The sequence below is a fragment of the Pinus tabuliformis genome, chromosome 5_1, assembly GCF_031772625.1.
Source record: "Pinus tabuliformis cultivar Carrire ecotype Pingquan chromosome 5_1, CPIR1, whole genome shotgun sequence".
Lineage (NCBI taxonomy): Eukaryota > Viridiplantae > Streptophyta > Pinopsida > Pinales > Pinaceae > Pinus > Pinus tabuliformis.
Window position 1 is genome coordinate 687,679,770 of NC_142305.1, and position 1,153,433 is coordinate 688,833,202.

Genomic DNA, 1,153,433 nt, shown 5'->3' on the forward strand with positions numbered 1-1,153,433 from the left:
TTTAACTGATGGATAAATTCCTCAATCAATGGAGAAACTGTTTCATGTCCCCACATAGACTTCATGTTTGATTTTCTACAACTAATTAACTCAAGATGAATTAATTAATTATTTTACAAACAGTTGCTAAGATCAAATTGGAATTTTACTTCTTAATTTTAGTTCAGGGACTAACTAAAATTGGAATCTAACCCGAAATGCTATTTATAGCATTTCTTGTTGCCATTTTCAACACTCCCTCTCAACAAGAAAGGCATTCAACTCAAACTCGATCCTGAACCTTTGGAATGTTCTGCATGCAACACTTCTCCCAAGTGTTATTGCTCCAGCAATTCTAGAAACAAAAAATCTCCCAACTGACCTCCCTGTTGGGCTAGAAAAATTCTTTGATGCTGAAGCTCCCTCTACATCTGACAAGTGCTCCCTCTGTGACCTGTGAGCTGCTGCAACACTCCATGCATCTCGCATCGTTGCACACCTCTCTGTGCCATCCTGCACTGTTGCAACACTCCTGTGCCTCTCGCATTGTTGCAGCCTTCTAGCTCTGCACTGTCTTGGGATTCCTGCACTGTAGATCACTGTAGGATCCATCCTCTGACCAAAAAATCCCAATAGAATCTTCCGCATCCAAATGGCCTCACATGCAGCCTAACTAGCAGCCATGTATTTAGGCTCTGCTAAGCTAAGTGAAATTGATCTTTGTTTCCTGCTGTACCAGGAAACTTCAGCTGAACCAAGGTTGAAGATTCCTCCAGAAGTGCTCTTCCTATTTGATGGACTCCTTGCCCAATCCACATCTGTGAAGCCTTGAAGCTTCACTCCCTCTTTCTGTCTGTACCATAATCCAAATTGAGATGTGCCTCTGAGGTATCTCAGCACATGCTTCGCTGCCTTCCAAAACAGCTTGGTAGGCTGAACCATAGCTTGACTTAGCTGGTTCACTGCAAAGCATAAGCTGGGTCGTGTGTTCACCAGATACATAAGTGAACCCACCAGCCGCCGATAAACAGTAGCAGTTACAATATCACCTGAAGTAGCATCCTCCTTGTTGTGGAGGTAAATCCTCTCTGCGGACAGAGATGATCCCTACTAGCCCAGACCGGGTCTAGCAACAATCAAACAATGCTATCATGCAAGTTCCTAATTGCAAATCAAAAGTGGATGATGAGAACCTACTTGGATTCCAACGCTAATATTCATAGAAGAGACGTCGCCCTCGTTCCTTTGCCTCGGCCGGTCACGATCCCCACGATCTCCGTGATTAGACACCTGCACATGCAAAGAACAACACAAATACAAGCATAAAATCCAATAGATGCAATTATATATCAGTCAGAAAAGATATAACTCAACATCAATCATAAGACAATGAGAGTGGAACCATAATGATAGTCATCTATTATTGATAAATAACAAAGAAGAATACAACCATTGTTCTGACGTCAAATCCTCCTTTGGCTGGGTAGTCAGCTACACAAGTCTTGCAAAGCTTGTTGGGATGAGGAACAAACCTCTCTCTCTTGGGTGACAAGAATCTCCTCACTTAGATTTGGCCTTATGGGTGCAAAGAAGGCTCTCGCAGCTTCAAACTCTTGAATTCCTGGTATTCTCTATCACTATGCTGGAACTGGAACTAGCTTTCTCAAGGCATAGAGACAAGCTTTTATAGATAGAGAGTAAAGAGATAGGATCAACCACATTATTCATGGGATTGGCTTTATCACCTAGAAACTTCCATGAAGGGTGGCAAACCACTTCCCTTCTATGGAGATTCGAAGCCAAACCATCCTAGCTCAACATAGGTTCAGTTGGTGAATGGGTTAAGGAGAACCTTCGGAAGCTTGTTGGTTAAAAACTTTACTCAATTCGGTTGGCGCGAGTGCGACTCTGAGACAGAGCGCCAATGGCGCGCCCTCTTTAGAGGATTTCCCCCATTGGCGCGGGCAGTAAACTGTGGACCCACGCTAATGCAAAAAGAGCTGTTTTCATGGGTATTCTGCAGGAGATGTCTTCAGGGCATATGAAGCTCAAACTTAGAGGAATAACAGGAATGAGTCCTCCAGTGTGCGGGTGAGGGGTAACAGGGATGGTGACAAACGGTGACAAATTGTTGTGTAACACTCCTTCCTCCAGTTCCCAGCTAGAGGAGTCTGCATGGGCTTGCACTTCTCCATGTGAAAGTGCCTGAGTATCTCATTGGCATACTTTCCTTGAGACACAAATACTTCCCCATCTCTCTGCCACACCTCCATTCCTAGAAAGTAGTGCATAAGGCCCATGTACTTCATCTCGAACTCTCTTGCAAGGTCCTCCTTACAAGACTATATCAGCTGATCATCACCTGTCAAAATCAGATCATCGACATAAAGTACAATGATCAATGGTTTACCTTCTACCATGATGTGGTAAAGGTTTGCATTTGCTTCACTCTTGGTGAAGCCCAAACTGGTGAAATAGCTGTCAATCCTGGTGTACCAAGCATGGGGTGCTTGCTTCAGCCCATATAGAGCCCTCTTGAGTCTGCACACATGCAACTCACTATTGAAGGTTTTGAAACCTTCTGGCTGCTCAATGTACACCTCCTCCTCAATCGTCCCATTGATGAATGCTATCTGCACATCCATCTGGTGGATCTTCCACCCCATTTGAGCTGATAGTGCCAATATAGATCTAATCGATGAGTACCTTGCTACAGGAGCAAAAGTCTCATCGTAGTCGATCCCCTTGACTTGTGAGAAACCTTAGGCAACAAACCTTGCCTTGTGTTTCTCAACACTGCCATCGGCTGCCTACTTTACCTTGTAAAGCCATCTGGAACTCACTACTGACTTGTCCTGAGGTATTGGGACAACATCCCAAACACAGTTTTGCATGATGGAGTCATACTCCTCCACCATTGCATCAACTCACACGGGATGTTGCATTGCCTCCTTGAATGAAGAAGGCTCATAATCTACACACTCCCAAACTAGGGCCATGTAACCAGTGTACTGCTCGGGTGACCTCCTCTGTCTATGCTGCGAAGATGGCTATCCCACATTCTCCCGCGCATCCAGCATCAACCTGTCAACTTCCCTTGAGCGTTTCTGCCCATCTATAGAAGTATTAGCATGAGTGGATGTCTCCACTCCTGGATCCTCTGCATGTGGCTGCTCCGCATCAATCTAAGGCTCCTCCTCCTTAGGAACTGAAAGTTCCTCATTTGCATGCAACTCAAGCTCCCTCTCAAGTGATAAGCGCATGGATTTTTTCTCGTCGAACTTCAGATCCCTACATACCACAATCCTCTGAGTGGAATGAAGGTACACCCGATAGTTGTGAGGTGTATCCGCGTACCCCACAAGTATTGCCAACTCAGCTGTTGGGTCTAGCTTCTTCCTGGCATCTTTGGCCACATGAAAGTAAACTGATGATCCAAAGATTTGGAAGTGAGTTACATCAGGTCGCTTCCCAGAATAGCTCTCCATAGGTGTCTTCATCCCCAGTATATGGTCCGGGCTTCTCTTCTGCAAGTATACTGCTGTATGGCATGCCTCAGCCCACAAATGTAGTGGTAGGCTTTGGTCATGCAACATCACTCGAGCTGCTCCCACAATTGATCTATTCTTCCTTTCGGCCACCCCATTCTGCTGTGGGTTATGGGGTGCCATCAATTCCCGTTTAATTCCTTCTACAACACAGAAGTCCTTAAACTGCTGGGAGACATACTCTCCACCATTGTCGCTACGCAAGGATTTTATTTTCTTTCCTGATTCTTTCTCTGCCAAGGCTTTAAACTCACAAAACCTCAAGAAGGTCTGATCCTTATTTTGCATAAATTAGATCTAGCATCTATGAGAAAAATCATCAATAAAAATAACATAGTACCTTTGTTTAGCGGTGGAGGCTGTAGAGAAAGGTCCACAAACATCTGAGTGAACTCGCTCCAGGATTTCTCCAGCTCTATTGTCTCGATCCGGAAAGGAATATTTCACATACTTACCTAAGGTACAACCTTTGCATGTACTCGTCTGCTCAAATTTTCCCCTGGGTAATCCGATAGAAATCTGCTGTATGATCTTCAGGGCTCCATGGTGCAAGTCGCCCAGTCTTCTATGCCATAGCTCGCCAACACCTTGGCTCTGCACCATCTCTGCTTTGGAACTCAAAGTAGCACAGTCATCTACCTCTAGCTTGTAGAGATTCTTGACTCGAATCCCTATTCGCTTTGTCTGTCCAGTGCCAATATGCCTCAGGAATACCTTTCCTTTGCTAAAGACTACATCATAACCTTTATCTTCTAGAACAACAATGGACACAAGATTCTTCTTCAGAGTTGGTACATACTTTATATCAGTCAGGGTGAGGGGAGCTCCATGCTCCCTTTGAAACACAATTGTACCTTCACCTGAGACACAATACTTTCCATCATTGCCCATCTCGATCTGCATCTGGAGATCCTTCTCCTCCAAGGTACTGAAAAGATTCTTGTCACCTGACATGTGGAAAGAGGCTCCACTGTCCAGGTACCAAACACATCCCACCATGGATGAAACCATGCATGTGATAAGAGAGAAATCCAGCTCAAACTGTGAGGCGAGTGCATCACCATCAGATTCCTTTGAGGAACCCTTCTTGGATTTCTTCTGTGGAAAATTTGTAGAATAATGGCCCACTTTAGGAAAATGAAAGCATCTTACCTTCTATTTGTCAAACTTCTTCCCACCATGGGAAGAATCGGATTTGGATTGGGATGCCTTCCCTTTCCCCTTCCTTGCCTTACTCGCTAAGGCTAGATTTTCCTCATCATCTTGCTTCGATGAGGATCCATCTCTGGTGCTTCTTCTTATCTCCTCCTACATCAGATCTGACCAAAGTCGTTCCCAATCAGGCAGTTTCTCTCTTCCATTAATTGAGTCTTGGTAGCTATGCCAGCTCTTAGGAAGACCGAGGAGTGCAAGACTCACCATGTCATCATCCGCTGTTGTGATCCCTACACTTCCAAGCTCATCCCTGCAGGTGGTGAGCTTGTTCAGATATGTAGAGATCGTGTCACCCTTTTCACACTTGATCTTACGAAGCTTGTCTTTCAGCGCCAACTTCCTCTGATTGCTGCTATTCTGATAAAGCTCTTTCAATGTTTTCCACATCAAAAACAGAGTCTCCTTCCCATGGAGGCTTGAGACAATGTGGTCTCGAACTCCCTCCAAGAGGATTCTCCTTGCTCTAGCCACACACTTTTTCCATTCCACCAATTGAGTAGCATCAATTGGCTTGGGGACTTCTTGATCAATATCCTCTAATACTGCTTCCATGTGATCCTTCCAGGCTATATAATTCGAGCTGCCATCAAGGGCATACTCGAGTCTTAAACCACCGAACGCCATAGGTGAAATAGAGATGTGATAAGAACTCAATTTCAATATTCAGAAACCAAACTTCGAACTTCTCCTTCTTGTATATTGTTCTTCCTTGATCACTTGTGCTCTGATACCATGTAGAAATTCCCACCTGTAGATCACCTGATAATGAAATATACTAAAGCAAAATACTTGATCTACTTCTACAAACAATTTAGCGGAAGCTTAATCAAATTGAGCAACATCAATAAGAACACATATAACTGATAAGAAGAATTCAATCACACATAACGCAGAAGATATAACCAGGGGAAAGCCAAAGCATAAAACCCCAACTCTGTATTATCATACAAGTGGAAATCCTTTCCAAGTTACGAAAAGAATCATCTCAAAAGCTTTCTTGCTCTCTCTGTAATCAGATAATGAAGCTCATGGACTACATAGACAAGTTTATATCCTCATCAGGTCCTCCAAGCCCCTATTTTTCTTAGGGTCCAGTGAAGCCACATGTGTGATTTGGCCTCATCACACTCATTGTACAAGAAATAAAAACACAATTCTCTTGGAAAGAAAATCCTTCTCCATGCAAGGAATATTCATCTAGAAATATCCTAGCAACTGATAGTACACTGTCCCACTATCTGAACTCAATTGGGTCTCTGTTTGAACTGACATGCATGAGTTATCCATGAGAGAATATTCAGTTATCTGAAGAAAAACAGTTATATGCAAGCTTGCATTAACTAATTGAACTTACTTAATTTAAACAAACAATTTAAATCAAATATAACTGGACTTGACTCAGTTAACTGAGCCAACTAATTACTACTCAATGTAGAACTCATCCTTATCTTTTTAACTGATGGATAAATTCCTCAATTAACAGAGAAACTGTTGCATGTCCTCACATAGACTTCATGTTTGAATTTTCTTAACTAATTAACTCATGGTGAATTAATTAATTTATTTTCAAACAACTGTTAAATTCAAATTCGAATTTTACTTCCAATGTTTAGTCCAGGGACTGACTAAAACATGAATCCATCTGAAATGCTATTTTTAGAAAAGCTATTTTTAGCACTTTCACTTTTCATCCAATATAGCTAAGTTCAACACTGGATGAAACTGCTATTTATAGTAGTGCTATTTTTAACATTTTCTATTTTTAGCATTTCTTGTTGCTATCTTCAACAGAACCATCTCCGGTGCTTCTTCTTATCTCCTACTGCATCAGATCCGACCAAATTCATTCCCAATCTGGTAGTTTTTCTCTTCCATTTACCGAGTCTTGGTAGCTATGCCAGCTCTTAGGAAGACCGAGGAGAGCTAGACTCACCATGTCATCATCGGCTGTCGTGATTCCTACACTTCCAAGCTCATCCTTGTAGGTGGTGAGCTTGTTCAGATATGTAGAGATCGTGTCACCCTTTTCACACTTGATTTTCCGAAGCTTGTCTTTCAGCTCTAGCTTCCTCTGATCAGTGCTATTCTGATATAGATCTTTCAATGTTTTCCACATCGAAAACGGTGTCTCCTTCCCATGGAGGTTCCCTCTAGGAGGATTCTCCTTGCTCTAGCCACACATTTCTTCCATTCTGCCATTTCTGTAGCATTATCCACTACCGGCTTGGGGACTTCTTGATCAATGAAGTCCTTTAGACCGTTATCCTCTAATACTGCTTCCATGCAATCCTTCCAGGCTATATAATTTGAGCTGCCATCAAGGGCATACTCGAGTCTTAAACCATTGAACGCCATTGATGAAATTGAGATGTGATAAGAACTCGATTTCTATATTCAGGAACCTCAAAATTCAAACTTCTCCCTTCTTTTATACTTTTCTTCACTTTGATCACCTTTGCTCTGATACCATGTAGAAATTCCCACTGTAGATCAACAGATTATGCAATATACTAAAGAAAAATACAAGATCTACTTCTATAACAAACTTGCAGAAGCTTAATCGAATATGAGCAAGATCAAATAGAACACATATAACTGAGAATGAGAAATCAATCACACATGAACACAGAAGAATACTCTAGGAAAGCCTCAGCCTAAAACCTGAATCTCTGTATTATCATACAAGTGGAAATATGTTCAGTATTACAAAAAGAATCAGTTCTCAAGCTATCCTGCTTTCTCTGCAATCAAACAATACAACTCATAGACTGAGTAGACACAAGATATGCCTTTCCTTAGCCCTCCAAGCCTCCTATTTCCTTGTGCAATTTTTCCTGGGGTCTAGTGCTTCCACTTGTGTGAATTCCCACCTCACACTGCTCACTTGGCTCAGAAATAACTGCACAAACCTGAAGGAGATAATTCCTTCTGCATGGATGAGTTTCCTATATAGGAAAAATCCTCCAACTGATAGTACATTGTCCCTTCCTCTGATCTCAACTGGGTCTCTGACTGAACTGACATGCATGAGTTATTTATGAGAGAATATTCAGTTATCTGGAGAGCAACAGTTACATGCATGCAAGCATTAACTAATTGAACTCACAATTAATTCCACAAACTGTTGGAACTAATCTAACTGGACTTAACTTAGTTAACTGAGCCAACTAATTACAACTCAATATTACAACTCATCCTTATCTCTTTAACTAATGGATAAATTCCTCAATCAATGGAGAAACTGTTGCATGTCCCCACATAGACTTCATGTTTGATTTTCTACAACTAATTAACTCAAGATGAATTAATTAATTATTTTACAAACAACTGCTAAGAACAAATTTGAATTTTACTTCTCAATTTTAGTTCAGGGACTAACTAAAATTGGAATCTAACCTGAAATTATATTTATAACATTTCTTGTTGCCATTTTCAACACATCATAGTTTGAAGTATTTCTTGGAGCAATGCTTATCCTCTTAGCAACAAAATAAATGGCTTACCAAAATGTTGGGCTATGACTATGAGATAGTCTATAAGAAGGGTCAAGCTAATGTTGTGGCTGATGCCTTTTCTAAACAATTTGAGGAGGATGATGCCCTCTTACCCCTATCATTGTCCATACCATATTGGATTGAAGAGGCACACAACGAATGGTTTACTCATCCATCTCTTTCCTAAATAATCAAAAGGTTACAAGGGGATCCTAACCCCCCAACATGTTATACTTGGTAGGAAGATATTCTTTAATATAAGCATCATGTGGTTCTCTCCCCTCACTCCACAATCAAACCCCGCATCTTAGCAAAGCTGCACTCCTCACCCATTGTAGTGCATTCTAGCTTTTAGAGAGTTTTTTCTCGTACATGCCGCTCCTTTTTTTGGGTCGGCATGAAGCAGCACATTTTTACATTTGTAGTTGAATGTGACATTTTCCAGTGCAACAAGGGGGAAACAATGAATACACTAAGAACCTTACAACCCTTTCCACTACCTACTTCTATATGGATGAATGTCTCCTTAGAATTTATTACAGGTCTCCATAACTCAGGAAATAAGCCCGTTATCATGGTGGTAGTTGATCTCCTCTCCAAATATGCCCATTTTTGTGCCCTATCGCACCCATTCACTCCAACCTTGGTGGCTCAAGTCTTCATGGATTAAATTTTCAAATTGCATGGCATACCTACTTCTATTGTGTCTAATAGGGATCCCACCTTCACTAACTAATTTTGGCAGGAGTTGTTCAAGCTAATGGCATGCAGCTCCAAATGAGTACAACATATCACCCCCATACGGATGGTTAAACTGAAGCAGTAAACAAATGTTTGGAGACCTACATGAGGTGCTTTGCTTTGGACAAATAACATCAATGGGTGTTGTTAGGTTCCTATACCAATAGGTTTCATTTTTCATGATTGACCAGGGAAGTGCCAAATATGTCCATCTTTTCATGCTGCAAAGGTTCCATATTTTGTATAAAGATAGGGAGAATTAAAAAATGTAAAGAGGGTATGCCCTAAAAGAATAATCAAATGGAAAAAAGAGTAAATTGGTCAGAAAGAATAAAGGAAAATGAACCCCAAACCAAAAGACCAGGAAAGTGGCCAGTCAAAATGCCACTTCTATCTTATTTGCAAGCTCACAATGTGCAAATACTGTTGTTTATCACACTTGATGGATGACCCAACAGTTCAATCTGGACCATGCCATGTTTGAATTTCCTGCTGCAGAATAGAGAATGAATATCTGTCCAAATAGTTTAACCTTGGTAGATGAGTAGATAGGTAGAGAAATTAATGAGCCCAACTGCTTAATCTGGGCCCTTAGAAGAGATAAGGGTAGATTTAGATAGGAGAGCAGTCAAAAGAAGAGAGGACAATCAGGGTTTGCTAGTTCAAGTGCACCCAATCAAAAGGAGGAAAAAATGTTAGGTGTATTAGGCTGGGTAGGTAGTTTGAGGTTGCAGAAGCAGGTGGGTGCTCACTTTTGTCTTGTCAAGAAAGACTCATATCATCAGTGACATAAGTACTAAGGCAGTTGTTGGACTGTAGAACAATGGAAGCATGACTAATTTCCCCTTCATTCCCCATAAATCTTTTACTAACATCCCCTCAAGGAGCTTGGGATCTGCCCAAGGGTCCTGTTTCACTTCATTTCATGATAAATGCTGAGTTGAATCTTGACTCCACTTAGTGAAAAGAAGCCACATTTCTTGTGTAAAATCATTACTCCATACTCCTTTCATCTTCCTATGTCTAAATTTTCACTCCACCTACTTAGCATTCACCCATACAATTTCAGTTCATAAGGTCATATTAACCTCTAATTTTATTATTTAGCTCCCTTAAATCATTTCCCTATCCCTATAATACAAAAAACTATATAAAAACCCCAAAAAAAGTATAAATATCCCCACCCCTTGGCACTATAGCCATATAACCCTAGTTTGGGGAATACTAAGTCCATTTGGGACTTGTATTAACCCTTCCGCGTCCAAAATACTTCGGAATTAATTTGACATCCGGTTAAATTAATAACCATGCTGCAAACCCCCTCTCACGTAAGCTATACCTTAACCCCTCCGCGCTTGTGTAAAAAGCAATTTTGTTTAAACGTTTTGTTAAACAAATGGCCACCCGCACAACCGCATAAACCCATATAAACCAAAGTTTAAACCTTGGCGCACATATTATAACATTAAATAATAGGCGGGTCCCGCTCCAAAGTTGCTCGCCGTCCATCGTCGCCTGACCGCCGTTCGATCTCGCACCCAGCATCCAACGGTGGGCAACCATATCACGCGCCCCGATCTGCCGGAGATTAGCGTCCGGGGGATTGGTGGTATTGCTGCCGTACCCCCGCCACGCATCAATCGCCCGGCGTGATCGGAGGCCCTCTCTGAAAAACTGCTCAGGGCCATAAGTGGTGCGGGGAAAACTGGAAACCGCCCGCCTGCCCCCTGACGTCAGCTCCCCGTCACCTATGACGTCACGTCCGCGTCGGCCCGCCGCTGCCCTGTACCGTTGCCACATCACCCGCTCACGTCACCACCCCACCAACGTGTCATCCGCCACGTCACTATCCTCGTCAGCTTCCACGTCACCGTCTCGTACCTGTGACGCGCAAAAAATACATCATGCTGATGTCATCCCTGAAAAGCGCCAAAAGCGCCAAAATGTCCCAAATTCAATAAAAAGTCGCGAAAACGACCATTTTGTTTGTTTTTTATTATTGCACCCGCGGACAACGTGCATGCAATTTTACGACGACATTGCCGCCACCACTCCAGATTGTTCAACCAAGCAAGTTCCGCCTACAAATCCGGCCCCTCAGCTTGCCATTGAACCTGCTAATTGCCCTCTGCACCATACAAAACAGGTATTTACCTGCAGCTGACCTATGAACCCTATTTTTTAGAAATTTCACCATTAAAGTTGGTTGAATACCTGCAAATTCAAACCAGAAAGGCACTTGAGCACCTAAAATTCCATCAGTCAACTCACTTGCTAACCCCCTGTTTAAGGGCAACCCGACAAATTTGCCCTCTCTGCGAATTTCGCCATTAAAACACATTTTAAGTTTGTTTCTGCCGGCAGATGCTCTAAACTACCCATGCATTGAAATCCCTTTGTCAAAATCCTCTATAAAATTTCACCCCTTTGGCTAGAAATCAACCCCATTCCCTCTGCAGTTTACCCACAGAACCTATCAATCCAGTGAATTCATTCAAAGACCTGTCCAAATTCTGCAAAATTTACTGTTTCACCATAAATTATACACAGTGAAGGCCAGTGCTATAGCCAGGCTTACTCTACAGCTCCCCAGCAAAGCCTCAGGGGCAATTTTTCACCACTCTGTTGTTGCACAAATCCTAATTTCAAGTACAAAAATAGAAAAATTTGAAGATGACCACCCCAGCAGCCTTGAACATTGCTCCTCTAAATGCACCTCACAAGGAACTTGAAGCATTACCCCTAGCTGATAGAGACCACCTTATTCAAGATTTGGTTGGGGACATAAACCACTTGCAGACCTTCTGCCAACTGAGAAATAGTTTTTTGAACAACTGTGATATGTATGGGATATGGGAATCTAACCTGCCCATTTACTTCCTCCCTTCTGTCAACATTTTCCCTGAGATAATTCATCTCTGTGCTGAAAACTATGAGCCAAATCAAAGAGCAGTCAAGTCTCCATCTGGGAGCATTCTTTTCCAAATAACTCCTGATTCAATCAACCAAATGCTTAACTTCAAGCAAACTCAGCTTCTGATGCCTCTTTCAATGAAATACCTGCTTGATGAAGGTCCCAAACTCTCCACCTCAGAGATAGCCAGAGTTGCCAAAATATTCATGAGAGCGGATCGCCAGCCTACAGAGCCACCTCCTTTTCTCTATGTCAATTTCAATGAAGTAGGGAAACTACTGGTAGACATGATATCCTATGTTCTAGGTTTCAAAACAAGTGAGCACATTGATGAAACCATTCTGGTCTTATTGTCTGCATATAGCCCAGGACAACCTCCTGCTATCAAGTACAACTATGCTAAATTTATCTCCAACAAGATACATGACCAACTACTGAAACTGGATAGGGAGGGAGTCTTTAAATACTCATCATACATTTATCATTTGTTCATGTATTATCAGCCAGACTGCTTCCAGTGCCCCATCAAAAGATTGGACTCTAAAGGGGAAAAGAGGTCTGTAATTTTCTGGACCTCAGTCTTTCATGAAGTCTAGAACTCCCCCTACTCTTACTGTGAGTTTATTGACCTGTTTGTCTATCCAGTCTCTTGTCTTCTAAAGAGAACTCCTCCTGCTAGACTATCCTATGACATGCAGAAAATATTGCAGCTTTCAAAGAACTACAAAATAGGTGACTGGTACTTTTACCAGAATCACACTGTCATTAGGATCTATGGCTGTGAGCTCTGTCCCTACAGGCTCCCAAGGTATGTGCCAATGAGACTCTTTGCCTTGGAGTATTACAGGCAACTCATCAATTCAGACTTAACTCATTTTCATAGTGCCAAGAAGAAGGCTCGCCTGAAATTCAGAGACCAACTAGGCCCCTTTGTCATGAACAAGAAAGAAGGTTGGCAAGATGCTGATCAAATATTGGGGCAGAAACTCAAGTTGAAAAGGAGTTTCTGGTGGGTTCCTTATGACCCAGATGGCTTTATCAGTGCCAGAAAAGTAAAATATAGGCTGACAGCCTATGAGCATTGTAAAATCCCACAAATTGAACAATATGCCAACCAAGATGAGTGGGTGGCAGGGACACTAGTTGAGGAATTTACCCAAGAAGAAATTATGGAGCAAAATGTCAAAGATTTAGAAAAAACTCTTGACTTGGATTCTTTTGACCAGGTAACATTCAAACTGCCACAACAAGTTGGAGAAGGCCCATCTACCGCTGCAGCTTCACAAGCTGCCCAAGAAATATCTACATCAGCAACAGGTACAACAAAAGGCAAGGAGGTAATGGATGCAACAGTGACAGAACAGCCTACTACCTCAAAGGAGCAGGGTCAAGGACAAGCCCCTCCACAACAAACTGAGGCACTACAAGTGCCAGCTTTACAGACTCCCGTTAATGAGGAAAGAGGTAAGAAGCGGGACCGAGAGGAGACTACACCTGCTAGTGGGTCAACACAGCAACCGGAAGCCAAAAGACAAAGAGTTGATCCTCAAGTTGAGGAAGAAATTACTGAAGAAGTGATAGAGAGCCCGAGGAGTGGAAGAGAAACAAGCCAGCAGACACCTACTAGCTCATTCCAGCAAGAGCAAGAGAGGCAGCATGGTATGGAGGTGTCTTCCTCAAGACAGCAAAGCAAGCAACCGCCTGGCATCAAAGCAACTTTCATGGAAATCAAAGCTCAGAATGAACTGTTAAGAGTATAACTATATGATCAGTTTCTCAAGGCAACACCCTCCAAATAGCAAAGATTAATGGCAACCTATGACTTTAAAGAGGAGAAAATGATACTAAGTCATTTCAAGCCAAAGATCCCACAGCCCCAGACAGCTGCAGATTACATAAAGACAAGCTTAGAGGTCCTCTCCAAGGACATACACCCGATGGACCAAATAGAGCTGCACAAGCAAACGGGTGAGATGGTCTATGCCACCCTAGCAGACAAGGCCACACTGGCTCATCAACTGAAGGAATCATTGAAAAACACAAACACTCAATTAGATTTGGAAAGAATGTCCTCCTCGGCCAAAGATAACAGAATAAAGACATTGGAGGAAATTATTGTGGATCTAGGGCATGATCCTAAGAAGGATGCCAAAGCCATCCAAGCCCTCATAAGGAAAAAAGAGGATGATATTGCTGCACTCAAAAAACAATTGAGGCTGCCTTCAACAATGCACCCTCAAACTGCAGAACTTGTACAAGAAAAGGAAGGAGAGGATACCATGGATCTGCTAATGAGGATGAACCAAAGAATAATTCAGATGGAAGAAGAGTTGGAGAGAGCACTGCAAGGCAAGCAGGGAGAGTCGACCTCCCAGCCACCTCAAACAGCTCCAACTGTGGTCACTGTTCCTCCCACACAAGCAGCAGCAATCCCTCCTATTATCCCAGCATCCACAACAACTACAACAACCACAGATGCTACAGCAGCAACAACAACAGCACCTGAATCTAGCATGAGCATGGAAGAAATGATGAAAGCTGTCAAAGAGCTAGAAGGTCAGGTGACAGAGGTGAAAGAGGCCAAAGAAAAGCTGGCCAAGCTGGAGGCAAGCTATGATAAGTCCAAGATGACAGTGGCTGAGAAACAAAGAGAAATAAAAGCCTTGGACAACAAGATAAAGGCCTTAGAGAAGGAGCTGACTTTGGACAAAACTCTGACTGAAATCAAGAAGATTTTGTGGGCCAAAATTGGCCAATCAATCACTGACCAATGGAAATCGATTCAAACCATACATGAACAGGTAGAATTGATAGGCCTAGCTCAATTTGAGACTCAAAGGGCTAGAGCAGCATTAGGAACCATGCCTGAGCAAGCAAACAAAATGATTCATTTCCTGAACACTCATACCAAAGAGGAGTTGGCAGCATTAGACATCAGTAGCAGGACAGATACTATTCTGACAACAAAAAAGGTGCTGACCCTAAGAAGTTTTGTCCAAACTCTAGAAAGAAAGTGTCAGGAAATGCAGGCAGAAGTAGATGATTTCAAGCTAAAACTTACAGCATTGCAGAGCAGAGGATTGCCCAGCCTATTAACCAGCGCTGGAAGACTGCTGACCCATGAGCAGTATACTACCAGGATGAATAACTATGTTTCAAATCAAATTACAGCATCCTCAAGTACCTCAGAGGAAACAGGGCCTCCCTCTGGACAGACTCTGTATGACAAATTAGAAAACCTGTTTTACATTGAACATGAAATAAATCATCTTTTTGAGGTTCCACCAAATTTTTACAGATATACTGAAGCAGATGAGACATTAATAAAGATACAAAGGCATCAATTGCCTACAGAAGATTGGTGGCAGTCAATGCTGGAGATTCTGCCAAGGTAACTTTGTCTCTGTTTTTCCTTTTGGTTAGCTACGGGTCCGCAGCTCCACACATACGGGTCACCTGCCAAAGTGTCAAGGTGGTGGAAGGAGAAAGTCAAATAGGATGGCAGCTCATCAAAGCAAAGCAATCACAGGTGGCAAGAGACAGCATATCAGCAACGCAAACCAAAGCTACAGCCACCAGTCGAAAAAGAAGCCGGAAAGTCAACAAAAGCCAGACACCTAAGGCGGCCAAGTACAACATATTTACTCACTCGGCTTGCGCTGGCTTCCACATCAGTTATTGCTATTCAACAAAGTAGATGGATAAATTTATGACTAGATATTTTCCTACGGGATATTTTTGTAACAAACTCTCTTATATATAGACCGAACTCATATGTTTTGTGGGTTGGTGATTTTCTTTCTAAAGTTGCGCTGTAATTTCTGAGACTCTCTAATACAAATGGTTGTTGAAGTTCATGGTTTCTGCGTTGTCTGGATGTGCAAATGATGTTCTGGGACCTGCTACTGAATTCCTGAGTCATTCAATGGAACAATAAGTTATTCTAAACTGTGTTTTATGTTTTCTGTGTTTACAAATTTCACATATGTTTCATAATCTTGATAACAGGGAGAAAGAATAGCCCAGGATTTGTTTAATTACACCCTGTGCTCAATTTCTACTATTACTTGTGTTTTCCTCAGAATTAGTCATAGATATGAATTCTTAACTGCTCATGTTTGCACTAATTCCTTCATTTTGAATACTGTTTAGGAATTCTTAATTGCTCCTGGACAATACTCATACACTTTCCCTCTGCCAGCATAATGAAAGATTCTTGATTGCCTTTCATTCCCTGACTTCATTCCATCATTTCCAGATTTGAAAATTGTTCCAAAACTGCCTATCTTGCTCTGTAGCATTACCATTTATCCAAGAGACACTTTCAGCTGTACACCATCATCGACTCCATAGCCCAATGGAACAGACTGTCTTGGACTTGCATCCCAGCTCTGCCTGAAATCACCATCCAACAAACTTAAAACAAAAACTTGTGCATCATAACTAGCCTAAAATATTACAAAACAAAGCTAAATTACAAAGAGAGAGCCCTCTCTGGTTGCAGGTAGGCTAGGACCTGCAGCTAAAAGATTGGTTAGTGGTTACCTCGCTGTATTCCCTCCAGGAGGCAGGGAACAACTTGAGTGATAACAGGTGTAGTGATTACCTTCAGTAGAATGGTGGTATAATACTAATTATCATAAAGCAACCAAGATGAATTCGTATAAGGTGGTGTATGGCCAACTCCCACCTTCACCAACTTCTTGTCTCCTAGGATATTCCAAAGTGTAGGCATTTGATCAACTACTTCAGAACCGTGCTGCCACGCTTGCTATTCTAAAGGATAATCTCCACCAAGCTCAAAACCAGATGAAGCAATAGGCCGACCAACATTGCTCTGAAAGGTATTTGCAAGTGGGTGATCAAGTGTTTCTTTGACTCCGACCCTATAATAAAACATATCTCAAAGAAAAGGGCTTCCAAAAATTGGCTCCAAAATTTTATGGGCCTTATCCAATGATTCAACATATTGGCTCTATCACCTACAAATTAGCCTTGCTAGCCACTTCAAAAATCCACCCAGTCTTCCATGTCTCTTGCCTCAAGAAAGTAGTGGGACACAATTTCAAGGTTCAGACCATATTTCCTGAATTGGACGAGGAAGGTTCTCTTTGGCTTCGACCAGAACTGGTACTGGATTCATAGGAATGAAATCTTGTCAGAAGATGCGACATGGGAATCAACCACTATTCTCTAGAAATTTCCACAGCTCCAAGCTTGAGGAAAATCCCACTTTTAAAGGGGGAGGGCATGTTAGGGTACGAACCTAACCCATTTATTAATGTAATAGGCCCAAGGGGCATCGTAAGTGTCATGATTAGTTAGTTTAGTAAATAAATCTTTTAAGCAATTAATTTCATTAATGATGATTGTAAGTGGTTGACTCACATTATAAAAAGGGGACCACAATTAGTTAGTTTAGTTAAGGGTGATGAATAAGTGAGTCATAGATAATAAATAAAGTGGTTAACCCACATTATTCAAGGGATCACGAGTAGTTAGGGTTTTGGATCTCATGAAACTATATATAGTCCAAGATAGCAAGGGAAGCTTCATCAAGTATTTTTTAATTAATATTTGCTCTGCTGGAGGTTTCCCCCTCGAAGAGGCAAGTGAACATTATTTTATGCTGCTCATAATAAAATATTTCCATCTTGTCTCGCTTTTGGCATTATTTATCGGGTGTTTTATGGCATTCTAATGTTATCTATAGGTTAAGAGTATTATAGTTGATAGGAAGAGAAAAAAAGAATTAGAAGACTTGAGATGTGAATCAAATGAAGAAGAAGAAAAGTTCATTAAAAGATTGAAGAGAGGATATGGAAAGTACAAAGGTAATTTACCCTTTAAATACTTTAATTTTGGAGAAGTAGGTAATTGTGCATCTATGTGTCCTTACAAGAATGAAAAAAATGAATAAGACCATAAGAGAAAAATAAATACAGGAAGGTAAATAAAACAATTTCAAGAAGAAGAGTTTTTATACTCAAGAAGACAACAACTCATCATAAGATGAAGATGAACAATCCCCTGATGAAAAATAACTAAACAAATAATGAAGGATTTTATGCTTAAGGCTTTAGAAACTTTAGATGAAAGACGAAATGAATTTGATAGAGGCTAAGTAGACCTGGAGAGTGAATTGATCAGTGCCTTAACAAATATTCATAGGCTCGAGAAAAAGAATTAGAAGTAGAAGGAGATGTTGGAAAAGTTGAAGAGGAAAAGGATAAATTTGAGATTCAAAACTTATTCTTTTGAAAGATGACTTGGAAGAAGCTAAGAAAATTGAAGATACATTATTATAACATGTAAAAGAGAAGAATAAGGAGTGCGAAAAATGAGAAGAAGACATTGTCTTCCTCATAAAGGCATTAGAAAATCCAAGGGTTAACTAAACCAAAAATTAAAGTTCATTATAGGATCTGACAAGATGGATGATATTTTGAGTATTCAAAGATAACATCTCATGAAAACTTGTTTAGGTTATGTAGAAGAATCGAGCATCAATAAAGCTGAAGATTAAATACAAATCAACTATGCTAACACAACCAAAGGATCATCCAACAATTCATCTAAAGGAAATCAACAACAACAAGGGAAAGCTTGTTACAAACACTCAAACAATCACATAGATAAGACAAATAATTAACAACAACAAAGAAAGGTAAAAGAAAATGATTCGTCTCAACAAAAATGATTTAAAATTTATAGCAGTAGCTTGAATAACCACAAAGAATGACTGAGAAACTAGCAAAGATATCATTTCTCTCCCTGAGAAAGTCATCCAAGGATTAGAAAATAACACCCAAATATAGAGATTTATACTCGATTGGACAAACAAGAAACCCTCTCAGGTTCTCCAGAAACCTAAGGAAGATAGGGTAAGGCAAATATTGTTCTAAGGCTCAACACTTTCAGGAATGCAAGGGATAGAGTTAGATTGACATATAAAGGATAAAGAAGAACCCGCTTAAATTTCCATGTATATTAGTTGGATTCAAAAATGTAGTTGAGAAGCGCTCCCAACTAGATCCAGAGGTTAATCCTACACATAAATGAAAACAAAGTGACCTTCACAACATAATAATATGATCAATCAAAACTATAATAAATGAATACCTAAACATCATTGGATAAATAATGAAAATACATACTTCCAAATGATCATTAGTTAGACCTAAGAGATGAACAATGAACAACAGTTAGGAAGAAAGAACTATCAATCTATCTTTATTAATCAAATAGGAAGGAATTACAACCAATAGATGTAGTTGCAACAACACCTCCTCCAACTCCTAGCTCCAAAACCTCTCTCTCTCAAGTTAGATCTCAACAACATAACAATACATGAACTTTGATGCCTTTCTCAATAACCAAGTCTCCAATATATAGGCAAGTGGAGGTTATTAATATTACCAAATTCTTCCTCAATTCGAGTTGGGGAAAAGCTTTAGGGTGGGTGAAGTTTCCTCCTTTTAATGCTTTATCCCACTTTATGGTGATTTAAAGATTTTAACTGCTTTTAATTGCTTTATTTCTTTAGGAAAAAGCTTCCTCATACTTTATGGATCTTTCCCACTTTTGTATATTTTGTTTGTTTAGGAAATATCTATAGATGAGGACAAACCAATCACATTCCACCATATGAGAGTTTTGTTAAGTGAACTGTAACACCCTCCTCCCACATCCACCCAAGTAACCATGCCAACCGGGGTAAACATGAGACGAGAGGCTACTATGATTAGATTCAACCTCCTATGTGACCTTAAGGAAGTGGAATCCATGGAAACATCACATACAGTCATCCAACATAATCAACATAACCCTTAGGAGACAAGTAAGCCACTCAGAGAGATTGTCCCTGGGTCCCACTATTGTTCGAGATCTCTTAGGCCATAGTCGCTCTCATGTTATGGGAAAGGGAGTGACAAGCAACCTAAATTCACTCTCATAGGCTTGGATACTAGCAACCAGAGACCAAAATTTCTAGTTCCGTGCCAACAACCCTGAGATTTAAGCCACGTTTTCAGGCCCAGAGCCCAGAATGGAGTGATATCTTGAAATCAGTAAAAGTATAGGGAAACAATGATGCAAAAGAAATAAGTTGAACAAGTCCATAATTAGACCCCTACTATCCATAACAGGAATTTTGTCAAACAAGTCATCAAGATGTAACCTACAGGTGTAAACAACAAAATTAAGTGTAGGGATCTCATACTTATCTGAGAATCGATATGAACCATTGTTCCCTCATGTCATTTGCTGCATTATCATCTATTAGGCCATAGATGCATTGTCCATTCATTTACAAGTAAAAACATGATGAGATCCATACATAGTTGTTGTCATAAAATATACATATAACCAACATAATAGGAACAAAATTACCATAAACAAATCGACCATCAAAATCCACATATACATCGATACATTTACACATGGAAATCAAGGGAACGAATTTATCATTTATGAATGCAATAAACCAACTGGAGATGTGACTACCATGTTCCACCTGACCATAGAATGGCTGAGCCAAATCTCTCTTCAGCTATTCACCCCCATGCCATATTCCAAGCATGAATGTCGGACTCAAACCAAAAGAACCAACCAGGGCATACTGAGGTTAAACCACCTCACCCCCATCAATAGAAATTAGGCTTTATCGTAATCCATCCTAGATCACTAGGCCAACATAATGAAAACATCATAACAAGCTTTATCGTGATCTCCACCAGATTACTAGGCCAAACAAGCATGGATGCTAGTGGATTTCTCCACCTACACTGTGAGGAATTTTCCTGTCTCCTAGTCTCTCGGGATTTACTGCAATCCAAACCCAGATCACGAGGCCCCAAACCGAGATCCACTCTCCAGGATTTAGCACATATCCCAAACTTGCGATTACTAGGCCCAATGGAGAGAAAACCACCTCTTGGATTTATCGTATATCTTTCCACTCACCGACAAGGATTTCGAGGCCATTCGAGGCAACAAAAAATCCCGCTTTACCGCATCCCATAGTGCAGCTCAGGGGTTACTAGGTCATGTGTTCTATTATTTCAGAGATCCACCTCACTCAACTTCGAATCCATTTGGCAATCCAACTCAACAAAAACATGAGAACCCCATCACACCATGGCTATCCAAAAATGGCAAGGCTAGGCTGAAAACACTGTCACACCTGGAAAAACCCATGCCATGATAGAAAAGAACCACATGCAATACCATGCATGCCAAATATAGCAAGGAAAATACACATGCAAGTTGATACCTGCAATGAAGCTTATTGTAGTTGCTTGATCCTGCCTTTCCCTGCTTGATCTTTGCTTCCTCTTGCCTTATTTTCCTTTCTTGCTCTAAAGCCAAAAGTACTCCAAGAAAGCTCTAAGTGTCCAAGAGTATGAGAGAGAGAGAAAATAATGGGAGAGCTCCAAAACTCAACTGACAAATGGTTACCAACTGATCCTCAAAAGCATTTTTATGAATGAGGCCTCTATTTCCTTAATTTTCCATTATTTTCCTTCATTTTCCTCCTCACTTTCAACCTGTGACCTTTCACCTCCCTTTTCTCCTAATTTCCATTATTTTCATAAATAATTGTGCCAAAAATGCCATTTTTCCTTTTGAAAGCCTTAGCCTTAGCATTTTCCAATTTACTTAGCCATAAACAACCAAATGAACACCCCCTAGGATGTCCTACCGATCATTCATCTTGGAATAAGCGTCCCATCAATCGTGGTTATTGTTTTTAACTTTTATTACATGGAATTTTCACTAGTGCTGTTACATGAACACGAGTGTTAAAGTGAGTTAACTCCAACTTTTTTCTTTGTGATTGAATGAGAATTTGAGAACACAAGTTAGATGAAGAAACATAGTGTTATAGACTAGGTTAACATTGTTCTCATGGTACATAAATTGCGTTATAGTCTTAAATATGATAGAAAAAGGGGGTGTAAAGGGGTGTATTTCAACCAAAAGCATAGTAATCTCCTCTGAGATGATGATGATGTGTTTTCATGGATAAAATATGCCCCCCTAAAGTGTGATGTTAGAGAAGAAGGAATGACCAAAAATACTTTATAAAACAACCGAGGAGAGAGAGTTTCAGAGCGTCGTAATAGAAAGAGGCCTGCAAACAACAAACATATGTTAGAGATAAATCACATCCCGAGTCGGGCATTCCCATGCTCAATAGAAATAATGATACATTGTGGATCCATGTAGAAGATGAGAGATCATGTGCACCAGTAAGTACAATGTGGAATTATGTCGCAGTGTAATTAGACTGAGATAAGCTGTCTCTAGAAACAATATTCGCAACTTGGGAGAGGAAAAAAGGATAAGTAGTGTAAGCCTCTACCCAAGGTCTTTGTCACCATCACAAAATATCATAAGTCTTCACATGTGAATAAATGAGCTGAAGTCGAACATCTAAGAAATCATTTGATTACCCATCAATAATGAAAACCATTAATAGACGCAAGGATGACCACCATTAAGGATGATGGTCTCCAAGAAGCACAATACAATCCAGCGAGTGTGAATAAAGGAGTTGATGTAGAACACTTGTAGAATCATTAAATTGGGAGACAATAATGAAAGCTCCCCATCAAATGCACGAAAATTTCCACTGAGGATTGCAAGCTCCAAGGTATTGTGATTTTTCTCAATCTTCATCCTAGATAATGCATTGAAGTTGATAGGAAGGGGCATGTCAAAGGTAGGCAATAAGGAGTTCTACATCAGTTGATGTGAAACAAGAAAAAAATTAATTGATTTTGAGATAGTATAGAATAATAGGATGAACTAACTCAAGGAAATAGTGCATATGAGAAAATGATTGATAAGGTCAACATAGTAAACTATCCCTTGAACAATAGAAGTCATGACACCAAGTAGACCCGGAAGCTTAGACACAAGAACACAAAAAAGAGTAGGATGTAAGGATGTAGGGACATCAAGGTATTAAGGAAAAACTCATAAGATGGTAGGGTTCAAAGAGAAGTTAACAAAAGAGGAATATGTTGGATAAGTTCCATGTTCAAGGGATGGATAGTAGACTGTTTCCATAAAACTTCTGGCTGATATAGATAATAATGATTGTTCTTTCTTCCATTTTTTTTCCCAATATGATTAGGTTTAACGAGTCCCAAAAGGGTAAAATCTATGGTCTTTTCACATTAGAGAGTCTGAAAAGAGCTTAAATAAGAATCCAAGAGGTATCTTTGTCATGGTTGGTGATTGGGTGTGACAAAGATTTAATAGTGTATATGACACAATTCCTTTTCTTTAGTTAGTCTTGTTATCACTCAAATTTTCCTTAGAAGTTATGGGAAGAAGGAAAGGGGTTTGAGGTAACCACAAACCAATCTTTTAAGTACAGAATCTAGCCAATCTGTACTCAGAGAGGGCTCTCTCTTTATAATTTAGCTTTGTTTTGGTGTGATATTAGGCTAGTTATTAATGTTCAAGGTTGTTTTGTTTGAGAGTGGTGGAATTCTGAAACAAATGGGCAAACTAGGTTTCAGGCCATTGGGCTATGGAGTCAATCAGGGATAATTCACTGGATTAAGTCAAATTGTTGAGGTATGAGTCCAACAGGCAGGATAACAGAGTAAAAACAAATTCAGGGCTTGAATGGATGATATTTCTATTCAAAACAAGAGGGCAATTAAGAATCCTCAAGTTAGGATTAGAAAGAAGAAAGGAAGATAGGTCAACCAGCATAAGGCAATTAAGAATCCTATACCAGGGACTTATTAAAGAAAACTACAGGGATAGAGGAGCAATTAAGAATTCCTTTACCGAAATAGTTTAGAAGAAAACATGTAAATGGCATACTGTTGATAGCAGAGAGCAATGAAGCTAATTCTGATATACTTTGACTATTTTACCATTTAGTTTTAAGATGCATGAAACATTAAAACATGTAGAAAACACATAAATCACAAGGATAGAATACTTATTTGCTATTAGACTGCACATGAATCTGATGAAATGTCCTCAACTTTTATTCCTTTTCCAGCAAAAATCCAGACTTGAGTACAAAAGCTTTCTTCGCTTGATAGTGTAGAGTTACAGAAATGTTATAGAATCCACCCTCAACACTTCGGATGGAGAAGTATTTATACAAAAATTATATCAAAATATCTCATAACTAAATGAGATTTATTCTAGGAAATACAAATATCTTTTACAACAATATAGAGACAGATGGTAAATAGATTGTTGCTATCCCTTGATTTATTGAAGGAGCTGGAGGATTTTATACAGATTTGTTTCTTGTTGTTGCTTCAGTAAATCTGTGTTGGACTTTGATTTACTTTCTTTCTACTGATACTCTTTCACCTGTTTCTGATACACTTTACCTGTCCACCAACTTTCATCCTTTTTACCAAACTTTATTGTGGTAAATATTTCTATTTACTTTGTTGTTACCATAGTAATTTAAAGGATGTATGTCATGTTAGTCCACCATTCTTCCTTTGGTATATTCATCCTTGTCAATTTCCTGTAAATTTCATCAGCTTCAGTATATTTCACAAAATTAGGCTGGACTGTGAATAAGTGCTTTACTTCATGTTCAATGAAGAAGAGGTTCTCTAAACCATCGTAAAACACTTTTCCCATGGGTAGTGCCTTTGCTGAGGATGAACTAGCTTGACTTTCAGCTTGCTGATGTATTTTGTTGATGTAGTCTATTTGAACCATTAGCCTATCATTGATGACTAAAGGGCTTGGGAGTCATTTACTCCTTAAGATGTCAAACTTTCTCATGAACTCATCTATGTCTTCCTACATACTTTGACATCTTCGCTCTAGGCCTTGCATTAAGTTCCTTTTTGTCAGAACTTTCTTCAGTTAGAGGATAGTAGCAATCCTATCCTCAATGCCCAGTTGCTCCAACTATTTCTTGTTTTCACTGTTTAGAAAATTTATTAACTGGACTGCCTCTTCAGGCTTTCCAACCAGTTCTTCTCTGGTCTTCTGAATTGCCTTAAGAGCAAGCTTAACCAAATCAATTTGTTCAAAAATAATTTGAATGGATGACCAAATATCATTTATGGAATCAATGATATTGGTCCACAATATTTTCCTGATCTCTGTTAAAGGCCTGTCAAATGTCAGGTCCTTCTCTAATGCTTTGATTTGTTCAACCATGCCTTTGTTTTTTCTTTTTTCCTCTGCATAATTGATCTTTGAAAGATCATACTTTTGCTCCAAGGTAGTAAATTTTTCTTTTACCTTCTGTAGCTCTGTTACTTGGAGTTTCATTTCTTCCATTGACTTAATTAAGTTCTCTGTGCTCTGTGTTGATTTACTTGCCTGTGTTGTACCTGTTGCTTCCACTGGTGTGGCTGTTGCTAAAGGACTGCTTGGTGCTAAAATAGTTTCCATAGTGGAAGGGACTGCTATGGAAACTATTTGCACTACAGTTTGAGGCTGGGAGGTTGATTCACTTTGCCCTGACTGTAACGCTTTCTCTAATTCCTGCTCATTTTCCTTTAATTGCTCATTTAACTTAAGGACCAAGTCCATAAATTCCTCATCATTCTCTTTCTCAATAACCTCAGCAGTTTGAGGGTGTATGAGGGGTGGCAATTTCAGTTTTTTTCTAAGTGCAGCTATATCTTCATTTTTCTTCTTGATTAAGCTTTCTGCTGCCTTAACATCCTTTGGGTCATGACCCAACTCAATTACTAATTCTTCCAATGATTTTATTCTATTATCTTTAGCTTGTGATAAGGCTTTTTCCAGCTGCAATTGAGCTGTAGTGTTGCTCAATGAATTTTGCAACCTATGAGCCATCATTGCTTTGCTGGTTAGTGTTGAGTAGACCATCTCACCTGTTTTCTTATGAAGCTCAATCTGGTCGATTGGGTGGATGTCCTTAGCTAAAAATTCAAAATTAGTTTTAAGATAATCAACCAAGGATTTTGGCTGCTGCACTGTGGGCTTCAGGAAACTCATCTACATTTTACCCTCTTTGATGTCAAAATCTGACATCAGTCTGGTTTGGTTTGTGAGGGCCATTTTTAAGTATTGAGCATAGGCTTGGGCCTTCAGTTGCTCATTCTTTGTTTTGATCTCCTTGTATTTCCACTTTACATCTATGATCTTCTCTGAAGAAGACCTGAAAGATGATACTTCTATGCTGGGTTGCCTTTCCAGTTCCTGCCTGTGTGAACTAGAGGGTGTCCCACCTGTTGGGAAAGTCTGTAAGCTGTCTGTTGCTTCCTTCCTTATGCTCTCTGTAGTCTCTCCAATGAATTCTTCCTCCGAATAAGGATTCAACCTTTGCCTCTTAGCAAAGGGTTGATCTGTGGGTCTGCTAGAAGGGGTAGCTACTTCCCTTTCTTTTTTCAAGTTTCTTTCCTCATTTAGAGGAGTCTGTAGTACTGGAGGATCACCCATGTTTGTTTGAGCTGGTAGTGGCTATGGTGGAGTCAATTCTTCCAAGATTTCAGGTTGCTCTGATTCCTCTGGCTGTTCTGTTGTTTCTGGTTGTTCTGATGTAGGGGCACTTGTTTCCTGAGTTTGCCTCTGTGAAGGCTCTGCTGTGGGAGCACTATGTTCCGGTGTTGGCCTTTGGGAAGACTCTGCAGGTACCTGTACAAAGGAGTCCAGGTCAAGTCTCTTCTCCAAATATTTCATCACATTTTCAACTTCCACCTCATCACTATCTTGTTCTATCAATGTCCCTTCCCTCCATTCATTTAAATTGGCATATTGTTCTATTTCAGGAATTTTGTGATGGAGGTAGGGTGACAACTTATGTTTCATCCTTCTATCACAGATGAAACTGTGAGGATCATATGGCCAGATAAAACTCTTTTTCAACCTCATTCTCTCAAGGATTTCTTCTGCTTCTTGCCCTGCTTTTCTGTTGTTGCACACAAATGGGCCTAAGTGGTCTTTGATCCTCAGCTGGGCTTTCTTTTTTTCTTTCATGAAGTGGATTTGATCAGAGTTGATTATTTGTCTATAGTACTCCAGGGAAAATAATCTCATGGGGACATATTTGGGAAATTTGAATGGAGGTAGTTCACACCCATAAACTCTAATCTCAGTATGGTTCTTGTATAAGTACCAGTCACCTATCCTATACTGCTTTGACAACTGAAGGATTCTTTTGATGTCATCACTGATTCTAGGAGGGGGACATCCTATCAGCATGGTAGTTACAGGATGGACAAATTGATCAATGAAATCTATATATGAATAAGGGGAAGAGGGTGAGTAGTGAAAAATAGAGGTCCAAAAATGACTGACCTAGGGTTCCCTTTGGTATCAAGCTTATGCACAGAGAAGGGGAATTTGTCAGTTTGGTAGTAAAGGAAGAGGTGATACAAAACTGTGGAATATTTGAACACTCTCTCATTCTCTAGCCTCATGAATTGGTCATGCATCTTGTTAGCTATGAATGTAGCATAGTCATATTTGGCAGCAGGAGGCTGACCAGGGGTGAAGATAGTCATGTATGCAAAGGTTAGTTCATCTACATACTCATCAGTTATAAAACTTAGAATGCAAGAAATCATGGAGATAATGTCCCTACCCAGGCCAGTAAAAGTACATGTCATGTAAGGAGGGGGGTACTTTGTTATGTATCTCTCTTCCATGAAGGTTTGACAGACTCGAGTGATCTCTAAGCTGGATAGTTTTGAGGATTTCTCAAGTAAATCAGCAATGGATAGGGGGACAAGGTCTTGGCTAGGCTGCAGTTGCAACATGTTATTGATAGATTCTGCTGTAATGGTGAAAAGGATTTGCTGGTTGGGGGACATCACAACTCTCAGATTGGGATTATAGTTCACATGGCATTGATGGACAATATCTGGGAAGATATGGACAATGGGAAATTGGTATTTAGGGAGGTTTGATTCCCAAAGACCAATTTTATCAGCATTATTTAGATAATTGTCCCGGTATTTGCAGTATAGCTTCAGGGGGGAGTCACTAAATGTAAGGTATTTAATTTGGAAATCCTTATTAGCTAAGGGAAGGTGGTCCAAATCTTTATGGGGAGCATTGACTGGAGCAATGTTTAGGGCAACTGGGGATTCCATCCCTGGTTCTTGTGTTTTCAGGGAGAAAGTTGGGGGTTTCTAAGGTTTTTCAGGTAAACCAGGTACTTGGGATAGTCTCAAAGTCAAGGAACAGTTCAATTGAACCAATTTACTTAAATTAAGAGCAATTAAATGGAGGTTTTAGTTTGAAACAGGGATTTTGAGACTGGAATTTGGTAAATACCTTTTTCAGATGGTCAAAGGGATGATTGGCTATGGTGACAGCTCTGTGGGTGGGCACAGTAGACTGGAGCAGTTTTGGAGTTCAGCAACTGTTGGCGGTTAACGGTTAAAAGTCAGTTTCTAGACTGGGACGTACTCTGTGCGTGCATGGGAGGCAGAGGTCATTTTCTTGGACAAAAAGGGAAAACAATGAACATTTTTGTTTTTATGCATAAGAAAATATGTTGGCGGGTTAACGACAATGACAGTTGGTATCAATTGAATGATGGGACATTTTGTCGTTTATGGGAGGCAGTAAGTGGGTTTCATTACACCGCTTCTGGGAGGCGAGTGGTTTTGGAGGAGGGTCGCGCGATTCCATTGATCGATTGACACGTTGCATCGACAAGTTTTGGAAAACCGCCCATATTGCGTGCTTAACGTTTGACCGAAGGGCCCGTGCGATATGAGCGATGGCGTCGAATCTGGGAGATCTGATCGGATGGTGGACGACGTTGGAAAGTGGCGGGGAGTTAAATGGAGGGGCCCGACCATAATTAAATGCCTTAATCATATCGGGGGTGATGTGATTGGATGATAAGTTATTAATTAATCTGGATGATTAATTAATCCTTTGTTAGGATGGTGGGGGTTTTGGCTCTTAATTAATCGCGCGTTGATTATTTAATCCCATTTATCAAACTTTATTATGGTTATTTTGCAAACCAATGGGGTGAGATACATATTTTTGGGATTTTTAACAGTAATACGGGAAAGGGGTGATTTATTTTCTTAGAAGTTAAATAATAATACGAGTTAAAGTTAATATGACCTTATAGGATATGAAATGTGCTAAGTTAAATGTTTCTGAAAGAATTTTCATCATACAACATTCATGACTTAGGCTAATAGAACATGAGGGTTTTTATATAGAGAATATTTTAATTTTCCTAAGTAAAATAGGGATTTTACTTAGGAAAAACATTATGAAGGTGATGAATGAATTTATGAAGGGGAAATATTGATGAAGGGGGCTTAAGTACTTTAGGCATTTCAAATTATTGGGCCGAGGGTCGTGTCCCTCTAAACGTCAGAGAAATGCTCTGAGCCCCTCTAACTTGTTGTAGGTGCCTTTAGTACTTAGGGGAAATTAGTAAAAAATTAGGGGAAAATGAGTGCGGAAGTTAATTAATTTGACTTTGAATTATTGATATGCTATCTTTACTGTGCTCCATGCTTTGTCTAAGTGATGAAAGAAAAAAGATTAAAACATTAAATTTAACCATTCATCACACCTTTGTTCTGCATCTAATCATCCACTTACCCTACCTACTTAACATAGCATTTTTACTTCTTTATTTGGGTGCACTTAATCTGGCAAACCCTTATCACACTTTCTTTTCTTTTACATATAGATATGTATCTAAGTCTACAATTATTAGATCCAAGGACTCAGATTAAACTGTTGAGCTCCTTTTATTCACTCTACCTATCTAATTATCTGCCAAGATAAAACAATTTGGTCAGATTTTTATTCTTTATCTCTATAAACATGAAATTGAAAGCATGGAATAACCAAGTTTAAACTATTTGGCTACCATGGACTGTGGCATAGGTAACAAGCTGCACACAACCTTTATTACACAAAAGTAAAGCAGTGGCATTTGGACTTGCACACTTTCATGGTCTTTTATTTTTGTCGGGGGTCATTTTCTTTCATTTTTTGACCTTTTCTTTATTCTTTTTGCCCTTTGATTTTTCTTTTAGGGCATACCCTCTTTACATTTTTTAATTTTTTGTTTTTCACAAATATGGAAAACATTTGCAACAAGCAAAGGTATGAACATATTTCAGAGTTAAACCAAGTCAATCATGATATATGACACCTATTGGTATAGGGGCATAACAAGTCCATTCAGTCTAGATAAAGTGATAAACCTATGCTCAACAAATGTTCACCTCATTTTGTTATGAGTATAAGGGAGAGAAAGTAAAATCAATATTATTCATAAAGTTTGAAACGAGTCAGGCAAACTCGTGGTATATTTTTTTGTTTAGGGGGCTAGAGAAATATAGAAAAAGAATGGCTCAAATCTTCTTTGTAGGAGTTTTACAAGTGAGAAAAAGTCCCTAAAAAGGAAGCTTGTTCTTCTTCATGGGAGTTTAATGAGCCCAAAGAAGTAAATCCAAGGTTTTTTTCGGATTAATGAGTGAAAAAATACCATAAAAAGAATGCTCATGTAAAAATGTTTGGCTTTTGAAAATTATGTAATTTTTTTGGTCAGATGCAATGAACCAAACATCCAAATTTTTGGATTTTCGATGTACTAAAAACTTGAGAAAAACATGAAAAAGGGAAGCACCACACTAAAAGAAACAAAAATTTATACATAAATTTACAAAGCACATGCTAGCTAGGTGTTAGGCGTAGTAACTTTTTTAGTGGGTCCCCATCATAGTACGTGGGTTCTGTTAGTGTCAGTCTTTCCAACCTTCCTCCAGTGATTAAATATGCTCTTACAAAGTGGTCTCAGAGTGTCAAGGTCAAATTTTGTCATTTCAGTGAGTCTTCAAGCAAAATTTGGTCACTAGGCATTAGGTCTAGGGTTTGCTTTCACTCCTTCTAAAATTGCCCAAATGCCAATCTATGTCACTATTCAGTTGAGTCTATCATCATTCATAGGGTTTTCATTATCATGTTAGTGTCTAATGAGTCATTTTACACCTTGTTCATGCTTCAGTTGCGCCCAGGCAAGGTCATTTCCCTCTACTAGGGTTTTGAAGGCAATATCTCTTGGATGGTCAAATCATTAGCGAAACTGGTATCCTAATGTTCATACACCTTCCCCTATCCTTAAAGTACCTTATCAAATGCTTCCCATCACTGAGATTCCCCCAATTCCTCATTTTCGCACAAACCCTAGTTTCTAGCTACAACTTGGCAATTTTCTAGGTTGGGCCTATGTTTTGCCCTTTTGGACCCCTTCCCCTCACTCAATCTCCATGATTCCACTTTCCTCTGCTCCCTAACATCCCTCCCTACTTCCAAAATTTCCCCAAGAATTTAGAAGCCTCTTATCCCCTTCATTTCGCTTCATTTCGACAAAATTCCTTGTTTCACACATCGGGATAAGTTTCACTCAAAAGATGTTTCAGAGCAATCAAAGATGAATTTTGGAAAACTGAGAGAGGTTTTTGTCCACAACATGCCAAAGAAGAAAAACCTCCTTCACTTTTTACACAGGTGTCATGGTTTTAGAGAAATGTCAAAAATACAATCGCCAGATCCAAGGAGGTTGAGCAAAGCACTAAAACGGAGAAAAAGGCCCGATCCACTCCAAATTTTGGCCAAAGCCTCTTTGAATGAGCATGGTACTTGATTGGGGACTCCCAGCCCAAATTTCAAGAAATTTGGAGAAAATTTTGTCAATTGTGAATTTTTTGTGCCAAAAACAGGTTTTCTCCACCAACACGTCGCGCGCCGCGCGCGACCCTTTCGATGGGCAACTCCTTTTCAGGAAAACTCAGCATTTTTGGATTTTTCATGCAAAGATACACCTGCTCAGAAATTACCAAGAGATTTCATCAAATTTTGAGCCTCCAGAAGGTCAAAAAACAAGCAAAAAATGACTTTCTGCCACCTTTTTGACACACAGGAAGCAGTCTTGGGAGATTGCAATTTTGGAGGGGCAAATGGCCACCAAATTCAGAAATTCCACTTGGGTTGGAAAGTATACATACAGACCTTTCCAACAAGACCACTTTTGCCTCGTTTGGACACCTAGAAGTGCCTCAAAAGCAGCTCCAAAGGCGCGCGACGTGTTCAGGATCAGGGCGCGACGTGTTGGGCAATTTTCACAGAAATTCACCTACAGCTCAGCAAAACGCAGTTTTGACTGGATTTGACTTTTTGGAGTAGATTTTGATCCTCCTTGTTGTAAATGATGTAATTTTATGATATTTTGACACTTATTTATCTCTTCTAGAAGATTCATTCATGAGATAGGCAAAAATTTAATGAATGAATTGGTTTCCTAGCTTATAGAGTGAAGTTGTTTTGACTGCCTAGTTTTCAGTGCTCAGTTTAGAATTGGTTGAAACAGCTCCTAGGATAGTGAGCTCGACCCCTAGAGGCAAGGAAAGATGTTATATTTCCTATATTATGTACCTTCTTGGTCATTTTCATGGTTGGACTCTTGAGGGAGAAAACTCTATTGTATTACTCATTGTATCTCTGCAATTTTGGCAAAGGAAGAAAGACCAGGGTTTTGCAGTCCTTTTTGGGATTCCTGTGGTTACATGTATTGATGGTGTGTTTCTCTTTGTACTTGTAAGTTTGTTATGTGAATCATCTCCTTACTTTTCCTTCTGCAAATTAGGAAAATGAAGTGTTAAAGTAGAATTCATGATTGCCATGCTCTGCTTTTAAGTTTGCTTAATATTTATGTTTTCATCTGTCTAAAGAGAAATCTTGAAGGTTCCTTGCTCTCTTTATCCCCTCACCGATCATTCCTATCCATTCACTTAATTCAAAGGCATCAATACATTTTCCTACCTTGCCCCAAAGAACCCCCTGCAAAAACTGTGTCCAATCCCCGCACCCAAAATTGCCTTTCCCCGATTTTCCACCAAAATCCTAAAACTTCCCAATTCAAACCTTTTTATCAGTTTACTAGCCTAAAATCAGTGTTTCCTTATTGGTTATCTCGCCCGTTGAAGATCTTTACCGAGATAGACCGGAGAGAGCCCTCTCCTGCCCCATAGGGCTAGCTACGAGGCTAAGTGGTTTGATGTTGCCTTGGAGTTTACCTTTTTTAGCCTGAGGTGAAATTTCAAGCGCTAACAGGTTCATAGACCCATTTAGAAAGGACCTGAGTAACAATGTAAGGACTAAGGCAGATGGGTGGAAAGGTTCTTTCCCCCAAGAGATTGCCTACGTTTCCTTCCAAGTATAACTCTTGAACATGTGTCAAAGAGGAAGGAACAAGGTCAGATTGATTAAGGGACAAGATTTTCAAATGATTCGTGTTCAGTGCAAATGGAGAAGAGACTGAGACATGAGAGTAGAACTCATCCCAAGGCCACTCATACGTGATCTCCTTAATCACCTCATCAGAGGGGATAAGAGTGGTGAGAAGATCAGTTGAGGGAGTTTTAGTGGGAGAGTTCATAGGATCATGGGTCCCAACCAAATAAGAAGGAGACTTAGATGTAGATGGAATAACTTGATAAGCTAGTTCCACCTATGACAGTGGCATCGGTTCTCCAATAAAGGCAATAGTGGAAGGGGTTGAGATGATCCATGGATGCATAGATATAGTGGGTATAACAAAGACCATAGAAATAAACAAAGGGGCCTTAGGTGGTGGAAGATGGAAACAGCCTAACAGTGAGGAGTCCTTCAACAAGTCGATACCAAAACTAAGGAAAGTGTAAGAAGAACCACCTACCAAAGTAATGTTGCCAGTAGGTAACGGTTGAAACTTAGGGGTGCAAAAGACAAGTGATCCAAAGTTACACTATTTTCTTGATGAGGGAAAGCGATAAATTGGAAGATTGAAAAAACAATGGATCACATTTTGTAAGTCCAACTATGTCCAAGAATAAGATTGTATAGGAGTGAAGGCGTGGTTTTCAAAATATTTCAAGGAATTTTATAATGGGATAAAATGGGAGAACTGAGGGTGAGCCAACAGGAAGTAGTCATCACACAAGTAAATGCAACTTCATCAATGATGGTGCGGTGAATAGCTTTACCTTTCGCATGAACCTATAATTAGAATGCAAGTTGGTAGGAAAGGAACAATGTACTTTTATCCATGTCAAATACAACTAGGTTGGAATCATGAGGGTCAACTTCGCCTATAGTTGAAAGAAAAGATTTCCATTGCATAGGACAACATTTTAATAATTTAAGGGTAGACATGGCACAAGGCGCTTGTGAGAATATTCTATAATACTGTAGTTCTGGGAAGCATGGGTAGACAAATTGTTCATAGTATGGTGAAGTGTCCCTTGGGGGGAATGACTCACGAGGTCTACAATGGGCCTCTTGATATGAAAATCATTAGGTGGAGGTGGAGTAGAAGATGATGGGGTATCTAGAGTGTTTAGGACAAGATTCCCATAATTCTTGGCATGAGTTTGTAAATCAAATGCCTTAAAAACATAAATAGTTGATGATCCTTCTCCATGAGGAGGGGAATTAGAACCACCATTTCCCCCTCGCAGGGGTTGGGGTGGGTTAGCAACATGGTTTTGATACTACTACTCCTGTTGGGTAGGGAAAGGGCTATTAAGGACATTGGGGGTCCTTGAATCCTTTTGGGCAAGGGGATCATTGCACTCTTGTACACGAAGAAATTTATAGGTTGAATGATCCTCAACACACATATTGCAAGGAAATTTCACTGCTTTCTCTTTTACTTTATCAGGTTTAGCAATGACAAGTGCTTTGGCTTGAGTGTTATGAACAAACATTTGCTCCTTAGAAGGAGATGTATTCTTTTAGTTCTTCTTTTTATTTCTCCTGGATTTATGTGTAGACTGCACAAATTTAATCACAATGGAGGGAGGAGAAATAGTGTGATAAGATGTAGTTGAGGCGGGGTAGCGATGCTGGATAATTGGGAAATTTTCCCGCTCAACTGTGTGACAATAGTCTTAGAGGCAACATCGATGAGGTTGTTGGTGTGAGGACTAGGTTGTTGTGTAACAAGAGTATTTGATGTTCGACAAGCATTAGGGATCAATTCATAAAGTGTGCTAGATTGCGATAGATAAGATCTAGATGCTAGGCACGCTGAATGGACTGGTCTTCAGTAACTGCTCTGGACATGGCAATGTCCTTTGTGATGGGGGGTAGAAGTGATTTGCAAAACCAATCAACTAATAGGTAATCCAGAATGGGGGCCTTTACTAACCTCTGCTTATGTCTCCATTCATGGATATGATCAAAGATGTAGATGGAAGTGTTCTGGTGCAAAGTAGTCAAACGTTTCATTCTAGTTTTGTAATAGATTGGTAGATGGAAGTTATTCAAGAGTTCCATAGCGAGGGTATTAAAGTTATTAATAGAGGCACGTGGTAATTTAATTTATGACTTGGCAGTGTTTCCAGTTAGCATGAGCAGGAAGAGTTTGAGCCAGATACCATTATCAATCATGGAATTGGAAACACACCAAACATGGTATGTAGTGACGTGAGTCGCCAGGTCATCTCCCTATTTTCCCTTAAAATTTGGAATGTCGGTAGGATATTTTTTTGGGGTTAGAGGCCATAACAAGTTATGGTTGATGGGGTAATTAGTCAAATTTTACAGATCTAAGATGTCAAGAGTAGCTAAAAATGGAAATGGAGTAGGTGCTGTCGAATCTGAATAGGGAAGAGTAGGATGACCAGAGAGACTAGGAGGTCCTCCCATCAACAAGTTTCTGACAGGGTACATAGGTTGCAAATGATAATAATTTCCTTGAGTTGGCAGTGGGGTCGTGTAAAGTGACATGCCATAAGGCATGCCCCTAGCCTGAGGAAGGCTTCCAACGAACTGATTTCCCTCAGGATAGAGGTTGCCCCAAACAAGTGCAGACGATTGAGTTGGGAGGCCCCAAGGAGATGTAGCAGGTCCACGGATTAGAACACCATTGGCCATATAAGACAGATTAGGTTCGGGACCACCACCAATTGGATAACCACTGATAGGAAAAGAGTAAACCAAAGATGGAACATGTTGTGCCATAGGTTGCATGGGTGCAGGAATGTCCCTGACAGGTAGATAAGTACCAAAAACATTGCCCCAACTTTGTAGAGGATGAGGAGATAAACCAAGTAATGGATTCCAATAAAAAAGGTTATTGAAGGTTGTGACACTAAGAACACCAAGATCAAACATGAAAGGAGTAGGGGATAGTAGAGGCAACATATGGTCTAGCACCACCCCAAGTGGGTGTAGCTAAGTTTCCTGGATTGACCATAGGTTTTATATTAGGGTAACCAAAAACAGGTGTAGAACTTGATGTGGGTGGGTTATATGCTGGTAGAGAAAAAGTTTCCATAAAATACCTCGACTCACCAGCGATCACTAGGATGTTCATAGGGGAAACTGGAAAAGAAACTATAGGTAAAGGAGTCATTTGAATCAAAACAGGCCCAAGAGGATCTGTAACTGGAGGATTATAAGGAGGTACTAGACCTTTAATTAAAGGGTCCTCAGGTAGAATAGAATATGGGTCACTATGTAATGATTCAGAATTATAAACTGGAGATTGACTCTCCTGAGTAGAAGGAGAATCTGATTCACACAAAAATTCCTCCACAGAAAGTGGAGGAAGACCCTGAAGTTGTCGATATTGATGATGAAGTCCTGTGGAAGCCACAGTGACTGATATAGATTTTACAAAAATATTGATAAGTGATGTATATATATCATCTCAATAAAAAAAATAGAACACACCTAAAAAAGAAAAAACTCTATGAGCTCAACTTGAAATTAAACTTTTTCCAATAGTCACAACTAGTTGGAGATGGAACCTAGTATCGAAGGATTATAAGAGAAAACCAATTTAGAAAGAGACAATTATGATTACTCTTGAGAATCACCCAAACGTCGATAAGGAGGGGCCAAACACTCTCATGAAGACAAGTATCCTCCCAAAAAACCAAAAATGGAGTATGTTCGTCTATCTCAGGTACTGGGGCAACCCACCCCAGTCACCTTATGTATGTTTCCCTAGGAATATGGCCACTACTCTTTACCTCAAATCACATACTCTGTCGATGGGGTCACGGTCGTGGGAAGTACGTTGTGTGGGAAGGATATCTGAGTCCCCGAATCAGCTACAAAATCCTCAAAGGAATCACTGATACAAAAAATACCCATCGAAATGCAATCGAAGGTGGGCTACCTTCTCTCACACTTCGATGTTGCCTCATGCTTAACTCATGTATAAGAGGAGCAGTCCCAGTCGATGTGAGTGCAACAATATTTTCACTCTTTAATGACACTAATTTAGTTTTGTAGCCTTGGGGAGTTGACTTACATAGCCTAACCCAAGATCCTAGCCTAAACTAAGATGTCTTTTCCTGTGAAAAAGAGTTTCTAATTGAATTTATTACGTGGTTGCTTTTAAAGGTACTTTATTAATATCTTTGGAAGGGTGTTGACATATGAAGTTTATGAGACTCTTGAATCAAACCATGTAGATATATTATTTTCAAATTGCTTTCGATGAGAAAGTAATTATAAAAGGAGAGAGTAATCAACTTCATTTCCAAAACAAACAATCCTAATGTAGATTCTAACACCTAAAAGCAGATGGAGACACTCAAACTCCACTTACATGCACACTAATGAACTAAACATCAAGCAGATAAGCAAAAAATGATTTTTTCCTTTTTCTTTTTTCTTTTTAGGATGCAAGCAGTACAAGATAAACTCACCTTCAAAAGAAAACATGAATGCAACTATAGTGATCATAGCCAAAGAAAGCAAAGACCTTAAGACAAAAACAAGCAGAAAGCACATAGAGGAAATCATAGAAAAAGTGACAAATAAAGGCTTTAAGGCAGTAATGTAGGTAAGCAGGCCAACACAATGCATTATAGGAAGAGGTAACGTGTGTCTATAAGGGATAACCTGAGTTATAATGCTCTGTGTCCACAGAAGACCAACATTATACAAATTTTACTTAAAAAAAGAGGGTATGGGTCCAAGAAAAGTGGTCAGATCAGTTAGATTACTATGCATGTAAAAAAATGAAAGGAATTCAAGCAAAGACAAGATCAAACATAGGGAATTTAGGAGAAGGAAAAATAATCCAAGAAGTAGAATGCTCCCCAGTGGAGTCACCAATTTTGCTATATGGATTTATGCTTGGTTGGAAAGACAAGAAACCCTCTCAGGTCCTCCTAGAAACCTAGGGTAGACAAGGTAAGGGAAAGATTATTCTAAGGCTCGAAACTTTCAGTAATGCAAAGCATAGAGTTAGATTGACGTAGAAAGGCTAGAGAAGAACCCACTTGACTTTTTGTGTAGAGAAATTAGAGTCGACAATGTAGTTGAGAAGCTGTCCCAACTAGCTCCAAAGGATAATCATGCACATAAAGGAAAACAAAGCAACCTTCACAACATAATAATAATATCAATCAAAACTATAATAAATGAACACCTAAACATTACTGAATAAATCATGACAAACCATACTTCCAAATGATCATTATTTAGACATAATAAATGAACAATGAACAACAATTAGGAAGCAAGAACAATCAATCTATCTTTATTAATAAAATAGGAAGGAGATTACAACCAATAGATGTAGTTGCAGTAGCACCTCCTCCAACTCTTAGCTTGAAAACCTCTCTCTTTCAAGTTAGATCTTGACATCATAACAATACATGAAATTAGATCCTTTTCTCAATGGCCAAGCCTCCAATATATAGGCAAGTGGTGGATATGAAGATTAACAAATTCTTTGTTAGTGCAAATTGGGAAAAAGCTTTAGGGTGGGTGATGTTTCCTCCTTTCAATGCTTTATCCCCCTTTTTGTTGCTTTAAATCTTTTAACTACTTTTAATTGCTTTATTTCTTTAGGAAAGAGCTTCCTCATACTTTATGGCTCTTTCCCACTTTTGTATCCTTTGTTTGATTAAGAAAAGTCTATAGATGAGGATAAAGCGATCATGTTCCACCATATGAGAGTTTCCTTAAGTGAACAAGAGTGTCAAAGTGAGTTAACTCCAAATTTTTACTTTGTGACTAAATGAAAATTTATGTTGGGAAAGAGATCCCCCAAAGGGCAGTTTTGGGGCTAGAATCCCATGTTTGTGTCAATTTTTTGTAATAAAATTGTAAAGACTCCGCATTTTATGGTCGCGGAGCGCGAAGATGTCATAAGTCATAAAGGGTTGTCTGCCCTTAGTTTTGTAAAGTAAAGTCAGCTGTAAGAGATCTACCCATGGTCCACAGACCATGGGATTGTATAAAAAGAGCTAAGCTCTAAGTAGTTGGAGAGACACATAAGATAAGAGAGTCATAGCTCTGAAGTAAGAAGTCTAAGTTTCGGGTCATAGCGTAGGTAGAGGCTCTGCAGCTGAGTGCGTAGAGGCCTAGGGTAGAAGTCCGCAGCTGAGTGCACGGACCCCTGTAGCTGTGTGCGCAGGGTGGATAGAGTCTATAATCACTTGGAATAGATTAATAAAGAGAAGCATTCTGCAATTTCTGTGTCTTTGTTCTGATTAATGCATCTTGTCATTTTGTGCATGAATTTCCTTTATAATGCTTATATGGTGCGCGAACGTGTATAATTATGTAGGATAATTGAACGCATATAAGAATATCTATTTACGTGGTGATAACTGTGAGTATATAATGAGACAAGTAAGATTCTTAAGATAACTTGATAATCTGTGCAATATGCTGCCACAACAACGCAAAAGAGTCTAGATCGAGGGTTAGGGCTGTGTGAAGGAAGGAATAGAGGGAATAAACCAACATCATGACCATCTCAGGGTGCATAAACTTGGTTCCAACATCCCCCCATACTGCTTCGGGTGAGACTTCGGTCCGCGCTCCGAGGGTTGATGCCGAAAGGGCCAGTAGTGTAGGGATTTGTTTGGCTAATTAACTCTGAACTTGAGTCAGGCCCCCTGAAGCCAACAAATGGTTCCATTGCCAGGACCAGAATTTGCATAAGAGATGTACGATGTCGTATCACTGGAATCCAATTAAGAAAGAGATTAGAGACTAGTTGGATAGGAAGATCCACAAATTCGCGGCATGGGAGAACAAAAACCCGCGACTGACAAAGGAACAGTGGCTGGACAGGTACCTGTATACAAAGATCCACGAGATCTTTTTCTGCTCCTTTCCAATTGAGCTATACGAGTGGATTGCGAAGCTATAAGATAGCCAAGGAAGGTGGAAACTTGACAATCCTACTGTGTGGACCCCAGAGCTAGTGTGAAGGTTGGAAGCATCGGAGGATAAGATCACCCACGCTGTTGATCATTGGCTCGATCACGTCATAAGAGGATTTGTAACTGAATTTGCGGTCGACACCTTAGTCAGCTACAGTGAGGCGGAGCAACGCTTTTTCAAAGGACCACGAGGTAAGTACGTGAAATCTTTAAATACCTGGATTAAAATTCCATTGTGTGAAAAACGGGTTATGTAGCTACGTTGATGTTTGGAGCTACGCGAAGCGGAAAAACTTATAGAAACGAAGGAAAAAGGGTCCTGAATATAGTCCGTTGATTTCACCTCCATGAGGTGATGAAGAGGGAATAACGCAGGTTTCTCCGTGAAGTGCTATTTAGTTAATAAGGAAAGGATTCCTGTGAATACCACCTCGACCCACACCACGTCCAACTTCACCACCATCACCTGTGACTTCACTCGTACCACCTCCGCCTCCACCGCAATTCAGTATGGTGAATTCAGTGAAGCTGCCTTTGTTCAAAGGCTTGGGGAATGAGGACCCAGACCAATTCTGGTTCATTGTAAAAGTTGTATGGGAAGCTCAAGGCATTACAGATGACAACATGAAGAAGTCGACATTGGTTAGTGCTCTATAGGATCGCGCGCTAACTTGGTATATCAAGTACACTAATGATAACCCGAATGCTAGAGTGCCAGACATCCAGACAACATTGAATAGAGAATTTTAGTAGTCCTAAATATGAAGCACAGTCTATTGTAGGGTTCAAAGAAATTGTGATGCAACCAAGTGAGACACCTCGGGAACTTGATCAGAGGTTGAAGTGTACAATCCATGAATCTAACATGAACCTAAAAGACGAACAACATCGCAAGTGGTTTGTGGCTTCGCTCTTGCCACACTTAAGGGTTGCGCTGTCACAACAGAAGATAACAACTCAAGCAGAGGCCTTGGAGATAACAATGAGGCTGCATGAAACACCGATGCAGGATCCAAATCTGGGGGTTCAACAGATCCATGTGCAGTTGAAAAATCTTTGCCTTGAGATGCAAAGCTTGAAGTAGGACAAAACAGTTCGACTAGAGGTGTGCGAAGAGGTATGGTGTCTGAAATGCAAGGGTTAGGGCCATGACAAAGACCATTGCTCGGTCTTTTCAAACTACTTGGCAGGAGGAGGGCTAATGCCCTTAAGTCTAGAAGCTCAGGCAAGACCGAGCACGGGGCCTGCACTATGGTGCGCTATCTGTCAGGTAGCAGGAAAACATGCCATAGATAATTGTCATCTATTGCAAAAGTTTGTAGAGACACCGCAACAACTATTCTGCAACTTTTGTAGGTCGGTAGGGCATGATGAGCGTAATTGCAGGAGTTATGAATTGATGATGGATAAAACTCTTGCCTATATGGTTCAGGCCGAAACACGGTCCCCTGACCAGAGCACAGGGATGGTGCGGACAGGATTTCAGGGGCGCGGACGAGGCTGAGGTGGAGGAGGACCCGATAGAGGTCAGGGACAATTGATCTGCTACAATTGCAGAGGGCCAGGACACTATGCCCACGATTGCACTAACCCAACACATCCGTCGTGCAAGTATTGCACTCTGTTTGATCATGAAATGGAAGATTGTCCTACGCTGATAGCTAGGATACGTGACAAAGGGGCGCTACCACCTCCGCCGACTCAGAACCTGCAGATGATGAGATCTGAGCCATGCGAAGAGGATCCAAACGTGAATATAGTGCTCCGAAGTGGAATCACAATAGGAGATGACAAGGGAAAACAACCCAAAGACAGTACATGGGTGTGCAAAGCTCTGGCGAAGGAGGTTGAGTTTGATTTGGAGCGCGCATGAGAAACCTTCATGGAAGCGAAGAAGAGCTTCGCTGAGGCCTCCACCTCAGGAAGCAAAGATAAGCCTGATCAGGAGATGGACCCTTCTATGCTTACAACCTTCTTGGAGACCTGCATGAAGCTACTGCGCGATAGCAAGGCTGTGAAGGGGCTGTAGGAGCTCATAAATAGATGCGCCGAAAACACTCCTGCTGAGCCATGCATAGTACAAAAGCTTGGTATGCATAAAACAAGGGCAAGACGAGAGATGACACTGACCGCACAGATAGGACAATATGAAATGGATCAGGTTAATTTAGACCTGGGGTCAGATGTGAACGTCCTACCGAAACATACTTGGGAGCAGATGGGAAGACCTGTGCTACAATGGTCTACGATTCAGCTAAGGATGGAAAATCAGAAGAAGATCATCCCCATGGGGTGGCTGTAGGGGGTGACTGTAGATATTGAGGGTGCGAGCACGCTAGTTGACTTTGAAGTGATGGAGATAGTGGATGACAACAACCCCTACCCTGCACTCCTTGGAACTGATTGGGCTACTGATATGAACATGGTAATCAACCTAAAGAAGAAAAAGATGATATTTGAGAAGAAATCGCTACGCGTCATTGTACCCCTAGATCCTGCTGAAGGATTGTGTTATACTGAACCAGTCTGTGATTATGAGAGCGATGATGATCGGGACTGTATCTATAATATAACAACGCAAGACCAAGATTAGGTGAATCCAACAATGGATGGACAGATTACATGGGATCGCAAGAGTTCACACACCTCAGACTTTGATGAAGAACTAGAGCGCTGGTAGAATCGGTTACATGAAGTAACTATGCTGAGTTGTAACATGATGACCCTGTCACTGCAGTGTGTGTCATCATAGTTAAGAAATATGCCTACTTATGATGTCCTAAATGATGTAGATATTTTTCTGGATGCATTTGAGAGGGAGGTACCAGAAAAGCAACACTTCTAGGCGTTGGACTAGGCATTGCGCGCTATGCCTGCAAGGTTGTGGGGTATGCACAAGGGAAGCTTTGATGATTGGCGGGAATGTAAGAGAATGATGAGAAATATCTTTGGGAAGCCGAAGATGCGAATGATAGACAAGTATGATGGGCAGGATGATCCATGTGCGCACTTGGCCAAATGGGCTCAGGCTTATGGAGAAAAGCCCCAACTTGAATGGGTGCACTTGTTCTGTCATAGCTTGGATATTGTCCTAATGAGTTGGTATGTAGAAACAAAGCTCCACCATGGAACAAGTGAATGGGATATTCTACATGAAGGATTCATAATGGCATTCAGTTTTGAAGATGGGTTTGACAGTATTGATGAAGCATTACAAGAGGTGAAAGCAGTAATGTTTAGGATATTGCATGATCCTTTGGACCTGATTCAGCCTGAATGGGCTACTCAACTGAGCCACACGTTAGAATGTTATAATGTAACTAGTGAAGAAGAGGACGAGGATCTGTGAAAGATTAACATCTGTGAAACAAAAGGTCACCGCAAGGTTGAAGGACCGCAAGTTGAGAATCTGGATATAACTACGCCGCTGAAAACAAAACAAGTAAACATTGGTACGAAGGCAGAGCCCAAATTCGCGAATATTGGAGATTACTCAGAAGACGCGATGGTGGATAAGGTCTCTGAATTGCTCTGCAAATACCAGGATTTATTCCCTACCAAGTTTACGGATCTGAAGGGGATAATCAGGGACCTAGGTATGGTGAAGATCACATTGAAACCCGCTGCGAATCTGGTTAAGCAAAGGCCTTACCATCTCAAACCGAAGTACAAGGAAAAGTTCCACTTAGAGTTAGATAAGGTGCTCATGACAGACATTATTGAGCCTATGGAAGAATCTAACTGGGTAAGCCTAATGGTGGTATAGGAGAAGAAGCAGAAGGATGAAATAAGGATATGTGTGGATCTCAGAAAGCTGAATGACGCTTGCGTACATGATCCTTTCCCGACTTCATTCACTGATGAAGTGTTGGAAAATGTAGGTGGCCAGGAAGCATATTCCTTCACTGATGGGTTCTCGAGGTACCATCAGATAGAAATCGCGCCGGAAGATAGGAGCAAGACAACCTTTGCGACTGAGTGGGGTTGTTTTCAGTACACTGTAATGCCGTTTGGATTGAAGAATGCGCCTGGGATCTTCTCACGCGTAGTTGTTGCTGCATTCAAATAGTTTATTCATAAGTTCCTGGAAGTATACTTTGATGATTGGACTATGTTTGGGTTGGTGAAACCCCATGTAGCAAGCTTGGGCCTGATGTTGAATACTTGTCTAACATATCAGATCACGCTTAATATGAAGAAGTGCTTGTTTTGTGTTCCTTTTGGGACCCTGCTGGGTCATGTGGTTTGTAGACAGGGACTGATGGTAGACCCCACGAAGATCGCGGTGATACTGAACTTGGAAGCGCCAAGGAGTGTGAAACAGTTGCGCGCTACCCTGGGACATACGGGATATTACAGAAAGTTTATCAAAGGCTATGCCCAAATCACCGCGCCTATGGAGAAATTGTTGAAGAAGGATGTCACGTTTTGCTGGAACAAAGACTGTAAGAAGAGCCTGGATGTATTGAAAGAAAATATGGTCACTGCACCGATCCTAGTCTTCTCGGATTGGAAAAAGGAGTTTCATTCACATGTCAACGCATCATGTATAGTGCTGGGAGAAGTACTGACACAGGATGGTGGAGAAGACCTGGACCGCCCTATCACGTTTGCAAGCAGAAGGTTATTCAAGGTAGAGAAGAACTATTCGACTACCTAGCGCGAAGGGTTAGCCATGGTATATGCGCTCCAGAAGTTTAAACATGATTCGTTGGGAGGTCATTTTAAGATGTACACATATCGTTCCGTGCTGAAATACTTGGTCAATAAGCCTTTGTTGGGGGGGAGAATCTACAGATGGCTGTTATTGTTCCAAGAATATGATTTTGATGTTATTGTGAACCTAGGATGACTGAACGTAGGACCAGGCTATCTGCCGTGCATCGAAACAGGGGAAGAGCCCACTAATTTGGAGGAAGGATTGCTTGACGCGCAGCTATTTGTAGTGCGTATCGCGGATGGTCACTTTGAGGACATAATACACTTCCTGATGACAGGAACTACCCCGCAAGGATAAACCGTCTAGCAGAAGAAGGAATTAGTGGTGCGTGCAACAGATTTCTCTATCATAGCTAGGCATCTATACAAAATGGGGTCTGATGAGGTATTGCGACTATATGTACCTGAGTTTGAGAGAAGTAGCATCCTCGTAGATGCTCATGGGGACACCGCGGGAGGACATTATGCAAGGAGAGCAACTGCGCAGAAGATTCTACATGCAGGGTTGTGGTGGCCAACCATCCATTAGGACTCAAAAGCGTATTGCAAAGCATGTGATGTGTGTCAAAGGACTGGAAGGCCATTGCGAAGGGATGAGATGCCTTTGAATCCACAGATGACGTTACAACCCTTTGAGAAATGGGCGATAGATTTTGTGGGACCCATTAAGCCCAAAGGAAAGACGAGAGCGAGGTACATTATCACCGCGATGGAATATTTGATTTGTTGGGCGGAGGCACAACCTGTGAAGGATTGCACAGGTGCGACTTTTGCGAAGTTCCTCTTTGAGCATGTTCTAATGCGATTTGGAAAACCAAATATCTTGATGAGTGATTGCGGTACGCACTTTTTGAATGAGACGATCATCGCGCTAATGGAGGAATTTCAGGTATATCACCAGAAGAGCACGCCTTACCACCCGTAGGCTAACGGGATGGTGGAAGCATTCAATAAAGTGCTAGAGAATGCGCTAACCAAGGTTTGCAATGGTTAGCGAAGTGATTGGGACCTACGCATACTTGCAGTACTATGGGCTTATCAAATGACATGCAAGAAGTTGACTGGACAAACCCCCTTTAGGCTTTTCTATGGTGTTGCAGTTGTAATGCCTATGGAATATATTGTGCCTAGTCTGTGCATAGTGATGCTCACAGGCATGACGAATCACGGAGCCCTGGAGGAGAGGCTCGAACAGCTAGATGATCTTGAGGAAGAGAGATTTCTAGTTGGATTTCACCAACAGGTCTAGAAGCAATGCAAAAAGGCATGGCATGATCGACATATTAAGCTACACACCTTTAAGGTAAATGACCTGATTTTGTTATATGATAGTAAGTTTGATAAATTTCCAGGGAAGTTCAGGATGCGCTGGTTAGGGCCTTATGTCATTAAGGAGATTACTAATGGAGGAGCGATACAACTGGTCAAGCTGAATGTAGATCCCTTCCCAAGAAAGGTGAATGGAAGTCAGTTGAAGCCATACACTGGTGTTCCGACCATGTGATTAGATGAAGGCAGCACAGTCTTAGCACTCCACACAGCTGAAAGGAGGCGCACGACTATAAACTACACTACTTGGGTTGGGGAGCTGCGCGATTGGAGGATTGTACGAAGCAAGGAAGTGTCACAGGGTCTACGAAAATGCGAAGGTAGCTGCGCTACCCAGGGAGAAATTGCACAGGTCGGTCAGAAAGTGATCGTTAAAGTCATTGCTCATGATTTGATGATTGAAATGCAGCCAAATGGAGTGGGTGATTGGCATTCAAGAAGAAATTTATGGCTTAGATCCTTGAAAATATGTCGCCAATCTGGAATTAATGACGCAGATAGGTGGGACAGAGCGGGGCTCTAACAAAGGCGCGAGGTCGCCTTCACGTAAGACCAAGGAGGAAACAGATGAACAACATGGCGCGGACCCTCAGGGGATGTCTGCCCACATCAAGTGCCCAAGAGAGCTGGAGAAAGGAGGGCTCAGGAAGAAATCAAAGGAGACCAAGACCTCACTGGATCCCATCACATTAACAGAGGGCGACTTGCATGATATCAATGAAACATTGAGGGATGTCACCACGGAGGCCTTGCAACAGTTTGAACAACAACAAAAGATCATCTTAGGGGCCATCTAGACAGGGTTGTAGGTGTTGCAAATTCGCGCATTGCAGGCTGGCACGGTGTCTACCAGCCTGGTTATCGGTGCTTCAGAGGTTGCCGATATGCTGCACACAAAGGCCTCCAGTGTAATAGTGCTGCCTGATGGAGCAATGACCACAGAGAATGAGGCTGACAGGCCCACTGTTAGCACCTTAAAGGGAGTCGGGTTGAACCTGGCAGCACTCCTGCGTGAAGCACTCCACCTCTTGCAAGATGGAGTAATTGCAGTACTGAGGGCCCATGAGCACCGCACCCTCCAAGTGATCATTGAACATCAGATCAATAACGAGCAGATGACCCTACAGAGAAATTCTACCATTGTTGCTGAGACAAAGGCGACCAATCAGAGAAAACACATTTTGTGGGTCGTTGAGGAGGCATGTAGAATTGTCCCAGAGTTGGCCATTCTAGAGGAGGAGCGATTTGAGGTACGCATCCGCAAGTTGGCCATATGGGTGCGTGACACTCGGACTGAGATGGCATGGGTTCAGTTGGAGTTGAACTTGCAAATTACAGAGTTACAATTGAGGGCCCAACCTTCAACTCTGCCAGAAGTGAAGGAACAACGAGCGACCGCTGTCACAAAAGCAGTAGCGGTGGTGGATAGTGTAGTAGCAGACTGCATGTAACTATTTGAGCAGTCATTTGAGGTCCTGAAAAGCTTGTAGTAGGACCCCAATGTACATAGGCTAGAGATAGAAGCACGCGAGCTACAACAATGCTACAATGAGGTTAAGGGCACATCGTGAACCATCGCGCCGACATAGAGACTAGCCAAGCTACAGGAGGCCAAGCAGCTGAAGGAACAGGTGGATGCAACATTGCACAAGGAAGCAGTGCTCAAGGTGAGACTAAAACCTTGGCTGGATGAGGCTTACGCAGTGTGTTAGTTCCAATCTTCGCAGCCTGTCACCAGGGATCAACATCAGCTCTTACTATGTCTAGTTTTGTTAGATATTTTGCACATGATGTTTAGAACAAATCATGTCACAAGTGTGTCCATCAGAAGAAGCTCGGAAATATATTTCCAATGGTATATCACACTCCCGTAACCGGCTCTTGGATTAGAAGATACGATCGAAATGAATGAGTGATTCTTGGTTATGCATGTTTTGAGGCCAGTTGCTGCACACAATGACAAGTTTAGTACAAAATCAGTTTCTAAAATAATGGTAAGGAATTTTTCAAACATGAAAGAGGTTTTTGTTCATAACATACAAAATAACAAAAACCACATTCATTTTATGCACAGGTGCTACTATGTGGGAGATATACAGTGATATTTGGAGCCTACATTAAAACAAAGCAAATTTTTCATATTTTTTATTGTTTTAGTCATTTTAGTGCGGTGCCATTTTACAATAGATGGAAGGTAATTTTACAAAAACCAAGGACGTTTTTGTTAATCACGAGACATATAACAAAAAACTCTTTCAGTTTATTCACAGGTGTCATGAATTGGGATATGTGACTAGATCTTTACAGCTCATTTTCATAGATTTAATTTTTTAATGATTTTTTGTTTTAGAGATGATTTTGTGGCACAGATTACGAGCAACTAGAAATGAATTTCCAAAATTTGAGAGAGGTTTTTCTCCAACATGACCTTATATACAAAAATATCTTTCATTTTTGTAACAGGTGCTATGGTTTAGGAGATACGAGTTCATATTCAACACCTATTTTCAGAAATTCGGTCCAAGTTTAATGTAACTGATTCTATTTTGAAGAAAATGGTTGAGCTCAATTCCCTTAGTACAAGGATGAGAAAATGTATATATTTTATGAATTTCATAGTGTAGGGGTTGGACTTTGGTAGAAGGTTGGACTCTTGTGAATGATTTTATCATTATTGTACATTCATATCTGCAGTTTGGCAAAGGAATAGACCAGGGTTTGCAGCACTTTGTGGGATTCTTGTGGTAATTTGATTTGGTATTGTTTTTCCTTCTGTAATACAAGTTTACATGTGTTTATGTATGCCATCATCTCTCTCTGTTCATCTTAACTAAATGAAACAAGGATAAAGGTAGAATTCATCGAAGTTGTAGTGCTCTACCTAGGGTTTGTTTAGTTATTTATGTTTTCAACTATTTGAAGAGGATCCCTGAGACTTTCATGCCCTCTCCAACTCCTCACCAGTCTAAAAGCTCTCCATCTCACTCAATTTGAAGTACTAAACAATTTGCCTACTTCGCCCCATAGAGATCTCTGCAAGACTGTGTCCATTCTCCGAACCCAAATCTGCCTTTCACATTTGTGCCAACAAAACAAAATTAAATTCAATCAAACTCCTCAGAGCGCATACCGAGCCTAAAATCAGTCTTTACATTAGTCATCTCAAGCTCTATTGACCATATTCTTCAGAGATTAACAAGGAGAGAGCCCTCTCGCAACTTGGTAGGGCTAGCTACCAGGTTAAGCGTGGTTTGATGTTACCCTAGATCCTGCCTTTCTCAGCCTGAGGTAGATTTAGGCCCTAACATATTGGCGACTCTACTGGGGATGAAAAGTTTGTTGGTTTGTTATTGTTGTTTGCTTTATAAACTACAGACAGAGCCTGAAGTTAGCCAGGTAGCCTTCGAACTGCTCTTGCTCTGCAAGTGCATAGTAGATGAATGCTGCTTCAGTCAATCTCCGGTTTAGTTTATGAACTGAACTCAACTGGGGAAGAGGTGACAGATCTTCTCCAGGAAAGATCATTCAAGTTGCAGATCTGATTGTTGATGGTGGACAACAGTCAGACACATATGAAGGCTGAAATCATCTACCTGGTGACTCCACTGTTCGAAGTCCCGAGTTTCAAAGTATTGATGGTGGCTCCACTGGCTAAATGAAGGACTCAGATGTTGCTTCTATTTGTTCAAGGTATTCATGTATCAATTTTTCTAATCTTCCTGGTTTTCCTAATCAATTACCAAAGGATGCATACATTTTGAGTAATGGCCCTAAATTCAATGGGGAAGATCTGACTTTGACTCTAGAACATATAGAAAATTTTAAAACATTTGTGGAAATTCTTAGAGTTAAAAAGGAAGATGTCTTCATTAGATTGTTCTTTGATTCATTTCAAGGAAAATGTAGAAAATGGATTGAAGATTTTCCTATCAGATCTATTAAGTCCTTCGCAGATTTTTGGCATGTCTTTCTTGAAACATGGATGGAGAAAGACGATGAATTCAAAATAGAGGTGCCCTCTATTTAAGGTTTTAGATAATGGGAAGATATGTGCACAGATGATGAGGTAGATGAGAAATTTGCTTCATCTCTTTCTTCTTATCTGAAATCCTGTCGATGCAGCCATGAACTTAAGCTCAATTTTTTGCAAGAGTTTTCCATAAAAATTGAAGGAGATCTAATTGAATTGGAGACCCAAATACAGTCCCAGGATATGGACTATCGAGACCCATTCTTTGGAGACCTTTTTCAGCAGAAGGAACAGAAAGTAAGGCTGCCGTGGATATTTGCATTGATAATTTGCAGCTGGAAACATGTATTGAGGAGTTGGGGCAGCAAACCGAGATTGATTTTTTCGATCCTATTGCATTGATAATTTGCAGCTGGAAGCATATATTGAGGAGTTGGGGCAGCAAACAGAGTCTGGTTTTTTCAATCCTATTGCAATGTACATTTTTTATTTATTTCTTTTTAATTTTAATTAATTATATATATATATATATATATATATATATATATATATATATATATATATATATATATATATATATATATATATATATATATATATATATATATATTATTTATTCTTTTTTTTCTTCTTCCTTTTTCTTTTTTTTTGAATGATAGATCAAATTGCCTTTTGCACAACCAGATTCGTTATGTGCATGTATGGCTGTCAGCATTTACATTTGTATCCTAGTTGAAACACTTTCAAGCAGCATCCTTGTCACAATTACTTGATTGGTTGATATGGCATTACAACATTACTTGATCTATCAATTTTGCAGCAAAGTGGGTTAGATTTGTACATAAATAAGTTGTCTGTGGCAGCATTTCAGTTTTCGGTATTTGTTTATGTACATGTTGCAGTATGTATATGTTCTTGGATTGGTATGAGTTGTTTTGGGTTTGCAGTTGTTTGACCGTATTTCCCAATGGATGAGGCATTTGGTCTATGGTGTTCTTGACACCTCCAAGGAGCTTCCATCCCCAATAGAGCTGATGTTAGTTCCAGTCTTCGCAGCCTGTCACCAGGGATCAACATGAGCTCTTACTATGTCTGTTTTTGTTAGATGTTTTGCACATGATGTTCAGCACAAAACATGTCACAAGTGTGTCCATCAGAAGAAGCTTAGAAAAATATTTCCAACGGTATATCACACTTCCGTAACCGGCTCCCGGATTAGAAGATATGATCGAAATGAATGAGTGATTCTTGGTTATGCATTTTTTGAGGTCAGTTGTTGCACACAATGACAAGTTTAGTACAAAATAAGTTTATGAAATAATGGTAAGGACTTTTTCAAATGTGAAAGAGGTTTTTGTTCATCACATACCAAATAACAAAAAACTCCTTCAGTTTATGCACAAATGCTACTATGTGGGAGATATACAATGATATTTTGAGCCTACATTAAGACAGAGCAAATTTTTTATATTTTTTTTACTGTTTTAGTCATTTTAGTGCGATGCCATTTTACAACAGATGGAAAGTAATTTTGTAAAACCCAAGGAGGTTTTTGTTAATAACAAGCCATATAACAAAAAATTATTTCATTTTATTCACAGGCATCATGAATTGGGATATGTGACTAGATCTTTACAGTTCATTTTCACAGATTTAAATTTTTAATGATTTTCTGTTTTAGAGATGATTTTGTGGCACAGATTATGAGCAATTGGAAACAAATTTCCAAAATTTGAGAGAGGTTTTTCTCCAAGATGACCTTATCTACAAAAATATCTTTCAGTGTTGTAACAGGTGCTATGGTTTAGGAGATACGAGTTCATCTTCAACACCTATTTTCATAAATTCGGTCCAAGTTTAATGTAACTGATTCTATTTTGAAGAAAATGGTTGAGCTCAATTCCCTTAGTACAAGGATGAGAAAATGTATATATTTTATGATTTTCATAGTGTAGGGGTTGGAATTTTGTAGAAGGTTGGACTCTTGTGAATGCTTTGAGCATTATTGTACATTCATATCTGCAGTTTGGAAAAGGAATAGACCAGGGTTTGCAGCACTTTGTGGGATTCTTGTGGTAATTTGATTTGGTATTGTTTTTCCTTCTGTAATGCAAGTTTACATGTTTATGTATGCCATCATCTCTCTCTGTTCATCGTAACTAAATGAAACAAGGATAAAGGTAGAATTCATTGAAGTTGCAGTGCTCTACCTAGGGTTTATTTAGTTATTTATGTTTTCAGCTATTTGAAGAGGATCCCTGAGACTTTAATGCCCTCTCCAATTCCTCACCAGTCTAAAAGCTCTCCATCTCACTCAATTTGAAGTACTAAACCATTTTCCTACCTCACCACATAGAGATATCTGCAAGACTGTGCCCATTCCCTAGATCCAAATCTGCCTTTCACATTTGAGCTAGCAAAACAAAATTAAATTCAATCAAACTCCTCAGAGCGCATACCTAGCCTAAAATCAGTCTTTACATTAGTCATCTCAAGCTCTATTGACCATATTCTTCATATATTGACAAGGAGAGAGCCCTCTCCCGACTTGGTAGGGCTAGCTACCAGGTTAAGCATGGTTTGATGTTACCCTAGATCCTACCTTTCTCAGCCTGAGGTAGATTTAGGCCCTAACACAGTGACAGTGAAAATTGAAGGTGTTAACACCCAGGTTGTTCCCTTTGACTCCTGAGGGAATACGGCCGGGGTAACCACTAACCAAGCTTTGGATTACAGGTTCTAGCCAACCTGTAATCAGAGAGGGCTCTCTCTTTAAAAAATTTTAACTTTATTCTTGAGGATCTTAGGCTAGTTATTTGGTGAGGGTTTGGTTTGAAATTTTGGTTGAGTGATGTCTTTCAATACCTAAGATGAGGTCTTTAGACAGTTTAGTCCATTGGGCAATGGAGTCTGTGGTTGTAGGTTGTTTGAAATGTTGAGTGGGATTGTTTAAACTGCAGGGCCATTTAGATATTCCATGAAACAAACTTGAAATTGTGATGATGAAATATGATTAGCCAGTGGAAGGCAATTAAGAGTTTTCCACTAAACTGGTGGTGTGAGAATGAGATATATTGCCCAGGAGCAGGCTTGAATTCCTGAACAATAATCAATGTGAAAATTATAGTCTGAAGGTGCAGCAATTAAGAATTACACTATCATAACTATAACTGAGGAAAACATTCATAACAACATAGATTGAGTTCAGGGTATTCCATGAATAAATCCTGAAGCTATTCTTTTTCTTTGCTATCAAACTGTGAAACATAGAACATGAATGGATTATGAAAGAATGAAATACATAACGAAGAGGTTAAAGAAACTTTTTGTGTCATGACATATGCAGGAATCCTGTAGCATTCAGCAAACACACCACAAAACATAAAACAACACCGAACTTTCGAAATTCCATCAGCTCTTTGTATTAAACTCTGAACATTTACAGCATAGGATGTCTTGAAGAGAAAATCAACAACCCCTGCTAGCTTATGCGAGGGGGAATATATACAATCAGTTTTACAAAAATATCTGAACCGCTGAGTCATTTGATTAATAAATACGTTCACCAACTTTCAGGATAGCAGATAAAGAAGTTATTGCTGCTCTAAATACAAAATAAATACTCTTTAGTTCTGTCAAAAGTCTTTTCGACCTTTGGAGGCCACTGAGTCGGTTGAGCGTTTCTGCATTAATGCTGAATGATATGTCTTTATGGCTTTGTCGTGCTGTAGCTTTCTCGGCCCTGTCATCTGTAGCTGTCAGTGTTGCTTTAGTGGCCGAATTGGTTTGCTGAGTTGGCTCAGTCCATTCTTCTCCAGTCATACTGAATGCATCAAATTTTCTGAACATGATGACTTATATTTTGATGAAAAAACTTGATGAAAGCCTCTTGTTTACAGTAATAACTGTATCATGCTGGTCCACCACTCCTGTGTAGGCAACTGATGCCTCAAAATTGTGCCTAATGTCTCATCTGCCTCAGTGTATTTGAAGTAAGTAGGAGGCACTTCAAACAGATGCCTGATTTCATTCATAATAAAGAACAAATTTTCTATTTTCTCATAGAGGCTCTGCCCAGATGCAGGCCCTGCTTCCTCTGGAGTACTTGATCCTGCAGTGATCTGATTAGTGGCAAATGTATTTACCCTTTTTGCATAATTCTCATGTGATAGTAGCCTTCCTGCGCTGTTCAGTAAGCTGGGAAGGCCTTAGCTGTGCAATGCTGTGAATTTATCAGTGAACTTATTTACTTCTGTTTGCATCTCCTGGCACCTTCTATCCAAGGTCTGCACCAGATTTCTCAATGTGAGGACCCTCTTTATCATCAGGATGGTTTCAGTTCTATTGGGGATTCCTATTGCTGCTAGCTGAGGACCTGTGCGGTTATTAAGAACATTGATCATTCTATTGGCTATATCAGGCATAGTGCCTAGAGATGCCCTTGCTCTTTGGCTTTCTTTGTGTGCCCTGCCTATGAGCTCCATGTGCTCATGAATAGTCTTTATGTACTGCCATTGATCGGTTATTGATTGGCCAATATTGGCCCATAGAACTTTCTTGATCTCAACCACCACTTTGTCAAGGGTGAGCTCTTTCTCCAACTCCTTTATCTTCTCCTTGAGAGCATTCACTTCTCTTCCTTTTTCAGCTACACTTTGCTTAGATTTGTCATATTTTTCATTAAAGGTAGCTAATTTCTCCTTGGCTTGATTCAGCTCTGCCATCTAGGCTTCTAGGACTTGAATCTCATTCATCAACTTTTGCATATCAAGGCTTGGAGCCTGCTCTGATGTTGGTGCTGGTGCTGATGTTGATGGAGCTGTCTCAACTGTCTGCACTATGGGAGGAGTGACAATTTGAGGGGGTTCCTCAAGGTTGATCACTTGTTGAGGGGGCTGAGATGTTTGGCCCCCTTCTTTCTGCTGTAGGGCTGCCTGTAATGCAGCCTCTGTCTCTACCAATTTTCCCTCTGTCTGTACCAGTTGCTTATGCAGTGTTAGCATCATGGCTGCTACATCCTAGTCCTTTCTTTGCTGGGCAACCTCTTCCGTTTGAGGGTGAAGCGTTGCTGGGAGCTTCACCATCTTTTTTAAAGCTGCAATATCTGCATCTCTTTCCTTTAGCAGCGCTTGTATAGCTTTGGGATCCTTGGGGTCATGCCCAAGCTCTATGATAATATCCTCCAAAGACCTGATCCTGTTGTCTTTGGCCTGAGAGGATGCCTTCTCCAACTCAAGTTGAGCAGTTGTATTATGCAGACTGTTTTGCAATTTATGTGCCGGGAAGGTTTTGTCTGCCAGGGTTGAATAGACCATCTCACCCGTTTGCTTGTGAAGCTCTATCTGGTCCATAGGGTGGATGTCTTTTGCAAGGACCTCAAGGTTGGTACTTATATAGTCTGCAGCTGACTGTGGCTACAGCATAGTGGGCATGAAATGACTCATTGTCATTTTCCCCTCTGTTATGTCATATGCTGACATAAGCCTCTGCTGGTTTGTAGGGGCCATCTTAAGCAAGTGATTATAGAGCTGGAGCCTGACTGGCTCATTTCTCTTCTTGATGTCAATGAATTGTTGCTTAATGCCTGATTCAGCTCTCCTTTGCTGACTTGAGGAGCTGACCTCTCCTCCAAGGGTTCTTTCTTTTTCCTGTTGAAAGGAACTGGCAGATGCCTCCATGCTTGGTGGACCCATACCCAATGATTGCCCAATAGGCATTTCTTCTTCAGAGAGGGGATTTAATCTCTGCCTTTTCTCCCCTTGATTTGTGGATGCGGTGAGGGGAGTCTCTTGCTCTCTGTCCCTCTTCTTGCCTCTTTCTTCATTTACTGGTGTTTGGAGCACTGAGGTCTCCACTACTGTTTCCTGCCTTGGAGGCACACTTTGTTGAGCCTGCTGCTCAGTAGAAATGGGAGCTTTAGCCACTTGTTCTTGCTGCTTTGGCTGCTCTTTTTGCAGTTCTGCTGTAGGGGGTGGTTGTTCCTGCTCCATCTCCTTTTCTTTACCCTTTCTTGATACCTGATGAACGGTTTTAGCTGCTTGCTGGTGGGCTGTAGAGGACGAGGCAGCTGCTCCAAGTTGCCTTTGATACGAAGTGGAAACCTGCCCACAAGTTTCCAAGTCAGCTTCTTTCTCAAGTTTCTTTGCCTCTCTTTGTAGTATTTCCTCTCTAGTACTTGCCTCTTCTAGAGTGCCCTCTTTCCATCTTAACAGGTTTGCATATTTTTCAATATGAGGCAACCTGACATGATCATAACTAGCCATCTTATATTTGACCCTTCTAAGACTAATGAAGTGATTGGGGTCATAGGGTGACCAGAGGAAATTGGTTTGCAATTGGAGACCCTCTAGGATGCTATCTGCTTCTTTCCATCCTTCTTCCCTTTTGCTATACAGAAAAGGCCCTAGCTGGTTTTTTATTTTAAGCTGTACCTTCTTGTTTTTGCTGTGGAAATGGACTTGGTCTGCATTTCCAAACTGCCTGAAATACTCTAAGGCAAAGAGTCTCATAGGGACATATCTTGGCAGCCTATATGGGGCCAAATCACAACCATATATTCTGATCACTATATGGTTTTGGTAAAAGTACCAATCCCCAATGCTGTAGGCCTTTGAGAGCTGGAGAATCCTCTGCATCTCATCTGTCAATATTGGAGGGGGGGTGCCCAATAACAATGTCATAGCTGGATCGATGAAGAGGTCTATGAACTCACAGTAGCTGTATGGTGAGTAAGAGGTGTGGTGAAAGACTGAAGTCCAAAATACCATAGACCTTGGGTTTCCCCGAGCATCAAACTTCTTGAGAGGAATAGGGAAGCCATCAGGTTGATAGAATAGAAACAAATGATAGATGTATGAGGTGTATCTGAACACCTTTTCCCTCTCTAGATTCATCAATTGTTCATGAATCTTATTAGCAATGTATGCAGCATAATCATAGTGCACAACAGGAGGCATTCCAGGGGAGAAGATAGACATCATTGCCAGAATGGTTTCATCAGCATCCTCAACTGATCTGTAACCCAGGACATAACTGATCAAATCCACAAGCAACCTGCCCAACTCATTGAAATATACATTTCCTATAGGAGGGGTCCTCAGAGTTTCAGAGCCTGATTCAATGAATAACTGATTTATCTTTAAGATTTGGGCACTAGACAGCTTGCCTCCTTTCTTTAGTAAGTCCATCATGGAGAGAGGAGTCAATGGCTTTGTAGAGTGAAAGTTCAGCATCTGATTTATAGCCTCAGGGGTAATATGGAACAAAACTGCACCTGAGGTATTGAGGACAGCTCTTTGACATGGGTCATAGCTGGAACAGCATCGATGGATCAAGTCTGGGAGGACATTGACTTGAGGGAGGTTATAAATGGGCAAATTGGAGTCCCAAATCCCTAGAATATCAGTTCCACTGAGGTGCTGGGCCTTCAGCTCATTGAGTACATGGATATTATATTTGGTGTTCATTGAGAGTGTCTCTGTCATCTGGTAATCCCTATCACCCAGGGCCTGCCATTCCAGCTCCCTGTGCGGGGCATTTAAAGGGGCAACATTCAAAGCCACCGGTGTTTCCATGGCTAATTAGGACTCTGGTTTGTACTAGAACTTGTGTTACTAGGCAGAGCAACGCAAAGGGGTATTTTTGCAAAAGTAAGGCAAATTTCAGGGGAAAACAGGGTAAATTGTGGTGAGAACAATTGAAATGCTCCCCAAGGGAGTTGAAAGAGCAAATGCCGGGACTAATAAGACTGTTTTCACGATGAATTAGTGCAGCAAGGTTTAAGTCCACGAATGCACGAACTAACTGTTAATTGATGGAAACTTGGCTCAATGCGGGTTTCTGTAGGTGAATTTCGCCCTTATAACTGAAGATGAATGCTGGTCACTGGAGAATTGCTGGTAATTACCATGATTTTCACTCTTTTTATGCTTGATTGGTAAATTATATTCAAAACCATGCGCGGAGGGGAAACTCAGATAAATACCTGGTAAAACTTTGGCAATGGTGACCAATGCAGGTGAATTTGCAGGCACCCACGGTTTTTAAGTCGAATTCTGCAGGTTGGCGGCGAAATGGTCGTAATATGCATGCAGGAGAGCAAAAATAGTTCTTATGGTAAAAGTGACAAAAATCGTGAATTTTGGCGAAAATATGGACTTTTTGGGTTATTGATGCTTTTTTGGATGACGTCAGCATGACATCATCGGGTGGGGTCGGGTACGAAAGGGTGACGTGGCGGCCTGTGAGTGGTCCACGAAGACTGGTGAGGTGGCGGACAGGTCGGAGCAGTGGCGGGCCTGGCGCTGACGCGGCGCTGAGTTGACATGACGCGGGCGTGACGTAACGGTGACGTGGGCAGGCGGTATAGGAAGGGCGGTAAGCGGTTCCATCGGACCGCTTATGGTACGGTGGTGGTATTGGCAGGCGGCCTCCCGATAAGATTTGGGAGCGACGTGTGGCAGAGGCCTGACGTCACCCTCTGACATTTTTTGGGAGGTAACGTCCGGTCATCGGGGGCCGCCCGATATTGATATGGGCCGTCGGATGGGAAAGCCCAGATCCGACGGTCGACGGGTCGATAAGATGGAAGTACGATACGGCAGCGGGCGGGGAATATTTTATTGTATTCCTTGAAATGCGCGCCCAGGCGGAACTTTAAGCTTTGGCGGTTTTGCGGGTTTTTTCAATGTTTTTTGTAAAAAATGCGCATTGCAAATAAACTTTGGACAAAGCGGAAAAATGGGTTTTTAGTGCTTATTGCAAATAGCGCGGGTTAGGGGTAATAGTGGGTTTTTACAAGGCTTTATGTAAGTAAAGTGGGTAAATCATTTCAAAGGTTTGTAAAGGGAAGAAGGGGTAGGGCTTAGGTTATTAAACCAACGTGGGGTCAGTTTAATCCCTGATTTTGCACAAAGCATCTTGAACCAGACTTTGAATTTTGCATGATCTGTCCAATATTTGGACATATGGCTATAATGCCAAGGGGGAGGGAATATACATATTGTTGGGGTTTTATACACCATGGTGTTATAGTAATAGGGAAAGGGAAACATAGGGAATTAAGTGTAGATAGAGTTAGTAGTTAATATTGGAGGGGAGTAGGAATGGGAAGTGATAGATACTAAGTTTTTAAGGAAACAAACTTAGTTAGGAAGTAGATCAAAATGAAAAGAATTTTACACAAGAAATGTGGCTCTTAATGCAACAAGAATTAACAAAAGAGTTTGACTTCTTTCATGAACATAGGTGGTCTTGGGATGTTAGCAAGGAGGGTGATGGGGGATGATTAGGAAGTTAGACATGCTTCATTGTATTGCTGCAAAACTGTTGACTAAGAGATCTACACTGGCACCATGTATTTCCTTTGCATGGGTCAATGATATGAAAGAAATCATGCTTCTGCAACCCCATCTGCCTACCCACTTTATTGCCTAGCATTCTTTGTTACTTCAAAGAGGGTGCACTTAGACTTGCAAACCCTTATGTGACTTTTCTTTTCCTTTGGCTTTTTCTTTTGATTTTCTATCTAAGGCTATCCTTATTGCTTCCAAGGCCCCAGATTAAACAGTTGGGAACCTTCTTTCTCTACCTAACTACTTTATCTGCCAAGATTGAACTGTTTGGACAGATTTCTTTCTCTAATCTACAACAAAAAATTGAAACATGGCATGACCCAGCTTAGACTGTTGGATCACCCATTCAGAAGTAGGACAACAGCAACCAACTGTAGATATGTGTCTTCCACAAAAATATGAGATCTTTGCATCACCAAAGTAGATCATATTGGCACTTCCCCTACCAATCATCAAAAATGAAACCTATTGGTATAGGTAGCTAACAGAAGGAAAGATTGTGACTCTCTAGACAACGCAACAAAAGCTTCAGGCTGACAGTGCAGGAGTAGTGACCGAGCAGATAGTGAAAGACGCGAAGTAGGCGGTAGTTCAGTCCATGACCGAAGTTGTAGTCATACAGGTTGAGCTGGAAGGGATTCATGCAAAGATCTTCATGGCTACCAAGTGACTCGAGGACTAGTCACGATGCTTGTGTTGGGGGCCTGTTGGGAACGGGATCCCCCAAAGGGCAGTTTTGGGGTTAAAAGCCCAAGTTTGCGTCAAATTTTTGTAATAAAATTGTAAGGACTCCGCATTTTGTGGTTGCGGAGTGCGAAGGTGTCATAAGTCATAAAGGGTTGTCCTCCCTTAGTTTTGTAAAGTAAAGTCGGCTGTAAGAGATCTACCCATGGTTTGTGGACCATGGGATTGTATAAAAAGAGTTAAGCTCTAAGTAGTTGGAGAGACACACAAGATAAGAGAGTCATAGCTCCAAAGTAAGAAGTCTAAGTTTTGGGTCATAGCATAGGTAGAGGCTCTGCAACTGAGTGCGCAGAGGCCTAGCGTAGAAGTCCGCAACTGAGTGCGCGGACCCCTACAACTGTGTGTGTAGGGTGGATAGAGTCTGTAATCACTTGGAAGAAATTAATAAAGAGAAGTATTCTGTAATTTCTGTGTCTTTTTTCCGATTAATGCATCTTGTCATTTTATCTATGAATTTCCTTTATAATGCTTATATGGTGCGTGAACGTGTATAATTATGTTGGATAACTGAACGCATATAAGAATATCTATTTACGCGGTGCTAACTATGAGTATCTGATGAGCCCCATAAATAGGTAATTATGTGAGCTCATTTGGCCTCCTAACTTAGCTTAATCCACCATTCTCATTAGTTTATTGCATGTTTTTGATTCTATTTATGCTAATAGAGTGAATTGGGTTAGTCATTATGCCAAGAAGTCTAATGTGTGCTTTATGCAGATTTTTGGTCAGTTTTGAGACAAAATCAAAGGTTTAATGAGCATTTGGCAACCAATATTCGAGGAAAACAAGGGAGAGTATTTGTAGGAGAGTGTCCCCCTCATTTATAACTCCCTACCTCAAATCATCCTTCAGAAAACTCGGAGCACAAGCAGCCACATCAATGCATCCAAGGGGCAACCGAGCAAGTGAAGAAGAATTGTTGTCTATCTATAGTCTTGGAAGCCAAGCCTCCTTGATTTTAGGAGAGCTGTTAGAGGCTCTAGTTGTATAAATAGGAGGGCTTAGGTGCTCAGTTTTTTTAGTTGGATGTTAGCCATTTCTTAGTCTATTTTTGCACTTTTGTGCAACATTGTAGTCAGCTCATTTTCGAGCTCTTTTTGAGACAGTTTTTATGTGATGTAACTGCTATTTTTTGATAAATGAAGATGAACCAAGATTTGAACTAGCACTGATCTTTTCCAGAGGGCTGAAGCTGTTGGGTTAGGGCCAAACACAAGTTTCCCAACACCTCTTTTGTGTATTTATATGTTTTTCTTCCATTTACGAGTTAATTTCTATTGCATAGATTCATTTTGCTTTGTTAGAATAGGTTGCTTTTGATGGTTAAAATAGTTGTTTTTTTTTTCCAGTTGCTTAAGTAAGTTGTTGTAGTGACAGAAAAAGATCCAAAAAGGCTACCAGCAGGTCTTGATCTCCTTTCTCCCTCCTTGGGACCATGATCTGAGATCAAGGCACTATTGCTGCCACCAAAAACATAGTTTTTGCTTTTTCATGCAACTGCTAGTGTTATACTTTGATTTGGAAGAGTAGATATTTGTTCAGATTCAATTGTTTAGATCATTTCATGTCCTTTTATCATAGTTCTCTTGCATGATTTTCTGTTCATAAAGTATTGTTCAACATTTTTCTAGTTTAGGTCAGAATTTAGGGTAAAATAGACAAAACTCTGTTTTTCGGTTCTTTCTTTGGTCAGTTTTGAGAAGTAAGCGTGCAGCTTTCCTGTAGAATAATCTAGCTCACCATCCCTCCATCAAAAAACCAGTACCAACTCACTTCTCCTAGATTTCCCCACTCCTTCGCCACATTTCGCCAATCTGCCCTAATTTCTGCGTTTTTTCACAAAGTTGCTTTCTTGACCTTTGAACAAATCCAACCATCTCATTCATCCCTGATCTTCCTTGACAAGTTCTAGACCCATAAAAACCTTCATTCAACCTTCATTTCCCTTTTTCCATCAATTTTCCACCTTCAAACCTCCAAAAACCACTTTCGGCCTCCTCTTGTAGATCCCCTGCAACCTCCTGTAGAATTTCCTGTGAGTGATTTTTCAAAGTTTGATTGCAATGGAAGTCTTCAGAAGGGTACTAGGGGCTTCTTAGGACCCCTCCACACCTTCTTCACCTTCTGCAAAAGCCAAAATCCATCTCCCTTTGCCACCAAACCTCTGCACAACCACAACTAGTCAAAACACAAGCATAATAATTCCTCATAAAAATGCTCAAAAGTACAAAAGGATGATTTGTTCTCATTTCTCTTCAGAAGTAGCTTGAATAAATGAAATATTCCTTTTCAGTAGTCAATGGCACCCATTTCAGTGGTTTCCATCTCTTTTCTTGCAAAAGTATGGTTAGTGGGTAAACTAGGGTTTGCTAGGGTTTGCATTTCATTTCAGTTTTCCTCCTCTTTCTACAAGTAGAACAACCCCTGTAGAGTTAGCTTTCTTCCATCATAGTTAAGAGCTTCTTCTGAGAACTCATAGAAGTTGGCTTAAGCTCCTAGCAAACTTGTGCCATCTGATCAAGTGACAGCCTGCAGTAAGAACTAGTACTTGTGCATACAACACCGTTGCTTCCAAGTTTGTTACGAACTACCGGGTTGATAAAAGTAAAGTAGGGAGCCCCAGGAGTTGTAACATTATTGCTGCAATATCGGAGCTCACCATATTTTTGGCGCCGTTGTCGGGGAAGCGTCAGAGTACTTTGTGATTACTACTTTCTTCTATTTTTTACTGCAACATTCTACTAAGTAGTTTATTTCATTTCAAATTCTGCAATTTTCCTTTCAGCAAGCGTAGATTAGACATTTCTTGCTTTCATTTTAATTCTGCAATTTCCATTTCAGCAAGCGTAGATTAGGCATTTCCTGCTTTCATTTTAATTCTGCAATTTCCATTTCAGCAAGCGTAGATTAGGCATTTCCTGCTTTCATTTCAATTCTGCAATTTCCATTTCAGCAAACGTAGATTAGTCATTTCCTGCTTTCATTTCTATTCCAGCAAAGTAGATTAGTCATTTCCTTGCTTTCATTTCAATTCTGCAATTTCATTTCAACAAGTTCATTTCAGCTAGTTGCAATTTGTTTTTCAATCAATTTCAGTTTTGCATGTACAAGTAGAAAAAAAAAACAAAAATCAACCAAAAAGATTTCCTTTCATGCCTCGTAGGAATAGAGATAATTCAGGAAAATTTTTGCCCAACACCCCCACTGCTTCACACAGCCAACCTTCTCTCTTCTTCGATGGCTGTGATCAAGAAGAACCCTTAGGTGGACAACAAGACATATTTGAAGAACCTATAGGGGAGAAGAAGAAGAAAACATTCCTCTGGAGCCCATGGTTGAAAACAGAAATGTTGGGAGCAGTACCTTTTCTTCCAACTCATCCCTTAGAGGTGAATTTGAAAATCTGCTGGAAGATTTCAAGAGCGAGATGAGGCAGATGCTTGCCATGCATATCAAAAGAAAACAAGAGGAAGCAGAGAGGGCTTTGGCCATCTTTTGTCCCAGGTGCACTAGAAAGCATCCTAGGAACGAATGTCCATTGCACTCTATAGAAGTGTGTTTAGTCTGTGAAGAAGACCATCCTACGAATCAGTGCCCTTCCTTGCTCGGAATTAAAGCTGCATATCAGGGGGTCGAAGGTGCCACTGAACCACTCTATTTCATGAACCAAAGGAGGCCACATGGACCCAGACCATACCAGCAGGGGATGCAAGGGACATCTCAGGCATACTACAACCCCAACCAAGTCACATTCATACCTTCTTGGGGTCCCCCTGCTCATCCTTCCTGGTCCACACCCCCTCCTTGGTCATATCCTCCTCAATATCATGCTCAACCAGCTACTCATTCATTTCACTCCTATGCTCAGCCACAACCTCAGTGGAATACACCTCATCAAGGGTGGAGGCCCCAGTACAACACTCCTCCCGCTCTTTTTCCTCCACCACCTGCTCAACTGCAACCATCGTCTCCTGCTCCACCAAGGCAGCCCCAAATGCTTGCTCAACCGAACTCAAACCCGAATAACAGAAAGGTTCAACAAGTATATAGTGGGGAACCACCATTTCCAAACCTGCACATTGGAGTAGCTCAACCCAATTACAATGCTGAGGCACAACATTTCCAAACAACTCCTCTTGAGCTCAATGATATTCACCATAGCTCAGGAAGAGTATTGCAAAATAGAGATTATATTGATATCATTGAAGGACCACATCCAGCAGAAGAAGATGCAAAAGAGAAGGTCAAAGAACCATTGGCTACACTTGATGAAGAGAGGACATCAAAATCAGAGATCGAGAGAGCTCCCTCATGGTTACCATCAAATCCTCCATGTATTCAAGAGAAGAATCAACAAAAAGAGGAAGATATGAAGGTCATGGTAGAAGAAGACATGAAGAATGATCTAGATCAGTAGAAAGGCCAAGGAAATCACAGCTATATTGAGATATGGTTCCAGACGGTCACTAAGGTGCAGCATCACTCTCTTCCTCAACTATGCTTGATCCCTTCAAAGTCAAATCATTTGGTCTCTGAAATCCGGATATATGTCAAAGCATACATTTCAAGCCTCCACATCAATTTGTCTATCATCTCGCTGTGCACATGGCTCCATTGGAAGTATTCTTATACTTGAAAATGATTTTGTTTTTCAAGTAGGGTAGGGTAGAGAAAAAAAAAAGAAAAAAGAGAAAAAGGAAAAAATGAAAAATAAGAGGAAAAAATAAAAATCTAAGGTGAAAACCTCCTCGGAGGCGCCTCAGATTGGCTCATTGATTGAAAACCTCCATGAGGCGGTCAATGGGTTAGAAAGAAGAGAAAAGAAAAAGGGAATAAGATCCCTAGGTGAAAACCTCCCTTGGAGGCGCCCAGGGTAGGCAATTAGGGTGAAAACCTCCTTGAGGCGCCCTAGTTGTTTTCAAAAAAAAGAAAAATGAATTTCCAGTTGTATTTCAGGTTTGCAGGAAGACTTCAGGAAACAACAACAGGTGCCAAGAAAGCTCTGAAACCAATAACAACACCTATCCTACCTTCCCTCACCCTTCTCCATCATTCTTGACATTCTTTCCACCTCACTGTGCTTCTTTTCTGAAAACTGTGTTTTCTACAGGAGGCTCCTGTAGAAATTACAGAGAGCTAGAAATGGATTTTAAAAGTAGTTTAGAGAATAGGGAAGATTCATAAAGGGTTTAAAAATCCTCATGTAGTCTTCAAACATCTCTTCCAATCATTTCCAATCTTGCATCACACCCCAAGCTCATTTTTCTTACTGTCCAAAAACTGCAGGATGCTCTGATACAAAAACACAGAGAGCAGAAATTTGTTTTTTCTCTAACTTGAAAACCGCGAATCCATTTGAAAAAATATTTCATGGGGAGTTGTATATGGATGATGGCAACATGCTCAAGCAATTTCAGCCAATTCCAATGCACGGTTTCCAAGAAATTGACCTCCATAACCTTCAACCATTTTCGATTTTTCTCGAAATCCGTGCATCCATTGACCGCAATTTTTCTAGAAGAGGTGCATAATGATGATGGAAACATGCTCAGAAAATTTTAGGTCAATCCAGTCTACCGTTTGGGAGATCTGGACAAAACAAGTCACTGTCCCATTAAAATCTAGCATCAGCAGCATGAGCATGCAAATCTGAAGGTTGAAGCAAACTCTTGAAGATCGAATCCAGCCAGAAAGGAACCTGCACAAAGCACAACCACATATCAGCAATCAGACAAGCATGCATCCACTGAAACAAAGGCATGCAGTAGAAGGAAAGGCCACACCACCTCACGGCAAACACATTTGACTTCCAGGTAGGTGTCTAAACCCATTCCTCTTTTGCATCGTATGATTTGAAAACCGCATGGACAAATGAGATGGTTACAATTAAGCAAATTGGCGGCCAGCTAACTGGCCACCTTCGGCCAGTTCAAACAATGCTCAGTGGGTGCACTCGGCACGTGTGTTCATTCAACTCGCAGAAATCTCAGAGCAGGTAGTGGTGGCAACGTATAACGGGAATGACGGAAGTGATGGTGGGCAGGCGACATGAAAAACCATAATGGCACTAGAGTAGGGACCAACGGTCCGGATGGGGATAACGTACCCCTCTTGCCACCTCACCTTGTCACCACATATCATGCCATCAGTTTAAGTACATTGCTATAGAAGCCTCCACCACCTTTTGTTTTCATTGGCATCGACGAGTTCTCGGCTGCAACAACTCACCTACCACCTTCAGAACATTGAAATAGTCGCTCTCTGCCAGTTTTCAAAACCCTCCTGCTTATCGGGCTCTACAGGAGCATTATCACATTCTACAGGAGCAGAAACACAGTCTACAGGAGCCTTTCTATAGGAAGCCCAGAGAGCAGCTCTGCAGAGGGAAAATTTGAAATTTTTGCCAAATTCGAGCTCGAAACAAGGTAGGCTCAGAAACCCACTCTGCATGTGATATATCTACAAAAGGTGGTGGGATTTGAAGCAAAGTACTGGGTTGAAAAAGGAAGGGAAAGTGAAAACAAAAGTCTGCCTGTGTTTTTCTGAATTACATACAGTCTCTCCATTTTACTCTCTGCACTAAAAGTCTATCTTTTTCTTCCCCGTATTCTCCTATATGGAAAAGTGATGCAACCATAGGAAATTAAGCCTGTAAAGCACTGAATTTGAATTGGGTGGTATGGAAAAGAAACACATTGTCTTGATCATTGTGTTGTGTTTAAAAAAAAAAAAAAAACTATTGATTTCTTTCAACAACCTGAGAAGTAAAGTAAGGTTGAGAACATAGTTTGAAGGGCAGGAAAATTAAAATTTATTTTTGTTAAAAAGAAGAAACATGAAAAACTCTCTCAGTTGTTCCTCTTTTTTCGGGTTTGAAAATTTGCTACCTTCCTCCTCACCTGAGAATTTCCAGCAGTTTCTAAAACATCATGACAGGAGGTTTTATGAGAAAGGAGCCTCTGAATTCCACCAAACTGCATGAACACCCGGAAGTGGTAGCCCTCTTTACTAGGGCAAATTGGATGCCTTTCTTTGAGAAATTTCATGGGTTTGATGACGAAGTTACAGAGGAATTTTTGTTGTCATTAAAACCCCACTCAAAAACCCATGCTACAGTTAGTTTCAGGGGTCTAACCATAGAACTTACACTAGAATTCATCAACAGAATTACAAGTCTTCCACTTGGGCTCCCCTGGAGCAAAGAAGAAAAACCACTAGGACAGGTTGCTAAAAAGACCTTTTTCCAGCCTGATGAACATCCTGTGGAGGATAAGAATGGGATCAGAAGGAAAAGTATACCTTATCCATGGGGTGAGATCAGCTACCAGATCATGAAATATATCTCCTATGAAGGAAGATACAGTATAGTCTATGGTTATCATTTCAGATTATTGCATGAACTAAGATATGGAATGGACCTACCTGCATCTAGAAAACTCAGTCTTCCATATTTCCTCCTCCAATCCTTGATAGAGTGTGGCACCAAATTGAATGCAGGGGTTCCAGACCAACTGGCTCACCATGGGCTCATTAAATTGCTGGTAGAGGATGCCCTCCACACATACACAATCCTTATAGCTTGGGAAATTTTCAGGAACATGACTAGAGAAGATGACATAAAAACTCTCACTGATGACCTCAGTCCTTTTGACAGTGAGGAAGAAGAGCAGAAAAGGGGAGAAGATGAAGCAACTGATGACTCAGCAAGACAAGAAAAGGAGAAGGAAGAAACTAAAATAGAAGAGGAGAAGGATGAAGAGACAGAATAGGAAGAAATAGAACAAACAAAGAAAGAAAAAGAGACAGAAGGAGGAGAAAAAGAGGAAGCAGAGGCAAAACAAAGAAAAGGGTCCCCTGAGACTCTAGAAAGAGAGGCAACAACTGGCCTCACTACCCTGAGCACACCAATTAAGCCAAAAGAAAAGAGAAAAAGGCAGGCCTCCATGTATTTCAAGGCCAGGAAAAGCACAAGAATTCAAACAAGCAGAATAGGAGGAGCAGTGGAAGGACATGGACAAGAAGGTAGAATTTTATGGCACACATGAGCAGACCACATCAGAAGCTTGGGATGATAGGGAGGCCACCAGGGCCATCAAAGATGAGGAGATAGACTAGTTGCTCAGAGGATGAGAAACACATTCAGTAGGGGGTGATGATGAGCCCCATAAATGGGTAATTATATGGGCTCATTTGGCCTCCTAACTTAGCTTAATCCACCATTCTCATTAGTTTATTGCATGTTTTTGATTATATTTATGCTAATAGAGTGAATTGGGTTAGTCATTATGCCAAGAAGTCTAATGTGTGCTTTATGCAGATTTTTGGTCAATTTTGAGACAAAATCAAAGGTTTAATGAGCATTTGGCAGCCAATATTCGAGGAAAAAAAGGGAGAGGATTTGTAGGAGGGTGTCCCCCTCATTTATGACTCCCTACCTCAAATCCTCCTTCAGAAAACTTGGAGCACAAGCAACCACATCAATGCATCCAAGGGGCAACCGAGCAAGTGAAGAAGAACTGTTGTCTATCTCTAGTCTTGGGAGCCAAGCCTCCTTGATTTTAGGAGAGCTGTTAGAGGCTCCAGTTGTATAAATAGGAGGGCTTAGGTGCTCAGTTTTTTTAGTTGGATGTTAGCCATTTCTTAGTCTATTTTCTCACTTTTGTGCAACATTGTAGTCAGCTCATTTTCGAGCTCTTTTTGAGATAGTTTTTATGAGATGTAACTGCTATTTTTTTGATAAATGAAGATGAACCAAGTTTTGAACTAGCACTGATATTTTCCAGAGGGTTGAAGCTCTTGGGTTAGGGCCCAACCCAAGTTTCCCAGCACCTCCTTTGTGTATTTATATGTTTTTCTTCCATTCATGAGTTAATTTATGTTGCATAGATTCATTTTGCTTTGTTAGAATAGGTTGCTTTTGATGGTTAAAATAGTTGTTTTTGTTTCCAGTTGCTTAAGTAAGTTGTTGCAGTGATAGAAAAAGATCCAAAAAGGCTACCAGTAGATCTTGATCTCCTTTCTCCCTCCTAGGGACCATGATCTGAGGTCAAGGCACTACTGCTGCCACCAAAAACATAGTTTTTGCTTTTTCATGCAACTGCTAGTGTGATACTTTGATTTGGAAGAGTTGATATTTGTTTAGATTCACTTGTTTAGATCATTTCATGTTGTTTTATCATAGTTCTCTTGCATGTTTTTCTGTTCATAAAGTATTGTTCAACATTTTTCTAGTTTAGGTCAGAATTTAGGGTAAAATAGACAAAACTCTGTTTTTCGGTTCTTGCTTTGGTTAGTTTTGAGAAGTAAGCGTGTAGCTCTCTTGTATAAAATTCCAGCTCACCATCCCTCCATCAAACAACCAGCACCAACTCACTTCTCCTAGATTTCCCCACTCCTTCGCCACATTTCGCCAATCTGCCCTAATTTCTGCGTTTTTTCACAAAGTTGCTTTCTTGACCTTTGAACAAATCCAACCATCTCATTCATCCCTGATCTTCCTTGACAAGTTCTAGACCCCTCAACACCTTCATCCAGCCTTCATTTCCCTTTTTCCATCAATTTTCCACCTTCAAACCTCCAAAAACCACTTTCGGCCTCCTCCTGTAGATCCCCTGCAGCCTCCTGTAGAATTTCCTATGAGTGATTTTTCGAAGTCTAATCGCAATAGAAGTCTTCGGAAGGGTACTAGGGGCTGCTTAGGACCCCTCCACACCTTCCTTACCTTCTACAAAAGCCAAACTCCATCTCCCTTTGCCACAAAACCTCTGCACAGCCACAACCAGTCAAAACACAAGCATAATAATTCCACATAAAAATGCTCAAAAGTACAAAAAGATGATTTCTTCTCATTTCTCTTCAGAAGTAGCTTGAATAAATGCAAACTACCTTTTCAATAGTCAATGGCACCTATTTCAATAGTTTCCATCTCTTTTCTTACAAAAGTAGGGTTAGTGGGTAAACTAGGGTTTGCTAGGGTTTGCATTTCATTTCAGTTTTCCTCCTCTTTCCGCAAGTAGAACAGCCCCTGTAGAGTTAGCTTTCTTCCATCATAGTTAAAAGATTCTTCTGAGAACTCATAGAAGTTGGCTTAAGCTCCTAGCGAACTTGTGCCAGCTGATCAAGTGACAGCCTGCAGTAAGAGCTAGTACTTGTGCATACAACACCGTCGCTTCCAAGTTTGTTACGAACTATTGGGTTGATAAAAGTAAAGTAGGGAGCCCCAGGAGTTGCAACATTATTGTTGTAATACCAGAGCTCACCAGTATCTAATAAGACAAGTAATATTCTTAAGATAACTTGAAAATCTGCGCAATATGTTGCTGCAGCAACGCGAAAGAGTCTTGATCGAGGGTTAGGGCTACGCGAAGGTTAGCCATACCCTTTCATGGAGGTATCGAAGGGAGGAATAAGGGGTCAGGTAGACAGAGCCCTAGGACTAAGTGACCTGCGTGAAGGTAAGAATAGAGGGAATAAACAGACATCACGACCATCTCAGGGTGCAGAAACTTGGTTCCAGCATCCCCCCATACTGCTTCGGGTGAGACTTTAGTCCGCGCTCTGCGGGCTGATGCTAAAAGAGCCAATAGTGCAGGGATTTGTTTGTCTAATTAACACTGAACCTGGGTCAGGCCCCTTCAAGCTAACAATTTGGTAACACAATTTAGATGAAGAAACATAATGTTATAGACTAGGATAACATTATTCTCATGGTATATAACTTGCAATATAGTCTTAAATATGCTAGAAAAGGGGGGTGTAAAGGGGTGTATTTCAACCAAAAGCATAATAATCTCCTCTAATTTGATGATGAGGTATTATCATGGATAATACACCCATAAAGGAAATTTTCTACTAGGTTCCAGAATATTTTCAATGCTTATTGTTTTTCTTGTACAAATTTTGGACATAAAGTTGTAGAATGTATAGAATATTTTTGAAGCAATATAATAAGAAATAGAAGAAACGAATCTTATCGGTTAAATAGTGACAACATATTTGAAAATTCATGTAAGGATAATTAAAATAACAACAATCCTTTTTCTCCACTATTTTATTATGTAATGTTATAATTGTCATAATTTTGGACATAGAGTAGTTGAGTGTAGAGCTAACAAACTCAAATAAGTTCCTCAGGTTAAACAAACACATCAGGAATCCAAGATCTGGAGGAAGGAAAAGTAAGAAAGGAAGGAAGAATGTGGCATTGTTTTATATACCCAAAATCAAGGGAGCCACTGGTATGTGGAAAATGGTTGCTTTAATCATATGTCAGGTGACATAAGTAAATTATTGTCACTAAATGAAAGCAAGGCATGAAGTGTCATTTTTGGCAATGATGCACCATGCAACATCTGGGGAAAAGGAACAATGAGCCTGGACAATGGAAGAGGTAAATCCAAAACATTCTCTTTATAGAAGCACTCAAGCACAAAGGGTATGATGTTACATTTTGATCCAAAGACTTTGAGATAAATCTAGAAAACATAGGGAAGGTAATAGAAGAATGTGAAAGGACCTCAAACAATATGTACATACTCAAAGAAGAAAATGAAAGTTAATATATTGGGAAGCTTGATGAGAGTTGGTTGTGGCAAAAGTGACTTGGTCACTTGAATTTTAACCATCTTGTGAAGTTCGAAAAAAAGGCAGTTGTAAGAGATTTGCCAAAAATTACTAAGCCAAGCAACACCATATGTAAATAATGTCAAATTAGAAAGAAAATCCAAGTGCCTTTCAATACCAAATAAAATTCATCCATGGGGACACTACAACTAGTTCATACAAACTTATGGTCTCGTTAAGACCAAGACTCCAAGTGGTGAGATATACTTCATGCTGATTATTGATGATTATACCATAGTTACATGGGTTTCCTTTTTGAAAATTTCAAAAATTTCAAAGCCATGGTTGAGAATCAAATTGATTACAAAATAAAATGTGTAAGGTCAGCCAGGGGTGGGGATTTCACTATTGTGAACACCCACAACAAAACGATGTCACTGAAAGACAAAAAAATCTATGTAGCAATTGGGAAGGGCAATAATGGATGAAATAAATCTACCATTTATTTTTGGTTGAATTTGTCCTTACAATAGTCCACATTTTAAATAAATCTTGCCTTTGGCCAAAAAATGATAAAACCCCATACAAGTTGTGGTATGGAAAACCAACCATAATCAAACATTTCAAAGTCTTTAGTAGGAAGTGCTACATCAAGAATAACAACGATAATTCTGGAAAGTTTGATGCAAGGGTTGATGAAGGAATAATTTTAGGATATTCTAATAAGATCAAGGGCTATAGATGCTATAATAAAAGGCATGCAAAATAGTCAATTGCATTGATGTCGAGGTGGATGAGGAGTTACCTCCCAAAAGCTAGTAACACAAATTTATTTGTCCATCTAACCATATTAATAGTGAAGATGAAGCAGAACAAATTGAAGAATCAAAAGAAGAGGAAGAAAATAAGGCATAATTCTCTCATGTAAAAACTCCCTCAAGGTATGTACAAAAACATCACCCTACAAAGTATATTGTTGGTTATAAGGAAGTTTGTGTTCAAACTTGAAGAACATTAATGAATAGTTCCAGTCAAGTAGATATCACATTGTTTTCTATGATTGAACCAAAATACTTTTCTTAAGATAGCCAAGATTATTATTGTCTAAAAGCCATGAATGAGGAGATGGATCAATTTGAGAAAAACCAGACTTGGGAATTGGTTCCAAGACTAGAAAATAAAAATGTTATTGGCACCAAATGGGTCTTTAGGAACAAATTGGATGAGAATGGACAAGTTGTAGAAATAAGGCTAGATTGGTATGAAAATACTATGATCAAGTTGAGGGAATATATTTGAAAGAGACTTTTCCCCCAGTAACTTGATTGGAGGCAATATGAATATTCCTTGCATTTGCATGTTACAAAATTTTTAAGCTATATCCGATGGATGTAAAATTGGCTTTCTTGAATGGAAAGCTTTAAGAAGAGGTTTATATCAAACAACTTGAAGGTTTTCAGTTATCAAAAAACACTGGGGAAGTGTATAGGTTGAAAAAGGCATTGTATGGACTTAAACAAGCACCCGAGGCATGGTACTCTAGATTATATAAATACCTACAACAATAAGGATTCAAAAGAGGAGCAACTGATAGTAACGTGTATATCAAATCTAAGAATGATAGTATTTTAATTATTGTTGTTTAAGTTGATGACATCATTTTTGGTAGTGTTGAGGATCTACTCAGTAAAGAATTTGCCATAGATATGCAAGTTGAATTTGAGATGTCCATGCTTGGGGAACTCTAATTTTTCCCTAGACTACATATCACTTATTCAGAGAAAGGTATATTTATCTCTTAGAGAAAATATCTCAAACAAATTCTAAAGAAATTTGTGATGGAAGAGTGTTCTCTTGTTAGTACTCATATGGTCACTAGATGTAAGCTCAACAAAGAGGATGAGTCACCCAAGGTAAATCGAACAATTCATAGATCTATAATTGGTAGTCTATTGTATATAATAAACTCACAACGAGACAATATGAAAGTTGTTGGTGTAGTTGCAAGGTACCAATCAAATCCTAAAAAAAGTCTTCTCTTAGTTGTTGAGAGAATTTTCAGATATTTAAGAGCCATAATGGACTATGGCCTGTGGTATCGGAAGGGTAAAAGTTCTTCATTAACTACATACACAAATGTTGATTAGGTCAAAAATATAAATGATAGGAAAAACAAAAGTGGAGGTGCCTTATTTCTTGGAAATTTCCTAGTAGCATGGTTCAACAAAAATCAAATGTCTATTCTCTTTCTACTACTAAAGTTGAGTATGTAGCAGCTACAACACGTTGCACTCAGATTATTTGTATGAAACAAACATTGCAGGACATGAAGGTAATATATGATAATCATATTATCATTATCTACAACAATACAAGTGCTATCAACATATCCAAGAATCTTGTTCTTCATTCAAAGACCATTAATATCCCAATTAAGTATCGTTTTATTAGAGAGCAAGTAGTTGATCAAATTGTGAATTTGGAATATATTTCAACCAAGGACCAAGTTGTTAATATCTTTACCAAGCCTCTTGCCAAAGAACATTTTGAGTGGAGTGATATATCACTCTTATCGTCATTAATTTTATTCACAGGAAAAGAGGGAAGCTGCCCAAATGGATGTAATGGTTCAAGACAAGAAAGAAAATCACATTCAGGGGGATTTTCTAGATCAACTAAATAGTTCCACGTAGATAAGATATAATATAAAGAATTAAGAAGTTTAGTCATGAAAATGGGCACCAATTAGTTCATTATAATGTTGATTGACACAAAGGAATGGTTGACAACACATTTTCTCTGCTGGAAATTTCTACAAGTTATCACGAGAAAATAAGTATCTATGGCAGAGTCACCAACAACATTCTATTCCAACCTGAAAATTTGGCACTTATGAATTTGTCCAACTCAGGACAATATCGAAGAACAAAATTCAAGTCATTGCATATGCACTTGAGCTCAACATAATTATTAATGGTGTTTGCTAAAAGAAATTGGTCACAATCTTGTTAGGGGGAGCTTAGTGATCCGTCACGTTGATCTATCAGATAGGTCCACATGAATATCAAATTGGCCAAAGACAAATCACCAACCCCTTATATCGGTTCAGGGGGAGCATGGTCAAAGGGGGAGAATGTATAAACATTTCAAAATGAAGAGTGCTTAGTCATAAATGACATAGAGGGAGAGCGAGAAAAACAACAAGAAATTTTTGAGCATGATAGTGGTGAGTGTTTAGTAGTGGTGTTGCGATCAATGAACTAGCAATGTTTGGTGGTGTTTCTATTAATTCCAAAGGGGATATTTTCAAGTAGTTGTTTCCATTGATGGCAAATCTCAGTCATTTATGTCAAGTGTCAAGCTTAGGGGGAGATTGGTAAGTGTGTTATCATGGTTGTGTTAATGTGTGTTGTTGCCCAACTTGACGTCAATGATAAAGGTAGTATCTTTGAATGCATTTCTTCTTTAGTTAATTAGCTCCAATTATAACACTAAATGCTTAGTTGGATAGTCCTCTTAAATAAATTTCCAACGATATATGACACTTGATCTAACTCCAAAAGAGTGAAGAGAAAAATCATATTGAAGTTTGATAGTTCAATTAGACTTCTAGTTGCTCTTGGTTCTAGCACACACAAATGCCAAATATCATACCCCCACCCCCCCCATTTGTTAATACTCAGAAAATTTAGTGGGGCCTAAAGTATTTTTATGGCCATTTGATCTGACAAGTCGATGGATGTCAATTGGTGTGCTTGGGAGACAACACCGCAAGGTAGTCGCATAAGTGACAAATATTGGACCCCTCCCTTTGTTAAACATCATCCAAATGGGGGGTCCAGGAATAGATTTTGACCGTTGATAGAACTCAAAAATGTTGGCATGCCTTTTAAGGAATCTGCACATTAATACAAAACAACAAGTGGTGGAAGAACCGACTCCTAGTCACAACTTTTGGTCGTAAAGGGCTAGTAAAAGTGCCAAAGAGCTTATATGTGTAACGAGCAAGGGGCGGCAAGCATGTGCATGATTCTTAAGTTGCTACGTGGCATGAAAAGTATTAGTCTAATTAGTAGGATGATGTGGTAGTGGACACATGGTAGTATGAAAGGGTGACATGTGTCACTCATATTTGGTGTTATTGGGTGATCAAGTGGGCTAATTCTCAGTGATACGTGGCACCACCCAAAGGATACCATATGGAAATATGACATCATCGTGATGATAATATGACATCAACATGATGTGGAAACATGTGAGGGTGACACGTGGCAGGTGAAAATGGCATTTATTTTGTTAACCAAGTGAGCGTTTAATATGTGGTAGGTAGCAAGCTTTGATTGGCCACAACAGTTGATGTGGAAAGCACATAGAAGATGATGTGGACATGATGGGTCTTGTCTTGGGCTATCAAGACCTTAAGGAAACATGACTACAAAAAACATTGTTTTTGCTGATGGTTGAGATCCAAAAATAAGAGTCATTAGTCAACGGGCCCAAGAAACAAATAATTGTTTGTCTATTCTTTTGTCATCTATCAACCTATCGAGACGACAGGCGAAGTTTTAAAGGTATAAGCAAAGGTTGATGAGCGAAAAAATGGAGGGGCTGATAGAGAAAGAGCTATTAGTCATGGCCGTCAGTTATGTGGGTTTAGGAGCATGGACCTATGGGGCTTATCAGTTATTGGGCCATCGAGCTACAAGAGAAATGAATAGAATGTAAAACAATTGAATTATCATAGTTATTGATACAACCAATCATTTGGGGGCTACAATTGAGGATCAAATATCAAATACCTTGAATTCTCATGGTTGCTGACACAATAATTTTTGGGTTATTGATACAGTCAAATAGCTTGGGCTGTTGATACATTCAAATGGAGTTCCCATGGGTAAATTCAATTGATTTATACCCATAGGAATTGAAGGGTTGATGCTATAAAAGAAAAAGAATAACAACATGAGAAGGTTGGTTGTTTAGTAGCACAATTAAGGTTGAGCGAAGAAGAGAGTTGATAGTGCAAAATTTATGCTATGAGATAGTTGATTATAAAATATGAAGCCATTCTGTGAGAAGAAGGAATATGTGTATGAACTTTGCAAGTACAACAATGTGAGACTATGCATGAGAAGTGGTAATAACTGGTTGAGCATAAAATATTTTAATGAGGAGAACATATTTGATTTGTTGATTTGTCCATGTTTGTAATGCAAAAGAATATCCTACTGTTTGAGAGAAGAAGTGACAAAAATTTAAAGACTAAATCGAGTAGAGTTTGCCTAAAGGTATGAGTTTTGAAATGAATGAAAGAGGTATCTACCAAGAAAAGCAAGTTGGTGCTTGCATATCAGGGAGTAGGTGCTTCCTTTAGGTTGGTGCCTGTAAACAACAGGGAGTGGGTGCTTCCTTCAAGTAGGTTGTAACGGCCCCAGGTTAAAAACTAATCTAGAATTATGCAGGAACACAAAAAATACAAATATACACATAAACATAGAGATACAATACAAATAAAACTTCATTCATTAATATCAAAGACTGAAGTATGCTTACATACATAAATGGAAATAAACTAGCTCGGGCGATGGTAGCTTATCTTCGAGAAGAGATGTGGCGACTAAATTCCTCTAAACTATGTTTTTTTTTTTTCCCCTGGGAACAAGTCGTAATTTCTATTAGTATTGAGAAATTACATTTTGTAGATGCCGAAGCATATTCATATGGAGGCAGCAGTGCCTGTCAAGTTCATAGTCTGTGAATCTAGGAAGAGGAACCAAGTTGTCTCCACGCAGGGAGCATTATCAAAACAGTAAAAATAGCAGTGATCAAAATTGTGTCCATGCTTTGCGCAGAGAGCTATATATATGCTGATAATATCAAAAAAGTAGAGTTGTACTCAGGACTAGACAGTAGAAATATATACATGCTATAAACAAAAATGGTACTGAAAGTTTGTGGGCTTTATAGCCCATCTCCCATATGATCATCAAAAGGTCTGTGGTAGTGCTGATAGTAAGTTCCGTCGATTTCCTCCTGGATCAACCAGTCATCTCCTTGTCTGTGCGCTGCCTCTTTGGAGAGCTGGTCGGCGACGGTGTTCTGTTCCCTGTAAACGTGTCGACAGACAAATGATTCAAAGGAAGCAGTCAGTCTTTTAGCTTCATCTAGAATGTGTCTCAATGAAAATGCATGACAATGAGATGCATCATTCAGCCAATTGTAAACAATTTTAGAATCTCCAAACAGCTGAAGGTGTGTGCATTGTTTATGGATAGCAAAGTGTATGATGTGTTTAGCCGTGCATAGTTCAGCAAAGTTATTGGTGCCTCTGCCTAGTTTTATTTGTATCTTGTAGCAGTGCATTTCATTGAGATAGAGTATTGCTCCTCCCCCACAGCCCGCATCTTGTGCCGAGCCATCAAAGAATGCCCATGGCTTTGATTTGTCGATGTTCACAGGTCTAATGATACGAGGTGGGGCAGTGGATTCCTCTTCAGGTATCATGTTAAAGTCAGCAATCGTATGGTGTAATATAGTGGGCCAGTGTGGGGCTTTGAGATTAAAGATAGCCTGATTGCGCGCGATCCAAACAGCCCAGCAGGCCAGCAGAGGAATGTTGATAGATTTCCCAGTGTGATTTTGGCACCAGTTATTCCATGCTTCCATGAGGTTGTTACCTTGCCAATTTTTCAAATGCGGATAGTGTGAGGTGAGGGATTGCCAAAACAGTAGAGTATTGCTGCAATTTAAGAACAAATGATCTGTGCTTTCTTCCTCCCCTTGGCATAAGTGGCAATGAAAAGGTCCATAAAAATATCTCTTCATGAGATTGGTGCATGTAGGGATTTTGTCAAATACAATGTTCAACATTAATAATCGCGTGCGAGGAGCCAACTTAAGTTTCCAGAGCGCTTTCCAGGTGGGATGAATATCCGGGGGCCTATAAGGTTCCATGAGCCTTAAATATCCTAGCTTCAGGGCGTATGCTCCATGCTTGGCAAAGGCCCAGATGATCTCATCAGGTCCTTCTGTGAGCCTGATGTGAGCTTGTGTGAGTGCATCCGTATACTCCAACCATTCGTTCTGCCACTGTTCAGGAATTTCTAACACTTGAGCAGTAGTCCATGCTTGCTGGAGGAAATCCTCTAAACTATGTTACAATGAGGCTCAAGTGAATTTTTATTATTGAACAAAATGGGAAAACCCTAAACAACCAAAACCCTAACCCCAAGAGATGGAATGCCAAGAGTTTGTGGGCCCCATTGGGGTTAGTTGGGCACCCAACTTCCAGGGGTCGTAACTTGGTCATATTATCTTTGTTTGGCATATACAATACCTTGTTGGAAATATCTCATTGAGTACTACAAGATTTGCTGCAGGCCCTTGCCTATGACTATGGGCCTGTTGCAGACCTCAAAAAAGCACTGTTTAGGGGGTCAAAACTGCCCCGAAAGTTCAGGACCTGAAAAAATACTAAAAATACTAAATGTTACTATAAACAAGGAAAATGATGAAACCAAATGTAGGTATAGGTTGAATAGGCAGGTGGGCACCAATATCCACCTGGATCAATCCTCCCTCCTTAGGAAGGAATGGTCCCCATTGGGTGCAAAGCCTCCACGAGGTGAGGAAATTTTTGTTGAACCTGGTCCTTGGTGAACCACTTGCCCTGGTGAAGGAGTTGGCCCACTTTGACAACTTAATATATATGGATCCTCTATTGGCGAGTGTTATTGATATACGTGTCCATGATCCAATTGGTTGTGGCATGTTCCATGCAGTCTGGGTTAACTCCATTGGTGTGGCTTGTTCTGCAATGTCAGATGTGTCCAACGATGGTGGAAAGTATGGCAAAAGGCGGTCCACATTGAATATTGGGTGCAGGCCAAAGAATGGTGGAATGATGAGATTAAAGGCATTATCCCATACAACCTTGGTCATGGTGTATGGCCCATATAAAATTAGGCGAAGCTTGCAATGGTGCCCAACGAGGTATTCCTTCTGCAGATGTAGCCAAAATTTGTAGCCCACCTGGAATTTGTGTGGCACCCAATGTTGATCATGTCGTTGCTTGTACTTAGCATTGGATTTGTCTAATATGTCATGGACCTACTGGTGGATGTGATGAATGCACTCAATGAAGTTGTTAGCCCTATCAACTTCAGAATGGACATGAGCCGAATTTGCTTGAGTAGTTGCAAATGGTATGGCCACACCAATGTGACATAATGGTTGGAATCCCAATCCCACCTAAAATGGGTTGTGGCCAGTTGAGCTAGGGAGAGTTATGTTGTAGTTGTGCTGGGCATAGGGGAGTATTTTATCCCATGTGCGTGGATGCTTCGAGTTGTACATGCACTAAATGCGTACGATCATCCTGTTGACAACCTCTATTTGGGCATCATTTTGGGGGTGGAAAGCCGTGGACTTAGTGAGCTTGGTATACAACATCGACCAGAGACTTGACCAAAATGTACTTAGGAACTTATTGTCTCGATCTAAGATGATGGAATATGGGATCCAAAAGTGCACCCACACTCGTTCAAAGAAGATCTTAGCAGTGGCTCCTATTGTGATACTCTTCTTGCAGGCCGCCATAATAACCATCTTAGAGAATCTGTCGATGACCACGAAAATGCAGTCATTGCCATGCTTAGTAGAAGGAAGGCCTGACATTTAATCCATGAAGATGGATTTCCAAGGTCGATAAGGAGTAGGAAAAGGAGTATATAGGCCTTGCTTCTTGAAGGTCGGTTTGGAAAATGGCGTAGGAAGTGCAGGATCTGATGTACATCCCAACATCCTATCAAAGATTTGGCCAATAAAAATACTTTTGTAGCACAACCACTATTTTCTCTACCCTGAAATGTCCAACGACCCGATTGTAGTGCACCTCCCAAATCATCTTGGCACGCTTGCTTGAAGGAACACAAATGTGTCCTAGGTGGCATAAAAATGCATCATGGAGGTGAAAATTTGGAACTTGCTTGCATTCTAGGAACATCTGGTATGTGTTGTCAAATTCTGGATCACTCTTGTAAAGATGCAACCACCTTGCAGTCTTGTTCCCACAAGAGTCGACCACAATGGTTAATGCCATGACCAGTGGTTGGATGAGGCAGTCTGCAACATTATTGGCGCTGCCCTTATTGTGCTTACTTTTCAAATGGAACTGTTGTAGGTATGTGGATCATTTTTTATTGTGATCGTTCTACAACTTCGCTCGTGTCTGTATGAATTGTAGGTGTCGGTGCTCTATGTGGATGACCATTTCCTTCCCCAGAATGTAATGCTTCCATTGTCAACAGGGATTCACAATGGAATACATCTCTTTTTCATATGTGGGATAATTTTGAACTATTTCGAAAAGTGTCTCATTGTGATATGCCACTGGATGCCCCTGCTGAGTAAGAACCGCACTGATAGCATAGTCAGAGACACTTGTCTTGATCTCAAATGGTTATTGCATTTTTGGTAATGTGAGCACTGGTGCAGAGAAAAGGTGATGCTTCAACTCAGAAAATGCCTTCTATTGGGATTCAGACCAGAAGACTTTTGCTTTCAATCCTCCCTTAGTGACTTGACTTAAGGGCCAAGTGATATGGGAGAACCCTAAAATGAACTTGCGGTAGAAGTTGGCAAGACCTAGAAAGCTGCAGAGATTGTTTAGAGTGGTTGGGGTTGGCCAATCCCAAATGACTTGTATCTTGGTTGGGTCCACATGCACACCCCGCTCATCAATGATGCACCCCAAATATTGAACTTGGGTCATACAAAAAGTGCATTTATCCAAATTGGCACACAACTTGTTTTGTTGCAGGGTTTGGAGCATGTGTCGAATATGGTGGAGGTGCTCTTCCCAACTCTAGCTAAAGATCAGAATGCCATTCAAATACACCACCACGAATGAGTTAGTGAAGGGTCTCAAGATGTTTTCCATCAGTCTCATGAAGGTTGTGGGGGCATTCGTCAACCCGAAAGGCTTGACCAACCATTAGAAAAGGTCCTCCTTGGATTTGAAGATAGTCTTCCACACATCAAAGGGTTCGATCAGTATCTAGTTATAACCGAACTTTAAGTCATTCTTGCTAAAAAAAATTAGCCCCTTGAGCTAGTCCAGAAGGTCATCAATCTGCGGGATCGGATACCTATTTTGGACAGTGATCTCATTCAGCACCCGACAATTAATATAGAGTCTCCAGGTTCCGTCCTTCTTCTGTACCAACACAATTAGGCTCCAATAGGGTGATGAAATTGGACTGATGTTCCCTTTCTGCAACAACTCATGAATTTTCCTCTTGATTTCATCGTTCTCCAGAATAGAACGCCGATATATTGGTCCATTGGGTAGCGGTGTGCCTAGGGTCAGATCGATGGAGTGCTTGACTTGACAGTGTAGAGGTACCCCTATGGGTGAGGTGAAGATGTTCCTATACTCCTCCACAACCTTGTCCATCTACTGTTGTTGTGTGTAGGAGCCCTGTCTAGAGGTCGCGGCCATAATCATCTTCTTTCCTTGAGGGAAAATCATAAGGAAAACAAATTTCCCAGTCTGGGAAATGATCTTACTACATTTCTTCAGAGTGATAAAAGAAATGGTTGTAGGCAGTGCTAACTATGGTATCCTATACAAATTATTACCCAAAGTAATAATAACGGTGCGAGGCCTAAAATCATACACAACATGTCGCTTCCACAAGTATGGTTGTCCTAATAATACATCACAAACTTCAAGAGGAGAAACATCACACAATACCTCATCTATGAAGGGCTTGATGCTGTAGGGAAGGTGAAATTGTTGGATGACACAGAGATCTCACCATTGGTGAAGCCACCTGATGGTGCATGGCTACAGGTGTGGTGTGTCCAGTAGGCCCAACTGCTTCACAACCTCTACTGAAATGAGGTTCTTTTGGCTCTTGTTGTCGACAATGAATTGCAGTGGAGAACCCTTCACCCACATCTATGAGAGGAAGAGCCGTTCCCCCTCCTCTGGATCTCGGGCTCATCCTTTTGGATCTTGGTTGTGGCAACGATGGCACTAGGCTCCACACCAATAATATGGTTCCCTTTATCATTCCCATTGTCATTTTCTAACTCAGAGTCGGAACATGCATCTAATTCGAAAGCCTTCAGCTCGACCACCAGTGACTGCTTGGCTCGACACTCACTTGTGTTGTGGGTGGGGATCATATGGAACTCACACCATTTCCTTGTGTTCTTATTTATCTTCATGGTGTTGTTCTTTGCTTGCAGATTCGGTAGGTTGTATTGGGTCGCCCCTCCTTGGATTTGTCCTTTGTTTTGTGGTTTGGGAGAACCTTTCCCTTGCTTCAAATTCGTAGATCCAAAGTCTCACTTCTTCTGTTTAAATTTTTGCTCGATCTTGACAGCGTATCGATAGGCGACGCAAAATGAGGAGATTTCTAGGAACTCCATCTCATCCTATAAGTACTTGTGTAGACAACAACATTACCTGAGTACCAAATACCACTCAGGATCCTTGATACCCAGCTTCGTGCGAAGGGTATGGAAAAAATTTGTGAACGCCGACACATCTTGGTGCCTTCCCTGCCGCAACATTGTCCACTTTATGTATTTATCTTCTTAGCTCTCGACAGGGTAATATTGTTCCTTGGTGGTGTCTTAGAAAGAATTCCAAGTGGGTGTGGCTAAAAATAGTGAGGATTCCCTCTCATCCTTTTGTTCACAATATGTTTCCCACCAGTCCTTGACATGTGGGGCGACTTTGAGGAGTGAAAAAGTAATATTTTCTTGATTGGAAAAGTCATGAATTGAAAAATATCCTTCCAATATATTTAACCATCTATCTATGACATCTGCATCTATTTGGCTTTCAAATATGGGAATGTCAAAGTTAAATTGTACCTTAAAAGGAGTGGCGTCTCCAGAGTGGCTGCTGGATGAAGATGCGTCCCTGTGGGTAGTAGTTGAAGGATATGGGCAAAGTTATCCATCATCGTGTTCCTTTGTCTCTCGAGGGCTTCGTCGAGAAATATTTTGAAAGGATCTCCTATCCTCTCATCTTTGTTTTCTTCTGCCATGGGAGGCCATTAAGGTTTTCGAGGTTGGTCTTGCAAAGGTTCAACTAGTTCAAGCCCTAACTCCTTATACACTGACCTCATAGGGGACATGCAAAGAAAAACAAAGAAAGAGAAGACGGATCTGATACCACTGATCCAGGCTTATGCAGGAATGCAATGAAATATAGATATACACATAAAAACAGAGATACAACAAAAATAAAACTTCATTTCGTTAATATCAAAGAACTGAAATATGCTTACATACAGAAATGGAAATAAACTAGCTCGGGCGATGGTAGCTTATCTCTGAGAAAAGATGTGGTGGCTACATGCCTCTGAACTATGTTACAATGAGGCTAAAAGGCCCTTTTATTATTGAACAACAAGGGAAAACCCTAAACAACCAAAACACTAACCCCAGGTGATGGAACGTCAAGAGTTTGCAGGCCCTGTTGGGGTTAGTTGGGCATCCAACTTCCCTGGGTCGTAACTTGGTCATATTATCTTCGTTTGGTGTGTATGATACCTCGTTGGAAAGATCTCTCCGATTAATATAGGATTTTCTACAGGGAAATATGGGCCTATTGCGGACCTCAAAAAATCGCCATTTAAGGGGTCAAAATTGCTCTGAAAGTTTAGGACCCGAAAAACTACTAAAAATAGTAAATGCTACTATAAACAAGGAAACTGATGAAACTGACTAGAGGTCTAGGTGGAATAGGTGGGTGGCCACTGATATCCACCTGGATAAAAAAATCCATGTAATAAAGTTAATAAAGGAAAAATAAGACCAAGGTCATGGGACACTTATTCCAAACTGAATGTTGGGTAGAAACATCCTAATGTGGGTGTTCATTTGGTTTATTATAGCTAAGAAAATTGCAAAAGGCAATGGAAAATTCTTTGGAAAGGAAATAGGCATTAATTGGAATTTTATTTATGAAAATAAAGGAAATTAAGAGAAAAGTAAGGTGAAAGGTCACAGGTTGCATGTGAGGAGGAAATTGAAGAAAATAGAGGCATTATTAATAAAAAGGCTTCTAAGGATCAGTTCACAACTTTTTTCAATTTAACCTTTTGTCAGTTCAGTTTTGGAGCTCTCTCTCTTCTCTCTACTCTCTCATACTATCACACACTTAGAGTATTCTTGGAGCACTTTAGCTTTGGAGGAAGGCATTGAAAATGACAATAAGAAAATCCTGATTTAACTTTCCATTGAATTAAATTAGGAGAAAATTACAATTCCACAACACAAGACAATAAGAATAAGTTAACTAAGTTAATTTCACTTAGTTGGCTCAATTAATTCGAGGGCCTGAATTGAGTCGTGTAGAGTGGTTCCTAAATTTTAGGAGCCTAGGTTGAGTTTAATTTGAGTTGTAATAATTTAATTCAGTTAAACTGAGTTAATGTCAGTTAAGCTAGTTCTTACTGTTGGAGGAACTAGTAGGAGGTCTATTAATGGGGTGAAACTTCAGTGTTCAACCTGTTAACTGATAAATCAACAATAATTAACTCATACATGCATGAAATTCAAGTTACCTAGTTGAGATTGGAGTTCAAGGGCAATGTACTATCAGTTGTATAATTTTCTGAGTTGTACAACTGGTGCATGTAGTCAGAGAAGGGCCTACAGGGTTTGCACAGTTCTAATTGAGAGTTTCCCTAGTTAATATGGGGCTAATTCCCAAGGAGATAGGGCAAGGAAATAGGAGCTTAGCAGGCAACATAATTGGCTACGTATTGGCAACAATCAACTTGTGAGGTAGTGAGATAGATTACACTTGTGCAAAGACTGTTCAGGCTTGAACAAACATTGTATTTATTCTCTATTTTCTCATTAATGCAATATAGATAGGAAGGAGTTTTGAGTAGTTGCTTTCCCCTTAGATAAATATTTGAGAATATGTGATTGAATCTTGTCATGTTTATGCGGTGATTTCTCGATCAATTGATTGTTTCCGCTAATGAGTAGAGTAGATTCAAGTCTTTTGTTTTAGCATATTACATATGAACTTTGAACGTACAAGGAATTTCTACATGGTATCAGAGCAGGAATCACAATAGAAGAGAAGATAATTCAAAGTTTGTGTAGGAGGTTCGAATTATAAGATCAATGTTGCAAGTTTCTCCAGTATTGAGAACATGACTTCCACTGAACTCAGGCTCGAGTATGATCTAGAAGGAACCACAAATTTTTTGGCATGGAAGATCCGTATGGAGGTGATCTTAGATGATAATAGGCTAATAGATTACATCAACACCGATGTAGGTAAACTCCCAGTAGTTGATTACCAAGATCTCGCTCAGTGGAAGAAGGATGTAGCTAAAGCGAGGAGGAGCATCTTGGAGGGAGTTCAAGATCATATTGTCATTCATTTCGATGGGAAATAAACTCCATTCACGATGTGGAAAACAATGACCGACTTATTCGAGAACAATAGTGACCAAAGGAAGCTATCATTGAAGGAAAATCTTCGTAGCATCAAAATGCAGAAGTCTGAATCAATTCCACAGTACCTGAGAAAATTCATACAGTGTTGTGATGAACTTGGCGGGGTCGGTATTACTGTTCTAGAAGAAGATATGGCAGCTCTAGCACTGTTGGGTTTTCCCAAGAGCTGGCACAGTTATCAAGACTCTATTAATGGTAGAGATAAACAACTAAGCTAGGAGCAGTTATGGCCAATCTCATGCAGGAAGATATCTGGCGGAGAAACAAAGGTGGAACTTCATTCAAGGTTGAGGATGAGGAGAACTTTTCCTTGGCTAGAAAGACAAAGAAAGGGAAAGGGAAGAAATCCCAATCCAAAGGAGATTTTGGTCAGGTGGGCAAGAAGAAAGACTTGTCGAATATTAATTTTTTTCACTGTCATGAGTTGCGACATTATACCATGAAGTGTCCACATAAGAAGGCTGGCAAGAAGCCCCCACAAGGAGCGACAGGTGAAGCTCTAGCTTCACAATTAGAGTTGGATTTCACACTCATTGCATGCATGGGGACATTGATGATGGGTAGTGTGTGGCATTTGGATAATGTAGACTCGTTCCATATGACGGGTGACAAATAATTTTTCAGTTACTTGGAGGAGAAGGAACTCTATATGCACATTGAGATTGGAGATGATGGAAGGTATAGAGCGATCGATATCAGTACAATTACTTTTCAGAGGGAGTTTGTTTCTCCTCTTACATTAAATGATGTCATGTATGTTCTGGGTTTGAAGAAGAATTTAGGTTTTGTTTCTATGTTGGATGACTGTGGCTACGATGCGATATTTATAAAAGGAAGAGATTTCCTTAGACATATCACCATGAGACAAGTGAAGAATATTGAGGTTTGGGTGAAGAACCTCTACAAATTGGATGTAAAAGACTGTGCTACTTTGAGCATAAAAGCAGAGAAGGTGCAGAGTTGATACATCACTGAATTATGGCATAGAAGACTTGGCCATTTGCACTATGGAGCTTTGAAGATCATGCAACAAATTTCTATAGGACTTCCCAAGGGTGCACTAGAGCAGCGAGATACATGTAAAGGGTGTACACTGGGGAAGTACACCAAAGCCAACTTTCATGATAAGGATAGTAGAGCACAAGCAGTCCTTGAAAGAGTTCACTTAGATGTTTGTGGACCTTTCTCGATAGCCTCCATGACCAAGCACAGGTATTAAGTTATATTTGTAAATGATTTCTCACGTAAGTGTTGGATTTTGTTCATGTAGAAGAAAGGCCAGACATTCTCCAAATTTTGTGAATTTAAATCACTTGTTGAGAAAGACACTGGCATGAAAGTGAAGGATATCAGGAGTGATAACAATGGTGAATATGTGTCAAATGAGTTCAAGAAATTCTGTGCAAGAAAAGGCATTCGACGAGATTTAATAACACCCCATAACCCACAACATAATGGGGTGGCTGAGAGGAAGAACATAAGTATTGTGGGAGATGCATGGGCGATGTTGCATGATCATGGCCTATTGTTGCACTTGTGTGATGAAGCATGCAAAACAACTGTATATGTGAAGAACAAGAGTCCTCATTAGATTCTCTGGATGAGAACACTAGAAGAATATTTTTCAGGGAAGAAACTAGATGTGTCAGACTTTGTGATATATGGTTCATCAATTTACTATCATGTTTCCAAGGATGCAAGGAAAAATCTAGAGCCGACAACTGATTTGGGAATATTTGTGGGGTATACTGATACACCTCACAACTATCAGGTGGACCTTCCATCTGACAGGATGATAGTTGTTCGTGGAGATGCGAAGTTAGATGACGATAAGGCCATGATATGTTACCTTGAGAGGGAGCTTCAGTTGCATGTAGATGAGGAGGTTTTTGATCCAAAGGAATAACCTTAGGATGTTATGGAGCAACCACAAGTAGAGGAGCAGAGAGTGGAAGCACCCACTCATGCAGAGACATCTAAAGATGGAAGAAAGTCTACCAAGAAAGCTGACATATTATTCCATGATGCTAGAGAGAATGTGGGAGCACCCACATCACAATGTAGGAAGAGGAGGCCACTAGATCAGTACATTGGGTACATGGCTCTAATGAGTGAGCTAGTTGAGACAAAACCATCCTTATTCAAGGAAGCAATGTAGAAGCCAATATGGGCTGATGTCATGGTAGAGGAATATGATTCCATAGTCAGAAACAATGTTTGGGAATTTTTCCCATGTCCAAAGAACAAGTCAGTGGTAGGTTCGAGGTGGATCTACAATGTGAAGCAAGCAACATACAAATGCATCAAGAAACACAAGGCCATATTTGTGGCCAAGGGGTTCTCTCAGGTGGAGGGAATTGATTACGAAGAGACCTTTGCTCCAGTAGCAAGGTACTTTTCTATAGGATCCATTCTAGCACTTGCAGTGCAGATGAGATGGAAGATCCATCATATGGATGTGAAGACAACATTCCTCAATGGAGTGATTAAGGAGGAGGTGTACATTGAGTAGCCAAAAGGAGTTGAGACCTTCGACAGAGAGTCACATGTGTGCAGAATCAAGCGAGTGTTGTATGGATTGAAACAACCACCTCGTGCTTGGTACACTAGGATCGAAAATTATTTCACGAGGTTGGGATTCACCAAAAGTGAAGCAAATGCAAACCTTTACCATATTGTTGTTGAAGGTAAATTATTGTTTATAGTATATATGTCGATTATTTAATTTTAACCGGTGATGAGAAGATGATGAAGTCTTGCAAAGAGGATATTGAAAGAGAATTCAAGATAAAGGACATGGTACTCATGCGTTATTTCCTCAGTTTGGAAGTATGGCAAGGAGATGGGGAACTATTTGTCTCTCAGGGAAAGTATGCCAACAAGATACTGAAGAAGTTCCGCATGGAGAATAGAAAACCAATGGGAACTCCTCTAGTAGGTAGTTGGAGGAAAGATAATGAAAATTCATGTGAGAAGGTGGAGGCCACTATTTACAGGCAACTTGTGGGTTCACTCATGTATTTGGTGAAAACACGACCAAACATGTGTTATGAAATTAACCAACTTAGTCAAGCAATGGTTAAGCCAACCAAACTGTATTGGAAGGAAACCAAACATGTGTTGAGATACCTCAGAGGCACTACTCAGTATGGTCTTTGGTACAAACAGACAGAGGGAGTGAAGATTCAAGGCTTCACATATGCAGATTGGGAAGGTAGTCCATTAGATCAGAAGAGAAATTCAGGAGGAGTCTTTAGTATTGGGTCAACAACAGTTTCTTGGTATAGTAGGAAGCAGAGATCAGTTGCACTCAGTTCAACAGAAGCAAAGTACATGACTGCTAGTCAAGCAACTTGTGAAGTTATCTGGATGAGGAAGATTCTTGTTGGGTTATTTGGTCAGATGATGGATCCCACTGTGATTTACTGTGACAATTAGAGTTGTATCAAACTCTTTGAAAATCTAGTTTTTCATGATCGATCCAAGAATATCGACATATGGTATCACCATCTACGAGATTATGTGCAGAGGTGAATCATGTTGTTGGAATACATTCCTACAGAGGAACAAGATGCAAATATTTTTACAAAGGCATTATCAAGAGGGAAATTCTAGTTCCATAGAGATAGGATTGGGGTATCTGATAATCCCTTTCTTGTTGAGAGGGAGTGTTGAAAATGGCAACAAGAAAATTCTGATTTAATTTTCCCTTAAATTAGGAGAAAATCTTAATTCCACATCACAAGGCAACAAGAATGAGTTAACTAAGTTAATTTCACTTAGTTGGCTCAATTTATTCGAGTTGAGGGCCTCACTTGAGTCATGTAGAGTGGCTCTTAAAATTTTAGGAGCCTAGGTTGAGTTTATTTTGAGGGCCTCACTTGAGTCATGTAGAGTAGTTCCTACATTTTAGGAACCTAGGTTGAGTTTAATTTGATTTGTAATAATTTAATTCAGTTAAACTGAGTTAATGTAAGTTAAACTTGTTCCAATTGTTGGAGGAACTAGTAAGAGGTCTAGCAGTGGGGCGCAACTTCAGTGTTCAACCAGTTAATTGATAAGTCAACCATAATGAACTCATGCATGCAAGAAATTCGAGTTACCTAGTTGAGATTGGATTTAAATGGAAATGTACCATCAGTTGTATAATTTTCCAAGTTGTACAGATGGTGCATGCAGTTAGAGAAAGGTCTACAGGGATTGCCTAATTCTAATTGTGAATTTCCCTAATTAATAGGGGCCTGATTACCAAGGAAAAAAATAAGGAAATAGGAGCATGGTAGGCAGCAAAATTGGCTAAGTATTGGCCAGAGTCAACTTGTGAGGCAATGAGATAGATTATACTTGTGCAAAGATTGTTTAGGCTTGAAAAAGCATTGTATTTCTTCTCTATTTTATGACTAATGCAATACAAATAGGAAGGGGTTTTGAGCAGCTTCTTTCCCCTTAGATAAATCTCTGAGAATATGTGATTGAATCTAATCTCATGTTTATGTTGTTATTTCTTGATCGATTAATTGTTTTCATTGGTGAGTAGAGTAGATTCAAGTCTTATGTTTTAGCATATTACATAAGAAATTTGAATCTACAAGGAATTTCTATAGAAGGAAGGCAAATGAAGGATAAGAAACAAAGGGAAGAAAATATCAAGTAAGGAAGAGCAGGATCAGGTGGCTACTGGGGGATTACTTGCAGGTATCAAGTTGCATGTATGATTTCCTTGCTAGTTTTGGCATTCATGGTACATGCATGTGTGTTTTTTGTTCTCTTGTTATCATTGGCATGGATTTTGTGAGGTGTGACATTGGTTTTCATCCTTGCATTTCCATTTCTAGATAGGCATGGTGTGATGGGGTTTCTCTTACTTGATTGAGCTGGATTGTTGGATGGTTTCGAAACTAAGTGGGGTGGTCTCAGGAGGAAACACAAGGCCTAGGAATCCCTAGACCGGTGAAGGTGGGATTGCAGTAAAGACTAATTGTGTATGCCCTCGTTGGGCCTAGAAATCCTCAATTGGTGAATGGCAGGATATACGATAAATCCCAGATGGTGGATACAAAGAAATTCCTCACAGTTTAGGTGGAGAGATTCGGAGGCATCCATGCTTGTATAGGCCTAGTGATCCCTAGACCGATATGTGGTGGGATTGCAGTAAATCCTGGTAATGTATGCTTCTTGTTTGGGCCTAGGAATCCCTTGGAAGTATTGCGGTAAAACCTGGTTTTATAGATGAGGGCTTGGGCCTAGGAATCGCTTGGTGGATTGTGGTAAATCCTGAGGAAGCCCTGGTTGTTTTGTTGTAAGTCCACATTCATGCTTGGGATATGGCACGGGGGTGATTGGTTGAAATAAAGATTTGGTTTAGCCCAATATATGTTCGGGTGGTACATGGAAGTCCCTGACTTGGTTGGCTTTTGCATATGTTAATAAGAGCTAATTTCCTCTTGTGTACTATGTGAATATGTTTGTTATTATGTGGTTATAATCATTGTTCTATCATTGTTGATATGTTATTTATATGCTGCACTACAACAAAAAAGGTTATTAGTGAGGGTAGAAAAATGTCACCATAAGCTCATTGGTGACTGTCAAAAGAGCTTTTGTCACAAAAAACTAAACGTCACCAAATGTGGAGTCGCCAAAAGTATAAGTGTTATGGTGACATTCAAGGTACGTCACCAATAATGATTTATAATGACGGATAATGACTGTCACCATTTCATATGAGCAATGGTGACGAACCTTAGCCTCCGTCACCAAAAAGTTGAACATCACCAGTGGTGGTGTTGCCAAAAGTATAGGTGTTGCGGTAACATTCAAAGTCCGTCATGAATAATGATTATAATAACGGATAGTGACTGTCACCATTTCATATGAATAACAAAGATTTATTGTGATGGACCTTTCATGATCGTCACTATTAATGCATATATATATGGTGATGTTCATTGACTGTCGCCATTTCATATGAGCATTCATGATTTATGGTGATGGACCTTTCATGGCCGTCACTATTGATGCATATATATGGTGGCGTTCATTGACCGTCACCATTTAATATTTTGGTCAGGGTCGAAAAATGTCACCATAAACTCATTGGTGATAGTCAAAAGAGCCCCTGTCACCAAAAACTAATCATCTTTATTCCATCTGAATATTAAGGCACGATTGAATAGAACCACCAACCTCCTGCTTCTAAAGCAGGTTCTCTTCCTTTGAGCTAGTACACTTTAAAGAATTAGACTTTCAAGAATAGATCTAGGATAATAACAAAAATATCCATAGAGAATAGGATTAGAGTGGGAAAAATAAAGATGATAAGAAAAATAATAACCAACGATCAAATCTACCAATTTGAACATGTTTAAAGTACATTAAACATAGATGGCATCCATAGTACATTAAAGTGGCATTGGTCAATGTTGGGATTGGTTAATTGCTGACTATCTGTAGTGCCACCAATCTAATGAAATATGACAAGAGATGTTTCCATTAATGGAGAAGTATGTTTAAAGCTCATTGTTTCTTGATAACCATTGTCTCTAACTAACAACCATGAATAGTTCTAGCCATTGCAAAACATGGACCCCAAAAGTGAGCATAAAGACCAAAATCATAGTACCACCAATCTAATGAACTGTGACAGGAGATGTCCCATTAATGGAGCAACATGTTTAAAGCTCACACTATTTCTTGATAAGCATTGGCTCCAACTAATAACCATGCATAGTTCTAGAACATCACTACAAAACATGGACACAAAGTGAGCATAAAGACCAAAAGCCCAATCTATCTTAATGGAAAAAAATAAGAAATCAAAACAAACTTACAATTTACCAACCATTGAAAGGATAAAAACATGAAAGAAAACGTCTTGATACTTCTTATCAAGGAAAAAAAAATCATATCACCTTCAATTATGAATTTAGAAACCTTTTGAGTTCATAAAATGGTGTTAATACACTTAACTTTAGTTGGTTGGCAAAAATAAGTCAAGGGAGCATTTTAAAATCAACCAAAATTATTTATTCATGGCATAAAACAAGTTCAATATTAGAGCATTTTGATAATTGGACTAGCAAATGAAAGACAATATTCAACCAGAAGATATTATCAGAAGAATTAAAAAGGAAAAGAAAAAGAATATGGGCACATTTTACTTCATCTGATAGCTAGATCCACATGAGGAACTTAAAATGAGCTTCTCCAAACCCTTCAAATCAAGGAACCCACGACCTATTCACATAAATGACAGTCACGAAGAATGAAATATTTGACTGCCAATACTTGTTGCTTGGTCCTACCATAAAAGTGAAATATCAAGAGCATATTTCTTAGTTTGTCAATTGTAATACCATCACAATCATTAGGCTATCATCATTGGGAACCTTCGTTGCATAAAAAACATCATACCAAATATTGTTGGCTTTATCACCAATGTAAACTAAACTTCATGTATTGAAATTTGAAACGAAGAAAAAAAAGTTAGTGTTAGTGTATTAATCTATGAAATGTTGATAAATACATGCTCTAACCCAAGCAACTGAAATTATTGATAATGTTACCTATAATGGAAAATCAAATATGAAAAAATATATTTCAAACAAATGTATGAGTCTATTTTACCAAAATTGAGCATTTTATGAGTATATTATTACCTAAAACCATATCACAATTCTCTTCATCAACTCCAACAAGTAATGAATAATACATGACACCAATTTACTGCAAACACACATTGCACACAATCATGATAATTGACTAGCTCAACAAAAATTTGAAACTAAGATTACAATTAATGTTGACTAAGAAAAATGAAAACTATATTTACCATGAGAAATGAAGTATCATTCTAGACTGCTCTCTCCAAAAGGCGCTTGGATTTATTCCCAAGAAATATTGGAGCAGTTGGCATGGTCTCTAAGAGATTCTGGTCCAGAAGAACTTTGTTGTTGCCTAATGAATCTGCATTGTAATGGAAGAAACTGGAACCTTTGAGGTCATAAACCCGTGTTACATTTATTCCAAACAACAAATTTTCCATTACCATCAATTCATCCTGATCTCTTTGCCACCTTTTTCATTCTTTATAGTGACCTGAAAGATAAGCACATTATGTAGCATGCACACACACAATGAAGGAAACAAAGCCTAGTAAACTCTCTAGGAGTCTGCAAAAGGTAATTTTCAAATATAGAATAAACAATAATATGAGTATCCAACCTAATAAATACCAAGGATCTTTGCCAAACATGTGGAACTTCCAAAACATAATGAGTCAGACAAATATTTGAAATATTTTGAGGAAAACTTCATAAAAGACTCCAATTCTATCCTGGTGACTCTCTTAATAATAAATATTTCATCCAAGGATTTTGAAAAAAACACATTTCTCTTTCTTCCTTGAGGTCCCCATTTCTTGTAGTGATTTAGTGACAATCTAAAGTCCATCTTTGTTGGAAAGCACTTTTCCTAAGGGCATCAAACTATTTTGCATAATAATGGGTTACCAAGCACTTAATTTTTTTAGGAGGAACCTCATCACGAAAGGATATTTTTGCATGTGTCTTTTCATATAGTGATGAATCTGAACCCCCATTCCCTTTGGATCCATATGTGTAAATATCCTCATATCCTGAACTTCTCTCTTTGGAAAGAACTTTACTCAAGTCTAAGGAACCATCTGACGACTAAAGTGGATTTGAAACAACTCCACCCATACCAAATAAATATGCACATTCCTTTTCTTTATCCATGTCTATTTCATTTTGCTTCTCACTATCAGATACCTTGTCATATAGGCAAGCTTGATATTCTTGCGAGCTTAGTGCACAAGTTATTATGCTTGTTGGCTCATCATCATAAAAAAAAACCATATCGTTGACACTAGTTGGTAAAAGCAACTTACCCAATCCATTACCACCCAGATGAGTGACTGATGAGACAAACATAGGACTATAGCTTATCTGAGAGTCAACTCTAATAGACCCCAATAAATTTTCTTGTAAACTCTTGTTGTAACATTTTGGTAAGTTTGACATAGGAGCCCTAATTTAGCTTCCAAACTCTTCTGATGGATTTAATGATTTTACTGGTGAGGGAGGGATGATTTTCTCAGGCACCTCTATTCCACCTTTATCATGCATGTTTTAGGTAGATTTAGACATCATCCTGTCTCCTATTGCAATTTGTTGAACTGGATTAAAATATTTTATGTCTGCAGATTCACTGCCACTGGCAACAATAGCCAAAGTGGAAGAACCAACTTCCTGCCCTTGTGATGTCACATATACAACCTGAGATTTTACTAATTGGCCTTGACCTATCCATGCTGCATCTAATGTATTTGACAGATCAGCCAGGATAGGAGAATCATGCTCTGACAGTTTCTGACAGGTTGCCATATCTTCATCCAAACCATTTGTATTGTCCCTACTATCAACTGTTTCAAAAGGAATTGTCTCAGAAACATGGATGATGGTATCACATTCACCATTCTCCATGTCAAAAGTATGAAACATGGTACCATTAGTTATATTGGATGAATCTCTAATGTTTGGATCTCCTTCCATGTCATCTAGATATTGTGGGTTGTTTTACCTTCTAACAATTTAATAATTTCCATGCCTTAATTTAATTTTCCATTCATAGTCCCAATTTCCTCTAAATGGTCACAGAAGTAGGAATTTCCCACATTACTAATCATGGAAAGATACCTAGATCCATTATTTAAAACATGCTTTTCGCCAGCTTGGATATCTTTGAACTGAAGATTCCCAAAACAGATAGCTTTGTCCAAACAATTTCCATCAACCATGGAGCTTGTGTCCTCTATCATCAGAATGCCAAAAGAAACACTAGCATAGTTACTATCTTTAACTGTACCCTAACAGTCTCCAACTTTTTCATTTATGCTAGAATCATATTCCTTATGTGGAGTCTTAAAATACTCTAGTGGACTAGATTCCAATTTTACGAGAGAGTTTTTCACTCTAAGATATGAATCTAAATGGAAAAGACGACGATCCTATTCATAGGCTTCATAAAGAAGAAGACACCTTACACTATTTAGCTTTGAAATATCAACAATAGGTCTTCCAAGTTCCAACATGCCCAACACTAATGATGGCCTCTTGCAACAAATCCTATTTGAATTTGATAGATTGCATCAAAAGAATGAACCCTATGAATAAATGATTTCCAACTAAGCAATTTCTATAAACAAATATGGAAATATTCATTAAGTGGAAAGATTATTCTAGCATACTATCATGTTAGACAACCTAAAGTACACTAAAAAAACTTTATATACATCTATAATATCACCTCAAATTCAACTCTCTCTTTATGCAACATTCCTTCAAGCTCTGCAATTTGTCTCCTTGGTTCAAGAACCTTAGTACCAGAATAAAAGGATCCAGATGTGGCAATTTTCTGTCCAAGCAAACTAAAAACCTCTCTAAACAACATTTCCACTTTATCTGCAACTTGTTCATTTACATCAAAATTCACATTAGTTTGGATCTCGGGGGTCCTACACCATAGGTCTGATAGGCATATATTAATTAGAAAACATATACCCATATGTACAATTTGTATCATAAAGTATCTCTGCAACTTCCTTTTTGAGCCAATATTGTTGATGTCGATCATGGAACCCTAATTTTGAAGGTGGCAAATGCACAACTAGAACATTGATGGAGGAATATCGGAAACATGCAATCACCTTGCCAAACCTGTTACATTGAATTTGGGAACAATGTAGGTCCAATAGATTAGTATGGAATAGCCATTAATTATCATACACAATTATGGGTACTCTGGAAAAATCAAGAGCTACATAAATTATGTAAGATATCACAAGGTCAAAATAAAAAATTAACATGAAAAATGCTTGCAAAATATAAAGCAACCGAATTCAATGGCATACCCATAAAAGAAAATGCAGTCTCAATGTAATGAATGACCACATCTTGCAACTCTACTTGCTGCAACATGATTAGAGAAACTAAGCTCTAGGAATTTTCCAAAGGATAAACCCCATGCAACATCAGAGATGACTACTCGTTGAGTTGCTTCTGGAACTCCATATTTCTGTGCACATTTTAAGCACCTATGCCACATCCATATTTTTCCTTCATGTTCACCAGGTAATGTCAACAATAAAGGTAACTATCTTACCGATATTGTGAGGCTACCCTGATGGTGTGTATAACAAAGAACATGTGCTTTTGAGGGTTCATTACAGAAACAACGGGAATTCTGCATGTTTTTGGTATGTGTTACATCAAAATTTTCCAATTATTACTGTGTAAATGCAAAGTCTACAAGATAGCAAGAGAAAGCTATGGAAGAAGAAAAATACATGAATAAAAAACCTACTTGGTCAAACAAATAATCCTGAAGGTACCTTCCTAGTGACTTGTCAAAACTGCCATAATACTTGATGTGAAAGAGTTGTGAATGCTCACAGAATGTCCCCTTCAACACACAATGACTTGATAACAAAACCAATATACTTTGATGATCAGGAGGAGAAGGTGGAAAGTCTTCTTTAGAGAAAACCCATTCTTGGTTTCTGTGCCCTAAAAGTTTCTCATCTGGAAAAACCTTGGACTTCATTTCCTTTTCTGCTATTCCTTGATTCTCCCATGCCACCTTCCCAAATAGATCCTCTGTTGTTATTTGATAATTAATATTAACCTTGGATGAAACAGAAACAATGAAACCATTTTCCAAATCTGAATATTTTCATTCCTTATCTTGAAGTTCCAAATATGATGTGACTACGCCATATGAACCTGGACCCACAGGAGATATAATTTCATTTGGATATTCCTTTATTGAAGCTGACAATCCAGATAAATTGACTGAAGGAGTAGTTGGCAAGGAAGGTATCTGTCCAGATGGATATATATCCTGCTACAACCCTGTAACTTGAGCACATGTATCTCCTAGGGAGGATTTCTTAAAAACAATTTTTGCTTAAACAAGACTAGTTCCATCAACACTATATTTACTACTAACATGTGATATAGGTGGCCCCATCCCTCCACTAGTAAGAGGTGGTTTGGACTCTCCCTTATTGTTACCAATCAGAGGGTCATTTGTTAAGGCCGAGACAATTGACATTGTCTTATACATTTTCAGGTTTTTCATTTCTCGTGACTGGTTTTGTTTTAGAATAGGAACAATGAAACAGGGTATCATAGAAATTGATCTATCTAAACTTAATTGTTTGTCTAGAAATGCAATAGTTATTGGTGATTTCAAGGGAAGTTCGGGCAAGGTGGCACCTTAATTTGCAAGGAAACAAGTCTCAAGGGCTAAATGGTAAGCTGCAAACCTTGCATATTGAACAACATTTTTAACTTTCTTCAAATGATCACGACTTGCACCCATAAGCAGAACCTATAAACACAAGAGTAGAGTGAGTCCCATAAATTTTGATCTCAAGAAAAGAGCATATAACTTAAGATCAAGATGTCACCTAATTTGGAGATAGTCAATCATATGAAATACTTTCAAGAATGCAATTTTAAGAACCTCTTTACTTTGTTGGAAATATTTTAGAGAAAATATTAGATTGATCTCCGGGCTCTAGCCTCCACCTGTGAATTAGATTATCATAGAATACATAATAAAAGTACCATTTCTACTAGACATCTTAGAATTTAAAGGCGTATTAAACATAAATATAATACTTATTTTAATGACAATAAAATATTAAAAATACACAATGAATCCTAGATAGTTTGCCACCCTTGGAATCACCACCCTAGACTTGAAAACAGGTTTCCAGTTTGTATTCGAAATGCAAATTTATTGATTCACATCAGAATTTGTAGGACAAAGCACTGATCAACATGAGAAACATTTCCTGCATAAAATAAAAAATAAAGTTGTAAAATACATTTCTGATTGTGGAGGGAATAAGTAGAGTGGATCCACATGGCCTCCCCACACCAACTAGCATTTGAGGAGGGATGGGCCCCTTATTGATAAAAATTTTATCCCCTGGCTTTCTACAAAAGTACTTGAAACCCCAATTCATCTCATTTTTTAGTTTCATACTTTGGAGAGCAGATTTGGACAGAAGAAATGAGAACAACTTAGGGTGGACAAGTTTGGTAGAACAACACTGAAAAACAACTTTGGCAAGCAGATTTGAAGGGAGGAACATAGTTTTTTCTAATAGAACAACACTCGAAACTCACTCTTGTTCTTCTCTTTCTTACTCTCATATATTCTTTTGATGGATTCTCATTCATCATCTCGAGGAGGGTATGATCATAGAAATCATGGTGGAAGAAGTGGCAAAGGGAGAGGAGATGGTGAAAAAAAATAACAAAATTTTCCCATTGATTCCCCTCTATGGAAGTGTGTCATAGAAAGATAGAGAAAAAGGAGAAAAATAAGGTGGACAGTTGAAACTACTTATGGAATTGCATAGGTGAAAGGAAAATTTTGGATTCATACTCAAGGGTAAAGCCCTTTTGCTTTGGATTCCTAACAATGCGGTTGAGTTTTGTAATCTATCACCCTAAAGATTGAGGCACAATTTCAAAGGGACCATGACGATGCACAGTTAGCTAGGGAAGAAAGGAGGGGCAACAAGCATGTTCTCGTACGTTAAAAAAATGGGCAGCAAGTTTCCTCAACAATTGAGGAAGCCTGGAAGAGATTGAACACCAAACTCTTGGAACTTATCACTGTTAATTCTACAATATAGGTTAACTAGGGCTTGTACTTCTGTCTGTCTCTGTTCTTAACACAAGGTTTCCAAAGGATTAGAGGCACTTGACATAATTACCCAAATTCTTGGAGCATACCTCTCTAGATCATGATAAAATAAAACTGAATTATCTCCACTAGTACGATACAATGGGAGTCTTAATTTTCCAATCAGAGGCGCAAGACGATTTTTCTGACAAACACCATGTAGCCTACATAAAATCATACCATCGATGATAATAGATACTTGTTTGGGTGGGAAGGGATACACATAAGTGTTACATAGGTTTCAGAAATCAGAATTCATTGAAGCACAGGAATGAACTGAGAATAATCCTCTATTTCAATCAAAACCAATTTTTTCTTTGTTTGAAAAAAGAAAATATTTCAGAAATTTAGTTACTCATTAAGGATGATTACATAGAAGCACAAGCATGATTTTAGGCTCCATATCACTTGGCTTAACATAAGGCACCCATGTCAACTGGGAATCCAAAGGAGTAATCTATACAAACACGTCCACCTATCCTATTCCTTGACTCTAATATTATGACCTGGACATTAAAACAATAAACATTTAGCAAAGCACCCTAATACTATGACCTGTACATTAAAACAATAAGCATTTAGCATAGGTTTTATGCCTATAGTAATAACTACGTTCCATAGCACTTCCATAACTCTATTAAATCCAACCATTCATGCATAAAGCAACATCAAGAGACTAAATAGTAAAACAAATCTAGCAAATGCTCCATCTCAAAATATAGAATTATAAGAGGGGTTAAACATTGATATATCAGAAGTATGTTCCTCCCTTAAAAGAGTATTTTTGAAGGGCATGAGCAACATCTAGCCTTGTTATACCACCTATAACAATCACTCAAGGAGATGAAGAGGTGAAAGAACAAACACCTGAACAAAAGAAAGCACCACAAAATGAATTATAGTAGCTTGAGGATGTAGTAGATATAAATTAGGCAAATAACATGTGAACAATGACCAAAGCTATTGAACCTATTTTTCCACTAACTCTTACCGTGCTCTTACCACTAGCCCAAACCCAACAAAAATTAGGTCCCATATTCACCTAGGTTGAGAAGCTTGAGGTTGCATATCTTGAGTTCCAATATATGTTATGGCCATTTTTCTGAACTCATATCAGATGTGGATCATATTAGGATAACTTTGTAGCAAAAACTTTCTTTCTCATCACAATCTAATAAGGATTCAAAAGAAATTTCAGGAATGATCAGAATTCCAATATGATCCATGGTCCATGTATGATGAAACACTGCCCCTAGGATTTTAGACCAATTATGAATTAACCCAGATCATTGAATATTTGGAAATTTGATTTCTTGTATCATTAGATTCTAACAATTGTAAGGAAGTTTGCTACAACATTGGATGTCTCCACCTCAAGTCTGATATGCACCTAGGTTGCACTTCCAACATTCAAGGTTACATATATGGAGTTCCAACTACCAATATTTGATATGTAGGCAATTTTTCCAAAGTGATGGTATGCATCAGGCATGGTTAGATGAGTTTATGCTAGTGTCCATATTCAATACACCCAATGCACCTAGTTGATGGATCCCACTTACTGCAGGCTGTAGAATGAAACCCTTATTTGTGCAACTGCAGTTAATGTATATAAGGTTCCTTGCAATATTTTATAATAACTGTCAAACACTTTACTAAAGTGTTTTTTGTGACATCCTAGATTAAATTCATGAGTGTTCATGGGAAGAAAAACATCAAGAAATGAACCCATGTGGAAATGTACTAGTCTAGACAACTGAAGCTTTGACAACCTATAGATCTTGGCATATCATAATTATCAGCCTTCTTGGATATGGCTCCAATCCAAGTCAAATTTACTTGGAAGTCTTATTTGCTAGGTGTTTTGTCTATGCAAGACAAAAAGAGAAAAGGAGCAATTATTTTTTCTTGTTTTTTCTAAGCTTTTATTGCAGCAGACAACCAACAGACATGTCAACCATCCAGAATCCAGGGCCTTTTGCAGAATATAGTATTATCTTTCTATTTTGAAAAGAGATATTATTGAAAATATGCATTATCTAATATTTGCAAGCCTGGCTATGAATGAAAAAAATCTTTTGTCATGAAATTTAGTGTTTTATTTAAATGAGCCAACTCGTGTGTTTTTCTGGATCACTAGCCAATTGTTACCCTTTGGAAAGTTGAGTTTGGTAACTTTAATCTCGACAATGGCACTATATTTTTGAACCCATGCCTTCTATGTCATCTTGCACTGGCACACACACTTGTACCAACACCCTGTCCAGATGTCTACAAAGGATTTTGATTCTGGGATTCTGTGAAAATAATGAATGTTCATTTAGCTGTGGCAGAAATGTGGCAGAAATTATTATATAGAGAATTTTTTACTCCCAAAGAAACACAACGAATTTATGAATCTATATAATTAACAATCCTTGTTAGCATATGACGATGTAAGACTTTAGTTATGCTTCTTGCCTATATTTAGTATATTCATAACATATTTGGCTCTTGTTGACTACTTGTATAATTACAAATAGAAAGTTGCCTTTAAAACATTTTATTACATTTGTTTGGGGTTTGTTACAATTTTTTAGATCTTGTCACAAAGTCAACAAAAAATTATACTTACAAGGAAGAAGTACTAGTCAATGTTGAAATATTTTATCCCATGCTTCGATTGAAATTTTACTTCTACTTTCTAATTGGTTTGTTGGTTTAAGATATCATACTAGCCAATTTATATCCCCTTTCCTACTTTGAGGTGAATGGAGCATAACTATATCACATATGAATTAGTTCATTAAATGAACTTCTATGGAACCATCTTTGCTTACCTAAGCACTGCTTCAATTAGTATAAGTTATGTTCCATGCCAATAAAGTTGATGTTACACTAATATTTTATAAAGAGAAGGCCTTACTTATCGTTCCCATTTTCCAACTGATTCCTATAGAATTCTATAGCATCTACTCCCTTATTCTTCACTATATTATGACCTATGAAATGCTAATTTTAGTTCCAAAATAAAATTTCCAAGTTTTGTACAAATGGTAATTGATCTGAATATGATGGACAAATTAACTCAGGCTTATGTCAAACTAGGCTTTTCCCTTGGCATGACTAGTGCCCAACATTGCAGAGCAATATGGAAATTAGATTGTTGCCACAATTATGGACTTGACTTTCCATGCTACTTCTTGGAATACACATGTATGATTGTTAATGGAGAAACATAAATTATCTCATCTCAGTTACCAGAATTCGGCCTAATTTGGTTCCTTTGAGCAGTTGCAACAATAATGTCCTTTTCATATGAACAAGAAGGATTTCGTTTAGGAAATTGAAAAGCAGTTGGTATCAATTCTATTCAACTGATTTTGATTTTGATTTTGAGCTGGTGAAGCTTGGGGTTAAATATCACTCTGTTTCAACATTTTATATTTTTGCATTATTTCATCGACTTACAACATATATGATCAAGCTAAGGATGTTCAAAATATATGTGTAGTGTAGGCAGGTCTAATTGTACATTATACAAATATTACATATTGATTTAACTCGACTACCAAGCCTTTGAAGAATAACATTTTTTTGGAAAAGGACATAAAATGAACAATTTTATGTGTTAGAAAACATAACTATGTTCAGTATTCAATAATGTACTTGAGTCATTATGTAATGTACTTGTCAAAAGAATAAAGAAAAGAATTTTTATTATTGTAACAATGACTTATTAAAGCACGAGTTTCATACTTGGGTCATAATTATATTAGTCAAAGTCCCCTTGTGGACTCATAGGATTAATATTGAGTTTATAGAGTCATTGTACATTCAAAGAGACCCTTCTTAGGCTTTTGAAGCATGTAAAAAGGTTTTGTATCAAGTTAAGATTATATACCCTCCACATCAAGTCGGTGTAAGGACCTTTATTCGATCCACAAGAAGCCTATATATACAAGGAGGTCGAATTCATTTTTTGAAGCATCAAATATCAAGCTAGTTCAATATCTCAAGAAGAGCTAGAGAAGTGTGAAGTCTATTGCCGGGAGGTCGAAAGAAGTGCGAGTTTGGGGAAGTCTATAGAGAGGAAGAAAATTGAGATTTTGGTGCCTCTCTCTCTCTCTGTTTCATTTCCTGGATTGGGATATCGAAGTCTCCTAAGGTTTTGTTGTTGTTAGAAGCTACTGCCTAATAGAAATTGCTGAAGGGGTTGAAGATCTGGGAGGCTAATTTGGTGTGGAGGGAAAGTCTGGTCTTGGTCTAGGGTGAAGAGTCTCAAATAATACTCTTTAAAGGAAGAATTATCTTGACTGGGTTTTCCCCTCGAAGGGGGTTTTTCCCTAGCATGTGTCTATATCTCGTGTCTCTTGTTTTGTGATCTTCATACACACATAATATGGTAATTTCTTGATGAAAGATAAGATAATAAAGAAGTAAAAGAAGCCAATACACTCACAAGTAATTATCAATAAAGGAGAATCAAACCTTAATATAATTACTTTGATTTTCCAACGTGGTGTTGAACTTCCCTCGGGAATCAACTAGCATTGTCACATAGCAAGGCATTGTCACATAGAATAGGTGAAAGCTCACGAAGATCTTAGTGTAGGTGTGATTTAGTGTAGGATTGATTCTTCAATGATTGAGTTTTTGGGTGAGATTTCCCAGTGAATGGAAAAAATTGAAGCCCTACCACCTGTAGATTAAGTAAAGTATGAACAAATGTTTCCTAAGATTCAAAGAGTTTCTCCATATTTTGTCCATGAGATCCATGGTAGTTATGTTCAAGTGTCGATAAATTGTGTTAAACTATCATCTTAATTGATTCATGGCACACATACTTTTTCAACTAGTGGTGGAGATTCCAACCAATGAGTAGGAAAGGTTGTTCATTTACAAGGTTACCATCAATCAAGTATTGTCCCTCTTTTCCCAACTCTAAGACAAGGAGTGTGCATAATGGAATTATTATTGTAAACAATTGTAAATATTGGATTATCTTGAAGTTCAAGGGATTGAAGTGGTTGCCTCAACCTGCAAATATTTAAAGGAACTATGTGTTTTTCAATTATACCTTTGTCATCAAGGAGTCTCTATTTTTGCTTGATCATGATAGAGTCCAATGATGGCTCTGATTTCCTACTTCTTATAAGCCCATCCAAGCCTAGTTTTGAAATTGGATGCTTTGATACCACTCTATAACATACTCGACCCCTCAGGTTACCATTAGAGGAATGTGGTAATTTCTTTGTTGTCCAATCTATGAACAAATTTGAGCTACTCCTCTTATCATCCTTCTAACAATTTGTATATTACTGAACTAGGGTCACAAATCAACCACTAATAGTCCATTGTCTAATTGTTTATAGGATACTTTAGATCTCTGTCCAAAACTCTATGAATAGTCCACCAAAATCAACTCTTCATGTCAATCCATTCTTCATATAGCACATTTCCTCTGCTCAATCTTTTGCTTAGGTTCCACCTTCTCTTGGATCTACTATCTCCACACATACTTCTGCAAACTATCTTCCATATCTGCGATCTATATTGTAGAGATAAACCCCGCTCTAAGGGCCACAACCCCTCTTATTCTACGCATATTTGTCACAGTATTAAGGGCATACCTTATGGACTAAACATGTTAGGAAACTACCCTAACTAGGGCATTATACTTCTATTCTAATTTCTTTAGAAAAAACAACTCTTGCCTCCATAAGAGACTCAACCTAACTCATATGGATCCATAGATTTTGAGTATTTCTTTGACTGAATCTTGACATGAACTTCATATCTCGACCCTCAAACTAGGGTTACCTCAGTCAATATTACACCTGCAACTACTTCTGTTCTGGACCTAAATTCCATTGCAATCCATCCTCCATTTGTGTTGGTATTTATCATAGACCTTACGACCTACTAACCACCACAAGATAGGGTATCAACCCTCTCTGCAATTTTAGAATTTGATGAGGCCTTCACACAAAGACACCACTAAAATCACATGCCGATATTCTCATGAGAAAACTCTCTTGAGCTCGATTTGCCAAAAGAGAACCAACAATAAGTCATCTTACTTCCTATATTGAACCCATTAAGGTATGTGGAATTATTTTGAACCCTCACATGATGATATTTCTCTTGGTGGATGATCATGACCTCCATTTAGCAACCCTTACTCGGCCCTCTAACTCGGCCTACTTTAGGACTACATCTCTCCTGACCTCCTTGATCAAATGAGTTCCTTCTAGAACTTACAGATTTTATCCACTTACACCTTAGGAAATATTAATTTTCCTTTTTAATTTTCTTTTAGATTTAAAACCCCATCTTGGGTCCAAAACCCCTTCGTTTGGGTTCTTTTCCCATAAATCCTTTTGTGACCAAAATCACACAAACCCATCTCATTAGGCTTGTGGAGTACCTCCCAAGCTACACAATTCAACAACATAGTCTCGTTGTAGTAACCGTGACTTGGTCAAGCTCTTGTAGTCAAGCGAGGACTTGGTTGGGTTCCCAAGTTGCAAATTAAGGGTAGTTGAGAGGGCATGATACCTAGGTAGGGTGAAGGTATTAAAAGGAATGAAAAGGTGTGCTAACACATTCTGGACAATGTTAATTCATGTTGAGGAGTTTTAAGGAGTCTCAGGGCATCACAAGGGAGAACTAGGTCAAAATACATGGGAAGGAACGAATAAGAGTGTGTGTTAGGGAATGTTAGTAAATTCAAGTGTGCCAAGGATGAAGAGTGTTAGGAGAAGTTTAGAATAGGATTTGCAGGAGGGAAGCCTACAGTTGTGATAAGGGGCTCACCATAGAAGCTTTAGATAAAGGGAGACTTTGTGTTGGGCACAACACTGTTTTTCCTTTAGCTATTATTTTTATATGAGATGTGGCACACTTTGGTTGCATACTCATGTTTTAAAATATTCTAGATAATTTCATATTGTACACTGTTGTGTATAAGTTTTGGGGCACTCGGCTTGTGTTAGCTTATATCTTGTGTGTCTTGTGCATCTTATGGTTATTACAAACTCTCAGTTAATGCTCTACTGTTTATATGAACTGGACATACATGTGAAATATTGTCTGTGTAAGCTATGTTACTTAGTTGTCTTATGGACATGGATATATGTGATCCTTGTCTTAATAATTAGTTAAGTGGGACAAGTTGATCTTGTGTAGAAATCTAATGTGTAGATTCAAAACTGCTCATGAAATTTACTAAATCACAAGACTTGAAGCTTCTCTACTTATATGCAGAAATAAAATCAAGATCGAGAACACAAATCATTAACATGCATCAAGATTCAACACACATACACATAGATTTATCTAGGGAAAATAAAATTCTCAAAACCCCTTACTCTCTGTATTTCATTAATCAAAGAATAAATAAGAAATACAATGCTTGCTCAAGCTTGAGCAAACTCTACACTAGTATAATCTATCTCGTTGCCTCACAGACTGAATCAAGCCAACACTTAGCCAATTTTTAAGCCTGCCAAGCTCTTATTTCCTTGCATTTCTCCCTTGGGAATTAGGCCCCTATTAATTAGGAAATTCACCAATTTGGATTGTGCAATTCCTTTAGACCCTTCTTTGGTTGCATGCACCACCTGTACGACTTGGAATAGTTTACAACTGATAGTACGCTACCATTGGAATCTAATATCAACTTGGTAACTCAAATAATTCTCTGCATGCATGATTTAATTTTGGTTGACTGATCAGTTTAACTGGATGACCGCTCAGTGTGAAAAAAGTTACACACCCTTGACTGAAACTCCACTAGTTCTACTAATAGTGAAAACTAGTTACACTGAAAATAACTCAAATTAACTGAAATAGATTGCTACAAATTAGAAATCAATCATGCAGAACTGAACTCAAGTGTCTCCAAATCAAATTTACTGATTTAACTGAGTGACAAGACCCATGTCACCTCAGTTAACTACCTCCAAGTATTTTACTGAAATTGAAATTTGATTTTCTCCTAATTTAATCAAGGCAAAATTAAATTAGGAATTTCTTGTTGCATTTTCAACAATCCCTCTCAACAAGAAAGGGATTATCAGATACCCCAATCCTTCTTCTATGGAACTTGAATTTGCCTCTTGACAAATCCTTTGTCAAAATATTTGCATCCCGTTCCTCTTTCGGAATGTATTGTAACAACATAATACACCTCTACACACAATCTCGTAGATGGTGATACTGAATGTCGATATGCTTGGATCAATCATGAAATAATGGATTATCAGAGAGTTTGATACAACTCTGATTGTCATAGTAAATCAATGTAGGATCCATCTACTAACCAAATATCCCAACAATAATCTTTCCCATTCAGATAGCCTCACAGGCTACTTGACTTGCAACCATGTATTTTTTTGTTTGTTTTTGTTTTTGTTTTTTTTCGTTGATCTAAGTACCACATATATTTGCTTTCTGTTGTGCCAAGAAACTGCTACTGACCCAACACTGAAAATTCCTCCTGAAATGCTCTTCCTGTATGATGGACTCCCCACCCAATTTGCATCTGTGAAGCCTTGCATCTTCACTCCCTTTGTTTGTATGTACCAAAGACCAAACTGAGTAGTGCCTACGAGGTATCTCAATTCCAATACAGTTTGGTTAGATTAACCTTGGCTTGACTAAGATGGTTAACTACATAACACATGTCCAGTCATGTGTTCACCAAATACATAAGTGAACCCACAAGCTGTCTATAAATGGTAGCTTCCACTTCCTCACCTGAAGTGGCATCCTCTTTCCTCCAGTTACCTGCTAGAGGAGTGTCCATGGGTTTTCTACTCTCCATGCAGAACTTCTTTGGTATCTCATTGGCATACTTCCCTAAGATACAAACAATTCCCCATCTCCTTGCCATACTTCCAAACTGAGGAAATAATGCATGAGTCCCATGTCCTTCATCTTGAACTCTCTTGCAAGGTCCTCCTTGCAAGATATGATCAACTTCTCATCACCAGTAAGGATCAAGTCATCAACATACAAAAAAAAATTAATATTTCCTTCTACCACAATGTGATAAAGGTTTGAATTTACTTCACTTTTGGTGAAGCCCAAATTGGTGAGATAACTATCAATCCTGGTATACTAAGCACGGGGTGATTGCTTGAGTCCATATAATTCTTACTTAAGTTTGCACACATGCGACTCTCTGTCAAAGGTCTCAAACCCATGTGGATGCTCAATATACACCTACTCCTCAATAACTGCATTGCGGAATATTGTCTTCACATCCATTTGGTGGATCTTCCACCCCATCTGTGTTAACAGTGATAGAATTGACCTGATGGATGAGTACCTTGCTACTGGAGCAAAGGTCTCCTCATAGTCAATTCCCTCCACCTGAGAGAACCCTTTGGCCACAAATCTATCCTTGTGTTTCTCTATGCTCCCGTCTACTACGTGTTTTATCTTGTAAATCCATCTTGAACCATCAACTAATTTGTCTGCTAGTCTTAGGGCCACTTCACAAATACTGTTTCTGACAATGTAATCATATTCCTCTACCATAACATCAACCCATAATAGTTTCTGCACTGCTTCCTCGAATGAGGCTGGTTATGTCTCGAATAGTTCACTCATCTGAGCTGTGTACCCAGTGTATCGATTTGGTGACCTCCTCTGTCTACATTGTGATGTGGGTGCTCCCACATTCTCTCCAGCATCCTACAATAATCTATCAACTTCCCTGGTCTACTTCCTTCCTTATTTATGTGTATCTGCTTGAGTGGATTTCTCCACTCTCTCCTCCTCTGCTTGTGGATACTCCATAATTTCCTGAGGTTCTTCCTTTGGAGAAAAAATATGTTGATAAGGCTACAACTAAATCTCCCTCTCAAGAGAACACTTCATTGCCTTATCCTCATCAAAATTCACATCCCGCCTGACCATTGTCATCTTGAGGGATGGAAAGTACACCTGATAGTTTTGAGGTGTATCAGTGTACCCCACAAATATGCCCAACTCTGATGTTGGCTCTAGATTTTTTCTTGCTTCCTTGGAAACATGACAGTAAACTAATGATCCAAAGATCCTGAAGTGTGACACATCTAGTTTCTTCCTTGAAAAATCTTCCTCTGGTGTACTCATGCCAAGAATCCTGTGAGGACTCCTGTTCTACAAATAAACAATTACGTTGCATGCTTCAACCCAAAAGTGTAGAGGTAGGATTTGGTCATGCAACATCACCTGTGCTTATCCAACAATACTTTTGTTCTTCCTCTCATCCACCCCATTCTGTTGTGGGTTATAAGGTGTTGTGAACTCTCATCGAATTCCTTCCCTTTCACATTTTTTTTAAACACATTCGAAATGTAATCACCATTTTTATTTCTACTGAGAGCCTTCACTTTCCTACCAGTCTCTTTCTCAACAAATGCTTTAAAATCAACAAATTTATAGAATGTATGGTCTTTCTTTTGCATGAAGTAGATCCAACTCTTGTGTGAGAAATCATCCACAAATATAACATAATACTTTTGCTTGGCGGTGGAGGCTGTCAAGAAAGGTCCATATACATCAAAGTGGATCCTTTCAAGGATTTCATGCACCATACTATCTCGATCATTGAAGGTATCTTTTGTGTACTTCCCCAATGTACACCCTTTGCATGTATCCCACTGCTCCAGTGCTCATTTGGGAAGGATTGTAGAAATCTTTTGCATGATCTTCAAAGCACCATGATGCAAATCGCCAAGTATTCTATGCCATAATTCATCGAAATATCATCTCTGCACCTTCTCTACTTTTGTGCTCATTGTTGCACATTCTTCCACATCTAATTTGTAGAGATTCTTCAATCGAACCCCGATTTTCTTCACTTGTCCTGTGGCGATGTGTCTCAAGGAATTCTTTCTTTTGTTGAATATCACATCATATCCATGGTCTTCCAACATCGCGACATAAACTAGATTCTTCTTCAAACCTGGTACGTACATCACATCCTTGAGCCTAAGAGGGGAGCCAGATTCCCTCTAAAAAGTAGCAGTACCAATGTCGGTCGCACTATACCTTCCATCATCTCCCATCTTGATGTGCATATGGAGATCCTTCTCTTGCAAGTCACTAAAAAATTCTTTGTTGCCCATCATGTAGAATAAGGCACCGCTGTTGAGATACCACACACTACCCATCATTGTGCTTGTCATGCATGCAATGAGGATAAAATCAAGTTTGAACTGTGAAGCCAAGGCTTCACCCGCTTCTCTTCCTACCATTTTCTTGCTTGATTTCTTGTGTGGACATTTCATATCATAATGTCCCAGTTCATGATAATCAAAGCACTTGATTTTGGACAAGTATTTCTTCTTTCCCCCTTGACCGGATTATGATTTGGATTGGGATTTATTCCCATTCCCTTTATTTTCATTTCTTTCTAAGGAACAATTCTTCTCATCATCACCCTTGGATGCAGTTTTATCTCTAGTATTCCACCTTATCTTCTCCTGTACCAAATCGGACCAAAGTCACTCCCAATTTGGTATCTTCTCCCTCCCATTTACCTAAGCCTAGTAGTTGTGCTAGCTCTTGGGAAGGCCTAGAAGTGCTAGGCTTACCAAATCATCCTCTGCTATAATAACACCAACTTGACAAAGTTCATCACGACATTGTGTGAACTTGCTAAGGTACTGTTGAATTATGTCTCCCTTTTTCATCTTGATATTTCGAAGCTTGTCCTTCAGTGCCAACTTCCTGTCATCACTACTGTTTTGGAACAAATCTATCAAGGCCTACCACATTGCATATGGAGTCTCTTTCCCATGGATATTTGAGACAATATGGTCTTGAAATCCCTCCAATATGGTCCTCCTCACCTTTGCTACACACTTCTTCCATTCTGCTAGATCTTGAGCATTAGATGTTGGAGGCTTTGAGATATCATTATCTATGAATTCCTTCAGTCCATTATCTTCCAACACTGCCTCCATATTGTCCTTCCAAGCAACATAATTTGAGCCCTCAAGGGCATACTTGAGTTTTAGTCAAAAGAAATCCATCCTTCTAGCTCTAAATAATTGATCCTGCAAATTCGATCCACCTGCAAAGACAACTTCAAATTCTCTTCTCTATTGTGATTCCTGCTCTGATACCATGTAGAAATTTAATGTGTAGATTCAAAATTGCTCATGAAATTTACTAGATCACAAGACTTGAAGCTACTCTACTCATCTGCGGAAAGAAAATCATGATTGAGAACACAAATCATTAACATGCATCAAGATTCAACACACATACACAGATATTTATCTAGGGGAAAGAAACTGCTCAAAACCCCTTACTATTTGTATTGCATTAATCAAAGAATAGAGAAGAAATACAATTCTTGCTCAAGAATAAGTAACCTCTGCACTAGTATAATCTATCTCACTGCCTCACAGACTGACTCAAGCCAACACTTAGCCAATTTCTCATCCTACCAAGCTCTTATTTCCTTGTGTTGTTCCCTTGGGAATTAGGCCCCTATTAATTAGGAAATTCACCAATTTGGATTGCGCAATTCCTTTAGGCCCTTATTTGACTGCATGCACCACCTGTACAACTTGGAATAGTTTACAACTGATAGTATACTTCTCTTGAAATCCAATCTCAACTGGGTAACTTGAATTATCTGCATGCATGAGTTAATTTAGGTTGATTGATCAGTTTAACTAGATGATCACTCAATGTGAAAAAAGTTACACACCCTTGGTTGAACCTCCACTAGTTCTACTAACATTGAGAACTAGTTACACTAACAATAACTCAAATTAACTGAAATATATTGCTATAAATTAGCAATCAATCATGTAGAACTGAACTCAAGTGTCTCCAACTTGAATTTACTGAGTTAATTGAGTGACAAGATCCATGTCACCTTAGTTAACTACCTCCAAGTATTTTACTAAAATTGAAATTTGAATTTATCCTAATTTAATCAAGGAAAAATTAAATTAGGAATTTCTTGCTGCATTTTCAACAGCTTGGACATGAGTGACCTAAGATGAGTTATAGGTAGTTCTTAGGTGAACGGGGTACAACCTACTTGTAGTAGGTGCAATTGGTCAAGTTGTTGTGGCTGAAGCAAGCCAATGTCACATGAACTGTAGTAGCCAAGGACTTGATTGGGTTCCCAAGTCGTGAAAAAATGTAAGGCTAGCTGTGAAGGCGTAAGTGCCAACACGTGTTAGGGAATGATAGGGCATGCTAACATGTGCCCTAATATGTGCCAAGTGCTAAGGCATGCCAAGATGTGCAAGGGTGTGACAATGTGTGCCAAGAACTGTCAAGAAAACAAAAGGGAGAAACAAGTTAAACTACAAGGAAATGAACACATAAAAGGGTTAATAAGTCACCAATTTACCTTTTCTAAGAGGGGCATGCTAGGCACACCAACACTAGATGCCAATAGGTGCCAAGTTCCAAGTCTTAGTGAATTCTGTTTCCCAATAATTGGTCTCAAATCAATTTAATATTAAACCATGCCAAAGAATACCAAGGCATCTCAACACATGCCAGACATGCTAAGACATGCCAAGCGCCAACACATGCCAAGTGCTAAACTGTGTCAGGGAGTGTTATGCATGCTATGAAGTGGCAAGGCATGTTGAAGAGTGCTAAGGTGTGATAGAGAGTTCCAATGCATGTTGAGGAGTGTTAATGAATACTTGGAGAACACAAGGGAGCACTAGGTCAAAATGCATGGAAGTGAATGAATATGACGGTGTGCTAGGGAGTGTTAATGAGTGCTAGTTGTCATGCCAAGGTATGCTAAGCACTAGTAAGGCACGTTAGGGAATGTCAGGGCATGCCAAGAAGTTCCAAAGTGTGCTAGGAAGTTCCAAGGTGTGTTGACATGTGAAAAATAGTGCCAAGGCATGCCAAGACATGCCAAGTGCCAAGGCATGCTAAGATGTGCAGGGTATGAGAATATTCCAATATGTGTCAAGGAGTGCCAAGGAAAAAAAGGAAGAACCAAGCTAAAATGCAACGAAATGAACACATAAGAGGGTTAATAAGTTGGGACTTTATCTTTTTCAAAAGGGGAATGCTATACCAACTAATAATAGGTTCCAATACATCCAAAATTCCAATGTGTGCCAAGTGCTAATGTATGTCAGTACATTTCAAGGTGTTCTAGGGCATGCTAGGGACTACAAGGCATGCCAACACATGGTAGGAGAGTGTTGTGATGTTCTAGGGAACGCCAACATGTGCTTGGTTGTCCTAGTCATGACAAGATGTTCTAGGTACAAAAATGTTCCAAGACGTGCCAGATGCCAAGGAATGTTAGTGTGTGCCAAATCATGTTAAGGCATGTCAGGAGTGTTGAGGAGTGCTAGGTATCTCTCATTAATAGAATTGACAGAGCTTGATTATGTATTAAATAATATAGTTCCTAGACACACTAGTGGAACTTTATATAAAGGGAATTTTCTAGATAATAAACCTAATAGAGATGAATCATGTGTTGACTCGTAGGAAAACCATATTCTCATTACTTGAGGGAAATGATACACTCTAATTACTTCTTAACAAATTGACTAACTCTAACCACTATGGTCTTGGACACATAATGAAAAAGACTCCACAACAATGGTCTTAAATCATTATCTTTTGACAAAAATATAGTAATAAGCACAAAATGTCATCAAAAACTCATTGGAATGATCAATGATGACAAAAAAAATTTGATCGTCACCAAAAGTAACCAAAAATAACATTGGTGAGGGTCGATAAAATATCGTCACTACAAGGGTCACCAAAGAGAGAATTAGCAATGGGCCTTTAACGACCCTCACCAAAAGTGTCATTGAAAATGGCTTTGGTGACAATTCTTAAAGGACCATCACTATATACACTTACAACAATGCTTTTTTGTGGACCATCACCATATGTGACATTGGTGATGAACCTTAATGGTCCATCATAGACATGACCCTCACCAATGACCTTTTTTGTTGTAGTGCTGGTTATGCACATGGTTTACTACACACTCTAGTTATGGATCTCATCATGCTTTCATTAAGTAAATGAATGACTAATGAATGATTGACCTAATAGATGATAATGCAGTTATTATGAGAGGGAACTAGTCTTTCTTGGCGAATCTTAGATAAGTATGAGACCCATATGTTCAGATATGTTTTTATGACCTGTAGATTACATGTTCATGAAGTGTTTGACGGAATGTTTGTCATAGCTAGGCCTTGTCCAGTCAGGTCCTTGTTCAATTTTTGCATTAGAGGCCCTCTCATATTGTTATTTATCATTTATGGAAGTTTCATGAAGTTTTAGTAAGGGGCTTGAGTCCAGGCTTTGAAAAAGTGGCTCAGATTCCGAGTTCGCTGGCACAGAACTGTCTGAAAAAGGCTACAGTCGCATGGCGGCCTTGTTGTGGGAGTGACTAGATGGTCTCAGTCACATGGAGGGCTTGTCATGGGAGATACTGGGGGTCTAGTTCATTCAAGAAGCAATTTCTCTATGGGGTTTGGCACCTAGAGGGGTTGGTTGGCCCCTGAAGGTTTTGTAGCTCCTGAGGAAGGTCAGATTGGTCTTGTCTTGTCAGTTCCACTTCCTTAACTATACATGGGGAGTTGAATCATTTCATAGTAACTCTTCATCATATTTTTGCCTCTGTGGTCTAGTTAACTTGGGTAAATGTGGGAGGAGGGTGTTATAGAGTGGTATCAGAGCATGGTTCACCCCTTGGACTGGATGGGAAGAATGTGTTTTTCATGCATGCATGCTAGTTGCATATGTGTTCCTTATGCTTGTGGTCTATGTGCTTGTTGTGTATGCATGGAAGTGGTCATTGTTGCAGTTGTGTCGCCATGTGGAAGATGATGGTGATTTTTGTTGGATGTGGTTGTCATGAGTGCATGTCGGTTATGCATTTGTTATGCATGTCAGTGTCTATATGTCATTATGCATGCATTGTCATGGTTATGGTATAGTCATGCATGGTAACTAGATAATGGTTGAGATGATGTTTATATATTGATATAATTGTGTTTATAGATGTATTGCACTAATCTGGTTGATCTTACAGACAAACATCCTCCCCTAAATTATACTAAGGTATGTTAATTATGTTTATATTTGGTTTAAATGACATGGTATACTTGCAGGAAGAAGATCAAAGATGACAAGAAATATGGTAGACTACAGTTCACGATATTCTCCTTATAGATTAGATGATCAACATGGTGATGGGCACTCTCCTGACATAGCAAATACATTGAGACATTTGAAGGAAAAAATAAGAAGTTGCAAAGAAGATAATGATAGAATAATTCAGGCACAGGAGAAACAAGTAGAGGTTAATGCAGTTATACTTCATAGTTTGTTAGAGTTGTAGAGACAGTGGCCTCTTAGGATTAGTAATGGGCAGGAGGATGGGATAAAGGGGGAATATGGTAACGGGTCTTATGGTGGTCACAAGTTAGATAGGGATGAAACAATCAGAGATGTCAGGTTCTTGGACACACCGAATAGGAAAGGTGATGGACGCAGGTTCTATTATAGTTATGGTTCTGAAAGGTATCATGGTCATCATCGTTATCATCCTTACAAGAGGAATGACAGGGGATATTTTCCAGAGGAGTTCAAGAAATCTAAGTCACCTACCTTTGATGGAGATTTGAAGAAGCGGGAAGAAACAAAGGCATGGTTACTTGGGATGAAGAAATTATTTGAGTTGCATGCACGCAGAATATGAAGGCAAGAATAATTATCTTTAGCCTCAAAGGGAAATCAAAGATCTAATGGGAAGATGTGAAGCAAGTTAGAGACATCAAGACAAAAAGAGTTGAGTTGGCATGAATTCAAGAACCTTTTAAGGAAGAAATATTTGTCAGAGAGGTACTATGACAATAGGTCCAAGGAGTTCTATGAGATAAATATGGGATTGATGACAGATGACGAGTATACTACCAAGTTCCTAGAATTGTTGAGGTATGTACCATATCTTAAGGATGAGAAGGCCAAAGTTTATAGATTTGTCAATGGATTACCATTAGCATTTAGAGGTCAAATTGAATATGATGAGCCCCAGTCATTTGAAGAAGTCATGGTAAGTTGAAACATTGTTATGAGTAATCAAAGCACAAGACAAAGTCTCAACAAGGTTGGAAAGTTAAAGACAAGGCTAAAGGTAAATGGAAACCGAAAATAACAAGACCCCAAGATACAACTGAGAAAGAGAATGTTGTGCCTTACAAGAAGTTTAATGGACCTCAGCCTGGAGAATAATAGAACAAAGGTGATGGTAGGAGACAGTTACAATGTTGGACATGTGGTAAGGATAATCTCAATAGAGCTTGCCAATAGAATCAGGGTGGTAGACCTTAGATCTACAGTGCATAGGAAGCACAAACAATTGGGTATGTTGGGCATAGAATTTCACGTATCTATGAAACATTAGATAACATGCAGGTAAATCACCAGGCATCTATTATTGAGATGGACGATAAGATTTGTGATCAAGTTATTTCTATTTTGATTGACCCTGGATATAATTATAGTTATGTTAATCCTGACCTGGTGGATAAGTGTGGTTTGAATAAAGAAGTGCATGCAAAATCTTGGTTAGTGCAGTTGGCTATAGGTACAAAGAAAATAGTTCATCATTGGGTAAGATCTTGTGCATTTGAGTTGAATGATATGCATACATTAGTGCATTTGAATGTGCTTCTTTTGGGATCATATAATATGATTTTGGGTATGGACTGGTTGTATCTTCATAGGATCAAGGTGGATTGTTACGACAAGGCCATTGAATGCTTGGATGACAATGTTGAATAGAGGGTCTTGTAGGGTAAGAAGAAAGCTACATTAGTTAGAATGGTTACAACTTTGTAGGCAAAGCATGGTTGTAGAAAAGGGTGTGTGTTATTTGTAGTGCATATTTCTAATGATAGAGGTAAGGATGTTGAGGATGCAAAGGTAAAGAGTAGGTACCTAGTTTTACAGCAGTTTTAGGATATGTTTCTCGTAGAGATTTCAAAGTTGTCACCTCATAGAGAAGTAACATAGTTACCGATCAAACGAGAAAGTGAACTGGTACCCATTTTTTTGAGGTAGCAAAAAATCACCCGATTTTGAAAAGTGGTGATGCCAGAATACACTTTTTCTTTTGAGCATATTTTTGGCACTTTAAATTTTGTTATGTATCAAGTATGAACATTTTTTTTGATGTTAGTGATTTTCATGCTGATTTTGAAAAGTGTTGATGCAACATCAACACATTTTTTTAAATGTTAGTGATTTTCATGCTGATTTTGAAAAGTGTTGATGCAACATCAACACATTTTTTTAGAGGGCTTATTTTTGACACTTATAAATTTTTTTATGTAACAAGTGCGAACACATTTTTTTGTTAGTGATTTTCATCTTGATTTTGAAAAGGGTTGATGAGCATCAACCCTTTTTGTTTAGAGGGCTTAGTTTTTACACTTTAAATTTTCTAATGAATTAAGTGTGGATAATTTTTTTTAAATGTTGGTGATTTTCATGTTAGTAATAAACAATAAAAAAAAATGACAAAAAAAATCAAATACAAAAAATATATAAAAAAACAAAAACCTATAAAATGTAAAAAAAACATAAAACATAAAAATAAAACATAAAGCATGACAAAAATAAAAATAATAAAAACATGTTAGTAATAAAACATAAAAATATATAAATATAAAAATAAAAATAAAAAACATAACAAAAATAAGAAACATAAAAATAAAAATAAAAATAAAAAAGCATGACCAAAAAAAAAAACAAACAAAGAAATAAACATGTTAGTAATAAAACATAAAAATTAAAATTAAAAAACATGACAAAAAATATATATAAAAATGGAAAAAATAAACAAAAAACCTATAAAAATGTAAAAAGAAAACCAAAATTAACTCGTAAAAATAAAAAAATTGAATAAAAAATTTAATGAAAAAAAAAAGAAGAAAATATAAAAAATAAAATAAAAAAATGAGTTTTTTTTTTCAAAAAAATATAGAATTTAAAGAAAACCAAATTGATCCACAAAAAATAACTCTAAAAACAATTTTATTTTATTTTATTTTATTTTATTTTATTTAAATAATAATAATAAACTCATTAAAAAAAATCTTAAAATAATTAAAAAAAATTAAAGTAAAAAAAATATTTAAATTAAATCATTTAGATAAACAAAATAAAAAATAAAAATTTAAGAATAATTTTTTTAAAATCAAAATTATAAAAATAAAGAAATAACATTAAAAATAGACAAATAAACAAATAAAATTAAAAAAAAAAAAAAAAAAACATTAAAAAAAATTCAAAATAATTAAAAAAATAATTTAAACAAAAAAAATAAAAAAAACAATTTAAAAAAGAACATTTGAAAAAAAACAATATAAAAAAAAAAACAATTAAAAAGAAAATTAAAAAAACACAAATTAAAAAATAAAAACAATTAAAAAGAAAATTAAAAAAAATGAAAAAAAAAATACAATTAAAAAAAAAAACAATTAAACAAAAACAATATAAAAAAATATTAAAAAAAAAACAATGAAAAAAAAATTAGAACATAACCCCCCTCACCCCCGTCCTCTCCCTCACCCTCGTCCCACATCGCACCCCTCTCCCTCACCCCCCCTCCCCCCTTTACCCCTCGTCCCCTCTCCGTCCCTCCCGCACACGACCCCCAGCCCACCCTACCCCCGTCCCCTCCCTCACCCTCGTCACTCCGCCCCCCCTCCCCTCCCCCACTCGACCCACACTCCACCCCACTTGACCGCCCCCCCCAGCCCCCCCACCCCCTCCCCAACCCGCCCGGGCCCCCAACAAGCGGCCAAGAGGCCGCAGGCCAATTTCGGGAATCGGCCTGCAACCTCTTGGCCGCTGGCTGGGGGCTCGGGCGGGGAGTGGAGGGGGGTAAGGTGGGGAAGGGGGGGAAGGAGTGGGTCGACGGGGGTGAGGGAGGGGGGTGGGGTGTGGGTCGGGTGGGGGAGGGCAGAGGGGAGGGGGAGGGACGAGGATGAGGGAGGGTACGAGGGTGTGTTGGGGGATGGGCGGAGAGGGGATGGGGGGCATGGGGATGAGGGAGGGGGGTTGGGTGCGGGTCGGGTGGGGGAGAGGAGAGGGGAGAGACGAGGGTGAGGGAGAGCATGGGGGTGAGGGTGGAATTTTAAGGGTTTTCAAAGACGTGATATTTTATCGTTAATGTCATGCTTGAAAATCATTAGAAATTTAAAGTTTTTCAGAGTCACGATATTTTGTTTTTAACGTCATTACTAAAAAATGTTGAAAATGTACCCTGCAAAAAAAAAAAAAAAACGTTATTCTAGCATCAACACTTTTCAATTTCAAGCATCACCCCACCCTTTGCTATAAATAGTCCCTCATAACTCATTGTAGAGGATTTGGGTTAGCCAAGATTCTGATAGGAATATCTTAGAGAGAGCTTGGAGAGTATTATAACGAGCCTTGGCTTCTCCACTCTGCAGAGCTAGTATATCTCTTTGGAGGAACAGGCAATTGTGACTGTAACGTTCCGCTATCGGAAATATTGGTTGGACATGGATGTATTGTATGACTGGAACTTACACTTCTTAATATAACAAAGCCAACACGTTTCATGCATATGTTGTATTGTATTCCAGCTATCTTGTTTACTCTAAAAGATATATGTGTTTTTTTTCTTACACATGCATGTATGGACTATTCTGTATAAGTATGTATGAATCTTACTGAAATGCACTATTTTTTTAACCATCACTTTGGATTGTTAGCTAACTTGATTTCCAGTATGTGATGCATCTTCGCTTGTGTGTTCCCTTCTAAGTCACGTGCTATCACAGGTTTCCAAGGGGCGCACTGACCCCACTTTCCATGTGTTAGAACCGTTCATGCACCTTCCTTGACTTGCTGCAAAGGTCACACCCTTGCTACCAACATGGACATCTTACTTGCTTTTTTGTGAAACCGCGGTCAAGGCGATACCATGCGACCCATTGTTGGGACTTCTACACCAAACGACCTGAGGTCTAATTGGGACTTCTTACCGGGGAGATCCCCTTACATGTTACTGGGTCTAGCACCGTCAACATTTTTGGCACTAGAAGGAGGGCCAGATGACAAGTTGAGTCCTCATCATCTGTTTTGAGTCTTCACACATCTATCATGGAGTTTGTTATAGTTTGCCCTCTGAAATGTCTATCCAAAGGACATATCTTTCACGTCGAGAGGGAGTTCTGGGATCACTTGTCATAAATCATGTATGATGGTGATAGAAAAGTGGCCTAGCTTGAGCACTTAGATGACTTCCATGCACTCATGGAGGGCGTGGAAGATTTTAATGAAACAGAGGTATGTTCGTTGCTCGCACACACACTTTGTGACCACCCATTGCAATGGTGTGGCACACTACCTCATAACTCCGTGCACTCATTCAAGCAGTTCAACGATCTAATCGAATCTGTTTTCCACCATTTTGATCCTAAAGTACTTGATAAAAAAATATTTAAACAATGGAAGGCCCCGCACGAATCACCTATGGAGTTTTCAGAGTACTTCCGTCTATTCATGTTTGAAGCCTCGAAAAGTGAGATGAAATTTCAGTATCTCATGGAAAAATTTGAATACTGCCTTATCCAATCTCTCAATCCCAAGAATAAGTTCAAGCTTAAACCCTGCTCAGCATACTTCGGTGATGGAGCTGCGCAATCATGGATGGACACAGTCTCTATCACAAGTGACTGTCCGCCATCCCCTCATCAAACAACTCCACCACCGCAGAGTGGTGTAGGACAACATGCACACACATTTGTTGAACCATCACATCCCCCCAACATCGCTCCTTCCAATTTTTGCGTAGACTTGGTTGTGAATCCCATACGTCGTCACATGTATTTTATACCTCAACCTCCATCTTCGAACTGGGATGATCCTTCGGATGACATTATCTTGTGTTCTTCCATTTCAGACTCTACACTTTTTGTGAATGAAGATCGAGCCATCGATGGAGTTGGTGTCACACAACCAACATGCGCTGTCATTCATGAAGAGTATGGCTGGGAGCTTGAACATCCATAGACAGCAGAGAACCGTCCCTGTCTTTCTATACCTCCTCTGTATTTTCCTGACATCCTCGATGATCCTACCATCCCTAATTTTTCATGTGTATCTTCGTCGATGGATGCACCTATTGTTGATTATTCGCAGGACACACCGTATGTTAGCCCATTATTTGACAACAGAGAGGACCATTCATTCATTGAACATTCACTTGATTTTTCATCTTCTTTTTCCAGAAACATAGAGGATGAACATTCTTTCTTCTCATCTACCCCTCTGTATGATTCATCAAATCATGAGGATGCCGACCAACACCCTAAGTTTTCTGATCTTGGTTGTCGTGACCTCTTTACCTCATCATCTAATCAAGATGTTGATTCACTCGTTGTTAATCCATCTAAGCCACTGGTCTATGATGATCCATTTGTCAACGAAGTCGAAACCCCGCAGATTGTCGAGGCACTTCAGCCTGAGCTGAGAGTTATGTCAGGCCCTCATTGTCCTGAGGTTGGTTTCACTTCTGATCAGGAAATTTTTCAAACATGAAAGGCTCCTTATCACTCATATGTATGCATTGAAGATCAATCTAACACTCAGATTTCACTTCCTCCACTCGAACTACATGATCCCATCGCTCATGCATTGGAGGAATCTTACTCAGCAAGCACACTTGCACAACATAAGTGGTCTACCTTCCTCACGTGTGTTTGCATGTCACAGTCAAGAGTATCCATGTGCTTAACATCTGCATGTAGTGTCACACAACATCATGGTATGTCCACGTGCTACATTTCATGCACTTTCACTCATTTTTGTTCTGTGGACACTTGTAAGCTCGAAGTGTGTTTGTCTTCATTGTTGTATCTTTCACATCTACTGGTTCGCACAACTATGTTGTTCGCGAACCATGCCTTCACCGACATGGGTCAACCAATGCACCGGTGGATGCATTGGAAATATCACTTCATGTGAGACGACCCATGCACTATTAGCTTAGGAGTAGGAGTAGTGTTTGCTTTTTGAGTTGCTTGCTTACATGCATGTTTGCTTATTTCTTTGTGTGTTTGTTTGTTTTCTTACTCGATTTGCTTTCACATTCTTCTGCTTCTTGATTTGCTTTTTGGTTTGTTTGCTTTTTCATGTTTGTAGGTTAGTTTCACATGGACCGTGTATGACTCTTGAAACAAGCTGGGTAAAGTACAGGAGGACTTGTAAAACCATCAAACTTTGGTTAATTTTTGTCTGTTATCTTATGTAAGAACTTGTTGTATTCAGTCCATGATACATCAATGGAAAATACGTACTATTCGAAGTGAACCTTGGTGAAAACACAATGCTTGTATGCTAACTAGTATCACCTACTCTAGTCGGTTGTTTTTGGGTTAATCCTTGTCAGCTCAGTCAAGTAGAGTAAGGTGAGGGGGAAAACCTTAACAAGCATGCCAGAGGTATATATAAACTACTTTTCTAAAGGAACAACCTCTTATTCTCTCAATAATTTGGGATCCCTCTTCTGCCTCTGAAATGAATAAGTGCTATGCACAGTTATGAAAATAAAAAATGAAAAAGTTAAAAATTTTGAAAAAATGAAAAATGAATAAGGCAAAAGAAGAGAAAGGATTCCTGCACAGAGAGGCGATGCAAGTAACTTCGTCGGGGTACTGACCAGGCTCGCTGGTAGTGGAGTGATGCTTGTGTTCCTGTGTGACTCCACCGGGGTACTGTCCAGGCCTGCTGGCAGCGGAGCAACACCAGAGATGAAACTAAAACTCTGACGACTATACTGCTTGTGCACCAATATACCCCTCATCCCCAATCGAAACAATTATGTTGGATTGGCTTGGAATGTGTGTCGACCGACCAAGGGCTTGGCAGATGCTACATCTTACAATCAAGCAAGTGTGAAAACCAAGATGACCAGAGAATTGAACAATACTTCCGAAGGTGTTAGACTTTCTTTTCATGAATAAGGTCCATTCAGAGAGCTAGAGTTCTACCTGTGTGTTGCCAAGTGTTGTAGCAGCTACAACCACCCTCCAAAATTTTTCCTTAGCTTTGTTTTGGAGCCTCCCTACCGACCATCCTCAATAGCATGTCTTGCACTGTCAAGCAAATCAACTTCAGCTATTTCGTAGAGTCTTGTCAGCCTGTGCATGCAAGTTTGTTCCACCCCCTTCACAGGCTACTTTCTGGACTTAGTGTCAGTTGCTGGTTGAGCAACTCCCCCTGGGAATTGCTTAATTTTGGAGGGGAATCATCCTTCCCTCTAGAAACTGCCCCTACCCAGTTGGACACCTAGTTGGGCTCCAAGATTGCGCAGTTCTTTCTGACAGTCTTCCTCTCAAAAATTGTGCAATTCATACCAGGACAGCTGCTCAGCCTAGAAATTGCACTATTTGGGTAGCAGTCACCTACTTCTCCCAGAAATTGCGCAATCCCTCTGGGACAGCTAGCCCAATAGCTAGCAGAAATTGCGCAAATTGAGCTAGGTAGCCTGCTGGGCTCAGAAATTGCATAATACAGTAAGACAAGTTTCCTTGAAAAAATTGCGAGGTTTGACCCAGGAAAGCTACTCAACTTAGAAATTGCGAGATACAGTCAGACATGCTTCCTTGAGAAAAATCCAATGTTTGACCCAGGATAGCTGCTCAGCTCAGAAATTGCGAGATACAGTTAGATAGGCTTCCTTGAGAAAATTGCGAGGTCTGACCTAGGACAACTGCTCAGCCCAGAAATTGCGTAATCCTAGGAGACAGTCACCTATTCCTCTCAGAAATTGTGCAATCCCTTTGGGACAACCATCTCTACTCAGCCTATAAATTGTGCAAATTTTTATCCATGGCTCGCAGACCGATGCATGTGCCTTCAGGTTGACCGATTCCCTCCCGGACCGAGAAAAATTGATTTGCATGCATGGACTGCTTCTCCTAAGGCAACATGCAAAGGCATCTCTTGATTCAGGGATCTGTTTTTATCAGCTGGAGGTTACATGCAAGGATCATTTCAGAAACCTCTCGCCAAGTGTCACTTTTCCTAGATTTGTGGCATGTGTGTCACAACCTTGATTTTAACAAAACTCATCAACCGGACACTGCAAATCTCATTCCCCACATTGACCTTGCAGATCTGACATCCCACATTGCATCTAGGAGTCGTTGACACATTCAGCTCAGTTGTTTCAGGGTAAGCCCACTTTTCATGTCTTGCGTGACGTTTTTGTCACTTTTTTTGTTTCTCTTTGTGTGTTGATGTCTACTTGATTTCAGTGAGTGCTTGTTGTCGTTTTGATGTATGTTAGCTTGTAGAAGCACCATTTTAGTTTTTGTTCACATCTCACTATTGTGGCATGCATGACACTGTTTTTGCACCGACAGTTGCCGTTGCGGCGAATCGCTTCACACACATGCATGCTTTCCCATTTTCTGAATCCTACACTTATTGTTTATATGCATGATCATTCATTGTTTTTTACACTTAGTATCACCATGCATTTAGACTTCTCATGTTTTTAGTCACCCGTCGGCTGGTCTGGGCTGCCTTGGCTCGAACCATGCCTTGCGCGGCTAGTATTGCACATTTCCGAAAGCGAAGGTCCAACCTTCCATCTAGAAATTGTGCAATTCTGGTCTAGCACTGACCTCCAGGCTTGCATTGCGCAATTCTTGAAGGCAGTGTGCTGCTGGCCCCAGAAACTGCACAATGTAGTTTGCTGGTTACATGTCACTGCTGACTGAAATTGTGCATTACACAGTTTCAGTCCTCAAAAAGCCATGTTCGACAGTGAATTGCATAATTCTAGTAGTCAGTCATCCTCCTGGTAGCCTGGACTATGCCTTGCGCAGTTTTGGCAATCAGTCTCTCGACCTCCCGGCGAAAATTGCGCAACCTTCACGATCAGTCACACAGGTATGTTGCAAGTCAGTCCTCAAGTTTGTTTTGGTTTTCGACTGACATATTGCTTGCCATGAGTGTTGTTATGTCTCCAGGCATGAGAGGTTATCGTTTGTCTCTTAGAAACACAACTACAATGGCCTTTAGGAGAGCAGAGTCAAAGGACACTGTTGAGAGCACAACGGGGTTTGTAGCCAAGCAAGTGTCTATGAGCTTTCCTACCTATGAAGACATCAAGTTTTTTGTAGACAAGGACATCAAGATAATATGGCGACAACATCACAACGAGCAACATAATCAGCAATAGCAAAAGGTAGCACACTCTCATGTGGTGAGTGCAAGAGGAAGGCTCTTGACAACACAGAGGCGAAGAAAAGCTGCAAGTTCAAAGTAGATCCACTCATGATCAAAGTGACTTTGGAGATTGAGGCTATGATGCGACGACACAACAAGACAATCATGCAAAGCCAGAGAAAGGAACAAAGAAGGAGTTGCATGTGCTGAAGTAACAACTCAAGGAAGAACAAGAGCTGCATAGATGAGAGAATGAGTTGCAGTAGGAACAGGTACAACAGGGGGCGCAACATGCACAAATAGATGAAACTACACCCATACAAGTTATAGATCCATCCCAACAGCTGGCACAGAGTAGACAAGGTGAGTAGTGTTGTTGATCGCATGCAAGGGAATTCAACAGCATGCATGTCATTGTGCGCACGCATGCAATCCCACCCATTTGGCACACTCATCGAGGCAAAGACAAGAAGCAAGTCTGACTGGAGCTGAACATGTATTCCGACAAGTTGATGTGCACGACCACCAACACATGCTTGGAGATCAGCGCAGACACTATGCAACAACATGCTGCCAGTTTGGTTGCACCCAAGACGACCATGTGCATGCTATCAGACAAGTTGGACGAAGGAGCCATATTAGTGTACCTGGATGCAACAGAGGCAAGAGTTCTCTTTCAGCAGGATGTCACCATTGAGCGTATAGAAACCATCACAGACGACCAAACCTGGTAGCAGTTTGCCACCATCGACCATCACAAGGATGTTAAAGAGTTGGTCTCACCACAATAGTCTGAGTGTCGGTGATGTCTTGCATGACTTGCTCAAACCATTTTGTCTCACATGGGTACATGTGCAAATTGTATGTAACATCTTGTCAAGTGGAAGTTCAAGTGTTGATTGTTGAATGTAACAGTCATAGAGTAGTTGAAGAGTCATGAGCATAGATGAACGGTCACAAAAGGGGAATGTCAAGGGTCACCCCACCCTTTGCTATAAATAGTCCCTCATAACTCATTGTAGGGGCTTTTGGTTAGCCAAGCTTCCGATAGGAGTGTCTTAGAGAGAGCTTGGACAATATTGTAACAAGCCTTTGCTTCTCCATTGTGCAGAGCTAGTATACCTCTTTGGAGGAGCAAGCAGTTGTGACTATAATGTTTCGCTATCGGAACTAGTGGTTGGACATGGATGTATTGTATGACTGGAACTTACACTTCTTAATATAACAGAGCCAACATGTTTCATGCATATGTCATATTGTATTCTAGCTATCTTGTTTACTCTAAATGATATATGTATATGTTTGCTTACGCATGCATGTATGGAATATTTTGTATAAGTATGTATGAATCTTACTGAAATGTGTTGTTGGTTTAACCATCACTTTGGATTGTTAGCTAACTTGCTTTCCAGTTTGTGATGCATCTTCGCTCGTGTGTTCCCTTCCAAGCCGCGTGCTATCACAGGTTTCCAAGGGGCGCACTCACCCCACTTTCCATGTGTTAGAACCATTCATGCACCTTCCTTGACTTGCCACAAAGGTCACACCCTTTCTACCAACAGGGACATCTTACTTTCTTCTATGTGAAACCGTGGTCAAGGCAATATTGTATGACCCACTGCTAGGACTCCTACACCAAACGAGCTGAGGTTTAATTGGGACTTCTTACTGAGGAGATCCCTTGACATGTTGATGGGTCCAACACCATCAAAACAACTCAATCACTAATATGAAGCTCATTCATGGCCCTAGTGGTCTCTCTGACATCCCAAGGCACTTTAGATGGTGTTCCTTCTTGTGGATAGAAACTTGCATTTGCCTCTATATCTGTCCATTCTTTTTGTTCCTCTACTTGGTTTCTTCCTTCTTGTAGGCCCAATAGTAAGGGAGGACTGAGTTTGAGCCATATCCAATTGATCTTTATCATTTTCATGATCCTTTTGTATAGTGGTGTTTTCTCCAAGGCATTCCTTAGTCTTTCTGGGGAGTGATATTCTCTAATTTGTAAACTGTGAGGTAAGGAATGCCATCTTCTTTTGCAAGCCTACAATTTTTTTTCCCCACTATCCTAAAAGTATGCTCAAAATGTAGGATGGATTTCTCTTGGGATGCTATGTACCTAGGTGCCAATTTAGGATTAGAGGAGATGAGATTGTGGTTGCTGATGATAGCCTTGGGGCTCACTAATTTTTCTCTGATATATAAGGGATCCTTTTCTTCTTTTGTCATCACCCTTTTCACTTCTTTAGCTCTTGTCTCCTCATGTTTCAACCAAGATGCTAATTCCATGAGTTTCATGTCTCCCAATCTTGAATTGGGGTCCCAGAAATTCATATTTGTTAGGATCAGATTGTGCATATAAAACTCAACTAGTTTTTCCCTATCCTCAATACTTACCTTTTTGCAAAACTCAATAAATTTCCTGTAGTCTTGGAAAGGTAAAGACCCATACTATGCCAGTGTCTTTATCTAGAATTGCAGCCACTTCTCCTTGAGGAAAATAGCATAGGATTTGGATGGCTTCTTGCATTGTATGGCTTCCATAGATAAACTTGCCATAGTAGCAAGTTGTGTTTCCTTTTCTTGCAGCTGTTCTTTTAGCCTCGTGTTCTCTTCTTGTAGTTTTTCTCTCATGGTTGACTCCCTCAGTTTCAAGTCACTTAATTCCTTTCCCATTTCATTTATTTTCTCCTACATGAGGCCCACATCTTCTACACTTTTGGATTTTACAATTTGCATCCATGTATGTGCTCTGCCTCTTACCTTCTCTAACTAAAAGAAGAGTGGGATGACATCTCGGGTATAATCCTACCTCCCTCAACAAATTTGTAGTAAGATTCTAGGTTGGGTTGTGGATCAGGATCTTGAAGCTCTTTGAGGCCTTTTTCATCTTCTTTTAAGGTGGTTTCTCCTTCTCGTAGCACCTCTTGCTACTCCTGTGGCAGTCCTTTTTTCTCCCATAGCTGCTATGTTTCCTCCTGTAGCTCTTCTTTCTCTTCTTGTAACATGGAAGTTTGTGTCTTGAGTCTCTTAAAGGTGACTTCCCTAGTGGTGGGTCTTCCCATAGGTATCATAGGTTTCTTGGTTTTGGACTTCAGAGAGGTATCCTCCTCAATGTTTCCTTCACTAGGTCCCATTTCTTCCTTCTCAGTTGCTGACTCGTCTATGGTGATAGGGACCTTTGTAGGAGGTTGAGGCTTTCCTTGCCTTATCCTAGTGCTTTTCCTTGTTTTGAAGTACAAAGGACCTTGCCTTGGCTGCCTTCTTTTGGGCTTGATAGATGTGGCCAATGTTTCAACCACGTCTTGCTCGGTGTTCCTTGGAGACAGACTTGTTTTTTTCCTTGCATTTTTGTCTCTTGGGTATTAGATGTCTCCTCAAGGTTTTTTTTTTCTACTACTTGTTTATCTCCTTCTTCTTCCTTAATTTCTACTTCTTCTTACTCTATTTTTGTTGCCTCTTCTTCCTCTATCTTTCCTCCCCTACCTCCAATGCTAGAGGCTAGTGTTTCTTCATGTGTGATGGCTTGGGTTCCAATGAAAATTTCCCTGTCCATGTCTAAAAAATTAGTCCATAGCACAAGGATCCTTAGGTGACTGATAACATCCATAAAAATTAGTTTAATGAGGCCATGGTGGGTAATGTGTTGGTGCTTCCCTTCCCTCACTTTCTGGATCATTTCAATGATAGATTGCAGGAGGAAATGAGGAACATTGAGCCTCTATGGGATAGGTAATTTTTCTTTGAATCTTAGCTCATGGAGAAACCTAAAATGGTAGGCATATACAATGCTCAACCTCCCCTCATAGGATATGTATTTTAGAATGTGATAGGCCACTTCATCCCAGGGGTAAGGCAGTCTCTCCCTTCTCACTCCATTCTTATCTTCTACAGGCTTTTCTTTCAGAATGAAGAAGTTCTTCCTAGTTGTGACACTCACTGCTTTGTCCTCCTTGCTCCATCGAATTCCTAAGGGTAAGGTAGTCACTCTGCTTATGAGCTCAACATTTAGAGAGATGGAAAGGCCTCTAACAACAGTAGTGGCACTATATTCTCCCTAAGGATTTAGTGCCATGGAAAATTCTTGGGTTATATCATCATCATACCCCTTCAACTGTTCAAAGAAGCCCATCCACTGATGCCTTAGAAAAATATTTACCACAGGTGGATGTTGATGAATTATCTTTGTGCCCCATTGGAAAGTTTGGGGTGGATTTGGCTGAAAAGGAGGGTTGATAGGTTGAGGAGGATATTGGGAAGTATAAGACCAAGGAGGAGGTGTGTAAGGATACCAAGGATAGAAAGGTGCATTTTGATTTGGATTGTAGTGAGGATAATGTGCACCGTGCGTGACTTGTTGATATGGCGGAGGACTTGGGGGTCTCCTTTGGTTAATTATGCACAACTGCTCAGACCCACCTTCTACCTCTCCTTGGTATATAGTGTTTAGGCCTGGAAGAGAGGGACATTTATCTGGTGCCTGATTCTCTTCACATATTAAGCAGTATTCTATGACATTCAATGGACATTCATTCCTAGGATGTAGTTTAGTACACCTAGGGAAAAGTATATCTAGCGCCCTCTCTACTTCCTCTTTCTTTATTTTGATTTGCATAGTATCCATCTGCAAGGAAAAGGTATGCAATATTTCACTCCTAAAATCTTCCAACATAATTCCTATCTCATGCTTGATGGTTGTTGTGGAGGGAGAGGAACTGACCAAGCTTTGGCTAGACCTACCCTTCTTCCTAGTAGCCCTAGAGTGATTCTTTAATATAGTTTTGATGTCATCATAAGGAAATTGGTAGATATATCCTCCAAATAGCATGTTGAGTGTTTCCATTACCTCCTCTTTGATCCCTCGGAGAAGAACTAGCTTCAATGACTCAGGATCAAGGGTACAATTGGCCCTCCTATAATTTAGTTGAAACCTTTCCTCATAGTCCTCCAAAGATTCATCAGGTCCAAGGGTCATCCTAAATATTTCCTCCTTTGTTTCTTTGGACCTACAGTAATCCCGATATTTTTCATTGAATGCTTGTTGCATTTGGGCTAGGTAGTGATGCTGCCTCCATGTAGACTCATAAACCAGCGCAAGGCTGCATATTTGAGGGTAGAAGGAAACAACTTCAGCTTCTGCTCATCAAAGGCATAGTCATAGGTCCTACAAACAACAAAAAACTCAAACATGAAGGTGTCAAGATCCTCAGAGGTTAGGCCATGGAAATGTGGAAGGGAAACATGGCTTATATTTTTCATTCTAGCCTCTCCATAGGTGAGATAGGTTCTTCTTCTCCTATAGGTTCTTCAAAAATTTCAGTTGGCTCTCCTAAAGGGTTTTCCAACTCCCCTACAGTTAGAGGGGGAAGTTCAGAGTCACTGAAGAAGAATGAAGGTTGATTATTTGATGAGGTGGGGGGTTTTGGAAGGAACTTCCCTTGGTTATCTATACTCATATGAGGCATGAAATAACAAGTTTTATTTTTGAAATTTTCACTTTTTGTTTAAAGCAATAAGACTGATGCAAAACATAAAAAAATACAAGAAATTATTAATCAGAAACAACACCTACTTACACACCTCCCCAACAACATCGTCAAAAATTGATGAGCCCTGGTATTGTACCAAGGATGTTGCAACTCCCAAGGGCTTCTCAACTCAAATTATTGACCCAGGGTTCGTACACACTTAGAGGTGACGGTGCTATATGCACAACATATTAGGTTCTACTCATGGAACTCTTATTCATGAAATCAGATCAAGGTGTCCAGAGACCACTCCAACTAATTACAATGAGAACTTCTTATGAAAGCATAAATTAACATGATTCTAGCTACGAAGGGGAAAATTCCATTCATTAAATGTAAATGCTAATTGAACTTACATGAAAGGATAAAGCTAATATTTCTGCAGAAGTAAACCATGTTATTCTACTTACACTCTTAATAAAACCAACAACTTATATGTCTACTCACACTTGCTTGAAAATGAGAAATCCAATCTTTAACATCTTCATGGAAAAAAATATTAATTCTAACTCTATTTTTCTATCTGATGGTTGCAGTGAGGAGGGAATGGTGTTGGAGTGGTCCTAGAGTCTTCCCTAATCATCAAATCACATTGTGGGGGCCATTATTAAACTTCATTATGCCAGATTCAAGGTATGAAGCAAAACTAGTTGGAGAAGACAATGCTACATGGATGCTATAAGAGGTGCTACAGGAGTTCCTGTAATGCTGCAAGAGGCCCTGTTTTGCTATAGGAGGGGGGGTGAGAATTTTTTAAGGATGGAAGTGGTGTCTTAGAGGTGGATAAAGGTGGATGAAGGTAGAAGGTGATGAATGAAGGGTGTGGGATCCCCTTAGCCAAGCCTAGTACCCCTCGGAGGTCTATCTTGCACCAGAGTTGATGACCACAATGTCCTTCATTTGCCTTAATAGAGCGAATCTAGAGACAGAAGTTGGAAAAAATGTGATGTGCATAGGAGGAGGATGTAAAATTATAGGTGAGTGTGGAAAGGTATGCCCACCCCTACAGATTAGCACAGTCCCTGCAGCTAGCCAAATACATGCATCAAATGACCAATAATGTAGTGAGACAAATTAACATGGAAAAGATGAGTTGAATTTGATTAATATCTATTCTGTCCCACAACACTACTCTAATCATTTAAGATAATGACACTAACACCTAAGTTGCAGAGAATAAAAATGTAAAATGATCACAAAATAACATCTATCAATTTCCAAGAAATCATAAACACATATTTTTGGATTGTGATTATAGATCTTTCCAATCACTCTTCCCACAAGAGAGGTGATAGGCAAGCCTGTAATTACAAGTTTTTATGATATAACATCTATTGAAACAAGAGAAGGATTGCAATTATTTGAAAGGAGAACAAGAAGGAAATACAAGAGAGTGACTAAAGGCTATGGGTTGGGCCCAAACCCAAGGGTTTCATCCCTCCAAAATTAACTCAGATGTAGACCAATAATAAACTTCTCATTAACAGAAAACGATAGTTAGATACATCATGAAAAATAAGAATGACAATGTCATATACTTAGGCTCTCAATAGCTACTCCTAGATGCAACAAAAATTTGAATTCTAATGAGCCTTTTAGCTGGTTTACTTATACAAAAACAATTGAGGGGTAGCTTCCTTGAAAGGGGGAATGCTCCCCTCCAAAATCTAGATATTTTTGGATCTAGCTCCCTTTGTCCTTATCATGCACTTGGGTTCCTATGTTGTTATTGAATTCAAGCCGTTGGAGAGGATTCTATGATCTCAAGCCAGGTTAGAGAGTTAATTAGGTGGGAAAGATCCCTATATTCTCTTTAGGTGTCTCCATCAAGCCCCTGCATGGTATATATCTCCAAAAATGCTTCTTTGACCTGCATGGTAATCACATTAGGCCATACAATATGAAAAACACCTTTTAATCTTCTTACTAAGCATATTATGGCTAAAAATGTGAATTAATGTGAGAAAATGAGAGTTTTAAGGGCTAGAGGATAGAACAATGAACTCCAAAAGGTACCTATTGATGGGACCCATCAGTAGGTTTTTTATTTAATTACTAAGAATAAAGTAAGAGTTCAGTTTGAAAAATGATGAAAAACAACTCACATTTATTGTATCGAGGTATATGGCCCATAGTTTGAAAATAGATGAAATTAGGCCCATGTGGAATTCAAGGTTGGGGCTTTCAGTGTTGCAGGTAGAGGCTTGCATGTGAGTGGTGGATTACCAAGGGAGTAGTGGCTTCCTTCCAGTAGATTCTGGGGAACTTTCTTAGGGAGTAGAGGCTTACTTCCAATATATTCTGGGGAAATTTCTCAGGGAGTAGAGGCTTACTTCCAGTGGTGGCTGGAAAAATAGTGAAGGTAGTGGCCTTCAACAGGTGGTGGTCTGCGTGGTTTATGGCAGCGGTGGGTTCTAAGTGAGTGGTGGATCACATTGCTTTGTGAGTGAAATATTTCACATTGGAGGTGGCAAGTGATTCAAATGTAAAATAATATTTGATATTAATAGAAATACTAAGATGAAGACTATCTTCCGATGATGGTTTTTACCCTTTGGGTTTCCACCTTATATATTTTGTCTCATGTGTTAATGATTTGTGTGGTTGTGCTTTGATGATTACATGTTGCTTAATACTTGTGCATGTTTCTCATATGATTTATATGCTTATGTGTTCACATGCAAATGTACATTGTGCTACTGTTTAAATGATGCATATTCAATAATTGTTTAAAATGGGATTTTTTTTTTAATAATTGGTATTCATTACACTATTGATTCACCCCCCTAGTAGTGTTAAAGGTTTATAACACTATAATACCAACTCCTAAGTACCCGTTATGCTTGGATTCCAATAACCTATTAATCCCTAATGTGTTAAACCCTAATCCCTCAACTCTAAACCCCTTATAAATTAAACCATGGTATCGAATTATTTGGGTCGGGCAAAGTTTCCATCGTCACCAAACTTGCAATCTCCAAGTGAAATCAAGAAAGAATATGACATAATTATGAATGAGAAATAAGAATAGGTTGTTTTTGTTGGTTGTGGGTATATATCTCACAAAGTGTATCTCTTTCTAAATTTCAAGAAAACTAACAATTTTCCTATTTTTTTTCAACATATTGATAAATTGCACAAGCTTCATCACTGATTTGTTGTATTTGTTTCTCATTCTCAACTAAGTTGTCTTTGTCATTATCTTTGTTGAAATTTTTTTCCTATATTGTATTTTTAAAAGTTTGAATCGTTTAAATATTTTTTATATACACTAATATTACTTTATTGCTTGTAATTATAAACAAACAATGCCATAGTGCACTAGCCATGGATCATACTAACGTGGTTGTTATATAAGCACTCATTCAAGAACATGGATCAAATATTGAAGATCAAGTTAATGATCCTATGGAAGAAGATGATGATACTAATAACATAGTTGAAGAAGAAGGGACACATATATTGATCCATAAGACATTTAATAATGTTGGAATGGATGAAGATGACAACCAAGTAGATGGTGTTTTTAATAGACCCCTAATTTAGAAGGAAACAAAACCTCTTTATGAAGGCTACAAAACAAGTATTATCCCATTAAAATTTGGATGAAATATGTATGATTACTATTATTTATATTGAAGTATTGATTGTTTAATTATGTTATAGATTGTTGAGTGACTTTCAGTTACCATGTTCGAATGTTTTACCTCGCACATATAGATTTTTACATGCCATTATGAAAGATATTGGAATGGAGTATCAAGCTATTCATGCATGTACTAATGATCATATTTTGTGTCATAGAGAACATGCATTGAAATAAGAATTCCCAAAATGTCAAACTAGTAGATATCAAATCAATCAAGCAACAAAAAATGTGCCTCGCAAGGTGTAAATTATGCTTTAAATACTGACCCCACACAGAGGAGTCTATGAATGGGGCCAACATTGAAATTTTTTCAGTTTGTGATTGCATACACTAAAATTTGACATGGTTATTGTTGTAGTTTTTTGTAGCAATGGTGTACCAAAAGACACCTTCTTAGTAGTAGGTTGTTACTTGCAAATAAAATTAAGCAGTTTGGTTGTCAGTGAAGAAGCATGAAGAAACAAAGTATTGCAAATGATGAAGACAATACATACATAAACACAAACTAAAACAAAGAGATGAACACATGAACAATGCTTAATGAAGCAAAAAAGTCAACACAATTATGGAAAATGGCTCCCTTTATTTACTGTTGGTGGTAGGAAATGAATACAAATAGTAGAATGCTTATTGACAGATGGAAGAGAATTCTTTGAGAAATGGTGCTTATGTTGGAAATTGGATAAACCAACGCTCCCCGTGTGTTTCGCGACATGGAATAACCACCTCTCATGGATCCTTATCTCTGGTGATGCGATCGTTAACTAACACCTGCGGGTTTTGGTCTAACGACAATTGTGATTCCCAACAAGTGGTATCAGAGTGTAGGTCATGAGTTCAATACACACCCGACTCGCATTGGGGGGATATTGTTGCACATTGGATAAACCAACGCTCCCTGTGTGTTTCGCGACATGGACTAACTACCTCTCGTGGATCCTTATCTTTGGCGATATGATCAATGACTAACACCTGCGGGTTTTGGTCTAACGGAAGTCGTGATTCCCAACAGCTTAAAAATCCTCATAAAGGAGGTTATTTTCTTCACTCTCTTTGCTAGCTTCTCTTCTCTATCCAAGAAGTATCAAGACTCTCTCTATGGTGGAATCTTTTCTACACCAAGGTGATGGATTGCTAAGAAACAATTCTTCCACCACAATAGTGCTCTACTTCTTCTTCTTCAACAATGAAATGGAGGTTTTCTCTAATAGCAATTTGGCTAGCATAACATTGTCTCATGTTTTGGTTCTCCCATGGCCTGTTTATATATAATTTTTTGAATCCATCTTCCCTCTCTTGGTTCATGAATGATAATGACTTTTGAGTAGGACAAGATGATTCAAATGAGGGTTGCATATATTTAGGGTGGCTTGAATTCGTTTTTCCTTGGCTGAGATCATGTCGTGCGTAGCGTGGCTATCAAAGAAAAGTTCATGTTGACATCAATTTTTAAATACCATATACTTTGGAACTTATGAGAAATTAATTTTTTTGATATTTATAATGTCTTTAGCTGGAAAATATTCACTTGTGCATTTTGCTAGATGATTTTGGGTGTCTTTTGGATTGTACAAATATGTGTATGATTTTATGGTGTTAACAGTTTCCCCCTGATGTGTGAGGTTAGGAGCAAGCATATAGCCAAAATACATCATGTTTTATTTTCTGACTGAGAGTCTAATCAACTTATGGATAGAGAGAATAACTTTTTTTGGAGGTGAGCAAAGAAACAACCTTAACTGAGGATAAAAGATAACCATGCTCTGAAAAAAGTGCTTATACGAGGCGGGCATGTCCCATGCTCGTTATGATGACTAGTGACAGTTTATTACAATCAGACATGAAATATTTATGTCAAGACAACATTGAAATGGTTGACATGCTGATAGTTGATGATGATAATTGTTGACGCCCTCAAATGTGCTTTTGGCACATAGAAAGAGTCAGGTCTTCCATGCATCAAGAAAATGTGAAGCATTGCTAGAGTGGGGTTCTCATGAATGGATGGGTCTTCGACTATGGGTACCTCCCACACATGTAAGCACTATTGAATGAGGTGCTAAGTGATACGTGGGTCTTCGACTAAGTGAGAGAACTGCGATGGTCATGAAGTATGATACCACCCTAACATGAGAGATTATGTTGGTGTCAAATCTCAGGGAGATCGATGAAATCAATGGGCCATAATTATTCCCATTGTGCCACCTGAAGATGTCCCTGGAAAAAGGGGGGAAGCATCCAATGTACTGCCTCGATCCTAGAAGAATGTTGTTGAAGTTGACAGGAAAGAGGCATCAACCGCCCGAAATGTTGACTTGGGAAATCAAGATGTGTAGTAAAATAGATTGTTATAGGGTGTGTCAATGAGGCATGATAATGAAAGTTGATGATATGGATGGATATGGACAAATTTCCCAAGGTAAGAGATATAATGCGAGTGGCGGCAGCCAAAAAATTCTTCTGAGGCTAATGGCCCTGGAGTCGATAGGACATTTGGGGTAGGTGTGAGTATGTTCTCGTTGGTGTGAAGAGGATGAATGAATGTGGATCATGTACGAAATTTGACCAAGGGCGACGAGGGACTTTCGTTGGGTACAAGGGATGAAAATATGGGTGGGAACCATTTTCCTAAAAAAAATTGTACACTTGCCAAAAGAATGTAAAGGTGGTTTCAGATGTACACAAATGGAGACGAGTGCCACATGAAAACAATGACCTACATGATGATGGAGATAAAATGTAGCTACGGAGGGCAGGGGCCCCATTGGCTGGTCTTAGTGTTGGATTGATGAGGCAGATCAAGTGACGTAAAAGAGCCTATTATGTATGGAGGAATGATGGGCCTAATGTCGAATGTGAAAGAGCGTTCGCCTTTATCCATCGCAAACGAGTAAGGTGTCCCAGGAGTAGGGTGGGTTAGTAGTAAGTGAAGTAAAGGTGAATGAGGCTAATCTTCAAGATATGCAAGTGATGTGGCTCTTGGGCCTGAATATATGGTCATGGATTCCCAATAAGATGTGGGGGTTTATAACATAAGGTAGTCCATGAGTGGGGAGGCTCTATTGAATGACATAAAATTTTACCAAGTACAAGGGGAGGTGTTGGTAAACATAGCCGAGATTATGGACTCTATGGTGAATTTCAGAGAAATTATGTCAGGATATGCATAGCTTGGTACAAATCCTATCATGTAGAGTGATGAATGATACCTGCCCTGTTGACGACCACCAAGGTATTGATTCTGGCGAGAACTTGTTGATGTACCTGCAACTTCAATGAGCAATACCCCAAGTGAAAACATCCTAATAAAAACATTTGTAAGTTAAAAAATGGGCTAAGCAAGATGAATCAAAAAACAAGAGAAGGCACGCTTGAAGTAAAGTTTTGAGTGTTCAACGGACCTAAAAAATGAATTTGGGATTGAAATGGAATGGAGGGTACCATGATGAAGATGATGTGGTCTTGATCCTTGTGTCTCTCATGGTTCTAAAAATGGGGGTCATGAGTTCTTGTATTGGGCTCTGGAAAATGTCAAAAAGGGCGATATATAGGGCAAAGTGGGCCCTATGCCACCTTATTTGTACTTGCTATTTTGGTAGGCCAAAGATATTTCTTTCCATTGTGGTCAGCCTAAGCACCTAGGAAGTGCGCAAGGACTCAGGAGAAACAAGTTAGATCTCATAACCTGACCTTTTTCCTTTTGGTAGATTAGGCTAGGTAGGTCGTACAAGGGTGCTCTATACAACCTTTTTTAGGGTGAAAAATATTGGCCACGTAGGCGACCGAGCACTAGTCACGTGGTAGTTGCATGTATTTCACGGAAACATGTAGCTAAGTTGTGGGAAAAGGGCTCACAGCCACATTGGTACTACAGCTGGACGACCAAACGTCGCAACATTCTTATTTTTGCAATGTCATGGCTCGACATCCCTACACCATGACGTTTGCACATTTGTATTGAGTACAAGCGTGTGACAACGTGTCTACTTAAATACCATATGTGCGGCCACTGAAACGGAGTAGCCACATTTTGTGGGCTCATAAACATGTGCCACGCATGTGATAGCTAAAGATGCACAGTTTTAGAAATTGTTAATTTTGGCAGCCTAGGAGGATGATTTTTTGAATTATGACACCCTTTATGGCATAATGTTGTGGCAAGAGTGGGATTGGGAGCTACTCCATGAGGCTATCACTGCAGATGTTGTTGTGAGAAGGACCTTGGCCCGTTGGGGGTTGCTAGAGTTCCTTCAGAACCCCATTTTGAGGTCACAGGATTCCTTCCTACATTTTCTGATTCAATGTTGGGATGTAGATCGTTAGATCTTCATCATTAGGCGAACCGATCTACCAATTAATGCTTTGGTAGATATTTATTTCGTGATTGAATTGGTGCCTCATGGGGAGGTATTTTTGTATCCCTTGTCAGCGAGGCATGTGGATATTCATAGCTAGGTAGAGGCAGTGGACCACTGTGGGCCCAACCCCTATGATGAGGGGTGCATTTGTGTTCCGCTATCAGGGATCTCATCAAGTCAGCAGCACTGGCGATGATTGTACGTCTAGTAGGGTCATTGTCCCCTCACCGGGTATCGGGGCCCCAGATTGCAGTATTGCAGAGGCTATAGATGGGGCACTTCTTCGACTAGGTCAAGTTTGTATATCAGGGGACATTGTCCTAGTTGACATAGGTTTGACAGGTAGGGTCTCAAAGCTTCTTCTTTGCCAAAAAACTATGTAGTATTTTGTATGAGTAGGTCATGATGCTACAAATTTTTTTAGTAGTGCCACCAATCATGCTAGGGACCCATGGATGCAACAATGGGCACCAGTGATGCCACGGGTTGGTAGTGGTGCTATGGGTCATTATTGGAACGACAAGATGGAGAGTTGGTTCATGTCTAAACCTCAGATGATACTTGAGTACCCATATCCTAAAGTGGACTTCAAGGGTGATCCATATATGGGGCTTCCTCCTTGTGACGCCTGGGGGCTAGCTGTCAGGCGGAAAGAGTCGATAGTGCGGACACAACCAACCTCCCTAGGAGCCTAAGACTCTCTAGTGACAAACAAGACAAACAAGAGCAATCCTTCTCTAAACATGCATTTACTATATAAGAAATCAAGTGTTTAGATCCTACCTGTAGTCCAACGTTGTTGTAGTAGTCCAGCCTCGTTGATCCGGATGAGCTCCTCCTTCACTTCGAAACCTGCATTCACTAACAATCAAACGATTAAATAGCACTTGATAATCTCATAAAATAAAACATATTTAACACATAGACCAAGGAGTACATGAAATAACTCATAAATAACAAGTTATTGAGAAGAATGGACTCATTTGCATTAATAGGAAACAAAAGGAACAATTACAACCTGAGCCTTGGTGTTGTGCAAGTCCCTCCCAGGGTCCATTAAGAGTCCTCCTTTACTTTGACAAAGCTCACCCACTTCCAAATAGAACAAGCAAAGATGGTAATCTCTCCTCACAAGCCTCTAAATGGGAGTCCTAATTCCAGCAGCATCTACCCTTAGAAATGTTTAGCTTCCAACCTCTCCTCCTTCTGACCCTATGCCTGTATTTATAGTGCTCAAGAGGAAGTTAATCAGGTCCACCATCAATGGGATAATCCCCTCTTTGGATGGGATAGCTCCCTTATTGATGGGATAAGTTCCTCTTTGGTAGGGGTACATGAACCATCTGGAGGCGCTTCATACACGTCAAACATACTTCTAGAAGCCTCTAGAAATGACCACAAGTAACTTTTTTGGAGTGAAACTTGCGCCTTTTGACCTTTACAGGGGTACGCACCTGCCCCTTTACATACAGAGCGTACAAGTACGCAGTTTTTGTGAACATTAGGTGCGTATACGCAGGTAAGGCCGAGAGAATCTGCGTACCCAGAGATAAACACATTTACAAAGACTTTCTCTCTTTTTGGAGTTTTGACATGGAGAGCAGAGGCATAAGACTTGCCCAGGAGGATAGCATGACTATTGATAGAGCCATACTAACTGTAAATAGCCATGGTGACATTTTTTAGTGTAACAGATTGCCCCCTAAAGTGCGAAGCCTGTAGTAGATTAGGGTTTTGTATTATCTAGGAAGGGTGAAGCGTTATCATTTCAAGGATTATCTCGTGGAGAGCCTGGTCAGAACCTGCAATTTTCAACACAAAATACATGTATAAGATTATATCATCGCTGAGGTAGGCATTCCTATACTCAGATCAAAACTTTAACTAATAGACTAACTACTCTGATACAGGAATGATCTTGCAGTACATCATAATCATAGACTTTTGTAGACACAGTATGGGCGCAACCATCTGTTTATGATTAGTCTACTAGATAATGAATACAAAACTCCTCGCAGCCTGGATGGTGGAAACTAGATCCAGGGTCTTCATTTCTACTTCCCGAATTGGTACGATTCTAGCCATGCGAATAAATGAGTTGATGTCGAACATGGTAGAAACCACTTGATTACCAGTCGATGATGTAAACTGTTAACAAGTGTGAGAGAAACCACCAGTAATGTCAATGGTTCTCAAAGTACCCAGTACAATCCATGAGATGTGAATGAATGAGTTGATGTCGAACATTTCACGGAATCCTTCGATCGAAAGTTAATGATGTAAACTGACGTCAAAGGCGAGAAACCTGCCATTGATGCATGCAGACTTCAAGGTACTGACGATTTCTAAGTCATCTCTCTAGATAATGTGCTTATGTCGATAGAAAGTGACCCGTTGCAGGCAAGCCCACAACACGAAACCATTGTTCAAGTTGAAGAAATGTTGCTGTAAGGACTGACTCAGGGATGGTCAAATGGATGACAAGTATTTTGCAGATGAAAGTTTAGTTGCAGAGACCTCTTGAACACATAACGACACGACAAATGGTTTGGTTACGATTTGACCCAAAGTTAATACCCGGAAACGGTTGAAGACTTTCAAAGTGGTTTGATCAACTTTTAAGGCAAAGGATTTCCCAACCCAGGTGAACGGAAAGTGTCGTGTTCAAGAGCGGTGATAAGGTCCTTCTGTAACAAAGGATAACAAATAGGTTCATTCTTCTCTCTTTTCCCCCACCATTTCTGGCAAGTACCTCTTTATTTTTAACAAGCTTGAGGAGGATAACATATGCTTGATTATAAGCTCATCCTTCGGATGAGTCCAACCTAGTTTTCATTCGAACCCTAGGAAGGAGTGGTTCGTTCTTGTTTGTAATTGAACAGGTCCTTTACTGTGAAATTTTAACGAGCCCATTATAGGAGAAACTCGGCGTTTTTCAATTTTAGAGAGTCTGAAAAACTTAAGAAGACTCCAGATTGAACTTTTTCGTAAATTTGTGTCCCCCAAGCCCGAAAAAGTATAAAATAATACCTGGGAGAACCGCTTGATCTTGCGACCAAGGAGTACTTTCATGATTAATGTCTCTGACCTGAAAAGTAAAAAGCGATCAAGGACACGTCATTTTATTTCCGTATCGAGTTTGAAACGACAAAAGCCCGGCGATCTTTTCCTGATTTTACGGTCAGAAAAGAGCTATAAGGGGACCGTCTTTTAATTCTGTTTAAACGAGTGTAAAAGAAATGCTCGGCAATCTTTTCATGTTTTAGGAGTCAGAAAAGAGCTCTGATATTTTGGTTCATGAAAAATGATGATTTTACTCTAAAGTCCTTTTGTCCTGCACAAAAACGACACATTACTCATACCTGTTTAAGATGGGTAAAAATACATTGAAAAATGTCCTTTCATGGTGAAAAATAAACAAACTTAGCATTCATTCATCCAAAAAACCTATAAAAAGACTTTTTACCATGTCATTTTACCATTTTACTGTTGAGGTTGAGAAAAGGGCTTTTGACAAGAAAACTTCCTGTGGTCATTGCGGAGAATCCGACCGTCAGAATCGAACGCCGTCTCATCAGGTATTCTACAACATCCTTCTCTTGCTTTCCATCCGTTTAAAATTCATTTTTAAGTTTTTATTTGATTTTTTGGGGGTCTTGGGGTTTCAAGATGCGCCCTTCGGGGTACGCAGGTCATGCACTGCTGACCTGCGTACCCCGATATTTTCTCAATGGGGAAAATACCAGGTGTACGCACCCGGCCTTAAGGGAAGCTGCGTCCAGACGCTCTGTCCCTAAAAGCCGGGGTGCGTACCCCGCAAAACGCATTTTGAAACCCTCATTTCTCCAAAATGAACCAAAATTTTAAAATTTTATGGATTCTAACAGATGTTTTATGATGTGCAGGGAGCACACCATGCTTGATTGGCGTGAAAGAGAGCACGAGGACGTTGATTTGGCCGCGATAGGTCATCAACCTTCCATTGATGCATTAAAAGTATGCGGACTGTACAAATACTGGGCCATACCTGGCATGAGGGGCCAGGTGCCATTCCTTGAGTGGCTGGTTGAAAGGTGGAACATTCAGGAGCAATGTTTCTACATCGGAGAGCACCAGCTCGAGATAGAGCCCTCCGACATATATTTTCTCACTGCCTTGCCTAACAGGGGCGAGCAACTCTCTCTATTCGGGACTAGGCCGGGTGGCCAATCCCTTGCTAGTCTCCGGCTAGAGTGGTGCAACAATCAAAACTAGGAGAAGGGGATAGAAATTAAGTACATATCCCGACCTGAACTTATGGTGATAGCCTTTACTATTACCAGAATTTGCGGCGCAGCCGCTTTGCACCATGCCACCGGGTCCCAAATGCGGATGGCTATAGATTGCTTCCAAGGCACCATTTTCAACTGGTGCGATGTTGTGTTGGCTAATTTGAAGGGCCAACTAACCAGGGCAAAGAGAGGACAACTGAAGACCTTTGGATATGGGCCTTTAGTCGTGAGCTTTGCCCTAGAGAGAGTTCCAATGCTGGTCCCCCAGCATCTTACAGTTCCAGTTGGGGCTCCTCGGGAGCCTAAGTTGACGAGATGGGTTGCGGTAATGGCCCGGCATCCTGACGAGGGAGCAGCAGTTGTTCGATTTCCTGATGGTTACTTTCACTGGCTAGAGAGCCAGGTCTTTGCTATTCAGGACTTCCCTTATGCCGGAATGGATTTTCGGAATGATCCGGACATGGTTCTTCCACAGGGAGAACAGTGGGACGACAGAGGTATTTCATTTTTCACGAGTTTTCAAATTATGTATATATATTTTTTTGTTTTTATATATCGCCTCAAAACTGACAGCACAAATTTTCAAAATGCAGATGTAGGTCCACGGCGTCTAGCCAACCTCCGGGCTTTTGAGAGGAGAGTACCAGCTGTACCAGCACCAGCCCCACAGGATGCAGCCGCAGAGACCCTAGCCAAGCTGGAACAGGATCTAGAGCGTCTGACGGCGGATATACCAGAGACCACCATAGATGACATTCCCATTCGACTTCAGCGCTATGTGGTCGCAGTCCCAGGACCTTTTAGGAGGTTCTTGTGTAGGGTAGCGCGGGCAGTGGTCTCGTATAGAGAGCACCACCAGTGATTGGCTAGTCACTTTTGTAGACACATATGACATTTTTGGTTTTTTGTACTTATCATTTTTGCCGATCATAAGGTGTTTTTCAACCTATGATCGAAGACGATGTATATTTTTGACACACTCCTATCTATATATATATATCATCATTGTCGGCTCATCTTGTTTAACATATGTGATGAAATGTTTTTAAATTTACTTGCATGATTATCGTAAATGTCTGTCCAACATTCGAGAAGCAATTGCATCTGCTAATGTATTTAAAGACCTTGGAATATGCTGATATTCAATGTAATCAAATTCACGTTCCAAGAGGCGCACTCTCAAAAACAACCTTAATAACACAGGATTTCTAATGGCATATACTCTATTAAGCTGTAATACAACGAGTTCAGAATCTAACCTCACTATCAAACGTCGAATTCCAAATGAAATAGATTCAGACAATAATTCAACCACTGCACTGTATTCTGCAATGTTGTTCGTCGTTTGACCGAGGCTCACCCCATGCATAGAAACTAACTCGTCAGAGGGCGAATAGATAACCCAAGCTGCGGAAGAGATATTTCGTGTACTACGACAAGCACCATCGGCAAATCCAATGTACGTTTGGAGAGGCGTCGACATCTGCAATATCAAGAGTAAAACCAAGATAAGCCAGAATAACGACGAAAAACACACTTTCTAAGCTAAGCACACTATCTAAACTAACCAACATACTAGCTAGAAAGAAAACCTAACCTAACTAAAATTCTCCATACCCACCATTTAAGCATAATACCTCTTTAGGTAAAGTCCATTTCTGGGTTTACCCAAAGAGTCCCCATCAAAATCTACCAGCTCATAGGCCCCTTTTGCTAGTTTTCGCTTTACAATGTAGGGTCCATGCCACATAGGAACGAATTTTCCAGCACCTAGCTTATCGTTAGCTTGATCATATAATAGCACTAGGTCTCCCTCCGAAAAACTCCGAGGGGTCACATTTCTATCATACTGAGCTTTCATTCGCTTCGCGTGAGTCTCGATTGCCAATGCAGCGTCACGTCGAGTCTCATCTAACTGAGCTAAGTATAATAAACGTTTCTCCTCTTCGGAAGTAGCTGGGAGTAATTCGACAGCCATTTGAAGTGATGGGATTTCGCATTCAATGGGTAACACAGCTTCCAAGCCATAAACTAGCTGGAAAGGAGTGAACCCTGTTGAAGTTTTCACTAAAGTTCGGTATGCCCATAGCGCTGAAAATAACATGTTGTGCCAATTCGACCGATGAATACCAATGATTCGTCGGATCATGATAACCAGAACTTTGTTGATAGACTCAACCAAACCGTTGGCTTGCGGATAATAAGGAGTAGAGCTATCGTGGCGCAAACCAAGCTGGCTTGTAAGCTCAGTCATCATGATGTTTTGAAAATGGCTCCCATGGTCAGTGATGATTGCTTGTGGGACACCAAACCTAGTTATAATGTGATTGAATACGAAAACTGCAGTTGTTTTGCCGCTTGCGTCGAATGTAGGCATCGCCTCGGCCCATTTAGTAAAATAATCAACCGCGAGGATGATATACGCATGCCCCCCGGCCGAGTGAGGGTTACAAGTAATAAAATCGATACCCCATTTGGCGAAAGGACCAACGGAAATTATAGGATGGAGAGGAGCAGGTGGTGCGCGCATCTTGCGATCAAACACTTGACAGTTGTGGCACTTTCGGACCGCAATGATACAATCTTTAAACATGGACGGCCAGAAATAGCCAGCGCGCAACACCTTCTGAGCTGTGGCATACCCAGACATATGACCGCCACATGCTCCAGAGTGACAATCATTTAAAACCCTCTCAGCCTCTTCATGAGTTAAACAACGTCGAAAAACTAAGTCTGCCCCCCGGCGATAAAGTGTATTTCCAATAATTCTGTATTGCTGGGATTGAAACCAAATTTTTCGACGTTCCGACTTTGAAGCTTCATGCCGAAAGGTTTGGGTTTGGAGATAGATGATTATATCCCCGTACCACGGATCTAAAGTACTGATAAGAAACAAAGATTCGTCCGCAATGGACTCCTCTGCCACAGTTTCTGTGTCAGCATGCGGGAAATCACACATCAATTCCGCAAAAACTAAGGATTTCTTAGACTTGGACTTCTCGAACTCCAAGTCGAACTCTTGCAGGATAACGATCCATTTAGAGTACTTGCCCCCTAGCAATTGTTTAGTCAAAATATAAATCATAGGGTTGCAATCCGAAATAACTGTAGTTTTACGGAGAAGAATGTAGTGACGAAAACACTGGACAGCTTGAACGGCTGCCAGGGCCAATTTCTCCACATGCGAATATTTTAGCTCAGTGGGGTTTAATGTCCTACTAAGATAATATATCACATGTTCCGCTCCGAATTCATCTTCTTGGACTAACACCATTCCAATAGTGGAATGCGAAGCTGCGAGGTATAAGAAGTAGTCCTGGTTGTAGTTGGGAGGATGCAACAACGGTGCATGGGTCAACGCGTGCTTAAGTGCATCAAAAGATTGTTGAGCAATCTCATCCCAAAAGAATTGAGCGTTTTGTTTCAACAACCGTGTAAAACCTTTAGTGACCTCGGCGTAGTTGGGAATGAATCGGCGTAAAAAGTTTGCTTTCCCTTGCAAACTTTGGAGTTGGCGCAAACTCGAAGGAGGAGGCAATTTGATGATAGCTTCGACCTTCGAGGGATCGACGCGAATGCCGGCTTTTGAAACAACAAATCCCAGCAATCGACCCGTTTCTATACAGAATACACACTTGTGGGGATTCAACCGAATACGATAATGCCTACACCTCATAAAGATTGCTCGTAAGTGGACAAGGTGATCAGCTCGATGTAAAGAATGAGCAGGCAAATCATCGAGGTACGGTTGCACAATGTGCTTGATGTCATGAAATGCGTAAGACATCGCCCGTTGAAAAGTGGCTCCGGCATTCTTAAGCCTGAAAGGTAATTTGCAGTAAGCAAATGTCCCCCATGGACAAATGAATGCCGTTTTTGGTTGATCGGTAGGTAGAATATTGATTTGATTATAGCCTGAAAAACCATCCATAAAGGAAAACATTTCACTTCCGGCACAATCATCAATAATTTGATCGATATAAGGCGTAGGATAGTTGTCTTTTGGACAAGCTCGATTTATATCCCTATAGTCGATACAGATTCTTATTGTTCCTTGTTTCTTGTTAACCGGAACAATATTCGATACCCAATCCGTTAACGGGATTGGATAAATGAAACCTGCTTTCAACAGCTTCTCGACTTCTGCTTTAATCACAGCCGCTTTCCGAGGGTGAATCTGACGCAACCGTTGCCGGACGGGTTTAGCGTCTGGGTAGGTCTTTATTTCATGAACAACAATGGCAGGATCGATTCCTGGCATTTCCTCGTAAGACCAGGCAAACACATCGCGGAATTCTTGGAATAGGGCCTTGTAAGTTTGAATTTCATCTTCTGTACATGAGGCACCTATATGAATGTTTTCCTCAATTCCGAGCTTCACTGAAATGTCAATGGGAATAGTGCGAGAAATATTCCCTAAATTCAACTCCGGATCAGAATGTTTCGTTGGATTCTGAGCGTCTTTGACATATTCAGCGGTAAAGATAGATGAAAAATCATTTTCAAAAGCATCATCCTCAGGTAAAAACGAAGATCTATGATGGAGATCTTCCCATGGTAGATCGTCTACACTTAGGATTTCGCGAAGTTGTTCGTCAGATGACACGACTTCGGGAAACGCTATCCGTTCTGAGGTTGATGTGAAAAGTGATTCCTCACTGACCACATTCATTTGGTCGATTTGGGTTGAACGCGAGTCGGTAAAAGACATGACGGCTTCATAAGCAATTTCATATGGACTCAAAGGCATAGCATCACCGAATGAGTCTATCTCAGATTCAGATGGGACAATCCAAGGATCGTCGTAAATAATGGTGTCTGATGTAATCATATGAATTGATGCAAATGAAGGGTCTGCGTTGATTGGAGGGAAAGGAAAAGTTCCCAGTAAACCGGAATCTTTAACTAAACCTACGCCAACGTCCCTATAAGGGATTGTCGTCTTACCGACATGCTGGATACTCTCTGAAGAGGCTGGGTCGGATGAAAAGTATGTCAGCTGATCAATTGTCACGATCTTGTCGTTATGTGGAAACTTTATTACTCTGAAGACCGATGAAACGACCGCTGTCATAGCATATGACCAACTTCGACCCAAAAGAAGGTTGTAGTCTAGAGGGGCATCAACCACCTCCACATCCAGACTAACGGTTTTACCTTCTACCCCTATAGGCAATTCCTGTAGAATACCAAACGGACGGAACCCACGGCCATCAAAGGCCTTAAGGATGGTCGGGGATTGGTTCAGCGAAGGAGAACCAAGCGATCTCCAACACTGAATCGACATAATACACGTGGAAGCTCCCTCATCAATTACAGTCCGATGAATAGGCCTGTTTTTTACTATCACTGGAATTTGGAAAGCCATTTGATGGGGAAGGCGCGGTGTACTATTTTCTAGATCGAAGATTATCAGATTCGGGTCCTGAACATCAACAGCTCCGATAGCCGACAAAAGTAATTTTCGTTGTGCTGGGCATGATTGCAGCACTTCTAAAGCCGACATTGCTGAGGGTGAAACAGCTAAGTCCTCAACAATGTTGTAATTCTGGGCCGCTCTCGCATGTGGATTGAAAGCAGACCTTCGAAGTACACCCTTGGCGGGCGGTTTGATTACTAAGTCCGGGTTAGGTTTTTCGATCTGTAGTGGATCGGAACCAGGAGCTGAGGTTGATGGATTAGAATGAGAAGATTCTGCTTCCTTACCATCAACAGGATTCTTACTACCATAATCTTGCGACCGAGTCGCAATCCTCACATGAGACATCATCAAAATGGGTTCTTCACTGGCAGTCGAGGAAGAACCTATCATCTTACTTTCCTGCTTTGGAAATGGATCTTTTAACACAGCAGGAGTGGGAGAACCTTTGACTATTTTCACAACCTCGGCCCGATGAGGGCAATCTCTTGTAAAATGATCCTCTTCACAAATAAGACAAGGATATCGAGGTTTGCGCTTTTCGTCATTGGTTTCCGACTTTTCTGTTTTCTCCTTCGGAGCCTTGTCTGCTTTAGCCTTCTTCTTTCCTTTCTTCTTTCCACCGTTTTTTGATTTGGCCGTAGATGACTCTACAGCGTGAATATCGGCGGAAAGTTCAGGAGAAGACTCTCCTGTCGGGGAATCAGGCAAGGTGATTATAGGAGTAGTAGAATTCTTTGAAGATTTCTTCTTGCTCTTTGTGTTCACCGTACCAATCATACCATCAGCGGCATGAGATCCCGAAGGAGCAGCAGCGATTTGATTTGATTTTGGAAGATCTGGGATCTTTTCGTGTAACGTACCTGACTGAGTATAAACTAAGTCAAGGTACTGCGCCTGAGCAATGACTTGCTCCTCAGTAACTACTCCGGCCTTAGCTACATCTTCAGTAATCTTCGGTAATAATGATTTAACAAACCATTCAGCTAAGATTTGGTCCGGAATAAAAACTTTCACTAACCTTCTTCGACGTCTCCACTCATGAATGTGATCAGAAATATACGTGGACGTCGATTGTTTTAGTGAAGTTAATAACTCCGTGCCGTTATCGTATCTGACCGGCAACTGAAAGTGAGTTAAGAACGAGGTAGCTAACTGGCTAAAATTGTAAAAAGAGGCCCGTGGCAACTCAATGTACCACTTGGCCGCGAGACCAATGAGTGTACGCTGGAAAAGACGTAAGCGGATCGAATCATCCGAGATAGAATTTGAAGCACACCAGAGGTGGTAAGTCATCACATGATTGGACGGATCCTCTCCAGACTTACCTTCGAACTTGGGTATATCACTGGGCAACTTATTTGGCATTGGCGGCCAGAACGGAAGATATTGAATTGGATCGTTCGTTAGGCGCGTCAAGTCTGGTAAATCCAAAGTTGCGATAAACGGTAATTGCCGGTTAGGATCTCTAAAACTCTGGGTCACAAGACCAGTCCCAGGAGGAGGATATCCAGGATAACTAGGAACAGGAATCGCATTAGGGATATTATATCCTCCTGGAAAACCAGGATTAACCGGACCGTACTGGGGTTGTTGAGGTTGTTGATAAGTGTACCCAGGATACGGTTGATACTGGTAAACCGGCTGCTGGACAGCTTGCCCATATTGGTACTGTCCCTGGTACGGTTGATGAACAAATTGAGGTTGAGTAGTGACAACCGTACTTATACCAGGCTGACCTACAGGCATCTGGACCGTGGTTTGAATCGTAGATCCAGACAACGGTAAAGATGTCTGAGGAGTGGTTGCAGAGACAGTAGAAACCGGAGCTGTCGATACTCCAGAAGTAAGTGCGGCAGATGTTGCGGTAGTTGCAGCAGCCGTTTGAGATGGAGTACTAGGTGCAATTGGCGGCTGAGTAACTACCGAAGTTACAGAAGTTTGAACATTTGACTGGACAGGTTGCGGTTGCTGGGGTGGACCAGAAACTACGGGTTGTCCAGCTTGAGGTACCAACTGTATACTTGGCTGCAACACCTGTTGACCCTGTGATGGATCCCACACTATCATTCCGGGGTATTGACCCGTAACAGGTTGAGAATACTGAGATCCATAACCGGATTGAGGATAGGATTGATAATTGAAAGGTACAGTTCCCATACCTTGAACATATGACTGACCTTGAGGTGGTTGATAACCTTGACTCGAGTATTGACCTTGAGGTTGATAACCTTGGGGTAAATACTGATACTGGGGTTGACCTTGACCTTGAGGTTGATACCCTTGAGGTTGATACCCTTGGGGTTGATACCCTTGAGGTAAATATTGATACTGAGGTTGACCTTGGGGTACATATTGAGGCTGGGGTTGACCTTGAGGCATGTATTGCACCATAGGTACATACTGACCTTGAGGCTGCCCCCCAGACACAATTTGTGTACCTTGAGGTTGCCCCCCAGGCGTTAATTGAGGCTGCCCCCCAGGCGGTAATTGGCCACCTTGAGGTTGAGAAACGGGAACTGAACCTGACATCATGTAAATGTCCCCTACACCCAACGGTTTATTACCATTGTTTCCAGCTAATAACCCATGATCGACGGGTTGAGGAGATGCCCCCGCAAAGGTACCAGAAAGTGACTGATACCCGGTGGGAACAGAAGGACCGCCGTGTAAGAAAGATTCAGGAGTTTGAGTAAACACGGACGACTGACCAGACATATTTACAGGAGTATAAATACCTCCAGGTGGAAAAGGAGTACGAGGTGTAGAAAAACCTATCCCTGAGTTGTCTAAATAATTGGTTAACGAAAGGTACCAAGTAGTACTTCTAGGAGGACTGTAAAAGATAGATTCACGCTCTCTGAGCTCAATAGTAAGTTGATCTTCAAGGTTAGAGACGCCTATTTCTTCCTCTGGAGCAAGTTCTTCAATAGCAATCAAACCAGTAGGAAGATTTTCGGTGATAACTCGTTCTACTCTTGGTGAATCTGGAACACTAGAAGTTGGAGTAACAGGTTCAGATATTTCAGGTTCTTCGCCTATATCACTAGTAGATGAAAAACTACCAGCAAGCTCAGAAACTGTAACAGCTTCGGGATTATAACCTGTCTCTAGACTTTGGTAATCTGGATGGACTACCAAGGAAGATTCTCCTTCTTCAGGTGAACCTACTCTACTGCCACTAGGAGGAGTTACAAGGACCTTCAATCCTTCGTACTGACCCGGGACGTCTTCAGGAGATCCACCCCATGATCTACGGAGTTTCCTCAACAAATAAGTTCCGGTAACAATCTCAGGTGACTTGCCCCGAAGTCTACGGGACTGTCTCGGTAATTCCGCCACAGCTAAAAACTTTTAACTACTACACACGAAAACAAAGTAAAATCTCAAATCAAACCACCTAAAGTTGCTAAAGAACCAAACAAATTTGAATCACACACCTAAAGAATCTAGGGCGTCAAACCAAGCACAAACAGTAGCCTTCCAGACCGAAAACGCTAGTTGGAGATGAAACCCAACATCGCCGGATTCAGTACAGAAGTGGCGGGTGGAACAGTTACCCCGGCAACCTGCTTAATGAATAGACAGGCACAAGTTCCTCCACTTTAACCGTCTCGAGTGAAGTGAAACCCCCGGAAAATCCAAGTGAGTCTAGCCGACGTCTGCTCCAGGTACAGTGGGATCTTCCCTCCACCGTCACCTCGGTAGAATCCTAAAGATAATGGTCACTAAGGTTACCAACCGCAACAAATGCACCTGGGGGAACAGTCTACACTCCGACAGCACGCAAGGGCAGAGTATCAAGCTCAATCCCCTTGCCGGTTCCTTGACAATAATCCAAGGTTTACCGACAAGTGACCCCTGGCTCCTCGACAATGGTTAATCCGAGGTTTACCATTTGTAATACGTGCGTGTCTGGCGTCGTTCCCAACGAGGGAGGATTGATCCCCTCACTGGTTCGGACACGAGCTCGTGCTTCTCCTTTAAGAGGAGCTTTCCCAGAGTACAAATGAGACAATTGGATTTATTCTATCACAAGATAAGCTACTTGTTTGGTTTTGTTGTCTTGGAGAGTTAATTACTCTCCTACTCCAAGACACTAGCCTGATCTAAATTGGTGTTTCAGAGCCCTAGTAAATAAAAGTTACTACGTTGATTTTACTTTAAGCGTTAATTTTATGGTTTTTCTTAAAGACAAAAGGTAGCGGAAATGAAACCAATGGTGTGTAGACTCGACTCAAACCACTACAAAGATGCACCTAAGATGATTTACGCTACTTTTCTCTTTCAATGAAACTCCTAACTAAGAGAGTTGGAAAATGCAAATTTTATAGAAAACAACTTTCTTAGTAAAGACAATCAAAGAAACAATTCTCTTTATCTTTCCAAGCATACAAACATGACCACTCCTTACGTGCATGAAAATTTCTTTTTCTTTCAAAATACCTCAAAGCTACTTGAAACAAAACTTTTCAAAGGAGATGTTTTTGTATTTTCTCTTATTTAATAAAGCATATAAATCTATTTTAACGAAAATCAATCTCAAAATCTATAAAATCTATGAAAAATTGACTCACAAGCAAATCAAAAAGAAATTTACTCTAAATCAAACCTAACGAGGCAAAAGCCTACAAAGATGATTCTAGGTTGTTTTACTTGACCACAATCAAGCCAAGGACCAGCTAATGCAGAATCAAAAAACCAGTCAAAACAAAACTCAAATCTTTTTGTTCTTTTTGTAAAATGGAATTCAATACTCAATCAACAAGCACTTCGAAATTTGCCAAAGAGACAACTCAAAGGTAGGTTGCTCTCACAGGTAGACTTTATGACAGGTCCGACTCCTAAGAAAGTTGACAAAACCAGAGAGATCTAAGGCTTGACAACTTCTACCGCCAAAGTCACTACAGGACCTATTCAAAAATCAAACCCTAGGGCTTAAACTTCTATGAAATCCACTAAAACACTCAATGCTATCGAAACAAGTTCAGGTGAAGATCTTTGACAAGAGACTAATGGATATGGGCAGTAAAAACTAAGAAAAAGCAAAATCTAAGAGGAAAAATGTAAAAAATGAAAATTTCTTAATTTTTAGCAGGGTACGCAGGCAACCTGTTAAGACAGGTGCGGGCCCGCTCTGTGCACACAGCAACAGTGCGTACAGGTACGCACTGTGCAATACTCAGAGGGTGCGTACTACTGAAAAAACCAAGAAAAACTAAATTCAATCTAACCCTAAGCTAACCCACCCAAATACAAAGTCACAGAGCCAAAAGCCAGAAAATAAATGATTTTTCTCAGATCAAAGTTGCATACAAAGGAAAAGACTTTCACTCAATGGAGTCCCCAGCGGAGTCGCCATTTTGTCAGGCGGAAAGAGTCGATAGTGTGGACACAACCAACCTCCCTAGGAGCCTAAGACTCTCTAGTGACAAACAAGACAAACAAGAGCAATCCTTCTCTAAACATGCATTTACTATATAAGAAATCAAGTGTTTAGATCCTACCTGTAGTCCAACGCTGTTGTAGTAGTCCAGCCTCGTCGATCCGGATGAGCTCCTCCTTCACTTCGAAACCTGCATTCACTAACAATCAAACGATTAAATAGCACTTGATAATCTCATAAAATAAAACATATTTAACACATAGACCAAGGAGTACATGAAATAACTCATAAATAACAAGTTATTGAGAAGAATGGACTCATTTGCATTAATAGGAAACAAAAGGAACAATTACAACCTGAGCCTTGGTGTTGTGCAAGTCCCTCCCAGGGTCCATTAAGAGTCCTCCTTTACTTTGACAAAGCTCACCCACTTCCAAATAGAACAAGCAAAGATGGTAATCTCTCCTCACAAGCCTCTAAATGGGAGTCCTAATTCCAGCAGCATCTACCCTTAGAAATGTTTAGCTTCCAACCTCTCCTCCTTCTGACCCTATGCCTGTATTTATAGTGCTCAAGAGGAAGTTAATCAGGTCCACCATCAATGGGATAATCCCCTCTTTGGATGGGATAGCTCCCTTATTGATGGGATAAGTTCCTCTTTGGTAGGGGTACATGAACCATCTGGAGGCGCTTCATACACGTCAAACATACTTCTAGAAGCCTCTAGAAATGACCACAAGTAACTTTTTTGGAGTGAAACTTGCGCCTTTTGACCTTTACAGGGGTACGCACCTGCCCCTTTACATACAGAGCATACAAGTACGCAGTTTTTGTGAACATTAGGTGCGTATACGCAGGTAAGGCCGAGAGAATCTGCGTACCCAGAGATAAACACATTTACAAAGACTTTCTCTCTTTTTGGAGTTTTGACATGGAGAGCAGAGGCATAAGACTTGCCCAGGAGGATAGCATGATTGTTGATAGAGCCATACTAACTGTAAATAGCCATGGTGACATTTTTTAGTGTAACACTAGCAAGTATGTGATTTATGATTTGTACATGTTTTTGCTTTTTTAAATGTATATTTATGATGCATATTTTTGTAGGATGTTGATATCATGTATGTTTTCTTGCAAATGTGGGGCCCAGAGGACGACCATTGGCCTACCTAGTAGAAAATGATCTGTAATTTATGGGTCTGGTCAGCGCGGATGTTATACCGCAGTAGTGGAGGGATGTTGAGGAGCGGGCAAGATTTGAGAGGCTAGCACAACACCACATGTTAAAGATTGGTGGTCCTTCTAGAGAGGGGTCCAACTCCTCCACCTCTAATGATATGACGAGATTGTGAGAGTATGGCAAGGGAGATGAGGCACGATCAGTGGCATTAGAGGCGCAGTTGAGGGACTATGTGGATGTTTGTGATCACGTAACCACTTTGGCAAGGGGGATGCCTAAGGAGGGGTGGGCTGGACTAGGATAAGTGGTGATGGAGATAGTGATGGCATGTGACAGAGCACTACAACTGACTCTACGGTGCCTTGTGATGGTAGTGGCTACGACGCATCCCATTCTAGCTCCAGATGAGGCAGTGGGTCCTCAGGCGGGAGGTGGAGGGGAATATCCCTAGATAGAACTTTTATGCATGTACTAAGGAAAGCACCCATTATGAGGATGCTCCCATTTTTGATCACCTATATTTCCTGGCCTTGAGCTAGCGAATGTATATTCATTTTTTGTACTCACACACACACACAAACACATATATATATGAGATGTTATTTTTTGCGGCTTATGATGATGTTTCTTTGATGATATGATTCTATACATGTGATGCATTTCTGCATTTATGTGATGGATATTTTATTCATGCTTTATGTTTATTGATGCCGATATATATGTGATGCATGCCAATCTATGATTTGATTAGCTATGTGATCAGCTATATGATTTTGATTTCTTAATATATGTGTAAATGTGATATGATCAAAACTTCGGGCTAACTTTTGTGCATGCAAATGTTTTTGAAATAGGCATGGATCGTGAACTTTGAAGGCTCTATTCAACTGTGATACGACAAGTTGGGAATCAAGGAATACATGTAGGTTACTAGTACCTAGATGGGAGGCATTGGCCAAGAGGCCTATGATGGCGTCATACTCAGCTTGATTGTTGGTTTCCGACCCTATACATAGTCCATTGGTGAGACATGGTGTGTGGTCGGGAAATTATATGGCCCACCCTGCTGTAGCAAGGTTTTTCGACCTTCGAGAAGCACCATCATCGAACCTATGGTGATAGGTTGGTGGATGATCCATCTATGCCACATGATGAAAAGAGGATTTCAGAGTGAATCCATGATGAATTGGTAATCATAAAAATAAGTCATGGTATACACATTATCATATTAGGGCTAATTGAAATGTTATGGATGAAATATTTTAAGATAGAGCTGGTTGACGAGACCTTTGAGGCAAGTCCCATTGAGATCTGCTAAAATGCATGCCCCCTTGAGGAGGAAATGTTTGAAAATGTAAGGGACTTTCCATAATGTCTCAAATTTCCATGGTCATAAGGCTTCTTTAGTGACATCATAATGAAGGACTAAATCCCCTTTCGTAAAGGACCGAGGGTGACACTATGGTCAAAGCTGACTTTCGTCCATTTTTTGTGTTCATTACGCTGGAGAGATTTTTGTTGAATCTCATAAACATGTTCCAGCTGAGAAAACCTTTACTCTAAAGGTGACGTGTTGGTGAGAAGTTCAATGGCTGAGTGCAAGGTAGGGATCTCACACTCGATGGGGAGGACTGCTTCAACCCCTTAAACTAAATGGAAAGGTGTGAAACCTGTGGATGATTTGACCATTGTGTGGTACACCCACAAGGCTGAAAACACCATGTGGTGCCATTTTGTTTTGTGGTTTTTCACCATGTGCATCAACATCATTTGAGGACTTTGTTGAAAACTTCTACTTGACCATTGGACTAGGGATAGTATATGGAAGAGAACTCATGAGAGAAACCAAGGTGTTGGGATAACTCCTGAAATATTTTGTTTTTGAAATGTTTGTCATGATCGGATACCAATTCCTTGGGAATACCGAACCATGTTATGACATGGTTAAAGAAAAATTGTGCATTAGTTTCTGCGGTATTATTGTATGTGGGCATGACCTCTGCCCATTTGGTGAAATAGTCTACGACAACCACAATGTACTTGTGGTTGCCGAATGATGGCGGGTTGTAGGTCATGAAGTATATGCCCCATTTGCAAAAGGGGTTGGCAACGACGAATAGGTGTAGGGGAGCTGGTGGGGATCACACCTTATGAGCATATATTTGGCACTGCTCACATCTCTTGACTGCTTGAATACAATCATGAAAAAGAGTGGGCCAGAAATATCCAACATGAAGGACTTTTTGAGCAGTGGCCATCCCCGAGAGGTGGCCACCACAAGCCCCACTATGGAAATCATTTAATACCTGCTCATATTGTTCGTGAGTAAGGCATCGATGAAGTATGGTTTTGACACCTCTTCGATAGAGGACATCCCCCGAAAGAAGGTATTGGGGGGCCTAGTGGCATATGCGCCTCTGGTCATCGTGAGTAAGTTGAGGCTTGAAATTATGAGTTCATAAGAAGAGGAGGATATCGTCATATCATAGGTCATCTACTGATAATAAGAACAGATGTTCATCAGGGAATGCATCATTAATGGGGGATCCTTGGGTCTTTGTGGGGAGATTAGTGATGAACTCGGTGAGGATAAGTTCCTTCTTGCTCTTGGGGGAGGAAAACTGAAGATCAAATTATTGAATAATAATGACCCATCGAGCGTATTTGTGGTTCATCATACAATGAGCTAGCAAGTATCGAATAGGGTCGATATTTTCTATTACGGTGGTGGTTCGTAAGATTATGTAATATTGCAGCTTCTATATTGAGTCGATGAGGGCTAAGTTTGTTTTTTTAGCTAGCTCATACTTCAATGCAGACCCGAAGAGGTTCTTGTTTACGTAGTATATTACATGCTCTCTATTATTAGGTCCTTCTTGGACTAACACCCCAACAATGGATACTTCAGATGCTGAGAGATAAAGGGTATATCCCTTGTTATGGTTAGGAGGGCTAATCAAAGGTTCCTTGGATAATGCATCTATTAGGGCTTCAAATGAGTCATGTGCCTCTTGGTCCAAGTGGAAAGGGATATCTTGATGAAGAAAGCACAAGACGCCTTGTGCACAGATGGCATAGTCCTTACCCTCTAAGCTTTGGAGTTTCTTTAAAGCTTTTGGAGGTGCTATTTCCTTAATGGCTTGTACTTTGAGAGCACCGACTCTAATACCTTGATGGGACACTATGAATCCTTGTAGTCATCCTATATTAACATAGAAGGCACACTTGAGAGGGTTAAAGCATAAGTTATATTTTCGACATCGTTGAAATACCAAGCGCAGGTCCTCCAAATGGTCATCTCTCTTCTTGGATCATACAGTAAGGTTATACAAATAAGAGAGAGTGAGATGAGTCATATGATGGGAGATATAATTCATGGCTCGCTGGAAGGTGTCCCCCACATTTTTAAGTCCAAAAGGCCTTACTCGATAGGAAAATGTCCCCCATGGGGTTATGTTGTAGCAGCTGCAACATCCTCCAATTTTTTTTCCTACACTTAAATTCTAGAGCCTACTGTCGATCTTGTGATCATTTGTTCCTTAGTCACTTACTGGTCAGCTGATGATTTCAAGCTCCCTTCTTGGATCTCAAGTGTTGTTCACACTTATATCTTTATATAGAAAGTGTCATCTCCAGACATGGGATTTATCTCTTATCATGAAAAGTGAAGTTTTGGTTTGCTTCAAGGGGAAATATTTATGAAAATAAGTTTTTCTCATCATATATACATGTTTCTCACTCATTAACAAAGTTTCACGCACTATCACACAAGTGTCGACATTGTCATCACAAAGTCTATCTTCGGTGTCGCACTTGTCGGAAGTTGCCAAAAATGTTCTGCACTAAGGGAAATGTGTTTTCATATGTCTAGATGATCTACGTTGTGTCACCAAGTGTCCAAGTGTGTGTTCACAGTAAATTTCTATCATTTTTCACATCAGTTCCACTAATCCCACACTTAGCCAAATTCTGGAGGATTCCTAGCAACCTAAATTCATCCAGCCTTATCGAACTATGCATTGCATAGTACCAACCCTAAATAATCAATATTGCTCCTTGGAACTATGAAATGCTCAGACTCTACCTCCCAGAACTATGCATTCCTCAACCTCAGTGCTCAATCCCAAGCCCTGACTCCCAGAACTACACAATCCTTCTCCCACCCCAGACAGAACTGCACAGTTGCACAATCACTCAACCTCATATGTCCTCCATAACTGTGCAGTTAGCTGAACCAGTGCCTCAAATCTCAGCTCAACTCAATCAATGCCAAAACTACATAATATTATCCCTCAGTCTAGCCCAGTCACTGATCCTCCCCCCTTTACCTACTATCGGTTTCAACTCAGTCAATGGATTATCATTCAACATCTTAGAATAGGGGTTTATCATATTGATGTCATCTTGTCGTGAGTGGATTGCAAATATAAGAATTCTACCATGATATAGCAAGATGATGAAGAAGGAAATAAAGAAGGACATGATAAATGACAATTAATGAGCTTAGTAGAAAAGATAATCATCAGATAATAAGACCAAGGAAAATTGGGATATGTGTTGGCTTGTTGGGGCCTGACCCAGGTTTAGAAGTGATTTAGCCAAACAAATCTCGAAACTACCAGACCTTTCGACAACAGTCTACGGTGCACGGACTGAGGTCTCACCCGAGGTAGTATGGGAGTGTGTTGGAACTAAGTTTCCGCACCCTAGGGATGTCTTGATGAGGTCTAGGAAGTTCTCGAGCCCAACCTGCGTGCTTGCGCTGCTTCGCGCAGCCGTCTGACCTTCGTAACTTGTGCAACTACTTCCGCGCAACTCTGTAAAGAGCACGAAGAGGTGCTATCTAGATCCTTTATCTTTACTATGCTATTACTCTAGATCTTGACTTAATTGTGTGTACCAAATCTTCTTATTAACCATTCAACATTCATAACAAGTGCGTGCAATCATAAAACTATAAAGAGATGCATAAATACAATAGACGCATAAACACACAGATCTACAAGCAGATGCACAATATTTCAGAATCAACTTATCTTTTATTAATCCTCTGTTCAGATACAATCCCAACTCCACCCTGCACACTCAGCTGCAGGGGTCCGTGTACACAGCTGCGGACTCTACCTGGCCTCTGCGCACTCAGCTGCAGAGCCTCTTACTACTACTACGACCCAAGACTCAGACTTATATACTCAAAGCATATTCTTCATTCAAAACCCATATTCTTTCTCAAATCTAAAAAAATTACCTTCTACACTTAGAGCCTCGCTCTATTTATATAATCCCATGGTCCGCGGACCATGGGTAGGCCGACGCGTTCTATATTAAATTACATTATTTTAAGGTGGACAACCCTAGACTCTCGCGCTTTGTGCCCGCATTTTGCGGGGTCTTTACATTACATCGACCAACTTTAAGGCTTTAAGCCCCAAAACTTGCTATGGGGGGATCCGCTGCCCAATAGGCTCTCAACACAATCGTCGTGAATCCTCCCAAGTCACTCGGCTGGTGAAGTGTTCTTCGCGTGGAGTCCATCCAAAAACTTCTGTGCTTCGCTTACATCTGCCACACACTCTTCCACTGTCCTCTATATCAGTTGTGTGCGAATCTCCGATGCCTCGTTGTCAGGTGCATTTCCTTGCCTGAGTGCATACATGCCATGCATCTGTGCCAGCTTTCCCTCGATATTGGTGGTGACCTTGAATGCTTCCTCGAGCCAAGGCTGGATGCATGCTTTAAGCATTATTTCTTTCTAACGCACGGCATCCACCTGTTCCTTTAGAGCCTGGGCCTCCCTCATATTGGCCAGTTGCTAAGTAAGGGCAACCATCTGTGCGGTCCCTCAGACATTGTCATAGGTCTGTTGCAACTCCCGCGCTTTTGTCTCTACACGTTGTAGTGTTGGGTCTTCCTATAGTGAAGTGAGGGTGAAGAGTGAATGATCTAACAAGCCCGTGCAATCCTGTATGGCTCGCTCTATTGCTTCCAACCCCGATTAAATGACCTGGTGGCACTGCTCTTTGACTTCCGAGGGTGCAGAGGGCTACGCCTTCAGCCGCAGTTCTGTGATCTGCAGGTTGAGGTCTAGTTGGATCCTCATTGCTTCTTCCTTTGCCTTGCGGAATCCACTAGCCAATTTGTGGATACACATACCTACTGATAAGTCTGTTGCAATCTCTAGCTCGGGGATGCAGCGACATGCTTCCTCGACGATTTTCTCCAACTGTTGAGTCTGCGCTATTGATTCATCGTGTTGAAGGCTTAGTTGCTTGATGTTGATTCACTATTCACTAAGCATATGTATTGCACATCCTTCTCTAGCACGGAGCTCTGTCGTCGCTCCATCCTGCAGCTGGTATAATATCTCTCGCGGAAGGGTAGCCAAGTTTAGCCCAAGTCCCTTGAGCTGGCCTACGTCGGCTCGATCCTCCATGTTGTCCGTTGTCAGTGCTCCTTCTGGCAGTGCAACGGTATTAGCCATTTTGGCCTGCAACAACTACTCTATCGCTGATGTACCCATAGCCTTGTAACCGGCTACTGTTCCCTGTTGTGGGGGTTGCACTTGAAGTTCCTGGAGTTGCGCCCTGAGCGCCCCCAACACATTATGTTGCTCCGTTATTGCTTCCTGGAGAGCCTCCTTGGTGACCTTGTGAATTGTGTCACTAATGTCGTATAGGTCACCCTCGATCAGTGTAATAGATACCCCATCTAGTTTGGAAGCCTTGGTCTTTTTTTGGGGCCTTGTCCGTTCTGTACTGTGCGGCCGCTTTAGCTGTGTTAATGTTGTGTGTGGGTCCGCCCCTACCACCGTGTCATTTATCCCTTGTCCTATGGTCGGATTCAAGCCTCTTCCTTCCTACGTCATGGTTGCCTCAGATGTTGGTGGTGCTGCTTCTTTTTCCGCTACGGCCTTCGCTGCCTCACGGGAAGCCCGTACTTCTGCAACTAGCTGCTCGTTCCACTTCTGTTGTGCTAGCAGCTTGGCGACATCCTTCTGTTTTTGAATCGTCGTCTCATCATGCGCTGCCAGATCTGGTGTGCACCATTCCAGTGGCCATGAGTCAAGCACTACGAAAACAACGTCATCAATTTTGATGAAGGGTAGTGTGGTCCATTTCTGCTCTGGATCCTTCCGCGCCCTAATATATACATTGTGCATATCGACTTTAAAGTCTGCAAAGCTCTGCAAACTGTCGTATATTATGGGGGATAGGTGCAGCTTTTTATTGATCCTCATCTGTATTCTCGCCTCCATGAATATCCATAAGATCTTGATCTCGTGGATGTGCGTGGCGTGCCTTGTCGCCCAGAGCGAAGCGTATTTTGCTGCTTCTAGAAAGTCCTAGTAAAGGGGAGGAAACTAACTATCCTCAGGCAATTCTCCTGCCACCAATAGGATGGATAAGAGCAACCACATGTACTGGAAGGTCTTACCCTACTCCTGGGCCTCCTTGCAGTTCATCAGGAACTCCTCGCAGAGGAACTGCGCCCAGTTGAACCATACCCATTCTGCACATTGCTTCACCAACACGATGACCGTTGCTGGTACCTCATTGCCATGACATTTTCTCATCACTTTTCCTGCCAACAACTGGGTAGCGACTCAGACTCCTTTGTTTTGAATGCTAGTAATAACGTAACCCCTCTGCTTTTTCTCCAACTTATATTTCTTTTTCATGGCCTCTGCAATCGCCAAGTCTCCACTTGTGCCAACTATTTCCGTGGGGTCCCTTCCCGTACAGGGAAGCCGAGAAATCCTATGAATAAGCTCCGTCGTGATGGGAATGGGCTCCTCTAGCCACAAGTACCCATCGTGCACTAGGCAAAGCAGTTGCCTGATGACAAATATCATGATTGGTGCCTGATGAAAGTGTGGAATCCATAGGAGGTGGAGTAGCTCGGCCTCCTCCACCCCGCGCAGCCATTTCCGTGGCTAGTTTCCAAATGAGGGAACTTTTCACTATTAGCGAGGTCCTAGTCTTCAAACTTCATTGTGGGTATGCGGCCCACAGCTGAACCTTCAAATAGAATTCCCTCGGGGAGGAATGGGGTTTTGAGTGCACTTTTAACAACATCCAAATCTTTAGGTACCTTTACCCTCCCTTTCCGCGGAGGGACATACTTGGGCAGCTTTGCTGCGGTGTGTACTGGCAGGATGTCTTCCTCCATTTCTACCTCTGGTTCAATCTCTTCTACGAATTCCTGGAAATCCTCCTCCTCCTCATCGCTCTCAATATTAACTGTTTTTCCCTTCTCCTCCATAGACAGCTTACCAAACCGCGGGTTGCGCAGAGACATATGGACCGGTCCTACTCCCTGTGGGTCCTTTTTAGTCCTTGGCGTTCGAGGCGATTTTGGGATTTCCGGTGCATCCCCCACCGGTGACATAGGGCTCGGTGCGGCTTCCTTGGTGGTCGACATTGCTCTGCTTAGAAGGTCATGCGTCTCTTTCGGCAATGCTTCAAATGCTGAACTTGCTTTCAAAGCCTCTAAAGCTGTAAAGTCCATACTCAATAACTGAATTCTCAAGATGCCAAGGGTTGTTCGGTGGAGGACCATCTAGGATTTATAGGCCTGCCGGAATTCAAATTCGACCATTCCCCCCTCCTTTGGCTCATTAATGCCATATTGGCGGCAGATCGTTTCAAATTGAGTTCTAACGCCGTGTCTTAATTGCCTGTTGCCCACTCCTTGTTGTATTAAATGAGATATCTTGTCATGAACAGTGATTCCAATGGTCACTTCCCAGTCCACTTGTGTGACAACGTGGCCTCCCATGCGCGCGCAACCGTTGGGAGAGACTGGCCCTGCGCATAGTCCTTCTATCGCGCCGCTTCCATACTGACTCTTTTATAGTCCTGCGCTCTCTTCCAACTTCTTGGAGTGCTGAGACTGTGCTTTCTATAGATAGTTAGGTGGTTACTCCACCTGCGCGAGGCTTCCTTGCACCTTCCATCCTAGTTCGCGGGTACCCCGCAATTACCCTGATGTCAGTCAGTGCTTCACATTCTTCTTTACATGGTGCGCTCCCCCAATTCCTCTGTCTAGTGAGGTGCGGCCACAGCCATGGTAGCAAAACCCCAAATCCTTCCAATGCGGTAGTGTGGCTGCCTACCTTTTGTTTTGTCGGGCTTAGTTTCTCGGCACGGCCTGCCTGTGTAATTTTGGTTTCTAGTTTGTTGATTTCTTTGTCCAAGATCCTGCTTTTCTTCCTCATTTGTACTCGATCTTCTTCGAGTTCGCGAATTTTCAAGTGCCCTTGCCGAATGGCTTCCTGAATCTGCATATGTTTGGCCCCGTGTGGCGGCAAAATTCCTTCGTCCTAGTCCTTACGACTCATTCCACTTACGTGAGGATTCCTTCCTCCCAAACATATGGCCTCGACTCTGCCCGTCATCTTTAAGATCATTTCCATGCTCAGAGTCCTATACATGGCCCTAGAGGCCCATCAAATCGCTGGTACGTGCTGGTCCCAATCAGTCGTCTGGCCTGGTGAACCTTATTCAAGATCCCGCGTATCCTCTTGAATGCTTCTATGTGGAAATTTTTTGGTGCGCGCCGCGTTTCCTGCTACTGTAGCTGGTTTTGAGTGTCGATCCTTAGTCTGGGATGTGTTTTCACAGCACACATCTACACCCATTGACACAGGTGGGTGCGCAAACTGCGTCGTCCTGGCTGCCCAGCTCTTGTTCGATGTTGGGGGCTTTCAAACTGTAAGTGCATCCATCTTCTACATTCGCTCTAGTTTCCAATAGTCTTCTGATGTGTACTCCACCACCGTGCGGGTGTCGCACGCAACGCCCATTCCAGCACACCGTACTACTGTTGTTTTGGTACCGCACTTTAAAATTTGTCTAATAATTCATCCACCATTGTTACCCCATCATATGTTGGTAGTTCCCTTGCTTATGTTGTCACACACCACAGTGATCTAATCATCATGTTGCAATTCAGCGTTGTCACTTCGTGCAACCACTTCTGCCAGCGTTATACTTCTTCATCTAAATCCGAAGTACATGAATTGTCACATTCCCACGAGATTCTCCCATCTGCAGTCGGGTTCACCCGATCCTGGTCTTGTACCATTATCTGGTAAATGCAATCTAGCTCATCGTCATGCACAGGTTCAGTGTATCGCACTCCTTCGGCTGGATCTAACGGAACTACTACGCGTAGGGACTTTTTCTCGAATATCATCTTCCGCTTCTTTAGGTTGATGACTCCATTAATATCAGTGGCCCAATCTATTCCTGGCAACACGGGATAAGGATTACTGTCATCAACAATCTCTCACTTCAAAGTCCGTATGCATGCTTGCGCCTTTGATATCAACTGTTACCCCTTGCAACCTCCCCATGGGCAAAATCTTCTGTTGGTTCGCCATTCGTAATTGAATAGGGGACCACTGTAACATGGGCCTGCCCATGTATTCCAAAGATTACCTGATCCATTTCATATTCACCAATCTGTGCCGTCAACCTCATCTCCCTTCCAATGCGCAATGTATGCTTTCCCAGTTTCCGGACTATGCGTGGTTCACCCGACCCTGTGCACTGAGTGATCAGCTCTTGTAGTCCTTTAACTGCCCTATTATCACGTAGTAGCTTCATGCATGTCTCTAAAAAGGTAGTAAGCATAGAAGGATCCATTCTTGGCTCTGGTTGATCCTTACTACCTAAAGTAGAGGCCTCCGCGAAGCTCTTCTTAGCTTCCATAAACGTCTCCTTTGCGTGTTCCAAGTCAAACTCCGGTTCCTTTGTAGGAGCCTTACGAACCCATGTATCTTCCTTGAGATGCTTCCCCTTATCTTCCCCTATGGTCGCGCTACTTCTGAGCACCATATTCACATTTGGGTCTTCTTTGCGTGGTTCAAACCTCATCATTTGAATATTTTGAGTCGGAGTAGGCTGAAGTACTCCTTTCTCACACATCTGTGCGATCAACGTAGGACAATCTACTACTTCATGATCGAACTGAGCATAGTATGAACAAGATATTCTCATTGGGTTAGTACAATCACGGGTGTAGTGCCTTGGTCCTCCACAATTGTAACAAATTAATTGTCTGCGGCCCCTTCCTGAGCCCATCCCTCCTCGTCCTCGACCTTGGACCTGAAATTCAGCATGCGCCATCCCCGCGGCTGGGACGAGGCCTCGTGTTTCTATCTGCATTCTATAGGCTGGGGTTCGCTCCATCATCAATTCATAGCTGTGACAAGTACGCTCTTCGTGGCCCAGCAACCTACAAAATTACAAAACAACTACTATGGAGTCTGTATATACTTCTGCAACAAGTGACAATTATCCGTCGTGTGTTTTCCTCCAATCTGACATATCGTGCACCATAGCACGAGTTTCGCACTCGGCCCTACTTGCGCCTCTGGTCTCATTGGCATTGGCCCCCCTCCTATAAAGTAGTTCGTGAATACTGGACAATGATCCTTGTCGTGGCCCTGGCCTTTGCATTTTATGCACTAGACTTCCTCGCGCAACTCCGACCGCGGTGCCCTATCATGCTTCAAGCTCTGCATTTCCAGGCAGAGATTCTGTAGCTGTGCGCGGATTTGTTGAACTCCTAGCCCTAGATCCTGCATCGGTGTTTCATGCAATCTCATCGCCATTTCCAACGCTTCAGCCTGGGTTGAAAGCTTCTGCTGCAACAGCGCCATCCTTAGGTGGGGTGTCAAAGACACCACAAACCACGCGATGTGTTACACATCCGTTAGCGTCATATTAGGCTCACAGATCATACTCTTCAGCCACTGATCCAGATCCCATGGGTTTTGCCTGGCAGCATCGTGATCTCCTTAAATTTGATGATTGACTGCGTTTCTGATTTCGGCCGGCTAAATTCTTTGTTCAGCGCATTCGGGATCTCTACTATTCCTGCATTTGGGTGATCATTGGAATGCTTGATATACCATGTCAATGCACGATATTGTAGCACACTCACCAATGTGGCCTTCTTAATGTTGTCATCCGTGACCCCTTGTGCTTCCCACACTGCTCTTACCACGAACCAGAACTGATCTGAATCCTCATTCCCTACTCCTCTGAATACGGGTAGCTTAATCGCGCTCGCCATACTGAAATGTTGGTTTGGTGGAGGTGGTGTGGGCGAAGATGGAGGTGAAGGAGGTGAAGCAAGTGGTGGCGTAAGTGGAGATGGTAACTATGGAATGCGCTGCCTTATCAAACTGACCGCACTTCTCGGAGAGATCCGAGCGAGCTCTTCCTCGCTCTCTCGCAAAGGTGAAATTAAGAGATTGTTTCCTAATTCCCCGCTACCTCTATAGATCTTTCCGCTCTGCGTCGTTCCAAACATTAATGTATTCACATCACCCATTTTTCACATAACAACATCTTAATCCAGGTATTCAAAGATTTAATGTACTTACCTTGTGGTCCCTTGAGGAAGCGTCTTTCTGCTTCGCTGTAGCTCACGGTCATGTCTATCGCAAATTTAGTGATAAACCCCCTATTATCCGATCAAACCAACAGTCTATACCTCGCGTGATCTTATCTTCTGATGTCTCTAGTCTGTGGACTAATTCTGGAGTCCACACTATCAGTTGATTGAGCTTATACCTTCCCTGGCTATCGGCTAACCTCATGATCCACTCATATAGTTCTGAAGGGAAGGACACGAAGAAGATCTCATGGATTTTTGTATATACGTATCGATCAGCCACCTCTTCTTGGATATCTGTAGAGTTCTGTTTTCCTGTGTCACGAACTCGTGAAGCTTTTTGTCCAACCAGTCTTCAATTTATTCCTTCGTAAGGTTCCAATGGCACGACATCAGACATCCCTTAGGTAGATCCCGGTCCCAACAATGGAACCATTTGTTGGCTTTTTGGGGCCTGACCCAGGTTTAGAAGTGATTTAGCCAAACAAATCCCGAAACTACCAGCCCTTTCGGCAACAGTCTACGGTGCGCGAACTGAGGTGTCACTCAAGGTAGTATGGGAGGGTGCTAGAACTAGTTTTCTGCACCCTAGGGATGTCTTGATAAGGTCTAGGAAGTTCTCGAGCCCAACCTGCGCGCTTGCACTGCTCCGCGTAACCGTTTGACCTTCACAACTTGTGCGACTGCTTTTGCGCAACTCTGTAAAAAGCGCGAAGAGGTGCTATCTAGATCCATTATCTTTACTATGCTATTACTCTAGATCTTGACTTAATTGTGTGTACCAAATCTTCTTATTAACCATTCAACATTCATAACAAGTGTGCGCAATGATGAATTAACCATTAACCATTCTACCATGTTATGGAAAGATGATGAATAAGGAGATAAAGAAGGAGGACATGTTATATGACACTTAAGGAGCTTAGTAGAAAAGGTAATCATCAGATAAGAAGACCAAGGAACACTGGGGTATGATAGAAGATCAGAGATCAAGATCGTATGAAGACTCCATATGATTAACAACCCTTTGAAGGGTAGGTACGAAGAAAAAAGCCTATCTTTCATGAAGTTCAAATGCACCTCTTACTGTAGTATGAAGGATAACTTATCACTATTATATCATTATGTCCTCAATGAAATGTATGGTCACAAACACTAAAAGTCATTCCATGTGTTTCTCTAAGTGTTTTTCTCCCTTTCGCAAGATGGGTAAGATGTCGTATTTTCGCATGTTGGATGTTGCACTTTATTCCTCAGCTCATTTTGGTGGTTTTAAGGGCCCATATTTGTTCTTATGAGTTTTCCTAACCATATAAACACCTGCCTCACTCATTCACAAAGTTTTGAGCACTGTCGCATAAATGTCATCATGATCGTCATGAACCATATCTTAGATGTCACACTTGTCGTAACTAGTGATGGAGTGGTCACACACAAAATTTTTTATTGTTTATATGTCATGGGTAACCTATGTTGTTGAGTCATCAAGTACTCTAAGTGTTAGATAATTGTCGAAACCTTATCACTTCACACATCAGTCCCACTAGGCAAATACTTAATCATTTCCAAAGAGGCTTCCTGACCTTTCAACTTGACTTCACTCAGCCTATCTGGACTATGAACTGCATATTTCCAGTCCTCTAGCACTACCCTTGGCCCTTAAATATGCACAATGTGCAGTTTCTTCCTCCCAGGGTTGTTGCACTGCGCAATTCCTAAGCCCGCAATCCAACCTTCACCTCCAGAATTGTGCAATCTTCTCAAACAGCCTGGCCTAAACTCCACATTGCACAAGCACAAAGTTTCCTCCCTATCCTCCTGGACTTCATAATCCCATCGAAGACTAGCCTCCCTTCATCTCCATAACTGCATAGAAGCTTCTCCCAGGGCTCATTCTTCTCATCCTGACCCACTGTCTCTCAAAACTATGTAGACATTGTCCCTAATCCTAGCTTGAACTGCACATTGCATAGTTCTAGGCGTCAAGCCTCAATCCTAGCTATTGGGACTATGTAATGCATAGTCAATGAGTCTCCCTTCCCAACTTGTAACTCAATGCTAGCTCAGTCCCCAGACCAAAATGCACCATCTTAGGTTAGGAGATTTTCGAGTTTATGTCCTCTCGTCATGAGTGAATTGCAAATACAAGAACTTGGTGGGATGATGAAGAAGTTTATGAAGGAGGTAGACATGAAAATGACACTCTTGTAGTTGAGAATGAAAGTTGATCTATCAAGGTAAAGCAAAGGGACACCAACTCGCGACCACAACCCAAGACTTGAGATCATTGAAGATTCCTATCACCAATCCATGAGGAGGTGGAAGACAAGGGTATTCTCAAGAAGAAATCATTCACAATAGCAACAATGGCTTGACATTTCCATATCACTCAATCTGTTCATATCAGCAGTGCCATGCCATGTCTTGTCACAAGCTATCATATGCCATATAATCATTGCAGACCATGTATATTGTATTCATTGTAAATTGGAAATCCAAAGGACACATATGTAATACGGAGAGTCATGTAAGTTGAAAAGTCATAGGAAGTCAAACAGTCATGAGGGTAGTCAAAGATTCACAAGGAGTTGGGAGCATCACCCCTTGGTTATATATACTCCCTCATTGTATAAACAAAGGACATTTTCACCTTGGCTCCTCCCACAAGGCATTAGAGAGATCAACTAGTTCTTTGAGAAGAAAGGAGTGGCTCCAATGTCCCACTATTGGGGCTAGTGATGTACATTGTAAACATATGTCTTGGAACTTTTTCTTAATAATAGAATCCTTTTAAGGCTGACACATTCTTCATGCATGAACTACGAATGTTTGTAAAACTATTATGTGGACGTTTTTATTTTATGTTTGCTTTCACATGTATTAAGATAGTTGAACTATTTCAGTTATTTTAGTGCTTATCTTATTAAGAATGTGTTGTAATGGTTGTTATTGATGTCCCATCCTTGTGGACTATTTCGTGGGATACTAGACAAATATCTCCTTGTTTGTTGGTTGTAACGACTGTCGCACCCATTGTCGACTATCCTGTTGGATGTTAGATGGATCCTTTTGGTTCATGTGTGCCTCTTCCTGGGTGGTACTATTACCTCTCACTTAGAGGCTCACTTTTCTCCCCCTTTTGCAGGAGAAGAACCTTGACATAGTCACAACTTCACACTCTCGAGGCATAACTCCCTTGCTTTTCGAAGACACCATTCCATCCCTCTCCCATGCTGATAGTTAGAGCTAAGGCATATCTTTGAGACATATGGCAACCAGGCCGATATATCAGATGGGGCTCATACACCAAATAGTGTGAGGTCTAATTGGGACTTCACATCATGGATACCCCCTTGGTTGACGAATTTCCACCATCATCAATAGATTTTGGAGGTTGTTTTATACTGATCAATGTGGAAAATTTGAATCTGATTATACCTAGAGAACCCATCCATGAAGGATAGGGCCTCATGTCCTACACAAGCATCGATAACTTGATCGATGAAAGACGTAGGTAATTGTCTTTAGGAAATGCTTTGTTCAGATCTCGAAAATAAGTACAAACTTGTATGGTGCCCTGTTTTTTCATGACGGGTGCATGGTTAGAAAACCAAGTCGTGTAAGCGATAAGATAAATGAAACCAACTTTGTTGAGTTTCTCAATTTCTTGCTTGATCGATTCTTGCTTAGAGGGATGTAATTGATATTGTTTCTGCCTAATGAGATGGGTGTCAGGCCAGGTGTCAATATGATGTTCCATAATGGTGGGACCGATGCCTGGAGTTTCAGAGTAAGCCCATGCAAAGATATACCTATATTCTTGGAATAGGGCAATGTATGAGGCCACCTTTTTCTCGGAGAAAGCTGCCCCTAGTGAGATCTCTTCAACTATGCCAGGTTTTTTTGCAATTTTGACCTTAATGGTAGGTGAAATATTTTCCATTCTCCATTCCTCAAAATCATCTGGTACCGGGATGGGATTTTTAAACCAATCCATTTGTCCTGGAGGCAGGAAGTCTTTTGATGCTACAATGCAAATATTAAGGCTAGGTGCGTCAGTGGGTACAAATTATTTTTCAAGTAGAAATTATGAGTGATGGTGGATGGCATCCCATACACATTCAGGTTTTGTCATGGCTTCTAGAATATATTTGTCTGAATGAAAAATATTATCTTTCATTGAATTAGGTTGTGTCATGACTTGAGGTTGGCGTTTAGACCTAGTTGTGTTGGTAGACAAGAAATAATAAGATCCAGTGGTTGATGTTGTAGAACCTAGCGAATTTGAGATTGTGCAGATAGGATGGGATGCACCGTCGATCAAGGTGCCACCGATGTGGTGGGTTTAGTAGTCTCGGAACCAAAAAATTATGAGCAGAGAACTTGAATCATGGTTACTATGAACAAGGAAATAATTATATGTGATGTTGTGTGTCATCATCATTAGGTGGTGATATAATTTCCATAATGGCGAGTTGAAAATGAGTGGAAGTTCTTTTACCCTGGGTGGTGTCCGAGGGGAAAATTTTTCTTCCTCCTGAGGAGTTTGATGTTGAATCCTAAGTTTTCAAAATGTTTGTAACATATGACATGTCTCGAAACTATGAGAGGTACTGGTGCAAATACTACACACAGGACTAGTACTAACACTAAAAATGGTGTGAGCGTAAATATCGTCCATAGTGTGAGATGATGACGCTTGATTGGGGTCTTGAGGTGGGGCAATCTTGGGTGCTGACAACCTCTGGATATTAATATCAACATGAGGTGACTTCCTAGTGTGGGAGGATCTCAATGCTACTCTTGATGCTCTAAAACGTGGAAGGCAATGACAATTCCACATATGATGTGTTTGAGAGAAGATGTGACAATAGAAATGTGTGAGTCTCTCTTGGTTTGAGAGATGGATTTTTGAGGTGTGCACTACTAAGTGAAAGACGTCTCTTATCTTTCCAAACTCCTAACATTGATTTACCAAGTGGTTTTTTCTATCACACAGGGAAAATGTGAGGGGTGATCCTTTTGTCCAGACGGCTTAAGATCTTTTGGTCTTTTTGTCTGATCTAGACCGATTATGGTGAGAGGAGATTTTCTTATGGAGGCTTGGCTGAACTTCTAGCGGCCTTTTTTTCGTTAAACACACATAAGATGGACCTATATGCTTCATTCCCTTGTGGTGTGATGCGATTCGATGGTTTGGTATATGATCCAACTAAATCAAAATTCTTAGTGATGAATCGCCGCATGAATCCTAGCATAGAGAAGAATCGGGGAAGATGGGAGTAGTGTTGCATGTGATGATTTCTTGCACAAATATGGAAAGTGCGATGTTTTGGTGCCTAGGTCTTCTAGTTTTGGTAATGCGGGTGACTGGATACAATCGGTTGAATGCTTATAATTTGGGACATTGGTTTATCAAATGATATGGTTCATTACATAAAGCGCACGTGGAGGTATGTTGGGGTGTCACTGATCATGGTTTCCTTCGAACATGGCAAGATTTTGAGGGAATAGAAGAGGGATAGGAGCAAGAAGATTCTTCCCTCATGACATAAAAAATGGTTTTAGACCCATCCTCCACTGGTAGTAATGGGGTATTGGTTTGGGTGAGTGCACCTAATGCATCTCGATATCGAGGGATTTTGGGGCAATGATGAGTGTAATGCCCATATTTTGTGCATATGGTGCATGCATGGTTGGTGCACAATGCCTTATAATGTGTGGGTGTGCTCTTTTCTCCATTGGGGGAGGAGGGTTCACTAGTGCTTTTGGGGCATGCAGAAGAGATTTGAGCTCGTCTAACTCAGGGCACATATTGGTGGGGTGCCCAACTACTTCACACAAAGCACAGGGTGGAGGAACCCTAGAGGAGGGAGTGTTTGAAGCTTCTACCTTCTTTCCTTTTTTCTTATCCCTTTTTCTAGCACTGGTTGGTGTCGATGCAGGCAATACCTGTCGCAGTGTATTATCCCAAGGAGTAATAGGACTGATGCTTGTTGCATTGATACCTGACCTTGTTGACATGACCTGATGGGACGTATACGAGATTGGTATCACCAGAGGCATATTGGGCAACGAGAGTGTTACAATGACTTGGTGTGAGACAAAACCAGGTGTGGGAATAAGAATGGTTTTTGGGTGATACCATATGGTAAGAAAGCATGATCAGTAACAACATTTTTTTTGGTCTTTGAAACTGGTTCTTGATCTTGAGGGTTGTTTGATGAACTCATAATGCACATCGGTGCTCCTGTGGCTAGAGAAATATCCTCTATCAAATGTGGGTCTCCTAGGAATGCCCCTAGGGGTGTTGATGGCTTAAATTGGCATGGGCTGAATTCAGTGTAAGTGGTGATCAATTTGGGAGAAGATGTGACGAAAGGTAGCACACCCTCAGGTGCAGTTAATTTATTATTCTAATAATATGTGAGTTGATATATTGTAATAATTCTCATGTCACGGGGGAACATCATTATCCCAAATACGGAAGATGCTATTGCTGACATTTTATACATGTAAATTCGGCCCAACAGGATATTTTTATCCAACTATGCATCTAATACTTTGATATCTATTAGCACGATTTTTACGGCTAGTTGTACTAGAACACCTTGTTATAAGCCTACGGGAACTGAAGGGAGCCTATTGTATGCTCTAAGAGTGATGTCAAAAGGTTTGAGTTAAGGGGATCCAAGTTTCTACCAAATAGTTTTGGACATTATATATGTGGATGCCCCTTCATTGACTATGCAACGATGGGTGGTGATATTCTAGACTGAGACTGGGATTTGAAAAGCGGTGGTTGATGGTAGACATGGGGTACATTTATCTAAGTCAAATATCATTAGGTGAGAATTGGAAGGATAAATTTCTCCTAATGTGGAAAGTAAGGCTTTCCGTTGGGTTGGGAATGTTTGCAAAACTTCCAATGCTGACGTAGTTGAAGGTGTTTGGGATAAGGCATCAACCGTACTGTAGTTATGAGTAGCCTTTGAGTTATGTCCTACTCGTCGTAAAGGACCTTTAACCATATTTTGGATGGGCTCTATGGTGTATCGAGGGATTTTTAAAGTTGTTGTAGGGGCTGCAGTAGTCGAGGTGGAAGGATTGGTTTCTGGTGGAGTTCCGTACTCTCGGTTGCGCATTTGCAAGAGAACATCTTCTCCTTCCATGTAAATGTTGCGGTTTGAGGAAGTTTGGGAACTTCCTCCATAAGGGTTTTGAGAGTGGTCCTACTGGATATTTACCACTCCCTAGTGGGGGAACGGATGCTGCATTATTGCATTTTATTGGTTTTTCCCCCCTTGCCCCCCACTTTCTTTCATTATTTTCAACTCAGGGAGTTGAGGAGAGTGATGGGTAGAATGATTGGCATATGAGTTCTAGGAAGGAGGAATTGGTATCAGGTTCCTTGGGGGGTATGGGCCACCTTGCATGGGAAGGTATTACCCACCCTGTGCAGGTTGGTATTGGTTAACTTGCATAGCAAGATCCTGCATAGGCATAGGTTGTTTAGGGTAATATGATGTGTGGTGAGGTGATGCTGTGGCACCATATGGTTGGACATTGTAGTTGAATCGAGGGTACTGGAAATTGTTGTTGGGGTGGTTTTTGCCTATGGTTCCAATTAACCCATCAGCAACATTGGATGTTCTTGGTGTCTCTTTATAAGTCTACAGGCGTGGGGCGTCTGGAAGCACATGATAGGAATATCTAGACTAGGTGTATATAAGCTCTAATTGTTGAGCTTTGTTGATGGCCTCTTCCTAGTTATACGAGGATGAATTCTCCATGTATTTTAAAATTTCCGATGTGAGGGATCTCAAAAACAGTTTGAGAAGGAATTTGTCTTCAAATTGTGCTTTACTTAAGCTACGACATTTCCACCATTCATGGATATGATATGATATGTGTGTAGCAGGTGTTTGTTTGAAGTGAGGAGTTCCAGGCCTGAGTCATGACGAACCGGAAGCTGGAAGAATGTGAGGAATGTTTTGGCTAGGGAACTAAATTTTCCATGTGACGCAGAAGGTTTTTCAATATACCATTTCATTGTTGGCCCAATAAGGGTGTGTTGAAACATTCGTAATCGAATAGTATCATCTGTGATACTATTAGATGAACACCACAGGTGAAAATTGATGACATGGTTTCCTGGGTCTTCTCCATGTTTCCCTTCAAATTTTGGAATGTCAGAAGGGAGCTTGGTGGGCATGGCTGGTTAATTCTCATCATGCACAATCAGTTCATTGGTTAGCTTACTCAAATCTGGAAGGTTTAAAGAAGCTAAGAACGAGACTTGTGAGTTGTTTGCCATTGCGAAACGATTTTGGACAACAATATGAATGGGGGTTCCCTGATGAGGGTGGTTACCCTGGTGAGTTCTACGTGGACTCCCTGGAGGGGAGTTATGGGAGCTTGCCTCAGGGGTAGTGTATGGGGTACTTTGACGAGGAGGAGTTCCAAGAAAATTTGCATCAATAAAGGAAGATCCTATAATGGTAGTTGATTGGTGTCTTCTATGCCTAAATGGTGAGAGACCTGGCACTCCTCCTGGTAATGGAGGAAGGTTTAGAAAATGTCTATATCAAAGGATATCTGTGGGGTCCCATATGTTGTCGAGTAGAGTGTTTTGTACTTTATGTGATTGAGGGAAGGAGACGATTCTTAAAGAAAATAAATCACATACATAAAACAAAGTGAAAATAAAATGATTACTTTCTCTTTAACTTTAGCCTATATGATCAATCAAACAAAAAATGGTTTTCATTTGTTTTTGTGTATGATAAAAGATCCTATGAAGACTTATTCGTCCTTTCCACTCTCAAAGTAATTGAGCCTTGCGAAGATATCTTTTGATGGGTATAGGGGCAACATCTCAAAAGAACTAGCGACTCCTTCTAGCAGCCGAAGGATTGACCAAGGTAATGGATGAGGCTTTGGTGTTTCCCGCACCTCCACCTATAGGGATGGATTCCCTAGATTTTGGCCACTAAAGTATCTTCATCCCACGTGAACATTCAAGTCTTTAGCTTCTTGATATTCTGTTATGAGTACCGAGAACTAACCGGGTCGGGTATCCCCAAATAGTACCACACACACTAGACCTAAACCTAACCCCCTATGAATCGGGTCTCTGCCATGATCGGGTATTATTTTCTATGGGATGATTAAATGATTTTAAGCTCCCTAAAAATTCAACTGCTATGTCTCAAATATGTAACATGACCATGGCAGCTTATGGGATGCCTACGCCCTAATGTTCCTAACTTGAACTATAAATTCTTTGGTGGCCCCTGTGGGGAATTTAGTTGTTTCAAGTTATGGTTTCTTTTAAGGGTCTTACTTTCCTTTAGGGTGTGAGATGTAAGCTAAAATAAACTAAGTATCAAAATATCTGGAAACTGGATGCCTTCTAATACGAAGTTTATAGAAGCTTAGTGTGTGATATATAATTGTGTGCTAGTGATCAAGTGGGCATGGAAAGAGTGATAGGATGTGGATATTATGTGATCCGTTTTTAATATCCTCCTGATTAAACTAGATTTCAATTGTTCCTTAAATGAAAAAGAAATTATATGTGGATAATGGGCCGCTTACTCTTTATCCTATAACAATATGTATGACTAAAGGGAGATGGAAAACACAAGTGTGTTAAGAAGGCTTTCATATGCTAGCCCAGGTTCAACTAAAAGATGCAAGGGAAGAAAATATTACTTGATTTTTGTAATGACACTTGGTCCTAGTCCCAAAATTGATGAAGTGAAAAATTTCTTTGATTAGTGACAAGATTTTTGGACGATAGGCCACTTACTCCACTAATTAAGCTATGTGATTTGCAAAAACTAGCAAAATAGATTGAAAAATATGTGTGGAATTTGGCCACTTACTTTCCCCCTAATTAAGCTATATGAGAATTGCAAAAAAAAAGTAAAGATAATCTAATTACCCAACTAATTGTGATTAGTAGAGAAATTAAGTAATCTAAACTGATTGGAAACAATTTGCAGAGGTGAAGGAAATTCACTAAAGGCCGCCAATCACCTGAAAATGAGAAATTGCAAGGATTTTTTAGCTTTTTGGAAACCACACGGGATTTGTTATGCACAGATGTGTGACCACGTCTGTTTGAGAAAAATTCACACGGTTGATAGAAAACTTTTGCATTAACAAGCTTCTCGATCAACATCAGGTCCAACAGGTCCTATAAAAATTCTAGAGAGATGTTGAACACCTTGTAAGTTGATTATGCAGAGAGAAGGTCGTACAAACACAACCAATTAGATTAAAGAAAAGAAAATAGGGGAGCCTCCATTCCCGTTGTAGTGTTTTTGTAGCAATGGTGTACTAAAATACACCTTCTTAGTAGTAGCTTGTTACCTACAAAGAAAAACAAGCAGTTTGGTTGTTGTCAGTGGACAAACATGAAGAAACAAAGTATTGCAAATGATGAAGACAATACATACATAAACATAAAATAAAACAAAGAGAATAACACATAAACAATTCTTAATGAAGCAAACAAGTCAACACAATTATGGAAAATGGCTCCCTTTATTGACTGTTGGTGGTAGGAAATGAATACAAATAGTAGAATTCTAAGCACTTGAAGAGAATTCTTTGAGAAATGGTGCTAAAAAATCCTTAGCAAGGAGTTTCTTTTCTTCACTCTCTTTGCAAGCTTCTCCTCTCTATCCAAGAAGTATCAAGGCTCTCTATATGGTGGAATCCTATCTACAACAATGTGATGGATTTCTAAGAAGAAATTATGCCACAACAATAGTGCTCTACTTCTTATACATAAGCAATGAAATGGAGTTTTTCTCTAATAACAATTTGGCCAGCATAACGATGTATCATGTTTTGGTTCTCCCATGGCCTGTTTATATAGAATTTTTTAATCCATCTTCCCTCTCTTGGTTCATGAATGATAATGACTTGTGATTAGGACAAGATGATTCCATGAAGGATTGCATATCTTCAGGGTGCCTCGAATGTGATTGTCCTTGGCTGAGATCCTGTCAAGGAATCATCTTCCAAGCATGGGAAGTGGTCCTGAATTGTTGATCGTTCATTCCTTCGACTACGTGACTATCGAAGAAAGTACCATTCATAGCGCAACTATCAAAGAAAAAGTCATGCTGACATCAAATTTTAAATACCATATGCTTTGGACCTTAGGAGAAATTAATTTTTTTGATCTTTATAATGTCTTCAGCTAGAAAATATTCACTTGTGCATTCTGTTGGACTATCTTGGGCGCCTTTTGGATTGTACAAATATGTGTACCATTTTTTGTTGTTAACAGTCATAGTAGCTAGATGTGTTGATAGTATGGGAGGGTTCTAAGACTCAAATATGACTCACACAAAGAATTCAAAAAAATTATAACATAAATGTTGAGGAGATGAAATTATGTGGGTAGCAAGATGTGATCATAGAAGCAACAATCCTAGCAACTACTAGAAGAAACAACATACCAATCATCATCACATGGCTACCTTGAATCCTAAATTTCTCCATTCTCATAATAACAAAACACCAACACAATATTGAAGTGGAATTAAAGACTAGTGTCTATGACGAGATTTAACAACAAGAATTTTGTTAGCCCTCTTATCCTAATATTGTCTCCTCCTAATTGAAAAGATGCCTTGGGTTTATGGTTTAATTGATCAACCTAAATTTTGGGGGATAATCCTTAAACCTAATATCCACTCCCTCTTGTAATTTGTAATCCCTACTTCCCCTTGAACCCTTTAACCCTATAACATTAGTAACATATGGTCTCTAACACTTAATAATTCCCCACACCCCTAACTCACATAATCCATATAACCCTGATAACTCCTGAACCCATAAGTCCCAAACCCTTTATAACCTAATATAAATCTACAACCCTCAATATTGAAATTTTAACCCTTGAAGCCTTTATCTCATAATATAACATTTAATGCACCTATTACTTGATACTTATAATCACTCGTCACAATAAAAACTAACCCTTAAAACAAGTAACCTATGTCACATATAAAACTTAACTCCTAATCCTTAAAATATAAGTACAATACAAATATATCTCTTTATTAGTAACCCATAATGCTAATAATCCAAAAAATGTATAACCTTTATCCCTATATAAATCCATAACCATAACCAAAAACGTCTATATTGTATTATAATTGTAATCCATACTGCATATAATGCTTGAGATCAATAACACTTGTTAGGAAAAATAATGTTGGGTTGGGGGGGGGAAGTGGGGATGAATGAGTATTTTTAACTCACTTTAACTTTTCATTTCATATTCTGAATTTTGTATGCTATTGTTCTTTATGAAACAAGTGTATCAACGCGACTATGGTAAATAAAAATCGTGTATATCCAGATTACTAATTTTATATGTTTCATGAGATGTTCATCTTTCACCGGTACTTTATTATTTCATTATCCATTAATTAATTGGTAACCATGAGCAGTGAGAGAAGAATAAACCATCACACATAAGAAACACAATAACACATGAGAACACCAATATTTTTAAGTGGAAACCTAATGTGGGATAAAACCACCGTTACCATAGTCTTTGTCTTGTTTCTTATTATATAAAGAAAATATTCTTACAACATTGTACTGGCATAGAATCTTACCAACACATAGGCACTCACCTGCAGGAGCCTACAACCTCCACTCATTCCCCAACACCCACTGGAAGGGAGCTCCAACCCCCTGATCTCATTTACCGACTCCTACCAGAAGGGAGAACCTACCCCCTGAAAAAATTTACTAGCTACCACTGGAAGGAAGCTCTGACTCCCTCACTGAAGGCTCCAACCCTCAACACCTCTTGTGGACCACATTTTATAATATTTCATACTAGATCCACCTGACTCAAAACATCAAAACATATAGGCCACCTTTCATCATATTTTCAAATTGAACCCACACCTAACATTATGCTCAATACCAAACTAAATATTGAAACTAAACTACAATCATAGAACCAACTGAATCATTGTTTCATTAGAAAACCAATCACCAAACTAAATTTCAATCAACCCTTGCAACTAGATCAAACCAATCCATATCATCATAATCAAATCATACCAACCGCTCATAAATAATCCATACACTATTAAACCATCACAGAAATAAAGTGTTGTGACTGCAAACCCTAATCAGATTTACTTTAGAATGTATACGCAATTGTTCTGAAGCATACCTGCGTATATACATGCTTCCTCTGCATAACACCCGCATACAGATCTCAAATCATTGACTACTACATCATGAATCACTGTAACACTGAATTAACCACTATACCATACATATATCATTGAACTAATCATAGATTACTAAACTAATCATAGAACACCACACCCAATCAACACTGTCAGACAAAGATCAGTGTGATCAAGACTTCATCGATAGACAACAACAAACAATACAACTCATTAAATGTCATCATTTATCAACACTACAAACCCTAGAACATATACGCGACATTCATGAAACATATCAGTGTATGTACGTGACTACCATACATAACGCCCGTGTACAGATCTCAAAATAAATAGTAAATTCATAGAAGTTATACATGATTATACAAAACCAGATTCATGTATGTACGTGACTATATAGCATAAAAATAGCATACATAATTGAAATTACTGAAACATACTTTCGCTGCAACCACAACACATACTACGCAAAATTCACAGTGACACATTCATACAAGGGTATCATTATCACCAAAAATCTATGATTGTTATATACAATCATAAACAGATCAAGCAAGTATATTCATTAGTCTTCACTACACTTTCAGATCTATCAGATCTAAGCCATCTCCTTTCTCTCTAGTGCATCCTTGTTTTAGATCAAATTACACATGAATAACCCATAACTTGCACATATAACACATTGATCTCAATCTCCTTATATAGTTTTAGCCTTATCCAATACCTTAGGTAAATCCCTTGGTAATGTCGTGATTATTCTTTGACGGGATCAAATAACCATTGCTGCTCCAATTACTATGGGCCAATACCATGGTAATAACCCCTGGTATCCAGAATTTCATGGTTCATATTTTGTACATGACTTTTAATCACAAGACCTGCATATGTATTTGACCCTTCTTCAATGGATCTGTGTATACTTTCTAAAACTTCACCTTTAACATCCATTTATCACTGAATTGCCTTTTCTTTGTTCATGTCCTTTTTAGTATCTATACCAAACTGCATGAGATCATATTATCACAATGTTGACTTCAATTACATCTTTATCAATCAGGTTTCCATAAAGGACAAAACATTATCCATAATGATAATAACCTCCCCCTTTGGACTTGATGGAAACCACTTTGGTGTTTGAACACTACCTACAAATACATCGACAAACACCAAGTCTTCTCTTAAACACACCAAGGACATGTTGACGGTGCTGGACTGCCAACATGTCAGGGGATCTCCCTGATAAGAAGTCCCAATTAGACCTTAGATCGTTTGGTGTAGGAGTGCTAACAGTGGGTCATACGGTAATGCCTTCACCACGGTTTCTCACAGAGGCAAGTAAGATGTCCCTGTTGGTAGAAAGGGTGTGACAGCTGCACTAAGTCAAGGAAGGTGCATGAGAGGTTATAACACATTGAGGGTGAGGTGAGTGCACCCCTTGGAAACCTGCAATAGTACACGGCTTGGAAGGGAACTGTTGGCTTTGTAGGGCCTGACCCAGGTTCAGCGGTAGTTAGCCAAACAAATCCCTACACTACTGGCCCTTTCAGCATCAGCCCATGGAGTGTGGATGGAAGTCTCACCCAAAGCAGTATAGGGGGATGCTGGAACCAAGTTTCTACACCTTGAGATGGTCATGATGTCGGTTTATACCCTTTGTTCCTACTTTCGCACATGTCACTAAGCTCTAGGGATCTGTCAGTCTTCCCCTTTATTCCGCCCTTTAGTACCTCCGTAAAGGTGCACGATTGATCTTCGTACAACCTTAACTCGTGATCTAGGTACTTTCGTGCTGCTATGAGAACATATTGTATAGGGTCCCAAGTTATCTTAAGTGTTTTATTTATCTTAGTAAACAATCCCAGTTAGTGTCGCGTAAACTGATATTCTTACTTGCGTTCAATTAACCAATATAATCACATATATTCATGCATCACATAAACATTGTAAATTAAACCCAAAATGCAACATAACCAGATGCATTAACAGGAAATAAATACACATAATTTGCAGAATACTTCTCTTTATTGATATCTTCAGTTTAATACAGACTCTATCAACCCTACACACACAACTGCAGCGGTTCGCGCACTCAGCTGCGCACTTCCACCCTAGGCCTCTGCACACACAACTATAGGGGTCCACGCACTCAGCTGCGAACTTCCACCCTAGGCCTTTGCGCACTCAGCTGCAGAGCCTCTACCTACGTTAAGACCTGAAACACTTATACTTCTATACCAAGACAAAAAAACTTGTCTTCTAACTAACTCACTACTCAGAGCTTACTTTCTTAGCGCCTTTTTATACAATCCCATGGTCTGTGGACCATGGGTGGATCTTTATAGCCGACTTTACATTTTACAAAATAAGGGCGGACAACCCTTTATGACTCTTGACACCTTTGTGCTCCATGACCACAAAATGCGGAGACTTTACAACTTTATTACAAAATTTGTCCCAAAACATGGGCTTTTAGCCCCAAAATTGTCCTTGGGGGAACCCATTCCCAACAGGCCCCCAACACAAACATGGTGACTCACCCTCGAGTCACTCTGTGGGCGCAGAGCTCTTGGTGCGAAGACCTCCCAGCTCGACCTGTATGCCGGTAACCTCAACAGTGCACTCTGTGGCCACTTTCTTTGCTTCTGCAACCAACTTCTTGGTCACAGGTCTTGAACTGTCAGCCTGAAGCTTCTGCTGAGTTGCTTGCAGATGAGAAAGCTTGCCTTCAATAGAGGTTGTGACTGAATAAGCCTCATCCAACTAGGGCTTCAAGCGCGCCTTCAGCACTACCTCCTTGTGTTGCGCTGCATCTACCTGTTCTTTCAATTGTTTGTCCTCCTACAACTTCGCTATTCTCTGTGTGAGAGCAACAGTTTACGCTGTACCTTTTACTTCATCATAGCGCTGCTGCAATTCCCGTGCTTTTTTCTCCAGCCGATGTACATTAGGGTCCTCCTACAGGCTCGTTAGGACCTCGAACGACTGTTCAAAAAGTTGTGTGCAGTCTACTACTGCACTGTCTACCGCCGTTATCGCCTCTGTGATAGCGGTTGCACGCTGCTCCTTTACTTCTGGCGGAGTTGAAGGCTAGGCCTTTAATTATAAATCTGCAATCTATAGGTTCAGCTCCAGGTGAACCCTATCCAACTCTGTGCAAGCGTCACACACCCATGTAGCAAGCTTGTGGACACGCACTTCAATCGGTTCTTCTGCAGGAATGGCCAACTCTGGGACCATTCTACATGCGTCCTCCATGACCTGAACTATGCACTTGTTTTGGTCAATTACCTTAGTCATGATGGCGAATGTAGAGTCTCACTGTAGGGCCATCTGTTCATTATTAATCCTCTGTTCACTAATCACTTGCAAAGCGCGGTGTTCGTGGGCCCTTAACTCCCCGATCACTCCATCCTGCAATAGGTGGAGTGCCTCACTAGGGAGCGCTGCCAAGTTCAACCCTACACCCTTGAGGGCACTGATAGTGGACCTGTCAGCCTAATTCTCTGTGGTCAGTGCTCCATCTAGCAGCACTATCGCTCAGGAGACCGTCGGTCATAGCATCTCAGCAGCTCCTGAAGTACCAATAGCGAGGATGGCGGACACCATGCCAGCCTGTAATGAGCATTTCTGCAGCTCCTATAGACCTGTCTAGATGGCCCCCAATAGCAGATGCTGCTGCTGCTCGAACTGTTGTAGTGCCTCCATGGTGACATCCTGCACCGTGTCTCCAATGTCATGCAAATCGCCCTCTGTGAGGGAGATTGGGTCGAGCAACACCTTAGTGGCCTTGGATTTCTTCCTCGACCCCACTTTCTCTTATTCCCTTGGATGATTGATGTGGTATGATGTCATCTACGGGTCTACGCCATGCTGCTCTGTTTGCTCGTATGTTTCTTCCTCTATCTCAAGCGAAGGCGACCTCACGCCTTTGTCAAAGCCACGCTCTGTTCCGCTTGTCTGATTTTCCGTTTTCTAGGTGGCATCGCTCTCCGCCTGGGCCTTGTCAGCAGCCTCCTTCTTCCTCTTCTCAGCCAGCTACACCATCTTGAGCTTGGCCTCCTCCTTTTTGCGTTGTGTGGTGGACTTGCTCGCCCCCACCACCAAGTCTGAGGTAGTGCACCACTCTACCAACCAATGATCAAGTACTGCATCAATTGCGTCATCCGTTGCCAAGTAAGGCAAGTCATACCATGTCTGCGCAGGGTCCTTTCGTGCCCTGCTCAACACATGGTGAAAGTCTGCCTTCAACTCCACGTACCCCTACAGGTTAGCAAACACAATAGGTGACAATCGCGGTTTGCGACTGATAGCCATGTGGATGTTCATTTCCATCAAGATCCAGAAGATCTTGATATCTTTGATGCACTGAGCATCCTTCGTCGCCCACCGTACTTCGCTACTTTTGGCAGGTCTGGCACGACCGAGGGGAATGGACTATCTTCCAGTAGCTCCCAGGCTACCAGCAAAATAGAAAGCAAGAGCCATGCATAGTGGAAGGTCTTACTGAGCTCTTATGCCTCGCGACATTTCACAAGGAACTCACCGCAAAGATAACGTGTCCAATTAAACTAGACTCCTTTGGTGCACTGGGCTGCAAGAGCAACGACTGGTGTCAGCACTTCATCTGCGCGACACTTCCTCATAACCTTTCCTTCCAAAATCTGTGTGGCCACCTTGACCACAAGGCCACAGATACTCGAGGTGGCATAGCCTCGCGACTTCTTCACGAGCTTGAATTTCTCCTTCATCACCTCTGCGAGGGCCTGCTCGCCACCTTTTTTTGAAGTAGGAAAGTGTTCCCTCTGAGGACAGAGGCAACCCATCTAGCCCTAGAGTGGGTCTAGTCATAGCAAGGACAAAACAATAATTAATTCCCTTAAATAGTCATCATTGGAGGCCTACCTCAAACCAGTGGTTGATGAAGTTCCGTTGCACTTATCCAGCTTCCATTTCCTTCTCCTTAATGAGCAATCAACCTGAAACACCACAAGAAAACAACAGAGCACATAACCGAGAACAACAATGATCTATTTACTCATAAAGTCAAGAAATCATGAGCTATCAAGTAAATTACATACAAGACATAGGAAATCGTCATTGATTGTATTAATTATAAATCAAGAACAAAGCTTACAACCAATTCTTGACGTCGCAAGCCTTCTCGGAGGGTCCAACCAGCATGTTTCTTCAAGCATTCACTCTCAAAGATGGGTATCCTAAACAAAAATATCTCTCTCTCTCACTCACAAGCTTTGATACAAGGTTAAGGGCATTCCAAAACCTCTTGCAAACTATTTAGCAATCCCACACTTGTCACACTCACACCAAAGCTATCTATCAAACTAAAATGCACTAGCAGCACTCTACAACCAAAAGAACTAAAAACCTAGTAGATCATAGCAATGGTGAGTGATTTTATAGGAGGAGTCTCCATGAAATGAGGGAGAGGGAGCTTATCATCAAGGAAGGTAGCACAAAAGACGGAACTACCATCCCAGAGGGGGAAAGGCGACCCAAACTGACCCAACAACCAGGTCTAGAGACATCCAGAAAGCCAACTGTTGGAACAAATTTGCCCAATATGGATCGTCGCGAATCATGAACTGGGGACTAGCGATGAAGTCATAATGATATAGTGCATGACAGAGAACTGTCGCAAATTTTAAAGGTTTACTAGCGACGATGCAAAAAACTTTAGGAAAAAAGGTTCAGTTCTTCAGCATCAGAGAGCATTGTTTAATATTTTTGCATAAGTGGGAAGATATGAACATGTTTATTTGACACATGACACAACAAAGGGACTGAGATGAGGACAGTGACAAATTACTGTGTAACAGATGCCCCCTAAAGTATGAAGCCCGAGAGAGTGGGAGGGGTGAAATGCTTTATGAAACTGTCTAAACTGGAACACCACTTTTGAAAGACTTACAGGCGCAAGGACAACTGATATCTCTGATAGTGAAGTACATGTAGTCTAGGCATGGGCGCAACCATCCAAAAGACATATGAAACTTGGTCTGTGGTATGGACGCAGCCACCCAGTTGACAAGACCATGATAATGATAAAGGTATGGTTGCAGCCATCCATGAAGACTCAGGTATGGTCGCAGCCATCCAATCAAAGAGTCATGTATGTAATCATGAACCAATCCACGCAGCCCGAACATATGTAATCTTAGTTCGGGGTCTTGAAACCAAACCAATTATAGTACAAATTCTAGCATGCGAACAGATGTGCTGAAGTCGAGCATGATAGAAAGTCGCTTGATTACCAGTCAATAATGAAAACCATTAACAAGCACGAGAGAAACCACCAATGATTCCAATGGCTCTCAAGGTATTGTCCACCACAATCCACTGAGTGAAAAAAAAGAACTGAAGTTGAACACTTGTGGAATCACCCAATCGAAGACCAATGATGAAAGTCTATCGTCAGGTGCGAAGAACTTGCCATTGAGGCATGCAAGTTCCTAGGTACTGAAGGAGATCTCTAGACCAATCTCCTAGATAATGAGTTGGTGTCGACAGGAGATGATCCGTCACAGGAGGGCCATAATGTTTCCCCCATCAATGACATGACATAAGGAACAAGTGGTAGATGGTAAAATGGAGTATCAAAGGAGGAGTTAAGGGTGTGAACTGCAAAAGGATTATACTCTTGAACATATCGGCGACACGACTCCGGAATGTGGCAGCATTTTGGTACCAAGGGATTGGAGGTCTGACGGAGACAACATGGATCAGATGGAATGAGGCAAAATGACAACCCACCCCAGAAGGCCAATGACGATGTGAGGATATCCTGACCTGACGAGAAGCAAAAGTGTCGATGTTCAAGAGTGACTAGCTGCCGTAGATAACCAGTGATGACTTCCAAATTTTCCCCCACCATTGCTGGCGAGTACCCCAATTATTTTTGGAAACAAGCTTGAATGGGATAGCATATGCTTGTAATATAAGTTCGGCCTTCGGACGAATCAAACCTAGTGATAGTTTAACAAGCCCTAGGGAGGAGAAGCTCGAGTCTCGTCATGGCGACGAGTCTAATGTCGTCAAGGTTTAACAAGTCCGACATAGGGAAAACTCGAAGTCTGTTTCATGTTTAGAGAGTTTGAAAAAGACACAAAAAAGAAAACTCCAGGGGGGTCCTTTTTCGTAAATTTGTGTCCCTCGAGCCCGAAAAAGTATAAAATAATACTCGAGAGAACCGCTTGACCGTTACAATCAAGGAGTATTTTTCGTAATTAGTGGCTTCGCTCTAAAAAAGTAAAGAAGCGATCAGAGACACGATGTTTCATAACAAAAATCGAACTTGAAACGACAAAAGCCTGGCCAGATTTTCGCATTTATACGGTCATAAAAGAGTTGAAAGTGGACCGCCTTTTTATTCCGTTTAACGAGTCAAAAAGGAAATCTCGGCAATCTTTTCGTCTTTAAATGGTCGGAAAAGAGCTGAAAGCAGACTTCCATTTTTATTTTCTTTAACGAGTCAAAAAGGGAAAAATACTTGGCAATCTTTTCATCTTTTACGAGTCAAAAAATAGCTTAAAGGAGACTCATCCTAGAGGAATGAGTGGTATAAAGGGTAGCAACTGGTTTCGACAATGGTGGAACTGCTCAAAACATGTAATGGTCAAGAGGCTGGCTAATAAAACCACTCATCGCTGCAGTCCCTCAGGAAAGGAAATACAACTAAGTGAAAGCATATGATCAGCCAAAGAGATGGCGATGATGAAATGAAAACAACCAACACTCATCTAACAAAATTAGTAGATAAAAACGGCAATCATGAGATGTAAATCGGGTATGGGTTCATGTTTACACAAGCTTGAACCATGGAGAACTTTGCTTGGATTCAGTTTCATTTTTACAAGCTTGAAACGAAAAACTATGCTTGTTATACATTTACATGCCCCCAGCATAATAACGTAAATCGAGGTACATGCCCCAGAAGCTTCATTGCATTCAACGAGCTGGATGGAATGAAGGTTCACTTTCAAGATCTTGGAAAGACTCGACTTGGATTTTACGAGATCTTAAGCAAAGACTCGATTTGGAAAGGGAGTGGTTTCATTTTTTAATGAGGTTGACATGGTAAAAGAACTATCCTCATAACCCTTGTTTCATTTTTTAACGAGGTTGACATAAGATCAAGAACTTTCCTCAACACTCCTTATTTCATTTTTTAACGAGCTTGACACAAGACAAGGAACTATGCTCCACACCCATTGTTTCATTTTTTAACAAGGTTGACATAGGGACAAACTATCCTCATACATTTGTTTCATTTTTTAACGAGGTTGACACAGGAACAAACTATCCTTGGGCCCTTGTTCACAGGCCATATGAGAACATGGCTCCCAAGAGGTCTTCGCGGGATGGAAGAAACATGCTCTGGGAGAAACACATGTCATTAGACACCAACGACAGATCAGGTTCAAATGCCCCCAATACATGATGTATGAGACCATCTGCATGATCATTAGCAGAGGTGGAGACAGAATGGGTAGCCACATAATGGACGTGTGGCTAGGAAGGCACTGCTTGGGAGCAAGAACCAAGAGAGGATGACAACTGCGTAGGAGGCATCGGGGGACTAAAGAATGATAATTGATCTATGGTCACCATTCTTCCGTCATGCGGAAAACAAACCACACGAAAAAGTGAAGATATGAGGGCCCCCATGGCATAAACATAGTCACGACCAAGGAGAAGACTAAAATCTAAATCACCTTGGACAACCATTACATCTATATAGAAAGTTTTGCCCCCCAAAGTAACAAGAAGCTTCGGGAGGATCCCTAAAGGTTGACTGGTTCCTCCGTCAAATGCCAACAGATTCTGCGTGACTGGCACAAGCTGTGGGGAACCCAAAGCTTGCCAAGTAGTAGAAGGCCTGAGGCTAATCGACGCACCCTCATCCAAGACAGTGCCAGGTATTGTCTTATCATAGGCATGTACTATAATCTGGAAAGGCACATAGGATGGAAGGCAGAAAGTAGTCAAGTGACTCTAGTCGAAGGAAACGACGGATCTACTTGGTGGGGGTAGCATATGATTTCCCCCATGCTCAACAGGAAATGAAGAAGGATCCTCTGAATCAGCTGGGATAGGAGGGTCGTTCTTGGACTCAGGAGAATCTGATGAGATGAGAAGAACATGAGCATGACACTCTTCCGAAACAGAGTGATTAACAGGTGGTGAACCCAAGTCAACACTTTCTCGGACCAATGGTTGGTCTGGAACAGGCTTAGCACAGCTAGGCTCGGGAAGAGAAGGGCGGACAAGAGAAGAATCTAAGTTAATCTCATTGTCAACTGGGAGAGGGTCTGAAGAGAGCCTCTGATAACCAACTGGAAGTGGAGGCGAAGAAGCTGTAAGACTTTTCAAAACAATGGAGGCTTTATCCATGAGTGGACAAAGGTGAAGGGGATGGTGGCCTTCACATAGCCTACAGGGGAATCGAATCTTCCCTTTATTCTTATCGCGTCTAGTTGAGGATTGAACATTGACATGAGCTTCAAAGGACGATGAGGGATAAGCCAGATCATGATACCATACTTCTAAGATCCTAGGAATACTAGGACAATCACGAGGAAGATGGTCACCCTTGCACAATTTACAAGGAAACTTAACCTTCCGGGGAGGAGCAGGAGGTAGTCCGACCTAAGATGTACTCAGAATAATAGCGGCATAGGTGGCCTCGCATTTTACAGACCCCTTCTTCTTCTTCTTCTTAGTCTCCTGGTTACTAGATGTGAAACTCTCACCAGGCGAAGGAGGAGATGAAGGTGAAGAAATAGGAGAAGAAGGCAAAGGCTCAACCTTGGAATCATTGTGTCGCGATTCAGACGAAGGAGATGGTGGAATAGGAGTCATGACGCTCGGGACCACCGAGGTTGAAAATAACCAAACGGGAAAACCGATGGTTAACCCAGGCAAAGACAATGTTGCCATATATGGAGTCCCAACATTTCCAAAAGAAGGAAACGGACCAGGATTTCCATCTGGGGTGTTGCACAAAATATTGTCACCATGACATTCTACAATAAGTGTGAGTCTATGCAAGTCTTAAACCTCAGCTCTTCATGTCAAGCCTTAAAAATGAGAGAGAGTCCTTGAAAATCTCTAAAACTCTGGTTCTGCACTTTCTCCTAGCATTACTCACGGTCCTACACCCCTTGGTCGTGTCCCCTGTAGACCTGCCTGCTCTGTCTCTAAAGGAAAGGGTGCAGACCCCTGTAAAGATCAAAAAGGCGCAAGTTTATTATTAAAAACTCACTTTGGGTTAATTCTGGACGCTTCTAGAAGGAATCTTGAGGTGGCAAGTTCGCTCCTAGGTGGTTCATGCATCCCATAACTAAAGGAGCTAACCCCTTGATGTGAGGAGCTTATCCCTTTGAAGGAGGACTCTACCCATTTGAAGGTGGACCTGGTAACTTCCTTCCTCTGCACTATAAAATGAGGCATTGGGATGGTTGCTAGGGAGGTTAAAAGCTAAATATTTTTGAGGGTAAATGATGTTGGAATTTAGACTTCCTAATTGAGCTTAAGAGGAGAGATTACATACCTTTTGATCTCTTTAGGAAGAGTGTGAAGCTTGTCAAAGTAGAGGAGATTCTTGTTGGACCCTGGGAGGAGCTTGTACAGCATCAAGGCACCAAGGTTGTAAAGTTCTTCTTTGTTTAAAGTTAATACAATCAAGTTCATTTTTCTCAATAAGTTGTCTTCTATGGTTTATTTCATGAATTCCTTGATCATCATGATAAATATGGTTTATTATATTGGCTATGCAGGTGTTATTTGATGTGTGCTTGTTTGTGTTTGCAGGTTCTTTAAAAGGAAGCTCATTTGGACGGTCGAAGCGTGGCTGCCACAAACTAGCGTTGGACTTGAGGTAGGGTCTAAAACATCTCTTGGCTTTTATTTATAAATCGCAATATTTAGAGAAAGATAGAATTTGCTTGTCTTGCTTGTTGCTAGATATCAGTAGATACTAGGGAGATCGGTCTTGTCCGCAAGAATGATTTATCCGGCCGACAAAATGGCGACTCCGCTGGGGACTTGAATTTTGGTTTTTTGCCTTTACTTTTACTTTGACTTGAGAAACTTTTTCTCTGTTTCTGGTTTTTGCTTGATGTGTGTGGGATTGGGTAGTTTCTTTAGATTTTGAATTGTTTTTGTTTTTCACGCTTTTGAAAGAGGACCGCACGTTCTGTTTGTAACACAGTGCGGACATCCCCGCACTGTTGCTTTACTACACAGAGCGGTACCGCACCTGGTTATACTGGGAGCCTGCGGACCCTGTCAAATTTTTGAAAAACTTAAAATATTCTCATTCAGTTAAGCTTAGGATTTGTTTATGTGTTTTAGCCTCTGCCCAGATCTGCATGTGTCTTGTCAGAAACTTCTTATAGGCGAATTCCATTAGCATTTAGGTTTTAGGTGATTTTCTAGAAGTTTTGTCTGCCTGGCTTGATTTTCGTTTGGTCTTTGTAGTAACTCAGAGTTTAGAAGCCTAAGAAACCTCAGATTACCTTGGTTTTTGCTGGTCTTCTTTGTGAGTCTGACCGATTTGTAAAATCTTCCTTTGGTGAGGAATACATCTCATTTTTCTCTTTGCGAAGCTTCGAAAGAACTGGTTTTGAAAGTTTTGGATTTCATTTTTAAAAAAGAAAACATAAGCTGATTGTTTTTTGATTAATTTGTTATTCTGAACAAATTAGTCCTTAGTTTGCTGATAATTAAGTAAAACATCCTCAAAAACAAATTTTGTAAGCTTTTACTTCAATTAGGTTTTTAGAAATTATAGATCTCAAGGTTAGATTTTTCATAGTTTTGAGTGTTTTCTAGAAATTTTAAAAATCGCTTTTGAAAAGAATTTGTTTTTGTAGTGTTTGAGTGTTGAAAAGAAAGGGATATTTTTCGTGAGCATAATTAGTAGTTTCGTTTTTGAGTTTATTGAAAAAGACAAAAAAGTTTTTCTTTTCATTTGTTTGTTAAGGAAAGATTTGTTTTTCAGGCAATTGCATTCTCAACTCTTTCTTTAGCTAGAAATTCATTGAAGAAAAAGTATTGTTTATCATCTTAGGTGCATTTTTAGTGTTTTGGAGTCGAGTCTTCACACCATAAAGTTTCATCTCCACACCTTTTGACTTAAGAAACAACCATAAAAATAACGCTTAAAGTAAAATTTATCTAGCAACCTTTTTATTTCTAGGGCTCTTTATCACCAACATAGCTTAGGCTAGTATCTTGGAGTAGGGAGTAATTAACTCTCCAAGATAGTAAAAACAAACAAGTAGCTATATCTTGCAGTAGGAGATAAATTCCAATTGTTACATCTATGCTCTGGGAAGCTCCTCTTATAGGAGTCAAGCACGAGATCATATCCGAACCAGTGGGGTAATCAATCCTTCCTCATTGGGAACGATAGAAGATATACACGTATTAAAAACGGTAAACCTTGGATTAACCATTGTCGAGGAGCCTGGGGTCACTTGTTGGTAAACCTTGGATTATGTCAAGGAGCCTTCAAGGGGATTGAGCTTTTCTACTCTGCCCTTGCATGTGTATCGGATCACAGACTGTTCCCCCAAGTATATTTGTTTCTGTTAGTAACCATAGTGACCACAATCTATAGGATTCTTTCCTAAGGTGACGGTGGAGGGAAGATCCCAATGTACCTGGAGCAGATGTCGACTAGACTCACTTGGACTCTCTGGGGGGTTCTCTTCACTCAAGACGGTTTAGTGGAGAAACTTGTGCCAATCTGTTTCATTAAGCAGGTTGTTGGGGTAACTATTCCAACCGCCATTTCTTTATTGAATTCTGCGACGTTGGATTTCATCACCAACTAGTGTTTTCGGTACGGAAAGTTACTGTTTGTGTGTGGTTTGACCTCCTAGATTCTTTAGGCGTGTGATTCAAATTGTTTGGTTCTTTAGAGACTTTAGGTGGTTTTCATTGAGATTTTTCTTTGTTTGCGTGTGAAGTAATTAAAATATTTAATCGTGGCTGAATTACCGAGACAGTCCCATAGACTTCGGGGCCAACCTCCTGAGTTTTCACCAAGCCAGCTTGAAGGGCTACGAGCTCTTGTAACTCCTAGTGACAGTAGAGTTGGGTCACCCGAAGAAGGAGAATCTTCTTTAGTTGTGCATCCTGATTATCAAGTTCAAGCACCAGAGTATATTATTGAACCAATTTCATTTTCCGAAGTTACTGGTAGTGTTTCCTCTACTAGTGAATTAGCCGAGGAACCTGAAATTTCTGAACCTGAAACTGAACCTGCTGCTACTCCATCGTCAGGATTTTCTTCTCCAACTTCCAGTGGTCCTGGTTCACCCAGGGTAGGAAGAATCATTACCCAAAATCTTCCTTCTGGACTTATTGCTATTGAAGAACTTGTCACTCCGGAAGAAGGTATATCTATCCATGAAAATTAACCAACTATAGAACTTAGGGAGCGTGAATCGATCTTTTACATTCCACCTAGGAGGGACGCTTGGTATCTTTCATTGACCAATTTTCTAGAAAATCCGGGACTAAGTTTTTCACCACCTCGCATTCCTTTTCATCCAACACCTAGAGGTTATTATCCTCCTTTGAATATGTCGAGACAATCATCCATGTTTTCTCAATCTCCAGAAACATTTTTATATGGCGGTCCTTCTATTACTTCTGGGTATCAGTCACTTACTGGTACTTTTTCAGGAGCATCTCCTCAACCTGTTGAACAAGGGTTATTAACAAGTAATAACGGAACTAAGCCATTGAGTGTAGAAGATGTTCTTATGATGTCAAGTACCATTCCAAATCCGCAGCCTCAAGGTAGTCAGTTACCGCCTGGGGGGCAACCTCAAGGTCCTCAATTATCGCCTAGGGGTAAACCTCAAGGTACCCAATTACCACCTGGGGGGCAGCCTCAAGGACAGTACATACCTTCGGGACAGTACATTCCTCAAGGTCAACCTCAGACTTAGTACATACCTCAAGGTCAACCCCAGTATCAGTATGTACCTCAAGGTCAACCCCAGTTTCAGTACGTGCCTCAAGGTTATCAACCTCAAGTTCAGTACCCAACCCAAGGTTTCCAACCACCTTCAAGTCAATCATTTGTCCAAGGAGCTGGAAATGTACCTTTGAATTATCAACCCTACCCTCATCCCGGTTATGGTCCTCAATATGCTCAACCTTCTATGGGTCCATACCTCGGAATGAACGTAGTGTGGGATCCATCTCAATCTCAACAGATCTTGCAACTGAATGTGCAGTTGTCATCTCAATCTAGACAACCCTTGGTTTCTGGTTCAACCCAGCAACCTATCCAGCCTACTATTCAAACTTCTGCACCTAGTGTAGTTTCTTAGTCTGGGCCTAGTTCAACTCAAACTCCACCTCAAACAACTGCTGCAAAATCTGTTCAATCTACCCCACCTACTTCTGGAGTATCGGCAGCTCCAGTTTCTACTGTTCCTGCATCAACTTCTCAAGCATCTTTACCTCAGTCTGGACCTACAATTCAAACTTCGGTTAAGATGCCTGCAGGACAACCCGGTCCAAGTACGGTTGTCACAAGTCAACCTCAGTTTACTTATCAACCGTACCAAGGACAGTACCAATTCGGTCCTGCTGTGCAAAACCCAGTCTATCAGTATCAACTATACCCTGGATATACTTATCAGCAACCTCAACAACCCCAATACAGTCCGGTTAATCCTGGTTTTCCGGTAGGATATAATATCCCAAATGCGATTCCAATTCCAAGTTATCCTGGATATCCTCCTCCTGGGGCTGGTCTTATGACCCAGGGTTTTCGAGACCCTAATCGTCAGTTACCATTCATTGCAACTTTGGACTTGCCTGATTTGTCGTGCCTTACGAACGATCTGATTAATTATCTTCTATTTTGGCTGCCAATGCCAAATAAGTTGCCCAGTGATATCCCAAAGTTTGAAGGTAAATCAGGAGAGGATCTGTCAAACCATGTGATGACTTATCACCTCTGGTGTGCATCTAACTCCATTACAGATGATTCAATTCGTTTACGTCTTTTTCAACGCACTCTGATTGGTCTTGCGGCCAAGTGGTACATTGAGTTACCGCGAGCCACTTTTTATAATTTTAGTCAGCTAGCTACTTCATTCTTAACTCATTTTCAGTTGCCTGTCAGATATGACAATGGCACGGAATTATTAACTTCATTAAAATAGTCAACGTCCACTTATATTTCAGATCACATTCATGAATGGAGACGTTGACGGTGTTTAGTGAAAGTTTTTATTCCGGATCAAATCTTAGCAGAATGGTTTGTTAAATCATTATTACCTAAAATCATTCAGGATGTAGCTAAGGCAGGAGTTGTTACTGAAGAGCAAGTAATTGCTCAAGCTCAGTACCTTCACCTCGTTTATACGCAGTCGAGTACTTTACACGAGAAAATCCCTGACTTTCCTAAACAAAATCAAATAACTGCAGCTCCTTCAGGGTCTCATGCCGTTGATGGTATGATTCGTTCAGTTAACACCAAAAGTAAGAAGAAATGTTCAAAGAATTCTTCTCCTATCATAACTTTACCAGATTCCCCGATAGGAGACTCTTCCGCAGAAATTCCTGCCGATATTCATGTCGTAGAATCATCTATGGCCAAATCAAAAACCGGCAGTAAAAAGAAGGGGAAGAAGAAAAATAAGCAAAATTCGAAAGAGAAATCAGATAAAACGGAACCTACTGATGAGAAACGTAAACCTCGTTATCCTTGTCTCATTTGTGACGAAGAGCATTTTACAAGAGACTGCCCTCATCGCGCTGAGGTTGCGAAAATTGTCAAAGGTTCTCAAACGCCTACTGTCTTGAAGGATCCTTTTCCTAGTCAAGACAGTAAGATGATAGGTTCTTCCTCAAATGCCTCGGAAGAACCCATAATGATGATGTCCCATGTTAGGATTGTGACACAATCACAAGATTATGGAAGTAAAAGTCCTGTTGATGGTAAGGAAGCAGAATCTTCTAATTCGAACCCATCAACTTCAACTCCTGGTTCTGATCCGCTACAGATCGAGAAACCTAACCCAGACTTAGTAATCAAACTGCCTGCTAAAGGTATACTTCAAAAATCAACTTTCAATCCACATGCGAGAGCTACTCAGAACTATAACATTGTTGAAGATTTAGCTATTTCACCTTCAGTAATGTCGGCTTTGGAGGTGCTGCAATCATGTCCAGCACAACGTAAATTGATATTGTCGGCTGTAGGAGTTATTGATATTCAGGACTCGAACCTTATAATATTCGATTTAGAAAATAGTACGCCTCGCTTACCTCATCAAATGGCTTTCCAGATTCCAGTGAGTCAAAAACAGACCTTGCTATAGGACTGTAATTGATGAGGGAGCTTCAATGTGTATTATGTCGATCCAATGTTGGAGATCACTTGGTTCTCCTACACTCAATCAATCTCCAACGATTCTAAAGGCTTTCGATGGCCGTGGGTTCCATCCTTTTGGCATTCTACAGGATTTACCTATAGGGGTTGAAGGTAAAACTGTTAATCTAGATGTGGAAGTGGTTGATGCCCCTCTAGATTACAACCTTCTCTTGGGTTGTAGTTGGTCTTACACTATGGCTGTTGTTGTTTCATCGGTCTTTCGGCTTATAAAGTTTCCTCATAATGGAAAGATTGTAACTATAGACTAGCTAGCTTACTTTTCATCCGACCCAGCCTCTTCTGAAAGTATCCAACATGTCAGCAAAACAAATATCCCTTATAAGGATGTTGGGGTAGGATTGGTTAAAGATTCTGGTTTACTAGGAACTTTTTCCTTTCCTCCTCCTAACGTATCGCCTTCTACTACAACCATTCATATGATTTCATCAGACACTATTGTTTATGATGATCCTTGGATCGTACCTTCCGAATCTGAGATAGATTCATTTGGCGATGATATGCCTTTGAGTCCTTATGAAATTGCATATCAAGTTGTACAGTCGTTTTCCGACCCTTATTCAACCGAAATTGGCCTAATGAATGTGGTCTATGAAGAATCACTTTCAACATCAAACTCAGATTCAACAACTTTTTCTGAACTTGCTCATACTGATGAGCAAATTCGTGAAATTTTGTCTGTTGATGACTTACCATGGGAAGATCTTCATCATAGATCTTCGTTCTTACCTGAGATTGATCATTTTTAAAATGATTTTTCATCTATTTTTACGACTGATTCTATCAAGGAACCACAGAATCCATTGCAAAATCCTGATTCTGAGTTAAATTTGGGAAATATTTATCGAACAGTTCCTATTGACATTTCAGTTAAACCTGGAATTGTTGAAAACATTCATATAGGTGCCTCCTGTACGGAAGATGAATTTAAAACATATAAGGCCCTATTTCAAGAATTCCACGACGTGTTTGCCTGGTCATATGAAGAAATGCCAGGAATTGATCCAGCAATTGTTGTTTATGAAATCAAAACTTATCCGGATGCTAAACCCGTCCGGCAATGTTTGCGTCAGATCCACTCGCGAAAAGTTGCTGCTACTAAAGCAGAAGTTGAAAAATTACTTAAAGCAGGTTTCATTTATCCAATTCCCTTAACAGATTGGGTATCGAATATTGCTCTTGTTAATAAAAAGCAAGGAACAATAAGAATATGTATCGATTGTAGGGACATTAATCAAGCCTGTCCCAAAGACAACTATCCAAATCCCTATATCTATCAAATCATTGATGATTTTGCCGACAGTGAAATATTCTCTTTTATGGATGGTTTTTCGGGTTACAATCAAATCAACATTCTACCTGCTGATCAACCAAAAACGGCGTTTATTTGTCCATGGGGGACATTTGCTTACTGCAAATTACCTTTTGGGTTGAAAAATGTTGGAGCAACTTTTCAAAGAGCTATGTCTTACTCGTTTCATGACATCAAGCATATTGTGCAACCTTATCTCAATGATTTACCTGCTCATTCATTACGTAAAGTCGATCATCTCATTCATTTACGAGCAATATTTATGAGATGTAGGCATTATCGAATTAGGTTGAACCCACACGAATGTGTTTTCTGTATAGAAATGGGTCGTTTACTAGGATTTGTTGTTTCAAAAGCCGGCATTTGTGTCGATCCCTCGAAGGTTGAAGCTATTGTCAAATTGCCTCCTCCTTCGACTCTTCGCCAACTCCAAAGTTTGCAAGGGAAAGCAAACTTTTTACGTCGATTCATTCCTAACTATGCCGAGATAACAAAGGGTTTTACCAGGTTGTTGAAACAGAATACTCCATTCTTTTGGGATGAGATAGTTGACAAATATTTTGATGCACTTAAACACGCATTGACCCATGCACCGTTATTGCATCCTCCCAACTACAACCAGGACTACTTATTATATCTCGTCGCCTCTCATTCCACCATCGGGATGGTGTTAGTTCAGGAAGATGAATTCGGTAGTGAACATGTGATTTATTACATTAGTCAAACTTTAAATCCGATTGAGTTAAAATATTCACATGTGGAGAAATTGGCCTTGGCAGTTGTTCAAGCTGTCCAACGATTTCGCCATTACGTCTTACTACACAAAACTACTGTAATTTCTGATTGTAACCGTATGATCTATATTTTGACCAAACAATTGCTAGGGGGTAAGTATTCCAAATGGATTGTTATCCTGCAGGAATTTGACTTGGAATTTGAAAAATCTAAGTCAAAGAAATCTTTAGTTTTTGCGGAGTTGATGTGTGACTTCCCATGTGCTGATACTGAAACTGTGGTGGAAGAGCCCATTGCGGACGAATCCTTGTTTCTTATCAGCACTCTTGATCCATGGTATGGAGATATCATAGTTTATCTCCAAACCCAATCCTTTCGGCCTGAAATTTCAAGATCTCAGCGTCAGAAAATACGATTCTCGTCCCAACAATACAAAATTATTGGAGATACACTCTATCGTCGTGGGGCGGAATCTGTTTTCCGACGTTGTTTAACTCATGAGGAAGCTGAAAGGGTTCTAAATGACTGTCACTCTGGAGCGTGTGGCGGTCATATGTCTGGGTTTGCCACAGCCCAAAAGATATTGCGTGCTGGCTATTTCTGGCCGTATTTGTTTAAAGATTGTATTGACGCGGTCCGAAAATGCCACAATTGCCAAATTTTTGATCGAAAGATGCGTGCTCCACCTGCTCCTCTCCACCCTATAATTGCCATCGGTCCTTTTGCGAAATGGGGTATCGGTTTTATTACATGTAACCATCACTCGGCCGGGGGGCATGCGTATATCATCCTTGCGGTAGATTATTTTACCAAGTGGGCCGAGGCGATGCCTACATTTTCGGCAGATGGCAAAACTGCTGCGATTTTCGTTTTCAATCATATAATTATTAGATTCGGTGTTCCACAAGCAATTATCACTGATCATGGGCATCATTTTTGAAACATCATGATAACTGAATTAACAGATCAACTTGGCCTGCGTCACAATAGTTCTACTCCATATTACCCACAGGCTAATGGTCTTGTTGAAGCCATCAACAAAGTTCTAGTCATTATGATCCGACGAATCATTGGGATTCATAGGTCAAATTGGCATAACATGTTATTTTCAGCGCTTTGGGCGTATCGAACCTCAGTAAAAACATTAACTGGTTTCACTCCTTTCCAACTAGTTTACGGTTTGGAAGCTCTGTTACCCATTGAATGCAAAATCCCGTCATTGCAAATAGCCATAGAATTACTTCCAGCCACTTCCAAAGAGGAGAAACGTCTGTTGTACTTGGCTCAACTAGATGAGAATCGACGTGATGCTGCACTAGCAATCGAAACTCATGCCAAACGTATTAAAGCTCAGTATGAAAGAAATGTTACACCTCGTAATTTTTCGGAAGGAGACCTAGTCTTACTATACGATCAAGCAAACGATAAGCTAGGGGCCGGAAAATTCGTACCTATGTGGCATGGTCCTTACGTTTTTAAGTGAAAGCTGGCAAAAGGGACCTATGAATTGGTAGATTTTGATGGTGTCTCTTTAGGTAAGCCCAGAAATGGTCTTTATCTGAAGAGATATTATGCTTAAATCTGGGTGTGGAGATTTTAGTTAGATTAGTTTTCTTTCTAGCTGGTGTGTTTTAGATTAGAAAAGTGTGCTTAGTTTAGAGAGTGTTTTTGTCATTATTCCTACTTATCTTGATTTTACTCTTGATATTGCAGATGTCGACGTCTCTTCAAACATACATTGGTTTCACTGATGGTGCTTGTCGTAATACACGGAACATTTCTTCCGCAGCTTGGGTTATCTATTCACCCTCTGATGAGTTGGTATCTATGCATGGGGTAAGCCTCGGTCAAACAACGAACAACATTGCAGAGTATAGTGCAGTGATTGAGTTATTATCTGAATCCATCTCATTTGGGATTTGGAGTTTGATTGTGAGGTTAGATTCTGAACTCGTTGTATTACAGCTTAATAGAGTTTATGCCATTAGAAATCCAGTGTTATTAAGATTAATTTGAGAGTTCGTCTCTTGGAACTTGAATTTGACTATATTGAATATCAGCATATTTCAAGATATTTAAATACATTAGCAGATGCAATTGCTTCTTGAATGTTAAGTAGACATTTGCAATAATCAAATAGTAAATTTAAAAACATTTCATAACATGTTTTACAAGATAGCCAGTAATAGTGATATAGCATAGCATAGAAGTGTGTCATATATACATCGTCTTCGATCATAGGTTGAAAAAACACCTTATGATCAGAAAAAATGATAGTACCAAAATCAAAAATGTCATATGAGTCTACAACAAGCGATCATCCTATCACTGGTGATGATCACGATAAGAAACCACTACTCGGGCCACCCTACAAGGAACCTCCTTAAAGGTCCTGGGACCCCAATCACATAGTGCTATAACCTAAGAGGAATGTCATCTATGCTAGTCTCTGGAATGTCTACTGTCAAACGCTCTAGATGGTTTTCCAATTCGGCCAGGGTCTCTGTAGATTCGTCCCGTGGGGCTAGTACTGCTGCAACTAGGTGTTTCCTCTCATAAGGCCGGAGAGTGGCTGGTCGTCGTGGACCTACATCTGCATTTGAAATTTTTTAATATCAATTTTGGGACAATTTAAAAACAAAAAATAAAAAATAAATTAGAAAATGTTGAAAATGATTTTACCTGAGTCATCCCATTGCTCTCCTGGTGGAAGAGCCATGTCTGGGTCACCACGATAATCCATCCCAGCATAAGGAAAATCCTGAATCACAAAAACTTTGTTCTCTAACCAAAAAAAATACTCAGGAGGAAATCGAACAACCTCTGAACCCTCCTCAGGATGACGGGCCATAACTGCAACCCAACGCATCAGCTTGGGCTCTCGGGGAAGTCCAACTTCAACAGAAAGATGTTGTGGGACCAACATTGGGACCCTCTCTAGACCAAAGCTCACAACTAAGAAACCATATCCAAAGTTTTTCAGTTGTCCGTTCTTTGCTCTAGTCAGTTGGCCTTTTACATTAGCCAACACAGCTTCGCACCAGTTGAAGACGGTGCCTCGATAATCGTCTACTGCCATCCGCATTTGGGATCTGGTGGCAATATGCAGTTCTGTGCTTCCACAGAGTCTGGTGACAGTAAATGCAATCACTTTGAGTTCAGGACAGGAGATGGTTTTGATATCAATCCCCTTGTCCTTGGTTTGGTCGTTACAAAACTCTAGCCGAAGACTATTGGCAGACTAGCCACCTGGCCTAGTCCCGAATAGAGTCAATTGTTCACCTCTCTTGGGCAAACCAGTCAAAAAGTAAATGTCCTCTGGCTCCATTTCGAGCTAGTGGCCACCAATAATGAAACACTGGTCCTGTACATTCCATCTGTCCACCAGCCACTGCAAAAAGTCTACTTGGGTCCTTATGCCAGGTATGGCCCAGAATTTAAATAACTCGCATGCCTTCAATGCATCTATCGAAGTTTGATGATTAATTGCGGCGAGTTCCACATCTTCGTGCTCCCGTTCTTGCCAACTAAGCATGGTGTGTATCCTTCTTTGAAAGAAAAGGCAGATTAAAACATTTTAAATCAAATTTTTTGGGCGGAAATTGAAGAATTTGAAATTGTAAAACCTATGCCGTGGGGACCGCACTCTCTAGTTAGAGACAGTGCGTAGGTCCGCACTCTGCCCGAACAGCAGGTGTGGGCCCCTGGCTCTTTCCTGTGTAGGAAAAAGTCGGGGTCCACAGGTTTCGCATGCTGCACCTGTGGACCCCCGCGAGTGGACTTTTAAACAAAATTCTTCCTAAAAATCAAAATAGAAACCTAAAAACAAAATTCAAACGGTTGAAATGAAAGATTAAAGTGATGTGGATTACCTGGAGGTGACGGTTTTCGATTCCAACGAACGGATTTTCTGCAATCTTCACGGGAAGTTTCTTACCCAAAAGCTCTCTTTTCTCACTCTGAAGTCAAACGGTAAAAATGAATTTACAAAAGCCCTTTTTATAAGCTTTTTTGAATAAATGAATTTTTAATTTGTTTATTTTTCACTTTAAAGAGGTAACTTTTTGATGCATTTTTATTTATTTTAAACAGGTATGAGTAATGTTTGAGTTTTTGTGCAGAATATTGGAGTTTTCAGGCAAAATTGATCATTTTCAACAAAAAACATTAGAGTCATTTTTAAGCTCTTTCCTAACTCCTAAAATATGAAAAGATTGCTGAGTTTTTCTTTTTAAGCTCGTTAAAACGGAATTAAAAGGACGGTCCACTTACAGCACTTTTCTGACCGTATAAACATGAAAAGATTGCCAATTTTTTGTCGTTTCAAATTCGATATTGGTTATAAAACGACGTGCCGTTGATCGCTTTTTTTACTTTTTTGGATCAGAGACACTAATTATGAAAAGTACTCCTTGATCGTAATGGTCAAGCGGTTCTCTCAAGTATTATTTTATACTTTTTTCGGGCTTGGGAGACACAAATTTACGAAAAAGAACAACCAAGGAGTTTTCTTAAGATTTTCTTCTGACTCCCTAAAATTGAAAAACACCAAGTTTCTCCTATACTGGACTCGTTAAAATTTAACAGTAAAGGACCTGTTCAATTACAAACAGGAATGGACCACTCCTTCTTAGGGTTCGAATTTAAACTAAGTTGGACTCATCTGAAGGATGAGCTTATAACCAAGCAAATGTTATCCTCCTCAAGCTTGTTAAAAAATAAAGAGGTACTTTCCAGAAATGGTGGGGGAAAAGAGAGGAAAATGAACCTGTTGGTTATACTTTATGTCTCAGAAAATCATTCAACCACTCTTGAACATGACACTTTTTGTTCACCTGGGTTGGGAAATCCTTTTCCTAACAGTTAATCGAACCATATTGAAAGTCTTCAGCCGGTTTCTGGGTATTAGCTTTGGGTCAATTGTCACCAAACCATCTACAGTGTCGTTATGTGTTCAAGAGGTCAGTGCAAATAAACCATTCATCTACAAAATATTTGTCATCCATCTTGACCATCCCTGAGTCAATCCTTGCAACTATATTTCTTCAAACTTGATCTATGATTTCGTGTTGTGGGCTTGCCTACGACGGATCACTTTCTATCGACTTCAGCTCATTATCTAGAAATTGTAAGTACCTTGGAATCTGCACGCCTCAATGGCAGGTTTCTCGCCTTCGACGACAAGTTGCATCATTGACCTTCAATCGAAGGATTCCGTGACATGTTTGACATCAACACATCTATTCACATTTCATGGATTGTACAGGGTACTTTGAGAGCCATTGACATTACTGGTGGTTTCTCTCACACTTGTTAACAGTTTACATCATTGACTGGTAATAAAGTGGTTTCTACCATGTTCGACTTCGACACATTCATTCACATGGATAGAATCGTACTATTTCGGGAAGTAGAAATCAAGACCTTGGATCTAGTTTCCACCATCTAGGCTGCGAGGAATTTTGTTATTCATTATACAGTGAACTATTCATAAACAGATGGCTGCACCCATACTGTGTCTACATATGTCTATACTTATTATGTATTACAAGATCATTCCTATATCATAGTAGTTTAATTAGTTTTCTAGTCAGTTTTGATCTGAGTTTGGGAATGCTTACCTCAGGGATGATATGATCTCATATATATATTTTGTATTGAATGTTTTTATAGGTTCCAACCAGGCTCTCCACAAGACGATCCTCAAAATGATAAAGTACTTCACTCTTCTCAGATGAAAAATACAGTTACACTAAAATTTGTCACCATGACTATTTGCAGTTAGTATGGCTCCATCAACTGTCATACTATCCCTCCTTGGCAAGTCTTATACCTCTGCTCCTCATGTCAAAACCCAAGAAAGAGAGAAAGTCCTTAAAAAGTCAATTAACTCTGGTTACGCAGTTTCTCTTACCCTTACCTGCGTGTACGCACCTCAAGTTCACAATACCTGCGTACTTGTATGCTCTGTCTGTAAAGGGGTGGGTGTGTACTCCTGTAAAGGTCAAAAGGCGCGAGTTTTACTTCAAAAAAGTTACTTGTGGTCGATTCTAGAGCATTCTAGAAGATGGTTTGATGTGTATTGAGCGCCTCCAGATGGTTCATGCATCCCAAAGAAAGAGGAACTTATCCCATCAAGAGGGGATCTATCCCATTGAAAGGGGGGCTTATCCCATTGATGGTGGACCTGATTAACTTCCTCCAAAGCATTATAAATACAGGCATTGGGCCAGAGGGAGGAGAGGTTGAAAGTTGAACATTCCTAAGGGTAGATGTTGCTGAAATTAGGACTCCCTTATAGTGCTTGAGAGGAGAGATTCCCATCCTTTCTTAGCTTCATTTGGAAGTGGGTGAGTTGATCAAAGTAAAGGAGAACTCTTGCTGGACCCTGGGAGGGACCTGCACAACACCAAGGCACTGGTTGTAATGGTTTCTTTTGTTTCCAATTAATACAATTAAGTTCATTTTTCTCAACAAGTTGTTATATATAATTTGTTTCATATACTCCTTGGTCTTTATGATGAATATGTTTTATTATATGAGTTATTCAGGTGCTATGTAATCGTTTTCTTGTTAGTGAATGCAAGTTTCAAAGAGAAGGAGGAGCTCATCTGGATCGGAGAGGCTTGGCTGCTACAAACAGCGTTGGACTAAAGGTATGCTTTAAACACCTGGTTGCTTGTATTTTAAATGCATATTTAGGGAAATATAGTGTTTGATTGTCTTGTTTGTCACTAGAAAGCCTTAGCTTCTAGGGAGGTCGGTTTTGTCCGCAAAATTGACTCTTTTGGCATGACAAAATGGCGACTCCGCTGGGGAATCCATGGATTTGATTGATTTCTCTTTTGATTGATACTTTGATTTGAGAAAAGTCGATTTCTTTCTGGTTTTTGACTGATTGACTGTGAATTTGGGTGGAATAGCTTAGGGTTAAGTTAGTTTTTATTTTTCTTGGTTTTGTTAGCAGTACGCACCCTCTGTGTTAAGCACAGTGCGTACCTGTACGCATTGCAGCTTTGTACACAGAGCGTGGCCGCACCTGTGCAAACAGGCTGCCTGCGTACCCTGTCAAAAGTTGAGAAAATTCCATTTTTTCCTTTTTGCCTCTTAGATTTTGTTTATAATTTGTTTTTTTCTGCCCAGATCCACTGGTTACCTGTCAAAAGTTTTCATCTAAGCTCGTTTCATTAGCATCAAGGGTTTTAGTGAAGTTCATAGAAGTTCTAGCCCTAGGTTTGATTTTTGCATCGGTCTTGTAGTGACTTTGGCTTTAGAAGTTGTAAAAACCTTGGATATCCCTGGTCTTTTCAGTCTTCTTAGGAGTCGGACCTTTCATAAAATCCACCTTTGTGAGAAACCTACCTTTGTGTTGTCTCTTTGCGGAATTTCGAGAAGGCTTGTTTGTTAAGCTATGAATTTCATTCTTAAGAAAAAGAACAAAAGATTTTTGTTTTTGTTTTTGACTGGTTTATGATTTTGCATGAACTAGTCCTTGGTTGAATTGTAACTGAGTAAAACATCCTGGAATTATATTTTGTAGGCTTTTACCTCATTAGATTTGCTTTTAGGTAAATTTCTCATTAGATTTGCTTTTAGGTAAAATTGATTTGATTTTCATAGATTTGTTAAAGTTGATTTTTGTTAAGTAGTTTTACATGCTTTGTTAATATAGGAAAAAATACAAAAATCTCTTTTGAGGAAAGTTTGTTTTAGTAGCGTTTGAAGTCTTTGAAAAGAGAAAGGAAGTTTTCGTGAAATAATTAGTGGTCATGTGTTGTATGCTTTGGAAAAGATAAAGAGATTGTTTCTTTGATTTTCATTGCCAAGAAAGTTGTCTTTATAAATTTTGCATTCTCCAACTCTCTTAGCTAGGGAATTCATTGAAAAGGAAAGATAGTTTAAATCATCTTAGGTGCATCTTTTTAGTGGATTTGAGTCAAGTCTACACACCATCAGTTTCATCTCCACTACCTTTTGTCCTAAAGAAAAGCCATAAAAATTAACGCTTAAAGTAAAATTTACTTAGTAACTTTTTATTTACTAGGGCTCTAAAACACCAATATAGATCAGGCTAGTGTCTTGGAGTAGGAGAGTAATTAACTCTCCAAGACAGCAAAACCAAACAAGTAGCTCATCTTGTGGTAGGATAAATCCAACTATTACATTTATGCTCTGGGAAAGCTCCTCTTAAAGGAGAAGCACGAGATCGTGTCCGAACCAGTGAGGGGATCAATCCTCCTTCATTGGGAACGACGCCAGATACGCACGTACTACAAACGGTAAACCTCGGATTGACCATTGTCGAGGAGCCTGGGGTCACTTGTCGGTAAACCTTGGATTATTGTCAAGGAGCCGGCAAGGGGATTGAGCTTGTTACTCTGCCCTTGCGTGCTATCGGATCGTAGACTGTTCCCCCAGGTATATTTGTTGTTGTTGGTGACCTTAGTGACCATTATCTTTACGATTCTACCCAAGGTGACGGTGGAGGGAAGATCCCACTGTACCTGGAGCAGACGTCGGCTAGACTCACTTGGATTTTCTAGGGGGTTCACTTCACTCGCGATAGTTAAAGTGGAGGAACTTGTGCCAGTCTATTCATTAAGCAGGTTGTCGGGGTAACTGTTCCACCCACCACTTCTGTACTGAATTCTGCGATGTTGGATTTCATCACCAACTAGTGTTTTCGGTCCGGAAGGTTACTGTTTGTGTATGGTTTGACGCCCTAGATTCTTTAGGCGTCTGATTCGAATTTGTTTGGTTCTTTAGAGACTTTAGGCGGTTTGCTTTGAGATTTTACTTTGTTTGCGTGTGCAGTAGTTAAAACTTTTTAACTGTGGCTGAATTACCGAGACAGTCTCGTAGACTTCGGGGCCAGTCTCCTGAGATTGTAACCGTGGCTGATTTGTTGAGGAAGTCCCGTAGACTTCGGGGCCAACCTCCTGAAGACGTCTCGGGTCATTATGAGGGTTTGAAAGTCCTTGTAACTCCTAGTGGCAGTAAAGTAGGTTCACCTGAAGAAGGAGAGTCTTCGTTGGTAGTTCATCCTGATTACCAAACTCTAGAAACAGGTTATAATCCGGAAGCTATTGTAGTTTCCGAGCTTGCTGGTAGTTTTTCATCTACTAGTGATATAGGCGAAGAACCTGAGATATCTGAACCTGTTACTCCAACTTCTAGTGCTCCTGATTCACCTAGGGTAGAAAGAGTCATCACCGAAAATCTTCCTTCTGGTTTGATAGCTATTGAAGAACTTGCTCCAGAAGAAGAAATAGCATCCCTATCCTTGAAAATCAACCTACTATTGATCTAAGGGAGCGTGAATCCATTTTTTACAGTCCACCTAGAAGTACTACTTGGTATCTTTCTTTAACTAATTATTTGGACAACTCAGGGTTAAGTTTTTCTCCACCTCGTGCTCCTTATCCACCTGGAGGTATTTATACTCCTGTAAATATGTCTGGTCAGTCGTCCATGTTTACTCAATCGCCTGAATCCTTTTTGTACGGCGGTCCTTCTGTTCCCTCTAGGTATCAGTCACTTTCTGGTACTTTTGCGGGAGCATCTCCTCAACCCATTGAACATGGGTTATTAACTGGAAACAATGGTAATAAACCGTTGAGCGTAGGAGACATTTATATGATGTCAGGTTCAATTCCCAGTTCTCAACCTCAAGGTGGCCAGTTACCGCCTGGGGGGCAGCCTCAATTAACGCCTGGGGGGAACCTCAAGGTACACAAATTGCGTCTGGGGGGCAACCTCAAGGACAGTATGTACCCGTGGTGCAGTACATTCCTCAAGGTCAACCCCAGCCTCAATATGTACCCCAAGGTCAACCTCAGTATCAATTTATACCTCAAGGTCAACCCCAGTATCAGTACCTACCTCAAGGGTATCTACCCCAAGGTCAGTACTCGAGTCAAGGTTACCAACCACCCCAAGGTCAATCTTATGTTCAAGGTACGAGAAATGTACCTTTCAATTATCAATCCTACCCTCAATCCAGTTATGGATCTCAATATCCTCAACCTGTTATGGGTCAATACCCCGGAATGAACATAGTGTGGGATCCATCGCAAATTCAACAGGTATTGCAGCCAAGTGTACAGTTGTCATCTCAAACTGGACAACCCTTAGTTTCTGGTTCACCCCAGCAACCAGTCCAGTCTAATGTTCAAACTTCTGTACCTTCGGTAGTTTCTCAGTCTGGGCCTATTGCACCTAGTACTCCATCAAAAACGATTGCTGCAACTACCGCAACATCTGTTCAATCTACCCCACTTACTTCTGGAGTATTGACAGCTCCGGTTTCTACTGTCTCTGTAACTACTCCTCAGACATCTTTACCATCGTCTGGATCCACAATTCAAACTACGGTTCAGATGCCTGTAGGACAACCTGGTTTAAGTACGGTTGTCACTAGTCAACCACAATTCACTTATCAACCGTACTAGGGACAGTACCAATACGGTCCTGTTGTCCAGTAGCCAGTTTACCAGTATCAACCGTATCCTGGGTACACTTATCAACAATCACAACAACCCTAGTACGGTCCGGTTAATCCTGGTTTTCCAGGAGGATACAATATCCCGAACGCGATTCCTATTCCTAGTTATCCTAGATATCCTCCTCCTGGGACTGGTCTCGTGACCCAGAGTTTTAGGGATCCTAATCGGCAGTTACCGTTTATCGCAACTTTGGATTTACCAGACTTGTCGCACCTAACGAACGATCCAATAAATTATCTTCCGTTTTGGCCGCCAATGCCAAATAAGTTTCCCAGTGACATACCCAAGTTCGAAGGTAAGTCTGGAGAGGACCCGTCGAATCATGTGATGACTTACCACCTCTGGTGTGCCTCTAATTCCATCTCGGATGATTCGATCCGCTTACGTCTTTTCCAGCGTACTCTCATTGGTCTCGCGGCCAAGTGGTACATTGAGTTACCACGGGCCTCTTTTTATAATTTTAGCCAGTTAGCTACCTCGTTTTTAACTCATTTTCAGTTGCCGGTCAGATATGATAATGGCACGGAGTTACTAACTTCATTAAAACAATCGACGTCCACTTATATTTCCGATCATATTCATGAATGGAGACGTCGAAGGCGGTTAGTGAAAGTTTTTATCCCGGACCAAATCTTAGCTGAATGGTTTGTTAAATCATTGTTACCGAAGATTACTGAAGACGTAGCTAAGGCCGGAGTAGTTACTGAGGAGCAAGTGATTGCTCAAGCGCAGTACCTTGACTTAGTTTATACTCAGTCAGGTACGTTACACGAAAAGATCCCAGATCTTCCTAAGTCAAATCAAATCGTTGTTGCTCCTTCGGGGTCTCATGCTGCTGATGGTATGATTGGTACGGTGAACACTAAAAGTAAGAAGAAGTCTTCCAAGAATTCTTCTCCTATTATAACCTTACCTGATTCCCCGACAGGAGATTCTTCTACTGAAGTTTCCGTCGATATTCACGCTGTAGAGTCATCTACGGCTAAATCAAAATCCGGTGGGAAAAAGAAAGGTAAGAAGAAGAATAAAGCAGACAAAACTCCAAAGGAGAAAACTGAAAAGTCAGAAACCAATGACGAAAAACGCAAACCTCGATATCCTTGTCTTATTTGTGAAGAGGATCATTTTACAAGAGATTGCCCTCATCGGGCAGAGGTTGTGAAAATCGTCAAAGGTTCCCCAACTCCTGCTGTTTTGAAAGATCCATTTCCAAAGCAGGAGAGTAAGATGATAGGTTCTTCCTCGAGTGCCAGTGAAGAACCCATATTGATGATGTCTCATGTAAGGATTGCGACTCGATCGCAAGATTATGGTAGTAAAAGTCATGTTGATGGCAAAGAAGCAGAATCTTCTCATTCTAATCCATCAACCTCAGCTCCCAGTTCCGATCCACTACAGATCGAGAAACCTAACCCAGACTTAGTAATCAAACCGCCCGCCAAGGGTATACTTCGAAAGTCTGCTTTCAATCCACATGCGAGAGCGGCCCAGAATTATAACATTGTTGAGGACTTAGCTGTTTCACCCTCAGCAATGTCGGCTTTGGAAGTGCTGCAATCATGCCCAGCACAACGCAAATTACTTTTGTCGGCTATAGGAGCTGTTGATGTTCAGGACCCGAACCTAATAATCTTTGATCTAGAAAATAGTACACCGCGTTTACCTCATCAAATGGCTTTCCAGATCCCAGTGATAGTCAAAAACAGGCCTATTCATCGGACTGTAATTGATGAGGGAGCTTCCACATGTATTATGTCGATACAGTGTTGGAGATCGCTTGGTTCTCCTTCACTAAATCAATCCCCGACAATTCTTAAGGCCTTTGATGGCTGTGGGTTTCATCCTTTTGGCATTCTTCAGGATTTGCCTATAGGGGTTGAAGGAAAAACCGTTAGTCTAGATGTGGAGGTGGTTGATGCCCCTCTAGACTACAACCTTCTCTTGGGTCGAAGTTGGTCTTACGCTATGACAGCGGTCGTTTCATCGGTCTTCCGAGTAATAAAGTTTCCACATAATGGCAAGATCGTAACAATAGACCAACTGGCTTACTTTTCATCTGACCCATCCTCTTCAGAGAGTATTCAGCATGTCGGTAAAACGACTATCCCTTATAAGGATGTTGGAGTAGGATTAGTTAAAGATGTCAGTTTATCCTTTTCCTCCAATCAACGCCTTGTCTTCGTTTGCATCCATTCATATGATTACATCAGATACCATTGTTTATGACGATCCTTGGATCATTCCTTCTGAATCTGAGATAGACTCATTTGGTGATGCTATGCCTTTGAGTCCATATGAAATTGCCTATGAAGCCGTGCAGTCTTTTACCGACCCGCGTTCAACCAAAATCGACCAAATGAATGTGGTCCATGAGGAATCACTTTTCACATCAACCTCGGAGTTAATAGTGTTTCCTGAAGTTGTGTCATCTGACGAGCAACTTCGTGAAGTCCTGTGTGTAGATGATTTACCATGGGAAGATCTCCATCACAGATCTTCGTTTTTACCTGAGGATGATCGTTTTGAAAATGATTTCTCATCAATCTTTACAGCTGAATATGTCAAAGAAGCTCAGAATCCAATAAAACATCCTGATTCAGAGCTGAATTTGGGAAACATTTCTCGAACTATTCCCATTGACATTTCAGTCAAGCCTGAAATTGTTGAGCACATTCATATAGGTGCCTCGTGTTCAGATGACGAAATTCAGACATACAAGGCCCTATTTCAAGAATTCCGCGACGTGTTTGCCTGGTCCTATGAGGAAATGCCAGGAATTGATCCCGCGATTGTTGTTCATGAGATCAAGACTTACCCGGACGCTAAACCCGTCCGGCAACGTTTGCGTCAGATTCACCCACGAAAAGCGGCTGCAATTAAAGCAGAAGTTGAGAAGCTGTTGAAAGCAGGTTTCATTTATCCGATCCCGTTAACGGATTGGGTATCGAATATTGTTCCGGTTAACAAAAAACAGGGAACAATAAGAATATGCATCGACTATAGGGACATTAATCGAGCTTGTCCAAAGGACAACTACCCAACACCCTATATCGATCAAATAATTGATGATTGTGCCGGCAGTGAAATATTTTCCTTTATGGACGGTTTTTCTGGTTACAATCAAATCAATATTCTACTTGCCGATCAACCAAAAACGGCTTTCATTTGTCCATGGGGGACATTTGCTTATTGCAAATTACCTTTTGGGCTTAAGAATGCCGGAGCAACTTTTCAAAGGGCGATGTCTTATGCGTTTCATGACATCAAACACATTGTGCAACCGTATCTCGATGATTTGCCTGCTCATTCATTACATCGAGCTGATCACCTTGTCCATTTACGAGCAATCTTTATGAGGTGTAGGCATTATCGTATTCGGTTGAACCCACACAAATGTGTCTTCTGTATAGAAGTGGGACGATTGCTGGGATTTGTAGTTTCAAAAGCCGGCATTCGCGTCGATCCCTCGAAGGTCGAAGCTATCATCAAATTGCCTCCTCCTTCGAGTCTTCGCCAACTCCAAAGTTTGCAGGGGAAAGCAAACTTTTTACGACGATTCATTCCTAACTACGTCGAGGTTACAAAGGGTTTTACCCGGTTGTTGAAACAGAACGCTCAATTCTCTTGGGATGAGATAGCTCAGAAATATTTTGATGCACTCAAGCACGCGTTGACCCATGCACCGTTGCTGCATCCTCCCAACTACAACCAGGATTACTTTTTGTACCTCGCCGCTTCCCATTCCACCATTGGGATGGTCTTAGTTCAGGAAGATGAATTCGGAATGGAACATGTGATATATTACCTTAGTCGGACGTTAAACCCAACTGAGCTCAAATATTCACATGTGGAGAAATTGGCATTGGCAGCCGTTCAAGCTGTCCAACGTTTTCGTCACTACATTTTACTTCGTAAAACTACAGTCATTTCGGATTGCAACCCTATGATCTACATTTTGACTAAACAATTGCTAGGGGGCAAGTACTCTAAATGGATTGTTATCCTGCAGGAGTTCGACTTGGAGTTTGAAAAATCTGTCTAAGAAATCTTTAGTTTTTGCAGAGTTAATGTGTGACTTCCCGCATGCTGACACGGAAACTGTGGCAGAGGAGCCCATTGCGGACGAATCTTTGTTTCTAATCAGCACTTTAGATCCGTGGTATGGGGATATCATCGTCTATCTCCAGACCCAATCCTTTCGGCCCGAAGTTTCAAAGTCGAACGTCGGAAAATTCGATTCCAGTCCCAACAGTACAAAATTATTGGAGATACTCTTTATCGCCGTGGGGCGGACTTGGTTTTTCGACGTTGCTTAACTCACGAGGAAGCTGAAAGGGTTCTGAATGACTGTCACTCTGGAGCGTGTGGCGGTCATATGTCTGGGTATGCCACAGCCCAAAAGATATTGCGCGCTGGCTACTTCTGGCCGTCCTTGTTTAAAGATTGTATTACTGCGGTCCGAAAATGCCACAACTGTCAAGTGTTTGATCGAAAGATGCGCGCTCCACCTGCTCCTCTCCACCCTATAATTGTCGTTGGTCCTTTTTCCAAATGGGGTATCGATTTTATTACATGTAACCCTCACTCGGCCGGGGGCATGCGTATATCATCCTTGCGGTAGATTATTTTACTAAGTGGGCCGAGGCGATGCCTACATTCGAGGCAGACGGCAAGACAGCTGCAATTTTCATATTCAATCACATTATTGCTAGGTTTGGTGTCCCACAAGCGATAATCACTGACCATGGGCGCCATTTTCGAAACGTTATGATGACAGAACTTACAGGCCAGCTTGGTTTGCGTCACGATAGCTCAACTCCTTATTATCCACAAGCAAATGGTCTGGTTGAGTCCATCAACAAAGTTTTAGTTATCATGATCCGACGAATCATTGGTATTCATCGGTCGAATTGGCACAACATGTTATTTTCAGCGCTTTGGGCATACCGAACCTCAGTGAAAACATCAACAGGGTTCACTCCTTTCCAACTAGTTTATGGTTTGGAAGCTGTGCTACCCATTGAATGCGAAATCCCGTCACTTCAAATGGCCATCGAATTACTTCCAGCTACTTCCGAAGAGGAGAAGCGTTTATTATACTTAGCTCAATTAGATGAGACTCGACGTGATGCTGCATTGGCGATCGAGACTCACGCAAAACGTATGAAAGCTCAGTATGATCGAAATGTGACCCCTCGAAATTTTTCGGAAGGAGACCTAGTGCTATTATATGATCAAGCTAATGATAAATTAGGTGCTGGAAAATTCGTTCCTATGTGGCATGGGCCCTATATTGTCAAGCGAAAGCTAGCAAAAGGGGCCTATGAGCTGGTAGACTTTGACGGGGACTCTTTGGGTAAACCCAGAAATGGACTTTACCTAAAGAGGTATTATGCTTAAATGATGGGTATGGAGATTTTTAGTTAGGTTAGTTTTTCTTTCTAGCTGGTGTGTTTGTTAGTTTAGACAGTGTGCTTAGCTTAGAGAGTGTGTTTTTCGTCGTTATTCTTCTTATCTTGGTTTTACCTTGATGTTTGCAGATGTCGATGCCTCTCCAAACATACATTGGATTTGCTGATGGTGCTTGTCGTAGTACACGGAATATCTCTTCCGCAGCTTGGGTTATCTATTCGCCCTCTGACGAGTTAGTTTCTATGCATGGGGTGAGCCTCGGTCAAACAACAAACAACATTGCCGAGTACAGTGCAGTGATTGAGTTATTGTCTGAATCTATTTCATTTGGGATTCGGAGTTTGATAGTGAGGTTAGATTCTGAACTCGTTGTATTACAGCTTAATAGAGTGTATGCCATTAGAAATCCAGTGTTATTAAGGTTATTTTTGAGAGTGCGTCTCTTGGAACGTGAATTTGATTACATTGAATATCAGCATATTCCAAGGTCTTTAAATACATTAGCAGATGCAATTGCTTCTCGAATGTTAAATAGACATTTGCAATAATCATACATGTAAATTTAAAAACATTTCATCACACATGTTTAACAAGATAAGCCGGTAATAATGATATATATATATAGATAGGAGTGTGTCAAAAAATACATCGTCTTCGATCATAGGTTGAAAAACACCTTATGATCGGCAAAAATGATAAGTACAAAAAACCAAAATGTCACATGTGTCTACAAAAACGACCATCCAATCACTGGTGATGCTCTCTATATGACACCACTGCATAGGCTACCCTACACAAGAACCTTCTAAAAGGTCCTGGGACTGCGACTACATAGCGCTGAAGCCTGATAGGAATATCATCTATAGTAGTCTCTGGTATATCTGCCGTTAGACGCTCTAGGTCTTGTTCCAACTCAGCTAAGGTCTCTGTGGCCTCGTCCCGTGGGGCTGGTGCCACTGCAACTGGTAGTCTCCTCTCGAAAGGCCGGAGATTGGCTGGACGACGTGGGCCTACATCTGCATTTTGAAAATTATTACTGTCAGTTTTGAGACGATATAAAAAACAAAAAAAAATAGATAATTTAAAAACTTGTGAAAAATGAATTACCTGTGTCATCCCATTGTTCTCCCGGTGGAAGAACCATGTCTGGATCTCCACGAAAATCAACTCCGGCATAAGGAAAATCCTATATAGAAAAGACCTGGTCCTCTAACCAGTGAAAGTACTCCAGAGTAAATCGGACAACCTCCGTGCCCTCATCAGGATGACGGGCCATAACCGCAACCCATCGCATCAATTTGGGCTCTCGGGGAAGCCCAGCCTCAACAGTGAGCTGCTGTGGGATCAGCATCGGAACCCTCTCTAAGCCAAAACTCACAACTAAAGGCCCATAACCAAAAGTCTTTAGCTGTCCGTTTTTGGCTCTAGTCAGTTGGCCCTTTAAATTGGCCAACACAGCATCACACCAGTTGAAAATGGTACCTCGATAGCAATCAATCGCCATCCGCATCTGGGATCCAGTGGCAATGTGTAAAGCGGCAGCCCCGCAAAGTCTGGTAACTGTAAAAGCAATCACCATAAGTTCAGGGCGGGATATAGTTTTGATCTCTATCCCCTTCTCCTGAGTCTGAGTGTTACACCACTCTAGTCGGAGACTAGCGATGGACTGGCCACCCGGCCTAGTCCCGAACAGAGTCAAGTGTTCGCCTCTCTTGGGCAAACCAGTGAGAAAGTAGATATCTGAGGGCTCTATCTCGAGCTGGTGCCCTCCAATGTAAAAACACTGGTCCTGAACGTTCCATCTCTCTACCAGCCACTCTAGAAAGCGCACCTGGGCCCTCATGCCAGGTATGGCCCAGTATTTGTAAAGGCCGCATGCCTTCAAAGCATCAATGGACGGTTGATGATTAATGGCGGCCAAATCAACATCTTCGTGCTCTCTCTCGCGCCAATCAAGCATGGTGGGCAATCTACACACCAGAAAACATCCATTAGAATCCATGAAATCAAAAATTGTTGGTCCAATTTGGAGAATTTGGGGTTTGTAAACCCTTTGCGCGGAGTACGCACCCCGCCTTTAGGAACAGAGCGTGGGTACGCAGGTTCCCTTAAGGCAAGGTGCGTACGCCCGACATTTTCCCAACTGAGAAAATGTCGGGGTACGCGGGTCCCTAGTGTGGCACCTGCGTACCCCGAAAGGTGGATCTTGAAACCCCAAAGCCTCCAAAAAATGAAATCTAGGGCCTAAAAACAAATTCTAAACGGATGAAAATGAAGAGGAGGATGTTGTAGAATACCTGAAAGAGACGGCGTTCGATTTCGACGGTCGGATTCTCCGCAATGTCCACGGGAAGTTTCTTGCCAAAAGCCCTTTTTCTCTCCTCAACAGTAAAATGGTAAAAATGAATTGGTAAAAGCCCTTTTTATAGGTTTTTTGGGTAAATAAATGGTAAATTTGTTTATTTTTCACCATGAAAAGGTATTTTTCAAAGTATTTTTATCTATCTTTAAACAGGTATGAGTAATGTGTTGGTTTTTGTGCAGGATAAAAGGATTTTCAGGGAAAATTGTCATTTTTTACAAAAAAAAACATCAGAGTCATCTTTAAGCCCTTTTCTGACTCCTAAAACATGAAAAGATTGTCGAGCGTTTCTTTTACACTCGTTAAAACGGAATTAAAAGACGGTCCTCTTATAGCCCTTTTCTGACCGTAAAAACATGAAAAGATTGCCGGATTTTTGTCGTTTCAAATTCGATATTGGAAATAAAACGACGTGTCCTTGATCGCTTTTTACTTTTCAGGTCAAAGACACTAATTATGAAAGTACTCCTTGGTCGTAAAGATCAAGCGGTTCTCTCAAGTATTATTTTATACTTTTTCGGGCTTGGGAGACACAAATTTACGAAAAAGGTCAACCCTGGAGTCTTCTTAAGTTTTTTCAGACTCTCTAAAATTGAAAAACGCTAAGTTTCTCCTATACTGGACTCGTTAAAATTTCACAGTAAAGGACCTGTTCGATTACAAACAGGAACGGACCACTCCTTCTTAGGGTTCGAATCTAAACTAAGTTGGACTCATCCGAAGGATGAGCTTATAATCAAGCATATGTTATCCTCCTCAAGCTTGTAAAAAATAAAGAGGTACTTGCCAGAAATGGTGGGGGAAAAGAGAGAAAAATGAGCCTATTTGTTATCCTTTGTCTCAGAAAAACCTTATCACCACTCTTGAACACGACACTTTTCATTCACCTGGGTTGGGAAATCCTTTGCCTAACAGTTGATCAAACCACATTGAAAATCTTCAGCCGGTTCCGGTATTAACTTTGGGTCAATTGTCACCAAGCCATCTGTCGTGTCGTTATGTGTTCAAGAGGTCACTGCAAATAAACCATTCATCTGCAAAATACCTGTCATCCATTTTGACCATCCCTGAGTCAGTCCTTACAGCTACATTTCTTCAACTTGATCTATGATTTCGTGTTGTGGGCTTGCCTGCAATGGGTCGCTTTCTATCGACATCAGCACATTATCTAGAAAGATGACCTAGAAATCGTCAGTACCTTGAAATCTGCATGCATCAATGGCAGGTTTCTCGCCTTTGACGACGGTTTACATCATTGACTTTCGATCGAAGGATTCTGTGATATGTTCGACATCAACACATTCATTCACATCTCATGGATTGTACTGGGTACTTTGAGAACCATTGACATCACTGGTGGTCTCTCTCACACTTGTTAACAGTTTACATCATCGACTGGTAATCAAGTGGTTTCTACCATGTTCGACATCAACTCATTTATTCGCATGGATAGAATCGTACTATTTCGGGAAGTAGAAATGAAGACCCTGGATCTAGTTTCCACCATCCAGGCTGCGAGGAGTTTTGTATTCATTATATAGTAGACTAATCATAAACAGATGGTTGCGTCCATACTGTGTCTACATGAGTCTATGATTATGATGTACTACGAAATCATTCCTATATCAGAGCAGTAGTTAATTTGTTAGTTAAAGTTTTCAATCTGAGTATGGGAATGCCTACCTCAGCGATGATATGATCTCATATATGTATTTTGTGTTGAATATTTGCAGGTTCCGACTAGGCTTTCCACAAGATAATCCTTGAAATGATAAAGTACTTCACCCTTCCTAGATGATATGAAACCCTAATCTACTACAGGCTTCGCACTTTAGGGGGCAATCTGTTACACTAAAATTTGTCACCATGACTATTTGCAGTTAGTATGGCTCCATCAACTGTCATACTATCCTCCTTGGCAAGTCTTATACCTCTGCTCCTCATGTCAAACCCCAAGAAAGAGAGAAAGTCCTTAAAAAGTCAATTAACTCTGGTTACGCAGTTTCTCTTACCCTTACCTGCGTGTACGCACCTCAAGTTCACAATACCTGCGTACTTGTACGCTCTATCTGTAAAGGGGTGGGTGCGTACTCCTGTAAAGGTCAAAAGGCGCGAGTTTTATTTCAAAAAAGTTACTTGTGGTCGATTCTAGAGCATTCTAGAAGATGGTTTGACGTGTATTGAGTGCCTCCAGATGGTTCATGCATCCCAAAGAAAGAGGAACTTATCCCATTGGAGGTGGACCTGATTTAACTTCCTCCAAAGCATTATAAATACAGGCATTGGGCCAGAGGGAGGAGAGGTTGAAAGCTGAACATTCCTAAGGGTAGATGTTGCTGAAATTAGGACTCCCTTATAGAGCTTGAGAGGAGAGATTCCCATCCTTTCTTAGCTTCATTTGGAAGTGGGTGAGCTGATCAAAGTAAAGGAGAACTCTTGCTGGACCCTGGGAGGGACCTGCACAACACCAAGGCACTGGTTGTAATGGTTTCTTTTGTTTCCAATTAATACAATTAAGTTCATTTTTCTCAACAAGTTGTTATATATAATTTGTTTCATATACTCCTTGGTCTTTATGATGAATATGTTTTATTATGAGTTATTCAGGTGCTATGTAATCGTTTGCTTGTTAGTGAATGCAGGTTTCAAAGAGAAGGAGGAGCTCATCTGGATCAGAGAGGCTTGGCTGCTACAAACAGCGTTGGACTAAAGGTATGCTTTAAACACCTGGTTGCTTGTATTTTAAATGCATATTTAGGGAAAAATAGTGCTTGATTGTCTTGTTTGTCACTAGAAAGCCTTAGCTTCTAGGGAGGTCGGTTTTGTCCGCAAAATTAACTCTTTCCGCATAACAAAAACTATCTATAACAGACTTCGTACTTTAGGGGGCAATCTGTTGCACAAATATGTCACCATGACATTCTGCAGTCAGTGTGAGTCCTATCACCACTCATACTTCTCCTATGCAAGTCTTAAACCTCAGCTCTTCATGCAAGCCTAAAAAGAGAGAAAGTCCTTGAAATCTCTAAAACATCTGTTTCCGCACTTTTCTCCTAGCATTACCTGCGGTCCCACACCCCTTGGTCGTGTCCCCTGCGGACCTGCCCGCTCTGTCTCTAAAGGAAAGGGTGCAGACCCCTGTAAAGATCAAAAGGGCGCAAGTTTATTATTAAAAACTCACTTTGGGTTAATTTTGGACGCTTCTAGAAGGAATCTTGAGGTGGCAAGTTCGCTCCTAGGTGGTTCATGCATCCCATAACTAAAGGAGCTAACCCCTTGATGTGAGGAGCTTATCCCTTTGAAGGAGGACTCTATCCCTTTGAAGGTGGACCTGGTAACTTCCTTCCTCTGCACTATAAAATGAGGCATTGGGCTGGTTGCTAGGGAGGTTAAAAGCTGAATATTTTTTAGGGTAAATGCTGTTGGAATTTAGACTTCCTAATTGAGCTTGAGAGGAGAGATTACATACCTTTTGATCTCTTTGGGAAGAGTGTGAAGCTTGTCAAAGTAGAGGAGATTCTTGCTGGACCCTAGGAGGAGCTTGTACAGCATCAAGGCACCAAGGTTGTAAAGTTCTTCTTTGTTTAAAGTTAATACAATCAAGTTCATTTTTCTCAATAAGCTGTCTTCTATGGTTTATTTCATGAATTCCTTGATCATCATGATAAATATGGTTTATTATATTGGCTATGCAGGTGTTATTTGATGTGTGCTTGTTTGTGTTTGCAGGTTCTTTAAAAGGAAGCTCATTTGGACGGTCGAAGTGTGGCTGCCACAAACTAGCATTGGACTTGAGGTAGGGTCTAAAACATCTCTTGGCTCTTATTTATAAATCGCAATATTTAGAGAAAGATAGGATTTGCTTGTCTTTCTTGTTGCTAGATATCAGTATATACTAGGGAGATCGGTCTTATCCGCAAGAAAAATTTATCCAGCCAACATGGGGGAAGACCATGACCGGTAAACTCGGGGACTGTTGCCATCGGGAACGAGCTTGAAAAACACTCGAACTCTAACTGTTACCAGGAATATTTCGTGGGCAGTAAATTTTATGACACAGGAACAAAACTTGACCTTTTCATGTTTCAAGAGTCGAGAAAAGGACGAAAAGGTGACTCTATCTCTTTCGAGGTTTAGTGAGCCTGAAAGGACAACTCAAATGGACCTTTTCTTTTAAGGAGTCCGAAAAGGAACGAAAGTGACTACTCTGGAGAACTAGGCAAGAGGTTTACCAAACAACCCGTAAAACTGCATATACACCTTAGCGATCATATGAAAACCAAGGATTTCCCGTATGACACTCAATCTTCCCGAATGCTGTGTTCGGTGCATTACGGTTTGCAAGGCAGCTTACATGGCTTCCTAAGGATATAGGATGATAACCTAGTGGGGTCTCCCAACATATACTTGACGATACTGGGAGCACAAGTCCGTACTAGGCAACTATTGAGTCACAGAAGGAGGAATCACCCAACCTTAAGTGAAAGCAATAGTGACTAGGTTTAATGATGCCAGAGCATGTCTCTAGCCTAGACCTCTAAATAATGTGCATTATGTTCCAATGCATTGTTAAGTTCATTCAGTTCATTTTAGAGTTGATCTTGAATTATGTTTTAGTTTCCAGGCCTTACCATATGTATATCAAAAACCTAGGATGCAGCTAGAATGAGTAAAGCATCTTTTATTTCAATGAACACCTACTTACAGGAGGGTAGAGAGATCATTCCCAAACCAAGACAAAAACAAGATCAGCTAAGGGACACAATGCATAAACACATCAATCCTACAGTGCATGGATACTACTGATGATAGATTTTTAATTTGCTTTCCAATTCCTCAAACAAGAAAACTCAAAATGCAAATATACTTTCACTTTCGTATACTAAATGAATGTAGTCTTTTGATTTTGATTGTTTTGAATTTAAAGAGACAAACAAGCAAGTGTGAACCGATCGATCCAAACAATTGTGATCTATGTTTGGTAGTGAAAATAAATAGAATCAACATCAAAAATTGGTTCAATAATTGTCACTAAAAATCAACCAACAAGAAACAAGCAATGAAGAAGCCTCAAATAGATCAACAAGAAGGTTGCATATGAACCTTGGGCAAACAAGCAACCAAGTCAAGTAATTCAAAAAATTGAAAAAACTAGGTCACAAAGCCAAAAATGCAAGATCCACTCACTGAAACCGAAGAGAGAGTATCTTAACTAGAAGCAATTAAAAACAAACTAATGGGCAAGAAAAAGATCACAGGGGATCAACAAGACTGGTGAATTCAGGAAGTAGAATTGAAAAAACAACTCTAGAGGAGTTGTTGCGAGCATAACACTAGCAACTAGGGACAATCAGCCACTAGCCATAGCAATAGAGCGATGTTGTCGTAAGAGTAGACGTATCTTCTGCGACAGGACGATTTCAGGAATCGTCACGACTGTACGACAGGATTCAACGATGCACAGAATTTTAAAACAGAGTTAGGGCGACGTCGGCGTGAATGTTAAGCTTTTTTCAGCGACGATCTTAAAAAAAATAAAAGATGAACAAAAATTCCCAAACAAAGACTAGTCTATCCTTACAGATAATAAAGGGACTTCCCAGATTGACCCAGGTAACCCAAAAGACTGACAGTTTAACCCCAAAATTCAAGAGACACTAAAGCAAAACCAAACAAGAGCAAACGAGAGAAAAACATACGAAGGACTTCCCTAGCGGAGTCACTAACTTGTGAAGTAGGAAAGTGTTCCCTCTGCAGACAAAGGCAACCCCTCTAGCCCTAAAGTGGATCTAGTCACAGCAAGGACAAAACAACATTTAATTCCCTTAAATAGTCATCATTGGAGGCCTACCTCAAACCGGTGGTTAATGAAGTTCTGTTGCGCTGCTCCAGCTTCCATTTCCTTCTCCTTAATGAGCAATCAACTTGAAACACCACAAGAAAACAACAGAGCACGTAACCGAGAACAACAATGATCTATTTACTCATAAAGTCAAGAAATCATGAGCTATCAAGTAAATTACATACAAGACATAGGAAATCATCATTGATTGTATTAATAATAAATCAAGAGCAAAGCTTACAACCAAGTCTTGACGTCGCAAGCCTTCTCGGAGGGTCCAGCCAGCATGTTTCTTCAAGCATTCACTCTCAAAGATGGGTCTCCCAAACAACAATATCTCTCTCTCTCACTCACAAGCTTTAATACAAGGTTAAGGGCACTCCACAACCTCTTGCAAACTATTTAGCAATCCCACACTTGTCATACTCACACCAAAGCTATCTATCAAACTCAAATGCACTAGCACCACTCTACAACCAAAAGAACTAAAAAACTAGCAGATCATAGAAATGGTGAGTGATTTTATAGGAGAAGGAGTCTCCATGAAATGAGAGAGAGGGAGCTTATCCTCAAGGAAGGTAGCACAAAAGACAGAACTACTATCCCATAGGGGGAAAGGTGACCCAAACTGACCCAACAACCAGGTCTAAAGACATCCAGAAGGCCGACTGTTGGAACAAATTTGCCCAATCTGGATCGTCGCGGGTCATGAACCGGGAACTAACGACGAAGTCACAATGATACAGTGCATGAAAGAGAACCGTCGCGGATTTTAAGGGTTTACTAGCGACGATGCAAAAAAAATAGGAAAAAAGGGTCAGTTCTTTAGCATCAGAGAGCATTGTTTAATTTTTTTACATAAGTGGGAAGATATGAATATGTTTATTGGACACACGATACAGCATGAGGACAGTGAAAAATTATTGTGTAACACTTTTCCGCCAAACATCATGGCTAGATTTTCCCCTATGTAGGGCAGTCACATGATCCTATGGATCAATCTGTCGGTGATGGGTATTGGCTCCTCCAGCCACAGACACCCATCGTGCACCAAGCATAGCAGCTGCTTGATGACCAATACTGTAATGGGGGTGCGATTGTAGTGCGGCACCCATAGTAGGTTGAGCAAACTTGCCTTGTCTACTCCCCTGAGCCACTTTCGTAGTTCCAATGCAGTCATCCCGGTGGTTGTGTCAATAATGTGGCACATTAGTTGCTCTATCGCTAAGTGCGGGAACTTCTCATGGTCATCTAAGTCCCAATCTTCCAGTTTTAATAGAGGAACCCACCCCAAGCGCGGTCCTTCAAAGGAAATATCATCCGACAACAGAGGGGTTTGCAAGGGGACCTTGCTCTCATCAATGTCCTTTGGCACCTTGGTCTTGCCCTTGCGCAGAGGGACGTACTCAGGCAACTTAGTGATAGGGTCAACACCCTGGACTTCAACTTCCTCCACGTCTACCCCCAAGTCCTCATCATCCATCGGGATGTCCTCAATTTCTTCCTCCTCTAGCTCCAGGTTGATGGCTTTTCCCTTTTCCTGTGCGATGGGCTTGTCCTTCGGCAAGTTTCTTCTCGGTGACGCGTGCACCAATATTGAAGCCTGCTTGCCCTTCTTATCCTTCGCACTCTCCTTGGTTGGGGTCGGCTTCGGTCTAGGAATCTGTGGTGATTTGGGAACTTTAGCTAATACTTCTGCAACCTCTAGAGCAGCTCCCTCTGCTTCCCTAACAACTTCTGACACAACCCCCTCCGCTATCACTGCTTCGGTATCCATAGCTTTTGTTGGTGTCGACATGATGGTATGAAAAAACTCCAGTGTCTCCTTTGGAAATGTGTCAAATACTGAACTAGCTAGCAAAGCTTCGAAGTTTTCACCGTTCATGTGCGCTTGAGAGCTCAACAACTCAATTCTCAAAATGCCAAGTGTTTTTCGCTGGGTAGCCACCTATAATTTATAAGGCATTTTGAATTCAAATCTGACCATTCCCCCCACATTCGGTTCATTAATGCCGGATTGGTGGCAGATTTCCAAGGATCTTACCCATAAAGTTTGTCTTAAATGTCGGTTTCCCGCTCCATTTGGTCACATTTCTACCATCAAATCATGAACAGTGACTTTAATGGTCACTTTCCGGCTGACCTGCACGATTTCTCCCTGGGTAGCGCAGCTCCCTTCACGTTGTCGTGAACCCTGTGACATTTCCTCATTCCACACAATCCTCCAATCGCGTAGTTCCCCAACCCGGGTAGTGTAGTTTATAGTCCCGTGCCTCCTTTCAGCTGCCTGGAGCGCTAAGACTATGCTACCCTCATATAGTCACCTGGCTAGATCACCAGTGTATGGCTTCAATCGGCTGCCATTCACCTTTCCTGGGAAGGGATCTCCATTCAATTTAACCAACTGAACTGCTTCACCGTCGGTAATCTCCTTAATGACATAGGGCCCTAACCAGTGCATTCTAAATTTCCCTAGAAATTTATCAAACTTGCTGTCATATAACAAAACTAGATCATTTACCTTAAAGTTGTGCAACTTAATGTGCCAATCATGCCATGCTTTTTCACTCTGCTTTTGGACCTATTGGTGAAATCCAGCTAGAAATCTCTCCTCCTCAAGCTTAGCGAGCTGTGCAAGCCTCTCTTCTAGGGCTCCGCGATCCGTCATACCTGTGAATGCTGCTATGCGTAGACTAGGCATGATGTATTCCATGGGCATCACCACTTCAACACCATATACAAGCCTAAAGGGTGTCTGTCCAGTCAACTTTTTGCATGTCGTCCAATAGGCCCATAGTACTGCGGGTATGCGTAGGTCCCAATCACTTTACTGAGCATTGCAAACCTTGGTCAGCACATTCTCCAGCACCTTATTGAATGCTTCCACCATCCCATTAGCCTGTGGGTGATAAGGTGTTCTTTTCTGGTGATATACCTAAAATTCCTCCATCAGCGTGCTAATTGTTTCGTTCAGAAAGTGTGTACCATGATCACTCATCAAAATATTTGGACACCCAAATCACGTTAGTACATACTCAAAGAGGAACTTCATAGCAGTTGTGCCTGTGTAGTCCTTCACAGGCTATGCCTCTGCCCATCGAGTCAAATACTCAGTCACGGTGATAATGTACCGCACTCCTGTCTTCTTTCCTTGGGGCTGAATGGGTCCCACAAAATCTATCGCCCATTTCTCAAAAGGTTGTAATGTCATATGCAGTTTCAAAGGCAGCTCATCTTTCCACGATGGCCTTCCAGTCCTTTGACACACATCACACGCCTTGTAGTAAGCTTTTGAATCCTGATGGAGGGTTGGCCACCACAACCCTGCGCGTAGAATCTTCTATGTGGTCGCTCTTCCTGCATAATGGTCTCCCGCGGCGCCCCCATGAGCATCCATGGGATACTACTCCTTTCAAAGTATGGTACATATCGTTGTAATACTTCATCACACCCTATTTTGTACAAATGCTCGGCAATGACAACAAAGTCTATCGCGCGCACCACTAACTCCTTCTTCTGCTAGACAGTGTAGCCTTCTGGGGTGGTTCCTGTCATTAGGAAGAGTATGATGTCTTCAAAGTGACCATCTGCGACGCACACTGCAAATAGCTACACTTCGAGAAATCCCTCCTCCAAATTAGTGGGCTCTTCCCTTGTTTCGATGCGTGATAGATGGTCTAGTCCCGCGTTTAGTCATCCAGGCTTCACAATAACCTCAAAATCATACTCCTGGCAACAGAACCATTTGTTTGCTTTGTGGGACCTAACACAGGTTCAATGTTAGTTAGCCAAACAAATCCCTACACCACTGGCCCTTTTGGCGTCAGCTCGTGGAGCGCGGACTGAAGTCTCACCCGAAGTAGTATGGGAGGATGCTAGAACCAAGTTTCCGCACCCTGAGATGGTAGTGATGTCAGTTTATACCCTCTATTCCTACTTTCACGCAGGTCACTAAGCTCTAGGGCTCTGTCACTCTTCCCCTTTATTCTGCCCTTTAGTACCTCTGTGAAGGTGCACGATTGATCTTCGCACAACCTTAACCCGCGATCCAGGTAGTTTCACACTGTTATGACAATGTATTGTATAGGTTCCCTAGTTATCTTAAGTTTTTTACTTATCTTACTAAACAATCCCAGTTAGCGCCATGTAAACTGATATTCTTACTTGCTTTCAATTAACCAATATAATCACATATATTCGCGCATCACATAAAAATTGTAAATTAAACCCAAAACGCAATATAACCAGATGCATTAATAGGAGATAAATACACAGAATTTGCAGAATACTTCTCTTTATTGATATCTTCAGTTTAATATAGACTCTATCTGCTTTACGCTCATAGCTAGAGGGGTTTGCGCACTCAGCTGCAAACTTCCACCCTAGGCTTCTGTGCACTCAGTTGCAGAGCCTCTACCTACATTAAGACCCAAAACACTTAGACTTCTCTACCAAGACTCCAAAACTTGCCTTCTAACTAACTCACTACTTAGAGCTTACTTGCTTAGCTCCTTTTTATACAATCCCATGGTCCGCGGACCATGGGTGGATCTTTACAGCCGACTTTACATTTTACAAAATAAGGGCAGACAACCCTTTATGAATCTTGACACCTTCGCGCTCCGCGACCACAAAATGCGGAGACTTTACAACTTTATTACAAAATTTGTCCCAAAACATGGGCTTTTAGCCCCAAAATTGTCCTTGGGGGAACCCGTTCCCAACAGGAACACATGAGCGAAGATGCATCACAAGCTGGAAAGCAAGTTAGCAAGCAATCCAAAGTGATGGTTAAACCAACAACACATTTTAGAAAGATTCATACATGCTTATACAAAATAGTCCATACATGCATGTGTAAGCAAACAAATACATATATCATTTAGAGTAAACAAGATAGTTGGAATACAATACAACATATGCATGAAACATGTTGGCTCTATTATATTAAGAAGTGTAAGTTCCAGTCATACAATACATCCATGTCCAACCACTAGTTCTGATGGCGGTATGTTACAGCCACAATCGCCTACTCCTCCAAAGAGATATACTAGCTCTGTGCAGTGGAGAAGCCAAGGCGCATTACAATATTGTCTAAGCTTTCTCTATGATACTCCTATCAAAGCTTGGCTGACCAAAACCTTGTACAATTATTTATGAGGGACTACTTATAGCAAAGGGTGGGGTGGCCCTTGAAATTCCCCTTTGTGATAGTTCATCTACCCTCATGACTCTTCATCTACTCTATGATTGTTAAATCCAACTATTGACACTTGAACTTACACTTGACAAGACGTTACATTACAATGCACATGTACTCATGTGAGACAAAATGGCTTGAGAAAGCCATGTAAGAAATCACTATGACTTGGGAAATTGTTGGAAGACCAACTCTTCGACATCCTCATGGTGGTCGACAGTAGCAAACTGATGCCAAGATCAGTAGCCTGTAATGGTGTCCATGTACTCTAAGGTGACATATTTCTAGAACCTAACTCTTGCCTCCATAACATCTGGGTACACTACTCGGGCTCCTCTTTCCAACTCGTATGATAGCATGCACATCTTTTTCTTCATCATGGTCAGACCAACAACATACTTGTGCATGGTGTCTGCACTGATGGACAAGTCTAGGAAGGTGGCTATGCACATCAACACATCAAAGTACGAGTCAAGCTCTAGTCAGACTTGTGCCTTTGTCTTTGCCTGGGTGAGAGTCCCAATAGATGGGATCGCACGTGCGAGCACAACAACATCCATACTCTTGAATACATGTGCATGGGAAGCCTATAGACTAGTGATGAGCTGCAGGAGCTCTTCATAATTCCATATCTGACTCTGGATGCGTGCTTTTAGCTCGACCACTCTAGGCTTCATCATCTTAGGCAAGTGAAGAGGGGCTCCCTTGTATCTCATTGTCCATGTTTACATGTAATCAACAACAGCATGCACATTTGACAAGATACGATTTCTTCTAGCACATCGCTATGGCCATCCATTAAGATGGACGACTGCCTTATGCACAGTACCAAACTTGGAATACAATTCCCACATGACTGTGTCAAGGGACAATACTTCATCCAGTATTTTCTTCTTCAATTCTGCTCTGGTAGACACTGTAACCAATTCTCCTCCTTGCTTGGCCATCTGTAGCTCCTTAGCCATTCACTCATTCTCAACTATCAAAAAATGAACACTCGATCTAGTGACTTCGACATATGCTCTGGTAGCATCGGCCAATGCTATTGGATGTTTATGTACATCATACATGATCACTCTTTCCTCATACTGCATAGGGGATGTATGAACTTCCAGATTTGACACTCTGCGAGATTGCACAACTCTATGTTGAGACTCGTCAAATGAGACGTTGTGCATCTCTCCTTTCGGTTGATCTCCAAGGATCTCAGTGTCTCCTTGGTCGCTTGTGACTTTCTTGTCTTCTGGATGCGGTGAATCTAGTGGGTTGACCTTTTGGTGGTGAGGCATGAGTTCGATGTCTTGCTCTAACTCCTGCTGCTCCATATCCGTATCCATTTTTTCAAGTGCTCGCTCTATCTCTTGAGTGAAGTCATGCTCTTGTGATGGTTCACCTTGTTTTCCTGATGTCAGCTGTTCTGATGAGTCCACTACCTATACGGGTGTTGTTTAATCTGTCTGCACAAGTCACGCCCCCTGTTGTACCTATTCTTATTACGCTTCCTTCTCCTATCTGTGTAGCTCCTATTCCTTCCGGAGTTGCTCCTTTAAATCATGCAACTCCTTCTATGTTTCCTCCATTATCCATTTATCTCTCTTCCTTTACGCATTTCTCTTATCATGCTATTGCCTCTTTGCCTCTATAGCCATAGCTTCTTTCTCCACAAGTGGATTTGCTCGAAACTTGCATCTTTTCTCTTCCTCCATGTGATCGACAATCTTCCTGTTGCCCTTGTCGTGCACTGGTATGTTCATCTCTACTGCTTATGGTGCTTTCTAGGATGCTGCTTCACGTTGCTTCGCTAACCATTCCACAGCGAAGCTGACCGGTTCATTGAGTCTGGAGGAGTTGTAACAATATCTCCATGGTTCCTCCTCCGCCCAATGACATGCCCCGTGGATCTAGTTGAACTTTACTCTCACGCAGTGATCTTTCACAAGACAATGCAGGTCATACGGATTATAACTTCGAAGGTTGAAAGGATACTTCTTCATCTATTCTTCTTCGACATCCACATGCTTTAAACTCTGAATCTCATATAACCCAATGCGTAGCGGAAGAGCGGGCCAAGGTTCCTTCTTCTTCTGGTGCAGCTTAGCTATCAATCCTATTGAGATGTGATATGCTACTTGCTTCATGACGAGTATGTCCAAGGATAACTTTGGTAGAACATGCAGAGGATTCTCTGCGTTGTACATACATATGAAGGTGCCGGACGGTGAGGCATACCAATCAGCTATGTCTATCAGTGCCTCCATTGCTGCCTTCAACATGCAGGGTGGATCATGTTTGAATATCATCTTGCAAACTGGGGTTCCAAAATGATCGGATAGTCGTGTGATAACTCCTTTGAAGCTGCATTCAGACAACATCTTACAATAAGTGTTCACAACAGTCTCTGCTGGTTTCCATGCCCACTTTAAGCCTGGGAACTTCTGTTGGGCACAGATTGCATCCAAGATGTAGGCAGACATGTAGATATCTTCTTGCATACCTATGGGTGGCTGTCGAGCTCTTGTTACCTGTTCCTTCAGCTGATGAGCCAACATGTCGAACCAATTGCATACTTTTACTTCTCTGCAGTTGGTCCAACGTGACCACCCAATTCCGTGGGAAGGTTTCCATGCTTTCTTGGCCATACAATCGACATGCAAAGATGACCAAGTATTGATATGCATTTTGCATTATCTTTTTCTTGTAGATTTGGTTGGGTGTCATCCTGAATTTAGCTAGCTCCTTTACCCAGTTCTTCAAAATGTCTCTGGAGTTGGCATTGCTGCTAGGTAAGATGAAGGGTGTCTCCATGATGATCATGGGCTCCGACATCTGATACATCTCATCATAATCCTGTGCCCTAAAGGTAGCAATCTCCGTCCCGCTGACACTGCTCAATGTCATTGTCTCAGGATCAGTGTGCGAGATGATCCAATGTATCATGTCTATACATGGGAACGCGAGGTATCCACATGAAATCTAGTACAAGACAGAATTGTGAATACTTGACGGTCTTCGAGGTCTTCCCCAAATGTGCCTGCAAATGCATCATTGACCTCTTGCCATTTTAGCTTGATGTCCTTGTCTACAATCATCTTTGTATCCTCATAGATTGGTAGACTTTCGGACACTCGCTCAACTGCTACTCTAGTTGCACTTCCGTCAGTGTCCTTTGATCTCGCTCTCTTGGCGGCAATTGATCCTGAACTACTAAGAGGTGAATGAACACTTTCTAGATCTAGAGACAAAGCGACATGCATGGCAAGAAATCTATTAGTGAAAACCAAATCAAACTTGAGGAACAACATGCAACATACCTGGGGATTGACTGGCAAGGATTGCACAATTTATTCTGGGAGGCTGGCTGACTGGCTAGAACTATGCAAAAGGTGGTCTGGGTTGTCTGGGGAGGCTGGATGGTTACTGGATTTGCACAATGCGCAATCTAAGTTGGCCTACTGGCTGCTGGAATTTCACAATGTGCAATTTCAACTGGCATTGGTTGCAAGCCTAGTGATTGCATTGCGCACTTTTTGGGCCAGTAGTCAATATCCCTCAAAATTGCGTAATGCAAGACTCAATGGCAGTTACTGGGTAGAAATGCACATTTCCTGAGGGGAATACAGAGCCTTCCTTCTCAGGATTACGTAATGTTGTCTTGGTGAGGCAGAGTCTGGGCCAAGGCTATGCAGACCCGCCAACGAGCAACTGAAATCAAATGTGATTGTGAATGCATGGAGATACTCAGTGTAAGCAAGAGTGAATGATCGTGCATGGAAACAATGAATGAAAGATTCAAAAAACATAACAACATGCATGTGGGTGAAGCGAGTAGTCGCATCAGTGACCATTTGTGCAAAACAATTCCATGCATGTGACAACAGTAAGATGCTAACAAAAACTGAAACGGTGCTAGTACAAGCTAGTATGCATGTAAATGACAGCAAGCGTTCACAGAAATCAAGCAAACAACACTCACACAAGAGAAAACACAAAAAGTGACATAAATGCTGCAAAAGACAAGTTAAGACCACTTACCCGTGAATAGCTGAGCTGGATGTGTCAAAGAGTCCTGGATGTGTTGTGGGATGTTAGAGCTCCAAGATCGATGTGAAGAAATGAGCTTTGAAGCATCGAATAAATAAGTTTGAAGCTCATGACGTGTATGCCACAAATCTAGGAAAAAGTAACACTTGGAGGAAAGATTCTAAAATGATCTTTGCATGTAACCTCCAACTGCTAAAAATAGCTCCCTAAAATCTAGGGATGATTTTTGCATGTTGCTTTTTCTATTCCAGAAAAAGCAAGCCATGCATGCAAGTCAAGTTTTCTTGTCCTGGGTGGAATCGGTCAACTGCACATGCAACAATCTACTTAGCTGGGAGGAAAAATGCGCACTTTTGGGAGGCAGTTGGGTTGGCTACCTAGAAGATTTGTGCAATTTCTGGGCAGAGTAGCTGACTGCTACCCATGATTGCGCAATTCTTGGGTTGAGCAGCCGTGCTGGGAGGAATTGCACAATTTTCTCTGTGAGGCTTGACTGGCAGATTTGCGCAATTCTGGAGCCCAGCAGGATGCCAAGTAGAATTGCACAATTTCTAGAGGGAAGGTTGGTTCCCCTCCATAATTGCGCAATTTCTTGAGGGAGCTACCCAACCTGTAGCTGGACCAAGTATGAAGAATCAGCTTGTGAGAGGGTGGAACAAGCTTTGATGGATAGACTATCATTTTGCAAGAAAATCATTGAAGCTTGCATACTTGATGAAGCAAGACATGCTGTCGTGAAAGGTTGGTAGGGAGGCTCCAAAACGAAGCTAAGGAAAAATTTTGGAGGGTGGTTGTAGCCGCTACAACAGGACACAACCTGAAAATACACGAGAATAAACCAAGTCTTCTCTCAAACACACCAAGCCTTTCTCAAATCATTCTTCTCCAAACACTAAGCTTATCTGCCCCTTTGACATCAGGGGAAAAGGTCTCATCTAGGATGAATGAAGTGTTTCCCTTGTAGTCCTGATTATTGTAGGTCCGATCAGCTAAAAAGTTGCATATTGACCATGCTCCCCTTGAACGTATGTTGGACCTTCTAAAGATATACAATAAAAGTACAAGGCTTTATGACTCAACCAAATATGACCTTTCCTATCACCAATGACCAATGACTCTATGTTCCCATGATTACATCAATCACCCAACATAGTGGGTTTACATATTTGACCAAAATTTACATCAATTACCCAAAATAATGTGATTACATACATGACATGACTTTATCCCAATAGCCCATATATGACTGAATTTTACAATGATTAGAACATGGGTATTTTCATGACCTTTAGATAAAGAGACATATATGACCCTTATAACCAAAGATAGGAACCTCCACCATGAGGTAGCAAGACCGTAATAGTCATCAACAACCATCATTCACCATATAGGAATCTGTAATATAAACATATAAACCAAATGATTTAATTAAGAAATACATAAATAGAACCTACTCTCCTGTAAATGAAATTTAACAAGAACACATTAAAAATAAAATAAAATAAAAATTGGTTAACATACAAAGTCAAAACTAATCCTTAAAATTATATATATTCTAATCAAACAACTAACATATAGCTAAGGATCTAAAACAGGTAATAATAATTATTATTATTATTATAATAATAGTATATATATACACATATATAGAGACACAGGTATGTAAATAAATAAACAATAATAAAATAAGAATATATCTAAATAAATAAATAATAAATAAAATAAATACATATTTAAATAAATAAATAAAATTATTATTAATTAAATTAATTATTTGTAAGCCGACTACAGAAGAAGACATCAAAAATATTTCTCAATAACTATTAATAAGCTCTGTAATTCGCTCTCTCTTCTCAAATATAAATCTCATTGCCCTGATGATGGACTCACTAAGCTAGTCCGAAACGTTGGTTTCAAAATTGCTCACAGGTTTTTCCACAAAATTATAAAAAAAAGCAACAAGATAGACAACATCCTCATCATCAATATGTAAGATAAGACAATGTAGTATCAATCTCTCCAATATCATCAACATGTGACCAAATGTGTAGTGCTTCCAAGCATCACCAAGCAAATATAACAAAATCATAAGATAGTGCAATAAATCTTTGTCAGCAACTCATCCTCTTGACCTCATATCATCAAGGTCAACATGCTCTTTCCATTTGTAGGAAGAGCCACAATCCTCAAGTACCAAAGACATATCAATCTCTTGTATCACAACACCATAAGTAGCATATACATATTCTTTCCATGCATCAACAACATATGTGAGAACCAAGAGTACCTCCAGCATCACAAGACATAGAACTGATCAACAACATCATCAACCAACATAAAAAATGACCATAACATACATATCCTCTTCATCAAGTGTATCAAGTAGGATTAACACACTATTGACAACTTCACTAAGTGCAACTCACACAACATATAGGCATCATCTATGACTTCACCTCATGCAATCTATGCATCATTGATAACTCATGACATAATGACAACAACATATATATCTTTAGTAGTAACAACAACAACAATCATACATTAGCAATGGTATGTACTTATCATAAATAATCACGCAACAAGGAATTCTTAAGAACCATAATGCCAACAATGCACTATTAGAATCATAGCATATGTTCCCCCTAAACTTGTGCCAACTATTCACTGTCAAATTTGATAATATCTATCTCATCAATCAATAAATCCATCAAAGAACCACAACAACTATAACATTTTGCAACAACTCATGAACCATCATCAACCAAAATAATTTTAAGCAACATATGAGCATCATCAACAGACTGTAACAAATTAATGCCAGAACTAGAAAGCCAAAAATAATCGATGGAATCATATAAGATGCTCCCCCTAAATCTATGCCACTCATTTTTCATTACTTATAGGCATACATGAATGTCTAGACCAAAAATAACGTATACACATGAATGTCCTTTAAAATATCTACGTACAAAAAACAAAATGTCGATGTTTTCAGTCACAACTCCCCCTGAACATGTCATGTTTGTTTCTTGTTCACATTATCTTCATCAATGCAATGGAATTAGTATAAGAATCACCAAATGAATATCAAAACAACATACTAGGGAATCATCATCAAGATATGCATATGCATAGCTCCCCCTGAGATCATACATCATTGATCCTATGGACCTGATAATCATCACATACTCTTCATTAGGTTGTGTAACTCTCATTCACTTTTGCAGTCATTGTTTAAGAAAAATAGACTGTAGTGGGTACCATATTATTTTACGTTGAATATGAAGAAGAGGAACTATACCTCTTATTTCTGCTTGAATTATTCTTTACTATCACATATAATTTGTCTGGATTTATGTATCCTCTTTCTATAACCTTTCCTGTTTCTTCATCTATAACTTTTCATTTAGTTGATGTAAATACAATTATACATCCTTTGTTAGCCATTTTATCTACACCTAAAATATTCTTCTTTATCCCTTGAACTAATAATTCATCTGTCAAAATTAGGTTGTATATTTGGAACTTCTCATGAAGTTTTAATCAAAATCATTAGACATAAACCTACTCTACCACTCCATGGACATTAATTCACAATTTAGAATAAAAATCTCAGGCATGCAATAAGAAATCAGACACATGCAAATAGTATTTTTCTCAAGGAAATAAAACTAATAAAAACCCCAATGCTTGCTTGAATTAATCTGATGAATAGAAATGTATTACAATTGCTTTGCTCAACTGAGCACAACCTGCAAGTGCATAACCTATATCTCTACTAACTGAAGGCCTCTAACCTAGATATAGTCAAACTTTTCCTCTTCTTGAGCTCCTATTTCCTTGCATTTTTCCTTGAGGAATTAGGCCCCTATTATTTGGGAAATTCCTCAAATTGAATTGTGCAATTCCTTAGGTTGAATATCTGATTGCATGCGACACCTATACACTCAAGAATAGTCTAGAATTGATGTTACATTGCCTTGGAATCTCCACCAAGCCCAGGGAACTCAAATTCTCTACATGCACTAGCTATTTTGGGTTGATTGATTAGTTAACTAGAATGTCATTGAGTTTGACTAAAATCCCACTGCACAACTTGACCCTCCACTAGTTCCTCCAATAGATGGAACTAGTTTAACTGAAAACAACCTTAGATAATTGATCTTGGTTGCTACAAATTAGAAATCACACATGCTTAACTGAACTCTAACTCCTCCAACTCAATTTACTGAGTAAACTAGGTGACACAAGCCATGTCACACAAGTTAACATCATCCAAGTTGTCTTCTGATGTGGAAATTCAAATTTTCTTGATTTAATCAAGGAAAAAACAAATTGAGAATTTCTTGTTGCATTTCAACAACATCAACTACATACTTATCAAGTTTGGATCTACCTTTTCCTAGAACTTTTGTTGGAGCACTATTTCCAAGAATAACCTTACCATATTTGTTTTTCTTAAGAGACTCAAACTTGTTCTTATCTCTAGTCATGTTATGAGAGCATTCATTGTCTATGTACCATTCATCTTTGTCTTAATATGATAAAAGAGAAAGGCCACACCTTATTTGTTATTCTTCCTTTTTCTCAATACGAGAAGTGTTGGTGGATCCATCTTTCTCAAGTCTTTTTGTAACAATATTCTTGTCTAGTTGTTTGCCTTGTTGTCTATGAAAACCTATTGACTTGTTCCTGCATTATTTTTCTACATGCCCAGACATGTTACAAGTATAAAATCTTACATGACCATAAAAGGAACCATAGGAATCATAATACTTCAGTTTCATATTCCTATTATTGCAATCAATAGCTTTGTGACCAAATATGATGCAAGAAAAACAATATCCCTTAAAGAAACCTAAGTACATTGGAGTTGATGATATTCTTGTGAATATGCTTCTGCAATTGCCTACTTAGTGTCCAAAGTTATGACAGATAAAACATTCAAAATCATTGTTCAGATGAGAAAATCGGTTGATGCCTCTCTAGTTAGGAGCAAATGATTTCATTTGAAGATTTTCTTTCTTCAGTTGCTGGTTTGATTCACTTCTTATCTCTCTATCAAGAATTTCATATTTTGCATTGTTATTCTTTAAGTTCCTTACACAATATTGTGATCTTGATTCTCCTTTTACAATTTCATGAAATCCAAGAACATATTTAATGGTAGGAGAACCTTGACTACTAAGAATCTTATCCAAAAGCTTAGTACTATATTGAAATCTCAATTGCTTATCCTTTTCTGCTAGCTTACCTTCTATAATACTTACCTGAACCTATTTTTCACTTCTAATCTTTTCCAATTGTGTTCTCAACTCAATGATCTCCTTATTAATCTCATTTTCTTGTTCTTCAAATACTTGAATATTCTCCTCATGTCATTTGTTAGACTTTTCAAGATCAGATTTGAGAGAGATGATTTCTAATTCTAGTCCTACACAATAATTGGTTCTTTCTCTAAAGTATTTAATCATTGCATATTCTTCATTTCTTGTTTCCTCCCACAAATTTTTTATTTTATTTCTTAATGAAGTTACTTCATCCTCCAACCTTTGACACTCATATTCCCTTTTCGTATATTGCTTTCTCATTCCTTCTTAAATTTTGTTTCCTTCTTTCAACATGGTTTTTGATGTAATATATTCTTTGTAGGCACACTCCTTTACATCAAATTGTTTCAATACCTTTTGTTGCTCTCTATTTTCATCAGTAAGCCTTTTAATTTTTGCTTCTAGGGCCATTAGTTTTGAATCTAATTTTTCTGCAGAATGATTACTTTCACTTCTACCCATAAGAGAAATTTCATTATTATCATCATCACTGCACAAGAAAGGGAATGGAAAATTACTTGTATAATGGTCATCACGTATACAATTAAAACAAAATCCAATACCTGGTAGTTCTTCATCACTATCTTCACTAGCTTATTCATTCTTGATCACCAGAAAACGGGGTATTCATGTAGATCAATATTTGCTGACATCAATAATTGTCACTTAATTTGATATATCGATTTTACTGCCACAATTTTATTTAACCAACTTTTTTCTTTAAGTTGCCTTCTTCTTTTGCTTCTTTCCCATTTTTCGTTGATCCACTCTCAAGTGGTTAAGCTTCTGCTATAGCGACCTGCTCTCATACCAATTGTTAGGAAAAATTCTAAGAGGGGGCATGGTGAACCAATATTTTTAACTCACTTTAACTTTTTATTTAATATTCTAAATTTTGTACATTATTGTTCTTTATGCAACAAGTGTATGTACGCTACTATGGTAAATTAAAGTTGTGTATATCCAGATTACTAATTTTATATGTTTCATCAGATGTTCATCTTTAACTAGTACTTCATTATTTTGTTATCTATTAATTAAACAGTAACCATGAGTAGTGAGAGCATAATAAACCATCACACATAAAAAACACAATAACGCATGAGAACACCAATATTTTTAGGTGGAAACCCAATGTGGGATAAAACCATCACTGTCATTGTCTCTGTCTTCTTTCTTAATATATAAAGAAAATATTCTTACAATCGTGTACTAGCGTAAACTATTACTAACATGTAGGAACCCACTTACAGGAGGCTACAACATCCACTCATTCTCTAGCACCCACTAGAAGGGAGATCCATCCCCCTGATCTCATTTACCGACTGCTACCAAAAAGGAGCACCAACCCCCTGAACAAATTTACCAGCTACCACTAGAAGAAATCTTTAACTCCCTCACTGAAGGATCCAACCCTCAGCACCTCTTGAGGGCCACTTTTCATAATATTTCATACTAGATCCACCTGACTCAAAAAATCAAAACTCGTAGGCCACCCTTCATCATATTTTCAAAGTGGACCCACACCCAACATTATGCTCAATACCAAACTAAATAATAAAACTGAACTACAATCATAGAACGAAGTGAATCGTTGTATCATTAGAAAATCAATCAGTGGACTAAATCTCAATCAACCATTGAAACAAGATAAAACAAATCCATATCATCATAATCATATCATATCAATCACTCATAAATAAGCCATACAATGTTAAATCATTACAGAAAGAAAGTGATCTCATTGCAAACCCTAATCAGATTTACTTCAGAATGTATACGAAATGGTTCTGAAGCATAACCACGTATATACGTGCTTCCTTTGTATTACACCTGTGTACAAATCTCAAATCACTTATTACTGCATCATGAATCAATACAACACTGAATTAACCACTGAACCATACATAGATCATTGAACCAATCACAGATCACCACACCCAATCAACATTGTTAGACAGAGATAAATGTGATCAAGACTTCTGTTATAGGCCATTTTGTCACATCTAGTCAATAGGCCTACAAACCAGATCAATTCACATTTGTGAACATATTGTCAACATCCCTACACAAAGCCCTAAACATGACCTTTCCAAATGTCTAATGTTATTGCTATAATTACTGAAAATCAATGATTTTAAGCCCTAGCACACCCTGCCCTTTTAGCCACCTATGTTCACCGCTAGTTTCTCTTTTCTGCACCAATGTTGATCAACACTAGTTTATCCTTGTTGGGGGTGTGTTGATTCTAGAAATTTGGAAAAATTTTAAAATGTTTCCAAAGCTTCTTCTTCCAAAATATTTTAGGGGTCATTTTAACCATTTTCTATGGATAAGAATCTTGAGTCCTATCTGATCCTACCTTGGATACTTCACTTCTTATCCATTGAACTCATCTTCCCAAGATATGTGGATCTCAAGCTCATTATGGTAAATTGAAAATTGCCATCGCTCTCTTATAAATTTACTTCCATCCATAGCATCAAGGTTGGCTTTTACAAATTGATCATGCCCTCATGTTGTTGCCTTGAATCTAAGAGAGACATCATCTTCATGCATTAGGATGATATTGAGGCGTGCTTTAAGACAAGGAAGCACAAGTCAACTTGGGGAGATCTCTACAATACCAACTATTGTTATTGTTTGTAAACTCTCTCCTATTTCTATTAATAAACAGAGTATCATGTTTTCTTCTATGTGTTGTGTTACATTTACATTCATGTATTTCAATACCTTGCTAATTCATTGAATAGAGTAATTAAATTATTCTACGTATATGTTGTAGATCCTTGGATTATTTTGGTTGTATGTGCAAGTTCCAATTATATATGTTGGAGCTATAATATGAGCTTACAAGTTAGGACGAAAGTAAATCTTGCGGCGAATTCCAATTAAGCCTCTTTCCCTTTCTTCAATTTCTCTAAAGGAAACTCTATATTATTTTCTTTTTGTTGTTCTAGACCATTCCACTAGGTCTAGGGAAGATATTTTTCTTCATAATCATAAATTCTGTATAACAAATTGGTGACTCTATTGGGGATCATTTCTTTCCTTTAGTGGTTTCCTTGACCTTAGGACTTGTTTCACCTCTTGAACTGACCTTAATTTCCTCACTTAGACCTTGATTGACCCCAGGAAAACCCTTCTCTGAGCTTGATTTTATTTTTTGTGTCATAATTTGTTTGGATTTGCATCAACAATCCCCCTTGTTTGGAGACAAAGCGCCCTAGCACACCTTCTCCTTCTCTACACCTGCACTGCATAGCACGATTGCATGTTCTACACCTACATCGATCCCTGTAAGATGCAAAGATTTACTCTTATGCCTTTCTCTCTCATCTGATTTATCCAGCTAGTTTTCCTTCTGTCCCTTAGTGTGTCTTAGTCTCTAAAAAGCCTTCACATTGTCTGCTTTTGGTTTTAGTAGCCTTTCACAAGAATTTGTTTGGATTTTTCTTTTTTATTGTCAATTAAGTCATTAGAAAACTTTTTATTAATAATTGATTGCTTGAAAGAATTGATATTACGGTCACCATTATGTATAGTTTCTTTTATCAGTGATTTAGCAAGCATCTTAATTTTCTTTTCATTTGGAAATTAAGTAGATTGAAAAGAAAAATCTCATCATTTTTCATTGCATTTAGCGTTTTGTGTGTGAAATTGGAAATTGGAACAATGGTATTAGGGGAGTTGACTTAACAATTTTTGTTTGCTGCATTTTATATGTTGCATTACTCTTTGTTGTCTTCCCTCCCATACATATATTTTAATTTAAAAGAAGATTTCATTTTGTCATGATAGATTGCATCTTTAGGATATTCAAGTGAAATTCAGAGTGAGCCCTGAAAATTGAAACTTAATTCAAGATCAAATCTAAAATTTATTAAATCAATCTTAAGGAGCATTTGAAACATTAATGCAAACATCTAGAGGTCTAGGCTAGAGACATATTTCATTGTCTATAAACATTATCAGACTGTTCTCCATATACCTTCGAGTATATTGGATGGCGCTTCATGCATGAAAAGTATATGGGAACGCTCTCATCATACAGTTACACATTAGATAGCACTAACATAGTTGTGTTTCCATGTATCATCAAGTATATTTTGGAATTCCACACTAGGTTGTTATCCTCACCTTAGGTAACGGATTCGACTACCTTGTATACTGTGATACACTGAACACAACATTCAGGGAGATTGTCTTCCCGTACATAAATCCTTGGTTCTCAAAGGTGGTATATTTCAGTCCACAGTTGCTTGGTAAACCCTTTGATTAGATTACCCGTTTTTATTTATTTTTGTTGTTAATTTTTAAAATTTAATAAACCAACATGGAAGAACAACCCCCTCAACCTCGTCCTTCACGTAGGATGAAAATATTGCCTCCTCTTCCAACTGAGGAAACTCTTGGACATCGTCAATAGAACAAAAAGAAACTGACTACTGAATCTAGTACATTGGGAGCTATTAATTCTAGTCCCCCACCTGAAATAGATCCACTAGAATCATCCCTTCCTGTGAGTATTGAACCGAGATAACTTCTTCATTTGTTGGGGAGTCTGAAAAAGTCGAAAAAGACGCACCTGAGATTTCATTACCTCAGGTTATTGAACCTTACTATATTGAATCAGAAACAATACAACTTGAGGTTATATAGCTTGAGGCACCTCAATTGTCTACACCTATTACTTTAAAACCTTCTTTCCTCTTCCTCTGTCCCAGACTCAACCATAAAACATATATATTGGACCTGACAGTGAACCACTTCCACTTGGTCTTGCGAGCATTGAAGATATTCCTTAGGAAGAAACTCAACCCTCCTCTTCTATCCATTTGAAAGGGACCCGTCTTTACCAAGCCCATCCTTTTCCTTCTCTTCCTACTCCATCACAAACTCCTTTGTCTAGTTCATTTCCTTTCAACTCACCCTTGAGTTTCCCTCGATAATCCTCTTTGGGATAATTAACCATGATTGAATCTAATATGGTTTTTGAGCCTATATCTACTACTATGACTTACACAACCCATGTTGCAACTTCATCCATGTTTGTAACATCACCAGAGACATGTTTGTATGGTGGCCCATCTATCCCGCCTAGTTACCAATCAATGTCTGGTACCTTTTCTAGAGTAGCATCCAATCCATAGAATTCTCTAATGTTGTCCTCTTCTGTAATCCTATCCAACAATTATTTGGTGAACTCTACACATTTTTCTCTTTCTCCTCCATATACACCTAAAATTGAGCAGTAGATTGGTCCTTATCTCAACGGGTATGGACACCTACAACAACTTATTACGTGTGGAGCCTGATTATCTTCCTTATTCAGAGGTATCGCCACATTAGACCCCATTTCGTAATGTGGCGGCAACGCCGCCCGTAAAATGTACGCTGCTAGGGGGGTCCTGAGGGGGCAGCGCCCCTGAAGCTAAAATTAGATGTAAATTTTCCTTGTAAAATGTTGTAATTTCGTAGTCAATCTGGGCCGTTCATTAGGCAGAGATATGATGGTAGAAGTTATGCTTAATTTAGTTTTTTTTTTCCCTAGAAGGCAACCCCTCGCTATATATGAGGGAATTATATTGCGTCTACATATATCTATATTCTAAGTGAGAAAGAGAGAGGAGATTGTGTGAGAGCGAAGAGGGAATTACAGTGGATCTGTTGTAGGTTGTATCTCTTCATTTTGTTGGATAATATAAAAGGAAGGACCGGTTGTTTCTTCATGGATGTAGCCAAATTGGGTGAACCACGTATATCTGTGTCTCTCTTGTTTTATGTGTTTTATGTGTTTATATTTCTGCAATCTCTGTAATATATAATTTTCTAACACAACTCAATACACTTCATATTGGGAGCCATCCTCTTGGGGGGAAGTTGCCTCTATATCCCCTTCATCTTTTAGTAGGGGGACAACCTGTTATCAGAATATTTCCATCTCCTCATAAAATATCACAAGTTAGGAATGGTTGTCAATTTTTGGCAACCTACATTTCTCATACGACCTATTTCGGTTGTGGATCCATCTCTAATCTCTCAACCTGTTCCATCTACATCTCAGATTCCTACTTATCAGCCTATACCCCAACCTGTTCAAGCTCAAGTTAATGTAAGCCAACCTTTACAGGTTGCATCTTTGACTCAACCTATTCTACCAGTATCTGGCACCTCCCAAGCCCCATTTACCCAGCCTCTTCAAGGTATCTTACAACCTTCATCGCTTGGTCAGGCTATTCCTCAAATTCAAGTGGGTCAAAATGTATATGGTATGGCGCAGGCACAACCTAACCAACCTTATGTTGGGATGATGCAAAATCCCACAGGGAAACCATATCAACTGTATCAAGGTATACCTCAGATGCCTTACCAAGGTTAGAAAATCCAAACCCAACCATTTCAACCTTTACAAGGTTATTCTAGAGCTGGGCAACAAGGTTTTGTGCATCCTAATTATGAGAATCCTCCCTATCCTGAAGCGAAGATATTTTTTTCTTAAGTCATCCGATCTTACATAGGGTATCCTCCACCGGATTTCAATGCACAGTTGCCATTTGTAGCAACCCTTTAATTTCCAGATCTGATCCAGCTTACCAATTATCTCATTTCCCATTCTACTTGGTGGTCAATTATTCCCAAAAAATTGCCTAGTGATATCACTAAATTCAATGGGAATCTTGGAGAAGACCCATATATACACGTTATGACTTATCATTTGTGGTGTTGTTCGAACTCTCTCAATGTTGTCACTATCCATTTACATATTTTCTAGTGCACACTTACTGGTATGATAGAAAAATGGTATATTGAATTACCACAATCTTCATTCAATAATTTCACCTCCTTGACTACCACATTGATAATGAATTTTCAGTTACCCATTCAATATGAGACTGGAACTGAACTTTTAACCAATTTCAAAAAAACTGATTCCACTCATATTTTTTATCACATTCATGAGTGGTGACCTCATCGTTGTTTGGTTAAAATTTGTGTTCCTGATTAGTTATTAGCTGAATGTTTTATTAATTCTTTGTTACCATCCATAATAGAATATGTCGCTAAAGGCAGAGTTGTGACCGAAGAGCAAGTAATTTCTCGTGCCCAATATATTGATCTTATTTATACCCAATACGACATGCTCTGTGATAAAATACCAAATGCTCCATGACCTCCCAATACTATTCCTCAGCCTCCCAGTAAAGAATCACATGTTGTTGATGATGTGATAGGTTCTGCTAGCCAGTAGTTGGTGAGTAAACCATTTGGTTCGACTCTTATTATGGCTACCCAAAACCCCCCTTCCACTACTCTTGTGGCTTCTACTTCCAAAATCAATGTAGTTCAATCCACCAAAGGCAAATATCAGCAACTAGGAAGTAAGAAGAAAGGAAAAGGTAAAAAGAAGAAAGATAATCCTCCACAGGATAAACAAAATAATCAGTCTTCTAAAGAAAAATGCAAACCTCGTTATCCATGCTTAATTTTTAATGAGGAGCATTTCACTCATGAATTTCCACATTGAATGGAAGTAAATAAATTCCTTAAGTCATCTGTTGCACCCACTATGTTGACATATCCGTTTCTGAATCAGGAGATTAATATGGTTGCTCGAGATCCTGCTTCCTCTAACTCAATTATGATGCTTTCATCCACCAAGCTGAAAAATGATGTTATGGTGGCCACCAAAAATAAATACTATGGTAATTTGAATCCCACAACTGGTCAAGATACTAATCGACCTGCTAGTTCTACCACAGCTCCATCGGATCCTACTCCAAATGTGTTTCCAATCGAATTGACAATTAATCCTCCCAAAGGTGTTATCCATAAATCCGCATTCAACCCTCATGTGAGAGATACTCAGAATTATAACATAGTTGAGGATCTGGCTCAAGCTCCTTTAGCTATGTAAACTCTCGAGGTGTTGCAAAATTGTCCCGCCTAGAAGAAGGCTTTACTTTCTGTTATTGGATGTATTGATACCTCAGATTCTAACCTTGTAGTTTTTAATTACATGGCTTGGCTTTCAGCCCAATTAGCTTTCATGATTTAGGTTTTTGTTCAAAGTAAGACCATCCATCACTCCATTGTGGACAAAGGAGCTTCAACCTATATCATGTCACTTTCTTGTTGGAAGGCCATTGGTTCTCCCTAATTAAATAAGTCACCAACTACTCTAAAGGCTTTTGATGGAAGAGGCTTCAAGCCTTGTGGAATTTTGAATTCATTACAAGTAGAATTAAGCAGCAAGATGGTGTCGATAGATGTCAAATTTATCGATGGATCATTATATTATAACCTTTTACTGGGTCATACATGGGTTTATGCTATGGGTGTTGTTGTTTCGGCATATTTCAGAATGATCGCTTTCCTTCGTAAGGAATGTATAGTACCAATTGATAAAATCACTTTATTTGCCAACAATTCACAAGCTACTGGAAGCATCCCTTTTGTGGGAGAAACCCCACATCCCTATCAGCATGTCAGGGTGGGATTGCTTAAGGATTCTTCCCTCATGGAAACCTTTTCTCCTCCTCCTCCTTATCCTCATTCCCTTCCCAACAACTCTAATCTGGTCACCTATATCAACATCCTATCATCTTGCATTACTCCATATGATCCTTGGATATTTTGTTATGAATCTAATATTGAAACTTTTGGTTATCGCATGTCGCTCAGTCCCATTTAGCTCAACTATGAAGCCATCTATTTAGCTTGTGTGGGGTGTTCTACTCTCTCCTCTTCAATCAATTGGATTGATCATTCCTTAGATTACGAAACATCCTTTGATCCCTTCTCTCATACATTTTCAACTGATGAGAGAATTATGGAGATCATGATGCCATATTATGCATCGTGGGATGACCATCACCATCATTCCTCTTTGTTAGATTCCTCTGAGGATAATCTCAGTGGATTCTATTGTCTTAATGTCATTGAGATGTCTGTGAATTTTGTATCCATCCATGATATAGATTATGAGAATAATTTGTCAAATATTGAAGAGACTATCCCTGTTGATATTTCAATCAAACCCAAAATTGTTGAGAATGTACATATTGGTGCATCTTTCTCTCCCGATGAGATCAAGACTTATAAATCCCTTTTCTAGGAATTTAGAGACATTTTCGTCTGGTCTTATGAAGAGATGCCAGGTATTGATCCAAACATTGTTGTACATGAAATCAAGACATATCCTAATGTTAAGCAAGTTTGGAAGTGCCTCCATTAGTTCTGTCCCAAGAAGGATGTTGTTATTAAGGCCGAAGTTGAAAAACTTCTATGCACTGGTTTCATCTACCTAGTACCTCTAACTAATTGGGTATCCAACATTGTTCTTATCATGAAGAAAGATGGAACAATTTGTGTGTGTATCGATTATCGAGACATTAATCATGCTTTTCCTAAGGACAATTATCATATCCCATCCATTGACTAGATTTTTGACGATTGTGCTGGTTGTGAAATATTTTCGTTTATGGATGGATTTTTCGGCTACAATCATATCAACATTCTCCCATTGGACCAACATAAAACTACATTTATTTGTCTATGGGGCACATTTTCATATTAAAATCTCCCTTTCATATTGAAAAATGTTGGGGCAACGTTTCATAGGGCAATGAATTATGCCTTCCATGACATTAAACACATCGTACAACCATATTTGGATGACCTACCTTCTCACTCAAAACATCATGTTGATCATCTGATGCATCTTAGGGATATATTTTTACGTTGTCAGTAATATAATATTAGATTCAATCCACACAAGTGTTTGTTTTGTGTTAGTTTGGGTCAACATCTCTACTTCTTTGTGTCGAAGCAATGAATTTGTATTGACACATTGAAAGTCTAGGAAATCCTAGATCTTCCTGCTCCTTCCTCTCTTCTTCAACTTCAACGACTCCAAGGGAAGGCTAACTTTATACGGAGATTCATTCCCAACAATGTCGAATTGACCAAAGTATTTACTCACCTATTAAAGAAATGGGTTCGCTTCCACTGGGACGACACTGCCCAAAAGGTGTTTGTTTCTTTGAAATATGTTCTAATTCGGGCATCCTTGTTGTACCCCGCAAATTACCAATGTGATTACTTCTTGTACCTTGTTGTTACAGTTACTACCATCATTATGGTATTGGTCCAAGAAGATGATGTAGGGACTGAACATCCTATTTATTATCTAAGTCAGAACTTAGATGATACCGAGATCAAATATACTCACGTCGAAAAGTTAGCTTTGGTGGTTGTCCAAAATTTTCGTCACTATATCATGCTTCGCAAGACAATGGTTGTTTCCAATTGAAACCCCATTACATACATATTTTCATGATAATTGTTTGGAAACAAGTACTCTACATGGATTTTCATCGTTTATGAGTTTTATTTGGAGTTTATCAAATCCAAGTCGAAGAAATTCTTAGTCTTTGTTGAGCTAATCTGCGACCTTCCCACTACCAACACTGAAACAACGTTTAATAATTTTGTTCTAGACGATTCATTGTTCTTGATCATGTCATTTGACCCGTGGTATGGAGACATTATCATATATCTCCAAACCCATACTTTCTAGTCCAATACCTCTTGCTCTGACCAGCAATGTATCAGATATCAAACTAGAAATTATATCATAATCAGTGACACCCTTTATCGTCGTGGTATCGATACAATTTTTTGGTGGCTAAGAAAGCCCTGAATGAATTCTATGTTGGGGTATGAGGTGGAAATATGTCTGGTTATGCCGCAGCACATAATATTTTTCACGTAGGCTACTTTTTGCCTACTATGTTTTGTAGTTGCATCCTCGTGGTCTAAAAGTGTCATGCCTGCTAGATATACAATCGTATAACTCATACTCCACCTGCTCCTTTGCACCATGTTATCATCATTTGACCTTTTGTGAAATGGGGCATTGATTTTATGGCATGTAACCCTCACTCGGTTAGGGGGCATGGCTACATCATTGTGGTGGTAGACTATTTTACTAAGTGGGCTAAGGCGATGCCTACATATAATAACATCGTTGAAATAACTGATATTTTCCTTTTCAATCATGTCATTGCAAGGTTTGGTGTGCCATAGGGTATAGTTACAAACCATGGGAAATATTTATGTAACCACATGATGTCTAAACTTACTACCAAGTTGGACCTCTCCCATGAGAGTTCAACTCCCTACTACCCTCAAGAAAATGGGCAAGTTGAGGCCATCAATTTTTTTTTTAAACAATTCTTCAATGTATGATAGGGATCCACAAATTGGATTGGAATATTATCCTTTATGCAACCTTGTGAGCATATAAAACCTCTATTCATACCTATACTAGTTTCACACCATTCCAATTGGTATACATTTTGGAAGCAATCCTTCCTATTGAGTGTGAAATTCCATCTCTAAAACATGTTTTCGAGCTCATCCCTGCCACTTTAGTAGAAGAAGAGTATCTCTTACATATGATGCGCTTATATGAAACCCAGTGTGATGTCACGATGGCTAATGAGGCCCATAAGAAACGCGTTAAGGCGCAATATGACACGTATTTCAAGCCTCATGTCTTCTTGGAAGGTGACCTTGTTTTTCTGTATGATCAAGAGTCTAATAAGTTAGGATCAGGAAATTTCGAGCCAATGTGGCTAGGCCCATACATTGTTAAACGTGTTCTTGCTAAAGGGGCCTACGAGCTTGTTGATTTCGATGGAGTTCCATTGGTGCAACCTAGAAATGGGTTGTACCTTAAAAAATACTATGCTTAAGTTATTTTTGCGTAGTTCACTGTGTACATGTTATATATAGGTGTGTTGAGTGTGTTTATAGTGTCATCCCTTCGGAGTTACCTATGGTTTCTGGTAATCATGTTTACATTTGGTTTGCATATGTCAACATCCCTTCAACCATATGTTGGTTATGTTGATGGCACTAGTTGTAGGATTCAGAACCCTTCTTCCATGTCATGGGCTATATATGCTCCAAGTGGCGAGTTAGTGAGTTTACAAGGTATTTTTATCAACCGCTCTACAAATAATACCATTGAGTATAGTGCGGTTATGAAGCTATTGTATGATGTTGTTTCTCATGGTATCTACCGTATAGTTATTAGACTTGACTCACAACTTGTAGTACTACAGTTGACTAATGTCTATTCAGTTAGAAGTCCAACTATGCTTCATATGTTCTTAAGGGTTCACCTTCTGGAAAGACATTTTTATTATATCCAATATCAACACATTTCTAGAAGTCTAAACACATTGACAGATGCATTAGAAAATCATGTTTTAGATGGACATTTTCGACATATGTAAATTAAATTCACATCACATACATTGAACGAGAAAATGGAATGCATAAGAAACACTGATAGGTAGATAACTCTCTCTCTCTCTCTCTCTCTCTCTCTCTCTCTCTCTCTCTCTCTCTCTCTCTCTATATATATATATATATATATATATATATATATATATATATATATATATATATATATATATATATATATATATATATATATATATATATATATATGTATGTATGTATATATATATATCTATGTATGTATATATATATATATATGTATGTATATATATATATATATGTATGTATATATATATATATATATGTATGTACATACATATATATATATATATATATACATACATATATATATATATATACATACATATATATACATACATATATATATATATATACATATATATATATATATATATATATATATATATATATATATATATATATATATATATCAAAGTTTGGTTTTCCAAAACTTGTGCCTGAGACACATATGGCCACATGGCCTATCATATAAAAAAAATACATGCAGTCAAAATACTGCTATATAGCCTCCTAGTAGACTAATCCTAATGATGCTCATGATAGCAAGCAAAAACACAAGCCATCTTGCACAATAGTCGATCGATATGGCCAGGCACGCCAATAGTATGGCATTGCAGTTTCATAGGGATCTGATCAACCCTAGTCTCAACTATGCCCAGGGTCAATACATCCATGTGTCGCTCGACCTCTGCAAGAGTCTTGACCACATTAAGATCATGCAATACCTCTTGACACCCTGCAACAATCTGTACTCCAATTGGTTCCTGTTGTGGGTCTCCAACATGTTGAAGATAGGATGAACCCACTGGTCAAATAGGTCCAAATTTTGCATGTGAAAATTGCTAGTTAGTCTCAAATACATAGAAAATATAAAAAAAAAAAAAGGTAAAAATTAAAACTCAAAAAAGGATAAAAATATTTTTGTTTTACCTATGGAACCCCATTTATCACCATTAGGAAGCATGGAAATCCATCCTAGCATATGGATAGTCTTTAATCATAATGAGATGAATGTACAACCATCAAAAGAAAACTGGTGTGAAGCTCATAGACGATGGACCCACATGTCTAGACATGAGATCTACCCTTCTCCTCATCCGTGGGACTCTCAAATATGAGAGCTCGAGCAAGATATGTTGTGGTCAGAGTAATGGTGATCCAGGTGGATCTTCAGACACAATGCAATGGAAAAGCTCAAAATTTAAAGTGGCAGAAAGGAAAGTATCTTGACATCAAATCGAAGTGCTCATCGCCCTGATTCCAACGGTGTGAATGGCACTCCAATCTGAGTCTGGATGATGAAGTTATCGCGAAAAGAGTTTTCCTTAGTTCCTTTGAAAAAGGAGGCATTTCTTATAAAAATGGGTTTTAAGCCTTATAAAGCCAAATCTCAATCGGAGGAGTCCAAAGGGTAGATTAAAGGCTGGGCAGAAGGAACCCCCAATCAGCAATCTCTGATATATCGTGTCAGAGGAAGGTAGGGTATGTGTGATATAAGGATTTAAGGCAGGCGAGACGCAATCAGCATCGGCAATCGGCGTCGGTAATCGACACCAGTGATCGGCGTCAGTGTATGCCATATGGAAGAACCCTGGGCGGTAGCGATTGCGATATGCCAATAGCGACATGCAATCTCAGCCGTCAGATTGGAAAATAGATAAACAGTCAGGATCATATCGGTGATCGGCATATCGGCGATCGACGATCAGCATATCGACATATCGGCGATCGACATATCGGCGATCAACATATCGGTGATCAACATATCAGCAATCGGCAGATCAACATATCGACGATCGGCAGATCGACATATCGGCGATCGACATATCAGCTTCTCGGGGATCGGCAGATCCCCACGACAAAGGCCATTGAACAGCGAGATATGTGACTTGCGATGAAAGGGCCAGACCTGATGGGTTTATAGACCAATTTAATATATTTTGAGATCTGGCATAAAGGCTTTGTGGTTGGATTTTCTTATGTTTCTGTGTATTATAGCTTGGAACGGAAAAAGACTATTTTCAGGGTTTGTTGCGCCTGCCGATCAATTCGATAGAACGACTTCTATTCTAAACAACAGACCCCCGATTTTTAAGTGGCATTGTGTTATAAAACCTGATGAGCATGGAAAAGTGCAGGGGGAGAGGATTTTGGCATGCAGTTCGAGGCAGGAGCAGCGCAGGAGGGCCGATAGTTCATTTTGTCTGAATTGGGAAAATTTTATATGGTTTCTGCCCCTCTCGATGCCACGGACACAGTGGTGCTATCCATTTCTCCATCTGAGTTCTCCATTTCTCAGCCATTTTCCAGAATGGAGGTATAAGACTCCTTTTATGTAACTGATGATTGTATTCTCTTCTTTTCATGCCATTTAATGAATGAAGGCCTCCCCATTGATCGAGCAAGGCCCGGAGACATAGTCCAAGTTGGACGAACTCCGTTATCAAGTCTTGTTGTCTTCTTTTCATGCCTTATGTGTTTCTTCTTCTTCTCTCATGTGCACATTAAATTTTTGTGTTAAGCTGCAATTTTCACATGTGATTCTTTTCATACATCTATAAGAAAAAGATCCCTGGATCAAGTGGTATTAGAGCAGGTCTTTTTAGATGTGAATTGCATGTTTGTATGCTAACAAGAAACAGGCTCCAAAGAGGTGAAGGGGAACTAGAGCCTTTCGATCCCAAAGTAGGGCGTGCACATCGAAGGAGAAACATGGCAGATGAAGAGGCTCGTATTGAAGAGGAGCACAATTTCCGCAAGACCTTCTATTCAATGGCAGAGAATGTCAGTCAGTTGCTTTCTAGTATGGAGAAAGCAAAAGAGAGAAACCCAGAAGAACAAGGTTCAACACATGGAAATGGTGGAGAAGAACCCCCTCCTTCTCCTTCCATGAGTGAAAGTTCTTCTTCCTCTCACCACCATAATCGTAGAAATTCAAGGGATGCATCTAAGAAACCTTTCTTTAAATTAGATGTTAAATTTGATCTTCCCATGTTTAATGGTGAAAGTAACGCAGAGAAGCTTAATAATTGGATTAGGCAGATTGAGGTCTACTGCAGGATTCAACAAATCATGGAGGATGAGGCAAAGATTCAGTTGGCCTCTCTATGGCTGAGCAACACTACTCTCATTTGGTGGGAGAGCAAATTGCAGAGCAGTAAGAATGTGGGTAACCTCTTTTCCTCATGGCCTAATTTTATTTCTGCGTTAAAGGAACAATTTTATCCCTTGGGTTACAAGCAAAAAGCATTAATGAATTGGCAGTATTTAAGGCAAGGCAAAGGTCAGGATGTTCAAAGTTTTACAGAGGAGTTTAGAAAGCAAGCACTTAATTTGGGTATTGCACTTGATACACCTGAAGTAGTAACTAAGTACATTGGCTCATTACATAGTTACATTAGGCATTCATTATTGTTGTTTGAACCAACCACTATTGACTCAGCCAGCGTAAAGGCAATTCATATTGAGAACAGGGGCAAAAATGAAAGAGATTATCATTCCAGAAAACCACCGTTTGAACCTCCCAATGGCAAATCTAAAGAGAAATGGAAAGGAAAGGAGAAGAAAATGGCAGCAGGCAAAGAAGGAGAAAGGTCGTATTGCAATCACTGGAAAAAGGAAGGTCACCATGATGAGCACTGTTGGAAACAACACCTAGAAAAGATACCAAAGAAGTATGGAGGAAAAGGCAAGCAGAAGATAGTGGCAACTGCATAACAAGACCTTGGATCTGATTCGGGAGATGAAGTGTTGATCACAACAGCAGGAACAAAAGGTACTCTTACACCTCATGTTAATTCTGAATCGCATGAAGGCACTAGTTCTGTAAATGAGTCCCTTCCTAATGATCGAAAGAGAATTGAGCTATTTCATATCAGAGTTGTCATAAATCATACTAAAGTAGAAACTTTGTTTGATACCGGATCCCAAGCAAACTTAATTGCAGAATCCTTGGTAAAGAAACTCGGCTTAGAAAAAAAACCACATCCGAAACCTTACCCGCTTGGATGGATACATGATAAAGAAAAACTGAATGTAACCAAGCAGTGTAAAGTAAAATTTGTAATCGCTTCTAAGCTAGTGGATGAAGTAGAACTAGATGTGATCCCATTGGATATCTGTGGCATGGTGTTAGGGAGTCCGTATCTATATGATAGAAAGGCAGTCTTTTTTCGTCATGAAAACAAATACCAAATCACAAAAGATGGGGTAGAATATATAGTAAGGGCTCATCAAACTAAAATCAATGCCAGCCTTGTAAGTGCAGGACAAATGAAAAGGCTGGTGAATTCCAGTAAGGGTTGCATGCTTATGGTTGTAAGGGAAAAAGAGGCAGAATTAGCTAATGCTTTCCAGGGTTATGATCAGGAACATAAACAGGAATTATGTGAATTAATTTCTAATTATGATGAGTTGTTTCAGGAACCGAAGGGATTACCTCCGAAGAGGGAAATCCAACATGAGATCCAATTGCAACATGACACTCCTTTAGCAAATATTGGCATGTACGGGATGTCGACCATTGAGACGGTCCGAATTGCAGAGTAGGATGTGTGGAAAACCGCCTTCAAGACCAAACAGGGGTTGTTTGAATGGATGGTGATGACATTCGGACTTTGCAACACTCCAGCCACTTTCATGAGGGTCATGAATGATCTCTTTAGGCCTTTCATTGATGAATTTGTTCTTGTATATTTAGATGATATACTTGTCTTTAGTAAAAGTTGGAATGAACATGTGTGTCATGTGAAGAAAGTGCTTGATGTATTGAAAAAAGAAAAACTCTATGTAAAATTGTCAAAGTGTGAGTTCGGGAAAACCTCTTTGGGTTACCTAGGTCATATTGTTGGTCATGGTCAGTTAAAAATTGATCCTTCTAAAGTTGAAGCAATTGTAAATTGGCCTAAGCCTACTAGTGTAACCGAGGTCCACAGCTTTTTAGGTGTAGTCCAGTATTAGAGGAGATTTATTCCCAATTTCTCTGTTATTGCAGCACCTTTGCACACATTGACAAGTGTGAAACAGGTCTTCCAATGGGGAGGAAGACAACAGAAGTCCTTTGAAACATTGAAGGAAAAAAGTTAGCACAGTGCCAGTCTTAGCCTTACCAGATCTCAAACAGCCATTCGAGATCGAAACATATGCCAGCGGTTATGCCATGGGATTTGTACTGATGTAGCAAAAGAAGCCGATATGTTACCATTCCGAGAAATTTTCTCAAGCTGTGATAAACTATCCCACTTATGACAAGGAGCTTTATGCCTTGGTGCAGAGTGTGAAAAAGTGGAAACACTACCTGATCAGCAAGGAGACCATCATCCATATGGATCATCAGCCCTTATAGTACCTTCAGTCACAAACCAAGTTTCAGAAAGCTCGTCATTTTAGGTGGATGGGGTTTCTTCAACAATTTCATCTGGTAATAAAGTATAAGAAGGGCACTAGCAATAAAGTGGCCGATATGCTATCTCACCCTACTATTTCTGCTTCTATTATTTTGCATAATGCTTCGTTGTCTTTTGAGAGTTATGCTCAACAATATGCTGACGATGATGACTTTAAGGAGATTTATGCAAAACTAACCCATGGTTCACAGGTGGACAACTATCACTTGCAGGGGAAACTATTGTATCACCTTGGAAAATTATGCATTCCCATAGGGGAACGAGTACATGTAATTCGAGAGGCCCACACCTCTCTTGTGTCTGGACACTTTGGTGTCGAAAAGACTTTATGTCATGTACAAAGATTTTGTTTTTGGCCTCATATGAAGAACATTTGTGACTTGCTATGTAAAGGGTTGTGTGATGTGTTATGTTTCAAAGAACTCTAATATAAAACTCGGGCTTTACACACCACTCCCTATTCCGAGTTGTCCATGGGAATACCTTCGAGTTGGTTTCAAGGGGATGCACCCTAGCAAGGAAAAATGGCTAGAGAAGGAAAGAGCGAGGGAACAATTCCCTCACTTGCCAATTGACTAATGAAAGCTTTTGGCGGTCCAAAAGCTCCTCAATGGGGAGGAATGATCTAGGTGGATCTTCAGACACAATGGCATGGAAAAGCTCAAAATTTAAAGTGGCAGAAAGGCAAGTATCTTGACATCAAATCGAAGTGCTCGTTGCCCTTATTCCAACGGTGTAAACGACACTCCAATTTGAGTCCGGATGATGAAGTTATCACGAAAAGAGTTTGCCTTAGTTCCTTTGAAAAAGGAGGCATTTCTTATAAAAAAGGGTTTTAAGCCTTATAAAGGCAAATCAAAATCGGAGGAGTCCAAAGGGTAGATTAAAGGTCGAGTGGAAGGAACCCCCGATCAGCAATCTCTGATATATCAGGTCGGAGGAAGGCAGGCTATGTGCGATATTGGGATTTAAGGCAGGCGAGATGCAATCGGCATCAGCAATCGGTGTCGGTGATCAGCATCGGCAATCGACATCAGCATATGCCATATGGAATAACCTTGGGCCGTAGCAATTGTGATATGCCGATAGCGACGTGAAATCTCAGCTGTCAGATCGGAAAACAGATCAACGGTCAGGATGATATTGGCGATCGGCATATCGACGATCGGTGATCGACATATTGGCATATCAGTGATCGGCATAACGGTGATCGGCATATCAACGATCGACATATCAGAGATCAGCGAATCGGCATATCAGTGATCGATGGATAAGCATATCGGCGATCGGCGGATCGGTATATCGGCGGTCGGCGATCGACGGATCCCTGTGACAAAGGCCATTGAACAACGCGATATGCAACATGTGATGAAAGGGCCGGACCTGATGGGTTTATAGACCTGACTTAATACATTTTGAGATCTGGCATAAAGGATTTGTGGTCGGATTTTCTTATGTTTCTATGTATTATCGCTTGGAACAGAAAAAGACTATTTTCAGGGTTTGTTGCGCCCGCCGATCCATTCGATAGAACGACTTCTATTCTAAACAAAAAACCCCCGATTTTTAAGTGGCATTGTGTTATCAAAACTGATGAGCATGGAAAAGTGCAAGGGGAGAGGATTTTGGCATGCAGTTCGAGGCAGGAGCAGCGCAGGAGGGCCGATAGTTCATTTTGTCTGAATTGGGAAAATTTTATATGGTTTTTGCCCCTCTCGACGCCATGGACGTAGTGGTGCTATCCATTTCTCCATCTGAGTTCTCCATTTCTCAACCATTTTCTAGAATGGAGGTATAAGACTCCTTTTATGTAACTGATGATTGTATTCTCTTCTTTTCATGCCATTTAATGAATGAAGGCCTCCCCATTGATCGAGCAGGGCCCAGAGATGTAGTCCAAGTTGGAAGAACTCCGTTATCAAGTCTTGTTGTCTTCTTTTCATGCCTTATGTGTTTCTTTTTCTTCTCTCATGTGCACATTAAATTTCTGTGTTGAGCTGCAATTTTCACATGTGATTCTTTTCATACATCTATAAGAAAAAGAACCCTGGATCAAATGGAATCTGCTCCAAGGAAAATGAAATCAAAATCAAACCATACCCAAAGTTTTTCAACCATCCATCCTTCACCTTGGTAAGTTTTTCTTTCATGTTTCTAGCACTCGCTCACTCCAATTAAATATTGTTGCCTCTATGCACTCTAAATCATACTGCATTTGGGACCTGTTAGCCAAATGTAAGGTAGTGTTGTTGACCAATCTAGCAATGATAAATAGGATTGTCCTCAAAGGAAAACAAACCACATCCTTTATCTCAATTTTCCCATCTTTGGTTGGTTGGGATCGAGGTCTATAGTGTGTACTGATATAGTCCTTGACAGTCTCTCCACCCTTTCTTGAACCAGATAATGAGACAGGGGGCACCTCTCCTCGATAAACCTATTAAGAAATAGATGTATTCCACCTATATACTGAGCATATGTGCTCCAAGCCTGAAATCATGTGCCTGAACATCCCATGCTAGAACAAGATACTCTAATAACTCCATTTGTTGCCTCATCCCAGGAAGCCAAAAGAATTTCAAAATCCCATAGTTTCTCAATGCCTAGATGATGGTCAGATCATTAGCAGCATTCATGTCTTGTTATTTGTATTCTCTTTCTTACCATATCAAAGCCATTTTATTCTGATAGAAACCTGAAACATGACAAGAAGAATCATTAGAGTGAATCTCATGCAAAAAATTGAGAGAATTTTGAGTGAAACAAGAAAAACAAATTTTTGAAATGCACCCAATGCACCCTACTAAAGGGATACAATGCACTACAGTGCCCTCCATAGTACAATTTTTTCTTGCCCAACGCACCTTTCAACATTGTTGTGGTGTGATGGGGCTAGGGCGAAAAATTAAAACCCTAGGTCACCAAAAATTAGAAAAAATATGCATGAAATGGAAAATCAGAATAGTTGAAAGAAAAAGAAAGGTGAGATTTCCTACCTGGAAGTGACGATACTCGAAATGATCCACCGAATTGGCCACAATCAACTGCAGAAAATCAGGGGAAAAAAGCACTTAGAGCTCACTCACCATGAGGTAAAATGTAAAATGGTAAAAATGGAATTATTTTTTTCCTATTTATGGTCATTTTCATGATTATTTTATTCATATTTTATTATTTTGACCTAAATATGACCTAATTTTACCATGTATAAGATATTTTTAATTTTTTTGTGATGTTCTGAGTAGGTTAACATTTTTTTGACGGATTTTAATGATGTTTGAATTGAAACAGATCATTTTGACCAAAGATCATACTTTTAATGTTTTTTCAAGCTCTGTAAACTTACGAAAAATGAACCCCCTGGTGTCATCTTTTAGCTCTTTTCAGACGCCCAAAACATGAAAAGATTTCTGAACACTTGTCTTTCCAAACTTATTAAAATAAATGAAAATACGCCTACTTAGTATAAGTTTAACCCTTTTCTAGACTGAGATAGACTATTTACGAAAAAGGAATACCTTAGTTGAACATGGCTAAGAGGTTCTCCTAAGTATCATTTTCTGCCTTTTCAGACTCAAGAGATAACTTTACAAAAAAGAACCTTTGGATTTTACTTTTTCACCTCTTTTTCAAACTCTCTAAAAATGAAAAAGGAATCGAGTTTCAATGTTATGGAGGATAAATCCCTCTTTCTGACAAGAGTGATCTCCATATATCCTAAAGGAAACTAGAAACAAAGAGATAATTGAATGACTCTTTCCCTAGGCTTATTCTGTTCGAACTGTAAATACAAGAGTAGGAGAATAATCCTCTTACCTATTTTTGAAATGCTTGATGAAGATCCTTGTTTTGTCTCAATGAAGCTTCGAAATGCTCAAAAATACCTACAAGCATAGACATAAAAGATATCAAAGGCATATGAAATTATGACAATTCAAACAAGCGCTTAATATAATGATCAAGGAGAGTGGAAATTGAGATTATCTTACTGAATATCAAAAGAATCATAAACTATTCATCATTTCAATAAGACAATACAATGGGAAAAAATATTCATTTGTATTAATTCAAGAATAAAAGAAAAGCCTTACAACCTTTGCCTTGATGTCATGAGGTTCCTCCCAAATTCCTCTAAACCTCTCCTTAGCTGATAAGCCCTCCAATCTAAATCCAACAGCATAAGTCTATATTTTTTGAACCTCCTAATTCCTCTATCCTCTATTCAATTTATAGGCCAAGATGAAAAAGTTTCAGATCCAAAAGAGAAGGATTAGATCCTCTATTTGGGGGATTAGGGTTCCTTGATAAAAAGGGAATTAGCTCCATGATCTGAGGGGTATGGCTCGAATAAATATGACCAAGAATCTTTCACTTGGGATATATTTGACCAACAATGCTTCTGGTATTCATTTTTTTTTACTTTTCTTTGATTTACCTGTGTGGTCTATAGTGGAAGACAGAGCACAGTTATGCACAGTTATCAGGGATAGAAACTGCAAATGCATGGAAACTTACTAGGAAAAGTGTGCATGTCACACTTAACAATTCATAAATCCATTTTACCCAAAATTCACATCTTCTTCAAGGGTTTTTTATTATTTGACTTCTAAGGGAGTGTAATGGAACATGTTTATAGATGGTAAGAGATCCATTTTAATGGTAAAGTGTCATAGTGATAAAATGACATGTAACAGATTGCCCCCTAAAGTGCGAAGTCTGAAAAATAAGTTTTAAAGATTGAAGTGCTTTATCATGCCAAAGATTGGATCAGAGACAATGGTTGGAAACCTGCAAGAAACATTCAAGGATTACAATGCAATATATAATCATCATTGAGGTAGGCATTCCCATACTCAAAGTAAAAATAACTCAATGAATAAGTACGTAAAAGACAAGAATCATATCCATAGTAGACACAGTATGGACGCAGTCATCAACTATGAATTTTTCTACATAATCATGAATATATAACTCCTCGCAACTTGGATTTATGAAACTAGATCTAGGGTCTTGATCTCCATATCTCGATCCATAGTACAAATCTAGCCATGCGAGTGAATGTCTTGAAGTCAAACATGGTAGAAACCACTTGATTACCGGTCAATGATGTGAATTGTTAACAAGTGTGAGAGAAACCACCAATAATGGAAATGGCTCTCAAGGTAATCTTAGTACAATCTATAAAGTGTGAAAAGATGATCTAAAGTCGAACACTCATAGAATCGTTCGATCGAAGGCCAATGATGAGAACCTATCGTCGAAAGCGAGAAACCTACCATTAAGGCATGCAGGCTTCAAGGTACTAAAGGTTTCTATATCAACTTCTTAGATAATGAGCTGAAGTTGATAGGAATCGACATGTCCGAGAAAAGTCTATGACACAAAACGCAATGTCAAGTTTTGAAGAATAGTGGCAAGGACTGACTCAGGGATGGCCGATGCGTCTGAAGGCTAAAATTTGCAAAGGAATATGAACTGCATTTGAACTTCTCTTGAACACATAATGACATGACAATTGAGTTGGCAGCATTTGACTCAATGATAATACTCAAAACCAGCTAAAGACTTTCAATGGGGTTCGATTAACTGTATGACAAATGGATTTACTAACTTGGACACAGGTGTGATGGAGTGTCATGTTCAAGAGCGACATATTTCCCTTATAATGAATGTAAAATGAATACCTTTTCCTAATTTCTCCCCACCAATACTGGAAAGTACCTCTTTATTTTTTACAAGCTTGAGGAGGATAACATATGCATGTCTTGTAAGCTCATCCTTCAGATGAGACCTTCAAAGTATTTTTAACGAACCCTAAGAAGGTGTGATTTGGTCTCTCATGTTTAATGAGTCCTATACTGTTTAATTTTTATGAGTCTAGTAAAGGGGTAACTCAATGTTGTATTCATGTTTAAAGAGTTTGAAAAGACATGAAAAGAAAACTCATTCATCTCTTTTACCGTAAAATTTTAAAGATCCTGGAGAAAGTAAAGCTCGATGGTTTTGAGTTTTAGGGAATCAGGAGAAAAACATAAGTAAACTCCACAGTGTTCTTTTTTGTAAATTTAGTCCCTCAAGTCCGAAAAAGGATAAATTTATGCAGGAGAGAACTCTATCTACCATAATAAGTCAACGTATACCTTTTTCGTAAGTAGTCTACTTTAGTCCGTAAAAGGGGTAAACTTATACTAAGTGGACAATTCTTCATTTACTTTTACGAGTTTGAACAATCAAGTGCTCAACAATATTTTCATGTTTTGAGAGTCTAAAAGGGCTTAGAAGAGGACTCTAGATTTTTTCGTTTTCGTGATTTTTAAGAGCATGAAAAGTGATAAAAGTCTGCTCACAATCAAAATGATCCATTTTTAAACATTGTAGCTTTTTCTACACATTAAACTCAATAAATTATCATAATTGCTCGACATTAGGTTAAAAAACACTAGAAATTTTGACTTTTAAAAGGTCCCAGACATAAAAATAATAGTTTAATCACCCAAAAGCTTTAAAAAGTTCAAAAAGTAACTTTATTTTTACCAACTGTTTTTTAACCAGTTTGAGAGCAAAAGGAGGGATTTTTACCACCAAATTTTTGGGGCCGATTTCGAGCGAACCGGTGGACAAAATCATGAACCGTTTCCTCCAAGTAAGAGATCTCGTCAATATCTATCTTTTCATCCATTTACATTTCGTTTTTAGGCTTCTATTTAATTTTTGGGGGGGTTTCCATGTTTAAAAATATGCCCTCGGGCCTGCACGAGAACTCTTCATCGGGTCCATGGAGGCCGATAATTTTTTGTGTATTGAGGAACGCGAACTATGCGGAAAATCTCCTGAGTATCCAAGTAGTTGTGCCTTGTTTACCAAAAAGCGATTGTGCAAACAACGAGGGTTTTAAAAATGAGAAAATGTTGCCCCAAAAAATCCCAAACTTGTTTTAAATATTTTCTAAGTAAATGTCATTTTCAGGATAATTGACCATTCAAAAATGGAATGGAGGGAGAGAGAAGATGAAGCCCAATATTCAACAAATTTGGATGATCCAGCCACTTTCCAGGCTTTGAAAAATTGTGGCCTCTGTAAATATTGGATTATTCCAAGGATGAAAGCTCAGGTAGAGCTCATGACATGGTTGGTGAGAACCTGGGATGTCCAGGATCAGTGCTTCGTGATCGGGGATCATTGTGTCACCATTGATGTCGATGATATATACTTTTTGACTGGGCTCTCTGGTAGAGGGGTTGATATTTCTTTATATGGGCAATGGTTGGGTGGAGATACTACTTTTCGATATCTACGATGATAATGTGGGGATGCAAAGCTCAATGACGACAGGATTGATATTCAAACTATTAAGAAGCTGGCCTTGAGGACCATAGATTTCACTGTTAGCAAGTTGTGTGGTAGTGAAAATCTTCACTTGGCCACAAAGTCCCAGATGCAGACTGCCGTGGAATGTTGGGAGTCCATAGTTTTTAACTGGTGTGATATAGTGGTTGTCTATATGAAAGGACAACTAACCAAAGATAAGAATGGTAGACTGAATAATTTTGGTTATGGTGCCATTCTTATTTCTTTCTCTCTAGAAAGGATTCCACTCCTCAAGCCACATTAGATGTTGGTGGTTGTAGGAGGGCCTCGAGATCCATGGATATTGAGGTGGGTTTCCCTTATGGATCGTCATGGAGGTGATGGTCCAGTGGTGAGATATGATCCTAAGATTTTTGTATGGCTAGGTCAACAGGTCGTCTCGATTGAGGATTTCCCATATGTAGGGATGGATTACAGGGGCGACCTAGATATCCCACTTCCAGTATAGACACAATGGGGTGACCTAGGTAAAAATTCCTCACTTTGATGTTTCTTTTAAAAAATAATAATTTTTATGTGTTTTTTTTCTTTCAAGGCTAATTATTTCAAATACTTATGCATATGTGGACGTAGTTTGACCAGTAGGGCTATGGTTTTTTGATAGCCAGGCTAACCAGCCTATAATAGTTGCAGCATCCAACTCAAAGATAGCATAGGTATTAGCTGAGCTTGAACACAACCTAGAGAGGTTGACTATAGATATCCTAGAGACTGGGACTGATGATTTACCTCTCTGGGACTGCTCAAGCGATTGTTACGTCGGGTTGCTCATGCTATAGTCTTCTATCATGATCATCATCATGCTTAGCTACTTAGTCTTTTAGGGCTACATTTTGATTTTTGTATCAACATATTTGGATAATAAAGGCCATGGGGCCTTATGTCCTTGGATGACATATTTTTGTATAACACTCTCTACAAACTTTATCTAATGAAAAACTACTACTTTTGATTTCAGTTTATCTTGTTCAATATATGGATGATATTGTTTTTGCTTATAAATGTTGAAAATTTCTATTTAACACATGGTTGGCTAATGCATCGGTTAATGTGTTTAAATTTCTTGGAATGTGTTGATATAAAATATAATCACACCGCCTTTCCAAAAGACGGACCCGTAAAAACATTCTTTGCATTGATGAAGTTCTTACTATGTAGACATTGTTTAAATGTAATACTATGAGTTGTGAATCTAACCTAACAATCAAACGTTGAATGCCAAATGAGATGGCATCAAATAATAGTTCAATGATTACACAATATTCTATTATGTTGTTCGTTGTTTGACCAAGGCATATCCCATGAATAGAAACTAACTCATCACTGGGTGAATAGATGACCCAAGTTGCGGAAGACAAATTTTGAGTACTATGACTAGCACCATCAGCAAAGCCAATGTAAGATGGAGGGAACATTGACATCTGCAAATCAAGTGTAAAACAAGATAAGTAGGATAAGTAGTAGTGGATCATGAAAAATGCTAAAACTACCACACACACTTATAAAATTATAATACAAGTAATTTATAAATCTCCACGAAATATTTTATGCATAATATCTCTTCAGGTAAAGGCCATTTTTTGGCTTTCCAAAGAGACACCATCATAATCAACCAACTCATAGGCTCCTTTAGCTAATACATGTTTTACAATGTAAGGGCCATGCCACATAGGCTCGAATTTACCTACGCCTAATTTGTCATGTGCTTGATCATAGACCAAGACTAGGTCACCTTCTGCATAAGAATGAGAATTTATGTTTTGATCAAATTGAGCTTTGACTTGTTTTTTATGAGACTCGCTAGCCAATGCGGCCTCACGGTGAGTTTCATCCAAATGTGCTAAATGAAAAAAACGCTCTTCCTTTGCAGAGGTAGTTGGTAATAACTCAATGGCTAGTTTCAAAGATGGAATTTCACATTCAATCGATAAAACTTCCTTCATACCATAAACAATTTGGAAGGGAGTGAAACCCATAGATGTTTTTGTAGTAGTACGGTATGCCCACAAGGCTGAAAAAAGAACAGTATGCTAGTTTCCTTTATGAATGCCAACTATCCATTTAATAATGTTTGTTAAAATTTTGTTAACAGCTTCGACTTGACCATTTGCTTGCGGATAGTAAGGGGTAGACATATCATGGCATAGGTCGAGCTATATAGATAGTTCAGTCATCATAAAGTTGTGAAAATGTATACCATGGTATGTAACAATGGCCTATGGGACATCGAACCGGGCAATCACATGATTGAAAATGAAAAATGTTGTAGTTGTGTCATCGTCCTTGTATGTAGGCATCGACCTTGGTCCATTTTGTAAAGTAATCAACTGCAAGGATAATATAACCATGCCCCTCGATTGAGTGAGGGTTACAAGTGATGAAATCTATGCCCCATTTTGAAAAAGGACCGATAGCTATAATAGGGTGAAGAGGAGCTGGAGGCACTCACATCTTGCGATCATAAACCTGGAAATTATGGCATTTTTTTATTGCAATAATGCAATCTTTAAACATGGAAGGCCAAAAATAGCCAACGTGCAATATCTTTTGGGCAGTGGCATACCCAAACATATGACCACCACATGCTCCAGAATGGAAATCATTTAGTTCTTTTTCAGCCTCTTGAAGAGTTAAGCATCGTCGAAAGATAGAGTCAATACTGCGATGATAAAGAGTGTCACCAACAATGTTATATTGTTGGGATTGGTAGCGGATGCAACGACGATCAATTCGAGATAACTCAGGCCTAAAATTTTGGGTTTGAAGATATGTGATGATATCTCCATACCAAGGATCAGGTGTACTGATCAGAAAGAGAGATTCATCTGCCAGAGAATATTCTACCATTGTTTATGTGCCAATATAGGGAAAGTCACACAATAATTTAGCGAAAACTAATGATTACTTTGATTTAAATCTTTCGAATTCCAAATCAAATTCCTGTAAAATGACTATCCATTTGGAGTATTTTCCCCCTAGAAATTGTTTTGTAAGAATATACATCATAGAGTTGCAATCTGAAATGACTATTGTTTTTCGCAAAAGTATGTAGTGTTGAAAACGTTGAACAACTTGTACAACTGCTAATGCTAATTTCTCCACATGCACATATTTTATCTCAGTTTTAGTGATATTTTGACTTAGTTAATAGATCACATGTTCATTGTTAGATTCACCTTCCTACATCAATACCATGCCAATGGTGGCATCTAATGCAACTAGATATAGAAAGTAATCTCGATGATAATTAGGCGAATGCAATAACGGTGCATGGGTCAATGTGTATTTCAATGCATCAAAAGATTTCTCAACAAGCTCATCCCAAGTGAAAGGAATGCCCTTTTTCAAAAGTCAAGTAAAACCTTTGGTCAGCTCGACATAGTTCGGTATGAATCTACGTAAAAAAATTGCTTTCCCCTGCAAACTTTGGAGTTGATGAAGAGTAGAAGGAGCATGAAATTTTAGAATTTCCTCTACCTTGAGAGGATTGACACAAATGCCTTCTTTTGAAACAACAAATCCTATAAGTCGACCGAATTGTACACAAAAAATGAATTTGTGTGGATTCAAATGAATAATGTAGTGCTTACATCTAATGAAAATTTCTTTCAAATGTGATGGATGATCTTGTCATTTCTGCGAGTGAGCCGGTAGGTCATCTAGGTAGGGTTGGACAATATGTTTGATATTGTGTAATGTCTAAGACGTCGCTCTTTGAAAAGTTGTGCCAACATTCTTCAAACCAAATGGGAGTTTATGATATACAAAATTCCCCCATGGACAAATGAATGCAATCTTATCATGATTAAAAGGGAGTATGTTTATTTGATTGTAAACGGAAAATCCATCCATGGAAGAGAAAATCTCATTTCTAGCACAATCATCAACAATTTGATCAATGCATGGGGTTGGGTAATTGGCTTTTATACAAGCCTTGTTAATGTCCCTATAATCAACACATACTCAGATAGTTCCTTATTTTTTATTAACAGGTACAATATTTGATACCCAAACAGTGAAAGGAATGGGGTAAATAAATCCTGCTTTTAATAGTTTTTCAACTTCATCTTTTATAGCAGCGGCTTTTCGCAGATGCACTTGATGCAATCTTTGTCTAATAGGTTTGGCATCTAGATAAGTCTTAATTTTATGCACTACAATACTAGGACCAATACCTGGTATTTCTACGTAGGACCAGGAAAAAATGTCGTGGAATTCCTGGAATAGGGCTTTATATGTTTGAATTTCTTCAAAAGAACAAGAAGCTCCTATATGAATATTTTCAGTAATTCCTAGTTTCACTAAGATGTTTATTGACACAGTTGCTGATATGTTTTCTAAATTCTTTTTAGATTCGGAATGAAGAATAGACATCAGTCATTTGGGATTATTCACAAACTCAGGTGAAAACATAGACGAAAAATTATTCTCGAATTTGTTAATGTAGTGTAAGAAATATGAGTGACGACGGTAATTATCCCAAGGCATTTCATATAAATTCATTACCTCCATAACGCTTTCATCAGTTATAAAATCTCCACAAAAAGGATCAGGTATTGATATTGGTTCTAAACGTGACAAATGAGAATAATCATCATTGATCATATTCATTCATTCATTTTCGGATGGTGATGGGTTGGAAAAGGATTGAACTACATCATAAGCCAATTCAAAAGGACTAAGAGGCATCTGATCGCCATACAAGGCTAATTCTGACTCTGAAGGCACTTTCCAAGGATCTAAAGATTCAAAAGTTCTTGATGTAATCATATTGACCTGGGCAACATTATGAGGAATATTTGGTGGAGGGAATGTGAAAGTTCCCATAAGAGATGAGTCTTTAAGAAGACCAACACCAACATCCTCATATGCAGTAATCGATTTTCCAACAAAGGGAATGCTACCAGTAGAGTTAGGGTCTGAAGTGTAATAGGATAGTTGGTCAACCTTTGTAATTTTCCCTTTATGAGGTAACATAATAATTCGAAAAAATGATGAGACCGCGGAAGACATGGCATAAGTCCAACATCGGCCTAGTAATAGGTTATAATCAAGTTGAACGTCAACAACTTCAACTTCTATTACAACTGTTTTACCTTCTAATTCTACAGGTAGGTCATTCAAAATTCCATATGGTCGAAAAACTCTTCCATCAAAGGCTTTCAAAGTCGTGGGAGACTGATTGATAGTTGGAGAACCCAAATCTCTCCAACAACCAATAGACATAATACATGTAGATGCTCCTTCGTCAATTACCGTTTGAAAAACTCATTTTGTCTTGACAAAAACTAGTATCTGGAAGGCTAGTTGATGTGGGAGTTTGAGTACATAATTTTTGAGATGAAAAACGATTAGATTAGATTCCTGGGGATCAACTACTCCTATAGCTAATAATAGTAATTTCCTTTGTGTTGGACAAGTCTGTAGCACTTCGAGAGCCGACGTTGCTGAAGGTGACATTGCCAAATCTTCAACAATATTATAATTGTGAACAACTCTGGCATGAGGATTAAAAGTTGACTTTTGAAGAACACCCTTAAGAGGTGGTCGAATTACCATATCAGGATTAGGTTTTTCAATTTTCAAAGTTTTAGAAAGAGGAGGAGCTAATGTAGAAGAATGATTAGGTGAACCAAAATCATTTCCATCTACACTAGGACTTTGAGATCCACAGTCTTTGGACCTCATAGCTACCATAACTTGTGAAGACATCACCATGATGTTCACCAATGTGGAAGAGGAAGATGGATTATGGGAAACCATCTTACTATCTTGAGAAGGAAATGGATCCTTCAGAACAGTGGGAGCAGGTGAACCCTTAACAAATTTAGAAACTTCAGCACGATGAGGGCATTCCTTGGTTTAATGATCATCATCATAGATTAAACAAGGATAGCAAGGTTTCTTATTTTCGTGAGATGGTTCATTATTGTTTGATTTATCTTTGGGAGAAATGTCTTGTTTGGCTTTTCGTTTTCCTTTGTTTTTACTTCCAGATTGCTTTTTTTTACTAGTAGATGAATGTATGACATTTATTTCAGAAGTAATTTTAGGAGAAGGATCTTCTTCGCATGAATCTGATAAGGCCAAAATCTGAGTCCTTTTAGAATTTTTCTTTTTAGTCTTAAACTTTTGGCTAACAGAACTAATCGCACCATCAATGACGTGTGATCATGTAAGAGCTAGGTTGGTTTGATCTGGACGAGGAAAATCTGGAATTTTCTCATACAAAGTGCTAGAATGAGTATAAACAAGGTCTAAGTACTGGGAATGAGTGATAAATTTATCTTCAGTTACAATGCCACATTTGGTAACATCTTCAGTAATTACCATCATAATTCATTTTATGAACCATTCAGCTAAGATCTAATCGAGGATATAAACTTTAACTAATCAATGTCTTCACCTCCATTCAAGAATATGATCTAAAATATAAGTAGACGTTGACTATTTCAGAGAAGTTAAAATTTCAGTACCATTATTGTATCAGATGGGTAGTTGAAAATGTGTCAAGAAAGCAATGGCTATGGCATTGAAAGTACTGAAAGAAACTCGTGGTAATTCAACATACCAATTGGCTACTGAACTAGTTAAGGTTCATTGGAAAAGTCGTAATCTAATGGAACCATCAACAAATGAGTTCAAGGTGCACCAAAAGTGATAATTCATGACCTGATTAGATGGATCCTCTCCTAGTTTACCTTCAAATTTCTGAATGTCACTAGGAAACTTTGTAGGGATTTCCAGCCAAAACGGTAGATAGAAAATGGGATCATTTGTTAACCGAGATAGATCTGATAAATCCAAAGTTGCAATAAATGGTAACTAATGATTAGGGTCCTATTGCGGGTATTGATAACCCTGCGGGATGGGTCTTGTTCCTAGAGGAGGATACCTAGCATATCCTAGAATAGCCTAAGTAGTTGGAATTTGCATACCTCCCAGATATCCAGGATGAGCCATACCAAATTGTGGTTGAATGGGCACTTGAAAAGTATGACTGAGGTACTATTGATTCTGGAAATGAGGACCCTGACCCATTTGACCTTGGATAAATTGTCCCTGAAAGGGTTGACTCTGCAAATTTTAACCTTGGAAGAATTGATTTTGAAAAGGTTGGCCTTGAAAAAGTTGACTTTGGGATTGTGTTGGCTTAGCGGGTCCTGAACCAGGTTCAAAGTTAATTGCACCAAAAAAAACCCTACACTACTGGCCCTTTCGGCATCAACCCATGTAGCACAAGCTGAAGTCTCACCCAAACCAATATGGGGGGATGTTGGAACCAAATTTCCACATCCAGAGATCAGTGTGATGCCTTTTATTTCCCTAGAATAGCCTTCGTGCAGATCTATAAGCCCCTAGGGCTCAGTACTGCAAATTCATCTAAATGGCCCCTAGACCTTCGCATAGGTCTACGATAGGTCTTTGCGAACCCTTAACAGATGAATTAGCCACTTACATGCACCATAAAATAACCCTAGGTTTAAGTTCACGCAGATCTACTTAAGTGCTTAATAAACGTAACATAATGTATTATAATCTTCACGAAAGTACTTAACATGCATTGCGTACATTTAATAAGACTTATCCAATAGGGTCGTGCATTAATAGATAAATATTTTATAAGACATTATTCCATCACATCATATATCACAACATAAATAACAGAAGTAAACAAGTAAACACATGAATTTCTTCAACAATGTTCTTTATTGATCTTCAATATGAGGTTACAGACTCAAACTGCCCTGCGCACTTAGTTGCAGGGTTCCGCGCACTCAGTTGTGGACTCTACTCTAGGCCTTTTCTCACTCAGATGTAGAGCCCTTTCCCTTCTATCTACATGCTACTTACTTTCCCTTTTTCCCTCTCTTGGACATATACATAGATCTATATATTAGATTCTCTAAGACACCCTATTTATAGATTTTTACATACAATCCCATGGTCCGCGGATCATGGGTGGATCTCAAAACCGACTCGACTTTCCATAGACAAGGGGCTAAAACCCCTTTTGACTCCTAACTGTCTACACACTCCACATCCACAAATTTCAGAGACTTTACATCTTTTTACCAAAATTTACATCAAATATTGGGTTTTTAACCCCAAAATTGACCTAGGGGATCCCATCCCAAAAGGACCACAACACAAAGGTCATGACTTTCCCTCAAGTCACTCAGCTGGTGTGGTGATCTTTATACAAAAATCCCCCAGCTCCACCTGCACAACTGCAGCCTCGGCAGCGCTCTGCATAGATACCTGCTTGACCTCATCTACAAGCTGCTCTCTAGTTGGTCCTTCTGTGGCCAACTTCATTGTTTTTTGTTTTTGCTGCAGTCCTGTCAGCTTCTATTGAATGTTGGTTGATACTTGGTAATCGTCTTCTAACCAAGGTCCCAACCTGGCCTTAAGCATGGCCTCCTTCTTTTGAGCTTCTTCTACCTGTGCGAGGAGTTGCTTCCCCTCCTACAACTTGGCGAGGCGTTGCGCTGTAGCAATTGAGTGCGCCGTCGCCCTGACCTCGTCATACTGCTTCTAGAGCTCGCAAATCTCTGTATTCAATATCTACAGGTTTGGGTCTTCCTGTAAAGTCATGACCAACTCCATCACCTGTTCAAACAAGGTCATTCAGTCAGTGATTGCGGCATCCAAAGTGGTCATCCCTTCCTTGATGGTGGCTCTACGCTACTCCCTGACCTCGGGCAGAGTTGTAGGCTATAATTTGAGCTACAACTCCATGATCCTCATATTGAGTTCGAATTGAACTCGCCCAAATTTCGCCTTCGCCTCGTGTACTCCTACAGCTAATTTCTAGATCTTAGCTTCTGGTTGTGCGTCCTCTGGGATGTGCAACTCTGGCACTGTTCTACATGCCTCTGCTATCGCGGCCTCCAGCCTGGAACTCTATGCCTGGATTGTTTCTTTTTCCTTTAATGCCTGCATTTTCTTGGAAAACATCTGTTTGTTTTTCACCCTGTATTCGCTGATCAAATTGAGAGCGCACTACTCCCAAGCTCTCAATTCCTCCGTCACCCCTTCCTGCAACGCATGAATAAATTCATTGGGGGGTTCTACAATGTTCAACGCGATGTCCTTGAGGGTACTTAAGATGATTCAGTTATCGGCTAATTTTGTGCATAGGGACCCTTTTGGTAAAGCAACTGTGCAAAGGTCCAATGTCCTTACCAATTCTACAGCCTGACTTGTCCCTTATGCCAAGCTCACTTATGATGTGCTCGCTTGATTGTGCCCACCTGTATCCTACTAGTTTGGATCTACAAGTTGCGTAGATCCTTTTGGATGCTCCCCAGTGTCTGCATGTACTATTGCTCAAACTATTGTAGTAGTTCAGTTGTGGTGTCTTGGAATTTTTCACCGATCTCATCGAGATCACCCTCTGTCAAGATCATGGGATCAACCTGCGTTTTGTCCAAATTTTGCTTCTTGCGAGGACCCACCTACTGCTCCTGTCTACGCTTCCTTAGCTGAAATGGGGTGTTCTACCCTTCATCTCCTCCACCGCCCTGTTCAGATTGTTCTTCCTCCTCTGTCGTGGGTGAAGGGGATTTGCAACTTCTTTGTGATTCACACTACTCTTGCTCGGTCTGTTCCTTAGTAGTGCATTCCTTCTCCATCCGAGCCTTCTATGAGGCTTCCTTCTTCCACTGGGCAACCAACTTTTGCGCAGCCTACTTTGCTGCATCCTTCCTTTTCTTTTCAGCCGAGCTGCCTGCGCCTTTACTGGTTTTGGCATCCAAATTTGATGGGGCGTGCCATTCTGCTAGCCATTGAAGTGTCTTCCCATTAGGTAGGGTCGCCATTTCTTAAGTGCATGGAGTATTGCCAACATTTCCTTCTCATAAATAGCTTTGCTTAAAAAATTTCCCTTGATTGGACGACTTTCAAAAGCAATGGGTCTTTCATCTTGCATTAGAACAGCACCAATTCCATTTCCTGAAGCATCACATTCCACAATAAAGGTTTTTGTGAAGTCCGGTGTAGCTAAGACCGGTGCTTGGCACGTTGCCTCTTTAAGATGTTCAAAGGCCTTTGTTGCTTTCGGAGTCCATGAAAATGCATCTTTCTTCAATAATGTTGTTAGAGGTGCTGCTATTCTCCCATAATTCTTAACAAACTTGTGATAATACCCTGTCAACCCAAGAAATCCTCGCAGATGCTTTATGGATGTGGGGATTTTCCATTCCTTAATGGCTTTAATTTTGCTAGGGTCTACCTTAACTCCTTCATGAGATACAATATGACCCAAATATTCCACCTCCTGAACTCCAAAGAAACATTTGGATCTTTTTGCATATAATTGTTTCTCCTCCAATAGTTGTAGCACCCTGTCAACATGTTCAACATGATCCTTCTAAGACTTGCTGTAGATTAGTATATCATCAAAAAATACTAACACAAATTTTCTAAGGAATGGTTTGAAAATTGAATTCATCAAACCTTGAAATGTTGAAGGTGCATTAGTAAGGCCAAAAGGCATGACCAAAAATTCATAATGACCCTCATGAGTTCTAAATGCCGTTTTCGGAATGTCTTCAATCTTCATTTTGATTTGATGATATCCCGAACGAAGATCCAACTTGGTGAAGTAAATTGATCCATGCAATTCATCCAGTAATTCATCAATGATAGGAATGGGGAACTTATCTTTAATAGTGAGCTTGTTGAGCTCCCTATAATCTGGACACATGATCCATCCTTCTTGTGCACCAATACTACTGGAGCAGAGAAAGAACTTTGACTTGGTTGAATTATACCAGCCTCTAGCATTTCTGCAACCATACGTTCAATTTCACTTTTTTGGACATAAGGATATCTGTACGGCCTGATGTTTGGAGGAACACTTCCTGGAATCAGATGAATAGCATGATCATGATCACACATAGGTGGGAGACCTTTGGGAGTCTCAAATACCTTGGAATGATTGTCTAGGACTTTTTGGAGATCTGGAGAAATAGATGATTCCGATGTGGAAACATCTAGCGAACATAATTGTGCAATTACACCTCTTTGCTCCTTTTTTAGAAGCTTTGTCATCCCATTAGAGCTAATTATCTTTCCTGGTTTCCCTGCAATACCCCTTAATTCAACTTCCTTTCCTTCTGAAGAAAATTTGATGAAAAGTTCTTGAAAATTAAAAGCTATTGTTCCCAAGGATTGTAGCCATTTGACTCCTAGTACAACATCAGCACCTCCCATTGGAATGGAAAGCATTGGGCTAGTCAATACATATTCTCCCATGGATAGCTTGATATTATGGCACCTTCCAGAGCAATTTATTGTTCCTCCATTTGCAATCATCACTTGACACTCTGGTGCTGGATATAGGAAGCAATTCAATTCTTTTGCTACCCTACAATGAATAAAATTGTGGGTGCTTCCTGAATCAATCAACACTATTACCTTTTTCTTCTTGATTTGTCCTTCTATCTTGATGGTTTGAGGAGTGGTAATTCCCGCCAATGCATTACAAGATATGGTCGGATTTATTTGTTCTTCATCTAGGCTTTGTTCCTGGAGTATATCTTCTTCTTTTTACCTTTCTTGCTCCTTTTCTTCTTCCTCTTCACAATCTATGTAGAAAAATTTCTTCTCAGCACACTTATGACCTTTAGTGTATTTGCTATCACAACTGTAACAAAACCATTTTGCTCTTTTTTCTTCCAATTGTTGTGGTGTCAACCTTATAGGTTGTGGAAGACTAGGGGCAACAACACTTCCGTCTTTATAGTTGTGAGTGGTATGCTTCCTGGTTGCCATAATTTTGCTTTCCATTTTTCTTGCTAACTTGAATGCCTTCTCTAATGAATCAGGTTCCCAAAGGCGAACATCATGTTGGATATTATCCTTTAAAGACCCTATGAACACATCAATCCTATGCTCCTCTGGAATATCTTTTACCCTTATGTTCAATTTTTGGAACTCCTCAATGTGCTCCATTACTGAACCCTTTTGTTTGAGACTTATCAATTGGCTAAAAAAAGTGTTGCTTTTTGTATCTTCATAATGTGCTATCAATTCTTCCGTAAAAATTGCCCAAGTGATAAATTGTTTACGAGAGCAAAGCCATTGATACCATACAAACTGATTTGGTTCCAAATATACAGTTGCCATACGTACCTTTTGTGTGTTTTGCACATTATTGAGATAGAAGAACTGCTCCATCTGTAATATCCATGTGGCGGGATCCTTGCCATCAAACTTCCTCATATCGATTTTTGGAATATGGTGGGTCTTCGATCCAACATTAACATCTATGGAATCATGATTAACATTACTTTTGTTCACATCATGAGTTTCCTTTACAACCTTTTCACCATTAGTAAGTATTTCTTGTAGAAAATTTGTCAAATCTGTCTTCAAATCTGCCATGTCTGTCTTCAAATTTGTCTTCAAATCTGCCATGTCTCTCTTCAAATCTGTCTTCGAATCATCCATCTTAGCTTCCATGCCCTTGATCTTAGATTCCATGACATTTATCTTAGATTCCACGCCATTTATCTTAGCTTCTGTTAGCTTTTGTGAGCATGACATTTGTTGCACTTGTTCTTGTAATTTTGATATATCATGTAGCATTTCTTCCTCTTCTTCATGAGTCATGCTAGAGCTTTCAAGCTCCTTACTAGGTGTTTGCATTTTCTTTCCTCGGGGCATCAATTACCGATAATAATGCTTTACTATGCCCTTTGAATTCCGTTAAACCAAGCTTACACAAAAATTTAAAAAAAACTACACACCTTTTTTCACTTTATAGAAGCCTGATATTGAATCTGATGTATCTCTGTAATTTCGGATCATCCAGTTCTAAAATTGCGACCTATAGTAGCCTTCTGCGTCCTCTTTCCAATGCCACAATTCTGACCCAAATTGGATTCTCCAAGGAAGAGTTATGTGAAATCTCCCATAGTGACTTGCTTTTAGACTAGTTTAGTAGAGCGAACTTGTACGACGTGCCATGAGTCACTGTTTCAACCTTTGAATCTGAAACACGCATACAGGAAACTATAGCCCGTCCTCTTTCTGTACCTTCTTACGAAATTTCAATCTGATCCCCAGAGAGAAAGTTATGATGATTTTCCCCAGGTCACCTGTTTTGAATGTAATTCAGGAGTCTGCAAAAAGACCAACTTCCTCAGATCATATCTCTGGAAATATCGCATGAAAAGCTCTAAAATTCGGACCCAAGGTTCAGTGCGATTTCTTCTCAAATTGGTTTTTTTTGCGACTTCTGAAACGTCACAGAAAAAAAGTTATAGCGAAAATGCCACGATGACTTGTTTGGAGTAGCGAAACCCTATAACCCAAAGCTCTGATACCAAATGTTATGAAACCAGCTCAAGAAAAGATAGATCAACGCCTTAGAATTCAGTTCTTCGAGGGGACAACCTCCTTTACATTACATAAATGAACAATTATTAGATGATACAAATGACAAAACCTCCTTTCTATATATAGGAGTCTAAGGAGTCACAATATAATCCAGCCGACCTAACAATAATAATATAAAGCCACAAAAAAAACAATAGAGGGATTCTATGGGGCACAAAAATAAAAACATGGGGGTAATAGGGGCACAACGATATAAATAAGGGGTATAACTACAATAGTAATGGGGTAATCACTAGTATTATAGGGACCCAACAGAGAGCTTCTCATTAAAATTACTTTGATGAATATTATTTTTATATTTCTAAATAGAGGGATTCTATGGGGCACAGAAATAACAACATGGGGGTAATAGGGGCACAACAATATAAATAAGGGGTATAACTACAATAGTAATGGGGTAATCACTAGTATTATAGGGACCCAACAGAGAGCTTCTCATTAAAATTACTTTGATGAATATTATTTTTATATTTCTAAATTATGGTTATGGTAATCTTTATTTAGTGGGTCCTTTTATGGAGCAAATCGATTGAACTCATTCTTTGCATTTATTGATTATTTTATTATTCATGCAGAGCAACCCATGAGACTAGAGACTAAGTTCCCAAAACATTTTAATTATAACATAAACATAATAATTATTATATTTATATAATAATATTTGGTGTAATATTACAACACGGGACTTTATTAGGACTGCTTTATCAGACTCTTGCAAGTTGAAGACTCCTCCATTTTGCTTTATTAGACTCCCTCAACCTGAGGCACTATTCCATTTTCTCCCAATGGCCTATGTTGCATGTTGTATTACTATAATATAACATTGCAAATAATTTTAGGATTGCTTTATTGAACTCTTGCAAGATGAAGCTTCTTCCATTTTTCTTTATTAGACTCCCTTAACTTGTGGGACTATTCCATTTTCTCCCCATGGACTAAGCCCATATGTTATATTTCTATAATATAAAATCTCAAAGAATTTTCATCAGAGCATCCTTGTCGAGTAGCATTATAGAGAATTTTGGTTGGAGCATCCTTATTAGGCCTTTTTAGTTTGCAACTCGTTCATTTTCCATGCACACTTCCCCTTTGTAAGGGACCTTTTAAAATAATGAATATCCCCTTTACATTATAAAAAGAGCTTTTATGACATTTTGATTTTTGGCATGCTCTTGAGAAGGCATTGGGCTACCTTATATCAATTTTTTTGCAGATTTGGTAGAGCCTTTGGGCTGTTGATAAACAAGAGGAAGTCCTTACTATTATTCACGGGGGAGCGGTGGGGGGGGGAGCAGGAGGACATTGAATATATAACAAATCTTTTTGGTGTTGATTCACTGCACATCAGTAATGGTTTAAAATACCTGGGTTACAACATTAAGCCCAATAATTACAGAGTCAACGACTGGTGGTGGATTGTTGACAGATTCCATAAGAATATCTTGGGTTGGGAACACCAATGTTTAACTCTTGGAGGTAGAGTCACTCTCACACAATCGGTCCTTCTCAACTGGCGGTATATTGGGCTCATCTTTACTGCCTCCCTACCAAGATTATACAAAAGATAAACAATATTATGGCAAGATTTATATGGGCTGGCTCAGGGAAAACATTTAAGTACCACCTCACAAAACTTGATAATATCACTATTCCTAAAAGGCTGGGTGGATGGGGATTATTGAATTTAAAACATTTTGGATGGGCCTTACTGATCAATTCCCTATGGCGCGGAATTTTTGGGAGTTGTATATGGGGAGACATCATAAGATCGAAATATCTAAGAGGCATCAAGGTTGGACAGTGGATGAGAGATGGGCTCATTGGGAGTACACAGGGATCCACCATATGGATTAGTTTCAACAAGGTAAAAATCTGGTTATTAAAGAGACAATGTTGGACATTTGGTTCAGGAGAGGAAATCATATTGGGAAGATATCACATACTGGGCTCTGATATTGAGAAGCACTACAATGTATCATTGATCCATAGTCTCAACATGAGGGGGTACTTCTACCTGGCCCAGACCATAAAAACATGGCATGGTATCACTCCTATCTGGATGAGGGCGGAGGAGATGGGACTATCTGGAGAAAATGTTGAGAGATGGGAATGCTTGACCAATGAACTACGCAAAGCGGGTATCTACAAACACAAGGTGGGGGACCAAATTGGATGGGATGGGAAGATACACAAAGGTGCGATATCTGTAGCAGATACATATTTATACATCTGCTGCACCACACACAACATACAAAACACTACCTGGTTTGCCAAATTATGGAAAGTACAGGTCCCATACAAGATGATCCTATTTACTTGGCTAACATGGAGGAACAAAAATTTAACTTGGGAAAACTTGAGGAAGAAGGGCATCCATGGACCTAGCATATGTGCTTTTTGCAAAATGCAGGAGGAGAATAACACACATATTTTTCTGCATTGCCCATGGGTTGTACAGGTATGGAACATGACCCTTGGTATCTTAACTTACAAGCACAATGCACATGACACTATTGAAGCATGCTTAATATGGTGGAGCCAGAGGTCTCGCAGGATAAGGGTTGTTCCCATTGTAATTCTCTGGGAATTGTGGAGAGTCAGGAACTCCATCATTTTCAATGGCAAAATCCTTAATCACAATAATGTCATCAATAACATCATTTCTTGGTTGGGACCTCTTTTTCATACTAATCCAGTTCATAAGAATGTATTACATAAAAAAGTGCCCCAAATCTATCTTTCCCTGCAGGTTTCTTCGACGGAGCAGCACAGGATGGGAGATGTGGATGTGGAGCTTGGATCTGCATGGACTACAATCAACACTACAAAATTCACTGGTCTAGAGGCCCTAGAACAAATACGAGAGCAAAAGTGATTGCTTTATGGGGCTTAATGTGGTTTTCTAGCTTCCTTAACATTCCCATAATGCAAGTATACGAGAATCTTTGGCCATAATCAACCATGTATAGGGCTTCGATTTGATAACACACCCACACCTACAGGGATGGCTTCAGAATATTGATTTTCTCAAGGGCTCCTTTCAGTAGATTCATTTCCATCACATCCATCGTGAGTTCAACACAACTGTAGACAATATGTCCAAACTGGGCATCCTCGACCCCCCTGGAAGCATGTACATCACTCTTAGGATTGGCAGTTCTCACATGGACGTTGGTTCCATGCCCCTACTTGGTTAACCATTTATGGAATACGAATCCTCTGACCTTTTGATCCATGGTTGTCACTATTAATTTTTGTGGTTTTTTACTTCTCCATGTTTAGACATTGTATATGAATTACGTTTTTTTTTCTACTGCTACAGTGGAAGTGCTCTCCTCTGTCTGGCACTTCCTGCATTATATTAACTGAGACACATGATCTCACCCTGGTTACTATGGAATTTTCCACTATCTTTGTCATATGATGGACTAGAATGATGAATATCTATGAACAATATGTACTAGAATGATGAATATCTATGAACAATATGTACTAGAATGATGAATATCTATGAACAATATGTATTGGTTTTCGTTTCCTATTAATAGAAACAAGCATCTTTTTCTGACTGAAAAAAAAAAAAAAGAAGAAGAAGAAGAAGAAGAAGGTCTTTTAAACATACATAATACCTTATATTTCGTGCCCTTTATTTAATATAATTTTATAGTATCGTTTGAGGGACGGAACTTTTACATAAAACCATTCTTCATGGTTGTTTATGTTAAAGAGAGAAAAAAAAATGACTCTCAAGCCATTGTTTTGACTTCGAGCTCCAAACATTCGTGCTGCCAAATAGGTCTTTCAAACGAATATGTGACTACGGATTTGTACCTTTTTGCGCTTGTGCTTTGTGAAAGTCTTTGACAAAACATATAATTTGCACCCTTTAAACAATTTTGAACAGAGGAAGGCTCACTTGATTAGCTGCACAGGCATAGACGAAATCCCCAGCTACTTTGACTCTCGATCGTACTTTTCTTCACATAGGTGTGTGTTCCATCATTCTCCTTTCTTTAAAAAAAATAGCTCCCCTTTAAAAAAAAACTAGGTTGCACGAGTCAGTGGAAATAGTGTGAAAGACTACACACACAACTTTAGTTGGGAGGTACGACATAGTGCAACAGTTCCCAAAATTTTGAAGTTTCGTAAGTTCGCAGTCTTTTGTCGCACTTTCTTTTCTTTAAATGTGCGCAAGTTTAGTTGTTGTCGCACTTTCTCTTGGCTTCTCATCCTTGAGCTCCTCATGACCTCTGTTATTTCTCCGTGAGCACAAAAAATTCAAATGTTACTCTCCTTGGAGTCTTATGCAACCTGGTGCTCTAATACCATATTAGAGAATGAAAAATGTGGAGCAAATATACTCTTCTCAATATTATCAACAGTTAAATAAGATTACATAAGGGACATCAACAATAAATTACTAGAGTGAGACTCAATTGTGGATGGACAATTGTGACACCTAGCAGGTGGTTGGAATCATATTCTCCAACACACGTCCCTTCATTTCACTTACCACCAAGGCCCTGCACACTTGCCAAGTGTCACGAGGATGGGTTGTACCCATCATCATCCACTTTGAGTGCTCAAAATTTGCAAGGGTTACACACACATACAACACACACTCATCTCCATTCATGGCATCATTTAATTCCTTAACTATGGAAACTTACAAAGCTCTTGTCCATATGTAAATTTTATGCTTGACTTTTACAGAGGTAAAATTTTTAAATTCCTCTTAATCTCCATAATTTCCATTCTTATTCATAACAAATCCAGCTTAATTATTTTCCCAAATATACAAGTTATTACGACTGAAGTAAAACCAACCTAGATCCATCTTAACTCTGGATCTATCAAGCGCCGAGAGGGATCAAATCTCTTGAGGCGAAAACCTCATTTTTGAATGAAAAACTTGAGGAAAGGTTTGCACCTCGAGAAATTTGATACCTCTCGGCACTTGATAGATCCAGAGTTAAGATGGATCTAGGCTGGTTTCAGTCGTGTGCGGCCAAAGAAAATATAACGAACATATGATTAATTTGATCAAAATATGTAAATTCATCTAATATTAATATAATGATTTTAAATATGCTAAATATGTCTCAGATTAATCTGATCATTTTAATTTTAAATTTACTTAGTTACCTCAGTTTGTTGAGATGATAAATATTGTTGATAACTTTAATGATGAAAAATGATGAAATAATTTTTTTGAATGTAATAGTGTTGAATGATAGAAAATGTGAATAATAAGAATATAGTCAATTACAAATAGTATTCATTGTGATTAATCTCAAATTATTTTCTTCTACTATTCTATTGTCATCCTTGTTACTTTTGTCATCTTTTCATATCGATTATATGAAAATAACAGGTTAAATCGTAAATCATTTAAATCTCTAGCTCGATCTATTGTACTAAACAACATACCTTGTCTCTCTTTCTCTCCAATATTAATAGTTTGAATGAATATAACACAAAAATCAATGTACATTGTCAATAATTTTTTGTGCTTACATTGAAATCAATGCACAATGTTAACCCAATCACTTTAAAATTAATGTACCATCATACATCTAATTACATCAAATCATAAATCAACATCTACACTAAAATCAATGCATCTAATGCAAGCAATAAAATAAGATTATAAAATAACATTTACACTAAAATCAATGCATCTAATGCAAGCAACCAAATAGGATTATAAATCAACGTTTACACTCAAATCAATGCATCTAGTGCATGTAAGCAAATAGGATTATAAACCAACATCTACACTGAAATCAATGCATCTAGTGCAAGTAAGCAAAGAGGATTATAAACCAACATCTACACTGAAATCAATGCACCTAATGCAAGCAATCAAATAGGATTAGAAATCACCATCTACACTAAAATCAATGCATTTAGTGCAAGCAATCAAATAGGATTAGAAATCATCTACATTGAAATCAATGCAACCAGTGCAAACAATAAAATATTATAAGAAATCAACATCTACATTGAAATCAATGCATCTAGTGCAAGTAATCAAATAGGATAGAAATCACCATCTACACTAAAATCAATGCATTTAGTGCAAGCAATCAAATAGGATTAGAAATCATCTATATTGAAATCAATGCGTCTAGGCAAGTAATCAAATATTATTAGAAATCAACATCTACATTAAAATCAATGCATCTTGTGCAAGCAATCAAATAGGATTATAAATGACCATCTACATTGAAATCAATGCATCTAGTACAAAAAATCTTCTTCCCTCTCCGCCTCCATTTATATCTATATATCCCTCCATCTCTCCTTCTTTGTCTCTCTATCTCAACCCCCCAAACACACATGCTCTCTCACTCCATATCTATCAATCTCTCTGTCCCTCCCTCCCTCTCTCCATCTCTCTCTTCTTCCCTCTCTTCACTTTCCATCTATATCTCTATCTCCCTTTGTCTCTCTATATCACCCCCAAAAAATACACTCTCTTTCTTCAATCGATCTATCTATCTCTCCCTCCTCCTCTTTATCTCTCTCTATCTCTCTCTCTCTCTCTTCCCCTTCTATCCCTCTCCCCTGCTTCTATCTCTCTTCCCTCCCGTTGTCCTCTCTCCCTCTCTCTCCATCTTCCTTATCACTCCCCCCCTCTCTCTATTTCTTTCTTCTTACCTCCCTCCAACTCCATCTCTCTTTCCCTCCCTCTATTCACTCTCTCTTCCTTTCTCTCTGCCCCTTTCTCTCCCACCTCTCTCTCTCTCTTCACCCTCCAACTTTGTTACTATATCCCTCCCTCTCTCATCTCTCCTTATCTTCTCCATTCTCTCCATCTCTCCTTCTTTGTCTCTTTATCTCACCCCCAAACATACACACTCTCTCTCCATTTCTCCCTTGTCACTCCCTCTCTCTCTCCACTTCTCACTCTTTATGTATTTATTCTTCCCTCATTCTCTCCCCCTCCAACTCCATCTCCCTATCCCTCCTTCTCTCCTCCTCTCTCCCTCCCTCTCTCCTCCTCTCTCTCAAGTCCGCTCTCTCATACTTCCTCTCTCTCCCTTTCTCTCCTACCTCTCTCTCTGCCCTCCAATCTTCTCTCTTCCCCCATCACTCTCCTCTTCTCTCTCAAGTATCGTCTCTCGTTCTTCCTCTCTCTCCCTTTCTCTCCTACCTCCCTCTCTCCCCCCCTTCACTCTCTCTCTCTCTCTCTATCTCTCTGCCCTCCAATCCTCTCTCTTCCCCCATCACTCTCCTCCTCTCTCTCAATTATCGTCTCTCGTTCCTCCCCTCTCTCATTTTCTCTCCTACCCCTCTCTCTCTCTCTCTCACTCTCTCTCTTTGCCATCCAATCCTCTCTCTCTCTCTCTCTCTTCCCTCAAATCCCCCCTCTCTCTCTCTCTCTTCCATCAAATCCTCTCTCTCTCTCTCTCTCCCCCCAAATATGTTACTATATCCCCCCCTTTCTCCTTCTCTCCCCCCTTCTCTCTATCTCTCCTTCTTTGTCTCTTTATCTCAACCCTATACATACACTCTCTCTCTCCATCTCTCCCCTGTCACTCCCTCTCTATCTCCATTTCTGACTCTCTATGTCTTTCTTCTTCCCTCCCTCTCTCCCCATCCAACTCCATCTCTCTATCCCTCCCTCCCTCCTCCTCTCTCGCAAGTCCTCTCTCTCATCCTTCCTCTCTATTCCCCCATCTCTCTCTCTCTCTTCCCTCTGATCCTCTCACTATCTTCCTCCCTTTCTCCTTCACTCTCTCCCCCCTCCATCTTTGTGTCTCCGTCTTCCTCTCTTACCCTTCTCTACCTCTCTCACTCCTCTCCCTCTCTCTCTCTCTTCATTCCTCCTCTCCCCTCTCCTTCAACACTTCCCCTATCTCTCCACCTCTATCACTCTATGTCTTTGTTCTTCCCTCCCATATATATATATAGAGTTAATATATATAATGATATATTAATATATATTATAATATAACAAATTTGATATTGTATTAATCCAAAGTTATTAAATTCAATAATAATATTAGATTTAACAACAATAATAATATTAATATTATGGTTAATAATATTTTTTTGCAAGGTATTAATAATAATTTTGCCCATGGTAATTGGCCCATAGGCTTCACCTAAATAAAACCTCTATTTTGAGTGTTAGTAAGTATAAAGAGGTTTATGGACTAAATATAAAAAGAGCTTTTATATATGTACCATACCTCTAGTTTATATATATTTTTATTTATTTATCATATCTCTTTGATTTACCATGGTATTTGGCTCATAGGCTTGGTATATAATTAGATGTTTATTTCTAATCATATTTGATATATTTTTATTTATTTACCATACCTCTTTATACCTATTTTATATTTATTTATTTACCATAACTCTTTTTATAAATATGGTATTTGACCCATGGTATTAGTAATTATTTGTCCCATGGTATTTGGCCCACAGGTTCCTAAATAAAACATCTTTTTTGAGTTTTCGTAAATATAAAGAGGTTTATGGATTAAATATTAAAAGAGGTTTTATTTATTTAACATACCTCTAGTTTATTTATATTTTTGTTTATTTACCATATCTCTGGAGTAAGTTTTATTTATTTACCATACCTCTGGTTTATTTATATTTTTATTTATTTACCATACCTCTCTTTTGAGTGTTCGTAAACCTCTTTATATTTTAAATTTATATTGTGTTTATACATAATAATAATTATATTGTATTTTTAAATAGGGTCGACATTAGATTAAAAATGTTATTACATAATAAAAAATGGTATAGCCTAACTTATAGATAAAATGACTTTTTTCACGATATCTTTTTTTGGTTAATTTGAATCAAAATAGAGTACAGTTTTTAAAAACTTGAGTTTAAATTGTTTAATTTGTAGAAATCGAGTGCCCTAGGAGGTTTTTAAGGGTGTTGAATCTATTTATGCATTCAAATTTGCATTTTAAACAATAAAAAAAAACACATTTTTTCTTGACCAGATTTCGGTGAAAAAGTTTATTTCGTCTATAAGTTAGACTACGCCATAAAATGAGTGCTAAGTGGACTATCAAAAATCATGAGAAATTAGTGAGTTACGACTACCTCTCATGGAAATGGTCATAGATGGATGACTTACTTAATGCAGTTGAATCCCAAAAAATAATATCTTATATAATACACTGCGAAAACCCCTCAATACTTAAAAACAAACAATCATATATTTTTTTAACACAAAAATGAGTATTTTATTATTAAGTCTACGCCCAGTCGGAACAAATATACGAGGGTTACATCAACATTTTCAGAACTAACCAGAGATCTAAAAGATCACAAACCCATTACATAGTAAGACCCTAAAGGATTGATTATAGACCCAATTACATTTTATTACACAAAAGGACCAAAGGAACATGTAGCAACAAACATGCAATTTAATCATTCTCTGTTGTTGGTCTATTGAGATCAATATCCTGCTTGCTTGACTCCTCTTGGTGTTGCCCTGGACCTGTAGAAACTTCACTGCTCAATTTGAGATCCATGATTATATTCTAGAGTGCATCAACTTCATCTGTTAGGCAAGAAATCTAAGACTGGAGCGTTAATAACTTATCAATATGTTCCACTTGAACGTGATACCTTTGACAAAATTTCATCTGTGGATCATGGTCTACCCTGTGGAGGGCTTCATGGGCTGACAAATAGTGACAATAAGGGTTAACTATTGAGGAGTCATCTTAATTAAAATCTGAATTCATGAGAGAACATTGATCAAGGTTTCACCATAAACAAATAGCAAAAGGGAGAGACCCGAGATTCCCCACAGAGACTTCAAGGCCAGTGCGAAGAACTTGAGAGCATGTGGATTCCAATTCTACCTTTCAAGATTGAGAATTTTCTAACGTCTTTGTAGAGGAGACTGGGTTTAATTAAGGAGTAGAGAACATAAAATTGCAACGCCACCCTTAAACTGAGGACATGCTGTAGTATACCTAGGGGGGATAATATGGGGTACAAAGGGAGGTAATCAAGGGAATAATGTAATAATAAGATAGAAACAGATAGAAATGTTTCTTTATTGATCAAACCCTTAAGGTAGGGCAACACCATACATTCACTCCTTAAGGAAGGAGAACACTCCACAAGCCATATGCTTGTCCATACAATAATCCTTGACATCTCTTAATGGGGAGTCTCTAGCCTCTATATAGGCCTCATATATACAATACCATGGGTCATTATCATGGTTCCCTCAATACCATCTATCTAATACCATGGGCTTATTACATTATTGCTAACTACTTGTGGTCCCTTACATGATACGGGTTAACCACCTTATTTATTACTATGGCCCATCCCATTATTACATTATTCTCTTGGGTACCTCCCTCTGTACCCCATATTGTAGTATACCTAGGGGGGATAATATGGGGTACAGAGGAAGGTACCCAAGGGAATAATGTAATAATGGGATGGGCCATAGTAATAAATAAGGTGGTTAACCCGTATCATGTAAGGGACCACAAGTAGTTAGCAATAATGTAATAAGCCCATGGTATTAGATAGATGGTATTGAGGGAACCATGGTAATGACCCATGATATTGTATGTATGAGGCCTATATAGAGGCTAGAGACTCCCCATTGAGAGATGTCAAGGATTATTGTATGGACAGGCATATGGCTTGTGGAGTGTTCTCCTTCCTTAAGGAGTGAATGTATGGTGTTGCCCTACCTTAAGGGTTTGATTAATAAAGAAGCATTTCTATCTATATTCAAATCTTTCTTTTTTAGGTTTAATTCTATTATCTTATATTTTCATATCAGATCTATAACAAGGGGTATCAGAGCTATAAAACATATTATCCCCCCTAGGTATACTACACATGCACAAAGCTCCAAAGGGGTAAGGCCATTGATCTGCTAGATTGACGACTAGAAAAGCATTAATTTTTCTTAATTGATTCAAATTGCAACCCAGAACCCCAGGAGGCAAGGCCAAGATTCTGGAATTACCATCCAATCTAAGCTGATTTCTGAGAATCAAATTGGAAATAAGAAATAAAGGAGTACCTTCCTGAATTAGAGCCCGAAGCAAATTGATGATAACAAGGAAAGGGAACTCAAGCAGTGCTAGGGTAGCTTTCGAGGCATAAAGCCCCGACCTCTAGAGTTCCCACGCACTGAAGTGACGAACCCACGAAATCACCCTGCAGAGAGGGCCCAACTGAAATTTGAAGCGTAGCTCTTTGTAGAGCCGCCGAAAAATTAACCACCTTAATGCCACAATTGAAACCAGAGACCGAACTGGAACCAAATTCATAAACCCTTGAGGATATGGAGCAAACATAAATGTGCATACATGCATGAATGCAACTGGAGCAAGGCGTAACCCAAATTTAATATTAATTCCCCTGTCAATCCACACGATTCCCATCATATTGTCATTAAATTTCTCAGTACTTCCTTCAAGGAGAACCATCATTATCTTGAGAGGAGGGCGATTCCAACTTTGGGGCAGAGAAATACAGTTAATCCGAGCATGCGAGGGAAAGAACATTGCCTCTACATGGTGACAATTCACAATATTTGACATGTCATGGGAGAAGAATATGATAACATAAGGCCAAACCATAAAGCAATTCACATGATCACGAGGATGATATGGTACAAGGTGACGAAGGGAGGAGGGATTATGAGGGAGGGAGTAAGGATTAATATTGATTTTAGGGGAAACCACATTCAAAAAATGGAAGGGCCTAGGGGATAACCAATCACTTGGGACCATATAATGATCAGGGGATTGGACAAAGTCTATTTAAGTCATTAATTTCTAACATGGCCTCTTCGAAGGAGCATGCCTTATTAGCTTGCAGATCAACTTCCTCATTATTAATTATGAGAATATGATAAAACCTCTTGAGTGAAAAAAGGCACCCAATCTTCTAATCCTTTAGAGCACCAAGGCAAAGGAGTTATCTGTCGGACTGTTCTAACTGTTGAGATATTTAATTGCAATTAATGAATATCCACACTTTTGTCTTTAGTAATGCTTAGTCCTTGTAGGTCTCCATACATCTCTGCTTGGTTGTTGTATTTCCTTCCTAGACCCCATGAAATTTTTATTTATGTTATTCCCTCGAGATTAAGTAAAATCCCTCCCCCTCCTGCCACCCTAACAAACAATCATATTAACCTACAAGTCACAGGGGTTTCATTGGGGGAACAATACCATACCATGTGCATTCATATTGGGGGATATATTTTGAGGAAAAAATGACATAATATATTAAGCATATAATAGAGGGTAAAATATTTTTATATGTTGTGTATAAAAAATGAAGCTCAAAGTTAATAAAAAAATATAAAGAAGTATAAAAAATATTAATAAAAAAATGGATACCTATAATATCTAGTAAAAGTAAGGACTTTTTAAATTGCCAAGACTCATTGATAAGAGGAAGTTAAATAAATCAATTTTTAAAGGTATTTCTAATCTGTAGTCAAATTAAAAGTATTATTTAATATACGGCAAACAAATAAATATACTACGTTAGAAGTTCATTGAATAAAACCCCAAATATAACTTTTAAATTTTTATAATATGAAAACTAAGACTTTATACCATATAATTTAAAAATACATTAAATTATTAACTAATTTAATCTTTTAATTTATAGGTAAGCGAATCTATTATATATGAAATTTAATGGAGTATAAACGCTTTAAAAGTTCATGTTTAATCCTATATGGAATTTGAAAACTGAAATGTGATAAAAGTAAAACGTCATACAAGCCAATTGAGTTACAATTCCATAAAGATCAAGGTCACTATTATTAAAATCCCACCAATTTAATAAAATTCCATGTGTTCCTATCCTTCTAGCATTACAAACCCCACGTCTCCTGCATGTGAATCTAAGGTGTTGCTACGATTTGCATAATAGAAGTCTGTTCCACAAGCACCCATTTGATAAATACGAAGTGGAAAACCACATTAGGCACTTAAAGCGGATGGCTGAAAATCTGGAGGTTTAGCAATGGCAGCGATTTACAGTGTGTATGGCCATTCGAAGCCAATTACAATTCCGAGCTTGAACAAATTACCAGTAAGTCCAAATGGGTGGAGCAAAAATATGCGAAACAGCTACTGGGTCGTTTCAATGGACAGTTCAGTTACGAATGCGCCCCACAGGAAGAAGAAAGAGTGGGAGGAGAGCCTAAAGGTGGTGGTGGTGGACTACGATGAAGGCAAGCACGAGGTCAAGACTGAGGTGAGAGGCCTCGGCAAAGAGCAGGTCACCAAACGTTACAGGAAGAGGTTGAAGGAAGGACTTGGGCAGAATGACTGGACTATCAGCGAAGTTGTTGCAGAGATTTTGAAGCTACAACCTCGGGATGATATTGATAACATGCTTAATCACTGGGCTGGTCGATTTCATAGAAAGAATTTTCCTATTCTTGTCCAGGTAAACATTGCTCATTGTATCACCTGTTTTAATCCCACATATATGAAATATTTTCTAAGCCAGTGTTCGAATTGTAAAATATGCTGTCAGTCATTGTTAACAAAACCTTCATTGCACGAAAATGGATTTACGTGGCATATCTTATTAGCATAGCTCACGCATGGTGAAGGTAAGATATAATCCAAAGCAAAGCTACAGTAAGACCTTTCAAGAGCAACCCTTATATCTTAGCTCAGAGGTGGCGCCCTTATAGTTAGGGCATGCCTTTTCCTGGGCAGAACAGAGTGAAATAATAGGTTTTTACCTATGTTGCATGGATTTTTGGAATGCCGCAGTTGTGGAGACGCGAGAATGCAGTCTGGAACAGCTAAAATTTCCTTCTCAATTTCCAGGGAATGACATGTCTGAAATGGATCATGACAAAAATCTCTTACGAAATTACTCGGTTCTGCTCCTGTCCTCTGAAACAAGTTTGAACACTTGGCAGGATTGTTCACTTGAACAATGACCCATCTTAACTGCACACCCATATAATTTCAAACCCTAGGTGAATAAACAAGTAGACTGCTGAATTTAATTAACACTCCGCGCTGAGAGCATAACTTCAATCACAGATACCGAGAAATTAAACCGTGGAAGTATAAAAATCAATTTCTCACGCACATCGGTAATCACTCCTTCACATCAACTTTTCATTTCTTTGGAAAAACTTACAAGGAAATCTCCACATCCTGCCGCTGAGAGCATAACGTCAATCACAGATACTGAGAAATTAAACCGTGGAAGTATAAAATTCAATTTTTCACGTGCATCGGTAATCACTCCTCCACATCAGCTTTTCATTCCTTCGGAAAAACTTACAAAGAAACCTCCACATCCTGCCCCCTAAAAAGCACGCATATATACCAAAACAACACCTTGAATTTGAGATTCTACAAGCGAATGTCTCTTGCTTGGCTGCCTGCTCTCTTTTTCTTTCTCACTCAACTGCTCAATGTGAGAAAACCTCTAACTTGCCCTGTCTTTGTACCTTTAGTGAAGAATCTATTTTAAGATTGCTCCTAGTCTAAGTCATGCATGAGATAGAATTTTAAACTCAATTGTTAAATATAAGACTTTCACTTTTTAGTTAAAGCCAATTACAAAATAAAAATAATTTTCCAAAGATAGAATTACTTTTGGATTTATTTTTTTGAAAATATCTCAAACTACTTTGACATGGTCTTATTGAACATGCATGGAAGTTCTTGTTTGGGCTATACTTCTCAACTGTTCCTCTTAGTGAGGAAGGGATCTTGCACCAATCCATTTTGGTCTTTTAATGCTTCAAACATCCCTTTTACCAAGGGATTGGTCAGAATATCAACTACCCAATGATTTGTGGGAATATGCTATAGCTTCATTGCTCCCTTCCGAACCTTGTCTTGTATGAGGTATATTTGATCTCAATATGCCTGGACCTATCATCAAAGATTGGAATCTTAGAGACTTTACTCTGTTATCATAGTAAACGATTGTGGGTTTCAACAATTGATTAAGCAATATTCCAAGTAATTTGCAAAGCTAGATGGCCTCATAACTAGCAATACTCGCTCCCATGTATTCTACTTCTGTCAAGCTAACTGCCATGGAAGTCTAAACTTGTATTTGAAACCTCTTCAAGATTTGAACTGCATACTTACTCCACCCAAGGAAAATCTTCTTGAGAAATCTAGGGTATGAGTAGTTAAAATATTTCTATGCTTGATGATTGCTTGTGATATACTTTTACTTTGTAGCTTATAGTCTTTTCTTCGCTATGTTATTATTGTGTCTTTTCATCAAGACAATTACCAATATGCACAATAAAAGACAAGTGACATAGTATGTAGGCTTGTCAGCTAGGGCCAAAACCTCTCACCTCTTGAGAGGAAAATCCGATCAAAATTATTCTTCTAGATTTTCAACTGATGAGTACCAAGACCATGACAAAGACCCTTGACTCTAGTATCCTCCCAAGAACCTCGTCACTAACCTTGATGCTCTGCCTCTTCCCTTCCTCAACTTTCTTCTTGATCTTGAACTGCTCTCCTTGGCTTCCTCTAGAGAAACTCGACCTCTATCCTTCACACTGCTTCTTCTCGGCTTCCCCTAGAGAATCTTGGTCTCTATTCTCTAGATCGGTCACCCAGAACAAGTACCCTAGAAGAACCTTCGTTATCTCCAAAAGAAACTTCTTCTTCACTGACCCTAGAAGAAAGTCTCTGTTTCTAACCCAGAAGAATCTCTTCTTCGCTGACCTAGAAGAAACTCTCCCTCGTTGACCCTAAAGAAACTCTCCTTTGTTATGCCCAGAAGAATCCTTCCTTTGTTATCCCTTCTTCGCACTTTTGCTTGGAGCCTCTTCTTCGCACTTTTACTTGACCTCTTCTTCGTACTTCTGCTTGACCGAATGCTTGTCGATTTGCTTGCCTCTAAGTGAGGTTGAGTGTGGCTATATATACACCTCAACACATGTCCTTTAGGCCGACATGATCACTAGTGGTTAGGTCGACTTCTTCTAGCAAGTTTTTCGATCGTTGTAGGTCGAGTTAAAGAGGATAAGTGTCAAGGGCTTGGAGGATACTTTACATAGACAAGTTTGACCTTTTACGAAGTGTAACATGACTTCATTACATGACAATGACTCTATCATTTTATGACTAGATGACAAGTATATCCTAAAGACTTTCAATGGGAGTCTTGACTCAAATACAAAATCTCTTGCTCATGAAACCCATGAAGCAAATCAATACAATAATTTTTTCTTTACATCTCATTACATAAAATCATAATTACATGTCATTATGAAGAATAAACCTAGTTACTAGGGAGCTATTCATAATGGTACTTGGTCATTCTCAATCTGAAGAATTTATCATAAGAAGAATTTCGGATTGGTAACTCATTTGTATAGCATCATATCAACCAGCATTGTTACATAGCAAGGCCTTGACTAACAACTCCATCTCTCCACAAGATCTGAGCTCAATGCTGGTGAGACCAATGATTTATAGACACTCTCATCATTGTCTCTCTCGGAACATCCCCTACTCGGGTACTCAGGGTGTGTTCCATGAGGACTATTCTTATCTTGGACTCCCCAACCCTCAAAGAATATCGGTCCTCCATGACTACTCTTCTATTGGATGCCCTATCTCATCCTCAAAGAGTATTGGATGCCAAATAATTACCCAATCCTCCATTCTGTCTTCCCAGGTGAAGACCAGAATGATGTGTCTATCTCTCCCTCTCAGATAGGGAGGACATATTCCAATAAAGGAATGTACTCATTCCTACAAAAAGAATGTACCTAAGCTCCCTCTTGGCTTAGGAATTTCCAAGTTTCTTCCAAGTAAGAAACTTCTTTTCACGCTCCCTCTTAACTAGGGACCTACAACAGCTCCTTATGTGGAGATAATGGAACGAGCTTCTTGAAGAGCTCCTTCCTTTGATGTCATGAATTTATTCTTCGTTATGGAGTCTTCATCTTTTGGGACTTCTTCATAGGGCACAGACTATCCATCACTTTCGTTCATGAGTCAGTCATGTCTTCATTCCCTTCATCATAAAGTGATTCATCAGTTTTTCCATCTGGCTTTGTTAAAATTGGCAACTAGGTCCAAACTCCATGTGGGTCATCTTATTTATGGCAGCTGATATTTTCCCTAGAGTCCTCTTGTCGAGAGGTATAGGATTGATCTAAAGATCATCCGATTCCGACAAGTATTTATGGAGATATGAATTTATTTGTATTAACTTGACAAATTGTCAAGGTTGGCCAACAGCTAAATGTGTGGCACACATGCCCAACAAATCATATAAGTACAAGTGAGGTTGATTCATTATCAACTCATCTCATCTCTACTCATCTTCTCTCTCCTCATCTTATTGGGCCAACAAAGGAGCAGCTTCTCTCACTCGTGCAAGAAGAAGGACGAATTAGGGCAGTGTTCACTGATTTAGGCATCGTTGACTTTTTGGGCAGCGTTGACTTTTCTAGGGCTGCGTTGACCAAGTGCTGGGCTATTTTATGGCGCATTGACCAAGGGCTGACCTACGTTGACTTTTTGGGTGCTGCGTTGACTAGCGTTGACCTGAAAGTTGATTGGTTAGGGCTGACCGCAGATGGCTGAACTTTGACTACTGTTTGACTGAGTATTGTGGATTGTTTTGGGCTGCTAAAGATAGCTGTTGAAGACCGAGTTCTTCAAGTTGACTAGAAGTCAATTCGGTGCTGTTTTGACCAAGTTTGACTTTGCTCATTTAGGGTTTGATGCTGCTGTTATAAAATTACAGATTTCTGAATTGTACTATTTCTCTCTGCTGAACTATTGAAGATTAAAGAAGAATTGATCAAAGGGTTTCCCCGCATTGGGGTTTGTCCCTGGCTAGCTGCCACATCTTTTGTCTCTTGTCTTGGCTTGTTTTCCGTTTAATGTTCTATCTGCACTTTATGTTTATGTGATTGCTAAATTGTGGCTAATAAGAAGATTTAAAGTAAACTGCTCTAAGCATAGAACATACCATAATTTAACATGGTATCAGAGATGAGGTGAAGACAAAGCCCAAGCAAGAGCAAGAGCAATCACCGAAGGCTGTTGAAGCAATCTTAAAGAAGTCATGGGGTCCTCAGCACACTTCCCCACTGAAGACAAACTCCGTGAGAAGTCTGACTATCACGGATGGAAGATGTCTCTCGATTTAACATTGGAAGAGCAAGAAGTGTTGGACCATGTGAGAGGCAATATTGTTGCACCTCCATCAAATGCATCTGCTGTTGTTAAAAGCAAGTGGACCAAGGGAGAAGTCAAAGCACCTGGTGGCCTATGTTTTCAAGCTGACCACCTCCAAGGAAATCTACGATAGACTGGTGATTTTATTTAAAGTTAATGATGCAAATCAAGTTTTGTTCCTTAGAAATACGCTGAAGGAAATTAAGAAGGGCAAAGATGAGAGTATGCAAGCATATTTCTTAAGGATCACCGAGATTAAGAATGATCTCTTATCTATTGGGGAAGTAGTTCCTGACAGGGAAATGACTATCACAACTCCCGGAGGGCTGCCACCTGAATGGTATATATTCAGGACTACTCTTCTCAACAATAATGTAATTCCTGGATTTGAGGAATTGATGGCCAGATGCATTTAAGAAGAAACAAGGATGGAAGAACAAGAAATGCTCGCACTTAGAGGTAATCCCTCTACCTTTTCTTCTCATGCTAAAAGAAGAAACTATTCCGGGGCTAAATCCAAAGGAAAGGTCGGACCGAAGGGTGGAAGAAAAGGACAATGTTACAATTGCAACAAAATGGGCCACTATGTGAGGGAGTGCCCTGATAAAAGGGACTCACATCATGATGATGATCAAAATCACTTTCAAGGCAATCAAAGGAATGGCAGGTCCAATGGTAGAGGTAAAAGGAATGCCAGAAATCAAGGAAGAGGTCAACCCTTCAAGAAGGCAAGAAACTCTAGGTATGAATCTAACATTGTTAACAATAAGCAAGATGAATATTATCTACCAACGACCCTCTCTACTACTGCTCCCCCGGACTCACTGGGAAATTGGCTTATTGATAGTGGTGCCTCAAGGCACTTCATTGGTTACAAAGAAGTTCTCTTCCTAATCTAATAGAGAAGGAGACAAACTTGGAAATTGTTCTTGGGGACAACTCAAAATATCCCATGAAAGGCATAGGGAATGTCACTCTTCAATTGAATCAGGGAAATATAATTCATTTACAAGAAGTCCTATATGTACCAGATCTCAGAAAGAACCTGGTGTCCATTTCGGTAATGGAAGACAAAGGCTATAAGGTGGCCTTCATCGATGGCAAGGTACGTGTATGGAAAAAGAACTTTAAAGATGCTTTCACTCTTGGGTTTCGAGTTGATTCATTATATCAGGTTGGAGGAAGTCCGCTAGGTGTCATGTCTTGTGACACATCTTTTCAGTCTGAAATATGGCATCAAAGGTTTGCTCACCTTCATTATAAAGCTTTACCCGATGTGAGAAAAATGGTGATCGGGATGCCTGAGTTCAGACTGGAGCAAGAAGGTGTATGTTTGGGATGTGCCGAAGGAAAGCTCAAAGGGGACCATTCCCCTCAAGCCAAAGCAAGACCTCCAATATATCGCAGTTGGTTCACTAAGACATATCTGGTATGATGCCTGTGAACTCCTTGGGAGGATATTTATATTACCTCACCTGTACAGATGATTATTCTTGCAAGACTTGGATATACTTCTTGAAAAAGAAGGATGAAGTGTTCTCTTGGTTTCGTCACTTCAAAGCCTTGATCGAGAATCAAACCGAAAAAAAGATCAAGATCTTAAGGACTGATAATGGGACTGAGTATGAATCCAATGAGTTCCATGACTTTTGCAAAGAGGTTGGCATTAAGAGGGAGACTACAACACCATATACTCCTGAGCAGAATGGTGTGGCGGAAAAGGAAGAATCGTACGATTGTGGAAGCTGTCCATGCTATGCTCCATGATCAAAGACTTCCAAAGTTTCTATGGGCCGAAGTTGCGAATACCGCCGTATATGTGCAAAACCGATGCCCTCATCAAGCATTGGGTTCCAAGACTCCCAAAGAGATGTTCACTGGTAAGAAACCTGGGGTATCTCATTTTAGAATTTTTGGAAGTCGTGTATATTTTCATGTGCCGAAAGAGAAAATGAATAAATTGGGTGCATCTGGAAAGAAAGGCATTTTCGTGGGTTATAGCGAAAATACTAAGGGCTATAGAATCTATGTGGCTTGTCAAAGGGAAGTCGAGTCATGATGTCACCTTTGACGAAGATATGGCTCTTAGAAAAGTTGACAATCTTCCTACTCTAAGGGAATCTAAAGACACTGACACCAGGGAACTGAAGGAAAATGAAGATTAGACGATGCCCGATGTGGAAGAACCTTTGGATCCTATTGATCCCCCTCCACAAGAGCCTTCCTCTTCTAGGAAGAGGCCTTCATGGCTTAGGGGGACACTTGATGATTCCGAAAGACACATTGCACCTAGAGTGACTTTCCGTGAAAGTAAGAAGCCAACCAAGTATCAGAGATACTTGACCGTCATGAGCACGATCATCCAAAATGAGCCTTCATCATTTGCAGAAGTTGTCAAGCATCAAGTCTAGAAGGATGCTATGACTGAGGAATATGAGTCCATCATGAAAAACGATGTCTGGGATGTGGTCCCCAGACCCCAGGACAAAGTCGTTGTCACTTCGAAATGGCTTTACAAGATAAAGCATGGAGCTGATGGAAGTGCTGAAAAGTATAAGGCTTGTTTTGTCGCTCGTGGCTTCTCTTAGAAGGAAGGTATAGACTATGACAAGATATTTGCACCTGTTGCCCGATATACCACCATTCGCTCGATCATAGCCCTTGCTGCTTCGCAAGGATGGAACCTACATTAGATGGATGTTAAGACCACATTCTTGCATGGTTCAATCAAAGAGGAAGTCTATGTGGAGCAACCCGAAGGATTTGAGATTCATGATTGGGAATCTCATGTGTGTAAGTTGAAGAAAGCCCTCTATGGGCTGAAGCAAGCACCCCGAGTGTGGTATGAGAGGATCGATAGCTACTTGATGAAGCTAGGATTCACTAGGAGTGAAGCCGACCCTAACCTTTACTTTAAGGTTGAAGATGACAAACCTCTCATACTGGTGCTATACGTGGACGACCTCTTTTTGACAGGTGCAGACCCCCTCATTCTCAAATGCAAGAGGGAGTTGGCTTCTGAGTTCGAGATGAAGGACCTAGGACTGATGCACTATTTCCTAGGACTAGAAGTCTGGCAGAAGCTAGGGGAGATTTTCCTATCTCAAGGAAAATATGTGGTGAAGATATTGGAGAGATTCGGTATGGTGGACTGCAAGCTCGTGACTACCCCAATGGAGCTTGACTTCAAGAAGTTAAGCGGTAGTGCTGCCGGACCTGTTTTACAAAATGCTACCGAGTATTGTCAACTCATTGGAGCATTGATGTTCTTGGTGAACTCCCGTCTGGATATATGTTTTGCAGTCAACATATGGTTGAGCCTCACCACACACATTGGATTGGTGCCAAGAACCTGTTGAGATATCTTCAAGGTACAATCACTTAGGGGTTGAGATACACTGCCGGAGATGTGAGACTACATGGATATACCAATGTTGATTGGGCAGGCAGTGTGGTGGACCGAAAGAGCACTTCCGGGTGTTGTCTCTTTGGGATCTACCTCGATATCTTGGATGGGCAGGAGCAGAAGTCGGTGGCTTTGAGCACCGTCGAGGCAGAATACATTGCTACTAGTATGGCCTCTTGTGAGGCTGTCTGGTTGCGGAAGCTCTTCAGTGAGCTGTTTGGATTTACATTGGATACTACCGTGATCCTGTGTGACAACTAGAGCGGGATTCGTTTATCAGAGAATCCCGTATTTCATGATCGCTCCAAGCATATTGATATCAGGTACCACTATATCTGGGCTATGGTGCAGCAGGGAGCAATAAGGCTCCAACATATCGGTACAGATGAGCAGGTCGCCGACATTTTGACGAAGCCCCTAGGAAAGGTCAAATTCTTGACTTTCCGAGAACGACTTGGTGTTGTTCAGAGACCCACTTATGAGGGTCGAGTATGATGCATACATTGAGCTCTGGGAGCTCCAAGGGGGGCGCGGGGTACTTCTTGGAGCGACATGCGACCATAGGGCGACTCACCTTCCCCTGGTGGTGCGCTATGTACAGGGTGAATGGTTCAACCTTCCCCTGTGACACTGCATGGCGACTGTGGGACAGGATGATTAGTTCTCCTGTTGAGGCATCCTACCCATGTAGTCAGGGACTCATGGGAAGTGTCTCTCATCTGATCAATGAGTAGGGAAATGGGGTTAGGGACCATTAGTAGTACTAGCAATGGACACATCGTTGTATCTACCGTACTCCCTATGCTAGGATGACCTCCATTGATCTGGGATCAATGATACTAATCTGGGATTAGTGAGAGTGGTATGACACACTCTGAGACTGACTTCGGGTCAGTGGAGGATGGTATGATACATCCTCGATCATTTCTTCTTCTTCATAGTTTAGCAGAGCAGAGCTGAGCAGTGCAGGGCAGTGCATTTGATGGCAAAGCGAGTACCGACAGTCTGACAAATTAGCAGATGGAGTTTTCCCTAGTTGAGAGGGAGTGTTAAAATTGGAAACAAGGGCCAAACTCCACGTGGGTCACCTTATTTATGGCAGCTGATATTTTTCCTAGATTCCTCTTGTCGAGAGGTATAGGATTGATCTAAAGATCATCTGATTCCGACAAGTATTTATGGAGATATGAATTTATTTGTATTTACTTGACAAATTGTCAAGGTCGGCCGGCAACTAAATGTGTGGCACACATGCCCAACAAATCATATAAGTACAAGTGAGGTTGATTCATTATCAACTCATCTCATCTCAACTCATCTTCTCTCTCCTCATCTCATTGGGCCAACAAAGGAGCAATTTCTCTCACACGTGCAAGAAGGATGAATTAGGGCAGCGTTGACTTTTCTAGGGCTGCGTTGACCAAGTGTTGGGTTGTTTTATGGTGCGTTGACCAAGGGCTGACTTGCGCTGACTTTTTGGGTGCTGCGTTGACTAGCGTTGACCTGAAAGTTGACCAATGTTGACTGGTTAGGGCTGACCGCAGATTGCTGAACTTTGAGTGTTGTTTGACTGAGTATTGTGTACTATTTTGGGCTGCTGAAGATGGCTGTTGAAGACCGAGTTCTTCAAATTGACTGGAAGTCAATCCGGGGCTGTTTTGACCAAGTTTGGCTTTGCTAATTTAGGGTTTGATGTTGCTGTTATAAAATTATAGATTTCTGAATTGTACTATTTCTCTCTGTTGAACTATTGAAGATTAAAGAAGAATTGAACAAAGGGTTTCCCCGCATTAGGGTTTGTCCTTGGCTAGCCGCCACATCTTGTGTCTCTTGTCTTGGTTTGTCTTCTGTCTATCGTTTAATGTTCTATCTGCACTTTACTTTATGTTTATGTGATTGTTAAGCTGTGGCTAATAAGAAGATTTGAAGTAAACTGCTCTAAGCATAGAACATACCATAATTTAACAGGCTTTGCTTCATGTCATGCTACTTTCTTCATGCCTAAGTTGCATGACACGGGGAAACAAGTATGAGTTTTCGAAACGGGCACAGTTACGAAACGTGACTCCCCAAATTTTGAAAACATGGAAACGCGATATATATATATATATATATAGATATATATTAGAATTTATGACATTTAATAAATGTTATGTGCAATCATAAAGCATACATGATACATTATAATTTATTACATTTAAAGTTTAAACATTATGATTAAATTTACATCACATTTACTCATGAATGATCACATAATGAAAATAGCAATATATGAATATCCAAAATCAACCTTTATTATATATCCAAATCTCAAAATCAGCCTTTATTATATATATGAGGTTGCAAGAACTATAAAGACAAAAGACCATTGCTCTCTTCCCCCTTTTTCCTTTGCTAAAATCATTTGTCTGCAAGAGAAACGACTTGCCCAATTGTGTGATGAGGGAATGCGGTGAGAGTTTTTTTATAACTTGAGAGAGGCATCTAGAAGCATCCACAAGATATTTTATTCGTCCAATAAAAAATTAGAACCGAAAAAAATAAAAATAAAAGAAAAATCGCAATATGAAGTGGAAACTCTGTCGTACGACCTGGAAACTCGTTTTTGGCTGTACTGGCTACGTTTCCCCAGCGTGAAATGTGCCAGTACGACCGGAAACTCGTTTCCAGGCCGTGCGGTACGCGTTTCCGTTTCATTTCCTGTCTAAAACAGACCTGGGGGCAACGTTTCCTGCAACATAGCTTCATGCCATATTTTTCGAAGGATCTTACATCCTTCTATATGGTCTTCCTGGAAGTCATCCACAAATCTTCCATTTGGTAGTCCTACATTAGTTCAAAAATACAAAATGAACACTTAAATCAAAATTACCTTTGTGATGGTCTCTTATCATGTTGTAATCCAAATTTTGCAACCCTTTGGGATGTTGTAAAAATGATTCTAGTATGATGAATATGAAGCCATGTAACACATTTAGGTAGTTTAAGATTTTTGCTAGAGAGTTTTCACTCTAGGGATTTTTTTTCCTTAGCTAATTATTTGTGTTTCTCAACACTAAATAATTGGTTAAGTTTTTCTCCCAAATGTACCCCAAGCTAGAGTGAGGCTTGATGGTAAAATCTTAGGTGAGTCCTGTTGTATAGAGTCAATGTAAATTACCATGCTAGATCATGTCTAAAGTTTCGCAGAATTTGGTTGTTATGCAACTAGATCATAAAAGAGAAGAAAATATAGATCAACGACTTGAAAATTAGCTTCTTCGAGGGGGCAACCTCCTTTACATCACATAAATGAACAATTCTTGGATGATACAAATGACAAGACATCTTTGGTATATACAGGAGTCTAAGGGGTCACAATATAATGAGAGCCTACATAACAATAATAATGTAAGTGCACAACAATAATAATAAGGGGGCTACACTAACAATAACAATAAGGGAGCTACACTAACAATAACAATATGGGGGCTACACTAGTATTATAGGGACCTAACATGCCCCTCTCCTTAAAAAAAGGTGTTGTCCTCAACGCTTGAGTAGATCTAGATGCTTCTTTCTAAAATTGTCATCCTTCCATTTGGAATCTTCAAATAATGTAAGGGCACGACAATAACAGTAGTGGGATTCTATGGGGCACAACAATAATAACAAGGGAACTACACTAACAATAACAATAAGGGAGTTGCACTAACAATAACAATAAGGGGGCTACACTAGTATTATAGGGACCTAACATGCCCCTCTCCTTAAAAAAAAGTGTTGTCCTCAACGCTTGAGTAGTTCTGGATGCTTTTGTATAAAATACTCATCCTTTCATTTGGAATCTTCAGATAATGTAAGGGCACAACAATAACAATAGTGGGCTTCTATGGGGCACAACAATAATAATAAGGGGCCTGCACTAACAATAACAATAAGGGAGCTACACTAACAATAACAATAAGGGGGCTACACTAGTATTATATGGACCTAACATGCCCCTCTCCTTCAAAAAATGTGTTTTCCTCAACGCTTGAGTAGTTTTGGATGCTTCTGTATAAATTTTTCATCCTTCCATTCGGAATCTTTAGCGGGTAAGTTCTTCCACTTAATGAGATACTATGAAATTGATTGATTCCGTAGTTGTCGGGTTCTTGTTTCCGTGACTGCTTTAGGCTCCAATATAATTTTCGCTTCTTCGTCAAGTTCTGGCAATATTGTTTGAATTGGGAGCTTGTTAGCGATAACCTTCTTTAAGCTTGAAACATGGAAAACTAGGTGTACTCGGGAAGACGCAGGCAGTTTCAATTTGTATGCCATAGTACCAATCTTTTGCAACACTTTGTAAGGACCATAGTACTTGGGTGATAATCTATTATCCTTCTTAGCTTGTTTGAGGGACATTTGTTTGTATGGTTGTAGCCATAAAAATACCTAGTTACCTACGTCAAAACTTCTTTCACTGCGATGCTGATCTACTTGTTTCATTCGATTCTGTGCTGGAGTGAGGTTACCCTTTAAGCGTTGGAGAACTTGTTGCTGAGCTCGATGTGATCTTCCACTGCTTGAACCCTAGAATTTTCTCTTAAAGATGATGTGATGGACGATGGATGATATCCATAAAGGGCCATAAATGGGGTCATTTTTGCTGCAGTATGGAAGTGTTATACCACCATTCAGCCAGAGATAACCACTTGACCCATTGTGTTTGTTTATTAGATACAAAGCAACAAAGATATCCTTCCAAACATTTGTTCACTATCTCAGTTTGCCTGTCAGATTGAGGATGATAAGATGAGATATGAGTTAATTGAGTACCAAGACAAGAAAATATTTCCGTCCAAAAATTTCCAGTGAAAATGGGATCTCTGTCACTTACAATAATCTTTGGGTTTCCATCTAGCTTTTGAATTGTTTCCATAAATGCAGTAGCAACTATACTAGCTTTAAAAGGATGAGATAATGCACAAAAGTGTGCATACTTGCTAAGTATATCAACTACCACCATGATGACACTCTTTCCTTCGGACTTGGGTAAACCTATGATAAAATCCATTGAGACCTCCTCCCAACACTGACTTGGAATGACTAAAGGTTGTAACAGACCTGGGGTCTTAATTGTCTCAACTTTATTTTGTTGGCAAACCAAACATTCTGCCACAAACTTCTGAATATCATATTTAAGACCATCCCAAAAAATTCCTTCTTGACCCTTTGGTAAGTTTTTAAAAATCCTGAGTGCCCTCTTAAGGGGGAGGTGTGCAATTCAAAAAGAATATTTTGTTTGATTTGGGAATTCTTACATAGATATAAATGATCTTTGTACCAGAATGAATCATTTTTCCAGATAAATGTTTCAGATGTATTGGGATCTTGTTGCAAGTTTTGAATGAGTGTCCACACCTCTTCATCATTCTTCCATTCCTCCCATGCTTCAGTTATCTAATCTGGTTGTATAATAGAAATGACATAGAGAAATTCTTCCACATCGTTATCCTTTCTTGAGAGTGTATCTGCAACAACATTTTGCTTTCCTTTTTTGTAGATGATTTCAAAGTCATAACCCAACATCTTTATGACCTATTTTTGTTGCTCTTTTGAAGATAATCTTTGTTCCAAAAAGTATTTAAGACTATCATGATCAATTTTTACCTTGAAGTGTCTTCCCATTAGGTAAGATCGCCATTGGTTTAATGCATGTAGTATTGCCAACATATCCTTCTCATAAATAGGTTTGTGTAAATACTTTTTCTTGATTGGACGACTTCTAAAAGCAATGGGTCTACCTTCTTGCATTAAAACAACACCAATTCCATTTCCTGAGACATCACATTCCACAATAAAAGTTTTTGTGAAGTTTAGTGTAGCTAAGACTGGTGCTTGGCACATTGCCCCTTTAAGATGTTCAAAGGCCTTAGTTGCTTCTGGAGCCCAAGAAAATGCATCTTTCTTTACTAATGTTGTTAGAGGTGCTGCTATTCTCCCATAATCCTCAACAAACTTGCGATAATACCTTGTCAACCTGAAAATCCTCGAAGATGCTTTAGGGTTGTGGGGATTTTCCATTCCTAAATAGCTTTAATTTTGTTAAGGTCTACCTTAACACTCTCATGAGATACAATATGACCCAAATACTCCACCTCCTGTACTCCAAAGAAACATTTGGAGGTTTTTGCTTATAATTGTTTCTCCTCCAATAGTTTGAGCGCCCTGTCAACATGTTGAACATGATCCTTCCAAGACTTGCTATAGATTAGTATATCATCAAAAAATATTAACACAAATTTTCACCATTAGTAAGTATTTCTTGTAGAAAATTTGTCAAATCTGTCTTCAAATCTACCATGTCTGTCTTCAAATCTGTCTTCAAATCTATCTTCAAATCATCCATCTTAGCTTCCACGCCCTTTATCTTAGATTCCACGCCATTTATCTTAGCTTCTGTTAGCTTTTGTGAGAGTGACATTTGTTGCACTTGGTCTTGTAATTTTGATATATCATGTAGCATTTCTTCCTCTTCTTCGTGAGTCATGCTAGAGCTTTCAGGTTGATTACTAGGTGTTTGCATTTTCTTTCCTCGGGGTATCAGTTACCGATAATAATGCTCTACTATGTCCTTTGAATTCCTTCAAAATAATTTTTCAAACCAAGCTTAAGCAAAAATTTAAAAAAATCTACACACCTTTTTTCACTTTATAGGAGCTCGATATTGTCTCTGATGTATCTCTGTAATTTCGAATCATCCAGTTCTGAAATTGAGACTTGCAGTAGCCCTTTGTGTCCTCTTTTCAATGCCACCAGTCTGATCCAAATTGGATTCTCCAAGGAAGAGTTATGCCAAATCTCCCACAGTGACCTAATTATAGACTAGTTCAGTAGAGCGAACTTGTACGATGTGCCACGTGTCCTTGTTTCGACCTTTGGCTTTAAAAAATATATACAAGAAACTACACTTCGTCCTCTTTCTGTATCTTCGTACGAAATTTCAATCTGATGCTCAGAGAGAAAGTTATGACGATTTTCCCCAGGTCACCTATTTGGAATGTAATTCAGGAGTCTGCAAAAAGACTAACTTCCTTAGATCATATCTCCGCAAATATAGCGCGAAAAACTCTGAAATTCGGACCCGAGGTTTAGTGCGATTTCGTCTCAAATGGGTTTTTTTTTTCCGCTTCTGAAACATCGCAGAAAAAAGTTATAGTGAAAATGCCACGATGACTTATTTGGAGTAGCGAAACCCTAGAATCCAAAGCTCTGATACCAAATGTTATGAAACTAGCTCACAAAAAGATAGAAAAGATAGATCAACGCCTTAAAATTCAGCCTCTTCGAGGGGGCAACCTCCTTTACATTACACAAATGAATGATTCTTTGATGATTCAAATGACAAAACCTCCTTTTTATATATAGGAGTCTAAGGAGTCACAATATAACCCAGACGACCTAACAATAATAATATAAAGGCACAAAAATAACAATAGAGGGATTCTATGGGGCACAGTAATAACAATATGGGGACAATAGGGACACAACAATATTAATAAGGGATACAACTACAATAGTAATGGGGTAATCACTATTATTATAGGGACCTAATAGTTCTTCTGGTTTGATTTTCCCTTATCATGTTAGTGGTTGTTTCTTGATTTCCTTTAGGCGCTGTTGTTATTGAGTTGGCTACCGAATCATCATTTGGAATGTCCATCGTTTGAATTGCAACTTCTGCATGTGTCTTCACTTTAATAGGTTTATGCTCTGCCTGAGTTACAATTTTGACTGGATCGGTATTTGTTTCTTTATCTTCAACTTGGATTGAAACCACTGGAGACTTCGATACTACTTCTTGAAGTTTCTCTAACTTGTCATTTAGTGATTTCTTGTCACTTTTAAGCTTCTTTATTTGCGTAAGTAAGGTTTGATTATGATTCCTTAGATGCGAAAGTTCGCCATTTTCTGAATCGTTGACTTTGTCCTTCGTATTTTTCTCTCTCTTATAAATGTTTGATTTGCTCTAATAAATTTTGATTAAGGGTTTTTAGGCACAAATTTTCTTTTTCTTTTTTTCTGATAGATTCTTCTTTAGTTCCCTATCAGAACTTTCCTTTTCTTGTTTTAGTCTTTGTTTCTTAACCTTGGACTTTTTTATCTGTGAAAGTAATTTCTCATTGTGGTCCCTTAGACACCAAATTTCTTTGTTGCTTTCTGTTGATTTTTCATGAAACCGATCTTCGAGATCTTTATATTTCTTCTCTGATGCTTCGTTCTTTTGTTGAAGTTTTGCGATTTCTTCCTTTAATCGTTTTATTTGCATCTGCTCATTGTCTTGATGTTCTTCTGTACTAAATAATCTTCCACACCTTGGACAACGTAAATTGCACTTTTTTTGAATATATGTATATCCAATTTCGTCTAGACAACTTGGACATTTAGTCCAAAATAGTGATTGTTGTGTGGGACTCATCTTGACTACTTCCTTCATTATTTTTGAATTAGGCTCCATTTTTTTTGACTTGATAACCTTCCTTGGTAATTTAATTTTAATTTTAATTTTTTAATTTTATATATATATATATATATATTTTATATTCTCAACAATTGTTTTTTTCTTTCTTAAACTCTTTTTTTTTTTTAACTTTATTTTGTTTTTTTTTAATAAACTTTTTTTTCCTCTATATTTATATATATTTTTTCTTTTTGAAAAGTTACAACCCTAGTGAAACGTGGCTTTGGGGTATAATATAAAATATATGTCCACTTATGTGTCTTTGACTTGGTTAATTTTCTCCACGTAAATGTTAGTCAAGGTTGTCATTGATGTCAATATGGCATTGGTCGAGATGGCAAATATTCTTGCCCTTCCAACATTTTTTTAGTTAAGGTTGTCATTGATGTCAATATGGCATTGGCCGAGATGGCAAATATTCTTGCCCTTCCAACATTTTTGTAGTCAAGGTTGTCATTGATGTCAATATGGCACTGGCCGAGATGGCAAATATTCTTGAGATGCCTAATAAATATCATGAAACCCTAGAATGAGATGATAAGGTTGAAGACAATAGATACCTGGTTCCAGATGATGATGTCATAGTTCTTGTTTGATAAGAATGCCATCAATTAATATGTCAAGCCACCAAGGAAGAAGTCTTAAGAAGTGCCAAGTGCCAAGTCTCAATCATATGCTTTGATTGATGATCTAGAAGCCCTTGATGACATATAAAGGACTACACTTGATGATGTCATACACTTGATGATGGTCTTGATGATATGATTGGAAGACTGCCTTGGAGCTCTCCTAATGGGAAATTTATGGTGCACTATGACTTATCACTGCACAAGTATATGATGACATTGTTGGATAGTTGGATACAAGATGATACACTGATGATGACATTATTGGATACATTCATGATGTAACTCATAATAATATTGTTGAGGCAAACAATGAAGAAGCCATGCTGTCCCAAACAATAGAAAAGCCTTGTTGTCCTAATCACCTTTTGACATAAAAAATTCAAGGGCAGTTACAAAGAAAAATAAATTTTGGCATCTTGGAGGCAGCCTATCAACATGGATCCTATACCATCTTGTAGAGTATATTTTTTCCTTTCTAATGAGCTCTTATTTGTCATGAAACTCCCAGTAGTTTGTGAGATAATGATTTTTTAAGCTATGAAAAATATAATTATTTATGAGCTGACCTACCTTGGCCTACTCATGTCGGCTTACTTGAAGAAACATGTCTATTCACCTTGCCTAGCAAAGAAACACTATAAATACAGAATTACGACCTCATTTCTAGATCATCCTTCTCGGTTAGAATCACAAGAATAATAGGAACTCATGAAAAAAGGAGAAGGAGCAAAGGAGTTGAAGAAAAGGGCAACGATTCTTTGTTTTGGGTCTGAATCTACAGGATAGCGTGGACAGTTGAATACTTTGAGTGTGGTTGGTGTAACAACCTTCTTTCAGCAACTCAGTTTGGTGCAACATGCTTTTTTCAGTGACTCGGATTGTACAATGTTGACACAACAAGTTCCTTCAGTGTTGCAGATGCATTGCTGATGTGTCATCAGATTACTTGCTCTAGACAGTGCTGAAACAATATAGCTCGGATTCCTTTGTAGTAGACCTTTCTCCTCCGACTGTGGTGGATTTTCTTCTTTGATCAAACAATGACATACCTTGACTGTAATCAGTGCAACAACCTCTCTCTAATGATCCGGAGTGGTACAGTGCCTCAAACTGTGTATTGGATAGTGAAGATCTTAGTGTGATCAATAATTGGGACAATGGCTTGAATTGTTCATTGATCAAAGCAACAATGAAGTCTAGTGGCTCAAGTGAAGTCAAGCACAAGTCAAGCACAAATCATTGTTAGAACATAAGAAGTTGAACAATGCTTTGGGTTTGAAGACATTCCTTGAAGATCGTGAAGATTAGGTTCTGGAGTAGACCTGGTGCAACATAGTAAAGAATCTTGAAGACATTTTGGAGTACCTTGAAGACATCTTGAAGATTGTGGAGAAATACCTTGTTGGGCCCTTGTGAGAAGATCTTGAAAAAGCCCTTGAAGAGGCTTAGAGCAAGTGCAAAACTAGGGTTGCTCATTGAAGTCACATTGAAGATTTGTGGAGATCATTGGAGACCATGATATCATCATGAGGTGATTTGGAGATTCTTGTTTTGGGTACCATGAAGAACAACGGAGACACCTTCATGTGAAGAACAAGGTTGTCATTGATGACGCGACGTGGAGACTAAGGGAAGGCATAACTGAAGATTGACAGGGCTTGTTGAAGAAGACATTGGGAGCCGTGAGGTATAACCAAACATATCTTGATGAAGTTAAGCTAAGGGTTGGAGTCCAAGAGGTTGGAGCCTCGTAGAGACAAGGTTGGTGCCTTGGAAGATAGGGTTGGAGCCCTAGAGGATAGGAATCCTCTGAAACCAGGTTGGAGCTTGAACCAGAAATAGGGTTGGAGCCCTAAAGGTTGGTGCCTTGGGAAGTCCAAGTCGGTGCTTGGCATACTACAGGTTGGAGCCTGGGAGATTGATGATTGGTGTCTTCATCTAGGGTTGGAGCCCTACATATATTGTACTTGATTTATTGAAAGAAGAAATTAATAAAAGTATTAATTCTATCATTGTTCATTTTGTGTTCTAAATATGAGTGATCTTAACTAGTAAAAATAACAATTGAAAAGAAATATTGATTCACCCCCCCAGTATTTCCAACAATTGGTACCGGAGTCAACACCTTCACTCAAAGCCTAACAACTTGAAGGTTGATCCTTAGAACACAAATGGGGAAGCCAAGGAAGAAAACCTCCAATCTTTCTAAAGATGTCTCTTCCTCAACTGTGAAAACTGAAGACAATCAAATTGGGAAAGTTCCATTGTTCAATGGAAATTTAGATGTATGGAAGATAAGAATGAGAAATTTCTTAATGGCTCAAGGCGTTGAAGTATGGGAATCCGTGATCACTGATAGCATGATGAATGAAGAATCCAAGGAGTACAATGCAAGAGCGATGAAGGAAATTTTGAATGGGCTACTAGATTCTATAAAGGCCAATTTGGAGAAATGTTTGTCAGCAAAAGATATATGGGACAAACTTCATGACCTTCACTTAAAAGTAGCGTTGACCATGACCTCTAGTAAAAAAGATGATGGAAAGCAAGAAGGAAATCCAAAACCCATCAAGGAAGCTGTAAGGCCATAGAAGACCTAGAAGAAGAAGAAAGTAGAGAAGAAGATCTCCTGACTAAACTTATAGCTGCCATGGAAGAGATTAACAATTTGAAAAAGGAAAATGAGGAACTTAAGAAGAAAGTGCAAGATGGTGACCAGGACAAGACAAGGAAGGAAGTTGACCTTTTCAAGCTTCAAGTACAAGAAAGAGATGAGGAGCTCACCAAGCTTAAGGAGGAATTTCATCAAAACAAAAGAAAGCATCATGAAGAAGTCATATCCATGACAAATCAATTGGATAAGGCAAAGAAAAGGGAAGAAACTTTGTCAAGCCACCTTGAACAAAGACTCAAGAGTTTAAACAAACTTGAAGCAGAGATTGGTCAATACAAGGAAGAGGTCTCCTCCCTTAGATCTCAACTAGAAGAAGCAAGGAAACAAGCACAAGGAGCTGAGAAGGTGATGGAAGCTTTGACATTCATAGAAGGACAAGTTGATGAAGCAGAAAAGGAGAGAAACAACATGACATGCAAACTAGAAGAAAAGAATGATGACATCACCAAGTTAAGATCATAAATCACTTCTCTTAAGGCCCAATCATGTGAAGCAACCAAGATGAAGGAAGAAATGGAGATCATACTATCAAAGAAGGATGAAGAATGCAAGAAAATGAAGGAAGAAATTGTCTTTCTTAAAAAGGAAGTTGACTTGCTGAATAAGAACTTGAAAAGTTCTCAAACCCTAGATGACATCCTAAGTCATCAAAGGTCCCCCCTTGATAAATCAGGTCTTGGCTATGCAGGTGAATCCTCAAGCAAGAATGATAATGCTTCAAACAACAAGGATGTGAGGAAGCCAAAAAGAAATGTTGATGCTCTCAGTTCTAGCAAAGGCAAGGAGAAGAGTCAAGACAACTATGGAAGAAATCCTACTCCAAGGAGACTTGCAGATGGTGTCAAGAATATAAAAGGCAATGAATATCATCAAAGAATCCCAAGGCAAAAAGACTTCAGAAGTACATCAAGGAAATCTTCATCTCCCAGGTACCAAAGTATATTTCTTGGTTATTGCTATTCTTGTACAAACTTTGGGCACATGGCAAAAGATTGTAGGGCATATCACAAAGACAAATATAATGGTCCCCGTCAATCTCCTAGAAGCAATTTTGCAAGAAGAAGTCATGATTACTCATTCATAAACAAGATGGAGTGCTTCAATTGCCATAACCTTGCACATATGGCATGCAATTGTAACTTGACTTGGGTCCCTACACAAGCTAGAATCATGACAACCAAGCCAGAAAAGAAAGTTACACAAATATGGAGAAAGAAGCAAATTGGATCTGAAAGTCTCTTGGACACTCTAGCCAACAACACATGTTGTTGATTTGATGAAGACATCCTTGACAAATATGATATTCCAAGTGTTTGATGATGAAACTCTTCCAAAAAGGAGAGCATACAATTAGGGGGAGCTTGGGATCATTCTTGCAGAAGCTATCTGTGAAAAGGCCCTATGAAATCCTTGATGAGTCACTCATGGACAATCATCCTTTGATAGATCATCTCTCAGGAGCAACTCCATTGAAGAACATGATCCCTTACTCATCCGATGGACTATTGTTGAATATTTCTTCCATTTGATCACAAAGCAAGCAATCTTTCTTGAGCTAAAGGAGTTTATAAACGCAGGGTGGTTGGTTCATCACATGTAGAAATGTAAACACATCTATCATGGACCACATTGCTAGAAGGAAGAGCACCATAATAGGGGGAGCAACATACCTATGAAGAACTATTAGTGATGAAGAAAATATGATGAAGAGACACAGCTTAATAGGGGGAGTACTTGGGCACCCCATTTGCCATTGATGTCAAAGGGGGACAAAATGTTGGAAGGGAAAGAATATTGCCATCAATGACAAAGGGGGAGATTGTTAGTCAAGGTTGTCATTGATGTCAATATGGCATTGGTCGAGATGGAAAATATTCTTGAGATGCCTAATGAATATCATGAAACCCTAGAATGAGATGATAAGGTTGAAGACAATAGATCCCTGTTTCCAGATGATGATGTCCTAACTCTAGTTTGATAAGAATGCCATCAATTAATACGTCAAGCCACTAATGAAGAAGTCTTAAGAAGTGCCAAGTGTCAATCATATGCCTTGATTGATGATCTAGAAGCCCTTGATGACATATGAAGGACTACACTTGATGATGTCATACACTTGATGAATGACCACACTTGATGATGGTTTGGAAGACTGCCTTGGAGCTCTCCTAATGGGAAATTTATGCTGCACTATGACTTATCATTGCACAAGTATATGATGACATTGTTGGATAGTTGGATACAAGATGATACACTCATGCTGGATACACTCATGATGACATTATTGGATACACTCATGATGTCACTCATAATAATATTGTTGAGCCAAACAATGACGAAGCCATGCTGTCCCAAACAATAGAAAAGCCTTGCTGTCCTAATCACCTTTTGCACATAAAAAATTCAAGGGCAGTTACAAAGAAAAGTAAATTTTGGCATCTTGGAGGCAACCTATCAACATGGGTCCTATACCATCTTGTAGAGTATATATTTTCCTTTCTAATGAGCCCTTATTTGTCCCGAAACTCCTAGTAGTTTGTGAGATAATGATTTTTAAGCTATGAAAAATATAATTATTTATGAGCCGACCTACACCTTGGTCTACTCATGTCGGCTTACTTGAAGAAACATGTCTATTCACCTTGCCTAGCAAAGAAGCACTATAAGTACAAAATTACGACCTCATTTCTAGATCATCCTTCTCGACCATAATCACAGGAATAATAGGAACTTGTGAAAAAAGGAGAAGAAGCACAGAAGTTGAAGAAAAGGGCAATGATTCTCTGTTTTGGCTCTGAATCTACAGGATAGCATGGACAGTGGAATACTTTGATTGTGCTTGGTGCAACAACCTTCTTTTAGCAGCTCAGTTTGGTGCAAGATGCTTTTTTTAGTGACTCGGATTGTAGAACGTTGACACAACAAGCTCCTTCAGTGTTTCAGATGCATTGCTGATGTGTCATTAAATTACTTGCTCCAGACAACGCTGAAACAATATAGCTCGGATTCCTGTGTAGTAGACCTTTCTCCTCAGACTGTGGTGGATTCTCTTCTTTGATCAAACAGTGACATACCTTGACTGTAATTGGTGCAACAACCTCTATGTAGTGATCTGGAGTGGTATAGTACCTCAGACAGTGTATTGGATAGTGAAGATCTCAGTGTGATGAATAATTGGGACAGTGGCTTGAATTGTTCATTGATCAAAGCAACAGTGAAGTCTAGTGGCTCAAGTGAAGTCAAGCACAAGTCAAGCACAAATCGTTGTTAGAACATAAGAAGAAGTTGAACAGTGCTTTGGGTTTGAAGACATTCCTTGAAGATCGTGAAGATTAGGTTTTGGAGCAAACCTGGTGCAACATAGTAAAGAATCTTGAAGACATTTTGGAGTACCTTGAAGACATATTGAAGATTGTGGAGAAATACCTTGTTGGGCCCTTGTGAGAAGATCTTGAAAAAGCCCTTGAAGAGGCTTAGAGCAGGGGCAAAAGTAGGGTTGCTCATTGAAGTCACATTGAAGATTTATGGAGATCATTGGAGACCATGATTTCATCATGAGGTGATTTGGAGATTCTTGTTTTGGGTACCATGAAGAACATTGAAGACACCTTCATGTGAAGAACAAGGTTGTCATTGATGACATGACGTGGAGACTAAGGGAAGGCATAGCTGGAGATTGACAGGGCTCGTTGAAGAAGACAATGGGAGCCGTGAAGTATAACCAAACATATCCTGACGAAGTTAAGCTAAGGGTTGGAGCCCAAGAGGTTGGAGCATCGTAGAGACAAGGTTGGTGCCTTGGAAGATAGGGTTGCGGCCCTAGAGGATGGGAGTCCTTTGAAACCAGGTCTGAGCTTGAACCCGAAATAGGGTTGGAGCCCTAGAGGTTGGTGCCTCAAAATTGACAAGATTGGTGCCTTGGGAAGTCCAAGTCAGTGCTTGGCATATTACAGGTTGGAGCTTGGGAGATTGATGATTGGTGTCTTCATCTAGGGTTGGAGCCCTACATATATTGTACTTGATTTATTGAAAGAAGAAATTAATAAAAGTATATATTCTATCATTGTTCATTTTGTGTTCTAAATATAAGCGATCTTAACTGGTTAAAATAACAATTGAAAAGAAATACTAATTCATCCCCCCTCTCAGTATTTCCAACAGTAAAAAGTAAAACTTACCATTCACATAAAGAGATTTTGTATTTATTTTTTTTCTTCTTTTACATGTAGTTTTAAAGATATTTGGAAAGATTCCCTTTTGACTTTATCGTGCACTTTTTATCAATAATGTAGAACCTTTTTATATATATGAATGTTCTTCAAAATTTACATCGGACTATTTTTTTTTGCTAGAATCATTGAAATGTCAATGGCCGAAGGCCTTATATATATATATATATATATATATATATAATTTTTTTTTAACTCTTTTCTTTTATAACTTTTTTTCCAATTTTTTTTTTGAACTCCTTTTTTTAAGTGGCCAAGGGCCTGACTTAAAATGGAGAAACTCCAACTCGTGTAGTGAAACGCTTTAGTTGCGACGACAAATTGATGGCCAAGGTCGAGATCTGCCAACGTGGCTCTGACGTCCTCTGATACCAATGTAACAAACAAAGTTCGTAAATGCTCTGATACCAATGTAACGACCAAAAGTCGTATACGCAGCGAAAATATTTAAAATACTTCAAAGACATAAATGTCCATTGTAAGACATGTAACTGTATATTGATTATTGTATATTGAATTGATGTAAGATATGTGATGATTACAAATGAAAATGAGGGCCTGCTTATATACCCTAGGCAGGTGCTGTTTCATGAATGGTCATGTCTCTAAGACATGCCTCTTCATTACTAACTAATTAACCATTAGTTAATTAATTATTATTCATTATTATTATATGTATATTTATATTTATTATTTTTATATGAATTGTTATTTATGCCGAGGAGTTTGTTGGAGCTCCTAGGACGAACAAGAGAGAGCGCAGACAACTTGACAGATATCAAGCATTGGTAGCTCAGGTTGCAGAACCTTCCAGCTTTCAGGAAGCCACACAACATCAGGTGTGGGTAGATGCCATGGTAGAAGAATACAACTCTATCATGACGAATGATGTTTGGGAGGTGGTGCTAAGGCCTGAGGACAGGTCAGTTGTAGGTTCTTGATGGATCTACAAGATCAAGTATGTTGCAGATGGCAGCGTGGAGAAGTACAAGGCTAGGTTCGTGGAAAAGGGGTAAGCACAGAAAGAAGGGATAGATTATGAGGAGACCTTCGCTCCAGTTGCCAGATACACCTTTATTCGGTCAGTTATATCCCTAATAGCTTAAATGGGATGGAAAATTCACCAAATGGACATCAAGACAACATTATTGAACGGGGGTGATAAAGGAAGAGGTGTACATTGAACAACCAGAGGGCTTCGAGACTCATGAGAGGCGCACTCATGTGTGTAGATTGAAGAAAGTTCTATACGGGCTCAAGCAGGCTCCCAGGGCATGGTATGGTCGGATTGACAACTACTTGTAGCAGATGGGATTCGTTAAGAGTGACGCAAATCCCAACCTTTATTATTTGATGGCAGAAGGTGAGCCACTCATCCTAGTATTGTATGTGGATGATCTCTTCTTGACAGGATCATCAGGGCTCATAAAGGACTGCAAGAGGAACCTAGCAACAAAGTTTGATATGAAGGATTTGGGGTTGATACACTATTTCCTAAGATTGGAAGTGTGGCAAAAGGACAGGGAGATCTTCCTTAGGAAGGGAAGATATGCTACAAATATGCTAAAGAGGTTCAAAATGCATGATTATAGACCCATGTCTACATCCATGATCACCAACTAGAAGAAGATAGATGCATTAGATGACAAGGATGTTGACCCCTCCTTGTATATACAATTTATTGGTTCTCTCATGTATCTGGTCAACACTAGGATAGATATTTGCTTTGCAGTCAACTCTCAGTCAATTTATGGTAGAACCGAAGAGGGTACATTGGGTAGTAGTAAGTCATATTTTGAGGTATGTGCGCGACACAATCGAATATGGGTTGAGATATATCCGAGGGGATGACGTTGAACTATGTGGGTTCACAGATGCAGATTGGGTAGGGAGTTCAGTGGACAGGAAAAGTACCTCTGGGTACTGCTTCAGCATTGGATTAGGAATGGTTTCTTGGTGTCGCAGGAAGTAGAAGTCAGTAGCACTGAGCTCTGCAGATGCAAAGTATATGGCAACAAGCACAACTACGTGTGAAGCTATATGGCTTTGGAAGCTGCTAGTAAGCTTGTTCAAGAAGAGGATGGAGGCGACCAGTGTGTACTGTGATAATCAAAGTTGCATTAAGCTCTTTGAGAATCTAGTGTTTTATGAAATGTCGAAACACATAGATATTCGATGTCATTTCATCAAAGATTGTGTAAAGCGTGGAGCAGTCTAGCTACACTATGTTCCCACAGAAGAGCAAGTTGCATATATACTCATGAAAGCTCTAGGGAGAGATAAGTCCGTCTATTTCAGAGAACAAATGGTTATGATGGAGAACCTGTTTCAGTAGCAGGGACAAATTTTTTTGGATGCTTCTCAGTTGCAGTAGTTGCAGTTGCAGTAGCAACAAATGAGAAGGAGTTGTAGTGCAGATGCAGTGTTGGCAACAATATAGAAGGGTCAGGAGCAACACAGATGCAACACTAGAGTTGCATAGTGATTGGTGAGTAGTATGGCCAGACATCAACTACATGACAGAGGATGATACAGAGATAGAGTGTGGTAGCAGGGTGTGCAGCACTAGAACACTGTCCTTGCTAAGAGGGAGTGTTAGTTTCGGTAGCATTGGATGTGTTCTAGTCACGAAAATTGGTGGAGAGGCTAGAATACATGAGATCTCCATAACCCAAAATTCATTTCTGGAAATTCCACCTGGAGATGGCTTAATTAGATTATTAACCTATTTTTTAATGTTTCTTAAGTCTAAACTTAAGAAAACTGGTTAATTAATCAGAATTAATTAAGTCAAGGTGAGAATTCTCTAAAAACTCACACGGATCGACAGGGAATTAATTTGGGCCCATGATTAAGTTCTAATCTTGGTCGTTGGTGCTCCAACAGAGGATTATAAGAAGAAGTCAATAGGTAGATGGAGAACACTCTAGTGCAGACCTATGAAATCGGATTCGTCCCCCAGGCTCTACGTGTCCCGAATCCGATGAATCAGACACGATTTGGGTGGATTCGTGTCCGAAAATTGGGACACGTCGTGTCCGATCGGGACACTTCGAATCTGGAACATGTCCCGATCAGGACACTTCGAATCCGGAACGTGTCTTGATCAAGACACTTTGAATCCGAAACATGTCCTGATTTTCGGACAAGAATCCAGAAATCAAGAACCCGCACGAGGTTATAAAGTCGTATTTCCCCATTCTATTTGCACATTCACTTGTTTAGTTTGTTGTGGGTGTTTGGGAGCAAGGAGTAAAGGGTGTGGGAGCATTTTCAAGGAGATTCAAGCAACAAGTAAGTGCTAGATCCTGTCAGATTTGATGATGGTGATACTATAGAGGGGTCATCCTCTACACCAGCAGATGCAGTGATGACTTTGGATACAAAGGAGGAGGATACAACAGAGGAGAGCAGTGGTGACCATGACGATGAGGACAATGATGCTGATTTTGATGATGACTATGAGGATTGATGACTCATGAGTCATGAGCTACCTACTGCCTTGAGGCTTGTATACTTGTAGACTTGTAGTTGTAGTTGTTTTGTATTTGGTATTTCTATTTGCCATTGGCATTGCACTGCCTATGTAAACAGTGACACATTTTGATTTTGATGACTTAATGAGAATACTACAATATCTTTATCTTACTATCTTGTCTTTCTCCTATTGGATCATTGATGAATTGAATATGTATTATAAATTTATAATTTATCATTTATCATTTATGTCACAATTGTATTTGTAATTTTGTATGCATAATGTTACTTTGTAAAACTTACATCTAAATGAAGATCTATGTTTGAATCAATGAATTTGTATCATGAATGAGAATTTGTGTAAGAAATATATACTTTTAAATATATATATATATCTATATATATATATATATATATATATATATATATATATATATATATATATATATAACGTATCCGAACGTGTCTTGTTCCGGGGGGTCAACGTGTCCGTATTCAACACTCGAATCCCCGTATTCGTCGAATCCCGAATCCCCGTGTCAGGTGACTTAGGTGTAGACAGTTCGATTTTCTAGTGCAGGTGATTTAGCAGGAGAAATCGAGTCAGAGGTCGAGTTGTAGGTGGTAGAGGGGTAGAGTAGCAGATTTTCGGAGGAGTCTCTAGTTCCGGAAGAGTCAGAAGAGAAGGCTGAAGATATTCATCAAGAGGCAGCGCTGGGATTGCACAGAGCCTCAATATAGGTAGTTCGATTCAGCGAGAAGGAGGGTCGATTCAACTACCAGAGGTTGGGAAAATTTCGGGGAGGCTGGAAAAATCACTTCCAGTGGCAACAACAGCTAGGCGTCACATCAGAGGCAGTTTCTGCGCAGTGTGAGTAGGGCCTGCACAGAAGCAGTGTAGAAGGCCGACGCTGAGGGTTCCAGAGCCAGTTTTGAGGCTCAGTTTGTTGCGAGATTGCTTGAGGAGGAGGGTAAATTCCCTCAGATATTTTTGCCAGTATTTTTCTCAGATAGAAACGCCAGTTTGGCGTCATTTTATTGTACTCAGAATTTCTGCTGTTGCATAAATAATAAAACCTTCAACTGCTGCACCAGTTTTCCCACATTGGGTTTTTTCGGGGACAATTGTAAAAAAAAATGGTGTCACAAGTCTATTGTGTGTGTGCTAGAATTTCTCAATTTTCAATATTTTATTTTCCACATTATTTTTATGGTGAAAATTGCAGTTGCGATTCTATTTATTATTTGCTGTAGCAAATAAACAACATAATTAAATTTACAATTAGGAGAATAATTTCCAGTTACTGCAATAGATGAAATTTTCACATTCTGAATACTGTTTTCAGAATGTCTTTAGTCTTCATTCTAATTTGATGATATCCTGAACGAAGATCTAGCTTGGTGAAATAAATTGCTCCATGTAATTCATCCAACAATTCATTAATGACAAGAATGAGAAATTTATCTTTAATAGTAAGCTTATTGAGCTCTCTATAATCCGGACACATATGCCATGATCCATCCTTCTTGTGCATCAATACTATTGGAGTAGAGAAAGAACATTCGCTAGGTTGAATTATACTGGCTTCTTGTATTTCTGCAACCATACGTTCAATTTCACTCTTTTGGGCATAGGGATATCTATAAGGCATGATGTTTGGAGGAACACTTCCCGAAATCAAGTGAATAGCATTATCATAATCACGAATAGGTGGGAGGCCTTTTAGAGTCTCAAATACCTTGGAATGATTGTCTAAGAACTTTTGGAGATTTGGAGAAATGGATGATTTCGATGTTTGAACCTCTAGTGAGCATAATTGTGCAATTACGCCCCGTTGTTCTTTCTTCAAAAGCTTTGTCATGCCATTAGAGTTGATTATATTCCCTGGTTTCCCTGTGATACCTCTTAATTCAATTTCCTTTCCTTCCTAGAAAAAATTCAAGAAAAGTTTTTTGAAATTCAAAAGTTATTGTCCCCAAAGATTGTAACCATTGGACTCCTAGTACAACATCAACACCACCCATTGGAATGGAAAGCATCAGACTATTCAATACATATTCCCCCATGGTTAGCTTGATATTATGGCACTTTCCAGAGCAATTTATAGTTCCTCCATTTGCAACCATCACTTGACACTCTAGTGGTGGATATAGAAAACAATTCAATTCCTTGGCTATCTTACAATGAACGAGCTTATGTTTGGCTTTTTCCCATGTGCTAAATTTGTATGTCCTGACCATCTTTTGCATTTTGTGGTACGTTTCTTGTTGAGAGTGGCCAAATTATGCTTTTGTTTTCTTTTTAGATGCATCAACCTTCGGGACATCGTTCTAGGCCTGACCCAAGGTGTGGGCAAGGGGAGGGGGAGGCTAACTCTATGTGGATCCAGTGGGCACATGTGGACCCAGATGGGAAAAATGATGAATGGGGTCAAAATGAGCGGAAGGGGGCAATGTATATGGTGTCGGGAAGTGGGACCACACAACCAAAATTAGGATTTCTCATGTAGTTCCAACCCTAAAGCTAGTGACTAGTAAAGGAGATCCCACAGGATTAGGATACAAGGCTAAGCACCAAGTCGAGAAGAGGAGACAAGAGCACAGACCTGGACCACTCTTTCCACCGAATACCCCCACTAATCCATGCCCAAAAGTGTCCATGAAAAGTAAACAAAATTACTCAATTAAACCAATGAAGAGTCATACCTTTGGGGTCGGGAGGCCCACCTTCAAACATACAATCATAACAGATGAGCGAGGGACCACGTAGCTGGCTCAGGTGGCGGAGAAAACTACACATTGAGCTATTTGGTGGCTGCAAGGGGCTGTTGGCTGCTGACTGAGGACCATCTAGTAGAAATTTTTTCTCCTATATACACTACCCATAGGTGGTGGGTAACAAGCTTAACAATTTCTGCATAGTTTGTAATGAATCTCCTAAGGAAATTGACTTTCCCTAGGAAGGACTGTATGGATTTAACATTGTGCGGTAAGGGAATCTGCGAATAGCCTCAACCCTTTTAGGGTCAATTTTGATACCATATTTGGAGATAACATGACCCAATAATTTTCCTTCAGTTACCCCAAATACAAATTTGGCGGGGTTTAATGGTATGCCAAACTCTCGACATCTGTCAAAAACTTGTCTAAGATGGCTTATATGGGCCTTACCATCCTTGGAGAAAACAATGAGATCATCTTGATATATCTCAATAATTTTACCAATTAGTTCCTTGAAAGTTGAAAGCATAGTCCATAGCCCTCTAAAAAGTAGCTCCTGCATTTGTTAATCCAAAAGACATTTGGAGATATTCAAATGTGCCCCTAGGCACGGTCAAGGTTGTTTTATATCAGTCTTCCTCTTTAACCCAGACTTGATTGTAGCCAGAGAACCCATCCGTTAATAAAATCATACCAGAACCAGTTATTCTTTGAAGCATATTTTCCATGTTGGGCAAAGGATAATTGTCTTTTTTGCAAGCTAGGTTAAGATTTCTTAAATCAACACATAGCCTAATGGTACCATTCTTCTTTCTCACAATCACCAGATTTGAACACTAGGATGAGTGCTAAGTTTGTGTGACGATACCGACAACAAGCATTTTTTGCAGCTCTTTCTGAGCGAGGGGCTAACTTAGGATTGATTTGCCTAAGCTTTTGCTTGAATGGTTTACATCTTTATCTTTCAAGGGAATAATATGCTCAATAACATCCTTCCTATAACGCTTGAGTTCATCATAAGAAAAGGCCAAGACATCATGATATTCAATGAGCAAGTCAATCAGATTCTCCTTTTCCTCTTCAAAAGTCCCTTCACCAATTTTGACAATTTTTGGATCTTCGGGGAAACTGATATTTACCTCAATAAATTCACCAGGGTCTATCTTCTTTTCATCACTTTTCTTGGTAGCATCATTTCTATCAAAGAGTTGTTCCATAGCCACAATATTTCCAGGAGTAGGGTTTGTCAGATCTTTACTATTAGAGTCAGACCCCTCCTCCCTAGAGCATGCCTAAAAATTTTCAAACTCATCCAAGTGATTAAGAAAGCGAACAATTTGTTTCTCATCATCAAACACTTGCCAATATTCTTTTTCTCATCATCTTTTTTGTTTCTCATCATCAAACACTTGAGAATATGTAACTAGGTTCGGTCTTCATATATGTAATTTTGATATTTGTACTTAATCAAGAAAAGAGAATTTATTTTGATATTATTTGTCAATGAGTTTCTTGCTCATTGAAAATAGGTCAAGCACATTTTGAAGTGCTTCTAGGGAGTCAAAGTCAAAATGTAATTATGATGAGACCCTTTGAGGGCATGTTACATCATGTATGATGTCATACAAGGTCATGGGAACACCTCCAAGGCAAGTCAAATCCTCTCCTAGCAGCAACGAAGACTACAAGTAGCAAAAATAATGAAGAAAAGTTGAATTTTGGCACAAACTGCAAGTCGGCTTTAGGGACAGTCATGTCGGCTTCAAGGAGGAGGGACAAACCTCTATAAATAGAGGTTGTCCACTCCTCATTTGAACACACTAACTCATCTCTAAAATCCGCAAGCAAGGAGGACGAAGTAAGACGAAGAAAAGAGGAGAAAAAGGGTCTGTTAGGGCAGCAAAGCAAGGAGAAGTTGCAGCCGCAGTCAAAGGACTGTCTCTAAGGTGAAAACCAGTCACACGTGCGAAGAACAGGGCCATCTCTGCGGTCACAACAACAACCATATATCAGTCTCAAGTTTATCATTGTTTGGGCTAGTAATTAGGCCTACAAAGACCCTCCACTCTAGCGTTGAAGAGAGCCTCACAAACGAAGTGAAGGAAGACTTTTCTGAAGCTAACACAACCACACGTGCGAAGTAAGAAGGCCACTCTGCAGCCCTAACCGCAGTCATACTTCAGGTCAAGTATAATCATTGGTTGGGGTGAAATTTAAGGTCTATAAGACCTCCCTCTAGAGCGAAGGAGAAACACTCACAAACGAAGGAAGCCAAGAAAGAAAGGGACTGTTTCTAGGGCTAGAAACAGTCACATGTGCGAGGTACAATTGCAGATTGACAGCAGTCTAAAGGCAACATATTGAGGGACATCATTTGGATGTAGGAAAAGGTCTACAAGGTCCCCAAGATCAGCAAGAAGGTCCTCCTTATAGCGAAGTAGAAGAAGCCCTAATATTCTAGGGTTTCCTAACCTAGAGGACAAAGTGCTGGAAGACAAAGTGCTAGAAGAAGTGTCGGAAGTGACAGTGCAGAAAGAGGAAGGATTTGACTCATGCTTGGAGGAGATCTTAGTCAAGGGTCTAGGGTTTGGCAGTTGTTCAAATAAGAAGCTTCAATAAGAGAAAACTTACAAAGGGTTTCCCTCTCAAGAGTGGAGAGGGTTTGTCCCTGGCAGAGAGCCAAATTTTTGTGTTCTTGTTATTTTGTTTAGGTAGCAGTTTGATGAAGCACACACATATGCACTCATAAGAAGAAGAAGAAGTATAGGCTAACTAAGAAAAAGTAAAAAGACTTCACAAATTGTTATAAAGTATTAGAGAATCATCTCAACACTACTTTGCCCTAGATTATCTAACACCTAGAGCATGCCTAAATTTTTTCAAACTTGTCCAAGTGATTAAGAAAGCGAACAATTTGTTTCTCATCATCAAACACTTGCCAATGTTCTTTTCTTTTCCCATAGGAAAATCTGGGCAGATCAACCTTGAAGAGGATATTTTAATGCCCGTCGGCTAGACTAGCAGGGCCTAACCCCAAGGGTGTCGAGGAGAATTGACCTTGTGACCTCTCGATCGGTGCGGTACTTAACAACGAGGACTCGACCAATTGAGCTAACCCTTGGGGCTACTTGCCAATGTTCTACATTGTTTGGGACTGATGGTCTGAAAATTAATTCCATTTTGGCCTTATCCTTTATCAAATTATCAACAAGTTCGTTGGTCGACTATTTTCTTCTCTAGGAATGATTTGGAGACCAAAGGCATCAAATAATTCAATAGCATCCCATACCACGTTCTGATACTTTTTAAGCCTATGACTCTTACATGAGAATATACCTTTGACCTGCTTAATGATAAGATCAAAGTCCCCTTTTACATTTAGCAATTTTATCTTGAGGTCCCTGGCTATTTCAAGTCCCATCAGTAAGGCCTCATACTCAGCTACATTATTAGTAGCTTCAAACTCTAATCGGAAAGCGAACTTAAACATATGACCCAAAGGGGATACCAAAACAATCCCAACCCCTTTACCTTGCTTAGAGCGAGCACCATCAAAGTTCATGTGCCAAATTTGATCCTTAGATTCGTCCCTATGTTCTGGTAAGATTATAGGATCAGAAAGGACAACATAATTTCCCATGCTGGATTGTTTCATAATGAGCTCATCTTGAGGGTCCTTAGGAGGAGAGACTTTTTCTGGAACTTTCTCAATTTCAATAAAACCACTGCATGGCAAACAAGGTGAAAGAGCTTGGTGTTCATTTCTAGGATCTTCTATTTGAGGAGCTTTGACAGTTTCCATGACTATAGCCTTTTGAGACGGACTCTTGATCATTTCATTGATAGGCAGAAATATTTTTGCATTGCTAATCCATTCTCCTAAGTCAATATTCAAATGAAAATCTGGAACATCAAAAGCAACTTCTTTTGTGTTTTTCTCTTGCACAAACTGATCCTCAAGCAAAATTTCACTTTCATCCTCGACATTGTTTATGCGAGGAGGGATGAGAGTCTTAACACTATGGCTATTTTCAATAACTTCCATCCAATCTTCCAAAGGCAAGGAAAACTCCTTTCCAAACATGTTGATTTGGTCTCCTGTTGTCATAAACCCATCATTTAAGATATTCTTTGCAATAGCACAAGATTCTTCATCATGGAAACTTTGACAAGGTCTACAAAAGGATAAAGGTTGAGAAATCATATTTGTAGATTCAAACGGATCAGGAGGTCTTTGCTCAGTAGGAGGATTCCTTTTCGGCCATGGATTATTATTATTTCCAGGTTTAACATTCTAAGCTTGATTTCGTTTCATTTGAATCAACCTAGACTGCATGGCACTTATTTCTCTAGCATGTTCAATTCTCATTTATTTAATCATCTGACTTAATTCCTTGATTGGGTTAATTCCTTATCTCTTTCCCTTTAGATTTGATTGGACCTCTTTCAAAACCAGGAATTTCTGATTTACCAGATGCTTTCTTATCCTTTTCTAACTCTTCGACTATAGCTTGAGTAGAAGCTAAGTTGGTTGGTTTAACAAGTCTTATTTCATAAGATGTATCAACAACAAATGCTTCAAGATACTGTTCTAATAAGGATATGTTAGGAGGCTTATAAGCCCGAGTCATCTCTTTGACAATGCCATTGAACTTTTGATTAAAATCTTCAACTGTTTCATTTTCATTCTTCTTAATACTGTTGATGGATTTGAACAAATATCTTCCTTCTTTCTTATCCCCATATTTACCCTTAAATGCATTGATGATAACCTGCAAAGCATCAAAAGAGTTATTAGGCTTTTTTAAGTACCATTGCAATGCATCATCTTCTAAAAAAAGGACAAAGAGCTTCATCTTAACATCTTCATGATTATAGGTAGTTGCATGAGCGTGTCTTTGTAGGAAGGATGTGAACTTCTTGGGATGAGCGTCAATAGTGATTGCGTTGCTTCCTTGAAAATAGGAATCTTATCCAAACCAACATTTGGAAGAGTATGAGGATATCCTTGGATATTGGCAAAGCTGCAAGGTCTGTAAAATTCCATGATGTCCTGATTGACAGGATCAAGGAAAAGCAAGTGGATATCAGGGAGGGCTTCTTGTTTGAGAAAGATTAAATGCTTACTAGAATGTAATTTGTTTAACCGAGCTCTTAGAGCCTTTTCAGGATTGGGAGAGGGTTTAACCAAGCTACTGGGATTTCTTCTAATATAAGCTCTTGTGAATGGATGAATAAGTGGAGTCGCCACCCAAATAGGAAACTAACCCAAACCTCCATGTGCTAAAGGTGCAAATTGAAAGGTGAACAAGGTGATGAGAATATTGGTGGGAAGATGAAAAATGAAAAACTAAAAAGATGAAGAGATGGAGAGAATGTCATGAAATCTAGGAACTAAAAAATTCTATCCCCGACAACGGCGCCAAAAAATGTTGTGTTGCCGGCAAAGATGAAAGGATGAAGGATGAAGGATGAAGATAAAAGGTTGGAAAACTGTTGTTGAAGCATCGAGAACAAAATAAACTTATCCTCGACAACGACGCCAAAAAATGTTGTCGCCAAAATTATACAGGCAGGATGCGACAACGCTCAGGGTGGGGGCTTTCACTCTGATACTCACCCTCTCCGTTCTAGCTGTCTCCCTACAACAGACTATGGGGGTAGTCCCTATGAAATGTGAAGATGAGAGACTCGTTGGCAACCAACAAGTCCGGGAGACACAACTAAATGGCCTAACAACTTGGTTGAATTAGCAAGTTTAAAGATTAAATTAAATTATCGTGAAAGATTAGTGCCTTAATGGAGTCAAATACTTGCTTTATACAAATTATTACCAAGTAACGAGATGAACAGTCGTTGCCTTGGGATGCTTCACTACTCTAAATGAGATGCAAATCGTAAGATCCAAGTGAAATGCAAAATCTTGGTTTATTTTAAATTATATGCCTACCTAGGTGAATCTTTCCTCTCAATTGTTTTGAAGCTAGTTTTTAGAGTAGGTTGTGAGAGAGAAACCAGGGGGAAGCAAGCTATGGCTTGAATAACGATCCCTCCCCTTGAGTTCTAACCACCTGATGCCTTCGGTGTTGCAGAGACTGTGGCTCTGACGAAACTAGGCCTAAGATGCAAGTGCAAAACTATGAGTGAATGCTCTTAAGGTGACATTGTTGAATTTCTTAAGTACTTACAGACAAGTTACAATGATATTCAATTTAGGACAATGAAGTACTTAAACAATGAATTAATGACAATCTTCACCACAAGAGGGAGTGCTCAAATTAAACGGCAGCAGAAAATGTTTCCATGACTACAAATAGACAATTTCTTATGAGATAGACAAGATCAATGCCCTTAGATACAATTCTTTATGCACAATTAGCAAATCTTTAAGATAATAACAATGGAAGACCAATATGCCAATCAGATACAAGAAAGAGTTCCTTATGGACACAATTAGATCTTTTATCACAATTATGATTAGTGCTTTAAGAGTGACTTAAATTGCAAATCACAAGAGCTATTTATTCAACAATGTCAATGAAAGCAATGTATCCACTTATCCAATAACAATGATAGCAATGAGAAACAAGAGCATTAATCACAATGTATTCTTAGAGCCAATCTCATCAAATGATTATCAATCCAATTAGAGCACTTGTGTTTATTAATGCAATTAGAAATATGCTTATGCAAGAGTGCAAAATGGATGCCAATGATGCAAGAGATGCAAAAATGCAATGGAATGCAAAATGGGGCAGCCAAGAAACAAATGATTGCAACAATAAGAAAAGCACCCAATTCCACTAGAAAACAATTATTCAATATGCACAAGATGCAAGGAACAAGAGCCAAGTGAAATTAGATGACTTTCAATACTTTTTACCACCACTGTAAATTTTATGTCAGACCTTTATGCAGTGTATATCAGACCTCAAATTATTATTACAACCTTCAAGAAATGATAAAATATGCCAAGTAATGCAAGCCCAATGAGTGCAAATGACAATACAATGATGAAATATGACTGCTAGCTTGCCTTTATGCCACATTAAGCTATTTTATCACTGCTGTAGGTGAATTTATGTGGCTGTAGCAAACATATCAGATCTGGAAATTACCCAACAGTCCACAAAATTTACTTATATGCACTCAATTTGACTTTAGATTAATTCTCAATGTCCCAGGTGAGTTATTAGTGAATTTAGGCTTATTTAAAATGTGTTTAGGCCCTGAATATGTTGCTGTCATAAAATGCTTCAAAATTCAAAATGAGAACAATGATAAGAATGAAGGGTTAGAGAGCAAACCAAGAGGCCTAGTGGCCTTGTAGATGGCTAGAGAGGCTCCCAATGAACTTGACTACCTGCAACCACCAAGTTAGCTCTAAAAATCACTGCAAAACCAAGTGTTAGAGATGAAATACTAATGCAAACTAAATCAATGACTGAAAAATGGCCAAATGAGGGCTAGAAGAGGAGGCTAGGGCTAGGAAAAGGCCAACGATAGGCCTAAGAGGCTGAGAAGGGGCAGAGATGAAGGGGAAATGCCTAATAAGGCCTCGACACACCAAGGAAAGCCTCCTAGAGGTAGCGACAAGGCCCTAGAGGTCTGCAACTAAAGGAAAAAGAGCATAGGACAGGGGCCACGGGGGTTTGAGGCCCCTCTAGGGCTGCGACGAGGTAAGGGAGGCTCCAGACTCTAAGGCTCACGGCTGGCCCTAAAAGGGCTGCCGTCTAGGTGAAAGGCCCTAAAAAGGGCTACTGCTAAGCCTAGAAGGCTAGTGGCCTAGGGAAAGGCCCCTTAGGGGGTTGCGGCCAAGCAAAGGAGGGGGGCCTCGGGCCTCAGAAGGCCTCTATGCCTAACGGCTAGAGGGCAAAGGAGGAGGACGGCTAGGCCTAAGGGCCTAATTTTTTTTTTGAAACCCATGCAAACACAAAATCTTGCCACAAATGCCAAAAATCATTGCCTTATGCTGGACGTCTTCCCTTCTTTAGCTGGACGTTGAGCTTGGAGGGTGATTGAAGGCTAGATCTTGCCTTCCTAGGCCTAGATCTGCCTCAAAACCCCAACAAATTCTCTTGAGCAATTTGAAAATCCACCTGCACAAATGAATAAAAGAATTCCAAACCCCAAATATATATACAAAATATAAAACCCCAAATACCCAAGTGCTGCAAAATAACAAGGGTTAGAGAAATAATTTACAAATTGTTTACAAATGTACAATATTTACAAAATTAAATTACAAGCTCTCATTAGCATATAATTTCTTTTAGCCCAAGATCAAATAAAAATTTTGAAAATATTTTTTTAAATAAATGACAATGGATGAGTAATTTCGAAAGATAGATTGGCCAAAAGTCTTCTACAAAATTAATTACTACAACGAAATCTTAGAACCCAAACATAGTCGGCTCTTCCCCATAGTCTTTGAACTTGGAGCCCAAGGGCTAGCGTACCTGTAAATCTCTATAGTTTTATTAAAATAAAATTGTTAGATCATATGGTGAATTAGATCACCTAAGATAACATGTACCAATAGAATGTTCTTATCACCGACAAATGAAATAACAATCTATTAAAAATATTCAGCGCAATATAGGATCACACATAGTTAACACGTATCAAAAATCAACAGAAGAAGAACACCATGAACTGAACCCCAAAGTCTTTCTATTATGATAAAAATGTTCATAGCAAAGCAACAACTCAATACGAACGTTACAAATTTTTTTAATCTAGAGGTCATTTAAAGATATCCTATAGAAGCTCAATAACTTCTGTATGTAGAGAAACTTCTCAAAGTGGTGTTGAAGAATGTAACTAGGTTCGGTCTTCATAAATGTATTTGAGTCATTATGTAATGTACTTATCAAAATAATGAAAAAGACAATTTTTATTATTGCGATAATGACTTTTTAAAGCATGGGTTTCATTCTTGGGTCATCTTTTATTAGTCAAAGTTCCCATTGTGGACTTCTAGGATTTTTGAGTCATTAGAGTCATTGTACATTTTATGAGACCGTTCTTGGGCTTTTGAATAATGTAAAAATATTTATTTAAAAATTATTGAGTCAAATAAGGTAGTTGACACCTCCACACCAAGTTGGCCTCAAAGAGATCAAATCGGCCTCAAACTGGGCAATTCAACCTCACCTAAAGCCTATACATACAGGCAGTTCGAATTCATTTTGATGCATCTCTCTCTCAAGTTTGATATCCAAGTGAGGAGGCAGAAAAAGTGCGAAATTCCAAGAAGAGAAGAAGAAGTGCTGGAAGGATGAAGGTCGAAGGTTTTGGGCTATCTCTTTCTCTCTCTTATGCAAAGTTACTGGGCTAGTTGCTGGATCAAAGTTTTATTGCTGGAAGGGTTGAAGTTTTGAAAGTGCTGGGTCGAAGATTATGCTGATGGAATGTCGAAATTCTGGTTTTGCTGGGTCAAAGTGCTGCTATTGCAAGGTTGAAGATCTAGGTTGAAGTTGCTGGAAGGAGAGGCTGACTTGGTGGTTGGAGGAGGTCTGTGTCTAGGTTGAAGAATTTTGGATTATCTCAAGAAAACTATTGAAGGAAGAGATTTTGACTGGGTTTTCCCTTAGATAGGGGTTTTGCCCTGGCAGAGTGCCTACATCTTGTGTCTCGTGTTTTTTGTTATCTTCATACACACATAATTTGGTAATTGCTTGATGAATGATAATACAACAAAGAAGTAAAAGAAGCCAACTTAATTCACAAGTAACTATCATGAAAGAGAAATCTAACCCTAACTCTACTAGCATTGATTTCTCAACAAGTTGAAAATAACAACTAGCTGGCTTGATCATTGTCAAAATAATCTCGACCATTGAAAATAACTTGATCATCTTTTAATCTCCATCATCAAATTTTTTATTTTGAGGAAAAATTCGAATTTTTCTTAAAACCCACTTTTAATTAATCCAAAAATTAATATTTTGGATTAATTTCCTCAAAAATTTGACTTTGACTTAACCACCAAGGTCCAAGGGCTCAAATTTTCTTAAAATATCCATTTTTCCCTTGGTGGGGGGATCTCCAAAATATGACTTTTATTTGATCCACGAATTTTTGATTATTTTCCACTTGGAGAGATTAATTTCTCTATAATTATTTTTGACTCAAAATTAATTAATTTTCTGGCTTAGGATTTTAATTTAATTTAGCCAGAAAAATTAATTAATTGACACTAGAGGGGATTTAATGATTTTTCCACCCTCAAATATTTTTAGCCATGGTTTCTGATTGCGAGGGACCATGCACTAAAATATTTTTACATCAAATAATTACAAATTCAACCCTTAGAAAGGGGAAATACACATTTAGACTTAGACCCTCAATGACTTACCCAATTTTGTGACACAATATGATCTAGTATGAAACCAAGTGTGCTTGTAATAAAATAATTTAGCCAATGTGCTAAAATTATTCCCAAACACACTTTTACAATAGACTCGATATAACACTAGGACTCACCTAAGACCTTGTCAATGAATTCCACCCTAGCTTTGGGGTTTAAGTTGGAAGAAAAACTTTGTTGATTATCCGTGTTTAGAAACACACATAATTTGGCGAGGTTAAAAAACTTCCTAGGATGAAATCCTTTGCCAAAATCAGAGGCTTACCTAGTTGTTGTTACATAATTAAATGGTCATACTAGCATCATTTACAATATAACATGAAAAAATTGGGTTACGATGATATAATTGTGTTGACTGATGCTTTTGATCTTCGAAAAATTTTCTTCACTATTTTGTGTTGAAATATGTAACTAGGTTCGGTCTTCATAATGACACATGTAATCATGATTTTATGTATTTAATGAAAAAGAGAAAAATAAATTTATTATTGTTATTTTTGAGGCATGGGTTACATGCTCAAGATAAATTTATGTTTAGGTCAAGCACCCATTGAGTGCTTCTAGGTTTGTCATAAAGTCAATTAAGTCATTGTCATAAAGTCATGTCATGTCATTGTCATTTGGGCATGTGACATATTGTAAAGAAAATTTATTTGAGTCAAAATTGAGTAAAAAATTGTTGAGAAATCTATGGCAGAGAGATGAAATGATTTCCCTAGCAATGATAACTGCTTGTGAAGGATTTTTAGTTTTCTTAATTAGGTTCTTCTTTACTTTATTATTATTAGGTATTCTTCTTCATCAAACAACTACCAAACCGTAAAGTACAATGAGACAAATGACACAAGATGTAGGTTATCAGCCAGGGCCAAAACCTCTTCCAGCTTGAGAGGAAAATGTTGGAATTTCTAAGTCTAACCCGTTAGAAACCCTTCATGTACTTTTTGATTTATTCCTACCTACTTGTTTAGTTAATTAACAAGTTATTTACCATGTAAAGACTGGAAATAAATACAAGTACATGCTCAACACATTATAGATCATCAACTGAAGGAAACAAAACAAGCACACAAGTGATACCGTTGTTTCTGGACCAATGTCCCCGGAAAAACCTAATGCGGGAAAACCGGTGCAACTATCCGAGGGTTTTATTATTATGCAGTTTTTGAATACAATCTGGGTGCCAAAACCGGCTCACCCAACAAAGAATAATCTCGGCAATAGTACCTCTCCTTCGGAGACAAATGCTCCGGCTGAAACCCCGAATAAACACTCCAGCAGCTCCTCATCTCCAATTTGCCCCACAAAAAACCCCAGCGTCAGCCTCTTCTGACCTCTGCGTCAGCTTTCCTGGCAGTTCTCGGCTATTCCGGCTGTTCGGGCTTCTGCCCTTTGCGTCAGCTTTCCTGACAGTTCCGACAGTTCCCGACTGTTCCGGCTGTTTCGACAGTTTTGGCTTCTGCCCTCTGCATTAGCTTTCTCGGCTGTTCCGGCAGTTCCCGACAGTTCTGACTATTCCCGACAGTTTCGGCTTCTGCCCTCTGCGTCAGCTTTCCCGGCTATTGCGCTGATCCTCCTGGCACTATCTCTGCCTCTTTGCTTCTGTATTCACTGCCCCTCAGCTGCAACTCTGATCACTCTCTCGACTTCCTCAACAAACCCTGCCCCAAAAAGTCGAAATCTTGATCAACTTGGTGTGTTCTCCAAGTGACCCTCAAGCCTCCTCTTATACTTTTCTCGTTGACAAATCAACGGCCGAGATTAAGTCCCTAATCAACGACTAAGATTAGATCTGGCTTGATCCATGATTTTTGGACCATTCTAACACAATTTTATATTAATTCACATTAATATTTTATTTTGGACTCCATTAAAAATATTAATTATTTTAATATCTCCCAAACTGTTTAGAATTTGCCTAAACCCTTTCTGGGTATTGGAGATCTCATGTGCCTTAGCCTCTCCACCAATTTTCGTGGCTAGAGCACATTCGATGCTACCCCAAATCAACACTCCCTCTTAGTGAGGACTGTGCTCTAGTAATACTCTTCACTGAGTATCACTCTGATCATCCGGCATTAGTCCCTGTGCTGATGCTAGCTTGCTGCCCATCATCTGCAGTGCTGCATCCTGTACTGCTACCCATGGCCCTGCCACTGCGACTGCTGCATCCTACTACGACTCCCTCTGCATCTGTGCTACTGCCCATGGCCCTGCCACTACCACCGCTGCATCTGCACTACAACCCCTCTCATCATGCTGCATCTTGCTGCCCATAGCACTACCACTGCTAACTGCTGCACTACAACTCAGTTACTGAGAAGTAAGTAACTGATCTCCCGACTCTGACATCTCCGTCAGGCTAGAAACACTCCTGATGCTGAAGCTCGCTGTGTCACTGACAAGTGCTCCCTCTTTGACCTTTGCACTGCTGCAATAACTCCATGCATCTCGCACCATTGCACACCTCTCGGTACCATCCTGCACTGGTGCAACACTCTCGTACCTCTCGCACTGTTGCAGCCTGCTAGCCTTGCGCTGTCCTGGGAATCCTGCCCTGTAGCTCCCTATATCGCTCCATCCGCATCTGTCTCTACTGACATCGCTAGTACTGCTACTCCTCTTTGGGGCTCTCGTAGCAAGGTCTAATCCAAGAGGTTGGGTACCTCAAGGATCCTGCCCCTCATCGCCTGTAGTCCGCCTGGCTACAGCTCGATGTCTCCCCACTTCTTCTGAAGTGGCACATGAGCACTCATGGCACAATCGTCATCCCTCAAGGCGAAGGCATTGATACGACGTTTATCTAGAATGGATAGGATCCTGGCCTTCTAGACCACAAAGTTGGACACTCCGTCTAGCCTATCCTGATCCCTCATCCCATTCACGACCATCTCTTTATTCTTCTCTCTCGATTCCTCTGAGTCTATCTACTTCCCGCCTGGAAGTTCTCGGTTCGACTCTTGCTGAGTCTCTCTACTTCCCATCTGGAAGTTCTCGGTTCGACTCCTCCAAGTCTCTCTACTTCCCATCTGGAAGTTCTCTTCTGGACTCCCTCTGAGTCCGATTTCCCTCCTGGAAATCCTTTTGCCAACCGTCAAGTTGCCCCTCTCCGATCGTCTGTGCAACTGCACCACTGATCTGGATTCCTTGGCTAGAAATCCGCCTCGGCAACAACTCCCTACCCTTGGTCTTGCCCTGTTAGGTACTGTTCTGACTACAGTACCCCACTAGCTTCACTTTGCAACTTACCCATAGCCTCTTAAGTCCCACCAAACTGAAGGTTAGAGCTTTTAGGCTCTGCGCAATCCCGACACTACCAAAATTCGCACCTCCTGGCCATGGGCGTCAATCCTTCCTGACTGAGAAAGATGACCGGGCACTGTGTAGATCGAGCCTTCCCCCTCTGCCACTACGCTGATCCTCTTCCCGGCTCAAACTTGATGATGCAGGGACTGTGTCACCCCTTCCTTGCTGCTTCTCTGCTAGGAACAACTTCTGTCACTTGGGATAGTTGTTTTCTGCTATTGCTGCTTTGCTCGGCTGATGTCCTCAGTTCTCCTGTGATCTGCAACCACGCTCTGATACCATGTTGGAATTTCTAAGTCTAACCTGTTAGAAACCCTTCATGTACTTTCTGATTTATTTCTACCTACTTGTTCTGTTATCTAACAAGTTATTTACCATGTAAATACTGGAAATAAATACAAGTACATGATCAACACATTACAAATCATCAACTGAAGGAAACAAAACAAGCACACAAGTGACACCGTTGTTTTTGGACCAATGTCCCCGGAAAAACCCAATGCGGGAAAACCGGTGCAACTATTTGAGGGTTTTATTATTATGCAGTTCTTGAATACAATCTGGGTGCCAAAACTAGCTCACCCAACAGAGAATAATCTTGGCAATAGTACCTCTCCTTCGGAGATAGATGCTCAGGCTGAAACCCCGGATAAACACTCGGTAGCTCCTTAGCTCCAATCTGCCCCATGAAAAACCCCAGCGTTAGCCTCTAGGGATTGCGTCAGCCTCTTCTGCCCTCTACGTCAGCTTTCCCGGCAGTTTCTATTGTTCCCGACAATTTCGGCTTCTGCCCTCTGTGTCAGCGTTCCCGGCAGTTCCGACTTTTGCCCTCTGCGTCAGCTTTCTCGGCAGCTTCGGCAGTTCCTGACAATTCTGGTTGTTCCCGGCAGTTCTGGCAGTTCCTGACAGTTCCGGTTGTTCCCGACAGTTCTGGCTTCTGCCCTCTGCGTCAACTTTCGCTGCTACTGTGCTGATCCTCTCTGCTTCTGTATTCACTGCCCCTCAGCTGCAACTCTAATCACTCTCTCGACTTCCTCAGCGAACCCTGCGCCAGAAAGTCGAAATCTTGATCAACTCGGTGTGTTCTCCAAGTGACCCTCAAGCCTCCTCTTATACTTTTCTCGTTGACAATTCAACGACCGAGATTAAGTCCCTAATCAACAGCTAAGACTAGATCTAGCTTGATCCATGACTTTTGGACCACTCTAACTTAGTTTTATATTAATTCACATTAATATTTTATTTTCCCTAAGTTTAGACTTAGGGACTCCATTAAAAATATTAATTATTTTAATATCTCCCAAACTGTTTAGAATCTGCCCAAACCCTTTCTGGGTATTGGAGATCTCATGTGCCTTAGCCTCTCCACCAATTTTCATGGCTAGAGCACATCCGATGCTACCCGAAATCAATAGAAAACCCATCGAATTCTTCTTCTTATAGGACTTTCAATTGACAGATTCCAAGACCTAGACCCTTGACCAACAACCCCTCTAAGACCAAGTCAACCCGTGCTTAAAGGCGCTGCAACTTCCCCTTCTTTCTTCACCTTCGGTCCTGCAACTCAAGTCTGAAGTTTTCGGTCTCCCTTTCTGCAACTTTCGGCTACCTGTAAATGACTGCAATTTCCCACGTGTGACCGAATTAGGGCTACTTAAGCCTTCCTTCTTCACTTGACAAGGGTTGGCTTCTTTGTGACTTCAGCCTTCGATATACCTATCCTTCTTGCCTTGTTTCAGCCCTCTTGAGCTGACTGTAATTTGAATTTGCAGTAGCTAGGAAACCCTAGTTTTCCTCACACGTGTGAACATAATTGCCTAAAACAGACCTGCAATTATTTCATTCTCCCTACGACCTTGATCCTCTCTTCTTCGACCTTGTACACAAACTTCTTGTGTGTGAGATGACATGTCTTGAATGAGGTCGAGTGCCCTATATATAGGCTCCTCCCCATGTTTGTAGGCTGACTTGACTTGATCCTAGGCCGACATGTCATCTTGGTGTAGGCTTATTGCTTCATTTGAAGGTCGACTTGCTAGAAGTGCTTGGACTTGGTCTTGGAGGGTCTTTTGACTCTTACAATGACTCAAATACATATGTAACATGCCCAAGGAGGGTCTCTCATATATGACAAAGATTCAATTGACTTTATGACTTAATGACCAATCCTAATAGCTCAGAATGGGAACTAGATCTATAAAAATAAAATTCCCTGAGCATGAAATCCATGTCTCAAGCATAAAATAATTTTATTTTTCTTCTTTACATTAATTACATAAAATCACGATTACACGTCATTATGAAGACCAAACCTAGTTACATATTTCAACAAAAAGACCCTCCAGGACCTCATCATGGTGCAAAGATCAAGTCGGCCTACATGAAGTGACAAGTCGACCTAAAGATAGTAATTCGTACCCCTCACAAGCCTATAAATAAGAATGAACTCGACCTCATTTACACACTCACTCAAGCAAGTTTGATCTCCTCAAGATAGAAGTTGGAAAAGGACGAAAAGGAAGAAGAAAAGAAAGATCGAAGTTTTGGGCCTCTCTCTCTCTCGTGTTAGGGTTTCTATTGTTGATGGGCAAATCGAAGTCTTGGAAAGTTGCTGGACAAGTCGAAGTGTTGGAAAGTCGCTGGGCAAGTCGAAGTTGCTGAAGAAACTGCTGGATCGAAGTTGCAAAAGAAAATACTGGGTCGAAGTTGCAAAAGAAACTATTGGGTCGAAGTTGCAGAAGAAAATGGTGGGTCGAAGTTGCAGAAGAATTTGTTGGGGGGCGAAATTGCAGAATAATTTGCTTGGAGGTCGAAATTGCAGAAGTTGATGCAAGGAAAGATCAAAAGGTTTGACTTGGTCTTGGAGGGTCTTGGTCAAGGGTCATAGGTCTTGGAATTCATCAATTGAAGTTCTATAAGAAGAGAAGAATTCTTGTGGGTTTTCCTCTCAAGTGGAGAGGTTTTGGCCCTGGCTGATCGCCTACATCTTGTGTCCTCTTGTCTCATTGTTCTTTATGATTTGGTAGTTGTTTGATGATAAGAACACTAAATATAATCAAGAGAAAGAAGAAGCTAATTAAGTTAAGTAAAAATACATCACAAGCAATTATCAAAGTAAGAGAAATCACCTAATCTAGCTACCCTAGATTTCTCAACATGGTATCAAAGCTAAGGTGACTACATCAAGGAAAGGCAACTTAAAGAAGGATACTCAAGGGTCGAAGCATCAAGAAGTTCTATCAAGCAAGAAGGAGTCTAATACCTAGAGAAGACAAGGAAAGATAAAGGAAGGAAGAGCGAAGTGCTTTTGGGTCTATTTTCTGGGCTATATTCTCCACACATGCGAAGTATTAGGGCATCTTTCTGCAACAACAAGTATCTAATTGCTGCCACCATCAAAGGTCAAGTTTGCAAGTTGAAATAACAAGAAAAAGAAGTCAAGTCAAGCGAAGTAGAAAGGAGGCAAATTTGTCCATCTTCTAGCCACACGTGTGATCTAGGGTTACTATAGAAAAGCCGAAATTGCAGACTTGCTATATTAAGCCGAAGTTCTAAAGAAGGGTCGAAATTTGAGGTTGTGAAACAAGTTTGACTAGCATTGACCTGAAGGAAGAGAAGTAGGAAAAAGTGTTGTCATTATCATCAAGGAATCAATGTGATCTCTCTTTGAGTCAAGGATCACTTTTGAAGGAGGACATCTTCTATTATCTACATCATCATTATAATCAAGACGGCATCAAGTTGAAGATTTCATCATCTAGGAGTATCTTCACTTGTCAAGTAAGTATCTTTATATCTATATTTGAATCTGTCGAAATGACTACATTTTGCAAAGAAAACAATAAATTGGTTGGGTCGTCAAACTTTCTTGCATGGAAGAAGAGGACAGATTTGATCCTCATAGAAAATGAAGTCGTTGAGCATGTTAAGGGTTCTGTCACTAAACCTCCAAAGGAAGAAGCTCAAGCTATAGTTGAATACATGAAAAGGGAAATAAGGGCTCAAAGGATTCTTATAGAATCCATCAAGGATCCCCTCATTTCGTATGTAGCAAAGTTAGAGACATCAAAAGAAATCTACAAGCACCGCTGGAGAAGTCATATCTTTAAGAACCGAGCTGTATAAAATGAAGATATCAAAGGAAGAAGGAATAACCTCATACTTCATGAGGGTGTCAGAAATTCGAGACCAACTGCAAGAGTTGGGGGAAATCATGTCAGATAGAAAAATGACCACCGTGGTGCTCAATGCACTACTTGATGAATGGGGCAACTTCGTATCAAGCATTTTCGGAAAGAAGGAAACCACCCCATTTAGTGAACTTTGGTCATTATGTAAGATTGAAGAAACCAGGTTAAAAGCTAAAAGTGATGTGGGACCAAGCGAACAAGTTCAAGCATTTGCTACCATGGCTAAAAGAAAAGGAAAGTTTGGAAAATTTGGTCCTCAGAAAAAGAAGAAGAAGGATATGTCGAAGATCCAATGCTATGGTTGTTAGGAATATGGGCATTTCAAGAGAGATTGTCCGAAACTCAAGAAGGGAAACAAGAGGAAAGAAAGAAATGAAGTTCATATCATCGAAGAAGTGGAAGAACCTAATGAGAAGAAATCCAAAGGGATAGATCTTCACTATTAAGGTTTCTTCTATGCATAACAAGGAGAAGTAGGAGGTGAAAATACCTCTACCATGGCAATCAAGATGAGAAGCATTATGACTAGATGCATCTTAGTAGAAGATGGCATCATATTAGAAGCATATCGTTAAAGCAAGAGCTCATGACATTATTAGAGAAGCTTGAAAGGATAACTGAAGTAGATGTCTATATGGTTATAACACTCATCATAGAAAGGAAATAATTCTTGGTAACCTCATTGAAAGCATAAGTTGTATTTATGGGAAAAGAAAAGCAATCTAGCATGATAAAGGATAGAAAGAGTTCATCATGTATCATCATCATCTAGAAGGAGCATTTGCGAGATGAGGATAATCAAGATCCTCCGTTGAATCTTCATTAGAAGGTTAACCTCTATTAGAAGCAAGTGTCTCGCTGAGAGTTCCAACTTGTATGGGATTCATGATTTAAAAATAATGATGGTATGATGACAAAGGAGTGCAGCAGGTCAAGGTGGTTGAAGTTCTTTCAATCAAGGAAGCTGCCGAAGGAAGCCTAGATGACCAAAAGGAAGAAATGAGGTATGTATGCATGTATTTGATAGATTGAGTCATGTCATCATATAGTTGCAGATAACATGGATAAATGCTCTATCTCATGAGCATGATCAAAGAAAAGGGGATCTCTTCCTTGAAAAGATACATGAAGGCATGGTTCACATATTGACTAGATGAAATCAACATAATATGTCCTCATATGGAATATGAGGTGGTTGACAAAGATGAAGGAACTATGGATGAAAGTTCCAGGGGAACAATATGTGAAGAAAGAAAGAAGAGATCGTGAAAGATGCAACTATGAGCACGTAGAAAAGGAAATCAACATTCGATGACTAGGAGAATTGACCATGACATCTCCATGGAAAAGGTATGAAGACTCTAATGAAGTCTGGAAAGAATGGAGACCCTTGACATTGAATATCTTGGAGATGTGTCAATATGTATGAAGGATGTTGATGTTGCTACAAGCAGATGTCATGATGAACGACCATCACAAAAGGTAACTTTGATTTGATGTTCATTTTTTATTTTTGAACAACATTTGGATGGGTTGATACAGGGCTACCGAAAGAGAGTTGTAGATGTCACCTACAACTAGAACTCATGTGGTTGGATGAAAAATCCTAAAGGAAACATGACTTGGAAGAGGTACTTATATGAAAAAAAGCCAGATGTGGATTAAAAGACCACTTTCCGATGAAGAAAACGATGACATGACTGACATAGTTCATGAAGGAAAGTGATGGATGGCCGATGTGTTGAGAAATCTAGGACATTAGCATTAGGGGATTTCTCTTCCATTAGTGACTACTTGTGAATGCTTTTTACTTGTATAGATTAGGATCTTCTTTACGTTAGATTCTTAGTGTTCTTCTTCATCAAACTGTAACTAATGCATCAACATAAATAAACAAGAGACATAACATGTAGGCTATGAATTAGGGCCAAAACCTCTCACTCTTTGAGAGGAAAACCCACACAAATTCTTCTTCTAGAGATTCCAATTGATGAATACCAAGACCAAGACCCTTGACCTATTTGCCACTCTAAGACCAAGACACACATTCTCTTTGACAATCAACCTTCTTCTTCTTGACTCCTCTTCCTCTTCGACCTTCTTACCATCGAGACATTGTCACCATCGAGATATTATCACTGTCTTCACATCGTGATCTCCTTTTGTGAGACCTCCTCGCTGTCATATAACCGAGACCTTACTTCTGTGATGGCACCGAGTCCTTCTTGAGATAGCACTGATATCCTTCCTTTAAGGTAGCACCGAAACTCAGTCTTCAGATCACCGAACTGTAGTTTCCTTTTAGCACCGAACTGTAATATATATATATATATATATATATATATATATATATATATATGTATATATACACTTGTCCAAACTGTGTAGCACAGAGACCTTCTTTTTGAGATCCGAAATTCTGTTTCTTTGAGTAGCCCAGAAAAGATTCTTGTTGTCACCATGATTCGAATTACAGAGGGTTCCGAATTTCCTTGACTCCACCGAACTGTAGTATCTTCATCGAATTGTGATTCCTTGTTAGGACACCGAAACTTCATCTCTGAGACAATCATCTTCTTCGTTGCTCCTATTAACTCGAAATCATAGAGACATCCAAATTCCTGATTGTGGAAATGTGAAGTGCCTTCACCCATATATATAGTGGTTTGTCATATATATAAGCTGACATGTCATATAGCGAAGGGATGTGTCTTATTAGGTGAGCTGACATGTGCTACTTAATTCATCTGGAGGCTAACTTGAATAGGAGAACCATGTGCTTGTTGTTGGAGGGCTTCTAGACACTTTAATGGACTCATATACATGCTCAAGAAGAGCTCTTCATACATGACATTAATTCTTTTGACTTTAATGGGCTTCTAGACACTTTAATGGACTCATATACATGCTCAAGAAGAGCTCTTCATACATGACATTAATTCTTTTGACTTTAATGACAAATCCTAAGGCTCTCAATGGGAGCATCTAAAATAAAATCACTTACTCATGAAACCCATGAGGCAAGGCTTACAATAATAATTTTATTTTCTTCTTTTCATCATTTACAAAAATCACAATTACATGTCATTATGAAGACCGGACCTAGTTACACTTTTTCAACACTCCCTCTTAACTAGGGAGGTATTCATAATGGTACTTGTTCATTCTCGATCCGAGGAATTTCTTATAAGAAGAATTCGGATTTGTAACTCATTTGTATAGCATCGTATCAACCAACATTGTTATATAGCAAGGCCTAGACTAGCAACTCCATCTCTCCACAAGATATTGAACCCAATGCTGGCGAGACCAATGATTTATAGACACTCATCATTGTCTCTCTAGGAACATACCCCACCCGAGTTCACTCAGGATATGCTCCATGAGAACTATTCTTATCTTGGACTCCCTAGTCCTCAAAGAATATCGGTTATCCACAACTACTCTTATTGTTGGATGCCCTATCTCATCCTCAAAGAGCATCAGATGCCAAATGATTACACAATCCTCCATTCTGTCTTCCCAGGTGAAGACTAGAATGACATGTCTATCTCTCCTTTTTCAAACCAGGAGGATTTATTCCATTAAAGGAATGTACTCATTCCTATCACAAAGGAATGTACCTAAGCTTCTTGCTTAGGAATTTTCCCAAGTTTCTTCCAAGTAAGAAACTTCCTTTTCCGGCTCCCTCTTAACCAGGGACCTATCGTAGCTCCTCATGTGGAGATCCTCGAACAATCAGCTGCTTGAAGATCTCCTTTCTTCGATGTCATGAATTTCTTCTTTGTCAAGGAGTCTTCATTTCTGGGGAACTTCTACATAGGGCACATATCATCCATCACTTTTGTCCATGAGTCAGTCATGTATTCAACTCATCAGAAAGTGATCATCAGATTTTCCATTTGGCTTTGCTTCATGTTATTATGCTCCCATGCCATATATTTAAGAAGGATATTACATCCTTCTATATGGTTCACTTGGAAGTCATTCACAGATCTTCCCTTTGACAGTTCTACATAAGCCCAACCAGATGTTAGTTCAAAAATAATCGATGAACACTTCAAATCAAATTACCTTTGTGATGATCTTTCACCATGACATCTTACTGTAAGTATCGGCATCCTGCATGCAAATTGACACATCTCCCACATATATTCAGTGTCAAGGGTCTATCTTTTTTTTCGACTTCCATCAGAGTCTTCACATTTTTCCGGGAGATATTCTAGTCACATCTTCTTGGACTTTGGATGTTGAATGCCTTCTACCATCATTGCATATTATCATGATCTCTTCCTGTCTCTTCACACACTTCATTCTCAGGGGTTTTCTTATCAGAGTTCCTCAATCGTAGTCAACCACCTCGTACTTCATATTGTTGAAGAAAAGTGTAACTAGTTTTGATATTTGTGAATGTAATTTTAATCTTTGTTCTTGTATAGAAAAATAAATGTTATTTTTTGTAAATTATTCGAATGAGTTTCTTGCTCATTCCATAGGTCTAGGAAAGTCAAAGAATCAAAGTCATGTTAAAGAGCTCTTCTTGAGCATGAATATGGGTCAACCTAGTGTCAAGTAGTCCTCCAAGACAAGCACCATCCTCCAAAGAAGAAGACTGCCAACAAACGATGAATAAAAGTCATATAACTGTCAAGTCGGCTCATAAAAGATGACACACCGGTTCAGTGGTCATGTCGGCTTATTTATGGAGACTAACTACTATATATAGGCATGGAAAGTATCCGCATTACAGGCAGAGAAATCTTGGGTGTCTCTGAAGTTTCGGTGGTGATTACAGTGAGTAATCACAGTCTCAAAGATCTCGCATACCTCTCAGAAATCTCGGTCAAGTTCAGTGTTACAGGAATCTCGAATGAAGGAATATTACAGTGTCTCGGTTGGAGAAAGATACCATGGCTTTCGGATGGGTATGACCGGGGATACACTCTCTCACAGTGTTGGCATAACTGTGATCTCGGTGGAAGAAGAAAATGGTTACAATCTCGGTGAAGACATCAGTAAGAGAGACACAGTCACATTCTTGACATAACTATTATGATAAGAACTTCGGTGATCCTACAGTAATGTTCTCTGTCTCGACATACATTCTAAGTAACAACTATACTCTCATAGAAGTAATCATGTAAACATTGTCATGATCTCGATGAAGACAAGGCCAGTATAAAGATCTAGTTGACATGGTGATGATCTCAGTAAAAGTGCAACAATCATCTAGATGAAGGTGCAACAATGGTACTACTGTAATGATGACCTTAGTGAAGCAACAATGATGAAGATGATTTCAACAGTGACAAAGAAGAGGATTGGTGTCTTGGTCTTGGAGTGGCATAGTAAGTCAAGGGTCATGGTCTTGGTGTTCGTCAATTGGAATCTCTATAAGAAGAATTATGTGTGGGTTTTCCTCTCCAAGAGGGAGAGGTTTTGGCCCTGGCAAAATGCCAACATCTTGTGTTCTTGTCTCTTTGTTTTTGATAGCTATTTGATGAAATAAGAAACACACACTCTAATAATGTCAAAGAGAAGATTGTGCTAATAAGAAAATTAAAAGGCCTCACAAATAGTTATCAAGTCAAGAAGAATCTCATTAACTACATGTGCCCTAGATTCTTCAACATGGTATCAGATGTATGGTTGTAATCTAAGAAAGGGCAGAAAAGAGACATACAAGGATCTGTCTTCAAGGACATCAAAGCAAGTTGAAAGGTTTAAAGGAGCAAGTCTACAGCAGTACATGGAGTATCAACTTCAGTGATTACAGTCATGCACTCAACTCATGTTCAGTTTGATGGAGTATTAGTACCATTCTTGGGATCCTCATTTCTTGATCACTAAACCTTCTCTATGAAATAAAAGACAATCTTGGCATAAATTACAGACTCAAGTATATATGGCAGAATTGATCCAAGGAGTGCCTCTCACAATCAATATTATACTACTGTCTCAATCTAGTTACTGCAAGAAGGCAATTTCAGTGATAAGACAGTCTCTCTATACAGTGTCTCTCTATACAAAGACATCACTGTCTCGGTACAACGTCATAACAAAATACTTGTCACAATCTCGGATCTTGAACAACATGATGCTCAGATCAGAACATAAGTCTCCTTATATCACTATCATAGTTTGGATAATGCTCAATGTAGGTGTTTGCTGATGCACTCTGAGGAATACTGAGTGTGATAAAGTCCACTTGTGGGATAGCAATATCACTAACATGTCAACAATGTGCTCAAATACCTTAAAAGATGAATTGGGAGTCAAGATGATCTCAAGGTCACAACGCAGTTTCGGTGATGTCAAAATCACAAATGTCATGGAGCTAGAAGGCCTCCAAGGAAGTCTTGACAAAAGGATACTAGTGATGGGCAGCTCAAGCAAAGGAAGTACCAAGGTGAAGATCTCCTCTTCACATGCCAAGTAAGTATCTTTCATGTTCAATCAATTTTTGGTTTAATAACTTTCTTTTGCAAGGAAATAGAAATACTGGAGGATAGTCATAGTCCTCATGAAAAAGGTCCTTGCATAGAATAAGGAGGATTGTCATAATCCTCATAGAAAAGAGAAGTCATTGATGTCTATGGAAAGGTCTCTGAAGGTCAAGCAGTGCTTGAATGCATCAAGAGACTCATAGGAATCGTATGAAATCACTCAAAGGTCCTCACATGCCAAAAGAGGAGACATAAAGAGAGATATATGAAATACTAGAAGATATATTCTCTGAAATTGTAGTAAAGAAGGTCACATCACTTAGACCTACACAAAAGATTGGTCCTCAAGCAAAGCAAGACAAAATAAGTATAGCTAAGATTCAATGCTATAGAAAGATTTTGGAAGCTCATATCACTGAAAGATGGAGGAAGCTGAAGAAAAGGGCCAAGGAAAGAGGGATTAACAAATCTCTCCTACGAGTAAGATAATATCGCTCACAAAAAGGGTCCTATTATAAGCTCCTAAATCTTATGCTATAGGATATGACAAAGATATTAAGATGCATCATGGCATCGTGGAAGCATTAGAAACAAGAGCTCGTGACAACACCATGGGAATCATGAAGGACAAAATCCATGGCAGACAAACATGTAGGATATAGCTCTTGGGAACCTCAGTGGACATTGAAGGAAATGAAGAAGTCATCTAAGACAAGGCTCATCATACATCAAGTCAAAAAGGAAACCTCTGCTAGTTGGTGATATACAAGATCCTCAAAATTTTCTGATGGAATCCTCATCATAGGGTTCACTAATCTAGAGAGGAAGCAAGTGTTTCAACAAGAACTCCAACTTTTGGAATCCATGAGATGATGATATGATGACATGAAGCAGATCAAGGAATTGAAAATCTTTTCAATCAAGAAAGCTACTGGAAGAAGCCTCGATGACCTGAAGGTAAAATAAGGTATGTATGCTTGTGTTTAATATTATAATGTCATGTCATATGGTTGCAGGTAACATGGATCATTGCTTCTATCTTAAGAAGCATGATCAAGAGAAAATTGATCTCCTCCTCTGAAAGGATGCAGGAAGGCATAAGTCACACTAGATGAAATCAACATAATATGTCCCCATATGAAGTATGAGGTGATTGACTACAATGAAGAAACTCTAATTGAAAGCTGTTGGGAATGGAATCTGTGAGGAAGGAAGAGATTGATAGGCAACCCAAACGAAGGCAATCAACATCCAAAAGACCAAGAAGACTTGACTAGGAAATCTCCCGGAAAGATATGAAGACTCTGATGATGAAGACCCTTGACAATGGATATCTTTGGGAGATGTGTCAACATGTATGCAGGATGCTGATACCTACAGGAAAATGTCATGATGAAGAGCCATCTTGTAAGGTATGATTTGATTTTTTGAATAATATTTGGACGAGTTCATGCAGGGCTACTCGAACAAGAGTTGTAAGTACGAGTACAACTAGCATTCATGTGGTGGATGGAAGAAGCATGATGAGAAAGAAGTAGTCTTATGAAGAAGGTTCCAGATATGTATCAAGAAGGCCACTTTCCATGAAGAAAGGAATGACATGATAAACCAAGAAGGAAAGTGATCGATGGCTGATGCCCTACAAGGAAGAAGCTCAACTGAATTTCATGACATCAAGGAAAGAAGTTGATCAAGCCACTGAAGGACCCACGAAGAAGAAGCTGCTGATGAAAAAGGAGAGTCTCTTGTTAAAAGGGAGCTCTGACAGGTCCTTTATCAAGAAGCTCAACTGAATTTCATGACATCAAGGAAAGAAGTTGATCAAGCCACTGAAGGACCCACGAAGAAGAAGCTGATGATGAAAAAGGAGAGTCTCTTGTTAAAAGGGAGCTCTGACAGGTCCTTTATCAAGAGGGAGATTGGATTGGGTCACCCCTGATTAAAAGGGAGTGACAATTGTGTTTTTCTATTTCATGTGTCGTGCACTAGACTAGGACTAACAACCGTAAGCCTTAGTGAAGGGCATGAAGAGAAATGTAGACACATGATGGATGGATCTTCCCTAGTTGAGAGGGAGAGATAAACACAACATTCTTGTCTTCATTTGGGAAGAAAGAATGGAGGATTGGGTAATCATCTGGCATCCGATGCTCTTTGAGAATGTGTAGGGCATCCAAGATAAGAGTAGACAAGAGGGCCAATATTCTTTGAAGGCTGGGAACCCAAGATAAGAATAGTCCTTGAAGGTCATACTCAGTGAACACTCGGGTGGGTATGTACCTTGAGAGACAATGATGAGGGTGTCTATAATCATTGGTTCTCGCCAGCATTGTAGCTCATGGTCTCGTGGAGAGATGGACCTGTTAGTCAAGGCCTTGCACTGTGACAACAGTGGTTGATATGATGCCATACAGATGGGATTACCAATCCGATTCTACTTATGAGAAATTCTTCAGATTGAGAATAACTAAGTACCATTGTAAATACCTCTCTAGTTAAGAGGGAGTGTTGAAGAAAAGTGTAACTAGGTTCAGTATTTGTAAATGTAATTTTGATCTTTGTACTTGTCAAGAAAAAGAAATATTATTTTTTGCAAATTATTCGAATGAGTTTCTTACTCATTCCATAGGTCTAGGAAAGTCAAAGAATCAAAGTCATGTTAAAGAGCTCTTCTTGAGCATGAATATGGGTCAACCTAGTGTCAAGTAGTTCTCCAAGACAAACACCATCCTCCAAAGAAGAAGACTGCCAACAAACGATGAAGAAAAGTCATATAATTGTCAAGTCAACTCATAAAAGATGACACACCAGTTCAGTGGTCACGTCTGCTTATTTTTGGAGACTAACTACTATATATATGCGTGGAAAGTATCCACATTAAAGGCAAAGAAATCTCAGATGTCTCTGAAGTTTCGGTGGTGATTATAGGGAGTAATCACAATCTCAAAGATCTCACATACCTCTCAGAAATATCGGTCAAGTTCAATATTACAGGAATCTCGAATGAAGGAATATTACAGTGTCTTGGTTGGAGAAAGATACCATGGCTTTCGGATGGGTATGACCGGGGATACACTCTCTCACAATCTCGGCATAACTGTGATCTCGGTGCAAGAAGAATATAGTTACAATCTCGGTGAAGACATTAATAAGAGAGACACAGTCATGTTCTTGACATAACTATAATGATAAGAACTCCAGTGATCCTACAGTAATGTTCTCTGTCTCGGCATACATTCTAAGTAACAACTATACTCTCATAGAAGTAATCATGTAAACATTGTCATGATCTCGATGAAGACAAGGCTAGTATAAAGATCTAGTTGACATGGTGATGATCTCAGTAAAAGTGCAACAATCATCTAGATGAAGGTGCAACAATGGTACTACTGTAATGATGACCTCAGTGAAGTAGCAACGATGAAGATGATTTCAACAGTGAGAAAGAAGAGGATTGGTGTCTTGGTCTTGGAGTGGCATAGTAAGTCAAGGGTCATGGTCTTGGTGTTCGTCAATTGGAATCTCTTTGAGAAGAATTATGTGCGGGTTTTCCTCTCTAAGAGGGAGAGGTTTTGGCCCTAGAAGAATGCGAACATCTCGTGTTCTTGTCTCTTTGTTTTTGATAGCTATTTGATGAAATAAGAAACACACTCTAATAATGTCAAAGAGAAGTTTGTGCTAATAAGAAAGTTAAAAGGCCTCACAAATAGTTATCAAGTTAAGAAGAATCTCATTAACTACACGTGTCCTAGATTTTTCAACACATATGAAGACATATTATGTTGATTTCATCTAGTGTGACTCATGCCTTTCCGACATTCTTTCATAGGAGGAGATTCCTTTCCTTTGATCATGCTTCTCAAAATAGAAGTAGTGATCCTTGTTACCTGCAACCATACGACATGACTTTATAATATTAAATACAAGCATACATACCTTATTTACCTTTAGGTCATCTAGGCTTCTTTCAACAACTTCCTTGATTGAAAAGATCTTCAACCCCTTGATTTGCTTCATCTCTCATGTCATCATACCATCATCCCATGAACTCCACAAGTTGGAGTTCTTGATGAAACACTTGCTTCCTCTCTAGATTGGTGAATCCTCCAATGAGGATTCCATCTCGCATATCCTTATTCAACAGATGTTTCCCTTTTTAACTGATGTATGATGAGACTTGTCCTGGATGACTTCTTCCGTTGATCTTTAAATGAGGTCACCAAGAGCTATATCCTTCAAAGTTGACTATCAAACATCCTTCATGTTTCCTCTGGTGATGTCACGAGCTCTTGTTCCTAATGCTTCCATGATGCCACGATGCATCTTATTATTTATTATAGCCATATCCTATAACATAAGATTTAGAAGCTATGTCAAGAGCCTTTCAACTTCCTCCACTTCTTCGGTGATATGGTCTTCTTTTCTTCTTTTGATATTGTCCCTTTAGGACAATCTTTCCTGTAAAGTCCATAGTTTTTACTTCCATAGCATTGAATCTCAGCTTTGCTCTTTTTTCTTTTCTGAGGACCAGAATTTTCCAAATTTCCCTTTCTTTCTTGCAAATGTTTGAGTCCTTTAACCTTCAACACTTTTGCCCTCAACTTGTCTTCTTCTATCTTGCATAGAAACCACAAGTTGTCAAATGAGGTAACTTTCTTATCCCCATGGACATTTGTTACCTTGTTCATAAGTTAGTGCATTTAGAACAACGATGATTATCTTCTTATCATCTCTCCCATATCTCGTAGTTGAGATCTTATGAAGATATCCCTTCATTCTTTGATACCTTCGATTTGTGTAAATCAGATCTAAGTCACGTGACCTTCTTTATCGCACCTTCAGAGAATATTCTTACGAGTTTATCATATACATCTCTTTGATGTCTCCAATATTGCTATATGAGGGGATCTTTCATAAGAATCCCTTTTCATGAATTCAGAGGAGACCTTTTGATATGTTCAATGACTTCACCTTCTTAGAGGACTATGTCTATCCTCCTTTTTCATGCAAAGAAATTTCGATGACCCAACCAACTTATAGATCTCCTTGCAAATACGAACTCATTTTACCAAAGTGATTGAAGAATGAAAGATACTTACTTGACAAGTGAAGATGAAATCTTCTACTTGATCACTTTGATGATGGTTGAAGAAGATGTATTTGCTGCTTCCTTGGATGATCTTCTTCAAGGGCAAGGAGAGGAACCTTGCTTGAATGAGAGGGAACTTGCCTCAAAGCTTTGAAGATGATAATGTGTCATGTCCCTTCTCAAATGAATTAGTCACGGGATGCAGCAACACAATTTTGGTTTAGGAGGAGGACCCCACACGCAGAAACTTAGGAACTATAGGCAGTTCGAATTATTTTTGGCAGCTAGTGGAATGTGGGGGCCACCACATGCATAATTCGAATTTGGCCAAGGAGGACGTTGGAGGGAATTCGAGCTAGTGGAAGGAGGGGCCCACAAGAGGCTAAGGGGGCCCAAGGTGATAAAAGAGGATGGAGCTCTCATTTTCCAGCATTTTGAATATTTGACAAACAAACTCACTCTTGTACGCTCTGCTGCTTAGTGAGTCTACCAGTTGTTTAGCCACGAGTCTTCCATAGGGAAGATTCAACCTCTACTTCGGGGGACCATCTGTGCCCGCCCTAGGGAGGCCGTTCCATAGAGATTGCAGGAGTTTCCAGCAGCAATTCACAGCTCAGCCAACCACGCAAAGGAAGGGACTGCGTGTTTTCTGGGCAGCCAAAAATACGCAAAGGTTGATTTAGCCAGCCAAGAGGCCCCTCACTTGCTGGGAGTTTTCGGGAGCAAGGAAGGTGGAGGATTGAGGGTATTTTATCAGTGTTTTGCAGCTAGCTAGTACATGCAACAGTGACATTTCTGGGCAGAGAGACTGCGCAGTGGCCTCCAACAGCAAATTCGTGGGGCTTGATTGAGCAGCCATTAGGGCCAAGGACCATCCAGGAAGCAAGGGATCAGATAGTACAGGGGAAAACAACATTTGAGGGGTGAGGATTTGCACACTGTTTCCAGGTGGATTTGCACGCTGTTTCCTGCAAATCGAATTTGGTAGCAGTAGCCGGAGAGCAGCTCCCAAGAGGCCGAAAATCCAAAGTCAAAATCAAAGAAATTCCCTTCTAGGTTTTTCTGAGTTTTGTCCAAGGAGTTTAAGGCTAAAAGGGCAGAATTTTCTGGGCAATTTTTGGGCACTTTCCAGCAGGCCGAAAGTCAGCAGATGTAGCCGGAGAGCAGCTCCCAAGAGGCCGAAAATCCAAAGTCAAAATCAGAGAAATTCCGTTCTGGGTTTTGTCCAAGGAGTCTAAGGCTAAAAGGGTAGAATTTTCTAGGCAGTTTTTGGGCACTTTCCAGTAGGCTGAAGTTAGCAGATTAGTAGTTTACTTGGACAACACAGAGCATAGTAGAGAAGTAGATGTACAACCATCTTTCCAGCTATTCCACCACCTGGGTTTGGTCCAACTTGTCCTTGAGACAAGCCCAGGTGCACTACTCCATTTATATATTGTACTCATGCTCTCATTTTTCTTAATATATGGCTTAGCAGTTCCAGTATTATAGTGTTTCATGGGTGTTTGCTAAATGTTTTTAATTTTCCACTGTTGCACTGCTTGTTTAATTGGTTTACCACTTAAATTCTTGTTTAGGAACATTATAGTGGTATCAGAGCCTAATTCTTGGGTCAACTGTGGGGTTGGTTTCCTATGAGAGGAGAAGACCGGGCGAACATCACTTACTGGGGGCAGAGGTACAGGAGTAGAGAAAGGGAGCTGGAAATTACACCAAATAAGGAGGAAAGAGGGAAAACAGTGGCCGGAGGGGAGGAAATGGCAGAACCCAAGAGCAGGGAGGAGATGGCTTTCGATAGCCTCTTGAGGGCTCTGAGTGACTTGGCCAAGGGGTAGAAAGACATGCTGGAGGAGATCAAATCACAAAGCCGAGACAGAGCCACACCTAGAGGGTTTTTGTGTGGAGAGACTTCCGGGGCTTCTCAGCCCTTCGATCATCCCTCACCAGCAGTGCAACGCTCTTCAGTGAGTGTGCCCACTAGGGCCACACTACCCTCCTTCGTGCCAATAGCATAGATCGAACCAGCAAGGGAGGAAGACACTCCCCAGATGGGGGATTACTTTAGAGAGTGGCAGACGATGGACAAAGATTTCAAAGAAGCCCTCTCCTTCAGAGATTACTGCAAGCTCAAGCAAAGTGAGAGGAACAAGGGGTACGGAGGACAGGGGACCCAAAACTATGAGCTGCAGAGAACTATAGGGAGGATGTACTTCCCTACATTTGATGGCACTGCCAAGTGCACAACCAAGGCATGGGTTGAAAAGATGGACACATACTTTCAACTCAACTAGATGACGGAACAGGAGGCCATTAAGATGGCAACGCTGCACATGGAGGGGGAAGCCCATGATTGCTGGTTTCACGGCCTAACTACTTTGGGGCATGCCTAGATAGTTTTGTATGAGGACTTCACCAGGAGGTTGGTGGAGCGATTTGATCAGAGGGATCCGAAGGCATCCTTCAAGGAGCTGACACAACTACACCAAAAAGGCGACCCAAAGTAGTATTTTTCTAATTTTTTGCGTGTGTCAGTGATGGTTCCGGATCTATCCGAGGCCAGGAGGGTATACATCTTCATTGAGGGTTTGCTTGAGCCTTTGCGTGGATTGGTGAAGTCACGCAGACCCTCTACGCTGCAGGAGGCGGTGGTGTGCGCCAGAGATTTGCAGGGGGCCATCCCCAAGACCAGAGCGCCATTCCCTGCACGAACCCCTTTCCCACAAAAGGGGCATGAGACTAGACCCCCACCATCGAGGATCACACAGGGAAGGGTGCAGCTAGATGAGGAGACACAAAAGGACCTTCGGAGGAGGAAGCTATGCTTCACATGCAGAGAGCCCTGGGCACCAGGCCATAGGTGCACAGCAGGTAGAGCACATTACATTGAGGTCTTTTCTGACAGTGACCAGGAGGACGAGGTGGAGCAGGATTGTGGTGGGGCAGATGGAGAGAGTTCGGGGGACAGAGGGCCACCACCACCACCACCTCCACAGGGAGGGGCATCTCTTGCCTCATTAGGGGGAGTCCTTGCTTCTCTATGCGGGATTCCTAAGTTTTTGACACTCCAGATTAGAGGTACGGTACAAGGGCAGAGGGTGTCGGTACTAGTGGACAATGGGGCTACCCACAACTTCATAGATGCACAGTTGGTCCAGAGGAGGGGCCTCACCACGACAGAGTTTGAGGGATTCTCTGTCCTAGTGCTAGGTGACCGTACCATCCAGTGTACCAAATACGTGCCCTCCTTGACAATAGTTATGGGAAACTACTCGATGACAGACCACTTCTTTGTGGTCAATGTGCCAGACACCAATGTGGAAATGGGTGTCCAGTGGCTGTATTCCCTTGGGAGAGTTACGACTGACTGGAGGAAACCTGAGATGGAGTTCATGGGGCCAGACGACAAACTGGTGGTTTTGAGAGGCATGCAGTCTTATCTGCCTCAAACAGTTTTGGCCCACAGGATGGAGGCAGATCTTCGACATGGGGACATCGCATGGGCAGTCGAGTTGAGGATCTCAGAGGCTGGGGGTCAGGCACAGTCACCACCAGCAGACATACAGGCTCTTCTAGACAGGTACGCAGTGGTGTTCGGGGACATTCCACCAGGGCAGCCACCGGATAGAGGGTTTGAGTACACCATTGAGCTAGAGCCAGGTATACAGGTAGTCATCACTACTCCTTACAAGCACCCCAAAGCCTATAAGGACGAGATAGAGAAAGCTATTCAGGAGCTGCTTGCTTTGGGTCACATCAGGCCTAGTTCCAGTCCTTTTGCTTCTTCCGTAGTGCTGGTGAAGAAGAAGGATGGGACCCTCAGGATGTGCATAGACTACAAAGCCCTTAACAGGAAGACCCTCAAGAACTGGGACCCCATTCCCCACATTGATGAGCTTAGAGGAGCCAAGTACTTCTCTAAGATCGATTTGCGTTCGGGGTACCACCAGATCAGAGTTCGGGATTAGGACATCCCAAAGACAACATTCCGATGCCACTATGGGCACTTAGAGTTTCTGGTCATGCCATTTGGGCTGACCAATGCTCCCACCACATTTCAGTCTTGCATGAACCACATTTTTAGGGGGTAGCTGAGGAGGTTCGTGCTAGTGTTTTTTGACGACATTCTGATGTATAGCCGAACATGGGAGGAAGACCTCCAATACTTGGAGGAGGTACTGCGCATTCTGGAGGAGCAACAGTTCTATGCCAAGCTCTCCAAATGCGAGTTTGGGTTGACAGAGATTCTTTATCTCGAACATATCATTGGAGCAGACGGGGTGAAGGTTCATGAGGAGAAGATCATGGCCATCCGGGATTGGCCAGTACATCGAGACGTGACTACGCTGAGAGGCTTTCTGGGCATTTGCACTTACTACAGGAAGTTTGTCAAAGGGTTCTCGCAGCTGGCAGCACCTTTGACCGACTTCACCAAGAAAGGGGCCTTCGCATGGTCTGAGGGAGCACAAGCTGCTTTCGATCGCCTCAAGGAGGTGATGAGCAATTGCCCTGTTTTGGCACTCAGATTTTTCCTAGCCATTCACGGTGGAGTGTGATGCATAAGGGGTGGGAGTTGGGGTTGTTTTGTCACAGGAGGGGTACCCCATAGCTTTCGAGAGTTAGAAGCTCCTACTACACGAGCTGTCATATTCCATATATGACAAGGAGATGATGGCCATTATGCATGCATTGGCCAAGTTCCGCCAGTACCTGGTGGGCAACCGATTCGGAGTGAAGACTGATCACAACAGTCTTTGACATTTCATGGGGCAGCAAGGCCTTAACGACAGGCAACAGAGATGGGTCAGCAAGGTGCAGGCCTACGAATTTGATATTGAGTATGTGGGGGGCAAGCACAACATGGTGGTTGATGCTCTATCCAGGAGACCGGTTGGGTTATCTCTTATGAGCATCTGCCAGGATTGGAAGGCTCAGCTGTTGGTTGAGTACTCCAAGGATAGGAAGGCCTGCGAGGTGCTAGAGGGGACACATGCAGATGAGCGTTACCGTGTGATGGATGAGGTCATCTATTACAAGGGGTGCATTTACTTAGTACCCAGCTCGCAGTTGAGGGAGAGGGTACTCCAGGCAGCTCACGATTCACCACTGTCCAGACACCAGGGGTTCTGGAAGACTTACATGGTTGTTCGGGAGAGGTTCACGTGGAAAGGCCTCAAGGAGGACGTGCTGCAACACATAAGGGAGTGTGAGGCCTGCCAGTAGAACAAGGGGGAGTTGACTCACCCTGCAGGGCTATTACAACCACTTCCCATTCCAGAGGGGAAATGGGAAAGTATCTCGATGGATTTCATCACTGGGCTCCCCACAGTACAGGGGAAAGATTGCATATATGTGGTGGTCGATAGGCTGACCAAATTTGCCCATTTCTTTGCCATCCCCACTAGATTCACGACTGCCTAGGTTGCTGATTTGTTCTTCCAAGAGGTTTTCCGACTACATGGACTCCCCAAGAACATTGTTAGCGACAAAGACAACAGATTCATGGGTGGCTTTTGGCAGGAGCTCTTCAGGTTGGTTGGACGGAGTTTACTCTTAGCACTAGTTACCACCCTCAGACAGACGACCAAATAGAGAGGGTCAATCAGTGGTTGGAGGGGTACTTGAGGAACTATGTGACGGGTCAGCAGAGGACGTGGATTCAGTGGTTGCACTTGGGCGAGTTCTGCTACAACACCACGTGCCACATGTCTATTGGTATGACTCTATGTTGCCAGGAAACGTGGGTGCGGGGACGGGGACGGGGACGGCATTTTTGGAACAAGGTGTGTGGGTTCGTCGGGTAATATAATAATATTAAATTTTAATAATTAAATTTTATAAATTATAAATTTATAATTAATAATATATATGAAATTTGAATTTGTATATTTTTTCAACTTTAAACAAGAAAACTTTAATGATAATCATTTAAACATGCACATCATTGAACATTCAACATTGACATTGAAATTTCAAAATTTATCACCAAAAAACTGTTCTTTTGAATCTTTTCCGTGTAACCATGACACTGTGACAGCTATGTGAGAGAGCTCAAGGCTACTACCAAAACTGAAAATTCAAAATACATACTAGGATAAATGCTAGACTCAGCTATTTTGGTGAAACTTGGGACGGATTTTGTCACACACAGGCTTTAAAATAACTATGCAGCTTAGGTTCATTTGCAAGGATGCCTATCAAGGAATCAGGCTGTGGTCGTACAGACCCTTCCTCCTACACAACCAAGGAGTGTTAGCATTTCTGCCTCCTGCTCTAATTTCAAGACAGCTTCTCTCCTTATTGAAATTGCTCATTCTGGCTGGAGCTTGAGCTTGTAACTTTGCTTGGAATGGTTAGTCTCTCCCATATAAAAACACAATTTTTTCATAGGAGATTCTTCTCAACCTGATAGTGGTCTAGAATTTTCTTGATGTCTAATCATCCACCTGCCCCATGCATGGTGTGCTCTGTGGTAAAGCAATCCCAAAAATAGTGGGAGCCTTACCCTTCCACAAAAGACGCTTATCAGTCTTTGTTTCCCAATAAAATGCACAGCAGCCATCTGATGGCTTGAGGGATAGTTTGTCTTTGAGTGCGAAGCTCTGCCTGAATATCAATTATCTAAACATAAAACATCTTCGCAATTTTTAGAGATTACTTGGTGTACAAGTCTGTAGAGACCATATATGATTTAGGCATATTTTCCTAGTTTTAATCTTAACATGATGTTATCAGAATGCTGTAAGAAATTGGCAGATTTTGATACTTAATTTAGCCATTGTCCAAAATAGCCCTTCGCCATTTAACAACATCAGCGGATTACAGCTTATGGCTGGTCTCAATCCTACTTTCTATTTGACCGAAAATGTTTGAACCTGTATGTGTGCATTTCCAGTTTATAATTTGATGGTTATTTGGCTCGGGAATGAATGTTTCATTCCAAATTGATTTACAAGAATTCTTAAAAAACAAGACTTGTAAAATACTTAAAAAACCGGGTGCGGGTACCCATGCAACACAGGTTTTGATGGTGAGGACCGTGGAAGAATGTTTCATTCCAAATTGATTTACAAGAATTGATTTAGGGTTTTTTAGGTTTTGTTATAAGTTTTACCTTTGTTATAAGTTATTTTTTAAATTTCAATAAATAAAAAAATTATTTGAAAATTAAATTTTTAATATAGTTTTTTTTTATGAAGAACCCAAAGAACCCAACCCGAAGAACCCGAAGAACCCAAGCACCCGAAGAACCCAAGAACCCGAAGAACCCAAGAACCCAAGAACCCAAGAACCCGTTAAAGGAAAAGAACCCAATTTTTTTTTTGAAGAACCCGGTTCTTCTAGGTTCGTCTGGGAAGACCCGTACCCGAATCCGGTACTTGGGTGCGGGAACCCGGGACGGGTTCGAGAACCCCACCCTCGGGTGCGGGTACCCATGCAACATAGGTATGACTCCTTTCCACGCCCTTTGTGGTTATGATTCTCTAAATTTTGTTGATATTATTTTCGGAGATAGCCAAACCCCAAAGGCCAAAGACTGGGTCCAAGAGAGCCAAGATATCCTCAAAGGTCTCAAGGGTAATCTAGCGACAACCCAGAATTGGCAAAAATTGTATGCAAATTGTTGAAGTTTCTAAGTCTAACAGTGAGAAACCCTCCATGTACTTTCTAATTTATTCCTTCCTACTTGTTCTGAATAATTAACAAGTTATTTACCATATAAATACTAAAAATAAACACAATTACATGCTCAACACATTACAAATCATCAACTGAAGGAAACAGAAACAAGCACACAAATGACACCGTTATTTTTGGACTAATGTCCCCGGAAAAACCCAATGCGGGAAAACTGGTGTAGCTATTTGAGGGTTTGATTTATTAAGCAGTTTCAGAATACAATCTGGGTGCCAAATTTGGCTCACCCAACAGAGAAAAATCTCGGCAGTAGTACCTCTCCTTCGGAGATAGATGCTCCGGCTGAAACCCCGGATAAACACTCCGGTAGCTCCTCAGCTCCAATCTGCCCCACAAAAAACCCCAGCGTCAGCCTGTAGGGACAGTGTCAGCGTCTTCTGCCCTTTGCGTCAGCGTCCTCGGCAGTTCCTGGCAGTTTCGGTTGTTCCCAACAGTTCCGACTTCTGCCCTCTGCGTTAGCTTTCCTGGCAGTTCTGGTAGTTCCCTGCAGTTCCGGCTGTTCCCGATAGTTTCGACTTCTGCCCTCTGCGTCAGCTTTCCCAGTAGTATCCGGCAGTTCCCGACAGTTCTGACTTCTGCCCTCTGCGTCAGCTTTCCCAGCAGTTCTGGCAGTTTCAGTAGTTCCCGACAGTTTCGGCTGTTCCCGACAGTTCCGGCTTCTGCCCTCTGCATCAGCTTTCCCTGCAATTCCGGAATTTTTGACAGTTCTCGGTAGTTCCGGCTGTTCCCGGTAGTTCTAGCTTCTGCCCTTTGCGTCACCTTTCCCGGCTGCTGCATTGATCCTCTTGACACTATCTTTGCCTCTCTGCTTCTGTATTCACTGCCCCTCAGCTGCAACTCCAGATCACTCTCTCAACTTTCTCAGCAAACCCAGCCCCAGAAAGTCGAAATCTTTATCTCTTGGTGTGTTCTCCAGGTGATCCTTAAGCCTCCTCTTATACTTTTCTGATTGACAAATCAACGGCCGAGATTACGTCCCTAATCAACGGCTAAGATTAGATCTGGCTTGATCCATGACTTTTGGACCCTTCTAACACAGTTTATATTAATTCACATTAATATTTTATTTTCCTTAAGTAGAGACTCAGGGACTCCATTTAAAATATTAATTATTTTAATATCTCCCAAATTCTTTAGAATCTGCCCAAACCCTTTCTGGGTATTGGAGATCTCACGTGTCTTAGCCTCTCCACCAATTTTTGTGGCTAGAGTACATCCGATGCTACCCCAAATCAACACAAATCGACACAGGATAGAGAGGCACTTTGAGGAGGGGGACCTAGTGTACCTCTGGTTGCAGCCTTACAGATAGTCCACACTGAAACAGAAGGGGGCTGAGAAGCTACAACCATTCTTCTATGGGCCCTACCAGGTGACCAGGCGGATTGGGGAGGTGGTCTATGAGCTAGCACTGCCTTCGGGGAGCAGGATCCGCAACGTGCTTCATGTCTCGTGCCTGAAGAAGGTGCTGGGACAGCAGGTGATCGCAACAGCTGATCTACCCCCATTGGATGATGAGGGCCATTTGGTGCTGGAACCAGAGGTCATATTGGAGAGCATGGAGAGAAGATTGAGGAGCAAAACCATTAGAGAGTTCTTGGTACGCTGGAAGAACTTATCGGATGAGGATGCCACCTGGAAGGGTGAGCACGTACTAGAGCACCCAGCTTTGACGTTGCTTGAGGGCAAGCAACATTTGGGAGGGGAGGATTGTCATGTCCCTTCTCAAATGAATTAGTCATGGGATGCAACAACACAATTTTGGCAACAATTTTGGTTTAGGAGGAGGACCCCACACGCAGAAACTTAGGAACTATAGGCAGTTTGAATTATTTTTGGCAGCTAGTGGAATGTGGGGGCCACCACATGCATAATTCGAATTTGGCCAAGGAGGACGTTGGAGGGAACTCGAGCTAATGAAAGCAAGGGCCCACAAGAGGCTAAGGGGGCCTAAGGTGATAAAAGAGGATGGAGCTCTCATTTTCCAGCATTCTGAATATTTGACAAACAAACTCACTCTTGTACGCTCTGCTGCTTAGCGAGTCTACCGGCTGTTTAGCCACGAGTCTTCCACAGGGAAGATTCAACCTCTACTTCGGGGGACCATCCGTGCCCACCCTAGGGAGGCTATTCCACAGAGATTGCAGGAGTTTCCAGCAGCGATTCACAGCTCAGCCAGCCATGCAGAGGAAGGGACTGTGTGTTTTCTGGGCAGCCAGAAATACGCAGAGGTTGATTTAGCCAGGGAAGAGGCCCCCCACTTGCTGGGAGTTTTTGGGAGCAAGGAAAGTGGAGGACTAAGGGTATTTTATCAGTGTTTTGCAGCCAGCCAGTACATGCAACAATATACATTTCTGGGCAGAGAGACTGCGCAGTGGCCTCTAGCAGCAAATTCGTGGGGCTTGATTGAGCAGCCATCAGGGCCAAGGACCATCCGGGAAGCAAGGGATCAGATAGTATAGGGGAAAGCAACATTTGAGGGGTGTTTCCAGGTGGATTTGTAGGCTGTTTCCTGCAAATCGAATTTGGCAGCAGTAGCCGGAGAGCAGCTCCCAAGAGGCCGAAAATCCAAAGTCAAAATTAGAGAAATTCCCTTTTGGGTTTTTCTGGGTTTTGTCCAAGGAGTCTAAGGCTAAAAGGGCAGAATTTTCTGGGCAGTTTTTGGGCACTTTCCAGTAGGCCGAAAGTCAGCAGATGTAGTTGGAGAGCAACTCCCAAGAGGCTAAAAATCCAAAGTCAAAATTAGAGAAATTACCTTCTTGGTTTTTCTTGGTTTTGTCCAAGGAGTCTAATGCGAAAAGGGAAGAATTTTCTGGGCAGTTTTTGGGCACTTTCCAGCAAGCCGAAGTCAGCAGATCAACAATTTACTGGGACAACGCAGAGCATAGTAGAGCAGCAGCTGAACAACCATCTTTCCAACTATTCTACCACCTGGGTTTGGTCCAGCTTGTCCTTAAGACAAGCCCAGGTGCACTACATTTATATATTGTACTCATGCTCTCATATTTCATAATATATGGCTCAGTAGTTCCAGTATTACAGTGTTTCATGGGTGTTTGGTAAATGTTTTTAATTTTCTACTGTTTCACTGCTTGTTTAATTGGTTTATCACTTAAATTCATGTTTAGGAAACATTACATAATGCCTTCTTGCTTTCAAGATACTTCAACTACTTTGGTAGTGAATGAGTGCAGATCAGAATTGCTACTAGGGTTTCGACTTTCTTCAAGATGATGTGATCTTCATCTTTAAAGTCCTTCGAGCTACCTTGCTTTGTAGATAACTTGATGAGGGTTTTTGTGGTCTTTTGATGATGATTAGAGGATCCAAAACTTTTGTTGTTATAGATTGCTTCTTTGATTTAGGGTTTAATCCTTTAATGTAGATCTTGATCTTTTGCTTTGATAATCTTTGACTTGCTTTGATGCCTTTCTTGAAACTCGATCCTTGAGTGTCTCTTTGATTAGATGCCCTTCCTTTGACTTCAACACCTTAGCTCTGATACCATGTTGAGAAATCTAGGGCATTAGCATTAGGGGATTTCTCTTCTATTAGTGACTGCTTGTGAATGCTTTTTACTTGTATAGATTAGGATCTTCTTTATGTTAGATTCATAGTGTTCTTCTTCATCAAACAGTAACCAATGCATGAACATAAATAGACAAGAGACACAACATGTAGGCTATGAGCCAAGGCGAAAACCTCTCACTCTTTGAGAGGAGAAGCCGCACAAATTCTTCTTTTAGAGATTCCAATTGACAAATACCAAGACCAAGACCCTTGACCTATTTGCCACTCCAAGACCAAGACACACGTTCTCTTTGACAGTCAACCTTCTTCTTCTTGACTCCTCTTCCTCTTCGACCTTCTTACCATCGAGACATTGTCACCACCGAGATCTTATCACTGTCTTCACATCGTGATCTCCTTTTTGTGAGACCTCCTTGCTGTCATATAACCGAGACCTTACTTCTGTGATGGCACTGAGACCTTCTTGAGATAGCACTTGTTAGCGCTTGAAATTTCACCTCAGGCTGAGAAAGGTAAACCTCAAGGCAACATCAAACCATTTAGCCTCGTAGCTAGCCCTACGGGGCAGGAGAAGGCTCTCTCCGGTCTATCTCGTAAAATCTTCAATAGATGAGATGACCAATAAGGTAACACTGATATTAGGCTAGTACATTGATAAAAGAGTTTGATTTGGGGTTTTTCTGAGCTGCATGGGCAAAGGAACAGCTTGAACAGAGAAATATAATAAAAAACACAGATTATCGACTGAGGCAAGGTAGGCAAGAAATTTAACACCAAATTTAGTTTAAATGAGATGGCAAGACTGGTGAGGAGCTGACAAGGGCATAGGAGATGAATCCTTGTCAAACAGAAGAAAACATTAAATATGAACAAACTTATAGGCAGAGCATATAATACTATGAATTCTACCTAAACACTTCATTTGTTCATTTAGAAATGGTCATGAAGTGAAATGAAACATAACAGTTTACATATGAAACAAAAGGAAAACTTATGCTAACTTTCATACCACAGGAATCTCAGAAGTCAGAGCTGTGTAATTTCATTAAAAATCTCTGTCAAAAACTGTACAATGAAAGCTCTGTTCTCCACCAGCTCTCAGCACTCAGAACTCTTTCCCTCTCTTACCAAAAAATTATTTTTATACATTAAATCAACTAAAAAAAAAAAAAAAAAACAACAGATCGACCCCCAAAACAGGGGCGCTGTTTCAACTAAAGCCATGAAAATAGAATAGAATCCTCCATCTGCTCTTAAAGATAGATGAGCCTTCCATTATTCCAGCGTGAAGACAAAAATAGGCAAACGAACCTATGAATTCCACTTTGCAACTGCAGTCAAAGAATAGATCATCGGTTCCTGTTTCTCTGCTATGACAGGTGTCTTTGTTTATTTTTGGCTGAAGTGAAGGGCCAGGTGTCAAGGACGTGCGCCAAAGATGATGTTTCTCAGCAGGATAATCTATTGGGAAGATCCGACTGAAGACAATTTTGCAACCTTCAAGAACTTTCAAACGCACAGCTTTTATAACCTGTCTTACATCTCTGCTATTGAAGCCCGATCGAGCAATATCTTTATCATTATTCTCATCAAAAAAAATATCTGATGCACAGAACGCAGTGCACGTAGCATGCTGGCAAGAGCGCCCTCCATCTCTGCTTCATCCCTCATTGCCTGTGTAAATGATTGACCTTGGATATTATATTATCGACAACTTGAGCTAAAGAAATGGTATCTTTCCATCACCATCAGATTTGATCTGTGCCTTGGCCATACATTCTCTGTATCATCAAGAATCACAACTGCTGACTCTGCTCCCAGTACCACATCCAGGTTTTTTTTTTATGTCTGTGGGTACTGTTCCCTTGTGAAATGACTCTAGTGCCAAAATATTTTCCTGTGGGATCAAGAAGTTTTGCCATTTTCAAAGCATAAGCACGCTCCCCCATTGTATAGACATACATCTCATACATCTCATTTGCCTCCTCAAAAACTTGTGCGTGAAAGGTCTAAGTTTCGTCCATATTTGCAAGGACATTAATCTGTACAAGCTACTGCTGGTGTCCCCAACTTCTGAACCAGGATTCAATACTCTTGTTAGGTATGTTGACGTGATGTACGCCTCCTCTTCAGGAAGAATATCAACAAATCGAGCAGAATTCAGCAACGTGTGATCCAAATCCAGTACTAAATATAATTTCTGCCTTGGTAACAATTTCTTCAGATCACTTTCACGTAACCGTTCGATTTCTGTATCTGCAAGTTCGAAATCCTTGTGAATATATTTGAGGGCAACACCAGTTTGATCATTAGACTCAGAATTTTACTCCACCATGCCGCAGCGAATGCAAACTTCCCACATAAATCTAAAAGAAAAAACTAAGCCACAAGCGGAATCCCTGGTTTCGGTACAGTGTTTGGTGTATCAACTCAAGTGTATCTCCTGCTTTGTTGATAGTGCATCTTCCAAGCAGAAAACCTTGTTAGGCAGTGAGGATGGTTGACCAACATTATTTTTAGGCTTCAGGCAAAACTTCAGGCAAAAATGACTTTCTGAAACGATTGTATGTTATCTTTGCCCAGTTATTCTTCAAGCTCTATTATCTTCACAACTGATGAGTCACCAATTTTTTTGAAATACAACTATACGATCATGAGGCTTAATTAGCCTGTGGCTTCTCCATAATTCAACGCTATCTTCAGTATAGACTCATTTGTAGCACTTGTGGTCTCAGCCGCGTGTTTAGGGTCTGCTAACATAGGAAAAATTCCTCTGACAGCAAGACACTGCCTTGCCTGAAATGCACCAGTAAAACTCCATTTTAACCAATTAGTTGTCAACCGTGGAATGACAACAGCTAAAACTGGCATAGTTGGCCTATATTTTGCTATCAACCTTGCAGCACGTCCAGATGATGTGAAAACAACTATAACAGAGGCCTTGACTTTGATTGCTGCACATACCGCTGATGATGCAATGGATTCCAAATGTGTCATTGGTTCGCCCACATATTTCACAGTTTTCTTGAAATAAGCAGCTTGGTTATGAACCTTCTCTGCTTCTGCAAAATCTCATCGAAGTGTTTTAAACCCTCTAGGGTCTCAATCTTAGCAAATATCTGTGTCTGGTGAAGCTCACCAAGCTTAGAAATATAAGCACGAGTTTGTCTGACATCTTCTGCATGGCGAGTATATGACAATGAAATAAAGTCAATGTTGTTCTTTACTCCCCAGGTTGAAATGACATGCTTGTCTGAATCACTCAGTGTAGGTAGATCAATGCGAACTTGCGAGGCATGCATCGTAAACAAGGAATCAGCAAGTGTAGCTGTGTTTTTCACAAGACAAACCACATCTTGACTTTTCACTTCTGCAACCTCCAGCCACACAGAAGTACTCTCACTTCCAGTGAAAAGGTATTGACCAACGAATATCGTGTCACCTTGCTTTACCGCCTGGGGAAGTCCTGAACAGTTTGTTGGTAAAAGTTCTGATGAGGCTTCTCTGCTAGAATCTGCCAATTTGACTCTGACAGAGAACTTTGAGAAGACGGAGTCTAACAGCACTGATACCCTTCCTTTAAGGTAGCACCGAAACTCAGTCTTCAGATCACCAAAATGTAGTTTCCTTTTACCGAACTGTAATATATATATATATATATATATATATACATATACTTTTCCAAACTGTGTAGCACAAAGACCTTCTTTCTGATATTCGAAATTCTGTTTCTATGAGTAGCCAATAAAAGACTCTTGCTGTCATTGTGATCGAAATTACAGAGGGTTCCGAATTTATTTGACTCCACCAAACTATTGTTTCTTCATCGAACTGTGATTCCTTGTTAGGACACCGAAACTTCATCCGTGAGACAATCATCTTCTTCGCTGCTCTTGTTCACTCGAAATCACAAAGACATCTGAATTCTTGATTGTGGAAATGCGAAGTGCCTTCACCCATATATGTAGTGATCTGTCATATATATAAGCCGACATGTCATGTAGCGAAGGGATGTGTCTTATGAGGTGAGCCGACATGTGCAACTTAATTCATTTGGAGGCTGACTTGGATAGGAGAACCATGTGCTTGTCATTGGAGGGCTTCTAGACACTTTAATGGACTCATATACATGCTCAAGGAGAGCTCTTCATACATGCCATTAATTCTTTTGACTTTAATGACTAATCCTAAGGCTTTCAATGGGAGCATCTAAAATAAAATCACTTGCTCATGAAACCCATGAGGCAAGGCTTGCAATAATAATTTTATTTTCTTCTTTTCATCATTTACAAAAATCACAATTACATGTCATTATGAAGACTGAACCTAGTTACACTTTTTCAACACGATGCCCTACGAAGAAGTCCCAAACGATGAAGGCTCCATAATGATAAAGATGAAATTCATGACATTGAAAGGAGGAGCTCTTCAAGCAGCTGAAGGCACCATGATCTCCATTGAAGAGAAAGTAAGCTGCTGAAAACAAGTCCCTAGTTAAGAGGGAGCTTGGACAAGTCCCTGGTTAAGAGGGAGCTTGGGTACATTACTTTTATAGGAATGGGTTGGTCATCCCTGGTTAAGAGGGAGTGACAAATATGGTTCTCTACTTCATGTGTCATGCATTAGACTAGGACTAACAACTGTAAGTCTTAGTGAAGGCCATGAGGAGAGATAGACACATCATTCTTGTCTTCACTTTGGAAGAAAGAATGGAGGATTGGGTAAACATTTGGCATCCTATACTCTTTGAGGATGAGGTAGGGCATCCAAGATAAGGGTAGTTGTAGAGGATCGATATTCTTTGAGGACTGGGAATCCAAGATAAGAATAGTCCTAAGAGGATATACCTTGTGAACACCCAGTTGGGGTATGTGCCTTGAGAGACAATGATGATGGTGTCTATCAATGATTAGTCTTGCTAGCATTGTGCTCTTATCTTGTGGATAGATAGAGTTGTTAGTCAAGGCCTTGCTACTCGGATTCTTATTATGAGAATTCTTCAGATTGAGAATGTCCAAGTACCTTGTATGGATTATGAATACCTCGCCAGTTAAGAGGGAGTGTTCAAATATGTAACTAGGTTTGGTCTTCATAATGACATATGTAATCATGATTTTATGTATTTAATGAAAAGAGAAAAATAAATTTATTATTGTTATTCTTGAGGCATGGGTTGCATGCTCAAGAGAAATTTATTTTTAGGTCAGGCACCCATTGAGTGCTTCCGGTTGAGAAATCAATGCTAGTAGAATTAGGGTTTGATTTCTCTTTCTTGATAATTACTTGTGAATTATGTTGGCTTCTTTTACTTCTTTATTATATTATCTTTCATCAAGAAATTACCAAATTATGTGTGTATATAGATCACAAGAACAAGAGACACAAGATGTAGGCACTCTGCCAGGGAAAAACCCCTATCTAGGGGAAAACCCAGTCAAACTTTTTCCTTCAGTAATTAAGACGAGATAATCCAAGACTCTTCAACCTAGACACAAACTTCCCCCAACCACCAAGTCAACCATTCCTTCCAGCGACTTCAATCTAGATCTTTAACCCTGTAGTAGCAGCATTTCGACCCAACAAATCCAGAATTTCGACCTTCCCAACAATAGAACTTAGTCCCAGCGAAATCCAGAACTTCGATCTTCCAGTAGCAGAACTTTGATCCAACAAATAGCCCAGTAACTTCGCATAAAAGAGAGAGAGAGATAGCCTAGAAACTTCGACTTGCAATTCTTCCTTCTCCTTGAACTTCACACTTTTTCTGTACTTCCTTGATGTGTATTGAACTGCTCTTGTATATATAGCCTCTTCTGTTGGTCGAATTGTCCTCTTGTAGGCCAACTTCATCAGGCAAGGGCCGACTTGGTGTGGAGGTGATAACTTACATTTTTGACTCAATAATCATTTTTTTACATGATTCGAAAGCCCAAGAAGGCTCTTATTAAATGGAAAATGACTCTAATGTCTCAATATAAAATCGAGAAGTCTTCAATGGGGACTTCGACATGTAAAATGATGACCCAAGCATGAAACCCATGCTTTGATAAGTCATTGTAATAATTATAAAAATTTCCTTTTCATTCTTTGACTCAAATATAAATATGAAGACCAAACCTAGTTACATTCTTCAACACTTCTAGGTTTGTCATAAAGTCAATTAAGTCATTGTCATGTATTGAAGACCCATTTGGGCATGTTACATATCGTAAATTTGTAAATAATTTTGTTTGAGTCAAAAGACCCTCCAAGACCTCGTCATGATGCAAAGATCAAGTTGGCCTACATGAAGGGACAAGTTGGCCTAAAGATAGCAATTCGTACCCCTCACAGACCTATAAATAAGAAGGAACTCAACCTCATTTGCACACTCACTCAAGCAAGTTCGATCTCCTCAAGATAGAAGCTAGAAAAGGACGAAAAGGAAGAAGAAAAGAAAAATCGAAGTTTTGGCCCTCTCTCTCTCTCTCTCGTGTTATGGTTTCTATAGTTGTTGGGCAAGTCAAAGTGCTGGAAAGTTGCTTGACAAGTTGAAGTGCTGGAAAGTTGCTAGGCAAGTCGAAGTTGCAGAAGAAAACGCTGGATCGAAGTTGTAGAAGAAACTGCTGGGTCGAAGTTGTAGAAGAAACTGGTGGGTTGATCTTGCAGTAGAATTTGCTGGGAGTTGACATTTCAAAAGAATTTGCTGGAGGTTGAAATTGCAGAAGTTGCTGCAAGGAAAGATGAAAAGGTTTGACTTGGTCTTGGAGGTTCTTGGTCAAAGGTCATAGGTCTTGGAATTCATCAATTGAAGCTCTATAAGAAGAGAATAATTCTTGTGGGGTTTCCTCTCAAGTGGAGAGGTTTTGGCCCTGGTTGATTGCCTACATCTTGTGTCCTCTTGTCTCATTTTCTTTATGATTTGGTAGCTGTTTGATGATAAGAACACTAAATATAATCAAGAGAAAGAAGAAGCTAACTAAGTTAAGTAAAAATACATCACAAGCAGTTATCAAAGTAAGAGAAAAAACCTAATCTAGCTGCCCTAGATTTCTCAACACTTTGTACCTTGCTTCCTTGGGCTGTTGACAAAGTGTGGTCAACACTCGTCATCATTCCTTCCATGATCTTCTCTTCTACTCTGTCCAGGCAATGGTATAAGGCACTGTCTGAATTTTCAGAGGCCTGTTGCTTCTATTACAGGATTTCTTTTCGTGCTGCTTCCAAGGAAAATTCTTCTATTCTCCTCGTGCTGCCTCCCTGGTGTTTCCTTAATATCACCCTGTGTTCTCTATGGTGCAATGCCCTCCTCGAATTCCTGAGAACGCTGTCTCCTGTCCTCCCATGCTGTGTCTGCGTTCTTCTTCTTTCTCTAGTGCTGAGTCTTCTAACTCTTTCCCTGTTCCTTCTCGCTTGTGCTGCCCCTTTTCTTTTTTCTCACGTGTTTTTGCAAATGTTTTTCTCCTCGCCCAGCCATGTCGTGGCATCATTCTGGGGAGTTTTTGCACTGCCATTCCCATGATGGTCGTTCTAACTGTACTGATGGTGGTGTGCTGTTGTGGCCTTCTCCACCAATGGCGAGGCTCCTGGGTAGTAATTTTTTGGCCCCCACAACTCAGCCAGTTCTGTGTCTTCTTTCAGTTATTTGATTTGCAATCTATCATCATCATTATAACAGCTGGGTTACGCTGCCACATGACTCAGCGATTGTAATTTCCCAAGAACTTCCTGCCCCAAAGTTCTGAGTCCATGTCCCAATTCCCAGTCATTTTAATTACAGCAAAAATGAATTAAAATATTTACAATAAGGGGATTAGCCAGTGGCTGTCACAAAGTTCTTCTCTAGTGCCAATGGGGTGTTGGTTCATTGGTGAGGTCCATGGAGTGTCAAGTCATCTACAAGGGTTCCATTTCTGTGTTTTGCCTCATTGCAATGGCATGAGATCAAAAAAATATAAGGTCTCGTTAAGAAAAACTTCTGCACTGTAAGTAGATTGAAACAACTTCAGAAATCAGCAGCAGAAATTAATGAAACATTTAAGAAAATCTGCTCGTGTCACATGCAAATTTCCCTCTCCTTTCAGGCTGGTGCTTGCCAACCACGGGGGGATGTCCCTAGTTGCGCATGCACTGTTTCCACCTATAAATCTGCAAAATAACACAGAAAAACAAGCATGCAATGGTTGTTTTTGACCAGCATATCTGTGGCCAATGAGGTCTTAAAATAATTAGTATATGATTGGTGGAATTATTTCCAATGTTTGCTTTAAAATGGGAAAAATAAAATAGACAGAGTGTGTTAAGTGGCTGATTTTAAACCAAAGAAAAGGCTCATAATTGATATAATTTGCACCGTTGGAATATTGACAAACCGAAAGTCATTGAATAGATCAAAACCAAGCTTTATTCTTCAAAAGCTAGGAGGCTGGTTGGCCTATGAAAACTGTTATAGAACCGAAACTAGTGATGTTTCTGCACTGTAGAATAGAAAGTAGAACAGAGGAGAAGAAATAAATTCTTAGAGAAAGGAGTTATGACTGTATGAGCTGTTGCGAAAGACGATCCAACCTGTTCAAGAGCAACCTATTCCTTTTAATGATCAAGGAGGTTGAATTACCCATGCAAGACTCTCCCTAAACCAATTTGAGAAGAGAGGTGAACTATCCATGCACTTGGATGATGTGGAGATTTGCTTGAGTGACTAACAGTGTAAGTTAAGAAAGCTTAGTTAACTGGACAGAAAAGTGGAGTAGATAATCCTTGCTCCTTGTTGACAAGAGGAAAGGTGGAGTGAAGTGAGGACAAAGTGGATAGAAAGAAACATATGTGCATTAGTCGACTAAGGATAGAGGGGAGTGAAGTAATAATGCACTAGAGTTAAACTGGTGAAGAACTAGGGTGAGGTGGAGATGGACTGGCCATGTGCTTGGGAGAAAAGGAGATGATTCTAGTCTAACTGAAATCAAACTAGAGATAGAGAGAGAGTTAGACTAAAGTGAAGTGGAGAAAAGAGAATGCATGGATTGAGTTAACTCAAGAGAACACCTCGTTGACTCCCCCCATGCATGCATGTGACTTAGTCAACTCCAGAAGATGCCAAGTCATTCCTAGATTCACTCACACATCTCAATAGTCTGCAATTGACTCAGTCAAGCAACCCAGTTAACTCACCAACATATCCAGTCCACCTCAGATTACTCACCACTTTACTCAAGCTTATGTATGCATCCATATCTTGACATTATCACCCTTGCATGACTATTGCTAAAAACAGAAAAGTGTCCACATGTCCTCAAGACCATACTCATTGGACTCGGTTTTTTGTGAGATGTCGTAATATGACATCATAATCACCATGCAAAATCTGCTAAAAATAGAAATATCTCACATGTTGATGAAACCACCCTCATTGGACTTGGTTTTCGGTCGGCAGTCCGAATCAATGTTGCATGAAGCGGGGACCTTTTTTGGAAACGAATCCGTGGAAGGGTCATTTCCCAAAATCTAGGAAGCAAAGCATCTCAGAAGCGTCTACTATATATATATATTTTATATTTTATTTTATTTTTTGCATTTATATTAAAAAAGCATCCAAAATACCAAATTAGTTTTAGAAGATATGGAAACATGCATATTTGTACAGAAATCAAGATAGGTATGGCATCCATTGTACATTAATGATTAATTATTCGAGCATCAACCATCTAGAATCTAGATTCTTCTCCTCTTGTCTAGCCTTTTACTCTACCTCGATTGTCTAGGGATATTAGTCAACATTGCCCAATTTTGATCAAACTACCTAATCCAAGCCTTAAAATATGGTAGAAAAAGCTTAGCATGCTTGATCGATGATTTTGACTTGATTGAAAGGCAATTTTCTGCCAAGGGCATGACAAAGGAGTTCAACAATTAACACCACCAACACTAAGGTACATATAGGGCTTGGTGCTCTTGATTAAATGCCAATCACATACCCTGATACATGATATAATCTAATGAAATGCCACAATCCCATTGATCCTGAATTCCTGAAAATTGTTAAGTCTGTTGAATTTTGAATAGGATATGAAATTCTATTTTCTCCATATTAAGTTCGATGAGACTCGAACCACTCTCAAACATCCTGAGTCACTTTTACTTTAAGAATTTAACATTACCATGAGGGAGCATCTAGCAAGCATCTAAGGAGCATTAAGGGAGCACCTTGGGAGTGTCCAAAAAGCCCCAACCCAAATTAAGTCAAAGAAAAAACTAAAAAAAAAATAAAGAACCCTGCGGAACCGCTTGTCTCCCTTCGGATCCGCTTGGGATTTGTACCGCGGATGGGGCCGACAAAGATGATTCCTGGAAATTCGGAACCGTGTCGGCCTGTTTTGTGGTTCTAGATTTCTGAACCACGGATCCGCTCGGGATCTGTATGGATTTGTGCCCGATCCGGTGCGGAACCGTGGTTCAGAAATCTAGAACCACAGATCGGGCCGACACGGTTCCGAATTTCCAAGAATTGTCTTTTCCAGCCCGATCTGCGGTTCCGGATTTCCAAACCACGAATCTGATGGCGGATCCCCCACGGATTTGTACGGGACTCGGTTCCCGGTTTGGATCCTTGGGGGGGAGCGTTTCATGCAACATTGGTCCGAATATGTGATCAGATCTGATGTGCAAAACCCGCTAAAATTAGATCCATCTCACATATTGCCCAAAAGTAGCTCATTGACATCACAAGCTTTGCAAGGATCTCAAATTTATCATCGCAATTGACATGGGAGACTCTGAACTGAAGCTGTCATTGCAAGTGTCATGCATGTAATCTGGAAAGGGCTCACTAGAATCCTGAGATCACAAGGACTCTGAATATGTAATCAATACTGCCATGTGAGCCTTTGAACTCTGTCTCCTAAAATGTAGAACTGCTAAAAATAACAACTCTCTACAATCTGATGAAAATTTGGGCAAAAACCATGTCTGGATAACCATAACACCGCTGAATCCATATTCCAACAAATCTCCATTGAGGCAACCCCTGGCCTAAGCAAAGCTGTATTTGAATATGTCTCTGAACCTCCAGCCTGATGAAATGTGCTGGTCATTAACCCTTTAAATTTGCAAAGAGGCAAATTTAGGGATTAACAAGTCTGGTGCAATTCCCAGGCAACGCAACTTGGTGCAGCTTGTTGGGGTGTCTTTGTTGAAGGCTTGAAGCTTCGAATGAAAAAAAGTACTCGTCTAGCAAGCTGCAAGATAGCTTCCTACATAAAGTAACAGTGGAGACCACCAATCAGAATTGTTTTTTGGTATGTTTCTTTTCAGCTGATATAAGGGGAATGGGGGAAATTAGTTTGCAAATGTTTGACAATCCTCAAATATTCTCATCATTTTCTTTGTAACTATCTTCGTGAAGCTACAATGAAGAAATTTTGTATTCTGCTTGCTTATGCTTCAGGAAATCATGCAAGAAATTTTGATGGATCGTGTTCTCCCCCTTCCCAGCTTTTATGAGTTATATTTTTTGCCTCTGTAAACTTGTACTCTTCAGACCTTAACAACTGATGCTCAAGCTCCATAACATCTTCTTGGAGAAAATTATTTTGAACATTTGTGTTCAAGAGACTCTTTTTGATGCTTAGCTGTGGCCTATGTTCCTATTACGTTGCACTATATTGTCTACCTGTCATTTTGCTCCAACCTCTTACAAACTGGAAGCAATGTGTTCATCTTGAAGATTAGTTTTGCTGTATGAACACTGAAATAGAGTTGTAAACATAATTCGTTAGCCTTACCCAGATTTTGTTGTTTTGATGTTCTTTGATGGAGGATCTAAACCTAATACAGGAATCTAGTGATGCAGTGACTAAGCGATCTTTATAGACACAGAGACCAGTGTTAAGTTGTTATTAACTTTACTATTATATGGTCATAATAGATCCATGGTGGTCTCAAATTCCCAGACATTTCCATTACTTTTTCAACTAGTTGGGCTGTTTTGATATTTACTGGTGCAGCCATGGTTCTGAAAATTGGCAGTATTCTATGCCATTATATTGCTAGGTGCTTTAGCATTGCAGACAGTGATACCATGCTTAGTTCAATTTGAACAAATTTCATCCTTCGTTACATATTTCTAGGGAGAACAGCTGTTACTTGTCTTGAACCTGGGATACTAAACTTTACAAAAGATGACTTTGTGATTTGTCTCTTCTAGGCAAAATAATGTGAATTGACTATTATTTGGACGTTGCATTTACAATTGTCAAATGATTATATCAAGAGAAAAATTTCTTTTGGTGTTGAGTATGTTTGGTTAGCTCTTCATTCATGTTAGAAATGAATGCTTGGTTTTATATTGATATATGTCTTTGTTTGAGTTCTCAGGGTATGGTTTCTCATACAATTCTGTGTCTTGAACACAATATAGGAAATCTGTAAGGTGGGGGCACTGAGACATGCTGTTCGGGTTTTCAATTGGATGAAGAACCAGCGTAACTATAGAGCTCGAAATGACATATATAATATGATGATTAGGTTGTATGCAAGACATAATATTACTGATCAAGCACGTGGTCTGTTTTTTGAAATGCAAAAATGGAGGTATGATTTGTTTTTGTTATAACTGATCATATTGATTAATATATGTTGTAAGCAACACATTTCGTTTTCTATGTTAAGTATTATGGCATTGAAATGAAGTTCTGGAGTTGTGAAAATTAATCTTTGTCTTTTATTTTTTCAATTTGAAATTAGAGGTAGACTCTGGAACATGAGTCGATGAAAGAGCTGATATAAATAGGTTGGTGAAGTTACTTAGAGGATCTGAAGTACCCATTAGAGACTTTTGTTTAAAACATTTTGAAGATCGTAAGAGCATTATCAGAGCCATATACAAATGCGACATCAGAATATTAGTCATATACTAATTAACTGTGTGTAATGCACCATAAATAAATCTATAAATTAAAGGAGAAAAAATGGTTACTATTTGGTTTTTCACTTTTGTGATGACATTTTCAATCTTTGAACTGTTAACGAAATTAGGAAATGAAATTCCTGCTCCTGTATATGGTAAAATGTTTCTGAGGTGCATCACATATCTGTAGGGAGCAATGCTGTAAATGCTATTAAGGGAAAATATTTCTAAGCAAATACAAGTTGATTGCTATTAGACTTGAGCATACAATGGCCAGTAGTAATGGCTGGAAATTGTAATGATAATTACTTCTACAAGTTTTCTTGATTTTACAAGCTCATTCAAATTTCATACAATGACAGGGATCTAAATATCAAATATAGCTATTTCCTTCTGCTGTATGAGATGTTTTTGGTTATAGATTTTCTCACTTTGCTTCCATTGGTAGGTGCAAACCAGATGTGGAAACATATAATGCTTTAATCAATGTCCATGGCAGAGCAGGACAATGGCGGTGGGCTATGAACATATTTGATGATATGCTTCGTGCGGGTGTATGTATGGATAAAGTCTCCTCCATAGCTATTTTTTTAATTTATTGGCTTCTGTGGAAATCCATATAGCTTCTGGGGCTTACATTAGATGATATTCCAAATGGTTTATATTTTACACCAAAACTTTTGGAGAAGAGTTTGAGTATAGATTCTCTGCATATGTGGATAACATAAGATTAGGTTCATCAGTCAATTACATTCAACTTTCAGTGTTTGGGGATTGTTTAAGCCCACCAGTTAGTTGAGGATGGCAGTGAACCTTAGGGTTTGATTTGTGTTAATTGTCCTTGTGGGTTATGTTAACACTCAAAACATCTGTTCCAAATATAGACTCTGGAAGAGTTAACACTTGAAACTGGAAAAGTTAAAAGGTAACTAGGGAAGTTGATATCACCTCACACAACCCCCCTGCACTTCAGGTTAGTGCATGTCATCCTTGGGGGGAATCTCTATGCAATCCTGAGATAAAATATAGACCTGGGGAATAGAGTACTCTTCCTAACTGGGAGCATTTGTTATGTTAAATTCAAACCTCAAATCTGTGTGAAATAAATCCACAGAGCAAGCTGTGATGCAAATTTACACCTAATAATTTAATTCCACATTTAGAACCATGCATAACTGCTGTTAGAACATAAAACACCTCAAATCTGCATATAAAAATATAAAAAGCAACAATCTTTAAATCTGGAAATGAATAACTATGACAGTGCCTAGAATTCCATGGGTAATGGACTGGAAAATCAACTAATTAGGAGTAATTCCCAAGGTTGCTTCAGAAAATTCAGGTAAAGTAAGGAAACACATCCAACAAATGAGATCTAACTGCCAAATAAGATGACACATTTATTCCAAAGCTGCACGTACTTGAAAGTTTGGAGATATTGGCATTAATTTCATAGCACCTCTAGGAGATGTCAAATCACTTCAAAAGCACCTTCTCTCACCAAGGCCAGGGATAAATTCATGTGAACATGACGAGAATTACATTTAACTCTCAATGAATAATATGCTCTTTCACACTTATTCAAATTGAATGGTAGGATAAGAAGACGAGAACTCAAGCCATGAATCCAAGAACCAAAGAAGAACCTATAATCCTCTCTAGCCATCATGTTTTTATAAAATTTGCTTGAAGCTGTACAAAGGACATGAATATGAATAGAATAGATAAAGATAGTCATATGTCAAAAAAACAAACTTCAACTAGAATGCATGAGCAAAAGAAGGAAAATACACTGTAATAGTCAAAATCCCAGTAACAATAGGCCTCCACAAGTGCCCTTTGCTGCAGGAATAGTAAAGTGCATGGTACTCTAATATCCAGGAATAGCTTCAACAACTCCTTCCCATGCCGTCAAGGGTGTGTAAGTGCTCTTCAAAAGACAGACAAGATATGCTTTTCTTGGAAAATAGAAGATATAAAAACCATGACGAATCTCCTCAAGAAGTGTGCTCTGGGTAGCTCTAAACAACAATCTCCTCCTCAAAAAATAGCAGTAAAATGACGCCTAAGTCAAACTCCAAGAATAGACCTCTAAAAATTGTAGTTTCCTTTCAAGTGGGGTACACTAAGTTCCTCCTATAATGCTCCAGAGTCCATACTGATCCAGACCTTGAAAAGTTGACCAAAAACCAAATTTCTTGGGATGGTGTAAAGCCTGATCCAATTCCTCTATTACTCCTGATATTGTATGAGGCCTTACACTTGTGACTTTCATCACACATGTCAGAGGCTTGCAGGATGATATTGATGGAGCATTGGATAAACTAGGGGTACATTGTTGGTGCCTAAGTTACCAGAAACGCGGATCCCCATTTCCAAAATGGAAACTGGTATGATCCTTGTCAGAAACACTGTGAAAACTTTCTTGTGCCGTTTAAAAAATCGGAAACTTCAGATTTGGAATTGGATACATTTCCAAGGGTTTTGACGAAAATCGTGATCGAAATCCACCCATAAAATGTTAAAAAGCGTGGAAAATTTGTATAGCCATAAATAAATAATAAAAATGAAGAAATCAGTTTTGCAAATAAACTCACCATAAAGTTATAAACGCAGTCTCATAATGTCTCTTCTAAATCTTTAGAAACAACAGCGCTCCATATATTTATCTAGGATTCTTACTACTCAGAAAAAGATATCTGTTCAAAAATACAAACAGAAGGGATTGATGAATGTCTTCGTAAAGAGATTTATTTGAGCAATTAATTTTCAGTTTGGTTAAGACATTGTCAATTGTTATTGATTTTTCTCTTGATTTCATAAATCCCTCTAATATAACAAATCTTCTCTAGCCAATCTTTTGCCTGCATATAGTCAAGAGACCAAGCTAACGTTGAGAAGATTGAAATGTTCAAATCGGTCTTGACGGAATATCCTAGTGATCCCATGGGCTTTTCAATTGTCATGCAAGGAAGATAGATACCACCTGCCTTGCATGACACATTCTTTGTAAGAGTTGGACCCGAAAGCACAAAGGTTGTAGCATTTTTGTGTTGGAATTTCTAAATCTATCTGTTAGAAATCCTTTCTATACTTTTTGATTTATTTCTTCCTACTTGTTCTGTTAATTAACAAGTTATTTACCATGTAAATACTGAAAATAAATACATACAGTCTCAACACATACAGATCATCAACTGAATGAAAAACAAGCACACAAGTGACACCGTTATTTTTGGACTAATGTCCCCTAAAAAACCCAATGCGGGAAAACCGGTGCAACTATCTGAGGGTTTTATTATTAAGCAGTTTTAGAATACAATCTGGGTGCCAGAAATGGCTCACCCAACAAAGAATGCCCTCGGCAGTAGCACCTCCCAGTCGGAGACAGATATCAGCCCCAATCTGCCCCACGAAATTTCCTAGCGTCAACCTTTAGGGTCTGTGTCAGCCTCTCTGGCCCTGCGTTAGCCTAGCATTAGCCTCTTCGGCCCAACGTTAGCCTCTTGGGGCTTTACGCCAGCGTCTGGAGCCTCTACGTCTCCCACGTTGGCCCTCCTCAGGCTCTGCGTAGCTCCTAGCTGCCTCTGCGTGGCCTCTGGCTGCTTCTGCGTGGCCTCTAGCTGGCTTTACATCAACCCTCTCTCGGCTTCTGCACCGATGCTCCCGGTACCCTCTTTGCCTCTATGCTTCTGCATTCACTATCCCTCAACTGCAACTCTGATCACTCCTTCGATTTCCTCAGCAAGCCCTGCCCCAGAAAATCGAATTCTTGATCAACTCGGTGTGTTCTCCAAGTGACCTCGTCAAGGATGATGCTCTTGGCCCTCGCCATTGCCTCCTCGTACTTTTCGTTCTCAGCTGGGTCAACTGGGATCGCTATCATGTTCAAGGCGAAGTGCTTGAGACGATTCCTGTCTAGAACGGACAAGATCTTGGCCTTCCAGACTACGAAGTTTGAGGCTCTGTCCAGTCTGTCCTGATCTCTTACCCCATTCACTGCCATTTCGCTGCTCCTCTTTCGACTCTTCTGAGTCTCTCTACTTCCCTCCTGGAAGTTCTTGGTGTGACTCTCTTTGAGCCTCGATTTCCCTCTTGGAAACCCCTCTGCCAATGTCGAGATGCTCCCACTCCGATCGTTAGTGCAGCTGCACCACTGATCCAGATTTCTTGGCTAGAAATCCTCGGCAGCAACTCCCTCCTCCTTGGTCTTGCCTTGTTAGGTATTGTTCTGACCACAGTACCCCACCAGCTTCACTCTGCAACTTACTCACAGCCTCTTATGCCCTAGCGAACTGAAGGTTAGAGCCTCTAGGCTCTGCGCAATCCCGACACTAGCAAAATCCACACCTCCTGGCCACGAGCGTCAATCCTTCCTCACTGAGAAAGATGATCGGGCACTGCGTAGGTTAGGTCTGCTCCTCTCTGCCACTGCGCTGATCCTCTTCCCGGCTCGAACTGATGACGCAGGCACTGCGTCACCCCTTCCTTGCTGCTTTTACGCTAGGAACAACTTCTGTCACTCGGGACAGCTGTTGCTGCTCTGCTCGGCTTATGCCCTCAGTTATCTTGTGATCTGTAACCACGCTTCGATACCATGTGGGAATTTCTAAATCTATCTGTTAGAAATCCTTCCTGTACTTTTTGATTTATTTCTTCCTACTTGTTCTGTTAATTAACAAGTTATTTACCATGTAAATATTGAAAATAAATACAAGTACAGTCTCAAGTTTCAACACATACAAATCATCAACTGAAGGAAAAACAAGCACACAAGTGACACCGTTATTTTTGGACTAATGTCCCCAGAAAAATCCAAAGCGGGAAAACCGGTGCAACTATCTGAGGGTTTTATTATTAAGCAGTTTCAGAATACAATATGGGTGCCAGAAATGACTCACCCAATAGAGAAGGCCCTCGGCAGTAGTACCTCTCAGTCGGAGACAGATATCAGCCCCAATCTGCCCCACGAAATCTCCCAGCTTCAGCCTCTAGGATCTGCGTCAACCTCTCTGGCCTTGCGTCAACCCAACGTTAACCTCTTTGGCCCAGCGTCAGCCTCTCGGGGCTCTGCGTCAGCCTCTGGAGCCTCTGCGTCTCCCACGTTGGCCCTCCTCAGGCTCTGCGTGGGCTCTGTCTGCCTCTGCGTGGCCTCTAGCTGGCTCTGCGTCAACCCTCTCTCGGCTTCTGCACTGATGCTCCTGGTACCCTCTCTGCCTCTCTGCTTCTGCATTCACTGCCCATTAACTACAACTTTGATCACTCCCTTGATTTCCTAAGCAAACCCTGCCCCAGAAATCAAATTCTTGATCAACTCGGTGTGTTCTCCAAGTGACCCTCAAGCCTCCTCTTATTCTTTTCTCGTTGACAATTCAACGACCGAGATTAAGTCCCTAATCAATGGCTAAGATTAGATCTAGCTTGATCCATGACTATTGGACCATTCTAACTCAGTTTTATATTAATTCACATTAATATTTTATTTTCCCTAAGTTTAGAATTAGGGACTTCATTAAAAATATTAATTATTTTAATATCTCTCAAACTGGTTAGATTCTGCCCAAACCATTTCTGGGTATTGGAGATCTCATGTGCTTTAGCCTCTCCACCAATTTTCGTGGCTAGAGCACATCCAATGCTACCCCAAATCAACATTCCCTCTTAGCGAGGACTGTGCTCTAGTAATACTCCTCGCTGAGCATCACCCTGATCATCCAGCATCGGTCCCTGTACTGATGCTAGGCCTGCTGCCCAACATCCTCTGCATTGCTGCATCATGTACTGCTACCCATGGCTCTGCCACTGCCACTGCTGCATCTGCACTTCAACCCTTCTCATCATGCTGCATCGTGTTGCTCATAGCATTGCCACTGCTAATTGTTGCACTGCAACTCAGTTACTGAGAAGTAAGTAACTGATCTCTCAACTCTGACATCTCCGTCAGGCTAGAAACACTCCTGATGCTGAAGCTCCCTTTGTCGCTCCATCCACATTTGTCTCTACCGACATCTGCCAGTCCTACAACTCCTCTTCGAGGCTCTCGTAGCAAGGTATAATCCAAGAGGTTGGGTACCTCGAGGATATTGCCCCTCATCGCCTGTAATCTGTTTGATTACAGCTTGATGTCTCCCCACTTCCTCTCAAGTGGCGCATGAGCACTCATGGCACAATCATCATCTGTCTCCACTTCTTTCTTCGCCCTTGCAGGTGCAACCTTGGTCTGAGAAGCCTCTCCCTTGCTCTTGTTCCTCGGACACTGGCTCGCATAGTGACCCAGTTCATTTGACCTTGGAGAGGTCCTTCTTCTTCTGTTTCTCCTCCTCTTCCTCCTTGATTTTGACCCCTTTGCCGGTGCTTCTCGCCTTGGTTAGCTTTCTGATCTCTTCTTGACGAAGAGCCGCCCACAGTTCCTCCCAATCTGGAAGGGTCGACTTGCCTAGTATGCTCTAGACAAATACCTCCCAATCCTCTGAGACTGCGTTCAATGCAGTCCTCACCATCATCTCCTCATCCGGTGTCGGCCCTATGGAAGTCAGCTGATTCCGGATCTCTTTCAATCGACCGAGGGAGGTGTCTATCTGTTCTCCCTTCTTCATTTGGTATGACCGTAGATGATTTTTGTAGTAGCATCTTCCTCTGCACAGAAGTACGTTGATATCATTTCATCAGGGCCTCCCACATCGCATGTCATGTCCTTTTTGGCAATATGTGGTACTACATGGTCCTTCACCCCGTCAAGGATGATGCTCTTGGTCCTCTCCATTGCCTCCTCGTACTTTTCGTTCTCAGCTGAGTCAACTGGAATCGCTATCGTGTTCAAGGCAAAGTGCTTAAGACGATTCCTGTCCAGAAAGGACAAGATCTTGGCCTTCCAGACTATGAAGTTTGAGGTTCTGTCCAGTTTGTCCTGATCTCTTACCCCATTCACTGCCATTTCGCTGCTCCTCTTTCGACTCTTCCGAGTCTCTCTACTTCACTCCTGGAAGTTCTCGGTGTGACTCCCTCTGAGCCTCGATTTCCCTCCTGGAAACCCCTCTGCTAATGTCAAGATGCCCCCACTTCGATCGTTAGTGTAGCTGCGCCATTGATCCGTATTTCTTGGCTAGAAATCCTCGACAGCAACTCCCTCCTCCTTGGTCTTGCCTTGTTAGGTACTGTTTTGACCACAATACCCCACCAGTTTCACTCTGCAACTTACCCATAGCCTCCTATGCCCCAAAAAACTGAAGGTTAGAGCCTCTAGGCTCTGCGCAATCCTGGCACTAGCAAAATCTGCACCTCTTGGCCACGGGTGTCAATCCTTCGTCATTGAGAAAGATGATCGGGCACAGTGTAGGTTAGGTCTGCTCCTCTCTGCCACTGCGCTGATCCTCTTCCTGGCTCGAACTGATGACACAGGCACTGCATCACCCCTTTGTTGCTGCTTTTCCGCTAGAAACAACTTTTGTCACTCGGGACAACTGTTTCTGCTACTGCTGCTCTGCTCGGCTGATACCCTCAGTTATCCTGTGATCTATAACCACGCTCTGATACCATGTTGGAATTTCTAAATCTATCTATTAGAAATCCTTCCTGTACTTTTTGATTTATTTCTTCCTACTTGTTCTGTTAATTAACAAGTTATTTACCATGTAAATATTGAAAATAAATACAAGTACAGTCTTAACACATACAAATCATCAACTAAAGGAAAAACAAGCACACAAGTGACACCATTATTTTTGGACTAATGTCTCCGGAAAAACCCAATGCGGAAAAACCGGTGTAGCTATTTGAGGGTCTTATTATTAAGCATTTTTAGAATACACAATCTGGGTGCCAGAAATGGCTCACCCAACAGAGAATGCCCTCGGCAGTAGTACCTCTCAGTCAGAGATAGATATCAGCCCCAATCCGCCCCACGAAATCTCCTAGCGTTAACCTCTAGGGTCTGCGTCAGCCTCTCTGCCCTGCGTCAGCCTAGTGTTAGCCTCTAGGGTCTGCGTCAGCCCAGCGTTAGCCTCTCTGGCCCAGCGTCAGCCTCTCGGGGCTCTGCGTCAGCCTTTGGAGCCTCTGCATCTCCCACGCTGGCCCTCCTCAGGCTCTGCGTAGCCTCTAACTGCCTCTGCATGGCCTCTGGCTGCTTCTGCGTGGCCTCTAGTTGGCTCTGCATCAACCCTCTCTTAGCTTTTGCATTGATGCTCCCGGTACCCTCTTTGCCTCTTTGCCTCTCTACCTCTGCATTCACTGCGCCTTAGTTGCAACTCTGATCACTCCTTCGATTTCCTTAACAAGCCCTGCCCCAGAAAATCGAATTCTTGATCAACTCGGTGTGTTCTCCAAGTGACCCTCAAGCCTCCTCTTATACTTTTCTCGTTCACAATTCAACGGTCGAGATTAAGTCCCTAATCAATGGCTAAGATTAGATATGGTTTGATCCATGACTTTTGGACCATTCTAACTCAGTTTTATATTAATTCACATTAATATTTTATTTTCCCTAAGTTTAGACTTAGGGACTTCATTAAAAATATTAATTATTTTAATATCTATCAAACTGGTTAGATTCTGCCCAAACCATTTCTGGGTATTGGAGATCTCATGTGCTTTACCCTCTCCACCAAATTTCGTGGCTAGAGCACATATGATGCTACCCCAAATCAACATTCTGATTACATTACTAATGATGATAATAATATGTTGAATGTTATAATAATCACTAATGATGATGACGATGTTTATGCTAAATTGATGATGATGATTTGTTTATGTTGAATTCATGATGATGATTATGTATTTTTAGATATAGAATCTAAATTCTACAAGATGAATGGTAATATGAAATTTTTATTTTGTTATATATATATATATCTGTGTATGTGTTGTTTCCTTGCTGTATCGTATCCAAATTTTTTGAAAATTTGTTGTATCTGTATCTCTGCAACTTAGGTTGGTGCGCACTTTCTTAGATATTGCTTCCCTTGTGACAGTTTATCTGTTGACCACCTTGGTGGGTGTCGTGTCTCTCTAATGGGAGTTTTGCTTGCACATTTGCCTAGCTTTGTGATGATCTTTAGTGTTGAGCTTAGAGAATTGTGCTATTAGTTGATTGATTTTGGTCAAGTATCGTGGTTAGAGGATACTCATCCTACTCATCTTTCGTTGGATTATCATATGTGGTGGTTTTTCTATTAAAGTGCTCTTCATTTGTATGCATTTCATTGGTGGATCAACTTTATAGTGATTATTTTGATGACTTTTATGAGATCTTCACCTTTGATTGTTGAGTGCTCTAGGTCACATGAGAATTCTTAGCATGGCGGTGCTATTCTTAGTATCTTGTCTCATCATTTGGAGAGAGCACTCCACCTTGGCATAGTTTTGTATGATGATCTAGTACTCTCCATGGGTACATGTGTATGTGTTTTGAGGAGGCATGGATCTATTAGACACGTGGGCTTGCTTTGCATTGGTATAGCATCTTGGTGTCATTGGTATTTCTTCTAGGAGAGTGCTCCTCATATGTACAATTTTCTTGGGTGGATTTAGTCGTCTCAATTGCTAATTTCGATGGGTTGACTTGATTTGAGCCTTCTTATTAGAATTCCCTTGGTCATGTTATCGATCTTTTTAGAAGGGACACTAGATCCTAATAACCTTGCTAGATGGGCATACAAGGCAGGTACCCACTATCACCTCGACTCAAACCCCTGCTATTAAGGCCCAACACCTCCGAAAAGGAGGAGTCCATAGATATCCCCCAACAACTCCAGTGTATGTTCAGTGCCTTATATAGAGTCAAGGGGTAGAGATGTTCTTAGTCTATCTATTGTCCTGTGTAAAGATAGTGCTAACACAAAGTAGAATTTTAGCAACAAGTATTAGCAACTAAAACAATTAAAAGATATATCATGTAACTCGTGGATTTTTGTCTACTAAAGTTACCCTAACCAAATATGTGATTATTTATTAATTTTGAAGTTTGGTTAAGGAGTCAGGTCAAAATAACTTCTTATCCTGTATGACAACTTGTAAAACCTGCATAGGAATGGAGGGACAACAACCTAATTTGTTCAGAAAACCAATCCATTGTGTGAAAAACACCTCTAGGGAGTTACCCTAAAGTGTGGAAAGGCTAGAGGGTGATTGTATAGGGTTTGGGGTGTTGAAATATGTAACTAGGTTTGGTCTTCATAATGACATATGTAATCATGATTTTATGTATTTAATGAAAAGATAAAAATAAATTTATTATTGTTATTCTTGAGGCATGGGTTTCATGCTCAAGGGAGATTTATTTTTAGGTCAAACACCCATTGAGTGCTTCTAGGGTTTTCATTAAGTCTACAAGTCAATTGAGTCATTGTCATGTATGAAAGACCCTTTTGGGCATGTTACATATTGTAAAGAAAATTTATTTGAGTCAAAAGAAAGTCAAAAGACCCTCCAAGACCTTGTCATGGTGCAAAGATCAAGTTGGCCTACATGAAGGGACAAGTCAGCCTAAAGATAACAATTCATACCCCTCAAGAAGGCTATAAATGAGAAGGAACTCAACCTCATTTGGACATAATCTCAAGCAAGTTTGATCTCCTCAAGATAGAAGTTGGAAAAATGACGAAGAAGAAGAAGAAGAAGAAGAAGATCAAAGTTTTGGGCCTCTCTCTTTCTCTCTCTCTCTTTTCTTAGGGTTTCTACAGTCACTAGGTAAGATGAAATTCTGATGCTGCATCGAAGCTATGAAGTTGCATCGAAGTTATGAAGCTGCATCGAAGCTGTAAAGCTGCATCAAAGTTGTGAAGTTGCATCGAAGCTGTGAAGCTGCAACTAGGTTGAAGTTGTGAAAGGTCGAAATTGTGAATCTGTTGGAGAGGTCGAAGTTGCAGAAGAATTTGTTGGAGGTTGAAATTGCAGTAGTTTCTAAGGAACTACTAGAAGGAAAGCTCGTCAAGGGACTTGGTCTTGAAGGGTCTTGGTCAAGGGTCATAGGTCTTCGAATTCGTCAATTGAAGATTCTATAAGAAGAGAAGAATTCTTGTGGGTTTTCCTCTCAAGTGGAGAGGTTTTGGCCTTGGCTGATCTCCTATATCTTGTGTCCTTTTGTCTCACTATTCTTTATGGTTTGGTAGCTGTTTGATGAAAATAACACAATAATAATTAAGGTGAAAAAGAATCTAATCAAGACAAGCAAAAATACATCACAAGCAGTTATCAAAGTAAGAGAAATCACATAATTTAGCTGCCCCTAGATTTATTATCATGATATCAAAGCTAAGGCGAAAAGACAAGGAAAGGCAACTAAAAGGACACACAAAGGCCGAAGCACTAGAAGGACTATCAAAAGGAGTATCAAGATCAAAACATTGGCATCGTACCATCAAGAAGACATTCACAAGGACTGAGTACAAGCAAAGAAGACCTCAAAACCCTAGCTTATCAAAAGAAGGGTTTCTCACTTGAAGCATTGTTGGGAAGCTCACACATCATCATCAAAGAAGATCTCAAGGACCCTACCTAGAAGGACTACACTTTGAAGCATCTTGAAGTCTCTACATTCAAGGGAAGCAAGAAGAGGTGTTGTCATCATCATCAAGGAATCAAGGTGATCTCCCTCTCTTTGAAGGATCACTTTTGAAGGAAGACATATTCATCAAGAAGACATCTTCTATTATCAACATCATCATCAAAATCAAGAAGGCATCAAGTTGAAGATATTGTCATCAAGGAGCATCTTCACTTGACAAGTAAGTACCTTTATATTTATGACTAAATCTACTATCAAAATGACTTCATTTTGCAAGGAAAGCAACAAATTGGTTGGGTCATCAAACTTTCTTGCATGGAAGAAGAGGACAAATTTGATCCTCATAGAAAATGAAGTTGTTGAACATGTTAAGGGATCAATTACTAAGCCTCCAAAGGAAGAAGCTCAAGCTCTAGCAAAGTATATGAAAGGGGAAGTAAAGGCTCAAAAGATTCTCATTGAATCCATCAAGGATCCCATCATACTTATGTATCAAAGTTGGAGACATCAAATGAAATATATGACAAGCTAATATAATCGATCTCCATAAGTACTGCAGGAGAAGTGGTATCTTTAACGAATGAGCTGTACAAAATGAAGATCTCAAAGGAAGATGGAATAGCCCCATATTTTATGAAGGTATCAAAAATAAGAGACCAACTACAAAAGTTGGGAGAAATAATGTTCGATATAGAAATGACTACCATAGTGCTCAATGCATTTCCATAGGAATGGGGAAACTTCACATCTAGCATCTTTGGAAAGAAGGAAGCTACTCCATTAGTGAACTTTGGACATCGTGTAAAATTGAATAAACCAGGTTGAAAGCAAAGAGCGATGTGGACCAGGTGAACAAGTTCAAGCATTTGTTGCCATGGCTAAGAGAGAAAGAAAGTTTGGGAGATCTGGTTCTCATAAAAAGAAAAAGAATATGTCAAAAGTCCAATGCTATGGTTGTCAGGAATATGGGGACTACAAGAGAAATTGTCTGAAGTTCAAGAAGGACAACAAGAGGAAAGAAAAAAATGAAGCTCGTTTCATCGAAGAAGTGGAAGAACCTGATGCGAAGAAATCCAAAGGGATAGATCTTCACTATTAGGGTTTCTCTAATGCATAGCAAGGAGAAGTAGGAGGTGAAAAGATCTCCACCATGGCAGTCAAGATGAGAAGTATTATGACGAGATGCATCTTAGTAGAAGATGGCATCATACTAGAAGCATACTGTTAAAGCAAGAGCTCATGACATCATTAGAGAAGCTTGAAAGAATAGTTGAAGTAGAAGTCTACAGAGATGTAGTAGTTATCATATAAAGGAAGTAGCTCTTGGAAACCTCATTGAAATCATATATAGTACATATGATTGAAAGAAAGTCATCTAGCATGATAAAAGGAATTCATCATACATCATCATCATGAGAAAGGAGCATTTGCCAGATGAGGATAATCAAGATCCTTCGTTGGAATCTTCACTACAAGGTTCACCTCTACTTGGAAGAAGCAAGTGTCTCGCTGATCATTCCACCTTGTGTGGGATACATTGTTTAGAAGGATGATGGTATGGTGACAAAGGAATGTAGTAGGTCAAGATGATTGAAGTACTCTCAATCAAGGAAAGGAAGTTGCTGAAGGAAGTCTAGATGACCAAAAGGAGAAAAGAGGTATGCATATATTTGATAGATTAAGTCATGTCATCATATAGTTGCAGATAGCATGGGTAAATGCTCTACCTCGTGAGCATGATCAAGGATCTCTTCTTTTGAAAAGAAAGCATGGATCACATTTTGACAAAATGAAATCAAAATAATATGTCCTCATATAGAATATGAGGTGGTTGACAATTGAGATGAAGGAACAATGGATGAATGTTTCAGGGGAACAATATGTGGAGGAAAAGAAGAGATCATGAAAGGTGCAACTATGGTCACGTAAGAAAAGGCAATCAACATTCGATGACTAGAAGAATTGATCATGGCATCTCCATAGAGAAGAAAGACCATGATGAGGTCTGCAAAGAAAAGAGACCCTTGACATATGAAGTCTTGGAGATGTGTTTATGAATGTGCAGGATGTTGATGTTGCAGGCAAGCAAGATGTCATGATGAAAGGCCACCACAAAAGGTAACTTTGATTTGATGTTCATTTTGTTGATTTTTGAACAAACATCTAGATGGGTTGATACAGGACTACTGAAAAGAGAGTTGTAGATGTCATCTACAACTAGCACTCATGTGGTTGGATGAAAGATCCTGGAGGAAACATGACTTGAAAAGGGTAGCTATATGAGGAAAAATCCAGTTGTGGACTAGAGGATCACTTTTCGACAGAGAGAAGGATGACATGACCGATGTGGCTCATGAAGGAAAGTGATGGATGGCCAATGCCCTACGACTGATGAAGGCTCCATTATGAAAAGGATGAACTTCATGACATCAAAAGAAGGAGCCCCACAAGTAGGTGAGAGTCCCATGATCTCCACCTATAGCAGAAAGCTGTTGGAAGCAACTCCCTGGTTAAGAGGGAGCTTGCACAAGTCCCTGGATAAGAGGGAGCTTGGGTACATTCCTTTTATAGGAATGGTTACATTCCTTTATAGGAATGGGTATATCCTCCCTAATTGAGAGGGAGAGATAGACACATCATTCTTGTCTTCACTTTAGAAGAAAGAATGGAGGATTGGGTAACCATCTGGCATTCGATACTCTTTGAGGATGCGCCTTGAGAGACAATGATGATGGTGTCTATAAGTCATTGGTCTCGCCAGCATTGTGTTATGATCTTGTGGAGAGATCGAGTTGTTAGTCAAGGCCTTGCTATGTTACAATGCTGGATGATATGATGCTAAACAGATTGGTTACCAATCCGACTCTTATGAAAATTATTTAGATTGAAAATGTCCAAGTACCTTGTATGGATTATGAATACCTCCCTAGTTAAGAGGGAGTGTTGAAATATGTAACTAGGTTCGGTCTTCATAATGACATATGTAATCATGATTTTATGTATTTAGTGAAAAGAGAAAAATAAATTTATTATTGTTATTCTTGAGGCATGGGTTTCATGCTCAAGGGAGATTTTTTTTTAGGTCAATCTCCCATTGGGTGCTTCTAGGGCTTGTCATTGAGTCTACAAGTCAATTGAGTCATTGTCATGTATGAAAGACCCTTTTGGGCATGTTACATATTGTAAAGAAAATTTATTTGAGTCAAAAGAAACTCAAAAGACCTTCCAAGACATTGTCATGGTGCAAAGATCAAGTTGGCCTACATGAAGGAACAAGTTGGCTTAAAGATAACAATTCGTACCCCTCAAAAAGGCTATAAATAAGAAGGAACTCAACCTCATTTGGATACAATCTCAAGCAAGTTCGATCTCCTCAAGATAGAAGCTAGAAAAGGACAAAGAAGAAGAAGAAGAAGAATAAGATCAAAGTTTTGGGCTCTCTCTCTCTCTCTCTCTCTTTTGTTAGGGTTTCTATAGTTACTGGGCAAGACGAAATTCTGAAGCTGCGAAGCTGCATCAAGCTGTGAAGCTGCAACTAGGTCGACGCTGTGAAAGGTCGAAATTGTGAATTTGCTGGAGAGGTTGAAGTTGCAATAGAATTTGCTGGTCGAAGTTGCAGAAGAATTTGTTGGAGGTTGAAATTGCAGTAGTTGCTAAGGAACTGCTAGAAGGAAAGCTCGTCAAGGGACTTGGTCTTGGAGGGTCTTGGTCAAGGGTCATAGGTCTTGGAATTCGTCAATTGAAGATTCTATAAGAAGAGAAGAATTCTTGTGGGTTTTCCTCTCAAGTGGAGAGGTTTTGGCCTTGGTTGATCGCCTATATCTTGTGTCCTTTTGTCTCACTGTTCTTTATGGTTTGGTAGCTGTTTGATGAAAAGAACACAATAATAATTAAGGTGAAAAAGAATCTAATCAAGATAAGCAAAAATACATCACAAGTAATTATCAAAGTAAGAGAAATCACATAATCTAGCTGCCCCTAGATTTATCAACATGGGGCCACCCCTCCACTAAATTCAGACTGAAAGGACAAGTTCTGGTTGGTTGAAAATTGATTTTCAGATTTCTGGGTTATGTTTATAAACCAAAAAGTTTTCCAAAAATTATTTTGCAGTTTAAATGGCTGGAAAATAAAATTTATTCAACTATAACATGAAAATTTTGCTAATAAACTAGTATAGAGGTAGTGTCAGATATTTATCTATGGGCCTGTAGAACTCATTTCCAGTAGCAGTAAATGCAGGTCCAGCGAGAAGAGAGCCCTCTTAACCTGGTAATCTGCAATCCAAAGGCTAGATACAAGTGTAAAATACAAGAAATAATACATTGTATCTAATTGGGGTTTAAATCTAGCAATTTTATTCGTATTCTCCAACTGTAAATTAATACGACAGTAGAACCAACAAGTAAAACATCCCACTTTAATGCAGAAAAGTGAAAGAAGTTTGTAGAATTTTATACTTTTGGTTATTGGAATATTTTACGTATGCGTTGGAGTCTCACCCTTTGCTAGAGTGTGAAGCAGATATCCCTCTAAGTTGCTATGTCCAGTGTATATCTAAGGTGTGGACTTGGTCCATTTGGAAATTTCCCCTACTTTGACTTAATTCACCTTGCAACTTTTGATTCCCTTAGGAGCTGCCCTCTTATGTGATGTTTCCAACCTTTGTTCTTTGTGTGTGGCAAAATTTGAAGCCTTTGAAATAATAAAGCCCTCTTTTGAAGCAATATAGAACCCTTAGACTAATTCACCAGCAGGACCTAAACAAACAAGTTGGAAACCCTGGTTGCTTGCTTCCATGTAGCGTATTAGCTCCTCAATGGCAGAGAACATTAGTTTTAGGATAAATTTAGTAATTGGAAAAATTGAAATTATAATAAAAATTAACACTCAATGGAAATAGTAAAAAGAAGAATATTAACAATAGCCACTCCACAATTGTACAAAAGAACAAATGTTTGCAAAATGGATGAGCTCTTTTTATTAGATAGCACTTGTCTCAAGTGAACAACAACGATTTACAAATGAGGAGAGCTTAGCCTTTTTAGAAAATATTATAATGGCTAGTTTGACTCTTCTTCAATAAAATATTTACTAATCATCTACAAGTTGGAGACTTAGTAATTAATCATAAAATATTACAATATAATTTTTAATTCACCCTCTACGGGGTCAACTTGGACAAATTTCCACAATTTAGTTCAAGATTCCCTTTGTTCATGGTCCATTGCTCAACTAATTGGTCCACTCAGCCACCAATGACTAGTTAGACCTTCTAACCGCTAGTTGACTTCACCAACGACTATTGTTTATTGAATTTTGGTAGGTACGGTCGGTATTCCTAAATTGTATTAGTCCACAAAAGAAAAGGAAAATAAAAAATATAAACTTGAATTTAAGTCTACTCCAAAAGAGGGAAAACTAAATCTTTGAAAATCAAATTTTTGCCTCCAAAAGTACAAGTCGGCCAGCCCTAAAGACATACCAATTCGGGCTCAATCATCCACTATGTATGACCATCATCCTCCTCACTTGGAGCCAATTTGGATCACTCAATCGTTTGATTTTTTGTTCATCCATACGAATGAGAGAGAAAATAAGTTCGAAGTTTGACCTAGTTTGACCAACATTAATTGAGCCTATTTCATCTCTATTTTTTATTTTTGTTGAATTCACACATGTGGGCCGTGTTACCCACCCAAAGTGGGTACCCCTAGAAGCGCATTTCTCCTAATCATCTTCTTCCAACTGACAACCCTTGATAGCCACTTTGTAGCCGATGTGATGTGCCACTTTATCTTTACCACTTGCATCGATTGTATGTTTCCTCACCCATTTTTCAAGAGCACATGTTGGAAGGTGCTTGTTTTTCATTTGGGCATTTTGGCATGGATTATTGGGTGACTTGGAATAAGAAAAGGTTTTGACCATAGTTTTGTTCCCTCACCTTAAATGGGGGGTTAATCTTCAACCCTAGTCTAGTGGGATCATCCTTATTGGCCTATAGGTTTAGGAAGGACACTACTTGGGAAACCTCAATTTTGGTAGCGTGGTCCAATTTCTCCCATTCCATATTTATCACTTCCCTCCGCAGATTTCGAGCCCTATTCACTATTTCCCTTCTCCATGTCCACATACTAGTGTGTCCACAAGGAGCTGGCACACACCCTCCCATATCTGGGTCGGGCTTGGAAACGTTGCCTCGAAAGTTGATATAACTAAAAGAAAGTTAAAAACATATCATGGCCACAAGCAAGAAAAATGAAAAGAAAATCGTAAAAAGCAAAAGATGGTCGAGACATTAAATAAAACACATGGGCAAAAGGCAAGCATGAGCTCTACCCCTTATCATTATGGCCATTACCCTGGTTCCTAGGGCCAATGATTGCCCCATCGCATCATAAAAGGAACACATGCACGTCCCAATCCTTGGTGGGCGATGAACTACACCACCTTTAAGGGGGTGATGATAACTGCTATACATCATTCACAACATGCTCTCATTTACGAGAGCTTCGAGCAGTGATACAAAGAAAAATCAAGAAAAAGTAAAAGGAAAATAAGAGAGGTGGAAAAACAAAGGCTGGGGTAACTCATGCATCCACGATTGCTCCCTCCTCACATCTGTACACCCAAAATGGGGATTTCCTCTTCATTGCTACCCCTTTGACCATGGCATTTGGCTCTGAGACCCTTTTATCCCCCTCCGTTTCATAGTTGTTCATATGCTGCTTATTGATTGAAGGATGTAACAGGGACCTGTCTTTCCCCATAGGGACTGGGAACACCTAATAGGGTCATCTATTAGCCACTCCTACCTAGGGAGGTAACGATATTACGTGATGAAAGCCCCAAATTTGGAAGAGAAGCATTGTTTGAAGTCTCAATTTGCCCTTGATTAACAAGCTTGGTTCACTTAGATGCACTAATGATTAATTGTACCTAATGGTGAAGATGCAACACTGGACATTGTGTGTGATTGGTAGGTGGTTTTCATCATGGGTTGGGAAACTTAGCTGGGGCCCATGTCCACTAGAGGAGCATTATGACAACCTATAGGTGAAGCATTGCGATCCATGGGAATCCTATCACTTGTAGAGCATCATTCCATTCCATGGGCACCTACAACACCCCAACGATCTGCGCTTTGCCCCAATTCAAGAAATGATGCACTTGGACTAGCATGCCTCTAGCCGACTTAGCAATATATATAGGTTTGGGTCGCTGATTTGAGGCCCAAATGAGGTTTGTCTCACCCTTGAGATATGGGAGGGCTAGCATCGACCTCTGAGTCGTCAATGTTGGAGCAAAACCAATCTATTCTATCACCAGGAGATCCATGAGTCCCATTTTGTACACCAAACACAAAACTAGGGTCCACAAGATGATTTGTGAGGAGACTTAGGGATCAACCCCTAGATTTGGATTTTTGGAGCCCTCTACACGCGACTTGGCACTGGAGGAGCCCAACGCATGCCTTAGAAGGGCCTATGCATGCATGGCGTCAACATTTTGACCACTTTTTTGGGTTGATTTTTATGTTTTGCATTGGCTATGAGGTTGGCTTGTAACCTCACCTAGTTTTGCCCATTATTTTACAACTTGAGGGGATTTTAGGCTTAATTGGACATAAGTTAACATGGATAAATAAGAGAGATGTTGGAAATACTGAGAGGGGGGTGAATCAATATTTCCCTTAATTTTTACAATTGGTTAGTTTATTTACTTAAACGTTCATAGCATTAACAAAGAAACAACATCACATCAATGATTAATGCACAAGATATGTTGTTCAAACAAACTTTGCATTATGTATGGTTACATACACAATTTACTAGCCGAGCTAGAAGTAAAATACTCCCCAAAGAAGCTAATGCTCCCCAAGTTTTGAAGATATTTGCAGACCTAGTCCGAAGGAGTCTTCAGTCCCCCTTACAATCAACAAGTCAACCAATCACTGTGCTCAACAATTGCAATCACTAATGGTACTTCTGCCCACCGCTGCAACAATTGTTGCCTCTGTTGCTCACTACTGTAAAAATTTCTAAAATAGAAATTCTATTGCAGTGATTGATATGATTTCTTCTACTTATTAACTCAGAAATAAGTTATCTACTGTATTCTTACGACAAATATCGAAACATATTCTACTACAACCTTCACAATTAAAACATTGCAGAATGTAAATGTAAGTAAAACGCTGGCACATATACAAACACAATTACACAGTTATTTTTGGATAAGTGTCCCCGGAAAAACCCAATGCGGGAAAACTGGTGTAGCAGATGAAGGTTTAATTATTCTTCAACAAAAATCAACATGTACAAATTTCACCCATCAGTATAGAACAAGGGTTTCTGAGAAATATTTACAAATGTTCTTGAATAAGTATCTGACCTGAGAGAGAGGTTCCTCCACCCTCTGCGTCTCTCTGGCTTGCCTAACATCACTTTCTTTGGCCTCTGGACTAGCCTGCGCAATGCCTGCGTCACTCAAGCTAGCGCTGCCTCTACCAGCATCAATTGGCCCAGCGTTGTCCCTTCTACTACTTCGCGTCTTCGTCCCTGTCTCCCTGGCTGATGCTAAACCCTCTCTGTCTCTCCTCCACCTACAACTCTCCCTTTGAATCGATTTTCTCTTGCCGAACTTCGACCAGTTAGAAAATTGATTTTACTTGGGCAACTGAGTATCTGCCTGGTGTTGTTTCCAAATGACCCTCAATCCCCTTCTTATATCATCTTGTTGGGCAACCAACGACCTAGATTAAATCATAATCAAAGGCTTAGATCGTTTTGGCTTGATCCATGGCTTTTTCTAGAAGATTCACCCCTGATTAGATTAATGCCCATTAATATTTTAATATTCCTAAGTTTAGACTTGGAATCCCATTCAAAATATTATTTATTTTAATAAAATCACTTCTGGGTGGAATTTCCCAAAACGCTTTCTGGGTTCTTTGGAATACATGTGCTCAAGCCTCCCTGCAAAATTTGAGGCCTACAACACATCTGATGCTACCCCAAATCAACACTCCCTCTTAGCGAGGAATGTCCTTTAATAATACACAGCGACTACATACTGCTCTGACTCTGAAGCATCGTCCTTTGCGCTGGTGATATTTGACATGTTGTCCACCAACTACTGCGCTACTGCTGCCTTTGACACTGCCATTGCCAATACTACATCTGTACTACAACTCCCTCTGAATTGCTGCATCTGTTGCTGTTGGAACTGCCACTGCCAACCGTCCCTGCACTACAACCTGCTGCTGCTACTGAAACGAATTTTCAACCATACCTAATTGCTCTCTGAACTGAGTAAACTTAGCTCTTCCGAGAGCCTTTGTGAGTATATCGGCCACCTTCTCTCCTGCGCGAACATATTGGAGCTGTACTGCCCCATGCTGAACACAGTCTTTGATAAAGTGACAACAGATATCTATATGTTTCGACTGATCATGAAACACTGGATTCTCAGAGAGTTTGATGCAACTCTGATTATTTTAGTAAACCTTGGTCGCCTCCATCCTCTTTTTGAATAGGCTCACAAGCAATTTTCTGAGCATATGGCTTCGCATGTCGCTGTGTTGGCTGCCATATATTCTGCTTCTGCTGAACTCAATGCTACCGATTTCTACTTCCTGCTGCAACAAGATATCATCCTTGATCCAACACTAAAGCAGTACCCTGAGGTACTTTCTTGGTTACTTAATTTCCTGCCCAATCTGCATCGGTGAACCCATTCAAGCTGATATCATCCCATCTAGAATACTTCAACCCATATCCGACTGTTCCACATACATACCTAAGTATGTGTCTTGCTGTTGCCCAACGCACCCTTTTTGGTTCCACCATGAGCTGACTAAGAATGTTGATAGCAAAACAAATGTCTATCCCTTCTTTCTGAGCATACCCCTTTGCTACGAACCTTTCCTTGTACTTCTCTATGCTGTCGTTTGCAACATACTTGATCTTGTAGATCCATCGTGATCCTACAACTGATCTATTTTCTGGTCTAGGTACTACTTCCCAGACATCATTCGTCATGATGGAGTTGTACTCTTCCACGATGGCATCCACCCATACTTTGTGTTGAACAACTTCCTGAAAGCTAGAGGGTTCTCCAACCTGAGCTACCAATGCTTAGTATCTATCTGGTTGTCTACGCTGCCTCTTCTCGGCTCTAGGAGCTCCAACAAACTCCTTTGCGTCCCTCAGTGTCTGCCGCACCTCTCTGCTCGTTCTACCACTGGTGGTGGGAGGCTCAACCAACTCTTCCTCCTGATCCTGTTGTTCCGTCCGTTGAGAAGTTTTTGCATTTCCTCCCTCTGAGGAAATACTGATACTTGTCACTGTACTCGACCCAGGTGTTTGCTCTCCTGTCTATCCTTCTTACTGCCCCTACTGATCTTGGACTAACGGAACATCTCCTAACTGATCTTTTGCAGGCATTTCATGAGATTTCCTGAAAGCTCTATCTTCCATGAACTTTGCATCCCGTCTTACTACAATCTTCTTGTTGCCTGGAATGTAGATTCTATATGCCTTTGAGGTCTCGCTGTATCCTACGAGATACCCCTTCTTTGTAGTTTGATCCAGTTTGCTGTGCTTCTCGTCTGGAATGTGGCAATAAGCCATGCTTCCGAATATCTTGAGATGTTTGACTTCCTACTTCTTCCCCGTGAATACTCCTTCGGTCGTTCTCTTCCCCAATGTTCTATGAGGAGTTCTATTATGGATATATAGTGCCGTGTTGCAAGCTTTTGCCCATAGATACTTAGGTAGATCCTGATCATACAACATGGTTTTCGCTGCCCCAACAATAGTTAGGTTCTTTCGTTCTGCCACTCCATTCTGCTCTGCATTATATGGAGTTGTCCACTCTCTTTTTATGCCCTTCTTTGCGTTGAAATCTGTGAATTCTTTGTTTGTATATTCTCCACCATTATCTAAACGCAATACCTTTATTTTTTTCCCTATCATTTTTTCAACAAGAGCCTTAAAATCTCGGAAACGATCAAAGATCTCATCCTTGGTCTTTAAGAAATAGGTCCAGGTTTTTCTGGAGTGATCATCGATAAAAGTGACAAAGTACCCGCCACCACTAAGAGCCCTTGTGGACATAGGACCACAAATATCCTGAGTGTATTAATCCTAATACATCCTTTGCTCTATTGTTACTTCTGGAAAAAACTGCTTTAGCGTGCTTTGCTAGCACACATCCTCTGCACAAGTCATCATGTTCACTACTTAGGACTGGTACCCCTGTAACAGTGTCTCTGAGCATACTCAGTTCTCCATGGTGTAAGTGCCCCATTTGCCAGTGCCATAATTCATTTCGCTCCTTCCCACCATTGTAGTTTTTTCCTATCAATCCCATAGGCAATTTGAGCTACAACCTATACAACTTGTTGCTTCAAACCCAAATTTGCTTTTTCTTCTTCCAACTTGGATGCTTAACATATACTTTCTTCCCGATGAAGTGTACATCATATCACTTGTCTTGTAACTGAGACACTGAAATTAAATTCATTCCTAATCCTGGCACATGCAGAACATTGGTGGCTCAGATGTTGGCCCCTGCTTCCATCTGAAAAGCTATGGTGCCTCTCCCTACTGGAGTACATTTTGTTTTGTTTCCCATAGTTATTTGGAAGTCCATCTGTTCTTCTTGATAACTCGAGAAATGTTCTCGTACTCCAGTCATATGAGCTGAAGCGTATCAATGTACCAAACATCCGCTGATGCTGAATTAGCTAGGCATGCGAATTCTTCGTCTAATCTTGTAGATAAACCTGAGACACTTTGAGTATCCATATTGTGGCAATTTCTGACGCTAACCTATCCCAACAACTGCCGTAGGAAAAATTGCATCCCAACAACTGCCGTAGGAAAAATTGCATCCCACCTGAAATAATCCTCCTTGCTGAATCTTCTGCTATGCTGTCCCTTCTACCACTGATAAATTTCGATTGGAAAAGACTTACCTCTCTATCGGCTCACTCAGAGAGAGTTTTCCCACGAAATCCAATCACTTTGGTTTGAACTGCGCATTCCTCTGGGAGATTTGAATTTCTGCTCTTGCAAGAATTTCGAATTCCCTTCTTTTCTCAGCTTTGGATCCTCCAACTTCTCTCTTCTGCTTCCCTGTAGCTTTGATACTATGTGAAAATTTCTAAAATGGAAATTCTACTGTAGTGATTAATATGATTTCTTCTACTTATTAACTCAGAAATAAGCTATCTACTTTATTCTTATGACAAATATCGAAACATATTCTACTGCAGCCTTCACAATTAAAACATTGCAAAAAGTAAATGTAAGTAAAATGCTGGCACATATACAAAGACGATCACAATTATTTTTGGACAATTGTCCTCGGAAAAACCCAATGCGGGAAATCTGCTGTAGCATATGAGGGTTTTATTATTCTTCAACGAAAATCAACACGTACAAATTTCACCCAACAATATAGAACAAGGCTTTCTAAGAAATATTTATAGACGTTCTTGAACAATTATCTGACCCGAGAGAGAGGTTCGTCCACCCTCTGCATCTCTTTGTCTTGCCCAACATCACTTTCTCTGGCCTCTGGACTGGCTTGCGCAATGTCTGCGTCACTCAAGCCAGCGCTGCCTCTCCCAACGTCAATCTGCCCAACGCTGTCTCTCTGATTGATGCTGAATCCTCTCTGTCTCTCGTCCATCTGCAACTCTCCCTCTTAATCAATTTTCTCTTGCCAAACTTCGACCAGTGAGAAAAGCGATTTTACTTGGGCAACTGAATATCTCCTTGGTGTTGTTTCCAAATGGCCCTCAAACCCCTTCTTATATCTTCCTGTTGGGCAACCAATGACCTAGATTAAATCATAATCATAGGCTCAGATCGTTTTGGCTTGATCTGTGGCTTTTTCAAGAAGATTCACCCCAAATTAGATTAATACCCATAATATTTTAATTTTCCTAAGTTTAGACTTAGGAACCCCATTAAAACATTAATTATTTTAATAAAATCACTTCTGGGTGGAATTTCCCAAAACGCTTTTTGGGTTCTTTGGAATACATGCGCTCAAGCCTCCCTGGAAAATTTGAGGTCTAGAGCACATTCGATACTACCCCAAATCAACACTTCCTCTTAGCGAGGAATGTGCTCTAGCAATACACTGCTACTGCATACTGCTTTGACTCTGAAGCATCTTCCTTTGCGCTGCTGATATTTGATATGCTGTCCACCAACTACTGCGTTGCCACTGCTACATTACTGCTATCTTTGACACTGCCACTGCCAATGCTACATCTGTACTACAACTCCCTCTGAATTGCTGCATCTGTGTTGTTGTTGGCACTGCCATTGCCAACTGTCATTGCACTGCAACCTGCTGTTGCTACTGAAATGGATTTTCAACCATCCCAACTACTCTCTGAACTGAGTAAACTTAGCTCTTCCGAGAGCCTTTGTGAGTATATCGGCCACGTGCTCTCCTGTGGGAACATTCTGTAGTTGTACTGCCCCACGCTGAACACAGTCTCTGATAAAGTGACAACGGATATCTATACGTTTTGCCTGATCATGAAATACTGGATTCTCCGAGAGTTTGATGCAACTTTGATTATCGTAGTAAACCTTGGTTGCCTGCATCCTCTTTTTGAATAGGCTCACAATCAATTTTCTGAGCCATATGGCTTCGCACGTAGTTGTGTTGGTTGCCATATATTCTGCGTCTGCCTGAACTCAGTGCTACCGATTTCTTCTTCCTGCTGCACCAAGATATCATATCTGATCCAACACTGAAGCAGTACCATGAGGTACTTTTTCGGTCTACTGAATTTCCTGCCCAATCTGCGTCGGTGAACCCATTCCAGCTAATATCCTGCCCTCTAAAGTACTTCATCCCATATCTGACCGTTCCACGTACATACCTAAGTATGTGTCTCACTGTTGCCTAATGCACCCTTTCTGGTTCCACCATGAACTGACTAAGAGTGTTGACAGCAAAACAAATGTCTGGGCTAGTGTTGACCAGTCACCAGATATATAAGCGACCCAATGAGCTGTCTGTACAAGGTGGGATCTACTTCTTTATCCTCTGATGCATCTATTTTCTTCTAGTTGGTGATCATGGGAGTAGCCATGGGTCGGCAATCCTGCATTTTGAATCTCTTCAGAATCTTTGTAGCACACCTTCCTTGTCCAAGGAAGATCTCGCCATTCTTCTATCAAACTTCCAACCTTAGAAAATAATGCATCAATCCCAAGTCCTTCATGTCGAATTCGACTTCAAGATTCTTCTTGCAGTCCTGGATGAGCCTAGATGATCCATTTAGGAATAGGTCATCTACATATAGTACCAGAATAAGTGGCTCGTTCTCTACTAGTAAGTAGTAGAGATTGGGATCAACACCACTTTTGACAAATCCCAACTGCTGCAAGTAACTATCAATTCGACCATACCATGCTATAGGTGCCTGATTGAGCCCATACAGGGCTTTCCATAACCTGCAAAAATGAGATTTCTTCTCATGAGTTTCGAAGCCTTCGGGCTGTTCTATATACACCTCTTCTTCTATCGCTCTGTTCAAGAATGTTGTCTTGACATCCATCTCATGAATCTCCCATCCCATTTGGTCTACTAGGGATATAACGGATCTGATAGAGGTGTAACGAGCAACTGGGACGAAGGTCTCTTCATAGTCTATCCCTTCTTTCTAAGCATACCCCTTTGCTACGAACCTTGCCTTGTACTTCTCTATGCTGCCGCTTGTAGCATACTTGATGTTGTAGATCCATCGTGATCCTACACCTGATCTATTTTCTAGTCTAGGTACTACTTCCTAAACATCATTTGTCATTATGGAGTTGTACTCTTCCACCATGGCATCCACAAATTCTTGCTGTTGAACAACTTCCTGAAAGCTAGAGTGTTCTCCAACCTTAGCTAACAATGATTGGTATCTATCTGGTTGTGTACGCTGCCTCTTCTTAGCTCTAGGAGCTCCAACAAACTCCTCTACGTCGCTCAGTGTCTACCGCACCGCTCTGCTCGTTCTACCATAGGTAGTGGGAGGCTCAACCAACTCTTCCTCATAATCCTATTGTTCCATCTGTTGAGAAGTATCTACATTTCCTCCCTCTGAGGAAACACTGGTACTGGTCATTGTACTCAACCCAGGTGTATGCTCTCCTGTCTGTCCTTCTTGCTGCCCCTGTTGCTCTTGGACTAATGGAACATCTCCTGACTGATCTTTTGCAGGCATTTCACGAGATTTCCTGAAAGCTCTATCTTCCATGAACTTTGCATCTCGTCTTACTACAATATTCTTGCTGCCTGGAATGTAGATTCTATATGCCTTTGAGGTCTCGCTGTATCCTACGAGATACCCCTTCTCTGCAGTTTGATCCAGTTTGCTGTGCTTCTCGTCTGGAATGTGGCAATAAGCCATGCTTCCGAATATCTTGAGATGTCTGACTTCCGACTTCTTCCCCGTGAATACTCCTTCGGTCGTTCTCTTCCCCAATGTTCTATGAGGAGTTCTATTATGGATATATAGTGCCGTGTTGCAAGCTTTTGCCCATAGATACTTAGGTAGATCCTGATCATACAACATGGTTTTGGCTGCCCCAACAATAGTTCGGTTCTTTCATTCTACCACTCCAGTTTACTTTGCATTATATGGCGCTGTCCACTCTCTTTTGATGCCCTCTGCGCAAAAATTTGCAAAATCTTTGTCTGTTTATTCTCCACCATTATCTGAACGCCAAACCTTTATTTTTTTCCCTATCATTTTTTCAACAAGAGCCTTAAACTCTCGGATCTCATCCTTGGTCTTTAAGAAATAGATCCAGGTTTTTTTGGAGTGATCATCGATTAAAGTGACAAAGTACTCACCACCACTAAGAGCCCTTGTGGACATAGGACCACAAATATCTGAGTGTATTAATCCTAATACATCCTTTGCTCTATTGTTCCTTCTGCAAAAAACTGCTTTAGCGTACTTTCCTAGCACACATCCCCTGCACAAGCCATCATGTTCACTACTTAGGACTGGTACCCCTATAACAGTGTCTCTGAGCATACTCAGTTCTCCATGGTGTAAGTGCCCCATTCGCCTGTGCCATAACATTTCGCCCCTTCTCACCATTATAGTTTCTACCTATCAATCCCATTGGTGATTTGAGCTACAACCTATATAACTTGTTGCTTCGAACCCAAATTTGCTTTTTCTTCTTCCAACTTGGATGCTTAACGTATACTTTCTTCCTGATGAAGTATACATCATATCCCTTGTCCTATAATTGGGACACTGAAATAAAATTCATTCCTAATCCTGGCACATGCCGAACATTGGTTGCTCAGATGTTGGTCCTTGCTTTCGTCTGAAAAACTATTGTGCCTCTCCCTACTGGAGTTCATTTCGTTTTGATTCCCATAGTTATTTGGAAGTCCATCTGTTCTTCTTGATAGCTTGAGAAATGTTCTCGTACTCCAATCATATAAGTTGAAGCCCCGCTACCAATGTACCAAACATCCTCTGATGCTGAATTTGCTAGGCATGAGAATTCTTCATCTAATTTGGTAGATAAATTTGAGACACTTTGAGTATCCATATTGTGCCAATTTCTGACGCTAACCTATCCCAACAACTGGTGTAGGAAAAACTGCGTCCCACCTGTAATAGCTCCTTGTTGAATCTTCTGTGGTGCTGTCCCTTCTACCACTGATAAATTTCGATTGGAAAAGACTTACCTCTCTGTCGCCTAACTCAGAGAGAGTTTTCCCAAGAAATCCAATCTCTTTGGTTTGAACTGCGCAATCCTCTGGGAGATTTGAATTTCTGACCTTGCAGGAATTTCGAATTCCCATCTTTTCTTAGCGCTGGATTCTCCAGCTTCTCTCTTCTGCTTCCCTATAGCTCTGATACCATGTGAAAATTTCTAAAATAGAAATCCTACTATAGTGATTAATATGATTTCTTCTACTTATTAACTTAGAAATAAGTTATCTACTCTATTCTTACGACAAATATCGAAACATATTCTACTGCAACGTTCACGATTAAAACATTGCAGAAAGTAAATGTATGTAAAATGCTGGAACATATACATGTTAGTTTTTGATAGCATCGAATGTGCTCTAGCCATGAAAATTGGTGGAGAGGCTAAGGCACATGAGTTCTACAGAACCCAGAAACCGTTTGGTGAAATTCCACCAGGATTGTATTTTATTAAAATAATTGATATTTTAAATGGGGTCCTCACCATAAACTTAGGAAAATTAAAATATTAATTGAGTGTTAATCAAAATATGGGTGAGAATGTTCTAGAAGACGAATCAAGCCAAGTTTTAATCTTAGCCGTTGATTAGAGACTTAATCTTGGCCGTTGATGTTTGAACGAGAAAAGTATAAGAAGGAGGCTTGGGGTTCATTTGAAAACATATAGAGGGTTGATTAGTCAGTTCGATATCCCTAGGGCAGGGTTGGCTAAGGAATTCGAACAAGTGATCAAGCAGTGAGGATCGAAGATAGTACTGGAATGACGTGATTTCCAGTTCCAGTGAATATACTTCAGAGAAGATAGTGAAGGATCAGAGAGGCAACATAGTGCCAAGGAGGGACAATGCAACAACTGGAGGAGGTTGACGCAACACTGCAGGGGGATAATAGAGATCAGTGTCAGGAATCATTGTGGGTGATTGACAGATGAAATCTCGATTTCTTGGCAACAGACGCAACAATAGCAAGGGTGACGCAGTCAGAGGGAGTCTCCATGCAGAAGCCACACAGTGATTGCGTAGGCTCATGTAGAGACTGCGCAGTGGGTCATCCAGGAGCTGGGGCCAGTGCAAAATCTCCAGATTCAGTGTGAGAAAATTCTCACTATTTTTTTATCAGTTATCTTCTCTGAGTGGATTGCCATTTCTTTGGGGCATCTAGATTGTATTAAGAAATTTTCAGCCAATAATAGAAACCCTCAGATCTGCTGCACTGGTTTCCCGCATTGGGTTTTTCCTGGGACTATTGTCCAAAAGCAAGTGTGTCAATGTGATTTATCATGTGCTGGTGTTTCTCTTGCTTTTCTTAGTTCATAATTTGTGAAGTCTGCAGCTGAATTTATTTTGATATTTACTGAAGCATTGGTAAATAACTTATTTTTGTAGTAAATAAGTAGGAGAAATAAATCAATCATTGTAGCATAATTTTTTTGACATGGTATCAGAGCGAAGATCAGGTAAGATGGCAGTAATTTCTGCAATATAGGGTGGTGGTGCCACATTGGCAGGGAATCGATCTCCAAAAGATTCACGTAGTCCCTTGCAGAGATTACTAGCAGAGAAAAATAGCATGGAGAACAATAGGGATCATAATAGTTTTGAATCAGCTTCCAGGTTAGAAGAGGAATTTGCTTGCTTATCGAGTTCTGCATTAGCCGAGGATTGGTACATTGATAGCGGGGCTTCAACTCATATGACTGGAGAATGAGAATATTTCTCGAGCTATCAGGAGGAACAGATGAACTTCCAAATCACAATGGGTAATAGGATGAAATGCACCCCAGTAGGAAAGGGAACCATTACATTCCAGACAGTAGCAAGAGATAGTCTTCGGGCCACTAACGTACTGCATGTGCCAGGTATGGGAATGAATTTGATTTCAGTATCTCAATTACAAGATAAAGGATATGATGTATACTTCATCGGTAACAGAGTATATGTCAAGCATCCTAAGTGGAAAAAGAGGGCCTAGATTGGAACTCGAAGCAACAGGTTATATAAGTTGCAGCTCGAGTCTCCTATGGCACTGATAAGCAATAATGTCAGTGGAGAGAAAGAGTTGAATGAGCTGTGGCATGGAAGGATGGGACACTTACATCATGGGGCATTAAGGATTCTCAAGGAAACTGTTACGGGGGTTCAATGCTTACTACCAAGCATGATGATACATGCAGAGGCTGCATACTAGGCAAGTACGCCAAAGCGGCTTATTCCAGAAGCAACAATAGAGCTCAGAGTGTATTGGGTTTAATACACTCAGACATTTGCGGTCCAATGTCTACAAGAGCTATCAATGGTGTTGAGTATTTTGTCACCTTCATAGATGACCATTCTAGGAAAACTTGGATTTATTTCTTAAAAACCAAGGATGAGGTCTTTGATCGGTTTAAGGAGTTTAAGGCTCTAGTGGAAAACCTGATAGGAAGGAAGATTAAAATATTGCGCTAAGATAATGGTGGAGAATACACGAATAAAAACTTCACATATTTCTACGCAAGAGAAGGGACTTCCCATTTGAAAGAGGCAGCAAGGGAAAGAACAAGGTGGATAGAGTTCATTTTTGCAATAGGGAGGAGGTTTCAGTATAGTCAATGCCTTCAACTTGTGAAAAACCCTTAGCAACAAGACGAGCTTTATGTTTATCAACTTTTCCATCTGGTCCAAACTTGGTTCTGTAAACCCATTTGCATCTAACAAGTTTTCATCCCTTTGGAAGAGGAACAAGGTCCCATGTATCATTTGCCAATAATGAACGATATTCTTCATTCATAGCTGCATCCCAATCTGGATGACCTGAAGCTTCTGCAAAGGTGTCAGGATCATAATTCGCTGAAGCTTGAGCCAGTAAAGAAGAGGCTCTATCGAACTGAGAATGTGTATGATGCTGATCTGTAGGATCACCTGCAAGAGCACCTGCTGCATCCCGAGTAGTGCGGACCCATTTTGGAAGCTGAGGAGCTGAAGGAGGATCCCGAGAAGATGGGGGAGGATTGTCATCCTCACTGTCATCATCTGAAGAAGAAATATTTTCAGAAGTAGAAGGGATAGAGAGAGGTGGCACATCCGCCAAACTAGGCTCGTAGGCCAATATATTTTTAGCAAACTTTACATCTCTTCTAATGATAACATTTTTGGATTTAGGTTGAAGAAGTCTATATCCTTTGACATCTTCAGAATATCCAACAAAAATACATTTTTCACTCTTAGGTTCTAAGGCTTTATGTTTCTCATCTAGAATATGGGCCCATGCTTCACTTCCAAAAACACGAAAGTGACTTACATTTGGTTTAATTGAGCTCCATGCTTCTTTTGGAGTGATATTCTTTAAAACCTTAGTAGGAGTGCGATTTACTATGTAATTTGCACAGTTAATTGCTTCTGCCCAAAATTTAAGACTAAGTCCTTTAGATTGAAGCATACAATTAGCCATTTTTTTTAAGGTTCGATTCTTCCTTTCAGCTTTGTTGTGGAGTATGTGGAACAATATGTTGCAATTGAATTCCATGCTCAGTGCAAAAGTTGATGAATTTGTTGTTAACATATTCTCCACCATTATTAGATCTTAGCTTAAGAATTTGATGTCCAAATTGTTTTTCAACAAAGGCCTTAAAGGCCAAGAACATGTTAAAGACTTCACTCTTGAGTTTTAAGAAGTATACCCAAGTGTGTCTGGAGAAATCATCAATGAAAGTTAAGAAATACATGTAGCAAGAGAATGAAACAACTTAAAGTGGACCACATAAATCACTATGGACAAGCTGTAAAGGGATTGAGGCGTGCCAAGAGGCATGTTTTTCAAAAATATCTCGATGATGTTTTCCGAGTACACATCCGGAACAAACACCATCTTTGCAGGATACCATAGGAAGACCTGTCACCATATTTTCTTTACATAGATTTTGAAGGGAGCGATAGTTTAAGTGACCAAATCGCTTATGCCAAAGTTTGTTCACTTCATCATTATGAGCAACAAATACCGAGGGAAGATTTGATGACCCAAAGTTGTTAAACGTATACAACCTTGTAGAATCATCAGCAATGCTAGTAGCTAAAATCTGTCTAGGATCTCTTACGTCCTTAATTACAACATCATGAGGTGAAAATTCAATGATTTTACCTTCACCTAAATGAGTTATCTGATATAAAGATAGAAGGTTGTAGGATAAGGTAGGAACACATAATACATCATTAAATTGACCATTGTTTAGATGAATAGTTCCAGTCCCTACAACACTAAGAGATCTATCATCACCAACATATATATTTTTGGTGTTACAATCATTTAAAGAAGAAAACATGGCTTTGTTTTTGGCCATGTGATAAGAAGCTCCAGAATCAATGAGCCACTCATGAGAATGAGAAGAAGAAGATACATTTAGTGCATAACTAGACTGAGATGCTTGATGACCACATGCAAAAGTGCTATTTCTGAAGATGAAGTTGAAGTTGAAGAGTGCTCCAAATGGATGTTATGCTTCTTCATTGCTGCGTCCAAGGCTTCCATCTTCTTAAAGCATTTGGATTCTAAGTGGCCATCACGATTACAAAAGTTGCAATATATATCAGTCTTCTTCCCTTTGTTTTTATTTGCCTTATCATTTTGTTGAATTGATTTTTCATTTTGAGACTGAAATTGCTTAGGACCCTTATTTGGTTTAGGACCATTCATTTTAGGATGCTGCTTCTTAGGATTCTTTGAATTTGGTTGCTGCTGAGCTGCTAAGGCTTTCTTAGAAGAGTTTCCAGTATTAAGAAGACCAAGATGTAAGTGTTTTTCTTGTTCTCTTATTAAAGAATCACAAAAGGCATCAAAAGAGGGGGACTTGTAGGTTTGTCCTTGAGAAATAAAGGCTTCTCTAGTAGAATGGAAGGTGGAAACAAACACAGAGTAGGCTGGTCCTAACTTAGTAAGAATGGAATAGATAAGGCTACCATCTTCTTTCTTAACCTTAACACCTTCGAAGAGAAGTCTAAGGGTCTTGAACTTGGACAAAAAGTCTTCAACGCAAGAAAATTTATTGGGGTCCAACGTAAGCAACTCATTTTCGAGTTGATGGGCTCTAATTTCATTTTTAATTCCAAAAAATTTATTGAGCTGTTTCATTGTTTCATCAGGGGTATCAAGTTCTGCGATATGGAATCTAAGGTCTGTTGAATTTTCTAAGTCTATCTGTTAGAAAATTAAGCTGTATTCTACTGGTTTATTTCTTCTACTTGTAAATGCCGAACAAGTTATTTAAAACATTTAAATACTGAAATAAACACAATACAGTCACATCATCTATAGATCATCAGCTGAATGAAAACAAACTCATAAGTGACACCGTTATTTTTGGATAAATGTCCCCGGAAAAACCCAAAGCGGGAAAATCGGTGCAACTATTATGAGGGTTTATTATTATGCAATATTTCTTTGAGTACAACTTGGTGCCTAACCGACTCACCCGACAGAGAAAAAATACATGGCAACAATACCTCTCTATTCAGAAACAGGTATTCAGAAAACCTGTCCCACGAAACCCTCTCCAGCGTCTCTGAAGCTCTGCGCTGGCCCTTCTGGCCTCTGCGTCAGCCTCTTGCTGCCTTGCGTCAGCCTCAAACCTCTTTGCGTTAGCCCTCAAAGGCATTGCGCAACCTCTGGGACCCTCTGCGTCACTCCTGTAGCCTCTGCGCTGTCTTTGCTGGGCTCTGTGTGGCCTGAACTGGCTACTGCATCCCGCTCTCTGCTTCTGCGCTGGTCTCTTGGCACTGTCTCTACCTCTCTGCCCAGTACTCACTGCCCCTCGCTGCTGATCACTGATTCACTTTTGTTTAGCAACCCCGCTCTAGCAAAACGAATGACTGATCACTCTGGTGTATTCTTCAACTGACCCTCAAGCCTCTTCTTATACTTTTATCATTGGTCCTTCAACGGCTGAGATTAAATCTCTAATCAATGGCTAAGATTAGATTTGGCTTGATCCATGAATTTTGGAACCTTCTAACCCAATTTTATATTAATACCCATTAATATTTTATTTTTCCTAAGTTTAGACTTAGGAACTCCATTAAAAATATTAATTATTTTAATATCTCCCAAACCGGGTACAATCTGTCCAAACCATTTCTGGGTCTTGGAGATCTCATGTGCTTTAGCCTCTCCACCAATTTTCATGGCTAGAGCACATCCAATGCTACCCCAAATCAACACTCCCTCTTAGCGAGGACTGTGCTCTAGTAATACTCCTCACTGAGCATCACTCTGATTATCTGGCACCAGTACCTGTGCTGATGCTAGGCCTCCCCGCCCAACATCCTCTACACTGTTGCATCCTGTATTGCTGCCCATGGCCTTGCCACTGCCACTGCTGCATCTGTACAGCAACTCCCTCTGCATTCGTGCTGTTGCTGGTCCATCCTCCCAACACTACATCCCCCTCTCATCATGCTGCATCGTGCTACTAGAAACTGCTACTGCATTGCAACTCAGTTACTGAGAAGTAAGTAACTGATCCACCGAACTTCTGACATCCCTGTCAGGCTAGAAACACTCTCGATGTTGAAGCTCTGTCTGTCGCTAACAAGTGCTCCCTCTACTGACCTCTGCGCTGCTGCAACAACTCGTGCATCTCCCACCGTTGCACACCTCTCTGTGCCATCCTGCACCATTGCAACACTCTCGTGCCTCTCGCACTATTGCAACCTGCTAGCCTCGCGCTGCCCGGGGACTCCTGCACTATAGCACTCTCTGCTGCTCCATTCGCATCTATTTCTATCGACATCCGCCAGTCCTGCTACTCCTCTTCGGGGCTCCCATAGCAAGGTATATTCCAAGAGGTTGGGTACCTCAAGGGTCCTGCCCCTCATCGCCTGTAGTCCTCCTAACTACAGCTCGATGTCTCCCCACTTCTTCTCTAGTGGCACATGAGCACTCATGGCACAATCGTCATCCTCCTCGACTTCTTTCTCCGCCTTCGCTGGTATTGCCTTAGAGTCAGACGCCTCTCCCTTGTTCTTCTTCCTCGGACACTGGTTCGCATAATGACCCAGTTCCCCACAGTGGAAGCACTTGACCTTGGAGAGGTCCTTCTTTTTCCTCTTCTCCTGCTTTCCTACAGATGCCAGAGCTACATCATCTTCCTCTTCCTTCTTGATCCAGACTCCTTTGCTGCTACTTCTTGTCTTGTTCAGCCGTCTGATCTCTTCTTGATGAAGAGCCGCTCACAATTCTTCTCAATTTGGAAGATTTGCCCTACCCGATATGCTTTGGACAAATATCTCCCACTCCTCGGAGACTGCGTTTAGTGCAGTCCTTACCATCAACCCCTGATCCGGCATGGCCCCTATGGAAGTCAGTTGGTCCCGGATCTCCTTCAACAGACCGAGGAAGATATCTATCTGCTCTCCCTTCTGCATCTGGTATGACCGTAGCTGATTCTCAAGGAGCATCTTCCTCTGCATGGAAGTATGCTGGCACAACGTCTTCAAGGTATCCCACATTTCCTTTGTCATCTCCTTCTTGGCAATATGTTGGACCACATGATCCTTGACCCCATCAAAGATGATGCATTTTGCCTTGGCCATTGCCTCCTCGTACCTTTCATTCGCTACCAGGTCAACTGGGATAGCCATTACTCTCAAGGCGAAGCCCTTGATACGATGTCTGTCTAGAATGGACAGAATCCTTGCCTTCTAGACCAAAAAGTTGGAATCTCCGTCCAGCCTATCTTGATCCCTCAACCCATTCATGGCCATCTCTTTGTTCTCCTCTATTGACTCCTCTGAGTCTTTCTACTTCCCATCTAGAAGTTCTCGGTTCGAATTGAGTCTCTCTACTTCTCGTCTGGAAGTTCTCGGTTCGACTCCTCCGAGTGTCTCTACTTCTCGTCTGGAAGTTCTCTTTTGGACTCCCTCTGAGTCCCGATTTCCCTCCTGGAAATCCTTCTACCAACCGTCAAGTTGCCCCTCTCCAATCGTCTGTGCAACTGCAACACTGATCCAGATTCCTTGGCTAGAAATCTGCCTCGGTAGCAACTCCCTCTACCTTGGTTTTTCCCTATTAGGTATTGTTTTGACCACAATACCCCACCAGCTTCGCTCCTGCAAATTGCCCACAGCTTCCTTCGCCCCAGCAACTGAAGGATTGAGTCTCTTGGCTTTGTGCAATCCCGACATCGGGAAAACAACTCCCTTTGCCAACTGCGTCAGCCCTCCTAGCCTCTGTTTGGCTCTACGTGAGCCTGTTTCTGCCCTCCTTAGCCTCTGCGCTGGCCTCTCTCAAGCTCAGAGTGATGACGTAGTCCCTCTGCGTCAACCCTTCCTCTATCGCTTTCTGCAAGGATCAACTCTGTCACTTGGGACAACTGAATCTGCTGCAAATGCTCTGCTCAGCTGATGCCTTCAACTTTCCTGTGATCTGCGACCATGCTTTGATACCATGTTGAATTTTCTAAGTCTATCCGATAGTAAATTAAGTTGTATTCTGCTGGTTTATTTCTTCTACTTGTAAATTCTGAACAAGTTATTTAAAACATTTAAATACCGAAATAAACACAATTCAGTCACAACATCTACAGATCATCAGCTGAAAGAAAACAAACACACAAGTGACACCGTTATTTTTGGACAAATGTCCCCGGAAAAACCCAATGCAGGAAACCGTGCAGCTATTCCGAGGGTTTATTATTATGCAGTGTTTCCTTGAGTACAACTGGGTGCCTAACTGGCTCACTCGATAGAGAAAAAATACACGGCAACAATACCTCTCTATTTGGAAACAGGTATTCAGAAAACCTGTCCCACGAAACCCTCTTCAGCGTCTCTGAAGCTCTGCACTGGCCCTTCTGGTCTCTGCGTCAGCCTCTTGTTGCCCTGCGTCAGCCTCAAACCTCTCTGCATCAGCGCTCTGAGGCACTGTGCAGCCTCTGGGACCCTCTGCGTCACTCTTGCAGCCTCTGCGTTATCTCTGCTGGGCTCTATGTGGCCTGAATGGGTTGCTGCCTCTCGGTCTCTACTTCTGCGCTGGTCTCTTGGCACTCTCTTTGCCTCTCTGCCCAGTACTCACTGCCCTCGTTGTTGATCATTGATTCACTTTTGCTTAGCAACCCTGCTCTAGCAAAATGAATGCCTGATCACTTTAGTGCATTCTCCAATTGACCCTCAAGCCTCTTCTTATGCTTTTCTTGTTGGTCTTTCAACGACCAAGATTAAATCTCTAATCAACGACTAAGATTAGATTTGGCTTGATCGATGACTTTTGGAACCTTCTAATCCAGTTTTATATTAATACCCATTAATATTTTATTTTTCTTAAGTTTAGACTTAGGAACTCCATTAAAAATATTAATTATTTTAATATCTCCCAAACAGAGTACAATCTGTCCAAACCATTTATGGGTCTTGAAAATCTTATGTGCTTTAGCCTCTCCACCAATTTTCATGGCTAGAGCACATCTGATGCTACCCCAAATCCACAAGGTTTGGAGAAATAGACATCCCTATCAACCCACATGTTTGATTTTTCTTATTTTCCCATTTGGCTAGCTTATCTTCATCTTTAGGTTTAGATTCTTGGCTTGAGGCTATTCTATAAAGACCTTTACTTCTAAGTAAATCCACAATGTAGGATAATCATTGGAAGTAGTTGGTGCTGTTAAGAATAACTAGGCATGGACTTTCCATTTTAAAACAATCTGAAGTTGAATATGCTAAACCTAAGTGTTCCAATGGAAAGATCTCGAAAAATTAGGCCGATTAAAAAAACGGCTTTGAAAACGGCTTCTGGATGAAAAAGTTATGGCTTTTTGAAGAAAAGTTGTTGAAGATGCTGACGAACTATGTGAATGATAATGTTATATTTAAAAAAATCCCCCCCCCTCCAAACTTAATCTAATTAGCTCACTTAAAAAAAAGATTACTTTATGTGACCCACTTTTATAAATAAGTGAAAGTCACTTTTACACTGGTACTTTATGAACTATCCCCTAAATTGTAACTTAACTAAAAGATAAAGTGACTTCAGAATTATAGGTGACTCACTTTTTATAATGGATGAGAACACTTTTACATAAAGTAACTTTAAAACATAAGTTACATGTGCTTTTTGAAAAAGTAATTCAACAAAAAGAAAGACTTGAACCCAAGACCTCTATTCTCATAAAGTAACTTTGGACCAAGTGAGCTAGTTTAAAAGGTTAGTAATTTTTGGAAATGAGGAGGGTTTTTTTTTTGGTTTCTATGTTTATCTGCCTTCACTGAATCTTTGGAGTGCGTTCTTACTTGAAAAACTTCTTTTTGCCTACAAAAAAAACACACACACACACAACCCAAAATGAACATGCAAAAAAAACCAAGCCTTACGGCTTAAAGTTAGATTTTGCCGGAAACTAAATATTTTCCTCAATGTTTCTGATTTTCTGAGATCACACTAAGGCGCGGCGGAAAAGAGTATGCACATGAGAAAAATTCTTTCTTTCTGTTTGTAATTTTCCCAGGTTACACAAAGTCGCGGGGCAAAGAGCATACATAGAAATGAAAGGTATATATCTGGTAATAAAAAACAGAGAGATAAATAAACCGAAATACACAAAGAGATAAATAACTAAAATTGCAAATAAAGACTATATACTTCCAGACCTTAAAAATGACGTAGCTAGGGCTATCAGAAACCTTTTCGCGTGAAACGAAAGGGGTTCCTGACTGGAACAGATGCTCCTGAGTCCTAACACAATAGAGCAGTCCTCTCGGCCCGAAAGCGGTCAGAAACAATAGATCTAGGAAACGACAGTTAAATGCAGTTGTACCGGCTTCGGATTTGGGTCACCAACAGATGCGGTCCTCAAATAACTCTGATACCATGTAGGAATATACAGGGTAAGTTCCTTGGATAGAACACCAAAGAACACCACTCACAAACAGATCACAGATCAGTACACCAGTATTTTTGACGTAGTTAAAACCCTCAAAGAGGGAAACAGTGCACGGCTTGAGCCAACGCGGCCACTTCATGCAATTTATTAATGTAAAAGAAAGAAAATTTACATAAGCTTTTCTCATGAACAGTCACCTTACAAATGACCCTCCATGCTCTTTAATTCTAGATCTTGGTCATTAACGATACTCGTTTTAAATTTGGATTTTTTTGCATGTGACAGTGTTGGGCATTTATGTGGATTATTGTCACTTTTTGTCACATATTGAAAATTGTTCTGGGTAGCTTGTTTTGTTGATGGTTAATTCAAATATCGAAGGCACTGGTCTAAAATTGTTTCTATCTTGTGGTCGTGTCTTGTTTACTTTGGCGTTTAATCTATCAATCTGATTTAATCATTTAAATTCATCAAGTTATCCATCATTAAAATCTCCTAGAGTCTGTTTTTCACATGCTATCCTCATCTATTCGCCTAGGGACAACCCCCCTTAGCCTGCTATAGGGAGACAACTTAAACGAAGAGATTGGGGATCAGGGTGACAGCCCCCGATCTGAGCGTTATCACGGTGCTTAGACACCCCGTGCGACGATATTTTTTGGCGCCGTTGCCGGGGACATTTTATTCTCGACGTTTCAACGACATTTCTTCATCATTCTTCTCATTTCTCATCTTTTCATTTCAGTCGACAAAGACAACATTTTTTGGCGTCGTTCCTGGGACTGATTTATTGGGCCTAGGCTTTACGACATTCATCGTTCATCATTCATCTTTCTATCATTCATTTGAGTTGGCAACGACAACATTTTTTGGCGCCATTGCCGGGGATAGAGTTTTTTTGTCCCTAATTTTGTTGACATCGTTTTAATCATCTCAAATTTTCCGCCATTCATTAGCCTGTCAAGTGGCACAACATTTCCTGGCTTCATTTGATCTTTTCATTATCTCGTTAATCGTTTCATCTGCACCTTTAACACCTGGACATTTCGGTTCGTTTCTTGTTTGGGTGGCGACTCCATTTCTTTTCATTTATTATTTCTCAGACAAGAAGCCCTCCCTTATATCTAGTTGTTTGTTGCCTTTTGGATCCTAGAGTTAGATTCATGTTCAAGTGGTGACTCCACTTCTTTCATTTCTACAAGAATTTCTACTAGAAGCTTTCTTCTTGTGGATCTCATAATTTTCTTGAGCAGAGGTCTCTCCCTATCATCCATTTGGTCCCTCGTTATTCATCATGGATTATTCATTTACCCCGTGTCATTTTACTGATGTTCTCCATGAGATTCCAGAAATCACCATTCATAAATTGTCTTTGTTCTCGGGTGGTGATTCAGTCACTGTTAGAAAGTATCTATGCCGGTTTTCTCGTATAATGCTCATATATTGTAGTTCTCCCTAGTATGATCACGAAGATGTCAAAATGCGTTTATTTGCCTTTTCTTTAGAGGGTGATGCTTTGAATTGGTTTAATAATTGTCCTAAAGATTCTTTCACTTCTTTACAAGACATCGTTCATGCTTTTAAAGATAGATATTGTTATCAAGATAGCTCGCTTTGTGCCTCTAAAATTATGCAATAGGATGAAAGTGATCTGGTGAAGGATCCAACTGTCGATGAAAGATTTCAAGACAATTCTCCATATCAGAATGTGCCATCCACTTGCGCCGTTACAGATCAAATTCATGACAATGGGAAGTCAGAGACAAGTTGTCAAATTAGTGTCGACAATGAAAGGGAAAATGATAAGCAAATTATAGAAGAAATAATGCGGCTGGTAAAAAATATGGAGCTTAATCAAGAAAAAATTGTAACTGATTTCGTCAAGGATATGAGAACTTTATACACCCACTTGGAAAAGCGAGACAAAGAGATGGAAACCATGAAAGCTAATCATGATAGGGAAATTAATTCTATGCAAAACAAGTTATTAACTATGGATGAAGAAATGACCATCATGACATTCGATTATAATAATCAGTTGGCTACCATGTAAGCAAATCATAAGAAAGAGATAAACTATATGCAAAGCTGTTTCATGGACATGAAAGCAAAGAATGACAAAGTAATAAAAGATATGGAAGCTAGTCAGATATGTCTTCAGAATAAGTTATTGAGCATGGAGGAAGACCATGCCAGGGAAATCAGTGCTATGAAGGTTGAACACTCTAGCCAGATGGATGCCATTACAATACAGGTACAAAAATTTCAATAGCGGTCAGAGGATGAAAGAAACAAGGAGACGTCAATAGATCAGAAGCCTCCTTATTTGCTGCAACAAGCTCCATCTTATTATGAGGAGGTCATTTGTTCCATTGAAAAGTGGTTAATTGAAGGTGACCCGGATAAAATTGAAAACAATAAAGATCAGATGCAAAATGAAGAAAGACATGTCATGCATATCTTACATACTTCATCTGAGAGTTTTGAAGCAGAATGTTCTACAAAGAAAAAACGCAAGAGAAAGAGAACAAGAAAACGATTTGATGCATCAGATCGCCGTAAGCAGCTTGATTTTTGGGTAGGAAAAAGCCCTACCGTATGCAGAATTGGACATGACACATCCGAGAAAAAACTGACAAATTTGTCTGAATGCAGGCAAATGCTCAGTATGCACTATATTGAACGCATCTGATGCCATGGGGCATCTTTGTATTGTATTTCTAACCTTATACCTTGTTATTTCAGTGTTTCATTTTGTAGTTAGATTTGGTTTTTCATGTTGTTAGACTAGTTAATAAATGAAGAGCTTATATCTTTCCTGTGCTTAATGTTATATGATGATTTTTGGATGGACGCTACTTATGTTTTGTTGTGTGTTGCTTGGATGCAGATTCTAGATTCTCACATTCCTCCAGTGCAGCAACGTGTCCCCAAGTAAAGCCAGATGTTGACCACTACGTCTCAACGACCCATAGCAGTACACCCCCTTTTTTCGCAAAAGGGATAGCGCTTGATCAACGTGTCCGTGCCATTCGACTATCATCATCAGCTTGATCATGTTATATTGTAAACCTTTTATGCATGTGTAAATTGTAAATAATCTCAGCAGATTCGTGTCGTGTATGTAATTGCCTAGGTAAACCTAATCTTCTGGTGACGATCTACATTTCGGAAGGTTTTTTGTCTCACCGACCCATGGTTGGCAGAGTTTTCCTTCAGCCTTACCCCAAAGCCGGAATGGATTTTGTCACTAGAATGTTAAGGGACTCCTAGTGTGCTAGATCGAGTCTATGTAAAAGTAATTTGGGAATAATCCTAAATATTTGGTTAGGTTATTTTATTACAAATTGCTTGATCTGCTAGATTATATTTGTGTCGCAGAACTGGGTAGTTTGTGAGGGTCTTGTTCAAATGGGTTTTCCCCCTTGAGATGTAAAAATGTAAAAAAATCATGATGTAAAATGTTTTGAGGGTTGGAAAAATAATTTATCCCCTCATAGGTCCTAGGTCCTAGGTAAATTTAAATTTTCCAGAGGTAAAATTTGTGGATCCTTTAAAAAATTAAATCTTAACTGGTCCAGGGACTAAGGTTAATTGATTATTTTTGTTAAATTTTATGTCTTAGGTCCCTGGGGTTAAGTCAAAGTCAAAGTTTTGAAGAAATAAATGCAAAATTTTAATTTTTGAATTGATTAAAAAGCATTTAATTGAAAAATTCGAAATTTCCTCAATATTTAAAATTTCGACGGATGAGATTAAAAGAAATTTTGATCCTCATCAACGGTCGAGATCACTTTGACAAGGATCGCTCGAACTAGCTATTGGAGAATTTATCTTTAAATAGGAGGTCATTTGTCAGTCAGTGTCATCCGATCTTTTGATCGTGTACTAAGCGAAAAGCTCTCTCTTGTAATCTTTTTTATGAGCAATAAAGAAAGACTTTGGGGTTAACTTTTGCTGGTGTTACTCTTCATGGAAATGCTGTAAGATGTATTATTTTCATGCATATATTTCTTTTTGGCCATTGATATAGCTTTCTAAAGAGTGATTTGAGTACAGGTATCTTGCTCAGTCGCTGGGGTTTGAATGGTAATTTAAGTTTTGAATATAATAGCAGGTATCTCTATTAGATCTGAATTTTATTATTGTTCTCTCGCTCTATGATTGACGGCTGAATTGAGTTTTGCAGGAAAATCCTTGATTATTAGATCATCGGGCATTTGGGGAAGTTCTCGGCTGAACCAGCCAACTCCCGATCCGCGTTTTCTGAAGAGCCCAGTTTGAATTTGATCCTGGGCTTATCATAAGATATTATTTTTATGGGTGATGCATGGAGGGTTTCAAGCTTAGTACCTCCTCTAAAATCCAAAAAATTTTAATTTTTTGTGCTAAATCGTTAGATCTCGCTGTTGAGAGCCACAGATCATCAGATCTGGGAGCAGAGTCGGACTCACACTCCCTAGATCTGATAGATCTGCCATTTTTGTACATAGATCTGTAATTAATTTTGGTTTTCTGACTTTGGTTTCAGGGTTTTTTGGGTCATTGTGTATCGTTTGGGTGTTTTCTGTTATATTGCAGCTGCAGATCTGAAGCTGAAAGCTGTGTAGAATCCAGGTCTAGGCCCTGGAGGGTAAGATCTGGATCTCTGGAGGTCCATCAACATCATTTTTTTTCAGGGAATTAATTTAGTTTTAGATCTGGATATTTCATGAGGGTTTCATTAACAGATTTGAAGCAATTGGATTCGATGTTTTCATTAAAATTTTCGGAAATTTTTTTAAAGGGTCTCTAAGCCACCTGTCTACTACCTGGAGTTTTCAATTTCTCTGGTACAAAAATTTTGAATTTTTTTTTAGCCCACAGCCTCTTGCTGTTGCCACACCTTCCCACGCCACCTGTTCCATACGCAGCCTTCCCCATTGATCCACTGCGTATTCTTTCCTTTCCCTTGGCGCAGATCTCTTTCCTCGCTGTTCCATCTCTTCATTTAAGCATTTTGGACCTGCAAACACAGCTTCATCGTAGTCCATTCCACACAGCTGCTCCTCAACCACTGCCCAGAGCCTCTCCACGCTGCCCATCCACTGCCAAAGTCTGCAAAAAATATAAAATAAAAACAAAAAACTTGAAACCCTCTTGCAGCTCCAGCTCTTCCCCCTCCATCCGCTCTTCATCACAGTCACGTTTTGCTCCACCCTCTACCCTTAGCGATCTCCACGTAGTCTCAACCTAAACCTGCGGCCTCCTCTTGCTGCCTTCTCTGTCCATACCCGCGGCTAAACCCTCCATCTGCGTGATTTCATTGTTGCCATCGACTTGCATCCATCCTACCCTCATCTCCCTCGGATCCCTACTCCTCGTTGTTACGCTATGCTCCATAACTATTGCGTACCCTTTGCCGTCGAGCTCCTTCCTATGCTTTTCTTCACTTGCAAAACTATAAAATCGATTGGCTTTGTTGTATAGCTTTGATTTATAGCGATTTCGTTTGTTTTAGTTTTAAGTTTGTATTAAGGTTTTCGCATGATTTTTTTTAAAGTTCACACATTAGATTTCATTTTTTCAATCTTTGATTTTCATTTGTGTGTTCATTGTTTTCTTTAGATAGGTAGCGTTAATTTTTATTTTCATGAAATGTGTTATGTTTTGATTTAATTAAAATTTCAAACGTACAAAAAATAAAAATAAAAAAATAAAAAAATCCAAGTTCGATTTTGGTTTAGATTTTATTTTGTTTTATTTTGATTATTGTTTTATGAAAATCCAAAAACATTAAAAAAGTTCTAAATTCTAAAATTAAATAAAACTAAAAAATTATTTAAAATCCTAAACATTTAAAAAATCATAAAATTATTTAAAACTTTGGTGGCTAAGGATTTTAAAAATAAAATAAAAAGGGTTTGTGCTTTAACGTTAAGAAAATTTAAATGTGGCCTATGGCCCATTAAATTTTTTATTTTAGCCCCTTTTCATTTTTCCGTCGCATTAAAAGATTTTAAATTTTTCAGTTACCATTAAACATTATTGCCTAAGGAATAATAAAAATTTAAATTTAAAGTTCCTTAGTGTTATTAAATGCATTTCTCATGATTCTTCTATAGTCTGGTGCGATAAATCATATTGGCTTTTGGAAAAGATTGATTAATTAATTTTAGATCTTGGTCATTAACGATAATCGTTTTAAATCTGGAATCTTTTGCATGTGACTGTGTTGGGCATTTATGTGGATTATCGCCACTTTTTGTCACATATTGAAAACCATTCTGGGTAGCTTGTTTTGTTGATGGTTAATTCAAATATTGAAGGCACTGGTCTAAAATTGTTTCTATCTTGTGGTCGTGTCTTGTTTACCTTGGCATTTAATCTATCAATCTGATTTAATCATTTAAATTCATCAAGTTATCCATCATTAAAATCTCCTAGAGTCTGTTTTTCACAGGTTATCCTCATCTATTCGCCTAGGGACAACCCCCCTTAGCCTGCTATAGGGAGACAGCTTAAACGGAGAGATCGGGGATCAGGGTGACAACCCCCAATTTGAGCGTTGTCGCGGTGCTTAGACACTTCGTGTGACAACATTTTTTGGCGCCATTGCCGGGGACATTTTATTCTTGGCGTTTCAACGACATTTCCTCATCATTCTTCTCATTTCTCATCTTTTCATTTGAGCCGGCAACGACAACATTTTTTGGCGCCGTTGCCGGGGACCGATTTATTGGGCCTGGGCTTTACGACATTCATCATTCATCTTTCATCTTTCTATCATTCATTTGAGCCGGCAACGACAACATTTTTTGGTGCCATTGCCGAGGATAGAGTTTTTTTGTCCTTGGTTTTCTCAACATCATTTTAATCATCTCAAATTTTTTGCCATTCATTAGCCTGTCAAGCGGCACAACATTTCCTGGCGTCATTTGATCTTTTCATCATCTCGTTAATTGTTTCATCTGCACCTTAAACACTTGGACATTTCGGTTCGTTTCTTGTTTGGGTGGCGACTCCATTTCTTTTCATTTATTATTTCTCAGACAAGAAGCCCTCCCTTATATCTGGTTGTTTGTTGCCTTTTGGATCCTAGAGTTAGATTCATGTTCAAGTGGCAACTCCACTTCTTTCATTTCTACAAGAATTTCTACTAGAAGCTTTCTTCTTGTGGATCTCTTAATTTTCTTGAGCAAAGGTCTTTCTCTATCATCCATTTGGTCCCTTGTTATTCATCATGGAATATTCATTTACCCCGTGTCATTTTACTGATGTTCTCCATGAGATTTCGGAAATCGCCATTCATAAATTGTCTTTGTTCTCGGGTGGTGATTCAGCCGTTGTTAGAAAGAATCTATGCCGGTTTTCTCGTATAATGCTCATTTATTGTAGTTCTCCCCAGTATGATCATGAAGATGTCAAAATGCGTTTATTTGCCTTTTCTTTAGAGGGTGATGCTTTGAATTGGTTTAATAATTGTCCTGAAGATTCTTTCACTTCTTTTCAAGACATCGTTCATGCTTTTAAAGATAGACATTGTTATCAAGATAGCTCGTCTTGTGCCCCTAAAATTATGCAACAGGATGAAAGTGATCTGGTGAAGGATCCAACTTTTGATGAAAGATCTCAAGACAATTCTCCATATCGGAATGTGCCATCCACTTGCATCGTTACAGATCAAATTCATGACAATGGGAAGACAGAGACAAGTTGTCAAATCAGTGTCGACAATGAAAGGGAAAATGTTAAGCAAATTATAGAAGAACTAATGCGGCTGGTAAAAAATATGGAGCTTAATCAAGAAAAATTTGTAACTGATTACGTCAAGGACATGAGAACTTTATACACCCACCTGGAAAAGCGAGACAAGGAGATGGAAACCATGAAAGCTAATCATGATAGAGAAATTAATTCTATGCAAAACAAGTTATTAACTATGGATGAAGAAATGACCATCATGACATTCGATTATAATAATCAGTTGGCTACCATGCAAGCAAATCATAAGAAAGAGATAAACTATATGCAAAGCTGTTTCATGGACATGAAAGCAAATAATGACAAAGTAATAAAAGATATGGAAGCTAGTCAGATATGTCTTTAGACTAAGTTATTGAGCATGGAGGAAGACCATGCCAGGGAAATCAATGCTATGAAGGTTGAACACTCTAGCCAGATGGATGCCATTACAATACAGGTACAAAAATTTCAATAGCGGTCAGAGGATGAAAGAGACAAGGAGACGTCAATAGATCAGAAGCCTCCTTATTTGATGCAACAAGCTCCATCTTATTAAGAGGAGGTCATTTGTTCCATTGAAAAGTGGTTAATTGAAGGTGACCCGGATATCGATAAAGATCAGAGGCAAAATGAAGAAAGACATGTCCCGCATATCTTACATACTTCATCTGAGTGTTTTGAAGCAGAATGTTCCACAAAGAAAAACGCAAGAGAAAGAGAACAAGAAAGGGATTTGATGCATTAGATAGCCGTAAGCAGCTCGATTTCCAGATAGGAAAAAGTCCTACTGTATGCAGAATTGGACATGGCACATCTGAGAAACAGATGACAGATTTGCTTGAAAGCAAGCAAATGCTCAGTATGCACTATATTGAACGCATCTGATGCCATGGGGCATCTTTGTATTGTATTTCTAACCTTATCCCCTGCCATATCAGTGTTTCATTTTGTTGTTAGATTTGGTTTTTCATGTTGTTAGACTAGTTAATAAATGAAGAGCTTATATCTTTCTTGTGCTTAACGTTATATGATGATTTTTGGATGGACGCTACTTATGTTTTGTTGTGTGTTGCTTGGATGCAGATTCTGGATTCTTACATTCCTCCAGTGCAGCAACGTGTCCCCAAGTAGAGCCAGATGTTGACCACTACGTGTCAACGACCCATAACAGTACACCCCTTTCTTTTTGCAAAAGGGGTAGCGCTTGATCAACGTGTCCGTGCCGTTCGACTATCATCATCAGCTTGATCATGTTATATTGTAAACCCTTTCTACATGTGTAAATTGTAAATAATCTTAGCAGATTCGTGTCATGCATGTAATTGCCTAGGTAAATCTAATCTTCTAGTGACGATCTACATTTCGGAAGGTTTTTTGTCTCATCGACCCATGGTCGGCAGAGTTTTCTTTCAGCCTTAACCCAAAGCCGGAATGGATTTTTTCACTAGAATGTTATAAGGGAGTCCTAGTGTGCTAGATCGAGTCTATGTAAAAGTAATTTGGGAATAATCCTAACTATTTGGTTAGGTTATTTTATTACAAATTGCTTGATTTGCTAGATTATATTTGTGTCGTAGAACTGGGTAGTCTATGAGGGTCTTGTTCAAATGGGTTTTCCCCCTTGAGATGTAAGAATGTAAAAATATCATAATGTAAAATGTCTTGAAGGTTAAAAAAATAATTTATCCCCTCATAAGTCCTAGGTCTTAGGTAAATTTAAATTTTCCAGAGGTAAAATTCGTGGATCCTTTAAAAAATTAAATCTTAACTGGTCCAGGGACTAAGGTTAATTGATTATTTTGCTAAATTTTATGTCTTAGGTCCCTGGGGTTAAGTCAAAGTCAAAGTTTTGAGGAAATAAATGCAAAATTTTAATTTTTGAATTTATTAAAATGCATTTAATTGAAAAATTCAAAATTTCCTCAATATTTAAAATTTCGACGGATGAGATTAAAAGAAATTTTGATCCTCATCAACGGTCGAGATCACTTTGACAAGGATCACTCGAACTAGCCGTTGGAGGATTTATCTTTAAATAGGAGGTCATTTGTCAGTCAGTGTCATCCGATCTTTTGATCGTGTACTAAGCGAAAAGCTCTCTCTTGTAATTTTTTTTATGAGCAATAAAAAAAGACTTTGGGGTTAACTTCTGCTGGTGTTACTCTTCATGGAAATGCTGTAAGATGTATTATTTTCATACATGTAATTTTTTTTGGCCATTGATATAGCTTTCTGAAGAGCAATTTGAGTACAGGTATCTTGCTTAGTCGTTGGGGTTTGAACGGTAACTTAAGTTTTGAATATATAGCAGGTATCTCTATTAGATCTGAATTTTATTATTGTTCGCTCGCTCTATGATTGACGACTGAATTGAGTTTTGCAGGAAAATCCTTGATTATTAGATCATCGAGTGTTTGGGGAAGTTCTCGGCTGAACCAGTCAACTCCCGATCCGCATTTTCTGAAGAGCTCAGTTTGAATTTGATCTCGGGCTTATCATAAGATATTATTTTTATGGGTGATGCATGAAGGGTTTCGAGCTTAGTACCTCCTCTAAAATCCAAAAAAAAATATTTTTTCTGTGCTAAATCATTAGATCTGGCTGTTGAGAGCCACAGATCATTAGATCTGGGAGCGGAGTCGGACTCACACTCCTTAGATCTGATAGATCTGCCATTTTTGTACATAAATTTGTAATTAATTTTGGTTTTCTGACTTTGGTTTCAGGGTTTTTTGGGTCATTGTGTATCGTTTGGGTGTTTTCTGTTATATTGCAGCTACAGATTTGAAGCTAAAAGCTGTGCAAAGTCCAGATCTAGGCCCTGGAGGGTAAGATCTGGATCTCTGGATGTCCATCAACATCATTTTTTTCAGGGAATTAATTTAGTTTCAGATTTGGATATTTCATGAGGGTTTCATTAACAGATCTGAAGCAATTGGATTCGATATTTTCATTAAAATTTTCAGAAATTCTAAAGGGTCTCTGGGCAACCTGTCTGCTGCCTAGAGTTTTCAATTTCTCTGGTACAAAAATTTTGAAATTTTTTTTTAGCCCACAACCTCTTGCTGTTGCCACACCTTCCCACGCCACCTGTTCCATACGTAGCCTTCCCCATTGATCCGTTGTGTATTCTTTCCTTTCCCTTGCTGCAGATCTCTTTTCTCGCTGGTACATCTCTTCATTTAAGCATTTTGGACCTGCAAACACAACTTCATCGCAGTCCATTCCACGCAGCTGCTCCTCAACCACTTTCCAGGGCCTCTCCATGCCTCCCATCTGCTGCCAAAGCCTGCAAAAAATATAAAATAAAAACAAAAAACTTGAAACCCTCTCGCAGCTCCAGCTCTTCCCCCTCCGTCCACTCTTCATCGCAGTCACGTTTTGCTCCACCCTCTACCCTCAGCCATCTCCACGCAGTCTCAACCTAAACCTGTGGCCTCCTCTTGCTGTCTTCTCCGTCCATACCCGCGGCTAAACCCTCCATCTACGTGATTTCATTGCTGCCATCGACCTGCGTCCATCCTACCCTCATCTCCCTCGGATCCCTGCTCCTCGTTGTTACGCTATCCTCCTTAACTGTTGCGTACCCTCTGCCGTCGAGCTCCTTCCTACGCTTTTCTTCACTTGCAAATCTATAAAATCGATTGGCCTTGTTGTATAGCTTTGAATTATAGCGATTTCATTTGTTTTAGTTTTAAGTTTGTATTAAGGTTTTCGCATGATTTTTTTTTAAGTTCACACATTAGATTTCATTTTTTCAATCTTTGATTTTCATTTGCGTGTTCGTTGTTTTTTTAGATAGGTAGTGTTAATTTTTATTTTCATGAAATGTGTTATGTTTTGATTTAATGAAAATTTCAAACGTACAAAAAATAAAAAATAAAAAAATAAAAAAGCCAAGTTCGATTTTGGTTTAGTTTTTATTTTGTTTTATTTTGATTATTGTTTTATGAAAATCCAAAAACATTAAAAAAGTTCTAAATTCTAAAATTAAAAAATTCTAAAAGAATATTTAAAATCCTAAACATTTAAAAAATCATAAATTTTTTTAAAACTTTGGTGACTAAGGATTTTAAAAATAAAATAAAAAGGGTTTGTGCTTTAACGTTAAGAAAATTTAAATGTGGCCTATGGCCCATTAAAATTTTTATTGTAGCCCCTTTTCATTTTTTCGTTGCATTAAAAGATTTTAAATTTTGCAGTTACCATTAAACATTATTGCCTAAGGAATAAAAAAAATTTAAATTTAAAGTTCCTTAGTGTTATTAAATGCATTTCTCATGATTCTTCTATAGTTTGGTGCGATAAATCATATTGGCTTTTGGAAAAGATTGATTAATTAATTCTAGATCTTGGTTATTAATGATAATCATTTTAAATCTGGAATCTTTTGCGTGTGACAGTGTTGGGCATTTATGTGGATTATCGTCACTTTTTGTCACATATTGAAAACCGTTCTGGGTAGCTTGTTTTGTTGATGGTTAATTCCTAGGAAACCGGATTCGTTCAAAACCAGCGACGAATCGCGAATCGGTCGAATCGGACACGATTCTATGCCGATTCGTGTTAGGATTGGAGGGCACGTCGTGTCCAGTAACGTGCCCCAATTTACAAATCGTGTCTCGATTCCGAATAGCGAGTCCTGGTTTTGCGATTCGTTTTGAGGGTTCTGCAACGTTAAAAAGGGGCGTCCCTCTTAGCTCATTCACTCATTCTTTGTTGCTGCGAGGAGCAGACCGTCGAACGACCACAGTCCACCCAACGTCAGGCATCGCCACATCGTTAAACTGCAGGTAAGTAGGCACAGCCGCACAGGCATCGTTAAAATCACCAGTAGAAAATCCGAGCAGTGGCAATGCTATGTTGTAAACCCGTGTGGTTGTAAACAGTCATGACCATAAATTATAACTTTGGAGATATAAGCTTCCAAGTTGCTGCATTTTGGAATTCGAAGTAGAAAATTCTAATGGGTAACCTTTCTATGCATATGTTCAGATTATTTGTTTACTGTTTTCTTGTGAATGACACAACCGTAGGTTTTTTCCTCGGTAGGATTTTTCCTCTAGTCTTGAGATCACCGGTGATGGCGTCTGAATATACATGAAACGACCGAAGAGCTGTAGGTTGTCGACCCATGGACCACAACTCTTTTTAACTCAACAACTCTGCGATATAACATAATTGCATTGATCATTTATTTATCACTTTCACCTTTCACTGTATTGGAGTTAATATTGTGTAGCAATAGTGTCCAAACAAATATAAATGAATCCGGATCTGCTGTGGATACGGAAGGCTGAAAACTTTTGTACAAAGGTTTAACAATGCCCATATTCTGTGATCTGGGCCTTCTATAAGATTACACTTTTAAGTTTTGTGGAAATGAGCTTCAGAAAGATCGTCATCTTTATATAATACGAGCTACAATAAGAATATCATCTCTGTGTAATGAAAGCAGACCACCATATCTATGGAACAAGGCATTCTATCTTAGTGAATGAACAAATTTAAACAGTTTAAATTTCAATACAATAGTGATTCCAAGGTCAAGCCTTGCACAACTCCTAATCATGAAGAAGTATAGTCATAAGGTGCTGCCGCACTGTTTGAAAAACCATGAACTGAACATATTGAAGTTGTTTACATTAATGGCATGTCTTACAGCTTCAAAAAATTGTAGGTAGTGATGAGTATTATGTCTGCACATTAGGAAAAGATTCAAAGAACGTATTAGTCCATATATAGATAAGTAAATAACCTGTGGCTGTAGGCTGTCATCAATGAACTAAGCTAAGCATGCCCATAACTCAGTCAAATCCCAGTCCTGAGTCCACTCAAATATAACAAGTTATATATATGTATATAAATTTAGGTAAATAGTTTCGTAATACAGCAGTTTGTTCATTTTTACAGCAGTTTGTTCATTTAAATTTTTACAGCAGTTTGTTCATTTTTTTTACAGGTTGAGGTAACATGGCTCAATCAAAGGCAGGGGCAGCAAGGAAGGGCAAGAATGTCATGGGTAGAGATGCTCTTCCTCCCCCAATATCATCAGAGTCTGCTGCAAGTAATGTTGAGGGAAGAGGACATAAAGACAATGAAAAATATCCATTGTGGAAATATGTCACAAGAGAGGATGGGCCAAACAGCAAGGGAAAGGGAGGAGGCAATGTGCAATGGAAATGCAACTTTTGTAACATTTCTTTCAAAAGCACATATCACCGTGTGAAATCACATTTGTTGGCTATACCTGGTTGTGGGATTGGATCTTGTAAAGTTATTACTTCACAAAAGAGAAAAGAATTGGAAAAGGAGGCCAATGTTGGTATGGGACATGTGGCACTGGCTTCAAAATCAAAAGCACCCAAGGGCAAGAATGAAGACCCCCTTCCATTTTTGAGGAAAGCCACCACCAAATTTCCATTTGAGAGTTCTACTTCTACTGGGGGACAAGCATTAAAAAGAAGATCACTTGGTCCAATGGACAGGATTTTCCAAAAAGAGAGACGGGAAGAGCTTGATCTCACCATTGCCTTCTTCTTCTATCAAAACTTTATATCATTTAATGTTGCACGTTCACCTTTATTTGTTGAGATGTGCCGAGCTCTAACTCAAGGGGCTCCAGCAGGGTATGTGCCTCCTGGGTCAGAGAAGCTGAGAACCACATTGTTGACGAAGGCAAAAAAGAGGTGCAAAAAATGCTCGAGCCTATTATGGCATCATGGCCAACATCTGGGGTTAGCATTGTTTCTTATGGATGGACAGATCCAACACGACACCCAATCATCAAATTCATGGTGTCTTCCTTGAATGGTCCAGTTTTCCTGAAAGCAGTGGATACACTTGGCGAATACAAGGATGCACAATTTATGGGTGAGTTATTTATTAGAGTTGTTGAAGAGGTAGGTGTTGATTCTTGTGTGCAAATCATTACAGATAATGCACCTGTTTGCAAGGCGGCTGGCATGATTGTGGAAGCTAAATATCCACAAGTGTTTTGGACACCTTGCATTGTCCATTCATTGAACTTAGCACTGAAATCCATTGCTTCTGATGTGCTTTGGATTGGAAGCATTATTGAGGATGCAAGACATATCCGTAACTTTGTGCAAAATCATACGAATGCCCTCACTATCTACAAGGAGTACAACAATCTATCATTGTTGAAGATTGCTGATACACGGTTTGCATCTTCATTCATGATGTTGAAGAGGTTGAGGGAGGTCAAGACTGCTCTTGGGTCCATGGTTATTTCTGAGTTTTGGTCTTTTTGGAGAAAGACAGATCAGGCAGCCTCTAAAAGAGTGAAGGACACGGTACTAGATGATGCTTGGTGGGAGAGGGTAGATCTAATTATTCGGATCATGGACCCTATCATCTCTTTGCTTCGAGTTGCAGATACAGACAAACCCATCCTAGGAGAGGTTTATGAGGGATGGGATTCCATGATTGAGTCTGTGAGGAGCATTATTCTACAGAGTGAGTGCCCCCAGTATGAGACATCACCAGAGGCCTTCTGCGATACCATACATGATATTCTTGTTCGCAGATGGGACAAGAATTGTACACCTTTACATTGTTTGGCTCACTCATTGAACCCCAAATACTACAGCCATGAGTGGCTGAATGGTGGACCTTCCCGCAGATTCCCTCCTCACATGGATGGTGAAATCTCACAGGGGAGGAAAGAGGCATTGAAGCGGATTTATCAGGATAGTGCATTGCTTGCTGAGGTGGAGGATGCCTTTGCAGAGTTTTCCATTGGCACTGGTCGATTTGGAGGTTATGATGTGATTAGAGACAGGGGGCTTAAGAAGCCCTACTCTTGGTGGGCAAATCATGGGGCAACAAGCCCTCCTCTTCAGCAGTTAGCCATGAGGCTCCTCTCTCAGGTGACTTCATCCTCTTGTTGCGAGAGGAATTGGAGCACATATGGGAATTTGCATACTGTGAAGAAGAGCAGGCTTGAGCAGTCCAAGGCAGAGACAATGGTGTATGTGCACACCAACCTTCGTCTTATTTACAGGCAGAGGGAAGAGTGGTTGAGGGGAAAGACAAAGATGTGGGATGTCTTTCCTGATGATATGGGTTTGGACACCACTGTTGAGTTGGCATTGGCCAACATGGATCTCGGTGATCCAGTGCTAGACCCTATTAGTTTTGATGACTTAGAGGGGTCAACCTCCATACCAGCAGATGCAGAGGCGACTATGGATACAGGGGAGGAGGAGGATGCAGAGGAGAGCAGTGGGGACCATGATGATGGGGACAGTGATGCTGATTGATGCCTTGAGGCTTGTATACCTATAGTTGTTTTATATTTTCTATTTCTATTTGCCATTGGCATTGCACCAACACTACCTATGTAACATATTTTGATTTGATGACTTAATGAGAAAACTACAGTTGTCAGTGTGTTTATCTTACTCTCTTGTAAGTTGTAGTTGTAAGTTGTCTTTCAGTTATGAATTATGAATCATGATTTAAATTTTTAATAGATTTATCATTTATGTGACCAGTACCACTGACATTTATTTGAATTTTGTATGTACTATGCATGCTAATAGCTATAGATGAAGATCTATGTTTGAAATCAACAAATTTGTATCATTAATTAAAATTTGTGTAAGAAATATGCTAATAACTAATTTTTAATATATATATATATATATATATATATATATTTTTTTTTTTTAAATATATATATATATATATTTTTAATAAAATATTATATAACGTGTCCTAACGTGTCTTGTTCCGGGGGTCAGCGTGTCCCGAATCCGACACCACGAATCCCGAATCCTATGTGTCCCGAATCCTCGTGTCAGGTGACTTAGGTTAATTCAATTATAAAAATTTAAGAAATCTCCTTCTAAAACTCCCAAATTCCTTCTGAAACATAACAAACCTCCAAACTATCACCTTCGGGCCTCCTCACATTTTTGGATGCTCGAAGGCACTGGTCTAAATTTGTTTCCATCTTGTGGTAATGTCTTGTTTACCTTGGCGTTTAGTCTATCAATCTGATTTAATCATTTAAATTCATAAAGTTATCTATCATTAAAATCTCCTAGAGTCTGTTTTTCACAGGCTATCCTCATCTATTTGCCTAGGGACTAACCCCCCTTGACTTGTCTAGGAGAGAGTCTAAACGGAGTGAGTAAGGATTTAAGAGTGACAACCCTTACTCTGAGCGTTGTTGCGCTGCCTAGACATTCGGTGCGACAACAGGAAGTATAAACAAATACAAACCCAGATTTGTTCAAGAGGTTTCTCTCAAAAGGAAGGCATAGATTATGAAGAAACCTTTGCACCCATTGCAAGGTATACTACCATTAGATCTTTGGTTTCATTGATTGCTACAGTGGGATGGAATATCCATCAAATGGACTGAAGACAACATTTCTGAATGGGATCATCGATGAGGAAGTATACATTGAGCAACCCGAAGGCTTTGAAGCAAGCTCCTAGGGCATGGTATGCAATAATGGATGCATACCTTCTAAGAATTGGGGTCGTAAAGAGTTCTGCTGATCCAAATCTCTACATCAAGGTTGTGAATAATGAGCCAGTCATTATTTTGTTATATGTGGATGATCTATTCATTACAGGTGTGGAGAGAAGAATACGAGAATGCAAGAAGATGCTGATAGCCAAATTTGAGATGAAGGATCTAGGATTGATGCACTATTACCTAGGTCTGGAAGTATGGCAAAATCCTAGGGAGATATATTTAGGGCAAGGAAAATATATCATCAAGTTGTTGTAGAAATTTGGGATGATGGATTCGAAGCCCATGAATACTCCTATGAGAAGTTGAGGAGTTCCGACTCAAGTCTCGTGGATCCTACCTCCTATCATCAGTTTGTGGGTTCTTTGATGTATCTGGTAAATACTAGGCCGGATATATGCTTTGTTATGAACATTCTTAGTCAGTTTCAGTTGGAGCCTCGTCATGATCACTAGATAGCTGCCAAGCATATATTGAGATATCTTTGTGGTACAATACATCACTGCCTAAAGTACAATAGTGAGGATGTCAAGCTGATTGGCTCCACAGATTCTGATTGGGGTGGCAGTGAGATCGATGGAAGAAGCACTACAGGTGGATGCTTTAGTTTGGGATCTGCCATGATCTCATGGATGAGTAGAAAGCAAGGTCTCGTTTCTTTGAGTAGTGCTGAAGCAGAGTACATGGTTGCATGTGAAGTAGGAAAGGACGCTATATGGTTGAGGAAGCTTCTGACAAATTTGTTTGAGAAGTCTCTGGATCCTATTGTGATAAATTGTGATAATCAAAGTTGCATCAAGATGTCTGGAGATCCCATGTTTCATGCTAGGACGAAGCATATCAACAATAAGTTCCACTACATTAGGAACTTAGTGCAGGATGGGATCGTGAAGCTACAATATGTCCCGATAGACGATCAGGTAGCTAATATACTAACAAAGTCTCTTCCTAATAAGAAGTTTGAATATCTTAGAAGCATGCTTGGTTTAGTTGATATTACTGATCTTGCTGATGATGATAAAAGTTTGGAAGAGATTTGTTGAGGCTTTGTGTGTGAGACACATTCCCTAGGAGGACATATGGTTGACACTATGTGTTGATGTCTAGTTCTCGAAGTAGGGAGGGTTACGTTGGTATGGAGCTCTGACCTCGGATACGCACCTAGATCCCTGGGTTGATGGTTAGCAAGTAACCCTGCTGGTACCTAGAGAGACTAAAAGCTTTAGTCCATCTTGGTCCACTCGGATAGGTTGCCTTGGTTAGGAATCTAGTCCATGGCATTGCGATGCCTAAACTATTGAGAGAGGTTAGATAGATTGCCTTGGTTAGGAATCTAATCCATGGCATTGCGGTGCCTAAACTCTTCATAGTTCATATAGTTTGAGATCTTCCTTGTACTTGTTATGAATACCTCCCTAGTTAAGAGGGAGTGTTGAAGAATGTAATTAGGTTCGGTCTTCATAAATGTATTTATCAAAAGAATGATTTATTATTATTAATATTATTGTTACAATGACTTATTAAAGCATGAGTTTAATGCTTGGGTCATCATTTTATTAGTCAAAGTCCCCATTGTGGACTCCTAGGATTAATATTGAGTAATTAGAGTCATTGTATATTTTATGAGACCCTTCTTGGGCTTTTGAACGATGTAAAAAGACTATTTTTGAGTCAAAGATGAATTATGTAACCTCCACACCAAGTCGGCCTCAACTAGGCAATTCGACCTCACCAAAAGCCTATATCATTTGGACATACTCTCTCTCATAAGTGCGATAACAAAGAATGAGCTAGGAAAAGTGCGAAGTTGAAGGAGGAGGCTAAAAGGAGTGGGAAGTTGGTCAAGGAGGGGAAGGACAAAATCGAAGTTTTGGGATGTCTCTCTCTCTCTCTCGTGTGGGCTATTTTAGGAGATCGAAGTCCCTTTGTCAAAGTTGAAGTTGCTGTTGCCACCAATTGCTACTTGTTGCTGTGAAGTCGAAGTTGTTGGGGTCGAAGTGTTGCTACTGCCAAGTCGAAGGTTGGATCGAAGAAGGAAAGGCGGACTTGGTGTGAAGGAGGTTTGTGTCTAGGTTGAAGAGTCTTAGGAAAAACTATTGAAGGAAGAGATTTTGACTGGGTTTTCCCCCTAGATAGGGGTTTTGCCCTAGCAGAGTGCCTACATCATGTGTCTTGTGTTTTTGTGATCTTCATACACACATAATTTGGTAATTGCTTGATGAAAGATAATATAACAAATAAGTAAAAGTAGCCAACATAATTCACAAGTAATTATCAAGAAAGAGAACTCTAAGCCTAATTCTACTAGCTTTGATTTCTTAACAAGCAAACCACCAAGGCTAATGGCCTTGTAGATGAGTGGCTAGGCTCCCAATGATTATGCCTTCCTGCAACCACAATGTTAACTCCAAAATTGCTGCAAGACAAGATGTTAGAGATAAAATGCTAATGCAAACCAACTCAATGACTGAAGAATGGCTGAATGAGGGCTAGAAGGATAGGCTAGGGCTAGAAGAAGGGCATCCAAGGCCAACGACGAAGCTAGAAAGGCTAAGGAAGGGCAACGATGGAGGGAGAGAGGCCTCTAGGGTCTATGACACCTAGAGGTGAGCCTCTTAGAGGCAACTGCTAGGGGATAGACCCCTATAGGGCTCATGACAGGGAGGAAAAGCGGCAACGACCAAGGGTGAGGGCCTAGGAAGGCCTATGGCAGAGGTAAGAAATCCCTCCAAGGACTGATGGTAGGGGTAAGAGGCTCCTTGAAGGGGGCTGAGAGGGCTAGAGGCCCTTTGGAGGCCACGACGAGGCAAATCAAGGGTAGTGGCTAGGGATCAAGGCCTAGTTAGGCTTGCGGCTCAAGGAAAAGAGCCTCTTAAGGCTCATTGCAAGCCTAAAAGGGGCTAACGACTCACCTAGAGGAAGAGGAAGGGCTATGACTACGTGAAATGGGACTTGACTAGGCCTTGGAGGCCTAAAAAATCAACTCGAAGCATGCAAAACACCAAAAATATTTGCCCAATCACAAAATTTGGCACAAAAAACTTTAGAAATCCACTTTGAATGGCCAACGTCCTACTTCCTTGGCTGAGCGTTGAGCTTGGAGGGGATCCAAGGGCTAGATGTTGCCTTCCTATGCCAAGATCTGCCTCAAAACTCTAGCGAAAATGCTCAATTAGGTTGGATGTATCACTTGGAGGATTGAAACCCTTCAAATCCTAGCCTTAGTGCTAGATCTTCCACAAAAAAAATCGATTTCCTTTGAGGCTTGAAGATCCACCTGCAAAAATGAACGAAAGAATTTCCCAAAATGCCAAATATATACAAAAATTTCAAAACCCCAAAAACGCTAGGTGCTACAAAATAAAACAAGGGTTAGAAAATAATTTTACAAATATTTACAAATGCACATTATTTACAAATATTCTTTTAAGCTATTATTAGGTGTTAAATCTTTTTAGCCCAAGATCAAATAAAATTTTAAGAAGATTTTTTAAAATAAATTTTATGGATGAATTAGGGCCACATTGCTGCTACATTAGATTTGCAACTATATCAAAAGGAAGAGCTCGATTGGGTAAAGAATAAGGTCCTCTTCCTAAGTGAGGAAGTCTACATCTCAAACAAAGGAACAAAGAAAAATATCTCTTCTAGGGCAAGCATAACTAGGGTTGCTATCAGTTGCCAGAAGAAGAACATAGTGGGAGGACGAAGTGCCGGAAGAAGGAGGACGAAGTGCTGCAAAAGAAAAAGGCTTGACTTGTGCTTGGAGGATCTTCTTGTCAAGGGTCTAGGGTTTGGCATTTGTCAATTGAAGCTTCAATAAGAGAAATTTGCAGAAGGGTTTTCCTCTCTAGGAGAGAGAGGTTTTGCCCTGGTTGAGAGCCAATATCTTGTGTTCTTGTCTCTTGTGTTTTGGTAACTGTTTGATGAAGTAAGAGAACATACAATAATAATAATAAGAAGAAGATCGTGTTAATAAGAAAAGTAAAAGTACTTCACAAATTGTTATCATTGCTAGAAGAATCTCTTTATAATCTAGATGCCCTAGATTCTTCAACAGGAAGCACTTAATAGGGCCTTTGGATAACCCTGCCATATTTAAGTGTGGCAACTTGTTTGCAATTCAACCAATGTTGCATTAATCGTTATCGGGATAATATCAGCGCGAGGAAAAAATTGGAAAAAATCGTAATTATCGGGAAATAATCGGAAATAATCAGGAAAAAATCGTTTGGTACAAAAATATTCAATTTTTTTCATTTTTTTCAATTTTTTTAATATTTAAACCATCTACAACACAAAATAAATACATTGACACATAAATATCATAAAAGAACTAATATATAAGATGTTTAATATCATTTCTAGTGCTAAAATCACACATAACATTGAATCATGTCCTAAATAGTAAGTCCTGACTCCTGAGTCCCAACTCAGCCTCAAAATATCAACAAAAAATATAATAATGTATCTCATCATGTCATAATGTCATATACAATAAAATGAAGAAAATAACTAAAGTCTAATCCTATTGATTTCCTCTGCCACTCTTGTGAGAAAATGCCACAGCTTTCCCTTTCCCTCTAGATGTAGATGCTGGTGCTGGTGGAGTTGGCAGTGGAATCTGCTATGCTCTAGAAGCTGAAGAACTAGAAGTAGGAGCTATAGGAGGTAGACCACGTCCTCTACTGGTGGCAGGGGTAGCCCGGGCAGGTGGTGTCACCTGGAAACATTACAATATCCTAATCTTGAAATCCTGAAAAACTGATAAGTCTGCTGGATTTTGAATGAAATTTAAAATTCTACTTTCTCCATATGAAATGCAATGAGGCCGGAACCACTCTCAAACATCCTGAGTCATTTCATGTTAATGTTAAATTTTTAAGTAAAAGTGTCATTCTCCTTAATCTTGATCATTAAGCTGCCCCACTCAAAATTTTTTTGTTTCTTTAAAAAAAATTGCATTTCGAACATTTAGCATCCCTTATAAAACCTCACTGCCCCGACTGCCCGCGATAATTTCCGATTTTATTGCGATTTTTTGGAAAAAATCGCGATAATTTGAAAAACTCGCGATAATTTCCAAAAAATGGGGCAAAAAAAAATACCGGCGATAATTTCGAATAAAACTCGCGATATTTTCGTTCTGCTGAAAAACTCGTGATAAAACGATAAAATCACGATAATATCGCGATTTTCACAACACTAAATTCAACAACTAGAAAGACATTTGAAGATGTTAAAATTGGCAACTAGGGCCAAAATCCATGTGGGTCATCTTATTAATGGAAGTTGATATTTTTCTTGGATCCCTCTCATCGAGAGGTGTAGTATTGATCTAAAGATCACCCAATTCCGATAAGTATTCATGGAGATATGAATTTATTTGTGTTATGGGACAATTCGTCAAGGTCGGTCAGCAACCGAATAAACCCCACTTGTGCTCAATGTTTTAGTATAAATAGAGGTGGCCTTCAAGTCATTCCAAAACACTTGGGATCTCTTCCTCTCTACTTGTCTTTGGGTTTTAGTAGGAGGAGAGATCTTAAGGGATAATGCTGCCCTAATCCAAAGGGTAGAGGCCGAAACTCCAGAGAATAGCCGGAATTGCCGGGAAAAGCCGGAACTTCCGGAACTGTCGGGAATAGTCGGAACTGCCGGAAAAGCTGGAAATGCCAGGAAAAGGTGGAATTGCCAGGAAAAGGCGGAACTGCCAGGAAAATGCGGAACTGCCAGGAAAAGGCGGAACTGCCAGGAAAAGGCAGAACTGCCGGGAATAGCTAGAATTGCCGGCACTGCCGGAACTACCGGGAACAGCCAGAATCGCCGGAATTGCCAGGAATAGCCGAAACTGTCGGGGACAGCCGGAACTGCTGGGAACAACCAAAACTGCCGGGAATAGCCGGAATTGTTGGAAAAGCCGGAATTGCCGGGAAAGTCGGAATTGCCGAAACTGTCGGGAATAGCTGGAATTGCCAGAACTACCAGGAACAAACGGAATTATCGGGAACTGCCGGAACTGTCGGGAACTGCCGGAAATGCTGGGACTATCGAGAACTGCCGGGAACTGCCGGAACTGCCAGAACTGTCGGGAATAGCCGGAACTGTCGGGAAAAGTTAGGATTGCCGGGAAAAGCCAGAATTGCAGGGAATTGCCGGAAACAGCCGGAATTGCCGGGAATTGCTGGAATTGCCGGGAACTGCCGGAACTGCGGGGAACAACTGAGAACAGTCGGAACTGCTGGAACTTCCGGGAACTGTTGGAACAGCCAGAGCATCTGTCTCTGAAGGAGAGTAGCATGCAAGGGACAACTAACTAAGATTGGGACAGTTGTGTGGTACTTAGCAGCGAATACATCAAGCATGCAATGTTACAGCTAGCATGCAACATCAAGCATGCAAAGGACAACAAGCATGCTAGGGACAACAAGTAAGCAAGATGCAGCCAACACATAGGTCAGTATGGCAACATGGTGTAGCAATGGCACATAATGCAGTACAGTGATGGGTACAGTCATGATTAATGAAGCATGATGAGATGCAGCATAGTGATAATGGGTGCAGCGTGGTGCAGCACGATGAGGTGCAACATGATGACAAAATGCAGCACAACAATAGGTGAAGGAGTCACCTTGGAGAATGTACTATCTCTCTCTCTCTCTCTGTGCTGAACTATTGAAGAACATATAAGAAGAATTGATCAAGGGTTTCCCCACATTGGGGTTTGTCCCTGGCTAGCGCCACATCTTGTGTCCTCTTGTCTTGGCTTGTCTTCTGCGATTTATGTTTATGTTCTATCTGCAGTTTACTTTAATGCTGATGTGATTGCTAATCTGGAAAAGATATTGAGCTAACTGTGAAAATTGAAATAAATTGCTCTAAGCATAGAACATACCTAAAATTAACATGGTATCGAAGCTTATGTGAAGACAATGCCCAAGCAAGAGTGAAAGAGCAATCACCAAAGACAGTTGGGAAAGGACAAAAGGATTAGTGGATTCCTCATCCCTCTTCAAATTCACCGAGGGTGAAGTCGAAGCAGAGAATATTATCAGAATGGCGCAGTGGAAGTTTCTGATGGCCTACCTAAAGATCACTTCATTGGGAAGTCCAGATCTAAGGGTGGAAGGAAAAGCAGATGGCTTGGTTGCAATATGTTCGGCCATTATGCAAAGGAGTGTCCGAATGGTAGAGACACATCTCTTGTTGAAGATAACAATCATTCTAGGGACATCTTCAATGATCAAAGGAATGACAGGTAATGCAGGTCATCAAGGAAACGGCCGACTCTTCAGAGAAAGTAAGGAACCACAGGTATGAAGAATCAAATGTTGTTTCTAATAAGATAAAGAAGCGTTATCTTGTATTGGCCCTCTCCTTCAGATTCTTTGGGAATCTGGCTTATTGATTGTAGTGCTTCAAGGCACTTCATTGGATAGTAGGGTGCACTCTCTAATTTGGTAGAGATGGAAATAATCGTGGGATTATACCCTGATGCTACCTATCCCGGAAAGGGTGTAGGGAATGTTACCCCTCAATTGAATGAGGGTAACTTGATTCATTTACAGAATCTCTTTTATGTACCTGATCACAAGAAGAACTAGGTGTCCATTTCGACAATGGAAGTCAAAGGTTACATGGGTGGCACTCATCGATGGAAAGGTACGTGTTTGAAAATAGAATTTTCAAAGATGTTTTTGAGTTCAAGGTTGTATCAAGTTGCAGGAAGTCCACTGGGGACCATGTCCATTGACACATAGCACCGGAGGTCTGTGAGTCAGATGGTGACAGGGATCCTTGAATTCAAAAAGAGCATGAAAGTACATGTCTGAGATGTACTGAAAGAAAATCTTACAAGGGCACCATTCCCCTCATGTAGCAGGTCCACAGGTTTGGAACAACTCGAGGGGTTTGAGATTCATGATCAGGAATCTCACTTATGCAGGTGGAAGAAAGCCCTCTATGGCTTGAAGCAAAATTCCCCGGGCGTAGTATGAGAGGATTGATAGCTATCAGATGAAGCTGAGATTCACTAAGAGTCAAGCCGATCCAAACCATTGTTTGAAGGTTGTGGATGATAGACCTCTCATACCAGCACCTTCTGAGGACGACCTATTTCAAACAGGTGAAGACCCTCTCACTTGCAGAAGTAAGAGGGAGTTGGATTCCGGATGTGGAATGATAAACTACAAGCCTGTGACTACCTCGAGGATCTTAACTTTCAGAAGTTATATGGTAGTGATGTCGGACTAGATTTGGGAAATGCATCTGAGTTTCATAAACTCATTCGCGCTGATGTTCTTGGTGAACTTCTGTCCGGACATATGTTTTGCAGTTAGCATGGCGAGCTCATATTTTGTTGAGCCTCACTGGATTGGTGCCAAGAATCTTGTGAGATATCTTCGTGGCACAATCTCTCATGGATTGAGATACACTGCCGGAAATATGAAACTACATGATTATTCGAATGCTAACTGGGCAGGAAGTGTGGAGGATCACTAGAGCACTTCTCAGTGCTGTTTCTCTTTGGATTCTTCTTCGATATCATGGATTAGCAGGAAGCAAAAGTCGGTTGCTATAAGCACCGCCGAGATCGAATACATAGCTATGAGTATGATCTCGTATGAAGTTGCCTAGTTGTGGAAGCTCTTCAGTGAGCTGTTTGTACACATGATGAATACCACTGTGATTCTCTGTGACAACCAGAGGGGGGATTCGATTATTGAGGAATCCTGTATTCGATGATTGCTCCAGCAGATAGACATTAGATACTGCCTTATTTGGGATATGGTAAGTCGATGAGCGAGGAGGCTCCATCGCATTGAGACTGATGTATAGGTCGCAGACATTTTGTCAAAGCCCCGGGAAAGGTCAAATCTGTGACTTTCCCGAATGACTTGGAGTCGTTGAGAGACCTTCTTATAAGGGTCCTGCATGTTGCATGCATTGAGCTCTGGGAGCTTTGGGGAACTTGGGGTACTTATTGGAGCAACATATGACCACAGGGCGACTCACCCTCCCCTGGTGGTGCGCTATGTACAAGATGACAAGTTCAACCTTCCCTTGTGATACCCCATGGCGACTGTGGAACAAGATGATTAGTTCTCCTATGGGTCGGGATGATTAGTTCTCCCGTGGCAACTGTGGAACAGGATGATTAGTTCTCCTGTGGGCCGGGATGATTAGTTCTCCCGTGGCAACTGTGGAATAGGATGATTAGTTCTCCTGTGGGCCGGGATGATTAGTTCTCCCGTGGCAACTGTGGAACATGATGATTAGTTCTCTTGTGGGCCAAGATGATTAGTTCTCCCGTGGCAACTGTGGAACAGGATGATTAGTTCTCCTGTGGGCCGGGATGATTAGTTCTCCCGTGGCAACTGTGGAACAGGATGATTAGTTCTCCTGTGGGCCAGGATGATTAGTTCTCCCGTGGTGATTGTGGGGCAGGATGATTCGTTCTCCTGTGGACCAGATGATTAGTTCTCCTGTTAAGGCATCCTACCCATGCAGTCTGGGACTCATGGGAAATATCTCTCATCTGATCAATGAGCAGGGAAATGAGGTTAGGGACTGTTGTCGCGCGGATTGACACGACAACGCTCAGACCGGGGGCTGTCACTCTGATCCCCGATCCCTCCGTTTAAGCCTGTCTCCCGCGGCTAACGGGGGTAGTCCCTGTAAGATGATGAGGCCAACTGTCGACCAGTTGGCTGGGAGACACGAGATACGATTAAGATAAGCACTAAAAAGATTTAATTAATTTAGCAGACCAGTGCCTTAAGAGATTATAGTTAAGATGATTACTTGTTAAATGATATAAAAAATAAGGACCATGAACAGCAATCATCTATCATCAGCTAAATCACAATGCTCTTAGAATGATGAAAACGATATCCAGCAATTGAGAACTTTCAAAAAAAATGAATGCTTTAAACCACCACGAATCATAAACCATTAACCAGATATCAATTTCGCATCTCGACTTGAAAATTTAGATCTCAGCATGAAAGATATAACATGATAACAACTGAATCTGGCAAAAAAAATTTTCCACAATTTTTTTTTTTTGATTTTTTCAATTTTTTTTTTGATTAAACTAAACTAAAAATTAAATTAAAATTAAAAAATCTAACAAAAACATTTTTTGATTTTTTATAACAAAATTTAAAACTATTTTAAAATCTAAACAAAGCCAAACTTAAAGTAAAAATAAATTAAAATATAAAAATAAAATAAATCCTAATAAAATCCTAAATTAAAATCTAAGTCAAAACTAAAAAGAACTAAACTAAATTAAACAAAATTTAATCGTAAATAAAAAAAGCCCTTTTATTTATTTATTTTATAACCAAACTAAAACCAAAATTAAAATTTAATTAAAAATCTAAGTCTAAACAAATCCTTTTTATTTTATTTTTATATCTTTATGAATCTACATTAAATAAAATGAAACCATTTCAAAAGAATTAAAATCTAAAAATGAAATACGTAACCAGCACTTAAACTAAAACATAAAATAAAAAAAATAAAACTATACAAATCCTAAGATTAACCTATGCTATGAAACGAGATATGCACAAGACCTACGGAACCAAAATCAGATTAACGCTGGAAACCCTACGCAGTCGTGTGTCATTAAAACCTACAGCAAAAATGAAACTTGTCGAATGTTGACGCTGATTCAGGCACAAAAGAAGAAAGATGAACGCGCGGAAAAATTTTTCAGGTGACGGCGGACAGAATGCGGATTGGTTTGAAAACACACACCAGACAAACTGCGATGGCACTCAGAAAAAATTCGAAAATGAAAACACTGAGTCCGATGTCTGAATACGTATAAGATTTCAGTGCGATAGGGAAAACAAAAATCGTTTGAAGCTTACCTGGACAGTGCATTTACCTGGCCCGATGAAATGTCTCAATGCGTTATCAAGGTTGCCCCGTAGCTCGTTTTGCCTCACGGACTTCGGATTACCTGAGCGATCGATTGCGTGATTGGTGATTGCTACCTGATAAAATTTGGTGCCACTGTTCGCCTGTGTGAAGGGGGACTGGGTACGATTCAGCCAAAGGAATTTCGATGGTGATTGCAGGCCCACGAAAATTTTGCAGTGGCAGTTTCACGCAACGACTTCACACAATGCCTTCATCCAACGTTTTGTCCAACCAATGCACCGCCGCGTAAAATGATTGCCCAGACTTGCGGCCTCAGATCAGAAGTGTAAAATGAAGAGATGATTAATCAGTGACTCGTTTACTGATGGCGCGTTTATTTTTTTCTTGCCGATCACTTTGAAACCAGAAAATAGCTGAATGTATGATGTCTGAGGCACCAACAATGATAGGAGAGTGGCTGCGTTAAAATGATCTCTCAGGACAGAATTTTGCATTTGCAGGGCAGCGTGTTCATATCACCTTTCTGCATAAAACCAAAACTGAAAACCCTAGATCAGAAAAATTCGAAACCCTAAAACAGCTGATTAATGTACAGATTTGGCCCCTTAACAGCCAGATTCATCAATAAGAACAGAAATATTTTAAAGAACAGAAATTTCAGATTGTCACTGTGAAGGACTTCAGAAAATCTCTCATGCAAATTAAAAAATAATAAATCGAATGATAGACTCAGGATCAAATCCAACTGGGCTCAACACAAAATGCTTGCGGGAGTTGGCTGGTTCAGCCGAGAACTTCCCCGAACGCCCACAAAATTTCCTTCAATGATGTTTTCTGCACAACTCAAAACAACTGTCAATAAAGAGGGCAAAAATACTGCTAGATCTCAGGAAGTAATGGAGATACCTGCCATTACTTCAGAAACCCTAACAGCACCCAAACCCCAGCAAGTGAACAAGATACCTGTGCTCACAATACTCTACAAAAAGCTATTATTAACGGCTGAAAATAACATATGCAGAAAATGAAACAATCTCACAGCATTTTAAGAGAGTAACACCAGCAAGATATGGACCCCAAAGTCTTCTTTTATTAACCAGAAACAGATTTACAAGAGAGCTTCTTCAGTATCAGACACACAGATCCAATGATCTCAAATGACCACCTAAGACCCTATATAAAGGAAATGATCCCAACGGCTAGTTTGAATGATCCATGTAGAAATGATCTCGACCGTTGATGAGGATCAAGACATCTCTTGATCTCATCCGTCGATTTATTCACTTAAAATATTATTATTTTATTTTATTTTTTAAATTTTTAAATTTTTTATTATTTTTATTTATTTCATTTTTTAAATTTTTAAATTTTTTATTATTTTTTATTATTTTTTTTTAAATTTTTATTTATTTTATTATTTTATTTCATTTTTTAAATGGATCATCGAACTAAGCCTTTGGAAACATCAACTTGGACCTAGGACTTAGGACTCACGAGGGGATTTAAAACATTTTCAACCCTCAAGACACATTTCATGATGACTTTTTACAATTTACATCTCAAGGGGACAAACCCACTTAATACAGACCCTCACAAAACACCCAGTTCTGCGACACAACTATAATCTAGCAGATCAACACACTAGGATTCTCCTAAAGTTCTAATGACAAAATCCATCCCGACTTTGGGGTCAGGTTTGAAGGAAAACTTTGTCGATCCATGGATTGGTGAGACGAAAAACCTTCCGGGACGTAGATTACCACTAGAAAGTTAGGTCCACCTAGGCAATTCACATACACGACTCATGTCTGCTAAGATTATTTACAATTCATACATGCAGACTGGGTTTACAATCAAAATGATCAAGCTGCTGATGACTGCAGGATGGCACGGAAACACTGATCAGGTGCTGCCCCTTTTTGCAAAGAAAAGGGGGGTGTACTGCATGGGTAGTTGACCGGTAGAGGTCAACAGGGACCATAGTAGTACTATCGATGGACGCATCATTGTATCTACTGTACTCCCTATGCTAGGATGACCTCCATTGATCTGGGATCAGTGAAACTGACTTTGGGTTAGTAAGAGTGATGTGACACACTCTTTTTAGATGAAACTGACTTTGGGTCAGTAGAGAATGGTATGAGACATTCTCAATCAATTCTTCTTCTTCATGGTTCAGCAGAGCAGAGAAGAGCAGAGCAAAGCTCAGCAGAGCAGAGCAGTGCAGGGCACTGATGGCAGAGATAGTACAGTCGAACATATGGATCAACGGATGGAGTTCTCCCAAGTTGAGAGGGAGTGTTAAACTTGGAAACTAGGGCCAAACTCCATGTGGGTCATCTTATTAATGGAAGCTGATATTTTTCTTGGATCCCTCTCATCGAGAGGTGTAGGATTGATCTAAAGATCATCCGATTCCGATAAGTATTCATGGAGATATGATTTATTTGTGTTATGGGACAATTCGTCAAGGTCGGCCAACAACCAAATAAACCCCACTTGTGCTCAACGTTTTAGTATAAATAGAGGTGGCCTTCAAGTGATTTCAAAACACTTGGGATCTCTTCCTCTCTACTTGTCTTTGGGTTTTAGTAGGAGGAGAGATCTTAAGGGATAACGCTGCCCTAATCTAGAGGGCAGAAGCCGGAATTGCCGGGAATAACCGGAATTGCCAGGAAAAGTTGAAACTGTTAGGAACTGCTGGAAAAGCCGAAATTGCCGAGAAAAGGCGAATAGCCAGAACTGCCGGAGCGAACTGTCGGAACTATCAGAACCGTCAGAACTGCTGGGAACAGCCGGAATTGCCGGAATTGTCGGAAATAGCTGAAACTGCTGGAAAAGTTGGAATTGCTGGGAAAAGCCGGAATTGCCGAAACTGTCGGGAATAGTCGAAACTGTCGGGAACTGCCAGGAACAACGGGAATTGCCGAAACTGTTGGAACTGTCGGGCACGGCCGGAACTGCCAGAACTACCAGGAATAGCAGGAACTGTTGGAAAAGCCGGAACTGCCAGGAAAAGCCGGAATTGTCGGAACTGCTGGGAATTGCCGGAATTATCGGGAACAGCCGGAACTGTCGGGAACTGCCGGAACTGCGGGAACTGCTAGAACTGCCGGAATTGCCGGAACAGCCAGAGCATCTGTCTTCGAAGGAGAGTAGCATGCAAGGGACAACTAACTAACATTGGGACAGTTGTATGGTACTTAGCAGCAAATACATCAAGCATGCAATGTTACAGCTAGCATGCAACATCAAGCATGCAAAGGACAACAAGCATGCTAGGGACAACAAGCAAGCAAGATGCAGCCAACACATAGGTCAGTATGGTAACATGGTGCAGAAATGGCACATAATGCAGTACAGTGATGGGTACAGTCATGATTAATGAAGCATGATGAGGTGCAGCATGGTGATGATGGGTGCAGCATGGTGCAGCACCGTGAGGTGCAACATGATGACGAAATGCAGCACAACGATAGGTGAAGGAGTCACCTTGGAGAATCAGTTGAAGCAGCATGTCTTCAACTGATCTCATGTATCATCTTCTTAGAGATGATCTATGCTCTTATCTAGATAAGTCAAAGTGTTGACTTCTGTTGTAAATGTATTATCTCTTTCTCTCTCTCTCTGCTGAACTATTGAAGAACATATAAGAAGAATTGATCAAGGGTTTCCCCACATTGGGGTTTGTCCTTGGCTAGCGCCACATCTTGTGTCCTCTTGTCTTGGCTTGTCTTCTGCGATTTATGTTTATGTTCTATCTGTAGTTTACTTTAATGCTGATGTGATTGCTAATTTGGAAAAGATATTGAGCTAACTATGAAAATTGAAATAAATTGCTCTAAGCATAGAACATACCTAAAATTAACATGGTATTGGAGCTTGTGTGAAGTACTTTGTGCCTTTTGCATTAAATATGGTCCATTATGATACTTTTATGGTTATTTCATGTATGAAGATGATGCCACTTGATCTTGAAGGCATGTTTCAGATGTCACTTCCCAAGTACATTTCATGATTTCTTGAGGGATAGTTGAGACTTCTCCAAAACCTTGAAGAGGACGTCCAATCTAGTGTGATGGCACTTCTACACCTTGTTTTCACAACATTGACCACCTTGTTATGGATTCATCACAAATGTTTTTCACCTTCCCTCTCTTCGGACGATGAATCAATGCACAAAGAAACTTGGATGATGTCAGCATTAATGATGTACCCCAATGAGCCTAGGACACCCCCAGGTTGGCCTTGCACCTACTTGATGGATGTTTCCTTGTTCCTTGACCTTGTTGATGATGAGGATGACTTGTGATCCCTTTGGAGGGATGTTACTCTTTTGCTTGATGACATCATGTTGTAGGGCTAGGACGCTTCCCTTGCACGGCCGAGAGTGATGACGTGGGGCTTACTGATGATGACATAATGCTGAGGAGAGATATCGCTTCAGGATGCACCTTTGATGTTGAGGAGATGGTTTATGGTGAGGAGCACTCTTTGACCCTTTTCTAGCACCTTGCTTGAGGGAGGATGACATCATGCTTGGAGGACCTTCTACTTAGATGTGTGAGTTAAAATGAAGCTTTTGTTATGTTTTTATAGAGGTAGCTATGTTTTAGGTTGGATTGTTACCTATTGGACTTCTAAAATCTTGAAGTTATGTTTTTAGGGCTTTTGAGTCTCAATTAAGACAAATTTGACTTGGTTGCCTTTGTGTAAATAGAAGGAAGTTGAAATGTCTTGGATCATTGTCACACAGACTCATTTCTCTCTTGTAAAGGAGTGTTCACTAGTTCTTTCTCTCTCTTGGATGCAATGGATCACTAGGAAGTGAATTGTCTTGGAAAATATAAAATGGCATGGATAGAATTTCATTGGACTGATGAAGTGATGCTGTCGGTGAATGGTGCTAATTTATTGTGAGTATTTTTCTTCCATTTTGCTAATGTTGTAGAATTAGGGTTTTTATGAAGTCTTCATGATATGTTGTATCTTGATTGGCTCTAACATCTCCTTATGCAAGGTATGTCACCAAGTATCCATCACAGAAACTTAGAATAACATTCCTTGACCTTAATCTCCTCTTTGTGAAAGTGGCTAGTATTGGATTGATACATTCTTCTCTCTCTTCCTCTCTCCCTCCAAGGTCTTCCACCTTTGCTCTCATCCTTTTTCACTCCATATACCTAACTGATTGAAGACATTAGTCACTGTGTGTCAATCTTATTTAAAATTTTATCTTTTATTTTTTATTTATTTTATGCTAAACTAGGGTCAGGGTTTTGCAAAGTCTGTATTTAAATAACATAAAACACTCTAAATGTCATATAGCTAAGGTTAGGGTTTGATATATTTAGTTGAATAAGTGAAATTTCATCTTTTATGCATTTTACAGCCATGATTCTAGGGCTGACGTCTAGGGTTTCCTAGCTGTTTTGTGCATTTCAACCATTGAAATTTTTTCTTTGTCCTTTCTCTTGTTTACCTATTTAATAGCCTTTGATGTTTTATTGTTTATTGTCATTTATATCCTGTGTTTATTATTGCTATAAAATTTTTTCACTGCCATAAAGTATCTTCATTTCAAACCCTAACTTATAACAGCAATTGTTTAATTAATGGTAGCATGTGTTTGGAATCTATTTGAGCATCTTGTGGACTTATCTCAGCCCTTTAGAATCAGCCATAGGTTCTTTGAACTCACTCCCTCATTTTCACTCTAAGCCCTAGCTTATTGAATCCATTTCTGGGGGTGTCTAATTATCAAGTTCCTAGAGGGTATTTGGTCTGGCGTTTCTTGGGTTACTTAATCTCTAAGGCCTGTTGGGGAAGCCTCCCTTGCGGGGATAATATCCAACCACAAAACAATAGGAGAACAACCACTAAGGTGATAGTGGTGGCTGATCTCATTGTTTCCCTAGACCTAAAGTGCCTAGTGAGGCTTTGCACTAGGCTGCTAGATTTTGTGGTAATAATGACCTAATTCACAAGCCACTTCATAAAGTACCTCACAGCTTTCTAACAATAAAATATCTATTGATCACATGTCATTTATGAGAATAGATTACAAGGCCAAATATGACTTGATAACCAACTTGGGGCTAATGAAGAATCCCTTTGTAAAAGTATCATCCATTCTTTATAAGTTTGTATTCAAGTTTTGAGATAGGGTCTGGATTGAACTTGAATTTTGGTGACACAGATTGGAAATATCTGAATTGTATGTGTGCTCTAGAAGCCCATTGATTGTGGAGATTATTTTATGACCTGTTGCTGTTTCATGTCTCTTTGTATGTTGAAAGTTGCATTGAAAAACTCTTAACTGACTGGATACTATAAAAGAAGCTTTGTAACAGCTTGTATGAGCTTATGAGACACATAATAGCTTTAATTGCCTTTGGCCTGTTGCTGATAGCTTACTTGGATATCATTTTCATGCTTAAAAGATAAAACTGTCAGATATAAGTTGTAACCAACCTGCAGTGTGCCATCTATGTTCCCAGTAGACCATTTATCTTTTTTGACTTGTAGATGACTAGTGAGAATGTCTTTAAATCAGTGTTGAAGGTTACACTTGCTCTGGGAGGCATGCTATATGACTTTTATTGTATGCAGGTACCTCCAAGTCGATCTTCATACAATAATCTTATAAATGCTTGTGGGTCTAGTGGTCATTGGGAAGAGGCTTTGAAGGTGTGTAAACGAATGACAAATAATGGAGTTGGACCTGATTTAGTAACACACAACATTGTCTTATCTGCTTTTAAAAATGGAGCCCAATATGGAAAAGCATTGTCTTACTTTGAGCTTATGAAGAGAAAGAAGGTTAAATTGGATACAATCACTTTCAATATCATCATAAGTTGCCTTGTCAAGCTGGAGCAGTTTGATAGGGCTGTTGAAACATTCTTTTTAATGAGGAGGAATGCACTTGATTGTAAGCCAGATGTAGTGACATTCAACACCATCATGCATGCATATGCTGCTAGTGGGAAAATTAGAGATGCCAAGGCAACATTTGAAATGATGATTGCTGAGGGCATAAAAGCCAATATTGTTTCCTACAATACATTGATCAGTGCATATGCTTCACTGGGAATGTCTAAGGAGGCCTTGGAAACATTTAACTTGCTTGAGGAAAGCAGTTTTCGACCTGATATTGTATCATATACATCTTTACTCAATTCTTATGGGCGATCAAGACAATTAGACAAGGCTAAAGAAGTCTTTGACTTGATGAGCAAAATATCTTTGAAACAGAATACAGTGACTTATAATTCCTTGATTTATGCATATGGTTCTGCAGGATGCCTGGAAGAGGCTGTGAACTTGTTTGATGAAATGAAACATGTTAGAGTTCAGCCAAATGTTGTTACAATATGCATCCTTTTAGCAGCCTGTGGTCACTGTGGTCATCCTGAGAAGATTGATTCGATTATTTCTTTAGCAGTTTCTCAAGGTATTCAACTAAATGTTAATGCATACAATACAGCCATTTCAACCTTTATGAATGGGGGGATGTATGACAGAGCATTATGCATATATGGAAATATGAAAGAAAAGGGAGTAAAACCCGATAGTGTTACTTTTAGCATTCTAATTAATGGTGCTTGTAAGATCAGAAGTCACGTTGAAGCACAAAAGCACTTCGATGAGATGCTAGACACTCAAATTGGTGTGACTGTGGAAGCCTGTACAGCTCTAATTGATGCATATGCCAAACAGGTAATACACTATTTTAACCAGTTGCTCCTTCAGAATTTTGAGTTACGTCTTCTGGGATTCCTTTTGAGTAGCATGCATTCTTAAGTGGATAACCTTGGGTTATGTACAGGGTCTACTTAATGAAGCTGAATTACTATTCAGTCAAATGAATACTTTTGGTTGCTCACCTAATGTTGTTACGTTTACCACCTTGATCCATGCCTATGGCGCTGCAGGTATGAGAACTTGATGCTTATGGCCTCTGGAAATTCATCTAGATTTGGACAAAGCTTAATTGATCTTTTCTGAGGCTCTTAATTTATCAATGCAGAAATGTGGGAGAAAGCTTATTCCTTGTTTGAATATATGGAAGCAAACAATATTGAAGCAGACACTATTGCATACTCAACACTTATGTCAATATTGAATAAAGGAGGCCGGTTTGAGAAAGTTCTTAGTGTTGCAGAGAGAATGCGGGAGAAAAATATAACTTTTAGTGAGGCAACCTACTTTGAAATAATAGCGGCTTGCAGCAAGTAAGTTTTGAGTTATATGTTCACCTTGCAACATTCTTTCACATTTACAAGGGCAAGCAAAAGATAATAATAGAAGGGGGAAATAATGACCTCAAACATTAAACAAAATATTAATGTAAATCCAATAGCAAAAATATATCGAGTTATAAGTTTTGAGATACATAATATTAAAGTTTTGAGCGAACATATATAATAATCATTGAGGTGCTAGATGCTCTCTAGAGTCCAAAAATCATCATACTATAATCAAATGAATACAAAGCTCATCTGAAGTATTCTCATTATACAGTATACCCACTTGACTGGCTCAAGGGGTGTGGAAGGAAGGCGTGTAGGGTCCTGTTTTCTATATATTTTGAAACACTAAAAGGTCTGTTAAGTTTGCTGAAGGTTGGAAAACACCTCAATTTCTTTTTTCTCCATGTGAGGGCTAATGGGGCCGATTCTATCACCAAACATCTTGAAATGGGGTCCCACTTTAACTTAATTGTTGAAATTTAAGTTAATGAGAATTAAACATAAGTAAAAGTATTCAAAATATATAGAATTTGAAAAGGGAGGCCCGTTGGACAATGAACAGGGTTAAGTTTCTTCCAGGACTATATGATGAAGAGTTATGCTAGGGTTTAGGAAGGGTATAGACCCTTATTTTCCTTTTATTTGGTGACCTTTTTGGGTTATTTCCAATTGCTGCATGGGGTGGGCTGTATAGAACTGGTTGGTTTGGGGATGGATCAGTCCAATAGCAGTTCAAAGGGCCGGTCTAGGTGGGTTTTGGCTCAAAAGAGCATGAACTAATTGGTTCTGATTATTGTGAGATTGGAAACTTGTGTTCTATACCAATAAACACAGCACACATCCTGGAAAGCTTAATATTTACTGGTGTATTGTGCATAATAATAGTGATTTGGTTCAACGAGTACAATTTAACGTAAATATTAAAATTAACTCTAATGAGCTTGTATTCAGAGCTATACAAAGTTATTTAGGCATGCTGCAGGAAACTAACAATAGTCTATAAAAATTGAGAAAACTAGAAAAGAGAGACATCTGAAGAAACATGATTTACATCTATCAAAGATATTAAGAATAATAGCTGACAAGAAAGGGACAATACTGCAACTCAAAAATGAGTATAACAATTTTAAAACTAAGGTTAGTAATTTAAAGCAAATCAACTGTGAAACAGCAACATGAACAATAAGATGTGTGCATAGACAATTTGTTTTGTATTTGATGCATGATGCAGGACAACCAATTTATAAAATGAATTCAATTGGGATCTGCAGTCATTGATTCATTGTAAGTGATCAAATCTTGATGGGTCATGTTCCACAATGTTTTTAAGACTATCATGAGGGTATGGCAATGTGGTTGGTCACATCAAACCCTACTAAATTAAAATAAATAGTTGCACAGAGTTGATATTTTTGCCCATGTTTAAATATAGAATTAGTGCAATTCCTTATTCAAGATTGTCAAGTAGGCATGATACTTGAACCAATATATCCCCCAATTACATTTTTCATCACAAAATTTGTGGACAACAATTCCTCTGGCAACGTGTAGTAGTTCCAGGAAAAATACCAAAATTTCAACATTGTGTTTGTAAAATGTGATTACAAAGGGCTATCCTTCGAATAAGATTTCTAACTCTTATGCAAATTCCTGTTAAAGGTGAAATGGAGAAATAGCTTTAGCAAAGCAGAAATTGAAATATAGATTTTTTATAATGTGATAGGTGGACCATGACTAGTGCCAATCCTTTCTAGGGAAAATGGAGTCAATAGAGAGAGACCTTATTGGGCTGTTTTCTTATGGGATAAGGAGAGAATGAAACTTAAATGAACAAGCTACATCAACCCTATCTTGCTGTCCTCCAATGAAAAAATTGACTTTTGGAGGTGTTGAAAAGTAACTAGGTTCGGTCTTCACAATGACGTGTAATTGTGATTTTATGTAATTGATGAAAAGAAGAAAAATAAAATTATTATTGTAATGCTTGTCTCATGGGTTTCATGAGCAAGAAATTTATTTTTAGTATGACTCCCATTGTGAGTCCTTAGGATTGGTCATAAAGTCAAATTGAGTCAATGTCATGTATGAAGGACCCTTCTTGGGCATGTTACATCTTGTATGAGTCATTTAATAAGTATGTAAGCCCTCCAAGACCAAGCACAAAACCTCTCCTTGAAGTCGGCTACAAAATGGAGTATATAACCTACTTAATGGACATGTCGGCTCACCTGCACTCATGTTGGCTCATTATGCTGGGAAACAACTATTTATTGGCAGCTCGGATTCCATTCTAGACACAGATTTTCAGTCTTGGGTCTGAAGTACAACAGAAAGTGCGAGAAAGAGAATTAGTAGCCTCTCATCCAGCGTGGGAAGAAGGAAGGAAATACGAACTAGTTTGGCACTGTTTTTGGTTATTTGTACTCACACGTGTGACTGATATTAAGGGCTCTGCAGTAGGGTTTACACAGTCAGCAAAGAAGTCAAGAAGGTGGTCTTCATACCAGCATACATGCTAGCTGAAGTCACAAGATTAAGTCTCCTAGTCAAGCGAAGAAGAGAGTTATCTCCAAATAGCCCACACGTGTAAATTGCAGGGGTACTGATAGGACGAGAGTTGCAGATCTGTGGAAGAGACCGAAAATTCCAGAAGTACAAACAGTTTGACTTGCGTTGACTATAGAAGGAGGAAAGTGCTACAAGGTTGTTTCAAGAAGGATCTCATCAAGGAAGGTTTGTGGCTTGGTCTTTGAGTGGCAGATAGGTCAAGGGTCATGGTCTTGGTATTCGTCAATTGGAATCTCTATAAGAAGAATTTGTTCGGGTTTTCCTCTCAAAGAGTGATAGGTTTTGGCCCTGGCTGATAGCCTATATTTTGTGTCTCTTGTCTCTTTATGGTTTATGCATTGGTAGCTATTTGATGAAGAAGAACACTAATAGCTTAAGTAAAAGAAGATCCTAATCTAAAGAAGTAAAAAGCACTCACAAGTAGTTACTAACAAAAGAGAAATCACTTAGTTACTATGCCCTAGATTTCTCAATAGGAGGAACCTTAATGAGTAAATCCACTAAAACATGCATGAAGGTGTGTTTATCAATGGACGATGTGAATATGGTAACAAACTCGGAACCTTAATGAGTAAATCATCTAAAACATGCATGAAGGTGATGTTTATCAACGGACGATGTGAATATGGTAACAAACTCAAAACCTTAATGAGTAAATCCACTAAAACAGGCATGAAGATGTGTTTATCAATGGACGATGTGAATATGGTAACAAACTCAAATTAAAATGAATGATACAACATTACATTTCCAGCTATTAACACAAAGATATATAAGAGGGAAATGACCCTTGTATAAGTACTTTTAAAAAGAGGAAGAAAGTTACCAGGAATTTAGCTCTTCATAACATTTTTTTGGTAAACATAGGGTGACCACAACATGTGTGCCAATTAATGTTATCAAAACCATACCAACCAACGCCAAAAATGTTGATGTTTGTAGTTCGAGCATGCACTTTTATGTAGGTCTAATTGTCTAGGCTTCCAGAAGTCACCAAAGTCTCCTTAGACACTTGCTTTAGTGTGAGCAAGTTGCATTTGTAACTTACCCTAAATTTTAACTTAGGAAAATCACATAATTGTTATGTTGGATTATTGAGCTAAAGAAACATTAGAGAAAAAGTAAAGTATCTACTTTAGTTATGTTTTAATCTCAACCCTTGAACTCAAGTGAGGCGAGTTCTAATCTCGACGATCAATCACTTTGGAGATTAGGGTTAGGGATTTAACTCAATGAAAAGTTATAAAAGCAAGGTTAAGGAGAGGGAGAAGACACACCATACAACAACAAGGCATCTCAGTGAGGAGTATAATACTCTAGTGTGTTGGGTTTGAGGAAGGGAGGTAGCAAGGTGATTTAGATTAGCTAAGGAGGGCTTGATCAGTTGGATCAAATCCAATATTGTGCATGTATTTCCTCAGTTGGGCCATTATCCTAGGATGGGAACCCAAGTAGGTTTTGAATATTTTAATGATGAATTGATTTGAGTGTATTGAAATTTGCATGCACCCTAGGTTTGGTCTATTCCCTAGCTAGGAACACAAACACACTAAAGATGCCCAACCAAAAACAACTTTGCACAACCAAATATAACAACAAACAGATCAATAACAATACATAGTAGTTTTGGCCCTAATCACGTTCTTTATTAGTCCACCAATAAGAAAGCCATAGGGCTCATGTACCAGGGATCATGGCCATTTACAAACCCTGATACAATGCTATAGTACACAATATGTCCTTTGATTGTAATCCTAAGGCTGAGGCCTAGTCCATTAGGCCCTCATTTGCCCAATAGAATTACAAATGGTTGTCCTTCACCTACAAATCACAATTAGTATAATAGGCAAGATTTGACTTACTTGGGCTTGCTCCTTTTAGGCCACATTCCTCATGCCAGCTTGCTATCCTTGCTATAGCCCCTGCCTTTTGGCTGCTACAAAATTCTTTTGTCACTGAACCTTTAGGCCAAGCACTTCACTTATCTTAGTTGCCCACCTGGCAGCCCTAGGCAGAATCTACTTGTCCTTTGTCTAGATGATCTGGGCACTTTCTATCCCCCAATTGTCCTCCTGTACGTCTCGAGCAGTGTTGCGGGGGAGCGCCTCCCCCCTCTCGATCCCACTCCCAATCCGCGCTCCGGGTGGGAGTAGGTCGGGAGTGTGCTCCCTAAAATTTTTTTCACTCCCTGCCTTTTTAGGAGCGTTTTGCCTTTTTTGCAATTTTTTTTTTGTAGTAATGTTTGAAATGCAATTTTTTTTTGAAAGAAACAAATAATTTTTGAGTGGGGCAGCTTAATGATCAAGTCTAGGCCCTAGTATTGATATGCTATTCATGGTAATGTTAAATTCTTAAAGTAAAAGTGACATTCTCCTTAATATTCATTTTCATCCTTTTACTTAAATTTTTAACATTACCATGAAATGACTCAGGATGTTTGAGAGTGGTTCCGGCCTCATTGGATTTCATATGGAGAAAGTAGAATTTTAGATTTCATTCAAAATCCAGTAGATTTATCAGTTTTTCAAGATTTCAGGATTGGGGGATTGCAATGTTTCCATTGAATTTTGTCATGTATTAGGGTATGAAACTCGTATTTAATCAAGAGCACCAATCCCTCTATGTACCTTGATGTTAGTGACATTGGTTGTCGAACTCCTCTATCATGACCCTCCTAAAAATGTACGCATCACTCAAACAAAATCTTGACCTGACATGCTATGCTTGTTCTATCTTATGTTAATGCTTAGAGGGTGATATTAATGACAAAGATCCCTATACAGATATAGAGGTAATGACAAAGATCCTGATTTTCCAACAAGACTAAAAAATTAGACATTTCTCGTGGTGGCAAGAGGCCCAAGCATAAGAAATAGATAATAGATTTACTTCTCTTTTCTAGTTTCTAGTAGCTTCTATAACTATTGACTCTTTCATATTTATTATGATATTTTTTTAAACAATATATGACAATTTAAGTTTGAAGTTGGCAATTATAACTCATTAGTAATGAATTATGAATATGATGCTTCATGAAAGTTGAAAGTTGTTTCATTTCATTTCATTTTATAACATTTCATTTCATGTTAGATATTATTTGTTGTAATGGTTACACTTAGCTTACAAGTACAACTTTGGTGATCAATGATGATAAATGTTGTATATTGAATTTTGAAAGCTTGAAACTTTAAGATTGATGAATCATGAGACTCAATATGTTGTATGTTACTATGTTACTAACTTGTGGACGTGGTTGTTGAAGATTATAACTTCTAGATGATTGTTGTTGTATGGTTCAATCTATGTCTTTTTATGTTTTTTTATATCTAATTCATTATTCTACATGTTTTTGTTGACATATATATATCAAAATATAAAAAATATATATATTATATAGAAAACGCTCCGGGATTCGCTCCCAAACCGGGAGCTTCTGAAAATGTCGCTCCCGCTCTTGTTTTCGCGCCCGCTCCCCGCTCTCGCTCCCGCTCCCAAGTAACACTGGTCTCGACCTACTTGCAATCTCCTTTGTCTGCCCTAACAAGTTGTTCTGACCCATCTTCTTCCCTCGGCCTGCTACAACACTTATATTCAACCCTTAACTAGGCCTACCTTACCTTTGACTAGGCCTAACTAGGTCAGCAAACCCTTAGGCACCTTCCTTAGGACCAAATTTTCCCTCGACTCACCTTCATAGAGTCCTTCCAACCCTCGACTGCTCCTAGAACAATGAACATACCCACGGCTCAGATCTGCGGCTCCTCTAGGTAGACCCTAAATAGTTCTGAGGCTCTCGACCTCCCTCATCCAACCTTGTTCTTTAGGGTTAAGGCTCTTGACCTCCTTGTCTGTGCTTGACCTTCCTTCTAGGCACTCGACCCTCCCCAAACAGTCTCACAGAAATTCAACCAACACCTCTTGGCTGCGGCCTTTGCTTGCTAAACTTCAGCCCCTTCTATGACCCTCCTTAGTTGCAGAATGTCGACCTCTCCTAGCTGTCTAGACTAACCAACCTTTCCTGTTTCCTACTATTCTTCTTAGGCAGAACTCAACCCCCTTTAGGGCTTTCACTCCACACATGAAGTCCACCTCATTGTGTGACTAGGCCTCTCTTTTGGCCTATATTTATAGCTCTTGTCTAAGTGTCTTGGGGGTCTTTTTTGTTCTTCAAGAAACACCTATTTACCACTCAATGACAAATTAGAATAAAATATTAATTTCCTTGGGTTCTATTACCCACCACTTGTGGGTAGTGTATATAGGAGAGAATTTTTCTCCTAGATGGTCCTCAGCAGGTAGCTAGCAGCCCCTTGTAGCCCCCAAATAGCTCAATGTGCCATTTTCTCCGCCGCCTGAGCCAACCATGTGGTCCCTCGCTCATCTGTTATGAATGTATGTTTGAAGGTGGGCCTCTTGACCCCAAAGGTATGAATTTTCATTGGTTTGGTTGAGTAATTTTGTTTACTTTTCATGGTCACTTTTGGGCATGGATTGGTGGGGGGGATTTGACAGAAAGAGAGGGTTAGGCTTGTATTCTTGTCTCCATTGTCCGATGTCATGGTTACCCTTATATCCTAGTCCTGTGGGATCTCCTTTACTGACCATTTGGCTTTTGTGTTGGCATTACATGGGAAATCTCGATTTTGGTTGCATCGTCCCACTTCTCGATATAGCCTACATCACTCCCATTCCACTCATTTTAGCCCATTCATCTATTTTCCCATCTGGGTCCACATGTGTCCACCGGGTCCACATAGGGTTAGCCTCCCTGTCCCCCTGTCCACACCTTGGGTCGAGCTTGGAACGATGCCCCAGAGGTTGATGCAACTAAAAAGAAATGAAAACGCATAAGTTGGCCACTCTTAACAGAAAATGTACCACAAAATGGAAAAGATGGTCAGGACATATAAATTTAGCGCACTAAAATACGAGCTCTACCCCTTATCCATGGCCATCACCCTGGTTCCTATGGGCCCTAGATGAGCCCCCTCTATCATTAAGGAACCCATGATTGTCCCAACCCTTGGTGGGTGATGAACCGCCCCACCTTAAGGGGGTATCCACTGCTACATATTACACATCATGCTCTCATCCCCTGGAGCCTTGAGCAGTTATGAAGAAAAATCAATAAAAGGCAAAAGGCATATGAAGAAGGGTGGAAAAACAAAGGCCAGGGTAACTCATGTACCACGATTTGCTCCCTCCTACACTCACATACCCAGGTGTGGGCTTCCCTTATTATAGCTACCCATGAACCTTGACATGTGGTTTAGATGATTCCCCTGATCCCCACTCCATTCCATTATTATATCATTTGCCACCTACCACTTAAAGGATGTACCATGGACATGTCACCCCCTTTAGAGGTTGAAACCACCTAATAGGGTCCTTGGTTAACCCCCTATTGAGCTTGGAGACACTTGTACATGCCAAAGCCCACTATGGAAGGGCATGCCACCATGAAGTGCCCCATTGATCCCATGACTTGTAAGCTTTATTACTTGAGTATTCTAATGACTTGTTGTATTGGAGGGCAAGGGGACATATTGGATCTTATGCAGGATTGCAGGTGGGTCTTCATTTGGGGCTTGGTCTCCTTATACAAAGTCTTAGCCCTCCAAAGGGTTACATTGACACTTGTAGAGTGAGTGTTGAGTGCCATGGGCCTCCACCATAGAAAATATTACTTCATGGATTTCCAACACCGATAATTGATTGCTCGTGTTCCACCTTTTGGATGAGGATGATGCACCTAGTTCACCATGTTTAGTTGGCTCCACACTTTCGCCATACACTTGGCAAATGTTCCAAGGTCTAGAGGATGTCTTCCGCTACAAAGGGAGGGTTTACATCACCATCCTAGCCCTTACAGATGGTTTACATGCATTTTTGATCCACTTGGAGTCCCATAAGGATGTCCTTGTGCCCCCCACACCCATTTGGGAGCACCACAGGTTCTTGCTTGGAAAAGAAGGGGCCAACCCATTGTCCACTATGTTGGGAGTTCACTCTACATCATGGCACCCCTTGGACTTCATTAGGCCTCCTCAAAGGCCCAACGACTCACTTTATTGATCATTTGGCTCTCTTGAGAGGCTTATTCATGTATTATTGAGCTATTTGGTGGGTTGGTCACAAAAAGTATTGTTATTATGCACATTATTTTATTTTAGGGGCTCAATTAGGCCAATTTAGCTAAATCAAATTCATTAGAGAGTGTATAAATAGAAGTGAGATGATTCATTTTATCATCATCACTTGGATTGGGTTATTCTCTCTTGTGAGATTTTTGCTATACCTTTTGGAGGACGAGTTTGGATCATATGGATGAATTTTGATGTTTGGTTATCTCTCTTTGTCTTGGAGCTTCTCTATTGGCATATATTGATGATTGGATATACTCTTTAATACATGTAAGTGCTCTTTTAATGCTATTCTTGTTATTTACTTTGTCACATGCATGTTGCTGGGATTTTTGCTATACTATGCCGAAATTTACTGCTTTTTCTTATGCGAAATTGTGGAAATTGTGATCTTTTATAGTGATGCATCATGTCATGGGCCATGTATGATTGAGTGAATGTTCCTAGAGATAATTTGGGTTAAATACATCTTGATAAGTCATCAAATATTGCAAGTCGAAGTATGAAGACCTTGAAGCAACTGTTCTCATGCCTTAATGCCATGTGAAGTTGTTTTGAGGGCCTCCTTGATTGAGTGAATCCTTCCAAATATTAAAATTTTCCTTGGCTCCATCTCTCACAAAGGACAAGGCACTAATCCTCCATTGGTGATCATTTTCAACGCTTATTCTTTTCACCTCCCTCTTTTTCTAGGCTTGGCCTACATAGGTCACCTAGGGCATTAATTATCGCGCAATGTAGCCATCCAAACACTTAGATTTTTGGTCGACAATCGCGTTGAGGTTTGCTCTAGAGGCCCTCCAAATTTGAAGCAAATCCGACGGTGGGATCTCGAGATATAGCAAGCCCTAAGTTTCCCTTGGCTAGTGAACTCATTCGGATCATTGTATTCTATTCCAAGAAGATTTTCCCATTGATCCTCTTCTCTTCCACAATTAGGTCGAGCCCCTCCTTGAGTGTCCAATTCCACTTGACCTAATTTTGGGTCCACTTGGTCCTGTGTGGTCCCTCAACTTTATAACTCCAATTCCGCAAAGATCACATAAAGGCTAAGTCTCCATAAGGATTTCTAGGCTTAGAGAGCATCTCTTCAAGATACATTCTCAAAACCTAGCCTCAAGAATCCTTTTAGCCCTTCCTAGAGAGCCTACCACCTTGCTTCCCAAGCAAGAAAGCCATACAATTGAGTCTCTCTTGTGAATAGGCCTTGGGAATCACCTTTCATCCTTCCATTGATATATTCATTATCGTGATTACTCATATACTGGGTCTCCTCCCATCGGTGAAAGCCCATAAAGAGCTGAAGCCTTAACTGAGGTGAAAGTGGGCTATCGCTCCATCGTTGCCCTCGACCTAGTAGTTGTTCTATAGGATCCCCTCCTAGGACCCCTGCTAGTTTGAGCGGTAACAGGTTCCAAGCCCACAACTTTGGGTCAAAACCCCAAACCTTGGGTATCTTGCTCACAAGCCTCCTTTTTGTTGGTTTTCTCCACTCAAAAATACCTTTCAAGCTACCCAAATTTCAACACTCCCTCTTAGTGAGGAAGGTATTTCCATGTCCTTGTAGAAATCTCTAACTCCATGACTTTCCTGTTGAGAAATCTATGGGGCTACAATTAGGATGATTTATCTTATACTTGATAATTGCTTGTGATGTATTTTTACTTTTTCTTACTTACTAGCTTCTTCTCTTATTATTATGTTGTTCTTGTCATCAAACAACTACCAAAAACATGAAGAACAATAATACACAAGAACACAGGAAGTAGGCTGCAAGCCAGGGCCAAAACCTCTCCACTTGAGAGGAAAACCCACAAATCTCTTTCCTTCTTATAGATTCTTCAAATGACGAATTCCAAGACCTCTAGACCAAGACCAATACCCTTCCAAGACCAAGTCAGACCTTTCAAATGATGTGCTTCTTCTATACAAGACAAACCCAGTCAAATCTCTTCTAGCTGCACAATTTCGACCCCCAGCTACAAAATTTTGGCCTCCACTACAGGTCTGAAATTTTCGGCCCCTGCAATAGTTGCTGCTTCCACACGTGTGAGCAAATTTAGGGCTTCCAAGGCTTCCTTTAACCTTTGTTTGGGTTGCTTCTCCTTCTAGGGCTTGTAGGTGACCTAATAGTCCTTTCTTCGACCTTCTTTCTGCAATTTTTTTAACTCTGACCTTGTAGCTGCAAAACCCTAGCCTTATCTTCACATGTGAGAGAGAGAGAGAGAGAGAGAAATAACCCAAACACTTTGTCCTTTGTCCTTCTATCCTTCTTCACTTGCCTTTCTTCTGCCTCTTCGCTTGGATGATGAGGAATGAGTGAGTGTCCATAGGAGGTCGAGTTCCTTCCCATATATAGGATTTCAAGGAGGACGACATGCCCTAATGAGGCCAACTTCTTAGTTGTTAGGTCGACTTTGCCTTTGACGGTATTTTGACACTTTTAAATACAAAAATAATTCTTTGGACATGTTACAATGTGCCCAATGGGGTCTTCTTCATATGACAATGACTCTATTGACTTCTTGACTCTAGGAGAAACCCTAGAAGCACTCGTTTTTTTGCTTGAGCAAGAGTAGTTCCTTCTATTTCATTATATCGTGAAAAACAAAAATACATAATATACAAAGTCCTGAACACAGGGAGGCAACAGGGACACCAAGGGTATGATGCCAAAGTACAGCCTCACCCCAAAACAATCGACCGCAAGTGCAATCCTCCACCACAAACTGAAGACACAAAGCGAACAAAAGCCTAAATTAAGGCTTAAAAAAGCCCACCCCAATAAGGCGAAAAGCCCGACGAGACCCGTGGCCCCACCGATAAGTAACCCGCAGATCTGACGGATGAGACATCTTCAGAAGATCGAACGGCCTCCCTGGATATCGCACCACCTAACTAGCGCGCAACTTAACTCGCGGGGGAGGGCGGTATCCCAACCCTGCCCTGGCCACGTGGCAGACAACTAATGGAATCGCTGCCAAAAGAACTAAACCATTTACCACCCCAATTCTGTGCGATCACCGGAAAATCGCTATAACCTGGTTTTCCTAGCAGGAAGAGGAAAGACGGGGAGACCACTTCGCCAGGAAATAAGAGCCACCAAAAATCGGACACGCCCATGACAGAACCAGCCAAGGCGACCTCCATGGACCACAATAAGAGCCTGATGAGCAAACAGCAGAGGAAGTGCTTGGCCATGTTCCTCCCGGAATAAACCAGACAACTGAGAACTTTTCCGTTATTCCTTCGGCTTCCCGAGAACTGTGACTTAACTTTATTGGAAGTAATCATACAACATCTTTCCTTTGGGCCCAATGTTTGCAGATGAGTCCTCGGACCCCACCAAACCCTCTGGCCCCACCAAACTTGCTCGATGAATCCAGAGCATTGATTAACCTTTCGCCATCGGACGACAGAACAACAAATCGCGCATCCAAAGTGATCGCTCTTTAGGGCGCGGGGAGAGTGGTTTTTGTACCGAGCCCTCCACCACGTGTTATGTTTTCTGTGGAATCGCTGCCAAAAACCTAAACCTGCTTTTAACCTGAAAGCGGTGTGATCTCTGCGGAACCTCCCAGAGGCGGTATTGACTTCCGCCACTGAAAAATTCGGATAAAACTGATGATTTTGTTGCTGCTTTCTTCGGTGTGGGAAGCTTTGACGCCCGACACTGAGACTAGTCCTTCTGGTGGTCCACTTAACTTCTAACCTGGACTTACCTTTCCTTGTGCATCTTTTTGACCCGCTTGGTGTAGTCCTCTGATCACTGACCATTACTGATTGGGTTCTGTTCTTTTTCTTCTGTACTCTTCTTTGTCCTCCTCCGCCTGATTATGGCAGAGGTTTTTCAGGTTACTCTGCTCCATTGTGTTCCACCTCCTTAAGATTGCACTGTCCTTGCAGCTGACCCCTTGGTTGGCTAGAATGTCAGCCAATTTGTTAGCTTTTCTTCTCACATGAGTAAATCTGAGAGTACGAAGTTCCTGTAGATGCATTTGAATTCTCTGAAGAACTCTGGTTAACCTCCAGTGTTTTGTGACCTTTTCAGGCCCAGTTCCATTGCTGATTCTCTTGGCAGCGTTTATGACTAACTCTGAATCCGCTTCTATTATGACATTTTGGCAATTGCTCTGTATTAAAAATTCTAAGCATTGTTCCAAAGCCATTAATTCTGCCATGTTGTTAGTGGCTTTTCCTAAGTGACCATGGAAGAGGGAGATTATTCTGCCTGTATCATCCCTTAGAACTCCTCCAAAACCAGCATCCCCTGGATTGCCCTTGGAAGCTCCATCAATGTTGTACTTTAAAAAACCTTCAAGGGGAGGATGCCAGGCTTCCTCCACCTTATCTCTCAAGCTTGCTTCCCTGTCTAGACCTTGAGGTATAAGCCCCTGCATGCCTAACAGCTGGAGGATTCTTGACTCCTCTACTGAGGGAGGATTTTTGGGGAGAATCCTAACAGTGGTGCCCACTGTCTCCTTTAGTTGTTTTACAATCAGCTCCACCAGGCTAAGTGAGGTAGACTTTACCTCTTTGAATATTCTTTTGTTCCTTTCCTTCCACACATTCCAAATAATGAAACTCGGCAGTAGCTCCCAGACAGAGTTGAGAATTTCATTATCTGAAAAATTATTCCTCTAGTTGTTTAGAGTGTTGGCAATACTTTCTTTGTCTCTATCAGACTGTTTGAAGATGTTGGTAAAAAATTCCCATATCCTGTCGGTGAAACTACAGCGGTTGAGAAGATGCTCAATAGTCTCCTCTTGGGTCTTGTTGACCACTACTGGTCAACTACCCATGCAGTGCACCCCGTTTTTCTTGACAGAAAGAAGCAGCACCTGATCAGCGTGTCCGTGCTATCCTGCCATCATCAGCAGCTTGATCTTTTTGATCGTAAACCCAGTCTGCATGTATAAGTTGTAAATAATCTAAGCAGATCAGAGTCATGTATGTAAAGTTGCCTAGGTGGACCTAACTTTCTAATGATGATCTGCGTCCCGGGAGGTTTTTCGTCTCACCGATCTACGATCGGCAGAGTTTTCCTTCAAACCTGACCCCAAAGCTGGGATGGATTTCGTCATCAGAACTTTAGGAGAGTCTTATATGTTAATCTGCTAGATTATAGTTGTGTCGCAGAACTGGGTGTTCTATGAGGGTCTGTGTTAAGTGGGCTTGTCCCCTTGAGATGTAAATTGTAAAAGTCATGATGTAATGTGTCCTGAGGGTCGAGAAATGTTTCAAATCCCCTCATGAGTCCTAAGTCCTAGGTCCTAGGTGATGTTTCCGAAAGCTTAGTTCAGTGATCCATGTTAAATGAATTAAAAAATTAAAAAATGAATAAAAATAATAAAATAATAAAAAATAATAAAATAATAAAAAATAAAAAAAAAATTTAAAAAATGAAGCAAAAACCCTAACTAATAAAATAATAATATTTTAAGTTAATAAATCGACGGATGAGATCAAGAGATGTCTTGATCCTCATCAGCGGTCGAGATCATTTCTACATGGATCACTCGAACTAGCCGTTAGGATCATTTCCTTTATATAGGGTCTTAGGGGGTCATTTCAATTCATCGGATCTGTGAGTCTAAGACTGAAGAAGCTCTCTTGTAATCTGATTTTCTGGTTAATAAAGAAGACTTTGGGGTCCAAATCGTGCTGGTGTTACTCTCTGGAATTGCTGTGAGATATTTAATTTTCTGCATATTTCAGTTTTTAGCCATTAATCATAGCTTGTTTTTAGAGTAGTGTGAGCACAGGTATCTTGTTCACCTGCTAGGGTTTGAGGGCTGCTAGGGTTTCTGAAATAATGGCAGGTATCTCCATTATTTCCTGAGATCTAGCAGCACTCTCTCTCTCTTTGCTGATGGTTGCTTGAGATGTGCAGGAAAACCTTTCTGAAGGAAATTGTGGGCGTTTGGGGAAGTTCTAGGCTGAACCAGCCGACTCCCACTAGCTTTTCTGTGCAGAGCCCAGCTGATTGTTCCCTGGGTTAATCATTCAAAGTTTCTTTTCTGTTTTACATTGAGAGATTTTCTTTCTGTTCACAGTGAAGTTCAAAATTTCTGATGTATTGAAAACATTACTGCTGTTATTGCTAAATCTGGCATTTCAGGGGCCACAATTTGTACATTAATCAGCTGTCCAGGGTTTTATTTTTAATTTTTGATTTTTACAGGTTTCATTAGGGTTTTGTATTTTTGTGTTTTCAGATACAGGGTTTTCATCAAGAGCAGATTTTTCAGAAAGAAATCAAGGCTGCCCAGATCATAGCATTCAGCTGCCAGAATTTGTACAGAGACAGTGAGAACACTCGTATATGGGTCAAATCGTTTACAAACTAATGAGGAAAGAAAAATATCAATGCGTTTTATAAAATCGCTATTTGAGGAAAGTGACTGCAAATCTCAGCATCAGCAATTTCAAATCTCCATATATCAACGTTCAACCTGCTCCCTTCGTGGCTCAAGTTCCTCCACCCGCAGTAAGCTCATCCAGCTTGCTCAAACAGCGAATAGGCAAACCCGTGTCCACTTGCACAATTTGTAACTCGCATTTCCTGCGGAGAAATACTCAGAAGATATCAGGACGGTGGCTGTCAACGAATCTGTATATCCGTATGCAGAGAGCAGGGTGTCTAACCGCGCAAGCAAACTTTTAAAAGATCACCGTCTGAACATTTCACGTTTTCCCCTCTGCATTCAAGCGAAAATGGTAGCTGTTTTGCCGTCGAAAGGCCTCAGGTAACAGCTGCAAAATGTCCGCCGTCTTCACTCCTGGGTCAAGTAATGACTGCGTATTGTTTTTTTTGGTCCTAGCGCGAGTAAGTCTCGAGTATTCGCTTGCATTTTCAGATCAAGATCATGAGTTCATCATTCTGCTAACTGATATCTCGGCCTTCAACCGTATATTTGACCCATCGTCGATTTTGATGTCACGATATACATATGCGTGGTTTATAGCTTAGTTTATGTTTAGGGTTTGTATGTAGTTACGTTTCATTTGACTTCGTTTTTGTTTAACGTAGCTTAGGTTAGATTTAAATTTCGATTTTGTTTTATTTAGTTTAGACTTTTATAAAGTTTTCATTAGATGATATGTTAATAAGTTTTCAATAGATTAGATTTAGAATTAATTTTTTTTTTTATATTTTTGTGTTATATTTAAAATAGATTTTAATTTTAGGTTGTAATTTAAAATTAACATAGATTTTAATTTATTTTAGTTTAGGTTTTGTTTTATATTTTTATATAGTTTAGTTTTAAAATTAATTTAGTTTTAGAATTTTAATTTTTTTTAGATTTTTAATTTCCATAATATTGAAAAATAAAAAATTGAAAAAAAGATTAAAAAAAAAAAAAAAAAAAAAAAAATTTGAAATTTTTTTTTTTTGTGGGAAATTATTTTTGCAAGTCTCAGGAGCTTTCGCGTTATATGTTTTATGCTGAGATGCTAAATTTTCAAGTTTGAGATACGAAATATGATATCTGGTTAATAATTTACAATTCTCGTGGTGGTTTTAAGCATTTATTTTTTCGAAGTTCTCAATTGCTGGATATCATTTTGATCATGTGATTTAGCTGATGATAGATGGTTGCTGTTCATGGTCCATGTTTCTATATCATTTAAAAAGTAATCATTTAAACATTAACTCCACAAGGCACTGGTCTGTTAAATCTCTAAATCCATCTGGTGCTTATCATATCATGTATCGTGTCTCCCACCCAACTGTTTGGCAGTTGGTCTTCACTATCTCGCAGGGTCTACCCCCCTTAGCCGCGGGAGACAGGCTTAAACGGAGGGATCGGGGATCAGAGTGACAGCCCCCGGTTTGAGCGTTGTCGTGCCAATCCACGCGACAACATTTTTTGGCGCCGTTGCCGGGGAATACTTTTTCTCGGTGTTTCAACGACTTTTCATGCATCTTCTCATTTTCTCATCTCTCATTTGAGCTGGCAGATTCAATCTTTTGCATCTTTTCATCACATATCAGCAGTACCTCTTGGGTTTGTTTCCTGTTTGGGTGGCGACTCCACTTTTCTTATTTTTCCCAGACAAGAAGCCTACCGCATATCTGTTTGTTGATTGCTTCTCGGATCTTAGAATCAGATTTGTTGTTCAAGTGGCGACTCCACTTCTTTCATCTTTTGATTTTCTTGAGCAAAGATCTAGTTCTATCATCCCTTATTATTCATCATGGATTATTCATTTAAACCATGTCGTTTTACTCACTGTCTCCATGATTTTCTGGAGGAGGCCCTTCCTGAATTGCCTATTTTTTCAGATGGTGATCCAATCGCTGCTAAAAGGCATATTGACTTGTTTATTCGCTTCATGATCATATATTGCAGACCCCCTCAGTTTCATCATGGTGATATCAAAATGCGTCTATTTGTCCTTTCTTTAGAAGATGATGCTTTGAATTGGTTTAACAATTTTCCTAAGGATTCTTTCTCTTCTTTGGCTGATATTATCAATGCTTTTGAAGATAGATATGGTTATCCAAACAGCTTGCCTTCTTCCTCCAAAATTGTGCAACAGAATGTAAGTAATTTGATAGGAGGTCCAGCTGAAAGATCCCAGGACGATTCTTCATGTCAAAATGTGTCATCCACCGAAAATATTGCAGATCAAGTTCATGATAGTGAAAAACCAGGGACAAATGACAATGAAAAAGAAGAGCAAAAGCAAATTATACGAGATCTAATGATGCTAGTAAGAAATATGGAAATCAATCAAACTAATTATGTCAATGATGTGAAAACTTTATGCACTCACCTGGAGAAACGTAATAGAGAGATGGAGGTCACGCAAAATCAGCATGCTAAGGAAATTGAGGCCATGAAAATTAAATATGAAACAGAAATTAGAAGCATGCAAAGCAAGATGTTAGTCTTAGAGGAGAATATGGTGACCATGAAAGCTGATCATGATAGGGAAATCGACTCTATGACATTCAATCATAACAATCAGTTCGCTGACATGCAAGCGAATCATAAAGAAGAAATAAATTTCATGCAACATTGCTTGATGGACATAGAGGAAAAGAATGATAAAGTAATAAAAAACATGCAAGAACACCATGCCATGCAAATCATTGCTATGAGGGATGAATGCTCTAGTCATATGGATGCCATTAGAATACAAGTTCAAAAGATTCAACAATGGTCAGATGATAAGAGAAACCAGGAGCCTTCTCATTTGCCGAAACAAGTTCCATCTTACTATGAGGAGGTCATTAGGTGGATAATTGAAGGTGATCCAGATAAGATTAAAAAAGATAAAAATCAGATGCAAGACACAAAAGGACTTAGCATGCATATCTTATACACTTCATCTGATAGTTTCGAAACAGAAAGTTCCAGATCATCAGTAATTCATCCTGCCAGAAAGAAGAAGCGCAAGAGGAAGAAGATTAGACGAAGATTTGATGCATCAGACGGCCGTGAGCAGCTTGATTTTCGGATAGGAAAAAGTCCTACCATATGCAAAATTGGACATGGCACATCCGACAAGCAGCCCACAGATTTGCCTGAAAGCAGGCAAATGCTCAGTATGCACTACATTGAACACATCTGATGCCGTAGGGCATCCTTTTGTATCGTATTTCTAACCCTACTCCTTGTTTTTCCGCATTTTCATTTCTGTTTTAGATAGTTAATAAATGAAGAGCTTTTTTTTTCTTTTCTGTGCTTAATGTATATGCTGATTTTTGGATGGACGCTACTTATTTTTGTGTTGTATGGATGCAGATTCTGGATTCTCACATTCCTGCAAGCAGCAACGTGTCCCCAAGTAGAGCCAGATGTTGACCACTACTGGTCAACTACCCATGCAGTGCACCCCGTTTTTCTTGACAGAAAGAAGCAGCACCTGATCAGCATGTCCGTGCCATCCTGCCATCATCAGCAGCTTGATCTTTTTGATCGTAAACCCAGTCTGCATGTATAAGTTGTAAATAATCTAAGCAGATCAGAGTCATGTATGTAAAGTTGCCTAGGTGGACCTAACTTTCTAATGATGATCTGCGTCCCGGGAGGTTTTTCGTCTCACCGATCTACGATCGGCAGAGTTTTCCTTCAAACCTGACCCCAAAGCCGGGATGGATTTCGTCATCAGAACTTTAGGAGAGTCTTATATGTTAATCTGCTAGATTATAGTTGTGTCGCAGAACTGGGTGTTCTATGAGGGTCTGTGTTAAGTGGGCTTGTCCCCTTGAGATGTAAATTGTAAAAGTCATGATGTAATGTGTCCTGAGGGTCGAGAAATGTTTTAAATCCCCTCATGAGTCCTAAGTCCTAGGTCCTAGGTGATGTTTCCGAAAGCTTAGTTCAGTGATCCATGTTAAATGAATTAAAAAATTAAAAAATGAATAAAAATAATAAAATAATAAAAAATAATAAAAAAATTTAAAAAATGAAGCAAAAACCCTAACTAATAAAATAATAATATTTTAAGTTAATAAATCGACGGATGAGATCAAGAGATGTCTTGATCCTCATCAGCGGTCGAGATCATTTCTACATGGATCACTCGAACTAGCCGTTAGGATCATTTCCTTTATATAGGGTCTTAGGGGGTCATTTCAATTCATCGGATCTGTGAGTCTAAGACTGAAGAAGCTCTCTTGTAATCTGATTTTCTGGTTAATAAAGAAGACTTTGGGGTCCAAATCGTGCTGGTGTTACTCTCTGGAATTGCTGTGAGATCTTTAATTTTCTGCATATTTCAGTTTTTAGCCATTAATCATAGCTTGTTTTTAGAGTAGTGTGAGCACAGGTATCTTGTTCACCTGCTAGGGTTTGAGGGCTGCTAGGGTTTCTGAAATAATGGCAGGTATCTCCATTATTTCCTGAGATCTAGCAGCACTCTCTCTCTCTTTGCTGATGGTTGCTTGAGATGTGCAGGAAAACCTTTCTGAAGGAAATTGTGGGCGTTTGGGGAAGTTCTAGGCTGAACCAGCCGACTCCCACTGGCTTTTCTGTGCAGAGCCCAGCTGATTGTTCCCTGGGTTAATCATTCAAAGTTTCTTTTCTGTTTTACATTGAGAGATTTTCTTTCTGTTCACAGTGAAGTTCAAAATTTCTGATATATTGAAAACATTACTGCTGTTATTGCTAAATCTGGCATTTCAGGGGCCACAATTTGTACATTAATCAGCTGTCTAGGGTTTTATTTTTAATTTTTGATTTTTACAGGTTTCATTAGGGTTTTGTATTTTTGTGTTTTCAGATACAGGGTTTTCATCAAGAGCAGATTTTTCAGAAAGAAATCAAGGCTGCCCAGATCATAGCATTCAGCTGCCAGAATTTGTACAGAGACAGTGAGAACACTCGTATATGGGTCAAATCGTTTACAAACTAATGAGGAAAGAAAAATATCAATGCGTTTTATAAAATCGCTATTTGAGGAAAGTGACTGCAAATCTCAGCATCAGCAATTTCAAATCTCCATATATCAACGTTCAACCTGCTCCCTTCGTGGCTCAAGTTCCTCCACCCGCAGTAAGCTCATCCAGCTTGCACAAACAGCGAATAGGCAAACCCGTGTCCACTTGCACAATTTGTAACTCGCATTTCCTGCGGAGAAATACTCAGAAGATATCAGGACGGTGGCCGTCAACGAATCTGTATATCCGTATGCAGAGAGCAGGGTGTCTAACCGCGCAAGCAAACTTTTAAAAGATCACCGTCTGAACGTTTCACGTTTTCCCCTCTGCATTCAAGCGAAAATGGTAGCTGTTTTGCCGTCGAAAGCCCTCAGGTAACAGCTGCAAAATGTCCGCCGTCTTCACTCCTGGGTCAGGTAATGACTGCGTATTGTTTTTTTTTTGGTCCTAGCGCGAGTAAGTCTCGAGTATTCGCTTGCATTTTCAGATCAGGATCACGAGTTCATCATTCTGCTAACTGATATCTCGGCCTTCAACCATATATTTGACCCATCGTCGATTTTGATGTCACGATATACATATGCGTGGTTTATAGCTTAGTTTATGTTTAGGGTTTGTATGTAGTTACGTTTCATTTGACTTCGATTTTGTTTAACGTAGCTTAGGTTAGATTTAAATTTCGATTTTGTTTTATTTAGTTTAGACTTTTATAAAGTTTTCATTAGATGATATGTTAATAAGTTTTCAATAGATTAGATTTAGAATTAAATTTTTTTTTATATTTTTGTGTTATATTTAAAATAGATTTTAATTTTAGGTTGTAATTTAAAATTAACATAGATTTTAATTTATTTTTAGTTTAGGTTTTGTTTTATATTTTTATATAGTTTAGTTTTAAAATTAATTTAGTTTTAGAATTTTAATTTCCATAATATTGAAAAATAAAAAATTGAAAAAAAGATTAAAAAAAAAAAAAAAAAAAAAATTTGAAAAATAAAAATTTTGTGGGAAATTATTTTTGCAAGTCTCAGGAGCTTTTGCGTTATATGTTTTATGCTGAGATGCTAAATTTTCAAGTTTGAGATACGAAATATGATATCTGGTTAATAATTTACAATTCTCGTGGTGGTTTTAAGCATTTATTTTTTCGAAGTTCTCAATTGCTGGATATCATTTTGATCATGTGATTTAGCTGATGATAGATGGTTGCTGTTCATGGTCCATGTTTCTATATCATTTAAACATTAACTCCACAAGGCACTGGTCTGTTAAATCTCTAAATCCATCTGGTGCTTATCATATCGTGTATCGTGTCTCCCACCCAACTGTTTGGCAGTTGGTCTTCACTATCTCGCAGGGTCTACCCCCCTTAGCCGCGGGAGACAGGCTTAAACGGAGGGATCGGGGATCAGAGTGACAGCCCCCGGTCTGAGCGTTGTCGTGCCAATCAGCGCGACAACAGGTCTCACAAAGATGACATCTGGAAGGCCCCAGCATGCCCCTTTTTATAAGGTTGTCCTAGGTTAAAATTTTCCTGTGGTGAACTAACCACATGAAAAGTTTGATTTTCATCCAGCCTTTGTGCTTCCAAAGCTTCTGCCAAGTTTTATTAGGAACTTGGGGTTCCAGATCAAGGAGAAACCCTTTAGCTTCCTTGATATTAAAGTTGCCCTCTTTATTGTTACCCCATCTCAGTTGATCCTGCCCTTCAGTTACTAAAATTATTCTCTGATCCAGCAGTCTTTTAAGGGATTCTGCTTTACTGATGAGGGTTCTATCCTCTCTGCCCTCAATTTTTTTCCAAATTCGCCACTTTCCTGTATTATGTGGGTTCTCCCAGAAGTCTTTCACTTTTGCTATTCCTTGATTGTCAGTCTCTTGCTTGAGGCCTAAAAACTCTTCCTTCAGTAGACTTGGTTCCTGTTGCCATTTGTCCTCCCAGAAAAGAGCCAGATCTCCCTCTCTGATTTCCCAGAAACTATGTTTTTGAACCACTTCTCTGTTCTCCCAAGCCTTGTTCCATATGGGGGAGCCTTTCACTGTTCCTGTCATACGTATGATATCAGAATCCGGCCAGGCATTGGCATATTTTTCCTTCCAGATGCTTGCCCATTGAGCTTTGGGATCCTTAACCCACCTCCACCAAAGTTTTGCTCCGAGAGCCTTGTTGAGAATCTCTAGGTTGTCCAAACCCAGGCCTCCTTGATTCTTGGGTTTGCAGATCTTTTCCCAAGAGACTAAAGCCCATTTTTTCCTTGTTTCCTCTTTGCCCCACAGAAAATCTCGTTGAATATTTCAAAAATGTTGCAAGACTCCTATTGGAGCTGGGAGGGCTGATAACATGAAGATTGGGATAGCTTGGAGAACTGCTTTAGTTAGAACCAGTCTGCCAGCTAAATTTAGAGATCTGTTTGTCCATTTCCTGACCTTGTCTTGCATTTTAGTTATTAATGGATCCCATATACTCTTGTGTCGAGGTTTAGCTGTAAGTGGAACTCCCAAATACTTAGAGGGAAGAGATTCTCTTTGAAAGCCTAAAATTCTGGAGACATTCCTCTGGATGGCAATATGAGTGTTAAAGAAAAAGACTTTTGATTTGGTAAGATTAACTTCCATACCTGTGGCCATCGCGAAGTCATCCAGAATCTGTTTGTAAGCCAGTGCTTCTTTGACTGTAGGAATGCCCTGTAACATGGTATCATCTACAAACTGTTGATGAGTCAGAACTTGCCCATTCTCCGTGAGTTGGAGTCCTTGAATTCTTCCCGTTACTCTTGCATGCTTGATGGTTCGCCCCAGCCCTTCCATCATGAGGATGAAGAGAAAAGGAGAGAGTGGATCTCCCTGTCTTAGACCCCTAGAAGGGAGAAAAAGCTCCGAGGGAGAGCCATTCACTAAAATTGAAAAGCTGGATGAAGTTACAAGGGCCATGACCCATCTGACCCAATTATGGTCAAAACCAAACGCTATGAGCACTTTTTTTATGTATATCCAATTCACTTTGTCATATGCTTTGGCAATATCCAGTTGCATGATCATTCCCGCTCTCTTGTTGCAAGTTAACGAGTGAACCACCTCGTGAGCTTGAATTATGTTGTCCAGAATTTGTCTTCCTTCTACATACCCTGTTTGTTCCCCGGAGATAAGCGTGGGCAGCAGGGGTTTGAGTCTATTGGCCACCACCTTGGAGATTATTTTGTAGACAACATTGCATAAGGCAATGGGCCTGTATCTTTCTGGTGTTTGAGCATTATCCTGTTTAGGAATGAGGGCAATAAAGGAAGTATTGAGAGCTTTCAAAATGGTCCTGTTCTGCTTAGAGTCTTCTACTATCTCTACAATATCCCTTTTAACAATGTTCCAGCAGGCTTTGAAGAAATCCACATTGAATCCATCTGGACCTGGTGCCTTGCCATTTTGCATCTCCTTGAGTACCTCGCTGATCTCCTTTTCAGTTACAGGTCTGTTGAGATTACAATTATCCTCTCTGGATACCAATTTCGGTATGTGTTTAATTAAATCCTTCATGAAAGGTTCTCTACCTGAAAAGTTTTCCTTAGCAATGTCCCGAAAATGCTTTACTAACACTGCTTCTATCTCCTCATGGGTTTGATGAATTTGGCCATTCTCATCCTTGATCGAAGAGATTCTGTTGTGGGTTCTGTTCGCAATGGTTGATCTGTGGAAAAATTTAGTATTGCATTCTCCTTCTTTTAGCCATAGAACTCTAGATTTTTGTTTCCAAAAAACTTCTTCTTGTTTGCACAGCCTGTCCCACTCATGGTGATATTTCTCTGCTTGATCATTTTTGTCTTTGTCAAAGCCATTCTTGATCAGAGCTTGATTGAGTTCTAGGATTTTGATTTCCACTATTTTCTTGCTTGTGAAAATATTTCCAAATTCCTTCTGGTTCCATTCCTTTAGCTTTTGCTTGATGTGTTTTAATCTTTTATGTAGCAGGAACATAGAAGATCCCTGAATCTGCAGGTCTTCAGCCCACCATTTTCCAATGTTGCTGATGAAATCCGGGTGTGAAAGCCACATATTTTCAAACCTGAACGGTTTGTTTCTTGGGGTGCCAATGCCCTTGATCTCCATTTGAATCGGCCAGTGATTTGAGCCTCCAAAAGGAAGAATATCTGCTATTATTTCCTTGTTTAGAAGCAGGAGCTCTTCAGAGATCATGAATCTGTCAAGCTTGGAAGCTACTTGGGAATCCCCTCCTCTTTTGTTGTTCCAAGTACAAAGACCATTGTTTGTCTCAATGTCTACCAGCTTCATGTTTTCTGAAAAACATTGGAAAGCTAAGGAATCTTTGTTTAGTGCTCTTGTACCCCCTTTTTTCTCCGAGAGAGATCTGATCATGTTGAAATCTCCTCCTATAACCCACGGTACCCCTGCGAATCTGCTCCGAAGGTCCACTAAGGAGTCAATAAACTTGATTTTGTCGTCTAACCTTTGAGGGCCATAAACATTTGTTACAAGATATGTGTCCCTGTCTCCTACAGGCTGTATTACAACTGATAAATAATTCCTTGATGCCTCAGCATCAATAATACCTATTTTTTGGGGATTCCAGAGGATGAGGATACCCCCTGCTGTGTTTTCTGCTTTGACTTCTATAAAATCATATCTGTTGAGCCACTTACTATGGATTTGTCTTATCTTTTGAACAGAGCATTTCGTTTCTTGAACAAAAATTATATCCGGAACTACCTGTTTCATTCTATTATTCAGCATTCTCTGTTTTCTTTTGCTGCCTAGACCTCTTACGTTCCAAGTTGTGAATTTCATAGTTACAGGTTGGTAAAAGAGTAACTGGTTAGATCTTTCATCTTACTTGAGTCTATCATGAGCTTTCCACATTCCATTAAAAGCTCGTTCTGCTTTTTCCTGCCCCTTTTTTTCCCCGGGTTTCTCGGCGCTAGTACTGGAGTTGATTTTACTGCTTTCATTCCATGATTGTCCGGTCTTTCAATGCTGTTATCTTCTACCAAGCTCTTTGTCTGTGTTTTCCATAAGAATAACTGCTTTATTCGATTGCATTCTTCTTGTGGTAGAGACTCTACCCCACCCTTTGTTCCCTTACTCAAGAACCCTTCTAAATCTAGGTTTTCTCTGTCAAGAATCTCTTGTAGCTCATTGTCTTCCATTTCCATCTCGCTCTGGGTCATTTCCTGATCCATATCCATCTCTGATTCACTCATCATGATCCCTTTCTGTTTTTCCTTTACCTGTTCCTGATCCTGTTCTTCTTCCTTTTTCTGCTTATCATGTCCCTCCAACATTACTTGATTTTCAACTGCTGTATCTTCCTCCTCTTCAAGAACATGAAACTGATTCGGCCTCCCTTTTTGGGCTTCTCTTGGGTGTTGATTTGGCCCTTTTTTTCCATTTTTTCCTTTGTGAGTTACCTTTTGAAATCCATCTGTTTCTTTCATTGTGTTAGATTTGCCTTTGCTCTCTGCCTTGCTTAGAGGGCAGTCTCTAAGAAGGTGCCCGTGTTCATGACATTTTCGGCATCTAAATGGAATATGCTCGTAGTCGACAGTCTGCACCCATTCCTCATCATGAACCTCCAATATGACCTCGTCCGGAAGTGCTCCAGATAGGTCCATCTCTACACAAATCCTGGCAAAGGAGGTATATTTACCCCTTTTTGTGGCTTCAGAAGTTTTGACATATCTTCCTAATTTATTGCCTATGGCTGTTAGTGATTCTATTTGCCAATAATCTAGTGGTAGCGAATAGAGTCTTACCCAAACCAGGAATGAGGTAAAGGTTTCCCGCTCCGGCACGAAGTTCATCATCCACGGCCGCATGTAGAGCCCTACTGCTGCATAGAAGTAGGGCCCACCTTCAAACACTCTGTCTTTGTCCTCAATGTTTGCAAACACCACAGTGAAAAAACCCTTGGATCCTAGATGAAGATCGATGCTTCCTTTAGGTTTCCAGTGGTATCTGATCCATGCTTGTAAAGCCTTTTCAGTGGGCCATAGTCCCATGAATTTGCAAATGATTGCATAAGTCTGCATGTGCTCCCTGTGGGCCTGCAGCTCTGGATTATTTAAGATTACTCTGGGAGTGATTTCAGCTTTGGGTTTGCACGGTCCCTTTTGTTTCTTGTCTTGTGATCCCTATTTTTTGTCATTTTCCTCCTTGTCTTTTGTGCCATCATTCTCTTTTTTCTTGCTACTTTCTGTTTCCTCTTCCCTAATTTTTCCTCCTTCCATCTTGTTGCCTCTGCCTAGTTCTGGGGGAGTCATGCCCTTGTTCACCACTGCCTCTCTGTAGGAGGGAGTGGAGCTCCCTCCTCGGCTGCCGCCCATGGAGAAAAACACACGCCTAAACCCTCAATCACAGTCTTCCGTTCTTCTCACGCGCAGCTCCTCCCCGCAATCAATCTCAGATACCAAAACCCTAGAAGCACTCAATGGGTGCTTGACCTCTAAATAAAATTACCTTGAGCATGAAACCCATGCTACAAAAATAGCAATAATAATTTTTATTTCTTTCTACAATATACAAGAATTAAGAGTACGTTTCATATTTATGAACACTGAATCTAGTTACATTTCAACATTTGCTTGCATACCCATGACTTCCTTACATGAGCCATGAATTTCCTTTGCATGGCCATGACTGTCCTCGCATGTGCCACATCTTCTTTGTGCTTGATCAAGACTTATCTTGCATGGGGCATCACTGTCCTTGCATGTACCATGACTTTCCTTGCGTGATCCATGATTGTCCTTGTATGGCCTATGACTTTCCTTTCACCACCATGACGATCCTTGCATGGTTTGTGATATGTGAATAGTTGTCAAGAAGGCAGTGGGGGGGTTGGGTGCAGGTAACTTGGATTAAGGGCTACCTAGGGATATTGTTAGTTTTTGTAGCATTAGATGTGTTCTAGCCATGAAATTTGGTGGAGAGGCTAGAATACATGAGATCTACAAAACTTAGAAATCGTTTATGCAAATTCCGCTGAGAAGTGTCTCAATTAGATTATTAACCAATTTTTAAATATTTTCTAAGTCTAAATTTAGGGAAAATGGTTAATTAATCAATATTAATTGAGATAAGGCGAGAATAGTTTAGAAACTCACATGGATCGATCTAGATATGATCCTAGCCATTGATTATGTTTTAATCTTTGTCATTGGTGCTCCAACAGTGGATTACAAAAGGAGCTCGATGTGGTGATGGAGAAGACACTTGTGCAGTTCGATTTCTTAGCAGATTGATTTCCTGAGTAGCAATAATCAGTTGTCGGAGAGAGCTAGAGATCGAAGTAGTGTGAGAGGGGCAGAGACATTGAGGTTGGAGGAAGTATCCCAGATCCAGTGAGTGCATTTGCAGAGAGGCAGAAGATCCATAAAGAAGTTGACGTAGGGGGAGCGCAACAACTTCTAGAGGCAAGAACAATTTGCTGAGAGGGAGAGACGTCTTCAGTTCTAGAGGCCAAGGAGTCCCAAAGTGACGGAGAAGCATCTTTCCAGCCAACAGAAGGCAAAACAACTTCATCGGAGATTAGTTAGAGGCTTGACGTCCAGCAGGCTGCGCAGAGGCTGACACAGAGGATCAAAGGGCCGAATTTTTGAAGGCAAGTTGTGCTAAGAGTTTGCCTGTGGGGTGAGGAAAATTCCTCACTAGATTTTTGCCAGTATTTTTCTTTGTAGGATTGCTAGATTTCGACATCCAGTTGTATTCAAAATTTCTCATTTTTGCTGTTGGGCCTCCAAAATGTCATCCTCTTTCACCCTCATTTCTATCATTTTACCATATTCCGTAGCTCTTTACCATATTCTGCAACTCCATAACCCTACATTAATACCATTTGCATGATCATATGGGTTTATCATTATTATTTTCCAAGTCATTTATTTTAAGTATTTTAAGAGAATTTATGATTAAATATTAGGAAATTAGCATGTTTTCATATATATCTAAAAGTGGGATGAGTTTTATGATGTTGTAGGCCTATTTGAAGATTCTAGAAGAGTCTTATTTGGCCACTCAACCACAAATTCGAATTTCAATTTCAACTCATGAAGATTTGTGGAATATTTGTAAAAGATTTGGATCATTGACTAAGCACATTCAAAGGAGAAGAATCATGGATGTTTTGATATGTGTCTCCTAAAGATGTGTGAGAGGATTTGTATCTCATATTTTTAGGTAATTGGTTGTAACCACAAGAGATAATTGTGGATCTAGGAGAGATTTGTGGATCTACATTTATTGATTAGTTATCTTAAGTTTTTGTATAAATAGGAGTGCATCCTTCATTCAAAGGTGTTCCATCCAAGATATGAGATATTATAGAATAGAGAATAATGGAGAAGAAATGATTAATGTAATTTGTAAAGTGAGGATAGAGAGGAAGAGAGTTTAATTATTGTAATATCTTTGGAACTTTCTCCAACTTCATTTTATGGAATACATGTTGCTGCTTTGATCTCCAAGCTTTGATAATGTTTGGTGTGCTTGCTGAGGAGTGGAGGGCCCCCATCAACCGTAGCTTGCGCACCTCTTTCCTTTGTTGTAAATATTTATGTTATTTCATTTATGCAAGTTTAGTTTAGTTTCTTTTATGTTATTTTGATTATATGTTTTTATGTTTATTTCATTAATGTTGTTTTGTTAAGATTGATTTAATTTCCTTATGTTTGGATTGGATTGGCACACTAGTAATCTCACATTAGTAATCTCATAGACTACTAGATTAAATTACTTTTTCATTTCATAACTTAGATTAGAATTGTTGGTTTTCGTAGAGCTAGTCTTTGAGAGAGAAAGTGATTGAGACTTGAGAGATAAGATAAGATAATTATATTTATGTCCAACTAATGACCACAAAGTATGTCAAACTTCAAAGAGACTGTTGAGGACAATGATGTCCATAAAATGCGGGAGAACCAAACGGTCTCCTATAAAAAATACAATGCATGAATATAAAAGGTACAATGCAAGAACATAAAAGATACAATGTATGGAATGCCTTGACAGAGAAGATCCAGGGGCTAATGGGTCTGAGGATCAAACCCATCTCTCCTAACATCTGAGGTTGACTGAAGAACACTGAAAAAAATTCCACAAAGTTTGCTGGCCTGATGAAGGGCCAGTGGGAGGTGCAGATTGTCCACTAACTCATTGTATGGGGGAGATTGCGCACTGCTGAGGTTTGGAGGACCTAGTTTGTTGAGACAGTTTTGCGATTGAGGTCTCATGTGGTGAGGTGAGGTTCGACGGATCCTCATTGGTCTAGAGTCTCTATATGAAACAATATCAATCGTTCTCTTTGTGCCCCTATTTGAAGGTAGTACCTTGAAAAATGTCGTGATCCTCTGTGTGGGGTCTGGTCTGATGAGACGCTGAAGAATATGCGCTCGGAACCTGCGAGCCTCCTACATATATAGGGCTAAACATCTCTGATCAAGATATCTGAAAAAGTCTGTGAGGGTCTGAGAGTCTCTGAACAAGCAATGGAACCTTCCTCTGATCTCGTAGTAGATAGGGCATCCAAAAATGAAGTGCACCTTGGTCTCTACTTCTTGTAAATGACATACCTGGCAGATTCTGTCTGGTCTATCAATCTGGTGGTTTGTCTCTACCCGAAGTCTATGAGAACCTACTCTGAACTGGCCTAGAGGAATGCGAAGAGCATGCATCCAGTGGTGAAATGTATTTTGGGGTCGAATAATGAACCCATCTCTCAACTGCAAGAAGTGCTCAGTGTAGAAGGCCATCTTTGGGCGCAACCCTCCTGGAGGATTGACCTAGGTGACCTAGACGAATTCCCTGTAGATGTCCTCCCTGATGATCTTGGTCAACTCTTGTCTAGTAGGTAGAAGGTGACTAGGAGCATCCAAGGAATATCGGAAGGGAGGGAGACGATCCAACTGAATGCCCACTGACTCTATGAGATCTGAAACTCCTGTAAACCAACATCTAGCCTGACCCGAGGGAGTAGAACGAGCAATAGTCGCAGAAGAGAAATATGCCAAGTAAGGGTAATGATCCCTACTCTTTATTGAGTCTGCAAATCCCCGGACACGATGCAAGAATGAGACCGAACTTAAGACTGTCTCAAGCCGAAAGGGCTGAGCTCCAAACTCTGCAAGGATGATGCACTGAGGTATTCTCTGTTTGCATCTAATGATGCGGTGGAGAAGAAGAGTATGAACGCTCTCAACTGAAGCCCAATCCGACTCAAGTAAAGACGGTCCCCAAATTTTTGAGCCATATAGAACAGTGGGACGGATCACGGTGTCCATGAGGCTTATCTTGGACGAGATGTTTTGGAGGTGATGTCAAAAGCACCGTCTCTCGAGAAGGGCTAAGGATCCATATCCTTTGTTGATTCGAGGCAGAAGTGCTCGTCGCAAACTGAAGCGGGGACCTGAGAATCGCACCCCCAAGTACATATACATGCTAGTGATCTCAACCTCCTCCCCTCTGAATAGGAAGTGAAGGTCCAAAGTTTTCTTCACCCCATTGAAGATCATAACCTTGGTTTTATCTAGGTTGACCGTCCACTATCGAATATCGCAAAACAGAGCTAAGACATCCAACTACCTCTGGTACTCCTTCTGGAGATGAGGAGAGGATGACCATGTCGTCAACAAAGAGTAGAATAGATATCATGACCTGGTGCAGAAGGCAACCATCAGTGTCCTGGATATGCTCGTGTAGAAAAGCCTGCAACTCATCAATATAGGTCCCAAACAGGGTAGGGGACAATGGACAACCTTGTTTAACCCCAATAGTGCTTCGGATGAAATCAGACATCCCATGAGCCATGCGAAGACAACCAAGGACAGTCTCATATAGGCGCGTAATAGCTGTTAATAGGGTCACTGAGATGCCAATATCTCTGAGTCTCTGGAGTAAGGCTTCCCTTGGAACAGAGTCAAAAGCTTTCCGAAAATTTACAAAACAATAATAGACTTTCGAAGAGCGATGTCTTGCCTCCTCAATCATGGCGCGAAGGGTGAAGATGTGGTCAATGGTTTGATGAGCTGGTAAAAAACCTGCCTGTCCCCTAGCTTTGAGTTATCTCTGCTTAAGGTCATTAGAGAGCTTCCTATGTAGAACAATAGCATACAAATTCGAGAACGTGTGGTCCACCATGATCGTTTTGTAGTTATTGGGATTTGAGCTAGGGCTTGATTTGTGGATCAGATGGATGATGTGGTGTGACCATGCCGGTGGAAAACCTTTATGGACGACATGGTTGAAGAGATCAGCCAAATAATTAACCAAAGCATAGAAACTGTGTTTAAAGAACTCTGCTTGGTAGCCTTCCTCATCGGCTGCTTTGCTGCTGCTCATCACCCAAATGGCCTCTCTAATATATTTGTCTGAGAATAGGTAACAGGAAGGGGGTGGGGAGGTAACATGAATTTGGCCCTGCCCCAGAATATCATAAAGGTTGGAATTGTGAGAGAACATGGATGTAGGGTTGAGGTCAGCTGGAAGAGGGGAGAGTCGGGGAAGGATGGTATGCCAAAATTGTTTAGGGGAGTGGGCAATGAGAGCAGAAAGTTCCCATCTTCTATGAGAGACAAAGAGTCGTTTCTTGCGACGAAGGAGACGATGGTAAGAAGCTTTGAGGTCAGGGTAGAAGGGTTGAGAGTGGGTGAAAGCATATCGAAGTTCTCGATGTAGAGTCTTGCATTCGTCATCGTACCATTTGTTCATGGGGCAAGATCCAATTTTTTGGGAGGTGGAAGTGGAACGAGTGGAGTGAGGGAAGGATTTGAGTGCTGCTTCCCAAATGGCAGATGAAAGACGGGTGTATTTAGTGGAAGCAGAATCAAGCAAGGAGAACTGGGTCTCTGATGGGAGCATCTTGCGTGTTGATTTGGGGTATCATCAGATTTGCTCTAGCCACGAAAATTGGTGGAGAGGCTGAAGCACATGAGATCTCCAATACCCAAAAAGGGTTTGGACAAATTCTAAATAGTTTGGGAGATATTAAAATAATTAATATTTTTAATGGAGTCCGTAAGTCTAAACTTAGGGAAAATAAAATATTAATGTGAATTAATATAAAATTGTGTTAGAATGATCCAAAAGTCATGGATCAAGCCAGATCTAATCTTAGCTGTTGAGTAGGGACTTAATGGTGGGTGGGCTGGTTGCAGGTGTTAAGGATAATTGTTCAAAACCAGAAACGATCTCCTCAAGCTCGGGTGGAACTTCTTCTCGGGTTTCCTTTGGAGAATCAGTCATCAACCTCTAGTTTTATCTATTCTGCTAAAATAGCAGAACTGGTTAATTTACCCGATATATGGCAAACCTTCACCTTTCCCACGGAACTGAAAGGAAATACAACTGTAGTTCATAGCCTTCTCGGGTCTGAAATTTAAGTTAACCCGCGTGCATATTTCGGAGCGATATCCGTTGGATCTCGTCCCTTCTTAATGAATGGCTATGATCGATTCGGAATTCAACTGGATTAAACCACAGTCGATAAAATATCGCGTCCGAAATTTATATTAACTCCTGTGCATTTTTCGATGCGATCACCGTCGGATCTGACTCCTTCAAGCGGACGGTCACGATTAACTGAGCTATTAACTCAGTTTTATAATTTATCGCATCCGTTTTTGGAATTAACGTCCGCGCTTGTTAGCACGCGATCACCGTTAGATTTGTTGCCTGTCGATTAGATGGTTTAGATCTTCTCCTGGGGTTCTCACGAATTTTGTCGGGGTTTTCTTCGTTCCGCCAAGAATTTGCACTTCCGCCAAGTTTAGCTTGTCTGTAAGTTATATTTCTTAAAACATATCCAGACTATTTAATACACAGTGAGTGAAGATTTAAATGCGATAACACATGATTATACAAAAACTCTAACTCTAAAGAGTCCAGCCTCCTGAATAGACTAGTGTAGCTTGTCCTGTGCTGTCTCTTGCATCTTATCAAGCTTGTTTTGATTGTGTTTACTAAGGTATATCATCCTGTTTGTCTGAGTTTTCGGTTTTTTGGGCTATGTGACCTAAGCCTTTCAAGGTTTCGTCCATAAGTCACTTGTTTTGGGTTGCTTGTCCTTCCAAGATTCTGAACTGCGTCCACAACCATCTTGTTGGCTTGTTTGAAGCTGTTTCCTTGCTGCTTGTCAATCCTTTCTGATTGGTCTGTAGTGATTGGTCATCGAATTAGTTTGATGTGTTGATTTGATTTGTTCGCTATTCAGACATAGAGTACATTTGTTTTGATCAGTCAGGCTTGCATTTGCTTGTTTGTCATTAAATCCAAAAAATAAAAAATATTGCATTCATGCAGCATACGAAAGTGAAAGCGCATTTGCATTACTGAATTTTCATGATTGAGAAATTGGAAAGAAAAGTTTAAATCTTTCATTAGTAGTTGTGAGATAGATGTATTGATGCATTGTGTTTCTTAGTGCTTGCATTTTCTTGTCTTGGTTTGCGATCGCTTGGAAATGAATTCTTTACCCTGAAGTAGGTAGTTGTTCATCGAAACGAATGATGTTTTACTCATTGTAGCTGCATCCTAGAAATTGTTGAAATACATTCAGTAGGGCCTGAAAACCGAAACTTAATCCAAGATTAACTCTTAAAATCAATTGAATGAACCTAACAACGCATTGGAACTGTTAGCGCTTGAGATTTCACCTCAGGCTGAGAAAGGTAAACCTCAAGGCAACATCAAACCATTTAGCCCCGTAGCTAGCCCTACGAGGCAGGAGAAGGCTCTCTCCGGTCAATCTCGGTAGATCTTCAATTGATGAGATGACCAAACGGGTAACACTGATATTAGGCTAGTAAACTGATTAGAAAGATTGATTTGGGGTTTTTAATTAAATAACGGGGTTTTTCTGGGCTACATGGGAAAAATCACAGCTTGAAACAGAGAAATATAATGAACAACACAGGTTATCGACTGAGGCAAGGTAGGCAAGAAATTTAGCATCAAATCTAGATTTTAAATGGGATGGCAAGACCGGTGAGGAGCTGACAAGGGCATAGGAGATGAATCCTTGTCAAACAGAGGAAAACATTAAACATGAACAAACTTATAGGCAGAGCATGGCAGGCATGAATTCTTACCTAAACACTTCATTTGTTCAGTTAGAAATGATCATGTAGTGAAATGAAACATAACAGACTACATATGAAACAAGGGAAAAAACATATGCTAAATTATCATACCACAGGAAACTCAGAAGTCAGAGCTGTGAAATTTCATTAAAAATCCCTCTGTCAAAGACTGTACAATGAAAGCTCTGTTCTCCAGCACTCTCAGCACTCAGAAACTCCCCTCTCATCACTTCTCTCTAATTTTTCTTTTTTTTCTTGACTGCAAAACCCTGGTCTTCCTTAGCCAAAAATTGCAGAGATACAAGTGAAATATACAATGATAGCTCCTCCCTCAAGAGTCCAACCTTCCAACCCCTGAAAATGATTAAGAAAATACATAATATAGGCAAGCCAACCTCTTCCCTTGCCTCTAGGGGTCGAGCTCATCCTTCTAGGAGCTCTTTCAACTAATTCTAAACTGAGCACTAAAATCTAGGCAGTCAAAACAACTTGCCTCTATAAGCTAGGAAACCAATCCATTCATTCAATTTTTACCCTTTACATGAAAAAATCTTCTAGAAGTGTTAAACAAGAGTGAAAGTATCCAAAAAGTGTCACAATTACATCCAAGAGGACCATCATTAACCTCAGAAAGTCGAAAAGAGTCAAATCTGCAATTTCTGGGCTGAACTGGTCAAATCTGGCAAAATTTCTTCAACAGGTCGCGCCCCTTTTCTCAACGGGTCGCGCACTTTGGAGCTCTGTTTGGGGCACTTTCCGATGTCAGAATTGGGTGTAGGATAGCTCGTTGGAAAGGTCTGCGAGTCTACTTTCCAACCCAACTGGAATTTTTGAATTTGGAGGTCATTTGCCCAGTCAAAACTCAATTCTCCCAAGACTGCTTTCTGCAACTCAAAAAATGGGCAGAAAGTCAAATTTTGCATGTATTTTGACCTTCTGGAGGCCCAAAACCCCATAAAAACTCAAGTCCATCCATAGGCATATGTAACTTTGCATGACAAATCTAGAGATGCTGAGTTTTTGCAAAATGGAGCTACGACGACAAAGGGTCTCACCGGGGGTGAGACCCGTGGAGGAGCCAAAACCTGTAAATTTCCAAAAAATTCCAAAATTACCCAAAATTCTCAAATTTTTTTGGGATTTGTGCTGTAGCTGATGCTAGTGAGTGCCATGATCTTTGAGGGATGCCTCAACCAAGATACGGAGTGGATTAGTTTTCTTCCTCCGCCTAAGAGCCTCGGACAACCTCCTTTGGAACATTTTCATTTTGGCCTTGCATACATGCATCCTTGCCCAATAGTGATTCTTCATGTTTCTTAGCAGCTGTTTCTCTTGGTTGGCCTTAGCCAACAGCCTCTCCAAGTGGGCATTCTCCTGAATGAGCATTGACTCTCGGTCAGCAGGCAACGGATCACCGGGTCTTCTACGGTCCAAGACTCGGTCGCTACGAATCCTCCATAGCTCATCAAGTGCTTTCTCCTCCTCCAATTGTTTGTTCCGCTGCTTCAGGTAAGTAATAGTCCATTGGGCACCCTCAAATCTCCTCTGTAAAACATCATTTTCAGCCCTGAGATGCTGAATGATCTCCTTCGCCTCTTGGCTAGGAGAATTGGCCTCAAGATCAATCACCGGATCCTCATGAATCATGGGCTCTTTGCCCCTCTGTAGTACCTGTGCTGGTGAAGAAAGCGAGGCCCCTTCCACCTGATGTGGAGATAACACTCGCTAAGCTGAAGATGAAGGCGAGACCCCTTCCACCTGCTGTGGAGATAGTACTCGCCTAGCTGCTGCAAATAAGGCCCTTGGGCCTTTCTGATAAGTGACCAAAGGAGTGGAGCTAACATGTCCGGTGACGGGAGCATCAGGCTGCTGAGATGGTCCTCCCTCCTCATGAATGACCTCCTGATGCGGCTGAGGTGGCACTGTGAAAAACTCACGGGAGATGAACTCCTCCCATGAGATGCCCTGCTGAGTCAACTGATGTGAGACTATGAGCTAAATCAAACCATAATGGCATAAGCTCCTGTACTGCTGGGCCGGGGTCTTCTTCTGCAACATGGGCACCATCCTCTGAATGTTATGAAACAAGAAGACCGGGATGTTCATCATCCTCACTCGGGTGAAATGCATCAAAAGGCGAATGTGATATGAGTACACCTGTGAAAATCTTGCGACTGTCTCAGGTTGTCAGTGTTGCACCTGTGACGATTTCTGTAGGGTTAATTTTTACAGCCCTGCCTCCTGAATAGACTAGTGTAGCTTGTCCTCTGCTGTCTCTTGCATCTTATCAAGCTTGTTTTGATTGTGTTTACTAAGGTATATCATCCTGTTTGTCTGAGTTTTCGGTTTTTTGGGCTTTGTGACCTAAGCCTTTCAAGGTTTCGTCCATAAGTCACTTGTTTTGGGTTGCTTGTCCTTCCAAGATTCTGAACTGCGTCCACAACCATCTTGTTGGCTTGTTTGAAGCTGTTTCCTTGCTGCTTGTCAATCCTTTCTGATTGGTCTGTAGTGATTGGTCATCGAATTAGTTTGATGTGTTGATTTGATTTGTTCGCTATTCAGACATAGAGTACATTTGTTTTGATCAGTCAGGCTTGCATTTGCTTGTTTGTCATTAAATCCAAAAAATAAAAAATATTGCATTCATGCAGCATACGAAAGTGAAAGCGCATTTGCATTACTGAATTTTCATGATTGAGAAATTGGAAAGAAAAGTTTAAATCTTTCATTAGTAGTTGTGAGATAGATGTATTGATGCATTGTGTTTCTTAGTGCTTGCATTTTCTTGTCTTGGTTTGCGATCGCTTGGAAATGAATTCTTTACCCTGAAGTAGGTAGTTGTTCATCGAAACGAATGATGTTTTACTCATTGTAGCTGCATCCTAGAAATTGTTGAAATACATTCAGTAGGGCCTGAAAACCGAAACTTAATCCAAGATTAACTCTTAAAATCAATTGAATGAACCTAACAACGCATTGGAACTGTTAGCGCTTGAGATTTCACCTCAGGCTGAGAAAGGTAAACCTCAAGGCAACATCAAACCATTTAGCCCCGTAGCTAGCCCTACGGGGCAGGAGAAGGCTCTCTCCGGTCAATCTCGGTAGATCTTCAATTGATGAGATGACCAAACGGGTAACACTGATATTAGGCTAGTAAACTGATTAGAAAGATTGATTTGGGGTTTTTAATTAAATAACGGGGTTTTTCTGGGCTGCATGGGCAAAATCACAGCTTGAAACAGAGAAATATAATGAACAACACAGGTTATCGACTGAGGCAAGGTAGGCAAGAAATTTAGCATCAAATCTAGATTTTAAATGGGATGGCAAGACTGGTGAGGAGCTGACAAGGGCATAGGAGATGAATCCTTGTCAAACAGAGGAAAACATTAAACATGAACAAACTTATAGGCAGAGCATGGCAGGCATGAATTCTTACCTAAACACTTCATTTGTTCAGTTAGAAATGATCATGTAGTGAAATGAAACATAACAGATTACATATGAAACAAGGGAAAAAACATATGCTAAATTATCATACCACAGGAATCTCAAAAGTCAGAGCTGTGAAATTTCATTAAAAATCCCTCTGTCAAAGACTGTACAATGAAAGCTCCGTTCTCCAGCACTCTCAGCACTCAGAAACTCCCCTCTCATCACTTCTCTCTAATTTTTTTTTTTTTTTCTTGACTGCAAAACCCTGGTCTTCCTTAGCCAAAAATTGCAGAGATACAAGTGAAATATACAATGATAGCTCCTCCCTCAAGAGTCCAACCTTCCAACCCCTGAAAATGATTAAGAAAATACATAATATAGGCAAGCCAACCTCTTCCCTTGCCTCTAGGGGTCGAGCTCATCCTTCTAGGAGCTCTTTCAACTAATTCTAAACTGAGCACTAAAATCTAGGCAGTCAATACAAGTTGCCTCTATAAGCTAGGAAACCAATCCATTCATTCAATTTTTACCCTTTACATGAAAAAATCTTCTAGAAGTGTTAAACAAGAGTGAAAGTATCCAAAAAGTGTCACAATTACATCCAAGAGGACCATCATTAACCTCAGAAAGTCGAAAAGAGTCAAATCTGCAATTTCTGGGCTGAACTGGTCAAATCTGGCAAAATTTCTTCAACAGGTCGCGCCCCTTTTCTCAACGGGTCGCGCACTTTGGAGCTCTGTTTGGGGCACTTTCCGATGTCAGAATTGGGTGTAGGATAGCTCGTTGGAAAGGTCTGCGAGTCTACTTTCCAACCCAACTGGAATTTTTGAATTTGGAGGTCATTTGCCCAGTCAAAACTCAATTCTCCCAAGACTGCTTTCTGTAACTCAAAAAAGGGGCAGAAAGTCAAATTTTGCATGTATTTTGACCTTCTGGAGGCCCAAAACCCCATAAAAACTCAAGTCCATCCATAGGCATATGTAACTTTGCATGACAAATCTAGAGATGCTGAGTTTTTGCAAAACGGAGCTACGACGACAAAGGGTCTCACCGGGGGTGAGACCCGTGGAGGAGCCAAAACCTGTAAATTTCCAAAAAATTCCAAAATTACCCAAAATTCTCAAAATTTTTTGGGATTTGTGCTGTAGCTGATGCTAGTGAGTGCCATGATCTTTGAGGGATGCCTCAACCAAGATACGGAGTGGATTAGTTTTCTTCCTCCGCCTAAGAGCCTCGGACAACCTCCTTTGGAACATTTTCATTTTGGCCTTGCATACATGCATCCTTGCCCAATAGTGATTCTTCATATTTCTTAGCAGCTGTTTCTCTTGGTTGGCCTTAGCCAACAGCCTCTCCAAGTGGGCATTCTCCTGAATGAGCATTGACTCTCGGTCAGCAGGCAACGGATCACCGGGTCTTCTACGGTCCAAGACTCGGTCGCTACGAATCCTCCATAGCTCATCAAGTGCTTTCTCCTCCAATTGTTTGTTCCGCTGCTTCAGGTAAGTAATAGTCCATTGGGCACCCTCAAATCTCCTCTGTAAAACATCATTTTCAGCCCTGAGATGCTGAATGATCTCCTTCGCCTCTTGGCTAGGAGAACTGGCCTCAAGATCAATCACCGGATCCTCATGAATCATGGGCTCTTTGCCCCTCTGTAGTACCTGTGCTGGTGAAGAAAGCGAGGCCCCTTCCACCTGATGTGGAGATAACACTCGCTGAGCTGAAGATGAAGGCGAGACCCCTTCCACCTGCTGTGGAGATAGTACTCGCCTAGCTGCTGCAAATAAGGCCCTTGGGCCTTTCTGATAAGTGACCAAAGGAGTGGAGCTAACATGTCTGGTGACGGGAGCATCAGGCTGCTGAGATGGTCCTCCCTCCTCATGAATGACCTCCTGATGCGGCTGAGGTGGCACTGTGAAAAACTCACGGGAGATGAACTCCTCCCATGAGATGCCTTGCTGAGTCAACTGATGTGAGACTATGAGCTGAATCAAACCATAATGGCATAAGCTCCTGTACTGCTGGGCCGGGGTCTTCTTCTGCAACATGGGCACCATCCTCTGAATGTTATGAAACAAGAAGACCGGGATGTTCATCATCCTCACTCGGGTGAAATGCATCAAAAGGCGAATGTGATATGAGTACACCTGTGAAAATCTGCCCTCACAGGTAAAATAATGCATAATAAGCCTCATGATGGGAGCATACTCGCTCCGGAGAAATCTGAATGGAAAAACACCTGTCAAAAGTCTCACGAATGGTGGCTGGACATAGGGCTCAAAGTGAACAAAATCTAGCAATCTGCGCTTAGGCCACACCTCACCCACATTTGGTATCCCTGTAGCCTGTGAGATCACCTCAGGAGTCAATGTGAAGTTCACCCCTGCCAGAGTGACATGTCCATCACGGAGGTGCAAGACAAACAAGCGGGCCAACTCTCTATGATGTTGAATCTGAGAAATTCTCTCACAGAAATCATAACAAGACATATACTGAAAACAACTCACTGCCATGGGGCAAGCCTGTAATTCTGCCAGAGAGGTGGGCTCCTCTCGCTTATGATGTCCACCCTTACCACCCTTACGAGGCCTCCTCTGTTCCTCAATCTCTGTAGATGATGAATGGTCATCACTTTGCTCATAAGTTTCGGTTTCTGACATGGTTTAGGAGCAAAGTGGACAAATAAAACTGCTGTCTCTGCCTGCAAAAAGTGCTGAAATCTATGTTGTTTCAAGGGGAACAAAACATGAGGGAAATGTTAGGGGAGGGATCTTTTAACAAGGAATGGGAATATATAAATATTACAGGGAATTTCAAGGGAAATTTTGCAAATCATATGCATATAGGAACACATATTTGTAATAGGGAAATCATTTGCAAAGATTATTGCATATGGGAAAAACATGCATGAAAGTAAACATGGGAATATATGTATTCATGTTCAATAAGGGAAAAAGGGAAACCATGCACAAAACATGCTGACATTTTACCAACAGTTTTTGTTATTTTGCACATGCATATGGTAGAGGGGAATCAGGGTTTTCATTTTTTGTTTTTGATGCTTTGGGAAAGGGGTAGGGTTTTCATTCTTAATGGCTAGGGATGGGGAAAAATTTGCATTTCATTTATAAAATAATATGGGAAGAGAGATGAACATATGAGTGTAAGTGATAGGGAAAGGAAGGGAAGCCAACCAAAGGGAAAAGTAATCTTGAAACAACACAAACCCTAGCACAATTTGGTCATGAACATAGCAGCCATATAAAGAGTTCCACTTGCAAAATTTTGATCATAAAAGCATGCCCATGACATCCAAAATTCATAACAGCAATGAATCCATGTTTAGAGCACCTACCTCGAGCAAATTTGGTGATTTGGAAGAAGATTAGGGAAATTTTTTGAAGTTTGCAGCAGACCGGCTCAACGGGTCGCGCAGGCCTCCCAACGGGTCGCGCCCCTCCCAACGGGTCGCGCACGTTGATTTTCAGAACTGTAGAGAGGCTCTGGACGGGTCGCGCACCTCCCAACAGGTCGTGCACCTCTCTCGACGGGTCGCGCCCCTCTCAACTGCCCGAAATCGCTGCAATTTCGCTCCTTTCTCTCAATCACTCTCTCTTTCTCTCTTGCAAGCTCTAAAATGCACAATGAGAGTGAAAGGAGGGAATTTGGGCTTTTATAAGTCTCATTTGAAAAATTTTCATTTACAAACCCACTTTCTAATGTTTTTTCTTTTGACACTTTATAACACTGATTTTTGGTTTCCTTTATCTTGATTTTGACTCATTGAGTGCTTTGACTTGATTCTTTTTGCAGGTAAATCATCTGAGGGACTTTGGCAAGGGGACCAGGGTTACTGCTGTCCTTTTGAAGACTTTCTGGAATTTCATTCTTTTTACACAAATTTAACATGACCTTGGCTTTAAAAACAGAGTTTTTAAATCCAAGGTTAAAAATGAACTGTACATGATGAAAATATCAAAGAAACATGTTTACAATCCTCCCTCTGGCTTGCTGGGCACTCAAGGACTTTCAAAGACATGACCTTGCAAGGATAAATGACCAAAACCCTAGACCTAGGACCTTTGACCTTAAGACAAAACAAGACAAGCTTGAAAAACTTAATGACTGATATGACCTGATCCAGCAAAGCCAAGAGGGGTATAAATAGACCAGCTCCTCCATCAGGGTTATGGCATGCCTAACGGGATGCAAAATTTGACACTAATGAGACACCTACTAATGCAAATGCAAAGAGCTTTGATCACTGATGGAGGGCTTTCAAGACCGACACTAACAGGAACTTAACGCACATTATCTAGAGGTCTAGGCTAAAGACGTTCTCTGGCGTCGTTAAACCTAGTCACTATTGTTTTCGCTAAGGTTGGGTGATTCCTCCTTCTGTGATTCAATAGCTGCTAGTACGGACTTGTGCTCCCCGTACCGTTGAGTATATATTGGGAGACCCCACTAGGTTATCATCCTATCATCCATAGGAAGCCGAGTCTGCCGCCTTATGAACTGTAACGCACCGAACACAACATTCGGGAAGATTGACTGCTGTACGGAAAGTCCTTGGTCATTTCTCTTTCATTTGATCACCAAGGTGTATATGCAGTTTTGTGGTTTGTCTGGTAAACCTCTTGTCTAGTACTCCAGAGTAGTCACTTTCGTTCCTTTTCGACTCCTTAAAAGAAAAGGATCATCTGAGCACTTGTCCTTTCAGGCTCATTAAACCTCGAAAGAGATAGAGTCACCTTTTCATCCTTTTCTCGACTCTTGAAACATGAAAAGGTCAAGTTTTGTTCCTATGTCATAAAATTTACTGCCCACGAAATATTCCTGGTTACAGTTAGAGTTCTTAGTTATACTGCGAGTGCATTTCAAAGTTGTTTCCGATGGCAACATTCCCTGATTCTACCGGCCAAAGTCTTCCCCCGGATGGGAATCCTGGTCCGTTTCCTCCTTTTGGAAATGTCGGTGCTCCGTATATGGCAACATTGTCCTTGCCTGGGTTAACCATTGGTTTGCTTGTTTGGTTGTTTTTAACCTCGGTGGTTCCGAGTGTCATGACTCCTGTTCCACTGTCTCCTTCGTCTGAATCACGACACGATGATTCTAAGGTTGAGCCTGCACCTTCTTCCCCCGTTTCTTCATCCTCCTCTCATACTTCGCCTGGTGAAAGTTCCCCATCCAGTGACTAGGAGGCTAAGAAGAAGAAGAGGAAGACGAAGAAGAAGAAGTCCGTTAAGCGTGAGGCCGCCCGTGCAATTATTGCTCCGAGTACATCTCAGGTCGGAACACCTTCTGATCATTCGCGAAAGGTTAAGTTTCCTTGTAAATTGTGCAAGGGTGACCATCTTCTTCGTGATTGTCTTGGTATTCCTAGGATCTTAGATGCATGGTCTCACGAATCTGGCTCGTCCCTCGTTGTCCTCTAAAGCGCATGTTGATGTCCCATCCTCAATTGGCAGTGGTAAGAAGAAAGGGAAGATTCGATTCCCCTGTAGGCTATGTGAAGGCAACCATCTCCTTCACCTTTGTCCGCTCATGGATAAAGCTTCCGCCATTTTGGAAAGTCTTACAACTCCTTCACCTCCACTCCCAGTTGGTTATCAGAGGCTCTCCTCTGACCCTCTCCTCGTTGACAAAGAGATTGACTTGGATTCTTCTCTTGTCCATCCTTCTCTTCCCAAGCCTGGCTGTGCTAAGCCTGTTCCTGACCAACCATTGGTTGGAAAGAGTGTCGACTTGGGTTCACCACGAGTGGTCCACTCTGTTCCAGAAGAACATCATGATTATACTGCTCATGTTCTTCTCGTCTCGTCAAATTCTCCTGAGTCTGAGAACGACCCTCCTATCCCAGCTGATCAAGAGAGTCCTTCTTCGGTTCCTATAGAGCATGGGGGCAATCATATGATACCCCCACCAAGTAGTTCGGTCGTTTCCTTCAACTGGAGTCACTTGACTGCTTTCCGTCTTCCATCTTATGTGCCTTTCCATATCACCGTACGTGCTTATAATAAGGAAGTACCTGGCACTCTTTTGGATGAAGGTGCGTTGGTTAGCCTCATGCCTTCCACTACTTGGCAAGCTTTGGGCTCCCCACAACTTGTGCCTGTCACACAGAATCTGTTGGCTTTCGATGGAGGAACTAGCCAACCTTTAGGGATCATTCCAAAGTTTCCTGTTACTTTGGGAGGCAAAACCATTTATATAAACGTGATGGTTATCCAAGGTGCTTTAGATTTCAGTCTTCTCCTTGGCCGTGATTATATTTATGCCATGGGGGCTCTTGTTTCTTCGCTTTTCCGTGTGGTTTGTTTTCCGCACAAAGGAAGAATGGTGACTATAGATCAATTGTCGTTGAATGCAATGAAGCTTGGGGGGCATGTACCTCGATTTGCATCATTGTGCTAGGGGCATGCGAACTTATAACAAGCATAGTTTTTCATTTCAAGCTTGTGTAAACATGAAACTGAATCCAAGCAGAGTTCTCCATGGTTCAAGCTCGTGTAAAAATGAACCCATACCCGATTTACATCTCGTGATTGCCGTTTTTATCTGCTAAATTTTGCTAGATGAGCCTTGGTTGTTTCATTCCATCACCACCATCTCTTTGGCCGATCATATGCTTTCACTTGGTTGTTTTTCCTTTCCTGAGGGGCCACAACGATGAGTGGTTTTATTAGCCAGCCTCTTGACCATTACTTGTTTTGAGCAGTTCCACCGTTGCCGGAACCAGTTGCTACCCTTTATACCATTCGTTCCTCTAGGACGAGTCACCTTTAAGCTCTGTTGACCCCTACTGGTCAACTACCCATGCAGTGCACCCTGTCTTTTCTTGACAAAAAGAAGCAGCACCTGATCAGCATGTCCGTGCCATCCTGCCATCATCAGCAGCTTGATCTTTTTGATTGTAAACCCAGTCTGCATGTGTTAATTGTAAATAATCTTAGCAGACATGAGTCATGTATGTAATTTGCCTAGGTGGACCTAACTTTCTGATGATAATCTACGTCCCGGAAGGTTTTTTGTCTCACCGATCCACGGATCGGCAGAGTTTTCCTTCAAACCTGACCCCAAAGCCGGGATTGATTTTGTCATTAGAACTTTAGGAGAATCCTAGTGTGTTGATCTGCTAGATTATCGTTGTGTCGCAGAGCTGGGTGTTTTGTGAGGGTCTGTATTAAGTGGGTTCATCCCTTTGAGATGTAAATTGTAAAAATCATGATGAAATGTGTCTTGAGGGTTGAAAATGTTGTAAATCCCCTCATGAGTCCTAGGTCCTAGGTCCTAGGTGATGTTCCCAACGGCTTAGTTTGATGATCCATCTTAAAATGAATTAAAAATTAAAAAAATGAATAAAAATAATAAAATAATAAAAAATAAAAAAATGAAGCAAAAACCCTAACTAATAAAATAATAATATTTTAAGTTAATAAATCGACGGATGAGATCAAGAGATGTCTTGATCCTCATCAACGGTCGAGATCAGTTCTACATGGATCACCCAAAACTAGCCGTTGGGATCATTTCCTTTATATAGGGTCTTAGGGGGTCATTTTAGATATCTGATCTGTGAGTCTGTACTGAGAAAGCTCTCTTGTAATCTGATTTTCTGATTAATAAAAAGACTTTGGGGTTCAAAGCTGGCTGGTGTTACTCTCTGGAATCGCTGTGAGGTTCTCATTTTTCTGCATATTTCAGTTTTCAGCAGTTAAAATAGCTGGTTTTTCAGAGCATTGTGAGTACAGGTATCTTGCTCACGTGCTAGGGTTTGAATGTTGTAGGGTTTCTGAAATAATGGCAGGTATCTCCATTATTTCTTGAAATCTGGCAGCATTTCTTGCCCTCTTTGCTGATGTTTGCTTGAGGTGTGCAGGAAACCTTTAGGTGAAGGGTATTTGTGGGCGTTTGGGGAAGTTCTGGGCTGAACCAGCCGACTCCCACAGGCTGTTCTGTGCAGAGCCCAGCTGATTGTGCCCTGGGTTAAATCGTTTAAAGTTTATTTTCTGTTTTACATGAGAGATTCTCTTTCTGTTCACAGTAAAGTTCAAAAATTTCTGATATACTGAAGACATTTCTGCAATTATTGTCAAATCTGGCATTTCAGGGGCCAAATCTGTAAATTAGTCAGTTGATCTAGGGTTTTGATTTTGATTTTGTGCATATATTATTAGGGTTTTTTCTTTCCTTTGCAGGTTACAGGTGCATGTGATTGAGAAATAATTCAGGGTTTCTGGAGCAGTTTATTCAAAATTTTAAAAGTCTTGGCTGCCATAATCCCTGCGTTCTGTCTCCTCAACGCCGGTCCATCTTTGCAAATAAATTTTAGCGAGGGTTGAGCCTGGAGAAAAGCGAAACAGCAAAGCCGCCATTGATCACTGCGTATCAGCTATTGATTCATGCATATTCATTCACTGCTGTCTGTTATCAACACGTCACTGGGCAAGGTGATTCGGCTTTCACTTCGGCGGCTAAGGTAACGTTGTTTTCACTTCAGTCTATCAGCATGAGGGCGTAGCTATGGATGGAGTGACTGCTCGACGGGCAAGAAAACTCAGTCCTTAGATTTTCTGGATACACGCACAATTCTTTTGGAGCCCGTCACGTTATTATTCAACGTTTTATCATACGCTTTGATTATAGTTTGCAGGTTTTGATCAGATCTAACGCCGTAGTCTAGCATAGATATAGCCAAGGTTTTGATTTGCTCTGCAGCTCAGATTTATGTGGAAACAAGGTATTAACCCGCAGGCATAAGCTGTCCGCCGTCCGGAACTAGAAACCGTAATCAAGTAACGCTTCATCATCGCAGCTGTAAGGAGATACCAGTAAAGCCGTGACCCCTTTCTTGCCATCGGAGAGCCTTCGAAATTCCATTTGTTCACCATCACTTGCAGAGAACCAAGCAAATTTCAAGCCGCCGACAGGTAATCGGATCCGGAACAGGTAAATTTCCAAGCAGCGTAAGACGAAATCGTTTTCTGTTTTCTGAATGCGTGAGTCGAATTTTCATTTGGGTAACCCGTGCGTTCAACAGTTTAGCAGGTTTAAACTTGAAGTCGATTTACCATTTCTTAGGGTTTCGTTAATGCGTTAAGCTATTTCCGCGATTTTTATTATTCTCAGAACAAAAAAAAATGGAATCGTGACATATTTTGATCCGCGTTTTTAGTTTCAATAGTTTTGATTTTGCGTGGATTTTAATTTAGCGTTTTGTTATAGTTTAAATTTTGTCATTTTTTAGATTTTAAATAGTTTCTTTTTGTTATGATTAAAATCTTAATTTTGATAGTTTTAGAATGGACTTTAATTTAAGATTTAAACAAAAAAAAAAGAGAAAGGGTTTTGTTTAGACTTTAGAATTTTTTTTTACTTAGTTTATTTTGAATAGACTTTAGATTAGTTTAGGAATTGATTTTTTTTAGTTAAATAGTTTAAATTTCTTTTATGTGTTAAGTTTTAGTTTTGTTTTAAATTGTTTCATCCTTTTTAGGTTTTAGATTTTTAGTTTTAAATTCACTAAAAAAAAAATATAAAAAAATTATTTTGTATAGTTAGTGTTTTTTTTAGATTTTAGTTCAAATAGATTTTAAGTTTTATGTTTTATGTTTTTTTAGGATTTTTTAAATTTTCATTTAAAAAAAAAAAAAAAAAAAATCGAAAAAATATAAAAATTTTGTGGGAAATTATTTTTGCCAGTCTCAGGAACTTTCACGTTATATGATTTATGCTGAGATACTAAATTTTCGGGTCGAGATGCGAAATTGATATCTGGTTAACGGTTTATAATTCTCGGGGTATTTTAAGGCATTTATCTTTTAAAATTTTCTGTTACTGGATATCGTTTTGGTCATTATAAAGAGCATTGTGTTTTCGCTGATGATAGATGATTGCTGTTCATGGTCCATATCTTTTTTATATATCATTTAACAAGTAATCGTTTTAACCACAATCTCTTAAGGCACTGGTCTGCTAAATTAATCAAATCAATCAAGTGCTTTTTCATATCGTATCTCGTGTCTCCCAACCAACTGGTCGACAGTTGGTCTCATCATCTCACAGGGTCTACCCCCCTTAGCCGCGGGAGACAGGCTTAAACGGAGGGATCGGGGATTAGAGTGACAGCCCCCGGTCTGAGCGTTGTCGTGTTAATCCGCGCGACAACAAGCTCTTTTTTGACTCGTAAAAGATGAAAAGATTGCCAAGTATTTTTCCCTTTTTGACTCGTTAAAGAGAATAAAAATGGCGGTCTGCTTTCAGCTCTTTTCCGACCATTTAAAAATGAAAAGATGGCCGGACTTTTGTTGTTTTGAGCTCGTTTTTGGTTATGAAACGTCGTGTCTCTGATCAGTTTTCTACTTTTTCGGATCGAGAATACTAGTTACGAAAAGTACTCCTTGATCGAAATGGTCAGGGGGTTTTCTTGAGTATTATTTTCTACCTTTTCGGGTTTAAGGGACACAAATTTACGAAAAGGAGCCCCCATGGAGTTTTTTTTTCCACGTCTTTTTCAAACTCTCTAAACATGAAAAGACTCCGAGTTTTACCTATGCCGGACTTGTTAAACCTTGACGACATTGGACTCATCGCCATGATGAGACTCGAGCTTCTCCTCCCTAGAGCTTGTTAAAATTTTATTAAGTTGGATTTGTCCGAAGGACGAACTTACATTGCAAGCATATGCTATCCCTTTCAAGCTTGTTTTTCAAAAATAATTGAGGTACTCGCTAACAATGGTGGGGGGAAAATTTGGAAATCATCATTGGTTATTTACGGCAACTAGTCACTCTTGAACATCGACACTTTTGCTTCTTGCCGGGTTTGGGACATCCTCATATCGTCGTTGGTTTTTCGGGGTTTGGGTTTGCCATTTTGCCTCATTCCATTTGATCTTTGCCGTCTCCATCTGACCTCCGATCCCTTGGTACCAAAATGCTGCCACCTTCCGAAGTCGTGTCGCCGATATGTTCAAGAGTATAATCCTTCTGTAGTTTTCACCCTTACCTCCTCCTCTGATTCTCTATTTTACCATCTTCTTCTTGTTCCTTGTCTTGTGTCGTTGATGAGGGAAACATTATGGCCCTCCTGCGACGGGTCGCTTCCTGTCGATACCAGCTCATTATCCAGGAAGTCGATCTAGAGATTTCTTTTGGTACCTTGGAGCTTGCATGCCTCAATGGCAAGTTCTTTGCGCTCGACGACAGACTTACATCATTGGTCTTCGATCGGGTGATTCCACGAGTGTTAGACTCCAGATCATTCTTCACACTTTGTGGATTGTACTGGCAGTACCTTGAGAACCATTGACATTACTGGTGGTTTCTCTCGCGCTTGTTAACGATTTACGTTATTGACCGGTAATCCAGCGATTTTCTACCATGCTCGACTTCAGCACATTTATTCGCATGTTAGAAATTATGCTATGATCTGTTGGGATTCGAGAACCTGGATTAAGATTACCTATGTTCGGGTTGTGTGGATTGGTTCATGATTGCATACATGATTCTTTGATTGGATGGCTGCGACCATGCCTGAGTCCCTCTGGATGGCTGCGACCATACTTCTATCTTTATATGGTCTTCTCGATTGGGTGGCTGCGTCCATACCACAGACCAAACTTCATATGTCTTTTGGATGGCTGCAATCATGCCTAGATTACATGTATTTCACTATCAGAGATATCAGTTGTACTTGCGCTTGCAGGGTTTCCGCGATGGTATTCTTGTTCAGTTATGATTTCGTAAAGCATTTCACCCCTCCCAGTCTTTCGGGCTTCATGCTTTATGGGGCATCTGTTACACAGTAATTTGTCACCGACCTCATGTCAGTCCCTGAGTGACATCTCCACTGTGTCATACATCAAATAAGCATGTCCATATCTTCCCACTCATTTAAGATGATCAAGAAAGTGCTCTCTAAATCCTGAAGATTGACCCTTTTACCTATGTTTCTGCATCGTCACAAGTAAGCATCATTATTCTTGCGATGATTCTCTGTGTTGAACTATAATGTCGCGTCGTCGTCGCAGGGGTACATCAGTTTCCTGCAACGGTCGGATTTTAGGGCTCGGCGCAAGTCCTCAAGATTCTTCTTGCGACGATTTGTCTGAATGCACTGCTTCCATGCGACGTCGTCGCTGAGCCCTAGTGTATGACGCGCGACGATCCAAATATGGTGAATTAGTTCAAACAGAATGCTTCTGGGTGATTCTAGAGCTGGTTGTTGGGTCAAAGGAGTTCGCCTTTCCTCCTCTGGGATGGTAGTTCCACCTTTTGAGAAACCTCCCTTGGAGATAAGCTCTCTCTCCCTCATTTTATGGAGGCTCCTCCTCTTATAAAAGCACTCCCCATTGCTATGATCAGCTAGTTCCTAGTTCTTGGTTTTTTGATTGAAGCAGATTAGATAGCTTTGGTGTGAGTTTGACAAGTTTGCTATGTGAAATTGCTGATAGTTTAGTAAGAGGTTGTGGAGTGCCTTAGCCTTGTGTTAGAGCTTGTGAGTGAGAGAGAGATATCATCCATTTGGGAGACCCATTCTTGAGAGTGAATGCTTGAAGAAACATACCGGCTGGACCCTCCGAGAAGGCTTGCGACGTCAAGACTTGGTTGTAAGCTTTGCTCTTGATTCATTTTAATACAATCAATGATGATTTCCTATATCTTGTGCATAATTTACTTGATAGCTTATGATTTCTTGACTTTATAAGTAAATAGATCATTGTTGTTCTCGGTTACGTGTTTTGTTGTTCTCTTGTGTTGTTTCAGGTTGATTGCTCATTGAGGAGAAGGAAACGAAAGCTGGAGCAGTGCAATGAAAGCTTCACCGAACATTGGTTTTGAGGTAGGCTTCCAACAATGACTATTTAAGGAAATCGATTGTTGTTTTGTTTTGCTGTGACTAGACCCACTCTAGGGCTAGAGGGGTTGCCTTTGTTTGCAGAGGGAACATTTCCTACATCACAAGTTGGTGACTCCACTGGGGAGTCCTTTGTGTGTTGTCTCTTGTTTTGCCCTTGATTTGTTTTCGATTGAATTACATAGTGTCTCTTGGTTTTGGGGCTGAGCCATCAGTGTTCTGGGTTACTTGAGTCAATTTGGTAGTCCCTCTCACTGTCTGAGAGATAATTTTGGTGTCCTTCAGGTGTTTTGCTTTGTTTTTTCTCTTAATTGAGATCATCACTGTTTATAGCTTAACAGCTGCGACGAGTCGCGCCTGTCCTCTTTGGTTAAGCTGTACGTCGCGGATATCCTGTCATACAGCTGCGACGATTCCTGAAATCGGACCGTCGCTGAAGACAGGTGTACACTTGCGATGACATCGCTCATGTGCTAGCTTTGTGCCTGCAATGATTTGGCTTTCGTCTTAGGTTGCTAGTTTAATACCTACGACAATGCCTGAAATCGGACCGTCTCTGAAAACAGGTGTATTCTTGCGACAACGTCTCTGAAAATAGGTGTACTCTTGTGACTGTCTTAGGTTGTCAGTGTTGCACCTGCGACGATTTCTGTAGGGTTAATTTTTACAGCCCTGCCTCCTGAATAGACCAGTGTAGCTTGTCCTCTGTTGTCTCTTGCATCTTATCAAGCTTGTTTTGATTGTGTTTGCTAAGGTATATCATCCTTGATTCCGTTTGTCTGAGTTTTGGGTTTTTTGGGCTGTGTGACCTAAGCCTTTCAAGGTTTCGTCCAGAAGTCACTTGTTTTGGGTTGCTTGTCCTTCCAAGATTCTGAACTGCGTCCACAACCATCTTGTTGGCTTGTTTGAAGCTGTTTCCTTGCTGCTTGTCTATCCTTTCTGATTGGTCTGTAGTGATTGGTCATCGAATTAGTTTGATGTGTTGATTTGATTTCCATTCGCTATTCAAACATAGATTACATTTGTTTTGATCAGTCAGGCTTGCATTTGCTTGTTTGTCATTAAATCCAAAAAATAAAAAATATTGCATTCATACAGCATACGAAAGTGAAAGCGCATTTGCATTACTGAATTTTCATGATTGAGAAATTGGAAAGAAAAGTTTAAATCTTTCATTAGTAGTTGTGAGATAGGTGTATTGATGCATTGTGTTTCTTAGTGCTTGCATTTTCTTGTCTTGGTTTGCGATCGCTTGGAAATGAATTCTTTACCCTGAAGTAGGTAGTTGTTCATCGAAACGAATGATGTTTTACTCATTGTAGCTGCATCCTAGAAATTGTTGAAATACATTCAGTAGGGCCTGAAAACCGAAACTTAATCCAAGATTAACTCTTAAAATCAATTGAATGAACCTAACAACGCATTGGAACTTAACGCACATTATCTAGAGGTCTAGGCTAGAGACGTGCTTCGACGTCGTTAAACCTAGTCACTATTGTTTTCGCTAAGGTTGGGTGATTACTCCTTCTGTGATTCAATAGTTGTTAGTACGAACTTGTGCTCCCCGTACCATCGAGTATATATCGGGAGACTCCACTAGGTTATCATCCCATCATCCATAGGAAGCCGAGTCTACCGCTTTACTAGCTGTAATGCACTGAACACAACATTCGGGAAGATTGACTGCCGTACAGAAAGTCCTTGGTCATTTCTCTTTCATTTGATTACTAAGGTGTATATGCAGTTTTGCGGTTTGTCTGATAAACCTCTTGTCTAGTACTCTAGAGTAGTCACTTTCATTCCTTTTCGACTCCTTAAAAGAAAAGGATCATCTGAGCACTTGTCCTTTAAGGCTCATTAAACCTCGAAAGATATAGAGTCACCTTTTCATCTTTTTCTCGACTCTTGAAACATGAAAAGGTTAAGTTTTATTTCTGTGTCATAAAATTTATTGCCCATGAAATATTCTTGGTTATAGTTAGAGTTCTTGGTTATACTGCGAGTGCATTTCAAAGTTGTTTCCGATGGCAACATTCCCCGATTCTACCGGCCAAAGTCTTCCCCTGGATGGGAATCCTGGTCCGTTTCCTCCTTTTGGAAATGTCGGTGCTCCGTATATGGCAACATTGTCCTTGCTCGGGTTAACCATTGGTTTGCTCGTTTGGTTGTTTTCAATCTCGGTGGTCCCGAGCGTCATGACTCATGTTCCACCGTCTCCTTCGTCTGAATCACGACAGGATGATTCTAAGGTTGAGCCTGCGCCTTCTTCCCCCGTTTCTTCATCCTCCTCTCCTACTTCGCCTGGTGAAAGTTCCACATCCAGTAAGCAGGAGGCTAAGAAGAAGAAGAGGAAGACGAAGAAGAAGAAGAAGTTCGATAAGCGCGAGGCCGCCTGTGCAATTATGGCTCTGAGTACATCTCAGGTCGGAACACCTTCTGATCCTCTGCGGAAGGTTAAGTTTCGTTGTAAATTGTGCAAGGGTGACCATCTTCTTCGTGATTGTCCTGGTATTCCTAGGATCTTAGACGCATGGTCTGACAATCTGGCTCGTCCCTCTTTGTCCTCTGAAGCACATGTCGATGTCCCATCCTCAATTGGCAGTGGTAAGAAGAAAGGGAAGATATGATTCCCCTATAGGCTATGTGAAGGCAACCATCTCCTTCACCTTTGTCTGCTCATGGATAAAGCTTCCGCCGTTTTAGAAAGTCTTACAGCTCATTCGCCTCCACTCCCAGTTGGTTATCAGAGGCTCTCCTCCAACCCTGTCCCCGTTGACAAAGAAATTGACTTGGATTCTTCTCTTGTCCATCCTCCTCTTCCCAAGCCTGGCTGTGCTAAGCCTGTTCCTGACCAACCATTGGTCGGAAAGAGTGTCGACTTGGGTTCACCACTAGTTGTCCACTCTGTTCCAGAAGAACATCATGATTATACTACTCATGTTCTTCTCATCTCGTCAGATTCTCTTGAGTCTGAGAATGACCCTCCTATCCCAGCTGATCAAGAGAGTCCTTCTTCGGTTCCTGTAGAGCATGGGGGCAATCATATGATACCCCCACCAAGTAGTTTGGTCGTTTCCTTCGACTAGAGTCATTTGACTGCTTTCCGCCTTCCATCTTATGTGCCTTTCCAGATCAATGTACGTGCCTATAATAAGGCAGTACCTGGCACTCTTTTGGATGAAGGTGCATTGGTTAGCCTCATGCCTTCCACTACTTGGCAAGCTTTAGGCTCCCCACAGCTTGTGCCTGTCACTCAGAATCTGTTGGCTTTCGATGGAGGAACTAGCCAACCTTTAGGTATCCTTCCAAAGTTCCCTGTTACTTTGGGAGGCAAAACCATCTATATAGACATGATGGTTGTCCAAGGTGCTTTAGATTTCAGTCTTCTCCTTGGCCGTGATTATATTTATGCCATGGGGGCTCTTGTTTCTTCGCTTTTCTGTGTGTTTTGTTTTCTGCACAAAGGAAGAATGGTGACTATAGATCAATTGTCGTTGAATGCAATGAAGCTTGGGGGGCATGTACCTCGATTTGCATCATTGTGATAGGGGCATGTGAACTTATAACAAGCATAGTTTTTTGTTTCAAGCTTGTGTAAACATGAAAGTTTTTCGTTTCAAGCTTGTGTAAACATGAAACCGAATCCAAGCAGAGTTCTCCATGGTTCCAGCTTTTGTAAAAATGAACCCATACCTAATTTACATCTCATGATTGTCGTTTTTATCCGCTAAATTCTGCTAGATGAGCCTTGGTTGTTTCATTCCATCGCCACCATCTCTTTGGCCAATCATATGCTTTCACTTGGTTGTTTTTCCTTTCCTGAGGGACCACAACGATGAGTGGTTTTATTAGCTAGCCTCTTGACCATTACATGTTTTGAGTCATTCCACCATTGCCGGAACCAGTTGCTACCCTTCATACGATTCGTTCCTCTAGGACGAGTCACGTTTAAGCTCTTTTCTGACTCGTAAAAAATGAAAAGATTGCCGAGTATTTTTCCCTTTTTGACTCGTTAAAGAGAATAAAAATGGCGGTCTGCTTTTAGCTCTTTTCCGACCATTTAAAAACGAAAAGATGGCCGGGCTTTTATTGTTTCGAGCTCGTTTTTGGTTATGAAACATCGTGTCTCCGATCAGTTTTCTATTTTTTGGATCAGGAACACTAGTTACGAAAAGTACTCCTTGATCAAAATGGTCAAGTGGTTCTCTTGAGTATTATTTTCTACATTTTCGGGTTCAAGGGACACAAATTTACGAAAAGGGGCCCCTATGGAGTTTTCTTTTCCGCGTCTTTTTCAAACTCTCTAAACATGAAAAAGGCTTCGAGTTTTACCTATGTTGGACTCGTTAAACCCTGACGACATTGGATTCATCGCCATGATGAGACTCGAGCTTCTCCTCCCTAGGGCTCGTTAAAATTTTACTAGGTTGGATTTGTTTGAAGGACGAACTTACATTGCAAGCATATGCTATCCCCTTCAAGCTTGTTTTTCAAAAATAATTGGGGTACTCGCCAGCAATGGTGGGGGAAAAATTTGGAAATCATCATTGGTTATTTATGGCAGCTAGTCACTCTTGAACATTGACACTTTTGCTTCTCGCCGGGTTTGGGACATCCTCACATCGTCGTTGGCTTTTCGGGGTTTGGGTTTGCCATTTTGCCTCATTCCATTTGATCTTTGCCGTCTCCATCTGACCTCCGATCCCTTGGTACCAAAATGCTGCCACCTTCCGAAGTCGTGTCGTCGATATGTTCAAGAGTATAATCCTTCTGCAGTTTGCACCCTTACCTCCTCCTTTGATTCTCTGTTTCACCATCTTCGTCTTGTTCCTTGTCTCGTGTCGTTGATGGGGGAAACATTATGGCCCTCCTACAGGGTCGCTTCCTGTCGACATCAGCTCATTATCCAGGAAGTCGATCTAGAGATTTCTTTTGGTACCTTGGAGCTTGCATGCCTCAATGGCAAGTTCTTCGCGTTCGACGACGGATTTACATCATTGGTCTTCGATCGGGTGATTCCACGAGTGTTCGACTCCAAATCATTCTTCACACTTTGTGGATTGTACTAGCAGTACCTTGAGAACCATTGACATTACTGGTGGTTTCTCTCGCTCTTGTTAACGGTTTACGTTATTGACCGGTAATCCAACGATTTTCTACCATGTTCGACTTCAGCACATTTATTCGCATGTTAGAAATTGTGTTATGATTGGTTGGGATTGAAGACCCTGGACTAAGGTTACCTATGTTCGGGTTGTGTGGATTGGTTCATGATTGCATACATGACTCTTTGATTGGATGGCTACGACCATACCTGAGTTCCTCTGGATGGCTGCGACCATACCTCTATCTTTATGTAGTTTTCTCGACTGTGTGGCTGCGTCCATACCACAGACCAAGCTTCAGATGTCTTTTGGATGGCTGCGCCCATGCCTAGACTACATGTATTTCACTATCAGAGATATCAGTTGTATTTGCGCTTGCAGGTTTTCCGCGATGGTGTTCCGGTTCGGTTATGATTTCGTAAAGCATTTCACCCCTCCCACTCTCTCAGGGTTCATGCTTTAGGGGGCATTTGTTACACAATAATTTGTCACCGACCTCATGTCAGTCCCTGAGCGACATCTCCACTGTGTCATACATCAAATAAGCATGTCCATATCTTCCCACTCATTTATGATGATCAAGAAAGTGCTCTCTAAATCTTGAAGATTGACCCTTTTACCTATATTTCTGCATCGTCGAAAGTAAGCATCATTACTCTTGCGAAGATTCTCTATGTTGAACTATAATGTCGTGTCATCGTCGCAAGGGTACATCAGTTTCCTGCGATGGTCGGATTTTAGGGCTCGGCGCAAGTCCTCAAGATTCTTCTTGCAAAGATTTGTCTGAAATTTGAATGCACTGCTTCCATGCGCCGTCATCTCTGAGCCCTAGTGTATGACACACGACGATCCAGATATCGTGAATTAGTTCAAACAAAATGCTTCTAGGTGATTCTAGAGCTAGTTGTTGGGTCAAAGGAGTTCGCCTTTCCTCCGCTGGGATGGTAGTTCCATCTTTTGAGAAACCTCCCTTGGAGATGAGCTCCCTCTCCCTCATTTTATGGAGGCTCCTCCTTTTATAAAAGCACTTCCCTTTGCTATGATCAGCTAGGTTCTAGCTCTTGGTTTTTTGATTGAAGTAGATTAGATAGCTTTGGTGCTAAGTTGCAGGAAACGTGGCCCTAGGGGTCGTTTCACCCAGGGAAACGAAACGAAACGCGTTTCCGCGTACCGTACGGCCTGGAAACGCGTTTCCGGCCGTACGACCACGTTTCCCGAAACAGAAACGTGGCCGTACGACCGAAAACGCGTTTCCAGGCCGTACGAGCCACGTTTCCCCAAATTTATGTTGTGTTTTTTAATTTTTTTAATTAGTTTTTAATTTTTTTTTAGGTTTCCAGGATGTTCTAGAAACCTATTCTAAAGTTATAAAGGAGCAGTTTGTCTCATTCTCTCATCACACTATTCAACAAGTCGTTTCTCTTGGAGACTGGCAGTTGTTTCAGCTAGGGTGTTTTGAGCAGTGAGCAAAGTAGATTTCAGCAGCAGGAGAAAGAGATTTCAGCAGCAAGAGAAAGAGATTTCAGTAGGAGATTTCAGTAGCAGCAGATTTGGCTCAGCTACAACCATATTTCTCTTCTCTTTTCTGGCATTTCGGGGTAGTCTCAGCGACAAATAATTAATTTGGGTAAGCCACATTCATTTTTTTTAGTTTTTTCTTACTATTTCTTCAATTTTTCTAGGGTTTAGGCAGCCAAAAATATTAAAAACGTTTTTTATTGATAGATTTGTTTTTTAAATTTATTTTTGCAGCAGATTTGGCTCAGCTACAACCATATTTCTCCTCTTTTCTGGCATTCTAGGGTAGATTCAGCCACAAAAAATTAATTTGGGTAAGCCACATTCATTTCTTAGTTTTTTTCTTACTATTTCTTTAATTTTTCTAGGGTTTATACAGCCAAAAATATGAAAAACGTTTTTATTATTTACAGATTTGTTTTTTTAATTTATTTTTGCAGCAATGGCTTCCAGCCAAAGTGCAGCTGCAACTTCAAGCCCTAGGGCCAACCCAAGGGCTGAATATTATCCTCTTTGGAGGCATGTGATGAAGCTTCAAAGATGTGGAGGTGGTGGCTCATGGGAATGGCGATGCAATCTTTGCAATAATACGTACAAGGGCTCCTACCCAAGAGTGAAGGCGCATCTATTGCATGGAGGAGGACAGGGGATTTCAGGTTGCACAAAAACATCATATCCGTTGGCAAGGAGGGCATATCAAAGAGAGCAAGATGAGGCGGATGGTACTAAGAGAAGGCATGATGACCTTACTCAAGCTCCATCTAACATTGAGCCAAGGATTGTCGCTGAAGCAAGAAAGAGGAGAGTTGGTCACACTCAACAACATGAACAACCAGCACCCAAAAATACCAGAGGCCCAGGGGCATCCCCTTCAGTTCAGGATAGCAGAATTGCTAGATTGGTGAATGTGCAAGCAAGAGAAGAAACTGATTCTAGAGTGGCTAGGTGCATTTATGCATGTGGTATCCCATTCAATGTTGGTCGCTCTCCTTACTGGCAAGATATGATAAGGGCAGTTAACAAAGCTCCTCAAGGGTACAAGGGGCCCAACTATGAGAAAGTCAGAACCCAGCTTCTCAAAAATGAGAAGGACCTTGTGGAGGACATTTTAGCTCCAATTCGTTCTTCCTGGAGTAGCTCTGGGGTTACCATAGTCTCAGATGGTTGGACAGATATGAGGCGCAGACCATTGATAAATATCATTGCCACTTCCCCTAAAGGAGCAATGTTTATCAAGGCAGAAGACTGCTCAGGAGAGGTGAAAGATGCATATTACATTGCTGATGTTATTATGAAAGCTATTGAACAAATAGGGCCTAACAAGGTGGTGCAAGTTATCACGGATAATGCACCGGTTTGCAAAGCTACAGGTTTAATTATTGAGGGGAGGTATGACCACATCTTTTGGACACCATGCATTGTCCATAATCTGAATCTGATCTTAGAGGAGATCGACAACAAAGTTTCCTGGATAAAGGAACTCATAGGGGAAGCAAGGGAGATTATCAAATTCATCACCAACCACCACCAGTCTCAGGCCATATTTCGAGAGTACTCCAAATTGGAGTTGTTAAAAGTTGCTGAGACAAGATATGCCTCAAACTTCGTGATGTTGCGCCGCCTTGTTGAGGTTAAGCATGCATTAGTTTCTATGGTGGTGTTTCAACTTTGGATTGAGTGGAGACAAGCAGATTCAGAGCGGGGATCTATGGTGCGTAGATTGTGCCTTGATGAGGATTGGTGGAGCAAGGTAGATTTCTTGCTAAAGTTCACAACCCCTGCATTTGAGCTTCTCCGGAGTGCTGACACTGACCAACCTTTCTTGGGAGAGGTATATGATGGCATGGATTCCATGGTTGAGAAAACTATGGAAATCATTTCGCAGGAGTCTCCACAACTTTTGTTTGTTGATGATCATTTTGCTGGTTTGATCAAGAAAATCATTGTTGACAGGTGGAACAATTTCAATACACCATTGCACACTTTAGCACATGCTTTGAACCCCAAATTTTATGATGAGGAGCTTATTGCTAAAAGCAATGGGAAGAGGAAGGCACCCCATAAGGATAGAGAGGTGGCTACTGGGGTGAAAAAAGCACTTATGAGAATGTTTCCTTCTCATCTACATAGGGAGGTAAAGGAGGAATTTGCCAGTTTTGCTGCAGGAATAGATGATTATGCAGATATATCAGCTTTGGAGGAGAGAAGCACCATGAATCCAGTTAGGTGGTGGATTTGTCATGGAGCAAATGGTGTACATTTGCAAAACCTTGCCATTCGTATTCTTTCACAAGTGGCAAGCTCTTCATCAGCAGAAAGGAATTGGAGCACTTATGGTTTTATTCATTCTGTGAAGCGCAATAAGTTGGGCTCACAGAAAGCAGAGGATCTTGTTTATGTGCACTCCAACCTTTGCCTTGCATCTCGTAGGGGTCCAGAATACAACAGTGGTCCTTCTAAAGAATGGGATGTGGATGCAGAAAATCCTGATTTGGATCTCTCTCTTGCTGCCCTGAATATTGAGGGCGAATCTAATAGTGGAATTGGTGCATCATCTTCTTCAGCACTACCATCCACTGTTGAGCATTGTGCTGCTTCTATTTTTGATGAGGATTGTTATGATGAGGATTAGTCTTTTGTGACTTGTCTCTATAGTTCTTGCAGCCTTATAGTCTTTATTGTACTTGCAGCCTCATATACTAATATAAATAAAGGTTGATTTTGGATTTTCCTATATTTTTATTTTCATTATGTGATCATTCATGACTCATGAGTAAATGTGATGTAAATTTAATCTTAATGTTTAAATGTAATAAATTATAATCATATAATGTAAATGTATCATTCATGCTTTATGATTGCACATATATATAATAATAATTTTTAAATATTTTTAATATATATATATATATTCGCATTTCCCCGTTTCCAAAATTTGGGGAGGTCGCGTTTCGTTTCGCTTCCCGTTTCGGAAACTCGTTTCCGTTTCCCCGTTTCGTGCAACTTAGCTTTGGTGTGAGTTTGACAAGTTTGTTATGTGAAATTGCTGATAGTTTAGCAAGAGGTTGTGGAGTGCTTTAGCCTTGTGTTAGAGCTTGTGAGTGAGAGAGAGATATCATCCATTTGGGAGACCCATTCTTGAGAGTGAATGCTTGAAGAAATATACCGGCTGGAACCTCCGAGAACTCTTGCGACGTCAAGACTTGGTTGTAAGCTTTTCTCTTGATTCATTTTAATACAATCAAGGATGATTTCCTGTATCTTGTGCATAATTTACTTGATAGCTTATGATTTCTTGACTTTATAAGTAAATAGATCATTTTTGTTCTCGGTTATGTGTTCTGTTGTTCTTGTGTTGTTTCAGGTTGATTGCTCATTGAGGAGAAGGAAATGAAAGCTGGAGCAACGCAACGAATGCTTCACCGAACACCGATTTTGAGGTAGGCTTCCAACAGTGACTATTTAAGGAAATCGATTATTGTTTTGTTTCGCTGACTAGACCCACTCTAGGGCTAGAGGGGTTGCCTCTGTCCATAGAGGGAACGTTGCCTACTTCACAATCCTCTTCTTCCATAGGCAGCAATGTATGATTAATACCATCTTTACCAAATTTGTATGTGTTGTTTTTCCCATCATGCATAGCTCCTCTGTCATACTGCCAAGGTCTTCCTAGCAATATGTGACACACATCCATAGGCATCACATCACACAAAATTTTGTCTTTGTATTTGCCCAATTGCAACTCCACTTCACACTGTTCATTCACTAACAACTGATGCCCTTTTTGAAGCCATGACACCTTGTAAAGTGTTGGATGTTTCTCTGTCTTTAATTTCAACTTCTCCACCACTTCTATAGAGACCAAATTATCAGTACTGCCACTATCAATTATCATTTGACAACATTTTCCTTAAACCTTGCACACAGTCTTGAACAAAGTCTTTCTTTGTGCTGGTTCAACAACTTCCTTTGCTAGCTTTAACAAAACTTTGTTAACTACCAAAGATTCCCCTTTCTTTGGTACATTTTCTTCTTCTGGCACCTTTTCTGCTTCTTCTTCAGTCTGAGCAACAATTACATTCCAGTGATTTGTTCCTGCATTTTCCGGGCACTATAAGCTCTGAGTCCTAGCTTGTTACATTTGTAACATCTGATTTATCTTCCTCTGCCTATGCCTCCTCTTCCTCTGAAAAACTCCTTCTGCCACTTGCATCACCCTCTGTGGGTGTATGCTAATTTGAGCTGCTGCTAGCTCCATCTCTAAGTGCTGTAGATCTTCCTCTACCACCTTGACTTCCTCTTCCTCGGAAAGTACCTCTACTTCTGGTAGATTGCTTCCTCATGAGTTTTTCTTCAGCCCTCAATACCATCTGATAAGCCTCTTCTACTGTTTTAGGAAACAACACACTTATCTCACCTTGGATCTCCATTCTGAGACCATTTATGTATCTTGCAACCTTCTCGTATGTATCTTGAATTTATCCAGCTCTTATGCTCATTTTGTAAAATTCCTCTGTGTATTCTTTCACTGTCAAAGACCTCTGTCTGAGATTCTGCATCTGTCTATATAATGAAAGTTGATAATCACTTGGCAAAAACTTACCTCTCAACTTTGCTACCGTCTTGTTCCACTATTTAATTGGTTGCTTACCAAGTCTCCTTCTTTTTGCCTGTACTCCATCCCACCAAAGTGCTGCATGTCTTTTCAATTTTGTGACAGCAAATTTCACTCTCTTTCCTTCTTCCATTTCTTCATAATCAAAGAATTTACCCATGTCATTAATTCAGTCTATCAACTCCTCAGGGTTTAAACCTCCTATATAAACTGAACTCTCAAGTCTGGGTTTAGATGTGGATCCCAACACTGATTTAAAGAATCTCATTTCATGAGTAACTTTTGCAGGTTCCTCTTCTTCTGCAGCTTCAACTTCAGGCTCGCTGACATCTCCATCACTTGCATCTCCTTGATTTCCCATTTCTACTGCTTTTATTCTAGCTTTCATCTGTTGCATAGCTTCCAACACTTTAGTGTTTGCAACAGGTCTTCTCTTCTTTGACCACCACCACGTCTTCCTCCAACTCTCAAAGCCGTGTTGGATTTCTTTTTTTGCTCTTTGAGATCCTGTCCAGTGTTAATAAGATGCTCCGATACCACTAATGGTGGGCTGGTTGCAGGTGTTAAGGATAATCGTTCAAAACCAGAAACGATCTCCGTAAGCTCGGGTGGAACTTCTTCTCGGGTTTCCTTTGGAGAATTAGTGATCAACCTCCTGTTTTATCTATTCTGCTTAAATAGCAGAACTAGTTAATTTACCCGATATATGGAAAACCTTCACCTTTCCCACGGAACCGAAAGGAAATACAACTGTAGTTCATAGCCTTCTCGGGTTCGAAATTTAAGTTAACCCGCGTGCATATTCCGGAGCGATATCCATCAGACCTTGCCCCTTCTTAATGAACCACTGTGATCAATCCGAAATTCAACTAGATTAAACCATAGTCGATAAAATATCGCGTCTGAAATTTATATTAACTCCCGTGCATTTTTCGACACGATCACCGTCAGATCTGACTCCTTCAAGCGGACGGTCACGATTAACTGAGCTATTAACTCAGTTTTATAATTTATCGCATCCGTTTTTGGAATTAACATCTGCGCTTGTTAGCACACGATCACCGTTAGATCTGTTGCCTGTCGATCGGACGGTTCAGATCTTCTCTTGGGGTTCTCATGAATTTTGTCGGGGTTTTCTTCGTTCCGCCAAGAATTTGCACTTCCGCCAAGTTTAGCCTGTCTGTAAGTTATATTTCTTAAAACATATCCAGACTATTTAATACACAGTGAGTGAAGATTTAAACGCGATAACACAAGATTATACAAAATCTAATTCTAAAGAGTCCAAACTGGAAATCAACAATATTCATAAATATTTCGAAGGAAATTTAAAACCTCCGGGATTGACCATTCGTGTGCAAAATACACAGAGACATAGAGAGATTTCAAATTTTACAGTCTAATCTTCCACAGCCAAATCCCATTACACTAATTCAAAACTTACATAAATACCATTACATATAACAGCTAGATCCTAAATCAATGGATCGAAACTGCTTAATTCTATCTAATCTGCATGATATTTTCCTCGAGAATCTCAACTAAGCTTAACTACTTGAATTAATTACAAGATAATCCAAATCCACGAATTCTAGCTCAAATCCTATCTAGAAATCTTTGTAAAGTGACAACGAAAGGATCCCACTCCTTTGCTTGTAAACTTTTTTTTGTATTTTTGGAATAAAATTCGAAGCCTTTTGTCTTCAAGCCTCATGCTCCTGCATCACTTAATCTCAGTCGTTGATTTGTCAACGAGAAAAGTATAAGAGGAGGCTTGAGGGTCACTTGGAGAACACACCAAGAGATCAGGATTTCGACTTTCTGGGGCTGGGTTTTCTGAGAAAGTTTAGAGAGTGATTAGAGTTGCAGCTGAGGGGCAGTGAAAACAGAAGAAGAGAGGCAGAGATAGCACTGGGAGGATTAGCGCAGTAGCCGGAGAGAGGGACGCAAAAGTAGCCAAGGGTTCACGCAGAGGCAACCAGGAGTTGCGCAGTGCCTCAGAGGGCCAGCATGGGTGACGCAGAGGGCCAGAGGACTAACGTAGTGCCTCTAGAGGCTGACGCAGGCCAAGCCAGAGTGACGCTGGGCTAACGCTGGGCTAGAGAGAGGCTGACGCAGTCCCTAGAGGCTGACACTGGGGTTTCGTGGGGCAGATTGGAGCTGTGGAGTTGCCGGAGTGTTTATTTGGGGTTTCAGCCGAAATATCTGCTTCTGAGTAGAGAGGTACTACTGCCGAGATTTTTCTTTGTCGGGTGAGCCGGATTTGGCACCTAGATTGTATTTTGAAGCTACTTAATAAATCAAACCCTTAGATAGCTGCACTGGTTTTCCCGCATTGGGTTTTTCTGGGGACATTAGTCCAAAAACAACAGTGTCACTTGTGTGTTTGTTTCTGTTTCCTTTAGTTGAAGATTTGTAATGTGTTGAGCATGCACTTGTATATATTTCCAGTATTTACATGGTAAATAACTTGTTAATTAACATAACAAGTAGGTAGGAATAAATCAGTAAAGTGCATGAAGGGTTTCTAACGGGTTAGACTTAGAAACTTCAACATGGTATCAGAGCATGGTTGTAGATCACAGGAGCACTGATGACATCAGCTGAGCAGAGCAGCAGCAGCAGAAAACAACTGTCTTGAGTGACAGAAGTTGTTCCTAGCAGAGTAGCAGCAAGGAAGGGGTGACGCAGTTCCTGCGTCATCAAGATTGAGCCAGGAAGAGGCAATGCAGAGGCTGAGGGAGGCAAAGACAGGCTCACACAGAGCCACGCAGAGGCTAGGAGGGCTGACGTAGTTGGCTGAGGAAGCTGATTTGCCGATGCCAGGATTGCACAAAGCCTAGGAGCTCTAACCTTCAGTTGCTGGGATTTAGGAGGCTGTGAGTAAGTTGCAGAGTAGAGCTGGTGGGGTACTGTAGTCAGAACAGTACCTAACAGGGCAAGGTCAAGGAGGAGGGAGTTGCTACCGAGGATTTCTAGCTAAGAAATCCGGATCAGTGGTGCAGCTGCACTGACGATCGGAGTGGGGGCATCTCGATATTGGTAGAAGGGTTTCCAGGAGGGAAATTGAGGCTCAGAGGGAGTCACACCAAGAACTTCTAGGGGGAAGTAGAGGAGCAGCGAGATGGTAGTGAACGGGGTAAGAGACTAGGACAGATTGGGTGGAGCCTCAAACTTCGTACTCTGGAAGGCCAAAATCTTATCTGTTCTAGACAGGAATCGTGTCAAGCACTTTGCCTTAAGGACGATAGTTATCCTAGTTGACCCAGCTAATAACGACAAGTACGAGGAGGCAATGGCGAGGGCCAAGAGCATCATTCTTGACGGGGTCAAGGACCATGTAGTACCACATATTGCCGAAAAGGAAACGACAAATGAGATGTGGGAGGCCCTAAAGAAATTGTACCAACATAGTTCCTTGCAGAGAAAGATGTTCCTAGAAAATTAGCTGCGATCATACCAGATGCATAAGGGAGAACAGATTGACCCCTTCCTCGGTTGATTGAAGGAGATCCGGGATCAATTGACTTCCATAGGGGCCACGCCGGATCAAGAATTTATGGTGAGAACAACCCTGAACGCTGTCTCAAAAGACTGGGAGGTGTTTGTCCAGAGCATGCTGGGCAGGGCAACCCTTCTAGATTGGGAAGAAATGTGGGCTACTCTTCGCCAAGAAGAGATCAGAAGGCTGAGCAAGGTGGGAAGCAGCGGCAAGGGGATCAGAATCAAGAAGGAGGAGGAGGTTGATCTTGCCCTAGCATCTGAGGGAAAGCAGGAGAAACAGAAGAAGGACCTCTCCAAGGTCAAATGCAGTGTTGCGAGGGAGCGCCCCCCCCCCCTGATCCCGCTCCCAATTCGCACTCTGGGCGGGAGCGACTCGAGAGCGCACCCCCTAAAATTTTTTTCGCTCCCTGCCTTTTTGGGAGCGTTTTGCTGTTTTGCAATTTTTTTCGTAGTAATGTTCGAAATGCAATTTTTTTTGAAAGAAACAAATAATTTTTGAGTGGGATAATTTTTAACATTACCATGAAATGACTCAGGATGTTTGAGAGTGGTTTCGGCCTCATTGGATTTCATATGGAGAAAGTAGAATTTTAGATTTCATTCAAAATCCAGTAGACTTATCAGTTTTTCAGGATTTTAGGATTGGGGGATTGCAATGTTTCCATTGAATTTTGTCAGGTATTAGGGTATGGAACTCGTATTTAATCAAGAGCACCAATCCCTCTATGTACCTTGATGTTAGTGACATTGGTTGTTGAACTCCTCTATCATGACCCTCCTAAAAATGTACGCATCACTCAAACAAAATCTTGACTTGACATGCTATGCTTTTTCTATATTATGTTAATGCTTAGAGGATGATATTAATGACAAAGATCCCTCTACAGATACAAAGGTAATGACAAAGATACCTCTGGATATTAATGCTTAGAGGGTGATATTAATGACAAAGATCTTGATTTCCCAACAAGACTAAAAAATCAGACATTTCTCGTGGTGGCAAGAGGCCCAAGCATAAGAAATAGATAATAGATTTACTTCTCTTTTCTAGTTTCTAGTAGCTTTTATAACTATTGACTCTTTCATATTTATTATGATATTTTTTTAAACAATATATGACAATTTAAGTTTGAAGTTGGCAATTATAACTCATTAGTAATGAATTATGGATATGATGCTTCATGAAAGTTGAAAGTTGTTTCATTTCATTGCATTTTATAACATTTCATTTCATGTTAGATATTATTTGTTGTAATGGTTACACTTAGCTTACAAGTACAACTTTGGTGATCAATGATGATAAATGTTATATATTGAATTTTCAAAGCTTGAAACTTTAAGATTGATAAATCATGAGACTCAATATGTTGTATGTTACTATGTTACTAACTTGTGGACGTGGTTGATGAAGATTATAACTTCTACATGATTGTTGTTATATGGTTCAATCTATGTTTTTTTATGTTTTTTATATCTAATTCATTATTCTACATGTTTTTGTTGACATATGTATCAAAATGTAAAAAATATATATATTATATAAAAAATGCTCCGGGATTCGCTCCCAAACCGGGAGCTTTTGAAAATGTCGCTCTCGCTCCCCGCTTTCACTCTCGCTCCCAAGTAACACTGGTCAAATGCTTCCACTATGGGGAGCTGGGTCATTATGCGACCCAAGGAAGAAGAGCAAGGGAGAGGCCTCTGAGACCAAGGCTGCGCCAGCAAGGGCAGTGAAGGAAGTGGAGACGGACGATGACTGTGCCATGAGTGGACACACACCACTTGAGCGGAAGTGGGGAGACATCGAGCTGTAGTCAGATGGACTATAGGTGATGAGGAGCAAGATCCTCAAGGTACCCAACCTCTTGGATTAGACCTTGCTACGGGAACCCCAAAGAGGAGTAATAGTACTGACAATGTCAGTAGAGACGGATGCGGATGGAGCGACAGAGGGAGCTATAAGGTAGGATTCCCAAGATACCGTGAGGCAGTAGTGCGAGAAGCATGAGAGTGTTGCACTAGTGCAAGATGGCAGAGAGAGGTGTGCAATGGTGTGAGATGCATAGAGTTGTTGCAGCAACGTAGTGGTCAGAGAGGGAGCACTTATCAACGACAGAGGGAATTTTGGCATCGAGGGTGTCTCTAGCCTGACAAAGATGTCAGAGTTGGGAGATTAGTTACTTACTTCTCAGTAACTGAGTTGTAGTGCAACAGTTAGCAGTGGTAGTGCTATGGGCAGCACGATGCAACATGATGAGAGGCGTTGCAGTGCAGATGCAGCGGTGGTAGTGGTAGGGCCATGGGCAGCAACACGGATGCAGAGGGAGTTGCAGTACGAATGCAACAGTGGCAGTGGCAAGACCATGGGTAGTAGTATAGGATGCAGCGGTGCATATGATGGGCAGCAGGCCTAGCATCAGCACAGGGACCGATGTCGGATGATCAAAGTGATACTTAGTAAGGAGTATTGCTAGAGCATAGTCCTCGCTAAGAGGGAGTGTTGATTTGAGGTAGCATCGAATGTGCTCTAGCCACGAAAATTGGTGGAGAGGCTAAGGCACATGAGATCTCCAATACCCAGAAAGGGTTTGGGCAGATTCTAAACAGTTTGGGAGATATTAAAATAATTAATATTTTTAATGGAGTCCCTAAGTCTAAACTTAGGGAAAATAAAATATTAATGTGAATTAATGTAAAACTGTGTTAGAATGGTCCAAAAGTAATGGATCAAGGCAGATATAATCTTAGCCGTTGATTAGGGACTTAATTTCAGCCGTAGATTTGTCAATGAGAAAAGTATAAGAGGAGGCTGAACAGACCAAGATATCAAGATTTCGACATTTTGGGGCTGGGTTTGTTGAGAAAGTTGAGGGAGTGATCAGAGTTGCAGCTAAAGGGTAGTGAATATAGAAGCAGAGAGGTAGAGATAGCACTGGGAGGATCAACGCAGTAGCCGGAGAGAGAGACGCAGAAGCAGCCAAGGGTTCATGCAGAGGCAGCCAGGGCTCACGCAGAGGCAGCCAGGAGCAGCACAGTGCCTCAGAGGGCCAGCGTGGGTGACGCAGAGGGCTAGAGGACTGACGCAGTGCCTTCAGAGGCTGATGCAGGCCAAGCCAGAGTGATGCTAGGCTAACGTTGGGCCAGAGAGAGGTTGACGCAGTCCCTAGAGGCTGACACTGGGGTTTCGTGGGGCAGATTGGAGCTGGGGAGCTACCGGTGTGTTTATACGGGGTTTCAACGAAAATATCTGCTTCCGAGTAGAGATGTACTACTATCGAGGTTTTTCTCTATTGGGTGAGCCGGATTTGGCATCGAGATTGTATTTTGAAACTGCTTAATAAATCAAACCCTCAGATAGCTGCACCGGTTTTCCCGCATTGGTTTTTTCCTGGGACATTAGTCCAAAAACAATGGTGTCACTTGTGTGTTTGTTTCTGTTTCCTTCAGTTGATGGTCTGTAATGTGTTGAGCATGCACTTGTATTTATTTCCAGTATTTACATGGTAAATAACTTGTTAATTAACAGAACAAGTAGGTAGGAATAAATCAGTAAAGTGCATGAAGAGTTTCTAACGGGTTAGACTTAGAAACTTCAACATTACGTAGGGTAGAGGAGAAGATGTCAGGGTCGCCTTCATCAAATCGAAAGGTGGTTCGAGGTGGGCCCCGAGGGGAAGGATGGGGTGGAAGGGGAGGGTCAAACCAGAGACAGAAGGAAAGAAGTGCATGATCATCAAGGGGGATGGGGGAGATTGAGAGATGGCGAAAAAAAGGGAGAAAGTTCTGGCTAGCGAGGACATAATCAACTACATTCGCATCCCCACCATACGACCGAGACGTGAAAAAGCGAGAGTCTGAGAAACAAGGAAGACCATTTAGAATTAACAACTCCTGTGATTCGCTCGATTGCAATAGAGGCCTACCATAAACTGTTGTGGGCCCCAAAGCATCATCTGACATCCGGTGAAGCCCAACTGAATCTGGATCTATCCCCTGGGTACAAAACACATCCTCTGATCGATCGTGGAGAGGGATCTGGAGATCTCTAGTACGAGCATTGAAGTCACCTAGGAGGATGACTTCCCCAACAACAAAGTATTGGGTGATGCCGGTGTACAAGTCTATAAAGGGGTCCCCATTTGAGCCATTATGGATGGAAAATGGTGAAGAGGCTGGGGGAAAGTAACAGACTGCAATGTAGATGTCCCTCGGACGAGAGACTCTGACGCTAATCTGAATCCACATAAACCTGGCAAACTCGTCTTCGACTACCACAGATACCTTGTTCTGGAGTGAGTCACTAGCCAAACAAGCAACTCCACCTGATCCTCTGACCCCTCCCAAGCTCCTCATCTCCTGCCTGCAAACTGAGAACCAATGGTAACCTGCGATATCTAGGAGAGGTCGAACATGGCTTGCATGAGTCTCGGTCACGAAGAGGATGTCCATTGTTTCGATATCGTTATACAAAAGTCCCGACGATGACCAGAAAGATCCATTGCCCTTCCAACAACGGATAGAGATGCCTGTACCCTGTCGTCTTCCCAAGCGGGCTCGTCATTTGGAGCCTCCAGTTGGGGGTTCCCACCCAGGTAGGAAGGAGTCCTAAATGACTGCCCGAAGATTCTTGATAATTGCCCATTTCCTTTCCTGTCGTGCTGCCATAACTTGTTCTTTCGATTGTTTAAGTTCCATAACCTGTGCTCGAGTGAGGTCCTGATCCAAGCAAATCCCGTTGGGGAGAGAAAACAACTTTCGCTTAGCCCTGCGGACACAGAGTCGATTGGATGTAGTTTGAATCTTGAGGAAGAGAGTGGAGTTGTAACCCAACCAGGCTTTATCCAAAGCTATATCAAGGAAGCTAAGGGTATCCTGAGGGAACCTAGCCCCCACTTCCATAGGATTCAGAGAGGAGTGAGGTAAGGGGAGACCTCTCACCTTGAGATTCAATTCTCTCGCTCGTCTAGTGCATTCTTCCACAAGTTTTGCTTGCACCACCTCCTCAACTGTTGCATGAGGGGTAGGAGTTTTATCCTCTGCCCGAACCACCTGTGCCCAAGAATTGATGTGTGTCTCAGTTTCTTGTTTGAAGTTGGCCTGTTGGGATTGGATTTCTTCCTGCTTGCTTTTAAGGTCGAGAATTTCTGCATGCATCGTATCATTTGGAGGATGGAGATTTTCCAGCTCTTTGCTTTCATGTATTATCTTCTTAAGGGATACATTATTTGCTTCCAGCTTCGAAACTTGTGAGAGAGGGTGTGCATTTCAGAACAGAGCTTGTTGTTTTCCGTTTACAAAAATTCCCCATCTGCAAAATTTGTTTTACTTAGGCTATCCAAAATGAAAAATTCGACTCCATGGTTTCTTCATGGACTCCAATTTCACGTTGTACCCCTTGACCTTTAGTGACTGTTACTGCGTGTTCAGGCGAAGTTGGAGGCTCTAACAAGATTTCAAGGAATTGGTTAACGCCCATGTGTAGGTCCATCAGAAGTCCTGTAAAAATACTGCACAAACAGGGATTGTAACTTCAGTTGTTATACAGTTGATTCGTCAAATACTTATCGTGCATCCTCTCTTCCTTTCTTGGTTTGCACCTATGCTGTTGTTGTCTGCAGTCGGTGCCTAGAACCCGACCCCCATTGCTCCCCTGTTGGGCGATGTAAATCCTGTGTACACTTCTTCAAAGAAGCCTCACGAAGATTGCTGTGATGGGAACCTGTAATGACAGAAAGATCCTGCAAATGACTCCGATCCTGTGTCGTGCAAGCTCCAACGCATACCCCAAGAAAATATCCAGATGCCAGCGGACTCCAGAATACAAATGCTTGATAGAATCCTTGTAGTGGGAGGGAACCTCCAAGCACTGTCTGAACCCCCTGCTAGTTGTTTCGTCGTACCCACACGCCTAAAATATGAACTGGACAATCCTCCTTTGTGAAATGAATACATTGGAAGGGACGAGCGGAATCGATGACCGGAAACTTGGGCGCAGGTCGGATAGCGAGAGCCCTGATGTTATCACATATGCTTGGAGGATGCCACCCAAGTTGATGCCTGGATGAGTATAGAGATCTTCGGTGGGCGATTGAGTAGCTTTCCTAGACAATGTGGACATCGAGGTTGGGGGTTCTTTCGTGCCCTTCTTCCACACAACTCTTGAATGGTGGTTGGATCATATCTTTTAAGTCCTGTTGACTAACCTGCAAATACAGGGTTGTGCTCAAAGAGTTGCCTTTAACGCCCACATCTCAATTGTCTCTGTATGAATTAGCCAAACTGTAAATGAATACACTTGAGGGGACGAGCGGAATCGATGACTGGAAACACTCTGATAAAGTGATTATGCAAAGCAAGCATGCAACTAAATCAAGAGAGAACATGCTTGAGAGAGAACATGTGCACTTGCTTTTCATTTGCTTTGTAATTAGTTTCAAGTTTCTTAAATTAGATTAATCTATTCTGAGAAATAATCACCTAGTACATATAGTACACGTATACCTCATCAATTCACGAACCCTGGGTTGACATTAATGACAGGGATTTAATTCAAATTAAATCACCCAACAATTGCTTAATAATAAAACCCTCAGTTGCTGCACTAGTTTTCCCAGGTTGGATTTTTTCGGGGACTTTTGTCCAAAAATAATTGTGTTATGTGCTAGTATTTCTCAGCTTCTAGCATTTTATTTTTCCAAATTTTTTTATTTGTGAAGGTTGCAATGTATTTATTTTGATATTTGCCGTAGCAGATAAATTGTTAATTAATTAACAATTAGGAGAAATAATATGAGTTGCTGCAATAGGGTTCTAGTTTGGAATTTTCACATGGCATCAAAGCACAGTTGATCAACCGGAGAGCTAAGAAAAAAACAAGGGAAAGAAATTTCGCTACTCAGTGTGGGCAGCAAGCCAAAATTGCCAAGGGTAGCGCAGTCTTTTGCCAGAGAGGCCGAGTTGCTTGAGGAAGACCGATTTTTCTGAGAGGGGCAAAAAAATTCGATCCTTCCAGATCAACTGATTTCAAAGGCAGAGGTAGTAGTTTAGTACTTACGTTGGGCAGATCTCTAGCTGGACATAGAGGTTTTTGCAGTAGTTCGCTAGAGTAGAACTAGTGTTGGGGTGGAAGAGAGAAGAGCACACATAGAGGGAAAATTTTCCTCAGGGAACTTCTAGTCTCAAGAAGTTCGATTTTCCTTGCAGATCGATAGTAGTTGTGAGCAGATCTTCTCACTCCAGAAGGGAGTGTGAATAGCAGAGTAGCAACCGAGCATACAAAAAGAGGAAGTTTTCGACAGTTCATTGAGATGGCCACTGTTGGGCTTCGTGATCAGGACAGGTTGGATGGAGCTTCCAACTACGTCATTTGGAAGGCAAGGATGTCCTTCCTTCTAGATGAATATGGCCTGAAAGCCTATATTGATGCAGTGGTGGTGGTTCCTCAGGATGCAGATCAACAAAAAGAGTACAAGGAGATGGCACAGGCGAAATGGTTGATCCTAGATGGAGTCCAAGATCATGTTGTTTCACATATAGCTGGCAAAGATACTGCCAAGCAAATGTGGGATGCTCTCTCCACATTGTACTAGGGTACTTCCGAGAAACGAAAGATGTACCTAGAGGAGAAGCTGAGACTCATTCGGATGCAGAAAGGGGAAGGCATAGACCCCTTCCTTACCAGGATTCAGGAGGTCCGAGACCAGTTGTTAGCTATTGGGGCAATGCCTAAACCCACAGAGCTAGTGTGATTGGCACTCAACAGTGTCTCAGAGGAGTGGCAAGTCTTTGTCCAAAGCATATTGGGTAGAGATAGGCTACCAGATTGGGATAGAATGTGGGTCGATTTGCAGCAAGAGGAGTTGAGACAAGCTCTATTAAAGAGCTCCATCATGTTGATTTTTGTAGGATCAAATGTGCTCTAGCCTTGAAACTTTGTAGAGAGGTTAAGACACATGCATTGTCGAAAACCCATAAATCGTTTCTGTAAATTCCACCTAGAGATGTTTTAATTAAAATAATTAACTTTTTTAAAGGGTTCCCTAAGTCTAAACTTAGGAAATTTGGTTAATTAAAGGGTATTAATTAAATCAGGTGTGAATCTTCTAGAAGAAGACGAGGATCAACTCCAAGTTAATCTTAGCGATTGATTATGGTTTAATCTTAGCCGTTGGAGCTCCAACGAGAGATTATAAGGAATTCGATGTGGTTGGAGAAATACACTTGAGCAGTTCGATTTTGCTAGAGAATCGATTTCTTGAGTAGCAGCTATGAGTTGCCGAAAGTGATTCAGTAAAGTCGAAGCAGTGAGAGAGGGGCAAGGATAGTAGACTGGAGGAAGTTTTCCAGATCCGGGGAGTGCAAGGCAGAGAAGGCAGAGAGCAATTTAGTGAGGCAGTGCAGTGCCATGCAGAGGCAGCGCAGAGCTTTAGAGGGAGTTTGAATTCCAGTTGGGAGAGACGAGATTCAGTGCTAGAAGCCGGGGTGTGAGTCGAAGGGCCAGGAGGTCGAACTTCCAGACAGTGGGAAGTCAACAGAGGGATTGACGCAGAGCCCAGCAAGTGTGACACATATTGACGCAGAAGCTGCGCAGAGGCAACGTGGGGCTAGTCAGCAAGCCCCTGATCGGAGTCGGACCTCTCGGATTAGTGTGAGATTTTTCTCACTAACTTTTTGCCAACATTTCTTTGTATGGGATAGCCAGTTTGGGCATCTAACTATTTGTACTAAGATTACCACTGCATAATAATAAAACCCTCAATTGCTGCATCGGTTTTCCCGCATTAGATTTTTCCGGGAACATTTGTCCAAAAACAACGGTGTCACTTGTGTGTGCTATTTCTTTCTTGCTCAGTTATTGTTTGCGCATATTATTTAAGTTGTGAAGGTTGCAGTTGTATTTATTTCGATGTTTATCGTATAACACTGTAAATAACTTGATTCAGTAGGAGAAATATAATCAGTTGTTGCAGTAGAAATTTGGGTCTCCAAATTTTCACATGGTATTTGAGCATAGATCGTGAGCGGGAGAGCTCAGAGCAGAAAGGAAGAGGGAGTTCGAAATTACTGTAGAGACAACATTTCAAAATCCCAGAAGGCAGTGCAGTCCTTGGGCCAAAGAGGTCGAAGTTTTGAGGAGAAATCTATTTCTCTGAGTGAGTCGACAGAGAAATTCGATTCTCCAGATCGAAGCTTTCCAGAGGCAGAAGGGAGCAATGCTGTTTCCTTGCAAAGCAGATCTTCAGTTGGGATGCAGATATTTTGCAGCAGTTGCTAGCATAATAGCGGCAGGGGGAGAGAATAACACATACTGAGGGAATTTCTTCCTCAGAGGACTTCCAACCAAGAAGTTCGAATTTTCTCTAGCATAGCAGCAGTAGCTGCGTGCAAGATTTCTCACTTCAGAAGGGAGTGCGAATAGTTGGGCAGCAGCTGTGCAGAGGAGAAGAGGAGGAATTCGACATTTTTTCAGAGATGGCTACAAATGGGTAGGGTCCATGGAAGAGCAGCAGATTAGAACTAGTTGCTGCAGATTTCTCACATGGATCAGTATCCTTGCTACGAGAGCCCAATAAAATTAGTGGCAGGAGGATCACAGTGTCAACAGACACAGTTAGTCGTTCAAATGACAGTTGCATAGCTAGTTGCAGTCAGTTCCCGGAAGACAATTGTAGAACTAGTTGCAGTGACATAGGTAGTGTGAATTCCCCAGTTGTAGAATGCAAGTGCAGTTCTGTCCAGGAGATTCCCAGTGCAGAGCTTTGCAATGCAGTTTCCAGTGTAGGAGGACTGTGTGAGTTGCGAGGAGGGAGTAGAGAGATTTCCCATAGGGAGATCGAGATTCGGAGAGAGTCTAGTTTCAAAGGGAGCAGCCCTATGGATGCTAGTACTTCTGGATCTAGGGAGATCAAACTCATTATTGTAGTAGAATCGTAGCAATCACAATATGAGTATATCATATTTTGCCATGTTGGCAGCCATACCTCCAAGAGTGAGGTGGGGTGATTTGGTGTTGTAGCCCCAGAGAGCTACACGATGGGCAGGGTTCTTGAGGAGGTCCATTTCATGAATCAATGCCTTGCTACGGGAGCCAATAGTCGGCAGTAGCAGGATGGACCAGTGTCAGTTGGTGCAGTTAGGTGCCAGAGTGATAGATGCATTGGCTAGTAGCGGTCAGATGCTGAGGAGCACAGAGCAGAGTCAGCAATAGCGCAGAGGCTTCAGTGACAGCGCAAAGTCTAGCAGCAGTCAGAACTCGGACGACAGATGCATCATACTGAACACAATTAGTTCAGTATTTTGGATGTTTTTCCGTTGCAGATGTTGTAGTTGCAACAGCTGCAGATGGAGAAAGGGTTGCAGTAGTTGACAATAATTCAACAGGGTCAGCAGCAACACAGATGCAACTCATATAAGAGTTGCACAGTCGTTGGTGCGCAGTAGAACCAGACATCAGTAGCGCAACAGGAATTGTTGCAGAGTCAGAGTGATGCTCCAGTGGGTTGCAACACTAGAGCACATTCCTCGCTAAGAGGGAGTGTTGATTTTTGTAGCATCAAATGTGCTCTAGCCTTGAAACTTTGCAGAGAGGCTAAGACACATGCATTCTCCAAAACTTAGAAATCATTTTTGGACATTCCACCTAGAGATGATTTAATTAAAATAATTAACTTTTTAAAATGGTTCCCTAAGTCTAAACTTAGGAACTGTGGTTAATTAAAGGGTATTAATTAAATCCTGGCCGTTGGAGCTCCAACGAGAGATTATAAGGAGTTCGATGTGTTGATTTTTTGTAGCATCAGAAGTGCTCTAGCCATGAAATTTGGTGGAGAGGCTAAGGCACATGAGATCTCCAAGACCCAGAAATCGTTTGGAGAAATTCCACCTGGATGAAGAGATATTAAAATAATTAATATTTTTAATGGTTCCCTAAGTCTAAACATAGGAAAATAAAAATATTAATGTGTATTAATATAAAATGGGTGAGAAAGTTCTAAGTGACAAGGATCAAGCTAGTTCTAATCTTAGCCGTTAATTAGGGACTTAATCTTGGCTTTTGAATTGTCAACAGGAAAAGTAGAAGAGGAGGCTTGAGGGTCAGTTGGAGACACACCAAGAGAGATCAAGAATTCGATTTTCTGGCGTTGGGCTTGCTGAGGAAATCGAGTTAGAAATCAGTGGCGGTGAGGGGTAGTTCAACAAGGGATTTCGATCCAAGGCTGAAGAATACATATCAGAGAGGCAACAGAGTGTCGAAAGAGGCAACACAGAGCCTAGGAGGGATGACGCAGAGACTAAGGAGGCCAGCACAGAGGACGCAAAAGCAAAAGAGGTAGACGCAGAGGACGTAGAGGCTGACGTAGAAAGCCGCAGAGGCTGATGCAGACGCTGCAAAGGGCTGTAGAGGCTGATGGGGGGCTAAAGAGGCTGCGTTGAGGAGGTTCTGTGGGGCAGACTGAGAGCAGATCAACCAAGAGAGGGTGACGTAGTTCCAGAGGAGTGCGTGGAGCAGCTTTCGCTGTTCAGCACAAGGAACAGTGAGAGTCATGTGGGGTTGATCATCCTGTTGCTGATTTGCCAGAATATCTGTCTCTGAAGAGAGGTACTACTGCCAAGGATGTTCTCTGAAGGGTGGGCCATTTATGGCAGCCTAGTTGTTTTCCGAAATTTGCTTATTAATAAAACCCTCATATATGTTGCATCGATTTTCCCGCATTGGGTTATTTTTAGGACGATTGTCCAAAAATAACTGTGCCCCTTGTGTTGTCTCAGTTTATTTCAGTTGTTGATCTGTATATTTGTGAAGGCTGCAATTGTGTTTACTTCGATGTTTATGTTACTAAATAACTTGTTAATGTAAAGAACAAGTAGGAGATAGTAAACCAGATATTGCAGTAGGGGTTTCTGATGTGTTAGATTCAAAAATTTTCACACAATGTGGTTGGAGAAATACACTTGAGTAGTTTGATTTTGCTAGAGAATCGATTTCCTGAGTAGCAACTCTAAGTTTCTGGAAGTGATTCAGTGAAGTCAAAGCAGTGAGAGAGGGGCAGGAATAGTAAACTAGAGGAAGTTTTCCAGATCCGGGGAGTGCAAGGCAGAGAAGGCAGAGAGTAGTTCAATGAGGCAGCGCAGAGCTTTAGAGGGAGTTCGAATTCTAACTGGGAGAGATGAGATTGAGTGCCAAAAGATGGGGTGTGAGTTCGAAGGGCCAAGAGGTCGAATTTCCAGACAACAAGAGGTCAGCTTAGAGATTGACGCAGAGCCTAGACAGTGTGATGCAGATCTGTGTAGGGTTGATGCAAAAGCTGCGCAGAGGCAGTGCGGGGCCAGTCAGCGAACCCTTGATCAGAGTCGAATCTCTCGGATCAGTGTGAGATTATTCTCACTAACTTTTTGCCAGCATTTCTCTGTATCGAATAGTCAGTTTTGGCATCCAATGATTTGTACTCAGATTACTACTGCGTAATAATAAAAACCTTAGCTGCTGCACCGATTTTCCCGCATTGAGCTTTTATGGGGACATTTGTTCGAAAACAACGGGTTCACTTGTGTGTGCTATTTCTTTCTTGCTCAGTTCTTGTTTCCGCATATTATTTAAGTTTAAAGGCTGCATTTGTATTTATGTCGATGTTTACCATATAATACTGTAAATAACTTGATTTAGTAGGAGAAATATAATCAGTTGTTGCAGTAGAAATTTGGGTCTCCAAATTTTCACACATCAGTGGCAGCAACAATGGCTCGAAGACGGTGAAGGAGGAGGAGAATGTGGCCTTCACATCAAAGGGTTCCAGTCAGGGACAGGGGGAGTAGAAAAAGAAGAAGAAGGACCTGTCAAAGGTCAAATGTTTCAAATGTGGTGAGCTTGGTCACTACAATACCCAGTGTCCTCTTAGGAAGAAGGACAAGGAGGAGAGGCAGGACCAACATGCAACTTTTATATAGATTGATAGGCTTTCCTCCAGGTTGGAGTTATACTTCGCTATGTTTGTAGATATACCTCCAGGACTGAGGTGGTCTGACTTCTTGTTGTAGCTCGAGAGTGCTACAGTTGGGCAGGATCCTTGAGGAGTCCACCTCATGGATCATTACCTAGCTACAAGGGCCCACAATATTCAGTGGCAGGATGGATCAATGACAGTTGATGCAGTTAGAGACCAGAGTGACAGTTGCAAACTAGTAGCAGTTAGATGCTAGGGAGCGCAGTGCAGAGTTGGCAGCAGTGTAGAGTCAGCAGTGACAAATTCTTCAGTGATAGTGCAGATGCTAGTAACAGTCAGAGACTCGAGAGATAAATGCATCATACTGAGCACAGTTGATTCAATATTTTGGATGTTTTTCAGTTGCAGATGTTGCAGTTGCAACAACAATAGATGAGAGGGAATTGCAGTGTTTGCAGTAGTATGGGAGTGTCAACAGCGACACAGATGTAGCATATGGCCAGACATCGACAATGTGACAGGAGATGATGTAGAGACAGTGTGTTGTGGCAGGGGGTGCAGCGCTAGAACACATTCCTCGCTAAGAGGGAGTGTTAGCTTTTGTAGCATTAGATGTGTTCTAGCCACGAAATTTGGTTGAGAAGCTAGAATACATGAGATCTCCAAAACCCATAAATCGTCTATGGAAATTCTGCCTAGAAGTGTCTCAATTAGATTATTAACCGATTTTTAAATATTTTTGAAGTCTAAACTTAGGTAATATGGTTAATTAATCAGTATTAATTGAGATAAGGCGAGAATAGTCTAGAAACTCACACGGATCGATCCAGAGATGATCCTAACCATCGATTATGTTTTAATCTTGGCCGTTGGTGCTCCAACAGTGGATTATAAGAGGAGGTCGATGTGGTGATGGAGAAGACACTTGAGCAGTTCGATTTCTTGGCAGATCGATTTCCTGAGTAGTAGCAGTCAGTTGCCAGAGAGAGCTAGAGGTCGAAGCAGTGTGAGAGGGGCAGAGACAATGAGGCTAGAGGAAGCCAGATCCAGTGAGTGCATTTACAGAGAGGCAGAAGAGCCACAGAGAAGCTGACATTGGGGCAGCAAAACAACTTCTAGAGGCAAGATTGCTTTGCTGGGAGGGAGAGACGTCTTTAGTTCTAGAGGCCAGGAAGGAGTCCTAGAATGTCGGAGAAGCATCTTTCTAGCCAACAGAAGGTAGAACGACTTCATTAGAGATCAGTCAGAGGCTTGACGTCCAGCAGGTTGCGCACAACAGCGTAGAGGATGACGCAGAGGGTGAGAGGGCTGAATTTCTGAAGGCAAGTTTTGCCGAGAGTTTGCCTGTGGGGTGAGGAAGATTCCTCACTAGATTTTTGCTAGTACTTTTCTCTATAGGATTGCCAAATTTCGGCGTCCAGTTGTACTCAAAATTTCTCACTGCTGCTTAATAATAAAACCCTCAGCGACTGCACCGGTTTTCCCAAGTTGGGTTTTTCCAGTGACTTTTGTCCAAAAATAATTGTGTTATTCTTATGTGTGTGCTAGCATTTCTCAGCTTCAAACATTTTATTTTTCCGTAGAATTTTATTTGTGAGCAATGCACTTATCTTGATATTTGTCGTAGTAGATAAATTGTTAATTAATTAACAATTAGGAGAAATAATATCAGTTGCTGCAATAAGGTTCTAGTTTAGAATTTTCACAGATATCATATGGGCAGTAGGTATGATTTAACATTGATTTTGGATTGGGAGGAAGAGTAAAGTTGTGAGGAAAGAATGTGTGTTGAAAGTTTTTAGGGTAGTGAATAAGGGAAGGACATAACTCACATCTCCTTTGGGAAATTAAGAGGTGCTTCTTATGGTGGAGAAGGCGACAATAAGAAGCCTTATGATGGGTTTAGGGTGTGTGAATAAGGCATGTCGAACCTCACTTTGGAGGTTTTTACATTCATTGTCATGCCATTTGTTCATGGGACACACTTTAGTTTTTAGGGAAGGTGAGGTGGGGGGTGTTCAAGGGAGGGGTGGTGTTGTGCTGAAGAAAGAAAGATAGGAGAGCATGACCAACTAATGTGATGGAAATCATCTAGAAATGGTGGATAAAGGGGAGAAGAGCTTGGATGGACAAGACATAATCTACTATGCTCACACCTCCATCATGAGGTCGAGAAGTGAAGAAGAGAGTTTTGGGAAGCATGAAAGACCTTTTATGTTAGATTTTACATGAAACTAGCTCTCGGTATTTAATTCCAAGCAATACATCATTGAGTAAACACGCAAGTAAATTCCTAACACATAATGTTTAGCGAAAGAAAATTACAATTTGAATCACATGAATCACAAACAAATTTTTGCCCAACAAATTAGTTTGTCATTAATAAGACTTCGAACTTACTTGGGCTCCTGTCCTGGGATAATGGCCCAACTGAGAAAATGTAGATTACAATAATTTGGATTTGATCCAACATATCTGTTCTCTCTTGTAGATTTGGATCTCCAGCTCCTCTGCATTCTCTCGGACCTAGCATATGCTCACTAAGATGCTGCTTTCAACCTTGTGCTACTGTTGTGTGTCTTCTATTCACCTTAGCCTTGCTTTTATAACTTTACATTGAGCCAAAACCCTAATCCTCATTCCTAACCATAATCTCAAAGTGATTGTGGCCGATATTAGATCTTGTTTCCCTTGAGATTGATGACTAATATTAAAACTTTTTCATTAAAGTAAATAATTTATTTTGCTAAGTTTTATTTTAGCTCATTAAGGCAACATATTAATATGTGTTTTTCCTAAGTTAAACTTAGGCTAAGTGACATCAACAACGTGCTCAACCTAGAGCAAGTGTTCTAGGAGCTGTGGGTGATTTCTGCATACTTAGGCACAAGGCCTGTGCATAAGTACCTGCTCGAGCTACAAAATTCAACACTCCCTCTTAGCGAGGGAGGTACTTCAGGAAGAACATCCTCCACTGGATGTGTCTTCAATCCCACCACGTCATTCGTTATTGTAGCTGCTCCCTCTAAACTGGAGGACATCCTTTCTACCTACTTTGGAATTTGATTTAAAGACTTGTTTCTTCCAACCATGCTCCTAGGATCTTGGTCTTGAGAATCCATCAATGTTAGCTCATACCAACTGGTCCTAACAGATTTGGAAGAGGCCTCCTGTCGATCTACCAGATTAGAATGTTGAGAGTCCTTGTCTCAACTCAGTCTTCAGAGCTTTCTACTTAGTCCTTGTCATTAACATTGATCTTGTGATAAGTCGTTCAAGCACTGTTGTGAGTCTGTCTCGGTTCTTTGAGACACCCATGAACTCTGTTGCCAATCCCCCGACTAGTACGGTCTCCTTCTCTCCCTCTTAGGGTTGACCTCTAGCAATCCTGTTTTCTTTCAGTAGAAATATTGATCTAGATCCAATCCTAGGGTTTTTCCCATAACCCTAGAGCTTTCTTATTTAATCCCTTTTTGCTAGCTAGGGTTTACAAACCCTAGATATCCAAACATGTAAAAACCTTAGAATTTCTCCATATTCAAGACTTCCAATTTTTCCAAACCCTAATTTTTTAAAGATCCATTTTGCACTTCTTGCAAGTCCAATAGATTTTGTCATATTCCAAAATCCATACAATCCCCATGCTTAAGAATATTCTAGACAAGATCAGAGATCCCACAACATATTGTTCTAATATTCTCAACTAAACATTGATTCTTATCTCTTTAGTCCTAGTAGCCTGCCAGTGATAATAATAAGAGGTTCTGCAAATGACTCATTTTCTTAAGATGACTTTAGTCTCCAATCATAATACGGAGCTTGGCCTCTTCTTCATTGTAAGCTCTGAAGTTTCACATAGTGTTCAACAACCCTTGTAACTAGACAGTAGCAACAAGTGTAGCCTTTTATCATCAATAACAAATTATCTTTCTATGTCTAAGATCATAGAATCTTCATGCCTCCTTGATTCTTCCAAATCAAGTATCTTAGCCTTCCTTGGAGCATGATTCAAATTAGTAAATGTATCCAACATGCATTTTGCCTTAAATAAATGACTTTTAAGAATTTTCTTCAGATTTGATAACCAATGAATTCTTGCAAATAATTTCCTTAACTTCCTTTGGCTCAGAATAAGAACTTAAAAGATTAGATTTGTTGAGAAATGTAACTAGCATCGGTCTTCATAATTGTTGTCATATGAAATTCTTATGTATTTTTCAAAAGAAAGAAAAAGATAATTTATTGTCAAAGAAAAATGATTTATAAGCATGGATATCATGCTTCATTTATTTTGTTTCTAGGTCAAAGCACCCTTTGAGTGCTTCTAGGGTTTATGTCATGAATCATTGTTCTTGGCATAATGTAATAGACCCTTCTTGGGCTTTGTATATCAAGCAAGAAATTTGTAATTGAGTCAAATATGTAATTTGTGCCTCCTCCACCAAGTCGGCTTCATGAAGGGATTCGACCACCTTGAAGATACTATAAATAAGAAGGAATTTGACTTATTTGATCAACCATTTATCAAGAGTTCGATCTTAAATGGGAAGAGAGTGCTGAGGCAAGAAGAGAAGGTAAAAGGGCTTAAAGAAGGAGAATAATCCCTAGAGAAGAAGGAAGGAACCCTAGCGAAGGAAAGGAGGTCGTTTTTCTCTCGTTTTTGCCCACACGTGTGAGATTTTAGGAGTTGCAGGAGGGCTGAAGTTGCAGGTCTGTAGTAAGGCTGAAATTCTTGATGTAGTAGGGCCGAAATCTGAGTTTGATGCAATATTGAAGCAGTTTGACTTGAGTTGACTTCTGAAGTTTGGCTAACTATCTTTGAGGCTGACTTGGTGGATTGGAGGAGGTCTTTTGTCTCAGTTGTCTCATTTGATTTGGTTCTAAAGGAAGAGAAGAGAATTTTGGGTTTTCCACTAGAAGAGGGGTTTTTCCCTCGCTGAGGGCCTACATCTTGTGTCCTTGATCTTCATGTTCATGTTTTGGTAGTTACCTGATGATAAGAAACCAAAAGAAGACATAAAGAAATATAAGGAAGACCTTAAGAAGATAACTATATATCACAAGTAATTATCAAGATAAGAAAATCTTTCTGCCTTTATGATTTTCTAACAAGATTACGATTGTCATAATTAAAGACATTCCCCCATACTTTATATGAAATTTTCACAAAAGTGGGATATCTCTTACATAGATCAATACGAGATTTTAGTCCAGCTGGTCTTCAGAATGCCAACCGTTCTCAGCACAAGTGCATTTGGTTCATCCTTCTTATTTTTCCTTTTAGGCTTATCGATTATGAGCTATATTTTGAAGAAGTCATTATATCTTAGGATGACTTATATGCTGACAGATGTTCAATTTCTAGTAAAGACCTTTCTTTTACACACATCCTTTAGGTCTTCTATGGTTTGCAACATGTAAAAATTCTTGTTTTAGTTAGACTATAAGAGATCAATAAGTGTTGCCCATTTGTTGACTAGTATCATGTCTCTAGCATTTCAGAGATCTTCATTCTATTGATCAAGGAAAGAAAACAAGGTTCTTTATAGACAATACTCTAAACTTGTCTCTATTCATCCCTTTGAATGAGATTTTGATATGGGCTAAAGCAAATTCAACTATATTGTCTTTTGAATTGCGAGTAAAGGAACAACACTTTGAGATTATTTTATGACATATGATACATTCTTATCTTGAGTTTGTATTCTCAAACTTACTTGAGGGAGATACACTTTGTAATTCCATTTTAGATCTCAAAATTTTGCAATGCAAGTGGATTTCTTGAAAAAAACATCTTTGCTGCCTTCTGAGATTCTTTGGCCTTGATATCTTCTCTCTGAGGGATTTTCGACCTTGTTGTATCAGGCCAAATAGTCTCGACTTATATGGATTGGGACAAGATTAGTGAGTCTAAATCTGAGAAGTAATCTTTTTGCAATAGCCATTAGCAATGCCAATTTGGACTTCCGAAGCATCCTACTCTTGATTGAAAACATAATATCAAGAGGAACAAATCAGTCTCTCTAGCTCTGAGTTCCTTTTCAAAACAATTGAAATTTTGATCTTTGATTTCAAATCATAACACAATGAAGACTTTTCATTATTAACAACAAGATATATCCATTGTCCATTATGGGTGACTTAAATGATCTTCTTCAAAGTCAAACTTCTATAGACAACTCCTGAAGTTCGATCACCTTTTTGGCACAGTCTAGATGCTTGGACTGAGATTACTCCTGAGATCTAATTCAAATTTTTTGTGGCCTGGTTTTGCGACTTTTTGGCCTCCTTGGGGCTCTTGAATTCCCTGAGATATCTCGATATCTCTAATAGATCTAAGGTTGGTCTAACGTTTGAAACTCTTCAACAAAAGTTTTAGGAGATCGACCTTCTCACAAATGCAAGATTGAATCACGCTTTTCTTCTAGCAATAAACAAGATGAAACTTTGACCTTAAACTAGGGCTTTTGACCCTTTCACAGAGACTCAAATTAGGACTTCTTGTGGCTCAAATTAGGGCTTCTTGCAGACTAGGATTCCTTTTATAATAGATTTTCAACCTTCTTCTAGATTGTGATTCTTGAACTAGGACATCTAAGGCTAGTTGGTAGATCAAGCCCTAGAGATGACGTCAAGGTTGTTCTTTCACCATAGCTTTGAAACCATGTTGAATTTTTGAATTATCCTCGAAACTGATAATTAATACTTATGATTTTTCTTTGATGCATTCTTATTCCTCATAAAGCTATGTTGCAGGAAACGTGGTATAGAGGCCCGTTTCTGTACAGAAACGGGTACGAAACGCGTTTGGTACGGTCGTGAAACGCATTTCCGGCCGTACTACCACGTTTCTCGAAACGGAAACGTGGCCAGTACGGCCGGAAACACGTTTCAGGGCTGTACGACCCACGTTTCCTCATTAACTTGTGTTTTTATTTTTATTTTTATTTTTAAATTTACTTTTAGGGTATGTTAGTGACTTGTTGCTTCTAGATGCGTGTCTAAAGTTATAAAAGTGAATTTTCGCCCTAGTGTTGATATGCAGTTCATCAGGAAGTAAAAGTGATATTCTCTTTTATTTTTCATTTTCATCCTTTTACTTAAATTTTTAACATTACCATGAAATGACTCAGGATGTTTGAGAGTGGTTTCGCCCTCATTGGATTTCATATGGAGAAAGTAGAATTTTAGATCTCACTCAAAATCCAGCAGACTTATTTGTTTTTCAGGATTTCAGTATTGGAGGGATTGCAATGTTTCCATTGGATTTTATCATGTACTAGGGTATGGAACTTGTATTTAATCAAGAGAACCAAGCTCTTTATGTAGGGGAAATTCCCAATAATCAAGATCATGTAGGGTACTAGGGTATGAAAGGTGTATTTAATAAAGAGCACTAAGATCGTTCAACTATGTAGGAAGAGACTTCCAATACAACAATGGTCCTTCTAAAGAATGGGATGTGGATGCAGAAAATCCTGATTTGGATCTCTCTTGCAGCCTTATAGTCTTTATTGTACTTGCAACCTTATATATTAATATAAATAAAGGCTGATTTTGAGATTTGGATATATAATAAAGGTTGCTTTTGGATATTCCGATATTTTTATTTTCATTATGTGATCATTCATGAGTAAATGTGTTGTAAATTAAATCTTAATGTTTAAGTGTAATAAATTATAATGTATCATTTATGCTTTATGATTGCACATATATATATATTTAAATATTTTCAATATATATATATATATATATATATATTCGCGTTTCCCCGTTTCCAAAATTTGGGGAGGTCACATTTCGTATTGCTTCCCGTTTCGGAAACTCGTACCCGTTTCCCCGTTTCGTGCAACTTAGTCATAAAGCAATTACACATAGGATATCAACATTAGAACAAAATGCTAGTAAGATCATAAAGAGACAACGACACAAGAACACACACATTTACCCTGTCATGTCCCTTCCTAAATTAATTTGGAAGAAGATTAATTATTACATTTTGGGGTCAATTTTGGAGGTGATGGGGCCCATTCAATTTTCTTAGGACGTTAGACTTAGTATAAGTTATTTTTGATGTGATTAAGTTGATGTGGTTAAGTTATACGTGGGGGCAACCCATACTAGGAGAATACGCATTACCTAGTTCAATTTGCATGGAGGGGAAGTCGTTGGTTAAGTGAGGGACCCAAGATGGAAGGAAAATGGAGGGAAAAGTGCTCCATAGAATCTATATAAGGAAGGCAACTTTCCTCATTTCATCATCATTTTGGCATATCGAATTTCTCTTTGGTTGCTTGAGCGGCTTAGCCGAGTCACTCACTCTTTAGCAAGAGTTCTTCAAGCGGAGAGGTCACCCTTTCTTCGAGGGACTTCGAGTGCCACCCTAGAGAGGTTCATCTTTAGTATTTTGGAAGAGGTTTTCGTTGTGATTTCTAGCAATTGCATCCATCTTCTCTAGGTGGTGCATATCTCTGGAGGACGCAGTGAAGGGAGACTGAGTTGTGATTGCAACATCTTTCTGAGGAGGTTTGACCGGGAGAAATTCCGGAAGGGAGGCATAGGTGTTGGATTGCCATCTTGGTGAGTCTTGGAGCTGGAGGAGAGAGCTCCCATCTAATGTGTCTTTCGCACTTCCTAGGCCAGCGCAGAAGCAGAGTATTGTGCACATGTGGGAGGTGAAGCTTCAGTTGTTGAGGTTTGTCTTTGCCAGGAGAGTTGGGGGAAACACTTGTAGAGGAGATTGCTACTTTTCCAGAGCCTTGGAGGAGGATTTTGTTGGTATCTTTGCAGGCCATATTCTTGAGCAGTCTTGGAGGGCATAGGGCTTCTTGTAGGTCGATTTTGGGAGATTGTATTCAGACCAAACCCTTTCTGGGTTTTTGTGGGTTTGGGTCAAGGAGCTTGGGGTTAATTTCGTAGCATTTTCTGAGCACCGAAGGTGGAGTTTCTTGCAGTTCCTTTCCAGCCAGCAATGTAGTTTTTTGGGCAACGCAGAGCATTAGAGGAGCAATGATTTCCAACATTTTAGATCATTGTATTATCACCTGGGTACTGTCATGCTTGCCATTGAGGCGAGTGTAGGTGCATTCCTCCATACTATTGTACTTGCTCCATTGATTAATAAAATGGCTCAACTGGTTCTTATTTTTGGAGTTTTAATGAGCATTTGCTGATTGTTTAGAATTTCTATGTTGTAATTCATTGTTGCTTTGCATATCACTGTTTATAACTTTATTCTAGTTTGGAACATTACAGTGGTATCAGACCTTAGATTCTGGCTCAGTCGTGGGGGAACTTTCCTATGAGTGAGGAGGACTAACAAAATATTACTTACAGGAGGCAAAGGTACTAGAGTAGGGAGAGAGCGTTGGAGATTACTCTAGACAGAGGATCGTGGGAAAGTAGTGGTAGTAGAAGATATGGGGGAGCCCAAGAGTAGGGAAGAAATTGCCTTTGACAGTCTCTTGAAGGCCTTGAGCGATTTGGCAAAGGGGCAGAAGGAGATGTTGGACGAGATCAAGATGCAGAACCGAGAGTGGAGCACTCACTGGGAGTTCATATTTGGAGAGACTTTAGGGGCCTCTCAACAACTTGATCATCTTTCACCTACTGCGCAACGACCATCCTCGAGTGAGCCAACTCGAGCCACTTTACCTTCCTTTCTACCTTTGGTGTAGGGTGAAACGAGTGGAGGAGAGGATCCATCATTGATGGGAGAGCATTTCAGGGAATGGCAGTCCATGGGAGCAGATTTCAGAGAGGCTCTATCTTTTAGAGATGATTGCTAACTCAAACAAAATGAGAAGGGTAAGGGCTATGGAAGCTATCACTATGTACGTAGAATTATGCGCTGCACCGCACCATTGGGAAGATGTATTTTCCCACCTATGATGGCACTACCAAATGCACAACACGTGCTCGGGTGGAGAAGTTGGACACATACTTCCAACTCAATAGGATGATAGAGGTAGAAGCCATCAAGATGGCCAGATTGCATTTGAAGGGGGAGGCACACGATTGGTGGTTTCATAGCTTGTTCACTCTGGGGCATGCCAGCGTGACCTCCTATGAGGATTTCACACAGAGAGTAGTGGAGTGTTTTGATCGGAGGGATCCAGAGGCCCACTTCAGGGAATTGACCCAGCTCAGGACATCCAGAGCATTATATTTCAGAGTTCCTGAGGGTCTCAATCATGGTGCCAGATCTGTCAGATGCTAGGAGAGTATACACATTTGTGGAGGGGTTGACAGAGCCATTGCGGGGACTGGTGAAGTCACGCAGACCATCTACTCTTCTGGAGGCAGTGACTTGTACAAGAGATTTGCAGGGGGCCATCCCCAAGACCGGGCACCCTTTCCTCCACACACTCCCTACCCTCAGAAGGGAGGTGACACTAGAGCGCCCGCAGCACAGAGAGCATCCCAAGGGCGGGGACAGTTGGATGATGAGACCAGGAGGGACCTTAGGAGGAGGAAGTTATGTTTTACATGTCGAGAGCCATGGGCACCAAGCCATCGGTGCACAGCGGGCAAGGCTCATTACATTGAGGTCTTCTTAGATAGCGATCAAGAGGATGAGGTGGAGTTGGAGCTTGGTGGGGGAGACAGTGAGGATTCAGTAGAGAGGGGACCACCACTGTCACCACCACATGGGGGACATCTTTTACACCAGCTGGGGGAGTTCTAGCTTCTTTGTAAGGGATTCCAAAATTTTTGACCATGGGGATCAGAGGTACGGTGCAGGGGCAGCGTGTCTCAGTTTTAGTAGATAGTGGGGCCACCCACAATTTTATTGATGCTCATATGGCCTAGAGGAGGGGCATCACTGTTGCAGATTTTGAGGGGTTTTCAGTCCTAATATCAGGAGACAGGACTATGCAGTGCACCCGATATGTTCTCGCATTGATAGTGACCATGGGGAACTATTCGATGGCATACCATTTTTTCGTGGTGGATGTGCCAGACACCAATTTGGTGTTGGGTGTCCAATGGTTGTATTCCCTTGGCTGAGTTACCACCGATTGGTACTAGTTAGTGATGGAGTTTACTGGGTCGGATGGGAAACAAGTGGTTCTTCGGGGCATGCATTCATATCCCCCATAGAAAGTTTCGACCCACAGAATGGAGGCTGATTTTAGGCATGGAGAATAGCATGGACAGTAGAGCTGGGTATTTCAGAGGCTAGGGGGAAGGGCAAGCCACCACATCTAGACATACAGGCAGTACTGGATAGATATTCGGTAGTCTTTGGAGACATACTGCCAGGATAACCACTTGATAAGGGGTTCGAGCACACTATAGAGCTGAAGCTTGGTGTGCGGGTAGTCATTACTACACCCTATAGGCACCCTAAAGCCTATAAGGATGAGATTGAGAGGGCCATCAAGGAGCTATTGGCATTGGGCCACATCAGACCGAGTTCTAGTCCATTTGATTCTTCGGTTGTGCTGGTGAAGAAGAAGGATGGGACTCTCCTCATGTGTATTGACTACATGCCCCTCAACAAGAAGACACTGAAGAACAGGTATCCCATTTCACATATTGATGAGTTGATGGACGAACTTAGAGGAGCCAAGTACTTCTCTAAGATAGATTTGCGGTCTGGGTATCATCAAATTCAAGTGAGGGAGCAAGACATCCCGAAGATGGCTTCAAATGTCATTATGGGCATTTCGAGTTCCTGGTCATGCCTTTTGGGTTGACCAATGCACCGACTACTTTTCAGTCATGCATGAACCATGTTTTAGAGGCCAGCTGAGGAGGTTTGTACTAGTATTCTTTGATGACATCTTGATCTACAGTAGGATGTGGGAGGAGCACCTGTAGCACCTAGAGATAGTGTTGCGTATCTTGGAGGAGCAACAATTCTACGCTAAGACATCCAAGTGCGAGTTTGGGTTAACAGAGATGCTCTACTTGGGGCACATCATAGGCGCAGTTGGCGTCAAGGTGCACAAGGAGAAGATTCGGGCCATTCAGGATTGGCCAAAGCCTCGAGATGTGACAACGCTGAGAGGATTTTTGGGCATCTGTACTTATTATCGGAAGTTCGTGAAGGGCTTCTCACAGTTGGCAACACCCCTTACTGATTTGACTAACAAGGGGGCTTTTGCATGGACAGATGGAGCTTAGGCAACATTTGATCACCTCAAGGAGATGATGAGTTGTTGCCCAGTATTGGCACTTCTGGATTTTTCACAGCCTTTCACATTGGAGTGCGATGCATCGGGTGTGGGGATAGGGGTAGTCTTGTCCCAAGGAGGGCACCCCATTGCTTTTGAGAGCTGGAAGCTCCTACCACATGAGATGTCGTATTCCATATACGACAAGGAGATGTTAGCCATAATGCATGCGTTGGCCAAGTTTAGACAGTACTTGGTGGGGAACTGATTTCTGGTGAAGACGGATCACAACAATCTTCGCCATTTCATGGGGCAATAGGACCTCAATGATAGGTAGTAGAGGTGGGTCAACAAGGTGCAGGCCTACGATTTTGATATTGAGTATGTGCGGGGAAAGCACAACGTGGTGGCAGATGCACTATCCAGGAGACCCGCAGGACTTTCACTCATGAGCATTTGCCATGATTGGAAGGCACAACTATTAGTAGAGTACTCCAAGGATCATCGGGCATGCGAGATCTTGGAGGGCAACTATGCAGATGAGTGCTACAGGGTGATGGATGAGGTTATATATTACAAAGGGCACATATTCTTGGTTTTGGGGTCCCAGTTGAGGGAGCACGTCCTTTGTGCAACTCATGATTCTCCCTTGTCTGGACACCAGGGGTTCAGGAAGACTTATATGGCAGTGAGAGAGCGCTTCACCTGGAAGGGCCTCAAAGGGGACGTGTTGAGGCATGTGCAGGAGTGCGAGGCTTGTCAGAGGAACAAAGGGGAGTTGACCCATCTAGCAGGACTATTGCAGCCTCTTCCCATCCCTAAGGGGAAATGGGAGAGTATCTCTATGGACTTCATCACCGGACTTCCCTCGGTACAAGGGAAGGATTGTATTTTTGTGGTGGTCGACCGACTGACCAAGTTTGCACATTTCTTTGCCATTCCAACATGATATTCAGCTTCATAGGTGGTAGAGTTGTTCTTTAGGGAGGTCTATAGTCAGTGACCGAGATAGCCGATTCATAGGGGGATTTTGGCAGGAGCTTTTCAGTCTAGTTGGCACTGAGCTCACCCTGAGCACCAGTTATCATCCACAAACCGACGACTAGACAGAGAGGGTGAACCAGTGGTTAGAGGGCTATTTCAGGTACTATGTGACAAGGAAGTAGAGGGCTTGGATTTGATGGTTGCATTTGGGAGAGTATTGTTACAACACGACACATCACATGTCCATTGGTATGATTCCTTTCCGTGCTTTATATGGGTATGATACTTTGCCTTTTGCTGACATTGTTTTTGGAGACAGCAGGGCCCCAAAAGCCAAAGATTGGATACTAGAGAGCCAAGATATCCTCAAGGCTCTTAAGGATAACTTGCAGACAACTCATAATCAACAGAAGATGTATGCTGATAGGCATCGAGTGGAGAGGCATTTTGAGGAAGGGGACTTGGTGTACCTTGGATTGCAGCCTTACCAATAGTCCACATTGAAGCAGAAGGGGTCGAGTAGCTGCAATCGAGATTTTTTGGGCCTTACAGGGGGATCAGAAGAGTTGGAGGGGTGGCTTACGAGTTAGAGCTACCACCAAGGAGTAGGATCCATAATATTTTTCATGTTTCATGCCTCAAGAGGGTGTTGGGGCAACAGGTTACAACAGTTGTGGAGTTGTCTCCACTTGATGATGAGGGGCATCTGATTTTAGAACCGGAGGCCATTTTGAAGACCAGGGAAAGGAAGTTCAGAAGCAGAATCATCAGAGAATACTTGGTGCGTTGGAAGAGCTTGCCAAATGAGGATGCTACTTGGGAGGGTGAGAACATACTTGAGCATCCAACATTGAAGTTGCTTGGGGACAAGAAACATTTGGGAGCGAAGGACTGTCATGTCCCTTCCTAAATTAATTTGGAAGAAGATTAATTATTACATTTTAGGGCCAATTTTGGAGGTGACAGGGTCCATTCGATTTTATTAGGAGATTAGACTCAGTATAAGTTATTTTTGATGTGATTAAGTTGATGTGGTTAAGTTATATGTGGGGGCCACCCACACTAGGAGAATATGCATTCCCTAGTTCGATTTGCATGGAGGGGAAGTCCTTGGTTAAGTGAAGGACCCACGATGGAAAGAAAATGGAGGGAAAAGTGCTCCACGAAATCTATATAAGGAAGGCAACTCTCCTCATTTCATCATCTTTTTGGCATATCGAATTTCTCTTTGGTTGCTTGAGCTAGTTAGCTGAGTCACTTGCTGTTTAGCAAGAGTTCTTCAAGTAGAGAGCTCACCCTTTCTTTGGGAGACTTAGAGTGCCACCCTAGAGAGGTTCATCTTTAGTCTTTCAGAGTAGGTTTTCGTTGTGATTTCTGGCAGTTGCATCCATCTTCTCCAGGTGGTGCGTATTTTTGGAGGACGCAGTGAAGGGAGGCCGAGTTGTGATTGCAGCATCTTTTTGAGGAGGTTTGGCCGAGAGAAATTCTGGAAGGGCGACATAGGTGTTGCACTGCCATCTTGGTGAGTCTTGGAGCTGGAGGAGAGAGCTCCCATCTAATGTGACTTTCGCACTTCCTGGGCCAACACAGAGGCAGAGTATTTTGCACACGTGGGAGGTGAAGCTTCAGTTGTTGGGGCTTGTCTTTGCTGGGAGAGTTGGGGGGAAACACTTATAGAGGAGATTGCTACTTTTCCAGAGCCTTGGAGGAGGATTTGTTGGTATCTTTACAGGTCGTATTCTTGAGCAGTGTTGGAGGGCGTAGGGCCTCTTGGAGGTCAATTTTGGGAGGTTGGATTTAGACCGAACACTTTCTAGGTTTTTGTGGGTTTGGGTCAAGGAGCTTGGGGTTAATTTCGTAGCATTTTCTAAGCATCGGAGGTGGAGTTTCTTGTAGTTCCTTTTCAACCAGCAGTGTAGCTTTTTGGGCAGTGCAGAGCATTAGAGGGTTAGTCATTTTCAACATCTGAGATCATTATATTATCACCTGGGTTCTGTCATGCTTGCCATTGAGGCAAGCCCAGGTGCATTCCTCCATAATATTGTACTTGCTCCATTGATTAATAAAATGGCTTAGCTGGTTCTTATTTCTAGAGTTTTAATGAGCATTTGCTGATTGTTTAGAATTTGTGTTGTAATTCGATTTTGCTTTGCATATCACTATTTATTCTAGTTTGGAACATTACATACCCTGGGAAAATCCACATGGGGGAAAAAGACAACAACCATTTCGTTAAAGAAGTTCTTCAGTTTCAACAAGAGACATGTTGACCACACTTGTGTCAACAGTCTGAGAAGTAGAGTACAAGGAAGTGGACAAAATTTTTCAAAGATCAAAGTCATCATTCAACATTAATTTTGTCAATTGTAAACCCAAATTCTGCTTTTATTAATTTAAACGATTCTAGTATGACTATAAAACCATGTAACAACACCTAAGTAAGCGTATGATTTTTGTTAAAGGATTTCATCCTAGGGAGTTTTTTAACCTCCCCGAATTATGTGTGTTTGTAAACACGCATAATCAGCAAAGTTTTTCTCCCAAATATACCCCAAAGCTAGGGTGGAATTTGTTGACAAGGTCTTAGGTGAGTCCTAGTGTTTATTGAGTCTATGTATTTTTCATACTAGATCATATTGTGTCGCAAAATTGGGTAATGTCTTGAGGGTCTATGTCTAAATGTGTATTTCCCCTTCTAAGGGTTGAATTAAATTGTAATATCTTGTAAAAATATTTTAGTGCATGGTTACTCATAGTTAGACACCATGGCTAAAATATTTGAGGGTGGAAAAAATAATTAATCCCCTCTTGAGTCTTCTAATTAATTTTTCTGGAAAAAATAAAAAGAAAATAATTAGCCAGAAAATTAATTAATTTTGAGTCAAAAAATAATTTGAGAGAAATTAAATTCTCTCCAAGTGGAAAATAATCAAAATTTTGTGGGTCAAAAAATAATTAATTTTTGGAGGTCCTCCACCAAGGGAAAAATGGATTTTTTAAGAAAATTTGACCCCTTGGACCTTGGTGGTTAAGTCAAAGTGAATTTTTTGAGGATATTAGTCTAAAATATTATTGTGTGGATTAATCAAAAAGGGGTTTTAAGAAAAATTCATTTTTTTCTCAAAAATAAAAAATCAATAGTGGAAATCAAATTATTTTCAAAAGAAGATCAACAGAGGAGATTTATTTTGACGAGGATCATGCCAACTACCCGTTATTTCCACTTGGAGGGGTTTTCTTCTCTCATTTTCTATATAAGGAAGCTATCAAACTCCTCATTCCATCTTTGGATGATGTAATTTGTAACGCATGTACTAAGCCTTGCTCTGCTGGAATTGTATTTCTCATAATAGAAAGACTTTGGGGTTTCAATTTATGGTGTTCTTCTATCTGCTGATTTGTGGTATGTGCTAGTAATTTTTCATGCTCTATATTATATGCGCTTTATAAATTGTTATTTCATTTGTTGCAAGACGAAACATCTATTGGTACAGGTATCTTGCCTTAGGTGTTGGGTTTAGATCTATACCCATAGATCTAGATCCCTCATGATCTAACAATTCAACCCTCATCTAACAATTCATCTTTTAACACTTTTGGGCATGGATTGGTGGGAGGAATTCAGTAGAAAGAGTGAGCTAGCTTTGTACTCTTGTATCCTATGCCCGATTCGGTGGTTAACCTTGTATCCTAGTCTAGTGGGATCTCTTTTACTGGCCATTAGCTTTAGGGCTGACATTGCATGAGAAATCTCGATTTTGGTTGCGTGGTCCCACTTCTCGATGTTGAAAAATGTAACTAGGTTCGGTCTTCATAATGACATGTGTAATTGTGATTTTACGTAATTGATGAAAAAAAAGAAAAATAAAATTATTATTGTAATGCTTGTCTCATGGGTTTCATGACCAAGGAATTTTATTTTTGGTGATGGCTCCCATTGTGAGCCTTTAGGATTTGTCATCTAGTCATAAAAGTCAATTTGAGTCTATGTCATGTATGAAGGACCCCTCGTGGTCATGTTACATTTTGTATGAGTCATTAGATAAGTATATATAACCCTCCAAGAAAAGCATAATTATCTCCTTTCAAGTCGGCTTCAAAAGGAATAATAATATCTCTTCTAAGGACACGTCGGCTCATCTTCTTGTCAAGTCGGCTTATTATCATGGCAAACAACTATAAATAGGCCACTCAGCCTCATTTTAGAGCAGAGATTTTTGGTTGAGTTCTGAAGTTAGTAAGTGGTGCGAAGGTCAACAAAAGGAAGCCTCCTAGCCAGCGTGAAGAAAGAAAGAAGAGCGAAGTTTTCTTGGGTATCATTTGGATTTGTTTTGGGTCTATTTTAGGACACACGTGCGAAGAAGGAAGATGACACTTGCTGCAGAAAGAACCAAGAGGAATTACAGTCCTCTTAGGTAGCCCAATTGGAAGTAAGGCAAGTTTAAGAGGAAGTCGAAGCAAGCTAGAAGAAGTCCTTATGCAAAAGTGAAGGTCTAATTCAAGGAGGCCGAAACTAGTGAAGGTCTGAAGCAGAAGGTAGTTGAAGTTGAAGAGAAGCCAAGAAGAAGGAAGGAGCAAAAGGTTGACTAACGTTGACTAAGGATCTCATCAAGGGAACTTTGTATTGGTCTTGGAGTGGCGAATAGGTCAAGGTTCTTGGTTTTGGTGTTCGTCAATTGGAATCTCTATAAGAATAAGAATTTGTTTGGGTTTTCCTCTCAAGTGGGAAAGGTTTTGGCCCTGGCTGATAACCTATATTCTGTGTCTCTTGTCTCTTTATGGTTTATGCATTGGTCGCTGTTTGATGAAAAAGAACACTAATAATCTAAGTACTTGAAGATCCTAATCTAAGAAAGTAAAAAGCATTCACAAATAATTACTAATCGAAGGGAAATCACTCAATCTCGATGCCCTAGATTTCTCAACACTTGACACCATATACATCACTCCCTTCCACTCATTTTAACCCCATTCATCACTTTTGCCATCCGGGTCCACATGTCTCCACTGGGTCCACAAAGGGTTAGCCTCCCCTTCCACTTGTCCACACTTTGGGTCGGGATTGGAACGATACCCGGAGGTTGATGCAACTAAAAAGAAAAGGAAAAACATAATTTGGCCACTTACAATAGGAAATGTACCGCAAAATGCAAAAGATGGTCGAGACATATAGGTTTAGCACGTGGGCAAAAGCCAAGGATGAGCTCTACCCCACTCATGGCCATCACCTTGGTTCCTATGGGCCCTAGATGAGCTCTACCCCTCACTCATGGCCATCACCCTGGTTCCTATGGGCCCTAGATGAGCCCCTTTCACACTAAGGAACCCATGATTGTCCCAACCCATGGTGGGAAATGAGCTGCCCCACATTAAGAGGGGGTATCTACTGCTATATATTACACTTATGCTCTCATCCCATGGATCCCCGAGCAGTTATAAAGAGAAATCAATCAAAGACAAAAGGCATATGAAGAAGGGTGGAAAAACAAAAGTCGGGGCAACTCATGTAGCACGATTTGCTCCCTCCTACACTCATATACCTAAGTGTGGGTTTTCTTCATCATAGTTACCCTTTGTTGATTTGGGGTAGCATCGGATGTGCTCTAGCCATGAAAATTGGTGGAGAGGCTGAAGCACATGAGATTTCCAAGACCCAGAAATGGTTTGGACAGATTGTACCTAGTTTGGGAGATATTAAAATAATTAATATTTTTAATGGAGTTCTTAACTCTAAAACTAAGGAAAAATAAAATATTAATGGGTATTAATATAAAACTGGGTTAGAAGGTTCCAAAAGTCATGGATCAAGCCAAATCTAATCTTAGCCATTGATTAGAAATTTAATCTCGGCCGTTGAAGGACCAATGGGAAAATTATAAGAAGAGGCTTGAGGGTCATTTGGGGAACACACCAGAGTGACCAGTCATTCATTTTGCTAGAGCGGGGTTGCTAAGCAAAGTTGAATCAGTGATCAACAGCGAGGGGCAGTGAGTACGAGGTAGAGACTGTACTTGGAAACCAGTGCAGAAGCAGAGAGAGCGAGAGTAGCAGCCAGTCCAGGCTACGCAGAGCCCAGTCGAGTTAGCGCAGAAGTCTGAGGGATTGCGTCATCCATGTAGAGGCTGCTGGAGTGGTGCAAAGGGTCCCCGCGGCTGCGCAGTGCCTCAAAGGGCTGATGCAAAGGGCCAGAGGGCTGACACAGGTCAGTAGGAGGCTGACGTAGAGGCTAGAAGGGCCAGTGCTGAGCTTCAGTTGTGCAAGAGAGGGTTTTGTGGGACAGGTTTTCTAAATACCTGTTCCCGGATATAGAGGTATTGCTGTCATGTATTTTTCTCTGTCGGGTGAGCTGGTTAGGCACCCAGTTGTACTTAGATACACTGCATAATAATATAACCCTTTGAATAGCTGCACAGTTTTCCCGCATTGGGTTTTTCTAGGGACATTTGTCCAAAAATAACGATGTCACTTGTGTACTTGTTTTCTTTCGGTTGATAATCTGTAGATGTTGTGACTGTATTGTGTTTATTTAAGTATTTGATTGTATTAAATAACTTGTTCGAATTTAAACAACTAGAAGAAATAAACTAGCAGAATACACATTAATTTTCTAACGGATAGACTTAGAAAATTCAACATGGTACCAGAGGGTGGTTGCAAATCACAAGAGGACTGAAGGCATCAGCTGAGTAGAGCATTTGCAGCAGAATCAGTTGTCTCGAGTGATAGTAGCTGATCCTTGCAGAAGCGATAGAGGAAGGGTTGACGCAGAGGGACTGCGTCATCAGTTTGGGCTAGAGAGAGGCCAGCGCAGAGGCCGAGGAGGGCAGAGAGAGGCTCACGCAGAGGCCATGAGGGCTGACGCAGTTGGCTGAGGGAGTTGATTTGTCGGTGCTGGGTTTGCGCAGAGCCAAGAGGCTCAATCCTTCAGTTGTTGGGGTGAAGGAAGCTGTGGGCAGTTTGTGGGAGCGAAGTTGGTGGGGTACTATGGTTAGAACAATACCTAATAGGGCAAGACCAAGGTAGAGGAAGTTGCTGCCGAGGCAGATTTCTAGCCAGGAATCCGGATTAGTGTTGTAGTTGCACAGACAATCGTAGAGGAGCAACTTGACAGTTGGCAGAAGGATTTCCAGGAGGGAAATCGGGACTCAGAGGGAGTCTAGAAGAGAACTTCCAGACGGGAAGTAGAGAGACTCAGAGGAGTCGAACCGAGAACTTCCAGACGGGAAGTAGAGAGACTCAGCAGGAGTCGAACCGAGAACTTCCAGGCGGGAAGTAGAGAGACTCAGAGGAGTCGACAGAAGAGCAGCGAGATGGCTGTGAATGGGCTGAGAGATCAGGATAGGCTGGACGGAGCATCCAACTTTGTGGTTTGGAAGGCCAGGATCTTGTCCATTCTAGACAAACATCGTATCAAGGGCTTCCCCTTGAGAGTGATGGTTCTCCCTGTTGACCCGGTAGCTAATGAAAGGTATGAGGAGGCAATGGCTAATGCAAAGTGCATCATCCTTGATCGGGTCAAGGATCATGTGGTACCACATATTGCCGAGAAGGAAATGGCAAAGGAGATGTGGGACACTTTGAAGACATTGTACCAGCATACTTCTGTGCAGAGGAAGATGCTCCTGGAGAATCAGCTAAGGTCATACCAGATGCAGAAGGGAGAGCAGATAGATGTCTTCCTTGGTCGGTTGAAGGAGATCCGTGACCAACTGACTTCCATAGGGGCCATGCCGGATCAGGAGTTGATGTTAAGGACCGCACTCAACGTAGTCTCCGAGGGCTGGGAGACATTTGTCCAGAGCATATTGGGCAGGACGAGTTTTCCGGATTGGGAAGAACTGTGGGCGACTCTTTGTCAAGAAGAGATCAGACGGCTGACCAAGGCGGGAAGCAGCGGCAAAGGGGTCAGGATCAAGAAGGAAGGGGAAGAGGATGCGGCTCTAGCATCTGCGGGAAAGCAGGGGAAGAGGAAGAAGAAGGACCTCTCCAAGGTCAAGTGCTTCCACTGTGGGGAATTGGGTCACTATGCGAACCGGTGTCCGAGGAAGAAGAACAAGGGAGAGGCTTCAGGGTCTAGGGAAACGCTAGCGAAGGCGGATAAAGAAGTCCAGGGGGATGACGATTGTGCCATGAGTGCTCATGTGCCACTAGAGAAGAAGTGGGGAGACATTGCGCTGTAGTCAGGAGGACTACAAGCGATGAGGGGCAAGATCCTTGAGGTACCCAACGTTTTGGATTATACCTTGCTACGGGAGCCCCAAGAGAGAGTAGCAGGACTGGTGAATGTCGGTAGAGACGGATGCGGATGAAGTGGCAGAGAGTGCTATAGTGCAGGAGTCCTCGGGCAGCGCGAGGCTAACAGGCTACAATAGTGCGAGAGGCACGGGAGTGTTGCCAAGGTGCAGGATGGCACATAGAGGTGTGCAATGGTGCGAGATGTAGGGAGTTGTTGCAGCAGCGCAGATGTCAGTAGAGGGAGCACTTGTTAGCGGAGAGAGAGCTTCAACATCGAGAGTGTTTCTAGCTTGACAAGGATATCAAAATATGGGTGGATCAGTTACTTACTTCTCAGTAACTGAGTTGCAGTGCAGTAGCAGTATGCACTAGCACGATGCAACATGATGAGAGGGGGTTGCAGTTTAGATGTAGAGCTGGGAGGATGGACCAGCGGCAACACGGATGTAGAGGGAACTGTCGTATGGATGCAACAGTGGCAATGGCAGGGCCATGTGCAGCAGTGTAGAGGATGTTGGGCGGGGAGGCCTAGCATCAACACAGGTACCAGTGCCGGATAATCAGTGTGATGCTCAGTGAGTAGTATTACTAGAGCACAGTGCTCGTTAAGAGGGAGTGTTGATTTGGGGTAGCATTGGATGTGCTCTAGCCATGAAAATTGGTGGAGAGGCTAAAGCGCATGAGATCTCCAAGACCCATAAATGGTTTGGACAGATTGTACCTGGTTTGGGAGATATTAAAATAATTAATATTTTTAATGGAGTTCTTAAGTCTAAACTTAGGAAAGATAAAATATTAATGGGTATTAATATAAAACTGGGTTGGAAGGTTCCAAAAGTCATGGATCAAGCCAAATCTAATCTTAGCCGTTGATTAGAGATTTAATCTTGGCCGTTGAAGGACCAATGAGAAAAGTATAATAAGAGGCTTGAGGGTCAGTTAGAGAATGCACTAGAGTGATCAGTAATTCATTTTGCTAGAGCAGGGTTGCTAAGCAAAGTTGAATCAGTGATCTGCAGCGAGGGACAGTGAGTACGAGGCAGAGACAGTACTGGGAGACTAGTGCAAAAGCCAGTCCAGGTTACGTAGAGCCCAACAGAGTTAGCGCAAAAGCCTGAGGGACTGTGTCATCCACGCAGAGGCTATTGGAGTGACGTAGAGGGTCCTAGAGGCTGCGCAGTGCGTCAGAGCGCTGACGCAGAGGGTCAGAGGGCTGACGTAGAGGCCAGAAGGGCTAGCGCTGAGCTTCAGTTGTGCCGGAGAGGGTGTCGTGGGACAGGTTTTCAAAATACCTGTTCCCGGATAAAGAGGTATTGCTGTCGTGTATTTTTCTCTGTCGGGTGAGCCGGTTAGGCACCCAGTTGTACTCAAATAGACTGCATAATAATATAACCCTCTGAATAGCTGCATCGATTTTCCCGCATTGGGTTTTTCTGGGGACATTTGTCCAAAAATAATGGTGTCACTTGTGCGCTTGTTTTCTTTCAGTTGATAATCTGTAGATGTTGTGACTGTATTGTGTTTATTTCGGTATTTAAATGTATTAAATAACTTGTTCGAATTTAAACAAGTAGAAGAAATAAACCAGCAGAATACAGATTAATTTTCTTACGGATAGACTTAGAAAATTCAACACCCTTGTACCACGACATGTGGCCTGGAGCCTTCCCCCCGATCCCCACTATGTTCCATCACTATATCACATGCCACATACCAATTGATGGATGTACCACAAACATGTCACCCCCTTTAAAGGTTGAAATCACCTAAGAAGGTCCTTGGTTAACCCCTTTATTGAGCTTGGAGACACCTGTACATGCCAAAGCCCACTGTGGAAGCGCATGCCACCATTAAGTGCCCAATTGATTCCATGATTTGTAAGTTCTTTTACTTGATTACTCTAATGATCTGTTGTATTGGAAGGAAAGGGGACACATTGGATTTTATGCAATATTGTAGGTGGGTTTCCATTTGGGGTTTAGTCTCCCTATATAGGGTCCAAGCCCTCCAGAGGGTCACATTGGCACTTGTAGGGTGAGCGTAGAGAGCCATGGGCCTCCACCATAACCGACAACTCTTCATGGATCCCTAGCACCATTCAGTGATTGCTCGTGTTACACCTTTTGTGTGAGGATGATGCACCTGGTTCACCATGTGTAGCTGACTCCACACTTGCACCATACACTTGGTAGATGTTCCAGGGACCAGATGAGGATATGTCTCACTGTAGGAGACAAAGGGAGGGCTTATGTCATTATCTTAGCCCTTACAAATGGTTTACAGACATTATCAATTCACTTGGAGACCCATGAGGATGTCATTGTGCCCCACACCCACTTGGGAGCATCACATGTGACATGCTTGGAAAGAAAAGGGCCAAGCTCTTGTCCACTATGTTTGGAGCCTTTTCACTCAACTTGGCACATTTGGACTCCATCAGGCCTCCTCAATGGCCCAACGAATTGTCATATTCATTACTTTGCCCTCTTGAGAGACTATTTTTTGTATTATTGAGCTATCTTAGTGGGCTTGTCACCAAGTCATGTCATTAGTGAGCATTATTTTATTATTTGGGGCTGAATAAGACAAATTAGGCTATTCGAATCCCCTATTGAATTGTATAAATAGATGAGAGGATGATAAATTTCTCTCATCATCACTTGGATTGGATTAGTATCTCTTGAGAGATCTTTGCACTTTTCGCTGGGTAAACTTTTTAGAGCTTTCTTGATGCACTATGATGTTTGGATTTTCGCTATTGTCTTTGGAGCTTCTTTCTAATGTGAAGTTGATGAATGGGTATACTCTCTCTCTCATGTAGGTAGAATTTTGATGATATTCTTGTTATTTTACTGGTTTATTGCATGTTATGGTTATCATTATTCTTGCATGGGCTAAAGTAAATGTGAAATTCTTCTGGGAACCTTGAATAAGTGATTTAGTGCATGCATTGTACTTGAAGAGAGTGGGTGAATGTTCCTAGAGGCACCTAATAGGTTTTAAGCCTCGAAATTTCATCTCTTTGGCAAATTTGAAGTGTAAATCCCTATTGACCTAGTTGCTATCGTTGGAGATGTTAGCAAAGATCAATTAGGGTTCCTTAGCTCACGAAGATTCTGGATCTATGTGTGTCTTGACTCTATTAAGCCCAAGCAATAAGGCACTAATCCTCGTATCCCTTTGGTGGTCAAATTTACCTCTCTTTTCTTCACTTTTCCAAATTCTAGGCCTAACCCTAGAGGGTCACCTAGGGCATCAAGCGAAATCTTTTGTGGCCATCCAAACACCTTGAAAATTGTTCCACAAGTGCATTAGGGTCTTTTCAAGGGGTCCTCCAAATTTGAGGACAATCCAGCAGTGGAATCTCGAGATATTGCAAGCCCTAGCTCGAGGATCATTTCTCTCCCTAGGCTAATTTGGGTTAGTGTCCTCATTTGGATCATTGCTTTCGAATTTCAAAAGAAAATTAGTCCTTTGATCCTATTCTCTTCCCTAATTAGGTCAAGCCCCTCTTTGGTCGATCAACTCCATATCTTGACCTAGTTTGGGTCTGCTTGGGTTCTTTGTGGTCTCGCAACTCTACAACTCAAATTCTACAGGGACTACTTAGAATCCATTTCTCCATAAGGATCCTTAAGTCTAGAAAGCCCCTTGTCAAGCCATATCCTCTAAAATCTAGGCTCAAGCCTCCTCCAAGCCCTTCCTAGAGAGCCTATCACCTTGTTTCTCAAGCAAGTAAGCTATTCAATTGAGTCTCTCTTGTGAATAGGCTTTAGGAATCACCCCATATATATCATTGATCCATCTATTACTGTGATTCCTCTCATACGGTGACTTCTCCCATCAGTGAAAGTCTGTAAAAAGCAGGGAGCTTTAGTTGAGGTGACAGTGGGCTATCACATCTTTGCCCCTTGACCTAATAGTTGCTCTATAGGACCCCCTCTTAGGACCCCTGCTAGTTTGAGCGATAACAAGGCCCACAAGGCAAAAGTCAAACCTTGTTGCAATAATGAGGGAGATGACCATTGTCACCTCGACAATCTTCCTCCTGCTCTTTAGTAGAATTGCACCACAGAGGAGGCTTTCCAATGATAACCTAAAGAGTATTCTAGGTTATATGGTTCAAGGTGATGTAAATATGGGCTAGGTGAAAACACTCTTTAATGAACAAAGACAATTTTTTTTTTTTGTAGGGGAACAACGTATCATACACGAAGCCCTAAAAGAAGCACATGTGACCTAGAATTTCGAGATGTATAGCAACAAAAGTATTTTTAGGGATACATGCACCAAAGAAAGGGTTTATAAATGATATAATCATCAAAGGAGAAAGCAAACCCTCAGATTAAGTCCTAAGTTGAAGCTTTGGCTAGGGGTAGGGATTTACTAGGGCATAAATCGCTTAGAGAGGATGATGTTAGCCCTTCTAGGGTAATTTCAAGCATGTAAAATGCTAGATTTTGAATTTAATGGCTCAACTAGGTCGAAATCAAGGTTAGTTGCCTCCAATGCTTACCTAGAGGTACCGTAATTAATTTCTTCCCTACAAAATAACCCATAGTGGCTTGCCTTGGAGGACTTAGTAAAAGAGGGAAAGGGAATATTGGAGTTTTTGAAGCTTTTGACCAACACCAAGGGTGTCAATGCCTATCCCTATAGTTGAGTGATGGAGTCCTTATAGCTAAATTTAAGAGAAAATGAATTAATGCTTGGAGTAAGGGGGAAAACCTTGTTTTCATTTGTACAAACCCTAGCTATCTTCTTTGTGAGGGGAGAAATTAAACAGGGAAAGCTCTCTAGGGGCCCCCCTATGGATTTCAAGGAAAATAAATTTATCATCTAACAATCAACCATGATTTTCCATAAATAATATGTATTTAGACATGGAACAAGAAAAACCCTCGCAATATTTAATTACACGAAAACCAATAAAAATCTGCAATTACACTTACAATTCTTCCATGAAATAGCCTTCTTTCAATCCCAAAAAGACATCCCCAAGACAAAAATCAATCTCCAATAGCAATAGCTCTAACAAGATCTCATCTCAACAAATATTGATTTCACACAAGGCTAAGTTGAGCTCTCTAAAGGAGCTTGAAATCCATGAGTGATGATGAAAAGATACAATGGAGTGATTCTTTATTTATGTGAGGTCAATCACTCTTAATAATTAGCCTAAATGCCCTATGACACATTTAATTTTGAGTGCACATGAAGAAAATGGGTTACAAGCCAACCCAATAGCTCAATGTAATAAAATAAGCCACTAAAAGCCCACATGTGTGGGTTGAAACTCCTCTCTAGCATGATATCATGTCCTTTTAGGGAAAATAAAGCTCCAAAAATGGATGGAATGGGCGAAATGCATCTCCAATCATCATAATCAACTCAATGGTTGAGGGAAAACCCTCAAATTATGCCTCAAAATGTCTCCACGTTTCAAAAGCTTGCTCTGGGTGCTCGACGTCATCTCCAAGGGGGCTAGAGATATAATGTGTCACAATCTCTCTCAAGTGTTGGGGTTCCAAGTGGTAGTAAAGGTCCTACCTTGTCATCTTGGGTATGACCATCATCATCTGGACTCCATATCAAGGCGTGCCCATCAAATAGTGTCAAGGCCAACTTGGGGGAATGTTAGGTCTACTTGGTACATCATCAAGAATCTCCAGCACCAAACAAAGTGAGCTTAGTGTTTCGGCATCTGGGGGTGCCTTGAGGTGTCAATCGGCTCTTGGTATCATCAAAGTGCCCAACGCTCTATTATGGAGGGCCAACATTATGTCTGCAAGGTCATCACTACTTTGTGGATGTGTGGCACGACCTGGGCTCATGTGGAGTGAAGGCTGGGATGTGTGCCCTCAAGGCCTCAACTAATTTGTGAAGGACCACTTGGCAAAACAATCTTAGACTCAAGTGAAAGTTACCATTCATTAGAGACAATGACCATAGATGCATCATAGTGGACCATATTTAATGTTTAAGGTCATATTAAAACTTCAAGTTAGGAGCTTCTTCAAATATCTAACTAGACCAAGTCCTATAGAAGTATTCCCTTGGGGGTGGCTAGATGTTCAACCTTATTAGGTGCTTCTAGAACCTAAGGGGAGGTGACATGTCCATGGTCAACCCTTTAATTCATAGGTGTTTCTAATAGTGGTGGCAATATAGGGGATAGGCTTCATGGCTAGGTGCCATTGTCATGGGGCAAGCTAATGGAGGTTCATCATCTTAAGTGTATAGTAATGTATGGAGCTAAGTTGCACAAAATGTCGAAATGTCTGGAAGTTTTCGAAACGGGTATGATTGGAAATACCAACCCCAAATGGTGGAAACATCAGCGGAAATGCCATATATATATATTTACAAATTAGTTATTAACACATTATCTTGCAAGAAAATAAAGAATGAGACACATAAATTACATATTAGAAGGAAAGTCAAATCCATATTAACTCTCATTGATGATTACATGATTCAAAAATCCAAAATTAGCCTTTATAGTTGAGGTTGTACATCAAAGGTTTCAAAATCAACCTTTATACACAAGGCTATAAGAATCTCCTCTTGTTGAAGAATGTGTGAGAAATGAGTGAATGAAGTATTTTTTTCTAGAAAGATGAGGTTGATAGGGTTTCTAGAGAATTCTAGTTTTTTGTTTTCTAGAGAATTCTATTCCTCTGTTTTTTAATAAAATTTGTTAACTAAGCATTTAACTTAAAAAATTATTAACTTAGTGTTTTTGGGCCATAAAGGGAGCCATGCTTCTTGGCCACTTGAGGGGACCCCCCAAAAAATAAAAAGCCAAAACACGACCAATTTCAGTCGAAATGGCCTCGAAATGCCATTGGCAGTACTGTATAACTTTTCAGCATTACGAAACAATGTATGGTATGGCTGACGACATTTCGGGGCCTTTTCAGCGTTTTGTTGAGTTTTTGGTACCAGTATGGCCTCTGGCTAGACATTTTGTGCAACATAGTTATGGATGGAGCAATCGTGCAGTCATGAGTTACCCCTTTCCGCGGGTTGCTTTTTCCACTCCCTGGTGTGCCTTTTACTTCTTTTTTGATAATACTCCAATATGGAGCATAGCTCAGGTGTCTAAGATTGCTTATAATGATATGGCATTTATTTACTCCTGAAGGATGAGTCAGCTTCTTGCTCATTAGGGTTGGGACTTGCAAGGTTTCCTTCATTATGTGATGGAGCATGTTGTTAAAATTGGCAACTAGGGACAAATTCCACTTTGGACAGCTCATTTGATAGAGATGATGATTACATTGAATTCCTCTTTTCGAGAGGACCAAAATTTACCTAAAGATCATCAAATTTGGACAAGTAGAAATTTGTTTTTGAATTTATGCCCACATGTGGAAATTGTCAAGGTCGGCCACATCATCATTTAGGCTCATGAAGCCCAAGAGACATGTCACTTCACCCTCAACGTCTTGTATAAATATAAGTGACCTCCAACCTCATTTGGCACCTCACTCACTCACACATTCTTCTCTCTCCCCATTTGATTGGTTCGTACAACCATTGGGCAGCTCTTCATCTCACACATGTGGTTGGAAAGGAGGATGAATTTTTGGGCAGATTATAGGGCCGAAATTTCAGCGTTGTGGCAGGGTTTGACCAACGTTGACCAGACACTTTGACTCATCCTTTGATTGTGATTTTTATGGGAAAATTTCGTTTTTGACAAGTCGTATTGTTTGGCATCGAAACTGAGAATTTCTGGGCACTTTGACATGCATTGACAGCAGGCCTATTTCACCGCAGAGTTGACTTTAGGTTGACCGAGTTTGACCACTATTTGGATCGCTGTTTTGGGCTAACTTTGACTAGCTAAAGAGGTAGAGTTTGACTGCCTTGACCGAGCTTCAAAGTGGATGTTTTGCTGCTGTGTTGACCATCTTTGACTTTTTGGTTAGGGCTAAATTTGATTGTAGATTTGACAGGGTTGTTTTGACTTTGATTTGGCAAGTCAATTTTGACTTTTTGTACTCTCTTTCTCTCTGTTGAACGTTTGATATAATATTAAGAAGAACTGATCAAAGGGTTTTCCCCATATTGGGGTTTTCCATGGCATCTGCGAAATTTGGTGTCCTCTTGTCTTGCCTTGTCTTCTGCATTTTGTTATTCATGTTCTATCTATAGTTGTTGTTAATGTGATTTATGGTTAATGTGATTGCGGTTGGAAAACTAAATTGGAAATTGTCATTGGGCTGCTAAAGGAACATTGAAGTAATTGTGCTTAAGCATAGAACATACCATTGTTAACTAAAATTAACATGGTATCAGAGCCCAGGTGAAGACAAAGCCCAAGCAAGAGAGAGAACAACAATCACTAAGAGAGATCTGTTGGACAAGACTATTGGACAAGTCTCCATGGCTTCTACATCCTACTTCAAGACTGAGGACAAGCTCAATGACAAATCTGACTATCATGCATGGAAAATGACTTTGGACTTGACTTTGGAAGAGCATGATGCAATGGACTATGTGCAGGGAAAAGTGGTGGAGCCTCCTTCAAATGCATTGGCTGCTGCTAAGACAAAGTATAAGAAAGGTGAGGTCAAAGCTAAGAAAATTATGATTGACTCCATTCAAAAGCATTTGGATGCCTATATTTTTGATTTAGGAACGTCTAAGGAAATGTATGATAAGTTGGTTGGGATGTTCAAAGTGAACAATGCAAATTAAATGCTCTTTCTTAAAAACAAGTTGAAAGATATCAAGATGGATAAAGGGGAGTCTATTCAATTCTACTTCATGAGAATAACACAAATCAAGAATGACTTGCTACCTATTGGAGAAGTTATTTCTGACACAAAGCTCTTGCTCATTGCTCTTGGTGGTCCTCGAAGACCATGGGATGTATTTTTCATTACCATTCTCAACAATGACAGGATACCTAGTTTTGATGAGTTATTGGCTAGTACTCAAGAGGAGACTAGGATGATGGAAAGAGACAAGCCCTCAAATGGAAATGAACCTACTGCTTTCTCCATTCATGCAAAGAGGAAGAATAATGCTGGTCCAAGAAGACAGGGTCAAGGATTCAAGAAAGGAAGAAAAGAAGGAAGAAAAGGAAGGTGCTACAATTGCAACAGGTTCGGCCACTATGCTAGAGAGTGTCCTCAGAAGAAGAATTCTCCAAAGGACGACGATAATAACAACAACAACAATTTCAAAGGCAATGGAAATCAAAGGAACAACATGTTCAACAACAAAGGAAAGAGGAATGTTCCTGCTACTCTAAATCGAAATGGTTGACCTCCCAAAAGAACGAGAAATACTAGGTATGATGAAAGTAATGTTGTAGAAAAACAAGATGAATTCTATCTTATTTCCGTTCTATCTACTGCCTCTCCTTCGGATACTTTGGATCATTGGTTGATTGATAGTGGACTCTGGAGACTCAATGCACTTCATTGCGTACAAGGAGGCCCTCTCAAATTTGGTTGAAAAGAAGACTAATTTGAAGATCATTCTTGGAGATATGCCACCAACCCCATGAAACGGATAGGTACTACCACTCTTCACTTAAATTAAGGTCAAACCATTCATTTACAAGAAGTATTGTATGTGCCCGATTTGAAGAACCTAGTGTCTATTTTTGCGATAGAAGATAAAGGCTTCAAGGTAGCATTCATTGATGGAAAGGTACATATTTGGCAAAGAAATTCTAAAGATGCATTTACTCTTGGATTTAGGGTAGATGGTCTCTACCAAGTTGGAGGAAGTCCTTTGGGAGCTTTAGCCAACGTTACTTCTCTTCAATTTGAACTATGGCACCGAAGTTTCGCCCACTTACATTACAAAGCCTTACCTGGGGCAAGGAAGATGGTCATAGGTATGCCTGAATTCAATATGAACCATGAAGGTGTTTGTTAGGGTTGTGTAGTTGGGAAACTTACAAAGGGACCATTCCCTTCTAGTGAAAGCAAGACCACCAATATTCTCCAATTTGCCCACTCTGACCTGTTTCGTATGTTGCCCGTAATATCATTGGGAGGATATCTATATTATGCAATCTTCGTGGATGACTTTTCACACAAAACATGGATCTATTTCTTAAAGAAGAAGGATGAAGTGTTCAAATGGTTCCGTTCTTTCAAAGCCTTGGTGGAAAATCAAACAGGGAAGAAGATCAAGATATTGAGGACCGACAATGGAACCGAATATGAATCAAATGAATTCAATGACTTTTGCAGAGAAGCTGGCATTAAGAGGGAGACAACCGTTCCATACACTCCTGAGCAAAATGGCGTTGTTGAAAAGAAGAATCGAACAATCATGGAAGCCACCCATGCCATGCTCCGTGATCAATGTCTACCTAAGTTCTTATGGGGAGAAGCTGCCAACACTATTGTATATGTTCAAAATAGGAGCCCGCATCAAGCATTGGATTTCAAGACACCCGAGGAGGTTTTCACTAGTAAGAAACCTAATGTTTCTCATTTTAGAATATTTGGTTGTCTCGTGTACTTTCATGTGCCTAAAGAGAAAAAAAACAAGTTTGGAAGTATCTGGGAAGAAGGGTATATTGGTTGGCTACAATGAAAATTCAAAGGCATATAGGATCTATGTACCTGGTCAAAGAGATATGGAAGTAAGCTGTGATGTCACCTTTGATGAAGATACTGCCCTTGGGAAAGCCAGAGATCTCCCCATTTCAAGGAAGGACAATGATGATGCTGCGAAAATTCAAGATGAACCTCTGACAGATGAACCTATGCTCGATGTTGATGGTCCAATGGATCCTATTGATCCACCTCTAAGTCATCCCTCTACCTCTAGGAAACGACCTCTATGGCTCAAAGATACTCTCGAAGACGCTGAAAGACATACTACTCCAAGAGGGACATTTTGTGAAAGTAAGAAGCCGAACAGGTATCAAGGGTACTTGGCTGCTATGAGTATTATCGTTCAAGCTGAACCATGCACATTTGAAGAAGCCGTAAAGCACCAAGTATGGAAGGATGCAATGAATAAGGAATATGAATCAATCATGAAGAATGATGTCTGGGATGTGGTGCCTAGACCCAAGGACAAGTCCGTGGTCACCTCTAAATGGCTTTACAAAATCAAACATGGAGCTGATGGAAGTGCTAAAAAATATAAGGCCAAGTTCGTTGCTCGTCTCTCAAAACGAAGGAGTGGACTATGACGAGATATTTGCATCGGTTGCCCGATATACCACTATTTGATCGATTATTGCTTTCATTGCCACTTAAGGATGGAGCCTACATCAAATGGACATTAAGACTGCTTTCTTTCATGGCTTGCTTAAGGAGGAAGTCTACTTGGAACAACCTCAAGTGTTCAAAGTACAAGATCGTAGGACACATGTATGTAGGTTGAAGAAAGCTCTCTGTGGGTTGAAGCAAGCCCCTACGGCTTGGTACGAGAGGATTGACAGGTATCTTATGAAGCTAGGATTTACGAGGAGCTATGTTGATCCTAACTTATACTTCAAGGTTGGAAAGGACATGCCTCTTCATTTTGGTCCTATATGTTGACAATCTCTTTTTGAATGGTGCGAACCCTCTCATTTATTAATGAAGGAGGGAGTTGACTTTTGAATTCGAGATGAAGGGCCTGGGACTGATGCACTATTTCCTAGGCTTGGAGGTTTGGCAAAAGACAAGTGAGATTTTCGTTTCTCAAGGAAAATACATTGTGACGCTGCTAGAGAGATGTGGAATGGTGGATTGCAAGTTTGTGTCTACTTTGATGGAACTCAACTTCAAGAAGCTAGGTGCAAGTGCTGCGGGCCCCAATTGGCAAAGCCTTCCAAGTATTGACAACTTGTGGGGGCCTTGATGTTCTTGGTAAACACCCATCCGGACATATGCTTCACTGTGAATACGTTGAGTCAATTTATGGTTGGGTCTCATCACATACATTGGATTGCTACTAAGAATCTCTTAAGATATATCCATGGCACAATCAACTATATGCTACATGGATATATAGATGTTGACTGGGCTGGCAGTATGGTGGATTGAAAGGGCACGTCAGGATGTTGCTTATCATTGGGGTCCGCCTTGATTTCTTGGATCTGCAGGAATCAAAAATCGGTTGCAATAAGCATCGCTGAGGCAGAATATATTACAGCTATTATGGCTTGTTGTGAAGCTGTTTGGTTGAGGAAGCTCTTTAGTGAACTATTTGAGCATGTGCTGGACACCACCGTGATCTCTTGCAACAATCAAAGTGGGATTTTCCTTTCAGAGAATCCTGTGTTCCACGACTGTTCCTAGAACATTGATATCATGTACCACTTTATCCAAGATATGGTACAACGGGGAGCAATAAGGTTCCAACACATCAGGACCAATGAGCAAGTTGCTAACATCCTCACGAAGCCCTTGGAGAAGGTCAAATTCTTAATGTTCCGAGAGAGACTTGGAGTCATGGAAGGACCCTCCCATGAGGGTCCTGCTTGAGTTGGACATTGAGCTCTAGGGAGCTCTTGGGGTACTTCTTGGAGCTATTAGTAACCATAGGGTGAGTGGTTCACCTTCCCCTATAGGTGCGCTGTGTATAGGGTGAGTGGTTCACCTTCCCCTATGATACACCATGATGGTTGACATAGGTGTAAGGTGAGTGGTTTACCTTTTCCTATGTTTGATGACGTGTGTAGGGTGAGTAGTTCACCTACCCGTACGATTGATGATATATGCATAGGATGAGTGGTTCACCTCCTCCTATGGCATATGAGTAGGATGAGTGGTTCACCTTCTCCTGCGGATGCCCCCGCATACATCCTACCCATGTAATCTGAGACGCATGGGAAGTACCTCTCATTTGGCCAATGAGTTGGGAAAAGAGGATAGGGACCATATCGCTGCAGATGTACGCATTGTGTACTGTCGTACTCCCTATGTCTAGGATGGATGGTGTTCAACAACTTGATCAATGATCAAGTCTGATAAGGGTTCTACCCCTGGACTGACTTTTGTCAGTGGAGTGGTAAGGTCTTGTGACTCACTTGTTGACAAATCTAGGGCATTCAGAGTTACAAGATTTCTCTGCTTGATAATTGCTTGTGATACACTTTTACTTCTTAACTTATAGGCTTCCCTTTGTTAGGTTATTAATGTGTTCTTCTCATCAAGACAATTACCAATATGCACAATAAAAGACAAGTGACACAGTATGTAGGCTTCTCAGCTAGGGCCAAAACCTTTCACTTCTCGAGAGGAAAAATCTGATCAAAATACTTCTTCTAGATCTTCAATTGATATGTACCAAGACCATGACACAGACCCTTCACTCTAGTATCCTCCCAAGAACATTGTCACTAACCTTGATGCTTTGCCTCTTCCCTTCCTCGCCTTTATTCTTGATCTTGAACTGCTCTCCTCGACTCCTTTTAGAGAAAGTCGGTCTCTATCCTTCACAGTCCTTCCTCTTGACTTCCTCTAGAGAAACCCGGTCTCTAGGATATCATTGGCTTCCTCTAGAGAATCTCGATCTCTAGATCTATATCTCAGTCTCCTAGAAGAATCCTTCCTTCGCTACCCCAAGAGAAACTTCTCCTTCGTTTCCCCAGAAGAAACCTCCTCCTCGCTACCCCATAGGAATCTCTTCTTTGCTGCCCAGAAGAAACCTTCTTCTTCGCTGGTCCAGAAGAATGTCTTTCACTGCCCCAAAAGAAACTCTTCTTCGCTGCCCAAAAGAAATCTCCTTCTTCGCACTTCGGATTCACCTTTGCTTTTCACTTTTCCTTCACTGAATTCAAGTTGAGTTGCTTGATTGAAAAATGTAGGCTGAGTGTGCTTATATATACACCTCATACCATGTCCTTTAGGCCAACATGACTTCTTGAGGTTAGGCCGACTTCTTCTAGAGAGATCCTTCATCGTTGTAGGCTGTCTTGAAGAGGATAGATGACAAGTTCTTGGAGGATACTTTACATAGACAAGATTGACCTTTTACAAAGTGTAACATGACTTTGTTACATGACAATGACTCTCACATTTTATGATTAGATGGAAAATAAATCCTAAAGACTCTCAATGGGAGTCTTGATTCAAAAACAAAATCCCTTGCTCATGAAACCCATGAAGCAAGTCAATAAAATAATTTTATTTTTCTTATTTACATCTCATTACATAAAATCATATTTACATGTCATTATGAAGACTGAACCTAGTTACACTTTTCAACCCTCCCTCTTAACTAGGGAGGTATTCATAATGGTACTTGAACTTTCTGAATCTGAAGAATCTCTCATAAGAAGAATTCGGATTTGTAACTCATTTGTATAACATCATATTAACTAGCATTGTTACATATCAAGGCCTTGACTAACAACTCCATCTCTCCACAAGATCTAAGCTCAATGCTGGCGAGAACGATGATTTATAAACACACTCATCATTGTCTCTCTTGGAACATACCCCACCTAGGTTCTCTTAGGGTACGCTCCATGAGGACTATTCTTATCTTGGACTCCCTAGTCCTCAAAGATTATCGGTCCTCCATGACTACTCTTTCATGGGATGCCCTATCTCATCCCCAAAGAGTATCGGATGCCAAATGATTACGCAATCCTCCATTTTTTCTTCCCAGGTGAAGACCTGAACGACATGTCTTTCTCTCCTTTTCAAACCAGGAGGACATATTCCATTAAAGGAATGTGCTCATTGTTGATTTGGGGTAGCATCGGATGTGCTCTAGCCACATAAATTGGTGGAGAGGCTAAAGCACATGAGATCTCCAGTACCCAGAAATGGTTTCGGCAGATTCTAAACAGTTTGGGAGATATTAAAATAATTAATATTTTTAATAGTGTCCCTAAGTCTAAAATTAGGGAAAATAAAATATTAATGTGAATTAATATAAAACTGTGTTAGAAAGGTCCAAAAGTCATGGATCAAGCCAAAGTTAATCTTAGTCGTTGATTAGGGACATAAGCTTAGACGTTGAATTGTCAACGAGAAAAGTATAAAAGGAGGCTTGAGGGTCACTTGGAGAACACACTGAGTTGATCAAGAATTCGATTTTTTGGGGCAGTGATTGCTGAGGAAATCGAAGGAGTGATCAGAGTTGCAGCTAAGTGGCAGTGAATACAGAAGTAGAGAGGCAGAGAGGGTACCAAGGGCATCAGTGCAGAAGCTAAGAGAGAGGGACGCAGAGCCAGCTAGAGGCCACACAGATCCAGTCAGGGCACACGCAGAGGCAGCCAGGAGCTTTTGCAGTGCCAGAGAGAGCTAACATGGGTGACACAGAGGCTCTAAAGGCTGACGCAGGGCGAGTTGGGGTGATGCTGGGCTAGAGAGGCTGACGTAGTCCCTAGAGGCAGACGCTGGAGAATTCGTGGGGTAGATTCTAGGTTGCACGAAACGGGGAAATGGGTACGAGTTTCCGAAACGGGAATCGATACGAAACGCGACCTCCCCAAATTTTGGAAATGGAGAAACACGAATATATCTATATATATATATATATATATCTATATATATATATATATATATATAGTAGGACATTTAAGAAATATGTGCAATCATAAAGCATATATGATACATTCTAATTTATTAAATTATGATAATATTGTCAATTGTCAATGCATAAACTATAAGTCTCTAAATTTACATCACATTTACTCATGATGGATCACATAATGAAAATAGAAATATCCAAAATCAGCCACGAGAAATTTCTAATTTCTTGTCTTGTGCTTGATTGGGAGTCTCCTCCTACATAGTCGAACGACTTTAGTGCTCTTGATTAAATACAAGTTTCATACCCTAGTACCCTACATGCTCTTCATTATTGGGAGTCTCCCCTGCATAGAGGGCTTGGTTCTCTTGATTGAATACAAGTTCCATATCCTAGTACATGATAAAATCCAATGGAAACATTGCAATCCCCCCAATCCTGAAATCCTGAAAAACAGATAAGTCTGTTGGATTTTGAGTGAGATCTAAAATTCTACTTTCTGCATATGAAATCCAATGAGGGCGAAACCACTCTCAAACATTTTGAGTCATTTCATGGTAATGTTAAAAATTTAAGTAAAAGGATGAAAATGAAAAATAAAGGAGAATATCACTTTTACTTTAAGAATTTAACATTACCATGAACTGCATATCAACACTAGGGCAAAAAGTTCACTTTTATAACTTTAGACAGGCATCTAGAAGCAACTAGAAGTCACTAGGATAACCTAAAAATAAATTAGAAAACAAATTAAAAAAATAAAATAAAATAAAAACACAAGTAAAATGTTGAAACGTGAGTCGTACGGCCCTGAAACGTGGCAGTACAGCCTGAAACATGTTTCAGGGCCGTACCACACGCGTTTCAGGGTTTCGTACCCGTTTCCGTACAGAAACGCCCCCTTGACCTACGTTTCCTGCAACATAGGGCAGATTGGAGATGAGAGCTGTGGGATTGTTCATTCGGGGTTTTAGCCAGAATATCTGTCTCCGACTGAGAGGTACTATTGCCGAGATCATTCTCTGTTGGGTGAGCCAGTTTGGCACCCAGATTGTATTCTGAAACTACTTAATAATAAAACCCTCAGATAGCTGCACTGATTTTCCCGCATTGGGTTTTTCCGGGGACATTGGTCCAAAATCAACGGTGTCACTTATGTCCTTGTTTTTCCTTTAGTTGATGATTTGTAATGTGTTGAGCATGTACTTGTATTTATTTTCAGTATTTACATGGTAAATAACTTGTTAATTAAACAGAACAAGTAGGCAGAAATAAATCAGAAAGTACATGAAGGATTTCTAACAGTTAGACTTAGAAATTCCAACATGGTATCAGAGCGTGGTTGCAGATCACAGGATAACTGAGGGCATCAGTCGAGAAGAGCAGCAGCAGCAGAAATAGCTGTCCCGAGTGACAGAAGTTGTTCCTAGCGGAAAAGCAGCAACGAAGGGGTGACCCAGTGCCTGCATCTATCAGTTTGAGCTGGGAGGAGGATTAGCACAGTGGCAGAAGGGAGCAGACCTGACCTATGCAGTGCCCGATCATCTTTCTCTGTGACGAAGGATTGACGCCCATGGCCAGGAGGTGCGGATTTTATTGGTGTTGGGATTGTGCAGAGCCTAGAAGCTCTAAACTTCAGTTTGCTGAGGCATAGGAGGCTGTGGGTAAGTTGCAAAGTGAAGATGGTGGGGTACTGTGGTCAGAACAATACCTAACAGGGCAAGACCAAGGAGGAGGGAGTTGCTGTCGAGGATTTCTAGCCAAGAAATCCGGATCAGTGGTGCAACTGCACTAACGATCGGAGTGAGGGCATCTCGACATTGGTAGAGGGGTTTCTAGGAGGGAAATCGAGGCTCAGAGGGAGTCACACCGAGAACTTCTAGAAGGGAAGTAGAGGAGCAACGAAATGGCAGTGAACGGGGTAAGAGACCTGGAAAGACTGGACGGAGCCTTAAACTTCATAGTTTGGAAGGCCAGAATCTTGTCTGTGTTAGATAGGAATCGTCTCAAGCACTTTGCCTTGAAGACGATAGCGATCCCAGTTGACCTAGTTGAGAATGACAAGTACGAGGAGGCAATGGTGAGGGCCAAGAGCATCATCCTTGATGGGGTCAAGGACCATGTAGTACCACATATTGCCGAAAAGGAAATGGCAAATGTGATGTGGGAGGCCCTGACGAAATTGTATCAGCATACTTCCGTGCAGAGGAAGATGCTACTAGAAAACCAGCTGCGATCATACCAGATGCAGAAGGGAGAACATATCGACACCTTCCTCGGTCGATTGAAGGAGATTTGGGATCAGCTGACTTCCATAGGGGCCAGGCCAGATCAAGAATTGATGGTGAGGACGACCCTGAACGTAGTCTCAGAACACTAGGAGGTGTTTGTCTAGGGCATACTGGGAAGGTCGACCCTTCTAGATTGGGAGGAACTGTGGGCGTTTCTTCGTCAAGAAGAGATCAGAAGGCTGACTAAGGCGGGAAGCAGTGGCAGGGGGGTTAGAATCAAGGAGGAAGAGGAGGATGCTGCCCTAGCATCTGAGGGAAAGTAGGAGAAACAGAAGAAGGACCTCTCCAAGGTCAAATGCTTCCACTGTGGGGAATTGGGTCACTATGCGAGCCAGTGTCCAAGGAAGAAGAGCAAGGGAGAGGCTTTTGAGACCAAGACTGCGCGACCAAGGGTGGAGAAGGAAGTGGAGACAGATGATGACTGTGCCATGAGTGCTCACACGCCACTTGAGAGGAAGTGGGGAGACATCGAGCTGTAGTCAGATGGACTACAGGCGATGAGAGGTAGGATCCTCGAGGTACTTAGCCTCTTGGATTATACCTTTTGCTACAGGAGTCCCGAAGAGGAGTAGCAGTATTGGCGGATGTCAGTAGAGACAGATGCGGATGGAGCGACAGAGGGAGCTACAGTGCAGGATTCCTTGGACAGAGTGAGGCCACAGTGTGAGATGCATGAAGTTGTTGCAATAGCACAGAGGTCAGAGAAGGGGCACTTGTCAGCGATAGAGGGAGTTTCAGCATCATGGGTGTCTTTAGCCTGACAGAGATGTCAGAGTTGGGAGATCAGTTACTTACTTCTCAGTAACTGAGTTGCAGTGCAATAGTTAGCAGTGGCAGTGCTATGGGCAGCACGATGTAGCATGAAGAGGGGTTGTCATACGAATGCAGCAGTGGCAGTGGCAAGGCCATGGGCAACAGTACATGATGCATCAGTGCAAAGGATGTTGGGCAGCAGGCTTAACATCAACACAAGGACCGATGTTGGATGATCAGGGTGATGCTCAGTGAGGAGTATTACTAAAGCACAGTCCTCGCTAAGAGGGAGTGTTGATTTGGGGTAGCATCGGATGTGCTCTAGCCTCAAAAATTGGTGGAGAGGCTAAAGCACATGAGATCTCCAATACCCAGAAATGGTCTGGGCAGATTCTAAATAGTGTGGGAGATATTAAAATAATTAATATTTTTAATGGAGTCCCTAAGCCCAAGCTTAGGGAAAATAAAATATTAATGTGAATTAATATAAAACTGTGTTAGAAGGGTCCAAAAGTCATGGATCAAACCAAAGTTAATCTTAGCCATTGATTAGGGACATAATATTGGTCGTTGAATTGTCATCGAGAAAAGTATAAGAGGAGGCTTGAGGGTCACTTGGAGAACACATTGAGTTGATCAAGAATTCGATTTTCTGGGGCAGGGCTTGTTGAGGAAATTGAAGGAGTGATTAGAGTTGCAGCTGAGGGGCAGTGAATACAGAAGCAGAGAGGCAGAGAGGGTACTAGGGGCATCAACGCAGAAGCTAAGAGAGAGGGACATAGAGCTAGCTAGAGGCCACACAGAGCCAGTCAGGGCCCATTCAGAGGCATCAGGAGCTGCGCAGTGCGAGAGAGAGCCAGCGTGGGTGACGTAGAGGCTCTAGAGGTTGATGTAGGGTGAGTTGGGGTGACACTGGGCTGACGTTGGGCTAGAGAGGCTGATGCAGTCCCTAGAGACAGACGCTGGAGAATTCGTGGGGTAGATTGGAGCTGAGAGCTGTGGGATTGTTCATCTGAGGTTTTAGTTGAAATATTTGTCTCCGACTGAGAGGTACTACTGCCGAGATCATTCTCTGTTGGGTGAGCCAGTGTGGCACCCAGATTGTGTTCTGAACCTGCTTAATAATAAAACCCTCAGATAGTTGCACCGATTTTCCCGCATTGGGTTTTTCCAGGGACATTGGTCCAAAAACAACGATGTCACTTGTGTGCTTGTTTTTCCTTCAGTTGATGATCTGTAACGTGTTGAGCATGTACTTGTATTTATTTTCAGTATTTACATGGTAAATAACTTGTTAATTTAACAGAACAAGTAGGCAAAAATAAATCAGAAAGTACATGAAGTATTTCTAATAGTTAGACTTAAAAATTCCAACACTCATTCCTATCACAAAAGAATGTACCTAAGCTCTCTGCTTAGGAATTTTTCAATTTTCTTGCAAGTAAGAAACTTCTTTTCAGGCTCCCTTTTAACCGGGGACCTATTGCAACTTCTCATGTGGAGATCTTGAAACAACTAGCTGCTTGAAGAACTCCTTCCTTCAATGTCATGAATTTCTTCTTCGTTAAGGAGTCTTCATCTTTGGGAACTTCTACATAGGGCACAAATCATCCATCACTTTTATCCATGAGTTAGTCATGTCCTTAACTCATCAGAAAGTGATCCATTAGATTTTCCATCTGGATTTGCTTCATGTCATTCTGCTTTCATGCCATATTTTTCGGAAGGACATTACATCCTTCTATATGGTCTGCTTGGAAGTCATCCACAAATTTCCCTTTGGCAGTCCTACATAAGCCCATCCAGATATTAGTTCAAAAATAAATGAACACTTTAAATCAAAATTACCTTTGTGATGATCTTTCACCATGACATCTTCTGTAGGTATCAGCATCCTGCATGCAGATTGACACATCTCCCACTAATATCCATTGTCAAGGGTCTCTATCTTTTTCCGACTTCCATCAGAGTCTTCACATCCTTTCGGGAGATCTTCTAGTCAAATCTTCTTGGACTTTGGATGTTGAATGCCTTCTACCTTCATTGCATATTATCATGATCCCAATCGATGATGACCTTTGCTATTTCAATGAGGTTTCCAAAAGCTTCCATTCTTTGTAAATAGAATTTCTTTCAGACTTTATTTCTGCTACTCATGTCACGAGTTCTTACTTCTAATGCTTCTACCATGATGCTATTTTCTAATCAGATGCATCCTAACTTATATACATTGCTTCCTATATATAATTTACAAGTGAAAAGTACCTTTCAATGAAGAAGATCATCTCAGTCATAGTAGAGATCTTTTACTTCTTCATTCTTACATTTCTTTGACTTAGGCTCTTTCACTTCTTCAGTAATGTGGGCTTCTTCCCTATTCCTCTTGTCCTTACTACGTTTAGGACAATCTCTTCTATAGTGCCCAAGTTCTTGACATCCATAACATCTTTTCTTATCCATGTTCCTCCTTTTCTTTTGAGGATTTATTTTTTCCAAATTTCCCTCTCTCTTGTCATAGCAGTGTATGCTTGATTATGCTCATTGGCTCGACATCAACCTTTGCCTTCAGTCTGGTTTCTTCGATTTTACAGAGTGACCATAGATCTTGAAATGGAGTAGTCTCTTTCTTCCCATATAAGCTTGAAGTGAAGTTACCCCATTCTTCCGGTAGTGCATTTAGTACCACTGTGGTCATCTCCCTATCAGACATGGCTTCTCCTAGTTCTTGTAGTTGATCTCGAATTTTTGATATCCTCATGAAGTATGAGGCTATTCCATCTTCCTTGGATATCTTTAGTTTGTAGAGTTCTTTCCTTAATGAGATTACTTCTCCTGCAGTACTTACGAAAAAAAACTCTACCAATTTGTCATATATAGCTTTTGCAGTTTCCAACTTTGATACATATGGGATTAGAGAGTCTTTTATAGATTCTATAAGAATCCTTTGGGCTCTCACTTCTCCCTTCATGTATCTAGCATGTGCTTGAGTATCTTCCTTTGGAGGTTGGGTTACCGATCCCTTGATGTGATCCATGACCTCATTTTCAATAAGATTTAGGTCTGTCCTTTTCTTCCATGCAAGGAAATTTATAGCCCCAACCAATTTATTGCTTTCCTTGCAAAAATACATTTTGATATTATCAGATATAGTCGTAGACTTACTTGAGTGATTGATGAGGGAGAGCTTTATTCACGATCCTTTTTGAATGTCCTAGTCTTCCTTCTCTCTTGAAGAGCTTCCACTCTTTTCATGATGTATAAGTGATGATCTTTGAAGTGCTTCTAGGGCTTCGATCTTTCTTCCTACTACTTTCTTGAAGATAATTTCAAGACTCTTGCTTGGAGTATTCTTCGATCTAGGGATTTGGTAGATCTTGATTGCTTGATCCTTCTTTGAAGTTCAATTCTTTTGTGTCCACTTGCTTTGAATGCCCCTTCTTGTTTTCAACACCTAAGCTTTGATACCATGTTGAGAAATCTAGCGCATTCAGAGTTACAATATTTCTCTGCTTGATAATTGCTTGTGATATACTTTTACTTCTTAACTTATAGTCTTCTTTTTGTTAGCTTATCAATTGTTCTTCTCATGAAGACAATTACCAATATGCATAATAAAAGACAAGTGACACAGTATGTAGGCTTCTCAGCCAGGGCCAAAACCTCTCACTTCTCAAGAGGAAAACTCGATCAAAATTCTTCTTCTAGATCTTCAATTGATAAGTACCAATACCATGACACAAACCTTTGACTCTAATATTCTCCCAAGAACCTTGTCACTAACCTTGATGCTCTGCCTCTTCCCTTCCTTGCCTTTCTTCTTAATCTTGAATTGCTCTCCTCGGCTCCTTCTAGAGAAACTCGTTCTCTATCCTTCACACTCCTTCCTAGACTTCCTCTAGAGAAACTCAGTCTCTAGGATATCACTGGCTTCCTCTAGAGAATCTTGGTCTCTAGATCTATATCTCGGTCTCCTAGAAGAATCCTTCCTTTGCTGCCCTAGGAGAAACTTCTCCTTCATTGCCCCAGAAGAAACCTCCTCTTCGCTGCCCAAGAAGAATCTCTTCTTCCCTGCCCAGAAGAAACCTCCTTCTTCGTTGGTCCAGAAGAATGTCTTTTGCTGCCCTAGAAGAAACTCTTCTTCACTGCTTAGAAGAAATCTCCTTCTTCGCACTTCTGCTTCACCTTTGCTCCACAATTTTCCTTCACCGAATTCAAGTTGAGTTGCTTGATCGAAAAATGTAGACTGAGTGTGCTTATATATACACCTCATACCATGTCCTTTAGGCCGACATGACTGCTGGAGGTTAGGCCGACTTATTCTAGAGAGTTCCTTCATCGTTGTAGGCTGACTTGAAGAGGATAGATGACAAGTTCTTGGAGGATACTTTACATAGACAAGATTGACCTTTCACAAAGTGTAACATGACTTTATTACATGACAATGACCGTCAAATTTTATGACTAGATGAAAAATAAATCCTTAAGACTCTCAATGGGAGTCTTGACACAAAAGCAAAATCCCTTGCTCATGAAACCCATGAAGCAAGTCAATAAAATAATTTTATTTTTCTTATTTACATCTCATTACATAAAATCATATTTACATGTCATTATGAACACTGAACCTAGTAACACTTTTCAATATCACTCTCGATCGATTCTTCTTCATTATCTATATCGATGTTCAACAGAGTAGAGACAAGATACAGAGATGGTACATGACGACAGGATGGCATGATGATCGATGATGATGGATGGATTGGCAGGTTGAATTCTCCCTAATTGAGAGGGAGTGTTAAAATTGGCAGCTATTGGACAACTCTTATCTCACATGTGTGGCTGGAAAGGAGGATGAATTTCTGGGCAGATTACAGAGTCGAAATTTCAAAGCTATTGCAGGGTTTGACCAACATTGACCAGCACTTTGACTCATCCTTTGACTGCGATTTTTTTCTGGGAAAATTTCATTTTTGGCAGGCCATACTGTTTGGCACAGAAATCAAGAATTTCTGGGCACTTTGACTTGCGTTGAATGTAGAGTTGATTTCAGGTTGACCGGGTTTCACTGCTGTTTGGATGACTGTTTTGGGCTGACTTTGACTAGCTAAAGAGGCTGAGTTTGACCACCTTTGACCGAGCTTCGAAGGGGATGTTTTGCTGCTGTGTTGACCATCTTTGACTTTCTGGTTAGGGTTGAATATGACCGCTGATTTGACAGGGCTGTTTTGACTTTGATTTGGCAAGTGAATTTTGACTTTTTGTACTCTCTCTCTCTCTTTGTTGAACATTTGATATAATAATAAGAAGAATTGATCAAAGGGTTTTCCCCATCTTGGGGTTTTTCCTTGGCATCCACCAAATCTAGTGTCCTCTTATGTTGGCTTGTCTTCTACATTTTGTTATTCATGTTCTATCTACAATTGCTGTCAATGTGATTGCTATTGGAAAACTAAATTGGAAATTGTCATTGGGCTGCTAAAGGAACATTGGAGTAATTGTGCTAAGCATAGAACATACCATTGTTAACTAAAATTAACACATGTAGTGCTCAAGAATTGGGTGATGGCTAATGAGCCATGTAGAGATCATGTTAGGCTTTTGCCCACACGCTAATCAATGTCTCGACCATCTTTTGCATTTTGATTTTTCTTTTTCTTTTATTCTGGCCATCTTATGATTTTATCTTTCTTTTAGTTGTGTCAACCTCCAAGGAAAAGTTTCCGGCCTTGAGTCAAGGATGTGGATGTGAGGGTGCCAATCCCAATGAACCAATGACAGTAGACCCAATGGATGGATGTGAAATCAAGGGAATGGTGAAGAGTGGTAAGTATGGATTGGCCATGGACACACTACTTCAATCGAAGTTTCCCAAGTCCTCTTATAACCCCCAGGCCTCAGAGGAGGTCCAATTGGACTAGGGCCAAAGACTAACCCCCTTGGTAAGGTGAGAGAACAAGTTTACATTAAAGATCAGTCAATCATCCAAATCACCCCTTTATCCATATTAGAATGCCCAAAACATTAAATAAAAACACTTGATTGCAAAATGGTTAAAGTACCTGCCGAGTGGTAACCCACCTTCTTTCAAGAGGAATGCCGGATGGTGAGGGGTGCCTGACCAGTGCAAATGGCATATAAATGTGGCATATTATCATGTACGTATCAATATGTAGGGCTGCTGGCTGGCTGGCTGTCCAATATAGGAGAAACTTTTTTCCTATTGGGTTACTGACTTTTGGTGGGTAACATGGACCACTGAGCAGAGAAGGGGATCCGATTTTTTGTGTAGGTTGATGGGGAAGAAGGGTGTGCATTGGGAATTGCTGTAGGTCTGATTAATGGCCATGGGCTTGGGAATTGTGCTGTGAAGAGAGAACTTAGAGTCAGCTATGGGGAGAGTGTGCCCCTTGTGAATTCATAGCCTCAGCTTGGGGGTGGCCTTTGCTGCAGAGAGAACTGGTGTAGCAGAGAATCTATGGTTGTGTGGAACATTCTTCTTCTATAGTCAGTGGACAATTTTCAGACAGATAAATATTATAGATTTTATTACTGATCTACTAAAGTTTAATGCTGTATATGAGAATTATGTACTTATATTCCTGAAGATAAAAGGCTGGAAGTTCTTAGAAGGGCATTCCTGGCCATTGGTATATATTCGTAGCTGTTACAGCCATATAATGTAATGGAGAGGGAATAATTCTGCCTCTGTTATGTAATTTAATTTTCTGGCCATGTCAGTTTGTTTTAAATGGCCTCATGGGTCTTGGAGAAGAGGCCAGAGTCATGAAGGAAATATAATTACTCTTTTGGGAAAGTGTTGGTTATGTGTATTGTTATAATTTCCAGTATAAGCTGATCATTCCATGGGTATTGAATTAATTTTATATGCTGATACGGCTGATCATTCTCATGGGTATTGAATTAATTTTATATGCTGATACGGCTGATCATTCTCATGGGTATTGAATTAATTTGTTGTGGGCATTGTTTTTGCCTTTGTTGAGTTTTATATGCCTATCAGTTCCATCTAAAAATGTTGATGTAAGCTTAATTAGATGGCTGGTTGCATTACAAGATCTTATGAAAGATGGAGGATTTGGCACTAGACTCATGCTTATTTGGTTAAGCTTTGGTCTGAAGGATGGTGGAAGGGAACCCCTTCATGAGTTTGTTTAACTAGGTCTCTTGTTCTTATGTAGTTATATAAACTAAACTCTTTGCCTTAAATCCCAAGCTACAACTTTGATTTTACAGTGCATTTGAAATTCTTACAATCCCACTAGTTACACATTAGATATTACTAACTGAGGAAATGTACACCCCACATTTAGCTGAAACCATATAGCCTAGCAAAAGACACAATTCTTGTAGATTACAGTAATGAGATCTCAAGCTCACTGAATAAGAACATGGTTATATTGGTTGAAGAAAAACACGTGTTGTTGGAAATACTGAGAAGGGGGGGGGGTGAATCAATATTTCTTTTCAATTGTTATTTTTACCAATTAGATCACTTATAATTAGAACACAAAATGAACAATAAGAATAAATACTTTTATTAATGAGGAATAATGAGGACTTCAATCCTCTTCTTTATAATAATCAAGTACAATATAGTGTAGGGCTCCAACCCTAGATGAAGAGACCAATCTTCCAGGGTCCAAACTGTATTTTGCCAACCACCGACTTGGACTTCACGAGGCTCCAACCTCTAGGGCTCCAACCCTATCTTCTCAAGGCTCCAACCTTGTCATTTTGAGGCACCAACACCTAGGGCTCCAACCCTATCTTTGGTACAGGTTTCTTGAGGACTCCTATCCTCTATGGCTCCAACCCTATGCTTCAATTCATCAAGATAAGTTCAGTGATTCTTTATGGCTCCCAATATCTTCTGCAACGAGCACTGACAATATCTTCATCTTCAACACTGCCCTCAAACAATCTCTAAGGCACTTAGCTCATCAATGACAACTTTGTCTTCTCATGAAGGTGTCACTACAGCTCTTCATAGTACCCAAACAAAGATCTCCAAGGTCACCTCATGACGACTTCGTGGTCTCCAATAATGTCTTCACTTTGTCTTCAATAACCCTTCAATACTTCCTCAAAATATCTTCAATCCAAAGTTGTCTTCAAAATGGTCTCCAACAAGTTGCTTCAGGTCTACTAAGAAGTCTTTCAACAAGCTGCTTCAGTATACAATGAGGTCTTCCAACAAGCTGCTTTAGATCTGCGCAAAAGTCTTCAAAAGTCTACCCCAATATAAGGATTACCAAGAGCAGCTTAAAGGTACTCTTCAAAAACTTTTCTCCAAAGGTCTTCTATTCTGATATATTTTGCTCCAAAGGTGCCTTCAAATCTATCTCAAGAAATCTTCAAAGTGTCTTTAATATGCTGCCCCAAGAGTTCTCCAAGAGTTCCAAATTACACTGCCCAAGGCTCCAATTACTTCACTGTCCAGAACTTTAATTACTTCACTGTTCAACACTTGCTCCAAACGATGTCTGTAATTTGCTTCAGAGATATCAATGGGCTGCTTCCAAGTCTGCTCCTTAATACTTCAGCACCTAATCCGAGCTCAAAACTAAGCCTCTCAAGTGACTGTAACAATTCCGAGGATATAATGTATAACAGTATAAGTCTTCACAGGTTCGAAGGATAGTTGTTTGAGCTGCTACAGGTGAACAGACTTCAAGTAATAGTCCACTGCTATCACAGATTCGAGCCTTAAATGAGCTCCTACAGGTGGCAATGTAATCTGAGGTATGGTGTAATTCTCCACATATTTGCTGAGATATGTTAAAGACAATTCTCTGTGCCAAAAACCAAACTGTTATAGGTGACTGTCCCTCCTTATTAGACTGAGTCTCTGAAATAGATTACTAAGTCCAGACCCTTCACAAGTTTGTTACTGGTCCGAGCTATAAAGTTGCTGTAGCTCTGAAATACGAGGTATAGTGCAATTCTTCCACAGTCAAGACTGTTCTCTGTGCCAAAGACCGAATTGTAATAGATGACTGTCCTCAAAACCTTTAATAGAATTTGCCCAAAACAGATATATCAAGTCTTTCTCACCCTCCTTCCTGCATTTTGCCTTCTCTCTGAATTCATTTTGCCTTCTCTCTGAATTCTTGTGATCTTCACCGAAAAATTGTGCTTAGAATGAGGAGTTTGTACACCTATTTATACACATTTTGAGTTATAATGAACAGTCACGTCTATTGGAGGAGAAGCCGACATGTACAGGTAGGCTTAGGTCGGCTAGCATCAAAGAATATAATATTTTAACTTAAAAAATCATTTTCTCTCAATCTAGGAGTTAGAGGGCGTGCAATAGCTCGTTGGAAAGAGGAAAATGTCCTCTACAAGCTGGTGTCAATTTCATCCTTAAGTGAGGTCATTTTTCCATCAAGAAAATTGTATTTTGTGAACTGTCATCATTATTTTAGGATTTTATGCTTTGGACAGTGCTAGGGTTCTTTCTTCATAGACCTAGGCCTTCAAATTTATGCGGGGTCCTTCACATGTGTTCTTCATTAGGATTAGGGCTTCTGGCATCATGAGCATCATTCAATAAGGCTAGGGTGCCTTTTCAATATGTCTTCATGGGCATCTTTAATCAAGGCTAAGGCTTAGGGCATCCTATTTGCCAATCATTTATCCATGCATTATTAGATCATTCAAGATAGATCATGGGCATCTAGGGCTTCATTGTTCATCATTAGATCATGCATTATTAGATCATTCAAGATAGGGATATAAATGTAGTTTGTCATCATGATTCAATCTTCATGCTTAGGGGTCCCTTTTAGGTTTTGCATAATGAGGCTAGGGCAACATCTCAAAAGGTAATGCATCACAAGAATATTTGCCATCTCCAACAATGCCATATTGACATCAATGACAATTTTGACCAACACATGTTCACATAAAGAATATACATAGTATGATATAACAAAATACCCAGTGGAAGGGGAGGGATATTAGGCAATAAAGCTACCTGGTACTTTTAAGAAGGCATAGAAGCATATTACTAACTTTTGAACAAACATAGAAGCAAGAGAGAAATCGCTCCTTTAAAACTGGAATCATGTGAGGAAACTCATCTAAATACGTTTAGTTAAACTAAATGACGAGTTGCATCCTACATGAAATGCATTGACCTTGATTCGTCACTTGTGGGTATTGATACAATGCTTATAACAAACTTATTTAGTGCGTGACATTTCTGTCAGTGGCAACTAGACGAGAAGGACAGCTGAAGCTATCTTATTCTTTTCTGTTATGTTTTGATATGGAATTTTCTTGCTTCCCATCTTCCCAAGTCTCTCTTTGGTGTCATATTTGGCAGAGTCTATCTTGCATTGCCATTGGGGCAGTGTTTCACATGCTATGAACTTTAATTGGATTCCCGCGCCCCCAGGGCGAGTTCTATTACAAAGCTCTTTAAGTATATAGCACTAGGTGATCCTGTTCTCTGTTTAGTACCTAATGGATAGAAGAACAAAAGAAAAGGAATATATAATTTCCACAGATGACCAAAAATTCATTTTAATATTAATATTGAATAAATTAAATAATCCTATCAACTTATATATAACTCTAAACATCAAGAACAAAAACTATAATGAATTTAAGTATAAAATAAAACAATAACAAGCATAACATAATTATTCATAAATAAATTAATAAATAAAAATAAAAATAAAAACAAAAATAAATAACAAGTAACAAATATATATATTAAACTACATTAATTAAAAAAAATAAATAAAAAATAAATTCAATTACATAGTTAAATATTAAAATAATAATAATAATAATAATAATAATAATATATATATATATATATATATATATATATATAGAATATAGATATATAATTTCCACAGATGACCAAAAATTCATTTTAATATTAATATTGAATAAATTAAATATTCCTATCAACTTATATATAACTCTAAACATCAAGAACAAAAACTATAATGAATTTAAGTATAAAATAAAACAATAACAAACATAACATAATTATTCATAAATAAATTAATAAATAAAAATAAAAATAAAAACAAAAATAAATAATAAGTAATAAATATATATATTAAACTACATTAATTAAAAAAATAAATAAAAAATAAATTCAATTACATAGTTAAATATTAAAATAATAATAATAATAATAATAAAATAAAATAATATATATATATATATATATATAATTAATTACAAAATAAGTCTGGCAAAGTCGGCTTGTCCCTATGCATCCCTCATCCCTATTTTTTCAAATCCTAGGAGATCTGTCCTACACAATTGCTGATCTATCCTGATGATGAGCCATGGTGGAGGACTCAAAACGTCAATTCAATCAAATCATGGATGCGAGAACTCCGGAAGAAAACAACACACAAAGCACTAATCGCAGAAGCCTCAAAACATCAATCATAAGAATTATGTTTTTCAGATTTGACTACGGTTGTTTGAGACTAGAGGCTATATAGAACTGGATTAGGTGCCATACTGTGGTTGAAAAACAGCCAGAAATTCAAGTGTAAGTGGGATTACATTCCTAGCACACATGTGGCAACCATGGATAAAGGTGCCCCAAATTGGTAGTTGTCTTGTAGAAGTTTGCCTCTAAGATTTCACATAGAGATACTATTGTGCTATTGTACTCTAATTTTCTAAATATTGCACTTAAAACTTGCACATGCATCCTTAAATACTGTAATCTTTACTCTTATTGTGGAAGATTCTATTGGATATTTGAGTTGTGTCGCTCTTGCCTAATATTTTGTGATTGTCTCAACAAGGTTCTTTCTTTTTATTCTAAAACTTATAGCTGATTCCAATTTATGTAAATGTGGACCATAATTTGAACACCTAGTATTTCTTGAACAGGTTGCGAGATTGGAAAACAACAACTAAAATGATGAAAGAGATGGAGCCATCATTACCTAACTTATCAATTGGACTTTTAAATCATGTTCTCCGTTCAATTGGAAAGAGTGGAAAAGTGGAAGGGATGATGAAGGTACATTATACGATCATTACTGCTTTCATCATCTTAGTAGTGGTAATTGCTGTATACTATTACATATTATTTTAGAGAATCATGGTCAATATAATTTTCTATAAATTCTTATTCTAGTAAACATTCTTAGTTAAATGGTTAATCTAGTTTGGGATAAATCTTATAATTATTTGATCTACGACTATGATATTTAACCCGTTGAGAAACTGTTAGATCTGAAATAGGTTATAATTTAGGAGAAGGTTATTAGATATTATAAGTTGAATGGGTTGAATAGTTGCAGTTAGGCAGTTCTGAGCAGCAGTACATTCATCTGTCCAGAAATCTCTTTATTTATCTCTATATTTGTGTGTATGTTGACATACACCAAGTGTAGGAGTTGAAGTTGGTTCTATCAATAATCCTTTTGTATTCCATTTACTCAGTCATTTTAAACGAATTGTGATTTTTTCATCGAATTATTTTTATTCTAAATCCAAATGGATCATTAGGATATGGGACACATGAATTGAAACGAGTCCTGCACACAGCAAAATGCTATTTATTAGTATATGAATACTCTATAATGGAATATTTCCTTCATTGTTTAAACTTGTTGTTTTCTTGCCACATGAACCATCAAGTCTTCCCTTACATGTATTACAGCCTTAGTTTCACCATTTGTTCTAGTGATATCATCACTATTGAAACTTAGTTGATTGCAAATTTGGAAGTCTTCCAAAGGTGACCCATAAAGTTGCTATATCTATAACTAGAAATGACTTTGCCTTCCCATACTTGTTAAGTATTATTATAACCATGATATTTGCAATATGCATCATTAGATTAGTAACAAATCTTGTCATCTAGCTAAAATGATCAGCAATCCCAAAAATCCAATCATGTTGCTTTGTATCCTAGTAGGAGAAGTGAATAGATCTATATTGATATCCCCCCACTTTCCATTTGGATCTAACGAAGGCATAAGCAATCTTCTTGCTGTATCACTTCCAACATTGTTGGCATCAGATTGTTCATAAGTCTTAATGTAGTTTGCCATTTCTTTCGCTATGTTTTTCTGTTAAATGTACTTCACAACAATTTTGCATGATTTATTTGTTCTAATATGGATTGCAAACGAATTGTTACCCACCCAAGTGGGTAACCCCAAGGAGATTGTTTTTCTCCTATTGGTTCAGCTTGCCAGTGAACAACCCTATGATGATAATTACTTGTGAATTATTGGCTTCTTTTACTTCTTTATTATATTATCTTTCATCAAGCAATTACAAAATTATATGTGTATGAAGATAATGAGAACAAGAGACACAAGATGTAGGCACCCAGCCAGGGAAAAACCCCTATCTAGAGGAAAGTCCAGTCAAACTTCTTCCTTTAGTAGTTTTCACAAGAAAAGACTAGATAATCCAAGACTCTTTGACCTAGATACAAACTACCTCCAATCACCAAGTCAACCCTTCCTTCCAGCAACTTCGATTTAGATCTTCGACCCTGCAGCAGTAGACCTTTGACCTATCCAGCAACAGAGCTTCGACCTATGTAGCAGCAGAACATCAACCCCAACAACTCCATAACTTCAACCTACCCAGCGACAGATCTTTGACCCCAACAACAACACAGTAACTTCGTACGAAAGAGAGATAGAGATAGCCCAAAAACTTCGACTTGTTCTTCTCCAACTTTGCACTTTTCTGCACTTCCTTCTTGTGTACCGAACTTGTTGAGTTGGTGAGAAAATGGATCGAACTACACTTGTATATATAGCCTCTTCTGTGGGTCGACTTGTCCTCATGTAGGCCGACTTCATCAGACAAATGCCGACTTGGTGTGGAGGTGACAAATTACATATTTGACTCAATAATAATTCTTTTTACATGATTCAAAAGCCCAAGAAGGGTCTCATTAAATGGACAATGACTCTAACGATTCAATATAAAACCTAGAAGGCCTCAATGGGTACTTTGACCTATAAAATGATGATCCAAGCATGGAACCCATGCTTTAATAAGTCATTGCAATAATAATAATTTTTTTTTCATTCTTTGATAAATACATTTCATAATGACTCAAATACAAATATGAAGAACGAACCTAGTTACATTCTTCAACATGATGATCCTCAGATAGCTAGCCTCAACAACCTTCCATCGATGCTTCGATCAGTGTTTTATTTCATCTAGTTTACACATCATATGAAGGTGGGTCATCTATAATAAGGTACATTAACTGTGAAAATTCTATCACTGCAACGATTGATTTACTTTTCCTACTTATTTCACCATAAGTTATTCATGAAATTACTTCTATAAACATTAAAATTGCAGATATCACACCGTAATACAGAAACAAACATATGCACAAGAATCAACACATTGACACAGTTATTTTGGACTAATGTCCCCAGAAAAACCCAATGTGGGAAAACTGGTGCAACAAGGGAGGATTTTATTATTCAGCAATTTTCTAGTACAACAGGGTGCCAAACTGGCTTACCCACGGATAGACAAATTTTCCAACACTTCTTCTGAACCCAGTGTTAGCCCTACTGACCTCTGCGTGACTTGAAACCCTTTGTGTCAGCCTGTTGAGACTCTACGCAACCTCTCTGGCCTTCTGCATCACTCCTACAGCCTTTGCGTGGATGACGTAGGCCTTGCTGGCTTTGCACAGTCTTTGTTGCCTCTACGTGGCTTCCTCTGGCCCTGCGTCTGCGTTTTCTGCCTCTGTGCTGATCTCTTGTATCTTTGTTCCGTACTTGCTGCCTCCTGACTACTCTCCAAACCACTGGTTCAATTTCTTAGCTAACCCCGCTCCAGAAATTGAACTGACTGGTCTCCCTCAGTGTGTTCTCCAAGTGACCCTCAAGCCTCCTCTTCTACGTTTCTCGTTGACAAATCAACGGCCGAGATTAAGTCCCTAATCAACGGCTAAGATTAGCTCTGGCTTAATCCATGACTTTTGGACCATTCTAACACAGTTTTATATTAATACACATTAAAAATATTAATTATTTTAATATCTCCTAAACTGTTTAGAATCTGCCCAAACCCTTTCTAGGTATTGGAGATCTCATGTGCTTTAGCCTTTCCACCAATTTTCGTGGCTAGAGCACATTCGATGCTACCCCAAATCAACACTCCCTCTTAGCGAAGACTGTGCTCTAGTAATACTCCTCATTGAGTATCACCCTGGTCATCCGACATCGGTCCCTGTGCTAATGTTAAGCCTCCCTTCCCAACATTCTCTGCATTGCTGCATCCTGTACTGCTACCCATGACTCTTCTACTGCCACTGCTGCATTTGTACGACAACTCCCTCTGCATCTGTGCTACTGTTGGTCCTTTCTCCCAACACTGCATCCGCACTGCAACTCCCTCTGCATCTGTGCTGCTGCTGGTCCTTTCTCCCAACACTGCATCTGCACTGCAACTCCCTCTTCATTCGTGCTGCTAACACACTCATTTCTACTTCTGAAAGGGGTTCTTTACCATCCCCATCTTTTCCCTGAAGTAGTCAAATTTTGACTTTCCAAGGGCCTTGGTGAGGATATCTACCACCTGTTCTCCTGTAGGAGTGTAGCTCAACTGTACAGCTCCTCGTTGGATATAGTCTCTGACAAAGTGACACTGGATATCAATATGCTTCGACCTATCATGAAACACTGGATTCTCAGAGAGTTTGATGCAACTCTGATTATCACACATGATCCTAGTCGCCTCCATATTTCTTCTGAATAGGTTCACCAACAGTTTTCTAAGCCATATGGCCTCACATGAAGCTGTGCTTGCTGCCATATATTCTGCCTCATATGAGCTCAGAGCCACGAACTTCTGTTACCTACTGCACCAGGAGGTCATTCTTGATCCAATTTTGAAACAATACCTAGAGGTACTTTTCTGATCCACTGAACTTCCTGCCCAATCCACATCAGTAAATCCACTCAACTTGATATCCTTCCCCTTGGTGTATAAGAGCCCATAATCAATTGTTCCCTATAAATACTTGAGAACGTGTTTGGCTGCTGCCCAGTGTGCCCTCTTTGGTTCCACCATGAACTGACTAAGGGTGTTGACAGCGTAGCAAATATTTGGCCTGGTATTGACCAGATACATCAGGGACCCTATGAGCTATCGGTATAGGGTGGGATCGACATCCTTGTCTTCTGATGCATCAATCTTCTTCCAGTTGGTGATCATTGGCGTAGCCATAGGTCTACAGTCTCCCATCCCGAACCTTTTCAGGATTTCTGTAGCATACCTCCCTTGCCCAAGGAAGATTTCTCCTTTCTGCTGCCAAACTTCCAACCCTAGGAAGTAGTGCATTCGTCCCAGATCCTTCATATCGAACTCTGTGGCTAGATTCTTCTTGCAGTCCTCAATGAGTTTGGATGATCCTGTCAGAAAGAGATCATCCACATATAATACTAAGATAAGCGGCTCGTTCTCTACGACTAGATAGTAGAGATTCAGATCCGCGTCACTCTTGACAAACCCCATCTTTTGCAAGTAGCCATCTATTCGACCATACCACGCTCTCGGTGCCTGCTTCAGCCCATACAAGGCTTTCTTCAGTCTGCATACATGAGACTTCTTCTCATGAGTTTCAAAGCCCTTTGGTTGTTCAATGTATACCTCTTCTTCTATTACCCCGTTCAGAAATGCCGTCTTGACATCCATTTGATGGATCTCCCATCCCATCTGGGCTGCAAGAGATATCACGGTCTTAATAGATGTATACCTGGATACTGGGGCGAAGGTTTCCTCATAGTCAATCCCTTCCTTTTGAGCATACCTCTTAGCCACAAACTTGGCCTTGTATTTCTTAACACTGTCGTCTGCAGCATATTTGATCTTGTAGATCCATCTTGAACCTACCACAAATTTGTCTTGAGGCCTTGACACCACCTCCTAGACATCGTTCACCATTATGGAGTTATACTCCTCTACCATCGCATCTAGCCAGACCTGATGCTGAGCTGCCTCCTTGAAACTGGTAGGCTCTCCATCCTGAGCTACTAATGCCTGATATCTGTCTGGCTATTTTCGCTCCCTCTTACTGTTCCTTGGCTCACCGATGAAGTTCTCTACATCACGTAGAATCTGACGAAGTTCCCTGCTAGTTCTTCCTCTGCCAGCAGGTGCTTTTGTTCGCTCCTCCTCCTCATCCTGAGAATCTTCCTGACCTGAGGAAGAATTCTTCACTTCCGTTGGTTGAAGAGGCATGACCAACGGATCCTCTTTCGACTGCTCCTCAGAAGGCATTTTGCGAGATCTTTTGAAATCTCTGTCCTCCATGAACTTTACATCTCGTCGTACTACTACCTTTATGCTCCCTGGAAGATAGATTCTGTATGCCTTAGCGTTCTTGCTATATCCCACCAGATATCCCTTTTTTGCAGTCTGATCCAACTTCTTCCTCTTTTCTTTAGGTATGTTGCAATATGCTAAACTCCCAAATATCCTGAAATGATTGACTTCAGGCCTCTTCCCAGTGAAGACTCTCTGGAGTAATCTTGCCCAATGCCCGATGAGGAGTCCTGTTCTGAACGTAGACAACTGTGTTGCATGCTTCCGCCCACAGGAATTTTGGCATATCCTGATCATACAGCATGGCCCTAGCTGCTTCTACAATAGTCCTTTTTTTCTTTGTGCCACCCCATTCTGCTCCGGATTGTAGGGAGTTGTCCACTCTCTTTTGATGCCCTTCTTAGTGCAATAATTAGTGAAGTCCTTATCGACATACTCTCCACCATTACCTGAGCGCAATACTTCTATTTTCTTCCCAGTCAGACTCTCCACCAGAGCCTTGAACTCCTTGAATCGACAGAAAACCTCATCCTTGGTTTTCAGAAAATAAATCCAAGTTTTCCTCGAGTGGTCATCAATGAAGGTAAGGAAATACTCGGCACCGCTTAGAGATTTGACGGACATAAGTCCGCAGATATCTGAGTGTATCAATCCTAGTACACTCTTGGCCCTGTGTTTGCTCCTAGGAAATGCCACCTTGGCATACTTTCCTAGAGTGCATCCCCTACATACATCATCTCGTTCCGTACTTGGATCTGGAACTCCTGTTACAGTGCTCCTAAGAATTCTCAGAGCTCCATGGTGCAAGTGACCCATCTTTCTGTGCCATAGTTCGTTCAAGTCCTTGTCCCCATCACTGCCTATTAGTGCCATTGGTGGTTCTAGTTGTAATCTATACAACCGATTACTTTTGATCTTGATCTGCACTTTCTTTTTCCAGCTCGAGTGTTTGACGTATACCTTTTCCTTGATGAAGTAGACGTCATAGCCCTTGCCTTGTAGTTGTGACACGGAAAGTAAGTTCATCCCCAATCCTGGTACATGCAGCACATTTGTGGCACGGAACTGCTCTCCCGATTCTGTCTGAAAAACTATGGTACCCTTTCCTACTGGAGTACACTTTGCCTTGTTCCCCATGGTGATCTAAAAGTTCATCTTCTCTTCTCGATATTCTGAGAAACACTCCCTGATTCTCGTAATATGCCACAAGGCTCCACTGTCTATATACATACTTATGATGATGCAGCACTAGTCATGCACGCCACTTCTTCTTCTAGCCTAGAAGCCAATATAGAGAAATTGAAATCTCTTTCTTTTGTGCAATCTTCTGAAAATCTGCGTGAGTCCCCTAAGGTGGATGACTCTGCATCGTGGTTTCGACCCATAACTGATTTCCCCTTTCTATTTATGATTACTTGCTTTGATACCATGTGAAAATTCTATCACTGCAACAACTGATTTACTTTTCCTACTTATTTCACCATTAGCTATTCATGAAATTACTTCAATAAAAATTAAAATAAATACTACTGCAGATATCACATCGTAATACAGAAACAAACATATGCATAAGAATCAACACATTTACACAATGATTTTAGACTAATGTCCCTGGAAAAAGCTAATGTGGGAAAACTAGTGCAGCAAGGGAGGGTTTTATTATTCAACAGTTTTCTAGTACAACAGGGTGCCAAACTGGCTTACCCATAGATAGACAAATTTTATAGCACTTCTTCTAAACCCAACGTCAGCCCTATTGACCTCTGTGTGACCTAAAACCCTCTGCGTCAGCCTGTTGAGACTTTGCATAGCCTCTCTGGCCTTCTGCGTCACTCCTGCAGCCTCTGCATGGATGATGCAAGCCCTGCTGGCTCTGCGCAGTCTCTGCTGCCTCTATGTGGCTTCCTCTGGCCCTACGTCTGCCTTTTCTGCCTCTGTGCTGATCTCCCGTCTCTCTGTTCCGTACTTGCTGCCTCTTGACTGCTCTCCAGACCACTGGTTCAATTTCTCAGCTAACCCCGCTCAAGAAATTAAACTAACTGGTCTCCCTCTCAGTGTGTTCTGTTGAAATTTGGTATCGGAGGACAGGTGGTTCCCTAAGGCTTTGATCTTTGGCCTAGGGAAAAGTGTCCAAAAGAATTTTATTTTTCTCCTAAAGTGACTTTAAATTTTTTATAAAGTCAAATCTAATTTAAAAGTGACTTTAAGTGATAAAGTTACTAAAGTCTAATTTTAAAGTGACTTTAATAAAGTCAATGTAAAATTAGAAAGGAAAAGTGACTTTGGAAATAAATGACTAAGTGGGCCTTTATTAAAGTGGGGTGAATTAAAAAATAGAAAGTGAGATTTAAATGATCATTTAATCTCAGCCCTAGATTTCAATCTATTTCAGCCATTGGATTTAGGGATTCCCCAAAAGTCACTTAGAGTTAGATTAAAGGAGGGAAAGGAGGAAAAGGTCATTCATTCTTTCATGAGCAGATTGAGAGAAGGAGAGCAAGAGAGCAAGGGAGATTTCTGGACAATGAGGAGAAGGAGGCAGCAGCTTGGCACACATTCCAAGGCAGCGTTTCAGCAAGTCCGTATAGTTGAGTTAGCACACAATGAAAGGCAAGTTTTGGGCACAATTTTCTAGAAAGGCCGTACAACAGTTTTGGTTCATATTCCAAGGAGGCCATACAACAAGTTAGCACAGAAATCAAGGAGCAGAAAATCTGAAGTTTGCTGGCACATTTTTCAAGGAAGGCCGTATAGCAAGTGGCTGTACCTTGGCACCCTTTTCTAGGCAGAAATCCGTACTACTGTTTTCTGCATAGAAATCGAGGAAAACTGTACAGCAGCATTTATGGCAGCATGCACGCTTTTCTAGGCAGTTCGTACAACAACATTTAAGGCTGAAATTTGGGCACAAAAATCGAGGAGGCCGTACAACATTTATTGCTGTTCTATTTTGCTGTTTGCAAGTTTTCCAGTTGGCTGTGAGGCACGGAAAACGAGATAAGTTGTAAAAGTTTGCTTGCTGATTTTTTGCTGAATATTTCTCTTACTGTAAAAGCATTTTCTAGAAATAAAGAGCTTTCGAACTGGTTTTCCCCAAGAGTTGTAGGGGGTTTTTCCAGGGTCACCTTGACCAAAAATCACTGTGTTTAAATGTGTTAAATGGCTATTTGTATGTGCTGATATTTATTTCTGCATTTTCCAGCATTCTGTTATATTTCCAGAATTTGTGTTTTCAGCAAAATTTATTTTCCTGTTGTTGAATGTATGGATATGGGAAAGGGCATTTAACTATTTTGGAGAAATAAGGTGAAACTGAAAACCGGGGTGGGAAATGAGAAATTTCTACATGGTATCAGAGCTTGAGTGCTGAAGTGCAGTTTGGGACAGCAAGGAGGAAAATTACAGCCTGCTGATTTTTCACTCAGAAAATTCCAGCAAGCTGATTTTTCACAAACAACAGTTTTATCTTTACTACAGCAGTGCTATTTTTCAGTTTTAGGACAGCAGGATGTCATTGGGATTGAGGGTGGAGGATAGGTTGGATGGGCATAGCAATTACAACGTTTGGAAGGAGAGAATGCAGAGTATCTTTGAGGAGGCAGAAGTCTGGGACATTATGGTGCATACCACACAGAACCCTGTTGTTGTGCCTACTGATGCTACTCAGTTGGCTGCTTATAATAGAAAGAACAATAATGGTAAGAGACTGATTCTAGACGGAGTCAAAGACCATTGCATTCCTCATGTGAGAGGAAAGAGAAATGCCTATGAGATGTGGACAACATTGTCCAATCTCTACCAGAGTACCAATGAGAACCGGAAAATGGTCCTGAAGGAGAAGCTGAAGACCATTAAGATGGGTAATGATAGTGCAGCTGGATATCTCACAAAGATTACTAATGTGAGAGATGAGTTGGTAGCAGTTGGAGAGGTCATTCCACCCACTGAGTTGGTGCGGATTGCAGTGAACGGCCTCCCCCGTTCATGGATGAACTTTGCTGATGGGGTTTGTGCACGTGAGACTCTTCCCACATGGGAGAGGTTTTGGGATGATTGCATTAAGACAGAGATCAGGAAAGGTCAGCTTGGGGCAGCCAAGTCAGTTGGGCAGGATGAGGATGTAGCATTGTTCGTAGGAGGCAAGAAAGGCAAAGAGAAGAAGCAGGCTTCCACAAGCAATGGTGGGGGCAAAGGCAAAGGTAAAGGTAAACAGGGTAACAAACAGAAGGACTATTTCAAGGTGAAGCGTTGGAATTGTCAAAAGATGGGACACTATGTAGTTGTGTGTCCGGAGAAGAAGAAGAAGAAGGGGAAGAACCAGAGCTTGGCAGCTTCAGCAGAGGTTGAGGACTTTGCAGATTGTTTTGACCGGGAGTTTGGGTTCACTGCGTATGAGTCCTCTAGTGCAGGATCACTTGCCACACAGGTTCAGAGGGAGCATGCTTTTCCCTCGATTAATGGAGCATCTTCGGGTATCTGGTATGTGGATAGTGGGGCTTCACGTCACATGACAGGAGTCCGTGAGTACTTCTCAGAGCTTTCAGAGAGTGGCACTGATATAGAGGTAGTACTCGGTGATGACAGAGTTGTTAGAGCAGTCGGGGTGGGGACACTGACATTTCAGAGGGAGTCCAAACCTCCCTTGAAGGTGTCGGATGTTCTTTATGTGCTAGGGATGAGGAAGAACCTCATATCCGTCTCAGCTTTGGAGGATAGAGGATATGAGGTATTGTTCAAGGGAGGACAGGTGTTGATGTATCCCAGGGGCACTCCAGTTGATTCAGCTAGAGTGATAGGTGTACGCCATGCAAAGGTGTACAAGTTTGCATTCCAGTTCCTTTTGGCATTGAGCAGTAGTACCGACAGTAGAGCTAGCAGTTCTGAGCTGTGTGAGATTTGGCACCGCAGGATGGGACATATGTATCATGGAGCCTTGAGGACCTTGCGGGAGATCACTACAGGTGTGCCAGATTTCAGTACTGATCACTTTGATACTTGCAGAGGATGTGCGATGGGCAAGTTTGCCAAATCCCCTTTTCCCAGCAGTGACAGCAGAGCAACTGGGATACTTGATTTGATTCATTCCGATGTGAGTGGTCAGATGTCTCATGTTTCCTTGAGTGGATATGAGTACTATGTTTTATTCATTGATGATCACTCCAGGAGGACTTGGATTTATTTCTTGAAGACCAAGAGTGAGGTCTTCAAGCGGTTTCAGGAGTTTAGAGCTCTTATTGAGACACAGACAGGTCGGAAGATCAAGTCCCTGAGGTCGGACAATGGGGGAGAGTACACCCTTGGAGAGTTTGTTGACTATTGTGCAGAGGTAGGCATTAGGAGGGAGTTCACTGTTCCTTACAACCCCCAGCAGAACGGGGTTGCGGAGAGGAAGAACAAATCCATCGTAGGTGTTGCCAAAGCCATGTTACATGATCAGGGGTTGCCATTGTTCTTGTGGGCAGAGGCCTGCAACACAGCTGTTTATTTGCAGAACAAGAGTCCACATCGTGCCTTGGGGCACATGACTCCGGAGGAGGCTTTTTCTGGGAAGAAGCCTGATATTTGTCATCTTCGTATATTTGGGTGCATCACATACTCCTACATACCTAAGGAGAAGAGGACCAAACTAGAGCCCACCGCAGAGAAGGGTATCTTTGTGGGCTACAGTGAGACCTCAAAGGCCTTTCGGATTTACATTCCTGCACAGAGGAAAGCTATTGTCAGACGGAATGTGAAGTTCGTGGAGGACAAGGCCTTTAGGAGGTCACGGGAGTTAGAGTATCTGGATCAGCCAGACCCTCAGCAGCAGTTGAGTGGGTCGCAGGGATCCAGTGGGCAGGGATCAGGAGGATCCGGAGGTACATCTATGAGGATGTCAGGTCCGTCAGTGAGCAGTGGCTCGCCGAGCCAGAGGGGTGGTGCTCCGGGTAGCATGTAGAGCAGTCCACAGAGCAGTTCACTAGGGAGTCCACTGATGGACAGTTCACACGGTACCTCAGCTTCTACAGGTTCAGGTGCAGGTAGGAGGACAGCAGACAGACAGTCAGGAGTTCAGGCTCCTGATGATGATGGGGAGGAGTTTCATTCTCCTATGGGAGAAGTACGCTCAAGGAAGAGGAAGCCCAAGTGGCTTCAGGACACCTTGAGAGATGCCACATCTGTTGCTGAGCCTAAGAGGCCGATCAGAGAGTGTAGACCACCTGAGAGGTTTTGTAACTATATGGCAATGGCTACCAGCATCCTTGACTCTGAGCCTTCTAGCTATGAGAAGGCAGCTGGCCAGCAGGTCTGGAGAGAGGCCATGCAGGAGGAGTATTCTTCTATCATGAAGAATGATGTTTGGGAGGTGGTGCCGAGGCCTGAGGGCAAATCTGTGGTTACTTCCAGATGGCTTTACAAGGTAAAGCATGCTACAGATGGCAGCATTGAGAAATTCAAAGCGAGGTTTGTGGCTAGAGGGTTCTCCCAGGTAGAGGGAGTTGATTATGAGGAGACCTTTGCTCCCGTGGCTTGATATACTTCGATCTGCTCCATTATATCGATAGCAGCAGAGATGGGTTGGAAAATCCACCAGATGGATGTGAAGACTGCATTTTTCAATGGCTTCATACAGGAGGAGGTATAAATTGAGCAGCCACAGGGCTTTGAGGTGCATGGGAAGGAGTCCCATGTGTGCAGACTGAAGAAGGCCCTTTATGGCCTGAAGCAAGCTCCCAGAGCTTGGTACTCCAGGATAGATACATACTTGCAGGGGATGGGTTTCAAAAAGAGTGAGGCAGATTTGAACATTTACTTTATTGTGATAGGTGAGGAGCCTCTCATTCTGGTGTTGTATGTGGATGACTTGGTCATTACAGGTGCAGAGAGACTCATAGAGCACTGCAAGAGAGATCTTGCGGCGGAGTTTGAGATGAAGGACATCGGCTTGATGCATTACTTTTTGGGTTTGGAGGTGTGGCAGGAGGAGGGGCATTTCTTCCTGGGGCAGGGGAAGTATATTGTTGACATCCTTGGCAGATTCCACCTGGAGGATAGTAAACCCATGTCGACACCGATGATCACCAACTGGAAGAAGCTTCATGCTTCAGATTCCGAGTTGGTGGATCCCACATTGTATAGGCAGCTGATTGGTTCCTTGATGTATTTGGGCAACACTAGACCAGATATTTGTTTTGCAGTCAACACGATAAGTCAGTTTATGTGTGAGCCTATGAAGGTTCACTGGGTGGCTGCAAAACACATTTTGCGGTACTTGCAGGGGACAATGGATTATGGTCTGGACTACAGGCAGGGGATGGAGTGAGATTGGTAGGTTATACTGATTCTGATTGGGCAGGTTGTGCTTCTGATAGGAAGAGCACTTCAGGGTGTTGTTTTGCGTTGGGTTCGGCAGTAGTGTCATGGTTCAGCCGGAGGCAGCAGTCAGTAGCATTGAGTTCAGCGGAAGCAGAGTATATGGTAGCCAGTCTAGCTAGTTGTGAGGCCATCTGGCTTCGCAAGATGTTGTTTGGCTTATTTGGTCAGCTGTTGAGACCTTCAGTGATTTACTGTGATAATCAGAGTTGCATTAAACTCACGAGAATCCAGGGTTTCATGACAGGTCAAAGCATATCGGGATCAAATATCATTTCATCAGAGACTATGTTTAGAAGGGAGAGTATATTCCCACTAATGAGCAGGTTGCAGATATTCTTACCAAAGCCTTACCACGGGGCAAGCATGTCTACTTTAGAGACAAGATTGGTGTGGTGAGGAACACCTTCCTCGGTAAGAGGGAGTGTTGAAATTTGGTACCGGAGGATAGGTGGTTCCCTAAGGCTTTGATCTTTGGCCTAGGGAAAAGTGTCCAAAAGAATTTAATTTTTCTCCTAAAGTGACTTTATAATTTTTATAAAGTCAAATCTAATTTAAAAGTGACTTTAAGTGATAAAGTTACTAAAGTCTAATTTTAAAGTGACTTTAATAAAGTCAATGTAAAATTAGAAAGGAAAAGTGACTTTGGAAATAAATGACTAAGTGGGTCTTTATTAAAGTGTGGTGAATTAAAAAATAGAAAGTGAGATTTAAATGAGCATTTAATCTCAGTTCTAGATCTCAATCTATTTCAGCCATTGGATTTAGGGATTCCCCAAAAGTCACTTAGGGTTAGATTAAAGGAGGGAAAGGAGGAAAAGGTCATTCATTCTTTCATGAGCAGATTGAGAGAAGGAGAGCAAGAGAGCAAGGGAGATTTCTGGACAGTGAAGAGAAGGAGGCAACAGCTTGGCACACATTCCAAGGCAGCGTTTCAGCAAGTCTGTACAGCTGAGTTAGCACACAGTGAAAGGCAGGTTTTGGGCACGATTTTCTAGAAAGGCTGTACAGCAGTTTTGGTTCAGATTCCAAGGAGGCCGTATAGCAAGTTAGCATAGAAATCGAGGAGCAGAAAATCTGAAGTTTGCTGGCACATTTTTCAAGGGAGGCCGTATAGCAAGTGGCTGTACCTTGGCACGCTTTTCTAGGTAGAAATCCGTACTGTTGGTTTTTGCACAGAAATTGAGGAAAACTGTACAGCAGCATTTATGGTAGCATGCACGCTTTTCTAGGCAGCCCGTACAATAGCATTTAAGGCTGAAATTTGGGCTCAAAAATCGAGGAGGCTGTACAACATTTATTGCTGTTCTGTTTTGCTATTTGCAAGTTTTTCCAGTTGGCTGTGAGGCACGGAAAACGAGATAAGTTGTAAAAGTTTGCTTGCTGATTTTTTGCTGAATATTTCTCTTACTGTAAAAGCATTTTCCAGAAATAAGGAGCTTTCGAACTGGTTTTCCCCAAGAGTTGTAGGGGGTTTTTCCAAGGTCACTTTGACCAAAAATCACTGTGTTTAAGTGTGTTAAATGGCTGTTTGTATGTGCTGATATTTATTTCTGCATTTTTCAGCATTCTGTTATATTTCCAGAATTTGTGTTTTCAGCAAAATTTATTTTCCTGTTGTTGAATGTATGGATATGGGAAAGGGCATTTAACTATTTTGGAGAAATATGGTGAAACTGAAAACCGGGGTGGGAAATGAGAAATTTCTGTGTGTTCTCCAAGTGACCCTCAAGCCTCCTCTTATACTTTTCTCGTTGACAAATCAATGGCCGAGATTAAGTCCCTAATCAACGACTAAGATTAGATCTGACTTGATCCATGACTTTTGGACCATTCTAACACAGTTTTATATTAATACACATTAATATTTTATTTTCCCTAAGTTTAGATTTAGGGACGCCATTAAAAATATTAATTATTTTAATATCTCCTAAACTGTTTAGAATCTGCCCAAACCCTTTCTGGCTATTGGAGATCTCATGTGCTTTAGCCTCTCCACCAATTTTTGTGGCTAGAGCACATCCGATGCTACCCTAAATCAACATTAACCATTTTTGGAATCTGCCCAAACCCTTTCCGGGTATTGGAGATCTCATGTGCTTTAGCCTCTCCACCAATTTTCGTGGCTAGAACACATCTGATGCTACTCCAAATCAACATTAACCATTTTGGGAATCAAGTGCTTTCATTTAATGTTAAAGGGAATTGTAGTATGTGTTACTGCTCAAACTAGCAGGGGACCTAAGGGGAATCCCTAAAAGGCAAATACTAGGCCAAGGGCAACAAATGGAGACTTAGCCCACTGTCACCTCAGCTAAGACTCCCTTTTATTTACAGACTTTCACCGATGGGAGGAGACCCAATATGAATGGAGTAACTAATGAATGATAAGTCAATGGATATGAGTGACTCAAACAAACCCTTTCTCAGATAAGTTTGAAGGATGGAGCTTGCTTTCTTTCTAAGCAAGGTACTGTTGATTTGGGGTAGCATCGGATATGCTCTAGCCATGAAAATTGGTGGAGAGGTTAAAGCACATGAGATCTTCAAGACCCAGAAATGGTTTGGACAGATTGTACCCGGTTTGGGAGATATTAAAATAATTAATATTTTTAATGGAGTTCCTAAGTCTAAACTTAGAAAAAATAAAATATTAATAGGTATTAATATAAAATTGGGTTAGAAGGTTTCAAAAGTCATGGATCAAGCAAAATCTAATCTTAGCCGTTGATTAGAGATTTATTCTCGGTCGTTGAAGGACCAACGAGAAAAGTATAAGAGGAGGCTTGAGGGTCAGTTGGAGAACACACTAGAGTGATCAATCATTATTTTGCTAGAGCGTGGTTGCTAAACAAAAGTGAATCAGTGATCAACAACGAGGGGCAGTGAGTACTGGATAGAGAGGCAGAGACAGTACTGAGAGATCAGCATAGAAGCAGGGAGAGCGAGAGCAACAGTCAGTTCAGGCCGCGCAGAGCCCAGCAGAGAGTGCAAAGGCCAGAGGGACTGCGTCATCCACGCAAAGGCTACTGGAGTGATGCAGAGGGTCCCAGAGGATGCATAGTGCCTTAGAGGGCTGACGCAGAGAGTCCTGGGGCTGACGCAGGTCAGCAGGAGGTTGACGCAGAGGCTAGAAGGGCCAACGCTGAGCTTCAGAGTCATTGGAGAGGGTTTCATGGGACAGGTTTTCTGAATACCTGTTTCCGAATATAGAGGTATTGCTGCCGTGTATTTTCTCTGTCGGGTGAGTCGATTAGGCACCCAGTTGTACTCAAGGAAATACTGCATAATAATAGACCCTCAGAATCGCTGCACCGATTTTCCCGCATTAGGTTTTTTCTGGGGACATTTGTCCAAAAATAACGGTGTCACTTGTGTGTTTGTTTTCTTTTAGCTGATGATCTGTAGATGTTGAGACTGTACTTGTCTTTATTTTCAGTATTTATATGGTTAAATAACTTGTTAAGTAATTAAACAAGTAGGTGCAATAAACCATATAGTGCAGGAAGAATTTCTAACGGGTTAGAATTAGAAATTCCAACATGGTATCAGAGCGTGGTTGCAGATCACAGGAGAGCTGAAGGCATCATCTGAAGTAGAGCATTTGCAGCAGAATCAACTATCCCGAGTGACAAAAGCTGATCCTTGCAGAAAGCAACAGAGGAAGGATTGACGCAACATCAGTCTGGGCCTAAGAGAGGACAGTGCAGAGGTTGAAGAGGGTAGAAACAGGCTCAGACAGAGCCATGCTAAGGCCAGGAGGGCTGACGCAGTTGGCTGAGGGAGTTGTTTTGCCGGTGTCGGGATTGCGTAGGGCCAAGAAGCTCAATCCTTCAGTTGCTGGGGCAAAGGAAGCTATGGGCAGTTTGCAGGAGCGAAGTTGGTGGGGTGCCTATGGTCAAAACAATACCTAACAGGGCAAAACCAAGGTAGAGGAAGTTGCTGCCGAGGTGGATTTCTAGCCAAGAAATCCGGATCAGTGTTGCAGTTGCACAGACAATCGGAGAGGAGGAACTTGATAGTTGGCAGAAGGATTTTAAGGAGGGAAATCAAGACTCAAAGCGGGTCTAGAATAGAACTTCCAGACGGGAAGTAGAGAGACTCAGAGGAGTCGAACTGAGAACTTCTAGATGGGAAGTAGAGAGACTCAGCATGAGTCGAACTGAGAACTTCTAGGCAGAAAGTAGAGAGACTCGGAGGAGTCGACAGAGAAGAGGAGAGATGGTCGTGAATGGGCTGAGGGATCAGGATAGGCTGCCGCTAGATGGAGTGTCCAACTTTGTAGTCTGGAAGGCCAGGATCCTATCCATTCTAGATAGACATAGCATCAAGGGCTTCGCCTTGAGAGTAATGGCTATCCAAGTTGATTCGGTAGCTAATGAAAGGTACGAGGAGGCAATGGCTAAGGCAAAGTGCATCATACTTGATGGGGTCAAGGATCATGTGGTCCCACATATTGCCGAGAAAGAAACGACAAAGGAGATGTGGGACACTTTGAAGACATTGTACCAACTTACTAACGTGAAGAGGAAGATGCTCCTGGAGAATCAGCTAAGGTCATACCAGATGCAGAAGGGAGAGTAGATAGATGTCTTTCTCAGTCGGTTGAAGGAGATCCGTGACCAACTGAGTTCCATAGGGGCGACGCCGGATCAAGAGTTGATGATGAGGACTGCACTTAACGTAGTTTCCGAGGAGTGGGAGACATTTGTTTAGAGCATACTCGGCAGGGCGAGTCTTCCAAATTAGGAAGAACTATGGGCGGCTCTTCGTCAAGAAGAGATCAGAGGGCTCACCAAGACGAGGAGTAGCAGCATCTGGTCAGGATCAAGAAGGAAGAGGAAGAGGATGCAACTCTAGCATCTGTGGGAAAGTAGGAGAAGAGGAAGAAGAAGGACCTCTCCAAGGTCAAGTGCTTCCATTGTGGGGAACTGGGTCACTATGCAAACCATTGTCCGAGGAAGATGAGTAAGGGAGAGGCTTCTGACTCGAAGGTAGTGCCAGGGAGGGTAGAGAAAGAAGTCGAGGATGACGATTGTGCCATGAGTGCTCATGTGCCACTTGAGAAGAAGTGGGGAGACATCGAGTTGTAGTCAGGAGGACTACAGGCGATGAGGGGTAGGATCCTTGAGGTACCCAACCTCTTGGATTATACCTTGCTACGGGAGCCCCAAAGAGAGAGTAGCAAGACTGGCGGATGTAGGTAGAGACGGATGCGGATGAAGCGGCAGAGAGTGCTACAGTGCAGGAGTCCCCAGGTAGCGCGAGGCTAGCAGGCTGCAACAGTGCGAGAGGCACGGGAGTGTTGCACCAATGCAGGATGGCACAGAGAGGTGTGCAATGGTGCGAGATGTAGGGAGTTGTTGCAACAGCGTAGAGGTCAGTAGAGGGAGCACTTGTTAGCGGTAGAGAGAGCTTTAGCATCGGGAGTGTTTCTAGCCTGACAGGGATGTTAGAAGTTGGGTGGATCAGTTACTTACTTCTCAGTAACTAAGTTGCAGTGCAGTAGCAGTATGTAGTAGCACGATGCAGCATGATGAGAGGGGGATGCAGTGCAGATGCAGTGTTGGGAGTATGGACTAACAACAACACGGATGTAGAAGGAGTTGTCGTACGAATGCAGCAGTGGTAGGGCCATGGGAAGCAGTACAGGATGCAACAATGAAGAGGATGTTGGGTGGGGAGGCCTAGCATCAGCACAGGGACTAGTGCCGGATAATTAGGGTGATGCTCAGTGTGGGGTATTACTAGAGCACAGTCTTCGCTAAGAGGGAGTGTTGATTTGGGGTAGCATCGGATGTGCTCTAGCCATGAAAATTGGTGGAGAGGCTAAAACACATGAGATCTCCAAGACCTAGAAATGGTTTGGATAGATTATACGCAGGAGGCTGACGCAAAGGCCAGAAAGGCCGGCGCTGAGCTTTAGTCGCTAGAGAGGGTTTCGTGGGACATGTTTTCTGAATACCTGTTTCCGAATATAAAGGTATTGCTGCCGTGTATTTTTCTCTGTTGGGTGAGCCAGTAAGGCACCTAGTTGTACTCAAGGAAATACTGCATAATAATAGACCCTCAGAATAGCTGCACCGATTTTCCCGCATTGTGTTTTTTCTGGGGACATTTGTCCAAACATAACGATGTCACTTGTGTGTTTGTTTTCTTTCAGCAACTGATCTGTAGATTTTGAGACTATACTTGCGTTTATTTTCAGTATTTATATGGTTAAATAACTTGCTAAGTAATTAGACAAGTAGGTGAAATAAACCAGATAGTGCAGGAAGAATTTCTAGCGGGTCAGAATTAGAAATTCCAACAGATACTATGTATTCTAGGGAAAGGAAGAGAGGATTTTGAGGGTTAGGTTTTATGGGATAAGACTTGTGAAGGAGTTCCCCAATCCCTAAAATCCTTGTTAAAATTGGTATCCCAGCTGGTTCTTGAAGAATGATCTTTTAAAGGAGCAGGACCACATAGGGCCAAGTGGACCTAGTCTAGGGTATGAGGAAGGTATGTAGCAACCAATGATATTCTTACCCTAGACAAGGTGTGGAAAGGATCAAAGAAACTACTTTCACTCAGAGATGTTGTTTTGACCCTATGAGGTATTAGCCTTGGGGATGGCAAAAGTTTTGATCCCAAAGCTAGGGCTTGGTTTTTCTCCCAACTCCACTGTTGAAATGTCTTCAAAATTGGAAGAGTGCTAGAGGAAAGGCCAGCGTAGGAATCCCTAGGAGATCAAATTCTTTTTATGGCTAGCTTGTCGGGAAATTGATGCCCTAGGTAACCTAATGTGGCTAGTCCTGGAAGGATGTGAGAGATTATGAGTTTTAGTGACCACCCTTGGTAGATTAGTGCCTTAATTTTTGGGAGAATGGAGTCTACATTGAGTATGAGTAGGATTTCTTGGTTCGCAGTCAAAGAGGCCTCAAGATCACTTCGTTTGCCTTGTAGGTTAAGAATAAGCCACCTTGCAACTTTTATACTTCGATGTGCAAGATCAATGTCTTGTCAAGGTCAAATTTTACCCCTAGGAGATTTTGCTCACATTACATGGCCCATACATTGAAGGAATGCTATAATAGAGACAAATTCTACAATATTAAGCAGTAAATGCATGTAGTAATTAGCCCTAGAACAACGAAAATCCCAGTCCAACATATATAACAAAAGTAAATAAGAATAATATCAAAAGCACGTACTTACATGTTGTTGTCGCACAAAGTGTCTAGGCACCGCGACAACGCTTAGAGTAAGGGTTGTCACTCTTAATTCTTACGCACTCCATTTAGACTTTGTCCTAGACAAGTCAAGGCGGGTAGTCCCTAAGGTAAATGGATGAGGATAGCTTGTGAAACACAAACTCTTGGAGATTTTAATGATGGACAACTTGATGAATTTAGAATAAGTCTTGGCAATTGAGATAGATAGACACAATCACAAGATAAAAATGACTACAGACCAGTGCCTTTAATGTGAGCATTAGCCATAGACTAAATAAAACAAGCTATCCAGAACAATTTTCCAATATGAGACAAATAGTGACAATCAGGTATGATCAATATAAATGCCCAAAACTGTATCATGCAAGAGATTCTAGATCTAAAATGATTATCATTAAGAATTCAGATCTAGAACATTTAACTTCCTCCAATAGGCAATATGATTTAAAACGTTTATCACACTTGACAATAGAGAAATACATTTAATCACCAAATAACACTAAGGAACTTCAGATAAACAATTTAATTATTCCTTAGGAATTTAATTTAATGTGAAAAAATGAGAAGAACAAATCAAAGGGTCAATAAAATAGATTTTTAATGGGCCGTAGGTCACATTAAAAATACTTAATGTGAAAGTGAGTCCTTTAATTTATTTTATTCCAAATTTTAAAATCACAAAAAAATTTAAAATCTTTAGATTTTTTAAATGTCTTTTAAATGTTTAGGATTTATAGATTTTTCAAAATTTTTATATTTTTTGAATTTAAAAATAAAATTAAAAAAAGGTAACAAAAATAAAAATTTAAAATCAAATGTCACAAGGAAAAGAAAGAAAAAACTTTTTATTGTTTTTTAAAGATTTTAGATTTTTTTAATTTTTTAATTTCTAGATTTTTAAATATTTTAGATTTTTTAGTTTTAGAATTTTAAATCAAACATAAAAATCATAAATTACAAAATGAAAAAGAAATAAAAACAAACCTAGATCACAACAATATGAATGAAAATAAAAATAAAAATTGAAATGTTAAATTCTAAACTTAATTCATAAATATACAAATGAAAATCAAATGAAACTTAAAAAAGAATGTGCATACGCTAACCCTTAACTGTCATAAAACACAAATGAAACTCAAATAAAAAAAAATCGAAAGTGTGATTGCTGTTGTGCTTGCAGCGCAGGTTCTGACGGTGGAAGTAGGAGACGCAGCGAGGGAGATGAGTGATGGAGGGAGTTGCATGAGGGTTGCGAAGGTAGATTTGCGGGCAGATGGGGAGGGCTGACAATGAGGAAGGGAAACCACGGGTTGAAGGAGCTGGATGGAGCAACGCAGGTAGGTAAGCCACAGGAGAAGAGGGTTTACGCATTACGAGGAGAAACGCGGGAGGGTCGATGGCAGTAGCGTGCAGAAAAAGGTGCGATGGATTGGGTCGAGGAAGAGTGCAGCTTGCTGCTGCGGATTGAAGGTCGATGGATGAAGGCAAACGAAGCTGCGGATCGATGGAGGGTAAGGACTGCAGAATGATGATTTTCGAGGAGCTGCTTTGGAGCAGCAGAGATGCAGCAAGAGGGTGAGGATTATTGAGACAACGAGGGTTTGGAGGGCAGAAATGCAGCATGGAGAGGGATCCAATGGCAAAGGGACGACAGTAAGGGGTGGCAGTAGAACGAAGATAAGGAGAACAAAAATGTAGAATTTTTTTTTTGTTTGAAATCTCCCAGAGAATAGAAGAATGAAACAAGAATAAACTCAAGGTAGAAAAACAAATTCGAAAATTCCTGTTGGAAAACCTCAGGCAGCAGAGAGGTGGCCCAGAAACCCCTTAATTTTTTTTTGAATTTTTAAAATTAAAATGTCGAATCCAATTGCTTAAGATTTGTCAATGAAACTCTCAAGAAATTTCCACATCTGAAAATAAAAATAAATAAATTTAAATCCTTGGACTGCAAAATATCTGAATAATATCCCTGGAAAACGATTTTGACGAACCCCAGAGATTCAGATCTTACCTTCCAGGGCCTAGATCTGGATTCTATACAGATTTCTCCTTCAGATCTTTAGCTGCAAGGCAACAAAAAAAACACCCAAACAATATATACAGAAACCCAAAAAAAGTCAAGTCAAAAAACCAAAAATAATTACAGATCTATGTACATGAATGACAGGTCTATCAGATCTAGGGAGTGTGAGTCCAACTCCACTCCTAGATCTGATAATCTGAAGCTCTTAACAACTAGATCTATCAATTTAGCCCAGAAAAAATTAAAGTTTTTGAATTTTAAAGGAGGCGTTGAGCTCAAAACCCTTCATATATCCCCATAAAAAATATCTTACGATAAGACTGGGAGCAAATTAAGTTGGGCTCTTTAGAAAACACAGATCGGGAGTTGGCTGGTCTAGCTGAAAACTTCCCCGAACGCTCGATGATTTAAAAATCAAGACTTTCCTGCAAAACTCAATTCAACCATCAACATAGAGCGAGAAAACAATAATAAAACTCAGACAAATATAGATACCTGCTATTATGTTCAGAATTTAGATTATTATTCAAACCCTAGCGACTGAGCAAGATACCTGTACTCAAATCACTCTTTAGAAGTTATTATCAATGGCAAAAAAAATTTACACATGAAAAACGATACATCTTATAGTATTTCCATGAAGAGCAACACCAGTGAAAATTAACTCCAAAGTTTTCCTTTATTATTCAAAAAAAAAAAAAGATTACAAAAGAGACTTTTGCTTAGCACACGACTTGAAGGTCAGATGAATTGACTGAAAAATGATCTCCTATTGAAAGATAAATCTTCCAACAGCTAGTTCGAGTGATCCTCGTCAAAGCAATCTCGACCATTGATGAAGATCAAAATTTCTTTTAATCTTGTCCGTCGAAATTTTAAATTCTTGAAGAAATTTGAATTTTTCAATTAAATGCATTTTAATTAATTCAAAAATTAAATTTTTGAATTAATTTTCTCAAAATTTTGACTTTGACTTAACCCAGGGACCAAAAGCTTTAAATTTAGCAAAATAATCAATTTGACTTTAGTCTTGAGACCTCTTAAAATCTAATTTTTACGGATCGACAAATTTTGCCTTTGGAGAATTTAAATTTACCAAGGACCTAGAATTAATTAAATTTCTAGCTTAAGATTTTAATTAATTTTGGTCAGAAAATTTAATTAATTAACCTATGAGGGGATAAATTATTTTTCCAACCCTCAAGACACTTTACATTATGATTTTCATTTCTTTTACATCTCAAGGGGGAAAACCCATTTGCAAAAAACCCTCACAGACTACCCAATTTTGCGACACAAATATAATCCAGCAGACCAAGTAATTTGTAATAAAATAACCTAACCAAATAGTTAGGATTATTTCCAAATCACTTTTACATAGACTCGATCTAAAACACTAGGACTCGCGTAAGATCCTAGTGACAAAATTCATTTCGGCTTTGGGGTAACGCTGAAGGAAAACTCTGTCGACCCTTCGAGAATGGATCGGTAAGACAAAAAACCTCCCGGAATGTAGATCGTCACCAGAAAAGTAGGTTTACCTAGGCAATTACATACATGACACAGATTTGTTGGGATTATTTACATCATATACATGCATAATGGGTTTACATTATAACATGATCCTCAAGTTGATGATGATAGCTAGACGACACAGACACATCGATTAGGCGCTATCCTTTTGCCGAAAAGGGGGTGTACTGCTATGGGTTGTTGACACGTAGTGGTCAACACATGTAATAAAGTATATCCAACCATTTACAATTGACAATAAAGAACCTCCAAGAGAAGATAGGCCAATATTCACACATCAAAACTCATCCATAAAGCTCCAATTCATGCAAAAATCTCAAGAGAGATAAGAGATCCAAACCAAAGTGATGATGAGAAATGAACTCATCTCACTTGTATTTATACACAACTTAGGAGTTCGAATTAGCCTCCTTAGCCTACATAAACCCCAAAAATAAAATAATGTTCTAATAATACAACTTTTGGTGACAAGCCCACCAAACTAGCTCATAAATGAAAAAGAAAACCTCTCAAGAGGTCGAATAATAATCTATGCATGTCGTAGGGCCATCTAAGAAGCCTAATGAGGTCCATCAGTGCCACAATGAAGAATAGTACCCTCAAAAGAAGTGGACAAGGGGTTGGTTGGATCATCTGCCAAGTGTATGGTGTAGATTTGGGGCCAGCTGGGCATGATGGATCAGGTGCATATTCCTCATCCAATAAATGAACCACGAGCAATCTCTGAATGGCTGTGGGGATCCATGGAGTGCAATTTGCTGTTGTGGATGCCCATGGCTCTCAACACTCACCCTACATGTGCCATTGTAGCCCTCTGGAGGATTAGGACCCCGTATGGGGAGACCAAACCCAAGATGGAGACCATCTGCAATTTTGCATAAGATCCAATGCGACCCCTAGCCTTCTAGTACAACAGGTCATTAGAGAAATCGAGTAAGTGAGTTTACCTAATCATGAACCATAGGTGGGGATTTCATAACGGCCTGCCCTTCCATAATGGGCTTTAGGATGTGGCATGTGCCAATGTCTCCTAAACTCCAAATGGGGTTAACTAAGTATCCTATTAGATGGTTTCTACTTCTAGAGGGGATACTATTCAAGGTACATCCTTTTAAAGGTGGTGGCAAGTGATAAAGAGATGAATGGAGTAGGGAATGAAAGGGGCAACCCTGGGCCACATGCTGGGGTACAAGGGTAGCTAGTAAAAGGGAAGTGCACACTTGGGTATGTAATATATAAGAGGGAGAAATCGTGGTACATGAGGTGCCCCGACTTTGATTTTTCCACCCTTCTTTAGATGCCTTTTGCCTTTTTATGATTTTTCTTTAATTAACTGCTCGGGGCTCAAGGGGTAAGATCATGATTAGTGAGATATGGTAGTGGATACCCCCTTTAAGGTAGGGCGGCTCATTGCCCACCAGGGGTTGGGACAATCATGGGTTCCTAAATGATAAAGGAGGCTCATTTAAGGCCTTTAGGAACTAGGGTGATGGCCATGATGATGGGCTAGAGCTCATATATTGGCTTTTTCCCACGTGGTAAATATATTTGTCTTGGCCATCTTTTGCATTTTGTGGTACATTTTCCTGTTGAATGTGGCCAATTATGCTTTTCTTTTTAGCTGTATCAACCTCTGGGGCATCATTCTAGGCTTGAACCAACGTGTGAGCAAGGGGAGGGGAGAGCTAACCCTATGTGGAACCAGTGGCGGAATGTGGACCCAGGTGGGAGAAATGATGAATAGGGCTATAATGAATGGAAATGGGGCAATATATGTGGATGAGTGAGCAAGACCACGCAACCAAAATCAGGGTTTCCCATGAAATACCATCCCTAAAGCCAAATGGGTAGTAAAAGAGATCCCACGGGACTAGAATCCAAGGTTAATATCCAAAAGGGGTCTAAGGGACAAGAGCATAGACCTAGGCCATTCTTTGCGCTGAATCCCTGCCCAGAAGTATTCATGATAATCAAACTACAATACTTAATTACCAAATGACAAGACATACCTTTAGGTTTGGGAGGCCCACCTTCAAACATACGATCATGGCAGATGGGTGAGGGACCACATGGATGGCTCAGGTGGCGGAGAAATGGCACAACGAGTTAGTTGGTGGCTGCAAGGGGCTGCTAGCTGCCGACTAAGGACCATCATGGAAAAAAATTTCTCCTAGGGATATCACCCACAAAAAGGTGGGTAACATCTGGCTCCAACTGGGACGTGATCTCTCAAAGAGGTGGACGAAGCTACTCGAACGGGAGGTCACGAGAACTCCAACAATCTCTTGGTTACCACAGACTTGTTACCTGCACATATCAATGATTGAACCGACGGGGCAACATGTTTTTCACGGTTTCTTATGATCACCCATGCTTAGTGTTAGGCCGTAAAATCAACAGAAAAATAAAATATGCAAATTTTATCTAAATGCAACTACTCTACCATGAGAAATATCATATGATGTTAGTTCTAATGAGGAAATGAGCATGCAATGCATCCTACCCTAACATATAGTAAGGCCAATACTAAGTGTAATATTAAAGCCAATGCAACAAACATATCATCATATCAATATACATATTCCTGCTAATATGATTACTCATATAGCAAATCCCAAAGCGAATTTGGGCACAATCTCATGGAGGATGAAGAGGGTGGGAGGTGAGAAAATGTGATCTCCATTGGAGGTAAAAGGAAACTGTGGGAGAAGAATAATAGGTCATTCTAGAAGTGCAGGGCTTTCCCTCTAAGTACACAATGGTGGAATGGAAGATTACTCTCAAGAACTCCCTATCACAATCATTATTTATAATATTATGCTTTGTAGATGCCACAAGGTTGTGATGAGGGGAATGAAGGGTGAGGGAAAGGAGTGCAACAAATAGGTTGCTCAAGGTGATGGTTACATTGGAGAGGGGGGATCATGGAGTGATCAAAACCCTGAGGGTGTATCCAAGGAGGTAAAGTATAATCAATGAGGGGCTCTTCCTCGACACTATACTCGGAAGGGAGAAAGGGCTCACGATCACTTGAGATCATATGACAAAGGGTGAGGGAATCACTTGATGAAGACTCAAGATGATGAACAATATGTTGATTTGGGGTAGCAGCAGATGTGCTCTAGCCACGAAATTTGGTGGAGAGGTTGGGGCACATGAGATCTCCAATACCTAGAAAGGGTTTGGGTAGATTCTAAACAGTTCAGGAGATATTAAAATAATTAATATTTTTAATGGAGTCTTTAAGTCTAAACTTAGGGAAAATAAAATATTAATGTGTATTAATATGAATTTGTGTTAGAATGGTCCAAAAGACATGGATCAAGCCAGATCTAATCTTAGTCGTTGATTAGGGACTTAATCTCGGTCGTTGATATGTCAATGAGAAAAGTATAAGAAGGGGCTTGAGGGTCACTTGGAGAATACACCAGAATGATCAGTCATTTTATTCTCTAGAGCGGGATTTGCTAAGAGAGATAGAATTAGTGATCGGGAGTTGCAGCTGAGGGGCATTGAGTATAGAGAAACAAAGAGGCAGAGATTATGCCGGGAGAGCAGCGCAGTAGCCAAGGAGAGTGACATAGAGCCAACTAAGGCTCACGCAGGGTTTCCTAAGGTTGATGCAGACCCATCTGGGGTGACGCAGGGCCAACACTGGGCAGAGAGGGGCTGATGTAGTCCAGAGAGACGCTGACGCTGGGGTTTTTGGGGCAGATTGGTGCTGAGGAATAGTCGGAAGGATTATCCTAGGTTTCAGCCCGGAGATTTGTCTCAAACTGAGAGGTATTACTGCCAAGGAAATTCTCTGTTGGTTAGGCCAGTTTTGGCACCCAGATTTTACTCTGACATTGCTTAATAAGAAAATCCTCAGATAGCTGCACTGGTTTTCCTACATTGGGTTTTTCCGGGGACATTGGTCTAGAAATAACAGTGTCATTTGGTGTGATTGTTTCTGTTTCCTTCAATGGTTAATCTGTAATATGTTGAGCATGCACTAGTGTTTATTTTCAGTATTTACATTGTAAATAACTTGTTAAGTAACGAAATAAGTAGGTAGGAATAAATCAGATAACATGCATGGACGGTTTCTAATTGGTAGACTTAGAAACTTCAACATGGTATCAGAGCGTGATTGCAGATCTCAAGAGGACTGAGGACATCAACTGAGCGGAGCAATAGCAGCAGAAAATAGTTGTCTCGAGGTGATAGAAGTTGTTTCTAGCGGAGCAGCAACAAGGGAAGGGTGACGCAGTGCCTGTGTCATCAAGGGTGAGCCGGGAAGAGGCAGCGCAGAGGCTAAGGAAGGCAAAGGGAGCCTCACACAGAGCCACGCAGAAGCTGGGAGGGTTGACGCAGTTGGCTGAGGAGGCCGGGTTGCTGGTGCCGGGATTGCGCAGAGCCTAGGAGCTCTCACCTTCAGGTTGCTGGGGTTTAGAAGGCTGTGGGAATATTGCAGAGTGGAGTTGGTGAGGTACTGTAGTCAGAACAGTACCTGACAGAGCAAGGCCAAGAGGAGGGAGTTTCTACCGAGGATTTCTAGCCAAGGAACCTGGATCAGTGGTGCAGTTGTACAAGACAATCAGAGTAGGGGGCATCTTGGCAGCGGAAGGAGGATTTCCAAGAGGGAAATCAGGACTCAGAGGGAGTCCAGAAGAGAACTTCCAGGCGAGAAGTAGAGACTCAGAGGAGTCGAACAGAGAACTTCCAGGAGGGAAGTAGAAGAGCATCATGGCACTACATGGAGTAAGAGGCCAGGATAGACTAGACGGAGCATCGAACTTCGCAGTCTTGATGGCCAGAATCTTATCCGTACTTGACAGAAATCGTGTCAAGAACTTCGCCTTGAAGGTTATAGCTATCCTAGTCGACTCCAATGATAATGACAAGTACGAGGAGGAAATGGCGAGGGCCAAGAGCATCATCCTTGATGGGGTCAAGGACCATGTAGTACCACACGTTGCCGAGAAGGAAATGGTATATGAGATGTGGGAGGCCCTCAAGAAATTGTACCATCATACTTCTGTGCAGAGAAGAATGCTACTTGAGAATCAATTGAGGTCGTATCAGATGAAGGGAGAACCGATCGGCACTTTCCTCGGAGGACTGAACGAGATCCGAGATCAGTTGACTGCTATAGAAGCCACGCCAGATCAGGAGTTGATGGTGAGGACAGCCCTGAATGCAGTCTCAGAAGACTGGGAAGTATTTGTCCATAGTATACTGGGCTGAGGGACACTTCCACTTTGGGATGAGATGTGGGCGACTCTTTGCTAGGAAGGGATCAGACTACAGTCGAAGACGGGTAGCAGCAGCATGGGGATCAAAGTCAAGTAGGAGGAGGACGATGTTGCCCTAGCATCTGAGGGAAAGTAGGAGAAGCGGAAGAAGAAGGATCTCTCGAGGATCAAGTGCTTCCACTGTGGGGAGCTGGGTCATTATGCGACCCAGTGTCCAAGGAAGAAGAGTAAGGGAGAGTCTTCCAAGACTAAGGCAGCGCCAATAAGGGTAGAGAAGGAAGTTTTGACAGATGATGACTGTGCCATGGCCCATGAGTGCACACGCACCACTTGAGCGGAAGTGGGGAGACATAGAGCTGTAGTCAGGCGGACTAAAGGCGATGAGGGGCAGGATCCTCGAGGTACCCAACGTCTTGGATTAGACCTTGCTATGGGAGCCCTGAAGAGGAGTAGCAAGGCTGGCTGAGTCAGGTAGAGACGGATGCGGATAGAGCGGCAGAGAGAGCTACATTGTAGGAGTCCCGAGACTGCGCTAAGCTAGCATGCTGTGGCAATGCGAGAGGCACAGGAGTGTTGCACCAGTGTAGGATGGCACAGAGAGGTGTGCAATGGTGCGAGATGCAAGGAGTTGTTGCAACAGCGCAGAGGTCAGAGAGGGAGCACTTGTCAGCGACAGAGGGAGGTTCAGTGTCAGGAGGGTCTCTAGCCCAACAGGGATGTCAAAGTTGGGAGATCAGTTACTTACTTCTCAGTAACTGAGTTGTAGTGCAGCAGTGGGTAGCACGATGCAACATGATGAGAGGAGGTGCAGTGCAGATGCAGTGCTGGGAGAAAGGACCAGTAGCAACACGGATGCAGAGGGAGCTGTCGTACAGATGCAACAGTGGCAGTGGTAGAACCATGGGCAGCAGTACAGGATGCAATAGTGCAGAGGATGTTGGGCAGGAAGGCCTAGCATCAACACAGGTACCGATGCCGGATGATCAGAGTAATACTCAGTGAGGAGTATTGTTAGAGCACAGTCCTTGCTAAGAGGGAGTGTTGATTTGGGGTAGCATTGGATGTGATCTAGCCACGAAATTTGGTGGAGAGGTTGGGGCACATGAGATCTCCAATACCCAGAAAGGGTTTGGGCAGATTCTAAACAACTCAGGAGATATTAAAATAATTAATATTTTTAGTGGAGTCCCTAAGTCTAAACTTAGGGAAAATAAAATATTAATGTGTATTAATATGAATTTGTGATAGAATGGTCCAAAAGACATGGATCAAGCTAGATCTAATCTTAGATGTTGATTAGGGACTTAATTTTGGCCGTTCATATGGCAACGAGAAAAGTATAAGAAGGAGCTTGAGGGTCACTTGGAGAATATACCAGAGTGATCAGTCATTCTATTCTCTAGAGCGGGGTTTGCTAAGAGAGATACAATTAGTGATCGGGAGTTGCAGCTGAGGGGCATTGAGTACAGAGAGATAGAGAGGCAGAGATAGTGCCGGGAGAGCAGCGTAGTAGTCGGGGAGAGTGACGCAGAGCCAGCCAGGGCTCACACAGGGCCTCCTAAGGCTGATGCAGACCCATTCGGGGTGACGCAGGGCCAGTGCTAGGCAGAGAAGGGCTGACGCAGTCTAGAGAGAGGTTGACGCTGGGGTTTCTGGGGCAGATTGGTGCTGAGGAGCAGCCGGAAGGATTATCCGGGGTTTCAACCCGGAGATTTGTCTCAAATTGAGAGGTATTACTGCCAAGGAAATTCTTTGTTGGGTTGGCCAGTTTTGGCACCCAGATTGTACTTTGATATTGCTTAATAAGAAAACCCTCAGATAGCTGCACTATTTTTCCCACATTGGGTTTTTCCAGGGACATTGATCCAAAAATAACGGTGTCATTTGGTGTGATTGTTTCTGTTTCCTTCAGTTGTTGATCTGTAATGTTGAGCATGCACTAGTGTTTATTTTCAGTATTTACATTATAAATAACTTGTTAAGTAACGGAACAAGTAGGTAGGAATAAATCATATAACGTGCATGGAGGGTTTCTAACTGGTAGACTTAGAAACTTCAACACAATAGAAAAGGGAAAAGGGGAAGGTGAAGTCTCAACGAGATCCTTTTCCTGAAAATCCAACTCTAGAGGCTCAAGTGATTTGAACATTCTCCCAGAATCATAAGGAAGGTAGGTATGAGCAAGGGCCTTATCAATCTTATCATTGTTGTTGCCAAAGATCGGGTCTTCCCAAAAAGGAGAGTTAATCATCGCCAACTGCTCCTTTTCATGCAAGGGAAAATGATAATTCTCCTTCCCAAGGGTATCGATAGATGTGTCCTCATAAATAATGCTTGGGAGAAAGGGAGGACCATTGTCAACCTCATCCTCCTTATCGGTGTCATAAATGGGAGCACAGTCAAATTAAGGACCAATGATTTCCCACTTCTCCTTTTCAATGTGGAATACATTACTCCCCTCATCCACATACATTACTCCCCTTCCATTCATTATAGCCCCATTCATTATTCTTCCCACCCAAGTCCACATTTCCTCACTGGGTCCATGTAGGGTTGGCCTCCCTTCCCCTTGCGCACACCTTGGGGTCGAGCCAGGAATGATGCCTTGAAGGTTGATGTAGCTTAAAGGAAAAGCAAAAGCATAATTGACCACATTCAACAGGAAAATGTACCACAAAATGCAAAAGATGTCTGGGACAAACACATTTAGCACATGGGAAAAAGCCAATACATGAGCTCTGCCTCATTATCATGGCCATCACCTTGGTTCCTATAGGCCCTAGATGGGCCTCCTTTATCATTCCGGAACCCATGATTGTCCCAACCCCTGGTGGCTAATGAACTGCCCTACCTTAAAGGGGATATCCACTGCTATACTCTTATACCTTGAGCCCTGAGCAGTTAATCAAAGAAAAATCATAAAAGACAAAAGGCATATAAAGAAGGGTGGAAAAATCAAGGTCGGGGCACATCATGCACCACGATTGCTCCCTCCTTTACATTATATACCCAAGTGTGGGCTTCCCTTTTACTAGCTACCCTTGTACACCAACATGTGGCCCAGGGCTGCCCCTTTCATTCGCTACTCCATTCATCTCTTTGTCACACGCCACCACCCTTTGAAGGATGTACCTTGGACATACTATCCCCTTTAAAAGTAAAAACCACCAAATAGGGTGTTTGGTTAACCCCATTTGGAGCTTGGTGACATTAGCACATGCCAAAGCTCACTATGGAAGGACATGCCATTATGAAGTGCCCACCTGTTGTCCATGGTTTGTAACCTCTTTAACTCGATTTCCTTAAATGACTTGTTGTACTAGAAGGCTAGGGGACGCATTGGATCTTATGTAGGATTGCAGATGGTCTCCATTTTGGGTTTGGTCTCCTTATATGACGTCTTAACCCTCCAAAGGGCTACATTGGCACATGTAGAGTGTGTGTAGAGAGCCATGGGCCTCCACAATAGTAGACAACACTCCATGGATCCCTAGAGATGTTCATAGATTGCTCGAGATTCACCTATTGGACGAGGAAGATGCACCTGGTTCACCATGCCTAGCCGACCCCACAATTGTACCATGCACTTGGCAGATGACCCAAGACTTGTATGCTAATGTGGCATCACTTACACCATCATTTGAGCCCTTACAGATGGTCTACAGGCATCTTCGATCTACTTGGAGACCCATGAGGTTACTTGTGTGCCCTCACACCCATTGTGAGCACCATAGATTTATTATTTGGAGAACAAGGGGCCAACCCTTTGCTTACTACTTTTGGGAGTCTTACTCATCATTGTGGCACTTATGGACTTCATCAGGCTTCTTAGAAGGCCCAACGACATGTATTATTGATCATTCAACCTATTGAGAGGCTTATTCTTTTGTTTATGAGCTAGTTTGGTGGGCTTGTCACCAAAAGTTAGTTGTTTTGCACATTATTTTATTCTAGGGGCTAATGTAGGCCCAAGTAGCTAAATCAAACTCATTAGAAGTGTATAAATAGAAGTGACGAGGATTCATTTTAGCATCATCACTTGGATTGGACTTGTATCTCTCTTGAGAATTTTTCTATCCTTCTTGGAGGACGAATTTCAGAGCATGGAATGAATTTTGATGTTTGGATTATTCTCTCTTTTCTTGGAGCTTCTTGATTGGCAAATTCTTGATGGCTGGTTATACTCTTAATACATGTAAGTACAATTTAATGTTATTTTCTTTTCTATTCTTGTCACATACATTGTTGCTAGGATTTCTCTATACTAGGGCTAATTTACTGCATCCATTTATGCGAGGTTGTGGAAATTCGGTTTCTAGATAGTGATGCTTCATGTATGGGCCATGTATTATGAATGAATGTTCCTAGAGATTCTTCTTCATTGAAATTCATCTTGATAAGCCATCAATTTTGAAAAACGAAGTATAAAATTCTTGAAGCTGCTTTTGCTGCTACCCTAATGCTATGCGAAGTTGTCTTTGAGGCCTCCTTGACATAGAAAGTTCAATGTCCATAGTCATAATTACTCTTGACTCCAATCTCACCAAAGGATTAGGCAGTGGTCCTCAATAGGTGATCACCTTAAAGCATATTTTTCTCACCTTCTCTCTTTCTTTCTAGGCCTAACCTACATAGGTCACCTAGGGCATCTCTTATCTCACAATCTAGCCATCCAAATACTTTGATTTTTGGTCCACAACTGCGTTGAAGTTTGCTCTAGAGGCCCTCGAAATTTCAAGCAAATCTGACGGTGGGATCTCAAGATATTGCAAGCCCTAGCTTGGGGACTGTTCCTTGCCCTAGGTTTCCCTTTGCTAGAAACCTCACTAGGATCATTGCATTACCTTTCATTGAAAATTCCTTCCTTGATCCCCCTCTCCTCCCTAATTAGGTCAAGAACATCATTGGTTTCCCAACCCCATTTCCTTGACCTAACCTCGGGTTCTCTTGGTCCTGTGTGGTCCCACAACTTATTGAAGTCAATTTCACAAAGACCACTTGGAAGCCAAGTTTCTTACAAGGATTTTAGGAGCTAAGAATCTTCTTAACAAGTCATATACTCAAACCCTAGCTCCTAGAATTCCCTTAAGCCCTTCCTAGAGAGCCTTTCATCTTGCTTTCAAAGCAAGCAAGCCTTATATCTAACCCTCTTGTGAATAGGCTTTTAGGATCACCTCTCATCCTATCATTGATCCATTCATTTTCGTGATCCTTATTATAACGGGTCTCCTCCCATCGGTGAAAGTCCGTAAAGAGTAGGGAGCCTTACCGAGGTGACAGTGGGCTATAGCTCCATTGTTGCCCTTGACCTAGTGGTCACTGGTAGCCCTTCGAGGACCCCCTTTTAGAACCCCTTATAGTTTGAGCAGTAACATGGTCGACTTGTCCCTTTTGAGACTACATGAAACGCAAAAAATAAAATTTATTTTATTTTAATTTTCATAATTTTTCTAAGCTGACATAAGAGGCCTCTTGGCATGCCGAAATACCTCCTGATGCTACACAAAATTCAACACTTCTTGGGTATTGCATGCTCATACTTGTAAAAATGAGTGGATAGTCGAATTTGGTTGTACCCATCATATTGCTAGGGATGCTTCTCTCTTCTGTTCATTGAGTAAAGCCATAGAAGAATACATATTTTTTGTAGATGATTATGCAATTATTGTTGTTGGCTGTGGTCAGAATGAATGTTAGAAAAATGTGATCATTGATGTGCATTGTGTACCAAATTTGAGTGCTAATTTGTTGTCTATACCCACCAACTATTCTAGACCTTTGTTAACGAGTTCACCTAATCTTAGCTTTGAAATTTGAATTAAGGGGAACCTTAAAGTATTTGCCAAATAATTATGCAAATTTGGCCAGGACCAAGGATATCACTACTCTTCTATAGCTTGTAATTTTCAATAGAGGAGATCCAACACATTGATTTTGAAGGTGGAACTATCCTTGGTATTTTCCCATGCCCTTACAAAAACCAACAATTTAGCGACTTTGATGTGTGTACTCTTACATGCTAGAGGAGGGTGGGCACGGTTACATATAAGGGAATGTCAAAGTTGAGGGATGTTTACATAGTTGTAGGTTGGAGTGAAAGGAGTGTTGACATGAGATACAGGTTAAAGGGAAATAAGGTCATGACACGATGAGGGTGCATTTTAATTTCATATTGTGTATCAAAACAATATAGAAGCATATATCCATGAACTTTATAATTTATATTAATTATATCATATTAAAATTTTTGATTAAAATTTTGTGTATACATAATAGCTAGATGCAATGTTATTAGAACTGCACCAATCATCAAACCAATTGACCTTGGGGAACCCATTTAGAACTAGATTAGAATCAGAAAACATTGGACTAAAAAACTGGTCAACAAATATATATATATATATATATATATATATATATATATATATATCCAAACCATTTATATACAAATATGAAATACTTCTCATTTATATAGCAAGACTGCATATAACCAAAATAGCACTTAGTGCAATACAAATACCTGCATATCATGAGAATCATTACCTATATTGGGATCCTCATCATCCATATCACACTCTAAGCATTAAAATAACATACATAAATCTTAACATGTCAAATCATGATTTTGTTTGAGTGATGGATGCATTTTTACTAGGGTCACGATAGAGGAGTTCAACAATCAATGCCGCTAACATCAAGGTACATAGAGAGCTTGGTGTTCTTGATTAAATGCTAGTTCCATACCCTCATAGATGACCTAATCCAATGGAAATGTTGCAGCCCCCCCAACCTTGAAATCCTAAAAACCATCAAGTCTGTTGGATTTTGAGTGGGATCTAAAATTCTACTTTCTCCATATGGAATCCAATGATGTTGGAACCACTCTCAAACATCCTGAAACAATAAATGGTACGCTAAAATTTTAAGTAAAACATTACTTTTACTTTAAGAATTTAACATTACCATTAATTACATAGCATTAGTAGGGCCATAGGGTTGAATATTAGGCTGTCCCACTTATAAATTTTGGTTTTTTTTTTTTAATTTAAAATTTGCATTTGAAGGGTCCTTGGTTGCATTGTATAGAACTAGCTGGCTATGTGCAAGTTCGATTGGTTTGGTGAAAGAAGACCGACTCAGTATCGAACCAACCTTTTCTAGTTTCATGCCACCTGTCAAACTGGTTTAGGCAACAAAATGGTTGGACCAGTTGGTTCCACTGGTTTCGTTAACATTGACTAGATGTATATGAAATATATAAAGTTATATATATATATTAAAAATAATATATTAATAATAAATATATATACTTTTTTTTTAAATGTAATTCACGGACCCTGGAGATTGGTCGTTGCTATTTCCATGAAATATTTGTACTAGGCAGATCCACCCGAAGGGATCACTTCTTGTTGGTTCAACCATGACACTTGACCCCGAGAATGTTGAAAGAATTGAACCTGTGACCTCTCAATAGCAAAGATGCTTTAACGACGGGGACTCGTCCAATTGAGCTAACCCTTGGGGCTGATAATAATATATATAATGAATATATAAATAATACATTTATAATATATTAAAAGGTTATATACCAATTTATAACTATTAAAAACATTATATCTATAAGGCTATATATGTGAAAATTCCTACACTCTGAAGGAACCCCAATTGCAGCAAATCTGTATCTACTTCACCTACTTGATTTTAAATTACATTCATCAAGTTATTCTTTTTCCACTGGAAAAATCCGTAACATTTCATTAATATGAAAGATTACATATGTAGATGCTTATCGCATATGCCATGTTCACTGATTCTCTGTACATTTTACAAAAAATTGCATGAGTATGCTGTTTGGTTTTACCGCTCAGATTTGTGCTGTGTAGGCTGTATAGATTTTGATGCCTTATTGGCATCCTTCAGTCTGTTACAAAAAAATTTATACAAAAAACTGTCATATATAGTGCTGCTGTCATACTGCTGATATAAATTAAGTCGCATGTAGACCCACTGTAGGGTATCCCGGGTCTATATATGGGCGATGATAAAATTTTTGTTCCTGTTGGTCCAAAATCTCGGATATCTCCCAATATCCTTGTTCCATCAGCGCGGCCTCCTTGGAAAATTTGTCAGCATCCTGGTTATGTTCCCTGTAGATGTGTGAAACAGTGATATGGTTAAATGCCTCTTTGAGCTGAAAGACTTCATCAAGAATGACGCTGAGTGTGTGCATGTGACATGTAGAAATATTATTGAACCAATTTATGATAATCTGTGAATCCCCAAATATGTTGATGCTAGTGCAGTGATGGCTTAAAGCAAAGTGTAGCAGGTGTCGCAGGGTTATGAGCTCAGCAAAATTGTTTGTTCCAGCACCCAATCCCGCTTTAATGATGTAGGAGTGATTTTCAGTTAAGTGCAGGATGAAACCACCCCCACAGCTTTGTACATTGGCTGCTCCGTCAAAAAATGCCCATGGGGTACCCCGATCAATGGTGGGTGGAGGGTTTGGCCTGCGAATTTTTGGGGGAGGCAGATCCGGAAGCTCGTTGAAAGCAGAGATAATGCCAGCCTCTATAAGGGGCCAGTGGATGGCCTTCTCTTCGAAGATCATTTGGTTCCTTGCTTTCCAAATGGACCAGTTAACTATAATGGGCAAGTTTGCCGCTTTCGAACCCTTGTGTCTTTTGTCCCATTCTATCCAAGCGTTTATTAGATCAGTACCGCTCCATTCCCCTGTGAAGTGTGTAAACGGTTTTATATTATTCCATACAAGCTGTACAGAATTGCATCGCAGGAATAGATGCTCTGTAGTTTCACTATCGGCTTTGCACAGAACACATCTCGTCGGTCCATATTGGGCACGGCGCATAAGATGTTCTCCCGTGGGGATTCTGTTCCTGAGGACACACCATGTAAAGAGTTTCGATCGAGGCGAGGCTGTTAGCTTCCAAATATTCTGCCACCATCTGTCTAAGACTTCAGGTTTCCTCTGCTTGATTAACTGGATGTAACCCTCCTTTGGAGTGTATATCCCGCTGTCAGCCTGATGCCAAACAAGTTCATCTGATCCCTCAATTATTCTGATGTGGGACTCCATCAGGGCCGCACAGTATTCGCGCCAAGCTGTGTGCCATCTCTGCGGGAGGTTAAGTTGGGTGGCTGTCTTCCAAGCCTGATGGAAGATATCAGATTGCTCTTGATCCGCTATCTGTGCAATCACCCTGATGCCATGAGCTGTGAGGAATTCCACCAGCGCTTGTGGAAGCAGATGTCTCCCACCACTACCACTCCAAGGGTCTATTCCTATACGTGCTCTGTCTCCATTCCTTATTCGCCATACTATGTTGTTCCTGATGAGCGGAAGAGAGTGTAGGAGAGCTTTCCATATGGAAGATATGCCAGTTTTGTTCCATGATGGGAGTCTGGCCCATTCCATAATGTTGAGGGGCCAAATGTATTTGTGGTAGGTAATATTGGTCCATAAGCTATGAGAGGTCAGCAGGGCCCAGCCCATTTTGGCTGCCAGGGCACTAGCAAAAGAGGGGAGATCCTTCAAACCCCAGCCACCCCATTTCTTGGGTAGGGCAATCTTGTTCCATCCAATCCATGCAAATGTGCGCTTTTCTTTATTGCCCGCCCATAAGTATCTGTTGCAGAGATGCTGAAGCTTAGAAAGGATATTTCGAGGGATCCAGGCGAGTGCCATCCAGAAGACCGGTGTTGCTTCCAGAACAGATTTGATCAATGTTAATCTACCTGCTCTGGATAGATATCTATAACACCAGCAGGTTATCCTTTTTTCCACTTTAGAGACCAGCCAGACCCAGTCCGCAATCTTTTGGTTGGTGGGTTTTAGCCAGTAACCGAGGTATTTTAACCCCCTGTCCAGGGGCTGAGTGGAGTAAGGGAAAGCTTGGCTAGCTGTGAAAGATTCATTGACTGAGGTGCCAACCAATGTAATAGTAGACTTCGCCCGATTGACCTCCATCCCTGTGGCATGAGCAAATAGCTTTAGGATCCTGTTGAAAGTAGAGGTATCTTGTATGCTGCCGTCTAGAAGGATAAGGACATCATCAACGAACAGGAGATGTGTAAGGAAACACTCATCTGATATTTTAAGGCCCCTGATAGTTCCTTCCCTTTTAGCTGAGATAATTAGGCGGCTTAGAGCTTCCATAACCAGGAGAAAAAGGAGAGGTGATAGAGGACAGCCTTGTCGCAAAGGTGAATACTGAAGCAAATTACTTCTGCAACCTATACTAATTTAATATTTGATCTCATGAAACATAAAACAGAGAAAAGAACAAGATACATAGGACACACTTAATTTTGGACACAATAGTCCCCGGAAAAATCCAATGCGGGAAAACCAATGTAGTAGCTCTGAGGGTTTTATTATTATGTAGGAAAATATTTGAATACAAATCTAGGATGCTCATCTAGCAATTCTTTACAGAGAAAATACTGGCGTAAAATCTGAGTGAGTTTTACCTCACTTCACCTAGTAGAATTCTGGCTGATTCGACACAAGACTGGCTAACCTCGGCTATTTTTGAGTCACCTCTTCTGCACTCTATGCCATCTTTCCCGACTATTCCTAGCAGTTCTAGCTTTTGCCCTCTGCGTCAGCTTTCCTGGTTGTTCCAGCGGTTTTTGGCAGTTTCGGCTGTTTCTGGCAGTTCCAGCTTCTGCTCTCTGCGTTAGCTTTCCCGGCTGTTCCATCAGTTCTTGGCAGTTTCGACTGTTCCTGGCAGTTGCGGTTTCTGCGTGACAGGCAACTTTAATGCTCTGCTGGCTCTCTCCACCTCTCTGTCTATATTCTCCGGAAAGTCGTCCTCCCAGATTCTCTCTTCCCCTCTGCTACTAAATGATCACTTAGTTCGAATTTCTCAACTTCCTAACCCCAGAAATCGAACTCCAGATCAATTCTCTCTCTCTGTGTATTTCCAAATGGACCCCAAGCCTCCATTTTATACTTTTCATGTTGAGTCTTCAACGACTGAGATTAAGTCTTTAATCAACGACTAAGATTAAAACATGGCTTGATCCGCCTTCTAGATCATTCTCACCCATATTTTGATTAATACCCATTAATATTTTAATTCCCTAAGTTTAGACTTAGGAACCCCATTAAAAATATTAATTATTTTAATAAAATACAATCCGGGTGGAATTTCACCAAACGGTTCTGGGTTCTTTAGAACTCATGTGCCTTAGCCTCTCCACCAATTTTCAAGGCTAGAGCACTTCTGATGCTACCAAAAACTAACACTCTCTCTTAGTGAGGAAAGTGCTCTAGCAACAATTTCCTCCTGCATGCTGCTCTGTTTCTGAAGCACCTCCTTTCTGCAATGTCGCTGCCACCAACACTGTGCTGCTGCTGCTATTGTACTGCTTCCCATGACACTGCCACTGCCACTGCTGCATTTGTACTACAACTCCCTCTCAAATGTTGCATTTGCTATGCTGTTAGCACTGCCATTGCTAACACTGCATCCGTATTGCAACTCAGTTGCTGAGAGAAGCAACTGAAAAACATCCAAAATTAGTTTAACTTAACTGTGTTCAACATAATACAATGAATGTTGGAATCTGGCTGCTGTTGATTCTGACCCTCTGAGTCTTCTGCGCTGCTGTTGACTTCTGCACTGTGCCAACTGCATTGCTGTCAACCTTGCTCTGCGTTGATCAGTTTCTGGTCCCCAACTACTGCAACTGTCCTCCAAATACTCCATTGCATCATCTGACACTAAGTCCATCTCGCTACTGCTAAATCTTGGGCTCCCATAGCAAGGAATTGATCCAAGAGGTGGACTCCTCAAGGACCTTGTCCACTTGTAGTCCTCCCGACTACAGCTCAATATCGCCCCATCTCCCTCCTGGAGATGCGTGGGCACTCATGGCAAACTCATCCTCATCGATCTTTGCTGAAGCAGCCTTAGGATCATGTTTCTCATCCTTGTCCTTTTTCTTCAAAGGACACTAGGATGCATAGTGGCCCATCTCCCCACAACTTAAACATTTCACCTTCGAAATGTCCTTCTTTCACTTCAGCTTTTGCTGTCCCTTTGATGCTAGAGCTACGTTTTCCTCCTCCTCCTTCGTCTTCGTGCCACTTCCACTGCTGCCACCTGTTGAAGAGTCACCCACATCTCCTCCTATGAAGGTAGTTTTTCTTTGCCCAATATGCTTTGGACGAAAACTTTCCATTCAACTGAGACTCCATTCAGGGCTATCCTCACCATCGCGGTTGGCTGAGTGGACCCCACTGCAGGATGCTGGTATCTAGTGGCCTGAAGACGCTGAAGATAGAGGGTCACCCCTTCTCCTTTCTGCATCAAAGTCCGCTGATACATCTTCCGTTGTTCGGAAGAGCTTTCATACAGAGACGAAAAGGCTTCCCACATCTCCTGGGCTGTATCTTTGCCCTGTAAGGGTGAGACCACATGATCTCGAACTCCATTGAGAATCAACCTCTTTGCCTTCCCTTGCTTGGCCTTGTATTTCTTCTTCTGATTGTTGTCAGCAGGAACAACCACAACACTTTTGACGTAGGCCTCGAGATCGTATTCCTCCGGAGCAACTAAGATTCTAGTCTTCCATATGACATAGTGATCTGTCCAACCTGTCTTGATCTTTGAGCCCATGTGATGCCATCTCACCCAACTGTCGAACTGACTCCTCTAGTCACAGCTTAGCACAACTGCCCAGCAAGTGAGAAATTCGAACTTTCTGGTGGAAAGTTTTAACTTTTCCGAGGAGAAAATTCCCCTACTATGTGTCTTCATTCTTTTCCAGCAGATTCCTGCCCCGGCATAAACTGCGCCCTTCTAGCACTGTGCCGAGGCTCTGCGTCACTCCCTCTGCCTCTGTAAGCTCACGATTCAGAAATCGTGCCTCTCTCTCGACTCACTCAGAGAGATTTCCTCAGATCAGCTTCTTGGCAAGGACTGCGCAATCCCTCCAAGGGGGTTTGAACTACTGCTAAGTGCATCTTTCAACCTCACTGTTCAACACTGGATATGCTCTTCCTGTTTCAAAATCAACACTCCAATACCATGTGAAAATTCCTACACTCTGAAGGAACCCCTACTGCAGCAAATCCGAATCTACTTCACCTACTTGATTTTAAATTACATTTATCAAGTTATTCTTTTGAATACTGAAGCAAATTACTTCTGCAACCTATACTAATTTAATATTTGATCTCATGAAACAGAAAACAGAGCAAATAACAAGATACATAAGACACTTATTTGTGGACACAATAGTCCTCGGAAAAACCCAATGCGGGAAAACCGTTGCAGCAACTCTGAGGGTTTTATTATTATGCAGGAGAAATATCTGAATACAAATCTAGGATGCTCATCTAGCAATCCTTTATAGAGAAAATACTGGCGGAAACTCTGAGTGAGTTTTATCTCACTTCACCTGGTAGAATTCCGGCTGATTCGGCACAAGACTGGCTAACCTTGGCTATTTCTGCGTCAACTCTTCTGCCCTCTGCGCTAGCTTTCCTGGCTGTTCTGGTAGTTCCTGGCAATTTCGGCTGTTCTGGTAGTTCCTGGCAATTTCGGCTGTTCCCGCCAGTTCTGGCTTCTGCCCTCTGCGTCAGCTTTCCTGATTGTTTCAGCAGTTCCGACTGTTTCTGGCCGTTCCGACTGTTTCCGGCAGTTCCGACTTCTTCCCTCTGTGTCAGCTTTCCTTGTTGTTCTGGCAGTTCCGGCTATTCCTGGCAGTTGCGGCTTCTGCATGACAGGCAACTTTTCTGCTCTGTTGGCTCTCTCCGCCTCTCTATCTATATTCTCCAGAAAGTCCTTCTCCCAGATTCTCTCTGCCCCTCTGCTGCTGAATGATCACTTAGTTTGAATTTCTCAGCTTCCTAGCCCCAGAAATCAAACTCCAAATCAATTCTCTCTCTACGTGTGTTTCCAAATGAACCCCAAGCCTCGATTTTATACTTTTCATGTTGAGTCTTCAACGACCGAGATTAAGTTTCTAATCAACGGCTAAGATTAAAACATGACTTGATTCGCCTTCTAGATCATTGTCACCCATATTTTGATTAAAATTAAATACCCATGAATATTTTAATTTTCGTAAGTTTAGACTTAGGAACCCCATTAAAAATATTAATTATTTTAATAAAATACAATCCGGGTGGAATTTCACCAATCGGTTTCTGGGTTCTTTAGAACTCATGTGCCTTAGCCTCTCTACCAATTTTCAGGGCTAGAGAACTTCCGACGCTACCAAAAACTAACAATATATATGTTTATAATAAATTACAACCTTAAACACATGTGCCCCCCATGTTTCCAAGCTCCCAAATGACAGCATTTCACCTCTTAGGTTCTCACTTAAGATGTGAAAGTCCCACCTGTACATGTGAGACCCTCAAGTTAACCTAGATAGACTACCTACTATCACCTCGGTAGCTCTATTGCTAACTTTAGGCTATCTATCCTATAGTGCAATGGGGAATCCTTAGGGTAAGGCTAAGTCCAGATAAAGATGTTAAATGAGGGTGCTTTAGGACTCCAAGCAAATCTGGTTTTAAGATTTATTGCATATTTGTGTTGCGGATTTGTATGTGGGAAACTAAGCCTAGTTTAATATGATGATTTTGGGGTTAATCCCTAGATTTGGGGAATTCTGAAATAAAGTATTTTCTGTTGTTAATTTTCATATTGTAAAACAGAAATAATTTTTATTTATTTATGGACTTTTAGTTGATTGAAAGGGAAGGACAAGTGTCTATGTTTCTGATTGAGAAAATTGGGTCAAATCGGCTACCTTTGAGGGCTGTTTTATTAATGTTTTAGGTGCTAAATGCATTGCGAAATGCATGCCACAACAGCCCCACATTTGCTGGAAATTATAACTGAATGTTCTTTCTCACTAAGAAAGAATCTAAGCAAATATTCACAAGATATTACATGTACCTAAATTTATTTCCATAACAAAAGAACAAGGTAATTAGGGGAAGGAACATTCACACCTAATTCACATCCATTGTGGTCGATAAATCCCTCACTTTTGCCTCAAGAAGTAGTTTTGACAGGTATAAATCAGTAATAATACATCTAGCAATTAGCATCCAAGAGGATCTCTTCACAATTACCATTTTATTCCATAAAAACTTCCACAAGAATTGCATTCTTATAGCTACTGTTATGTAATCGGGTAGGGTTTAACTTTTCTTTATGGTACAGCTCCCTTTTTTGTTTTTATAAGGTGGGGAATGCTTTAGGCATTCCTTTTACTACCATTATTGTTGGTCATACCTTTGAGTCCTAATCCATCTTGGTCATTTGTGGACATTAATATAATTTCTTTTTTTCTTTCTCTTTATCTTTGCAAGGGAAGTGTGACTTTATCCATTCAATTTACTTTCGTTATTAGATATTTAGTACAATAAATCACTTTATTGTTGCAACCCTTAAATTTTTCTTACATTAAGATAATACTATTTTAAGATTAGCAATGATATTATTTATTTAATATTAGGCTAATATTATTTCTGTGTAATATTTGAACTTTTTGAACATATAATGTTATTCTTATGTATGTATACACAACTTGCTGTATCCTCCCATTTTTCTTGGACTATCTAGATGGAGGGCAACTTAACTGCCAGACACAATAGTAATTGGTATCCCAATAGGACTCAGTTGGACACGAACCTTAACTAGAAAAAACCAGAGACCTTACATCTAATTTTTCCTTGAAACAATGCATTTGAATTGATTGAGCTAATCCACTAGCCCCCTTCCCCCCCCAACACACACACACACAGATACATGATACTATCTTCTTCTGAATACTTGGATGGAGGGAAGCTTGTAACCCTGGGGGACTCTACCAGTCTACCAGATAATAACCTGTGACCTAAGGCCTGCCTATTGACAGCATGCCCAGATGGCTCAATGATTTCAGTTATCTAGAAAACATTCATACAATGAGGCGTAGATCATGCCTAAGAGCTTTCATTCATTATTAGGTAACATTTTCAATGGGAAAAGAAGATATGGTATAGTGATTTCATGCCTTCGGCAAATATTGTGTTACCATTTAAGTGGAGATTGTATTTATGTATTGGAAACTTTGTATACATGCACTCATTTTCTCTGAATCTGTCGTATGGAATCTTCAACTAAAGTTTCCAAGTATGAGTGGATAGAACCCTGGCTCCACTGAATGAAATCTATGAATTAAAGTTCCAGATTTGGTATTTTTAATGATATGAAGCACAATGATATGATTACCATTGTTTAAAATAAGATAAATATATGGTTTGCAACTTTGCATAATAGTTTTCTTGCATTTATGGTGAAAATTAATGCAGATATTCTACAAGCTAGAAGAATATCGTATAGAGCCAACGTTGGAAACCTACAATATTTTATTGGACAATCTGCTTGCAGTTGGAAAATGGAGGAAATGTGTGGAGGTACTGTTGTGACTTGTAGAAATTTTACATTTGCAAGGCCATCTGTTATATTTAGTTATTTTTTCTTTTCATCTCTACTGTTAATAATTTTACATTTTGAACAAAAAACGATCTGAGTTCTTTTGAGTATCAATAATAATCTTCATATTAGTTAAATGTGTTTTGAATGGAAAATGATTCAAGTTCTTTTGAGCAATAATTGTGTTTTTACTTGTAGTGAATCAAGTGTGGCTATTGTGAATGTGGCTATGAATATGCATTGCATGAAGGTTGATGATGTTGAGAAACCAAGTATTAAAAGATAATGATTGATTTCTCTTAAGTTATTAATTACTTGTGAATATTTGTTGGCTTCTTATTACTTACATTATCTTTTTCGTCAAGTAATTATACAAAGAACACTAGAAATTAGGCTCCAAGCCAGGGAAAAACCCCACAAGGGGAAAACCCAACAATCTTTCTCTTATAGAATCAGATCAAAATGAGATATCCAAGACCCAAGACCATGACCAAAAATGCCACAAAGATCCAAGTCAAGCCTCCTCCATGTCTCCTCCAATCAAGTCAAAGTCAACAAAAGTCAACGCTGGTCAAACCCTTCTGAAATCTAGTCAAATCACAGAATTTTTCAGACCTGCAGTGAAGGCTGATTTTCGGCCCTGTAATTTTCGCAGAGATGCCACAGAATCTTTGCACATATGCAGAAACAAGGCAGAAAACTCTCTCTCTCCTTTGACTTCCTTCTCTCTCCTTTGACTTTGGTTGTCTTATCATCTTGTTTTGGCACAGAAATCGATGTGATGTGTTGTATGAGTGAATGATCTTCCAAGAGGTTGAGTTGACTTGTATATATAGTCAGGGAAAATTTTATGAACCCCCCCTAAATTTATATGTATAATAAATGGGCGAATCTCCATGGTATATAGGAAAAATGGAAGGTGATTTTATCAATAATATAATATGTATATATAATTTTTTGGCGAATCTCTCACTAGGCATGGCGAATATTTTACTCAATTATAAAATCTTGTAAGATCTTGGTGAGTCTTTCACTAAATAATAAAACTTTGTAAGGTCCTAGTGAATCTTAGCATTGTGAACTCTTAGAGAATTTTTTGAAAAAGTATAAAACCATATATGACAAGAGCCACATGGTGGCAATATCACTGTTTTTTTCACATTTCTGCGAAATGGAACTTGTTTATAAAATTATAAAAAAGCCAACCAAGTCCCTTATAATATGCAAGTAAGCTTATAACAGAGTCTGATACATCTACTATGCTTGTTTTCATTCAAGTGCCATAGCTGCTATACTTAACACTGTGAATCACAACTCTCTCAAAACTGAACTCTATAGTGTAATTAAAACCTTTGGAAATTGAATCTGACAACTCTATAAAAAGGATTAGTGAAATAGAAGCTTTTGTGAATGAGCCCACTAATTATCACTGCTAAACAATCAATCCAGACTATGAAGTCTTCCATCTTGATCACAATCGTGCTCACGATCAAGGGAGTGCGACCACCTAGCCTGACATAATGGCCATCATAGCTTCCAATAATCAACAACCACCTTGCAAGGACATCCTAGCTCATGTCTCATGAATTTTATTCATCAACCTTAACTAATATAAATCTTATAAAGATAATATTAGAATCCTCTCCAGATTCACTGTTAATACAAGGGTAAAGGAAATTTTCTAGCTCAAGGCACTAGCCAATACCAACTTTGGTATTTGTGACCCCTTTGTGGGGATGCACCTACCCTGCCCCGTTGGGTTTCTGCCTTGTAACATAGTTCAAGGATCACAAGACTTTCCAATCTTCCTACTCCATTAGACACACTTTATATGCTATACATAGTGAATGGAAAAGAAGCATTATAGAACACACAATTTCACAGAAGGAAGAAAAATCTTAGCCAGTTCAATATCAAAATCTTAACCACTGATTAATAAAGAATAACAAGTAGTGTAATGAATTGTTCCGAGTTATTTATTTACAAGCTGTAAAGAATGTAGTGGAATGGAAAATATTACCTAGGCAACCCTTCAATATTTTCTACTAATATGTTTGTGCATGTACATATGAAATTAAGAGCATTGTTGAATACAAAGTTTCCTTTTCTCTTGCCTCCATTTTGACAAATCAGTGTGAAATCAGTGTCACTTTGAATCTCCTTTCCTGTGTGGATGTTTTGACAAATCAATGTGAAATCAAAGTCACTTTGAATTTCCTTTCCTGCGAGGGATCACATCCACAGTTGATTAGTAAAATATAATCTACTATATATTATGTTCAAGAAACTGACTGCAATCTACAGTCGAAACGAGACCTCAATTCTTATTCTGAATTTGAATATCTCAGGACAACGCAAGAGATAAAAATGCATATGGCCTTAGTAGCTAGAAAACAATCACTCCATCATTACAAGACCACCTAGATTTCGACACTTAATCTAAATAATGGCACTAGTTGTAGTGTTTATTTGCATTAACACCATGGAAAAGCAACAACAATGTTTCAAAGTACACTTACTAGAAAAGTTGTAACGTTCTAAGAATATTTAATGATAGCATCTGAACCTCATAGCTATGGTGGGGAAACTAGGGAACCCAAATATTGGAAGATATCTCATACCAAATCTGAGAAAAAAATAAAAAAGGGAAAAAATCAAAATCTATAAATCAAGCAATGAATTGTTTACAAATCAAATACAATTCCTTTAACTAACAGTTAAATTGTGGTGATATATTTAAATATTTAGTAAGAGGGTAACTTCAAACCATGGAATATTACCTTTGTCATTACTGTCATCCCTCAGTCACTGAGATTACAAATCAATACCTATGGAAAGATTGTAAGAAATTTTGTGAAATAGTAAAGTTTAACCTCTATTTTCAAGCAACAAAATCAAAACATTGTTACATCAAGAGCCATAATTGATACATAATCAATGAATCAAGTCCTTGTATGGCACAAGCTTGTTTCACAACCTCTATTTTCTCAATAACAAAATCAAGACATTTTATGTGGCTATTGCCAAAAGGAAACTGCGTTCTAATTTGGAAGAGGATCTTATCAAAAGACATGGATTTATTCAAAGCTACAAAGCCTAATGGGTTACTGAAAAATAAGTTGGAATATGGGATCATGATACTTAAATTGAAAAAATATGCTTTCCTTTTAGAAACATTACAGTTATACAATGTTTTTTGAAAGCATTAGAATTTGAAATTGGGCCTTTCTATCAAGACAAATTTTCATTAACAGAATGTACTTTCCTACCTGAAACGTTGTAGATATCCAAGAAAAACTTGAAAAGCATAAGAGAACTTAGCATAATGTACTTTCTTTCCTTCCTTAACATTCTTAAAGAGTTGAGGTTCCCCAAGTCATTAGGTAACTTTCGAAGGAAATGACAGTTAGTAATAGTCCAATTCACAACTGAAGATGTGTCACAAATACGAGGGGGCATCTCCTCCAAATCACAAAAGTGCTCCAGGTTAAAATCTAGCATTATTGGAAGCTTAATGCTCGATTGGTTGTTATTGAACCCAGACATTTTTCCATTCTTCACTAAAAGCTTAAAGATAGCTTCTCTAAGTTCTACATGACTTTACTATGCTCTTGAAGTGGGGGCACATGCAGGCTCTCCAAGTGAATAGTCTTAAACTAAGTGAAGATAAGGCCGATAGATCATTTAGTGTGGATCTCTTTAACCCATAATTGAATACTATGTCCCTCTTGAACCCATAATTGAATACTATTAGGACTTTCAAATTTTTCATGGAACTCAAAAATGTTGGAAGAAAGTATTTGCTTCCAAAAATAGTAAAACTAAAGCCTCTGCTTGAGGACAATTGATGTCACACCACTAACACTTCATGGAATCTATATAGGTAAACCACAAATGCAGAATTCCATTAGAATATTGTGTTTACTGAATACACAAATGAAATCATTGCATTTCTTTAAAATATCTTTTGAAATCAAAATTACTGAAATTACATATCGATAACCTAGTGGGTGTAGGATAAAATTCACCCGTGTCATTCACACAAAGCATGAGAAAAAACCTAATACTATATATAAAACCAAGAAAAATTCAAATTCATCACTTCTAGGGACCTCGTAACCACCCTGCCAATACACAAGTATGTTCCTATTTGCAGTTAGAAAAATTACCCAAATTACAATCTGTTTACTCCAGCATATGTTGGAAAGTTATAGAAGAATGACTAGTGCAATCAATCCATTCCTTTTAGCCCTGGATTTGTTTCAGTTTAAAACAGAAGTATACAAATATACTTGTCCAATGTCTATGCTTTAACCATTCACCTTAAGATCTTTTTACAATATAATTTCCCAAGTCTATTTAATATCTTCATTATCATAAAAACCAACCTATATCCATCTTAACTCCACATATACCACTCTTAGGGGGGATGAAATCTATTTATCCCTCTGAGCACTTGGTAGACCCAGAATTAAGATGGATCTAAGATGATAGAATTTCCCGTTTAAATAGTCTATGCTCACATGAATACCATGGTATTACCATGGGTCAATACCATGGGTTATCATAACCCTGGAGTTCAAAAATTACTATTAGTAATTTATAAAAATTAATAAAATTAATAGTTGAATTTTATTTTATTTTTTATTTTAGCCAAGCTAAAATGTTTAACATACATTAAACTACAACATCCATTTTTACTCTTGATCCACCAAGCCCCAAGAGGGATCAAATATTTTTTCACTCTATGTTAGTTTGCATATCACGATATTTGATACCTCTCGGGGGTTAGTAGATCCAGAGTAAAGATGGATCTATGCTGGTTTAATTCCCCCATTTAAATAGGCTACATTCCAGGTGAATACCATGGGTCAATACCATGTGCCATTTTTATTTTTATTAATACTAATATTAGGGTTAATAATGTTTGTTTGCATGGTATTAATAACAATCTAGTCCATGGTATTTGTCCCATAGTATTTTTCCCATAGGTTTCACCTAAATATAACGCATTTTTTGAGTGTTTGTAAATATAAGGTGACTTACGGAGTAAATATAAAAAAATGTTTTATTTGTTTACCATACCTCTCGTTTATTTATATTTTTATTAATTTATCATACCTCTTTTACAAATATGGTATTTGGCCCATAGGATTCACTTAAATAAAACCTCTTTCTTGAGCCTTCATAAATAGAACGAGGGTTATGGACTAAATATAAAAAGAGGTTTTATTTATTTACCATACATCTAGTTTATTTATATTTTTATTTATTTACCATACCTTTTGAGTAAGTATAAAAGGACGTTTTATTTATTTACCATACCTCCACTTTACTTATATTTTTATTTGTTTACACCCTTGCATGTATATAAGGTGACTTATGGAGTAAATATAAAAAATGTTATATTTATTTACCATACCTCTCATTTATTTATATTTTTATTAATTTACCATACTTCTTTTATAAATATGGTATTTGGCCCATAGGATTCACTTAAATAAAACCTATTCTTGAAAATGGGCGAATGGAAGGTTGTAACTCCTAGTTTCAAGGGCTAAATTTACCTTTTTTACCCTCTCCCTTAAAATAAGGTGGGCTATTTGAGGTGATTTGTAAAAATGTGCTATGATACAAAATATTCGCCCACTAAAAATTTAAAACCCCTTAATTTCGCCAAAGGGCGAACATTCTGTTGGAAATACTGAGAGGGGGGGTGAATCAGTATTTCTTTTTCCCACTATTGTTTTACCAGTTAAAACATATATATTCAGAACACAAGATGAACAACAAGAATAAATGCTTTTATTAATATAAACTGTGCAGTAAAATAGATACAATATATAGATGGTTGCAATCAGTTGCCAAGCTCCAACTTGGACTTTGGTGAGGCTCCAACCTCCAGAGCACCAACTCTATTTTGTCAAGACACCAATCTTGGACTTAGGAGCACAAACTCTCAAGGACTTCAATCCTTCCTACTTCTGAGGCTTCAACCCCAAGGACTCCAATCCTGCTTACTTCTGAGGCACCAGCCCAAGGACTCCAATCCTTCTTACTTTTGAGGCACCAGCCCCAAGGACTTCAATCCTATCTTGTCAAGGCATTGTTTGATGGTAATCTTTTGCTCTCAGAACTCTTCTCTGTTGAGTTTTGTCTATTTACAGCTTCACTGTAGTCTCCAGGCTACAATATCAATGACAACCAGTCTTCTTAAGAATGAGTCTTTACAACTCTGCACACTGCCCACACATAGTCTCCAATAGCCATTTTTCTCTCTGATAATGTCTTCACACAGCTTTAGTCAGTCTTCTGTTAGCTGCACTAAACTCTGTATAAAGAACAATTTTCTATTCAAGCTTATGTTCTCATTGTCACAGTGAATGCTTCAGCATGACTGTTTCTCTGCTGGCTGTTTCTCCCCTTCGACTGCCTACTGTTCTGTTGGTCCTTCATCCCTCTTTATGTTCTGCTGCACCCTCTTTCTGTTCTGTTGGACCCTCACACGGCCTCTATTTCCTCCAGCGTATTTCAGCAGCTGTAGCAGCCTTCACAGCGTATTTCAGCAACTTTCAGCAGCTGTAGCAGCCTTCACAGCGTATTTCAGCAACTTTCAGCAGCTGTAGCAGCCTTCACAGCATATTTCAGCAACTGCAGCAACCTTCACCAGCATTCACCAGCAACTTCATACAACGCTTAACCACCTCTACTGCGTCTGCTAGCATACATTCTGGTTCTTTGCCACAACCACAATAGCTCCTACCACAACAGCTCTCTGTTTTTACTGTTTTATAAATTCTCATGCCTTTGTCCATTCGTTTCCGCTTACTCAATGGCTCTTTGGCTTCCTCTTCGCTTGCTTGAGCTTCGGCTTCCTCAACACTCGCTTGACCTTCCGGCTTCCCTCCTCCATTCGCTTTATCTTCCTCATGATTACCTTCGATTGATGGTGTCATGAAAATATAATGTCGTCGCAGAGTTGTTTTAGCAATGCCAAAATATAATTTCGTCATGGAGGTGTTTCAGCAATGCCAAAATATAATTTCGTCACGGAGGTGTTTCAGCAATGTCGAAACTAGTGTTTCAGCAACGCCAAAATATAATTTCGTCACGGAGGTGTTTTAGCAACGCCGAAACTGGTGTTTCAGCAACAAAGAAATTGATGTTTCAACAACTTTTCTCCAACTTTTTCAACAATGTTCAACAACTGTTAAAGCATGCATACATGGGTTTTACAAGCCCGATAACGTAGCCTGCTCATACAATATAAACTCTACCTTTTTCACTCCGTCAGTGTATTTGCATATGAGTCTAAGTCTTCCGCCTCCGATAGCTCTGTTTGTGTTACATGCATATACAAGTCTTTGCCGCCATATGCATGTTTATGCCGTGGATAGTGTTACAGCATTCTGTGTTCTCCACTTGGCTCCTCTTGGCTCCTCTTGTGTGCTCCTCTTGGCTCCTCTAACTCTGTCTGCTTCCTCTATGGCTCCTCTCGTCTCCATCTGCTCCTCTCATCTCCATTGCTCCTCTGATGGCTCCTGATGACTCTGATATGCCTCCTTGCTTTATGGTTCCTCCTGCAGCTCCTCTTAGTCCAATGTGGCTCCTCTGGCTTGGCAGTGTCTTTCAAGGACCTCCTTGCATATATGAATGCCTCTCTTGCTCTGATATCCTATAATATGCTTTGATATGCCTCCTTAGGTAACTCCTCTTTGCTTATGGCTTGGCTATCCTGATGGCCTTGCTCCTATCTCTTCATAAATCTGCTCTGCATCCCCTTGGCTTCACGTCATCCTCTAGTATCCAGAATATTGCCATATTGACATCAATGACAACCTAGGTCAACGCATTCGCCCCTAAAATTTTCTATGTATATAGTTGTCTAAGAGGGTCGAATAGCTGCCACATAGGTTGACTTGTCCAAGGAGGGCCGACTTGGTCTTGTGTTGACTCTTTGACTCAAAATAAAAATTCTTTTTTTTTTCTTACAAAAGTCCAAATGGGACTTGACTCAAATACATTTCTTTTTTTGACTCATAATAAATTCTTTTTGACTCTTTTGACTCTGAGCATGAAGAACATGCTTTGACCAAGAATAAAATAATAATAATAATAATAATGAATATAATAAATGTTTTGATGATGAAATTACATTGCATTATGAAGACCGACATTAGTTACATTTTCAACACTCCCTCTTAACTAGGGAGGTATTCATAATGACACGACAAGATACTCTCAAGTTGAAATATTCATATAAGAAAGGATCCGGATTGATAAGCATCAATGGTGATTACATCATCGTAGCCAACATTGCAAACTACCAAGGCCTTGACAAGTAAGCTCTATCTCTCTACTAGATCAGAGCACAATGCTAGGAGGCATAAATTTGGACACCATCGCCTCTCCGAGGCACATTCCTCACCCAGGTGTTCACTAAGGTATGTCCTCACAGGACCATTTCCTAATCCATTGTCACAATACTTGACACAAAGAAATGTTCGTAGCATACAAGTTACTGCCATAGGAGCACGTGTCATTGTTGTGTATCACAGTCATATATCACAATCAAAAGAACAAGTATCACTGCCATACATCACTGTCATAAGAACAATTATCACTGCCATAGATCACTATCCAATCACAGAAGATTAGGGCACGTAAACCCTTATCACGGAGCTGCTCAAGTAGGCTGCAATGATCTCTTAATATACCTTTTTAAGACCGAATAAGTAGTCTCCTTAACCTTGCTAGAACAATTCCCATCTTCACATAGAAAGGCCACGTTAGCATTGAACCTTATTGTTCTTCACAAGGGACTATACTTAGGGCTCTTCTAGCAACTTTCTACCAGCCCTCCAAACTGTACACAATCTTCCATTCAAGTCTATCCAAACTGGACCTCATCAACCTAGCAAAATTTAAGGCATCATTGCGAAAGACAACCAACATACCTATTTATAGAACGACTTCCTTCTACCCTCAACCCACGGCCTATGCACCTTCCACTAAGGTTTCGACCCTCCTTTTAGGGTCTCTGTAACAGCTACATGTGAGCCCTAACTAAGGCTTCAAACAGACCTCAAAACTTTGTGTAACCCTTACCGATGCCCATTGAATTTTCTGCAAATCACTTGAGGAAACTCGACATACCTCCAACTACCTGCCTGGTATTTCGACCCTCCAAACAGGGTACCACATGGGGGAGACAAAAATTTTGGCTTGCAAAATAGAGAATTACACCATCCAGACTTACACAAAACAACTTTCTCAAGCTCGACTTGCAATCTGCCTAACTTGTCCTAGACCAATCACAAGAAAAGACACCAAAACCTCCTCTCCACTTTGGCTAGGGCTCTCAAGGATGCGACAACCTCAGAAGTCTTTTACCTTTGATGTGAAGAACTTTATGTGTTTTAAACGAGCCACAAGGTGGTCTAATATATAGGCATTCGATTGCATGAAAGGGTGCCACCGATAGTGGAGCCAACCTGAATTTGTGTCATAATAATAATAATATTTTTTGCAATAATATGGAGTTGACTTGAATAAAAAAAATTCTCATCTATTTGTTTGCCACATAGTTACTTGAGCCTACTTGAGGAATTTCCTAACAATAATGATAAGGTGATAGGCCGACTTGCACATGATGATAATAAGTTCCATTTAATTTCTTCTTGGGGTAATGTTGTTTCCCCTGGGGGAAATTGGATTTCTCTTGGGGAAATGTTGGAAATGTAACTAGTGTCGGTCTTCATAATGTAATTCAACTATACTATTGATGCATTTATTATATTCATTATTATTATTTTATTTCTATTCAAAGCATGTTCTTCATGCTTATGGGGTCAACTGAGTCAAAACAAAATTTATTATGAGTCAATGAAATGTAATCGAGTCAAAGTCCCATTTGGACTTCTTGTAAGAAAAGGAAATTTATTTTTGTCCTGAGTCAAAGAGCTAAAAAGTCAACACAAGACCAAGTCGGCCCCTCCTTGGACAAATCGATTGGCAGCCATTCGACCCTCCTAGACAACTATAAATACAAGGAAGTTTGACCCCGTTCTCTCACTCATTCATCACATCGATTTCTATGCCAAAATACAAGAGAAAGAGCGAAGTCAAAGGAGAAAGAAAGAAGTCAAAGGAGAGAGAAAATTCGGATTTCTTAGCTTGTTTCTACTCATACATGTGAAGGTTCTAGGGTATCTCTTGATGAAAACTTAACTAAACTGAGAAGGGTGGTGAATCGGTTTAGTTCAGTCATGGACATTAAATTTCCTTTCTTTTAACTAATTATCTGAATCATTAAATGAGCGGCATACACCATATGAACAACATATTTAAAATACAAACAACATGTAACCATGTAGACCACAACATAAAATCATCACACAAAAACATCACATATGGACACCAAATATAAGTGGAAAACCGTGAAGGGAGATAACCGTGATTTGTTATTGTTGTGATGCAAAGGCAAGCTCCTACTCCCTTATTACATCTGATTTTTTGTAGGCTTCAACCTACAAGAGGCTACTACCTCAATTTTTCTACAAGCTACAACATGCAAGGAAGCTCCAATTCCCATAAGTTTTCTACAGGGTGCAACCCACATGAAGCTCCTACCTCAACAGGTTCCAACTTGTTATATGTTGAAGAAAGTGTAACTAGGTTCGTTCTTCATAATGACATGATCTTTGTAAATAATGAAATAAAAGAAGTAAAATTATTTTTGTATACCTTGCTGCATGGGTTTCATGAGCAAGAGGTTTATTTGTTAGTGGCTCCCATTGAGAGCCTTAGGATTTATTATTGAGTCAAAGAGTCAATGTCATGTATGAAGAGCTCTTCTTGAGCCTATGTTAATTGTATACAAGTCTATAGAAATGTCTAACAACCCTCCAAAGACAAGCACAATCCCTCTTGAAGAAGTCGGCCTCCAAACAATAGCAAAAGAAGTCATGTCGGCTCACCTATGGAGACACACCCGTTCAGCATGACACGTCGGCTCATTTATGGAGGTCAAACTACTATAAATACCCTGCTGAGATTTTCGCATAAGGACAGGTTCAGGATCTCGGATACCTCTGAAACTTCGGTGGTAATTATAGTGGGTAATTATTGTAACAACTCGGCTATCTCTGAGATTTTTGGAAGTCACCACAGTGGTTCAGTATTTTGGATAGATCAACCTCTCTATATTTTTCAGATGGGTACCCCAGAAGTAAAGTCTCGACATCCTCACAATCATCATGATCACTGTCTCGGCATATCTATAATGATAAGGATCTTGGTGCAGGAAGAGAACACTCTGTCTCAGCATACTTCTAGATGCAGTCATGATCTCGGTATATTTGTGATGAGATCTCATAGTGACACACTCTGTCTTGGCATACCTCTAGATGTAGTCATGATCTCAATATCGATCTAGTCATGATCCTAATGGAGATGTAGTTACAAGATGAAGATCTCAGTGAAGGTATAGCTATGGTGCAACAATAATGATCTCGTTGTTATGATGAATATCTCAGTGAAGGTGCAGTAATGATGACCTCGGTGAAGTAGCAGTGATGATGATGATCTCAACAGTGACAAAGAAGAGGATTGGTGTCTTGGTCTTGGAGTGGCCTAATAGGTCAAGGGTCATGGTCTTGGTATTCGTCAATTGGAATCTCTATAAGAAGAATTTTGTGCGGGTTTTCCTCTCAAAGAGTGAGAGGTTTTGGCCTTGGCAGAAAACCAACATCTTGTGTTCTTGTCTCTTTTGTTTTGGTAACTATTTGATGAACTAAGAAGACACACTCTAATAATATCAAGAGAAGATTGTACTATTAAGAAAAAGTTAAAAATACCTCAAAAATAGTTGTTATTATGCCAAGAAGAATCTCATTAACTTTATTTGCCCTAGGTTTTTCGACATGGTATCAGAGCTAAGGTGTTGAAGTCAAAGGAAGGGCAACAAAAAGAGACATTCAAGGATCAGTTTTCAAGAAGGGCATCAAAGCAAGTTGAAGGGATTTGTGTTTCAAATCCTACATCAAGGATTGAAGGATTAATTTACAATAGCAGTATACAATGGCAAGGGCTTTTGTCTATATAATCAAGGAGACAGTCTACAACAACAAGACTGATTTGGATCCTTATCTGAAGTTCTAGGATCAAGTAATCTCAGTCAAAAGATGAAGTGTTCAGAACTCGGGTACATGGCAACAGTTTTGGTGTCTCCCACAGTTTCGGTCTATGTCATACAGTGATCTCAATAATAACATGATCTCATCATACCAGTGATAGTCACTACCTCAGATTGAATCCTTTTCTATAAAGAATACAGTCTTGACAACTCAGATTCATGATACTCGATGGCATATTGAAGCGGATCATCTACAACATAGCGCTCAGAAATAGGTCCAGGTACTATAAGGTGATCGTAGCAAGTAACCTTGATGTTCTATGATTCTACACGATGCTGCATACTACAAGGTTCACTTGTGTGACAACAATACAGTGCCATCTCAAATCATAAGGATCAGATGTATAAGTCGTAGTAACTTGAAGGCAAGCTTCCTATCGTTACAACAAGGATCTCATCTGAAGGAAGCATCAATGCATTTGCTTCAACCACTTTCAACATGATCAAGGTGAAGATTTTATCTTCACATGTCAAGTAAGTATTTTCATTAATCAATTTGGTAAAAATGAATTCATGATTGCAAGGAGATCTATAGGTTGGATGGGTCATCAAAGGTCCTTGCATGGAATAAGGTGGATTGTCATAATCCTCATAGATAAGAGAAGTCAACAAACATAGCAGGAAAAATGTCTCCTTTGAATTCATGGGAGGGAACTCTTAAGGTCCTCTCATCCCTATGTAGCAGGAAAGGAGACATAAAAGAGATATATGAAATGATAGAAGATATACTCTCTGAAATGCAGTGAAGAAGGTCATATCACTTAGACCTGATTGAAGGTATCAAAGAATGAAGGAATATCTTCATAAGATCTCAATTGGGAAATCTGGGAGAGATGATAAGAAGATAATCATCATTGTTCTGAAATGCACTAACTGATAAACAAGGTAACAAATGACAAGAAAGTTGTCTCATTCAACAACTTGTGGTCTCTATGCTAGATAGAAAAAGACAAGTTGAAGGCAAAAGTGTTGAAGGTTAAAGGACTCAAACATTTTAGGTAAGGGAAGTTTAGCCCTCAAACAAGACAGAATAGTGCTATGGAAAGATTATGAAAAGAAAGCTCATATCGTTGGAAAATGGAGGAAGCTGAAGAAAAAGGGGCCAAGGAAAAAGGGAATAACAAATCTCCACTATGATTGAGATGGTATCCCTCACAAATGGGCCTTATCATAAGCTCCTCAATCTTTTGATATGACCATGATAATAAGATGCATCGTGGCATCATGAAAGCATCAGAAATAAGAGCTCGTGACATCACCATGGGAATCATGAAGGACAAAATCCATGGCAATTAAACATGAAGGATATAACTCTTGGGAACCTCATTGGACATTGAAGGAAAGGATGAAGTCATCTAGGACAAGGCTCATCATACATCAAGTCAAAAAGGAAACATCTGCTAGATGGGGATATGCAAGATCCTCAAGATTCTCGGATGGAATCCTCATCGGAGGGTTCACTAATCTAGAAAGGAAGCAAGTGTTTCATCAGAAACTCCAACTTGTGGAATTCATGGATGATGTTATGGTGACATAAGAGAAGAAGCAGATCAAGGGGTTGAAGACACTTCAATCAAGGAAGCTGTTGAAAGAAGCCTAGATGACCTAAAGGTAAAATGAGGTATGTGTGCTTGTATTTAATATTATAAAGTTATGTCGTATGGTTGCAGGTAACATGGATCATTACTTCTATCTTGGGAAGCATGATCAAGGGAAATGGATCTCCTCCTTTGAAAGGATGCAGGAAGGCATAAATCACACTAGATGAAATCAACATAATATGTCCTCATATGAAGTATGAGGTAGTTGACTACAATTAAGAAACTCTGATTGAAAAATCCTGGGAATGGAATATGTGAGGAAGGAAGATATTGTGAGATATGCAACCCTAATGAAGGCAATCAACATCCAAAAGACTAAGAAGAATTGACTAGGAAATCTCCTGGAAAGATATGAAGACTCTGATAGACATCTGAAAAGATGGAGACCCTTGACAATGGATATCTTTGGGAGATGTGTCAACATGTATGCAAGATGTTGATACCTACAGGAAGATGTCATGATGAAGAGCCATCTCATAAGGTACTATTTGACTTAATGTTATGTTTTGATTTCTTGAATAATATCTGGATGAGTTCATGCAGGGCTACTAAAATAAGAGTTGTAAGTACAAGTACAACTAGCATTCATGTGGTGGATGGAAATTCCTGAAAGAAACATGATGAGGAAGAAGTAGCCATATGACGAAGGTTCCAGATATGTATCAAGAAGGCCACTTTCCATGAAGAAAGGAATGACATGACGAACCAAGAAGGAAAGTGATGGATGGCTAATGTCCTACAAGGAAGAAGCTCGACTGAATTTCATGACATCAAGGAAAGAAATTCATCAAGTAGTTGAAGGACCCATGAAGAAGAAGTTGCTGATGAGAAGAGAGTCCATAGTTAAGAGGGAGCTCGGACAAGTAACTAATTGAGAGGGAGCTTGGGCAAGTTCCTGGTCAGAGGGAACTTGGGTACATTCCTTTACAAGAATGGGTATATCTTCCCTAGTTGAGAGGGAGAGATAGACACAACATTATTGTCTTCACTTAGGAGGAAAGAATGGAGGATTGGGTAATCATCTGGCATCTAATGCTCTTTGAGGATGTGTAGAGCATCCAAGATAAGAGTAGGCAAGAGGATTGATATTCTTTGAGGGATGGGAACCCAAGACAAGAATAGTCCTCGAAGGTCATACTCAGTGAACACCCGAGTGGGTATGTACCTTGAGAGACAATGATAAAGGTGTCTATAGTCATTGGTCTCGCCAACATTGTGCTCTGATCTGATAGAGCTGTTAGTCAAGGCCTTGCTATGGAAACAATGTTGGTTACTATGATGCTTTACAGATAGGTTACCAATCCGATTCTTCTTATGATAAATTCTTCAGATTGAGAATGACCAAGTACCATTATGAATGCCTCCCTAGTTAAGAGGGAGTGTTGAAGAAAGTATAACTAGGTTCGGTCTTCATAATGACTTGACTTTTGTAAATAATGAAATAAAATAAGTAAAATTATTTTTGTATACCTTGTTGCATGGGTTTCATGAGCAAGAGGTTTATTTGTTAGTGGCTCCCATTGAGAGCCTTAGGATTTATTATTGAGTCAAAGAGTCAATGTCATGTATGAAGAGCTCTTCTTGAGCCTAGATTAAATGATAGATTACTTCACAATTGCATGCTAGATTTTGGTACATCCACGAATGTTATGACCAAGAAGGTCATGGAGCAGTTAAACTTAAGGATTTCTAGACCATACTATAACATTTGTTCAATGGACTCTAGAAAGGTTGAAGTCCTTGGTGTGGTTAAAGATTTACAGGTTGCCTTAGTTGATTACCCATACACGATCATCACCATGGACACAATAGTGATTGATGCACCATATGTATGGGGAATGCTTCTTTCTAGGAAGTTTGCAGCCGATCTAGGTGGTTATATTCAGATTGATCTATCTTATGCCACTATTCTAGCAGCAACAGGTGGCATGGTCAGATTGTACAGAGAAGTGGAGAGAAGGTATCATGTGGAAGTCCCAAAGAGATTAGAAAACGATGAACAGGTTGTGCCACAAGAGCATCCGCCTCATTTCAAGTCAGAGTTTGTTCAACTAGTTTGTCATTTCTTTTCATTCCACCGTCCATCCCCTCCTCCGAGCAGAAAGAGAAGCAAGCTTCAGTTTGACATGCAACATAGTGATGAGCAGTTACATCGACCGAAGAGGGTCAAATTTCAGCAAGGAACATCTGAAAAGCAGCCCATTGATCTACCAATTAGCGGACAGATGCTCGAGATTGTGCCTCATCGATGACATTTGATGCCATAGGGCATCGTTTTGTATAGTATCTCTAACCCTACTCCTTTTTATTTCATGTCATTAGATAGTTTTATTTCACGCATTTTATTATGTCTTTTATATTTTAGTTTGTTAGAGTAGATTTTTCTATTCCAACGATATTTTCTATATATGCATGATGATTTCGATTTTGAATGGATATCTATTTGATGGACTTTTGTTTTCTTAGATACAGGATTCTGGGATTCTCACGTTACTTCATGGAAACAATGTGTGCCCATATGGAGCCAAATGTTGCACACATTTTGTCAAATTTCCAAAGAAGCGGAGGTACCAAACTTTTTCGACAGAATTAGATCATCTATCAACAGTTCATATGTCGTTGCAAACCCATTCTGCAAGTTATGTAATGTAAATGATGCTAGTAAGACCTTGAATATATATAACAACCTAGGTAAGGCTATTATTTTGGTGAAAAATTTCATCCTAAGAGGTTTTTCGTCTAACCGACTTGTGTGTTTTTAAACACAGATGGTTGGCAGAGTTTTTTCCCTCCAGCCTCACCCCAAAGCTAGGGTGGAATTCTTCGACAAAGTCTTAGGTAAGTCCTAGTGTTCTAGTCAAGTCCAGTGTTACTTGGGAGCAGGAGCGAAAGTGGGGAGCAAGAGCGACGTTTTCAGAAGCTCCCGATTTGGGAGCAAATCCCGGGGCGTTTTATATATATATATATATATATATTGATAGATTGAACCATATAACAACAATCATCTAGAAGTTATAATCTTCATCAACCACGTCCACAAGTTAGTAACATAGTAACATACAACATATTGAGTCTCATGATTCATCAATCTTAAAGTTTCAAGCTTTGAAAATTCAATATATAACATTTATCATCATTGATCACCAAAGTTGTACTTGTAAGCTAAGTGTAACCATTACAACAAATAATATCTAACATGAAATGAAATGTTATAAAATGAAATGAAATGAAACAACTTTCAACTTTCATGAAGCATCATATTCATAATTCATTACTAATGAGTTATAATTGCCAACTTCAAACTTAAATTGTCATATATTGTTTAAAAAAATATCATAATAAATATGAAAGAGTCAATAGTTATAAAAACTACTAGAAACTAGAAAAGACAAGTAAATCTATTATCTATTGCTTATGCTTGGGCCTCTTGCCACCACAAGAAATGTCTAATTTTTTAGTCTTGTTGGAAAATCAGGATCTTTGTCATTAATATCACCCTCTAAGCATTAACATAAGATAGAAAAAGCATAGCATGTCAAGTCAAGATTTTGTTTGAGTGATGCGTACATTTTTAGGAGGGTCATGATAGAGGAGTTCAACAACCAATGTCACTAACATCAAGGTACATAGAGGGATTGGTGCTCTTGATTAAATACGAGTTCCATACCCTAATACATGACAAAATTTAATGGAAACATTGCAATCCCCCAACCCTAAAATCCTGAAAAACTGATAAGTCTGCTGAATTTTGAATGAAATCTAAAATTCTACTTTCTCCATATGAAATCCAATGAGGTCGGAACCACTTTCAAACAACCTGAGTCATTTCATGGTAATGTTAAAAATTGAAGTCAAAAGATGAAAATGAAGATTAAGTAGAATGTCACTTTTAATTTAAGAATTTAACATTACCATGAATCGCATATCAATACTAGGGCCATAGGCTTGATCATTAAGCTGCCCCTCTCAAAACTTATTTGTTTCTTAAAAAAAAAAATGCACTTGGAACATTACTGCAAAAAACAATTTGCAAAAAAGGCTAAACGCTCCCGAAAAGCCAGGGAGTGTTTTTTTTAGGGAGCGCACTCCCGAGGCGCTCCGGAGCCGCTCCCGCTCGAAGGGCGAATTGGTAATGCGAGTGAAAAGGGGGGGGCGCTCCCCCACAACCCTGGTCAAGTCTAATGTAAAAGTGATTTGGGAATAATTTAAGCCAGTCGGCTAAATTATTTTATTATAAATCACTTGGTCTACTAGCTCATATTGTGTCACAGATGGGGTATTTGTCTTGAGGGTCTAAGCCAAATGTGTATTCCCCCTTTAAGGGTTGTAAATGTAAAAATCTTATGTATTAGAGGGTGGAAAAAATATTAAATCCCCTCGTGTAAATTAATTAATTTTTCTGGCAAAATAAAATTAAATCCTAAGCCAAAAAATTAATTAATTAGAGTCAAATTAAGTTGTCTTAGGAAAATTAATTCTCCAAGTGGAAAAATTCGTGGGTCTTAAAAGAATCAATTTTTAAAGGTCCTCCACCAAGGGAATATTGTATATTTCAAGAAAATTTGGACCCTTGGACCTTGGTGGTTAAGTCAAAGTCAATTTTTTGAGGAAATTAGCTCAAAATTATTATTTTGAGCTAATAAAAATGGAATTAAAAGATAAATTCGAAAATCCCTCAAAAATAAAAAATCAAGGGCCAAGATTAAAAGATAATCAAATATTTTTCAACAGCCAAGATTATTTTGACATGGATCAAAGAAAATAGCCATTATTTTTCCACTTGGAGGATTGATCTATAAATTAAAGAGTCATTTGAGTCTCTAGCATGATGATCTCTAGCTAGAAAATTGTTGTTGAAGAATCTTTGTAATGCTATTGTCCCGCTTGAAACTATTTCTTCTATCATAATAAAGACTTTTGGGTGCAATTCAAAGTGATTTTGCTTATTGATTTGTGGTATGCGCTGACTACGAGCATCTCTATGTTGTGTTGAATATTGGGAAGATCTATTTTTCATTAAATGGAGATAAAATCATGCTATTGATATTTTGGGTTAACCTTAGGTGGTTTGATTCCCCATGTTATTAACATAATTTTTTTTTTGAGATAGATACATAGTGTTTGCAAGTACTTCAGTCCTTGGCCTCCAAGTTCACAAACTTGGGCATGAATCACTGTTGCTTGGATCCCAAATATTTGTATGGTGGATTAAATCTTCGCTAAGGCTATAGTATACATTGGGGTTTCTAAAGTATTTTTAGCCATTCATCAAAGAAAAGCCATAAAAATAATTTTCTCAAAATTTAAATTTTTCAAAACCTTTGTATATTTGTAGATCTTGTAAATAATTTTCTCTAACTTGGGTTTTGGGGTTTTAGGTATTTTGTATATGTTTGGGGTTTGGGTGTTTTATTTTCATTTTTGCAGGTTGGATCAAGAGATCAAGCTGAAGTAGAGCTAAATCTAGGCCCTTGAGGGTAAGATCTAGTCTCTAAGTGTAATATCGCTTATCAGGAATATTCCTCAAACACAAGCAAACTCCAACCAGAGATGGACTGGGAGGGCATTTACCAGATATGTCGCCTTTGGAAAGAGGACGAGATCTAGAGGCTACCTGGCACTTTCCAAAATCTGTCTAAGAGTATAGGAGAAAACACATAAGCGGTATAGTAGCCGGGAAGCTCAAAGTGATGAAAATAACAATGGTGCAACATATAACAATATAACCATGAGATACAAGCAGATACACAAGAAATGTAGAGAGAAATGCTAAGCCATTTTATTATACTGAGTAATAGAATGAGTACAGGAGGTGATCAGAAAGATGGCACCTTGACTTGCACAAGGCAAGTGAAGAAATACACTCAGAATAGCAAGGAATGGCTTCTCTCTGAACTGCGTCCAAGCTGCTGGGAAACTGTCGCACTGTTGCTGCTGGAAATCAAATGAGGATTTGGGCTGTTCCCCTCCTTAGAAAATGTTGAAACTCTGGAATCGGACTCTACTCAAGAAACCCAGAAAAACCCAGAAAGCTTTTTTGAAATGGCTAACCCCCGAAAATCGCCCCCTTGAGGACCCACGCAATCCCTCAAGGCTCTGCGCTGCCACTGAAATAAACCCACCACAACTCTGCCTGAAACTCAGCCAAAATCCTCTAATATGCAAGGGTTGATCCCCTGCTCAACCTCCCAGCACAAATCCCCCTGCAAGACCTCAATCCAGAACTGCTCCTAGAAAGAACTGCGTCATCCCTCTCAAGACTGCGCAGTCATCCAAGATGCTCAATCCTCCTGCGAAAATGCTGATGAAACTACTGCAAAACTACTGATGGAAATATCTTGCCCGAGCAAGCACTCGAAGTCCCTCGGGGCTAAGGGTGAGATCTCTGAACGGAGACACTCAATGCACTAAACAGTGCTGCAGACTAGCTAAACAACCAGCGTGCTCTAAGTCAAAGTGACCAGCTCAAATGCACATAATCGAATGCCAAAATGAGGAGGCTCCTCTCTCCTTTATAGTGTTGGCCTCTCTCGATCCCAAGGCTCACCTCCTCCAACATAGCTTTCCTCTTGCCACGTGTTTCTCACCATCTGCGCAGTCACTCCAAGTGTCTGCGTGGGCCCCTCCTCTATGTGGTTCTTTGGCCCCCTTTGGCTCACCTTTTAAGTTACAACGTTGTGCTACTAGGGAGTGTCTTTATTCATGAAGTGAGTATGTCCCCCTTTCCTCACCTTTTTATTTATAAATAGCTATAGAAGGCAAAATTGAGCAAAATCGAATATTCCAATTAGCCATGGCTAATTAGGAATATTACAGTCTCCCCCGACAAAATGTTGCTTGTCCTCAAGCAACTGAAGTGATGGATGCTGCAAAATTTTCCCACTCTCCCAAGTGGCATCCTCATCTGGTAAATTCGTCCACCTCACCAAGAATTCTCGGACTGTCCTGCTTCGTAGCTGCCTCTCCCTGGTATCAATAATAGCCTCTGGCTTCAACACCAATGCCCCTCATCATCCGTGGGTGGTAGCTCATCTGTCACTGTCACATGCTGTCCCAATGCCTTCTTCAGGCATGATACATGAAAAATGTTATGAATCTTGTTGCCTTGGGACAGCTCCAACTCATATGCAACCCGTCCAAACCTACGTATCACCCTGTATGGCCCATAAAAGCGGGGCTTGAGCTTCTCAGCCCCCTTCTGCTTCAGTGACGACTGTCGGTATGGCTGTAATCATAGGTAGACCATGTCCCCTACCTCAAACTGTCTCTCCACCTGACCCTTGTCAACATACAGCTTCTGCTGGTTCTGCGCTGTAGCCATATTATCCTTGAGAGCTCGGAGAATATCCTGACTCTCTTGGATCCAAATCTTGGCTCTCGGAGCCTTGCTAGCACCAAACATCATGTCAGCAAAAGAGAAGGGATGATATCCATACAAAACATAGAATGGTGACATACCGATGGACATGTGATGTGTAGTGTTGTAGCAGTACTCCCCCAGATGCAGCCACTTCAGCCATGCTCTCTGCTGCCCACTGACATAGTTACACAAGTAGCCCTCCAGCCACTTGTTAACTATTTCTGTCTGCCCGTCCGTCTGTGGGTGATAACTAGTACTCGGTGTCAACTCCGTCCCCACCAACTGGAAAAGCTCCTGCCAAAACCCGCCCATGAAATGGCTGTCCCTGTCACTGATGATGGTCTTAGGAAGACCATGTAGCCTGAAGACCTCTCTGAAGAACAGCTCGACCACCTGTGTTGCTGTGTAGTGTGCGGATATGGCGAAAAAATGTGCGTACTTTGTCAGTCGATCAACGACGACAAAGATACAATCCTTGCCCTGCACCATGGGCAACCCTGTGATGAAGTCCATCGAAATACTCTCCCATTTCCCCTCTGGAATGGGAAGAGGCTGCAATAATCCTGCGGGATGGCTCATCTCCCCCTTGTTCCTCTGGCAAACGTCGCACTCTCGGACATGCTAGAGTACGTCCTCCTTGAGGCCCTTCCATGAGAACCTCTCTCTAATGGCCCTATAGGTTTTGGTAAACCCCTGATGGCCTGCCAATGGTGAATCATGTGATGCTTGAAGTATCTTCTTCTTGAGCTGAGATCTCTCAATCAAGAAGATCCGATCCCTGTAGTAGATGATCTCATCGACCACCCTGTACCTATCATCCGCCACCTGCCCATCCAGAACCTCACATGCAAATCTGTCCTTGGAGTACTCTACTAAGAGTCGAGCCCTCCAGTCTGCATCCAAGCTCATAAGAGACAACGTGGCTAGTCTACGTGAAAGGGCATCCGCTACCACGTTGTTCTTACCCTTGACATACTCGATGTCAAAGTCATATGCTTGGATCTTATTGATCCACTTCTGCTGCCTCTCCTGTAGCTGCTTCTGCTCCAAAAAGAACTTGAGGCTGTTGTGATAAGTGCTCACCCTGAACCTGTTACCCACTAGATACTGTCGGAACTTGACCAATGCATGCATGATGGCCAGCATCTCCTTGTTGTATATAGAATACAACCTCTCGTGCGGAAGGAGCTTCTGGCTCTCAAAGGCTATAGGGTGACCTCCCTGCATCAATACTGCGCTGATCCCCTCTCCCGACGCATCACACTCCAAAACAAATGGCTGCGAAAAATCTAGCACTACAAGCACTGGGCAGCTGCTCATAACCTCCTTGAGCCTGTGAAAGGCTCGTTGTGCTGTATCCGACCAACTGAATGCCCCCTTCCTCGTCAAATCTGTCAGGGGTGTAGCAAGCTGTGAGAAACCCTTGACGAACTTCCGGCAGTAAGTACAAATGCCAATGAATTCTTGAAGTTCCGTCACGTTTCTCGGCTCCAACCAATCTCTGATGGCCCTGATCTTCTCCTTGTGGACCCTCACTCCGTCCACTCCTATGATGTGTCCCAAGTATAACATCTCCGTCAATCCGAACTCACATTTGGAGAGCTTGGCATAAAATTGCTGCTCCTCTAAGATGCATAATACTGTCTCAATGTGCTGGAGATGCTCCTCCCAAGTCCTACTATAAATGAGGATATCATCAAAGAACACCAACACAAACTTCCTTAAGTGGCTGTGGAAGATGTGATTCATGCAAGACTGGAATGTGGCTGGGGCATTGGTTAGCCCGAAGGGCATCACCAAAAAATCATTGTGCCCATAGTGACACCTGAAGGCAGTCTTGGGAATGTCCTGTTCCCTCACGCGAATCTGATGGTACCCAGATCTCAAATCAGTCTTTGAGAAGAACGGAGCTCCTCTCAACTCATCCATCAACTCATCGATCCTGGGTATGGGATACCTGTTCTTCAGCGTCTTCTTGTTCAGGGCCCTGTAGTCAATGCACATCCTCAATGTGCCGTCCTTCTTCTTCACCAACACCACAGAAGAAGCAAAAGGACTCGTGCTCTGCCGAATGTGCCCCAGCAACTCCTGAATGGATGTCTTAATCTCATCCCGATAGGCCTTGGGATGCCTATAAGGGGTAGTAATCACTACCTGTATGCCCTGCTCAAGCTCAATGGTGTGCTCAAACCCCCGGTCTGGTGGTTGTCCTAGCAGAATCTCCCCAAATACTATGGCATACCGGTCAAGGATGGACTGTATCTCTGGGTGCACTGCCTGCCCTGTAGTCCCTGTCTCTGATGCACGCAGCTCCACTGCCCACTCTATGTCTCCCTTCCGGAAGACTGCTTCCATCCGATGAGCCGAAACAGTCTGAGGCAGATATGTGTGCTGTCCCCGTATCTTCTCATGCCTCCCTGTCTTCTCATCATCCCACTCAATCTCCAGGGTCTTCCAATCTGTCGTGACCTTCCCTAGAGTGATAAGCCACTGAACACCCAATATCATGTTGGTGTCTAGAATATTGACCACGAAAAAGTGGTCAGCCAATGTGTAAGTGCCCATCATCATAGATAACTTTGGTACATAACGTGCACACACCATGGTCTAATCTCCTAGGACCAAAACTGAAAACCCATCAAAGCTCTCTGTCTGTATACCTCTCCGCTCAACCATCTGTGCATCGATGAAGTTGTGGGTTGCCCCACTGTCAACCAAAACTGATACTCGCTGGCCACGTACTGCCCCCCGTATGTGCAGCGTCAAATACTTGGGAACTCCTCGCAATGCTGCAAGGGCCCCTCTGGTAGGTGCAAAAGCTGCACCACCCGCTGCTGGTGGTGCAGGTGGCAAACGATCCTGCGCGTCATGACTACCTCTTGCCTCCACATCATCCTCCTCATCCTCTTCCCCGCTGCTCTCGAAGAAGACCTCAATAAAATGTGCTTTGCTAGCAGCACATCTATGCCCCGGTGCCCACGGCTCTTGACAGGCGAAGCACAACTGCTTCTTCTTGAACTTCCTCTTGGCATCATCATCAATCTGTACTCGTTCTGGATTCCCCTTCGGAGGCGGAATCCTCACATCCTACCGCTTAGGCTAAAAAGCCTGACGCTGGGGGTAAGGTGTCCGGGTCCTGGGTAAGACATCCTGTAAGTCCCGGGTCCTGCTAATAGCATCCTAAAGGGTGGTTGGTCTAGCAGATCTAAATAGACCTCGAAGTGGCTCTGCTAACCCCTCAACATACATGTAGATCCTCCTTGACGTGGATAGATCTGGCACCATCACTGAAATCCTCAAGAAGTTTGCATTGTAGGTCTCTGGGCTCCCTGTCTGCTTGAGCCTGGTCAGCTCAACGAAGTGCTGTTCCGGATCCCTTTGGTCAAATCTCTCCATCAATCTCTTGGTAAACTGGACATATGTCGTCACTGTGGAATGTCCGAGTGTAACCATCCCATGGAACCACCAATCTTGGGCCTCACCATCCAAATGTAATGTCGCCACCTTGATGGCCTCTGTCTCCGACATCTGGTTAAGCTGGAAGTAAATGTCCAACTTCTCTACCCAAGACCTTGCCGAACTGTTTGATGAGCCATCGGACGTAGGCAAGTGAAATCTACTAGCTGCACGGTGGGTGTCACCATCATGATAATGTCGATACCCTCTGTGATGGTCGTGGGGTCTACTATCCCACTGGAGCTGAACAAAGTCTCTGAATGAGAGAGCCTCCCTGAACTCCTGCCCATAGGCCTGGTATTCTGCAAAATAATCACCCATATGATCGGGCTCTGCCTCCTGCTAGGCTCTAGCCCCTGTGTCTGCTCCTAAGAAAGTGGGCATGGTAGAGCGTGTAGGGGCATGTGAGGCCACCTGCTAATTAGTATCACGCTGCTCTAGCAAATGGTGGGATGCACCCGTTCCCTCACCAACCTGGAAAACCCTTGGGCTCTCATGTTGTCTAGCCTCTACTGCCGTGAATCTTTGCCCCATCACCTCAATCTGCCTCGACCGATCCTGTACTGATTTGAGGAGCATGTCCGCAAATCTCTTCCCGTCATCATCTGCCATCAGATCCTCATGCTCTGTGTCCACCACAGGCTCCTTCTGTTCTGCATCCACCATAGGCTCCTCCTGTTTTGCGTCCACCACCGGAACACAGTCTCCCTCTCCATAAGTGTTCTCCAACCTATGCTCAGTGTCTCTGTATCCCCTACCTCTGTAACAAATGTAGGGCTTTTCCCCCAGTGTCATAGATTGCTAGCTCCACAAGCTGAGCCAGATACTCTGATACCACTGTAATATCCCTTATCAAGAATATTCCTTAAACACAAGCAAACTCCAACCAGAGATGGACTGGGAGGGCATTTACCAGATATGTCGCCTCTGAAAAGAGGACGAGATCTGGAGGCTATCTGGCCCTTTCCAGACTCTGTCTAAGAGTATAGGAGAAAATACATAAGTGGTATAGTAGACGGGAAGCTCAAAGTGATGAAAATAACAATGGTGCAACATATAACAATATAACCATGAGATACAAGCAGATACACAAGAAATGCAGAGAAAAATGCTAAGCCATTTTATTAGACTGAGTAATAGAATGAGTAAAGGAGGTGATCAGAAAGATGGCGCCTCGACTTGCACAAGGCAAGTGAAGAAATACACTCAGAAGAGCAAAGGAATGGCCTCTCTCGGAACTGCGTCCAAGCTGCTGGGAAACTGCCATGCTGCTGGAAATCAAATGAGGATTTGGGTTGTTCCCCTCCTCAGAAATGCTGAAACTCTGGAATCGGACTCTACTCAAGAAACCCAGAAAAACCCAGAAAGCTTTTCTGAAATGGCCGACCCCCGAAAATCGCCCCCTTGAGGACCCGCGCAATCCCTCAATGCTCTGCGCTGCCACTGAAATAAACCCACCACAACTCTACCTAAAACTCAGCCAAAATCCTCCGATATGCAAGGGCTGATCCCCTACTCAACCCGCAACAAAAATCCGCCTGCAAGACCTCAATCCAGAACTGCTCCCAGAAAGAACTGTGTCATCCCTCTCAAGACTGCGCAGTCATCCAAGATGCTCAATCCTCCTGCCAAAATGTTGGTGAAACTACTACAAAACTATTGATGGAAATACCTTGCCCGAGCAGGCACTTGAAGTCCCCCAGGGCTAAGGGTGAGATCTCCGAACAGAGACACTCAATGCACTAAACAGTGCTGCAGACTAGCTAAACAACCAGTGTGCTCTAAGTCGAAGTGAGTAGCTCAAATGCACATAATCGAATGCCAAAATGAGGAGGCTCCTCTCTCCTTTATAGCGTTGGCCTCTCTCGATCCCAAGACTCACCTCTTCCAACGTAGCTTTCCTCTTGCCACGTGTTTCTCACCATCTGCGCAGTCACTCCAAGTTTCTACTTGGGCCCCTCCTCTACGTGGTTCTTTGGCCCCCCTTGGCTCACCTTTTAAGTTACAACGTTGTGCTACTAGGGAGTGTCTTTATTCATGAAGTGAGTATGTCCCCCTCTCCTCACCTTTTTATTTATAAATAGCTATGGAAGGCAAAATTGAGCAAAATCGAATATTGCAATTAGCCATGGCTAATTAGGAATATTACACTAAGAAACTTTTGCAGGGCTATCCACTGAAGGTTTTGCAGCAAAATTCAGATCTGGAAGAGAAATAATTTTTTTGAGACAAGGTTTTCACTTTTTCAGGCCTCTCGGGCCTAGATCCATGCCACCTAGGGCCAGCGTCTCCCCTCCTTGGCCTGCGTTAGCCTCTAAAAACCTAGTGTCACTCTTTTCAGCCGTTTTAGGGCAGGCCATGAGCCCTAGAGGCATCAACCTCCATTCTTAGCCCCTTCGTAGAGGGTTTTAGGCCTTATTTGGTTTAGTTGTGGCCTAAAAAGGGCCTCATCCTCCTTCTGGAGCCCTATACGACTGCCTTAGGGCGGATCGTGGGCTTTTAAGCCCTCAAACCCTAGTCATCTACACTTTTAGCCTCAACGTTCAGCATTTTGGGCCTCTCTCCCTCTAATGTTGCATCTTTTGGGCCTCCTCTTGCCTCTTTGTGCCCCAATCTTCCCTCCTAGCCTTTTCTTCGCTCAACGTTGGCGTTCCTTGGCCTAGCGTTGGCTTTTCTTGGCCTTTTTCTGTCATAATTTGCCTTAAACCCTCTGAAATTTTCAGGACTAATTCCTTGGTGGTTTTGTAGATGTTTGGTTTCCAAAATCTTGATTTTTAGGTGGCATCTTCATTCTAAAATTTTGGGCCACTTGGGCAAGTGCATTTGCAAGGCCTTGGGCCTAGGGTTTGACCTCTAAACCCTTACTTTCTCTCTGTTTTATTACAGCAGTCAAAACAGTGATAATTAGGCCCTAAAATCACATGCAAATTGGTAAAATTTGGTCAAAATTACAAAATTTTCATTTTCCTAAGTTTTGGCCACTTGGGCACCTTAGATCTAGCCTAGATCTAACTTTTTTGATTGCTGGAATTTACTGCATAACTGAAAATATCATATCTGCAATTTCTGAATCATCCACTTAAAGAGGGTCAAAAAACTTGATTTTTTAAGTTTCAGTGAAATTTTCCTATTTTTGGGCATATTGGGCATTGTTTCTAACATCATTAGCTTGCTGATTTGTGGTTTATTTACTGCTGTAATAAATAGATCAGATCTGGAATCTCTCTGAAAAATACATCTTAAAAGGGCTAATACATCTAATTTTTGAGTTAGCTAAGTTTACTTGGTAGTTGGACTATTCTTTGTGACATTGGGCAAGCATATGAACTGTGGTATTGATATTTACTGCTGTCATATAAGTCACTATTTGCTCATAAAAGGGTCATTGGAACATAAAGTGTATAAGTATTTTCATAATTCTGTATCTTGTTCCTAGCATTGACATTATGGAAGTATCTAACATTGTGTCTTCATTGTGAGTTTGTATGCTATAAAGTTTGAAATTCACATCTAATAAGCTCACTTTCTAAACACATTTCAAATCTTTGGTTTAAGTTACATGAATTGTCCTTGAGTCTCTCTAATCCAATTGATGGTAATCTAGATTGCAATTAAGTGTTTTTAACTTGAAAATTGGTACATCACATTGTGATCCAAAATGGATTTTGGATAGACTCCTAAGTCTAAGTGTTCCTCACTGAGGGAAATGAAAGTCCAAGGAAGTTCCTAGACATAGCCCCATTGCAGAGATCTTTTCATTCTGAATCTACTGCAACTCGAATCGGCAAAAATGGACTTAGGATGCAGAGGTTATCACCAAAAGAAGTTGCCCTTTGTTCTTTGGAAAAAGAGGCAAAATCCCCTAAAATGGGCAAAAAACCCTTATAAAGGGAAATCACATCGGAGATAGGCAAAGGGAAGGACTTAAGCGGAGAGCGAAGCCACCCTTGTTTGTCAATCTCCGACATATTGGGTCGGAGGTAGGCCTGCGCATATAACATAAGGTAAGGACCCCCCCGGGCCGATGCGATATGCCGATCACCGAAATCGGCAAATCAGCATTGACGATGGCATGGGACTTAAGGCGGGACCCCGGGCCGAGCGACATTGCAATCGCCGAAATCGGTAGATCGGGAGATCGGCCGTCCCCGATACACAGGGCCGATGCGATGAGCGATGCCGATAAAAAGGTCGGACCCGATAAGTTTTCAAAGCCCGATTGTATAAAATTTCAGGTCCGGGAATTCGGATTTTCACGTATTTCCCGTGTATTTGGGATTTTACCCAAAACACATATGCGATGCGATAAACGATGAATCCGGACCTGAAAGGATTTATGAATGCAAATGTATATTGTTTGAAGTCCGCCATAAAGCCATTTTGCGATGTTTTCAATGTTTTAATGTATTTTTCAAATACAAAGGGAAACCACGAAACGAGCGGATTTTGGGTGGGCCTCAAGAGGTAAATGGTTTTGGGCTAGCTCTGCCCGATCCCACAAAATGAACGACACGTGGCTTGGCGTAGGAACAAGGAAACCACCTTTTCAGGCGGGTAACCTCGTACTCCTAAGCCGCCCGAAAATGCATGGTGACCGTTGGATCAGAGATCCCGTAGATCAACGGTGGAGAGCGCGATAGCGGCCAAAGGCAGACCTGATGCAATATTAGGGTGGATGCGATATAATTTGAAACCCGATAGGCTGCGTTTTGGTGGATTTTCCCGTGTTTTATAGTGTTCCTCTGTGTAAATAGGGAATGACTGTTCCTGGGGGATTTCAAGCGCCGATGGTTCCTTCCGTTACAGAATAGGTGGCCACCATCCCTAAAGGCATTTAGCAATGATTGCTAATGCTCAAAAGGGGATTTGAGCGGACAGAGGCCAGAAGCCAGAGAGCCCAGAAGAGGAAACGAACGGACAGTGCCGATTGGCTTCAAAGCCACAGAATGACAGAAACAGAGAGGCAAGTGCTAAAGGCAGTGCTGAGACAGGAGTGCAGAAGACTAAGCTAAAGCAGGAAGCAGAGGCAAAGAAAGAAGCCAGAGCCGAAGAGCCAGAGCCAGAGCCAAGAGCTAGACGCAAGAGCCAGAGCTGAGAGCTAGAGTGAGAGCTGAGAGCCAGAGCCGAGAGCCAGAAAGCCGAAAGCTTCAAGAGCCAGGGATAAAATGGTATCTAAACCCATTGTTTTTGTGTAAAACAGTGGAGTTGAGCCAAGATCTTGTAAAAAGAACTTAGACCATAATGCCAGAGAGCCTAGTTGAGTTGACTAGAACTGAAGGAGATGTAGCCCAAGAGGTTTGGGTGAACTCCATATTAAATTGTTGTTTTGTGTGTTTTGTTTTATTGCTGCACTGTTTACTGTTATATATATATGTTGTATCAGCATAACAACAGAATATTAAAAGCGCATAAACAGTTCTAAAACAGACATAAGCATACACCTTATTTTGAAGCACATATTTAATTCCGCATTGGTTAATCATAAAGACTTGGGAATAAATAAGCTTTGGAAGTGGGAGAGGTTCTTGTATGTTAGACAAAAAGCCTAAGTGCCCCATTTTCAGATCACATTGCGTTGAAGAATATTGGCTAAGGACACTTATTGTCTTTTGTGGATAATGGTCATTGGCTTATCATACTGAATCATTGGTTAATTGTTGCTCTATTGTTTATCTATTGTGGATCTATATTTTTGAGCAATTGCATCTTGTGGATATCTTTATCTTTTGTTGGCACTGTTGAAATCTAACACTTGTCTTTTGGTTGAGATTATCTTTTCTAAACATTGTGAAGTACTTAACATCATAACTGGGGTAAAATACAACTAAGTACTTAAAAGAACATTTAAGTAATCTCACCTAAAAGTATCACTCATAATCTTTGCACAAGCATCCTAGTTTTAGCTTGCATTAAAATTTACCTCCTAACATAAGCTAGGTTGATAGAGATCTAGGGCACCTTTTCCAATTAGCTTGAGGGATTCAAATCTTCTTAGTGGTTAACACAATGACCTTGCATTCATTAGAGCCAAAGTCTCTACAGCACCAGAGGCACTGGGTGGGTGGAACACAAGGGGAGATATCATTAATCAGACCATGGTCTGCTTCTTGTTGGCTTCCATTTCACAACCTACTTTGAGGATTGTTTCGGAAAACAATTAAGGCAGAGGTTCTATTTAGATCAGGCATATAATTAAAAACAACCAAGATCATTGCATCACACATAGATTCTAGGATTTGCACATCATATATGTTAGTCAATCATTTAAGCAATGGGTGTCCATCTAGTTACTTGGTTTCAATTTAAAATAAGAAAGAATTGTGACTCCATAAGGCACTGGTCTCAAATCTAATCTAATCAATGGTCTTGCTCAAATTCAACTAAGTGGCTAGGCCACTCATTTGTGTCTCCCAAACAAGTTGATTCCCAACTTGTTTTCCTTCATCTCATTCCATAGGGAATACCCCCCATAGCTTGTTGTTGGGAGACAACTAGAACGGAGTGGGTGCCTGTACAATCCAGGGGACAACAGGTTCAAAATGAATCCCTCCAAGATGCGAGTTTTATCCTTCCTTAGATCCAAATAAATTCTGCTATAAGTATGAGTATCTTCCACGGGTGCAAATTATAGATTGTCTTTACTTGTCTGTAGAAGAGGAGTATTACCATCGGTCTGCAAAAAATGTGCCTAGATGCCACCACAAGTCCAAGTTCGAATGTTCCAAACGTTTTCCATAGGTCCGCAAATAATTGTTACTACAGGACTGAAGTGAAAATAGGTATGAAGTCTGAAGTTCAATCCATAGGACATGGCCAATTTCAACAAATGTGAAACAATTTTCCAAATCAATTGATGGGTCCTCACTTCAATTAACAGGTTCGCAAGTTTTATCTTCCTTATAATCTACTCTGCAATTTTTTTTAACCAAAAACCTTTATCATCAAATGTTCTGAAGTAGATACCATGCCTTTATCAAATTCTCTTAAGTTTATTTATATATGTATTTGTGTAAAATGACATGTGAGTGTATATCCGATATATGAGTGGAAAGGATAACTGACATGTGAGTGGAAAGGTTGACATAAAGGAGTATTTTTTTTAGGAATAGAATAGTATCTATTGGAAGGAATTTATGTGCATAAAGCTTTAGGATAATAGAGTTTTAGGATAAGGACTAATGTGCATGTAGTTAGGGTATTAAGGGACTTTATAATAGAGCTTCTTTTTTAATAATGTTTGGTAGCATAGGATAGGGCTATCATTATGCTACTTTAATAATGTAAGGTATTGTATTCTAGCATAGTGTAAGATAATGTATGGTAGCATAACATAATATAAGGTAATGTAAATGTAGGGTTTAGAATTTAGGATTTTTAGGAATGTTTATAAATTCAATGGAATATAATTTAGGGCTATTTTTAGGAATTTTAGGGTTAGGGTTTCATAATCTAAGGTTTCATAATAAATTAGGGTTTTTTAACAAGCAAAGGGTTTGCCAACAAGGCTAGGGTTTCATCATATGGCTTCATTAATGCATTTGGTACCTAGAGTTGTCATCTTCAACAATGCTAGGATTTCCTCCTTGGCACTTAGGGTTTGCAATCAACACTTGGTTTCATCTAGTGGATGCTTCAACAATTTACCTACGATGCCATTTGATTGACATCAATGACAACTTTATCCAACAATTGCAAAATCAAGATTATTGATTCAACTTCAAGAATATTCTAATATCACAAATATCAATCTCCCTATTTCTATAACCAAAAAATGCATGCCGTGTTGGTTAGTTAAACTATCTTCATTGTTTGGATAGAGACATCTTCCTCGTTTACTGAGAGCATGCATTCTTTATATTATTGAGATTTGCATGAAAGGAAAGCAAAATCTTTCAATCATTTTTATTTTTTATCTTTTATTATCGAATATTTCTTTTCGAGACACTGTCTGTAGAGCTAAGATTTTGCCGCCAAGACTAAATTTTAGCGCTTCACAGTTTGGATGAGAAAAACAGATAAATTATGTCCTTGAACTGAACAACCTTGCGTTGCAGTTTTTGTTTTTTGGTAAGAAGACTGCCTTCATCACTTCTCAAGAGAACACTCAGCCTCAGTGTTGCTCCAGAGTCCGCACACTTTCAGCAGTTGCACAATCGATACAACTTTGTAAGTAAGTCATTACATACTATCGAAGCAATTATTGTTGTCCACGCCATTATATTTTCTTATTTGGAATTAGGGCATAAAACCTTAAAAACATATATATCATAATATGTTCTTCATCTCCTTATGCAGTCCAAATCACGAAGTCCATATGTAGTAGAAAACTCTAGAGATTTCTTTGCATAAGAAATGAGTGCATTGTTGAATGATAGAAGTACATCTCTGAAAAATTCTACATTGCCAAAGTAAGAACCTTCCTCTAGCCTTGACCTTACCATTGCCAAATCCACAAGTCTTTGAATCGTGTTTTAATGATCCTCTAATTTGTTTGTGTGCAAATTTGCTGATGTTGTGAGCAAAATCATTCTTTGTTATTTTCAAGGCAGAGTTGTAAGGATATACCAAGATGTAGGGACAAAATTTATTTCTTTCTTTCATATACCTTTGCTTAATTTCAAGAATTGGCTTTTTGAAGATAGAACTAAATTAATAGTTCTATGTATGATGAAATTGCCCAATCTTTGTGGCTCTTTGCCTATGAAATCTATTAGTATTTACTGGAATAATAATTCAAGAATATACATGTTGATTTATATAATGGTGTTATTATTTTGACTTTTGTCCCTTTTCTTCTTCTTACAAGTAACACTTTAATTTTCTTCATTTTGGTAGCCTTCTTAGTCAAGTGAGATATAGAATAGTTGATGTGCTCTAAATGTTTCTTAACATGGTCCTTCAAACACCTCTCCTTTTGAAGTTGCAACTGATCATAGTCATCCTTTTCATTAAAGTTTTATTGCAAAGGCACTCCAAAATATATATATTTTGTCAATAAACTATTTGGGGTTGCTCTCCCCTTGAGATGTTGCTTCTCTAACATTGTCATTAATAAAATTCTTCATTGCTTTCATGAGCAGTTCCCCCTGAGGCCATGCTCACTTCACTTTGTTATTGAAGTCACATGTTGCTCCTTTTTCTTCCTCTTCCACACTTTAGTGGGCTTCCCTCTGTTCTCTGAACTTTTGCCATCGATCTTCTGCCTAGGCTTATTTAGGTGGGAAAATGGTAGCTTGCATCCGTTGGCCATGTTGGTAGCTTGCTAGACAAATAGCATTTTATTTGGCCAAGAGATGGAACAAATTGTGTGTGCTTTCTTGAGTCGTTTCTACTTTTCTTTACATACATTTTGCATTCAATAGCTTTATGTCCAAATTCATTGCATAGATAACAATAACCATAGAAATGATTTGTGTACCTAGTGAATGAATGTCTTCTCTGTTTGCTTGCTTGAGGGAGCCTTCTCATTTCTCGCAAATTTTGCCAATTAAACTTGATTTGCTTTGTCTTACATTCTGTTGCAACATGTCCAGTTCATGACAAGAAAAAAACTTGATATCTTTCAAAGGAACAAAGAATCTCCTTTGATATCTTCCAAATTTGCTCAATTTATCTCTAGGAGCAAATGAACTTTTTGCAAAGGACCATTTCTTCATCTCATTCTTTGGCTCTTGATGTTGCTGCTTGTTTTTGTTTGCTTCTTTACAAATCATGTTGTTGTTGGCTTCTTCTTTTGTAGGTCTTTTTAGGGTTGCTTCATTATCCTTTATGGTTGTCTTTGGTCTATTGCACTTTTCAGAGTTCTTCATGGAGACAACCTCCTCTTCTCGCTGCTTACACAACCTATTATTGTCATCTAAATCTCTTCAAGCTGAAATAATCTCAGACTCTAATCTCTCGCATTGTACCTTTTTTCCCTTTAGCTAACTATTCATCATCCCTTCTATTTGTTGAAGAATGTAACTAGCTTTGGTCTTCATAATTGTACTTGTCAAAAAGAAAATTTATTATTAAAGAAAATGACTCATTAAAGCATGGGTTTCATTCTTGGGTCAATGTTTTCTAGGTCAAAGCCCCTATTGAGGGCTTCTAGGTTTTGTCTTAAGTCATTAGACTCATTGTCATTTTTATTAGACCCTTCTTGGGCTTTTGTATCATATACAAATAATTACTTTTTAGTCAAAAAGGTAATTTGTCACCTCCACACCAAGTCAGCCCTACCCCAAGAAGGTGGCCTACATGAGGGCAATTCGACCCAACAAAAAGGTTGTATAAGGAGAGGCAATGCGACCTATCTGTCACATTCACAAAACAAGTTCGATCTTCAAAGAAGAGAAGCAGAAAAAGAGCGAAATAGCTGGAGAAGGACGGAGTTTGCTGGGAAGACCTAAATCAAAATTTCTGGGATATCTATCTCTCACACGTGCGAAGTTTTGGGCAATTATTGGGGCCAAAAATCTGTGTTTACTATAGGTTCAAAATTCTGTTAATGGGGTCGAAGTTTTGCTACTCGGGGGCGAGAATTCTAAACTGAAGTTGCTTCTGGGGAGATGTGTTGGAATTTCTAAGTTTAACCCATTAGAAATTCTTCCTGTACTATTTGATTTATTTCTTCCTACTTGTTCAATTACTTAACAAGTTATTTACCATCTAAATACTGAAAATAAATACAATTACAGTATCAACACATACAAATCATCAACTGAAAATAAACAAGCACACAAGTGACACTGTTGTTTTTGGACTAATGTCCACGAAAAACCTAATGCGGGAAAACTTGTGCAGCTATTCAGAGGGTTTTATTATTATGCAGTTTCAGAATACAACCTAGGTGTCAGAAATGGCTCAGCGAACAGAGAATGCCCTCCGCAGTAGTACCTCTCAGTTAGAGACAGATATTCCAGCTAAAACACCTGATGAACGATCCCACAGCAACAATGCAGCTTCTGTTGCTCTGTGTCACTCTGATAGGGACTGCGTCACCCTATCCGGCTCTCTAGCTCTTAGTGTGTCCTACGAAATGCACCCAACACTACCTCTAGTTACTGCGTCAACCTCTCTGGCCCAGCATCAGCCTCTCTGGCCTCTGCGTCAGCTTCTGGAGCCTCGCGTCAGCCCCTGGACCCTCTCCGTCTCACACGCTAGCCCTCTTTGGCTCTGCGTAGTTCCTGGCTGCCTCTGTGTGGCCTCTAACCGGCTTTGCGTCCCTCTCCTGGCTCTGCATTGATCCTCCTGGTACTAACTATGTCTCTCTGCTATGTATTCACTGCCCCTCAACTGCAACTCTGATCACTCACTCAATTTCCTCAGCAAACCCTGCCCCAGAAAATCGAGTTCTTGATCTCTCTCGGTGTGTCCTCCAACTAACCCTCAAGCCTCCTCTTATACTTTTCTCGTTGGTCCATCAATGGCCAAGATTAAATCTCTAATCAATGGCTAAGATTAGATTTGGCTTGATCCATGACTTTTGGACCCTTCTAACCCAATTTTATATTAATACCCATTAATATTTTATTTTTCCTATGTTTAGACTTAGGAACTCCATTAAAAATATTAATTATTTTAATATCTCCCAAACAGGTTAGAATTTGCCCAAACCATTTCTGGGTCTTGGAGATCTCATGTGCTTTAGCCTCTCCAACAAATTTCATGGTTAGAGCACATTCGATGCTACGCCAAATCAACACTCCCTCTTAGCCAGGACTGTGCTCTAGTAATACTCCTCACTGAGTATCACCCTGATTATCCAACATCGGTCCCTGTGCTAATGCTAAGCCTCCCCGCCCAACATCCTCTGCACTGCATCATGCATTGCTGCCCATGACCCTGCCACTGCCACTGTTGCATCTGTACGGCAGCTCCCTCTGCATCCATGCTACTGCCCATGGCCCTACCACTACCATTGCTGCATCTGCACTGCATCCCCTTCTCCTCACGCTGCATTGTGCTGCCACTGCTAACTACTGTACTGCAACCCAGTTACTGAGAAGGAAGTAATTGATCCACCCAACTCTGACATCTCTGTTAGGCTAGAAACACTCCCGATGCTGAAGCTCCCTCTTTCGTTGACAAGTGCTCCCTCTACTGACCTCTGCGCTGTTGCAACAACTCCATGCATCTCGCATTGTTGCCACATGTTGTCCCGGGACTCCTGCACTGTAGCTCTCTCTGTCACTCCATCTGCATCCGTCTCTATCGACATCCGCCATTGCTACTACTTCCTCTTCTGGGCTCCCGTAGCAAGGTATAATCCTTAAGGTTGGGTACCTCAAGGATCTTGTGCCTCATTGTCTGTAGTCCGTCTGACTACAACTCGATGTCTCCCCACTTCCTCTCAAGTGGCGCATGAGCACTCATGGCACAATTGTCATTTGCCTCCACTTCTTTCTCTGCCCTTGTTGGCGTTGCCTTGGTCTCAAAAGCCTCTCCCTTACTCTTCTTCCTCAGACACTGGTTCACATAGTGATCCAGTTCCACACAATGGAAGCATTTGACCTTGGAGAGGTCCTTCTTCTTTCTCTTCTCCTGCTTTCTCGCAGATGCGAGAGCTGCATCTTCTTTTTCCTCCTCCTTGATTCTGACCCCTTTTCTTCTACTCCCCGCCTTGGTCACCCGTCTGATCTCTTCTTGACGAAGAGCCGCCCACAGTTCCTCCCAATCTGGAAGGCTCGTCCTGCCCAGTATGCTTTGGACAAATACCTCCTAATCCTCTAAGACTGCATTCAATGCGGTCCTCACCATCAGTTCCTCATCCGGCATGGCCCCTATGGAAGTTAGCTAATCACGGATCTCCTTCAATCCACCAAGGAAGACATCTATCTGCTCTCCCTTCTGCATCTGGTATGACTGTAATTGATTTTCAAGTAACATCTTCCTCTGCACGGAAGTATGCTGGTACAATTTCTTCAGGGCCTCCCACATCTCATTTGCCATGTCCGATTCGGCAATATGGGGCACCACATGATCCTTGACCCCATCAAGGATCATGCACTTTTCCCTGGCCATTGCCTCATCGTACTTCTCATTTTCAGCTGGGTCAATTGGGATCGCTATCGTTTTCAAGGTGAAGTGCTTGATGCGATACCTGTCTAGAATGGACAAGATCCTTGCCTTCCAGACTACGAAGTTGGAAGCTTTGTCTAGTCTATCCTAATCTCTCAGTGCATTCACTGCCATCTTGCTGCTCTTCTTCCGACTCCTCTGAGTCTCTTTACTTCCCTCTTGGAACTCCTTGGTTTGACTCCCTCTGAGTCTCGGTTTCCTTTCTGGAAATCCCTCCTGCTTGGTCTTGCCTTGTTAGGTACTGTTCTGACCACAGTACCCCACCAGCTTTGCTCCGCAAATTATCCGTAGCCCCCTATACCTCAGCAATGTGAAGAACTGAGCCTCTAGGCTCTATGCAATCTCGACATTGGCAAAATCTGCACCTCCTGGCCATAGCGTCAATCCTTCCTAGCTCAGAAATATGATCGGGCACTGCGTAGGTTAGGTCTGCTCCTCTCTGCCACTGCGTTGATCCTCCTCCTGGATCGAACTGATGACGCAAGCACTCTGCGTCACCCCTTCCTTGCTGCTTTCTGCTAGGAACAACTTCTGTCACTCGGGACAACTGTTTTCTGCTGCTACTGCTCTACTCTGTTGATGCCTTCAGTTATCCTGTGATCTACAACGACGCTCTAATACCATGTTGGAATATCTAAGTTTGACCCGTTAGAATTCTTCTTGTACTATCTGATTTATTTCTTCCTACTTGTTCAATTACTTAACAAGTTATTTACCATGTAAATACTGAAAATAAATACAAGTACAGTATCAACACATACAGATCATCAATTGAAAGTAAACAAGCACACAAGTGACATCGTTGTTTTTGGACTAATGTCCCTGGAAAAACCCAATGCGAGAAAACCGGTGCAGTGATTCAGAGGGTTTTATTATTATGCAGTTCAAGAATACAACTTGGGTGCCAGAAATGGCTCAACCAACAAAGAATGTCGTCGGCAGTAGTACTTCTCAGTCGAAGACAAATATTCTGGCTAAAACACCAGATGAACGATCCCATAGCAACAATGCAGCTTCTGCTGCTCTGCATCACTCTGATAGGCATTGCATCACCCTATTCGGCTCTCCAGCTCTCAGTCTATCCCACGAAATGCTCCCAGCGCTGCCTCTAAGCACTGAGTCAGCCTCTCTGGCCTTTGCGTCAGCTTTTGGAGCCTCTGCGTCAGCCCCTGGACCCTCTGCGTCTCACACGCTGGCCCTCTCTGGCTCTACGCAGCTCCTGGCTACCTCTGCATGGCCTCTAGCTGGCTCTGCGTCCCTCTCCTGGCTCTGCGCTGATCCTCCTGGTACTAACTATGTCTCTCTACTATGTATTCACTGCCCCTCAGCTGCAACTCTTATCACTCACTCAATTTCCTCAGCAAACCCTACGCCAGAAAATCGAGTTCTTGATCTCTCTCGGTGTGTCCTCCAACTGATCCTTAAGCCTCCTCTTATACTTTTCTCGTTGATCCATCAACGACCGAGATTAAATCTCTAATCAATGACTAAGTTTAGATTTGGCTTGATCCATGACTTTTGGACCCTTCTAACCCAGTTTTATATTAATACCCATTCATATTTTATTTTTCCTAAGTTTAGACTTAGGAACTCCATTAAAAATATTAATTATTTTAATATCTCCCAAACCGGTTAGAATCTGCCCAAACCATTTTTGGGTCTTGGAGATCTCATGTGCTTTAGCCCCTCCAACAAATTTCATGGCTAGAGCACATCCGATGCTACGCCAAATCAACAAGCTCTCACTTGGAGTATTTTGTGAAGATCATTTGTTGTAGGGAAGGGCTGACTTGGTGGTTGGAGGTCTTTATCTAGGTCTAAGAAGTCTAGGAAGTTTCTCATCTTGAATTGAATCTACTGAAGGAAGAGTTCTTGATTGGGTTTTCCCCTTATAGGGGTTTTTCCCTAGCTATGTGCCTACATCTTGTGTCTCTTGTTCTTGTGATATTCATACACATATTTGGTAATTGCTTGATGAAAGATAAACTAATTAAGAAGTAAAAGAGGCCAACATAATTCACAAGTAATTATCAAGAAAGAGGAATCAAACCCTAAATCCTACTAGTATTGATTTCTCAACATGGTATCAGAGCTAAGGTCAAAGAAGGTTGAAGATCACTTTGTTGGCAATTACTTGAAGAAAGGAAAAGAAGTTTTGGAAGAAAAGGTTACTCCCTCTATGGCAAGTTACTTGAAGATGGGAATCAATATCGTGAGAATTGCAGGAAGCTGGATTGGAAGAATCATCTACAATCTATTTATGAGAGTCAAGAGTGAAGGATTCTTGGTTGCACTTACAACTACTCTTGATGATGACAACACATGGATCATTGATAGTGAAGCATTAAGACATATGACGAGAGAAAGTGGACAACTTCATACTATATCAAGGAAACCATCATCTCATGCAGTGGAGCTTGGAGACAACAACAATTATGTAGTCAAAAGCCTTGGATCTACACCATTGAAGTTGGAAAGTGGCAAAGCTACACCTCAACAACATACTCTATGTCCCAGGTTTAAAAAAGAATTTACTTTTCATTTCTTGTTTAGAAGGTAAAGGAGATAGGGTTGCCTTTGTAGATGGTAAATCTTTGGTTTTGGGAAAGGATTCAAGTATTGAAAAGGCAAAGATTATTGAAGTTCATTAAGGAAGACTATATAGAGTTATAACACCATCTCCTCAAGCCCCATTTCATATGGATATCAATCCTATCCAACTTTGGCATATAAGATATGGGCATATTCATTACAAGATAATACCCCCACTTAGTCAAATGGTAAAGGGCATCCCCAACATCAAGGAAGATCATGAAGGAGTATGCAAGGGATGTTCTTTGGGAAAGAATACAAGGAAACCTTTTACAAGCAGTAATACAAGGAGATCTTAGATCTCATTCATTCCGATGTGTGTGGGCCGATGTCTAACAAATCTCTTGGAGGCCATCTTTATTATGTGACCTTCATCGATGATCACTCTAGAGAGACATGGCTCTATTTGAAAAGTTCAAAGAATTTAGATTTGAAGTGGAGTCATTAACCGAAAGAAAGATAAAAACTTTGAGATCCGACAATGTAAGGGAATACACTTCAAAAGAATTGATTGCATATTGTAAAGAAGTGGGTAGTAAGAGGGGGCTCATTGTTCCCTACAACCCTAAGCAGAATGAAATTGCAAAAAAGAAGAATAGAACCACTGAAGAATGCATAAGGCCCAGATTAGGAGGGAGCCTCCACCATTTTACCAAAATATAAGTATCTTGTTCCTTGTTTCCTTTCTTATTTTTGGTTTCCCTCTCATATCAAGATTTGTTTGTATTATATGCTAATAACCTTCACTTTGTATTTTCCTTAGTAGGAAAGATTACATAATACATAAAGTTTATGGAGGAGACTTCAAAGGATAGACTTGAAGCATGGAAGAAGTTTTGTTGCAAAGGAAATCTTTTAAGAATTGATGTCCTACAAGGTTTGTTAAAGAACAACTCAAGGTATGTATTAAACTACAAATTTTGTTACAAGGTTCTCTTCATAGAAAAGGTATGTTAATTTTCTTTTGAAATTTGCTTTACATTACTAACATTGTTATGTCTAGGGTTTTGAATCGCAAAGATTCTTGTTAGGGTGATTCATCATTAGATTGAATGTACCCTCATTATATTATCATTTGATCATTATTGTGGAACCCGAACTCTTAGGGTTCACTGTAAAACCCTAACCTAAGGGTATATCGATGCTAATATTGAAACCCTTGTCTACTTAAGGGTTGTTGATAAAGTCTAGAGCATATAATGAAATCCTATTCTTTTAAAATGATTAGGGTTTTGATAATGCCTTGGTAAAAACCCTAGTCCTTTAGGGTTTGATGCTAATGTCTAAGTTATATAATGAAATCCTAGTGTTCGATGATTTAGGGTTCGTGAACAAAACCTTTATAGTAAGATCCTAGGAATGAAACCCTAGGTATATATTCAAAACCCTAGTTCGAATAAAAATTGTTGTATATCTAACTTTGATGTATTGATGTTTGTGTCCTGCGTTTACCTTGTTCGTATGAATGTTGATATGAGATGTTAGTACATAAAATCCTTGTAATGTATATGCTAGTATGATAACCTAATTGTCGATACACATGTTTTAGTTTGTAAAATCTAGAGTCTGTAAAATTCTAGTAGAGATTGATATTCTAGGAGATGATGATGTTGTTTTTAATTTTCGATATGATTTAGTTTTGATGATAAAATCTAGGGTTTGCAACTAACCCTAGTAGAAGTCTGACATGTAAAAACATAGTGTTGAAACCTTAGATGTATAGTAGAATTGTTATTTGATTGAATTATTGATATCTAAGGCTTTGTGTCTCAAAGATGGAGTCTAAGCTTTATGACGAAACCCTAGCAAGAAGTTGAAGTTTAGTATGTAAAAGGTGTGTCTCTTATCAATTATGAAACTAACTAGGTTTAGGTATTTGGTGTCTAAAGTTAAAATGATTCCATTATAGTAATATGACTCTGATATAGTTAACTTCATGCTTATGTATGTTTGTATTTGGCTGTACTTGTTGTTAAATGTGTTGCAGCTACACAATCTTCAAGATGTTGAAGATGTTTGTGATTGAAGATGTTTATAATAATGAGCATGATGAATGGAAGCTATAAGAATGATGATGATCAAGATGACCTTGATTCTATAAGAAAGATGAAGCCTTGAAAGAATGAAGTTTCTCTGATGTTATGAAGTTGTTAATCTCTCTAAGTTGAGAGGTTGCCTAAGTAGAAGAAAGAGTACATCTCCCCAGTTGAGAGTGAGGGCATATTATGATAGTCATGATGGATACCTTGAAGAAGAAATCAGAGAATGAATAAAAGGACTACTAAATAGATTTGCAATGTACTGAGGGTGTATTTGATGTTGCTGAAGAAGTGAAGAAAACTTCCGACAATTTGTATATGAATAAGTGGCATCAGGATAATTGAGGACCCCGAAGGTTTGTGTTTATTTCTATGTCGATTTGAAAGTTTATTGTTGATTGGGGTTTGTGTTTGTACAAGTAAATCTCTCCACAAGAAGGTTAAATACTTTGGAAGCATGCTTAACAAATGGATATATCTAGTTAATTAGTAAGAGATGAAGCATCTAATGGCAGATGCTTGGGAGGACATCTGGTCAACCTATGTGTTGATGTCTAGATCCTAAAGAAGGAGGGTGGCATTTGTCATGGAGCTTCGACCTTGGATATGCACCTAAATCCCTGGGTTGATGGTTAACAAGTAAGCCTGATGGTACCTAGATTGGCTGAAAGCTTCAGTCCATCTTAGTCCCACTCGGATAAATTACCCTAGTCAGGTATCTAGTTCGCAGCACTAAGTGTGCTAGAACTCTTCATAGTTCATATCATTTTGAAATCTTCCATGTACTTGTATATATGTAATTATGAATACCTCCCTAGTTAAGAGGGAGTGTTGAAGAATGTAACTAGCTTCAGTCTTCATAATTGTAGTTGTTAAAAAGAAAATTTATTATTAAGGAAAATGACTTATTAAAGCATGGGTTTCATGCTTGGGTCAATGTTTTCTAGGTCAAAGCCCCCATTGAGGCTTCTAGGTTTTGTCTTGAGTCAATACAATCATCATCATTTTTAGTAGACCCTTGGGCTTTTGTATCATGTAAAAAGAATTATTTTCGAGTCAAAAAGGTAAATTGTCACCTACACACCAAGTCGGCCCTGCCCCCAAGAAGTCGACCTACATGAGGGCAATTCGACCCAGCAGAAAGGCTATATAAGGAGAGGCAATTCGACCTATTTGTCACATTCACAAAACAAGTTCGATCTTCAAGGAAGAGAAGCAGAAAGAGAGCAAAGTAGCTGGAGAAGGACAAAGTTTGTTGGGAAGAACTAAATCGAAAATTTTGGGCTATCTATCTCTCACACGTGCGAAGTTCTAGGCAATTGTTGGGGCCGAAAATCTGTGTTTACTGTAGGTCCAGAATTCTATTGCTAGGGTTGAAGTTTTTTTGTTGGGTGGTCGAAATTCTAAATTGAAGCTATTGTTGGGGCGCCGAAATTTTGAACTGAAGTTGTTGCTGGGGAGCTGCCACTTGGAGTATTTTGTGAAGATCATCTGTTGGAGGGAAGGGTTGACTTGGTGGTTGGAGGAGGTATTTATCTAGGTCTAAGAAGTTTGGAAGTGTCTCATCTTGAATTGAATCTACCGAAGGAAGAGTTCTTGACTGGGTTTCTCCCTTATAGGAGTTTTTCACTGGCTGTGCGCCTACATCTTGTGTCTCTTGTTCATGTGATATTCATACACATATAATTTGGTAATTGCTTGATGAAATATAAACAATTAAGAACTAAAAAAGGCCAACAGAATTCACAATTAATTATCAAGAAAGAGGAATCAAACCCTAAATCCTACTAGTATTGACTTCTCAAGTTTCAACACTATTCTCCTTGCTTCTTCAAGTTGTGTCTTCAGATTAACAATTTCTTCCTTGTACTCATGCTCTCCCTCATCACATATCTGCACAAGTTTCTTCAGGTCTTTGTTTTCATTTTTCAGCCTATTTATTTCAGCTAGGGTTGATTCAAGCATAACTTGATGTTCAGTTAACTTTTCATCTGTATTTTCCCCATGAAAGTCAGGTACACTCACACTAGCAGCTGTCTCATTTGATTGGATGCTTTCCTTTTGAGAACCCTTTTTCTTCTTCTTCTTTCTCTTCTCTTTTTTTGTACTACTGCCACTAGTATCTCCTTCATCACGAGCTGCAATCTATCCCAGATTTCTTTTGTAAATTTAAGATCTATAACCGTCTCAAGATCATTATTATGAAGATTGTTATACATTACACATTTTTCCTTAGCATTCCACTGTTGTTCTTGAATAAGAGGAGAATCATCTTCACTGTATCCATTGCATACAAGCTTCCATACACCAAGTCCATAAGCTATTAGTTATATTTTAACCATGTCTCTCCATTCATGAAAGTTTGTTGTACTAAGCATATGTACACGTTCATGACTCAACCAGATCGACCTTCCAGCGATGAGGCTTACATAGAAGGAACCTGCTCTGATACCAATTGATGAAAACTTAACTAAATTGATAAGGGTGTGAACTAGTTTAGTTCATTCATGGACTTTAAATTTCTTTTCTTTTAACTGAATAACTGAACTGTTAAATGAACAGCGTACACCATATGAACAACATATTTAAAATAAACATGTAACCATGTAGACCACAACATAAAATCAACACACCAAAACATCACATATGGACATTGGATATAAGTGGAAACCTATAAAGGGAGAAAACCACGATTTTTTATCGTTTTGATGCAAAGACAAACTCCTACTCCCTTATTATATCTGATTTTTTGTAGGCTCCAACCTATAGGAGGCTACTACCTCAATTTTTCTGCAAGCTACAACATGCAAGGAAGCTCCAACTCCCATAAGTTTTCTGCAGGCTACAACCCACAGGAGGCTCCTACCTCAATAGGCTCCAACATGTTATTTATCAAGCTACAACTTGAAAGGAGACTACAATCCCTTGATACAAACAAGAAACAACAATGTGTTGGTTACCTTGTCTATAAATCTCCATACCTCCGTCTATATTCCTGCTACCTTTTCTCTTCAAATCTGCTTCACATTTTCTCTATATGTGCCAGGTAATAAACAACTCAAATCAGCTCACATACTCTCAGTCTCTACCTCTCTAGCCTTCAACTCTCCAACCTCACACGATTTTATAATTGAACTTTGATGCATGTTACTATTTCACACACACGAATCTGAAATGGAAAAACTTGTCTCTTTGCATTCCAAATGGTGTCTCTTCAATCCCAAAACTGTTTGAACTCTTGAATTTCAAAATACATAAAAAGAATCTCATCATATTCAAATGACATGCATTCATATCCTTCAACATAAATTTCAAGTTATTAAAATAGCATATGTGATATGCTGGGTCGAATGGGTGTGTCTTTGGCCCTATGCCGACTTGACTAGGAGGGAGACCAACTTGACAAACTTGGAGCCAAAAATTTCAATTTCAAAATTCAAAATTCAAAATTTTCTTCTTTTAAAAGTCGCAACGGGACTTTGACCCAAAATATATTTTCATTTGACTCCATTTAAAATATGCTTTACAATAATCAATACAAATACATCAAGTGGAAAAATATACATTATGAAGACCGATCATAGTTACACATTCAACAATGTTGCCTAGAAAACTGCCCAGAAACACATGTGCGAGCTAGAGAGAGAGAGAGAGAGAGAGAGAGAGAGATGATCTTTGTCCTTCTTGTTTTTCGCTTGGATGCCCAAAAAACTATCTTTCTTGAGAGAGATTGAATGGTGCCTTTGTGGAGGAGGTCAAATGCCTTTTTATCTGTGTTGCACAAAACTTCTAGGAACCTGACGTTTCAGGTCGTATCCGTACCCGAAACTCTGAAACTTGGCCGAAACTGGATCGAAACTTGGTCATCATGTAATCATCAATGAGAATTAATATAGACTTGGTTTTCCTTTTAAATTGTCATTTACAAATTACAGGTCTTATTCCCTTTTTCCTTGCAAGATAATGTGTTGTTCACTTAGATATATATCTATATATATATATATATATATATATATATATATATATAGATGACATTTCAGCCAACATTTCCATTTTTGGGAGCGGACGTTTCTAAATGTACCTGTTTTGGAAACTTTGAAATGTTTCGATGTTTCGTGCAACTTAGCTTTTTATAGTGTTCTGCCTTTGTGAATGGGTGTGTCTCTTCATTAGGACCGACTTGACTATCTTGGAGCCAAAAATTCAAATTTCAAATTTCAAAATTATCTTTTAAATCCGACTTGAAGAACATGTCTTACAAATTCTTTATATATTACAAGGGCTAAAATATAAATTATGAAGATTGACCATAGCTACAAAGTTCAACCTATGTTACCGAATCCGCCCGGCCAAAGGGCTAGATCTGCGGATCCCCGAATTGGCGACGGATTCAAATCCGGATACGAGGAGATACGCCCCCAACATTGGTCGATGTGTTAAGTTGTCAGAGGTCAGCGCAAAATTCTGAAGCAGGCGTCAGCTCAAACATTAGTATGAAAAAATATGCAGATGAGTTAATAACTTAATAGATAACCCGATAATATGTGTCAATAAATTAATTATTCAACTGGCGTCAGTGAAACTGGATAATTCAACGCCAACTAAAATGAAAAAAAATCAGAAAAGGGAATAATAAACCATTATCAGGTTAATAAATGAATTATTAACGAGTGTTAATGAAACTAGAAAATTGAGCGTCAACCAAAATGAAAAAAATCAAAAGTGCGAATAATTTATTATTTTAGTTTGCCGCTAGTTACTTTTTCTTTATTATAAGCTTTAATGCATATCTATGGTAAGCCACCAAACATCTATTTAGATATTTTATTTAAATTTTAAATTTTTTTGAAGTGTAAAAAAGTAACTTTTATAAATTAAGTTTCATAACCATTTAATATAAATATAATAACTATGAATTAAAGTTTAAATATTTATAAACAATGTATTAATTTTAATATTATTAAATTAATAATTTTTTTAAAAATATTATATATATATATATATATATATATATATATTTAAAATTTAAATATTTTTATATAATTAAATTATATTTATAAATGATACATTAATTTTGTTTAAATTAATATTTTTTTTAAATATTATATATATATTTATATAATTTAAATATTTTTATATAATTAAATTATATATATAAATGATACATTAATTTTATATTATTCTTCCTATAATTATTTTGATAAGTACTAAAAATTATATATTTAAAAAATGTGTTTCTATTTTTATTTTTATATAAATTTAAATTTAATAATTATAAAATATTTTATATTTGTTTATATTTGCCGTTTCCTTGTCGTATCCGGATCCTGGCTTTTCAAAAAGTTGGCGTATCCGTATCTGAATCCGGATCCGTATCTGTATCCATATCCGAATCTTGGTAACTTAGAATTCAACATATTTTAACCAGAAATGTCTCATTTGGGCATGGACTTTGAAATTTACGCTTCATAGGTTATGTTGTGTATTGATTAGCAGATGAAACCTGCCCATCTTATAGTCTATTTTTTTCTTTTATTAGATATTTTGAATTTCTTATGTAGTTGTGCATAGTGACAAAGGAATGTGTCTCATATTATTGTTATTTATAGTTTTGTCTCTTTTTGAAAGAGTGTACTTGATTTTTCTGAAAGTCTTCTATTTGCTAAGTTGTCATTTTTTCATCACATAGATCCATTATGGTTAATGATTTTAATTTTCCTTGCTTATGAGCTTCCTGTGCACAGATATTGAACTGGTTGGAAACTACAAGATTACAACCCCCACTCAGCGTATATGAGAAGGTATTGAATTTCTTGGAGAAAGAAGGGAATATGGAGTATGTTGCTCTTGTTCGGGAGAAAATTGGTATGTATTTTATTTTGATCAAACATCGAAAGCTTCATTCTATTTTGATCGAACATCAAAAACACCATTCTTTTCATATGAATAAAATAGGTACTGGGTAAAGTTTATACTTCCTGTCAACCGTGCCAGTTTGAGCTCAGCTGAGAAATTAAATTCCACATAATTTCCTAACAAAACTGGAACATTTATCACAACTATCATAGATCTACTTGCTTTCTAGTATTTACTATTTAATGAATGATACTCTCTTTACCCAAGAAAAGACTCAAAAAGCAAAATTGGGGCATCAGAAAGGTGGCTACTACATAACGGTTGCACTAGAAACTCTATTTCTGATGTGATTTCAGATAACTTTTTGGTCACTAGTATTAGCCTGTGCTTTTTACTTCCTGTATATTTGTGAAAGCTAAACTTTCTCAAGTGCTGAAGAGAGATTCAATGTCTGCATTGGTAACCTAGAATTTTCCCCTCATAGTTTCATTGTTCAATAACAATCTCTGAGTCTCTCTATGCAATTGACTCTGAAACACCTTTCTCCAAAGCAGTTTGAGGACCTTGAGGAGACCTATAAACTCTAGCTTGCCATTGGTGATTCTACCTCTGTTACCATTCATGTTGCATGAGACTTTACGCCCATGAATTTTATAACGTCTGTTACATCAAAATCTAGCACTTCTAGTGCAAAGCACTAGATCAAGGCCAACAATGGGATCAGCCACCACTGTCACCTTGCTGTTTATTCCCCTGCTCTTTAGTGGATGGAAAATTATTCCCAGAAGTGAGGCTTCCCTACAAGGTTTAGAGATTAAATAATCCAAGGACACCTAGGTTATATACCTTCCAAGGATGCTTGCTTTAGGACACTCAAAGATAAAATGCAAAAGGTAATAAATTGGGTGAAGAAGGATGGCGAGTTCAAAGAATCTATGGCTAAGTCTGTTGGAAAATCATAAAGGGAGAAAGATTTTCTTATCTTTGGTAATTACTTGTGATGTTTAATTATCTTCATTAGGTCTTGTTTTAACTTTTCTGTGTCTTCATTTATCTTCTTATCATCAAGTAGCTACCAAAACATAAAAGCACGAAGATCGGAACAACAAGAAGACAGGATGTAGGCTGTCAGCCAGGGCAAAACCGCTCTTCAAGGGGAAAACCCAACAAATTCTCTTCCCTTCTTTATGAATCAAATCAAATGAGACAACCAAGACCTCTAGACCAAGTCAAACCACCTTCTAGCTACAAGTCCTCTCAAGTCAACAAAATAGATGCCACTGCATTTCTTCAGACTGCTGTGATTTTGAATTAATACCACTGGACTGCAACTTCAAACCACAGTGATTTTCGAACCTTTATGATGCCACTGAAACTTCGGATTACTGGATGACTGCAATTTTGGATCACGGAACTATGACTGTAATTTTGGATTACTGAGTCAACTTTGGATCTTTTATAGGACTGTTCGGACCCCTGTAATACCACTGTATCACTTTCTGCTATCTCCTTGGTGCTTCTTACTACAATCTTTGGGCTTCTATAGTACCACTATACCTTCGTTCTGAGCAGACTTGGATGTTTCGGTCAAGGAGCAGAATGTTATATATATATATATATATATATATATATATATATATATATATATATATAGGTCTTCTTTTCTTATGCTAATCGCTATTCCTTGCTATCAAACTGCAGAGATAATTGTCTCCAAAAGGATCCGAGTCCCTTAATAGATATATATATATATATATATATATATATATACACTTCTTTATCCATCGAACAGACTGGTCACTAGGCCGACTTGAGCAGGATCAAAGCCGACTTGAACTAATTTTCTGGCCAACTTGTAGCTAGAGGCATTTTAGACTTTTGTGGACAGAATTACATGACACAATATACCCAAAAGGGTTTTACAATTTATTTTGACTCTTCTTAAAGGCATGCAATGGATGCCTTGACCTATTTGACCAATGACACAAGCATGGAACCCATGTTTTATAAATAAATAAAAAAATCTTTTGCAAAAATCTTCTTTTTCTTTCTTTTGACAAGTACAATAACAAATACAATTATGAAGACCGATATTAGTTACATTTCTCAACACTCCCTCTTAACTAGGGAGGTATTCATAATTGTTCAACCAGTACAAGGTTGACCTCAATTTGAAATGTTCCTAAGAAGAGTACAACAACATACACAATGCTTGGGATACCCTCACTGCCACAGTATCCTCCCAATAGGGACTAAAGTGTCATCTAGGCAATTGCCACTATAGGTACCATCAGGCTACAACGCTGGTATACATCAAACAAGATATAGATACCATCTAGGCCTCCATTCTCTGACAGGAACCCTTACAGGGATCCAAGTATCAACACTAAACTGAAGCTCCACACGATACCCTCCCTCACTAGGATCTAGACATCAACTGAGATCTCAATATTAACTAAGCCACATTTTCCTCCCAAGTACCATCATACAGGTAGTTTTATGGTACTTCATCTCTCCCTCTCAACCAAATCAGAGATACACACAAATTTCTCGAGGAGAGATCAACACATCAGCTACTTATTTTATTCATCCCAACATACTATAGTCATATGACCCCAATCACTTCCAATATATAGTTTCTTATTATCAATATGCTAGCATGATCTTTGGGGTCCATTCTAATGCTACTCAGGTCATCATAATATCCAAACATGTCTTGATGGAAGCTTCCTTCTTCAATTTCTTCAGCAACACCAAACTCAGCCTCAACATTTCTCAACACATCCAAGTCTTGTTTGCACTTAATGAATAACCATCTGTAGTGCTTTAGTCTTTCTCTGATCTTATTCTTTCTTTACTATAGTTGTCACAATATGTCCTCCCTCTTAGCTGGGGAGATATACACTTTCCTTTATCCAAGCTTCTTCTCTACTAGGGAACAAATCCATCAATAATACAGCCAAACACGCTCTTTCTTTCGCATCATCATATCATCGGAGAACTTTGGCCTTCCAAAACTTCATTCCTTCAGGAACATCATTCCTTATCTTTATATGGTAACAAGGCCATTTATCAATCTTTAATACCATCAACATTCTTACAACTCCCTCTTTTCATCATGCTCATCATCATTATCAAGTCATCATCAATTATGAGGTAGGTAAACATCTTCAACATCTTGAAGACTATGTACCTGCAAATCTTTAACAACAAGTACAACCAAACACAAATGTATAAGAGCATGAAGTCAACTTTATCAATATAGAGTTAGCATGTCATTATAATGGGAGCATCTAGGGTTATCAAAACATTGAGTAAGAAATCAAACTTTAGATATCCAAAACCGAAAACTAGTTAGGTTTACAATTAACAAGGGTTACACCTTTCATGTCCTAGACTTCTACAACAAACTTTGCTAGGGTTTTGTCACAAACCGTAAACTCCATCGTTAAAACTAAACCTTAGATATCAACAACTAAATCAAATCACAACGAAAGCATTTTACATCTAGGGTTTCATTATTATGCCCTAGAATCTTATATGAATCTTTGCTAGGGTTTTTTTGTAAACCCTAGATACAAAAAAAAAAACATTAGTGTTAGATATATAACAACTCGACCCAGTATCAATCATATGGAAGCACATACACCTAAGGTTTTATTCGTAGGCACTTATATTAACTATTACAAGGGCTTTGTCATAAACCCTAATTCATCATACCTTAAAAATCTAGGGTTTCATCATATATCCTAGACATCAACAACAAACCCTAAAGGGCTAGGGTTTCATCATAATATCAACAAACCTTAAACATCAAAAGGCTAGGGTTTTATAGTGAACCCTAAAGGTTAGGGTTTTACCAAGGTGAACAAAAGATAGTAAAACGAGGGTTGGTTTAATCTAGAGATTAATCACCCTAACACTATGAGAATCTTTCATGATTTTATAGCAAAACCCTAGACAAATTTCAAAACGATCGTACCCTCTTGTAACAAACCTTGTAGGGTTTCTTATTGAAGGACTCCTTCTGCAACAAGTATTCTTATAAGCAATGTCACATGGTTCGGGTTCGAATTTGGGTTTGACAATGATTAGGTTTGGTTGAAGTTCGAATGTTTTGATGAGGTTCGTCATTAGGTTCGTTTATATATATTAATTTAAAATGAATTATACGATAAAATAGTAAGAAATCAACATCAGTAAACATCAAAAATGTTTTCATAGACATGGAAACTGCAAGGATAAATTACAAGCTTGAGTTGCGACAGGAAGTTATGATTTTTGATCTATGGACTTGGTCAATGGCTATGAGGTTCAATGAGGTTCGCCAAACCTCAAATTTTTTTTAAGGTTCGCCAAAATTCGAACCTCAAGGTTAAAGTTCGACGAACCTTGTGACATAGCTTATAAGTCTCTTTTTGAAGACTCCCTCTGAATCTAGCCACAATCCCTATTCTTTAGAATATACCTATAACTTAAGGAAAATACAAGAGAAAGGATAATAATCAAGCAACAAAAATAAATCTAGATATATAGGAAATCAAAATTAATACTTATCTCTTGTGGGAAGGTGAAAGCTTTTTCTTGAAGGTCTCCCTCTCACCATGAAGTGTCAACATCCTCATGGCATAGGATCAGCATACCTTTATATACCTACAACATTTACTTGAAAAGTAATACCAAAAGTATACAAGTACAAGAATGAACTAGGGTTTCCAATCTCCCTAGACTACCTACAAACCCTAGAGACCAAAACTAGGGTTGGGTGAACAAAAGAGAATAGGGTTAGGGTTTCTTAACCAACTAGGGTTTACAAGAATTTAGGTACTAACATTCATTGATAATATGAAAGTTACAAACCCTAGAACCAAGAAAATGAGATTTCAAAACCCTAATCCAAATTGAGTTAGACCATATATAAGTAAAGATGATCATACGTACCTCAAGGACTACTTAGCTTAGTTCTCCAAAAAGTTTTCTGCAAAGCTATCTTCAAAATGCCATGATCACCTTTCAAGAACGAATACTTCGAAAGATGCAGAGGTTAAGAATTGCCTTCAAGGGGTGCAGCAACTATCATGATCAATGTCAAATGGTAACCAACTGAAGCTTCTTCTTTTATTGTCATAGATCGTCAAGCTTGTTTTTTTTTATACAACAAAAATTCCTTTTGGAACTTCCCATCCATGTATATTCTTGAATTCATAGGTATCCTTGCTTCACATTTTTCATTGTGTATTGTAGTAGAACAGACCTATAATGTCTTACGGTGGACTGACATTTCTCTTTTGATAATAATGAGATCTTCAAGGCATACGATACTATCTTCTTTCTTCAAGCTGGTCCCAAAATGCTAGATACTTACACCAAAGAATTGTAAGAATAAGAGATAATACCACTGCTTTTCAATTTCTGGTGAGTGCTTCATTAAATCACTGATGTAGACCTTTTAAATAGACTCACTATATCTCGATTCTCATAGAACAGAGATTCTTTTTATCCTTTTAGGCCAGCTTTGTGTCACTGATAGAGTTCGGTTCTTTTATATAAAAGTACACAGATCTCAATTCTTCTTTTTGGAGATGATAAGACTACTTTCTTGGTTCTTTTAATTTCTTCATCCTTCAAGCCCAGGTATACAGCCTAGTACAGGATTCTAACAGTACCTTACGGATTTCTGTAGGATGATTTTATGCTTCTTCAATTCCTGTCTCTTAGAGAAGGACTTTGGTCCTAATTGCAGAAGTCTTGATTCTTGTTTACTGAATCTTGTACACAGTCCTCTTTATTAGACTTGAAACCCTCTTAATGTGATGAGAAAAAACTATCTTCGAGCTGCCTTTTCCTTAGCTCTGATACCATGTTGGAAAATCATAAAGACAGAAAAATTTTCTTATCTTTGGTAATTACTTGTGATCTTTAATTATCTTTATTAGGTCTTATTTTAACTTCTTTGTGTCTTCATTTATCTTCTTATCATCAAGTAGCTACCAAAACATAAAAGCATTAAGATCAAAACAACAAGAACACAGGATGTAGGCTCTCAGCCAGGGAAAAACTCCTCTTCAAGGGGAAAACCCGACAAATTCTCCTCTTCTTTAAGAATCAAATGAAATGAGACCAGGTCAAACCACCTTCTGGCTACGAGTCGTCTCAACTCAACAATAAGAGATGCCACTGCAATTCTTCAGACTGCTTTGATTTTGAACTACTACAACACCACTGGGCTGCAACTTCAAACCACAGTGATTTTTGAACCTTTATGATGCTACTGAAACTTCGGATTACTAATCTTGGATCATGAAACTATGGCTGTAATTTCGGATTACTGAGTCAACTTCAGATCTTTTATAGGACCGTTCAGACCCCTGTAATACGACTGTATTTCTTTCTGCTATCTTCAGATCTCCTTGGTGCTTATTATTGCAATCTTCGGGCTTCTGTAGTACCACTGTACCTTCGTTCTGAGCAGACTTGGATGTTTCGGTCAAGGAGCGGAATGTTATATATATATGTGTGTGTGTGTATTAAGGTCTTCTTTGCTTCTTATGCTAGTCGCTATTCCTTGGTATCGAACTGAAGAGATAATTGTCTCCAAAAGAATCTGAGTCCCTTGATATATATATACTTCTTTACCCATCGAACAGACTGGTCACTAGGCCGACTTGAGCAGGATCAAAACCGACTTGAACTGATCTTGAGGCCAACTTGTAGCTAGAGGCATTTTAGACTTTTGTGGACAAAATTACATGACACAATATACCCAAAAGGGTCTTACAATTTATATTGACTCTTCCTAGGCATGCAATGGAGGCCTTGACCTATTTGACCATTGACACAAGCATGAAACCTACGCTTTATAAATAAATAATTTTTCTTTTGCAAAAATCTTCTTTTTCTTTCTTTTGACAAGTACAATAACAAATACAATTATGAAACCAATACTAGTACCATTTCTCAACAAAGTCTAGAGGGCTCAAGAGGTCTTAAAGATGTTAAATTAGGCCCCAAACACCATGCCACTCTTAAAATGAGGATTGCTGTTATAAACTAGGGTTTCTTGGTTTGACAGTTCAGAGAATGCAAAATTTACAACAGAAATCATGAAACAGCCTTCGAGTGATTATATACCATGAATATTTAAGGCTAAAAAATGGGTGAACAAGAGAAAATGCCACAGCAATGATTCAATGAATGAGAATTTATAAAACAGCTCCCAAAACTCTAGATGTCAGCCTTATCAGAGGAGCCAAAATGTTTGTAAAAAATCTGATTTTTCCTATTTAAATTATGGGATGCAAGGCCAAACCCTTGGGGCATAACATATGAGGTAAATTATGAGATTTAATATAGATTTTTCTGTAACCCTAACCATAGTTTACCAAAGAGAGAGAAATGAAATTAATTTAAAGTTTAGATGATCACAAAGGCCAGTACTTTTCAATATTCTGCGTGGAGTCAACATAAAGGAGAAAAATATGAAGGTTAAAGACTTTTACTTGGAAAATGGTGAGAGAAAGCATAAACCTCTCAATCAAACCCTAGTGATTTTCGATATAATTGGAGATTTAAATCACAGAACATTTAAGATTCTTTAATGGATACTATGTGGCAAATTTAACAAATGGAGATCATAGAGCGATTAAACATTCAATATGTGAAGAAAACATTCATTAAACCCTAGTTTTACAACATTTGCATAAAGGGAAGAAAATTCTCACAAATAGCACTATTCACCATACCATCCTTCATCTATCCAAAATAATATCACCCAAAGCAAAATAGTTCAATCCAAAACAAGTTCGTCTTCTTTTAGTGACCCATGTCTCCTAGAGGAAAAAGAACTAGTGTGCACAAGGTCTCAAGAGGAGAATGTGATGTGTGACACTGATTCTCTCCAATCAATTCTCCTCTATTTATTTTAGGGTAACCATGTTGATTTGGGATTAATTTAGACCTTAAAAAAGCCCTAAAATAATATTTTAAGTCTTTACAAGTAAAGTAGGTCACAGGCCAACCTAAAAGATAGCTCTCATGATGATAAAACATAAGAAACAACCTCTTTTTACCCCAAACATGTGAGTATAAGGCTCTCCAAGCATGGCATCATGCTCCAAAGGTGAATATCTCAATCAAGCAAGGTGCTAGAAATGGTTAGAAAGTGTTTCTCACTCCAAGCCATTTCCCGCAAGTCAATTCAACCCATTCTGGATAGGAAAACCACTATATAAAGGCGTTCGACCTCCTCCACAAAGGCACCATTCGACCATCATACAAGAAGGACAAGGTTTGGGCATACAAGTGAAGGACAAGAGGAAGAAGAAGGATGAAGATCTCTTTAGCTCACATCTCTCTCTCTCTCTCTCTCTTTCTCTCTAATTTTGCACGTGACCTTTTTCTAGGCAGTTTCCTGGACAAGCCAAATTTCTGAGCAATTTTTTGGGCACACCGAAATTCTGGGCAACATATCCTTGGCAGGTCAAAATTCTAGGCAGATCTGAGAAGGCCAAATTGTTGAAGGGTTGAAGTTTGACTTGGTTTGACTTGACTTGAGGGTTGGAGACCAGGCTTGACCATAGCTTGTTGATCTTGTTGATGTCATAGATGATTAGCTGCATTAGATGTATCTCTTGTTGAATTGAAGAATTTCTCTAAGGAAAAGGTTGTGGGGATTTTCCCCTAGTGGGTTTTCCTAGGATAAATCTTGTTTTCTCTTTTGTGCATTGTGATCTCTACTGTCTTTATGGTTTATGGTTGAATTTCTGAAGTGTAATTGCTTAATGATAAACTAGAATTGTTAAAAGAAGATCTATATCATTCGAAGTAATTACCAATAGTTTAGAAATATTGTGCTTGTATCTATTGCACTTGAAAAATCAACATGGTATCAGAGCTTTGGTGATGAAAAGGATGTTGAGATACTCTTGAAGAAGCTTTGGTAAGAGATCACTCCTGAAACCTTAGATCTACATTCTATTTGCTTTTCTATGATTATGGGCTCCCATGAAGGAAAAAAGCAAATTAGAAGGAGCTACAAACTTTAGAGCTTGGATGACTAAGATTGATCTTCTCCTTGCAAAAGGAGGTCTCTTGGATATTGTTAAAGGCAAGGTTACTGAACTAGAAAAAGATGAAGAGAAAGCAAAGTTTGAGAAGGACGATATCACAACCATGAGTATCATTGTGGACTCTATCAAGGATCACTTGATTCCCTATGTTTCAAGTCTTCAATCTTCAAAGCAGATGTATTTGTTCACTATCAACAATATTGGTCAAGCCATGAGTTTGAAGAATGAACTTCGTGATGTTAGAATGACAAGGAATGATACTATAGCCTCATACTTTATGAGGATATCTCAACTAAGAGATCAACTACAAGCAATTGATGAAGTCGTTTCTGATAAGGAATTAGTAACTATAGCACTCAATGGTTTACCTGAAACATGAGATGCTTTTGTGGCAGGAGTATGTGCTAGAAAAGTGTTGAAGAATCTAAGTCAAGATGACATTAATGATTCTTCTAACTATGATAATTGCTTGTGATGTCTTTTTACATGTTAGGATTATATTCTTATTATTATTATTATAGTGTGTTCTTCAATCATCAAACCACTACAAAACAAGAAGATCAACAAGATACAAGTACACAAGATGTAGGCTCCAAGCGAGGGCAAAACCTCTCCTCTTGAGAGGAAAACCCTTCAATCTCTTCTTATAGATTCTTTATTGACGAATACCAAGACCCTTGACCAACACTGAAGCCCTTCCAAGACCAAGATCAGCTTCTCACTAATGTGCTTGCTTTACGGCTTTCCAAAACTAGCAAAATCTCTTCCAGCAACACTACTTCGACCTCTAGCCACAACTTTTCGGCCCTAATTGCAGATCTGCAACTTCGGCCCCCTGGCAGCAGCTGCTACTTCGCACATGTGGACTAGAACTTCTTCTTCTTTGCCTCCAGCTGCCTCGCTTGACCTAATTTGTCTTTTGGATCTCGAAGGGGACTCTGTTGGCCCTTCCTTTAGCCCTTTTTCATCAAATCGAACCCTCACAACGAAACCATAGTCAAGCAGTAGAAGCCCTAGCGAAAATCTGCAGAATTTTATCCTCCTCCTTCGCACGTGTGGAGAGAAAGAGAGAGAGAGGAACCCAAAACACTTCTTCTGCCTTTTTTGCTGCATTTTTCTGCTTCTTCCTTTGCATGAGAGAGAGAGGAATGAATGTGTCCAAATGAGGTTGAACTGTCTCCTATATATAGGTCTTCCAGGGGTACGAATTCCATCTTCTAGGCCAACTTGACAAGCTAGCAGGCCGACATGGTCTTGGAAGGCTCAATAAAATACAAAAATAATTCTTTTTACAATTTACAAGATGCCCGATGGGATCTTCATATTATGACAATGTCCCTATTTGACTTCTTGACCTAGGACAACCCTAGAAGCACTTTCAATTAGTGCTTGACCTATAAAACAAATTTCTTGGGCAAGAAACCCAAGCTCAATAATAATACTAATCTTTTTCCTTTTTTTTACAAAATACAAGAATCAAAAGTACATTTCAATGTTCATATTTATGAAGACCAAACCTAGTTACACTTTCTTCAACAAAAAGATGCTCCAAAATTTGATGAACTATGGACCAATTGTACTAAAGAAAAATCAAGGCTCATATCAAGAGGAAAGATTCAAAGATCGGATGAAGGTGATTCTCAAGCATATGTAGCATGTTTCAAGAAAGGTGGAGGAAGAAAGAAGTTTGGTTTTCAAGGAAGAAATGGAGGAAGAAATGAAGGAAGAAGACCAGAAGAAAGAATATTTGCCCCTCAAGGAAAGAGAGACATGTCAAAGGTTCAATGCTATCAATGTCACAAATTTGGTCACTTTAGACATGATTGTCCTAAAAGATCAAATGATAGAAAGAGAAAAGGGAAGTAGCATGCCTCCGCAGTAGATTTTGAAGAACTCCCAAAGAGACCAACGAATGAAAATTCAAGTTATAAAAAACTCTTCTATTTCTTTGCTCTTACTAGTTTTGTTGCAGATAGTGAAGACTTGTGGCTAGTAGATAGTGGTGCCTCAAGGAACATGATGGGAGATCAAGACAACCTCACAAGTTTGATGGAAAGAAGATTAGCACAAAAGGTGGAACTTGGAGACAACAACAATTATGTAGTCAAAGGCATTGAAAAGGCATCCATTGAGCTAGAACCAAGTAATAGTGTTCATCTCACCAATATATTATATGTGCCAGGTTTGAAGAAGAATTTGGTTTCTATTTTATGCTTGGAAGATAAAGGAGATAGAGTAGAATTTGTTGATGGCAAATTTCTTGTTTGGCCCTTTTACCACTCAAACTAGCAAGGGTCCTACGAATTAGGCGGGTGAGCTGGTTGTTGTTGGTGATTGCTGCCCCCTCGTTAGGGTTTCCTCTTACAAGTGCCCGTGGGGGTTGCAAGGGTCTTCCAGGGGTATGAATTCCAACTTCTAGGCCGACTTGACAGGCTGGCAGGCCGACTTGGTCTTGGAAGGCTTAGTAAAATACAAAAATAATTCCTTTTACAATTTACAAGATGCCCGATGGGGTCTTCATATTATGAGAATGTCCCTATTTGACTTCTTGATGTAGGATAACCCTAGAGGCATTTTCAATTAGTGCTTGACCTATAAACCAGATTTCTTGGGCAAGAAACCCAAACTCAATAATAATAATAATCATTTTCCTTTCTTTTACAAAATACAAGAATCAAAAGTACATTTCATATTTATGAAGACCGAACTTAGTTACACTTTCTTCAACACTCCCTCTTAATTAGGGAGGTATTCATAAATGGTACATGGCTATTCTCAATACTGAAGAGATCTCATAAGAAGAGTCGGACTAGTAATCCATCTGTATAGGTTCATTATAACCAACATTGTCACATAGCAAGGCCTTGACTAATAGCTCTATCTCTCAATAGATTATAGCACAAGTTGGTGACACCAATGATTATAGACACCTTCATCATTGTCTCTCAAGGTACATACCCACCCCTATGTTCACCAAGTATGACCTTCTAGGACTATTCTTATCTTGGGTCCCCAGCCCTCAAAGAACATCGGTCCTCTTGCCTACTTTTATCTTGGATGCCCTACCACAGCCTCAAAGAGTATCAGATGCCAGATGATTACTCAATCCTCCATTCTTTCTTCCAAAGTGAAGACAAGAATGATGTGTCTATCTCTCCCTCTCAACTAAGGAAGATATGTCAACCAATCCAAGATTGTTTCTAAAATACACAAGCTTCTTATTGGGAAGAGATTTTTTCAAAATATCTGCAGTTTGATCATCGGTGGGGATATACTCTAGCTTCAGTACACCATCTTGTACCCACTTTCGAATGTAGTGGTACTTGTTGTTTATGTGCTTCGTCTTTCCATGAAATATCGGGTCTGCGGACAATCTTATATAGCCGATATTATCACAACGTATTATGGTAGGGTCCAATGGTCCTGCAAACAAATCAGATAACATCTTCCTTAACTAGACCGCTTCCCTGCTCACTTCACAGGTTGCAATGTACTCGGCCTCAGAACTTCTCAAAGCCATTGTATCTTGCTTTAAGCTCATCCAAGAGATCCTGGAGGATCCCAAGCTAAACATACTCCTATAGTGCTTCTTCCATCCTTCTTGCTGCCTCCCCAATCGGAATCAGTAAATCCTTCTAGATGAATATCTTTTCCTTCTTCATACTTAAGGCAGTATTGGACGGTTCCCTACAAATATCTTAGTATATGCTTGGCAGCTATCCAATGATCATGTCTAGGCTCCATTTGAAATTGACTAAGAACATATACTGCAAAACGTATGTATGGCCGAGTATTCACCAGATACATCAGGGAGCCAATCAGTTGTCTGTACTTTAGTAGGATCCACTAGACTGGATTAATAATTCCTTAACATTTTCAAGTTTGTGATCATCAGAGTTGTCATGGGTTTGCATTCCATCATATCAAACATTTTCAATAGCTCGATCACGTACTTTCCTTGTCCCAAGAAGATTTCATTCAGTTCCTGCCAGACTTCCAGTCCCAGATACTAGATCCTTCATATCAAATTTGGTTGCCAACATTTTCTTACACTCTTGAATTCTTTCTTCATTACCAGTTATTAGAAGATCATCTACATATAGAAGAATGATGACAGGTTCATCATTCTCTACTTTGATGTAGAGATTGGGATCTGTCGTGCTTTTCCTGAAACCCAACCTTTGCAAGTATGCATCCATTCTAGCATACCATGCCCTAGGAGCTTGCTTGAGGCCATAAAGTGCCTTCTTCAATCTGCAAATATGAGTTTCTCTATCTTTTACTTTGAATCCCAATGGTTGTTCTATGTAGACTTATTTATCTATGTACCATTCAAGAATGTTGTTTTCACATCCATTTGATGTACCTTCTATCCCATTGATGCTGCCAAAGATATCAGAGATCGGATCGTGGTATACCTTGTTGTGGGAGAAAAGGTCTCTTTATAGTCAATGCCTTCTTCCTGAGAGAAGCCTTGAGCCACGAATCTAGCCTTGAATTTATCTATGCTTCCATCTGTAGCATGCTTGATCTTATATAACCACTTAGAGGTTACCACTGATTTGTTTTTCGGTCTTGGGACAATTTCCCAAACTCTATAATAGATTGGCATTCCTCATTCATTACATTCTTCCATTCTTTGTGTTTGGTTGCTTCTTCAAAAGTGGAAGTTTCATCTTCAATGAGCTTCAACATGTATGCTGCATATCCTAAGTATCTTTTCGGTTTCTTGCTCTCCCTGAATCTTCCTCTTGCGGTGTGACCTTCTGCTTCTTGAAGTGTAGAAGTTAACTAGTTAGGTCTCTTTCTTCTTTCAGGGAGAGAGATTGGTTCATTGGGACCTTCTTCTTCATGATGAGAGACTTCTTCTTCCTTATTAACTTCTTCCTCAAACATAGGAAGATCCTCCTCATCAGAATCAGATGGGAGATCTTTGGATTTCTTGAAGGCAATTCTCTCATAAAAAATTACATCTCTGCTTACTTCTATTTGATGTCCTTCCTTTATGTAGATCCTGTAAGCCTTGGAAGAGTTGCTATATCCAACAAATATTCCTTTCTTGCTTGCAGGATCTAGCTTCTTTCTTTTGTCCTTGGGAATGTGAATATATACAGGACACCCAAATATCCGGAGATGATCAATATTTGGTTTCTTCCTAGTGAAGACTTCTTCTGGAGTTATATTACCAAGTGACCTGTGAGGACTTTTATTTTGGATGTATACTGTAGTCTTTGTTGCTTCTCCCCATAGGAATTTCGGTAGATCTTGATCATGGAGCATAGCCTTGACACTTTCTTCTACTCCATTCTGCTCGGGATTGTATGGAACTATAAGCTCCCTCTTAATCCCAGCCTTTTACAAAAAGCAATGAGTTCTTTGGAAGTATATTCTCCTCCATTATCTGACCTTAGAATCTTTATCTTTCTTTCTGTAAGATTTTTTACCTTTGCTTTGAATTCTTGAAATTTTATGAATACTTTGTCCTTGGATTTAAGTAAATAAACCCAAGTTTTCCTTGAATGATCATCAATGAAAGTAACATAATATAGATGACCTCCAAGTTATTTAGACATGGGACCACATACATCAGAGTGGATGAGATCTAGAATCTCTTGAGCTCTAGATGTACTATGCGCAAATGGTTTCTTTGCATTCTTTCCCAGAGCACAGCCTTTGCAGACTCCTTCATGGTCTTCTTTGAGATTTGGTATCCCATTTACAATGGAGTTTAGAGTTGGCAAGATCTTGTAATGAAGATGGCCCAATCTTCTATGCCAAAGTTCACACGGACAATGTGGACAAGTGCTTGACTTAGAGGAGATGAGAGTCTGTAGAGTCTTCCTTCTTGAACTCCAATGGTTCTAGGTTTTTCAATGCTAGAATATTTAGCCTAAACCACTACTTTACCATCTATAAAAGCAACTTCTATCTCCTTTTTCTTCTAATGATGAAATAGAAATAAGATTTTTGCACAAACCTAGAACATATAGAATGTTGTTGAGATGAATGTTACCTGCCCCTTCCAGCTGTAGATCCAATGCCTTTTACCAGATAGCTCTTGTTGTCACCAAGCTCCACAAATTATGAGGACTTCCTTTTGGATAGGGTTTTGAGTTGTTTGTGATGTCCAGTATGTGTCTTGAAGCTCTACTATCTATCACCCATATATTTTCATCTTGAAATGTTCCAGTGAGGGTTGAGAACAACACTTAATTCTTTGCAGATTTGAGATCTTTGGAAGGGAAGAGACTATTCCATGTTGCCTCGAAACTTTGCTTGATGAGACTTGCTAATGATGAACACTTCTTTTCAAGCCTCTTCATAATAGAGTTGACCTTCTTCATGCCTTGTGCGAACCTGGCTCATATACTATGTTGAAGAATCTAAGGCAAGATGACATTAATGATTCTTCTAACTATGATAACTGCTTGTGATGTTTTTTTACTTATTAGGATTATCTTCTTATTATTATTATTATTATAGTGTGTACTTCAATCAGCAAACAACTACCAAAACAAGTAGATCAACAAGATACAAGTACACAAGATGTAGGCTCCAAGCCAGGGCAAAACCTCTCCTCTTGAGAGGAAAACCCTTCAATCTCTTCTTATAGATTCTTTATTGACGAATACCAAGACTCTTGACCAACACTGAAGCCCTTCCAAGACCAAGATTAGCTTCTCACTAGTGTGCTTGATTTACTGCTTTCCAAAACCAGCAGAATCTCTTCTAGCAACACTACTTCGACCTCCAACCACAGCTTTTCGGCCCTAACTGTAGATCTGCAACTTTGGACCCCCAAGCAGCGGCTGCTACTTCGCACGTGTGGACTATAACTACTTCTTCTTTGCCTCTCGCTGCCTCGCTTGACCTAATCTATCTTCGGCATCTAGAAGGGGACTCTGTTGGCCCTTCCTTTAGCCCTTTTTCATCAGATCGAACCCTCACAAAGAAACCCTAGTCAAGCAGCAGAAACCCTAGCGAAAAGTTGCAAAATTTCAGCCTCCTTCGCGCGTGTGGAGAGAAAGCGAGAGAGAGGAACCCAAAACACTTCTTCTCCTTCTTCTGCCTTCTTCGCTGCCCTTTTTTGCTTCTTCCTTCGCATGAGAGAGAGAGGAATGAATGTGTCCAAATGAGGTCGAGTTGTCTCCTATATATAGGTCTTCCACGGGTACGAATTCCAGCTTCTAGGCCGACTTGGTCTTGGAAGGCTTAGTAAAATACAAAAAAAATTCTTTTTACAATTTACAAGATGCTCGATGGGGTCTTTATATTATGACAATGTCCCTATTTGACTTCTTGACCTAGGACAACCCTAGAAGCACTTTCAATTAGTTCTTGACCTATAAAACAAATTTCTTGGGCAAGAAACCCAAGCTCAATAATAATAATAATAATCATTTTCCTTTCTTTTTCAAAATACAAGAATCAAAAGTACATTTCATATTTATGAAGACCGAACTTAGTTACACTTTCTTCAACAAAAAGATGCTCCAAAATTTGATGAACTATGGACCAATTGTACTAAAGAAAAATCAAGGCTCATATCAAGAGGAAAGATTCAAAGATCTAATGAAGGTAATTCTCAAGCATATGCAGCTTGTTTCAAGAAAGGTGGAGGAAGAAAGAATTTTGGTTTTCAAGGAAGAAATGAAGGAAGAAGACCGGAAGAAAGAATAGCTGCTCCTCAAGGAAGGAGAGATATGTCAAAGGTTCAATGCTATCAATGCCACAAATTTGGTCAATTTAGACATGATTGCCCTAAAAGATCAAATGATAGAAAGAGAAAAGGGAAGTTGCATACCTTCACAACAGATTTTGAAGAACTCCCAAAGAGACCAAAGAATGAAAATCCAAGTTATAAAAAACTCTTATATTTCTCTGCTCTTACTAGTTTTGTTGCAGATAGTGAAGACTTGTGGCTAGTAGATAGTGGTGCCTCAAGGAACATGATGGGAGACCAAGACAACCTCACAAGTTTGATGGAAAGAAGATTAGCACAAAAGGTGGAACTTGGAGACAACAACAATTATGTAGTCAAAGGCATTGAAAAGGCATCCATTGAGCTAGAACCAAGTAATAGTGTTCATCTCACCAATATATTATATGTGCCAAGTTTGAAGAAGAATTTGGTTTCTATTTTATGCTTGGAAGATAAAGGAGATAGAGTAGAATTTGTTGATGGCAAATTTCTTGTTTGGCCCTTTTACCACTCAAACTAGCAAGGGTCCTACGAATTAGGCGGGTGAGCTGGTTGTTGTTGGTGATTGCTGCCCCCTCGTTAGGGTTTCCTCTTACAAGTGCCCGTGGGGGTTGCAAGGGTCTTCCAGGGGTATGAATTCCGACTTCTAGGCCGACTTGACAGGCTGGCAGGCCGACTTGGTCTTGGAAGGCTTAGTAAAATACAAAAATAATTCTTTTTACAATTTACAAGATGCCCGATGGGGTCTTCATATTATGAGAATGTCCCTATTTGACTTCTTGATGTAGGATAACCCTAGAGGCATTTTCAATTAGTGCTTGACCTATAAAACAAATTTCTTGGGCAAGAAACCCAAACTCAATAATAATAATAATCATTTTCCTTTCTTTTACAAAATACAAGAATCAAAAATACATTTCGTATTTATGAAGACCGAACCTAGTTACACTTTCTTCAACACTCCCTCTTAATTAGGGAGGTATTCATAAATGGTACATGGCTATTCTCAATACTGAAGAGATATCATAAGAAGAGTCGGACTAGTAATCCATCTGTATAGGTTCATTATAACCAACATTGTCACATAGCAAGGCCTTGACTAATAGCTCTATCTCTCAATAGATTATAGCACAAGTTGGCGACACCAATGATCATAGACACCTTCATCATTGTCTCTCAATGTACATACCCACCCCTATGTTCACCAAGTATGACCTTCTAGGACTATTCTTATCTTGGGTCCCCAGTCCTCAAAGAACATCGGTCCTCTTGCCTACTTTTATCTTGGATGCCCTACCACATCCTCAAAGAGTATCGGATGCCAGATGATTACTCAATCCTCCATTCTTTCTTCCAAAGTGAAGACAAGAATGATGTGTCTATCTCTCCCTCTCAGCTAAGGAAGATATGTCAACCAATCCAAGATTGTTTCTAAAATACACAAGCTTCTTATTGGGAAGAAATTTTTTCAAAATATCTGCAGTTTGATCATCGGTGGGGATATACTCTAGCTTCAGTACACCATCTTGTACCCACTTTCGAATGTAGTGGTACTTGTTGTTTATGTGCTTCGTTTTTCCATGAAATATCGGGTCCGCGGACAATCTTATATAGTTGATATTATCACAATGTATTATGGTAGGGTCCAATGGTCCTGCAAACAAATCAGATAACATCTTCCTTAACTAGACCGCTTCCCTGCTCACTTCACAGGTTGCAATGTACTCGGCCTCAGCACTACTCAAAGCCATTGTCTCTTGCTTTATGCTCATCCAAGAGACCATGGAGGATCCCAAGCTAAAACATCCTCCTATAGTGCTTCTTCCATCCTTCTTGCTGCCTCCCCAATCGGAATCAGTAAATCCTTCTAGATGAATATCTTTTCCTTCTTCATACTTAAGGCAATATTGGACGGTTCCCTACAAATATCTTAGTATATGCTTGGCAGCTATCCAATGATCATGTCTAGGCTCCATTTGAAATTGACTAAGAACATTTACTGCAAAACATATGTATGGCCGAGTATTCACCAGATACATCAGGGAGCCAATCAGTTGTCTGTACTTAGTAGGATCCACTAGACTGGATTCATAATTCCTTAACATTTTCAAGTTTGTGATCATCAGAGTTGTCATGGGTTTGCATTCCATCATATCAAACATTTTCAATAGCTCGATCACGTACTTTCCTTGTCCCAAGAAGATTTCATTCAGTTCCTGCCAGACTTCCAGTCCCAGATAATAATGCATAAGTCCTAGATCCTTCATATCAAATTTGGTTGCCAACATTTTCTTACACTCTTGAATTCTTTCTTCATTACCAGTTATTAGAAGATCATCTACATATAGAAGAATGATGACAGGTTCATCATTCTCTACTTTGATGTAGAGATTGGGATCTGTCGTGCTTTTCCTGAAACCCAACCTTTGCAAGTATGCATCCATTCTAGCATACCATGCCCTAGGAGCTTGCTTGAGGCCATAAAGTGCCTTCTTCAATCTGCAAACATGAGTTTCTCTATCCTTTACTTTGAATCCCAATGGTTGTTCTATGTAGACTTATTCATCTATGGTACCATTCAAGAATGTTGTTTTGACATCCATTTGATGTACCTTCCATCCCATTGATGCTGCCAAAGATATCAGAGATCGGATCGTGGTATACCTTGTTGTGGGAGAAAAGGTCTCTTCATAGTCAATGCCTTCTTCCTGAGAGAAGCCTCGAGCCATGAATCTAGCCTTGAATTTATCTATGCTTCCATCTGTAGCATGCTTGATCTTATATAACCACTTAGAGGTTACCACTGATTTGTTTTTCGGTCTTGGGACAATTTCCCAAACTCTATAATAGATTGGCATTCCTCATTCATTACATTCTTCCATTCTTTGTGTTTGGTTGCTTCTTCGAAAGTGGAAGTTTCATCTTCAATGAGCTTCAACATGTATGCTGCATATCCTAAGTATCTTTTCGGTTTCTTGCTCTCCCTGAATCTTCCTCTTGCGGTGTGACCTTCTGCTTCTTGAAGTGTAGAAGTTAACCAGTTAGGTCTCTTTCTTCTTTCAGGGAGAGAGATTGGTTCATTGGGACCTTCTTCTTCATGATGAGAGACTTCTTCTTCCTTATTAACTTCTTCCTCAAACATAGGAAGATCCTCCTCATAAGAATCAAATGGGAGATCTTTGGATTTCTTGAAGGCAATTCTCTCATAAAAAATTACATCTCTACTTACTTCTATTTGATGTCCTTCCTTTATGTAGATCCTGTAAGCCTTGGAAGAGTTGCTATATCCAACAAATATTCCTTTCTTGCTTGCATGATCTAGCTTCTTTCTTTTGTCCTTGGGAATGTGAATATATACAGGACACCCAAATATCTGGAGATGATCAATATTTGGTTTCTTCCTAGTGAAGACTTCTTCTGGAATTATATTACCAAGTGACCTGTGAGGACTTTTATTTTGGATGTATACTGTAGTCTTTTGTTGCTTCTCCCCATAGAAATTTCGGTTGATCTTGATCATGGAGCATAGCCTTGACACTTTCTTCTACTCCATTCTGCTCGGGATTGTATGGAACTATAAGCTCCCTCTTAATCCCAACCTTTTACAAAAAGCAATGAGTTCTTTGGAAGTATACTCTCCTCCATTATCTGACCTTAGAATCTTTATCTTTCTTTCTGTAAGATTTTTTACCTTTGCTTTGAATTCTTGAAATTTTATGAATACTTTGTCCTTGGATCTAAGTAAATAAACCCAAGTTTTCCTTGAATGATCATCAATGAAAGTAACATAATATAGATGACCTCCAAGTTATTTAGACATGGGACCACATACATCAGAGTGGATGAGATCTAGAATCTCTTGAGCTCTAGATGTACTATGTGCAAATGGTTTCTTTGCATTCTTTCCCAGAGCACAGCCTTTGCAGACTCCTTCATGGTCTTCTTTGAGATTTGGTATCCCATTTACAATGGAGTTTAGAGTTGGCAAGATCTTGTAATGAAGATGGCCCAATCTTCTATGCCAAAGTTCACACGGACAATGTGGACAAGTGCTTGACTTAGAGGAGATGAGAGTCTGTAGAGTCTTCCTTCTTGAACTCCAATGGTTCTAGCTTTTTCAATGCTAGAATATTTAGCCTAAACCACTACTTTACCATCTATAAAAGCAACTTCTATCTCCTTTTTCTTCTAATGATGAAATAGAAATAAGATTTTTGCACAAACCTAGAACATATAGAATGTTGTTGAGATGAATGTTACCTCCCCCTTCCAGCTATAGATCCAATGCCTTTTACCAGATAGCTCTTGTTGTCACCAAGCTCCACAAATTATGAGGACTTCCTTTTGGATAGGGTTTTGAGTTGTTTGTGATGTCCAATATGTGTCTTGAAGCTCTACTATCTATCACCCATATATTTTCATCTTGAAATGTTCCAGTGAGGGTTGAGAACAACACTTAATTCTTTGCAGATTTGAGATCTTTGGAAGGGAAGAGACTATTCCATGTTGCCTCGAAACTTTGCTTGATGAGACTTGCTAATGATGAACACTTCTTTTCAAGCCTCTTCATAATAGAGTTGACCTTCTTCATGCCTTGTGCGAACCTGGCTCTGATACTATGTTGAAGAATCTAAGGCAAGATGACGTTAATGATTCTTCTAACTATGATAACTGCTTGTGATGTTTTTTTACTTATTAGGATTATCTTCTTATTATTATTATTATAGTGTGTTCTTCAATCAGCAAACAACTACCAAAACAAGTAGATCAACAAGATACAAGTACACAAGATGTAGGCTCCAAGCCAGGGCAAAACCTCTCCTCTTGAGAGGAAAACCCTTCAATCTCTTCTTATAGATTCTTTATTGACGAATACCAAGACTCTTGACCAACACTGAAGCCCTTCCAAGACCAAGATCAACTTCTCACTAGTGTGCTTGATTTACTGCTTTCCAAAACCAGCAGAATCTCTTCCAGCAACACTACTTCGACCTCCAACCACAGCTTTTCGGCCCTAACTGCAGATTTGCAACTTCGGACCCCCAAGCAGCGGCTGCTACTTCGCACGTGTGGACTAGAACTACTTCTTCTTTGCCTCTAGCTGCCTCGCTTGACCTAATCTATCTTCTGCATCTAGAAGGGGACTCTGTTGGCCCTTCCTTTAGCCCTTTTTCATCAGATCGAACCCTCACAAAGAAACCCTAGTCAAGCAGTAGAAACCCTAGCGAAAAGTTGCAAAATTTCAGCCTCCTTCGCGCGTGTGGAGAGAAAGCGAGAGAGAGGAACCCAAAACACTTCTTCTCCTTTTTCTGCCTTCTTCGCTGCCCTTTTTTGCTTCTTCCTTCACATGAGAGAGAGAGGAATGAATGTGTCCAAATGAGGTCGAATTGTCTCCTATATATAGGTTTTCCACGGGTACGGATTCCAGCTTCTAGGCCGACTTGGTCTTGGAAGGCTTAGTAAAATACCAAAAAAATTCTTTTTACAATTTACAAGATGCTCGATGGGGTCTTCATATTATGACAATGTCCCTATTTGACTTCTTGACCTAGGACAACCCTAGAAGCACTTTCAATTAGTTCTTGACCTATAAAACAAATTTCTTGGGCAAGAAACCCAAGCTCAATAATAATAATAATCATTTTCCTTTCTTTTTCAAAATACAAGAATCAAAAGTACATTTCATATTTATGAAGACCGAACTTAGTTACACTTTCTTCAACAAAAAGATGCTCCAAAATTTGATGAACTATGGACCAATTGTACTAAAGAAAAATCAAGGCTCATATCAAGAGGAAAGATTCAAAGATCTGATGAAGGTGATTCTCAAGCATATGCAGCTTGTTTCAGGAAAGGTGGAGGAAGAAAGAATTTTGGTTTTCAAGGAAGAAATGAAGGAAGAAGACCGGAAGAAAGAATATCTGCTCCTCAAGGAAGGAGAGATATGTCAAAGGTTCAATGCTATCAATGCCACAAATTTGGTCAATTTAGACATGATTGCCCTAAAAGATCAAATGATAGAAAGAGAAAAGGGAAGTTGCATACCTTCACAACAGATTTTGAAGAACTCCCAAAGAGACCAAAGAACGAAAATCCAAGTTATAAAAAACTCTTCTATTTCTCTGCTCTTACTAGTTTTGTTGCAGATAGTGAAGACTTGTGGCTAGTAGATAGTGGTGCCTCAAGGAACATGATGGGAGACCAAGACAACCTCACAAGTTTGATGGAAAGAAGATTAGCACAAAAGGTGGAACTTGGAGACAACAACAATTATGCAATCAAAGGCATTGAAAAGGCATCCATTGAGCTAGAACCAGGTGATAGTGTTCATCTCACCAATATATTATATGTTCCAGGTTTGAAGAAGAATTTGGTTTCTACTTTATGCTTGGAAGATAAAGGAGATAGAGTAGAATTTGTTGATGGCAAATTTTTTGTTTGGCCCTATTACCACTCAAACTAGTAAGGGTCTTAGGAGGGGATCCTATAGAGTATTCATTGTTATCAAAACCGAACCGGAAAACCTTGTGGACTGGGAATCAGTCAAAACTAGATCGGAACCAGAAAAAAACTAGAAAAAAAAACGGTTTACCAAAAATACATAAAATATTCATATTTTAAAGAAAAAACATATATATTCATGTGCATCCATATGAATCCAAACCATTTATACACAAATATGCAAAAGTTCTCATTTATATAGCAAGTAATAGTGCATATAACCAAAATAACACTTAGTGCAAAACATCGTTGAACCAAAAATGTTACAAACATCAAGAAGCAGGCTCTAAAAGGCCTTTATAGTCCAAAATAACATGATAGATCATAGTATTATACTACAACCTACAATACTACAAGCTACAACTACAACAAATCAATGATCAAATCATCAATCATCATCAGAATCATCATCTGATTCCTGATCATCCTCCTCATCCTCATTTGAAGAATGAGTAGCATCCAAGTCTACAATGGGATTATTGTGAATATTCCTACACTCAAGGAACCCATATTGCAGCAAATCTGAATCTACTTCACCTACTTGATTTTTAAATTACATTCATCAAGTTATTGTTTTGAATACTGAAGCAAATTACTTCTATAGCCTACACTAATTAAATATTTGATCTCAGGAAATAGAAAACAGAGCAAAGAACAAGATACATAGGACACACTTATTTTTGCACACAATAGTCCCCGGAAAACACCCAATGTGGGAAAATCGGTGCAGCAGTTCTGAGGGTTTATTATTATGCAAGAGAAATATTTGAATACAAATCTAGGATGCTCATCTAGCAATCATTTACAAAGAAAATACTGGCGGAAAATCTGAGTGAGTTTTACCTCACTTCACCCAGCAAAATTCTGGCTGATCTGGGACAAGACTGGCTAGCCACAGTTGTTTTTGCGCTGGCTCTACGTTGGCCCTGCGTCACCTACTTTTCCCTCTGTGTCAACTCTCCCGACTGTTCTGGCAATTCCCGGTAGTTTCGGTTGTTCCGGTAGTTTTGGAATCTGCGTGACAAGCAACTTTTCTGCATCAACTCTCCCGACTATTGCGTTGTGTTCGTGTCAGCTCTCCTGACTACTGCGTTGTGTTCGCGTCAGCTCTCCCGATTGTTTCGGCAATTCCCGGCAATTCTGGTTGTTCTGACAGTTTTGGTTGTTCCGACAGTTCTGGATTCTGCGTGACAGGCAACTTTTCTGCGTCAACTCTCCCCACTACTGCGTTGCCTCTCTGCAAGCTCTCTCTGCTTCTCTGTTTTATATTTTCCGGAAAGTCCTCTCGGATTCTCTTTGCCCCTCAGCTGCAAGACCTCCCCAATCGATTTTCCTCCTGAGAACTTCTCACCTCAGAAAATTGATTTACTAAATCTCTCTGTGTGTGTTTCCAAATGAACCCCAAGCCTCCATTTTATACTTTTCCTATGAGTCTTCAACAACCGAGTTTAAGTCTCTAATCAACGGCTAAGATTAAAACATGACTTGATCCGCCTTCTAGATCATTTTCACCCATATTTTGATTAATACCCAATAATATTTTAATTTCCCTAAGTTTAGACCTAGGAACCCCGTTAAAAATATTAATTATTTTAATAAAATACAATTCATGTGGAATTTCACGAAACAGTTTCTGGGTTCTTTAGAACTCATGTGCCTTGGCCTTTCCACCAATTTTCAAGGCTAGAGCACTTGCGATGCTACCAAAAACTAACACTCCTTCTTAGCGAGGAAAGTGCTCTAGAAACAATGTCTACCTATGTGCTGCTCTGTTTCTGAAACATCTCCTTTCTGCACTATTGCTGCCACCAACACTGTGTTGTTGCTGCTACTATACTGCTGCCCATGACACTGCCACTGCGTCTGTACTATAGCTCCCTCTCAAACGTTGCATCTGTTATGCTGCTAGCATTGCCACTGCTAACACTGCATCTGGTATTGCAACTCAGTTGCTGAGAGAAGCAACTGAAAAACATCCAAAATTAGTTGAACTTAACTGTGTTCAACATAATACAATGAATGTTGGAATCTGACTGCTGCTGACCCTCTGAATCTTCTGCGCTGCTGCTGCATTGTACCATCTGCATTGCTTCCAACCTTGCTCTACGTTGATCAGTCTCTGGTCCCCAGCTACTACATATGTCCTCCAAACACTCCACTGCATCATCTGACACTAAGTCCATCTCGCTACTACTGAATCTTGGGCTCCCGTAGCAAGGAATTGATCCAAGAGGTGGACTCCTCAAGGATCCTGCCCACATGTAGTCCTCCCAACTACAGCTCAATATCACCCCATCTCCCTCTTGGAGATGCGTGGGCACTCATGGCAAACCCATCCTCGTCAATCTTTGTTGAAGCAGCCTTAGGATCATGTTTCTAATCCTTGTCATTTTTCTTCAAAGGATATTGGGATGCATAGTGGCCCATCTCGCCACAACTAAAGCATTTCACCTTCAAAATGTCCTTTCGCTTCGGCTTCTACTGTCCTTTCGATGCTAGAGTTGTGTTCTCCTCCTCATCCTTCGTCTTTGTGCCACTCCCAGTGCTGCCATTGAGGTTGACATTCACTAGGTCCCTCCTTAACTCCTCTTGTTGAAGAGTCGCCCACATCTCCTCCCATGAAGGTAGTTTTTCCTTGCCCAATATGCTTTGGACGAAAAATTGCCATTCATCCAAGACTCCATTCAAGGCTATCCTCACCATCGCGGTTCGCTGAGGAGTGGACCCCACTACAACAAGATGGTCTCTAGTGTCTTGAAGACATTGAAGATAGAGGTTCACCCCTTCTCCTTTTTGCATCAAAGTCCGCTGCAACTTCTGCTCCAAATACATCTTTTGTTGTTCAGAAGAGCCTTCATACAGAGAAGACAAGGCTTCCCACATCTCTCGGGCTCTATCCTTGCCCTGCAAGTGTGAGACCACATGATCTCGAACTCCATCGAGAATGAGCCTCTTTGCCTTCCCTTGCTTGGCCTTGTACTTCTTCTTTTGATTGTGTTGAAGAAAGTGTAACGAGGTTCGGTCTTCATAATGACATGATCTTTGTAAATGACGTAATAAAAGAGAATAAATTATTTTTTGTATGCCTTACTACATGGGTTTCATGAGCAAGAAGTGTCGTAGGTCAAAAGACTTCTTCTTGATGTCTTTAGGATTTATTAATATGTCAAAGAGTCATGTCATGTATAAAGAAGCTCTTCATGAGCCTATGTAAATGTATACAAGTCCACAAAAGTGTGTAGCAGCCCTCCAAAGACCAAGATCAATCCTCCATTAGCAAGCATAAGAAGTCTGCAAGCAAATCGATAAGAAATTCATCATGTCGGCTTCAATATTGAATTAAATATATAAATGACAGTCATGTCGGCCTAGAAAAATAGACACAACGATTCATAAAGGCAAGTCAACTTATTTTGGAGCACAAACCACTATAAATACCCGTCTAAGGTATCCGCAAATCTCAGGTACAAAACTCACATTTCTCCTCTGAATTTTCGGATGGGTATTAGGTGCAGGAACGAGAAATCTTGGACAAGTCTGCATCTTTGGATGAGGACAGAATCTTAGCATATCTCTGAGATCCTTCACATGACCGTAAGGTTCAGATTTCAGATGAATAAGATCACTGTGATCTCGGATGGTACAGCAAGCACTTCAGATGCCACAGTCTTGGACAAGATACAATCTCAGGCAAGCGAAGAAGCACAGATACTTCAGATTCTCTCAGATTGGTACAAGGATCTAATCCGCATTACAGGAGGCAGTCTCGGCCTAACTATGATGACAATCTTAGTGGAAGAATGTCACTGTCTTGGTATAGGTAAAATGACAAAGATCACTGCGCTAATCATTGTCTCAACATGGAGAAGATACTTTCATTGTCTCGGCACAAAAATGATCTCATAACAACACACAGTCTCGGCATTCATATAGATGCAGTCATGATCTCAACATATGTGGAGATCTCACAGTGACACTCTGTCCTGGCTTATGTTCAGATCGATGGTAATCATGATCTTGGTCATGATCGTAATAGGTTCAATATCAGAATTTTAATGAAAGATTTTGGTACAGTTCTCAGATATATATGTGCATATCTCGTTGTTATAATGAAGAGGTAGAAAGTGTTATGCGAAGGAGCAGGAATGATCCTAATGAAGGTATAACAGTGGTATAGAAGTAAGGGTCACAGTGATGGCCTCAGTGATGCAAGCAATAATGATGACTTCAGTGTAACAACAGTGATGACGATGATCTCCGCAGTGACACAAAGAGGATTGATGGGTCATGGTCTTGGTATTCGTCAATTGGAATCTCTATAAGAAGAATTTTGTGTGGGTTTTCCTCTCCAAGAGGGAGAGGTTTTGGCCCTGGCAGAAAGCCAAATACTTTGTGTTCTTGTCTCTTTTGTTTTTGATAGCAGTTTGATGAAGCAAACACGTACTAATAATATGAAGATCAAGCTAAGATAAAATTGGAAAAAGAACTTCACAAATTGTTATCATGCTAAAGAAGAATCTCATTAATTTTGATTGCCCTAGATTCTTCAACATGGTATCAAAGCGAGGTTCAGAAGTCAAAGGAAGGGCAAAAAAAGAGACATGCAAGGATCAAGTTTCAAGCAAAGCATCAAAGCAAGCTCAAGGATGTCAACATCTACATTAAAGAATCATCTTGATCAAACCCTAGATCAAGGAAGCAGTTTACAACAACAGTCTACAACAACAAGGGTTTTGGATGACAACAGTCAAAAGATAAAGCATTCAGATTGAATCCTTCTCCATAAAGAACACAGTCTTAAAAATCTCGGATTCTCAGAACTTGATTTGAGGGCATGTATAGGAGTTTATATGGACAACACTCAAAATAGAAGTTGTACTAACTGATGAATCTCTTTACATCATGGCAAGCAACCTCAAGTCGACGCTGCAATCTACAAGGTTCCTTATGTAGCCCAATTATATCAGCAGTTTGTTGGATATATAAATCAAGATAGCTCGAAGGCAAAGAAGGCAATCTTCCTATCAAGTATCTCAGTCAGAGGAAGCATCAATATATCTGCTCCAACTACTGCCAACATGATCAAGGTGAAGATTTCATCTTCACATCTCAAGTAAGTATTTTCATTAATCTTTTTTGGTGAAATGACTTCATAACTGCAAGGAGATCTATAGATAGATGGGTCATCAAAGGTCCTTACATAGAATAAGAAGGATTGACAGAATCCTTATGGAAAAGAGAAGTCAGTGAACAGGTCTCCTTTGAATTCATGAGAGGGAACTCTTAAAAAGTCCTCTCATCTCTATGTAGCATGAAAGGAGACAGAAAAGAAATATATGAAATGCTAGAAGACGTACTCTCTGAAATGTAGTAAAGAAGGTCATCTTCATGAGATCTCAATTGGGAGATCTGAGAAAGATGATAAGAAGACAATCATCTATTTTCTTAATAAGTAAGATGACAAGTGTCCTTGGGACAAGGAAGTTTCCTCATTTAACAACTTGTGGTATCTATGCAAAATGGAAAAAGGACAAGTTATGGACAAAAGTGTTGAAGGCTAAATTTTGGTCCTCAAACAAGAATAATATAGCTAAGATTCAGTGCTATGGGAAAATTATGGAAAGAAGCTCATATTGCCGGAAGGATGGAGGAAGCTGAAGAAAAGGGGCCAAGGAAAGAGGGAGTAACAGACCTCTACTATGAGTGGATGGTGTCCCTCACAAAAGGTCCTATCATAAGTCCTTGCTGATATGACTATGATGCATCATAGCATCGTGAAGGCATTAGAAACAAGAGCTCGAATCACCACCATAGGAATTATGGAAGACAAAATCCATGGCAGTCAAACATGAAGAAAATAGCTCTTGGGAACCTCATTGGACATTAAAGAAAAGGAAGAAGTCATCCAGGACAAAGAAAACATTTTCCAGATAGGGATATGCAAGATCCTAAAGATTCACTGATCTCGAGAGGTAGCAAGTGTTTCATCAGGAAATCCACCTTATGGAATTCATGAGATGATGACATAAGAAATGAAGCAGATCAAGGGATTGAAGGTATTTTCAATCAAGGAAGCTGCTAGAAGAAGTCTAGATGACCTAAAGGTAAAATGAGGTATGCTTGTATTTGAATTTAATATTGTAATGTCATGTCATATGGTTGCAGGTAACATGGATCAAGCATGATCGAGAGAAAAAGGATCTCCTTGTTTGAAAGGATGCAGAAAGGCATAAGTCACACTAGATGAAATCAACATAATATGTCGTCATATGAAGTGGTTGATTACGATTAAAGAAACTTTGATTGAAGGCTCCTAGGGATGGAAGGTGTGAGAATGGATTAGATCGTGAAATATGCAACCATGATGAAGGCAATCAACATCCAAAGGATCAAGAAGTTTTCACTGGGAAATCTCCCAGAAAGATATGGAGACTCTGATGGAAGTTTGAAAAGATGAAGACCCTTGACAATCGATATCTTTGGGAGATGTGTCAACATGTATGCAGGGTATCGATACCTACAAGAAGATATCACTAGAAAAGGCCATCACCAAAAGGTAATATGTGATTTGTTTTTGGTTTCCGACTTCTTGGATAAAGTCCGGGTATGTGTGCAGGGCCAAGGTAAGGAGAGTTGTGAAGGATGTCACAATTATGTACCTTGTGATCTAGAGCAGTCACCGTTGAAGGAAAAGTGAAGATAGATGGCCCTCTGAAGGAAGCCCCAGAGGTAAAGCCAAGGAGGATACTTTCCGGGAAAGAAGGAATGACATGATGAAGGAAAGTTATGGATGGTTGAACCCTACATATGAAGAAATTGATGACATCGAGGTCTTGGATCATCAGTCAACTAGAAGACCCTATAAAGTACTGATGATAGAGTCCCTGTTTAAGAGGGAGCTCTGGGAGGTTCCTATGAGTAAAGGAACTCGAGTAAGTTTCTGAGTGAAGAGAAACTTGGAACTCATCCCTGGTTAAGAGGGAGAGTTAGACACGACATTCTTGTCTTCAGTTTGGAAGAAAGAATGGAGGATTGTGTAATCATTTGGCATCTGACACTCTTTGAGGATGTGGTAGGGCATCCAAGACAAGAGTGGGAAAGAGGACCGATATTCTTGAGGGCTAGGAACCCAAGATGAGAATAGTCCTAGTAGGGCATACTCGGAGAACACCCGTGTGGGTATGACCCTAAGAGAGACAATGATGATGCGTGTCTATCAGTCATTGGTCTCGCCAACATTGTGTGCTTTAATCTAAGTGAGATAGAGTTGTTAATCAAGGCCTTGCTATATGAAAACAATGTTGGTTGAAATGATGCTATAACAGATGGATTGCAAATTTAATTCTTCTTATGAAAAATTCTTCAAATTGAGAATGACCAACTACCATTATGAATACCTCCCTAGCTAAGAGGAAGTGTTGAAGAAAGTGTAACTAGGTTCGGTCTTCATAATGACATGATCTTTGTAAATGATGTAATAAAAGAGAATAAATTATTTTTTGTATGCCTTGCTACATGGGTTTCATGAGCAAGAAGTGTCATAGGTCAAAAGACTTCTTCTTGATGTCTTTAGGATTTATTAATATGTCAAAGAGTCATGTCATGTATAAAGAAGCTCTTCATGAGCCTATGTAAATGTATACAAGTCCACAAAAGTGTGTAGCAGCCCTCCAAAGACCAAGATCAATCCTCCATTAGCAAGCACAAGAAGTCTGCAAGCAAATCGATAAGGAATTCATCATGTCAGCTTCAATATTGAATTAAATATATAAATGGCAGTCATGTCGGCCTAGAAAAATAGACACAACGATTCATAAAGGCAACTCGGCTTATTTTGGAGCACAAACCACTATAAATACCCGTCTAGGGTATCCACAAATCTCAGGTACAAAACTCGCATTTCTCCTCTGAATTTTCGGATGGGTATTAGGTGCAGGAAGGAGAAATCTTGGACAAGTCTGTAGCTCCGGATGAGGATAGAATCTCAGCATATCTTTGAGATCCTTCGCATGACCTTAAGGTTCAGATTTCGGATGAATAAGATCACTATGATCTCGGATGGTACACTTCGGATGCCACAGTCTCAGACAAGATACAATATCAGGCAAGCGAAGAAGCATAGATACTCCAGATTCTCTCGGATGGGTACAAGGATCTAATCCGCATTACAGGAGGCAGTCTTGGCCTAACTATGATGAAAATCTCGATGCAAGAATGTCACTTTCTCGGTATAGGTAAAATGACAAAGATCACTGCGCTAATCATTGTCTCAACATGGAGAAGATACTTTCATTGTCTCGGCACAAAAATGATCTCATAACAACACACAGTCTCGGCATTCATATAGATGCAGTCATGATCTCAACATATGTGGAGATCTCACAGTGACACTCTGTCCTGGCTTATGTTCAGATCGATGGTAATCATGATCTTGGTCATGATCGTAATAGGTTCAATATCATAATTTAATGAAATATTTTGGTACAGTTCTCAGATATATATGTGCATATCTCGTTGTTATAATTAATAGGAAGAAAGTGTTATGCGAAGGAGCAGGAATGATCCTAATGAGGGTATAGCAGTGTTATAGAAGTAAGGGTCACAGTGATGGCCTCATTGATGCAAGCAGTAATGACACCACTAATGATGACTTCAATGTAACAGCAGTGATGATGATGATCTCCATAGTGACACGAAGAGGATTGATGGCTTGGTCTTGGAGTGGCAGAATAGGTCAAGGGTCATGGTCTTGGTATTCGTCAATTGGAATCTCTATAAGAAGAATGGCTTGATTCCCTTAGCCCTGAAGCTACTACTAGTGCTTTTGATATATCTGCCTTTGCATCTTGTGGAGGTGCGTCCAAGTCCAACCAAGAAAGGTCTTCATTGTCAAATATTGGTGTGGACTCTCCACAACCCATTCTGATGTTGGATCAAATTCACCCAAGACAATGTTGCTTGATCAGGGGCAATGTTGCACGAAGCGCCCCCCCCCTGGTGAATCCAAGCCCCGGAGCGCGTCCCATGCGGAAGCGTCTAGGAACGTGGCCCGAAGCGGCGCTTCCGAATTCGGAAGCGCTGCTTCTTGGAATTTTGGAAGCGCAGTACAGAAGCGCCACTTCCAGGCCTCCGAAGCGTGCTTCGTACGGCACTTTGGAGGAGGAAGTGTACGCTTCCGTACGCTTCGGAAAGGAGGCTGCGCGCAAGGCAAAAAAAAACGATTTTTTTTTTTTTTAAATTTATGTTAACTTAACATAAAGGGGGTGGGTTAGGGTGAGGTTAGAGTGAGATTAAGGTGAGGAATGAAAAGAATAAAGCCCCCATTCATTCCTCATTTTCTCACTTTGAGTTTATGAGAGTTGGAGAAGAGAAGAGAGGAGAGGAGAAGAGAAGAGAGGAAAGGAGAGGAGAAGAGAGGAGAGCTTGGAGGAGTGAAGGAGGAGGAGCTTGGAGGACTTCATCTACAAGAGCTAAAGAGGTAAGTTCAAACCCCAAACTACCTTATTTTTTTGACAATTTTTTTATATTTTTCTCCTCCCTCTCCTACTCTTTCCCATTGTTTCTACTTGCTCCTTTACTTACAGGTTGTCCACCACCTATATCCATTTTCCAAGATGGTGTTCTTTTGGCTTCTATGTATCATTCCACTCTTGGTTTTAATGATGGCAAGGGGGAATAGAAATAGAAGGGATGAAACACAAGAGGACAGTGGTCCCAATATGAGTGACCCAATGTATGATGAGGAGGAAGGGTTTGAAGAGGAAGGGGATGAACCTGAAGAGGACACCGAAACACAAGATGGGAAAGCTAGATCAACACCCTTGTGGAACTATGTGACCAAACTTGATGGGGGAAAGGGTGGTGGATCTTACAAATTTGTGTGCCCTCATGGTTGTCATGAAGGAAAACCATATTGTGGTTCATATACCCGTTTGAGGAGGCATCTTTGTGGGGTGCTAGACAGTGATGAAAAAAAGGGTCCTGTGGGGGTACAAATTTGCCCAAACATTTCAGCTGAAGAAAGAAGAAAATACATCCAAATAGAGATGGCTGCACAACAAAAAAACAAGAAACAAAGAACTCATTCTGAATCAAGTGCAACCTCTAAATTTGGTAGCTGCTCATCTCCTCATGGTACTTCTGCGAGCTCTGGAGGTAGAAGAACAATAGGGGATTTCCTTAATGTTGCTGGGAGGGATGATGTGGATGGAAAGATAGTCCGTTTTCTTTGTGCTTGCGGTGTACCATTCAATGTGCTTCGCTCTCCCTATTGGCATGAAATGGTAAAGGCCATCAATGAAGCCCCAAAAGGATACAAGGCCCCCAACTATGAGAAAGCTAGAACAGTGTTATTAGAAAGAGAAAAAGCTAAGGCTCAAAGAGCTTTGACACGTTTTACAAATGAGTGGGTAGATTCTGGGGTATCCATTGTATCAGATGGGTGGACAAATATTAGAAACCAACATTTGATAAATGTTCTTGGTGTTTCTTCTACTGGTGCAGTATTTATTACATGTCATGACTCCTCCTCCATCACTGCATCTGCACAAAACATTGCAGAACTCCTATTGAAATCAATCAAAGATGTTGGTTTGAATAATGTGGTTCAAGTGATCACAGATAATGCAGCAAATTGTAAGGCAGCAGGAAAAATTATTGAGCGTACTCATCCACACATCTTTTGGTCTGGGTGCCTGGTTCACACATTGAACCTTTTGATGCATGATATTGTAAAGCACAAAGAATGTGGGTGGATTACTGAGCTTTACAGGAGAGGGAAGCAGCTCATTAAATTCATCACAGGGCATACAAGGGTAAACTACTTCTATGACACGTACTCCAAGTTGCAGTTGCTTAAAATTGCAAAGACAAGATTTGCTAGTTATTACCTCACCTTTAGGCGGCTAGTGAAGGTGAGACAAGCTTTAACTAATCTGGTGTGTGCTGAAACATGGGATGAAATTAACATTGACATAGATGGTGCTAATGCAGTCAAGGACACTATTCTTGACAGTTACTTTTGGTCACAGGTTAAATATGTTTTGCAATTCACCAAACCAATTTATTACATGATCAAGTTTGCAGATTCAGATCGACCAGTAATTGGGGAGGTGTATGAGCAAATGGATAGCATGTTGGGGCAAATTAAAGACATTGTTGAGCCTAGAGATACCACCTTGTACAATTATATTCGTGCAGAGGTGCAAAACCGATGGGAAATGCTAAATGTTCCATTGCATGCATTAGCATATGTTTTGACACCTAAATACTATCATCCATCATGGCTTTCAACACCAGCACCTGGGGGGGGAAGCAGGAGAAAACCACACCAAGATCAAGAGGTTCACAAAAAATATATGGCTGCATTGAGTAAATTAATCCCTGATGAGGAGGAGGCTGCATTGGTACGGAGACAGGTGAGCAACTATACGCTTAACACTGGTCCATTTGGGAGCATGCATGCAATTAAAGATTGAGAGACTTTTTCTTCTCTCGAGTGGTGGAACATGCATGGAGGGGGTACTCCACTTCTACAGGCTTTGGCATTGCGGGTGCTATCACAGGTGGTAAACACTTCTTCTGCAGAGAGGTGTTGGAGCTCTTATTCTTTCATCCACAGTGTTAAAAGGAACAGGTTGAGTTTAGACCGGGCAGAGAGCTTGGTTTATGTTCATTACAACTTGCGATTATTGTCCCATTACTGTGAAGATGCAAAGTATAATAAAGACCTGTTGATTTGGGACAAGAATCCAGAGGAGCCCAATTTGGAGGATGGAGTGTTGCGATTAGAGCAATTAGAGGATGCTCTTATCCAGGTATGTCCATTGTGGTATGAATTTTCCAATTTTTCCTTATAAAGCATTTCTCTAATTCATGTTTTTAATTTTTTTGTTAACTAGTGTTTTTTTTTTGCATGAATTTTTTGAGCGATTCCAGGATGATGATGATCGTGTTGATATGCCACCCCCACCCCCATCTGGTCCCTTGGTTCCTAGGTTCCATGGTTCAACACCAACAGCAGGGGGTTCTTCTTCATCAGTTTCAGTGCCACTTCCACAACTTCCACCGGCACCATCTTCTTCATTGCCACCACGTGGAGGCCCCCGCCCGCCGACACGTTCTATTCGTGGTGGGAGGAGAGATTAGTAGATATATTCACAGTCTACTACTTTTTGTCATAGATTACTCATTAGACTTGTAGGCTTGTGAATTTGAATTTTGAACCTTTTTTGTCTTGGCGGTGACCAAGTGACATATTTTCTAAACATTATTATTTGAATTTTGGACATGACAAATGTTGACAATTGCTCACTTGCTTGCTAGATAAATCATAATATGCTCTATGTTTTATGTTTTATAATATGCTTCAAAATTTGATGTATGTTTGTAATAGCTAGAATATAGATGATTGTTGTACATACTCATTACTACAATGGAATCATGTATGCCATATCTATCTTGATTTATGCAAAAATATGCATGTTTTCATGTCTTCTACTAAATTAATTTGCTATTTGGGATGTTTGTTTTGAGTATAAATGCAAAAAAAATATAAATATATATATATAGCGGACGCTTCGCTTCCTAGATTTTTGGAAAATGACGCTTCCACGCTTCCGCTTCCAAAAAACGCTTCCGCTTTGCTCCCGCTTTGTGCAACATTGATCAGGGGTTTTATTTAGCAATTGGTTGCGCCTCAACCTAAGGTTGTACTGAACAAAAACCTTGATTTACCCTCTAAATTTTTTGGAGAAAATCAGCTCCAAAATCCTCTGAAATCAACTATGTAGCAGCCCCTACAAAATAAAAATAAAAAAAAATCTCCCGCCAGCTCCAAAAACCACTAAAGAAAACTCAAAGATCTTTGGGAAAAAAATCTTTGAAGTAGCTTGAAAATCTGCGAACCCATTAACTCTCTAAGACTCCAATCAGCTCTTCAAATCTGCGAAAAATCTCCCTCAGAACAACCCTGCAAAAAACTTTCTGAATTCTCCTCACTGAACTCAGCTCAAGAATTGCAAGACACTCGAATGAATAGTGTGAGTGAAATAGAGGGGGTGGGCGTGTTTAAATAACTTTAAGGGGGGGGAGGGGGTGAGGCGGCTAGAGCAGCGTTAGAAACTAGTAAAAATAACAAAAATTAAAAATTAAAAATTAAAACGTTTTTTTTATGCCCAGGCCGTGCGGTCAGTTCGATGATGAAACCGACCGGTTCAGTACTGAACCAGTCTTTTCCGGTTCGGAGGGGCAGTTTAGTACTGAACTGGTCTTTTCCGGTTCGGACCGGTTTTGCCCCAAACTAGTCGAACCGGCCACATTGAGAGAAACTATTAGGTCAAGTGGAAACAATAGAGTAATAGCCCATTGTCACCTCAGCGATAACTCCCTGCGCTTTACAGACTTTCACCGATGGGAGGAGGCCCAATATAAGAGGAATCACAAGGATGAATAGGTCAATAAATGGATGGAGAGTCATTCCTAGAACATATTCGCAAGAGAGACTCAATTAAATGGCTTACTTGCTTGAGAAGCAAAGTGATGGGCTATCTAGGAAGGGTAAAGAAGATACTTAAGCCTAGGTTTGGGGAATATCCCTTGACAAGAAGCTTCCTTGACCTAAGAATCCTTGTGGAGAAATGACTTATATGCAATCTGTTAGTGTCAGTCTTCCCAGCCTTCCTCCAGTGATCAAACATGCTCTTACAAAGTGGTCTCAGAGTGTCAAGGCCAAATTTTGTCATTTCAGTGAGTCTTCAAGCAAAATTTGGTCACTAGGCATTAGATCTAGGGTTGCTTTCATTCTTTTCAAAGTTGCCCAAATGTCAATCTATGTCACTATTCAGCTGAGTCTATCATTATTCATAGGGTTTTCATCATCATGTCAGTGTCTAATGAGTCATTTTACACCTTGTACATGCTTCAGTTGCACCTAGGCAGGGTCATTTCCCTCTCCTAGGGTTTTGAAAGCTAGTTTCTCTTGAATGATCAAATCATTAGCAAAACTTGTATCCTGATGTTCATACACCTTCCCCTATCCTTAAAATACCCTATCAAATGCTTTCCATCACTGAGATCCCCCGAAATCCTCATTTTTGCACAAACCCTAGTTTCTAGCTACAACCTGGCAATTTTCTAGGTTTGGCCTGTGTTTTGCCCTTTTGGACCCCTTCCCCTCACTCAATCTCTGAGATTCCACTTTCCCCTGCTTCCTAACATCCCTCCCTACTCCCAAAAATTTCCTCAAGAATTTAGAAGCCCCCTATCCCCTTCATTTCGCTTCATTTCGACAGAATTCCTTGTTTCACACATCGGGATAAGTTTCACTCAAAAGATGTTTTAGAGAAATCAAAGATGAATTTTGAGAAACTGAGAGAGGTTTTTGTCCACAACATGCCAAGGAAGAAAAACCTCTTTCACTTTTTGCACAGGTGTCATGGTTTGAGAGAAATGTCAAGAATACCGTTGCCTCAGGAGAATCAAAGACACCTCTGAAGTGACCTTGGGAAAATCAAGTTTTCTCCTAGATTGGTTGGCCAAATGATTTGCTTGATGGGTAAAATGATAACTAGACACAAAGAGCTTTCCAATGAGCTATCATGAGCTCAATTTGGGGTTGAGGAAGGCATTCAAAAGTTGACTGCAACAGCATTCTTCCTTGAGGCAGCCTCATTTGGCACATTTTGACCAGTCTTGGGAGATTTGATTTTTGACAGGGCAAATGAACTCCAAATTGAAAAATTCCAGTTGGGTTGGAAAGTAGACTCAAAGACCTTTCCAACGAGCTATCCTGCGCCCGATTTCGACACCGGGAAGGCCTCCAAAAGCCTCCTGCAAAATGCGACCCGTTGAGCTTGGCGCGCGACCCGTCAGAGGCGCGCGACCCATCAGACTACCTTTTCCAGTGTAAAATTTACACAGGTGCGACCCGTTGGGTGAGGCACGCGACCCGTCAGCGCCCTCAAAATCAAACTACCTGCAAATTTTCCAAGGAGCCACAAATTGCCAAATTTTGCAAGGTTTGCTTAATCGAGGATGAGAATGGTGTTGATGGATTTGAATAAGGTCCCCGAAGAAGATGAGTCAAATACCTTTATTATGTTGTACAAAGATGGAAAGCCAATCAGCCAAGTTTCATGCTCCAATTCTCTAGTGAAGATACCTGTAGCCTTGCATGTTAAGGAGATGACTCCAGCGGCAATGCTTCCACTATCAAAGTTGCCTCGGGTTTATTTTCATGCAGCTGGCCAGAATCGACAACAATCATTAGAATTTGAGACATTTCTTGGTTATCTCCTCAAAAGAGACAAAGTTGTTGTGTATCATTTTAGATGGTATGAATTCCTTATAACACCACTATCTGGAAGTTTTGATCGTGTTGGTGTTGCTTATCGTCTCATGAAGTCGTGTAGGGATGGTGAAGTTCTAGGTGGTGTTGCATCTAATGATAACAGAATTAGAGAACCAATGGCAGCTCAAGTGGATGTTGTGATTGGGCCCCAGAATCCTTCTTTATACACCAGGATATCACAGGATGATATAAAACGTGAAGACTCTCGGTCTAAGATGGTTGTAGAGGATGCTTACTTGCAGCCACAAAATTTTCAAACATTACACACAAGGCTGGTGAAGGGCAATGCAACTCGGGGGATTTCTAATGACTATCAACAAGGTGGACCATACCCAAATGTGTTAGCTCCATTTGAACACATGTTTCCATTGCATAGGGCATCTGAAGAGGTCAACAGGTGTATTCAGAGTGGTTCACCTCGAGTAGAAAACAACACTTCACCTCGAGTGGAAAGCAACACTCCACCTCTGGCTGAGAATGCATCACATCAAAAGGAACATGGCACTAAATAGCCCAGCCACAGCACAAATCCCAAGAAATTTTGAGCATTTTGGGTAAATTTTGGTTTTTTCAGGCAATTTACAGGTTTTCTCCATTAACGGGTCTCACCCCCCGCGCGACCCTTCATCCCGGCAACTCCATTTTGCAAAAACTCAGCATTTCCAGATTTTTCATGAGAAGTTACATATGCTCATCAATGGACTTGAGATTTTATGAAGTTTTGGGCCTCTAGAAAGTCAAAAAAGGAGCAAAAAATGACTTTCTGCCACATTTTTGAGACACAGAAAGCAGTCTTGGGAGATTGCACTTTTGGAGGGGCAAATGACCACCAAATTCAGAAATTCCAGTTGGGTTGGAAAGTAGACTCACAGACCTTTCCAACAAGCCTACTCTTGCTCAATTTGGACACCTGGAAGTGCCCCAAAAGTGGTCCCAAAGGCACGCAACCCGTCAGGCAGAGGCGCGCGACCCGTCAGGCAAATTTCTCCAGATTTCAGTGTACAGCTCAGAAAAACGCAGTTTGACCCTGTTTGACTTTTTGGGGTGGATTATTATGCTCTTTGATGTAATTAATGTACTTTTATGACACTTTTACACTTATGTACCTCTTCTAGAAGATTCATTCATGAAAAGGGTGAAAATTAAATGAATGAATTGGTTTCCTAGCTTATAGAGGTAAGTTGTTTTGACTGCCTAGTTTTCAGTGCTTAGTTTAGAAGTGGTTGAAACAGCTCTTAGGATAGTGAGCTCGACCCATGGAGGCAGGGAAAGAGGTTAGATGATCTATATTATGTACTTTCTTGCTCATTTTCATGGTTGGACTCTGGAGGGATAAGCTATCATTGTATTATTCACTGTATCTCTGCAATTTTTGGCTAAGGAAGACCAGGGTTTTGCAGTTCTCTTTGGGATTCTTGTGGTTACATGTATTGATGGTGTGTTTCTCTATGTACCTGTAAGTGTGTTATGTGAATCATTTCCTTTCTTTTCCTTCTGCACATTAAGCAAATGAAGTGTTAAAGTAAGAATTCATGACTGTCATGCTCTGCTTTTAAGTTTGTTTAATTTCAATGTTTTCTACTGTTTAAGGAGAATTCAAAGTTATTGTTTGCTCTCCTTAGCTCCTCACCTGTCATTCCTGACCATCCTCCTCAATCAAAGGCATCAATACTGTCTCCTATCTCGCCCCAAAGAACCCTCTGCAGAAACTGTGTCCAATCCCCGCACCCAAAATTGCCATTTCCCCAATTTTCCACCAAAAACCCTAAAAATCCCAAATCAACCCTTTTGATCAGTTTACTAGCCTAAAATCAGTGTTACCCTATTGGTTATCTCGCCCATTGAAGATCTTTATCGAGATAGACCAGAGAGAGCCCTCTCCCGCCCCGTAGGGCTAGCTACGAGGCTAAGTGGTTTGATGTTGCCTTGAGGTTTACCTTTCTCACCCTGAGGTGAAATTTCAAGCGCTAACACAATCCTTGTGGAATTTGACTTATAAAGTTATGGGACTACGAAGAACCAAAGTGGACCCAAACCAGGTCAAGGATGCGGAGTTGATCAACCCTAGAGGGGCTTGACCTGTTTAGGGAGGGGAATAGGATCAAAGGACAAATTTTCTTTTGAAATACAAATGCAATGACCCAAGTGATGACACTAACCCAAATCAAGCTAGGGAAAGAGATGGTCTTGAGGCTAGGGCTTGTTATAACTCAAGATTCCTCCATCAAATTTATGTCAAATGTTGATTTGGGGTAGCAACGAATGTGCTCTAGCCACGAAAATTGGTGGAGAGGCTAAAGCACATGAGATCTCCAATACCCAGAAATGGTTTGGGCAAATTCTAAATAATTTGGGAGATATTAAAATTAAAATAATTAATATTTTCTGGAGTCCCTAAGTGAAAATATTAATGTGAGTTAATATAAAGTTGTGTTAGAAGGGTCCAAAAGTCATGGATCAAGCCAGAGTTAATATTAGCCGTTGATTAGGGACTTGATCTCGACCATTGAATTGTCAACGAGAAAAGTATAAGAGGAGGCTTGAGGGTCACTTGGAGAAAACACCGGGTTGATCAAGAATTTGTTTTTTTGGGGCAAGGCTTGCTGAGGAAATCTGAGTGATCAGAGTTGTAGCTGACGGGCAATGAATACAGAAGCAAAGAGGCACAAAGGGTACCAGGAGCATCAGCGTAGAAGCCGAGAGAGAGTGTAACAGCCCATCTAAACTAATCCACTTTATAAAGTTTCAAACTTTATAATAAAAACAAATGTGATGAATTTTAAATAATAAATTTATTTAAAGTTTTATAAATATAATTTTTTAAACTTTATAAAATATAATTCTAAACTTTATAAAATATATATAAATATTAAACTTTACAATATATATATATATATTAATTTTATAAAATATAATTATAAACTTTATAAAATATATATATATTAAAACTTACAATATATAAATTAACTTTATAAAATATAATTATAAATTAAACGTTGTAAAGTATAAGTGAACTTTATAAAACTAAAGTATATAACAATAAAGACCCTCATGTACGGGGGACGTTTAATTCCCAAGATAAACTTCAGAATGCGATGACAGCAGGGAGAGAGACACAAAGCGTAGAAGGCGTGTCGGGACAGGGGAAGGCGGTGGTTGCATGCTGGAGGGCGGCCACCGCTAGGCTCGTGGTTAAAACCAAACTTATGAACCGAGAACCGGGGGGGGGGGGGGGGGAAATTCAGCAGAGAAACCAGAGGAGGAATTGAGCAGTGAGAGAGATTTGCTACTGGAAGAGCTTTAGTCGATCTGAGGTTCTGGGCACGGGGGACAGTGGGCTTCTGTGAGAAGCTTGCTGGATTGAGTAGCCAGCCTCTAGTCAATCAGGCTGGGCGGAATTGGTCTCCTTGGGTAATTGGAGCTCAACATCAACAGTATCGTCAACTGCACGGGATCAACTAGCAGTTGAGGTAAGTGCAAAAATTAAGTTTTTAAGCTTCCTGTTTTCCAGTTTATGAATATTTACATGTTTCCTGTTTTCCAATTTATGGGTATTACATATGGTATCAGAGCCCGTCGTTCAAACCCTGCGACCTCACAGGCCCTACGCTCGTGTAAATTTTGTGGTTAAATTCTGCTGGGTAAAATTGTCCATTGTGAAGCTTGATTTTGTGAAATTTCTAACCTATTTGGTACTGGTATTGCTTCCGTAATGCAATTTCAAACCCCTGCCCTTGTGACCAGGGAAATTTTATTAAATAAATTATTGCTTTACTCCTGCATTCGCTTCCTACGCCCGTGACAGTTCAATTGTTTATCGGAATTCAATTCTATTCGTCGGGGTTTTCTTTTCTTTCTTTCAATGATTCTTCTCTGACATTTATCTGGTTTATGAGGTTTTGAAACAAGCTGCGGCAAACAATTCTTCGAAGTAGGTATCTCAATATTCTCCTCATTTGGCATACGCATCGGCCCAATTAATGAATCTGAAAGAAAATTTGTGGCAGTGCTTTGTTATAAAAGTTCTGTGGATACAATATTCCTAGTTTAATCGCGTGATATTTCTGGAGAGCAATTATTCATTCCGGCAGTCCAGGCAATAAGATCGACGAATTTCCCTTAGGAACCGCGAGATTGTTCTGCCGTAATATATGCAATCCTTCATCCATGCGTGTTCGGCGGACTGGGGTAAATGAAATTCATCGGGATTACATTAATTGGCACATAAATTTGAATTTTTGATAGGCTTATTTAGGGGGGCAAATACGTTCAACGTCGGTTCCCCCAAATCGAGCATTTGCGTTGTGGAGTCGGCTGGCATCTGGATATATTCACGATGCAATAACTGAAAATTGAACCTTCAAAAGTTTAAACACGCCAGATATTGGGCAAATTTAAGGTAGAACAGTTCAGATTATGCAGTGAAAGCGAAAACTGCAGGAATTTGTTTGTTCGCAAGATAAGTTCAACGCACTAAGATTCAATTATCGAGCAGTTGACCAAGGAGTAAGCTTTTGAGGCTGAGAGGTTAATAGACAATTGGTCGTTCAGTGCTGGGTATCGACAATTCTTATCTTATTGCATCAAGACTATGTTTCACTGTTTAAATTTAAATTCCTTGTTATTCAGCAAATTCTTAATTAAGGCACAACCATCGATTGAAAATTTTCCCAGATGCATGAACCAATTTGGCTTTGCAAGTTCTCGGGAGGAAATCTGAAACTGCATGAGGTTGTAAACGCTTGACGGGCTAAGGCTCCAGAGATTGCTGGAAGTTGAATTTCAAAACGGGAGGCAAGGCCCGCAGGCATTTGGGCTGCCTGCGCGGCCTCAAGATATATATCCGCGAGGCAGTTCGCAGAAGGTTAAACACCATGTTCTATGGGGCGATGGTTTGGGATCCATGGCTGATAGTTTCTCAGATTGTTTGCCTTCAGTGCCTCTATTATCTCAGTCTGGGTCTATTCATGTGGATTCTTGTGGGATCTCACGTTCCGAGATTAACGCTTCTCTATTTCTTTGATTACTCCATGCTGTCAGTCTTAACAGGCACTGGATGGTGTGTATTGGCTGCTTTTTTTTTAGTGCTCTTGCAGGCGAATGATGAAATCTCTGCAGTAATCATCGGCGTCCTTTTTATGTCATGGGTTTGTCTCTTTGTCAATCTGTAGACAGTTTTGATGCCCTAGACGGTGACGAACCTATAGCTCGAGATTTGGGGAAGGGCATAGAAAAGTAAATAAATGTGTAAAATTGTGGAAAACCCTACATTTTAAGCGTGATCAAGCTTTAGTTGTTCATTTACTGTGACAATTCCCGGGAGCAGGCCAAATCAATGCTTTCGACCTGAAGAAAGCCCCTTAGCTGCTGGCAATCTCCGCTTCTCAGGTTCGATTGCCCAACCGATGATAAGATAGAACCGGAACCATGAGCTTTACAAAATTTGTGGCTCTTAACAAAGTTCCGCTCAGATGTACGTATCATTTTCAGCTTTCGTTGCTCTTTAAGAACTTCAGCAGTGAATGTTAAACCGCTTACAAGTTTTTGAAAATAAAATTTATTGCAAGGAAATGGATCATTTATGCCAGTCCCAATCAATGCCTATTTATTAACCTAGAGAAGAGAACATACAAAGATCTAGGGACAGAGAGCAGATAAGCAATGCTTCTGTATGCCAAGTCCAGACTCATATTTGCAATTTGTGTTTTCTTCTTCTTTCTTAATATTGAAAGTAAACAATTATTATTACATAATGTAATAATGATACTTTAGATTTTAATGTAAATACTGATTTTATTTTGCATAGGCCTTTTAAGTTAGAACATAATAGAACAGTACAGTGAACCGCATAATACTAAATGGTCCAATGGGTTTTGAAAGTCATGGCACATCTCAATGATCTTACTAATAAGGATCGTTGGAGGCTACAGAGGGGTTACACTCAAGTATCTGTCAAATACTTATAACAGAAGATGAACCTGAATGAATTTATTAGTAACTTAAGTTTTTCTACAATTGATTCTCTCACTATTTTCTATGTATAAAGGACAATATATTTAGAATGAAAAGCGGCTAGTTTGCTTCCTATCAAATTGTGTCAAGGAGCCTAAAGCCTGGTAATTTTCTCAATCACCCAGAGCTTGCTCCATTTCATTCCTTATTTCTTGAATTTTTACTCCTTATTTCTCCACTGGCCAACCCCAAGAATGTGACTGAGTTGAGAGAACTTTATAAAATATTAGTTCATACTCTGAAACTGCGGATTACCTGGTTGATCCTGCCAGTAGTTCTATTCATGTTTCATTCAATTAAATTTGACGGTACTAAGACTGGATAAAATTGGATTTAGCAAGAAGAAATAAACTGATACAATTATATATATGCTCTAATCCCTTAAGGGTACAAACACTAATGGAATAACCCTTTGGTGCGTGACACTTGAATAAATTGGGTTACATTTTCTTGATGACAAATATAATTCATCTTATAGTATGTCAATAGCATGGTCATAAAATATTCGTAGTTACAACTTGCATGCATCTAGATGGTACTATGAAATGGGTCTTAGGTTGAATGACATTTAGCTCAGTATATATATATCAACCTATTCAAATGGGATGATAAGTATGACTTGTGTTATGGGCTAAAAATGATCAGTGATGAAGGTACGATCTCAAGGTTCTGTTATCTGTTTGACAGACAGATTTTTACACACATATAAATCTGCTCTTGAGTCTTAAAGTATGCTGTCAGAAGGTTCAACTTGCAGTTTTATAGCTTCAAACTCTAGTCTAGGATTTAGGTATGAAAACAGTGTATCTAGACTTCTAGTTCTTAGGGCAGATCTGGAATAGGGTGAGCTTCTGTGATTTCCAGATTTGTAAAGAAGAAATAAAATGAGTCTCCTGGGACTGTTAAGTACATCAGTGTTGAATGTGAATAAAAGGATTTCGTTACTTTAGAATTATAAATGTGTATGAATCCTCTATAAATCCTATTACAGTCAAAAAGCGTTTTGCATCAACCATTAAAGTATCGAAATCATAAACCAGGACATGTCTATGGTAAATTTTACGGCTAAAGGTTAATCTAAAATGGAAACAAAACAACCCTTCTTTTATGGATTTAACCCATATCCAAGTAATATATTCGGGATATAGATATATATGACCCCCTTAAATGTAATAGTCAGATTGAGGTATGACAGGTATGTTACCGATGTGCATTGTAAACGAGACATCTAACATTTTCATTTTGTAGATGTTATTAGGTAAATAAACCTTAGATGTCTTACCTTTGGAGCTAATAACCATACTTCTGCATTATTCATATTAGGATAGAATACCCTGCATTAGGACAAGGAGGTCGCAAGACCACCCCCCTTGACCTCGGTACCAGTAAGATCCGCCTAGTGGGTATAAATAGCAAAACTATACCCGTTTAGGAATGTGATGTTGCAAAAGAAAAATTGTGTGTTAAAATTCGGTTATCCACCTCAAAATTTGACGGAATTTTATTATGTGTATTCAGGAACCATTACAATGGTAAGGACGTATGAGCGACGACGACGTGACCAGGCAGCATCATCACCATTAATGCCGCCACCGTCGCCATCATCATCCCCATCACCTTCATCACCACCAAGACCACTGTCAACATCAAACGCTCCAACGCCAGAGTTGACTGTGATAATGAACTCTTTGGAAACCTTTTGGAGACATTAAAGGAATCAACTAAGGCTAAAAACAAAGAGGAATTTCAGCATGTAGCCACCAGTTCAGCAGAACCAAATAATTTGGAGCCCAGAAGATCGAGAGAAGACATCTCTAGAGAGCTTCAGAAAATTAGACTCCCAGAATTTTCGGGAGGTCGAGCTGGTGAACGCGCTGAGGCATGGTTGGAGGGGATGAACCGGTGCTTTAGGTTAAGAGAATATTCGCCTTCAGCAAAAACAAAAATTGCCGTGTTTCAACTAAAGGAAAGTGCCTTGATTTGGTGGGGAAATCTGGAAAAGCAGCTGCACCTTACATCGGATAATGTTCCTTGGGATCTGTTTGAGGAAAGGTTCCGCGCGAAGTATTTACCTCCATACTTTCAACAACAGCAAGCCAGAGCCTTTCATACACTAATTCAGGGAAGTAAAACGGTGGAAGAGTACGAAATCAGGTTTATGGAGCTGGTAAAATACATTCACTACTTAGATTCTGATGAACGTCAAGCTGAACGCTTCATATTTGGGTTAAATCCTCGCATTAGAGCCTTGGTAAGCATGTGGAAACCGTCATCAGTAGCCGAGGCGGTTGAGTGTGGTCGTTATGCAGAAGAGCACCTTGGAATCAGAAAAGAGATAGGGCTAGCAGAACCTTTACAATCAGGATTTCCTGGAAAGACTCCTCGAAACTTTATCAACGGAGGTAGCTCAAGGCCACCTTACGATAACAGGTCTACCTCTAGAAATATTGTAACAAGAGCTCCCATGGCAGTAAACACCAGTGTTGATAATATCGGTATCGGGAAAATATCGGCGAGGGTCCGGAAAATATCTTATCGGCAATATCGGCGAAAATATCGGCAAAATATCGGCAAATATCGGCAAGCATAAAAAATGCATAATATATTCCACTTTTTCAGATTTCTAAACATATAAAGTAATAACAACATGAACTAAACACATTGGCACATAAATATGAAGAAGGCATTGATATATATGATGTCAAATAGAAATGATACATCAAACTTCAAAGGCGATACCAAATCCTGCTGATCCCTGATAATTGTCCAATCAAGGACTCAAACAAAATAACATCACATATCCTACTGATCCCTGATAGTGATAAATTGATAATTGTCCAATCAAGGACTCAAACAAAATAACATCACATATCCTGCTGATCCCCGATAGTGATAATTGTCCAATCAAGGACTCAAACAAAACAACATCACATATATAAAACTCTAAAAGTATTTCATCATCATGAGTTATAAACTTATATGTAGCAAAAATTGCAAAACAAATAAAACTAGCAGCTATCTATCTGAGACCATTGGCCTCTCCCTAGCAGCTTTCTTTCTGTCTTGTTCAGCAATTGCTTCACGAGCTTTTTGTATAACCTCTGCACTAGAAACCATACAAGGCATCACATCTGCATCATATGCAGAGAGTTTAGCCAGATGGTATTTCAGTCGTGTAATCCCTCCTGACATCTTGGTCCCACACAAGTTGCATGATATATATGCCTGATTTGCCCCACCAACAGCCTCCCCATACTCCCAAAATGGGTCCAAGGCTTTTGGCATATTTGACATTTGTAGTGAACTAATTCAAACCTAGGGCACAAAAAAAACAAAAAATTGGCATTAAACCCCCCAACACAAAATGAAAAAATAATAAGTAATAACAACCTCATTCAAAAAAAATTACTACATTATTTGCATTTTGCAATGTGAATGAAAAATGGCAATAAGAGGGTGCATAAGAAAGTTGAAAAAAAAAAATGAAGCTTGCTGTCCAAATATGGAGAAAACCCTTGCATTGGTTCATGGGCTGCCTAAGGATGTTAACCAGGGTAAACTGCCCGATTGCAGCATTAGCAACCTGACACAATGGGGAAATCCCAGTACACCCATCAAGCACTTCCCCTTATTCTAAGGATGTTAACCAGGGTAAACTGCCCAATTGCAGCATTAGCAACCTGACACAATGGGGAAATCAAGTAAAGCCCAAAATATTCACAGATTCAGCCTGCGGAGACTTGACTCCACAACCTCTTGTAATTCATAGCACACAACCACTCAAGCTAACCCACTGGGTTAAAATGCATGCTATGATACCTATAGGCTATTATGACTTTATGTACATTTATTTTCAGTCCTATTTAGTTTTTTCCGTCTGAGCAAGACAAACCTGAACCACGTATATGGTAAAAGTGTATGGAAGTTTTACAGAGTGGACAGTCATTGACAATGTGATGTCTTTACATTTGGCCTGAAAAAGGTTTCTTTGAATGCTGAATAGCATCTGTTATATGTAATTTTAACTTCAAACTTCAGACGTAACGTATATTGTATATTGATTCTTGAACGCATATATTGAAGGTATTCAGCATATATACAAGGCATATATTGAAGGCATAGCCATATATTGTAATTTGTAAGGCATATATTGAAGCCTGAAGGTACCTGTATCAGACAGCGCCCCAATGGAAAACGACAGCACCCCTCAAACCCTCGGGCCTCCTTCGAAGTTCGTAGCAACCTTCCAGCGCGTGAAAAACCAAAATGACTTAACAGAAAGCGGAAAAATTTATTTATAGAGCACGCGCGTAATTTTTTTAACCGGCTCCCGCGATATTTTCGAATTTATCACCGATATTTCGGATTTCTCGCGCGATTTTCAGACTTGGAAAATATCGCGATATTTTAGTGCCGATATCTCGTTTCCCGGAAAATAGCGCGATATTTACGAATATCGCCGAGATATCGGCGATATTATCAACACTGGTAAACACTATAGCCTCGGAATCATCGAACGCTAGGTCATGGTCATCTCAAGGGACTGCCAGCAGAGGTAGAAATTCGAGAGAAATCAGCATGAGAGGACGAAGCTCGTTCTCTAGAAATTCACGTCCTGAGTCAAGAGGATCAATGCCGCTAAATTGTTGGGGATGTGGGGGACCGCATTTTCAACGGGATTGCCCTGAAGCTTCGTCGAATATGTCGCATAGGACTGGAGAGGGACCAATATCAAACAATCAAGATAATCATAGAATTCATGCAGTAATCAGCAACGACCAAGCAGCGCATCAACCTACTATAGCGGGATCTTCAGGTATGGATCAAGGGAATCGTAACGGTCGAACCGTTACGTATACTGGAACGTAGAGTTCGACAGCTGAGGAACCGCCTAGTGGACCAAGTTAAGGTCCAATGGGACAAGTATAGCCCTGGATCAGCGACTTGGGAAGATACAGAGGACATATGCCAGAGATACCCTAATTTATGTCCATTTTGAAGAACCTTACACTATGTTTAGTATATATTTACTTCACTACAATCAGAGACTCAAAAACATTTTGAATGATTATGGATAAACATGAAATTTTGTGGCATAATATATGTTTAATTCCTGCTGGTACATGGATACCAAAATAATATATGTTTAATTCCTGCTGGTACATGGATACCAAAATAATATATGTTTAATTCCTGCTGGTACATGGATACCAAAACAATATATGTGGTTTATTTTACTAAATCATAATTGTTGAAGTAAAGTTAAGACAGTTGAATAAGTTTTCTTCTGATAGAAATTAAGATATTATAGATCTGATTTATTTATTTATGTCAATATGATCAATGGGATAGAAATCAGGAAGTGAATACATTCTAGATAAACGTCCAAAGACATGCGTGGAATATAGCAAAATATGTTGTACTATAGTATCATAGATTAACTCATAAAGGGATAATAAGTGAGCTACTTGAATATGCTGATGCACGTTTTACGAATGCATGGATAAGCGTCTGATTGCAGGTAATAGACAGTTACCGAGATGACCACGTGATGACAAAACCTCAGAAAAATTAAAGCTCCAAGTGATTCTATGATAGGGTGTTAACCCTGAGTTCTATTGGGAGGGGTGGAGGTGTTACCCACCGTTTATCCTCCGAACCCTGGAGTCATGGGAGGACTGTGCGAGTCACGCTCCCCTAGACGTGTGATGATGACTGCCGGATGCCTACTAGGGATCAGGTCGGTATAATCGACGTTGTCACCTTAGAGTTTATGAATGGTCGGGTCAGTAAAACTGGCGCCATGGCATACTCCAGTAGAGGACCGATATGATGGGAGCAGAAGAGATTAGGAAGGATAGGATGATTTGAGGTTAGCTTGGGGACCTGGATAGAAAAAGTCATATCCATTAAAACCTTAAACCTAAAACTCTAACTTCGGGACGAAGTTTACAGAAGAGGGAGTGTATGTAACGGCCCATCTAAACTAATCCACTTTATAAAGTTTCAAACTTTATAATAAAAACAAATGTGATGAATTTTAAATAATAAATTTATTTAATGTTTTATAAATATAATTTTTTAAACTTTATAAATATAATTCTAAACTTTATAAAATATATATAAATATTAAACTTTACAATATATATATATTAATTTTATAAAATATAATTATAAACTTTATAAAATATATATATATATTAAACCTTACAATATATAAATTAACTTTATAAAATATAATTATAAATTAAACGTTGTAAAGTATAAGTGAACTTTATAAAACTAAAGTATATAACAATAAAGACCCTCATGTACGGGGGACGTTTAATTCCAACAAGATAAACTTCAGAACGCTATGACAGCAGGGAGAGAGACACAAAGCGTAGAAGGCGTGTCGGGACAGGGGAAGGCGGTGGTTGCATGCTGGAGGGCGGCCACCGCCAGGCCCGTGGTTAAAACCGAACTTATGAACCGAGAACCGGAGGGGGGGGGGGGGGAATTCAGCAGAGAAACCAGAGGAGGAATTGAGCAGTGAGAGAGATTTGCTACTGGAAGAGCTTTAGTCCGTCTGAGGTTCTGGGCACGGGGGACAGTGGGCTTCTGTGAGAAGCTTGTTGGATTGAGTAGCCAGCTTCTACTCAATTAGGCTGGGCAGAATTGGTCTCCCTGGGTAATTGGAGCTCAACATCAACAGTATCATCAACTGCACGAGATCAGCTAGCAGTTGAGGTAAGTGCAAAAATTAAGTTTTTAAGCTTCATGTTTTCCAGTTTATGAGTATTTACATGTTTCCTGTTTTCCAATTTATGGGTATTACAGAGAGAGACGCAATGCCAACTAGAGGCCACCTAGAGCCAGTCAGGGCCCACGCAGAGGCAACCAGGAGCTGCGTAGTGCTAGAGAGAGCCAGCATGGGTGATGCAGAGGCTCTAGAGGCTGACGCAGTGCCTCTAGAGGCCGACGCAGGGCGAGTTGGGGTGACGTTGGGCTGATGTTGGGCCAGAGAGTTTGACGTAGTCCCTAGAGGCAAGCGCTGGAGATTTCGTGGGGCAGATTGGAGCTGAGAGATGTGGGATTGTTCATCCGGGGTTTTAGTCGGAATATCTGTCTCTGACTGAGAGGTATTACTGCCGAGATCATTATTTGTTGGGTGAGCCGGTTTGGGACCCAAATTGTATTCTAAAACTGCTTAATAATAAAACCCTCAGATAGTTGCACCAGTTTTACCGCATTGGGTTTTTCCGAGGACATTAGTCCGAAAACAACAGTGTCACTTGTGTGCTTGTTTTCTTCCTTTAGTTGATGATCTGTAATGTGTTGAGCATGTACTTGTATTTATTTTCAGTATTTACATGGTAAATAAGTTGTTAATTAAATAGAATAAGTAGGCAAAAATAAGTCAGAAAGTACATGAAGGATTTCTAATAGTTAGACTTAGAAATTCCAACATGGTATCATAGTGTGGTTGCAAATCACATGATAATTGAGGGCATCAGCCAAGCAGAGCAGCAACAACAGAAACAGTTGTCCCGCGTGACAAAAGTTGTTCCTAGTGGAGAAGCAGCAAGGGAGGGTCGCAGTGCCTGCATAATCAAGTTTGAGCTGGGAGGAGGATTAGCGCAGTGGCAGAAGGGAGCAAAATTGACCTACGCAGTGCCTGGTCATCTTTCTCAGTCATGAAGGATTGATGCCCGTGGCTAGGAGGTGCGGATTTTGCTAGTGCCGGGATTGCGCAGAGCCTAGAAGCTCTAAACTTCAGTTTGCTGAGGCATAGGAGGCTGTGGGTAAGTTGCGGAGTGAAGCTGGTGGGGTACTATGGTCAGAACAGTACCTAACAGGGCAAGACCAAGGAGGAGGGAGTTGCTCCCGAGGATTTCTAGCCAAGAACTCTGGATTAGTGGTGCAACTGCACTAACGATCGAAGTGGGGGCATCTCAACATTGGTAGAGGGGTTTCCAGGAGGGAAATGTTGAAGTTTCTAAGTTTACTTAGTTTAGAAACCCTTCATGCACTTTTTCTGATTTATTCCTACCTACTTGTTATTTTTCTTTAACAAGTTATTTTCAAAGTAAATACTGAAAATAAACACCAGTGCATGCGCAACATATTACAGATCAGCAACTAAAAGAAACAAGAACAAACACACCACATGACACCATTATTTTTGGACCAATGTCCTCAGAAAAACCCAATGTGGGAAAACCGGTGCAACTATCTAAGGATTTTCTTATTAAGCAATATCAGAGTACAATCTGGGTGCCGAAACTGGCCTACCCAACAGAGAATTTCCTTAGCAGCTATACCTCACAGTGTGAGAGAAATCTCCTGGCTGAAACCCCGGAAAATCCTTCCGACAGTTCCTTAGCACAAAACTGCTCCTACAACCCCAGCGTCTGTCTAATCTGGACTGCGTCAGCCCCTCTCTATCCCACGATGGCCCTGCGTCAGCCTTTCTTGGCCTGCGTCAGCTCCAGGAGGCCCCGCTTCAACTCTGGGTGCCTCTGCGTCAGCTGTGCTGGCCCCTCTGGTGCTTTGCGCAACACTTGGCTGCCTCTGCATGGTCCTATGTGAGCCCTTGCTAGTTCTGCGTCACCCTCCTTGGCTGTTGCGCTGCTCTCCCAGCACAATCTCTGCCTTCTCTATTTCTCTGTACTCAATGCCCCTCAGCTGCTCTCTCGATCACTGATTCTATCTCTCTTAGCAGACCTCGCTCTAGAGAATAGAATGACTGATCATCTCGTGTATTCTCTAAGTGACCCTCAAGCCTCCTCTTATACTTTTCCTGTTGGCATCTCAACGGCCGAGATTAAGTCCCTAATCAACGGCTAAGATTAGATCTGGCTTGATCCATGTCTTTTGGACCACTCTAACATAGATTCATATTAATACACATTAATATTTTATTTTCCCTAAGTTTAGACTTAGGGACTCCATTAAAAATATTAATTATTTTAATATCTCCTGATCTGTTTAGAATCTGCCCAAACCCTTTCTGGGTATTGGAGATCTCATGTGCCCCAACCTCTCCACCAAATTTCGTGGTTAGAGCACATCCGATGCTACCCCAAATCAACACTCCCTCTTAGCGAGGACTGTGCTCTAGCAATACTCCTTACTGAGTATTACTCTGATCATCCGGCATCGGTACCTGTGCTGATGCTAGGCCTTCTTGCCCAACATCCTCTGCACTACTGCATCCTATACTGCTGCCCATGGTTCTGCCATTGCCATTGTTGCATCTGTACGATAGCTCCCTTTGCATCCATGCTGCTGCTGGTCCTTTCTCCCAGCACTGCATCTGCATTGCACCTCCTCTCATCATGTTGCATTCTGCTGCCCACTACTTCACTGCAACTCAGTTACTGAGAAGTAAGTAACTAATCTCCCAAATAACCTCCTTGTTGGGCTAGAAACACCCATTGATGCTAAAGCTCCCTCTGCCACTGACAAGTGCTCCCTCTCTCTGACCTCTACGCTGCTGCAACAACTCCCTGCATCTCGCACCATTGCACACCTCTCTGTGCCATCCTGCACTGGTGCAACACTCCTATGCCTCTCGCACTGCTGTAGCCTGCTAGCTCTGCGTTGTCTCAGAACTCTTGCACTATAGCTCTCTCTGCCGCTCCATCTGCATCCATCTCTACCCACTCAGCGAGTCCTGCTACTCCTCGTCGGGGCTCCCGTAGCAAGGTCTAATCCAAGAGGCTGGGTACCTCAAGGATCCTACCCCTCATCGCCTGTAGTCCATTTGACTACAACTCGATGTCTCCCCACTTCCGCTCAAGTGGTGCGTGTGCACTCATGGCACAATCATCGTCTGTCAAAACTTCCTTCTCTGCCCGTGCTGGCGCTGCCTTAGTCTCAAAAGACTCTCCCTTACTCTTCTTCCTTGCGCATTGGGTCGCATAATGACTCATCTCCCCACAGTGGAAGCACTTGATCTTGGAGAGATCCTTCTTCTTCCACTTTTCCTGCTTTCCCTTAGATGCTAGGGCTACATCCTCCTCCTGCTTGATCTTGATCCCTTTGCTGCTGCTACCTGTCTTCGAATGCCGTCTGATCTCTTCCTGGAGAAGAGTTGCCCACATCTCGTCCCAAGGTAGGAGAGTCCCTCTGCCCAGGATACTCTGGACAAACACTTCCCAATCTTCTGAGACAACATTCAAGGTTGTCCTCACCATAAGCTCCTGATCCGGTGTCGCTCCTATAGTAGTCAACTGGTCTCAGATCTCATTCAGTCCTCCGAGGAAGGTGTCAATCAGTTGACCCTTCATCTGATACGACCTCATCTGGTTCTCGAGTAGCATTCTTCTCTGCACAGAAGTATGTTGGTATAGGTTCTTGAGAGCCTCCCACATCTCAACTGTCGTTTCCTTCTCGGCTATATGTGGTACCACATGATCCTTGACCCCGTCAAGGATAATGCACTTGGCCCTCACCATCGCCTCTTTGTACTTGTCATTATCATTGGGCTCGACTGGGATAGCTATAACCTTCAAGGCAAAGTTCTTGACACGATTCCTATCAAGCACTGAAAAGATTATGGCCTTCCAGACTGCGAAGTTCGATGCTCCGTCCAGTCTATCCTGGTCTCTTACCTCGTGTAGTGCCATGACGCTCCTCTACTTCCCTCCTGGAAGTTCTTCTGTTTGACTCCTCGTAGCCTTTACTTCCCGTCTGAAAGTTCTCTTCTGGACTCCCTCTGAGTCCTAATTTCCCTCCTAGAAATCCTTCTGCCGCTTGTCGAGATGCCTCCTACTCTGATCGTCTTGTGCAACTGCATTGCTAATCCAGGTTCCTCAACTAGAAACCCCCAGTAACAACTCCTCTGGCCCTGCTCTGTCAGGTACTGTTCTGACTACAGTACCTTACCAACTCCACTCTATAATATTTCTGCAGCCTTCTGGACTCCAGCAACTGCCTCTCTGTGAACTGTGTTAGCGCCTCTCTGCCTCATGATGGCTCTGCGTCACCCCAGATGGCTCTGCGTCAACCCTGGGATCCCCTGCGTCAGCCCTCTGGCCCTTTGCTTCAACAACGCTAGCCTCTCTGGGGCTCTGCACAGCTCCCGACTTCTTCTGTGTGGCTCTGGTTGGTTCTGCGTCACACTTCTTGGCTTCTGCGCTGCTAGAAACAGCTTCTGTCACCTCAGGACAGTTGTTTTCTGTTGCTATTGCTCCGCTCGACTGATGTCTTTTAGTCCTGTGATCTGCAATCTCCCTTTGATACCATGTTGAAGTTTTTAAGTTTACTTAGTTTAGAAACCCTTCATGCACTTTTTCTGATTTATTCCTACCTACTTGCTATTTTTCTTTAACAAGTTATTTACAAAGTAAATACTAAAAATAAACACCAGTGCATGCTCAACATATTGCACATCAGCAACTAAAAGAAACAAGAACAAGCACACCACATGACACCATTATTTTTTGACCAATGTCCCCAGAAAAACCCAATGCGGGAAAATCAGTGCAGCTATTTGAGGGTTTTCTTATTAAGCAATATCAGAGTACAATCTTGGTGCTGAAACTAGCCTACCCAACAGAGAATTTCCTTAGCAGCTATACCTCACAGTTTGAGAAAAATCTCCTGGCTGAAACCTTGGAAAATCCTTCCGGCAGTTCCTCAGCACAAAACTGCTCCTGCAACCCCAACGTTTTCCCAATCTGGACTACGTCAACCCCTCTCTGTCCCACGAAGGCCCTGTGTCAGCCCCAGGAGGCCCTGCATCAGCTCTGGGTGCCTCTGTGTTAGTTGCGCTGGCCCCTTTGGTGCTCTACACAGCACTTGGTTGCCTCTGCATGGCCTTGCGTGGGCCCTTGCTAGCTCTGTGTCACCCTCCTTGGCTGCTGCGCTGCTCTCCTAGCACAATTTTTGCCTTCTATGTTTCTCTGTACTCAATGCCCCTCCGCTGCTCTCCCAATCACTGATTCTATCTCTCTTAGCAAACCCCGCTCTAGAGAATGGAATGACTGATCATCTCGTGTATTCTCTAAGTGACCCTCAAGCCTTCTCTTACACTTTTCCTGTTGACATCTCAACGACAGAGATTAAGTCCCTAATCAACGGCTAGGATTAGATCTGGCTTGATCCATGTATTTTGGACCACTCTAACACAGATTCATATTACTACACATTAATATTTTATTTTCCCTAAGTTTAGACTTAGGGACTCCATTAAAAATATTAATTGTTTTAATATTTCCTGATCTGTTTAGAATCTGCCCATACCCTTTCTGGGTATTGGAGATCTCATGTGCCCCAACCTCTCCACCAAATTTCGTGGCTAGAGCACATCTGATGCTACCCCAAATCAACAAAAAATCGAGGCTCAGAGGGAGTCACACCGAGAACTTCCAGAAGGGAAGTAGAGGAGCAGTGAAATGGCAGTGAACGGGGTAAGAGACCAGGACAGACTGGACGGAGCCTCAAACTTCGTAGTCTGGAAGACCAGAATCTTGTCTGTTCTGGACAAGAATTGTCTCAAGGACTTTGCCTTGAAGACGATAGTGATCCCAATTGACTTGGTTGAGAAGGACAAGTACAAGGAGGAAATGGCGAGGGCCAAGAGAATCATCCTTGACGGGGTCAAGGACCATGTAGTACCACATATTGCTGAAAAGGAAATGGCAAATGCGATGTGGGAGGCCCTGACAAAATTGTATCATCATACTTCCATGCAGAGGAAGATGCTACTAGAAAATCAGCTTCAGTCATACCACACACAGAAGGGAGAACATATCAACACCTTCCTCGGTCGATTGAAGGAGATCTAGGATCAGCTAACTTCCATAGGGGCCACGCCGGATCAAGAATTGATGGTGAGGACAGCCCTGAACGCAGTCTCAAAAGACTGGGAGGTGTTTGTCCAGAGCATATTGGGCAGGTCGACCCTTCCAGATTGGGAGGAACTATGGGCGGCTCTTCGCCAAGAAGAGATCAAAAGGCTGACCAAGGCAGGGAGTAGCGGCAAGGGGGTCAGAATCAAGGAGGAAGAGGAGGATGCTGCCCTAGCATCTGAGGGAAAGCAGGAGAAACAGAAGAAGAAGGACCTCTCCAAGATCAAATGCTTCCACTGTGGGGAACTGGGTCACTATGCGAGCCAGTGTTCGAGGAAGAAGAGAAGGGAGAGGCTTTCGAGACCAAGGCTGCGCCAGCAAGGGCGGAGAAGGAAGGGGAAACAGATGATGATTGTGCCATGAGTGCTCACATGCCACTTGAGAGGAAGTGGGGAGACATCGAGCCGTAGTCAGATGGACTACAGGTGATGAGGGGCAGGACCCTCGAGGTACCCAACCTCTTGCATTATACCTTGCTACGGGAGCCCCGAAGAGAAGTAGCAGTACTGGCAGATGTCAGTAGAGACGGATGTGGATGGAGCGACAGAGGGAGCTATAGTGCAGGATTCCCAGGACAACGCGAGGCAGCAATGCAAGATGCATGGAGTTGTTGCAGCAGTGTAGAGGTCAGAGAAGGGGCACTTATCAGCGACAAAGGGAGTTTCAGCATCGAGGGTGTCTCTAGCCTAACAAAGATGTTAGAGGTGGGAGATCAGTTACTTACTTCTCAGTAACTGAGTTGCAGTGCAGTAGTTAGCAATGACAGTGCTATGGGCAGCATGATGCATCATGATGAGCGGGGTTGCCGTACGAATGCAACAGTGGTAGTGGCAGGGCCATGGGTAGTAGTACATGATGCAGCAGTGCAGAGGATGTTGGGAAACAAGCCTAGCAATAGCACCAGGACCGATGTCGGATGATCAAGGTGATGCTTAGTGAAGAGTATTACTAGAGCACAGTCTTTGCTAAGAGGGAGTGTTGATTTGGGGCAGCATTGGATGTGCTCTAGCCACGAAAATTGGTGGAGAGGCTAAAGCACATGAGATCTCCAATACCTAGAAATGGTTTGGGCAGATTCTAAACAGTTTGGGAGATATTAAAATAATTATTATTTTTTGGAGTCAATCTAAACTTACGGAAAATAAAATATTAATGTGAATTAATATAAAACTGTGTTAGAAGGGTCCAAAAGTCATGGATCAAGCCAAAGTTAATCTTAGCCATTGATTAGGGACTTAATCTCGGCCGTTGAATTGTCAACGAGAAAAATATAAGAGGAGGCTTGAGGGTCACTTGGAGAGAACACTGGGTTGATCAAGAATTCGATTTTTTGGGGCAGGGCTTGCTGAGGAAATCGAAGGAATGATCAGAGTTGCAGCTGAGGGGCAGTGAATACAGAAGCAGAGAGATAGAGAGGGTACTGGGAGCATCAACGCAAAAGCCAGGACAGAGAGATGCAGAGCCAGCTAGAGGCCACGCAGAGCGAGTTAAGACCCACGCAGAGACAGCCAAGAGCTGCGCAATGCCAGAGAGAGTCAGCGTGGGTGACGCAGAGGCTCTAGAGGTTGACGCAGTGCCTCCAGAGGCTGACGCGGGGTGAGTTGGGGTGACGTTGGGCCAGAGAGGCTGACGTAGTCCCTAGAGGCAGACGCTGGAGATTTCGTGGGGCAGATTGGAGCTGAGAGCTGTGGGATTGTTCATCTGGGGTTTTAGCCGAAATATCTGTCTCCGACTGAGAGGTACTACTGCCGAGATCATTCTCTGTTGGGTGAGCTGATTTGGCACCCAGATTGTATTTTGAAACTACTTAATAATAAAACCCTCAGATAGCTGCATCGGTTTTCCCGCATTGGGTTTTTCCAGGGACATTAGTCCAAAAACAATGGTGTAACTTGTGTGCTTGTTTTTTTCCTTCAATTGATGATTTGTAATGTGTTGAGCATGTACTTGTATTTATTTTCAGTATTTACATGGTAAATAACTTGTTAATTAAACAGAACAAGTAGGCAAAAATAAATCAGAAAGTACATGAAGGATTTCTAACAGTTAGACTTAGAAATTCCAACATCAAACTTGGAGGACCCCTTGAGAAAACCCTGACACAATAGTGGACCAAAATTCATGGGTTTTGGATGGCTACAAAGAATTCCACTTGATGCCCTAGGTGACCTACTAGGGTTGGGCCTAGAAAGAGGAAAAAAGGTGAGAAATATTTGTTTAGGTGACCACCAAGAAGCTAGATCAATGACTTTCCCTAGGGAGAGATGGAGTCAATGTGATTTTGAAATTTGGAGAGACTTTCACCCAATCAAGGAGTCCTTAGGCAACTTCGCATGGCAAATTACAGCATGAACTCGGCTACCAAAGGATTTTATACTCTGATGTGCAAGAATTGATGACTTATTATAGTGTTTTCAATGAAATTAAACATCTGGGAACATTCATTCATCATACATGATACATGTAAGATATGCAACACTTCAAAAGTCTAAAATTTCCACAATTTTGCATAAATTAGGGAAAATTTCAAATCTAGAGAACAAAAATCCCATACATTATTCATGTGACAAGATAAATGTAAAGAATAGACATGAAAAGAGCACTTACATGTACAATGAGTATATCCAATCATCAATTCAAGACAAATTTGAAGCTCCAAGACCAAGAGAATAGTATCCAAACATCAAAATTCATCCATGAAACCAAACTCGTCCTCCAAAAGGGAATGTGAAATTCTCACAAGAGCTACTAATCCAATCCAAGTGATGATGAGAGGAATGAATGAGCCTCTCATCTATTTATGCAATCCATAAGGGGGTTTGAATAGCCTAATTAGCCTAATAATGCCGCAAATAATAAAATAATTTACAATAATGATATGACTTGGTGGCAAGCCCACTAAGATAGCTCAAAAATAGAAAGATAAGCCTCTCAAGAGGGAAAAATAATTAACATGATGAGTCGTTGGGCCATTGAGGAGGCCTAATGGAGTCCAATGTGTGCCAAGTTGAGAGAATAAGCTCCAAACATAGTGAATAAGGTGTGAAGTCACATGTGGTGTCTCCAAGTGGGTGTGGGGGCACAATGACATTCTCATGGGTTTCCTAGTGGATTGATAATGCCTATAAACCATCTGTAAGGGCTAGGATGATGACATAAGCCTTCCCTTTGTCTCCCGCGGTGAGACACATCCTCATCTGGACCCTGGAACCAATGCCAAGGGTGTGGTTGATCTGAAAATGGGGCACTTAGGCTTCTTGTCTAACTTACAAGAGCCTCTCCCACTTCCAAAGCTTAAATATTCCCAAGTTTTTATGATTAACCAATGCATAATTAAATATGTGCTTGAAAATAAGGTGTATGCTTATGTTTGTTTTAAAATTGTCTATGTATTGTAAATTGATTTGCTTAAACTAATATAAAACATATAACAGTGGAACAATGCAGTAAATGAACATCACACATAAGGCAGCAAGTTTAATATGGAGTTCACCCAAAACTCTTGGGTTACATCTCCTTGAGCTCTAGTCAACTCAACTAGGCTCTTTGGGATTATGCTCTAAGTTCTTTTACAAGCTCCACACTCAACTCCACTGGTTTACACAGAACACAATGAGTTCAAAGCACCATCTTATCCCTTGGCTCTGCAGCTCTCGGCTTTCTGGCTCTAGGCTCTGGCTCTGGCTCTCGGCTCTCGCTCTGATTCTGGCTCTGGCTCTGGCTCTTCGGCTCTGGCTTCTTTGGCTCTGGCTTTGGCTTTCTGCAACTTTCAGCTCTCTGGCTTTTCACTTGACCTCCAAGTGACCCCAAAGACTCCCTCAGTTGCTTTGCGCAATAGCTTTTCGCTCTCTCTGCTCTCTTGCTTCTGCCTTTGCAACTCCTTCCTTTGAGGTTCTTTTCCGGCTTTCCGGCTACCCCTGCCATTTCTCTGTGATTCATTATCCCTCTGTGGCTCTACGGCTTCTTTGCTCCCTGTCAGTTAGATTGGCCATCTGGCTCTGCGGCTCTATGGCTTCTCTGCTCCCTGTCAGTTAGACTGGCCATCTGGCTCTGCGGCTCCATGGCTTCAAAATGCATCATTGCCTGTAAAAACGCCTGCTTGCAGCGTGGCATGATGATCAAGAGCGGTTACAGAGGTTTCGGGGCCTTCTCTTAGGCAAAAACCCAAAAATTGAGAAAATCTCATTACACAAAGAATGTCTGCAAAATACACTATCGGGCGTGTATTTCGGACGTGAAATTCCATTCAATCGCCCCTAAAATCCCTATCGGGTCTGCCATTAGGCATTATATCGCATCACATAAGTGTTTTGGGTAAAATCCCAAATACACGGGAAATACGTGAAAAACCCGTCAAAATGCCTTCTATCGGACTTCAAAATTTATCGCATCCACCCTATAAGCATATCGGGTCCGCCTTTGGCCGCTTTCACAATCCCCACCGTTGATCTGCGGGATCTCCAATCCAACGGTCGATATCCATTTTCGGGCGGCTTAGGAGTACGGAGGTTACCCGCCCGAAAAGGCGGTTTTCCTCTCTCCTCCGCTAACCATGTGTCGGCCCGTGTGTAGGATCGGGCGGAGCCAGCCTAATACCATTTACTGCTCGAGGCCCACCTGAAATCCCGCTTTATCGGAACTCAAATTTTATGAATTGCGCCTATAATTCCCCTTCAGGTCCGTTTTATCGCATCAGGTGTTTTTCCTTTGTATTTTGGTTTTATAGCGGAAATGCGCTAATACACAGAAAATCCAAAAATCCCGGATTTCAAATTTTATGCAATCGGGCTTATAAATCCATTGGGTCTGGCAATCGCAAGTCGTCGATTTAATCCTGGCCGTCCATTCCTTTCCCGATCCAATGGCTGAGATTGCACGTCGCGATCGCTATCGCATATCGCATTTGGAACAGCCCAGGGGTTCTGTACATCGCTGATGCCGATCCGCCGATCTGATCATCGGCAATCAGCCTATCGCATAATTGCAATCGTCAAGTTCAGGGTCCCGATATCGCATACAGGGTTGTCTCCGATCCGATACATCGGATCGGCCAATCAGGGTCTCTTCCGCCTCCGCTTAAGTCCGCCTCTTGGACCATCTCCGATGCGATTTCCCTTTATAAGGGTGTTTTTGCCATTTTTAGGGGATTTTGCCTCTTTTTTCAAAGAACAAAGGGCATCTTCTTTCTGCGATAACTTTTGCATCCTAAGTCCATTTTTGCCCATTCAAGTTGCAGTAGATTCAGAATGAAAAGATCTCTGCCATGGGGCTATTTCTAGGAACTTCCTTGGACTTTCATTTTCCTCTGTGAGGAACACTTAAACTTAGGAGTCTATCCAAAATCCATTTTGGATCACGCCTTCCCACGTAAAGAACTTTTGGTCTCCAAAAGACTGACATACTGATTTGAACAGTAAATGAGAGTAACAACACCCTCTTCTTTCAACTTCCATACACTTGCCTTGCAAAGTGCCTCTGAACCAAAGTCTCTGACCACTTTCCTTCCTGGATGTGCTGGTCCGCCTGTGAAGAACTGTCTTCCTTTTTTACCTCATGTAGAACTTCTGCTGAGATGGTTACAGAAGGTAGTTTGAACCTTTCTGCCTTGATCATTGATCCAAGGTGGCTCAAACAAATGTGAAGTACATCTGTTTCACAAAACTTTCATTTGTACATGTTTGACAAGCTGTCAACAACAACTGTTAACAACAACAGAAACAGACAACAACTAGATGGCCTAAACCCCTGCTTCAACAAAAGCAACAGATTTCACATCTTGTGAACACCTCCATGTCTTACATCTGCATACAAATGATGGACTAGATAACAAGCCCACAAAACATGCCTTTAAAACAAATGACCCTTCAAATCAAGAATGTAGAAAAAGACCATTAGGACTCTTTTTCAAAAGATGAAACACTTCATCATTATCTCCATCTTAGAGACCAAGTTAACTTCTCCCAAGTCAACGTTGCATCACATGCATGTCAAACAATCAACCTTGCAAGTTAATTACACATACATGTTCAAAAACAAGGAAATCATCAACATCCCTGTGTTCATGCACAGCATTCTCATGTGTGCATTTCGTCCTTCAACTTTCGCTTAAGCACACTGTACTTTCGAAGCTGAAATGAAATATAATGTTGCAGCAACAAACTGAGTCTCCTACTCAACTTCCCTATTCACCGTTTTGGTAAACACCTGCAACTTGCATTCCATTAACAAAGAAATGCAAATAGATGCATCAATAGACATGCAATCTTAATCGGATAAAAACTCTTACCGTTTCTTACCAATCCCTTTCAAAGGTACTACCTTTGTCTGCACATCAGCATCAACATGTGAATCATCCTGAAACACATCAATCATAGAATCTTCCTTTCCATTTCTGCCATCTTCTCTTTCTACTTTCTTCAACTTTTGTGGAAGCATTGTTGGATTCAAAGTCCAACACTTTTCAGCAAGATGCCTTGCTTATGGCAGTAAGTGCAACACATGTGCATCCTCTTGACAGCGTGATTTGCCTTGTCCAATGGACCTTTGGCTTCTTGCTTCCTTTCCTTCAAAAGTTTTCTGTATGTGGCCATGCTCTTCCAACATCTAGAAACATTATGGTTATCCAAACCACAAAAGGAACAAGCAATACTTTTCCCATATCTATGTGGAAATTTATCATGCTTTGCAAAATCAAAAGGAAGATGATTAGAACTAGATTTATACCTTTCTCTTTCACTTTTATTGCCTTCATGAGGAGGTGAATCAAATGAAGAAGTGGCTCCCTTTGGAACACCATCAATCTCTTCAAGGCTGTTAGAGTCTCCACAACTCTCTGGTTCAAATGTGTGCTTCTGTACACCTGCATCCTGCAAATGATGTTTCAAGCCATTGCATTCCTCTTGAATACAATCTTCACACTTTGCAGTGCAACTCCTTCTTGGAGTTGTTTCAATGGTCTTCATGGCAGCTTTGGAACTCTTTCCATAAGACTATCCATAGCCAAGACCCAAATACTTAGGCCTTTCCTCAACCATTATTGGCTCAACAATACCTTGTGCATGTTTACCCAAGCCTTTTTCTTCATAGCCCATCTTGGACATTTGCTTGGAACCTATGCCTCTGGTATGCTTTTCAAAAGAATCAATATAAACATTCTTAGAAGAATTTGAAGACAAACTGGAATGGTTTACCTCTTCTTTAAGCTAATACTTGACTAAGGTTTCTTGGGCAACAAAGAGTTGTGACTCCAACTCATGCATCATTTTCAGGTTCATATTTGCAATATGAACTTTCCTCTTCATTTCCTACAATTTGTCAAAAAGCAATTGCTTCTCTTCCTTCATGGAATTCAACTGCTCTCTAAGTATGTTGCTCTTCCTTCCATCCTCATACATTTCTCTCACTATATCCATCATGGTGGACAAGTGTTGCTTCATGTCTTCATCAAAGAGTCTTGTGATGAAGAAAGAAGAATTTGAGGACTCACTTGTAGAAGTAGTCGTTATGCTAATGAACAAAAGAACTTCAAACAAAATTAATAAAGAGCTTATTCAAGCAACCTTTTGCAACAAACCTCTTGTGCTTCAAGGATTGCCTTGAGGTCCTTTGGGGTAAGAAGAATGCCTTCAGCCCTTCTTCCTTCTTGTCTTTCCTGGACTGAGCTATCACTAGCTTTCCCTTCACCTCTGCAAACTCAAACAATAGTTAGTGTGCAAACAAGCATACAATCAACCTCTGACTATTTAAACACCTTTCAAACAAGCAATCTTTGCTCTGTCAATCAAGCATTCTGATGTAACCTTCTTTGAAAGTGTGGTTAATCAATCTCAAGCTTCGATACCACCTGATCTGAAAATGGGGCACTTAGGCTTCTTGTTTAACTTACAAGAACCTCTCCCACTTCCAAAGCTTAAATATTCCCAAGTCTTTATGATTAACCAATGCGAAATTAAATATGTGCTTGAAAATAAGGTGTATGCTTATGTTTGTTTTAAAACTGTATGTGTTGTTAATTGATTTGCTTAAACTGATATAAAACATATAACAGTGGAACAATGCAACAAATGAACATCAGACATAAGACAACAAGTTTAATATGGAGTTCACCCAAAACTCTTGGGCTACGTCTCCTTGAGCTCTAGTCAACTCAACTAGGCTCTCTGGAATTATGGTCCAAGTTCTTTTGCAAGCTCCACGCTCAACTCCACTGGTTTACATAGAGCACAATGGTTCAGAACACCATCTTATCCCTTGGCTCTGAAGCTGTCGGCTTTCTGGCTCTAGGCTCTCGCTCTGGCTCGTAGCTCTGGCTCTTGGCTCTCGCTCTGGCTCTGGCTCTTCAGCTCTAGCTTCTTTGGCTCTAGCTTTGGCTTTCTGCAACTTTCAGCTCTTTGGCTTTTCACTTGACCTCCAAGTGACCCCAAAGACTCCCTCAGTTGCTCTATGCAGTAGCTTTTCGCTCTCTCTGCTCTCTTGCTTTTGCCTTTGCAACTCCTTCCTTTGAGGTGCTTTTCTGGCTTTTCGACTACCCCAGTCGTTTCTCTGCGATTCATTATCCCTCTGCGGCTCTACGGCTTCTCTGCTCCCTGTCAGTTAGACTGGCCATCTGGCTCTATGGCTCCGTGGCTTCAAAATGCATCATTGCCTGTAAAATGCCTGCTTGCAGCATGGCATGATGATTAGGAGCGGTTACAGAGGTTTCGGGGCCTTCTCTTAGGCAAAAACCCAAAAATTGAGAAAATCTCATTACACAGAGAATGTCTGCAAAATACACTATCAGGCGTGTATTTCGGACGTGAAATTCCATTCAATCGCCCCTAAAATCCCTATCGGGTCCGCCATTAGGCGTTATATCGCATCGCATTAGTGTTTTGGGTAAAATCCCAAATACACGGGAAATACGTGAAAAACCCGTCAAAATGCCTTCTATCGGACTTCAAAATTTATCGCATCCACCCTATAAGCATATTGGGTCTGCCTTTGGCCGCTTTCACAATCCCCGCCATTGATCTGCGGGATCTCTGATCCAACGGTCGATATCCATTTTCGGGCGGCTTAGGAGTACAGAGGTTACCGCTCGAAAAGGCGGTTTTCCTCTCTCCTCCGCCAGCCATGTGTCGACTAGTGTGTGGGATCGGGCGGAGCCAACCCAATACCATTTACCGCTTGAGGCCTGCCCAAAATCCCACTTTATCGGAACTCAAATTTTATGCATTGCGGCTATAATTCCCCTTTGGGTCCGTTTTATTGCTTCGGGCGTTTTTCCTTTATATTGCGGTTTCATAGCGGAAATGCGCTAATACACAGAAAATCCCGGATTTCAAATTTTATGCAATCGGGCTTATAAAATCCATCGGGTCTGGCAATCGCAGGTCGCCGATTTAATCCTAGCCGTCCATTTCTTTCTCGATCCGACAGTTGAGATTGCACGTCGCGATCGCTATCACATATCGCATTTGGAACGGCCCAAGGGTTCTGTACATTGCCGATGCCGATCCAATCATCGAAAATCGGCGTATCGCATAATCGCAATCACTAAGTTCGGGGTCCCGATATCGCATACAGGCTTGTCTTCGATCCGATACATCGGATCGGCCATTCGGGGTCTATTCCGCCTCCTCTTATGTTCGCCTCTTGGACCATCTTCGATGCGATTTTTTTTGCCATTTTTAGGGGATTTTGCCTCTTTTTCCAAAGAACAAAGGGCATCTTCTTTCTATAATAACTTCTGCATCCTAAGTCCATTTTTGCCCATTCAAGTTGCAATAGATTCAGAATGAAAATATCTCTGCCATGGGGCTATTTCCAGGAACTTCCTTGGACTTTCATTTTCCTCTGTGAGGAACACTTAGACTTAGGAGTCTATCCAAAATCCATTTTGGATCAGTGGTACAAGTTTGGAGTCAACTGGGCATGTTGATCCATGTGCATCATCTTCATCCAAAAGGTGGAACACGACCAATCATTGAATGGTGCTAGGGATCCATGAAGTGCTTGCTCTTTGCTATGGTGGTGGCCCATGGCTCTGTATGCTCACCCTACAAGTGCCAATGTGACCCTCTGGAAGGCTTGGACCTCGTATTGGGAGACCAAACCCCAAATGGAGACCCACCTGCAATCTTGCATAAAGATCTAATGTGTCTCCTTGCCTTCTAGTCATAGTTTTAAAACTCGAATTCGAAACTGGCGGAGGTTCGACTCCAACTGGAACTCTGACTCAATATCGACTCAGCCTAATTGATTTCAATGACTCGGTCGTTGTAAAAAATACATTAAATATTTATTTTTTTATTAAAAAACATATTTTTATTTTTTTTCATTCATGTTCCTAACTCAAAGCATTAGAATATAGTGAGAAGACAACATATGATCAAAGTATGCCCATGAATATATGTATTATATCAAAATGGCACCCAGTGCATTGTCCAATACATGTAATATATAGAGATTAGAACAAAACACATAACCAAGGAGGCTCTAAATGGCCTCTACAACAAAACATCACTAGTCACTATTGCTAGAGAAGGCAAGATCATTTGGCTCAGACTCTGAATCAGTGCCAGACAGGGAAACCCATGGCTCCTCCTCTTCATCAAGACCTCCAACTGCAACTGTAGAAGTAGTAGCACTAGTAGTAGCTGCACACTGAGATAGACGAGCTATGCACTTGTGTTGTGGCTGAGTAGAGGAAGTGCCGATAGCTGGAGGAGTTGGGGTTGGTGTTGATTTTTGGTAGCATCGGATGTGCTCTAGCCTTGAAATTTGGAGGAGAGGCTAAGGCACATGAGATCTCCAAGACCCAGAAATCGTTTTGAGAAATTCCATCCGAATGAGGAGTTATTAAAATAATTAATATTTTTAATGGGTTCCTAAGTCTAAACTTAAGAAAATAAAAATAGTAATGGGTATTAATAAAGATAAGGATGAGAAGCTTCTAAGAGACGAGGATCAAGTCAGTTTTAATCTTAGCCGTTGATTAGGGACTTAATCTTGGTTGTTGATTCATCAACAGGAAAAGTATAAGAGAAGACTTGAGGCTCATTTGGAGACACACCGGCAGATACTCAGTATCTCAAGGAAACTCGATTCTCAAAGAAGAAGAGATCGATTTTAGAGGGAGTTGCAGGGTGGAGGAAGAGGAGGGCTTCAGCAGCAAGCAGTGATTGAGGAGGAGGTGACGCAAGGGCAGTGGAAGGCAATGTAGAAAGAGAGACGCAGAGCGACGCTGGGTCAAATCGGAGTGATGTAGGGGTGGCGCAGAAGTGGGAGCAGGGTCTCCAAAGTGTCAGATGGTCTCAGAGGGAAAGTCTCAGGTGTTTTCTTTCAGTTTCTCTATAAAATCATTCCTTGTAAAAGAAATTGTTGCTGAAGATTAATAAAGCCCTCATTTGCTGCACCGGTTTTCCCACATTGGGTTTTTCCAGGGACAATTGTCCAAAAATAACTGTGTCGATGTGATTGATTCTTGTGCATGTATTTTTTCTCTGGGTAATTGTGTGATAACTGCAATAGAATTTATTTTAATATTTGTTGAAGGAATTTCGTAAATAACTTGTTGAGAATAATAAGTAGGTGAAATAAATCAATTGTTGCAGTGATAGAATTTTAGTTTAGAAATTTTCACATGGTATTAGAGCAAAGATCCGACAACAGGAAAGGAAAATCGATTATGGGTCAAGAGCATGATGCAGAGGCATCCACTAAAGGGGACTGACGCAAATTTTCAGAAGAATGCACAAGGAACGAATGTTCAATGTTAGCTTCCAGATTGGAAGAAGAAGTAACTTGCCTTGCAATCTTTGCCTCCTCAAAGGTTTGGTATATAGACAGTGGAGCTTCCTGGCATATGACAGGAATCCGTGAATGTTTTTCAGATTATCAAGAAGAAAGAATGAATTTTCAAATCACCATGGGGAATAAGGCAAAGTGTACTCTAGTAGGAAGAGGTACCATAGTTTTTCAAATTGAAGCAGGCGAGCAACTTCAAGAAACCAATGTGCTGTATGTGCTAAGATTGTGGATGAACTTACTTTCTGTATCTCAACTTCAAAGCATGGGGACATTTTCTTCATTAAGGAGAAAGTATATGTCAAACACTCAAGTTAGAAAAAGAAGGCTTATATTGGAATCAAAAGTAACAGGTTGTACAGGGTACAACTAGAATCACCAATGGCATTGATAGGCAGTAATGGAGACAAAGACTTGAATGAGCTATGGCACAGGAGGATGGGACACTTACACCATGGGGCTCTAAGAATTCTGAGGAAAACAGTATCAGGAGTTCTAGAACTAAATACTGATCGGGATGATGTATGCAGAAGGTGCACTCTGGGCAAGTATGCTAAAGATACGTTTTCCAGAAGTAACAATAGGGCGAAGAGTGTGCTAGGATTGATACACTCAGATATCTGCAGACCGATGTCCACAAAAGCTCTTAGTGGTGCCGAGTACTTCGTCACCCTCATCGATGACCATTCCAGGAAGACTTGGATCTACTTTCTGAAAACCAAGGATGAGGTTTGTTGACCACTACCGGCAGTACACCCCCTTTTCTTTGCAAAAAGGGTAGCGCTTGATCGACATGTCCATGCCATTCTACAGTCATCGACAACTTGATCAATTTATGTTGTAAACCCAGTCTGCATGTATAAATTGTAAATAATCTTAGCAGATATGAGTCATGTATGTAAATTGCCTAGGTGGACCTAATTTTCTAAGTGATAATCTACGTTTTGGAAGGTTTTTCGTCTCACTGATCCATGATCGGCAGAGTTTTCTTTCAGCCTAACCCCAAAGCCGGAATGGATTTTGTCATTAGAATCTTAGGAGAATCCTAGTGTGTTAATCTGCTAGATTATAGTTGTGTCGCAGAACTGGGTGGTTTATGAGGGTCTATGTCAAAGGGGTTTTCCCCCTTTGGGATGTAAAGTTGTAAAAGTCATGATGTAAAGTGTCTTGAGGGTTAAGAAATGTTTTAATCCCCTCATAAGTCCTAAGTCCTAGGTGATTTTTCCAAAAAGCTAAGTTCGAGGATCCATTTAAAATAAATTTAAAAAATTAAAAAATAATAAAATAATAAAATAAAAAAAAATATAAAGTAAAAAACCTAAAAATAATAAAATAATAATATTTTGAGTAAATAAATTTTTTGATACATTAAAAAATTTGACGGATGAGATTAAGAGATATCTTGATCCTCATCGACGGTCGAGATCATTTTGACGTGGATCACTCGAACTAGCTGTTGGGAATTTTTCCTTTAAATAGGGTGCTAGGGGTCATTTAGGATTGGATCTTAGAGTCTGGTGCTAAAGAAAGCTCTCTTGTAGTCATTTTTTTGTGCAATAAAGGAAGACTTTGGGGTTAAAAATCTTGTTGGTGTTACTCTTCTGAAAATGCTATAAGATTGTTTTAGTTTTTCTGCATAATTTTATTTTCAGCCATTGATGATAGCTTAAAGAAGATTGATCTAGGCACAGGTATCTTGTCTGATCTTTGGGGTTTGAATAATAGTTTAGATTCTGAAATATAGTGGCAGGTATCTCCATTTGATCTGGGTTTCACTATTGTTTTCTCCTTCTATGTTAATGGTTGATTTTAAGCTGTGCAGGAAATCTTTTTTTTTTTAGATTACCGGGCCTTAGGGGAAGTTCTCGGCTGAACCAGCCAACTCCCGGGTTGTGTTTTCTGAAAGAGCCCAGCCAGTTCTTGATCCCGGGCTTATCATTTGAAATATTTTTTATGAATGCATGCAGGGTTTTTTGAAGCGTTTTACATTAAAATTAAATTCTGATAATATTATTGTGATTATTGATAAATTTGGCTGCTTAAGAGCTTTCAGTTTGTAAATACTGTAAATTTTTTTGCTGGGTTTAGGGTTTTCAGTTTTGTTTTATGCACATATCATTTTTGGGTGATTTTTATTTCAGATTGCAGGGTTTTTTGAAACATTCGAGGGTTTATCAGTGCTGTCTGCTGTTCAGGGCTTTCAAATTTTATCTAAAAGGAATCTGCTGCGTTTTCATCTCCAACCATCAATCCATCTCTACGTTGCTGCCCACTCAGTAATCTATCCACTTCGCATTATATCTCATACAGCTCCCTCCATCAACATTCATCTGCAAATTTATGCTCTCTTTCTCCATACGTCCAGCCCTCATTCAACATCATACGCCAGGCAAAGTAAACATGGATTTTTGATGCCCATCCTCCCGCTGCCACACCCATCTGCGTCCCTCAAACCAAAACCGTTTACGCAGCTCCCTAAATCTGTGTGCTGCCTCTTCATCGCACAATCTCCACGCACCTGCACATCAAAGCTGCAGCAATATATCACACGTGTTCAAATGCTGCTCGATTGCTCATCTACAAAACAGATTTGTTGCCGTCAAGTTTTCTCCACCACCTGCGCAGTAAAACAGTAAGCAAGGCGTTTGCATATGCGGGCCAGGTTTCTGTGTCGAGTTTCATCATACGCGTGGGGTTTTTTATGCTTTCATTTCTCCTACGTTCATCGTTTGTTGCTCAGCTTGCAGCCTCCTTCGCGTCCTCATACAACCTCAGCTCCCTGCACCCTTGCCAAGCCAGCATTGCGGTCCTCTGCCTGTCGAGCCACCATCCGCTTGCAAACGTTCCCTTCTCCACCGTCACCTGCAAGGACAGTAAGACCATTTTTTTTTTACGGGCTGGGTGTACGCATAGGTAAAATCCATTGATGCAGCGTAAGTATTATTTCAAATCTTTACTTAAGTTTCGTTTTAGGTTTATTTCATTGTAAGTTTTGATATATAAAAATAAAAAAATAAAAATAATAAAATTTTTATCAAATCTTTAAGTTAGATTTTTATCAAATCTTTAAGTTAGCCTTTTAAATAGATTCAAGCTTTTATCAATTTAGATTTAGATTTTTATAGTTTTAAGTTTTAACTATAGTTTAGATTTTAATTTTTTTAGGTTTTGTTTTAAAATTATAAAAATAAAAAAATCATAAAAAAGGTATAAAATATAAAAAGGACATAAAAAATCCCTTTTTATTAAACTTTAGATTTAATTTTTTCTTAGTTTAGTGTTAGAATAGATTAGATAGGATTTTATTTTTAGGTTTTAAGTTTTAAGTTTAAAAAAAAAAAAAAATTAAATCAAATAAAAATTTATAAAAATTATAAAAAAAGGGAGTTTCTTTTCTTTTAAAGTATAGATTTAGATTTTTAAGTTGCATTTAGTTTGAATTTTTGTTTTAAATTTTTTTCTGAAAATTATAAAAATATTTTGGAAATATATTGCAAATTTCAGTCTTGGCTCGGAAATTTCTTAGTTTTCATTTTTTTATGCTGAGGCTAAAATTTTGACCTGGGAATTGGTGTTTAATATGATTCAATGTTCATCTGAGGATTAACTGCATGAATGTGATCCCTGGTTAATATTTTACGTGATTGTTCAAAGCCCTCTATCTTTCGAAATTTCAATTGCTGGAGTATCATTTAAGCATTTTCTCGCATTTGATAAAAATTAATTTTTGTTTGAATGGTTGCTCTACATGATTTCTATTTCTGCAGTCTCTGATAATTAATCGTTTAAACATTAAATTCGCGAGGCACTGGTCTATTAACTTAATAAAATCAATTTAGTGCTTGTTTTTTCGTGTCTCCCAAACCAACTGGTCGACAGTTGATCTTCATCACCTCATAGGGTCTACCCCCCTTAGCCGCGGGAGACAGGGTTAAACGGAGAGATCGGGGATCAGAGTGACAGCCCCCGGTCTGAGCTTTGTCGTGACAATCTTTGCGACAACAAGGTTTTAACTTTTCGGTCGATTCAAAGAGTTCAAGGCTCTAGTGGATAATCTGACAGTGAAGAAGATAAAAGTGTTACACTCGGACAATGGTGGAGAGTATGTTGACAAGGACTTCACCGATTTTTGCACTAAGAAAGGCATCAAAAGAGAGTGGACAACTCCCTACAATCTAAAGCAGAATGGAGTAGCAGAAAGGAAAAACGGGACTATTGTGGAAGCAGCTAGGGCAATGCTATATGATCAGGATATGCCTAAATTCCTGTGGGCAGAAGCATGCAGCACGACAGTTTATGTCCAAAACAGGACTCCTCACAGGGCATTGGGCAAAATCACTCCGGAGAAGGTCTTCACTGGGAAGACACTTGAAGTCAGTCATTTTAGGATATTTGGGAGTTTAGCATATTGTTGTATACTCGAAGAGAAGAGAAAGAAATTAGATCAAACTGTTGAGAAAGGATATCTTGTGGGATATAGCAAGAATGCTAAGGCATATAAAGTCTATCTTCAAGGGAGTAGGAAGGTAGTAGTTCGGCGGAATGTAAAGTTCATGGAGGATAGAGCTTCCAGAAAATCCCGAGAAATGCCTTCTGAAGAGCAGTCGAAAGACGAGCCATTAGTCAGATCACTTCAACCAGTGGAAACTGCTACCAGAAATCCTCATGAAGACAAGGCTTCAGAACAGGAGGAATCTCAGGAAGAAGAGGAGCTAATAGATGTACCTACTACCATTGGAAGAACGAGCCGGGAACTCTGACAAATTCTACGGGATGCAAAAGACTTCATTGGTGCACCTAGGTATAGTAAAAGGGAGCGAAGACAGCCAGACAATTACCATGCCTTAGTAGCTCAAGTTGGGGAACCTTTTATTTTTCAGGAGGTCGTTCAGCATCAAATATGGGTAGATGCTATGGTAGAGGAATACAGTTCTATAATGGTCAATGATGTCTGGGAAGTGGTACCTAGGCCTCAGGACAGATTAGTGGTAGGTTCGAGATGGATCTACAAGGTCAAATATGTTGCAGATGGCAGTGTGGAGAAATACAAAGCCAGGTTCATGGCTAAGGGGTATGCTCAGAAGGAAGGGATAGACTACGAAGAAACCTTCGCCCCAATAGCCAGGTATACTTCTATTAGGACCGTGATATCTCTTGCAGCACAGATGGGGTGGGAGATCCATCAGATGGATGTCAAGACGACATTCTTGAACGGGTAATAGAAGAGGAAGTATACATCGAACAACCAGAAGGTTTTGAGACACGTGAGAAGAAATCTCATGTATGCATATTAAAGAAAGCCTTGTATGGGCTGAAACAGGCACCTAGGGCATGGTAAGGTCGAATTGATGGCTACTTGCAGAAGATGGGGTTCGTCAAGAGTGATGCAGACCCTAATCTCTACTATCTGGTTGTAGAGAATGAACCTCTAATCCTAGTGTGATATGTGGATGATCTCTTCCTGACAAGATCATCCAGGCTCATCAAGGATTGCAAGAAGCACCTACCCACAGAATTCGACATGAAGGATTTGGGATAGATGCATTATTTTCTGGGGTTGGAAGTTTGGCAGCAGAAGGGTGAGATCTTCCTGGGACAAGGGAGATATGCTACAGAAATCTTGAAGAGATTCAGGATGCAGGACTGTAGACCTATGGCTACTCCAATGATCACCAACTGGAAGAAGATTGATGCATTAGAAGATAAAGGTGTTGATCCCACCTTGTACAGGCAGCTCATAGGGTCCTTGATGTATCTAGTCAATACTAGGCCAGACATTTGTTGCGTTGTCAACACCCTTAGTCAGTTCATGGTAGAACCTAAGAGGGTGCACTGGGTAGTAGCCAAACATGTTCTTAGGTATAGACAAGGAACAATCGAGCATGGACAATTGTACACTAGAGGCAATGAAATCAGGCTGAGTGGGTTCACTAACGCAGATTGGGCTAGAAGTCCAGTAGATCGGAAAAGCACAACTGGGTATTGTTTCAACATTGGATCAGGAATGACCTCTTGGTGCAATACGGAACAAAAATCTATGGCTCTAAGCTCAGCTGAAGTAGAATAATATGGCAGCTAGCACAGCGTCATACGAAGCCATATGGATTAGGAAATTGCTTGTGAATCTATTCAAGAGAAGGATGGAAGCGACTAGGATCATGTGTGATAATCAGAGTTGCATCAAGCTTTCTGAGAATCCAGTATCTCATGATCGGTCAAAGCACATTGATACAGGGGTCACTTTGTCAGAGACTATGTCCAACGAGGGGCAGTACAGTTGAGGTACACTCCTACAAGAGAACAGGTGGCAGACATCCTCACTAACGCTCTAGGAAGAACAAAGTTTGTTCATTTCAGGGAGTAGATGAGGATGGTAAAGAATCCATTTCAATAATGGATAAGTATCAGAAGTTGCAGTGCAGCAGATAGCAGTGGCAATGCTATGGGCAGCATGATGCAGTAGGTTGAGAGGGAGCTACAGTACAGGAGCAATAGTGACAATGGCAGTGTCATGGGCAGCAGTACAGGAAACAGCCATGCCGGGGATGTGAGGCAGCAAGCCAAGAATCAACACAGGTACCAATGCGGAAGATCAGTGTGATGTTTCTATAGTGAAACATTGCTAGAGGACATTCCTCGCTAAGAGGGAGTGTTGATTTTTGGTAGCTTCGAATGTGCTCTAGCCTTGAAATTTGGAGAGGCTAAGGCACATGAGATCTCCAAGACCCGGAAATTGTTTTGAGAAATTCCATCTGAATGAGGAGTTATTAAAATAATTAATATTTTTAATGGGTTCCTAAGTCTAAACTTAGGAAAATAAAAATATTAATGGGTATTAATAAAGATAAGGATGAAAAGCTTCTAAGAGACGAGGATCAAGTCTGTTTTAATCTTAGCCATTGATTAGAGACTTAATCTTGGTTGTTGATTCATCAACAGGAAAAATATAAGAGAAGACTTGAGGGTCATTTGGAGACACACTGGCAAATATTCAGTATCTCAAGGAAATTCGATTCTCAAAGAAGAAGAGATTGATTTTACAGGGAGTTGCAGGGTGGAGGAAGAGGAGGGCTTCAGCAATAGGGAGTGATCGAGGAGGAGGTGGCGCAGGGGTAGTGGAAGGTAGTGTAGAAAGAGAGACGCAATCCAGAGGAGAGATGCAGAGCCTATGCAAGTTGACGCAGAGCCACGCTGGGTTAATGAGAGTGATGCAGGGGTGACGCAGAAGTGGGAGTAGGGTCTCCAAAGTGTCAGATGGTCTCAGAGGGAAAGTATCAAGTGTTTTCTTTTAGTTTCTCTATAAAATCATTCCTTGTAAAAGCAATTGTTGTTGAATATTAATAAAGCCCTCATCTGTTGCACCGGTTTTCCCACATTGGGTTTTTTCGGGGACAATTGTCCAAAAATAACTGTGTCGATGTGATTGATTCTTGTGCATGTATTTTTTCTCTGGGTAATTTTGTGATAACTGCAGTAGAATTTATTTTAATATTTGTTGAAAGAATTTCGTAAATAACCTGTTGAGAATAATAAGTAGGTGAAATAAATCAGTTGTTGCAGTGATAGAATTTCAGTTTAGAAATTTTCACAGTTGGTACTAGTGGATTTGCATTTAGCTGAATAGTCTGTAATAGACTATGACGAATTTTTTGCACCTATTGCTCATTACACCACCATCCGATCTACTATAGCTCTTGCTACTAGCCAAGGATGGTCTCTTCACCAAATGGATGTGAAGACTGCTTTTCTGCATGGCTTCCTTAAAGAAGTATTTGTGGAGCAACCACAAGGCTTTGAAGTACATGATCTAAAAACTCATGTGTGTAGGCTGAAGAAAGCCCTCTATGGTTTGAAGCAAGCTCCAAGAGTTTGGTATGCTCGCATAGATAGCTTCTTGATGAAGCTTGGTTTCACCAGAAGCAATGCATATCCAAATCTTTACTTTAAGACAATCCAAGGTATGCTTTTGATTTTGGTATTGTATGTTGATGATTTATTTCTGACTGGTAGTGAACCTCTTATTCTCCAGTGTAAGAGGGAGTTAGCTTTTGAATTTGAAATGAAAGATCTTGGTTTGATGCACTACTTCTAGGGCCTAGAGGTATGGTAGAAATCTGGTGAGATTTTCCTTTCTCAAGGAAAATATGTTGTTAAACTATTAGAAAGGTTTGGCATGACTAAGTGTAAGTCCATGAATACTCCAATGGAAATGAATTTCAAGAAGTTCTGTGGTAAAGGTGCAGTGCCTGAATTGGCTAATCCTTCTGAGTACTGTCAACTAATTGGGGCATTGATGTTCTTAGTGAACACTAGACCAGATATATGCTTTGCAGTCAATACTCTTAGTCAATACATGATTAAGCTTGCTCATGCACACTAGGTTGCTGCAAAGCATGTGTTGAGGTACCTGCATGGGACCATCAATCTTGGATTGAGATATATTGCCGAAGATGTAAGGCTACATGGATACTCTGATGTTGATTGGGTTGGTAACTCTACTGACAGAAAGAGCACATCAAGGTGTTGCTTCAACTTAGGATCTGCCATGATATCTTGGATGAGTAGAAAGCAAAAGTTTGTTGCCATTAGCATGATTGAAACATAATACATTGTTGCTAGCATGGCTAGCTGTGAGGTAGTATGGCTAAGGAAGCTCTTTGGAGAGTTGTTTGAGCAAGTATTGGATACTACAGTAATTTACTGTGACAATAAGAGTGGGATTCGACTTGCTAAAAATCTCGTGTTCCATGACAAGTCCAAACACATTGAGATCAAATATCACTATATCTGAGATATGGTGCAAAGAGGAGCAGTAAGACTTCATCATATAGTGACTAATGACCAGATCGTCGACATTCTTACCAGGCTTTTGCCAAAAGGAAAGTTCTTGGTTTTCAGAGAGCAACTTGGACTGACAGATTTGACCCTTCCTAGAGAAGGTGGTCATGGATGATAAGCCTTGGATGTGCGAGATCCTTTTCATGTGTTGACAAGTGGATCCCCCCAAGTTGTGATGAGCCTTGGATGTGCGAGATCCTTGTCATGTGTTGACGAAGGGATCTCCCCAAGCAGTGATGAGCCTTGGATGTGTGAGATCCTTGGCATATGTTGACAAGTGGATCCTCTCAAGTGTGTATAGGGTGATGGATGTATCTCCCCTATGATGATTCTTCTTCATTAGATTGTAACATCATTGTTCCAAAGAAAAAATAGCAGAGATCCTTGTATTAAAAAGAAACTCCTCCCTAGCTGAGAGGGGGTGTTGAAAATTGGCAGCAATGGAACGAATTTCCTTGAATAAAATTTCATTTCTGACCTTTCTGAAGTGACTTTCTAAAAATAGAAAGTCTTGTTTATCTTTGCAACAATGACTTTCCAAAAATAGTAAATCAACTTCCATCAATTCGTATATATATATATATATATATATATATATATATATATATATATATATATATATATATATATTGTGGAAGATCACTTAACTTGTTTTGAACCAATCTCAATTGTTTAATTTTTAACTTAATTATCAATATTATTATAATTATTACTATTATCCTCTTTATAATATATAATATTATTATTAAAAAGAAATTCAAGTCTCTCAATCATGTCATATGTAACTCCCCTCAATTAATGAATATGTTACTCTCTCTCTCTTAATGGATTCATTCCTCTCTCTCTCTTCAATCATAATTCTCTTACACACCTCTTACACTCTCTTACACACTTTAATGGTACGTCATAAAAAGATTCCTCTTACACCTCTTTAATGCATAAGTTACACTTCTCTCCTAAATGCATAAGTTACACTCCTCTCCTTTATGGCATATGTAACTCCTCCTCAAGGCATAGGAGTTACTCCTTTATGAATTCGACCTCCTTGCTCTTCCTATATATTTGTGCCTCTCATCCTCACTTGATACACTTATTTGTGCTTGTGAAAGGAAACTTCAAACTTGACAAAGAGAGAGTTGGAGAGTCTAGAGGAAGACTGTGTGAGAGAGAGAGAGAGAGTCTTGAAGAGCAAGAGCTGATCTTGGAGAGCCGAAGTGATTCAGTGTTTGCATCAGCTACTTCTATTAGAGATCTTCTTCAGATTTGGGTTAACTTCTTTATTCTCTCATTGTACTTTGTATCTTTGCTGAGCAATTGATTTCTAATAGAAGAAGAATCTGGTTTGGTTTTCCCCTTGTGGGTTTTGCCCTGGTCATTGACCTAACTTCTTTGTTTCTCATAGAATTCTTGGTTGTCTTCCATTGTGCATATGGTTTATATGGTTTATGTTCTATCTACAATTACTAAACTTATTTTGCAATGTAAAGAAGTTTTGGGTTTGCGTGATTGTAACAACATAGAACATCAGAATTTCAACACTATATATATGTGTCTCATTCTTTCTCCCCTCACTACTTGTGCATTGTGAAAGAAGAATTCGAACTTGAGAGAGAGTTGGAGAGAGTTGAAGAAGATTGTGAGAGGGAGACTTGGAGAGTAAGAGCAGAACTTTGTGAGCCAAGGTTGATTTAGTGCTTTAGTGTTTTAGTTTTGATTCAGTGTGTGCATTTGTTTTTGCTACCAATGATCTTCATGCTACATGTTGTTCAGATTTGAGTGAACTTACTCATTCTCTTGATCTTTCATTGTACTTGGTATCTCTGTTGAACAATTAATTTTTAATAGAAGATAAATCTGGTTGGGTTTTCCTCTTGTGGATTTTGCCCTGTTCATTGGACCTAAATTCTCTGTGTCTCATTGTATTCTTGGTTGTCTTCTATTGTGCATTTGATTTATGTTCTATTTCAATTGCTTATCCAATATTGCAGCATAAAGAAGTGTTGTAATAAGTGATTGTTACAGCATAGAACATCAAAATTTCAACAGATGGACGCTCCAACACCCAGGTTTACAGGCTCTGACCTGAAGGATGCTCCAACACCCTTTCCACCAGCTTCGACTGGATGGACACTCCAATGCTCGAGTTTACAAGCTCCAACCTGAAAGGAGTTACAACTCCCTGATTCACCAGCTGTTATTGGAAGGATGCTACAACAGCCTGCACAGGCTCCAACCTACCCTAGCACCAACCTGCCACCTTGAAGTGTTCCCAGGCTCCGACCTGAAAGAGACTCCACTCTCCTACCTTGCACCACCCTCCACAGCAATTTTCCACTTGCTCTGAAGGCTCCAACCTTAAGCTCACCACGGTGGACCATGTTTCAAAATTTTCAAACTGGATCCACTTGTGCTCAAATAAAATACAAAATATGGAACTCTCTACAAATACAAACTTTGCTTCAACAATCAAATCTACTTTTGTGCATCAAACCCTAACTTCAAAATACTTTTGATGCTCCAGACTTCAAATGATATCGTCAATCCTTCAAATGACGAAATAATTAAATACCTCTGCAGTAGTCCTCAGATCATATTGTTCCACAGGTCTTAGTGTCTTTGCTGATGAAGTATCAGTGTCAACAAATGCCTGCAAGCTGATATGATCCTCTTGTCCTAGAAATGATTCTGCTCTTAACCCTTCTAGAAGAAAACCCTTACTGCAATCAAACCGCTTGCTAAATGATACAACAATGTAACTGAATTATGCAGATTTTAGGTGTTCCTTATATGTAGCATTAGCTCTCTACAACTGTTGCACCTGTAGATAAGTTTAGAGTACTGTATAGTTGCCACTCTGCCACACTGTCTCTTCCTCTTTGACAACTGCCCAAACTCTGAAGGTATAGTCAACAACTTTTTGAATGCATCAGTTTCCAAACCCTAGGCTTCTTTAGGCAAATAACATTTTTTCAGTAACACACTCCCTCAGCTGGTTCAACAATCAAATATTTTCACAAGACCCATATTCAATCATGGCAGCAACAATCATTCACATGCGCATTCAAAACAAACTGACAGCCCACAACAGACTCTATGACAGTTGTAATATATGTGAAACAATATTCTGTCCAATACACGATATGTGAAGATCTGTTCAATACTCAGTCCAACAATTTGCTACTCACGACTTCTCTACGTAAGGTTAGTTGGCATGACTTCTATGTTTCGGATCTCATTGCAAGAGTAAAATGTCAACGCAGAGGTGCTGCACCAAGTTATCGAAGATGGGTTCTTGAATCCTTATTTTAGCAGTCTAATACTTACATACCTGCTTGATTGCAAATGCAGATGTAGTGTTGCTTCAGACCAAGGGTTTTCAATAAATTGAAGGCTAATCATATCCAACCAGAATAGTGATAGCAGACAACCTTACAAGTGCAACACCATCAATATAATCAAGTCTCCCCATATTTCAGGGCATCTTCAATATGAAACTTATGCAATAGTATATCCAGCATTCCTTGGTGCTCCTTAGAATTATAAATAATATACTTCCAACCATGTTCAGACATTTGGGTCATAGATAAACAACCAGCTTCAATGGCAGTAACTTCTCTGCAACTTAGATCACCTTCCAGCACTTCAATATGCCACGAAAGATCTAGGGATTAAGAGCCTCCAATAAACCACCTAAACAGCCTTCAGATTGGCATTAAGGAGATGTCATAAATATTAATCGAGTTGCTTCAGAATTATGTCCTAACACCAGGCCGAAGAAAATGTAATTGATAGAAAAAGAAGAAAAAAAAAGCTTTGTGACAATTAGTTTTCTTTAGCATACAGATCTGAGAACCCATATGGTGATAAAACTATTCCTTCTTGTCAAAGTTTACAAGAGCCCAACAAATGGAGCCCTATGTTTTAAGGCAAGATTCTTTTTGTAATTTCTTTAAGCCAGCGAGCCTCCTGTTTGTTTGTTCGTGGGCTAGGAAACCGGATTCGTTCAAAACCAGCGACGAATCGCGAATCGGTCGAATCGGACACGATTCTATGCCGATTCGTGTCAGGATTGGAGGGCACGTCGTGTCCTATTGTGGCACGTCGTGTCCAGTAACGTGCCCCAATTTACAAATCGTGTCTCGATTCCGAATAGCGAGTCCTGGTTTTGCGATTCGTTTTGAGGGTTTGCGATTCGTTTTGAGGGTTCTGCAACGTTAAAAAGGGGCGTCCCTCTCAGCTCATTCACTCATTCTTTGTTGCTGCGAGGAGCGGACCGCCGAACGACCACAGTCCACCCAACGTCAGGCATCGCCGCATCGTTAAACTGCAGGTAAGTAGGCACAGCCGCACAGGCATCGTTAAAATCACCGGTAGAAAACCCGAGCAGTGGCAATGCTATGTTGTAAACCCGTGTGGTTGTAAACAGTCATGACCATAAATTATAACTTTGGAGATATAAGTTTCCAAGTTGCTGCATTTTGGAATTCGAAGTAGAAAATTCTAATGGGTAACCTTTCTGTGCATATGTTCAGATTATTTGTTTACTGTTTTCTTGTGAATGACACAACCGTAGGTTTTTTCCTCGGTAGGATTTTTCCTCTAGTCTTGAGATCACCGGTGATGGCGTCCGAATATACATGAAACGACCGAAGAGCTGTAGGTTGTCGACCCATGGACCACAACTCTTTTTAACTCAACAACTCTGCGATATAACATAATTGCATTGATCATTTATTTATCACTTTCACCTTTCACTGTATTGGAGTTAATACTGTGTAGCAATAGTGTCCAAACAAATATAAATGAATCCGGATCTGCTGTGGATACGGAAGGCTGAAAACTTTTGTACAAAGGTTTAACAATGCCCATATTCTGTGATCTGAGCCTTCTATAAGATTACACTTTTGTGGAAACGAGCTTCAGAAAGATCGTCATCTTTATATAATACGAGCTACAATAAGAATATCATCTCTGTGTAATGAAAGCAGACCACCATATCTATGGAACAAGGCATTCTATCTTAGTGAATGAACAAATTTAAACAGTTTAAATTTCAATACAATAGTGATTCCAAGGTCAAGCCTTGCACAACTCCTAATCATGAAGAAGTATAGTCATAAGGTGTTGCCGCACTGTTTGAAAAACCATGAACTGAACATATTGAAGTTGTTTACATTAATGGCATGTCTTACAGCTTCAAAAAATTGTAGGTAGTGATGAGTATTATGTCTGCACATTAGGAAAAGATTCAAAGAACGTATTAGTCCATATATAGATAAGTAAATAACCTGTGGTTGTAGGCTGTCATCAATGAACTAAGCTAAGCATGCCCATAACTCAGTCAAATCCCAGTCCTGAGTCCACTCAAATATAACAAGTTATATATATGTATATAAATTTAGGTAAATAGTTTTGTAATACAGCAGTTTGTTCATTTAAATTTTTACAGCAGTTTGTTCATTTTTTTTACAGGTTGAGGTAACATGGCTCAATCAAAGGCAGGGGCAGCAAGGAAGGGCAAGAATGTCATGGGTAGAGATGCTCTTCCTCCCCCAATATCATCAGAGTCTGCTGCAAGTAATGTTGAGGGAAGAGGACATAAAGACAATGAAAAATATCCATTGTGGAAATATGTCACAAGAGAGGATGGGCCAAACAGCAAGGGAAAGGGAGGAGGCAATGTGCAATGGAAATGCAACTTTTGTAACATTTCTTTCAAAAGCACATATCACCGTGTGAAATCACATTTGTTGGCTATACCTGGTTGTGGGATTGGATCTTGTAAAGTTATTACTTCACAAAAGAGAAAAGAATTGGAAAAGGAGGCCAATGTTGGTATGGAACATGTGGCACTGGCTTCAAAATCAAAAGCACCCAAGGGCAAGAATGAAGACCCCCTTCCATTTTTGAGGAAAGCCACCACCAAATTTCCATTTGAGAGTTCTACTTCTACTGGGGGACAAGCATTAAAAAGAAGATCACTTGGTCCAATGGACAGGATTTTCCAAAAAGAGAGACGGGAAGAGCTTGATCTCACCATTGCCTTCTTCTTCTATCAAAACTTCATATCATTTAATGTTGCACGTTCACCTTTATTTGTTGAGATGTGCCGAGCTCTAACTCAAGGGGCTCCAGCAGGGTATGTGCCTCCTGGGTTAGAGAAGCTGAGAACCACATTGTTGACGAAGGCAAAAAAAGAGGTGCAAAAAATGCTCGAGCCTATTATGGCATCATGGCCAACATCTGGGGTTAGCATTGTTTCTGATGGATGGACAGATCCAGCACGACACTCAATCATCAACTTCATGGTGTCTTCCTTGAATGGTCCAGTTTTCCTGAAAGCAGTGGATACACTTGGCGAATACAAGGATGCACAATTTATGGGTGAGTTATTTATTAGAGTTGTTGAAGAGGTAGGTGTTGATTCTTGTGTGCAAATCATTACAGATAATGCACCTGTTTGCAAGGCGGCTGGCATGATTGTGGAAGCTAAATATCCACAAGTGTTTTGGACACCTTGCATTGTCCATTCATTGAACTTAGCACTGAAATCCATTGCTTCTGATGTGCTTTGGATTGGAAGCATTATTGAGGATGCAAGACATATCCGTAACTTTGTGCAAAATCATACAAATGCCCTCACTATCTACAAGGAGTACAGCAATCTATCATTGTTGAAGATTGCTGATACACGGTTTGCATCTTCATTCATGATGTTGAAGAGGTTGAGGGAGGTCAAGACTGCTCTTGGGTCCATGGTTATTTCTGAGTTTTGGTCTTTTTGGAGAAAGACAGATCAGGCAGCCTCTAAAAGAGTGAAGGACACGGTACTAGATGATGCTTGGTGGGAGAGGGTAGATCTAATTATTCGGATCATGGACCCTATCATCTCTTTGCTTCGAGTTGCAGATACAGACAAACCCATCCTAGGAGAGGTTTATGAGGGATGGGATTCCATGATTGAGTCTGTGAGGAGCATTATTCTACAGAGTGAGTGCCCCCAGTATGAGACATCACCAGAGGCCTTCTGCGATACCATACATGATATTCTTGTCTGCAGATGGGACAAGAATTGTACACCTTTACATTGTTTGGCTCACTCATTGAACCCCAAATACTACAGCCATGAGTGGCTGAATGGTGGACCTTCCCGCAGATTCCCTCCTCACATGGATGGTGAAATCTCACAGGGGAGGAAAGAGGCATTGAAGCGGATTTATCAGGATAGTGCATTGCTTGCTGAGGTGGAGGATGCCTTTGCAGAGTTTTCCACTGGCACTGGTCGATTTGGAGTTTATGATGTGATTAGAGACAGGGGGCTTAAGAAGCCCTACTCTTGGTGGGCAAATCATGGGGAAACAAGCCCTCCTCTTCAGCAGTTAGCCATGAGGCTCCTCTCTCAGGTGACTTCATCCTCTTGTTGCGAGAGGAATTGGAGCACATATGGGAATTTGCATACTGTGAAGAAGAGCAGGCTTGAGCAGTCCAGGGCAGAGACAATGGTGTATGTGCACACCAACCTTCGTCTTATTTACAGGCAGAGGGAAGAGTGGTTGAGGGGAAAGACAAAGATGTGGGATGTCTTTCCTGATGATATGGGTCTGGACACCACTGTTGAGTTGGCATTGGCCAACATGGATCTCGGTGATCCAGTGCTAGACCCTATTAGTTTTGATGACTTAGAGGGGTCAACCTCCATACCAGCAAATGCAGAGGCGACTATGGATACAGGGGAGGAGGAGGATGCAGAGGAGAGCAGTGGGGACCATGATGATGGGGACAGTGATGTTGATTCTGATGCTGATTGATGCCTTGAGGCTTGTATACCTATAGTTGTTTTATATTTTCTATTTCTATTTGCCATTGGCCTATACCTATACAATGCCTTGCGGGATTCGATGGAAGGAAACAAACTTTATGTTGGCAGAGAAATAATCTGATGGCCAATAATGAATCCACAGGTGACTTGATGCAACAAAAAAAGGTCACACAGTGGGTTCCAGAGATCTCTGCCGAGAATTGACGAGTGAAATAGTTGTGGTTGTTGTGGGTTTTGGCACATGACAGGTTTTGATGATCTGTAATGCTGGACTTCTTTACAACGTCACTCAACCAATGTTTAATGTGTCAACTGGTCAACGTAATGCATGAAATCATGACAGACAATCATTTCAGGACTCCACCCGGTACAAAGAAAAATGCTACCTCAGATGCTCAGACAGTAAGGCCGCAAATTACAGGCAAGAAGGCATGTATTAATTTAAAACACCTTTAATTATTCCTCGTCTTCTTCGGATCAAATGATGGTGTGACAGTTGACGGTAATGTGCCTCAGATTTGGATTTTAGAAGAGTCGAAGGCTCATGGAAATGCCTGCAAATAAACTTTACAGAACCTATACAAATCTTCAACTAAAAAAGATAAATTATAAGCTCAAAAATGTGACTGTAATAGTCCATCGAAACCCCTAAGCCACGATACAGCAAAAACCCATTTCCAGCGTAACACTAAACCACAGAAAATTACCAGCGAAAGTCACAGACCTGTCTTCCTTCTAGTCACGGAAAATGCACAGAAGATTAGGCATTGCGTTGTGTTGTTGCACGAAATGTCTAGGCACCGTGACAACGACTCAGATCGGACGTTGTCACCCTGATCCCCATTCTCTCTGTTTAAGTTGTCTCCCAACAGCAGACTAAGAGGGGTAGACCCTACGGAAATAGAATGGAGGACTAGTTGGGAACCAACCAGTGCGGGAGACACAGTTGAGCGACCAAATACTTGTTTAGATCTAGCAAGACTTAAATTATTCAATTTAGACAATTGATACCAGTGCCTTGTGGAGTCAACTATCTTGCTAAGAAATTTAGGACCAATTACAAGATGGACAATTGTTGCTAAGGAAAATGTTATTATGATGAAAAGAGATGCAAGATGCGATTAGCAAATGGGATGAGTGAGGCGAGATGTTAAAGACTCAAATAACTTAGATTATGATTTATTCCGAGTTACACGCTAAGTACTTTAAGCGAAAATTTAATGAAAAATCCCAACTGTGTAGATGCTCGAAAGATATATAATTTTCAAGTCCACGATAGAGTATTCAATAAAAACGCTGACCACAATTACTTGAAAATTTTTCAAAACTAATTCAAGAAATATCCAACAATTCAATTAAATAAATCCAAGCTTAGAGTTAATTTCCTTTTTAGACAAAGAGTGATCTTAATAGATATCAAGCATTAAACCAAAGATTAATAATCACAAAGCATGCAAATAATGAAAGCCTAAGCACTTAAATTTCAATGATTTAATATTCAGGATAACAATGAAATTTAGATACTAATTAATGCCAAAACACCTCTTCAAATAATTCTCGAACGTATCAATTTTTCTAATGTCTCTAATCCAGAAAAATATTTCTTCTTCTATAGTCAAACCAATGTTTTTAAAACCGGAACTGGTGACCAGACCGGTCCACCTAATGAACCGGTTTACCAACCGGAACCGGTCTAACTGGGACTGGTTTGGTCTAAAGGAACCGGTTTTAAAAAAATGCATTAAATAATTAATTTTAATGAAACAAAACTATTTATAAGATGTAAAACCATGATTCCAAGCCAATAGAGACAAAATATGCAAAGTTTGCTCATTTATATACCATGTAAAGGTAAATATATCAAAATGGCACCGAGTACAATACATATCATCGACAAAATAGCAAAATACATAAGAAATGAGGCTCTAAATGGCCTATAAAGTCCAAAAACAATGCTGCAAGCTATGAGGCCATTGGCCTACTACAAGTCTACAATGTACACATGATCAATCATCAAGTTCATCACCACTACTAGACACAGGATCATCATTAGGAGCTACATAGACATCATCTGGTTCAGAGTCTGAGGATGCCTCAGCCTGATCTGCAACCTCAGTATCAATGCCACCAATGACAATAGAAGTGGACCTAATGGAAGCACGAGTTTGTCGACCTGCATGACTAGTGCCTTCCATTGGTTCTTTGCCTTTCCTTGATGCCGCTACTGATCCTAGTTCTGATGCCACCACATACTCTGCATCATCCCCCACTAAAGCCATGTCGATATCAAAATCAGCCTCAAACACAGGTTCTTCAGTCTCCTCCACCCATTCTGATGTTGGATCAATATCGTCCAACACAATGGGATCTAGATCAGGAGTTTTGCTCATCATTTGGAGCTTCGATTGCATTTATTGTTTACCCCCAAACCATGAAATCTTGAAAACCATTAAGTCTGCTGAATTTTGAGTGAAATCTAAAATTCTAGTTTCTCCATATGAAATCCAATGAGGTCGAAACCACTCTCAAACATCCTGAGTCATTTCATGGTAATGTTAAAAATTTAAGTAAAAGGATGAAAATGAAAATTAAAGGAAATGTCACTTTTACTTTAAGAATTTAACATTACCATTAATTGCCAACATTGTTAGGGTTGAAACACCCTTACTTTCCCCCCAAAACCCCTGAAACACAATGAAAAATATGCTTTTTTAACTTTATGGTGGGTGTGCCTAAAACCAGCCGGTTTAGGACAGAACCGGCCCGTTTGATACAAACCGACCGGTTCTGTCCTAAACCGGCCGGTTTTCACCGGTTAGGGCAAAAAAATGGCGAAATGGCCTTTCCAACCGAGTTTATTGGCCGGTTTAGACCAGCGGCCTTGCTAACCGGCCGGTTAGACCGGTAACCGATTTTGAAAACACTAAGTCAAACTTAGAAAAAAAAGTTATATGAGCCTTGACTATAAAAAAAATTAATTTTTTCCCCACAAAAATATTTCAAAAGATTAAAGGCCCAAAAAAAACCTTATTACAAAAATTCAAAAAAAAAGAACTTAAGTTTAATATTTATGTCACACTTCTATTAAATTTAATGTGATAATGTTTGTAAAGAGAGTTAAAAAAGTTTTAGAGGGCCAATGTGAGAAACGATTTTTAATGTGGTAAGTGCTCATGAAAAAGTTAAATTAATTTTTTAATGGGCCAAAGGGCACAAAAAAAAATAAATCGAAAGTGAAATGTGAGTAAAGGTGAGCTTTTATGAAAAGTTTAAATTTAATTTTTTTTTAAGGGCCAAAGGCCACTTAAAAAAAGTTAAATTGAAATGTCGATGCGTGAGGGATAATGACTTTATGCCAGTGAGAATGGAAGAGGCGATGGATGCAGGTCGAGATATATTCGAGGGACGAGGGAGCAATGGATCTAAGGATGAGAAGGGATGTGAAAGAGAGGGAACGCGATGCAGAGAAGAAGGCTGGAGGAACTTGCGCAGAGAGAAAGGGACACGGACCAGGAAAGGAGAAGGGATTGCGAGAATGGATGACTTAGCAGCGAAGGGAAGGAGCCATGACAAGGGAATCTACATAGTGGAAAAGCTTAATGCAGGTAGAGGAATGGGAGCCGCTGGTAAAGAGAAAGGAGACCAGGGATGAGGGCAGCGTGAGGGGCCACAACAGGATTTAGGGCAGCGATTGGAAGAGGGTTAGCAGTGATGAGAAGAGGGAAAGATGAAGTTGTGGGTTAGGTAGGGAAGGAAGAGTAGGGAAGAGGAAAACGCAGAGAAGAAGCCAAGGGTTGCCAAAAAAAAAAATTATGCCCAAAATCAAAATTTGAAACTGATATAATTTTGCTTTAGATTTGCTCTCGAAATTCACTATTAAAACCAAGGATTTGAACCTTTAAGTCACTGATTTCATCGTTTAATCCCTGCACACAAAGTTTGAGGCTAGATCTTGCCCTCCAGGGCCTAGATCTGCGTCAAAACCCCAAATTTTTCTTGAAAATCTTTAGATCTGAACCTGCACAATGTGAAAATTTCTAGATAGAAATCCAACTGCAGTGACTGATATTATTTCTGCTACTTATTAATTCAGAAATAAGTTATTCACTGTGTTTCTACGACAAATATCAAAATAAATTCTATTGCAGCCTTCACAATTAAAATACTGCGGAAAGTAAATGCAAAGAAAAATACTAGCACAAGTACAATCACAATGACACAGTTAGTTTTGAACAATTGTCCTCGGAAAAGCACAATGCGGGAAAACCGGTGCAACAGATGAGGGTTTCTTTATTAATCTTCAGCAAAAAATATTATGTACAAGATGCAACCAGCAGAATAGAAGAGAAATCTCTATGAGAAATTTACTGACAGTTCTCTCACACTTCACGGTGAGATTCTGATCCAGGAGAGGACTTGTTGCCCCCTCTACGTCTCATTGCATCAACTTTTGCGCAATCCCTCTACGTCATAGCTTCTACGTTGCCCCTTCTCTACTCTGCGTCTTTTGCTCTTGCACTCTCAACTGATGCTACTACCCTCTCTATCCTCCTCATCTGCAACTCTCTCTCTTAATCAATTTCCTCTTGTCGAACTTCGACCAGTGAGAAAATCTATTTTACTCGAGTAACTGAGTATCTGCCTGTTGTGTTTTCCAAATGCCCATCGAATTCCTTCTTGTTGGAATTTCTAAGTCTAATTGTTAGAAATCCTTCCTGTACTTTCTGATTTATTTCTTCCTACTTGTTTTGTTAATTAACAAGTTATTTACCATGTAAATACTAAAAATAAATACAAGTACAGTCTCAACACATACAGATCATCAACTGAAGGAAAAAACAAGCACACAAGTGACACCATTATTTTTGGACTAATGTCCCCGAAAAAACCCAATGCGGGAAAACCGGTGCAGCTATTTGAGGGTTTTATTATTAAGCAGTTTCAAAATACAATTTGTTTGCCAGAAATGGCTCACCCAACAGAGAATGCCCTCGGCAGTAGTACCTCTCAATCAGAGATAGATATCAGCCCCAATCTACCCCACGAAATCTCCCAGCGTCAACCTCTAGGGTCTGCGTCAGCCTCTCTGGCCCAGCGTCTGCCCAGCGTTAGCCTCTCTGGCCCAATGTCAACCTCTATGGGCTCTACGTCAGCCTCTAGAGCCTTTGCATCTCCCACACTAGCCCTCCTCAGGCTCTACGCAGCTCCTGGCTGCCTCTTCGTGGCCTCTGGCTACTTCTGCGTGGCCTCTAGTTGGCTCTGCGTCAACCCTCTCCCGACTTCTATGCTAATGCTCCCGGTACTATCTCTGCCTCTCTGCTACTGCATTCACTACCCCTCAGCTACAACTCTGATCACTCCTGCAATTTCCTCAGCAAGCCCTGCCCAAGAAAATCGAATTTCTGACCAACTTGGTGTGTTCTCCAAGTGACCCTCAAGCCTCCTCTTATACTTTTTTCGTTGACAATTCAACGGTCGAGATTAAGTCCCTAATCAATGACTAAGATTCTATGTTGCAGGAAACGTGGCATAGAGGTCCGTTTCCTTACGGAAACGGGTACGAAACGCGGAAACGCGTTTGGTACGGCCGTGAAACGCGTTTCCGGTCGTACTGCCACGTTTCCCGAAACGGAAACGTGGCCAGTACAGCCGGAAACGCGTTTCAGGGCCGTACGACCCACGTTTCCTCATTAACTTGTGTTTTTTTAATTTTTTTTTTTAAATTTGTTTTTTAATTTACTTTTAGGGTATGTTAGTGACTTTTAGATGTGTGTCTAAAGTTATAAAAGTGAATTTTTGCCCTAGTGTTGATATGCAATTCATCAGGAAGTTTGAGGCATTTGCAGTTCATGGTAATGTTAAATTCTTAAAGTAAAAGTGATATTCTCCTTTATTTTTCATTTTCATCCTTTTACTTAAATTTTTAACATTACCATGAAATGACTCAGGATGTTTGAGAGTGGTTTCACCCTCATTGGATTTCATATGGAGAAAGTAGAATTTTAGATTTCACTCAAAATCCAACAGACTTATTTGTTTTTCAGGATTTCAGGATTGGGGGGATTGCAATGTTTCCATTGGATTTTATCATGTACTAAGGTATGGAATTTGTATTTAATCAAGAGAATCAAGCCCTCTATGCAGGGGAAACTCCCAACAATCAAGATCATGTAGGGTACTAGGGTATGAAACGTGTATTTAATCAAGAGCACTAAGGTCGTTCAACTATGTAGGAGGAGACTCCTAATACAACAGTGGTCCTTCTAAAGAATGGGATGTGGATGCAGAAAATCCTGATTTGGATCTCTCTCTTGCAGCCTTATAGTCTTTATTGTACTTGCAGCCTCATATATTAATACAAATAAAGGCTGATTTTGAGATTTGGATATATAATAAACGTTGCTTTTGGATATTCCAATATTTTTATTTTCATTATGTGATCATTCATGAGTAAATGTGATGTAAATTAAATCTCAATGCTTAAGTGTAATAAATTATAATGTATCATTTATGCTTTATGATTGCACATATATATATATATATTGAAAATATATATATATATATATATATATATATATTGAAAAAATATATATATATATATATATATTGAAAATATATATATATATATATATATATTGAAAATATATATATATATATTCGCGTTTCCCCATTTCCAAAATTTGGGGAGGTCGCGTTTCGTATCGCTTCCCGTTTCGGAAACTCGTAGCCGTTTCCCCGTTTCGTGCAACTTAGCTAAGATTAGATCTGGCTTGATCCATGACTTTTGGACCATTCTAACTCAATTTTATATTAATTCACATTAATATTTTGTTTTCCCTAAGTTTAGACTTAGGGACTTCATTAAAAATATTAATTATTTTAATATCTCCCAAACTCATTAGATTTTGCCCAAACCATTTCTGGGTATTGGAGATCTCATGCGCTTTAGCCTCTCCACCAATTTTTGTGGCTAGAGCACATCCAATGCTACCCCAAATCACACTCCCTCTTAGTAAGGATTGTGCTCTAGTAATACTCCTCACTGAGTATCACTCTGATCATCTAGCATCGGTCCCTGTGCTGATGCTAGGCATGTTGCCCAACATCCTCTGCACTGCTACATCATGTACTGCTACCCATGGCCTTGCCACCGCCACTGCTACATCTGTATGATAGCTCCCTCTGCCTCCGTGCTGCTGCCCATGGCCCTGCCACTGCCACTACTGCATCTGCATTGCAACCCCTCTCATCATGTTGCATTGTGTTGCCCATATCATTGCCACTGCTAACTGTTGCACTGCAACTCAGTTACTGAGAAGTAAGTAACTAATCTCTGAACTTTGACATCTCCGTCAGGCTAGAAACACTCTCAATGTTGAAGCTCCCTCTGTCACTGACAAGTGCTCCCTCTCTGACCTCTTCGTTGCTGCAACAACTCTGTGCATCTTGCACTGCTGCCTCACGCTGTCCTGGGACTCCTGCACTGTAGCTCCCTCTGTCGCTCCATCCGCATCCGTCTCTACTGACATCCGCCAGTCCTGCTACTCCTCTTCGGGGCTTTCGTAGCAAGGTATAATCCAAGAGGTTGGGTACCTCGAGGATCCTACCCGTCATTGCCTGTAGTCCATCTGACTACAGCTCGATGTCTCCCCACTTCCTCTCAAGTGGCGTATGAGCACTCATGGCACAGTCATCATCTGTCTCCACTTTTTTCTCCGCCCTTGCTGGCGCAGCCTTGGTCTCAAAAGCCTCTCCCTTGCTCTTCTTCCTCGGACACTGGCTCGCATAGTGACCCAATTCCCCACAGTGGAAGCATTTGACCTTGGAGAGGTCCTTCTTCTTCTGTTTCTCCTGCTTTCCATTAGATGCTAGGGAAGCATCCTCCTCTTCCTCCTTGATTCTGACCCCCTTGACACTGCTTCCCGCCTTGGTTAGCCTTCTGATCTCTTCTTGATGAAGAGCCGCCCATAGTTCCTCCCAATCTAGAAGGGTCGACCTGCCCAATATGCTCTGGACAAATACCTCCCAATCCTCTGAGACTGCGTTCAATACGGTCCTCACCAACATCTCCTCATCCGGCATGGCCCCTATGGAAGTCAACTGATCCTGGATCTGTTGGAATTTCTAAGTCTATCCATTAGAAATTCTTCCTGTACTATCTGATTTATTTCTTCCTACTTCATTTACTTAACAAGTTATTTACCATGTAAATACTGAAAATAAATACAAGTACAGTATCAACACATACAGATCATCAACTGAAAGAAACAAGTACACAAGTGATAGTTATTTTTGGACTAATGTCCCTGGAAAAACCCAATGCGGGAAAGCTGGTGCAGCTACAGAGGGTTTTATTATTAAGCAGTTTCAGAACAATCTGGGTGCCAGAAATGGCTCACCCAACAGAGAATGCCCTCGGTAGTAGTACCTCTCAGTTGGAGACAAATATCAGCTCCAATTTGTCCCATGAAATCTCCCAGCGTCAACCTCTAGGGTCTGCGTCAGCCTCTCTAGCCCAGCATCAACCTATTTGGCCTAGCGTCAGCCTCTCGGGGCTCTGCGTTAGCCTCTGGAGCCTCTGCATCTCCCACGCTGGCCCTCCTCAGGCTCTGCGCAACTCCTGGCTGCCTCTGCGTGGCCTCTAGCTAGCTCTGTGTCAACCCTCTCCCGACTTTTGTGCTGATGCTCTCGGTACTATCTCTGCCTCTCTGCTACTGTATTCACTGCCCCTCAGCTGCAACTCTGATCACTCCTTCGATTTCCTCAGCAAGCCCTGCCCCAGAAAATCGAATTCTTGATCAACTCAATGTGTTCTCCAACTGACCCTCAAGCCTCTTCTTATACTTTTCTCGTTGACAATTCAACGGCCGAGATTAAGTCCCTAATCAACGGCTAAGATTAGATCTGGCTTGATCCATGACTTTTGGACCATTCTAACTCAGTTTTATATTAATTCACATTAATATTTTATTTTTCCTAAGTTTAGACTTAGGGACTCCATTAAAAATATTAATTATTTTAATATCTCCCAAACTGGTTAGATTCTGCCCAAACCATTTCTGGGTCTTGGAGATCTCATGTGCTTTAGCCTCTCCACCAATTTTCAAGGCTAGAGCACATCCGATGCTACCCCAAATCAACACTCCTTCTTAGTGAGGACCGTGCTCTAGTAATACTCCTCACTAAGTATCACCCTGATCATCCAGCATCGGTCCCTGTGCTGAGGTTAGGCCTGCTACCCAACATCCTCTGCACTGCTGCATCATGTACTGCTACCCATGGCCCTACCACTGCGACTGCTACATCCGTATGGTGGCTCCCTCTACATCCATGCTACTGCCCATGGCCCTACCACTGCCACTGCTACATCTGCACTGCATCCCCTCTCATCATGTTGCTCATAGCACTGCCACTACTAATTGTTGCATTGCAACTCAATTACTGAGAAGTAAGTAACTGATCTCCCAACTCTGACATCTTTGTAGGCTAGAAACACCCCCGATGCTGAAGCTCCCTCTGTCGCTAACAAGTGCTCCCTCTCTGACCTCTACACTACTACAACAACTCTATGCATCTCGCACTGCTGCCTCACGCTGTCCTGGGACTCCTGCACTGTAGCCCTCTCTATCGCTCCATCCGCATCCGTCTCTACTAACATCTACTAGTCCTTCTACTCGTCTTCGGGGCTCCCATACCCAGGTATAATCCAAGAGGTTGGGTACCTCGAGGATCCTGCCCCTCATCACCTGTAGTCCATCTAACTACAACTCGATGTCTCACCACCTCTTTCCTCGAGGTGCATGAGCACTCATGGCACAGTCGTCATCAGTCTCCACTTCCTTCTCCGCCTTAGTCAGCACAACCTTGGTGTCAGAAGCCTCTCCCTTGCTCTTCTTCCTAGGACACTGGTTCGCATAGTGACCCAGTTCCCCACAATGGAAGCACTTGACCTTAGAGAGGTCCTTCTTCTTTCTTTTCTCCTGCTTTCCCGCAGATGTGAGAGCCACATCTTCTTCTTCCTCCTTCTTGATTCTAACCCCTTTTCCGCTACTCCCTGCCTTGGACACCCGTCTGATCTCTTCTTGACGAAGAGCCACCCACAATTCCTCCCAATCTGGAAGGCTTGTCTTGCCCAGTATGCTCTGGACAAATACCTCCCAATCCTCTGAGACTGCATTCAATGTGGTCCTCACCATCAGTTCTTGATCTAGTGTGGCCCCTATGGAATTTAGCTGATCACAGATCTCTTTCAATCCACCGAGGAAGACATCTATCTGCTCTCCTTTCTGCATCTGATATGACCGCAATTGGTTTTCAACTAACATCCTCCTCTCCACAGAAGTATGTTGGTACAATTTCTTCAGGGCCTCCCACATCTCATTTGTCGTCTCCTTCTCGTTAATGTGTGGCACCACATGATCCTTGACACCATCACGGATGATGCACTTTGCCCTGGCCATTGCCTCCTCGTACTTGTCATTTTTAGCTGGGTCAACCCGAATTGCTATCGTTTTAAAGGCGAAGTGTTTGATGCGATACCTGTCTAGAATGGACAAGATCCTGGCCTTCTAGACTACGAAGTTTGAAGCTCTATCCAGTCTATCCTGATCTCTTAGCCCATTCACTGCATTCACTGCCATTTCGCTACTCCTCTTTCGACACTTTTAAGTCTCTCTACTTCCCGTTTGGAAGTTCTCAGTTTGACTCCCTCTGAGCCTCGATTTCCCTTCTGGAAATCCTTCTACCAATCCTCGACAGCAACTCTCTCCTCCTTGGTCTTGCCTTGTTAGATATTGTTCTAACCACAATACCCCACCAGCATCGCTCTGCAACTTACCCACAGCCTCCTATGCCCCAACAGTCTGAAGGTTAGAGCCTCTAGACTCTGCGCAATCCCGACACTGACACAATCTACACCTTCTGGCCACAGCGTTGATCTTTCCTGGAAGAGAAAGATGACCGGGCACTGCGTAGGTCAAGTTTTCTCCTCTCTGCCTCAGCGCTGATCCTCCTCCTGGCTCAAACTAATGACACAGGCTCTCTGCGTCAAACCTTTCTTGCTGCTTTCTGCTAGGAACAACTGTGACTCGGGACAACTGTTTCCGCTGTTGCTGCTCTGCTCGGTTGATGCCTTCAGTTATCTTGTGATCTGCAACCACGTTCTAATACCATGTTGGAATTTCTAAGTCTATCTGTTAGAAATTCTTCCTATAATATCTGATTTATTTCTTCCTACTTGTTCATTTACTTAACAACTTATTTACCATGTAAATACTGAAAATAAATACAAGTATAGTATCAACACATACATATCATCAACTGAAAGAAACAAGTACACAAGTGACAGTTATTTTTGGACTAATGTCCCCAAAAAAACCCAATGCGGGAAAACTGGTGCAGTTATTAGAGGGTTTTATTATTAAGGAGTTTCAGAATATAATGTGGGTGCCAGAAATGGCTCACCCAACAAAGAATGCCCTCGACAGTAGTACCTCTCAGTCGAAGACAAATATTAGCTTCAATTTGTCCCACGAAATCTTCCAGCGTCAGGCTCTAGGGTCTGCGTCAGCCTCTCGGGGCTGTGCATCAACCTCTGTGTCTCCCACGCTAGCCCTCCTCAGGCTCTGTGCAACTCCTCGCTGCCTCTGCGTGGCCTCTAGGTGGCTCTACGTCAACCCTCTCCTGGCTTTTGTGCTGATGCTCCCGGTACTATCTCTGCCTCTCTGCTACTGTATTCACTGCCCCTCAACAGCAACTTTGATCACTCCTTCGATTTCCTCAGCAAGCCCTGCCCCAAAAAATCGAATTCTTGATCAACTCAATGTATTCTCCAACTGACCCTCAAGCCTCTTCTTATACTTTTCTCGTTGATAATTCAACGTTCGAGATTAAGTCCCTAGTCAACGGCTAAGATTAGATCTGGCTTGATCCATGAATTTTGGACCATTCTAACTCAGTTTTATATTAATTCACATTAATATTTTATTTTCCCTAAGTTTAGAATTAGGGACTCCATTAAAAATATTAATTCTTTTAATATCTCCCAAACTGGTTAGATTATGCCCAAACCATTTCCGGGTCTTGGAGATCTCATGTGCTTTAGCCTCTCCACCAATTTTCAAGGCTAGAGCACATCCGATGCTACCCCAAATCAACAGGATCTCCTTCAATCGACCGAGGAAGGTGTCCATCTATTCTCCCTTCTACATCTGGTATGACCGCAGCTGATTTTCTAGTAGCATCTTCCTCTGCACGGATGTATGCTGATACAATTTCGTCAGGGCCTCCCACATCACATTTGCCATGTCCTTTTCGGCAATATGTGGTACTACATGGTCCTTGACCTGTCAAGGATGATGCTCTTGGCCCTCGCCATTGCCTCCTCGTACTTTTCGTTCTCAGTCGGGTCAACTGGGATTGCTATCGTGTTCAAGGCGAAGTGCTTGAGACGATTCTTGCCTAGAACGAACAAAATCCTGGCTTTCCAGACTACAAAGTTTGAGGCTCCGTCCAGTCTGTCTTGATCTCTTACCCCATTCATTGGCATTTCGTTGCTCCTCTTTCGACTCTTCCGAGTCTCTCTACTTCCCTGTAGGAAGTTCTCAGTGTGACTCCCTCTAAGTCTCGACTTCCCTCCTGGAAACCCCTCTGCCAATGTCGAGATGCCCCCATTTCGATCGTTAGTGCAGTTGCACCACTGATCCGGATTTCTTGGCTAGAAATCCTCGGCAGCAACTCCCTCCTCCTTGGTCTTGCCCTATTAGGTATTGTTCTAACCACAGTACCCCACCAGCTTCACTCTGCAACTTACCCATAGCCTCCTATGCCCCAGCAAACTAAAGGTTAGAGCCTCTAGGCTCTGTGCAATCCCGACACCAGCAAAATTCGCACCTCCTGGCCACGGGCATCAATCCTTCCTGATTGAGAAAGGTGACCAAGCACTGCGTAGGTCAGGGCTGCTCCTCTCTACCACTGTGTTGATCCTCTTCCTAGCTCGAACTGATGATGCAGGCACTGCGTCACCCCTTCCTTGCTGCTTTTCTGCTAGGAACAACTTTTGTCACTCGGGACAGTTGTTTCTACTGCTGCTGCTCTGCTCGGTTGATGCCCTCAGTTATCCTGTGATCTGCAACCACGCTCTAATACCATGTTGGAATTTCTAAGTCTAACTGTTATAAATCCTTCCTGTACTTTTTGATTTATTTCTTCCTACTTGTTCTGTTAATTAACAAGTTATTTACCATGTAAATACTGAAAATAAATACAAGTACAGTATCAACACATATAGATCATCAACTGAAGGAAAAAACAAGCACACAAGTGACACCGTTATTTTTGGACTAATGTCCCCGGAAAAACCCAATGCGAGAAAACTGGTGCAGCTATCTGAGGGTTTTATTATTAAGTAGTTTTAAAATACAATCTAGGTGCCAGAAATGGCTCACCCAACAAAGAATGCCCTCGGCAGTAGTACCTCTCAGTCGGAGACAGATATCAGCCCCAATCTGCCCCATGAAATCTCCCAACGTCAACCTCTAGGGTCTGCGTCAGCCTCTCTGGCCCAGCGTCAGCCTCTCTGGGCTTTGTGTCAGCCTCTAGAGCCTTTGCGTCTCCCACGCTAGCCCTCCTCAGGCTCTACGCAACTCCTGGCTACCTCTGCGTGGCCTCTGGCTACTTCTGCGTGGCCTCTAGCCGGCTCTGCGTCAACCCTCTCCCGGTTTCTGCACTAATGCTCCCGGTACTATCTCTGCTATTGCATTCACTGCCCCTCAGCTGCAACTCTAATCACTCCTGCGTTTTCCTCAGCAAGCCCTACCCCAGAAAATCGAATTCTTGATCAACTCGGTGTGTTCTCCAAGTGACCCTCAAGCCTCCTCTTGTACTTTTCTCATTGACAATTCAACGGTCGAGATTAAGTCCCTAATCAATAGCTAAGATTAGATCTGGCTTGATCCATGACTTTTGGACCATTCTAACTCAGTTTCATATTAATTCACATTAATATTTTATTTTCCCTAAGTTTAGACTTATGGACTTCATAAAATATTAATTATTTTAATATCTCCCAAATTGGTTAGATTTAGCCCAAACCCTTTCTGGGTATTGGAGATCTCATGTGCTTTAGCCTCTCCACCAATTTTCATGGCTAGAGCACATCCGATGCTACCCCAGATCAACACTTCTTATAATCCTCCAGTTGAGAACCAACGGCCCAGATTAGATTCTAATCAATAGCTCAGATCATTTGGATTCGATCTTCGTCTTCTTCTAGAAGTTTTACCCGTCGTTAGATTAATACCCTTTAATTATTTTAATTTCCTTAGTTTAGACTTAGGGTCCCATTAAAAATAATTAATTATTTTAATAAAACTGTCTCCAGGTGGAATTTACCAAAATGATTTCTGGGTATTTTGGAATACTTGTGTCCAAGCCTCCCTGCAAATTTTGAGACTTAGAGCACATCCAAGGCTACCAGAAATCAACACACAAAACAAAAATAGAACCCAAGATCCCACATATATACAAAAATTAAATTGAAAACCAAAATCCCAAGTGTTAGAAATTAAAAATTATGTTACAAGACTACAAATCTATACAAATAATTTACAGATCTATCAGATCTGAAGAGTATGAGTCTGACTCCGCTCTCAGATCTGTAGATCTAAGGCTCTTTCTATCCAAATCTAGCTATTTAGCACAATTTTTAAGAGATAATAAAAATTTTAATTTAGGTACTAACCCAGAAAATCCCTACAAGAAGAAGTTCGTCAAATAATCTTAGGATTTTAATCAGGAAGGCTCTTCAGATCTTATGTCTTAGGAGTCAGTTGGTCCAACCGAGGACTTCCCCAAACGTCCAATTTCTGAATACGAATGATTTCTGCACACTTAGAATTTAAGTTGTTAAATCAATAGAGATACAAAATAGCAATTAAATTTTCAAAGATTAGAGATACCTGCTAATCAAATCAAATTATAATGTTGCCTTAAACCCAATAATCTAATCCAGATACCTGTGCAATAGATTACTTTATGAAAGCTATTAACCAGCAACTTATCAAATAAGATCAGCAGAATATTAAGAACAATATAACCATAAAGCACCAGAGAGGAACACTGCCATCAAATAAAACCCCAAAGACTTTGCGTTGTATTGTTCCATAAAAAAGATTACAAGAAAGCTTCGAAAGTTAGTGCACAACTCAATTATCAGATCATTTGAATGACAAATGACCTCTAATTTATAGATTAATTCTCTAATGACTAGTTGGTTTGATCCCCGTCAAAGTAATCTCGACCGTTGAAAAAGATTTAATTATCTTTTAATCTCCTTCGTCGAAATTATTTTATTTTTGGAGGAAATTCAAAATTTTCATTTAATTGAATTTTAATCAACTCAAAATTAATTATTTTGAGTTGATTTCCTTTAAACATTGACTTTGACTTCACTGCCAAGGCCCAAGGGTCCAAAATCTCTTGAAATTTTCAATATTTCATTGGTTAGGGACCTCCAAAAATTAATTCTTCTAGAATCCACGAATTTTTTAATTTGGAGAATTAATTTTTCCTAGGACGTAAATTAATTAAATTTTTTGTCTTATAATTTTAATTTATATTTGTCAGAAAATTTAATTAATTGACTCATGAGAAGATTAATATTTTTTTCGACCCTCAAATAATTTAGCCATGGTGTCTAAATATGAGGGACCATGCGCTAAAATATTTTCAACATCAAGCTATTACAATTTAATACATGAAGGGCGAACACCCATTCATTATAGACCCTCAATGATTTACTTAATTTTGCAACTCAAATATAATCTAGTAGACCAAGTAATTTGTAATAAAGCAATTTAGTCAATTAGCTTAAATTACTTTTACCGAATACTAGACTAGAACATAAGGACTTACCTAAAATCTTGACAACAAAATCTACCCTAGCTTTGGGGTGAGGTTGGAGGGAAAAACTATGTCGATCATCTGTATTTAGAAACAAACATGAATCAGTGAGACGAAAAACCTCCTAGGATAGAAATCATCACCAAAAAAATAGGATTATCTATGTTGTTACATACATAGATGGTCTTACTAGGATCATTTACATTAAAAACTTGCAGAATGGGTCTACAACTTTTACAAAATGATGACTGAAGATGATGATGAAATCTAGATAATCTTCATTTCCTTAGCATGATGGAATCTTCTTGCAAAAATGGACACCGCTATAGGGTAGTTAACGTGGAGTGGTCAACATCTTGCATGCATTCGTGGAGAAACAGAGTCCCTTTTTATAGTGAATAAGAGGTTCTTAATAGGCTTGTCGACTTTCAAATTTTGGAGGGACCTGACTTGAATGAGTTTGGATGGAAACCAAATTAAATTTCAAATTTCGAATTTAAAATCCCACCATTTAGTTGAGGCTGACTTGGGAGCTTTTGAAAGGAATTTTTAATCCAAACTCAAAGCATTGGAGCCAATAAAACCCTCATTTTAATCCTCTCCAAAATAATTAAAATATTTGATTTAAACCTTTTAATGATAATTCCTTTTTAGCCTCAATTTCGAGCAATGTTTCAAACCAATTATATGCTGCCACATCATCACCCCTTTGGGGATTTTGGCCACAAGATGAGGTTGTCAACTTAAATTGGACATGTCAAACCATAGAGAGTCTCAAGGCCTGCCATATATCGTTGGAATCGGCATGATGAGGACCATTAACTGGTGATGGTCTTTCGAGCAGAGACACTGATCTTCAACCTCAAAATCTTCAATAAGTGCGGGGCTTCTAGGATTTACAGGGCTTCTCAACCATTGGAGCTTCCACTAATGCAGTCTAGACAAATATTAAGAGTGTTTATGAATCGACGTTGACATCAATGACAACACCATTCAACTGAAATAATCTGTACTTGTGATTGTTTCAGTATTTTATGCAATTTAAATCTAACCTGGTCTTTGATTTTCATACAATTCAGGTGCATTTCATTGAAAGAAATTCCTACATGAATTAGTAGTATTCAGTTTCCAAACAATTCCTTGTTTCTATGTTTTTGAAGGGTTAAGACTTTGGTATATAGTATTCAATGTGATAACTAGAAGAGCAATTTATACGTTTTGCTGATACATAAGAATGATGAACGTGGACAATGTTAACGTGTTTAATACTCTTCTTTATCACTTTCAGAGTTAAGGCCAAAAGTAATTTGTTGGTAAGTGAATGTGTCCAACACTGAGTGCAAGAAATAGAACATGTTCAAAGGAGTATTTTGTAACTAAGGTCTTGAATTTTGCAGAGAAAATGCAACTTGGAGAGATTGTAGCTGTTACATGACTGATGAATTAGTTTGCAGAAGAGCTGCTGTGACAGATGGCAATTCAGATACAAAATGTAATCTCAGGTTTTGCACAATTGCAGTCCATTGATGAAGTCCAAGGCATGGACATTGATGAATAAAGGCCTAAAAGGAAACCAAGGGTAGTTGTTGGTCTGGAGAGATTCATTCCACTAACAAATATATTCATTTGTTAAGTGGCTATATGGATATAACTGCTGCCAATTTTCATATTGCTCTAAATTGCATACAATAGTAATGTGTACTGTTTCCATGATTAGAGAGTGCCCTTTATAATGATCTATTCCATTTTAACCTTGTCAAAATCAAGAGTTTCAAAGAGCTCGCATTGAAATGAATTAATGTATAAACTATAGGATAATGTTCCAGTACTTCTGAAGGGTTTCTTCAGACATCAAGCCTTTTAGCTCCATGACAGGTGCAGAGTCGCATGCATAGTGCTTAACCAACAATAAGAAAGCATAAAGAAAATTATGTGCGAGGATGTGTGTAATCTGTGGTAAATTCTGCTCTCATTAGTGTTTAGTAAGTGCAATTTCAAAGATTGAATGTTGAATTGTCAGGCTCAGGTTTAGCAAGTCTTGCAGGCTTCCAATTCGTGAAACCCTACTACAGAAATATTTCTTGTACATCAAGGTCTGTAAGGACTTCTAGGAACCTTTTGAATTTATTCTTTCCTAGTGTTTTTATGGATTTAGTAAGTCACACGGCTATTAATAAATTCTTGATTTCATTAGTGTAAATACATATCAGATTATCAGGCCGTTTCATAGGCAGTGTCTCTTGGTCTTTGCTACATAATGTAGCTAGGCATTCGTCTGAGAAATTATTTAAATTCACACAATAACAAACTTTTATTGCTAAATTGCTCTGTTAACTTTTGACTAAAGTTAAATATGTTTTATTAAAGAAGTTCCACTTAAACATGAATCAAACTCTAATTGACCTTTGTATCTTGCTGTGTTAACCAAAGATTGTATGCATCGATGTTATGTCATACATTTCTTTTAGTTTCTTGTACTGCATACATTTTTCATTATATAAACTTCAAATTTGCCAGCTATAGCAACTTTCGTTAAAAAAATTAGTGAAACAGAATAATAATTTTGCACATTGTATATCTTCTAATGTTGATAAGCAACTATGAGTGAAATGGTGGCAGAGTGCTTGATAAGGTGGGTTTCAACACCGTTCTTGATGCGTTTAATAGATTTTAGTTTAAAAAGTGAATAGCTTTTCGAACTAAAGTTTGTTTTCCTTCTTTTGATGTTATTGGGAGGGACTCTTAGAAAACAACCAAACACAACGGATCTTAGAAACCCGTCAAGAGAGCCTTTAAAAGTAAGGTTTTAACATCTATACACTACATCTTCCTGTTTGAATAATGAAAATTATGTTAAATCCAAAAATAGATGTCAGCATATAATAGGTATACAGAGAGTGATAAAAGATAACCACTGCTAACTATTCTAGTAAACATTATCTCCAACAAATCAAATTGCAATGATAAAATATCAACTAAAATAGCACTTTTTAAAGAAAATATTTGTTTTAACATCCATTCTCGTCTTGGATTGGCACTAGATAGTTGGCATGTATTACATTAATCCAAAATGGATCTAGTGAATGAATCAAAATTTTCACTCCTAACCTCGGGCTAAGTTAAGAATGCACGAGGTAAAATGCATAGGAAGATGTAGAACAAACGCTTGCCACGGAATGCAGGCTTTTTGCCACAGTTATCCCAAATGCAAGATTCTCATGGTGCTTCAAAATGAAAGTAACCATGCTACAAAGCTGTTGTGGATTCTATGATATAGTTCATTAAATGTCCAAAATGCAATGGCTGTAGAGTCACACTAGTTGCTGCAAAAGCAGACAATTTGAACCAATGCCATATTTTTAGCATAAAGGGGTCTTATGAAGTTGGATTAAAAAAATTGAACTAGCATTAGTAAGAGCATATCCACACATGTTAAAAAATTAACATCAATTGTAGCTGTTTACCCCTCAGAAATATGAAATGGTTCTGAATGTAATTTTGTAATAACTTGACCATATGGTGCCCACTGGTAGTGAAATTTTTACAGTAGGTAGTTGACAACCATCTCCATGTGCCTGCCACACTCTAGTGTCAAATTCATCTATTTTGTCCCACAAAATGTGGAAACACGGTTGAGTTTATTGTTAATTTTTATATTGCGCTATGTTGTTTCAATTACTTTAGCCCAATTCAATTCTTCAATTAGCAATCTTTGAGTAGCAATTAATACATTTCACCAATCAATAATAACTGAAGATAGTACAGTGATACAATGTCAATAGGAGAATCAATACATCAACAAGAGACACCATATTTGGTCAATGACCAAGGAAAAACCCACTACGGGGAAAATCCTTTGTAATTCTTTTATATTAGATTGTCATAAAATGTTCAGCAGAGAGTATAATGAGCCAATACAAAATCATCCAACAAAATTAACCCAACAACATTCAGAAATATGTTCCCAGCATCAATATTGATCAAAGTCAACTTGTCATGCCTGCGGTCAATTGTAGTCAAATGTCAAATTGCAACCCTAGAGCCCAACCGCATGGACAGAGAGATTTGTGTGCGATTGAGAGCTTCCAACCGCACGAATGAGTTTGCGTGTCTACAGTTATAGCCGAACACTGCCTATGTCAAGCCTACAGTCAGAAATCAAAACCCTAACACGTGCGAGCTTTGGACCCTGCAATCTCAAACTTGTACTAACCAAACTTCTTGACCTAGCCTCAAACCTGTGCGAACCAATCAATGAAGAAGAGAAGAAGATGCTTGGTGGTGTCCAAATGAGCTTGAGGTCACTTGTATTTATAGGCTTCCAAGGGTGTCCATTTCCCTGTTAGGGCTGACCTATCCTTTTGTGCACATGTCAATTGTAGTCAAATGTCAAATTGCAACCCTAGAGCCCAACCGCATGGACAGAGAGATTTGTGTGCGATTGAGAGCTTCCAACCGCACGAATGAGTCTGTGTGTCTACAGCTATAGCCAAACACTGCCTATGTCAAGCCTACGGTCAGAAACCAAAACCCTAACACGTGCAAGCTTTGGACCCTGCAATCTCAAACTTGTACTAACCAAACTTCGTGACCCAGCCTCAAACCTGTGTGAACCAATCAATGAATAAGAGAAGAAGAAGATGCTTGGTGGTGTCCAAATGAGCTTGAGGTCACTTGTATTTATAGACTTCCAAGGGTGTCCATTTCCCTGTTAGGGTTGACCTGTCCTTTTGTGCACATGTGGGCTATTCTTCAAAATTACACTTTCCCTTTTCCAAATTGAGTGATTCAATAGTCAAAATTGGTCATCTCAAAAAGAGGAATCTAGTCCCATAGTTGGAATTTGTCACCGAGTTGTCAGAAATTAATACTCCTTCTCAGCTATGGAGAAATTCCAACTACATCAAGTATCTTGTCATCATATCATGTCCCATCTCTGCTCGACTCTATGTGATGAAACATTCTCGAATCTAAAGAAAAAGAATCATAGGGGAGCTTTAGCTACCACCCTCTATTTATCGGGGAGCCAATGCTACAACCTAGAATCACTGCCAATGAGGAGCCAATGCTACGACCTGGGAAACCTTTGCCAGCGGGGAGCCAATGCTACGACCCAGGAAACCTTTGCTAGCGGGGAGCCAAAGCTACGACCCAGGAAACCTCTACCAACCGGGAGCCAAATTTACAACTCGAGAAAGCCGTGTTAGCTGGGAGCCAAATTTACAACTCGAGAAAGCAGTGTTAGCTGGGAGCCAATGCTATGACCCGGGAAACTCTGCCATCAGGGAGCCAATGCTACGACCTAGGAAAATCTGCCAGCAGGGAGCCAATGCTACAACTCGGGAAACTATGCCAGTGGGGAGCCAATACTCCTTCTCAGCTATGGAGAAATTCCAACTACATCAAGTGTCTTGTCATCATATCATGTCCCATCTCTGCTCGACTCTATCTGATGAAACATTCTCGAATCTAAAGAAAAATAATCATAGGGGAGCTTTAGGTACCACCCTCTATTTATCAGGGAGCCAATGCTACGACCTGGAATCACTGCCAGCGGGGAGCCAATGCTACGACCCGAGAAACCTTTGTCAGCGGGGAGCCAATGCTACGACTCGAGAAACCTTTTCCAACGGGGAGCCAAAGCTACGACCTAAGAAACCTCTACCAGCCGGGAGCCAAATTTACGACCCGAGAAACCTGTGTTAGCCGGGAGCCAATGCTACAACCTGGGAAACTCTTCCATCGGGGAGCCAATGCTACGACCTGGGAAACTCTTCCATCGAGGAGCCAATGCTACGACCTAGGAAAATCTACCAGCAGGGAGCCAATGCTACAACTCAGGAAACTATGCCAGTGGGGATCCAATGCTACAACTCGGGAAATCCTACCAACGGGGAGCCAATATTGCAACCCATAAAACTATGCCAGTGGGGAGCCAATTCTATGACGTGGGAAATTCAACTAACCTTTCCAACATGACCCTAAAGAGTCAAGTGGTAGAACACCTGCATCTCTAGCTTGAGTGGGATGTCACTTACCATAAGTAGTAAGGATCGCGCCTAACTCAAGCAGCCAACACCCATTGGCGAAATGGGTGGGAAAGACAGATGCCAACTGGGGTATACTCTACATAGACCAAGATAGGGGAGCAACATCTCTGACCCTATGGGTGACAGATAGGGGTGACACCATATTATCTAGAGATCCCTCAACCCTAGGAGCCCTACATCTCAATTCCTCACCCTGGGAGCTCAGATGGGGGGAAGAGTCGGCTTAGTGTCCTCGGTCAGCCTGGACCCTTGCTCGGAAGGGTCACATCAATCCATGTTGCAATCTATTCATCAGTCGAAGTATGAGGAAATCTAGTGTATCCATATAGACTCGTATCTTTGTAAGTATATCTCATACCACAATCCTTTTTACGCTTGATCATTGGAGCCCACTACCTGTCAGGAATAGATTGTCAATATATAAAATCAAAAACAAAGTCATACCTTGGACTGTTACTTTTTCTAGCATCAGAGGTGTTTTAGTCTCGAAACTTTGTGGAGAGGCTAGAATACATGAGTTCTCCATAACTCAAAAATCGTTTCTGGAAATTCCACCTAGAAGTATCTCAATTAGATTATTAGCCCATTTTTAATTATTTCCTAAGTCTAAACTTAGGGAAAGGGGTTAATTAATCAGAATTAATTGAGATAAGGTGTGAATTATCTAGAGACTCACATGGATCGATAGGGAATTAATTTGGGCCCTTGATTAAGTTTTAATCTTGGTTGTTAGAGGTCTAACAAAGAATTATAAGAACCTGATGGATAGATGGAAAACACACTTGTGGAGTTCTATTTCCATGGCAGTTTGATTTCTAATGAGTAGCAGCAGTTGTCGGAAAGCTAGAGAAGAAAGAAAAGACAGTGAGGGGCAAGGACAATGAGTCTGAAGGAAAGTTTTTCCAAATCCATAGAGTTAGCTACAAGAGGGCCAAGATTCCTCAGTGAGGTTGCGTAGAGGCAGTGCAGAAGCTTTAGAGACAGAGTTCGATTTGGCCAGACGAAGGGTCGAGTCAGTTGTTGGAGGCCAAGAATATTTTGGGAAGGTGCTAGTGAGTCATTCTTAGAGGCTGGATTGGTCAGATAGCTTGATTAGTTGTAGTTCCAAGTAGAGTGTTCTAGTGTCTGCGCAGGTTTGGCGCCGGAGTTTCTTGGAGCTCATTCAGAGCCAGTGTCGGAGCTAGATCAGTGTTGGGTGAGACAAAATTTGTCTCACTAATTTTTGTGGCCAATTTCTCCTATAGTGGATTGCCAATTTGTGCATCTAGATTGTACTAAGAATTTTACTGTTGCATAATAATAAAAACCCTCAGTTGTTGCACCGATTTTCCCAAGTTGGGTTTTTCCAGGGACATTTGTCCAAAAGTAAGTGTTAATTTTTATGTGTGTGCTAGTATTTTCTCAGTTTCCATTGTCATTTTCTTCCACATTTTATTTTTGAAAGTTGTAGTGTGAATTATTTGGTGTTTGTCATAGCAGATAAATTGTTAAATTAAATTAACAATTAGAAAAATATTTTTCATTTATTGCAATAGGAAGCTCGGAAGTGGAGAATTTTGTTGTTCAGAGGGAGCAGCAGGCCAAAATTCTCAAAGGTTGCATAGTACTTAGACAGTTAGATCGAATTGTTGGGAAAGGGTTCAATTTTTAGTTGCAGGTTGGTATAAAATTTGATTTTCCCATAATAGGCGATTCCAACAGTCAAAGGGAGAAGCGATAGCTCAAATGAGCATATTCCTTGGTTGGACGCAGAGGGTTTTGCAATAATTTACAATACAAAACCAACATCGAGGTGAAGAGAAAAGCGCACACAGAGGAAAAATTTCTCTCAGGGGACTTCGATTTTTAGAAGTTCAATTTTCTGGCAGTAGATTGGCAGTGGCTGAGAGCATATCTTCTCACTTCAGAAGGGAGTGCAAGTAGCAAATCTAGCAACCAAGCAGAGGGAACGAGGGAGTTTTCAACAATTTCAGAGATGACCACAATTGGGCTTAGAGATCAAGATATGTTGGAGGGAGCCTCCAACTATGTCATCTGGAAGGCTAGGATGTCCTTCCTTCTAGATGAATATGGCCTAAAAGCCTATGTGGACAATGTTGTAGTAGTACCCCAGGATGTAGATCAGCTGAAGGAGTACAAAAGAGAAATGGCAAAGGCGAAGTAGATGATCTTGGATGGAGTTCGAGATCATATAGTCTCACATGTAGCTGGCAAAGGGATGACCAAGGAAATGTGGGATGCTCTCTCCACATTATATCAGAGTTCTTCCAAGCAGTGGAAGATGTTTCTCCAAGAGAAGTTGAGAAACATAAGGATGCAAAAGGGTGAGAGTATAGATGGCTTCCTCACTAGGATTCAGCAGGTCTGTGATTAGCTAGCAATCGTTGGGGAGGAGCCCCAACCCACAGAGCTTGTACGAATGACACTAAATAGTGTCTTAGAGGATTGGCAGGTGTTTGTCCAAAGTATCTTGGGCAGAGACACATTGCCAAGATGGGACAAGATGTGGGTCAACTACATCAGGAGGAGTTGAGGTTTTCTTCGGTGAAGAATACCATCAGCAGAAGCAGTAGCAAGGGCGTGTAGAGTGAGAAGGAAGAAGAAAATGTGGCCCTAGCATCCAAGGGTCCTAATCAAGGGTAGGGGGAGAAGAAGAATAAGGACCTGTCAAAGATTAAGTGCTTCAGATGTGATGAGGTTAGTCACTACAGTACAAAATGTCCTCTTGGGAAGGACAAGCAGGAGAAGCAAGACCAGGTGACAACGTCAACCGAAATAGACAAGTTGTCCTTCAGGTTAGAGGAATACTTTGCTACGATGGCAGCCATATCTCTAGGAGTGAGGTGGGGCGACTTGGAGCTATAGTCCCAAAGATTGCAAAGATTGGGCAAGGTCCATTGAGGTGTACTCCTCATGGATCATCACCTTACTACAAGGGCCCACAGTTTTCAATAGAAAGATGGATCAGTGTCAGTGATGCAGTCAGATCCAGAGTAGTAGTCGCAAAATAGTAGCAGTCAGGTGTTGAGGAGCAGTGCAGTGTTGGCAGCAGAGTAGGTGGTTCAGTGCAGAGTTAGTAGCAGTGCAGGTTCTTCAGTAGACAGTGCAGATGCTAGTAGCAGTCAGGACTTAGGAGACAAATGCATCAGACATAGGTGATTCATATTTTGGATGTTTCTTAGTTGAAGTTGTTGCAGTTACAGTAGCAACAAATGAGAGGGAGTTGCAATGCAGATGCAAATTTGGCAATAGTGTCAGCAACAGCGTAGATGCAGCATCAGAGTTGCGCAGTGGTTGGTGGGCAGTTGCCAGACATCAGCAGCGTGATAGAGGGTGATACAGAGACAAGGTGTTGTAGCACTACAACACGAGAACACCTTCCTCGCTAAGAGGGAGTGTTAGTTTTTGTAGCATTGGATGTATTCTAGTCTCAAAACTTTATGGAGAGGCTGGAATGCAGAAGTTCTCCAAAACCCAGAAATTGTTTCTGTAAATTCCACTTAGAAGTGTCTCAATTATATTATTAGCATATTTTTAATTATTTCCTAAGTATAAACTTAGGGAAACAGATTAATTAATCAAAATTAATTGAGATAAGGTGTGAATTATCTAGTAACTCACACAAATTGATAGGGAATTAATCTGGGCCCTTGATTAAATTTTAATCTTGATCGTTGGAGGTTCAACAAAGGATTATAAGAAGAATTTGATGGGTAGATGGAGAACACACTTATGGAGTTCGATTTCCTTGGCAGTTCGATTTCTAGAGAGCAACAACAATTGCCAAAATGCTAGATAAGGAAGCAGAGACAGCGAGCTTGGAGAAAAGTTTTTCCAGATGCAGAGTCAGCTACAGGAGGGTCGAGTTCCCTCAGTGAGGTTGCGCAAAGGCAGCGTAGAAGCTTCAAAGGTAGCGTTCGATTTGGCCAGATAGAGGGTCAATTCAATTGTTGGAGGCTGGGAAGATTTCTAGAAGGTGCTAGCGAGTCATTCTAAGAGGCTGGATTGGGTAGACGGCTTGATCAGTGGCAGTTCCAGGAAGAGTGTTCTAGTGCCTGCGCAAGTTTGACGTAGGGATTTCGTGGAGCAAATTTAGAGCTAGATTCAAAGGTGGATCAATGTCGGGTGAGATAAGATTTGTCTCACAATTTTTGTGGTTAATTTCTCCTGTAGTGGATTGCCATTTTGTGCATCCAGATTGTACTCATAATTTCATGACTGCATAATAATAAAAACCCTCAATTGTTGCGCCGGTTTTCCCAAGTTGGGTTTTCTGGGAACATTTTTCCAAAAATAATTGTGTTAATTTTTGTGTGTGCTAGTAGTTTCTCAACTTCTAGTGTTATTTTCTTCAAATGTTTATTTGTGAAGGTTGCAGTGTGAATTATTTGGTATTTGTCGTAGTAGATAAATTGTTAAATTAAATTAACATTTACAGAAATAATTTCCAATTGTTGTAATAGGATTTCAGACTTGAAATTTTCACATGGACCAATTTGCTTCTTGTGATATCAAACTTCACCAGGTAACTGTCAATTTGAGCATAGGTTCGGGGAGCTTGCTTCAAACCACATAGTGCTTTCTTCAATCTGTGGATGGGAATATTTCTCTCATGAACAACAAACCCTGAGATTGCTCCACACATACTTTTTCCTTTTACCTTTCAAAGGTTTCATCTGCTTCATGCTTCATATTGAATGTCCATCCTGAAGTTACATCTTGCAGTCTTGGAACAATATCCCAAATGTCTTTCTTCATAATCGATTCTTCGATAATAGAATCCTTCCAAACCTGTTCTCTCACTACTACTTTATCTTGTTCGGAATTATCATCGATCTTGATCCTGTTAGAGGGGAATGGTCCCCTAAACTTTCTTTTATTTTGGTGCCATATCTCACTCTGATGATTGGTGTCATGTGTGGAAATTCTATCACTGCAACAACTGATTTATTTTACTTACTTATTTTCCAATAAGTTATTTATGAAATTCATTCAATAAACATTAAAATAAATTCTATTGTAGATATCACACCATAATATAGAAACAAACACATGCACAAGAATCAACACATCGACACAGATATTTTGGATAACAGTCCCCGGAAAAACGCAATGTGGGAAAACTGGTGCAGCAAGGGAGGATTTTATTATTCAGCAATTCTTCAGTACAATAAGGTGCCAAACAGGGTTACCCAACAGAGAGAAAAGAAAATCTCCAAAACTTATCCTAGTCTCACCGTCAGCCTAGCTGACCTCTGCGTAGCTCCCAGACACTCTGTGTCAGCCCCTGCCTCTCTATGTCAGCACTGGGCCTCTCTGCGTCACCCACGCAAGCCCTCCAGTGACTGCGCAGTTTGTTGCTGCCTCTGCGTCTGTCTGAGAGGCTCTGCGTCTACCTCTCCAGCCTCTGTGCTGGTCTTCTGGTGCTGCTCCCGACTCTCTGTTCCGTACTTGCTGCCTCCTGCTACTCTCCAGACCACTAGTTAGAATTTCTCAGCTAACCCCGCCCCAGAAATCGAACTCACTGGTCTCCCTCAGTATATCCTCCAACTGACCTTCAAGCCTCTTCGTATACTTTTCTCGTTAGTCCATCAGCGGCTGAGATTAAATCTCTAATCAACGACTAAGATTAGATTTGGCTTGATCCATGACTTGTGGACCCTTCTAACCCTATTTTATATTAATACCCATTAATATTTTATTTTTCTTAAGTTTAGACTTAGGAACTCCATTAAAAATAGTAATTGTTTTAATATCTCCCAAACCGGTTAGAATCTGCCCAAACCATTTCTGGGTCTTGGAGATCTCATGTGCTTTAGCCTCTCCACCAATTTTCATGGCTAGAGCACATCTGATGCTACTCCAAATCAACACTCCCTCTTAGTGAGGGTTGTGCTCTAGTAATACTCCTCACTGAGTATCACCCTGATCATCCAACATCGGTCCTTGTGTTGATGCTAGGCCTCCCTACCCAACATCCTCTGCACTGCTGCATCCTGTATTGTTGCCCATGGTCCTGCCACTGCCACTGCTGCATTTGTACAACAAATCCCTCTGCATCTGTGTTGCTGCTGGTTCTTTCTTCCAACATTGCATTTGCATTGCAACTCCCTCTACCATGTTGCACCGTGCTACTACTAACTGTTATCGCACTGCAACATCACCCCCATTTTTGCTACTGAAATGGATTCTTTATCATCCCCATCTTTTCCTTGAAATAATCAAACTTTGTTCTTCCAAGGGCCTTGGTGAGGATGTCTGCCACCTGTTCTCCTGTAGGAGTGTAGCTCAACTGTACAACTCCTCGTTGGACACAGTCTCTGACAAAGTGACACCGGATATCAATATGCTTTGACCGATCATGAAACACTAGATTCTCAGAGAGCTTGATGCAACTCTGATTATCGCACATGATCCTAGTCGCCTCCATTTTTCTTTAGAATAGGTTCACAAGCAGTTTTCTGAGCCATATGGCCTCACACGAAGTTGTGCTTGCCGCCATATATTCTACCTCAGATGAGCTCAGAGCCACGAACTTTTGTTTCCTACTGCACTAGGAGGTCATTCCTGATCCAATGTTGAAACAATACCCAGAGGTACTTTTCTGATCCATTGAACTTCCTTCCCAATCTGCATCAGTAAATCCACTCAATCTGATATCCTTACTCCTTGTGTACAAGATTCCATAATCGATTATTCCCTATAAATACCTGAGAACATGTTTGGCTACTGCCCAGTGCGCCCTCTTCGGGTCCACCATGAACTAACTGAGGGTGTTGACAGCATAGCAAATATCTACCCTGGTATTGACTAGATACATCAGGGACCCTATGCGCTGCCTGTATAAGGTGGGATCAACATCCTTGTCTTCTGATGCATTAATCTTCTTCTTGTTGGTGATCATTGGAGTAGCCATGGGTCTACAATCCTCCATCCTGAATCTCTTTAGGATTTCTGTAGCATATCTCCCTTGCCCAAGGAAGATCTCTCCTATTTGCTACCAAACTTCCTAGCATAGGAAATAATGCATTCGTCCTGAATCCTTCATATCAAATTATGTGGCTAGATTCTTCTTACAGTCCCCGATGAGCCTGGATGATCTTGTCAGAAATAGATCATCCACATACAATACTAAGATTAGCGGCTCATTCTCTACAACCAGATAGTAGAGATTTGGATCTACGTCACTCTTGACAAATCCCATCTTTCACAAGTAGCCATTGATTCGACCATACCATGCTCTAGGTGTTTGTTTCAGCCCCTACGAGGCTTTCTTCAACCTGCATACATGAAACTTCTTATATGTGTCTCAAAGCCCTCTGGTTGTTCAATGTATACCTCTTCTTCTATCACCTCGTTCAGAAATGTCGTTTTGTCATCCATCTGATGAATCTCCCACCCCATCTGTGCTGCAAGAGATATCACGTTTCTAATAGATGTGTACGTGGCTACCGGGGCAAAGGTCTCTTCGTAGTCAATTCCTTCCTTCTGAGCATACCCCTTAGCAACAAACCTGGCGTTATATTTCTCTACATTGCCGTCTGCAGCGTATTTGATCTTGTAGATCCATCTCGAACCTACCACTAATCTGTCTTGAGGCCTTGGCACTACCTTCCAGCCATAGTTTGCCATTATGGAGTTGTACTCCTCTACCATCGCATCTAGCCAAACCTGATGTTGAACTGCGTCCTGGAAACTGGCAGGCTCCCCATCCTGAGCTACTAATGCCTGATATCTATCTGGTTGTTTTTGCTCCCTCTTATTGTTTCTTGGCGCACCAATGAAGTCCTCTGCATCTCGCAGAATCTAACGAAGTTCCATGTTAGTTTTTCCTTTGTCAGCAGGTTCTTCTGTTAGCTCCTCTTCATCTTGTGAATCTTCCTGACCCGAGGAAGAATTCTTTACTTCCATTGGTTAAAGAGGTTTAACCAATGGCTCCTCTTTTGACTGCTCCTCGAAAGGCATTTCACGAGATCTTCTAAAAGCCCTGTCCTCCATGAAATTCACAACTCGTCGAACCACTAGTTTCTTGCTCCCTTGAAGATAGATTCTATATTCCTTAGCGTTCTCGCTATATCCCACTAGATACCCTTTTTCTGCAGTTTGATCCATCTTTTTCCTCTTTTCCTCGAGTACATAACAATATGCTAAACTCCCAAATATTCTGAAATGACAGACTTCAGGCGTTTTCCCTGTGAAAAATTTCTCTGGAGTAATGTTGCCCAATGCCCGATGAGGAGTCTTGTTCTAAACATAGATTGTTGTGTTGCGTGCTTCCGCCCATAGGAATTTTGGCATATCCTGATCCTACATCATGGCCCTAGCTGCTTCTACAATAGTCCTGTTCTTCCTTTCTGCTACTCCATTCTGCTCTAGATTGTAAGGAGCTGTCCAATCTCTTCTGATGCCCTCCTTAGTGCAAAAATCAGTGAAGTCCTTATCGACGTACTCTCCACCATTATCTTAGCACAAAACTTTTATTTTCTTCCCAGTCAGATTCTCCACCAAAGCCTTGAACTCTTTGAATCGACAGAAAACCTCATCCTTGGTTTTCAGAAAATAAATCCAAGTTTTCCTTGAGTGGTCATCAATGAAGGTAAGGAAGTACTCAACACCACTAAGAGCTTTAGTGGACATAGGTCCATAGAATTCTGAGTGTATCAATCCTAGTACACTCTTGGCCCTGATTTTACTTCTAGGGAATGCTTCTTTGGCATACTTTCCGAGAGCACATCCTCTGCATACATCATCTTGTTCCGTACTAAGATCTGAAACTCTTGTTACAGTGCTCCTGAGAATTCTCAGAGCCCCATGGTGCAAATGTCTCATTCTTCTGTGCCATAGTTCGTTCAAATCTTTGTCTCCATGACTGCCTATTAGTGCCATTGGTGATTCTAGTTGTAGTCTATACAACCTATTACTTTTGATCCCGATCTGCACTTTCTTTTTCTAGCTCGGGTGTTTGACGTATACTTTCTCCTTGATGAAGAAGACGTCATAGCCTTTGCCTTGAAGTTGCGACACGGAAAGTAAGTTCATCCCCAATCCTAGTACATGCAGCACATTGGTAGCACGGAACCGCTCTCCTGATTCTGTTTGAAAAACTATGGTACCCCTCCCTATTGGAGTACACTTTGCCTTGTTCCCCATGGTGATCTGAAAGTTCATCTTCTCCTCCCGATAATTTGAGAAACATTCCCAGATTCCCGTCATATTCCAAGAGGCTCCACTGTCTATATACCATAACTTTGATGATGCAAAACTAGTCATACGAGCCATTTCTTCTTCTAGCCTGGAAACCAACATAGAGAAATCGAAATCACTTTCTCTTGTGCAATTTTTTGAAAATATGTGCGAGTCTCCTGACGTAGATGCCTCTGCATCATGGTCTCGACCCATAATTGATTCTCCTTTCCTGTCTCTGATTACTTGCTCTAATACCATGTGAAAATTCTATCACTGCAACAATTGATTTACTTTACCTACTTATTTTCCAATAAGTTATTTATAAAATTCCTTCAATAAACATTAAAATAAATTATGTTGCAGATATCACACCATAATATAGAAACAAACACATGCAAAAGAATCAACACATCGACACAGATATATTGGATAATAGTCCCCGAAAAAACCCAATGTGGGAAAACCGGTGCAACAAGGGAGGATTTTATTATTCAGTAATTCTTCAATACAACAGGGTGCCAAACTGGCTTACCCAACAGAGAGAAAAAAAATTCTATAGCACTTCTCCCAGTCTCAGTGTCAGCCTAGCTGACCTCTGCGTAGCTCCCAGACACTCTGCGTCAACCCCTGCCTCTTTGCGTCAGCATTGGGCCTCTCTGCGTCACCCACACAGGCCCTCCAGTGACTGCGCAGTCTGTTGCTGCCTCTGCGTCTGCCTCTCCACCCTTTGCGCTGGTCTTTTGGTGCTTCTCCCAACTCTTTGTTCCATACTTGCTGCCTCCTGCTGCTCTCAAGACCATTAATTCGAATTTCTCAGCTAACCCCGCTCCAAAAATCGAACTCACTGGTCTCCCTCAGTATATCCTCCAACTGACCCTCAAGCCTCTTCTTATACTTTTTATGTTGGTCCATCAACGTTGAGATTAAATCTCTAATCAACGGCTAAGATTAGATTTGGCTTGATCCATGACTTTTGGACCCTTCTAACCCAATTTTATATTAATACCCATTAATATTTTATTTTTCCAAAGTTTAGACTTAGGAACTCCATTAAAAATATTAATTATTTCAATATCTCCCAAACCGATTAGAATCTGCCCAAACCATTTCTGGGTCTTGGAGATCTCATGTGCTTTAGCCTCTCCACCAATTTTCATGGCTAGAGCACATTCGATGATACCCCAAATCAACAAGATCTTTGCTAGAAGAGGTCTTCTAGTGACTCTATATGGTCCTCCCACTCTAGATCCCAAAGTAAAGGCATCTTTCATTCAGGATCCCTTTGGCCAGGAGAGAACCTTTCCATTAATGAAGGTTATTCTCATTCCTTTATCTTCCAAGGCAGAAACAAATATCAGGTTCTTTAATTATGGAATGTACATTGCTTCACAAAGAATAATAGATTTTCCATAGTTCAAATCAAATTTGACAGTACCAAAGCCCATCACTGAATATGTAGAGTTGTCCCCAAGAATAATCTTCGAACTCGTCTCCCTCTCAACTAGATTTGAGAGAACTTCCTTACACCCGATGAGGTGTTTAAAAGCCCCACTATCAACCAACTAGTTATTGTACGAATCTGGTGAAGAACTAGAGAGGGTTGAAATAAGAATGTATTCAGATTGGCTAGTAGCTACGTTACTTTCATATCTAGAGTTTCTTGACTTCTTTTAAGGGCGAGGACTTTCTTCACGATCATCTGGAGTATATCTTCTTCGGTCATCTCTCTCTTCTATTATATCGCCTTCTTTTATCATTACTTCTTTTCAATCATTACTTCTTCTTCTATCATCGCACCTGTTATAATTGTAGCTTCGATCGAATCTTGGAGAGTCTCCCTTTTTTCGAGCAGTCTCAAGCATAGTGACCACGCTTGTGACAATTGAAACATTCAACCTCTCTTATATTCTATAAGAGTCCCTTGAATTGGGAGAGGACCTATTCAAACCAAATGTTCTTCCTTTTCCCCTTTTCTTCTTATCTTGAGTAGAAAATGCAGTGGGTTCTTCTTCTCCATGCGTATGAATTCTCCCTGTAGAAATCATCCTAGATTCTTCTTGAGTGAGGTTTCCAACAAGTTCATTATTGCTTATGGCGGTAATGAAGGTTTCCCAAACAAGAGGGAGACCTCTAAGAGTTACAATTACCAATTCCTGTCAGGTACAATTTCTCCAACTCTCTGCAATTGATCTTTAAGATGAAATATCCTCATAATATAGAATTGCACAATTTCTCTTTTATTCATCTTCATGTCCTTTAGTTGATCTTTCAAGGTGATGATTGTGATTATTTCATTCAAATTGTTGACTTCATACATGTCGGCCAACTTATCATACATATCCTTAGACTTATTCAAATTCCCAACATAAGCAAGTAAATGATCTTGTAAACCATCAGCAATAATTTGTTTTGCTTTTAACTCACCTTTTTGTTCTTGTTCTTGGCGGCAGTGTAATCATTCTCCAGAGGCTCAAGCCTCCTTTCCTTGAATGAATTCCAAAACATCATTGTTATTAGCTATGATCTCCAACCTGATCTTCCAAGTGGCAAAGTTAGATGAGTCACCCAACTTCTCATGTTCCTTGAAGAAAGAGGAAGACATCTTGATTTGATTAGATAGGCTCCTTCAACTTTCCAAAGATTATTGATTCAATTCTGGTCTCCTTTTTGGGCTTGTCCTTCACCTTAGCTTTGATACCATGTTAATTTTTATATTGCTCTATGTTGTTTCAACTACTTTAGCCCAATTCAATTCTTCAATTAGCAATCTTTAAGTAGCAATTAATACCTTTCATCAATCAATAGTAACTGAAGATAGAACAGTAATACAATGACAATAGGAGACAATCAACACATCAACCAGAGACACCAGATTTGGTCAATGACAAGGGAAAAACCCACTATGGGGAAAACCCTTTGTAATTCCTCTTCTATTAAATGTTCAGCAGAGAGTACAATGAGACAATACAAAATCATCCAGCGAAATTAGCCCAACAACATTCATAAATGTGTTCCCAGCATCAATATTGATCAAAATCAACTTGTCCTACCTGTAGTCAACTGCGGTCAAATGCCAATTTGCAACCCTAGAGCCTAACTGCGTGGAGGGAGAGTTATGTGTGCGGTTGAGAGCTTCCAACCACACAAATAAGTCTACGTGCTTGCGGTTATAGTTGAAAATTTCCTGTGTCAAGCTTACGGTCAGAAACCAAAACCCTAACACGTGCAAGCTTCGAACCCTGCAATCTCAAACATGTACAAACAAAAATTTTGTGACCCAGTCTCAAACTTGTGCGAACCAATCAATGAAGAAGAGAAAAAGAAGATGCTTGACAGTGTCCAAATGAGTTTGAGGTCACTTTTGTTTATTTGCTTCCAAGAGTGTCCATTTTCCTATTAGGGTTGACCTATCCTTTTGTGCACATGTGGGCTTTTCTTCAAAATTACACTTTCCCTTGTCTAAATTGAATGCTTCAATAGTCAAAATTGGTCTTCTTGAAAAGAGGAATCTAGTACCATGGTTGGAATTTGTCATTAAGCTGCCAAAAATTAACATTTATTAGTTGAAAAATAAATGGGAATCTCTTGTCATTTTGAAGCAAAACATTTTGTGCATCTTCTAATGTTGCAAAACTAGGTTGGGAGAGGAATTTGAATGGCCATCCAATATAAGAAAAGAAAAGGAATGATGTTTAAAACTGGAGAGTTGCAAAACATGAAGGAGAGAAGCATTGTGAGAAGGGCATATCTAAGAAGTAAATGTCCAAGTAGATAGAGAGGAATTCCCCAAAGATTAAATGAACTAGAGATTGCCATCCATGGTTGATGGCATTGGTATGTCTCACAGTTGTTGAAAGTAAGGGTACCAAGAAGGTGTTTCCTAGTGCATTTATCCTTTTGGCCTAGGAAGACACATTAATGACATTTTCGTCTAGTGACATTATGAGTTTTATTAATGTCATGGAGAAAATTATTTTTTTATGGATTGTGTACCTTGTACTTTAATTTATTAATGTCACTTGTGTCGCTAAAAGTGACTGCGTGAGAAAAGTACAAAGTACACTTTATAATATTAAATTGACTTTTATGTTTTAAAAGTGACTATGAGAAAAAAAATGCACATGGTACAAAACATTAAAAAGGTAATTAGGAGGCTCATTAATTAAGGGGGACCACATGAGGGAGTGGGTCAAGTGGGGGACATGATCTCAACCATTGATCTCATGGGTTGAGATTTAATCCCAACCCTTGATTTCAAGGGTTAGGGTTCTCCTCACTTTAGATGACAAAAAGGGAAAAAGGAGAAAGAGAAGGCTCATTATTCTCATGAGATTTGAGTAGAGGAGAGCATGGAGCTTAAGAGGAGACTCAAATTGCAACAAAGACAGGACAATGTACAACACACCCAAATTTTATGCCTTTGACTAGCATGCATCGAAAGATTTTCAGGCTAAGATATTAGGCCAATTTTCTAGGGATTTTTGGTTGATATTTAAGCTAGAAGTTAATGTTGAGTTCTTGGGTAGCTAAGTGTTAGACTCAACATATTTTTTGTGGTGATAAGGAGTTGTTCGAACCATGTTTTCTCTACCAAAGTTCAGTCATAGGGCTGAGTTTCAAATAAGTCTATCTCTGCAGAGATTTAGTGGATAGACAGCACCATTTCCTAGACTCCCAAGCATGAAACTCAAGGCAGCCAAGAGAAGATAGTGGCACAAAAATTCAGGAAGATTTTTTCTCTTTCTGGCACATATTTCAAGGCATTGTCTGTGGTTTTTGTGTATAGAGTTCGAGGCAAATCACTGGCTGAGCTTACGGTTGTGAGGCACAAATTCCAATGTATTATGAATATTGACATCACCAAGAAAAGGAGAGATAAGTTGTCTTATTTCTGTTGTGTAAATAATTTCCCTAAGAGCAGTTAAAACCTCCTTTAGAACTAATTTTCCCCTAGTGGGTTTTTCCATGTTTATTAGGCCAAAAATATGTGTAAAAGTTGTGCATGTCTGTGTGCTTACATTTATTTCTTATATCAGTTGTTAAAGTAAAAAATAGTAGAGTAGTATTTTGTTGAATGCAAAACTAACAATGATATCAGTCATATGTCTTGTTGGGGTTTGGGCATTAAACCTTATTCAAAAACTTGAAACTAGGTTGGGACTACAGAAAACAAATTTTATACATGGTATCAAAGCCTGAGGGATTTCAGATCTGAGTTTTGCATCAGTCGATTGAAGAGACCAGCAAGTAAACGTCTACCATATCAGTGAACAATAGTCATAAAACCTCAGGTATAAAACCAAAGAATTGTTGGTTGAGAGGGAGGAAGATTGCCTAGTAACAGACCTGCTTATTTTTTTTGGTTGTGAGGGTCATGGCGACTGGTTTGAGGGTGGAGGACAGATTGAGTGGGACTAATAATTTTGGCCCCTAGAAGGAGAGGATGATGTTTTTACTTAAATAAGTTGAAGTGTGGGATATAGTGGAGAATTTTGTGCAACCTCCTATTGGTCCAACTCAGTTGGTGGACTTCAATAAGAAGAATGTGAAGGAAAGGAGAATTATCCTTGATGCCATAAAAGGAAACCTATTCCTTCATGTGACAGGAATGAAGTTTTCCTATGAGATGTGTGATTCACTTGTCACATTACACCAGAGTTCCAATGCACACAGGAAGATGGTGTTGAGGCAGAAGCTAAGAAACACCAAGATGACCATCACTAACAATGTGACCTCATACCTCACCAAGATATCACAAGTGAAGAATGGGTTGGTTGTCATCGAAGAGGTTATCTATGAGGACCAATTGGTCAGGATTACACTAGATAGTTCCACCTGGAAATGGGATGGATTCATACATGGCATTGTGGCCATATAGCAATTTCTAGACTCGAGTAGGTTGTGGGATGATTTCATCCAGGAGGAGTGCAAAGAGTAACAATCAGTGTGGTGGGGGAGGTGAGGAGGAGAATTTTTCCCTTGCAGCAAAGGGTAGGAAGGGGTCTTCTAGCGAAGCAAAATGGGAGAAGGGGAAGAAAAAGGTGAAGGAGAAGGATATGAGCAAAGTGAAATGATTTTCTTGTGGGAATATGGGTCACTATGTTGTTCAGTGTCCCAACAAGAAGGGTAAGAAGAAGAAGGGAGTTGCAACTTCGACATAGGTGGTGAGTTCACTTCCAGATTTGACACAGAGTTTACCTTAGTGGTGAGTCTTGCCACTCATGTCACATCTTTCGACATATGGTTTGTAGACTGTGGAGCATCTTGCTATATGACTAGAGTGAGAGAGCACTTCACGAGTCTCACAAAGGATGATATTGACTTGGAGGTTGTGCTTGGAGATAACTCTAAGGTCAGAGCAGCAGGAGTGGGGACAATTTCAGAGGGAATCATTAACTCCTATGAAAGTAACAGATGTTCTTTATGTTCTAGGGTTGAAGAAGAACTTGATACCAGTCTCTAGTATGGAGGACAGGGGATATGAAGTGGCATTTCGAGGAGGACAAGTGCTTATATATCCTTGAGGATCCAATATTGAGTCTACTTGTGTAATTGGAGTCCGCAGTGTGAGACTTTACAAGTTTATGTTTCAACCTACTAGAGCCTTAGTGGCAGAGACCAACAATAGTGAGTTTCGCGAAATTTTGCACAAGTGGATGGCCCACTTGCATATTGGAGCATTCAGGATGTTGAGGGAGATGGTTACAATTTTACCTGAATTCAACATTGAGCATCATGATGTGTGCAGGGGATGTGCTTTAGGAAAGTACACCAAGACACCTTTCCTGAGTAGTGACAGTAGAGATGTAGATATTCTAGACTTGGTACACTCTGAATTTTGTGGTCCTATGTCTCACGTATCTTTTAGTGAATGTGAGTATTATGTAACCTTCATTAATGGCCACTACAGGGAGACTTGGATTTTCTTTCTGGAGACCAAGGATGAGATTTTCAAGAGGTTTCAAGAGCTTAAGGATCTTGTGGAAAACCAGATAGGGAAGAAGATCAAGGTGTTGAGATCAGATAATGGGAGTGAATATACCTCCAAGGAGATGAAAGATTTACGTAGGAGTGTGGGCATCAGGATGGAGTATATAGTTCCTTATAGCCCCTAGTAGAATGCGGTGGCAAAGAGGAAGAACAGGGCCATAGTGGCTGCAGATAGAGCTATGTTGCATGATTAGAGATTACCTTTCTTCTTATGGATTGAGGCGTTTAACGCTATAGTGTATTTGCAAAACAAGAGCCTGCACAGAGTCTTAGGGAGTAAGATTCATGGAGAGGCATTTTCTGGGAAGAAGCCTGAGATTGGGCACATCAAGATCTTTGGGTGCCTTATAGATTCACATGTCTCTTAGGAGAAGATGACAAAGTTGGAACCCATTATAGAGAAGGGTATCCTTGTGGGTTACAATGAGACCAACAGGGCCTATCGTATATACATTCCTACACTGAGGAAAGTTGTCTTGAGGTGGGATGTGAGATTTGAGGAGGGTGTTGAATTTTCTTAGGGCTATATCGTTCTTTGCTTAAGATAATTGGATTTCATCATTTACATATAGAATTCACCCCACAACATCATAACAATATTCAGTTTTACAACATTATTCAGCGCAATATGAAATTATATAGAAAGAATAATATCATCAACAATGCAACGGAACATAAAGGAACAATAGAAGAAAATCATTCACACATAGAGACACTAGGATTGGTTGGAGACCAGGGAAAAACCCACTACGGGGAAAACCCTTTCAAATTATTCTTCTTATTAGATTGTCATAAAATGTTCAACAAAGAGAGAGTACAATGATCCATATCTTCAACCACAAAACTATCCAGCAAAATCAACTAAACAACATTCAAGAGATGAACCCAACAATGTTGATAATCAAAACCTTGATTCAGAAGTTTGTGATTAACTGTTCAACTTTGCAGTCAACTGTAAAAATCAAACCCTAATTTCCAACTGCATGGAGAGAGTGTATGCAGCTAAAACTCTCTAACCGCACACATGAGTCTGCGTGCCTACGGTCGTGACCGAAAATATCCTATATCATCCCTACGGCTGAGAACCAAAAACTCTAACCATACATGCGAGCTTTAGAACCTGCAATTTCGGATCTGTGCGAACCAACTTCTGCGAACCAACCTCAGACCTGTATGAGCCAAAAACAAAGAAAGAAGAATAATTGATGATCTCCAAATTAGGGTCACTTGACTTGTATTTATAGCCATCTAAAGGTGTCCAATTTCATTTTGGGTCAACCCGTCCTTTTTGTGCACATGTGGGTTTCCATATATATATATATATATATATATATATATATATATTAACCAAATTAAATTCTTCCAATGGCTAGGAGGGGTCTTTCTTGATGAGGAAGATTGTCCAAAGGAGGGAATTTATCCCTGAGCTACCAAAAATTAACACTCCCTCTCAGCTAGGGAGAAATTACCAAATCCAACATATGTATCATCACAAATATCTCGTCATCATCAAATGTCATCTCTTCTCATGTATGCTCATCCATGTTCATCTCTGCTCATCCTTGCTCTTCTCTACTCATCTTTGCTCTGCTCATATGTTGAACACTCTCGAATCTAAAAGAAGAAGAATTTGACATCGAAGGTGAGCCCAATCTACCACCCTTTATTCATTGGGGAGCCACTTCTACCACCCAAAATCATTGCCAGTAGGAATCCAATGTTACTACCCGGGAATCTCTACTAGCGGGGAGCCAATGCTACAACCCAGGAAAATCTGCCAGTGGGGAGCCAATGCTACGACTCGAGAAACCACAGACAATAGGAGGGATGCCACTTACCTTAGGAGGTAAGGATCATGCCTATCCCAATGCCTTGTGATAATAGGAGGGATACCACTTACCATAAATGGTAAGGATCACGCCTGTCCTGTTATCGGATGATCTTCCCAACTTGAACCTTAAGAGTCAGTGGTAGAACACCTGCATATCTAGCTTGAGTTGGATGCCACTTACCATAAGTGGTAAGGATCATTCCTAACTCAAGCAGCTAGTACCCATTGGCTAGATGGTTGGGAAAGACAGACGCCAATTGGGGTATACTCTGCTAGACCAAGATAGGGGAGCAACATCTTCCACCCTTTGGGTGATAGATAGAGGTGATACCCTATTGTTTAGAGATCCCTCAACCCCATGAGCCCTACATCACAATTCCTCACCTTGGGAGCTCAGACAGGGGGGAAGAGCTAGCTCAATGTCCTCGACCAGCTCGGACCCTCACCTAGGAGGGTCACATCCATCAATCCATGTTTCTCTCGCTAAAGATCAAAAACATATCAACATGCTCATATCCGATACCAACTTAACCAACTCACTGAAGAGTTCAATCACACAACCTCATACATAACCAAGAGCAACAATCCTTTGTTTTCTTGTTCATGCAGGACATCAAATCAAATATTATGTTAGAACAAATATATGTCACAAAAGGGATACCTTATTCATCCTCCCTCTCACAGAGGAAGAAACCACAAGCCTAAGCTTGTCTCATATAGTAGGATCGTCTCAATCTATGAAGATATCTTTTTCCCAGCTATATACAGGATTCTTTGCCAATCGAATCCCACTCGTTATCACAATATAGCATTGTCATATCAAGAACCTGCTCAAACAACTCCCGAAAGAGCTTCCTTAACCAAACTGTGCCACAACTAGCCATGCTAGCAACAATGTAATCAACCTCGGTAACTGAAAATGCAGACATGCCAGGCTCGGGGAGCTTGCTTCAAACCATACAATGCTTTCTGCAAACATAGCACTTATCTATTGTCATGTCAACAACTATCATTTACCAAGCAATACCAAACTTCATCAAGTCATCCACATGATCATATACACCAAGGACAAGTCATATATTCATTGTGAGATTCATGCAATAGCCAGAATAAAAAACACTGCATACTAAGGAGCAACCATTTTTTGTCACACTAGCTCTAATGGTCAAATCTGGACAAATAACATGTTGATATGCATATTTCAGTCCCTTGCAATCACAATATTAGCCAAGACTTTCACAATCTCTATAATAAGTCAAACATTATTTAGATCTTAGAAACTTCCCTGCTAATAGAACTCTCCATCATTTGCTTCATATTTGTAGGTCTATTATACTCTTCATGCTCTCCTGGTCTTGTGCATAAGATTTTAGTTTTTATATTCTACAAGCTCAATTGCACCCTTAAGCCTTTCTCCCAATGGTTGAGGCTTGGACTAGGAGAATCTTTCTTTGCACAAATCAAAGCATTCCAAAACGTTTTCAACAACATCATGGTTATTCATGTCCAAAGTCCTTCCTTTAACAATCAAGTGTCTTCTTTTCAAATAATACTAGGTGTTAAAATCTCATGAAGATTTTCTCCCTCTGAATGAGAATCCTCTTCAATCATCATCATTCACGACATCAACCTGTCTATCATAATATTGTCATGCTATAGCAAAATTGTTAGATCACAAACTATATCAGGTTCTTAAACATATATCATAACAAGTCATCATTAATTGCTTCATCATCACATATGAACATGTCATCAAACATTCATCAAGGGTTAGTGTCATATAAGTGTATCTTCATACTTCAAGGATCATAATCACAACATCAAGTCAGGGCATCCAATTTTACCACTTGTCATATTTACTAAGCTTAACAAAACCTTACCAAGATCAACAAGAGTATCAATCTTATTGTCACACTTTCATCATGCTTATCACAAGTATTAACAATAGTATCAAGTTTCCATATATCAAAAATCAATGTTTCTAATCAGCTTTATAAAATCAGGAAATCCACCATGTCTAATAAAATGTGAGATACTTGCCCAATACCAAGTGCACCAACACATCACATGTACCATAAATCAAACTTACTTTCATATGCATATATGAGTAATTTATGAAGGTGATATTCTCATCATACCTTAAGACTTTATCATCCAATATTGCAGCTTACACATACCTTGTAGCATTCATATACCTTTGCAATCTTGTAGTTTTTATTTGGCATTGGTAGCTGAAGCACTTTATCAACTTTTCATCAGGTGCCTCTTTCCTTTTCCAGCACTAGCTCCATTTTCCTACACCTTAGATGATCCTCAAGAAGGATATACTTATCACATCTCATCTGGAGGTTAGAAGTATTCACATACTCAAATATTCATGAAGGAAGTATGAGAAATAATCAAATAAATAAATCTAAACAAGAATAGAGTCACAAAGAAGTAACATAAATCTAAAGAATACTTATCTTCAATGAGAGGTGATCATCTCCCTCTTGAACCAGCCTTCAAGAGTCATTACCATCCATTATCCATATAAAAATGTTGCCTTCAATACATCCATTGACTTCATCAATAACCAAGGCCTAATAGAGACTAACCCAACTAGGGTTATGATGAATCTGTCACAAGTGCTAGAACAACTCCTCATTGATCATGCTATGGTTTCTAGACTGCAAAACTCAATTCTTTATCATATTCTAGTTTTTCTTCCAAACCCTAACCTTACGATATCCATCGTACCTTAATGATGAAATTTCCTAGGGTTTCCTTCAAGCCTGGGATTCTTTAAGGTCTCCATTTTCTCTTACTCCCATCAATCATGTCTTTATAGGGGTGATCTCAATGACTTTTCTTCAACCCAGCTCTGATACCATGTTAAATTTTCTTAGGGCCATATTGTTATTTGCTTAAGATAATTGCATTGCATCATTCATGTATATAATTCACCCCACATCATCATAACAATATTCAATTTTACAACATTATTCAGCAGCATATGTAATTATATCATCATCAATGCAACAGAACATAAAGTAATAATAGAAAAAAAACATTCACATGTAGAGACACTGAGATTGGTTGGAGACCAAGGCAAAACCCACTACGGCAAAACCCTTTCAAATTCTTCTTCTTATTAGATTGTCATACAATGTTCAGCAAAGAAAGAGTACAATAATTCATATCTTCAACCACAAAACTATCCATCAAAATCAACTAAACAACATTCAAGAGATGAACCCAACAATGCTAATAATCAAAACCTTGATTCAGAAGTTTGCAATTAACTGTTAAACTTTGTGATCAACTATAAAAATCGAAACCTAGTTTCCAATCGCACGGAGAGAGTGTATGTGCATGCAGCTGAAACTCTAACCTCATGCATGAGCCTGCGTGCATGCAGTTGCAACCGAAAATATTTGGTATCATCCCTACGACTGAGAACCAAAAACCCTAAACACACATGTGAGCTTCAAACCCTGCAATTTCAGACATGTGCGAACCAACTTCCATAAGCCAACCTCAGACCTGTGCGAGCCAAAAACAAAGAAAGAAGAATAATTGATGATCTACAAATGAGGGTCATTTGACTTGTATTTATAGGCATCCAAGGGTGTCAAATTTCCTTTTGGGCAAACCTGTTCTCTTTGTGCACATGTGGGTTTCCATATTAAAATATGTTTTTCCTTAACCAAATTACATTCTTCAAATGGCTAGGAGGGGTCTTTCTTGATGAGGAAGGCTATCCAAATGAGGGCATTTATCCTTGAGCTGCCAAAAATTAACAGAGGGCCTTGAGGGGGTCTCAGGAATTTGATCAGGTAGATTAGCAGGGAGCCACACCACAGGTATCAATATATTCATGTGGTACAGCAAGGTAAAGAGGATCGCCTATTTTAGGGGTGATATGTTCACAAATTCTAGTACCACTAAGTGTAGGAATTCACAATCAAGGTGAACCGTAGACCATTGGAGGGCCTTCCTCATTAGGAGGAGAGGCTCTAGTTGAGGATTTTCCCATACCAATAGAGGAGCCTACCAAGATGGCTTAGCCTAGGAGTCAGTGGGTAAACCCAAGTGGTTAGTGTGGAAGAGCAAACCACTAGTGAGGTTGAGTGGTTATGTGGCAGATGTTGTGGAGACAAAGCCAGTTAGTTATGAGGAGGCCACCAGTCAGCAGATTTGGAGGGATGTCATGGTGGAGCAGTATGCCTCCATCATGAAGAATGATGTGTGGGAGGTGGTGTCAAGACCTGAGGGGAAGTCTATGGTGAATTCCAGGTGGCTCTACAAGATTAAACATGTTGCATATGGAAGCGTGGAGAAGTTCAAAGCTCGTTTCGTGGCATGGGGATTCTCACAGGTAGAGGAAGTTGACTATGAGGAGACCTTCGCACCAGTTGCTCATTATACTTACATTAGATCAGTGATATGTATAGCAACTGAGATGGGTTGGAGGATTCACTAGATGGATGTGAAGAATGTCTTTCTCAATGAAGTTATACAGGAGGAGCTGTACATTAAGAAGCCACAGGGCCTTGAGGTGTATGAGAGGGAGTATCATGTGTGTAGACTTAATAAAGCCTTATAAGGAATGAAGCAAGCATTGAGGGCATGGTATGAGAGGATAGATTCCTACTTGCAATAGATGGGTTTCCAGAAGAGTGATGCATATATGAACCTATATTTCATTATGGTTGGTGACAATCCACTCATTCTGGTTATGTATATGGATGACTTGTTTATTACAGGAGAGGACAAATTCATCCAGCACTGCAAGAGAGATCTTGCTTTAGAGTTTGACATGACTAATATGGAACTGATGCATTATTTTTTGGGGTTGGAGGTTTGGCAGGAGGATGGGCATATCTTCATTGGCCAAGGCAGGTATGCAAGTGATACTTTGAGGAGATTCCATATGGATGGTTGCAAGCCTATGGCTACTCCTATGATAACCAATTGGAAGAAGCTACATGCTTCAGATTCCGAGTGGGTGAACCGTGTTGAAAATTGTAACTAGGTTTGGTCTTCATAATGACCTAATTGTAATCATGGCATTGTATATTCTTTATAAAGAAAGAAAAATAAATTATATTTTTATTTTGGAGTATGGGTTTCATACTCAAGTTTGAGTCAAAAGCATGTTCTTCGTGCTTTTAGGTTTTCTAGGTCTTTCTAGGATAAATAATAATATTGTTCATGTGTCATACCCCATTTGGACTCATTGTAATAAATAAAGATATTTATTTTATCAAAAAAGGGCCATTTTGTATCCCAAGACCAAGTCAGCGCAAGAGCAGATTAAGTCAGCCTAAGGGAGGGATATTCGACCCCTCAAGAATGCTATAAATACGAGGAGCTCGACCTCAATTGAGACACCCATCCAAGTCAAGTTTAATCTACAATAGTGAAGGATAAGAAGAGCTAGAAGGACGAGGAAAGGAAGGAAGAATCGAAGTTTCTTGGGCTAAATCTCTCTCTCTCTCTCTCTATTCACACATGCGAAGTTAGGGTTTCTGTGAAGCTGCAGTTGCAGGAGGCCAAAATTGCAGGGCCAAAATTTTGAGGAACAATTGTAAGGCTGAAATTCTGGGACAAAGTTGCAGTAGGTCAAAGTTTGGAAGTTTCCTTGGAGAAAGATTTCGCTAGGGTTGACTTGGTGCTTGGTAGGGTTGTTAGCTTTGGTCTTTGGGTCTTGGAAGTCTCTTTATAAGTAGATTTCATAGAAGAAGAGAAGCATTTTTCTAGGTTTTCCCCTTGGAGGGGTTTTTCCCTAGCTTGGAGCATGTGTCTTGTGTACTTTGTCTTCTTGTGATATTTATTGTTTTGGTAATTGCTTGATGAAAAATATCTAATAAAGTAATAAAAATCCAACACATATCACAAGTAATTATCAAGTTAAGTAAAATCATCTATAATACTTAAGTGACCCTGATTTTCCAACATGGTATTGGAGCTAAGGTGCAAGAATGAGACTGAAGATCACATCTTAGTTGGCACTATGACAAGAATTACAAGGAAGGGTTTCAAGTTTCTTGGGAATATTTCTACATATATCAAGGATTGCATATTGAATATCATCTCCAAGATTGTGAAGGAAGTAATAGATGGAAATTTTTTCTCCGCTTTATCTGGCACTTTCAAGGACGAGTATGTATGGGTTATTGACAGTGGTGCCTCTAGACATATGACGGGAGAATGCAGCCAGCTCCAAACCCTATCTAAAGGAAACTCCTCTCACTCAATAGAACTTGGAGATAAAAATACCTATCCAGTGAAAGGAATTGGATCTACTTCATTGGAACTCGAGTTTGGTGGAATCATTCACCTCAACAATATATTATATATTCCAGGTTTGAAGAAAATTTTACTTTCTATTTCTTGTCTAGAGAATAAGGGTGATAGAGTTTCTTTTATTGATGGCAAGGTTTTGGTTTGGGGTAAGGGCTCTAGTATTGATGATTCTAGGGTGATTGGGATTCATGAGGGGACATTATATAAACTTTTTACTCATCTATATCATGCCCTAGTCCACTTGGATGTGATTCCTTCCAAACTATGGCATAGAAGGTATGGACACCTTCATTATAATATTTTTCCATCTCTAAGTCAAATGGTCAATGGAATCCCTGAATTGAAGGAAGAGCATCAAGGGACATGTAAGGGGTTTGTTGTAGGCAAGAACATGAAGAAGCCATTTGCAAGAAGTGATACTAGATATAAGGAAGTTTTAGATCTCATACATTCAGATGTATGTGGACCTATGACAGTTAAGTCTCTTGGTGGGCATCAGTATTATGTAACCTTCATTGATGATTTCTCAAGGAAGACTTGGTTATACCTTCTCAAGAATAAGGACAAGGTATTAAAAAAGTTTCAGGAGTTCAAGAATGAAGTGGAGAACCTAACCAAGAGAAATATCAAGACTTTGAGGTCAGACAATGGTGGATAATACATCTCCAAAGAACTGATAGCTTTTTGCAAGGAAGAAGGGATCAAGAGGGAGCTTATCATTCCTTATAATTGAATGGTGTGGCTTAAAGGAAGAATAGAACTATTGAAGAATGTGTCAAGGCCATGCTACATGATCAAGATCTCCCTCAATTCCTATGTGGAGATGCATTTATGTGAGTTGTTTACTTGCAGAACCAAAATCCTCACAAGATCCTCAACAACATGACTCTGGAAGAAGAATTTACAGGAAAGAAGCCAAGTGTGGATCATCTTCGAATATTTGGGTGTCCTGTGTATATTCATATACCCAAGGACAAGAGAAAGAAGTTGGATCCTACTAGTCTAAAGGGCATCTTTGTTGGGTATAGTGCTTCATCAAAAGCATATAGAATATATATTAAGGAGGATCGTCAAATTGAAGTAAGCAGGGATGTCATCTTTGATGAAAGTATAGCTTACAAGAAATCAAAGGATGTTTTGGTTGACTCTGATGAAGAAGAGATACATATCTTTGAGGATATCTCAAGGGACAATGATGGTCCAGATCAAACATCTGCTCAAGAAGATGTTGAAGGTCCTTGGGAACCTATATATCAATTGATTGTCCCATAAAATCAAAAGAGCCCTACTTGGTTGAGAACTACTCTACAAGAAGTAGAATGACATAAAGCATCGGGGACCTTCAGGGAGAGTAAAAGACCAAAGAGGTGTTATGGGTATGTTACATATATGACAAAACTTATTGAAGCAAAACCTTCCTCCTATGAAGATGCAACTAAATATCAAGAATGGAGGAATGTTATGCAAGAAGAATATAAGTCCATAATGAAGAATGATGTTTAGGAGATTGTCCCTGGGCCAAGTGACAAATCTATAGTCACTTCAAAATGTATTTACACAATAAAGCATGCTGCAGATGGGAGCATTGATAAATACAAAGCAAGGTTTGTAGTAAGAGGCTTCTCACATAAAGAAGGGATTGATTATGAGGAAACCTTTGCTCCCACAGCTAGATATACAATAATAAGATCACTTGTTTCGTTGGCTGCTACTATGGGATGGAACATCCATCAAATGGATGTCAAGACAACTTTCCTAAATGGGACCATTGATGAGGAGGTTTACATTGAGTAGCCTCAAGGATTTGAAATAAATCAGAGGGAGACTCATGTTTGCAGGTTGAAGAAAGCTCTATATGGCTTAAAGCAAGAACCTAGAGCTTGGTATGCAAGAATGGATGCATACCTATTGAGACTTGGTTTTACCAAGAGTACTGTAGATCCTAACCTATATATTAGGGTGGTCTAGGGTGAACTAGTTATCATACTCTTGTATGTGGATGATCTACTAGTCACAGGTGTAGAGCATCAGATTCAAGAATGCAAGAAGTAGTTAGCAGTTGAGTTCGATATGAAGGATCTTGGGATTATGCATTATTACTTGGGACTAGAAGTATGGTAGAAGCTAGGTGAGATATATCTTGGTCAAGGTAAATATGTGATCAATATACTTCAGAAGTTTGGCATGATGGATAGCAAGCCTATGATGACTCCTATGATTACCAATCTAAAGAAGTTGAGGAGTTCATAGTCTAGTCTGGTGGATCCTACTTGCTACAAACAATTGATTGGGTCCTTGATGTATCTGGTAAATACAAGACTGGATATTTGTTTTGCAATGAATGTCAGTCAATTTCAGATGGATCCAAAACATGATCATTGGATTGCAGCCAAGTATATTCTAATATATTTCCATGGAAGCATACATCACTACCTATAGTATATTGGTAATGAAATCCAACTCATGGGATATACAGATTTAGATTGGGGTGGCAATGAGATAGATGGAAGAAGCACAACAGGTGGATGCTTCAGCCTAGGGTCTTCCATGGTCTCATGGATGAGTAGAAAGCAAGATACAGTTGCTTTCAGTAGTGTTGAAGCTAAGTATGTTGTTGCAAGTGAAGTCTGTCAGGAAGATGTTTGGCTTAGGAAGTTATTATCATATTTGTTTGAAGGACCGATTAGCCTTACAAATATACATTGTGATAATGAAAGTTGTATAAGATTGACAGAAGACTCGGTGTTTCATGTTAGGACGAAGCATATAAACAACAAGTACCACTAAGTCAGAAGCTTGGTACGATATGGGGTCATGGAGTTGCACTATTTATCTACAGATGAATAGGTAGCAGATATTTTGACTAAAGCATTACCAAACAAGAAGCTTGAGTACCTAAGAGGTAAGCTTGTTTTGCTAGATATCTCTTCCCTAATTGAGAGGGAGTGATATTGGATAGTTCTTGTCTTTATGTGTTAGGCGCTAGACTAGGAATAACTGTCGTAAGTCTTAGTGAAGTCCATAAATAAAGAATGGAGTCTAGAGGATTGGATAAGCATATGAAGATTGAAAATTCTTATGGAATATAGAATCTAGGAAAAAGAATTTGTTGACTGATACTCTTTGAGGATGAGGTAGGGCATCTAAGATAAGAGTAGTTGAAGAGGATTGATATTCTTTGAGGATTCAAGATTGGAAATCCAAGATAAGAATAGTGCTAAAAGGACATACTTGGTGAACATCCAAATGGGGTATGTGCCTTAGACGTAGTGTGGAAACTCACCTAAAGCCTACAAGCATAATGCTCTCGAATAAGGATGATCTTGTCTAGTTAATGCCTTCAAAGACGGTGTTGGTTATGATAAAGATGCTTGATAAATATGGCTTATCAATCTAACTCTTCTTATGAGAATGCTTCAGGGTTGAGTTTCCTTATACCATGTAATGGGATTATGAATACCTCCCTAGTTAAGAGGAAGTATTGAAAATTGTAACTAGGTTCAGTCTTCACAATGACCTAATTGTAATCATGAAATTGTATATTCTTTATAAAGAAAGAAAAATAAATTATATTTTTATTTTGGAGTATGGGTTTCATAGTCAAGTTTGAGTCAAACGCATGTTCTTTGTGCTTTGAGATTTTCTAGGTCTTTCTAGGATAAAGAATAATATTGGTCATTTGTCATTTTTCCATTTGGACTCATTGTAATAAAGAAATATATTTATTTTATCAAGAAAAATCCATTTTGTATCTCAAGACCAAGTCGGCCCAAGAGCAGATCAATTAGGCCTAAGGGAGAGTTATTCGACCCCTCAAGAAGGCTATAAATACAAGGAGCTCGAACTCATTTGAGACTGTCATCCAAGTCAATTTCAATTTGCAATAGCGAAGGAGAAGAAGAGATAAAAGGACGAGGAAAGGAAGGAAGAATTGAAGTTTCTTGGGCTAAATCTCTCTCTCTCTCTATCCACATGTGCGAATTTAGGGTTTCTGTGAAGTTGCAGTTGCAGGAGGCTAAAATTGCAAGGCCGAAATTCTGGGACAAAGTTGCAATAGGTCGAAGTTTGGAAGTTTCCTTGGAGAAAGATCTTTCTCAGGGATGAATTGGGGCTTGGTAGGTTTTTTGGCTTTGGTCTTTGGGTCTTGGAAGTCTCTTTGTAAGCAGATTCTATAAAAGAAGAAAAGATTTTTTCCAGATTTTCCCCTTGGAGGGGTTTTGCCCTATCTTGGAGCTTATATCTTGTGTACTTTGTCTTGTTGTGTTCTTCATTTTTTTTGTAATTTTTTTATGAACAAGATCTTATAAAGTAATAAAAGGCCAACACATATCATAAGTAATTATTAAGTCAAGGAAAATCATCTATAATACTTAAGTCTCTTGATTTTCCAACAAACCCCACCCTGTATTGTAAGTTGATGGGTCCATTGATGTATCTGGTCAACTCTAGACCATATACATGAAATGGAGAAAAAAAAGCGTAAATCTCAGATGAAATGGAAAATTTTAGTGAGAAGTTCAGTTTTAAGCTCGGCTTTTCAGTGGAGACGGGTTCTAAGCATATACGGCTCTTGAAGCGCAGAGGGTTTTGAAAGAGCCGGTGCATCAGAAACGTTGTTCTTAGCATGTTCCAAATGCCCGTCTCCTCATCAAAACCCTCTGCGCTTCAAGAGCCGTATATGCTTAGAACCCGTCTCCACTGAAAAGCCGAGCTTAAAACTGAACTTCTCACTAAAATTTTCCATTTCATCTGAGATTTACGCTTTTTTTTCTCCATTTCATGTTTTACTATTTATAAGTAACAGCTTACCTTTGGAACCAAGCTTACTTTAATTTCGCGCTCCTTCAAAGCATCCCAACACGGGTCGTTTTTGAAGCGGTCTATATCTGAACCCGGTAGCTGGATATATACTGTCACATCTTGAAGGCTCTGCAATTTCTCTATTCCATTGGGCATATCTGTGAGGCTGTTGCACCACCAGAATTCTGAGTGTTTCAATCTTGGCATTGCCTTTTCTTTCAACCGTGGAAACTTTTGTAGACTTTTGTCAGGCCAGGGTAACTCCACATTGAACGAGAGACAAAACTCATTGATTTTATTCATTAGCTAACACATTATTTATATACATACATATGATGGATCAGTTCATCTTCTAGATGACTGTCCAGTTCACCCATCCGTTTTGGATTAGGTGTCAACATTCCCCCCCTTAATCTGAAGGGATGTTGGTGAGTCCAAGCATCATTCTGAATCTTTCAAGCTTTTCTCTTCCAAGCGCTTTGGTGAAGATGTCTGCAATTTGCTCGTTTGTGGAACAATGACGGAGATGGATTGTTTTGGCCTCAACATGATGTCGGATCAGATGATATTTAGTATTGATGTGCTTAGTACGATCATGGAACTTTGGGTTCTTGGCCAACTTTATTGCAGATGTGTTATCAATCATGAGTGGAGTTGATTGTATTTGTTTTACCTGCAAATCTTCAAGAATTTTCCTGAGCCACACAATTTCTTTCGTTGCTTTAGCTGCTGCCACATATTCTGCTTCTGTTGTGGAATCTGCTGGTACTGATTGTTTGCGTGATCTCCAGGAGACAGCTCCTGATCCAAGACTCATAGCATATCCTGAAGTAGATACCCCAGTTTCTTTGTCTCCATCGAAGTCTGAATCAGAGTATCCAATCAAGTTGAAGTCGTCCACCTGTGTATACTTGATTCCAAGGTCTTGAGTTCCCTTCAAGTACCTTAGAACTCTTTTTGCAGCAGACCAATGTCCCTCACAAGGCTTTTGCATAAACCTGGAGAGGATTCCAACAGCAAATGAAATGTCTGGTCTGGTAGTAGTGAGGTAGATGAGACTTCCTACAAGCTGTCTATACTTTGTTGCATCCTCAAATTCCTTTCCTTCAATAGATGTGAGCTTCAAGTTTTGTTCCATTGGAGTAGAAAGGGGATTGCACTCTGTCATGCCAAATCTGTTTAACAAATCTCCAATGTATTTCTTTTGAGAAAGAAATATGCACTTTGAATGTTGGGTTACTTCAATGCCAAGATAGTAATGAACATAGCCCAAATCAGTCATTTCAAAAAAATTTCCTAATTCTTTCTTTATGGATGCAATATAGCTTTCATTGTTCCCTGTCATTAAAATATCATCTACATATACCACAAGATATACAATTGTTTTGCCAACTTTCTTGACAAATAAAGTTGCATCATCAAGATCAAAATGTTTGAAGTTGAGTTTCAGAAGATGCTCAGTTAGTTTTTCATACCAGGCTCGTGGTGCTTGTTTGAGGCCATACAAGGACTTCAGAAGTTCGCATACTTTGTGTTCATGTCCTTTCACAGCAAATCCTTCAGGCTGGGACATAAAAACATTCTCTTTTAGATCTCCATTCAAGAATGCAGTTTTTACATCCATTTGATGGACTTTCCAAACGTTCTGAGCAGTTAGTGCAAAGAGTGTCCGGATGGTGGCCCATTTTGTTGTGGGAGCAAAGGTTTCCTCATAATCGACCCCTTCCTTCTGTGCAAAACCTTTTGCCACAAGCCTAGCTTTGTGCTTGTCAAGTGAGCCATCAGCTTTGTACTTGTTCTTGTAGACCCACTTGCAGCCAATTGGTTTGGTTCCAAATGGAGGATCAACCAGCTTCCAAGTGCCATTCTTTATGAGGGCATCATACTCCTTCTGCATCGCTTCTTTCCATTCATCATGAGAAGCAGCTTCTTTGAAGGAAGTTGGTTCAAAATCTGTAGACAAGTTCAATTCACAATCATAAGTAACATCCATATCAACAGGTGAATTAGAGTTATCTACATCACCTCCATCTTGTCGGTTTGTATTTCTGGTTCCTGTTTTTCCAATTTCATCAGGATGAACACTTTCAAGTGTCTTTGTCAGCCACTTTGGGGGACCTTTCTGAGACGGTCCAGGCTGTTCTGTTGATTGAGTTGGGACTGAATCAAGATTAAGTCTCCCAATTCTATCAATTACATCACTTAAAGCATCATCCGTTGTTGGAGTGTCATGCAGGGGAGATTGTTCTTCAGAAGGAGATTCCACATGTTGATCTAGTATAGGAATCCCCCCTTCAAGATGTGGAATCTGATTATCAAACTCTTGGAATGATTTCGGTTTTGTGAATCTATCCAAGCGATCAAGTTGCCGCTCAACAACACTGTCAGATTTGGATGATTCAAGAAAAATGACATCTCTAGATAAAACAAACTTTTTATTTACTTCATCATAAAGGCGGTATGCTTTAGATGTGTTTGAATACCCCAGGAAGATACACTTACGACTTCTAGCACCAAGTTTGTTTCTATGTACCTTTGGTATTAAAGCATAACAGGTGGAACCAAATATCCTGAGATGTTTTACCGAAGGAACATGTCCATACCACAATTCATAAGGAGTCTTGTTTCTTATAGCACTAGATGGACATCTATTCTTTATATATGCAGCACATAGAACAGCATCATCCCAAAACATTGTCTTTACATTTTTGATGAAAAGCATGGATCGTACCATATTCAAAATTGTTCTGTTCATTCTTTCAGCTACACCATTCTGTTGAGGATTATAAGGCACAGTTGTTTGATGTTTAATCCCATGTTGGCGAAGATAGTGTTCAAATTCATTTGATGTATATTCTTTTCCATTTTCAGTGCGAATAGACCCAATATGAGATTGTGCATCATTTTCAATCCATTTATGAAAATTCTTGAATGTTTGAAAAGCATCAGATTTGTTCTTCAAAAAATAAACCCAACACATTCTGGTGTAATCATCAATAAATGTCATGATATATTTATTTCCATTTGGAGAAGGAACAGGCATTGGACCACATAAATCTGAATGAATAAGTTCAAGCTTCCTATGTGCTCTTGAATGTGAATCATGAAAAGACTGTTTGCTATGCTTTCCTAGAATGCAGGCATCACATTGTTTATGTTTTCTAGGAATTGTAGGCAAACCAGCAACACCATTTTTCTTCAACAAGCGGAGACTATCATAGTTTAAATGTCCAAATCTAGCATGCCATAATAAACTTGATGGAAGTGCACCTTCTTCATGATGAGAAATATATGAGAAATGTTGTGCATGAGCAGAGGTTCCTTGCAGTTTAAGAAGTATTTCTTCTTATATACCCCTCATGACAAGTGAGTGGTCAGATGCCTTTCTTACCTCAAGCTTGCCATCAAACATGTGAATGGAGTGACCTTGTTGGCGGATGTGGACCAGGGACAGCAAGTTTCTCTTGAGCTGTGGGAGATATAGAACATGATCCAGAAGAAAGTCTGGAAGACCAGGCAGTTTAAGCCTGATTGTGCCAAGCCCTGATGGCTTGATTTTTGACTGATCTGCAAAGTATACTGCTCCATCAACATTGTCAGTGAAATCTTCAAAGAAATCTTTCCTATGAGTCATATGACAGGTTGCTCCTGAATCAAGCAACCAGTCATTTTTCGAAGAAGCAAGTGAAGCATTAAACAAATCTTCATTTACTCCAATGTTACATTATGCCTCAATATAGTGAGCGGATTCAGGTGCTTTACCTTTGTCTGTGTCATCAGTTTTACCTTTCTGCTGATTTCTTCTCTGCTCAACTTTGTCCCATGGTAGCTTGCATGTAGAAGCATCATGTGATCCATTTCGTTTGCAGCGAATGCAATGCAGATCTGCCTTTTCTGCTTGAGGATGTTTGCCCCCCCTGCCTCTGAAGTATCTTCCTCTTCCTCTTCGTCCACCTCTTCCTCTTGTAGAAGCTTGAGCAGGATGCTTTTCTTAATGAGCAAGGCAAACAGTCTCTTCAGAAGATTCAGGGACTGTTTTCTTTCCAAAGGCTTTCTCTCTTTCAGCAAACTTTTTCACAAGAGTGTCAAAGGTTATATCTTTAAGATTTCCATTTGCTTGTAAAGACTCAAGATAATTAGAGTAGGTAGGATAGAGTGCTTTGAGAAAGGCAATAAGAGAGATATCCAGCTCAACCTTAGTGGATTTAATATCATGCATTATAGACTTTATTTCAGATGCAAGAGCAAGAGGATCATTATTTTTCAGTTCAAGAGTGAAGAGTTTAATCATGAGCTGAACAACTTCAAGTGCAGAATGTGTATCATAGAGTTCTTTCAGCTTTTGTAAAGCTTCAAAGGCAGTGGAATAGGATGAAATATGACGACTTACTTCCTCATTTACAGATGCTGCGATCAATGCATAGGCTTTTCTGTTCTTGTTTTCCCAAATAACAAGTTCTTTATCTGATGTAGGCTGCACAGGGTCTTTGTCTTCTTCTCCGACACACACTCCTTTCCACAGCTCATTGTAGATGAGGGTGTGTTTTACCATCCGAGACCATTCTGAATAGTTCTCCTTGCCAGTGAGAACTATTCCTACCATAGAAATGATTGAATGCATTCTGTAAAAAAAATATCTCTGCCAAAAAACTTCTGTTGAGAGAAAAAAAAATCCTTATATGATAGCCTTATGCATTTATTTTTCTTCTAACATTTCATCAGCATATCATCAGCATTTCTTATATCACCATTTCTTTATATCACTTCCACAATATTATGTTTTGAGAAAAAAAGAGGGCGCTCAAGGTATCTCTTCAACCTATATCACTGCTACAATATTATGTTTTGAAAAAAGAGGGCGCTCATATATCACTGCTACAATATTATCAATGCAATTGAAAAAAAAGCGCATTCACTTCACTGTATTATTATTTCAATTCCCGCAATTTCAAAAGGCCACTTGCAGCCAGGTCACCGACAGTTCCAAAAGTAGATGCTTGATTCAGCATGCGTGCAAAACGTCCATCCAATTCATCACATACAAAGCTAACAAAATAAAGTGCAGTGAAGAGCTTCTTGTTGGAAAAGCACTCTCCACAGTCTTTACAAAAAAACGCAGCGAATACCACAGTCTTGCAATAAAAACGCAGTCATTCTTCAATAAAACGCAGTCATTTTTTTCACCGGCATTCAAAATTATTCAATGCACAAAGCCTTCACAGTATTCACAGCATATACGGCCTTCAAAAAAAAACATACACGGTCTTCAAAACACGTCTTGACATGCATTATTGAACTCGATTTAACTGGGGATCGCTGCTGCACATTTTCTCAATGCAAACTCCTAGCACGGATTCCTCATCTGAAAAGATTAGTTATGTGGGACAATAGTAAATGCTCAAAGTTTCCAAAGCTGTTTGGAGAACCTTTTGCGTTTCCGAATCTGTTGTCGTTCGAGGTAATTAGATGCGAGGGTCTACAAAAGTTTCCACGGTTGAAAGAAAAGGCAATGCCAAGATTGAAACACTTGGAATTCTGGTGGTGCAACAGCCTCACAGATATGCCCAATGGAATAGAGAAATTGCAGAGCCTTCAAGATGTGACGGTATATATCCAGCTACCGGGTTCAGATATAGACCGCTTCAAAAACGACCCGTGTTGGGATGCTTTGAAGGAGCGCGAAATTAAAGTAAGCTTGGTTCCAATAGTAAAACATGAAATGGAGAAAAAAAAGCGTAAATCTCTGATGAAATTGGAAAATTTTAGTGAGAAGTTCAGTTTTAAGCTCGGCTTTTCAGTGGAGACGGGTTCTAAGCATATACGGCTCTTGAAGCGCAGAGGGTTTTGAAAGAGCCGGTGCATCGGAAACGTTGTTCTTAGCATGTTCCAAATGCCCGTCTCCTCATCAAAACCCTCTACGCTTCAAGAGCCGTATATGCTTGACACCTAATCCGAAACGGATGGGTGAACTGGACAGTCATCTAGAAGATGAACTGATCCGTTTTTATTTTTGTATATATAAGCATGAGTTACCTAATGAATAATATCAATCAGTTTTGTCTCTCGTTCAATGTGGAGTTACCCTGGCCTGACATGGTATCAGAGAACAGGTCCCAAAATAGTGTAACTCCTGCTGAGCGTTGCATCATCCTGAGCGATTCCCTGACACTGCTGAAGACTGCGCCCTCTGTCCTGAGCGCCTCTGGAGACTGCGCCCTCAGACCATGAGTAATTGATGTGCGTTTTTTACCTGAGCGTTGATGCATTCATGTATTCCCTGGAACGCTGCGTTGAAGCTCCATTTTCTGCTGTCGTAACCATGGTAAAAGCCTATCCCATTACTCTTCTAGTATAATCAACAGAACATATTGCATTGATTTGTTTTTGTATGGTCCATCGCATTGCGTTGCTTTGTTCCGAATCCCACCTCCTGTCCACCTGCGTTCGGGCCACAATCATACCACAATCCACATACTCTGCTGCAAACAAATTTTCAGTCCCACTTCAGTTTCCTGGCATCATACCGCCTCACCGATTCGGCTTTCCCTCTCACTTCGCCTCACCTTGAGAAACACTTGATGACTGCGTTGTATTAATGTATTGAAGACTGCGTATTGAAGCCTGATATGAAGACTGTGTTGATGTATTAAAGACTGCGTTGTATTAATGTATTGAAGACTGCGTATTGAAGCCTGATATGAAGACTGCGTTGATGTATTAAAGACTGCGTTGTGTTGATGTATTGAAGACTGCGTATTGATGTATTGAAGCAACGAAAGAAGACTGCGTATTGATGTATTGAAGACTGTGTATTGATGTATTGAAGCCTGTAATGGTTACTGCGTTTTTTATTGAATACTGACATATTTTTTGCCAGAAACCAAGATGCCATGAGAAGGAAGGAAAGCTTGTAAAGTGATGCTCTCGGCATCGGTTGTTGCCAGAAACTAATTTTTGCGAAAGTTGAATGCTCCCTTACTTTGTATGTGTAGCGGAATGTTGCATGCAGTTTTGAATGGTGTTTGGTGCATGGTTATGCGTTGGTAAAAGTTGTGTGTTGGAGACTGTGTGAGTTAATGAAGTTGAGCAATTATAAAAAAAAAACCTGTCCAAACAGTGTTCTTTGAATGCGCTGTCCAAAAGACTTTATGTTTGAGTTTTTGAATGCGCTGTTCATACATTAGTTCACTATTTCAAATTTTTTCCAGTAGTGCTCTATGAAATGTTTTAGAGCCTTTGATGTATGAAGGAAAATGGAACACCATTGAATCTGTTATCAAGTAAAAGACTGTTTTTAATAACTGATGCATTGTTACATACAGAAGTTACATAAGGTTGTGGCATAAAATGCATAAGGCTGTGGCATAAGATTTTTTTCCAGCAGAAGTCTTTTATCAACAGAAGTTTTTTTTTAGCAGAGATTTTTTACAGAATGCATTCAATCATTTCTATGGTCGGAATAGTTCTCACTGGCAAGGAGAACTATTCTGAATGGTCTCGGATGGTAAAACACACCCTCATCTACAATGAGCTGTGGAAAGGAGTGTGTGTCGGAGAAGAAGACAGAGACCCTATGCAGCCCACATTAGACAAAGAACTCGCCATTTGGGAAAACAAGAACAGCAAAGCCTATGCATTGATCGCAGCATCTGTAAATGAGGAAGTAAGTCGTCATATTTCATCCTATTCCACTGCCTTTGAAGCTTTACAAAAGCTGAAAGAACTCTATGATACACATTCTGCACTTGAAGTTGTTCAGCTCATGATTAAACTCTTCACTCTTGAACTGAAAAATAATGATCCTCTTGCTCTTGCATCTGAAATAAAGTCCATAATGCATGATATTAAATCCACTAAGGTTGAGCTGGATATCTCTCTTATTGCCTTTCTCAAAGCACTCTATCCTACCTACTCCAATTATCTTGAGTCTTTACAAGCAAATGGAAACCTTAAAGATATAACCTTTGACTCTCTTGTGAAAAAGTTTGCTGAAAGAGAGAAAGCCTTTGGAAAGAAAACAGTCCCTGAATCTTCTGAAGAGACTGTTTGCCTTGCTCACAAAGAAAAGCATCCTGCTCAAGATTCTACAAGAGGAAGAGGTGGACGAAGAGGAAGAGGAAGATACTTCAGAGGCAGGGGGGGCAAACATCCTCAAGCAGAAAAGGCAGATCTGCATTGCATTCGCTGCAAACGAAATGGATCACATGATGCTTCTACATGCAAGCTACCATGGGACAAGGTTGAGCAGAGAAGAAACCAGCAGAAAGGTAAAACTGATGACACAGACAAAGGTAAAGCACCTGAATCCGCTCACTATATTGAGGCACAATGTAACATTGGAGTAAATGAAGACTTGTTTAATGCTTCACTTGCTTCTTTGAAAAATGACTGGTTGCTTGATTCAGGAGCAACCTGTCATATGACTCATAGGAAAGAATTTTTTGAAGATTTCACTGACAATGTTGATGGAGCAGTATACTTTGCAGATCAGTCAAAAATCAAGCCATCAGGGCTTGGCACAATCAGGCTTAAACTGCCTGGTCTTCCAGACTTTCTTCTGGATCATGTTCTATATCTCCCACAGCTCAAGAGAAACTTGCTGTCCCTGGTCCACATCTGCCAGCAAGGTCACTCCATTCATATGTTTGATGGAAAGCTTGAGGTAAGAAAGGCATCTGACCATTCACTTGTCATGAGGGGTATAGAAGAAGAAAGACTTCTTAAACTGCAAGGAACCTCTGCTCATGCACATCATTTTTCATATATTTCTCATCATGATGAAGGTACACTTCCATCAAGTTTATTATGGCATGCTAGATTTGGACATTTAAACTATGATAGTCTCCGCTTGTTGAAGAAAAATGGTGTTGCTGGTTTGCCTACAATTCCTAGAAAACATAAACAATGTGATGCTTGCATTCTAGGAAAGCATAGCAAACAGTCTTTTCATGATTCACATTCAAGAGCACATAGGAAGCTTGAACTTATTCATTCAGATTTATGTGGTCCAATGCCTGTTCCTTCTGCAAATGGAAATAAGTATATCATGACATTTATTGATGATTACACCAAAATGTGTTGGGTTTACTTATTGAAGAACAAATCTGATGCTTTTTCAAACATTCAAGAATTTTCATAAGTGGATTGAAAATGATGCACAATCTCATATTGGGTCTATTCGCACTGATAATGGAAAAGAATATACATCAAATGAATTTGAACACTATCTTCGCCAACATGGGATTAAACATCAAACAACTGTGCCTTATAATCCTCAACATAATGGTGTAGCTGAAAGAATGAACAGAACAATTTTGAATATGGTACGATCCATGCTTTTCTTCAAAAATGTAAAGACAATGTTTTGGGCTGATGCTGTTCTATGTGCTGCATATATAAAGAATAGATGTCCATCTAGTGCTATAAGAAACAAGACTCCTTATGAATTGTGGTATGGACATGTTCCTTCGGTAAAACATCTCAGGATATTTGGTTCCACCTGTTATGCTTTAATACCAAAGGTACATAGAAACAAACTTGGTGCTAGAAGTCGTAAGTGTATCTTCCTGGGGTATTCAAACACATCTAAAGCATACCGCCTCTATGATGAAGTAAATAAAAATTTTGTTTTATCTAGAGATGTCATTTTTCTTGAATCATCCAAATCTGACAGTGTTGTTGAGCGGCAACTTGATCGCTTGGATAGATTCACAAAACCGAAATCATTTCAAGAATTTGATAATCAGATTCCACATCTTGAAGGGGGGATTCCTATACTAGATCAACATGTGGAATCTTCTTCTGAAGAACAATCTCCCCTGCATGACACTCCAACAACGGATGATGCTTTAAGTGATGTAATTGATATAATTGGGAGACTTAATCTTGATTCAGTCCCAACTCAATCAACAGAACAGCCTGGACCATCTCAGAAAGGTCCCCCAAAGTGGCTGACAAAGACACTTGAAAGTGTTCATCCTGATGAAATTGGAAAAACAGGAACCATAAATACAAACCGACAAGATGGAGGTGATGTAGATAACTCTAATTCACCTGTTGATATGGATGTTACTTATGATTGTGAATTGAACTTGTCTACAGATTTTGAACCAACTTCCTTCAAAGAAGCTGCTTCTCATGATGAATGGAAAGAAGCGATGCAGAAGGAGTATGATGCCCTCATAAAGAATGGCACTTGGAAGTTGGTTGATCCTCCATTTGGAACCAAACCAATTGGCTGCAAGTGGGTCTACAAGAACAAGTACAAAGCTGATGGCTCACTTGACAAGCACAAAGCTAGGCTTGTGGCAAAAGGTTTTGCACAGAAGGAAGGGGTCGATTATGAGGAAACTTTTGCTCCCACAGCAAAATGGGCCACCATCCGGACACTCTTTGCACTAGCTGCTCAGAATAGTTGGAAAGTCCATCAAATGGATGTAAAAACTGCATTCTTGAATGGAGATCTAAAAGAGAATGTTTTTATGTCCCAGCCTGAAGGATTTGCTGTGAAAGGACATGAACACAAAGTATGCAAACTTGTGAAGTCCTTGTATGGCCTCAAACAAGCACCACGAGCCTGGTATGAAAAACTAACTGAGCAACTTCTGAAACTCAACTTCAAACATTTTGATCTTGATGATGCAACTTTATTTGTCAAGAAAGTTGGCAAAACAGTTGTATATCTTGTGGTATATGTAGATGATCTTTTAATGACAGGGAACAATGAAAGCTATATTGCATCCATAAAGAAAGAATTAGGAATTTTTTTTGAAATGACTGATTTGGGCTATGTTCATTACTATCTTGGCATTGAAGTAACCCAACATCCAAAGTCCATATTTCTTTCTCAAAAGAAATACATTGGAGATTTGTTATACAGATTTGGCATGACAGAGTGCAATCCCCTTTCTACTCCAATGGAACAAAACTTGAAGCTCACATCTACTGAAGGAAAGGAATTTGAGGATGCAACAAGGTATAGACAGCTTGTAGGAAGTCTCATCTACCTCACTACTACTAGACCAGACATTTCATTTGCTGTTGGAATCCTCTCCAGGTTTATGCAAAAGCCTTGTGAGGGACATTGGTCTGCTGCAAAAAGATTTCTAAGGTACTTGAAGGGAACTCAAGACCTTGGAATCAAGTATACACAGGTGGACGACTTCAACTTGATTGGATACTCTGATTCAGACTTCGATGGAGACAAAGAAACTGGGGTATCTACTTCAGGATATGCTATGAGTCTTGGATCAAGAGCTGTCTCCTGGAGATCACGCAAACAATCAGTACCAGCAGATTCCACAACAGAAGCAGAATACGTGGCAGCAGCTGAAGCAACGAAAGGAATTGTGTGGCTCAGGAAAATTCTTGAAGATTTGCAAGTAAAACAAATACAATCTACTCCACTCATGATTGATAACACATCTGCAATAAAGTTGGCCAAGAATCCAAAGTTCCATGATCGTACTAAGCACATCAATACTAAATATCATCTGATCCGACATCATGTTGAGGCCAAAACAATCCATCTCCGTCATTGTTCCACAAACGAGCAAATTGCAGACATCTTCACCAAAGCGCTTGGAAGAGAAAAGCTTGAAAGATTCAGAACGATGCTTGGACTCACCAACATCCCTTCAGATTAAGGGGGGGAATGTTGACACCTAATCCGAAACGGATGGGTGAACTGGACAGTCATCTAGAAGATGAACTGATCCGTTTTTATTTTTGTATATATAAGCATGAGTTCCCTAATGAATAATATCAATCAGTTTTGTCTCTCGTTCAATGTGGAGTTACCCTGGCCTGACAGTTTCGCACTCAGGACATTGAGTCATTTAATCATGGAGCTCAGGAGAGTGCACTGGGTGGCTACAAAACATGTGTTGAGGTATCTACAGGGTAGAGTGAACTATGGTCTAGACTATATCAAGGGTGATGGAGTTATATTGGTTTATTGCACATACTCAGATTGGGCTAGCAGTGCTAGTGATACGAAGAGGACTTTCGGAAGTTGTTTCTCATTGGGCTTAGCAATTGGGTCATGGTTCAGCAGGAAACGGAGTTCAGTGGCACTTAGTAGCGCATAGGCAGTGTATTGTTAATTTTTGTAGCATCGGATGGTGTTCTAGTCTAGTGACTTTGTGGAGAGGCTAAAACACAAGAATTATCGAAAACCTAGAAATTGTGTATAAAAATTCCACCTAGAGATGGCTCAATTAAATTAATTTACCATAATTAAAAATTCCCAAAGTCTAAATTAGGAAAAATGGTTAATTAATAGTAATTAATTGAGAAATGTGAGAATTCTCTAGAAACTCACATGGATCGACTTGAAGATGATCTCAACCATCAATTAAGTTTTAATCGTGGTCATTGGAGTCCCAACTAGAGATTATAAGAGGAGGTCGATGGGTAGATGGAGGACATAACAATGTAGATACTTAGTTGCTCATGTAGATTGAATTCCTAGTTGCAGGAGTGATTCAACAGTGGAGATCGAGCCAAGAGGTGAGTAGCAAGTGGCAGGAGAGGTCAACAATGATCCAAAGGAAGTTTTCCAATTCTGGAGAATCAGAAAGAGGAGGCCAAAATTTTCTCTAGGAAGCAGCGTAGGGATTGCACAATTGCTTCAGCAGAACAGTTTGATTTGGTTGAAGGGAAGGACATTCTAAGTTGTAGAGGCCGGGAAGATTTTCCAGAGTGTCAGAGAAGAATTTTCCTAGTCAGCAACCGGTAGGATGGCTTGATTTGCATGTGTTCCAAGTTGAGTGTGAGAGGGTCTGTGCTAGGGTGATGCAGGGCCTATGCAAAGTAGGAGGATGGCTTTCTTTTTAGAGGCAGACAAGTGTTGGGATTGTTTAGAGAGAGGGTAAAATCCCTCAATATATTTTTTCCAGTATTATCTTGGGTAGAATCTCCAGTTTGGCGACATTTTATTGTACTTAGAATTTTTGCTGAAAATAATAATATAAACCCTCAGTTACTGCAACCATTTTTCCCACATTGGGTTTTTCCGGTGACATTTGTCCAAAAATAACGGTGTCACAATTTTTTTTGTGTGCTAGCATTTCTCAGTTTCCAGCATTGTTATTTCCGCGACGCTTATTTTTTAATGTGAATAAATTGCAATGTGAATTATTCTTTGTTTTTCGTAGCAAATAAATTGCTTATTAATAATTAACTAGTTAGAAGAATAATTTTGAGTTACTGCATTTCAAGGAATTTTCACAAGTATATGGTAGCTAGTCAGGTTAGTTGCAAGGCACTTTGGCTTTGTAAGATGCTACATAGATTATTTGGTCAAAAGCTGAGACCAACTATGATACACTGTGATAATTTGAGTTGTATCAAACTCTCTAAGAATCCAATATTTCATGATTGGTCAAAGCATATTGAGATCAAATACCACTTCATCAGAGATTGGGTTCAGAGGGGAGTTGTGAATCTTGAGTATATATCCACTGATGAACATGTAGCATATATTCTCACCAAGTCATTTCCAAGAGGCAAGCATGTATTTTTAGAGACATGATGGGAATGGTGAGAAACACCTTCCTCGATAAGAGGGAGTGTTGAAAATAAGGGTACCAAGGTGGTGTTTCCTAGTGTATTCATCCTTTTGGCCTAGGAAACCACATTAAAGACCTTTTTGTCTAGTGACATTATGATTTTTATTAGTTCATGGAGAAAAGTACTTTTATGGGTTGTGTACCATGTACATTAATTTATTAATGTCACTTGTGTCATTAAAAGTGACTAAAAAGTACAAAGTACACATAATATTAAAGTGATTTTTATGTTTTAAAAGTGACTTAATGAGAGAAAAAGTGCACATGGTACAAAACATTAAAAAGGTAACTAGGAGGCTCATTAATTGAGGGGGACCACATGAGAAAGCGGCTCAAGTGAGGGAATTGATCTCATCCATTGATCTCTTGATTTCAAGGGTTAGGATTCTCCTCATTTTAGATCACAAAAATGGAAAAAGGAGGAGAAGGAGAAGGCTCATTATTCTCATGAGATTTGAGGAGGAGAAGGCTCATTATTCTCATGAGATTTGAGGAGAGGAGAGCAAGGAGCTTAAGAGGAGGCTCAAATTGCAACAAGGAGAGGATAGTGTACAACAAGCCCAATTTTTTTTCCTTTGATTGGCACGCATCCCAATATTTTTGGGCTAGGATATTAGGTCGAGTTTCCATGGATTTCGCGTCGATATTTATGCTAGAAGTCAATGTTGAGTCGTTGGGTAGCTGAGTGTGAGACTTAGCATATTTTATGTGGTGATAAGGATCTATTTGAACCCTGTTTTCTCTATTATAGTTCAGTCACAGGGTTGAGTTTCAAGTAAGTTTGTCTCTGCAGATATTTAGTGGACAAACAACACCATTTCTTAAACTCCCAAGGAGTGAAACTCGAGGCATCCAAGAGAAGATAGTGGCACGAAAATTTTGTTTGCTTTGTCTGGCATGTACTTGAAGGCATTGTTAGTGATTTTTGTGCACAGAGTTGGAGGAAAATAACATGTTGAGCTTATGATTGTGTGAGGCACAAATTCCAATGTATTTTGAGTAGTGACATCACCAAGAAAAAGGGAGATAAGTTGTCTTATTTTTGTTGTGGAAATAATTTCCTTAAGAGAAATTAAATCCTTCTTTAGAATCGGTTTCCCCCTTGTGGGTTTTTCCAAGGTCATTAGACCAAAAATCTTTGTGTAAAAGTTGTGTGTGTGCTTGCATTTAATTCTTGTATCGGTTGTTAAAGTGAAAATTAGTAGAGTAGTCTCTTGTTTCAAGTTGAATGCAAAACTAACAGTTATATCAATCATGTCATGTTGGGGTTTGGGCATTAAACCATATGAAAAAACTTGAAACTAGGTTGGGACTACATTAAAAAAAAAAAAATCTACAGTAGTGAAGCATGTCAGAGATCCAATGGCATTGTTTACTTGCACTATGTTCCTTGGTTTTCATACATAAGGTTTTCTTTAAAAGAACAAAGGGGTAAACTATTGAAGAATTTGCATTGCAAAGAAATAGTAAGAACATTCTAAAATCTATTGTAGCTATTTTATATATTGCATGTAATTTCCTCTTATGTTATAGGAGCCAAGAAGCAATTATTTTTTATTTTCTTGAGATTAGGTTTATAGGGTATACTTGCATATTGTTTTGTGGATGATTGTTTAGTTCGATGTTGTTTATGCATTTGAATTGAATTTACTCTGCAAATTATGTTTACAATCGTTGTCCCCTTTGAGGTTACTACTTCTAAAGGCACCCTTGCAAGGGATGTTGTGTCACTTACATGAATTCTTTTGTTCATATTTATCTAAACTCAGACAACTCTTTTAGTTTATGTTTCAAAGGTATGATTGTGCTAGCTCAACAATGATATATCATATCTTCTCCCTCACACCTCAGATGATAGATGCACTTATGGATGGTACTATGGTTTAGCTTCACCTATTGTTTTATGCATTGGATTGATACTTAGACATTGTGTTATAAATTTTGAGTTGGTCATGTGGTAAACAATGAGATCTAATATTGTTTCATAACATTAACAGTTTTATTATTTTCCTCATTGTAAAATAGGGGACATACTTATCCATTTAAAGTTTCTTCATATCTTGAGTTAGGTTGTACTTCTAGAGATTTGGTCAAGGTAGCTTGTTCCACATCCTAACCACACTTAACACTTTCCATTTTCCCCGTTACACTTCCACTCCATTCATAAAAAGGTTATTCATGTTCATTTTTGACTTTTGACTCGTCACTTAGAAAAGTCAAATTAAAAAATATTAAATTAATTAAGCCAAAAAAACTAGAGGTGGAGAGCAAATAAAAAGTTAAAAGACCAAAAAAATGATAAAGCTTGAGCTATGCCACTTCATTATAAGGTCAATTCCCCTAGTCTCGTGTTTGTTTTTGAATCTCTAAAGAAAATTGCACTGAAAAATGAAAGAAAGAAAGTGAAAAAAGAAAAAAAAGAAAGGGTAGTAAGAAATAATGCCAAGAAAATGGTAGCTTAAAACTAAATCTCCATCTTAAGAGCTCCCATATTAAATCCTAGGTCATAAAAGCTACTTGAATAAGTTCTAAGGCTTTTACTACACCTTGTTGAATTTTGTAGCTATTGTCAATCTTCATAATTAATATTTTATCCATTGATGTATTTATAATGATAAATATAAAGCATGTTCTGCATGTTATTCTCAAAAGAGAAAATATGTGGCATGTTCTTCATGTCAGTTTTCAAAAGAGAAATTTTGAATTTATAATATTGAATTTCTTGGCCCCAAAAATTAAAGTCAGCCCTCTAAGAAGTCAAGTCGGCCTACCTCTTTGGTCACACCCATTTGGTCTCTCAAGGCACTATATATACACACCATTTCGTCCTCCTCCAAGAGCAAGTAACTTGGTCTTTTTGAGGCAAGCCAAGAAGACGAATCTAAAGCAAAGAAGAAGTCGGATCTAAGGTAGATAAGAAGTCAAATCTGAGGCAAGCAAAGATGTATCTAAGGTAGATAAAGAATGAATATGTGGCAGAGTTTATGGATTTATCTGAGGAGAAGAATCGAGTTTTTATTGAAATAAGAAGAAGGTCAAAGTTTAGTCTTTCCAGAGCATACTAGGACGAATTTGTTGAGCAACATATTGACTTGTCTTGTGGGCAGTTTGACCAAGTGTGACAAAGGCTATCAGTTTGAATTTATGTTTGACTTAGATGTATCTATGTTGACTTGAATAATCTCTCTAAGGAAAATGTTGTTGGAATTTTCCCCCAAGTGGATTTTCCTAGGTTAAAAATCTTGTGTTCTTATTTAGTTGTCTCTTTATTATCCTACTAGAATTTTGTTTTATTGTTTACATCCTCTATGTAATTGCTTTATGTTAAATATGAATGTAAGAAAATATTAACCTAAGATAAATCATAAGAAGTAATTAGCAATTTAGAGGATTCTTGAAAAGTCAACATGGTATTAGAGCGAAGGTTTGAATGAGTAGCCGTGAAGGAGACATAATTCTTTTACAACAATAGTCAGAATTATTGGGTGAGAATTAATAACTTATCTTCTTGATAAGAGGTCAATCTACTGGGTTTTGAATGGCATCGGCCCTAGTTCAAAAAACCGAAACTAACCTCAGAGAAGACCTTAGAATATATTGATATAAGGCCAAAAGAACCTTAGGGCCAAAATCACAATAGTCCAAAAGTCTATTGTAAGAAGTCTTAATAAAAAGAACAAAGATTAAACTGTGATTTTTGTTGAAAGACTAAATCTTATGTCAAAGGTCGAATAGCCTCAACCCTTTACAAGCCAAAATATCTTAGCAATGGTTATAAGAATCCAAAGAAGGAGCCTCAGAACTAGGCCACAGGCCTAGTGGAATCCAAATTGCCTTGGAAGTCCTCGAGTTGAAGTATTTTTTCAATGATAAAAACATCATTTACTAATAAGGCTAAGAGTATGTCCCATATCATAAAGAAGAACAATATATATTTCATTTTTTTAGAAGGTCGAAGTTTGAGTTGAAGATAGGTCAAAAGGCCTCAGTTTGTTTCAGTAGATCAAGGAGGACGCAGAGTCTGTTCCAAAGGGACGAGAAGGCCTAAGGCTTGCTTCACTAGGCCTCATTATGCCCTCAAGAAGGAAAAAAGTCTCAGCATAACATTCAGACCAAAGGCCTCAGATGCAAGGTTGTATAGATGAAGCAAAGGGATTTCACCTTTGTTGTTGAATCATACCTCAATGAAATATTAGTGCAAACCTTTGAAGAATAATAATTGTTACAATGAAAAACTAAGTCATCTCTAGATTGAAGAAGTGGAGTCCCTCAATTTCCTAAGGAGTCTAACTAGTGTCACTTTGAAGGAGGCAGCCAAAAATATCTTTGTCTAAAGATAAGCCAACAAAGTCATCCTTTATGCATAAGGTCTACTTTTTATCCTAGAGTTGTGGAAGGGATTGTACATCAAAGAATGGATTGAATCGATGTCTTAGTCTGAAGTACTTCATGAACCTCATTGTAACACCCCACCCCATGTTTACCCATTTTTACAAGCTCAGCGGGGTAAACATGAGTTGAGAGTTACTATGCATGACCCAGATTCCAAGATTCAGTTATGGAAATGGGGTCTAACTTGCCAACTTGTACAAAACTTACTACAACACTCAGGGACATATCATCACACACTTGAAAGCCTAATTCCACAGGTGACCATTTTCCTAAGCTCGAGCCACTTCTTAACCTAACTCACGGCCCAACCACACGCTTGCAGTTCTACCGGTTTGTCGAGAGGGCTCTAGTTGCACACACAACCCATCTTCAATGTGGTTGCAGTCGAACTTTCCCAATTTTGTGCCTACGTCCAGGAACTCTATTCTGAATTTTTAGGCCTGGCCTATAGGCCAACTGCCTAGAACTACCCATAAGTTTCCCAATAAAGTTCTTGAGTCTTCTCATCCTGTTTCTAAGCTCTTTTCTTATTCAAGCTTGCCAAACACATGTTAAGCATTTAGACAAACACATTGTAAACATAGTACTTGTAAGTCATGGATGCATAATTATCATTGTTTCATTAGTTTCATAAGAGAATCATCAAGAAGGATCATTTGCCTCTCATACTAGTTGTAATAGACACATATTAGCTTATTCATTCATAAAACTATTCAATAACTTGTCAAATCATAAACAAGATCCATAACAAGAGAACATAATATAAGAATGTACCATGCCTATAACTAACATTTAACTAGAATGAATCCATGACAAACTAGTCATAAAATAAACACAATAACCAATACTTGTGCTCATTTATCTTAATAAGAAATAGTGCATATTAACATATACATAAATCCAACCAAGTCAAGGACTTCCACATACCACCCGACCATAGATTGGGCTGAACCAAATTTTTATTTTAGCCAATCACTCTCGTGCCATATTCTAAGCATGAATGTGGGATCACATGGAATAAACCAAAACAGGGAATACATAGGTTAAACCACTACCATCCTCAAGCCATAGTGATTTGACCTAAACCAATGCAGAAATCACCAAAACCAATACAAGCTTGGATGCCTCAAGATTTCTTCAACATACCTAAAGGAATTTTCCTATCTCCACCCACCTGTTAAGAGTTTCCTGGAGAAAACCATCTCCACCCTCAATCCTTGGGATTTTCCAGACACCACCTCAACCGAATCAAAATCCACTAACAATCCAAATCTTAACCAAAATGAAAACCCACTATACCATGGCTATCTAGGAAATGGCAAGGCAAGGTTATACATCACTGCCAATCCAAGAAAATCCCATGCCAATGACAACAAACATGACCAATAAACCAATGCATAAACCATGCATTCACATCCCAGCAAGATAATCAAACATGCAACCTGTTACTTGCAAAATCCTCTTGCTAGTTGTTCTTCCTTTGTTTGATTTCTGCCCTCACTTACTGCTATCTAATTTTCTTCTTACGCTCTCTTGCTTTCCTTTCTTTCTTGTGTCTTCCTTGTGTCCCAGTGCTTTGTCTCTCTCTCTCACTCACTCTCTCTCTCTTTCTTCTCCTTCTCCAAGTGAGAATTCTAGAATTTTTTCTCCCTTTTTCTTTTCTTTCCTTTTCATTTTTCTTCATTTTACCTTGCATGCACATTCTTGTCTCTTTGTCTTCCTTTTCTCTTATTTTCCTTTATTTCTTATATTAAATTACCATTTATTTTCTTTTGTCTTTTTCCAATGTCAATGTCAATTTCCATAGCCAATAATAAACCACGAATGGATCCCAATATAATGATTTTTCCCTCCAATTAGCTTGGAATACATGTCCCGTGACCTTGATTTTATTTTACCTTTATAATGTCCCTTTATTACATGGAAACTTAACTGAGGACTATTACAAACCCCTCAAACACCATCGTCGGTGTTCTATGACACTAATAACCAGGAAAATAAATAAATAAAATAAAAATAAAAATAAAAATAAAAATAAAAATAAAAAAATAATAATAATAAAAAAATAAAAAAAAAATTGTTGAAAAACATGACAACATATTGTTTATGGAGCTTTATAAACACAGCTCGATGCAATATTTACAATGACATAATGCTTATTACAGCTTTATAAACACAACTCAATACAATATTTACAATGAAACACACACACACACATATATATGCATATACCAAAGCACATTTTCTTCAACCAACAAATAAAGAAGGATATAAGGCACACATTTGATCAACGATCTCCCATGTAGCTTCATCAAGTCCAACATGCTTCCACTACATGCTGAAACTCTCCTTCTATTTCCACCTATGATACAGATCAATCAATCACATGATTAATATCCCGTACATGAATAGCAATTAAACATGGAAAACATCATGGACTTTCACTGATGGAGGCAAAGAAATTATCTAGGCCACTGGTCCAATCCTCTCAAGGATCTCAAAAGGCCTGCAATACCGAGGTGCCAACTTGGCACATGACCCAATCTTCAATGAGCTCTTCTTGGGCTTGATACACAAGTACACATGCTCTCCAACCTAGAACTCCTTGAATACCCTATGATGATCTGCATAGATATTTTTTCTATCATGTGTTGCCTTCAAATTCCTTTTGATAACATGCATCTCCTACTCCATCTCTCTCAACATATCCAATCCAATCAACACCCTTCTCACTCAATCACTCCAGTTGATAGGGGTATTACAATTCCTCCCATTGGGAACCTCAAATGGACTCATCTTAAAGGATTCTTGATACCCATTAATATAAGCAAACTCCATTAGTGGAAGATACTCCTCCCACTTCCTCTTTTGATGCATGACATACATCCTCAACATATCCTCAAGAATCATGCTAATCTTCTCTATCTACCCATCTTTCTATGGACGATAATTTATAGTGAAGGACAACTTTGTCCCCAAGCTTGCAAACAACTCCTTCCAAAGCCTAGAAATGAACTTGGTATCTCTATCTGATACAATCCTCTTGGGAACTCCATGTAACCTCACTATACCCTTAATGGATATTTGAGCCACTTCACTAATTGAATTAGCAGACTTCACTGCAATGAAGTGAACTAATTTTCTCAACTTGTCAACCACAACCATGATGGAGTCATGCTGCCTTGATGTCCTTGGAATTCCTGTAATGAAATCCATGGAAATGACCTCCCATTTCCATTCCGTAATTGGAATAGTCTGCAACAAACTAGTTGGATGCTTGCATTCAGCGTTCACTTGTTAACAATCCAAGCACTTAGCAAGAAATTGAGCCACCTTTTTCCTCAAATTAGGCTAATAGTAGAACTTCTTGATAGTTGTCAAAGTCTTATGGTATCCTGGGTGGCCTGAATATGGCTTGACATGAAACTCTCTCAAAATAAGCTTCTTCAACTCACTACTGTCAAGCACATAAATCCTGCTCCTGAATCTAACCAAGCCATTTGTTGTAAGATGATACTCCTCATCCTTATCACCTTGTTGTTGCAAACTATACTTCAGTTGTTGGTACCTCTCATCATGTTGTCCTACATGTAATATCCACTCCTACAAATATGTACCATAAGAGCTCACATCTGAAATATGATTCACCTGCACTCTCCTATTGCGATCATTTGCAACTCAGTGCTCAATTCTCTTGTACCCGATCTCAAATTCAAGCTCACTAAGAGTAGCCAACCATTTGGCTTGCCTTGCATTCAGATTGGGTTGGTCAAACTAGTACCTCAGTCCACTATGATCGCTCATCAAAACAAACCTCCTGCAAGGAGATAATGTCTCCACATCTTTGGTGCGTGAATGATAATTGTCAACTCAAGATCATGAGTCACATAATTTTTCTCATGCTCATTTAGCTTCCGTGATTCATAGTAAACCACCTACCCTTCTTGCATTAGGACCCCACCAAGTCCTTCCTTGTAAGAATTTGTACAAACCACAAAGTCCTTATCAAGATATGCAATCCTCAAAACCAAAGCATTGGTAAGTAACTGCTTCAATTGATCAAAACTAGTTGCACACTCAACAATCCATTTGAACTTCCTTTCGTGCCTCTGCAAAGATGTAATAGGATAGTCAATCTTAGAGAAGTTCTTGATAAACCACTTGTAATAACCTACTAGCCCCATGAATGATCTGACGATATCTACATTCTTCAGAGTTGGCCACTCCATAATAGCCTTAATATTTTATGGATCCATTGTCATCGCTTCTTTGGAAACAACATGTCCCAAGTAATGAATTGAGACTAAAAGAAGCAATACCTGTTGAGCTTGGCATGCAACTTGTTCTCTCTCAACAATCTCGATACTTCTGCTAGGTGCTTTGCATACTCCTCATTCTTTGAATATACCAATATATCATCAACAAAGACTATCCCAAACATATCTAGGTACAAATGCAACACACTATTCACCATGCACATGAAGGTGGTCAGAGCATTGGTAAGACCAAAAGGAACCACCACAAATGCATAGTGCTCATATCTTGTGTCGGGTATGTGTTATATTCTTTCCACGACTAGAAGCAGGCAATAAACATTGCATCGGGTGCAGCAGGGTAATCATAGGGTTGTTGGGGGGTTTGCAAGGGGGTGATAGCCTCCCTACACAGGGTTTGGGGTAGCGCCTTAGGAAAAAAAAAATATGCGAGCCTAATAATAGTTAGGTGAACCCAAGGATGGGGGCAGACCCAAAGATGGTGGGCGGAACTACCATGGTTTTGTGCATGGGTTTTGCACATGGTTTTTGGCATGACGTTTTTCTGCCCATGATATTTTGTAGATTCAGTCAAGGGAACTACAGTTACATTCTAATTCAGGGTTAATGGATTGGGGTTTATGAATGCTTCGACATGTATATATATCTATTGTAACATTGAAAGGAAAAAAATGAAAAATCAATCTGGTAGTCCCGATTTTAGGATCCGGGGGAAAATATCTGTGTATATTTGTTTTATGTTCTTTCCATTGTTTATTTTTTGTTTGAAGAATTCATTTATAGGTAATTTTTGTACAAGGTTAAAACCTACACCTTGTACGAAATGTAGTCTTGTAGATGACTTCTTCTTTGATGCGCCCTTGATGATATCCTGATCTCAGATCAATCTTTGAAAATATTGTCGCTCCCTTCAGTGGATCAAACAAGTCATCAATCATAGGCAATGGATACTTGTTCTTGAGAGTCACCTTATTCAGTTGTCTGTAATTAATGCACAGTCTAAGGGTATCGTCCTTATTTCTTACAAACAACACTAGTGCACCACAAGGAGATACACTTCACCTAATGTATCCCTTATCGAGCATCTCTTTAAGCTGCAACTTCAGTTCCACCAACTCAAGAGTGCTCATCATGTATGGTGCCTTAGATGTTGATGTTGCTCCTAGCATCAACTCAATAGAGAAATACACCTCTCTATGATGGGGTAGCTCTAGAATATTTGCAGGAAACACAACTTGAAACTATTGTAAGACAGGATACCTCCTCAAGATTTCACCATCCTCATCCTCCTTCCCTTTGTCACTGGAAACATGTACAACAAACAAGAAACATCCTTTCCTATGATTGAACTTAGCTTGCATGGATGTAACCATACACACTAATGTAGGTTTCTTCTTTCCCTGTACCACTCTCTTTTCTTCATCCTCATCCAGGCACTCAATGGCCTTCTCATAGAAATCTACCTTGGTCCTGTGAATAAACAGTAAATCCATGCCCATAACCATGTTATATGAACCCAAAGGAAACAAATTCAGATTTGTTTTTGCAAGCATGTCATTAAGCTCAAATGCACAAGTCTTCATCCAATGATGAACTTTTCTCTTAGTCCCTGTAGCGAACTGCACCAATGAATATTTTACATGCACTTCCTTGTTCAAACGGAACTAATCCACTAGTTTAGGACTAATATAGCTATAATTCAATCTAGGGTTAATCAAAATAGAAACAACTCAACCACAAAGCGTAGCTTCCATCTGTATAATGGATACTTGGTGATCTACCTACCTATTATCAACTGTTGCATAGATCTAGGGAATGCTCTGACACACATCCCCAACTATCTATGCCTCCTTAGCATTGTAAATCTGAGACCTGCCACCCTCATACAATGGACAATCCTTCTTGCGATGATCTCTACCACAAATCTAACACTTCAATTGTTCTCTACCATTGCCTTTATTTTTTTTCTCCACGGGCTAAAACCCATGTCATTTCTTAGTTGCATTGGACTTCTTATGCGGTGCCACATTCTCCTTCTCACCTGCATCCTGAGATCTTCCTCACTTCTTAGGCCATTTTCCTTTAGTCTTCTCATTACTCTTTCAGTCACGCTTGAACTCAGTTTTGTGCTTCAACTGTTCATAGAAATGCTTTAACTTCCTTATGGATTCCTCTAGTGACTAAGGCTCATCAAACTCAATCTGGTCTTTGAATGATAATGGAAATTTGTTGATGAACCTTTGGATATTTTCTTTCTCATCCTTGAGATATGGCACATATCTCAATAGCTCTAGAAACCTAGTTGTGTATTCTTCATTTGTCATGGAACCCATTCCGAACTCAGAATTTTTTGGCATTTTCATCATAATACCTCTGAGATAGGTACTTCTTCTTGAAGAGTCTTTCAAATTCTTCCCAAGTCAACTCCTCTTCCCTGATTCCTCTAACATGCTTGACATCCTCCCACTAGATATTTGTTTTTCCTTTGAGACTGAAGGTAGCTATCTTGGCCTTCATATTCTCTAAGTAATTATGAAGTCTGAAAAAAATCTCATTCCAAGCATCCATGCTTATGCATCTTCTGACTTTGTCATCTCACCATCAAAAGTAGGAGGCTTGGCTTTCTTGAATTCCTTTGGAAAATACCCCCTCTCACTCCTATAATGATGTTGATGGTGATGTCTCCTAGAGGTAAAGCTAGAATAAAGTCCATGCACACTACTCCTCCTCTCAGGTGTATCCAAGAGTTTGCCACTCTTCACTATCTCATCCATGTCCATCGTGTACCTTTTCTGAGACCTACTTCCGTTTACACCATTATTCCTTTCTTCCTGCCTATCTCCATGATTGATCCGCAGTTTTCCCTACTTATGTAAATTTGAAAGGCTCTGAAGAATAAATGCATTGATGTTATCTTGCTTTTCTTGAGCTTTTGCAAGTATTTCCTTTGCTTCAATCAACCTCTCATTATCTATTTTGCAACTTATGATCTTTGACTTCAAAATTCTCAATGTATCTGCTAGATCAGGAGAGTATCCCTCTCCATGTTGTTCAATTGATCTCTCCCATCCCATTGAATTCTATTACGGTCTATACGGAGAATCATATGAATTGTAATCCACCATTCTACTCTGCATCCCTTGGCCTTCTATTTTCCTGCAACATATCATTGTTAGATAAAATAAAAGGCATAATAAAATGCATTACCTCAACTTACTGCTGGTGAGGTTGTTTCATCTGCATAGGTCAATCCAAATTAGCATGATACATAATAACATAAAAAACATATCATGTACATGGATATAATAGCAATACCAATAAATAGTTGACATGCATACATGGTAAACATATAGACAATCGACATGCATGCACAACAATTTTCATTTACCCCGAGGTCCAGTGTTGTGAACCTGCTCTGATACCACTTTGTAACACCCCACCCCACATTTACCCACTTTTGCAAGCTCACCAGGGTAAACATGAGATGAGAGTTACTATGCATGACCTAATTTCCAAGATCCAGTTATGGAAATAGGGCCTAACTTGCCAACTTGTACAAAACTTACTGCAACACTTAGGGACATATGATTAGACACTTGACATCCCGATTCCACTGGTGACCATCTTACTAATCTCATACCACTTCTTAACCCAACTCACAACCCAACGACATGCATGTAGTTTTTCTAGTGCTGCTAGAGGACTCCATCCACATGCATAACCCACCTTTAGTGCAATTGTAACCAAAATTTCAAAGTTCCGTGCCTATGGCCAGGGTCTCTGTTCTGAATTTTTAGGCATGGCTTATAGGCCAACTACCCAAAACTTTCCCAACAAATTTCCTAAGTCTTCTCATCCTATTTTTAAGCTCTTTTCTTATTCAAGCTTGCCAAACACATGTTAATCATTTAGACAAACACATTGTAAACATAGTAACTGTAGGTCATGGATGCATAATTACCATTTTTCATTAGTTTCATTAGAGAACCATCAATAAGGCTCATTTCCCTCTCATAATAGTTGTAACAGACACATATTAGCTCATGCATTCATATACCTATTCAATAACTTGTTAAATCATAAACAAGATCCATAATAAAAGCACATCATATAATAAGAATGTACCATGCCTATAACCAACATTTAACCAGAATCAATTCATGACAAACCAATCATAAAATCAACAAATAACCAATACCTGTGCTCATTGTTATCAATAAGAAATAACACATACTAACATATGCATAAATCCAACGGAGTCAGGGACTTCCACGTACCACCTGACCATAGATTGGGTTGAACCAAATCTTTATTTCTGCTAATCACCCCCTGCCATATTCTAAGCATGAATCTGGGATCAGATGGGATAAACCAAAATAGAGAATCCAGAGGTTAAACCACCTCCACACTCAAGCCACAATGATTTCACCTAAACCGGTATAGAAATCACCAAAACCAATACAAGTTTATATGCGTCAAGATTTCTTCACCATACCCAAAGGAATATTCCTATCTCCACCCACCTATCCAGAGTTTCCCAAAGAAATCCATCTCCACCCTCAACCCTTGGGATTTTCCTGATACCACCTCAACCGGATCCAAATCCACTGACAATCCAAAGCTTAACCAAAATGAAAACCCACTATACCATGGCTATCTAGGAAATGGCAATGAATGGTTGTGCATCACTGTCAATCTAGGCAAATTACATGCCAATGACAATAAACATGACTCTTGGACACCTAATCCTTTAAGGGTTGGTGTGGAAGTTGAACAGCCAAAGGGAGTCCAAGGGACCACTTGGAATATGAAACCAAGGGTCACTCCTATGTATTATAAATATGTATCATTGTGAATAATAAAAGTAATCTAATGTTTATCTTTCATATTGCTTCAGCCATGTATGTGTTTAACATGGTATCAGAGCAGGCGATATCCTGCCCTGCTCATATTTGAGCCACTTGTTTTATGGCCTTTCTGTGCAGGTCAGTTCTTCCATCAATTCTGCATTTCATAAATGTTTTCTCAGCTAAATTCTAGCTACAATCTTTGCTCACATTTGCACGTAGTAACGCTCTTTCTTCAATGTTAGTCCTTCCTGCATTGCATTTATTTACCTCTCAATTTTTGTGCCTACTCGAATAATATGTTGATGATCATTTCTTTGTCAGTGTCAGGCCTTTTCTTGACGACCTCCAAAATGCTTCTTTGTTGTTCTCTGAGAAAATATTTTCTATGGTGAACGTATGACTATTTAGAACCCTAATGCTCTTGTCGTGCTCAATGAAGCGATAAAAAAAAGGGCAATCAAAATGCATGCACCTGGGGGAGGCTATGAGCAATGAGTTCCATCATACTATTCCAACTTGGCTCAGTGTTTTTGTAGTCAGTCAATTCTATGTTATGTTAATGCTTTTTGTAACCTCATGTTTTTTGTGACACAACTCTTTGTCAAAGTCTCGACTTTCTCAAACTACTGTTGCCTATTGATAAGGTAGGACCACTCCCTAGCTAAGCTGGATGGTACCTCCGAAGGCAGGCAAGATTAGGTAGGATCCTAAATCGAGTAAGGCTAGGACCTAGAGTTTACCTGGACCGTCCTAATCAAGTATATCTACCCCTTGCTTCCCTCCTTGCTTTGACCATATATCGGGTAATACCTCTACCATCGATATCATGACCAGGACCTGCAGAGGTAAGGGACCTGATTCTCTCCTCCTACACACTGTGGCAGCGCTCGGACACACCTCCATGTTACACAGTCCAACACTTCTCACAATTTATCTTTTCATTGTGGCTCCAACAAGACTCTATCGACCACATTGGGGTCTGCTAAGACCACAAAGCCGAAGCAACGAGCAGTGCCCTCCGTCGTCCACCATTCTAGCGACTTGAACTCACCACCTGAGAATGCCATTCTTAGGCACCAGTATATGCAGGAAAGGAAGCCATCTGAGGAATGGATGATCGACCATGCCATTGGAGAAGCTGTGAACAGGCTTTCTAACCGTCAGGAAAGCAAGGTCAAGGTACTCGTTGGTGCTTTTGAGACAGATTCTTGATGAAGACATCATTGGGATGAGGCACTCATACGATATCTCAAACTGGAAGGGATTCAGAAACGCTGCAAGATTGTCCAGCACTGTAACATTTGTAATATTGACGGCGCTCATATTTATCCAATCCCTTGAACAACCTCAGCTCAGCTCACCAAACAAATTGCAGACCCAACAACGACTTGGGCTATGAGACCAACGACGATAGCAAAGATTGTTGCGGTCTGCTTCATCTTTGTGTGCAGGCTTTGTGTCAGAGCCCAGCTGGTCGATGTGAAAGAGAAGAGGTTCGTCCATAGCTAGAGGTCTGCATGAACCAGGGTTGGTCGTAGTATGGCTGGACATATTCTGCTTGCAAACTGTGCATTTCGAGTTTGATGTTGGACAAGGCTCGAAATTTTTAAAGTTACAAAATCATAGCAACATAACTGGATCAAGGGCCGACGTTCCCTTTTCTTGCCTAGTCTGGAGTTCGAACGGATATCATACACCGCATCTGTAGTATATGAATCATCATCCTTTACCAAATTAGGACCCCAAAGCCAATTTATTTGGCGCCTTCTTTGTGAGTTTCATTATTATTTCTCGCTAGAGTATTTGTCTGGTCAGAGTCGATCCAGTGACTCATGGTTTTTAGCACACTTTGAAGGACAATAGAACCATGGAGGTTTTGAATCCATGATTTGAAGTAATTACAACATGTTTGAAAGCATGAAACTCCATTAGTATCTTATGTGGGAATTGCAACAAAACAAATAACAGTGACAGAGTTCGAAGGGCTCCCCAGTCTGTGATGATCGACGATGCTTGATGCTACATAGTTTCATGTACAACACACGCGTACAAGACCAGTGACCCCCGTGATCTTTGCACATAATTCACTGCGTCCAAATCCAGTGACGATTGAAGATGAATTTCTGAAAGGTCAGAATTCATTTGTGCGTTGTTTTTTCTGGGATAAACGTTGAATGGAGCTATCTCTTCATCATCTGCGCATACACTAGCCATGGTTATGTTTGACATGAGAGTGCAACAGAGAGGAGATTGATCGTGCCTTGTTGGAAAAATTAAGGGCCTTTTTGTGGAGTTTGGAATAAATTTCTAGAAGAATCGCTTTCAAATTCATCAAAATTTTAGAAATGTTGTATAATATTATCCGATGAAGGCGTTTCAGATTTCAAGGAAGCGCTAAAGAACTACACTAGCGAAAAATGCTCAGGGTACCAGGAGAGAGGGAAAAATGGCACAGACACAAGTCCAGCCCCAAAACCCTGGTGTTTCACAGCAGCAGCTGGTTGATGGGAATGGCAGCAACAATCTGCCCAATCCATTCGTAACGGCGTCTCTGTATGTAGGCGATCTGAAGCCCAATGCTACGGACGGCCAGATTTATGAGCTATTTCAGTAGATTGGTCTCGTTCTCACTGTTGGCATCTGCAGAGATGTAAGCACCAGGAGTTCTCTTGGATATGCTTACGTCAATTACGGCAATAAAGAAAATGGAGTTATTGTGAGGCGGTCGAAGAAAACCCCAAAGAACAAAGCGTTTTTGGTCTGCGGCTACAGCGAGAACCCTCCGAAAGCAGAGGTGAATCCGGACGCTTACCCTTCCAGCGGGGGTGCCGTCAGGGCAGCCGATGCGCAGAGGGTTTGGAGATGTCGTTTCGTGTCTGTCATTTTCCAGAAACAACAGGGTATGATAGCGCATGTAGGGGCTATAATTCACGCCGATCTTCCGCCTCTGCAACCACCTGTACAAATCAGCCCAGATCTGATCGATCCCCCTGTTTGCCATGATCTGACAAGTATGGGTTACACCCAGAAGACGATGATTGTCGATAACCCTAGGATCGGCACAAGCGTTTTGAGCGACCATTCGTCAGGCCGCCACCAGGACATTGTTGACATCGAGAACAAACCTGGCGGGGGAGCGGTCTTCAGTAAAAATGGAGCCCTCAGGATGGAAAAACGCAGATTATGTTTAAGGTATGAAGGAAAAACCCATTTCATAGAATATCAGAATGTTGTTCTGTTTATTTATGGTGCAGATCTGATTACCTACATACCATGGGGCTCTGCCTGGGAGCCACTGCCAGGGGACCTGTATAAACCAGATCTGGAAACCCCATGGGATGGACAAAATAAAAATAACAGGGGAGCGAGTTTTTCTTTTCAGAAAACATCCAAATTACCGAAGCTCAGCCACAAAGAGGCCGAAACATTCTGCCAGGGTAAAGATTGGATCCAAATCTTCATCAAACAAACAGGGGGCAGCCACCGTTGCATGCGACTTAGCAAGAGTTTAAACATACAAGAGCTAAAAAACAAAATACAAAACCAATTTGGAATACCCACAAGACACCAGAACCTGATATGTGCAGGTCGTAGCTTACAGGACCATCTTACTCTACAGGAATATGGGATCTGTCAGGATACAACCATATATCTTAACCTAAGACTGCGTGGAGGTTGCAACGGATCTGGCTCAAAGACTCCAGGCTCCTTTCGTGATGCAGTAAAGGGGAAAGAAAAAATGCAGGACAAACCAAAGTTACCACCAGAGCAACCTGGGCCACATATAGTAGAACAAAAACTGGAACATTCAATGCTCCAAGTTACTATACCAGAGGTAACTGCACTACACTCTAACTTCTCAAAACATGTTGTAATATGTAGATTTAATCGTTTTTGGCCAAAATCCGATGCTTTACATCAATGGATATATTCCCGCTGGACACCAGAATGTAATATATACCTATGTTCAAAAGGTTTTTTCATTGTAAACTTCCACACAGAGGAAGAAAGGGATAGTATCATCAATGAGGGGCCTTGGTTTTGGGGTAATGCAGGTCTCTTTGTTACCCCTTGGTTTGCCGAATTCGACCCAAACACTATGAAAATCTCAACAACGCCTGTTTGGGTGAGGCTTCACAACCTCCCATTACATCTCTGGCATCCCATAGTATTATATGCCATTGGGAATTCCTTGGGGAAATTCCTAAAAGTTGATGAAGACAGATATAGCAGAGGGATTTTCACATTTGCCAGAATTTGCGTTGAAGTGGACTTGAGTCAGGGGCTGCCTGATCAAATTTCATTAAACTATAACAACACTGAGTGGATACAACCCCTAGACTATGAAAACACAGCATTCAGATGCCGCAGCTGCCGGCAAACAGGACACCTTCAAAATTCTTGCCCACTGGCCAGAAAGAATACAAAAGGAAACAAGAAACAACAAAAAAAGCCAAATGGGTGGCAGAATACAGAACCGCTGGAAGAAGAGGACATTCAGCCAGAGCATAAAGTGAATCAAGAGGAACCTGATATAAATATGGAACAGAATGGCACACATGAAGAAAAAGCACCAGACCCACAAATGGAGGACCATGTTCGGCAGCAGGAAATGCCACAGCCGGAAGTTAGTGGCAACAAAAGAACCCATGGATCAGAAGGATCAGAATCCGACAAAGAACCTCCAGTGAACACGCAGGAATACTCACAGGCCATCATTGTTCCCCCTTCCGACTCACAGGGTTGGCGTAGGGTGGAGAAGAAGAAGGGCAGAAAAGTATAGGCTTTGATGTAATTGTAAACTTTTTTATATATTTTTTATTAGTGTACTTGTCCTATTCATGGACAGCTATCTGCATATGCTCTAAGCATCTACAAAATGTAATTTATTTCAATATGAATACAAATTACGACTTTTTCTACGGGAAAAAACTACACTAGCTTTTAGGCATATATCATTTATAGTTCAAACATCCACCATGAAATATACTAATTGCATGAAAACAGTTTCAGTGAAAGTGTTGGAGGAGGACTATTAGAGATGGTCAGATAGTAGGACCAAATTTCAGGGCGTGAGACTCCATTAAACACCAGAAATTACTGAAGTGAATTTAGTGATAAAAGATGATTGCATTTGTGAATCTTGAATGAAAAGATGTTTTGTAAGTAGGCTCTAGAACTGTCAACAAATTTCATTTGCAAAGAAAGTCGAAGATTGGCTCTTCTTTTGCACAGTGTGAGTAGTTTGAGAAGTAAGTGCATTGAAGCAGCGAGTCATTTGCTGCGTTGAAATTAGTACTGCGTTGTCTGCTATAGTGACTTGGTGATATTGGTATCCTGCTACTCATCTAATAGTTGCAGCTATTTATCATTTTATAGGTCAATTTGTAGTTGAAGATAACATCATTTCTCTGATTATATTGGTTTGAAATGGATCAAATGGATGATGTATTGAAACTACTAAATAATTTAATACATTCCACTATTGATGAGATGGTTAAGATCAACAAAACCTCTCTTTCCAATATTAAAATTTGTCTCCAAAATGCACAGGAGAATATTGAGTTTTTGCAGCTTGAGACAAAGCTACAACAAGAAGAGCTACAACATCGTAAGCATCATTCTGTTCAGAACATTGAGATAGACTCCCATCAGCAACAAGTAAATATTGTTGAAGTTCATTCAAATTTAGTACCCAATGAAGACGCAGAGTTACATGCAGATGCAAAAATTCAGCATGCACTTCCCAAGTCGGTCATCAGACCTTGGAAAGAACTTGTCCATAACAAGCACAAAACTGGTCTTGGATATGACAAGGATGTGTCCTTTCATATTCTAGACTATTCCAAGCCCATCAAATTTCAGAGTGTAGGATTTCTTCATGAGAATTCACCTTCACCTGTTCCAGATTCTGCTCCTTTACTATTGCAGTCAAAAGTTGTTAAATGCTAACATTGTGACCAAGTTGGCCATGTGAAAGATCGTTTTTTTTATTTTCATCCATGTAAGCACTATCATAAAACCAGTTATTCTTCAAACAGATGCTTCAGAAACAAACCCCCTGTAAGAACAAAGATTCATCTTGGATGGATCGCTTCTTGGCAATGGGCTTCAACAACCAAGAAGATATTTCGCTCATACAACAGGATTTGTTCACGAATATTGAACAGTCTTACAGTTGAATTTTCTCCATCATCTCACCTTGTATCTAACAGGGGGGAAATGATGGTCATCTACAAGCTTCAAAGCCACATCAAGTGAGCCTGAGCCACAACTCGCCATACCAGATTCAGAGTTGTATCCAGAGACAAAGATGCCCCTGAGCATGCCTTCAATTGGTAATCAACCTTAAACCATCTATGCAAGGTTGAGACATCTCTTCAAAGAATTAGGGAAACTTCCTCTAGCAGAAGACTTCAGCTTCTTGTCAGTTTTGGAAGAGCTCTAGGAATTGCATTAAGCATTCCAAAGTTGGTGGTCATCCTTAAACCATCACAGGTTGAGACCTCCCTTTTCAGGTTGAGACTCTCCCTTTTATGCAGGGTGAGACCTCCCTTTCATGGTTGAAGGTTTCCCTCTCCCAAACATCAAGAGCACTTCCTCTAGCAGAAGACCTCAACTTCTTGCCAGATCTGGAAGAGTTCTGGGAACTACACTAAGCATTCCAGTGTTGGTGGTCATCTTTAAACCACCTCCCTTGATACCAACATTTCAAATAACACATTCAGCCTAGTGTTGCCATGCATTTTTGCACGTTTTGTATTACATCTCTCTTCTTGGACTCATACATGACCCTTCGGATTAAGAGGGGTAATGTTTGACACCTAATCCTCTAAGGGTTGGTGTGGAAGCTGAACAACCAAAGGAAGCCCAAGCAATGTTTTTAAAACCGGAACCGGTGACCGGATTGGTCCACCTAATGAACCGGTTTACCGACCGGAACCGCTGACCGGACCGGTCCACCTAATGAACCGGTTTACCGACTGGAACCGGTCTAACGGGGACTGGTTTGGTCTAAACGAACCGGTTTTAGAAAAATACATTAAATAATTATTTTTTAATGAAAAAAACTATTTTTAAGATTTAAAACCATGATTCCAAGCCAATAGAGACAAAATATGCAAAGATTGCTCATTTATATACCATGTAAAGGTGAATATATCAAAATGGCATCGAGTGCAATACATATCGTCGACAAAATACATAAGCAATGAGGCTCTAAATGGCCTCTAGAGTGCAAAAACAAAGCCTACAAACTATGGGGCCAGTGGCCTACTACAAGACTTGAGTGTAGACTCTACATATATGATAATAGTAATACTATAATAGTGATCAACATTATCACTTGAAGTTAAAACTTCTCGTGAGTCTCAGTCATCATGATCAAACTCGGTTGAGTCTCGACTCCCAAACTTTGCAGTCACAAACTTCTCTATTGGTTCAGTGACTTGAGTCTCAAACTTCTGAAGGTATTCTGCCCTAATATGCCCTATTATTTCATTTGGTGCTCCACATGGCTTTACATGGCCTCCTATCCCAGCCAAGTGTTGCTTGAACCTGTTAATACCCCCTCCTTGAATGGATTTTTGGCAATATTTGCAGATCATTTTGCCATCAATCATATCACAATGAGCCCATGCAGTGTCTTTGGCTTTTGGAGGCATGATGACTCCCTGGATGGTAGATCATAGAAGTGAGAAGTTTATAACACATAAAAAAAATTAATTCATGGACAACAGTCAAATAAGGAATTTTCAAGTGCAAATCCTTACCTGGAAATGCAAACTAGCTTCCTTAGCCTCCTCTTGAAGATGGCAACTCCACTGACAGCTACACACTGTCTCCAAAATAGCTCCAACTCCAACTCCAAGATGACTACTTCAGCAAAGACTCAACACTCTCCAAGCTCACAAACAAACTCACAAACACTCCAAATCAGTTGTGTGAGACAAATGAGAGTGAGAGGGGCCTCTTATAAGCTTGGAGAGGGTGTTTTTGGAGGGAAAACACCCTTAGTTCCCCCCCAAAACCCCTAAACCACAATCAGAAAACCGCTTTTTGCAAGTTATGGTGGGCTTGCCATAAACCGGCCGGTTTTGACTGGTTAGGGCCAGATTTCGGGCACAGGAGGTAGCTGACCGGGTTTTTTAGGCCGGTTCGGACCGGCCAGGCCTCTAACCGACCGGTTAGACCGGTTACCGATTTTTGTGGCCGGTTTTTAAAACTATGAGTCCAAGGGACCACTTGGAATATGAAACCAAGGGTGACTCTTATGTATTATAAATATGTATCATTGTGAATAAGAAAAGTAATCTAATATTTATCTTTCATATTGCTTCAACCATGTATGTGTTTAATAATGACAAACAAACCAATGCATAAACCATGCATTCACATCCCAACAAGATAATCAAACATGCAACTTGTTACCTACAAAATCCTCTTGCTAGTTGTTCTTCCTTTGCTTGATTTCTACTCTTGCTTACTATTGTTCAACCTTCTTCTTTTGCTCTCTTGTTTTCCTTGCTTGCTTTATTTCTTGTGTCTTCCTTGTGTCCCAATGCTCTCTCTCTCTCTCTTGTTTCTCCTTGTCCAAGTGAGAATGATAGAATGTTTTCTCCCTTTTTCTTTTTTTTCCTTTTCTTTTTTTCTTCATTTTCCCTTGCATGCACATTTTTGTCTCTTCGTTTTCATTTTCCCTTATTTTCCTTCATTTCTTATATTAATTACCATTTATTTCCTTTTGCCTTTTTCAATGCCAAATTCCATAGCCAATAATAAACCACAAGTGGATTGCAATATAATATTTTCCTCTTCATTCAACTTGGAATACGTGTCCCATGACCATGGTTTTATTTTGTCTTTATAATGTCCCTTTATTACATGGAAACTTAACTCGGGGTCATTACACTCATGAAGATTATGGCCACTAGGATTGACATCAACAAACCATAGTTGCATAAGCACATCACACTAATAAGATAACAAGTTTAAGGCTTGGAAATGTAGAACTATAAAGAGACTAGCAAAAGCGGTTTGATGCTTGAATAAAGGTATGTACCATCAATAACTTTTGTTTGAAATCAAATATCCTTTGGAAACATTCTTATGCCATTTGATCACTTGTCAACGTATTTGTGAATGAGGACCTAGTATATATCTAACTTTATAGTATGACTTGTATCAAAAAATTTCGGGTTGTTGACTTCTAGTCCAACAAAGTAAGAGTGAATCTCAGTATTGAAAGATCGGTGAATATAATCTACTTCTCAATCAGTCCATAGAATTGTGGCAAAGATCTCATCCATTGTCTTACATCGGTCATAAATAAAGACAGTCATAATAATTGTGAATTTTGAATGAGTTTGTTCCTCTACAAACCTGAAGCATAGAATTAATCTTGGCACTTCAAGAAGTAATGATAGTATCAATTCATATTGTGGCAACTCAAAACCTCTCAAGGGAAATACTAAGAGGGGGTGAATTAATATTTCCCTTTCTTTTTTCACAATTGGTCAGTTTATTCAATTATTCAAAGCATCATATCAAAAGAATAGCACAAAAAATATATCGTCTCCAACAAGTTTTTGTCATCATGTATGGTTTACATAAAACTTTACCAGCCAAGCTGAAGGAAGTATAGAACTCTCCAAGTCTGAAGGTGTTCACAGATCAAGTCTACATGAGCCTTTAGCCTCCCTTACAATCAACAAGTCAACCAATCATTGCTGCTCCACAACTGCCATTGTTGTTATCTTTGTTGCTACACATATTGTCTATTGTCCAACGCTGTCTTTGTTTCACTACTTTACTCTTACTATTTGTTGTTATCTATGTTGTCACTGATGTTGTTATTATCACTACTACACTACTATCCACTGCTACTCTATTGTTTCCTGTACTTCCTACTAATTGTTTCTGCCGCAGTCCACTCTTACTTTGTCCAAAATACTCTGTCCCATGGCACTGTAGATCTGCAGACTTCAATTTCTTAACTAGCCATCACATCAAGCCCACATATTTCCAATTCGACAAGTTCTGCCCAGAGAATGTGTCACTGAACTTGTCACTTTACCTATGTCACTATTCTATTGCCTTATCATTGCTTATCCTTTTTTTATATCTCTCAGGTTTGCACAGAATTTCAGTTTGCAAGAAGTTGCAAAGACAATAGCATATGCACATGCCAATTGCTTGGTTTATAGATAGAAGGCTAGGCTATACAACATCAAATAAGTTCATAGAGCTTAACATGTTCAGAACCCTTAGGAGCTCATGAGTTACTTGATTTAGGTTTGTACAAGATTTGTTGTGTATGATTCATAGAAGACAAAATCCAAAAGGCAATGTCATAGTAGATATCGTTGCAAACTTGCAAGTCTTTTAAAACAACACAGAAATACATCTTTCTAAGAGTCACTTCAATCAACTTTCTAGTTGTTTCACAGATGTGTCATCAAGGATAGAACAGTCTCAGACCCTACAAGGAGACTTGGCTCACCTTGTCATACAAAATATGCTCACATGGGATCATTAATATTCAACCACCAAGATCTTTGATCATCTTCGACATGCAATTGATTGAGACTAAGTTACATCAGTATACCACAGGTCTAGACCTAAGGCACTGACTTCAACAACATATTCAAATGAATAAGCCCAAATAAATCAACATTGCAGTGCCTCTTCGATTCTTCACAGAGGCCACAATATGTTTGATCCGTAAACATGTTTCAGATATAGAGTGAAACAGAGAAGAAGCTTTAGTGATTAACAAAATGATCAACGATCTCCCTCAAAGACGATTTTTTTTAATATCAACCAAAACCTTCTTGAACACTTCGATCTATCACATCCACACTTGACGTATGATTGTTGAATTTCTATTTGCTCCTTAGAATGAATGTCTTCCTCCACAGGGACCTGAGGCAAAGTCATGGAAGCACGTGTTATCAGAATTTTCTTTCTTTTTAGGATGGAATACCAACTACTTTAGAAATATTTTGGTTGCTTTCAAGGTACTACCATAATGCATTACATCAATTAGCCCTCTTGCATTATTACTGAAATCAGGGTTTTTCGTGTAACAAAGATGGGTCTTAGAGAATGTGTTCTCCTCCCATGACAATCTTCATATCTCAGAGAAAAGGATCTGTTCGCATCAGTACTCAAATCAATCAAGATTATATTCTTCCATCAAAACAGAGATCACCTTTTTCGCATCACAGAGATAGATATTTTAGTGTGGGTTGCCACCAAATGCCAGCCACAGTGCTGAGAAATACGGATCACTAAGATTGTAATGCCACAGGTCGATTAGCCAAACTTGTTCACTGTCCAGAACAGATCTACAGTTAATTAGGCTACGATATAAGTCCTTTTCAAATAGAGACATATCACCGGTCGAAATTAGGGCATTAAGACTTCAATCCACTAGCGAAAAGTTTCTTAAACAAGTTTTCTTTCAAATAAGAATATGATTGCTTCAATGGTCAATGTTTCATTGCTTTAAGATAGGGTTAAGATTTCAGAGTGTAGATTTATTACCAAGATCCTTCAAATACAACAAATTTACCCATAAATCCAAAACGTAGCCCAAAAAAAAACTTTCTTCCTGCAAACAAACCAACGTATCCAAGAAATAAACAAATGTTACTTCAAGCCTTCATTGTTCAGTTATTTCGTTGGTCAATGAATTATATAATCTTTGAGAGGATTGAATGCTACAAAAGAAAATGCCAAATAAACCCAATGAATTCCCTTGAACTCCTACAAAGACAAAACAGTGAAACCCACAAGAGACAAAATAGCCCAGAAAACCTGACCAATGTTAAAACCCTTCAAGAAATTTTTCAAGGCCATAGTCCTATTACATTCCTTCTCCATAGGTCCAAAAGGATTTCAGAGGAATTCCTTGTCCAATAATAATAATTGGATCTCATACCCATGAAGGTGAAATATTATACCTTTATATAGTTTTGGAGGGGTCACATAAAGGCCAACCGACTTGAATAATGGGAGGGAAATATATTTAGTTTGAAATTTAAAATTTCCTCTTGAAATTAATTCTAATTCAATTCAAAATTTCCCTCTTATTTGAATTTAAATTTGAATTCAAAACCCCTTGCTTAGCTTTTAATCTTCAAGATAATTGTTGAAAACCCTCCATATTAATAGACTTCCGCATCATTAATTTGCTTAGGGATTTCATTCCACATCATCAACCTTGGAATTTCCACATCATTCAACCAATACTATGATGCTACATCATCATCACCCTTGGGCTTTTTGGAGCACAAACTAGGTCTTCAACTTTGACTTAGCATTTCTCGCAAATCGTGAGGCCGCTCGAGACGCTCCTTATATCAACGAAATCATCATGATGAGGAGAATCCACTGGCTAGAGTTTCCAACACAATTTCATTAATATAAATCATCAAACTCTCCAACAAGTGTGGGGTATATCCCTCGTCCAAGAGGTCCAAACCCTAGGGCTAGGGTTTCATCACTACACCATCGCATCCAAGACAATCAACATACCAAGGAAATCAATGACATCCTTCAGTTGTTCAACATCCTACACTTGCTCAACATCATGCACCTGCTTGACATCTTATTCCTGCACCTGCTCCCCTTTGACATTAATGGCAACATACTAAAAAATCCCCCCCTTTGTCATTGTTGTTAACATACTAATCCTCTTCTGGCGTGCTGCATAATCTTCCCTTGATTTCATGCTTCTTCACTTCTTTCCTTTCTAAGATTCTCTCCCTTTTTGACATCAATGGAAAAGGGTGGTAGACAGTGGACACGTCTCTGACGATATCTCCATGTGAAATGGTTCCCCTGACAACATGTTTACCTGTTGCATCATCTCTACAATCTCCCCCTAACAATGTGATTTTTGGTTGCATCATATGCTCTAGGCCAATTCCCCTAACAATGAACTTTCCTGTTGCATCATCTCTTCCAATACATAGGCTCCCCTTGATGGTATGCTCTCATACAAACTCCACCTGTCTCATTGCATCTACCAATTGTGTGAGAATTCATTGTGAAGCATGTTATCTTTGCCAAACCTTGGTGGTCTTTTCTTCCTGCCCAGTGAATGCTTTTCCTTCCTGGTTCTACAAATTCCACGTCAAGTTGCTTCTACAATCTTGTGCAAAATGACCAAAAAAATGACATAGGTAGCACTCTTCATCTGATTTGATTAATGGGTAAAATGTGTTGTAACTTATGTTGTCAAGGGAATATTGGATTTTGTCTTTTCTTCCAAAGATCCCTCTAGGGATTTGATAAAACCCTCTATCAATACTCCTATTATATCTTCTACAATCAGCAACTTTCTATCCATAGTTAGAACATGTATAACAATAACCATAAAATGTGCCTATATACCTAGGTGTATAGGATGATGATTTCCTGAAGGTGTATCTCCCTAGAGAATATCTTTGTTGCTCTCCACTTTTGAATGCTTTATTTTGATTTGGTGTTTTGAATGCATCATTTTGATTTCTTGAGGTATTGGTCTTCCAACTTTCAGTGTTGGTTGATTTGTCCAAGACTTTGACTTTGGGATTCTCTCCATTTTTGGCATGAGGCTTCCTTTCATGAAACTTATTTTCTTCCTTGACATGTGGTTGCTCCTCATCTTTGGGATGAGGCTTCTCTTCATGTGGTTTTTTTTCATCATTGGGATGAGGCTTCTCTTCTTTTACATGTGGATTTTCTTCATTTTTGGTGCATGAGGACTCACCAACATATCCAAGAACTGTCATGATAAGTGGTGATCTTTGGCAATTGATAATGTCATCCAATACCTGTGAACTCCTCAATTTCTATGTCAACTTGTCCATTTCTACTCTTAATGTAACAATTTTTTGTTCATTTTTCATGCAATCTTCTTCCTTATGCTTCATTTGACTCCTAAAAAGTTCCCTAATCTTTCTGGCTTCTTCAAGTTCCCTCTTCAAGGTGGTGATTTACTTTCCAAGTTCTTTATCCTGCTTGTTCCATTTTTTTGCCTTTTCCTTTTCATTGAGTTGGGTTGTCAAGGTGATTTCCCTTTTGTTCACCTCTTCCAACATGTTTTTAAGGTGCTCCACTTCTTTCTTTGCTTCATCAAGTTTCTGATACATTTTTGGTGTTTGTTGTTTATTAATTTGATCTTGAAGATAGGTGATTTCAACTATAGACCATTCTCAGTTATCATAATACCTTGTCTTCTCGGACTTCAACTCTTCAATTTCCTTGCAATCAATACTATACCAGCCTTTGATTAAATCCATGTCCCATTCCAATTTAAAAAAATTGTCTTTGAAGGATTTAATATCTTCTTCAGGATCAACACCCATCTTATCTTTAACTGCAGGTTCCATTAGTCAACTCTGAGTACTACGGATCTTCCTTCAAGTTGTTAAGCTTCCACCGAAAGACCAACTCTTATACCAATTGTTGGAAATACTTGGGGGGTTGAATCAGTATTTCCCTTCCTTTTCACAATTGGTTAGTTTATTCAATTATTCAGAGCATCAGATTAGAACATAAAACAACATCACATCAAAAGAAAAACACACCGAATATATCATCTCCAACAAGTGTTTTTCCGTATGTATGGTTTACATACAACTTTACCAACCAAGTTGGAAGGAAGTATAGAATTCCCCTAAGTCTGAAGGTATTCGCAAATCAAGTTTGCAAGAGTCTTTGGCCTCTCTTATAATCAACAAAGTCAACCAATCACTTCTGCTCCACAACTGCCACTATTGTTATCTTTGTTTCTACACACACTGTCTATTGTCCATGTTGCCTCTATTGCACTACACTACTCTTATTGTCTATTGCTATCTTTGTTTCCACTGATGTTGTTGCACTACTATCCACTACTTCTCCATTGTCACCTTTGTTGCCTAATAGTTGTTGCTACATTGGTCCACTCTTACTTTGTCCAAAATACTTTGTCCCATGGAACTGTTAATCTACAGACTTCAATTTCTTATCTAGCCATCACATGAGACCCATATATTTCAAATTCAACAATTTCTTCCCAGCAAATGTGTCATTGAACTTGTCACTTTGCCTATGTCACTTTCCTATTGTCTTATCATTGTTTATCCTTTTCTTATATCTCTCAGGTTTGTGTAGAATTTTAGTTTGCAAGCAGTTGCAAAGATAATAGTTTATGCACATGTCGATTGTTTGGTTTATAGACAGAAGGCCAGGACATACAACATCAAATAGGTTCATAGAGATTAACATCTTCAGAACCCTCATGAGCTCATGAGTTACTTCGACAGATTTAGGTTTGTACAAGATTTATTGTGTGTGTGATTCATAGAAGACGGACTCCAAAAGGCAATGTCATAGTAAATATCTTTGTAGGTCCTTCAAAACAACACATAAATTATGCTTTTCTAAGAGTCACTTCAATAAGCTTTCGAGTTGTTTCACATATGTGTCATCAAGGATAGAACAATCTCATACCCTACAAGGAGACTTAGCTCACCTTGTCATACAAAAGATGGTCACACGTGATCGTTAATATTTAGCCACCAAGATCTTTGAGCATTCGCCACATACAATTGATTGAAACTGAGTTACATCAGTATACCACAAGTCCAGGCCTAAGGCATTGACTTCAATAACACCTTCAAATGAATAAGCCCAAATAGCTCAACAATGTGGTCCCTCTTCGATTCTTCACAAAGGCAACAATGTGTTTGATCTGTAAAGATGTTTCATAGATAGAGTGAAATAGATATGAATCTTTAGTTATTAACAAACTGATCAACGATCTCCCTCAAAGATGAATTTCTTTAATATCGACTAAAAACGTTTGCAACACTTCAATCTATCACAACCACACTGGCCATATGAGCATTGAATTTTTATTTTCTCCTTAGAATGAACGTCTTCCTCCACAGGGGCCCGACGCAAAGTATGAAAGCAAGTATTATCGAAATATACTTTCTTTTCAGGACGAAATACCAACTACTTTAGAAATGTTTTGGTTTCTCTCAAGGTACTTCCATAACACATTACATCAATTAGCCCTCTTGCATTATTACTGAAATCAGGGTTTTTCGCCTAACAGAGTGGGTCTTAGAGAATGTTTCCTCCTCTCATCATAGTCAAATAAAAATCAGATTTGAATTAAAAAGAAGGAGTTACAGCTCACAGGTGAGTACTGCACCTGGAGACTGCACTCATACAAAGAGAAATCTCTCCGTACACTCTACTATTCATCAAGTGAATGATTACATTATTAAGTACATCACTAGAAATCAAGTAGTTGCAAACAAACTCCTAAACTCTAGGAACAAATCCTAAACTAAGGAGATACGTTACAACTTATGTAACCATTTCTCCATTAATACAAAATAATATTAATTATTTTCAACTCCCCCCCTTAATGGAGAAAGGATTATCCTGAACTCCTAGCATCCCTCTAAATAATTCAAACTTTACACGCCCAAGAGGCTTAGTAAAAATATCAGCCATGTTATCACAAGTTTTACAATATTCAACACATATCTCTTTTGACTGTTGCTTCTCTCGAACAAAATGAACTTGAGTATCAATATGCTTGGTATTTTTATGAAAGACTAGATTGTATGCAAGCTTGATGGTACTCTGGTTGTCAGTTTTGATACTAATTGATTCTTTCTGTTCTTCTCCTGCATCGTTGAGAAGTCTTCTCAACCAGATAGCTTCACATGTGGCCGCACACAATGCTTGGTACTCAGCTTCACATGAAGATATAGCTACAGTGTGCTGCTTTTTGCTGCTCCATGCTATGACCCCATATCCAATGTTGAATGCGTAACCTGTGATAGATCTTCGATCATCCAAGTTACCTGCCCAATCGGAATCTAAAAAACCTGCTAGAATAACATCAGAAGTGTCAGTGTACAAAATGCCATAATTACTAGTACCACTAAGATACCTCAACACACTTTTTGCTGTGACCCAGTGACTTTCGAGTGGTTTTGACATGAACTGGCTCAACACACTAACATAATATGCCAATTCTGGTCTAGTTGTAGTAAGATATATCAAACTGCCAACTAGCTATCTGTACATGGTAGCATCCACCTGTTTAGTACCGTCGTCACTGCTCAACTTTAAGTTCTGCTGTAATGGTGTTGCTGCTGATCTGCACTGCTCCATTCTGAACCTTTCCAACAAGCTTCTGGCATACTTCCCTTGAGTAAGAAAAGTTTGTCCAGAGTCTCTCCATACCTCCAATCCCAAACAATAATGAAGGTTTCCGAGATCTTTCATCTCAAACACTTGTGACATTTGCTATTTGATTTCTTTGATCAAATTGTTAGCATTCCCTGTTATGATCATATCATCTACATATAAAGAAATCAAAATAATTTGCCTCTGTTTATTAAACTTGGTATATAGATTTGGATCATTCAAGCTCCTATGAAAGCCATGCTGAACAAAAAATGAGTCAATTTTCTCATACCACGACCTAGGTGCCTGTTTTAAACCATAAAGTGCCTTTTTCAATTTACACACAAGATGTTCCTGTCCCTTTTTCACAAAACCTTCAGGCTGTACTAAATAAATTTCTTCTTTCAAGTCACCATTCAGAAATGCAGACTTGACATCTAGCTGGTGTAGCTGCCATTTTTGTTTTGTTGCTAAGGAAATTAGCATTCTAATGGTGTTTAATTTGGCTACAGGAGCAAAGGTGTCATCGAAATCTATTCCCTCTTTCTGTGAGTAACCCTTTGCTACCAGTCTAGCTTTAAGTTTCTCTATACTCCCATCTGCATTTATTTTTGGTTTATACAGCCATTTACATCCTATGGGGGTTTTACCTTCAGGCAATTCAACCAAATCCCAAGTATGGTTTCTGTTTATTGATTCAATTTCCTCATACATTGCAGCCCTCCATGCATCAGATTTACTTGCTTCCTCATAATTTGCAGGTTCTACAATGTTTAAAATATTTGACATTAATGCATAGCCTTTCAATTTAGATGATAATCGAGTCTTCCTACCTGATCTCCTTGGTAGGGGACTTACCTCAATTTCAACCTTTTCCGAGCTTGCATCTTCATTGATTACATTGTCTGTTACTTCTTCTTCTTGTTTCTCCTCCTGCTCTTCATCTTCCTCACTGTTTTCTTCCAATAGCAATGGAATGTGCCAATCACTGTTAGAGTCATTCTTTCCTTCTTCAACCTGTTCATGAAATATGACATCTCTGCTTGCAAAAACCTTGTGAGTCACAGGATTAAATAACTTATATGCCTTGAACTCAGTGCCATATCCAACAAATATACATTTCAGGGCTTTAGGATCTAACTTCTTCCTATCTGCCTTAGGTATATGAGCATAAGCTTTTGACCCAAATATTCTTAAATGACTCACTGCTGGTTTGAATCCAAACAATGCTTCAAAAGGGGTTTTGAAGCCTAAACATCTAGTAGGACTCCTATTCTTTAAATATACAGCAGTGTTAATAGCTTCTGCCCAAAGACCATTTGATAGACCCTTACCTTGAAGCATGCTCCTTGCGCACTCCACAAGAGTTCTGTTCTTTTGTTCTGCCACTCCATTCTGCTGTGGAGTGTGAGGCACTGTAAACTGTTGCACAATCCCATGATGCTTGCAGAAATCCATGAACTCTCCCAACCTGTATTCTCCCCCTTGATCTGAGCGAAGAATTTTTATCCTTTTTCCTGTCTGGTTTTCTACCATGGATTTAAACTCTTTAAAATACTGAAAAGCTTGACTCTTTTTACTCAGAAAATATACCCATGAAAATCTAGTGCAATCATCTGTAAATAAGAGAAAGTAATATGTTCCTCCTAATGACCTGGTTTGCATGGGTCCACAGATGTCTGTATGCACCAGTTCTAAAATATCTCTTTCCTTTCTATTAACATGCAAAGGGAACTCTTCTCTATGCATTTTCCCTAATGCACATCCATCACAATCCAGCTTAACATTATGGAAAACAGGGAGTCCATCGACCATACCTTTTCTCTGAAGTAGAATGAGGTCTTGCAGATTAAGATGGTCGAATCTCTGATGCCAGAGATTTTCGGCTGTCGATCCAGCTGCAACCATTGCTTGCTGTGGCATACTCTTCACATCTAGTCTGTACAAATTCCCCACGCGCACTCCTGTTGCAACTGTTTCCATCTGGCTATCCTTAATGACACAATTAGTCTTAAAGAATTGAACTTGCATGTCCTGATCAGTAATCATTGAGACAGAGACCAAATTTTTCTTAATTCCTGGAACATACAATACATTTTTAAGGTGTCTAATGTCACCGCTAGGTAATTTTACAGGAATGTCACCATGTCCTTTGATCTCATGTCCACTATCATCTCCTAAATAGATTTTCGATCCACATGAAGTTTCTTCAAGAGATTAAAACCAATCCTTCTTACCAGTCATATGTGAGGATGCGCCCGAGTCAACATACCATACGTCGTCCTCATCTCCTTTTGAAGCTGAAAGGGCACGATCGACTATAAATAGTCGAAGTTCGTGGCTATGATCCTCCTCCTTAACAAAGTAACCCTTATGTTTTCTCTGTTTGTTTCTTCCTTCGTCTGCCTGCCTCTTATAACAATCTCTAATCTCATGTCCAGGTTTCCCATAGTAAAAACATTTCTTGATGGGAAAATTATTAGCAGACATACCTTTAAACGATCTCTTCTGAAATGTGTTGGCTCCTCTCTGCTGCTGCTGCTACGGTTGCTGATGCTGCTTCCCTTTAAACTATCTCCTTTTTGCCATCAGAGCAAGGTCATTGCTCTATGATTTCAAATTTTGTCGTCGCTCTTCTTCTTGTATCAGAATCCCTGTCAGCTCTTCAAATGAAGGGGCTTTCTCCCTTGCTGACAGCCCTGTGATAAATGTCTGGTAATCATCAATCATTCCATTCAACGTGATCATGACCAGATCTGAATCAGAAACTTTCTCTCCGATATCTCCCAATCTGTCCTTCAGGTCTTTGACTCTCGCAATGAATCCAGCAGCGGATTCATTCTCCTCCATCTTCAATGCAAACAGCTTGCCTTTGAGTGAGAAGACACGGTTTGAATTATGCGTCTGGTATAGGTTTTTAATGGTCGTCCAAATGTCAGCGACCGATTTACAGTCTCTAATATGTGGGATAACATTGTCCTTGATGGACATCTTCAATATGACCTTTGCTTTTGTCTCCCTTTTATCCCAATCTTGTTCTTGTGTGGCTGATACCGATCTCAGCTCACTTCCTGTCACGATCGACCACACATTTGCACTTTCAAGTAAAGTCTACATCTTGAATTTCCAATTGTTGAAATTTGATCCATCAAGTTTGCCAGACTCGTGGAGATACAATTCTAAACTGTTATTCATATTGACTTATACCAGATCCGAACCTCTGTTTTGCTGAAAAAAAAATGTACCTTCAATGCGCCACCACCAGGCAAGTCCGATCTGCTACCACCAAACAGATCCGGAACTCCAATGCGCCACCACCGGGCAAATCCGATCTGCTGCCACCGAACAGATCTGGAACTCCAATGCACCACCACCGGGCAAGTCCGATCTGCTGCCACCGAGTAGATCAGGAACTTCAACGCACCACCACCGGGCAAGTCCAATCTGCTACCACCAAGTAGATCAGGAACTCCAATACGCCACCACCGGGCTACTCCGATCTACTGCCACCGAACAAATCCAGAAATTCAAAGTGCCACCACCGGGCAACTCTGATCTGCAAAAAATTGCAGATTTTTCAAAGAGAAAGAGGTTGGCGCTCTTCAACAGCGAAATACCCGCGCCAGAAACAAAATCGATGCGAGGCACGAAATTGGCGCGATTAATCCTTGATTTTCCGTGCCAATTGTACTTTCTGGCGCGCTGGCGCACTTATCACCCTCAGAACCGCGCCAAGTGGCACGACTATTCCTTAAAAACCCGCGCCAGCTCTTCTTTCCGCTCAAAAATGGCGCGACTGTTCGCGTCAAAACCGCGCCAACACTTTCTTGCGCTCAGAGATGATCAGTCATCTGAGACCTATGCTCCAGGTGTTACTGCAGTCCACCTGATTCTACAAATGCGCCACTACAGTTCTGTAATCAATGATGCATCCTAAAAAAAAATTAAGGCTATCCCTACTCTGTGCTCTGATACCAAGATAAAAATCAGATTTGAATTAAAAAGAAGGAGTTACAACTCACAGGTGAGTACTGCACCTGGAGACTACACTCATACAAAGAGAAATCTCTCTGTACACTCTACTATTCATCAAGTGAATGATTACATTATTAAGTACATCACTAGAAATCAGGTAGTTGCAAACAAACTCCTAAACTCTAGGAACAAATCCTAAACTAAGGAGATACGTTACAACTTATGTAACCATTTCTCCATTACAAAATAATATTAATTATTTCAACTTAGTCTTCATAGCTCAAAGAAAAGGGTTTTCTTCTTTAGTACTGAGATTTGTCGAGATTATATTCTTGCATCAAAACAAGGATCACTTTTTTCGCATCACTAGCGAAAAGTTTCTTCAACAAGTTTTCTTTCAGATCAAAAGATGATTGCTTCAATGGACGATGTTTCATTTCTTTAAGATAGCTTTAAGAGTTCAGAGCATAGATATATTCCCAATGTCCTTCAAACACAACAAATTTACAAATCCAAAACTTAGCCCAAAAATAAACTTTCTTCCTGCAAACAAACCAACCTATCCAGGAAATAAACAAATGTTACTTCAATCCTTCGTTGTTCATAGATTTCGTTGGTCTATGAATTATAGAATATTTGAGAGGATCAAATCCTACAAAGGAAGATTCCAAATAAAGCCAACGAATTCCCTTGAACTCCTACAAAGAAAAACTAGTGAAACCCACAAGAGACAAAATAGCCTAGAAAACTTGACCACTATCAAAACCCTTCTAGAAATTGTTCAAGTTTGTATGTCTATTAAAGTATTTCTTCGTAGGTTTGAAAGGATTTCAAAGGAATTCCTTGACCAATAATAATCATTGGATCGCATACCCATGAAGGTGAAATATTATACCTTTATATAGTTTTGGAGGAGGTCACATAAAGGCCAACCGACTTGAATAATTAGAGGGAAATATATTTAGTTTTAAATTTAAAATTCCCTCTTAAAATAAATTAAAATTTAATTCAAAAATTCACTCTTATTTGAATTTAAAATTGAATTCAAAACCCCTTGCTTAGCTTTTAATCTGCAAGATAATTGTTGAAACCCTCCATATTAATACACTGCCACATCGTAAATTTTATAAGTGCTTCCATGCCACATCATCACCCTTGGAAGTGCCACATAATCCAAAAAATATTATGATGCTACATCACAATCACCCTTGGAGTTTTTAGACCACAAACTAGGTCTTCAACTTTGACAAAGCATTTCTCACAAACCATGAGGCCACTCGAGACACTCCTTATATCAATGTAATCATCATAGCGAGGAGAATCCATTGGCAAGGTTTCCAAGGTAATTTCATTAATATGCATCATCAAAATCTCCAACAAGTGTGGGGTATATCCTTTGTCTAAGAGGTCTAAAACCTATGGCTAGGGTTTCATCACTACACCATGACATATAAGAAAATCAACATATCAAGGACATCAATGATATCCTATAGTTGTTCGGCATCCTGCACCTGCTCAACATCTTATTCCTGCACCTACTCCCACTTTGATATTAATGACAACATACTCAACAAATATGTGATATATACACATATGTTGAATGTTTGGAATATGTAATCAAATTGTGCTTTTCCTTGAGATGTTGCATTGTATCTCAAATGTGTTAAAAAGCGGGATATTTTGAAATCTCTTGAAGTACGAGGATATTTGAGTACGAAAGGATGAGACATATTTTGCAAAACTGAAATATGGTTATTTGAAGAAAGCACACTTTGATGAGGCTAGTTCATTGGATGTGACTAAGAGGCTGAGTCATCTCTTCAATTATGAAAATCTGCTCATGTAAGATGAGTCATTTGTAGAACTTAATTATTTCTACTTGTCATGATGAAGGATAAGCTCTTGGGTTGAAAAAGTCAAAAGTAATGCTTAACTGAGAATACATATTTGCGAGAGTATCATTGCAAGTAATGTTGAAGTAGTGCCCAAAAGGGAGAATTGACACATTACAAAGTATATTGAGCTATGAAATGAAGCTAGGATTTATCTTAGAAGACTAAAAGTCTTGAATGTAAAAAAGTAATAATAATAAATAACTCTTAGGATCTAGATTAGCATTACCCTTGAAATAAAAAACTCTAGATCATGCAAGGAAGGAATGACATCATGTTGATGATGAGGACGAGATTGATGATAAATTTCCATGATGTATGAAAGAAGGCTAAGATCAAGAGGGAGTTGATGTTTCCTATAATCCTCAAAAAGATAAGTACCTTATATATTTCTCTTCCTTCATTATTATTGTTGTTATTGTTTTACTATTGGTTAGCCTCTTGTCTTTGTTTCTTTTTTTGGGTTGTAATCATTCTTCCATGACTTCCTATCGAGGATTTCAGGGACATAGTGAAGGTTGCCAAGGATTTGGAAACAAATGGAAATAGTGTAAGAACAAAGCGAAACTGTTAAATTTTGGAACTAGGGCCAAACTTCACATTGGACAACTCATGTGAGGCATCTCATATTTTTCTTGGATTCCTCTCTCCGAGAGGTGTAGGATTGATCTAAATATCATCCCATTCTGATATGTACAAATGGAATTATGAATTTATTTTGATTATGGACAAATTGTCAAGGTTGGCTAGCAAACTCATGTAGGCTCAGAAGCCCAACAATCACGTCTATTCTTCCCCAATGTTTGCCTATAAATACATGATGCCTCCTCCTCATTTTGGACACTTCACTCACTCACATATTCTCTCTCCTTCATTGATCGGGTACGAAAATCAGACGCTGCTCTGCACACGTGCGAGGGAAAGGAAGGGTTTTATGTTCCAGTCGTTGACTAGATTTCACTGAAATTGCAGAGGCTGTTTTTGACTACGTTGACCTATTTTAGGTGCAGTTTTGGGTGGAGGAATTCTATTTGAGTAGCTGCAGTTCGGGGCACAACATCTGAGGCAATCTAACCTCCTGTTTGACTAGTGTTCACTGTGCTAGGGCTCGCCGCGGCATTGACCTTTGTTGACTAGGTTTGACTGGACTTTTCAGAATGTTTTGGGCTGATTAGACTTGCTGTTAGGGGCCGAAGTTGATTGGGTTTGACCGAGTTGAATTGAGGAAGAAATTTTCCTTGTTAACTAGCATTGAATTTCCGGTTAGGTCTTTATGTTTCTGTTGTTTGACTGATCATATTTTCACTGTAATTGGACAAGTGGATATTATACATTGTACTTTCTCTCTCTCTGCTAAACTTTTGAAGAATTATAAGAAGAATTGATCAATGGTTTCCCCACATTGGGGTTTGTCCCTGGCTAGTGCCAGATCTTGTGTCCTCTTGTCTTGGCTAGTCTTCTGTTGTTATTGTTTATGTTCTATCTGCATTTTACTATCATGTTGATGTGATTGCTAAACTAGATATTGATATTGGCCCTATAAAGAAATTGAATTAAAATTTCTCTAAGCACAGAACATACCACTATTATCCTAAACTTAACAAAAACTCGTGACAAAAGGACTCTCCCAAAATCTCATCTGAAATGAGGGTTTGATAACTTGTTATGCTTACAAGAACCTCCCACTCCAAATCTTAACAAATATATGATCTAGCTTATGTTGACATTTGCGAAATTAATTACTTGAAATAGGTGTATGTGTAATTTATTTTAATTGTTTAAATGCTTTAAATCCATTTGTTTCTGCTGATATTAAACACACATAACAACCATATAATGCAGCAAATAAACATCAACACATAACAACAAATTTAATCTAGGAGTTCACCCGAATATCGTGGGCTACGTCTCCTTGAGCTTTTGTCATCTTGACTTGGCTCTTTGGGATTATGGCAAAGTTTCTTTTACAAGTTCCACACTTAACTCCAAAGGTTATTAAACTGAACCAATGGGCTTAGAAAACCATCTATATCCTTGTCATGGCTGTCATCATTCTGCAAATAGATCTAAGCTCCCTTAGACTTGATTCCTTCAATCGGTGCACTAAGCTTCCCTGAGCTTCTTGATGGCACTAACTCCTTCAGAATTCTTCAACTGTCACAAAAACCTCTTCTATTGTCTCCAGCACATATTAGACAACAACAATAGACTGATCATTTGCTCAAAATGAGCACTGCATCTCCAAACTAGGCCTTCCTCCACGGTTGGCATTGGGCTGCCCAAAACTTCCCTGTAGCATCTTAGCCTTTAGAAGTCTTCAAATGCTTCTGCCAATCCATGCAATGGATTCAGAAGGCTCATTACAGTCAGGAATGACTATTGGTTCGCTGAAAATGAGTACTGGTAGCTCCTACAACTACCTCCAACCCTTGGTGGCCCTGAGCTCCAAAATCTCCCTGGATGAAAATATCCTTGAAGATGAATTTTTCAGCTTCTTTGGACTGTTCCATTGGCTTCAGAAAGCTCCAATTAGCCTAGCTAGCCTCTTGTTTCATTCTTTTTGGTCGAAAATTGCTCCTGGAGTGACTCAAACAGTTTCTCCCTAGAAATCCTCCTCCAAATCTGGAAGAACTCCAGTTAGGGCCGCTAAATCTGGAAGCAAGCCCGAAAATAGTGGAATCCGCCAAATTTACCGCCAACTTCTAATCCTATATTAATTAGTGATAAGCGTTATTTAATTAGGCATAAACCATTTTAAGCGCTAATCCCGTAATTAAACTAATTTGGGATTAATTAAGGCTAATCCGAAATTAATTTAGCACTAAGCGCTCCCACTACCCGTAACATTTAACATTATGTTTGCAGTGGTCATATGGCAACAGAGTTAACCTTGGCGATTACATGAACTGGAGGTTAGCGTTGGCAAACGACAGTTATATCGCGGCATGTGAACAACTTTCGGGGACCGCTGGCGGGTAAGACTGTTGGCGGTCCTAATCCCAAAACGGCAACCAGTTACAAAACAAATATGCACCGTTGCCTTTGTGTGTTAAGAAACATGTCAGGCAGAGATGGTAGAGCTCTGTTCTGTCTTACCCGAGATCATGGGTTCGATTCTGTTGGGACCCCAACAAAATTTTACAATACCATTCCAGGGCCACGTGGCAGCCTCCGGGCTTGCCATGTGTCAACACCTGATTGGTCACCAAAAATGAATATTCTAGGGAATATTCCTTGGAATATTTGTTTTTTAAAATATTTCCAAAAATAAAAATTTCTTGGAAATTGCAGTTTACTGGACTTTTCAAATTGTGATGACTCCTTCATACAGTGTCGGTTTTTCAAACCGTTCACAGCGCCGAAATCAGGAAGACGATATATATCTGGTTGCTTAGGTTCAAAACTCTTTCAAACACTTTGAAATTTAAGCTATCATTAAGGTCCTGAATCAATATCTGATCACTCCTCCCCATTGGGAATCTTTTGGACCCCAAAAGGCTGATATACTGATCTGTACAGTAGATGAGAGTACAACACCCTCTTCTTTCAGCCTTCATACACTTGCCTTGCATGGCTAGTGCTTTTGAACCAAAACTCGAAGGTAGTCGACACTTCCCTTCCTGGATGCGCTTGTCCTCCTGTTAAGAAATGTCTTCCTTGAACTCATTCAAAATTTCTATTGAGAAGTTTACAAAAGGTAGCTGAACATCGCTTCCTTGATCATCGATCTGAGGTGGCTCAAACAAACGTGAGATTACATCATAAACACATACATACTTAACTGAAATTTTCATATGCACCAATAAAAGTATGTTTTACTGTGTCAAAAAGTCAAGCCACTTCTTACCAGGCCACTTCTATGGCGACTTTTGTTGTTGCAAATCTTCTTCTAACATCTTGTCAAAAAAAACATAATGCAAGAAATAATTTAATGACATGAACTCTTGCTCCATCAAAAGAAACAAATTTCACATCATGTGAATCATCATCATGTCTTTACATCTTGTATACAAATGATCGACTAAATCACAGGCCAACGAAAACATGCCTTTTTAAACAATTGACCCTTCAAGTCAAGCATGTACAAAAAGAACTTTAACGATTCTTTTTCAAAGATGAAACACTTCATCATTATCTCCCTTTTACAATCTTGGAGACCAAATCAACTTTTCTAGGTCAATATGACATTACATGCATGTTTAAACAAAGCAATATGATGGTTGATTTCTTTCCATCAAGTCAATTACACATACATGTTCAAATACAAGGAAATCATTAACATCCTTGTGTTCATACATACCATTCTCATGTATGCATTCCATTCTTCAACTTCCTCTTAAGTAAAATCATAAGTACAAGATCCTCAATCATATGTACATGTACTTTCAAAACTGAAATGAATATAATTTTGCTACAATAAAGTGAGTCTACATACTCAACTTTTCCATCGTGCAACTTGCATTCCATTAGCAAAGAAATGCAAATAAATGTGATGCATTTCTTTTCACATCAAAAGATATGCAACTTTAATTGGATAAGAATTCTAACCATTTCTTACCAATCCACATCAAAGGTGCTTCCTTTAACTGCACATCGATATCAACATGTGGATCATCCTGAAACACATCAATTATGGAAACTTCCTTTCCATTCTTTCCATACTCGTTTTCCACCTTCTTCAAATTTCGTGGAAGCATTGTTGCATTCAAAGTCCAACACCTTTCAGCAATATGTCCTTGCTTATGGAAATAAGTACAACACATGTTCATCCTCTTTACAACATAATTTTCATTGCCCAATGGTCCTTTGGCTTCTTGCCTCCTTTCCTTCAAAATTTTCCTGTATGTGGCCATTCTCTTCCAACATCTAGAAACACTATGGTTAACCAAACCACAAAAGGAACATGCAATTTTTTTCCAATGCTTATGTGGAAATTTACCATGCTTAACATAATCAAAAGAAGTGTGATTGAAATCAGATTTATACCTTTCTCTTTTACCTTTATTACCTTCATGAAGGGGTGAATCAAATGAAGAAGTAGCTCCCTTTGGAACACCATCAATCTCTTCAATGCTTTTAGAACTTTCACAACTCTCTTGTTCGAGTGCATGCTTATGAACACATTCTTCTTGCAAAGCATGTTTCAAACAATTGCATTCCCCATGAATACAATCTTTACAAACTTGAGGTAGAGAACCTAAAATGAAACTCCTTCTAGGAACTATTTCAATTGCCTTCATGGCTGCTATGGAACTTTCTCCATAAGATTGCCCATAGCCAAGACCCAAATACTTAGGCCTTTCCTCAACCATTATTGGCTCAACAATGCCCTACGCATGTTTTCTGAATCCTTTTTTTTCATAGCACATTTTTTACATCAACTTGGACCCTATGCCTCTTGTATGTTTTTCAAAAGAACCAACATAAACATTCTTAGAGGAAATTGAAGACAAACTAGAATTGTTTACCTCTTCTTCAAGCTGATACTTGACTAAGGCTTCTTTGGTAACAAGGAGTTGTGTCTCCAACCCATGCATCCTTTCCAGGTTCATATTTTCAATATGAAGTTGACTCTCCATTTCCTGCAATTTGTCAGAAAGCAACTGCTTCTCTTCCTTTATGGAATTCAACTGCTCTCGAAGTTCGGTGCTCATTTCTCTTACCATATCCATCATGATAAACAAGTCTTGCTTCATGTCTTCATTAAAGAATCTTGTGAAGGAGGAGGATTTTGAAAACTCACTTGTAGAAGTTGTCATCATCAAAATGAACAAAAGAACTTCAACAAAATTCACAAAGCTTTCAAAATCTATTGACAAATTTCTGAAATGACTGTAGAGCCAAACTCTTATTCAAACAACCCTTTTGGAAACAAACCTCTTATGATTCAAGGATTTCCTTGAGGTCCTTTGGGTAAGGAGAATGCCTTCAGCCCTTCTTCCTTCTTGTCCTCTCCTGGACTTAGCTTATCAGTAGCTTTCCCTTCACCTTTGCAAACTCAAACAATAGTCAGTTTACAAACAATCAAACAGTAGAATTTGACTATTTGAACACCTTTCAAACAAGCAATCTTTTTCTCTGTCAATCAAGCATCCTGCTCTGATACCACCTGATCTGAAATGAGGATTTGATAACTTGTTATGCTTACAAGAACCTCCCACGCCAAAGCTTAACAAAGATATGATCTTGCTTATGTTGACATTTTTGTAATTAATTACTTGAAACAGGTGTATGTGTAATTTCTTTTAACTATTTAAATGCTTTAAATCCATTTGTTTCTGCTGATATTAAACACACATAACAGCCATATAATGCAGCAAATAAACATCAACACATAACAACAAATTTAATCTAGGAGTTCACCCGAATATCGTGGGCTACGTCTCCTTGAGCTTTTGTCATCTTGACTTGGCTCTTTGGGATTACAGAAAAGTTTCTTTTACAAGTTCCACACTTAACTCCAAAGGTTACTGAATTGACCCAATGGGCTTAGAAAACCATCTATATCCCTGTCATGGCTATCATCATTCTCCAAACAAATCTAAGCTCCCTTAGACTTGATTCCTTCAATCGGTGCACTAAGCTTCTTGATGGCATTAACTCCTTCAAAATTCTTCAATTGTCACTAAAACCTCTTCTACTATCTCCATCACATATCAAACAACAACAATAGACTGATCATTTGCTCAAAATGAGCACTGCATCCCCAAACTAGGCCTTCCTCCACGGTTGGCACTAGGCTGCCCAAAACTTCCCTGTAGCATCTCAGACTTTATAAGTCTTCAAATGCTTCTACCAATCCCTGAAATGGATTCATAGGGCTCATTACAGTCAGGAATGACTATTGGTTCGCTGAGAATGAGTACTGATAGCTCCTACAACTATCTCCAACCCCTGGTGGCCCTGAGCTCCAAAATCTCCCTGTGAAAATCTCCTTGAAGATGACTTCTTCAGCTTCTCTGGATTGTTCCATTGGCTTCAGAAAGCTCCAATTAGCCTAGATAGCCTCTTGTTTCATTCTTTTTGGTCGAAAATTGCTCCTGGAGTGACTCAAACAACTTCTCCTTAGAAATCCTCCTCCAAATCTGGAAGAACTCCAATTAGGGCCGCTAAATCTGGAAGTAGGCTCGAAAATAGTGGAATCTGCCAAATTTACCACCAACTACTAATCCGATATTAATTAGTGATAAGCGCTATTTAGTTAGGCATAAACCGTTTTAAGCTCTAATCCCATAATTAAACTAATTTGTGATTAATAAAGGTTAATCTAAAATTAATTAAGCGCTAAGTGCTCCCACTACCCGCAACATTTAACATTATGTTTGCAGTGGTCACATGGCAACAGAGTTAACCTTGGTGGTTACATGAACTGGAGGTTAGCGTTGGCAAACGACGGTTATATCGCGGCATGTGAACAACTTTCGAGGACCACTGGCAGTCCTAACCCCCAAACCGCAACCAGTTACAAAACAAATATGCACCGTTGCCTTTGTATGTTAAGAAACATGTCGGGTGGAGATGGTAGAGCTCTGTTCTGTCTTGCTAGAGGTCACAGGATTGATTCCGTCGAGACCCCAACAAAATTTTACAATACCATTCTAGGGCCACAGGGCGGTCTCTGGGCTTGCCACGTGTCAGCACCTGATTGGTCCCCAAAAAGGAATATTCTAGGGAATATTCCAATAAATATTCCTTGGAATATATATATATATATATATAATATTTCCAAAAATTAAAATTTTCTTGGAAATTGCAGTTTAGTAGACTTTTCACTTATGTTAGAACTATTATCATTTCTTTGAAAATTACACCAGCTGGATGCAGAGATCATTTTTCTTAATGAATTAATTGAGGAATAAGTAGTGTACATAGAGCTACGTCAAGGCTTCGAGGTACATGAGACAAAGTCTCATGATTGAATAAGGTTTTTTTCGATCACAACCAGACACATTGGGATTGGTATTTTTGGATTAATAGATCAAGGTTGATCCTATTTGATTTGTCTCTGCTGGAAACTGAAAGACTCATGTGTTGGTGTTAGGTCCCTATAATATTAGTGTATCCCCTATATTGTTATTGTGTGCCCCATAGAAGCCCACTATTGTTATTATTGTGCCCTTACATTATTATTGCTATGTAGACCCTAATTATATTTTGACCCTTTAGACTTATGTATACCAAGGAGACCTTGTCATTTAAATCATCAAAGAATTGTTCATTTATGTGATGTAAAGGGACGTTTTCTAGTTGAAGTGGCTTATTATCTAGTTATTGATCTATTTTTTCTTATGTTTCTGTGCTATTTTGAACCCGATGCAAAACAGTTGGTATCATAGCCCTTGATCCTAGGGTTTTGCTGGTTCAAACAGGTCATCGTGGTATTTTTTCTATAAAAATTTTATGTGAAGCTTCAGACCATGAAATTGTTACCACATGGAGGCAAGATCTTGATGAACATTTGCTTAAAATTTTATACCTTGGTTCACTATTTTCTCATAGATATGTTTGTTCCAAGTAAGTTATGGTTTTTGTATGCTGTAGAATTTAGTCTCAAATAGGTGTCCCAGGGAAAATCGTCATAATTGTTTCTATGACTATCGGATTTGAATTCTATAAAATTCATTGAAATTATGCAGACTGTAGTTTTTTGAGTACAAGTTTCATGGTCTAAGGTGGAAATAGTAACATGTGGCATCCCATACAAAGCCACTCTACTAAACTAGTCGATAATCAAGTCATTGTGGGATATTTGGCATAAATTTACCTTGAAGAATCCAATCTCATTATGACTTGTGGTGTTGAAAAGAAGACATAGAGAACTACCTCAAGACACAAATTTAGACCTTGGGAGGCTTAAATCATAGAGATACAACATTTTCAAGTTCAGCCATATTGACAAGCTCAAAATCAAGCTCTTAAATAGTGTGTATTTTTAATTTTGTATAACTTTTTTTTGAAAAATAAGTTTGAAGTAATTCAAAGGGCACAGTGAAGCATAGATATCATTAATTGGTTCCAAAATTCCTCCCAAACAAAAAAATTCCACGCCCATTAAGCCCTCAGAAATATCTACTATGATGCATGAAGAAGAGGAAGAAATGAAACATGATATATAAAAATTATGAGACCAAGTGCAACAAATTTTTCTCTTACAAAGAGCAACCAAACATAAAATGAAAGTGATGAAAGCATACATAAAAGGGGACATGAAAGGTTTGACAAAGTTACTGCAAGAAATGCTTCCTAGTGGGGACAAGATATTCCATGAAACCCATGATAAGAACAAAAGGAATGTGAATCATGATTTTAGAGACTCTAACTCTGGGTTGAAGACCAACCATATTTAAAAGATCGATATGAGGATGTTTGATGGAAAGGATCCAGTAACAGGGATACTACGGATGGATCAGTTATTTCATCTACACAATGTGCAACACACACAAAAGGTACGCATTGCGTCTTTATATTTAGAACTCAATCATTTGTATGATATCAATGGCTTTGTTCTCGTAAATCACATGTCACTTGGATAATTTTTATGAAGGAATTGATAGCACATTATGAGGATACAAAGAGAAATATCTTTGTTAGCCAAATGATAACTCTCAAACAAAAGGGTTTAGTTGGGGAGCACATTGAGGACTTCGAAAGATTGAATATCAAGGTAATTGATGTTCTAGAGGAACATCTGGCTGATGTCTACATAAGGACTTTAAAGGATAACATCCAGCATGAAGTTTGCCTCTAGCAACCTAAGTCATTGGAGGATGCATTCAGAGTAGCAAGAAAAGTTGAAAGAAAAATTGTGGCAACGAGGAGGTCTACCACTCACAACTATAAAGATGGAAGTGTTGTCACTCCTAGACTCCCACAACCTACAAGGTTGACACCATAACAACTGAAGGGATTAAGAGCAAAAGGGATTTGTTACAGTTGTGATAGAAAATACACTAAAGGTCGTAAGTGTGTTGAGAAGAAATTATTTTACATAGATTGTGAAGAGCAGGAAGAAAAGGAACAAGAAACATCAAAATAAGAAGATTTACACTAGGAAGCAAACCTAGGGGTTGAAAAAGAAGAAATGATTATGACCATATCTTGTAATGCTTTGAAGGAAATCACCACCCCTCAAATATTCAAGATAGAAGGATATATAAAGAATAAAAAGGTAATAATGTTGATTGATTCAGGTAGTACCCTGTTGGGTCCCTATAATACTAGTGATTACCCCATTACTATTATAGTTATACCCCTTATTTATATTGTTGTGCCCCTATTACCCCCATATTGTTATTTCTGTGCCCCATATAATCCCTCTATTGTTATTTTTGTGGCTTTATATTATTATTGTTAGGTTGGCTGGATTATATTGTGACTCCTTAGACTCCTATATATAGAAAGGAGGTTTTGTCATTTGAATCATCAAAGAATTGTTCATTGATGTAATGTAAAGGAGGTTGCCCCCTCGAAGAGGCTGAATTCTAAGGCGTTGATCTATCTTTTCTATCTTTTCTTGAGTTGGTTTCATAACATTTGGTATCAGAGCTTTGGATTCTAGGGTTTCGCTGCTCCAAACAGGTAATCGTGGAATTTTCGCTATAACTTTTTTCTGTGACGTTTCAGAAGTCGCAAAAAAAACCCATTTGAGAAGAAATCGCGTTGAACCTTGGGTACAAATTTCAGAGCTTTTCGCGCGATATTTTCGGAGATATGATCTGAGGAAGTTGGTCTTTTTGCAGACTCCTGAATTACATTCAAAACAGGTGACCTGGGGAAAATTATCATAACTTTCTCTCTGGGAATCAGATTGAAATTTCGTAAGAAGGTACAGAAAGAGGACAGGCTGTAGTTTCTTTTATATCTTTTTCAGAACCAAATATCGAAAATTGTACACGTGGCACTTCATACAACTTCGCTCTTCTGGAAAGGTCTATAATCAGGTCATCTTGGGAGATTGTGCATAACGATTTCTTGGAGAATCCAATTTGGATCAGACTGGTGGCATTGGAAAGAGGACACAGAGAGCTACTACAGGTCACAAATTCAGAACTAGATGATTGGAAAGTACAGAGATACATCAGACGCAATATCGAGCTCCTACAAAGTGAAAAAAGGTGTGTAGATTTTTTTAAATTTTTGCTTAAGCTTGGTTTGAAAATTTATTTTGAAGGAATTCAAAGGGCATAGTAGAGCATTATTATCGGTAACTGATGCCCCGAGGAAAGAAAATGCAAACACCTAGTAAGGAACCTGAAAGCTCTAGCATGACTCATGAAGAAGAGGAAGAAATGCTACATGATATATCAAAATTACAAGAACAAGTGCAACAAATGTCACGCTCACAAAAGTTAACAGATGCTAAGATAAATGGCGTGGAAGCTAAGATAAATGGCATGGAAGCTAAGATGAATGGCATGGAAGCTAAGATGGACAATTTGAAGATAGATTTGAACACAAATTTGAAGACAGGCATGGCAGATTTGAAGACAGATTTGACAAATTTTCTACAAGAAATACTTACTAATGGTGAAAAGGTAGTAAAGGAAACTCATGATGAGAACAAAAGAAATGTTAATCATGATTCCATAGATGCTAATGTTGGATCGAAGAATCACCATATTCCAAAAATCGATATGAGGAAGTTTGATGGCAAGGATCCCGCCACATGGATATTACAGATGGAGCAATTCTTCGATCTCAATAATGTGCAAAACACACAAAAGGTACGTATGGCAACTTTATATTTGGAACCAAATCAGTTTGTATGGTATCAATGGCTTTGTTCTCGTAAAAAATTTATCACTTGGGCAATTTTTACGGAAGAATTGATAGCACATTATGAGGATACAAAAAGCAACACTTTTTTTAGCCAATTGATAAGTCTCAAACAAAAGGGTTCAATAATGGAGCACATTGAGGAGTTCCAAAAATTGAACATAAGGGTAAAAGATATTCCAGAGGAGCATAGGATTGATGTGTTCATAGGGTCTTTAAAGGATAATATCCAACATGATGTTCGCCTTTGGGAACCTGATTCATTAGAGAAGGCATTCAGGTTAGCAAGAAAAATGGAAAGCAAAATTATGGCAACTAGGAAGCATACCACTCACAACTATAAAGACGGAAGTGTTGTTGCCCCTAGTCTTCCACAACCTACAAGGTTGACACCACAACAATTGGAAGAAAAAAGAGCAAAAGGGCTTTGTTACAATTGTGATAGCAAATACACAAAAGGTCATAAGTGTGCTGAGAAGAAATTATTCTACATAGATTGTGAAGAGGAAGAAGAAAAGGAGCAAGAAAGGTCAAAAGAAGAGGATATATTCCAGGAACAAAGCCTAGATGAAGAACAAATAAATCCGACCATATCTTGTAATGCATTGGCGGGAATTACCACTCCTCAAACCATCAAGATAGAAGGACAAATCAAGAAGAAAAAGGTAATAGTGTTGATTGATTCAGGAAGCACCCACAATTTTATTCATTGTAGGGTAGCAAAAGAATTGAATTGCTTCCTATATCCAGCACCAGAGTGTCAAGTGATGATTGCAAATGGAGGAACAATAAATTGCTCTGGAAAGTGCCATAATATCAAGCTATCCATGGGAGAATATGTATTGACTAGCCCAATGCTTTCCATTCCAATGGGAGGTGCTGATGTTGTACTAGGAGTCCAATGGCTACAATCCTTGGGTACAATAGCTTTTAATTTTCAAGAACTTTTCATCAAATTTTCTATGGAAGGAAAGGAAGTTGAATTAAGGGGTATTGCAGGGAAACCAGGAAAGATAATCAGCTCTAATGGCATGACAAAGCTTCTAAAAAAGGAGCAAAGAGGTGTAATTGCACAATTATGTTCGCTAGATGTTTCCACATTGGAATCATCTATTTCTCCAGATCTCCAAAAAGTCCTGGACAATCATTCCAAGGTATTTGAGACTCCCAAAGGTCTCCCACCTATGCGTGATCATGATCATGCTATTCATCTGATTCCAGGAAGTGTTCCTCCAAACATCAGGCCGTACAGATATCCCTATGTCCAAAAAAGTGAAATTGAACGTATGGTTGCAGAAATGCTAGAGGCTGGTATAATTCAACCGAGTCAAAGTTCTTTCTCAGCTCCAGTAGTATTGGTGCACAAGAAGGATGGATCATGGCGCATGTGTCCGGATTATAGGGAGCTCAACAAGCTCACTATTAAAGATAAGTTCCCCATTCCTGTCATTGATGAATTACTGGATGAATTGCATGGATCAATTTACTTCACCAAGTTGGATCTTCGTTCGGGATATCATCAAATCAGAATGAAGATTGAAGACATTCCGAAAACGGCATTTAGAACTCATGAGGGTCATTATGAATTTTTGGTCATGCCTTTTGGCCTTACCAATGCACCTTCAACATTTCAAGGTTTGATGAATTCAATTTTCAAACCATTCCTTAGAAAATTTGTGTTAGTATTTTTTGATGATATACTAATCTACAGCAAGTCTTGGAAGGATCATGTTGAACATGTTGACAGGGTGCTACAACTATTGGAGGAGAAACAATTATATGCAAAAAGATCCAAATGTTTCTTTGGAGTCCAGGAGGTGGAATATTTGGGTCATATTGTATCTCATGAAGGAGTTAAGGTAGACCCTAGCAAAATTAAAGCCATTAAGGAATGGAAAATCCCCACATCCATAAAGCATCTGCGAGGATTTCTTGGGTTGACAGGGTATTATCGCAAGTTTGTTAAGAATTATGGGAGAATAGCAGCACCTCTAACAACATTATTGAAGAAAGATTCATTTTCATGGACTCCGGAAGCAACAAAGGCCTTTGAACATCTTAAAGAGGCAATGTGCCAAGCACCGGTCTTAGCTACACCGGACTTCACAAAAACCTTTATTGTGGAATGTGATGCTTCAGGAAATGGAATTGGTGCTGTTCTAATGCAAGATGAAAGACCCATTGCTTTTGAAAGTCGTCCAATCAAGGGAAAGTTTTTAAGCAAAGCTATTTATGAGAAGGAAATGTTGGCAATACTCCATGCACTTAAGAAATGGCGACCCTACCTAATGGGAAGACACTTCAAGGTAAAAACGGATCATGATAGCCTTAAATACTTTTTAGAACAAAGATTATCCTCTGAAGAGCAACAAAAGTGGGTCACAAAGATGTTGGGTTATGACTTTGAAATCATCTACAAAAAAGGGAAGCAAAATGTGGTGGCAGATGCACTCTCAAGAAAGGATGAGGATGTGGAAGCATTGTTGTGTGCCATTTCTATTATCCAACCAGATTGGATAAACGAAGCAAGGGAGGAATGGAAGAATGACGAAGAAGTGTGGGCACTTATTCGAAAGCTACAACAAGATTCCAGTACTTCTGATACATTTAGCTGGCAAAATGATTCGTTATGGTACAAAGATCGCTTATACCTCTGTAAGAATTCCCAGCTAAAACAAAAGATTCTTATGGAATTGCACACTTCTCCCTTAGGAGGGCACTCAGGATTTTTAAAAACTTACCACAGGGTTAAGAAGGAATTTTTTTGGGATGGCCTTAAATCAGATATTCAAAAGTTTGTGGCGGAATGTTTGGTTTGCCAACAAAATAAAGTTGAAACAATTAAGACACCGGGTCTATTACAACCTTTATCCATTCCAAGCCAACGTTGGGAGGAGGTTTCAATGGATTTTATCACAGGTTTACCCAAGTCTGAGGGAAAGAGTGTCATCATGGTGGTAGTTGACAGACTTACCAAGTATGCACACTTTTGTGCATTATCACATCCATTTAAAGCCAGTACAGTTTCTACTGCATTTATGGAAACAATTCAAAAGCTACATGGAAACCCAAAGATTATTGTAAGTGACAGAGATCCCATTTTCACTGGAAATTTTTGGACAGAATTATTTTCTTGTCTTGGTACTCAGTTAGCTCATAGCTCATCTTATCATCCTCAATCTGATGGGCAAACTGAGATAGTAAACAAATGTTTGGAAGGATATCTTCGTTGCTTTGTATCTGATAAACAGACACAATGGGTCAAATGGTTGCCTCTGGCTGAATGGTGGTATAACACTTCCTTCCATACAGCAACAAAAATGACCCCATTTATGGCACTTTATGGGTATCAACCACCATCCATCACATCATATTTAAGAGAAAATTCTAAGGTTCAGGCAGTGGAACATCACATCGAACATCAACAACAAGTCCTCCAACTCTTAAAGGATAACCTCGTGTTGGCACAAAATAGAATGAAACAACAGGCAGATCAACATCGCAGTGAAAGAAGTTTTGATGTAGGTGATTGGGTATTCCTACGGCTACAACCATATAAGCAAATGTCCCTAAAGCAAGCTAAGAAGGATAATAAATTATCACCAAAGTATTATGGTCCGTACAAGGTGTTGCAAAAGATTGGTACTATGGCATACAAATTGGAGCTTCCTGCAGCTTCTCGATTGCACCCAGTTTTCCATGTTTCATGTTTAAAGAAGGTTATAGGCGACAAGCTCCCAATTCAAACAATATTGCCAGAACTTGACGAGGAAGGAAAAATTATATTGGAACCGGAAGCAGTCACAGAAACAAGAACTCGACAGCTACGAAATCGATCAATTTCAGAGTATCTTATCAAGTGGAAGAACTTATCCGCTGAAGATTCCACATGGGAGGATGAGAATTTTATGCAGAAGTATCCAGAACTACTCAAGCGTTGAGGACAACACTTTTTTGAAGGAGAGGGGCATGTTGGGTCCCTATAATACTAGTGATTACCCCATTACTATTGTAGTTATACCCCTTATTTATATTGTTGTGCCCCTATTACCCCCATATTGTTATTTCTGTGCCCCATAGAATCCCTCTATTGTTATTTTTGTGGCTTTATATTATTATTGTTAGGTCGGCTGGATTATATTGTGACTCCTTAGACTCCTATATATAGAAAGGAGGTTTTGTCATTTGAATCATCCAAGAATTGTTCATTTATGTAATGTAAAGGAGGTTGCCCCCTCGAAGAGGCTGAATTCTAAGGCGTTGATCTATCTTTTCTATCTTTTCTTGAGCTGGTTTCATAACATACCCATCATTTTATTCATTGTAAGATAGCCAAAGAACCTAATTCTTCTACAACAATATTATGAATTATAGGGTGAGAATCCATAACTTATCTTCTTGATAGGAGATCAATCTACTTGGTTTTGAATGGCATCAGCCCTAGTTCAAAGAACCAAAACTAACCTCAGAGAAGACCTTAGAATATATTTCAATAAGGCCAAAATTACCTCATGGTCAAAATCACAATAGGCCAAAAGTATATTGTAAGAAGTTATAATAAAAAGAACAAAGATTTGTTTGTGATTTTTGTTGAAATGTTAAATCCTATGTCAAATGTTGAATAAGCTCAGTCCTCTATAGGCTAAAATACCTTAGAAATGGTTACAAGAATCTGAAGAAGGAGCCTCAGAACTAGGCCACAAGCCTAGTAAAATCCAAAGTGCCTTGGAAGTCCTCCAGATGAGGTATTTACTAATCAAGTCGAGAGTGTGTTCCATATCAAAAAGAAGAATAATATATATTTAATTTTTGGAGAGAGTTGAAGTTTGAGTTGAGATACGCCGAAAGGCCTCAGTTTGTTTAAGTAGTTCAAGGAGGACGCAAAGTCTATTTCAAAAAGACGAGAAGGCCTTAGGGCCTGTTGCAGTAGGCCTTGGGATTCCCTCAAGAAGGAAAAAAAGTCTTAGCATAACATTAACACCAAAGACCGCAGATGCAAGGTTGCCATAGATGAAGCAAAAGGGATTGCACCTTTGTTTTTGAATCATACCTCAATGAAATATTAGTGCAAGCTTTTGAAGAAGAATAATTGTTACAATGAAAAACTAAGTCATCTCTAGATTGAAGAAGCAGAGTCCCTTAATTTCCTGAGGTCGAATTGGTGTCACTTTGAAGGAAGCAGCCAAAAATATATTTGTTTGAATATAATCCAACAAAGTCATCCTTTATGAATAAGGTCTACTTTTTATCATTGAGTTGTGGAAGGGATTGAACATCAAAGAACATATTGAATTGATGTCTCATTTGAAAGTGCTTCACAAACCTCATTGTAACACCCCATCACACATTTACCCATTTTTACAAGCTCTCCAGGGTAAACATGAGTTGAGAGTTACTATGCATGACCAAGCTTCCAAGATTCAGTTATGGAAATGGGACCTAAGTTGCCAACTTGTACAAAACATATTGCAACACTCAGGGACATATCATCACACACTTGACAACCTGATTCCACTGATGACCATCTCCTTAAGCTCAGACCACTTATTAAGATAAGTCACAGCCCAGCCACATGCATGCAGTTCTGTTAGTGCGCCCAAAGGGCTAAAGCCACACACACAACCCATCTTCAATGTGATTGCAGTCGAACTTTCCCAATTCTGTGCTTGCGGACATTAATTTTGTTCCAAATTTTTAGGCCTGCCCTATAGGCCAACTGTGCATAACTTTCCCAATAAAGTTCTTGAGTATTCTCATCTTGTTTCTAAGCTCTTTTATTATTCAAGCTTTCCAAACACACGTTAATCATTTATTCAAACACATTGTAAACATAGTACATGTAGGTCATGGATGCATAATTATCATTATTTCATTAGTTTCATCAAAGAATCATCAAGAAGGTTCATTTCCCTCTCATTCTAGCTGTAACAGACACATGTTAGCTCATGCATTCATATAACTATTCAATAACCTGCCAAATAATAAACAAGATCCATAACAAAAGCACGTCATATAAGAATTTACCATGTATATGACCAACATTTAACCATAATGAATCCATGAAAAACTAGTAATAAATTCAACACAATAACCAATACTTGTGCTCATTTATCTCAATAAGAAATAACACATATTAACATATGCATAAAGCCAACCAAGTCAGGGACTTCCACATACCACTCGACCATAGATTGGGTTGAACCAAATTTTTCTTTTAGCCAATCACCCCTGTGACATATTCTAAACATGAATGTGGGATCACATGGGAAAATCTAAAATAGAGAATACAGAGGTTAAACCACCACCACCCTCAAGCCACAGTGATTTGACCTAAACCGACACAGAAATCGCCAAAATTAATACAAGCTTGGTTGCCTCAGGATTTCTTCACCATCCTAGAGGAATTTTTCTATCTTCCCCCACCTGTCAAGCGCTTCTTGGAGAAAACCATCTCTATTAGGGGAATTTTGAAGTCTAAAATGGGCCTCTTAAAGAAATAATAAAATACTGGCTAAACCAATAAAATAATATGTATGAATTTGCAATTCACTTTTTGCACCAAAATCCATGTAACCATGGTTAAATTCAATTGAAAAGTTGTACTAAAATAAAATTAATAAAAAAATTGTATTGATGTGATTATAAATAAAAATGAACTTTTCAAGAAAAAGTCATTATCATTGAACAACTAATGCATTTGTTCTTTGTATTAAAATTTATATTATTTAAATTATGCAAGTAATTATATAATAACATGTAATTAATATGCTATATAAAAATAATATAATATAATAAATGTAATATATTCTTTCATTGGTTAAAATTAAGATAGATATATATATATGTGTGTGTGTGTGTGTGTGTAAAAAAAATCAATATTATGTCTGCGTGTGTAAAAAAAATCAATATTATTGATTTTTTAAGATAAACATCACAACACAATTTGCATATTATTTTATAATTTCAAGTTACAATAATTATATTCACTTTTTAATCATTAAATATTTTAATAAAATTATTATTGTAATTAAGATAATAAAAAAATATTATTTTCTATTTTGGAAAAATATTATAATTTTTTTATAATCCTTATCACATTGATTTGTTTAAAAATGTTATAATAACATAATTTTATATAGTATTTGAATAACTTGAAATTAAACAAAATTTGTAAGATAATTTATTAAAAAAACCCATAAATCATACAAAATTAATATACATTTTTTCTTTAATTTTAATATGCTTATATTGTTATTAATATTACAATAATATTATTCATAGATTTGGTTTATCCTAAAATTACAAGGTTACATTTTTATTTATTTTTATTTCATATGTATGATATATATGTATAGATTTAACTTACAATTAATTTAATATTGTAATATTAAATGAAATGAGATGAATATATAATTCAAAAATAAATATATGAAAATATGAAAATATAATATTTATTTGAAAATTGTGTAAAGACATGAAGATTGTATTGGGATATGCATTGTTTATTTCAAAAAAATATGAAATAACTACTAATATTTTATTCAAAAAGTATGAAATGACATTTATTATAAGTATTTTATTTTATGACTTTAAAAGTACTTAAAGCACTATCATGGTTAACCATGAGTGTTTATCCACCATTAAGAATGTAACAAGTACTTTTAACTGAAACAATGTCACCTCAACCATTGGGGATGATATCATCCCCTAAAACGTGATTGGTTCTCATAAAGTGAATTTTGATTATACATTTTCTTTAAGAGGCCCATTTTACACCTAAAAATTCCCCTAATGCACCCTCAACCCTTGGTATTTTCCAGAGACCACTTCAACTGAATTTAAATCCATCGACAATCCAAAGCTTAACCAAAATGAAAACCCAGAATACCAGGGCTATCTAAGAAATGGCAAGGCAAGGTTCTACATTACTATCAATCTAAGCAAATCTCATGCCAATGACAGCAAACATGACCAATAAGCCAATGCATAAACCATGCATTCACATCCCATCAAGATGATCAAACATGCAACATGTTACCTGCAAAATCCTCTTGCTAGTTGTTCTTCCTTTGTTTGATTTCTTCCCTCACTTATTGCTATCTAATATTCTTCTTACGCTCTCTTGTTTTCATTTCTTGCTTGTGTCTTCCTTGGGTCCAAGTGCTCTCTCTCTCTCTCTCTCTCTCTCTCTCTCTCTCTCTCGCTTCTCCTTGTCCAAGTGAGAATGCTAGAATGTTTTCTCCCTTTTTCTTTTCTTTTCCTTTTCATTTTTCTTCATTTTCCCTTGCATGCACATTCTTGTCTCTTTGTCTTATTTTTCTCTTGTTTTCTTTTATTTCTTATATTAAATTACCATTTATTGCCTTTTGTCTTTTTCAATGCCAATGTCATTTCCATAGACAATAATAAACCACAAGTGGATCCCAATATAATTTCTTTTCCCTCCATTTAGCTTGGAATACGTGTCCTGTGACCTTGGTTTTATTTTACATTTATATTATCTCTTTATTACATGGAAACTTAACTCGGGGCTATTACAAACCCCTCCCCCTTAGGGGAACACCGTCCTCGGTCTTCTATGACACTAATAACCAAACAAAACTATTGAAAAACATGACAACATATTGTTTATGGAGCTTTATAAACACAACTCGATGCATTGTTTACAATGACATTTTTATTGCAGCTTTTTAAACACAACTCAATACAGTATTTACAATCACACGCACACACACACATGTGTGTATACCAAATTAAATTTGCTTCAACCAACAAATAAAGAAGGATATAAGGCCTGCATCTATTCATCCATCTCTCGTGTAGCTTCATTGGGCCCAAATTGCTTCCACTACACTTTAACTTGCTTTATTGGTCAGTTCCGGAGCATGAGCTTCTTTCGTTATAGGATGCACTGTGGCTCTTGCTGGAACTCTCCTGGTTCCACCTATGATACATTCCAATCGATCACATGAAAAACATGGAAAACATCATGGACTTTCACTAATGGAGGAAAAACAATTATGTAGGCCACTGGTCCAATCCTCTCAAGGATCTCAAAAGGCATGCAATACCAAGGTGTCAACTTGGCGCATGACCCAATCTTCAACAAGCTCCTCTTGGGCTTGATATGCAAGTACAATTGCTCTCCAACCTGAAACTCCTTGAATACCCCATGTTGATTCGCATAGCTCTTCTTCATGTCCTCTGTTGCCTTAAAATTCCTTTTGATAACATGCATCTCTTGCTCCATCTCTCTCAACATATCCAGTCTAATTAACACCTTGCTCACTGGATCACTCTAGTTGATAGGAGTATTACAAGTCCTCCCATAGAGAGCCTCAAGTGGACTTGTCTTCAAGGATTCCCGATACCCATTAGTATAAGAAAACTCCACCAGCGGAAGATATTCCTCCCACTTCCTATTTTGATGCATGACATACATCCTCAACATATCCTCAAGAATCATGTTAATCTTCTCTATTTATCCATCTGTCTATGGATGATAATTTATATTGAAGGCTCAATTTTTACCCAAGCCTAAAAACAACTCCTTCCAAAACCTTGAAGTGAAATTGGAATTTCTATCTGATATAATCCTCTTGGGAGCTCCACGTAACCTCACTATCCCCTTAATGAAGATTTGAGCCACTACACTAGCTGAATTAGGAGACCTAGTTCTCTTTTTCCTTTGATGTACCTAATCTCAAAGTCAAACTCACTAAGAATAACCAACCATCTAGCTTGCCTTGCATTTAGATTGAGTTGGTCAAACAAGTACCTTAGTCCACTATGATCACTCCTCAAAACAAACCTCCTGCTAAGGAGATAATGTCTCCACATCTTCAGTGCGTAAATTATAGTTGCCACCTCAAGATTGTGAGTCACATAATTATGCTCATTCTCATTCAAATTCTATGATTCATAGCAAACCACCTGTCCTTCTTGCATTAGGACTCCACCAAGTCCTTCCTTGTACGCATTTGTACAAATCATGAAGTCCTTATCAATATTTTCAATCCTCAAAACCAATGCATTGGTAAGCAACTGCTTCAACTGATCAAAACTAGTTGCACACTCAGCAATCCACTCAAACTTCCTTCCTTTCCTTTGCAAAGATGTAATAGGATAGTCAATCTTAGAGAAGTTCCCAATAAACCTCTTGTAATAACTTGCTAGCCTCATGAATGATCTAACCTCATCTACATTCTTTGGAGTTGGCCATTCCATGATAACCTTAATCTTATATGGATCCACTGTTATCCCTTATTTGAAAACAACATGTCCCAAATAATGAATCTAAGACTAAAAGAAGTTACGCTTGTTGAGCTTGGCATACAACTTGTTTTCTCTCACCAATCTCAATATTGTTGTTAGGCGCTCTGCATACTCCTCATCATTCTTTAAATAGACCAATATATCTTCAACAAAGACTATCACAAACATTTCTAGGCACTGATGCAACACACTATTCATCATGCACATGAAGGTGGTCGGAGCATTTTTAACACCAAAAGGAACTACCACAAACTCATAGTGCTCATACCTTATATGAAATGCAGTCTTGTAGATATCTTCTTCTTTGATGTGCACCTGATGATATCCTCATCTTAGATCAATCTTTGAAAATATTGTTGCTCCCTTCAATTGATCAAACAAGTCATCAATCTAAGGCAATGGGTACGTGTTCTTTATAGTCACCTTGTTCAGTTTTTTGTAATCAATGCATATTCTAAGGGTATCGTCCTTCTTTCTTACAAACAACATTGGTGCACCCCAAAGAGATACATTTGGTCTAATTTATCCCTTCTCGAGCAACTCTTTAAGCTGCAACTTCAGTTCCACCAACTTGGGAGTGTTCATCTTATATGGTGCCTTAGATTTTGGTGTTGATCCTAGCATCAACTCAATAGATAAATCCACCTCTATATTACAAAGAATCTATGGAATATCTGCAGGAAAAACATCTTGAAAGTGTTGTAAGATAGGATACCTCCTCAGGATTTCGCCATCCTCATCCTCCTTCCCTTTGTCACTGGAAACATGTACTGCAAATAATAAACATCCTTTCATACGGTTGCGCTTAGCTTGCATGGTTGTAACCATACTCACTAATGTAGGTTTCTTCTTTCCCTGCAAGACTCTCTTTTCTCCATCATCATCCAGGAACTCAATGGCCTTCTCATAGAAATCTACCTTGATCTTGTGAATGAACATTCAATCCATGCTCAAACCCATGCTATATGAACCCAAAGGAAGAAAATTCAAATTTGTTGTTGTAAGCATGCCATTACGCTCAAATGCGCAAGACTTCACCCAATGATGAACTCTTCTCTTGGTCTGTGTAGCCAACTGCACCAACCAAGATTATGCATGCACTTCCTTGTTCAAACGACACTGATCCATTAGTTTAGGACTAATATAGCTATAATTCAATCCAGGTTTAATAAAAATAGAAACAACTCAATCGCAAAGCTTACCTTCCATCTCTATAATGGATGCCTGGTGGTCTGTCTACTTGTTGCCAATAGCTGCATAGATCCAGGGAATGATCAAACCCACATCCCCAATTGTTTATGCCTCCCGAGCACTATAAATTTGAGACCTGCCACCATGATACAATGGACAATCCTTCTTGTGATGATCTCTGCCACAAATCCTACACTTCAACGATTCTCTACCACTGCCTTTATTATGTTGCTCCATAGGCTGAAACCCATGTCATTTCTCAGCTGCATTGGACCTCTTATGTGGTACCACATTTTCCTTCTCACCTGCATCCTAATATATTCCTTGTTTCTTAGGCCACTTTCCTCTAGTCTTCTCATTGCTCTTCCAAACACGCTTGAACTTAGGCTTGCGCTTCAACTATTCATAGCAATGCTTTAACTTCCTTATGGCTTCCTCTAGTGACTAAGGCTCATCAAACTTAATCTGGTCTTTGAATGATAATGGCAATATATTGATGAACCTTTGGATCTTCACTTTCTCATCCTTAAGATATGGAACATATCTCAATAGCTCTAGAAACCTAGTTGTGTATTCTTCATTTGTCATGGAACCCATTATAAACTCATAGAATTCTTTGGCCTTTCCATGATAATACCTCTCAGACAAGTACTTCTTCCTAAAGAGTCTTTAAAATTATTCCCAAGTCAACTCCTATACCCTGATGCCTTTGACATGCTTAACATCCTCCCAACATATATTTGTTTTTCCTTTAAGACTGAAGGTAGGTATGTTGGCCTTCATATTCTCTGAGTAATTATGAAGTCCGGAAAAATTTCTCATTCCAAGCAGCCATGCTTCTGCATCTTCTGACTTGGTCATCTCACCATCAAAAGTAGGAGGATTGGCTTTCTTGAATTCCTCTAGCAAACACCCCCTCTCACTCCTTTTATAATGATTTTGGTGGTGATGTCTGCTCAAGGTAGAGCTAGAATAAGGTCCATGCATACTACTCCTCCTCTCAGGTGTATCCAATATTTTTCCACTCTTTACAAGTCTCATCCATGTCCATCCTATACCTTTTATGAGACTTACTTTTGTTTACACCATTAGTCATTTCTTCCTACCTACCTCTATGGTTGATCACCAACAGTCCCTACTTCTCTAAATCTGAAAGGGTCTGAAAAATAACTGCACTGACCTTAGCTTTCTTTTATTGAGCTTTTGCAAGTCTTTCTTGTGCTTCAGTCAACCTCTCATTATCTACTTTGCAACTTATGATCTCTTCCTTTAGACTTCTCAATGTATCTATTAGATCAAGAGAGTCTCCCTCTCTCAATTGTTCAACTGATCTCTCCCATCCCACTGATTTCTCTTATGGTGTATACGAGGAGTCATATGAACTGTAATCCACCATTCTGCTCTTCATCCCTTGGCCTTCTATGTTCTTGCAACATATCATTGTTAGCTAAAATAAAAGGCATAATCAAAATCATTACCTCAACTTACTGCTTTTTAGGTGATTTCATCTGCATAGGTCAATCCAAATCAGCATGATACATAATAACATCACAATCATATCATGTACATGGGTATAATAGCAATAGACATAAATAGTTGACATGCATACATGGTGAACATATACACAACTAGCATGCATGCACAACAATCTGCATTTACCCCGAGGTCTAGTGTTGTGAACCTGCTCTGATACCACTCTGTAACACCCCACCCCACATTTACCCACTTTTACAAGCTCACCAGGGTAAACATGAGTTGAGAGTTAATATGCATGACCCAACTTCCAAGATTTAGTTATGGAAATGGGGCCTAACTTTCCAACTTGTACAAAACTTATTGCAATACTTAGGGACATATGATCACACACTTGATAGCCTGATTCCACGGGTGGCGATCTTCTTAAGCTCATACCATTTCTTAACCTAACTCACAGCCTAGCCTCATAGATTCAGTTCTGCTAGTGTGGACAGAGGGTTCCAGCCACACACACAACCCATATTTAGTGAAGTTGCAGCCAAAATTTCTCAGTTTTGTGCCTATGGCCAAGGACTTTGTTCCAAATTTTTAGGTCTAGCCTATAGTCCAACTACCCATAACTTTCCCAACAAATTTCTTAAGTCTTCTCATCATGTTTCTAAGCCCTTCTCTTATTCAACCTTGCCAAACACATGTTAATCATTTATACAAACACATTGTAAACATAGTACCTGTAGGTCATGGATGCATAATTATCATTGTTTCATTAGCTTTGTCATAGAATCACCAAGAAGGCTCATTGCCCTCTCATACTAGTTGTAGCAGACACATATTAGCTCATGCATTCATATACCTATTCAATAACTTGTCAAATCATAAACAAGATCCATAAAAAGAGCACATCATATAATAAGAATGTACCATGCTTATAACCAACATTTCACCAGAATTAATCCATGACAAACCAGTCATAAAATCTGTAGTGCCCACTCTAGTTTTCTGACCCTAATATGACATATCTTAGATACTTTATTCTAGGAGGACCTCAGGTTGAGGATCCGGGCACATGACACTATTATTAGCGATTGAGATACCAAGTGTAAGGACCAGATCTAGACTATATACATATATATATATTTTTCTTTCTAACCAACAAATACAACCAGAAAAGAAATGCATTGGAATTCAAATTTATTTAACACACACATTCCTGCCACTCATTCAGGAAACTTATCATAACAATTTCATACTTTTAACTAAGATCAATAGTAATGAAACACATATGTACCGTTCACCAGAAGGCGAGACTCCACTTGCTCTACTGTTGCTGGTATTCCCTTGTAGCTGGTCACCTCTGCGAGTGAATGATGACGCACTTGATCCGAATGCAAAGACCCACCGGTTAACCTCCTAGCCTACTCCTTGGGTACTCTTCTTCCCCACGGACCCCCGAGCTGCAATGGGGTTGTACAATGGAGGAAAGCACTAGCTGGTAGAGGATAGCACACCTTGGCTCCAGAGTCCCCTCTCTAAATCCTCTACCTCACCAAACTCACTATAACTTCGTAATCACTGCTCTGACAACATCTCATCCATCCAACAATAGGGTTCCCAAAAAGTCCCTTCTCCCATGGCTTGCCCCTTCTTTTATAGGAGTCCTCATAGGTGACACTTGTCATGTCATGCATAATTAATTATTTTTTTTTATAATTCAATAGCTTGATTATTCACCCACCCATGTGTCATTCTCACATCAAGGGTCTCCCAAAATTATTTACTTAAATTTTTATTTAAAACTAATATTTTTCTCACCTCAACAAGATTCCTATTTCTTCTCCTAGTTGTCTCTTTATTTCCCCCCTTTTATTCCTTAATTTGTGTTCATTACTTGAAGTCAATTAATGAGTCAAGATTTTATCCCCAATCTACTCCCTAATTTAACTCAGGTTATCTCCTAGATGGATATTCTTATGTTGGTTGTTGACACATGGAGCTTCTCTACATTTCTCTAAATTTAATTTATTATTCTCATTTTAATTCACCTTCCTCTTTTCTTAATTAGGTTTAAATTAGTTTAGGATTAATCTTTATCCTTACCATTATGTTTGTCTTTCCCCTTTTTCCTAATTAAGCCACATAATCTTCCTAATATTTTCCAAAATGGGAAGGGTAGAGTTTTTAAGGTACTCTATTTTAATTCTTCCTATGATCCTCCTTATTCCAAGTTTTATTTTTGATTTAATTACATTGGTTTCTAATCATCATTTAACCTTGATGTAAATTTACCTAGTTTTCATTCCTTGCTTATATTTATTTATTATTATTTATTTTTAATGATTCCAAGGATGCCAAGCTTGGTTGTGCCCTTCAAGAACTTCCCTAGAAGTTCCAAGGGTGCCACACCTAATAGCTTATTTGTGATGTCAAGGGTGCCAGTTTGGTTGTGCCCTTCAAGAACTTCCCTAGAATTTCCAAGGGTGCCACACCTACTAGTTTATTTGTGATGCCACGGGTGCCAGTTTGGTTGTGCCCTTCAAGAACTTCCCTAGAAGTTCCAAGGGTGCCACACCTACTAGTTTATTTGTGATGCCAAGGGTGCCAGTTTGGTTGTGCCCTTCAAGAACTTCCCTAGAAGTTCCAAGGGTGCCACACCTACTAGTTTATTTGTGATGCCAAGGGTGCCAAGCTGGTCGTGCCCTTCAAGAAATTCCCCTGAAGTTCCAAGGGTGCCACACCACTTGCCCTTCAAGCATCCAGTGACTACGAGGGGAAAGTATAGTGCAACGTCATAGACTACTATCATCTCCTATGTTGCCTGCTATAGTGAGACTAATGGTGTCGGGGATCAAGGAATCCACCTTGATGCGCGCCCCCCGGTAAAGTCCTCATGAGCGACCCAACTTTGGGACCTGCCCTCACGGCATCGTGATCTTCAAGGCGAAGGTGTTTCATCCCTTCCAGCCCAAGTCACGGCGGGAGTGCTAGTGGGTGGGATCAGGGACTCTGTCCCACCCCTCCCATGTAGTTCCATCCACTTTTACAACCCCATCACCCATATGTCAGTCATTCGGTCAAGCAACTAATCTGTGCCTGCAACCATTAATATATCATCAGAATATAGTTAAACATATATGGCAGGTTCTAAGATCGACTTAGACTTTCAAAGATAAAATAATATGAATTTTCGTCAAACCAGGTGTCATCAACTCGTCATATGCGAGTGCCTCTGATGGTTTCCTGCCATACTCAATAATCATTAGTAACAAGGTTTTAGTCATTGTCATAATAGCATCATTAACAATTCCTAGTCATTCACATCATTGTCCATTGTAAACCTGAACTAAAGAAAGTAGTCAACATAGGGGACACATCCATCATGGCTATCATCATTAAACATCAATGGAAACATACATGTTCATTAAGCTATCAACGTCGTAACATCAATAGAAATATACCTATTCATCAAATTTATCATCATCATGCTTTTAGTAGAGAGCATACATATTCTTTACTACCCTCATCATCATAAATTCAAATAGAGATCAAACTTACTATTTAATGTTGCAATCATCAAAATACCGATAGATAAGATACATAACCATTCATGCTATCATAATATCAATGGAAAGCATTCATAAACATCACAACCATGAATATCTCAATCGCTAATAATAGTGTCATGTGCCCGGATCCTCAACCTGAGGTCCTCCTAGAATAAAGTATCTAAGATATGTCATATTAGGGTCAGAAAACTAGAGTGGGCACTACATACACCCCCTCTTAACAATGGACTTCGTCCCGAAGTCCTTAGAACATAAAGGAAAAACGACGACACATATTCTAAGAATCCTTTCTGAAACTCTTGCTAACCTTCTGGTGGGCAGGTTAAAATTTTCCCAAGGTATCTATAACACGAATTCCGTTATAACTGAAGGACTATAACTGGGGAACATTGCAACCCACTTTTTGTATAAATGTACAAAACATACATTATAGATATTATTAAAATTAATAGTTAAAGGAAGCGTCATACATAAGCTTTTCCAACAAAATCATCATAATCAAAATCACAACTAATTAAAGCAACAATTAATAACACCCACCTTCCTTCAATTTACAAATTGACTAATTTAGGAGAAATCTCTCTAGTTTTATTCATTCAATCATGCAATTAAGATAGCAATAATTTTGTATTAACTCAAATTCATAGGGGATGCCTATGCCTTTTTCATAGGAGGAACTACCCACCTTAAGCTTGGACTTCAATATTTGTAATGGTCAATAATAATTGTGTTAATTATTGTTTGATATTTCACCTATGACGTAATCCACCTTTGTTTACCATGTTCTAAATCTTCAATTTTGTTAGGAACTACAATCAGTACTTTGAAAATAAACATATGCCACTGCTTGCTAGGGGGACCTAACAATGCCTACTACACCTTCTTAGAGACTTGATTTACCTTCATGATCCATGTTCTGAAAGTTCAATGTTGTACGACTACCATTAGCACTTAAAAATAAATACATACCACTCCTTTCTAGTGGATACCTAATGGTACACACTATCTAGAGATAAAAAAAAATGTTAACTACATAGAACGTAATCATCACTTGCAATGAATGAGTAGTCCAAACCTTCATCCCTTCAAACCTAGCTACCCTACTTCCTTTCGCTAGGGTAAGCGAATGAGGCTATCTGGGGCCTATCTTCATTTAATCCTACTGAATCTAATGACAAGGAGTGCAATATTGTGGCAATCTTTAAAGGTGTTGTGACTATTAAGGATCTTAATTTCCTGGTGATGAGGAATGCATATTCTCGCAGTTTGGCCATCCAAGCTAATGGAAGACAAAGCATATAGCAAGTTTCACTAGTGACCAAAGATGGCAGGCAGACATCATTTACCAGTCTTTGCTTGATTCCAAGCATAACTAAAAACTATATGGATTGAAGCCAAAGATATGCACAGATTAGTTGCTTGACCGAATGACTCACATATGGGTGATGGGGTTGTACAAGTGGATGGAACTACATGGGAGGGGTGGGACAGAGTCCCTGATCCCACCCACTAGCACTCCTGCCGTGACTTGGACTGGAAGGGATGAAACACCTTCGCCTTGAAGATCACGATGCCATGAGGGCAGGTCCCAAAGTTGGGTCGCTCATGAGGACTTTACCGGGGGGCGCGCATCAAGGCGGATTCCTTGATCCCCGACACCATTAGTCTCACTATAGCAGGCAACATAGGAGATGATAGTAGTCTATGACATTGCACTATACTTTCCCCTCGTAGTCACTGGATGCTTGAAGAGCAAGTGGTGTGGCACCCTTGGAACTTCAGGGTAATTTCTTGAAGGGCACGACCAGCTTGGCACCCTTGGCATCACAAATAAACTAGTACGTGTGGCACCCTTGGAACTTCTAGGGAAGTTCTTGAAGGGCACAACCAACTGGCACCCGTGGCATCACAAATAAACTAGTAGGTGTGGCACCCTTGGAACTTCTAGGGAAGTTCTTGAAGGGCACAACCAAACTGGCACCCGTGGCATCACAAATAAACTAGTAGGTGTGGCACCCTTGGAACTTCTAGGGAAGTTCTTGAAGGGCACAACCAAACTGGCACCCTTGACATCACAAATAAGCTATTAGGTGTGGCACCCTTGGAACTTCTAGGGAAGTTCTTGAAGGGCACAACCAAGCTTGGCATCCTTGGAATCATTAAAAATAAATAATAATAAATAAATATAAGCAAGGAATGAAAACTAGGTAAATTTACATCAAGGGTAAATGATGATTAGAAACCAATGTAATTAAATCAAAAATAAAACTTGGAATAAGGAGGATCATAGGAAGAATTAAAATAGAGTACCTTAAAAACTCTACCCTTCCCATTTTGGAAAATACTAGGAAGATTATGTTGTTTAATTAGGAAAAAGGGGAAAGACAAACATAATGGTAAGGATAAAGATTAATCCTAAACTAATTTAAACCTAATTAAGAAAAGAGGAAGGTGAATTAAAATGAGAATAATAAATTAAATTTAGAGAAATGTAGAGAAGCTCCATGTGTCAACAACCAACATAAGAATATCCATCTAGGAGATAACCTGAGTTAAATTAGGAAGTAGATTGGGGATAAAATCTTGACTCATTAATTGACTTCAAGTAATGAACACAAATTAAGGAATAAAAGGGGGGAAATAAAGAGACAACTAGGAGAAGAAATAGGAATCTTGTTGAGGTGAGGAAAATATTAGTTTTAAATAAAAATTTAAGTAAATAATTTTGGGAGACCCTTGATGTGAGAATGACACAAGGGTGGGTGAATAATCAAGCTATTGAATTATAAAAAAAATAATTAATTATGCATGACATGACAAGTGTCACCTATGAGGACTCCTATAAAAGAAGGGGCAAGCCATGGGAGAAGGGGCTTTTGGGGATCCCTATTGTATGTAGTGCCCACTCTAGTTTTCTGACCCTAATATGACATATCTTAGATACTTTATTCTAGGAGGACCTCAGGTTGAGGATCCGGGCACATGACACTATTATTAGCGATTGAGATATTCATGGTTGTAATGTTTATGAATGCTTTCCATGGATATTATGATAGCATGAATGGTTATGTATCTTATCTATCGGTATTTTGATGATTGCAACATTAAATAGTAAGTTTGATCTCTATTTGAATTTATGATGATGAGGGTAGTAAAGAATATGTATGCTCTCTACTAAAAGCATGATGATGATAAATTTGATGAATATGTATATTTCTATTGATGTTACGACGTTGATAGCTTAATGAACATGTATGTTTCCATTGATGTTTAATGATGATAGCCATGATGGATGTGTCCCCGATGTTGACTACTTTCTTTAGTTCAGGCTTACAATGGACAATGATGTGAATGACTAGGAATTGTTAATGATGCTATTATGACAATGACTAAAACCTTGTTACTAATGATTATTGAGTATGGCAGGAAACCATCAGAGGCACTCGCATATGATGAGTTGATGACACCTGGTTTGACGAAAATTCATATTATTTTATCTTTGAAAGTCTAAGTCGATCTTAGAACCTGCCATATATGTTTAACTATATTATGATGATATATTAATGGTTGCAGGCACAGATTAGTTGCTTGACCGAATGACTCACATATGGGTGATGGGGTTGTACAAGTGGATGGAACTACATGGGAGGGGTGGAACAGAGTCCCTGATCCCACCCACTAGCACTCCCGCCGTGACTTGGGCTGGAAGGGATGAAACACCTTCGCCTTGAAGATCACGATGCCATGAGGGCAGGTCCCAAAGTTGGGTCGCTCATGAGGACTTTACCGGGGGGCGCGCATCAAGGCGGATTCCTTGATCCCCGACACCATTAGTCTCACTATAGCAGGCAACATAGGAGATGATAGTAGTCTATGACGTTGCACTATACTTTCCCCTCGTAGTCACTGGATGCTTGAAGGGCAAGTGGTGTGGCACCCTTGGAACTTCAGGGGAATTTCTTGAAGGGCACGACCAGCTTGGCACCCTTGGCATCACAAATAAACTAGTACGTGTGGCACCCATGGAACTTCTAGGGAAGTTCTTGAAGGGCACAACCAAACTGGCACCCGTGGCATCACAAATAAACTAGTAGGTGTGGCACCCTTGGAACTTCTAGGGAAGTTCTTGAAGGGCACAACCAAACTGGCACCCGTGGCATCACAAATAAACTAGTAGGTGTGGCACCCTTGGAACTTCTAGGGAAGTTCTTGAAGGGCACAACCAAACTGGCACCCTTGACATCACAAATAAGCTATTAGGTGTGGCACCCTTGGAACTTCTAGGGAAGTTCTTGAAGGGCACAACCAAGCTTGGCATCCTTGGAATCATTAAAAATAAATAATAATAAATAAATATAAGCAAGAAATGAAAACTAGGTAAATTTACATCAAGGGTAAATGATGATTAGAAACCAATGTAATTAAATCAAAAATAAAACTTGGAATAAGGAGGATCATAAGAAGAATTAAAATAGAGTACCTTAAAAACTCTACCCTTCCCATTTTGGAAAATACTAGGAAGATTATGTGGTTTAATTAGGAAAAAGGGGAAAGACAAACATAATGGTAAGGATAAAGATTAATCCTAAACTAATTTAAACCTAATTAAGAAAAGAGGAAGGTGAATTAAAATGAGAATAATAAATTAAATTTAGAGAAATGTAGAGAAGCTCCATGTGTCAACAACCAACATAAGAATATCCATCTAGGAGATAACCTAAGTTAAATTAGGGAGTAGATTGGGGATAAAATATTGACTCATTAATTGACTTCAAGTAATGAACACAAATTAAGGAATAAAAAGTGTAAGGACCAGATCTAGACTATATAGATTTTATTTTTATTTTTTTTTCTAACCAGCAAATACAACCAGAAAAGAAATGCATTGGAATTCAAATTTATTTAACACACACATTCCTGCCACTCATTCAGGAAACTTATCATAACATTTTCATACTTTTAACTAAGATCAATAGTAATGAAACACATATGTACCGTTCACCAGAAGGCGAGACTCCACTTGCTTTGCTGTTGCTGGTATTTCCTTGTAGTTGGTCACCTCTGCGAGTGAATGATGACGCACTTGATCCGAATGCGAAGACCCACCGGTTAACCTCCCAGCCTACTCCTTGGGTACTCTTCTTCCACGCGGACCCCCGAGCTGCAATGGGGTTGTACAATGGAGGAAAGCACTAGCTGGTAGAGGAGAGCACACCTTGGCTCCAGAGTCCCCTCTCTAAATCCTCTACCTCACCAAACTCACTATAGCTTCGTAATCACTGCTCTGACAACATCTCATCTATCCAACAATAGGGTTCCCAAAAAGTCCCTTCTCCCATGGCTTGCCCCTTCTTTTATAGGAGTCCTCATAGGTGACACTTGTCATGTCATGCATAATTAATTATTTTTTTTATAATTCAATAGCTTGATTATTCACCCACCCATGTGTCATTCTCACATCAAGGGTCTCCCAAACTTATTTACTTAAATTTTTATTTAAAACTAATATTTTCCTCACCTCAACAAGATCCCTATTTCTTCTCCTAGTTGTCTCTTTATTTCCCCCCTTTTATTCCTTAATTTGTGTTCATTACTTGAAGTCAATTAATGAGTCAAGATTTTATCCCCAATCTACTCCCTAATTTAACTCAGGTTATCTCCTAGATGGATATTCTTATGTTGGTTGTTGACACATGGAGCTTCTCTACATTTCTCTAAATTTAATTTATTATTCTCATTTTAATTCACCTTCCTCTTTTCTTAATTAGGTTTAAATTAGTTTAGGATTAATCTTTATCCTTACCATTATGTTTGTCTTTCCCCTTTTTCCTAATTAAACCACATAATCTTCCTAGTATTTTCCAAAATGGGAAGGGTAGAGTTTTTAAGGTACTCTATTTTAATTCTTCCTATGATCCTCCTTATTCCAAGTTTTATTTTTGATTTAATTACATTGGTTTCTAATCATCATTTACCCTTGATGTAAATTTACCTAGTTTTCATTCCTTGCTTATATTTATTTATTATTATTTATTTTTAATGATTCCAAGGATGCCAAGCTTGGTTGTGCCCTTCAAGAACTTCCCTAGAAGTTCCAAGGGTGCCACACCTAATAGCTTATTTGTGATGTCAAGGGTGCCAGTTTGGTTGTGCCCTTCAAGAACTTCCCTAGAAGTTCCAAGGGTGCCACACCTACTAGTTTATTTGTGATGCCACGGGTGCTAGTTTGGTTGTGCCCTTCAAGAACTTCCCTAGAAGTTCCAAGGGTGCCACACCTACTAGTTTATTTGTGATGCCACGGGTGCCAGTTTGGTTGTGCCCTTCAAGAACTTCCCTAGAAGTTCCAAGGGTGCCACACCTACTAGTTTATTTATGATGCCAAGGGTGCCAAGCTGGTCGTGCCCTTCAAGAAATTCCCCTAAAGTTCCAAGGGTGCCACACCACTTGCCCTTCAAGCATCCAGTGACTACGAGGGGAAAGTATAGTGCAACATCATAGACTACTATCATCTCCTATGTTGCCTGCTATAGTGAGACTAATGGTGTCGGGGATCAAGGAATACGCCTTGATGCACGCCCCCCAGTAAAGTCCTCATGAGCGACCCAACTTTGGGACCTGCCCTCATGGCATCGTGATCTTCAAGGCGAAGGTGTTTCATCCCTTCCAGCCCAAGTCACGGCAGGAGTGCTAGTGGGTGGGATCAGGGACTCTGTCCCACCCCTCCCATGTAGTTCCATCCACTTGTACAACCCCATCACCCATATGTGAGTCATTTGGTCAAGCAACTAATCTGTGCCTGCAACCATTAATATATCATCAAAATATAGTTAAACATATATGGCAGGTTCTACGATCAACTTAGACTTTCAAAGATAAAATAATATGAATTTTCGTCAAACCAGGTGTCATCAACTCGTCATATGCGAGTGCCTCTGATGGTTTCCTGCCATACTCAATAATCATTAGTAACAAGGTTTTAGTCATTGTCATAATAGCATCATTAACAATTCCTAGCCATTCACATCATTGTCCATTGTAAGCCTGAACTAAAGAAAGTAGTCAACATAGGGGACACATCCATCATGGCTATCATCATTAAACATCAATGGAAACATACATGTTCATTAAGCTATCAACGTCGTAACATCAATAGAAATATACCTATTCATCAAATTTATCATCATCATGCTTTTAGTAGAGAGCATACATATTCTTTACTACCCTCATCATCATAAATTCAAATAGAGATCAAACTTACTATTTAATGTTGCAATCATCAAAATACCGATAGATAAGATACATAACCATTCATGCTATCATAATATCCATGGAAAGCATTCATAAACATTACAACCATGAATATCTCAATCGCTAATAATAGTGTCACGTGCCCGGATCCTCAACCTGAGGTCCTCCTAGAATAAAGTATCTAAGATATGTCATATTAGGGTCAGAAAACTAGAGTGGGCACTACAAAATCAACACAATAACCAATACTTGTGCTCATTTATCTCAATAAGAAATAACACATATTACATATGCATAAATCCAACAAAGTTAGGGAGTTCCACGTGCGACCCGACCATAGATTGGGCCGAACCAAATCTTTCTTTCTGCCAATCACCCCCTACCATATTCTAAGCATGAATGTGGGATCACATGGGATAAACCAAAACATGGAATCTAGAGGTTAAACCACCCCCACACTCAATCTGCAGTGATTTCACCTAAATTGGTCCAAAAATCACCAAAACCAATACAATTTTGGATGTCTCAAGATTTCTTCAACATACCCAGAGGAATTTTCCTATCTCCACCCACCTGTCAAGAGGTTCCCATAGAAAACCATCTCCACCCTCAACCCTTGGGATTTTCCTAAGACCACCTCAACCAAATCCAAATCCACCGACAATCCAAAGCTTAACCAAAATGAAAACCCACTATACCATGGCTATCTAGGAAATGGAAAGGAAAGGTTGTACATCACTGTCAATCTAGGCAAATCCCATGACAACTATAGAAAACATTATCAACAAACCAATGCATAAACCATGCATTCACATCCCAACAAGATAATAAACATGCAACTTATTACCTGCAAAATCCTCTTGCTAGTTGTTATTCCTTTACTTTATTTCTACTCTTGCTTACTATTGTCCAATATTCTTATTTTTCTCTCTTTCTTTCCTTGCTTGCTTGCTTGCTTGTGTCTTCCTTCTCTCTCACTCTCTCTCTCTCTTCTCCTTGTCCAAGTGAGAATGTTAGAATGTTTTCTCCCTTTTTCTTTTCTTTTCCTTTTTTTCTTCATTTTCCCTTGCATGCACATTTTTGTCTCTTTGTCTTCTTTTTCCCTTTTTTTTTATTATATTAAATTACCATTTATTTCAATTTTCCAATGACAATGAAATTTCCATAGCCAATAATAAACCACAAGAGGATCTCAATATAATGTTTTTCCCCTCTATTCAGCTTGTAATATGTGTCCCATGACCATGGTTTTATTTTGTCTTTATAATGTACCTTTATTACATGGAAACTTAACCTGGGGTTGTTACACTCATGAATATTTGTTATGGCCACTAGGATTGACATCAACAAAGCATAGTTGCATAAGCCCATCACAATGATAATATTACAAAATTAAAGCCTGGAAATGTAGAACTATTAAGAAACTAGAAAAAGTGGTTTGATGCTTGAATAAAATGTATGTACCATCAATAACTTTTGTTTGAAATCAAATATCGTTTGGAAACATGCTTATGCCATTTGATCACTTATCAACGTATTTGTGAATGAGGACCTAGTATATGTCTAAGTTTGTAGTATGAATTGTATCAAAGATTTTCGTGTTGTTGACTTCTAGTCCCACAAAGTAAGACTCAATATCAATATGGATTGAAGGACTAGTGAATGTAATCTGCTTCTCAATCATTATGTAGAATTGTGGCAAAGACCTCATCCATTGTCTTACATTGATCATAAATAAATATAGTCATGATAATTATGAATTTTGAATGAGTTTGTTCCTCTACAAACCTAAATCATAGAAATAATCTTGGCACTTCAAAAAGTAATGATAGTATCAATTTAGATTGCTGCAAGTCAATACCTCTCAACGGAAATATTGTTGGAAATACTAAGAGGGGGGGTGAATCAATATTTCCCTTTCTTTTTCACAATTTGTTAGTTTATTCATTTTTTCAGAGCATCAGATCAAAACATAAAACAACATCATATCAAAAGAATAGCACAAAGAATATATCGTCTCCAACAAGTTTTTGTCATTATGTATGGTTTATATACAACTTTACTAGACAAGCTGAAAGGAAGTATAGAAGTCCCCAAGTCTGAAGGTGTTCACAGATCAAGTCTATAGGAGTCTTCAGCTTCCCTTACAATCAACAAAGTCAACCAATCATTGTTGCTCCACAACTTCCATTGTTGTTATATTTGCTGCTACACACATTGTCTATTGTCCAATGCTCCCTCTGTTGCACTATACTACTCTTACTACCTATTGTCATCTTTGTTTCCACTAATGTTGTTATTATCATTGCTACACTATTATCCACTGCTATTCTATTGTTGCCTCTGCTGCCTACTAACTATTGCTACCTCAGTCCACTCTTACTTTTTCCAAAATATTTTGTCCCATGGCACTGTCAATCTGCAAACTTAAATTTCTTAATTAGCCATCACATCAAGTCCACATATTTCCAATTCAACAAGTTCTTCTGAGAGGATGTGTCACTAAACTTGTCACTTTACCTATGTAACTATTATAGTGTCTTATCATTGCTTATCCTTTTTTTATATCTCTCAGGTTTGCACATAATTTCAGTTTGCAAGCAGGTTCAAAGACAATATCCTATGCACATGCCAATTCCTGGCTTTATAGATAGAAGGCTATGCTATACAACATCAAATAAGTTCATAGAGATTAACATCTTCAGAACACTTAGGAGCTCATGAGTTACTGCGGCAGATTTAGGTTTGTACAAGATTTGTTGAGTGTGTGATTCATAGAAGATGGAATCCAAAAGGCAATGCCACGGTAGATATTGTTGCAGGTCCTTTAAAACAACATATAAATATAGCTTTTCTAAGAGTCACTTCAATCAAATTTCAAGTTGTTTCACAGAGGTGTCATCAAGGATAGAACATTCTTAGACCCTACAAGGAGACTTAGCTCACCTTGTCATACAAAATATGGTCACACGTGATCATTAATATTCAACCACAAGATCTTTGAGCATATACCACATGAAATTGATTGAAACTAAGTTACATCAGTATACTACAAGTCTAGACCTAAGGCACTGACTTCAACAACAACTTCAAATGAATAATCCCAAATAAATCTATAGTGTGGTGCCCCTTCAATTATTTACAAATACCACAATATGTTTGATCTGTAAACATGTTTCAGAATGAACCAAGTATCCTAAAATCCCCCCCTTGAGCCTGCGCTGACCTAGTTGCCGCTGCCCCTGTAGATCCATCTCTCGGCGACCTCCTGCTACTGAGGCCAACCATACCATGCAACCTTCTAAGGAGGGAGGTCCTCACTCTTCCACGCAGACAGGGAATGAAGAAAATGCATAAGCTTTCGCATCTTTAATCACAAAGAATGGAGCTCCAAGGAACATGCCATCAGTCAATAAGTTTGTCAAGAAATTTGAAAGTATCCCGGAGATTTCCCTCCCTCCAACACTTCCAAGAAGAGAAACAATATATTTGGAAGAACACAGACTTGTTGGGAAATTCACCAGGCTATGGCCGTCACCCAAATCAGTGCAAAAATTGGTGGAAAGAAACTGGAAAGCAACCACATAGGGGAAGATAGCAATACAATTCTGTGGAAGGGGTTACTACACCTTTCTCTTTGAAACAAAGGAGGACAAAGATCTGATATTTAGAAATGGACCTTACTTTATGGACTCCAAAGGTTTATACCTGAATAGGTGTACGCCAGATTTTGATCTGGAGATGGATGTCCCAAGCGCAGTGCTTATGTGGGTTAGGCTCCCGCATCTTCCTCTTCACTACTGGGGAGACGAATCTGTAAAGGCTATAGGAAACGCAGTGGGCAAATATATTGACATATGTGAGCCAAAAGACAATATGCACACATGTGCAAGAATATGTGTGGAAGTAGATCTCGGAAAAGGCCTCTCAGAAGCAATAAAGATCAAGGTCGACCAGTGGACACACATTCAACAGCTAGACTACGATCAAATACCATTTAAATGCAAGGTATGTCACGAGTATGGTCATTTTTCAAATAGGTGTCCTAAAAAAATAGAGAATGAAAATGTAGAAGAGCAAGAACCTACATGGGAACAAGTGCAAAGGAAAAAACCTACCAATAAGCAGACTGCGCCAAATATTTATCAGTCTCATGAAGAAAATGAAACAACCTCCCAGCCTCCAACGAAAGTTACTCCTCTTTATCATACAACTCTGAATCCTTTTGATCCATTAGAAGAGTCCTTTGATCCACCCTCTCTCAGATCCCCACACTCTCCCAGATCCCGACCCTTAAACCCTATCATATCCGCCCCCAACCCAATATCCTCTCCTCTTCCTCCCTCAGTGGATTGCATTCTAACTAGAAACAAAGCCAAAAAAATTCCCCAAGCTTGGGATCAAGAAAAAAAAGTAGGAAAGAAATCCAATAAAGAAATCAGAGATGAGGCAGCAGCTAAAGAAATGGACCTAGGAACGCAACAACCAATGGATTCATTCCTTGGGAAACAAACTGGAAGTCATGAAAAAACACAGTACAGAGGAAAGGGAGGACCATACTAACACAACAATAAATAATGATAGTGGTCTCTTGGAATTGTCACGGCCTTGGCACCTCCTTCAAAGTCAATGCAGCTAGAGACATTTTAGCCAAGGAACAACCAGATATATATATGATCCAAGAGACCAAACTAAGAAAGCAAGAAAGTCAAAAAATGATTCAAAAACTAAAAAATTATGAAGAAGTAGCATTAGAAGCCACAGGAGCATCAGGAGGAATCAGCACCATCTGGGACAAAAGAAAATGGGAACTAATGACCCACAAAACCAGTAGACATTGGATTCGAACAGAGTTAAGGAATCTCAATACAAAAGAACAATATATCATTATAAATGTGTATTCTCCCAATCACTATAGAGAGAAAGAACAATGCTGGAAATCAGTTAAAGAAGAAATAGCAGAGAGACAAAGTGGGCACTTAATCCTGGGAGGGGATTTAAATCTGATAAGGAACACAGAAGAAAAATTTGGCGGAACCTTCCACAATGATCCGTCAAGAGAAGCTCTTGAAGAAATAATAGAAGATTACAAATTAATAGACATTCCGCCAAGCAATGGCAAATACACTTGGAACAACAAAAGAATTGGAAAAAACAACATAAAAGAAAGGTTGGACAGAATACATATTCATGAAAGCATAGCAGTTGCTTACACTCTTGTGAAAAGTAAAATTTTTCACAATTCAGCTTCAGATCACAAGCCGGTGGTGCTAACAATGGGAAAGCTGGAAAATCAAGGACCCCTTCCCTTCAGATATAATCCAATTTGGGACAGCAAGGAAGATTTTGGCAAACAAATAAAGGACAACTAGAAAAAAAGTGTCACAGGATCTCCCCAGTATGTTTGGGAAACTAAGCTAAAGAACCTAAGGATGCACTTAAAAAACTGGGCAAGAGAAAATGATCTTCGAGACAAAGCTAGGAAGGTCGAACTGCAAAAAAAGATGGATAACCTTTGCAAGGAAAAAGAGAACAAGGAAGAAAGTAAGCAAGACCAAATACAAGAAAAGGAAATATATATGGAAATATATAAGCAAAATAGGCAACAAGAAGAGGAAAGCAGACTGAAATCAAGATGTCTCTGGCTAAAATCCGGAGACAAAAATACAGCCTTCTTCCACAATACAATGAAAATAAGGAGGTCAAAAAATCAGATAGAACAGATACAAGTAAATGGTCAAGAAATAAAAGGAGTAGAAGCAGTAAAAAACGCAACACATAAACACTTCAAAGAACTCCTCTCAACAAGTGACCAGCAGGCAGCTAATGAAGAAATTTTGCAGCATATAAAAAAAAATAAGTGACCAGCAAAACAGGGAATTAGACAAAGAAATTACTGAGGAAGAAGTCAGAGAAGTTGTGTGGAATCTCCACCCTGATAAGGCACTAGGTCCAGATGGGTTTACAATAGCCTTTTACAGACAACATTGGGAAATTATCAAAAAAGACCTAATGAGAATGCTCAAAAATGCTTTCCAAAAAAAAAAGATTGGAGGAAATACAAAATCCTCCTTCCTAGCCCTCATTCCCAAAGAACCCAATCCTACAACTTTTAACAGATATAGGCCAATCTCCCTGTGCAACTCGTCTTATAAGATTCTTACCAAAATTCTAGCAAACAGAATGAAGAAATTACTTCCGGAAATAATCTCAGAAAACCAAGGAGGATTTGTCCCCAAGAGGCAAATCACAGACAATGTGATAATTGTTCAGGAGGCTATCCACAACAGTATCCAAAGAAAAGAGAGAGGAATGATTGTTAAGTTAGATATGGCTAATGCTTTTGATAGAGTTAATCATAACTTTCTTGCAGCAGCCCTCAAAAGGTTTGGCTTCTCAACAAACTTCATAGAGATTATCCAGGCATGTATTTCAAATCCTTGGATAGCCCCTTTAATCAATGGTTGGCCTAGTAAATTTTTCCAAAGCACACGAGGGCTGAGGCAAGGCTGTCCGCTTTCTCCATTCTTGTACATCATCATGGCTGAATTGCTGAGTGCTATGCTGGAAAACCAGAGAAAAGAGAAAAAAATAACAGGGATCCAAATATCGAGAGGAGTCAAAGATATAAACCATTCTCTCTTTGCAGATGATACCCTTCTCATAGGTGGGGCATCCTAAATTATAGCAAAAGGATTAAAAAATGTCCTGGATGAATTTCTTCTAGCTTCAGGAAGAATCTTAAACAACTCCAAATGCAGAATATACTGCTGGAATACCCCACCAAAAACAATGCAATGTATCTCTCAAATCCTGGAAATACCTTTACAAATAAATTGGAGCCACTTCACTTACCTTGGGCTACCCTTAGCAAAGGAAGTGGTAAAATCAGAAGTCTGGAACAAGCAAGTAGAGAAAATGAAGGGAAAAATTCAGAATTGGGGAGTGATGTGGCTCAACCTGGCAGGAAGAGTGACACTGATTAAATCACTTCTCTCGGCCTTGCCTATATATTAGTTTGCAATCATTATGGCCCCGGCAAGCGCCCACAAGCAAATGGAACTGATAATTAGAAGCTTTCTCTAGCAAGGAGGAAAACAAGATAATAAAAAATTCAGCCTTGTTAAATGGGAGCAAGTCACTCTTCCCTATGAAAAAGGAGGTATAGCAATTCGTTTGCCAGGACTAATGAACATTGCTCTAGGGACAAAAATTATCTAGAGAATGATAAATGGGAATGGCCACTGGTGGTCAAAAGTACTAACAATGAAATACTTAAACTGTCACAGAACAAAGCTGCTCACTGAAAATTGGTAAAAAGGACAATCCCTTTCATTAGAGACCAAATATCCAAAAATCCTGGGAATGGCAAAACAATTTCTATTTGGGAGGATAGAATAATGGGGAAAAATCCTTTAAATCAGCAACAAAACTTAAGGGGACTTTAGAGATGGATGGAAGAGCAAAGTTTTAACACTCTTTATTCTATCTCAAATTGGGATCAGAATAACTGGGTAAGATGGAAAAAGCTGGCAACACCACCAAGACTAAAAAGTAAGTGGGAAATTTTAAAAGCCCATCTGGCAGGGGCCGCCCCCATCAACATAGAAGAGCAGGATGACTTTGTTTGGGATCCAAATGGAGGGGATTACATAGTGAAATCAAGGTACAACCTCCTCCAAAAACTCCACAATCAAAATGACTGGAGCCTTTGGAAGGCAACTTGGAATTCAGAGAGTTTGCCCAAAATTAAAGTCTTCACATGGACACTTCTCAAAGGTAAAATTATTACCTCTGAAAATTAAAAAAAAAAGGAATACAAGGGCCCTCAAAATGTGTCATGTGTCAAAAGGAGGAAGAATCAATCCAACACCTCTTCATTAACTATATGGTGGCGAGAGAGTGCTGGAAACAGGCAATAAGTCCTTTGGAAATAAACATAAATCCAACAACTCAGTTGACAACTCTTCATAAAAATTGGGATAAAAGCTATCCATATACAAAGAAAAAAAGGCAACAATAAACAGGATATGGAAATGCCTCCCTTCAATCCTATGTTGGCAAATTTGGTTAGCCCGAAACAAATGCATTTTCAAAGATCAAAAACCAAATCTAGGCAAGATCCTAGCAAAAACTTGGAGCCAAGTTGCAGAGATAATAAGTACAAATGGAATCTCAAAAATGGACCAAAATGATTTACAACAAGAAGAGAAACACTGGCACGACAAAGAAATGCTAGAAAACAAAGCAAAAGCAGCAGTTACAGCGAAAAATAAAGAATTTCACACAAACAAGAATTGGAAATTAAGACTAGATGATAAAGAATTTGCAGAATGGATAAAAGAGCAGAAGAGACACATTCTCTTTTTTGATGGAGCTGCAAAAAATAACCCAGGTAAAGCAGGGGCAGGAGGAGTCATTCTAGATCCAAATGGGAAAAAAATAATAACCTATGAATGGAGCCTTGGAGAAATGACAAACAACAGGGCTGAAGCATACAACCTTCTCCTAGGCACAAGGCTTTTAAACAAAAATGCAATCAAGGACCCTATAATAATAGGGGACTCGGCTATCATAATAGCAGCTTTGGATGCCAAAAGGGACTTCAAAAGCATAGCCATCAACAAAATCTATCAAAGGATCAGAAAAAGCTTTGAAACCCTAGGAAAAATAACCATAAAGCATGTCCTGAGAAATCAAAATAAGGACGCTGATAGTCATGCCAACAAAGCAATTGACAGACCAATTGGGATTGTCAAAGAAAATAATGAAGTTTATGAAGAAAGTATACCATGATCCCACAACCAGTATGAGGATCGAGGAAGAGGATACAGATCCGAAAAATCTCACAAGCAATTTTACAGGGGGAAAATATATAAAAGAAGAATCAAAATACCAACTCAAGTTGGAGATTACATGAAGAAAGCAGAGAATATAAGTCAGCAGAGGTTCTCAACTGTCATCAGCATTGCATAGAGCACTCGACTCTCAAAATCCCAATTTGCTACACTATATGATGAAACAAGATTCCAATTGTCCCCCTCTCCTGGGCGAGGTTGGCTTTAGTCGTGTCACCCACGAACGCCTAGACAGTAACAGTCTGATCTCCATGGTCGACTGCACAAGTTCCCAGGCGACCCGAGACAACAAGGCATTCAATAGCAGCAAGTCTCCCCTCATCTGAGACCAATACATCAAGACAAGAAACCACAAAAGGCGGGAATCCGTAGGAGCGGTTTATCGAGAGGAGTTTAAGCGGTAAGTGGTTTTTAGAGGGAAACCCCCGATTCCACTCACCGTTGGACATGTAGCAAGTTGATGGCGCGAGAATACGCTTTATTGGGTGGGTATTCTCCACACGGTTGGCCCACCCGATATCATTGCCCGCCGTTGGATCTACTGTGTGGGGATCGACGACAGTGAAGAGTCGTGCAATTTGAATTGATCGGCATTAGGTGGTGTCAGTCAGATTTGACGGAGGAAATCTACGGTGGAGATTGAGTTTATTAAAGGCCAGTTTTGATATTTGCGCCAAGTTTGTGGAAAAGCAGAACTATAGTCCCGTGTCTTTGTTTTATTGCCCACCTTTTCCAAATTTAAGTGCGGGTTCTTTGGTTAAGTCCGTTGTTTCAATGTTAAGTGCGAGCTTTTGTATTTTTTGAAGTTATTTAAGAATCAGGGTTGTTAAAGTAGCTGTGGGGACTGCACTCCCTGTTGAGCACTACTTTGATCCAACCCTCCTCGGATTGTACAAGGAACTAACTTCCTTTCCCCCTTTTTTGCAATATATAAAAAAGTAACTGACTGTGTTAAAAAAAAAGAAAAAGAAAACATGTTTCAAATATAGAGTGAAACAGAGATGAAGCTTTAGTGATTAAAAAACTTATCAATGATTTCCTTTAAAGACAAATTTCTTTAATATCAACCAAAACCTTCTACAACACTTCTATATATCACAACTAGACTTGCCATATGACCATTAAATTTCTATTTGCTCCTTGGAATGAATGTCTTCCTCCACAGGGACCTGAGGCAAAGTATGGAAGCAAGTGTTTAGAACTCCCCAAGTTTGAAGGTGTTCGCAGATCAAGTCTACAAGAGTATTCAACCTCTCTTACAATAAACAAAGTCAACCAATCATTATTGCTCCACAACTACCACTATTGTTATCTTTGTTGCTACACACACTGTCTGTTGTCTATGTTGCCTCTGTTGCACTACACTACGCTTACTGTAACCTGCTATCTCTTTTTCCACTGATGTTGTTACACTACTATCCACTACTTCTCTATTGTTGCCTTTGTTACCTACTAGTTGTTTCTACTATAGTCCACTCTTACTTTTTCCAAGATACTCTGTCCCATGGCACTCTTAATCTTTAGACTTCAATTTCTTAACTAGCCATCACAATAGACCCACATATTTCAAATTCGACAAGTTCTTCCCAAAGAATGTGTCACTGAACTTGTCACTTTTCCTATGTCACTATTCTATTGTCTTATCGATGCTTATCCTTTTCTTATATCTCTCAGTTTTGCACATAATTTCAGTTTGCAAGTAGTTGAAAAGACAATAGCTTATGCACATGTCAATTGTTTGGTTTATAGATAGAAGGCCAGGATATACAACATCGAATAAGTTCATAGAGATTAACATCTTCAAAACCCTTAGGAGTTCATGAGTTACTTCAACAAATTTAGGATTGTACAATATTTTTTGTGTGTGTGATTCATAGAAGACGAACTCCAAAAGGCAATGCCATAGTAGATATCTTTGCAGGTCCTTCAAAACAACACATAAATTATGGTTTTCTAAGAGTCGCTTCAATCAGTTTTCAAGTTGTTTCACAGATGTGTCATCAAGGATAGAACATTCTCATACCCTACAAGGAGACTTAGGTCACCTTGTCATACAAAATATGGTCACACGTGATTGTTAATATTCAGCCACCAAGATATTTGAGCATCCGAAACTTTCAATTGATTGAGACTAAGTTACATCAATATACAACAGGTTCAGACCTAAGGCACTAACTTCAATAACACCTTCAAATGAATAAGCCCAAATAACTCAATAGTGTGGTGCCTCTTTTGTTGAAAATAGCAACAAGAAATGATAAAAATAGAATCCAGAAATTCCAGTTTAATTTGTCCTTGAATTAAACTGTGAATTAAAATCGAATTTTATTCTCATAGCAACTTGTAATAGTTAACTAGAGTGAGTTGACTTAGTTAACTTAGGAATTTCGAGTTGGAAGTCTTTTTAGAGTCATGTATATGTTCTCTCTATATTATAGGGGTCTAGAATGAGTTAAGTATGAGTTGTAATTAGTTAACTCAGTTTATTGAGTTAAGTCCAGTTAAATTAGTTCCAAATTGTTTGAGAAACTAATAGTGAGTTAACAGTCAGTTGATGCATTAGTGCATTCAACTAGTGCTACTCTAGTTAAATGAAGATTCCTTTATCAGAAACTCATGCATGTCGATTATGAGAAAGACCCAATTGAGACTAGAGTGTAGGGACATTGTACTATTTGTTTTATATTTTTTTGATTTGCATTGATAGTGCATGCATTCAAGAACTGAGGAATTTCCCTTTAAATACGGGCTAATTCTCTAAGGAATTGTAAAAAGAATTAGAAGCTTGGAGGCTTGGAAATTTGTCTAAGTATTGGCCAAAGGAAGTCATCAAGGGGAGGATAGGAAACACTTGTGAAGGTTAAGCTCAAGGTTGAGTAGAGCATATTGTATTCATCTGAATTCTTTGACCAAGGGCGCAAGGAAATAAGAGGCTTGGAGAGCAAAGAAGAGGCCTGGATTTGGCTTGAGCTTGCTTGTGAGTTGTAGATTGATTTTACTTAGTGTTGGGATTGTTCTTATGAGAACAAGCACTATAATCTCATCTTGGATTTCTGATTAATGATTGAGTTGTGGCTTTCCTCGGATATTTATTGTGTTATGTGCCATTGATTTGTCTTCCTCTTGTCGATTATCTTTTCGCTCGATCTTTATGGGCTTCTGCTGTAAAGAGTAGAAGTAAATTCTTGTATCTTGCTTTAGCAAATTGCATTAGCTTGTGAATCTACAGGAATTTCTACATGTTCGATCCTTCACAAAGGCCACAATGTGGTTGATTTGTAAATATGTTTCATATATAGATTGAAATAGAGATGAATCTTTAGTTATTAACAAATTTGTCAACGATCTCACTCAACAACGAATTTCTTTAATATCGACCAAAACCCTTTGCAACACTTTGATATATCACAACCACACTGGCCATATGAGCGCTGAATTTTTATTTCCTCCTTAGAATGAACTTCTACCTCCACAGGTACCTGAGGCAAAGTATGGAAGCAAGTGTTATCATAATATGCTTTCTTTTCAGCACAAAATACCAGTTACTTCAGAAATATTTTGGTTTCTTTCAAGGTACTGAAATCTGGGTTTTTCATGTAACTGAGATGGGTCTTAGAGAATGTGTTCTCCTCCCATCACAGTATTCATATCTTGGTGAAAAGGGTTTGTTCGCTTCAGTATTGAGATTATATTCTTGCATCAAAACCGAGATCGCTTTTTCATATCAGAGAGATAGCTATTGTAGTGTGGGTTGCCACCAAATGTGAGCCACACTGTTAAGAAATGCGGATCACTCCAACTGCAATACCACTGGTCGATTAACCAAACTTCTTCATTGTCCAAAACAGATATACAGTCAATTAGGCCACACTACCACTCCTTTTCAAACAGAGATATCACTAGTCGAATTAAGGGATTAAGACTTCAATTCTACTAGCGAAAAGTTTTTTTTCTTTTTTTCTTCCAGATAAGAAGATGATTTCTTCAATGACCAATGTTTCACTGCGTTAAGATAGGTTTAAGTGTTCAGAGCGTAGATCTATGCCCAGTGTCCTTCAAACACACAAAATTTACCCATAAATCCAAAACGTAGCCCAAAAAAGACTTTCTTCCTGCAAACAAACCAACATATCAAGGAAATAAACAAATGTTACTTCAATCCTTCGTTATTCATGGATTTTGTTGGTCTATGAATTATATAATATTTGAGAGGATTGAACCTTACGAAGGAATATGCCAAATAAACCCAACGAATTCCGTTGAACTGCTACAAAGAAAAACCAGTGAAACCCACATGAGACAAAATAGCTTAGAAAACCTTAACAATGACAAAACCCTTCCAGAAATTTTTCAAGGTCGTAGGCCTATTACGGTCCTCCATAGGTCTGAAAGGATTTCAAAGGAATTCGTTGTCCAATAATGATCGTTGGATCTCATACCCATGAATGTGAAATCTTATACCTTTATATAGTTTTTGAGGAGGTCACGTAAAGGCCAGTAAACTTGAATAATTGGAGGGAGAGATATTTAGTTTGAAATTTAAAATTCCCTCTTAAAATAGATTAAAATTTAATTCAAAAACTCCCTCTTATTTGAATTTAAATTTGAATTCAAAGCCCCTTGCTTAGATTTTAATCTTCAATATTATTGTTGTAACCCTCCATATTAATACACTACAACATCATTAATTTGTTTAGGGCTTCCATGCCACATCATCACCCTTGGAATTCCCACATCATCCAACCAATACTATGATGCTACATCACAATCACCCTTGGGGGTTTTGGACCATAGACTAGGTCTTCAACTTTAACTGAGCATTTCTCACAAATTTTTAGGTCGCTTGAGACGCTCCTTATATCAATGGAATCAACATGGCAAGGAGAATCCACTTGCAAGATTTCCAAGGAAATTTCATTAATCTACATCATCAATATCTCTAACATGTTCGGGGTATATCCTTCATCTAAGAGGTCCAAACCCTATGGCTAGGGTTTCATCACTACACCATCATATCCAAGAAAATTAGCGTACCGAGGACATCAATGACATCCTACAGTTGTTCGGCGTCATGCACTTGCTCGACATCCTATTCCTGCACCTACTCCCACTTTGATATCAATGACAACATACTCAACAAATATGTGATCTATATACATATGTTGAATGTTTGGAATATGTAATGAACATGTGATTTTCCTTGAGATGTTTCATTGTATCTCAAATATGTTCTAAAGCATGATATTTTGAAATCTCTTGAAGTATTAGGGTATTTGAGTACTAAAGGATGAGACATATTTTGCAAAAATGAAATATGGTTATTTGAAGAAAGCACACTTTGATGAAGCTAGTTCATTGGATGTGACTAAGACATCAAGTAATCTCTTCAATTATGAAGATCTACTCATGTAATATGAATCATTTGTAGAACTTAATTATTTCCACTGCTATGATGAAGGATAAGCTCTTGGGTTGAAAAAGTCAAAAGTAATGCTTAACTGAGAATACACATTTGCGAGAGTATAGTTGCAAGTAATGTTGAAGTCGTGCCCAAAAGGGAGAATTGACACATTACAAAGTCTATTGAGCTATGAAATGAAACTAGGATTTATCCTAGAAGATAAAAAGTCTTGAATGTAAAAAATATAATAGATAAATAAATCTTAGGATCTAGATTAATGTTTTCGTTGAAGAAAAAAAAAACTAAAAACTCTAGATTATGCAAGGAAGGAATTACATCATGTTGATGATGAGGACGAGATCAATGATAAATTTGCAGGACGGATTTAAGAATTATAATATCAAGAGGGAGTTGACATTTCCTATAATCCTCAAAAAGATAAGTACCATGTATATCTCTCTTCCGTTATTATTATTGGTTTTATTGTTCTACTATTGGTTAGCCTCTTGTCTTTGTTTCTTTTGTTGGGTTGTAATCATTCTTCCATGACCCCCTATGGAGGATTGCAAGGACATAGTGAAGGTTGCCAAGGCTTTGGAAGCATATGGAAATAGTGTAAGAACAAAGAAAAACATGTGACAAGAGGACTCTCCCAAATTTGATGATGAAATATAATGTACTAGATGAAATTTGAGATTAGAGGGAGTAAGAATATCAACAAGTTTGAAGTACACCTTGATTATGTCGAAGAGAATCCAATGGTGATTTTGAAATGGATCTACAATATATAAAGTGCAGAATATGGCAACATTGACAAGTACAAAGTGAGAATTGAGAATAGAAGGTTCTCCCAGAAGGACGAAGAGGATCGTGACAAGACATGAGGTACACTTATGTTAGAACTGTTATCATTTCTTTGAAATTTTCACTAGGTGGATGCAGAGATCATTTTTCTCAATGAATTAATTGAGGAATAAGAAGTGTACACACAGATACCTCAAGGATTTGAGGTACATGAGAAGAGGTGTCACGATTGAATAAGGCTTTGTTTGATCACAAGCAGACATGTTGGGCTTGGTATTTTTGGATTAACAGATCAAGTTTGATCCTAATTGATTTGTCTCTGCTGGAAACTGAAAGACTCGTGTCGGTGTTAGGTCCCTATAATATTAGTGTAGCCCCTATATTGTTATTGTGTGCCCCATAGGATCCCAATATTGTTATTATTGTGCCCTTACATTATTATTGTTATGTAGGCCCTAATTATATTTTGAGCCTTTAGACTCTTATATATACCAAGGAGACCTTGTCATTTAAATCATTAAAGAATTGTTCATTTATGAGATGTAAAGAGAGGTTTTCTTGTCGAAGCGGCTTATTATCTAGTTATTGATCTATTTTTTCTTATGTTTTTGTGCTATTTTGATCTTGATACAAATCATTTGGTATCATAGCCCTTGATCCTAGGGTTTTGTTGGTTCAAACAGGATTTTACTATAATTTTTTTTTTTTGCGAAGCTTCACACCATGAAATTGTTACCACATGGAGGAGAATTCTTGATGAACATTTGGTTAAACTTTAAACCTTGGTTCACTATTTCTCAGAGATATGGTCCAAGGAAGTTAGGGTTTTTGTATGCTCTAGAATTTAATATCAAACAGGTGTCCTAGGGAAAATTGTCATAACATTGTCTGCAAGCATCAGATTTGAATTCTGTAAAAATGAATGAAATTGCATAGAGTATAGTTTTTTGAGTACGAGTTTCATGGTCTAACATTGAAATAGTAACACGTGGCATCTCACACAAGGTCGCTCTACTGAACTAGTCCATAATCAATTCATCGTGGGATATTTGGCATGACTTTATCTTGAAGAATCCAAGAGTCATGCTGACTTGTGGTGTTGAAAAGAAGACATAAAGAATTACCTCCAGACACAAGTTTAGACCTTGGGAGGTTGAAATCATAGAGATACAATAGTTTCAGGGTCAACCATATCGACAAGCTCAAAATCAAGCTCTTAAATGGTGTGTATTTTTAATTTTACATTAAAAAGAAATTGAAAAATAAGTTTGAAATGATTTAAAGGGCATAGTGAAGCATAGATATCATTAATTGGTTCCAAAATTCCTCCCAAACCAAAAAATGAAACACCTATTATGCCCTCAGAAAGCTCTACTATGATGCATGAAGAAGAGGAATAAATGCAACATGATATATAAAAATTATAAGACCAAGTGCAATAAATTTTGCTCTTACAAAGAGCAACCAAACATGAAATGAAAGTTATGAAAGCAAACATAAAAGGGGACATGGAAGGTTTGACAAAGTTTCTACAGGAAAGGCTTCCTAGTGGTGACAAGATATTCCATGAAACCCATGATGAGAACAAAAGGAATGTGAATCATGATTTTAGAGACTCTAATTCTGGGTTGAAGACCAACCATATTTAAAATATCAATATGAGGATGTTTGATGGAAATGATCTAGTAACATCGATACTTCAGATGGATGAGTTCTTTGATCTACACAATGTGAAACACACACAAAAGGTATGCATTGTGTCTTTATATTTGGAACTCAATCAATTTGTATGATATCAATGGATTTATTCTCGTAAATCACTTATCACTTGGACATTTTTTATGGGGGAATTGAGAGCACATTATGAGGATACAAAGAGAAATACCTTTTTTATCCAAATGAAAAATCTCAAACAAAAGGGTTCAGTTGGGGAGCACATTGAGGAATTCCAAATATTGAATATCAAGGTAATTGATCTTCTAGAGGAACATCTGACTGATGTCTTCATAAGAACTTTAAAGGATAACATCCAACATGAGGTTCACCTCTAGCAACCTAACTCATTAGAGAATGCATTCAGGGTAGTAAGAAAAATTGAATTCAAAATTATGGCAATAAGGAGTTCTACCACTCACAACTATAAATATGGAAGTGTTTCCGCTCCTAGCCTCCCACAACCTACAAGGTTGACACCATAAAAACTAGAAGGAAAAATAGAAAAATGGCTTTGTTATAATTGTGATAGAAAATTCACTAAAGGTCGTAAGTGTGCTGAGAAGAAATTATTTTACATAGATTGTGAAGAGGAGGAAGAAAATGAACAAGAAACATCAAAATAAGAAGATTTACACTAGGAAGAAAACCTAGGGGTTGAAAAATAAGAAATGAATATGATAATATCTTGTAATTCTTTGATGGGAATCGCCACCCCTCAACATTCAAGATAGAAGGATATATCAAGAAGAAAAAGGTAATAATGTTGAATTATTTAGGTAGTACCCATAATTTTATTCATTGTAAGATAGCCAAGGAATGAAATTTCTTTCTATATAGCACCAAAGTGTCAAGTGATGGTTGCAGCTGGAGGAACTATAAATTTCTGAGGGAAGTGCTATAATATAAATCTAACCATGGGGGAATATGTATAAAATAGTCCAATGCTTTCCATTCCAATGGGTGGTGTTGATGTGGTATTAGGAGTACAATGGTTACAATCTTTGGGGATGATTTATTTTAATTTTCAAGAACTCTTCTTGAAATTCAAAATTGAAATTGAATTAAGGGTTATCACAGAGAAACCTACGAAGATAATTAGCTTTACTGGCATGACAAATCTTTTGAAAAAGGAAAAACGAGGGGTAATTGCATAATTATTCTCACTAGATGTAAAAACATCTAAGTCATCCATTTCTCCAAATATCCAAAGTGTCCTTGACAATCATTCCAAAGTATTTGAGACTCTCAATTGTCTCTCACCTATTCACAATCATGATCATATTATTCATATGATTTCAATAATTTTTGGTCTAAACATTAGACGTTACAAATATCCCTATGCCCAGAAGAGTGAAATTGAATGTCTGGTTGCAAAAATGATAGCGGCTGGTATAACTCAACGTAGCCAAATTTCTTTCTCTTCCCCAGTAGTATTGGTGCACAATATGTTGGAAAATTGGCATTTTCTAGATGGATATTGGTTGCAAGTGTGTTGGCATTGATGTCAACAATCACGTTGGGAGATGTGTTGGGAAGTTGGCATTGTCTGACTATAGGCAAGAGCATTGGAATTGATGTCAACCAGACTAGCATGGATGTTTGTGGCAACAAATGTTGGCTTTGATGTCCCATATCCTAGTTGTGATGGTCATTGGGCTAGTTTGATGTGCTTGATGTTTCAAGCTCAGGGGGGTTCCTATGGTTGCTACATTCTTCAATAGAGAATCACCATAGTAGCAGGCTTATTGGAGAAGCCATAAAATGATGACTATGGTGGTTGGGAGTCCCAGACTTTGGAGGAGGTTCTGCCTCAAGAGATCAGCTCAGATACTCTTGGATATGGCACAGTTGGTTAGTTCTCTGAAAGATATCTCTAATGGTATGTGGAACCTTTCAAAATTCCTCTGAAGAGCAGGTTCGAGACAGAAGCAAAAAGAGCCAAGGTGGAAATAACGTCAAATATTTTGCATTCATTTTTCAAATATAAAATGGGCTCAAATACTACATGACTTAATCTCCACTAGAAATTTCTCTAAAATAGCTTTCCAACGGTATGTGGAAGTCCATGAATGGCCCTCGAGATCAAAAGTTGTGGACTGCTGAAGTCAGGATCTTGAAGTCCTAAGCAATATGAAATATCAGAGTAAACTACCATTTTGAGACCTCGGGAGGACAAAATTTTAGAGGGTTGGAGTTTCGAGAGCCGATTCTCGAAACCTGATATCAAAGAAGGCTCAAAACATCAGGACCCAATATCGGAAAGGTTGGAATATCAGATCTTGGCAGTTTATTTCCTCAACATTTTATTTAAAAGAGACCCGAAAGGAGTAGGTTGAATATCAGAGTTGATTTTTGGAAGGTTGTGCACATTGAACCTCAAAAGGTTGAATATCGGAGCAAGATGGAACCTCAGAGTATCAGAACTCGAAATATTGGAGGTCATAATTTCCATTAGGGGAATTTTGAGGTCTAAAATGGGCCTCCTAAGGAAATTATAAAATAATAGTGGAAAGTATAAAATAATACTTGGGACAAGCTCATTACAGCCTGGAAAGCCCACTCCCTCTCTGGAAAGAGGCCATTGATCTCGGCATGCCAGAGTCTTTGGCTAGGCTTTGGAACTCTGTAAAGGAAGTGCTGAGAAGTTGCGGCTTTCATCGCTCAAGGCCAGTAGACCTCCTAATCTGGATGGTGCCAAAAGCAAACCTGCAGGTTCGGGTAAAAGTCATTTATATAGATCTGATGGGATTAAAGACCATTCACTCTAGCACAAAGTATCCACTGCTCTTCTGGAAGACAGGATGCCCTCCAAAATTAATATATTTCTCGTGGCTGGTGTTCCACAATAAAAATTTGACATGGGAAAATCTAAAGAAAATGAATTTGCACGGGCCGAGTAGATGCACAATGTGCGAATCAGCCGAGGAATCCAATTATCACATGTTCTTCCAATGCCAATAAAATCAGCAAATTTGGCATGAATTGGCAATTCTATATGGTTTCCCTCGGGTTGTGTTTGTTTCAACTCATGTAGTCTTTGAATGGTGGAGTCAGCAGAGAGATTCATGGAGATCTATTATTATTATTATTATTGTCCTATGGTGTGCATGGAGGTGGAGGAATAGCAAAATCTTCAGAGATACAAAGTACCCTCTCAAGACTATTTTGCAACATATCATATCCATCTATGATTCTGTACCAAAAAAGCAGCCCAAAATGAAAAGAGGCAACAGAAAAGAGAAGGAAATTTATCTCTCAGGAACCCCAAGAGCATTTTTTGATGGTGCTGAGCAACAAAATACTTGTGGCTGCGGGGTTCACATTATAATGGATGAGAATCTTGAATATTTTATTTCATGGAATGGAGGAAAGGGCAGAAATAGTATGGCTGAGGCAAGGGCTCTAGCGGGTCTTCTTGCTTTCTGCATCTTTTTTGATATACAGGCTATTTCAATTTTTGGTGACTCCAAAACAATGATCGATCATGTCAAAGGAACTTGCCATATTAGGAGCCCAAACCTCGCAGGTTGGATGGACAGGATTATGTTTTTTTGGGGTCTCATGAGAGATTGCTCCATTCAACACATTTACCATGCATAGAATCAGCAAGCGGACTGCCTGTCAAAGGAAGGTCTGCTTCTAGAATTAGGTACCTGGTCCATGAAGGTAATATATGGCGAGAATTCATGTTTTATCCAGGACTTCTCTATAACTGGATCTTAACTCTCCTTTGGTTATTTCCAGATTTTCTCTTTTTTCATCTTTTTTGTTTAACCTTGTATATGACATGATATATGGATGTCCAGTAATCTCTGAAATCTACGTTTAATATCAGAAATGTTCCTGCATGTGATGCACATATGACTGGTATTTGTTTTTTCTGTTGTTTTTTCGGAACAGCTCAGATGGTTTCTTTCCCATCTTGAAGGAAATCATCCTTCAGTTTCTGTTTTCAAAATCAAGATCATCCAGCTTCCAAAGTGGAATTTTGTACTATCTGGAACCTTTATATAGTCTCAATATAATACAATGATGCTTTTTCGTTCTGAAAAAATAAAATAAGATTAGATTACATCATCAAATTTTAGAGGGAAAAAAGAAAAAACTATTTTTTCAACTTATCTCCTTATGGTTTTACTCAAATTTTGAGGGGAAACACTCGTTAGATGAAAAATTTGATTCCTCATCCAAGGAGTACCCATGTTCCATACTTTTTATGGACCCTTCTACATGAAAATGAGAAATACATTAAAAACGTAATTGCAATCACATTTTTTCATGTGTTTCTCATTTTTCATGTAGCAGGGTCCATTGAAAGTATGCAACATGGGTACTCTTTGGATGAGAAATTGAATTGTGCATCCAATGAGTACTCCTTCTCAAAGCTTGAGTAAAACCTTAAGGAGATAAGTTGAAAATACAAGTTGAAAAAATAGTTTTATTATTTTATTATCTTTTTGCTTTTTTACTCCAAAAATGGTGAATCATCCCCCATGGTTGACATCATCGTCTTGAATCCTATTGGTTATTATAAATTTTATTTTGGTTGTACAATTTTCGTAGGAGGCCCATTTTAGACCTCAAAATTCCCCTAATGAGAAGCCCAGAGTAGGGTGGAACCTCAGGAGGACAATACCATCAAAACCTCGGAGTTTCGTAAGTCCTTATAAATTGAATTCCTTTAAAAGCATTGAGGTTCTGATTTGACGAGAATTACAAAGATAATTCGTTGAAAAACCAAGGACTGAGGGACTCCTTTCTCTCTCCTCTAATAGGACACATGGAAGCAAGTGATTGGCCCTGAGAAGCTTATGAGGCACATGACGTGGTTGTACAAAGGACACGTGGAAGTCAGATTCAGCATTTTGGGTGGCCTAATGGGGAAAATCCATGTCACACGTGTCACCACTAAGGAGGCGCCAAGTGGAGTTGATGACATCAGCATGATGTCGTTTCATAGGTCAAATTTTGGAGGTTGGAGTTTCTATAACTCTTGTCTAATTGTTTTATGGGAAAGTTTCAATCCGATGTGTAGATCTCCACTGAGACTAGCACATGGTCATGGGAGACCCAAAGGACCAAGGGCGTAGAGCAAGCTTAGCACCTAAGTGCTATGAAGAATTTCAGGGGTTAGAGTTTTCATATCTCCTTGGTAATTATTTTTTTGTGAAAGACCCGATGCCTAGGAGCTCCGATATTAATTGGCACTTGGTCGTGAGGACCCAAAGAACCAAGGACGTAGAGAAGAGCCTAGCACCTAAGTGCTATGTGATGCCATGTGGGAAGTATTTCGGAGGTCATAATTTCATAACTCCTCCATAATTGTAGTTTAGAGAGAAGTTATGGTGAAATGGGCTCCAATTTCTTAGCACCTAGATGAGGAAACCAATAGAACCTAGGGTGTAAAGTGAGACCTCGCACCTAATTTATATAGAGTATTTTGGAGGAAGGAGACATCATAACTCAGTTATAAAAGCAGTTTTAAAAGGTTATGATGGAGGGAGCTTCCGATGTTGGTGGTGCTTGGTTGTGGAAACCCAAAAGAACCAAGGTGGAGAGCTATAACATAGGTAGATAAGCCCCCAGCAGGAGCCTGAAGGCCTTGGCACTTGAATTCTATATCGCTAGTCATGGCACCCTGTCCTATGGAGGAAATGCAATAAAGGGCTAAGTAGAAGGAGCTAAACGCCAATCCATATTTTGTGATTTTGTAAGGGATTTTCAATAAAAGTTACAATATGTAGGGGGTCTGATATAACACTACAGTGGTATATGAAGTCGCTGGTCACAGCTCCCAGTCCCATGGTGGAAGAACAAGAGAGGCTAAGCAGAAGGGGCTAAAGGTCAATCAGAATATTGTGATTTCGTAACGTCTCTTTTAATAAACATTACGATATAAATTGGCTCTGAAATTGCACTATGGTGTAAAATCTCTGAAATGGTAGCATAAAGGTGTATGAAAAATGGATGAGTTAGTAGCAAGGACCATGATCACGCAGAGGGATTTGTGTCGTAAGACTAATGGCAACTGTAGAGATCGCTGGGTCAAGGCAGTGAGGACCACGATGCATGAGAATCCATCCTAAAGTATAATCCAAATATGTGAGCCATGAATAAGCATGAAGAGCCTCGTTGGAGTGTGCAAGTGGACCGAGAATTAATTCTCAGTATGGAGATCACTCAGATTCCCATTTTCAAAGGTTAATGAGGTAGCAGTGGCCTCGTTAGATGCAACAACATGATGGAGAGATATGTAGGAGTAAACACTTAGGCAACGTGAATGGCAGAGTGATGGGCAGCAAAGGCAACATCGACCAATGTGCAACAGAGGAGCACAGTTGAGCAATGTGGGGGAAATACAACATTGTTGAGTGAGTTGTGAGGAGAGATTTGTTAATTTATGCAACTAGAGTCAAATTCCACGTTGGAAAACCCATATGATAGAGATGATGATTGCATTGGATTCCTCTTTTGAAGGGGACCAAAATCGACCTAAAGATCACCTCATTTAGATACGCAGAAGTTGGTTTTTGAATTTATGAACCCCCACATGTACATTGGGTCAAGTTAGCCTCACACATATGTAAATTTTGATACGTCAGACTCAACATCAAGTGGATCCTCATGGAAGCCTATAAATACAAGAGACCTCAATCTCATTTGTACATCACAATCAAGCATTCTCTTCTCTTCCTCTATTTGTTTGGTTTGCACAGGTCTGATGGAGGAAGTTCGCGCAATGGTCTGAAATTACAGGTTTGAGGCTCGCATGTGTATAGGGTTTCTATTTTCTGGTCACATGCACATCACAGGACATATTCGACTACAGTTGCATGCTCACAGTGCTTTAGAGAGCGGTTGGGAAGTTGCAATCACTCCCATAATAGCTTGAAGGAAGCGATCGAGGCTCAGAGACAGTTTTGGGAGGATCAGACCCTAGTCACTTGCTTTCCACGCTTCAGGGAACGACTAGGAAGTCCAAACTTCTCGCATATAGTACCTCAAGGAGAAATTGGGTTTTGAGCTAGGGTTTGACAGTCAGGGTGCCACAGTCTCTCGCTTATAGTGTCTCGTGGAGTGACCAAGAAGACACAGTCATTTGCAAAATATTTTGACGAGTGCACATAGGGTTCTGAGATAGGGTTTGACAGTTGATCGCAATTTTCCGTGGATGTCTGAAGGTTGGAAGGTTTCTCTCTGTTGTACAATAATTCTTGAAGTCTGATTCTAATTTGTATTAGATAATTCTTTTTTGGATGATGTTGGGTCCCTATAATACTAGTGATTACCCCATTATTATTGTAGTTGTATCCCTTATTAATATTGTTGTGGGGACTTATTACTGTGCCCCATAGAATCTCTCTATTGTTATTTTTGTGGCTTTATATTATTATTGTTAGGTCGGTTGGGTTATATTGTGACTCCTTAGACTCCTATATATAGAAAGGAGGTTTTGTCATTTGAATCATCCAAGAATTGTTCATTTATGTAATGTAAAGGAGGTTGTCCCCTCGAAGAGGCTGAATTCTAAGGCATTGATCTATCTTTTCTATCTTTTTCTTGAGCTGGTTTCATAACATTTGGTATCAGAGCTTTGGATTCTAGGGTTTCACTGCTCCAAACAGGTCATCGTGGCATTTTCGCTATAACTTTTTTTTTGCAACGTTTCAGAAGGTAAAAGGAAAACCCATTTGAGAAGAAATCGCATTGAATCTCGGGTCCGAATTTCAGAGCTTTTAGTGCTATATTTGTGGAGATATGATCTGAGAAAGTTGGTCTTTTTGCAGATTCCTGAATTACATTCCAAACAGGTGACCTGGGGAAAATCATCATAACTTTCTCTCCGAGAATCGGATTGAAATTTCATAAGAAGGTTTAGAAAGAGGACGGACTGTAGTTTCTTGTACATATTTTTCAGAGCCAAATGTCAAAAAAGTGACTCGTGTCACATCGTACAAGTTCGCTCTACTGAACTAGTCTATAATCAAGTCACTGTGGGAGATTTCGCATAAATCTTCCTTGGAGAATCCAATTTGGATCACACTGGTGGCATTGGAAAGAGGACACAGAGGGCTACTATAGATCACAATTTTAGAATTGGATGATCCGAAAATATAGAGATACATCAGAGGCAATATTGAGCTCCTACAAAGTGAAAAAAGGTGTGTAGATTTTTTTAAATTTTTGCTTAAGCTTGGTTTGAAAATTTATTTTGAAGGAATTAAAAGGGCATAGTAGAGCATTATTATCGATAACTGATGCCCCGAGGAAAGAAAATGCAAGCACCTAGTAAGCAACCTGAAAGCTCTAGCATGACTCATGAAGAAGAGGAAGAAATGCTACATGATATATCAAAATTACAAGACCAAGTGCAACAAATGTCACTCTCACAAAAGCTAATAGAAGCTAAGATAAAGGGCATGGAAGCTAAGATGGATGATTTGAAGATAGATTTGAAGACAGATTTGAAGAGAGACATGGCAGATTTGAAGACAGATTTGACAAATTTTCTACAAGAAATACTTACTAACGGTGAAAAGGTAGTAAAGGAAACTCATGATGCGAACAAAAGAAATGTTAATCATGATTTCATAGACTCTAATGTGGGATCGAAGACCCACCATATTCCAAAAATCGATATGAGGAAGTTTGATGGCAAGGATCCCGCAACATGGATATTACAGATGGAGCAATTTTTCGATCTCAATAATGTGAAAAACACACAAAAGGTACGTATTGCAACTTTATATTTGGAACCAAATCAGTTTGTATGGTATCAATGGCTTTGCTCTCGTAAACAAATTATCACTTGGGCAATTTTTACAGAAGAATTGATAGCACATTATGAAGATACAAAAAGCAACACTTTTTTTAGCCAATTGATAAGTCTCAAACAAAAGGGTTCAATAATGGAGCACATTGAGGAGTTCCAAAATTGAACATAAGGGTAAAAAATATTCCAGAGGAGCACAGGATTGATGTGTTCATAGGGACTTTAAAGGATAATATCCAACATGATGTTCGCCTTTGGGAACCTGATTCATTAGAGAAGGCATTCAGGTTAGCAAGAAAAATGGAAAGCAAAATTATGGCAACCAGGAAGCATACCACTCACAACTATAAAGATGGAAGTGTTGTGGCCCCTAGTCTTCCACAACCTATAAGGTTGACACCACAACAATTGGAAGAAAAAAGAGCAAAAGGGCTTTGTTACAGTTGTGATAGTAAATACACTAAAGGTCATAAGTGTGTTGAGAAGAAATTATTCTACATAGATTGTGAAGAGGAAGAAGAAAAGGAGCAAGAAAGGTCAAAAGAAGAGGATATACTCCAGGAACAAAGCCTAGATAAAGAAGAAATGAATCCAACCATATCTTGTAATGCATTGGCGGGAATTACCACTCCTCAAACCATCAAGATAGAAGGACAAATCAAGAAGAAAAAGGTAATAGTGTTGATTGATTCAGGAAGTACCCACAATTTTATTCATTGTAAGGTGGCAAAAGAATTGAATTGCTTCTTATATCCAGCACCAGAGTGTCAAGTGATGGTTGCAAATGGAGGAACAATAAATTGCTCTGGAAAGTGCCATAATATCAAGCTATCCATGGGAGAATATGTATTGACTAGCCCAATGCTTTCCATTCCAATGGGAGGTGCTGATGTTGTACTAAGAGTCCAATGGCTACAATCCTTGGGTACAATAGCTTTTAATTTTCAAGAACTTTTCATGAAATTTTCTGTGGAAGGAAAGGAAGTTGAATTAAGGGGTATTGCAGGGAAACTGGGAAAGATAATCAGCTCTAATGGTATGACAAAGCTTCTAAAAAAGGAACAAAGAGGTGTAATTGCACAATTATGTTCGCTAGATGTTTCCACATTGGAATCATCTATTTCTCCAGATCTCCAAAAAGTCTTGGACAATCATTTCAAGGTATTTGAGACTCCCAAAGGTCTCCCACCTATTCGTGATCATGATCATGCTATTCATCTGATTCCAGGAAGTGTTCCTCCAAACATCAGGCCATACAGATATCCCTATGCCCAAAAGAGTGAAATTGAACGTATGGTTGCAGAAATGCTAGAGGCTGGTATAATTCAACCGAGTCAAAGTTCTTTCTCTGCTCCAGTAGTATTGGTGCACAAGAAGGATGGATCATGGCGCATGTGTCCGGATTATAGGGAGCTCAACAAGCTCACTATTAAAGATAAGTTTCCCATTCCTGTCATTGATGAATTACTGGATGAATTGCATGGATCAATTTACTTCACCAAGTTGGATCTTCGTTCAGGATATCATCAAATTAGAATGAAGACCGAAGACATTCCGAAAACAACATTTAGAACTCATGAGGGTCATTATGAATTTTTGGTCATGCCTTTTGGCCTTACCAATGCACCTTCAACATTTCAAGGTTTGATGAATTCCATTTTCAAACCATTCCTTAGAAAATTTGTGTTAGTATTTTTTGATGATATACTAATCTACAGCAAGTCTTGGAAGGATCATGTTGAACATGTTGACAAGGTGCTACAACTATTGGAGGAGAAACAATTATATGCAAAAAGATCCAAATGTTTCTTTGGAGTACAAGAGGTGGAATATCTGGGTCATATTGTATCTCATGAAGGAGTTAAGGTAGACCCTAGCAAAATTAAAGCCATTAAGGAATGGAAAATCCCCACATCCATAAAGCATCTGCGAGGATTTCTCGGGTTGACAGGGTATTATCGCAAGTTTGTTAAGAATTATGGGAGAATAGCAGCACCTCTAACAACATTATTGAAGAAAGATGCATTTTCATGGACTTCAGAAGCAACAAAGGCCTTCAAACATCTTAAAGAGGCAATGTGCCAAGCACCAGTCTTAGCTACACCGGACTTCACAAAAACCTTTATTGTGGAATGATGCTTCAGGAAATGGAATTGGTGCTGTTTTAATGCAAGATGAAAGACCCATTGCTTTTGAAAGTCGTCCAATCAAGGGAAAGTTTTTACACAAAGCTATTTATGAGAAGGAAATGTTGGCAATACTCCATGCACTTAAGAAATGGCGACCCTACCTAATGGGAAGACACTTCAAGGTAAAAACGGATCATGATAGCCTTAAATACTTTTTAGAACAAAGATTATCCTCTGAAGAGCAACAAAAGTGGGTCACAAAGATGTTGGGTTATGACTTTGAAATCATCTACAAAAAAGGGAAGCAAAATGTGGTGGCAGATGCACTCTCAAGAAAGCATGAGGATGTGGAAGCATTGTTGTGCGCCATTTCTATTATCCAACCAGATTGGATAAACGAAGCAAGGGAGGAATGGAAGAATGACGAAGAAGTTGGGCACTTATTCGAAAGTTACAACAAGATTCCAGTACGTCTGATACATTTAGCTGGCAAAATGATTTGTTATGGTACAAAGATCACTTATACCTCTGTAAGAATTCCCAGCTAAAACAAAAGATTCTTATGGAATTGCACACTTCTCCCTTAGGAGGGCACTCAGGATTTTTAAAAACTTACCACAGGGTTAAGAAGGAATTTTTTTGGGATGGCCTTAAATCAGATATTCAAAAGTTTGTGGCAGAATGTTTGGTTTGCCAACAAAATAAAGTTGAAACAATTAAGACACTGGGTCTATTACAACCTTTATCCATTCCAAGCCAACATTGGGAGGAGGTTTCAATGGATTTTATCACAGGTTTACCCAAGTCTGAGGGAAAGAGTGTCATCATGGTGGTAGTTGACAGACTTACCAAGTATGCACACTTTTGTGCATTATCACATCCATTTAAAGCCAGTACAGTTTCTATTGCATTTATGGAAACAATTCAAAAGCTACATGGAAACCCAAAGATTATTGTAAGTGACAGAGATCCCATTTTCACTAGAAATTTTTGGACAGAATTATTTTCTTGTCTTGGTACTCAGTTAGCTCATAGCTCATCTTATCATCCTCAATCTGATGGGAAAACTGAGATAGTAAACAAATGTTTGGAAGGATATCTTCATTGCTTTGTATCTGATAAACAGACACAATGGGTCAAATGGTTGCCTCTGGCTGAATGGTGGTATAACACTTCCTTGCATACGTCAACAAAAATGACCCCATTTATAGCACTTTATGGATATCAGCCACCATCCATCACATCATATTTAAGAGAAAATTCTAAGGTTCAAGCAGTGGAACATCACATCGAACATCAACAACAAGTCCTCCAACTCTTAAAGGATAACCTCATGTTGGCACATAATAGAATGAAACAACAGGCAGATCAACATCGCAGCGAAAGAAGTTTTGATGTAGGTGATTGGGTATTCCTACGGCTACAACCATATAAGCAAATGTCTCTCAAGCAAGCTAAGAAGGATAATAAATTATCACCAAAGTATTATGGTCCGTACAAGGTGTTGCAAAAGATTGGTACTATGGCATACAAATTGGAGCTTCCTGCAGCTTCTCAATTGCACCCAGTTTTCCATGTTTCATGTTTAAAGAAGGTTATAGGTGACAAGCTCCCAGTTCAAACAATATTTCCAGAACTTGACTAGGAAGGAAAAATTATATTGGAACCAGAAGCAGTCACAAAAACAAGAACTCGACAGCTATGAAATCGATCAATTTCGGAGTATCTTATCAAGTGGAAGAACTTATCCGCTGAAGATTCCACATGGGAGGATGAGAATTTTATACAGAAGCATCCAGAACTACTCAAGTGTTGAGGACAACACTTTTTTGAAGGAGAGGGGCATGTTGGGTCCCTATAATACTAGTGATTACCCCATTATTATTGTAGTTGTATCCCTTATTAATATTGTTGTGCCCCTATTGTCCCCATATTTTTATTACTGTGCCCCATAGAATCCCTCTATTGTTATTTTTGTGGCTTTATATTATTATTGTTAGGTCGGCTGGGTTATATTGTGACTCCTTAGACTCCTATATATAGAAAGTAGGTTTTGTCATTTGAATCATCCAAGAATTGTTCATTTATGTAATGTAAAGGAGGTTGCCCCCTCGAAGAGGCTGAATTCTAAGGTGTTGATCTATCTTTTCTATCTTTTTCTTGAGCTGGTTTCATAATAGATGATTATGTATTGGGCTCATTGTACTCTCTGCTAAAACATTTTATGACAATCTAATAAGAAGAATATTTGAAATGGTTTTCCCCCTTAGTGGGGTTTTCCCCTGGTCTTTGACCAATATGGTGTCTCTTGTGGTTGTGTTATTGTCTCCTTTGCCATTGCATATATTGCTCTATCTTCAGTTATTATTTATGATTGGAAACATTGCTAATAATTGGATGCATTGTTAAATTAAGAATTGATTTGGGATGAATTAATTGAAACAACATAGAAATATCTGAAAATTTGATATCAGAGATAAGGTGAAGGACAAGCCCAAAAGGAGACAACCATTGAAGCAATCATATTTTCAAAATTCAAAGATTCGATCTAGTCAAAGATAATATTACTTCCTTCTTCAAGAGTGATGAGAAGTTGGGTGACTCATCCAATTTTGTTGCATGGAAAGTCAAGTTGGATATCGTAGATGATAACAATGATGTTTTGGACTATATTCAAGGAAGATTACCTGAGCCTTCAGAGAATGCTTCCATTGCGACCCAAAAAAATCACAAGAAAGGTAAGTTAAAAGCAAGGAAAATTATAATTGATGGTTTACAAGATAATTTACTTTCATATGTTGGAAACTAGAGAAGGTTTAAAGACATGTATGATAAGATAGTCGGCATGCATGAAGTCAAAAATTTGAATGAAATCATCTCCTTGAAATATCAACTCAAAAACACCAGGATGAACAAAGGAGAGTCTCTGCAATCCTACATAATGAGGATATCTCATCTTAGAGATCAATTGCAAAGAGTTGGAGAATTGGTGTCTGGAAATGAATTGGTGATCTTGACTCTAAGAGGTTTCCCTCCTATTTGGGAAACCTTCATTTCTACCATAAGAAACAACAATGTCCTCCTACCATTTGATGAAATTGTTGGAAATCTTACATAAGAAGAATCAAGGATGATATCAAGAGGAAGCATTAAAAACATGAAGAAGGAGAGCCCGATGGATATGTCACTCATGAAAAAAGGAAGAAGAAAGAAAAAGGAGGTCCATCAAGAAAGCCTCCTCCTCAAAATGCAAAAGAAAGATTGATAGAACATCATCTCATATTGAATGTTATAATTGTCACAAGAAGGGTCATTATGGATGATATTGTCCCGACAAGAACAAAGGGCCACATTACAATACTAGAAGCAACAAAAACATGTTCAATAATCAAAGGAGAAAAGATGATCGAATAAATAACCGCAATAAAAGATATGAAAGTAGAAGAATAGATACCTCAAGCGACCGTGAAGAAGATCGTCATCCTCAAAATAAGTCAAGATTTCCTAGGTATGAAAGTAATGTTGTAAATAAATTTGAATACATTCTTATTTCTGCACTTACTAGTTATTCTCCTCCGGATTCGTGGGATAGTTGGTTGGTTGATAGTGGGGCCACTCATTATTTCTTTGGATATAAGGAAGTTCTCTCTAATCTAGTAGAGAGGGAGACTAAGCTAAAGATTATTCTTGGAGACAACTCCACTCATCCCGTAAAAGGTTTTGGGTCTGTCAAATTTCATTTGAATTATGGGGAATCAGTTTTGCTACATGATGTTATGTATGTGCCAGGATTAATGAATAATTTGGTATCTATATCCACTTTGGAAGATAAAGGGATGAGGGTTTCCTTCATCAAGGGAAAATTTATGACTTGGTCTGTTGGTTCACCTATGGGAGATCCATTCACATTAGGATCAATATTTGAAGGACTCTATAGAGTCACTGGAAGACCACTTCTAGCATTGGTTTATAATACCAATCACCTAAGTGAGTTATAGCACCAAATATTGGCTCATATACATTATGAGGCTCTTCCGAAATTAAGGAATTTGGTCTTTGTTATTCCCGATGTTCAATCCCATCATGATGGAGTATGTCTAGGTTGTGCAAGTGGAAGGAAGACAAGGGGACCATTCCCCTCTAGTGAAAATAAGACAATTGGCATCCTTCAGCTCATCCATTCCGATATATGTGGTCCAATGCTCGTACAGTCTATTGGTGGTCATCTCTACTATATAATCTTTATTAATGACTTCTCTAGAAAGACATGGATATATTGTTTGAAGCATAAGGATGAAGCCTTCAAAATATTTAAAGAATTCAAAGATTTCATCGAAAACAGAAGAAATCAAAGTATTCAGGCCTGACAATGGTGTGGAATACATGTCAAATGAATTCATAGTATTTTTCAAGAAAGAAGGAATCAAGAAGGAAACAATTGTGTCATATACACCCTAAAAAATGGATTATTGAAAAGAAAGAATAGGTCTATATTGTGCCATGCTCCATGATCAAAAGTTGCCAAAGTTCCTTTAGTGAGAAGCAACACATATTGTTGTATATGTTCAAAACAAGGTGCCTCATCAAGCACTGGAAAACAAGACCCACGAAGAAGTGTTCACAGGTGTCAAGCCCAACATAAGCCATCTTTATATCTTTGGATGTGTCATATATTTTCATATGCCGGAGGACAAAAGGAACAAGTTGGAAGCAACTGGAAGGAAATGTACGTTTGTGGGTTATTGTGAAAATTATAAATCTTATAGAATATATATTTCTGGTCAAAGGGTTAGTGTCAGTCTTTCCAGCCTTCCTCCAGTGATCAAATATGCTCTTACAAAGTGGTCTCAGAGTGTCAAGGTCAAATTTTGTCATTTCAAAGAGTTTTCAAGCAAAATTTGGTCACTAGGCATTAGGTCTAGGGTTTGCTCTCACTTTTTTCAAAGTTGTCCAAATGTCAATCTATGTCACTATTCAGCTGAGTCTATCATCATTCATAGGGTTTTCATTATCATCTCAGTGTCTAATGAGTCATTTTACACCTTGTTCATGCTTCAGTTGCACCTAGGCAAGGTCATTTCCCTCTCCTAGGGTTTTGAAAGCTAATTTCTCTTGGACGGTCAAATCATCGGCAAAACTTGTATCCAGATGTTCATACACCTTCCCCTATCCTTCATATACCTTATCAAATGCTTCCCATCACTGAGATCCCCCAAATTCCTCATTTTTGCACAAACCCTAGTTTCTAGCTACAACTTGGCAATTTTCTAGGTTTGACCTGTGTTTTTCCCTTTTGGACCCCTTCCCCTCACTCAATCTCTGAGATTCCACTTTCCCCTACTTTCTAACATCCTTCCCTACTTCCAAAAATTTCCCCAAGAATTTAGAAGCCCCCTATCCCCTTCATTTCGCTCCATTTCGACAAAATTCCTTGTTTCACACATCGGGATGAGTTGCACTCAAATGATGTTCCAGAGCAATAAAAGATGAATTTTGGAAAACTGAGAGAGGTTTTTGTCCATAACATGCCAAAGAAGAAAAACCTCCTTCACTTTTTGCACAGGTGTCATGATTTTAGAGAAATGTCAAAATTGCAATCGCCAGATCCAAGGAGGTTGGCCAAGGCACTAAAACGACGGAAAAGGCCCGATCCACTCCAAATTTTGGCCAAAGCTTCTTTGAATGAGCATGGTACTTTATTGGGGACTCCCAGCCCAAATTTCAAGAAATTTGGAGAAAATTTTGTCAATTGTGAATTTTTTATGCCAAACACAGGTTTTCTTCGCGGCGCGCGACCCTTTCGTTTGGCAACTCCATTTTGGAAAAACTCAACATTTCTGGATTTTTCATGGAAATTTACACTTGCTCAGCCATTACCAAGAAATTTCACCAAGTTTTGGGCCTCCAGAAAGTCAAAAAACAAGCAAAAAATGACTTTCTGCCACATTTTTGACACACAGGAAGCAGTCTTGGGAGATTGCAATTTTGGAGGGGCAAATGACAACCAAATTCCGAAATTCCACTTGGGTTGGAAAGTAGACATCCAGACCTTTCCAAAAAGCCCACGTGTGCCTCATTTGGACACCTGGAAGTGCCTCAAAAGTGCCTCCAAAGGCGTGCGACCCATCCAAGAATTGCGCGCGACCCATGAGGCAGTTTGCACAGGAATTCAACCTACAGCTCAACAAAACGCAGTTTTGACTGGATTTGACTTTTTGGAGTTGATGTTAATCCTCCTTGTTGTAAATGATGTAATTTTATGATGTTTGGACACTTATTTATCTCTTCGATAAGATTCATTCATAAGATAGGTAAAATTTAATGAATGAATTGGTTTCCTAGCTTATAGAGGCAAGTTGTTTTGATTGCCTAGTTTTCAGTGCTTAGTTTAGAATTGGTTGAAACAGCTCCTAGGATAGTGAGCTCGACCCCTAGAGGCAGGGAAAGATGTTAGATGGCCTATATTATGTACTTTCTTGCTCATTTTCATGGTTGGACTCTTGAGGGTGAAGCTCTTATTGTATTACTCACTGTATCTCTGCAATTTTTGGCAAAGGAAGACCAGGGTTTTGCAGTCCTTTTTGGGATTCTTGTGGTCACACGTATTGATGGTGTGTTTCTCTTTGTACTTTTAAGTGTGTTATGTGAATCATTTCCTTACTTTTCCTTCTGCAAATTAGGCAAATGAAGTGTTAAAGTAGAATTCATGACTGTCATGCTCTGCTTTTTAGTTTGCTTAATATCAATGTTTTCAACTGTTTAAGGGGAATTCAAGGTTATTGCTTGCTCTCCTTAACTCCTCACCGGTCATTCTCATCCATCCACCTCTATCAAAGGCATCAATACTGTCTCCTACCTCGCCCCAAAGAACCCCCTGCGGAAACTGTGTCCAATCCCCGCACCCGAAATTGCCATTCCCCAATTTTCCACCAAAAACCTAAAAATCCCAAATCAAACCTCTTGATCAGTTTACTAGCCTAAAATCAGTGTTTCCCTATTGCTTATCTCGCCCATTGAAGATCTTTACCGAGATAAACCGGAGAGAGCCCTCTCCTGCCCCGTAGGGCTAGCTACGAGGCTAAGTGGTTTGATGTTGCCTTGGAGTTTACCTTTTTCAGCCTGAGGTGAAATTCCAAGCGCTAACACAAAGGAAGGTTGAAATTAGCAAGGATGTAACATTCAATGAAGTTTTTTATCTTGGAAAAGAAAAATATCTTCCTCCACCTCCTCCTCTCTAGAAGAGGAAAGATGACAGGGATATTCTAGATGGTCCTTCCATGCCCGAGTCCTAGTCTGATATTGTTGATGATACCATGGAGCCTATGGATCCCTTAGACCCTCCTACTAGGAAGAGAAAAATTTGGCTTCGTGACACTCTACAAGACACTGAGAGACATGTTCTTGTTCGAAGATCATTTAGAGAAAGGAAGTATCCATGCAGGTATCAGGGATATGTTGCTGCTGTGAGAACTATGATTCAAGTTGAACCTTCTACATTCGAAGAAGTTTTAAAATAACAAGTTTGGAAAGGTTTGAATGGTTGAGGAATATGAATCGATTATGAAGAATTATGTATGGGATGTTGTGCCGAGACCGAAGGGGAAATTTGTGGTGACTTGAAAGTGGCTATTCAAGATCAAGCATGGATATGATGCTAGCATTGAGAAATACAAGGAAAGGTTCATGGCTCGAGGATTCTCACAGAAAGAGGGAGAGGATTATGATGATATATTTTCACCTATGCCTTTATACACAACCATTCGTTCGATAATATCCCTTTCCTCAAGTCAAGGATGGAATCTTCATCAGATGTATGTAAAGACTACATTCCTCCAGGGCATGTTACAAGAAGAAGTGTATGTTGAGCAGCCACAGGGATTTGAAGTAGAGGATTGAAAGGCACATGTTTGCAGATTGAAGAAGGCATTGTATGGTTTAAAGCAAGCCCCCAAAGCATGGTACACCCGCATAGACAGTTATTTGGTGAAGTTGGGATTCACAAGAAATGTCAATCCCAACCTCTACTTCAAGGTATGCCATTGATTTTGGTTTTATATGTTGACAATTTATTCTTGACTTGTAGTGAGCCTTTGATGATTGAGTGCAAGAGGGAGATAGGCTTTGAATTCGAGATGAAGGACCTGGGACTCATGCACTACTTTCTAGGCCTTAAGGTGTGGAAAAGACTCGGTGAGATTTTCCTTTCACAGGGAAAATATGTTTTGAAGTTGTTAGAGAGATTTGGAATGACATAATTCAAGTCCATGGCCACACCGATGGAAATGAACTTCAAGAAGTTATTTGGGGAAGATGCGGGACCCGATTTGGTGAATCCATCCGAGTATAGATAGTTGATTGGGGCTCTGATGTTCCTATTGAACACCCATCCATACATATGCTATGCAGTGAACACGCTAAGTCAATTCATGATCGAGCCTCTCCATGCACATTGGATCACTGCTAAACACATCCTGAGATATTTGCATGGGACTATCACACTTGGTCTGAGATATTTTTTTTGGATGTGTTCGACTTCATGCATATGCTGATATTGACTAGGTAGGAAATTTTATCAACAGGAAGAGTATGATTGGATGTTTTTTTAGTCTTGGATCTTCCATGATATCCTGGATGAGTAGGAAGAAGAAGTTTGTAGCATTGAGTACTGTCGAGGTAGAGTATATTTCTGCTAGCATGGCTAGCTCCAAAGGAGTTTGGTTAAGAAAGTTCTTTGGAGAGCTATTTGAGAGGGTCCTAGATACTATAGTGATATATTGTGACAACAAGAGTAGGATCCATCAAGCAAAAAATATCGTATTTCATGACAATTCCAAGCACATAGAGATATGATATCACTTCATTCGAGAAACGGTGCAGAGAAGAGCCGTTAGACTCCATCACATATCGAAAAATGAGCAGATTGCAGATATTCTCACCTTGGATTTTATGAAAGGGAAGTTCTTGGTCTTTGGAGAACAACTTAGAATGATGGATGTGACCCCTCCTGATAAGGGGTAGTGTTGATTGAGGACATTCAACCATCTCTTCCCCCATGTTTAGCTCCCAGTGTGAGGAATTGAGATAAAGGGATCCTGGGCTTGAGGGATCTCTAGATAATAGGGTATTACCCCTATCTATTACCCATAATGTTGGAGATTCTACTACCATATCTACGCATAGGGTTGGAGATGATGCTCCCCTATCTGTTCTATGCAGAGTATACCCCAGTTGGCATCATACTCATAAGCCAAGCTTGTTGGGAATACTGCTCCATGTTTGGCCAATGGGTTGATATTGTAATTGGGGTGTACAACCCAATTTGATTATGACACGGGTGTTCTACCTCATGACTCTTCAGGGTCATTGATGGGAAAAACGGCAGGAAATAGGATTGGGTTGATATTTTATCCCCTTTGTGGTTCTATGTTGAGAATGAGCTCCCTGATGTGATTCCAGTGTTGAGATGTGCTCCCCTATGTGTTTGGATATCCTATTGCTCGATATGGGGTTGAGATATGTGACTCCTTCATGAGATATTGGGTGGAATCTAATGCTCCTCGGTTCTTCTTCTTTTAGATTCGAGAATGTTTCATCATATGGAGTTGAGAAAAGATGGATATGGAGTGACACTATGATATTGGTAGGTGGAATTCTTCCTAGTTGAGAGGGAGTGTTAATTTATGCAACTAGGGTCAAATTCCACATTCGACAACTCATATGACAGAGATGATGATTGCATTGGATTCATCCTTTTGATAGGACCAAAATTGATATAAATATAACCTCATTTGTACAAGAAGAAGTTGGTTTTTTAATTTATGAAGCCTCACATGTACATTGGGTCAGGTTGGCATCACACATATGTACATTTGGACATGTCAGCCTCAACATCAAGTGGAGCCTCATGGAAGCCTATAATTACAAGAGACCTCAATCTCATTTGTACATCATCATCAAGCATTCTCTTCTCTTCTTCTCTTTGTTTGGTTCACACAAGTATGACGAAGGAAGTTCGCGCAATGTTATGAAATCACAGGTTTGAGGCTTGCATGTGTCTAGGATTTCTATTTTCTGGTCCCACACATGTCATAGGATAGATTTGACTGTAGTCTCATGCTCATAGTGCTTCAATGAGCGACTGGGAAGCTGCTGTCACTTGCATAACAACCTAAAGGAAGCGATTAGGGTTCAGAGATAATTCTAGGAGGATCAGACCCCAATAGCTCGCTTTCCACACTTCACGGAGTGACTAGGCAGTCATAACCTCTTGCATATAGTTCCTCAAGGACAGACTGGGTTCTAAGCTAGGGTTTGATAGTCGAGGTGCCATAGTCACTCACTTACAGTGTCTCAGGGAGCGACCAGGAAGACATAGCCGTTCGCAGAATATCTTGATGAGTGAAATTAGGGTTTTTAGCTAGGGTTTGATAGTTGACTGTAGTTGACTGCAGTTGTCTATGAATGTCTGAAGGTTGGAAGGTTTCTCTCTGTTGTACAATAATTCTAGAAGTCTGCCTTTGATTCTTATTGGGTAAATATTTGTTGCATGATTATGTATTGGGCTCATTATACTCTCTGCTAATTTTTTTTATAACAATCTAATAAGAAGAAGATTTGAAAGAGTTTTCCCTCGTAGTGGGGTTTTTCCATGGTATTTGACCAATCTAGTGTCTCTTTTGGTTGTGATATTGTATCTTTTATCATTTCATATATTGTTATATCCCCAATTATTGTTTATGATTGGAAACATTGCTAATAATTGGATGCATTGCTAAATGAAGAATTGATTTGGGCTGAAGTAATTGGAACAACATAGAAAAATCTAAAAAATTAACAAGATCTGTGTGAGTGTGCATGCTGCTATGTGAGGCCAAGTGAGTGTATTCTACAAGGAAAGGATGAGAGTGCCTAAGAAGAATAAAGATACTCCGTGAGAGGATGCGTTGTTGTATGAGAAGATGTTGAAGGTGCTTGTGCAAAGGAAGAAGGTTGAGTGAGAATGTGCTGTGTGAGAGGCTGAGAGAGACTATGGATAGAAGGGGCCGATTGTTGAAGGCATGTTGTTGAGAACAGAAGGCCAAGAATAGTTTATGTTGTAGTGTGGAAAGTGGGTTGTGAGGAGTTTCTGTTGTTGAGCATAAAAGTAGGCTACAATAGAGGACAGAGAATAGAGTTGATATTAGGCAGTATTATTGCCAATTACAGTGAACATTAGTTCCTATTTGAGTGTGGGCTGGAGCATGCATATTGGAATTTGGTGCTTCCATCTCTAGTGGGTGTTTGAGAAGGCTTGGGGTTTGGTGCCTCCTACAAGTTGGTTCTTGCATAAATCCAAAGATCTGCAAGTTGGTGCTTGCAACAAATCTATGAAGTTGGTGTTTCTGGTAAGTTGGACAGGTGTCTACAAAAGGAGGGAGTTGGTGCTTCTTGCTAGTGGGTGCTAGCAAACAATCAAATGGATTTGGTGGTTGATGTGAGTGGTGTCTCACAAATAGATTGATATAATAGAGTAGGTGCTCTTATTTTACATCAATAACAACAACAAGCTTTGGTGGGTTTTTCTTGAAAGGGTTTCCACGTAAAACCTTTGTGTCATATCTATGCTACTCATGATGTGTATGTTTGTGGTTATTCATATGGATATTGTTATGGTTTGTTAATTGTTTCTCTCATTTAGTGGATGCCAAGTGAATGAGTGAAAAATAAATCGGCATAGAAAGTTAAAATTAGCCTTAATACTAATTTAACCCCCTCTCAGTATTAACATTGTTTCCAACAATTAGTATCAGAGCTTGGTTCCTTCAGGAATAGCTTAATTGCTAGAAGGTATATCAAAGGGAAACAATGGCTAATCAAACTTGGCTTACATCAGAAGGAGTTCCATTCTTAAATAAGTATTTACTCTAGAAGGTTAGAATGGAAGCCTATTTAATGGCTTTAGATGTTGAAGTATGGTGCTTCGTATTGAATGGGGACAAGAGTGAGCAAAATGAAGAAGCCAAAAAGATTATCATGAAAGGGTGATCTAAGCCAAATGCTGATAAAGTGAGGTATTGTGAGTCAGCAAAGGAAGTGTTGGACATATTACAATGTCTATATGGAGGAGAAAGGTACATAACTCAAGAGGAGGTTGAAGAACCTTGCTGCTCAAGCAATGAACCTAAATCTGTGAAGGTTGCTAATGATGAGAAGAAGAGAAAGAAGAAGTCGAAGAAAGAATCCCATAAAAGAGATGTTGATAATATTGAAGATGTTACTCTTAATGCTCAAGTTTCTTCTCATCACTCTCGAGATGATGATGAAAAATCAGAAGAGAGGTCAGGTTTCTCTGAAGGTAAGCTATTTCTTTGTGATGAATGTAAATAAATAGGCCATTCATTATCTATATGTTCATGTGAATCACTTGAAGATAGAGATAGACATGCATCTAGTAGTAGTAATGAAGATAGACCCACTTTAGTAGAAATAGAAAATGAGGGATCCTTTGAAGAAGAAGAAATGATATCCCATGAAGAGAATAGGGGTATCACTGGAAGTGATGTAGATGGAATACCCCTTAGACCTGTGGAAGATTCCATGGATAGAGAGATGGTTTCAGATCTCTTTGGTGGCTCATATAACACCTCTGATAATGAAGAGAATGATCTAAATGAAAGGATCTACTTTAGGAAAAAGTTAATCTATGCTCTAAAGGAGATCAAGGAACTATTAGAGGAAAATATCAAGCAAGAGGAGCAACTAAAAATTTATGAGCTTGAGAATGAAAAGTTGAGCAAAACAATAGTAAATCTTAATGATCAACAAGAAGAGGCTAGTAGGTTGAGTGGCATGTTGACCAATGAACTGAGTAAGAAGGAAGCTTACTGTGAGAGACTACAGACTGAAGTAGTATCATTGAGACATGACTTATAAAATTCAAATAAAGAGTTGTGTCGATATCAGAAGCTTGAGGAGAGCAAGAAAGCCTTGGATGATATTATTTCCAAGCAAATATCCCCTCTCATCAAGGCTGGTTTGGGTTTCAAAGAAAAACCAAGCTCCAATATTGCAAAGGTTGAAGGTTCAAGTTCCTAGATAAAGGCATCTAGAGGTTCTAACAAAAACAGAGGAAAATAAGTTTTCGAACTCCAGTAGCAAGGAAAGCAACAACAAAAAAAGAAGAAAAGGTAGAAGTAGAAGGGTAAGAAGCAACAATAAAAGAGAGCTAGGAAGCTGCAACAAGAATGAAAGGAAGCATTCCAGCTAGTCATGGAAGGCTCAATAAGAACCAACATAGGTCATTTTCCCTTCAAGGACAAAGCCATCAAAGAAAAGGCATCCTCAATCCTCAAAAGCATTTTCATGGTTATTGTTTTTCTTGCAAAAATTTTGGACATAAATTCTTAGACTATAAATGGCATGCAAAGAAACAAGATGCGTTGGGTAGTAGCAACCCAAAAAATGCACAAAGATGTCTGGAAAAGGTGTGTTGGCAATAGTAGAGGTCGTGACAATAATGTTGGCAGATATGATCGAGCTTTGAAGACAAGAATGAATGAAAGAGCAAAGGATTATGAGTATGTCTACAGTGCTTAGTATCAAAAGAACTTGAAAAATAAAGGAGGAAGAAATCCCTCTATAATCGAAAGCCATAATGAGTGGAAGCTTCATGTAAGGAAAGGGAGCAACAATAACCCAATTACCATTCTCTTGCAAACAAAGAAAAATGGTATTAAGTCGGTTTGGGGTAAGAAAGAGGAATTGAAGGAGAAGTTTCCTCTATACATGTGCAGCCAAGAGAAAGCCAAAATATGGGAAAACAAGACGCTGGAAGGTAATTCTTTTGTCGGGACTCGGCCATTGAAAATTTGGAAGAAGAAGAGGATGATCTTTTGAGGGGGAGTAGATATTTTATTTCTCTTCAGTAAAGGAAGAGAATGACCTCAAGGGAGGTTGAATAAGTAAGATGCAGGAAGCTAGAAGCAATAAACTGAGAGGTGCATTTGACTATTCAAGGTATGGTTGAGTCCCCTTGCTGATTACAGTAATGTATTTGTTTATTTCAATGTATCAACATTGAAAGAGAGAGGAGAAGTGCAACCAACATGATTTTAGGGGGAGCACACAACAATATCTTACATTGTGGGAAGAAGAAGATGCATTGGAGCAAAAGTGTGGAAAGACAGGAAGCCCACCGTTAAGTTAGGCCCACATGATTATTCCCTGTGTAGATGCAAATAAGCAACTGTAGGAGATCATAGAGAATTTTCTTAGGGGGAGTTTCTTTGATAGTAGTAGTAGGCAACAATTTTTAGCCTTAGGAAGAAATATTGTTGTGTAAATGAAATGTTTGCATCTTGGGTGAAATACCCTTATTTCATTTAAGTTGTGGGTTTTATTATGCTTGTCAGTCTTGTGTTCATGAAACACAATTGGTATAAGTTTTCATGTCCCTTAGTCTTCAATTGGTATTGCTATGACAATTGATGGTCTAGGGTCGTATGGAGTAGCTTTTTTGTGTAAGTGGACATTTATTTTTAAGAAAGAGCTAATAAGAGGTTTCCTAGTACATTGTCCAATCTGTGTCAAATGGTTGGTGAAATTGGCATTGTTTAAGCAACAATCCATATTTGGAGCAGTATGATCTCAGGGGAGAAGAAGTGGCTGAGAAGCTCAGGAGGAGTGAGCATAGAGGATGAAGTAGCAACAAAAATGAAGAGAAATATGAAATGCATCACTAACGATTAGTATTATCAGCATCAAGAATACCATGATCAGTTTAATTGGTATCAATATCCTTTTAACTGATACAAAATATGCATTGGCAAGAGAAGTATTCAGCTAATAGCCATAAGGTGTCAAAAATTGGAGGCATTAAAATCAAAGTAGTATATGTTTAGGGGGGAGAATATCACATATGTCCAATTTATAGATTAGTAGCCGCAGCGATTAGTCCTTGAAGAGATGCTTGCAAAGCGAAATGCACATCAGTAGTTAGGCCCCTGTCATTGACAATCGATGATTGCATGGGGAAGAAGAAGCAGCTTGTAATCCATTTTCGATTGATGTCAATAAAGGAGAGAATTATTGGAGAAGTTATGGAGAATATGTGATGGCCCATACATAGGAGAGAAAGATGTTGGTGCCTCATGCAAGAGAAGTGTGGAAGCATCATGAGGATTGGCCATCAAAGTGAAGTGATGAGGTTGAGGTGTTACCATCAATTCCAAAGGGGGATATTGTTGAAAAATTGGCATTGTATGGATGGATATTGGTTTCAAGTGTGTTGGCATTGATGTCAACAATCACATTGGGATATGTGTTGAGAACTTTGCATTGTTTGACTGTTGGCATTGACACCAACCAGACTAGCATGGATGTTTGTGGTAGTAGATGTTGGCTTCGATGCCCCCTAGCCTAGTTGTGTTGGTCATTGGGATATTTTTATGTGCTTGATGTGTCAAGCTTAGGGGGAGTCATATGGTTGTTGCAGTCTTCAATAGAGAATCACCATAGTAGCAGGCTTATTGGAGAAGCCATAAAATGATGACAATGGTGGTTGGGAGTTGCAGACTTCAGAAGAGTTTATTCCTCAAGATATCAAATCAAATACACTTGGAGATGGCATAATTGATTAATGATCTTAAATATCTCTCCAATTTTATGTGGAACTTTGCAAAATTCCTCCAAAGAGCAAGTTTGAGGCAGAAGAAGAGCTAAGGTGGAAAGAATGGCAGAGAGTTTGCAGCCATTTTTTAGGTAGAAAATGGGCTCAAAGACTACATCGGACCTTATCCATTGGAAAGTGTTATGATAGAGATTTCCAATGGTATGTGGAAGTCCATGAATGGAAATCGAGATCAAAATTTAGACTGCCAAAGTTAGGATCTTGAAGTCCTAAGCAAGTCGAAATATCAGAGCGGGATGGCATTTCGGGACCTCAAGAGGATAGAATTTCACAGGGTTGGAGTTTCGAGAGCCGATTCTCAGAACCCGATATCGGAGAAGGCTCAAAACATCGGGACCCAATATTAGAAAGGCTGGAATTTCATACATCGACAGTTTATTTCCTCATAAGTTTATTTAAAAGAGACCTGAAAGGAGCAGGTTGGATATCGGAACCAATTTTCAAAAGGTTGGGCACATCAGAACCTTGGAAGGTTGAATATTGAAGCAGATTGGAACCTCAGAATATCAAAACCTGAAATATCAAAGGTCAGAATTTCTGAGGGTTGAAACAGGCTAGAATCTCGAAAGGACGAGACCATCGGAACCTCAGAGTTTCGTAACTCCTTATACATTAAATTCCTTTAAAAGCGCCAAGGTTGTTATTTGTCGAGAATTACAAAGGGAGTTCATTGAAAAACCGACCAAGGGACCCCTTTCTCTCTCCTCCAATAGAACACATGGCAGCAGGTGATTGACCCTAAGAAGTTGACGAGGCACATGACGTGGCTATACGAAGGGCACATGGTAGTAAAATTTAGAATTTTGGGTGGCCTTATGGGGAAAATATGTGTGACATGTGTCACCACTAAGGAGGTTCCACGTGGATTTGATGACATCAACATGATGTCATTTTGGAGGTCGAGATTTTGGAGGCTAGAGTTTTCATAACTCTTGTCTAATTTTTTTATGGGAAATTTCTAATTCGATGTGTGGAGCTTTGATGAGACTGGCACATGGTCGTGGGAGACCCAAAGTACCAAGGGCACAAAGCAAGCTTAGCACCTAAGTGCTATGAAGAATTTCTGGGGTTGGAGTTTTCGTAACTCCTTTGTAATTACCTTTTTGTGAAATACATGATGCCTGGGAGCTCCAATGTTAATTGGCACTTGGTCATGAGGACCCAAAGAACAAAGGGCGTAGAGAAGATCCTAGCACCTAAGTGCTATGTGTTGGGTGCAGGAACTACACTTAAGTAAACTCCTCAACACGTAAATTGTCAACCCGGGGGATTTGTAAACTTAGAGACGAAGCATAAGCAATGCCAGAGATGGTATGAATGTTTCTAATATCAATTCCTACTTTCTTTAAAGGAAAGATTGCATAATCAAACTATAGAGAAAAAGGCAACTTGAACCATCAAAATAATCTAAGGCTGGAACAAGAAGAAATGTACTTGCAAAAGAGATTTAGAAATAAAAGGGGCAATTACTCTAGCTGACTATTGATTAACTACTGAGAGTGTGTTTTCTTTAGCAAAGACACCTTAGTAGTCTTCAACAGATGGGCCCTTCAAACATGCTTATGTAAAGATTTCCTTCTCGCAAGAATCGATCTTGCACTAGTGCAGTCTACTTGCATTAGTGCAGTCTACTTGCACTAGTGTAGGAACAACGATTTATCCAGAGGGTGTAAAATGATGTCTGTACTAAAAGTGCTTTTCTTCGTGCAAGGGCTTGAACTTTCTCAAGTCCAGAGCACTCAGATCTAGTAACAAGAAATTGGTTCTTATACCCAATCAGAGCTTCTTACACTTTAACTTTTAATTCTTGAAATCAATGCTTAATTACTGCAAGTGTTATGAAGCCAAATTGCATACCAAAAAGATGAATGTTTCTGAGTTTATCAAAGTGCAGAAATAGAGAAACAATATTTTTAATTCGTCCTGTTATGAAATATTAGTGAAAGCAAGAAAGCTGTTAGAAGTAAACTAAAAAGGCTTGCTGCATCACACCATCTAGCACTGGTGCAGGAATAGTTCTTCTGCTCGAACCAGGTGGGGAAAACCAAACAAAATGTGCAAAAAGTGAATAGCACACCAACATGCACTGGTGCAGGTAATTTCTCCTGCTCGAACCAGGTGGGGAAAACCAAACCAAACGTGCAGAAAGTGAATAGCACACCAACGTGCACTGGTGTAGGTAATTTCTCCTGCTCGAACCAGGTGGGGAAAACCAAACCAAACGTGCAGAAAGTGAATAGCACACCAACATGCACTGGTGCAGGTAATTTCTCCTGCTCGAACTAGGCGGGGAAAACCAATTCAAAATCAGATGCAGGGAAAGAAAATTTAGCTACTTCACATCGTAGATCTACTTTCACTCAAACAGAAATTCAGATGCTGTAAATTAAATCACACTTAGCAGTTTAAAACATAAATTACAAGAACAGAAAAGAGGGAGAACGTGCTGGGTTTGCTAGGCCCTAGCCAACCAACGCATTTCCCTTTCAAATGGAAACGTTACTCAGTACTGTATCAATTCATTAGTTGTTACACATAAAAAATAAGATTCATGAAATGTAAGGCGAAGCTCCCTTTCTTATTAAATCATAAAGGTCAATACATGCGTGATTACATATCCAACCCAGATTTGGGTGATAACAAAATGCAGGCTTGTTACCGCCTTCCTGGTTCTATCTCTATTCTATACAACTCTATCAATCATTAACTATTTCGTCCTATTTACATTTCTCCTTATATAGATTCTTGGTCGAAGACCAAAAGGATCGTTTAACTCGTTACATAACCGATTGTAGAATTTAGATCGTTACAACAAATTACATAACCGACTGCAAAATAAGCTTTCGGCCTTCAAAATTAGGAATTTTAACAGAAGAGGCCGTGGCTATCTCCAGTTGTTCGTTCCTCCTAAATTCAATCTCAACTACTCTAGGTTGCCTTGCTGTCATAACTGGGACTCAACTACCTTCAGATATGTTCTGTTGTCATGGCTAAGGTGGTGCAAAATTAGGCGACAATCAAAGAGATCTGGATTTGCTGTCAAGATTCACAACGATAGCACTAGTGTGAGATCCGATCTGCACTAAGATGAACAGTCAAGGTGAGCATTTAACTATTAAATAACATATGAGGTATCGATAAGTTATGAAAGTAATTATAAGAAAGAAATCACGTAATAAATAATTAATAAATGCTAAGTTAAGTTAGAAAATGTAAAATATAAAGTTAATGCAAAATGTGTCATCGTTCTTGCACTAGTGCAAGATGAGGGCATATAAGATAGGTAAAACAGGGGTAAATGGTTATGATTTGGGAAGGGAAAAATGGTAAAAAAGGGTGCAAATTAGGGGACTAACATCCTCCCATCCCTAAACTGTTGTGTGTCCTCACACAACTCTTTACCTCTGCAAAAAATCTTCAAAATTGTGAGCACTCCGCTCAATCCTACTCTGGCACGTTGTCCTTAGGCTGCACTATTTCAGCCTTCTTCTTTCTGATGCTTCTTAACTTCTTTGTCACCTTTTTCAATTGCTTGAAACATCGTGCAGCTCGATATTTCCAAACTTTGACCTCGCTTTTATTTTTCTGGAGCTCTGCCTTTAACTCTCCTCTGCTCTGTTCTTTCTCCTCCTGCGCTTGGGCTACAAGTTGCTCCAAGTTCTGCACTTGAAGCTCCAACTCAGCTACCCGAGCAACAGGAGTCGCTAATTATTTTCCTCCTTCTATCTCAATAGAGGCTGTAACTTCCTCAGGGACTTCCATATCTGCCATGGTCACATCAGGGAACTCTTCTCCCTCTGGTCCCTCTTTTTCTGGCTCTTCCTCCTCTGGTTCTTCTTCCTCCGGTTCTTCTTCTGTGGGTTCTGTCTCTTCTTTTTCGGGTTTCGCCTTTTCTTCTTTAGGTTCTTCTTTCTCTGCTTCTTCTTCTTCTATTTCTTCGTCGTTTGGTTCCTCTCCTCCTATCTCTTCTTCTTCTTCTGCTTTTTCTTCTGTTTCTGATTCCTTCTCTTGCACTGGTGCTTCTTCTTGTACTGGTGTAGGATGGGGTTCCACACCCTGTGGGGGCTGTGGTTCTTCACCTGCATCAGAAACTTTACTCTTCTTATGGGGCCTTTTGATAAAATCGGCCAGCAGAGTATCATCCCCGACTTCTGCAATCTTTGTCGCATCTGCAAGGACTGACAGATTGTCATGCTTAGAGGCCTGTGCCTATGTAGAAGGGGTTTCTTCAGCGGGTGCGCTAGCTGTTTCCTTAGTGGAAGATGAGGCCTTCTCTTCTGTCAATTTCTCTGACCGCTTCCTTTTCGCACTAGTGCAAGAAGGACTTCCCTTTTTGCTTTTGCTCGGGCCCTTGCTTGTGCTAGTGGGGGCCTCTATCTTCTTTTCCTCGGCTGACCCTTCGTGCAGCTATTTCAACAGCTCTTCCCATGACATACCTTTCCTCTCCAGCTGTTTTAGGACCAATATTTTGATCAGGCCATGATGGTATAACCTTGTATTGACCTGGTCCTCCCTTCCATCCTGTACGCTTCTAGCCATTTTCTCCAGGCTTTTGAGCAAAAAGTAGGGGAAGTTCATCCTCCAACGAATGTGTCGGCCTGCTTCAAAATGTTGCAGCATTCTAAAATGATACACCAGGGTGTGGGTGTATCTCCCTTCGTAGGTCACGAACTTCTGCAAAATAAAGAGGAGGTCCTGCCACTGTCCCAGCAGGGCTTTGCACGGAACTCCTAATTTCCAATTCACCTCTATCTTTTTATCAACGACAAAATGCTGCCAGTGTTTGCTTTCCAGCTTCTGATTCTTGAACCATTGTTCTCCTGTGTTCTCCAAGCCTGTTGCTGCTGCTATGAATTCCTCTGTGACTTTAAATTTGAGCGGCCCAATTCTCACTCGGTCGTTCTTAAAACTTCTTGCAAATTGTAGGGCGACTTCTCTGTCATACCCGTCGAACTTCTGCAGGAACTGTAGAAATCCCGACTCTCGCAACAGTGCAAGACTGTTGCGATATTCGATAGTTTGCTCAATTTTTCTGAGAGACAGGGGTTCATTCCGGACAGGTGGCATTGCTGCTAGCGGCTATGAACAGTCGAGCTCTGAGACTTTGCATGCAATACCGGGGAAATCGGCCTTCATAAATAAAAAATCTAATCGTTCATCCATCATATCTCTGATTCATTCGCCGTAGATACTCATCATATCTGGTCAAGCCTAATTGGTATGCACGACGATGGTTTAATGTTTAAGTGCAATAATGATTATGGTGAAGGGACGTCTAGGATAAATGGAGGAGCGGGGGAATTATGAGTGAAAGACGTTTAAGATCATGGCGGAGCAGGGTAGATTACATGCAAGCAACGATTAACACATTTTTACATTTCTTCATAATTAAAAAAAAGAAACTTAGCATTCATTAAAAAAGATCATGATTTCTACTTAAAAAACTTTGTACTTTTAATTAATTTCCTCCTAGGTAGTATAATAGCATAAATACTTGTCGATGAAATGAAAAGACTTCATATAACTTTCCATAATGACCACTTTCTTATGCCATATGATAACTTGTACTATGCTGCTGACGAGGTGCATGCTCATACTGATCTTGCACCGCTTAAATCATATCATTCTGCTGGTACTTTTCTGCTTATCTTATCACATAGGACAACATGCTTGCACTAGTGCAAGCATAATATTAAGACAGAGAATTAAAATATAGGCTGGATTTTCACATGATTTCCTCAACTTTATGCTGAAATTTGCTTCGCCCTTTCTGATGTTTTAGAGCACATCCTTTTTCTCTTTGTATGCAAGATCCTGCAATAAATTCATGAGGGAATAAAGAAGTGGGAAAGGGGAATTTTTAGAATGGGAAGGAATTTTGTTACAGGGATTCCAGGAAAGTACCAAAAGAGGGAATAAATAGAAGTGGGATAGGGAAAAAAATTCAGGGTTAAAGTGGGATTTCTTCGAAGCGGATAGGGTAAATTTAGAAGAATGTGGGAAGGTCAATATTCTGGGATCAAAGAAGAAAATTGAGGGAGTATTACGAAAGTGGAATATGAAGAAAGGCAGAAAATTTTCTGGAAAGTCTGCCTACACTGGTGCAAGAAAAATAACTGCAGCGAAAATTAAGCGTTACTTGAATAAAAAATATCCATGCTAATTACCCCAACTATATAAAGGTTGGTTCTGCTGAACCTGCTTCTACTTGGTGGTAGCTTAGCACATCTAAAGATCAAGCAACATTTTCTTTTTATTAGAAATTTTTGATCTTCTTGCTAGCAAGTTGGTTTTCAGGTTGATCCTTCTGTAATCATGTTAACAAACTAATTTTCATAATTACCGGAAAATATTTTTTCTTTACTTTTTTTCTATTTTTATATATTTTTTCTTTTTATTTTTATTTTTTAAAAGAATAAGAATTCATGTTTCCAAAAGGTTGGTATTACCATTCTCCACTACCGTCCCAAATTGTTGTTGGACTTGTTGTGTAAATCTTTCTTGGTAAGTGGCTGAAATTACTTCTTTAGCCCATGCCCATTTACCAAGAATACTGAATCTTGTCCATCAATAATTTTAACTTCGACTGCTCCGTTCTCGAATACTCGGATCGCTTCATAAGGTCCCATCCAACAGGTATGGAATTTCCCTTTAAAAATTTTAAATCTAGAATCATAAAGGAGCACCCAGTCACCTGATTGAAACTACTTTTTCTGAATAAACTTGTCATGCTATTTCTTACGTTGCTGCTGAATTAGTATGTTCTACTGAACAAAATCCCTTCAAAACTCGTCTAGCTCATTTAATTGGAGAAGATGCTGTTGTTGTGCCTCAGAGAGATCTAGTCCTAATTGAACTGCAGTCCTGAAAGTTTTGATATGGAATTCAATTGGTAATAGAACCTGTTTGACATATACCATCTCATATGGTGTATGTCCCATGCTATTTCTCCAAGTGGCTCTGTATGCCCACAAAGCTTATGGTAATCTTTCAGCCTAGTCTTTTCGATGCATATTGACTGTCTTTGTAAGAATGGACTTGATCACTTTGTTTGTAGATTCCACCTGGCCATTTTCTTATGGGTGATACGGAGTGGACTTCCTGTGCTGGATCTTGTATTGCTCCATTACACCCTGTACCAGATTAGAAATAAACTATGGACCATTGTCAAAAACAATTTCTCTAGGCACACCAAATCTAGTAAAGATTTCAGTAAAAAGAAAATCAACAACAACTTTTTTTGTCGCAAAAGAAACAGCTTTAGCTTCTACCCATTTTGTAACAAAATCTGTACAAACCAAAATATGCTTTTTACTTAATGATGTTGGATTTATTGGTCCTATAAAATCAATAGCCCATTTTTCAAATGGCTCAATCATAACTTGAGGACATAAAGGCATTTCATTGGTTTGATTAGGCTGGCCCATTCGCTGACAGCTATCACAACGCTTGACATACTGTCTAGCATCCTTAAACAAGGAAGGCCAAAAGTAACCAGCACACAATACTTTATATGCAGTCTACTTATCAGCGAAGTGGCCTCCACAAGGTTCATCATGAGCAGATTTCAAAATGTCAAACACTTCCTCCTCTCTTACACACCTACGGATAATCAGATCTGGGCCTGTGTAAAAGAGATCTCCTTGAATCCAGGAGTATGCAACACTTTTCTGAATAATATTCTACTTTTCATGAGTAGACAAGTGGGGTGGTGTTTTCCTAGTAACCAAATAATTAGAAATGTCAGCAAACCATGGAGAATCTGTTGACATAGCAAAAAGATGTTCATCCGGAAAATCATCATTAACAGGAGTTGTTTCACTAGGATTATCTAATCTAGAAAGAAAATCTTCTATAACATTAGATTTTCCTGGTCTATCAACAATAGTAATATTAAATTCAAGTAAGAATAGTAACCACCTAGTCACTCTACCACTAGTTAATGGTTTGTTCATAAAATATTTAATCACGGAATGATCAGTATGTAAAAATACTTCATATCCTGTAATATAGTGCCTGAACTTATTAATCACAAAAATTACAGCTAAAAACTCTTTCTCTGTCACTGTATAATTTAATTCAACAGAAGACAAATTCTTACTAATATAATAAATAACATAGGATTGCTTATTTTCCTCTTGTCCTAAAGCTGCGCCAATAGCCAAATTTGAAGCATCAGAGGAAATATGAAAAGGCAAAGACCAGTTAGGACCTCTCTGAACTGGTGCCTGTACTAACTTTTCCTTCAATGTTTCAAAAGACAGTTGGCAAGCTATAGTCCAAGAAAATTCACTATCCTTAGCTAGAAGTCGGAAAAGAGGAGTAACTATCTTAGAAAAATTTTCAATGAATCTTCTATAATAACTAGCATGTACTAAAAAACCTCTTACTTCCCTTTGAGTTTTCGGTGCAGGAAGATGCATAATGACTTCAATCTTTGTTGGATCAACCTAGATACCTTTAATAGAAATCAAATGGCCAAGTACCACTCCTGCTTTGCACATAAATATACATTTCTTGTCTCTCAAAGCGAGATGAGCTTCCTCACAACGAAGAAGTATTTTTTCCAAGTTTTTAAGAGCTTCCTGAAAAGAATCACCAAACACAAAAAAGTCATCCATATAAATTTCCACAAATTCCAGATCAGCAAAAATAGCCAAGACTGCCCTTTGAAAGGTAGCTGGGGCATTACATAAGCCAAAGGGAAGCACTCTATAAGCAAATGTACCCATGGACATGTAAAAGTAGTCTTATCCTGATCTTCGGGTGCAATCTGTATCTAGTTATAGCCACTGAAGCCATCCAAAAAAGAAAAGTATTTATTTCTTGCAAGGGTATCAAGCACCTGGTCAATGAATGGGAGAGGGAAATAATCTTTGAGAGTGGCTTTGTTTAATTCTCAATAATCAATACAAATACGCCATCTTCCATCTTTCTTAGGTACTAGCACTAATGGAGAGACCCACTAACTGTCAGAAATAGGATAGATAAAACCGACATCCAAGAGTTTCTGTACTTCTTCTTTCACAATATCTCTTAGAGCTGGATTCATTCGCCTTTGGGGTTGTCGGACAGGTCAGGCTCCTTCCTGAATATAGATATGATGTGTGCAAGTTTCAAGAGGGATACCCTTCATATCTTCATAACCCCATGCAAAGGCACTAAGATGGTTTCGCAACAAATTCACAAGTTACTCTCGCTGAGATGAGTCCAAATCTAAACTAATATACAAGGATTTACCAGGGCTAATCTCAACAAGAGTAGTATTAGGCTCGGGAGTACTCAAGGGAGTGGTCAAATGCAACAGTACAGAAGAATGGGGATCATGATCATCTTGAAAATATAGGCTGAAAATTTGGCTCAATGGCTCAAAATTAGGCATAGTGTCTAGATTATTCAGGAAGTCTTGAATCTCATCTTCTTGTGAAGACCTAGTGTAATGATGGATAAGGGAGATGGGTTGAGTCTTGTCATCACTACTTTGATCCAACCACAAAGTATCTTGAAGGTCCTGAATGGATCTGGCAGGGGGATATAAGGTAACTTTCTTCCTAGAGTCTCCATGTGAAATATACATATGACCAGAACGACATCCAATATATGCATCAGCGGTAGCAAGCCATGGTCGACCCAAGATCAAGGGATATCCTCCTACTACGTTCTTTGGCTGAAGCACAATGAAATCAGCAGGATATTCCCAAGAATCTAATGAGATGATCACATCATCCAATACTCCTTCTGGCTTAATTTTAGATCTATCTGCTAATTCAAGCACAGTGGGAGTAGGGCGAAGATGGGTTAACCGAAGTTGATCCATGGTTTGCTTAGTCATGACATTAATGGCTGCCCCCAGGTCTATAAGAACATTAGAGACAAGGACATTACCAATCTGAACTGAGACAATAGGGTTTCCAGGATCAGTATATTTTTCCATAGATACACATCCTGTCATCAACTCTGCCGCCCTACCAACAAATTGAATGGTTTGGGGTTCCAATTTCTTCCTCCTAGGTTTCTTGAGACAGAGTTCCTTAATAATCTTAGTGCAAATAGGGATCTCTTTGATGGCTTGAAGCAAAGGTATCTTAATGAAAAGATTCCGAAGCTCTGATGCCAAGCTAGTCTCAGAAATAGGCTCACTTCTTTCCATCACTAGCCTCTCTAGGAAGGGAGGCTGGTTGGAAGAAGGTGGCAAGGATCCAGAGGGTAAGGGCTGCTTGGTGACTGCTTTCGGAGAATGGTTAGGAGTTTCCTCTTCTCCTTTCTCTTCAACAATCACTGTGGGTCAGTTCTGATTTTCTGATGTTACAGTCCTTCCCGATCTTAACTGGATATCATGAACCCCAACTGGAATAGACTGGTACTCAAATGGTAAAGGTGGGTTCATTACATAAATCATTTGCACTACTTTGTTATTGTTAGGATTGGGCATAGGTTGAGAAGGCAATTGAGGAGGTCGAAAGGGTGGAGGTAAAGGCAATGGTGGATTAGATTGACTTGGAAGTTGCGGCATTGAATTTTTTGTATGAGGATACAACTGCATAGGTGGCTGGTAGGAATATGGGGAATGAGTTGGCCCTCTCCAACCTTGCTGCCATCATTGAGAAGGTTACCCATGCTGATATTGATTTCCATACTGCCACTGCTGATTAGTGTTAGGATAAGAATATGCATGTGAATTATAACCAAAATAGTGTGGAGAAAATTTAGGAGCCATACTTGCACCTACCCGAGGCCAATTTCTTCTTGCTCCCATAGAATTCAAGTATTCAGCTTCAGGTTGTCCCCTTGTAAATACAACTTTAAGTCTTGGTATAGAGGGACATTTTTATGTGATATGGTCTTCTGCACAAATAGCACACTTATTAGTTTCTTTTAAATTAAGAGGACACTCTTTAGGCGGATGCTTATCTCTACATTTAGGACAGAAAATACATAGTGACTCTTGTTCCTTTATAACTTTTTGCTGAAATTTTAAAGAGTCCAACTATTTAGAAACAACATTCATTATATCGATTTTCATGTTTTCCATTTTATTTTCTAGTCCAATAATCATAGCATCGGTAGATTCAGTTTTTCTATTTCTATTTCGAGTTCCTCTACCAGATCTATACTGATTTCTTGAAAATTTCCTGCATAATTCACAAATTTGATCAAAATTTTGCTGAGAGATATCACCTTGTCCTAGCAGATTTAGATTATTTCTAGCATTATCAGTAAGTCCTCTTAAGAACAAGGTTCTAATAGTGCTGGAATCAAGCTTAAGTTTCGACCTTTGTAGAATATACAAAAATCTTTCTAAGTAATCTTCAAGAGTTTCATCATCATCCTGTATGATCGTAAAAATTTCATCCTGCATGTCCCGAGTTTTGCAATATTCTTGATATTTAGACAAAAACACTCTCTTCATATATTCCCAAGAGGTTATAGAGTTTCCTCTTAGCCCCATGAACCAGCGTAGGGCTGAGTCCTTGAGAGTAGTAGGAAATAATCTTAACTTCTGAGCGTCAGTTGAATAATCATAAATTCTACACATAATATCAAACTCAAATAGAAAAGAGTCAGGGTCTTCATGAACTTTACCATGGAAATGGGGGAGAGCTGATGGTGGAATATTCTTCATCTGTGCCACAGTATCAGGATCCACAATTGGAAACACAAAAGTGGATTGTTCTCCACTTACCTAGTTTTCACCAGACCCTTCCACATAATCTTCATGATCTGCCATTGTCTCTTTCTTACTCTCGACAGGCTGAACCACACCTGAGTTGTTGTCACCAGAATCCAGGTGGATTGTTCCTACGTGATGGGTTTGAATTGGATTGGGCTTCCTGCTCACAGAAGGAGATCCAATATGAAAATTGTTTTCAGAATTCTTTTGGCCCTTAGTGGGTTTTGAACCCTTACCTTTCCTAGGCATTCATTTCAGAAAAAGAGAGAAAAACAACAAGTAATTTCTAATAAAAATGTTGTCAGAAATCAACTAACACCAGTAAAATTCCTTCAAAAGAAAAATCTTTCCCAAACAATACTGAAAGAAAAAAATTACCTCTATTGTACAATCAGAAAATTCTTACCAAATCAAATCGCCTCCCCGGCAACGGCACCAAAATGTTGGGTGCAGGAATTACACTTAAGTAAACTCCTCAACACTTAAATTGTCAACCCGGGGGATTCGTAAACTTAGAGATGAAGCATAGGCAATGCCAGAGATGGTATGAATGTTTCTAATATCAATTCCTACTTTATTTAAAGAAAATATTGCAGAATCAAACTATAGAGAAAAAGGCAACTTGAACCATCAAAATAATCTAAGGTTGGAACAAGAAGAAATGTACTTGCAAAAGAGATTCAGAAATAAAAGGGGAAATTACTCTAGCTGACTATTGATTAACTACTGAGAGTGTGTTTTCTTTAGCGAAGACACCTTAGCAGTCTTCAATAGATGGGCCCTTCAAACCTGCTTATGTAAATATTTCCTTCTCGCAAGAATCGATCTTGCACTAGTGCAGGAACAATGATTTATGCAGAGGGTGTAAAATGATGTTTGTACTAAAAGTTCTTTTCTTCGTGCAAGGGCTTGAACTTTCTCAAGTCTAGAGCACTCAGATCTAGTAACAAGAAACTGGTTCTTGTACCCGATCAAAGCTTCTTACACTTTAACTTTTAATTCTTGAAATCAGTGCTTAATTACTGCAAGTGTTATGAAGCCAAATTGCATACCAAAAAGATGAATGTTTCTGAGTTTATCAAAGTGTAGAAATAGAGAAACAATCTTTTTAATTCGTCCTGTTATGAAATATTAGTGAAAGCAAGAAAGTTGTTAGAAGTAAACTAAAAAGGCTTGTTGCATCACACCATCTAGCACTGGTGCAGGAACAGTTCTTCTGCTCAGACCAAGTGGGGAAAACCAAACAAAACGTGCAGAAAGTGAATAGCACACCAACGTGCACTGGTGCAAGTAATTTCTCCTGCACGAACCGGGCAGGGAACCCAAACCAAACGTGCAGAAAGTGAATAGCACACCAACATGCACTGGTGCAGGTAATTTCTCCTGCTCGAACTAGGTGGGAAAACCAAACCAAACGTGCAGAAAGTGAATAGCACACCAACGTGCATTGGTGCAGGTAATTTCTCCTACTCGAACCAGGTGGGGAAAACCAATTCAAAATCAGATGCAGGGAAAGAAAATTTAACTACTTCACGTTGCAGATCTGCTTTCACTCAAACAGAAATTCAGATGTTGTAAATTAAATCACACTTGGTAGTTTAAAACATAAATTACAAGAACAGAAAAGAGGGAGAACGTGTTGGGTTGGCTGGGCCCTAGCCAACCAACACGTTTCCCTTTCAAATGGAAACGCTACTCAGTACTGTATCAATTCATCAGCTATTAAACATAAAAAATAAGATTCATGAAACGTAAGGCGGAGCTCCCTTTCTTATTAAATCATAAAGGAAAATACATGTGTGATTACATATCCAACCCAGATTTGGGCGATAACAAAATGCAGGCCTGTTACCGCCTTCCTAGTTCTATCTCTGTTCTATACAACTCTATCAATCATTAACTATTTCATCCTATTTACATTTCTCCTTATATAGATCCTTAGCCGAAGGCCAAAAGGATCGTTTAACTCATTACATAACTGATTGCAGAATTTATATCGTTACAACAAATTACATAACCGATTGCAAAATAAGCTTTCGGCCTTCAAAATTAGGCATTTTAACATAATAGGCCGTGGCTATCTCCAGTTGTTTGTTCCTCCTAAATCCGATCTCAGCTACTCTAGATTTCCTTGCTGTCATAACTAGGACTCGACTACCTTTAGATATGTTCTGCTGTCATGGTTAAGGCAGTGCAAAATTAGGTGGCAATCAAAGAGATCCAGATTTGCTACCAAGATTCGCGGCGCTGGCACTGGTGCAAGATCCGATCTGCACTAAGATCAGTGGTCAAGGTGAGCATTTAACTATTAAATAACATAGGAGGTATCGATAAGTTACGAAAGTAATTATAAGCAAGAAATCACGTAATAAATAATTAATAAATGCTAAGTTAAGTTAGAAAATGTAAAATATAAAGTTAATGCAAAATGTGTCATCATTCTTACACTAGTGCAAGATGAGGGCATATAATATGGGTAAAACAGGGGTAAATGGTTATGATTTGGGAAGGGAAAAATGGTCAAAAAGGGTGCAAATTAGGGGACTAACACCATGTGATGCCACATGGGAAGTATTTTGGAGGTCAAAATTTTGAAATTCCTCTGTAATTGTAATTTTGAGGGAAGTTGTGATCAAAGGGGCTCCGATGTGTTGGCGGCTAGATGAGGAAACAAATAGAACCAAGGGTGTAAAGCGAGGCCTAGCACCTAATTTCTATGGATTATTTCGAAGGAAGGATACATTGTAACTCAGTTATAAAAGAAGTTTGAAAAGGTTATGATGGAGGGAGCTTCTGATGTAGGTGGCGATTGGTTGTGGAAGCCTAAAAGAACCTAGGGAGAGAGCTATAACATAGGGAGATAGGCCCCCAGTAGGAGCCTAAAGGCCTTAGCACCTAAATGTTATGTTTTCGGTCATGACACTTGGTCCCATGGAGGAAATGCAATAAACGGCTAAGCAGAAGGAGCTAAATTCCAATCGGGATTTTACGATTTCATAAGGGCTTTTCAATCAAAGTTATGATATGTAGGGGACCTGATATAACACTATAGTGGTATATGAATCCGCCAATCACATCTCCCAGTTCCACGGTGGAAGAACAAGAGAGGCTAATTAGAAGGGGCTAAAAGCCAATTGGAATATTGTGATTTCTTAACGTCTCTTTTAATAAAATTTATGAAATAAAATGGCTCCGAAATTGAACTATGGTGTTAAAGCTCTAAAATGGCAGCACAAAGGTATATGGAAAATGGATGAGTCGGTACCAAGGACCACAATTACGTAGAGGTATTTGTGTCTTAGGACTAATGGTGACTACAAAGATTGTTGGGTCAAGGCAGTTAGGACCATGATGCGCAAAGAAGCCATCTTGAGGTACAATCTAGCTCTGTGAGTCATGAATAAGCATAGAGAGCCTTGTTGGAGTATGCAGGTGGAATGAGAATTAATTATTAGTATGGAGATCACTCAGATGCCCATTCTCAGTGGTTAATAAGGCATTGGTGGCCAAGTCAGACGCAACATCAGAATGGAGAGCCATGCAAGATTACACACTCAGGTAGCGTGAATGGAAAAGTGATGGGTAGCAGAGGCAACATTGACTAGTGTGCAACAAAGGAACAAAATAGAGGAGCACAGTTGAGAAATGTGGGGGAAATGTGACATTGTTGAGTGAGTTGTGAGGAGAGCTCTGTGTGAGTGTGTGCGTTGTTGTGTGAGGACAAGTGAGCTTGTTCTACAGGGAAGGGCTGAGCGTGCCTAAGTAGAAAAAATAGACCCCGTGAGAGGTTGTATTGTTGTATGAGAATATGTCGAAGGTTATTATGCAGATGAAGAAGGATGAGTGATCCTATGTTGTGTGAGAGGCCAAGAGAGGCTATGGATAGAAGGGGCCAAGTGCTGAAGGCATGTTGTTGAGAGAAAAAGGCCAAGAATAGTTGATGTTGTAGTGTGGATAGTGGGCTATGAAGAGTGACTGTTGTTGAGCAGAAAAGTAGGCTACAAGAGAGTGAGCAGAGGACAAAGAACAAATTTGATATCAGGCAGTATTATTGCCAATTATAGTGAACACTAGTTCCTATTTGAGTGTGGGTTGGAGCTTGCATACAGGAAGTTCGTGCTTCCATATATAATGGGTGCTTCAGAAGTCTTGGAGGATGGTTCCTGCAACAAATCCGTGAATTTTGTGCTTCACATGGTGATTTTGTTAAGCTAGATAGGTGTCTACAAAAGGAAGGAGTTGGTGCTTCCTGCTAGTGGGTGCTAGAAAACAATCAAAGGGATTTGGTTCTTCTTGTGAGTGGTGGCTCACAAACAAATTGATGTAATAAAGTAGGTGCTCTCATTTTACATCAATAACAACAACAAGATTTGGTGGTTTTTTCCCGAAAGGGTTTCCACGTAAAACCTCTGTGTCATATCTATGTTGCTCATTATGTGTATGCTTGCGTTGATTCATATGGTTGTTCTTATGGATTGTTAATGGTTTCTCTTATTTAGTAGATGCCAACTGAATGAGTGAAAAATAAATTGGCATAAAAAAGTTGAAATTAGCCTGAATATTGATTCCCCCTTCTCAGTATTAACATTGTTTCCAACACAAGAAGGATGGATCATGGCATATGTGTCCAGATTATCGAGAGCTCAACAAGCTCACTATTAAATATAAATTTCTCATTCTTGTCATTGATGAATTGTTGGATGAACAACATGGAGAAATTTACTTCACCAAGATGGATCTTTTTTCAGGATATCATCAAATTAGAATGAAGACAAAAGACATTATGAAATTAGCATCCATAACTCATGAAGGTAATTATGAATTTTTGGTCATGTGTTTTGGCCTTACTAATGCACCTTCCACATTTCAAGGTTTGATGAATTCCACTTTCAAACCCTTAGAAAATTTGTGTTAGTAGCTTTTAATGACATACTAATCTACAACAAGTCTTGGAAGTATCATGTTCAACATGTTGACAAGGTGCTCAAACTATTAAAGGAGAAACAATTGTATGCAGAACTCTCCAAATGTTTCTTTGATGTATAGGAAGTGGAGGGTCATATTGTATCTCATGAGGGTGTTAAGATATACCCTAACAAAATTAAAGCCATCAAGGAGTGGAGATTTTCCAAAACCTTAAGGCATATTCAAGGATTTCTCAGGTTGACAGGGTATTATTGCAAGTTTGTTCAATTATGGGAAACTAGCAGCACTTGTAACAACACCACTGAAGAAAGATGCCTCTTTTTGGACTCCAGAAGAAACTAAGGCCTTTGAACATATTAAAGAGGAAATGTGCCAAGCTCTGGTCAGGAAATGGAATTGGTCTCGTTTTAATACAAGAAGGAAGACCAATTGCTTTAGAAAGTCATCCAATCAAGGGAAAGTATTTTCAAAAACCTATTTATGAGAAGGAAATGTTGGCAATACTACATGCCGTGAAGCAATTGTGTTCTTACCTAATGGTAAGACACTTCAAGGTAAAAAAAAGACCGTGATAGTCTAAAATACTTATTGGAGCAAATGGTATCTTCATAAGAGTGGAAAAAATGGGTCATAAAGATGTTTGGTTATGACTTTGAAATCATTAACAAAAAAGGGAAGAAAATGTTGTTGTAGATGCACTCTTAAGAAGGGATGAGGATGTGGAGAATCACTCTATGTCATTTCTATTATCCAACCTGATTGAATAATTGAAGAAATGGATGAATGGAAGAATGATGAAGAGGTGTAGAAACCCATTCAAGGTATGCAGAAATATCGCAGTTCATTTGATATATTTATTTGGAAAAATGATTCACTGTGGTACAAATATCACTTATATCTATGTAAGAACTCCTAGCTCAAGCAAAAGGTTCTTTTGGAATTGCACACCTCTCCTATAGAAGGGCACTCAAGATTTTTAAAAACTTACCACAGGGTCAAGAAGGAATTTTTTTGATGGCCTTAAATATGATATTCAGAAGTTTGTGGTAGAATGTTTTGTTTGCCAACAAAATAAAGTTGAGACCATTAAGACCCTAGGTATTTTACAACCATTAGCCATTCAAAGTTAGTGTCAATAGGAGGTATTAATGGATTTTATTACAAGTCTACCCAAGTCTCAAGGAAAGAGTGTCATCATGGTGGTAGTTGATAGACTTACCAGGTTTGTACACTTTTGTGCATATCCCATCCATTCAAAGTTAGTACAATCGTTATTGCATTTATGGAAACAACTCAAAAGATTCATGGAAATCCAAATATTATTGTAAGTGACAGAGATCCCATTTTCACGAGAAATTTTTTGATAGAATTATTTTCTTGTCTTGAAACTAAATTAGCCCATAGCTCACCTTTTCATCCTCAATCCAATGGGAAAACTAAGATAGTGATTTTTTTTTTGGAAGGATATCTTCATTGCTTTGTATCTGATAAGGAAACACAATGGGTCATGTGGTTGCCTCTAGCAGAATTGTGGTATAACACTTATTTCCATACCGCAACAAAAATGACCACATTTATGGCACTTTATGGATATAATACACCATCCATCACATCATATCTAAGAGACAATTCTAAGGTTAAAGAAGTAAAAGATGACATCAAGCATCAAAAACAAGTTCTCCAACTCTTAAAGGATAACCTAACTTTTGGCATTGAATCGAATGAAACGACAAGCATATCAGCATCACAACGAAAGAAGTTTTGATGTGGGTGATTGGGTATTTTTTTGACTACAACCATACAAACAAATGTCCCTCAAGCAAGCTAAGAAGGATAATAAATTATCACCCAAGTAATACGGTCCTTAAAAGGTGTTGCAAAATATTGGTACTATGGCATGTAAATTGGAGCTACATGTATCTTCATGAGTACACCCAGTTTTCCATGTTTTAGGCTTAAAGAAGGTTATAGGTGAAGAGCTCCTCGTTCACACTATATTTTCAGGACTTGACGAGGAAGGAAAAGCCATCTTGGATCCTAAAGAAATCATGGAAACAAGAATATGGCAGCTATGAAATCGATTAATTTCAGAGTATCTCATTAAGTGCAAGAACTTTCCTACTGAAGAGTCCAAATGGGAGGATGAATATTTTATACAGAAACATCCAAAACTAAAGTGTTTATGACTGGAGGTAAAGTTTTCATTGATGTCAATGCACTGACAAACTCTAGGTACATTGTTAAAGCATCCCCCGAGAAAACCCTAATCCTAGTTATTGAAGAAATCTTATAACTCTAACCCTAAGTGCACCCTAGTTGTTGAAGGAGTCTTGTAATCCTAACCCTAATTTCAAACCATAGATTTAAAGAAACCCTATAAAATATGAATCTTTGTCAACATTGTTGAAGATAGTCCTATGTGTCATTGAAATTGGAAATTCCTAGCCCTATCCCTTGTTGTGTTGAATTAAGCCCCAGTGTGTTAAATCATGATGTAGGTAAATCCTTGAAATTGACCTAAGAAATGTATGCATGAAGCCCTACATGAATCCCTTAATGAATGAGGTTCTAATTATTGATGATGCCCTAATTCCATTAAATGAAGAAGCCCTAATATAGAAACCCTAACATGGTTTCAATATGCCCTTGCAAGACAATGTCATAAAACATATATAAGAAACTATAACATTGTCCAAGGCATGCCTATATGATGAAGAAACCTTAAGTCACTTGATGCCCTAATTCCATAACATAGATCCTTAATTATGGGTTGTTATGAAAAACATGTATATAGTGAAAAGAAATTTAAAATTTCCATTATTAGAGGTCATATCTTGAAGAGAAGATTACACCAGCGTGTAGGGGAAGTTAAGAGTTTTCTATTGAGCATTCATATGCCATATAATTCTTTGTCATTGAAGAGAAACCAATTTTGGAAGTTGAAAATATGTCAAAATTTGCAATCTTTGCAAGACTACTTGAACCCTACACAAGTCGGCTTGCAGGAAACCAAAAAGATGTGTATTTTCATAATCCAAGAAAATAAGTATATATATGAGCAATGAGAATTTCAGTTAGATGTCAAATTGGTTTGAGATGAAAACAGGAAGTACAGAAGGAAGAAGATAGAAGGATATCTAAATAGGAAATGGATTTGAAAATAAGTCATCATTGTTTGATATATTTTTTGGATCTATTCTTGATTTTGGTGCCCTAGTCATGTATAGAACTCAACCCAAATTTAATTGTTGAATAAAATACCTCAGATATTGGAATAAACCACATATTTGAGTCAAACCTCGGGTCCAAATCAGTTTAAATCTCAGATTTGGCACATAACTTTGGTTAGGTGGTGGAAAAACCTTTAAAACAAGCCCAGATGTGGAGCATATAACTCAGACCAAGCATAGGAGTAAAAAACAAGGCTCATACCAGACATAGGAGTGGAAAACAGAGCTCAGATTTGGCTCAGAATTAGAAATTGGACCTCGAATTTGAAAAAAGCTCAGATTTGTAGACTCAGATTAGGTGAAGTCTTATCTCAGACTTGTGGAACTAAACTAGGGCATCCTTGTGAAAACCGAAATCTCTAAAATTCGGCCTCAAGGCCTCAGTTTGGACTTGTGGACTTTACTACATTGTTTCAAATTAGGTTTGAGATTGATAAGGGATTAATTGGAGTAGGCTTAAAGTAGTTTTTGAGGACTTAGTATAAACCTAAATTGGACAGTCATATGAAGAACTTGAAGACTTGTTTGGAGCAAATTTTATTGAGCAACCAATTGGATATCCTAAAGAAGAACCCTTGAAGACTTGAACACTTGTTGACTTGTGAAGACTTGTAAATTCTTAGAGATAATTTTGAATATTATATTTGGGTCATACTTTGAGGAGTGTTGATTGGACCCTCTTGGAGAAACTTATCAAATACATCTTGAAGACTTGTAATAAGTTGATCTTTTAGTTATTCTTTGAGATCTTGATGCATGATTGAAGCCCTCATGGAGTAACCTTGAAGAAATTTGTTTGGGTATCATGAAGAATATTGGAGACACCTACTATGGTTACAAAAGGTTTCATTAATGAACTAAGTGTTTTGGAGATTATTTGAGGGCATTATTGAAGGTGATCTTGGAGATATTTTTAGGGCTTGTTACAAAAGACATTAGAATCCTTGAAGAACTATTGATCCTATCTTGAAGAACATAAGCATAGGGTTGGTTCCTTAAAGGATTGAAGTCCTCAAAAAGACTGGGTTGAATCTTGAACCAGTTGAGAGGGTTGGAGCTCTAGAGAATTAGATTCCTCATGAAGACCAAGTTGGTGCTTGGTGAAGTACAAGTCGGAGCCTGGTGGAATTGAAGATTGGAGTCTTCATCTAGGGTTGCAGCCCTGAAGGAATCATAAGTATGATTATACAAATTGGAAATTGAATTATTGTAATACAGGATTGGAATGCTCACCCCTTTTTGTTAATAAAATTGTTTATTTCATTATTGTTCATTTTGTGTTTTATCTAAGCGATATTAATTGGTAAAATAACAATTTTAAAAGGAATTATTGATTCATTCCCCCACCCTCTTATTATTTCTAATAATTGGTATCAGATCCAGTACCTTCAATCTCATCCTAATAGCTATAAGGTAGATCCTTAGAACAAAAATGTAAAAATGAAGGAAGAAGACCTACAAACCCTCTAAAGATGTCTCATCCTCGGTCAATAAATCAAAAGAAATTTAGACGTGCAAAGCCCCCATATTTAATGGAACAAAATTTGAAAAATGGAAGGTGAGAATGAATAATTTTTTAATGGCTCAAGGTTTTGAAGTTTGGGAATCAATATTACCAAAATCAAAATGGAAGAAGAATATTCCAATGAACATAATGCAATAGCAATAAAGGAAATCTTGAGTGGCCTTCCAAATCCTATAAAGGGAAAAATGGATAAATGTTTATCATCAAAGGAGCCTTGGGAAAATCTTCAAGATCTTCACTCAAAAGGATTGTTAGTCATGATCTCATATCGAGAGGATGATGGCAAAGAGCATAAAGTTAATCTAGAACTAGAAAGGATAGTTGAAAACAAAATTGAAGACACCAAGAATAAGAAAGACTTAGAAGATGAGAAAAATGAAGAATACCTCGAAGAAGATCTCAAGGAAAAACTTGTAGTTACTCTAAAAAAGATTATCAGATTGAATAAGGAAAGTGAGAAACTCAATAAGCAGGTACAAAATGTTGATCATGACCTTGACAAGACAAAGGATGAAGTTTTCCTTTTCAAGCTTCAAGTACAAAAATGAGATGAGGAACTCAACAAGCTTAAAGAAGAATTGCATCAAATTGAGAAAATGAATAATGAAGAAGTAATCTCCATGAAAACTAAATTAGAAGCAAAGAAAAAGGAAGACATTTTGACAAGTCATCTCGATCAAATATCTGAGGACTTGAGCAAATTTAAAGTAGAAATTTGTAAATGTAAGAAGTCTCCTTCTTAAAATCTCAACTAGAAGAAGCAAAGAAACAAATTCAAGAAGTTGAAGACAATAATTTGAAGGAAAAAATGGTCCTCCTCAAAGGAAAAGTTGATGAAGAAGAGAAGGAAACAAAGACCATGTCATGCCAACTAAAGGAAAAGGATGAAGAGATATTCAAATTGAAATCAATTGTACTCTCTCTTAAGGTCCAAACATGTGAAGTGTTATTGTTAATTTTTGCAACTTCGGTCAAATTCCACTCGGGCATCTCAAACGGACAAGATTATGATTGAATTAGATTCCTCTTTTTGATAGGACTAAAATTGACCTAAAGATGACCCAATTTGGTTAAGCGAAAGTTGAGTTTTGAATTATTTTATTCATACATGTACTATGGAATGGGACGGTCCTAACCACATGTATAACTGCTTAGGTCAGCTTCAATCCCAAGTGGACCCTCATGAAAGCCTATAAATAGAAGAGACCTCAAGCTCATTTGAACACAATGAACAAGACACCTTCTCTTCTCTTATTGTCTTGGTTCACATAGGTCTGTCAAAGGAAAGTTCGTACAAGGGTATGAAATCTCAAGGTTGAAGCTCGCACTGATCTAGGGTTCTCTAGATCTCGAACGTTGGCACAAAACTAGACATTTTAGTCCCTGGACACTAACATTGTCTGTTATGGGAGTGTCTAGGGAGCCTTGGACATTGGCACAGTGGGTTATGGGAGCGTCCAAGGCTTCAGAGATAGATCGGATTGTGTTAGTCCCCAGACGCTCGCACATAGTGGTCTTGAGAGCATCTGGGTTGCCATAGACACTCGCATAGTAGCCTTATGAGAGCGTCCTGGGTTTGAAGTAGATATGGGTATGTTTTACCCCCGATGCCCTCATATAGTTCACCTGGGAGCGTCCAAATCTGTTCTGAACGCAGTCATTTAGTTATGTAGAGAGCATATAGATCTTCTATAGACGCTTGCACAGCTCCTCCTCCCTACGTCTGGGACTCATAGAAGATATTTCAGTGTTTCGAATATTCTTCTCAGTGACAACAATGTTCAGATCAATGACAATAGTATCCAACAGTTAACTTTAGTTTGTGACAACACATTACAACCACCAGAATAAGGATTTTGATTATAAGCATGATTAGATTTGTTTCATGGATATCATAGTTGTTTTGTTGCATAGATAAATTTATGGATCATTGTACTATCTTTTACTTAATCATTTGATGACGATCTAAGAAGAAGAAGATTTACAAGGGTTTTCCCCATAGTGGGTTTTTCCCTAGTCTCGGACCAATCCTAGTGTCCCTATGTTTGGGCATGCTTTTCTTCTGTTGTTCCTTTATATTCCATTTAATTGATGATGATGATGATGTTGTTCTTTCTATATAATTGCATATGATGATGAATAATTGTGTAGATATGAATAATGCTATGATTATATGGGGTGAAATTAATGTATTAATGAATAAATACAGTTATCAAAGCAAAGAACAATGTAGCCCTATGAAAAATTAACATGGTATCAGAGGTGGGATGAAAAAATGCCATGGAGATCACCTTGGTGATGACACCTTTGATGGAAGAAATAAGAGGATGGTGGAGACCTAAAATAATTCTAGGGTTTGATGGACCCTATGAGGTTAGGGTTGAAGAGAAAACGCTGGTTTATGGAAACGATATGAGATATGAAACCTAGTATGGTCAAGATACTCAAGCACTTGTGGGAGAATTGATGAAGCCCTAGATGGGATAATACCTAATAGACCTAGTTGGAAAACTGAAGACAACATTGGTATATGGACCATGGACATTTATGGCTCTTGAATATTGGTTTGAGGGAGAGGATAACCTCTCATTAAAGATAAGTATTTCTTAACTTATGATGCCTCTTACTTGTGTCTAGATTTATAGATCTGATTATTATGTTTATTGATTATACTTCTTTCATATGTATTTGAGCATATGGATGTTTCTCACCTCCTTGATGAGATGTGATAAGTGGATCCCTCTTGAGGATCATTTTAGATGCAAGAAGTATGGCTAGATCTAGAAAGAGGAAAAGAGGTACTTGATGAAAAGGTGACAAGAACTACAAACTGCCTATGAAAAGGTGTTCTGGTATTTGAATACCACAAGGTATGCATGGTATGTTGTATTTTAGTTGTATCATTGGATGGATCAGTAATCCCTAAGGTATGATGATAATGCCTCTTTCTTTTATGGCTTATGCATGCATATGAAAGTGACTTGGACCTATGTTTCCTATGATGAAATGATGCACTTGGTGTTGAAATTTGGATCTTCTTGAATTACATGAGGCTATCTAATGTTGATTCATTGATACACACTATGTTTGGCTAACGTCCATCCATTGGACATATTATAAAGAAGGATATCCCCTTGAATCTAGTAAATGATACTCTTGATACTTGTCATGATGGATTTCATATAGAATGATAGCTCACTGACTCCTATACATGAGTATGTTGATAATGTTTGTGATAAGCATGATAAAATCATATGGAAAGAGAGATTGTCACTCTCATTGTTTTGATAAAGTTTTATAGAATGACCTTACTTGATCTTATTGATTATGATAAGCATGAAAACCTTGATGTTAGAGGTATAATTATGAGATTGATATTCTAGATATCTTACTACCCATGGTCTTGTCTTGATGGAATATGGTTAAACTGGATGCCCTAACTTGATGAAGTGACTTCACTAAAAGTATTATTGTGTTCATAATATCTGAGATATGATGTTGCATATATCTGCTGCTTTGAGTCTAATCTTTGAAGAAAAACTAATGTCATGATGCTAATAGCCATGATAGATATATGTTTATGATCTAACATATATGTTGTTGCATGGCTCTAGCAGAGACAAGTTGATGACATGAATGAAGATGAATGAAGTAGATCCCCAGTCAAAGGGAGAATCTATTTTCAAGTCTCATACTCATATTACTATTTGCATTCTTTGTTACTGAAGTATGACTTATGTGCATATGACATTATTGAACTACAACAGGTCTTAGAGCTGAAGCCCATATAGAAATTATGGTTTCTGCTTCAGACGTAGTCACATAACTGGGAAATCTCGTCCTTGGACGCATGCATGCTAAGGCCCAGAGAGTGTCCAGGGAGTTAAATATGCTCCCATGTTAACCTGAAGGGAGTGTCTAGGTGTATGACTATAGTTGACCATCATCTGAAGATTTATGAAGATCTCTGAACTCTGAATCAAGGTGTCTCTGACAAATTCTGCCATTTTAATCCTATTTATGAAATTATTAGGTTAAATTGTTGATAATTGTGCATGAAATCAGATTCTCACGTGGGAGATTCCAGTCCTACAGATGTGTGGCAGATAACAACAATACCTGCAAGTAGGAAAAGGTTGACTGTGACACACATATAGATATGTCACTATGTTTGTGCTACAAGAGGTTGGCATGATTTGGCTTACTGATATATATGAACAATGTTTTGTCATGATGCTTGACAATAATTTTGAATTGATGATTGAGAGATGCTTTGAATATAGATCTCTCTATGAAAGTGAATTTGGACTTGACCTGATGACTAATGATTTGATTTGACTATGTTGATTTTCCTTGATGTCTATGCTATGTGGGTATTTGGAAAAATGATTTTGTATTGGCATCCGCATTCCTAGCACAATGGTTGAAGTATATAGTTGTGATTCAGTGTGAACATGGAACCTGCATGACTCATCCTTGGTGTATCCATCTGCTCCTAGTGACAAAAATGACTTATGTTATGATTATGACCCGATGAAGTTTGGATTGATATTGCATGACTGATTACAACTTGTTGGCATGATGAAGTCATGATTTGATATGAGCTCCACTTGTCTCCTGGTTGAAAGTATTGATACTATAATAATAATGACTTTGATAATGGTTGTGATCTGACTTCTAAGCTTTGATAAGATGACTTTGCTGATGTGATGGTACAACATTGATTTATGTAAGGTTGATTATGATGGCTTAGCAAGACATTATGCTTAGAGCATTGCATGAAGCAAGCTCCCTGATCCTAATATGTCTATATTTGGAAGTTATCTGATGAAGTCAGGATGATGAGTTCCAAGTTATGGTTTTGATTTTGATTATGGTTTTGGTTTTATATCATGATGATCTACTCTTGACAGGTGATGAGCCTACGATGATTTAAATTAGAGGGAGATAGCTTCTCAAGCTCGAAATGATATATCATGGCATGATGAATCGATTTATGGAACTTGGGAAAGAAATTACATATTGCAAAGCTATTGGAAAAATGTTTTTGAATAATGAAAATGAAAATCCTTGGATACTCTAATTTGAAGTTCAATTGTTGAAATTGACAGGGCATCTGACAGTTTTTTGAAGAATTGATGTACCATTTTGAACATCCATATGTATATGTATGATGTGCATAGAACCTAAATAAATTCATGATTGAGCTACTTCATTCACATGGAGTTTCCACCAAACATGCTTTGAAATATCTACACGAGGCGTTATATTTTTTAGGAAGAGATATTTTGTTAGAAAATTATATATTACGGAGCAATGGAACACATAAAATATTGCAGAAATATAAACACAGAAAACGCACAAAACAAGAGAGACACAGATATACGTGGTTCACCCAGTTTGGGCTACGTCCACCCCGAACAGCCAGTCCTTCCTTTCTATTATCCAGCAAAATGAAGAGACACAACCTACAGCAAATCCGCTGTAATATCCTCTGTTTTCTCTCACAGTCTCACCTCTCTATTTCTCGCTCACCGAATGCACATCTATGTCACAGCCTCAAATACAATACCCTCATACAAAGAGAGGGGGTTGCCTTCTAGGGCAAAAAACCCTAAACTAAACATAAGTTCTACCGTCAGATCATCCGCCTAATGAACGGCCTAGATTGACTAGAAATTACTATACTTTTACAAGGCAATTTTACAGCTGTTTTTAGCTTCGGGGGCGCTGGCCCCGAAACCCCCCGCCAGGGGGGGCTCCCAAAGGTCGCAGCCAGCCCCCCCTGGACCCCCCCTGTAGCGAACATTTTACGGGCGGTGTTGCCGCCCCCATTTCGAGCTGGAGTCCTATGTGGCGATACCTTTGAATATAGAAGATAATCAGGCTCCACACCCAACAATCTCCCACTTGGAGACTGATTGTAGCAACTCCACCTCTGCTCCATTTTCTGGACAATGACTCCTCTTTGGACCTGGCTGTTTCTCATCTTCATCGTCATCCTTGAAGACCAACTGAAACTGAGCATATTCTCAGTTTCTCCCTGGTTACAACTTTTGTTAGCATATATGCAGGATTCTGGCTAGTGTGTATCTTTTCCAGCTTCAACTCTCCATCTTCCATGAAATGGTACTTGAGCTGTATGTGTTTAGTCCTGGAATGAAATGCTGAGTTCTTTGCAAGATGAATGGCACTTTGGCTATCACTGTATAACGTGCCCATATCATGCTCCTTACCCAATTCACCCATAAACCTTTGTAACCAAATCATTTCTTTACTAGCCTCTGTAGCAGCAACATACTCTGCTTCTGTTGTTGAAAGTGCAACAACACTTTCGATTTTTGAAACCCAACTGACAGTTGTTCCTCCAACAGTAAATACATATCTTGTAGTGCTCCTCCTATTATCTCTGTCACCTGCCATATCTGCATCAACATATCCTTGTAGGGAGATGTTTGAACCACCAAAGCATAATGCTTGATTTGTGGTACCTTTCAAATATCTGAGAATCCATTTCACTGCCATCCAATGTTCCTTTCCTGGATTGTTCATGTACCTGCTTACAACTCCCACTGCATGTGCAATATCAGGCCTTGTGCAGACCATTGCATACATTAAGCTTCCAACTGCTGATGCATATGGAACTTTAGACATATAATCCATGTCTTCTTGGGTCTTTGGGCACATTTCCTTACTAAGTTTGAAATGGATAGGAAAAGGTGTACTAACTGGTTTTGCATTGTGCATGTTAAATCTTTTCAACACCTTTTGTATGTACTCATTCTGAGACAATGTTAATTTACGATTTTTCCCGTCTCTAGTTATTCTCATACCAAGGATTTGTTTCGCAGCTCCCAAATCCTTCATTGCAAATGAATTTGCCAATTTTCTTTTTAGCACATTTATTTCCTGCATGTTAGATCCTGCAACAAGCATGTCATCTACATACAGTAACAATATAATATAGCTGCCATCATTTTGCTTTTTCAAATAAACACAATGATCAGAGTGACATCTAGTATAACCTTGTTCAGACATAAACTTGTCAAATTTTAGATACCACTGCCTTGGAGCCTGTTTTAAGCCATACAAGCTCTTCTTCAACCTGCACACTAGTTTCTCCTTCCCTTTCACCTCATATCCTTCTGGCTGCTGCATATATATCTCTTCCTCCAAATCCCCATGGAGAAAGGCTGTCTTTACATCTAACTGCTCAAGATGCAAATCTTCAGCTGCTACAAGACTTAAAATAGTTCTAATTGAAGTCATTTTAACAACAGGAGAAAATATTTCATCAAAATCAATACCTTTCTTCTGTGCAAACCCCTTCACCACAAGTCTAGCTTTATACCTCTGTTTTCCTCCATCTTCTTCCTTCAGCCTGTAAACCCATTTATTCTTCAATGTAGTTTTTCCTACAGGCAACCTGACTAAATCCCAAGTCTGGTTATGCATTAAGGAGTCCATCTCTTCTTCCATGGCTACCTCCCACTTCTTCCTGCTTTCAACCTGCATTGCTTCTTCATAACATTCGGGTTCACGGGAATCAGTCAACAATAAATAATATAATGAAGGAGAGTATCGTTCAGGGGGTCTACCTATCCTGGTAGATCTTCTAACACCACTTTCAGGTGTTTGGGGTGCTTGTTGCTGTTGTTGTGGTTGTTGATTATTATTATTTTCAGGCACCTTTACTTTTTCAGTGATTTCATCAAGAACTGTGTATTCCTTGTTTTCCTTTTCCTGTTTCTTTTCCTGCAACTGATTCTTATACAAGACCTTTTCATTGAATATTACATCTCTGCTCCTAATGATTTTGTGATTTTCGTAATCATATAAGCGATAACCAAAATCATTAACACCATATCCAATAAAGGTACATTTCTTTGACTTTGCCTCAAGCTTTGTTCTATTTTCTTTATCAATATGAACAAAGGCCTCACAACCAAAAGGCTTTAAAATAGAGTAGTTTACCTTTTTACCTGTCCATGCTTCCTCTGGAACACCGCCATCCAAGGAACTTGAAGGCCCTCTGTTTATTAGATAAACAACAGTATCTACAGCATCTGCCCAAAACTGTAAAGGCAATCCTGCATGCAATCTCATGCACCTTGCACGCTCCATGATTGTTTTGTTCATCCTTTCTGACACACCATTTTCTTGTGGTGTTCTTGGAACTATCTTCTCTCTGCAAATTCCATGCTCTGAACAGTACCTATCAAACTCTTTGCTGCAATATTCACCTCCATTGTCTGATCTAAGACACTTCAATTTCTTTCCTATCTCAATCTCAACCAAAGCTTTCCATTTCTTGAAAGTATCAAATACATCAGATTTATTCTTAATACAATAAATCCAAGTTTTTCTAGTTGCATCATCAATAAAAGTAACATAATAATGAGAGCCACCGAGAGATGATACCTGAGCAGGTCCCCATACGTCTGTATGCACAAGCTCTAATTTTTCGTTCTTCTTTTCTTTCCCAACTCTGAGAAATCTGACTCTCTTCTGTTTTCCATAAATGCAGTTCTCACAGAAGTCCAAATCAACATTCTTCAAACCCGGCAACAAATTCCTTGAGTGAAGAATCTTCATCCCCTTTTCACTCATGTGTCCGAGCCTATGATGCCATAATGTTGCATCTGCTCCTCTGGAAGTTAAAGCATTAACAGAGTTAGAAATACCATTGCATAAATACAATGTACCAACCTTTTCGCCTTTTGCTATTACCAGGGCTCCTTTAGTGACCTTCCAAGCTTTATCTGTGAAAGTTGTCACACAACCTTCACCGCCTAACTGCCCTGTTGAAATCAGATTTTTCTTTAGATCTGGAACATGCCTTACCTCCTTTAATAGCCATTGGTTTCCATTCTGCTGTTTTACAAGAACCTTACCCATTCCAACGATTTTACAGGGTTTATCATCACCCAGACAAACTTGTTCAAAATCTCCTTGAACATAGTCATGAAAGTATTTCTTATCAGGTGTGGCATGGAATGAAGCCCCTGAATCTACCACCCAGGAATCAGTATTATTTTCGAAAGAAAGAATCAAAGCATCTTGTAACACCTCACCTGTCACATTTGCTTCATGATTGTTTTCTTGCTGTGCATCTCCTTCTTTTCCCTTCCGAGATCTACAGTCTTTCTTTAGGTGTCCTTTCTTTCCACATTTCCAGCACACTATCCCTGATCTGGACTTGGATTTGCCTTTCCTTGATTTACTGCGATATCCTGAGCTCTTTCCTCTTTCCATTTTTCTTCCTCTAGACTCTGCACTCAAAGCATTTCCCGATGTCTCACCGGATCTTTTCCGTCGCATTTCCTCGCTAAGGATAGCACCGACAACATCATCAAACTTTAAAGTACTAGATCCAGAAATGGAGTTACTAATGGCCATTACCAAACCATTCCAACTTTCTGGTAATGAGCACAAGAATAACAGAGCTCTAACTTCATCATCAAAGTTTACCCCTACAGAACTTAACTGACTTGTAACTGTATTAAAATCATTTAAATGGTTTGCAACAGATCCACCTTCCGACATATTCATATTAAATAACCGTTTCATAAGAAATACCTTGTTTGAGGCCGAGGGTTTTTCATATAGTTTCGACAACGTCTGCATCAAACCCTCTGTCGTGGTTTCCTTCGAAATGTTGAAGGCGACTGACGCAGCAAGGCACAACCGTATTGTTCCGAGTGCCTTTCTATCGAGAAGGTTCCATTCTTCATCTTTCATACCCGTTGGCATCTTTGTTTTTCCGCCCAATGGTAGGTATAGATCTTTCTGATACAGATAATCTTCCATCTGCATCTTCCATAGCGAGAAGTTTTGGCCGTTAAATTTCTCGACCCTAAACTTACCATCTTCCGCCATTGCTCCCACTCGAACCAGGAACCCTTCTTTCCTGCGAGTTTATCAGCCAAATAGACCTTCGGCTCTGATACCAGTTGTTAGAAAATTATATATTACGGAGCAATGGAACACATAAAATATTGCAGAAATATAAACAAAGAAAACGCACAAAACAAGAGAGACACGGATATACGTGGTTCACCCAGTTTGGGCTACGTCCACCCCAAACAGCCAGTCCTTCCTTTCTATTATCTAGCAAAATGAAGAGACACAACCTACAGCAAATCCGCTGTAATATCCTCTGTTTTATCTCACAGTCTCACCTCTCTATTTCTCGCTCACCGAATGCACATCTATGTCACAGCCTCAAATACAATACCCTCATATAAAGAGAGGGGGTTGCCTTCTAGGGCAAAAAACCATAAACTAAACATAAGTTCTACCGTCAGATCATCCGCCTAATGAACGGCCCAGATTGACTAGAAATTACTATACTTTTACAAGGCAATTTTACAGTTGTTTTTAGCTTCGGGGGTGCTGCCCCCGAAACCCCCCGCCAGGGGGGGGCTCCCAAAGGTCACAGCCGCCCCCCCCCCCCCCCAGACCCCCCCTGGACCCCCCCTGCAGCGAACATTTTACGGGTGGCATTGCCTCCCCCATTTCGAGCTGGAGTCCTATGCGGCGATACCTTTGAATATAGAAGATAATCAGGCTCCACACCCAACATATTTCTCCTATGATATGTGATTGCATGGATGCATTGCTGATATTTGAGATTATTGTTGTTAAGAACATTTGGATTTTTCTTTGGTATGAGATATGCCATGATATATTGGATAAGAGGTCCATAGCATAACTGAGGTTGAACATGATGTTTCTGGAATGGCTAGCTGTGAGGCAGGATGAAGAAGATCCTTAGAGAGATATCTAAGCATGATCTAGATATGACATGGACACATTGTGATGACATAGAGTGAGATCTGATTGGCAGAAAATCCCATACTTATAGTTGGGACCGATATACTCTCATATATTGAGACAATGCAATTGTTCGAAACAAGCTCAGGTTTATGGTTGGTACCTCCTTGAGAGAGAGGATGATTATGGTATCCTTTTGTGATTTATATGATTATTTATGTTTTGACATTATATTTGATTTGATTTCATGTATGAACAGGAAAAATCTGGTATTGAGACAAGATTATACCAGATTTGAGTATGATGAGAGAAGCTCTTATCGAGGACACTAAGCCAACTCTTCCTCCTTGTCTGAGCTCCCAGGGTGAGGAATTGACGTGGAGGGATCCTAGGGTTGAGGGAACTGTGGAAAACAGGGTGTTACCCCTATCTGTTATCCATAGGGTTGGAGAATGTTGCTCCCCTATCTTCATAGGGCCGTAGAATGCTGCTACATTACTTGGTATTTACAAAGTATACCCCATTTAGCATCATACCCACAAGTAGTTCGGCTTGTCGGTAACACCGCTCCTCATTTGGCCAACAAGTTGAGAGTGTACTTGGGGTGTACAACCCAAGTTGATTATGATGTAAGTGTCATACCACATGACTATTCAGGGTCATCGATGGGAAGATCAGTAGGCAATAGGATGGGTTGAGATAACCCTATGTGATTCCAAGTTGAGATTGAGCTCCCTGATGAGATCCCAATATCTAGATGTGCTCCCTTGTGTGTTTGGATATCCTATTGCTCGATATGGTGTTGAAGATGTATGCTCCCCCATGAGATTCTATACATGGAAAAACGTGATTGCAATCAAATTTTTCCTGTATTTCTCACTTTTCATGTAGTAGAGTACATTGAAAGTATGCAACATGGGTACTCCTTGGATGAGGAATCAAATTTTGCATCCAACGAGTGTTTCTGCTCGAAATTTGAGATAAGTTGAAAATGCGAGTTGAAAAAATAATTTTTTTTCTTTTTTTTCCTTCTAAAAATTGATGATGTAATTTAATCTTATTTTATTATTTCCACTATTATTCTATAATTTCTTGTTGTAACGGCTACAACCACCCTCCAAAATTTTTCCTTAGCCTCGTTTTGGAGCCTCCCTAAGAACCATCCTAGCAGCATGCCTTACACTGTCAAGTACATAGGCTTCATTGGTCTTTCAACAACTTGTCAGCCTGTGCATGTTAGTTTGCTTCACTCCCCTCACAAGCTGCCACTTCGGACTTGGGCTATTTGCTGGCTGAGCAACTCCCTCAGAAAATTGCGCAATTCTGGAGGGGAACAAACCTTCCTTCTAGAAATTGTGAAAATCTATTGGGCAGCCTGATGGGCTCAGAAATTGCACAATGCAATTAGACATTCTTCCTTGGGAAAATTGCGCAATCTAGCCCAGCACTGCAGCTCAGCCCATAAATTGTGAAAATCACTTGGGCAAACTACTGAGCTCAAAAATTGTGCAAAGCAGTCACAAAAGCTTCCTTGGAAAAACTGCGCAATTTGGCTAGCACTGCAACTCAACCTAGAAATTGCACAATTCTGGGCAGCAGTCACCTACTCCTCCTAGCAATTGTGTAATCCCTCTAGGACAACCAACCCAACTCCTCCCAGAAATTGTGCAATTCTGGGCAGTAGTCACCTGCTCCTCCCAAAAATTGCACAATCCCTTTGGGACATCCAACCTAGTTCCTCTCAGAAATTGGGCAAATCCCTCTCTCAGTCAAGCAGGTTGTTTCATGTGCCTTCTTGTTGACTGGTTCCCTCTGGGACCGAGCAAAACTAATTTTCATGCATGGGTTTCTCTTCCTGAAATAGCAAAAGGCAACATGAAAAAGGCATCCCTAGATCTATGGATCTATTCTTAACAGTTGGAAGTTACATGCAAAGCTCATTTTAGAAACCTCTCGCCAAGTGTCGCTTCTTCCTAGATTTGTGGCATGCGTGTCATAACCTCGATCTTATCAACTCATCAACCGGACGCTTCAAAGCTCATTCCTCACATCAATCTTGCAACTCTAACATCACACATCGCATCCAAGAGTCTTCAGCACTTTCAGCTTAGCTGTTTCAGGGTAAGTCTACTTTTCATGTCTTGCGCTGCGTTTCTGTCGCTTTTTGTGTTTCTCTTTGTGTGAGTGTTGTTTGCTTGATTTCAATGAGCGCTTGTTGTCATTTTGATGTATGTTAGCTTGTAGAAGCATTGTTTCAGTTTTCATTCGCATCTCACTGTTGTCGCATGCATGACATTGTTTTTGCACCAATGGTCATCGTTGCGGCGACCTGTTTCACACACATGCATGTTTTCCCATTTTCTGAATCTTGCACTTGCTGTTTGCATGCATGATCATTCACTCTTGTTTACACTCAGTATCACCATGCAATCATACTTCTCATGTTTTTAGTCACCCGTCAGTGGGTCTGCGCTACCTTGGCTCGGATCTTGCCTTACTCGGCTAGCATTGCACATTTCTGCAAGTGAAGGCTCTCCCTTCCCTCTAGAAAATGTGCAAGTCTCGCCCAACATTGACCTCTAGGCTTGCATTGCGCAATTATGGGAGGCAGTGCTTCACTAGCCCCAGAAATTGCGCAATGTAGTTTGCTGGTTTGCATGTCACTGCTGACTAAAATTGTGCATTGCGCGGTTTCAGTCCTCAATAGGCAAGGCTGAACTGTGCAGTGTGCAGTTCCAACAGTCAGCCAGCCTCTTGAAAACCCGAACTGTGCCTTGCGAAGTTTTGGTAGTTAGTCTCCTAGCCTCTCGGTGAAAATTGCACAATCTTCACAAATAGTCACACTGGTATGTTGCATGTCAATCCTCCAGTTTGTTTTGGTTTTCATCTGATAGATTGCTTGCCATGAGTGTTGCTATGTCTCTAATTATCACAGGTGTTCTTTTGCCTCTTAGTAGCACAGGTACAATATCTTCCAGGAGGGCAGAGTCGATGACACCGTTCAGAGCACAACTGGGGATGTAGTCGATCAAGTGTCTATGAAATTTCCTATCTATGAAGACATCAAGTTGTTCATGGACAAGGATATCAAGATGAAATAGCAGCGGCTTCGCAGTGAGAAGCACCATCAGCAACAATAGAAGGTAGCACACCTACATGCAACAAATGCAAGAGGAAGGTTGTTGACAGCACATAGGCGGAACAAAGTTGTAAGCTCAAGCAGATCCACTTGTGGTGAAAGAATCTTTGGAGATTGAGGCTATGAGGCGACAGTGCAAAAAGAGGATTGCGTGAAGGTAGAGAGAGAAATAGAGAAATAGAGAAGGAGTTATAGGTGCTGAAGTGGAAACTAAAGGAAGAACAGGAGCCGCACTGACAATAGAAGGAGTTGCAGTAGGAACAGGCACAACAAGAGGTGCAACATGCACAGACTGATGAAACCACGCCCATACAGGTTATGGAACCATCCAGTAGCTGGCATGGATAAGACATGGTGAGTAGTGCTATCGATCGCATGCAAGGGTATTCAAGAGCATGGATGTCATTGTGCACACGCATGTGATCCCACCCATTAGGCACACTCATCGAGGCGAAGACAAGAAGAAAGTCTAACTGGAGCTAAACATGTATTTCGACAAGTTGATGCGCATGGTGACCAATGCACACTTGGAGATTAGCACAAACACTATGCATCAGTATGTTGTTGGTCCAGCTGCACTCAAGAAAATGATGCGCATGTTATCGGATGAGTTGTACAGGGGAGCCATATCAGTGTACTCGGATGCAACAGAGGCAGGAGTTCTTTTTCAGTAGGATGTCACCATTGAATGCACGAACACCATCATGGATGACCAAGCTTGGTATTAAGCCGCCACCGTCGATCATCACAAGGATGTCGAAGAGTTGGTCTTACCACAACTGTCTGAGTGTTAGTGATGTCTTGCATGGTTTTCTCAAGCCTATTTTGTCTCACATGGGTACATGTGCAGATTTTATGTAACATCTTGTCAAGTGGAAGTTCAAGTGTCGATAGTTGAATGTAATAGTCATAGAGTAGTTGAAGAGTCATGAGGGTAGATGAACAATCACAAAGGGGAATGTCAAGGGTCACTCCACCCTTTGCTATATATAGTCCCTCATAACTCATTGTAGAGGCTTTTGGTCAACCAAGCTTCTGATAGGAGTATCTTAGAGAAATCTTGGAGATTATTGTAACAAGCCTTGGCTTCTCCACTATGGAGAGGTAGTATATTGATTTGGAGTAGGCGAAAGTGACTATAACGTTCCACTTTCGGAACTAGTGGTTGATCATGGTTGTATTGTATGATTGGAAATTTCACTTCTTAATATAACAGAGCCATCACGTTTCATGCATATGTCGTATTGTATTTCAGCTATCTTGTTTACTATAAATGATATATGTATATGTTTTCTTATGCATGCATGTATGGATTTCATATATAAGTATGTATGAATTTTACTGAAATGTGTTGTTGGTTTAACTATCACTTTGGATTTCTAGCTCACTTGCCTTCCATTTTGTGATGCATCTTTGCTCCTGTGTTTCCTTCTTAACTCCGTGCTTTCACAGATTTCCAAGTGGTGCACTCACCTCACCCTCTGTGTGTTAGAACCGCTCATGCACCTTCCTTGACTTGCTGCATATGTCACAACCTCTCTACCAACATGGACATCTTACTTGCCTCTGTGCACAACCGTGGTTAAGGCGATACCATACGACCCACTGTTGGGACTCAGACACCAAATGGTCTGAGGTCTAGTTGGGACTTTTTATCGGGGATATCCCCTGACATGTTAGCGGGTCCAAAACCATCAACATTTCCTTAGGAGACCCATTTTAGACCTCAAAATTCCCCTAATGACCCATCAAATTGAGAAGATCTATCCACTCATCTCTGATAGATTTTAGTAAGAGAGCTTTCAAAGTTTCTTCATCTAGATTATGCATTTTATCCCTGTTTACATCATAAGCAAATATTTAAACGAAATCTTCAATATTTTCATCTTCTTTTTGTATCATTTCAAAGACTTCATCTTTAATATTATGAGGCATACAATAATCCTTATATTTTTCTAAGAATGTAGTTTTCATTTCTTCCCATGTTCTTATAGAATGTACTCCTAAGCCCATAAACCATTTTAATGTTGCATCCTTAAGAGTGGTTGGAAATAATTTCAACCTTTGAGTATCAAGCAAGTAGTCATAATATCTACACAAGACTTCAAACTCAAAGATAAATGCTTCATGATTCTCATTTCTTAATCCATGAAAATTAGGAAGGATGGAGGATGAGATATTTTTCATTTTGGTTGTGGTATCTTCATTGAGGATGGGAAATGTAAAAGGTTTTGGATCTCCTCTACTGCCTCCTCTTCCTCTTCCTCCACCTCTTCCACCTCCTTTATTTCCTCCTCTTCCACATCCAATCCTAGGTTGTTCACCATTCACATTATGTACTTCTCCTTCCCCTTCTCCTGCCATTATAGATTCCTCAGAACTAATGTAAGGTTCCAAAATTGGATTTTCTAGTTCCTCCTCTAGGTCCTCTGGTTCTTCTATTAATGGAATGTTAAAACATGTTTCTTCTTCTTCCTCTTCACTAGGATTTCTAGCTCTTGTTCTCCAATTTGTTCTCCAGATGAAGATAGAAAAACTAATCCTTTAGTTGGGGATGTAGGATCTTCTTCTTCTATTACAACTTCAGTTGAAGAAGTTGGTGAATCTTTAGGTTGGATTTCAGATCTAAGTACCTCAGGAAGTCTATGTCTACCTGCAATTGATGGAATATGAGTTTGGGTGGATGGTGTGGCACTATGAGGTCGTGGTGGGGTGAGTGGTGATTTTGAAATCGAACTACTACCTCTACTTACAAATCTACCTCAAGAATCTCTTTCCCTATGCATATCATTTTTATTTTATTTTTTATTTTTTTAATGAAAGGAAAAAGAAAAAGACTCCTATATACACTTCCTTGGAAACGACGCCAATTTTTTTTGTAATTTAATTGGTATTAAATCACTTACATTAATTATCAACCAGGGCTAGTAAAATGATGAAATGTATGTGCACTATTTGTGCTAGGAGTCCTTATTACTTAAACAATTCCTAAGTTAATTTGAGATATCGAAATGCACTTGTTTCTTTACAACGATGCATGTAAATAAATTACTCATAAAAATGGAATCAATTCTATTTCTCTTGCTTAAAGGAAAGATCACACTTGCTTCACACTTGTTAAAAATAAAATCACACACTTTGCTTGAAATAAAATCACACACATGCTTGCTTTAAAATGAAATCACACAAACACTTGCTTTAAAATGAAATCACACACACACTTGTTTTAAAATGAAATTTAACAATGTAAATAGATCTACTCTTGACAAAAAGAAAGATTAACTCTGCAAATGAAAATCTGATTTATACAACTGCAATGTAAAGCTATGCTACTGATCTATGTCAACTTATACTCTGTCCATGTGCACAGGAAATCTTGCTTCACTCAACAATAGAATGATTAAATAAACCTATTGCAAAACAATCTTAAACTTACATTCAAAAATCAAAACTTGAGTGATTAAATGAACTAACAAAATCCTACAGGAAACACAAAATAAAATACTAATTGCAAATAAAAGAAAACATTACTATCTCGAGAGGGGCCTCCTGTGAGAAGTAGGTGTCAACACAATGACTTCACAAGATGATTAACCAAGAATTAATTCACACAACAGAGGAATAAAATAACATATTTAATTGCAAAAGCAGAGTTTAAAAACAATACCGAAATCCATGTCTGTCATGCTGAGAGGCAAATTTATAAAACTCCTATGCATAATTGTTTCAGAGTATTATGTCCTTATGCTAATCAACAATGAATAAAATTAACATTAAAAGATAAAATAACGTGATTTCCTTATGATTTGTTATCAACGAAGAAAATCATGGGGATGAATATCTACATTCACTAATTCCTTTCTTGCTTGATTCGCTTTCCTCGGTGGTTGAATTTTGCTTTGACTGAGCTGCTACGGTGCTTTCCTTATCAATCCAAGTTATGAAGGTAGGAAAAAATCATTGTACCAGCTAATTTCCACTTACCCATATGCTTTGTTCTTCGGTTGAAGCTTCGCAACCCATCAAACCTTGGACTTAGGTGCAAAATCATACATTAGCTGCATAATCTCTGTAATTCAGTAGCTCAGATAAATATTGAGTTAAACAATAAAGATAAATGATATTTATGAAATAGAAGATGATTATGTACCTGCTATGCCATAAACCTTGCAAATTGATACCCAATTTAGAGTTATGAAGGCCAAAAAGGGGAGAATGGAATATAAGAAGGTTGTCAAAAATAGGAAATTTTGGGGTTAATCAAGTGTTAACCTTGAACCCTACTCTCGTGGATCTCTTATACTAACCTTTGGGCTTATGGGATGTTATTTAATGGGAAACCCCGATTTTGGATGTGTGGTCTTGCTCCGTGATTCATGCATATAATCCCCCTTCCACTCATTATCATCCCTTTCATCACTCATCCCACCTAGGTCCACAATCCTCCATTGGGTCCACATAGGGTTAGCCACCCCCTCCCCTTTCCCCACATCTTGGGTTGGGCCTGGAATGTTTCCCCAGAGGTTGATGCATCTAAAAAGAAAAGAAAATGCATAATTATCCACATTCAATAGGAAATTATACCACAAAATGAAAAGATGGTCGGGACAAACACATTTAGCATGTGGGAAAAAGCCATTGCATGAGCTCTTCCCCTTTCATGGTGATCACCCTGGTTCCTGTAGACCCTTGGTGAGTCTCCTTTATCATGCAAGAACCTGTGATTGTCCCAACCCTTGGTGGGTGATGGATTTCCCCACCTCAAGGGGGGGTATCCATTGTTATACTTTGCACATCATGGTCTCATCCCTTTGAACCCCGAGAAGTTAGCCAAATAAAATTGCAAAAGGAAAAATCCATTTGAAGAAGGGTAGAAAAATCAAGGTCGGGGTAACCCATGTACCACAATTTTTTCCTCCTCTACATTATTTACCCAAGTATGGGATTCCCTTTTATTAGCTACCCTTGTGCCATGGGATGTGACCCAGGTTATTCCCCTTTTCTCCCTACTCCACTTCATCGTTATATCACATGCCACCACCATTTGATGGATGTACCATAAACATATCCCCCCCTTTAGAAGTAGAAACCACCTAATAGGATGATTGGTTAACCCCTTTTGGAGCTTGGAGACATTGACACATGCCAAAGCCCACTATGGAAGAGCATGCTATTATGAAGTGCCCACTTATTTTCCATGATTTTTAAACTCTTTTACTTGATTACTTTAATGACTTGATATGTTGGAAGGTGTGGGAGTTCATTGCATCTTATGCAAGATTGCAAATGGTCTCCATTTTGGGTTTGGTCTCCTTATACGAGGTCCTAAACCTCTAGAGGGCTACATTGGCACATGTAGGGTGTGTGTAGAGATGCATGGACATCCACAACAATAGAAAACACTCCATGAATCCCCGAAGATATTCAAAAATTGCTCAAGATTCACCTCTTGGACGAGGAAGATGCACCTAGTTCACTATGCCTAACTAGCCCCACCGTTGTACCAAGCACTTGGTAGATGACCCAGGACTTGTGTACTGATTTTGCATCACCTACACCATCACCTGAGCCCTTACAGATGGTCTACAAGCATCTTCGATTTATTTGGAGACCCATGAGGTTACTTGTGTGCCCCCACACCCATTGGGAGCACCACAAGTCTATTATTTGGGGAACAAGGGGCCAACCCCTTGTCCACTAATTTTGGGAGTCCTATTCATCATTGTGGAAGTTATGAACTTCATCAGGCTTCTTAGAAGGCCCAACAACATTTATTATTAATGATTTGATCTCTTAAGAGGCTTATTATTTTGTTTATGGGCTGGTTTGGTGGGCTTGTCACCAAAAGTTAGTTATTTTGCACATTATTTTATTCTAGGGGCTAATGTAGGCCTAATTAGATAAATAAAACTCCTTAGAAGTGTATAAATACATGTGAGGAGAGTTCATCTAGAGATCGTCATTTGGATTGGACCATATCTTCTTGTAAGATTTTTGCTATCCTTTGAGGATGAGACCTTTTGGATGAATTTCGATGTTTGGTTATTCTTCTTTGTTTTGGAGATTCTATGATTGGCATATCTTGGTGATTGGATATCTTCTTCTTACACATAAGTACCATTTTAATGCTATTTTGATTATTTATGTTGTTGCATTCGTGATATTGGAATTTTCACTATTCTATGGTTAATTTGTTGCTTTTCTTGGAACGAAATTGTGGAAATTGAATCTCTAATAGTGTTGTATCATGATTGAGCCATGTTTGAATGAATGAATGTTCCTAGAGACATCCTTGTCTTGATAAGTCACCAAATATAGTTGAATGAAGTATAAATGACCTTGAAGCTACTTCCAATAAGCCCTAATGCCCAACGAAGTTGTCTTTTAGCCATGCTTGACAAGTGGAAATCAATCCAAACTCTAAATATTCCTTGAATCCATCTCTCCCAAAGGACAAAGCATTGTTCCTCCTCTGGTGATCACTTTAAAGCTAATTTATTTCACCTTCCCCTCTTTTCTAAGCCTAGTTTACATAGGTCACATAGGGCATCAATTATCTCACAATCTAGCCATCCAAATACTTCAATTTTGGTCCAAAACTGCGCTAGTGTGTCCTCAAGAAACCCTCCAAATTTCATGATATTTTGACAGTGGGATCTTGAGATATCACAAGCCCTAGCTCGAAGACCAATTCTTTCCCTTGGTTTCCCTTAGGCTAGTAGCCCCATTGGGATCCTTGCATTGCTTTTCATTTAAAATTCATTCTTTGATCCCTTTATTCTCCCTAGTTAGGTCAAGAATATCATTGGTTGCATTGATGATGTTGGACCCACCAACATGTCACCATTTGGAGTAGGAGTCCCAGTAGTGGGTACTAACATTATGCCTTGAATGCAATAGCGCGCATAGGTAAGTGTGATATGTTTTTCGAATGCAAGTGTGTGAGCTTGCAGCGAGTCAAGTGATATGCATGGGGGTTCTAACACACGGAGGGGAAAATGAAGTGTATCCTTTAGAAGCCTGTAATAGTACGTAGTTTGAAAAGAACACATGAGCTGAATGACATCACAAGCTCGAAAGCAGAATAGTCCACAATCCAATATGATGGGTTAAACCAACAACATGACTTCAATGAGATTCATACAATCGTATACAAAATAGTTCATACACTGCGTAAGTTAAACAACATACATTGCTAAAGTAACTAGAATAGTTGAACTATAAGAACAACATATCATGAAGATGGGATGGCTCTCTCTATATGTATAAAGTGAAAGTTCCATCCATACATACACCATTGACAACCACTAGCCCCAATAGTGGAACATTATTGTCAACATCGTCTGCTCCTCCAAAGATATGTACTCATTCTACATTGTGGAGAAGTCAAGGCTCGTCACAATACTTTCCAAGCCCTCTCTAAGAAATGCCTAGCCAAAATATTGGCTCCCAAAAGCTTGTTCTATGAGTTATGAGGTTCCATATATAGCAAAGGGTGGGTTGAACCTTGACATTCCCCTTTGACTCTTGGACTATCCTCATGACTCTTCAACTTCATTACATATAACTCTTTACATTATATATGACTTTTTTCATTCCATGAATGACACTTGGAATTTCACTTTACATTACATTTGATTACAACATATACAAATTATAGTAGTGAGGTGGCTGAGACAACTCATAACACAACTCAACATGACACTATTGACATGTACTGGCTAACTGTGGTGTCCATGTCAAGTTGTTGCGCTGCTAAGTGGTGGATGTGTCTTTGGATGTGCTTCGTCTTCACCTTCGCATAGCTTGATGTTGTGGGGTCTTCAATGGTCTTGGTCTTTGCAAGATGGTTCCATGCATGTACTCCTTTCACTTGCTACTCGATGTGCTTTGTACGTCCGTCCAGCTATAAGAAAGTCTTCTAGCATGTGCTCCTTCTTCATCTCACTCGTTGTCTCACCATGTTCCATCAATGTACCTATTCCTGCAATTCACTCATGATAGGATGACATCAAATTTGAAAATCTCCTAGTCTAGCATGATGCATTGTTTTCTGTGTTCAGGTCCAGGTGACCGGGAGGGAGGATAGGACACTAAAATTGCATAGAGCACAACTCAGATTGGGATGTGGAATTCCGGAGTTCGGTCTGCACTATCGGGAAAAAATGTGTAGTGACCATAGGGAGGTAGAATTGTGCAGTGACAGTCACCAGTGTCAACAACAAGATGGGACTTGTTAGCACTCCAGGAAACTCTCCTAGGTTGTAAATTGGAGATGCCTGGTAACATGTAATCTTCAATATTGTTCTCTAAACTATTGGAATAAATGATGGTTTGGATCAAGTTAGATAACCATTTCATCTCTTTTCTCACTCAAGACATGCATGAACACCCCCAATAACACAAGGCTTTAGACCACAAATGCTCAATAGTTTGTAGATTTAATGGATAGATGGAGAACACTGACAGTACCAATAGATTGCATACATGAACATATATGAATGGATAGCTACAGGCATCAAATGAACATACTGACTATACTGGCAGATGCATATATAATAACATATATAAATGGCTAGTTACAGGCAGCAAAGAAGCTTGCAAATCTAATATATCAAAGCAGAGATATGATGACAGTTATCTGGCCTTAAACACAAAGAAAACCTGAACAAATTGTTCAAGTGCAAGCATAGAACATAAGAGAAATGGACATTGAACATATAACAGCAAAAGAAGCTTGTGTTACTAAAGAATGTAGATGAGAAGCTTGAAGTAACAGAAGAGGAATAATCTCCAAAAGTTGAACCTATATTACATCTTACAAACAACGATTTATAGCCTGTTTACAATGCTCCTGAGCTCTAAGAGGTTCGATGTCTTAATTTGTTTGATCTGTCCCTTAACTATTTGATTCCCTCTATGGGCAAGCATGGCTCGAAGGTTTTCCTCTTCTGACAGAGGAATAACCACATTCAGATATTTTTGGTAGTTGCTGCGCTATCTGGGAGTTTTTCTATGCCAGAGATGCTCCATAACGTTTGTTGGTGTGGCTGTTGTGCTGTCTGTGTTGTTGATGCTCCCTGATCTTGTTTGATTCAGGTTGCAGCATGCTGTGGCCCTTCCAATGATTTAACAATGCATGCTTCTGTTATAGCAGAACAACGCTGCCCCTGTGGTGGACCTTTGTTGAAAACAATGTATATTTCTATTTTAAAAAGAAAACACAACCATCACTGCTAAATCCTACCTTCTCTGTCCTTTCGGACTTCAACAGTCCTGAAAAATGATTAATTCCTTTATCGGGTCTGCCCTGGGGGTTACTGTCACATATCGCAGCCGGCTGGTTCCCTCGCTTCCCTTTTTATTTGGTAATTCGTGAAAAATGCTAGAAAACATAAAAGATTGCCTTCGACGGACTTCAATATATATATCTATATATATATATATATTTCACTTCCCGGACCCTTTCGGGTCCGGGCTTCATCGCAATCGCAAGTCGCATCCATATGTGTGTAAAGGTTGTGCCCCTTGTTTTCCATCGATAGCGATCCGGCGATGTAATGTGTGTTAGAGTCGGTCTGGTCATCCCTCCGTCAGAGATCAAAACTCTTTTTGCATTTCATGTTTAGGTGTCCCATCGCTTTCGATCACTTGCATTTCGCTAGGGGCATGCCATTGTCTGACGGAAGGGTTTGGTGTTCTTGTTTCCCTCATGCTTGTACCTGCCCGGGCTAGTCAAAATTTCTCTATGTTCATCAAAGTTCATTTCAGTCATTCATAGTCATTATGCTATTTTGGTCAAAAAGAGTTATTTTAAGAGTCCAGGTCTAGTGGTTGGTCTTCAAACATGTCGAATAATGCCCACAGGCCATGAGGATGGTTTTCGAAGAGGTTCCTAGTTCAAAAGCTCATCATCAAACACATTTGAGGACATTTCTTGTTCAAAACTCTATTTTGAGTAAGAAATTGTCGAATTCATTTTTTGTAATAATCATGTATTTTTTTGCCATGGAGTTTTCAAAGCAGGCTTTGGTTTTCCTTTGCCAAACATCAACGCCAGCATCCCTGTTAAAAACAACCAAGTTCATCAGCTCAAAACTCAGAAAATCAATGAGACAGCCAAAAGACAGAGTTTCATTAAAAGACAAAGTGCCATAGTCAAAAACATTATGAAGTGGGTTTTTGAAGAAGCAAAAATTTAACCCATGACTCCCAATGTCTTTATAAAAGATTTTCACAAGCAAACAAAGTCATTGTGCAACTCAAGGTTATAGAGAAGCATTGAAAAGTCATTGTGAGAAGCTAGTGCGTGTTTGGAGTGAGATTGGAGGCGTTTTCCAAAGCGCGGCGCACACACAGAGGGGCGCGGCGCACATACAAAGTGCGGCGCACATACAGAGCGCAGCGCACACAGCGCTACCCCACAGTGTTAAATTAACACGGGCGCGACGCATATACCAAGCGTGGCGCACTGGGTTTGCTGCGCGGCGCACACCCACAGAGGCCCGAAATTGTTCCTAATTGCATCAAATCTTTTGGAATTCTTTCCAATTGCCAGGTAGGGTCTATCTCTTGGCTTGTTCATCCAATTTTGTGGATAGGATGATGGTTATGGCCGTTTATAATTGCAATAAAAAAAAAAGAAGCCTAAACCCTACCACTTGAAATCACCAAAGCTATTGCTCTAGGGTTGAAGACTTGTTGTGTTGATGCCAAGGTTCCTCTTTCACCTCCCAATTTTCCCTCCTTTCCATTGTTCCCTTCCCCCCTATCTCATTTTTCCCTATTTTCCCTACCCTAAAACATTACTAAACCCATATTCCCTATCCCTCCACACATTTGTTAACTATAAAATCCCCAAACCCTCCTACATATCCTTGAACAAAATTTCTCCCATAACCCCTATTCCCATCATATTATTCCCCTTCCTAACACTCCCTTTTTAAATTGTTCCCCTTGGTGGCATATATCACAACAACACTCAGTTTCACTACCATCATCAAAGGATGACAAATTTTTGGGCACAACACAGGTTTTTTCTCCCTGTGTGCTGCGCCACTGGCGCAATGCTTAGGATTGGGAGTTCTAAATCACAAATGGTTTGAATTTTTGGATTTAGCATGAAAAATCATGCCTGCTGGTGCATGGCCAAGAAGTTTGGGCAAGTTTTGAGTCCTCAGGAGGGCAAAAACACCCTAAAAATGACCTCTCTGCCCCTAATTTCACACACAGGAAGCAGTCTTGGGAGATTGAGGTTTTGGAGGGGCAAATGGGCACCAAATTCAGAAATTCCACTTGGGTTGGAAAGTAGACAGGTAGGGCTTTCCAACAAGTACACTTGGGCTCAATTTGGACTTCAGAAAGTGCCTCAAAATCAGTAGCAAAGTAGCACGACGCATACAGAAATTGGCGCGACGCACAGAGGTTTTTGGCCCAATTTTTCACCTTCCAGCTCAGAAATTCGGCCAGTTTGACTAGTTTTGCTTTGTGATGTAATTTTTGACTTATCTTGATGTAATTGAGTGAACATGATGTAATTTTGACACTTAGTTACTTGTTCTAGAAGATTCATTCACCAAAGAGTGAAAATTTAATGAATGAATCAGTTTCCTACCTTATAGAGGCAAGTTGTTTTGACTGCCTAGATTTTAGTGCTTTGTTTAGAATTGGTTGAAACAGCTCCTAGAAGGATGAGCTCGACCCCTAGAGGCAAGGGAAGAGGTTGGCTTGTCTATATTATGTAATTTCTAAGTCATTTTCAGGGTTGGACACTTGGGATTGCTTTGGCATATCATTGTACATTCTATCTCTGCATTTTTGGCTAAGGAAAGACCAGGGTTTTGCAGCACTGTTTGGGATCCATGTGGCTTTATGTTTTGATGGTGTGCTTCTCTGAGTAATTATAAGTTTATCTAGTGTTTTGTGTATCATCTTCAAGCTTCTTCTTTTGAATTTAAACAAATGAGTGATTAAGGTAGAATCCATAACTGCTATGCTCTGCCTTTGAATTTGTTTAAATTTTCATGTTTTCTTCAGTTTAAGGAGAATCCTTGACTCTCTCTTGCTCTCCTTAGCTCCTCACCTATCAGATCTACCCATATCACCTACTTTAAAGCATCAAAGTGATTGCCTTCCTTGCCCCAATTAGACCTCTACAGAAACTGTGCCTCATCCTCGAGCCCAAATTTGCCTTTCCCATTTTTACAACAAAACCCTCAAAAAACCAAATCAAATCCCTGCACTTAATACCTAGCCTAAGATCAGTTGCAAACTTAGTCATCTCGAGCCTCATTGATTACCTTTTGCCAAGATTGAGACGGAGAGAGCCCTCTCATGTCCTCGTAGGTCTAGCTACGAGGCTAAGCGTGGTTTGATGTGGACCTAGAACCTTGTCTTTTTAGCCTGAGACAAATCTAGGCTCTAACAACATGGGCCATCAATCTGCGTGCGTGATCGACGGTCCATGTTTAATCGCCAATCATAGTCGCAACTTCCCCCTAGTCCGTGCTAATAATGCCGACTCGCCTCCGCTGATTGCAACCCACCGATCCGATCATCGGCGATCGCTGATCGGCGGTGTCCAACACCGATTTCCACTGCCTGCAACCGCCGATTTGTGATTTAGCCACTTAGATCTGGGTCGTTGATCGGCCAGATCTAACGGCAGCTGTGCATTCTTGGGTCTTAATCCTGCAACAATGGTTTTTCATGGTTTTTGAAGTGTTTTAGCCTCCCGATAGTGCATTTTTTCCCTTCCAAGGGCTCTCGGCATGTGATGGTTTTGCTCCTTGGATGATCTTAGTGAATATTTTGAAGATTTTAAGAGAAAATTTGGATCCTTTGGCATGATTATGCTGGCTTATGGAGACTTTAAAGGGCATACTTGGATCCATTTTTGGACCGTTTTCCCACAAGGCTAACACTGGCTCCTTCTGGGGATGAAAGCCTCCCTGTGAGGTTTCAAGAACTGCAGAACAATGCCTTTCCTATAAAAATAAGATCAAATCTTCCTCCTAGTGTTGCATTGGGCATGGAGTCTATTTAGCATGAAATAAAACTTGAAAACAACATATTTACAATACCAAGGCTTAAAAGCCTTAACTGAAATAAAGTTCGAAGAACAGCCCATTGACTGGGCCATCAAAAACATATCCTCCTTCCTTTAAAGCATTCCTTTTGAGAAAACAACCATTAAACTGAAAATTGACCCTTTTTACCTTTCTATGAAAGGTTTCTTTGTTTTGGTCAATGTGCATATCAGCAAATTCATCAAAGACTTGCAAAAGCCTATTGATTTGATCCTTTACTTCAAAAAATTTCTAGCATTTGGTATTATCAGGCAGAGATGGTCTATATTTCACCTCATCTCTGTATGCTTTCAGCCTTGGATGTTTTTCTTGGAAGGTTTTGTACACCTGTTGAATGATAAGGTCTGCTTCATACTCTGTTGTGTCATTTGTGACCTGAAAAGTTAATATGAAGGATGAATTAATGTATTCTTATGTGGGGACACAAGGACTTCACCTGTTCCTGCAGCTTCCTTAGAGCAAGCCCCATCAAAGAACATGTCCCAAATCTATGGGCCTTCTTCCTCTGTGATCTAGAAAACTGGTTTTTTAAGCTGTGTAGAGGCCAACTGATAAGGCTTGGTAATGTCAAGACTGAGCTTATCCGTGACAACCTTGGGCATTGGATTATGGTTGGCTCTAGTGTCTAGAAGGAAATTATGAAGGATTTTATCATGAATAGGCAGAGAGACATAGAATGATGGGGAGCTGTCTTCACACTTTTCAATCATTGGGTTGAGAATGAAAATTGGTTGGTCATCTTACAGATTTACATCGTTAGTGGAGGCTTGGATCGCTTTAGGCTCAAGATCCTCAAGGATGGATGCTTTGAGGGACTCATTCTTCACTAATTCAATCAAAGGCATAGGTATTGTTGGCTTCTGGATTTCTGATTGAAAACTGAAATAAGAAGGGGACTTGTTAAGGTCTCTTACCTCTATGGCTGGAGCCTTGAGGATAATAGGATAAACTGCTGGTTGCTTCTACTTATTATCTTGCTGTTCTGCAGGGACAATAGCTTTATGAGCAGGAGTTTCCTTGATATTATTCATCTTTGACTTTAGATTATATTGGTTCTGATCTTCAATTTGTAGAACAACTTCACCATCCCATTCTTGGTTGATCTGGCCATTGAATAATGACTTCTCATAGGCAGCTTTGGTTAAAAAAGTGGCGCTACCTTTGTCTTCCATACAATGGATCTCATCATCTTCTTCCAACTGCTCTTCTTCCATGACTGCATTCTGAAAAGAGACCTTCACCCTTTGGTCTTCATTGGCCTCTTTGCTTCTTTACAAAATCTACAACTGCTCATTAGGTCTTCTATATGGATTTGGATTTGGAGTAGCAAAGGTATTAGGAACCCTTCCTTTCCTAATTCTGCTCAACCTTTAATTTGGAAACTTCAAAGGCTAATGACTCTATCATCTTGGCCATTTTATCAATCTTGGGATCTGAAGATGATGAAGGCTCGCCCCTCTGTCTTCTTCTACCAGCATTACTTTTGAGCTTTTTTGTAGCCATGATGTTTGATTCTACTTCCAGGGCTGCATCTTGCATATCAGCCAAAGAAGCACATCGCCTCTCCCTCAATAGTAAACAGAAGTCAGAATCAAAGGCATTGGCATAGATGAGTCTAGCAGAGGTAGTGGTGGGTTTTACTTCAGCTGGTATCTTGTTGTACATGCGGTTAAATCTCTTATTGAAATCAGACAACAACTCACCATTTTCCCTCTGTAAGTTCCCAAACTCAGTGTGGTAGTAAAGGAGATCCTTCTTATCCCCCTAATGGTTTAGGAATGCATCATCTAAGGCCTCAATATCTACTATAGATACTGGGGTCAGTTCCCTGAACCATTTTCTAGCCTCTCCATCTAGGCTTTAGACAAAGACTCTCATCCAGACATCATCTTCACTAATGTCTAGGTTATCAGCATAGCTATAGAATGACTCAAGATGTTCTTCAGCTGAAACACCTTCAGTCCCAGTGAACTTAGGCATATACTTCTGATACTCTCTAGTAGGCATAGCATTCAAAGGAGTGGGCAGTATTAGAGGTCCATACCTAGCAGCTATGATTCTCTCCATTTTGGTAGGTGCTTGTGGACCTGCCATAGCTGTGGTAGCTAAAAGAGTACTGGCAGTATGAATGATAGAGGGCTGAGGAGTGACTGACAGGAATAAAGGAGTATGATGGATAGGAGGTGAGGTTTCCTTTGGGCTTAAAGAAAAACGAGAACCTAAAGAATAAGGAGCTTTATGAATCTTTGAGAGTTTTTCTTCACTACTAGTATTAGATGCTATACTCTCAATATGTATTTCTTCTCCTACAAGCCTTTCTTATAGAGATATAGGAGATTGTTTAGGTTTACCTGAACCTGATGCTCCTTTTTTCAATACCTTTCTCTCTTTGATGACTTTTTTAGGATCAGGTACTAGGTCAACATGTAGCTTCTGAGGATTTCTCTGAGTATGCCTCACAAACTGAGCCAGAACTATGAAGTGGAGTTGCCAAGAGGTTCAGCCTCCAGTAGAGTCGCTAGATAGATGATTACAACCAAAAACGTGTGCAGAGTTTGTCTATCATCAAAGTTGGATCTATGTCGTTTCCCAGGGAAGCTGAGCTTCAGTTTCCTCTCCCCGGCAACGGTGCCAATTATGTTAGCACTCTAGGAAACTCTCCTAGGTTGTAAATTGGAGATGCCTGGTAACATGTAATATTTAATATTGTTCTCTGAACTATTGGAATAAATGATGGTTTGGATCAAGTTAGACAACCATTTTAGCTCTATTCTCACTCAAGACATGCATGAACATCCCCAATAACACAAGGCTTTAGTCCACAAATGCTCAATAGTTTGTAGATTTAATGGACAGATGGAGAATACTGACAGTACCAACAGATTGCATACATGAACATATATGAATGGCTAGCTACAGGTAGCAAATGAACTTACTGACTATACTGGCAGATGCATATATAATAACACATATAAATGGCTAGCTACAGGCAGCAAAGAAGCTTGCAAATATAATATATCAAAGCAGAGATAAGATGATAGTTATCTGGCCTTAAATAGAAAGAAAACCTGAACAAATTGTTCAAATGCAAGCATAGAACAGAAGAGAAATGGACATTGAACATATAACAACAAAAGAAGCTTGTGTTACTAAAGAATGCAGATGAGAAGCTTGAAGTAACAGAAGAGGAATAATCTCCAAAAGTTGAACCTATATTACATCTCACTAACAACTATTTATAGCTTGTTTACAATGATCCTGAGCATTCAGATATTTTGGGTAGTTGTTGCGCTGTCTGGGAGTTTTTCTGTGCCAGAGATGCTCCATAACTTTTGTTGGTGCAGCTGTTGCACTCTTTGTGCTGTTGGTGCTCCTTGATCTTGTTTGATTCGGGTTGCAGCGTGCTGTGGCCCTTCCAATGATTTAACAATGAATGCTTTTGTTATAGCAAAACAACGCTGCCCCTGTGGTGGACCTTTGTTGAAAACAACATATATTTCTGTTTTAAAAAGAAAACATAGCCATCACTGCTAAATCTCGCCTTCTCTGTCCTTTCGGACTTCAACAGTCCTGAAAAATGATTAATTCCTTTATCGGGTCCGCCCTGGGGGTTATTGTCGCATATCGTAGCCGGCTGGTTCCCTCGCTTCCCTTTGTATTTGATAATTCATGAAAACGTTGGAAAACATAAAATATTTCCTTCGGCGGACTTCAAAATTCATCACAATCTCAAGTCGCATCCATATGTGTGTAAAGGTTGCACCCCTTGGTTTTCGCCGATAGTGATCCAACAATGTAACATGGGTTGTCGATCTGCGCGCACGATCGACAATCCATGTTTAATCGCCGATCGTAGTTGCAACTTCCCCTTGGTCTGTGCCGATAACGCTGACTCGCCTCCGCCGATTGCGACCCGCTGATCTGATCATCGGCGATCACTGATTGGCGGTGTCCAACGACAATTTCCACTTCCTGCAATCGCTGATTTACGATTTAGCCGCTTAGATCTGGACCGTTGATTGGCCAGATCTAATGGCAGCTATGCATTCTTAGGTCTTAAGCCTGCAACAATGGTTTTTCATGGTTTTTGAAGTGTTTTAGCCTCCGGATAGTGCATTTTTTCCCTTCCAAGGTCTCTCAGCATGTGATGGTTTTGCTCCTTGGATGATCTTAGTGAAGATTTTGAAGATTTTAAGAGAAAATTTGGATCCTTTGGCATGATTATGCTAGCTTATGGAGACTTTAAAGGGCATACTTGGATCCATTTTTGGACCGTTTTCCCACAAGGCTAACAGGACCTTGAGGGCTACAGTTTCTGCAGAGTTTCCAGAGGGAGAGAGCAAGGTTGTAGAGGCACTGCTGGGCAGTTTTTCATAGTTTCCAAAGGAAGGATAGAGAAGGGCTGCAGAGGGATTTGCTGTGCATTTTCAAGGGAAAAATGGGACATGCCACTTAGAGGCCTAGCTGGGAATTTTGCGTAGTTTCTTGGAGTAGTGCAGAGCAAGCCAGCAGAGGACCTGCAAGATAGGACTGCACAATTTCTGGAGATGGTGTAGAGTTAGGCAGCAAAGGCCTTGCTGATCATGACTGCACAGTTTTTGAAGGCAGTGTGGGGCAATAAGCAGGGAAATCAACTGGGCATGTCTGCACAGTTTTGGAGAGTAGTGCAGACCTAGGTTTCAGTGCAATACAGGTTTCCGATAGACCAGAGGTAGGCTAAATAATTGTGCTTAAGAAATGCACAGTTCAGTTTGGGCATGGAGGCAATTTCTGCGCAGTTCTGGAAGGCAGTCAAGATGCTCACTTTCGGGATTGCATAGTGTAGCTGATCTGGAGGACAACCTCAAGCATTACACAGTTCTAGGTGTTGGGTTGTGTTATATTCTTTCCATGACTAGCCCACGTAGTTAATTGGGGGGTTAGAAGGGGGGCAAAGCCCCCCCTTCGTCGCCGATTGCGTAGCCGGGGGGGTCACAGGGGTTTTGAGGGGTGCAAGTAGCCCCACTTTATGGGGTTCGGGGTAGCGCCCCAGAAAATTTTGTTTTTGGACTCTATATTAGGTTGGGTGGACCTACCTATGGTTTTGTGCATGATTTTTCGCACATGGTTTTAGACGCGATGGTTTTCGGTCCATGGTTTTGGACACGATGGTTTTTCGGTCCATGGTATTGGATGCTTCGGCATGTATAAATATGTATTGTAACATTGAAAGGAACATAATGAAAAATTAAGCTGGTAGTCCCAGTTTTGGGATCCAGGGGAAAATCTCTGTGTATATGTGTTTTATGTGTTATGCTCTCGAATTATTTATTTTCCGTGTTTTAGAATTTGTATGTAGGTAATTTTTGTACAGGGTTAAAACCTACACTAGGCAACAGAGCAGGGTCACTGATAGGCCTCTAAATTAGACATAAATTAAGGCCCATACCTCTAAATTAAACATAAATTAAGGCCTATGATCATCCTTCAACACATTAAACCTCTCTTTTTGCATTAGATAATGTATTTTTAACTTTAATATATTTATTAGGAAGGTTTATGAATAATTGCATATTTGTGCCTAATATAATTTATTATTGTGGAATATTATGAGAATATTGGGCAGATTATGAAGATTTGGAGGAGGAGATAATTTAGGGACTTGCTCCCTACTACAGGAGGTTCAATATTAAATAATAAATCAACAAGATATTATGGAATTATGGCATAGATTGTGGAACTCCAATGATTGAAAATCTAGGAATGTGTTCCCTGCGATTTAATGCAGATTCCTAGTATTGGGAATCAGATCCACTAATCAAGGGATTTTGGTGTGGAAAGCTTCCTCCATTCATGGGGAATGATTCCTAATCATTTTTTATAAGTACCAAGTCGAATTTGCCTCTAGGGGGAGATTTTCATTAGTGTTATTGTGGAGAGAACTTGTATTTTTGCAGCTCCATTGTATTTTCTTGCAGGGATGTAATTGTATTGATGAACATAATGAAGATTGGTGTCATGTTCAACGTCTAAATCTTGTTCTCCTCCATAGGTCTCTAGTTTCCTTGGGCTTGGCCATCCCAGGAGTCTCAAATCCCTTTTGTATAATTTTATTTCCTTCTTTTCACTTCTTATTCACATGCATCTCTTGTTTTTATTTATTTCTATTTCTGCATTTAGTATTAATGATTTCTTGTTGTAGGATTGGGTTAAACGATTGATGTAAGTTCTTTTGCAGGATCACAAGAATAATTTCATCCTTGGAAAATCTTTGGAAGGTCATAGTAATCATTGAGCTACTTGGATTAGCTTTCTTATTCCCAAATCTAGATTTCTGGAACTCCTTTGTGGTGAAGAACAATACATTTCTGCTATTTTTAGATCATGCGAACGAGCTTCAACAACGTTGGTTCTAATTGCATTGGATAAAAAAAAACATTCCATTTCATAACAAAAATTACCCTGTTTCATTTGCACTTGATTAAGTTAGGCATTTTATAGATTTACTAGCTCACTAGTTCTCAAATTTCTAGATTTTCGACTTGTAATTTTCTGCTATTTTTTAGCATGGGTTAATAGAGGTATTTTTGAGTGATTCAACTTGGAATGGAGACCTAAGACATCCTAGTCAACAAAAAAATTTGTCCCATCCAATTTTTATTTGATTTTCTTGGTCATTCGACGAATTATAAATTTGTATAATAAATATATAACATATGTAGTAAAACAGTGGTTCCTATAGGAGAACTAAGGGATCCTATAAGAGAACTAGTACATCCTGTAGGAAATCTTGTAGCGGCCTGTTTTGAGCCCGAATTGAGAAAAATCATCATTGAAGCTGGGATTAGGCCTCTATTTGACCTCCATGCCATCAAGACCATTTTAGCCCTCTTCCTCCATACCTGTCTCCCCTGCCAAAGAACAAGTGAGGATTAGAATTTGCATTTATAAAACAAAAACATTAAAAAAAAGAGTTCTTTTATATTCACACATGCACATAGAAGTTAATACTCCCTACATTAGACTCCATGCTCAGTTAGTTTAAATCATCACATGTGATAAATAGGGTTATGTTAGGCTTCTTTTACATTTAGTTCATGATCTTTATGCAATTAGAATATGTTTCTTTCCTTGTACTTTATTTCTTGCAATAGGTTAAGGTTTCCATTTCGAGCATTTCATTTTCTGAAATTAGTTTAGGATTTGGTTTCAGTACATGCACTCCATTACATCATGACAGAAAATTAATGACACATTGTATGCTGCACATATACTGCCGAAACCTCTTAAGTTTTTACGAACCCCAGGTTGATAATTAAAGTCGGTAGCCTTAGATACCGAGACTCATCACTTTTTGGCACTGTTTTCGGGGAGGTGTCAAAGTATGCATTGTTTTCTTCTCTAGTTGATTCATTTATTTTTACTTTGTGCAAAAAAAAAAAAAATTCATTAGGCATATTGATGCAAGAGCATCCAGCTAAGATCACCATGACCAGGTGTTGGTCTCCGCCAAGGTGGAAAGTTTATCAGCGTTTGGTTTCTTTGTGTTTAATTAGTTAAAGTAGAATGTAGGAACTTGTTTCTTTTTAATTTCAGTATTAGTTAGGGAACAATCTAGTTAGTTAGGGTCACTGTCACAACTATTTGTCTTTTAGTAAATAATTGTTTTATAACTGTTTCTTTCATTTTAGGAAAAAAGACAATCATGTCAAATGTAAAATATTGCAGTGCAAGCAGAACTGAATGCATTAACAGTTATGTAACTAATAGAATAAAAACTGAAAAGTAACTATGCACAATCCAAATAACTATGGACAAACAAGTACAAATACAAAATGTAAATCATTCTGAGGGGTTTAGCATACGAATACAGTAATAGAAGACAGAGAAAATTTTTCTTTCATTTCGAATCCATCCATCTGTAACAGTCATTGACATGTTTATCTATGTTTTTCTAGTCATTTGAATAATCCATAATAAGCAGATACAGTGCATGCATATTTCTTTCATTTTATTTTCTCTTCTAAATAACAGAAGGCAGACAAGGGAAATTGCACGAGAATTCCCAGCACTAAGGCTAGCAAACAACAAACGGAGTCCACGACTGAAAGAACCAGGCACGTTTCGAGCAAGTTCAGTCCAGAACGAGAAAACAAACATTGGGTAACCACATTCAGGGCAAAGGTAAGAAATACAATCGAATTTCACTGTAATTCTTTTCATTCCAAGAATGAAATTTTTGTATACATTTGACAGAGTCCAGGTATAACCCAATGAACAATTAAAGAGCCAAACGAACTAGTAAAACCCTAGACGAGGGTTTTAAACAACCTTCAAATAGTCTTTTAAAACCATTTTATCATTACAAACTTTGCAGAATTAAACAAGGGTTTGTGCCAAACAACCCTGGTTGCATAGCAACGATAGAGGCATAAGAGAAAACAAGTACTGGGACTCAATCCCACCTAATCAATAGAGACTCCCCATAAAAACAAGTCGAGATAGTGGCAGAGCCGACCAGGAAAGAACTGCGGTGTTCACACCCAGCACGCCAAAAGAGCAAAACCCTAGCTTGCAAAATCGAAACTAGGCAACACTGTCATCCCAACTGTCAACAGAGGAAAGTGAGCAAAGTTTAGAGAACTGTTTACACAGTGAGAAAAAAAATTACCTGAAGGTTTAGCCGCGCGAAAAGAAAGCAAAACCAGTGAGCCACATTCTACGGTGATAACCAAAGACGGAGGAGAAAAAGTTGTTAGAACCAAAGAAAGACGAGGAAGAAAATAAATCATCGAGGAATAAGTTACCTGGAGTGAAATTGCGAGCAGGAGGAGGCCATCGTAGATGTGACCTGTAGCATGCACACTATTAATTCAAATCTAACCAACAGAATGTCCTCAACAAAACAATAATAGTGGAGCAAATACAAATCAAGCAACCGAATAGAACATACTGTAGTCATTCCCTTACGTCGGCGAGCAGAACCATCACCTGAGCTCAAGCAACCGAGCCCATAAGTCACCAAGACAAACATAGGTGCCATAGTCACAAGTAACAGAGCCCATAGTTGGTGCAGGAAAATCCTGTGGCTCATTTCCAGCCATCCACAACCAAAAAATTCACTTACAGACACAAACCCTTAGAGCGACGAAGTTACAAATGTGAAGATGAAAAAATGACATGGTAAATAGGGTTTTGCCGTAAACCGAGGAGCGGGAGAATGATAACCAAGGCAAGGATCTCCAGCACAGCGAGACTTAATGTCAATCATAAATGCCACCCAAACGAAGTCCAAAACCATCTAGCAATTAACCACTAATCAACATTGTTAAGCCATAAAATCACTGTCTAATTATTTACTTATTGATTAGTGCATTGTAGAGTTGAGGTTTCTGTGATCCATAACAAGTTTATGATAGATGTTTCGGCGAAAATCACATGAGAAACCATTTGTCGACGCGTTTCGAACCAACCAGTGTGGTTCATCGCCAGGACAAGTTGAAAAAACAGATCCAGCTTCGCATGTTAAATAGTTAGAGCAGAGCCACCAACGATTAGCTGGGCCAAAAAATTGACATAGGACGACGGTCAAATTTAGTTATATTAGGTGTAAAATTATATATATATATATATATATATATATATATATATATATATATATATATATAAAATAATTATAATTGTTATTTTTATTTTTATTTAATAATTAAAACTAAAAGGAAAGTAGTTAACTAACGGACCAACCCTTATATTATAAATATATTAAGGGTTATGAAAATATATTAAAGGGATATTTAGTTAGAAAAAATCAAATAAATAAATAGTAAAGATAAAAACAAAAAAAATAAAAAATAAAAATAAAAACGAATATTAGTGCATTACTATGCTATTGATTAACATTATTGCGTGGAACTACGGGCTGGTCCCATCATAGTGGTATCAGAGCAGGATTTAGTGTTTTCCTGAGAAATGGAAGTTGGAAGACGAGGACGTGGAAGAGGTGCTTAGAGAGCAGTAGATGAAGGATTGAGAGAGGAGATCAGGATCCTTACTGCCCATTTGGAGGCAGTTGAAGCAGGAAGGAGAAGGGATCCATAGGTAGGAGATGGCAGTGAAGAGGAAGCCATAGTGACAACAGATGGATCAGATGAAGAAGGGTCGGAAATGAGACTGTTGAGGTCGGTCCTATTGGCAAGCTACAAGCCTAAACCAGAAATCCCAAATTATGACGGTAGCTTGTCCACAAAGGTTCTGTTGGACTGGATTAGCGAGCTAGATAAATACTTTGAGTGTGAAGAGGTCAGTGAAGATCAGAGAGTTAAGTTCACTACAACGAAGCTGAAGGGACACGTAGCCCTATGGTGGGACAGTGTCCAAATAGAGAGAAGGAGGTTGAACAAGTTTCCAATCAAGAAATGGTCATGGATGGTGGCCAAGTTGAAAGGCAAATTTCTGCCTAAGGATTACCAGATTGCACTACATCGGCAAGTGCAGAATCTGAAGAAAAAAGGGATGACAGTAAGAGAGTACACTGAAGAATTCTACCAAGTAAATTTGAGAGTTGATTATACAGAGGACACCCCATAGAAAATAGCTAGGTATGTGAATGGTTTAAGGTTAGAAATATTAGATGAAATCAACATTCTTTCCCTGAAAAACATCGAAGAAGCATATCAAAGTGCTATGAAAGCAGAGGAGAAGATCGCCAGAAAACAAAATGCTAGGAGAGGACGGGGAACTGGAAGAGGAAGAGGACAATCTTATGGCAAAGGACGAACTGCCAGTAGTAATGAAGAAGGCAGCAGTTCCAAAGCTTCTGGGACAACAAAAAAAGGTGGCAACACGAGAGGTGGTAGCCATATCAATGAGGTAGGGGAAATGGCTAAGGCAGAGGAGGTAGTTATTAGTGCTACAGGTGCCACAAGTGGGGGCAAAGATCTTTTGAGAGTCTTAAGGCAGAACAAGCTGGACAAAGGGGTGCATATGTCACATAGCCAAAAGAAGCAGAGGCACCTCCCCAAGAAGTAGAAAATGTGCCGGAAACAGGGGAAGCCTTAGTTTTGAACAAGGTGTTGCTGAAACCAGCCAAAGAAACAGCCAAACAAACTCAAAGGAAAGCTTTGTTCCGGACAGTTTGTAAGTCACACGGTAAGTGTTGTAAGATGATTATCGATAGTGGGAGAACAGACAACCTAGTAGCCACAGATATGGTGGAGAATTTGGGGTTGAAGCGGTTGAAACACCCCACTCCTTACAAGGTATCATGGCTGCAAAAAGGCCATCAGTTGTTGGTAGATGAGCAATGCGAAGTGGAGTTCCATATCGGCAGATATAAGGATAAGGTCATTTGTGACATAATGCCGATGGATGTATGTCACATACTGCTAGGCAGGCCATGGCAATATGACAGGAAGGTCGTACATGATGGGAAGACAAACTATTATAAGTTTTTCAAAGATGGGATCAAGCATACGCTTGTGCCCATCAAGGAGGAAGAGATAGCGGGAACAAGTGAGACGAGAGTGTTGTTAATGGGCGGAAAACAATTTTTGAAACATATTAAAGACAATGAAGTAAGCTATGCTGTTGTAAGAAGAGAAAAGACGGTGCTGCTACACATAGAGGTGTCAGATTTGCTTACAGAAATTCAACAGATGTTGTAGGAGTTTAGCGATATAGTGGTAGATGACTTGGCAGATAAACTGCCCCCTAAAAGAAGTATAAGTCATCATATTGACTTTATACCTGGAGCAAGTTTGCCGAATAAGGCAGCATATCGGATGAGCCCCAAAGACAACGAGGAGATCAGAAAATAGGTGTAGGAATTGCTAGATAAAGGGTTGATAAGGGAGATTTTGAGCCCTTGCACAGTTCCAACAGTTCTCGCTCCCAAGAAAGGAGGAGAATGGTGAATGTGCACAAATTTGAGGGCCATCAACAAGATTACCATCCAGGACAAGTTTCCACTGCCATGGATGGATGACATGATGGACTGTCTGAGCGGGGCAACATATTTTTCCAAGATTGATTTAAAGAGTGGGTATCATCAGATTCGAATCCGAGAAGGGGATGAGTGGAAGACAACCTTCAAGACCAATGAGGGACTGTATGAGTCACTGGTAATGCCATTCGAACTGAGAAATGCACCCAATATCTTTATGCGATTAATGAATGAAATGTTGAAAGAATAAATTGGGAAGTTTGTAATAGTATACCTGGATGACATATTAATTTTCAGCAAGACGAGGGAGGAACACTTTCGACATGTTCGAAAAGTTTTGGAAAAGTTGCAGCAGAATAAGCTGCTGATAAATCTGAAAAAGTGTACTTTTCTGCAAAAGGAATTGGTTTATCCAGGTTTTGTGATTGCAGAAAACGAGTTGAAGATGGACCTAGAGAAGATTACAACGATAGTAAACTAGCCATCCCTGAAAATTCTGTTTGAGGTACGTAGTTTTCATGGGCTGGTGAGTTTTTACCAAAAATTTATAAGAAATTTTAGTGAAATCTACACACCTATGTTGGATACTATTAAGAAGGCAAGTCAGCCTTTTCGTTGGACCGAGGCAACAGAGAGGAGTTTTCAGCTACTGAAGAAGAAGATCATAGAGAGACCGATCCTGAGATTTCCAGATTTTAAAAAGCTTTTTCAGGTTCCCTGTGATGCAAGTGGTACGACCATTGGAGCTGTACTTAGCCAAGAAGATAAACCTGTTGTGTTTTTCAGCGAGAAGTTAAATGAAAGCAGGAAGATCTATTCATCCTACGACAAGGAATTTTATGCTGTCGTCCAAGCACTGAAGCATTGGAGACACTATTTGTTGGGGAATGAGTTTGTTTTATTCTCGGATAATTCTGCACTGCAGTATGTGATGCAACAGCACAAGCTGAACCACAAACATGCTAAGTGGGTTGAATATTTGCAGAGCTTCACCTTTGTGTTGAAACACATCAGCGGGTAGGCCAACAAGGTGGAAGATGCGTTGAGTAGGAGAGCCTTACTCTTGCAGGAGAGTACTATACAAGTGCTGGGTTTTGAGCACTTGAAAAATTTGTATCAGACAGACATGGATTTTAAGGAGGCTTACGAAGCATGTCAGAAGCAGGAGAAGCTGTTGTTTAAAAGAGGACAGTTATGCATTCCTAACTGCTCAATGAGAGAGAATATCATTCGGGAGAAGCACAGTGGAGGTCTAGCTAGACATTTCGGCATAGACAAGACATTGGAGTAGCTCAGTCATTTTTATTATTGGCCAAAAATGCGAAGGGATGTGCAGAGATTTATGAATAGATGTAAAGTGTGTCAGTTAGCAAAAGGACACAGTCAAAATATGAGACTTTACACGCCATTGCCCATTCCAAGTAGACCATGGGACTCAGTCATCTTGGACTTCGTCTTGGGTCTACCAAGGATACAACAGGGTTATGATTTGGTGATGGTAGTAGTGGACCGGTTTTCGAAGATGGCACATTTCATCCCTTGCAGGAAGACCAACGATGCTGCTCACGTGGCCCACTTGTTCTTCACAGAGATCGTTAGGCTACACGATCTACTTAAGTCCATTCTCTTTCATAGTGACGTGAAGTTTACATGGCACTTTTGGCACACCCTGTGGAAGAAGATGGACACGAAGTTAAGTTTTAGCTCTGCTTATCACCCACATACTGACGGGAAAATAGATGTGGTAAACAGAAGTTTGGGGAACCTGCTACAGAGTTTGATTGGTGAAAATTCGCAGATGTGGGATCGAGTACTTACCCAGGTAGAGTTCGCTTATAACGACTCGCCCAATCACAGCACGGGTTATAGTCCTTTTCAGATCTTGTATGGCATGCATCCTCACAGAGTGCATGAGTTGCGAGATCTAGGACATCAGGAGAGACAATGGGGAAGATTTCGCTAATGTGATGAAAGATTTGCACGAGCAGGTGAAAATTAAGTTGCAAGACAATAGTAAAAAATATAAGTAGCAAGAAAATTTGAAATGGATAGAAGTTTAGTTTAATGTGGGGGATGAAGTCCTCGCGCATCTGCGCAAGGAACGTTTTCCTAGAGGTGCATACAACAAGCTGAAGTACAAGAAGATAGGTCCCTGCAAAGTTCTCCAGAAATTTTCAGCGAATGCCTATGAAATACAGCTGCCACCAAGAATAGGCATTTCGCCCATCTTTAATGTGGCAGACCTGTTTCCATACACTGCTGGTTCAGAGGAAGACAGTACCACACGGCCTACACGGGACACCCAAGACGAAAGTGAGACTTGGATGAGACAAATGCCTTATGCTCAGCCCCTCGAGATCAAGAGGATCCTCAACACTCAGGTGGCCAAGAAAACTTGGGGAAAGAGTATCTGCAATATCTGGTCAAGTGGAAGAACTGTCCTATTGAGGACAGTTCGTGGCTTGATGCCAGGCAGATAGAGCAGGCGGGTTATTCAGTCGAGAAGCTCATGGACCGGAGTCATGATTTCTTTTTACCTCGGGAGCCTGATGCAGAAGCATCCAGCTAAGGACACCATGACCGGGTGTTGGTATCTGCCAAGGTGGAAATTTTATCAACGTTTGGTTTCTTTATGTTTAATTAGTCAAAGCAGAATGTAGGAACTTGTTTCTTTTTAATTTCAGTATTAGTTAGGGAACAGTCTAGTTAGTTAGGGTCACTATCACAACTGTCTGTCTTTTAGTAAATAATTGTTTTATAATTGTTTCTTTCATTTTAGGAAAAAATACAATCATGTCAAATGTAAAATCTTGCAGTGCAAGCAGAACCGAATGCATTAACAATTATGTAACTAATAGAATAAAAACTGAAAAGTAACTATGCACAGTTCAGATAACTGTGGACAAACAAGTACAAATAGAAAATGTAAATCATTCTGAGGGGTTCAACATACGAATATAGTAATAGAAGACAAAGAAAAATTTTCTTTCATTTCAAATCCATCCATCTGTAATATTCATTGACATGTTTATTTATGTTATTCTAGTCATTTGAATAATCCATAATAAGTAGATATAGTGCATGCATATTTCTTTCATTTTATTTTCTCTTCTAAATAACAGAAGGTAGACAAGGGAAATTGCATGAGAATTCCTAGCACTAAGGCTGGCAGACAACAAACGGAGTCCACGACTGAAATAACCAGGCACGTTTCGAGCAAGTTCAGTCCAGAACGAGAAAACAAACACCGGGTAACCACATTCAGGACAGAGGTAACAAATACAATCAAATTCCACTGTAATTCTTTTCATTCCAAAAATGAAATGTTTGTATACATTTGACAGAGTCCAGGTATAACCCAATGAACAATTAAAGAGCCAAACGAACCAGTAAAACCCTAGACGAGGGTTTCAGATAGCCTTCAAATAGTCTTTTAAAATCATTTTATCATTACAAACTTTGCGGAATCAAACAAGGGTTTGTGCCAAACAACCCTGGTTGCATAGCGACGACAGAGGCATAAGAGAAAACAAGTACTGGGACTCAATCCCACCTAATCAACAGAGACTAACCATAAAAACAAGTCGAGACAGTGGCAGAGCCTACCGGGAAAGAACCACGGTGTTCACACCCAACACGCCAAAAGAGCAAAACCCCAGCTTGCAAAATCGAAACTAGGCAACACTATCAACCCAACTGTCAATAGAGGAAAGCGAGTAAATTTTAGAGAACTGTTTACACAGTGAGAAAAAAAATTACCTGGAGGTTTAGCCACGCGAGAAGAAAGCAAAACTAGTGAGCCACATTCTACGGTGATAACTTGAGACGGAGGAGCAAAAGTTGTTAGAACTGGAGAAAGACGAGGAAGAAAATAAATCATGGAGGAATAAGTTACCTGGAGCGAAATTGTGAGCAGGAGGAGGCCACCGTAGATGTGACCTGTAGCATGCACACTATTAATCAAATCTAACCAACAGAATGTCCTCAATAAAACAATAACAGTGGAGCAAATACAAATCAAGCAACCAAATAGAACATACTATAGTCATTCCCTTACGTCAGCGAGCAGAACCATCACTTGAGCTCAAGGAACTGAGCCCATAAGTCACCAAGACAAATGCAGGTGCCATACTCACAGGTAGCAGAGCCCATAGTCGGCGCAGGCAGAGCCTGTGGCTCATTTCCAACCATCCACAGCCAAAAAATTCACTTACAGACCCAAACCCTCAGAGCGACAGAGTTACAAATGTGAAAATGAACAAATGACATGGTAAACAGGGTTTTGGTGTAGACCGAGGAGCGGGAGAACGATAACCAAGGCAAGGACCGCCAGCACAGCGAGATTAATGCCAATCATAAATGCCACCCAAACGAAGTCCAGAACCATCCAGCAATTAACCACTAATCAACATTGTTAAGCCATAAAATCACTGTCTAATTATTTACTTATTGATTAGTGCATTACTGTGCTATTGATTAACATTATTGCGTGGAACTACGGGCTGGTCCCATCACATATTTAAATTCAAAAGTAGAAAACTGCATTGCATTATAGTCTTCATTCAATCATAAAAACAAAAAAATATCCAACACCAACCCACACCCCATTTGATCACATGATGTAGTAAGAGACACATCACCATTCACTTTTGCAGGTAAAAGAAGAAGAGATGGAAAAGAATGTAGAAGAAATGGATGGAGATGATGAAAATGAGGAAGATCCTCTTGGATTTCTCATTCAAGATGATGATGGTAGTGTACACATGAAGAACATTCCTCCATATTTTCTTCCAAAATTTCATGGTCTAAGGTTAGAGGATCTGGAAACCTTTCTCTTTGAATGTGAAATTGTTTGTAGATCTTATGGTTACTTATTAAAAACTCAAAAATTGAGATCATTTCTAGCAACATTGAAGGATGGAGCTATTAAATGGTTCATGAGTTTAGGGACTAATTCAATAAGATCATGGAATGACATGCAAAAGATATTTCTAAAAAAATATAATGATCATAATCTTAAGGAAGAAATATTTAGAATGAATCAAAGAGAATATGAGAGCCTTGAGTATCTAATAGAGAGGTTTAGTATAATGTTAAGAGGGAAAAACTACATCATTTAGGATCCGACACACTAAAAACCCTCTTAATTAGAATAATTATGGATGAATGGATTAATCTCCTTGATCTCATGAGTAGAGGTGATGTATACCAATTATCATTTGAAGAAATTTGTGAAACATGCAAGCACATATCAAGAGGAAAAACAAGAGTAGGTAAATCAACATCAAGATCAGCAAGTCAAGGTAAACTTGGAAATTTTTTTGATGATTTTAAAACATAAATTCTTAGCAATCTAACCAAACAAGTAGAAATTTTAAGAATGCAAGATGGAAAAAAAGAAGATGTGACATTTGTGTTGTCCATGCAGAATCACATGATGTTAAACATTGTCCATCATTACCAAGGTTGAAGGAAGTTTACCAAGAGGACAATGTAGCAAGTCAATTTCCAATGCAGCTATGTTATGTAGCTCCAAGAGGACCATGTCATTCTATTCAACCTAGTATGATGCAAGAACCTAATTCACAATTTCAAGCTTATGCACATCCATCTCTAAGTAATTAGAACACACCCTTTCCTTGGCATCATTGGCCATCTCAACCCCAAAACCAATTTTGGCAACAAGGTTGGTAAGGAACCTATGGGATCCATCCAAAATATCCTCAATATCCTCCATACCCAACTCCATGTTATCCCTACCATTCACATCCACCACAACTACAACCCCAACCACATATATCTCAAATAACCACTCCTGCTCAACTACCTGTAACTCCATTTCCAAATCCACACATTGAAGTAGCTCAACCCACTTACAATACTGAGGTACAATACTTCCAAACATCTCCTCTTGAGATCAATTGTATTCACCATAGCTCAGGAAGAGTATTGCAAAAAAGACATTATATTGATATCATTGAAAGACCACATCCAGAAGAAGAAGATTCAAGTGAGAAGAACACAGAATCATGGGTTGCACTTGATGAAGAGAAGACATCAAAATCAGAGATCGAGAGAGCTCCCTCATGGTTACCATCAAATCCTCCATGTATTCAAGAGAAAAATTAGCAAAAAGAGGAATATTTCAAGGTCATGGTAGAAGAAGACATGAAGAATGATCCAGGTAAGCAAGAAAACCAAGGACATCAAAGTTATATTGAGGTTTCGTTCTAGAAAATCAACAAGATGGAGAAACACTCTCTTCTTCAATTGCGCTTGATATCATCAAAGTCAAAGCATTTGATCACTCAAATCCAGGTACATGTCAAAGCATACATTTCAATCCTCCACATCATTTTGTCTGTCATCTTGATGTGCACATGGCTCCATTGGAAGTATTCTTATACTTGAAAGTGATTTTGTTTTTCAAGTAGGGTAGGGTAGAAAAAAAAAATGAAAAACAAGAGAAAAAAAATAAAATCTCAAGTGAAAACCTCATTGGAGGCGCCTTAGATTGGCTCATTGACTGAAAACCTCCATGAGGCGGTCAATGGGTTTGAAAAAAAGAAAAAAGAGAAAAAGAAAAGATCCTAGGTGAAAACCTCCTTTGAGGTACTTAGATAGACCTATTAGTTGAAAACCTCCTTGAGGTGGCAAGTAGGCCTAGAAGAAAAAATGGAAAAAAATAAAAAAATCCTTGCTCCATGTATCTCTTTGATGAATGTAGGTGCTCACCACCAAATAAATAAAAAATAGGTCAAATCTAGTCAAAAGAAGTCAAATTTTGACTTTCTCCTCATTTGATCAAATGCTCCAACAAGGCCAATGCCATGCTAGTCCATCACCCTCTTCTATTTCCACCATCCACTCATCATTCTCCATCTTCTACCACTCATTTTCCTTGTTGTCCCAAAATACTACAGGAAGGCTCTGTTTTACTACAGGAAACAAAAATACATAGAGAATAAATTTATTTTTGCCATAACTAGAAAACCATGCATCCATTTAAAATCTGTTTCATTGGGAGATTCATATGGATGATCGTAACACGCCCAAGAAATTTTATAAAATTCCAATGCACGGTTTCCAAGAAATCGACCTCCATCACCTTCAGCCATTTTTATTTTTTCACAAGATCCATGCATCCATTGATCAAATTGTTTTTATGGGGAGGTGCATAATGGTGATGGCAACATGCTCAAAAAGTTTCAGGTCAATCCATTCTATCGTTTGGGAGATATGCACAAAACAAGTATGCTACAAAAGGTTGTCTTGAATTACTATAGGAGTTTTCTGTAGTACTACAGAAGGTTCTAAAAATCTACAGGAAAGGCAGTCCGATGGAAAAATTATGATGCAGGCATGTTTTGGGATAGGAAAAAAGGACATTGAATTCACCACATCTTAGCCAACACCCATCATGACCATGTCACTCTATGGCCACACGTTCCACTCATTCCAATACCTATTTACCCTCCAATGGAGAAATGACACAAACATTAAAAAAAAAGGGCAGCTACAACAACCTATTTGGAAGGAACAGCAAGCTCCAGGCCTAACCTTCAGCACCATGATTGAAAGGGAACAAGCATAACTATAGGAACAATGAAACTCCTCCAGAGATCAGTAGCAACAGAGGAAGCCATCACCTGCACATCAATAAGAAGACAACTCGTCAGCAAAATAAGATCAACAAAAAAGAAAAAGGTAGTCAAGAAGATGTACCTGATTCATGAGAAGCACAACAACGTCAACTCAGCAACAGCATGCATGTCTCTTCAACAACCATCAGGTAAGTACAGGTATGCAATGTTCTTTACCTCTTCTCTTGAGCATATCATAGTTAGAAATTTGGTGTAATACATGAGAGTTGAGGTTTTATAAGCTAGGGATATGTCAGCAGTCTCAGCCGCCTTCAAATAGTTAATTGCAAACCACTCCTTCACTCATGCAATGTTGAAAAGTCAAATAATGAAGGGTGATCATTTTAAGGAATGAGGATAGCAGTTAAAAGAAGAAATTTTTGCAAAGGCCAAGTCACCACAACACTCCAAACCCTCCATCCACTTCATATTCACTATCTATCCATCATTCATTCGTCCCATTTCATAATTTCAAGAACAAACTCTATCTCACCCTGAAAATTTCTTGAAAAAGAAAATAGAGAATCCTCTCCATTTTCACAAACCTACATCATTTCTCATCTTTCCCATATAGTTAGAAGACTCTGAAGTAAGAATGAATGACTACTATAGGAAGGAAAAATGCTACTACAAGAAGGAAGAAAGAAAAAATTGTGTTAAAACCCAAAATGACAATGCCTAAGAGAGACCTAATCAAAACGGAGAACTCCACGGCCATTAGGCAACCATCTAGGCCACAAGAGAGAAGAAGAAGGAAACAAAAGGAAATGAGGCATCCACAATCAAAACAGAACTCAAATTGCAGTGATGAAAAGAGACTTTCCAAGAGGTCTCTAATCTCTTTCTAGCTTTTTTCCAAGACATAAAAGATGTTATAAAAATGAGAGAAAGGCATGGAAGTGAAGTTAAGGGCCTGCCCTAACCTCAGACTATCATTTAAGCTCAAAACGGGTTTCATGTAGTTTTGACAGGAATTACTACAGGATGTCCTAGTTCTCATGTAAAGGCATTTTGAATGTTTTAGAGGTGTCCAAATGATGGAACAAGGTAGCAGAAGATTGATAAGGAGGTGGAAGACCTTGCCAAGTTGAAAAGTATTCAAGAACCCATATTGAATAAGGGGAAGAAAGCAAGCTAATGGTCTCAAGAAACAATGATTTTTCTATGCACAAATAGATTTTTGGGCTTGTCCTTGTAGAAATTACAGCCAAGATTCTTAAGAGAAAGGACTGAGGGGTGCACAAGAGAGAGGCCACTAGGGTCATGAATGAGGCACAATAAGGTCACTAAGTTGCTCAGAGGATGAGCAACCCTTTCAGTAGGGGGGTGTGATGGACCTCTAAATTAGATATAGATTAAGGCCCATGCCTCTAAATTAAACATAAATTAAGGCCTATGACCATCCTTCAACAATTTAAACCGCTCTTTTTGCATTAGATAATGTATTTTAACTTTAATATATTAATTAGGAATGTTTATGAATAATTGCATATTTGTGCCTAATATTATTTATTTGTGTGGAATATTACAAGAATATTGGGTAGATTATGAAGATTTGGAGGAGATAATTTATGGACATGCTCCCTACTACATAAGCATCAATATTAAATAATAAATCAACAAGATATTATGGAATTATGGCATAGATTGTGGAACTCCAATGATTGAGAAAATCTAGGAATTTGTTCCCTGCCATTTAATGTAGATTCCTAGTATTGGGAATCAAATCCACTAATCAAGGGATTTTGGTGGGAAAAGCTTCCTCCATTCATGGGGAATGATTCCTAATCATTTTGTATAAGTACCAAGTCTAATTTTCCTCTAGGGGGATATTTTCATTAGTGTTATTATGGAGAGAACTTGTATTTTTGCAGCTCTATTGTATTTTCTTGCAGGGATATAATTGTATTGATAAAAATAATGAAGATTGGTGTCATGTTCAGCTTCTAAATCTTGTTCTCCTCCATAGGTCTCTGATTTTCCTTGGTCTTGGCCATCCCAGAAGCCTCAAAGCCCTTTTGTATCATTTTCTTTCCTTCTTTTCACTTCTTATTCACATGCATCTCTTGTTTTTATTTCTGCATTTAGTATAAATGATTTCTGGTTGTAGGATTGGGTTAAATAGTTGATGTAATTTCTTTTGCAGAATCAAAAGAATCATTTCATCCTTGGAAAAGCTTTGGAAGTTCATAGTAATCATTGAGCTACTTGGATTAGCTTTCTTATCTCCAAATCTAGATTTCTAGAATTCCTTTGTGGCAAAGAAAACAAATTTTTGCTATTTTTTAGAGCATGCTAACGAGCTTCAACCAAGTTGGTTATACTTGCATTAGATGAAAAAAAATATTCTAGCTTATAAAAAAATTACCCCATTGCATTTGCACTTGATTAGGTTAGGCATTTTATAGATTTACTAGCTCACTAGTTCTCGAATTTCTAGATTTTTGACTTGTAATTTTCTGCTATTTTTTAGCATGGGTTAACAAAGGTCTTTTTGAGTGATTCCAATTGGAATGGAGATCTAAGACATCCTAGTCAATAAAAAAGTTTGTCCCATCCAATTTGGATTTGCTTTTCTCGGCCATTCGATGAATTATAATTTTGTATAGTAAATCTGTAACATCTTGTAGTAAAACAGGAATCCTATAGGAGAGCTAGGGGATCCTGTAGGAGAACTAGTACATCCTGTAGGAAACCTTGTAGCAGCATGTTTTGAGCTCGAATTGAGAAAAATCATTATTGAAGTTGGGATTGGGCCTCTACTTGACCTACATGCAATCAAGACCATTTTAACCCTCTTCCTCTATACTTGTCTCCCTTGCCAAAGAACAAGTGAGAATTAGAATTTGCATTTATAAAACAAAAGATTAAAAAAAATAGTTCTTTTATATTGACACATGCACATAGCAGTTAATACTCCCTAGATTAGACTCCATGCTCAGTTAGTTTAAATCATCACATGTTATAAATAGGTTTAAGTTGGGTTTCTTTTACATTTAGTTCATGATCTTTATGCAATTAGAATATGTTTCTTTCCTGGTACTTTATTTCTTGCAATAGTTTAAGGATTCCATTTCAAGCATTTTGTTTTCTGCAATTAGTTTAGGATTTGGTTTCAGTACATGCACTCCATTACATCATGACAACAAAGGAAGGACACATTGTATGCTACACATATAGTGCTGATACCTCTTAAGTTTGTATGAACCCAGGGTTGATAATTAAGGCTGGTAGTCTTGGGAGTTGCAACATTCTTGTTGCAATATCGAGGCTCATCAACCACTGAGGGCTAAGACTACACAGTGTAGTTCAGTTGGGGTCTGGTTAAAGGAGGTTGTCTGGTAGGAGAGATTTTTAGGAAAATGGCTGTGTGGGAGGCAACTGAACCAATGAAAACTTGATATTGTGATCACACACTTAGCATACCTCAATGATAAGACAACATAGACCAAAAAGACAAAACATGTGCTCAGTGAGACTATCTTAAAGCTAAGAGAGATAAGTGCGACACTTGAGGTAGACCTTTGGACGACCGTGATGACACTTGCATGACTGTGCTTACAACTTTGTGTGTGAGTGCGACCGATGTTCATAGAGTGAAGAAAACTCATGCACACAAAGACAAACCTTCAAAATCACTAGAACAATATTGCAAGCATGACAAAGCAATCCATATGCCAAAAGACGACCACTGGTCCAACAAGCGACAGGGAGAAAGACGCATAGAGGAAACACATGGAATGACTTTTAGTGCTTGCAACCATGCATGTCATTGAAGACAGAATGATATGACGATGATCAAAAGTACTTCAAGCTACACTAAAATATGTATTTCAAAAGGATGAGCTTTTATTTCCATACTTATCCTCTAGATGGTTATGTATTTGACGATGTTTTCATGCGGTCACGATCTTTTATCATAACTCGTTTCCTTGGTATTTCTCCTCAACTCCTTGAGAGTCATCTAGAATGGCATCTTTCCTTGTGGTCATTGTGAGATACATTTGTGTAGTTTCAGTGGGCAGTGACTGTTGTTGGGATGATGTCTTGGTAGGACATCTGCGTAGTTTCTGAATGCAAGGAATACTGGATAAATGGGACAACACTGCGCAAATTTGGGATGCAAGACACTACTATGGGATAGGGTCCTGGGAGGACACCCTTGTGTAATTTATGTATGCAAGGCAGAATGGACAACTGGGCAACACAACGCAGTTTCAGGATGCAAGAAACTACTGCAAGATGGGGTCCTGGGAGGACAACTTTGCACAGTTTCTATATGCAAGGCAGACTGGGCAGTTGAGGGATAATATTGCACATTTTCTGGAGACAATATTCCAGCTAAGGGAAGGACACTAGAGTAAACCACTGCACAGTTTTGCATGCCAAGGGAGGTTGGGGTCTTTGTGCATTGCATAGTTATAGCATGCAAGGGAAAAATCTTGAGGGTTGCAGAAGAGAAGTGTGTGGTTCCAAAAAGATGGATGAGGCTAGGTTGCATCGGGAAACTGACTAAGTGTGGTATCAGTGAAACTGATGTAACAATGATAAAATTTTGACTGTGATCATACACTTGAACACTTAGTGATACAACATAGACCATCCATAACATATAAAAATTATTATGTTTGACACAACAACCTTTGTGACAAGGGTGCATGAAGTGAGTGTGAAACATGTCTATGTAATGAGAAAAACGCATACACACAAAGATTTCCCCTTGAAGTAGAACAAACCTCCCTTTTCATGACAAATGATAATCGCCATGTCCAAAGATGACACCTACTACATAGGATGTGAATGTGAACAACTCTTAGGATCAAGGAGGGGAGCTTGAGATCATCAGCTTGCCAATAAGTGACCAAGGAACGATCAATCATATGATCCACTGTAGGCTTCGAAATTTGCATGCAAACCAAAATTTTGGAGGGTGGTTGTAGTTGCTACAACAAGTTGCTAAATCCTATCCCCCTGACCTAACCTTGGGTCCACTTGGTCCTCTTTGGTCCCATACATTATCAAGGTTAATTCTTCAAAGATCACTTGGAACCCAAGTTTCCACAAGAATTTTAGGGCCTAGGGATCTCCTTATTAAATAAACATACTCAAAACCTATCCCTTGAAATTCTCCTTAAGCCCTTCCTTGAGAGCCTTCCATCAATCCTTCCAAGGCAAGCAAGCCACCATATTGAGCCTCTCTTGTGAATAGGCTTCTATGATCACCCCTCATCCTATTTTTGATATATTCCTCTTTGTGATCCCTTTAGGACCCCTACTAGTTTGAGTAGTAACAAGTATCACAGTTGGGCACAAGCATTACATGGTATCTCTATCCTTAGATATTCATTTGTCATGGTTATGGGTCATCAAAAAACCCACACTTCATTAAAGTCCTTTTGCTAGGATGCACACTATCAGTATAATAGTTGGTCACAAGCATTACAGGGTATCTCTATGCTCAGATTTTTGTTCATCAAGATTGTGGGTTAACCACACAAAACCCTTCTCTTTAGTAGCTCTTCATATTCAACAAAGGCTTCTTAGGAAGGAACTTCATGCAATGAGCACCATTGCTTCTTAAGGAGGGAGGAATGATCCGAATGGAAATTGGCATCCACCCATGGTACTTATCCACTCATGGAATATACCCATGGTATTTTAAGTAGCATCCACCAAAGGTATTTATCCACCCCTTGAATTTACTCATGGTATTGTAAGTGGCATCCACCCATGGTATTTACACATGGTATTGTAAGTGAGATCCACCCATGGTATTCAATCACCCATGGTATCTACTCACCCATGGAATTTACCTGTGGTATTATAACAAAAAAAACACTATAAGTAACAAGTCATATTTTGTAAAATGACATATTTTCCACCACAATCTTTTACAGTTATTCTCTATTTTAATAAAAAAATTCTTGGTGGTTATTTTTAATGTGTTTTATCCTATTTTCTTTTGGCATTTCAATTTTTCAGATCTTGGGGGCCTCGCCCCCCAAGATCCATTCAATTTTTTACATCTTAGGCCCCCACCCACCCCCCCCCAATCTGGATAAATTTCCATCTTGTACTTGCAGTCATGAGCTATATGCCCATATTTATGGCATTTATAACATTCAATGTTGGGCATGAATAATGGAAAAAACAACATTCACTTTCTTCTATCAAAGTCATCGCGAAACTTGTCTTGTGATATTGTAAACTTGCTTCTAGGGTTTTGATAACGTCTTTGATGATTTTCCCTACTATACATATTGCATTCCCTAGCCATATGCCCATAGTTAGAACATGAAAAACAATAACCATTAAACATGTTAGTGTACCTAGATGAGATGTCATGTCTTGATGATTTTCTGTAGTCATCCTTCTTTGGAGGAGGTGCATCCTTTTGTTGATTACTTCTTGGGGAAACAATGGTTTTATCCTTCATCTTGATTTGGTATTTGAGGGATATTGTTATCAATATTCTCATCAATCTTGTTTTGTAAGGACTTGGATCTTGTACCTTCATCGTATGGGGCTTTACTTACTTATTTTTCCTTCATCTTCAATTTAGCCATGTCATTATTCTTCCTTTGGTCATCCCGCAATTTCTCTTTCCTGAGATTTTCTATTTCAATTAGGGTAGCATCAAATTCCTTTTGCTTTTGAGCAATATCTTCCTAAATTGTTCTTTTCAAGACTCTCCTTACTTCTGCTTCTTCTACTTGTAGCTTTAGAAGAGTGACCTTTTCTGCTTCTATGTTAATAGCTTGTATTTTTTCCTTCTTCCTATCATTTTCTTTTCTAATCCTGCTAATTACTACTGAAGATGCATATAGTTCCTTTTGTCTTTTAACTTCAGATACATACCTTTGACCAGATTCCTTTAGTTGTCTTTCCAGGTCTTTCTCTTTCCATTCTACTTCTTTCACTTGGAGTTTAAAAAGAGTAATTAATTATTTGAGTATGTGATTTTCCTTCTCTGTGTTCTACCATTCTTTGAAGGCATTAATTAATTTCTTTTCCATGTCCTCTTATGCTTCTTCTTCATCATCACTGTTAGATTCTTTGATATGAAGATCTGCATGATTATCAACATCTTTATCTTGACCTATATGTTTTTTACTTTCATAGATATTTTGAAGTTTCTCCCAAAGATGTTTGGTTGTTGAGCATTGACCAAAATTTTCTTTTATAGTGTCTAGAAGAGTATTAACGATTAGATTCATGGATTTTGTATTGTACCTTCTAGATTTATCGATAGATATGTCTCCAAAGATAAGAGTGTCGTATATCATATATGTCAGCCCGCAAATAAGTTTCCATTCTACCTTTCCAAAATACAAAACCTAATTCACTGAACATAGGAATTGGACTAACACGTTTCTCTTCATCAATGGTAATAGGATTTGAAAATTTTTCAATACTTGAAACTTCCTTAGATTCCTTTCAATTCTTGGTGGCTTGCATTTTTTATTTTCCCATCTATGCACTCTGAGATCTACCTTCCAACTATTAAACTGCTACTATAGGAACCTGCTCTAATTCTAATTGTTGGAAATACTGAGATGGGGGTGAATTAATATTTCTTATCAATTAATATATTTTTAACTTTACATAGCATTAATTGTTATTAACATCAAATAAATATAAGCATTCATCAACACCATTCAACAATGCATAATAATAATATAATAGACACAAATATTTTTAGGTGGAAACCCCTTTGGGACAAAAACCACTAAACACTTCTTAATATTTTTCTTTCAAATATTTACATCAAGTTTTCAGCTCCAACCCACTGATTTATAGGCTCCAACTTGTAGGATGCTTCCAATGCCTTGTTTACCAACTGCAACTGGGAGGACGCTTCGATGACTTGGTTTACATGCTCCAACACCTTATTTACCAGTTGCAACTGGATAGACGCTCCAAAATCCTGTGTAAGCTCCAAGTTGCCATAACACCGCCTTGCCACCCTAATTAGTCGGCGGACCACATTTCATAATTTTCATATTAGATCTAACTACGCTCAAATAATTGATACAAAAATAACTGCAATTACAAACTTTGATAATCAAATATTCCTCTGCTTAGTTTGTTCATCAAAACTTAGCTGCATCAACAAATACTTCTCTAAATATCATCAAATGAATCTCCTCTCACTACAACAAAACCAGCGATTTGCGCCAGATTTAGCGCCAGATTTTAGTGCAATTTTTTTGTAATTGTGATGAGCAACCTGGCGCTAAATCTGGCTCTATTGTACAATTTTTAAAGCGTCCTTTTTTGCACCTGATTTTGCATCCTTTTTCACGCTAGATTTTGCATCATTTTTTACACCAAACTATGCATCACTTTTTGCGTCAAATTTTGAACCAATATCTGCATCTTATTTTATGACAGGTTTTGCTTCTAGTTTTGTGTCATTTTTGGCATCTATTTTTCATTCTCTTTTGCTTCCTATTTTGTGTCATTCTTTGCTTCCATTTTTGCACCATCATTTGCATCAAGTTTACATTGTATTTTGAATCCAATTTAACGTCTTTTTATGCATCCATTTTGTGTCAGTTTTTGCATCTAGTCTTACGCCAGATTTTGTATCTAGGCTTACACTAGTTTTTGCTTCTATTTTTGCACCATCTGTTGAATTTGATTTAGCACCAAATTTTGCATCCATTTTTGTGCCCATTTTTGCATCTTTTTTTGGACCATTTTTTACATTCACATTTACGTTTGATTTGTCTCCATTTTTCCTATCTCATTTTGCACCATATTTTGCGTCATTTGTTTCATCCAATTTTGCATCATGTTTTACACCATCTCTTGCATCTAATGTTACATCATTTTGAGCATCCAAATTTGCATTTATATTTGCATCTTATGTTGAGTCATGTGTTGTGTCCACCTTTGCATATTATTTTGTGTCTAATGGTACATTCAATTTAGAGCCATTTTTTACGTCTACTTTTGTATTTGTTTTTGCACCAAGTTTTGCATCCAATTTTAAGCTATTTTATGCCCCTTTTTGCACCATTTTTTGTGTCTACTTGTGTCCAATGTTGCACCATTATTTACACCCACTTTTTCATCCAATTTTGCATTTTTTTGGTATCTAGTTTTACATCATTTTCACCATCCAAATTTGCATCTTTTTTTGCCTCATTTTGTGTCCACATTTGCATATAATTTTGTGTCTAAGTTTGAGCCTAAATTTGCATTTGATTAGGAATCATTTTTTACATCCAATATGGCATCCTTGGTTTCACCTTTTTTCAACCCCATTTTGCATCTTGTTTTATGTCTTTTCTTACATCTTTTTTTTTCCTTTTTTGCGCCCAAGTTTGCATCCCAAATTTACACCATTATTTGCATCATCATTTGGCATATTAATTTGTAACGTTTTTTGCTTCTTTTTAACACTCAACTTTGCATCTTATTTTACATCTAGTTGTTGTCTTTTTTTGCATCTAATTTGGTGCCCATTTATGTGTCCTTGTTTTTGCCCAATTTGATATCCTTTTGTATGCCATGTTTTGTTCCCTTCTTTGTGTCAACTATTGCACAATTTTTCACTTCTAATTTAAAACACTTTGTATGTCAATTGTTTGCATTTTGTATTAATTCCTAGTTTAACATCCAATTTTACTTTCAATTTTGCATCCATGGTTACATCCGCATTTGACTTCTTATATAGAGTATATTTTTCTTTACATATATGACCCCCTTTATAGATTCATAGTGAAATATATGATAGTTTCTAAATATCATTAAAGCAGATATCACAATTCAAAATCATTTGTAAAGAAATTTAAGAGAAATTGACAACATCCATCCAAAAAAATAACAATGTGTCATTAACAATTTTCAAAACATGTATAAAATAGCAACATAATACTAATAAAATCAGTATTATTTTTAATCAAAACAACTAAAATTCAAATATGATTAAAAAATCAAAATATTTCATTAATATCATTATTCTACGATAAATTAACAACATACATAAATCAAACTCGTCGTATGATTACAAAATCAAAATGTCTCATTGATATAGGGTAAATTCACAACACCCATCTAAACATAACAATGTCATTCTACACAATAATTTCTTCATAAAAAACAATGCATGTGCATCCCTAGCTACCACCACCAAGATCATCCTCATGATCATCTTGACCATCCTCATTACTCTGATCCACATCATCACCAACACCGCAACTATCATCATCTCCTCCTTCACCACCATCATCCTCATCCTCATCCTCATCATCTCGTGATATATGTTGAACATAATTTGGATCATCGTCTTGGCAATCATTACCTATAGCATTCTGACAAAAAAAATCAATATTACATGTTAGTATTAATTACATAACACAACGCATGTTTTTGTTATACAATGTTAACCATAAAATGAGGTAAGATATACTAGCAATTGTCCCAAAAGGTACAAAGAGAGGCCGATAAAATTATTAAATGAGGCACAATGGCCCATATGTAGCCTATAAACCCTCGAAACAGGTATCCAGCTCCAAAAATGGCCCGAATAACATGATCAGATAAGCCGTGGAATTGCAACATCAATACCGTAACACATCTATATTTAAAGACCTTTAATATCGTTTGTTCTTCAATGTGATTTCTCAGACTAAGCAAATGATCATCTGAAGGATTCCCACGGATCTTATTATGATATAAACTCCTTGAATAAGAGGCCAACAAAGCATAGGATCAAAAAACAAATGCAAGAAAATGACCAAATTAAAATTTAACAGCTTAGCATTCTTAGCATTCTTAATTCCTACACAAAACATAACAGAAAATATTGTTTCGCTCATTTTACCCTAATTGCTCCGCATTCTTCACAGACGAGGAAACAAATTCCAGAAACGCGAGGGGGCGGTGTCAAGAGACACCATAAAAGAAAGAAGGAAAGAAATCAACAGACTTAGTTGATGAATCCATTTGAAGAATTGATTCAATCAACCGCCGAAGCCGTAGAGGGTCCTGCCCTGCCTCTTCAAGGAGTAAACGACATCCATGGCGGTCACTGTCTTCCTCCGGGCGTGTTCAGTGTAGGTGACGGCATCCCTGATAACATTCTCGAGAAAGATCTTGAGAACTCCCCTCGTCTCTTCATAGATGAGACCGCTTATGCGCTTGACTCCGCCTCTCCTAGCCAGCCGTCTGATGGCAGGCTTTGTGATACCCTGAATGTTATCCCTCAACACCTTACGGTGCCTCTTTGCTCCTCCCTTTCCCAAACCCTTCCCTCCTTTTCCGCGACCAGACATCTTTCCTGTTTTTCTTCTTTACCTCTTCTTCAACAACAGATTCAATTCAATGTAATGCTTTGAAATCTTCCGGCTCACCTCACGCATCCACCTGAAAATTCAAATTCCTATGACTTTGGCGCCAAATGAATCTCAGCCGTCAGATTCGCAAGAGCCCATCGACGTCACAAACACACCCACACGCGGATCAACCCAACCAGGGCAAGGATCAATGAAAAGACACCATTGCTCGGCGGACTTTCTTTATTATGAAGAAAGGTAAAATCTAACTCAACGACCGATTGCTGGGCAAAGTTTCTTTCTTATACTTATTACTAATTAATATTGGTTACTAATTAATAGTAGTGAAAAAATCATATAACCTTAAATATATTATTATTATCATTATCTAATTTTAACATCACAGTTAAAAATTTATAAAGACATACATATTCTATTTTTTTTTGGTTTTGAGCTTGTGACTTTTTAGGAGGAAATGTTATATATATATATATATATATATATATATATATATATATATATATATATATGCGCTTTAGGATTATGCAATCCTAACGTTGAATATGAATGATTGAGCAAAAGAAGTGTGATGTTTAAATTTTAATTATTTTAATTTTGGAATTTATTTGCACTTTCAGTGTTAAGGTTTGTTGCTTTGTTAAATATTTGTTGCAAATATGACTTTTTTTTGGCTTCAAGCTTGGTAGGGCATCTTGACATTGCAACTTTCAATGTGTTAGTTTTGGGCAATTCACAAGATTATTGGGCTAAGCTCAATCAATTTGTCAAAAAGCTTGAAGAAATTCCCAAGATATTAGTGCACATTGCTCAATCGCATTTGGTGAATCTCAAACTGGCAAATAGGGGCTGGTTGGCTAGTTTAAGGGCATTTGGCCCTCCCCCAAATCACTAAGATCATGGATCGACAAAAATTGGAAGCCTCTCATTAAAGGCCAACTCTCTGTCTCATTTTGTGGCTATGGATTTTTCATCTTCCTCTTTGAAAATAAGGTAGATCTAATAGTCTACAATTGTCCATACTTCTTGGGCACTCGAGGTTTATACTTGGATCGTTAGATTCCAAACTTTAATTCATAGAATGGTGTTCCCTCAATTGTTTCAGATTGGGTTAAGTTTCTTTATCTCCCTCATCATTGTTGGAACAATGGAACCTTCAAATCTATTGGGAATGTGTTGGGAAACTATATATATCAAGTTAAACAATGTAAAGGAATGCTTGCCTATGCTCAATTTGCGTTGAAGTGGCTCTCAATAAAGGTTTTCCTTCCATTGTTCTTTTATCCTTAGATAATTATCCCTTCATCCAAGAGATGGATTATGACCTATTGCCTTGTGAAAACAAACTCTACCATGAATATGGGCATTTTGTGAGGAAGTGTAAACAATTTGAGGAGCAACAGAACTAGGAAAAGAGGGAGATCAATGGAAAAAACCAGAGAAGAAGAGCAAGTGATCAAAATGTAGCAGCTAGAGGCCAAGAGAAAAATAGTGGGGGAATAAAATTCTGCCACCCACACCTCCCCCCCAATCCCCCAAAAAGACCATTTCCCCTAAAGGAGCTCAATCTTCTTCCTCAAGTAAAAGTAAGAATCCATCCCAACTTGGTAACCGATATGAGACTCTAGAGCATGTTAAAGAAGGAGAAATTCAAGATGTCATCATCCAAGATAACTTATATGAATTCATTAAAAAAAAACCATGGAAAAGAAAATGAGGAGATGCCACTATTAGACAATATTCCAACCTAGGAATGAAATGAGGAAGAACTTGAATCAGAAGAGGAAGAAGTATTTATCTCTCCCAAAACTCAACAAACAAACCAGGGACCCTTTCTAGCAAGTTTTATGGATGAAAGATATGAAGAGGAATGTGAACAAGAGAAAGGAAAAAGTTGTGTTTCTAAGAAAGCTGGAAGGGAATCAAACAAATATTTGATGAAGGATTGAGTAGACAAGGACGTATAATTAGGGATTCAACAAAGAATGGATGTTTCCTTCTCCAAAGGGACAAAAACAACTTGAAAATGAAGCAGCCCTCCCCTTGTTCATGGGGGGTCAAATCTCATAGTAAATAATGAAGATAATCTCCTAGAACTATAAGGAATTAGACTAAAAAAGGATTGTAGAAGTGAAAAGTCTTATCAAACAAGAAAACCCATTAATCCTCTTGCTCTAAGAGACAAAAATGGGGGGTCAAGAGATTCTCCAAAAATGCAGATGCCTTTGGCGAGGAAGTAGTGCTCAGTTTGTGGGTTCACACAGTGCTTATGGGGTCCTCTATACTCTTAGGACGGATTCAATTTTCCAGCTTCTTTCGATGGATCATTCTCCTCATTGATTAATGGCATGCCTTCTTCACATTCCCAGTCAGCATGTGTGTGTGCGTGTATATATATCCTTCACTATGGCAAAATAACTCATTGATTTCTTTATGAATTTGTATGAAAGCCATCAGATTTGGGCATACAACACGAGGTAGCAAGGATTTTTTCTTCACTACATGGCTAGGAACCTCTCACAAATGCGTCGTTGGTGTCAGACTTGATCTTACCACTGATCTCTATGTCACTTAAAAAGAAACTCAACAATGCCTTGTGGATCTTAAATTCAACGAGTTTATTTATGCTGGTCTCTGTAAGATTACAGTCTTCATTAGGAGTTCTTTCCATGGTCATATAAGATGATGCCATTTGATGCTATTGGTTAGATTACATATAAACATCGAATTCTCAACAATGGTGTCTTGTCACTTAAAAAATACTGAACAGTGCCTTATGGATCTTAAATTCAACATGTTTATTTATGCTGGTCTCTGTAAGATTACAGTCTTCATTAGGAGTTATTTCCATGGTCATATAAGATGATACCATTTGATGCTATTGGTTAGATTACATATATATGGAGTATCGATTCCATATTAACTATGCATCAGTGCCAACATATGTCGCAGAGAAGCAATGTAGATTCATTCAAACTGACTTTGTTATAGAGGAACGTGTTAGTCAACCTGTGTGTTAATTTTATACATAATGCAGAGGAACAAAGTCTTATACATTGTGAGCCATATGAACTGTGTAGAGCCAAAGACACATCTATATATATACAAAGGATAGTGAGACACATATGTGCAGTGAAGCCTACTATGTCGCAGAGGAACAATGTCTATATGTCAATGTGATCATTGATGAATGGATGAACAATGTACAATGTAGTATACAAGAGATGGGAGATTGTAACTAAGAGCAATAACAAGGTCCCTTAAGAACAATAAAGATTTAGAGCGAGAGACTTCCTGTGGCGAGAGTCATGTAAAAAAACCTACAAAATTTCTAACCAGTCATTACATCAGAGGGAACAACACATCAGTACTATCATTACTGAGACAATCCATCTTTTATCTGGAACAAAATCATACATATCTTGATGAGAGAACACATTCTTGCAGTCTACAAAATCGATTGAAATGTCTGCTTCTGTTTCAAGAATAGAATTAGTTATACCTGAACAAGGGAACATATCATTATTATCTGGAAGCTTCGCTCATTTAATTTGTTCTAGAATTATTGCAACAAATCATTAGTAGCTGGGTTGTGTCTCTTCAGCTCCGTTCTGTATAGATTGTTCTTCCTCGTCATCCTCTTTTCCCTCAATTTTGTCAGGGGCAATGAATCCCTCATGTTTTCCATGGTTGTCCATATCAAACAATTTTTTTTAATTGGACTTGCATCAGTTATGCCATCAACAATACTAATGCTTTCTTGATATGCTTCATCTTCAACTGCATTCTTTTCCAGAGCTACATTGTAAGATCCATGTTCTTGATCACCATCTGTTAAGGGAATTTGAACATTCTTGGTGATCTGCTCAATTATATCTTCCTCCTTTTGAGGAGTTGAACCATACAACTCATTGAGGTTATAAAACTCATTTCCATTGTCTGAAAAGCTGTCTTGATGCACTTCATCCTCTGAAGCTTGAATGTTCTCATATGTTCCTTGAAGTTCGTTGGACATATCTACCTATTCAGGATTTCTCACTTTCATGCAAACTGCATCAAGAGAGCCATCATTTTGCTTTTGAAATATAGTTTCTTCAACATCCTGAGTTTCAGCCATTGAAGCAAGTTCATAATGATCCTTTCTTTGATATACAGAGTCATGAAATCCTTTGCTAGTTTTGGGATCACTCAATTCACCTTCTTGAGCTTCACCATTAACTAGTGAGATGTGACTTTGCTAAACATCATTTAGAACTAAGCTTCTCCTCACTGCATTCCCCAGGTGCTTGACCTTCACTATATGATGCCAGCTGTGAGAGATTTTCTAGAGACAAAGCCTAAAGAACCAACCAGTAACTATGTCTAATGGGAAGCAAAAGGTTCCAAGGTATTTTCCAATGTTAAAGGATACAATAACTATCTCAGATAATCACAAATTTCTTATGTTAGAAGTGGCTAGCTAACAGAATGTCTACAATTCCTCTGCCCTAGGATAAAATAATGCTAATCTAGCAATAGAGAGTTAGGGCTTATAATAATCCATTCATTAACAATACTGAAAAATAACTCTAAGCACAGAAAGTTTAGGGGATTCCATCAGTTGTTCACATAATGTGTATAAACAGCACGGACAATGTCAAAGTTGGTGAGGGTAAGTTCAAATGGATCAACTAACCTCTGTGCTGCGTCTTTATAAGCCACACAGATTTGTCCCACTGCCTCCCTGACCCGTGCACTTTCCTTCTCTCCTGCCACCAATAGCTTCAATAGCTTCAATCTAACGATGATCTGGTATTGCTGGCCCTTTTTCGTTCCCATCGCGTCCTTTTCTGTTTTTGGTAATCCTCCCAAGTCCCCTCCTTCCACCTTTTTTCCTATTCCAAATCAGGGTTTTCCCAGAGCGAATGTTCTATGGTCAGCATATTGAAGATGGAGGAGATCCATAGGTTCCAGCGCTAGCCCTTTTTCGTTCCCACCGCGTTTTTTCTGGTTATCCTCCCAATTCCCCTCCTTCCGCCTTTTTTCCTATTCGAAATCGAGGTTTTCTGGAGCGAATCGAGGTTTCCTGGCACGAATGATCTACGAGGTTTTCTGGAGCGAATCGGGGTTTTCTTGTGCGAATGATCTATGATCAGCACATCAAACATGGGAGTGAGATCCATAGGTTCCAGCACTGGCCTTTTTTTCATTCCCACCGCCTCTTTTTCGGGTTATCCTCCCAATTCCCCTCCTTCCGCCTTCTTTCCTATTCGAAATCGGGGTTTTCTGGAGCGGATCGGGGTTTTCTGGAGTGAACGGTCTATGGTCAGCCCATTGAACATGGAAATGAGGGCCATAGGTTCAGGTTCCAGTGTAGTTAGGGCAAGCCAAAAAACAATAATCTATTTATTGGCCATCTATATTTATTTCTTGAAATTACAATAATATGTCATAAATACATAAATAAATATATATACATATTCATTATCTCCAATTAACAATTACACATGAAATAAATAAATCAAATAATTAAATATATATATATATATATATATATATATATATATATATATATATATATATATATATATATATATATATATATATATATATATCTATATATATATTCATCATCTCTAATTTTTTTTTTAAAAGAACTATTAACTTAACAACCAATTTTAAAATTCTTTTATATTTATTTTTTAAAGAACTATTAACTTAACAACTAATTTTATAATTCTTTTTATATTTATATATATACATATAATATATATATATATATATATATATATATATCTATATCTATATATATATATATATATATATATATATATATATATATATATATATATATATATATATATATATATATATATATATATATATATATTTATAATTAGTTAGTTATACTTCTATAACTAGTTAATTATACGTTTTTTCTAATATTTATATTTTCTATGTATTTATTAAATAGTTAATACTTTTAGCTATCTATTAACTCAACAACCAATTAAAGATTTAACATATTATTCATCAACTTTGGATTTGGCGAGGATGAATTCTAGTATATTACCAAGTGTGTTTTTTTTCAATTGTAGTTCTTACTTTCATGATTAATTTGGTTGTAATTTTTACTTCCACGATTAATTTAGTCTAAGTTCTCTAGGTAGTCATTAATGATCTATTCAGTGCTATGTGGGGGTTTTACTTTTCAACAAATATGAAGTATCTATGTTACATTGGGATCTAGTGACCTTGTTGAAAAACCCTAGCAAACATCTTTGAAACCATTTACTAGCACTAGTTGAACTTGAGATTTCTCAAAAACTAAAAGGAACAAATAAGGGTTGCTTTGCCAATCCACTCATAACCTAATCCACTTTGGTGATGAAGGGAAACCAACTATAAGATATCAAACACCTTCCCTCATGCACAGTGCATAAAGGCTCTACCCCTGTAAAGGTTTGAACATGTGTTGTTTACATTGTAGTGCCCAAAGTTGTACCATTTATACTTTACTCCTATCTCTTTGGGAGGAATAGATCACTTAGGCATCATTTTAGGATTTATTTATTTATGCAATAATTCTTTTAGTCATTATTGACTTAGGTTGGAAATGCCATAGTGTTTTTTTTTCCAATAAGAAAAAAATATTATTTGTGTTTTAATATTAATGCAAAGGTGTAATTTAGATCATCTAACATATATTAAATATGCTTCACATGTATGACATGGCAGTATAATATGTTCAACATCTAATGTTCGCTAAATATTGAAATCTCCATAGGATTCAAACAACGCTATGTTCCTAATGTACATTCAAACTAGATAAGCAACTTGATATCCATGTTAAAAACTAGTATCCAAAATTCAATACATATGACCCTAATAATCAGAAGTGTAGATCTGCATGAAAAGTTAAGAATTCAACTCGGGTTCAATCATTATCATAAGAGTGTCACAACAATGGTGGAGAATTTCATAATTGAAAATGCAAATACCTAACATGAAAAATAGAATGGTTGAAACAATGGAATAAGGAATAAGACTATAACAATTCCATAGATGACTTTAATAAAAATTGTTATCATTGTTGTGTATTGCAGGTGCTAGGAGAGGCCATGGAAACAAATGAATTTATTTCCAATGAAGACGCACAACATGATTTAGGGCATCAGGTACTTGAATATTACATTAATTTATGAAATATAATAAAATGAAATTTAATTCCTGATCCTTGTTTTCCTAAACCTAGTAATTTATATAGTTTATTATTCAAACTTGAAAAAAAATAATGCATGTCGTTGATTCTTTTAGGTGGAAAATGTGTTTTCAACAAATACAAAGTTGAACCCTTTTACTGTAAAACAACCAAAATATGCACACAAGGGTGGACACCATACTGTTAAAGCACATCGCATGAGAAAGTGGGTGGAAGAAGATATGACAATTGAGTCTACAAATATAATAGAAATTGGTGGCAATGAACAAGAGGTTAGTCATGATGATAATACATGGAATGAATACTTTGATACAATTGTTATACTTTGTGGGTGTTATAAATAAGTTCAGTTATAAATTAATGGACGATATAAGTCCATCATATAGTCTAATCTCTAACCTTGGAAAAAATAATGCATGTATCAATTATTTTAGGTTGGCAACGGAATCAGAACAAATGAGGAGTTTAATCATTTTGATAGACCAATACAAATACCTGCATATGGACGTGGCCTACACCGTACAATTAAATCACGCAAAAAGAAATGGGTGGAAGAGGATATGACAATGGAGTTTGTAAATGAAATAGAAAATCAACATAATGAACAAGAGGTTGGTCATGATGATACTACATGCATAGATGAATAATTTGAGACAATTGTTGTTTTTGGATGTTCCTAAGGTAGAAAATCTAAGAATATGAAATTAATGTGGCTTGTTTTTAAAATAATGTGTTCAAAAATAATATTTTTAATTTATTGTATATATGTATAATGTTGTTTTGTTGAGTAATTTATTGTGTATATCTTTGAAATGGATCCATGTTCTATATAGTAATTGCTATCTAACATTAAATAATGGTTGCATTTAATTATAGGTAAACGATGTTGATGATACACCTATTAATGATCAAGATCCAACTAGACCATTAAGAATTCAACGAGATGATCCAATTCATCCTTTAAACCATACTAGGAGAAGAAGAGAAGCATTGAAGAGAGCACTACCACGTGAAAAATTTGAGGAATTGATGAAATTAGCATACATTGATGACATGCCATCCACTACTCAGAGTAGAGATGTCGATGAAAATGTAATGCATGAAGAAGGATTGAACGAAATGCTCACAAGTTTCTTTGGGGATGGAAACAATGATGAGGGTGATGATCCTATGCATAATAATGATGATGCTGATATAGAGGGAAACTACCGCCAACATAATTATGATGATATCAACATCAATGCATCAATTAAGCAAGCAGCAAAGACAGTGGTGTTCAAATCGGGTGCAAGTAGAACATCCAAGCTTTCATGCACATTAATATTATTGGAAATCAAGTCATTATTTGGTTGGTCAGACAAGAGCTTCACTACCTTACTAAAGTAATTATTTGAATTATTTTTCTAGTTTTGCACTGTCAATTTGTGTCCTCAATTAGAATATAAGTACTAACTTCATTTAATTTAATTTGAGGTGGATTTTACATTATGGTATATAAACAACGTTATAAATGACATTTCTAACGTGTAGGTTTGAAAAAAAAACTTGCAGGGCTCTAAAGGATAAAATATTCCCTGAAGATAATGTGTTGCCATCAACTTGTAGAGAAGCGCGTCAATTGTTAGTCAAGTTGGGGATTGAAATATATAAGCAAATTCATGCATGTAAAAATGATTGCATCTTATATAGAGATGAATATAAAGACAATGAAGAATGCCCTGTTTGCAAAGAGAAAAGATATCGTATGGATGTACAAGGTTCTACAGTTCCAAATAAGGTTTTACGACACATGCCAATTATTCCTAGACTACAACGGATGTTTCGTTGTAAATCTCTTGCGCAATTGATGGATTGGCATGCAAAGAATAGGAGTAAAGATGGATTCATGCGAATTCCTATGGACTCCAAAGCAATGAAACATATAGAGGAAAAATGGCCAAGAAAATTCAAGGATGAACCTCGCAGTATTAGGTTAGGACTTGCAATGGATGGAGTGTGCCATTTATATGCTTTTTGAAACTTATTTGAAAGAGCAATTTTGTCCCAACAATTAGACTTGTAGCATAAAGAACATGGTTAATACATATGATTAGACCAAAAACTAGTTACTACCAAAATTCAACCAAAAAAAATATTACTGCATAAAAATAGAATTAAAAACAAAAAATATAAAAACAAAAATTTCCCAAATTAAAAATAAATAAATGATAAACTTTTTTTTACCAAAATTTAGTGATTTTTTTGGTGCTAATACTAACATCACCATTACAACAAGATATTTTCTAGTGCTAATACTGCCATTACAACAAGATATAAGAGGGATATAATGCAAAAAGTTTAATAATAATATGTATGTAGAAGATGGTCTTCAGACTGGTGAATTCATGATAATCAACGGGACTACAGTCAAAATAATTGGATGTTATTTACTTTTTTACATAGATTGTCAAAATAATTGCATAAATTGGTTTTTTTTAACCAAAATTTAACAAAAACTTTGCTAGTGCTAACATTAGAACCACCATTACAACAAGATATCTTTATAGTGTTGACAACACCATTATAGTAAGATACCTCAAGAGAGACAGAAAATCTAAAAAGTATGATAGTAATACGTATCCAGAAGATGGTATTGAAACTAGTAATTGTTCACGAATCCATAAGATTGTAAGGTCATTCTCATTATCATAATCATTGTCATCATCATCACCATCATCCTTGTCATTGTTATTGCCATCATTACATTATCATCATAATCACCATTCATGCCATCATCATCATCATTATGGACATTGTTTGCAATTGTTCATAATTGTAGATGTTGTAAGAAATATCATCAACCCAAAAAATGTGATCAGTGCTAGAAAAGGGTTGTTTAGGACACATTGATATACGTAAGAGAAATAACAACTCTATTTTTGAGAGATGATCGATGATGATCATCATCACCACCATTATCATCGTCATTGTCATTTTTATCATCCCCATCATCATCATTAATGTAATTTCTATCGACATTGTTGTAATCATCATCATCATTCATGCCATTATTGTTTTTGATGATGACCTAGATGAAAATGATGATGATGACACCAAAGATAATGCTTATGATTATGACAATGACAACATCTAAAATTGGGAAGATTCGCCAACGTCATTAGCATCGTCATCATCATAATCATTGCCATCATCATCATTGTCATTGTAACCACTATCGTCTTTATCATCATAATCACAATTCATGTCATCGCCATCATCTTCATTTTCATCATTGTCAATATTATTGACATTGTCATCAATTGTTCATAATTGTCAATGCCATAAGCAATATCATCAATGCAAAAAATATGATGAGTGCTGGAAAAGGGATGCAAAAGCGAACATAGAAATGGGGGCAACAATAGAAGTAAAATTGGATGAAAAGTGGATACAACATAAGTAGATGCACAACAACATGAAAAACCTAACACAAAAGTGGATGCAAAAGTAGATGCAGTTGTCAATGCAAACTTGGATGCAAACATGAAGGCAAAAGTGGAAGCAAACATGGGTCCAATGGTAGGTGTAAAACTTGGCACAAATTGTGGTGAAACAAATGTAGATGCAATGACAGACACAAAAGCAGATGCAAAAATGGATGAAACAAAAGTGGATGCAATAGGGGATGCAAACGTGGAAGCAAATGTGGTTGCAATGGTAGGCGCAAGATATGGTGCAACAAAAGTGGATGTAACAATAGACAAAAAATATGCAAAATAAGATGCAAAAATGGATGTAAAAGTGGAAGCAAACATTGATGCAACAGGCAAAACAAAATTGGATGCAAAAAATGGATACAATGTAATTAGATGCAAAAGTAGATACAAAACGAGATGCAAAACCCAATGCATAAACCTGACACAAAAGTGGATGCAAAAATAGATGCAATATTTGATGCAAAATAGGATGTGAACATGGATGCAAAATTGGAAGCAAACGTGGATACAACAGTGAGTGCAAAACATGGTGCAAATTGTGGCATAACAAAAGTGGATGTAATGATAGATGCAAAAAAAGAATCAAAGTATGATGCAAATGAAGATGTAAAAAGGGATGCAAAAAGTGAAATTTAAAATGGGTGCAACAGTGGATGCAAAATTGTGTGCAAAAGTGGATGCAATAGAAGTCAATGCAAAAGTAGATGCAAAACGAGACACAAAACCCGATGCAAATCCTGGTCCAAAATTGGATACAAAAAGGGATGCAAAAATAGATGTAGTAGTTGATGAAAACCTAGACGCAAATGAGGATGCAAAATTATAATCAAAAGTGGGTGCAAAAGGAGGTGCCAAACTAGGCACTAATTGTGGCACAAAAATATTAGATGCAATAGTGGGTACAATAATAGATGCAAAAGAGGATGTAAATATGGATGCCAAACAAGATGGAAAAGTGGATGCAACAAAAGTAGATGCAAAATTATATGCAAAACTAGACACAAAACTCGATGTAAAACTTGGCGCAAAAGGGATGCACAAATGGATGAAAAAATGGATGCAAAAAATGATTTAAAAAAGGATGCAAAAAAGGATGCAAAAGTCGATGCAAAAGTTGATGCAAGTGTAGGTGCAAAAAGTGGATGCAAATGAGGATGCAAAAGTATGTCAAACAAAATTAGGTGCCAAACTTGATGCAAAACCTGGAACAAAACCTGGTGTAAAGGATGACACAAAACTTGGCATAAAATTTGGTGCAAAACGTGGTGCAAAACCTATTGCAATACCTGGTGCTAAACTTGGTGTAAGATTTGGTGCAAAACTTGATGCAAATTTTGTGTCAAGTTTTGCACCATATTTGATAAATGGATGCAAATAGCACCAAAAATGGGCTCTAGATGCAAAAAAAGAAGTAAAAAGGGACGCTAATCGCTGGTTTTGTTGTAGTGTCTCTGTCATACGAAGCACAAATCAATATTGTCAAAACAATTGATCCACCTATTTCCCTGCTCAACAATAATTCTACCAAAATACCTCTATTTTTGAAGATAACATTAGCACATCTATTGCCAAAACCATAGAAAATGCCATACATTTAGGATAAAACGTCATAAGAAACCATAGCTCATCAAACATGTAGCATTATATAATACTTCTCAAAACTTTTTCTCATAATACAATTATGCTCCAGCCCAAGCCCTAACTAGTCATCATTTCAATCTGCACAACACACCTTGCTCCAAGCTTAGTACTTCTAAATAAACTTACTATAACTAAATCTGTCTTAGAGTTTTGATCTCAATGCTTCTTTCGGTTCTCAGTTTGGAACAATATTGGCTTCATAAACTTTAACATAACCATACTGAATCAAATTATTAAATGCTCTACAAAAGAGCTCTTTCTGGGTGTTTTAATGGATTCTTGTACCAATGACCATTAACTGCTAACCATGTGACAAAATAGTCTTAATGAATCAAAAATATCAACTTACCCTTCGAGCTTGCACGTAAATATAAACATCGAACTTTCACCCAAATAAAACTTTGGTATCAATTGTCATATACTATTTTGATGAATGAACACGTTGCTAGGTTATTGATACCTATTTCAATGAGCGAACACGTTAAAATATTGATGGAATGTCAATAGTTCATCACTCCTTTACTTATTGTACTATCATTATTTTGTTTAAAGCATAATTTTTGTTCCCTTCATGTATTTTTCAAGCAACTGAAATATTGTGATTTTGTGGGAAGTTTCCAAGAATTCGCAGGCCCTCTCGCTTGTTGTACCCTAGGTCATGCTAATCACATATCATACTATTGGGCGTGGGATTCCCGACAAGTTCTAGGGCTTAAAGCCCAAGTTGTGACTAAGTCCGATGAAAAGACTCCGTGATTTGTGGGTGCGAAGTGCGGAGTTGTAATTGAGTCATAGGGTTGTCCGCCCTTACTTTTGTAAATGTAGTGTCTGCTTGAGAGTTCTACCCATGGTCTGCGGACCATGAGATTGTATAAATATAGTTATGCTCTAAGTGTAAAGATAATCACATCATATAGAAGAAGATCTAAGGATGAAGCATTGAGTCTAAAGTGTAAAGTCATGTCTTTGGGTTGTAGAGTAGGAGAAGGCTCTGCAGCTGAGTGCGCAGAGGCCTAGTAGTCCGCAGCTAAGTGTGCAAGGTAGGTTGAGTCTATAACTGATTGAAGCATTAATAAAGAGAAGTTTTAAATTATTTTTGTGTATCATTTCTTGTTTTATGCATTGAAGTATATTGGGCATGAATTGCAAGTTTACTGTTTATTTGTTGCGCAAACTTATATGAATATGTTAAATAAGTGAATACAAGATAAAGTATATGTTTACACAAAGATAACTAACTATTATAAGAATATAAGTAAGATCGACAATGTAACTTGGGGAAATAGCATAGATCGCTGCTCTAGCAGCATGAAGGCTCCACAACCCCTGGTTAGGGCTACGCGAAGGCGAATACAACAGGGCGCGAAGGCCTCGCAGGTCAGGAAAGTGCGCAAAGTAGCCTGCGCGAAGGTATTCATAGTTGGACTAAATCGACCCCTCAGACATCTCAAGGGTGAGGAAACTTGGTTAGCATCCCCCCATACTGCTTCGAGTGAGACGTCAGCCCGCGCTCCGCGGACTGTTTCCGAAAGGGTCAGTAGTATAGGGATTTGTTTCGCTAAATAACTCTGAACCTGGGTCAAGCCCCATCAAGCCAACAAATGGTTCCATTGCCAGGACTGGAATATGAATAGAGATGTCTGATGTCATATCATTGGAATCCAACTAAGAAGGAAATTGAAGATTGCTTAGATAGGAGAATCCATGAGTTCGCGGTGCAGGAGAATAGGAATCTGCGACTATCAAAAGAAGAGTGGTTAGACTGCTACTTGTACACAGAGATCCACAAAAGTTTCTTCACATCTTTCCCTAGTGAGCTGTACAAGTGGATCGCGAAGCTAGAAGATAGCCAAGGAAGGTGGAAACTTGACAATCCTATTGTGTGGACCCCAGAGTTGGTACACAGATTGGAAGTATCGGAAGATAAGATTGTGCACACTGTTGATCACTAGCTCGATCAGATTATAGGAGGATTCATTATTGAGTTCGCGGTAGATACTTCAGTCAGCTATAGAGAGGCAGAGCAACGCTTTCTCAAAGGACCGTGAGGTAAGTACGTAAAGTCTCTGAATACTTGGATTAAAATTTTATTGTGTGAAAAAAGGGTTATGCAATTACCTTGATGTCCATAGCTATGCGAAGTAGAAAAACCTATAGAAATGAAGGAAGCAAGGGACCCGAGAATGGCCCTTTGATTTCACCTCCGCGAAGGGATGAGGAAGAGTTTGCGAAGGTCTCACTGAGAAGTGCGATCAATTTGATAAGGCAGAGGATTCCACCCATACCACCCCCACCCACACCACCACCAGCTTCACTGCCTTCACTCCTATCTTCGCCCGTACCACCTCCACCACCACCGTGGGTCAATGTGGCAAGTGCGATAAAATTGCATGTGTTCAGGGGAGTAGGAAATTGTAGTGCCCACTCTAGTTTCTTGACCCTAATATGACATTATCTTAGATACTTTATTCTTTGGGGAACTCAGGTTGAGGATCCAGAAACGTGACTCTATTATTAGTAAATGTGATTGTTATGAATGTTCTCTATTAATATTATGATTGCGATATAATTAATGGTTATGTGTACTCTCTATTGATATCATGATGGTGATAGTAGTAAAGGATAGACATGTTTTCTATTGATGTTATAATGATAATAGCTTTGATCTATATGTATGGTTCCACTAATGTTATGATGTTGCTAGCCATGATGGATGTGTCCCCTATGTTACCTACTTGCATTAGTTCTGGTTCACAATGAACAATGACATGAATGACTAGGTGATGGCAATAATGTTATTATGACAATGGCTAACACTGAGAAACCTTGTTACTGATGATTATTGAGTATGGCAAGAAACCACCAGAGGCACTCGCATATGACGAGTTAAAGACACCTGGTTTGATGAAAAATTATATTATTTTATCTTTGAATTTCTAAGTCAACTTTGAAACCTGCTATATATGTTTATCTATATTCTGATGATATGTTAGTGGTTGCAGGCACAAATTAGTTGCTTGGCCGAATCACTCACATATGGGTGATGGGGTTGTACAAGTGGATGGAACTACATGGGAGGGGTGGGACAATGTCCCTGATCTCACCCACTAGCACTCCCGCCGTGACTTGGGCTAGAAAGGTTAAAACACCTTCGCCTTGAAGATCACGATGCCATGAGGGCAGGTCCCAAAGTTGGGTCGCTCATGAGGATTTTACCGGGGGGCGCGCATCAAGGCAGATTCCTTGATCCCCGACACCATTAGTCTCACTATAGCAGGCAACACAAGAGATGACAATGGTCTATGACATTGCACTATAATTTCCCTTCGTAGTCACTGGATGCTTGAAGGGCAAGTGGTGTGGCACCCTTGGAACTTCAGGGGAATTTCTTAAAGGGCACGACCAACTTGGCACCCTTGGCATCACAAATAAACTATTAGGTGTGGCACCCTTGGAACTTCTAGGGAAGTTCTTGAAGGGCACAACCAAAACTTGGCACCCTTGGAATCATTAAAAATAAATAATAATAAACAAATATAAGCAAGGAATGAAAACTAGGTAAATTCACATCAAGGGTAAATGATGATTAGAAACCAAGGTAATTAAATCAAAAATAAAACTTGGAATAAGGAGGATCATAGGAAAAAAATAAAATAAAGTACCCTAAAAACTCTACCCTTCCCATGTTGGAAAATACTAGGTAGATTATGTGGTTTAATTAGGTAAAAGGGGAAAGACAAACATAATTGTAAGGATAAAGATTAATCCTAAAATAATTAAACCTAATTAAGAAAAGAGGAAGGTGAATTAAAATAAGAATAATAAATTAAATTTAGAGAAATGTAGAGAAGCTCCATGTGGCAACAACCAACATAAGGATATACATCTAAGAGATAACCTGAGTTAAATTAGGGAGGAGATTTGGGATAAAATCTTGACTCATTAATTGACTTCAAGTAATGAACACAATTTAAGGAATAAAAGGGGGGGATAAAGAGACAACTAGGAGAAGAAATAGGAATCTTGTGAGGTGAGGAAAATATTAGTTTTAAATAAAAAGTTAAGTAAATAATTTTGGGTGACCCTTGATGAGAGAGTGACACATGGGTAGGTGAATAATCAAGCTATTGAATTAAAAAAAATATAATTATGCATGACATGCGAAGTGTCATCTATGAGGACTCTTATAAAAGAAAGGGCAAGCCATGGGAGAAGGGACTTTTGGGGGGGGAACCCTATTGTTGGATGGATGAGATGATGTCAAAGCAGTGATTACGATCCTATAGTGAGTTTGGTGAGGTAGAGGATTTTAGAGAGGGGACTCTTGAGCCAAGGAGTGCTCTCCTCTACCACCTATTGCAATTCTCCATTATACAACCCCATTGCAGCTCGGGGGTCCGCGGGGAAGAAGAGTACCCAAGGAGTAGGCTGGGAGGTTAACCGGTGGGTCATCGCATTCAGATCAAGTACATTGCCATTCATTCACGGAGGTGACCGACAACAAGGGAATACTAGCAACAACAAAGCAAACGGAGTCTCATCTTCTGGTGAACAGTACATATGTGTTGCAATACTATTTTGGTCTTAGTTAAATGTATGTAAATGTTATGATATGTTTCTTGAAATGAATTCCTAATGTGTTTCTCTTCTAGTTGCATTTTGTTGTGCTTTAAAAAAAAGAGGATATGTATAAAGTCTGGATGTGGTCCTTACACTTGGTATCAGAGCCAAGTTCACACACTGGGCCTAAGAAAGAACAGTTATTATATGATAGCAAAAAAAAAAAAAATTATAAATTTGGGAAGAGAATTACTAAGTTTGATTACGAGTGGAACTGAAACTAAATCTATCTAGGGTTATTAGAAGTATGAAATTTCATTTTTAAATCTTGATTTCATTTTCAAATTTTGTTGTTTCATTTTTAAAGTCCAGATTCTTCATCACCAAATTATGTCGGAGAGAGGGAGGTTATAACCTTCAAAAATCCTTCTAAACTCAGTATCTATAAATGAAAACTACTGGACATCTGGAAATGAACAATTTAAAGTACCTGACCAAAATTGGTTGCTGCCACTGAGCTCTCAGTTTTTTTTTGGGACATTTTTTTTTCTTTCGTCTTGTCATGCGAATTTGGGAAGCTTGTGATTTACTGACTGATCTCAAAATCTTTGCGTCGAGAGGTAATAACCTGCACAGACATGATAGTATTCAATTTTTCCAAAACTTATGTATCACAAAGAATTTGACAATGAGAGAACTTGTTAAATATAATATGAATCTCTGGCCAAAAACGACTATAAAATTAATTCCCAGAATTCCATCGTATCCCTCACAATGGAATCTCAATGTACATTAATACCCTCCTTAGTCCTTACTGACGCAGGCATAGCCTGCAATACCCAGCTTTTATGTGCTCGGCTTCTTGACTCTCCAGTTGCTCCTTCATTATTTAGCGAGTACACGTTTGTGGTTCCCTTTTCGATTTTGCTGGCAAAGCCATGGCGGATGGGGGAGATGCTGATATTATTGAAGAGAAGCCAACTGCGGCAATTGGTGAGCCTATGGAAATATTGACTGCCTTGCAGCTTGTGTTAAAGAAATCATTGGCCCATGATGGTCTTGATCGAGGTCTTCACGAAGGTGCTAAAGCCATTGAGAAACATGCAGCTCAGCTGTGCGTCCTTGCAAACGATTGCAACCAACCTGATTACACAAAATTAGTGCAATCTCTATGTGCTGAGCACAATGTGAACTTGATTTCTGTGCCCAGTGCAAAGAAATTGGGTGAATGGGCAGGACTTTTCAAGATTGACTCGGAGGGAAAAGCCCGCAAGGTTGAGGGTTTGAATGTTATTCAAGAATACGTGAAGACACATTATGCTGAGGTCCAATTATGTTTTGTTACTTGCCAATGTGTACTGTGTTTCAGTCATCTCTTATTATGGGTTCTTTTATAGACCTTAAGGTGGAATTTACAATTTTAGTATTATTACATTCCTTTGTTATACGGCAGATTGTCTCTGGACATGAGTTCATGTCAACAGTTTGAGTCTTATCCCTTATTGCAACTCCCCTGAAAAAAGAAATAGCCTGCAATACCTAGAATCTTTCTTCAATTGCATATGAACATACATCTCGGCCTATGCTCAATCAGTACCTCAATGTCTGGCAAATTTCTACCACTGGCAATCTCAATTAATATGCGGAAGCTTACCTTTCAATTCCTGGCAAGTTCACATTTTATCATTTGCATGTGGAAGCTTCTCAAACACCTGTTCACATATTTCATGGTTCATGAAAACTCAATAAAAATCAATCACTTTATGTGAAGTTTCCTTCATCCTCATTCATATTTTAACTATCAATCCCATCAACTTCGAATGCTCTCATAATTCAGATCCATTACCACAATTACATTCACATATGCTGGATTCAATCAAAAGCTTGGAATTTCACTCACTCTTGGCCATCATCTACATGGTTTCCATTTCACATTAAATTGCACAAAGTTTTGTCTCAACCAAACCTCAATACAATAGCCCTTTTAATTCTGGTTTTAAACCCAAAATCTTCTTCTTGAATCATTTCCACAATCATTTATATATGGGTTTCAGTATCTGATTTCATATACTCAGAAGTCAATGAGACAATGCCCCATCATTTAATTTAAATGAACCAATATCAAATATATAAGTGCCCCCATCCCATTCTGCTTACCAGCTCTTAAAATTGAATGCCAGAATTTCATACCTTGACATTAACATTACAGTTAACCTCATACGACTACTACAATACTGTTGTTGAGACTTTTCTAGATTGTAATCTTTCAGCGCCTTCGTTTAATAACTTTGCCAGACTCGTTAGCTTGTGGTCTTTTTCTGCAATTTCAAATGTTAATTCGCTGTCTAATGGCTCACAGGTAGAATTTGGATGGTGTTACCAACGCTTTTAGCATTCCATGATTCTAGATTTAGAATAGTGTTAATAGCAAATGAAATTTGGAACATTAAAACTTCATTTACCAAATCGATACATTCTTCAGTGCTGTCCAATCGAATTTATTCGATTACAGACCACCAAGTACTGTTGAAGTCTTCAACCCAATTTAACACGTCCTCCATCAATCCTTCAAACGCTCTACTGCATTTATTAACATTGTAATTCGAATTGCCAATTAACTTCTGCAATTGCCGTGGATATTACATCCCAAATGTACGCTGTCTGTAATGTTCAGAACATCACATTATTTAAATAATATCAGAGTTTTGCCTAATTAACAACATCGATTTTCCTAATTTATGTGCAGAGTCACCTTACAAAGATTGAACCCAAACATATTCATACAAGTCGAATTCATTTCTGAACAAATTACGGCAATAGAAATGGGTCAACATAAAACTACAGCCACTCTAGGCATACCCTGCAATCAGCGTGGTCCAGGAAACTGCATTACGTTCAAGCATTCTGTCAAACTGTTGGTGTGCATCCTCTACTCTCCCATTCTGTCATTATCTCGTAATAGCCACTGTCCCCGAGATCACTTCAGTTTCGGCACCATGACTGCCCTTAGTCTTCTGACTCTAAATTCGAGTTTATGGGCTTGGTCCAGACCCTCGTTTAAGAGCGTGGGCAAATGTCTCTGATGGTAACATTTGAATAAACCTTAAGCACAGGACAGTAATAAAGTGTATCGGTATTCTCAGTTTAGAGTCCTAACTGAGAACAGAATAGCAACAAATAGCATGCACGATACAACAATTTATATGCATATTTACAGTTTTGGGTCACAATATTCTGCTAGTTGAAATTCAGTGCTTAAAGAGGAGAATGAGATTCGATAACAGCCACAACAACATTTACCAGAATGAGATTCGATAACATTTATGAGATCGCATAATCTAGGTGAGAGGAGAATGAGTTTAGTCCCTTTTATGCACAGAACTAGAAGACGCCAATAACCCTCATAGGGATTAGAGCAAGAGTAATTTGGGTGTGTGTGCTTTGTAATCTATCTCGAGGTGTGGGATTCTAAGAGTTTTCACTAATGGTGTATGTTCTTGAGTTGAGCAGTAAGCCGAGATTCGGCAAGTTATTGAAGGATCACATCTGCTTTTGACTAGAAGCATCCCCAGCTTATCCCTGTTGTGAGAGCTGAGTTGAGGCTCCATAAGTGTGTTTGGCATGGAAGAGTTGATTATCTGTAATATTCATCCCTATCTTTGTGACACAGTTATGAGATATTTTATGCGCATTTCAATTATAAGATAGATCAAAGAAGATTGATGCAAATGTAATTGTATGTTTTCCCAAATTAGATTTATTAATAATTGTTGTCTATATTTTATTGACATGCATTATGTTACAAAGAGCACTTAGTTCCCTTTGCAGCTTTTATTTTGATACTGCTATGTCTTTGAGAAAATTAGAAACATATGAAACAAAATGAGACTGAGATTGTCTAGACTTTAGCCTTCCTACAATTCAGACAAATTTCTCCACTTTTTCCCATTAGAGGATTTATGTTTCCAAGTGAATCATAGAGTTGGAGAACTAAAAAAAAAAAATAATAATAAAAATAAAAATAAAAATAAAAATTATTCACTTTAAAGTTTAGATTTATATTGTGTCTTGAGGCTTGTATCTGACTACCGAATATAGTTGTGAATGCATATCACATAAACAACTTGTAAATAATAATTGAAGTTTAAATGTGTCCCTTGATGCAAAAATATTCATGTATTGTATGTGACGCTCTTCTAGTATGTATTTGTAATTTCTGAAAGCTTTGTCAAATATTCTAATATTCGATGTAGAATGAGATATTATGTCAATTTATTGCGATCATGGTTTTCCATTTTGTTTGGCTTACTCAAAACATTAATAGATTAAGTAAGCAGTATTTTTGGGCATTGCTATGGAGAAAAACTTGTGTGCAGACAAGGAAGCGCTCTCTCGAGATTGCCTCGAACTCAAGGCGGAGTGAGGGAAAAGCACTGCAAAAATATAAAAGCTTCAAGTAGATAATCAATTAAAGCATGCAAAGAACAAGAAAGTGACTAGTGGTGTACCTTTTTACCGATGGTTGTCCTTTGCTGACACGGCTGAAACATATCATATCTGCAATCAAGTCTGTATCTCGCCGGAACATCTTGCTCTGTTTTAGTGATGGCGGAGCAGGTTTTCTTTTGTCCTATTTTATTTTTCTTGAAAACAATGCCTGGATTAGTAAGAAATATTATTATTTGAGAAACTATAATCGCCCCTCTAAAATCCTAGAGTCTAGAGAATGCAAACCCTGCAGTAGAAGACGGTAGACTCATGTTCAAAATATAGTTTGCGTTTGTTTTTTTGGAGGATGTTATATTATTTATAGTTTTTCAACATATCTATTGAAGTAACATTTAGCCGTAACTAATGACGTGACATTTAGTTTGAAAGCGTAGTGTGATTCATGTAATATTTTGCTCAAGTGTGAATATTTGCACTATGGACATAGTTTCCACGGAATGAGTTATTCATAAGTGTACAATGATTTGTGATTTGTATAAAGCATTTTTCTAATGGTTTTCTGAAACAATATTAGTAGTGAAATTTTTATTTTTTAAGTTCATAGTTGAAGGGTTGTGTACTTTGATAATATGAGGTGTATGTGAAAATGTGGAGAATCATTTTGGCGGATAAATTTGGTCAAATATTCAGACATCGGGATTTGTAAGAGTGAATCATCTAAGAAGGGATTCTCTCGGCATAATTTGGTACAGGAGCTTCAGATTATGATTGTTAAGTTTTGTTGCTCAGTTCATATTCAGGCCTTGGTATGCTCTAGAATTATATTATTACTGAGAAGAGATATCTTATTGCAAATTCCCCTTACTTTTATTGAAGTATTCAAAAAATAATTTGGCCAAATATTCAGTAGATAGTGATCAATAAGTCATACGCCAGTAAATAAATTAAATTAAGCAACTATTCCACGCAGTTGACTAGACTGCTGTAAGAGTACCTTCTATCATCAGTAAGAATTGAACTTGAGACCTGTGTCCCATAAGTTCTCCACTTTGGAAAATTTAGGTGAAAGCATAAAAATGGCGAAATATACAACCAAGCAAGAGCTTGTTTTAAGGGTCTCATACATTGCTCGAGTGAGTTTTGATACTCAAGCAATACCTCTATATATTATCAATACCATATATTAGCTTGAAAAGAGACTTTTCTTTTCAATCTTGAAATAGGATTGGAAATTCATTTGCAACCATTAAAATAATAATAATAATAATAATAATAATAATAATTGTATGCTCTTTTCTTATACGACAATATTATTGCAACATTTATGACAATGAACTTTGACAGATGCAATGATGAGCATACAAATCACTTTTTGTTACATATTATCCCTGACATTGTCACTTATAGGGTCATATAGACGTAGTTTGAAATGAACTACTATAATTGGAAGCTACAGGAGTACAGTGTGTGAATGACTTTACTTGGTTGAATGCATCATATATTAATTTGTACCATGAGATGAATATTGATTGTGATTGTCCTGCTTCTTGTTTTGTTGTTTCTTAATACATAAATAATTATGGTTTTCAATGATCACATATATATTCCGTTAGTTATAACGGAATTCGTGGTATAGATACCTTGGGAAAATTATAACTTGCCCACCAGAAGGTTGGCAAGAGTTTCAGGAAGGGTTCCTAAGATTATGTGTTGTCGTTTCTCCTTTACGTTCTAAGGACTTCGGGACAAAGTCCATTGTTAAGAGGGGGTGTATGTAGTGCCCACTCTAGTTTCCTGACCCTAATATGACATTATCTTAGATACTTTATTCTTTGGGGAACTCAGGTTGAGGATCCAGAAACGTGACTCTATTATTAGTAAATGTGATTGTTATGAATGTTCTCTATTAATATTATGATTGCAATATAGTTAATGGTTATGTGTACTCTCTATTGATATCATGATGGTGATAGTAGTAAAGGATAGACATGTTTTCTATTGATGTTATAATGATAAGAGCTTTGATCTATATGTATGGTTCCACTAATGTTATGATGTTGCTAGCCATGATGGGTGTGTCCCCTATGTTACCTACTTGCATTAGTTCTGGTTCACAATGAACAATGACGTGAATGACTAGGTGATGGCGATAATGTTATTATGACAATGGCTAACACTGAGAAACCTTGTTACTGATGATTATTGAGTATGGTAGGAAACCACCAGAGGCACTCGCATATGACGAGTTAAAGACACCTGGTTTGATGAAAAATTATATTATTTTATCTTTGAATTTCTAAGTCAATTTTGAAACCTGCTATATATGTTTATCTATATTCTGATGATATGTTAGTGGTTGCAGGCATAGATTAGTTGCTTGGCCAAATGACTCACATATGGGTGATGGGGTTGTACAAGTGGATGGAACTACATGGGAGGGGTGGGACAGTGTCCCTGATCTCACCCACTAGCACTCCCGCCGTGACTTGGGCTAGAAAGGTTAAAACACCTTTGCCTTGAAGATCACGATGCCATGAGGGCAGGTCCCAAAGTTGGGTCACTCATGAGGATTTTACCAGGGGGTGCGCATCAAGGCAGATTCCTTGATCCCCGACACCATTAGTCTCACTATAGCAGGCAACAAAAGAGATGACAGTGGTCTATGACGTTGCACTATAATTTCCCCTCGTAGTCACTGGATGCTTGAAGGTCAAGTGGTGTGGCACCCTTGGAACTTCAGGGGAATTTCTTAAAGGGCACGACCAACTTGGCACCCTTGGCATCACAAATAAACTATTAGGTGTGGCACCCTTGGAACTTCTAGGGAAGTTCTTGAAGGGCACAACCAAAACTTGGCACCCTTGGAATCATTAAAAATAAATAATAATAAATAAATATAAGCAAGGAATGAAAACTAGGTAAATTCACATCAAGGGTAAATGATGATTAGAAACCAAGGTAATTAAATCAAAAATAAAACTTGGAATAAGGAGAATCATAGGAAAAAAATAAAATAAAGTACCTTAAAAACTCTACCCTTCCCATGTTGGAAAATACTAGGTAGATTATGTGGTTTAATTAGGTAAAAGGGGAAAGACAAACATAATTGTAAGGATAAAGATTAATCCTAAACTAATTAAACCTAATTAAGAAAATAGGAAGGTGAATTAAAATAAGAATAATAAATTAAATTTAGAGAAATGTAGAGAAGCTCCATGTGGCAACAACCAACATAAGGATATACATCTAAGAGATAACCTGAGTTAAATTAGGGAGGAGATTGGGGATAAAATCTTGACTCATTAATTGACTTCAAGTAATGAACACAAATTAAGGAATAAAAGGGGGGAATAAAGAGACAACTAGGAGAAGAAATAGGAATCTTGTTGAGGTGAGGAAAATATTAGTTTTAAATAAAAAGTTAAGTAAATAATTTTGGGTGACCCTTGATGAGAGAGTGACACATGGGTGGGTGAATAATCAAACTATTGAATTAAAAAAAAAATATAATTATACATGACATGCCAAGTGTCATCTAGGAGGACTCTTATAAAAGAAGGGGCAAGCCATAGGAGAAGGGACTTTTTTGGGGAACCCTATTGTTGGATGGATGAGATGATGTCAAAGCAGTGATTACGATCCTATAGTGAGTTTGGTGAGGTAGAGGATTTTAGAGAGGGGACTCTTGAGCCAAGGAGTGCTCTCCTCTACCAGCTATTGAAATTCTCCATTGTACAACCCCATTGCAGCTCGGGGGTCCGCGGGGAAGAAGAGTACCCAAGGAGTAGGCTGGGAGGTTAACTGGTGGGTCATCGCATTCGGATCAAGTACATCGCCATTCATTCACGAAGGTGACCGACAGCAAGGGAATACTAGCAACAACAAAGCGAACAGAGTCTCGTCTTCTGGTGAACGGTACATATGTATTGCAATACTAGTTGGTCTTAGTTAAATGTATGTAAATGTTATGATATGTTTCTTGAAATGAATTCCTACTGTGTTTTCTCTTCTAGTTGCTTTTTGCTGTGCTTGAAAAAAAAAAGGATATGTATAAAGTCTGGATGTGGTCCTTACAGAAATGAAGATCTGGACCAGTTTTGGTTCATGATAAGGGATGTATGGGAAGGACAGGGAATCACATATGATAACATAAAGAAAGCGGTGATGGTCAGTGCCCTGCAGGACCATGCGTTGACCTAGTATATTAAGCATTCTAATGACAATCCGAATGCGGGGATCACGGATATCCAAATTGCATTGAACAGAGAATTTAGCAGGCCAAATTCAGAGGTGCAGTCGATCATTGGGTTCAAGGAGATCACAATGCTACCAAGCGAGACCCCTTGGGAGTTGGATCAGAGACTGAAGTGCACAATTTGCGAAGCTAATATGACTTTGATGGATGGACAGCACCGCGAATGGTTTGTAGCATCAATAACGCCACATCTGAGGAACGTGTTGTCACAACAGAGGTTAACAACTTAGGAAAAGGCCTTGGATATCACGATGAGGCTGCATGAGATCCCGATAGAGGATCCTAACCTGGGAGTTTAGCAGATCCACGCGCAATTGAAAAACTTATGCCTTGAGATGCAGAGTCTGGAACAAGATAGGACAACTCACCCAAAAGTGTGCGAAGAAGTATGGTGCGTAAAATGCAAGGGTTAGGGACATGACAAAGACCACTGCTAGTGTTCACGAATTACCTCATGGGAGGAGGGTAGATGTTGTTAAGAATAGAGGCACAAGAAGGACCTAGCGCAGCGCTTGCTTTGTGGTGCACAATTTTTCAAATAGGAGGGAAGCATGCTACAGACAATTGCCATTTGTTATAGAAGTACACACAAAATTCGCAACAATTGTTATGTAATTTTTGTAGATCGGTTGGACATGATGAGCACACCTGTAGAAGATATGAGCTGATGATGGTTAGGACTCCCACCTATAGAGTTCAGGTCGAAACATAACCCCTTGACCAGAACGCAGGAGTGGCGCGAATCAGATTTCAGGGAAGCAGACGAGGCCGAGGTGGAGGAGGACCTGGAAGAGGTAGCGGACAGTTGATATGTTACAATTGTGGGGGGCCAAGACATTATGCCCATGATTGTATGAATCCAATGCATCCCTCATGTCTGTATTATACCTTTTTTGATCATGAGACAAAGGATTGTCCCACACTAATAGCTAGGTTGCGCGACAAGGGAGCACTCCAACCTCCCCCGACTCAGAACCTGCAAATGATGAGGTCTGAGCCACGCGAGGAAGACCCAAATGTGAACATTGTGCTCCGAAGTGGAATTATGATAGGAGATGATAAAGGAAAACAGCCTGAAGATAGTACTTGGGTTCGCAAGGCTCTAACGAAAGAACCATAGTTTGATTTGGAGCATGCTAAGGAAACCTTCATGGAAGCTAGGAAGAGCTTTGTTAATGCCTCCACTTCAGGAAGCAAAGATAGATCGGAGCCAGAAATGGACCCATCTATGCTTACGACGTTCCTAGAAACATGCATGAAGCTACTGCATGACAATAAGGCTATAAAGGGATTGCAGGAACTCATTAATAGATGCGTTGGGACCGCGCCAGGAGAACCGTGCATAGTCCAGAAGATTGGAAAGCATGCGACGAGGATGGGAAGAGAAATGAGGTTGACCACGTAGATTGGAGAATATGAGATGGACCAAGTAATTTTGGACCTAGGATCGGATGCGAACGTTCTACCGAAGTAGACATGGGAGCGCATGGGAAGGCCTATGCTGTAATGGTCTCCTATCTAGCTGCGAATGGCGAACCAACAAAAGATAATACCTATGGGGAGATTGTAGGGAATCACCATGGATATTGAAGGGGAAAGCGCGCTAGCAGACTTTGAAGTGATAGAGATTGTTGATGACAACAATCCCTACCCCGCACTCTTAGGAATCGATTGGGCCACTAACATGAATGGCGTGATTAATCTAAAGAAGTGTAAGATGAGTTTTGAGAAAAAGTCTCTCTGTGTAGTCGTACCTTTGGACCCTGCGGAAGGATCACGCTACATAGAGTTGGTGCGCAACTATGAAAGTGATGATGATTTGGACTACATCTACAAGATAACTGCGTGAGAGAAATATTGGGTAAATCCCATCGTGGATGGATGGATCTCATGGGAGTGCAAAAGCTCTTGTACATCAGATTCTAATGAGGAGATAGAGTGATGGCAGAACCGGTTGCAACGTTGAACTGTAATATGATGACAAGATCATTGCACTGCATATCGACAAAAGTGAAGGATCTGCCTACTTATGATGGGTTAAGTGAGGTAGATACTTTCTTGAACAAATTTGAAAGGGAGGTGCCGAAACAAAAACGTTTCAAGGCTTTGAAATGGGTACTACACACTACGCCCATGAGGTGGTGGGGTACGCACCAAGGAAGCTTTGAGGACTGGAGCGAATGCAAAAGAATGATGCGCATGTGTTTTGGGAAGCCTCAGATGTGGCTAATAGATAAATATATTGTACGGGATGGTCCGCGCATGCATCTGTCCAGGTCGGTACAGGCATATGGTAAACAACCTGCACGGATGCACATGGACTTCGCGTTGGGGAACACGGTCAATAAGCATGTTTTGGTGAGGCAATTGCGTGAGTGGTCTCTCCAGTTAGGACAACAGAGTATGGAAAGAATGAGTGTGCAGAAGGTTACCCACGTAAAAGCCTTTAATGAAGTGTGTGAAGTACTAAATAGGGTATATAATGTGCAACAAAGTGATTGGGACCCACGTGTACCAGCAGTTTTGTGGGCTTATAGGACAACGTGCAAGAAATTGACAAGATAGACACCTTCTAGGCTGGCCTATGGAACAAACGTTGTAGTCCCAATAGAGTATAATATGCCTAGTCCGCGCATAGTAACGCCGGTAGATATGACAGTTTGTGGAGCCTTGGAAGAAGGGATCGCGCAGCTGAACAAAGAAGAACTCTTGGGACCTGAGGAAGAAATCTGACAAGGTGATCTCAGGCTCCAAGAACTCATGAAATAAAGAGTGCAGTTAAGGGAGAAAAGCACTCCGGTGGAAGCGGAAGTCAAGAATCTTGAGGAAGAAATAAAGAAGGAATTTCTCGATAAGAAAATCGGGGTGATAAAACAGGGTGCGCATGATTACGTTGAGAAATTTGGGGACTACTGCTAAGAGTTGATCAACTTGATGCCTTGGACTAGACCGTATATTACTAGAGGGATCACCAATGATGGCGCGATGCATATGGTGAAGTGCGCGATACAGATAGTAAAAATAAAAGGTGGATTTTTTCCAGGAAAAGTGATTGATGGTTAGTTGAAGCCATATACAAATGGCCCAACCACTTGACTAGCCATGGGAAGCATAGTCTTAGCGCTCCAGGCAGTTGGAAGGAGGCATGGAACTATAAACTACTCTACCCAAGAGCTGCGCGATGTCAGGGCTGCGTGTAGGAGCGAAGTGTCACGGGGTCCGTGACAACGCAATGGTGGCTACGCTGGCGCATGGGTGGGCTGGAAAGTGACCATTGTAGTCACTATTCAAGACGTGATGCTTGACTTGAGACCAAATGGAGTGGGCAGCAAGCATTTAAGGCCAGTTTTATGGGCAAGATTTGGGAAAATCTACTGCCAAGGGAGCATTAATGGACCGGATTTGGGGGGAACAATCGAACTCGAATTCAAAAGGCACTATAAATTACAAAGGACTACCCAACACACAACACTTGGTCATTTGAGAACTGAGTTGTTGTGCACCCCGAGTATTCTGAACCGAGACCTGTTTTCCCTATGGAGAGCATTGTTTGAGCACCTGATTCAACAATTGAGAGATTTTTGGATGAACAAGATGGCAGCGTCTAAAGAAGCCAGGGAAATTGCAAAAATTACCACCGAAGAAGCCACGGAGGCCATGACCATAGAAGATGCCCTTGAGAGTGTCAGGATTGTTGTGGAAATCCCTAAATCACCGCGCATGCTGAGCTCAAAGAAAGATAAATAGCCCATGATTCTGGTGCATTTGTCCCCTCGAAACCCGCTACAAACTAGATTAACAATGGAGGAAAAAGGGAAAGTGGTTAACCTGGAAATCGATGAGGAGGAAGAAGACCTTGAGGATATCATAATAGAAGAGGATGAGGATGAGGGAATGGAGGAAGAAACCGAGGGTGTGGTACCTCTAACCAAGCTTCTCGCATATGTCCCTCACTACAAGGGGAAGGAAAAGGTGCCCAAGGACCTGGACGACAGTAAAAGCCCTCTGCAGATTCCGCTGTTACCTGATGATATCATTTTTGAAGGAGCGCACTTGGGAAGGGTGCTGAGCTTAATGTTCAAAGACTGGGATCTCGTTGACCACAAGAAATTCCCCCACTTGGTGACCACGCACCTCATGAAGCTAAAGAAACAAACCACGGCAGCAGTTATAGAGTCGGACCCACGCAAATGGTTGCGTGGGGTCGAAAAGGCAGGGTTTTTGAACCTACTCTGGGTGCCACATTACCATCGTGCCCCAATGACTATCTTCGTCATTAGGTAACTGCTATGCCTGGTGGATGGTGGGTGTTTGTGACTGGAGGAGCCCATCCCCGTCACGGACCAGGTGGATGGTGGGTGTTTATGACTGGAGGAGCCCATCCCCATCACGGACCACCTGATCCATCAAATCATCTGACTCCCGTGTAAAGGAGAAGACCTCGCAGACATTTCAGAGGGTAAAAGCAGTGATTTGGCCATCACGGAGGCCATGAACAAGAAATACAATATGGATAAGAAAAAGAGGGGCTACGCAATCTCTAGTATCAACAACAAGGCAGTCAGATTTGTGACTCAGATACTAGCGGGTAAGGTCATGCGGAAGTGTCGCGCAGATGAGGTGCCCGCACCAATGGTTGCACTTGCTAAACAGTGCGTAGAGGGGGTCCAGTTTAACTGGTCCAAATTCTTGTGCAAGGAGTTCTTGGAGAATTGCCACGAGGCACAGGAATAAGGGAAAACCTTCCACTATGCATGGCTTCTACTATCCATAGTTCTGGTGGTTGGACAATTGCCTGAGGAAAGCCAGTTCCCCATAATTGCAAGGGATCTCTTAGAGGCCATGAAGTATGCTTCGTTGTGGGCTACTAAAGACATGCACCGCATCTGTGACAGTAAAATATTCTGGGTGTTTATGGAGATGAACATCAGAATGGGGATTAACTGCAAGATGCGGTTATCACCCACTGTCTACAACAGCCTACAAAGTTTCGTAGAGTTTAAAGCAAACTTTCATCACATCTACCTCAGAGCGTGCAAGGACCCTGCAAAGAAGTGGAACAAACTACCCTATATAGCCACAGATGATGTGATCTTTGATGTACTTGAGACGTGGCTACCGAAATGGCGCACTCTAGACATCTCTACGGTGGAAAAATCTGCTGCACAGAAAAAGAAGTAGGAGGCAAAACTACATGTGCCACAGTTGGCGGAAAAGAGAAGAAAAGAAGCAGCAGTAGCCAAGATGAAGGAGGTGCGGGATGCTGCGAAAACAGCAGCAGAACAATAGAAGGCCGCAATAGAAGCATAGAAGGCAAAAACAATGGAGCGCGAGGACCGAAAGTCACCTTCGCTTGAGCAGGAGCAAGAGATGGAAACAGAGATAGAGGAGCGCAACACAGATCCACAGACAACATCAACACAATTGAAGCGCCATCGCCCAAGAGAGCAGATGGAGTCACGCAAGAAGGTAAAAGCATCTAAGATGTCTATCGACCCAATCACCCTTACCAAGGGGGATCTACACGATATCAGAGAGACGGTGCGTGACGTCACCATAGAGGTCCTCCAGAACTTTGCGGAGAAGAATCAATTTGTGTTGGGGGCCCTCCGAGCATAGATTCAGGAGTTGCAGGTGTGCACTCCTGAGGCAAGTACTCTCTCGACCAGCCTCACAGTAGGAAAAACTAAGCCGACGAAATGTTGCGTGCTTGTATGACCAACACAATAGTTCTACCAAAATGGGCATTGGTTACAGCAAATGAGTCTGACAAGCCTACAGTCAGTGCATTGATAGGAATAGGGATTAACATGGCTACGCTCCCTCGGGAGACACTCTATATTCTGAAGGATGGGATTATTGCAGAACTGCGGGCCAGGTTGAGCCGCGCACTACAAGTGTTGAGTGAACAGAGGATCAACATGGAGCAGTTGAAATTGTAATGTGACGAGGTTGTGTCTCATAATAGGAAGATGGTACAGGTAATTGAAGAAGCCTTCTAGATGGTCCTTGAGTTGGCCATCCCAACAAAGGCACCAGCAGAGGTGCGCATCCAGAGGTTTGCAGGAGGGGTGCGCGAGGCACGAGAAGAAATGGCCAAGGCTCAGCTGGAGCTAAACCTACAGATAGCCGAGCTGCGATTGAAGGTGCAACCTTCAACTCCTCTAGAGGTAAGAGAACAGCGCGCCAACGCCAACACATCAAGGATGGAGGAAATTAGCAGTGCAGTAAGGGACTGCACCAAAATGTTGGAAGAATCGTTCGAGGTCCTCACCATTCTGTAGGAGGACCGGAACATACAACGCTTATAAACAGAGGCGTGTGAGCTACAACGACAATAAGACAACGTTAAAGGGACTACACAGACGGTGGCCCTCACACAGAGGCTCATGCGAATGCAATAGGTTAAAGCACTCATGGAGCAAGTAGATGCAACGCGAAACAAAGAAGTGGTTTTGAAGGCGCTTGTTCAGCCTTGGATTGACGAGGCCTTCGTAATCACAACAACAATTAAAGGCAAGATCGCATAGATGTAGGGGATGTAGGAATAGATACAGGGGAGCAGTTCCGACACCGCGGTCTCGGAACAACACGTACAAGAGATACAGTAGGCAGCCGCTCAGTGCATTACCAACCTTGTAGCAGTCCAAGTAGAGTTGGGAGGTCTCCACGTGAAGATCTCCGTACCGACAGAGTGACTCGAGGGCAAGTCACGATGTTTGTGTTGGGGGCCTGTTGGGCATGGGATCCCCCCAAGACAAGTTTTGGGGCTTAAAGCCCAAGTTGTGACTAAGTCCGATGAAAAGACTTCATGATTTCTGCGCGCAGAGCACAAAGTTGTAATTGAGTCATAGGGTTGTCCGCCCTTACTTTTGTAAATGTAGTGTCGGCTTGAGAGTTCTACCCATGGTCCGTGGACCATGGGATTGTATAAACAAAGTGAGGCTCTAAATGTAAAGCTAATCACATCAGATAGAAGAAGATCCAAGGATGAAGCATTGAGTCTAAAGTGTAAAGTCGTGTCTTTGGGTCATAGAGTAGGAGAAGGCTTTGTAGCTGAGTGCGTAGAGGCCTAGTAGTCTACAGTTGAGTGTGCAAGGCAAGTTGAGTTTGTAACCGATTGAAGCATTAATAAAGAGAAGTTTTACATTATTTCTGTGTATCGTTTCTTGTTTTATGAATTGAAGTATATTGGGCATGAATTGCAAGTTCACTGTTTATTTGTTTCATGAACTTATATGAATATGTTAAATAAATGAATACAAGATAAAGTATCTGTTTACGCGAAGATAACTAAATGTTAAAAGAAGATAAGTAAGATCCATAGTGTAACTTGGGGAAATAGAGTAGATTGATGCTCTAGCAGTGCGAAGGCTCCACAACCCCTGGTTAGGGCTACACGAAGGCAAATACAACAGGGCGCGAAGGCCTCGCAAGTCAGGAAAGTGTGCGAAGTAACCTGTGTGAAGGTATTCATAGTTGGACTAAATCAACCCCTTAGACATCTCAAGGGTGCGGAAACTTGGTTCCAGCATCCCCCCATACTGCTTCGGGTGAGACGTCAGTCCGCGATCCGTGGACTGTTTTCGAAAGGGCTAATAGTATAGGGATTTTTTTGGCTAAATAACTCCAAACTTGGGTCAGGCCCCATCAAGCCAACACATACCCAAACACTTCCTGTCTGATTCAATTTTTATTATATCATGTTTTCAAGCCAAGCACTGACAGAATGATAATAAAAGTTGACAGGCGGCTAAAATTCATGTCTAATCCACAATGAATCGACTGCCAATAAATTTGGTCATTGAAGGAAAATGTATGGTTTTTTTAACTTGATTATGTTATTGCTTCATGTAAATGGATTGTGCCACCAAAAAAATATTCTGGTGATCCAAGTGATTATCATCAAAGGGACTTCCAATCATCATTGAAGTTTTTGCAACCTTACCCTTTCACTATTCATTCAAATACCGGATTACGAGCTCTTATGCAAGGTCAGAAATGATGTGTTAGGTTCACTGGTATGCTGGAATCAAGAAGAATGCCACAAAGTCACCAAACTAAGTGCAGAGTAATATGCAGTGTCAACTAACATTTTTGCAAGAATGGAGACCTTGCAACTTCAAAATAGGTAGCATGTAGGCCTCAAACTTGATGATCAATCTAGACCTCGGATTCCTCAATTCATTGACATATATATGATCAGAAAACCACAACCTTCAAGTTGCTTCATATCTATAACCACGACTAGTATTTGAAACTTTATTTCTTTGTGATTCAGGGTTGCATAGCTCAGACATAGGGGCAATGATGTCACACGTTGTCTTTTCGATTAGGGTTTAGTCCTTTGAAAATGATTCCCAACCAAACTTTCAGTCCTTGCCCTTTTGATAATTAGTTATGTATCATAAGAAAGCAAGAGCTCTCTCTCCTTTGCTTGTCTTAGAGGAATTAATGTAGAATTTGATACCCTAATAAGGGTTGATCAATACAACAGATGTTTAAGAAAACTCCTTCGCTAATCCTGTAAATAACCATAAACCCTTATCCAAGAACCATGACCGAAAATGCTTCTCCACCGTTGCCTCTCGTATTATTTTCAATGTCTTCGCTGGGCTAAGAAGATCAGGACTCAATCATAAAGACTGCTTTTTGAATTTTTCATATCTTTGGAGGTGAAATATATCACCTTTTTGTATATTTTTGAGGGGCTTCATATAAGCCAACGAGTTCCTATTTTAGGGGGAGATTAAATTTTGAAATTCAAATTCATATGAGGGAAAACCCCTTTGAGGGTTTTTAAATTTTGAATTAAAATTTTTCTTTTAATACAAAACTCTCACATGCCTTTGATTATAATAATAACTAGCATTTGCACCTTAAGTTGCAAAGGGAATGTCGTAAGGCATAGAGTGGTGAAGAATAGCATAGAGTGGGGAAGAATAGGGACATGTATAGAGTGGGGAAGAATAGCATAGAGTGGGGAAGGATAGGGACATGTGAATGGACATTGTTGAAAGCAAGGGTGGATGATAATGAGTTACAATTGCAATAGTTAGTTATGTGTATTCGTAATTTGTTTTTTTTATTTTTAAATCCCCAAGATGTAATTTTTCCATATGCCACCTATTTATGGTGTTATTAGAAAATACTATTATATTGTAATGGAAGAGGTGAAAGAAACGATACGACATTGTGAACAATTGAAAATGCATGAAAAATTGTTGGAGCCATCATGATAATAATAAAAATTCCAGCATGATTTTGAAAAAATTTAGCTAAATTTTTTGAAAAAGTGGATTATAGTTGTCAAGTTTTAGAATTTTGAGTGCCTTAATTTTGCACAGAAAATGATAGAAATTACAGCATGATTTTGGAAAAATCCAGCTAATTTTTTTGAAAATGTCAATTACAGGGGTCAAGCTTCAGTATTTTGGGCACCCAGGCATTCATGATGGATGCTAAATCCATTTCCGCCATCCAAAAACAATTTAAACACTCCCATAGTCAAATTTCGGAATTTTCCGCCCAGACAAAATTGTGACCTCTTTCGATATAAACCATGAGGATATTAAATGTCCTTAAAAACTACAACACAGAACTTGGGAGCTTCAAGACCCAGGAATGGAATTTGGTAACATTTTTAAATGTAGTTTCCAATACAAACTGATGGGAATCACCCACAAGCTTTCAAGTTCATGGCCCCTAAATTTTTGCATTCTTGATAATGTTTTCTCACTATTTCAATGTCAATTTCATGATGCTTCCAAAAAAAATTACAAAACAATTTTATAAGTTTTAATTTCTATCTATAAAATAGCTACTCCATCATGAAGAACAGAGATTATTGCTACTCCATCATGAAGAATAGAGAACTTGTGAGCTTCGAGACCCAGGAATGGAATTTGGTAACATTTTAAATTGAGTTTCCAATACAAGCTTTCTCAATCTGACAGAATCACCTACAAGCTTTCAAGTTCATGGGCCCTAAATTGTTGCATTCTTGATGATGTTTTCTCACTGTTTCAATGTCAATTTCATGATGCTTCCAAAAAACTATAAAACAGTTTTAAAGTGTTAGTTTTTATCTATAAATTAGCTACTTCATCATGGAGAATACACATTTGTTAGGTATTATTTGGCATTTCACATCATGTTGTATTATGAGTCATTGTGTAAGTAAAGCAACAAATGTAACCCGCATGTCTAATTCAACTCCATTACCAGTAGTTCATTCTATCAATTTGTGATGCTTATATGACATATATTGTCTAAAATGACGCAAGCATAAAAGTTCAATGCAGTACTGCAAGCCTCCTGGTCTGGTTGAACTCATTCTGTCAATTTGTGATTCTTATATAACATATAGTCTTTAAGGAAGCAACCAAGAAAACTTTAGTACAGTCCCGTAAGCCTCCTGCTTTAATTGACATTCCATTCATTTACATTCCAAGGAAAATTGTAAAGTTATAACTAAAATTGTAAGTTGGTTTGGATGGCCTAAGACCCGACATATCAAATCAGCAAAGGTAATTACTAAAATTCAGGTTATAAAGGCCCAAAGCCGTTGGCATTGCTCCACTATGAAAATTATTGATCTTAGTGAAACCACATATTTATGATACAAAGAAAGTGTAGATACAATATGATCTTTGGATGATAAGCCTTCAGGTAAAGGCTAAAGTGTCAACACATCCTTAGCCTCAAATATCTCTAAATAGAATGGACACAATAAGCTCTAGAACATGACATTCACTAAACTCATACTTTGAAACCAATTTCAAAGTATTCTCAGTTATTAACTTGCATATCTACAAGCATACAGTGCAACAGGGTAAGTATAAATAGGGAAAGCCACAGCAGAAAAGGTCTGAAGCAGATGCAGCTTCTCCTGGTTACAGAGCCTCTCTTCACTTTGTCCGCTGTATGATAAGTACATCTAGAAAAGCTAGCAAATTGATCAATTGGAAGTCGAATAGTTCTGCTGGCGCATCCTGGCACCCCAAGATGATGCTTGACCCACATCTCTAACATTAGCTCTCTACTTTAAATTGTAGAGTTGGTCTTCCCATCTTGATCTCCATTCTTCTTTTGCAAGTTCCTTCTTGTTAACTCCAATCGTTTCAACGACACCAGATGACAAAATTCATCCAGCAAAGTTTTAAGATTAATCTTATGGAGGACAATCAGTTCGAGGTGCTTAAGGTGCCCTATTGATTTTGGTAAATTTAAGTTGGCTCATCAATTCTCCATATTCTCCTCTGCCAAAGCTCTCAGCTCTCTCTTTCAATCTCAGTTATCATAGATTCACAATCTCAGTTAGCACAGATTCACAGACACATGACATAAACATCCACACATATACACAACACACATTACAAAAAAGCAAATATAGCAGTACATGGGTAGGTAGTACATGGGAATATGAATGATAGAGAGTATATTTAAAAACCTTATTTAAAAAACATAAATGTAAATGGATTTCTTTTTTAAGATACTAATATTTTGGAATCTATTTGTCTCAAACTGTGTGTTTACATTTCTTCCATAATAATCGCTAAATGTGAAGCTTATTATATATGCTTTGTCCCTATCCAAAAAGGATGAGTCAATCTGAGACCATCCATTCAAACACAGAACAACAAGGCAAATATGCGTCCTGTCATGAGCTATATGGGTAACATTCATCAGAGAATCTACCAAGGCTATATGCTAGGCAAACCTTGCACTTTCTCCATAATGTTTTAATTTGGATTGTCGAAAGGCAACTACACAACCTCCCTCAACAATCTAACATCTTAGAATACAAACTCTGCCTGACATATAACCTTTGGCTAAGACTTCAATTATGCATTCATTTCAAATTTATTTCTTTGCTTTTCACATTTCAAGCACCTTCACTTGTTGCTGCAACTGCTCCAGTAATCCCGCCTCGGCCCACTGCTTAGGACAACCCTTAGCATCAGTGTACTCCAACGACATACAATGTTGGATACCTGGCAGCCCTTCTAACTTGGAGCACCCATGAACATTTAATACCCGAAGCTTTGTCAGTTCGGCCAATCCCCGTATGCTCTTTAGCTTCGCACAATCATATGCCTGCAACTCTTTCAAAGATACCAACGTTTCAATACCTGGCAGCTCCTCTACATTTTTGCACTGACTAATGTCCAGCACTTGAAGTTTTGGAAGACCAGAAAGCCCTGCTATTTTCCTCAAGTTAGAGCAATTAGTCAATTCCAGTTTTATCAGAGTCTTTGGCAATGTTCCGACCTCCACCAGATGATTACAAAACCTGAGGGAGACATATTTAAGGATGGGGCAGACACCTGTGGCAAATGATACCTCTGATAATTCCGTGTTATAAACTTCTAAGACTTGCAGCCGAGGCATGCAGTTGTCATTGGGAGATTCTAAATTATTCAATGTTTGCAACCGACAATTCAATACTCTCAACTCAGTCAACTGAGTCAACAGTCGAATAGTCACCGACAAATGTTTCAATTCACTGCAATTCTCGAGCCTCAATTCCTGTAAGATCTTCAAGTGACCAAGTGAAAGTGGTAGATTGTCCAGTGAAGGGCTCCCTATTTCCAGAACTTCTAAATCGCCCAAGTCTCCAATTTCATTTGGAAATTCTTTTATGTTTGTACCCCTAAGATCTAATTTTTTTAGGTACTTTTGATATGCTATTTCCGGAGGTAATATTTCAATGTTCTTACAATAGGAAACATCTAAACATTCAAGTGTGCTGATGTTTCCTAGTGTTTCACTAGAGACCCATGAACATTTAATACCCAAAGCTTTTTCAGTTCGACCAATCCCCGTATGCTCTTCAGCTTCGCACAATCATATGTTGGCAACTCTTTCAAAGATACCAACATTTCAATACCTGGCAGCTCCTCTACATTTTTGCACCGACTAATGTCTAGCACTTGAAGTTTTGGAAGACTAGAAAGCCCTGCTATTTTCCTCAAGTTAGAGCAATTAGTCAATTCCAGTTTTATCAGAGTCTTTGGCAATGTTCCGACCTCCACCAGATGATTACAAAACCTGAGGGAGACATATTTAAGGATGGGGCAGACACCTGTGGCAAATGATACCTCTGATAATTTCGTGTTATAAACTTCTAAGACTTGTAGCCGAGGCATGCAGTTGTCATTGGGAGATTCTAAATTATTCAATGTTTGCAACCGGCAATTCAATACTCTCAACTCAGTCAACTGAGTCAACAGTCGAATAGTCACCGACAAATGTTTCAATTCACTGCAATTCTCGAGCCTCAATTCCTTTAAGATCTTCAAGTGACCAAGTGAAAGTGGTAGACTATCCAGTGAAGGGCTCCCTATTTCCAGAACTTCTAAATCGCCCAAGTCTCCAATTTCATTTGGAAATTCTTTTATGTTTGTAGCCCTAGGATCTAATTTTTTTAGGTACTTTTGATATGCTATTTGCGGAGGTAATATTTCAATGTTCTTACAATAGGAAACATCTAAACATTCAAGTGTGCTGATGTTTCCAGTTTCGCTAGAGACGGTCAAATTATAGCACCAACTCAAATCAAGATATTTAAGACGAATTAAATTACCAAAAGAACTTGGAAGCATCTGCAACTGTAGGGAGTGAGACAGACCTATGTATTTCAGGTTTATTAAATTACCGAAAGACTTTGGAAGCACCTGCAAATGAGAAGAGTGAGACAGATCGATGTAATCCAAGTTTATTAAGTACCCAAAGGAATCTGGCAGTGACTTTAGATTTGGGCAACTTGTTAACTCCAATCGTTTCAACGACACCAAATGACAAAATTCATCCAACAAAGTTTTAAGATTAATCTTATGGAGGACAATCAGTTCGAGGTGCTTAAGGTGCCCTATTGATTTTGGTAAATTTAAGTTGGCTCATCAATTCTCCATATTCTCCTCTGCCAAAGCTCTCAGCTCTCTCTTTCAATCTCAGTTATCATAGATTCACAATCTCAGTTAGCACAGATTCATAGACACATGACATAAACATCCACACATATACACAACACACATTACAAAAAAGCAAATATAGCAGTACATGGGTAGGTAGTACATGGGAATATGAATGATAGAGAGTATATTTAAAAACCTTATTTAAAAAACATAAATGTAAATGGCTTTCTTTTTTAAGATACTAATATTTTGGAATCTATTTGTCTCAAACTGTGTGTTTACATTTCTTCCATAATAATCGCTAAGTGTGAAGCTTATTATATATGCTTTGTCCCTATCCAAAAAGGATGAGTCAATCTGAGACCATCCATTCAAACACAGAACAAAAATGTTTTTTTTTACAACAATCCCAATCAAGGAAACCATCATGGTTAATTTTATTCAGTCCAACCAACAACACTTCCTGAGAATTGAATTATCCACTTTGTAGAACATTATACAATTTCAACTATGTCAAGTATTTCTTCATTATCATCTTGAAATTACTTATACCTTCAACAAGTCCAGTAAGTAATTTTTCCGTGAGCAGACAGGGGGCTAAGAAAGGCAGATTGCAAACTCGAAGTCAGTCATCATGGGTTAAATCCATCTTTGATGGAGCATCCAGGAGCAAACCAGGCAATGCATAGGCAGGGGAATGTTGAGAAACGAGCTTGATCACATTACGCAGATTTTAGCCAAGATTTTGGAATCCTTATCTAACAATCAAGCAGAGATGGAGGGCATTCAAGGGCAAGTCATGCCTTCCACAGACCAGCCCTGGGGAAGGGACATTGGAGTTTCAAAGATGAACATGGTCACAATGGAGGAACGTTAGGCATGCTTTAAATTCAATATTAATGGAGCATCCAAAGGGTAACCCAAGCCTTGCAAGGGCAGGGGCGTGTTTAGAGATAAACATGGTCACATTCCACTTATGTTAGGCAAGTTTTTGGATAAAAAATCTAAAACAATCAACTAGAGTGAATGATATACAAGGGCAAGGCATATTGCTCAGGGCAACACTGAGGAAGCTGGACATGGGGTTTAGAGATGTGCATGGTTACATTGGAAGACTGTAAGCCAATTTTTTCAAAATCAGGCAAAGATGGAAGGCATCGTATTTGGGCATAGCAAGGAAAGGATGCAAAACTCAAAATGGTGATTTTTTATTGGGAATAGAGACTTATTATAACCAATAGCAATGGGAAAATATTTAACTGCTGGTGGGAGGTGGGCAACAAGGTCTCTTCAATACAAGAAGCGAAAAAAGTGTTTTGAATCTCGATGGATGGGAGTTCAGACATGTATAAAGGCCTCCAAATAAGATCACGGATTGATTAACCAACCAGAGAATCTTAACTAAGTCCTTCCGTTATCATTCTCAAGAATCCTTTTACCAATGTACAAGGGTAATAAAAAGTTGTGCTATCCAGCTTAAAAGTGAGGTCCTGAAGTCTGTTTTAATATAAGAAGAGATACTATCATCTGGGCTTTTTAGACAATCTATGTAACTGCTTAGTGTATATGGGCAACTATAGTCCTAAATATTGCTGATATTAAAAATTCGGAGGGCGTTTTCTCTAAGAAAATTCGAAATAAAATAAAATATTAAAAAAATCTGGTACAAAAATATCAGAAAGTACTTTACCTGTAGAGACACCACAGCTTAGAATACAGACTTTGCTAAGAGGAGCCTTCGGATTAATTTTGGCAACACAACCAACATGCACAACAGTGTACTCGCTGAAAGTTGATGTACCAAGGAAGTGGTAAATTGGCTTTCCATTGATGGAAAACCTTGACTTTCCATCACTTATCATGACCCCTCTCTCAGTATTAATTCTTAGCAGATCACACCTGTTGCTCTCTTCTGACTTGCAGTGTCTACATTCCTTGCATTCTCCAGTAAATACAGGAAGCACACTGTCACCCAATTTGAGGTCAGTTACCCCTTCTCCAACACTTTCAACAACTCTGTGTCAACAATTGCCAGAATTAGCAGGCAATCAATCACAGGAAAATTTTCCTGTGAAATGCTATGATTGAATAATTATGACCTAATAATTATTGTCATAGGAAAAAACAGAGTGAATACCCAGCTGCTTCATGTCCAAAGATGCGGGGAAAGAGAGGCGTTTGACCCTGCAACCAGAGCAGTAATAGACATTTCATCACCAAGAAAAATTAATTGCACCCAAAGAAAGATGAGTTCTCCACGGTCCTGGTGGAGGAGATGTCCATGTGTGTATGTCTCTGAGTGTGTAACACTAATGAAACATCCATCTTAACCCCAAGATCGACTAAGCCTTTTGAGGAGTCAAAACAATCCAAGCAGAAACCTCTAGTTGTTAAAAAGATCAAGGTTTAAGATGGATCTAAATTACAATAGGAAACATCTAAACATTCAAGTGTGCTGATGTTTCCCAGTGTTTCGCTAGAGACGGTTAAATTATAGCACCAACTCAAATCAAGATATTCAAGACGAATTAAATTACCAAAAGAACCTGGAAGCATCTGCAACTGTAGGGAGTGAGACAGACCTATGTCTTTCAGGTTTATTAAATTACCGAAAGACTTTGGAAGCACCTGCAAATGAGAAGAGTGAGACAGATCGATGTAATCCAAGTTTATGAAGTACCCAAAGGAATCTGGCAGTGACTTTAGATTTGGGCAACTTGTTAACTCCAATCTTTTCAACGACACCAAATGACAAAATTCATCCAGCAAAGTTTTAAGATTAATCTTATGGAGGACAGTCAGTTCGAGGTGCTTAAGGTGCCCTATTGATTTTGGTAACTTTGAAAGGGGAGAATAAATAACTAACTGTCGCAACAGCAAAGGTGCCTGCAAAATGTTCCAGGGTTTTAATCGTAAGAAAGAATTTGAGGATTAGCTTCTGCAAAACCATTTAAATTCGTTGCAGATCCTACTGTGCGAAATCAATAACGAATAAACACATACTTTAAATCACCAAAATTTTATTTACCCGATATCCGGATTGCCACAATGATTTCAATTTCTTCCCCCGCACTTCTAAAACCCTAAGGTTCTTCATAGGTATCCAAGAAGGCAGAGAAAACCAGGGGCATTTATTCTAGCGAAGCCATATAAGGTTTGGTAATCGCACCCTCCTCAAAAATCGCTCCACCAGATCACCTTTACCATCCGGCCCTCTGTGATTGATAAATACATCACAATAGAAGTTGCGATTGCTGTGGGAATTACATGAGGTGGAGGCTATCGTTGCAGCCGCGGAGGATGAGGCGTCAATCGCTGAAACTGCAGGACGAAGATTGTGAGAACGAGGAGGCGAACTTTCAATTTCTATCCCGATTTCAGTTTCAGAAGGGTTTTGGGGGCATGAGGATACAGGGGATGCCATTGCCAATGCCGATTCGACTATACAAACAGAAATTGGAGCCCGTAAACTGAAACAGCCATAAACTCCACGAAACCGTAAACGGAAACAACCATAAACTCCACGAACTCTCCCGGAAGCTCGGCGCACAGATGTCAAGTGGAAAGTGAAACGTTTTTTAAGGTTTTTTAATGTTTTAAAACATTTTTTATTAAATCAGACGGCTGATTTTTGTTCAATCGTCTAACAAAAGATCTAACGGCTACGATTAGGACAGAAAGGCATTTGGGGGAGTTCATTTCAGAGGGAAATGCCTTACGGCGTAAATATATATAGATCCTTTATTTTCAACGGTTTCCTATGTCGCCTACGCTTGCAAAGTGCACACACAGCTAGATTCGTTGACGAAGATGAACTCTCGGAATTCGAACTCGAGGCCTTATTTCTGCGAATACGAGGACCGGGAAACATTTCAGATCAGATGGAATTTTCCCCTGCTTATACAGTGCAAATTGTATGAGCAATATATTTTACAATACAATTTCCAGTTATCTACAATGCGTATCTATTATTTCCGGTTACAGACAATGGTTAACGGTGGAAATAAGGACGTGTTTACATCACAGTTTGTCTTACTATCCTGATGAAAAAGCTATGAAGGTGTGAGATGCATGCTTTTTTTCATGTCCAGCTATCAAATGGCTGCCTATGAAATTAATCTTACCTTTTCTTTTACTAAAAAAATAGGATATAATAGCCCTCCCTGTAAGTTGTAATACTGTAAACAGCTTGCCTGTGTTAGAAGTTTTCTTTATGGAACTCGAATTTAGTGTTCATTCTGTGGTTGTAATCTTTGGCTATGGCTCTCAGCTCCTTGGCCAAAATTAGAGGCCCGCAATAAAAGACACCTGCATTCAATCAAAGTTAATATAAGAAAGTGATTCTCAGATGAGCCATAATTCCCTACGTTTGTCCGAAATTTTGAAAGCTGGACTTACCAATTTTAGCGTCTTTATTAGCGGAAGCAACTTTTGAGAAAACCTTTTTCCAATTTGGTCTGGAAAAGTGAGTCTTGACCTGCAGACCAGCGGATGTTTCAAACAATGGCTTTCTACAGCCCCCAGGTAATGTAATACTACAGCGATAATGGAAAAAAATATATATGTACCCTGGTTCCTGAGAGAATATCGACTCCATTCTTGGCATGATTCAGAACTTGCACCATTGTAATTAAAGCCGACCTGGCATCGCCTTCTTCGTAAATGCTCGTCAGGTAGTTGTGCATTTCAATAGCAGCCTGGATTCACAAACATCCAGCATTTGTTTATCTTTTTAAATTTGACAAAATTTGGTATTTGCAAGCTGCGCAACTAGATGAATTTTACCCTGCTGTCCATCTCTGCTATTTCGTTCATGACCCCCTTGAACCAGTAGAACGAGCCTTGCTCCCTTGTAACGGTAACCCAGTAGAAATAAGCGTTTGTCGGACCCCGGTCCTTCCTTTTCCTTTTGTAAGCAGAATCTGCAATTTTCATGTGATTTAACATGTCTTTGAGAATGCTTATGAACGTAGTAGCGCCAATTCCGAGACCTATCAACAGCAGCACATCATATTTCTTGTAATTTTGTGCGGGAGCTCCATATGGCCCGTCGATCCGAAGCTTGGGAAACCTGCACATGGTTCGTCTTTTTGTTAAATACTTTGAATCTTGGATTTCTGAGTTTTTTATTTTTTTCATTAATGTTCAACATACTTGGATTTGTTTTCGTCGTCTCCGTAGAGTCCACGCTCCGCTCTCAGAAGTCCGCTTTTTCCAGCTGTAGGGGGCTCCATTGTCTATAAATATCTGTGATTAGAACTTACAACCGACAAAGAAACTTCATCTTAAAGCTAAAAGTACTAAATTAGTAATCACCTGCGAGAAAACTCTTTTCATCTCCTGCGTCCAGTCTCCAACTGTTCTAATATGCACGCTAATGTGTTCATCATCTGGAGTAGAGGTGATCGAGAATGGATGCCTACATGTAGAAAGTTCAGAAAAAAAATGTAAAAATCGTGGAAGAAACACTAAAAGATCTTATCAATTGATAAATTCTAATGTAGGTTCAAAACTTACCATTCGAAAGGCGAGATCTCGGGGCACTGGAGAAATAAATACATTCCACTCTTGTACTCGAAGCCTGCAGGTTTTGACATATGCAAAGCCAGGACGTTTCCGCGATAAACTGCCGCCTGCAAAATAAATAAAGCAGATATGTTGATTGCGCTTGCAAAGGATTCAAGATACAGATAATACAAGAAAATTGCAAATCTGAAGTAGGAACCGCATGACCTTGACAATATTGACAGTATAATTCCCTGCTCTGAATGCTCTCAGTGTGCGCTCGCCGCAATATAAAAGCACCGGAACAACAATATACATCCAAGTCTGCACGTTCAAATCGCGTAATAAATTAAACCCCGAACATCAAATTCCGGAGCAAATCGTCTACGTTTCTTTTCATTTAAGCTAAATTCTCATGCATTTTATAACGAAATTAGATATTCATTTTTCACTTTCAATCTTTCAGCGAATAAATTTTGAACCGTTTTACTTCGAAGTTAGAGATGTAGTTTAGAATTAACAGAAAACAAGATGAAATGTCCTTACAGTTTTCTCCCTCCAATCTCGCACGAAGAAAAGGCGAATGGAATGAACAATCAGAAGCAGGTAAATCACGACAAATGCATGATGCGAATACCAGAAAGCGTTGAACCTGGTCAGTTTATCAAGTTGCTGAGGAAGTTTCACTGAACTTCTTCTAAACCAGGAGGTCGCGAGAATGAAGGCAATGGCCATGAGTACGACCATACAAACCCCCGTGATGCCTACTGTGCTTCCTAAGATATCTCCGTAATTCGGCTTTTCACTGCCAAAATATGCTTTAAGATAAAGATTATATGATTCCTCGTCGCAATTTGCAATTCTAATGAAATCGCAGCTTATATGATCCAGGCCGTGAAGCATGACGCCTATAACAATGGCCCCGACGATGGTCTGCATGAATATTAAAATAAAAAATGTTAATAAAGAACTTCGAAATCCATTTCCTGTTAACTTTACAAGAATTAAAATACCTTGTGGAAATTGATGTTGTCGTCAAATGGCACAATGGATCCTAAGATCGTGGAGCGAAGCCATGTTATCGTGTTCCTGCAGACGGGCAACAGTATGAGTGCCATGTTAAGTTTGAGGGTTTCAGCGCTTCCTTTGGCCACACATAGACAGTATCCCGCTAATTTGAAGATGCCTCTGTTCCTGTACTGTATGAATTTCCACGTGAAAAGCCCCAGCATAGTCGCCAGCCATATGACAATAACCCAGGCCCTCTGCCAATTTTCGTCCAATAGATATCTCGCATTTTGCATTGCTCTCTGTATGGGATTCCTCCTGATTGGAACCGGTAAGATCTGCTGGCTCAAATTTTGACTATAGTTTGCATGCCCTTCCTTTCCATAAGTCAAGCCTTGCAGCAGAGCTTTCAGCTGACTTAGCTGAAAGGTAATAGGAAATTTAAAACGTCGATCAGATTCACCAGAGTTTCATAAGCAAGATTTTCAATTTCTTTATCAAATTGAGTAGAAATTATAGAAACTAGGTCATCTGCGAGATAAAAGAAATTAGATAAATTTGTTTGAAAATCAGATCTGCAGGAAACAAAGATGACCTCAATATAGCCCATATGGTCTGGATCCAACTCTTCCATGATTAAATTTGCGTACTCTTCAGCTTGTTCCTTGAGCTTCGTAAGCTTGTTAGCCGATGCACTGAGCATAATAACCTAGGAGATCATTTTCTATTAAATTACTGATTCAAAGATTTTCAGCATGCTTTCCATAAAATTATATACCTTCAATGCAATTCAGAGAAAATTACAAATTAAGGAAACTCATTACCTCTTTTATTTCGTCCTCAGAAATCCGCCCGTCTGCATTTTTGTCACACCTGCGCATGTACGAGTTCAGGACTCTGAAAAAGCTTAAACAACTCACGACACGCAAGCCACAAACGGTAAAAGGAACTCTCGCCCAGAGCATTTAAAATTGCAAGCTCAGTGACAATGTCAAAGCCTTAATTGAAAAAATGTTGAAAATTTTGCAAGGCCGGCACGAATCGTCCAAATTTTAGCCTCTGAAGCGAAATATCTTTAATTCCTGAATCTACATCCACGCTGCTAAAAAGGACAGAAATATCTTACATGTCAAAGAAAATTTGCAGGCGAGAATCAAAGCTTTGAGCGGAGATCTGCAGGCAGAAATCACGAAGCTGCTCCTTGTTAATGAACTCCACATCATGCCATCCTCGTCTTCGAGCGAGAGCATCAAAGAGCTCCAGTGCAAATTCATTTGAATCCATCATACCTGCCAAACAAACAGCACATTTCACAAACGTGGAGATTCGAACCGAGGTATTCTGTGTAAAATTGGAATCAACATCCAAAGACTCAAGAACCTTACCGATGCAAAGGCCAAAGTCAGCACGAGAAAGCCGTAATCCATCCGGAGAAGCCAGCTGACCGAAACGCGCTTCGACGACTTTCCAAAACGCTTGAAAATCCGCGTTCGAATCTTCCGCCGTTTTACTAATAAACCTTAACCCCTGCAAAGCATTCTGCGCTACAGATTTCTGTCTAGACAGCTTACCACCGATCGTCGCAGACGAAGCCCTCGGGGTTCCACTCGGAGTGCTACGAACCGACAAAACCTTCGCAGTAATTGAACTGGTCGTCTGAGTGATCCGCTTCACGTCGGCCTTCAATTCATGAGACAAATGCCGAAACAACCATAAACTCCACGAAACCGTAAACGGAAACACCCATAAACTCCACGAACTCCCCCGGAAGCTCGGCGCACAGATGTCAATTGGAAAGTGAAACATTTTTTAAGGGTTTTTAATGTTTTAAAATATTTTTTATTAAATCAGACGGCTGATTTTTGTTCAATCATCTAACAAAAGATCTAACGGCTACGATTAGGACAGAAAGGCATTTGGGGAGTTCATTTCAGAGGGAAATGCCTTACGGTGTAAATATTCACAATTAATCCTTTTCCCACAAGATATATTATTTTAATTTTTGGTGAGGAGACTTATGATTTGAGAATTTGTGTTAGCTAAGGGAAATTTTCCACATCATCACCCTTTGGGGTTTTAGCCTACAAGTTGGCTTCTTCATCTTCAAATGAGCATACCTCACAAACCATAAAGACTCTCGTGGTGTCCAATATACAACCGGAATTGACTCAATGGCAACAAAGATGATTGTTGGCTTTGTGGGGCCTGACCTAGGTTCAACGTTAGTTAGCCAAACAAATCCCTACACTAATGGCCCTTTCGGAATTAGCTCATGGAGCATGGACCGAAGTCTCACCTGAAGTAGTATAGGGGGATGCTAGAACCAAGTTTCCACACCCTGAGATGGTCTTGATGTTAGTTTATACCCTATGCCCCTACTTTCACACAGGTCGTTAAGCCTTGGGGCTCTGCTAATCTAACCTTTATTGCGCCCTTCAGTACCTCCACGAAGGTGTATGATTGACCTTCGCGCAGCCCTAACCAATGGTCCAAGTATTTTCATGCAGCTAAGACAATTTATTTTATAGGTTCCCAAGTTATCTCAAGTGTTTTACTTATCTTACTAATCTATCACAATTAGCGCTGCGTCAATTGATATCCTTGTGTTCAATTAACCGATATAATCATATATATTCACGCATCAAATAAAGATTGTAAACTAATCCCAAAACACAATATAATCAGATGCATTAACATGAACTAAATACACAGTAATTGCAAAATACTTCTCTTTATTAATATCTTCCAGTTTAATACGAGCTCTATCCGCCCTGCACACATAGCTGCAGGGGTCCGCGCACTCAGTTGCAGACTTCCACCCTAAGCCTTTATGCACTCAGCTGTAGAGCCTCTACCTATGCTAAGACCCAAAACACTTAGACTTCTCTACCAAAACTCCAATGCTTAACTCTTCCTCCTTAGAGCTTACTTAGCTCCTTTTTATACAATCCCATGGTCCGCGGACCATGGGTGGATCTTTACAACCGAATTTACACTTTACAAAATAATGGCGGACAACCCTTTATGACTCTTGACACCTTCGCGCTCCGCAACCACAAAATGAGGAGACTTTACACCTTTATTACAAATTTATCCTAAAACATGGGATTTTAGCCCCAAAATTGCCCTTGGGGGAACCCGTTCCCAACAGGCCCCCAACACAAACATGGTGACTCACCCTCGAGTCACTTTGTAGGCACAGTTATCTTGGTGTGAAGACCTCCCAGCTCGACCTGTATGACGGCAACCTCAGCGGTGCACTATGCGGCTGCTTGCTCCACTTCTTCAACCAACTACTCCATCACTGGTCCTGTGCTATCAGCCTGAAGCTTCTATTGAGTCGCTTGCAGATTAGCAAGCTTGCCTTCAATGGAGGCCATGACCGAATAAGCTTCGTCCAACCAAGGCTTCAAGCGCGCCTTCAGTACTGCCTCTTTGTGTTGTGCAGCATCTACCTATTCCTTCAATGTTTTGGCCTCCTGTAGCTTCGCTAGTCTTTGTGTGAGAGTGATAGTGCGCATTGTACCTTTTACTTCATCATAGCACTACTGCAGTTCTCTCACCTCTGTCTCCAGTCGTTGTACATTAGGATCCTCCTACAGGCTTGTCAGGACCTCGAACGATTATTCAAAAAGCCATGTACAGTCTGTTACTACACTATCTACTGCCACTATCGCCTCTATGACAATGGTTGCACGCTTCTCCTTTGCTTCCGGCGGAGTCGAAGGCTAGGCCTTCAACTACAAATCTGCAATCTGTAGGTTCAACTCCAGCTGAGCCTTAGCCAACTCTGTGCGAGCGAGCTGAACCTTAGCCAACTCTGTGCGAGTGTCACGCACCCCTATAGCAAGCTTGTAGAGCTATTCATCTGCCTTTGCATCCTCAGGAATGGCCAATTCAGGGACCATTCGGTAGGCTTCCCTCACAGCCTTAATCATGCGCATATTTGTGTGAGTAAGTTCCACTATGGAAGTGAGGGCGGTGTCTCGCTGCAGGGCCATCTGTTCATTATTAATCTTTTGCTCACTCATTACCTTTAAAGCACGGTGTTTGCGGACCCTCAGCTTCGTGATTAGTCCATCCTGCAGTAGGTGGAGCGCCTCGCCAAGGAGTGCTACCAAGTTCAACCCCACTCCCGTGAGGGCACTGATAGCAGGTCTATCAGCTTCTTTTTATGTGGTCAATGCTCCATTAGGTAGCACTATTGCTCGGGAGTCCATCACATGTAGCATCTCGGTAGCTTCTAAAGTACCAATAGCAACCCTGGTGGACACTGTGCCAGCCTATGATTCATAGATCTGCAGCTCATGTAGACCCGTTTGGATGGCCCCCAATAGTTGTTGTTGCTGCTGCTCGAACTACTGCAGTACCTCCACGGTGACATCTCGCACTGTGTCTCCAATGTCATTCAAATATCCCTCTGTGAGGGTGATTGAGTCTAGCGACGTCTTACTGGCCTTGGATTTCTTCCGCGGCCCCACTTTCTCTTGTTCTCTTGGATGTTTGATGCGGTAGGATGCCGTCTACGGGTCTGCTCCATGCTACTATGTTTTCTCGTTTGTTTCTTCCTCTATTTCAGGTGAAGGCGAACTCGCGCCTTTGTCAGAGCCACGCTCTGTTTCGCCTGTCTACTTTTCCTCTTGTTGGGCGGCATCGCACTCTGCCTGGGCCTTGGCAGTGGCCTCCTTCTTCCTCTTCTCTTCCATTTGCTCCATCTTGAGCTTGGCCTCCTCCTTTTTGTGCTACGCAACGGACTTGCTCGACCCTGCCGCCAAGTCTGAGGCATTGCGCCACTCTGCCGGCCAACGATAAAGGACTGCACCAATCGCGTCGTCCATCGCCAAGTAAGGCAATTCATGCCACGTCTGCTCAGGGTCCTTCTGTGCCCTAATCGATACAAGTTGAAAGTCTTCCTTGAACTCCACGTACTCATGTAGATTGGAAAACACAGTAGGTGACAATCGCGGTTTGCGATTGATAGCCATGCATATGTTCATTTCCATTAAGATCCAGAAGATCTTGCTATCCTTAATGTGTTGGGCATCCTTGGTCACCCATAGTGAAGTGTACTTCGCTACTTCTCATAGATCCAGTGTGACCAAGGGGAATTGACTATCTTCCGGCAACTCCTAGGCTACCAGTACAATGGACAGCAAGAGCCACGCATAGTGGAATGTCTTGCTAAGCTCTTGTGCCTCGCAGAAGTTCGCAAGGAACTCACTACAGAGATAGCGCGCCCAATTAAACTGGACTCCTTCAGTGCATTGGGCTGCAAGAGCAACGACAAGTTCCAACACTTCACTGCAAAACACTTCTGCATAACTTTTCCTGCCAGGATTTGTGTGGCCACCTTGACCACAAGGTCGTAAATACTCAAGATAGTATAGCCTCGCGGCTTCTTCATGAGCTTGAATTTCTCCTTCATGGCCTCTGCAAGGACCTGTTTTCCACCTTTTTCGCCAAACATCATGGTCAGATTCCCCCCTGTATAGGGAAGTCGTGTGATCCTATGGATCAAAATGTCGGTGATGGGTATCGGCTCCTCCAGCCATAGACACCCACCGTGCACCAAGCATAGCAACTGCTTGATGACCAATACTGTAATGGGTGTGCGATTGTAGTGTGACACCCATAACAGGTTGAGCAAACCTACCTTGTTTACTCCCCTAAGGCACTATCGCGGTTCCAATGTAGTCATCTCGGTGGTTGTATGAACAACGCGGTGCATTAGTTGTTCCGTCTCCAACTGCAGGAACTTCTCATGGTCAGTTAAGTCCCAATCTTCCAGTTTCAACAACGAAATCCACCACAAGCGCGGTCCTTCAAAGACAGTCTTGTCCGGTAGTAGAGGGATGTGCAGGGTGACCTTGCTTTTGTCAATGTCCTTCAGCACTTTGGTCTTGCCCTTGTGTGGAGGGACATACTCGGGCAACTTAATGATAGGGTCGGAACCCTCGACTTCAACTTCCTCAACTTCCACCCCCAAATCCTCATCATCCATCGGGATGTCCTCAATTTCTTCCTCCTCTGGCTCCAAGTTAATGGTTTTTCCCTTTTCTTGTGTGGTGGGCTTGTCCTTCGGTGGGTTTCTTCTAGGTAATACGTACACCGGTATGGTAGCTTGCTTGCCCTTCTTATCCTTCGGACTCTCCTTGGTCAGGGTAGGCTTTGGTCTAGGTGTCCATAGTGACTTGGGGACTTCAACTGGTACCTCTGCAACCTCTAGAGAAGCTCCCTCTGCCTCCATAACAACCTCCGGCACAGCCCCCTCGGTTGTCACTGCTTCGGCATCCATAGCTTTAGATCTTGGGATAAAATCACGGATGAAATTATGGTTGGACTCTGGAAACTAATCAAACACTAGGTAGTCAAGCAATGCTTTGAGGAATGCGCGGATCATGCATGTCTGAGAGCTCACCAACTCAATGTTCAAAATTCCAAGTGTTTTTTGTTGGGCCTCCACCTGTAATTTATAGGCCATTTTGAATTCAAATCCGACCGTTCCCCCCACATTCAGTTCATTAATGCTGGATTGGCGGCAGATTTCCAAGGATATTACCCATAAATTCTATCTTAAATGCCGACCGCCCACTCCATTTGGCCACATTCTTATCATCAAATCATGAATAGTGACTTTAACGGTCACTTTCTAGCTGACCTGCATGATTTTTCCCTGTGTAGCGCAGCTCTCTTCACGTTGTCACGAACCCTGTGACATTTCCTCGTTCCGCACAATCCTCCAATCGCGTAGTTCCCCAACCCAAGCAGTGTAGTTTATAGTCCCGCATCTCCTTTCAGCTGCCTGGAGTGCTAAGACTATTCTACCTTCATATAGTTACCTGGCTGGATCAATAGTGTATGGCTTCAATTGGCTGCCATTCACCTTCCCTGGGAAGGGATCTCTGTTCAATTTAACCAACTGCATTGCTCCACTGTTGGTAATCTCCTTAATGACATAGGACCCTAGCTAGTGCATTCTGAATTTCCCTGAAGATTTATCAAACTTGTTGTCATATAACAAAACCAGATCATTTACCTTAAAGGTGTACAACTTAATGTGCCAATCATGCCATGCTTTTTCGCATTGCTTTTGGACCTATTGGTGAAATCTAGCCAGAAACTTTCTTCCTCAAGCTCAACAAGCTGCATGAGCCTCTCTTCCAGAGCTCCGCGATCCGTCATACCTGTGAGTTCCATTATGCGCAGACTAGGCACAATATATACCATGGGAATCACTACTTCAACACCATATATGAGCCTAAAGGGTGTCTGTCTAGTCAACATTTTACATGTCGTTCGATAGGCCCATAGTATGGTGGGTATGCGCAATTCCCAATTACTTCGATGAGCATTGAAAACCTTGATCAACGCATTCTCCACTACCTTATTGAATGCTTCCATTGTCCCATTATCATATGGGTGGTAAGGCATGCTTTTCTCGTGATATACTTGAATTCCTCTATCAGCGTGCTGATTGTTTCATTCAAAAAGTGTGTACCACGATCACTCATCAAAATATTTGGACACCCAAATCGCGTCAGTACATACTCAAAGAGAAACTTCACAGCGGTCACACCTGTGCAGTCCTTCATAGGTTGTGCCTCCACCCATCGATTCAAATACTCAGTCGTGGTGATAATGTACCATGCTCCCGTCTTCTTCCCTTGGGGCTGAATGGGTCCCACAAAATATATTGCGCATTTCTCGAAAGGTTGTAACATCATCTGTGGGTTCAAAGGAAACTCATTTCTCCGCATTGGCCTGCTAGTCCTTTCACACATCACATGCCTTGCAGTAAGCTTTTGAATCCTGATGGAGGGTTGACCACCACAACCATGCACGTAGAATCTTCTGTGCGGTCACCCTTCTTGCGTAATGTCCTCCCGCGGCACCCCCATGAGCGTCCATAAGGATACTGGTCCTTTCAAACTCTAGTACACATCGTTGTAATACTTCATCAGACCCCATTTTGTACAGATGTCCGACAATGACGAAAAAGTATGTCGCGCGCACCACTAACTCCTTTTCCTGTTGGACGGTGTAGCCTTCTGGGGTAGTTCCTGTCGTTAGGAAGTGTATGATGTCTTCAAAGTGACCATCCACGACGCACACTGCGAATAGTTGTGCACTAGGCAATCCTTCCTCCAAATTAGTGGGATCTTCCCCCGTTTCGATGCGTGACAGATGGTCTGGTCCCACGTTCAGTCGTCCAGGCTTCACAATAACCTCAAAACCATACTCCTGGAACCATAACAACCACCTATAGATTCTCCCCCCCAACACGGGCTTATTGACCAAGTATTTCAATGCAGAATGATCTATATCCATCTTAAAATTTCCACCCAACAAATAGTGTCTAAACTTCTAGAGCGCATATACCATGGCTAATCCTTCGCGCTCAGTGGTGGAATAGTTCTTCTCAACCTTGGATAACCTTCTGCTTGCGAACGATATAGGAAGGTCCAATTCTCCTTCGCCGAACTGTGTTAGTACTGCTCCTAGTGCTATACATGACACATCTACATGTACATGAAACTCCTTCTTCCAATCCAGGAAGACTAAAACTAGAGTGGTAAACGTTTTTCCTTTCAATACATCCAATCTTTTCTGACAATCCTCGTTCCAACCAAACGTGACATCCTTTTTCAACAACTTCTTCATATGCATGGTGATCTAGGCGTAGCCCTTGATAAACTTCCTGTAGTACCCAATATGTCCCAAGGTTGTGCGCCATTGTTTCACACTCCTCTGCACCTCCAAGTGAAGTATCACTGCGATCTTCGCGGGATCTACCATAAATCCTTGTTTGCATACCACATGAACTAACAAAGTCCCAAAAGGGACACAAAACAGATATTTCTTCAGATTGAGTGCAATATAGTACCTTCAACATGTATCGAGCATTAAGCAAAAACTTTCCACATGGCACTTTACCAGCCCAAACACAATCTAGTCATCAAAGTACACCTCTAGAAACTTATGAATGAAGTCTTTGAATGCAGCGATGGATACACGTGAAAAAATCGTAGGCGCATTCTTCAATCCGAAAGGCATTATAGTGTACTGAAAACATCCACATTCAGTTGCGAAGGTCACCTTGGTTCTATCTTCAGGCGCGTTTTCAATATGATGGTACCCAGAGAACCCATCAGTGAAGGAGTACACTTCCTGGCCACCTACATTATCTAATACCTCATCAATGAACGAAGTCGGGAAAGGATCATGGATGCAAGCATCATTCAACTTCCTGAGATCTACACATATCCTTATTTCATCCTTCTGCTTCTTTTCCTATACCACCTGTTAGCCCTACCACATTTTGCAGCATTTGATGGATAAAACAGGTTGGGTAGTGCTGATTTTGGTTGCAAAGGAGCTCGCAGCAATCTATTGGATCCTTCCTCCTTCATTTACATTATGCCCTTATAACTCCCGCCACCTCCGTTTCCACCTCCTCTTCTGTTCTCCTTATTTCCCCTAAATCCCATTATTTCCATTTTCCTCTTTAATCCTTTCTAAACCCCGCATAAACCCTTTTTTCCCCCAGTTCCCGCGCACTTTTTGTTTAAACACTACAAGACCCCATTACCCTTGTTTTGCACCTGAATTTAGTGTAAAAGTTGTTTTTCCTTAGTGCCCAGGTTCTTTAAGTATAAACGTTATATAACCCGTTCTAACCCTTTTGCTAGCCTTTTTCTTGTCTTTTCACCTGTCATATCCACTAAAAGCACGTGATGTAACCCATCAACCGTCCGATCCTCCACCTAGTGATCCAATGCCATACGCTTCTCTTGCCGCTGGAACCTGCGCGTACGATAGCCCGCGAGGAAGGCGGTTTCCCGCCGGACCTACCTGCCACGTGGCGCTTTGGTATTGGATTTCTCCTCCATGTACAAAAACCACCACAGCTCCCGAAGAGGTGTGGGGAAACTGCTTACCGCCCTTCCTGTACGGCTCCCCGCTTGTTAACCTGTGCTCACCTCCGCTGCCCGATAGCCATCGGATCTACCCGACTGCGATCCGATGACCCTCATTTGTCTGATCCCGTTGCCTTCCAATAACCCGTGTAGCCTGATCTCCGTCGTCCAATCTGTCAGATCCGACGACCTATAATCAATCGCGCCTCTGTGTCTTCCCATAGCCTCCCACCATCAGATCTCGGTCGTCCGCTTGAGCCATCCAATGGCCAGCATTGTTTCTCAGCTCCTCGTTCATTTTCAATGAAATTTTTGTGTTTTTGGCATGCTCCGCGCTTCCAAGGGATGAAGACGATCGTTCACCGGTACTCTGCACATAAAATCCTCAGATACCACATTCAACACAGTGTACCTCCAAAGGACGAAAAGGACAGCCTTAAGCAGATCAAGGTATTAATTATTCATGGAGCCTTGTACACATTACATTCCATATGCTCAGAAAAGGATGGCCGAGCACCAAAAAAGGTCGATTTATTCATTAAGACCATCAGATTGTAGCAGACAAACTATCAGAAGAGTTAATATGTGTGGGTGGTCCATTATGACCCCTCCTTGTGGAACTTAGCAGAGTGTTTTTGTAAACAAATTCTATATATACCCAGAAGAAAGAGGGTTGATTGTTGATGAATGTTATTATGATGTAAAGTTCAACTTCTGAAGACTGTAACTACTGTGTTACCTGCAGCTTCTGGTCTTCATTTTCAGCTAATACAAGCTTCTTTTGCTGTTAATTGCTCACTTTCCACTTCTTCTTCTTTGTTCCAGGCCATGCCTGTTATGCATTTATTCATGTGCTGTAGATGTTTATCATTAGAGGGGCTGTCATCCCACCTCTGTGTTTGAATCTAGCATGTATCATTGAATTTGTATGCAGGTTTCTGTTATTTTAATGCCAGAGAGATGTCATCCTGTTTGTGCATTAGGAAACAGATTTACAGACCTTTTAACTGGTTGTAGCTGGCCATCACAGGGTCCTGGGCATCTGCTAGTGTGATCAGTATTCTCCATTATCACATTTTCCTTAAACTGTGAGTAATTGGTGGTTTAAAGCCTTGTAGTCTGGGGGTGTTCACCCATGTCTGGGTTTAAGCATAGTATAAGTGGTTATCTGGCTTGAATATGCATCATTTCCTTCCATTCATCCACCATTTTCCAACATTTTTGTTGAGTTTGTAATGTTCCTGAGCATCTCTGATATACAACCTAGGAGAGTTTCTTGGGGTGATAACATTAATTGGCGTCGCTACCGGGGAGAGGAGAATTGAAGCTCATCTTCCCTGGGAGAACAACATAGTTTCAAGCTTTGATGATAGACAAGGTTTGAACACAGTTTCTGGTTGTAATCATCTATTTGGCGACTCCACTAGAGGAAGACCAACCTTTGGTGACTCCACATTGAAGTTCTGGCTCAGTTTGCGAGACATACTCGAAGAAATCCTCAGAAATCACCAGCTGAACCAGTGCCTGACCCTGAGAGAACTGTCAAATTGAAGAAAGCTTCATAGAAAGGGGTAGCAGGATCAGGTAAGCCTAATAAATCTCATGCATCTCTGAAAGATAAGATTGTAGCTGAAGATATGCAGATTGAAGATTTAGAACTCAGTACTGTTAATAAGGAAATTCCTTCAGAGATTAATATAGCCCCTTGTTCAGTTGGTTCCCCTTTGAATCTCAGTCCAAGGAAAGCTTCCCATTCAATCCAAAAAATCCTTTTGTCTCTGCCATCCATCACATTACTTCCTACTATTCAATCTACTAGTATTCTTCCACATATTCCAATCATGGCAAGATAGCAAGCACCCACGAAGATAGAAAGAATTGTTGCTGCTAGATATGGACCTTTAGTCTTGCCTATCCCTTTGAATTCTATGCCTGTGGGAGAATATCAGAAATATATGCCTAAATTCACTGGTACAAAGGGAGTAACAGTAGAAGAACATGTAGAAGTTTTTTACAGTTATGCTGGTAATTTAGATATAAGTGAAAATGATGTGTGGATGAGAGTTTTTGTCCAGAGCCTTGATGGAGAGGCTAGGAAGTGGTTCAGAGAATTACCCCAGAGATCTATAACAGATATTGAAGCATTAGATGATGCATTTTTGAAGCACTGGGGAGATAAAAAAGACTTGCTGTATTACCATATTGAGTTTGGTAACCTAAAGAGGGAAAATGGTGAATATTTGCCTGATTTTAATAAAAGATTCAACCGTATGTATAGTAATATACCAGCTGAGGTAAAGCCTACTCCTACCTCTGCCAAACTCTCTTATGCCAATGCTTTTGGCTCAGATTTCTCCCTATTGTTGAGAGAAAGGAGATGTGTCACTCTGGCAGATATGCAGGATGCAGCCCTAGAAGTAGATTCTAATATCATGGCTCCAGGAAAGCTCAAAAGTCAAGCTGATAGAAGGAGGCAGAGAGGTCAGGCTTCTACTTCTTCTGCATCATCTTCAGAGCCTAAATTAGATAAAATGACTAAGATGATAGAGTCATTGGCTGCTGAAATTTCTAAGCTAAAGGTTGAGCAGAATTCAGGAAAAGCAAGGCAACAGAACACATTTGCTCCAAGAAATCCAAATCCTTTTAGAAGAGCAAATGAGCAGTTACAAATTATGCAAAGGGGTGAAGAATCAAAAGAAGAACAGAAATTTAAAGCTCCCTTCCAAAATGTAGTCATGGAGGAGGAACAATTTGAAGAAGATGAGGATGAAATTCACTGCATGGAAGATAAAGGCAACGCTGCATTTTTTACTCTGGCTGCTTATGAAGAATCATTGTTGCAAGAACAAAACAGTCAGGAGTGGGACAGAGGAGTTTTTCTACAAATTGAGCAACAATAGAGATACAATTTGAGATCAAATGAAAAAGATGTCAAAGAAAGTACTTCCCAAAGAGCTGCTATCCAAGCAGAGCTACAAAGAATCAAACAGAGAAGACTAGCAGCTGATCCAATCATCCTCAATACTCCAGTTCAAGGGGTAAGAGGTTCTGATAAGTTATCTTCTTCTTTCAGACTTGAGTCAGAAGTTCTGAAACTGAAAATATCTGTGCCTCTGGTAGAGCTGATAAAGAGTGAAGTATTTAGAAAGCCTATCCTTGAAGTCCTTGACCTAGAAACCACGCAAACCTCCACTAACTTTGTCAATTTGTAAGATGACAAGCCTGCTGTTATGCTTAGCCCCATGATTGAACCTGTTGATAAAACTCTCCATATTTTTATGTATCCTTGACCATTCATGATAAAATCCTCCACAACTACCTGCTAGATACAAGGGGTAGCCACAATTTGATGCCTAAAGTTGTCATGGAAGAGTTAGGCCTTGATATCACCAGACCCTATTATGATTTATTCTCTTTTGATTCAAGGAAAGTGAAATGTCTAGGATTAATTAAGGACTTGGCCATTACCTTAACTCAGTTGCCCATGAAGAGTATGATGATGGATATTGTGGTAGTAGATGTCCCTCCTAAATTTGGCATGCTGCTGTCTAGAGGGTGGATTAAGAGGCTAGGTGGAACATTACAGAATGATCTATCTTATGTCACTATCCCAGTTTTTGGAGGAGAAAACAGGAGATTGTACAGAGAAGCACAATTAGCATACATCATCAGTGATGAGAAGAATCCTATAAATCATCCCATTTATGCAGTGGACACTAATTTTGGAGCATGTATTCTCCAAATAGAAGAATCTCAGAAGGCCTCATTGCAGATCAGGAAACCAACAGTTCAGGCCGAGAAAGAGCAAGAAAGATAGGTTTGGGAGATGTTCTTTGATGGAGCATGTTCCAGGGAGACTGCAGGAGCAGGGGTGGTGTTAGTATCTCCACAACAAGAAAGCATTCAGTTGTCTTTTAAGCTGGTTTTCAAGTCACAAACAACATAGCAGAATATGAAGCTCTATTGTTGGGCCTTAATGCAGCAAAAGACAGAGGAATCGAGAATCTGAAAGTGTTTGGAGATGCTAATTTGATCATTCAACAAGTAAATAAAACATTTCAAGCAAAGCACCCAAGGCTAAAAGCATACAGAGATGAGGTACGAAGAATCAGATATTCTTTTGATTACTTCTGTATTTCATACATTCCTAGAGCCCAAAATTAGCTTGTTGATTCCCTTGCTATTTCTACTAGTCTATTTATCCCTCCAATGCCTCCCAGACTAGTTTATGAAGTCCAAATGAAATATAGACCGTCCTTGCTTGATAATGTCCACCATTGGAAAGTTTTTAATGATGATGATGAGATAAATAGGTTTTTGCAAGTCATTGATGAGTTTTATGAAATGCAAATTGACCAAGAAAATGATGCCTAAAACCCCAGTTCCAACTTAGAAATAAAATTGGCAAAAATAGCATTGTCCAGCTTCCTAGCAATCATATTCCAAAGGGTCTAATTCCTCTTGAAAGACTGTTTGACCAGAATGATGTGCCTTACAAATCTACCCAAAAAGAAGATCAATTTGTAGTTTGTAAGCACAATATAGGAAGTCCAGGTCAGCCCAGATACATAAGTTTGTCCACTCATCCGTCTGCTGACCAAAGTGCTGAATACTGCAATTTAATGAGGCAATTTGCTGATGTGTTTGCCTGGGAGTATAGTGATTTGAAAACGTATGATAGGAACATAATTCAGCATAAAATCCCTCTGGAAAAAGACACCATTCCCTTCAAACAGTATCTGAGACCAATAAATCCTATGCTTCTTCCTTTAATTGAAAAAGAAATTAAAAAATTACTGGCTGCCAAGATTATAGTTCCTCTTAGATATTCCAAATGTGTAGCCAATTTGGTGTTTGTGAGAAAGAAGAGTGGAGAAATCAGACTGTGTGTTGATTTCAGAAATCTAAACAAATGCTCCAAGAAAGACAACTATCCTCTACCCAAGATGGAGTATTTGCTGCAAAAACTCTCAGGTGCCAAAGTAATGTATTTCTTGGATGGATTTTTAGGCTTTAATCAGATTGTTGTGCATCCAGATGACTAAGAGAAGACTACATTTACCACTCCTTGGGGAACTTTTATGTATGCTAAGATGCCTTTTGGATTGATGAATGCTGGAGAAACCTTTCAGAAAGCTATGGATATAGCATTTGTAGGAGAGAAGGATAAATTTGCCCTTATCTACCTTGATGAAATAACAGTATACTCCAGCAACCATCAAAATCATTTGCAACATTTGAAAATCATGTTTCTGAAGTGCAGGAGGTTTGGGATTTCAGTCAATCCTAAAAAGTCATAATTTGCTTTAGAAGAAGGCAGGCTGTTAGGACATATTGTTTCTACTGCAGGTGTCCGAATTGACCCAGAAAGAGTAAAAGCAATACAGAATTTGTCTGTCCCAAGATCAAAGAAGGATATCCAATCCTTTTTGGGCAAAATTAATTTTGTCAGGAGGTTTATTCCAAATTTTGCAGAACTAGTGAAGCATGTTACCTCCATGTTGAAGAAAGGAGCAGAGGTTAAGTGGACTGATGCAGTGAGAGAATCATTTGAGTCCATTAAAAAAGCTATTATGGAGGTTCCCACATTAATAAGTACAGATTACAGCAAGGAGTTCCATGTATTCTCATTTGCCTCTGAAGACACCATTGAAGCATTTTTATTGCAGGCAAATGAAGAAGGTTCAGAACATGCAGTAGCTTTTTTCAGCAAGAATTTGAGGGATGCTAAACTAAGGTATGATATGATTGAAAAACAATCATATGCCCTTATCAAATCCTTGAAATCTTTCAGAGTTTATATCTTACATTCCAAGATAATTGCATATGTACCCTTTGCTACAATAAAAGATATCTTAACACAACCTGATGCTAATGGAAGAAGGGAAAAATGGATTGCAAAGATGATAGAATTTAACATAGAGCTGAAGCCCACTAAACTGGAAGAGGTCAGGGTCTTGCCAAGTTATTGGCCGAAGAAAATTGCAGATCTTTAGATATTGATTTCTTGTGCACAATTACAGAAAATGGTCAGGCAGAAGAAGAGGAAGCAGTTGAACCAAACGGAAAGCAGTCAATGGTTGAGAATCTAGCTTCTTGTGATTGGTATGCTAAAATAGTTAATTTCTTGCTGAAGCTAGAAATCCCTTCAGAATTGACTCAAATTCAAGCCAGAACTTTAAAACTTAGGGCAGCTAAATATTGCATTAATGAAAATCTCTATTGGAGGGATCCATCTGGAGTGCTTTTGAGGTGTCTAGACAAAGAACAGTCAATAGAAGTTATGTAGCAGTTTCATTCCAGCATGTGTGGAGGGCACCATTATTGGAAAACTACAGCCCATAAAATTCTCAGAGTTGGGTACTATTGGCCCACTTTATTTTCTGATGTATTTTCTTTTGTTAAATCTTGTGACAGGTGCCAAAGATTTGAAGGAAAACAACAGTTGAAATCCCTGCCCTTAAAACCAATACTTGCAAAAGGACCTTTTCAACAGTGGGGCTTGGATTTCATTAGAGAAATCAATCCACATTCTAGTGGCCAGCATAGGTGGATACTAGTAGCCACTGATTATTTCACTAAGTGGATTGAAGTAGTCCCTACTAGGAAGGCCAATCATAATGTGGTCATGAAGTTTTTGACAGAAAATATCTTCAGAAGATTTGGTTGTCCACATAAATTAGTCACATACAATGCAGTAGCCTTCAGGGCAAAAGAGCTAGTGGAAATGTGTGATTCAATGGGCATTAAACTTGTTCATTCCACCTCATATTATCCTCAAGGAAATGGTCTAGCAGAATCCTCTAATAAAAGCCTGATAAGGATAATTAAGAAGTTGTTAGAGGACAATAAAAAGAATTAGGATTCAAAGCTCAAGTATGCACTGTGGGCTGACAGAGTGACCATTAAGAAATCCACAAGATTTCTCCTTTCAAGCTAGTATATAGTACTGAGGTTGTATTGCCAATTCAGCTAACTCTCCCTGTGGCAAAATTCCTTCAAGAAGAGCAGGATGAGGAAGAAGATATGGTAAAAAGGATCGCTAATTTAGCAGAGGTACATCAGATTAGAGAACAACTGGTTGAAAAAGCTGCAGCACATCAAAAAAAGATCAAGGATGCTTTTGACAAGAAGGCAAAAACAGATAATTTTCAGGTTGGTGACTTGTTTTTGAAGTGGGATGCACTAAAAGAAAAGAAAGGCAATCATGGGAAGTTTGATGCTCTCTGGATAGGGCCTTTCATCATTTCACAGGTTCAAGGGAACAACACCTTTATACTGAAAAGTATGGGAGGAAAAGCAGTTTTTGATGGCCCAGTTAATGGGCGGTTTTTGAAAATTTATGTGTTTTAAGGTCTTTTGGGCTTTAAAGTTGTAAATATTTTGTTTTTATCAGTTTTAATAGAGGTGAAGTAGACTCCATGCCCAATGGAACACTAGGAATTTTGACTAATTTTCTTTCAGCTGGAAAGACATTGATCTACAGGTTCTTGAGACCTCACAGGGAGGATCTCATCCCCATAAGGAGCCAGCGTGAGCCCTGCCACATTTTGCAGCATTTGATGGATAAAACAGGTTGGGCAGTGCTAATTTTGGTTGCAAAGGAGCTCACAGCAGTCAATTGGATCCTTCCTCCTTCATTTACATTATACCCTTATAACTCCCGCCACCTCCGTTTCCACCTCCTCTTCCATTCTCCTTATTTCCCCTAAATCCCATTATTTCCATTTTCCTCTTTAATCCTTTCTAAACCCCACATAAACCCTTTTTTCCCCCAGTTCCCATGCACTTTTTTTTTAAACACTACAAGACCCCATTACCCTTGTTTTGCACCTGAATTTAGTGTAAAAGTTGTTTTTCCTTAGCGCCCAGGTTATTTAAGTATAAACGTTATATAACCCGTTCTAACCCTTTTGCTAGCCTTTTTCATGTCTTTTCACCCGTCATATCCATTAAAAGCACGTGCTGTAACCCATCAACCGTCCGATCCTCTGCCTAGTGATCCAACACCATACGCTTCTCCCGCTGCTGGAACCTGCGTGTGTGATAGCCCGCGGGGAAGGTGGTTTCCCTCCAGACCTACCTGCCACGCGACGCTTTGGTATTGGATCGCTCCTCCATGTACGAAAACCACCACAGCTCTCGAAGCGGTGCGAGGAAACCACTTACTGCCCTTCTTGTACGGCTCCCTGCTCATTAACCTGTGCTCACCTCCGCTGCCCGATAGCCATCGAATCTACCCGACTGCGATCCGACGACCCTCATTTGTCCGATCTCGTTGCCTTTCGATAGCCCGTGTAGCCCAATCTTCGTCGTCCAATATGTCAGATCCGATGGCCTATAATCAATCGTGCCTCTGTGTCTTCGCATCGCCTCCTGCCATCAGATCTTGGTCATCCGCCTGAGCCATCCAACGGCCAACGTTCTTTCTCAGCTCTTCGTTCATTTTCAATGCAATTTTCGTGTTTTTGGCATGCTCCGCGCTTCCAAGGGATGAAGATGATCGTCCACTGGTACTCTGCACATAAAATCCTCAGCTACCGCATTCAACACAGTGTACCTCCGAAGGACGAAAAGGACGGCCTCGAGCAGATCAAGGTATTAATCAGTCATGGAGCCTTGTACACATTACATTCCATATGCTCAGAAAAGGATGGCTGAGCACCAGAAAAGGTCGATTTATTCATTAAGACCATCAGATTGTAGCAGACAAACTATCAGAAGAGTTAATATGTGTGGGTGGTCCATTATGACCCCTCCTCGTGGAACTTAGCAGAGTGTTTTTGTAAACAAATTCTATATATACCTAGAAGAAATATGGTTGATGGTTGATGAATATTATTCTGATGTAAACTTCAACTTCTGGAGACTATAAATATTGTGTTACCTGCAGCATCTGGTCTTCATTTTCAGCTAATACAAGCTTATTTTGTTGTTAATTGCTCACTTTCCACTTCTTCTTCTTTGTTCCAGGTCGTGCCTGTTATGCATTTATTCATGTGCTGTAGATGTTTAGCATTAGAGGGGTTGTCATCCCACCTCTGTGTTTGAATCTAGCATGTATCATTGAATTTGTATGCAGGCTTCTATTATTTTAATGCCAGAGAGCTGTCATCCTGTCTGTGCATTAGGAAACAAATTTACAGACCTTTTAACTGGTTGCAGTTGGCCATCACAGGGTCCTGTGCATCTGCTGGTGTGATCAGTATTCTCCATTATCACATTTTCCTTAAACTGTGAGTAATTGGTGGTTTAAAGCCTTGTAGTCTGGGGGTGTTCACCCATGTCTGGGTTTAAGCATAGTAGAAGTGGTTATCTGGCTTGAATATGCATCATTTCCTTCCATTCATCCACCATTTTCCAACATTTTTGTTGAGTTTGTAATGTTCCCGAGCATCTCTGATATACAACCTAGGAGAGTTTCTTGGGGTGAAAACACCACCATTGGGCTTACCCAATAAAATTCTTCTACGGGCTCGATGATGCTTGCCGCGAGCATCTTATCCAACTCCAAGTGAACCTTTTCCTTATACTTCGGATTGAGATGGTAAGGTCTCTGCTTAACCAGCTTCGTGTCGGGTTTAAACGCGATCTTCATAATGCCCAAGTCTCCTATTATCCCATTTAACTCCATAAACTTGGTAGGGAACAAATCCTAGTATTCACAAAGCAATTCAACGACCTTATTTACCATCGCGTCATCCCAGTAATCTCTAATCTTCGCGAATTTGGGCTCCACCTACGTACCAATATTTACCTGTTTCATTTTCAGTGGTGTGGTTATATTAGGATTCTCAATCTGTGGTCCCTCGATCTCGTGGTGACCCTCGGTTTCAGGGATATTAATATTTCATGGATCCTCATCTTCTTTTTCAGCACTCACGTTATAGCATTCCAGCGCATGACTCAGCTGAGTAGTCCAATTAGGTTGAACCAAATCCAAAGGATCTTGCAGTATCCTAAAGATTGTTGCTTTAACTTCTTGTAGCGCTTCATCAATATAGTCAAACTCGTCTTTGAAGTTGAACATCAGTATGAACCCTTCGCATAAAATATCCCATTCGCCTATGCCATGGCGAAGCTTTGTCTCTAAGTACTAGTGCATCGAGATGACATCTAAGGTGTGACAAAACAAGTGCACCCATTTAGGTTGGGGCTTCACTCCATAGGCCTTAGCCCACTTTTCCAAGTTTGCGCATGGATCATCCTTCCCATTATACTTTTCCGTCACTCATACCTTCGGCTTCCCAAAGCATGTTCGCATCATCCTCCTACACTCGCGCCAATCGTTAAAACTGCCCTTGTGCGTCCCCCACCATCTCGCAGGTGTAGCACAGAGTTCCCAGTTTAAAGCCTGGAAGCGCTACTTCTCTGGTACTTCCCTCCCAAAAGCATCCAAAAACACATCCACATCATTCAAGCCATCATAAGTGGGTAGATTTCTTACCTCTGATGACACACAGCGTAGCGACCAGGTCATCATGTTACAGCTCAGCGTAGTTACTTCATGTAGCCAAATCTGTGAGCGCTCTAATTCTTCATTCGAGTATGAGGTGCAGGAACTCTCATGATCCCATGTAATTCAGCCATCTGCTGTCAGATTCACCCAATCTTGGTTGCGTACTATTATTTTATATATGCAGTCCAAATCGTCATCACTTTCTTAATCACGGACTAGTTCAGTATAACGAGATCCTTCAGCAGGATCTAGGGGTACTATTACACGAAGCGATTTCTTTTCAAATATCATATTTCGCTTCTTTAGGTTGATTACCCCATTCATGCCAGTAGCCCAATCAGTGCCAATGAGCATAGGATAGGGGTGGCTATCATCCACAATTTCTAATACTTCAAAATCAAACAAAGCGCTCGCGCCTTCAATATCGACAGTTACTCCTTGCAGCCATCCCATGGGGATGATCTTCTGTTGATTTTGCCATCCTTAACTGAATCGGAGACCACTGCAGTGCGGGTCTCCCCATCCGCTCCCAAGTTTGCTTTGGTAAAATGTTCGCGTCTGACCCCAGATCCAGAATAACCTGATCCATTTTATATTCTCCTATCTGCAAAGTGAGTCTCATCTCCCACCCTGTCCTTGCTTTATGCTTACCAATCTTCTGTACCATGCGCAGTTCACCCGCAGCATTTCCAATGCACCTATTTATAAGCCCCTATAACCCCTTCACAGCCTTGCTATCGCACAACAACTTCATGCAGGACTCTAGAAAGGTCGTAAGCATAGAAGGGTCCATTTCCTGATCAGGATGATCCCGTCTCCCTGAGGTAGAGGCCTTAGTGAAGCTCTTATTTGATTCCATGAATGTTTCATGTGTGTGATCCAAATCAAATTTAGCCTCCTTCATTGGAGCTTTGCGAACCCACGCGATGTCTTCGGGTTGTTTCCCCTTATCGTCACCCATTTCAATTCCACTTCGGAGCACTATATTCACATTTGGATCCTCTTTACGAGGCTCAGCCCTCATCATCTGCAAGTTTTGAGTCGGCTGCAATGGTAGCACCCCTTTGTTGCATATCCTCGCTATCAGTGTAGGATAGTCCTCCGTCTCATGATCAAACTGAGTACAATATTTGCACGATGAACGCGATGGGTTAGTGAATTCACGGCTATAGTGTCCTCGTCCTCCATAATTGTAATAGATCAGTTGTCCCCAACCTCTGCCAGGTCCTCCTCTGCCTCAGCCTCGTCCATGCCCCTGAAAGACTATTAACGCCATCCCAACGCTTTGGTCAGGGGGCCATGTTTCTGCCTGAACTCTATAGGTGGGTGTTTTGTCCATCATCAATTCATAACTTCGGTAGTTACGCTTGTCATGCCCTACCGACCTGCAAAAGTTGTAGAACAGTTGATGCAGTGTTTGTACAAACTTCTACAGCCAATGACAGTTATCAGTCGTATGTTTCCCTGCTACCTGACAAATAGTGCACCACAACGCAGGCCCCATACTCAGTCCTGCTTAGGCTTCTGGCCTCAAAGGCATTGATCCTCCTCCTGCAATATAATTCGCAAAGACCAGGCAGTGGTCTTTGTCATGTGCCTGACCTTTACATTTTAGGCACCATATCTCTTCATGCACCTCCGGTTGAACTGTTCTGTCCTACTTCAAACTTTGCATTTCAAGGCTAAGATTTTGCAACTATGCATGGATCTGTTGAACCCCTAGATTTGGATCTTGCATCGATGTTTCAGGCAATATTATTACAATCTCCAAGGTCTCTGCCTGAGTTGTAATCTTTTGTTGTGATAGTGCAACCCTTAGGTGAGGCAGGAGTGAAGTTGCGAACCATTTGCGGTGCTGTCCATCTGTTAAGTTCATATTAGCTTCACTGATTTACACTTCAATCTCTTATACAATTCCCAAGGTGTCTCACCTAGTTTCATTGCGATTTCCTTGAACCCCACAATCGACTGCGCCTCGGATTTAGGCCTACTGAACTCTTTATTCAACGTGGTCTAGATCTCTGCCAACCCAGCGTTTGGGTTATCATTAGAGTACTTGATGTACCAAGTTAGCGCACAATCCTGTAAAGAACTAACCAACGTTGCCTTCTTCATGTGATCGTATGTGACGCCCTGAGCTTTCGATACATCTTTTACAACAAACCAGAACTGATCTGAGTCCTCATTTCCCAAGCCCTTAAACAAAGGAAGCTTCACTGAATTCGCCATGTTGAACTGTGGTGGAGGTGGTGGTGGTGTGAGCAAAGTCGCAGGTGACGGTGGTGAAGTTGGAGGTGGTCTAGGTGGAGGTGGCAGTCATGGGAATCCATGTTTCATTAACAGAACTGCACTTTGCGGAGAAGCCTACGCTACTCCCTCTTCATCACCCAATGAAGGTGAAATCAGTGGGCTATATTCAGGACCCTTTCTTCCTTCATTCCTATAAGTCTTTCCACTTCGTGTAGCTTTGAACATCAAGGTAGCTACATAACCATTTTTTTGCACAATAACATCTCAATCCAAGTATTTAAAGACTTCAAGTACTTACCTCGCAGACCTTTGAAAAGGTATCGACCACGAATTCAGTCACAAATCCTCCTATGATATGATCGAGCCAATGATCAATAGTGTAGGCGATCTTATCCTCAAAAGCTTCCAGTCTCTATACCAGCTCTGGGGTCCAGACAATAGGACCGTCAAGCCTCCACCTTCCTTGGCTATCCACTAGCTTTGCGATCCACTTGTATAACTCAAATGGAAAGGAACAAAAAAAGATCTCGTGGATTTCTGTATATAGGTACCTGTCCAGCCATTGTTCCCTCATCAGCCGCAGGTTTTTGTTGTCCTGCGTCGTGAATTCGTGGATCTTCCTGTCCAACCAGTCTTCAACCTCTTTCTCAGTTGGATTCCAATGATACAACATCACACATCTCTCATGCAGATTCTAGTCCCAGCAACGGAACCATTTGTTGGCTTTGTGGGGCCTAACCAAGGTTCAGTATTAGTTAGCCAAACAAATCCCTACACTACTGGCCCTTTCAGCATTAGCCAGAGGAGCGTGGACCGAAGTCTCACTCGAAGCAGTATGGGGGGATAATGGAACCAAGTTTACACACCCTGAGATGGTCATGATGTTGGTTTATACCCTCTACACCTACTTTCACACAACTCGTTAAGCCTTGGGGCTCTGTTAGTCTACCCTTTATTCCGCCCTTCAGTACCTCCGTGAAGGTGTACGATTGACCTTCGCGTAGCCCTAACCCATGGTCCAAGTACTTTCGCACAACTATGACAATGTATTGTATAGGTTCCCAAGTTATCTCAAGTGTTTTACTTATCTTACTAATCTATCACAGTTAGCACCATGTAAACTGATATCCTTACTTGCATTCAATTAACCGATATAATCATATATATTCGCGCATCAAATAAATGTTGTAAATTAATCCCAAAACACAATATAATTAGATGCATTAACACGAACTAAATACACAATAATTGCAAAATACTTCTCTTTATTGATATCTTCTAGTTTAATATAGACTCTATCTGCTCCACACACACAGCTACAGGGGTCTGCGCACTCAGCTGCAGACTTCCACCCTAAGCCTCTGCGCACTCAGCTGCAGAGCCTCTACCTACACTAAGACCCAAAACACTTAGACTTCTCTACCAAAAATCCAATGCTTAACTCTTCCTCCTTAGAGCTTAGTTACTTAACTCCTTTTTATACAATCCCATGGTCTAAGGACCATAGGTGGATCTTTACAGCTGACTTTACACTTTACAAAATAAGGGTGGGCAACCCTTTATGACTCTTGACACCTTCGTGCTCCACGACCACAAAATGTGAAGACTTTACAACTTTATTACAAAATTATCCCAAAACATGGGCTTTTAGCTTGAAAACTTCCCTTGGGGGAATCTGTTCCCAACAATGATATTGAGATCAAATTCACTGAGTGTCATCCACAAAAAACTCAATAAATGCAGGGCTACTAGGGTTTTTTACCATCATTTCATTTGGAGTTTTCAAGTGATGCAATCCGAAAAAATATTAAGAGCTTTCATTAACAGACGTTGACATCAATGAGAACACCATTCAACAATAAGTATAAAGGTTATTTTTGGTACCTAAGCTTCGACACCTGCCATCACTCGCATGATGCATCACAATGTTAAACAATTGCACTAGATGATTGCCTCTTAAAAAAATTTCCCCTATAACTTCTAATAGTTTTGTCCCCTTCACAAAATTGAGAGTAATTTGCTAGGATCTCCAACATGGGGATGTTTGTAATTCACTAGGATCCCAAACATGGGGATGTTTGGTAATTCGTTGAACTATTAAAGTGCATGTTGACCAAGTTCATTTTTTTACATGAAAAAAATGCTCAATGAGTTTAAATAACCATTCTTGTTAGAAAATCGAGTTGAAGTTTTTGATTTCCAAATTGGAGCCATACACATAAAATCACTTGAATCACAAGTTTCCCATTTGAAATATATGGACATTCCTTAAAATCATTACTTGTGATCCAAACTTATGGCAGAGTAACATTAATTTCACAAAATGCTTTGTTAGAAAATCAGAAAGGAAAAATGATTTTATGTTGACAATTACTTGTGATATTCTTATTAGTTTTCTTTATGTTCTTCTCATCAAGCAATCATCAAATCAAAAGCATAAAGATCAATGACACTAGAGGTAGGCACTCATCTAGGGCTAAAACCCCTATGAACAAGAAAACATAGTCAAACTCTTCCACTATTAGATTCAAATTAAATTGAGACAAACCAAGACCTTTGACTAGACCAAAAGACCTTCCTGTAACACCCTCCTCCCACGTCTACCCAAGTAACTGACCAACCAAGGTAAACATGTAACGAGAAGTTACTATAATATGATTTTACGTCCTAAGTCACCTTAAGGAAGTGGGACTGACAGAAACACACCATACAAAGCTTCCACATCAACAACAAGACTCCAGGAACCATCCCAACCTCTCAAGTAACCATCCCTTGGGTCCCACTAGGTTTTTAGACCATTAAACCCCTAGATCCTCCCTTGATATGGGCATGCATGCATCCAAGAGGCTCTGGACGCTCCCACAACATGGGAATGCATATGTACAAGGACTTTTTTGCCCATTGTTGTGCATACATCTTTGGGATTTCAGCCACTTTTTTTTCCTAGAGCCTAGGTCACTGCCCAAATTTCAATGTCACTTTCGGAAATGAATTTACACAACATAAAAATGATGCATTTGCAAAAACATCAACAAGGATTATAGTAGACCCATACTAGCCATGACAAACATTTCGTCAAACATGTCATAAATATGCAATCTACAGGTTTAAACAACAGATCTGAGCATAGGGGTCTCATACTTATATGAGAATCACTAAGAAGCATTGTTCCCTTATATCATTAGCTGCAATTTCATCTATTAGGTCATAGATACATTGTTCATTCATTTACAAATAAAAAGATGATGAGAGCCATACATCATCACTATCATAAAATATGCTCATAACAAGCATATAACCAATAGCATAACAATGATAATACAACCATCAAGATCACATAATAAAAAGTACGCTTACCCATCATTTACAAGAGGAAATATATCTTATTAACATATGAAAAATGCAACTAGGTCTAGAACTTCCACGTACCACCCAATCGTAGACATGGCAAAGCCAAATCTCTCTTTAGCCAGTCACCCTTGTGCCATATTCCAAGCATGAATGTGGGATCTCACAAAACACATCAATCAAAACCATCTAGGGCTTCCAGAGGCCAAGCCACCTCAACACATCAAATAGTGATTCCACCTCAAGGTCGGACATCATAAAACCATCACCAGATTGGTCTCTACCCAACCAAGGCTTCCAAGACTAGTAACTCAAACCACAACTTACTCCAGCCTTCCAGAGCATTTCTCCAACCAGGGCTTCCATGACTAGTAACTCAACCCACCAAGGTGTCTAGAGAGTTTTTCCAACCAACGCTTATAGGACTAGTAACTCAACCCAAGCTATTGCAGGTCTTCCAGAGCATTTGTCCAACCAGGTTTTCCAGGAACTAGTAACTCCACCCAAGCTAAAGTAAACACGAGAACCAAACAAAAAAACAAAGAAATGAACCCACAACACCATATCTATCCAGGAAATGGCAAGGCTAGGAAAATCCAATGTCAATCCAGTTAATCCTCCATGTCAATGATAGATCATGACCAATAAACCACATGCATATGCCAAAACTAGTGAGGAAAACATACATGCAACTCGATACCTGTAAGCAAAACCCGATGTAGTTGTTGATCCTGATGTCCTCTTGTGTTTTCCTGCTCTTCCTTTGCCTTCTTGCTCCAAAACTCCAAGTATGCCACACTCTCCAAGAGTGCTCCAAGAAAACTCTAAGTGTTCAAGAGTATGAGAGAGAGAGAATAGAGAAAGATCTCCAAAACTGAACTGACAAAAGTCTACACTTACCAAGTCTTCTCACTGATCCTCAAAAGAATTTTTATTAATGAGGCCTCTATTTTCTTCATTTTCCATTATTTTCCTTCATTTTCCTCCTCACATGCAACCTATGACCTTTCACCTCCCTTTTCTCATAATTTCCATTATTTTCATAAATAAATATGCCAAAATGCCACTTTGCCTTTCCAAAGCCTTTGCCATTGCCTATGCCAATTTTCTTAGCCATAATAAACTGAATGAACATCCACTAGGATGCTTTGCCCAACAATCAGCTTCGAATACGTGTCCCATGATCATGGTTTTATATATATTTTCATGGATTTTTAACCAGGGTTGTTACAGAACCCTCCCCCTAGGGGGAACACCGTCCTTTGTGTTCAATGACACCTAAAACCAACAAGAATGATGAAAACAAAACATACTACCCATGGAGATTTATAACACAACTTGTTTCAGTATTTACAATAATTGCTACTTGAACATGACAATCATACTGTTTACTAGAGGTTTATAAAACAACTCATTAAAATATATACAATAATAACCACATATACACACATACACATTTGCTTCAACTAGCAAATAATCATACTATCTATGGAGCTTTATAAATCTAGCTCGATACAATGTTTACAATAATACACAGATATGCACATTTACTCAACCAATAAATAAAAGGATACGATGCCTATATCAATCAATAAGGGAATCTAGAGGCTCACACCTCCACCCTCAAAAGTAGTACCAAGATTCACCTCCTTCCTAGGAAGTCCAAAATCCACTGTCAAAGTCAAAGCTGCATCCAATGTCTAGCACTACAATCCTACTCCAATTATCCTCTTAGTGAATAGTTACCAGCTCATTGCTCCAGGGCACACTCCCAATGTGCATTTGATTCTATCTGGCAATGCTAATGACAAAAAAAATAATATCCCCTACCTTCCCTTCTCTGCTACACAATCCCTTGGGCAATCCGGTCACCCCCTTCCGTGTAGTCGCACACCTTCCAAGTTCCTCCATCTCGGGTAGTCCATCCCTTGGCAAGGTTTCCTCGCATCAAAAGGTCCAAAAACCAAGGCATATCCCTACCTTAAAACCATCATACTTGTCATAGAATTCTCATGGAAATCAATGGACACTATTGGGTACTAGTGTCCCACAATGGGCCTACTCCTGACCAAATGGGAATTTCATGCTTTCTTGTACCAAGCACATAATTTCCATCAGATTCAAAATAAATTGAAATAACTTCAAATCATACCTCATTGGTGGCCCATCAATAAGGTATTCTTGCAATCCTATTTACTTCTTGTGACAACAAGTTAAACTAGCATCTTTGACAAAATCATCATGTATAAACATATGACATCAAGTTAGTTGAAAACAAAACCATCATAGATCAAAATCATAAATCACATGTAACCATGATAAACCATAATCATAGATCACATGTAATCATCATAGCCCAGAATCATAAATCACATGCATAATAAAACTGAAATAAAATATTGATACTTATCCTTTAATTAATCCTTAGCTTCTACCTTTGTCCTCATTTCATACACAAACCGGATTGGTTTCCACATGAGACAAACACCTAGTGCCTTTTCCTCAACCATGTGTACATACACATTGTGTGCATCACACACATATAACCACACTCAACATACAACACGATGAAGTACATACACCTACACCCGATGTACAACATAATGCATACATCTATCCCTGATGTATAATGCCACACAATACATGTACCTACACCTGGCGTTCAATGCAACACAATACATCTATACTTGATGTACAACACCACGCAATACATGTACCTACACTTGGCGTACAACACAACACAACACAGCACATGTACTGAACAACAAGTACACATGACACAATACCACAACTACACAATACACATTCATAGTACTGCATGTACACAACACAACATGTATAAATTGCAAATAATACCACATGTACACCATGTACACAATACCACCTATACACAACACCACTTGCACAACGTGCACAAAACATCATATGTACACGACACCACCTGCACAACATGTAAGCAACACCACATGTACATTGTACCACCTGTACAATGTGTACACAATGCTAGATGTACACAGTACCACATGCACGACATGTACACGCCACCACAGGTACACAACAACATATGCATGACATGTACACATCACCACTTGCACATAGCACCATATGTACAACATGTAAAAGACACCACATGCTTACAACACCACTTGTACAATCATGCACACAAAACCATATGTACATAATACCACTTGTACAACATGCACACAACACCATATGTACATGGCACTGCATATACAACATGTACATAGCATCATATGTACACAACACGACATGTCCAAAATGTGCACAACATTATATGCACACAACACAACATATCCAACATGCACACAATATGATATGTACACAACACTGCATATCCAACATGTACATATAATCACCATCTATACCTCGCATTACATATGAAATATTCACAAAACACTATATGTACCACCATATACATAACATTGCATAAACAACATGTACACACACTATATATACACCACACCGCATGCGCACAACATCACATATGCAACATGTACAAAATATACAACATATGCACAACAATAGTACCACACATCCAAAACCACCCAGGCAACCTTGCTTCTAGTGTACCTCCATCATCCATGCTTATCCTAGCATGTCACAGATCTCATTGCTTTCATTCAGTTGATGTATCCCTCAGAGTTACTCATAACATAAACATAGGCATAATACAAGCATAGAATATCAATTCATATCCACATGATACTGACCTCATATATTTTTCATGACTACTCTCCCCACTTTATTCCCCATAAGACCAGGAACCTCATCATGTCGTTCACTTGCATAAGCAATCATTCCTCCACAAGAATGATCCCTGACAATCCTGTCAGACAGTGACATAGATACATGGATACATACATACATATACATAAACATTAGCATAAAACAATCATGATCCTGTCAAACAACGACATACATACACACATATATACATATAAACATTAGCATTAAACAACCATGATCCATGATGACCCTGTCAAACACAACATACATACATGTATACATATATAAGCATCAACATAATTACCAGATAGCATAAGGTCAAGGTTAAGAGAACTCCCTTTATTTGTGCACACCATGCACAACATTGAGAACAATCGTTCCCAACATAGCCAAGGCATTTGACGCCTCAAATCCATTTACTTCACCTTTCCTGTAACCTTCCTCATGATTGTACTTCCACTGTCCATTTACCCCAATGGACGCAGCCAACTTAGTTGATTGTCATACTCTTATCTTTAGCTGCCCTTACACATGCACTAGCTTCATCTAAGTCTTTCATTACCTGTTGGGTTCCACACAACTCTCCTTGAGCTCCATTAAATTTCCTCTTTCCCAACCAATTCCCAAGACTCAAAACTTAAAAGGAAAGCACAAGAAAAAAACAAAAATAAGACCATGAAAACCAATAACAATATGAAACCACAACAAAGTGGCAAGGCCTTGCACTAGACATAAACAAAACCATAAATCAAGCTCAAGCAAGGCACAAAGAATCAAAATCACAAGACTCTCAACAAACACGATGAATCAATCCCCGTGGTTCCTAGTGCTTCCAAGAAAATCTCAACCTGAGCCTTCTTCAAAATTTCATGGAAGTCTCTTTGCCATGTAATCCCCTGCATCATATTGCCATAAACACATAATTGTCAGTGCATAAATAAACATAACAATACACTGGTTACCTTACCTTGATGTTCCAATCACGTTTCTTGCAATTGAACACATCCATGCCATCTCTCAAGGGACTCCAATCCTTTGACAAATCTAACCATAACTAGAGCCTTTTGTTATACCTTTCAAATACATATTTATGAATATAACACATATCCTCATAATGTCAGACAAATTCACAGTTAAGAAGACTTCTTGTATACAAAGCATTCATTTGTTTGGAATTGTGGTTTCCAAACATAGCCAAAGAATTTTTTCACCCAATTCCTTTCTTTTACCTTTTTACCTTGTTGCAATCGAGGCTTGCTATGTATCGTCACATCACCCAACTGTTAGTTATAGAATCATATCAATTGTTACCTTGTCACACTAATACCAAACATGTTTTCCTGTAATTGTTTACATATGTTAGTCACATGTTCCACAAATCAAGGCATCATGTCTATGAATTTGAAATCAACCTTTAACTAGACTAACAAGCATGCCCTACTCAACAATCAACTCACATTCATCAGTCATAATACATAATGCTTCAACTATCACCTACTTACACTCAAGTACATATCATTTGTATCAACACATATGTATTAGTACAACCATCATAAAACAATATCATTCATTCGTACAATCTTTCATACACTCATATCAGGTAATTAAACAAACATTCAGATAACTTGTAAACATAACATGCTCAATAGACCAAATAGATGATATAAGAAAACTCATACCTTAATGTATCTTAGTGGAGGCTATCTTGTCTGCACAATCAATCTATTTAACACGGTACAACTTTACAACACATCAGATCAAACACAAATAAGATCACGATATCCATAAAAGTCACTGACTAACATGTTCACATCATAACTCATAAACAATTATCATTCATACATAATAATCACAATATATTAACTCATACATGAGTGTCATAACCCTAACCATCAAGTTACTAGCATATAAAAACAACTTATAACGTAATAATCAAGCTAAATATCATATGACAATAATAAGTTAACCTATAACATACTCATCAACAACATATAACATAATCATCAAGTTATCTAACATAAAACAAAAATAGCAATGCATACCACCACATGTTACTATCTTTCATGACTATCTGATACATGTGCATATGACTACACTAATCAACTAGGATCTATCATGTATGTAACCATAACATCAATAGAATGAAAGACATACACATAACCATAATTCATATAACAATCCTTAACCTACATACCTGCATTCCCAACATACAAACCTATATGATGACATGCTCTTGCCTTGAGGTCCAATGTTGCAACTTCACTTTAATGATTTGCATCTCCTGCTCTATCTCAACCAACACATTAGCATCATAACATACCAATATCATCATGATGACCTAATTGCATACAATGACCTTATTCACAACAACATTCACCATGAAAATGCATGCATAACAACATATAGACACCGACATGTATAACAAATGCATATACAACCATATACTCATAACGATACATCCCACAACAACACCATCAACCTTCACATTGCAACATCACTACAATCATGATCAACACCATGCAAATACAACAACCACATGGACTACAAGCATAAGGAACACATATGCAATAGACATGAATGCATGACCAACACACCACCCATCCAGTACGAGGGGTGAACCATGCTCTGATACCACTCTGTGGTATCATATATGACCCAAAGAGAATGCAACCCGCTCTGATACCACTCTGTAATAGCCTATTCCCACATCTACTCAAGTAACTAGCCAACTGGGGTAAACATGTGACGAGAAGTTACTATGATATGGTTCGACCTCCTAATTCACCTTAAGGAAGTGGAACTGATGGAAACACACCATACAGACCTTCCACATTAGCAACAAGACTCCTAGGAACCATGCCAACCTCTCAGGTACCTAGCCCCTAGGTCCAACTGAGTTTTTAGACCCTTAAACCCCCATACGCTCCCTTGATATGGGCATGCATGCGTCCAGGGAATTTTTCCCAATGTTGTGCCTGTGTCTTCGATATTTGAGCCACTTTTTATGGCCTAGAGCCCAGGTCACTACCCAAAACTCAATGACACTTTTGGAAATTAATTTACACAACATAAAAATGGTGCATTTTCAAAAACATCAACAAGGATTAGAGTTGACCCCTACTAGCTATGACATGCATTTCGTGAAACATGTCACAAATATGTAATCTACAGATTTAAACAACATATATGAGCATAGGGGTCTCATACTTATCTGAGAATCACTAAGAAGCATTGTTCCCTTATATCATTAGTTGTAATTTCATCTATTAGTCCATAGATACATTGTTCATTCATTTACAAATCAAAACATGATGAGAGCCATACATCATCATTGTCATAAAACATGCTCATAACCAACATATAACCAGAAACATAACAATGATAATACAACCATCAAGATCACATAATAACAAATACACTTACCCATCATTTACAAGAGGAAATAACTCTTATTAACATATGAAATGTACCACCCGACTGTAGACATGGTTGAGCCAAATCTCTCTTCAACCAATCACCCCCATTCCATATTCCAAGCATGAATGTTGGATTTCATAAAACACATCAATCAAAACCATCCAGGGCTTCTAGAGGCCAAGCCACCTCAACCCATCAAACAGTGATTCCACGTCATAGTAGAAAATCACAAAAATATCACCAGATTGATCTCTACCCAAACCTTCCAGAGCTCCATAGCATTTTTTCCAACTAAGGTTTCTAAGACTAGTAAGTCAACCCACAACTTACTTTGGGCTTTCAAAGTGTTTTTCCAACCAGGGCTTCCAGGACCAGTAAATCAACTCACTAACGGCTTCCAAAGCATTTGTCCAACCAAGGCTTCCAAGACTAGTAACTCAACCCAAGATGTTACAGGGCTTCAAAAGAGTTTTTACAACCAAGGCTTCCAGGAACTAGTAACTCCACCCAAGTTAAAAGAAACATGAGAACCAACCAAAAAATAAAGAAATGAACCCACAAAACCATGGCTATCCAGGAAATGGTAAGGATAGGAAAATCCACTTTCACTCTAGCCAATCCTCCATGCCAATGATAGATCATGACCAATAAACCACATGCATGTGCCATGCATGCCAAAACTAGTGAGTCAAACATACGTGCAACTTGGTGCTTGCAAGAAAAAACTGATGTAGCTACTGATCCTAATGTCATCTTGCACTTTCCTACTCTTCCTTTTCCTTATTTCTCCAAAACTCCAAGTATGCCACACTCTCCAAGAGTGCTCCAAGAAAACTGTTAAGTGTCCAAGAATATGAGAGAGAGAGAGAGAGAGAGAGAGCTCCAAAACTGAACTGACAAAAGTCTACACTGACCAAGTCTACCCACTGATCCTCAAAAGCCTTTTTATTAATGAGGCCTCTCTTTTATTCATTTTCCATTATTTTCCTTCATTTTTCTCCTCACATGCAACTTGTTACCTTTCACCTCCATTTTCTCCTAATTTCCATTATTTTCATAAATAAATGTGCCAAAATGCCACTTTGCCTTCCCAGAGCCTTTTCCATTTCCTTTACCAATTCCTTATCCACAATAAATTGAATGAACATGCACTAGGATGTTTTTCCCAATGCCAAACTTGGAATACATGTCCCATGCCGATGGGCTTATATATTTTACATGGATTTTTAACCAGGGTTGTTACACTTCCTCACTCCACCAAGTCAACCTTCTAAGATGATTGTGAAAACTTTAGTAGTCTATTCTTGCCAACCAACTTCAACCTAGATACAACACAAAATTTTAGCCCCTAGCTTCCAGAATTTTGGCCCTACTATAGATCTAAAATTTCGGCCCTCTAGGAATAACCCAAAAAATCAAACATGTGGTAGAAGAGAGAGAAATCTGACTTCCTTTTGCTTGAAAAGTGTCTCCTTCTTCTTAGATAGGGTTTTCTCCTTCTCCTTAGGTATTTCACTCTCCTTTTTCTTCTTTGGCTATTGCAGATCGAACTTGCCTGTCTTTTGCTCGAAATGAGGTCAAGTTGTTGCCTTTATATTGTGGATTATGGCTTCTAATTAGGTCGACTTGTCTTCCTTGAGGCCAACTTGGTGGAGGATGCCTAAAATGGAGGCTTTGACCTAGAAATAAAATAATAAAGCATGAAACCCAAGCTAATAAATAATTTTTTCTTTTCTTTCTTTTGACAAATACATTTCATTATGACTCAAATACAATTAAGAATACCGACACTAGCTACATTCTTCAACACTCCCTCTTAACTAGGGTGGTATTCATAATTACATATATACATAAGTACATGGAAGATATCAAAATGATATGCTCTATGAAGAGTCAAAATACATAGTGTTATAGATTAGATACTTTACCAAGGTATTTAATTGGGTGGGACTAAAGTTTGTTCCAAGCTTTAACCCTCTAGGTACCATCAGGCTTTATCTCTAACACCAACCTAGGGATCTAGGTGCATATCCAAGGTCAGAGCTCCAAGGCCAACACTACTCTCCCTACATCAGGATCTAGAGATCATCACGGGCCAACCAGATGTCCTCCCAAGCATCTTTTCGCCCTAAGGAGCTTCATCTCTCCCTATAAACTAAATTAGATATGTCCATCAATTCTAGCATGCTTCAAAATGTTTAACCCTTTTATGGACAGATTAACTTGTACATTCACAATCCAAATGAGAAATAACCTTCAAATATGTATAAAAATTAACACAAACCTATTGGATCTTCAAATATACTAATGCTTCTTAGGTCATCATCATAATAAACACATCTAGTTAGAAGCTTTACTTCCTCAAGTTTTCCAGTAACACCAAACTCAGCCTCAACAATTATTCCAAAAACAACTTTATCAATTATGAATAACCATCAATATTTCAAACATACTCATGGAATTTTTATCAAGTTGTTCACTACTCTTCAAGATACCTCTCAACTAAGGATATATACACTTTCCTTTATCCAATCAACTATCTTATTACATAGGATCTTCCCTTTTGTATCAACAATTCATCAAAGAATTTAGACCTTCCAAAACTTCATCATTCCTTCATATGGAAACAATATCATCTATTGAACATTGAGGTTCTCACAACCCCCTCTTTCCATCATGCTCAACATCATCATCAAATTATGAGGTAAGCATTTTCATCATCTTGAAGACTTTGTACCTGTAAACTTTCAACAACAGGTACAACCAAACACAAATATATATGTACAAGAGCATGAAGTCAACTTTATCAATATAGGGTTAGCATTTCATTTTGAATAGGATCATAATAAATTAGCTTTTATACATTCAAGACCTAAACCTAGTTAGGTTTTATAATCAATCAAGAGTTTCATCTATTAGACTTCTTGTGACAACATTTACTATGGTTTCACCACAAACCCTAGATTTCATCATCAAAACTATATCATATCAATAATAAAAAACATTATACTTCTAGGGTTTCATTATCATGCCTTAGAATATCAAACTCTACTAGGGTTTTGTTACAAAACCTAGATTTCATTTATAAAACTAAATTGTGAATATCAACAATCAAGTTAGTATTCTAGAATTTTATCTCTAGGGATCCATTATTATTTCCTAGAAACTTATATTAGTCTCGTATTGGGGTTTTATCATAAGCCCTAGCTACAAACATCAAACTCCAAAATTAGATATACACCAAATTTTGACTAGGATAGGGTTTCAATTATATGGAATAACATACACCGAGAGATCCATTTCTAGGGTTTTATATTGAATATTATAAGGATTTTTTCATAAACCTTAATTTACCAAACCCTGAGAAAAATATGGTCTCTAGGCATCAACAACAAACCCTACAAGGCTATGGTTTTACCATAACATTACCAAAACCCTAAACATCAAGATTGTAGGATTTCGACAAGAGACCTAAACTTGATCAATAAACCCTAATAATATTAGGGTTTCATCATTAGCATACCCTAAGCATCGAAAGGATAGGGTTTTATAGTGAACCCTAAGGTTAGATTTTTATCAAAGAAAAAGGACGAGAGATAGAATGATAAGGGTAGATTCAAAATAGTGATTAATCACCCTAACAAGAATCTTTATGATTCAAAAACATAGACATAAGAGAGTTACTAATATAAAACAAATTTCAAATGAGAATGATCATACCTTTTTGTATGAGGAAAATATTGCAACAAATCTTGTAGTCTAAGACATACCTTGAATTTTTCTTTAAAAAACCTTGTAGGATATCATCTTTTCTGAAGGGTTTCATTTAGAACAGACCTTCTTCATGATTCAAGTCTTTCTTTAAAGTTTCCTCCATAATCTTTGTGTATTATGCAAGCTTTCCTACTAAGGAAAATTTAAGGAAAAGATTATGAGCATGCAATACAAATATATCTTGATGTGTGGAGAAAATCAATCATGAAAGAGGAAACAAACTTTTGGTAAAATAGTGAATCCTACCTATTAATCCAATATTTTTGAGGGATACCTACAACTTATCAAAACAAGTCAAGAACTTCTAACAAGATATATTAGATCAAAATATCAAAGAAAAACTTTACAAAAATTAAAATAATGATATAGAAGGATATGCAAGGAAACACTTAATAGTATAAGTCTTTGACTTCATATTCTTCGGCCTTGTTCTTATTGGGTGGAGCTTCATAAAAAACTATTGCATGTTCCCTTTCTCTTTTCTTATTCTAGATCCTAGTATTTTCTAGACATTGGTTCTTATAGTGTCTCATATTATGAAAATGATAACATTCTACTTCAGATAGGTCAATTTTCTTCTTTGGTCCCTTAAACTTCTTGTTTCCTCCCTTCTTCTTGTAGTGAGTGGAATAAGTATTTGAAGTTTTGTCATGATCTTCTTCCTTCTTATTATTTTCTAGTGAGATGTGAGCTTCTTCTTGATTGCATGCATTCCACATTTATTCAAAGGATGGTGTTTCTTTCCAACTATTAATGCCTGATGAAAAGGAGCTCCATGATTTTGGTAGACCTAGTAGAGAAACAATCACAAGTTCTTTGTCTAGAATGATCTCATAAATTGATTGGATCTCATCTCTTATTTGAGAGGTCCTCACAAAATATGAAGATACAATATCACCTTTTGTCATCTTCATTGTTCTTAGTTCATTCTTGAGACTAGAAATTTGTCTAATGTTCTTGATAGTGAATATTTTATAGAGAGCTTCATACATCTCTTTTGCAATGTCTATATTGAATATATAGGGGATTAGGTTGCTTTTTACTCCATATAAAATTAGATTCATAGCCATGATGATGTCTCCTTATATCTTTCTTTTCCTACACTATCTTCGGGTTCCTTCACATTTCCTTGAACAAATTCCAATACTTTATGTTTTGCAAGGATGAGATCCATCATTTTCTTCCATGCTCTATAGTTGGTGGCTCCTTCTAACTTATTCTTTGTCTTCATTGAAGTTGCCATAGATTTTCTAGATGTAGATTCTTCCCTTATTCTTATGATCTTGTCTTGAATCCTTTCATTTGATCCTTCCTTCTTTCAATAGATATTCAAGCTACCATTGTGTCTTCTTTTACCTTAGCTCTGAAACCATGTTAGAAAATAAAAAAGGCAGAAATATTTTCTTATGTTGATAATTACTTGTGTTATTATTATATTCTTATTAGATTTATTTGTTTTCTTCTTTATATTCTTCTCATCAAGCAATCATCAAATCCAAAGCATGAAGATAAATGACACCAAAAGTAGGCACTCAGCCAGGGATAAATCCCCTATGAAGGGGAAAACCTAGTCAAACTCTTCCACTAGTAGATTCAAATCATATTGAGACAAACCAAGACCTTTGACTAGACCAAAATACCTTCCTCACTCCACCTAGTCAACTTTCCAATATGATTGTGCAAACTTCAGTAGTCTCTTCTTGTCAACAAGCTTCAACCCAACTACAACACATACTTTTGACCCCTATCTTCTAGAATTTCAGCTCTACTGCAAATATGAAATTTTGGCCTTCCAGCAACAATATAAAAATTCACCCATATGGTAGAAGAGAGAGAAATTTAGCTTCCTTTTTCTTGACAAGTGTCTCCTTCTTCACTAGGGTTTTCTCCTTCTCCTTAGGTATTTCACTCTCATTTTTCTTCTCCAGCTACTATAGATTGAACTTGCTTGTATTGTGCTCCAAATGAGGTTGAGTTGCTTCTTGTATATAATGGATTGTGGCTCCCAATTAGGTCGGTTTGTCTTCCTTGAGGCTTACTTGGTGGAGGCATAAATGACTCAATTTTAATCAAAATGATTTTTCTTTCTTGACAAAAAAATCCCAAGGGTGTATTACATGGTGGCATGGAAAAGGACTCTTGACATAAACCATAGAATCCTACAATGGAGTCTTTGACCTAGAAATAAAATAATAAAGAATGAAACCCATGCTAATAAATTTTTTTTCTTTTATTTCTTTTGATAAATACATTTCATTTTGACTCAAATACAATTATGAAGATTGACACTAGTTACATTCTTCAACATGTTTTTCAAGATACCAAGCCACAGGTCTTGAGTTCAAAGGTATTTACTCATGATAGGTTAGAATGCTTAAACCCTTACCTGATAGTATTAATTTTATCATGAGCTCAAAGAGAAGTGTAAATAAAGTCAATTTTATGTGGTCGAGGGACCTCATGGATCATCATAAGAGGCAATGGCATATGAGATTTGTTGGCATTGGTCATTGATGACAAAATAGTAGCAAAGGAAAAGGAGTAGCAAAGGAGAAATAATATAAAGAGAATCAAAGGAGAAGCATGAAGTGTGGCCACCATATCTTGTTATAGAATAACTTATGAAGATGTTGATGCATTGAGGTATACTTGTGTTGATGCACTATGCTGTTGCATATATTGATTCATTGATCAGTTATGGAGATGTTGTTGTGAATGCAAACACATGAAGGATCTTTTGTTAAAGGTTGCTTTCTTATGTTTTCATCATATGCTGTGATGTTATGGCTATGTTGTACATATACATATGTTGAATTTCTTGGATATGCACATATAGTGATGTTTTCATATTGTTGATCATTGTTGTGATGATGTTGATGCTAGTTATAGCTTGATGCATTCTACTTGTTGAATGATTCTATGAGAAATGTTGCAAATATTAGTTTTGTAGAGATGCTAGAGAAAAGTGTGTTATATGTTGCAAAATATGTTGTAGAGGGTTATTTTGTTGAGTGGGCATGTTGCAGAGAACATAGATATGGCATTGGAGAATGGATATTTTATGTTTAAGGCTTGCATTCATGGCATTAGAGAGTGAAAAAAGAAAGTTGAAGCTTATAGATAAATCAAGGTAGCAACCCCTTGTAGGTTGGAGCCTACAAAAAATCAAATGTTATAAGGGTGTAGGAGTTTTCTTTTGCATCACAACAATAACAAAGTTAGTGTTTTCTCCCTTTATGTGTTTCCACTTATATCTGGTGTCTATATCTGCTGTTATGATTTTGTTCACATATTAAATATTTTGTTCATAATGTGTTAAGTTGTTCATTTAATAGTTCAGTTAATCAGTTAAAGGAAAATAAATTTATGTTCATGAATGTACTAAAATGATTCAACGCCCCCACCCCCCGTCTCAGTTTAGTCAAGTTTCCACCAATTGGTATTAGAGTAGGTTCCTTTTGTGCAAGCCTAACAGTGGAAGGTAGACTTGGTTGAGTAATGGACTATCAAAGTGTACCTATGCTTAGAACAACAAACTTTCATGAATGGAGAGATAAGGTAAAAGAAAAATTGATAGCTTATGGACCATGTGTATGGAAGTTAGTGTGTGAAGGAAACTACAAAGATTCCCCTCTACACAAGAAAAATAATGGAATGCTCATGGAAAATTTACAATATATAACAACCTTCATAATAAGGATCTTGAGACGGTTATAGACCTTAAATCTGCAAAATAAATCTAGGATAGGTTGCAACTCATGCATGAAGAAGATATTGGTAGAAATAGTGCAAAAAAGGAAAAGAAAAAGAGAAAAAAGAAAAATTCCTATCAAAGAGAAAGTGTTCAATCAAATGAGACTTATTATGCTAATGTGAATGTACCTGATTTTCATGAAGAAAAGACAAATGAACATCAAGCTAGGCTTGACTCAACATTGGCTGAAATAGAAAGAGTTGCAAATGAGAGAAGAGACCATAAGAAATTGTTGCAGATATGTGATGAAAGAGAACATGAACTCAAGGGAATTATTATCCCAAGGATACAACATGAAGAAGGAAGGAGAATGGAAGAGGTGATGAACACTAGATTGAAGGAGAAAGTAAAATAGTGTGAAATATTAGAGCTTGAGATTGGTTCAATAAGAAATGAAGTAGATGAAAATAATATAATGTGTAAAAGGTTAGAGAACGATATTGTCTCCATGAAGAACTCAAATAAAGCATCCATTAAAAAGAATACAACAACATAAAAAATACTTGTAGGAGAAAGGGTCCTTTGAAAGAAGGTCATTTTCTCTTGATGATGTGTTGAGAAAATTAGGAATATCCTAAAGGATATTCTTTACTCCCTTGAAGGATATCAAGTTTTTTTCTTGACATGAACATTCACATGTAGTTGTGAATTGTAAGAGAAAAAAATCAAGACTAATCAACAAAAGGTGCAACAAACAAGAAGGTTCCTTCAAGCAAGAAAACATAGAAGACAACCATTCGCCATGTACACAAATCATTTCTATGGTTACTATTATTTTTGAAATGAATGTAAGACACCCCCTCCCAAATTTACCCACTTTTACAAGCCCTCCAAGTAAATTTGAAGCAAAGTGCCACTATGGCATGACCTGACTTCCTAGTTCTAGTTAAGGAAGTGGGGCCTACAATTGAGACTTACTGACCACAAACTGACATATTATAGAGACTAAAAATCACCCAGGGGCTGAAGAAACACCCCATGTGGTCAATCCCTGAGCTAGAACCTTACTTCACTAACCTAGATCCCCAACATCATGCATGACAAGGCCAGGGTGCAGTTATAGCCCTCCAATCGCATGCACAACACTGCTTGAGTGCAGTTATAGCCCAAAATCTCTAACTTAGATTGTGTGGTCCCAATATTTGAGCCACCTTTCTAAGGCAGGCTCCAAACCACTTCCCAAAAGTTATTTGTAACTTCTTAGAATGATAAATGACATAATGATAAGGCTAAACATACAAACGCGAGTCAAAAACTTGACCTAGACAAACCATAACATACTAGGAATTTTGTCAAACACATGGTATACATGTAAGCTACAGGTCATGAATTCATATATGAGTGTAAATATCTATTCTTTAACTATGAATCACTGATAAGGTCTAATTCCCTCTCACGTAGTTGCAACAACACTTGTTATCCCATGCATTCATCAACCATTCATTAATTAATTAAAGCATAACAAGAGCCATAACTTGAACATGTTATAGAACCATGCTTATAACTAACATATAATCAGAATAGTAACCATGAAAAAACAACCATCAAATCCACATCATAAAAACCATAAATACTCATAGAGTACAATAGAAAAATAGATCTTATTAACTTATGCAAAAGCCAACTAAGTCAGGGACTTCCACGTACTACCCGACCATAGATCGAGCTGCACCAAATCTTTCTTTCATCCAATCACCCCCGTGCCATATTCCAAGCATGAATGTGGGATCTCATGGAATAAACCAAGACATAAACAACCAAGGGAATCTTGAAGATAAATCACCTCCATCGTAAAACTACCATGATCTCACCAAAATTGGTTAAGAGATCCAAAACCAAAAAGTCTTGGATGCCTCTGAATTCCTTCACCATACCTTGAGGAATTTTTTGTCTCCACCCACCTATTGAGGGCTTCCCAGAGAAAATCATCTCCACCCCCAACCCTTGGGAATTTTCTTGAGACCACCTCACCCAGTTCCAAAATCTTCCAGCAATCCAAACCTCAACCATGAAATGAATCCCATCACACCATGACTATCTCGAAAATGACAAGGCAAGACTAAAACCACTGTCAAATCTGATAAAAACCATGCCAATGACAATAAATGAGCCAAATAAATAAATGCATGTACCATGCATTCACTCCTTAGCTAGGAAATCACACGTGCAACCTATTACCTACAAAATCCTCCTATTGAAGCTATTGATCCAACCTTCTCCTTGCTTTCCTTGTTTGTCCTTTTCCTTCCTTTGTTTGATTGCTTGTTTTATCCTCTTTGTGCTCTCTCTCTCTCTCTTCACTAATTCCAAAACAAAATTGATAAAAAGGTTTTGAACTGATCCTTAGAAGCCTTTTTATTATTGATGTCCCTGTTTTCTCCAGTTTCCTTAATTTTCCTTCTAATTTACCTCTCATGCAAATATGTGTCTCTTCACTTTCCTTTTCTCCTATTTTCCTTTATTTCATAAGTAAAATGTCAATTATTGCCTCTTTTTCTTTGTCAATGCCTTTTCCAATTTCCTTAGCCATAAATAAACCAAAAGAGATGCACATTATAGTGTTTTTCCCAACATTCAACTTGGAATATATGTCCCATGAACTTGGCCTTATTCCTTTTTCCTTTATTTTCCTTTATTACATGAACTTTTAACTCGGGGTTGTTACAAACCCCTCCCCCTTAGGGGAACACTGTCCTAAGTTTTCTATGACACTATGACCAACAAAACCGTTGAAAACCAAAACATACTACCCATAGAGCTTTATAACATAGCTTGATACAATATTTACAATGAACAACTACTGCAAATCATGACCAACATGACAAATATGAAAATCATACTACTTATTGGAGCTTTATAACACAACTCATTGTGGTATCTACAACCATATACATATACACATACATATACCAAATCTTATTTGCTTGACCCAACAAATATTGAAGGATACATAGCCCACATCTGATCCGCCATCTTCCATGTAGCTTCATCGGGCCCAAAGTGCTTCCTTTGCACTTTAACTTGCTCAATTTTGTAGCATGAGTTGTTTCTACTGCAATATGTATTGAGGCTCTAACTGGAATTCTCTCTCTGGCTCCACCTACAATACAAACCCGTCAATCACATGATCAAAATCCTAGAGATATTTCTTAAGCAATGAAACATGGAAAACATCATGGATTTTCACTGTAGAGGCAGTGCAACTTTGTAGGCCACTAGCCTAGTCCTCTCTAGGATATTGAAATATCCGCAATACTGAGGTTCCAACTTGGCAAATGATCCAATCCTCAAGGATCTCCTCTTGGGCTTGATGCACAAACACACATGCTTCTGAACTTGAAACTCTTTAAATACCCTATGTTCATCTGCATAAATCTTCTACATGTCTTGTGTTTCCTTCAAATTCCTCTTAATAACCTACATTTTTTGTTCCATATCTTCCAACATATCCGGTCCAATCAATACCTTCTTCATTCGATCACTCCATTTGATATGAGTATTACAACTATGCTCATGAAAAAACTAAAATGGACTCATCTTCAAGGACTCATGATACCCAATATTACATGAAAATTATACTAGTCAAAGATACTCTTCCCACTTCTTCTGTTGATACATAACGTACATCCTCAACATGTTCTCAAGCATCCCGTTGACCCTCTCTATATGTCAATTTGTCTGTGAATGATAAGTTGTGTTGAAAGCCAACTTTGTCCCCAAACCTACAAACAACTCCTTCCAAAACCTAGAAGTGAACTTGGAATCTTTGTCTAATATGATCTTCTTAGGAACTCCATGCAATCTCACTATCTCCCTGATGAAAATCTGAGCTACCTCAGTAGTTGAATTCATAGGGATAACTGCAATGAAGTGAGCTACCTTACTTAACCTATCAACCACAACCATGATGGAATCATGTTGCTTTGATGTCCTCTGCAAACCTGTAATAAAGTCCATGGAAACGACCTCCCATTTCCACTTTCGAATCAGGTTTGGTTGCAATAAACCACGTGGATGCTTACACTTTTCTTTTCCCTGCTGACAGTCCAAACATCTCGCAGCAAACTCATCCACCTTGTTCTTCAAGTTCGTCCAATGGTAGAATTTCTCTATTGTTGTCAAAGTCTTCTGATATCTTGGGTGACCTAAATACGAATTGACATGAAACTCCCTCAAGATAAGCTTCTTGAGCTCAATCTCATCTAGTACATAAATCTTGTTCCTGAATCTGACCAAGCCATCTGTCATGAAATGATACTCCTTATCCCTATCACCTGCACCCTACTATTGTAATTTGTGCCTTAACTACTGATATGTGTCATCATGTTGTCCTGCTTGCAAGATCCACTCTTGCAAATCTATCCCATAAGAAGTCATTGTTGCATTGTGATTCACTTTCACTCTTTGGCTAAGAACATTTGCAACCTTGTTCTCCTTTCCCTTGATGTACCTGATCTCAAAATTAAACTCACTAAGAGTAGCCAACCATCTAGCTTACCTGGAATTTAGATTAGGTTGGTAAAACAAGTGCCTTAGCCCACTATGATCACTCATCAAGATGAACCTCCTTCCAAGAAGATAATGTCTTCACATCTTTAATGCATGAATGATAGCGTCCAAATCAAGATCACGAGTCACATAGCTCTTCTCATGCTCATTAAAATTCCTTGAATCATAGCACACCACTTGTCCTTCCTACATTAGGACTCCACCGAGTCCTCCCTTGCAAGCATCTATATATACCACAAACTCTTTGTCAAGATTTGCAATATTCAAGACTAGAGAATTTGTAAGAAAATACTTCAACTGCTCAAAACTAGATATACACTCCTCAATCCATACAAATTTCTTCCTTTTTCACTGCAAATATGTAATATGATAGACAATATGTGAGAAGTTTATGATGAACCTCCTATAATAACCTATTATTTCCATGAATGATCTAACCTCATCCAAATTCCTAAGAGCTACCAACTCCATGATAGCTCTGATCTTTTCCAGGTCCACTGTTATACCTTCCTTGGAAACATGTCCCAAGTAATGGAATTTTGTCTGAAATAAACTACACTTTCTAAGCTTGGAATACAACTGATGTTTTCTCAATAATTTTAACACTATTGCTAGACGTTCTACATTCCTTCGTCATTCTTAGAATATATCAATATGTCATCAATGAATATTATCACAAACTTGTCCAATAAGGATGCAACACATTATTCATCAAACAAATAAAAGTCCCTGGAGCATTAGTAAGACCAAAATGAACTACTACAAACTCATAATGCCCATACCTAGTATGGAATGCTGATTTGTAGATGTCCTCTTCTTTGATGCGTACATGATGATATCTTGATCTCAAGTCAATCTTCACGAACACTGTTTCTCCCTTCAATTGATCAAACAAGTCATCAATTTGCGGTGAAGAATACATGTTCTTGATAGTTACCTTGTTCAACTACTTATAATCAATGCACAACCTGAGAGTACCATCCTTCTCCTTCACAAATAATACTAGTGCAACCCGAGGAAACACAATCTTCCTAATGTATCCCTTATCAAGCATTTCCTTAAGCTACAACTTTAGTTCCACTAACTCCAGAGTGTTTATCTTGTAAGGTGCCTTAGATGCAAGAGTTGCTCCTGGTACCATCTCGGTGGAGAAGTCCACTTCCCTATGAGGAAATAAATCCAAAATATCTTGCTGGAAATGCATCCTAAAACTATTGCAAAACCAGATACCTCTTCAAGAATTCAACATCCTTCCCTTTGTCACTATAAATATGAACTGCAAACAATACACACCCTTTCCCGCGACTGCGCTTTGCCTACATAGATGTAACCATTCTCACTGATGTAGAATTTTTCTTACACTACAAGATTCTCTTCTATCTATCATCATCCAAGCACTCAATAGCCTTATCATATAAATCTACCTTAGTCTTGTGAATGTACAACCAATCCATACCCAACAACATATTGTACAAACCAAAAGGAAGCACATTTATATGCGCTAATGTAAGCATACCATTTAGCTGAAATGCAAAAGTTGTCACCCAATGATGAACTATTTTCTTAGTACTTGTAGCCAACTAAACCAACCAAGACTCTGCATGCACTTCTTTACTCAAGCCACACTTATCCACCCATTTAGGATTAACATAGTTATAATTAGATCTAGGATCAATCAAAATGTAAAAAATTCAATCAAAAATCTTACCTTCCATCTCAATAATGGATTCTTGGTGATCCACCTGCTTATTACCAAATTTTGCATAGATTAGAGGAATACTTTTCCCAAAATCCCCAATTGTCTGCGCCTCCTAAGTGTTGTAGATATGAGGTCTACCACCCTGATACAACATAAAATCCTTCTTGCTATGATCCTTGCCACAAATCCAACACTGCAACGATTCATTGCCACTACCCTTATTCTGCTACTCCTAGACTGAGATCCATGTCCCTTCTCTATTGTACTGAACTTCTTGTAAGGAACCACATTCTCTTTCTCACCTGCATCATGAGGTCTTTCCCACTTTAGAGGCCATTTTCGTTTTCTCTTTCCATTGCCTTTCTAGACACGCTTAGGCTCAGTCTTGCACTTTGATTGCTCATAACCATGCTTCAACTTCCCAATGACTTCCTCCATCGATCGAGGATCATCATACTCAATCTGATCCTGGAATGTTAATGGTAGTCAATTGATGAATCTCTGAACCTTTTTCTTCTTGTCCTTAAGATACGACATATACCTCAACAATTTGAGAAACTTAGTTGTATACTCTTCATCTTTCATAGATCCCATCTTCAATTCATTGAACTCATTAGCCTTACCATCAGAATATCTCTCCGACAAAAAATTCTTTCTGAAAAGCCTCTTCAATCCATGCCAACTCAACTCCTCTGTCCTGATTCCTTTGACATGATTCACATCTTCCCACCAAATGTATGTCTTTCCCTTGAGACTAAAAATAGCTATTCAGGCCTTCATATTCTTTGTATAGTCATGCAACTCGAAGAACTTCTTCATTCCAAGCAACCATGCTTCTGCATCTTCTGATTTCTTCAACTCTCCATCAAATGTAGGAGGCTTGGCCTTCTTGAACTCATTTGGAAAGTATCCCCTCTCACTCCTCCTATAAGGATGATAATGATGATGACCATGTTTTCTATCTAATCCTGAACTAGAATAGAACCCATAACCACTACCTCTTCTTTCAGGTGTATCCATCCATATGCCACCTCTGACCATTCCATCCCTGTCTGACTTGTGTCCTCCATGAGACCTGCTACCATATGCCTTATTGGTCTTGTCCTCTTGTCTATGACTGATCTGTGGTTGTCCCTATCTTTGAAAATATGACAAACTCTAAAGGATTACTGCATTGACCTCTTCTTGCTTTTCTTGTGCCCCAGTTAGTCTTTCCTGTGACTGAATGAACCTGTCATTTTCTGCCTTTCAACTTCTAATTTCTGCCTTTAGACTTCTCAAGGTATCTGCTATGTCAAGAGAGTACTCATCTTTGTGTTTCTCATCTTATCTATAAGGAGAGTCACGTGCACTGTGATCCACCATTCTTATTATCATATCTGATCTTCTTCGTGAAAACATACCATGTCAAATAACCAAATATAAACATAATCAAACATACCTTAGTGAAGTTCAAGGGAGGCTATCCTATCTACAAAACTCAATCTAGATTAGCACGATAAATATATATAAATACTCATATCAACATGACAACATCATGAATGATAACACTAACTCCATACAATGACTTCATGCACGACAACCATAAGCATGACAATCCATGCATAACAACATGAATCTAGCCCATCCAGTCTAAGTTTTTGAACCTAGAAGCTCTTATATCAATCTGTAATTGTAGAAAACTAATAAACAAATAATACACACTCAAACGAGCATAAAATAAATATCAGAAATATAGAAAAGCCAGACATGGCGGAATAGGCATGAAAGAATTTCCTGTAGTCTCTCATTCTCATAAATTTCATTACTAAAATAATGTTTATCATACATATAAATACATGAGTAAGTTGTCTCAAGATAGTGAATCTATCTTGAACAAACTTGGTTGAGATATTTTCTCAACAAAACACTAATCTAGGAGAACTAGTTGGAGAGAATCTCTCATCCTAACTAAACTCCCTAGTTTGAGGAACTAACTCCTAATTCTCAAGATTTGATTTATTTAATTATAATTTTGGATTTATAATTGTTTTATTATGAGAGTGAGGCTAACATTCCCCCCCTCAATGATAAATCCAAAATAAGAACAAGGAACCCTCTTCCAAGTTTTCAAGTTGATCCTCAAAAAACATTGCCCGAAAAACCGCCAAAGCTGGATGCTCAAGAAACTGCAATATGAAGAGACCATGAGTCAGTTGCATGTTTGATTCATCACTGAATGTCGGTTGACAACTCCATCACGTTCCAAGTTGCAAAAGGATCCAACTTTCCTTTGCTTGAAATCAGCATCCTGTGTCCACTAACAAAATATTGAGAACGCCAACTGGCTGATGACATCGAAAAAAAACTCACTATTTCTTTTGTTGTGTTTGAAAATTGCTCACTACTGACTTTGTTGTTGATCACCCACTGGAAAAATTTTTGATGCTCACTCGCTGATGAAAATTCCCATTGGCCGCTTCACTGATGTTGTCGAGACTTTCAGTCTGATAACCATTGTCAATTTATTTGACATTTCCCCCCCTTTGTCAGCTGAAACGAGAGACAATATTTTTCAAATTATTGTTGAACTCCCCCCCTTCAGGTGTAGGAGTGTTTCACTGGTGTACTCCCCCATTCAACTGCACGAGAGTACCATCTTCATTTTTACTATTGGTTGCATTATGTGTGAGTGAATTCGATTGTAAAACTTATACAATATTCTGACCATGGATGACCATTCCCAGGGATCAATCCATGAATAATTTATCTTCAATCTAGTTGATTGTTGTTATTTGCTGCATTGTGTTGATGAATGATTTGACTTGCCACAATGGTGACAAGGATGGAGATCAAAACACTGATCTTCCAGATGACTGATTCTTTGACAATGAAGGCAGTTTGGTTTGACTGCAACTTTAGTTTGCGTGCATGTCTATTTGTATGCAACTTCAGTTTGTGTGTATTTCTGTTTGTCGTCGACTTTCTCAGAACTAGCCGATGTGATTTTTGCAAGAAACCCAGCATTGAAAAACTTAATGGGCCTTGAATAATTTGGGATATGCAAGTTGGCGTCATCTTTGACATATCCTAAGCCTCGTCGATTTCTGTTACTTTGGATTTCTTCCCATGGCTTGATGATTGGTTTGGAAGAAAGTTGAACTGGATCAAAGACCACTTCGACACTTGAAGTTAGTTGGATCAGTGACTTGGAAGCAACATCTTTATCTTCATTTGTACGGATGAAAGACTTGGAAACATCACTCTTCTGTTGAAAATCATCTCTTTGAAGTTGCGACTACAGTTGAAGAAACTCAATCATTTCATGTGCATGTAGAAGATGCACTTGAATATCAACAAGAGTTGTTTTGCTGATGTTCACCATGTCGCCAGCTGATGATAAAATCAAATTGGTAAGAATTTGGGACAATTGAATGTGTGTCGCCATGTTAGCGTGCTCACTTTGAATTCAAACTCGCTTGTAATGTTGCTGATTGTTGATACTTTAAACACTTGCTAGAGTTTTATAACTTGGTTGCTTGAACTCTTGATTTCACACTCGCTTGATGACGATCACTTTGCTTGAATGCTTCAATCAACTTCACATTCGCTCGTTTGTTGTAAATGTCGTGTTGTGAACTTCTGCACTTGATTTTGACATGCTCGCTTGCTTGGTTGTTTGAATGACATACTTGCTTGCTTTGTTGTTTATTACACTTGCGTTAAACACTGGCTCGATTTGATGCTCACTTGAAGAATAGAATACTAGAATTCACACTTGTTTGATGATGATTGTTTGCTAGATGGCTTGCTTGAACTTGCTTGATTGATTACTAACACGTTGTGTTTTCTTGAATGTACTTACTGAATGTACTGATTTTAAAAAAGGAAGGGTGTCGAACACTGTTGAAAATGCACCCAAGAGACAAATGACAAGTTCAATCTTGATGAATCACTTGAAGACTTACTTGACTTAATGTGTTCACCTTAACAATTCAAATTAGGGTGTCGGTTACCACTGAGAATGCACCCATACAATTCAGTTAAAACATGTTTATCTGCAAGTGATACAAAAAGTGTTGATGATGTTGATGTCATCTTGGCTTGAAATTCTTGATTTTGTAGCGTCCTTAACTTGATTGCTTTGATTACATGATGTGAAATGTGCTTGCTTGGAAGATCATCTTATCAAGTTGATAATGTGACGCTTTATGCTTGTGTACTTAAGCTTGATTATAGGAGCTTGATTAAGCGTTCTTATACTCAAGTTTGCTTATGTGCATGTAGTTGTTTAAGCATAATACAAAGAGAGTGCTTTCATAATCTAAATACAAGTCATGCGCGCACATTCATTACAAATGGTGTACCTAAAATCCCCTTATTCAATTTCAGGTGGATCTAGGACACAAGCACCACAAAAATTATGATTTTATTAATTAATGGAGTACATCATTCTTCAATGTCACAACTTTGTCATGGAAACTTCTCAATAAGAATGTCACACTTGCAAATTGTCTTCAAAAAACTACCTGCACTGACTCAATCGCTCTGAAAGTAAAATATTACTTTGAATTACAACAATGAATTTCTCTCAAACAAATTCACTTATCGCTCCAAATTGACAAAATAAGCATCTTATGACTCCAAAAAATCACTTATTACTCCATTACATAAAGAACTAGAAATACTCCTTATCTCTCCAAAAACCAGAAAAACCATTTCACCTTATTACTCCAAAATAAAAATAAAAAATACATTTATCACTCCCTTTTTTTAGTAGTTTCTTTTTACATGCTTCCATAAGTCAACGAATTTTTCTCTTCTTTTTTTCTTAGACGTTAAAAATTTTGCATGTAAAAGAAAATACAAAGGTTAAATTTTTTAATGTAAAATAAAATACGGACCATATAATTTTTGTAGAGATTAATCTTCGAAATCCAGGTTGAAAATCGTTGACAGGTTGTAGAGAATTAACCCAGGAATTCAAAGTGGCATGCTGAGATCCAATGCAAAGATTTGTGTGTTCTTTTGAGGATCACTCACTCAATAACACGTCCAGTAATTCTTTCAAATTGGTAATAATTGCAAGATCCGTTAATGAAGCTCCTTGACTAATCTAACACTTGGCCCTTCCTTCAAAGGTTGAAGCACAATTAAAAAAAAAATATCATTTGGAGAAATTACATACGACAACATTAGAAACATTCAACGCATTTACTTATCAAGATAACCTCTCCAAATGATTTACACGTTGGCTCAAGGCATTTATTTCCAGGGTTTTGTTGGCTGATCTCCACAGAGCTGCTACTCTCCACATTGATCTCTTACGCTCGTGTATTGTGTCTGCTCTTCAGTCTCCTGCATGGATGATTTAACCAATCAAAGAATTCCTCAGCTGCATCCTTGTTTCTCTACCTCCGGGGAGTATTCAGTTTCAATAGCAACTATGATAAATGTTAAGCAGAGAGCTCTTCCTCTCTCGCTACCTCTTGGTGTCCAGTAACATTCACAGTTTGGAAGCGACCCGTAAACTCCAATGCTAAAGGTTTCAAAATCATTGATTCATCAGGAAATATGGTCTTTAGAGTCAATAATTATTCATGGATGTTGTGGCGATTCACTGTATGACTACGCACTTCTTTCATTACTAATTTTCTCCCAAAAAAAAAATAAGGAAAATAAATTCCATGGAACAAAAGTAAATCAACCACGGAATAGGAACATAATGAATTCATTTCCGCTGATCAAGCAGAGATGGAGTATTGCCATGCTCACAATATGCACAGTCCACTACTCGCCTAGCACTCGCTTTCCAGATCCGCTGCAAACTGTACTACCTCCTCCTAGCCCGGTTTAGCAATAGCTACAGTAAAAACCTGTCGCTTCTAGGTTTGATTCTTGACCCAAACCCTGGCTCCATGTTCAACGGACTTTGCAGGCTCAATCCGTGCACAGGCTCTACTGAACACTCTTTACACAGGCTCTGATACCACATGTAGAAAACTAATAAATAAATAATACACACTCACACTCATAAAATGAATATCAGAAATATATAAAAACTAGACATGGCGGAAAAGGCACGAGATACTTTCCTGTAGTCTCTCATTCTCATAAATTTCATTATTAAAATAATGTTTATGATACATATAAATACATGAGGAAGTTGTCTCAAGATAGTGCGTCTATCTTGGACAAAATTGGTTGAGATATTTTCTCAAAAAAACACTAATTTAGGAGAACTAGTTGGAGAGAATATCTCATCCTAACTAAACTCCCTAATTTGAGGAACTAACTCCTAATTCTCGGGATTTGATTTATTTAATTATAATTTTGGATTTATAATTGTTTTATTATGAGAGTGAGGCTAACAGTAACACACCCCCTCCCACATTCACCTACTTTTAGAAGCCCTCCAGGTAAATGTGAAGCAGAGTGCCATTATGACATGACCTGACCTCCTAATTCTAGTTAAGGAAGTGGGGCCTACAACTGAGACTTACTGACCATAAACTGACATCCTACAAGGACTACAAATCACCCAGGGGCTAAAGAAACACCCCAGGTGGTAAATCCATGAGATGGAACGTTACTTCATTAACCTAGAGCCCCAACCACATGCATGATAAGGCCAAGGTGTGGTTAGAGACATCCAACTACATGCACAACATTGCTTGAGTGCAGTTATAGCCCAAAACCTCCAGTTCAGAGGGTGCGTTCTAGAGATCTGAGCCATCTTTACAGGTCAGCCTCCATACCACTACCTAGAACTGCTTATAACTTCTCAGCATGAAAAATGACATAATGACAAGCCTAAACATACAAACTTGATTCATAAACATGACCTAGATAGACCAGAATATACTAGGCATTTCGTCAAACACATGATATACATGTAAGATACAAGTCATGAATGCATATCTCAGTGTAAATATATGTTCTTTAGTTGTGAAACATCGATAAGGTGTAATTCCCTCTCAAGTAGTGGCAACAACACTTGTTATCACATGCATTCATCAACCATTTATCAACTAATCAAAGCATAACAAGAGCCATAGTTAGAACATGTCATAGAACAATGCTTATAACTGACATATAATCATAATAGTAATTATGGAAAAAAAACCATCAAAGCCACATAATAACAAGTATAAATGCTTATAGAGTACAATAGACAAATAACTCTTATTAACTTATGCAAAATCCAACCAAGTTGGGGATTTCCACATACCGCCTAGCCATAGATTGAGCTAAATCAAATATTTCTTTCAACCAATCACCCCCGTGCCTTATTCCAAGCATGAATGTGGGATCTCATGGGATAAACCAAGATACAAACAACTAAGGGAATTCAGAGGTTAAGTCACCTCCACCCTCAAATTACTGTGATCTTGCCAAAACCAATCAAGAGATCAAAAAACCAAAACAAACTTGGATGCCTCTGAATTCCTTCACCATGCCTTGAGGAATTTGACTGTCTCCATCCACCTATTGAGGGATTCCTAGAGAAAACCATCTCCACCCCCAACCTTGGTAATTTTTTTGAGACCACCTCCCCAAGTTCCAAAATTTTCCAAAAAACCAAAGTTCAACCAAGAAATGAATCCCATCACACCATGACTATCCACGAAATTGCAAGGCAAGGCTAAAACAACTGTCAAACCTAGAAAAACCCATGCCAATGACAACAAATGAACTAAATAAACAAATGCATGTACCATGCATTCACACCTCAGCTAGGAAATCACACATACAACCATTACTTGCAAAATTTTCTCACTGAAGTTGTGGATCCAACCTTCTCCTTACTTATCCTTTTCCTTTCTTTGCTTGCTTGCTTGCTTTCTCCTATTGGTGCTCTCTTTCTCTTTCTTTTCACTAATTCCAAAACGAAATTGAAAAAAAGGTTGTGAATTGATCCTTAGAAGCCTTTTTATTATTGATCTCTCTATTTTCGTCATTTTCCTTAATTTTTCTTCTAATTTCCCTCTTATGCAAATATGTGTCTCTTCACCTTCATTTTCTCCTATTTTCCTTTATTTCATAAATAAAATGTCAATTAATGCCTCTTTTCCTTTGCCATTTCCTTAGCTCTAGATAAATCGAAAGTGATGCCGACTATAGTGCATTTCCCAACATTCAACTTGGAATATGTGTCCCATAACCTTGGCCTTATTCATTTTTCCTTTACTATCCTTTATTACATGGGCTTTTAACCCAGGGTTGCTACAATGAATTTGGACATTAAAATGTTGAATTCAAAATGTATACAAATAAGAACATGAAATTAAGAAAATAAAATTTGTTTCCCCCATTTCTTGGCCAAACAAGGCTCTATTCATGTAGTAACCTTGGCCACAAAGCCAAACACTGGAAGTTTCCAAATACCCTAAAGAACTCTAGACAAAAGATGGAGGTCACTGCAAGTATATCAAACAATGAGCCAAAAGGAAATGCAGACAACATAAGACAATCAACTAAGGTATGGAAGAGGAATAAAAAGGAGAAACCTATGGCTTCAATGACATAATGAAGTCATCATAGCCTCGGGTGGAGTTGCTTAAGGAAGCAATGAAGAACTTGGGCTATGCCATAGAAGCACCATCTCGGGGAGAAAGAAACCCCAAAAATGTCCTGGAAAAGATAATCGATATGGTGAGACTAAATTTGCACGAGTTAGATAAAACCCTAATCAAATTCCTACGACTACCATGCAAATTGAAGTGTCAAATATGTAATAAATCTATTTGTGCAATACAAGACAACAATGAATCAACATGTCCTCCTTGACCATGCCATTAATCCATTTAATAAGTGCTTGACGCATCTTTAAGAAGAAGAAAATAGAAGATCCCTGCACACAAGCATCTGAAATTTGAGAAGTTGGAAAGCACTTGAATTTGATGGTCAATGGCTCAAAAATAATCAAGGATAAGCAATGTTGTTCATAATCAAAGAAATAATCATTGAAGACAAATGAGATTATAAGTTTAGTTTATATAGATAACAATACTGAAAATGAAGATGAGGAAGATTTAAAATGTGATCACTTGTTGTTGCCAGAGAAGACAATCTTTATAACCCTCCAGAATGGACTCCACAACAGGACTCATTGAACAAGTTTCATGGAAAACATACTTCGCAAGAGACATCAAGAAAGATAGATCAAGGCATTCCAAACGTAAAAGAATCATTGAGTTATGAATTTCTGCTATGGCTAAAATCCCAGTAGATCAATCGGTTCATCACTATAATACATTAGTCCGCCAGGAAGAATAAAATATCTCAGGATAAAATTCTCTCGGTATGCAAAAGGTTCGTTTTCTGGTGTATTGGTTCTCAATCTATGAATTAAAAAAAAATAGCAACAACAATAAGCAAGATGGAATATGGATTTTTACTATGATAGATAGCCATAATATGTGTGACTCCTTACACCTCTCTTTCACATCGAAAAAAACCTTGTTTAGGTGTTCTCTAAGACGACTCATGAATTCTCTTTACATAGAGGAATCCATTCTCTATGCAAATGAAATCAATGACATAACGCACTCATGGCTTGATTCTCTGTGTTGTGTTCGACACACTATAAATCCCATGTGAAGATTGACAGGGCCAAGTGCATCACAACTTGTCCATGGGATACCTTGGTGTGGGATATGTGCAGTCCTCCTCTGGATGCAAGACTTCACAGAAGCTTGCACCAGACCAAACATTTGGGACATTCGAGTTCAACTGTAATTGTGAATTCTTAGTGATATCCTCTAACTAAATCAGTGAAGGTTCTCTAACTAAATCCATCAAGAGACGGAGCAGTCAATGTTCTTCTATTAATGTAAAAGATTCTATGCAATCTTCAAGTGAACGATATTCTTCTCACAATTCATCTCGAAGTTATGGCTCATGGTATTTTTCCTAAAGGGATATCTAAATTCAAAAGCACAAATATAAAACAAATTAAAGATCAAAAAAATTTATTAGTCACAAGTTCAGTGGAATGGAACGTTATTTTTTGTGAGGACGCAAAGGTGTGTTTTATGACCGGAAGACGTGAATCTAAGAAGGCTCAGTTATTTCAGGAAAATTCATTATCTCATTGGTTAGTGGCAGGAATTTGCATGTCTACACTTCTTTAACGAGAACTGCAAGAGTTCACAAAATAATGATTGATCGTAGAATGTCAAATTGAAGCATAAACGTTACATTCAGATGGCAGTGCTAGTATGTGACTCTGTAGATGCCAGAGTGGAACATTATTTAGTGATATGCGTTAACAATGCATAAGAGTACATGGAACGTTACCTGGCTAGTGCATCAGAACAGGGGTCGACAGAGACATTCTTTGTGGATACCAGACAAATGATATGAATAGAAAAACAGTTATAAAACACACGAGAAATTGATCATAATTTATTTCAAAAGATGACAGATCTAGACAATTAGAATAATTAAAGATGCCATAAATATGCGTTAGAGAATTGCAGTGAACTAGAGCTCGCACCAAAAGCAGTTTCTTTGGACATTATTGTTGCTTTACTTTGCTCACACTTTGAGTTGTTGTTTCTTTGTACTTTAATCGACATGTTGTAAGCATGAGTTAATCAAGTAATTGATTTATGAAAATGCACAATTAGTGACACCAATGCCAAAGGCGTCGAACGGACAACTAAAACATGGGGCCTAGAAATGGCTGGTCAACTGCATAAATTTCAATATAGGAAACTTTGAAAGCCAACAGGTAATGCATAGGGATGATTAGGGAACAAATATGGAAAGTGACAGGAACGACAAATAAGGAATCGTAATGTTGAGGTGCCAGAGGGACAAATCATGCCAATGCATAGAGGGACAAATCTTGCAAAATTCGCATTGGTTTTGCAGCAAAAGTCATGAGTTCAAATTCCAATGACACGGCCAAGAAGATGAAGTTTTCTTATGATCAAATGGAATCGAATGAAAAGTGCAGGAAATTCGACACCAGCCCAAGTCCTCACAGTTTATCTTTGTTCTCACCAACAAAGATCATTGTGTTTTTTAGAATAACTAATCAAGGCCAGTATAATGCAATTTTCATGTCTCGAAGTGGCAGCACCATTGTTGGGGTTGGCGATCTAGAGCCTCCACAATCCATCTATGATGACAATGAATATGGTGACATTTTCTTACTTGAAAAGATAATGAATGGTACAAAGCACCTGACTCTGTTGGTGTAACAAGATGCAGGGAAAGAAATAGTACAAAAGTTGTTGAATTGGGGCTTCTGTGATTCATATCAGGTTTACGAGAAATTCTTCGGCGTAAATCACAAGATAAATCATTTGTCGACGCGTTTCGAACGAACAAGTGTGGTTCATCGTGAGGACAAGTTGAAGAAACAGATTCAGGTTAGCATGTTAAATAGTCTGAGCAGAGACTCCAACGGCTATCTTGACTAACGACTAATTTTGACTTTAGGGGACTTTCAAGTGATATTTATGAAACGTATTATCGGTGACATACATGGAATAACAATATTCTTTGTAAAAAAATTACCATGTTCGGGGGTTGTCCATGCTGTGGTAAAATCAAGCACCAACGTGTAATGTTGGTTGACTTGCACAATCTGATATGGAGAACATTATTATTTTGAAGTAAGTTAATCTTCTTTGTGTTGGTAATTCAACAAATTTGGAGGTTGAATAGGTATCTTTCCATCTTCCTTCCCCGCATACGTGAAAGAGCTAAACACACCTTGCTCTTTCTTTGGTCGAGCAGAAAGGCAAAGAACTGGTGGTGTATAAATGGAGTAAGGCACCAACACAGTCTTGCCCAACATGATATGGGTTAAGGGAGAACAATTAGAATGAGCAACCTCTCTCGTGACTTCCGCCTTTCATGAATTCTTTTATTTTAAAAAGTATCGCCTTAGCAAGTAGGGGAGCTATTATGATTATTTCCCTCTATTAATTAGCCAAAGCAATGGAGGGACTCGTCTAGGAGAGTTGAATAGATATTAAATAAAGGCGCTAAAGACTGACCTCAACTCAGCCAATGAAGGATATTTTATATATTATATGGGATATATTTTCTTCGTGACTGTTCATAGTCCTGACCTAATGATTCACTGACCCATTCATTATGCATGCATGCAAAAGATGACCACATTGAGATCATGGCAAAAGAGACATCATTGTAGTGTGGACCATGCGCAAATTTAAATAGGATTTGAATGCTTAATGCTGGCTGGTGCTCTTTGATTTTCCTTCACGCTTTCTCCACATGACCAGACCTTTCCAGCCATGTTATATCATAAAGCGTCATTTTCATCTAGCTACGTGAAGTTCCTTCAACATACTCGTCCACTAAATATGCTTCGTACATGTCTCGAACCTCAATTTCGTATGTCAAAACTTGCTTTTTGCTCTATGATTCCCTAGTCACCACATCTGAAAATAGCACCTCATTATCGCAGATTCGCACCGGGCATCATTTGACACATTTTCCAATCCATTCTACATACGAATTGTGAGGACCTATGTGAACTCATAAATATCCATAGGGAAGAGTTTGCAATGAATGGTGTTGTGAAATAGATTCTTTCATAAGATAATCAGACGGAAAGAAAATGCAACTTAAATGGCCCATGTCACTGAAGATCCTTTTTCCTTACTCGAGGCCTTACTTGATGACTGTGGGAATCCAAACGCTATATTGGGCCCTGGGTCATTGAAGCTACTTGAACATATTCAAGCTATGGCAATGATTATTTTTCTAGAGACTGATATTTGTGGTTGTTAATATTCATATCTATATTCAAGTCGCAAAATGGGAAGTGGCTATTTACTTGACAATTGGTCGACTTCTTCTTTTTGAATTTATTTCCAACAACGCTCGAGTTGCATCTAGGAGTACAGATATTTGTTAAATATTTCAAAACTTTTCAAGGAGACCGTGTAAGCTATTTATTGAGCCTTACATTGTTGAGATGAAGGATAAAACCATTTTTTTTCATGTATTTAGATTACTCACTATCAAGTTAACTATGATTTTCATGATGCACTGCAGATATATAGAGAATAAACTATGTCTGAAATATAGCAAAGTTAGAAAACTATCAACAATAGGACTATGCTTTGGGATTCTGCCATAAATATATCAATGTGTTGTCAAGCTTATTTTTCATACAGGACCTAAAAAAATGAAAATTGTGACATGGTGGCAACATCCTAGATTGTACCGAAGCTTGTGATTTTCTCATTGCACCCTTGCCATTTATATTAAAGGAAAAGGGATTCTCTTATTAGTTTATGCCACCAAGAATAGTGAATTTAATCTTTATTTAAATGCCTCAGTACTAAAGCATTGCTCATACACTCAAGCTTTGCTAGCAAGTGTTGCTGCTCATGTAATGGGTGTATAAATGACGCAAGTAATGAAATTAATCTTAGTACTAAACATAGATAGACCTCACCTTGTCATTAATGTCAAAGGGGGAGGTAAGAAAAAATTTGATACTAGTAAGCATAAGTCTGGAGCAATAACAAGAATGCTTCTTAGGACAAAGGGTGGAGGATCACAGTGTTTGCATCAATGCCAAAGGGGGAGATTGTTGGCATAGTTTTCATTGATGGTAAAATAACAAAAAAGGCAAAGGAGAAGCAAAGGAGCAACAAGAAAAAGAGAAGCAAAGACAAAGGAGTAGCTAAGAAGAAGCAAGAAGTGTGGTCATCATAGCTTGTTAGAGAATAGCTTATGGAAATGTTGATGCATTGAGGTATACTTGTGTTGATGCACTGTGTTGTTGCATATATTGATTGATTGATTGGTTATGGAGTTGTTGTTGTGAAGGAAAACACATGAAGGAGATATTTTTAAAGGTTGTTTACTTATGTTGTCATCACATGTTGTGATTCTATGGCTATGTTGTACATATACATATGTTAAACTACTTGCATATGCACATATTGTGATGTTTTCATATCTTTGATCATTGTTGTGATTACGTTTATGCTAGTTATATCTTGATTCATTGTACTTGTTCAATGGTTCTATGAGAAATGTTGCAAATATCAATGTCGCAGAGATGCTAGGGTAAAGTGTGTGAGATGTTGCAAGATATTTTGCAAAGGGATATTTTTTTGAGCTAGCATGTTACATAGAACAAAGATATGGCATTGAAGAGAGAATGTTTTATGTTTAAGGCTTCCATGTGTTTTATGTATGAGGTTGATTTGAAGGCTAATGTGTACAATGTGTTGCAAGGTTGATTGTGCATTGTAGGTGTTATTGATGAAGAAGTTGATTGATGTATGCTCAGTTGATGAGGTGTTGTGATGATTGTGAGAAGCAAGGTAGAATAGATAATGTTGTAGAGATTATTATGTAATAAAGATCACTTGAAGAGGTGTAAGGCAAGGCAATGCAATGCATTATGTTTTGCTTGTGTTGATGTCATGATGTGAACGAGTCGTGATGATTGTTATTGAATTGCTTGTTTATGCTTATGTTGTTATGTTACTATATTATTGATCATTGTTATTCTTGATGGCAAGGCATGTTGCAAAGTATGATGGTATAGTTAATGTATGCATAGTTGAACAGGTGTTGTTGATGGCATGCTTGTTGTTGTCTTGATGTTAGTATTGCTATCCCTTAGAGGTGAAGGAGAACAACTTGTTAGAGCTTGCTTTCATATGTTGTTATTGCATGTTGAGTTGATTGCATATTTATGATGTTGCATATATTGTTATGGCAAAGGAGCAACAAAGTAGGATGGCAAAGGGTGTCATATGCTTGTTGCTTGTTGATGAAAGAATGTGGTAGAGATTGTTATGCTGTAGATAATATTGTGATGCAAGGAAAAGACATGATGCAAGGCAAAGGAGAAGGTATAAGGCAAAGACAAAGGCAAAGCTATGAATAATTTTGGTATGCTTGTAATGTTGTGATGTTATAGTTGTTGATGTATTACTAATGTATGTTGCAAAGGCCATGCTTGCTATGCTTGCTTATTTAATCATTACATGTGGCTAAAAATAATATTTAATGAAACATTTATTTTATTTTAATATTCAAAATCTCAAAAGGTGTGAAATGAATGAGTGGAATGCAAAGCGACAAGTCTTTTCACTTCATATTCATGTTTGGAATACCAAAAACCATCAAAGTTTGTTTATAAAATTGTGTGAGGTTGGAAGGTTGCATGGTTAGAGAGTTAGAGGATGTGAGCACTAATTGATGTTTTATTCATTAGTTACCAAACACATATATAGTTTATGTGAAGTAGATTTGAGGAGAAGAAGAAGTAGAGATAGAGATGGAGGTATGCAGAGTTAGATTACGTAAACCAACATGTTGTTTTTATATGTATCAAGGGATTGCGGTCTCATTCCCAGTTGTAGCTTGATAAATAACAGGTTGGAGCCTGTTGAGGTAGGAGCCTCTTGTGGGTTGTAGCCTGCAAAAAATTTATGGGAGTTGGAACTTCCTTGCAAGTTGAAGCTTGTGAAGAATTGAGGTAGCAACCTCCTGTAGGTTGGAGCCTATAGAAAATCAAATGTAATAAGGGAGTAGGAGCTTTCTTTTGCATCACAATAATATTAAAGTCGTAGTTTTCTCCCTTAATGGGTTTCCACTCATATTTGGGGTCCATATGTGTTTTTTTTATATGTTGATGTGATGTTTTGGTTTACATATTACTTTTTGTTCACATATTAAATTTGTTGTTCATAATGTGTTAAGTTTCTCATTTAATAGTTCAATTAATCAACTAAAAGAAAATAAATTTATGTTCATGAATGTACTAAAGTGATACACCCCCAGTTTAGTCATGTTTCCATCAAGCTAAAATTATTTTCTTTGACTCAAACCATGAGCTTACTTTTCCTTTGTTGCGAGATGCATTGATAAGTCAAATCCTTCTATGCCTGCTCCTTCAATGCCATTTGTAGAAGATCCTCCTCTTCCTAGTCATCACCCTCATTCAACATCTCAGTAATTAATTTTTTTGTTACAGAAAGGTTTCTTCCAAGGGATAAAAGGGGTTTTGGACACATAGATTTGTGTTGCTACGATTCAATGGAGGATTGATCTACTCTAAATAATCCCATGATCTCAAAAAAATTATTTTGGATTTGATCATCGTAGTGGGACCGTCTTGAATTAAATACCGTGTTTTCATTTGCCACTAAAATTGATGTGGGATATTTGATCCTAGGCCCTGGCAAGGAAAGATGAGTTAGAGTTTCCTATGACGATTCTAGTAAAAAGGCGTACAAGTGTTTTCAGAGTGACTGAAATTGTTCAATCAAATTATGTAAGGTAGGTTGTCGAATGCGGTGGTGTAGAGAATTCAAAACTACCCACTCCTTCATTCTTATACTTTTGGTTACCTAGAAACTTAGTGCGGAAAAATATGAAGTTACTGTAACGTGGTCTGTGCCACCATGTCATAGTTGTATGCATATAAATAACTTTTTTCTAATGTAGTCAATTCGCTCTGCCAATTTCCAGACAAATAGAATTACGCAACTTCAGTCTGCCTGAGGTACTTCTTGGTCTGTCTGGGCACAATTCTTTCAGCCCTCGGCCCTCTACGACCTCCTCTTTCTTAGAATAGATCACTGGAGATGACTAAAGCCAACACTCCATACCTTTTCCAAACCTCGGTATACTTATAGAAATATCCTCCACAGACTCAGTTGTCTTTTACTCAATAGATCCTTGACTCGGCCTTATAGAACATAAAATACTCCTTGCCCAACACTCCTACTAGGCCTCCTTGGATAGTTGTGGCTTTTTTGGCTTGATATCTTGCACAAGTGAAGTCACATATCATTGATTCTTATGTTGACTTCAACGACTATTCCTTTAACAAGGCTCTGAAACCATGTTGAATTTTCTACGGGATACAGAGTAGAAATATTTTTTTTTTTTTGATAATTACTACCTAACGATCTTTAATAATTTATCTTTGTTCCATTGATATGATTGAGAAATTATATACAAAATCTCAACAATAATGTAGTGAAAAAATAAGATCAAAAAGAGACAGCCATCCACAATAGAGACAACATTTTTTTCCTAGGAAACCAATATTTGGGAGAAAACCCAACAACTCTTCTTCTAGGACAAATTGTTCTTCAACAAGGTTTACAATAAATTGTCTAGAAATTTGTGCCAAAAACCGAGTCCAAACTTGTCACTTCATCCTTTTTTTGCTCCCATGTGTGGTTAATATAGAAGAGATATGATAATGAGTGAGTGATCAAATGAAGTGTCACATCATGTGTATATATACAAGTGGAATGGGTGTATTTATCTCAAGGGACACGCCCTTTCATTTTGGGGACGACTTGTCCCTTTTGAGCCTACATAAAACCCAAAATAAAATATATTTTATTTTTTAATTTCCATAATTTTTCTAGGCTGACTTAGGAGGCCTATTGGCATGTGGGGATACCTACCAATGCTATACAAAAATCAACAACATGAAAAGATTTTTTTAGATATGAAAATAATATCCAAATTGTGCACAAATTTGACTGTGAGACCCAAAGTGAGGATTCATTAAAATGGTAATTTATGTCTAGAATGACCCAAGGGTTCATCAAAATGCTAATTTTATGTCAAGAATGATCCAACCATGTTCATAATGATGTCAAAATTCAACATGTATTTCCATGGAATATTAGTAAGTGTTTTACCACCAATGCAATGGAATAATATCATTCATAGACCACCATTATGTAGAAAAAATTATGACCAATAGAGCCGGAACATTTTATGGCATGGAAGAGACCAGGCTTAATGAATAAAACTAGATTTAAGACTATACATAACATATTTAATGTCAAATAGATCAATGTCATAAGACGTGAGTCATTTAGTGCATCCACCGTCCTCTTTAAATAGATATATTCAGATCATAGATTGTTCTCAACAATACTCCTTGTATTTCATCTCCTAGAGTACTAGTGAATGAAACCAAAAATTCCACAACAAAGCACTCTAGCTAAAATCCTTAAGTATGATAAATGAGGTGTGATGTTAGAAAATGTGGTGAATTGTTACATTATCTATGGCATCACTTCACTCAAGGGTGTGTTCAAATTATGTTTGATGTGCATATGTTTCCAAAATACTGATGAAATTACACCCAATTATTACCTGCAAATAAAAATTCTGAAGTGATCCAACGACTATGTGGGGAGGTTTGAGGTTTGGTCTCCACAAGTCCCGCAGTCCAATCCTGAGCAGGACTATATACGCCCAAGAGTTGTTCCAAGCACAGTTTATTCAATTGAAAAAAAATTACCAATTCTATAGTGAACCAAAGATAAAACAGAGAAACACATTAATGTGATGATTTCTTCTTTAGATGGTCGCTTAAGTGTTTTATTGCATAAGATTGCCTTTAAATGAGCTTAGATCAAAAGTAAGTATGAACATTGTCATAACAAGGTATGTTAGGTCCCTATAACACTAGTGTATCCCTTATTGTTATTATTGTTCCCATGTAGTTCCCATATTGTTATTATTGTGCCCCATAGAAGCCGACTATTGTTATTATTGGACATTACATTAGTATTGTTATGTAGGCTCTGATTATATTGTGACCCCTTAGACTCTTATATATAGAAAGGAGGTATTGACATTTGTATCATCCAAGAATTGTTCATTTGTGTAATGTAAAGGAGGTTTCCCACTCGAAGAGGCTATTTTTTAAGTTGTTGATCTATCTCTTCTTCTATTTTGTGAGCTGGTTGCATAACATTTGGTATCAGGGCTTTGGATTCTAAGGATTCACTTCTTCAAACAGGTCATCTTGGAATTTTCACCATAATTTTTTTTTACAAAGCTTCAAAATTTAATATTGCAACCATGTGGATTTGAAATATTGGTGAACCTCGTGTACAAATTGCAGATCTTGCCTCGCTATATTTTCAGAGATATTATTCGAGGAAGTTAGGGCTTTTGCAGGCTCCAAAATTCCATCTCAAACAGGTGATCTACGGAAAATCATCATAACATTCTCTCTGAGCATTGGATTTGAATTTCATAGAATTTACTGAAAGAAGATAGACTATAGTTTTTTGGGTATAATTTTCATGAAGGTCGAAACAATGACACATGGCACTCCATACAAGTTCACTCTATTGAACCAGTGTATAATCAAGTCATCGTGGGATATTGGGCATAAATCTTTCTTGAAGAATCCAATCTTGGTATGACTTGTTGGGTTGGAAAGAAGACTTAGAGGGCTACTACAGGGCTGAATTTCGAAGCTTGGAGATTCAAAATTATAGAGATACAACAATTTAAATATTAATCTCCTAAAAAGAAAGAAAAATGTGTGTATTTTTTAAATTTTGCATAACTTTGGTTTGAAAAATCAGTTTGAAGTGATTCAAAGGGCATAGTGAAGCATAGATATCAGTGTTTGATTTCAAAATGCATCAAAATAAAAAAATGGACACCCCTAGTAAGCAACCAGAAATTTCTTCTATGACACATGAAGGAGAGGAAGAAATGCAGCATGATATATCAAAATTGCGAGATCAAGTACAACAAATTTCACTCTCACAAAGAGTAACCAAAAATGAACTCGATGTTGGCATTATGATGCATGTGTTGTTCCTCATGGAAACTCATTTTTAATAGAAAAAGTATATGGTAATAGATCAATTCAAAGGTCAGTTCAGAGGTGACAAAGTGATGGAACAAAATAACAGAATGATGGGACAAAGGTTTACATATCAGAATCAGAAGTTTGATAAAGGTGAATATTTGAAGATTTATATGCGGGTTCGTTAAGGCCAAGTCGCGTATACATGCAGGTACAAAGAAGCAAAGTCACATACATGTTGGCGCACTAATTTAAGAATACTAAGGGTCCTTACCATGGTATTAGCCCACAATGATGAGCGCAATAACAGTTACTCAATCCCGTCCAAGATTACCACCCGCACTAGTGTAGTTTTGACTCATGGTATTGGATAAGGCTCTAACTATATAAGAAGGTGAAGATCAAATTTCTAAGTGTGCATGTGAAAGGGTTTTTGATGAATACTTCAATTTGAAGTATATTTGCATTGTAAGGGCCATAGTTGGGACATAGATTTGAAATAATTATGCACTGAAGAATACAATGATGGATCAAGATCATGAGACCTGAAATGACTTTCCATTGTATGATCTGCTCATGGATTGACTATATCTAAGTATTGACGCATTTTTTTATCCCTGAATATTATGATCTATGTATTTCTGAAGTTCTGAAGAGTTGCACAATATTAGGTCAAAATTTGCAGATTTGTACACAGGTTGATCTCAGAAAAGTCATGTATACACGTGGGATCATATCTTCAAAGTCATGTACATAAAGTAAGGGGTTTTTTCATAAATGAGTGATCAACTTGATCAGTGCTGTTGTATCTCTATTGTCTGTCAATGATGTCCTCATGTTGATCTGGGTTGAGTGATAATGTCTGAAGTAGAACTTATTGAATGATGAATTTGAATTTGATTACATGTTGATTGGTTGAAAAGATTATTGATGATGCTAATTGTATGAGGGTTCTATAAACTAACATAATATTTCAAAATAACTCTGGTCAACTCTGTGTTTGATTCAGAATTACAATTTTTTAGTATATTAAGATTTGTATGCAAGTTGCTCTACAGAAAAGTGCATATGCACACGGGTTGCCTTAAGTGAAGTAGTGTATTCATTTTGGCCTATGAATGACTAGGGTTGCAGTTGATTTTGTGTGTTATTGCAATATTCTGAGTCCAGTTATGTGTTCTGGTTACAATGATTTCAATGTTCTGTTTGAATTAAGTTGGTATTTGCTTTAGTTGATCTACAAGTTGTGATGTATTAAAGCAGGTGGATCTAGTGTGAAAATTTATGAAACATAGTCCACAGATGTTGCTGAGGGTTGGAGCCTTGAGTGAGGAAGTCGAAGCTTCCTGCTAGTAGTAGATGGTAATCATATCAAGGGGTTGGAGCTCCCTTCCAGTAGGATTTGGAGAACGAGTGAAGGGTGTAGCATTCAGCAGGAGGGTGCCAACGTATTGGCATAAGTTTTCACTAGTACAAGAATGTAATAAGTTTTTGATATTAATAAGTTTGAAGACTGAGACGACAGAAGCGGTGGTTTTCTCTCGCAATGGGTTTCCACCTTAAATCCTGGTGTTCATGTGTGATACTTTATTATGTTCTTACTGCACCTGTTTACTGCTTATCGAATGCCTGATAAATCTCTTACATTATGGTTTAAGTTTAACAAATAAAGAATTAGTTGTTTTACAAGTTTACTAAGCATACACTAGTTTATTTTACAACAGTTGCGTACATACACAAGTTGGGATTAGTAAATTCGCCTACATATTTTAGAAAAGACAATTATTATTGTGAGTTTTTAAAATACTGATTCACCCCCTCCCCCTCCAGTGTTTTTCCCAACAATTGGTATCAAAACAGGTCCTTCAAAATAAGCTTGATCACTTGAAGGAAGATCTCCCATGATGAGAAATCAAGACAGAACGGCATCTATCAGACCACCACTCTTCAATGGAAATAATTTAATATATTGGAAGGCAAGAACCAGATCCTATCTTCAGTCCCTTGGAGCAGATGTTTGGGCAATTATGGAAGGAGGTTACCAATATCCAGCCGCAGTTCCCACAGATGCAGCAGAAAAGAAGACGTATGAAACCAATGCCAAAGTTGTTAATGCATTATTGGGAAGTCTGACAGAATCATAATTTGTCAAAGCTATGCAGTTAAACACATCAAAAGAAATTTGGGACAGAACCATTCAAAGTTATGAAGGCAATACCAACGTAGAAAGTGCTAAACTTCAAACTCTCTGAATTCAATATGAAACTCTCATAATGCATAATGATGAAAGTATTACTAATTTATTTCTACGTATAAATGAGATTGTAAATCGTATGAAAAATCTTGGTGAAGAAATAAAGGACACCACTTTAGTAGAGAAAATCTTAATATCTCTAACTCCTAAATTCGAGTCAAAAGTGTCTGTCATTGAAGAGAAGCAAGATCTGCAGACTCTTATTGTTGTTCAACTTCATGGGTTCTTGAATGCTTTTGAAATGAGGAAAGGAGGTACCTCAAAAGTTAGAGAAGCCACATTTAAAGAATTTGCAAAAGGAAAAGAAAAGTAAGAACACAAGGAATCAGGATATATATCATAAGAAGATGAGGTGAACTTTGTAAAGAAACTTCAATTGGACACCGAAAGGTTCAAAGGTAATGTTCCCTTCAAATGTTTTTCTTTTCGTAAAGTTGGTCATTATGCTGCTAAATGTCCTCATAAAGACAACCATGACAAAGGGAAGGATACGACAAAAGGTAATAGGAGACGGTTTGAAAATAGAAGAAGTTATTATACTCATGAAGATAGTGATGGCTTGTCAAATAGTGAAGAAGGAGAATCTGATCAAGATCTTAAATTACTCGTGGCTTTTGAGAAAAATATTAATGAGTCTAATGATAAATCTGTGGATGCTTTAGAGGAAAAATATTTCTTTGAAGAAATTACTCAACTCAAAATTTTCTTGGAAGAAAACAAAGTAGCCATAGATACATTGAAGCATCAACTCATAGAAAAGGAAAAGCATAATGAAAAGTTAGAATGTGAAGTAGTAAGTCTAAGAAAATAACTTGAGAACATAAAAACTCTAAACCTTAGATTTGATAAAGGATTTGAAACCTTAGATGAAACTATCAAGGTACAACGCTCTCCTCTTATGAAGACAGGTCTTGGATACACTGGAGAAACATCTCAAATAGAAAAGTCTTCAGCCACCACTAGAAGCTATCTAAATGCAGCAAAAACCAGTCAGCAAAGCTTCAGTCCTCAGAAAAAGAATAAAGGCATTCCACAGGTAAATCATGTTCACTCTAATCCAAGGATGAACAACAATAGAAGCACCAGTCAAAAGGTAAACAACACTAAAAGATTCTATGATCACAAAAATTTCTTCTTTAATGGACAATGTTTCTCATGTCATAATTTTGGTCATAAGGTTGCTCAATGTGTTGCATACAAAACCATCATGACTAGAGAATCAATAAAACAAAGGAATGAGATAGGAGTCAAGAAGAAAACTTATAATAACTTATCACCTCTTAAAGATGAAATTGAATGCTCATTTTTCAATAACTTTGGACATGAAGAATCTAAATGCAGGAGAAAATTATAGCCAACATCTCAAAAAGATAAAATATCAACAAATTCTGAGGTATGGAAAAGAAAGGAGTTACAGTCTGAAAGTTGTGGCATAGAATTGTTTGCAGAATGACAAGAAAATCAATGGTACATTGATAGAGAATGCTCAAAACACATGATAGGTGACAAAGATAAACTTATTTCATACAGTTCTTTAGAGAAAGAAAAGAATGTCACTTTTGGAAATGACTCACCTGCTGTCATTAAGAGTAAAGGTTCTGTTTTTGTAAAAGAAAAGGTTAAAGTTTGTAATGTTATGTATTTTGATGGATTAAAGCATAACTTGTTGAGTGTTATCCAAATGTGTGACCAAGGAAATGAGGTAGTATTCTGATCAAAAGAATTTGTGGTTCGTGAACTTGATATGAGAAAGACCATAATAAAAGGAACAAGAACCCCGAGCAATCTGTATATATTGAAAGGTGGCCAAGAAAAATGTTACCTAGGAAAGGCAAAGGAAAAATGGTTATGGAATAGAAGGTTGGGACATCTAATATTCTCTCAAATAAGAAAATCAAGTAGGCTTAAAGTTGTTCGTGATCTACCCAACATCACCCTACCAGAAAGTACCATATGTAAGTCATGTCAATTCAGTAAGAAAACCAAAGTTCAATTCAATGCTAAAGAAGGATCAGCAAGTAAGCCTCTTGAACTTATACATACTGATTTGTGTGGACCTGTAAGGAAAAAGTCACCTCGTGGAGAACATTATTATATCTTATTCATTGATGAATTTTCTAGAATGTGTTGGATCGGTTTATTGAAACACAAATATGAAGCATTTGATAAATTTAAAGTCTTCAAAGAATTAGTTGAAAATGAATTAGATATAAAAACCAAATGTCTTAGATCTGACTGAGGAGAATACATATCAAATGAATTTTTTGATTTCTATGAACAACATGGCATAAAAAGCCAATTTTTTGTAGCTAAAACTACTCAACAAAATGGTGTGGCAGAAAGAATGAATAGAATTTTTCAACGAATGGCTCATGCTATGCTTGATGAGTCTGGAACTTCTGACACCTTCTGGGGTGAAGCTGCACATATCGCAGTAAATATTCTCAACAAGGCTCATGTTCATGTGGATAGTGATAAAACTTTGTGTGAATTTTGTTATGGTAAGCCTCCCATTGTAAAGCATTTTAGAGTTTTTGGAAGGAAACGTTCCATATATAATAATGATGAAAAACCTGGTAAGTTTGAAGCTAGATCAGATGAAGGAATACTTCTTGGTTACTCATCTAGAAGCAAAGGATACAAATGTTACAATAAGGAACTTCGGAAAATTGTTGAATGCATTGATGTTGTGATTGATGAAGCATCCACAAATCCCAAAAGGGTAACATCAACAAAAGAGAATGATGATGATGAATGCTTTCCCACATCAAATTGTAATGATATAGAAGAAGAAACTAATGAAGCAGTAGAAGAAGACACATCAGACAAAGAAAAGGCTCCATCCAGGTATGTTCAAAAGAATCATCCAAAAACTCAAATTCTAGGAGACAAGGAATCTGGCATACAAACAAGAAGAACCCTTGTAGGATCTCCTAGTTATCTAGCTTTATTATCCACCATTGAACCACAAAATGTAAATCAAGCTAGTAAATATGAATGTTGGGTTAAGGCCATGAATGAAGAACTTGATCAAATTGAAAAGAATGATACTTGGGAATTGGTTCCAAGGCCTCATGATAAAAATGTTATTGGGACAAAATGGATATTCAAAAATAAGTTGAATGAAAATGGAGAGGTCATTAGGAATAAATCTAGACTTGTTTGTAAAGTTTATGCTCAATAAGAAGGTATAGACTTTGAAGAAACATTTTCACTAGTAGCCAGACTTGAACCCATAAGAACGTTTCTTGCATTTTTAATTTTTCGACATTTCAAAGTTTATCAAATGGATATAAAATTTGCTTTCCTTAATGGAGATCTAGAAGAAGAAGTATATATTGAACAACCAGAAGGATTCATTTTGGGGAATGATGAAAACCTTGTATGAAAACTCAAAAAGGCTTTATATGGGCTAAAACAAGCTCTGCGGGCATGGTATTATCGTCTTGACAAATATCTTCAACAACAAGGTTTCACAAAAGGATCTGCAGACAACAACTTGTACACAAAAATTGAGAATGATAAACTGCTAATTATTGTTATTTATGTTGATGATATCATCTTTGGTAGTAATGAAGAATCTATGAGTCAAAACTTTTCTTCTTTTATGCAACAACAGTTTGAAATGTCTTTGCTTGGGAACTAACCTATTTTCTCGGTCTGCGAGTGCAACAAGCAAAATATGACATCTTTCTCTCACAAAAAAAATATCTCAAGGAGATTCTGAAGAAGCATGGGACGAAAGATTACAAACCTATATGTACTCCCATGATGACAGGATGTGGCCTCAGTTCTAATGATGATTCTCCCACAGCAAACCAACCAGAGTACAAGTCTATGATTGGAAGTATGCTTTATCTAATAGGTCCCAATATCATGCATGCAGTTGAGATTGTTGGATGTTTCCAAGCCAATCCAAAGGAATCACATCTTCAAGCAGTAAAGAGAATATTCAAATATCTCCAAGGAACCCAAGACTTTTGTCTATGCTATCCTAAAGATGAAAATCTTAACCTTCATGCATACACAGATGCGGATTGGGCTAGAAACGTTGATGACTAGAAAAGAACTAGTGGAGGTGCATTTTACATGGGGCCTTAATTGGTATCTTGGTTCAACAAGAAACAAAGCTCCATTGTCTTATCTACAACGGAAGCAGAATATGTGGTTGTTGCATCTTTTTGCACACAACTTCTCTATATGATGCAAAAGTTACTAGATATATAAATCAAATGTTCTCCACCCATCTCCATCCTATGTGATAATACAAGTTCTATTAGTATTTAGAAAGATCTTGTTATGCACTCCAAGACCAAGCATATTCCAATTAAGTATCACTTTCTACGAGGACAAGTGCTTGAGAAAAATGTTAAATTGGAGTATGTTCCCTCCAAAGAACAAGTTGCTGATATATTTACTAAACCTCTTCCTAGAGAAACATTTGAATATCTCAGACAAAAACTAGGAGTTGTCTCTGCCTCATTTTGTTGTTAATCTAGTCTACTCAGTCTATAGGTGAAACTTTAGAAGGTTTCTTTCTGTATGTGGGTTTCATGAAGTATATTCGTGTATATACATGAGTTTCTTTGCAGACAGTCATGTATGTTTTTATTTGATAGAAAAAAAGTGGGACAGACTCAAGATCATCCTCTGACATGCTACTGACAACTATGATTTGATTTTTCTTGGTCTGGTGTTGATGGGTATAGTCCGTTGATATGGTATTGAGTTATGTTTTTCTCATTGATATTTATCTAATTGATGAAGATGCTTTGATGAATAAGTTGTTTACAATGAACAGCTAGCACATGTTTAGGGGGAGCATTAGCCTTGCAAAATATAATGCATTATTGGCATTATGGTTGTTGAATTATGCTATTATTAAGATCTTTTGGTTTCAGTTATTAATGTCATATCTGTCATTTGATGTAAATTTCATGTGGAGACCTATGATGTAATGATTGTCATATTCAGTCATGTATAGACTTTTGAGGTCATGTCAAATATGTAATCCCACTTGGTTGGGTGATTGTTGTAAGTATGAGCTTTTGGTGATAGGAAGGTCATACTCAGTTGAGTTATAGAGTCATGTTCTTCATTTGAAAATATTTCTGAAAATTCAACATGTACTCAAGGGGAGCATGGATAGTATAGTGCAAATCAGATCCAAAGGGGGATCTTTGGTCCTTCCTTTTCCCTTGATGTCAAAGGGGGAGAGTATCTTGGTGTTTGAATAATAGTTATTTGATGTATCTAATAGGTTTCTACAGGTTGAGGTGATCAACACCAACATGGTTTCCATCAAGTCCAAGGGGGGATATTGTTGGCATTATGATGCATGTGTTGTCCTTGATGGAAACTCACTTGTAACAGAAGAAGTATATGGTAACTAGATGAATCCACAGGTCAGTTTTGAGGTGACAGAGTGATGGAATAGAATAACAGAATGATGGGACAAAGGTTTACAGATCAGAATCGAACGTTTGATAAAGGTGAATATTTGAAGATCTATATTCGAGTTCGTCAAGGCCAAGTCGTGTATACACACAGGTACAAAGAAGAAAAGTCACTTACATGATGGCGCACTAATTTAAGAATACCAAGGGTCCTTAGCATGATATTATCCCACAATATTGAGTGCAGTAACGGATACTTGATCCCATCCAAGATTACCACTAGCACTAGTGTAGTTTTGACTCATGGTATTAGCTAAGGCTCTAACTATATAAGGAAATTAAGATCAAAGTGCTTAGTGTGCATGTGAAAGGGTTTTTGATGAATACTTCAATTTAGTATATTTGCATTATAAGGGCCATAGTTGACACATAGATCTAAAATAATTATGCACCGATGAATACAATGATGGATCAGGATTATGAGACCTTAAATGACTTTCCATTGTATGATCTTCTCATGGATTGACTAGATCTAAGTATTGATGAATGTTTTTATCTCTGAATATTATGATCTGGGTCTTTATGAAGTTCTAAAGAGTTGCGCAATCTTAGGTCAAAATTTGCATATATGTATGCAGGTTGGTCTTAGAAAAGTCGCGTATACACGCAGGTTCATTTCTTCAAAGTCACATACATAAAGGAAGGGTTTTTTTCATAAATAACTGATCAACCTGATCAGTGCTACTGTATCTCTGTTATCTGTCAATGATATCTTCATGTTGATCTGGGTTGAGTGATAATGTCTGAAGTTGAATTTGGTTACATGTTGATTGGTTGAAAATATTATTGATGTTGCTAACTATATGAGGGTTCTGTAAGCTAATAGAATATTTCAAAATAACTCTGTTCAAATCTGTGTCTGATTCAGAATTACAATTTTTTAGTACATTGAGATCTGTATGCAGGTTGCTCTGTAGAAAAGCGTGTATACACGCGAGTTGCCTTAAGTGAAGTAGCGCATACATGTTGGCATTTCAATGATCATGGTTGCAGTTGATTTTGTGTGTTGATGCAATATTCTGAGTTCAGTTCTATGTTTTGGTTACAGTGATCTCACTATTCTGTTTGAATTAAGTTGGTGTTTGCTTCAGTTGATCTACAAGTTGTGATGTATTAAAGTAGGTGGATCCAGTGTCAAAATTTATGAAACATGGTCCACGGATGCTGCTAAGGGTTGGAGCCTTCAGTGAGGAAGTCGAAGCTTCCTTCTAGTAGTAGTTGGTAATTAGATCAAGGGGTTGGAGCTCCCTTCCAGTAGGAGCTAGAGAACGAATGAAGGTTGTAGCCTTCAGCAGGTGGGTGCCTGCGTGCCTGTAAGAAGTTTTTTATATTAATAAGTTTTAAGACTAATACGACAATAGCAATGGTTTTCTCCCACATTGGGTTTCCACCTTAAATCCTAGTGTTCATGTGTGTTGCTTATGTGTGATACTTTATTCTTTTCTTACTGCACCTGCTTACTTCTTATCAAATGACTAATAAATCTCTTACATTCTGGTTTAAGTTTAACATATAAAGAATTAGTTGTTTTACAAGTTTACTAAGCATACGCTAGTTTCTTTTACAACGGTCGCATACGTATGCAAGTTGGGTTCAGTAAAGTCAGGTACATATTTCAGAAAAGAAAATTATTATTATGAGTTTTTAAAATATTGATTCAGCCCCCTCTCGGTATTTTTCCCAACACTAGAAACTAAGATGGATGGTTTGAAGTTTGACATGGAAGAAATGATAAATTTCAATATGGAGGGTTTGAAGGAAGGTTTGACAAAATTGCTACAAGAAAGTGTGGAGTACTAAAAAGGTATGTTTTTGATGATTATTTCAGTGACTTTTCAGTAGAACTTGTAAACCTTTTTGCATCATGAACTTGGAAAACGATAAAGAATTATAAGAAAACATGTGAGATTAATTTTCAAGACTAAACCACTGACAATTGTCATTCCCTCATGTAGGAAGGGGTGAAAACGAGGAGTTGTTGTTCCAAAGAAAAGGGGGAAGAAGGACATGATTATGCTTTTATGTAATTTCTGTTAAGATCAAAACTTTGATCATCGAGTCTCGATAAGAACTGGTTTATTGTAATTTTGCTTCATGCATTAATACAAACTTGGCGATTACTTCATCTTTGAGTCTGGATTAACCTCAGCGGTGTACCCCTGGAGGCTAAGGGCCCGGCCCTGGAGGACACTTGCTCTTGTATTATTACGATTTGATTTCTTCGTGGTTTTGCTTATCATAGTTACTTGGTAATCTGATATGCTTTATAAGTTTACATCACATGCTCTGTTAAGCTTAATTCATTAAGATTTCTACAGACAGAACTGTTGTATTGACTCTGCATCATATTACTGTTCCTTTCAGAGTTGATTTAATATTATTAGTCTTAGAAAAATACTGTTACCATTCCATTACAGAGCTTTTGTGATGTGCATCTGTTCATTCACGATTACAGAATTTATCCAGAGAGTTATGTTCTTTACGATTGTTGAGTTGATGAACGATGTTGTTCTATTTTGAAATGCAGTCGTATTTCTTCTAACTATGATTGATATCTGGATCAAATTACTCCTTAAGCGTGCTATGTGCGTATATGGTTCTTAAGCATAAATTATCAATACTCAGTGCTGTTCCATTAGTGTGTGCTGTTCGATTTGCCTTAAGAGTGAAAGATTGTTGTGTGATTATGATTAATACCTTTGATTTGGTAGATTAAGTTTGTTACTGCTCGCGAGACTTAGTTTTCGATTCTATTTCATAGCTACTGTTCCATTTAAGAATTGTTGTTCCATTTAAGAATTGTTGTTCCATTACAGATTTTCTGTTCGATTTCTTATTTGTCGTTCTATTTTCTTATGTGCTGTTCCAATTGCTAGTGTTGTTATTTTGGTGTGGGAGACGATCTAAGGCTGTAGTGGGCCTTGGCATTTACTGTCTGGTTCCCAAATCCGTGGTTTGTTCTCTAATTTCCTTTCCATCAGTTTCCAAAGGGATGGGTTATCGCTACCGAACCCTTGACTGATAAGTTGCCTTGTCTTCTGAGTGTGTGATTTACTCTTTTGAAGTAGCTTAGTTGTAGACAAGCATCCATTTACTCTTGTATTTCCGAACACTGTACTACTAGCATTACTCTGGCAAATGATAGCCTCAAACTGAGACACTCTTTGAAATAACAAAACGCTCCCGGATTGGCAAATTAATGTGAGGTAATTAGAGGTGAAAGAGACCCTTTTTATAGCTCTACATTTTGGCGCCGTTGCCAGGGAAAGAGTGTAGCCATTTGTCCTTTTTTCAAAGTAGTGTACGAACCTGCTAGGGAAGAGTTGGATTTTAAAAACGGAAGGTAAGAACCTACGTACAGAGCATGTAAAAGCCCTGCTCCTCTGTCCGCTTTCCTAACAGATTTGTTGTTGCTTTGTTTGAATAGAATTTAGTAGTTCATTTGAGTGCATGACTAAGCAGAAAAAACCAGAAAAAAATACCAAACCTCCACCCAAGCCAGAAAAAGCTAAGGGGCCGGTGACCCTTGGCCGAACGACCTTCATAGATGAAATCTACAAGAAAGCAGAATCTCAGCCATCAGTAGGACCCAGGAGAATTATTTCTAAACAGCCTACTAGTTCCCTTCAGGCCACAGGATCACCATCTGTAGCCTTTGCTGAGGTGCATAGTCAAACTGAAGAGCAGGACTTTCAAGAGATTGAAAATTCTACTCCAGAACTATTGCAGGAAGGGAATTTCAGCAATCTTTGTGAAGGAGAAGGAGAAACAGGTGAGACCGAGGAACCAAGATCTCCTATTGGAACAAATCAGCCATTAAACAGCCCAGACAAGGGGAGTGCTGCAAAAATCATTGTTGAAGGAACCCAATCTCCTCAGACATCAGGCATTCTCATTATCCCAGATAGAGGAAGTGTTATTAAAACTATTCCTGTCAAAGCCATTCCCCCTCAACCTAGGAATACCCTCCTAGATATCCCAGAAGGTTATTGGCATATATTCGACCCTATGGCTCAAAATCAGCCAAACACTCAAACCTCTACATTACAATACCCTATAGTGGATTCTGCAGCAAATGCACCTATGAAAGCAATCCCTCTCCAACATATCCCTACATTTCACGGTCTCACATCGGAAGACCCAAATGCATTCTTATTTGAATTTGATGTGTTGTGTAGGGGATATGATTACACCACCGACCCCCAGAAACTGAAACTATTTCCCTCTACATTAAAAGGGGCTGCTTTAAGATGGTTTATGGGATTAGGTGGTGGGGTTATAAATAACTGGGATCAAATGAAAGAATCCTTCCTAAAAAAATATCAGGATTACTGTAGGTCTAGAGAACTAAAGGATGAAATATTCCAGATGACAGCTAGACCGAATGAAACATTAGAGGAGTATGTGGAACATTTCCAGTACAACCTACAAAGATCTCCTTATGCATCACTACCTTTACCTGATAATGTGTTAAAAACTGCATTGATAAGGGGCATGAAGGAACAATGGATCGAAACATTAAACATCATGGGAAAAGGGGATATTTATCAAGAGAATTTTGCTGACATTATTGATTTATGTATCAGGAGCTCGAGAGGTAGCACAAGAGTAAAACCGGCAGAACATGATCGGTTTGTAAGAGATAATAAAATTTCAACAGAAGGAGTAACACGGGTAGAAATTGGAAATTTATTGGAAAATTTTAAAACTGATATTCTGGGGACACTAACTACACAACTTGATATTATGCAGGCTAAACAGAAGCAAATGGAGGCAGAACAGAATTTGGCGATCTTCTGCCCCCGATGCAGGAAAAAGCATAGTCATAAAGAGTGTCCACTGGATACAGTCCAAACATGCGCCATCTGTACAAAGGATCACCTTACGGAGAGCTGCCCCTCACTTCCTGGATTGAAGGCGGTATATAAAGAAGCGGAAGAAGAACCAGAATCAGTGTATTTGATCAACCAGCGCCGTCAGTGGCAGCCGAGACAATCTGGTATGTTTTCAGACCCAACTTCTTCTTTTCAGCCTCCACAATATAATGCTCAACAATATAATATGTGGCAATGTCAATCCCAACCTCTATTTCCAAACTGGTTGCCACAGTCATTTCCTTCTTCAAACCCGTGGCTGGATTAGGAAAGCCAATCTGGTTGGTTGAATTTCCCTTATACTCCACCATATTGGCAAGGTAACCCATATTCTCCACAATGGACTCCCCCTAATTCACAAAGTTCAGCTTGGCAGACAAACTGGCAGAAACCGATGCATCAGCCAGTAGGAACTATTCCACTCCCTCAACCTACACTACAAGCCTTACAACAGAATCCCCAGTCTAATCTGAGACCGCAACTCCCAGCCCAACCCAAACCCAATCCAAATAACGGACCGATCCAATCTCTCCAAATTATAGAAACACGAGAAATAGGGGCTGATTTAAGGGAGTGCAATGATCTTCAGTTAAGATCTGGGCGTATTATTGAAACCGAGGGAGATAAGACAATTCGGATTGAAGATCAGTTACCCAGAGAACATCTGTCACCACAAGAGGATGTGAATAAACAGCAAACTCATAATCAAGCAACCACATCCTCTCCTCCGTTCCCAGAACGATTAGTCATACCTCGACCTATACAATATCCTGACTTTGACATTCTGGGAGAATTACAAAACCTGTACATAAAAATTCCATTCCTCCAAGCCATTCAAGACATCCCCATATACGCAAAAACTATCAAAGAATTGTGCATAAAAAAACCAAGGAGGAACATAACAAATAATCCAAGAGTCCAAGTAGTCGGCACTTTATCTGACTTACTATCAGGGAAAGAAACACCCATTAAATATGAAGACCCAGGAAATCCAATTGTAACTGTTCAAATTTATGGTCAGACCCTGTCTAATGCCTTAGTTGATCTAGGGGCTGCAATTAATATTTTAACAACCACTACCTGCCAAAAGCTGGGCATTACATCGGTAGAACCCACCTCTACTTTGCTAGAATTGGCTGACCGATCTGTGGTTAGGCCGGAGGGTACTCTACATGATGTCATGGTCTCTGTTGATTCCTGGGAATATCCAACCGATTTCCTGATAATAAATCCCAAAACCCGACTTGATGGACACCCGCTAATTTTAGGAAGACCTTGGCTTGCTACTGCCGATGCTTACATTGGCTGCCGGCAAGGAAATATGACCATAACCAAAGGACCAAATATCAAGAATTTAGTTCTATATCCTCCAGTGCAGCCAAGTGTCACAATAATTAAAACTAATAAGCACCATGTATCATACCTTACTGATAACATTAGATCTCCATTAACTATACAAGAGGCACTTGATTTCAAAGACCAAACAGAAGATGATGCCATTAATAGTTTTATTAGTCAAACTAGATCATGCACACAGTGTCAGATGATAGAAGCAACATTTGATAATGAATTAGAAGAAGATCCTCTGAAAGATACACATGATCAAGCAATACCTGTTACTTCTGTTGCAAATAGTAAAATTCTAGAAATTGAACCGGGAAAAACCTTAAACATTAATGCCAACCTCACACCTGAACAAGAAATGAAGCTCATCTAGTTGCTAACAAAATATAAAGAAGCATTTGCATGGGATTACCCTGATATGAAAGGAATTGACCCCCAATTATGTACACACCACATTTATATAGAAAAGGATGCCAGACCTGTTCATCAACCTCAAAGGAGACTTAATCCTCATCTAAAAGATGTGGTAAAAGCTGAACTTCAAAAACTTTTAGATGTCAATTTTATTTATCCTATCTCTGATAGTAAATGGGTCTCTCCGCTTGTGGTGGTACCAAAAAAGAATGGGAAATGGAGAATCTGTGTGGATTACAGGGAGCTAAATAAAGCAACACAAAAAGACCACTTCCCTCTCCCATTTATAGACCAAGTATTAGATACTCTAGCAGGAAAGAAATTCTTTTCTTTCCTGGATGGCTTCAGTGGATACAATCAGATTCAGATTGCCCCTGAAGACCAAGACAAAACTACTTTTATTTGTCCTTGGGGAACATTTGCCTATTGAGTTCTACCTTTCAGTTTATGCAATGCTCCTGCCGCATTCCAAAGGGCTATCCTTAGTATTTTTGCAGATTTAATAAATGATGGACTTGAAGTATACATGGATGACTTTACACCATATGGAGATGATTTTGGTCCAGCATTAGACACCCTAGAAAAAGTCCTACAACATTGCATTGGTATCAGGCTTTGCTTAAGCCATGGAAAATGTTATATGATGATGACTGAAGGACTTATCCTAGGACACTATGTTTCAGTAGCTGGCATTCAGGTAGACCCGGCCAAAATCCAAATACTTTTGCTTATTCCCACCCCTACTACTCAAATAGAGGTACGTAGTTTTCTTGGATTTTCTGGTTATTATAGGAAATTTATAGAACATTATTCGCACATTGCTGCACCTCTATATGCACTAACTGGTAATGTTGATTTTCTTTGGACAGAAAAATGTGAACGTGCTTTCAAGGATATGAAGAAGCTCGTATCACAGCCCCAGTCCTTCGAGGAACAAATTGGGATTTGCCATTCCAGATATCTTCTGATGCCTCAGACACAGCCATTGGAGCAGTCCTCGGGCAGGAAGAGGATAAAAAACCATATGCTATTTATTACATCAGCAAAAATTTATCCCCTGCTAAATTAAATTATACTGTTACTGAAAAAGAATTCCTAGCTGTAATACATGTTGTCAATAAGTTTAGACATTACATTACTGGATATCCTGTTATCTTGTATACAGATCATTCTGCCATCAAATATTTAGCAAATAAGCCTGTCAAAAATGGCAGAATAACTAGATGGCTGATTCTATTGCAGGAATTCAATATCACAATCAAGGATCAACTTGGCAAAGAAAACCCTGTAGCCGATTTTCTCTCAAGAATGCCAAAGCCAATTGGTGCAACAGCAGTTGAAGATCAATCTCCGGACGAGCATCTATTTGTTGTTGTTGTTCAAACACCCTGGTATGCTGATGTTGCCAATTACCTCGTAGTAGGTAAATTACCAAAACACCTAACCCCTAATGAGCGGAAGCAGATTGTTCAGAAGAGTGCTCGATTCTCGTGGATCGGGGGCTATTTGTTTCACACAGGGGTAGACATGCATATCAGGAGATGCGTTCGAGAAGATGAAATCTTTGACATTTTAAAAGCCTGTCATGATGGACCATGTGGTGGACATTTCGCTGAGTGCAGAACTGGACATAAGGTGCTGCAGACAGGGTATTACTGGCCCACGATTTTCAAAGACGCAAAGAAATTTGTCCAAGCCTGTGACAGCTGCCAGCGAGCAGGACGTCCTGGTCAATCTGATGAGATGCCCCTGAAACCACAGTTAGTCATTGAACCATTCGAGCGATGGGCTCTTGATTTCGTTGGACCTATCAACCCATCATCAAATCAGAAAACATATATTTTGGTGGCAACAGAATATGTCACCAAGTGGGTTGAAGCAGAAGCATTTCCTAGAGCTACAGAGGACTCTGTCATACAGTTCCTGTTCCACCTATTTGTACGTTATGGTCTTCCAAGAGAAATAATTACAGACGGTGGACCACAATTTGCTGGGAACAGATTAGCTGCAACATTCAACAATTATCATGTCCAGCATAAAATCACTACTCCATACCACCCACAGGCGAATGGACAGGTAGAAAGCAGCAATAAAATAATAGAAGCAATTTTAACGAAAACCATTGCATCCCATAGACGTGATTGGGCTGCCAGACTACTCGAAGCACTCTGGGCTTACAGAACAACATGGAGAAGCACCACTAGTTACTCACCTTATCAATTAGTGTTTGGAAAACAACCCATTTTCCCTATAGAATTCGAAATCCAAACATTACGAACAACACAGGAAGTTGGCTTAGATTTAAGCGAGGCACAGATTAATCGATTGCAACAGATCAATGAGTTGGACGAAATTAGGCTCTCTGCACTTCAAAATACTGCCCTGATCCAACAGCAGCGAGCTAAATGGCATGATGCTCTCATTAAAAACAAAGTCTTCCACGAGGGAGACTGGGCTCTGTTGTATGACTCCAGGTTTCAGGACTTCCCTGGGAAACTCCAGACTCGTTGGTTAGGACCATACGAAATCCAGAAGGTACATGACAATGGGACCCTTACTCTAATCACTATTGACGGTTCTGGATATGCCTTCAAGGTAAATGGCCACCGAGTTCGTCTCTATCGCAAACCACTCACCCGGGAGTCCTTCTGCCAGCAGCTACGCCGAGACACTGATATGGAGATTTTGGGAGAGGAAGAGAAGTCTTCCTCACCCGTAATTCATTAAGGAATTCATTTCTTTTTACAGTTTGTACATAAGTTCTTTTTCTTTGAATCATTTTTTTGTACATATGTTTGAATTAATGTTTTCCTGTCATTTTTGTTGTTTCTTTTTTTCAAAAGAACAACATTTTCTTCCGGCTGTTCCTTTTTCAAAAAAGAGCAAATTCCGTTGGATCAGCCGTCACCTTGTTGTAATTAGGATCTTTTTCTTTATTTTTGTGTGATTTTGCTGTTCCTTTTTCCAAAGGAACAACATTTTCGATTTTTGCCGTTCCTTTTCCAAAGGAATGGCATTTGTGTGTTTCTGCTGTTCCTTTTCCAAAGGAACAACATTCTTGATTTTGTGTTGTTCCTTTTCCAAAGAAACGACATTTGCCTATTACGCTGTTCCTTTTCTAAAGGAACAAGATTTCGATTTCTGTTGTTCCTTTTTTCCAATGGAACAACATTTCCATGTGTTTGTTGTTCCTTTTCCAAAGGAACAACATATTTTTGATTTTGCTGTTCCTTTTCCAAAGGAACAACCTATTTTTAATTTTGTTGTTCCTTTTCCAAAGGAACAGCATATTTTTGATTTTGTTGTTCCTTTTTCAAAAGGAATGGCATGCATATTTTTTATTTTGTTGTTAATTTTTCAAAAGGAATGGCATATCCGTGTGTTTGTTGTTCCTTTGGAAAAGGAACAACATATTTTTGATTTTGCTGTTCCTTTTTCAATGGAACGACATTGGAATGTTCTGCTGTTCCTTTTTCAAAGGAACGGCATTTGCATTTTCTACTATTTTGAGGTCTCTTGTTGGTCCTTTTTCCAAAAAGAACATCACTTGCATGCTTTTTCTCTCCTTATGAAGCAGCTTGTCCCTTTTGCTGATCTAAATTAAGGATCCTTATTGCTCCTGTTCTTTCAAGTTTTTTAGAATACAGCTATGCATTTATGCAATGGATACAAAACCTCAACATACTGAAATCTGCTAATCATAAATCACTATCTTTATAAGGCGCTGCATTGGTAAGAGGACAAAAGGAAGGACACACTTATTTATCGTCTTTTGCTGTCATTGTTCTACTAATTATGCTATGATTGTTCATCTTCATCATGACGACCCTTTTTTCCTCTTTGATTATTACTTAGGAATAAGAGCAAAGGGTTTATATCTTCCTATTGAGATGTTAATACTTCTTCCACCATTCCTACTCTTAAGGAGTGTTGAACCACCCCTTGTGTATAAAAAAAGGAAGATACTTAAAAAAAGAAAGAAAAAAGTAAGCATGACTTATAAGTTGTCAAATGCAAGATAGGGGGTCTCATCAAGAGCCAGCCTACCATGATCATGAGGACAATCGCGAAGTGGCATTCCCACTATGGCCACCACACCAGGGATATGGTCCAAAAGGTATATCAAATAAACAAACCTTGGAACAGGAGGTCTCATCACGAGCCGGCCTGCCCACTTTTCGCTCCTTCCTCGTGAATGGCATTATGGTTAACTGGTTACCAAGCCAGCATAATGGCCTACATTTTGACATTACACTCCCTAACGTATACACAAAGGATCATGGTTCCATGGGTGAAATAAACAACTCTGCCAAGGTTATGGACACCTGTCGGCAGCAGAGCACTGTTAATGGTATCGAAGTCACATTATTTACACCAATAGGTGAGTTATTAATACCCTTTTGTTTCTTACACCTTGGTAATTAATCATATATCATTTCCCGAATTATATATAGCGCATGCAAATCTATTATCACCAATCATGGCAAAGTAATTGACAATGACCGCAGGAGATTTAGAAAGTACGACAGATGTCCTCTCCTCTCAGCCTCGCATCATATCACAGCAGCCTCTTACGTAATACGTGATCCAACTCTACGCCTCGATTTCGGTAATTTGTTGTTTTTCTAAACATGGCATATTTTCATACGCTGTTCCTTTATGACTCTGTTTCAGATCGGGTGCTACTCCTTTATTTGACAGCTGGGACAGCCTATCACATTGCGAGGGGGGAGGTTAACCTCATTATTCCCTGGATTACGTGTCAGCTCACTATTCGGGAAAGTTGTGTACTAGGGTATGGCACGGCTTAACGGCATGCTATTTTTATTTTTGTTACACGAATTGCTGTTCATAAGCCATTTCTGTTGTATACTCTGTTTTTTCCAAACAAGTCTTGCGTCTATTACCCTCTCTGTGTTTCAAACAGCACAAACAGTTGCTGTTCCATTGAGAATTCACAGTGAAACCATGGGAGGAAGAGCGATCCGGAGGGAACCGCAGGTTTTGACAGTCTCCGCTGCTGCCCGGGAAATCCTAGCAAGAGCAGGGTGGCTGACTTATCTCAACCGCTTGCAGGAGTCTAACGAGACAGTGGCAATTGAATTCCTATAGAATTTGTAGGAGGATTACTCCACAGTGAGGGGGAGACAGATAACAGTCACCGACGACATAATCGCAGAAGTCTCGGGACTACCAACCACTGGACCTGTATGGAAGTTAAAAAATGAGAGATTACAGAAGATTATAGAAATCTTCCAGGACGAAGGCCAGAGCTTGTCAATTAAAGGAAAGGGATTTCTGCCAGCAACGCTAGGAGAGCCCTGGGCAGAATTGGCAAGGACCGTGTAAAGCTACATCACCTGCGAGGGTAGAAAAGACGTGGTAAGGGCGCGACATCTTAAACTTTTAGCTGTTCTAAAACAGAAATGCTCTGTAAATTTACCTGCACTTTTGAATTCATTACTTCATGACGTTGCACGGAGCTTAAAAAAGGCACAGCATGTAGAGTCAGTTGTTAGTCATCATGGGTTAATTCGATTAATTGTCAGTCATAGCCTCACCCAGCAGCAGAGCAGCTGGGAAGAGCTAATTGCAATGATTGAAGGGGGGTTGACAGCACCATCCCCAAAACGTAAGCATGCCACCAGCACACCGGAACGTCTAGAAAAACGCAGAGAATTGGCAAAACAAAAACATGTCACTAGTACATCCGAGCATCCAGAAAAATGCAAGGAATCGGCAAAGCGTAAGCATGCCACCGGTACACCCGAACAACCAGAAAAATGCAGGAAATCGGTCCGGTTAGCATGAATACGAGGGAGGCTGGAACAACTCCAGGAAAACACTAGCCAGCCAGTAGAAATTGAAGATGAGCAACCCTCACGGCCAGAAGAAGAGGCCGAGCAATCTGAAGGAGAAGAGAAAGAAGAGGCCGAGCAATCTGGAGAGGAGGCCGAGCAATCCGAAGAAGAAAATGAAACAGAAGTTGGGCAGTCTGAAACAGAAGCTGAGCATTCTGAAACAGAAGCCGAACAATCCAAGCAGGAGGAGGAAATGGAACAGCAGGAAGGTAGCCCATCACAGGACCCAGTAGGAGAAGATGAATTGGCCGAAGTCTTGGCCAATATGGGTGAATATGGCCAACGTTCCAGTCCATCATACCTCCATGACAAACCCCAGGAGGAAAATGCACCTAAAAAACTACATGCGAAAGAGGCAGAAGAAGAAAATCTGCCTATTCATGATAAAGAAACAATAACAGATACTGAACAGGAACAATCCGTTCCCAACCAAAAGACAACGGAAGAAATTCTGGAGGAAGCAAAGGCAGAAAAAGAAGTTGCCCAAGAATTGACAGAACCAGTTAGGGTTCCTACCCCAGAACAGCCAGAGCAGAACAATGAAGAAACACCCCAGAAGGAAGATCCAGGGACTAGTCACGGCCCAGGCCGCAGTGAATAGCCTGCTGTTCCTTCTAACGAAATTTTGGAAATTAAAGAATTGCGAAAGGAACAGCAGAGATTATTGAGCATAATAGCCCAGCTCCACCAATAGATTAGGATCCTAAAATCAAGGCAGAGGGTAAAAAGGACTGTAGGAAAGAAAAAGGTGACCACTCCAGCAAAACCCCGCGAGGCAAAAAGGCAGAGGATCAGAATTCGTCCTACTGTTCAAAACCTTGTCAAAAATCCAGCTGTTGTTCCAAATGATGCTGAGGAACAGACTGCTGTTCCATTTGAAAAGGAACAACAACAGACTGATATCCACGTTAAAATAGAAATGGATGATATGATGACCTATGATAAGGAAATCCAGACGGAGGCACCACTCTCAGGGGTGATAAGGGTTCTGAACTCAAAGCAATGCAATAAGAAAGTTCAGGTAAAACTCCCGGCCTCCACTGCTGCATGGAGAAGAGATCCAAAAACAGTAACCTTGCGCAAGGGGTTGAAGCAAGCTTAGAAAGAAGCAGAAAAGCTTAGAGAGCAAACGGTCCCTCGCAAAAAGTATGAAGAGCTACAACAACAACTTAGGAACGTCAATCAATCTGAGAGCCAGGCTTTTGAAGGTTGGCGAAAAGAACAAGATAAAGTTGCAAAGGTAACTCGTAGGCTAGATATTGTTATCAAGCAGATGGATACCTTGTGTTCTTTATACAATGACGTCTTAGCATGTAGGGCCCCTGCCAAAAATTATGCTCTGTTTTTACTGGAATGGTATTTGCAATTAAAAATAAAAGTTGTTAAAGCAGGTGCTCCCATACAAATTAACACTGTCAATGATTTTATAGACTGCTGTAAACACTACGGGGTAAAAGTCCAGAGACTGTTGTGCGAGTTCTATTTGCATAACCTTGTACTAGACTAGGAGACTGAGCTGAACCCTGGCCCCTTTGTTGGAGACATCCAATTGCAGGCATTCATCTCATTTGGGGTTAATCAGATTAAATGGCTCAAATCCTATAATACTTTCCAGAGGCAAGAAAACGGCTTAGATTTGTGGGTAAGGGCTGAGCCTAGGAACCCAGTACAGTTGTGGAAAGCACATAGAAACCTCATGAAGACTCCGGGTGTCATTGAAACATTAGGACCCATGCATGAGGCACTCATTCGGTAGGGATTAGAATACTTTCTTTCTATTAAAGACCTTGCCATTGATGCAGCTAAGTTTCGGTATCAAATCTCTAATCCAAATATCCAGCTCAGGGAACCGTTTAAGTATGAAAATTTTAAATTAGCTGCCAATCGTTTGCACCTTTATGGCGAAAGAATTTTGAGAGCAGGGCCATCCTGGTTAGGATATAGGTTCCGGAGTCCAAT

General features: G+C 39.7%; 4 protein-coding genes and 5 pseudogenes across 5 annotated transcripts; 2 read left to right on the plus strand and 7 right to left on the minus strand.

Moving 5' to 3' along the window:
• Nucleotides 1–26,333: 26,333 nt before the first annotated feature.
• LOC149166813 (1-phosphatidylinositol-3-phosphate 5-kinase FAB1A-like) lies at nucleotides 26,334–95,144 on the minus strand (annotated as a pseudogene).
• Nucleotides 95,145–96,254: 1,110 nt separating this feature from the next.
• Nucleotides 96,255–164,540, minus strand: LOC149166814 (1-phosphatidylinositol-3-phosphate 5-kinase FAB1B-like; annotated as a pseudogene).
• Nucleotides 164,541–290,259: 125,719 nt separating this feature from the next.
• Nucleotides 290,260–777,612, plus strand: EMB2654 (Tetratricopeptide repeat (TPR)-like superfamily protein). Of its 2 annotated transcripts, none has more exons than XM_089432755.1 (10): nucleotides 290,260–290,856; nucleotides 374,255–374,427; nucleotides 375,192–375,297; nucleotides 448,608–449,717; nucleotides 449,827–449,932; nucleotides 450,028–450,232; nucleotides 580,159–580,291; nucleotides 625,312–625,416; nucleotides 673,486–673,606; nucleotides 776,810–777,612. In XM_089432755.1, exons 1-10 carry the CDS (start codon nucleotides 290,428–290,430, stop codon nucleotides 776,845–776,847), a joined length of 2,526 nt encoding a protein of 841 aa, XP_089288881.1. In that variant the 5' UTR covers nucleotides 290,260–290,427; the 3' UTR covers nucleotides 776,848–777,612. The 2 variants fall into 2 exon arrangements, with proteins under 2 accessions (XP_089288881.1, XP_089288882.1); XM_089432756.1 differs by having other exon boundaries at nucleotides 290,726–290,856; nucleotides 374,212–374,427.
• Nucleotides 363,071–364,183, minus strand: LOC149166816 (RNA polymerase II C-terminal domain phosphatase-like 4 pseudogene; annotated as a pseudogene).
• LOC149166817 (pyruvate kinase 1, cytosolic pseudogene) lies at nucleotides 364,408–369,353 on the minus strand (annotated as a pseudogene).
• Nucleotides 777,613–1,018,247: 240,635 nt separating the features above from the next.
• Nucleotides 1,018,248–1,018,807, minus strand: LOC149166818 (histone H4-like). The gene has a single exon (XM_089431413.1). It carries the CDS (start codon nucleotides 1,018,778–1,018,780, stop codon nucleotides 1,018,469–1,018,471), a length of 312 nt encoding a protein of 103 aa, XP_089287539.1. The 5' UTR covers nucleotides 1,018,781–1,018,807; the 3' UTR covers nucleotides 1,018,248–1,018,468.
• Nucleotides 1,018,808–1,036,614: 17,807 nt separating this feature from the next.
• LOC149166819 (small ribosomal subunit protein eS12 pseudogene) lies at nucleotides 1,036,615–1,037,165 on the plus strand (annotated as a pseudogene).
• An 18,961-nt stretch (nucleotides 1,037,166–1,056,126) lies between these two features.
• On the minus strand, nucleotides 1,056,127–1,056,776 carry LOC149166820 (uncharacterized). Its single transcript, XM_089431414.1, has one exon. The coding sequence runs from the start codon at nucleotides 1,056,771–1,056,773 to the stop codon at nucleotides 1,056,261–1,056,263; it is 513 nt and encodes a 170-aa protein (XP_089287540.1). The 5' UTR covers nucleotides 1,056,774–1,056,776; the 3' UTR covers nucleotides 1,056,127–1,056,260.
• Nucleotides 1,056,777–1,062,367: 5,591 nt separating this feature from the next.
• LOC149166821 (respiratory burst oxidase homolog protein F-like) lies at nucleotides 1,062,368–1,066,618 on the minus strand. The gene is made up of 14 exons (XM_089430273.1): nucleotides 1,066,198–1,066,618; nucleotides 1,065,939–1,066,101; nucleotides 1,065,637–1,065,685; nucleotides 1,065,408–1,065,521; nucleotides 1,064,818–1,065,234; nucleotides 1,064,351–1,064,737; nucleotides 1,064,033–1,064,128; nucleotides 1,063,817–1,063,932; nucleotides 1,063,616–1,063,718; nucleotides 1,063,454–1,063,536; nucleotides 1,063,085–1,063,370; nucleotides 1,062,868–1,062,996; nucleotides 1,062,698–1,062,776; nucleotides 1,062,368–1,062,607 (listed from the first exon to the last, which is right to left on the minus strand). Exons 1-14 carry the CDS (start codon nucleotides 1,066,616–1,066,618, stop codon nucleotides 1,062,498–1,062,500), a joined length of 2,553 nt encoding a protein of 850 aa, XP_089286399.1. The 3' UTR covers nucleotides 1,062,368–1,062,497.
• Nucleotides 1,066,619–1,153,433: the final 86,815 nt, after the last annotated feature.

Coding starts and splice junctions, on each gene's coding strand:
- EMB2654 (XM_089432755.1), top strand. CDS start 290,428: ATGGCAGCGATTTACAGTGTGTATGGCCATTCGAAGCCAATTACAATT. Junction 580,292..625,311: donor AAGTGGAAGGGATGATGAAG/GTACATTATACG, acceptor AAATTAATGCAG/ATATTCTACAAGCTAGAAGA. Junction 625,417..673,485: donor AATGGAGGAAATGTGTGGAG/GTACTGTTGTGA, acceptor TCCTGTGCACAG/ATATTGAACTGGTTGGAAAC.
- LOC149166821 (XM_089430273.1), bottom strand. CDS start 1,066,618: ATGTTTCACTTTCCAATTGACATCTGTGCGCCGAGCTTCCGGGGGAGT. Junction 1,064,738..1,064,817: donor ACAACATCAATTTCCACAAG/GTATTTTAATTC, acceptor ATATTCATGCAG/ACCATCGTCGGGGCCATTGT. Junction 1,062,777..1,062,867: donor ATATTCTCTCAGGAACCAGG/GTACATATATAT, acceptor GCTGGTCTGCAG/GTCAAGACTCACTTTTCCAG.
- LOC149166818 (XM_089431413.1), bottom strand. CDS start 1,018,780: ATGTCTGGTCGCGGAAAAGGAGGGAAGGGTTTGGGAAAGGGAGGAGCA.
- LOC149166820 (XM_089431414.1), bottom strand. CDS start 1,056,773: ATGCCTCGGCTGCAAGTCTTAGAAGTTTATAACACGGAATTATCAGAG.